The 1,149,940-nt window shown below is 40.3% G+C and overlaps 1 protein-coding gene, 3 long non-coding RNA genes and 3 pseudogenes across 5 annotated transcripts; 5 read left to right on the top strand and 2 right to left on the bottom strand.

Annotated features, from left to right (window-relative positions):
* The first annotated feature begins 98,668 nt into the window (after positions 1-98,668).
* Positions 98,669-112,939, top strand: LOC138844965 (uncharacterized). The gene is made up of 2 exons (XR_011381496.1): positions 98,669-99,325; positions 112,668-112,939. It is a non-coding gene; the product is annotated as an uncharacterized lncRNA (long non-coding RNA).
* Positions 112,940-212,433: 99,494 nt separating this feature from the next.
* LOC138844964 (uncharacterized) lies at positions 212,434-220,026 on the top strand. The gene is made up of 2 exons (XR_011381494.1): positions 212,434-216,193; positions 216,568-220,026. It is a non-coding gene; the product is annotated as an uncharacterized lncRNA (long non-coding RNA).
* Positions 220,027-221,937: 1,911 nt separating this feature from the next.
* On the bottom strand, positions 221,938-688,885 carry PLXDC2 (plexin domain containing 2). The gene is made up of 14 exons (XM_051821437.2): positions 687,902-688,885; positions 498,068-498,276; positions 452,462-452,608; positions 425,161-425,230; positions 350,324-350,446; positions 346,134-346,252; positions 327,699-327,798; positions 312,823-312,918; positions 312,331-312,412; positions 281,221-281,281; positions 272,715-272,865; positions 271,251-271,289; positions 247,151-247,311; positions 221,938-222,438 (listed from the first exon to the last, which is right to left on the bottom strand). Exons 1-14 carry the CDS (start codon positions 688,011-688,013, stop codon positions 222,322-222,324), a joined length of 1,587 nt encoding a protein of 528 aa, XP_051677397.1. The 5' UTR covers positions 688,014-688,885; the 3' UTR covers positions 221,938-222,321.
* Positions 688,886-689,638: 753 nt separating this feature from the next.
* LOC138844963 (uncharacterized) lies at positions 689,639-697,789 on the top strand. Of its 2 annotated transcripts, none has more exons than XR_011381492.1 (3): positions 689,639-692,508; positions 694,475-694,608; positions 696,268-697,789. It is a non-coding gene; the product is annotated as an uncharacterized lncRNA (long non-coding RNA). The 2 variants fall into 2 exon arrangements; XR_011381493.1 differs by lacking the exon at positions 694,475-694,608 and having other exon boundaries at positions 689,645-689,872; positions 689,953-692,508.
* Positions 697,790-707,051: 9,262 nt separating this feature from the next.
* LOC100343742 (ras-related protein Rab-5A pseudogene) lies at positions 707,052-707,657 on the top strand (annotated as a pseudogene).
* Positions 707,658-757,280: 49,623 nt separating this feature from the next.
* Positions 757,281-856,559, bottom strand: LOC100342313 (heterogeneous nuclear ribonucleoprotein C-like; annotated as a pseudogene).
* A 172,788-nt stretch (positions 856,560-1,029,347) lies between these two features.
* On the top strand, positions 1,029,348-1,135,434 carry LOC100342566 (RAC-gamma serine/threonine-protein kinase-like; annotated as a pseudogene).
* Positions 1,135,435-1,149,940: the final 14,506 nt, after the last annotated feature.

Below are 1,149,940 nucleotides of genomic sequence, written 5' to 3'. Positions count from 1 at the left end.
ATAACATACAGCCTTAATTTATGACATTTTACTCTAGATTAACATTTTAGCACTGCATGAATAATGCAGAAGCCTTACAACAGTAGAATTCAATTTAATCGTTTGTGCTCTTCTTTTCGTACATTTTATTTCTATATGTGTTACAAACATCACGATCCATTGCTTCAATTTTTTCTTGAAATAACTATCCTTTAAAGAAATTGTGAAAATAGAAAATAGCATTTTGCATGTAACCATGTATTTGCCACTTATGGTGTTCTTCATGCCTTCTTTCAGATGTTAGTTTCCACCTGGTAAAATTTACTATTAGTATTTATCACAGTGTGAATATGTATGTTGGCAACAAGTTATTTCTACTTCCATTTATCTTAAAGCTGTATTTTACCTTTATTTCAGGTGACTGTTTTCACTGGGTATAGACTCAGGTTTCAATTTTCCCTCCCTCTCTCCCTTCAACTCTTGAAATATATGTATTATTCCATTTTCTATTGTCTTCCATTGCTTCCAGTGAGTAACAGATATTCTCCTCACTGTTGTTCTCATGCATCTGATACATTCTTTCTCCTCTGGCTGATTTTATCATTATTCCTTTACCAGAAAAAGGACCAAGATGAGGCAGGTGAGACACTTAGGTTGTGAAATTTCAGGAGGCACTCATTCTTAGGTTAGTATACGCTCTTCCTTACATTGTGTGCCCTAGGTAACTGGTCTCATCTTAATCCCAGCTTGGTATTCCATATTGTCTTTCCACAGTTTGACTATGTGCTTAAGTGAGATTTGCCTAATATAACTCTTGCTTATTGATCACAAAGTTTCCTGCATCTATGGGTTTATGGTTTTCATCAAATTTAGGAGAATACTGTATCCATTTCTTCAAATACATTTCCTGACCTATTATCACTCTCCTTTTTACTGGGAGTCCAGTTGTATGTGCATTAGATCATCTGATATTGTTTGCAAGTCATTGAAAACCTGCTCCCTGCCCCCCCATTTTATTTTTGAGTAGCTTCTGTTGGTCTCACTTTATTTACTGATCCATTTTCTTCCACTGAAACAATTCTTGTCAATAATTACCAATCACCTCTATGTTGTTATAAGCCAATTGTTAGTCTTCATTTTATGACATATCTAATCACACCATCCTTAAAACTCTTCACTTGCCTTTCTAGAAGTTATTCTCTATGAAAAACTATTCTTTTAATCTCATTAATTGGTATCTCCTCATATAACATCCCATTCTAGTCACATCAAAGTTCAGTATCAGATTTCTTTTATTCATAGGCATTGGCTACTCTAATTTGCTTTCATAGCTATACATTCCTCCATATACTCTGTAATTGTGCTTTAAATGCTTTTAAATCCATTTTTATATCTAAGATTGCCTCCCTTAACTCGAGACCCATGTGTACTACTACTGCCTTCTTGACATCTGCCTCTGGAGATCTAATATGCATCTCAAATTTAAAATGTCCAATATTTAATTCGAGGTTCATCTTCAACAAATATGCTCTTTCTGCAGTTTTACACACCTTAGTCAATGATTTAAGATTATCATTTTTTTTCCTCTTTCTCTCACATCCCACATTCAATTAATTGACAACCACGTTGGCCGTACTCCCAAAATACATCTTAAATCTAATTTCTCACCAATGCCTTACTACTATCCTTGCCTAAGTCAATGTAATCTCTTTAATTATTTGAGTAATCTTCCAACCAGTCTATCTGTTTCCTTCTATCACAATTGATTTTCCCTTCCACCAAAGCCTACTCTCATATCATTTGGAATGTTCCTTGAAAAATGCCACTCTTCTACTCATAACCCTCTAGTATCTTCCCGTTTATCTTAGGAAATGCCTCATGCAAAATTATGCCCAATTGCCTGGGAGTGAATTTGCAGTGCTCGGTGACACAAAAGCTGGACCCTATTGCCTAAATTCTAGTGACAGCTCCGAAAGGCAAGTCCAACTTCAGATGTCCTTGTGGGATTGGTTGAATCCTTTGGGGGGCTGAATTGCAATTCAACTTTTCCTTCTATCCAATCTCTCTTTCATCACTCTCACTAGTGCTAATCCCCAAAGTGGTTTCCAGTAGACTTCCTGCCCAGAAATCACCATCTAAGGGGTCTATCCTCTTAGGTGGTGTAAACAGTTCATTCTCCCAATGTCTCTATCTCCCTCCTTATGTAGTAAAACTTTAACCTCTCAGAACACAGTGCTCTCCTACTTCAGACATCCCAGTACTATGTTTCTGTTCAGGATCTCTTCCTTTGCCTGTAATTTTTACATAAAGTTTTTTTTTTTTTTTTTTTTTTTTGACAGGCAGAGTGGACAGTGAGAGAGAGAGACAGAGGGAAAGGTCTTCCTTTGCCGTTGGTTCACCCTCCAATGGCCGCCGCGCTGATCCGATGGCAGGAGCCAGGTACTTATCCTGGTCTCCCATGGGGTACAGGGCCCAAGCACTTGGGCCATCCTCCACTGCCCTCCCTGGCCACAGCAGAGAGCTGGCCTGGAAGAGGGGCAACTGGGACAGAATCCGGCGCCCCGACCGGAACTAGAACCCGGTGTGCCGGCGCCGCAAGGTGGAGGATTAGCCTAGTGAGCCGCGGTGCCGGCCTACATAAAGTTTTAGTCATTCCAGTTGTATCAGATATATTTTGGGCTTTTTTATCATCGATTGCCTTGGTATTATTTTTTTTTTAAGACTTAATTGGTTATTTGAAAGTTGGAGTTACAGAGAGAGAAAGAGACAAGGGCAGAGAGTTCTTCCATAGACTTGTTCACTCCCCAGATGGCCACAACAGCAGGGCTGGGGCAGGCTGAAGCCAGGAACTTCTTCCCTATCTCCCATGTGAGTACAGGGACCTGAGGACTTGGTCCATCTTCTGCTGCTTTCCCAGGCCATTAGCAGGGAGCTGGATTGGAAGTAGAGCAGCTGGGACATGAACCCACACCCATTAGAGATGCTCACATCAAAGCTGGTGGCTCTATCCTTTGTACCACAATGCCAGCCCTGTTTTAGATTTTTATCACCATCTTTTGGATAAAGTTTAAAAATTATCTCTTTCCCACACAATACTATCTCAGGGCTCTCTTCCTCTCCATCTTCCTCTCTCTTCCTTTTTCCACACAACTCTGCCTTTCAAAATGAATAAAAGTCGGCCGGCGCTGCGGCTCACTAGGCTAATCCTCCACCTTGCGGCGCCGGCACACCGGGTTCTAGTCCCGGTCGGGGCGCCGGATTCTGTCCCAGTTGCCCCTCTTCCAGGCCAGCCCTCTGCTGTGGCCAGGGAGTGCAGTGGAGGATGGCCCAGGTGCTTGGGCCCTGCACCCCATGGGAGACCAGGAAAAGCACCTGGCTCCTGGCTCCTGCCATCGGATCAGCGCGGTGCGCCGGCCGCGGTGCGCCGGCCGCAGCGCGCCGGCCGCGGCGGCCATTGGAGGGTGAACCAACGGCAAAAAGGAAGACCTTTCTCTCTGTCTCTCTCTCTCGCTGTCCACTCTGCCTGTCAAAAAAATAAAAAAAAAAATGAATAAAAGTCTTTAAAACCACAAAAAGGGCCCAATGCTCTGCCATAGTGGGTTAAGCCACTGCCTGCAGTGCTGGCATCCTGTATGAGCACCAGTTTGAGTCCCAGGTTCCTCCTTGTGTACCTGGGAAAGCAGCAGAGGACCGCCCAAGTGCTTGGGCCCCTGCACACATGCGGGAGACTCAGAAGAAGCTCCTGACTCCTGGCTTCTGGCTATTTGGGGAGTGAACCAGTGGGTAGAAGACCTCTCTTCTTCTCTCTCTCTCTGTGTGTGTGTGTGTGTGTGTGTGTGTATGTGTGTGTGTGTGTAACTTTGCCTTTCAAAATAAATAAAAGTCTTTTATAAAAAATCCCATAACCTGGGTTTTCTAAAACAACAGGATGCGTTCTCTCGTCATCCTGGAAGGCAGTGAGCTGGGGTAAGAGTGTCTGGACAGCTGACGTGAGGGCTCTGAGGGAGACTTGGCTCTGGTCCTCCCGCCCAGCTTCTGGCAGTTGCAGGCAATTCCTGGCTCTTCCAGATTTGTAGCCATTTTGGCTCTAATTCTCTGCCTCCACCATCACACAGCCTTCTCCTCTGACCTTCTCCTCTTCTTCCAAAGATGACTATTAATGGATTTAGTGCTTACCTTAAATCCAGTTTGCTTTCATCTCAAGATCCTACCTTAGTTCTATGTGATAAAGATACATCTCTCCACTTGAGATCAAATTCCCAATTACTGGGCAAGGACATGGACCTATCTTTGCAGGAGGGGGTTAGTTATTCAACCTGCTGACAACAGGGAAACAATGATTGATACGCCCACTTTTCAGATGACTCAGCTTTGAGTTTCTTTACATTTCCTGTCCCGGCTGATGACTTTCCTGAAAACTCTAATCCAAGCAGGGCTGATCTACACAGTATGCAGATTGACAGCTCCCAACACAGTCCTCTTACTGTCCAATATTCAATGTTCACTATTGCTTTTACTTAATACTTATTATACCTAATTCTCCTGAATGTAACTTGAGCTCGAGTCTTTTGGGACTGTCAAAGCACTGCCAATAAGAACCAAATTTCCCAAGCTTCTTTTAGTAGCTGGTGTTTGTTGGGAGGTACAGGAGGGAAGACCTGCACAGCTCTTTTATAAAGCTCTTATTTGAGGAACTTGTCTAGAGTTCACACAAGTAAAGCCTACACATTCATTAGGTCTGCACCAAGCACAGGGTCCAAGGCTGTGGACTGAGTTTTCTTGCTTCAGAATTCTATCCGTTCTCATATTTTTTTCCTAGCCAATATGGTTCAAACTCAGGAGCATAGGTGTGACCATAAATAATGTTCTTTGATCAAATAGTTCTTTGGTCAGAGTCCATGGTAGTAGGTTACATTTGCTAGCCTCCGTAACTGGAGCCATGTTCTACCCCCAAATTGTCAGCATCAGCGATACATGTCACTTCCAGTTGTGACTATTGGTCAGTGTGAAACCTCCATATAACTGACCCTTGTTGCAGTGACCAACAATGTTCATATGGTGGCTGCTCCATGACCACAGTGCTGGAGTGAGGTGACAAGAAATTGTGACGGGGCAGGCATATGTCACGGTGGTAAGGCACTGCTTGGAACGCCAGCAGTGTCTGTGTTTGGGTCTCAGCTCTACTTCTAACTCCAGCTTGCTGCTGATGTGCACCCTGGAAGGCAGAAGCTGATGCATCAAGAGGCCAGGTCCCTGCCATCACTTGGAAGACCCATATCCAGTTCCTTGGTAGTGGCTTTAGCCTGGTATGGCCCTGGCCATTCAAGACATGTGGGGAGTGCACAAATGGATAGAAGAGCACTTTGTGTCTGTCTGTCTCAGTCTCTCTCTCTCTCACTCTCAAATAAAATAATAGTTGTTTTTTTTTTTTTTTAAAGAAGCACTGGGCAGGCATTGTGGCACAGCAGGTTAAGCCCCTGCATGGGAAGCCCACATCCCATATTGGAATGTCAGTTTAAATCCTGTCTTCTCCACTTCCCATCCTTCTTCTTGCTAGGGTACATGCTGGGAAGCAGCAGACGATAGTTCAAGTACGTGGGTTCTTTCCACCCCTGTGCAAGACCTGACTTCAGCCTGGCTTACCCTGGTTGTTGTAGGTTTTTGGGGAGTGAACCAGTGGATGGAAGATCTCTCTCTTCTGGCTCTCCTTCCTTCCCTGTCACCCTGCCTTTCAAGTACGTAAATAAATAGCAGAAACCAAATCTGTCCAGAGCTGCTAGCAGAGCCAGGAGTTGTGTGTAGTTTAGCATAATCTAGTTTATACATCCTTGGACAAAGAGATTTAGTAACAATCCCGACTTACTTATCATGTTGCCCCCATAACAAAAGGAAACATTCAGGCAAATTGATCCTTGAGAAAAGCTTTTCCTATCCTAGAACATCTTATAACTAAATGCAAAATAGTCTCTGGTATTGATCATGAGTCATAACATTTTTTCTTTTTTCTTTTTTTTTTTTTTTGACAGGCAGAGTGGACAGTGAGAGAGAGAGAGAGAAAGGTCTTCCTTTGCTGTTGGTTCACTCTCCAATGGCCGCCGCGGCTGGCGCGCTGCAGCCGGCGCACCGCGCTGATCCGATGGCAGAAGCCAGGAGCCAGGTGCTTTTCCTGGTCTCCCATGGGGTGCAGGGCCCAAGTACTGGGGTCATCCTCCACTGCACTCCCGGGCCACAGCAGAGAGCTGGCCTGGAAGAGGGGCAACTGGGACAGAATCCGGCACCCCGACCGGGACTAGAACCCGGTGTGCCGGCGCCGCAAGGCGGAGGATTAGCCTAGTGAGCCGCGGCGCCAGCCAGATCATGAGTCATAATATTAAAGACACGCTGCATCATAGTGTTACAAGATTGTATAAGTGAAACTACTCTGACAGTTTTGCTTGGACAAGATCAATGGGGAATGGGTGCTAAAATAAACTGCTTAGAGCAAGAGTGAATTTCTCTTTTCCAGGCCACATTCACTTCGATTCAAAAGAACCTTCCTCTGTGGAAGTCCTCTGCTCCAATCTCCACCCTTAGGGATGCCCATACTTTGTTTTTTTAAAGATATTTATTTGAAAGACAGAGTTACAGAGAGAAGTAAAGACTGAGAGAGGTCTTCCATCCACTAGTGGCCACTCCCCAAATGGCCACAATGACTGGGATTGGGCCTAGCCAAAGCCAGGAGCTTCTTCTGGGTCTCCCATGTGGGTGAAGGGGTCCAAGCACTTGGGCTATCCTTGGCTGTTTTCCCAGATGTATTAGCAGCGAGCCAGATTAGAAATGGAGCAGCCAGGACACGAACAGGCGCTCATATGGGTTGCTGATTGCAGGCCTGGGTTTTAACACACTGTACCACAGTGCTGGCCCCAACCTCCACATTTATAAATGGGATATCCTATCCTAATTCAGTATCCAATGATGAAAAAGCCAAGATCCAAGAGACTTGCAATTAGGAGGAGGATAAATTTGTATTTAAACCAGCAAATCCAACAAAATGCTGTAAGTGCTGTTGATTGGTCTGGATGAGGTACAGTGAAGGGTCCGAGAGGGGGGAGAGTGGGACCCAGAAAAGGAATTGAATCTGGTGGTTCAGGCATCATTGATGAGATTACCCTTGTTCATTGGTATATATTTGGATGATACATTTATGGGCACTACCATCTTAGGAAGAATGATCTATTCTATCTGACACTTTAAAAAAATCAACAGCATGTTAGTTATATAATTGACTGCTTGGGGCTGGCACTATGATGTAGAAGTTTGGTGTCCACCTGCAGTGCCAGAATCCCAAATGGGCACTGCTTCAAGTCCTGGCTGTTCCATTTCTGATCCAGCTCTCTGCTATGGCCTGGGAAAGCAGCACAAGATGGCCCAAGTCCTTGGGCTCCTGCACTCATGTGGGAGACCCTGAAGAAGCTCTGGCTCCTGGCTTTAGATTGGCCTGCGTCCGGCCTAGCCATTGAGACCATTTGGGGAGTGAACCAGTAGATGAAAGATCTCTCTCTCTTTCTCCGTCTCTCCCTCTGTCTCCCTGCACCTCTACCTTTCAAATAAATAATCTTTTTTTTAAAAAAAATGACTCTTCTCTTTATATTAATAAGAAAACTAAAAATTAATCCCCACCCCCCAAAAAATGCTAATCTGTTTGTTACCAGAGGTCTGGGGCTATAACTTATGGACAGTTTACCTTGAGAACTAAGCATGCAACGTATGTGTGTCGGTGTGGGTAGGGGAAGGTGTAGAGAATGGAATGAAACTTAGCATTGAATGAATGCTATCAAGTAACCAAATTGCTAAAATAAAGAAAATTATTCTTAAAAGATCATCTTTCTGAACTCCCAGTAGATTTGTCAGGCGGTTCAGGCACACTATTTAAGAGAAAATGAAGTGATTTTACAAACAGCCTTGGAAATACATTCATCTTAGAAAAATCCCTTGAGTTCTCACTGTCCTCGTCCACTATGAGCTAACAACATAAGGACTCATTAACTGGAAGTCCCCGGGCAGTTTCTGGGAAATGCTGTAAATGTAGAGTCACTGTCCTTGCTCTCAGTACATAGGAAAAGGTGGGAAAGAAACTGCAAGACTTTTTGGGAGTGGATGATGAAGCGGAAGATGGGACTGAGAGGGAAAGGAAGCAGCCACGTGGTTTTAGGATTGACTAAGAAATGACCCGTGGATTCCAGTTTCCATTTAGATATAGCAACAGCTCAATGGCTCAGACTCTTCTCTCTGAGCTCTCAGGGAAGTCCTCACAGCTGGAGGACCCTGGTGATGTGGATGACATCCCCTGTTCCTTAGCTTGGGATCATCTTTGGGAGGACTTTCACCTTTTCCCATAGGCTTCATCTTCTCCCATGGGGCCTGTTTTAGGCACACACATGCAAGTGGCCCATTTCTTTTGTTGGCATTCAACAACCCCTAAAGGCCACCACTTAAAGAAGTCTTCCAGCTTCCTTGCGAGTACTTGCAGTTCCGTTATCCGAGATCATTTGCACCCCATACAGGCACTCTTAAAATACAAATAAGCTGGTAGAAGAGCTGGCATTCTAGGTCAAACGATTTCAAATGATTGTAAAGCTGGCACATCTGAGGCTTTAAAGTGAATAGGTTTTGATTAGTATCAGCCAGCAGAATACAAAAGTACTGAAAAATCTGAGAGAAGGTGGAGGACAAGCAATGTGGGGTTTTGTACTTTATTCTTTGCTTAGAACCAGCTCTGTTTGTTGTTCTAACGGACTGCCTCCAGCTAGACAGGCAAGGACGATGTGAGGAAAAAGACATCATTCGTACACATTATGTTTCTAGCTAAATATTAATGGGCTCCTGAAATATTTCATCTTGAATTGTAAAGGGACACGTGTGTGAGCCTTGCCTGTGTTTTGCTGGTAAGTTTCTTTATTTGCTCTAAGGAGTCTTAATTCAACTCACCTTAGACTGCTACCAACTTGCGAAAAATAAGATACCTCATCTTTTTTTTTTCAAGTACATAACTGATTTGGGGAGCTTCATCTGGGTATTCCACATGGCCTGAGTACTCAGGCCATTCTCTGCTGCTTTTTCAGGCAGATTAGCAGAGAGCTGGATCGGAACTGGAGTTAGCCAGGACTTGAACTGATAGGCAAATGGGGTGCTGGAGTTGCAGGCGGTGACTTAACCCGCTATGCCACAATGCCAGGCCTGTTACATAACTGATTTTGACAAACAGAAATAGATAATTATAAATTTTGCATGAATGAGAGCAAATTTGGAAAAAAATGAGAATTTTAAATTAAATCCAAATTTGTTGAAAAGACTTTAAGCTCTATTAATAACATGCTTATTTCTTTAAATATAAAGTAAAATGAATAAAATAAAAAGGATGCTTTTTCTCAGGGAGCAGCTAAACATTCATTTTAAAAGTTCTGTTTGGCAGTTAATTCCTTCCCTGGGCTGACTGTTACGTACTTGACTGTAGAGGCTTTGCCTTTGATCAGACAGGATTTAGGTTTCTGCAGAGAATGGCTCGCTCATGTCATGGCCCAAGTCACCTTCCCACGACATTCTCCCACCCAAAATGCTTGAGATGCAAAAGCTGCTGCTATGTGAAGCCTACCTGAACTCACTCCGAATTGAAAATGGGATGAATGTGTTTTGTTCATGAAACTGTAGAAAAGGCAAAACTGAAAACTTTTGTGATAAGTATAAGATTTCTTTTATGACGCCCAGTTCCCGTTTCTATCTATGGAACATGACTAGTTCATCTCACACCTGGTTTCTAAAGTGATCCTTTATAAATGTAAGTAGTGCCTGTCCCTTAGCTTGTACTGGTGTGTGTGGATGAGGAGGGTGGAGAGGACTTCTAGGTTTTGTGCATGGGCAGTGTTTGAAAGACAACACTGGCGCTGTACTTGAGATGCATCCATTCTACTCCTACCTGTTAGCATTGACAGAGAGTCTCCACCTGGGGCAGAGGCTGAGTCCTTCTTCTTTTTAGGGGGAAATAAGAATGCACACTCTTCAATATGGTAGCCATTGTCTGCATGTACCTATGTACATTTAAATTACTTCTAATTAAATAAAATTAAAAATTCAATTTCTTGGTGGCAGAATTTTAAGTGCACCCTAGCCACATGTGATAAATGCCCACTCTTTGGTACAGAAATGGAATAGTTGTATCATTGATGAATCCTCCTTATGTTTTATAATTTCTCACATGCATTGCTAACTTTGCTTTTTGATTTCATCCTGTATTAGAGTTTGCATGCTGCAGTGTCATTAAATTAAATTCATTTTATTTTATTCTCCATTTCCTGGTCATTATGAACCATGGAAGTTCTTCAAAAGCTTCATGGAAAATGCATATTATGAAAAATGATGCATGGGTTTCAAATTTTTTTTGCATCAAAATAAACTTATCTTTTAATTCTATTTTTTCATAAACATCAAGAAGTACCCTTGTAAAAGCATTGTATTCTGGAGCTAACCTGACAGCGTTCCAAATTTCAGATCCCACCCCCCCTAGAATTCCTTTCTTAGCTTCCTTTCTTCTTTCGTTTCCACATTTTGAAAGATTTTTTGTCCAAAACAATGTATTTGCCTTCATAATTGTTAAATTGCTTTTCTATCTTTTACTACCAATGACATATATAATTGCTATTCAGCATTTTTCATCAACACAAGACTGATTGCCACTGCACCAAAGTGATAAAGTTCCTGCCTGCAGAAAGAAAGAAAAGGAAAGAAAACCAACCAAACAATAAGCCTTAATGTTTCTATCAGCCCCCACAGCGTTATCTTGAGTGAAGGCAGGCTTCCCATTAGGCTACAGTGAAATGCTGAAATTAGCTCAGAGAATGATTTTACAAACCTTACAGAATCAAGGTAGGGATTCACAGATTTCGTAGCACCCTGCTGTTTTGCAAGTAAACAAACCAAGCTGCATACTTTCACAAACAGGTGGGCCAGATTCCAGTTTTATGTCAGGTCATTCTACCATTCCACACTTCCTACCTCCAAGAGGATTCTGAATGAGGAGCCTCCGTACTCCTATACCTGCTGGCCAAGCCCTGGAAACTCCTTTTGGAGGTGCAGAGACGGTGAACCTCGGGACGGCAGAGACTACAGTAGTGGCTGTGTCTCAGAAAGCAGAAGTTGTTGTTGGGTGATCCTAAAGCACCAGATGATGCTGAGACTCTCTAGAAGTATCCTTAAAGTGTAGGCTCAAGTCTGAAGTGTGTGTAGGCTGGACTGGTTTGAAAATTGCCCGAGTTTGAGCCAGTTCCATACAGGAGAAAATTCTGAACCTGGGAATTTCATAATTTCCTCCTTGGAGACCTTTAGATTTCTAACTGTTGGTTTGAATAACGACTTTTAAGGGCCCCTGGTACTATTCTACGTATCTCACAGATATTAATATCTTCAATGTTTCTAACAACTCCATCAGACACGATGGTCATTTCTACCTCACAGATGGGGGTGGGGGTCTGAGGCTCAGCTTTGCTGAGGCTTGCACAGCCAGTTGATAACAGAGGGGGGCTCTGAACTTGGGAAGTCCAGCCCAGAGCTCATGTTCTTTACCAGTACTGCAGAGTGTCTGTCTCCTAGATGACCTTAACATCCTGTGGTTAAAGGGTGATGAGAAGAAGGCCAATGCTGCAGCAAACTTCATCTTTCAGTTCAAGCCCTGGGGATTACAAGGTCACAGACTGGTGGGCTGCGTTTGAGCCTCATGCTAGTGATTTCTTTTGGCCAATACAATGGGGAGGGCAGTTTGCAGACACTACTACAAGGATCTGAAACCATTAACAGGGAATGCATTTGATGATTCCTGTGATGGGTTTCATGGAGCTGCTCACACTTTAGCCTTCAAGGATGAAGGCCTCTCCTGCTTCTCTCATTCAAGCAAATGGAGTTGCTATGCATTCAGCTTAATTCGTGTTTATCGTTCTCTATTCATGGGGAAAAAGTTAGTGTTAGCTCATATATTTTTTTCTGGTTTAACATTATATATTGTAAAGAACACAAGGTGATAACTACCCTCACCATAATACATAACAGGAAAGTGATGTTAGCATCCAAATCACAGCAGCCCCACAGTAGGCAATCATCAAACTATGAAAGCACAGAATCCACCTTCCATGAACTAGCAGGACTGCTGTGCTGTGTGATATTATTGATGATTAAAAAGAGGAGAGTTCAAACCGCAGTAACCTGCTGTGGATGGAAACGGTGACCTCACTTGGGATTGTCTTATTTGCAGGGAATTTCTTTTGGTTTTGCTTTCCTAGGCAGTTGACATGGTAGAAGAAGTAAAAAATAGGTTATTGATGCTGTGGTCAAAAAGGAAATGCCTTCCGCTAAGAGGGATCCTGTGAGTTAGAGTTTGTAACAGCCATCTTCAGCGGTCCCCAGACGGCTGTAGACACATGTGCTGGGATGCTATTCCAGCAGCCCGATTTTTAATACAACAACTGGTGGACAATTATTTCATTTACCTCCCACGGTTAAATGATGTTGATCCCTGTGGCTTACAGGTTCAGATACACCAACTTGGAGGCGAGCGTGGCAGTGCATAATGTGGTCACAAAGAAGTAAACTGTTCTGTAAAGTGCATTGGCGGTGACAGCTTCCTTTCATTAGGATGTCATTTCATTAGCTGTAGAATTGGTCAGGACAAAAGAGAGTCTACTTCCCTTGGGCCTGTGTTTCAAGGAGGGAGAAAAAGAGACCATTGAAAAACATTCTGTGGAAATTTTTTGTTTCTGTCTCCACAGTGTGTACTTTAGGATCTGTTGGCTCATCAAAACTGATCACCTTAAAAAATATTTTATATATATGATTTCTTACAACTGCTGGTTAATTGATATAAATACAAAAATGCAATGCAGTTTGTATTCAGTGACTGTTGATCGTGCTTACAAGGAAAACACTTTCATTTTTACCTGTTGAGGATCATCACAAATCCTTTCCATGTTCAGTCAATTCAGAGGAAAAACTGTCCTTGTGAGTTCCAGAAGCACCCAGTCGGCCATTGTGATCGTACAGCATGTACCAAGCTACATACATACATCTCCAGTGGGAAACCAACGTGCAGGAATATGAAATGAGCAACTATTCATTGGGTGAGAGTGTTTTTGCATGATAAGGGAGTAATAACTATTATAATCAAGTTTTATTCTTTTAAATAATAGGTTACCAACTTAATTATTAAAAATTTGCTCCAGCCTGCAATCTGTGGAAAATTGTATATAAATTATGCAAGTTTCTGAGCATTTTCACTCATTTTATCATATATATACAATTACTTAAAATTGCCTTAATCTTAGTTCTTTATCATCCTTGGTGCTGTTTGATTCCAGAAGCTGTTGGACAGAAAATGCAAGTTCTTCTTGTTAAAAGCAAAGCATTGTATTTTGCTTTGATAGGATAATTTTCTTTGGATGAATGAACACTCCAATCATTATCTACACCAGAGTTTATGTAAGAAAAGCTTTCCCAGGGAATGATTCTTCTGGGACCTATTCCCCTACGCTCACTGGCTACTTCTCTGTGCTCCCTCTCAAACCCCTCACTTTGGGCTTTAGTGGAAAACAGGAGATGAATTGAACAGAGGAAAGGATCTCAGATTTAGTAATAATGATGAAAACAGCAGGACATGAATTTATCTTTAATTCTCACTGCCTAACTAGGGAAATGAGTTTATAATCCTCATTGTTGAATTATAGGCTGAAAATTAAAAAAAATTTTTAGGTGGTTGTGGATGTCACTCTGTGGTCAAGAAATAGTGATGTGATAATTAGGATAATGGTTCCCAACTCTGGATCAAAATTACCTGGGGAGCTGTTTGAGTTCGGATAGTTTTTGGCTCATTGTAAAGCATACCCAGCTCATAATAACTGAAGCCACAGGAAGATATGGCATCCACTGGGCTCAGGCACAACGAGCCTTTGGCATCTGGGACAGACCAACCTCTTGGCCGTTCTCAAATCTTCTCTGCACATCGATTTCCTCTCTTTCTTCACAGGGCTGTCTCTACTGCCCTAAACACCCAGCAAGTGTTTAGTGTTGAAGAACAAGAGAGGAGGGATGGGAGAAAAAGGGAAAGAGAGAGGAGAGAGAGAGAGAATTTCTCCTAATCCCAGTCCTAACATTCCTGGAGAATGACTCCCCATTGGCCATATTAAGTCAATTCTCACCCGATCAAGCTGGAAGAGTGGGGGAAGATGATTCCAGGGTATGAACTGGTTGTCCCCATGATAACCATGTGAGTGGAGGGCACGGATGTGGGCACAGTTCAGAACGAAGTAGTCAGGGGCTGGGCACAAACACCAATAGAGCCAAATGCAAGAGCTTAGGCCATCTACCTGAAAGTCCCCATTCCCACTGAAATCTAGAGAGCTGGAAAGAGACTCACTCTCAAGCACCGGTTTGAAAAGCCAGGTAGGCAGTAACTTCAGGCCTCTCCTGAACTGCCTTTTCCTACGCACTGTAATGGTGGCAAGGCATGAAGTAGCCCAGATGTGTAGGGAGAGCCGGGAGCGGGCAGGGAGAGCTGAGGCTGACTTAGCGGGATCCATTGCAGCGGGCATGGTGAGCAGAGACCAGCTCCGGGAGTGACTGCGCTTCCTGAGGCCTCTGGTTGTGTACCCAGCAGGGGAGATGACACCCCGAGGGAGCATGGCCACAAAACAGGAGAGCGTGCCCCTCTTGCGGGCTTTTTCACCAAACCTCATCGGGTGCTCACAGAAAACCGTGGGAAGGTCCTAAGGCAGTCTGTATGATGGGGGAGGAGGGGTGGGAGGAGAGGTAAGACACTGAGAGCAGCCTCTTTTCCTTTGCTTCCCCTTAAGAATCAAAATCCTTCGTGTGGGGAGAGCAGCAAGCAACTCATCAGCCTGAGGTGCTTGGGAAGTTGCACTGCAGTTTAAAGAAAGGAAATATGGGAATATCACAAAGTGCCGTAGACGGGATGGTTTTGAAGTGATATTTTTGCTAGCTCACGGGGCTCGAAGTCAGAGATGAGGGGTTGGCACAGCCCCGTTCTCAAAAGGATCCTCCTGCGAGTTACAGACTGCTGAATTTTTGTTGTGACCTCATGGGCAAGAAAGAGAGCTAGGCTTTCTGGGTCATCCTGTTCAAGGGACTAATCCCATCATGAGGATTCCGCCCTCAGGACCTAAGCCCCTCCCAAAGATCCCCACCTCCCCTGACACCAATACATTGGGACTAAATTCCACTATATGAATACGGGGCGGAAAGGTGGGACACAGACATTCAGTCCCCACCAGATGGTGTGGATGGAAAAGCTGTAGGCCACTAGTATATATATGGACAGAAACGGTTAGAATCCTTCCCATTACATCAACATTTCTCAACTTCCAACACAGAATATCAGAATATTTTGCTTGGCTGGACCAGGGACAAAAACCCTTAAGGTTATGGTTGGTTTTTTTGTTTATTTAGTGTTTGTTTTTTAGTCTCCTGGGGTTTCCTGTATAAAAATCCAATGCATATGATTAATAGTTTGATTTTATAAATAATATTAGCTATTCAGTATTCCAGATAAAGATTGCGTGGCTGGCAGTTAGTTTTATTGTGAACATAAAGGAAAATAATTGGGCAGCTTAAGAATAGGACCTGAGCCTGTCTTGTGTACCAGTTGGGGTTGCCAGATTTATCAATAAGGCAAAAAACACCCAGTTTAATTTGAGTCTCAGGAAACAATGAATGTACTGTTACTTCAAGTATGCCCAATGCAATTTTGAATATTTGACTGGCTGTCCTATATTTTTATTTGGAAGCTCTAACACTGATGTGTCTCTAGCACTGTGCCTGGAACATGGTGGGTGCCTGTGAACGATATGCTGAATGAATTGAAAAATATTCTGTAACTCTTTGAATAGTAATTAAATTAATTCCTGTGTTGAAATCAAAGAACTAGCTTACAGATACTTTGCCAATTAAAGGATCCCAGAGTGTTTCATATGCCTAGCATTGATCAGGATTTGTGTATCTGTGCATTCTATGATATGTGTTAAGATACTTGTGAATCCAAGCCTTCAGGAACTATGGCCTCCTGAACCAACAGTCAACAAATCTGATGACTTTAATAACTATTGATTTTTAGAGACATGCTTGGCAGATAATGATAAGAATTATGGAAGTGAAGAGGCCAGGATAATGAAATAATTTTCTTAGATAAGCCCTATTTTCAAGGGATCTCTAAAGCCAATTTTCGTTTTCTAAAGCTTTCTTTTGCATGCATCTTCCTCCCGTCTACCTCTTCTGAAATCGATGGTGATGACTATTTCACTTGTAACCTCTGGGCAACAAATGAGAATAACTGTCTATGTGTCTATGTGACCATCGTCTGTATGTGTCCCTTACATGGGGTAGGCTCAATTCATTAAGCATATGGCATTCCAAGGCCTCAGGTATTGGCTAAATTTTTCTACCTCTTCACAAGAAGTGACATAGGATATTGATATTCTAATGAAGAATCTGGTGGTAATAGACTGCAGGCACTTGGACACCAGCTTCTAAGTACAGTTTTCCATTTGCTTTAAGGTAGTGCAGAAAAGCAAGCATAATGAGGAAACACAACAGGAGACTTCTTTCATTTTTACATAAAAATGTCATTTATTCTGGTAAATAAATCAACCTAGCCTTGGAAGTGATTTCTTTTTTAATTCCAGAAAGAAATGTGCAAATGGCTGCATTTAGTCTGCAAAGGAAAAGTCAAGGATCCACTCAGTGTTTCAGTGTTTTGGGAAAAAGCTTTAATTGGGCCTTTTGATTGAATCAAGCATGAGTTTTGTTCTGATTGCAGAATCTTAGCATTTCCCTCCCATATCCATTTGTGTTCTGGTGTTTGGAGTTTCTAGTAAGGTGGTCAGCATATTTGCACGGGACTGCTGGAATCTCCTGGAGTTTGGGGTCATTCTATTGAAGGATGTAGTGTTTTATGCTCTTCTCCAAGGCATGTGTAGTCTAAAGATACTGGAGGCTTTTGGACACATGTGTTTCAACATGCACCTCTGCCTCAGTAAGCAATCATATCTCTCATGTGGACCTACGCATCTAGCTGCCATTACTTCACCAAAACTGAGTAAAGATCAGACTGATTGTCTTGGGAGTGTGCAACAGAGACAGTGACAAACCAACAGTGAACTGTGGTGTTGAAAAGACACAAAATATTGGGAGACTTAGAATGTGAAATTGCTTGGAATTAAAGCAATGAGGTAGAAAAAGAAATGGCTCTTCTCAGAGGAGAATGGGAGAGGTGCACAGAAAAAAGCACCCAGACCACAATGTTCCAAGATGGGGAGAGAGGGAATGCCCATTGCTTCAGGAGTGTGTATTTTTCCTTTCCTCGAGGTCACCCATGTCTTTCCAATAAATACTTATTTTATCTTCATTTACCACCTTAAGTTTGTGTTCTTTGTAATTGATGATCTCCAAGGCCTGTCTCCTCTCCTTGCCTCATTTATGGTGATTTCTGTCCTAGTTATTTTGTGGAAGGTAGGCTTTCCTAAGTGGTTCTGGCTGGAGGTAACTAGAGATTAAACTAAGATTGAAACTTGTGAGAAGATTTTGCATTTCCCAGAAGATTTAACCCACTTACCCAAGTGACAGTCTTGAAAATCCTTTAATATATCATCTACCTTCTTAGGGTAAGCCACCATTAGATTCCCACGAGAAACATCTCTCAATAAAATAGTCACTCTGTCAACAATGGCCAATAAGTCAGAAAGAAAGAATCAGCACAGCCCTTTATTTCTGATGCTGCCATTGTACAATAATGCCAGGAAAGGCACCACTATTACCTGCTTTGTAAATTACTATTTTTGAAGACTGCTGCCAGTAATTGGGTCCATGGACTTTATAACAGACTTATTATCCAGCTTGTGACTGAAAAATTCTGTTTAGTTCTTTTGGCAAGTAGGTGAGTGTTTAATTTTGATTAGAAACTAGGGCCCACAAAACTCTATTATGTAGTCTTGAAAACTGACTCCCATCTGAAAGAGTAAGACAATAAACTCACCCCATCTAGGTGCTACCTTTGGAGAAGAAAAAGTTACACTATGACTTTATTCCCTCCATAGGGTTGAAATTTTCCTCGTACTTTCTTGGGCCCTGTGTTAGTCTATCTCAACTGTCATTACAAAATACCATGGGCTGGGTGGCTTAAACAAGATAAATTTATTTCTCACAGTGCCAGAGGCTGGATGTCTTAGATCAGGGTGTCAGCATTGTTGGATTCTGGTGAGGGCCTCTTCCTAGCTTGTTGATGGCCACCTTCTTGCTAGATCCTCACATGGCAGAGAGAGAGAGAGAGAGAGAGAGAGAGAGAGAGTCAGTCATTAAGATCTCTGGTGTCTCTTCCCCTAAGGGAACTAATCCCGTTGCAAGGGCACCACCCTCACTCTCTCATCTAAACTTCATTATCCCCAAAGCCTCTGAATCAGAATCCAATTGCTTTGGAGAGCAGGGCTTCAACATCCGGGACTGAAGCAAAGCTCAGCCCAAAGTTTGCCCTAAGGAAAAAATAAATATGACTGGAAATTCTAAGCCTGTTGAAAAAAAATACAAGAAACTTTTTCGTGTGGGTGCCACAGAACTGTTTTTCCTTTGGATTTGCCAATGTCCCTTCCGTATTTTCTCTATTCTATTCCCAGTTTTGTCCATTTCAACCAGGTTGCAATTATTTCTGGATTTGCTTGGACAGCCCAGTGAATTAGTGATTATGGCCTTTAATAATTCTCACTGCTGAATATAAGTGTTTACTGTTTTCCTTTTGAGGAGCAGGGTTTTCTCCCTATTTAAGGTGTTGAATGAATCTCAAAGAAGCTGCCTGTGTCACAGGAACTCCGTGGCTTTTGTAGAAGTCTACAGTTCAAAGGTGCTGTGCTGTTGATGAATGCATTTTTTTATTTAATAAATGTTAATTTACAAAGTGCAACTTTTGCATTGTTGTGGCTCCCCCCCCAACCTCCCTCCCTCCCATGGCCCTCCCCTCTCCCACTCCCTCTCCCATGCCGCCCTTCATCGAGTTTCATTTCAATTACCTTCATATACAGAAGATCAAATTAGTATACACTAAGCAAGGATTTCAACAGGCTGCACTCACACAACCACACAAGGTATAGGGTATTGTTCAACTAGTAGTTGTGGGGAGCAATCCGGACTAGACTGAGTTACTGGAATTAAGACTTATTCTATGCATCTGATCTCCCACAATATGGCGCTGGGAGAGAAGTAAACAGCTTCTGCACAGCTGCTTCCAGTTCAACCAATAAACTGTAGGACTTGCTCCTGATTGGAGGAGAGCAGCGTGCTCGGCGTGTGGGCAGCCGAGTTGGGATTGGCAGAGAAGGACTATAAAGGAGGAGAGAGACGGCATGCACCAGGAACATCTAAGGGGAACATCTAGCTGAAGGAACACCTGTGCAGCCCCCGAGAAGAGCCGGCCGACGGTGTGCCGCTCCCCTGCGGAAGTGGGGAATGCGGCCAGGGGGAACTGCCCTTCCATGGAGGTGGAAGGGATAGTAGCCAACCCGGGAAGAACCAGCAGCAAACCCGGGGAGGGCCGAGCAGATGAAAGAACAGCGCAGGGTCCTGTGTCGTTCCTCCACGAAGAGGGGGAGCGACATAATGGTGCCGTGACTCGGATATGAAGCCTAGGCAGGGTTTAGCGTCGTTCCTCCAGGAAGAGGGGGAGCGACATAATGGTGCCGTGACTCGGATAGGAAACCTAGGACGGATAGGAAACTTAGGAGGGAAGAAATGACTCGGATTAGGAAACCTAGGTCGGATAGCAAACTTAAGAGGGAAGAAACGGGAAGAACTGGGAAATTACCGGAGAGAGAGACTAGCAAACAGCCTAGGGAAAAGCCGGACGAAAAAGGTGCCGGAAGAAGCTATTGAAAGCCTAGGCATAGACTCAGATATGGACTACGGGGGGAAGCTGGGAGAAATCTCTAAGGTCGAAAGCGAAAGTGAAAGCTAGAACAAACAGACTCGGATGCGGACTGTGGGGAGAGGCCAGGAGAAATGAGGGAGGAATATTGTTGGAAGAAAACTTAGGGAAACATACCGGGTAGAGAAAAGTGTTAGGGAAATTGAAGCCGCGGGGGGTAGGCCGAGGCGGATACGAAAGCCACTTTGGGATTCTCAAGTTAGCCCGGGAATAGGGGGCGAAAAGTTGAAACCAGAAGCTGAAAACGTAAGCCAGATTGGGATCCGTCTGATTAGCCCGGGGAGCAAAGGACGGGAAGCCAAACCGTGGGGCGGAGACGTATGCTGGGTTGAATTCGCCAGGCTAGCCCGGGGAACTTAGATTGAATGCTAGTGGCGGACACGTAAGCTACGCTGTGTGACTCGCGGAGGCTGCCGCGCGCAGACAGAGCGTGCGGGGCTCAAGTACATAGGGAACGCGGGGCTAGCGCGGAGACCGCAGAGTGTGCGTGCAAAGCCGAGCCGCGCAGAGCCGCGAAGCCTCGCAGATGAGAGAGGCGCGGGCTGAAGCGGCTCAGAGCCGGAAAGCTGCCGAGAAGCAGCCTCGGGGCGGGCGCAGCCGGGAAGCCGCGGGGATAAGAATGAGAGCGGGAAGCTGCGGGGATAAGAGAAACAGAAGTTTAGAAGTAAAGTGAGAGAAATAGGAATGCTGGAAGATAGAAGTAAAATGGGAGAAATAGGAATGCCCGGAGATAGAGAAATAGAGAAATAGAAAGGCCTCCCTACAACACTGCAATGTGAGAGCTTGGATTCGGTCTGCCTGATTAAGTGAGGCGATGAGCACGATGAGCACCTGCGGCGGCTAGCAGCTTATGCGCCGCAGGTCACCGAAGACAGGCACGAATTAACATCAGAAAGGCCTCCCCACAATACAACAATGAGAGGGCTTGGATTCGGTTTGCCTGATTGTTAGGGCTTGTAAGCCCCTGCGGGCAGAGCAGAGCATGCGCTGCAGGGCACCGAACACAGGCACGCATCAGCGCCTAAAAACCTCCTCACAACATGGCGAAGAGAGGACCCGGATTCGGTTTGCCTGATTGATAGGACTTGTAAGAGCCTGTGGCAACTCTAGCAAGTAGAGCAGAGTGTGTGCCGCGGGACACTGAAGACAGGCGCGTATCAACGCCAAAAAATAAAAAGAAAGGGGGATCTGTGGGGAGCAATCCGGACTGGACTGAGTTACTGGAATTAAGACTTATTCTATGCATCTGCTCTCCCACAATATGGCGCTGGGAGAGAAGTAAACAGCTTCCGCACAGCTGCCTCCAGTTCAACTAATAAACTGTAGGACTTGCTCCTGATTGGAGGAGAGCAGCGTACTCGGCGTGTGGGCAGCCGAGTTGGGATTGGCGGAGGAGGACTATAAAGGAGGAGAGAGACGGCATGCACCAGGAACATCTATGGGGAACATCTAAGGGAACCCGTGCAGCCCCCGAGAGAACCGGCCGGCGGTGTGCCGCTCCCCTGCGGAAGTGGGGAATGTGGCCAGGGGGAACTGCCCTTCCACGGAGGTGGAAGGGATAGTAGCCAACCCGGGAAGAACCAGCAGCAAACCCGGGGAGGGCCGAGCAGATGAAAGAACAGCGCAGGGTCCTGTGTCGTTCCTCCACGAAGAGGGGGAGCGACAAGTAGTGTTATCGTTAACTCTGATAGTAAAACACATTAAGGACAGAGATCCTACATGGGGAGCATGTACCAAGTACTCCCGTTGTTGATTTAACAATTGGCACTCTTACTCATGACGTCAGCAATCATCCGAGGCTCTTGCCATGAGCTGTCTAGGCTATGGAAGCCCCTTGAGTTCACCAACTCTGAACTTGTTTAGTCAAGGCCGTATCACAGTGGAGGTTCCTTCCTCCCTTCAGAGAAAGGCGCCTCCCTCCTTGATGGCCTGTTCCTTCCGCTGGGGTCTTGTTCACCAGGATCTTTCATTTAGGTTGTTTTTGCCACCGTGTCATGGCTTCCCATTCCTGTGAGACTCCCATGGGCCTTTTAGCCAGATCCGAATGCCCCAAGGGTTGATTCTGAGGCCGGAGTGCTGTTTGGGGCGTTTGTCATGATGAATGCATTTTCAGTATTTCATTAATTTTGTTTGTGGAGGTTTGGCCTGGTAGTATCACTCCTATTCTCTTGTTGACCACAACAATAACAGCTCAGAAATTGTCTGTTTTTTTTTTCTTGTTTTCTTTCTTTTCCTAGAGAATTATAGCTTACATTCATTATCATTGGAATTTCTAGGCAAATCTCTTTCCAGTCTGTCCATAATTTCTAAATATAAATAATTTGGTAGTCATGAAGGCCATTGGGTAAATCAACTTCCCAAATTGTTTCAGAGGTTTAAGACTTAAGACATGCTACTGAAGACTACAAAGTTCAAGCTGCTAGTTTGGGTTTGGAAGGCCCTGTTGAATTTTATGGCCATCTGTTACCCATACGTCAGACAGATACTTGAGCGTCATCCAGGGCCTAGGAAATGCTCTGGGTACTGAGACTATATCAATAAGCCAAACAGCTGGAGCAACACGCTAGCAGCAGGGCACAGACAATGCACAAATGCACATAGAATCACATCTATGGATAAAAATAAAACTAAAACCAAGCAAGGAGGGAGAAAGCTGCAAAGTGATAGTTGAGCAGAATCCAAAATAGAGAGAGGAAACAGGAGGCTCTGTGGTCAAGAGTGTTTAGAGTTGAATGAGCAGCAAGTGCAAAGGTGCTTTACACAGTTGCAGGATTGTAAGGAGGCCCCAGAGTCCAGTCAGAGGTAGAGGGAAACAGGAGAACTGTGGAAAATATGAAGGCCCAGGTAGTACTGGAGGATTTGGGCTCCAGCTATACCAGTCTTCTTGCTGTTACACAAACTTGGTTCACGCCATTGGGCTCTTGCCGCTAATCTTTCCTAAAAAAACTGTTCCAGATTTAACAGGTGAGTTGCTCCCCTGAGTCTTTTGGGTGTTTTCCCAGTGGCCACCTTCTCAGTGAGGCCTCCTCCACTTGCCTTCCAGTCGCTTTCTTCCCGACTGCATCATGGTTTCTACTGCTACTGCTAGTACTCGTTAGCGTTCATTCAGTGCTCATCATCTGCCTTCCTCATCAGAGGGAAACTCCTTGTGGGATGGGAATTTTGTGTTTGGTTGTTTTGGTTCATAGCTTTTCCCTTAGTGCCTTGTATACACCATGAGTGGCACTCCCCAATATTTGTTGAACAGATAGATAAATGAATGCTAGCATTATATGAAAAAGAGAGGGAAATCAACTAAGCACATAGTCATGATACAGAGGTTAAGGTAAAATATTTAAAGAGAGATGCTTGGGTCTTGAAATATATAATAGCCATGACAATTGTAAAGGAAGGAAAAGGTGCCATAAATTGGAAAAGAAGCAAAGACACACTGTGGAAACTTTAAAAAATTGTGTCTCATCAATGCAAGCTATTTGGGCTGGATACTCTCATAGGTGCCCACAGGAGATGGGTATCCCTGGACTCTGAGGCAAGGGGCCAAGATGAACTGGGAAGACACTGGGAAAGTGGTCACCGGATGTCCGTGCTCCATTGTAAGAAGTCCGGATTGGATAGATTCAGCAACGAAGAGCCCCTCTGGTTCCTGGAGCTGAGTCCTTGGGTGGGAAAATGGTGCTCAGAGCAGAATGCTGTGGCACCCTGTGTTAGTGAATCAAAGCAGGGAGGTGAGGACGGCAGAAGCTTTTCTGGGAAAGTTTTTGAAATGGTCCCAGTGAGATCTACTTGTAGAAATAGAAAGCGAGGCAACGTATGGTCCAGTGTAAGCCTTTTATTTCACAGATGAGGAAACTGGGCCTCCAGGGCAGTGCTTGGGTGTCTTAACTGAGCTGGCTGCTGGAGAAAGGGGAAGTGCAGAAGGTGTTAAAGGGAAGCAAAGGAAGGCTGATGACAGCAGCTGAGGGGATGCTCTCTCCGTACTCGCTAGCAGGAACATCTGGTATTTAAAATAAGTACATCTCTCAGGAGAGTAATATATACTGGAAAAACAATTATGCTGATTTCGAAAAAGAATGGTTCTCAGGGATGCTGTGCCAGGGTTACCCAGAAAATTTGCTTTCTGATAAGCAATGGAAGCATTTCATCTGATTTGATGAGGGCTAATTTTCTGATTCAGAGCACTCTGGCCTCCACCACAAAATATTGTGATGTGCAAAGGGGAATGCAATGTTTACCGTTTGTGTTTGGCCAAGAATCATAATCTTCCGATGGGAGATGAGCTCAGAAAATTCTAATTCATGCACCTTGGCAGTTCCATTACCAGGTTTCTTTTTTTAACACTGTTTCTCTGATCATAAGGAAAAATGTGACAGAAGTGTCCTGGCCGATCAGCATCTCTTCGGTGATCTGTGTAAGAATACGTTTAATCTTGCATGTCAGTATCGTTTCTGGTTTCAGAGTAACACGTTTTCAAAGTTGGAATTCTAGGTGCGTGCAACTCACACACTAGCAATCTCAGTTTTTAAAGAATCTGAAGTGGTCCTCCTGCTGCTTTTATTGCATGTGAAATTGGGGTACAAGTCGGTGAGAGTACATTTAAGTGTGTCTGGGGTGGTCCCAGCTTAGCCTTGCTGTCCTGCTGTAATTAGGTGTATCTCCTCAGCCTATCACTCTCAGAAGTTCTCCAGTTCGGATGATGAATTGCATGGCTGTTGGGAGACTACAGAAGAAGCCCTGCTGTAACTGTCACTCCCCAGCAGACTTGTCCTCAGTTTCAATCCCAGGCCATTCATCTCCCCTTGTCAGTGCATCCCACACAGAAAAGCCTGACCCATAATGATACAAGTCCTTTGCCGATAAAGAAAAATAGAAATGATTCTCCTTCATTGAAAAGACAGAATTTACTGGCATAAATTTATTTCGAGGGGTGACAAAGAGGAAAGCAAATGATCTCTGTCATTTGTTACTGGGCACAGACAATGACTGGATGCAATCAGACTTGGAAAAGCAACTTCCATGTGGGTTTTTAACACTCCCAGCTTTGCCTAACAGGCAGGCACCCAGAACTGTCTAGAAAAGTTGTATTCCGGTTAGGAAGTTAGGATCTACATAAGAAACCCCATAGCTGGAAGAAAGACAGAATGATGTAACATCAACGGGCAGTAAGTAAACTATTTCTCTGCAGATTTTTAAAATCTCTTGTGCAGTATATCCGAGACAGATGATACTGAAGTGTCCTTAAAGTTTTCTCTTGACCTTATAATTATGTGTCACACACCTTCATTGAGGATGGATGTTGGAACAATGCTCTCTGCCAGTGACAGATCATTCAGTTTGCAGAAACCTCCTGGGTGGAAAATTGGGAACTTTCCCAGGAATCCCTGGTGCCTTAGTGCCTCAGTGTCACTCTAGAATCTCTTCCTTTGGTTCGTCAAATATCTATCTATCTGTCTATCTGTCTCTCTGTCTATCTCCATCAATTGTTATGTTTGCTGGACAATGGTAATCTAAAACCTTTCATCATTTTTCTCAGTGAAATCTTTTGTATTTTGAAGCCAGTTATAGTTTATTCCTTCATTTTCCCAATTTTGAGGTTAAATTATAAACTTCTTTTATTTTTGTCTTATTATTGTCAGATAAGGAGTCCACTGGTAAGTATGTGGGTATCCCTGCTTCAGCTGGAGGCAATGCTGGAGTCACTCATTGAAGACAAATCCCCCGTGTTGAGTACATCGGGGAGGCAGGCCCATTGCCTGCAATGAGCGCATGAATGAATGGATATTCGGACTTCAGCAAGGATCTGTCTCAAAGCAAAATCCTGTATCATCTGTCCTTTGCTTTACACCTTAATATGATTTTGACTTCCTTTTCCAGTGGCTCTAACGCAGGCTTATAGTTAATTCATGGTTAAATGAGGCTATGTAAACCTTTTCCCATTGTTTTTTTACCCATAACCAGTAAGTTGTCTTCCTTCCTGTATTAAAAGTTTGCCTAATCAGAGAGGAACATAGCCTATTCTGACATCATCACTCTAATTACTGGATTATGTTGCAGTGCACTAACTGTAATAACGTATCTCCTAACTTTCATCTGTTCATTCTATGAATGACTCAAAGGGAAGCAAATATTTGTTGAATGAATAAATGAATGGGTGAAACATCTAACAATATTTGAAGTAGCTCCACAGAGGGAAATGATGAGTATAGATGGCATATGGAAAGAAAGAAACACCTTTGTCCAGATTCCACACTCTTTTAGAAGAGGGGCCGTATTCTTTAGATTCTCACTTCAGAAGATAGAGAGGAGGGGATGGGAGAATAGCTGTCATTTCCTTATGCTTGCTGTTTATATAAGTCTGTTAATTCACATGGAGCCTCCATTAGTTAAGTCCAGGTAAGAAAATGGAGGCTCTGGAAATGAATCCATCCCCGCCAGCCTCCTTGCAGCGTCTGTATAAAGCTTGTATTCTCAGACTGTGCCTGGTTACCACCCGTCAAGGGCGAGAGCCCCAAATGGCTGTAGAAGTGCTTTGCTTTACAACTTGAACAGCTCTTTGGACAAGGACAGAAGCCAATAGTGGACTGACAGAGATTTTAGGAAATGACTGCTTGGACGTGGCTTAAGGACAGAAAGGTAGGAGGAGTTAAAACAGAAACAGAGATTTTGTTTCAACCCATATGAGAGTACTTCACAAAGTCTGTAAAAAATGAAATTAAAAGGTGTTGATTTTGGTGCAAAATTTTATGAAATTCATTCATAGTTTTTTCATAATATGGATCTTATGGAAACTTCTTGCTGACCCCGTCACAGGCATGGATTTCAACATTTTTTTGCACCAAAATAAACATTCTCTTAAATTCTATTTTCTATGAACTTTTTTTTTTAACTTTTATTTAATAAATATAAATTTCCAAAGTACAGCTTTTGGGTTACAGTGGCTTCCCCCCCCCCCCCCATAACTTCCCTCCCACCTGCAACCCTCCCATTTTCTGCTCCCTCTCCCATCCCATTCACATCGATTTATTTTCAATTATCTTTATATACAGAAGATCAATTTAGTATATATTAAGTAAAGATTTCAACAGTTTGCACCCACCCAGAAACACAAAGTGTAAAGTACTGTTTGAGTACTAGTTATAGCATTAATTCACATTGGACAACACATTAAGGACAGAGATCCTACATGAGAAGTAAGTACACAGTGACTCCTGTTGTTGATTTAACAATTGACACTCTTGTTTATGGCGTCAGTAATCACCCAAGGCTCTTGTCATGAGTTGCCAAGGCTATGGAAGCCTCTTGAGTTCGCTAACTCCTATCTTTTTTAGACAATGTCATAGTCAAAGTGGAAGTTCTCTCCTCCCTTCAGAGAAAGATACCTCCTTCTTTGATGGCCCGTCTACGAACTTTTTGAAGTACTCTCATAGACATTTCTCAATTTCCTCATACTAATAAGAGCCACCTATGGTATGTAAAATACAAAAGCCATTATGATTCCTGCATAATTTAGTTTTGTTCTAACTGGATTCATTTTAGATTTTTCTGATATTACAAATCAAAATGATTTCTCTTCAGTACACCAGAAAGTAACAATATCTTAAAAACAATGAGGAAAATTAGAAATAGTAACACAGAAAGCTTCCCAAAGAATTCCAGCCACGAGCGTCTTTTTCCTAGGCCCCATGTGCACAAAAGAATGCATTACTTTGACTGGTTAAAGCAAACCTAGGGAGGTAGGCAGTGATGGTTCAGGGAGTTGTGACCCTACCACCTTCATGGAAGACCTGGATTGACTTTCCAGCTCCCAGCTTTGGCCTGTCCCTGCCCCACTCTCCCACAGAGATTTGGAGAGTGAGCCAGAGGATGGGAACTCTGTCTCTCTCTCTATTTTTAAATAAATAAATAACTTTGTTTTTTCCAAAAAAAGAATAAACCCCATGTCCAAATTCAAGTGTTTTCATCTTTATTTGTTGATGTTCTCCTCCTTAAATTAAGGTAATGATGGAAAAATTGTAGATGACTTCCTTCCGAATAGCAAAGAGTGTGGGAAAGTAAATAAATATACATAAAAATACTAAATTTATTGGATAAACAGATGATGATCATTATGTCAACACAACTTGGAACAGAAGCTTTGATGTGAGCAATTTACTTATTTACCAATTTCAGTGTGTTCTGAGTTTAGAGAAACAATCCAAAACCAAAATCCTTTTAGGATATGATCATTGTTCTCCAGGAACTTAAAAGAAAAGAAAAGAAACATTAAAGCAGTTTTAACCAGCCCACAAACAAGTGCTAAAGAGAGGAGCAGAAGAACTTGAGTCCTGAAGAAGTCAAACTCACAGGGCGATGAAATTGCTCCAGACTTTTGCTCCTCAGAGGGAGACTTAGGATTTGCAAAGATCAGAGCTGCTCATTAGAGGCCAGGCTTCAGTGTAGCCTGCAGGTATGGTTTGTTTGTTTGTTTGTTCATTTTGACTCATCGAATTTTAAAACATCTTTAATAGACTGTACCTATTTAAAAATTAGAAAATTTTATACCAAATTCTAGGGTTACAACTTCTCTGCAAAAACCCTAAGATCTGCTTAGTCTAAGAGTGCATTTGGCCTGGAGCTGTGGCATTGGAGTTTGTCACCTTGGTATAGAAATAACAGAGAAGCAGGTGCAGTGATAAGCAGGAAGGCAATTAGCCAGGGGCCTTCAGACTAATCTGACTACAACAGAGGCTTTCCAGGGAGAAAACTTTGAAGAGATCAGTTGGTACCGATCTGGAGGACACTTTGAAGGTCAGGACGAGCAATTTGGATTTTACCTGATAGCTTCTTCACGCCATGCTCCCACAGAATATTTTGATTTTGTGACTTGTACCGTTCTGAAGTTAAAATCAAATAATGTTGGATTTCTCAATTTATTAAAAGCCTGATTAGTGAATAGGGATTTTTTTCTTCCCATTTTGTGCCATTTTTTAAACCAAAATGTTTTTCTTAAATACTTGGCACTCATTGGTATTGCTCATCTTCTAGCAAATGTTAGTCTATGTCAGCAAATAAAAATACAGCAAAGGATTATTTAGCCCAAAATACAGACTTAGCTAATTGGGTATAATTCCAACTATTTTTCTTCTTGAGAATCTGTCCTTATTGTTTATATTTCGTATTGCATATTCACAGAGTCTGCTAAAAATGTTGCTTCTGACTTGTGTGATTAACATTTCACGGTTTTCTATAGAAAGCATGATGTTTTACTAAAGGAGAGGAAGGGGACTAAGATTTTTGAGCAGCCACCATATCTAGGTGCTGTGCTAAGTGCCTTACATGTAACATTCATTTATTGCCACAATAAATACTGCAGACTCAGGAACAAAAGTTCCAAGAGGACATGCATTCTAATCACAGGTGCACAGCTCCTAGGTGCAGCACCAAGTGTGCCTGCAGCTGAAGACCTTGCATTTCGCATTTATGACGCTACTGGAGTAGCAGGAGTCCCAGTTGATCTTCATCATGAATACTTTGAGAATCATGACTGTTGGCAGTTGGGAGCCAATGGCATTTTTTTGTTTTTATTTTAATAGCCAGTGTCTTAAATTTTGAAGGCATGGTTTTGGTCTTACATTGTAGGACTGATAACAGAGAGGAACAACTGAAGCAAATATGCTGACCCAATCAACACAAATGGCACTCAAAGACAATGCAATACCCTCTCTTTCTATCTGGTGTGGATATTTGCCTAGAAATAAAAAAAAACCACATAGGTAAAACCTTGGAACGCATTTATACATCCCATGCACAGCAAATAAGGTTAGCAACTCAGTATAGAATTGAACTAAAAATATTCCATGGCATCTTTTGACACGCCCATCAGTTGTTGCCTAGGGAAAATGTATACTTCTCAATATTACTTTGGACTCACCTCTGAGCCAGTGGGCCAATTAGGAGGTAATTACAATTTCTGAGAGGTAAATGACGATCTGGCTTAGGATGCTAGCCCTTGAAGGGGAGGATGAAAGGAAAGAAGGAAGAAAAGGATAGGAGTGGAGCAGGCCAGATAGTGACCCCTCCAAATATGACTGCACCCTATTCCTTAGACTTTGTGAATATTAGTTTATAGGGCAAAAGGGACTTCACACCTCCTATTGAGATGGGCGGAGCATCCTGGATCATCCAGAAGTGCTGATATATCACACCAGTCCTTACAAGAGGGACATGTGAAAAGTCAGAGGAGAAGATGATATGACGTTAGAAGCAGAGACTGTAGCAATGCACATAGGAAATAGAGGGAGGGGCCACAATCCAAGGAATTCTGGAACTATGAGAACCTGACAGAGGCAAGGAAATGAATCTCCAGATGCAACCAGCCCAACCCCCATGGTAACGGTCACCCAGCGAAACTGACATGAGATGTCTCAACTATCAGAGAACCAGTTTCTGTTGCTTAGGCCACTAGGTGAGTGGTCATTTGCAGCAGAGGCAACAAGAACATAACACAGGAACTTCCGTGTGATCCAGCCTTCCCACTGCTGGGTGTTTATCCCAGACATAAAATCATTATAACAAGGAAATACCTGCACCACCATGTTTATGGCAGCATTGTTCACAGCACCCAAGATATGCAATCCACTGAGGTGTCCATCAACAGATGAAGACATGAAGATTTTTCAGTGAGGACGGATGAGAAGCTCTGGTGAATGACTGTCTTTGCACAGTGAAGAGATGGTTGTGATTTCATCATTGCAGCTCTGTGGAGCAGGCTCCTAGATGCAGCACTTTTCCTCCAGGGTAGGAGTAATCAGGGAGTAGTACGTGGGCGCTGTGTGCATATGGGCAAAGATACTGGTGTTGTTCTTTGCCTTATGCTAGATGACAGGTGCACTAGTATTATTGTAATATACATGAACAGTTTTAAATTTGGATGTTTGGGGGAGGGACAGAATGATATCACCAGCAATAGAAACATGGAAGTTTCTCAAGGGGGAAATTGGGAGACATCTAACTAGCTTAAGGCACACATGAGTCATGACCTGTTGTACTCAGTAAACTCATTTGTAGAAGATTTAGTTATCAGTCTCAGGACGTTTGTGTGGCTGATGAGTGTACATAAGTGTTTTGATACTTCCTGCAGGCCAAACATGGGGTTACATGACTGACCAGCATGTTCTTGTGAAATCCTGACAACCTAAGGAAGTATTGGCAGAGGACTCCACACAGGCATGGGAAGTCAGGGCCCTGGAGCAGCCATGCAGTTTCAAGTCTGTGGCCTCTCCCCCAGTGGCAAGATCTCAGGCAAATCCCCTAATCATTCTGGGTCTCAATTTCCCCATCTGAGGAAATGGATTGATAATAGTAGCGCCTACCTCGTAGAGTTGTTTAAAGTAATAGATGAGTTAGCTCATTTGAAGCCCTTTTAATAGTACCCAACAAATTGTAAACATAAATTAATGGTCACTACTATTATTAAGAGTTGAGAAACATGAGACTTAGAGAATTCCCTTGGCCAAGGCCATACAACCAGTAAATGGAAGAAAGGACAGGAAATCCAGTGCAGCCATGAAAGCATCAATAGATACTAATTCAATTCAGGAATCAGTAATTTCATATGAGCAAATCAACCACATTAGAATTTTAATCTGTTTTGAACCAAATTATTTTACTTGTTTTTGACATTAAAATTTTTTTTTCCTCAAAGTTAACTGCATTTCATCAGTTAGACACAATCTTATTTTCTGATTCTTTCAGAAGATCAGAATAGTGATTTGTAATTTGCTAAAAAAATAGTTCTCCATTATATGAAATAATTTTCACTGTATTCTTCTACTATTGAAGGAAAATATGGAATATCCTTAAATATCTCTATAAAAGGACAGGAAAAATATGAATTTATACCATTGTGGTCTTTTAGCAATCAGTAATAGTAAAACTTAACATTTGTACCTGTTTGCTGTCTCTATTAAAAATAATATCTATTCCTAAGTTACTTCTGCTTTTTCCATATGGCATGAAGATCTGGTCAAGGTCAGAATAAGCAAGCTGCAAAAAAATTTGTCTTAATAATTATCTGATAATTAGCATCACTATTAAAGACAGTTGATTTGTATTAGTTTGGGGCTGGCATGATACAGTGGGTTATGCTTGGGATACTGGCATCTCATACTGGTGTGTAGGTTCAAGTCCTGGCTGCTCTGCTTCTGATCCAGTTCCTTGCTAATGCATGTGGGAAAGCAGGAGGCAAGACCCAAGTGCTTGGGCCCCTACTACCCACCCGGGAGACCTGCATGGTCTCCTCCAGGTTCCAAGCTTTGGCCTGGCCAAGCCTCAGCACCATTGCAGCCATTTGGGGAAGAAATAAGCGACAGAAGATCTCTTTTCCTCTCTGTCTCTCCCTCTCTCTGTCATTCTTTCAAATAAATAAAGTAAATATTTTTTAAAAATTTATGTGATTTTTTTATATTGAATCAAATTTTAATCCAACTAGATGAGTTTGAGTAAAATTAACTTTTCTTTTTGTAAAAAAAAAAAAAAAATGATTGCAGCTCTTACCAGACTCATTATTATTAGCTACTTCTCAGTTTGTGAAAGTTTTTACTTTTGTGAAGCAGATACACATTGGAGAAATCCAGGTGCAACTTTAGACTAATTTCACATAGCACAAGTAAAATTGCCTTTTTTTTTAATAGATCAAAAGACTTTGGTATTTCCCTCTGTAAAGCCCTCAACAAGCACACAAACATTTGAGAGCCCTTTGAAAAGTCTGTGAAAAAATGAAATTAAGAGATAACTTTCTTTTAGTGCAAGAAATGTGGAAATCATGTGGAGTTTTTCATAAAATATACTTTCCATTTACTTTTTGAAGATTCCTTGTATGTATCAAACCAAATGGTTAAGTAGCTACTCATTGCTGCAGAGACTTGAAAATGGGATACCTGTAGGTTGAAATGGAAAGTCATAGCTCTCAGGGTACTTACTCCAACTGCTGTCGCCAACCAACTCTAATTCAACCTTTCGCATGTCCTAATAGTTTTAAGCCAATGTAGTCTCAATTCCTTTCCATTCTTCAAGGATTTGCAGATATGTTTTTTAAGTGTAGCTTGATTCCAGCTTTAAGAACATCCAGAGATGTCCCACTAGAATGAGTCAAGCTGGAACCATCTGTGAAGTTGACTAAGGAGTCCCCACTCATTTTCTTGTGCAAGTACTCCCCCCAACTAGCTGCCTGAAGAAGGAAAAGGCAAAAACAAAAACCACAACAAAAATCCTGGCTCTTGGCTTGCACCTCGAAGGATCGTTAGTCTCTTATATGTGAGAAACATGTAGGGGAGTCTTGTTCTGTTAAAAAGAGACACATCAGATATCACTGAGAACAAACACATCCAGCATGTGGGTGGAGGGCAGAGAGAGGGCCAATGTCCTTTGCCTTTGGCGTTTCCTTTGGGGCTGTTTTTGGAAGCCGCTGAGGATGCTGGTCTCTGCCTGCTCATTCTGGTGTGTCTCCAGGGGAAGGATATCGCACACACTGTTCATTAAGAGAAGATGCAGTAAAGAGGTTTTTATTGCTAAGGGAATGCTTCTTAAACGATAAGCGCTGAATTTTCAGCTGCTGATTAGTGGGAGCATCGATATGTTGAAGAATTTAATGTTTCTTGTTTACTGCTGTAGGAATGAAACAAGAGCTCAGAAAAAATATCTCTAATAACCACACTCTTTTCTTTGAACCATCCCTCCCCCTCAAAAAAAAAAAAAAAAATCTCCAAAGAATTTCCCTAACAAGTCTGGCACACAAATATTTCAAACAAAAGGAAACAAATTACTAATGTTGCTGATGAAGTCACTAAAGCAACAATCTAAACAGATGTCCCATGTTAAATCTTACGTCCATTTCTCTTCCTGAATTCATTTGCCTCTTCTCTTCACCTTTCTATATCTACCTGTGTTGTAGGGTGAGTCTCCATATCTGAGACAGCTTTTGTCCTGGATTATCTCTTCAAGGATGTTTTTATTTATTTTTTTAAAGATTTATTTATTTATTTGAAAGACAGAGTTACAGAGAGAGGTAGAGACAGAGAGAGAGGTCTTCCATCCGCTGGTTCGCTCCCCAGATGGCCGCAACGGCTGGAGCTGAGCCGATCCAGAGCCAGGAGCCAGGAGCTGCTTCTGTGTCTCTCACATGGGTGCAGGGGCCTAAGGACTTGAGCCATCTTCTACTGCTTACCCAGGCCAGAGCAGAGATCAGAATCAGATCCATAGCTGGATTGGAAGAGGAGCAGCTGAGACTAGAACCGGTGCCCATATGGGATGCCGGCACTTCAGGCCAGGGCTTTAACCCACTACGCCACAGCGCCGGCCCCTCTCTTCAAGGATGTTTGCAGGGCAGACAGCTTTAGAAGACAGAGTTACTGTCTTGCTTTGGGTTAGAGGCTTTATTTGCATCACGACGAGGTTTGCTCGCAGAGCCCTTTATAAGATTGGAGGTTTCCTAAACCTCTCCAGCTGTGACACAGCCCATCTGCATGTACGGCATAAACCCAGGCCTGCCTCTTCATGGCCCATGTAGAACATGGGGGACAAGGAGAAACCAAACGTGAACATGAAGCTAAAGCTACCTGTAATGAATGGATAGAAACATTTTTATTTCTGACCTCAGAGTCTTACATTTCCTATTAGCATCTATGAAACTATAGCAGGCTAACTTATTAGCTTGAAGATGGGGTAAAATTTCAGACGCTTTTCTATTTTTCTTTTTGTTCCTATATATTATTTCCCTGAACCCCCAGGATTCTACAGCAGCAGTGTTCAGCACTTCTCAGAACTCCGCTGACCTGAGATACTGCACAATCCCTTGCTGAACGACTCACTGATAGGTCACTTCAACCGAGGGGTGACATCTAGAGGATAGTGGTGGTTCAAGTGGAAAACCTCAATCTTTACAGTCTCAGCGCTAAATAGAACCAGCTGGAGGTCTCTCCACAAGCCAGGGCAGTGGAAGAAGCCACCCTTCCTGTTACAAAATTCTAGGAGGATTATCTCTTATAAATGGGCTACTGAGATACTGTAAAACAGTAGGAAGAATTTATTTTAAATGAGGAATCTCTTGTTAATTGGTTAGGCATCGAGAAGGAGCTGTCACTCATGGACAATGCTACTCGCGTTAGTGCTTTATCCTTGGCATCTACTGCAAGTTTTTTAGAAATGCAGAATCTAAGTCCCTACCTATAGTTACAGAACCACACTCTGCATTGTATCAGACCTTCAGGGAAGTATAAGAAAATTAGTTTGACAGATTCTGCCCATGAGGAGTTGGTCTGGCTGTAGTTTGGCTAATCCAACTCCCATTCTCAACCTCTTTTGCTTTTGTTCCTGGCTTAGTAAATGAGGATTTACTGACCCTGAGTTGGAAAGAGAGGAGATGGCAAGAAGACAAATAGTTAGGGCCCCAGACCAAGGAAGAAAAATCCATACTTTCCAGAAAGCATACCAAAATAGCCAAAAAACCTTCTGATGATAATTTTGGGATCTTTGTAGCCTGTGACTCAATTGCACCTTCTAGACTCAACTGGTCTGTAGGCTTAACTGAGATTACAAGCCCAGTCTGGATTCTTAGGCTCATTGCTATAAAACCCCATCCATGGGATTTGGGTTTAATACCTTCTGTTGATTGTGTTTCCCTTGCTTAGCCTGGCAGAAAACTCCATTTAACCCTCACTATATCTCAAAGTTGTTATTACAATCTGTTGTGCTTTAAATGCTAGGATATTACAGAGCTCAACCAATAGTACTAGAACAAAAAAAATACTAAAATGGATAAAGTATTACATTGTACATCAACAGTCAGGACAAGAGCTGATCAAGTCACTGTTTCTCATAGTGTCCATTTCACTTCAACAGGTTTCCCCTTTGGTGCTCAGTTAGTTGTCACCGATCAGGGAGAACATATGATTATTCTTAGGTGTTTAAATTTTAACTGAAAAATTATCCCTGTTAAATATAAGAGTGGGAATAAGAGAGGGAGGAGATGTACAATTTGAGACATGCTCAATCGGACTTGCCCCAAATGGTGGAGTTAGAAACGTGCCAGGGGATTCCAATACAATCCCATCAAGGTGGCATGTACCAATGCCATCTCACTAGTCCAAGTGATCGACTTCAGTTCACAATTGATCACACTGATAGGTCTAAGAGTCAAAGGGATCACACAAACAAGACTAGTGTCTGCTAATACTAACTGATAGAATCAAAAAGGGAGAGAACAATCCAACATGGGAAGCGGGATACATAGCAGACTCATAGAAGGGCAGATGTCCTAAAGAGCACTCTGGCCTCAGAATCAGCCCTGAAGGCACTTGGATCTGGCTGAAGAGCCTATGAGAGTATTTTAGGCATGGAAAGCCAAGACACCCTGGGGGGGGGGGGGGAAGGAAGACCTAAATGAAAGATCTCTGTGAGTGAGATCCCAGTGGAAAGAACGGGTCATCAAAGAAGGAGGTACCTTTCTCTGAAGGGAGGAGAGAACTTCCACTTTGACTATGACCCTGTTGGAATAAGATCAAAGTCGGCGAACCCAAAAGGCTTCCATAGCCTTGGCAACTCATGACTAGAGCCTAGTGAAATTACTGACGCCATAAACAAGAGTGTCAGATTGTTAAGTCAACAACAGGAGTCACTGTGCACTTACTCCTCATGTGGGATCTGTCCTTAATGTGTTGTCCAATGTGAAGTAATGCTATAACTAGTACTGAGACAGTATTTTACACTCTGTGTTTCTGTGTGGGTGCAAACTGATGAAATCTTTACTTAATATATACTAAATCGATCTTCTGTATATAAAGATAACTGAAAATGAATCTTGATGTGAATGGAATGGGAGAGGGAGTGGGAGATGGGAGGGGTGCGAGTGGGAGGGAAATTATGGGGAGGGGAAGCCAATATAATCCATAAACTGTACTTTGGAAATTTATATTTACTAAATAAAAATAAATAAATAAATTCTAGGATAGCTAACATGCCAACATTGTATACTTCTCTTAAATATTTGGGATGGCCAATGTGACAGAGTTCTGCCCAATGAGCCATTTAGACAGTCTGCTGGTGCTGCTTTCTTTACTTCATGTTACTTGTGAGCTAGAATGCAGATCCTATGGCTGGAACTTGAGAAACCACTTTCTAGCCATGAGATAATGAGATGATACTTGTGAGGTTAATATGAAGAAATTTGGGGGAGGGATGTCAAAAAACAGTATTAGGTGAAGAAAGGAAGATCTTACTTATTTAACCTAGTCAGCCAAATAAAATCTACCATGTGTGGCTAAATGCTGTGCTGAGAGAATTAGGAGAGCAGGTGCTAAAGGAAGAATATAATCTCTATTTTGTCTTTGGATTTCAGTCTTTACAAGCTATATGATTCAGCCCCAAAGTCCTTTTCTGAAATAACACAGCAGCAATAGTAACTGCTGTGAGTTTAAATAAAATAATCTTTGTAAATCTCTTAGCATTGTGAGTAATGCAGAGAAAATACCCTTCCCCCAAATTGTCAGTGTGTTTTTTTTTTTTCAACTTTAAAGGAGCTAGGACTAGGACATTTCCATTCTAGGTATGCTAGGCTACCTGCACCCAGTCTATTTCCTCAGCTCTCACCCCCACTCCCACAAGACTTTGTGTAACCAGGACCTGGCATTTTGTAGTCCACCTGAGTCTTCCACTATTGCCAACACAACCTGCGTTCCTAGAACTGTGATAGAAGAAGATTCACATTTAATGAACTGGAACCTTGTTGGAACTCTAGAGCCCAGAACCAGACTGAACTCCCCAGGATGAAGCTGGCTTAATAGAAGGTACCCAGGGAGTAATTTTCTCCAGAGCAGAAAAAGTCTAAAATTACTTTGGAAACCTCAGTGGAGAAATTGTTCTGGATAAAGTTCTTTGTTTTCTGACTTCCTCTTTTAGACAGCTGATCACTATCCTTTGTCTATGACTCATATTTATGGGCCTTTAATCATCTCAGTGGTTTCCCCCTGACTTTATCCCAAACTCTCTTTTTTATCTGAGGCTTTGTTATTGGGTATTGCTCTTCCCTAATCCTGGGACTGTTATCTCTAGGCTTTTCCCATGCTCCACACATTCTCATCTTTGAGTTTAGCTTAAACCACATTCCCCAGAGAGGCCTCCCCGTCAATGAGGACCTAAAAATTCGCTGACCACAGCTGCTGACAGATGGCGCCAACCCATCTAATGGTTCACACTATCATGTTCTTCAGAATCAAGGACTGAAGTGGCAGAGCCTAGGTCCCATGCCTGTAAATCTGGCAGCCAAGGGCACCTGGAGGAATCCATTACTTTATCCTGTAGGGAACAGAATTCATGTGGGCCACTGGTAACCAGAGAAAGGGTATCCACAATATGCCAAGGAACTGCAAACATGGTAATTCGTTTTCTTTAGGTAGGTAGGAATTCGCAGAGTAACTAGCATGAGTGAGGGATCCAGTGACAGGGTACCAATGAAATCTATATAGAATGATAGACTGAGTCCTTGTGGATGGACTTAAAGATAAATTTGGAGCAGATGACACCATCCATAGGATGTATGACCTCTAAATTTATTTTGGAGAAGTTTGGAGACTTTGCTGATGGAAGCTAGAAAAGCAGTCTTACAAAAGTTGCCCAAAGTTTTTCCCAGGCATGAGAGCTGACAGCCCCCACTCCTTAGCATGGGGCAGTCAGACTCCTCCTTCAGTCTAGAGAAACAAATTGTCCCACCAGCTCTTTGAGTTTAATCCTACAGGCACTGGAGAATCTTTGAAAGGATTTGAACAGAAAAGCGGCATCACTGGAAGCATGTTCACTAAAATGAAACCAAGAAAGGTAGATAAGATATGTAAAAGTGAGAAAGAGAATGATGAAGATTTGAAACTTCCTCTGGAGGACACGTGCTCATGAAGAGAGAATATCAAATACAAATTCAGGCACTGATGGTTCCTCCATCAGTTGGCTGTGTGAATTTTAAGGGAATAAATGTATTTATGTAAAATAACAGTGAAAATGACATGATTAATGTACTGTAAGGAAACATCATCATCATAGGTATCAAACATACATTGAGTCTGGCCTAAGTCCTAGGTTGAGTGTTTTTGAAAATGCAACAAGCAAGGACAACTAATGAAAATTAGAAGCTAATCCCTTCTGGACTATGCTTGTCCTGTGTAGTGCTTCAGGTCACTCTTTGTGAGGACTGATGAGGTTTTCTGTTCTTTCCAGAGAAAGAGGCCATGAAGGTATGAACAGAGTAGCATGAGTAGGTGCCTGGGATCTGGCCTTCTATCTGGGCTCCTCCTTTGGTGTTGTATTAATTTCTCTGGGCCTCAGTTTCCTGAGAATCATCATCAAAAAGCTAACAATGGGACCCTCCTTGTGGCTGTGCACCTGCTCCAGGACTATTCTAGCACATGACAATCAGTGTTCAGCACAAAGAGGAGCTCATTAATTGCTGCTTTAGCTTTGTTGTAGGGAAAAAAGTGGAAGGAAAGATCCATTCCAATTTCTTTCCATTTTCCCACCCAAATATTAATGTATGGAAATATCATCTTATATCACAGTTGTCTGACTTCCCAGCAGGGATGGAGCTTTTATAAGTAACGTACTGTACAAGAAAACTTCAAAAAGTTTGTGGAAAATGAATATTATGAAAAAACAATGCATGCATTTTGCAATTTTTTTCTAACCAAAATAAACATATCTTTGAATTTCATTTTCCCATGAATTTTCTGAAGTGCCCTCATTCATCTCTTTGAAGATCACTGTAAAGGGAGTGCAGCTTTGATAGGGCAGGGGAGCACATCAGCTGTGAACCACCACTCCTGTAGGACTCACTCAGTCTCTTGCTCTCTGAGCCCAGCAAGACCAGGTTCTTGATGGGACAGAGAGAGAAACTGTTCTCTCATTCCATGTTAGCTGTCGAGAGGGAAGGGCAATTGATGCCCCAGAAATATTTCAATTTTATATGTGTATTGACTTTTGAGATCAGGGCAGAGTTTAAGACACCACTCGGGAAGCCTGCATCCCATATCAGAGTGTCCAGGCTCAAGATCTGACTCCTGTCCTGATAGCAGCTTCTAGTTAATGTGCATCCTGGGAAACAGCAGAGGATGGGTCAAGTAGTTGGATCCCTGTTCCCTATGTGGAAGACCTGGATGGAATTCCTGGCTCCTGGCTTCAGCCCGCCCCAGTCCTGGGTGTGGTGGGTATTTGGTGATGAACCAGTGTCTCCCTCTGTCCACCTTTCAACTATATATGCAACCTACATTTCAGAGGCCAGAGGGTAAGGTAACAATAGTCTTACTATACGAGAAGGACAAAGACTTTATTTAGTGGAATATTAAGCCTTAGACTCTAACATAAATTTACAATGTTATCTAAAAAAATACCAAGTTAAAAAAGAAAAGGGGACAAGGGACTAAATGCAGCAATAAAGATGTAGTCAAGCAAATTCAGACAAACAAAAAGAGGATATCCTCAACCATATCCAGCTAAAAATTTCCCTCAGTTTAGTAGTGAAAAAAAATGATGACAAAAGCTTTCTCTCTTTTTCTCCCTCTGTATGAATGTATGTATGTGTGTGTGTGTATATATATATATATATATATTACCTACACACATGCAACACACACACACACTACACACTCACTCACACAAATATGAAGGGACTTTTAAAATGTTCATGGAAAGTGGAATTCAAAGATAAATTTTATTTTGGTGCAAAAGATTGAAATCCTGTGTTTTTTTTATAATACACATTTTTCATGAAATTTTTGAAGACCTCTCATGTATGTATATTTATTAATATATATATATACATATAGTGATAAAATTGACTCTAACTTAAATATAAATTTATATTTCACAAAATATATTTAAACAATCTCCCTGTACTGCCTCTATATAGAGCGAAGGAAAGGAAATCTATTATGTATTATTAGTATTATTCAAGTTCAAGCTTCAACTGATAATTAGAACAACAACTCTGGTTACCAGGAACTTAGCTGGTTGACAGTACCGCTACATAAGGCTCATTCCTGTTTGAGATCTCTGAAGTCTGGTTTCCCTAGGAGCACAAGCCATCTGTACACAACCAAACCTGTCCTCATTGGAGAGAAGTAAGGGATTATTAGGTCAGTTACTTCAAGTGTGTGTCTCTGCATAGCACACCTTTCAGAGGAACATATTGGATAGAATTCATGAGCTGAGCCGTGTCTTCTCATGCTCACTAAAAAAGCTCCGATCTGAAAGGACAAGAGGGAGCAGATCTTTTACCTGAAGCACAGAAAAGTGCAAACAGCAACAGTTCTCAGTCATTGCCAAAGTCTCAAAGTCTCAGATTCATAACAGCACCTACATCGTGGTTGCTGTTCGTCTCTAACAACGAATGAGCACGCAGAGAGCAGCCACGCTGGATTTGGTCTGCAAGAACTTGGAGACATCTATTTAGAAAAAACCATGAGTGGAGAGTAAGAAAGTGTTTTCTCAGAGCCTGCATGAAGGATAAGATGCTCCATAGAAAATGAGGTAGCTTCTTCTGAATTAGAACCTAGAAAAGATAACCTCTCCTGGTTAACACAAGTTCGCCCCCACAAAAGAGCAGCTTTGTCCCCATGTCGACACAATCAGACCAAGAAGCAAGAATGACAGCCAGGACAATATTTTCCGAAATATGATTGGAGAATATCAGTCCAGAAAAGTAGTCTATGAAAGTTTGATAGAAATTCAAAAAGTTCTTGGAAAAAGAATTAAAAGATAGATTTATTTTGGTGCCAAAAATGTTTGCAGTCCTTGCATAGTTTTTTTCATAATGCATGTTTTTGATGAAGTTTTTGATGATCCTCATACATGAAGGACTGCTACACACTAACCAATGAGGTTAAAGACATTTATTAGCATATTGTAATTCTGAAACTTCACTTAAGTATTTCCCACAGTTATTTGATCACAGAATCTTTTTATATGTGATGCCTATTAACACCCTTCAGTGCTAGTGTTCTAGGAACTATATTTTAGGATAGATTGTTCCAGTCAAAACAAGATTAGAAAACACAAACGAGATTGGGGGAGGGAAAACCACTTTCCAAAACAAACACCTAAATAGCTATGTTACTCTCAAATGTTTTTAAGCTACAATTGAGTATGAGAGTACCTCAAAAAGTACATGAGAAATGCATATTATGAAAAGAGTATACATGGCTTTCAAAAATGTTTGCACCAAAATTAATTTATCTTCAATTTCATTGTTTTGCACAAAATTTCAAGATAATTTTTCTCATTGTGCTATAGCAATGTTTATTGAGAGTGATTTCCAAGAGTGAAATCCATCCGATTTGCAAGCCTACTGCTTTGGGGAGGGGAGCACATTTCAGTAGTAAATGAACTGAGGATAGTAGAGTTATAGGAAGATATTTAAGAATTAGAGTTTACTCAACTCTCAAATGAGCAAGGTGGCCATGACTATTACTTTCTTATAAGGACCCAGTACATTTTTCGCCTGAGGTCTGTTGATTCTTCTTTCATTCAAAGTAACACAAATTGTGTTTGCTGAATACTGAATACATAAAAGATACATGTTTCAAACATAGTTGAAGCATTTAAGATGAAGAGTGAAACACACAGCCTCAACCTGTGAGTTCCTCATCCAGTGAAAGTCAGGGATCTGGATGAATCAGTGCGAAGTCCTGCCCTATCCCATCTGCCACCAGCTGCAAGGGCGGCACTGTCCCGAACTTGGTATCTTCCAGTCCTTTCTTTTCTTTATAGTTTTATGGTACATACATCCATCAGTGTAAAGGAATTGGGGATTTTTTGTAAGATATAGGAATGAATATCTGTTGTAAATTAATCATTATTTTTAAACTTCATCATCAAAAGGCAAAGCTGATGGATTTTGCAAGCTTCTCTTAGAAGCCTTATGAAACATTTATTATTCATTGACTTCTAAAATGAAACCTGATAAGAAGCACTAACATGAAACTCGAGAATTAAAACTAAAATAATATTATAACTAAAAGAAAAAATGATGTTATTTTAAAAATATTATAACTAAATAATAATAAAAACATTATAACTAAAAGAAAAAGTTAAAGAACTGTAAAGGGGAAAAAACTAAATAGGCATATTCACCTATATGCTTGTCCAAAGTGGAATTTATAATGAAAATATGACAATCTGAATAATTTTTTCTTCTTACATACTGCTGGAGCTGTGTGCAAACTTTTGAAAATTACGCAATCCAACTATGAAAAATTATGAAGATTTTTTTCATGAGTATTCTTAGTTATTAAGGCAGCTATATGAAGCACAAATAATGAAATAAAGCATGAGCAATTAATGTTCTAATGGAAGTATAATCTGTAGTAAGTGAGGAGTAAGGAAGCATTAAAATTCTTTTAATAAATACATGTTTCTTAGAAGTCAAATTTAAAAAGCAGCTCTGTTTGAAAATAATTTAAAGTATTTACCTCAAATTGAAGTCATTCTTACTGTAGTCTGCAAAAGTAATCAGAACTACACTTCTTAATTTGGAATTTGATTCCCAACAAGAGAATTTGCAATTATCATGGAAATGAAATGCTGTACATTTTTCTAAAAGTATGCATACTTGTATCAAATTCATTTGCCTTTGATAATGTTGCTGTTTTTGGACAACATGAAATTTAAAGCATTTGAAGGTAATAATTTGCATGCAGTTGGAAGTTTCATTATGCAGGTGGTAAATGCTAGGCATTTATGGCAGTAATAAGGCAGGGAACGTTGCAGTGATTTTATGAGGCTGTTGTCAATCACATTTTCATATAAACAACTAATCCGAAGGCACAGACATGTATTTGGAAAAGTTACACATGGTAGTTACTCAAGAATCATCAACTTACTTCACAGCTTATATCAATTAATATTGATTGTTTAATCTATTTGATTTCAATACCCTTATATAACATTTGATGCACTGGAGTAAAGTGAACATAATTTCAGTAACTGATTTATCATTTCTATTTAGTTTAAAACACAAAAAAATGTTTAACTGTTTTTTGGTTATATTGAAGATCCAGTTAGGATATGGTCACAGGCTTAAGGGACACAAGATTGAGAGACGTCAACAGAGATGATAGGAAATTCTCACCTCAACGGAGAACCCTCCCATGGCCTTTGCATAGTTCTCCAAGCAGAACTGGTTTTGCAGCCACTGGCCCTTACCCAGGATTCTCTCACGTCCTCATTCTCTCCTTTCCTCCCTCAGTTTTTGCTCAGTCTAGTCCATCCTCCTTTTGATTTACAGAGTCAGTAGACTCCAATGGGTCAAGCAATGCCACTTCTTTGCTGAAAATCCTCTTTTGCCCAGCCTCATCTCCAGCTGGCTGCAGCACCACAGCAGCCCCCACCATAGGGCCCATCTTTATCTTCCAGTGAGGCCCTGCTCATGATGTCTTCCAGACCACGTTTGTCCTCCAGAGTGGTTGGAACTGTACCCCCAATAGATATTTCCACCAGGAATCTCTCAATGTGACCTTATTTGGTCTTTGCAGATGCAGTCAAGCCTCAGATTCAGGATCATTCTGGATTAGAGTGAGCTCTATATCCAACAGTAGAAAATATGATACAGCTAGGATAGCCTTTGCCCTATTTTTTAAAAAAAAAAAACCCTCAACAGATGTCAACTATGATTTTTATATATAAATGTCCCTAATTTCTTCAGGAGAATATTTCTTGCCTACTCTTCAATGGGAACTATAAAGTAGCCACAGGAGATTTAATAAGTGAGCTCATGCATGCGAATGGCTTCAAGAGTGAGGTATACCTGTTCACCACTGAGATTATGTGCAACCTTGCTGTTTTCTTACAGGTAAAATCCTTCCATCCATCCAGATTCCTTGGAACACATCTATGTATATCCATACTCATTTATGTCGCCACTGGAATGATGTCTCTACCAATATGATCCAGTCTGAAGTTTCATAAGTGGACAATCAGTGTTGGATCCATGAGTGCGTGAATGAACATGAACATGAATAATTTGGTAGGCAGGGTGAATATGCTTTTACGAATACTAAAAGCATTTATTTACTGTGCAGTCGTTGATTGCGTGACTGCCCCCAGTACAGTCTTGAAGCTCTTGCAGGATGAAGACTTGGAGTTACAGAGGATTCCAGCATCATGCTTCACAGGCTCTCAGTGAGCACTTCTTATGGGTGAATGTCTGTGTGACAGGGAAAGACCTGCTTGGTTGTGGTCACTTCTAGCACTTGGATTGATGCCTACTCTCACATCACCACCTCATCCTCTAGTAACTGGCTCAGAGATGTCGAGTACCACACAGAGGTTCCTAATTTAATTGAGACTTCTTGAGTTTTCATCAGGTGAATAAATGGTATGAGGAAGTTGATATGTTCACTGAATTCCTGCCTGTGCTGCACAAATGCCACTTTAAGTATGGCATTTCCCAGGTACCTTTGTGTCTCAATTCTTGTGCCAGAAAATATAGTGTGTCTAGAGGTCGGGGCAGTGGCTCAGTGGTCCTTTTCAATTAAATAGAGTGTTCAATTAATGTTTTCTGAGTACCAGCTCTGTGGTTCATTCTGTCTGGAGTATTTTCTTTTTCTTTTTTATTGAATATTTCTTTATTTATTTGAAAGGCAGAGTTACAGAGAGCCAGAGGCAGAGAGAGAGAGACAGGGAGAGAGAAAGAGAGAGGTCCCATCTGCTGGTTCATTCCCCCGGTGGCCACAATGGCCAGAGCTGTGCCGATCCGAAGCCAGGAGCCAGGAACTTCTTCTGGGTCTCCCAGGTGGGCTCAGGAGCCCAAGGACTTGGGCCATCTTCCACTGCTTTCCCAGGCCATAGCAGAGAGCTGGATCGGAAGTAGAGCAGCTGGGTCTCAAATTGGCACCTATATGGGATGTCAGCACTGCAAGTGACAGCTTTACCCGCTACACCACAGGGCTGGCCCCTGTCTGATGTATTTTCTTGTCTACCGCAGACTACGTTTGAGGTTTGCTGGAGGAGAGGAAGAAAAGAAAGGGATGTTGAACTCGCAGAAGTGTGCCCCTCACATGCTAGAACTGCTCAAGAGATAGTTCTTCCAGAACAATGTTAAGAGGTGCTTTCACATTTGAACTTTCTTTGTTCAGGTCATTTAGCTCTGAGCAACACAAACTTAAATCCTTTCATGTTAGCATAACAAAATAGAAGGAAAGAGAAAAGAACTGCATTGGAAAAGTAAAAGGAAAAACTCAACAACCAATTGGATTTAAGAAAGGATCCAAATGAGAGCAATTCCAGGGATTTAGGTAGCATTTGCTTATTTATTCATTCAATGATTTTTTTTTTTACTATGTAATAGGCAAGCATCTTCCTCAATAAATGAGACAGAACAGGTAGCAGCCCTCTCCCATCCAAGGAAGATAAAATCATACACAGAAATGTCACGTGGGGAAAGAGTAATGAAGAAAAATAAAGCACAGGGATAGAAAGTGACAAGGAGCTATTTGGCATGACATTGCTGGGAAAATTGTCTTTGAGAACGGGGCTTTTAATCAAAGGCTAGAATGAAGTGATACAGGAGACTAGGTAGGTATCTGGGGTGTATTCTGGTTGGAGTGACTGCCAGTAGCTCAGGCACTGAGATGAGACTGAAGTGAGAATGCGCAGACAGTCTGTGATGCTTGGCTATGCAGGGCGTAAATAGTAGTACACCTCATTTTCAAATTTTGTGTCACTGGGCTCTAATGAACATTCTTGGGAGCAGCAGTGTGATTGACCTATCTCAGATCACATGCCCAGGCCTTGGCCAGGAGCGATGGGGACATTTGCAGTGACAGTCCTCTCCAGGCCACACACTGTGGGAGCAGCGAAGTCTGCTGTGGCAAGCACAGGCACTGTCCCCAGAGGATGACTGCTGGAGAAGCAGTCATGACAGGAACCTCCCGGGAGGAGTCCAGTACTTTCGTTATTGTGTCCGGTCTAATACTCGAAATGACTACTGAGTAAGCACTTTGTCCAGAGCACTGCGTCTGTGTGGTGTGGAACACCAGAGTAGGGATTCAACTCCTGGATGTTCAGGGAATAGGCGAGAGTCTCATGGGGCTGGGACACTTTTCACTCTGATGCAAGGGATCTAGTGGGACATAAAGTCTGACAAGGAGGCTTGCCTCTCTGAAGGAGGCCCTCCGGGATGTTTTCAGGTGGGAGGCACTGAATATGCTGTGTACAGTGGCTTCTTTGAGAGTTTGTAACAAGTGTTCTAGTAGAATTCAGATTGATTTTGTAAATAAATAAATAAATAAAAAACATACAGAGAGTCTTGCAGTGTCAGATTGTTATAATATGTCTTAAGAACAAATTGAAAAACCATAAGGAAAAATTCAGTAAAATTACATAGAATTTAGACATTTTATCATTTCCTGTGGACTTGGGGAAGTAAAACTGAAGGAAGACTCAAAACTGGGAAAAATGATCAGGAAACATTTATGTTGCATTTAAAAAGCATGTTTTAGCCGGCGCCGTGGCTCAATAGGCTAATCCTCCGACTTGCGCTGCCGGCACACCGGGTTCTAGTCCCGGTCGGGGCGCCGGATTCTGTCCCGGTTGCCCCTCTTCCAGTCAGCTCTCTGCTGTGGCCAGGGAGTGCAGTGGAGGATGGCCCAAGTGCTTGGGCCCTGCACCCCATGGGAGACCAGGAGAAGCACCTGGCTCCTGGCTTCGGATCAGCGCGGTGCACCGGCTGTAGTGCAGTGGCCGCGGCGGCCATTGGAGGGTGAACCAACAGCAAAGGAAGACTTTTTCTCTGTCTCTCTGTCCTCTGTCTCTCTCACTGTCCACTCTGCTTGTCAAAAAAAAAAAAAAAAAATTGTGTTTTAAATCTTTGTCAAACAAATTAAGAAAGATATGCTACTGCAGTTTTAATTATCTGTGACTATTTTAAAATTTATAGTGTATGAGTAAAATTTACATCTTTTCATTTGATTATTGCTTATAGCCCTTGACCATATTCCTGCTGAACTATGGTCTTTTTGTTTTTACTTGTTACTTGTTGAATTCTTTATTTAGTGGAGTGTTAAGCCTTGGACTATAATGTAAATTGAAAATGTATTATCCCCAAAATGAAAAAGATAAAAACAAAGCAATGGGAAAAAAGAAAATCTGAAAGTGGTATGGAATTATTTCATTTTTTACAGGTTCTAATAAATTTAGAATCAGAAAATATATCTGTTCAATATATCTGGGAGAGCCACATTGGGAAAAAGCCTAGTAAAATTGGGTAGTTTCATTGCTCATTATTATGATTGTTTTATGAACACAAGCATCATTAAAAGAGAATAAAATGGCTAAAAATGTGCTGTATGTTGAAAATAATGGAATCCTTCAACAGTTCAAGTTTCTGTCATTCCAAACTGTATGGATGACATGCCAAAGAAGCACATTTACTAGTTCTACAAAGACTATATTTTGGGCTTTCAAGGTGTTAAACTTTTCTATGAAGCTTTTTCCTTGGGACTTCTACAAGGAAACAATACAGTTTCCACTCAAATTGTAAATATCCACTTAGAATTCTCATGGTCACGTCTGTCTTATCTGTGAAGCGATTTCACCAGAGAATTTCCCCAAGATGAGTTTTCAACAAGGAAATGCAGTAGCAAGTGCACTAGGAGCATAAGACAACAGATTGGAGAGAAAGATGGCACAGGTGGTTGAGAAATAGATTCCAACCAAGGCAAATGCAAGATTTAACTATAAGTTATAAAGCCCAGGAAGTGCATATCATAAAAGTTCACTGGAAATAGCTTTCTTAGGAGCACTAATATATGTTCAATAAGCTAAAGTATTTATGTTTTATCATAAATAAATAAAAGGTGGATGACACATTAATAAAACAACATCTCAACAAGTGCATTCTCTCAAAATTATTCTATCAGCTAACAAATATTATGCATTTGTCATTAAATGTCTGTCATAAATATTCCATCTTCACATTGTCTACTCCATAAAACTCAAGAGTATAATTTTAAAGTCATAAAAACGCAAGAGTATAATTTTAAAGTCCACTGAATTCAATTAGCAATCATCCCAAAGTGCATCTCTCAAAGAGTTTCATCTCTCTGCTCATATCAATCATCTGTTCTCGCATGTTGTCTGCTTTTTCCATTAGGGTCCATAGCACATCAATTATGGTTACTTTCAATTCCCAGTCTAATTCTCACCTCTCTGCCATATCTGGCTCTTGTTCTAAGGTTTTCTCTCTCTCTGCAAACTATGCTTTTTGTCCTTTAGTATTCTTTATAATTTATTGGTTTTTTTCGATTTGCAAAGTATTTTTATTACTCTCTCAAATATCTTTAACTTTTATTTAATGAATATAAATTTCCAAAGTACAGCTTATGGATTACAATGGCTTCCCCCCCATAACGTCCCTCCCATCTGCAACCCTCCCCTTTCCCACTCCCTCTCCCCTTCCATTCACATCAAGATTCATTTTCGATTCTCTTTATATACAGAAGATCAGTTTAGCATACATTAAGTAAAGATTTCAACAGTTTGCTCCCACACAGAAACATAAAGTGAAAAATACTGTTTGAGTACTAGTTATAGCATTAAATCACAATGCACAGCACACTAAGGACAGAGATCCTACATGAGGAGTAAGTGCACAGTGACTCCTGTTGTTGACTTAACAAATTGACACTCTTGTTTATGGCATCAGTAATCACCCTAGGCTCTTGTCATGAGCTGCCAAGGCTATGGAAGCCTTTTGAGTTCACCGACTCTGATCATATTTAGACAAGGCCATGGTCAAAGTGGAAGTTCTCTCCTCCCTTCAGAGAAAGGTACCTCCTTTTTTGATGACCCGTTCTTTCCACTGGGATCTCACTCGTGGAGATCTTTCATTTAGGTTTGTTTGTTTGTTTGTTTGTTTTTGCCAGAGTGTCTTGGCTTTCCATGCCTGAAATACTCTCATGGGCTTTTCAGCCGGATCTGCATGCCTTAAGGGCTGATTCTGAGGCCAGAGTGCTGTTTATGACATCTGCCATTCTATGGGTCTGCTGTGTATCTCACTTCCCATGTTGGATCATTCTCTCCCTTTTTTATTCTATCAGCTAGTATTTGCAGACACTATTCTTGTTTATATGATCCCTTTGGTTCTTAGTTCTATCATTATGATCAATTGTGAACAGAAATTGATCACTTGGACTAGTGAGATGGCATTGGTACATGCCACTTTGATGGGATTGAATTGGAATCCCCTGGTATGTTTCTAACTCTACTGTTTGAGGTAAGTCAGATAATTTGTTGTTGAAAGTTGGCCAAGATGGACTGAATGAAAGGAATTGAGATAAATAGGCCTTTACTGTGAGGTTTTGTGTTTATCTGGCTAGGAATTAGGCTGTGTTTCTTATTTTCTCTGCTTGTAGGGATGAGAAGCTAAAATTCCCTCTGGTGCTGCTTCATTTTTGCTTCCTCTATTGTCTTTGGGTTCCCTGGATACCTTTTTTTAAAAATAAGCTCAGAGCCATGGTGTTCTCTCAGTTGTTCCTCTAGTCCTGGTTTCAACGGCATTTTCTGCTCCTGGGCTGCTGCTGCAGAATGTCACGATTCTCTGTGTCCACTTCTCTGTCTCTTCAGTTCGGGGGACAGTGATCTGCCCTGTGACTTCACTTCTCTGCTAGATCTCACAAGAGTTGTTCATTTTAGTTTGTGCTGACCTTTCCTTGCAAGGGTGAAACTTGGGACTTCCACGTTTCCTAACTGCGAGAATGAACACCAGAAATCTAGGAAGCCTCCTTTTAATTTTGAAAGTCTAGAAGAGATTGTAAAGCCATTATAAAATGTCTATACTCTGTGCTCAGTGAACCCATCAGTCAGCTCTCCGGGTCTCTTAGCTCGTGAAGGGTGGGATTGTGACATGCCCTAAAATGGGAGGAAACTTGAAGTGTGTTATGAATCAACGCATTTCCATCTGGTGACTGAATCGGAACATGTCAGAGTGCAGAACAATAGGATTTTATGCCACAATAATGACAGTTACTCAACCTTACTCCTGAGGAGGCCCAGGCTATGCCTAGCTGGTATCACTTCCAAATCACATCAATTTTTAGAAAATGACTTTCACAATTTACCAGTCTTGTTTGTGCCTGGCCCTATGTTGTCATTCTTTACATGTCACATATCATGTATCTCCAAAATCATGCTGGAAGGTGGATGTTACGGTTTTTGTTTATAAAGGAAAAAATTGGGGGTCAGAAAGGCAAAGTGATTTTCCCACCATGGTATTGCTGGTGATCAACCCCACTTAATCTCCAAAGATGGTTCTCTTAAGAACTAAGCTATAATTCTCTTTCCAGGATTAAGCATTTGGAAACAGAATATGTTTAACATTTATTCATCAGTCTTATTTTTTATTCAATCATTGACATGTGTCAACCTCTATTCTAGGCACTAGTGATATTTGTCATATAGAACTCACATTCTAGGGAGGGGCAACATTTATTTATTTATGTGAAAGTCAGAGTTACACAGAGAGAAGGAGAGGCAGAGGCAGAGAGAAAGAGAGGTCTTCCATCCACTGGTTCACTCCCCAATTTTCTGCAATGGCCGGAGCTGTGCCGATCCGAAGCCAGGAGCCAGGAGCTTCTTACGGGTCTCCCAGGTGGGTGCAGGGGCCTAAGAACTTGGGCCATCTTCTACTGCTTTCCCAGGCCGTAGGAGAGAGCTGGATCGGAAGTGGAGCAGCCAGGACTCGAACCGGCGCCCATATAGGATGCTGGCACTGCAGGTGACACTTTTACCTGCTACGCCACAGTGCTGGCCCCTCAAATATCATTTTTACAAGTATGGAGATTTCTGTTCTTCCCTTAATTAATCCAGTACCAGAAGCAGGTGAAGAGATAAGATGGTGCAAAGTAAAGGGCTGGCATTATGGTGTCACAGTTAAGCCACCGCTCGCAAGTCTGGCTCTAGTCATGGCTAATCTTCCAGTCCAGCTTCCTGCCAATGCACCTGGAAAGGCAGCAGAAGAGGGACCTGGGGCTTGGTCCCTGCCATCCATGTGGGAGACCCAGCTGGAGTTCTGGGCTTGGTTCAGCCTGGCCTAACCCTGGCTGCTGCAGCTGTTTGGAAGTGAACCAGTGGATGGAAGAGCGAGCTTCCCTCCCCCTCCCTTCTGCCCTCCCTCTCTCCCTCTCTGCCTCTCTGCTTTTCTCCCTCTCTACCTGTCAAATAAATAAATGAACCTTTTTTAAAAAAAAAAGAACTTATTCCTCCTATACAGTTGTGTTATTAAAAAGAATCCTGATGATTGAGTTGCATAATTGTATCACTGAGGGCAAACAACTCTCAGCCACACATACTTCATATATAAAGTAACCTTTTGAGTTGAATTATTCTTTTCTCAGCAATTCTCATGACCTGTTTTCTCTTGTCTTATTTCCTGTCTCACTCTTATGTACCAGTCTCATAATAATAGAGTCGTATCTATATCTGTAGTAACACACATACATTATTATGTGTTAGTTCCTTAATACTTACAAAATACTAGGCGGTACATACCGTTAGTGTCATTGTGTGTTTTATAGGACAGACATCTATAGATTGTGGACTTGGACCTGGTCATCCAGTCGTTCAGAAAGTGGAGCTCTACCAATGGAATCCCTTGCCCAGGCTGCTTGCTCAGGTTATAAAACAGCTAATATGTGGTAGAAATATTATATAAGCAACATACATACTCTTGAACATAGTTGTTATAGTAGTTATGTCACAGGAGAGATGACCCAAGGAACTTGCTCTGTCTGTGACTAAGTATGGGGACAAGTGAACAAAAATGTGAAGACAATTTTTAGCCAAGTTTTATTAAGGTGAACAGAGACAGCTCTTGTAGACACGTGGCCCAGTGAGAGGGACCTTTTGAAACAGAATGGCCTTGCTGAAAACAGAGCTTAGACCCCCAGGAATGCAGCCGGGAGGGTCTTTTCTCAGCGAGAAAAAAGCTACTGAAAGGATGTGATCTGGGGGTTTAGTGACCTCGGGAATGTTTGTGTAAAGTCCTTTAAGAAAAGTGTTCATCCTGTGATCTCATCCTGCCTTCGTATCACCCTTCGTCCCATTTGGTCAATCTCTGCTCCCAGGCCTCCACGTTTAGGTATCTATGGTTTGCCCAGTCCCCACTCTCTTGCTGTTCACGGCCTTGGGCTTACATCACAGGTTTTTCTTGTTAGAAATGGTGCTGTCTAATCGAAAAGCGCCATCTCAAGTCCCGGATGCCATCTTGGATACCAGGTTCAGCCTCTCCAGGACCCAGCCTGCGTTACTAGGAGTCAGGTGACCAAATGGCCCAATTAGCAGCAGCGACCCCACCCCTACTCTAAAGGGATTTGCTGTTCCCATTCGCTCATCCCTGCGAGTCTATAACAAGGCCCGTTTTCTGGCCCAGTCCCTCTTTTCTGCTCCCTCCCTCCAGCCTGTCGGGTTTCCCCCTTCAATGAATCCCTTCCCTTACTCCGGAGCTTGGTGTGTTTGTGGTGGCCTTTTATTTCTGTCTTACCGTGTTAATTTATAGTCTCCAGGATTTCTGCTTTTTAAGTTCCCTATTTAGTTTCGCCAAAGCGTATTTCTTAAGTGCACGCCCTTGTGTCACTTAGTAACCAGAGGGTGCTCTCCTGTTCATGTAGCCCTCTCATTCTTAGTTGACTGCCTAAATCGAATCTAACCTAGCTTGCTTTCTCCTGCCTATAGCAGTTACACTTAAGATAACAAAATAGCACAGGTAACTTAATTTTGTAACATATCAACCCAGTATATCCATGGTATTATCAAACACATAATCAACAAATTATCAGTTTATATTATTTTTTGTAAGCTCATGGGTAGTTTACACCTATAGCCTCATCAGCCCAGACTAGCCACATGTCAAGAGCTCACTAACTACATGTGCTAGTGCGAGCTCACTAACTAACTACATGTGCTAGTGCATACCATATTGGACAACAGAGGTCTAAAGTGTATGGGGCACATGAAAAGATTTCAGGAAGTTTGTAGAGAGGTGGGCATTTGGCTTAGTAGTTAAGACACCAGTCAGGATGTCCTGTATCAAACTGCCTTGGCTCAAGTCCTGGCTGCACTCCTGAGTCCAGTTTCCTGCTAGGGTGCAGCCTGGGATGCAGCCGATGATGACTCAAGTACTTGGGTCTTTCAGTCGTGTGGGAGATCGGATTGCATTTCCAGGCTCTGGATTCAGCCCTTGCCCAGCCTCTATCATTGCAGGCATTAGGGGGTGGATCTCTCTTTGTTAGCCAGTTTCTTCCTCTGTCTGCTTTTTCAATAAATTTTTTTAAAAGTTAAATTTACAAAGTTTTTGCAGCAGTGGAATTAAAATTTTTTGGTGCAAAAGATTTTGAGATCCATCTATACAGAGGGTCTTCAAAAAGTTCATGGAAGTACATGTTATAAAAAAAACTATGTATGGATTTCAAAATATTTTGCACAAAAGTAAACTTTTTTTTTATTTTTTGACAGGCAGAGTGGACAGTGAGAGAGAGAGAGTCAGAGAGAAAGGTCTTCCTTTGCCGTTGGTTCACCCTCCAAGGCTGCCACGGCCGGCGCGCTACGGCCAGCGCACCGTGCTGATCCGATGGCAGGAGCCAGGTACTTATCCTGGTCTCCCATGGGGTGCAGGGCCCAGCTTGGGCCATCCTCCACTGCACTCCCTGGCCACAGCAGAGAGCTGGCCTGGAAGAGGGGCAACTGGGACAGAATCCGGCGCCCCGACCGGGACTAGAACCCGGTGTGCCGGCGCCGCAAGGTGGAGGATTAGCCTAGTGAGCCGTGGCGCTGGCCAGTAAACTTATATTTTAACTCCCCTTTCCACAGACTTTTTGAAGCCCACTCCAATGGGACAAGCAATCGATGTCCCAACATCGAAATGCCACAGATGTATTTTAGAGGTGTCCACATAGTTGCCATAAAAGCTAACACATACATAGAACTGGCTACAGTCCAGGCACTGTTCTAAGTACTTTGCCTTATCATGAAGACTCATGACAAGGGCACAAGCAAGGTATATTTTTGAGTGAACTAAGGAACCGAGAAGTTGTATCCATTGTCCATGGTTGTACAGCAGCTACTCAAAGGCAGGCACTCACCTGTATGCTGCAGGCTCTCTGAACCACTTTGCCGGTTTCCTTGTGTGGTAATAGTTGGGCTTCAAAATTCTGTGCCATTTTTTTAAGTTCCTAGCAGAATGTTTGTACTACAGGCTGGAGTAAAGGGAGGGGGAATTCATTTTCATTTGAAGTTGAAATTGCCAACAGTGTTTTTATCTGGATTTCTTTTAATCTCCCATTGATCCGTGCCTTTAAATCCAGGGATAGAATTTCGGATCAGCAGGGCACACTGACAAACACCAGAGTGAGGTCTGGCATGCATTTCAGCCAGACCAACCAGAAGCCAAATGCCCTCTGGGGGTAATTAGTGCCCTCACCTCTCTGTGTGTTCTCCATAAGTCGGGTTATCTCAGAGCTCAAACTACTTCCAGGAGATAATTAGGGCCTGCTGAAAGCTGCATTAACTCTTCCAGGCCACAAGGGCATTATAAATTACTATTTCTCAACAGACTCATCAGCTTTCAGCAGCTTGCAACACCTCCACTCTAATCCCAGAAGGGCTGGACAGAGGTTGCTTGGATTATTACAGTCTCATTTGGAGGTCTTGAGTGTCTTCTTACACAGACTGGTATCATGTCCGTGTTTTAAAGGTAAATTTGAGGCTATGAAGAGTTAATGCCGCACATCTGGAGAAGCCTCATGAAGAGATAAGGACAGAGTTCAAGGCCTGAGAAAGAAAATTCAAGACTTTTCTGATCCGTGACTGTTTGTATTTATTTTATGGTCAACTTTCCTTTTCATCGATCTCTCTCATACACATTGTCAGATTGTATTGGGCTTGAAGAGCTGTTGCTAATAGACCCCATTGAATTGTAATGCACTTTTCATTTATCATTTCTAATCCTACCATAACCGTTAAAATAATCACAGTAGCAAGCATTAAGTGCAAGCTAAGAGGATACTGAAGGTCTTACATCTGTTAACCCCTTGAATGCTCCAATGATCTACAAGAGAGAGTAGGACCTTCATATACACAGGTTCTGCATTTGTGGGGTCAAGAACCACAGATGGAAAAAATAAGAAAAAATTTTCATATGTACTGAATACGTACAGACTTTCTCCCTAGATTATTCACTAAACAATATAGTATAACAACTATTTACATATCATTTACACTGTAGTAGAGTTCTAGAAATAATTTAAAATAGGCAGGGGATATGTATAGGTCAAAGCCAATACCAAATGCTGTACCCTTTTATCTGAGGGTTTAGAGCATCTGAGGATCCAGGTACCCTGCACTGTGCACAACCCTTTTCTTACACACTGAACAGTGTTGAGAATAGAGGTGGTAAAACATGTCCCAGTGCCACTTAGCTATAAGGGTGGAAACGTACTTAAAACCCAGCAGCCTGCGCAAGGATTTGTACAATTTGTCCCTATCGTACAAGGCTGTTATGTGACTTATGATAACCATTCATACATTTTAAAACCAAAAAGCTGACCCACAAAGGGATGATGTAAGTTGCTTCAAGCAGTCTAGCTGGTGAGCTCCAGTAGTGGAATTTGAAGCAAGTTCTGTCTTACTCTTCAGCCCACACACTGCCATATCCTGCTAACATAACTATAAATTGACACAATATTTCTGATCTATAGTTGGCCCATATAATAAAAATCCTCAAAAATTTATTCCTATTTATTTATTGATTTCTAATTTAGGAATCTCAGGAAATAACTAATCTATGCAAAAACATTTTTCTTATAAGGTTGTTAAGGCAATATTTCTGTCACTCTAAATATATGGCAAAAGGGAATCAATTATCTATATTATGATATGTTACAAAAGGAAGTCTTAATTTTCCTGAAATAACTATGAGAACTATAAGTGTTGTTTTCACATGGAAAGCCAGAAATAATATATTTTCAAATAAAACAACCACTACAGTAATACAGTGTAATATTTCTTATTTTTTAAAAAGACATATCCATACTCATACAGAAAAAGTTAATGCCATATATATATATGTATATATATATAATTCTAGTGGTTGTATATGCAGGGTAGAATTACTAGTGTGTGGATTTTTCCCCTTCTTTTCACTTATCCTCATTTCCTAATTTTTCATAATCGATGTATTTCTTATGATAAAGCAAAATGTTATTACTAGCTTTTAACATTGGAGTTTGGTTTTTGTAATTGGTCCCTTTAAAATTTCATTAAGGGTAGTCATTCATTCAGCAAGCATTATTTGAATATGTACCATATGCTTTGGAATAACTCAGTGAAAAAATAAGCAGATCCCTACCATCGTGAAATTTATCTTCTAGCTCACATTCCAGCCAGTTGCACTGATCAAACAGGACACACTGACTTTGTCTGGAGTTTAGGGAGTTGGGCTGCTTGTGCATCCTGGTCAACTGTGGTCTCCCTCTGATACCCTGAGCTACCAAAGTGGGCCCTGGAGCTCAGCTGTATCTGGAATGCCCCAAATAGTTACTTTGATGCTTTTGTCTTTCACTAAAGAGCATCAGCTACTCATCTTCTCCCTGGGTGATCAGCTCCAAGCTGCCAGGCTCTCTCCCCAGTCTGTGGCCCGACCTTGCACTTTCTAATGGAACCACAACTGGAGTCTGAGCTAATTCAAATAGCGCAAAAAAGTCCAAGTGTCCCCTCCCCAATCCCTGTGGACCCAACAAAACTGGCAACTCCACCAAGACCAAGTGACTGGTAAGCCTTGAATGTCTCTGATGGCCTCACTATCCTCTTTTACATTTTGTCTTTCTGTTTTTACTCTCACCTCCTCTCTGGTCAGTAAACCTGGTGAAATATCCTATGAAATTTTGTAACTATTTCTATCTAATATAATAGAAAAGTTTTTGGTTTTGTCTTTTTCTGCTGCTTCTGCCAGGTACTAAGACAATAAAGAAAAGTAAAACATTCAGTTAAAGCTCAGTTTGATGTACTTCATTCTGGATGGCTGGTTGACTTTTATCAGTTGATATTTTATCAAATAGCAATGGACCGAGCTTAAGATGCTAGGTCTCTAATCTGTTAAGCATTATCCACCCTGCTCACATTAAGTAATCCCTATAACAGTTCTGCTAGCAGATGGTGTTGAGTGATTTTGGTGGTGGAGGTAGGAATAAAAAACTGCAATAAATCTTGTATCTTAGTAACGGATTAGATCCATCTAAAACTCCAGAAACTAAAGTAGATAAAAGAAAGAAAAATCTCAATAGCACATTGCACAAATAAACAACTGAGATCATGAACACTTTTTCTGATATTAGGAGTGAGAGCATGAATTTTTCCTCTGGTATTAGGAGCATATTTTTAGTCAAAGTATTTATATTTATGAATCTAGAACTACTAGCCAGTCTATCACTGTGGATTGGGGTTCTAGGCCATTTTTATTTTGTTCTTTGCTTTCTAAAGTTTTTCTTATTTTTTAAAGATTGACTTTATTATTATTTATTTAAAACACAGAGTTAAAAAGACAGAGGGAGAAAGAGAGAAAGAGAGTTCTTCTATCTGCTGGTTCATTCGCCAAATGGCCTCAACAGCTGGGGCTGATCCAGACCAGAGTCAGGAGCTTGGAACTCCATCTGGGTCTCCCAGGTGGGTGCAGGAGCCCAAGCACTTGGGCCATCTAAGGGTGCTTTCCCAGTGCTGGGAACTGGGTGAGAAGCGGAGCAGCTGGGACAGGAACTGGCACCCATAGGGGATGCCAGCTTGAAAGGCAGCATTTTAACACACTGCACCACAATGCTGACCCCACTTTCTAAACTTTTGACAAAGGGTCTCTATTCGTTTATATATATAAAAAAATTAAATGCTATTAAGTCAAAGGTGATGTGCATTTCCAACATTCCATATGCTTTAAATCCTGGCAAGAGTCATTGAGTTCTAACCTCCACTAATAATTTTATTTATAATAGGGCTGGGACTGCTTTGCTACTCTAAGTCAGGAAAAAAAAGAACATTAATCCCTTGGCATTTCATTTACTGATGAATTCCTTGAGTGCTTCTAATTTAGCCTGGTGCTGAACAGAGATTAGCATGTCTGTCAGGCTAGGGCCCCCATTTGATCACTGGCAAGGAAACCTTTTCTCTTTTACTAGAAACAATTCCCCAGGTAAATCCATAGGAGACTCAGGAAGTTGTACTTGCTTGCAGACCACGGAGTTTGAAGTGCTTGTACAGTGTTTAGAAAGTCCTTTTGCTTCACAAGAGTTCATTTCCATGGCTTTCCTTGGGTTGTTTTTCTTTTTTTTTTTTTACTGTGCTTATTTATTTGTTTATTTTTAGAAAACTTTTATTTAAGAAAGCTTGTATTTAATGAATGCAGATTTCATAGGTACAGCTTTAGGAATATAGTGGTTCTTCCCCCCATTCCCGCTCTCCCACACCAACTCCTGTCCCTACTTCCTATTCCCTCTCCCATCCCATTCTTGATTAAGATTTGTTTTTAATTAACTTTATATACAGAAGACCAACTCTATACTAAGTAAAGATTTCCACAATTTGCACCCACACCAACACACAGAAGTATAAAGTACTGCTTGACAAGAAGTTCTACAGTTAATTCTAATAGTACAACTTACTAGTTTTTTTTTATATTTATTTATTTATTTATTTTGCCTTCTTTGCTTCACAGTCCTGAGATTTAAGCTGTGTGATTAGTTTTTTTAAGATTTGTTTATTTAGTTGAAAAGCAGAGTTACAGAGAAGCAGAGGCAGAGACAGAAATGTTTTCCATCCTCCAGTTTTTTTCCCAAATGGCCACAACAGCCAGAGCTGGGCTGATCTGAAGCCAGGAGCCAGGAGCTTCTTCCAGGTCTCCCGCATGGGTACAGGGGCCCAAGGCCATCTTCCACTGCTTTCCCAGTCCATAGCAGAGAGCTGGATCAGAACTGGAGCAGCCAGGACCTTAACTGGTGCCCATAGTATTGTAGACAGCAGCTTCACCTGCTATGCCACAGCTCTGACCCCTTTGTGGAATATTTTAATTATTAGCAGTTAAGACAGTGGTGAGTTCGAGGCAGACAGCGTCTGTGGTCAAATCCAGCCTGAAGTGCCCTCATTTAGGAGTAAGCAGTAGTCTAGAGTTCTACTTCAGTTTCTTCAACCTTCCTAGAAGCCTCCTCTGCCCTCATTGTACATCATTTTCTACTTAAAACCCTCAAACGCGAGTCTGGTGTCCAGCTCTTTCACTTATATTTGATATTTTTCTGCTGATTGTCAAAATTTCTCAGGCCTCAGGAATAATTAAACCACCAAAATTAAACTTGATTTTAAAAAATTCTATTTTATATTGACTCTTCACCCAAGACTTTTTGTCTCCTTTCACACATAGACTCCTACTTCTTCTAGACTGAGCAAGCATCTCCTTACAGGATGCATGCTGAATCTATATAAAAACAAGCCCAAGGGACCAGAACTGGGGTGCATCAGGATAAACCTCCACCTGCGATGGCAGCACCCCATATTGGAGCTCCTGTTCAAGTCCCACCTAGTGTACCTCTGATCCAGCTCCCTGTTAATGTGCCTGGGAGAGCAGCAAAACATGGTGCAAACACGTGGGCCCCTGCCTGTCACCCAAGTGGGAGACCAGGATAGATTTCTAGGCTCTGGGAACTGACACAGCTGACTTGTGGCCATTTGAGGATTGAATCTATAGATGGAAGATTTCTTTCTTTCTGTCTCTTCCTCTTTCTCTGATGCTCTACCTTTCAAAGAAAAATGAATGAACATTACAAAAAATAAAAAAAAAATCCCCAAATATGAGAATCATTAGGAAGCAGTCCTGTGGACTTCCTGTAAGACCCTGTTAATATCTAGCAGGCCTCTCTAGTGGTCTGCATTTTCTTTCCAAGTAAAATCTCCGTTGTGAAAATATAAGTACATTTAAAACAACAGATTGAAGGAAAAAGGAGGAAGGTTTCAAGATTTTTTACTGCTTGGTTTTAATACCAGAACAGTAGGCTAATAAAGATGGGAGGTACATGGAAGGGGGTTGACTAAGAAAACTACTGAACATGTTACCAATGCCCGAAGATATTACACTTTCCCTGGGAAGACAACTCATTTTCCTCACCTTGCCAGATTGTGTCCAGGTTTGGTTGGGAGCAGGATTCATCATGCCTTCCGACCACCTTGAAGACTCCCAAGGCCTGTTTCCAAAGGTTGACAAGGGTCACACGCTCTTCCAATACTGGACAGTCCCATAAGGACAATTCCTTAGACCAAACTGGATTGCTGAGTGTGAGTGGGATTGCTGAGGGGAGTGCTCTGAGCAGGAGGAGCCCCCTCTTCAGTGTTGGAAATCGCAAGCCCTTGCACTTTGCACGTATGATTATGCCCTAAGCATTGCACATATTTAAGTGTGCTATGATGCTGCCAGCAGCTAGACCATACTCTCGATTTTAAGCATGAGGATAGGAAATGAAGAAATGATGTAACTTGAGGGCCTGGCGCCGTGGCTCACTTGGCTAATCCTCTGCCTGCGGCGCCGGCATTCCATATGAGCACCGGATTCTGTCCCGGTTGCTCCTCTTCCAGTCCAGCTCTCTGCTGTGGCCCGGGAGGGCAGTGGAGGATGGCCCAAGTGCTTGGGCCCTGCACCCGCATGGGAGACCAGGAGGAGGCACCTGGCTCCTGGCTTCGGATGGGCGCAGCGTGCTGGCCGTAGTGGCCACTTGGGGGGTGAACCAATGGAAGCAAGACCTTTCTCTCTCTTTCTCTCTCTCTCCCTCACTGTCTGTAACTCTACCTGTCAAATAAATAAATAAATAAATAAAAATCTAAAAAAAAAAATTATGTAACTTGATTCAAGTCATTCGGGGAGTTAGGGGCAGAGGTTATAGGCCAAGTTTCCTAGTTTTAAGTCCAATACTTTTTCCACACCATTCAATGATTACATTTTGAGCTGCCACTCCCTGTAATGGGGAGACATTTGCAATCAGTCAGGGAAACACATGTGACGTTACCTCGGTACTTATTTTATTTGGGGACTTCTAATGGATGATGAGGCTCAACATATGCAAACATCATAAAAAGAGGTGAAATGAGAGTGCAGGGAATTAGGCTGACAAGTCTGAGTGAATGCTTTTCAGTGTTTTCCTCCTGTTATCTGCATATTCCTCAGCTTAGCCAGATGAACTCCACTCCTTCATGTTCTCTAGACTGGCTGATCATCCCGTGCAGAGCTGTACACGGCACGATGCATTGCTTTTTTCCTTTTCCATCAAGCTAAATGGATTCTACAACATAGCTCTTTTTATGTCTGTTCTCATTTATCTCAAAAAAACCTTCTTGAAACTTTACAGACTATGAACCGTGCCCTGTAATATATGTCTAAGGAAGTGGCAATACAAATGCATTTATTTTAGGTATGCTGCTGCTGCTCTCCATAATCTATTGATGAATTCGAAGGAACCAGCCATTTGGTTCTTGGGGCAAGCATAGCTCCGAAAGAACACTGAATATTAAACATTTTCAATATTCAAAATCTGGGGCTTATGTTACAATTTTAAATCCCACAAACAGATATTTTGTAATCATGTAACTTTTTCATTTTTGTGCAAAATAATAAGATGGCTTTTTGCAGAAAATTCCAGACTGTACTTGTCAAATATATATTTCACAACCACTTTTTGTAGTAGTGAAATCTGACTCAGGCTTGCTTACAACTGAATGAGTAATGTAGACTCAAGTTGGCTTATGATTAAGTGATTGGATGACTTCAGGAACTTTCATTTGGTGCATTTTAGATATCATGTTGGTGAGATGAGGTAGCTTCAAAAATTAAAATTGTGATTCATAAAAATGAAAATGACTTAAGAGATTCAAGGAATTCCTTTGAAAATTTTGTTGAAAGAACTGACCTCTGCCTAGTTATTACAAAGCTATAAAAATAAATTAATGCAGTACTGATATCAAAACAAGAGCAAAAATTAATATTCTGTAATGGAAGTCACCCAAATCAGTAAGAGAAGAAAGGATCATGAAACAAATAATACTTGGATAATTATTTAAGTGTGTTGATCGACTTTTCAGAAAATGCACTAAATTTCTACATCTCAAATAATAGAATATATTAATAAAATCAATACAAATAATCATGTGTATCTTACATTTAAGTGGGGACTAGATGGGGAACACTTAAGCCGATCAATAAAAGCTACAACATATTGGTGAAAGAAATTGAAAATGACACAAATAAAAAATATCCTGTGTTCATGAGTTGGAAGAACTGATATTGTTAAAATACAAAGCAATCTGTAGTTTCAATGTGGTCCGTTTCAAAATTTCAATGCCATTTTTTATGGAAATAGAAAAAGCAATTCTAACATTTTTATGGAATCAAAAAGATCCCCAATAGCTAAAGCATCTTAACCAAAGAGAACAAAGCTAGAAGCATTACGCTTCCTGATTTCAAATTATACTACAAAGCTATAGATCAATAGAACAGAATAGATAGCCCGGAAATGAACCTACCCATACAGAGTCAACTAATCTTTGACAAGGCTGCAGAAATACAAAGCGAGGAAAGGACTGTATCCTTCACTAAATGGTGGTGGGAAAGCTGGTTATCCATCTGCAGAACAATGAAGTTGGATCCATTCTATTCCATACACAAAAGTCAACTCAGAGTGGATTAGAGATCTAAATGGAAATTTTGAAACAGTGGAAGTCCTGGAAGAAAACAAAGGGGAAAATCTCCCTGGCATTGATCTTGGCAATAACTTTTTAGCTACAACACCAAAAGCACAGGCAACCAAAGCAAAAATAAGCAAATGGAGTTACATCAAATTAGAAAGTTTCGGCATAGCATGGGAAACAATCAATAAAATGAAGAGGCAATTTACAGAATGGAAGAAAATGTTTCAAATCACATATCTAAAGAGAAGTTAATATGCAAAATATAAAAGAAATTGCTGCAACTCTACAGCAAAAAAATTAATAGGAAAAGGATCTGAATAGACGTGTCTCTAGAGAAGACTACAAATGGTCAACATGTATATGAAAATGTACTCAATATCACTGACAATCAGAAAAAGATAGATCAAAACCACAATGTTATCATATACCCCTTGGGATGACTGTTACCAACAAGTAGGAAAGATAAGTGCTGTTGAAGGGAGGGAAAAAAGGGATGCCTATGCACTGTTGGTTGAATGTAAATTCATATAATTGTTCTGGAAAATAGTACATTCACCTTTCTCTGAAGGGAGGAGAGAACTTCCACTTTGACTATGACCTTGTCTAAATATGATCAGAGTTGGCAAACTCAAAAGGCTTCCACAGCCTTGGTAACTCATGACAAGAGCCTAGGGTGATTACTGATGCCAGACACAAGAGCGTCAATTTGTTAAGTCAACAACAGGAGTCACTGTGCACTTACTCCTCATGTAGGATCTCTGTCCTTAATGTGCTGTACATTGTGATTTAAAGCTATAACTAGTACTCAAACAGTATTTTTCACTTTGTGTTTCTATGTGGGTGCAAACTGTTGAAATCTTTACTTAATGTATGCTAAACTGATCTTCTGTATACAAAGAGAATTGAAAATGAATCTTGACGTGAATGGAAGGGGAGAGGGAGCGGGATAGGGGAGGGTTGCGGGTGGGAGGGAAGTTATGGGGGGGGGGAGCCATTGTAATCCATAAGCTGTACTTTGGAAATTTATATTCATTAAATAAAAGTTAAAAAAAGAAAACAGTACATTCATTTCTCAAAAAAATTACAAATAAAGATTAAATAAGGCCACCCTGCAATCCAGTAATCCCACTTTTGGTATTTGTCTGAAACAATTGAAATCAAGATTTTGGAGAGAACTTTACCACTATCTGTGTTCATTGCAACATTATCCAGAGTAGCCAGACTATGGAAACAACATAAATGTGCCCATCAATGGATAAAGAAAATGTGGTGCATACATATAATAAAACATTATTCTGCCTTAAAAAGTAAGGAAACCCTGTCATTTGTGACAGGGATGAACTTGGAGGCTATTATCCTAAATTAAATAAAAAGCTAATCAAAAATACAAGTATTGCATGGTACCACAACTTTATGGAATTTAAAACAGTGAAATTTACAGAAGAAGAGAGCAGAATGGTGGCACTAGGGGCTGGGGAGGTAGACATTGGGAGGTGATGACCAAAGAGTACAAAGCTTCAGATATACAAAACGTTATGCAAATCTACTACAACCGCAGCCTAGTGGTTATAGCAAACAATAGCATATTATATACTTAAAATTTGCTAAGAGGGTAGATCTTGTGTTACGTATTCTGTCTCTCTCCCTCTTACACACACACAGGTACATACATTAATAAAAAAGGCATAGGAAGAAACTTTGGGAAGTATAGACATGGGTATGGTATGGTGGTGGCTATATACTTATCCCAAAACTCACTTGAGTTATAGACATTAAATAGTACAGCTTTCTACTTGTCAATCATACTCCAGTAAATTGTTTAAGAAATTAGGAGGCTAGTGCTGTGGTGTAGTGCACTAAGCCTCTGCTCATGGCACTGGCATACCATATGGGCGCCAGTTCTTGTCCAAGCTGCTCCTCTTCTGATCCAGCTCTCTGCTGTGGCCTGGGGAAACAGTAGAAGATGGCCCAAATGCTTGGGTCCCTGCACTGGTGTGGGAGACCTGGAAGAGGCTCCCAGCTCTTGGCTTCAGATTGGCCCAGCTCTGGCCATTACGTCCATTTGGGAAGTGAACCAGCAGATGGAAGACCTTTCTCTCTCTCCCTCTCTGTCTGTAACTCTACCTCTCAAATAAATAAATAAAATCTTTAAAAAGAAAAAGAAATTAAGTCAGTCAATAGAATCACAAAGAATATTATCTAAGAAGTGAATTTTACTATACAAAGCAAATAACCTTCCATGAAATTATTATTTGCTTTAGTTAATTATCAGTGAATGCTTACTACATGTTAGGTAGTTGTTCTAAATGCATGGCGTGCATTAACTCTTTATAATTCTCACAACAACCCAGTGAATGATGAGTAGGCAGTGTTAGTTTTTATTTTATCAATGATTAAAGTGAGGCACAGGGAAGTTAAATCACTTGCTCAAAGTACTATGCGTAAGGATGGGTTGTTAGTCTAGCAGGTAAGATGCCAGCATGATGTGTCAGAGTTGCTGGGTTCAACATCTGGCTCCGACTCCTGCTAAGGCAGACCCTGAGAGGCAGCTGGGCTCCTGCCACCCACCTGGGAGGCCTGGAATGAGTTCCTGGCTCCTCGCTTCAGCCCAGCCACGTCCCACCCACTGTAGACGTCCAGGGAGGGAAGTGGCGTATTTAAGCTCTTCTCTGTCTGTGTCTTTGCCTCTCAATTTTTAAAAATAATATGATTAGGTCTTGTTGAACTGATTTAACATTAATACATAAACTGTGTCATTTGTTTTCTTTTACAACTAATGCTTTCTGAGCCTTGTATAAAAAATCATTATCCTCCCTGAGTTACCCAGATAGCTGCAATAAAACTGAATATCTCATGGTTTTGTATTTACCTCTCAAGCCCTAATCTATCTGAAACTGATTTTTGTGTTTTGGGAAAAATAGAATCCTATTTCACTTTCCAAATTTGTAATTATTGATCCAGGTTCCTCTTTTCCCATTGATGGAATGGTTCCTCTTTGCCCTTCTTTTGCACTAGGCCAATTTGTATACATTAAAGGGTCTGTTTGGGGGCTGTCGCGTTGGTCAATGTGTCTTATCTTTGCACTACTCCCCTATTTTCCTAATCACTTCAGCTTCAGCACAATTTCTCACGTTCAATAAGCTGTGGCTTCCCTCTCTTGTGCTTCGTTTTCCGGGATGTTTAGAATCATCTGTGCTCTTTACTAATCGGCACACATTTTAGGATAAGTTTCTCAAGTGCCATGAAAAACTATTGGAACTTCTACTTGAACTGTTCTGAATCTGTAGAGTGGTTTTCAGGGAGCACATACTACTTAAATATTCTTTTCACCTGCTAAATTAACAAATACTGTCAGTCTTCCGTATCTTCAGGCTCTTGCATCTGTGAATTCAACTGTGAAACAAAAATATTTGGAAAAACAACTGCATCTCTACCAACAGTGTACAGACTTCTTTTCCTTGTCATTATTTCCTAAAAAAATACAACATAACCATTACACCATGTTAGATATTACTAGTAATGTAAAGATGATTTAGAGGATATAGAAGGATGGGCATGTATTTGCAAATACACCTTTTTATATAAAGGACTTGAACATCCAGAGGTTTTGCTATACTTAAGGAGCCCTGGAATTATAAGGGAAAACTGTTATTTTTAAAAATGAGATGTCTCGGGGTAGAGGATGGACAGTAACAGGTATATTCTTATATCTAACTTGAGAGAGTTTAAATTGATCTAATTTTTTCTGAAAATCTATTTGAAAAAATGTGTTGAGCTGTAAAGACCAACAGTTGTCATTAATTTTAATTCAGTAATTAAAACTTTTGCAAATCATAGGGAAATACATTGAGACTATATTATGATTTTATGCTTAGATTATTGATTATTAAGAAAATCATAAATAATCTAGCTGTACAATGATGGGAAAGTGATTACTGAATTCTGATGTATCCATTTATAAACTAACATGTAGCCTTTTTGAAGGAATTTTTAATGATGATTTTAATGATGATTTTAAACATGATATAATGTTATGCTCCAGAAAGCGTGATAGAGAATTGTGTAAATTATATGATTGTTAGCTTTTAAAAAATCATGGACAAAGGGCTAGGAAAAAATCTAAAAATCTACTTGTACTTTATCAGTGATTTCATTTTGGATAATAAATTTATGGCTAATTATTTTTCTATTTCCTGTACTTCCCAATGGTACTTTAAAAAAGTATCACAAATGATTTTTGTTCTAGAAAAGTAAATAAAAATATGTTCCTTGGCAGCTGCTTGCGTTTGTGATCATAAAAGATGCTTACGTGGAATGGTGCACACTGTGTGCTTCTAGCAGCAAAATGAGTGACAGTTCAAAGTTGACTGACTGTGATGGGTGCCTGGTCTTTCCTTTTGATGTGCCGCTGGAAAAATCTATCTCTGAAGGGACCTCATTTCCATGAAGGCACCTTTGTATGCTTCATCAATATTCCACTGCCCCATTTCTCCCAAGATAAAATTCCTCAGGGTAAAGATGTCCAAGGCTTTGAATGGCATTGGCATCCCAGGAAATATGTCATTTAGAAATCAGACTTGTAGCTCCCAGGCTGCAGGAGCTTAGCTACACAGTGAACTTCTAAGCCGTGTGGCAGACCCGAGAGTGTAAGGTGGGCGTTATCTTTGAAGTGTCTATGAGCCAGTGTTGTTCCATGGATAATCAATCGAATGCTAAGAAGCTCTGCTCACCTAATCTTGCTGTTGCTATGCAGGCACTCCTATTTGTTATGCAGTGAGGTGATTGCCACACACTGCCTTATAATAAAGTGACTCAGCTGAGCTGAATGGGTTATATGGTGAAAACTGAGAGGGAAAATTCCAGAGGAAGTTGCTCTGAAAGCGACTGAAGCAGCACCACGTCTACACGTCAGGCACATAGAACTATTCCAGGGCCTCCGTGTACCAGGTGGTGTGCTCACGTAGATGGGATACACTCCTGCCCAGTGAAGAAGGTCAACGCTTTGATTTGTCCACTGTTGGAAGGATGGTGTGAGAGGAATGATCCCCTCGGTCACTAATAAATAAATAATAGTTCCTTATTTAATGAGTAAGTCACCTTCGTTTGCCCTTTGCTCTGAAGTTTAGCATTACGAAGGGCAGGTGCTTCCAGCTCTGTGTTCAATTCTGTTGACAATCTCAGCAAGCCGGAGCAAGTAAGAGGGTTGAACATGGACTTGTATTTCATTGAACACATACGCAATTTGACACTCCTATTACTTATTTATTTACTTATTTGAAAGGCAGAGTGACAGAGAGACAGAGATGATCCCTCAGTGGATCCATCAGTTGGTTCACTCCTCAAATGGCAGCAACAGCTGGGGCTGGGCCAGGCTGAAGCCAGGAGCCAGAAACCATCCGGGTCTTCCAAGTGGGTGGCAGCAGCCCATGTGTCTTCTGCCTTCCCAGGTGCATTAGTGGGGGGGAGGGGTGAGTCTGAAGCAGAGTAACCAGGACTCAAACCACACACTTGAATATGGGATGCAATGTCTGGAGTGGCACCACAGCACTGGCCCCTGTCATTTTTTTTTTTTTTTTTTGACAGGCAGAGTGGACAGTGAGAGAGAGAGAGAGACAGAGAGAAAGGTCTTCCTTTGCCGTTGGTTCACCCTCCAATGGCCGCCGCGGCTGGCGCACCGCGCTGATCCGATGGCAGGAGCCAGGAGCCAGGTGCTTCTCCTGGTCTCCCATGGGGTGCAGGGCCCAAGCACTTGGGCCATCCTCCACTGCACTCCCGGGCCACAGCAGAGAGCTGGCCTGGAAGAGGGGCAACCGGGACAGAATCTGGCGCCCTGACCAGGACTAGAACCTGGTGTGCCGGTGCCGCTAGGCGGAAGATTAGCCTAGTGAGCCGCGGCGCCGGCCTGTCATTTTTTTTTTTTAACACACCCAACAGCCTGGCCATTTAAAAAGCATAAAGTTAAACAGAAGGCCAAGGAACCCTGCTGCACACATTAAGGCTCTGTCCTTTGATGGAGAAGTATTTCAAGTAATACTTTTCATTGGCGAAGGACACGGAACCTGCCTTCCGCTACTGCGGACGCTCAAGCCACAACAGCTTTGCTCTTTGCTTTGTGCCTCTGATGTTTGCTTAAGAGGAGTGATGAAAATCCAGGGTTGTTTCTCAAAAGCTTTGTCTCTCTGAAGCGGCTCCTGGGCTGTCATATCAAATTTGGGTCAAATTTATCTACAGAGCGACCATGCAGCTGTGTGTTAATTTGCACTGCATTGGAAGGCTGGCAAGCAGATTCCCGTATGTATGGTGCTTCCTGTGCTAAGCTGATATTCACCTTTTTAAAAAAATATTCTTACCAGAGTCCCTCACTGGAGATGCCGTGTGTGGGAGAAGAGTAAGCACCAAGCAGCTTCCAAGCTAGACCTTTCATTCACCTGCAAGCTCTGTAACGAATCACACTTGTACTCTTCCTAGGACACAAACACCAAAAGCTAAGAGGAATAGCAAGAGAAAAAATGGCCATAGGATGAAACAGGATAATCTCTGCAATGCTTGCAGATCACAGTAGAGGATGTTTTACTTAGTATTTATTTATACTCTGCTTTAAAACAGAAAGAAGTTTTTGTAAAAAAAAAAAAAAAAGTCAGTTGCCTATACATGTTTGAGCATATTTCTAGATTCTCTGATCAATTCCATTGGTTTCTTTGTTCATTGTGACACCAGTACCACATTGTCTTGATCATGGGTTATTGTTGCTTTATAATTTGTCTTGAAATCAAATAGTTTCATCTTCAAACTTTGTTCCTCCTTTTCAGAATGGTTTCTTTGTGTATTTGTTTTGTTATTTTTAGGTGCTTTGAATGCCACACAAATTTTAGAACCATTTTTTTAAATTTCAACAAATAAATTCCTGCTGGGATTTTGGTTGAAAAACACTAATTCTATAGATCAATTTAGGAAGGATTGTGTCTTAAGTATTGAATTTTTAAATCAATGAGCACACTATATAACTCTATTTTTGAGCTATTTTAAACCATTTTGTTAGCAACATTTTGTAATTTTAATTGTCCAAGTTTTGCACAGCTTTTTGACACATCACTATGTACTTAGTATTTTATGTTATTATAAATGGTATTATTAATTAATTTTTGATTGCTTATGATAGTATATAAATTTTTTCTTTTTATATTGGTTATATTTGGGAACTTACCACATCCACTTACTCTAGTAACTTTTTGCACATGGATGGTCACATCTCTGGGGAACTAAGATTTTCTTCTTCCTCTCTGATCAGGCTGCCTTTGATTTCTTATTCTTGAGTTTTCACAAGGGCTGGAACTTTGCACTCTTGGGTGGAAGTGGTGAGAGTAGACGTGCTTATCTTCTTCCTGACTTTAGGAAGAGAGCATTTCTTATCCCACCATGAAGTATGGTGGGCTCTTGTTTCATGTAGTTTCCTGCGCTTCATCAGGATGTGGAAGACTTCCTGTGTTCTACTTGGCTGAGTGTTTTCATCAAGAATGTGTGTTGGATTTGGTCAAATGGTTAATGTTTTCTCTGTATGTACTGAGATAGGTAAGTTTAATTTTTAATTTTATTTGAGAGGTATCATGATAGACACAGACAGAGAGCGCTTCTTCTGCTGATTCGTTCCCCAAATGACCGCAACATCTGAGTCTCGGTCAGGGCTGGGGCCAGGATCGCAGAACTTAATCTAGGTTTCCCACTGGGTGACAGGAACCTAGCTACTTGAGCCATCACATTATATACTTTTTTAAAAAAAGATTTATTTATTTATTTGAAAGGCAGAGTTACAGAGAGGCAGAGGCAGAGGCAGAGGCAGAGGCAGAGGCAGAAGCAGAGAGAGAGAGAGAGAGAGAGAGAGGATCTTCCATCTACTGGTTCACTCCCCAGATGGCCGCAATGCTAGGAGCTACGCCAATCTGAAGCCAGGAACCAGAAGCTTCTTCCAGGTCTCCCACCTTGGTGCAAGGACTTTGGGTCATTTTCTACTGCTTTTCCAGGCCATAGCAGAGAGCTTGATTGGAAGTGGAGCAGCCAGGACTTGAACTGGTGCCCATATGGAATGCTGGCACTGCAGGCAGTGGCTTTAACCCACTACACCACAGCACTGGCCGCTCTTGACTTCTTTTCATTTTATTATGTTAGGTGTTGCTGTAGAATCATGGTAAATATTTTAAATTTGTAGGTGTAACCTCAAATGGACTTAATACAACTTCATTATAAAATTTTACAAAAGTATACTTTCATTTCAAACTTTTCAGTGTATATAGTATTGTCATATATTTTATTTCTACATATGTTAATATTCACGTTGGATACATTTTTGCATTATTTTTGCTTCAATCATATATTATTCTTTTAAATAAAGAAAAGATATTCTATATCTACACACATAGTTAGCATTTCTGGTCCTCTTTATTTGTATGTATAAATTCATCTGACATCATTTTCTTCTACCTCTAGACTTCCTTTAACTTTTGTTGTAGTGCAGGTCTGTTAGTGATGAATTTTGTCAGCTCTTATGTGTCTTGTAGAGTTGTAATTTCACTTTTCTTTACAAAGGACATTTTGCTTGGTATAGAATTCTAGGCGGGCAGTTTGTATTTTTCAATTTAAAGACATTACTTACTCCTTTTCTTTACACCTGCTACTTCCAATGAGAAATCTGCTGTCATCCATGTTGTTGTTTCTTTCCATGTAATGTGTCTTTTTTTTCTTCAGCTGCTTTTAAGATTTTTTTCTTCCTTACTGGTTTTGAGAAATTTGATTATGCTATAGCTCAGTGTAGTTTTCTTCATGTTTCTTATTTTTAGAGTTCATTGAGCTCCTTGGACCTACTAATTAATGGTTTTCATAGAACTTGATAAACTTAGCTGTTATTTATTCAGATGTTTTTCATGTATATCCGCTTTATAAGGATTCCGTGTGCTTAAAATTTTCACAAATCTTACTGATGCTCTGTCTGGTTTTTTATTCAGTTGTTTTTCTCTGTTTTCTGTTTGGAAATTTCAATTTCTATATCTTCAATTTCAGTTCTGTATCTGCAATTTTTTTTTTCTCCTGAAGTGTCACATTTACTGTTAATTTTATCAGTGCACATCTTTTCATTTCAGAAACTGATTTTTCAGCTCTGTATTTTCTATGTACAGTTTTTGTGTTTTCTGTGGGCCAACATGTTACTCTTTCCTGTCACTTATTCATCACATGGAATAGTTTAAGTATTTTAATGTCCTGTCCTAACAATTCTGTGATTTGTTTCAGTTCTATTAGTTTTAGTTGTTTGTTTCATTGTGAACCGTATTTTCTTTGTTCTTTGACAAAAATCAGTAACATTTTTTTTTATGTCAGGGCAAGCTATCTGAAAAAGGAAATAAGAAAACAATTCCATTTTTAGTAGCTACAAAAAATTCTATGACATCCTAGTAATTTATTAGGGAATGTCACTCTGTTAGTGTGTACTGGGTATTTTTGTTCTTCATGCAAGCGTGGCTGTTGGTTACAGTTCAGTAACTTGGAAGCAGCTGGACCCATTTGAGTCGTTTTTGTAAGATTTATTTATTTATTTGAAAGTCAGAGTTACACAGAAAGAGAAGGAGAAGCAGAGAGAGAGAGGCCTTCCATCTGCTGGTTCACTCCCCAATTGGCCACAATAGCTGGAACTGTGCTGATCCATAGCCAAGAGCCAGGAGCTTCTTCCGGGTCTCCTGCACAGTACAGGGGCCTAAGGACTTGGGCCATCTTCCACTGCTTTCCCAGACCACCGCAGAGAGGCTGGATCAGAAGTGGAGCAGCCACTCCACTTCTTCGAACCAGCGCCCACATGGGATGCCAGCTCTGCAGGCGGCGGCTTCACCAGCTACACCACAGCGCTGGCCGCCCATTTGAGTCTTTTAAGTACTGGGTGGGAACACAGCAGCACTTAGGATGGGATGAATTTTGTCCCTTCTGAATATTCTTCCTTGTGTCCCAAGAACTGTGAGTATTTTTTCCAGCCCTGTGTAAGCCCTCAGAATTCATGCTTGTAGTCTTTCTGGATGGATTTTTCCCACAGACTTGAAAATAGTTTCTCACATGGACACACCTACTGAGTATTCCTGGCGATGGCAAGGCTTGTTGTCACGCAGAAGTTACAGTTTTAGTTTCAAATCCTGGCTTTTCTCTTTGCTACACCTTTACTATTTCTCAACTTCAGTATCTTTTTCTGTAAAATGATGATTATCATGCTCTCTATTTCACAGCAATTATGTGAAAATGAAGTGCAATATTTACCTTAATGATTACTAGATAATATTTTTATAAAAATAATATGATTCAAGAATTATGTCATATTTATAAATATTTTCCTTATAGAAACTTGAAGTATTTACATGATTAATAATATGCAACAACTATCTAGGAACCAACTTCATCTTGGCATGTTGAAGCATAAAACCATGAAGAAATGAGTCAGTGTTGGGTATGAATTCTGAAATAGACCCAGTCCCTAATTGTTAACAAAATTCAATGAGATGATTGGGGAGACATTTTTTTGAATTATAAAAATGATTAACTTTTTGTGATCTATTTGTGCTTTCAAATTCCTATATTTTGGAGTTAGATTTCTAGACTAATGGAATAACAAACTGCTTTTTCATGGCATTCTACAAACTTGCTTGAGTCCAGTGACCCCAGTGAACATAAGAAAGTTTGTACCAGTTTTGAATTTCATGATATAAGGTAAGAACATCAAGAGTTAAAGAAAAGTAATAGGTAAGAAGTCATGGATGTTTTTCAATTCTTGATCCCTTTGTAAAAGCAACAAAATTCTGCATGTAAGGTTGTTTTTTAAGTTCACAAGCATTAGTATTAGAACTGAATCATTCTCTGAGAAATATCCCATATGTGTAGTCAAGCAAAAAGGATTATTTTTCTCCTAACAGGAGTTAATCTATTTTTAAGACATCTTGTTTACCTCCGACAGTTATATTCCACAGAACCCATTTCCTCCTAGAGACAGCGAGGTGGAATCCTGGCTCTGTGTCCTTTGGGAAACCACACTGGACGGCCACATTTCTCACGTCGGTCCCTTCCGCCTTGATCTGGGCCTTTTTCCTGTTGGCCTTTGTGGTGATCCCCGCGGTGGGTCTTCACTTTGGATGTTGCACTGAGCAAGTCACGGAGTCACAGTAAATCACTAATAGAAATAACCCATTGCCCTAGAAGGAAGGGGAACAACCTTGGGCATCCATGTTCTAGGGGATATTCTGAGACTTTAAAAATTCTATCTGTGTGCCTAAGAAAAGATTATAATAAATCATCATAAAATATCAGATGACCTGTCTTGGGAGAACGGTTTATAATGTTCTTCTTTTAGTGTAACACTTGTATTGTGTTATTCACTAAAAACTCATAATAAAGTCCATGACATTTACATGGGACTGTTGCTCTTAATACTTTTTACCACCCACAACTTAGTTTGGACTAAAATGTTATACAGCTGCTGTGCTCAATGACTTAGTATTTACTTTACAAGATTCTTTCTTAAAACAAAGTTCTAGAGAGAAATCTTCATATATTTGGATCACTGTCTCCCTTTCTGAATCAATAAAATGGACACTTATTCTTAATATTTCAGCTTTGTACATTTGTGGAGTGTTAATAAAACAGCGGCCGTAAGAATGTGTGGGTATGGGGCCAGCGCTGTGACGTAGCAGGTAAAGCCGCTGCCTGCAGTGCTGGCATCCCATATGGGCACTGGTTCTAGTCCCGGCTGCTCCACTTCCAATCCAGCTCTCTGCTAAGGCCTGGGAAAGCAATAGAAGATGGTCCAAGTCCTTAGCCCCTGAACCCACCTGGGAGACCCAGAAGAAGCTCCTGGTTCCTGGTTCCTGGCTTCAGATGGGCCCAGCTCTGGTCATTGCGGCTACCTGGGGAGAGAACCAGCAAATAGAAGACTTCTCTCTCTCTCTCTCTCTCTCTCTCTCTCTCTCTCTCTCTCTCTCCTTCTCTCTCTATCTCTGCCTCTGCCTCTCTGTAACTCTCCTTTTCAAAGAAAATAAATAAATCTTAAAAAAAAAATAAAAAGAATGTGTGGGTAGAGGTTGAAGCTGTGGTGTAGTAGATTAAGCCTCTGCCTGCAGGGGTGGCATCCCATCTGGGTGCCAGTTCGACTCCTGGCTGCTCCACTTCCCATCCAGCTGGCAAAGCAGTAGAAGATGGCCCAAGTGCTTGGGCCCCTGCACCCGCATGGGAGACCCGGAAGAAGCTCCTGGCTTCTGGCTTCAGATTGGCCCAGCTCCAGCCATTGCAAACATTTGGGGAATGAATCAGCAAATGGAGGATCTCTCGCACATATTCTCTCTCTCTCTGTAACTACCTCTCAGATAAATAAATCTTTCAAAAAAAAAAAAAAAAAAAAAAGACTGGGTTAGTTGCTTGTTTTATCCTATATATCCTTCCCACTTCCCATCTATCTGGTTTGACCCTAGACTGTCTTTGGAAATTAGCTGGGTGCTTCATTCAGTGTTCCCATGAACTCTGGGACTATTCATTTTCAAAAGAAGGGGATAAATGGACAAGAATAAACCAATTCGGTGTAATCAAAAGTAGTATTCTGTCTTTCTGTGCTTCCTTCTGCAGGCAGAGTGCTAGCTGCACGAGACTGCACAGCCTTTGGCGGTTAGGATCGAAGCTCAAACAGATGCATCATTAGTGATACAAAAAGTACATTGCTACAAAAGCAGTGCAATCATAACTACTGGGATAGAGATCATAAAAAAACCTACTGTAGGGTGGAATTAAGCAGGAAGTAGGTCACATTAGATCTCAACCACATGATTTTCTACATGAAAATGTCAAACAATGCTTAGTATCACAATCTCTTAGGATGCTGGCTGCATCATGGAGTCTCGGGATACTCAGACCCTTACATTCCCAGGCTCAGTTGTCCACTCTCCCTGGGGATTAACTCAAATAGTACCATTTTTTGTCTGACCTCTTGTGTGATGCTGGCACTTGAAGAATGTTAATGAATCAGATTTTAGTGGGCAGCACTTACCTCCACAAATTCTAAACTATTCCTTTTCCATTTTTATTTCCTATCTATACATCATCCTAGTAATAATTTTCTGTTTTGAAGTATGGAATGAGTCCTCTATTGGGTCTTGTCAATGAAATCCATGAGTTAATCCTACTTAATGTCTGGTCAGTAGCCATAAACAGTGGTGTCCTGACAAGGATAGCAATTTATGCGCATTCCTTTACAAGTCTGCATTATATTCTGAAATTCCTAGATGTTTAATTCTGTCTTGACTTTCCATCAAGCAAATGGATTGGCTTTCTATCCTTTGGGATGATGCTGAATCTCACTCAAGTGCATGAGATGGAATAAGGATGTAAATGTCATAGCATTATATCATCACATGCTTTGGCATCACTGAATGATTTTTCTCCCTAGGGAAAAGGAAGGAGGTTGTATAGGGTCCCGACCATGAAATGGTGATTCAGGGATTTGTACCAGCATCACAGGCACACTGGTTTTGGATAAGTGTCCATGTCTTTTAGTTTTTTTATCCTTAATTATTGAGCTAGATTTTAACAATAGTTGCTATTAAAAGAACTAGCAGTTTCTACTCAAAGGGATTTCTCTTCAAGTCGCAGTTTGCTCCTGTTGAAATTTCAGTTATTTTAAGCATCTACGGTAGAATACTGCTGGGGAGAATATAGTTGGTGCAGTCCATTATTGTACTTTAATTCAGCATGCTTTTAGAGCAATTGATTGTACTCAACAAATGTAGCTGAATCTTTGCAAAGGAAAGCCTGTGTGAGGCCAGCACATTTTAAGCAAAATATCCCCGATGTCCTCTTTTCAAAATTCCTTTCCCTGCAATCTTAGCCTCACTACCATGACCTTAGCAACAGGCAACATGAATGCTACAGACAGTAACTGAACAATGAGCTTTCACAGGCATTTTGATCCTTTTGTGCCTCGGGTTTCTTTTTCTATTATTTAGTGAAATCACAGGAATGTAGAGAGAAACATGGAGACTTTCTTCTCATTGGTGGGTTACAAATGAAGCTGACCGACCTCGAATACTTGGTCTTGAGGATTTCACAGCAGGCTTGGGGAAGGCTAGAGAGGAGGGAGCCAGGGAATGGATATGTGGAATATTTTAGTCCAGTATTGCTGTAATTTTAGCTGGCCTCCAAAAATATGTATTGGCTTTGCAAGTTTTTCTAGGCTGAGTGTGCCTAGGGATAGGGAGGTGGGAAGATGGGCAGGTAGGTTGGAAACAGAAAAAGGTTGATCCGACTTGATCCTTCTTTGCAATCTAGAAGTGACATGCAGATGGCACACGTATCACTGGATAATGCCCAAATGCTGTGACACCACTGGTGCTTCCCTTACGGGGCAGTTGGTCTTAAGAAATAACGTAGGCTTTTCGGCATTAAAGCAAAGGCTTATTTTTCTTTTTATCAATTGTTCTGATTTTGAAAGGGTTTTGTGTAGCAAAAATGAGACTTTCATCTTACACCTTGCAATGATTAATGAGGCACTTTTTTTTTTCTTTTACAGAGAGAGAGAGTTATAGACAGTGAGAGAGAGAGACAGGAGAGAAAGGTCTTCCTTCCGTTGGTTCATTCCCCTAATGGCCACTACGGCCGGTGCTGCGCCAATCCGAAGCCAGGAGCCAGGTGCTTCCTCCTGGTCTCCCATGTGGGTGCAGGGACCCAAGCACTTGGGCCATCCTCCTCTGCCCTCCCAGGCCACAGCAGAGAGCTGGACTGGAAGAGGAGCAACCCGGACAGAATCCAGCGCCTCAACTGGTACTAAAACCCGGGGTGCCGGCACTACAGGTGGAGGATTAGCCAAGTGAGCCACGGCGCCGGCCAATGAGGCACTTTTAATTGGATTTATATTTTGTTTATGTTTCCTTACACCTTCTAACAGAAAAATGATGAACTTGTAAAAATTTTATTACGTTTATTGTCCGTTGTCAACATGTGTTGTAGTAGAACCTAAAAACAATAGTATCATAAAACTGGGCTATTATTGTATTTATTATTAAGACAGCAAATGTCTTCATCAATGACACTCAAATCTACCAAGGGTTTTCAAATACAAGCTTATGAGTAAGTTTCCAAAAAAAAAAAAAACAGTAAAATATAATGTACCATAATTTTTTAATCTCTATTGGACCATAAAGAGCAGCACCTGGAAAAGAAAACTTTCCTCAAGAAACTCAATACGAAGTTTCCATGCCAGCATTGAATCGGTAGATTAAACAGCACATTGAGGTTGGATTGAGCTGACTGTATATATAAGGTAGTTCATTGCTTGCACTCGGTTTCATTTCTCTGTGGGCAAATTACAACATGAACTGCATCTCCCCATGTCTCACTCAGGTTTATGTGAATGACTCTGGCTCTGAACCTGTCACTAGAGGAATTATGAAGCTTGGAGATGTTAGAAGGAACCAGTCCCCTACAGTAGATGTCATGTTTGTGAGCACCTGCAGACAAACACGTGTGAGTCCTCTAAAAGGACCATTTAAAGTTGAGAGTGATGATATGTCTTTTGGGGAAGATGATAATGGAGGAACTGTGTCAGATTAAATATAATTGATAGACTTATTTGGCTTCACTATATACACTGTGGCATAAGCTCAGCAAATTTTCTTGAAGATAATTGTACATTTATAATTATTAATGTATATTATAGAGATAAGTTGTTCAGAAGAAATTCTTCGTGCAATTTTCATATATTATTAGATCAAATAAAAATATTCACATTATGTAAACTCTGAGGAAAAGTGCACAGCCCATACAAAAACTTAGTAAATATCCATTGACTGAACAAATGAATGAATGAATGAATAAAACTGCATCTATTCATCCTGCATGGAGTATAACACTGCACTGTTACCTAGGTAATTTAGCCAGTGTTGGATGTCATATTAGAATAATTTAGGGCTAATCTCCCTTTCATTTCTTTTATAATTATCTAGAATTATCTGGAAGGTTCCCATAGCTTTGAAATTGTCTTGGACACCATAGGCAACCTTGAAATAAATTGATCTTGACAGTCGTCCTGGTGGCTCAAAGCCTTTGCCATCAAACATCGCTGTGGGCGCCACGCACAGCTTGTGACTACAGGCACGTGTCTGTGGCCAACTGAACCATTTACCACATAGACGTGTTGTGGCCATATTTAGAATGAATGCATTATTGATTCTTCAGGCAGCTGGAGGTGAGGGTAGAAAACCAGGTAGGCTTTTTGTCTAATAAAGCAGGTAACCAGGAAATTCAGGAAAAAACACTTTCCGTTCTACAACCAGTCAATACAGATCAAAGCCTGTTTGTTGTTTCTCTCTCACAGCTTCTCTGAGTATCATTCTGTGGTAATTGTTGCCATTTTGGCCAACAGTTTTGCTTGGACTCCCATGAATCCACTTTTTGCTTTCCTTAAAGGAAGGCGTTATTCTTAGAGGCAGCCAAATTCCTGCACACTCATCAACGGGCTATTCCTTTTTCCAATGAGATTTTTAAGTCAGAGTGCAAACACCTCAGTTTTTAAACTGTTTGAAGAAATCATACTTTAAAGATCTTTTAATTTTCAGAAGTAAACATCAAAAGAACTTACCAGGAATTCTAGCAATGCATATTTGCAGCGACCCTCAATTTTTAAATAAGAAACTTGGAACCTATACTTAAAAGTTTAACATTTTTATATGGATAATTTAAAAAAAGTTTAAAAAATTTCTGACCTCAGCATCTACTTCTGTAAATTTTCAATTCCTTCCAGCTTTTCAGCTTTGAAACATGTGCTCTGTAAAGAAAATTGGGTTCTGTTGATGACTGTACAACTATAAATTTACCAAGAAGTCAATGAATTATACAGTTACAAAAAACAAATTTTATGATATGTAAATTAATCCTCAATAAAGCTGTTAAAATATGGTAAGGTTATTAATACACTTGTATCCATTGTGTGCTAGTATTCTTTCCATACTGGAAAACTTATTGAATTTTTAACAGCTTTATTGAGGTATAATTTATATTATACATCATGGGAATTCATTTGCTTCTTGGATTAATAATTAATGCTATTTTGGGTTTGAAATTATTAGTTTAACATGAACTTTACTAAAGCACTATTTCTTGCCATCATAGTGATTAAAGTGAAATTTTAAATTCCACTCTTTCTCCAATTCACATTCTGGTGTTCTGTAACCACTCATTAACAGACTTTTTTTTTTTTTTTTTTAAGATTTATTTGTTTATTTGAAAGGCAGAGCTAGAGAGAGACAGAGGCAGAGAGAGAGGTCTTCCATCTGCTGATTCACTCCTCAGATGGCGACAATGGCCAGAACTGCGCCAATCCGAAGCCAGGGGCCAGGAGCTTCTTCTGGGTCTCCCAAGAGGGTGCAGGGGCCCAAGCACTTGCGCCATCTTCTACTGCTTTCTTAGGCCATAGCAGAGAGCTGGACTGGAAGTGGAGCAGCAGGGACTGGAACCCTAGCTCAGCTGGAATGCCAGCACCACAGGTGGTAGCTTTACCCACTATGCCACAGCGGCCAGCCCCCAACAGAACTTTTAATAAAGGGATTGATGCCAGCAAGAGTTAAGTGCTATGATGGATTCTGTTTCACGCCTCAACATTTGGCCTCTCTGTTGTCAGCTGTGTACCTTGTAAGAGCACGGCCAGCCCTATCCGTCTTCACTCAGTCTTGGCTTTGTGGGCTTTCTTCTTACTAATGAGGACCATTGCCCTTGTGTAGAGAAAGGGAAATCAGATGTGGTGTATCTTAGCAGGCTCTGAGAGAAAGTTAAAAAGTGGGTAAGATTGAACAGGTTTTTCTTATTATGGTTTTTGTTTGTGAATTCCACAAGGAGTAAAAATCTAAAACATTTCCTGCAGTGTCTTAGAAAAACCCAAACTCTGTACAGTAAGTCAAAGATTTCCACTTACGTATGTGTACTTGAAAAAAAAAAAAAAAAGCAGCAGCAAACAACTTGACTTGCTCGGAAGGAAAAATAAGTCTGTTGAGGTGAACATTCCCATCTCACTCTTAGTCTACAAATTACCTCAAGGAAAACTCAGCAGTGAAAAGTGGCTTGCAAAGATTGCATGCCCCTCTATGCTCAGGTTCTATTGCAATGAAAAAGAGTTTTATGCAAACTGTTACACAAAAGCCCTCTGGTTATACATGTTAATCCAAACCTCCCCTAATAGTCACAACTTTAACAATCCTTTGCACATTGACAATCTTACCAAGTTTTGAACAACTTTATTGAGATATTGGCATATCATAAATTCATTCAATTAAAGTATAAAACAACGGTTTTTCATAAATGATTAAACTTGTACAGATCATCACCACAATCTGAAACATTTGTATCATCCCAAAAAGATACTCGATACCTCTTAGCAGTCACTCTCCCTTCTGTCTCTTTTTCCCTAAACCCCTCTCTCAGGAAAGCATTAATCTATTTTATCAGTCTATAAATTTGTGTATTCTGGACTTTCCATATAAACGGATCCATGCAATGTATGGGCTTTTGTAACTGGCCTCTTTCACTCAGTAAAATGCTTTCAAGGGTCATCTATGTCGTAGCATGCTTCCATATTTCAGTGGTTTTTATTGATAAATGCTATTTCATTGTAACACACAGTATTGTATTTATTCTTTCACCAGTTGATAGAAATTTCTCCTTTCAGCTACTATAAATAATGCTACTACAACTAGGTACTAGTTTTTCTGTGGACACATTGTTTTCATTTCTCTTGGGTGTTTACCTAGGAGCAGAATTGCTGTGTCACATGGTAAATCTGTTCAGCCTTTCATGAAACTGACAAACTCTTTTTCCAAAAATGACTACACCACTTGCAATGCCACCTGCTTTTCTGAGGATTCCAGTTCTCTACAATCTTGCCAAATTGTCTTTGGAATTCCACCCATTCTAATAAATGTGAAATAATACTTTATTGTGGTTTTAATTGTGTTTCCATATGAATAGTTTTATCATTTCTTAATCCACAAAGCAGCTTTAAGACTGGAAGCACATGACGTTCACAGCCCGTCATGCCTGCATTAGTCCAGTTGCTCCTAAAGCCCTGTTCAGTTCATCAAAGCTATAATCAGAGTAAGGAGACCAGTTTAAATAACGGCATTTTCCCTCTGTCAGAGAGGCCAATTCAGGAAGAAAAGTTATATAAGCTGTCACCTAAGTAAAGTCATCTCTAAAATATATTGAGACACATTTCAGCTACTGAAATTCAGTGTAGCAAAAGCCATAAACAATTGCAGGGTGATAAACTCCAGGATTTGGGTACAATATTTCTTCTTTCCCACTGAGAAGTCAGAATTAGAAAACACTGGTAAATTTTCTCCTTATCAAAGCTTATCACTAATAGATAAATGAATGGCAATAGTACTGCTTCCTCACTAGTCCAACTGCTCCCCACAACTCACATATTTTCCTAAGGCTTCTTCCTAAGGATTTTGCTTTTTACTTTAGGCAAACGTAGGCTAGAGCCATTACTGTGTGTTATGAAATCAAGGACACAGGGACTATTAATATATGTATTGCAAAATCTCAAAATATCTAAGTTTCCATTTATTCCCTGTGACAAGGTTTCCTGAATCTTTACTTCATTTGACTATGACTGGCCTGTATAGCCTCTGACGTGAATTAGAATTTCTAACCCTTCGAAAGCACAGGGATTTGGGATCAGCTGTTTAGCCTAGTGGTTGAGATGCCCACATCTCACAACAGAATGCCTGGGTTCAATTCCCAGCTCCAGCTCCTGATTCTAGCTTCCTGATAATGCAGATCCAGGGAGTTAACAGTCATGGTTCAAATGCTTGGGTTCCTGCCATCACCTTGGGAGACCCAGCTTCCATCCATGCCAGGGAACCACTGTGGACATATGCAAGTGCTGGGAGTCTCTCGCTTGCTCGCTTGCTCACTCTTTCTCTGAAATATATTTTTAAAAATTTTAATTAGCTGGGGCCAGTGCTGTGGCGCAGAGGGTTAAAGCCCTGGTCTGCAGTACTGCCATCCCATATGGGCACCAGTTGAAGTTCTGGCTGCTCCACTTCTGACCCAGCTCCCTGCTGTGGCCTGGGAAAGCAGCGGAAGATGACCCAAGTGCTTGGGCCCCTGCACCCACATGGACGACCCTGAAGAAGCTCCTGGCTCCTGGCTTGTGCAGCCTGGTTGTTGCAGACATTTGAGAAGTGAACCAGGGGGTAGGAGACTTTACTCTGTCTCTACCTCTCTCTGTAACTCTGCCTTTCAAATAAATAAAATAAACCTTTAAACAAATTTTAGTGAGCTTAGATTTAAAATAATAACAATAACTAATAATAAATAAAATACAGGGATTTGGGATTCAGAGAGACAGGCAGATCACAGCTGTATTGGGTATGTCTTCAGATTGACTTAACATAAATAATTGAACATATATGTGTATATATATATTTAAGATATGGATGCTATACATTATATTCAACAACTAATTTCTTTTTATTTAATCTATTTGTGATAACATTTTATATCAATTTATCTCTTTCAAAAACAGTTGTATGTATACTCATTATGTGAATGAGGAACCATTTTATAATTAGTCCTACTGCTGGACACTTGGAACAAATATCTAAGCTTTCCATCATTCTCTATACTCTTTTCTTCTTGCCTATTGTGGAGAGTGCCCCAGATGTGGGGAAGAAGATAGCAGCCACTCATGTGGCTTAGAGAAACTGGAAGAGATTTCTAGACTCTGGCTTTAAGAATTATTGGGGGCCAGTGCTGTGGCATAGTAGGCTAAGCCTCCACCTGAGGCACCAGCATCCCATATAGGCTCCGATTCGTATCCTGACTCCTCCTCCTCCCCCTCCCCCTCCTCTCCCCCTCCCCATCCTCTTCCTCCTCCTTCTTCTTCTTTTTCAGATGTATTTATTTATTTGAAAGGCGGAGTTAGAGAGAGAAGGAGAGACAGAGAGAAAGGTCTTCTATCTGCTGGTTCACTCCCTCAAATGGCCACAATGGCCAGAGCTGTGCGGATCCAAAGCCAGGAGCTTCTTCCAGGTCTCCCACGCCAGTACAGGGGCCCAAGGACTTGGGTCATCTTCTACTGTTTTCCTAGGCCATAGCAGAGAGCTGAATCGGAAGTGCAGCAGCCAGGGACTCATACTGGTGCCCATATGGGATGCCAGCACTGCAGGCAGCGGCTTTACCCACTACAACACAGTGCCAGGCCCTGCTCCTCTTCTGATTGGGAAAGCAGTGGAAGATGGCCCAAGTGCTTGGGCCCCTGCAATCCACATGGGAGACCCAGCTGAAGTTTCAAGGCCCTGGCTTATGCTCGCCCCAGCCCTGACCTTTGTGGCCATTTGAGGAGTGAACCGATAGAACTCGTTCTCTCTCTCTCTGTAACTTTGCCTTTGAAATAAATAAAACTTTTAAAAATATATAAATAAATAAAAGAAACCGAGTACATGTGTGTGTGTGCCTTTGTGTGTGTGATAAAATCTCATAAAATATTCATAGACAAGATTGTCTCATTAAGTGTTTATTATCTAAGTTCTTGTTAACTTAAATTTATGTAGGGAAATATGTCATCTGAATATTATCAACTGAGAAAAACAATGATAACATTAGCACTCATTCTAATATTCCTTCATGGCTAACTATTTAATGTCCAATTATTCAATATAAATAAATTACAAAGTGAAGTTGAAAGTCTCATGAAAAAGACTTTATGAGGCCGGCGCCGTGGCTCAATAGGCTAATCCTCCACCTTGCGGCGCCGGCACACCGGGTTCTAGTCCCGGTCGGGGCGCCGGATTCTGTCCCGGTTGCCCCTCTTCCAGGCCAGCTCTCTGCTATGGCCAGGGAGTGCAGTGGAGGATGGCCCAGGTGCTTGGGCCCTGCACCCCATGGGAGACCAGGAAAAGCACTTGGATCCTGGCTCCTGCCATCGGATCAGCGCGGTGCGCCGGCTGCAGCGGCGGCCATTGGAGGGTGAACCAGCGGCAGAGGGAGGACCTTTCTCTCTCCGTCTCTCTATCTCACTGTCCACTCTGCCTGTCAAAAAAAAAAAGAAAAAGAAAAAGAAAAAGACTTTATGAATTTGATGAAAAGATTGGCAAACTATTGTAATTACAAGCTAAGTTGTTGACAAATGAGAATCTGACACTCGTAGCCAACTAAACTGAGAAAGAGGAGAAAAACACACAAAGATGGCTACTGAACTGCTATTTCAAAATGAAATAATTTGATTATGCAAGGATGAGCAAACTGAAGAAGACTTTACAACTTTTTGCAAACGTGACCCTATTTATAGTTAAGCTACAGGAATCAAACATGACGTAAAGAAATTCATCAAGAAGGGTGCAGTGAGTTAAGCCTCTACTTTCAATGCCCACATCTAGTATCAGAGTGCTGGTTCTGGTCCCTGCTTCTTCATTTCTCATCCAGTTCCTGATGAGGATCCTGAGAGGCAGCAGACAATGGCTCAAGCACCCGCGTTCCTGCCAGCCACGTGGGAGACCTGAATGGAGTCTGGGCTCCTGTTTTCAACCTGGCCCAACTGCAGTTGTTGCATGCATTTGGACAGTGAACCAGCAGGTAGATGATTCTCTCTCTCTCCCTCTCTCTCTCTCTATCACTCTCTCTGTCTTACCCTCTATCTGTCACTGTGTCTTTCAAATACATAAATAAATAAAAACCTTAAAAAAAAAAAAACTTACCAAATCATCTTAAGACTGATAAATTTTTTAAAAATTACCACTACTTTTATTCTCTAGAATCTTACTAAGAATACACTTCCAGGGCCAGCACCATGGTGTAGAGGCTAACGCTGCCACCTGCAGTACTGACATCCCATATGGGTATTGGTTCTAGTCCTGGCTACTCCACTTCTGATAAGCTCTCATTAATGCACCTAGGAAAGCAGCAGAAGATGGTCCAAGTCCTTGGGCCCCTGAACCCACATGTGAGAGTTGGAAGAAGCTCCTGGCTCCTGGCTTCAGATCAGCCCAGCTCTGGCCGTTGTGGCCATTTGGGAAGTGAATCAGTGGATGGAAGACCTCTTTCTCTGCCTCTGCCTCTCTGTAACTCTGCCTTCCAAATAAATAAATAAATCTTTTTTTTTAAAAAAAAAGAATACATTTCCAACAACATTGTTACATTTGTAACATAAATTTAAATATAAATGAATTTATTTAAAATAAATATAAATATTATAAACTTATTTTATAATATTAGTCCTTATTTTTAAGATTTAGACAATCCAAACTGGATTTTTTTTTTGAAGATTTATTTTATTTATTTGAAAGATAGTTACAGAAAGAGGGAGAGACAGAGAGAAGTCTTCCATCTGCTGGTTCACTCCCCACATGGCCTTAACAGCCAGAGCTGAGCTGATCTGAAGCCAGGACACAGGAGCCTCTTCCAGGTCTCCCATGTGGATGCAGGAGCCCAAGGACTTGGGCCATCCTCTGCTGCTTTCCCAGGCACATTAGCAGAGAGCTGGACCAGAAATGGAGCAGCTAGGACTCAAAACGGAGCCAGTATGGGATGCCAGCACTGCAAACCAGGGTTTTAACCCACTTCACCACAGCACCAGTCCCCAAACTGCATTTAAAAAAAAATAAATATTTACTACAAAATTTTAGTCCCCATCTGGAGATATAGTGAAACGTTCCTATAATATAGAATTCTTATAGGAAAGTTATAAAAATCAACAGCCACAGCAGAAACAAAAAACACACATAGGCTAACAACCCAGAGAACCCACTATTCACGTTTTGGCCCATAAACCTCCAAATTTTTCCTCCACAGCTATGCGCGTGTGAGCATTGTTCAATATCAATGACTTGTCAGGTTTCTGTTTCATGTAAGCTATATTGTTCCTGTCTAGATTTCTCTAAGCTTCTTCCATGGGGAATATTTTCTTAGTTCTTCATACTTAGGAGTAACTCTATTGATGCTTTCTTTCTGATCTGCTTCAGAGAAAGCAACAGGTTCTGTTGATGGAATTTATTCATTCTTGCACTGACTATGCCCCTTTTAAGAAATAGCTAACCAGAAAAGCTTGTGTGCCATGTTCTCCAACATTATTTGTTTTCATTTTGGCCTCCTAAAGAGTCTTATTAGACATTTTTTCCAAAGAGTCTTATTAGACATTTTTTCCCAAGTGCTGACCAATGGCATTTTAGGGTTGCAGGTGCACACTATATGTGTGTGTATTCACTATCTTTTTGTAAGTATCTTAGTTTTTCATCGCTGCTGTAACACATTATGACAAATTTAGCAGCTTAAGCAACACGAATTTGTCATTTTCCCTTCTGTAGGGCCGTAAGTCTAACACGGGTCTCACAGGTGCGTCTCACTGCACTACAGTGACAGGATCTGCTGGGTTGCATCCCTTTATGGAATCCCAGAGAAAGTTCACATTCAGCTTCCAGGGGCCGCCTGTGTGCCATGGCTTGTGCTTCCCTTCCTCCAGCTGCAGAGCAAACGCAGTGTGTCTCTGCCTTTCCGCCATGGTCACATTGCCCCCTTCTACTTTTAAGGACTCTTTTGATTGACGACATCGAGCACACCTGGTTAGTCCAGGAAACTCTCCCCTCTCAAACTCAGTGAACCGGCACTGCTAATCCCACCTGCAGCCTTCACTCCCTGTGCCATGTATGTGCTCACAGGCTCTGGTGGTGAAGCAATGGACTTTCCTGGTGGAGTGAGACCCCACCAGAGCCTTGATCTGCCTGCCAGGCGGGCTGTAAACCTTCGTCATAGCTAAGATTTTTCTGGACTTCCAAGTATCGGTGTTTACCCCTTTAGCACAGCATCACCCACACTGAGAATGCACTCCAGGGAGCAGGCTGTGCCCTGATCTCTTTTTCCCAGGTAGTCGTTCTCCATAGGCTATAATAAAAATATGTCAAGACACACACGTGCACATTTATGCACACTTTCAAGATAAAGCTAACAACACTCATTCTTTTTCCAATATAGAAATTCTCGTTGTTGACTTCATCTCTTGGAGCCATATTAACAGCCTTTGTCTCTCCGGATTACCCGAGAGGCACACAGTAGCATCAAATAAAGATGTTTTTATTTGAAAAGAATAGAGACAGACGGGGAGAGACAGAAAGAGATCTCTCATCTGCAGGTTTACTCCTCAAACGCTTCAATGGCTGGGGCTGGGCTAAGCCTCAGCTAAGAGACAAGAACTCCATTCAGGTCTCTCACGACTAATGGCAGGGACCCAAGATATGTATTAGCAGGACACCAGCTCTGAAATGGAGAAACCACAACTTGAACAGGTACTCCATCATGGGATGCAAGCATCTCAAATGGAGCTACAGAGAGGTCTTTCATCCACTGGTTACTCCCAAGAATGTCACAAAAGCTGGCGCAGGACCAGTCTGAAACCAGGAGCCAGGAGCTTCTTCTGGGTCTCCCATGTGGGAGCAGGGGCCGAAGCACTTGGGCCATATTCTGCTGCTTTTCCAGCATATTAGCAGGGAGCTGGGTCAGAAATGGAGCAGCTGGGACTATAACAAGTGCCCACATGTAAATCCAGCGCTGCAGGCAGCAGCTAAACCCACTATGCCACAACACCAGCCCCATCGAGTGCATCTTAACCACCAGACCAAACACCTGCCCCTGCTTGAGATACTTGAGGGAAACTGAGGCTACTCACGTGGTGGGATCCAGCTGAGGGGATCATTGAAAATATCACAAACTAAAATATAGACTGGAAAAAGAATGATGCATACTTAAAACTTTTTCCAGATTGCTCAGTATCTCTGCTTCTTAACTCTACTTTTGCTATAAATAAACTATTCCTGGGAGTTCTTCTGCAATACTGAGTTTGGAAAACACAGAGAAGAATAAACATTCGCCAGGGAAACCATCCGCCTGTTGTCTTCTTTTTTTTTCTATCTGTAGGTAATGCTGAAGGAGCAGCAGGCATCTGGGTGTCTGGGGCCTGGAGGCTATTCACACCAAAGTCTTTTTCTTTTTAAGCAAAGGCCTTGAGCCAAATCATCAGGTTTCTGTTCTCTCTGTTACATCAATTAGCAGTACCTGAAAACCCAATTCGATTTAATTTTCTTGAAATGGAAGCACAGCAAAAACTTGTCTTTGTCAAAGGAAGGGTAGCAGAAAACATGTACCCACTATCAAAGATGATTACACTCTGGGCTTCAGGGCAGCAGAAACAAACCCCAAAGAATGGGGGCTGGGAAATGGGACAAATTTAAAACACATTTATTTCTGCGTAGGTAATTACTTGGGAAGGAATGCACAGGTTCTATAATCTACAGATCATTGGCAGCAGCCGGGGGGGCTCTTGCAACAAAGCAGCTGCTTGCTCCAGTCCGGTCTCCCATCGTTTTGAAGTCCAAGGATTTGGTGTTTCCCGTGCCTCCATGTCTAAGAGGATGTTACAGAAAAGCCACAGTTTAATCAAAGAAGGAATTCTTAACACTGGGACAGACTGAATAGCTTGTCAGTATGCCTGGCTTGAACCCCACCTTATGTCCAACTTCATGTCAATTTAATGTTTGCCCTGGGCTGTGCCAACACGCTCAGTGCTAGGCATTTCCTTCTTCTGTCCATCTGTGTCTGCAGACCACTCAAGCTATGAGCCAGCTGTCCATATCCCAGAGAGGAATCTCTGTTTTTCAAACTAGGGAGTAGCCAAAACAACCCACTAAACCCTTCAACTTGCTCAAATGGAAATAGTTCCCAGACCCAAAGTCTCAAACACTCTGACCCCCTCCATCACCAGCCCCTACGTCCTGGCAGGGCTCCCGCTCACCTGGGCTCTGGGCAAAAGCTCCGGCTCCAGTCCCGACTTCCACCACTCCTGCCTTTCACAGTCGTTCACAGTCACCAGAGAGATCCTGTGGCAGTAAGATTGTCACTGCCTCCGGCAGCTCCTCTTCTGAGAATACAACGCAAAATTCTCACCTTACCAAACACAACCCTCCTGATCCGCCAGGCAGTCTGCTTGCTTGCTTTCTCTTTTTTCTTTCTTTTAAAGATTTATTTATTTATTTGAAAGACAGAGTTACAGAGAGACAGAAGGAGACATGAAGAGGGGGAGTGAGAAAGAGAGAGAGATCTTCCATCTGCTGGTTCACTTCCCAGATGGCCACAGTGGCAGAGGCCAGACTGAAGCCAGGTTCCTGCAGCTCCATCCAGGTCTTCCACATGGTGCAGGGGCCCAAGCATGTGAGCCATCTTCCACTGCCTTCCCAGGTGCATTAGCTGGGAGCTGGATTGAAAGCAGAGCAGCGCGGACATGAACTGGCACTCATACGGGTTGCTGGTATTGCAGGTGGTGGCTTAACCTGAGTCATCACCATGCTAGCCATAAGGCAGTCTTCTTGCTGACATCAATTCCAAGCATGCATTGCTTCCCTCACAGGGATCCAACTACATGGGTATCCTCAGTTTCCCTCAAATACCTCAAACAGGGGTGAGTATTAGGCCCAACCATTATGACTCCACTTGGGATGCTTGCATTCCATATTGGAGTGCCTGGCTCAAGTTCCGGCTACTCCACTTCAGATACAGCTACCTGTTAATGCACACCCTGAGAGGCAGCAGCGATGGCTCAAGGACTTGGAGTCCTGCCACTCATAGGGAAGACCTGGATCAAGTTCCTGGCTCCCTGCTTAGGCCTGGCCTAGCCCTGGTCATTGCAGGCATTTGACGAGCAAACCAGCAGATGAGAGATCTCTTTCTATCTGTCCATCTCTTTCTCTCACTCTCCTTCTCTCTCATCTATCATCCATCAACTGCCATCTCTATCATCTGTCTGTATCGATCTAACTCTCTCATTTCTTTTCAAATAAAAACCTTTTTTAAACAATAAACCCTCAAACACGTTCCTGCCCTTGCTGTCTCTTCTGTGGGGGATGCTCTGCTCTGGGTGCCTGATGGACTCGTTCCTTCATTTCTCTCAGGCCTCTCTGTAAATGCCACTGTCCTGAGCAGCTGTCTCGGGCCACCCGACTTAGAATCGCCCTCCTCCATCCTCTCCTGCCTTGTCTGGCTCTGTTTTTCTCCCAGTGTCTTATCACCCTTTATCATATAATTATTTGTTCATAAGCTTCATGGCTCTCCTCACTAGAATGCAACTCACATGAAATTAGGATCTCTTTCTTCCTTCTTTCCTTCCTTTTTTATTTATTTATTTGAAAGGAAAAGTGACCAAATACCTGCAACAGCTGGGCCTAGGCCAGGCCAAAACCAAGAGACAGGGACCAGCATCTCCATCCTGTTGTCCCACATGGGTACCAGAAACTCGAGTACTTGAGCAATCTGTTGCCTCCCATGTGGTGGGGTTCTATTCCAGGCATCCACATGGGGTACGGGTGTCCCAAGTGGCAGCTTAACTCACTGAGCCACAAGGCCTGTCCCAGATGGTTTTCTTTATTAAGTGGTATAAGTCAAGTATCAGAACTGTGCCTAGGATATACTTCTTACTTAGCATCCACTTAATGAGTATCTTCCATGTGACCCATGCAAGGTTGACTCAAAGAAGCTTCTATCCTCACAGTGGTACCCCAGAGGAATGAGTGGATAGGGTAGGGAGAGGAGAACAGGTTGCCGGCTGAAGCAGAAGCCAGACAACCTGATTTCAAGTCAAAGTAGGCCACTTTCAGGGCCAGCGTTGTGGCATAGTAAGTTAGGCCTCCACCTGCCAGCATCCCACATGGGCACAGGTTCGAATCCCGGCTGCTCCACTTCCAATCCAGCTTCCTGCTAATGCACCTGGGAAAGCAGCAAAGGATGGCTCAAATGGGAGACCCAAAAGAAGCTCCTGGCTCCTGGCTTCAGCCTGGCCCAACAGATGGAAGACCTTTCTCTCCTTGTAACTCTGCCTTTCAAATAAATAAAAAATAAATCTCTAAAAAAGACAAATTAGGCCACTTTCTATCTTTGAAATTCCCTCTAATGATTTCACTCCCTTAGCCTCAGTAGACTCATCTGTAAAGCACAGAAATAATGTTTGCCGCAGCAAATCATTGCAAACATGAAATGAGAGCATGTCCATGGAAGCGCTTAGTCTGGTGCCCAGAAAAACAGAGAGCTACCAAAATAGTTTGCTTAGCAAAAGAACAAATACACTAACTAGCCTGGGAGTACCAGCTGAGCAGCGCCTTTGCTGCCAGCCGTTTCCAGTGTCCATCTCTGTAGGGCTGTACTTGGAGCTTTCTTATGGGATGGGGCTGGATTATGTTTTCTATTCCTCAATTTTTTTTCCACTGTAGGGAAAGGAAAAACTCAATAACTTTATGGACTCTGCTTGAATTGTTCACTTGAAATTCCACTGTACATATTTAGAAATGAAAATGATCAGCCGGTGCCGCGGCTCACTAGGCTAATAATCTGCCTTGCGGCGCCGGCACACCGGGTTCTAGTCCCGGTTGGGGCGCCGGATTCTGTCCCGGTTGCCCCTCTTCCAGGCCAGCTCTCTGCTGTAGCCAGGGAGTGCAGTGGAGGATGGCCCAAGTGCTTGGGCCCTGCACCCCATGGGAGACCAGGATAAGTACCTGGCTCTTGCCATTGGATCAGCGCAGCGCGCCAGCTGCGGTGGCCATTGGAGGGTTAACCAACGGCAAAGGAAGACCTTTCTCTCTGTTTCTCTCTCTCACTGTCCACTCTGCCTGTCAAAAAAAAAAAAAAAAAAAAAAAAGAAATGAAAATGATCCCTGGGGGCCAGTGCTGTAGCATAGCTGGTAAAGCCGTTGCCTGCTGTGCCAGCATCCCATATGGGCACCAGTTCAAGTCCTGGCTTCTGCACTTCCTTCCCAGCTCTCTGCTGCAGCCTGGGAAAGCAGAAGATGGCCCAAGTCAAGTCCTTGGGCCCAAGCACCCATGTGGGAAGACCCAGAAGAAACTCCTGGCTCCTGGCTTCGGATCGGCCCAGCTCTGGCCATTGCGACCATTTGGGGAATGAACCAGCGGATGGAAGACCTCTCTCTCTCTCTCTCTCTCTCTCTATGCCTTTGCCTCTGCCTCTCTGTAACTCTGCTTTCCAAATAAATAAATAAATCTTTAAAAAAAAATGATCTCTATAAATGAGTGAGTCCCTGAGCCCTTACTGAAAGATGAGAAAGGATTCAAAAATATCTGCAATTCTCATGCCGAGCTCCAGTTCTTGGAAAGCTTGGCCACTGCAAGGGAGATTTCGTCACAGGAAAGGGCTTTTGGGTCCCACACACTCCAAAGATTGTTGTTCTGCCTTCTGGTGTCAGGCATGTTGACTGCACAAAGGCACTGGAGGCTGGGAGGAAAAGTCGCTGTGTGTCAGTCAGGCTCAGAGCTGGCTGTGCTACTCAGGGTAGAAATATAATTTCAAATACGCTAGTAAAGATGTTTACGAAGATGGCTGCTGAATCCCAGAAATGAAGGGGGAAAAAGTTAAAATTCCAGTAAGTGTTATAGCAGAAGGTTTGGTTGTCTGATCAAGGCTAGAAATGGAGGCGCAGTGCTAAAGGAGTAACTTGAAAAGAGCCTTCGAAAGTCCTTTACGGAAGTGGGATGAGAGATCTTATTAAACATGGTGACATGCACACTGCTTTTCTATCTTCATTCATACAGCTGTGGCATAGTTCCTTAGCATGCGTGCAGCATGTGTGTGCATGTGTGGGTTGAGATAACTCATACTAAGAAAGCATTTCTCTCTTTATTATTTTCTCACATTGGCAGAGAGATGTACCCAGCTTGTACTTCATATGTAGAGATATAGATAATATAGATAGATATAGATATAGATTTAGATTTATATATAGATATAGATATTATCCATCTTGTTGAAAATCTAATTTCTGATTTTATTACGCTTGTAGAAGAGCTCTATGCAATTATGGCTTTAAAGTTTCTTTACTTCTTGAAATGTCCTCTGGCTTTGGGGCTATATTATAGTATCAAATAATAGTTACATTTGCATCTGAAAATGAGCTAATTAAACCATTATGCTCCAAATAGATTTTTCTGAGTAGAACAATATCAAATACATGATGTGTAATTTTTATATAGACTTCTAAAACTATCCAAACTTATTAATATTAACAAATGACTGGTTTTTGAAAACAAATAAAATATAATAAGAAAAACTTGAGAACATCAATCACATTTAATGGTATCTTAGAAGTATACACTTTATTTTGAACCATATTATTTTTAAGAAATGAAACATAACAACTCTCTCTTTCCCAAAGAATAAATAACTCTCATTTATAATTTATTACTTTAATTAGTCCCTTTTTATTATGCACACATAAAGTAATGGATTAGTCCTTTCAACAGCCAGAAAAAGAGCTATCAGATAAAATTATTCCAGAACATTTCAAAGCACACAGAGCTCAGTTTCTCAGTTTGGCAGGGTCTGGGGTACATGTTAATCAACTGAATTCATTTTACCTGTCTTCAGGCTCATAACAGACCAGAAGACTCTTAAATTTGGCTTGCTTGCTCTTTTCCTTCAAAGAAGTCCCACCATTTAGGAATCGTCATATTTTTATCAAGCATATACATAAACTCCTACCAGTGCAATTTTAATTTCAGATGTCAGTGCTTGGCTTCCCAGAGAGCTTTGGCTGGAAGAAATAGCCAAAAAGACCCTGACACTGTATTTAATCAAATGGCGCTGCCAGTCTCAGCAGTGCCTCTTCAGGTCCTGGAAGTAATATTATGTCTCCATTTCCTTTGAAATGTGTTCTGAATTGTTCTATGTGGGACACACTGCCTTTGGGAAATATCAAGTATATTCACAATGATAAAGGGGGAAAAATTCTAGTGAAATACGGGGGGGTTTGAATTTGTTCCAAGACTGCATCAACTCATTTTTTAAAATCATTTTCTGATGCCCCATTATTGCCCTCAAGTTCATTCTAAAACCATACTTTACCTAGGTATTGCCCTCTAGCCGGTTCTTAATGAGGATTTAGGGTGGTTTGCAGTAATGTAACTGAGGGAATTCCTCTCCAACCCCAACATATGCTTTCTCACTCATTTCAATTTCTTTAATTGGATATCACTGTGGAAAATACTGGACTTCAGATTAGTCTTGCTGAATACCTCAGTACGTATCTGTATCATCTACAGTTTTATTGGACAAGAATTGCCTTGAAACTCTAATGAGTAACACAATGGAAAAAGCCTCTGTGCCTGTTAGTGCCACAGTTAGACACAGCATTCTGGATTCTAGACAGTCTTGATATTGGTTTCTGGAATGATTAGCCTGAAGGGTTCTATCTCATGGTCTAGTTATATTTTGTATCATTCTGGCGTTGGCAGTGCTATTAAGTAGAAGTTAAAATACATTATTTAGATTTCCAGTTAAGCTATTCCAAATGCAAAATCAACAAATAAGCAACCAACCAACACCAGAAAAATAGAAGATATCCACTAGGTGATAGTAACACCTTTTCCTATCTTCTCCTATTCTGTTTTCTCAATTTTCTATAAAAAGAAGCAATCAATTTTATAATAATGCATTTTATATTGAATATAGTAAAAAAGTCCCTGACTCTAAAAAACACACTATAAATCCCATAACACTATATGTAAGGGGATACCCTTGCTCAAGTATGTGCTGAGGTTATCTATGGGTAATCTCTGAAACTGTCTTTCAAAAGTGTTTAGCAAAAGAAAAGAATAAGAATTAAAAGCTGGGAGCCATCATTATGATGCAGTGAGTTAAGCTGCTGCCTACAACAATGTCATCATCCACTCTCAGAGTGCCAGTTCAAGTTCTGGCTGCTCCACTTTCAATCTAGCTTCCTGCTAATGTGTCTGGGAAAACTGTCAGAGATGGGCCAAGTGTTTGGTCCCCTGCCACCTATATGGGAGATCTGCATGGAGTTTCTGGCTTCTGGCTTTGGTCTGAACCAACCCTGGCCATTGTGTCCATTTGTGGAGTAAACTAGTGGATGGAAGATCCTCTCTCTCTCTACTTTTAAAAAAAAAATTGATTTGTTTGAAAATCAGAGTCATGGGGTGTGGGGGAGAGGGAGAGGAAGACAGGGAGATCTTCCATCCATTGGTTCACTCCCCAAGTGTCCCAAATAGTCAGAGCTGGGCCCATCTGAAGCCAGGAGCCAGCAGCTTCTTCTGAGTCTTCCCACATGGGTTCAGGGCCCCAGGGATTTGGGCCATCTTCCACTGCTTTCCCAGGCACATTAGCAGGGAACTGGATCAGAAATGGAGCAGCTGGGACTTGATGTTGCTGCCATAGGCGGTGGCTTTATGCACTACACCATAGCGCCAACCCTCATAAATAAATCTTAAAAATAAAAATAGAATTAAAAGCTGTTAAATTATTCCACATTAAGATAGGTAAGGATATGACAACTAAATTCATTGCATGATCCTTTACCAAATTGTTGATTTAAAAAAGTTATAAGGACAGCATTGGGAAAAGTGGGGAAATGTGACTATGTTGTGAATACCAGATGATGGAATTGTATCAGTGTTAAATTTCTTGGGTGGGATGACTGAATTATGGCTATGGAGGGAAACATCTTGTTCTTAGCAGACAAGGGCTTAACTGTTCAGAGATGATATGTCAAGATATGAGAGTATTTCCAAATGTTTGTGGGAAAAATGGGAGTAAAAGATAGGTTTATTTTCATACAAATAATTTTTAAAATCCATGCATAGGTTTTTCATAATAAGCATTTTTCTTTTTCTTTTTTTTTGTGATGAAAAAACTATGCATGGATTTAATAAGCATTTTTCTATGAATTTTCTGTAATTTATAGAAAAGTAAACCTCATGAGGTAAAATGTTAATAATTGATGAATTTTGATAAGTGGTATATGGATGTCCATTGTATTATTCTCGCTACTTTCCAATGAATTTAGAATTTTTCAAAATGGAGAATGGAGGCTAACAACATGATGTACTTTTAGTTCAAAATATCCTCAATATCCAGAAGAAAAGTATCAGGTCATTTTGCTTACATTAATAAGATTGGCTTTCTATATTAATCAAGGTGGATTAATCCATTAGTCTATTTTAGTTCAAATAGCAGGTAGTGCATTATTGTTACTTATTAGCTTTATTACTTTCCATTTCATCCCATGACAGAATAGTCAGATAGAGCTAAAGTAATTGAAGCCCCTGAATTTGAATATTTATGGAAGGGTTGCTCTTTGAGCACTTTCAATTAAACAAAATAGTTTGGGGAGCGCAAGATCTGAATTTTGCTAATGGACAGGTAATTTAGGATGTTTTCAATTAAAGTTACATGCTCCCTACAATATCATTTAGATATATATCTTCTAAAGGAATCTTTTACTTTTTAACTACCTGGAGAAAGATTGAGAAATAAGAAATAAAAGTGGGAAAATGTTATTATAAGACTCAATTTAAAGTAATGTGCTTGTTTTTGCTTTCAGCTCAAATTTTGGATTCGGATGTAACGTCCCCAAAATGCCTGAGCTATAGATTATTGCTCAAAGAACAGTCACAGCCATTCCAAAGCTCAGTAGGACCATCTTCCTGGCCATAAACTAGACTGTCTGGGATCTTTCACATTATAAATCACATACAACAGGAAATAACTAGTCCATAAAATTGGTAAGCAGGTTTTAAAAAGTGCCGAAGGGAAAGTCAGATCTTGAAACTTTGAAAACTCCTCCAAGGCTCAGAACAAGTGTAAGCAGGATGCCTCGCAGCCTGCGGGCTCCAGGCCATGAAGTGGTAAGGATGGGGACATCAGAACAGGAAGTCTACTCTGTGTCTCCCTCCCTTCCCACGTGGTACCCTCCCTGGGCTCCCAAATCGATGAACAACTTTCCTTCCATTGGCAGAAAATCTGGGAGGTTCTTCAGCTTCTGGTGCCAAATGTTATGCTACCCTTGAGCTGCTAGCTTAGTCACTCTTGGTTTTCACATTATCACCCACTCATGCTCATGCTGGGGGTTGAGTGACTGGGACCTGGTGCTTAGTCCCATATTAGCATCACCCCTGTGCTTGCTCTGTGGTCACCATTGCTTGCCCAGGGTGCTACTTTCCTTTTCTTGTCTGTTTAGGTTGATGGTGCTGGGTCCTCGCCCTAAGTGTTATAAATCGTTGATTGAATTTCCTAACACAGTGAATACACTCCTCTTGGTTTTGTCTTTTGCTTTTTTCCTAATATGCTGCTACAGTGGTTGTTGTTTCACCCCATGTTCAGATTTTATTTATCCTACTCCCTGTTTTCAGAAAATCCATATCAGATTTTATGGTCAGGGTCACAGGACAGTTGAGTGAGAACCTGACTCAGCGGGACATCCATGCCTTCTCAAAGCACCTGTCTTTGCTAAGCACTAACCTTCAGCCTCGGAGGGCCTCCCATGTTTAATTTTCTCCTTTTTCAGAACGAGTCATTTTCCCACCTCAAACGATTGAACGTTTTTTTCTAGGGGCTCAATAATTATTTCCCTTATTTCCTTTTTTCTCGGAGGAGGTTTATCAGGAACTCTGTGAACAAAAAGCTGCAGGAAGTCCGATGGAAGCATTTATGAAATGGATAACCTTTGCAGGACTCTCACGAGTAGTGCGGTAAGATTGCAGCGATAATTGTTCTTCTGAAAGGACAGCACTCTCAGGTATATCTAAAATAATGGATTGAACAAGGCGAATGTTTCTCAGAGATAAGAAAAATCCTTTGCTGAGAATTTCGTCTGCAATAAACTAGAAGTTAAGCTTCGTTGCTTAATTTCTCTTTTGTGACTTCAAGACAAACATGTAAATTTGTACACCTGCATGATTTTTCTCTTCTGTTCTCACTCATTAGTTTTGGGGTTAATATTGCATGGGTGGTGAAGACTCTGTCACACGGAAGCACAATTTTCCCAGAGAATTGAGTCAGCTATCAGAATAAACTGTGCCTTGGATAGTTAGGACTTTAGAACATCAATAACCATCAAAATATAATAGAATTAAACACGACATGTCAATGGATAATGAGGTCAAGTTTGCTTAATCTCCCAGTTACAAAATCATGACTATACAGAAGTAAGATTGTTCCTGCCATTTGTAGTCCCTCTAGAGGGAAAGGACTCCCTCCCCACTGCCGGCGTCTCTATTAGAACCTCCGTCAAGGTGCTTTCATGTCCCATGACCATGAACACAAAGGAAGATGAAGATTCTTGTGTTTATGTTTCTCTCCACTTTTCTTTTACACTGCTCTTTTCTTCTGGAGACATAAGCATAGATTCTACACCTGTGCTGTCTGCCAAATTAGTCACATGCGGCCACTGGGCACTCGAAATGGAACTAGTCCAAACTGAAGTGCTTTGTAAGTGCAACCCAAAGACCACATTTTGCAAACTGGATGAAAAATGTAAGATGCTCATTAATAATTGTTATATTTATTATGTATTGAAATTATCATATATTTGATAAGCTGGATTAATGAAATATGCTATTTAAATTATTTTTTGTTTATCTTTTCTTAATGTGACCTTTTGAGAATTTAATATTATATATGTGGTTTACATTGTATTTCTATTGGACAGCAGTGTTCTAGCTTCCTATCAGGTTTTGTTTGGTAATTAGCCTCTTTTTAAACTTTTGTTTGCATTTTGTGACTGGTCTTTTCACTCTTTATGTTGTGTTCTGATGAGCAAAAGAGAGTGCTTTGCCCATACATCTAAAACTGTGAACAGCTAAGGGAAAAAATGAAGAAATCCTAGAAAATTCTTGGAAAAGCCACTGATGGCTTGGGTGTGGTGAGTAAGGAAATGGAAAAGACCAAGGATGAGTCCCCAGACTTTTGGCTGGGTCATGGTGTCATTTACTGTGATGGGAATACCAAAGGAGAAATAGGTTAAGAGGTGAAATCAAAGTGTTCAATTTTGATCTGTTAAGTTTGTTACAACTAAGTAGAGTTACAAATTGGATAAATGAATCAGGAGTACTTAAGTTCCAAACTCCCCATGAGGAAGAGAATGAGGCGTATTTGCTGTTAACTGTTGCCTTGTAAATAGCAACCATAAAAATCTCTATGGCTTACCCCTTAAATGCTCCTTTCTCATGCAATTATAGGACAATGGGGAATCTGATAACTGGGGGTGAGTTTGGCCTGCAGTACATGCTGGGCTCTGATGGGTTCCATGTGTGATGCGCCCAACTAACCTGCCGGTGCTGCGGCTACAAGAACTTCTTCAAATAGCAACCATGAGTGCTCCTGAAAGCCTGCCATGGGAAAGCAGGCAGTGTATCATCAGCCTTAGCTCATCTTCACCATTGCACACATGACATCATTCAGAGACAATCAGTGGTCAAACCCAGTGTCAATAGGACTGGGTGCTGACCTCTGCCCAATTCAGTAACTGGTGTTGAAAAAGCAAGTGGTGGGACCGACATTGTGGCACAGTGGGTAAAGCGGCTGCCTACCACACTGGCATCCCATATGGTCCCCCATTAGAATCCCGGCTGCTTCACTTCCAATCCAGCTCCCTGCTAATGGCCTGGGAAAAGCAACAGAATTGGCTCAAGTGCTTGGCCCCCTGTCATCCATGTGGGAGACCTGGATGAAGCTCCTGGATCTTGGCTGCAGCCTGGCTCTGCCCAAGCCATTGCAGCCATCTGGGAAGTGAACCAGTGGATGGAAGATCTCTCTCTCCCTTTCTCTGCATTTGCTTCGCCTTCTCTGTAACTCTTTCAAATAAATATATCTTTTAAAAAGAGAGTGAGAGAGGGAGAGGGGGAGAGAGAGAGAGAGAGATAATGGTTGTAGATGTATAAGGCATGAAAAAGAGCAAAATAATGATTCAATTTGCCACAAGTCTTATCCTTGCAAGTGTCACTTAAAATGCTGTGTTTAAAAAAATAGTCAGGGCCGGCGCCGTGGCTCAATAGGCTAATCCTCTGCCTACGGCACCGGCACCCCAGGTTCTAGTCCCGGTCGGGGCACCGGATTCTGTCCCAGTTGCCCCTCTTCCAGGCCAGCTCTCTGCTATGGCCCGGGAGTGCAGTGGAGGATGGCCCAAGTACTTGGGCCCTGCACCCCATGGGAGACCTGGAGAAGCACCTGGTTCCTGCTTTCGGATCAGTGCCGTGTGCCAGCCGCAGCACGCCGGCAGTGGCGCCCATTGGAGGGTGAACCAACGGCAAAGGAAGACCTTTCTCTCTGTCTCTCTCCTCTCTCTCTCACTGTCCACTCTGCCTGTCAAAAAAAAAAAAGTCTCAGGAGGTTCTACATATTTCTTTTTTTAATTATTCATTAGAGAGACAGATCTTCCATCCACTGGTTCATTCCCCAAGTGCCCACGACAACTGGGTCTAGACCAGGCTGAAGCCAGGAGCCAGGGACAATCTTCGCCTCCTGTGTAGACAGCAGGAATCCAAGTATTTAAGCTCTCACTGTTGCTTCCTAGAGTGCACATTAGCAGGAAGCTAGAATCAGAGGTGGAGTCAGGTCTCAAATCCAGCCATGCCTTAACCACTATGACACACGCCTTCCCCGAAAAGTGACCACGTTTTACTAATAATTATTGCAGTGTGAGAGTGTATTAGTATGGGTCCAAATGTAAAGAATTATGTTGAGAACACATTAATAACCAACAGATATGTGCAGATGAGTTAATGGGCTGACTGATGCTTCTGGCTGCAGTTTTCTGACCACTGCAGTGTTAGCTTGAAGGAGGCTCTGGGAACCTAAAGACAGGCTGCAATGAAACAGTTGTGCCAGCAGGGGGATTTACGTTTGACTTTCTACTGTTACTTTTTGGTTTTCCTGACTTTCTCCAAGTTCCTTACCTGTCCTGAGGATTATATTCCTCATTTGTGAACTCTCTGACTTACAACTTAACATAAAGCACCCAGTATTTACGAACACTGGGTTTTGTTCCTTTCCCTGTGCCTTGCACACACTCTTTTCCTGTCACATTTTTCTTATATTGGTTTGTTTACATTTTCTCCTTATCCCTCAGAAACCCAGCCCTTTGAGAATAACTGGATGAAACTTGCAATTGGAATAATTAGCACACGACTTGGCACATAGCATGCTCTTAAGGACATTTTCCTTAACAAGTTGAATGCTTCACTTCCTGTTGCAGGAATTAGCAAACGTAGAGAGCTATATTTCGTGACTGCAGAGCTACACTTGAATGATCGTATCATGAATTATTTTTCCATGTAGTAAAATGCCTTATAAAGCATCTGGCACATCTTATGAGCCTAGTAAATCTTAGTTTTCTATCTGCACATTTTTAGAAGGAACAAGAACACATGGCACTGAGCTACCTGACCATCAGATATCACAGAATTCTAACTTCCTTAATTAAAAGATATTTTAACTGACCTGAAAGTTCTAATGAGAAGCTAATTTTGTATAAAAAGAAGTCCAGTAAGTGTTTCAGTTGTGGTAATGGCCAGAGAAATTTTGTTGCTCTAGTGAATTTTTAGAAAGGCAACTGAGTCTACGGCCATACCACCCTGAACGTGCCCGATCTCGTCTGATCTCGGAAGCTAAGCAGGGTCGGGCCTGGTTAGTACTTGGATGGGAGAAAGGCAACTGAAAAAGAATTAACATCAGATAGTTGCTTAGGTATTCTTATGTTTGTTTCTTCTACAGTGAATTTATCCTGGGAAAAATTGTCTTTTGCTGCTTATTAAAATTATAAACTGAATTGAACTCATTCGTTTATTGGCCATTATATCATGTTCATTACAATGCTATACATCCACCTTAATGATGAAGATAAATTCTTACAACAAAGATATTAAGTATGGACTTCATAAAAATTAAGAAATTTTGTGGTACAAATCATATATCATACTTTGAAGAATGTGAAAATATAATTCACAGAATGGGAATATATAAAATAATAAATCATTTTTTAAAAAAAGAACAATTACCCTCCTAGATTTATATCCAAAAGAAATGAAAACACACATCTAGGTAAAAATGTATAAATTCATGTAATGGCATTAGTCATAATAACTCAAAATTGAAAACAATGCAAATGTCAATCAATTGATGAATGGATAAACTAAATATGGCATATACATTCAATAGAATATCATTCAGCAATAACAAGGAATAAAGTGCTGATATATGCTATGACATAGATGAACTTTGAAAACACCATAGTGAGTGGATGAAGCCAGTTAAAAAAGACCATACGTCCTGGTACAAATCCATTTATATGAAATGTCCAGAATAGGCAAATCTATAGAGACAGAACCTAGATTAATGGTTGTTTGAGAAAAGAAAACAGGGTTTGACTGCTAATGCTCATAGAGTTCCTTTTGTGAATGATGAAAATGTTCTAACTTTGTTGGGTTTTTTGCATAATTCTATAAATACACTAACCACACCAAATGTAACATTTGGAATTAATCAATTGCATGATGTGTAGATGGCATCTCAATAAAGTTGTTGAAAAACTAAGTACAACGTAAATATATGCAGAGCTTTGTGAAGAAAATCTCAGAGAGAGAAAGTTAAGGCTGGCCTTAAATGTTTATTCCATTCACAAGATGCAAATACAGCTTCCACAGTGTGTTGTGGAACATTGGTTAGGCACCCTGCTCTGTTTTCTGGTAGACAGCAGTCAGTAAGATTGAGAAGCTTGCTTATCAAGCTTCCATTCTTCTAGTGGCAGGAGAGTCAAGAGACAAAAAAAAAAAGTTCAAAATGATAAGTAACGTGATCTCAGATCATCAGAAATAATACGAAGAAAGGAAAAGAACAAAGTGGAACATAATCAGACTGTGGATGGGAAAAGGAAGGGTGCTATTGGCTTCTCTGGCTTTGGAGCTGAGATACAAATGCTGAGAAGTCATGAAAGGAACTGGGGAGCAGCAAGCAAATTGAGGACAGAGGAGAGGGCTGTGGTTCAGGCCTTAAGTGAGGAGGAGTCCGCCCCTGGTGCAGTGAGTGAGGAGCAGAAAGGCAGGACAGAGTTAGTGCTATACAGGACATTGCAGAATTTACAATCTTACTTGCAAGTCAGTGGGAAAACACTCAAGGATTTGAAGGAGAAGGGTGAAGGCCCACCTGCCCTCAAAGGCCCTCATCCTCTTCTGAATTTATGTAAATGCTGAGGTTCTGGATGCTGACCAAGCCTGCTACTGCAGTGAGTGGGACTTTGGGAAGATGGTGAGCGTATTTTGCACATGGAAAAAAATGTAAGCAACTGTGACCAGAAGACAGCACAACGAGTCAAAAACAAATGACAACATTTATAGTTCCTTTCATCAAGAGTATGTTTACAGGGCCGGCGCTGTGGCGTAGCAGGTAAAGTCACCACCTGCAGTGCTGGCATCCCATATGGGCGCCGGTTCCAGTCCCTGCTGCTCCGATCTAGCTCTCTGCTATGGCCTGGGAAAGTGGTACAAGATGGCCCAAATCCTTGGGCCCTTGCACCCACGTGGGAGACCTGGAAGAAGCTCCTGGCACCTGTCTTTGGATCGGCACATCTCCAGCCGTTGCGGCCAATTGGGGAGTGAACCAGTGGATGGAAGACCTCTCTCTCTCTCTCTCTATCTGTGTGTGTGTAACTTTGACTTTCAAATAAATAAATAAATCTTTTCTTTTCTTTTTAAAAAGAGCATGTTTACCCTGGGATATTTTGTGAAGTGGTATTTTGTGTTTCAGAACCTAGATCTTAAGTTACCTTAGCTGAGTTGGAGCATTGCCCTAATGGTGCCAGGAAGATGGCTAGGGTGAAGAGTGACATGAAAAGGGACCTTGTCATTCAGCCATCCCAGCTGTCTTATCCCAGCCATCCTGTAGTTGGATGCAGTCCAGGCAAGACCGGCAAAAGAACAACCCTCTAAATCCTCAGAATCATGAAAAATCATGAATTGCTGTTGTTTTAACCTAGAAAGCTTGGAGTGATTTTATTCAATAACCGATAACTGGTGTATCATTTATACAATGGCTTTCATCTGTTTCTTTCTTTCCCCCTCTGGGTTTACAGTAATTTGTCCAAACACCAGACACTATGCCTTCCTTCTCCTGAATCTTTTGCATTGTATGTTCGTAAAAATCACCTGTAATTTTACCATCCATTCTGCTTATAGTGCTCTTCCCCTAGATATTCCTACACCTGGTTCCTTCTTACCACCAATGACTTTAGCTCAGTTAGCACCTCAAAGTGGAGCCCTTCCCACAAAAATCATCCTTCTCTGATCATTTGCTACAGCAGTATTCTGTTTTGTTTACTTTGTGACTCAAAAACAACACTGAGGTAGTTACACATTTATGAAATTGGAAAAATCCACAGCACTGACATTATTTCCACCACCCATTATTTAATCACACCAGTATTTGATCACATTTTCTCCCTCCTTTGCTCATTATATTTATTTTCAAGATTACTATACAAATAAAATATACTTAAGAAAAAAATATCATTTTCCTAAAGCTATAAAACAGTTGAGCCAAAAGTAACCCTTCTTGGCCTCAAATTAGCTTCTACCTTCTTCCTTCCCCTCTTCCATTCTTTGAGATCATAACTCTAGTTGAAGACTAATAGTATATCTTTCTTTTTGTATTCATACATAGTAATATATACACATTGTATAATTTTGCACATATTAAATGAGTGGTGACATAATTATCCTTTTTGTAATTTTGTTCTATAAAAGCTTAACTTTTGGAGCTCTATTAATGACAACACATAACTCTTTCAAATTGTACTATATAATCAATTTATTTTAATAGTTGTGAGCACATTATGTTTTGTTTATTCAACCCATTATTGATTAATGTTTATGTGGTTCTAATATTTTGCTGCTATAAACAATGCTACAGTGGACATCCTGTACGGTACTTATATTTCTCCAGGAAACATATCAAAAAGTGAAATTACTGGATGGCACAGTACATCTATTTTCAGTTTTTGTACATCTCCAAAATGTGTGTTACATAGAATAGGCTAAGCTATAATTAAGATTAGATCCAAAGAAAACATTCAAGTACAACATTTCTGGTGTATTGTTCATTCCCCTTCATGCAGTAAATCAGAAATCTAGATTTTTGTCAACTTGTGGTTCTAGAATCCACTGCAATCAGCTGGTGGAATGATAAAGAAAATAAACACACAGGGGACATATCTGCTTCTTAAAGGTTTTGTCTTTGAAATGATGTCCATTGAATTTAACTAGTAAGAACTAGTTTAAAGATCATACCAATGGCAACAAAAGGTGAAAATGCAGCTAGTCATTAATTAAGCAATCACTTCCCACCTAAAATTGTGCACCCTGAAAGAAAACACGGGAGTTTTGTCGATAGTTTACCATCTCTATCACAGTTACATGCTAGCTTTTAATCCCATCAGCATCCTCACCAACACTCAATTCTGGCAAAATATACTCTTTGCCAATCCTATACACAAACTATAGCATCTCATTGGTATTTCCCTTGACTCTTACTGAGTTGAAAAAGAGAGTGTATATTTTCTCTCAAAAACTAGAGGTGAAAGAAGTAACTGATAATTTTGAGATGAGCAGATGAAGATGTTCATATCAAATGACATTGATTCCACAGTGAAACTATGACAACATCTGTGTCTTCTAGACTCTGGAACATGGTGACATTGCATTTTGTCTGCTTCATAGTAGAATGAAGGCTTCTTCACTGGGAAAGCCAGGAAGTGAAATGGCAGAGACCACAAATTTAAGTTTGCTGCCACTGCTAGGTTTTGAAGCAGGAGGTATTCCTGCTCCCAAAGACAGAGGGCAAATTCAAGAGTTATCAATTTAAAAAAAAAAAAAAAAAGTTATCAATTTTACTCGAGAGTCAATTTGCACTATTCCCATTTCAACTTTAAAAAATCATGTTAACAGAAAGGCTCATAATTAATGAGCAATTAAAGAACAAGCCTTCCAAAAGGAAGGCTTTTACCGTCATAAAGTCAGTCTCAGTAACAAATTCTAAATCTCTGTAACAAATGCCCAGGGAATCCTCCTCAAAGAAAGCACTCGCTGGAGTCCTTTTAAGCACTTCAGGCCAGAGCAATTTTCCTCTAGGGTCTTAGGTTCATTCACTGAAGTTGCATTCAGCTGCCTAACTACTGTGCCATTTGCCAATATCTAAAATAGCTCTTCGTTATCGACTCTTCAGATCATTAACTGCAATTTATCTCATCTCTTTTTTTCATTTCCCAATATGCTGTGTAGCAGGAAAATAACATTTCTTCAAGTTTCATAGAATGTCAAGAATCACTACAACATGGAACTGTGAATCTGTTATTATACTTTGTAGCATACAACACCATTAAATATTAATTGACGAAGATGATTCCCTAAGAAACATTAATTAGATTAAGTTGGCCCATCTCCTGGACTGTTAATTACTATAATATAAACTGGTGTTCAGTATGAATGCAGTGTATGCCAATAGACAAATGAATTTTTGGAATTCATACATAGCACAGTCACATAATTTTGAAGACTTGATAGATTTGATAAGAAAGTAATATGGTATTGAGTTTCCCTGAAATTTTATCTTGGATTTGCTGTATCTGTTTTTCAATTTTAAAAATCATGTTCTATTGACATTTAAACTCACTTTACAATGTTATCTCACTTGTAATTTCTTGCCCTATGACTTTACTTCCAGAGTGTAAGGCTTTGTCTCTATTTTTCTTTTTCTTTTTCATGTATTTTTATGTCTTTTTTGCTTGTTTCAGGAGTAGTTTGGTGTCTTTTTCTTTTGTAAAAAAATAAATACCCTTTATTTTTTAGAGCAAGTTTAGGTTTACATAAAAATTGAATAGAAACTGCAGCACATTTCCGCAAATGCCCTCCCTCTGCCAGGTTGCCTTCCACAATGGCTCTGCAATTGTACACTCCCAGCAGTGAGTGCCAGTCCTTGTGGCTTCACATTCCCACCAGCATTTGATGTTGTCAGTGTTGTGGATTTTTGCCAGTCTCATAAATGTGTCTATCCCAATGTGGTTTTAATTCATAATGCTTTAATGAAATATAAGGTTAAGCATCTTTCATATGCTTATTTTCCGTCTATATATCACCTTTAGCAAAGTATCTGTTCAGTTTATTAGCCCAGTTATAAACGGGGCTCTTGGTTATCTCATTATTCTGTTTCAAGGGTTCTTTGTATATTTTGGATGCAAGTCCTTTATCACATTTGTGTTGTGCCAATCTTTTCTCCAAGTATATGGTTTATCTTCATCTCTTAACATCTTTCACACTGCAGTACCGTTTGAGTCTAATGAAGTATTACATATCAATTCTTCCATGGATTTTGCTCTCTGTGTTGTATCTATGAAATGATCAATAAACCCAGGTCACCTAGATTTTTTCATCATTCTTTCAGTAATTTTATAGTTTTACATTTTATACTTAGGACTAGGATCCATTTTGAGTTAATTTTTATGAAGAGTAAAAGGTCATATCTAGAGTCATATTTACTACATGTGGATTTTTGCTAAATGGTTCCAGTTTCATTTGTTGAAAAGCCTATTCCTTTTCCATTGAGTTACTTTTGCTCTTTTGTCAAATTTGTGTGCATCTGTTTTTGAGTTGTCTGTTCTGTTCCATTGATCTATTTGTCTATTTGTTTACCTGTACTGCCTTTTCTTGATTGCTCTGGGCTTAGCAATAAGTCTTAAAGTAGAGTGAAGTCTGTCTTCCAACTTTGTTCTTCTTCCTAAATATTATGCTGCCTATTGTAAGTCTTTTGCTTGCTATATTTTTAATTTGATACTCCGACTTTTAAATACTTTATTTTCTAGGCATTGGGATTCAGTTATCTTCCTTGTTACTCTGACTGGATTGATGAATTCCAAATGTTCTATTCTTTTCTTTTTTTATCTACATCGAAATGGGAAATATACATGCATGCAAGAGTACTTTAAAATGTTCATGAAAAATGGAATTAAAAATAAGTTTATCCTGGCTGGTATTGTGGTGTGGTGGGTTAAGTCAGTATTTAGGTTGCCCTCATCCTAAATCATAGTGTCTGCTTTCAATCCAGTCTCCTGCTAATGCACACCCTGGGAGGCAACAAATGATGGCACAACTTCCCGGGTTGTGGGTATTTGGGGAGTGACCTAGTAGATGGAAGATCATTCTCTCTTTCTCCCTCTCTCTGTCTTCTTACCTTCCAAATAAATACAAAGGCACAAATAAACTTTAAAAATACAAATTCATTTTGGTACAAATAATTTTTAAACCATCATCAGTTTTTTTCATAATACATGCTTTTCATAAACTTTTTGAAGACCCCTCGTATGCATGGATCTCAAAAAAATTTTGCACCAAAAGAAACTTACCTTTTAATTCCATTTTCCATGAACCTTTTGAAGTACTCTCATATACTCACATTATCTTTCCTAAGATGTAGATAACTCATTTGAAGGAGCTCAAGCTTTCTGTAGTTCTTCTAATCAATTGCAAAAGCTCCTTCTATTTTTTTTTTTTTTTTTTTTTTTACAGACAGAGTTAGAAAGACAGAGACAAAGGTTTTCCTTTTCCGTTGGTTCACCCCCCAAATGGCCACTACGGCCAGCGAGCAGCGGCCCGTGCTGCACCAATCCGAAGCCAGGAGCCAGGTGCTTCCTCCTGGTCTTCCATGTGGGTGCAGGGCCCAAGCACTTGGACAATCCTCCACTGCCTTCCCGGGCTACAGAAGAGAGCTGGACTGGAAGAGGAGCAATCGGGACAGAACCGGTGCCTCAACCGGGACTGGAACCTGGGATGCCGGAGCCGCAGGTGGAGGATTAGCCAAGTGAGCCGCAGCACTGGCTTTTTTTTTTTTTTTTAAAGCTCCTTCTTACCTTGTTCAAGCAAGCTATTACAGCTTTTCAGGTGATTCTGTCCCATACAGCTGAAAAATTTGTAAACCTGATAAGAGTCAGAAGTAGCTACTTACCAATGTGAGACGATATTGATACATTTCCCTTCTACTGTTATCTCACTGAGCCATTCCTATTGAAAATCTGCATACAGAGATTTCCTGCTGCCTATATTGTGCCTGTATCCCTATATGGTACATGTTCACAGATCTCATAAATGCAGATAATCACAGTGGTTTTAAGTATACAAGGCGTGATTGACACTGCACAATGCTGTTTTCAAAGAGTGTCCTGCTTGCCTGCAGAATGGAGATGCAGGCGGATCTGTAGTTTAAAAGCAATCCCCAGAAAAAGTATTTTAAATTGTGAATACAGGCCTTATATTAAGCCTGATAGTAGCTTCACCATAGCTTGAAAGTTGCCTGCTGCACATAGCTCCAGTGTTTTGCTGAATTTCATTGTAGAGCTTTGAAAACTCTTTCTAACCTTAGTAAAACCGCTACTAATTAAATGAGCTGATTTGTTTTAAGAAAGCTTTTATTTAATGAATACAAATTTCATAGATACAGCTTTAGGAATACAGCGGTTCTTCCCCCCGTACCCACCCTCCCACCCCTACTCCTGCCCCACTCCTACTCCCTCTCCCATCCCATTCTTCATTAAGATTCATTTTTAATTGCTGTTTTGTTATTTAATCAACATCCTCTTCCTCCTAATAACCGTAGTGATAAGTGTAACCCCAAATTTCCACCTACTGGAATCTTGATATCATCAAGGAACTCTCCTCTCTTGAGTTAAACCAACAGCTAGGCTGATACTGGTATACCAAGGCCAAAGGCAACAAAAGATGTTCCAGGAACATTCAGAGAAATGTATCTTAAAGTTTAAAGCACAACATTGCCAATGATCTCTTATCAAATATGACTAACATTTCAGTTGTTAGTGGAAAAGGCCCTTTGAAAGATTCATGGTGTTAAAGGCTTTGCCTTTCTACATTCATGGCTGAATCCAATTAGAAATAAGTATTTCCTGGAGATATGATCCAGCTGTTAGGCACTGAGTATGTCTTGGAAACTATTTAGAATTCTCTTTGGGATTATTTCTATCATGTCTATTATCATCTTTAATCCTTTCTATTAGTGCCCAAATTACTGTTTTTCTCTTATCATTTTTCTATGTATTATACTGTTAGTATCATGTGGAGATGGCAATATTTCTATCCCCAGAGATCATTTATATTAACTTTAAAATCTAACTCTTAAGTAACAGAAAATGTTGAAATATTTCCATTATTTTAAAATTTCTGCACTACTGAATATAAGTTGTCATCATCACCCATTGAATGTATTAGCCTGTATTATTTGGTATGAATTGTATTTGTTGTATTTGTAGAACAAATACAAACTGTTCCTTGCCTTTCATGCTCCCAAATTATTAAACAATTCAAAGATCATTACATGATAAAGTGGTACAAATCAATGTTTTCCTACTTACAGAAGTTCCTTATCCTAATGAAAATCAGATATTTTAATATTGTCAGATAATATATTGGTTTTCAATTTTAAATATAGATTCTGTGAAATCAGTAAAAATATATATATATATATATATATATATATATATATATTTAACAACTTCACCTACTTTAGACTTGCCCAGCTAGAAGTTTATATTTATCCATAGTCTGTTCATTAAGCATAGAATTTTGGGATTCTGGTATAAAGAAATTATGTGGCTTGAACATGAGACGACATGAGGTTTCAACATTTAGTTCCATGAGCCTTTACATGTTGTGCCTGTTGATGTTCACCTACTCACTTCAATCCTCTCTGACCTATTTCCTATATAGTTCCTCTTTTGTATGTATTTTATGCTTAAAATTTCTCCTTTGCTTAAAGTTTTAAGTGGTATGTATCTTTTCTTGAGAAACCTATAATTTACTTGATTAAAACTCGATTAATTTACTTGTAGAAATTATTTGTATTTTCAATTGACTTTGTTAATACTTTCTTTTGTGATATATATTCTATATTCTTATTTTTGCTTAAGGATTTGTCTGAAACACTCTGTGGTCTGTGGCGATATCCCTAACCAGAGATCAGCATTTCATCTTTTTTTCCCACTAGAAACTTTCCTGTGAAAAACTGACGTGCTTAAGGTAGATCTCTGCAGTGATGGATACTTCAGCTCCAAGTCCAAGAAGCGCAACATTCCACAGAGTCAGTGATGAAGTTCTTCAACTGTAGAAACCCCAGGTGAATCTCTTGACCTTTGCAAAGTGTAGTCTCTGTCATTTCCTTTCGCTAAAAGTTCTTGAAAGCAGAAAACAGCATCCATTCTTTCTATTCAAAGTTTATTAAGACAAAATAAATTTTCTGTATCTGAAAGTGTCCCACTATAATTGGTGACCTTATTTTTTGTGAGCTCAAGGTATGAGCTGCATGCTGAATGATGCAGGCAGACAGAAAAGCAGCTCATGAGTAGATACAGAAATTTTCAGACCATAAAAACATAGGACTTCAATGGCTTAAAAGCTTACGACTGCTTCTCATAGCATGCTCCTGAGACTGTCAGCACCAGCAGGTCCTGGGAGACTGCTAGAAACTCAGAATCTCCAACCCCATACCAAACCTACTGCATGGAAATTGGCTTTTCATCAAGGTCTTTGAGTTATTTGTACACAAATTCAATTTGCAGAAACTTGGCTTAATCAACACACTGATTCAAAAGATGAAAGTGCAGGAGAAGGTATTTGGTGTAGTGATTGAAACACTGCTTGGATCCCTGCCCGAGTTCATATCCTTATTCTGCTGCTGATCCTGACTTCCTGCTAATGCTTGCCCTGGTGGGCAGCATGTGATGACTCAAGTAGTTAGGTAAAGACCTAACCAGCTATGTGGGAGATAAGGATTGAGTTCTCAGCTCTTAGTTTCAGCCGTGCCCAGCCCTAGTTGTTGCAGCCACTTGGTGAGTGAAGCAGCAGATGGGAGATTTCTCTCTCTCTCTCTCTCTCTCTCTCTCTCTCTCTCTCTCTCTCTCTCCCCTCCTCCTCCTCCTCCTCTCCCTCCCTTCTTTTCCCTCTCTCCTATCTTTTCAAATAAATAAAAATTTTTAAAGACTTTCAAAGAATGAAAGGCAAGGAAATCAAAAGGTGGATTTGGGAATGGGTTAAGCAGGCAGTTAACAAAATAATGAAAGCTATAATTTATGAAATCAAATCAGTTTGCATAGTTAAACTCATGTATAGGAGAAAGTAGAAAAGTTTGATCTTGCATGGGAAGTACTGTCAGAAGCAAGTACAATTTCAGAAGACACTTATTGTCCTCCCAAATGCCAGGACACCCAAATGAGAAAGAAAGAGTGCCAGCCTGCAAGGTGCCCAATTATTTGTTGCACGTTAATAACTTCATGGTGGTTTGATTTTTTTCATTTGAGATGCAAAGAGATGGACACACACACACACACACAAGCAAGGGCTGAGAATGCATCCAGATCTCCCATGTTGGTGGCAGGAGCCTAATTATTTGAAGCATTTTTTCTGCTTCCCAGGGTCCACATAAGCTGCAAGCTCAAGTAAGGAGCTGGAGCTGGGAGTGAAACCTGGCACCCTGATGTGGCACGTGGGAATCTTATCCACTAGGTTAAATACCTGCCCTTGAAATTTTAATTTTAAAATAATAATTTTCCCTAATATCTTTGACCTCCCATTGATTCAGCCTAAAACGAGTTCCACAGCTCACTTCCATAGCTCTCCATGGAATACAGAATTTCTTCTGTCAAGCACAGAAGAAAAAAATGAGTTTGTTTCCCATCACTTTGGCATTGGGCTTGTAAGCAAATAGCAAGCCCGCATGATCCAGGCGTTAAGCTTTTGAATAATGAATCTTGAGGTGCCACTTTCTGAGAGAGCACTTCATCTGAAGCGTAGTTAGCATTTTTCACCAGAGCATTATTTCCAGAAGAAGTATTTGAAAGTTGTACCTACAGAAGAGACATATTGATTTTACTTTTAAATTTTCTTACCAGAGGGAAGAATGAGTTCTGATCCCAGTTACATAATTGGAGGCACCTAGTGCATCTGCTACTAAGCAGACAAAGGGCAGTGGTTTCTGAATCAAATTAAGTCAAGCAGTATTTTATCACTGAGTTACTGGAGTCTTGTGTTTATCCTTCTAGCTTCAGCGGGGCCACTTTAGAATTAAATGTGACTTCTTGCTAACGTACAGAATTATCTGCATTTTAGTGATTTAATTTGTTTAGTATCCTGATAAAATCCTGGCTTGTTTCTGTTTTAGATGCAATTTAAAAATTTCATTAAACTGTTTAAAATTATATATAAATAGGTATTTTCCTTTATCTGTTTGTGTCAAAGACAATGATCACTACAAGTTAGCTGATTTTGAATGAGACCATTTTTTAAGTGGCTTTAGTTTTTGTTTTTTTTTTTTTTTTTTTTTTTTTTGAGCAAGGTTTTTAACTGGCAGTTTATTTGGCCCTTTAAGTTTCTCAAGAGGTGTTTTAGGCATTCCAACAAACATTTTAAATACAAAGTTTTGGAGGTGGTATTGATTTAATTGTTTGTAGTTCTTCAGTTTAATTTCTTCAGTTCGCAAAAATTCTTCCATCTTCTAAGCTCACCTCTGAGGATTTCCGTAAAAATTAAGCATGATTAATCATCACCGTAAATTTACTGGCATTGGTATATTTACTTTTCTTTTTTTTTTTTTTTTTTTAACTTTTATTTAATGAATATACGTTTCCAAAGTACGAATAATGGATTACTATGGCTTCCCCCCATACCGTCCCTCCCACCCACAACCCTCCCCTTTCCCACTCCCTCTCCCCTTCCATTCACATCAAGATTCATTTTCGATTATCTTAATATACAGAAGATCAGCTTAGTATACATTAAGTAAGGATTTCAACAGTTTGCTCCCACACAGAAACATAAAGTGAAAAATAATAGATGATTTTTTTTTAATGATGATGAAATCAGATCAGACCTATTGTCATGTTTAATCCCAGTGAGAGTCAAGTTGGGAGTTGATAGTTTCTATTCTTTTTTTTTTTTTTTTTTTTTTTTTTACAGAGGATCAGTTTAGTATGCATTAAGTAAAGATTTCAACAGTTTGCACCCCCATAGAAACACAAAGTGAAATATATTATTTGAGTACTCGTTATAGCATTAAATCTCAATGCACAGCACATTAATGACAGAGATCCTACATGAGGAGTAAGTGCACAGTGACTCCTGTTGTTGACTTTACCAATTGACACTCCTGTCTATGGCATCAGTAATCTCCCTATGCTCCAGTCATGAGTTTCCAAGGCTATGGAAGCCCCTTGAGTTCTCCGACTCTTATCTTGTTTAGACAAGGTCATAGTCAAAGTGGAGGTTCTCTCCTCCCTTCAGAGAAAGGTACCTCCTTCTTTGAAGACCTGTTCTTTTCACTGAGATCTCACTCACAGAGATCTTTTGCCAGAGTGTCTTGGCTTTCCATGCCTGAAATACTCTCATGGGCTTTTCAGCCAGATCTGAATGCCTTTAGGGCTGATTCTGAGGCCAGAGTGCTATTTAGGGCATCTGCCATTCTATGAGTCTGCTGAGTATCTCACTTCCCATGTTGGATCACTCTCCCCTTTATTTATTCTATCGGTTAGTGTTAGCAGGTACTAGACTTGCTTATGTGCTCCCTTTGACTCTTAGTCCTTTCATTATGATCAATTGCGAACTGAAATTGATCACTTGGACTAGTGAGATGGCATTGGTACATGCCACCTTGATGGGATTAAATTGGAGTCCCCTGGTATGTTTCTAACTCTACCATTTGGGGCAAGTCAGCTTGAGCATGTCCCAAATTATATATCTCTTCCCTCTCTTATTCCTACTCTTATGTTTAACAGGGATCACATTTCAGTTAAATTTCAACACTTAAGAATAACTGTGTATTAATTACAGAATTAAATCAGTCATATTAAGTAGAACAGACAAAAAAACTACTAAGAGGGATAATGTATTAAGTTGTTCATTAACAGTCAGGGCTATGCTGATCAAGTCACTGTTTCCCATAGTGTCCCTTTCACTTCAACAAGTTTCCTTTTTGGTGTTCAGTCAGTTGTCACCGATCAGGGAGAACATATGGTATTTGCCCCTTTGGGACTGGCTTATTTCACTCAGCATGATGTGTTCCAGATTCCTCCATTTTGTTGCAAATGACTGGATTTCGTTGTTTCTTACTGCAGTATAGTATTCTAAAGAGTACATATCCCATAATTTCTTTATCCAGTCTACCGTTGATGGGCATTTAGGTTGGTTCCAGGTCTTAGCTATTGTGAATTGAGCTGCAATAAACATTAGGCTGCAGACCGCTTTTTTTGTTTGCCAATTTAAATTCCTTTGGGTAAATTCCAAGGAGTGGGATGGCTGGGTCGAACGGTAGGGTTATCTTCAGGTTTCTGAGGAATCTCCAGACTGACTTCCATAGTGGCTTGACCAGTTTGCATTCCCACCAACAGTGGGTTAGTGTCCCTTTTTCCCCACATCCTCGCCAGCATCTGTTGTTGGTAGATTTCTGAATGTGAGCCATTCTAACCGGGGTGAGGTGGAACCTCATTGTGGTTTTGATTTGCATTTCTCTGATTGCTAATGACCTTGAACATTTTTTCATGTGCCTGTTGGCCATTTGGATTTCCTCTTTTGAAAAATGTCTATTGAGGTCCTTGGCCCATCTCTTAATTGGGTTGTTGGTTTTGTTTTTGTGGAGTTTCTTGATCTCTTTGTAGATTCTGGTTATTAACCCTTTATCTGTTGCATAGTTTGCAAATATTTTTTCCCATTCCGTCGGTTGTCTCTTCACTCTCCTGACTGTTTCTTTTGCAGTACAGAAACTTCTCAATTTGATGCAATCCCAATAGTTAATTTTGGCTTTGACTGCCTGTGCCTCCCGGGTCTTTTCCAGAAACTCTTTGCCTGTGCCAATATCTTGAAGGGTTTCTCCAATGTTCTCTAGTAACTTGATGGTGTCAGGTCGTAGATTTAGGTCTTTAATCCATGTTGAGTGGATTTTTGTGTAAGGTGTAAGGTAGGGGTCTTGCTTCATGATTCTGCACGTGGAAATCCAATTTTCCCAGCACCATTTATTGAATAGACTGTCCTTGCTCAAGGAATTAGTTTTAGATCCTTGATCAAATATAAGTTGGCTGTAGATGTTTGGGTTGATTTCTGGTATTTCAATTCTGTTCCATTGGTCTATCCTTCTGTTTCTGTACCAGTACCATGCTGTTTTGATTACAACTGCCCTGTAGTATGTCCTGAAATCTGGTATTGTGATGCCTCCGGCTTTGTTTTTGTTGTACAAGATTGCTTTAGCTATTCGAGGTCTCTTGTGCCTCCATATAAATTTCAGCACCAATTTTTCCAGATCTGAGAAGAAGGTCTTCGGTATCTTGATTGGTATTGCATTGAATCTATAAATTGCTTTTGGGAGAATGGACATTTTGATGATATTGATTCTTCCAATCCATGAGCATGGAAGATTTTTCCAAATTTTGGTATTTTCTTCTATTTCTTTCTTTAAGGTTTTGTAATTTTCATCGTAGAGATCTTTAACGTCCTTGGTTAAGTTTATTCCAAGGTATTTGATTGTTTTTGTAGCTATTGTGAATGGGATTGATCTTAGAATTTCTTCCTCAGCCATGGCATTGTCTGTGTATACAAAGGCTGTTGATTTTTGTGCATTGATTTTATACCCTGCTACTTTGCCAAACTCTTCTATGAGTTCCAATAGTCTCTTGGTAGAGTTCTTTGGGTCCCCTAAATAAAGAATCATGTCATCTGCAAAGAGGGATAGTTTGAGTTCTTCCTTCCCAATTTGTATCCCTTTAATTTCTTTTTCTTGCCTAATAGCTCTGGCTAGAACCTCCAGAACTATATTGAATAGCAGTGGTGAGAGTGGACATCCCTGTCTGGTCCCAGATCTCAGTGGAAATGCTTCCAACTTTTCCCCATTCAATAGGATGTTGGCTGTGGGTTTTTCATAGATTGCTTTGATTGTATTGAGGAATGTTCCTTCCAAACCCAGTTTGCTTAGAGTTTTCATCATGAACGGGTGTTGTATTTTATCAAATGCTTTCTCGGCATCTATTGAGAGAATCATATGGTTTTTCTTCTGCAGTCTGTTAATGTGGTGTATCACATTGATTGTCTTGCGCACATTAAACCATCCCTGCATACCAGGGATAAATCCCACTTGGTCTGGGTGGATGATCTTTCTGATGTGTTGTTGCATTCTATTGGCGAGAATTTTATTGAGGATTTTTGCATCTATGTTCATCAGGGATATTGGTCTGTAATTCTCTTTCAGTGCTGCATCTTTTCCCGGCTTAGGAATTAAGGTGATGCTGGCTTCATAGAAAGAATTTGGGAGGATTCCCTCTTCTTCAATTGTTCTGAATAGTTTGAGAAGAATTGGAGTTAGTTCTTCTTTAAATGTCTGGTAGAATTCAGCAGTGAATCCATCTGGTCCTGGGCTTTTCTTTGTTGGGAGGGCCTTTATTACTGTTTCAATTTCTGTCTCAGTTATGGGTCTGTTTAGGTTTTCGATGTCTTCCTGGTTCAATTTAGGTAGGTTGCATGTGTCCAGGAATCTATCCATTTCTGATAGGTTTCCCTGTTTGCTGGCATACAAGTCCTTGTAGTAATTTCTGATGATTCTTTTTATTTCTGTGGTGTCTGTTGTTACATTTCCTTTTTCATCTCTGATTTTATTGATTTGGGTCTTTTCTCTTCTTTTTTTAGTTAGTTGGGCCAATGGGGTGTCAATTTTGTTTATTTTTTCAAAAAACCAGCTCCTCGTTTGGCTGATTTTTTGTAATGTTTTTCTTGATTCAATCCTGTTGATTTCTTCTCTGATTTTAATTATTTCTCTTCTCCTACTAGATTTGGGTCTGGTTTGCTGTAGGTTTTCTAGATCCTTGAGGTGAATAGAAAGCTCATCTATTTGGTGCCTTTCCAATTTCTTGATGTAGGCACCTATTGATATAAACTTTCCTCTTAACACTGCTTTTGCTGCGTCCCATAAGTTTTGGTATGTTGTGCTGTTATCCTCATTTACTTCCAGAAAGTTTTTGATTTCTCTTTTGATTTCTTCTATGACCCATTGTTCATTCAGGAGCATGTTGTTCAATCTCCATGTGTTTGCGTATGCTCTAGGGATTCCTGAGTTGTTCATTTGCAACTTCATTCCTTTATGGTCTGAGAAGCTGCATGGTATGATTCTAATTCTTTTGAATTTGCTGAGACTTGCTTTATGGCCTAGTATGTGGTCAATCCTAGAGAAGGTTCCATGTACTGCTGAGAAGAATGTATAATCTTTAGCTGTAGGATTGAAAGTTCTGTATATATCTGTTAGATCCATTTGGGCTATAGTGTCGTTTAAATCTACTGTATCCTTGTTGATCTTCTGTCCTATTGATCTGTCTATTTCTGAGAGTGGAGTATTGAAGTCCCCCAGTACTATTGTATTGGGGTCTAAGTCTCCCTTTAAGTCCGTTAACAAATCTTTTAGATAAACCGGTGCCCTGTAGTTAGGTGCATATACATTGATAATTGTTATATCTTCCTGTTGAATTGATCCCTTAATCATTATGTAGTGTCCCTCTTTGTCTCTCTTAATGGTTTTTGTGGTAAAGTTTATGGTGTCTGATATTAAGATGGCTACGCCTGCTCTTTTTTCATTTCTGTTGGCATGGTATATCTTTTTCCAGCCTTTCACTTTCAGTCTGTATGGATCTTTGTTGGAAAGATGTGTTTCTTGTAAGCAGCAAATAGATGGGTTTTGTTTTTTAACCCAATCATCCAAACGGTGTCTTTTAACTGGACAGTTCAGGCCATTCACGTTCAATGTGACTAATGATAAGTGGTAACTTTGCCCTGCCATTTGCCAAAGATAAGTTCTAATATATGCTTTGAATTCCCTGTGATCTTTAGCTGTGAGCTTTCCTTCCTTGGTTTCCTTCCTTTACCTTCTTTCATATTGATGACCGTGTTTCTTTGTTTCTGTGTGTAACACATCTTTAAGCATCTTTTGCAGGGCTGGATGAGTGGCAACAAATTCTTTCAATTTCTGTTTGTTATGAAAAGTCTTTATTTCACCTTCATTCACAAATGAGAGCTTGGCAGGATATAATATTCTGGGCTGGCAGTTGTTCTCTCTTAGTACCTGGGCTATATCTTGCCATTCCCTCCTAGCTTGTAGAGTTTCTGATGAGAAGTCAGCTGTGAGTCTGACTGGAGATCCTCTGAGAGTAATCTGACGTTTCTCTCTTGCACATTTTAGGATCTTTTCTTTATGTTTCACTGTGGAGAGTTTAATTACAACATGCCGTGGTGAGGGTCTCTTTTGGTCGTGTTTATTAGGGGTTCTGTGAGCTTCCTGTACTAGGATTTCTCTGTCCTTCTCCAAACCTGGGAAATTTTCTGCTAATATCTCACTAAAAAGGCCTTCTAATCCTTTCTCCCTCTCCATGCCTTCAGGAACTCCTAGAACCCGAATGTTGGGTTTTTTAATAGTATCCTGAAGATTCCTGACAATATGTTTTAGATTCCTAATTTCCTCTTCTTTTCTTTGGTCTGACTGTATCCTTTCCTGTTCTCTGTCTTCTAAGTCCGATATTCTCTCTTCTGCTTCTCCCATTCTGTTTGTAAGGCTCTCTATTGTGTTTTTCATTTGATCTATTGAATTCTTCACTTCAGTCACTATCCCAGTTTCCTGTTGTACTAGTTGTTTCGTTTCATTTTGATTCCTCCTTAATATTTCATTTTCACGAGAGAGATTTTCTATCTTGTCCATTAAGGATTTCTGTAGTTCAAGAATTTGTTTTTGAGAACTTCTTAATGTTCTTATCAATTTTTTGAGATCTGCTTCTTGCATTTCTTCTATGTCATCATCCTCATAATCTTGAATTGGGGTGTCTTTTTCATTTGAGGGCTTCATGGTGACTTCCTTGTTTTTATTACCTTGGTTTTTGCGTTTGTTATTTGCCATATTGGAGATATTTGGTTTCTTCACTGTGGTGCTTTTTCTTGTTATACTACGACTCTAGATTAAGTGGACTTTCTGTTTTTGAGGGAGCCTTAGGGCTTGAGATGGGTGTGGCCTGAGAGCTCTGTTTGGTGTGCCTAAGGTGACACTCCCAGGTTAGGCGTGGTAAACCTCTTTCTCTCTCTCTCTCTCTCTCTCTCTTTTTTTTTGATTCAACAGGGAAGTTATTCTGCACAGCTCGCGTTCCAGCGCTGGTGTGTTGAGTCTGCCGCTGATGTCCCGAACTGTGGGCTCCCACGCTCTCCACGCAGGTCTGCTCCCCTTCCAGCGCCGATGTGTGGACTCGGAGCCCTGGACTTCCCAAGTCTCCCCGCTGTTGCACTCCCCTTCGAGCACTTGCGGGCAGACCCTGCAGCTTGCGCAGCTCAGTCCCGCTGCTCGGCTTCCGCGGCTCAGTCCCGCGGCTCGGTCCTGCGGTTAGGCTTTCGCGCGCGGTGGGCGACCTTGTTCTCCCAGTAGGTCCTCCGATTCACGCCCACTGGATCCAGAAGAGTTTTGTCTGCAATATTTTCCTGGTTCTTTTTTCTGAGGCTACCGTAACTCCCCTTTTATTAAACTAAATTTTCCCGGACTATCAGTGCGCGCCCTCACTATTCCGCCATCTTGGCTCCTCCCCCAAGTGGCTTTAGTTTTAATTTGGAAAAAGATGGAAGTGGTGAAAGCCACAATCTAACTCCTTTCTTGCACAAGCTATATTATGAAAGCATTGTATAAATATTATGATTATGAGAGTGATGTGCTAATAATAAACACAAATTATAAGACTCATCAACACTCTTCTTTCCAGCAACAAAATACTCTTGAAAAAACACTTTCTCTTTCCTAGCAACTTTAAGATTGGGATGATGTCACTTGCATATTTTCAGAACCTATGTGGTTTCAGAAACTTCTTCCCATTTTTCCTTAAAATGGCTAAATGGCTAGACTCCTTACCTGCCATCTTGGAGACAACAGGTAAGGAGAATGTAGGCTAGTAGCTTTCTATACAGTTATTCAAAATCTATTGTCTGGAATGGCACCAGACTCTGGAAGAGAACACAGGCCCCAGTCACATGGAAAATGTCTACCATGAAAACCTGTATGTAGATTTTGACCAAGATAAACTTAACCTGGAATTCCACCTTTCCATGAACTTTTGAAGCACTCTTGTCTATCCTGCTTAATAACTCCTGAGAACACATTCAAGACTCTCCTGTGTAGCTTGTGAAATCTAATAACTTAAGAATTGCAAGGTGGGTCAGACTTGTTGTCCTTATCCGATCCAACATTCAAAGAGTACCAAGGGATCTGTTTCTGGAAGATGTGTTTAACTGCCTGGGCATCTCCTATACAGATAAAGGAAATCCTAAAATCTATTGATTTTTTTCTTTTCATATCATGAGTTATTAATTTTATGAGTTTTACTTCCATTACTTTATTTTTCTCTTCATATTTAAGCTCTATTACACTAATTCATCTGGCACTATGAAGAGTTAAAGTCCATATGTTTATCTTAAAACTTTTCTTACCACCCATTGAAGAGATGTCCTCTTTGTTCTAGTATCCCAGAATCATAAACTAGCTCTGTTTCTCTCTAGTTATCCCTTTCACAATTTATCTATCTATCTATCTATCTATCTATCTATATTTATTTATTTATTTGAGAAGCAGAGAGGAAGAGAAAGAGAGAGGGAGAGAGAGGGCTCCTATCTGTTGGTTCACTCCCTCAAATGCTCATTATGAGTGACAAGGCTGAAACAGGGAGCCAAGAACAAGACCCAGGTCTCCCTGTGGGTAAAAAGGACATAAGTACTTGAGGCATCAATGCTGCCACTCAGGGTTTAAATTAGCAAGAAGCTAGAGTCAGAACTCTAGCCATGATTCAAACCCAAGCTCTCTGATGTGGAACACAGACATCTTAATTACTAGACCAAATGCCTGTGTTCTCCCTTTCACAATTTTTTTTTTAATTTTTGACAAGCAGAGTGGACAGTGAGAGAGAGAGAGTCAGAGAGAAAGGTCTTCCTTTACTGTTGGTTCACCCTCCAATGGCCGCTGCGCATCGCGCCGATCCGAAGCCGGGAGCCAGGTGCTTCTCCTGGTCTCCCATGGGGTGCAGGACCCAAGCACTTGGGCCATCCTCCACTGCACTCCCTGGCCACAGCAGAGAGCTGGCCTGGAAGAGGGGCAACCGGGACAGAATCCGGCGCCCCGACCAGGACTAGAACCCAGTGTGCTGGTGCCGCAAGGCGGAGGATTAGCCTATTGAGCCGCGGCACCGGCTCCTTTCACAATTTTTTAAAATCAAAATGTAGCCTTAAAGGACAAGAGAGGGAAGGAGGTTAGGGTGAGAAGTATCATTATGTTCTGAGAAGTGTACAGATGAAATATATGAAATTTGTTCCCTTTATATAAATTTATCTTGTTTGAATAGCCTCACCCTGCCTTTACCTTTCCAGCTATAGTTCTACACTTCAAATTTGTTTTCATGACACGGACATTCTCCTCCATTCCTCTGGTCATTTTCCTTGTCTTTCTCTGGACTTTTTCCAGACTTTATCCATTACAAAGAAATCTGTTAAATTTGTGTTAGCAGAAAAACGGTTAAAGCTTGGAATGCATTAAACTTCATGGTTCATTTATACCCAGGTGTATTATGTCTACAAAACTTTACACATTTGACATTGTTTCCATATTCCAACATGTTTAAGTTTTACTTTAAGTTAATGACATTTTCATATTATTTTATAAGGCTGTTTCTACAGTTTAGTAGCATGGGCTTTACTATCCAGTAATAACAACTTGTAAATTATTGACATGGAGTATAATATTCTGGATTCTAAGATGGCAGAGTAGGGAGGGAGCTTACTGCTCTAGTCTAGTGGAAGACAGTTTTAAAAAAAAAAAGTGGAGAGAGTGCAATCTCAGGGAAGAGTTAGGAAGAAAACTGCAGAGGAAACTCTACACAAATTAGAGGGACACCATGGATCTACATGGAGGGTGTGGACATGCACAACTCAGGACATCAGCAGCTGAGAGCCTCAGCACCAGCTTTGGAGAGTGAAATGAGACCAGATTGCAGCAACCCAAGCCACTGACAATGAAGCTGAGGAAAGAGCCTGGCATGAGTCCGACTTGGAGCCCTGTGGGGGACAGTGAACCTGCCAACATAGAGGGGAAAAAGAGGGGCACATTTCTCTCTCCCCAACCACCCAGCACTGGTGTACTGTTACTAGCCAAGAGAGGGTGGGTGCCATTTTGGACATATATAACAGCTGCACTAGTTAATGTCCATGTACCCAGCAACCAGCCAAAAGGAGATGCCTGAGTCTGGCTGGGAGAATTGACAGGAGGCTAGGTGCTCGTGACTGTGGGAGCATTTTGTATTGGAACTGTGAAAACACTGTGGCTATGTGAGAGGGCACAAGGTGTGGCTGGGACTTTGGGCAGTCACTGAAGGCTGCTCCACATGCAGCACACTCCCTGATTCCCTGGTGAGGGCATTGCTGCAGGGTCCATGGTCACACCGAGGACTGCACAGATCCTTTGTGTGGTTCTTGTAGAAGAGCGGATAAATATTGTACCCATTGGGACTAGCACCCAAGCATTGGTCTCCTTGGAGGAAAGGAGGTGAGTGTGAGACTATGCTAACAGAGGTGATCAAACCTCCCCCCTGATCAAGAAACAAAACAAAAAAATGAGGAGATATAGCACACCCAACTTGGGTGTCATCTTGGACACTCCCCTCACCCTGGAGCATTGAACACAGCTCCCTGGCCACATCCAGCACACCCCTCTGGGTATTCACTGGAAGCGCAGACGTTCCAATAACCACAGATATAATCCAAAGATAAAAGCCATCACAAAAAAAACAACAAGTATCTCTACAAATGCCTAAAAGTAAATGTACCTATACAGCAAACAAGAATAAGGAAGAAAACATGATGGTCCCAAAGAAACACAACACTTCAGTACTAGAATGCGAAGATGAAGAGATTGAAGAAATACTGGAAATGGAATTTTAAAAATTGTAGGATTAAGTAGAACAAACTCAAAAGGCCTCCATAGCCTTGGCAACTCATGACAAGAGCCTAGGGTGATTACTAATGTCAGAAACAAGAGTGTCAATTTGTTAAGTCAACAACAGGAGTCATTGTTATGGCCAACTGGGGAGTGAACCAGCGGATGGAAGACCTCTCTCTGTCTCTACCTCTCTCTGTAACTCTGTCCTTCAAATAAAATAAATCTTTTTTTAAAAAAAGGTTAACTCAAAATTCTTAATCATTCATACTACAGGATTGTTTATAGTGCATAAAATGTTAATTTGAGTTGTTTTTCTGTAAAGAATTTTCCTCCTCATGTAGGATCTCTGTCCTTAATGTGCTATACATTATGATGTAATGCTATAACTAGTACTCAAACAGTATTTTTCACTTTGTGTTTCTGTGTGGGTGCAAACTGTTGAAATCTTTACTTAGTATATACTAAATTGATCTTCTGTATATAAAGAGAATTGAAAATGAATCTTGATGTGAATGGAAGGGGAGAGGGAGCGGGAGAGGGGAGGATTGCGGTTGGGAGGGAAGTTGGGGGAGGCATTGTAATCCATAAGCTGTACTTTGGAAATTTATATTCATTAAATAAAATTTTTTAAAAAAGAAAAACTTTGATTCTACCAGATACAAAATCAAATTTCAAGAACAACAAATATGTATCCTAAACAGAAACTGTGTCACTCCAGTTTTGAGAGGCATTTTAATTATGCACTTCTACGTTCATAAGACAAAGGGAATATAGGTCACAGCTATTAAAAGAAGAAAATTAGACTGAATTTTCCATAGACAAATGAACAACATTTATGAATGGGAAAACCTAAATGTGAAGTCCCTCGCATCATACTGTTACCTGGCCCTAGTAGCAGGTTCTCAAGGGCCACACTGTGTTACTGAGAAAAGGCTTTGTCTCAATGCAGAAGAACCACATCTGTCACAGTTACTAGAGATCTGCATAAGCATATTAAAGGAAAACAGAACCCCAATTGGGCATGCTGGCATGAATAGAATAGAGGAGCTTACACCCCTCTCTAGAGACAATTAAAACAATTAAAGTTTTTCTTGTCAAAAAGCCAACTTCAAGTGTTGTGTGTAAAATTCACAAGAAGTCTTCCTGCTAGAGTTATATTTGACTACTGTAACTTTCATATTATAGTATTGTATTGTCCCACTTGCTCAGAAAGTTTGTGGACAATTACATCTAGTAACTTAAAGAGAATATTTGGCACAGAGAATTTGTTAAATTGCACGTTATGCATTCCCGCCAAGGTAATGTTATAGAACAGGTGCTGTCAGAGTCAGGGGGTAGAAGCAAAAGAAAGAAACCAGCAATAAAAAAAAAAATAATAGCTAAGACATGGAATCAACCCAAATGCCCATCAACTGAAGACTGGATAAAGAAAGTACAGAATATATGTACACCATATATTTTTACACATTGGTAAAAAAAATGAAATCTTATCATTTAAAAAAAAATGGATAAAGCTAGAAAACATCATGCTTAGTGAAATCAACCAGTCCCAAAAGCACAAATATCCTATGTTTTCCCTTATCTGTGGTAACTAATAGAGCACCTAAAAGGTAATCTATGGAAATGAAATTGACGCTTTGAGATGCAATGACTTTGAACAGCCCTGGTCTCAACTGTTCAGTTTTTTTTTTTTTTTCATACTGTTTTTGAACTTTTGCTTAGTACAGAGTTAATCATATGTGTATTAAGTTAATTGAAAATATGTCTCAATAAAAAACAAAGGAAAAAGAGAGGGAGGAAGAATAAGGGTAGGAGTGCAGGTGGGAGGGTGGGTATGGTGGGAAGAATCACTATGTTCCTAAAGTTGTATTTATGAAATGCATGACATTTGTATACCTTAAATATAAGTTTTCTAGGAAAAAATAATATTTTCTAATAGCTGAACAATTATTCTGAACATTTGGCTAATATGTTTTTATGATTTTCAGATGAAATTCTTAAGCATAGCTTAACTCAGGGCCAGCACTATGGCACAGTGGGTTAACACCCTGACCTGAAGCGCTGGCATCCCATATGGATGCTGGTTCTAGTCCCGACTGCTCCTCTTCTGATCCAGCTCTCTGCTATGGCCTGGGATAGCGGTGGAAGATGGCCCAAGTCCTTGAGCCCCTGCACCCATGTGGGAGACCCAGAGGAAGCTCCTGGCTCCTGGCTTCGGATCAGTGCAACTCCAAATGTTATGGCCATCTGGGGAGTGAACCAGCGGATGGAAGACCTCTCTCTGTCTCTACCTCTCTCTGTAACTCTGTCCTTCAAATAAAATAAATCTTTTTTTAAAAAAAGGTTAACTCAAAATTCTTAATCATTCATACTACAGGATTGTTTATAGTGCATAAAATGTTAATTTGAGTTGTTTTTCTGTAAAGAATTTTCTGATTAACATTTTCAATGAGATAAACATAATGAGACTGCAGAATAATATACATACCATAATTGCTTAAGTGTAAGACTCTAATTACAAGACTACATATGTTGGGACCATCACTGTGGCGTAGTGGGTAAAGCTGCCACCTGCAGTGCTGGCATCCCATGTGGCTGCTGGTTCTAGTTCCGGCTGCTCCACTTCTGATCCAGCTCTCTGCTATGGCCTGGGAAAGCAGTAGAAGATGGCCCAAGTCCTTGGGCCCCAGCACCCACGTGGGAGACCCAGAAGAAGCTCCTCGCTCCTGGCTTTGGATTGGCACAGCTCCGGCTGCTGCAACCATTTGTGGAGTGAACCAGCAGATGGAAGACATAGCTCTCTGCCTCTCCTTATCTTTCTGTGTAACTCAACTTTCAAATAAATAAATAAATCTTAAAAAATTTTTAAAAGACCATGTATATCTAATCTTAGGATATATTAGTCTAGTTGTTTCCAGTCTTCCTTTTATTGCCAAATACCAATGTGGGTTTTTCTTTGTTTCTTACATAATCTTGTGACTCTACCATAACAATTTTATTATAGAAAAACTTATATAGGTACTTTTTCTTGTTCATATTTGGAGGAGCATAATTGTTCAAATAAAACTCATTCTTTCTGATGATTGCGTTGTACTATTTGTTCAATGAAAAGTATCAGTCACTTTTGTTGGCGTTCATTCACAAAGCAAGGACTGATTGGTATATCTAAATTTGGAGATTTCTCCATTTTTATTCTTCACCAGTTTACTTAAACTTATATTTTAAAAGAAGCCGTCGGGGGCTGGTGCTGTGGCATAGTGAGTAAAGCCACCGCCCGCACTGCCAGCATCCCATATGGGTGCCGGATTGAGTCCCAGCTGCTCTACTTCTGGTCCAGCTCTCTGTTATGGCCTGGGAAAGCAGTAGAGGTTGGCCCAAGTCCTTGGGCCCCTGCACCCATGTGGGAGCACCTGGAGGAAACTCCTGGCTCCTGGCTTCAGATCGGCACAGCTCTGGCCATTGTGGCCATTTGGGGAGTGAACTAGTGGATGGAAGTCCTCTCTCTCTCTTTCTTTCTCTCTCTCTCTCTGCCTCTCTTTCTCATTCTGTGTAACTCTGACTTTCAAATAAATAAATCAATCTTTTTTTTAAAAAAAAAGAGCTGTCTTAGATCTAATATTCTGAAGAATTCCATTGCTTACATTTTTCCCCCATGTACAGTTGCGACCTTTCATGCCCTACACATTCTAATCTATTCCTTGAGCTGCCCTTCCACCTGAGTCATGGATTTGGGTGACTGAAGGAATGTGTATGACTTTGTAGTTCCCATCCGTCCTAACTAAGCACATAATAAATATTCATGGAATGGAAATGCCAATTTTCTATAACAGTAAAACAGTTTGCTCTTATTTCCAGTTCTGTGGTGATTTAATTAAAACATAATAGCCTTGCTGCAAAACTTTCTCTAAGACATTTTGAAAGTTTAAGCAAGACACACTCTCCGTATCTGTTTTTCCATATAAATATGTATCACAGCAAGGAGGACTATTCAATTAGTCAGGCATGACTTATGCTTGGGGGAACCACATTACCTTTTTCCACATAGATTATGATGGTGGAAGTGTTCTGTGACTCTGCCCTTTATTTTATATGTATATGTAGTTCACTCCAGCCAATCTTTAATGCTGGGTTCTGAGAGGCACATCGTGGTATGCCTATCTTCAGATCTTTCACAATTACAAGGTGTTGAGTGTGTGTGTGTGTGTGACTTTTTACAATATGTATCTTGGCACACACACTCCCTTTTGAAAGGCATATGACAGTCAGTTGAACACAATAACCAAAAGGTGAACACAATCCAAATGTCATCACCGGATAAATGGATAAGCAAATGGGATAAAGCCATATACATATATTTACAAATAAATACAGATAGATGGGCCGGCGCCATGGCTCACTAAGCTAATCCTCCGCCTTGCGGCGCGGGCACACCGGGTTCTAGTCCCGATCGGGGCGCCGGATTCTGTCCCGGTTGCCCCTCTTCCAGGCCAGCTCTCTGCTGTGGCCAGGGAGTGCAGTGGAGGATGGCCCAAGTCCTTGGGCCCTGCACCCCATGGGAGACCAGGAGAAGCACCTGGCTCCTGCCATCGGATCAGCGCAGTGCGCCGGCCGCAGCGCGCTGGCCGCGGTGGCCATTGGAGGGTGAACCAACGGCAAAAGGAAGACCTTTCTCTCTGTCTCTCTCTCTCTCACTGTCCACTCTGCCTGTAAAAAAAAAAAAATATATATATATATATAGATAGATGATAGAATAGATAGATATATAGATGAATGAAGAAAAATGCACAGACACACACACAATAGAGTATTATTCAATCATGAAAATTGAATGAAGTTCTGACACATGCTATAACATGGGTGGACCCAGAAAATATTATGCTGAGTGAAATAAATTAGATCCAAAAGATAAATATGGTATGATTCCTTGCACATGTAATATCTACAGTAGGCAATCCCATGGGCACAGAAAGATTGGAGGATTTGATGGGCGTATGGCAGAGACTGGAGGGTTAATGCCCAATGTTTATAGAGCTTCTGTTTGGTGAGATGAAACCATTTTGAAAATAGGTATGATGATCGTTGTACAACATTGTGGATACAATTAATACCATAGAGTTCTATATTTAAAAATAGTCAAAATGGATAATTTAGTTATATATATATATCTTACCACAATTTGAAGAAAATAGTAAAATAACATGCCCAAACCAGGACAGTTTTTTTATATAGGTGAATTGTGGGGTACATGATTTAGGTCTTTTTAAGCTGTTCCTTTTTTTAAAAAAGAAAAGTCATTTGAAGGTTGGAGAGTGGAAGCATATCAATCTTTTTTTTTTTTTTTTATTTGACAGAGTTAGACAGTGAGAGAGAGAGACAGGGAGAAAGGTCTTCCTTCCATTGGTTCACCCCCTAAGTGGCCGCTATGGCTGCAGCTGCGCCGATCCGAAGCCAGGAGCTAGGTGCTTCTTCCCGATCTCCATGCGGGTGCAGAGGCCCATGCACTTGGCCATCCTCCACTGCCCTCCCGGGCCACATCAGAGAGCTGGACTGGAAGAGGAGCAAGTGGGACTAGAACCCGGCACCGATATGGGATGCCGGTGCCGCAGGTGGAGGATTAACCAAATGAGCCACTGTACCAGCCAAGCATATCATTCTTTTTTTAATTTTTTTTTTTTTTTTGACAGGCAGAGTGGACAGTGAGAGAGAGAGACAGAGAGAAAGGTCTTCCTTTTGCCGTTGGTTCACCCTCCAATGGCCGCCGTGGCCAGCGCACCACGCTGATCCAATGGCAGGAGCCAGGAGCCAGGTGCTTTTCCTGGTCTCCCATGGGGTGCAGGGCCCAAGCACCTGGGCCATCCTCCACTGCACTCCCTGGCCACAGCAGAGAGCTGGCCTGGAAGAGGGGCAACCGGGACAGAATCCGGCGCCCCGACCGGGACTAGAACCCGGTGTGCCGGCGCCGCTAGGCGGAGGATTAGCCTAGTGAGCCGCGGCGCCGGCCCAAGCATATCATTCTTGAGTGCTCTTGCTATCTTCTTCCTTAAAAAGAAAAAGCAGAAATCATAATAATTATAAAAACAAGCATGAACTGTCTACCCTCTCTATGCATGGAAATTAACACACAGATGGAACAGTCGGCATTTGTGGATTTTTAAACTTTCAAAATAAGTTTCCCATTGGAAAGTCTTGCTAATTACATTCTCTTTGACTATGACTTGTCAAAGCTGATTGTATTTTCAGCATGCCTTTAGGTGTCTTCAATGGGCCATTTCTTTAATTTTTTTCTTTTATGTCCCCCTTATCTTTACAAACTGATGAATCTGTGCCATTGGGCTTTGCCGAGGTTGCCAGCCTGCCAACTCTTCAGCTGCCAAAAGACTTTAGCCAGGGCTTCCTCGTGTGATGAAAGGACAAAAAAAGTGGCATGCTCAGCGGACTTGCCCAGTTCCCTCTGTTCCACAGAGAAAATGAATCTCTGAAGAAGTCCAAGAAAGAGCTACCATCTGATCAGTCCTTTGGCTCCCAACACCTTTCGCCAAGTGTCAGGAGGTCTCCCTGCACTGGACAAAGGCAGCTTCAGTGTGCAGTGCCAGGATGCTAAGATCAGCTGGGAGCCTGACGAGGTGGTGGACCTGCAGTATCACGACTGCCCTTGGTACACTCACAGAAGGGTCAACATTCCAGCGATTAAAACTGGAGCAATTTAATAGCTGGCCCTGTCATTGCTGACGATGTTAATTTCTTAAGAATCTGCAATGCCTCCACCTAAGAAGCTACCCAATCACTACAACACTGTGCATGCTAGATGGCCCTTGGAGGCTCCACCCTTAGAAAAGCTGCAGAACTAGTTTTGAGGCACAGATACTTTGGCTGCTTCTCCACACACTTAGCTCTTCAGTTTCAAATGCCAAGCCAATTTTTCTTTTCATTTAGGGTTGTTCCTGCTACAAAAGTTCACATTTTAGAAGAAACCTTTCTTTTCTAGAAAACGGTGGGATGAAACGGATGCACTTATTGCGCCGTTAGACTGGCCTCAGAGATTTGCCTTCTTTAAATGTTACTCATGCTCATTGGTTGACTTTTTGCTCTTCACATCCAAAGTTAACAGTAATTAATGATGACAAAATATTGAACTATATTAATAGTTTAGGTTTTTGCTAAGATTAGAAGTCACTAATGCAAATTTTGAACCAAAAAAGATCAGTTTCACTATTGGGAACTCCATAAGAGAACTCATTTTTATTACTGTCCCTTATAAACAAAGTCAATACATTAATATTTTCCTTCTCCAACTGAAGAGTCTCTTCTGTAAGTCCCCCAGGATACCAAGACACCTGTGTCTCAGTGGCCTCTGTAGCAAACTCTCTAGCACTGCATTCACAAACCAAGCCTCAAGGTCACATCTGCCCTGGAAACGCTTTTCCCTGCAAGAGTGCGCTGTTGTCACTTCAAACTCCATGGAGGGGCCGGCGCCATGACTAATTTGGATGATCCTCTGCCTGTGCCACCAGCATCCCATATGGGTGCTGGGTTCTAGTCCCGGTTGCTCCTCTTCCAGTCCAGCTCTCTGCTGTGGCCCAAAAGGGCTGTGGAGGATGGCCCAAGTCCTTGGGCCCCTGCACCCGCATAGGAGACCAGGAGAAGCACCTGGCTCCTGACTTTGGATAGGTGCAGTGCCAGCCGTGGCGGCCATTTAGGGAGTGAACCAACGGTAAAGGAAGACCTTTCTCTCTGTCTCTCTCTCTCACTGTCCACTCTGCCTGTCAAAAAAAAAAAAAAAAGAATAGGAGAATCCCACTCTAAGATCACAGTTGGGCAGTTACGATCAGCCAGGCCTGTCGTGCAGGTAACTAACTCACTCATAGTTTTAAGACAGAATGGGGGCATGAATTTGGCCTAACTGTTAAACTGCTGGTTAGGAAACGCATGTCGTACATCAGAATACCTGGGCTGATGCCCGGCTCTGGCTCCTGATTCATGCTAATGCAGACTCTTGGAGGTTATGGCAATGGCTCAAGTACTCGTGTCTCTGCCACCCACATGGGAGACCTTGATTGAGTTCCTGCTACCCAGCTTAGCCTTGGAGAGTGACCCAGTTCTCTTTGTCTATCTGTCTCTATCTGCCTCTCAAATAAATATGTAAAAATGTTTTCAAAAATAATTTGTTTGAAAGAGACAGAATGGATGCTATTGAAAGCCATTTGCCTTAAAAACCAGTTGCGGGCCAGCGCGGGGCTCACTAGGCTAATCCTCCGCCAGCAGCGCCAGCACCTTGGGTTCTAGTCCCGGTTGGGGCGCTGGATTCTGTCCCGGTTGCTCCTCTTCCAATCCAGCTCTCTGCTGTGGCCCGGGAGTGCAGTGGAGGATGGCCCAGGTGCTTGGGCCCTGCACCCGCATGGGAGACCAGGAAGAAGCACCTGGCTCCTGGCTTCGGATCAGCACAGCGCACCGGCCGCAACGCACCTGCTGTGGAGGTCACTTGCAGGGTGAACCAACGGAAGAAGGAAGGCCTTTCTCTCTCTCTCTCTCTCTCTCTCTCTCTCTGTCTAACTCTGCCTGTTTAAAAAAAAAAAGACAAAAAAAAAAAAAAAACAGTTGCTATCTCAGTCAAAGCATTTTTTTAAATTCTTTGACAGGCAGAGTGGACAGTGAGAGAGAGACAGAGAGAAAGGTCTTCCTTTGCCGTTGGTTCACCCTCCAATGGCCGCCGCGGCTGGCGCACCGCGCTGATCCGATGGCAGGAGCCAGGTGCTTCTCCTGGTCTCCCATGGGGTGCAGGGCCCAAGGACTTGGGCCATCCTCCACTGCACTCCCTGGCCACAGCAGAGAGCTGGCCTGGAAGAGGGGCAACCGGGACAGAATCCAGCACCCCAACCGGGACTAGAACCCGGTGTGCTGGCGCCGCAGGTGGAGGATTAGCCTAGTGAGCCGCAGCGCCAGCCCTCAGTCAAAGCATTTTAATTGCTCTCATAGAATTTATTTTTGTGGCAAAGTATTTGTGACTATTACATGAATTAACATAACAGCCCTTGGAGAATTTAAGGCCTTCAAGAATAAAAGGCACTTTGACTTAGCACCTTCCTTCATGTGCAACAGTAGTTTCTTTGTTGAGTGTGTTAAAGAACAATAAGCATTGCTGCAAAGAACATCAACTTGGTCAAAGAAGTAGCTACTAACATGAAGACTCAGAAAGGTGTAAATAAAGGGACCTTACAAACAAATGGCATTTGCAAAGTCCTTCTCAAGAGAAGCCATGACCATCGGAAGTAATGTACTCTTGGTGTTTTCTGAAAGTGAATGAGGAGTCTCTGAGCAGACATTAATACAAGGCGAAGCGATGTGATCAACACAAACAAGCACCTCTTAGAAAACTTCTGGAACTTGAGATACAAATTTAGAGATCATAGGTAGATCACGGAGGACCTCCTATCTGTCTGTTTAGCTAGTTAGCACTGTCATCACTGAAACTGGAGGTGGGCTTACACAGCCAGCTGTAGGACTCTGAAGAGCACTTCAGGGAATGCTGTCATTGCCTCCTAGTTTCTGGTCTGGTTACAAGGCCATGTTTTTCAAAAGGAGTTTAAGAATGGCATAACCATGTTTTCAAATGAGATATAAATGGAACTCATAAATAAAAACAGATAAAATTAGAGACGCTCTGATTGCACTTGGTAATTAAAGCCAACAGCAGGCTTTTCCCCCAGCGAGTCTCAGCGGTGGTATCACCGCTTCTAGGGCCCCCTCCTAGCAAACATGGAGCCTCCCCAGGGTCCTAAAGACAGGTCAGTCTTTATCTTCCTAGAAGCCTGTACACACCATGAGGCCTAGAGCTACATGCCCATGATCTGCAGCAGATAAGCTAAGCACAAGAAGAAATAGTGCCTCCGATGGGCAAGATTAGAATTGTGGTGCTACCAGAAGTGGAAACACAAAGTGGTCAAAACTGACAATCAACAGGACTGAACTTGGCTGGAGGGGGAGTGGAAAACTGGGCCTGGTGTAACTTCAGAGCAGCAAGCAAGGTTTTTATACATGGGGCAAAACTGACCGCTGAGATTTAGTGTGATAACTGGGTTTTCATGTGAGGCATATGAAATACATTTATTTTATTCCCCCCTCCTTTTTTGTATTTGTCAAATATTCCCAGATTCAAGGATATCTGTTCAGACAGGGCCAGGATTGCGGTTACCAATTTAAGCTGCTTCTGTGTGTGACACTAGCATCCTATATGAACACCAGTTCAAGTCCTGAATATTCCACTTCCAATCCAGCTCTCGGCTAAAGCAGCGGGAAGCAGTGGAAGACAGGCCTAAGTGCTTGGGTCCCTGCCACCCCGTGGGAGATGTTAACTGAGTTCCTGGCTCCTGGCTTCAGCTTGGCCAAGTCCTTGCCATTGTGGCCATTTAGGGAGTGAATCAACAGATAGAAGATCTCTCTCTCTCTCTCTCTCTCTCTTTCTCTCTCTCTCAGTCTCTTTCTCTGTCACTCTGCCTTTTAGATACTTGAAATTAAATTTTAAAAAAGAAGAAGAAAAAGTATGACTTTAATTTAAAAAGGATATGTATTTAGAGCTTAATATAAAGACATAAAAATGCATGCAAATTCAAAATTAGACATTGCAGTAATATTTAGCCTATAACCATTAAGAATCCTACATGGAAAAAGAAAAGATAAAACTTTCATGTGCTAGGAATTTATTTTTAATGAAGAGCATTTTCTGTCTACTCAAATAAAATACTGTAAATCAGTTGATCATAAATTATGAATGCTGATGTCGGAAAGATGCAAGTGTAGACTTAGACCTCTGGAGTAGGTGTTATCCTTTCATTATGCAAAACAAAACATAAGCGTGGCAGAGTGTTTCGATGTGGAAAAAAATCACTGACATTCGTTTTTGTCTCTGTCATTTTAATCAGTTTGGAAATAAGGCCTGGAATTCACAATATTTTATTCATTTTTTTCTGTCTGCTCAACAAGGCAGACGTTCATGACTTCCTCCATGTATATTAGAATTTTGGGACAAGAAATTAGGGTGTCATCTTTCACTTCTAGTGTTTAGTATTTGTCGTAAGGCCAGGATCCACATGGGGCTTGGTACCGAGGATGCTACAATCTCCTCTCTCCACCTCTCATCTCTCTCCAGCAGAAAGTTGACAGGTGTTTTTAGGCCCTGTTTTAGACATTTTTGTTTAAGTGGTTTATTACCCCCAAAGCCCTGCTGAAGAGATTCAAACCTCTAGGGAGTCCTTAGGGACTCAGCCTGTCAACATTTGAAACATTCACATCTGGTTTGACTGTTCTCTGGAGGGCCTTTAAAAATTTTTTTTTCAGTTGATTTGAAATGCAAAGAGGCAGATGGACAGAAATCTTTCATCTACTGGTAACTCCACAAATACCCACACCAGCCAGGGTTGGACCAGACCAAAGACAGGAGCCCAGAACTCCATCCAGGTCTCCCACATGGATGACAAGGATGCAAGTACTTGAGCCATCACCTGCTATTTTCCAGGGCACACATTAAGCTGGAATGGGGAGTGGAACTGGAATTCATACATAGGATGCAAGCATCCCAAAAAGTGGCTTAAACACTGTGCCCAGTGTTCATCCCCGAGACTTATGACTTTATCTTATAGGTCATAGGAGAGATATTGACACGTTTTAAGCAGGAGTGATACAATCAAAATTGAGTTCTAGAAATACTCTGATGGCCCACAGAGGTTGGAATTTCGAGGGACAAGACTGAAGTTGTATTAACCACTGTGTCAAAAACCCAACCCACTTTTTATCTTTTTAATGATTTATTTTATTTATTTGAAGGACAGGGTTACAGAGAGAGGTAGAAAGAGAGGTCATCCATCTGCTGGTTCACTCCCTAAATGGCTGCAATAGCCAGAGCTGAGCTGATCCAAAGCCAGGAACTTCCTCTGGACCTCCCATTTGGGTACAGTAGCCCAAGGACCTGGGCCATATTCTGCTGCTTTCTCAGGCACATTAGCAGGGAACTGGATTAGAAGTGGAGCAGCCAGGACTCGAACCGGCACCCATATGCAGGTCAGGACTTTAACCTGCTGCTCCACAGCACAGACCCCAATCACCCGCTTTTTGACCTCAGCAATTAATTATCCCTTCAGCCTCAGTGCCAGAATAAACATACATGGCTTAGCCTTGAGCCTGACACATCAAGACTGACCAGGTCCTCAGACCAACCAATCCCTGAAGCACAGCTATGCTACCCAGAAGAGCCTACCCAGGATCAACAGAAACAGCCACCTCACAGACATGAACGTGTAAGTCAAAGTATGTTGTTCATCCCTTTATTTGCTACCCAAAATACTGTGGCAATAACTGATGCACACAGAACTTTACCCCACTGTGCTGTATTTCTTCCTTCAAAGCAGGTCTGAAGGAGAGGATATTCAATCAAAGCCACTTTGGTTCAGAGAAGCACAAAAACTGATTGCAGTTACATCATCGAGGAGAGTGTCTATCATCCTGATGGTTGAACTTAAACCTCAAAAGAAATTCATCACAGACATCTAGAACTATTGCTTATAAAAATACAGGTGCAAGGTTTTCACAGAGAGTTGTGAGATAAAGTAACTAAAGCGATAGTTAGGATATGATGCAAACCTACCTCCTTTTGATAATCAGCATTTGCATGTTTTGATCCTTTATCGAGGGAGGTTAATCCTATATCCTGGCAGGATTTTCATCTGTATTACAAACAACCTGAATAGGCTCTATCTGGGTCATTATTCTTCCTGTTCAGTTGATAGAAAACATACAGTTTTCACTGCTCATAAAGATACTTCATTGATGAAAGGAGAAATCAGACACAATGTGTTATAGGTTAAAAGGGGAAAAAAGAAAAAAGGCGGAATCCTAAGTCCATGGCCCAGCTCCAGTCTTGGTTTGTGGCCTTGGGCAGAGCACTCAATCCTTCTGCCCGTGTGTGGGGCACAGATGACATCTGTTCCACCCACACCAGTGCTGGTGTGAGAATCCCATGTGATAATGCTACAAGCATGCAAAGAGTGGTTAAGTACACTACTATGTAAAACAGATGTTAGGAGGCCAGGAGGCATTGCATTGAAGAGCACTGGCTTTGAAGTCATGTAGACCTGGGTTCCAATCTCAACTCTGCTATTTACAGATTTGTGATCTTTAAATGGTTTCTTTTACCATCCTGGACCTCAGGTATACCTGGAAAAGGCAGGTGATAGTGCCCACCTTTGAGCTGTAAGTGCTAAATGACAAAAGGAATGAGAAACATGGGACTCAGCACCTGGCACAGGTAAGGACCCAGAAATAGGGCAGGTGGTTTGATTAGCAGGCATTGGTTTTCAGCACTTGTTCAAATAATGGCAATGGGTACAGGCATGGAACCATTGCTATCATGTTGTCATTGGCACCAGGAGGAATGTCTAAGAATCTGCTCATTTTTTTGGCCTTTGGCTGCAGAGTTGCTGAAAACTCCCTGTCACTGTTGATCGTGGTGCTGTTTTTCAGGAAGAGTGTAAGCCAGCTGCCCAGACCAGGGGCTCACTATACATGGCACCTAGACTAGACTGACTCCAGGAAGATCAGCTTTGCTTCCCCCAATGCCTGTCCCTGCTTCTAATCCTGTGTAATTCATTACCCTGCAATCTAGTGTCTTTACGTGTGGCAGCCAGAATATGCCAAGCCAGAGCCCAGTCGGTACACTTGCAGGAAAAGAAGTCACTAGTTGTGTGTCCTTTCTTCAACTTGTAGGAGACAAAAAAATCTTATCATTGAATGTTATAAACCATGGAGAGTATTCATACTCCACAAATATGGGTTATCAGGGAGAACTGGGTTTCTTGTTCTCATTTAATAGTAAACATTTCAAGGAAACCAGAGAGTTCAAACATTCTCTTATTTATCTCAGCCACTTACTAGCTAAAATGTTCACTTGGTAAAGGTGCGGCATCCCATCAGATATTAGATGTAAAATTTAATGAAAACATTTAAAAATACTTAGTTTCATCTTTTTTTTTTTTTTTTTTTTTTTTTTTTTTTTTTTTTTTTTTGGACAGGCAGAGTGGACAGTGAGAGAGAGAGAGACAGAGAGAAAGGTCTTCCTTTGCCGTTGGTTCACCCTCCAATGGCCGCCGCGGCTGGCATGCTGTGGCCGGCGCACGGTGCTGATCCGAAGCCAGGAGCCAGGTGCTTCCTCCTGGTCTCCCATAGGGTACAGGGCCCAAGCACTTGGGCCATCCTCCACTGCACTCCCGGGCCACAGCAGAGAGCTGGCCTGGAAGAGGAGCAACCAGGACAGAATCCGGCGCTGTGACAGGGACTAGAACCCGGTGTGCCGGCACCGCAGGTGGAGGATTAGCTTAGTGAGCCTCGGCGCCGGCCTTAGTTTCATCTTAATTAAGCACCACTGCATTCCATATGGAAAATTTAGAAAAATGAAGAGATGTTGGAAGAAGAAACAAAAGTCAGCCATCTGGGGAGTAAACCAGCAGATGGAAGACCTCTCTCTCTCTCTCTCTCTCTCTCTCTCTCTCTCTGCCTCTGCCTCTCTGTAACTCTGCCTTTCAAATAAATAAATAAATCTTTTTTAAAAAGTCAGTCAGTCCTCCCACATACAAATGATGACCATTTATATTTTGATGAATTTTCTTCCAGTGGTTTTGTATTATTATTTTTAACTGATAAAATTATATGTTTATGATGTCCAAGATGCTATTTTAATATATAAGTACTGCCTCTTTGTGTGATGAAAACAGTTAAAATCTACTCACTCAGCAATTTACAAGTATACAATGCATTATTATTAACTGTAGTCACCAAGCTGTATAACAGATCTCCAGATCTTATTCATTCTAACTGAAATTTTACATCCTATTGGCCCCTAGTAGTCACCATTGTTCTCTCTGCTTCTAGAACTTTGACTTTTTTAATTCCACAAATAAGTCAGATTACATAGCATTTGTCTGTCTGTGCCTGGGTTATTTCATTTAGCATAGTGTTCTCCAGGTCCATCCATGTTGTTGCAAATGACAGAATTCTCTTCTTTCTTAAGACCAAGTCATATTTCATTGTGTAGGTAAACCACATTTTCTGTATTCATTCACCCTCTGGTAGGCATGTTCATTTCGTATCTTGGCTACTGGGCAAATGCAGCAGTGAACATTGTAAAGATTACAGGTGTCTTCACAAGGTGGTAATTTCGATCCTTGGAGCATATACCCAGAAGAGAAATTGCTGGGTCATATGAGACCATATGGGTCATAGAACTGTTTTCAATTTTTTTGAGGAACCTCTATAAATGTTTTCCAAAATGGCTATACTAATGTGCAGCTGGGTTTTGTTTTCCTGTGGGTAATTTTAACTAGATCAGTTCCAAGTGCCATGTTTTTGTACTCGTCTATAGAAGGCTGCCTTTCAGTAAAGATATGTGAACGTCACAAAGTGAGGCCGCCTCAGAGCCTAAGTGAATATTTCACATCTTTGGCTTTGGGGTTTTTCCAAAGCCCACAAAAACTGAGCTGGCTTTCCAGGGCATCTAGAAGGATTGCTCAGAACACAATGCTGACACTCACTTGCTGTCTTAAAAATTTGTGTTCAAACCTCAACTATTTAACAAAAAAAAAAAATTAAGACAAGCTTCAGCAAATTGAATTGTCTATGTTATTCTCAGTTCTGCTAAAAAGAGAGTAATAAATGGCAATTGACAAGCGCAGAGGCATCTTATGTGGATTTGTTGTTCTGAGTGCCTTCCATTTGGGATTTACAAAATCCACAAGAGCTCTGAAAAAGCTACAATTTCCTGTCTATTAAGCCCCAAATGGAAAAATAACAAATACAATGAAAAACAGCAACCTAGTTGACAGACCAATATATATTAATCCCATCTCTATGGTTGAGAGATGGAAAATTATTATTGAATAAGACTGTTTCATCAGACCAAATATTTCCTAATGCTCCAAAGTACATATCTGGCATTACTTCTGCTTTACACATCTGCTTCTCTCTTTGAACTCTGATATTAATCTGAAGGTTGCATGCAGTTGCACAGTTCTAAGATAATTAGTTCTTTCCATAATATATTTCAATTGATAGGGCAAACCTCAAAAGCATTCAGAACTTGGATTTGCATAAACTCTGGGCAGTTTGAAGACTTTTCCAAAATTCAGATAAATCTTCTGGGAAAACTTGTACCATTTCCAGAGCTTTCCTGGAATCTTTCACGTTTTGCCTCTGAATATTTTTCCTTTACCCTATTTCTCCACATTTTTGTACTTAATTGCTGGCAGGACTTCATGATCCTCCCTGGATGATTTCAGAGACAATCAGCCTTAAAGAGAAGACCCCAGTCCAGATAGGTATTGCCAGCAAAACACTGAGCTGTTTTTTTCTGTTAAATGTGGAAAACCCACACTGCATTTTCGTCAGAGCTTCAGGAATTTGGAAACTCCTACAGAAGAGTGGCTTCAAAGTTATCTTCCCGTAGGCACCAAAACCCTCCACCCCCGAAAATGCTGGTGGTACTGCATTCATATCATACATTACAGTTTTCTTCCATAGCAGGCAATCACCTACAGAGAGGGTTCCCGAGTTTTGCAAACAAGGAAGCTTCTAGATATTGTTGGCGTAGGTGCAATGCTTTGTGTTCCATAAAGGAGGGAGGAGGCCAAGGAGGTGAGGTGAAATCCTGACACCCTGTGTGGGCAGGAGCTGAACTGAAGGTGAATAAGATGTTCTAGGAGGGGGAATATTTTCAGCAAACTGCAGTGTGCCCTTCCGATAAATGCAAGCCAGCTTGAATTTATCTGGGGATACCACCCAGGCACCATCATTTCCAAAACTCAGTTTTAGGAACATAGTTCACCAAAGAAATTTCTTTTTGTCAACAGCATTTTAATTTGATTTATAGGTAGTGAGAAGATATATCATATTCTGGTTATTAATGTTCCTGGAAGATTACCTTTCTCCTTGAAAATAAATGAATGAAATAGCAAAGTGTCTGAGTGTGACAGCCAAGGACCATGCGCAGGCCTGCCGGGGGCGGGGGGGGGGGGGAGTTCCTGCTCCTTTGCCTGTTTCTTGCATATTGTCCTAATTAGGAATATATTCTGCTCAGGCTGTAACTGTCATGGCCTGAAGCTTCTGGGGTTTTATACATATTTTTTGTCTGGAAATTCACAGTATTTAAATATTTTCTTACTTTTACAAAACCAAATGTCATGATCTGACTGAAACCCTGCCAGGAATTTTAACCCAGTAGGAAAGTATGTTGGTTTTATTTGTTCTATGGGGTGCTCTATTGGCCAGAGGTAGCAGATGCCTGAGGGTTAGTGCATGCATGCCACGTGACCACCTTTTCTTTCTGCATTTGCTTTCCTGTTCTTTTAATTTTGTTGTCATTTATTTGAAAGGCAGAGAGAGAGTTCTACCATTTGCTGGTTCACTCCCCAGGTGCCGTTGACAGTCAGGGCTGGGCCAGGCAAACTCAGAAGAGTCAGGAATTCAATCCAAATCTCCCACATGGAAGACAGGAGTCCAGCCTGCTGCCGTTCAGGGTATGCATTTGCAGAAACCTGGATTAGGAAGGGGACTCAAACCACCAGGCATCCCAGTTTGGGAGGTGGGTATCCCAAGTGAGAAATTAACTTCTGCCCCAACTCCCACCGTTTGTCCTCTTCTTTGACTTCCGTGACATCCCTGGCCTGGTTTTCCTGCTGCCTCTGGGGATGCTCTTCCGCTGTCTGTGTTGCCAGCAACTGCACTGACATCTCAGTGTTGGAATTTCTCAGATGTTACTCTTGAGCCATCTTTTCTTCTTACTTCCTTACTCCCTTTGAGGATTCATTTTCATAGCTTCCAGATTTGTCCCCCAAGCCCAGATCTGTCTTTTGGGGCTTGGAATCATATCCAGATGCCTATTGGAAATATTAACTTGTCTGCCTCAAATTCAACGTACTCAATTGAGTTCTGATTTTCAAACCTGTTCCCATTATTCTGACCCATCTGTACTGGATAAAAGATGGCCCCAATTTATGTGGCACTACTCCTAGTACCTCCTTTTGAATCTGGGTAGGCTCGGCCAGAGGGATGCTGTGCCATCTCCGGGCCCAGCCTTTTACAGGTTGACAACTGCACTGCTGGGTTGATTGGAGTACTTGTAATAGATTTAGAACACAGTGTGGTACTTGAAAGTAGGATGATGCCACGACTAACTACTGAAATGTAGCCTTAGCTTTGGGACCAGGTGGCAGGTGGAAAAGAGACCGTTGGGCAAGAAACACACTGCAGGAAAGGCGACCTGTAGCATGTTGGGGAGGAAAAGTGTGGCAGAACTGTCACCTGCAGAATCTGGAAAAGAGAAAATGTCTCTTACGAACATGGGGATTCAGTTATATCAGAAGGTAAAATATCAGCAGTCAACTAGGGGCCGGTGCTGTGGTGCAGTAGGTCAAGCTGCTGCTTACACTGCCGCATCTCACATCCGAGTGCCTAGTTCAAATCTCAGCAGCTCCACTTCTGGTTCAGCTGCCTGCTAATGCACCTGGGAAAATCAGTGGAAGATGACACAAATGCCTGGACCTGTGCCACCCACATGGGAGTCCTGGGTGGAGTTCTTGGCTTCTGACTTTGGCTTGGCACAGCCCTGGCTATTGTGAGCGTCAGAGGAGTGAATCAGCAGGTGGAAGATCTCTTTCTCTCCCTCTCTGTCACTCTGCTTTTCAAATAAATAATTTTTTTAAAAAAAAGGAGGAACTAGTTTTGCCTAGCTGTCTTTGACAAAATATGGGAGGAGAGATATAAGCTTTAAAAACAAGCAAACAAACAAAAACCAATTTTTAACCTAAGTTTAGAGGGAATGAAAGGAGTCAGGATTTTCCGGGTTCAGAAACAAATGGATGTTTCTCATCACCATTTTCACCCAGAAGGAAAAAAATTGTTCGAGTAAAAAATGGCTCTAGGGGCGAAGACCAAATCCAGTGCTCTCTCGGTAAAATACAGTCTCCGGGAGAGACCTCAAGAATATGGCTTTAAGAGGCACTGTTAACACTTCAGAAAGATTTAAGGGTGTACCTGGTGGGACTTTTGAAAAATCAGAAGCTTCTGCTGAAGAATCAGAGATATTTTAGGTTAATTTATGGGGCTTTTAGGTATTAATGACAATGTTCCACAGCCGCCCCACTTAAGGTCTGTCTAGGAAAGAAATACAGATGTGATTTCTGTGTAAGGGAATTGCTTCTAGATTAATAACTAAGGAACCCATAAATGCCTTTATTTAAGAAATCGTACCAGCTAGAAATAAAAGGGTCTCCCACCCTGGTCTGTCCATAGGAAGGCAGCAGGTTAAGAATATTCAGCCACAATGTGGTTATTGCTTATGGAATGTGAAAGGTGACCCAAAGGATAGAACTAAGAGCCCAGACAGCAGAGACCAGAGCTCCGCAGGATGAGGCCCAGGCAGTCAGAATTGTCCTAATCAGGAAACTGGCAATGTGCCACCGTGAATCATAGTCACATAGAACCATGCGGCTGCTGTGTGTTCTGCTTCTTTTTTAAAATGTTTATTTATTTGAGCAAGAGAGAGAGAAAGAGAGAGAGAGAGAGAAATGTGGGAGGGAGGAAAGCTAGAAGCCGGGGGGGGGGGGGCGGGGGGAGCACTTCTATCTGCTGGATCAGTCCTCAAATGCCTGCACTTGCTGGGGCAGGCCCAGGCTGAAGCTGAAAGCTGCCAACTCGACCCAGGCTTCCCACGTGGATGACAGGAACTCAGCTACCTGAGCCATCACGACTACCTCCAGCATACGTAGAGAGCTGGAATCAGAAGCAGAACTGGGACTCAAACCAGGCCCTCCAGTATGGGATGCAGGCATCCTAACCACTACACAGAAGGCCAGCCCCTCTGCTTCTTTGCTTTTCCCTTTGTTGGAATCCTCTGGCCTAGAAGTAGAGGGACTGAATGAAGGACATTCTGGGGCCCGGTCAGTCTGCTACGTCAGTCAATACATGCTACTGAATGCCACAGGGAGCTGACCATCATGAGTTCCCGTTCCTGCTTGTCTGCCTTGCTAGGATCACAGAGTAGGTAAAGATGCATGCAGGGAACTCTGGGAAAACAAAAGGATACAACTAGAAAGCTGCTCCCAACCTGTTCCTTGAACACAGGGCCCCCTTCTCCCTTGCCCTTGGATGCTGTCATCTATCCCATGCCAGGCAACTCTTTTCTGATACCCTGAGAATTTGGCATAATTTTAAAATCATTTGTTTCAGGTATATGCCAACAGCTCTTACTTACATGTAACCTGCAGGGACAATTCATGGATGGAATCTTGCAGGTTGTGCTGGTTTGTCCTCCTCTCAGGGATAAGCCATCTATTTATTTTAATTCATTTACTATTGATTTGTAGAAATTATTTGTATACTTTAAATACTAATTCCTTTCAACTTATACAAATATCTGTCTTTAGCCTGTGTCGTTGGGCCTTTTGCTCTACTCAAGTTTTAAATTTTGGTGAAGTCAAATGTATTTTTTACATTGTGTGTGCAATTAGAAGCATGAGCTGATATATTTCATTGACTTAGCATCTGTGTATTGCTTTGCCAAACCCAAACTTCAAAAATTTCTATAGCTTTATAAATTTTGATACTTAGTTAGAAAAAAAAAAAACTACCACTCATCATTGCTGTATTTGGAATAGTCAGTTATTCTTGGCTTTTTATTCTGCTATGTGAATTTTAAAAATCAACTTTCTGGTTCTAACCAGAGAGTAATTGAATTATACTTGCACTGGATTCAAGATCAACAAATATGAATCACAAACACTCCTAACTGCCAACACAATTCATTAGAAAATACAGTACAAAGAGAATATTCATGAGTGAAACAAAGCTAGATTCCTGGAAATAAACTAACAAAATCTCTCTGTAACAGGAAAAAATGTCAAAATGTTATTAAAAACATAAAGATGTCCTGAACAAATGACAAGAAACAGAGCATCATTGACGGGAAGTCTCAGTGTGCTAAAGAGTCTCTTTCTACTGAAATTCATCAATGAAATCAGCTTAATTCTATTAAGTAAAAAAATCTCCTTAACATTTTTCTAATTGTCTACATTAAAGATGAAACTATTTTAGCTCATTTCTATGCAATACCAGGAATTTAACATGTTATTGTCTCTTCTTATTTCCTCACCTCACTAAACTCTTCACAACTTTCAACATTTTTTACTTCTTCAATTATTACAAAACCATTCCTCTTTTTGGTGCTCTGTTTTTTGTTTTTTGTTTTTTTTTAAACTATTCTCTCTCAAGATCTTCTTGGACCCTCCATTCCTTGCATGTTGCTTTTCATCCTTGCTTCTCTTTTATTCTCATTGTATGTACTCCCCTCTTTCCACCATCTTTTCTGATGATTCGTAATCCCTGCCTCCCGCTCAGGCTGCTCCCTTGAAATCCAGAGTTCATGTCTGACTGCGGAGAAGCCAGACTCATTTCTATATCCAGTAAGGGCTTAAGATATACCATGCACCAGCTAGAACTCATTTCTTGGTTTGAGAGCCTGTTCTACTTATGTCTTCCGTGAATGATACTGTTTTCTAGAAACACTTTTAAGATAAAAGGGAAGTCAGAAAGATACTCAAGTTTGTAACATCTAAGTAAAAAAGTTTCTTCTGAGTCGGCTTGTCCATCAAGGTTTTTTCCCACAAGTTTTCTTTGAATTCTTCTCACAACCTCATGTCTAGTAATTTTCATCTTATTCTTATTTGTCATTGTGACTTTGATCCAAGAAAAAATTTAAGTTGATTCTTAGTAATACCCCAGGTGTATATGCTCTCAATACATCCACAGGATATAGATAAATAACCCTTCTTCATTCTTTATGCATTTATGCATTTATCTGAGAAGAGAGACAGAGAGAGTGCACATGATCCTAATTGTTCTCTCACTCCCCCAAATACCTGCAATGGCCCAGGGCTGGGCTCTGCCAAAGATGGAAGCCAGGAACCCAGTTCATGTCTCTTGCGTGGGTGGCAAGAACCAGATAAGTGGAGCCATCCCCACTGCATCCCAGGGTCTGCACTGGCAGGAAGCTGGAGTCAGGAGCTAGAACCAGATGCCAAAATCAGGCTCTCCAACATGCACTGCAAGCATCTTAACCACTGGCTTACCTACAGGGCTAAATGCCTGCCCCTTGAAAGAGCTTTTGATGGCAAAGAACGAATAAACTCGAGGCATCATAGACTAGATGAAGTCTGTCGGAAACATAAAAACTTAGTCTACTAGAAGTCAACAAGTATTGCAGTATAAAGGTCTTTGTAAGTATCAGAAAATCTGTAATAATGCAAGCTTGAAAATCAATACTAAGGAAATGCAGCTACATAAATACCAAATGCTTCTTGCTATATTCAATTTTGGCAACCCATGTATACCCTGTCTTTTCACAAGTGTTCCTGTCACTGAACACCAAGCTGAGCTGGGCACCTCAGCTGGCACACCTGTGCAGGCCTATTCCTGAGCCATCTGCCTGCCTTGGAGACAGCAAATTTAAAAAGAGATGAAACTGGCACCTCCGCTTAGAAGCAAAATAAGTAGAGAAAGCTAATGGCAGAAAGAGCAATGAGAACTGTCAATTAGAATGCACCGTCTTTTCTCTATATTATAGCCTCCCTCCCACCCCCAAATCCCTCATTTGCCGCGTATTTCTAGGCTGCCCATTCTTAACACTGGATTTAATTCAGGACCACACTCACCCAGCAGACTTATTTCATAATAGTCACTTACAGAAACTCTTGCTTGGGGTTATTGCTTAAACAAAAAAACCAGGGAACTTTGAGGCTGTGCTTTATAGTAGAAAGAGGCAGATTCAATCAAAAAGCAGTACGTGACTTTTGGCAAATAACCTCTCTGCACTTCAGCGTCCTCATCTAGAAAACACAGCCGACAGTAACACACTTGAGGCAATGTGCTAACCTTGCTAACAATTAGCTAACGTTAAATGAGCTAATGTGTCTTAAATGCTGTACACACTGACTGGGGTGTGTTTTACAAGGGGACTTCAAAAGGCTCGTGGAAAATGTGTATTATGAAAATCTATGCATAAATTCCCAAAAAATTGTGCTAAAAGAAACAACTCTTCATTTCATTTTCCATGAATTTTGTGAAGTCCCCTCACATAGAAGGCATTCCAAAGCAGTCATTCAAAAGGAAAGAGCAAGCCACTGATGCAGACAAATGTGCCCACAAAAACAGCTGACAGTCTGTCTTTGCAAGCTTCATTCTTGTCTGAACCCTGAATCATCTTTCCAGCACCAGTTCTCGTCTCTTCTTTTCATCATTATTATCATTTTTAAACTATTTTACTTTTTCCTATTTATAGAGTCTGTTGTAATCAATCAATACCTGTGTTCAGTGTATGAAGATTAAATCAAGTTAGTTAGCATTTCTATTTCCTTAAACATTTTGTTTTTTAATTTTGATTAACACTCAATAATTGTACATATTTATGGGGTGCAGGTGACATTTTAATGAATGTATGCAACATGTTCTGATCAAATCAGGATAATTAATGTTTCCCTCTCCTTGTCATTATTTTATGATTAGAGTCTTCAAATGCCTCTCTTCTCTTTGCTCAGAAAATATATAGTAGGATATTGTGGTTATGATGGCCTCACTATGACGTAAAACACTGGAACTCATCCCTTCTACCTGTGCTTAGGTACCTGTTATCCACCCTCCTTCATCCCCTCTCCTTCCACCCTTCGAAGCCTCTAGTAATCACTGTAATCACTGTTCTATGTTCATTTGGACAAGTTTTAGCTTCCACATATGAGAGAGAACATATGGTATTTGTCCCTCTGTGTCTGACTTATTTCTCTTGAAATAATGTCCCTCAGTTCCATCCATTTTGCCTTGATTGATAGGATTTCATTCTTTTCATGAAGGAATAATATTTTGTTATGTATATACCATGTTTTCTTGATCAGTTCATCTGTTGATGCTTAAGTCCGTATCTTTCTATTGTGAACAGTGCTGCAATAAACATGAGGATGCAAGTAGCTCTTCAATACAATGATTTCATTTATTTTGGAAATACATCCAGTAGTGGAATGGCTGGCTTTGTCCATATTGTCTTCTTGTCTTTAGCATTAGTTTTTCTGGTTCAGTGTCAACCTCTGAACTCCTAGATTCTACTACTTGGATGATTACCTTGGTTTTGACCTATCTTTTGAGGTGTACTCACTGAAAATCTGAGCAAATACAGACAATCCATCTGGAACCTGCCCAACTCCCTGTCCTTGATTCTCAAGTATCTAGTGTTAGATCAAAATAAAAGCTCAATAATTATTTTGAAAGAGTGCTTGAGAATATATTGATATGTCATGTGACTTTAAAACTAGCGATGTCTGCTATAGAATTTCCCAAAACATGGACAATTTCCCTTTATGATAATTATATTGGCTGCATGGAATAGCACATCAGAATTTGCGATTTCTTGGGGAGGATGCTCTAAAATCATCATGCATTCTAACAGGTTTGAAACCCGATGAATCCAGGAGATCAATAATCAGTTTGATAAAAACAAAGCTTGCTTATTGTCAAAATGAAGGCATCTGTAAGTTATCCTGCTAGTTGACCAAGCTGATAGACACAAATCCATCAAGATTAACACTAGGGAAGAACAACCTCGATTGGACCCCACACCTCTGTCCAACCTCCGCAGCCCACTCTCCCCACTTCTGCTCTCTTTGTGGCAAAAGCTGACTCCTGGTCTTCATTATATTTAATCTTCCACTGCCTCCTTTCTTGAAAATACCTGCTTCCTTTGGCTTTCACATGCTATTCTCTCTTGGCCTTTCTCTGACTGTGCCAGCCATAAGATAGCAGTTACCTTTTCTGGTTTGTCTTTTTCTCCACAATCTCTTCATATCAGAGTTCCTCAGGTTCCGTCCTGCTCCTCTTTCTTCCTCTACTTGTAATTCCTATTAGAATGATCTCATCCAACCTCACATCTTTTTTTAAAGATTTATTTATTTATTTGAAAGTCAGAGTTACACAGAGAGAAGGAGAGGCAGAGAGAGAGGTCTTCCACCCTCTGGTTCACTCTCCAGTTGGCCACAACGGCTGGAGCTGTGCTGATCCGAAACCAGGAGCCAGAAGCTTTTTCTGGGTCTCCCACGTGAGTGCAGGGGCCCAAGGACTTGATCCATGTTCTACTGCTTTTCCAGGCTATAGCAGAGAGCTGGATCAGAAGTGGAGCAGCTGGGACTCAAACTGGTGCCCATGTGGGATGCTGGCACTGCAGGCAGCTGCTTTACCTGCCACGTCACAGCACCAGCCCTCAATCTCACATCTTAAAGTGACAGCCATATGCTGAAAACACCCAAAGTTCAATCTCCAGCAAAAAAAACTCCTTCCTTTTTTTAATTTAAAAAAAAAAAGATTGCTTTAGTTTCTGGGTTTTAAAAAAAAGATTTATTTTATTTACTTGAAAGACAGATTGATAGAGAGACAGAAACGAAAAGATCTTTCATCCTCTGGTTCACTCCCTAAATAGCCACAATGGTCAAGGTCATCTCTGGGTCTCCATCATGGATGGCAGGGTCCAAGCACTTGGGCCATCTTCTATTGCTTTCCCAGGTGCACTAACAGGCAGCAGTATCAAAAGCAGAGAAACTGGGATCAAACCAGTGCTCCTATGGGATGACAGTTTCGCAGGCAGTGGTTTAACCCGCCATGCCTTAATGCTTGCCCTGCAAAACTCCTTCCTGTACTCCAGATGGATTTATCCTTCTACTGGGTTATTTAATAAACATGAAAAAATTTCGTATGTCTGGAATTAAGCACCAAACTTCCTGGTGTCCACCTTTAAAGTATGATTTTTCTTAGTCTTTCCCATCTTGGCAAATGACAATTCCATTACTCCAGCTGCTCCTGTGAACAATCTTGAAGGAATCCTTAATGGCCTTTCTCTCTCCCTCTCCCTCTCTCTCTCTCTCTCTCTCTCTCTCTCATTCCTCCTTATCTGCCTCCTCCCTCAAATTCATCAGCTAAATTTATGGGAATCTATCTTCAAAATAAACCCAGGATCCGACCACTACCTCCAGTGCTATCACCATAGTGTAAGGCATCAACATCTCCTGCCTGCTTTGAGGCGATAACCTCTCAACCAGTCTATCTTCTTCTGCCCATGTCTTTCCATTGCTTATTCTCACAGCAAAGAAAATGACCCTTTTAATATTAAAGTCAAATCCTTTCAATCACCTCCTCAAAGTCCACCACTGATTTCCCACCTTTCTCTAAGGTAAAGCAGAAGTCCCTACCGTGGCCTAATGTCTTTCCATGGTAGCCCTTGTTTCCTCTCCAGCTTCATTTCTGTCTACTGTCTCCTTCACTCTCACCATTCCAATCACAGAGGCCTCTTTGCTGGTCCTCAAAAAGCCAAATATATTTGTCTCAGGACCTTTCCGCTTCCTTTTCTGTCTTCTTGTGCTGTTTCTTTTCCAGATGGTTGACATAGCTCTATCCCACCCACTTTGAGCCCTCAAATTCCTTTTTCCTCTTTTATTTTACTTTATGACACTTACTTCCTGTTCTGATATGTGTTTGTCATTTGTCTATTTAATGTCCAGAATGGAAAGTCCATGACAACAAAGACTTTGACTTTACCCATTGCTATAGCCCCAGTCCCAAGACGACTGTCCAGCTTATGGTAGATGTATGGTGTTGAATAAATGAATGAGGAAATTAGGGTGAAAATAGACTTACACATGATTCAGAGAGTTTTATTTTGTTGAGTCATAAGGAGCTTTCCAAGATATTTGACATCAGAAGAGGAAAAAAATATTTCTTTAGTTAAAGAGGACATGTTAGAACTTTAACTAGAAAACAGAACATGTTATAGGACACAATGCATGAAACAAAATCCAAGTGAGTAGTATTGGCCCATCTTATTCTTCCTGACTACAAATTAGATGAAATTAGATTAGTCACCATCACCACCAACAAATCTCTTCTTGCATTTCACTGTGTCTGACTAGGAAAAAGGAAAGCTGTAGGACCTGACTTCTGATCTCAAGGAATTCCCAATCTAATGACATAACCATAATTCGATAATAATGGCCTTCATCCATTGTCTTAGAATATGACAGACTGAGAAATGGACAAAGAACAGACATTTACTTCTCACAAGCCCAGAGGCTGGGACATCCAAGATCAAGGGGCCAGCATGTGGGAAAGGCTGCTGTCTGTTCCAGGGACTGCGTCCTCCCGAGAGGAGGGGTTCTCTGTCCTCACAGGACAGAAGAAGGAAGGGGAAAGGGTGAAACCCCTCCACCAAGCCCTTTTATGAAGTGACCTAATCGTGACTCAATCACCCCCAAAGGCCACCATTTCTCAGTGCTGTTCCCTTGGTGATTAAATTTTCTCATGAATTTTGAAGGATCCAAAAGCATTCAAACTATATCAATCTATCCATGGCACCCACAAAGTAATGTTCTTCCCACATGCAAAGTATATCCCTTCCATGCCAACAGTTCCCACAGTCTCAACTTGTCTCAGCATCAACTCCAGGGTCCAAAATCCAGATTCTCTTCTAAATCAGCTCATACTGAGACAAATTTCCCTCAGCTACATGCCTGTGAAATGGACTTTCAAATACAATGGAGAGACAGGCACACGATTCCTGTTCCAAAAGCTTAGAATAGGAAAGAAGAAAGGAGTAACAGAACCTAGTAAATTGTAAACCCAACCCAGCAATTATGTTAAATCCTTCAAAAAATGTTTATTTATTTATTTGAGAGTCAGAGAGACAGAGAGACAGAGAACCCATTCTCTAGTTCACTCTCCAAATTACTGAATGACCTCTGGCATGGGCCAAAGCCAAAAGCTGGGAATTCAATCCCGGTCTCTCATGTGGGTGGCAGGGACCCAACTACTTGAGCCATCACCTCCTGTCCTCTAGGGTCTTCAGTAGTAGGAAGCTGTAATCAGGAGCCAGAGCTAGGAATCGAACCCAGATGCTCCAACATGGGATACAGGCATTCCAACCAGCATCCTAACTGCTAAGCTAAATGTCTGCTCCACACTTTAAATGTTAAGACTGGAGGGTGATCTTTGACACCAAGTCTTACCTCCTGACACACGGATGCAGGAGCTGGGCCCCAGTGGCCTCAGGCTCCCTGTCCCCATCACTTTGCAGGGCACAGCCCACATTTCAGCTTCCACACATTGAAATTGCAAGTCTGTGACTTTCCTAGGTTGGTGCTGCACTTTGATGGCTCTACAGTTCCAGCACCTTGGGAGTGGCTTCCTCCCATGGCTCCACTACTGGTTGCCTTGGTGAGAACTTTCTGTGGTGGTCCCACTCCTGTGACAACTCACTGCCTGGGCCCCAAGGCCATCCAAAAGAATCTTTGAAATCTAAGTGGGGGAAATCATGCTCTTGTACTTTGCATGTCTACAGAATTAGCACCTTGTGGATGCTGCGAAGGTTCATTACTTGGCCCTTCATGGCAGTGGCATGAGCTGTACCTGGGTCTACTTGAACCATAGCTGGCCAGCCAAGGAGTGCTATGCTACAGCACATGGAGCAGAGATTCCAGGTACCCTGACCCCTAAGCCAAGATTGCACAATTGCCTTGGGCCCCACTAGTGCTGTGGAACATCATCCTACCCTCAAGGCCCTGGCACTTTGGGCCTATGACGGGGGGTGGGGGGGTACAGCCTCAAAGACCTATGAAAAGTCTTTGGAGTCTTTCTCCCATTGTCTTGATGAATAGCACTGGATTTCTTCTATCCCCATGACTACTAATCTCATCAAAGGGTCACATGGCCACACTCTTCATTTATCTCCTATACATGCATTTTATTCTTTACACAACCAGGCTGAGAATTTTCCAAACCTTCATGTTCTGCTTCCCTTTTAATGGTGATTTCTGTCATTACATCTTTTGTCTCTTCTCACATATTATAATAAGCCATTAAGGGAAGACACATAGTATCTTGAACACTTTGATGCTTACAGATTTCTTTCCCCAAATGTCCTAATTCTTAAGTTCTGCCCTCCCCAAAGTCCAGAAACAGGGACGTAATTCAGCCAAAACCTTTGCCACTTAGTAACAAAGATGATCTTTGGAAACCATGGACAATAAAGAACCCCAGTCCCCTTGCTTTGCAGCAAACTTCCCTTAGCTGCCTGACATGCAATCCGTAGTAGTCATTTCCCTGCCTGTTGCATAACGATAACCCATAATAGTTGTCTTTGATAAAAATCTGCTGAGCTGTCTTTTTAGGGTCCCTGATAAAACTCGGCAGAAGTGGCTACAGACGACACTAGCTGGAGCCGGCACAGAGCAACTCATCCGGGAGACTTACCTTTTGGCTGCACCTTCAAGGACGATTCAGAGCCATCTCTGACCAAGTGATGCAAGTGAAGGTATGATTTGTTCAATGCACATACTCAAAGCCCTTTCCATGCCTTTGCTCTGCACCTATTATATCTGTCCTTTAAGTTCACCCAGTTATGCCCCATTTACTCTAAGTCCATAAATTCCCAAAGCCTATTCTGAATGGGGAGATGGATTTGGTTTTTGTAGTTAATTTGCACTCATCTCCTTCCTAGCATGTAATAATGAACCTTCTCTTTCTCAGAAGAGATATCGGGTTGTTTAATAACGGTAGTACACGCATGAGTGAGTGAGCCTGTTGCTCCACTCTACAATACCCAGTCACTCATCAGGATAGCCTTTACTACCCATATTTCTACCTATACTCTGATCGTGACCCCTAAGTAATCGTGAAGAAAAATTAAACTTTCTGTACAGTTCTTGTCTTCTTCTGAGCCTTAACTAGACTCATCCTTACTGCTCCATTCTGTGCCGGCCCCTATTCATTGTCCCAGTTCCAAAACCACTTCCACAATTTTAGGTATCTATTATGGCAATACATAGAGAGAGGGAAGAATATGAAAAGGATTTCTTAGGGGAATCAGACCACTTGGTTACAGAGGCTATGAAGTCACTCTGTGGGTGGTCTGCTAACTGGAGAACCAGGTAGTTCAGTCCAACTGCAGAGCCTGACGAGCCAGCCTCAGGATCAGGGAAGTCCGTGGTGTAACTCTGTCCAAGGACAAAGGCCCCAGAGCCCTGGGGGCCGCTGGTACACGTCCTGGACTCCAAAGGCTGGATAACTTATGTTCTGACATCCAAGGGCAGGAAACGAAGGTGACTGAGCTCCAGGAAAGGCAGAACATTGGCCCTTTCTCCACCTTTTCATCTCATCTTGACCCCCCAGTTGATTAGATGGGGCATGTCCACACTGAGGGATGATGATCTTCTCCCTGATCCATGAACTCAGTTGCCGGTATCATCTGGAACACCCTCTCAGACACACCTGGGGCAGCCCAATCATTCTAACCAAATGCCAAACCCCTGGGTCTCCTCTCAGTAGAAGAGAGAGAGGTTTGGTGCCAACTGGAACACTGAGAATAAATGATCCTTTCCCAGCTGTTTCCTTTATTGTAGTTAAAACCAACCATTCATTGTTTATCACAATGATTTAGAAACATGACTTACCCATTCATTCTGTTGTTGCTTTGATGTCTTGGTGTCTTGGGCAAAAGTAAAAGGGAATTCTACTGCAATGGTACTTGATGCCCTCCAGCTTATCATAGCTAGAACATGAGGTACCTGATAACTCTGTTCAGTAACGTATGAGTGAAACAAGGTGGTAAGCTTGAAAGTCTTGGTACCTGCAAATATCAAGGAATAAGTTAGAAAAAAATTGGTTTCTATAACCATTAGTGATTACATTTTAGAACTGGAATGCCAGTTGGGTGGAAAATAGAATTTTTGTTTAATTTTGAGTGGTAGGTCAAAGCAATACAAATATTTTTGAGAAGAGAGGGTGGGACTTACAATAGCAACAAGTTGTGGGGCAGAGTGTGGGCAGTAATTTCTATAATTCACAAGCAGTTAGAGCTATTTCAGCTTTTATTTATTTATTTATTTTGGACAGGCAGAGTGGACAGTGAGAGAGAGACAGAGAGAAAGGTCTTCCTTTTTCCGTTTGTTCACCCCACAGTGGCTGCTGTGGCCGGCGCACTGCGCTGATCCGAAGCCAGGAGCCAGGTGCTTCCTCCTGGTCTCCCATGCGGGTGCAGGGCCCAAGGACTTGGGCCATCCTCCACTGCACTCCCTGGCCACAGCAGAGAGCTGGCCTGGAAGAGGGGCAGCCGGGACAGAATCCGGCGCCCCGACCGGGACTAGAACCTGGTGTGCCAGCGCCGCAGGTGGAGGATTAGCCTATTGAGCCGTGGCGCCGGCCTCAGCTTTTATCTTACTTGGGGTTTAGAGCAGCGCCCTCCCAGAAGCACGACAGCTCAAGCTTCTGGAAGAGCTTCCACTGCAGTGGTATGCAGGACAGGGGACTGACATTGTCTCCCGTGTCACCAACAGCCAGCCTGTCATGTCTGAGGATATGGAGGGGCTATATCCTCAGGCTGCGTCAATGACAGCCCTCAGAGGTTTATGCAGGAGGCCCCCTTTCTCCACACTTCCCTGAGGATCCCTGAGCACTCCAGTTCCACAGCAGCACCCAGTCGCTGCGGCTCCTGGGATGGTTATGGTTTCATGATACCAGGCTTGACTCATTGCAAAGAAAGGCGGTTTCGAAGACACAACCTTGAAAATTCAAATACTCCTCAGAGACAGTGATTCAGACAGCACTTTTAAAGCAGGAGTGACAATGACTCGATGATGGCCAACAGAACAGGAAAGAGTACTGTTCAGCTGAACTCAGGGACTGTGCTTCTCCTCACTATTTCCTTGGCAAAAGTCAAGTTCTTAATGAGTAATGTTAAGTATCCGTGAGGTGAATGCGTACAAAGGAAAGGACTTGAAAACGTTTTATCTTCAGAAGAAGCAATTGAGCCTGAATAATTTCTGCCAATATCATCTACAAGTTAACTACTTGCCTGAGTATGCATACACACACACACTCCAGAACACTATACTGTGTGAAGTCCCCTAGGCTTAAAAGATCAGAAATTGAGGCTGGCAACAGGTAAAGCCACCACCTGCAGTGCCAGCATCCCATATGGGTACCGGTTCAAGTCCTGGCTGCTCCACTTCCAATCCAGCTCCCTGCTATGGCCTGGGAAAGCAGTAGAAGATGGCCCAAGGGCTTGGGCCCCTGCACCCATGTGAGACACCCAGAAGAAGCTCCTGGTTCCTGGCTTCGGATCAGCGCAGCTCTGGCTGCTGTGGCCATTTGGGGAATGAACCAGTGGATGAAAGACCTCTCTCTCTTTCTCTCTCTCTTTCTCTTTCCCTCCCTCTTACTCTCTGTAACTCTGCCTTTCAAATACTAAAATAAATAAATCTTTAAAAAATATAAAAAGATAAGACACATACCAGGTTACTTCAGGTAATGAGGATTGAGGTTTTTGTTTTGTTTTGTCTTATTTGAGAGGTAGAGTTGCAGAGAGAGGGAGAGAACAGAGAAAGGTCGTCCATCTCCTGGTTCACTCCCCAAATGGCTACAATGGCTGGGGCCAGGCCAAAGCCAGGACCTTCATCTGGGTCTTCCACATGAGTGCGGGGTCCAAAGTACTTGGGCCACCTTCCACTGCTTTCTCAGGCCATTAGCAGGAAACTGGGATGCAGACAGGATGCAGACGGGATGCTGGCGCCACAGGCAGCATCTTAGCCTACCATGCCGCAGTGCTGTCTCTGTGATGAGGATTTAATGAAGGCTTCTTAGAATAAAAGGGAATAGGATATCGAGAGCTAAACTTAAAATCCCTTTCTGCAGAAATGAGCTCTCTTAGGGACCATGGTTAGAGGTCTTTGACCCTATTTATCCTCAGCCCTCGTTTCTAATCACATACCCAGGAAATGTTCTCATCTTGTTATGATTTCTTAACCAATCTCCCTGGCCCCAGTCTTTCCATGCTCTGATCCCTCGTGTGTGACTTTTCTAGATGAATAATTTTCAGGTGTTGCCTTGATAATTAATCCAAAAAGCTTCAGAGTGCCTATTATGTATCGTTCTTGGTCATGACTGTGAAGATGCAATAATGAACAAGGCAGACTTTCTGCATTTAAGAAGCTCTCTGGGTAGTGGCTAAGAGAAATTACAATAAGATATACTATAAGTAAAGGTAATAAGAGATAGTGTGTAATGTTTGAATCTATGCCAGGAGAGTTAAGCACATTTCTTTTATTCAAACTTTTCAAGAAACCTGTCAAGTAAATATTACCATAGTAAAATAAAGCAATATTTTAGCAGTAAAAAATTATTAAACAGGCTAGGAAAATAGCTATCCAAAGCCTTTGGTACCAGCAAATATGTGGCAAACCTGGAAGGTGAACCTGCCACCAGGATGCTTTCCTGCTTCTCACTCAGAAAGTGCTCCTTCGCCCTCGGGGAAGCCTCCAGAGATTACAGCCGCTCTACCCAAGGAGGAGACCCAGGACTCCAAGCCCCCTCTGCAGACAGCATGCCCCTGGGATACTGTTTCTGTCACTGCATTTGGAATTCTGGCACATTTTCTGGGTGGTACTCGGGTCACATGGAGTGGGGACCAGTTCCCCTCCTCGGAAGCCTTCAGTCTGTGCACTCAGGACAGAAAACCTTTCAGGTGAATGTGTCGGATTTGAGATCCTGTCTGGACAAACCTGGAATCAAAGGCACTCGTGCATTTAAATTAATTCCGCAGTTCAAGATGGAATCTGGAAGACAAGGATGTGATTTGTATTTCTTTTTACAGGACTGCACAGGAAACTTTCAAAACTACAGTTCATGCACATAAGAAACTGTAGGACAGATCTTCACAAGCGATGCTGAGGCTTAGTACTCAGTGGGATGTGTGTGTGTGTGTGTGTGTGTGTCTGTAGTTAAATTGAAGAGGCCAAAAAACATTTCCACTTCTGATAAATGGCTAAGTTGATGCAGACAACCACCTCCAATAGACATACTGAAATGCTGGATAAAAATACAAATCACATTTAAAACCTGTATGGTTTGGATACTAGTTTGGATGTCCTCAAAAGGCCCATGTATTAAATGCTTGGTCCCCAGGGTGGCACTCCTGGGGGTGGTGGCATCATTAGGAGGTGGTATCAAGGAGCTGGTACCAAGAGATTGGCAGGACAATATTGCATTAACATTGACTTTTCTCCAGGAAGCCCATTTCTATGCTTATTTCCCAAGGACACATCTATACATGTGTAAGAGCTATCACCAAGCAGTTCTCCATTTTACTATACCTGTAAATATTTCTCAGTGAAGGTCTCTTAAAGTATGGCACAGTACTTTAATAATAATAATAGTTGAGCGCATTAACATTTTAAAGGCCACGTTTGTATAATTATGTATATGGATTCCAAAAGAAACACTCAAAAAACTCTATCAATATACAAATAAAGGTAAAATAAATAAAACAAGCAAAGAAAAAAAGATCCAGCCAGCTAAAAATGAATATAAAGGAAGTTTCCTCAATCAGTTACACAGTTTTTGGCAAAAATCTGTAACACACATCATATTTAATAGTGAAATAGTACAAGTTCTTTAAAGTTAAGCCAAAAATAACACAAGGATTCTTTCTCTCACCATTTCTATTCATTTTTTTCCTAAGTATTACCTACTATAAATTATGAAAAAAGGAGAAAATGAATGAAAGATAGGAATTTAAAAGGAACACAATTTTCATTTTATTAAAAATAACAGCCTAGGGAGTTGGCATTTTGCTTAGCAGTTAAGACATCTGCATCCCACACCAGCGTGTCTGGGTTTGAATCCCACCTCCAGCTCCTGACTCTGGGTTTCCACAAATGCAGACCCTGGAAGGCAGCGGTTAGGGCTCAAGTTATTGGGTTCCTGCCACTCACTTGGGAGTCCTGAGTTGTGTTCCCAGCTCCCACCTGCAGTCCTGGCCCAGCTCCAAGCATTTGTAGGCATTTGGGAAATGAACCAGTAAACAGGAACTCTCTCTGTCTCTCCCTCTTCCTGTCTCTCTCTATATATATTCCTCTGCCTCTCAAATAAATAAATAATAGAGTTCAGAAAACAATATCAGTATGGGAATACAAAAAACTCCATTTTACCCTAATATATGTCATACAAAAATATTCAATACACAAAAGCAATGTGTCCAGTGTATAAGAATAAATGTAACAAAGAAATAAGTATCAGACAAAAAAGAAAAAATATTCATAACAATTATGATAAAATGACGTCTATGGCTTCTAACAACAACAAAAATTGTAATTTGAATCGCTGCTCAATTTTCTTCCATGAATGTAACCAACTTATTCTAAAATGAACACAAATACTAAAGGATAATATTCAAGACATTTTGAAATACACAGTGTGAAACTTGGTCTACTAGAAATTAAGATTGATTATAATCCACGACAATTAAGAGGGAGTGGTGCTGAAAAAAAAAAAAAACAAAACAAAAAATACAGAATTGAGCAAAAAGTATACCCTCAAATATGTCTATGGAAAGCTGACATATAACAAGTTTCATTTTACACATCAGCAGGAATATTATGGACTATTCCTAATGTGGTTTTGACACAAGCAGATACCCATATTGGAAAGAAAAAAAAAACATATCTAGACCTCATGATAGTATATAAAACTCAGTCCAAGTACATAAAAGACACAAATGTGGGAAAAAAAAATTTTAAGCTTTAGAAAATAACAAAGGAGTATATGAATTTATAGATGGCCTCAGTTTTGGAAGGGGCTTTTAAATGGTCATACATACACCATTAAGGAAAAGGTTGAACAAATTTAACGCAGTAAAGTTCCAAATGTTTACATACCAAAAACCATCACAACTGAACTTTAGAATTAGAGGTAACATTTGCAGTACCGATAACCAGCTGCAGCATGACCGTCTGGCTGATGCCCAAAGATTAGATTTGGTACTGGGATGTGATTGTCCTGCCAGGAACTGCATTGTTTGTCCTGCCTGCAGCCAAGAGGGCTCATGGGAGTAGACCTCACCAGGGGAATAGACACGGAAGTGAAATGCATAACTCCAGGATAAAATGATTTTGAAGTGGGTGTGCCCCCTCTGACCTCTTTCCCTACTCACCACCGGAATGGAGAGGAGCTCTTAGAGTATAGTATCATTAATAGAAAACACACGGGAGCCAGTGTAGTGGTATAGCTGGTAAAGCATCCCATCTGGGTGCTGGATCCAGATCCCGCTGCTCCACTTTCAAGCCATCTCCCTGCTAATACACCTGGGAAAGCATCAGAAGATGGCCCAAGTGCTTGGGCCCTTGCACCTATGTGGGAGACTCCAATAAAGCTCCTGGCTCCTGGCTTCAGCCTGGCCCAGTCCCAGCCATGGTAGTGATTTGGGGAGTGAAGCAGCAGATGGAAGATCTCTCTCTCTCCCCCTCTCTCTGTAACTCTTTCAAATAAATAAAGTAAGTAAATCATTAAAAAGAAAATACACGGCAGATTTTCCTGACTGTATGGAGCAGAGCACTGATGCCTAGCCCCACCTCCCCACTGAGATAATGTTTTTGTTTTAGCTGTGAGCATTACTTTAACTCATACTTGGACAAATTTTTAAAGATTTATTTATTTATTTACTTGAGAGGTAGAGTTACAGACAGAGAGAGGAGAGATAGAAGGTCTTCCATCCACTAGTTTACTCCCCACATGGCTGCAATGGTCAGAGCTGAGCCAATCCGAAGCCAGAAGCCAGGAGCTTCTTCTGGTCTCCCACGCTTGTACAGGGGCCCATGCCCTTGGGCCATCTTCCATTGCTTTCCCAGGTGCATTAGCAGGGAGCTGGATTGGAAGTGGAGCAGCCAGAACTTGAACTGACATCCATATGGGATGCCAGCATCCCAGGTGGTGGCTTTACCTGGTATACCATAGCGCTGGCCCAACTTGGACAAATTTTTTTTTTTTTTGAGCTTTTGCTTATTTATTTCAAAGAAAGAGAGCTTATCTATTGAGTCAGTCCCCAAATGCCCTTGATGGCTGGGATCAAATGAGGCCAACACAAGGTGCCAAGAGCTCAATCCAGGTCTCTCCAGTGGGTGGCAGGAATCCAATTACTCGAATCATCATGGTTGCTTAGAGTCTGCATTAACAAGAAGCTACAGTAAGGAGCTGAAGCTGAAAATTGAACTCAGGTTCTCTGATGTGAGACAAGGGCATCCCATCCAGTGTCTTAACAGCTAGGTTAAATGCACACCCCGACATTTTTTATTTTATCATCCAAAAATATATAGAACTAAAATTGAAAAGAAAAATAAAAATGATCTAGAAGAAAATTTTCCTAGGTTATGAGCTGACAAGTGACAGAAGAAAAAAATTAAAAAGCTAATAAATATACTTGTCCTCATGATAATTAGGAAATTTATGAAAAGAAGATATGATTTTTATAATCGTAAGACTGGATTTTTTTAAGGGAAACCTACAACATCAAGTGAGAATCAAATTGTGGGGAATTGGGAATTCTTACACAGTGCTGGAGAGAATGTTAACATTATAAAAGTACAGTTAAGAACAAAGAAGAAAGAGTACAACTGATGTCGCGGGGCCGGCGCTGTGGCACAACAGGTAAAGCCACTGCCTGCAGTGCTGGCATCTGACATGGGTGCCAGTTCGAGTCCTAGCTGCTCAGCTTCCAATCCAGCTCTCTGCTATGGCCTGGGAATGCAGTAGAAGCTCCAGGCTCCTGGCTTCGGATCACACAGCTCCAGCCATTGTGGCCAACTGGGGAGTGAACCAGTGGATGGAAGACCTCTCTCTCTCTCTCTCTCTCTCTCTCTCTCTCTCTTTGTCTGTCTTGTAACTCTGCCTTTCAAATAAATAAATAAATCTTCAACAACAACAACAAAAACCGATGTTGCTTGTTACCCTGGGACCCAGTCTACCATTTTTGGTGTATACCACAGAAAATCCTTCATACATGACACAACAGATGTTTGCCAAAGAGAAAACTTAAAAACAGGGGTGGGCATTGTGCAGTGATAAATCTGGAGTAGCAGTGACCTCTGGGAAGGGAAAAGGGAGAAAGGGATCACAGAGGACGACACAGAGGCTTTAATGCACCTGCTGATCTTTCGTTGCTTAAAATAATCTGAGTTAAATGTGGTAAATATCAAGCACTTATAAAGTAAGGACTTATGTGGAAGAACCTTCATTAAATTAGCCTCTTTATTAGCTGCCTATATTTGAAATATGTTGCTATTAAATAGTTACAAAACAAATTAACTGTGATATCATTTTGTAGTTATGAATTTCAAAGACCTGAGATACTTACTTATATGGGTAAATAAAATTTTAAAAAAATATGAAAATTAGCTGACCTGAGTTTCTTTTTACACTGATGACAACCCTTAGTGCAAACAATCTAGTGCTGATGCTTCAGTTCTTCCGAGCAGTGCTGGGTGATCATTTCTAAATGCTTTAGGGTGGAAATCTGGATTACCCACTCGAGAGGAGTTGGTGTTATGGTGCACAGGGTTAAGTTGCCACCCGTGACACCACTGGCATCCAATATGGGTGCTGGTGCGAGTCCTGGCTGCTCCACTTCCAATCCAGCTCCCTGCTAATGCACCTGGGAGGACAGTGGAAGATGCTCACCCAAGTGCTTAGCTTCCTGCTACTCCTGTGGGAAAACTTGAATGGAGTTCCTGGCTAGGAGCCTGGACCAGTCCTAGCTGCTGCAGCCATCTGGGGAGTGAAACAGCATGTGGAAGGTATCTCTCTATGTGTCTTTCTCTCTTGCTCTCTGTCAGTCTGCCTTTCAGATAAATAAATCAATATTTTTTAAACAAGTAAGTATTTTGGAGCCTTCAATCTGAGTTGGATTATGGGGTGATGTGGTGGGTAGTTATGCTTCATTAATCCTGACAGTGCCCTGCCCCACCCATCCTATGTAAGACTCCGAAATTATTTTTATTTGGATAATTCAATAGCTTCTTTTGATGAATATTTGTTTTAAATAGAAAGAAGAGTGCCATGACTCCTTTTTTAAAGTACAAGGTCAGGAAAGTGAACCATTTAAATAGCTGTGTGCCTCCCTATGCAACTCCCACTTTCCCAGAGAAATCTGAGAGATTATAGTTTTCTCCCCAATGAGGTGAGAAACACTGGTCACCACTTTCTGTAAAATAATAGCAATTTGAATGTCCTGGGCCTGACGCTGTGGTGTAGAAGGCTAAGCCTCCACCTGTGCTGGCATCCCATATAGGCGCTGGTTTGTGTCACAGCTGCTCCTCTTCTGATCCAGTTCCCTGCTAATTGCCTGGAAAGAACTGGAGGGTGGCCCAAGTGCTGGGGTCCCTGCACACCAGCAGGAGACCTGGAAGGAGCTCCTGGCTCCTGGCTTCAGATTGGCCCAGCTCTGGCCTTTGAGGCCATTTGAGGAGTGAACCAACAGATGAAAGATCTCTCTTTCTTTCTCTCTCCTTCTGTTTATCTATAACTCTTCCTCTCAAATAAACAAATACAAGCTTTAAAAAAAAAAAGAACAAAAAGAAATTCCTGCATAGATAGCAGCTCTCCAAAGGCTGTACTTCCTCTTTCTAGTTACTATTCTTGATCTCTTACTTATCCGCATGACTTGAACTAACCAATAACAAATAAGTCATGAGATCATGGCTACAAATGCCAGCTAACATTTTTTCAAACAATATTAACAATAAATTTGGTGTGTGTTGTGAGTGTATGTGTTTCCCACCACCTCTATAGTAAATATTATGTATTCTCCCATCTCTTGTCCATGACCTATGATACTCAAATAAATTACTTTTAGATGTCACTAGACTTAAATTTTATTATTGTAATTATTATTATAATTTTGGCATTTGGGCATTTTCCAGATGTTCTAATTTGAGTATATTTACAATAAAAGTTCAATCACTCAAGATTTAACTTTGCTCATCCTGATTGCCTATGAAAATGGGCAACCAACATTTAAATAGCTATAATATTGCCAAGATAATAGCATCACATTATATATATCTTATAACACAAACTCAGATGAAAGTTATTATTCCAATGTGCCAGGTGAGCAAATGGGGACTTGGTTTGGTGTTCAAAGCAATGTTGTCTGATGCAGAAAGTAAACTGGTGGTCTTCTATGTTTAATACACACTGAGTGTCTACCTGCAGAACTTTTAAATGACACCAGTTCCTGAAGTGGGATTTGCATGCAGAGAACTTTATGGGCAATGCCCCGGGAACAACCACATGTGGGGACAGGGAAGCAGCATCGGACGGGGAGAGTGTCAGAGGGATGCCTCTGCAACAGGAGCTCTCAGCTATCCCAGTGGAAAGTGGGATCTTGGACAACTCTTCAAAGTTATTCTCAGTGGAGGTGGTGAGCCAGGCCTTTGCACTCTCATGGCAGCTGATCTTTGAAGCAGGCGGCTCCAGGGAATACAGGTTCCTTCTGATGTGGGCAGTTTCTGGAAAGAGAACGCAGCTGGGAGCTCTTGGCAGCCAACTCTTGCTGCAGCTGGGGGAGTGATTATGAGGGTCTTGAATGCCTGATCTGGGTGGCAGCCCTCAATCTTGCTGTTTCTTTTCAAGTCCTTGGATGACTGCAGAATGGCTGAGTCGCTGGCCTAGCTTTCTATCAAGGACTCTGAGAACCGTGAGAACTGCTTGGAGGGAACTGTGGTGCAGAGCTGGTCCCGGAGCACAATGGTTCTACCTTGCTACCTCCTGTGTCACTGTTTGCAAAGACACTGTCCTTTGCCTTATTTCATTTGAGCCGGAGACAAACCTCTGAGATCCTGCAGTTAGACTGGGCAGGACATCAAGGGTCAAAGCTCAGGTCACACACACACCTGCCTCCACAGCCAATTCCTAGTTCCTTTGGGTGTTTCAACTTTATGTCCAAAATTCCAGGGGGTAACAAAACCTTATTTGCCTGTATTGCTCACTTCTGACAACCTTTTTAAGCTTTCCTATAAAGCATATGGGGATAAATATAGCACTTTTGGTGAGTTTAAAACGTTGACAAACACACTGTGCATTACTGCATAAATATCTGATTAAGAACTCCCCTTCCTAAGGGAGCCTATTAAATTATGCATTTTAGCATAAAATAAACCTATTAGTCTTGACAACCACTACATCTTTCTTATCCACATCTGTACTGGAAACAAATGAAACATCATTTGAACATGTCTAAAGAAACTGCTCAGCATCCGAAAATGTAATAGGGTAATAGGCCACTTTAATACAGTACAACATGCCAGTGGGGAAGAACATAGAAAGAGAACAAAAAAAATCTTGGCCACTTGCATTTTCTTCTACCCACCCATGTTTTTCTTAAAATCTGAAGAATCTGCCCTGAGTTAGCACTGAGGATGTTCAAGAAACGATGAGAGAACCACAACAATCACAGTGGTTAAGACATGTTGGGGGTAGATTCTGTACGTATCAGGCTTTCGTTCTGTAAAGATGGAAAATATGCAATACCTAAGTTCTTGGCTATTTCTGTTACGTACTAGCAGGAAGATGGCCCAACCATAGTTTTACAGGGAAAATTTCTATACTACAGCTTTTTGAGTTTGGACGTAGGGTGTGGCTAGTGCAGAGCATTATTTTCACATGGAAAAAGTCAAGAAGGCACTTTAATTCTAGTAGTTCTGTGTTCTGGAATGAAACATTCTCATTTTGAAAATGTTAAGGGATTCAAAAATAAAATATTCAGTCTTTCATTGGAAGAGGCCATTGGATTCTGCAAGAGAGACCATGATGGTGAGATGGGGCCTTGAATAAGAACCACAGGAAGAATCTTCCGGAACAGGACACTGGTCCTTCGTAGGGATGGAGTCTGGAGGCGTCCAGTTGCTGACACCTCTAGCCCTGATTGCATCCAGGCAGCTAAGGAGAGGGGCTTGCAGCTTCAGCTTCAGCTGGGAGGACAGGATGTCCTGAGTCAAAGATCAGGCAGGAGGAAGGGAGGGGCGGAGGCTCCTAGGAGCCTCCCTTGGCCTTTTCAGAGAACATCAGAAACTGCAGAGCAGGAATCCCCACTGTGAAAGCTCGGAAAACATTGACCCTCTGCCAGCTGGGCCGGCTCCCCTGTCAAAATTAGTCTAAAACGCAGAGCCAAGAGGAAGAGAGCGGGAATGGGTACAGCCTGGCTTCTCCTCCTCGGTAGGTGGGAATGCTGACGGCAGGTATGGGGAGTGGGTGGGGAAGCACTGAACAGGAAACAAGTGTGGCTGGCTATCAGCCGCAGGAAAAGACAAACGGCTTTTGTCAGGGGAGACTGAGCTGGGTGCTAGCCGGGGCTCAGAGGACCGAGGTGCTGAGCAGGAGCAGATGTTGGGTGCTAATCAGAAACTCCCCCATCTCTGTCTGCAGTCTTGTCTGCCTCCTCTTTGTTTCTGTGTCTCCTCCAGGCTTGTGGCCCACATGTCAGCTAAGACCTGTTTCCTTCTAGGGCTCACCAGGACCGCCAGCTCGGGGAATGGAGAACACCCAATCTCCTCCTGATTCATGTAGTCCTCCTAACAGCACGGCCATTGGCCTTGCCCTTCCTGCCTTCTCCATTCTCTCTGGTATCCTCATTTCTTTCTACTTGGATTAGTGAAACATCCTGTTCTAGAACTTTCCCTGTCACTCTTTTTTCTCATCTCCCTACTCATAAAGTTTTGAGTGACTTTGCATTGTCAATGTATGAACGTGCTTGGATAGTGTCCACAAATCTTTACCAGCCGAATCTTTATCTTCACTCCCATTCAGCCTTGTGGGCCATATCCCTCTGCCAGGAATCCCAAATCTTTCACTCTGTAGTTTCCCATGGAGCCAAACAAATTTAACTGATGGTTTATTAATTTTTAAAGGACAATGCCTTTTTATACATACAAATATGTGCAGACTCACTGTTAAGATAATAGCTTTTCCAAGACTGATACTGAGGAAGTGAAATTAGAAATCAATACTGTTCCCGCAGGCAGGTGTAAGGCACTAATGGCTATTTCTCCCGGGCTATGGTGAGGCCTAATACCCTCTCCCAGCAAAGGAGTTCTCTTAGGTTCAGATATGTTTCTCTCCCTGTGAATGTCCCTCCACTCAAAACAGAAGCACAAATCTGGTCCAACCTACCAGAAAAGGCGAAAAACAAAACATGACAGCTACTCTCTCTCTCTCTCTCAACGTCACCAAACTTGTGTTTCTTCTGCACTTTCTCAAATAAATGAAGAGAGATAAAAGGTCCTGACTGGAGAAGGAGGGCAAGTTGTACACTAATAACATATGGACCCTAGCTCAATTTTTCAAAGAAAAACATAAATGATGCTAAGTCCTGATGTTGCCAGAATTAGTTACCTCTTTGCCTTTTAAAATAATTACACTACCTTAGTAAGGGAGCATATAAACTTCTTAGCCAGAGTTCCCAAACCAGTCCTACACCTTTAGGTGTAGGCCTGAAAGTATCTAGAATGTGGATTCTTGTCGCTCCCCCTCTTCATGGAGGAATGACACAGGACCCTGCGCTGTTCTTTTGTCTGCTCAGCCCTTCCCAGGTTTGCTGCTGGTTCTTCCCGGGTTGGCTACTGACCCTTCCACCTCCGTGGAAGGGCGGTTCCCCCTGCCACTTTCCCCACTTCCGCGGGGGAGCGGCACACCACCGGCCGGCTCTCTCGGGGGCTGCTCAGGTGTTCCTTCAGATAGATGTTCCTGGTGCATGTTGTCTCTCTCCTCCTTTATAGTCCTCTTCCACCAATCCCAACTCTGCTACCCACACGCCGAGTACGCTGCTCTCCTCCAATCAGGAGCAGGTCCTGCTGTTTATTGGTTGAACTGGAGGCAGCTGTGTAGAAGCTGTTTCCTCCTCTCCCAGCGCCATATTGTGGGAGAGCAGATGCATAGAATAAGTCTTAATTCGAGTAACAGTCTAGTCCGAGTTGCTCCTCACAGATTCTGCTGGCTGGAGTACACTTTTCTGAAGGCATTTGCCACTGGAGTTGTGACACCTGGCCTGGAATTATGATAAGGTAATTGGCTAGACCTGCTATAAAAACACAAATTGTTTCAATGGTGTAATCAATGATGAATCTGCATGAAGAAATACACTAAATTCTGAATTTCTAATTTGTTTGCAGGTTTTGTTCTGACATTTGGAAAATTACAGCATTTATTGGTAATTCATTGAGTATTCATGTGGCTGTGTGTACTGCTAGGCCAGGTGTATCCCCCCTCCCCAGGAACGCCTAGTAATATTTGATAAAATAATTATCACAGGAACCTTCGGTCTCTAGTGTCCACAATAGAATAGTAGTAATATTTTCATAGCAGTATCAGGAGAGCTCTGTAGAAACCATGTTGTCCCTGACCATGTTGACCCAAACACTAAAAGACAATTTCTTATCATCAGTGCATATCACAATAATGTAGAAATTGGTTTCAAATGTGCACTCTTAGGCCAAATTCCCAGAGTGCTTAATGTTTTGATCTATGGTAGATCATTAATTAGCATTTTTTTTTAGAGAGAGACAGAGACAGGGAGGGAGAGGGAGAGAGAGAGAGAGAAACAGAGACAGAGTCAGAGACAGAGACAAAGGTCTTCCATCTGCTGGTTTACTCCCTAGTTGACTGCAACAGCCAAGGCTGGGCCAATCTGAAGCCAGGAACCAGGAGCTTCTTGCAGGTCTCCCACATGGTGCAGGAGTCCAAGGACTTGGGCCATCTTTTACTGATTTCCCAGGCCATAGCAGAGCTGGATCGGAAGTAGAGCAGCCAGGACTTGAACCAGCGCCCAGGTGGAATGCCAGCACTGTAGGTGAGGGCTTTATTGGCTATGCCACAGCGCCGGCCCCACAAATAACTTTCAAAAATTATGTTAAGCTGTAATATGGATTGTATTTTTCTGAAGAAAATAATTAGAGGCTTTATTAAGTAATGTCACATACCATAACAAAATAATTAACATGTAGTTAGGTGGTAAGGGGAGAAATACTAGTTACCAAGAACCTTTTATCATTAGGTAATGATAATATATTTTAATATATTCCAAATTCATCTTGTAAAGAACTATACAAATCAATGCCATTTTAATAAAAGCATTGGGTTGGGGCCAGCATTGTGGCATAGTGGGTAAAGCCACCACCTGCTATGCCAACATCCCTTATGGGCACAGGTTTGAGTCCTGGCTGCTCTACTTCCCATCCAGCTCCCTGCTGATGCACCTGGGAAAGCAGCGGAAGATGGCCCAAGTGCTTGGGCTCCTGCACTCACATGGGAGACCTGGAAGAAGCCCCTGGTTCCTGGCTTTGGCCTGGCCCAGGCCTGTCTATTGTGGCCATTTGGGGAACGAACCAGCTGATGGCAGAACTCTCTGTCTCTTCCTCTCTCTCTATAACTCATGTCTTTCAAATAAATACTTAAAAATAATAAATAAATACATAAATAAATACTTTGGATTTTGTTATTTATTGAATGCTTCTAGTATAAGGGATGGGATTTTTCTTTAAATAATGCTAATATGAAGAAAAAGTTCTGTATTATGAAACCCTTCAAATTTCACATTACAGACTTTAAGAAATGCACCTCCCTACACTTTTTGTAGCTTCAAAATTTCGTCTTTCTGTTTCTCAAAGAGAAAGAGATGTACATTTGAAGTTGAAACAGCTTTAATACCATCTATTATTCCATTAGAGAAAGATTGAAACAATTAATTATTATTTTTTAAAATATAGAGTTATTTATTTGAAAGTCAGGGTTACAGAGGAAGAGGGGAGTCAGAGAGAGAGAAAGAGAGATCTTCCGTCTGTTGCTTCACTCTCCAAACAGCCAGAGCTGAGTTGACTCGAAGCCAAGAGCTAGGAGCCAGGAGCTTCTTCTGGGTCTCCCTTGTGGCATTTTCAGCTGCTTTCCCAGGTAGCTGCATGGGAAGTGGAGCAGCCGGGACTTGAACCAGCGCCCATATGGGACGCCGGCACTGCAGGTGGCAGCTTAACCTGCTATGCCACAGCATTGGACCCTACTGTGGGGAGCAACTCGGACTAGACTAAGTTACTGGAATTAAGACATTCTATGCATCTGCTCTCCCACAATATGGCGCTGAGAGAAAAGGACCAAACAACTTCTACGCAGCTGCCTCTTGCCAACTTGACTGATGAGCTGCAGGAGCTGATCCTGCTCCTGATTGGAGGAGAGCAGCGTGCTCGGCGTGTGGGTAGCAGAGTTGGGATTGGTGGAAGAGGACTATAAAGGAGGAGAGAGACAACATGCACCGGGGAACATCCGGATAACATCTGAGCAGCCCCCGAGAGAGCCGGCCGGCGGTGTGCCACTGCTCCACGGAAGTGGGGGAAGTGGCAGGGGGAGCCGCCCCTCCACGGAGGTGGAAGGGTCAGTAGCCAACCCGGGAAGGACCAGCAGCAAACCCGGGAAGGGCCGAGCAGACAAAAGAACAGTGCAGGGTCCTGTGTCGTTCCTCCGTGAATGGGGGAGTGACACCCTACGTTTAATTTGTTACCCTATTTTGTTTCAAATAGTACTTAAAGCAAAATAAATATACTGCTAACACTAGAGTTGGGAGAAAATGGAATTCAGAAATACTTGAATATATGTTGAGTTCACAGGAAGGCAGCAAAAACTGAGCTCGAACTAAAGTCTGGCGTTCTACTCCCTGTTCCGTGCTATCCAGAACTAAAACTAGTTTTACAATGCAAAATACTTTGTGTGTTTGAGGGATCTTCAAAAATTTCCTGAAAAATGAATGTTATTTAAAAGACGCCTCTTTTAAATGGATTTTTTAAAAATTGCATGAAAATAAGCATCTTTTAATTACATTTTTTCCACAAATCTTTTGAAGTTCCCTCATAAATGTGTCTTGGAAAGTAATGTTTCAGATAAGCAATCTGTAAAATAAATAGAAGAGATTATAGGTCAGCATTAGCCCTCACCAGATTTCCCTGCATTTCACTTTCAGAGGTATTGGTATTTAGATTTTTGGTTGATATTTTTCATGCTTGCTTTCAGCCTAAAGGTGATTTTTCTTTCCAGAAACATGTAATTGAGGGCAATGCATGAATGGAAAATAGTTTGTTTTTTTATACTCACCACAATTTTTGGCTATTTCTATATTTGGATAACTTCAGGAGACAACCTTAAGAACTAAAATGTTCCATGTGTCCAGTTTAACTTAGGAAGACACTACTGTTTATGTGTACCATGGAAATACCAAGGCTGATAAACAATGGAAAAAAATGGCCTTTGAATATGAACAATGTGAAATCTTGTGTTGTAAAACTATTGGCCTGCATGCAGTGAGGTTTCTCTGATGGTACTTTGGAGAATTGGAGGCTTCCTTGCCGGATAATTAAATTTCCTTTATTTCCTTTTCCTTGGATATGTTTATAGTTTTATTAAGAATACATTAAATTATTTTCAATAGCATTCAACTGAGAACAGTTTTTCTCCTCTTGTCTTTTCTTCTTTATTTCTGTATTCTTCTCTCATCAACTATCCCATTTCATACTCAAATTTCAAAATTATAAAATACCTTTTGTGAAAAGGTTTTCTGTAGTCTTAATTAAACTTTAGTAGTCTTGATTTCACTGGATGAAATACTAGAGAGAATTTAAGAGTTGTGTTAAAATTACTTAATGTTACAGAAAAAAGATCATAATACTAAGCAGAAAAAATTACTTTGAAGTTTATTGAGAAATAATATACAGAAAACAACATATGAAATATATTGAACAATTTATTAAATCTAAACTTAGTGTTCATTCAATCCTCAATTAGTACTTAGTAAGGAACTCAGTGTTTGTCATTCTTATTCATGGTTTTTTATTCATCTGCATTTTTATAGGTGTGAAAACTGCAGAGAATTGGCCAGCGCCCTGGCTGACTTGGTTAATCCTCCGCTTGTGGTGCTGGAATCCCATATGGACACCGGGTTCTGGTCCCGATTGCTCCTCTTCCAGTCCAGCTCTCTGCTGTGGCCCGGGAGTACAGTGGAGGATGGCCCAAATGCTTGGGCCCTGCACCCACATGGGAGACCAGGAGGAAGCACCTAGCTCCTGGCTTCGGATCGGCACAGCGCGCCAGCCATAGCAGCCATCTGGGGGGCGAACCAACAGAAGGAAGACCTTTCTCTCTGTCTCTCTCTCTCACTGTCTAACTCTATCTGTCAAATAAAAAAAAAAAAAAAAAACCTGCAGAGAATTACGGTGCAGCATTTCACATAGGTTATATTATACAACCTATTTTTGATCTTCTGCCCAACCATATATTTTTTAGCTTTTACCATGCCAGCACTCACAGGGTTGATTTATTCACTTTATCTGTTACATAATGTTGCATTAGACTAAGCCAACATTTGTCTGTGTTTCTATGAATAGTAATTTAGATTGTTTCTACTTATCCACAGATACACGTACTCTTTTTGATGCCATATTCCAAGGATAAGCACTTGTAAATAGGATTCCTATTCAGCAAGAGTATGTGACCCTCCAGTTGCATTCGTAAGTATGAACAAGAGCATCCACACCAATTAGATTGTTCAAAATGATTTCCAAAGAATTCGTATGAATTTCTACACTTAGTCCCAAGAACAAGAACTCCTCTTTCCCAAACCCTTTCTAACATAATTTTGCCAGTTGTTTACAATTTTCCCAATAGAGGAATATGATAGAATAATCAATTGTTGTTATAATTTGAATTATCCTGATGCACTCTTTTATAAGTACATTGGCCATGCTCCTGTCAATTGGCCATGCTTTCTCTCGATTGCTTATTAACTTTGCTTTTTTTTGTTCCTGTTGGAATGTCTCACTCATGGTGGGTTATACAAATTATTGATGGATTCAGAAAGCTAATCTTCTGTGGGTTTTATCTATATAGAAAGTCCGTCCAATTTTGCTTTTCTTCTTCAATTGTGATTGCTATTCTTGGTCCATAATTGTCTATATAAATTTCAGAAGCAGATTTTTAAAGTTTTTTTTTTTTTTTTTTGACAGGCAGACTTAGACAGTGAGACAGAGAGAGACAGAGAAAGGTCTTCCTTCCGTTGGTTCACCCCCCAAATGGCTGCTTCAGCTGGCGCGCTGCGCCAATCCAAAGCCAGGAGCCAGGTGCTTCCTCCTGGTCTCCCATGGGATGCAGGGCCCAAGCACTTGGGCCATCCTCCACTGCACTCCCTGGCCACAGCAGAGAGCTGGACTGGAAGAGGAGCAACCGGGACAGAATCCGGCGCCCCAACTGGGACTAGAACCCGGTGTGCCGGCGCCGCAGGTGGAGGATTAGCCTAGTGAGCCATGGCGGTGGCCAACAGATTTTTAAAGTTCAACACAAATCTTGCTGAGATCTTGATTGGGATTGTATAAAAGTTACAAGTTAAAAATTACAAGTTAAATTAATCCCTTTTTGACATTCTTTCCAGATCATGAATATATTATTTGTTTCATTGATTTGGATTTTTTATGTCCCTCAGAAGTATTTTACACATTCTTTAGTAGAGATTCCACATGGTTTGTTGGGCTTATTTCTAGGCATCTCATTTTGTCTTTGACTGCGATTGTGTTCTTCCTCTTGTTGAGATTCTGAATTGTATGTTACTGTTGCTTAGAGTGCTACTAATTTTTTAATGTCAGTTTCCTATCCAGCAGTCTCAACAAGTGTTCTTACTTCTAGCAGTTTGCAAATTCTCTCGGACCACTATGTCATGGCCCTCAAAACCTAGTCTGTAGATTAGCAGGATTAGTATCCATGGAGAAACTTGGAAATGCTAACTTTAGGCCCAAGCTGGCCCACTGAACCAGAGACTTGAGATGCAGTCAAATGAAGGATTTGGAGATGAGGAGATTATCTTGGATTATCCTTGTGGGCCCAATCTAATCACATGAGTTCTTAAAATCAGACAAGCCCCTGCACCCCATGGGAGACCAGGAGAAGTACCTGGCTCCTGCCATTGGATCAGCGCGGTGCGCCAGCAGCAGTGCACCAGCTGCGGCGGCCATTGGAGGGTGAACCAACGGCAAAGGAAGACCTTTCTCTCTGTCTCTCTCTCTCACTGTCCACTCTGCCTGTCAAAAAAAAAAAAAAAATCAGACAAGCTCTCTCTCCAGGCTGTGGTCAGAGGAAGATGATCCTCCCAGGAAATGATCAGAGAGCTGCCATGGTCATGGTCGGATCTTCCTGTAGAGCCTTCAGAAAGGAACATGGCCCAACTACCCCTCAGCTTTAGTCCAGGGAGATTAGTGTTGGACTTCCTACCTTTACAGGACTATAAAATCCTAAGTTTTTGATGTTTTAGCCACAAAGTTTATGATAATTTGTTACCGCAGCAGTAGAAAATGAATACAACTTACATATAGTAAATTCCACCATTTTACAAGTATACGCAGTTATGTAACCTCCAGTGCAGTCCAGATGTAAGAGATTTCCATTACTCCAAGCCATTCCTCACGCCGCTTTGCAGTTAATCTTGTTCCCATCAACTTTTGACCATTACTTGCTTTCTGTTACCAGTTTTTGCCTTCTCCAGAATGCTACGTAAATGGAACCAAAGTGTGTGTAGCCTTCTGTGACTGGATTGTTTTGAGATCTATCCATGTTTTGCATGTTGTCAGTAGTTCACACCTCTAATGGCTGAGTGGGATTCTATTGTATGGATGTGTAAAGATATATGCTCAACAACTTCTAGACATTTGAGTGCTGACAGATTAGCTAGTGTTTTAAAATGTAGCTGGGAGCAGGAGACATTGACATTGCAAAAACAGTTTGTTACTCACAGTTCTTTTTTTATATATATAAAGATTTTACTTATTTATTTGAGAGGTAGAGTTATAGACAGTGAGAGGGAGAGACAGAGAGAAAGGTCTTCCTTCCACTGGTTCACTCCCCAGATGGCCACAACGGCCGGAGCTAGGCAGATCCGCAGCCAGGAGCCAGGTGCTTCATCCTGATCTCCCATGCAGGTGCAGGGGCCCAAGCACTTGGGCCATCTTCTGCTGCTTTCCCTGGCCATAGCAGAGAGCTGGACTGAAGAGGAGCAACCGGCACTAGAACCGATGCCCATATGGGATGCCAATGCGGCAGCTGAGGATTAACCTACTGCGCCACAGTGCCAGTCCCTACTCACAGTTTTAAGAGAAAGGGATATGCCATGCTTGCAGGGACAAAACCAGGGTCATTCAGGAGACAGGAGTGCAAAGCATGGGTGCAAGTCTTTCTTGTGGGTTTTCATGTAAAAGAACAGGAAAGGCAGCTAAGCAGCTGAATAGAACATGGGATAGTTTGGCAGGCTCTGGGCTACAGGGGTGGGTGGCCTCGATGATCTAGCTACCTGGCCCCTGGGGCGACTTAGAGCAGGAGGAAAGTGTCCCTGACTTGAGGAACCTGACAAAAGGAGGTGAATGAGGCTTGTGGACCCAGGGTTGTTTGCTTTGCATATCAAATGCATGGTCAAAGTTGTTTTCGAAGCTCTAAAGAAGAAGGCCCTCCTTGTCTGTGTAAGGCCCTAAGAGGGCCAAGCACCAAAAAAAAAAAAAAAAAAAAAAAAAAAAAAAAAAAAAGAATATAAGTAATAGAGAATTAATAGAGGTATTATTAATAAAGTTACTTAGTTACTACAAACATTTGCATATACATATACTTCTGTGGATGCATCAGCAGAAAGCTAGGTTGGAAGCAGAGGTGCTAGGACACAAACCAGTGCTCCGATATGGGATACACGCACCCCTAGTGATGGCTTAAGCTGCTGAGCCACAACACCTACCCCTGTAGTGATCTTTTAATGCTTGTCTTTGTGCATTCTTGATGTTGATATTATTCTAGTCAGATAATATGAATTGTTTAATTTCTCTTTATATAAATTTCTGATTTAGATGGCGTAAGAGTAGCTACCATTCACGCAAGGACATCAGGTCATATGTCAGTTCCTTTATCATCATTATCACTTCTTTAGTGTTGCATACTTATCTCCCACATTATCTTGGAAATTCTTTTCTTTTTTCTGTATTACTTACCCTATTTGTAGCATCTCATATCTCTCTGTCTCTCTTTCTTCCTCATTTTGGTGGGACATGTCTTCCAGAATTCTGAAATAGGGCCTATAAAGAAAACACTGTTTTTGAGAACTTGTGTGTCTGCATATGTCTAGTCTATACCTACATCAGGTTTATTATTTCAAAATAGAATTGTAGCTTGTAAATAATTACTTATTCATGTGGAAGGTAATATCCTTTCTCTTCCATCTTCTAGGATAGATGTTGATGCTCTTTTATTTATTTATTTATTTTTTATTTTTTCACAGGCAGAGTGGACAGTGAGAGAGAGAGACAGAGAGAAAGGTCTTCCTTTGCTGTTGGTTCACCCTCCAATGGCCGCCGCGGCCGGCGCGCTGCGGCCAGCGCACCGCGCTGATCCGAAGGCAGGAGCCAGGTGCTTCTCCTGGTCTCCCATGGGGTGCAGGGCCCAAGCACTTGGGCCATCCTCCACTGCACTCCCTGGCCACAGCAGAGAGCTGGCCTGGAAGAGGGGCAACCGGGACAGAATCCGGCGCCCCGACCAGGACTAGAACCCGGTGTGCCGGCACCGCTAGGCGGAGATTAGCCTAGTGAGCCGCGGCGCCGGCCATTGATGCTCTTTTGATTTCTTTGGTGTGTGACCCAACCCCCATCCCTCTACTCCTTCTGTTGCATTCTTGAAATAGCACAGTTATGATTTTAATATCTCAGTCCATTTATTACAAAAACATGTGATTTCATTATTTATGGAAATTGTTGGAAATTTCAACTGAAATGCCAAGAGTCACTTTTGAATTCCTTTCTACTCATAGAGAAAAGAAAATCTACAAACATTAATGTCTTTACCAAGTGGAGAAATCCACACTAGTTAAATTAGATTCATTTGTCAAACAGATGGAATTCCACTTACAATTGCTCCATTTATCAAAGGAGACAGCTGTTGCTTACGTGTGACTTTGTTCCCCACTTTCATTTACTGTATACTTAAAGAAAAGTAGTTGGTTTGGGGTGAATGTCAGGGACAAGAAACTTTGTTAATATAGACTTTTATTGTAATATGTCAAAATATCAACTTTGTGGAAGCCAAATGATGGGATGAAAAAAATCAGAAACTATTGGTGGAAAAATTTATATGATCTTAAAGAACTATGTATTACTTTTGAGTCACCTCATAAATGAAAACATATCCTGAAACTTAAAAATTATACTGAAATGAAATCCATGATAGCACACATGATTCGATTTTGCCATTTAATCTCAAATAGGACAAGAATGCCAAGAAGAGAAAATAAATTAAATCCAATGAAGGTTTCAAGCAGGGAGACTTAAAAGTCACAATGACCATAAAAGGTAGAAATAGAAACAATAGAATTACCTGTCCTTGTTCTTCCACCCACACGTTGTGTGCACTCTCTGCCCTCTCGTGCCTGGGCTCTGTGTTCAGCAAGTCTGGCCTATTGGGACTGCAGGCTTCCTTTCTCAGGAGTCTCTGGTTAGGTCCAACATGAACTGGCAGGAGATCAGATGTCAAGCGGTAAGAGAGGGATTGACTTCCATTCCTCACCCTCCCCACCTCACTGCTGTCCCCTCACAGCCCAGCCCTGGGGCTCACCCTCAGCAATCCAGCTCTTGCTTCTCTGGCGCTGCTGCGGCTGCGAGCCCCCTCAGATCCCAGTTAGTGCCCCCTCTCCAGCTCCATCTTCCTCAGGTTCTGGTATGCATCTTTTACTCCAGCTGTAAAAGACTGCCTGCAGATACTCCAAAGCTTCCAAGCTGTAAGGATATCATTTCTTCTCATTTCTCTTTATAGCTATCTCATATTCGTCATTTTGAAAAAAGGTGTATATATTTATTTGAAAAACAGAAAGAGAGAGAGAGAGAGAGAGATCGATCTCCCGTCCACTGGTTCATTCCCCAGATGGTTGCAACAGCCGGGGCTGGACCAGGCCAAAGCCAGGAGCCAGGAGCTTCTTCCACATCTCCCACATAGTTGCAGGGGCCCAGGCACTTGAACCATCTGCATTGCTTTCCCAGGCACATTAGCAGGGAGCTGGATCAGAAGTGCAGCAGCCGGAATTCGAACTGGCACCCAGCACAGCAGGCAGAGGGTTAACTTTCTACACCACAGCACCAGCCCCATATTCGTCATTTAAAACTCCTTTTAAGAGGCAGTCATTTAGCACAGCAGTTAGATCCCTTGGGATGCGTCTATATCACATGGGAATGCCTGGGTGCAAGTCCTAGCTCCACTTCCAATGTTAGCTGCTAGCACACACTCTGGCAGGCAGCAGGTGATGGCTCAAGTGTTTGGTTGGGTCCATGCCACCCACGTGGGAGACCTAGGTGGTATTCTTCCTTCTTGACTTCGGTCTTAGCATTTGACAGTGCAAGTTTAGGGCTTTAGAATTACAATTAACAAGTAGAAAATAGACACCAAAGAAAGCATTAGTAACAGAAAGAGAAACAATTGTATTTATTTTGCTTAAAAAAAAAAAAAAAGAAAAGTGCTACTTCCTTCCTCAGAAAGCTTTTGGTTAGATTGAAAACACTAAAATTTGTATTAGGAGGAAGCTCCTGAGATTATTTTCAGGACTGGATAGTTATCTCTGCATTCCTCGCAGGAAGATCTGGGAGAAGCCGGCAGTGGTGCTACTTCAGAATACAGAAAGAAAAGAGCAAGTTGAGGGGAGATTGGATCAAATCAACTTTCTGAACAGATATATGGCAGATGCAGCCACCGAGGCAGAAAACGCGGTGTGGGATTTCAGTTAAAGGCAGGAAGGAAGACTCTACAATGAAGAAAAATAAAAAATAAAGAAGCCGAGAGATCATAAGAGCTGCTGAAATGGAAACGTTTGGCACATTGCAGAAGGTGTAGGAAGAACAGAGCTCATGGGGAAGTGTAAGAAATGACCTGCAGATGTATGGATTTGTCCATTGTTTCTTGTCGCTGCATTAGAGATCTTTATGTCGTTCTTGCTGCGGGGCTAACAATCTCTATTGCATGGCAGCTTGTGTGCAATCCAAAGCACACAAAGCACAGGCATTCCATTATGCTGGTCCATTATGTGCCAATCTGGATGAAATGAAGAGCGTAACTTGTATGGTTCACAGAGCAGGCAGATTCCTTAATCTTGATGAACTTCCTGTTAAACTTTTGAGCCCAAAGGGGTGTGTTTTAAAGTACAAGCTTTTTTTTTTTCTTAACAGATTTATTTATTTATTTGAAAGTCAGAGTTACATAGAGAGAGAAGGAGGGGCAAGGAGAGAGAGGTCTTCCATTTGCTGGTTCACTCCCTAATTGGCTGCAACAGCCAGAGCTGCACTGATCTGAAGCCAGGAGCTTCCTCCGGGTCTCCCACGTGGATGCAGGGGCCTAAGGACTTGGGCCATCTTCCACTGTTCTCCCAGGCCATAGCAGAGAGCTGGATCGGAAGTGGAACAGCGAGGACTTGGACCCATATGGGATGCTGGCACTGCAGGCAGCAGCTTTACCCGCTACACCACAGCACTGACCCAGCACAAGATTTTAAATATTTGGATGCAGATATATAAATGAGTATGGCTACTCTCTATCCTTCAGAACTTAGAACTGGAGGCTGGTTTTGTTGTGCAGTGGGTCAAGCTACCGCTTGAAACACCTGCATCCCATATCTAAGTGACAATCAAGTCCTATCCGCTCCACTTCCAATCCAGCTCCCAGGTAATGTTCTTGGGATAGCAACAGAAGATGGTTCAAGCACTTGGGATGCTGCCAACCACGTGGGAAACCCAGATAGAGTTCCAGGCTCCTGTGCGAGGCTTGGCCCAGCCCTGGCCTTTGCAGCCACTTTAAGAGTGAATCGGTGGATGGAAGATATTGCTCTCTCAATTTCTATCATCCTGCCTTTCAAATAAATAACTGTTTTTAAAAACCCCAAAATTAGCAGTGGTGTAAAATCTTAAAGAGACAGATTCTGTGCTGAATTTGAAAAACAGGAAGCATAATCCTAGCTTGCAAACAATGTTGAACTAATAGAGAATAGAGATAAAACTGGAGTATGGTGACAAAGGATTTTCTCACATATCTTTGATTTCTTCCTTACTTTTTTCCCCACTTCCTCACCACATGGAAGACCTGGATGAAGTTCCTGGCTCCTAACTTCTAACTTCGGCCTGGCCCAGCCTTGGCTCTTGTAGGTTTTTGGGGCGTGAACCAGCAGAAGGAAGATTCTCCCTCCCCGCCTCCCCCTCCCCCTTCCCCTCCCTGTTGCTCTGTCTTTTAAATAAATAAATATTTAAGAACAGAAAAAGGCTGATAGACCTGAGCAGGGATCCAGGTGCCTGAGGAGAAGGAAGATGAGAACTTAGAATGGAGGAAGCCAGAACTGGATGCTATAGCTCCTCTGACGTCTGCCTGGGGTTTGCAGTCCTTCTCTCCAGGACCCTGATACCCTGGATCTCATGTGCCAGGTGTGGTAACTGACGTATCATCATAGTTTCTAAATAACCATGCCCATTCCGGGACCAATAGTAAGCACATTTGTGATATTTCTTCCTGAAATTCCACTCAAGATGACTTGAGGTACTGATATTGAGTCTGCTACTTCCCAAGCTCCTGACCATTGGTTGGACAATGGTGTTTATTCTAAGTTGGTGGGTTCCAAGATGGAGGAGTAGGGAGGGAGCTTACTGCTCTACCCCAGGAGAAGATAGTTTTAAAAAAGTGGAGAGAGTGTAGTCTCAAGGAAGAGCAAGGAAAAAAGTGGCATAGGAACTCTTCCATAATCAGAGGGACATGGTGGACTTATGTGGAGGGCACGGGTGCCCACAGTTCAGGACTCCAGCAGCCAAGAGCCTATGCACCAGCGCTGGAAAATGAAGTCTATGAGATGGCAGTAGCCTGAGCCACTGGCAAAAAAGTGGCAGGAAGAGCCTAGAGGCTAGAGGGAACGAGGCTTGTAGCCCCATGGGGGAAAGTGCACCAGCCTAACTAAAGGAGAGGGGGAAAAAAAAAAGGATAGTACCGACATGTTTCTCTCTCCCAGATTACCTCACAAAGGCATACAAGCTGATAGAGTGGGCGTCATTTTGGACATATGTACCAGCTGTGACAGCTTGTGTCTGCGCCTGGCAATTAGCCGAGCAGAGGCTACTGACCCTGGTGGGGAGAAATAGCAAGGGGCTAGGAGCTCCTGATTGTATGAAGCTTCTGAACTCTGAACGGGCACCTTGGAAAGAAAAAAAAAAAAAAGCTGCGGGTGTGTGGGAGAACTCACGGTGTGGCTGAGACTTTGAGCAGTCTCAGTGGGAGACATCACAAACTCGGGCTGTGCTGGCTACCTGGTGAGAGACATTGCTGGGGAATCTGAACTTACACTGAGGACTGCACAGATCCTTTGTGTGCTCCTTGGGACAGAGTGGATGAATATTCTAGCCACTGTGGCTGGCACTCAGGCACTGGTCGCCATTGAGAAGAGATCAGCTGAGCAGAATATACTTCCTTTCTGATTAAAAAGAGGGAGAGGCCAGCGCCGCGGCTCACTAGGCTAATCCTCCACCTTGCAGCGCCGGCACACCGGGTTCTAGTCCTGGTCAGGGCGCCGGATTCTGTCCTGGTTGCCTCTCTTCCAGGCCAGCTCTCTGCTGTGGCCAGGGAGTGCAGTGGAGGATGGCCCAAGTGCTTAGGCCCTGCACCCTCATGGGAGGCCAGGATAAGTACCTGGCTTGTGCCATCAGATCAGCGCGGTGTGCGGGCCGCAGCGCACCGGCCGCAGCGGCCACTGGAGGGTGAACCAACAGCAAAAGGAAGATCTTTCTCTCTGTCTCTCTCTCTCACTGTCCACTCTGCCTGTCAAAAAAAAAAAAAAAAAAAAAAAAAAAAAAGGAGAGAGAGAGGGAAGATTCACCATGCCAAACCTGAGTGTGTCACCCAGGCACACCCTTAACCCTGGAGAACTGAACTAAGCTCTCTGACCACACCCACTACAAGCCTCTGGAGATTCACTGACAGCAGATGGTCCACTTATCTACAGTCATAGCACAATGAGAAAAGCCGCCATAGCGGGAAAAAAAGAAGAAATCAACGAGTATTCTAAGTTGGTGTGGATCGTGCTAAACCTGAACAAGCAGAAGTGTGCTGTGCATACCTGAGTTATGTGTAGAGTTCTGCAGGCAGGCGTATGTGTAATGGCAGATGAGGAGGACCATCATACCACCAAAAAGACAAGAATAATACTGACATTTACATCAAGATAATGCAGACAAGATGCATATATTTAATTTCAATAGGTTGGAAATAAAACTTGATTGTGTATTTAAGTATATATGTATTCTAGATTTTCTTTTAGAAGGTACATTTGTCTCTGAGCATCTAAGAATATTTTTTGGCTTTTTTTGGTCAGGCAGAGTTAGACAGAGACAGAGAGAAAGGTCTTCCTTCCACTGGTTCACCCCCCAAATGGCTGCTACGGCTGGTGCGCTGCACCAATCAGAAGTCAGGAGCCAGGTGCTTCTCCTGGTCTCCCATGGGGTGCAGGGCCCAAGCACTTGGGCCATCCTCCACTGCACTCCCGGGCCACAGCAGAGAGCTGGCCTGGAAGAGGAGCATCCGGGACAGAATCCAGTGCCCCAACCGGGACTAGAACCCAGAGTACTGGTGCCGCAGGTGGAGGATCAGCCTAGTGAGCCGCAGCAGCGGCCTTGCTTTTGTTTTTTAAAATCAACCTATCTGCTGGATAAGTGTTTGCCACATAAAAGGGAAAATACTCTGGCTTTGGGTTGAATTTTGCTAGCAAAAACTCATTGTACTCAATTGGTTTTCTATCAAACAGCTACAAAATCTACTTGATTCCTTGCTAAAAGGCCCACTTGGAATATTGCCTGAGTGTTGTGGTGATCAGATGGTACAAGTGAAGCTAGGTGCAGAGTCCTTGGAACTGGGTTTCGTTCAGTGTCTCCACATGCTAGGACATGTGCTGTCAGCACGCCTGAGCAAATGGAAACAAAACTAGGTGCACAAAGCAGTGTTTGAGGACTCCACCATACAGCTGAGCATCAGACAGCAAACAGAGACACCCAGCCGGTGGTATTTGTAAATGACAGTGTCTGGAAAGAGCAGCGAAGATGGGTTCTGGGGCAATTCACCAAGCTGCAGATGTAGCAGTGAGATGTCAGGGAAAGAGCTCTTTCCTGGGAGGGAGCACACTGAGGATCAGGTCCCACCTCCTCTGCTCTGTGTCTGTGTGCTGTGGTTTGAATGTATTTGAAAGTTGGTGCTTAACTCCCAAGGTGGTGGTGTCAAGAGGTGAGGCCTTCGGAAAGTGATAAGGCCGTGAGGGCTCCGCCCTCACCACTGGGACTAGTGCCCTTAGCGAGCAGCTCTTGGGCCCTTTCCCCTCTGCCCTGTGAGGAGACAGCATTCTTCCCCTGTAGCCACCTTTGAGATGCAAATAGGACAAGTAAAATAATTCATTCCAGTTAATCATCTAATGTTTGAGAATCTTGTTTGTGATTAGCGATGACCATGTTTTCCTTATGATGCAAATTAAAACCTATTGCTGATCATTTATAACAGCCAGTGATCCTAGCATAGAACTGAGTGTGGGATTCATGAGTTCTTCCCATAGAAGGGTGGAGGGGGGAAGGGGAGAAGTAATTTGAATGCTGAAGATGGCCAGAGTACCCTGCATGTGGGGATTGGGATCTGAAAGCCTGTGTTTATATTCCTGACTCCGCTAGTTTCTAGCTGAGTGACCTCAGTGTTTCCATCTTGGGGTTATTCAGATTCAGAAGCAGCTTCTACATGGCTGGACAAACACCTGGTGCCCGTGAGCACTCAGCTCAGCCTGGACGTTCTGATGATGCCCCACAGTAAGACAAAAGATGGGAATCAACTGCCTCGTGTGCACATCATTAACTGGAAACTTTTTCCCCATGGTATATACTGGAAATATTTTTTTTTATTATTTCAGATTTTTAGAGTTATAATTGAAATGCACACTGTGGCCTTTTTCAAACCTTTTTTTTTTTTTTTTTTTTTTTTTTTTTTTTTTTTTTTTTTACAGGCAGAGTGGACAGTGAGAGAGAGAGACAGAGAGAAAGATCTTCCTTTGCCGTTGGTTCACCCTCCAATGGCCGCCGCGGCCGGCGCGCTGCGGCCGGCGCACCGCGCTTATCTGATGGCAGGAGCCAGGTACTTATCCTGGTGTCCCATGGGGTGCAGGGCCCAAGCACTTGGGCCATCCTCCACTGCACTCCCTGGCCACAGCAGAGAGCTGGCCTGGAAGAGGGGCAACCGGGACAGAATCCGGCGCCCTGACCAGGACTAGAACCCGGTGTGCTGGCGCTGCAAGGCAAAGGATTAGCCTAGTGAGCCACGGCGCTGACCTCAAACCTTTTTTTTTTTTTTTTTTTAAAAAAGATGTATTTATTTATTTGAAAGTCAGAGCTACACTGAGAGAAGGAGAGGCAGAGAGAGAGAGGTCTTTCATCCTCTGGTTCACTGCCCAGATGGCTGCAATGGCCGGAGCTGCGATGATCCGCAGCCAGGAGCCAGGAGCTTCTTCCGGGTCTCCCATGTTGGTATGGGGCCCCAAGAACTTGGCCATCTTCTGCTGCTTTCCTAGGCCATAGCAGAGAGCTGGATCAGAAATGGAGCAGCCAGGACTTGAACCAGTGCCCGTATGGGATGCTGGCACTGCAGGCGGCAGCTTTACCCACTATGCCACAGAGTCAGCCCCTCAAACCTTTTTGAATCCTTTTTTTGAAAGTAGATTCAATGAACTTTCTTGGGTGTGTTTTCTAAAGAAACTTTTATAGCTTAGTTGTCTCAGCAAAAATTTTGGTGGGGAAATCAAAAAGGGGAGGAGGGGGATGCAATTTTGGTAGTCGAAAAGAGTTTGGGAAGCTCTGAATTAAATTTGTTTTCCAAAGAATTTCTTAGAGATGTTAGTTACTTAGCAAATATTCATTTAGCAATTACTATGGGCCAGACACTGTTTTAAACATTAAATATTAACATATCAATTTCAATGAGGAGATGATATTATTATCTTCATTTTACTAATAAGGAAACAGGAATATAGATTAAGTGGCACCAGGCTTCACAACAAAGAAAGGGAAAACTCTGTGATTGGCACCCTTCCCTTTTCTTTCTCTATTTCAGAGGCAGAGAGACAGAGCTCCCCACTGCTGGTGCACTCCCTATGTGTCTCCAACAGTAGGGGTCAGGGGCTCCTATATGGGTGGCAGGGACCCAAGTACTTGAGCCAGCACCTGCTGCTTCCCAGGCTGCCACATTAGCAGGATGCTGGCTCAGCAGTAAGGAGCCAAGTGTTAGGTATGGAACCCAAGTAATCTTATAGGGGAAACAGCATCGTAACTGTTTTAACTCTTAAGCCAGACGCCTGCCCCCCTCTCTGCCCTCTCTGCTTTTTACACATTTCCTTTGCTAGTTTGGAGCTCCTAGAGAGAGCATGTCCCTCTAGCAAATCTCTCCAATTATCTGCAGAAGTCATCCCCCTTTTTTTAAGATCGATTATATTTATTTGAAAGGCAGAGTTAGAGAGAAGGGAGAGTTCTTTCATACACTGGTTCATTCCCCAAGTGGTCACATGGCAAGGGCTATGACAAGCTGAAGCAAGAGCCAGGAGTTTCATCTGGATCTCCCACATCAGGGCGGAGGCCCAAGTCCCTGAGCTATCCTCCACCACTGTCCCAGGTGCACCAGCAGGGAGCTGGATCAGAAGTGGAGCACCTTGGGGGCCAGTCCTGTGGTGCAGAGGGTTAAAGCCCTGGCCTGAAGCACACGTATCCCAATTGGCACCAGATCTAGTCCTGGCTGCTCCTCTTCCAATACAGCTCTCTACTATGGCCTGAGAAAGCAGTAGAAGATGGCCCAAGACCTTGGGCCCCTGCACCCTCGTGGGAGACCCAGAAGAAGCTCCTGGCTCCTGGCTGTGGGTCAGCACAGCTCCAGCCATTGTGGCCATCTGGGGAGTGAACCAGCTGATGGAAGACTTCTCTGTCTCTACCTCTCTCTGTAACTCTTTTAAATAAATAAAATAAATCTTAAAAAAAAAAAAAAAGAAGAAGTGGAGCACCTGGGTCTCTAACTGGTGCCCATATGGGATGCTGGTACTGCAGGCATTGGCTTTACCAGCTGAGCCACAGCACCAAGCCAGAAGTCACCTTTTTGCAGAATATCAGTGGAACTTGTTTTCTATAAACATGACCAATTCACTGGCCTGCATGGGAGAGGGAAATTTCCCTTTAATAACAGCTGCTGTACACTACGAACAGTGCAGGTTTGCTCTTCCCCCAGTGTCAGGGAGTAAATACACAAGTACAGCTTTTACCTGAAAGTGATTGATTATCTGCAGAGGTGATAAATAAAGCCAATGGATGTCATAGCTATGTATCTAATCCGAACTGCTGGATTTTCCTACCCACAAGACACAATTATTTAGGTTATCAGCCAGAATGAAATAAAGTAGGTGTTGGGATCATAAACAACAACCTCAAATTAGATCACAAATCATTTCCAAAACAGCCAAGCCCACCCTCAGGTGAAAGGTGTTTGCTCCGATAAACAAGCCCAGGACTCCAACCTCTAGAGCTGATTGCCTTCCTTGCTCGGGCTCTACTCACTCCTCCCGCTACATGACCAAGTCCACTGACTACTCTAGAGCCACTTCTGTCTTTGACAACAGACCTTCTCCTCTGTTAGTTACAATTTTAATCCAAAGCACAAGGACTAAAATCAGAAGACAGAGATAAACATATTGCAGCGGCCAACTTCTTCAGCAAGTCAAAGAAAAAGGGCACACACAGCTTACATTTAATGAAAGGTCCTTTTATAATACAGCTGTCTTGACAGCTATAAAGTATGAAGGCATCTGAAACCACGCTGTTGGGTTGATTTAAGATAACCTGAGGCTAGCGCCGCGGCTCACTAGGCTAATCCTCCACCTTGCAGCGCCGGCACACGGGGTTCTAGTCCCGGTCGGGGTGCCGGATTCTGTCCTGGTTGCCCCTCTTCCAGGCTAGCTCTCTGCTGTGGCCCGGGAAGGCAGTGGAGGATGGCCCAAGTGCTTGGGCTCTGCACCCGCATGGGAGACCAGGAGAAGCACCTGGCTCCTGGCTCCGGATCAGCACCGTGCGCCGGCCACAGCGCGCCGGCCACAGCGCGCTGACTGCAGCGGCCATTGGAGGGTGAACCAATGGAAACAAGACCTTTCTCTCTGTCTCTCTCTCTCACTGTCCACTCTGTCTGTCAAAATAATAATAATAATAATAACCTGAGCTGAAAATGGGAAAACCATCAGTGCCTCTAGACCCAGCCATTCCCCAGACCTAAGTGACAACAAAGCCGTCATCTTCTCAAAGCAAACACATTATTTTTATAACTAACTCATGTTCTGAGCCTTCTGCTTCTTTCAAATAAGGCTGCTCATAACAGTGAGCAAACAAAACCTCCAGAATGGTCCCCAAAACCTGGAGCAAATACATGATTAGCTACGCATCATTTAGTTCTCTCTTTAAACCTAGAAGTTGAGAGAGGTTATGGTTTGGTCTCACTTTATTTAAAACAAAACCCAGGGTATATTTTTAAAGTGGTTAGAGAAACTGGAATTTTTATCAAGGACAGCTGGTTCTCTCACATCAACTTTGAAGGAATTCCTAAGAGAATTATAGGAATCCAACCAACAAAACAACAAGAAGCCCTGAAGACTTAAAGAAATAAAACAAAGCAAGAAGATAAACATCTCTTAGAACATTTACTTTCTTCCAATTGTTTTTCTTTAAAGAAATACTTTAAAGTGTTAACATGTCAAGGATAAGAAGAGGCAATTTTCTAGATAGTTGGTAACTACAGGAAAATATTTTTGTAAGGAACAAATTAGTTATGTAGAGCCACACATCTTTGGTATTTGACAACAAACTCTGGTTCACATTCTTACTTGATTAAAAGTAGGCTCAGTCCTTGGCTTTGGAAGTATGGGGCCAGGCACCAAGTAACTGTTTCTGACTGTGGCTTATTAGGAGAGGGGTAAACATCCCACCAAGCTAGTAACGTATGAATATTTTATGAACTTCCCTCTTTTCTTTCTCACTGTACTTTCTCTTTGCTTTTCCGCGGTTCAACTCTGTGCTCATTAGCTCATGTCATGAGCAAACAACCTCAAGACGGGAAGTAAAACACTTGCCTTTCTAACTTGTATCTTCCAAAAGCCTCATTACTGAGGGGCACAGCGATGATTCTCAGTGAGATAAAAAAGATGAAATTCCTGGCTGGAGATGGTCAAAGAATCTTGGCCAGAAACAGTAGGACAGCTTTTCAGCAATCTACAAAGAGATTCTCAGGTAGGAGAGGAGGGGATTCAGAGCAGGGTAAGGCAGGAAGACAGAGCCAACGGTGCGTGATCCACCCAGGGAATCCTGACCCTCCCTAAGCATGCGGACCTGGGAACCATGCTACGTGCAGGTTTGTCAGAGGAAAAGACCAGCAGAAGGGATGCTTCTGGGTGCTCGTCTCTAAGGGGCTGCTGCTCTTGCCTTCACTGAAGCGGGCTTGACTGTAGCCTCCACCCAGGGGGCCACGCTAAATATCAGAGACAGAGGTAGTATTTCAGACACGGACAGGGGAAGCCAAGCATGTCAGTCTTTCAGTCATTTATCCATTTTAATAAATTCAACCACTATTTCTTGAATAGCCATTTCTGGGCACTCTTGCAGACACTGAGTGTTGAGATAATTCTCTCTCTTCACGGCGCTTCTTTTGGAGAGGCCACAAGTAAACACATAAGTCACAGAGGGCACGTCGGGTGGTCGTAAGAGATACGAGGGTGGCTGTGAGCAAATGCTTGCGGGCAGAGTTCTGACTGCAGGGAGAAGGACAGTCTGGTTGAGGAGGAAGGGTGTTCCCCAAAGAGGTCAGCAAATACTGTGTAAAGACCCTCAGCCTGAGAGCGTGGTGGCCTGTGGGCGGACCAGGAGGCCAGGCTGCTGGGGAAGGAGGGCCAGCCCAAGGCAGACTATTAAGAGACATGCGTGTGGGGTACTCCAGGGTTTGGGGTTTCATTCCATGAGCTTTAGCAAGCCATGGGAGAGTGACAGAAAGGGGAAGAGAGTTAACCGGCCGCTGTGAACTAGGAATCTCCAGGACAAGCATGTTACTGGCCAAGAATGTGCAGAATGGACCAGGGAAGAGGCATCAGGCAGATCTTGAGTCCCACAGAGCCCGGGCTGAAGAACACTGGCTGGATGTGTTTCTTTTCTTTTTTAAGATTTATGTATTTATTTATTTATTTGAAAGGTAGAGTTACAGAGAGGCAGAGGCAGAGAGAGAGAGAGAGAGAGAGAGAGTCTTCCATCTGCTGGTTCACTCCCCAGATGGCTGCAGCGTCCAGAGCTGCGCTGATCCAAAGCCAGGATCTAGGAGCTTCTTCTGGGTCTCCCATGCAGGTGCAGGGGCCCAAGGACTTGAGCCAGCTGAATTGGAAGAGAAACAGCCAGGACTTTTACTGGCATCCATATGGGATGCCAATACTGCAGGTGATGGCTTTAACTGCTATGCCACAGCCCTGGCCCCGGACATGTTTTTTGAAGTTGCCTTAGTGTATACTACATGCTTTCGTTTTTCAAAGTGAGATTTTTTTTTTTTTTTTTTTTTTTTTTTTTTTTTTTTGGCAGGCAGAGTTAGACACAGAGAGATAGAGACAGAGAGAAAGGTCTTCCTTCTGTTGGTTCACTCCCCAAATGGCCGCTACGGCCAGTGCATTGTGGCCGGCGCGCTGTGCTGATCCGAAGCCAGGAGCCAGGTGCTTCCTCCTGGTCTCCCATGCGGGTGCAGGGCCCAAGCACTTGGACCATCCTCCACTGCACTCCCGGGCCACAGCAGAGAGCTGGACCAGAAGAGGAGCAACTGGGACAGAATCCAGCGCCCCAACGGGGACTAGAACCCGTGGTGCCAGCACCGCAGGCAGAGGATTAGCCTAGTGAGCCATGGCGCTGGCCCAAAGTGAGATCTTTTTCAGTTGTATGAAAGGTCTTCTAAAAGCTCATAGCAAATGAGTGTTAGGAAAAAACTATGTTTGGGGGCCAGTATTGTTGTGCAGCAGGTAAAGCTGCTGCCTGTAGCACCAGCCCGTGTCCCAGCTGCTCCACTTCCAATCCAGCTCCTTGCTAATGGCCTGGGGAAGAAGCTCCAAGTATTTGGGCCCCTGCTACCTATGTGGGAGTCTCAAATGAAGTTCCTGGCTCCCGGCTTTGTCCTGGCCCAGCCCTAGCTATTGTGGCCATCTGGGGAGTGGGCCAGTGGATGGAAGATCAGTATCTCCTCCCCCAACTGACTTGCAAATAAATAAATAAATCTTAAATAAAAGAACTATGTTTGGATTTCAAAATGTTTTTTTTTTTTCACAAAAATAGCCTACCTCTTAAGACCATTTTCCACAAACTTTTTTTTAAACTATTTTTTAAAGAATTAAATTATTTTACTTGAAAGTTAGAGTTATATATAGAGAGAAGGAGAAGCAGAGAGAGAGAGAAAGGTCTTCCATCTGATGGTTCACCCTCCAAATGGCCGCAACGGCCGGAGCTGTGCCAATCCGAAGCCAGGAGCCAGGTGCTTCCTCCTGGTCTCCCATGCGAGTGCAGGGTCCAAGCACCTGGGCCATCCTCCGCTATATTCCTGGGCCACAGAAGAGAGCTGGCCTGGAAGAGGAGCAACCGGGACTAGAATCGGCGCCCATATGGGATGCCGGTGCAGCAGGTGGAGGATTAATCTAGTGCGTCATGACACCAGCCCCTTACTTTTCTTATTGCTTGAATCATGTAGTAAGATCAATAATCTCATTCTTTTCCTATGTCATCAAGCATTGGTTGATTTCCTTTTTTTTTTTTAAGATTTATTTTATTTGGGTCCAACGCCATTGCGCAGCACTGGCATCCCATATAGGCACTGATTCTAGTCCCAGCTGCTCCTCTTCCAATCCAGCTCTCTGCTATGGCCTGGGATAGCAGTAGAAGATGGCCCAAGTCCTTGGGCCCCTGCACCCATGTGGGAGACCAGGAAGAAGCTCTTGGCTTGTGGCTTCGGATCAGAGCAGCTCTGGCTGTTGCAGCCAACTGGGGAGTGAACCAACGGAAGGAAGATCTTTCTCTCTGTTTCTCCCACTCACTGTCTGTAACTCTACCTCTCAAATAAATAAATAAAATCTTTAAAAAATTTTTTTAAATATTTATTTTATTTTATTTGAAAGGCAGGGTTACAGAGAGAGTGACAGAGACAAAAACAGAAATATACCATCTGCTGGTTTACTCCCCAAATGGCTGCAATGGCCAGGGTTGAGCAGATGAAGCTAGCAGGCAGAACTTTTTCCAGGTCTCCCACATGGGTGCAAGGGCCCAAGTATTTGGGCCATCTTCTGCTGCTTTCCCAGGTGCATTAGCAGGGAGCTAGATTGGAAGTGGAGCAGCCTGAGCTCAAACTGGCAACCATATGGGATGCTGGCATTGTAGGCAGTGGCTTTACCTGCTACGTCACAGTGCCAGCCCCCAGATGATTTATTTTGAAAGGCAGAGATAGAGAGAGAGATAGAGATAGAGAGAGATAGAGATAGAGAGAGAGAGAGGTCTTTCATCCACTGGTTCACTCCCCAAATGGCTGCAATGGCTGGGGCTGGGCTAGGCTGAAGCCAAGAACCAGGACTTTCATGTGTCCCATGTAGGTGCAGGGGCCCAAGCACCTGGGCCATCTTCTACTGCTTTCCCAGGCTACAGCAGAGAGCTGGATCAGAAGTGGAGCAGCCAGGACTTGAACTGGCACCCAAGTGGGATGCAGGCAGTTGCTTAACCTGCTGTGCCGCAGCACTGGCCCTTGGTTAGTTTCTGATATGGAAAATGTGCTATTACCATGTTCACACTTGATGTTTCAGAGGACTTCATTGAATTCTTGAAGCATCAGGAATTAGTTTCCTTCCTGGATTCACAATCAGAAAGATCCTCTGAATGGCAATGCACAGAAGAGTCTCCTGGGACAGGCATTTGGTGCAGTGGTGGAGCCGCCACTGGGGCCCCTGCTTCACACCTCAGAATGGCTGGCTGGAGTGCCAGCTACACTGCTTCCCATCCAGCTTCCTGCTAATGTGTTCCCTGGGAGGCAGTATGTGATGGCTCAAGTATTTGAGCTCTTGCCGCCCACATGGAAAATTCAGACTGAGTTCTGGGCTCCTGGGTTCAGCCTGGCCCAGTCCTGGCTACTGAAGGCATTTGTGGAATGAGCCATTCTCTCTTCCTCTTTCTGTCTTACAAATAAAATGAAAGTTAATAAATAAAGATGCTTTTGAAAAAGTTTATGCCTAGAAAACTTGAGAGTATGACTTTGATTATTGGGCTTTTTTCAAATCTGGATAGTAGTCCCAAAGGTCTATAGGAAATTTGAATAATCAGGAATTATGAAGTATTTTTTATGAAGCATTTTATATGGAAGTCAGACTGTAATGAAATAAAGCAAACGGGAAAGTTACTGAGACACACATGTGTGGGTTTGATAGGGATTGGAATGACTTCATTGTCAGACTATTTAAAAACAAAAACAAAAACAAAAAACTTGACCTCCTGGAGGATAGTTCCCCAGGTGGCCTTGGACCAACCCATTTCCCACCCTTTTCGTTCGTGCAGTTCTCAAGAACAACCACAGGATGTGGGGGAATGTAGCACCCTGGGACAGGGAGGAGCTGGCTGCAGAACCCGAGCTGTCATCTCGTTCCTCCTAGGAACCAGATGTCCTTCAACACTTCGCCCAGTGGTTCTGTGGTTGCAAGGTATTCCCTCAGCTGCTGTACAGCTGGGCACTCAGATAAGGACACATCTACCCAGGTGGCTTTCCTGAGCTGTGAGGCACTGGCCTCACGTGAATCCTAGGCTTCTGTTGTCCCTTGAGGCATGTCACACAGTCAGAAACTGGCTTCAGGTACTGGTTGTCCTGCGAATGTTCCCTGTCACTAGCCTGGGGCAAGCTGGTACAGTGCACCGCGAACCTGCTCACACCACCAGTTACATGTTCACGTGTGAAAATGACAAATGAGACTGCATACTGAGTAGTGACCACCAGGATGCCAAAAACATTGTCTTGCAAATAACACCAATCAGTAAAAATGTATAATTCTATTTTATTTTGTGGGCTTCACTGTCTTGATGCCTTACCCTTCTTACCTTGGCTCAAATGAGGTCTCTTGATTCCCAGGATTCTAGAAGGGCAGGGTGGGAGTGCAAAAGACCCACCCCACCCTCCCCAAATAAGCTGTGTGAGCTGCTGGCACTTACCTCAGCTTCCTTGATCCACAGTGTGGTAACTCTGAGACCCACAGGGTCTCTCAGGAAAACATCCACTCTTCATTGCTCAGCTTAGTGGCTTTAATATACTGTTTCCTAGGATGACTTCCCAAATAAACTTACATCTGTCATCCATGTCCAGAATTTGTCTTTCAAGGAACTCAAACTAGGACCTGGTATGGCCCATATCATAGCCAGAGATCTCTCTCGGTCAATAGATGTTATGGTTTGGATATGATTTGAAAGCATTCCCCCGAGGATTCATGTGTTGGAAGCATGGGCCCCAGTGTGATGATGTTAAAGAGAGTCTAGAAACTTTAAGAGGTGGGGCTAGCAGTGGGGGAGGGCTGGTTTAGGTGGTTGGAAAGAATGCTCTCAGAAGGGATTAAGTAGTTCTTGTGGGACCCTGGTTAGTTCTCAAGACAGTTGTTATAAAAGCATGATTCTGCCCCTGAATCACTTACTCTCTAGCATCCTGTCCCCCCATGTGATCTCTCCCTGTCACTCATGCTGTCATCTGATGGCATCTGTCATAATGTGACACCACCAAAAGGGCCTTGACAAGAGCCTGCACCATGCGGTGTGAACTTCCAGTCTACAGAACTGTGAACCAAGGAAAATTCTTTCTCCTACCAAATACGCAGCCTCAGGCATTTTATTATAGTAACAACAAACCTACTCATGCAATAGGCAATGCTGTCGGTTACTCTCCAGATCTTATAACCCAGCAGGCCTGAATAGTCATGTAAGAGGTCGGTCTCCATGGGGAATGAGCTGTTAAGCCAGAAAAGAGAGCCAATGTTGGTTCAAGTCTTTTCGTCTTTTTTTTTTTTTTTTAAAGATCTACTTATTTATTTGAAAGGCAGAGCTACATAGAGGCAGAGAGAGAGAGAGGGAGGGAGAGAGGTCTTCCATCTGCTGGTTCACTTCCCAGATGGCCGCAATGGCCAGAACTGTGCCAATACCAAGCTTGGAGCCAGGAGATTTTTTCCAGGTCTCCCATGTGGATGCCAGGACCCAAGGACTTGGGCCATCTTCCACTGCTTTCCCAGGCCATAGCAGAGAGCTGGATTGGAAGTGGAGCAACCAGGACTCAAACCAGCACCTATATGGGATGCCAACACAACAGGTGGCGGTTTTACCCCCTATGCTACAGCATTGGCCTCAGCCCCAAGTCTTTTTGTCTTGATAAAAGCATCTGCATTTTGTTGACAGAACCTGATATTTGAATAAATAGTGCAATGCCTAGTTTGATAACATGGGGTTAAAGCAAAAAGACTTTTTCTTTGTTTTCCTAGAGTTGCCCATGTATTTCCTGTGACAAGCTTATTACAGTTTGAATTATGGCTTCAGCTTGAACAAGAAAACCAACATCAGGAATAGTTTGCATGTGGCAAGACATTGATTCTTTTAACACATCCTTTTTTGGTGCTGGCACTAGGCTTAGTTCAGCAGAAAGTGGTGAACAAAATGGACCCACACCCTTCCCTGCCGGAGCTCTGACTGTTGGAAGGCGGACTCGAATGAATAGTTGGCATTGAGTGGTGATTGCTAAGATGGAGGAAATGAGGGGCAGTTCTACTGTGTGAATCGGGGAAGCCTTCACAGTCGAAGATGAGGTCTGATGGACGACTAGTCACCCAGCCAGAACAGAGTGAACATTTGGCAGGGGAGTAAAAAGCAGATGTGAAAACTTTTAGGATCAGAAAACTTTGCACACCTGGAACTTACGCCCTAGATGATTTCATCCCCAGCACCACCCTGTGTTCTCAGTAGACTGCAGCAGGTAAGCCTTCTTTTGGATCCTGGACGTGCGCTATTTCTGCCTGTCCCAGGATCTTCCCGTATATCAGGTTTCAGCCTGGAGAACTCCTCCATACTCATTCTTGAGATCTTACCGCATATGTCAGTTTCTGTTGTTGTTGCTGTTAAAACATTTGTGACTGCAGATGAGGGTAGGATCTTCTGTTAAATGTGCCTTAGAACATGTACTCCCCCCCATAACTCCTATGACCACTTATGCACATGATGATAGACTTAATATTTGCCTCTTCAGTAGAACAGGTTTTATTGTCATATTATCATGCCCAGAACATAGTTCAGTAACAGGCACATAGAACTCTTTTGGGGAGATGACAGGACTCTATGATTGTATTCACAGAGCAGGTATTGAAAAATAAAGGGGGTGTCAGCATCTTGGTGAAGCAAGTTAAGCCACTGCATGTGACGCCGGCATCCCAAGTTGTAGTGCCATTTGGAGTCCCAGTTGCTTTGCTTCCAATCCAGCTCCCTGCTAATGCACCTGGGAAAGCAGTAGAAGATGACACAAGTACTTGGGCTCCTTCCATCCTTGTGGGAGACCTAGATGGAGCTCTGGGCTCCTGGCTTTGGTCTGGCCCAGACCTGGTTGCTGCAGCCATTTGGGGTTTGAATCAGTGGATGAAATATCTCTCTCACTCTGTCCCTGTCTCTTTCAAATAAATGGATAAATAAATAAATCTTTAAAAAAGAAGAGGACCCCACCTCTTCCCCCAGGTGACGGATTCCAACCTGGCTTACGCGTCTCTGCCTCTGGTTTAGCTTTTCGCCTTTTGCTCCCCGGGCTGACTTGAAGAATTCCAACATAGCTTATGTCTCCGCCTCGGCCTGCCCCCGCGGCTTCATCCTCCCTAACATATTTTTCTCTACCCGGTATGTTTCCTAACTTTTCTTCCAACAATATTTCCCTCTCACTTCTCCTGGCTTCTCCCCACAGTCCGTATCCGAGTCTAAGTTTCTTCTAGGTTTCACTTTCACTTTCAACCTGCAGTCCGTATCTGAGTCTAAGTTTCTTCTTGCTTTCACTTTAAATCCTAACTTCTTTCCCACAGTCCGTATCCGAGTCTATGCCTAGGCTTTCAATAGCTTCTTCCGGCACCTTTTTCGTCCGGCTTTTCCCTAGGCTCTTCTAGTCTCTCTCTCCGGTATTTTCCCGCTTCTTCCCTCTTCTTCCCTGCTAGGTTTCCTATCCGAGTCATGGCCCCATTATGTCGCTCCCCCTCTTCGTGGAGGAACGACACTAAACCCTGCGCTGTTCTTTGGTCTACTCGGCCCTCCCCGGGTTTGCTGCTGGTTCTTCCCGGGTTGGCTACCGTCCCTCCACCTCCGTGGAGGGGCGGGCCCCCTGCCACTTTCCCCACTTCCGCAGGGGAGCGGCACACCGCCGGCCGGCTCTCTTGGGGGCTGCACAGGTGTTCCTTCAGCTAGATGTTCCTGGTGCATGTTGTCTCTCTCCTCCTTTATAGTCCTCTTCCACCAATCCCAACTCTGCTACCCACACGCCGAGTACGCTGCTCTCCTCCAATCAGGAGCAGGTCCTGCTGTTTATTGGTTGAACTGGAGGCAGCTGTGTAGAAGCTGTTTCCTGCTCTCCCAGCGCCATATTGTGGGAGAGCAGATGCATAGAATAAGTCTTAATTCCAGTAACAGTATAGTCCGAGTTGCTCCCCACACCCAGATACTGTGCTTTTACCACTCTGAAGTCACTAAACTGTTCTTAAGCAGGGCTGCATGTTTGTTGCATGTTCTCATTTCCTTTCACCCCCCAACTCACACCTGATAGCTGCCATTGGCCAAGCCACTGAGGCTGCTGCTGAGCCCAAACGTTCCTCTTCACCATTTTTCTCACCTCCTCATCAGGAGACATTGTCCATGCTTGTTTTCTATGCCGCTCAGGTCCCACTGTGCTCCTTCTTCATCTCTTCCATCTTAACAATCAATGTTCATGAGATATTTTGCCTTAAATTCCATTTTGTCTGATTCCAGGCTTTCTATGCTTCCTGTGGCTATTGTGTGTGCCTCCCTTTCAGTTACACTCTCTATGGCTCTCAGGATTCTACTTTGGTTTGTATTCTGTTGTCTACTTGGAACGCTTTCTCGTTTTCTTTGCATAGTACACAGTGAACCCCCCATTCTCTGAGAAGTTTCCCTCCTCCCCTCCTCTTCAAATATTGCCCCTCTTGTTCTTGTTACATACACCTTTGTTTTTGGCTCTTACCCTAATTGCGTTGCATGTATGTGTAATGGGCTTGCCTTCTCCTCCTGAACCTCCCTGTCCAGAACAAGAACTACATGTGACTTAGGTATTAATGCCATCTTCCCAAGTGCCTCCAACAACTACCCCCGTGGGCTAGCAGAGTGTCTGCACATAGTATTCCCAGAACTCAATCTGGGTTTCCCACATGGGTGGCAGAACCCACCTGGAGCCATCACCTATTGCCTCTCAGGGTGTGTATTACTGCTAGGTAGGAAGTCAGATATGAGCTTATGTGTGTGTGACATAAAGGCCTATAGAAAAGACATCTATGTCCAGCATATGCATCTGAATCTCAAAGTCATCCCGATAACATTTCAGGGGCAGCCCAGTGTTCGCATCCCGCCCTGCTACCTTCTACCCGATAACCTGCCAGGTGGGGGTCCCCACCCCTTCTGCCTGATAACCTTCCAGATGCAGCCCAGTATCTGCATTTCAAATACCCTGCTCCGGATCCCTATTCTCCAGGGAGTCTTGCTCATCTTTCCTCTAAACCCAGGACGGCACCAGCTAGGCTTCCTCCTGTCTGATACCTTCAGGAGAAAACTCAGATAGGAGCTTCTTAATATTAACATCCATAAAATCCTTTGTTTCAGGAGGAGATGTGTGAAGACAAAGACCCATCTCCTTAAAAACCCCCGGCCTCAACCTGACTGCGCTCAGCCCTCTGCCTCTCTGCTGAGTCACCCACCTGCTTGCCCAGGTGTAATCTCTCCATTCAACCATGTAACCTTGCTCCTCCCCACCCCCCAGTCCGAGCGACTGGGCGACCGGGCACTCTCTCTCAGGTCCTGTCTGGAGAGGTGCCCATCCGTTCTTACAGATGCCCCTTCCCTAATAAACTTTGCCATTTTACTTTTCCACTACTCTCTGTCTCACGGCTGAATTCTTTCTTGCACGAAGACAAGAACCCTGCCATTCACCAGTAACATTACTAGGAAGCTGTATTCAAACCCAGGAGATCCTATATGGGATGTGGGCATCCCAAGGCGTGTCTTAACCACTGCATCAAACACCTGTCCCTTAATGTCATTATTTAAAAGATTGATTGATTGATTGATTTGAAAAGCAGAGTTAGAGAGAGAGAGAAAATCTTCTGTCTGTTGGTTCACTCTCCAGATGGCTGTAATGGCTGGAGCTGGGCTTGTCTGAAACCAATAACCAGGAGCTTCTATTGGATCTCCCACATGGGTGCAGGGGTCCAAGTACTTGAACCAACATCCACTGCTTTCTCAGGCACATTAGCAGGGAGATGAATCGGAAGTGAGGCAGCTGGGACTTGAACTAGCGCCCATATGAGATGCCAGCATTGCAGGCAGCAGTTTTACCCACTACACCCTAACGTCACTCCTCAATGTCATTTTTCAATCTGCATGTTTTATTGTCAGTGATGAACATTTCTATCCTGAGAACTTGCTCACTGGTTCCTAAGACACCCACCCCACTGTCTTTCCTTCTGTCCCACTGTCCCTCCTCTGGTCACTTTAAAGTGCTAAACACAATTTTCATTACGTGGGGACCTTAATAAAGAAAGGAAACTATGAAAAAGATATGAGTTACAGATTGAAGAGAGGAAAGGTTGTTCTAGGAAGTGAACTCTAGTCTTATTCAAAACAAATTTTCCAAAAATGTTCTGACTCCTGCACGGATTTTGCATTGCGATGCAATCAACTGGGCTGCTGAAGGAGTAAGAAGATATCTGGTGGCCCGAGGGCTTTCTAAAGCCATGCTTGTTTTGAAAGCTGAGTAGTTAGGATGGCAGGTGTATAGCAATGGGGTCACCATACAAATGAGGAAAGAGTGCTCACTTCCTTGTTCTGTTGTCACCCCTAGAACTACCCCCTTAGGAGTGACTGGTAACTGACATTTGTGTTTCCATGTAGGTTGCTGAAACTTCTTTATGGGAAAGGGATCTTTGAGAAAAGTCATCAGCTATCCTTCTATACATGTGTGCCTCCCTCTGCTCCCAAATGTTTAATATCAAATGAAGTATGGTCAAACTGATGAACTTGTTGATGCCTATTTTGCAGAGTTAGAAACAATGCATAGAGATAATTAGCACTGCCCTTCACACAGTAGGCAACTAATAAACAGTAACTGTTAGTTTTGTTGCTACTATGAGCAAGAGCACTATCTTATTTTCCTTATTTAATATAGTGTTCACAGGGACTGTCACATGTTCTGAAACATACTTTTGAATCATCACTTTACTAGGCCATAATATTCACTCTATATTAGATTCATAACTTACTGAATAATGTTCCTTCTTTAAAACAGAATCTTCTCCCAGTTGTTCAGTAATAATGCAACCCTGTGGAGAACACCTGTGTATATGGAACCCTGTCCAGGTTTCTGTAGGCTTACTCAGTAGGGTGCGCTCTTAGAAAAGGAAATGCTTTGTTTAAGTCTATAGACCTTGTATACAAATTCCATTTATGTAAGGTGAAGTTGCTTTCTGGAAAGTTCCATCCAGTTTTCTTGGTTATAGTGTGAATTGGTATAACATGGCACTATATGTCTGGCAACATGAAGCTTCCATTTTTAACATTTATTTGAGAAGCTGAAAGAGAGGGAATTCCCATCAGCATGTTCACACTCCAAGTGCCTGCAACAGTTGGGTTGGGCTGGGGCTGAAGTCAAGGAGTAATAAACCCAATCTAGGTACTTCCTCCCGCACCCCCCCCTCCACCCCAATTACTTGAGCTATCACCACTGTCTCCCAGGGTCTGTATTAGCAGGAGATTGGAGTCAGAAACCAGGCTTTGAACCCAAGTATTTGCAATGCAGGCATCTAACCACTAGGCTAAATGTCTGCCCCAAAGCATTTGTTTTTAAACTTCTTAATCTGATGGTCAAAATAGTACCATCATGTCAGCTTTATTTTATTTTTAAGAATTTAAAATTTAATCATTAAAATGTTATTTTGAAAAGTAGACACACACACACACACACACACAGAAAGAGAAAGAGTCAGAGATAAACAGAAAGAAAGAGACAGAGACAGAGTGAGATTTTTCCATCCATTGATTTACTCTCAAAATGTCCATAAGCCAGGAATATAGAACTCAGTCCAGGTCTCCCACATGAATGACGGGACTCCAACCTCTTGAGCCATCGTTGCTACCTCCTGGTGTGTGCATTAGTAGGAAGCTAGAATCAGAAGTTGAGCCAGGACCCAAACCCAAGGATTCCAGTATTATGTGCAGGTGTTTTAAGTGATGTGTTAACCACTGGGTCAAGTGTCTGCCCCTTAATGTCATTTCTAATCTGCATTTTTTTTTTTGACAGGCAGAGTGGACAGTGAGAGAGAGAGACAGAGAGAAAGGTCTTCCTTTTGCCATTGGTTCACCCTCCAATGGCCGCCGTGGCTGGCGCACTGCGGGCGGCGCACCGCGCTGATCCGATGGCAGGAGCCAGGTGCTTCTCCTGGTCTCCCATGGGGTTCAGGGCCCAAGGACTTGGGCCATCTCCCACTGCACTCCCTGGCCACGACAGAGAGCTAGCCTGGAAGAGGGGCAACCGGTTGGGACAGAATCCGGCGCCCCGACAGGGACTAGAACCTGGTGTGCTGGCGCCACAAGGCGGAGGATTAGCCTAGTGAGCCGTGGCGCCAGTCTAATCTGCATATTTTATTGCCAGTGACTGAACATTTCTGTCCTTGAAATATTTGTTCACTGGCTTCTAAGACAACTTCACCACTGCCTGTCCTTCTGTTCCACTGCCTTCTCCTCGGCACAACTTCTTTATTTTGGAGGGTTTCAGAATTCAGTCATGAAGCCACATTTTGTCTTTATCTACATCTACTTCTTGCATGATCTCATTGGGTCTCTTGGCTTTAAATACCAAGAATATGTCAAACACCCCCAAATTTATGTCTCCAGTCCAGACACCTCTCTTGACTTTAAACCTATAAATTCCCTTTCTGTTCAACAACTTCATTTAGATATCTTATTTTTAAAAAATGACCAAACACAAACTACTCTCAACTGAACTTTTTTATAAAGATTTTATTTATTTATTTAAAAAAGTCAGAGTTACACAGAAAGAGAAGGAGAGGCAGAAAGAGAGGTCTTCCATCTGCTGGTTCACTCCCCGATTGGCCGCAACAGCCGGAGCTGTGCTGATCAGAAGCCAGGAGCCAAGGGTCTCCCACGGGTCTCCCACAGGTCTCTCATGGGTGCAGGGGCCCAAGCACTTGGGCCATCTTCTACTGCTTTCCCAGGCCATAGCAGAGAGCTGGATCAGAAGAGGAGCAGCCGGGACTTTAATTGGCACCCATATGGGTTGCCAGCACCACAGGTGGCGGCTTTACCCACTATGCCACTTCATCGGCCCCTCAACTGAAATTCTAATGTTTTCTTCTAAACTTGCTCATGTTGCGGGCTTGTCTCTCTTAGTTAAAGGCAAGTGCATTTTTCCAGATTCAGATCCCAACCCCTGGAGTTCCTGTGAGCTCCTTTGACTTTCACATTCTATTTGAAACTCACTAGCAAACTCTGTGGGCTCTTCCTTCAAATACAGCCATGGTTGGATCAGTCCTCACCATCTTTACTGCTTCATTGTAACACAGACTGCTTTTGTTTTAAATGCTGTTTTGAGGCTGTGGCCAGAGGATGATTGTTTCTTTTCTTAAGTAGCAAATTAAGTCCACTTCTCTTACTGGGTCTACACATGAGATCTCCATATAATCCCTACCTGCCCCAGGGCCAGGAAGCTGACAACTGGGAGCAGCCCCCAAGTCCCTGGAAATTAATCCTGCTCTAGGCTCTGCAGGGAGCCAGGCAGCCAGCCTTCCCTCACCCCACTTGCCAGCATAAACTGCCCTCCAAACTTGAGCTTTCTGTTGACTTTCCTGGATTCAGGGCCACATGGTCCTGCCTGGCAGCCTTTTGCCCCTTGGAAGCCGGAAGAAAAGAAGGAATTTTGCCTTTCCGCATCACTTGAGTGTGAGGTCCCACCGTCACTAGAACCTTTAGATCTTACAGGACGTTCTCCTGACGGGTCTCCCTGTTTCTGCCATCACTCCACTTCCAAACCAGGGTCATCCTTTCCAACTTGGGAGTCAGTTCTCTCCAGTGGACTTCACCTCACTCAGAGTCCTGCTTGGCCTTGCCTTCTCTCTGGCCTCAGTTCTGCGGATCTCCCTCTAACGTCCTGTTCCCTCGACACACTGACATCCCTGCTGCTTGTTGAACATGCCCAGGGTCCCTGTGCATGGCCCTCGTCCTGCTGTTGCCTTTGTCTAAAATACTCTAAGTGAATCACTCCAGTGTTTCCTTTCCTGATTGCCTGTTTAAAATGAGAAATTAGGGGTCCCAATTTGCGGTGCAGTGGGCTAAGCCTCTGCTTGTGATGCCAGCAGCCCATGTCAGAACGTCTAGTGTAAGGTCCTGACTGCTCCTCTTCCAATCCAGCTCCCTGACAATGTGTCCGAGAAGGCAGCAGATGATGGCCCAAGTGCTTGGGTCCCTGCCTCCCTTGTGGGATACCAGGATGGAGTTTCTGGCTCCTGGCTTCAGTCTGGCCCTGCTGTGGCTGTTGTGGTCATTTGGGGAGTGAACCAGCAGATGGAAGATCCATCTCTCTTCTCTCCACTCCCACTGCTTTCAAATAAATAAATAAGTCTTTTTTTTTTTTAATTTTTTTTTTATTTTTATTTTTTTTTATTTTTTGACAGGCAGAGTGGACAGTGAGAGAGAGAGAGACAGAGAGAAAGGTCTTCCTTTTGCCGTTGGTTCACCCTCCAATGGCCGCCGAGGCCGGCGCGCTGCGGCCGGCGCACCGCGCTGATCCGATGGCAGGAGTCAGGAGCCAGGTGCTTTTCCTGGTCTCCCATGGGATGCAGGGCCCAAGCACCTGGGCCATCCTCCACTGCACTCCCTGGCCACAGCAGAGGGCTGGCCTGGAAGAGGGGCAACCGGGACAGAATCCGGCGCCCCAACCGGGACTAGAACCCGGTGTGCCGGCGCCGCAAGGCGGAGGATTAGCCTAGTGAGCCGCGGCGCCGGCCAATAAGTAAGTCTTTAAAATGAGAAGTAAGCTTCCCTAATATTCCTGATGTCCCTTCTCCATTTTGTTTTTCTACGTAGCATTTATTTTCTAACGTATTAAACAGAGGTCTTCCTTGGCTAGCTACGCATTGTCTGTCCCACCTCAGCAGAATATAAACACAGGAAGGCAGAGATTTCTGTTGTTTTCTTCACTATTTTGTTTCAAAGGCAGCTCAGAGCAGCCAGGAGCAAGACCCCAAGTTTGCATCTGGCTGCTTCTCTGGCCTGCTGGGCAACTGCGGACCAGTTGCTCAACCACTGAGCTCTTCCACCCCCTCTTCTCGAAAGGGGGAAAGTGAGAAGGCCTGCCCAGAGGGATAATACAAAGATTTAGTAACTTAACATCTACAGAGTGCTTAGAAGCCATTCCTGGCACAAAAACAACACTCTATAAATATTTGTGAAATAAATAAATTGCTAAATTTCCAGCACACAAAATGGTATTTGGCTCTTAGAAGGTGATCAGCAAATATTCATGGAATGTCTCTTTGGAAGAAAATATACAGTTGGGCCAGAAGATATACAGTGGTGCTCTGGGGTTAAGACACTGCTTGTAAAGCCAGCATCCCATATCAGAGAGTTTGTTTGAGTCCTGGCTGCTCTGTTTTGCCTCCAAATTCTTGCTAATGTACCTAGGAAGGCAGTGGAAAGTGAAGCCTTTGAAATGACACCTACATGCATAGATAATCTGGATGACTGTGTTTGGAGAGCATAAGTCAGGAGCTTCTTCTGGGTCTCCCATGTGGATGTAGGGGCCCAAGCACTTGGACCATCTTCTGCTGCTTTCCCAGATACATTAGCAGGGGGCTGGATTGGAAGTGTTACACCTGGGACTGGAACCAGCACTCATATGGGATGCCAGCGTCACAACTGGAGGTTTACCCGGCTATAACACGCTAGCCCTAGTAGGCTAATTTTTAAGTTGGTAGTTGATATCTTGCAAATGATGTTGTAACTATCCAAATGGAGAAAAACGGTTCCCCACCTCTGCCACAGTCCACAGGTAGCAATAAGTGAACAGTTTCCTGGAGATGTCTGAGGTGTTCTGGCAGGTTATTGAACCTGAGGACCGGTAGCCTGGGACTTGTTATTGGTGTCAGTTTTGTGAGACTGAGCTTTTCCCCCAGGAGGCCTGTGCTAACTGCATAAAGTCAGAATTGAACTGAATGGCAAGGTGCACAGAGTTGGAGAAATGACTGGTGTGAGGCCCTCCCTCCCTCTTGGTGTCAGAAATGCTCTGTGGGTGGAAGCAGCTCAGAGGCCCCTACTACGAAGCTCATTTGCACGAGGAGCAGATATTTTACATCTTATTATTTTATTTTAAACTATGCAGAGATGCATGGGGAATAATTTCCTCATTTTGCAAGAGAGAGACTAAAGATTGAACACACACAAAAAACAGTTTCTAAAAAAACACTCAGAAGCTTGGATTATTCTGTAAAATGCTAAGCGCGTGAACAAATCAGGATAAAAAGGTAAGCATCTCTTGAACTCCTATAACCATCATCTGTTCCTCATGTACACTAGTGTTTAGGTGTCTCATTTTCAATTTTCTGCCATTTAACGTTTAAAGTCTCTTGCTTTGTGCTTTTGTCTTTCCATGTCTTAGAATGCAGCAAGGGTGATGCTGATGAGGCAGGTGGGGAAGTTTGACCAAGGAGGAGAATGATGAAGGCTGTCTAGGAGGGAGTCTTCCTCTCAGACGACCACTCATTTTGCAATCTGTTCATTCAGTTAATTGTCCCTCTTTTGCTTTTTGCCATCAGCTCAGCTTCTTAAGGACTAAGATCACCTTTTTGCTACCAAAACCAACACATCTTTCATATGCAATGATAATGATAGTACAGCTACTGGGTAAGGTGGTGAACACTGAGCTAGATATTTTTGATTATTTAGTATAATAATCCTTGGAAGTCGGTATTATTTTTATCTCCCTTTTATAGATACAGAAACCCGGCTTTGAGAAGGTGATTGTGGATAGAGTTTGTCCCTGCAGCAGTGCACGGGCAGGTATTCCATGGCCTGATAGACTGGTGTCACTGGGAGAAGAAGTTTGTTGCAGGAACTGACCTATGTAAACAGTGCTCCATGTTCTACTCTGGGTGATGCAGGGCCTTGGTTTGACAATGGTGAGAAGGGCAAGAAACGCTCACTGACCGGCTGTCCTTTCAATGTAGTGGGCACTGAGTGTTTTCCTGCCTCTGAGGAGTGACTGCCAGTTCACGCAGATGTTGTAGTTTTACGTCAAGGCAATCAAACTGACTGCAGTAATCTGTTTGAAGTGAGTGAGCTCCCAGGCCAGCGCCTCAATAAAGCTTCACACCAGGTGTAGAGCAAAACAATAGCAAATCCACAGGGACTCCTCCCCCCTTCGGGCGCGTACACACCCTCGGCCAGAGTTCATGGCCTTGGTGCCACCCGGGGGTCTCCTGTGATAGCAGAGCCCTCCTTTGAACTTCTTTCGGGAACCGCGAAGTGCTGCTTTCTTATTTGCTCCAGTGCTGTTTGACCTGCTGGGATCTGGACTTGTTCAAATAACATACATTTCCTCAAGATGACAGCTAATTAAATTCCAAAAGACACCGCCTCACAAAAGGGATATCTGATTTTCTTTTGCAAGTCACTGTTTCTCTTTCTTGCAATGTGCTCTGGGCTTGTTCAGCATCTCACTTCAAGGCATCCTGACGCAGATTTAAAAGACTCTGGAAAAAAATCAGACGCAAGGTTCTATGGCATTTGGAATAATTTATGCAGCCCATCCTCTAGGCTTACAGCCAAACTCCAGCGGGGAAATTTGCTTCACATTCTATGAAGGCTCGCGTCACAATGAATGCTTTTGGAAAGAAATCTAAATTGCAACTGTGCAAAGAAATTCTGGGGGAGAAAAACAGCCCAGTGCGATTCTACACTGCCCAAAATGTTTGTAAAGTTCGCCATAAAAATGCCAGGGGGATATCTGGTAGAAGTTCAAAGGTTCTAAGTAAAGTTTGTGGCAGCCATTAGAGGAATGTGCATTAAAAAGGGGTCAATTAACATTTATCAAGAGATGTTGGCATTTCTAAAGTGTATTGACTCTGGGAAGCCAAGTGCATCTGTGTTTCTTCAAAGTGACTGGCAACTCAGAAAATCACAGGCCCAGTACTGGGGAGGGGCTGGGGTCTCTACACGTCCTGAAGAAGCAGAACTAATGGGACTCTCATTGGTTTTCTCTTCTTGACACGTTTCTGCAATTTCCAAAACCCATAATTGGCCTCTATTTAGACTTGGAGAAGCATGTACATGGATGACATTTGTTAGCAGTGGACCACGGAAATCAGCAGTAGCTGGAGCAGCTTTGCGTCCACTTCTATCTTTCCTCTCTTTCTGCATCTGCCCCTCCTGTGCTCACTCTGCACCAGAGGAGTAGTGTACACAGAGGGAATCTGGCTCCCAGTGAGCCGGAGGCCTAAAGGGCTCTAACCAATCTATGTTTCTAGTCTTCTACCAGCTCCCTACATCCCCCGGGCACAAACCACACTCCCTTGTAGCATGAATGCACTTGAAATACAAGGATGTGATCTTTAAACATACAGCCTGGGTCATGGGAGTCAGTCGGTTGGCCTGTTTTATGACTGACATTTCCCTAGTGATTCAATCAGGTGTTTATGGGCCTCCTTGGAGGCCTTTGCAAGACTTAACTATGATCTCAAATTATCCAGAAGCAGCTTGCGTTCGCCCTATTAAGTCCTCTACTGGGGGCTGCCCAAAATCTTGGAGGCGCTGTTTTTAGTTTCTGTCAGTCTTGACAGGCAGATCCCACTGGACCTTAGGTCTGGTCCTACCCTTTGCAGATGGCTCCCTGCCCCCACCAAGGAGGCCTCACTATGCCTTTAGTCCCCATCCCAGTGGGAAACTCCTTGATCTTTCCAATTCCTTTCCTTAACACACATTTGCTAAGCTTTGCAATAACCATGGGTCCTCCTGAATGACCACTCTGAAGGCAATTCTGGTAGGTTAAGTACCAACATTAAAAAGGAAAGGGGGAGGGAGGGAAGGAAGGGAAGAAGGAATATGTAGGTCATTTATTTCAGGGAGCATGCCTCAAACTCAAACCACTCCACCCAGATCTTCTCCACCCAAACCTCAGCTCATTTAATCAAGTGTATAATGAATAGAAGGAAACCGTAGCCATAGGTTACTTTCCAGTTTACCATAATCAGGCAGGGACTCGAACATCCACCTGGGCAGAACTGGTTCTGGATTTCTTTTTTTTTTTTAATGATTTATTTATTTACTTATTTGAGAGTCAGAGAGGAGAGAGAGAGAGAGAGAGAGAGAGAGAGAGAGAAAAGGTCCTCTGTCCTCTGGTTTACTCCCCAATTGGCCGCAACGGCCGGAGCTGCGCCAATCCGAAGCCAGGAGCTTCTTCCGGGTCTTTCACGTGGGTGCAGGGGCCCAAGGATCTGGGCCATCTTCTACTGCTTTCCCAGGCCATAGCAGAGAGCTGGATTGGAAGTGGAGCAGCTGGAACTTGAACCGGCGCCCATGTGGGATGCCGGCGCTTCACGCCAGGATGTTAACCCGCTGTACCACAGTGCCAGCTGCGGTTCTGGATTTCTAGACAAAGTTCTACTATACAAGATGGGCCAACCTGGGCAAGTCTGGTTTCTCATGAAAACCTGCCAAATGCATGACATTGAGGAGATGGAAATAGATGTTCTTCTGTACTGATTATACCTCCTTATAACATAAATCCTTACACAACGTGCTGGTAGAGTGGCTGGGAGAGAAGGGCAGTTCACACAAGCAGATGAGTCTGGATCTATTCATAGAGGACTGAGACGTGCAGATGAAGACTGGAGAACTAAGATGGGACCGAAATCACCATGCAGGGGCCAGACCTCAGAAGTCACCTCTGGGGCAGGCTCCCCATAGGCACCGTGAAATCCAGCCATGAGTCTGTCTACTGGGTGATCTTTCTAAAATACTTTGGGTTGTATCACAGAGGGCTATTTCAAAGCTTTCAAGTACACCTATTGCTTTGATGGCAAACTCTTAAGGTCATGGACTCAATCCAGGGCCCAACTCTCTTGCCTTGGCCACTCAACACTCCAGCCTTCATCTCCTTGCTCACCTCCTCGGGTGCCTCTCTGCAGCAGCGGACCCCAGTGCTCACAGCCCCTCTTTCCCTGGCATGCCTACCTGTTGCCTGGTGAGGCCTACCCAGGACTGAGTTCAAACACTACTTGCTTTAAAAGGCTCCAGGTCTTCTCCATACACAGAAATAACTCTTCCCTCTCCTGTGATTTCACTGTGCTGTGTAAATATTCCTAGCCTGGGCCTTTAGCCTAGATTCACCATCCAAACTGAATGTCAGAAGACTGATTTTGAAAACAGTGGTTTAGAAGAGAACTTTTTATTTAAAAAATTTTTTTTGACAGGCAGAGTTAGAAAGTGAGAGAGAGAGACAGAGAGAAAGGTCTTCCTTTTTCTGTTGGTTCACTCCCCTAATGGCTGCTACGGCCGGCGCTGTGCCATTCTGAAGCCAGGAGCCGGGTACTTCCTCCTGGTCTCCCATGGGGTGCAGGGCCCAAGCACTTGGGCCATCCTCCACTGCCCTCCCAGGCCACAGCAGAGAGCTGGACTGGAAGAGGAGCAACCGGGACAGAATCTGGCACCCCAACGGGGACTAGAACCCGGGGTGCCGGCGCCACAGGTGGAGGATTAGCCAAGTGAGCCACGGCACTGGCCTAGAAGAGAACTTTGAGAAGATGTGGTCTCTAGATTTAGAAGGGCTGACTCTGGCTAATTTAAAAGTTGTATGGTGGGGCAGGTGCTGTGGCATAGTGGGTACAGCCACCGCCTGCAGTGCTGGCATCCCAAACGGGTGCCTATTAGAGTCCCGGCTGCCCCACTTCTGATCCAGCTCTCTGCTATGGCCTGGGAAAGCAGTAGAAGATGGCCCAAGTCCTTGGGCCCCTGCCCCTGTGTGGGAGACCTGGAAGAAGCTCCTGGCTTCGGATCAGCTCCGGCCATTGTGGTTAGTGAATTAATGGATGGAAGACCTCTCTCTCTCCCTGCCTCTCCTTCTCTCTCTGTGTAACTCTTTCAAATAAATAAATAAATCTTTTTAAAAAAAAGTTGTATGGTTATCATAAGTATTTTTTAATGAAAATCATTCAAGTGATTCTACAGCATTATTTAAAGAAAGGCCACACATTAAATGATTTCTTAAAGCACTAAAGCACTGGCTTTTACACTTCTCTATTGTTAGGGAAACCTGCAGGATTAACATTAGTAATTTTTCCTTTTGGGTATCACAAGGACAATTCACATGGTTTAAAACTGCAGTTCTGAGTGTGCTCCATGGTATCAAAGTGTAATCAATACAGTCCAAAAGAGCTGCACAGAAATAAGATTTTTAAAAATCATTAATTGAATAGCACAGAGCAATTGCTTAGTAAAGGCCACCGCCAGGGATCCCTGAAAGCTTCAGGTACTGTGTGTGCTTCTTGGCCCCACATTCAGACCTGTGCGTGATGGATATGATAAAAGGGCAGGCCAGCAGAGGTGGTCAGGAATCAGGGCAGACAAATTTGGAGTTCATAGGATCTCACTTTACACGCTTCACTGAAATCATCTGAGAATTAATGAATAATCATTTTGTTTGGGGGAAGGGCGTTGGAATGATAGAGAACCTTCTAGAACACATTTGGAAGATCTGAGGTGTTTATAAAGCAAGGCCAGCAACAGAAGCAAGAGGTGAACTCAAGTTTGTTGACTTCTTGCAGCACTAGAATTTCAAGTGGCAGCTAAAGGGTGGCGTTTAGCCTAGCAGTGAAGATGCCAGCCATGATGCCGGCGTCCGACATTGGAGTGCATGGGTTCAACTCCAGGCTTGGCTCCTCACTTGAGTTTCATGCCAATGCAGACCCAAAGGCTCAGTCACCTGTCACCCATGTGGGAGACCTGGGTTGAGTGGCCAGCTTCCAGCCTCTGCCCTGACCTAGCTTCCAGCTGTTGAAGGTGCTTGGGGAGGAAGCCAGCAAATGGGAGTTCCTACTTCCTGTCTTCTGCTTCTCAAATAAATAAATAATAAATAAGGCAGCTAAAATCCCATTTGTCTCATCCAGGGGAATTCAACAGTGGGGCAAGCCTCTACCCAGTTGCAAGCTGTAACTTCCTACATAGTTTCCTTCCTACGGCTCACTTCAGTTGGCAGTAGTCTCCAGACTAGGGCATGTTTAGAAGCAAAAGGATTTTCTATTGAGTCAGTAGACCTGTGGCTCTGCACTCTGCACACACATTCCTTCCACAACAGGCAAAATGTTTGAAACCAGTGGAGGAAAGGAAATAACAGTATGTTGAAAGACAAAGATAAAAGTATTTAAGAAATTAAAACAAAATGCTCATTTATTGTTTTTAATATGTAGTCAAATCTGACAGCAGTATTACACAAATAGCTCCCTTTTCCCCCTTTCTAAAATCCCAAAGTTGTTGACTCCAACTGAAAGTGAAAAAAACATGATTTAATCCTAAAGTAGTAATCAATAGTGAGAACACGGGTAACATTTGGTCACTCTCAGATTCCAGATCCCTAAAGATGATGTGACTGTGGCAGTCAATACACTGGTTTTCTTATCAAATTATTACTAGGAAAAAAAAATCAAGATTGCCACACACTATAAGCAGAACCAGAAATGCGGAAAAACTTGGTTTAAGAAACTGTGAGGAAAAAGGTAATGAATTATTGCAGTCATAATGATCCCCAAGTAAAAGACTTATGGCAAATGAATGGATCATAAGATATACATTTGCACTTAATTCTTTGTACAGTGAAAACAACCATGAAGCTTGCACACGTAGCATCTGAATGACTGGATTTGAATGATGGGCTCCCATTGCCACGCTTCTTCTACCGTTAGTGCAGATTCAGATACAACCGTTTTAATATTCACAGGCTCAGGTACGTCCAAGATAAGGTCATTGTCAAGTCTGTGTGTGTTATTCTAGCTCGACAGAAGGTAGCCTTGGAATGTCTTTGACATGGCAGAGGGACCAGGAATGATGCCCAGAAGACTGGAATAAAGTCAAAACGCTCAGTTTTCCAAGCCCAGGCTTAATGAAGTTTTGGAAAACCTCTGTTAAATTAACCTTCACCTGAAAGGCATAGCCCTGGTTGGCCACGAAGGGCTTTCTACAACACTGGGAAAGGGGCTGGCAGTGCACTGTGCCCACTCACACAATCTCGTCTTTTGTCTGGGCTTGACTGGCTTTCTAGGGTCAGATTTTCCTCAGTGTCCTCTTTTAGCAGCGCCACAGAGGGCTTTGTGATTCTGACAAAGGGTACAATTATACTCACTTTGAAATGCATCACAAATATTCTGTGTGTGGTGCAACTGGCATCGCACAGGACCCCTCCCAGCCCCCCATCCCGCCCCCGAACGCCCAGCTTCTCTTTTCACACTTAAACATTTCCAGTGACTACAGGCAGAATTACCAGAAACAGTAGTAAATTCCTGCCATTTAAAGTTCCCATGATCCCAGCTGGCAAGCAAAAAAGGCAGTCTCTCTTTTTTCCCCCCTGAAAATAATGTACTTCCCAGGCACCGTTCAAATGCCTCAAGCTCTAATCAGGCAAATGAGAGATGTGTTTCGAGTAACCCCTGAAAAGACTTTCCCTCCCTTCTCAGCTAGGGCCGGCCCTGCATCTACACAAAACGCCTGTGTCTCAACACACTGACTTGACTTCGCTAAAACGATGTTAATGTGTCCTGGCAAGAAATGCTCTGATTTCACTTAATGTTATTTTCTGAGTAGGCTGGTGGAGGACACTTCATTTGAGTTTTTATTTCCCTGCTATAAAGATGACAATCTTTGAACAGGCTGCTTAGACATCACTTCGCTGTCTAGACAGTAGCACTGGAGTCTGGGCCCAGAGATGGTCACATGTCACCGGAGATCCAGCAAAAAATTAAGTTTTTTTTTTTTTTTTTTAATTGCCTGTGTGACTGGCTGACACTTGGTCTCTGATAGAAGGGAACCAAAGAATACGGCCGTGCCTTTTAAGTTAGAAGGAAGGAAATGCAAATCATTAGCTGATCATAGTCACCCAACTCTTTAGAGCGGGAGGCTCAAGTATTTTAGGGTTGGCGCCATGAAAGCCGTACAGGTGGGTGACGCTGAGCTTGGGACCACCTGGGTACAGCCTGCACTTTCTGTTCACCCTGTGTCTCAGCATTGCTGGCACGATCTGTGCTCCAGTATTTGAATGTCTGGCTGACCCAAATTTAAGCTGGTTTCATTGAATATTTATTTGCACACTGCTCTGAAGAAGTTGAAAACTCTTTGCCTGATAGAACATTTAGCTCTCCCCCACCCCCCTTGAATCATCTGCATCTACTCACTTTTATGTTTATACCTCTCCACACACAGCAAACTTCTAAAATTAGTTTTATGCACAAAAAGTTTACAGCTGCTTGATCAGGATGAGTACTTCCATTAAGTCATGAATATATGTTTTTGTAATGCTTGGGAAAAGGAAAAGTGCTGTTAAAAACCAAAACTCCAGTGGGATAGATAGAAGTCATCCAGATTTTTCAATCAGAATCAAAATGAATATAATATCACAGTCTGCCAAGTCAAAAATTTCAACTTTATTCCATTAGGAGATTTTTTAAAAGTGATTTTCAAAGGTTAATAAATCTTAGAAATTAGAAAAAGATGAGTACCAGCTTATGATTTGCACTAAATTTTTTTCCAGTCTTTTATCCTGGATTTAAAGTAACATACAACCTTTCAGTGTTGACAGTGAGTTACAGATTAACTTAAAGATAACAAGTTTTGAGCACTTTTTCCATCTAGGCATAATTTGGTCATTTGTAATAAATGTATTATTGAAAAACCATTAACTTGTTACGGAATACTAACTCAAGAAATTATATTTTCTTTAATAATTATTATCTTGCTTCTTTACAATAATCATTGTGAGATCAATGGGCACTGGATGGTTCAAACAGTATGCTGGGAAATAATTAGGCTGATCTATTACAATTTAAGTTGAGCTAGAAGATCAACTTAATCAACACTGTAGGAATCAGTACCACGTAGTCTGGTATGTGGAAGAGTAGAAAACTGTATCCTAGGTAGGAGTTGTCTGAATTCCACGACTGTCGCATGACAGCTCTCTGTGTGCTTGTCAATATTTTATAACTATCGATGCTGCAATTAAGGCTTTCAGTTGTGTGTTCTGATTAGTACATTTGCATTCTATAGTCATGAGTGTTTTCAAAGTCTGCGTTGGCCTTCTAGCACAGAATTAAAGGGAAGCCTGATGTTCCAGTTGGCAGTTTGTTATTACTTTGGGGAATATTCTTAAATCTTTGTATAACTCCAACACATTTTTCAGTTGGTGCAAGATAGTCCCAAGTGCAAAATGATTGGATTCACAGTAATCCCCAGGAAATCACTGACTTGACAGGGAAGGTGTCAGAAGGCACATCACATGAGTACAAACTTTGGCTGGACAGATTTAAGCATTCCCACACTGAAATTTCCAGTTATCAATTACTTGGGGCAAACATTTTCCCATCCTTCTCCCCACCCCCACCTCCCATAGAGGAACAACAAAAATCAGTATTATCACTACTGCTTTAAGCCCATAGCTGACTGCATAAGAGAAAATTCTGATGATACAAACAAGAAAATTTTCAGAAAATAAAAACAGAAATTGGAAGTTCATCCTAGGCATACTTACAATCAGATACACCAAGTTTCAATTTTTACGCACATTTTGAGACAAGAACTAAGAGCAAGATTTGTAAATGTGTGAAATGACCACAAGAAAGCCCCCAAAGCAGTCTCTGAGATACAGAAGCTGCACGACTTCAGTATCAAGTCCCCATCTGAATGCAAAGATCGCTGCAAGAGCTATCACAGCACCAGTAGCAATGCATCATTATCAAACAGCCTTAGTGCCAGCTACAGAAAAACCAATTCCCAAGTTTCCAGGGAGAATCAATCTTCCAATCTCCTCTCAATAGATTTGTAAAACTGAGAGATGGAGAAATAGATAAGGATGAGGTTGGGTTGAGGTTGGGATGTGTGTGGCTTTGGCAGTTCCTTTTAATTCATGGAGTTTATGATTCTAAGGTTTATTTTATTTTATTTATTTTTTTTTTTTTTGACAGGCAGAGTGGATAGTGAGAGAGAGAGAGACAGAGAGAAAGGTCTTCCTTTTGCCGTTGGTTCACCCTCCAATGGCCACCGCGGCCGGCGCACTGCGGCCGGCACACCGCGCTAATCCGAAGCCAGGAGCCAGGTGCTTCTCCTGGTCTCCCATGGGGTGCAGGGCCCAAGCACTTGGGCCATCCTCCACTGCACTCCCTGGCCACAGCAGAGAGCTGGCCTGGAAGAGGGGCAACCGGGACAGAATCCGGCGCCCCGACTGGGACTAGAACCCAGTGTGCCGGCGCCGCTAGGTGGAGGATTAGCCTAGTGAGCCGCGGCGCCGGCCTGATTCTAAGGTTTATTATAAATAAAAACCTACCCATGATGAAGATTAAATGGCAAGGAAAAGAGCAAAAAAAAAAAATCCCATTTCTGATACCTTCCGCTTGCTAGGTCATACAGAGGTTTTAACCAGGAGAGATTTTTGCTAATCTTTCCCCCACTGCCACCCTAGGGGACATTGGTAATGTCTGGATATAATTTTAACTGTTACAAAGGGAGGCATGTTGTGTCCCACTATCTGGTCAATAGAAACTATCAAATAATCTGAAACGCACAGAACCATATGCCACCTCGCAAGAATTATCAGGTCCAAAATACCAGTAGTGCCGGACTGAGAAACCTGAGGTCTGACAAAATGGCATAACAAACCACACACACCTAAAGTGCAATTGCTTCCTTGATACACTGGTACTTCTTAATACTTTAGTTTTGGTGTTGATAATTCAAAAAGCCCCAATAGACATACATGTGAAGAAAGTGACACTTAACCGCTGTCTCTGCTCGGTGAGAACGCAAGTGACTTGGAAACTCTGGATCAGGGACAACTTTGAGTAACTTTTCTTCTCATAAATGAAATGAAAACAAACAGCACAGATGTGCGATGACGTATTATAGTTTGAAACCTTCTCTAGGTAAATATTTGATAGCTCCCTAAAAGTGAAAACGAATTGGAAATTGATAGAGTAACACTGATCCTATCTGCTTGAAAAGTTCTGTTTGAGAACTTCATTGTATTATTTATCAGCTGACAGGCTTGGGCTGTCACTATTTGTAATTGTCACTATATACCATAAGATCTGGCACAGCAGCTTGGTTCCAATAGGTGCTCAATAAATATTGAAGGGAATGAAGTGGTTGCACGAATGAACAAATAAAGAGATGTATCAAAGTGCTCTGCAAAGTGAAAAGTGCTTTCCAAATAAAAGGTACTATGCATATGTCATAGGTAACACCATAGACCTCACAATATTTGCTCAAAAAAAAAATCTCAGGGCAAAAATATTCAGATAGTTTAAAGAGCAAATAAAAACTGATTACATATGTGGTAAGAAAACCTGCTGGGAAGGGCATTAGTTTTCAATGTACTAATTCCCAAATTAGTACATTTGGGAAGAAATGAAGCAAAAGCAGACAAACTTTAAATTGTGAGGATAAATATTATTGCTAACTCAGATGGCAACATATGGGAGTGAGAGGGAGAAAGACCATGCCAAACCAAAAACCCTCTAAAAGCTAGAACTTGGCATCACTGGTAGTTATAAAGTAACAACAATCAGCAGTCAGCAGTTAGGTAGAGGAAGATGGGTTCAATGTTGCCTATTACTGGACACAGCACATGATGTTAGTTTCTGAGATGGATTCTGCCTTTCAAACTGCTTGATTGGTCTGAATTGCTGACAAATGATGAGAACCGGAGCATAACCGATCAGTCAGGAGTTTTAAATTCAAGACCCAGTTCTGACATCAGGAAAATGACCGTATCTCTTTGGGTCTGTTTTTTTTATCTGTAGGATGAAGAGGCCGGATTTGATCGCCCAGGATTCTGGCATATGGGCACTGACACTAAAAGAAGGGGTGGGCATGAGAAAAGAAAAGTAAAATAATTTTTTTTAAAAAACGAGTAAAGTACACTATACTGAAACATATGGAAAATGCCTGGTTAAAAAAAAGAGAGAGAGAACATTTCATAAGAGGAAGCAATCATAACTATAGGACCTGTTTTTTAGTACTTTTACGTATTAATTTTTTAAACCATAGAATGGAAATGCCTTGAACCAAGGAATCTAGCAAAGTGTTTCCTCAAATGGGCAACAGGCACTAGGAAAATTGCTAACTTAATGCTCTTTTATGAAGAAATAACATAAGAATTTTTTCCAAAAGCTAGTAAATTATACTGATCTAAAAATACATATTATCTAGAAATTATCATAAAGTAATTTTATCCCTTTCATAGTCAGCATTTGCAGTTTTACATTTAAAAATAAGTGCTATATATTTTCATATTTTAAAGCCCCTTACATTTGTGTTCCAGGGATAAAATAAATATGAAATTATTGATCTTTGAGGTATAGACTTCTAAAGAAAAGTCTATGAGTCAGGTTGTAGGTCTCCCTTTGCTGTGACATTGGAAACCAGGAAACCACAGAAGCAATGGACTCTATGCAGCAGGAACTGAGCCAGTTAAGGGTGCACACAGACAACTTTGGGGTGGGAGAGGGACAGACGTCACATGGAGCAAATATCAGAGGGAATATTAAGACTGGACAAAAATGAATTTGCTGTATGTTTTGCACGCACTCTCCTTTGACACTTTCTCATAAAATGCACCAAGATTTCAATGAGTTTTGGACTGAACGATTCTTCGGACCAGGAGATGTGCTTTACATGGGTTACACTGATACAAGTTATTAAATGTCTATATATCCGCTTATTTATCCTTCTTTGTAATGATCTTGCAAGGAAGACAAAAATACACATATTTTCCAAAATTCTAAGTTGAGGCTCATGGAGACTGAAGCGACTTCTTCAAGGAGACACAGCGGAGGCTCAAAGCCATTGCAGGTGGCATCGTGTGTGGTATTCTTTTCATTTCTCCTTGGGGCCTCTCTGAGATAAAATAGGCTTGGATATGCCCAAGGGCTCTTTTTCTGTCTCCTGCTTTTTCTTCAAGGAGAAGGAATTCAAAGGAAATACCTCTATAGAACTGATAGAATTTCCTATGATGATTGATGTGTTCTATGTTGGCTCCTAAGCACTTGAAATATGGCTAGTGTGACTGAAAAACTGAACTTTAATTCTATGTAATCTTAATTAATTTACATTTCAATAACCACACTTGGCTACCAGACAACACAGCTTTAGAAGCTACATGTCTAGATTAGCAGATATGCTAGGCATCTCAAACTGAAATAATAATTGGAGGTCAATTATACTTTATCATCTATCTTTATCTGTCTTTTATTTGTTAGTGTACTTAAAAGTCTAAACCCTTCATAAACAAACCAATATAGTGGTCAATGACATCTGGTTGACTAAATAGATTTTTTTGACTTTAATACCTTTAATTGCCATTATTTTTACATATAATTGGGATGAAATAACTAAATAAAACCCCCTGTAGCACCATTTATCTGATTTTTCCAGCAGTTTGCACACATCCTGCTATATTCTTAATTTTATTGTTATTCTCTCTATTATTCACGATCTATTAAATATGGTACACACACACCCTCTCTAACACATCATGTATGTAGTCCAAAGCACTGCTGTCCATTCTGAATTTCCAGAAACTTTGTGTTTGGTTGCTGTTCCTCATAGCAAATGGGAACCAGGAACAAACCCAAGATACAAAATAGAACAAATGTCTTTATGTGAGATGGGGATGCAGATGATGTCCTTCCTACCAAAGGAGTCCCATACAATAGACTTTAGCTTTCAGTTCTATTATGAAGTTTTTCCACATGTTAGCAGCCGTGTACCTCCAAAAACATTTCCTTGTTACTGGTGCTTTGGTTCACTGAACAATTCAGAGTTTCATGGCTTTTTTAAAAGATAGAACTATTGATTGTTTTCCATCTAAAATGGCAGGTGAGCCCTGAAGATTGTAAGGATAACATGACTACTTCAAAGAATTGTGTAAGGAGTTGGAAGTAGATGCAAGATATATATAACAGCCAATCAACTGCTACTAAAAGCCACATCTGCCACAAAAGCTAGTGAAAGCAGCATCATGTTATCCTAAAAAAAGGAAGTTGTCCAAGTGTTCCTTATGGATTTGTAGAATACCATTGCACCAGTTACATTGGCAAGTCGTGTGGTTACTGCTATTCGACCAACCTACTCCAGAAGTAAGTCAGGATATTTTACAGAAACTGAACATGGCTATGGCACAGAGATTGTCATCACATCCTCCAATTACCTTGTTTTTCATTTTTAACTCAGTAGGTTAGGAAAGAGTTACCACCCTCATCAGGTACTCAAAAATAAAGCTAAATTCACTCAAAGGAAAAGGACACCCGTTTACATCAGAGTAACGTGTTGGCCAAGAGTGATACTTAGTGGACCGATGTCCATTGCAGACTCTGGGTACAGATGCTAAGCTGTTGGTAAAGTGCTTCTTGAGACATGTCTGCTCCTAGAGGCCTGAATCTGCAATGTTGAGCACTCTATCTTGGAAGAAGCAACAGTTGTCAGCACATTGTAAGAGTGTCATGGGTTGGGGTGCTGATGAAATTAAACACACAGTGCTTGATTTCAAACTTTGGGAGATCAGCGTACATACTGATCGAGCGTGGCCTTTCCTTTCTTCATTCAGGAGGAATTTTCAAAACCTGGGTTGTGATGACAGGACAAATGACAGCTCCATAGGAGGAGCTTCTTGCATCTGCTTTATTTAGTAAGGGAGGAAGGAAGGGGGGTTGATGCCAATGAAAAGAGTGGATCAAGTAGGCAGAAAAGAGATGGGTATTGTAACTAATTGAACCACTTTTGCTAAGTGACATAAAAATATTCTGATATTAAGGACTATTTTACAACTCTATGGAAGTAATGCAGTGATACATCTTGCATTTGTTTTGTCTTGATGACAAAATGCACTCTTAGAGTCACAAGAGCCTGCCTTGTGTTAGTTATAAACAAAAATATATTTATATATATAATATATATTTATGTAACTACTATGTGCTTTAAAGAAAATTACTGTATGGTTCAGCAGGGTTCTTTCATTCTTCCCATCTCCAGGGATATGCTGACTCGAATGGCTTCTTAGACAGGAATCAACAATGAAATGGGCCTTTTGACTGAAATGGCAACACCTAAGAACCCACATGTTGGAAATCTCTTAATATTTTTTGTTCCAAAAATGATTAAGGAATTCTTCGTATTATTTCCTTTTGTTTCCTTCAGCCAAGAGCAACAATGGTTTCATGGGACTTCCTAATTGGGAAGTGGAGTCAACACTCTTAAAACAAATCAGATGTTTTATTCTGAGGCAGGAGAATGGGAAGCCTCGTTTGTGACTCCCTCTTTCTCTGTCCTTAGCTAAACGTTTGGAAATGTTGTCACAGCTCATAGTAAGGGCAGTCATTACTGAGGAAAAGGCAGGCATAGTTTGAACCTCCTGTACAGATGAACGAGTTACCTTGTAAAGTAACAGATTTGTTAGGAGAAATGGGTCCAGAGCAGAAAAACAAAATCCCTTTGCCACACCTCTGTTTGGAAAAGATAGAAAATCCCTTATGTTGTGTTTGCGCTTGCTCCTGCAGAGCAATTTTTCTTAGCAAAATCTTGAAACATTCCTCATTGCTCTTCTGAGTGAAAGGGTTCGGGCTTTGGAACACAGTTATCTTTGAGACATCAAAGAACATTTGAATCAAAGGTGTCGATCCCTTGTGAACTAAAGCTTTATTATTGTTTTCTCGATCTCTTTGCAACCCTGCACCTAAGCAAAAGCATTGTAATCTTGTCATAGCTTCTGATAAATCCACAGGAGATGCCCCATGTGAACTAGAGATGCCATCCCCCTAGGGGATCCTGTGTTCGGTGTACATGATATCTCGTATAAGTCTGAGTTTTTCTTGTACCCTTCCTGGGCTGGGCTTGTCCAGAAATCTCGTCTCCTTCACGCTACAGCAGCTCAGGGCTCCTCTGTGTGTATGCATGTGTGTGTGTGTGTGTGTGTGTGTGTGCGCATGTGTTTTAAAGGTATCGGTAAAATTTTAGTCTTAACACCTGTAAGCCAGTACTGGTGCTGTTGTGTCCTACAAATTTTAGCACTGCTCTGATACAATAAAACCTTCTTTCTCTCCAACTGGTTCAACTTCAGCATAGGCAGGATGTCCAGAACCTCTTCGAAATTTCATCGCGGGCCATCTGCTTGGGCGTCTCTAAAAGACAAAATGCAAAGATAATGACCATCAGGGTGAGATCCTATCCCGGGGGACATCTATTTGCTATTTGAGATTAACTTCTCAATTAAAGGAAGTAACACAGGTAGTGATCGTCTATAACCGTGACAGTCAGAATTAAGTGCTCTCCTCTATAAGCCCTTGAGCGCTTGTGTGTGACTCTGGCACCATCTACCCAGCAGGTGAGATTCCGTTTGCCATACCCGCTCCCAGAGGATTGGGAGCGCCTCAAAGGCATATGCATATTTATGTCTGAAAAGTGCCCAAATACGTCTAGGCAAAAATGAACCGTAATAGAAAAAAACAAGTCTTCTTAATATATGAGCATAGCCACTGACATTTTCCCTTCTCTAGAAGTCAACCCTGATATCACTTCATTTTGTTTATTACTTCACTCAGAAAGTGAGGCCATAAAATTCTGCACAGTCCCTACAAGTGTGCTTCCAATTAGGTTCCAGACTTGCTGGCCATAAGCTAAAAGAAATACCACTCACCATCTTGAGCAATTACTTATTAAGTGAAGCATACACATTTATGACTTTGTGTGCTTGGAAATTAAAAACGCCCCACCCTGAAAGTGGAATCCATCATCAGAGGTGTGGACAATCTTGAGCCAATGAAGACTGCACAGTAGACATGGGCACTCAAATGCAGGTTATTTGTACTGACAAAAGGAGAGCATTCTCCCCAGTGCTCCGTCCATCAAATAAACCTTCTGTGATTTACAAAAAGATGTGCCGAAATGAATTATTGAGTTACAGCGGCAGAAGGCACTAAAATGTATTTCACAGCCACAGTGACACTAGAAACTATTACTCCATTTATCAAAGTGCCTGCAATTTTGGGGGTAAATAAGACAATAAATACTGAAGGAAGTTTATATCTATCTGAAGAATTTTAATGTAAAAAAGGTTAAAAAATCAGTGTACACAAACCAGCATTTGGTATTTTCTGGATTTGCCAATGACATGTCAATGTCAATGAATAATGGCTACAGGAGAAGTTTTTCACATCAGGTAGGAACAGTTCTACATTTTGGAAAAATATCAATCAAGCTAATTACATGCTGCCTGCTAATAATATCATGAGCTATCTTGACGCCATTGTGTGGTCAGAATGCCTTATGCTTATTAGCTGATTAAGCCCCAGGAAGTAACTGAAACTGAATGATACTTATTTTCCAAAAGAACAAGTTCAAACTAAGGATGGGGCTGCACAGTAAAAACAATTATCTATGGTTAAAACTATAAAACCAGGTGCCTGTGGTGGGATGGAATGTTACCATTGATGCAAACATAGCCTGCACCTCTACAGAGGTGGGCAGTGAAACTCAGGGTGATTCCTGTGCGGAGGGGACAGACCCACCTGTTGTGGGGTTCGCTACCTGTAACCTGCAGTCTGGTTTCAGTGACTTCACAACTGGGGTTCTGCAAAGCCACAACTGCCCTACTTAAGTAGCACCACCAAGGCGTTTCTCACAATCTCCATCTTTCCAAAGTTCACCTGGCCTGTGGGCAGCTGGTAAGTATGGGCCCGCGAACTGGCACCAATTTCGGAGCTCAGTACACAGATGCACTGCCTACGGATGACTCCTCATTGGGAGAGGGGTGCAGATGACAAGCATGTTGATGACAATGCTTAATGAAAGTTGTGTTTGATTATGCTCATTGTGCTAGGTGATCCACACCTCAATCATTTACATTTGCACAGAGCTAAGCTGTGATGTGAAATCAATCTACTTCCAAAGTCAATTCTCCCCGCTATAGAAATTGCTTCTTAAAATTCCATGGTCGGTGCATTCCTCACTCGACAACTGTGAACATCACTCTAATTTTATTTCAGTATTAAAAATATACCATTACCAATGACTTCAGTACACTGTTCATAAGTCAGAATTACTCAGCTAATAATTCTGTCTTAGGTGAAAAGATTGCAGGATTACTATAATGTGTATCATGTACTGTACGAGCTCATCACAGAGGTCCTTTAAAAAGACAAAGTGCAGAAATGCTGGACAGTGAACTATCCTTTGTTACCACAACAGCACAACACAAACATTTTCTGAACTAACTACATATCCATAAAGATAACTTTTCTTTTTTAAAAAAATAATTTTTAAAAAAGACTTATTTATTTGAAAGGCAGAGTTACAGGGAATGGGAGAGACAGAGAGTGAGACAGAGGATCTTTCATTCACTAGTTCACTCCCCAGATGGCTGCAATGGCTGGGGCTGGGCCGGGCCAACGTCTGGAGCCAGGAGTTTCTTTTGGGTCCCCCATGTGGGTGCAGGGGCCCAAGCATTTGAGCCATCTTCCATTGATTTCCCAGGAGCATTAGCAGAGAGCTGTACTGGGAGTGGAGCAATTGGGATTTGAACTGGTGCTCACACAGAATGCTAGGTCGCAGGTGGCGGCTTAACCCACCAATACCTTAACCTGGCCACAATGTGAGCCAAGATAATTTTTTTTTTGATTTTCTATTATTCATTGTAGAAAAACCAAGAAATACTCCAATAATGTTTAAAATCAGTAGAGAATCCACCAGTCACACATAATTTGGTTAATCATCAGTGTACACCAGTCATATACATTTCTTTATTAAAGAACAAAAGATCAGAGGTACAGTCTAGCTATAAAATTATTCAGAACTGCTATTTGATTCATGGAAAACTGAAAATTTACTCTTATTCCTATAGTGTTTTTCTGTTGTTAAACTAAAGGGCAATATTCATAATATTTGATTATTTATAATGAAATCTGACAAAAGTCACACAAATTTGGTCTCATTTTACATTCCTTGGTAATGCTTTGATATCTCAGTTTTGGCTCTAAAAAGGCCACATGTAAAGTAACAACTTCACTAAAATTCTGCTTTCTTTCTAGAATACTTTCACAAAGAAATAGACAATGCTGTCCCGTATCACAAAAACAATTATGTAATCATGAACAAAGAACTTGATTTTTCTGGACTTTTGTTTTCTCATCTGTAAAAAAGACACTGAATTTGTCCTCTAAAATTCTAGGATCATTATAACTTGCTGCTGGAGATCACTGACTTTAAAATTGAGGAGAAAATCAATGTTTTTAGAAAACCTACGTAATTTGGTTACTCTGATCATTTTCCCTTCTGCCTCCCTCCACTAACTCTTAGAATCCCCAAATTTAAAGAAAATCTGTATAAATTAGTCTAACATGAAATTGCTTTTCTGAATTAATGTGCAGTTGTTCATACATTTCCCTACAAATGAAAGTAACTGGACAATTCTAGGACTTGAACAGAATGGCTGCATATTCAGTTCTCATGGAAGAGTCTCTAATGGGGTTGCTTTGATGTGAGCCCTCCAACCAGCGGATGGGGCAGGGCCTGGACGGAGGGTGTAGAACTCTAGCTGTGAACTTTCAAGTGTGTTGGAGCACCTTGGTGTTTTGGGGAAGAGGTAACACCGTCCTTCCTTCTCGAGGCTTGGGCACTTCCAAATCTGTGTTCTTTGTAGACTGGCTAATTCTAGTAGTTACAGAAACTAAAAGAGTCCACGGGGCCACCTGCTCAGAGGGCAGGATATATGTGGCAAATTGAAGAATTCAAAGCAGAGTGTAATGCTAATTCATTACAGTGATTTGGGATGTAATGCTTTAAAACATTCCTGGGTGGAATGCGTGGGTGATCTCTAATTTCTTTTCTGAGAATTATTTATGTGATTAATCACATTCAGAAGAGAATGTTCACAGTGCTATCTCAGCTCTGGGGTAGGCTGCACGAGCAGGAATTCTCCCTAATTACTCCTTCAAAACTATTAATTGAACAGTCATCCAGATCTGTCTCAACGGTCCGTGGCAAGATAATTAGCTGAAATATCCACAAACAAACCTGTAGGGTAGCCTCAGTTAGCAGTGTACACAAAACTGCAGCTGGAGACCTGTCTTCCAGTTCAGAGAGCAGAACAGTGCTTTCTCGGAGAGATGATCCCTCGAAAGGACGTGATGAATGTGCAAGGAAATTGTTAAACTCAGGGCCCAGATTCAGGACACCTGTGGGGCAGGATGGCCCTTGACAAGCAGCTGATTTGGAATTTCTGGTATTTTGTGCTGCTTTCCTCAGTGAAATGTGAGGAAGTGGGAAGACTGGGATCACCTCCCAGTACAGAACATGGCCAAAGTCACGTCCTCCTTGTTGTTAATTCTATCTCCTTGTCTGCAAAATGAAGGAGTTTATTAGATTCCAAACTGCTTCTTTTTTAAAAAAAATTTTTTTTAAGCCTTAGCCTTCCCAGTAAAGTCTTACCTAGGAGCCCAAACAGCATCACTCATGGCAGGAGGTCCTTTAACTGTAACAAAGGGATCCTGACTCTGAGACAGGGAGTCAACTGGAGGAGTTCCTGTTATCTCCAGTCCTACAGGATATGGGTTTGATTCTCCTTGCTCTTGCTCTGAAGAGAAACAGACCCCCACCCCCACCCCAGCCCCATGCATGCCTCGCCCCACTCCCACCTCTAGCCTCTGCCTGGACCAGGCTCAGACCAATTTAGGAGCTATGGCTGACCTAGGTTGATTGCAATACATTAGCACGCTAAATGACACACCTGCTAGCCGCCATGACAGGAAACACTGGACCCTACAAGCAGTGAAAACGGGCAGTAGCTAGATGTTGGGAAGACTCCACCTACTTCTCAGGGAGACCATGAATACTCTGCCCCCTTATTAGAATGTACCGCCCCCACTTTTTTTTTTTTTTTTTTTTTTTTTACGATTATATTTATTTGAGAGGCAGAGTTACAGAGAGACAGGTCTTCCATCCGTGGGAAGGTCAGCCATACCCAAATGGCTTCAATGGCTGGAGCAGAGTTGATCTGAAGCCAGGACCCAGGAACTTCCTCTGGGTCTCCCACGCAAGTGCAGCAGTCCAAGCACTTGGGGCATCTTCCACTGCTTTCTCAGACCATCGCAGACAGCTGGATCAGAAGAGGGGCAGCTGGGACAGGAACTGGTGCCTCAGGTGGAGGCTTCGCCACTATGCCACAGCACCGCCCTATACCTCCAGTTTCTCTGAAGACCCTACCACATAGACACAGGGGGAGAAAGGGTCCTCCCCTCTGAGCAGGCCCCTCTCTTCTGTCTATGGAGTGTGCATTTTGGCTTTCTTAATGAATGGTTACTGCTCACTATTCACTCTTCTCGCCCTGGCTCCTGGACTTCTTCTTGAAGGAAATCAAGGACCCGGATACCAGAAGGCCCTGCTTCCACTGCTCCCTGAGCCCCGAGGGAGTCTACGACTCTTGTATTTGTTAAAGCAAGCTGTCTGAAGCTGTCAAGAAAAATGGCCAAGACCAAACAAGATCTTGTCAAAAACACAGATTCTGCTTCAGTAGGTCTGAAAGAGGCCTGGGAGTCTGCGTTTCTAGCAAGTTCCTGGGTGATGATGGCACAGCTGCTCCATACAACCCCCTGAGGAGCAAGGGTAGTGATCCTCTGAGACGGCTTCAATCACCAACATCCTCCAGAAGTGAGCAGAAGGCAAAACCTTGAACTTCGACCTTCCTTGTGTCGCCCACACGTCTTCATGGGAATTGAGCGCCTGTCCTGCCTGTCCTTGCCTTGGTTGTCCAGGGGAAGGATGGGTGCTTTTCTGTCTTTCAAACTCTGAAATACACGTTCCTCTCTATTTTCCTTATTTTATGTTCAATATTTCTTCAGTCTTTAACAGTTATATGGCTGGATTGCCAGGTTTAGCAAATAAATATAGAAGACACCAGTTAAATTTGAATTTCAGATAAATGAGTCATTTTTTAAACTATATTTCATGAGACACATTTATGCTAAAAAATGACTTATTTGTTATTTGAAATTCAGATGTATTTGAGTTTTCTGTCTTTTACTTGGCAACTCTATCTATAAGGAAACACAGGGTCCTTGGGCCCTGGCCAGGGAGCCTTGCAATCTAATTAAAATAAACAACTCCTGGTGGTGGCTATGTTTCTTTGCTTCATGAATTACAGATCACTTTTTCCTTAAAAAGAGGAACTCACACCGATTTGTCTCCTTTTTTCTGGTGTGGCTGAGAATTCCAAGCAGTAACTCATGTGGGGAGCACGCCTGGGTGTTATTTTACATTTTTTGCTCCCCTAGTTTTGGTTCTTTCCTATGTGGAAGTTGCTTTCTGTCTTACACTTGCTTCTTCTCCAACCTACAAGGTCTACTTGCCATGGACAGGCTGCCCCCATTCTAGAATTATCCCATGAATGATCCTGAAGAACTGGCTAGTCCCATAGTTGGTACATATCCAAGATAAAAATTGTCCCTAAGCATAAAAGCTATTTATTGAGATTAACAAAAAACTGTACTACTCATTTGAATTTATTTAAAAAAAATGAGTCTCTAAATTTTATTTTCCATGAACTTTTACAAAGCTTCTTTCTCTCTTTTGTATTTATTTGAAAGGCAGAGCAACTGAGAGAGACACACAAAGAAAGAGAAAGGGAGAGCTTCCAAATGCCCAAATTAGCCAGGGCTGGGCCACACGGAAGCCAGGAGCCAGGAATTCCATCTAGGTCTGCCTCGTGGGTGTCAGGGAGCCAAGTACTTGGGCTGTCATCTGTTGCCTCCCAGGATGTGCACTTATTAGCAGGGAGCTGGATGGGAAGCAGAGTGGGGCTTGACCCTGGACATTCCAACACAGGATGTGGGTGTACTAGACAGCAGCTTAACCCTCCACACCCCAATGCCAGCCTCTCATATGCCTTTCCAAAAGCTAAAGTGTGCAAAGTACAAAGTAAATCATTCTCCAGTGGCTGATAAGTATAAACTTTTTAACATGGGAGGAATTATCTTTCAATCAAACATTTCAAATACTTACTGCCTATTATTTTTGTTTATTGTCTAGTGTATTCAAAGATGACTGAAAATAAAATCAGCTGGGAAGATAAAAAACAAACAAAAACACTGATGCTGAGGCTCACGTTGGCCAACTGAGTCAGGATCTCGTGGTGGGGCCCAGACAAAGGCCCTCATTCAGAGCTCTTCAGGGAGTCACGAGCACAGGGAGGGCTGAGAACCAGCCACTGTCCGACTGTCCTCTGTTCTCAACTCTATCCCACCCTTTCCCACCCTGAGCCTTCACCTGAGGCAGGCTCCCAATGCGGAGTACCACTTACTTCATCATCCTATATAAGCACCATCCATTTCACATTATTTCCAAGAAGACTTTCTAAAGCTTTAGATGTTTCCTGGTATCTCATCAATATCTCTTGTTGCATTTTAACACATTGTAGTTGTTTTTGTGTTTGTATAAAATGTAGTGTGTGTGTGTATGTGTGTGTGTGTGTGTGTGTATGAGGGGACTTCCAAAAGTTCATGGAGAATAAATTAAAAGGTAAGGTTATTTTGGTGCAAAAAAGTTTTGAAATCCACAGATACAAGGAGTCTTCAAAAATTCCATGAGAAATGTACATTGTAGAACATTATGCACAGATTTAAAAATATTATTCCACAAAAATAATCTTAATTATATTTCCCATAAACTTTCTGGGGAATGAACCATCATATTGATGATATCTCGGTCTCACTGTCTCTCTAACTCTTTCAAATAAATAAATCAATCTTAAAAAAAAAAAAAGCTACTAATGCTCCTGCCCAATGCGCTTGCAACTACTCATGCTCCCTCTCTGAGGTACTCCGTCCTGTCTGGCACAGTTCATTGCTTTTCCTGTTCAATAATCCGGTCTCTGCTGTGAGCTGACTTCATTCCTCTCTACCTTCCAGCACTTTAAAGCACCCTTTCCTTTGTTTCCTTACCTGATGCCTACGCCTGAGTCAGGAGGAGAAACCATTTATTTAGTGTTTCTTGGTATCCTCCTGGGCCACATCTCTCTTCAATGTCTGAATGCCCAGCCCTCACGTTACAAAACCTTTTTTTACCTCCTTTAATATGGTGCCCGTCCTCTTCCTCAAAACTGCATTCTTCCAGGTTACCAACAGAGCACACTGGTACATTACTACTTTTTCTCTCCTGGGTTACTTAGAGCACCTTACACGGCTGCCTGTCTCCTCGCCCTCTCTGCTTGGCTGGCTATCTGCATAACTGATATATTCCCAGGCATCTGGCTCTGCTTTCTCCTGCTTTTCTTTCCCTCTAACTATGGTCGCCTTTTCTGGTGCCTAAACACCACATGCGAACACGTCGTAAGGTATTTACTGTGAATGTGCTGCACGCATCTCTCTCATCTCCATAGATTCCCCCTTATTCCCCTGGATGCCAACTCTTGCTACAATAATTCCATATCTTCTAACCTGATTTCTTTACCTTAATGCACTTACTTTCTTCATTGCTTATTTGAAAAGGCCCAGCTGTGATTTGACTATCAACTCAGACCAAATCTTCTTGAAATCCAACCCCTGGAACTCTAACACACAGTTGGTGTGACTGCAAATTAGTATAGCCCCTATTTATAAATGTTGTCTTCACTGAATTATTCCCCTTACATAATAATATATGCTTCTATAATGTGTCATAATCCCACATTATGTAATATTAATATAGCCACCTCTGGTTTAAAAATCATATGTATATGTATGTGTGTAATCTTTACATAGGAAGTAAAATTAGCAAATTATTGAAATTGTTAAATTAATGTGTACTCATTGAACTCAATACTTTTCTGTACTATTGGAAATATTTTTCTAGTGAATCTTTTTATTCTTTTTTAAAATTTTATTTGTTATACAAGCTTCATATATTTTATATACAGATTTAGGAACACAGTGATACTTCCCACCTACTCTCCTTCCCACCCACGATCCAACCTTGCTTATTGGAAATAATTTAAAATGCAAAGACAAGAAGGCATTAAAAATGCAACCCTTCATCTTCCTTCCTCAACTAACTCTGCCTTTTGATGTTTCTAATTCTCCCACTAAAAAATTTAATTTCCTAGCCGCTCAGATTCTGCACGATGCAGTTATATTTGATTCTTTCATTCTCATTCCACGTACGCAACACAATGAATCAGGGCGTCCTCATCCTCTCTCCCACCTTTTACCACTAATTAGCTGTGGGATTTTTGGAAATTGCTTAATTTCTTAGACTGTCAGTTATCTGCAACACATGGATATAACAACACACCTACATTTGAGACTCAGGAAACTGACAGAAGTACTTTCAAACGCAAATCTTCATGCAGAAGAAATGGTTAAGTCTGATCTTCCAAAAGGCTATGAAATTAGACCCAATTAGTTCTTCCTATCAAGACCCAGATCTAGCTCTCAGCAACCACCCCACCCAGGTACGATGGATACAGTGCATCTTCTAACTCTCTTCTGGGGATCCCTTCACGTGGTAGGCTCTCTCTACTCCTCCCACAACACTATTTCCAACTGTGGTCCTGCCTGCAGAATGAAGGCCAGAGTCTGTGATTTGACCTTCAAAGCCTCCTCCATTCAATTCTGTTTTACGTTAAAGCCATTTCCAGTACTTGTCAATAGGTATCAGCACAGAGTTGAATACACTGATTCAACTTGTGCTTTCTTGATTTAGTATTTTCTTAATCATACTGTATCCCTGTTACCTCTGAAATGTTATCTCCTCTTTTTTTTTTTTTTTTTTTTTTTTTTACAGGCAGAGTGGACAGTGAGAGAGAGAGACAGAGAGAAAGGTCTTCGTTTTGCCGTTGGTTCACCCTCCAATGGCCGCCGCGGCCGGCGCACCGCGCTGATCCGATGGCAGGAGCCAGGTGCTTTTCCTGGTCTCCCATGGGGTGCAGGGCCCAAGCACCTGGGCCATCCTCCACTGCACTCCCTGGCCACAGCAGAGGGCTGGCCTGGAAGAGGGGCAACCGGGACAGAATCCGGCGCCCCGACCGGGACTAGAACCCGGTGTGCCGGCGCCGCTAGGCGGAGGATTAGCCTAGTGAGCTGCAGCGCCAGCGTGTTATCTCCTCTTGCTCAGCAGCCTTTCAAGGTTGCTCCAGTATTATGCTTAATGGGGTACCCTCGGTTAGTCTTCTAAACATTTTCTAGTACTTGACTGCACCCTTTCTTCAGCACGCATTCTATCTTTGGCATTCCTTTTGCTATTAAATTCTTAAGTAGCTGTTTGGCCTTTACAGTTTTTATGTTCAGTATCTCTGAATACATAAAAAGCTGGAAATATAGTTACACATGGCATGACCACATGGTTTATTGTCCAAATTAGGACACTTTGGAGAGTGAATGAGGGAACTATTAATTATATCAAACAAGACTCAAACTGGGATGGTCCTGGGCCAGTCAGGATGTATGTTTACCTTGGTTACACCCTTTGCGACTTTCACAGCATCTGCCAGATGGCACAACACCAATAGACTCCAGTTTTGACCAATTTTTCCAGGGTACAAGCTGAGAGAATTCTAGTCTTTAGCATCAGCCTTAGTTCCTATATTGATATTGCTTTTGGCAAATATCTTTTGATTTCCTGAGCTACAGTGCCACAGGTGATTATTTTCTACAAAAATTGTCTAATAATTTGCTACTAGACAGGCAATTTATTCTAAAGGAAAATAATTTATTGTGGGTGTGAAAACAAGGCAGTTTACTGTTGCCGAATGACTGGATTCAAAGACAAGATAATGCTCCTGTGGCAGTAAATGTTCTAGTAAAGTCAAATGTGAGTTAGTGCTGCTCCTTACAAGACTGGCTGTGCTACTCTATAGAACTTTCTCGTAAAGTCACTTGTGTCTGGGCACCAGTGTGTTTCTAAGGGGAGTCAGTGAAAGCTGGCAAGTCAAGCTCTCATCAGCTGTGACCTTCGGAATGGTGAATGGTAGCTATTTTCCCCCCTGAAGTCCTGTGCTGTAATCCACACTTAATGACACAATTAGAAAACAACCCAATAGAACAATTTACAGCATCAAATCCAAGAGTGGACACTCTTCATTTGAGGATTTACTGTAGTGCCAGGGCAAAATACAGACCTTCTTGTATGCCTAGTACTTCATGATACTTTTTTAATTGTTGTAATTTAAATGAAATTTAAAATTTTAGAAAGTTTAAAAGGCAAATTGCAAACTTTTTACCTATTCAAGGGTCTATATTAAAAAATCGATAGCCAGAATGGTCTATTTTCCCCTAAATCTTAGGGAATTGATTTATGTATTTTGTAATTTTGTGTACATATGATCTCTTGTCAAATCATTCCAGAGACTGAAATAAACAGGTGATTACAACTGACCAGGGAAGAACTTAGCGTTAGCACAGCAGGAATGAAGAAGGAATACGTGACACTGGAGGATCAGTTGAGGAGATATTACGGGTCCATTTGTAATGATAGCCTATTTGCATACAGTGTTGTAACTAACAGCAGTGTATAACCATTCCTTTCTGAGGGCCTCCAGTGGTGTTCATTACTATTCTTTACAAAGACTCCTGTAATTTTTACAAAAGCTTTGCTCAGAGGGCAACACATTCATCCTGTGACAACGAAGTACAGATAACCATTGTAATGGTTTTATGTTCAGTCCAGTTACAGTTCTGAAAGTAACTCTATTTGCAATAATTAAAACATAGAAAAAAAGAAATATAAAACTGAGAGGTCTGAGATATACCAATTACAGCCCATTAGAAACAACTGCTTTTATTGTATAATCGATTTTATATTCTCTAGGGGTTGATAATGTGGTTTGTGATACATTTAGATCACTTGTTCATTTTCTTTTTCTCTTATTATCTGAATAACCCACCAACTATTGCTCAAGGAAATGGACCAGGTATGGGAAAAAAGGAACCCCTATAGAAAATCTTGGTAATTACACAAGTCTTAGCTGAAACTAAAACTGTTTACAATAATGCTTTCAACACAGATGAGGGCTGCTTGGGAGTCAGCACATTACATAGAATGGCTAAGGAAGCGACCAAAGTCACACAGTTAGTTAAGAGCTGGAATACACACAAGGTCTATGCTCTTGGTGCTGTGGTCTTTCTCCTACAGTTTTTTAATAGTTCCTGACTCTGCTACCATCAAGCACCAAGGCCTTAGGCAAATCATTTCCCATCTCTTGCTGTCTATATTCTTATATATAAAATGAGAGAGTGAACGAACACTTAGAATGAGTCTACAAACTCCAGGCAGCCTTTGCAACTGAAAAATACATCATGCTGATTTTTAGAAATGCTAATATTCATTTATCAACCACGTTACTTTAATCTTACACATTTAAAATGCTCTGTGAATATATCAACTAAAATATTTCCAATAGTATTTGCATTAAAAATGTCTCAGAATCAAATCCTACCAATTGACTGTTGCAACAGAATGACTTGTGTATACTACCGAGCATACAAAATTTTTAAAAGGAGAATGGAGTTTCATTTCTCTTTAGATGATGCACACAATGCAAAGAGGTGTGAGCCAGTGTATGTGATGTTTTCTTAAAATTTTTCCTACCCCGACCTTTCTGCCATTTCATGACTCTGTTTACTTGGATTATTTTAGATGATACCATTTATTCAGCTGAGCATCATGCTTGTCCTTGGGGATAAAAATGATGAATGAGACACATAATGTTGTATCCTGGAGCTTCCATGTTGTTATTAAAGTTCACAATGAAGAAAGTCTTTATGATTTTATTTTAAAGCTAGTTCCTTCAAAAGAACTGTCAGTAAATTATACCTACTAATTAGAGTTCCACCCACTCCAACAAATGGAGAAAAATTTTAAATGTCATAATCTCTGGCTACTTATTTGCCCACTGAAATATCATAAATCATTTAATCTTAAAATTAGGTGCACATTAACCTTTTTTTTTTTTTTTTTTTGACAGGCAGAGTGGACAGTGAGAGGGAGAGACAGAGAGAAAGGTCTTCCTTTTTGCCGTTGGTTCACCCTCCAATGGCCGCCGCGGCCGGCGCGCTGCGGCCGGCGCACCGCGCTGATCCGATGGCAGGAGCCAGGAGCCAGGTGCTTTTCCTGGTCTCCCATGGGGTGCAGGGCCCAAGCACCTGGGCCATCCTCCACTGCACTCCCGGGCCACAGCAGAGGGCTGGCCTGGAAGAGGGGCAACCGGGACAGAATCCGGCGCCCCGACCGGGACTAGAACCCGGTGTGCCGGCGCCGCTAGGCGGAGGATTAGCCTAGTGAGCCGCGGCGCCGGCCATGGTGCACATTAACTTTTAAATTATTCTGAACAAATTCTGCTAGGCAGACTTTTATGGGTAATGAAATATTTACATAAAATATATAATTTTAAAAATATTTTTTGCTTCCTCTATTCTGTACTTTTGCAATTCTTTGTAAACAATAATCTTTCTTGAATAACCTTATTTCGTTATTATTGGTTTTTTTAAAAAATTATTTGTTTGAAAGCCAGAGATAGAAACAGAGTGAGAGACAGAGACAGATAACTTCAGTTGGTGGATTCATTTTTCAAATGCCCCCACCAGTTGGGGCTGGTTCAGGCCCAAGCCAGGAGCCAGGAATTTAATCCAGGTCTCCCACGTGGGTTGCAGAGACGTAAATACTTAAACTATCACTACTGCCTTCCATTGTGTGCATTAGCAGGAATTTGGAATTGGTAGCACCGATAGGATTTGAACCAAGAAACTCTAATATGGGATGAACTGCATCATAATAGCTGTGCCAAACACCTGCCCCCATTATTTTTTCATTCAACAATGTCATTACTTTTACATTTGCTTTAGTCATTATAAATGATCTCAGTTATTTCTAGACTTGACTTTGTTCAATATCCTCAAAGGTCTTTACTCCACCCAGTTCTGTTTTCATATAATTCCTTTCTAGACAAAGAGAAATCTTAATATAATTATGTTGCTTGCCTACATACCCAGCCCATTGATTTTTTTCCTGATTTTAATTATCCTAATGAATTTTTATTTAACTTTATATCCATTAGATGGTGACTATTTTCTATATGGATTGCTCTTTTTATCAAAGGCTTAATAAAGTAGATTGCTTCTCAATCACATAAAAGCCCAATCAAATCTTCCTTTATAGGCAAGCAACTTCCTCCCATGCATGGGTCCCTGCTCCTTCCTTTTTGGCCTCCCCACTTTCTAAGGACTCTGTATCCAGTCCGTGGAACAAGAGAAAAGTATAGAAAAGGGACAACTAATTCTTAAAAGCCCTGGCTTAAATGTTGCACAAATCACTTTCTGTTTGTAACAAGTGGATACCAGGCCACAGTGAAACTTGAGTTTGGGGAAGGCAACCTTTAATTGTGAAAATTATTTACCAATCAGTATCCTAGGCTATAGAACTGGCAACATGATTTCTGAGTAGTTAGCCCTCTCTGCTACAAATATTCACCTCTTCTTAATGGCTTACTGAAGTTCCATGACATATATATATATATATATATACACACACACACACACACACACACAAACACATATATAACTAAGTACTATATATATACAATGTTATATATATACATTGTACAATATATTAGGTATATTGCAATTAATGTAAGCATTAATAAATGATACCTGGTATACTTGTAACATTATTATTAACATTCAACAAATGAGAGCTTAGAATGTACAGGTGTATGGGTAAAGTACCAACTGCAGTTTAAAAATGTAAATGACTGGGGTTGGTGTTGGGTGCAGTGGCTTAAGCTGCTTCCTGGAATGCTGACAAGCATTGGTTTGAGTCCTGGCTGCTCCACTTTCCATCCAGCTGCCTGTTAATGTGCCTGGGAAAGTAGCAAAGGATGGCTCAAGTTCTTGGGCCCCTGTCATCTGCGTGGGAGACTTGAATGACATTCCTAGCTCTGGCTTCAGCCTGGCCCAGTCCCACCTGTTGCAGTCATTTGGGGAGTGAATCAGCATATGGAAGACCTCTCTATCTCTCTCCGTTTGTGACTCTAACTCTCAAATCAATCAATCAAAAATGAGATGTGTGTCACAGCACAGGCTGAGCCATCTTCAAATGGATAAAGGGCAGCCATATAGGAAAAGTGTACGTAGATGTATCCCGTGTGGTAGCCCCAGGCTGAGGCGAGTCCACTACTGCTTGTTTGATGTTTCTCTGGTAATTTGGTTGATCTGGAGCTCATCTTCCAGAGACTTTTTGGAAGGGCTCGTGGAAACAATATTACCAGGAGTTCCTGCATGTTGATTATAGTTTACATATGCCCTTTATAACCGAAGGTCGATTTTACTAGTAATAAATTCCCAGGTTATGTTTTTTGTGTTTTCATATTGTTATCCTATTTTCTTCTGGCACAGCAAAAATTGCTATCAAAAACTTGATTATCATCTAACATAAGTGCCTTCTTTGTCTATGTGTATGAAGGATTTTTTTTTCTTTCTTTTAAAACATATCACACAGTGATTTTATAACAGTCTGAAAGCTCATTGTTTTGGGTCAACAATGTAAGGTACATAGTGTATTCTTTCAATATATATTTTTTTAAGTTTCAAGAACTATTAAAAAATTGTAGTGGGGCCGGCGCTGTGGTGCAGTAGGTTAATCCTCCAGCTGTGGCGCCGGCATCCCATATGGGCACCAGTTCTAGTCCTGGCTGCTCCTCTTCCAGTCCAGCTCTCTGCTGTTGCCTGGGAAAGCAGTAGAGGATGACCCAAGTCCTTGGACCCCTGCAGCCGTGTGGGAGACCCGGAAGAAGCTCCTGGCTCCTGGCTTCAGATCGGCGCAGCTCTGGCCATTGTGGCCAATTGGGGAGTGAACCATTGCATGGAAGAGCTTTCTCTCTCTCTCTCTCTCTTTCTCTCTGCCCCTCCCCTCTCTGTGTAACTGTGACTTTCAAATAAATAAATCAATCTTTAAAAAAAAAGGAAATAGTACCTTAGAGTTTTCATTACATTACATTTTTAAAAATTACAAGGATATTATTACAAGGTTATTATTCTGCCCTTTATTGACTTTAAAATGTGATATCTTTGTAATATCTTTATATTTCACCTCTGAAATATTCTTTTGCTCATTTTCATGTGAATCTATTTTTTCTAGACTTGGGGCAGGAGGGTCAGTTCAAGTCACATTTCTAGCTCCAGAGTTTCCTCCTTTAGTAAAATACGATGACACTGGATGCAGATCTTACACCACACACAAACATCAACTCAAACCAGATTAGAGAGCTAAATATGAGTCATGAAACCATAAAACTCCCAAAAGATACCTAGGGGACAGCTCCCTGATATTGATATTGAAGTGATTTTTTTGGGATATCACACCAAAAACTCACACAACCAAAGCTTTTGTATACTGCACGATCAACAACACGAAAAGTCAGTCTATAGTCTGGGAGAAAAAAAAATTTGCAAACCAGTTAAATGAAAAGGGGTTTCCAATGTAAGAAACACACACAAATCTATAGCAAAGATAAAAAGAATTCAAACATGGGCGAGTGACTTGCATAGACATTTCTCTGATGAATGAACATGTGCATGCATTTTTTTCACTTGGAGATCAATAACAGATAAAGCGATATATTTCCTTAAGTGGAGGATCACCAAGGAAAATTAACAAGTTCTTGCAATTTCCTCCCAGCTCCTGCTGATTAGATTAGAGACTTGCACCCTTCCTACGCCAGGGAAACACATCCGCCCGTGTCTTGATGTGACTCCATTATCTCACGGGAGGTCAGCTCAAACTAAGTCTGTTGCCTGCTGGAGCTAAGAGAATGAGAGAAAAGAAGAATTTCAGAGACAGTTCTTAATGCAAGTATTTAGAAATTCCCCAAGTCTCCCTGGCAGAGTAGGAGAGAGAAGGAAGCTGAGCTGCGAGGAGACTGAGTGGCCAGAGTTTACACTTTGCATCTAAAGCGTTCACAGCAGTCATCTCAGGAGAAAGGAAGAAAGAGATGGAACCCAAAGAAAAACACAAGAGCACTTACTTGCAAGGGGAAAATACCAAGCATGCTTCTCCTACCTATTGGAGGAAAGCACACCTGTTTAACTGCCTATTTCTCTTCTTCATAAAACTTAAGAAATTCACTTACAGAGAGGACTCTGAGGGAAAGCAAAGGAGAGCCTCTGAGTCTCTGACTCTATGTTGCTTAAACTGCTGGAAGCATTTGCCATCACTTGTCATTTTAATAAGTTCCTTGGTTTTTATGTGACTGTACTGCAGGCAAACCTGAGCCTTGCTTATAATGCATTTCAGGAGCATGAAACCAATGCTATAAACTTCCTAAAAGGGTAAAAGCCGGCAAGGTTTTCTCTGATTATCTCTTAATAATTCTTTTGTCTGGAAAAGAGAGATATTGTTTTCTTTGCTGTATGGGCACTTTTTTTTCTGTTTGAGTTACTCAAAAAATATGTCTTCATATAATGTAAACTTGCACAAAATGCTGTGTCAGGTACTTTGTAATTTCTGTATCTTTCTGAAACATACACAGTTGTGGGAGGGGGGAGAAACCAGAATATCCTAGATTTACAGGTAGAGAAGAACCTTAAATTCGTGCTGGTTTCCCACTCATACAATGTTTAAATACATCTGCAAGGTCCTTGAGAGAGGGCCTCCTGAATGCTAAACAGTGCTGGTGATGAAGAGCTCATCCCCCAGGAAGGCGGCTGCATCACAGAGTCTCTGATGGCCAGGATCAGCCTCATTCCCTCCTCCTCCGATCCTCCCTCCCAGCCTCAGATCCAGTCCTTAGCTCGGTGCAGAACAAGCCAGCTACCTGGTTCCTAGGCAACCACTGACACGGGTGGGGAGCTCTGGGGAGCTCCGATGTCCCCCGTCCTCTACCTATTTCCCCTGAAACTTCTGCTTTTCTTGATCCACTCCTGGCACAAGTTTCACCTCTTCGGCGTTCATAACTCCCCAGGAACACGTGAGGCCCTGTTCTTCTGCAGGTACGGGGTGCAAAACTCAGCCCACTGTGATGACATTCCATCCGTGTTTCATGAATGCTACGATACATTTTAAAATTGACAGCCACACACTATGAATTATAAATTGGATTGCTTCTGGCTAAAATTCGCTGTTGTTTACCTATTCTCACTCTGCTTCACATTTTCTCCATATTAAACTTGTACATATTCAAGATTCAAGCTCCATGTACAGACTGTTGACCTAGAGTTGGATTTCAAAGGAAACATCAAGGGAAAAGAAGACCAAGAAAAAAAAGCGATATAAAATCAGTCATGAAACAAGAAAAAAAAATCTAATAAGCTATTAAGAGATTAACCCTTACTAAAATGCTAGGACTTTAAGTTGCACTAGGATTTAATAATTATGACACATTTATTTTCTCCTTGTAAAAGAAAAGGGTTTCTTCTTTTGACAATGCAAATAGAAGTTCTTTTATAAAGCCAGTGCCAAGGAAAACACTTAGCAGTGTCTAGTGTCTGTGTTCACAATATTTTCGGCATACACGAATGTCTTTTCATTTAAAAATGATCTCATCCATAATTTTAACTACTAATTAAAATGCAATAATTAGCTAAAAGTAGAAAACACAAGTAACACTATACTCACTAAATGACATAAGAAAAAACTGTCTTAATGATGAAATTAAACACTATCTTGTTTATATTAAGAAAGTTTTTATAGAGTAATTACCACAAGAAAATATGGCAAAATAATCTTAATAGATTTGCAAATTAAAACGTGTTTGGTTAATACTTTTAATGGAATTATAGAAAGCATGATTACTATCATCCTTTGCAATGAATTTATTTACATTTTATATTCCCTAGATTCTTAAATTTTTGGATCTCTGAAATGCAAATTTCACATTTTAATTTTATTACAATTGTAACTAATTCTAGTATTATTTATAAACCAAAGCATGCCATAATCGGCTTATTTAGTTGTTTTGTATTTCTGCCAGAAAAAAAAATTATATTATGTAGAAGTGGTGGAAAAAATAATCTTATAATTGAATAAATCCATTATTATTGTGAAGCCATAATTATTGCTAAACTTAAACTTTTTATTATCTTTCTCCACAAATAGAAAAGCTTAAGTAATTATTTTAACAGGAACAATTACAAAAGTCACAAGGAAGAAATCATTCAACAGTCGGTACCATAACTAGTAAAAGCAATGCTTTTCTTAAAAGGTAGCAGAAAAAAAGCATTGGAACACCCTAAAACATATATCATGCATTTAAAAGGACATGCATCAGGTATATAAATGCCCACGTAAATTGTAGTTTTGCAGGTTTTCATTTATGTGTGCATTTAATTCTTTCATTTATTGAGTTTCCTGTGAAGCCTATTTATCTACCTATCTACCTATTTATCTATCTCTATGAATAGTATCTGCTCAGCTATCTATATTTTCATGGTCTTACTTATCATTAAAAATAATCAGTTAGAGAACAGTAATTAAGATAGAAGTAGAGGGGGCTGTCGATGTGGCGTAGCAGGCAAAGCTGCCGCCTACAGTGCCGGCATTCCATATGGGCGCCAGTTCGTGTCCCCACTGCTCCACTTCTGATCCAGCTCTCTGCTATGGCCTGGAAAATCAGCTGAGGATGGACCAAGTGCTTGGGCCCCTACACCCTCGTGGGAAACCCCGAAGAAGCTCCAGCCTCCTGGCTTCGGATCAGCTCAGCTCTGTCCTTTGTGGCCATTTGGGGAGTGAACCAGCAGATGGAAGACAGACTCTCTCTCTCTCTACCTCTGTAACTCTACTTTTCAAATAGATAAATAAATATTTTTAAAAAAGAGAAAGAAGTAGAGCAGAAAGCTGAGTGAAGTGTAAGATATTTAATTCAATATTTTTAATAATTCTTCCCAATAAAGAGAAAAATATTGCATTAAATTAGAAACACTCCCTCAGTTTTAGAATTAAATGAAAATGTTAACCAGGAGAGTAAATTGCAGACAACATCTATAAAAGAAATCTTATTTTGGTGATTTTGTATAAGGCAATCACCATGAATTTGAACTGATGTCTCAAAATCATTCACTGACGTACTTGAATATAATTCCAGCTCCTCAGAACAACTGATACATAAATAGTCTCTTTTTAAGAAGTAGCCCAGCTTTGCATCCTTTTCCCTACATTTTGCTTTATTTCTAGAAAGCTGTCATCTAATAATACATCTTTTCTACAGAGGATGTCAAACCACTGCAGTTGGTCTTGCCCAATCTTTCCTTCCTTGCAGCAGTAATTCACAAGTGAATACCACTGTTTGCTCCTCTAACAAAAGAAAGATGCATTTTGTTTCAATGAGTCATTTTTTCCCCTGGAATTTTAATTCTGAAATAAAACCAAGAAACACCTTAAGGGCAAAACTCAGTTATAAAAAAAGTATGGCTTCAAGATAAAAGATATTTGTGGTTCTCTGAAACTATTTTTCTCTTTACTGTACAGATTAGTCAATGGATCATGTTCCTGAATTCCAAATGCTATGCCTCTAGCCTGCAGCAAACCAAGATGCCAAGGCTCTCAGGAAATAACTTTCTTCTCCTAAGCAGCAGCCATTGATTGTTTTCTATGGTTTCTTTCCTGGTGCTACTACGATAGCCAGGAAAAGTTGAGGGCCACAGCTGTCTATACTCCTTTAGTCCTATTCTCCGTGAGTCCTTGTTATCCACAAGTATTTGTCAGGATGCGGAGTCCCCTGGATGGCACACTGCTCTAAAGACTCTTGGGCCGCAGCTGCTGCTGTGGCAGCACAGGCTGCAGGAGCAGGACGAGGAGCCCCAGGTGAGGTCTTGGCTCGCTCATTCGGTGGCGCGTGCCCTGAGCAGTGCTTCACCAGCCAGAGTCTGCGTTTGTATATCGGACTGGACTCCAACCAACGGGGAAGAAGAATGCTCCCCTCTCAGGCTGCAGGAACAGAGGTCTCTGCTGGTTTGAATATTTACCTGGATTTTATTTTATAGAACTGGCTGCCAGAGACATACCAAGTTACAGAAGAGAAAAGAACTGTCTTGGGGAGTCTTAATATTGGTTGAAGAATCACAGAATCTTTTCTTTTTCCATTTAACATACATGTCTATACTATAGAATATAGCAAAAATCATAGACTTTTTAAGAAAAAACAAAAACCTCAAGGAAATGGCCTTGTGGTATGCAGTTGAGGAGTTCATATATTTGATTTTGGAAGAGTGACAGAGTCACTAGGTTAAATGCACACTGAGGCTGTTTATTGCTCTGTTATCCTATGATTTTGCTGATAGAAAGCACTGGGCACTTCTACTAAAGGCAGATGTTTTGGTCCCCCAGGAATGGCAAGAATTTTTGAAGCACGATATGAACAATGACTGGTTTGTGGACTGTCAGGTACAGGTTTTATTGCGAAAACCATCTTAGAACTTCTAATTCAAACCAGTATGGATCATTTAAGGTGCTAAAACCATTTTTTCCCTCCAAGACCATTAAATACTTTGGAGAGCAGTCTTATTTATTTATTAAGTTTTTTTCACAAATATATATCCAGAGTTACATAAAAAATCCTAAATGATAAGATGATGTTGATGATAATACCACTTATTATTAAATTGCAAGTTCAGATATAAGGATTATTAACAAACTCTTCATGATGGAAAGAGGTGGGAGTGACACAAGAAGGGACCACGAGCCAGGGAATGTAGGCAGCTTCTAGAAGCTGCAAATAGCAAGGACAGGATTCTCCTGGAACCTCCAGTAGGAACTAGCCCAGCTGACACCTTCACTTAGCCTGGCGAGACTGATTTTGACCTCTAGATAGTCTGCGTGCTATTTTTAAGCTACAGATTTGTGATCATTAGTTACAGCAGCAAAAGGAAAAACCACATTGTCTTAAATTAGGTGCAATAAGGTTCTTTTTGACTTCTAGGCACCTGTTAGCCTCTCACACTTTCTGGATTACCACTTAATAGCATAAGATGCAATTGACATAAAGCTATCAAAGGATATGTTGAATGAGACAGTAGACAGCATTAAAAAGACATTTTCCAAGAGTTCATAATAAAATAGAAATGTCATTTTTTAAGAAAAAGGATATCATTTGTCTTTTAATGAAATTGGGGCAAACATCAAATTACACATGTAACAATTGCAGAAGAAAATTAAAATATTAATAATGATTGTATATGCTAGGGTGGCAATCATTTTCCTGCAGTGACCTGATTTTCTATATTGAGTGACATCATTTTCATAATGGGAAAAACACTTCTATTTCACTTAAAAGTAGACTGCAGAAGAATACGGAACATAAAGTACAACGTAAACAATACTGTTATAGTCTACTGCTTTAATTATGCATCAGTAATTTGATTTAGTGGGCCATTTACAAATCCCCACATTCATAGGTTTGGCATGTCACAACCTGAGGGGTCTCCATGGATCTGTGTTTCGAGTTGGCAAACACTGGTGAGCTTTGGAAAGAGTACAGTACTGATCGCCATTTTCTGGAAACCATCCACAGCAGGATGCTGGAGAGGTAGTGATATCACTCAATCCTGGCAATTGACAGCGAAGAAAAAGGCAGAGAGGAGGAAAGTGAGGCACGTGCAGAATGATTCTGCTCCTGCAGTGTGGACAGATGAGAGTTGCACTGGGAATCGAGGCTGGCTGACCTTGGTGAAGTCCTTCCTCCCTCTGAGCCACAGCCTCTCTTCGTGTTAAGAAGGCAAAGGATTAAATTCTCTCTAAGCTTCCTTTTAAGTTGTAACTTTCCATAAATACACGTGAGGGTGCATACCACCTCGTCCCTGTGTAGATCCATAATCCTCTAATTATAAAATAATGTGACGCGTTCAAAACAGCAAGCGCAGAAACAAAACTCCTGCTCTTCCGCAGGCTCACTGTGCAGTCACACAGAAGGGGCCTTAACCCGATCCTTCAGGCGGGACGATCTGCTGCCGATACCGTCACCGTCAGTTACTTCACAGTATCCTCTTTTTCACAATGTCAGAAAATAGAAGGCAAAGTGTATTATTAAATAAGGCTTAGGCATGTGTGGGGTGACAGTGGCAGCGACAGTCTGATGGCTGGTGGTCACTGAGGCTTTCCCGCCTGTCACTTGTCAGCTTTTTGAGAAATGGCCACATGACCCTAGGAAAGCTGCCTGCTTTCTGTCATGAAAATCGAGCACATTAACACAGCTTAATAGCAGAGTTTCAACTAAATGCTCCGCCTGATCATTTTCCAGCTACTATGATATTAAACAAGAGTGCTTTTTCTGGAATAGGCCTTAAATGATATTTCCCTGGAAATCTGAAATGTCCTAGGATATTTGTTATGCATTTTTCCCAGGAAATGGTGATAGAATACCAATTGTTTCGAAAGAAACTTAAGTTGTGTAATCTAGATCTTAAGGGACTTCAGGTACGATGGAATGAATCGTGTACAGGTGTACCTTTATTGCAAAACAGAAAAGCAAATGCCAGAGCGAGGCATGGGTGTATTACTACAGATAGAGTTGTTTCAGAGGAGAGAGAGAGAGAGAGAGAGAGAGAGAGAGAATATATCATCTCCAGCTTGGGAACCTTATGGGGTACATGGCATCTGTTTGATTCCTCAACTGAAGATCTGGGGTGGGAGAGGAGGGCTTTTTGGATGTGGGGAATAGAAGAAACAATGTCTTCAGGGAGTGTTTAGGGTATACATGGAGAAGAGCAAAGGGTAAAATTTGACAACAGCACCAATTCCAGGTTGGGAAGCCATGGGACCGACAGAAAATGACCGATAAGATGCAGATTGCCAAGGTCTTAGTTCCCACACAAGGAAGTTGCCCTTGCGTCTACAGACAGTAGACAGTCATTATCGACCTTTGGAGCAATTGTTTCATTGATTTGCATTTATCCCTCCCTATTTTGGGGGCAAAGGTAATTTAACTCCACAGTTTAAAAGGCATTACAATTTATTATTCAGCAAGTGAACACAATTCCAAGGAACCTTTATGTGCATCATACAATAAATCAGAATTAAACTCTTACACAGTTGAAACAGTGCAAGGGAAGATTTCCTTTGTTACTCTAGTATTATTTGGTTTTGGAAGAGGAATGGCTCATTGAAATGTTAGAGTGAAAGCTACAAGCAGTGGGGGCTCAGAAACCCAGCCTTTTGGGGGACAGGTGACTTGGCGATACTGTCTGTTGTCAGGGGTCCCAGGCTGCCTGTTTCTACTTTCTAGAGACCAGGGTTTGGCTCTGACTCCTCACAGTGCTGCTCCTGGATACCGGGGCAATTCAACATTCTGTACATGAGAACACAACACCAGTCCCGCATGGCACTCTCTCCCTGCATATGTGTGTGTGGGTATATGCATTTACACATCAGAATAAAAATAAGCAAATATTACATGAAATGGTTATGGCATATACCTGCACCTTATTTTGTCATCTGTCATTTTGTAGTGAGAGGCCTATGTTTTTCTAAACAAATTGTGAGCATTTTGAGAGCAGGCCTATTACACTGTTTTATGCACCTATGGAATATTCAATCAGAAATTATTGGTTAATAATAATAATAATCCTCCCGCCTACAGGATATGCAGAATTTCCTCCCATGATCAGGAGACCAGCTGGTTAACAAACTTGGTATAAGAGGACAAAAATATGGTTCCTATTTTTCTGATCTGTAAGAGGCAAGACAACTTATTTCTTCAGAGAAGGTAACGGAACTCATCACATGAAAGCAATCTAAGTAAATGTACGCACGTGTGTGTACGTGCACGTGTGAGCTCAGCCAGCTAGAAACGGACAACGCCACATGCTCAATATGGACTACAGGTGGCCTTAGCCCAGGGATGCCGTTTGTCAAGTGGCACGGCTTTGATGTGCTGCGCTGGATGCCTACCTCAATGAAGAAGATGCTGGCAGCTGATGTTGGGTGGTGATACATGTAGACTGTCACGAGAACGGCTGCAGCTATGATGAGCACCAGGATGAGGATCCCCACAATGAGGCCGGCGTGAAGGCTCCCCCCTTTCTTCTCGGCCGCGCTGTCATCTGTGGAGGCTGAAAGAACATCCCAGCCGTCAGGCCTTGCGGTGGGTGCCTTCACTTAGCATTTTCAGTAACAGTAATAAAATACCACTCATTGTACAATGCTGCTTCTCTACGCACCAGTTGTAGGAGCGAGGTGCTCTTCACTTGGGCAATGAAAGCCCTATAGTGTTAATGAATAAAAATACTCTTATAACTGCGTTTTCATTTCTAGACCAATAACCAAAATGAATAGCCCTTACTCTAAAAGTACTATGGAAGAAGCTCAAACTCTACCTACACACTAAACTTAATGTTTTCTGATTAAACCAATCAAATTATTTGCAGGAAAAAATTATGTTTTGAAAACTACCCTCTCACTCAGCGGGTGGTGGTGGTGGGGTTAAACTGAAGAGTATCAGATACCTTTTGGTGTATATAGGCATGTTTAGGACGTCTGTGTATGCACTCAAAACAAATTTTCCAAATCTTTTTAAACTGAAATGCTCTTTAAAAGTGTAGTAGGGGCAGGCAGGGGAGGTGTCGTTTGGCATGACAGTTAACATGCTACTTGGGATGTCTACATCTCATGTCATAGCGCATGGGTTTGAGAGCTTGCTCAACTCCCAATTCCAGCTTCCTGCTAATGCCCATCCTGGAAGTAACTGGATAATTGGGTCCTACAACCCACATGGAAGACCCTGGTTCCGTCTGTTCCAGTCTCGACTGTTGTAGGCATTTAGGGAGTGAACCTGGCGATGGAGGATCTCTCTTGATATCTCTCTCTCCTTTTCAAATAGATAAAAAATAGATAGCATTAAAAATCTTAGATTGAAGTCATTAATAAAAAAGTTTAGTTAGGGGCTGGTGTTGTGGCACAGTAGCTTAAGCTGCCACTCGTGATGCCAGCAACCTGTATCAGAGCACCAGTTCGAGTCCTGGGTGCTCCACTTCTGATCCAGTTCCTTGCTAATGTACCTGGGAAAGCAGCAGACAGAGGATGACCCAAGTATTTGGGCTCCTGCCACCTACGTGGGAGACCTGGATGGAGTTCTAGGCTTCTGGCTTTAGCTTGGATCAACCTGGCCATTGCAGCCATTTAGGAAATGAACTGGTGGGTAGATTTGCACATGCTCTCTCTCCTGTCAGCCTGACTTTCAAATAAATAAATAAATAAATAAATATAAAAAAAAAGCTAAAAAGAAAGCAGATGGGGGTGGGCATTGTGGCACAGCAGGTTAAGCTGTCATTTGGGATGTCCACATTTCCTATTGAAGCGCTGTTTCGAGGTCTGACTGTTTCACTTCTGATCTAGCTCCCTGCTAATGTGCTAGGGAAGCACTGGTTGACAGCTCAGGTGCTTGAGTTTCTGCCACTCCCATAGGAGACCTGGATGGAGTTCCTGGTTCCTATCTTCTGCTTGGTCCAGCCCTGGCTATTACAGGCATTTTAGGAGTGAACCAGAGGATGGAAGAGCTCTCTCTCGCTATCACTCTTTCTCTCTCTCTCCCTCTCTCTGTCACTCTGTCTTTCAAATAAATAGGATACAGAAATCTTAAAAAGCATAGCAGATGAATGCTGAGTGACTCAGATAGCTTATATCATATAAAAGGGAAGCCACAGCACAGAAAAATATTCTGCTATGCTATATACCAGTATCATTTTCTCTAGCTTTTAGGAAGATGTTTTCCACTGTAATAATATTTTCAAAGAGTTATGAAATAGAGGAATTTCTAAAGTCTTAACTATCCAACCCACAGTCAATCAACCAAATAAAACAAATCTCTAAATTCCTCTGTTCTAAAATTCTGCAATCTTTCATGATCACTCATTTAGAGGTCTCCCTAATTATATATCACAGTAACTGTATCTTAGTATATAGTATGATTGCTATTTCTGAATTATTAGATAATTCTCTAAGGCCCACAGAAGTTCCAGAAGAGTGGTTCCCAATCCTCTCACTGCCAATTTGCTTCTTTGTGATTTTTACCCTTTGTCTCTGTTTTACACATTTTCTGGTCTATTAAATCTTATTTAATAGGCACTGATTTCTTTCTTTTTTTAAAGCATTTTGTTCATAAAAACCAAACATGACTGCCTATCAGAAAAGATGTGCCACATGAACTTACGACATTCCAGACACAGTAACAAGTATGACTTCTTAATTTTTCCTACACATCCTTTAAATTTGTTACTTTTATTTTGCTTGAAACTCATGGCTGGTGTTCAGTAATCCTTCTCCAGATCTAGTATAGACAAAATCCTAGACTTCCATTACATAACAGAAATTCATTAGTGAAAAATATCATCTTCAGGCCGGCGCCGCGGCTCACTAGGCTAATCCTCCGCCTAGTGGCGCCGGCACACCGGGTTCTAGTCCCGGTCGGGGCGCCGGATTCTGTCCCGGTTGCCCCTCTTCCAGGCCAGCCCTCTGCTGTGGCCAGGGAGTGCAGTGGAGGATGGCCCAGGTGCTTGGGCCCTGCACCCCATGGGAGACCAGGAAAAGCACCTGGCTCCTGGCTCCTGCCATCGGATCAGCGCGGTGCGCCGGCCGCAGCGCGCCAACCGCGGCGGCCATTGGAGGGTGAACCAACGGCAAAGGAAGACCTTTCTCTCTGTCTCTCTCTCTCACTGTCCACTCTGCCTGTCCAAAAAAAAAAAAAATATATCATCTTCAAAGAGTAACTCATGATATCAATTCATTTACAATGTACCAGGTATATCTGTATTGCTTGGAATAATCAAATCAACAACTCTTAAGAGACAGGTATTACTATTATGCCTTTTGATAGAGGAAACCAAGGCAGAAGGAAATTAAGGCCAGTGCTAAGACTGCAAATGTACTAACTCATTATGTCTCATTGTTCTACTATTGGACACTTATACAAACTTAAAATGAGCAATAAATATGCCATTTATGGTAACTCTGAAATAAATATTATGCCACTGAAATAGCTGTGGAATTGAGAACTTTGGACTTAGTGTGCTAAGGTGAACTGGGGACACAAGCAGTATGGTGTCAGAGTCTGAACTCCAAACTTCAAGACCTCCTTAATTAAAACTAAGCTGTAAGGCACTGTGATTTCTACTTATTTCATGTCCTGAGTTCTTCCGGCAAAGAATTCTGAAAAGAACATGGTAATTTCAAGGAAAAGAAAATCAATCTAAAAGATGGTTCAAGAATTAACATAGTGCCTCCAACAGGGCAGAGGCCATGTCTGTCCTATCTCTTCTCTGGAACTATGGCTTAGGTGAGCATCTGCCCACCGACACTCAGATCTGTGTTTGTTGGGGGGCGGGGGCAAAGAGGGAGGAAGCAAAAAAAAAAAAAAAAGCCTACTGCAAACTGGTTTCAGCTGTTGCAATGACCACTGCTCCAATAAAAATCAAATGAGGTGATAATACATGACTTCATCAGTCTGGTCTTCAGTTACTTTATCTCCACCACACGGTCAATAACAGTAATTACCCCAGAGCATGGCTATGAGAATTCAATATGTAATACTTATAAAGGTCTTTAGAGAGTACCTGGCATGTAATAAACACCTAACACTAAACTATTATATTGTTATTGTATTTCTTATAAGAGGTAGATGAAGGTAAATTATACCGTCAGACTCATGACACCTCATAAAGTATGTTTTTGCCCTTCACATTAGTTGCTTTTAAAAGTCTGGCCTCAATCTTAAGTATGCTTGTATCACTGCATTCTATGACTTTGGCCATTTTTCTTATTTTTACAAGACTATGACACATAACTTTCATGGGATAACAGGATTAATTTAAAATGCTGCCTTGGGAAAATGTGGCAAAAATATCTGCTTGAACCAAAAAGGAAGGTTTGATGTTTTCTTCAAATTCCATGTGTAGTTCCATCCATCCTACCCACCATATCTCCTTCCTTCTCCCTGTCCATCTCTGTCTCTCTCCTTTCCTCCCTTATCCATCCATCCATCCGTCCAGCCAGCGAGCCAGCCAGCCAGCATCTGGTTCTATTTCTGAGGTCTGTAAGTTTTTCACAGGCAGCATATCCACTTTCCACTACACTTCTCTGTTGAGGCAGCAGGTGAAGGGCACCCTCCCTGGGAAGGAAGATCGGAGCAAGAGACGTGTTTTGTTCAAGAGCCCTTTTCAGAACCAAGCTCGTCCTTGACTTGCAGGGTGTAGATTGCTAGTCTTTGGTACATAAAATCAAGACCAGATTTGCACCTTGAATGGGGTAAATCTCACTCATTACCTTTAATTAAACATGAATGTTTATCTCACAGTTATTACTAATACATCCAATAATGATTTAGTTGATTATCTCTCCTTTAAAATTTGCGTTTGCAGTGCTATTTTCACCATGGTCATATGTAATACAATTTGTGGAGAATAATTTGTTACTTGCCAAATAAGCCTTTTATAACATTTTTGATAATATAAAATTATGAATTAATTGAGAAGTCGAGATAGAGTGTGACTTTAATCCAGTGGTTCACGCCCCGAATACCTGCAGTGGCCTGGGCTGGGCTAGATCAAAACCAGGAGTTGAAAACCCAATCCAGGGCTCCCATGTAGGTGGCAGGAATGCATCTACTTTAGCCATCTTTGCTGCCTCCTAGGGTCTGCATTAACGGGAATCTGGAATGGGGAGCAGAGCTGGGACTCAACTCCAGGCTCTGATGTGGGAAGTGGGAGTCTCAGTTGGCAGCTTAATCACTAGGCCAAATTTCGACCAGACGATGATAATCATCCAGACGAGATGTCATTCACGTCCAAACTGAGCAAACGCCAAACAATCCTTTCCATCCATACACGGCCATACGCAGGAGAATTTGAGCATCTGTCTTTGTGTAGCCTTACATTGTGTTTATTAAAGGGGAATTAATGATAAAAGGCAATATACCACTATATAACATGGAATGCCCCAGCCCAAGGCTAAGGTATAGAAATGCATTTTCAAAGTCTACAGAGTAAAGGCCTTTCATTCACTCAGAGATATATGTTCAAAAACATAATTGATGTGCAGGAAATCAATGGTATTAAAGGTAATACACTCTCATCCACCAAGCGACTTGTGTAGTGTCTGCTTTTAAATACGTTATATAACGGAGATCAATATTTAGACACAGAGATTTCGACTGCAAGAATTGTCAGATCCATCAAAACATTTTGCTGTTTTTGAGGAAAGTTTTAGCGACCATATAGCAAAAATAACAGAGTTCTAAAAGGCATTAAAGGTACAGTAGAAAAATTCAAGACCTCATGTCCAAGTGTTTATTTTGCTGCATTCCATGAAAAGTTCATGACAGAACAAACCCACAGGAGGAAAGATGAAAAGAAAGAAGGCAGGAGGAAAAAGAAGAGAGGAAGACTCAGGAAGAAATTTAAAGTCATTTCTTTGAAGTGTAGCATTGATTGAAAACACCATGTCTCTTGGTTCCACACGTATGCAGCATTGATAGTATATATTCTCCTATGTGGTAAAATAGTTTAATACATTGCTACGGGCCGGTGCCGTGGCTCACTAGGCTAATCCTCCGCCTTGCGGCGCCGGCACACCGGGTTCTAGTCCCGGTTGGGGCGCCCGATTCTGTCCCGGTTGCCCCTCTTCCAGGCCAGCTCTCTGCTGTGGCCAGGGAGTGCAGTGGAGGATGGCCCAAGTCCTTGGGCCCTGCACCCCATGGGAGACCAGGAAAAGCACCTGGCTCCTGGCTCCTGCCATTGGATCAGTGCGGTGCGCCGGCCGCAGCATGCCGGCCACGGCGGCCATTGGAGGGTGAACCAACGGCAAAGGAAGACCTTTCTCTCTGTCTCTCTCTCTCACTGTCCACTCTGCCTGTCAAAAAAATAAAAAAATACATTGCTACGATGATCTGTGCTTACTATTATATCTTGCCAATAATTAAAGTCTAGGAATAAAGTGAATCTAAAAGAGAACTATTCCATGTCTGAAATTCTATTCATTTGAGAACTAACTCTTCTCCTGGCCTAAAAATGAGACACTACAGCCCATAAATTCCATAATGCATTAATATCCTTTGGGAGACCGAGAAGCTGACGGGTTGGACAAAGTCTCACACAGATTTGTTCAAAATTCATAACTGTCCATAGACCATGCCAGAATGTTCTTTTTTTAAAGCTTCAGAATGAATTTAAACTATAAATGCTTAAAATGCTGGTGTTCTGCTTTCGTATTAAACACACAAACACACAGACACAAGACTTTCTCTGTGAATATCAAACCCATTTATAAACGAAAGTATGTTATGGAAGAAAATCAAGTGATAAAAATTTTAAATAAATTGATTTTCCTTGGAAATTCTCCTTGCAATTGATTTCATTTTATAGATCACATATTTTCCCTCTTAGCTATTTGACTCAATATGTGGATGATCATTATTTTTACTTCATTCAGAGTTTCTGCTGGAATTTTGTGCATTTTCTACTTTTTAATAATTCTCCTAATTCTTTCATTTTCATAATTATGGTGTTACTATTCTTTTGGATGTTTACCAGTCTCTCAATGTTATTTGAGAGTCTTGAAATTACATATATGGTAAATGTAATTTACAATACGTACCCTTGTGACAATGTGCCCACAATTCACATTATGACATTGCCACAGAAGGGATCTGGGTAAGTCCTGTGAGCAGATATCAGACGGGGTGTATCACTCATCTAAGCGCATTCTGTATAGTGGAACAGAGGCTGGCAGGGCGGCTGGCCCAGCTTCCCTTCACAGTCAGTGCTATGACAGGGCAGCTGTGAAATTTCATTCAGGGAAATATACAAAGCATTCTGTGCTGAAAGAGCTTAGCGTATGACAACCCTTTTTTAAACAATAATCCATTACCTCTTATCGTAGCAAAAATGAACCTAAAAAACATTTCTGTGAAATCGTAGTAGGAAAAATCCCTGAGTCCATTCTTGGGGTAGCAGCCACCACATGAGAGTCTGCTCCTAGTCTCATTAAGCGACTGGTGCTGCTACGCATGTGTCTGAGAAAGCACATACAATGATGGACTTGACATATTACAGCTTCTGTAAGACCAAAAGTAAATCTTTGGAATAATCCATTATCACTTTTCATTTCTTATAGGTACTTAACCCTGTAATATTTTCAGCAAGAAAGACCTTGGTTAAGAGTTAACTTCTGGGGGCCAGTGTCATGGTGCAGTAGTCTAAGCCTCCGCTTGTGGCGCTGGCATCCCATGTCCGCATCAGCTTGTGTCCTGGCTGCACCTCTTCTGATCCAGCTCTCTGGTATGGCCTGGGAAGGCAGTGGAAGATGGCCCAAGTGCTTAGGCCCTGCACCTGCATTGAAGACCCCGAAGAAGCTCCTGACTCCTGGCTTTGGATCAGCTCAGCTCCAGCAGTTGTGGCCATTTGAGGAGCAAATGAATGGATGGAAGACTTGTCTCTCTGTCTTTCTCTTTCAATAACTGTACCTCTCAAATAAATAAATAACATCTTAAAAAAAAAGTTAAGTTCTTCTAACATCAACTTTCTTTACCAAGTCATCTTTTGCTATTTAAAAATACATTTATAATTATTTTTGAAAAAGAAGTCTCCACTTTACAAAAAAATCCACAAGGAAATCTTAGTACCTAAATTTTTCAGCCACGAATGAAACGAAAGGGTTTCATGGAAAGACTTATCTTTAATTCCATGCCAAACCCTTGCGTGGTTAAGACACTAGGATTTTTAATTAGAGACACAAGTTACTAGAGTTTTCCTAATAGGTATATTCACAATGGAATACCAAAAATAATATTGTCAAAGTACTTTCTGAGTCTGGGAGTATAAAACAAAGTGACTTTTTATGCCAACTAATCCCATTAATTTCAGAAGAAAGTCATTTACATTAAGACAGATCATTTACATGCATAGCCTCAATGAATATTTACTATTCTATCCAATAAATCAAGGTTTTGGAAAATGAAGAAGATTCTTTCTCATCTTGTTCCTATCTGTCAGTGTGGAAAGACAGATGTATGTCCATCCACTGAGCTAACATGGAATTCTTAGAGCTTCTAAGGATAACTTTGGATCTCATATTGCCACACCTCTAATCCTGTTTTCTTGTCCGCAAAATGGGTAGAAAGGTCATACCTATCTCTTAATGGTTGTGCAGATATGAGACGATCTCTCTTATCTTAGAAAAGAGCTTGGCAGTATGCCTAAGATACAGCAAATGCTCAGTGAAATGACTGCTACAAGCAGTCATTTCTATTGGTTATTGTACTTCATTACATCAGTTCCATAAGTATTAGTATTAATAATAGCTATTATTCTATTGATTAATACCCTCATTTTCCTCAGTCATGGCTATAATACCAGGACAATACAAGGCTTTCTTGAAAATTACTCATAGAGGGCCGGCGCCGCAGCTCACTAGGCTAATCCTCTGCCTTGCGGCGCCCGCACACTGGGTTCTAGTCCCGTTCGGGGCGCTGGATTCTGTCCCGGTTGCCCCTCTTCCAGGCCAGCTCTCTGCTGTGGCCCAGGAGTACAGTGGAGGATGACCCAAGTGCTTGGGCCCTGCACCCCATGGGAGACCAGGATAAGTACCTGGCTCCCGCCATCGGATCAGCGCGGTGCGCTGGCCGCGGCGCGCCAGCTGCAGCGGCCATTGGAGGGTGAACTAATGGCAAAAGGAAGACCTTTCTCTCTGTCTCTCTCTCTCTCACTGTCTACTCTGTCAAAAAAAAAAAAAAATTACTCATGGAGATGGGGACTTCTTTCTTTCACTGAAGCTAAAGGGCACAGAGAAGGACAGCAAGGGCATCTCAGTGAAGAGCTTCCAGGGGGAAGATCAAGGTTATTCTCACATGCACTTGCGCTGCATACCCACCCCAGGGAAGCATGCTGTCCCAAGCAGTAGCTGGGACATGGGAGATAGAACCTGTAGCCTATTTGAAAAACTAAAGTCCAGTTTCTGAGGTCTCATAAGTCATCTAAACAGAATCAATGCTCCGTCAGTTACCTGTGAGGAGCTTCTTTTGAACACCACAGAATATTCAATGAATTTCAAGTTGTTTGGTGTTTGACTATATGCTGAAAATTAATGAAAACCTTTGGACCTCCTAAGATAGCGTGCATTCCTTTAGGTGATGGAGATAGTAATTTTTTTTATGTTTGTGTGCCTCTGGATGGCCACCCTAGTCTTTGATGTTCTCAGCAGTTGCATAATCCTTGTTATTTGCTATGGTTTGATGTGAACTACTGCTTCTCAGAGAGGTGAATGAGTAGATTTTTGGGGAAGTACTAAGGATCTGAGAAGACAGAATCAGCAGCTGGGAACACAAAACAAAACAGAGCAAGGCCTTGGAACTCCAGTTCTCTGAAACAGAAAGCCCCATGTGTTGAACGTGGGCTACAGTGTGGTTGGTCAGAGAGGGCAGCATCGGTCCTGACCTGATCTTTTCCAACAAATCAGCCTTGCCACAAGGCTCCACTCTGTGGGCACAAGGTATATCATTGGGTTTTACAGTAGCAAGTGCTTTGGTTTCACAGCATTGGGGGATGATATTAGAGAAGCAGTGAGGCCCTTCTTACTTTAAAACTCTATGAAATGGTGATCTGTTGAGATACTGGATGGCTTTAACAGGAGAATGACCCACAGTTGGCTGCACAGTTAAGTGGGCAATATTAGAAGCAACCCTTTGGGCAGAACAATATGAGGGACAGCTACAATCCTTATAGTTTGTTCCTTCCCTGTGACCCTGGACCAATCACTTAAATCCCTGTGTTTCTGATCTTTGTGTAAAATGCTACGGCAATAGCACTTTCTTCGTCAGGTGCTGCAAGGATTAAATGGGTTCAAACTGCAAAGCCCTTAGAAGATTGCCTGGTAAACATAATAGGTAACAGCCCTATAATTGCTAGAACATGTTCTTCATTACTAACTAAATGGGAAGGATCTATGAATAAGTGAAGGCAAAACATGAATCAAATAATCAGAAGTGTTAAGTTTAAATGTTAAGTGTTAAGCTTCATGCTTACTAATTACAGAAGATGGTCCACAAAGGGTACTCCTTTTTTTTTTTTTTTTTGGTTGATAATTTCCAGAGGCTGGAAGAATTCTTAAGAAATTAAACTATATCTAGTTCATGAAAGCACATCAAAATTACTTTCTATCTCTCCTTCCCTCTCTTTTTCAAGGCCAAATTTGCAGCTCTGAAATGCATGGCCTGTAAATGCAGTTTCACAAGTTTTGTGAAATGGTACACCTACATTATCATCTCTGAAGAGAAACCATGGAATGATTCTGTCTCCCAGAGAGCTCTCTGTTCTCCTTCCAGTCAATCCTTATCACCTGCCCACAGAAGGCAACTTTCAGTCAAACTTCACATAAACAGAATGATATTGGGCCAGCACCATGGCTCACTTGGTTAATCCTCTGCCTGCGGCGCTGGCATCCCATATAGGCACTGGGTTCTAATCCCGGTTGCTCCTCTTCCAGTCCAGCTCTCTGCTGTGGCCCGGGAAGGCAGTGGAGGATGGCCCAGGTTCTTGGGCCCTGCACCCACATGGGAGACCAGGGGGAGGCACCTGGCTCCTGGCTTCGGATCGGCACGGCACGCCGGCCGCAGCATGCCGGCTGTAGCAGCCATTTGGGGAGTGAACCAACGGAAGGAAGACCTTTCTTGCTGTCTCTCCCTCTCACTGTCTACAACTACCTCTCAAATTAAAAAATAAATAGATAGATAGAATAATATTACATGAAGTTGGATATTTTTTGCTTAACAATGCTTTCAGGCTGAGCTATGTCACTGCATGACTCAACTTATTTATTCTTCTACTAATGAATATCTGGATTGGTTTCAATTATTGACAATTATGAATATACTTGCTATGACTATTCTAGTATAAGCTATTTTTGGTGTGTGTGTGTGGAAATGTTTTCTCTTGGATATATACAAAGAAGTGGAATTTCTGGCTTGGAAGATCAGAATATTCTAAGAAATTGAGTTTTTCAAAGCGGTCATACAACACTGCATTCCAATAAGTGTAAGAGGTTAAGTGTACCGTATGTCATTAGTATTGCTTTTTTTTTTTTTTGACAGGCAGTGTCAGACAGTGAGAGAGAGAGACAGAGAGAAAAGCATTATTGCTTTGTTATCAATATTAACTAAGTATCATTTTATCCTCATTAATGTTAGTACTGTGTAGTGTTTAGCTGTCCTCATGGTTGTGAGATTGTCTCTCATTCAGATTTTGGTTTGTTTGTCTTTTATTAGTTTCAGGAGTTCTTTATATTTTCTGGAAACAAGTCTTCCATAATACATGTTTATAGTAAATATTTCTCCTGTATGCAACTTGACTTTTTATTTTCTAAATAGAGTATTTAATGAACACTGGTTTAGTTTTGATGTTTAATTTATCATTCTTACAAACATTGTCCTTTGGGAATATTAAATATATTAATACAAATATTTTTGACTTAATATACTTTTTGGCTATTTTCTTTTGCATTTTCTATTCTTTATTATTTCTGCTTTTTAAAAATTAATATTATTTTAATAGATGCATTGTATATCCTTAATTATTTGGGGGCTTAACTTCCTCATCTTCATAAACTTAAGTTGGAGACTTGGATCATTAATTTGAAACCTTTTGTCATTTCTTAAATAAGCATCTAGAACTAGAAATTTCTTCCTAAACACTTTTTAGCAGCATGCCACAAATTTTATATGTTGTAGCCATTATCATTTCATTGTAGCATTTTCTAATTTTCCCTATGATTTCTTCTTTGATTCATACATTATTTGAAAGTGTTATTTACTTTTCACATATTTGAGGATTCTCTAGATAGATTTTCCTGGAAAGTTCATCAAGGTATAAATTACACATAAAAGTTGTATGTATTCGTGGTGCACAAGGTGATGCTGTATGTACAGGTTGTGAAATGATCAAATCAGGCTAACTGCTATTCACTGTCTACCACCTCACATATTTTGCTTTTTTGTGAGAGGACATTATGATCTACTCACTCATCAATAAGTAGATACTGCATAGTTTATTATCCTTACCTGTTTCTTTGTAGTCAAAGAATATAGCCTATAAGACTGCAATGTTTTGAAATTTAAGAGGTTTGTATGACTCAGCTTATGGTCTATTTGGTGACCATTTTATGTATATTTGAGAAAAAATATTGTTTTAGTTTTGAGAACAATGTTCTATAAATGTCAATCATGCCAAGGTAGTTGGCAATGTGGTTCAAATCTAATATATTTGTTAATTACAAATCTTTTTGTCTGATTTTTGAAAAATTCCAATGTCTTCCAGAATAACTGACATTTTTTCATTTTTATATTATTTCTTTCTCTGTTTTAATACTCCTTAAGTCTATTTAGTTTGATATTTATACAGCCACTCTAGATTTTCTGTTTATGTTTGCAGTGTAATGTTTTCTACCATTTTACATTGAAGTAATTTAGATCTTCATGTGTTTCATGCATATTTCTTATATACTGTATAGTTGTAGCTTGATTTTTTAGAGGTCAATCTGATAATCTGTGCTTTTAACTGGAGTATTTGTTTACATTTAATGTAATTACTGGTATGGTGGGATCTGGTCTACATGTTGCTATTTGTTTTCTTTGTCCACCCTTTATGTGTTCATTATTCCTTCTTCCTTCTTTTGGTTAAACAAATAGTTCTTAGAATTCCATTTAAATCTCTTCAGTACTTTTTTAACTCAACATTTTAATATTTTATATTTAATATGTTAACGTGTTGAAATCACTTATGATTGAAAGGGTATCTAGCAAGTTGTTATTCATTACTGTAACTGAAATAACAACATTTGGTCACAACAGTTTATGATGCGGTTATGAATTAGGGTTAAATAACTAATTCCTACCCTTACTGCTCAAGACACATTTAAAATCTTGCATGGTATTATTTGAGTGCTGCAGAATAAAACTAAAGCAAAAATTAGTCTTAATGGAACAGCAAGCCATTGAAAACCTAGCTGTTGGAAAAGATTAAATTTACCATCTAATGGATCAGACTATTTTCTTCAAAGGATTAGGTCTTTTTAAAAATAGCATTTTTCCCTCTGCATCACCATTTCCTTTTTATTAAGTTTATTTTTTCCTTGAAGTGGATCAATCTATTACACAAGCAGTATATATTAGTGATTTTAGCATAAAAGAACAGCATTTAGATTGAATCTCAAAGGCTGCGGGTTGATCACCAAGGTCCCTCTAAATACCCTGCCAGGCCATCTGCATGTCAGTAGGTGACTGTCTTTCCCATTATCCCATGATTCATGGTTTCTTTCTCACTATATTCTGACCTCCCTCCTCTCTGCCGTGTTCAAGTTCTCTGTTACTCGGTTACTATCCTACTAACCTTCAGAGATTCCCAGTGGCTTCCTGAGATATGATATAGTAGCAAACCCTACATACAATCCTTTTTCCTCTATGCCTTGCAGTGTTGCCATATATTACCAGAGTTAATCTGTCCTTCCAGATTGTATGTCTGGATGCCTCCTTTCCATCACTACTCTTACACTTTGCAGCTGTTATCAAGTAAAATAAGACTTACTTGAACACAAGCACTGTGACACCACCACAGTCCATCTGAAAACCTACATGGCTATGAAGTGACTAGTGGGCAGGGAGCATACACAGCGTGGATACACCTGACACAGGGATAATTCCTATCCCAGACAGGATGGAGCAGAATGGTGCCAGATTTCTTCATGCTGCTTTCTATGGCACACAGCTTAAAATGTATGAACCGTTTACTTCTGGAATTTTCCTTTTGATATTTTCAGGAGATGGTTGACCATAGGTAACTGAAACCATGCAGTGGTGAAGCCACTGATGGGAGAGGAAAGGGAGGGGGATAGGCCACTGTACACTGAGCAAACAGCAGTTTCAGAGAAAACTCTCTAATTTCTCCCATCTCCCTCTGCTCATTCATGTTGAGCACCCCCCCACATGCTTGCAGTTAATTACTGTTAATTAACCTTTACTTTTTTGGGGGGGGGTTTCTTTATGAGTTCTTTGTCTTCAACACCTACATGAAGCATCCACAACATCAAAAATCTCTACAACCCCTTTCAGTAAGCTTCTTGGAAGAGCAGTCCGTGTGTTGGTGGACTTGAATTTCCTTACTGTCCCCCAGACTTCTCAAATTCTGGCTGATGACTGCACATGGTGGTTGTTGATCTGCCCAGTCAGGATCAGTGATTTTCATCCTATTACTTAATCTAATGGTCAGTTTCCTCTTTGTTGTTTTTAAAATTGCCTTCTCTGTGGCACTGACACTGTACACTGCTGCCTTCTTGGAATTTTCTTCGTCTTTACTTTCTTTCTTTTTTTTTTTTTTTTAAGATTTATTTATTTATTTGAAAGGCAGAGTTACAGAGAGGCAGAGGCAGAGAGAGAGGTCTTCCATTTGCTGGTTTACTTCCCAGTGGCCACAATGGCTGGAGCTGTGCCGATCCAAAGCCAGGAGCTTCTTCCAGGTCTCCCACGTGGGTGCAGGGGCCCAAGTACTTGGGCTATCTTCCACTGCTTTCCCAGACCACAGCAGGAAGGTGGATTGGAAGTAGAGCAGCTGGGACTTGAACTGGCCACCTACATGGGATGCCAGAACTGCAGGCAGCAGCTTTACGGCAGCTTTACCTGCTACGCCACAGCACTGGCCCCTCTTTTGGTTTCTGAGATACCAAACTCTTATGGTTTTCTTGCTGTCTCTTTGGCTCTCTGCAGTTTTCTTCACAAAACTGCTTTTTTTTTTTTTTTCATTTCTGTGCTATCCTTGCGTGACTTCGTTCATGCCCTGATGATGTATGTCTAAATTTGTATCTTAGGTTTTTAGTTTTCAAGTGAATTTCAGAGTTACATAAAAAAAAAAAAAAACGCGTATCAGGCTTCTTCATTTAAATGTCCCATAGGTACTTCAAAGTCAACGTGCTTGAAGCCAAATGCATTGTCTTTCCCCAAAACTTCACCTTGCTATTTTTCCCATTAAATTGCACTATCATCTACCCAGATAATTCAAACTCAAGTCCTGGTAGCCTTTTTAGCCATTGCCCTGTCTCATAAATCACATACCCAACTAGGCAACAGTTATGTAGCTTCTTCATCATGACAACATATTTTTCTTGTCCTTTGTCATGTGTTCCCCACACAACTTCACAAGAACAACTGACTAAACATGCAGTTTTTCATGGCACTTCCTTCCCTAAATGATGCCATAGGATTCCAGTGTCTTTAGGATGAAGTTCAAACTTCCTTGCCTTGCACTGGTCGTGAACGTTGAAGCCCCTAATTATCTCTCAGCCTCACCGCCCATAACTACTATTTTTACTCTGACCAAATAAAATGTCGAAATGGTAAAGAGTGTCTCAAATTAGTCTGATACTTCCTGCTTCTTAACCTCTATGGGATCCTGTCTACATAAACTCTCCTCACAGTTCACTGGCACCAAACATCACCTCTTCTGGGGATGGTCTCCTCTTTCCCACAACCCAGTTTGTCTTTGCTCTGCCCTCTCACAGTTTTTACCGACTCCTTCTCTGAACTTCTCACACCATACTTAGGTACCAATTTGTCATCCTGTTAGACCACTTGCTTCTTCAGGACAGGCAATCAGACCTTGTTTATATCTCCATCATTCACAATAGGCTCAAAACACAGGAATTTAAGAAATGTTTCTTGAATAAATCAAAACATGTCAACATCAAAGTTAATCTGATTTTCTAGTGACATACATATTATTTTAGTAATACAAAGCCATCAGCCATGATCACTAGACATTTACCATCTTAAAAACTACAATGGTCTCTCTGTGGTAACTAATAGAGTACCTACAATGTAATCTATAGGAGCAAAAATAAAACTTTGTGATGCATTGATTTTGAACAGCTTGTGCCTTGACTGTCAAGGAACAATATATATTTCCTTTCTTTTTTCTTTATAGTAATTGGTGAACTTTCCACTTAGTGTAGGGTTAATTTTATGAGTATTACCTGAAAAATTGAACTCTGTAAAAAATAAGAATGGGAAAGGAAGAGGGAGGAGAAAGAAGGGCAGAGTATGGGTGGGAGGGAGGTAGGAGGGAAATAATCATCATGTCCCAAATCTGTATTTATTAAATGCATGAAGTTGTATTCCTTAAACAAAATAAAATAATTTTAAAAAACTACAATAACTGTACATGTTTTCCATAGCAGCAAGTTATAGACAGTAAGTACTAGGTAACATAAAACCTGCTTCTGGGACCCCTCAAAAGTCTCAGGTTTCAAAACCCACTGGTGTCTAGATGTGTGTTTCATTCAGCAGATTTCCAAACCCAGATTGCTGACAAGAACAGGGGAGACGTAAAATTAAATAGGAGATGAGCAAAGAAAGTAGCTATTTTTTTGCAAATGAATAGAACACATGCAATTATTTGAAGTCTTTATAATTTATATATTCATGGGCTTCAATTGGTACAAGGTAGTTTATTGTAGTATATATTTATTGTTTTTAAATTTTATTTAAGTTATACAAGTTTCATGTATTTCTGCTCGTGGGAAATGGAAATTTTATTTAGAGCTACTTCTTGGAAGTCATTTGTGTGTATTTTCTTAAGAAAAGCTCAGTCATAATATTTTGTCCTATGTCCTATAAGCAGCATAGACTAACTATAAATCCTATCCACCACCATACAAATGGGAAAAAGTATACCTCCGGATGCTTTTCTTTTTGTTTGCCTTTCCCATGCTGGATAACATTCAGCCATTAGGTTGAACAATGACATGACAATGCTTGCAGGTCAACAATGGTAAAAAACAAAACAAAACAAAACAAAACAAAAACAACCAAGGGCCAAGGCTCTGGTGTAGTGGGTTAAGCTGCGGTAGAGCATTCAGCTGCTGCCCGTCACGCTGGCATCCCATAAGGGCACTGGTTTGAGTAACAGCTGCTCCACTTCCAGTCTAGCTCCCTGCTAACAAGCCTAGGAAAGCAGCAAAAGATGGCTCAAGTGGTTGGGCTCCTGCACCTGCGTAGGAGACCCAGAAGAAACTCCTGGCTCCTGGCTTCAAATCAGCCCAGCTCCAGATTAAACCAGTGGATGGAAGACCTCCCTCCCTCTCCCCCTCTTTCTCTCCCCCTCCCTCTCTCTCTCTCTCTAACTGCTTTTCAAATAAATAATCTTAAAAAAATCAGTGATTTGATATGGCTTACCAAAATGCAGGAAACATAACTATCTTTACTAAAAAATAAACGTGTCAACAGCTCAGATGGACTAATTTTCACTAACTTTATTCAAATGAGCTATGAGAACAGATACAATGCTTATGGGTCCCTTGCAATCTATGCACCAAGATGCATTTTCTATGTGCAGAGAGAAGTGATTGCCTGTTGCCACCAACTAAAATGTTGTTTCAGGGAAACCATGAGTTAATGTCAGTGAGAGGATTCTCAGGATACACCATTCTTATTTTGGGTAGTCTGGCAGAAAGAAATCAGGAATTCACTCAACCCTTGTCACTTGGGTGGGGTCTGAGGACTGGTGGCCGAGAGCTGGTGTGCGAAGGTTTGGGCTTCAGTGGGAAATGATTGCCCACCCCCAATGACTCCATGTTCCTTAACATTTATGAAGCATTGATCAGACCACTCATTCTCCACACTACATTAGAACCACCTTGGGGGAGGGGGTTTACAAATGATTGACATCTGGGGTTCCAGCTCCAGCAATTAAGATTTACATGGCATAGTAAGGTCTGAATTTTGGAGGTTTATAAACCGGAATGATAAAATTGAGAATAAACGGATGAGGCCTTTGTATAGACAAAATTGAGAACTACCAGTTTAGCAAAGTTTAGGAGAAAAATCCTTAATATTACAAAATCTCAAAATACCATTCTAAAGTATAATAAATGTCTGCTATCATATACACATCCATACTTAGAATTAGTGCTAAGGTGAAAAAATATGGAAACAAAACAAGCCAAAGGTAAAACTAAATGCTAAGATATTTTGCAGTTTTGGAAACACAAGTGATAAATATTCAATACCTATCAAAAGGAAAGAAATGGTTTCCTTTTGCTTACAAGACTGTGATCTATATGGAAGAGGTGGATGAAAAAAAAAACACAAAAGAAAGAAGTTTAGAAAAAAATAGTGAAAGGTATGTTACCTTGATGATTTTTGTATGAAAGTAGAAAAAATAATTCAACTGAATGGTAAATGAAACACTAAACATTTGATCTGTCAGTATAGACTAGATAGCAAAAATATAACCTTAGAAATACTTCAGTGAAAAAGTCAGAATAATGCTCTAACATGTTCTCTTTGGAAATAAAGTCTTACGGTATGTTCAGAAATAGGAAACTGAATACAACAGAATTAGAATTTGGACCAGCCATGCCATATGGATTTAGAAGTATATTTATATTAGCTCTTTGAAATCAATTACTTAACAGACATGTACTTGTGAATTAACTTAATCATATCCTGCAAATTGCTTAATGTGGCAATTCTAGCATTGCCTTGATAGAGACGCTAACCTCTGACTGAAAAATGCAGCCTTGATGAGTGCAGATTTAGTAAAATTCCTAGAATGGTAACAAATGACAGACACAATACCACCTTCAATCTATAGCATGCTTGTCTGGAATGCTGGTATCTTTAAATATTATTAGCAATTAAAAACATACGTTTATATATTTCTTCAAAAGAATCAACTCTGTTAAAAGAACTTCCAAATGAATCCATAGAGAATAGAGAATATAATTTTTGGTGCTTTGATAAATCTCAGTCAAATGGTCAAGTTTTATATAATGAAAGCAAGTGAGGAACTTAGAGCTTGAAAAAACTTTAACTTCTGCAGTGTAGCAGAATGGCACAATTACACTTGCTAAATTGAAGTTGAATCTGGCTTAAAATTTTAACTCTCAATTAGGAATCCCTGCCATTGATTCAACTTGCAAACCTCTTGTCAACCGGGGTATAACTTTACACAGTTTGCAGCTTGAAGACAATCACATTTCTAATTAGGCTGTGAGTACCTTCTGAAAGCTACCTAACCAAATGTCAAAGATGGCATTTAATAGTTATACTTGCTCAAATATGTAGCTGGCTCATCCTTAAAAAATGTAACTCTTCTATTGTTAGGATTTGAAAACCTGAAGATGTTTCAAATGCATAAAAAATTTTCCACAGGATTGCATATGTAAAGAATACCCCCTAGGTACTCCTGGAAGGAAATCTGAATTTCTAGAGAAACCAAGAAAGAACTTTGAATAAGGTTTTGAAGATAAACTACAGGGTAGCCCTGTAGTTCGGAGACCATATGCTTAGAATTCTGACACTGCTTAATTACACAGGAGGATTAACACATTGTGATTTTCATAGAAAGGACAAAATAGAAGCAAAGGTATAATTACATGAGAAAAGAAAATTTCATTTTCAAATACTTGTAAGTATAGGCAGTTGTTATAGAAAAAGAAGATAGTAGGTCTAAGTGAAATAGCACACCCTGGCATTTCCCAGGTGCAGTTAGACTGTAAGAGATCTAACAGTGCCATGAACTTGTGGAGGACTAAAGGCTAAATAGATCCATCCACAGCCTCCTATACTGTCTAGGTACTTAATGTTTTTGTGCTTCTCTTTCCTCATCTATAAAATGGAAATATTAATCGCAGCATCTCAGGAGTGTCATATGAATTAAATGAGTTAAAGTATGTACCAAATTTAGGATAGTGCTTGGAGGATTGTAAATATTCAGTAAATATTCCTCCCCTGCCCCCACTCCCTTCTGTTTCTCACACAAACAAGGAACAAGCATGTTATTTGATTAGAATCATGTGCTAAGGTTAACATTATAAACATGCAGTCAACAACATTTCAGTTGGAGATCACATGTTGTCTCTGTGATGGATCTCCTGAGTTTTTGTACTCAGCCATTTTCAATGGTCAATCCTTACTAAAGAGGCCTTCCTTAGCTATCCTTCCTGTTGTTTATACTTATTTATGGTCTTGTCTCCAAATTATTTAGAGAGCTTAGAAGCTCCTCAACCCTGAAGGCTAATAAAACTTCTTCAAACTTCTTGCCTGAAATTTTAAGAGGTTCTACCTAGACTCAATCCAAATGCATCAGGAAGTGCAACGCACAGCTGAAGATTCATTAAGAGTGACGTAGCAGATTGTAGCTTAGGCTGGCTCCTCTGCATGAGAAACCCTGTTGAGTGACTTTGGTGTCCAGCTGCTCAGAAGTATTTAATGCTTTCATGTCAAAGATGAAGGAAAGTCTCCTGCAAAGTGAATGTATAATCATGTCAGCTATGGATTCCACTACAAAACTCAACTACCTTAAACCACAGAACTCAGAGTTGAGGTGATCTCAACTCAATTCAGAGAGGAAGAAAGAAAAAGAGACAACGTATGGAAGGGCAAAGTCATTGGTTTCCAGCTATTGACTCCTTTGAAGAATGCCTTCCGCTTTTCCAGGGACCTTATGACCTCTACGTTAAAATGCTCCCAAGAACTTTCAATTAAATCAAGAAATGTGAATTTGTCTGCAACTGTTGTTGCAGCAATGCACAAAAATGTATTAGCTTGATGTTTTTTAAAAAAACCACTCTCTGAAAATGTTAGAAAACATTTAAATTAGGCACACTTTCTATTATCTCAATCTTGCAAAAAATATGAAGTTGCAGGAGAATGACAATTCTGAGTTACCTTTTCAACATGCATAATTAACTAATGAAGTTAAAATTCTACTGGCAATCCTTCTGGCATCTCCACATTCCAGAATATAAATAGCTAGGTAGAATGCCGTCTTAACAAGGATGTTTTTAAAAGTAATGTGTGATTTGTTCAGGCCCTCTTTTGAAGAAACATTTATCTTAGAGTTGGTCAGGCTGGTGTGTTCTAACCTCACTTCAATGTTTTTAGGAAAGGTACCTTATAAACAACCCTGGGAATGTAAAGAGTTTAAGTCTTTGGTGACATTTTAAAATTCTGATGAATACCTACTGCACACCAATTATCTAAATGTCATCTGAAAAATCCAACAGTTTCTAGTATACCAAAAATCCTACACTTAACTCTTGGGATTTACTTAATTTGATCTCTCAGCACCATAAAGCAGTTCAAATACACTACTTTATAGAAATCTTCAAAGTTTTATAGTTGTTTGAGGCTTTAAACAAAACTGAGGATTTTCTTTGGGATAACTGGTAACATTCTAGAAGACTCTATCAAAGTCCATCCTGCAAAATATTAGGTCCATGTATAAAGGTTTTATGATCAAATAGTGGAGAGATGCCAGGTATGAAATCTTTATAACCATCTCAAATATTCTGAATGCATATTCTCTGAAAGCTGGAATTCATCTAAGTCTTGTTCACAGTGATAGCCCCAAGCCTGCAACAGTGCTTTGCAATCAGGAAGCACTCAGCACAAATTAGCGAATGCATGGACATTAAAGGCTTGGCCAGCCTTCAGCAAAGAAACTTTCATTTTCTTTCATTCAGAGTATTTATATCCACCTGATCATAGGAATCTTTCATTTTTTCCTGTTAGCACTACAGAATATTTTAGGCATACAAAAGAAGAAGAAGGAAAAAAGGAAGGAAGGAAGGGAGGGAGGGAAGGAAAGAAGGAAAGAAGGAAGGAAGGAGGGAGGGAGGGAGGGAAGAAAGGAAGGCAGGCAGGCAGGCAGGCAGGAAGAGAAAGAAAGGAAGAAAGGGAAAGGAAGAAAGAAGAGATGAAGAAGAAACAAGAAAGGGTAGAGAAAATAGAACATACGAGCATTGTGGTGTAGCAGAGCTGCTGCCTGTGATGCAGGCATCCCATATGGGCACCAGTTTGTTTCCCGACTGCTCCACTTCTGGCCCAGCTCCCTGCTAATGCCTCCCACATGGCACAACCAGACAAAGCTCCTGGTTCCTGGCTTTGGTCTGGTGCAGGCCTGACCATCATGGCCATCTAGGGGATGGACCAGCAGATGTTTGAAAGTGAGAGTCAGAGAGAGGATGAGAGAGAGAGAGAGAGAGAGAGAGAGAGAGGAAGTCTTCCACCTGCTAGTTCACTATCCAGATGGCTCCCAGGGCTGGGTAGGCCAAATACAGGAGTCAAAGCTTCTTCCACGTCTTCCACGTGGGTTTTCCCAGGCCATTAACAGGGAGCTGGATAGGAAGAAGAGCAGCTGGGACTCGAACTAGCACCAACATGGGATGCTGACATTGCAGGTGGCAGCTTTACCCATTACTCCATAGCACCAGTACCAATAAATAAAAGAAGCTTCTTGGGGAGCCTCGTTCATTCCATTACCCTCAGATCCCAACCCTCAGATCCCAAATCCTTTCTGAAAATGAGGTGACCCCAATATTAAGGCATATGTTTACAAAATACTGGGACCTCCTGAATTGCAGGATTGCTATGGTCTCTTCAAGTACTAAGCTTGAATAGCTAACGTATATTTTTTAAGTGGCCACCTAAAAAGCTAACCATTTTCTGCACTGATACAATATTCAATATGAGATGAGTGAAATAAAACACTACAGTACAGATGCAAGACAATGCACAACTGATGTAACTATAATCTTTTATGAAGAGGCTCAGGAATTTCTCTTTCAGATGGACTGATGAGCAATCTAAATATAAATGAGGGTACTTCAAACAGTTGGTACAAAAATAGAATTAAAGTAGAATTAAAATAGAAAAAAATAAAAGCTGAAATCTATGCATAGTTTTTCATGATACCAATTTTCCATAGCATTTTGAAGCCCCTCAGGTGTGTGTGCATAAATGTGTGTGTGTGCGCATGCGTACATGTGCAAAAAAGTACTGATTCTTTAACCTAGGTTGAGTTATTTAGGCAAAACATCCTTAATAATGTATACACTGGATTGTGACTGAACAAATCATCTGGGGATACAAAAGAAAAACCATGCCTAGATCAGTAGTGTCACAACGTGCCACATTTACATAATAAATGCTGCCGGTGGAGACCCCCTCCCTGAGTTGAATAAACAATACTTGAGACTTTTATCTCTTTTATGAAGATCCAGCACACCCCATGGAAGCACACAAGAGTCAATATAGTACAACAGGAAAAGAATCATTTTCAAAACCATAGTGCTTCCATAGTATGGTTTGGGTAGAACCTTTCTCCTAAAGTTTTCCAATACTAGGATAGATATTTCTAAATTGTCTTGGAAAAAATTTAAATATTTTCTAATAAGACATTCTTTTAAAGCTTTAATTTTTTGTTTATTTGAATGAGAGGGAGACAGAAATCTTCCCGTTTGCAGGTTCACCTCCAATTGCCTGCAACATCCAGGGCTAGGCCAGGATATGGTCAGATGCCTGAAGTTCAATGCAGGCCTCCTATGTGGGTGACAGGGACCCAAGGACTTGAGCCATCATCTGCTATCTCCCCAGGTGTGCAGTAGCAGAAAGCTGGATTGGAAGCAGAGCTGGGACTTGAACCCAGGCACTCCTACATGGGAGGCAGTATCCCAAGAAGCACCTTAACTGCTCTGCCAAACGCTTGTCCCCCATGTATTTAATTTTTGTCTTTTGTTTCATAGAACATATAAAAAATAGTACAGATAATAGGACAACGTATTTCTAAACTTATTGCTCTATTTATGTATTAAAGGGAGGGTGGACCAACCAGTCAACTTAGTGCCTAATATGACTGGACCTCATATCTGTAGCTATATAGATGATAATCATGCATACAGTTAAAACAAGGATTCCGGCAACAGCAAATTGCAAGATACATGGATGAATTTTCAGTTTCACAATCAGTAATCGATGTCACATAATTTTATAAACAAACACAAGAATTACGATTTCATTTTACTTTGCAAGCCAACACTCTGCATTCTTCCCATGTTAAACACCAACAGAGAATGATATATAACCTCATTCTATATTTGGAAGCCTTTAAGTCATCTTTCATATTAAAATAAATGAAGTAAATTAGTATCTAAGTACTTTAATAAAAGTGTCAGTTCCTACCTCCATTGTCTTTTAGATGTAGTGCTATCTTGGTATCATCTGCAAGAGAAATTCAAAGTTATTATAACAGAAAAAGATTTTAAAGGTGCATAAATCTCATGGCCAGTAATTTTCTACCAACAGCTTCACCTATTATATGGCTAGGTTATGACAATTTATTGAGGACATTCTAGTGCATTGAGAGCAGAAACTAGCTTTACATGATGTAGCACTAAAATTTCTCATGAGATTGTAAGATCACAACTTCACTAAATTCTTATACGACTCTTAAGTTCTGTGAGGAACACTAACTGTTACAATTACAAAAACATACCTATTTTTAATTTTCTATCATAGCTTACTTTAGGTAGACACTATAATTATAAGCTTACTTTTTTGTTTTTAAGGTCAAGATCAAGAAAGTACAAATTAATAGGAATAGCCAGGATTAGTTACTATTTAAAATTCAAAAGTAAATTGCTTATTCATTGGTAGCAAATAGGATGGCAATCATACATGAAAAGATCTCCTGAATGAACAAACTGTAGGATAATTTTTTTTTATTCCAGTGGGAATATTTCATTCTAAAGGGTGGGGTTTAAATTGTGACAATATTTTCACAGGCTTCAATATACCAATCCAAAATAATAAGGATTGTTGCTTATTACAATGTTGCTTTTAATTATAATATTGCTTTGAAAAGCAGTAAAATGCATTTAGCTGCCTTCCACTTTATTCTAGTCACCTATAAGATTCATTTAAATTTCAGTTAACCAAGTTTTACATTTAATTTTTTATTCAAACAAAAATAAGGCTTATGACCATAAACAAGACTATTTTTTCCCTCAAAGCTGATTCTTGGTCAACTGATCTATTTTTGCTTACCTCCTAGTGATACCCTTTAGAATACCAAGTGTTGGCTAAGAGACCTTTTTCCCCCATGAGCTGTGCCCCTGAATTAACACTCTCTAGTATTTTTTACTTTCCCGAGAAGTGTAAATATTTTTCAGGGACAGTTTTTGAGACCTATAAGTGCCCCTGTATAAATTACAGACCAACCTATTCTATTGACTATATTCAGGGAGATACTAGAAGTGGATATACACAGAATTGTCTACTGGTTAGAATCCCAAATCAACAGAAAATTGCATATGCATTTTGCCTTTCTAATGTGGAGCTCTAACGTGGAGATGTTGAGTTCAGGGATCATTAAGTTTTCCACCAGAAATCAAGCCTGTGTCTTTTCTAGGGAGATCAAGAAGCTAAGCACCACTGGTAAAAGCCATCTTACTGAAAGGCACAGCAAAGTAAACTAATTCCATCACAGATTTTTAGTCTATAATAATCTGGTGCTTTTCCTTTTTGGAAACCACTTAGAAATCCCGTTTGTTGAAGAGTGACTGTCCATCTACAAAGCTACCCCAGGGCCCATCAGTACAAGATGCTTCTCTCCTGCAGGAAAAAAGTCAGCTATGCCTGGGGCACCTTCTGTGGGCAGGCTGGTGGGCAGCTGGGATGTGGCTGCTCTTCTGGTGGTGGTCAAGACCCTGAACTGTGTGGTGGTCGATCTGACGGTCGTGGTGGCTTGGGAAGAACTTTCCACTGGCCCCGAGTTCTCACACATCTTCTCTTTTGACTAGAAAGAGAAGCAAAAACGAAACCAACTGAGTAACCACAGTATGTTTTTATTATTTTTTAGTTAAAAATATTTATTTATTTTTATTGATAGGAGAGGTGGAGAGACAGAGAGAAAAAAAAGAGAGAGAGCTCCCATCTGGTGGCTCATTCCGCAAACAGCTGCAACAGCCAGGGCTGGACCAGGCTGGAGCTAGGAGCTGGGAGCTGGGAGCTGGGAGCTGGGTTTTCAATCCAGGTCTGCCATGTGGGTGGCAGAGACCAAACACCTGAGCCATCACCTACTGCCTCTGAGGGTGTATTAGTAGGAAGATGGAATTGGCAGTGGAACTGGGACTTGAACCCAAGCACTCTACCATGGAATGTGGGCATTCTAAGAGGTATCCTAACTGTTAGAGTAAACGCCCACACACACACACACACACACACACACACACACACACAGAGAAAACCCAAGAACAATGGTTTTCTTCCTTTAGTTTTCTTTTTCTCCATCACTCCAATCTCTTTTCAATAACTTTAAGTCTCTTGCTCTATTTTGTGTTTTGTTTTCTACAACATTTAGAACATCCTTAATAGTGAATATTGTGAAATATCTGCCTTTTTCATGTTTGCTCTGAAGCCCAGCACAGCTGCAGAAAGATCACACAGCCCCGACTGGGAGCTCCACAAAGTGATCTCCTGCACCCTCGCAGGACTGCACACATTGCTTGGCAATGCTGCCCTGGTTTGCTAATCACCTCTTCCTTTAGCCTCAGTTTCTATTTCAAACTCTCTCCACTCGACTTGAACCCCATGATGATTCTCCCAATTGTACTCCAGGAGCTAGCCTTTTATTTCCCTGATAGAGATGTCAAACAACAATTCCCCGAATTTCCTTATGAATCAGCATACTTACTTGACTCTGTGTTAACCCATTCATCCCTCCTGTTGCCATGCATAGGGCCTGTTCTTGTTGGCTCTTCTCTCAGCCTGTGCCCAGCTCAGCCTGCCTTCTTGGGTATCATGAACTTGCTCATTGGATCACAACATTTTTTTCCTCCTCAACATTTGTCTTCTCTAATTCTCTGCTAACTTGCTATCAGCACATAAACATATCAAGAATGTGCAATCTTACTGCACGAACTCAGTCCTCTCTCTTCTCCATAATGCATCTGGATTCTACCCTACTTTCCCCTCCACACAAAGTCGTACTTCTCAGACTCCTCAGCTACTCTACCTGTGGCAGCCCTTTTCTTGCCCACTTCAGCTTAGTTGCAGTTTCTCATTCCAGTGTTTCTACATATCTCCCAAGGTAATACATCTTCCATGGTGTTTGCACTAGTAATATTAAATCAACTTTGGATACAGAAGTCAGAACACTCTCATCAATTTTTGGATACCTCCCCAAGAACTTCTCTATGTCTTTTTAATTTTGTCTGTCCCTTACGTGTTGGTGAATCTTACAGATCCTTCTTGATCTGTTGTTTCACTCTATGCATTCCCATTAACAATCTCTTCAACACTCGTGATTTTAATCAATTTATTTTTTAAAAATATATTTACTTTTTTCAGAGAAAGGGAAGGAAGAAGGAAGGAAAGAAGAGAGAAAGAGACAGACAGAGACTCCAATTTGCTGTTTACTCTTCAAATGGCCACAACAGTTGGGACAGAGTTGGGCAAAAGCTGGGAGCTGATACAGGACAAATGCCCATCCCTCAAGTAACCTCTTTATGCTGGTTATTCATCAATCTATAACTCTAGAATTTCAAGACCAAATATTCATCTGTTGACTAGACATACACATGTAGATGCCACAAGTAACTCAGACTCAAGAAGTCTACAGTGGAACTTGCCATTCATCATTCTCCCCTGTATCTCTAATCTCAATGAGCAGTACTATCAACCACCCTAAAATGAAAGGTGAAACCTTGGACTCTGTTTATGGCAGTAAGGTGGAATGAAACTATAAACAATCTTGCTGTTACAAAACAAGTAGATTCTGGATAAAACATAAAATTTTAGAGCATTATTAGAACTTTCAGGAAATAAAGAAAATCTCTAAGGGTATCTTTCCATTGTCTCCCCTATGGAAGAGAGAAGAAAGATAGAAAGAAAGAACTCATGAACAAATAGATGAGATTTCATCAAAAATTCATGAAAAATGTGTATTGCAAGAAAACTACGCATGGATTTCAAAACTTGTTGCACAGAAACAAACTCATTTAATTATATTTTCCATTATTTTTTGAAGTATCTTCATATTTTGGTAAAATTTTTAAAAGTAAAGTTTATTTATTTGAAAGGCAGAGTTGTAGCAGGGAGTGGAGGGTGGGTTGGGAGAAAGACAGAAAGAGAGATCTTCCATGCACTGAATCTCTCCAAATGGCTGCAACATCTGAGGCTGGGCCAAGTGAAAACCAGGTATATAGAATTCCATTTGAGTCTCCCACATGGGTGACAGGGGATTAAGCATTTGGACTATCTTCTTCTGATTTCCCAGACATATTAGCAAGGAACTGTATTGGAAGCAAGTGGCCAAGACTTGAACCACCATTCCCATATGGGATGTTGGCATTGCAGGCAGTAGCTTAACCCATTGTGCCACAATGCTGGCCAATTTTGCAAAATTTTGGAATCTACACTTAGTTTTTCTTAACATGCACTGTCCACAAGACCCTTCAAACATTAAGTAAAAATGCAAGGTTTGTCTTGGGAGATTGAAAAAAAAAACAAAATCAAATATTGTTCTAAGGAAATAGAGTCTTGTGTCAGTAGTAGATATGGCAACTCCATCTAAACCTCTCCTTCTCATATCAGGAGAGATTCCTAAAAGCAGCCCCTACTACTTCGATAGTTCCATCATTAAATCCTTGTCAGCACACAGCCCCTACAACTTCGATGGTTCTATCATTAAATCCTTGTCAGCACAAAGTGCCATCTCGTTAGGTCCTATGGATTCTCATGGAATGAGAGGAAACTACCATGCACTTTCAAATAAAAGACAGGAAAAAACATAGAAAGAAAAAGAGCAGTCTGGCAAAGATATTCAGTTCATCAGAACTTTAGCTATTGGAATCATCTAATATGGAATACAGAAAAAATATATATGGAGGGGCTGGCACTGTGGCATAGTGGGTAAAACTGCCGCCTATAGCGCTGGCATCCCATATGGGCACCGGTTCGAGTCCTGGCTGCTCCACTTCTGATCTAGCTCTCTGCTATGGCCTGGGAAAGCAGAAAAAAATGGCCCAAGTCCTAGGGCCCCTGCCCCCCATGTGGAAGACCTGGAAGAAGCTCCTGGCTCCTGGCTTTGGATCGGCCCAGCTCCGGCCAACGCAGCCAACCAGGGAGTGAACCAGTGGATGGAAGACCTCTCTCTTTTGTTCTCTCTCTCTCTCTCTCTCTCTCTCTCTCTCTCTCTGCCTCTCCTCTCTCTGTGTAACTCTGACTTTCAAATACATAAATAAATCTTTTAAAAAATATATGGAATATTTAAACCAATGAAAATATAAAATTTAAAAATGAACTGGTAACATGAGATGATAAAAATAACCAGGCAGTTTTAACAAACTGTAAAATTAAACCTATGTGTTCAAAGTAGGACCTCCAGACAGATTATGAGATCAATCATGAAGATGGGAGAGTACATTGGCAAATGTAGCAGAAGAAATTCTCTGGAATGCAGCACAGACAAATAAGAAAATATATGATACAAAAATATAAGGAAAAGATGAAAAGGCCAATTATATCTTCAAAGACTTCACAATGTAAGCACATTGATCATGCTAGACAACCAATGAGGAAACACACATAAACCATATGTATAAATTGCCTATGTACTAGTTTATGATAAATGTCCAATCAATTTCAAAGAAGTCAATAAAAAATCAAGAGGTCCCAATAATTTGGAAATGTGACATAATTCATAATTCAAGTAACCCCAATAAAGATGTTACTAACATTTATTGATTGGGATCAGTACTGTGATGTAGTAGGTTAAGTTACCACCTGCAGCACCAGTAACTGATATGGGCACTGGTTTGAGTCTAGGCTGTTCCACTTTCAATCCAGCTCCCTACTAATGTGCCTGGGAAACAGTAGAAGATTGCTCAGGCACTTGGGCCCCACTACCTATATAGGAGATCTGGAAGAAGCTCCTGGCTCCTGGCTTCAGCCTGGCCCAGCCTTGGAGAGTGAACCAGTAGAAGGAAGGCCTCTCTCTCTCTCTCTCTGCCTTACAAATAAAATAAATAAATAAATCTTCTTAAAAAACATATACACAAATAAAACTAGCCACTAAAAGGTTGATAATTTAAAAAATTCAACTGAGAAGAAATGTTAATTAAAATCATGGAGAACATGAAAAAAACCTAAATCTCATAGAAAATATATAACTTGAGGAAATGAGTTGAGCAATAAAACAACAAAGTAAATAAAAGACAAAAAGAAATAGAAAGTAGGAAACAAGACTCATTATTTAAAAATGATATTATTAAATAGAGAACCAACAATATCTTCAGATATTTAATTAATACTTCTGATCAACAGATACATATTATTCAGAATTAAAAGAAAAGGATTACCATTCAATAGAAAAATGAGAGCAAGATATGACACAGAAAAAAGACACAAGAAAAAACCCAGAAGCCAACAAGTGTATACAAATGTGCCTGATGTCATTAATGATCGGAAAAGTGCAAATGCCATTCACAATAAGAACTATTTCAAGCCAGTCGGATTTGCAGAAATGAAAAAAATCTGATAGTACCAGGGTGGTCTGGAGTATGAAATAATAGGAGCCCACAAGAGTTGCATCACTGAACTATAAATTTGGTGTTATTTTTCAAAGATGAACATTTACCTAACTCACATTCAATAATTCCACTTTTAGGAAAAAAACAGTTGGGTGACAAAATGTGACTGTATGGATTTAAGTGTCAGAAAGGCAACGTTTGGTGGTAAAAACAGTTGGGTGACAAAATATGACTGTATGGATTTATGTGTCAGGAAGGCAAGGGTTGGTGGTATTTGGCTTGTTTTTTTTTCATTTTTTTTTTTAAATTTTTTAAACTGTTGCATCACATTACCTCAAAGCACCTGGGATATTATGAGCACACAATAAACCAGCCAGCTTCACAGTCACTGACAATTCTTGTTCTTAAATTGTGGAGCACAGTCATGGATTCATTTTTATATTATGCTTTAGAGCCACATTAATGTTCTAAAAATGTCAAAAAGATATTTTAAAAGAATATAAAAAGGAGGAAAATGTAAAAAAAAGCAAAAAATTTTGACTTCCACAGTTCTCATTTCTATTCCACCAAATATTGATTATTCTACTACCACCACCATCACCATGACGCCCACCCTGTTACCGCTGATCTAGCCCAGATCACCAGCATCTCTGGCCCACAGATAATTAAATGCCTGAAGATACTGTTGGCTCTCTACTTAATAATATCATCTTTAAATAATGACAGTTTTGTTTCCTACTTTCTATTTCTTATGTAGCTGCCTCAGAATTCATTATTCACTCACAGCCAGGGTGATTTTTCCAAAAACCTATTTATCTGGATATTACACATTTAATTGAAACCATTCAAATTGCTCTTCCTCACCTTCAACTTGGCACAGTTAGGACCTGGACCATCTCCCCATTCTCATCCCTCACCGTGTCTCTTCTTGTCCCATGAACATCAGCTTCCTTTGACAGGATTACCCACTTGCAGCTACGCTCTTTGCTCTTGTTCTCCCAGGGCAGTTCACTGACCCTGGTGGGCACAGTGGTCTGAGCACCCTGCTGGACACATGTCTCACACTTTCAAGGATCACGGCTTAGACCACTGCAGGACAGTCGTCCAAGTGGCCTTGAACAGACCCAGTTCTCCCCCCCCACCAAAGTTCTGGACACTAACTGCACAATGTCCTAGAATGCAGCATCTTGAGATGGGGCGGGGGTCAGCTCCGTCCCAGCAACCCCTAAGAAACAGGAGATCCTTCAGTACTGAACCCTAGCAAGTCCAGAGACCCCAGGGTGTAAAAGCCAGGCAGGCTTTTTGAGATCCATGTTACACAGTACCAGAGGGGCTCCTGCAGATGAGACTCCATCTGGCCCGGGTACATTCCTGAACCTTGTGGTCGCTTCCTGAACCAGTGACCCCCTAGGCTTCTGCTGTTCCTCACTGCCTAAAAGGAAGTAACAAGTCCTCTTTGGGTAATCTGTTTGCGTGTGGTGGTCTCTGTCGCCAGACTCAGGCCCAAATTTGTAACCAGTACCCATATGTGATAGGTGTTCATATTAGGACTCACAGCTAAAAAACTCATCTACAAGGTCAGAAGGAAAAGTTAACTCTAGTAAAAAGTAACAAAAGTAGACTGGAGTTGGTGAATTAGCTTACTTACCTATAAAGAAAGGGTAGAATCAATACTCAAAAAAGCTAGTTAGGTAATGTTGATAATTTAATTACAGAACAAAAAGGAAATAGTGAATATTACAAAATGCACTAGAGCTCCTTGGGAGGAGATGATTTTCGTTCACCTTTGTACATTACATTTAATGGTTTAGTGAAAAGAGAGGTGACTTCTCTACAAGTAGACTTAGGAGAGCTTATAGTACTGGTGAGCCTGCATTGGAGCCAGGAAATTAAAATCATCTGAGTTACATCCTCCACCTTTACACAAACATAAGCTCTCATTGTCAACATTTCTTCCTTAGGTAACTATGGTGATGTGACAGAAACAGTGACTGGAAAACCAACTAGAGCTCTAGCAATACATTTTATTTTTGAATTATGTTTTCAGATAAGTGAACTGAAATAGACAAATTAGGATTGGCATTGTAATTCCCCAATGAACATGAAAATGTTGATTAAAGTTGCCCTGGTAATATTACACTGAAAGCTCAAGAATGTTCATGAAGAAATGTTTCTCCAGATCTTTTTTTTTAAAGATTTTTTTTATTTATTTGAAAGGTAGAGTTACAGAGGCAGAGTGTGAGAGAGAAGTTTTCCAATCACTGGTTTACTTCCCAAGTGGCTGCAATGGTGGGAGCTGGGCTGATTCAAAGCCAGGAGCCTGGAACTTCTTCCAGGTCTCCCATGTGGGTGCAGAGGCCCAAGGACTTGGGGCATCGTCTACTGCTTTCCCAGGTCATAGCAGAGAGCTGGATCAGAACTGGAGCAGCCAGGACTTAAACCAGTGCCTAAATGGTATGCTGGCACTGTAGGAGGCAGCTTTACTTGCTACACAGCACTGGTCCCTCTCTAAGTCTTTGTAAGAAAGCTCTCCTAGACCACAAAAAAAAAAAAAAAAAAAAAAAAAGCTTCTGGTACCTCCTAACAGTTTTTAATACAGCACTACAGTGAATTGTCTCACTGAATGAGAAAACTTGTGTAATGGTTAATTATACTTTTATGAACCCTATATCCTATATATACTTTTATGTGACCCTGAGATGACTACGTAAATTCAGTTCACTGCAAGAATTGTAAACCATTTAGAATTGTTTCTGCAACTGTGTGTATACAAACAGCTTGGACCACTGCATTGCATCACTGTCCCTATCACGTCTGTCTCAGAGTTAATGTGGTATCACTTCTTTATTTCTTTTTTTTGACAGGCAGAGTGGACAGTGAGAGAGAGAGAGAGACAGAGAGAAAGGTCTTCCTTTGCCGTTGGTTCACCCTCCAATGGCCACCACGGCTGGCACACTGCGGCCGGCGCACCGCGCTGATCGATGGCGGGAGCCAGGTACTTCTCCTGGTCTCCCATGGGGTGCACAGCCCAAGTACTTGGGCCATCCTCCACTGCACTCCCTGGCCACAGCAGAGAGCTGGCCTGGAAGAGGGGCAACCGGGACAGAATCCAGTGCCCCGACTGGGACTAGAACCTGGTGTGCTGACGCCACAAGGCAGAGGATTAGCCTAGTGAGCCGCGGCGCCAGCCTGGTATCACTTCTCTCTATGACATGTTGTAGCATGTCTCCTCCCTTATTGTAATACATCAGCTCTTAATCAGTCTTTCCTCCTCTACCTCAGTTCTTATAATGGTTTCCTCGCCCTTAGAAAAGCTGCCCATGTTTAAGAGAACTACCCTTGATTCTTGCTTTCTCTAGTCATATACCTCACTCTCTGAGCACCCAAACTCCATCTGGTCTTGGTGACGTGAGGGTAACAGCAGAGCCTTCCTCATAGGGTGGATATGAAAATAAATTGGGATAATATATACCAAATAGTTAAGGCCAGTATCTGGCACACATTAGGGGTTCAGTAACTGTTGGCTCTTTTTGTTAAATTAGATACCATTTTCATCAATGTGGAGCACCAGTGCATGGCGACTTGGTCCCAAGAAGCTTGTTATAATAAAGCACGTGTACCTCTTCTGGGCATCCACTGTCCACCCAGTCCTGCCGATGGCGGTCAAATCCACTGGAACATCTTCAAAGACCACATTGCAGTTGCAAAAAGAAAGCACAGGATGCAGGGAGGGGACAGAAATTAAAGGAAAAAATTGGTTAGTGCTGATTCTTAAATTTCCAGCTTAGTCAAACGTCAGTTTTCTTCCACAGAACAGGTCTGGGGAGAAGCAGTGAGACACTTGGAGTGCTACTGAGTCGTCACTTCTTAGGCAGTCACTCAACACGACATGTGCCAACACATTACTGTGCTGAGGCCAACTACCTGGGAGAGAACACTCGGATCCCTGTGCAAAGGAAAAGCCAAACAAGATTCTACGGAGCTGGTTTTCTTCTGCCTCATTTTTTCCTGCTTCTCATCACCAAAGTACATAAACGGATACAAACTGTTTGCAGGTATCATTTTTCAAGATTTCAGAAATAAGTACATTTATTTATCTAAAGATCCACAGCTACTCAAACTCTTTCTCTATGGCCATGTAAATGATTAATTCAATAGTTTTGAAGTTTTCAAATCCTGCACATTCAAAAACAAACAGCCTTTCCCTCCCTGCCTCTGGGGGTGGGGTGGGGGGAATGAGCTCAAACTCCGGCTCTCGACCAGCTCCTGGGTGAAACCTTGGAACGCTCGGCCTGATGGAGGAGCATATTGCGTCTTACTCAATGCGAGGCAATTTGTGTTGACATTGTGATTGATGGTGAATGTCTGATTTTATTCACCTGGGGCCCTGGGCCACGCCGTACGGGCGTGACCTCTGGGAGGTCACGTCTGGGGGTAAGGTCACTCTCACGGGAAGGTCCAACCCCTCGTGACTGCCCCTCCAGATCAACCCTGGACAGCAGGCCTGGGAGCCAGCCTGGTTGGCGATGTCGCCTGGAGGGGGCACCACATGTAGGGTTCTGCAGGGAGGCGGCACCTGGAAGCTTGCGCCTGGCCCTCCTGGCTTCTGCCCTCCGTGCCTTTTCCTGTAGCTCACTTGACTGCATCTTCTTTTCCTGTGATAAACGGCAGCCTTGAGCACAACAGCTTTTCTGAGTTCTGTGAGTCCTTCCAGCCAACCAGGGAACCTGAGTGTGTCCTTGGGGACGCCCAATGCCATGGTGATTAGGTCACATCTGAAAGGTGATTTAACAAGCACCAGGCTCCTAAGGTTTTGTCCATTCATACTCTTCCTTGACTGCAGTAATTTTCCATTCCTACCCTGACACAGCCCCTCCATTTTTAAGGCCCAGAAACTACTATGCAGAGCATCTTTTGATAAAGTTTCAAAGCTGCTGTCTTACATCACTATTTAATGTTTCTTCTTCCAATAAATTTCATGTGTGGGGCCGGTGCTGCAGCGTAGTAGGCTGAGCCTCCACCTGCAGTGCCAGCATCCCACATGGGTGCTGGTTTGTTTCCAGGCAGCTCCTTTTATGCAGCTCTCTGCTTATAGTCTGGGAAAGCAGTGGAGGAGGGCCCAACTTCTTGGACCCCTGCACCCCTGTGGGAGACCTGGGAAAAGCTCCTGGCTCCTAGCTTCGGCTGGCCCAGTCTCGGCCACTGTGGCCATTTGAGGAGTGAACCAGTTGATGGAAGACCTTTCTCTCTGCCTCTCCCTCTGTCTGTCTGTAGCTCTACCTCTCAAATAAATAAATAAAATCTTAAAAATAATCTTATGTGCTGTTTCATTCACCAAACTTGATTGGGAACATTTTAAAGTTTAGGTTGGAGTCTTATATTGATCCTAGTTAGTATATTTGACAAATATGGATATATTTTCTGTATTAGAAATTCAAAATATGGCACTTGGCACATCAATTAAGAGGCTGTTTCAAGATGCTCCCACCCCATATTGGAATACTTAGGTTTGAGTCTCCATTCCAGCTTCCTGTTAATGCATACCCTACAATGGCTATAGTTCTTGGGACTTGTCACATATGTGGGTGATGTGTATTGAGTTTCAGGCTCCTGGCTTTAGCTTGATTCAGTCTAGCTGTAGCTGGCATTTGGAGAATGAACCAGTGGATGGGAGATCTCTTTCCCTCTCTCTCTCTCTCTCTCACACACACACACCTTTCAAATACATAAAAATACATAAACATTTTAAAAAAGAAATCCAAAATATTTTAGCCAGTTTATTAAAATTATCAATTCATATTGACCCTTTAATATCTAAATATATATTTATATCTAATAACCCATATTAATATATAGCAATCTAAATATATATTTTTAAAAATAAATGAAAGCCCCGGTTGCCCCTCTTCCAGGCCAGCCCTCTGCTGTGGCCAGGGAGTGCAGTGGAGGATGGCCCAGGTGCTTGGGCCCTGCACCCCATGGGAGACCAGGAAAAGCACCTGGCTCCTGGCTCCTGCCATCGGATCAGCGCGGTGCGCCGGCCGCAGCGCGCTGGCCGCGGCGGCCATTGGAGGGTGAACCAACGGCAAAGGAAGACCTTTCTCTCTGTCTCTCTCTCTCACTGTCCACTCTGCCTGTCAAAAAAAAAAAATAAATAAAATAAAAATAAAAAAAAAATAAAAAAATAAATGAAAGCTGTCCAACTTTTGTCTTTGAGTTCTTACAGTGCTTACAGTTTTGCTTTGTAAACGTTTCCCCCCGACTTGCTTTGCAATGTGTCCACAGGACGGCTTTTGCTAAAACTCCTAGCCAGAGATTATGTACCATGGCATGAATGAGCATAATCCAATTCAAGTGGAATGTGAAAACAACTCCACTGTCAACACAAAAGACCACATCCATCATTCTCTCCGGACACGATCCACTGATGCTCAGCTATTTTATGCCTACCATCTGTGTTCAACAAGCTTAAGTGTGGAATAAACATCAGTGTGTGATTTGGCATCCTAAGTCTGAAATCCCCAATTGGTTCAAGCCATCCCTGGTTACCCGAAGACACGCTGACGTGTGACATCTATTTACTTGCAGATCTGTTAGACAACAGTCTCCTCCTCTTCCTTCTTGCTTTCAAGTCTCTTCCAATACTGAAGAGTGTACTGACATTCTCTTTTGGAATATGGAAAATTACAGATTTTCTAAAAAAAATTATTTTTGGAGGAGAAATCTGACCACAATAAAATGGAACAGAAAATTTAAAAAATGTGGTTCATTTACATTAACTCCATGCCTGACACATCCAAAGCCAGGGGAATTTCTTTTACATTATATTATGACAATACTAAATCTTAAACTTACATGTTGACTTAGATTTCATCTTACAAAAATTAGTCCTTTTAATTGCTGAATTAATTCTAAGGAAGAGTACTGAAACACTGCAGTTTGCTTGATTTATTAAATAAGTCCTCAGTTACAATGTGTAAAATCAGCATCTGCTAATAATATGCAAGCCAAATAAGCAGTTCGTTCATGTATTTATTCAAAACTGATTCTCTATTAATTTATCTGCCATTTATTAAAGGTTTGGGCAGTAAAGACTGAGGATGGCAAAGCAAATAAAATTTGGCTTAAAAAGCTCACACATTTTATAGCTTACGGCGCCTTAAAAAATAAGTAAAACTGGACCCTGACTTTTCAGCGATTTTTATAAAGCAGTATTCTAAATAGCAACCAAAAATATTCACAAGCTAGGGTAGGAGTTACGGTACAATGGGGTTAAACCACCACTTGAAGTGCAAATATTCCACAATCAGAGTGCTGGTTTGAGTCCTTGGCACTCCAGTTCCAATCCAGTTTCCTGTTAATGCATCCTCAGAGGCCAATGGCTGAAGCGCCTGGGCCCCTGCTTTCTTTGACCCGGCCCAACCCTGGTTGTTGTGGGTATTTGGAAACTGTTGTAGGTATTTGGATGGAGGATTCTCTCGTTCTCTCTCTGCTTTTCAAGTAGATGAAAATAAGTAATTTTTTTAAAGCACTTATAAGCAAGAGCAAAGGCATGCGTCTTATATCATTAAAAAAAACCATCTTGATATTTCTTCTGGATTCTAAATAAACCCTGAATCACTTTTGGAAACACCTTCCTGTTCCCTGAGCTGCAGCTTTGTTTTTGTAAAAAAACATAGTAAGATTCACCATGTCACGCTCCAGCATATTGATTTCTTAACACTTTGTTTTTTCTTTTAAAAGGGAGATGAGGGGAAGAGAGAGCGAGAGAGACAGACAGACAGAAACTGAGAGAGCCAGCAACTGCTAGTTCACTCCCCAGATAACCACAACAGACAGGACTAGGCCCAGCTGATGTCAGAAGCCAGAAACTCAATCCAGGTCTCACATGTGGGTGGCAGGGTTCCAAGCACTTGAGCCATCACCTGCTACCACCCAGAGTCTGTGTTAGCAGGAAGCTGGAATCAGGAGCGGGAGCTGGAATTCAAACCCAGGCACTCCAATATGGGATGCAAGTGGTGTTCTAACTGGTAAGCCAAACGCTCTCCTACATTGGAGTCACACAGGATGACAGTTAAAATGCACATATTGCATGTAACTGAAGAGGCTCTTGCAATCGGGCACAGCAATTCTCACTGTAAAGAGGTGAGCCCAGGTGATTCTTACCATTTGGAAACTACTGCCTTCCTGAAGGATAGGATGAGGCTCCTTGCCACCCCCACAGCCCATCTTCTACAGCCTGCTCTCATCAACAGCCAATGGCTTGCCCTTCCCTGAATCTGCCGTGCACCTTCATGACTCTGCCTTTGAACACATGCCTGGGATACCCATGAGTAAACCCAATGCAACTCAAGCCTGAAGTCTGGGAAATCTCACTGTCTCCTCTCACCCAGCAGGGTTAGTGACCTATGCCCCAGTTTATCTTACAAGACTGCAGGGACTCCACGATTAAAAGTGAGGTTCTGAACTCAACACTGAGTACAAATTCTGGTTTGGGCATCAAATAGGTGTATGACCTCTGGCAAATTCTTTTTCTTTTCTTTTTTTAAAAGCTTTTTGATTGTATATTGCCAAATTATATTTCTATATATTTACAGGGTTTATAGTGTATGTAAGGCAGCATGATTAAATTAAGTAAATTAGCATAGCCAGCATCTCAAAAACTTACCATTGTTTTTGGTGACAGATTTGAAACTTACTCTTTTGGCACCTTTGAAACATACAAAATACTATTAACTACCATCACTTAGATGTTCAGTAGCCCTCAGAAACATGTATTCCTGCCATTTGACTGGAACTGTGTGCCCTTAAATCTTTTCTGAGCCTGTTTCCTCATCTCTAACATAAGGTGGGGGACATTATATAAGGATCAAGCAAACATAGAGATGTAATGTCTTTGTAGCACACATGCAGAAAAATTGACAACTGTAGAAAAATAAGTGAGATTTTTCATTCTATATACAGGAGTTAGGAATTTATCCTCTTTATAATATTAATGCAAAATATATTTGATAATATAAATTCCTTTATCATCATATTTGGGTATTAGTATTATTGGAACTTACAGGAGAAAATCTGAGTTTTTGTCATACATGGGCCAAATTTTTAATTCAATACATATAAATGGATGGAGAGTATATGTGATTTTGTGAATATTCCCTGAAAACTGGTTTTTCACAAAGTCTAGGTTCTGAGCTACAATGTTTTTATTTTATTTTATTTTATTTCCCAATGTTTTTATTTTCAAGTTATTCTCTTCTTGCCATTACCTAATTCTAAAACATACTGATAGAGAGCTAACTTTAATTTAATTCTATTCTCTGCTCAATTTCAATGGAATGTTGATTGCAAAGCCCACAGGGACCATGTTAAGTGAATCCCCTTAAATAAAGCAGCCTAAGAAGCAAACAATATTCTCCTAGCTTGCAGCACTCCTATCAAATCAAGAGATGCAAATATAAATCTCACTGTACTTCTAACTTATCTTTGTTTCATTGAAAGGTTTCAGAAACAGGACTTCTTTTGCAAGGGTAATATATTTTGATGCAGGAAATAGAGTCAACATTAAAATATATTCTTAAGAATAAAAAAGAGGTGCACATCAGGGAGATAAAATATCTACAAAAGAGAATTTAGGAAAGAAATTTCAACAAATTCTAAGACCCCCATTAAAATCAGTTTCTAGATCAAGAGTCAGCAAACATTTTCTGTAAAGGACCGGACAGTAAATACTTTGCACTTGGCAGGCTGCAGATGTTCTGTTGCAACTAACCTTTACCACTGTAGCTTGGAAGTAGACAGACAGATGCATAAACACATGGATGTGGCTAGTATCTGATGATGTATATGGTCATTGCAATCTTAGGTGTACTTATCATGGTGTGCTATTTTTAAAAAAATACTTGAATGTATTTATTTGAGGGAGAGGAGGCAGAGAGAGAGAGAGAGAGAGAGAGAGAGAGAGAGAGAAATCTCATCTGCTGGTTCATCCTCCAATGGCCAGGACTGGACTAGGCTGAAGCTGGGAGCCAGGAATTCAATTCAGGTCTCCCAAGTGGGTGACAGAAATCCAAGTACTTCTGCCATTAACAACTGCCTCTTAGGTCTGCATTAGTAGGAAGCTGGATTGGAAGCAGAGCCAAGTACTGAACCCAGGTAGGCCTAATTCCCACTCTAGGGTGTGCTTTTTAATGGAGAAGTCGATTGTACACTTAATACATTTTCTTGCCATGGTCTGCCAAAATGTGAAAAATGATCCTCCAACATCTAAGGAATAGAAACATACTTTAAAAAGATGTCTGAATATTTTATATGAAATAAAAAGCAGTGATTATAACTAATAACATAATTTACCATAAGATAAAAGAGGTAACAGGTAGTATGGTGCCATAAGATACAGAGAATAATTTTCTTTTGAAATCCTTAAAGAAATGTAATTTGAAAGGTAGTTCATAAAATTTAAATTGCTGATTATAAATGTCAACATTTTCAATATAATTTAGTATTAATTCAAGTAATGTTTTTCTTATGGGATATACTTATTCCCAATTGGCCTCATACATGGTATAAAAAATTTCACCTCCAAAAATATTTCTTCTAGAATCAACAAATTTGAGCTTAAAGTTTTTCAGAATTCTTATGCCTGAACCATTCATTGTATACAGCTCTTAGAATGTCATATGAATCTATTAGTACTCCATTAAAAAGATAATACTGTTGATAAATTACAAAAATGTACATCATTATAAAATGCAAGAGTATGGAATATACTTATTTTAATAAAAGCTCTTGAGGCTACTGTAGCTCAGAATTATAATCCAATGTCAACACAAACAGCAATGTGCAAAATGCAGGACCTTGTCTCTGGAAATAAACTTCAGTTGGAAAATTGGGATCAAATGATCTCATATCCACAACCTTGTCACTCATACATATGTCATCTCATAAAGTATCATAAAGTCAAATATTAATTTTTCTGTGAGATTTATAGAATCTACTGTAGCTGTAGCATGTGTTTATAAAATAAAAACTTGGGAAAATTTTATTCTTCTAATTCTGCTATCTCACTTACAAAATTCACTTCTTACTCCTGTCTTTCAAATGACTGGCAAAAACAAAAGATACCCCCAAAAAACAAAAACTCTGTTACTTTAAAAAGGCATTAATTTATTTATGAGGCAGAGATACAGAAAGAGAGAGAAAATGAACATCTGCTAGTTCTCTCCCCAAATGCCTGCAATAGCTGAGACTGGTCCAGGCCAAAGCTGGAAGCTGGGGTGGCAGGAACCCAATTACTTGAGTCATCACTGCTGCCTCCCAGGGACTGTATTGGCAGGAAGCTGAATCCAGAGCTGGAGTCAGGACCTGAATGTACACACCCCATGTAGGACCTGGGTGTCATTATAACTAGGTTAAATGCCAGCCCCTATCTACATTACTTTTGTCTGTCTGTATCCTTTTACTGATAAAATTTTAAAAATTTAACAAGGAAAATGACTTTTGTAATTAACTTTTCATGTTGGAGTCTTTCTTCCTATGACTGTCTCCTACTGATGTAGAGTAGGTGACAGTTTTTAGTTTTGGAGAATGTAGGATAGGAAAGAGTTGATGTTGACAGTGAAGGACCAGTAAGCCCGTTTTCAGGGCTAATCCTTTCCGAAAACATTCTGATTAAAAATCACTGCTGATGCTGACAAAAATGTCCTCTTTGGGAATTTTCAGTGCATTAAAGGAATAAACTGAAACACATGCCGGACTTGTGATGCACATGGTCAATGATACACTGGACACTCTGCTAACACATACTGGGCCAAAGCAATTAGTAATAGCCTGCAGCTGCTAACTTGCAGCATATTTTAATCAAGGAAACAGCAAGTCTACCTTGATTGTTAGATGCTTTGCTATTTATTTTATATCTACATTAAAAATCCCCAGAAGAGGCAAGAGAATGAAGTATTCCCTCTTTTGGAAATAATTAAAGGCCATCTGACTCAAGAGACTTGCTTGCAATACCACTCCCACAGTTACTCCAATTTTTATCTTTACTCCCCATTTAACTTTTAAGCATTGATGGCTTAGGGAATTTTAAATGACGTTTTTATTGATGAAATAACCTTTATTAAATTGATTATATATTAATATAGAACCTGTATTAAGTTGATTAACCCAAATGTCAAATTTAAGAAGCAATGACAGTAATGTCTTCATCATGGAAGTATGATGATGAATTGAGGTAAGACAATTCAAAGCACTAAGCAAGTACTTAAGACGTAGTAATGCTCATTGTTCTTTTTTTGCATTCACATTGACTTTTCTCTTTGCCTCCAGTATGGTTGCAGAAATGCTGATGGTGACTGCAACAGGTTCAGGGAGTCTATGAAGTTCTTTATTTATTTATTTTAACTTTTCAAAAATCTACATATTTTTCCAATAGCATGATTTCCTTCACAGAGGATCTAAGACGTATCAGACTGATGATCTTTCCTCACCCACAAATATCTTCTTTTTTCCTTTTTAAATGCTTTATTGAAATAGAGTATACATACCAAGAATAGTACATAAATGTACAGATAAATGGGATTTTGGTTCTCCGGTTATACTCATAACCAACACCCAAATTAAAAACAAATCATTACTAGTGTCCCAAGAATCCACACAATTTCCTCTATTTTTTGTTTAACGTTGGAAATAAGAGTATATTGTCACTTACGTAGTATGATTCTATGAAGCAACAGTTATACTATATACACAATGATATGATATCCACACAATTTCTATGTTCTCTATATACTAATACTACAAATAAGACAAAACATAATATTTGACTTTTTGGGACTGGCTTATTCCAGTTGCGTTCATTTTGTTTCAAATGTCAGGAAGCAAGTTTGGTTTTGCATTGACTTACACAATCCTTCATTACAGAGAATTCTACCAGCTATAATTTCATAAGTTTAAGTTCTTTGCTTATATATTGCGTTTTTTGATTTGTTAAAAAAACAGCAGAGGCAGAAATAATTAAATCTGAATTCAACAACTGTTAGTTCTGTGTTATTTCATCTACATCAAGTGGATGTGAATGCATTAGCAACAGAAAGTATGTGATTTCAGAAATCTCTAGTTCTATCAAAAATTGTTTATTGCAAAATAGAAAATTTCATTTTTAGAAAAAAACTACAGTAAAATGTATTTAATATCAAATGTTTTGACTTTTACATATACGTATATATATGCATATATATGTATGTGTGTTGTGTGTGTGTGCATGTGTATGTATGTAAGGCTACAGTGAGAGGCCAGCTCTGTGGTGCAGTAGGTCAAGCCTCTGCCTGCAGTGCTGGCATCCTATAGGGGGGCACTGGTTCTAGTTCTGGCTGATTCTCTATTGATCCAACTCTCTGCTTTGGCCTGGGAAAGCAGTGGAAGATGTCCCAAGCGCTTGGGCCCCTGCATCCATGTGGGATACCCAGATGAAGCTCCTGGCTCCTGGCTTCGGCCCAGCTCAGCTCCGGTTGTTGTAGCCATCTGGGGAGTGAACAAGTGGATGGAAGATCTTTCTCGGTGTCTCTTCCCCTCTCTCCCTCTCATTGTCTGTAATTCTACTTCTCAAATAAATAACTAAAATCTTTAAAAAAAGCTAAAGTGTTGCTGCAATGTCTCCTTTCTCTTTTTTTTTTGAAAAGATCTATATAAGGCATGTATTTTCTATTCAGTTCCACTCATTTCAACACTGGCTGTATCCACTAAGTAAGTGGTATTATGACCTTCCTCAATTCTAATCCTCAGATTGAAAACCACTGTTCAAAGAATGCTTAAAATTTCAATCATATCTGTGCTTTATATTGCTTAAGAGAAGGTGTATCAGGTCTGGTGTTGTGGTATAGTGGGTAAACTTCTTCTGTGATGCCACCATCCTACATGGGTGCTGGTTCTGGTGCCGGCTGCTCCACTTCCAATCCAGCTCCCTGCTAATGGCCTGGGAAGAGAAGTGGAAGACAGCCCAAGTGCTTGGGCCCTTGCACCCATGTGGGAGATGTGGATGTAGCTACTGGCTTCAGCCTGGTCCAGGCACAGTTGTCATCTGTTCTGGACATCTTGGGTGTGAACCAGCAGATGAAAGATCTCTTTCTGCCTCTCCTTCTCTCTATGTAGCTCTTTCAAACATAATAAATAAATCTTAAAAAAAGAGTAGGTATACTACAATTCTAAGATATGGCTACTTTTATTTTCTCCCTAGTCTTTAATGTAATGTATATTTTCTTATATCCATATATTAATCCAATGGGAATTATAACATGTAATACTTGCTTTCTCATAGTTAATAGCTGGCATTTCCCCATGTCTTTTTCAATATTTCTTGATACACCATTTTTAAGGATAGCATATACTCTATTATATGGACTTACACAATTTTATTTAACCTACATGAGAATACCAACATTTTAAACTTTATAAAAATATACACCATCATCTTTGCATTTAGATTAAAGATGATAAACCATGTTTTAATTAGAATTCTTTCTACTGCTGGTGAGGTTAGACTTTTAAAAAATGTTTATTGACCAAGTGTATTTCTATATTTTTGAATTATATACTCATCTATATTCTTGACTTCATTCATTTGGGCTATTCCTTTTCAAAAGTTTTATTTATTTGAAAGGCAGAGTGACATAGAGAGAGGGAGAGACAGAGAAGAGAGAAATCTTCCATCTGCTAGTACTCTCTCCAAATGTCTACAATAGCCATGTCTGGTTGATGCTGAAGCCACGAGCCAGAAACTCCCTTAGGGCCTCTCACAAGAGTGGCAGGAACTTAAGGACTCGGGACATTATCTGCTGCCTTCCAGTATGCACTAGGAGGAGGCTGTATTAGGGCAGAGTTGGGACTTGAGCTGCCATTCTCATATGGGACATGGGCATCTCAAATGGTACATTTCCCCATTGTACCACACATGTACCTTAATCCTCTTTTTCTAAAAAAAAAAAAGATTTCTACATTATTAAGCTTCTGCTAAATATATCGTAAGTATGTAATTTTAATTCTGAATATAACTTTTATTTTGCTATACAGTAGTTGGTATTTTTATGTAGTGAAGTTTTTCAACCTTTAAGATGTGTTTCTTTGCTGTTTTGCTGAGAAAGGTCTATCCTATTTTAATACTTGGTATTTGCTAGATTCGCTCCTAGTTAGCCTATTATTTTACACTGTAACTTTCTAAACTCTTGTAAATCTATTTTGGCATATGGTAAGAAGGAAGAACCAAATTTTAAAATGTGTGTATTTTTCAGATAGAGAACCAAGGGCCACAGGATCATGTCTAACTGAGTGACACCTTTAAGTTCTAACACTTCATCACTGATCTTTTCATTTTTTTGAATAGTCACAGTTATTTATTCTCTGTAACTTTAATAATCACATTCTCATGTTCCAGATAATAATCCTTTTGTGAATTTGATAGAATCGATGTGGAAATAATTGAGATCTTAATGTATTCTAGTTTTCTATCCTTTAAAACATTTTTTTTATTTTTTAATTTTTTTTATTTTTGGACAGGCAGAGTGGACAGTGAGAGAGAGAGAGACAGAGAGAAAGGTCTTCCTTTGCCGTTGGTTCACCCTCCAATGGCCGCCGCGGCCAGCATGCTGCAGCCTGAGCACCACGCTGATCCGATGGCAGGAGCCAGGTACTTCTCCTGGTCTCCCATGGGGTGGAGGACCCAAGCACTTGGGCCATCCTCCACTGCACTCCCTGGCCACAGCAGAGAGCTGGCCTGGAAGAGGGGCAACCGGGACAGAATCCAGCGCCCCGACCGGGACTACAACCCGGTGTGCCGGTGCTGCAAGGCGGAGGATTAGCCTAGTGAGCCATGGCGCCGGTCCGCTTTAAAACATTTATTCAGCTGTTAGTCTACGTGCCTACACCGCTATTTATCAATTTTTGCCACTGTTAAGAAACTTTTAATGCTGCATTTTCTGAATGGTTAATTCTAACACAGAAAATTATTGGTTATTTTGTAATAGATCTCTTTATTTATAAATGCTAACTTTTGTTTCTGCTTCCTAACAGTTCTACCTCTCATTTGTGTTTCTTTGTCTACTAAGAAGAATTGAAGACTCATGTTACATCGTAGTTTTGAGCACATCCTTGCCTTCCTCCTAGTCTTAATAGGAATGTCTTTGTGTGTTTAGTCTTTTTTTTTAGGTTACTGTGAAATAATACTTATTGCATTATTGCATTTATTAACTACCATTCTATCTTAGTCTCCTAATATTTTTACTTAGGAAAGAATGCTAGATTTTACCAAATATTTTTTCTATCAATATCACCAAATGTTCTTCAGTACTAGTGTTACTAATTGGATTGATATATTTTTATAGTCAAATTGTATTTGTATTCATGGAATAAATTTACTATTTAACCATGTTTTAATTATTTGGACTCTATTGAATTTGATCCCTTCACTACTGAGGTCTTAAAATTCTATACTCATAAATAATAAAGGATACTCATGAATAATCTATAGCTAATCTCTTATGTAATGGTGCAAGACTGAATGTTTTTCTCCTAAGATCAAAAGCACAACACAATGGCCACTCACTGCTTCTAGTCAACATTGTATTGTATCAGATTGAAGAGACCAGAAGTTAGAACCCAAGACAGTGAGGCTTTGGGAAAACAGTCAGATCACTAAATGTTTCCTGTCTAGTGTTTTACTTACATGACCAAAAAATAAATTGACAAATCAACTCAGAGCTGGATATTATGTGGCAAAAACAAGCAAGTTCACTAGACTAGAGAAGAATTACTGAGATGCTTAACAACCTTCTTTAGAGATGCAAAATATGATCTGGTATGATGTTAGAGAGTTGGAAAGCTAATCATTTCACTAATACAAATCACTTTATTAACCCAAAGGGTATCTTAGGGTACAGTGTATCACATCAGGTAAGAGGATTCTACCTTGCCATACCTCATTCCCTTCGCAAATTTAGGCACTAAGAATGATGGAGCCTCTAGTCTTTAATTAATAATTAATGACTTGGTTAATAATTTTCAACATGTTCTGGAATACTTTCAGAAAAAAAAAGTCTAATCTAATATGCCTGTAATGGGAAGGAGAAAGGGGAAATGCGGAGGTTGCTGATGCTTGTTTGAGCATGTGACAGACATGAACACTGTTTACCAACTGTCAGTTATATAATCCTCACCCCAACTTGGCAATATTATTCACCATTATTCCCATTGCAAAATCTTGGGGTTGCATGACTTACTGGAAAGAGAATGAACTTTAGAGCTGCATATCAACCATCTGCTGAGACCCTTGGCATGTTCATGTTGGAGATTCCTAGGTGGAATCGAGGGAATATTTTCACTGGAGACTCAGTTTCTGCAAAATGGGGACTGTAGAATCTATCTTGGCTAGGCTTTGGTGCCAATTAAATCAGAGAGATGAAACATTCTTTTGGTGTTTGACATAGCAGGTGCTCAACAAATTTATATTCTATTTTTGTGCCCTCCATAGCAACCAGCAGGTTGGGGAAAATATATATTGTAAGCTGATCTACAGTGGAAAGCCTACATAACATGAGGCTACTTCACAATGTTCCTGGAAAATTCGATTAGCAGGTGTATTTTTTGAGTACAAATAGTTTTTTGAAATCCATGCATGAAAATCATGCACTGTCCACCCCCATATGTGTGAGTGTCAAATTTTTTCTTTTTTACAACAAAACAAACATTTTAATTCTGCTTCTGACAAACTTGTTGAAGTACCCTTGTATCCTCCAAGTCCTGAGCAGGATCTCAGCTTCTTTAGCCACAAAAGTCAGGGTTACAACACAGGAGAAATCCTCACTTTTAGATGGATGCATTCTTTCAGAATCTAAAAGTTCTTTGTTAGCATCCAACTTTACTGTTTTGGTAGAAAAAAGTGAGAGTTCAGTCTTCCAGGAAAGAAAGATGAAAAAGGAAAAGATTCCTCCCTATGGCTGCGAGCCACTGAAGCAAACACTCAGTAATAAATAAAAATACTGGAAAACTCAGGATTCCAGTTTTTAACACCCTTTAAAAGAAGTCCTGTCTTTACACCAAATGTTATACTTAAACAGCACCTTCAAATGCATTAAAGAGAAGAGAAGAGAGCTGCAACTTTTGCTTTGCTGTTGGCTCAGAGAAAGGAATGTAGTCATAGGGGCTTAGGTGTGCTGAGCCTTAGTAAAATGCTCTCGTGTCGCCCATAAATTTTTATTCAGCTGGGCTCCTATTAGTGGCTCCTGCTCTTTCAGAGTGGGCTGTCCCCTCTGAAACACCAGCAATGCATGAAGCAACTCGCCTCGTTCTGCCAGGATAGCAGAGTTGGACTCGGGAAAGCCACGAGCAATCCCTTTGAGGCGCCCATCATCTCATTACTATACAGACGTCTCCACAGAGATGGTGTTTCCAGCTCCTCAGACACTCTAGTATGAACTTTTCTTTATTCCCATTTTGAACTGCAAACAGATTGAAAAAGACTAAAATGATCCAAGAGAATGTTCCCACTGTCCCATCTTCAGCAGGAGCAATGAGTGCACTGTCTGTGAGAAAGAAAGGGGTGTGCCTCCCCTTCCCACCCCATGGCGGCCCAAGGCACAGAGTGTTTCCTATTAGAGCTGATCTCTGTCCTTGGGCCTGACCGGCAGCAAGGAGGACTGTGTGGATTAGGAAGGTCAGACACCAGGAAAGCATGTGTTCATCAGGGATGTCCAGCTCTGGCCAGAGTTCACGGTTTGGCTTTGCAGAGGCTCTCAATGCCTGCTTGAAGGAGCCGTAGGGGATAAGGAAGAGATGGAAGGTCTTGGCTGCAAACCCTCAACCATGGAGGGTCCACAATGCAATGTACTCTAATCTCTTCTGCACTGGTTGTGCTTTTCAAAAATGCGTCTCCTCCTTAAGAAGAGAAACGGTCAAAAGCATTTTGTTAACCTATTTGTATGTGTCATCCTATTAATTGATACAGACTTGTTACCATTATATTTTATAATGTGATTAAATCCTTCCAACAAGTACCGTGAGCTTATTTACAATAGGATCCTATAACACTGACAGATCTCTATAAGAAGAGAAGCAAATTTTTCTCTTTGTATGTTCCCAGAAGATGCAATGTAAGGTAGCATAATGCCAGATAACAGTAACCAAACAACTCTCATTATGATCACCTCAGCACTGTCTCTCCAAAGACTTCTGTTTAATGATGTCTCCATAATGTATTTCCATATTCTTCAACAGGTAGTATATTTGAGAGGCGACTTTCCTAAGATGCCAATTAGCTGGAATATCTTTTTATATATATGTGATAGTCTGCTTGAGATTAACAATTCAACTTGAAACTGGTATATTACTTTATTATTATAATTCCACTTCATTTTGACATCCATTCCTATTTATAGGTAATGGCAAATTCACCTTCATCTTTTAAATTGTTAAGAGTGACTGTTTCAGGGGCCAGCGCTTGGCGCAGCGGGTTAACGCCCTGGCCTGAAGCGCCGGCATCCCATATGGGCGCTGGTTCAAGACCCGGCTGCTCCACTTCTGATCCAGCTCTCTGCTATGGCCTGGGAAAACAGTAGAAGATGGGTCAAGTCCTTGGGCCCTTGCATCCAGGTGGGAGACCCAGAACAAACCCTTGGCTCCTGGCTTTGGGTCAGCACAGCTCTGGCTGTTGTGGGATTGGGAGTAAACCATCAGATGGAAGATCTCTGTCTCTGTCTCTGTCTCTGCCTCTCCTCTCTCTGTGTAATTCTGACTTTCAAATAAATAAATCTTTTAAAAAAAAGAGTGACTGTTTCAAATAGAAATAACTTGATTTTCTGGTGGAAAGACTTCTGTAAGAGATAACAGAGTTTGCTGCAATCTTACCAAGTGATTATTTTAGTATTCAAAACTCACACTTGAGAATTTTAAATACATATATAAAATATGCTGTATACTATGTGTTGTTCAGACATAAATGCATATATGTGTAAGTGTATATGTATATTGCTGAATTCAACTTGCCTCTTGCAGTGTAAGTTGTAATGTCAACACTTAAAAATGAACTGTATAATTTTAGTAGTGACTTTAGAAGAGAAAAGGCTGTTTTCCTTTAAAATTTTTTACCAAACTGTCTTCATTATAAATCTGTGAGTTCACTTGGAAGATGAGAAGGCTTCTAACCCGGACCAGGCCTGGGTCCTTGTGTAGGGTACAACAAGGCCTTGGTATATTCTTTCTACTTTAAGGAAGGGTTCTGGTCATAAAACAGTGCTTTCTTCTAGATATTCCCTTGCTTTACTCTACATCAGATTTGTCAGGCATATAAAGTATCAAATTACTGTATGCTAATTCTATTAGAGTTTTATGCAGCTCATGTGTACCAATGTTCTATGTCTTATTAAAGACAGCAACAAAGGAGGCTTTTAAGAATACGGGTGTGAAGCAATTTTCTGCTTCATAAAATACAGTTAATGTCGCCTTATGTTAACAGAAGCATTTTTAACTATTTCTTTTTTCTTTAGATTTCCTTTTAATAAACCCGAAACTATTTCAGAAAACATCCCTTGAGACCATATAGAAATCCATTTACAGCACAAGATGCGGTACAAGCATCTGGGGAGTGTACCTATGGACCTGAATCTCCATGTCCTTTCCCTTCAGCTCACAGCATCCACCAACTCCATGCCATCAAGATCTTTCTTATTATTCCTGTGCAAACCATATTGTGTGAGTTTGACATTTATTGGTTTTCTGTTTCCTTTAGGTAACACCTGTCAGAATTGTTTATTTATCCCAGAGTCACTATTTACTTCATTAACCCCCTGGTAACCAGATAGTTCATATTGTTTCTAAACTAGCTTATTGTAACTATGTTACCTTTTTAAAAAAATTGATTGATTAACGCATTTAATAATGTCCTCCATTTACCTGGCAAATTCTTCTTCTGAAGAAGATCCAGGTAGCGAAGAGCCAGGTTTCTGGCCATATGGTTTCTGTCACAGGAGTTCCATTATGGAAAATAACTGTACTAACCTAGAAATTCTAGTTCTGCTTTAGGTTTTAATATACCGGATGCAATAAAAACTTGGACAGTAGCAGGCACTGGAGGAGAGTCAGAATACCAGAATGGTGTGTGGTAGGTGACCATGTGACCGACGGGCAAACGCTTCCATGTGTGAGAGAGAAAGGAGGCACAGGTGGAAGTGGGCCCAGAGACAACCAGCAAAGGCAAGCTTGTCCTGGAAATGTGCGCAGGTGGCACTGAGAGGACAATCTGACTCTCACACTTCACAGTGCAGTCTCTCCAGCTTTGGTGAGGCTTTTTGGTCAACTTTTGTGTTTTGTTTTTGGTAAATCTATCTGTGTATGTATTCTTGCATATTTTATTCTAGATAATCCACGTTGGTGCTTGCATAGTAAAATTACAAGTGTCTTTAAGTATTTTAACCAAACAGAGGTGGGGAACTTCCAGTCTGCAGGTCATAGAATGCCTGTGAAATCATCTGGGTGTCTAAAAAGACAAATATCACATTTTCTCTAATTTGTGGTAGCTAATATATATGCAGTACCTAAAAAAGATAATTCACATGAGTAAAGGTGACATCTTGGGATGTGACTAGTGTTTATAGCCCTTTTCTCTATTCCTGGTGAACAGTGGTCTTTCCACTTTGTACTGTTGAACTCTTTATTTAGTAGCGCATTAAGCATATGACTATAACATAAATTAAAAGTAAAAGAAGGGGGGGAAGTGGCATTAAAGCATTAGAATTGTATCTATCAATAACATAAAATCTATTCTCTTTATATTAATAAAAATGAAGACAAAAAATAAATCATTTGGTCTGCTTTGACAAGGCAACTGCAGGTGGGACATGAAATTCAATAAATCTGCAGGAGGTTAATTTTTAAGTTAATAATTTTTATGGCACATGAGTGATGTTATACAGATTCAAGCAGGGCTTGGCAGAAAAAAGGTTCCCTACCCTTGTTAGGTAGTATCAAATAGGATTATTACTTTTTTTAAATAATAAAAAAGTATTTATTTAGTTGAAAGATAGAAAGAGAAAGAGAAAGAGAGAGAGAGAGAGAGAGAGAGAGATTTTCCATCCACTGGTTTACTCCTCAAATGCCTGTAAAAGCCAGGGCTGGGCCAGCCTGAATCCAGGAGCCAGGAATTCCATCTGGGTCTCTAACATGGGTGGTAGGGGCCCAAGTCCTTGAGCCATCATTCACTACCTCCCAGGATGCACATCAGCAGGAAGAAGGGTTGGAACTGGGTAGCCGGGACTTGAACCAGGCCCTGCAATATTGATAAGGGTATCCCAAGTGGCAGCTTAATTGCTGCACCACAATGCCTAGCGGTCCTCCCTCCCTCCCTCCGCACCCCCCCTTTTATAATCATTTTGTTTTATTGGTTTTTTTCTTAGCCACTAGGTTTTATTTGTTTAGTTTTTTAAAATTTATTTTTAATTTGTATGTGTTTCATAAATACAACATTATGTACATAGTCATTCTTCCCACTGTACCCGCCCTCCCATCCATTCCCTGGCCTCCACTTCCTGCTCTCTCTCTTGTTTTATCTGAGAAAGAGAAACAAAAAGAAAGAAAGAAAAAGAAAAAAGAACAAATGGAGTAAAATAAACTAAGAGAAGCATTCCGCAACCGTCCATACAAGGGCTGCCAATTCTCTCTATTCAGAGACCATGCGTGTGGCCCATGAGGGTGAGGGTGAGGTCAATTTATGCTTCACTTTCGGACATATGAGTAGAAAATAACACAGCAGAAAGTGACATAGGTGTGACTGTCTCATGCAGAACAACAAATTCATTATACCTTGTTTTTGGTGCATGTCATTTTAACTGATCATTCACAAATCATTTTATTTTCCATGCGATTTCCATGTACTATTTTCCTGATTCACCCAATCCTTAGTTTTAATTTTTTTTTCCAGGAGGCCTCCATCTTGTTAAACACCCATTCCGCATGAACATAACCTCAACTATTTTTAAAGCAAGCTCTATATTAGTGTAAATAAACTAATAAAAATGTTTTAGTTGATCAGTGAGGGGCTTTTTCCCTTTCATGATGGATATGGAGTGTATGTGATTGTAGGGCCACCCCATGCACTTGCTTAGTAAATCTACATGTGCTAAACATTCTTCCTAGCATTTCTTTCTTTTACGCAACCAATCAGCCTTCAAAAAAATTTATTTTAAAACACAGCTCGACCAATGACTGGATTTGTGATCCTGGGTAAGTTTTTTTCAACCTTCCTAATTCTTACCTACTTAACTTATAAAGCAGGGATCCTAATGCTCATCTCTTTGTGTGAATGCAAGGACTGAATGAAACAATGGAATTAACAGACTTTAGGAACAGTAACGGTCTTCCTATGACATGTGGCATATAGTAAATGTAGCTATTATAATGATTTTCAGTGTCTTCAGGTACAAGGCTTTCCTACCCTGAAAACAACCCCCCTGTCCTTTTCCTCAAAGCTATTGTGATTCAGGGGCAGCAGAATAGTAGCAGAAGGAAATGTGGGCAAGAATAAAATAATCCCACAGGTTAGTGGGGTGCAGAGGGGAGTGGATTGATTTTGACCAGAGCCCAGGTCAGTGCAAGTGGTCTTCTCTGGTGTTTGGTAGACACTATTTCCAGGATGTGAAATCTGTATATTTTTAGGAGATCCTACTTTTAGAAACTGTTGCGGCCATGGTCATGATTCATGGAGAGGATAAATAGTTCTCCCTCAACTATAAATCGTCATTGAAGGGAAAATGCAAGCGCTAAGGTCAAAGAAACAGTGGCTCTCTAAGAAGGAGAGAGAAATAATTCTCACTAATCCAGACTCTGTCAACCTCTTTTTGTAACATACCAGAGAAGGAAACTTTGAAAGCTAATGTTGACTCAACCAATAACTCATTTTTATCCAGAATTATCTTTTTCTTTGCTTTCTCTAGTAATGTCTACCAACGTGACCAGACCTTTGATTATATAAAAAGATACATGTTCAGAATAGGACTATTAAACTTTACAGAGTTATTATATGCATTGCTGAATTACTGATTTCTGATACTTCTCCATGAATGACAGTTTTCAGAATTCCTGGCATATAATTTCTCTCAACTCCGGGCAGGTATTTTCAATGAGGAACACTGTTTCTTTGACTCAGGTTTTGACAGAAAAGAAGCCTGTTGGCATTTAGAAAACATCATAAAGAACTTAGGCAGTATATTTCTTTCAAGAAATAGGAAATAGTCATGGTTTAACATTTCTGGGGATAGATTTTAACAAAAAGGTGAAAAATCAGGAAGTATCTTAATAACATTTAAATTTTTCTTACATAAATATGAGAAGAGATAGTTGTAGTTAAGAATATGTTTTATTTGGAATGTTTTTCTATATTTTAACATAAAAGTCCCAGTAAAAAATAATAAGTAAGCAATGAACTAGTTTTATTAAGTCTTTTCATTTCACTAACATCTGCCTTTTCCATATAAAACTGTTGATCTGGGTTCTCTCAATATTCAAAATTCATGCCAATTTTTTAATAGATGCCAATTATTTATTTTATTTTCTGTCTTTATATTTTTATTTCTTTGACCTTGAAGGATATTTTTTTCTACAATAATTTGGAACATATAGTTTTTAAGTTGCACAAATGCAATTTCATTCTTGGGCAATTAAGTTTTAATTATTTTCAAGGGAACTATCTTATTAGTGTAAGCAAGCTGAGGGAATGTAATATATAATTTAGTACTAAATGCTTCATTTTAAGATACTCTGGATATGCTTGTTAGATAGAATTTGTTGAAAGTATATAAAATGCAGCCACCACAGTTGCCTAACATATAAACAAAATTTTAAAATCACTTGAATAATCTTGAAAAAGCAGCTATAAACATATGGGGTGCTAAATAATTCTACAGATTTTATATCTAGCTTGCCAAGGGGTGCTCAGATGGAAAGCAAACACCATTCACTGACTGGAAAATCCAAACGACTTAAAAAGAATGTTCTGATATTTCAGGTGGGACTTGGTTATCAGGAGACTTGGCTTAGGCACCAATTTCTTTATAGTGTAGAAAAAAGAACATTGATTTCTGTTCTTTATTCCTATCCCTTCTTAGAGGTTGGAAGATAGCCCAGTGGACAAAAGAAACAGGCCAAAAGGTAAAACAGATGATTAATAGATAGAGATGAACCTACACAGAGCCACACTTTTTTTTTTTTTTTTTGCAGTTTATATCCAAAAAGCAGGTTTATCAAATACTGTTTTTACGAATGTATTCTATACATTTGGCATTGAAAATTATCTGCTTCTAAAAAGCTCAACATTTTTTTTCTCTGAGAACAGTACCTGAATTGTCCTATATATTTATTTTTTATTTCTATTAATATAAACAGAACAGATTTCATGTATTTCATAGGTACAATTCTAAGAAGATAACCATTTACTTATATATAACACCTATATACATATATCCATTTCCTTTCTTTTACAAATACTTGCTTTGCTATTATTGACTTATTATAGGAAATACATGCATGTGATAAAAACTCAAAAGTTTGCAAATGGGGATATGATTAAATGGTAACACTCTCTTTTTTCCAATTTCCACCTCATAGAGATTTCCCAAAGTAAATGCTGCTACTAGTACCTTTTCAAAGGTACTCTCTATTGGAATTACTTCAAAATGCTTTCCTGTAACGGATAAAAACAAGGCTTAAAAGGAGGATAAAAACAGATTTTAAACTTTGTATTCTTAAAGGACAATATTTTGGGAGAAGCTAACTAATAGAAATGCTAAGAATCTTTATTGAAATTTGAAAAGATTGACGATAAAATGTCTTGGACTAAAATAAATTCAAAGTCAATTTACTTCATGTAGTCATTGCAGGTCAAAACTAATCATCTTGGCTGTATGGTTCTTCTAGAACTGTGGTAAGTCCTTCAAAACAGTGAAGTACCTTCGGTAGCAATACTTCATCTTTTTTTTTTTTTTTAAGATTATTTATTTGAAAGGCAGAGTCACAGGGAGAGAGTGAGAGGGAGAAGAGAGATCTTTCATCCACTGATCTACTCCCCAAATGGTTGTAATGGCAGGAGACGGGCTGATATGAAGCTAGGAGCCAGGAGCTTCTTCCAGGTCTTCCACATGGGGTGCAGGGGTCCAAGGACTTGGACCATCCTCCACTGCCCTCCCTGGCACATTAGCAGGGAATTAGATCGGAAGTGGAGCAGACAGGACTCAGCGCCTATACAGAATGCTGGTATCTCAGGAGGCTGCTTTACCTGCTACACCACAGAGCCGACCACCCCTCTTTTTTTTTTTTTCAAATAAAAAGCATTTCAATGATTTTAACTAACTAGCAACATTATAAATCTCCCTATTTACTACATACAGTATATTAGTTTATCCAGAAACTTCTTGCTTTCTTTTTTCAAGCTCATTTGTATTTCATTAACTCTTCATTTTTTTTTTTTTTTTTTGGACAGGCAGAGTGGACAGTGAGAGAGAGAGACAGAGAGAAAGGTCTTCCTTTCCACTGATTCACCCCCCAAAAGAAGCACCTGGCTCCTGGCTTCGGATCAGTGTGGTGCACTGGCCGCAGCTCACCGAAGCCAGGAGCCAGGTGCTTCTCCTGGTCTCCCATGTGGGTGCAGGACACAAGGACTTGGCCATCCTCCACTGCACTCCTGGGCAATAGCAGAGAGCTGGCCTGGAAGAGGGGCAACCGGGACAGAATCCGGCGCCCTAACTGGGACTAGAACCCAGTGTGCCGGCGCCGCAGGCAGAGGATTAGCCTAGTGAGCCGCAGGTGCCGGCCCACTAACTCATTATTTTAACAGTAAATATTTTCTCTACAGAATTGTTTTCTGCAATATTTGCCTATCTCAAATTAAGGGTAGGTGTTTCTTAACAACTTTAGCTAAATCACCGCAGGCCGACATGCCTCTTAGCTCAGACAAGATCAGCATATCTGATCTGTTCTTCCCAAACCCCCTCAGGATTCCCCAAACAGGTTTGTCACAAAGCTGAGTCCCTGGGCTCCAGTGAACTGCACAAGAATCTGCATTTTTAACATGCCCTGCTGGTAACTTTTAAGTAATACTAACAGTTGAGAACTACTGATATTGAGGTCATTCAGATTTAAAGAGTATAAGGATAAAATATATCTAGATGACATATGTTTCACATGTCAGGGCAGAGAGTCAAACCCCTTTGTTACGTTGTCTAACGTCAATCTGCTAATTGTTGGCTGAGCCGCTAGGTATCCATCCAGGCATAAAGTCCAACTTATCTCAAAACACAAAACAAAACCCCTAAGAGTGATCTTGGGATGTTTACTGCTTTAAATAATTCAGGAGCATTCTTTCAATCTTAGCTGCTCCTAAGTCTTGGCTGGCAACAAGGTTAAGTACCTTCTGACACAGACAGACCAATTAACTTAGTAAATGATACCCTCAAGAGAAAGAATCTCATTTAGTTTGGACTTGGACTAGTGTTGTCACCAATAGTAGACCTATAGGTAATTTATTATTGCCGATTTGAGGAAAAAGATACAAATCAGAGAGCCAAAATATGCTAAGAACTTCCTTGTTATAGTCTGACACATAGACCCTTCATAATGCCAGTTGTTCCTGCACTGTCAGAAAGGATTGTAAGGGATAGGGGAGGGGGCTTTAGCTCAACTTAGGTAAAGCTATTGGTTTACTTTGGGGACCATGTGGCATTAAATATATTGACCGTTTCTTTAAGCATTATTGTCACACTCAGTGCTGTAAATGTGCACACTCTAAGGGGCACACAGACACAAGAGCAAAGGAGAAAAGCAAGTTCACTTTCCCTGGGACTCACTCAGAAGCGCAGGATTACAGACAGGGGAAAGGCTGAGATCAGCCATGGTATTTAAATTTGCTCTTTGCATCTCTCCTTCTATGCCCAGGCTTACAGAGTTTTATTTCTGTAAGCTAAATTAGCATATGTTGTAAGTACACTCTATTTTCAAAAATTAGCTGTGCCTATGTAAAGAAAAGATTCTTATACTCTTAATGAATTTTGCTGATAATATACATCATATTGTTAATGAATTATTAGCCAGTATTTTGGACTTTAGACGTTTTTCCAATTTTTTTAATAAAGGATATATGATTCTTTCCTTCTGTTTCTCTTCCTGTTGCAAAGGAGTCCAGTGGAAAATAACAGCCAGTTATAGAGTATACTCAGGGAAATGCAACAGAAATAAACAGATCCAAAAACAATGTTGAGAAGTCGTGAGGAGATATCTTTGCATCGCCTCATACTTCTGAAATCAACATATTGCACTACTCTTCTGCAAATACACAGCTTTACTATCGACATGACTGTTCCTATTCTGCTTATTCTTTAATTGGATGGACACATGGAATATATTTATTTCCAAATTTTGAGCAGTACAAATCTTATCACTTTGGCTCTCAGAAAATCTAAGATGCAAAATATTTTTTAAAAGGAAAGCACCAAGAGACAAACATCATGAGATTAAGTGAGTGTTTATCATGCTTAATTGTGACTGCTGACATGTTATACCATGACATAATTTAGTTCTTTCTATAGCAATGGACAGTAATAACCAAAATGGGCAGTTTGAATTCCCAGTTAAACGGAAACTTCTGGCCTCAACTATCTGCATAATTTAGTCCAACTTTAAGTTTGGGATACCTATACTAGTCCAGGCACTGCGTAGACTTATTTACTATGGAAGACACTAAAATAAGTAAAACGGCACCTCTATTCCATAAAGGAGCCTATGTTCTTTCTCCTTTGCTGGTTACTCCCATCTTCAATTATGAGTGGCAAAGATTCAGTGCATATAAAGGAGTCCATAATGAAAATAGCATTTGCATGCTTGTCACTGTTCACTCAAGTTTCCCTGATGACAGATATTTTTGCTATCCTCTCATGTATCGTTTCATGGTTACTCTCAGTCTCTACAAATAGACATTTATATGAATATACCTATGAAATAACATTATGTAATGGAAAATTAGCATCATACCTCATCATGCCAAGCTCAAGGCTAGTTCCTGGGATCTGTTAGGCTATTTCCAAGTCACACTCTCTCTATAGCTGATCTCATTCAGCTCCATGCATTTAAACACTAGCTACATAATGACTCTCCAATCTGAAACTCCAGGCATAGCCTTTTCTTATTGAATGTTTCCATTTCAAGGCTCAGACTTAACTTGTCCCAAATCAAACTCTATTTCTCTGTACCCTAGTCTCTTGTATCATCTGACCCATCTCAAAAGACAAGTATTATCATCCACCAAATTGCTGAAACAAAAAACTAAGAAGTATCCTTTATTGATATCTTTTCTTCTTTCTAATTCAATAGTAAGTAATTTATCTCTTTCCAAAATATACCTTGCATCCATTCATCTCTTATGACATCCATAATTATCATCTGTGTCCCTCCTATATACTATTGAACATATTCCCAACTATTCTTTTCAGTTTCATTTTAGCCCAGGTCCCACGAAGAAACAAACAAATCTATTCTTGGGGAAGCTGGAATTATATTTTTAAAATATTATAAAACCACACCATTCCTTTGCTTAAGTTTTAAAATCTAAAGGTTTCCCATTATCCTTACAATAATACCCTTTCTTACAAAGCCACCGTGTCCCAGCACTTGGCTACATTCTGACTTCACGTAATGCCAGCCCTCCCTCCTTGTCCAGCTCACAATACCCTCACCTCACTGAACTTCTTTCCTTAGCCTGAACCCACCACAGGGCCATTGCACTTGCCACTCAGTTTGAAATACTCTTTGCTTTCTCTGCAATAGCTGGCTCCTGATCATTAAGAGCCTAGTTTAACTGTTACCTTTTCCTAGAATCCCTGCTGGCTATCCAATCAAAACAACTACTAACTTGTTTTTACTGTGTGTGTGTGTGTTTTTTTTAACACATTTGGTTCTCTTATTTATTTTTTGAGATTCATTTATTTATTTGAAAGTACGATGGGGTGGGGGGGGAGAGAGGGGGGGAGAGAGAGAGAGAGAGAGAGAATCTTCCATCGCTGGTTCATTATCCAAATGCTGGCAACAACCAGAGACTCCACCATGGAATGCAAGTGTCCCACGTGGCAACTGAGCTGGCTGTGCTACAACGCTTGCCCCAACTACTGGCTCTTTCAAATTCAGTATATCACTCATCACCATCTGACTTTCTGTTTAATTATTAATTCTTTATTTTCTAGCTTATTAAGCTAAATGCCAACCTCTGTGAGCACTTGGCTTGGATTAATACTTGATTGTTGTTCTAACCCCTCATTGTTGAAGTCAGTGCCTGGCTTGTGGGAAGTATTCAGTACATTATTAAGTAAACGAACGAACAAATGAATATTTTAAGAGCCAGAATATATTTTCAATTAAAAAAAACAAACTTTTGGATGATGATGGCTGTTCAAACCAAGGATTCTTCAAAAGGGCAAGATTGGTTAAAAATAATACCAATAAATCAGCTCATGTTATTTTTTATCAATTTTGGTATGCTTCTTCTTAGATTGTCTGCTAATTTCTCTTGCCATTGTACTCATTGCTACTAACACTATTGCCTATATTTTTCTAAAATCTACATCCCAATTCTAAAAATGTAAGTTATCTTAAGGAAATGATTTTGTCTCCTCTCTCACTACAGAGTCTACAAGTCACATAGCAACTTGAACAGAGACACTCAAAAACTTCTGTTGAATGAGTAACGACATACAGTATAGTTGAAAGTAATTGATGTGGGTCCTCCCAACTTGCGGCGAGGAAACAAAGCACTCGTATACAGAAAACAGGTCAAGTATTTTTGGTGAGCACTTTCAAATATGGATCTCATTGTATGTCCCTGTAATTCAAATTCTCTCAGACCTTAGACAAACTTTTACAAACATTTTCCCTTAGCTTTTTGCTCCCTGAAAAATGGGAATTAAAGGAAATAAACAAGCCAATTAAAATTACCTTATCTTTTGAACATTCAATAACTTCTCCCAAGAGATAATTATGCTAGAATAAATGAACACACAGAAGCAAGCAAGAATGTTGGATGAAAGGAAAACACACTGAGGGGTGATTTTTGTGCTGCTTAGGATAAGATTTCTCTTAATTTGTAGAATTTTTCACAAAAGCTCTGAAATCTAGGGAAATTCTGCCAGAAAGGACTGCAAAGTTTTGACACTCACAGATCTAAGGAGGAATTAACAAAATGCAGTGCAAAATTAAGTTGAACAAAAGTGCAGTGAGCCATACTCACGGCAATTAAACATGTTTTGATATGTACGTAACTGGGCTGCTGAAGAATTAAAAATAAATCCAAGTTTTAAATCAGTGTTTGGAATTCAACAAAACACCTGACAGTAACATGCAGAAAAGGCAGAGTTTTTTAGGTGTGTTCGGTGATGGATGTACCTGTCATTCGTGTGCATCACCATCCTGCTTTTCTCCACTCACCTTTTCTCTAAGTACACATATTTATTAAATATCCTTACAGTTTATTTAAATGTATTTCCAGAACTATTCCTGCATAAGTTACATTTCAGACATCCAATTCAGGTAATTGCCTCTCGGGTAAGACAAATAATGATGGTCTCAACAGAAAAAAGCAGCTCATTAGTACACACAGATTCAAACTGGCTTCATTATTTAGCCATCTTTGCCACAAACTACTTGCTTTCTCCATTTACTCTAAAAAAAAAAAAAAAAAAAAAAAACCTATGTTTTCAATCGCATGCAAAAGTCTCAGGCTGCATTGCCTTCTCTGCGTTCCTCTCATGGCAATTTGAAAACCATGTCACTTTTCTGCAGCATCAAGTAAGAAAAGATTCATTTTCCCAGTAGTACCTCTACTATTTCCTAGCAAGCAATGAATATGAGTTTGTTTAATGCATGGGTAACCCCTGGCAGGTGTAAAGCCAACAGATACAACGATCAAAAGCTAAAAGTCACACAGATTGAGGTTCAGTTCCAAAGATATCACTTATAAGTTATGAAACCTTGCACAAATAACTTAGCTTCCACAAATCTTAGTTTCCTGTGCTGCAAAAATGTTGTGGAATGGAATATCTAGAAATTCCCTGTCATGAGGTCCAGCAAAAAAGCTCCCAATAAAGCAAAAATATTAACAGAAGCAGATTTTAACAGATATGTTCTGACTGCCAAAATGGCTTATTTGGAAATTTAAACATACTCTTTCCTCCAAAATATAAATTACATATAAATTATAAAACCGTGAATGCAACAGTTTTCAGTTACCATAACGTTATTTCAGTTGGGGGGTCATCTTAATTGTACTCTGGCTAGAGTGGTCTGCTCTACCTGGTTTTCCTAGGACTCTCCCGAGTTTAACCCTGGATGTCCTTCATCCTGGGAAACTGCATCACAGAGAAACTAATCACAATTCATTCATTCCTCCAAGTACCAGGTACATTCTTAGGCCACGGAGACTTAGGACAAGTTGCTATGGTCCTCACCTTACCCTACCTAGAGCCTGGCAAAGGCGGTCAGGTAAGTGAAGCAGTGCCCACAGGCCCTATGCTAACTGCTAACAACAGAGGCGGGGAGACAACTCTCACAGCTGCAGAGGCGAGCACTAAACTGCATCTTGAAGAAAGTCTGAAGAAGGCCAAACCACGGCCTTCTCCTTAGTTGTTCTGGACAACTCTTATTTCTGAACTTAGTGTCACTTAAACATATGTGAGCGCTCGAATGCTACTTGCTTCCTTTTGTTAAATATAAATAGACTGAGTAACTTCTGTTACGCATGTAATCTTTATGGAATCATAGTGAAATACACATAAAAATAACCCTAAGTCTCTGGTTTTTAGCAATTCTTCTCACTCTGGGTATATTACTAAGTTAAAATGTACTTTGACAAAAAAAATGAATATATAAGGGTGAAATTGGCATCTTATGACTTGACTATTGTTTATAGCCCTTGGCTACATTCCTGTGGAACAGCAGTCTTTCTATGTTTTACTTGTTGATCACTTTAGTTAATGGAGTAGTAATCCCGTGATTATAAAATAAATTTAAAGTATGTTATCACAAAAATTTAAAAGAAAATAAGGAAGGAGGGAGGAAGGCAAGTATCCTTACATTCTTAGAACTGTTATCTCTCTTTTTTTGAAGATTTCATTTATTTTATTTGAAAGTCAGAGTTATACACAGAGAGAAGGAGAGAGGCAGAGAGAGAGAGAAAGAGAGAAAGAAGGAGAAGGAGAGGGAGAGGGAGAGGGAGAGAGAGAGGTCTTCCATCTGCTGGTTCACTCCCCAGATGGCCTCAACGGCCTGAGCTATGTCAACCCGAAGCCAGGAGCCAGGAGCTTCCTCCAGGTCTCCCACTTGGGTGCAGGGGCCCAAGCACTTGGGTCATCTTCCACTGCTCTCCCAGACCATGACAGAGAGCTGGATAGGAAGTGGAGCAGCCGAGTGTTGAACCAGCACCCATTTGGGATGTTGGCACTACAGGTGGCGGCTTAACCTGCTACACCACAGAGCCGGTCCCAGAACTGTTATCTTTGAAAGACATGAAATCTTTCTCTTTATATTAATAAAAACTCTTTTTAAAAAAATGCTAATTGCCCATTTGCTTTTTCACTATTCGAAATTCATTTTATTAAGGAAATCACTGAAATCACTCTAAGTGGAAAATGAAACCTTGATTATCGTCAATAATGTTCTAGCCACAATACTGCAGTGGTTGTACTAATGTTTGTGAGTTATCAAGTTTCCTAAAACTTGCTGTCAAGGAGTTGGCATTCTGTTTTTCTGTTCTTCAGTAAGGTCTAAAATATTCCTGAACATGTCTTTATCATTACAAACCAGGCTGCAGCCAGAAGGCGAGTGTGCACACAGTGCTGACGCCCCCGGAAGTGCTGCCGCAGCCTTCCTTGAGTATCAACACCAGCATCTGGTTTTCCACCTGGGGAGGAAGCCGATCTCTTGCAGGCTCAAAGGACGAGTGGGAGACTTTCTCCCAGCTGCAGTATAAACCCCATGGCGGGCTGGGATCACATTAACGGCACTATTCACTGTGTGCTTCCAGCGCCTGGGACAGAGCTCTGGCACAAAATGGCTGAATAAATAACAAAACACACTTGCAAGTCTTCATCCTGCATTTCCCACAAATGAGCATTCAGCCCTTGAAAATCTCTAGGAACAGAAACATACTCTGCCACTCATGAAACTCAGTAAACTTGACAGCAGCAGCTTACCCAGCTCAGGTTTCCAAATAGTTACAATGTGAGGCCAGAAGTACAAGGTCAGTTTATGTAAAGTTCAGGTAGTGTGTCTTTACTATTGGCTGATAACCTCGAGATACTGTCCAGGAATTCTCTAAGAAAATGCATGTGATGATTATTACCTATCCTTGCTGTAGAACAGATGGCTGAGTCCATGCTTTCTGTAGGATGTGGACCAAGTCATCAATTGAGACTCATCAACTACACCATCATATGTGCTAAGCCCCACAGAGAATTCTAAATATATTTTAGATTATTTCATTGGCTATCAAGGTTCTTTGTCATTTTGAGCACTATTTTTCCTCTTCATGGGTGTGGGTGCGTGTGCATTTTTTACATATATACACTTGTTAATTATACATAGTCTACATACTTGGCATACACCTAAAATTCAGTGGGAGCAGAGACAACAAGTCTTTTGAAAATTTTTCTTCTATTATTTTTTACCTTTGAAGTTTACTACACCAACTGCAGTTGAAGCCAATCTGAGAGGACACACAGGGGCCACAACCATTAAACTGGAGACATGCTAGGAAATAAGAGAGACCATTTCAAGACTAATTGGCGATGTGCAGGGAAAAAGGATTGCTCAACCAAAATAAAAATCACCACCTGTCCCCACATACACTCTGGATCAAAACACCTATGCATGTTGAATGCAATTACAATTCTATGAGGATACTCCCAAAAGTGTGTGGAAAATGGATTAAAACTATGAGTTCATTTTGGGGCCAAACATTTTTGAACTGTATTTTCCATGTATTAAAAAAAATTGTATCAAAAAGCTTTTGCACCCAAATGAACTCTTAAATCTTATTCTATTTCTACAAACTCTTTGAAGTACCTTTGCATGATTAACATTAACATTATAATTACTGAACAGATTATTAAACTTGTCAAACATTTTGGCCAACTAACCATATTCACATATTAACTTACTAGGTAATGGGGTCATTTCCACAGCAGAAATGTTGGTAATTTTTGACATTTGAAGCTCTACTCGGTGATACTCATAAATTGTTCTTCTTCGAACATCTATAAAAACAAAAAAATGGCAAAGAATCAATGTTCAACATTCTGCTGCGATACAATAACAGCATTCTAATAATGGATACAGAATTCTAAACTTCACTTGATTTTTATTTTTGACAGGCAGAGTTAGACAGTGAGACAGAGAGAAAGATCTTCCTTTTTCCATTGGCTCATCCCCCAAATGGCCGCTAAGGCACTTGGGCCATCCTCCACTGCACTCCCGGGCCACAGCAGAGAGCTGGACTGGAAGAGGAGCAACCAGGACAGAATCCAGTGCCCCAACTGGGACTAGAACCCGGGGTGCTGGCGCCGCAGGCGGAGGATTAGCCTACTGAGCCACGGCTCTGGCCCACTTGATGCAGTCTTAAAATAAAGCCTCACCCTAATGAAGAGGTTGCTTATCAACATCCCCCAAATCACCCAGAATTCCTTTCACCAATGCAGCTGAAAATGTTGATTAGGGTCTCAGATATGTCATTCAGCTAGCAGGGTTCCTACTGGATGTCACCAAGAGTATACCACAGATGTATTCTTGGCTGATTTATCTATTTTGAGGTTTTGATACATGAAGTCAAGAAGGTAAGATGACACTGTTTCTCCTTTAAGAATGAGCCGTCTGTACAGACTTTTCACACTGTAAAGTTAATGCCAGAATAGCTAAGTGCTTGGTTAATTTAAAGGTTCAGAATTTCTTTAATAATACTGTGCTGAACTTGTTCTCACCTGTCTACATACAGATACACAGGTGGTAACTGCAGTGATTATTTCACAATGTGTGTGTATAACAAATCATCATGGTGTGATTCCTAAACGTATATAGGTTTCCTTTGTCAATTTCTCCACAACAAAGCTGGAGGGAAATTTTTAAAAATCCAACCACTTAAAAAAAAAAAGTACTGCTATATAGTAAATATGTAGGATTATGGCTAAAGAAGGTTAATAATTAGCACTATGTTGCATAAAGTAATCAATAACAGTTCACTAGCAAATCCATCAATGTTCCCAAGGAAGAGGCTACAAGGAGACTTTGACAAAAACATTAATAAATAGAAATTAGATAAACACAAGCAAACATTCTGTAACAAAACAAAACATATATATTAAGAGTTCCTGGGGTGGCACTGTGGCATAGCAAGTAAAGCTGCCACTTGGAGTGCTGGCATCCCATGCAGACACTGGTAAAAGTCCCAGCTGCTCCTTTTCCAATCCAGCTCTCTGCTATGGCCTGGGAAAGCAGTGGAAGATGGCCCAAGTCCTTGGGCCCCTGCACCTGCATGGGAAGACCTGGAGGAAGCTCCTGGCTCCTGGCTTTGGATAGGCACAGCTCCAGCCGTTGTGGCCAGTTGGGGAGTGAACCAACAGATGGAAGACTTCTTTCTCTCTGCCTCTCCTTCTCTCTGTGTATAACTCTGGATTTCAAATAAATAGGGGCCAGCGCTGTGGCTCACTTGGTTAATCCTCCCCCTGTGGCACCGCCATCCCACATGGGCGCCGGGTTCTGTGGGGAGCAACTGGGAGCAACTCGGACTAGACTAAGTTACTGGAATTAAGACTTATTCTATGCATCTGCTCTCCCACAATATAGCGCTGGGAGAGGAGGAAACAGCTTCTACACAGCTGCCTCCAGTTCAACCAATAAACTGTAGGACCTGCTCCTGATTGGAGGAGAGCAGTGTACTCGGCGTGTGGGTAGCAGAGTTGGGATTGGTGGAAGAGGACTATAAAGGAGGAGAGAGACAACATGCACCAGGAACATCTATCTGAAGGAACACCTGTGCAGCCCCCGAGAGAGCCAGCCAGTGGTGTGCTGCTCCCCCGTGGAAGTGGGGAAAGTGGCAGGGGGAACCGCCCTTCCATGGAGGTGGAAGGGTTGGTAGCCAACCCAGGAAGAACCAGCAGCAAACCCGGGGAGGGCCGAGCAGACAAAAGAACAGCGCAGGGTCCTGTGTCGTTCCTCCACGAAGACGGGGAGCGACAGGTTCTAGTCCCGGTTGCTCCTCTTCTGGTACAGCCCTCTGCTGTGGTCCAGAAGGGCAGTGAAGGATGGCCCAAGTGCTTGGGCCCCTGTACCCAAATGGGAGACCAAGAGGAAGCACCTGGCTCCTGGCTTCGGATTGGCGTAGCTCTGGCTATAGCGGCCATTTGGGGGGTGAACCAACGGAGGGAGGACCTTTCTCTCTGTCTCTCTCTCTAACTCTATCTGTCAAATAAAAAAAAATAAATAAATCTTTATATATATACATATATATGTATATATGTACATATATACATATACACATATATGTGTATATACATATATATAGAGAGTTCCATATATATGAGTGTGTGTGTGTGTGTGTGTGTGTATGTATATAAAGAGTTCCCAATTTAGGCTTTCTACTAAAGAGCTTCCCCAAGTTTGCTAAATGTAAATGGACAAGTAATGTTATCAGCATTTTTTCACCATTGAAATGCCTATAATGACAGAATGCAATTCCTGAACAGTATATTATCAGAAATTACTTGGGGGACTATGTTACTTTTAAAATACTGCAGCATCCCATCTCAGACAGTAGCATGAGATAACAGTGAAGGCTACATGCTCTGGAACAGTCTGTCTGCATTCACATCCCAGATGACAGGCTATGACTTTAGGCTCCTTTGATAGCTTTTCTGTACCTCAGTTTACTCATCCACAAAATAGGGATGATACTAACCATCTCTGAGTTGTTTTCAGGGAGAAAATAAGATAATATATGAAAATTACTTAGAGCAGTCTCCTTCGCATTGTAAGTGCTCAACAAGTGCTAGATGTAATTTTTGGCCAATTTCAATATGGCAGCCAGATATGCTTATAAGTTGCACATAATGATCTAATTTCTAAAGTCACTGAAATTCTAACATTCTTGGATCAAGCTTCTAGAAATGTGTCTGCAATCTTATCTGAGAGAAAGTCAAGTTTTCACTGAAGTCATTAAACCCAACGATGATGTCCTGGAAGACACAGAGCTGCAGTTTGGTGCCACAAAGATATGAGTTACAGTTTAGGAAGCGTGTTCAGGAAGAGGTAGTGAGTTATACACGCAGGAGGCTGCAGAGGGAAGTCAAACATTCACTTATAAGCCACACATATCTCTACTTTCCCCACGCATTTTCTTTCATCCATTATCCACGGTGAAATCCTATTCCAGAAAGCAGAGCAGGAAAGGGTGGAAAACAAAAACCTTTCACAGCCAGGAGTGGCAATGGGGCCATTCAGAGAAAATATTTTCTGATTTGTCATATTGGCAAACATCGTTTAAAAACCCTGGCCCAGTTAATTACATTTTTGGTGTAACTGAAAGACTCGCATCAGTTTGTTAAAGATAAGCTTCATTAATGCTGGCTTCTTGATATTTAGCATGGGTGTGACAAAGAGGAGGAGGGAGGGTAGGAGCATGGGCAGGAGAAAGGATGGGGTGGGAAGTATCACTATGTTCCTAAATCTGTATATATGAAATACATGGAATTTGTATATCTTAAATAAAATTTAGAAATAAAAGATGTCTTGAGGCATAAGAATCCTATTTTCTCTTTTCTTAATAAAAATAAAATAAAAATAATTTAAAAAAAGATTGCTCATTTTCTACCATTGTCCAAGGAGGATAAGCATCTAACATTTTGCTTTCCCATGTATTTTGCGGAACAATTATGTTATCAGAAATAAATAATAAATAATATGGCCTTGCCAAAAGATCACTAGGATGGAAGATGGTGGAGGTTCTGGCATCTTTGTGAAGTTTACACAGTATCTATCACATTAACTGGTGCTAAAGAATTAGAATTATTTTCACTCATATAACACTCCAAAAATCTCAGCCACGGATGACGACTGCGGGCCTCTGGGAGTTAATTACTGGCCATGCATGTGCAGTAAAGGGAGAACGTGACCTTTTCTGCTATGCTAGTTCTATTCCTTTTCAAAAACCTCCAACTATTGGGAAGAGATGAATTCAACAAAACCAAAATTAATGAGAATAAGTTTTGTTTGATGACCCGCCAGTCAATGACAGCTTCCAAATGGTCATTTCTGCAGAATTTCAGAGACACGTCTGTCAAAATCAAGTAATTAGAAATTTATTCATTGGTTGGTTCTGCCAATGCTAGAAGCTTTTACTTGATTCCAGAAATGTATTTAGCTGATGTGCCTTCCTGAGATAGTAAGCCGAAATAATGTTAAATGAAGCATTCACTCTTAGCAGTGGTGAAAGAACTTGAATGATTCTCTGTAATTTACAAAACTAAGTTCAACTACAATACTCATTTGTATCATAAGGGTCTTTAAACATGAAAAAGTAAAAAACCTAAATCTGAGCAGATTAGCACAGAGGAAACATAATTCACTGATTAAAACCAGAAAGGGATGTGATGCAACATGCGGATACTTGCACTGCATGAATGAGAAAGTCTGATCAATATCAGCAGCAAGGATAGGCTGATCATATGGAAACACGAAGAATCCTCTCCAATCAATACCAACTCTAGCTGAAATAAACACAGGTTAATGAGTACCCTTTGGCATGATTAACCATGATCTAATCTCTTTGCCTGCTTTGAAAGCTAACTTCACACAGAAGTTATATGAATTATTTTGTAATTATTTATTTTAAAATTTTAACTGAATTGTCAAATAATTTGTTCACATTTCCTTATTTGTGCTGCTGATGCTTATGTCAGTCCCCAAATTGTTCTATTTTGTTTCTTTTCTAGTCCAAACTGGACCAAAGGCTTAGCCTGCTAATTGAGTATGCTTGAATGTCAATACTATGTGCAGCAAAACCACAAGGTTCATTTCTAGCTTGAAGACTCAGAGAACTGCGATTAGAGATAAAAAGGACATTATTACAGGGGTTACAAGCTACCCACACAAAAATGTACACAATCACGGAATTAGCTTGTTGGATTTGTTAAATAAAGCATCTGCTAAAATATGTTAGTCTCAAATATTTTTTTTAAATTCCCTTTGTAGTTCTATCAAATACCAATGTAATTAGGCCTCAGATAAAGCAATATCAACTTTAGGTGAGCATGTAATGTTAATATAAACCTCTGAGGATTCCTCTTACCATTTTCTCTCTGCTTATGATGTCTCAGGCCCCTGCTAAAATCTAATTGGCCAGACTTCTCAAGTTACTGGGCATACATAAAGGGAACCCAAAACAATGCTTACACTTCTCTTCTTTCCATGTATATTTTACTAATGGCTTAAACAAGCTGCATTTCCTGACTTCTTTCAGTAATAACTTTTCCCAAGGAGAGAATGAGAACGAGCATTGGGAGAGTACTATAGATTGAACATGATTTGGTTCTCCAAATCATGCAAATGATTAAATCTCAAAGGTGAAAATTGATAGCACGGAAAGCATAGACACTTAATCCGACTCTAATGTCTAGGTGTGAGCCCAGTGAGCAGTCCTTAGATCATGGTGGGTGTGTGCTTAGAAGACAGCTTTCACAAGAGGATTGGTTTATAAAAGCCAAGCGCGGCCCAGGTATTCTACTTCCTGACTCACGGTGTGCTCCTCTATTGTGCTCCACAGTCTACCACTGCCACCCTCATCAGGTGCTGACCTAATGGTGCTGTTCTTATCTTGGACCGTGAACAGGAATAAACCTCCTTCCTAACGTCACAGGTAGCTTCTCTCTGGTATATGTTATAGTGACAAAAGCTGAAGAATACAGAATATAAGTGGCCTAAGCAGTTTCAAGGGCTGCTGTGGTGCATGGACTCAGGTCTATGGCTAACATCCTGGCTTCAATGGCCCACAGCTGCTCGTCTGAACACAGTGCTTCACCAGTGGCACACGTTTCTCTTCTCCCAAGACTTACAGAGAGACATGCAATGTACATTTGAAATGTCATTAAGTCTCATTTCTCTCCCGCAAGGAGAGATTATGACTTCATTAAATGAAGGGAATGAAATGTAAACAGTAAGATATCTTTATTTTAAAACCAAAGATTCATAAAAAAAGCATTTAGTGCTAAATCCCTCAAATGGTTGGCATTCATGTGAAGGAGAAAAATCTGTACTTTCAAGAAACAAAACTTTTTTGGAGAAAGTTTGGCTGGAAAAATTAACATGAAAGCATGTTTATAAAGGTAGGCAACCATAAGTTAAAAACAGAAATATTCTTTATGAGTAGGGGGGTTTAAGTCTAAAGAAAAATATTTACTATATAAGTAGGAAAAATTAAGAAATGATTTAGGCGGGGGAAAGTACAAAATTGAAGGCAAACATGAAAGAGAACCTAGAAAACACAGTATCCGTGGGTTATAACTTAAAACAAAATGTGATATAAAACTGGGTAGAAAACTTCAGCTTGGATTATCTCTGAGAACTGTTTGCCATAGTAGATAACCAAAGGATGAGCTTTTGGTTTAATATTTTGAAAAGAATACAAGTAAATTAAGTTGGATTTCTCTTCTTTAGAGCAATAAATCCTGTCCTGATAGGTTAGTCAATCTTCAAATGACTTATATTTTCAATAATATATTAAAATCCATTCTATGACTTTTAAGAGTTTATATTAGAAGTAAAAGAATTCAAGGTTTATTAAATAAACTGAGAGACTTACTTTGAATAGGTAAAACTTCGCTTTCTCTGAGGGTGTTGTCTAGGATGAAATGTCAGTAAATGAATAACTGGATGCAAAATAAATTAAATGAAAAATTAAATAAATAAAAGGCAATAACCACAGGGCCTGAAGGAACCCTTTCTTCATAAAAAATTTTAGGAAAAAATCATTAAATATGTGAAAATTGATTAATTTGTGATTTTTCTTTATAAATCAAACCAGAATCAATCAGACAAGGTACATAAGAAATGTACACATTAAAATAGCAAGCTATTATTTTCCAAAAGAATTTCTTGAGAAGTAATTATACCCAAAATTCATGATTTCTGTTTATTTCTCCTTTAGTGAGTTAGTGCAAACTTGAGAACTTAAGCACCTAATGAAATTGTGCTGTAAAAAGAAGCAATTTTATCGTCTGTAAAATGAGTAATTTTGAAGGGTTTTCCACTTTGAGGAGAGCAAAGGTAACACAACACAATCTACTTAAGATTTATAGATTGATCTGTCCTTAAATGAATGAAAAGAACCTGATAACTGCGGAAAATATCAAGTGAGGTTCAGGGACTTGAAATGAGTTTGATAAAATATGAAAAAAAAATCTTCAAGTTTTTCCAGATCAGTTTTTCCATAGTTTTGACCATGTATCTTTTTACTATAATTCCTAAGTTAATCATCATGAATGTGTCCTACCACCAAATCACAAGTTATTCAAAAGGAGAAAAATCAGTTATAATGGTTATAGGTGAAAAATTATTTAGCAAATATAAGGCGAAGAAGAAATAAAAGAATGTTTACATAAATATACTTGACATCAAATACTTTATTCCATTATTCACTTATTTATCTCGCTTCACTTGAAGGGCAGAATGATGGAGAAAGAAAAAGAGAGACAGTGAGAGAGCAAATGCCTGAACAAGCCAGGACTGGGCGAGGCTTGGAACAGCATGGGCAGCCTGTGACTCAATCTGGGTCTTATATGTGAGAAACAGGAATCCAAGTACTTGAGCCATCATCGGTTGCCTTACAGGGTGCACATTAGCAGGAAACTGGATTTGAAGTGGAGGAAATGATCTCAAACCAGGTCCTCCTCTTGGATGTGAGTATCCCAAGCAGTATCATAACCACTGCACTACACATTCCCTCCCACCCCATATATATGTGTGTATATGTGTTTGTGTGTGTGTATTTACATACACATGTTTATATGATCTATTATTGTGTGTTTCAATATGGTGGTCACTAATTGTATCTTGCTCTTTAAAATTAATTTATTATACCTAATTAAAAATTCAATCTCCCAGGCTTACTAGTCACATTTGGAGTGCGTAGAAGCAACATACGGCTAATGAGACCATTCTAGATGGATTGGAGAGCTCCACTTGCATTGGGAGTCCAACTAGACAGCACACTGAATATTAACACTCAGGATATTTTTCATATAATTAGCAAAACTCTTTGTTAAGTTTATTTTATTCATCCTTTAAATCTAATTCTGGTCACCTTCTTTGAAAAATCATGGGTTTATAAAGAGATTACATAATAGCAAAATATATACAAACATTCCTTAAAGAGTTCAATGACCTAAATATTTGTCAAGCAAGATCATGCAACTAGAGCAGCATTGGCTTGGTCCACTTAAAAACAGAGTGGCAGCCATGGCAAATCCGATTTCGGGCATGTGCACATGCAAGCTGACTTTTTTGACTGGGCCAAATACAATTCCCTGGGTCTTGTTAACCATTTTTTAAACAAGATTTCATTTAATTTATTTGAAAGGCAGAGTTACAGAGAGGGACAAACACACACACACACATACAGAGAGAGAGAGAGAGAGAAAGAAAGAAATTGTCCACCTGCTGGTTCACTCTTCCAGTGGCTGCATTGGCCAGGGCTGGGCCATACAACATGAGTGCAGGGACCCAAGCACTCAGAGTGCCCTCTGCTGCTTTCCCAGCACATTAGCAGTTAGCTGGATTGGAAATGGAGCAAATGGAACTCCAAATGGGATGCAGGACTGCAGACAGTGGCTTTATCAGCTTCCCCACAATGCTGGCTCCTTCTGTCAACCTTTTGACAACCCCTGCTTCCCTTAAATTACCTAGATGGTGGTGGCACCCATTGACTCTTGTTAGTATTAATCACAATTGCTGACAATCCAATGATGTAACCACAAGCCCCTTGCAAACCACTTTGTAAAACCTAGGAGCACACTTTCAAGGCTGCTTGCATCTATATTTTCCCAGGTTGCAATCCTGGCTAGCCGCGCCCACCCCCACCCCCCATGTAACTTTCTCTGTTCTTGACTGAGTTTTTTCTTAGTGTATTGTTAAAATATATTTGCTGTATATGTTCATCATAAGCATTATTTCTGAAAATGCTAATGTTTTCATTAAGCTGTGAAATAATAAGCAACAAAACAAAGGCACATAGCAGCTCAATAACAAAGAAATAAATAAATTTACAACCGCAGATGCTGATAAGAAAGGATTGGACTTTAAGAAAGTACTAGATGATGTACTGATGGGGACAAGATTAAAATGCAGTATTCTAAGGGGTTAGAAATAGACATTATCATAACTTGTAAGTTAGGTCAGCAGCTTTCAGGATTGATTCCTAATGCCAGAATTCTGCTTGGGTGTGTTAAAATGACTTTCTCTTTACTGAAATGGCACACCCTTCAGTTTTCCAAATAAAACAAGCACCTGGCAGAAGTAGATTTTTTGGGCTTCTTGCTGGAAGAGTTATGCTCATTAAGCTCAGAGGGTGGAGACACAGTGAGGCATGAGGGAAGGTCAGCACCCCAGAGAGTCAGACTGAAATGTAAAATGTTAAATTGGAAGAAAATAACCAAATGCAAGCAGCACTAGAAGATATGTGCCTGCATCCAGGGAGACCCCTGCACACCATGTCAAAGGATTTAGAGGGACACAAGCTGAGCAGAGAAAGAATTACTTAACAGAGCTATTTAACGAGAAATTATGGAAATTACAAATGACCTATGACTGTGCGACAATGTTAAAATATTCTGGTAATCAAAAGACAATTAGAGCAACAATGAAATACCATGTTCTGCTTATCAAATTTGCAAAGTTTAAAAAATGATAATGGTGCCTCCGAGTATATGGGGAAATAGAATAGCTAATATAAAAACTGATTGGGGAGAAGTTGGTACAGCGTTTAACGAAAGCAATTTGTCAAAATACATAGAAAACACCATTAGCATTCTACAGCTACAAACTCATTGTTCTGGAAACCTGATATGTGTAAAGCTTAAGATCATTAATTTAAAAAAAAAAGCAACCTATATAACCAAGCACTAAGAGAAAAGTTGCCTAAATTATGAAATGAAGCAACTTGTGGTAGCAATTCCTAAAAACAAATCTTTAAAAAAATATAGCACCATGCCAGTTTTCTTACTCGTGTGTGTGTGTGTGTGTGTGTGTGTTATAAATGAGAGGCTGGATGCAGATACAGGAAAACATTGTTATCTCTCTGTAGTGGGGTTTCTGCTGGTTTAAATTCTTTGCATTTTCTGTTATTTTATAGATTACTCGGAAGTAAAATGCATTATGCCTATAATCCTGAGTATATTTTTACTCTCATATTTCTGAGATGACTAGTCCACCATCATTCTATGTAGACTGGTTTTCCTGCTTGTACCTGTGGAGCTTGGCTAAGTTCATATCTGGGGTTCTTTTGAAAGCTTCACAGGTACAATTTGTGTAAAAGAGAAAGTGATTTAGAGACAGAGGACACAGAGACATGCAAGTCTTATGAAGAGACATTACAAAACACAAAATTTCATAATCTGAAGGATTCTGCTGAAGTGTTTCTCAGAGGCAGATTCTTGTGGGTATGGAGTTACCCTGAGTACTGAGTACCTGAGTACCTGAGTCAGCGCCTTTGCTTCTCAGGTGATGAGGATGACGATGATAAAGGAAAATACAAGAGCTCTAAGTGTAAGCATGGTGCTTACTTAGTGTAAAGAGCTTCAAGTTGTGACGAGTCTTCAAAAAGGTCAGGGAAAATACATATTACGAAAAATCTAAGCATTAATTTCATTTTTTTGTACCAAAATAAGCTTATCTTTAAAAAATATTATTCAAGAAACAGAGAGACAAAGAGAAATCTTCCCTTCACTCCCCAAATGCCTGCAATGGCCACAAATGGGCTGGTCTGAAGCCTGGGCTGAGACTCCGAATCCAGGTCTCAGACATGGGTGGCAGGTACCCAGTTACTCAAGCCATCATCACTGCTTCCCAGAATGGGCACTGGCTGGAAGCTAGAATTGCAAGCCAGGGCCTGGAATCAGAGGTAAGCACTTCAAGAGGGAATGCAGTCATCCCAACCAGTGCTTGAACTGACTAGACCCTAAACATACCTTTTCATTCCATTGTCCACAAACTCTTTTAAGTTACCTTGTTACACTGCATTTTAGGTACTAAGATGATAATTTTATTTACATAGGAGGTTATAGAAACTAAATACGATATTCAAGGTCTCATAACTAATATTCACATCACAATATTCTTTATACTATATCTATTTTTATTTAATAGCTATTTTTTTGACAGGCAGAGTGGACAGTGAGAGAGAGAGAGAGAGAGAAAGGTCTTCCTTTGCCGTTGGTTCACCCTCCAATGGCCGCCACGGCTGGCGCACTGCGGCCGGCGCACCGTGCCTGATCCAACGGCAGGAGCCAGGTACTTTTCCTGGTCTCCCATGGGGTGCAGGGCCCAAGCACTTGGGCCATCCTCCACTGCACTCCCTGGCCACAGCAGAGAGCTGGCCTGGAAGTGGGGCAACCGGGACAGAATCCGGTGCCCCGACCAGGACTAGAACCCGGTGTGCCAGTGCCGCAAGGCGGAGGATTAGCCTAGTGAGCCGCGGCGACAGCCTTAATAGGTATTTTTTTAAAAATTTTAACATAAGGGTTAATTTCACTGGATTTTTTTCAATTCTTTGGAAGGAGCACAGGAATTTCCCTGGTAACCTCAGAACTACTTATCCGTTTACTAACCATGCCTGCATTCCCTTTGATACTCACACTATCAGATCACCTGCTCTTTTTATGGAAGATAAAGCCTACCTTAATTATACTTAAAAGCTACATTAAAAATCAGTTAGTATTTAGAAGTCTTTAAACACCAAAGAAGTAGGTTTTTGGTGTTGATGTTATGAGAAACAGATGGCGAGACATTGTAGTAATAATTTAAAGTTGCCTCACAGCTTTTCAAAATGCTGTGTTAAGCCTTCACCAAACTCGTAAGAGTGTTACAGCAATGGTGGTCCCACTGGGCAAAGTTATCTCAAGGCTCAGCTCATGTTCACACATTGCCAGGGTAAGCCAAGAGTCTAGGATCTACAACCCATGTAACCGAAATGGCTGGAAGACCATGAAACTGCTCCTATGAGAACAGGGCCCTATGTAATACAGAAGAAATGAAACTACCCGTTACTTAAGATAAAGACCAGTTGTTCCCTAAATCCATCTGGGAGAAGAAAAGGGGAAACAGAGATAAAGGAGTTAAATTCCCTGTAAGGAAAACTCCAAATAATGAGGGTTGTTGACTATGGGAATGTTAAAAAGGACTTAAACATTTGCCCAAGTTCTGATTACACAAATAAGTGACACACTGATCTCTCGGAAGCATCTTAATTCTCAAGGAAAAAAAAAAAAACAAAATACTAAAAAAATACTATTTGTATAGCATATGCTACTCCTGGGTTATCCTCCTAATCTCCAGAATAGGTAAGCAGCTTTCTTTGCCTAGCTGAGAACTCAATACAGCAATATCTCTTCTCTCTCTCCCTCTCTCTCTCTCTTTTTTTTTTTTTTTTTTTTTTTTTTTTGGACAGCAGGGTTAGACAGAGAGACAGAGAGAAAGGTCTTCCTTCTGTTGGTTCACCCCGAAATGGCCGCTATGGCCGGCGTGCTGCACCGACCTGAAGCCAGGAGCCAGGTACTTCCTCCTGGTCTCCCATGCAGGTGCAGGGCCCAAGGACTTGGGCTGTCCTCCACTGCCTTCCCGGGCCACAGCAGAGAGCTGGACTGGAAGAGGAGCAACCGGGACAGAATTCGGTGCCCCAACCAGGACTAGAACCCGGGGTACTCGCGCCACAGGCGGAGATTTAGCCAAGTGAGCCATGGCGCTGGCCCAGTATCTCTCCTCTTAAACAGACATTCGTCTATTCAGACACTGTTCCACTTTGTAAATGTGGGAACAGATTTTTTAAGGAGATTACAATTTTGAATTCTCAAATGATTTCAAGTCAAACAGAACAACTGCAATTTTTCAAATATGGTTTCATCTAACAGCAGTTATGGGGGCAGGAGAGACTCACAACTTCCATGTTTTCTTGGCTCATTTTCTTGGGATTGAACGCTGAGGTGCACAGGATATATGGAAGCCAATGTACATGCAGCTTGCCTGATAGAAGCTCTGCTCTGTACTCTAAGTGTGCGTTACGTGTTTCAGATTAATGCTGAGTTCCCAGCCTTACATATAATCTGGTCTCAAAATTCATATACATTTTGCCATTTTATTCAATGACATTTCTATTTTGAAGGATATTTTCCTCTAAAACACAAGTTATATTTTTACAGCATAACAATATGGGATACAAAATTGCATTTGGGGATGCAGAAGTCCCAAAGTACAATTAGATCATGAGGAACATATCCATATAATACTTGCATATTGAAATATATTCACAAAAAAAACCCACCAAATTTGTGGTTTCTTTGGTGTGTCTTTCTCTCTGGGCAGTAACATATCAGAACAGCGATGCCTACAATGTACTACAATGCCTTCCCAGGGAGCTGCAAATAAAATTCTTTCAGGATGAAAACAACCACCCAATAAACTAAAAATTGTGTTTCCTTTCGCTTGTGCAATAATTGACTCAAGGCATGCTTGATTTAACACCTCTGAAAGAAAGGATGTGCGAACACTCCTCCTCCAACAGAAGCCAACCAAGGGCCTCCCAGGGCTCAGCAGCTTACTAAGTTCTGTCAGGAGGCCTTTATGTCACCCCCACACACTAATATAGCCTTGCTTTGTTCGCAGTACAATTTAGTTTCTGGAAAATCCGCCTTGATTTAACAGTTCCTTTGAATGTGGCCTCCCACAAATTCTCAGCTAACAAGGCAAAGCTCCACGGAGGCTGTGCATTCCCGGAGCAGGATTGCCACACTTGAATGTTACTCTGCAGTCAGATAACCCTTATATGTTTCCAGCCAATCTACTGCTCTGAAAAGTCCAGTTTCCACTCCATTACATCCTGTATCTGGGAGATGACATGACTGAACAGTCAGGCCACATCAGGACCAAGTGGAATATGCCTGGGATAAATTAAGTCTACCACGATAAAGAAATAAAAGAAAAAGGACTTTGAACAGAAGGGAAGGAAATGATGTAATCCTGAGATGTGTTTCATTATCAATCTTGCTTTAAAGAAGTACATTTAGGTCATCAACAAGCAATGCTCCAAGAACTAATACACTGAAGAATCTCTCAGAACTAAAATTAGATAAGCAGAAGCTTAGAAAACAACCAACCTATGTACTTGGTTGGAACTGCAACAAAATGCAGTTAATAGTTTGACTTTATAATATGATGAATTGTTGACCAAGTAACACATGGTTTACATTATTCTACAAATGTAAACTGGACTATATTAGTACAGGGAATTTAAACAACAAAACTATTTTTTCTGGTACATAAATCTCCACTCAAAATTTTTATTTACCTTAATTCATCCTTTTATTTGATCTTCCTTTAGGATCACAATTTCACACCACACAATCCCATTAAAGATAAAACAGGACAGAGCTCTCATTTGCTCATAGATTTACTTAAAATAATAAACAGGGATAGTGAGACCCCTGTCAATCAAACAATCTCTCATGTTTCATGTTCTACTTATTAAAAGAACTATATCTGTTCAACCAAGACAATTATCCCAGTGAATCCAAAATTACACATTTTTGACTTAGCTCTTTAATCTCTTTTTACTTCAGTTAAAGTTTGTTCAACCCCAATAGAAGTTATAAATCAAACAACAGATTAGCAAACAGCAGTCAGCTAAAGGACACCTCTTTTTCAGTTACATCTGCCCAAGGTCAATGCCCCTTAAATTCACCCCGGCAGAAGGATGACACTTTGTAATTACCCCTCTTCTACATACTGGGAATCTGCTGGATCCTGTGGACAACGACAAATGCATCAGACAGCCCCACTTTCACTGGATGATTGGTTGAACTTATCTGTGTGACCAAGACAGGAATCTGGAAAAGAAGAGGCAGATTGCTGTGTGTTAGGTTTAAATTTCATTCGGGGGTGGGGGGTGCAATCATCTTATTTAATGGGTGAAATCAGATGATGAAGATAAGGAACGAGAGAGGGAACAGGAAGCAGCATAGAAGACAGACACACTCAATATAGCCTCAGTTTGGTGCTATTCTATGAGATGAATGAGTTCCTGTGCCTAGTGAGGGCTACCTGATATTGAAAGCAATAACTTCTCAGAGAATCCAACTGAGGCTGCCTGCGGCACACTTATCACACACAGGTTCACCAGGAATGCATTTAGTGCTGGCTGAAATGACAGCAGAAGAGAGTCTACTCTTACTATTTGTTTTCCCTCATGACTTTATTATATATTTATTTTCTTTTTTTTCTTTCTTTTTTTTAACTTTTATTTAATGAATATAAATTTCCAAAGTACGACTTATGGATTACAATGGCTTCCCCCCCATACCGTCCCTCCCACCCACAACCCTCCCCTTTCCCACTCCCTCTCCCCTTCCATTCACATCAAGATTCATTTTCGATTATCTTAATATACAGAAGATCAGCTTAATATACATTAAGTAAGGATTTCAACAGTTTGCTCCCACACAGAAACATAAAGTGAAAAATAATAGATGATTTTTTTTAAATGATGATGAAATCAGAGCAGACCTATTGTCATGTTTAATCCCAGTGAGAGTCAAGTTGGGAATTGATAATTTCTTTTTTTTTTTTTTTTACAGAGGATCAGTTTAGTATGCATTAAGTAAAGATTTCAACAGTTTGCACCCCCATAGAAACACAAAGTGAAATATATTGTTTGAGTACCCGTTATAGCATTAAATTTCAATGCACAGCACATTAAGGACAGAGATCCTACATGAGGAGTAAGTGCACAGTGACTCCTGTTGTTGACTTTACCAATTGACACTCCTGTCTATGGCATCAGTAATCTCCCTATGCTCCAGTCATGAGTTTCCAAGGCTATGGAAGCCCTCTGAGTTCTCCGACTCTTATCTTGTTTAGACAAGGTCATAGTCAAAATGGAGGTTCTCTCCTCCCTTCAGAGAAAGGTACCTCCTTCTTTGATGACCTGTTCTTTCCACTGGGATCTCACTCACAGAGATCTTCTGCCAGAGTGTCTTGGCTTTCCATGCCTGAAATACTCTCATGGGCTTTTCAGCCAGATCCGAATGCCTTTAGGGCTGATTCTGAGGCCAGAGTGCTATTTAGGACATCTGCCATTCTATGAGTCTGCTGAGTATCTCACTTCCCATGTTGGATCACTCTCCCCTTTATATATATAAATATATATTTATTTTCATGAAGTTTTAGAAATCCTTGTTTGTAAATGACTTTACAGATAAAAAACAAAAACAAAACAAAACTAGGAAGAGAGAAAGTGCCCTGCTCTACATTTAAGCTTATCAGGGTTAATCACTATATCATATGTGATTGGATATATACATTTAAATTTGGCAATTGTTCATAGATGTCAGGCAGGCTTCTTCATTCCAGTTTAAATTCCTATGGAAAACTTTTGATTTTTTATGGGTCAGTTCCAGGTCATGTTTCCTAAATATTTTCTAAAAAGACTTATTTATTTATTTATTTATTTTATTTGAAAGGCAGAGTGATAAACGGACAGTGGGGGAGAGAGGGAGAAAGAAGGAGACTGGGGAGAGACAGAGACAGAGAGATATCTTGATATCTTCTATCTGCTGGTTTACTGCCAAAGAACTACAACAGCTGGGGCTGGGCCAGGCTGAAGCCAAGCGCCATGAACTCCATCCAAGTAACTCAAGTACTTGAACCTCCACCTGCTGCTTTCCAAGCACATTAGCAGGGAACTGGATGGGAAGCACTGAACTGGTGCTCCACTGTGAGATGCAGGGGACGCAAGAAGCAGTAAGTCTGCTGCACCACAGCCCCATCCCACATTTCTTATGTCTGAAAGTCAGTGGAACCAAAATTTCAAAATAATGGGCATGTGTAATACTTGCAGCTTACAAAAATTAGGACAAATTGACAACATATGAAAAATGATAACAACAGTTGTGAGAATCTCTTGGAGTCTGTTTTCCTAGATTTAGAAAAGATTCATTGGGGATATGATTACTCTATTAGCAGTTTTACAGAAATGAAAAATGGAATTGAGGCCATCTTCCATAAATAAAGATACATCAAAGAAGAGAATGTGTACACCACCACCCCCCAAAAAAAATCTTTAGGCGGGATAAGTAGATTGAGGGCCGTGTCTGGGTAATGCATCCCAGCACCCCGGAGCAGACACAGCTGTGTGAACCACCACAACCAGCAGAAGGAGGAGGGCAGACAGGCGCAGGCAAGATGAACTAAAGGCTGCCTTGCTTACATTTTCCCCAAAACATCGTGAAACTGTAAAAGGGCTACTTGGTTGAAGCTGATAAAAATTAGAGGCAAATTTTACTGTTAATGAAATTTGTGGAATTATCTGGAAACAAGTAGATGGAAAACAGCATTTTCCCTTTATGTGCTGCTTCAGGCCTCAGTCTGAAGGTGTTTACAAGTTTTATTTTTAATAGAAAACTTTTAATTAATATTTATAAATTTCAAAAGTACAACTTTAGGATTATAGTGGTTCTCCCCCCCCCCCCAATACCCACCCTCCCACCCACAAACCATCCCATCTCCTACTCCCTTTCCTATGCCATTCTTCATCAAGATTCCTTTTTAATTATCTTTATATAGAGAAGATCAACTCTATACTAAGGTTTACAAGTTTTCTATCAGTATACCCAGTTCTGAACCAAAATGAAGATTTATTCTGATTTTTGGATGATAGCAACACACAAAACAAATAATAATAAACAACAACAACGAGATTTCTGCCCCTAAAAGCTCATTTTCCTAAGTGAAAGCCTAATAGACTTAATTTAGTGATTTGCCAAGCCACACATTCAGTATCAGGAAGTGAAATCCCCTTTCTTAATGGGCATTACACTATTACATGGTCATACAGGGTGCCTAACATAAATATAAACTGTATTCAAGACAGTGTTACAGTTACGGAAGAAAAGTCAAAGGATGAGAAAAGTACTGAAAAAAATTTCAGGTAGCTTTTGTATGTCCTAATAAGACAAAGTCCCATCATTTCTGAACAGTGGTATTAACAGATGCCTGCCTGGAAGCAAATATACATGCTGTGTTATTGGCATTTGTCATTTGTTTTAATTCTCAACGCTACAACTGCAATTTTCCTCTGCAACTCACAAAATACTTTACCAGATAATTCTGTGGTAATTTATTGTATTTCTTCTTTTCCCATGCTCACAGCAGCACTTGAATTTATATTGCTACCAATTGGGAAATCCTATTAGGTTGTTATGAATATTACATGCTCACACTGGAGCTTGTTTGCCAGGTCACGTGCCTTAGTTCCTGCAGCAACCTTCGCCTCTCTCAGATTGTGCTCTCAACCTTTTGTTTCTTCCCTTTCTCCCCTCTCCAGATCATGCATTTTACCTTTTACATCTTTCTTTCTTCCCTACCTCTGCCCCTTACCTATTTTTCAAAAAAAGATGTTTATTTCTTTCTTCTTCTTCTTCTTCTTTTTTTTTTGACAGGCAGAGTGGACAGTGAGAGAGACAGAGAGAAAGGTCTTCCTTTTGCCCTTGGTTCACCCTCCAATGGCCGCTGCGGCTGGCGCACCGCGCTGATCTGAAGCCAGGAGCCAGGTACTTATCCTGGTCTCCCATGGGGTGCAGGGCCCAAGCACCTGGGCCATCCTTCACTGCACTCCCTGGCCACAGCAGAGAGCTGGCCTGGAAGAGGGGCAACCGGTTGGGACAGAATCCGGCGCCCTGACCGGGACTAGAACCTGGTGTGCTGGCGCTGCAAGGCAGAGGATTAGCCTAGTGAGCCATGGCGCTGGCAATTATTTATTTCTATTTATTTATTTAGAAAGTCAGTGTTACAGAGAGGGAGACCTTGCACCTGCTGGTTCACTCTCTAGATGGTTCCAAAGGCCAGCGGAAGATCAGGCCAGAGCCAGGAGCTTCTTCAAGGTCTCCCACATGAGTCACAGGGGCCTGAACACATGGATCATCTTCCGTTGCTTTTCCCAGGCCATTAGCAGGGAGCTGGGTCACAAGTGGAGCAGCCAGGCCCTGAATCAGTGCCCACATGGGATGCCGGTGTCACAGGCTGCCGCAATGCCAGCCTTTCATTTTGAAGTTTTTTTTTCCTTTGCATCACTTTGATTCCCTCCCTTTACTATTTGTGTCTACACCTTACCCTCTCCTGCAGGCTTTCTTCCTGTGGCAGATCAATGGCACTGAGGGCCTCCATCTATGGTCGCTTTGTACCTAGACCCCTCACCTTTTATCCTTGCTGTTCTCCCCCTGACTCTGGGTTCAGGCTATGGGAACAGACGATAGGAAATGCAAAGCAAAAACGAGGCTTCATAGAGTGCTTGCACGTTTCTTTTTTTTTTTTTTTTCTCTTTCTTTCTTTCTCTCTCTCTCTCTCTCTCTTTTTTTTTTTTTTTTTTTAGGATTCATTTATTTATTTGAAAGGCAGAGTTACAGAAGAGAGAGAGGGAGAGATAGAGACAGAGAGATCTTTCATCTGCTGGTTCACTCCCCAAATGGCCACAATGACTAGAGCTGGGGTGATCCGAAGCCAGGAGCCAGGAGCTTCTTCTGGGTCTCCCTTGTGGCTGCAGGGGGCCAAGCACTTGGGCCATCTTCCATTGCCTTCCCAGCTGCACCAGCAGGGAGCTAGATCAGAAGTGGAGCAGCAGGGACTTGAATAAGCGCCTGTATGAGATGCCGGCACTGCAGGTGGCAGCTTTACCTGCTACCCCACAGCGCCATCCCCAGGTGGTTGCACATTTCCGTTTCCCTTCTTGGACCTCAGCCTTGCCAAGCAAATGAACCCTGCAGGTCTATAGGAGACACGTGAGAGACACACAGAGGAATGCTTCCTTTCCAGCAAGGTTGTCCTTGCTGAACTCAACCAACCCCCAGGCAACAACCAGCTCATCTGAGAGCAGCAGGGTCCAACCCAGATCAGTAGAATCACCAAGCTGCTCTCTAAGAAGCTTGCAAGCAATTTTAAATGTGAACTTGTTTTAAGCCACTTTTATATTTTGGGGTGGTTTGTTACACAGCAATACCAAGCAATGCATTCTCTGTTAAAGACTGAACAACCAATACAAACTCCATGGGTATGTTCTGCAAAAATGAAGTAGCATTCCTATTTGTTTTTTGGGAATCAGACAGATATCTTTCTAATTCTACTGTTAAGCTTAAAAGATGGGGATGTTCGTGTGCAAATGTTTTTCTGCACTAAAGCTTTTGTTTTTCATTCTTACATACCCTTTATTCTCTAGTTGTTCCATTGGTCTATGGATTCCAAATACTAAGACCAATATGTATAGGAAGCCTAGAGGTAGACTGACTTAACCTAAAGAAAATCCACCCAAAAGCAAAACAGCCTCATACTATAGCATTTTCTAGCACTGAAAATTACCTTGTCATACCTTGAACATTCTTCTATGAAGGTCAATGTAGGTGACCTTTGAAATTCTTATTTGTAGGAAGAAGTCTTCATTTTGCTGCCCGTTTTTAAAATATGCACATTCATCAGACAATAAGTTCTAAGTACTGTGTCTGACAAGCTGCTATTACCATAAGTATTTCTACTATGATAAATTTGAGAGCCTAGAGTAAAAAACTAAATCTCTAAGACTACTGTCTGCTACACATATTTTCCCTGAAAGGCATACACACTGTCCATGCTGTTTGATCAGACAGAATTCTTCCCTTCACTCGCTCAGTTCATTCATTAGCTTCATTCATCAGGAGTTAATTGGACATAGTCCCTCTATTATTGTAGGCCTCAAAATGGTAGCAGAGAAGCAGACTGTACTCTTGTAGAGCTTACACTTCAGAGGATGGAGATAGATATTAAAATGGGTCAATATAAAAACCACAATATGCTAGAAAGTGGTGAGTGCTAAGGAAAAAATTAAGGCTAAAAGAAGAGCAGATGGTCATATCTACTAGGAGTGGTCACAGAAGGTCATTGTGACAAGGTGGCTTTTGGGTGAAAACTTGAAGGAAGAGATCTTGCCGTGGATATTTGGAGAACAGCTCTTGGTGGAGGGATGAGCACATGGAAAGGGTCTGATTGAATTTAGTTGGTGCATTTTAGGGGTTAAAAGGCTATTTCCCTGTCTGGAGCAGAAGAAGGGTATCTAAGGAGATGGACGGTGTGGGGGTGGGGGCAGATCGTAAGGGATACGCATTGCTTGCAAGCCGTGGTAGCGATGCTGGATCTTATGACAACAGTGTGGGGAGATTTCGAGGGTTGTAGCAGAGAAAGATTCTTTTCCATGGGAAGAAGACCACACTGGCTGCTGTGTGGTCCAAACCATAGGGGCACGGGAAGGCAGAAACAGTTCCTGGGGAAGAGGGGGCAGTGTAGCACTAGCATGGTAAAGGCCACAGGAGTGACAGAGGATGGATTCTGGGTAAGTCGGGTGGGTGCTGCTGGGGCATGCCTGGACTGAGCAAGGTGAGGGAGAAGAAAGGGGAGCAGAGGGTGCCAAAACAGCTTTGACCTTTGCAGCAAGAATGAAGGAGCTGTGCCTTCCCTAGGCGCTGCCCCAGTACAGCTGTGGGCTCCTGCATATGGCTGCAGACGCACAGAGCCCTCTGGGCGTGCAGAGAGCAGCTGGCACAGGTTCAGAGAGCAGGACTGAAGGTCCAGAGACAGAGAGCACAGGAGAGCAAGGGCTGGGGAAGGAGGCTCACTTCATGGCAATTCCACCGGCTTCCAATGCTTTCCTTGAACAGGTTTCAGAGTTCGTAAGCGCCTAGGGCATCTCAAACAGTGTGTTTTGTCCTAATTAAAAACGGAAATGAAATTGTGTGTTTGATTCCTTACATTTTCTTAGAAGCCACCCAAGCCTTTTAGGAGACAATTACATACCAAGTTTTGAAGAAAACCTGCTTTTGCTAACTGAACTCAATGCCCAGCGTCACGTAAGACCCACCAGGAAAGGATGAGCGCCTGCGGGCTCTCTCGGCGGGTTCCCACAGGAACACGTCTGCCTCTCTCTACTTAAGATCGTCCTATCTTTCTTCCCCTGCCATCTTGGACTATAATCTTTTTACTTTAACATATCAAAGACCACCCAGTAATTGGACTTTGAGAGCGAGTCATCTGCAGGATTCCATGTCACTATACAATTAGACCATCCAGATGAATTAGGGGTACTGTTAAAAGCCACCTTTAAAATGAACTACGTGTAGACTACTATCAGAGAAGCTCTCCCTCTCTCTCTCTTCCTCCCTCTCTCTCTCCCTCTCTCTCTGTGTGAGTGTGTGTATGTGTGTGTAAGCTACTTTACCATGACAGCCAGGACTGGGCAAACTAGCACAGGATGAGCCTATCTGTCGTTACGGCCATGAATGCCAAGTCCACAGAGGATGCCTTCCTGACAAGGCAATAGAGTAGCCAAATCAATGCATTCACAGCGAAGGCAGCTGCCACAGTACCCAAACCCTAAAACTCTGACTGGGGGAAGCTACTGTTTTAATCATTTCCGCACATTTATATTCAGTCTTAAAATGTCCCTTCAGTCAGCCAATCTGCAAACATTAGGAAGTCAATCTAAAGGAATAAAGATTCTGAACTGTAGAGGTTGTGTGTTTTTCTTTTCAAAGAAATGTAGCTTACTTATTTTTAAGTGTTAAGAGTTGCCTTTTTATGATTACAGCAAAGCTGAATTTGAACTGGGCTTCTAAGTGATTTGTATCGAATCATAACTTTCTGAGAATTGTTTTTACAATTACATCCATTCTGCAGGATCGGTAGAAAAGAAGCATTAACACCACTTGAAATATTCTTCGACTTGGGCTTCCAGACGCTTTCACACATTCTTTTTTTTAAAGATATTTTAGGTTTTGTTCCACTTTATAAGATACAGATGTGCTTATTACTTGGTATAAATGTTTCTATAAATGATATACTGAAGTAAATTAAACATGAAAGCAGAAAGAAGGAGCAGTACACACACAAAATGAAGGCAAGAAATGATATCCGCAGTAAGCACAGTGCAGTGGTGGGGGCAGTAGGCAGAGCAGCTTGGCCTTTGGGTGAGGATTCGAAGACAAAAGCTGTCCTCTTGTCCACCCTGGGCTATCTTTCTCCCAGACCCTGGGCCCCACAAAAATTCCATGGGACATGAGCTTTCATTTGTCTCCAACACAGGGAGATAACTAATAGCAGGATGCTTGAGTCAGAGATAATGGAATTTTATTTTCTTCTCCTCTCTGTTCAGCCCTGCAAACTTCGCCAAAACATTCATTTGTTTCCATTATGGACCCGGCTATCTATCTAATAGGCAGCCCAGGATCTCAGCAAGAGCTTGATTGCATAGTGTGTGTTCCAATATGTGAATCATAAGCCTATCAGAATTTAACTGGAAATTACTCGAAACTCATTTTTGTTCACTTGCTAATCTGCAATATGGTGTCTAGTAGCTTAATGTAACAACAACAAAACTACATCAGACCTAAAGCTTTCTATTCTATCCACTTTTATCTGCTTTTGGTCCTTAACTTCCCACTTCATCTTCCTTGAATGTCTGACATGGCTTCTGCGTTACTCAGCCATGATTCTAAGTTTTAAAAGCCATGCTCTTGGGCTGGTGCTGTGGTGTAGAGGGCTAAGCCTCTACCTGCGGAACCAGCTTCCCACATGGGCGCTGGTTCATGTCCTGGCTGCTACCCTTCCAATCCAGCTCTCTGCTATGGCCCAGGAAAGTAGTCGTAGAAGATGGCCTCAGTGCTTGGGCCCTGCACCCACATGGGAGGCCCAGAGGAAGCTCCTGGCTCCTGGCTTCAGATCGGCACAGCTACGGCCATTACAGCCATCCAGGGAGTGAACCAGTGGATGGAGAATCTCCCTCTCTCTGTAACTCTACTTATCAAATAAATAAAATCTTTCAAAATAAAAAAATTATATTCTTTTATAATTATCAAAATAACATACAGTTTGACATATTAATTAATCCAGAGTTGTCTGCAAACAACATTTGAATAAAAGCTTTCAGTTAATCTTGATAATATAAAAATCCATTTGCTTTCCTGGATAATGCTAATGAGTTGCGCAATAATTTCAATATGCTCATTGCTTATAGTTAGTGAACTCTTACATGTGCTACTGTACAGTTGATGGTGTGAAACAAAAATTAAGCCACAGGGGCAGTTAGTTAGCCTAGTGGTTAGGAAGCCTGTGTTTCACATCAGAGCGCCTGGATTTGATTCTAAGCTCCAGTTTCTAATTCCAACTTTCTGCTAATGCAGACCCTGGGAGGCAACAGGTGATTAGGTTCCTACCACCCACATGGGAAACATGGATTGAATTCCTAGTTTTCAGCTTTGGCCTTGCCCAGGTCCAGCCATTGCAGGCATTTGGGGACTGAACCAGTGGATGGGCTCATGCTCTCTCCACTCCCCCCACCCCCTTCGAATAAGTAAGCAAATAAATAATTGAGCTATAATCTAAAGATAAATTACTAACAGTTCTCCTTCCCACATGTCCACAATCACACCCTGCAGAAAATCTGGAAGGAGATCAGTAGCACAGCATGAAGATGATAAAGAACGTCAGCCCCTGTTCACGGGGGGCTTCAAAACTTCACCTCTGCACAAGCTAATGTAGGCCTGGGGTAAGAAAAAGAAATTGGTGGGTGAGAAACTGGAGTAAGGATATTTGGAGAAACCTTCCAGCCAATTTTTGCCATGTGGAAATTCAAGCCAAATGCTTCTAAAGCTTCTGATTTCTTTAGAAAAAAAATGCAAATTTATGTTTTTATTTGAAATCCTCTAACATTAAAATGTTGCCAACATATCCATTTTACAATCATGAGCGCGTACACACACACCACAGACATGTGCATAATCCATGTGCTGTCTGGTTTAAAGATTGCTCACTAGTGAACTGACAAGCTAGAGTTTGAGCTTCACACAGAAGCAGGCAGTGAAGCAGGGGCCCACCTGAAGCAGCTGTGCAACTCGGCTCCAGAGTGGAGACTGCCAAGACTGCCCTGAGGATTTTATCTGGGGCAACAGCTAGAAAGGGGGCCTTGGGGAAAGAAAGGAGATTAAGGGAACGCAACACCCTGGGTTTTGGGGAGACACATGGAATGTATCAGGCCCTTAACTGGACAGACAAAGGCATTCTTGGGCGATGGAACATCAGGGCAGGGGTATGGCCTGATATGGGCAAGAGAACTCAACCTTCGAGATAAACCTCTCAATGTCACATTTGAGATAAAGGTGACATCTGCAAAGAAAATGAGATACAAAGGCAGCCAGCGAGGTCACAACTGCCCAAGGACTGCAGCCAGCAAGTATTGGGGCCAACACTGGGAAAGTCATTTTAGAATTTCCTGCTTCTAAATTGTTTCCTCAAGGTACTGATTATTCTACGCTATAACTTACTTATCTTGACTCACCTTATTTGTTATTGCAGTATTAAGGGAACACCATTCAATATGTGATTTTTTTTTTTTACACCATGGAAAGCAAGTGAAAAATTGCAACATTGGGAGTTTTTATACATAAGGTAAACAAAAAAGTAAATTCCATTCACAAATCCTAAAAATAGATAAAATTTTAATACTTCCTATATTATGATAAAATCCTCTGTGTGCACACTGAGAGAGAGAAAGAGAGAGAAAACGAGCATATACTGGTTCACTCCCCAAATATCTGCAACACCCTGGGCGAAGCCAGGCCAAAACCAGGTGCTAAGAACTCCATCCAGATCTCCCACATGGGTGGCAGGGACTCAGGGATCATCACTTGCTACCTCCAGGGTTGCATTAGTAGAAAGCTGAGTTGGAAGAAGAGCTGGGACTCCAACTTGAAGACTCCCATATGAGATGCAGGCATCCCGAGGGACATCTTAATTACTGTGCTGAACCTCTAAGAGTTCTAAAGTGTATTTTAATGCACCTGGGTTTGCTCAGCCTTATAGCCAAGGCATCTTCAAAAAGCCCCTGGAATATGTGTACAAAAAATTAGGCAGAGATTTTAAATTTTTTTGTACCAATTTATCTCTTCATTCCATAATTTTCTGAACTCCTCTGAAGGATCCTTGAAATAAACTTTTATATTAATTATATTATTCCATGAACCTTTTGAAGCACCTTTGTATATCATTATATTATCATGTATTATATTAAAACATATATCATTATATCACACATATAATTTATTACTCATACATTTATAAAGTTTCTTGGTTATATATATTACAGTCACATGTCATACATTCTTACTCAGTAGACAGCAGTAACCACAAAAAGGCAAGTTACCGGGGCCGTATGGGTAAAGCCACAGTCTGTGGCACCGGTATCCCATGGATGGGCACCAGTTCGAGTCCAGGCTGCTCTACTTCCAATTCAGCTCTCTGCTAATGCACCTGGGAAAGCAGCAGAAGATGGCCCAAGTCTCTGGGCCCCGGCACCCATGTAAGAGACCTGGAAGAAGCTCCTGGCTTTGGATCGGGCCAGCTCTGGTTATTGTGGCCATTTGGGTAGTGAACCAGCAAATGGAAGATCTCTCTCTCTCTCTCTCTCCCTCTCTTCCTCTCCCTCTCCCTCTCTCTCTGTAACTCTGCCTTTCAAATAAATAAATCTTAAAAAAATAAAGGTCAGTTATTCTATCCCTAAATGGTGGTACTCAACTATGCCTTCTTTTTGGCCTTCTCTTTCTTGAATTTTTCCCCCAATAAATTATACAAGTTCAGCAACTGTTTATCTTTTAACACATTCAGGCTGATAAGCATGAATGAAGGGTCATTACAGTTTAAATAAGAGAGATGGTCATTAAAGAAATTCAAAAAATGCAGCAAGGCCCCACTGAAACCTACAACTAATTGGTAATGGCAGTTTATTAACTCTACACTCTTCCACAGGAGCAGTAAATGTTACACTAAGGAACATTAAGTTTAAATACTGAAATGGCAGATAGATTAAAAAGTGATTTTACTTAATAAACAGTGAAGTTCTTCTATACTGACCTCCCTAAAATTTGCTGCTGAAGGAGACAGTAAGTTATTCAACCAAGAAAATGGATAAAATAGGCATACTTCCAGGCCTGGCATGCATTTTCTATGATTTCTGTCCTATCGCCATCTGGTAGGGTAACCTGACTTTATTAATTTTTTTTTAGGTTGTCCTAATCCAGTAACTATTCTTGTCCCTCACAACAGCTGGTGAAAGAAAAATTATCAGGTTTGCAATAGGTGCAAAATAAACCCATCTTTTCCAAATTCATATCTAGAGCAACAAAAAGTTCAAATTATATTGGAAAAGAGTTGAAAGAAGAGAGAGGTAATTCAGACTCTAAAACTGATGGTATGCTAGGAGGGATGAGGATATATAATATCAGAACTCTAATATTTTGGGGAAGAAATATTTTTTGACAACAGGTACTTTCCATTTTAGAGTAGCAATAGAAATTTCAGGTCCCTCTGTATTGTAATCCAGCAAAGAATCATGACCACTCAATAGCAGCATAAAATGAAGAATACAGGTTCTAGGGTCAGCGCTACTTATTAACAATATAGGAAAGGGCATTTCGATTTTCCCAAGTTCTTGTTTTCATAAAACATAATGAATTAATCAGATAAATGCTGGGGAAAGGCAAACCACCTTCTCAGAGAGTGAGTCATCAGAGAAGGCCCTGGAGGCCATGGAAGGAGCACGGATCAGCTCAGCCAGGCTGCAAAGGAAGAGGGCGGGACACAAGCTGGCAGGGCTCAGGCCTGTGGGCTGCCGAGTCGTATTCCCTGGGCTGATTGTTTATTCCACAATTGTGAGAAAATTACTTAACCTCTCTGAGTGTTTCAGGTTCTTTCTCTGTAAATGACAAGTAGCTACCTATTGGTTTTTGTGAGTATTATGAGAGAAACTTGGTGTACACGCAGAGCTTAATAAATGGCACTGCTGTATCACACATGGAAGCTGTTATTTAAAGTGAACTGGGGGGTGTTGGGGTGGGCCTTGTAACACAACAGTAAAGCTACTGCTTGGCACTTTTTGCATGCCTTGTCAGAGTGCATGAGTTCCTGTCCTGCCTCTGCTTCCAATTCAGGTTCTTGCTACTGTACACCCTGGGGTGATGTCACAAGTGTTTGGGTCCCTGCAGCCCATGTGGGAGATTCAGATGGAGTTCTGCACTTCTGATTCTGGCCTGGCTCAGCTCTGGCTGTTGCAAGCATTTGGGAGGTCAAACAGTGGAGGAAGATCACTGTCTGTATGTGTCTGTCTGTCTGTGTCTTGCTCTGCCTTTCAAAGACATAAAATCAAGCAAGAAAGCTGGATCAAATCTGAAAAGCACCCATTGAAGGTATTAGGTGGTTATCAAACAGCAAGAACTCAAAAAAGCAAAGATCCCAGAGGAAGGGGATCACGGACATGAAACCACTGAGGCACCTGCCAATGCATAAATGAGGGTTAGAGACAGAGAAGGTGACTAGAACTTGGGGCTGTCTCACCCAGCTGAAGAAAAATATAGGCATTCAGAGATATGAAGGCTGAGGGTCCATGGAAGTACCCAGGTCTTCAGTGGAGATCCCTGAAAGCTCACCCTGCAAGAGCTGGGGCTAATCAGAAATTTATCAGTCTTGACAAGGACTGATGTGGAACTCTGAGCTTAGCCCCACACAGTATTAAAGTTGTATGTTCCATCCCAGATGCTAAACCAAGAAAGTAAGCTCTCTTCAGAGGAAGAAAACATATCTACAACCTCAGAGGATTTCTCTAGTAACTTGTAAACAATGTCAAGCATTTGATCAAAATTACCTAGCATGTAAGAAGAGATGACCAATGAATGAAAACCTAGAGAAGAAAAACAAAAACAAAAACAAAAACTAGATAATAGAAATAGACTCACAGGGGGCCGGTGTGGTGACACAGAGGGTTAAGTTGCTGTCTGCAATGGTGGAAGCCCATATCAGAGTGCTGATTGGGTCCTGGTTGTTTTGCTTCCAATCCAGCTCCTTGCTAATGAACCTGGGAAAGCAGTAAAAGATGGCCCAAGTAGTTGGGACCCTGCTACCCACATGAGAGACCCGGATGGAGTCCCAGGCTCCTGGCTTTGGCCTGGCCCAGCCCAGTTGCAGCCATCTGGGGAGTGAACCAGCCGATGGAAGATCTCTTTATCTCTGTCTCTCCCTCGCTCTCTGCAACTTTGCCTTTGAAATACACAAAATAAACTTTAAAAAAGAAAATGGAACAGACTCACAGGAAATTCTAGAAATTAGAGTTTCTAGCCAACAGCTTTTTAAAAAGCTGTTATTAGTATGGTCAAGCAAGTAAATGAAAAAAAATTGGCTAATTTCATCAGGCAATTAAATCCATAACTTAATTAATAAAAGAAACAAATGGCTACACTAAAATTTAAAAATCCATTAAAGTGAACAGTTGGAAAATTAAGAGAAAATTAAAAAACATTTTTTTCTTTCTCTACCTTTATTTCATCCTAAGTAAACTATATTTTCAATCCTAACAAATAAATAGCTGTAATAAAAAGGGCCTATAACTTAAAAAAGAATTTCAAATATCTAGTAGAATTATACAGAGGTATAACCTCAGGAAATATAACTTAATTCTTTAAGGAAATTTAAGCCTCCACCGTTGCTCTCAGCCTTATGAGAACTGCTGGATCCTGCTGAAAAATATCGCTGCTGCAACACATGTGAATCCATTCTTGGCTTAAGCAGCTGGAGAACTTCCCCACCTCAATCCCATCACAAGAAGGACTGCTTGAGAAGTGCAAAGGGCTTTCTTCTAATGTACTGATTTTTCTTGATCTAGTTTGTACTATGAAAAATTACATTATTGGAGAAAAGACCATATACAGAGTGTAACAGGACTCGAGGCCCTTCGAGTAGTTAGCAGGGGGCAATTGGCACAGCAAGAGTTACTAAGAGAAAAGCAATAAAATATGCTAATAAATCAGATGAGGGCAATGAAAATGAAATCTGTGCCAACGGATTCAATGCATTGCTAAGTTTAATCTATAATTTAATTATTTCCCATGTTGGTGGGTTTGGGGTAAGAGTTTTTTTTTTTTTTTTTTTTATTCACATCAAACAAGCTGGCGCTACCGTTATAGAAGAACTCAGGAAGGAGCCACACTTAATGTTCTAGTAACAACTTAGTTCTGTTTCGTCTGGATAGGAACGTAAAGTTTCACTTCTTGCATTAAATTCTTATACTTTGCTTATGATGTTAACTATGAATATTTTCCTGACTACACCTGCATTTGTGTAATTAATTTGATGAAGCTAAAAGAGGTCATTAAACAGTAAATATTCACAAGGATTTGCTGAAAAAAAAAATGAAACAGATCAGTGAATTGTTATCTATAACTTGGTTGGGAAAGAAAAAAAAAAGTGTGAAATGCTTTGGGATCACCAAATGAAGGTTCTTAGTCCAAAATTTGTGCTTGACTAGCTCTATACCCCCAAGCATGCCATTTAATCTCTCTGACTCAGCCTGCTGAGCTATGAAATAGGGATCATCATGTATGATCTAATTCTATAATTAAGCCACCACAAACATTTATTGAAAATCTTCAGTGTACTCATGCTTTTGTGAACTGCTAAGAATATTGCCAATGCGGAAGACTGTTGAAGATTTAAACACCACTAATATATGCAAAAGTACTTTGTGAAGGATAATGTATTATGCAGACTACTGCTTTATGCTACCAGGCAGTTATAAATATGTTTCTCGAGGTGCCAGGAATATTTAGTTCTCAGTCTCAAAGCAAAGGAACTCTTACTTAGGACATTTTCACAAACAGAAATTTGTATCAGCAAAATAACATGTATAATCATTATCAAGGGAAAAAAGGTAGAAAAGGAAAGAGGAGATCACTTTCCAAACAGAACAAGATGAGTGGGCATTGGGATGTAGCTAGTTACGCCAATGCTTTGGACACCTAGATCCCATGTGAGAATGCAGGTTTGAGTCCTGGCCCTTTCACTGCTTGCTCATGCAGCCTTGAGGCAGGGGATGATGGGCTCAATATCTTGGGTCCCTGCTGCCCGTGTAGAAGACCAGCATGGAGTTCCTTGTCCTGATTTCAGCCCTAGCTGTTGTGGGCGTTTGGGGAGTGAACCAGCAGATGGAAGATCTCTCTGTCTTTCTGTTGCTGTGCCTTTCAAGTAGACACGAAAATAATAAAATAAATTTTTTTAAAAGACAGAAAGGAGAGGAGGCAAGGAATAAAGAATGACCTTTTTGAGGACAGAGAGAAGATGTTCAACATTAGTCTAAGAATATTCAGGCAGCATTAAAATTGCCTGTCAACTTAATATTTCCCTTAATAAAAGAGGAAAATCATAATAGAAAATTTTTATAGAATTAAGAAAAACAAAAATATTAAAAAGTACCAACCAAAGACTCAGGGAAAACAGGAACAATTGTTTCTCTGCAATGTGAGACATCCCTTGAGAACCGTAGAAATGAAGACAGCGATTTTGATAATAAAGACTAGGGAAAAAGACCACAAGAACACAAACATCTGTTTTGACAAAGCCTACAGTTAGTGAGATCTGAGACTTTAAACTTCCTGAGCTTGATCTTTCCAGACACTTTACCACTGTTGGTTGAAACCGTTATAAGCTAACATTCCAAAGGCGGTACTGTGCAGGGCCAGCAACACACGAGACTACAGTGACAACTAGAAATGAATGAGTCGTTTTGAGAAATGTTCTTTTAACATCCAGGGAGTGTGACAGAACATTGTGGGCCAAGACTGCAAAACACAGCTTTGAGTAAAGAAACACAGGACGAGACACATCCCATATTCTGTTTGCATTATTCCCCAAGGAAACAACATATTCCACGTGGAAAATCTCCTTCAAGAAGTACAAGCATCTGACATGGTTATGGGGTTTTTTAAAAGCTTAATGAAATGTAGCTATTCTTTATCCTGTGGGGATAGATTTCAGAAGATTTGACCAAAGTGAACCCTTTCTTTATTATAGACATCCTTTTATATAATTGGGGATTCATTTCCTAAGGGAAAAGTAATCCCTCAATTGGGAAAATATGAAGTCTGTATTATTCAAAACACCCATTAATTCACAAGTTAATAATGCCAGTTATTAATTTACATTGCTTGTGACTGCCCTAAAATATTACATCTGTGGTTCTTGGAATTTTATTTCCTTATTCACTGTCTAATAGATTTTTTTTTTTTTTGACAGGCAGAGTGGACAGTGAGAGAGAGAGACAGAGAGAAAGGTCTTCCTTTTTCCGTTGGTTCACCCTCAAATGGCCGCCGCGGCCAGTGCACTGCAGCCGGCGCACCGCGCTGATCCGATGGCAGGAGCCAGGTACTTCCCCTGGTCTCCCATGGGGTGCAGGGCACAACCACTTGGGCCATCCTTCACTGTACTACCTGGCCACATCAGAGAGCTGGCCTGGAAGAGGGGCAACCGGGACAGAATCCGGCGCCCCGACCGGGACTAGAACCTGGTGTGCCGGCGCCGCAAGGCGGAGGATTAGCCTAGTGAGCCGCGGCGCCGGCCTAATAGATCTTAATTACATTGTTGGAAGAATTTGAAATCAACCATGCTATTATCCTACTCTAAATGGTCTGTAAATTTGAGGCTACCATTTAGTAAATATTCATTTTTTGGTCTATTTGTTAAAATGCAACAACCTTAAGTTTAAATGTCCTTGTTCTTTTTCTCACTTAGGTCTCTAATTACTCTTTCCTCCCAGGTTTCAGGAAGCATCAGGCAAAGGGGTTATGGGCTCAGCTGTCCTACAACTCTTTTGGTACTGGTCACTGAACTACAACAGCTTTCATGTTCACTACTGCTTCTGGAATTATAACCAAAAAAAGTCAAGAAATCAACAAGGCAAAAAGCAAACAAACCAAAGAAATACAAATATAGATGTTTAAATGTAAATGAAGAAAAATCCCTCCAGGTCAAACACTTTTTTTCTTAGAAAAAACACTGTTAACACCACCAAAAAACAATCATTCAATAATTTCAAGGAATTCATAGGTTATGCCAATAATAGCAAAATATAAAACCAAAAGCAAACTCAAAGAATTACTAATCAGTGTTATCCAGAAGATTAAAAAGGAAACTTTTTTTTTATTATTAAGCAAAAGAAACCAAGAGATGAGAAAATAATTAGAGGTTCACAACTAAATTATCTCATTCTTGACACTTGAATAAAAGGGCAGCGGTCAGGGTCAAGGTGGAGGGAAATGATCACTAACACACCACCTACTTCTTTGTATCCAAAGATGATGCGTCCGTCCATGAGAAGGGTTGCCTGGAACGTGAAGCTTCCCAGGTTGTAATTATCCTGGAGATGTACATGGTCCCACTGGACAACAAGTGCTGTGCCTAAAAGACCATTGAAAAAAGCAGAAAATACATGAGTCATTGCGGGGGAGAGCATTCACAAAAACATGGATCTGGCCTTCAAATCCAGCAGTTGTTCTTTTCTGCTTTCTGTGGCTAAATGGAATTCTGTGACTGAAAGAGCACTTAGGATTTCTTTGTTAATAAAAGGATTGAGTATCATCTAAATATCTGGTAAAAATCTAATCTCTTACTGAGGGTTAACACTGAGCCAACCCAGTGTGGGGGAATTTTGCCTAAGGAATTGCACTAATGTTAATGATACTGTCTGCTCAAATTTCCATGAACTGGTTTCAAAATGTAGCCCGAGTGGACTGAATGAACTTCAAATACTTTTGACAAATGCTGGGAGAGAAAGAAAGATTTTTAAAAGACCAAGAAAATGTCTTTTCTATACTTAACACTCAGAGTTTTTTCACACTGAACACATTCTTTTAACCCTGGCCCAGCCCTGGCTGTTGTGAATATTTGGGGAGTGAACCAGTGGATGGAAGATTTCTGTCTGTTTGCCTCTCTCTGTTTCTCTGCTTCTCAAATAAAATAAAAAAGAAATAGATATTGCTCTCTAGGTAGTATCTAGCACGAAGAATAATTCAGTTATATAACCAGGAAGGCATTTTCCTTGGACGAGTGTGATGTAGGAAAACATACAGTGAAGAGAAGACCATGGATACCAATTTTTACATCTCCAGAATAAGAACACAAACAGCATGAACTAGAGCTAAGGTCACTACAATGCCATAATTTCTGATTGTATGATTGATTAGCTTATTGATTATTCCTAAGAATTATACAGTATTATTCGCTCTCCATGAGCAAATCATTTTCCTAGTAAACTTGTACTTTCACAACTTTTCCATATTTTGTGCATTAGTGTTCTATGACTGACTTAGATGGAAGCAATCACCCAGGCTAGCTGTAACATTTTGAAGCATCATATAATTTTTAAAATCAGGGTCAGTGCCACGGTTCACTAGGCTAATCCTCCGCCTGCAGTGCCAGCACCCCGGGTTCTAGTTCCGGTTGGGGCGCCGGATTCTGTCCCTGTTGCTCCTCTTCCAATCCAGCTCTCTGCTGTGGCCCGGGAAGACGGTGGAGGATGGCCCAAGTCTTTGGGCCCTGCACCCGCATCAGAGACCAAGAGGAATCGCCAGGCTCCTGGCTTTGGATAGGCGCTGTGTGCCAGCCGTAGTGGCCATTTGGGGGGTGAACCAATGGAAGGAAGACCTTTCTCTCTGTCTCTGTCTAACTCTGCCTGTCAAAAAAATTTTTTTAAATCAGGTGTGACTTAATTTATTTTTTAATTTTATTTTAAAAAGATTTATTTATTTTTTTATTTATTTGAAAGGCAGAATTACAGAGAGAAAGGAAGAGAGGGGAAGAGACAAAGAGAAAAAGATCTTCCTTCTGCTGGTTTATTCCCCAAATGGCCTGGTATGGGCCAGGCTAAAGCCAAGAACCAGGAACTCCTTCCTGGTCTCCCACATGGGTGGGAGGGGCCCAAGCACTTGAGTCTTCATTCACTATTTCTCCAGCTACAATAGCAGGGAGCTGGATTGGAGGCTGAGTATCCAGGACTCAAACTGGTGCTCCAATATGGAATCCGGCATGGCAAGCAGAAGTTTAACCTGCTGTGCCACATGCTGGCTCCTGGAATGTTCATTCTTATAGAAATATTTTCTTACAAATAATTTTCTAACTTGTTTCTGTCTCCTCTGAAGAAGTTTTACTTTCCTAAAATGCTGAGTTTCTATCCTTACAGCATTCTGTCAATATTCCTAAGCAAACAATGTTGAAAATATATCAGCAAGTTTCTCCGATATAAAATAAATTTCTGTGAGACTTTATAATGTTTACAATCAATTCATTCATTTAATAAAATACAGTAACTCAACTTTCATTATCATATTGATGGAACTCAATATTCCCACTGGCCATTACATAGAAGATAACTCAACAAGCTAAAAAATTAATTCTTTAGTATTAATATTTTTATAATTCTCAGAGGTAAAAACTTAGCTTACCTATTCAATTTTTTCACTTACTCATTCAGTGAATATTTATTGAGGATCTACTGCTTAAGTACCTATGCCAGACACTGGAGATAAAATGATTTCTAAGAAATAGTCATGGTCCTTGAACAATTTAGAGTCCAGTTAGAGTCGTCATCTGTAATAATCATTCAAATAAAAGTAAAATTCAGATTCAAAATTTAGAGCTATCTAGGAGCAAAGCACATGAGAGGGTATATGAGGGGAGGGAATTATTTCATACGCTTAATGATTTTGATGCTAATAATATAAAACATGGTCACTGGAATACTTTGCTCATGAGTGGACATCCTTGACAGCACCTAGTAGGTGACAGAGTTTGAAAAGTAATCAATTTTCATTCAAATCATTTTTTCATTACTTGCAGTAGATAACTAGAATAATTGTACATGGAGTTCACACAATAGACTTTGGGTAAGCTGGATATGGTTCTGACTACAGTATAATTACAACCTATTTGTACCTCCTTGGGTGTTAGCATCTCCTAAGTTAAAATAATGTGAGGATAAAAATATCATTTTAAAAATAATAGAAATCTAACAATGCATTAGTTCACATTGGACAACACTTCGGTGTTACTGAAGTAGTCTGAGGTATGTTTCCCGAGGTGTATGTCTAACAGTCTTGAGTTTTCTTCTTCCTGGCTTTTTTGATCTCTGAAGCATCTTCCTCACACTTGTTGGAAGGTTGCTTTTAGCAAAATAACTGTATTTCCCTAAGGCACCTGCCACGATCACATTTATACCACCCATTAGTAAATTTCTTCCATGATCATCAGAAATAACAAAAGAGTAGAAATAACTTTGTTCACCTCAAATATTTCCATTATTTTCAGAGACCAAATTGTCATTTGAGCAAATAAACACTATTTTTGTAGTAAAAAGAGAAAATTATCTTGAATTAATTTTTCCAAAGCAAACTCTTCTTCATAATTTCTTTTCTGTACCCGTTACAGCTTTAAATAAGACACAGAGATGAAATTTATTTAAGACTCTGAATTTCTTCTTTAGAGTTTAATAGTACTAAATGATACATTCTAGGTTTTCTCTATTTTATATGTACTCAAAAGAAATAGGAAGGATACATTACTGTCAGTATATTTGATAAAGCTTAACAATCTCTATTTCATATTTTAAAATCTAGGAAATTTAATTTTCTCATGTGTACTTTAATTACCCACTATGTATTACATATGACATACATTAATACACACACACACATACATATACATGACATTTATTTATTTGAAAGTTACAGTGACAGAGAGTGGGGAACAGATTTTTCCATCCATTGGAAAATCTACAACATTTCAGGCTACGCCAACCTGAAGTCAAGAGCCAAGAATTGGATCGGGGTCTCCCACATGGGAGGCAGAAACTCAAGTACTTGGGCCATCATCTACTGCCTCCCAAATGTATTAGTAGGAATCCAGATCCAAAGCAGATCCAAAGTAGTTAGGACTCGAACCAGGCATTCTGAAATGGGATGAATGTTTCCCAAGTGCTGGTTTAACCTGCTGTGCCACAATGTCTGCCCTATGCCCCAAATGTATTTTTAAGAAAGGATGCGTCATCTTATGGATGCACAGAGTTCATGTTTTGAAAGTATAATATCAATATATTATGTCACTTGCCTCTACTTAAAGATCAGAATTGGCAAAATTATTCTTATTTGGATCTTCAATATGGAAAAGACTTTTGTAAAAATCATCCGATAAATATATTTGCTTTGTTTGATGTATTTGTACATTATTTATTATTATAGTATATAATAAGAGGTATTAATAAACACTTGCTGAGTGAAAACAATGCATGAATAAGTGACTGACATTTGAACTCTCCCTTACTCCATGTCCTAAGGTAACTGACTGCACATCATTGGTCACCTCAGAGCATTTGCCATCAAGCAGTTGCTTACAAAAACCACACACATTTACAAGACATAAGGTGAACCTGATGCTTAAAAGTATACATTCAGCAAAATACAACCAATCAATACCTACCATTATCAAAATACCTGACTGTTGAATTTCTGGACACACTGGGATCGAAATTTGCCATTAAAGGTGCTATATACTGTGTGGCTGTTAGCATTCGATGTACAACTTCTCCAGTGTATATGAAACCTGTAGTTAGACAAATAGAAATATATAAGAAAAAATAGTTAAAATTATAATTAAAATATTTCTAACTCAACTGCAGTTATATTTTGAAAATAAGATATAGTAGCTATAAAAAAGAAACACGTCTGAAAATCTGATTAACAACACTGGGTCTAGGTCAAGCAACAGATCCTCACATGATCAGGCAGTGTACTGAAGACTGGTAAACCCGTATCTAATAAGTACAGTTTGGAGAAGCTATCATCTGGAAGAGAGTACTGGGTTGAAAATAATGCTCATATAGTATTACAAGTAATCCAAATATTGAACTTGTTATTAATGATTCATTATTATTGTAACGCCACCTAACACGCAAATCCTGGTTACACGTGACTTCATTTTCATCCTGTTTATTTGGCTTTTCTTAAAGGGCAATCTCAGCAAAGGATACCTGAGAAACTGCACATGCTAAGGAGCAGAAAATGTCTGGATCCTTTCTTTCTTGGACCCTGAATGAGGAGTAGACATTTCTGGCAAAGCTTTCACATTTCTCAGTTTGCTGAAGCTTTTATGTACTAGCACCCTACTAGACAGACAGTCTCTATGGTTGCTGGTGAGGTGGTAAAGCACATTAGCAACGCACACATGCCTCTGTGTAGGAAGTTACCTCTGCCAGTCTGTTCTAGCAGTTGGATGATGACAGAGAATTTACTATGGAAGATGTCCAGTGGCTCTGAATTAACTTTCAATAGCTCCTATGTTGCAACTTTAACCCACTCTCAATTATTCACACCAGGTTTATTTACTCTGTAGATTACCCATCATGAATTGTTAATCCTATGCTGGCTTCTTGCCTGCAAAGTCTCTAGCTGCCTGAAAGGAAAGTCAGCTCAGAGAATACTAACTGATTTTAATACCAATCTAAGTAATGCATCATTAAGAATAAATACCCAGGGGCTGGCGCTGTGGCACAGCGGGTTAAGGCCCTGGCCTGAAGTGCCCGCATCCCATATGGATGCCAGTTCAAGACCCGGCTGCTCCACTTCTTATCCAGCTCTCTGCTATGGCCTGGGATAGCAGTATAAGATGGCCCAAGTCCTTGGGACCCTGCACCAGTATAGGAGACCGGGAAGAAGCTCCTGGATCCTGGCTTTGGATTGGCACAGCTCCTGCCATTGTGGCCAACTGGGGAGTGAACCAGCGGATGGAAGACTCTCGCTCTGTCTCTACCTCTCTCTATAACTCTGTCTTTCAAATAAATAAAAATAAACCTTTAAAAAAGAAGGATAAATACCCCAAATCCACATACACATACAATATTACAAAATGAAATTCAAACTGAGGGTACAATAGATTTTTTTCTGTTTTCACGAGAATAAAATAAAATATGCAAGATTAAAAAAAATCTTTTTAAAAGCTACACACTGAAACAGAAACTGAAAGCCATTAAGGTAATATGATAATTGATTATATTTCTCTCTAAGCTTCAGAATCACACTGTTAAAGCTCAACGTCCAATACCATAACCTTAAAATGATAAACATGCAGAGTAACTGTTTTTCAGGATCTATCATGCATTTTTTCTCTTATCTCCACCAGCATGAATTTATAATTTCATCAGTAAAGTAGATACAGAAGTTCTATCCTTCAGCTCTTTTAAGGAAATGATTTATGCTCTGAAAGTGTTTTTTCAGACAAAGTCAGTAGCTCCAGGCAGTTCTCTCACTAACAGTTCTCCATATACTAACAGAAGAAAATGCATAGAGTTCAGAGAGCAATAATTTAAGGCCTAAAGAAAATTTTAAACCAATGCAAAATTCATTCTCCAAAACAATTTTGTAACAAAAGCAGCAGCAATTCCTAGAAATACAGAGTTGAAAAATACATGAACATCGACTCAACGATTTCAGACACTTAATTCTTACTGTTAGTACTTAATGATTACTACATATACTTGTCCCTCAGTGTTCCTTACATTGATTTGGCAAAACAAAAGGAAGCAAAAACTCAGTTTTCAGGCTACAGGAACCATTATCTACTGAATTCATTAATCAAAAAATATTTTCCAGACCTACCATTTCCCAAGTTTCTTTTTTTGACAGGCAGAGTGGACAGTGAGAGAGAGAGACAGAGAGAAAGGTCTTCCTTTTGCCGTTGGTTCACCCTCCAATGGCCACCGCGGCCGGCGCACCACGCTGATCCGAAGCCAGGAGCCAGGTGCTTCTCCTGGTCTCCCATGGGGTGCAGGGCCCAAGTACTTGGGCCATCCTCCACTGCACTCCCTGGCCACAGCAGAAAGCTGGCCTGGAAGAGGGGCAACCGGGACAGAATCCAGCGCCCTGACCGGGACTAGAACCACAAGGTGGAGGATTAGCCTATTGAGCCGTGGTGCTGGCTTTCCCAAGTTTCAAAGGTGAAATTTCAAACTGCTCACAAATAATGATGTAAAAATACAGAAGAATTTGCTATTAGGCAAAAGCTATAGCCACAGTTGTACTTTTAAAATTTTTATTTATTTATTTGACAGAGAAACAGTGATAGGAACAGAGACATAGAGAGACAGAGAGACAGAGATCTCACTTGTTGGTTCACTCCCCAAACACTTGCAATGGCTAGGGCTGGGTCAGGATGAAGCCAGGAGCCAGGGACTCCATCCTCCCAAAGAGGCAGCAGGAACTCAACTACTGGAGCCAGCCCTGCTGCCTCCCAGAGTCTGCATTAGCAGGAACCTAAAATCAGAAGATAGAACCAGGAATGGAACTAAGAGTGCTCTGTATACTTCTTGAGTCTTCCATTATTATAACATTAAAATAAATTATGATTACTGGGACTACTGCAGTTGCTGCAACCACAATGAACAAAACAATGCTAGCTAGCAATCAGTACTGCGTCTGCTACAAAGGTTACTATTGCCAATGTTAGTACCAAGCCACCACAGATCAATGTGAAACACAACCCAAGGAAAACTAAACTGTGTTACTCTGCAAAATGAGTTGAATTTTGCAAATTCAGGAAATACTTGCTTTTCTTGGCCATGATAAAAACTATTCCAATTGACATTACAGGTTATTTTTAATGACAAAGAAATAAAATTCTTGACTATAGCAATGGACTCTAAGCCTTTCTTCTTATGTTTCTAAATTTTAAAAATATTGTTTTAGCAATGATTGATGACTGAGAGGATAGAAACCTTAAAAGCTTACTGAAAGCAGGGAAATATAATTAAGTATTAAATAAATACATAAACACATAAATAAATAAATGCTACACAAATTAATGAGACAAACTTTTTTTAATAGCAATGTTTTTTTTTTCTTTTTTCATTTTTATTTATTTATTTATTTTTTTGACAGGCAGAGTGGACAGTGAGAGAGAGAGACAGAGAGAAAGGTCTTCCTTTGCCGTTGGTTCACCCTCCAATGGCTGCCGCGGCCGGCTCGCTACGGCCGGCGCATCACGCTGATCCGAAGCCGGGAGCCAGGTGCTTCTCCTGGTCTCCCATGGGGTGCAGGGCCCAAGCACTTGGGCCATCCTCCACTGCACTCCCGGGCCATAGCAGAGAGCTGGCCTGTAAGAGGAGCAACCGGGACAGAATCCGGTGCCCCGACCGGGACTAGAACCCCGTGTGCCGGCGCCACAGGCGGAGGATTAGCCTAGTGAGCCGCGGCGCTGGCCAACTGTTTTTTTTTTTAAGATTTATTTATATGAAAATCAGGGTTACAAAGAGAGGAGAGGTAGAGAGGTCTTCCATCCACTGGTTCACTCCCCAGTTGGTTGCAAAGGCTGGAGCTGCGCTGATCTGAAGCCAGGAGCCAGGAGCTTCTTCCAGGTCTCCCACATGGGTGCAGGGGCCCAAGGACTTGGGCCATCTTCTACTGCTTTTCCAGGCCATAGCAGAGAGCTGGATAAGAAGTAGAGCAGCCAGGACTTGAATCGGTGCCCATATGGGATGCCAGCACTGCAGGCAGTGGCTTTACCCATTATGTCACAGTGCCGGCCCTGACACAAGCTTTCTAAAACTGTAAAGGCACTCTTAGCCACCAATGTCCCATCTGCTCATTTACTTCTTTGGCTGTCCTGGGCATGCCTCACTATGCAAAACAAAAAAATTCCAGTTTTCTTGTGCTTTACATTGTTGGATAATTTAAGAAACCTACATTAATTATTTTCTGCAACTTCTTTGTAGTCATCTGAACAGCTAATCATAAAATTAAATTATAAAATTTCTTCCCAGTTCAGATGCGCTTCTAATATATACAGCAGTCATCTCTCTAGTCATAAGATTTGCAGAAAAGTGGTTATTATCCAGATAATTCAGGACTCGGAGGGATAGCTTTATTTAAAAGAATGAAGAGAAGCAGGCATGTTTGTTCTTTGAATCTGACATAATAATAGCTAACACCTAGCCTTTCCCTTTGCTGTAATTACTGTCCCAGGGAGCCTTGAGTCAGGTTCTGAGCTCAGATGCAGTCAACAGCTTTGCTCTCACCCCTTGAAGGATCTCCAGGGGATGGTCGCTGCAGGTGGTCTCTTGTCACTTGAATAACCTACTTTTAAATCTATAAACCTCATCAATGCATTTAGGAATTCTATCTCCACAGGTCGTGTCATGAATAAATCCTGCTCAGTCATATACTTATTAACTACACTTATATTTATTAACCACAGTCACATATTTAGTAACTAAGAATATCACTAGAATAACTGAAATTAACCTGTACCTAAATAGGACTCCAGCAATTACATTATTTTTGTGTACTCCTTTCATTGTTTCCATACAATGACTTTGCAAAGAACAATGGTGTTATTATCTCTTCCACTGATTACATGGAGTATTGAGCAGGCTGGGTAATTTGCCTAAGGCCACCCAGGGAGAACACGTCTTGGGATTCCAATTTTTACAGGTCCTTTCGCAGGGTATTTCAGAATTCATCGTGTGTCCCGCCTATTACAGGTGGTGCAGAAGACAGAAAGTTAGGTGCCAATCTATTTTCCTTCTCTCGCGGTGTGCAGGGGTGGTGACAGTCCCCGCAAACAAATTAAAAATGCCAGCACGAGGGAGTTCCCAGACCACGTGCTCTCTTCTCTCCCTGGATCTTACACCTTAAAGGACTTGGAAGTAGAGAAGGGTGTCCTCCTGTGTAAAAGTCCTAGCATCTGCATCCTACAGCAGACTGCTGGTCACCACAAATCTTCCTACTTCTATTGCATTGCAGGAGCCTCCGCATTTTCAACTGGAAGATATTTTTGAAAGGTTTAAATTAGATTCCTCTACTGCAATCCACAAAACTAGACAAATTGGTAGGGGAATGCCACACAGTGAAGGACTTTATTTCATGATGGAATCAAATTATTTGCTAGTGGTGTGCCTAAATTACCTAACCTCCTGTGCCTCAGTTGCTTAATCTGTATCTCTGGGTCACTGTAATGACTGAAAGAACTGATACAGGAAAAACCCTGTTGAAGAACTTGAAAAAAATGAACCAATCATGTAAATTTCCTCTAGCTTTTGTGCTTTGAGCGCTTTCTGTCTAACATATACTAGCTGATCACAAATTTATACTAGTTTTATGATTTAAAAGTTGTACTTTAGAGGCTTGCGTGTGGTGCGGTGGTTAAGAAGCTGCCTGGGGCCGGCGCCGCAGCTCACTAGGCTAATCCTTTGCCTTGTGGCGCCGGCACACGGGGTTCTAGTCCCGGTCGGGGTGCCGGATTCTGTCCCGGTTGCCCCTCTTCCAGGCCAGCTCTCTGCTGTGGCCCGGGAGTGCAGTGGAGGATGGCCCAAGTACTTGGGCCCTGCACCCCATGGGAGACCAGGAGAAGCACCTGGCTCCTGGCTTCAGATCAGCGCGGTGCACCGGCCGCAGCACACCGACCGCGGCGGCCATTGGAGGGTGAACCAATGGCAAATGGAAGACCTTTCTCTCTATCTCTCTCTCTCACTGTCCACTCTGCCTGTCAAAAAATTAAAAAAAAAAAAAAAAAAAAAAGAAAAGAAGCTGCCTGGGGTGCCTGCATTCCCCCAGGAGTGGCTGAGTTTGAGTCCCGGTGATGCTTCCAATTCCGGCTTCCTGCTAATGTGCACTCTGAGTGGCAGCAGGTGATGGTTCCAGTAGCAGGGTCCCTCTAACCCACATGGGAGTGCTGGACTGAGTTCTAGGGTCCTGGATTGGCCTGGTCCACCTCTGGCAGTTGTAAGCATGTGGAAAGTAAGGCGGCAGAGAAAAGCTCTCTATCTGTCTCTGTCTGCCTTTCAAATAAAATAAGCATAAATAAATAAACAAAACTATCTTTAAAAAATAAGGTTTTCTGAAAACTGTGCTTTAGACCTAAATGTATGATATGTGTTTGTCTGCATTATTCCTGTTTGGGTTAAGGTGCAACATCACTGAAGCTAATTACAAGGCAATGGATATGGATATATATATATATTTTTTTTTTTTTTTTGACAGGCAGAGTGGACAGTGAGAGAGAGAGACAGAGAGAAAGGTCTTCCTTTTGCCGTTGGTTCACCCTCCAATGGCCGCCATGGCCGGCGTGCCACGGCCAGCACACCGTGCTGATCCGAAGCCAGGAGCCAGGTGCTTCTCCTGGTCTCCCATGCGGGTGCAGGACCCAAGCACTTGGGCCATCCTCCACTGCCTTCCTGGGCCATAGCAGAGAGCTGGCCTGGAAGAGGGGCAACCGGGACAGAACCGGCACCCCAACCAGGACTAGAACCTGGTGTGCCGGTGCCGCAGGCGGAGGATTAGCCTATTGAGCCCTGGTGCTGGCCGATAATTTTTTCTAAAAATGCTTAATTCCTAGAGTCCTTAGTTTGAAATAGCTTTCCCTGAATTCTGATGGAATAACCACCTTGTAAAAATATTAACCACCTACTGGTTGCAAATGGTTGTTCCATTTAATTAGAAGTGTCATGGCAATAAAGAAAGCATGAAAAAGCTATAATTGCCTGTGAAATATTCTGTAAAATTTTAATGTGTAAGGGGTTACATAAAATATTCCCCTTCATCATCTATCAGAGGTTGGTATTTTTGATCCTAGAGGAAAGGCTGAAGCTGACGGGCATGACTGTAGGGCACTGAACACTTGTAGTTAAATGTTGCATTTAGAGTACAAACGATCATGGCAGAGGTCACCTTTGCAAGCATCTGTGTACTGTGATCTCTATACATTCATCAAATACATCTGAAATTTATGGCCTTTCATCCAACAGGATTTGGAGAACAGATTCCTCATGCTTCTCATTAATTTCATATATGGTATGTTCTACTTCGGTTCATGAAGAATTGAGTACTTTATCTGGGTGTTAGTTTGTGGTTATTGCTTAGTCAACTGTCCTATAAGGTGGTGGACAACGTGTTTGAAACAATCAAAGTCTGTGGAGCTGGAGTGGTGGCATAACAAGTTAAGCTGCTGCTTTTGTGACGCCTGTATCCCATATCAGAGGTACAGCTTCCTGCTCATGTGCCTGATGATGGCCCACACACTTGGCTCCTGCCACAGTATGAGAGACAGGATGGAGTTCCAGGCTCCTGGAACCGACCCAGTCCTAGCTATTGCAGCCATCTGGGCAGTGAACCAGTGGACAGACGATGTGTCTCTTCCTGTTTCTTGTGCTCTCTCTAATGGCCTGCCTTACAAAGAAATAAATCTTAAAAAAAAAAAAAAGTCTGAACATAATTCAATTTACATTTTGCACAAATTTCATTTTATAAGTCACAATACATTTTTTAAAGATTTATTTACTTATTTGAAAGGCAGAGTTACACAGAGAGAGAAGGAGAGGCAGAGAGAGAAAAAGGTCTTCCATCCGCTGGTTCACTCCCCAATTGACTGTAATGGCTAAAGCTGTGCTGATCTGAAGCCAGGAGCCAGGAGCCAGGAGCTTCTTCTGGGGTCTCCCACATGGGTGCAGGGACCCAATGACTTGGGCCATCTTCTACTGCTTTCCCAGGCCCTAGCAGAGAGCTGGATTGGAAGTGGAGCAGATGAGACTTGAACTGGAGCCCAAATGGGATGCCAGCACTTCAGGCAGTGATGTTACCTGCTACACCACAGCGCTGGCCCCCACAATATATCTTTAAGTGCTATACACCACACCCTTTAAGACATATACTCATAATTCAGTAAGTCTTCTTAAGTAAAACATATGTGGTAGCAATTGTTAACCTGAGAATTCAAAGTTGTGTTCAGTTTCCCGGTAATGTAACTGCCAGCTACAACTGTACACTGACAGGTTTATATGACATGAACATGAACATGAACAATGTGACAGTTCTCTGAACAAAGTGTTCCCAGAAGACTGCTCAGTTTATATATAACCTCTGTAGTTAACAAATATTTCTCAAATTCCCATGAGCTTAGTAACCACTGATTCCTGGGAAGAAACCTATAATATTGTCAATCATCAAATATTCTCTTTACAATCCCAACCAGGTATCAAGTTAAAATATATCAAGGATATTAAACGTATTAAAATATATCAATTGCTTCCTAGAAAGAAATTGACATTGTCAATCTCTAAATATTTTCTCTTTATATTTCCAATCATCAAGCTAACATATCAACATATATTTTGTATTTTAAATTAACAATACACTAAACTATATCAAATAACATAGACTCCTTCATTCAAATGGCTTAAGGCACCATTGGCGATTACAAACACAATAATGCCATCCCCTGGGAGGGGCGGGGATTAAAAGGAATACGTGACAAGTTGGCTATTGGATAAATATTACACTCATGAAATCACCAATATAAAAATGTATGTTGGCGGTATAAAGTGCTTCTCCCCAGTCTGGGGGAAGAAGAGACACTGTATTACAAAACTTAGGAGATGCAGCAAAGGCAGTTCTCAGAGGGAAGTTTACAGTAACAAAAGACTACACGAGGGAAAAACAAAAATCTCCAAAAACAATCCAGCATTACACCTACAAGAACAAGAAAAAGAACAAACTGAGCCCAAAGTTAACAAAAGGAAAGAATAAAGGTCAGAACAGATACATAAAAAAGAGAAGAGAAGATAATAGAACTAAGACCTCAAAACCTCACAGAAGCAGAGAGCAGACCGGTGGTCGCCAGGGGCTGAGGGGTGGAGGCTATGTTCCCATTACACAGGATAAACAAGTCTGGAGATCTAATGGGTCGCAAGAGGATGATCATTAATAATACTGTGCTGTGTACTTGAAGTTTGCTCAGAGAACAGACCTTAAACGTTTTCACAAAATAAACAAAGGTAACTAGGTAAAGTGATGGATATATTAATTAGGCTGACATTGGTAATCATTTCACAAGGCCTAACTATATCAAAACACTGCATTACACATCTTAGATATATAGGATTTCTACTTGTTAATTAAACCTCAATAAAACTAAAAAAGTTTTTTTGGAAGGAAACTCCTTGGCTTCTGGAACTGTCTATCAGCTCCCCCTGGAATCTCTGGCTGCAAGGACAAGGACTCCATACCTGGCTACTGCTTAGGAGAGCGCCCTGCTAACAGCGGCACCTCTACCCAGGCTCTGACTTGCTTTTGAGAGAGAACTCATGCATTATTCTGCCTCTCACATCATCGGCCCAGCACTCCTCACTTGCCACAATGAAGAAAAATAAGTCTCTTCCTTTCCAAGGGACTTAACTGTCATTTGAAACTCATTTTTAAAATGTCCAAAAAGGGCCCGCACTGTGGCTCAGTGGATTATGCTGCTGTCTGCAGTGCCAGTATCCCACGTGGGCACCGGTTCAAGTCCCTGCTGCCCCACTTCCGACCCAGCTCCCTGCTAATGTGCCTGGGAAAGCAGAGGAAAGATGGCCGAAGTCCTTGGACCTCTGCACCCACATGGGAGACCTGGAAGAAGCTCCTGGCTCCTGGCTTCAGGATGGCCCAGCCCTGGCTGTTGCAACCATTTAGGGAGGTAAACCAATGGATGGAAGATCTCTCTGTCTCTCTTTAACTCTTTCAAATAAATAAATATTAAAAAAATAAAAGTCCAGAACAGGTGTGGAAGGAAAGAGGCCCACTGTAAGGAGTGGCTGTCTTCAGGCAGGGGCCATTTTTGCAACATCATCAAACCCTATGGTACTTAATATTCTATAGTACTACCTGCCTAATTTTTTGAAAGATTTATTTATTTATTATTTGAAAGGCAGAGATATGAGAGGCAGAAGCACAGAGAGAGAGAGAGAGAGAGAGAGAGAGAGAGGTGTCTTTCATCTGCTGGTTCAATCCCCAAATGGTTGCAACAGCCAGAGCTGGGCCGATCTAAAGCCAAGAGCCAGGAGCTTCTTCTGGGTCTCCAACCCACGTGGGTGCAGGGGCTCAAGTACTTGGGCCATATTCCACTGCTTTCCCAGACCATAGCAGAGAGCTAGATAGGAAGTGGAGCAGCCAGGACTCCAACTGGTGCCCACATGGAATGCTGGCACTGCAGGCGGCAGCTTTACCTGCTATGTCATGGTGCTGCCCCCCCCCCCCTTAAGGTTTCTAAAACTGGGTAAGATTAAAGAAAAAATTTGGTAAATTTAAAAAACAAAGCAGATTAGCCCTTTTGTATTCTTGCAGAGAATTGCAGGCTATCCTGATTCTAGCTGCAAAACAATTTTATTCTATATTTTTGAAATGCTTGCTACATTTTCCCAACTCAGTTCTTTCAAAAATGTTTTTGTTTTCCATGACTGTTTAGATATTCCTAGGAGAGACAGAGAGAGAGATCTATTTGCTAAATTTCTTGAGAATCAATCCAATAAAAGCTCAATTTCATGAGAACCGATCCAAGGCCAACCAAGGTGTCCTGAATGTACTGACAATCTCTTCATTGTCCTTCCCTTTTCAGTGCCAAAGGAAGACCATTCAGCCAGACAGGAAAGATGCTACAGGGAGAAAGAAGAGTGTTGCTCTCTCAAAAACAGCCACCGGCATTATCCCAGTCCCAAAACAAGGGTCTGTTCCTTCCTTTGTCTCCTCTCAAAATAACTTGAGTATTCCAGTGTTTACCCAGCTATTTTAGGCTTCAATTGCCCTAGCATTTACAGATCAAGCCTATGTTACATATAAATGTGTACAACTATATATGTGTATATGAATATATGTCATACATATGCATAGTGCACATATAAAATACAAAATATAAATGCACAGTGCATATATGAGGTACTTCAAAACAGCTACAGAAAATGGAATTAATGGATACACAGAGGGGTGGGCTTTTGTCCTATGGTTAGAAAACCAGTTAGGGAGCCGGCGCCGTGGCTCAATAGGCTAATCCTCCACCTTGCGGCGCCGGCACACAGGGTTCTAGTCCCGGTTGGGGTGCCGGATTCTGTCCCGGTTGCCCCTCTTCCAGGCCAGCTCTCTGCTATGGCCAGGGAGTGCAGTGGAGGATGGCCCAGGTGCTTGGGCCCTGCACCCCATGGGAGACCAGGAAAAGCACCTGGATCCTGGTTCCTGCCATCGGATCAGCGCGGTGCGCCGGCTGCAGCGGCGGCCATTGGAGGGTGATCCAACGGCAAAGGAAGACCTTTCTCTCTCTGTCTCTCTCTCTCACTGTCCACTCTGCCTGTCAAAAAAAAAAAAAAAAAAAAAAAAAAAAAAAAAAAAAAACCAGTTAGAAGTCCTGTGTGCCTGGGTTCCGTGTTCAGCTCCACTCCTGCATCTAGATTCCTGTGAATGTATACCTTGGGAGGCAGCAATAATGACTTGAGTGATTGGATTCCTGCCATCCATGTGTTAGACCTGGATTGGATTTCTGGCTTCTGGCTTTTGCTCCCTGGCCATTGTGGGCATTTGGGGGAGTGAATCAGATGAAAGAAGTTTTCTCTCCTTCTCTTGCAAATAAATAAATTTGAACGGATTCTGTCCCAGTTGCCCCTCTTCCAGGCCAGCTCTCTGCTGTGGCCCGGGAGTACAGTGGAGGATGGCCCAAGTGCTTGGGCCCTGCACCCCATGGGAGACCAGGATAAGCACCTGGCTACTGCTATCGGATCAGTGCGGTGCGCCTGCCGCAGCGCGCTGGCCGCGGCGGCCATTGGAGGGTGAACCAACGGCAAAAGGAAGACCTTTCTCTCTGTCTCTCTCTCTCACGTCCACTCTGCCTGTCAAAAAAAAAAAAAAGGTACAAGGAAAAAAGTTCATGGAGAATGAATATGATGAAAAATTTATACATGGATTTTAAAAAATTTTTCCATCAAAATGTATCTTTTAGTCTCATTTTACATGAACTTTTTGAAGTCTCTCTGTACCATCATAGATGCCTTCACAATGAGGCTGCACTCTGGGAAATGCTTCAGTAAACATTCTGTCACTGTGCGAACATGATCGAGTGTATGTACAGAAACCGTGATGTCACTAGGCAATGTAGTCTTATGGGAGCATCATTGTATATTCAGCATATCATTGACTGGAATTACATTTTGTACTGCATGGATGAATGTGCTATAGGCCAATATATTTATTTCCTTCTATAAAGAGGCTAAGTATAGTGGAAAAGCCCCGATTTGGGTTCTTTTGTGTCTGGCAAATCATATGACCTCTTGTCATCACACTGAGTTGCAACTCCTTCCATAAATCAGGCTAACATTAACCCCTTTCAAACAACAGTACTGTATGTATGAATCAGTGAAAAAAATAAAATAAAGTGGCTGTATGGATGCAGCTGCAAGCCAGGCATCTAAAATGAATCTCCGGAGCACCTGCACAGTTCTCTGACATCCTTCTGAGAGCAGGGCTCCATTGAGGCTCTCTCCACAGCTTCATTGATTCCTATCTTTGTCTGCTCTTGCTCTTCACAGTCCTGTTGGCAGGCTGAAACCTCTGTGATATTTCCAGCCTTCTCGTGACACGTGCCCTTTAGAATCTCAGAGTTGCGATGGTGACTACGCTTTCTCAGATGTTGTTGTAGTCTGGTCCCCCAAGGTGATGGTATATAATGTGGCTACTCAGCCTTTTATCCAAGACTTCTAATGGGTTTTCTTATTCTCAAGACTTCTGTCTTGCATAAATCATCAGCCAGCTGTGTTTGCTTGGCTAGGAGGAGGTTCAAAGGATTAGTTTCAATCTTCCCTAATTGCTTCCTTTGACATTCGCAAGATGAGATTATTAGAAAGTTAAATCAAGATCTCCAAGATTCCCACCGGAATATTGTAGTATCACTCCTCCAACACCCTTCTCCCCCTCTGCCAGTGGATATTAGGAAATATGTGTAGGCATAGTGGGGGAGTTTATTGTTGCAATGTCTGGGGGTGCTACTGGGATCCAGTTAGGGGAGGCAGCTGTGAACACAAGAAATTGTCCTATCCAAATGCCAATTGCCATAGCTACCAACAGCTGAGAAACTAGACGCTGTTGTCCATTTCAGTGGGGCCCTGCCTTGATACCACCTTCTCTTAACCAAACCGCAATACTGTATCAGGAACGTGTTACCCCTTACCTTCAGCTCACTGCAGTGTCTCTGCCACAAACAGGATTGGATTGATTTCTTCTCTGTCCCCAGATTCTCCTCTGCATGCTTCTATTCTCAGGTTCATGGTTTTTGTGCGAGTTTATATTTATTGACACACATTCCTAAATCAACTCTCCCAGGAGACTAATTTATCTCCAGGCAATATTTAATTACCAGAGAGTATCCACTGGAAAAGTTACATAGGGGAGGAATATGCTTTTTGGAATAAAACCAAAGATGTGGATGTAAATTCTGGCCCCACCATTAAATAACTGCATTGTCAAGAATAAATTATTTAAATGCTTTGATGCATTTTTTTTTCCTGGCTTCAAAGTGGAACTGTAATAGCCTCTTGACAAGAATGCTGTGAGGATTATAGGAGATAAATAATGCAAGAAACCCAGAAGAGTTCCAGCCCTAAAATATGATCACTTCTCAACAAATATTCCCTTTTGTCTTCTTCTCCAATCTAAATTTTCTGTAATTTTGTCAGGGCTACTCAACATTCTAAAGATAAGCTGACTATGATCCAATAACTGTAGAGTTTCCTCGGGCTGGACATACACTCCAGCTATAGTTAACACCTGCAGTCCTAATGGTCCGGCCAGAGCGTTATGAACAATTAGGTCTGCTTCTGGAGATGATAACTTTGGGCACTTCACTAGTTCCTAATCTGCTCTCCCCAGCCTTGGCACTGACTTGAAATGCAGTGGTCAGTGAGAGGGACAAAATAACCATAACACTTGACTGTATATTCTTTTAAAGTTTGCTGTTTGCACTTTACTGTGCCTTATTATTGGACATAAAACACTAGACGCTGAAAGAAAAACTCATTTTACTTGATAAAAGAAAGGAATCTGTATTGCAGTTGGCTTTGCTTTTATACTGGTGTGTGTGTGTGTGTGTGTGTGTGTGTACAAAAACGTGTAAATATAAATACATGTAAACATCTATTATAAATACACAGAAATGCATACAGACAGATAAAAAGGCAGCGAGACAGAGAGTAGAGAGTGAGCATCTTAAAATACTTAGGTTTTATAAATCAACACAAAACACATACTAAGTTTCTTAAAAATTGAAGCACAATAAAATCCTGGCAGCCTCCTTCCTCTAAAAGCATTTCAGCCATGGTTTTACTCATTTCACTGACCCAGACACACATATCGTCAATATCTTGGTTAATACCACCTAGACTAAGCTTTTGAAGAATGCATTTTTTCCCAGAGTATGGCATATTCCTCATAAAAATTAGTCAGCTCTACTTTAGGGAACACTGAGGGGGTGACAGAGTGGAAGAAGCCCTTGCAGAGGCATGCCTTCCTAGAGAGGACTCAAGGGAAAGTATATTAGAGTATGCATTCCTCCAGCACGATAATTGGACAGGATTACTTGGATTCATTTGGAGTAGATTAAAAAAAATCAAATAAACCCACAGAGGTAGAATTTGACTAGGTCCTATTTTTTTTGTTAGAGACTCTTCTGCCTATAACTCTAGAGCAACGAATAGCTGAATGTATTTATTTTGATTAAAATGCTGCTAGAGCATTTTCTCTTGACCTTTGGAGTTGTTGCAAGGATTACTTCGAGTCCAAAATTCTTAAATACATCATCATACACTCCAAAATATTTTTTGATGTTCAACCAATTTCTATTTGCTCAATATGATTTTTTCAGGAATTAAAATATTTTGAAGAAGATGAAAGTCACACTATATATCCAGGATTTGTGCTTATGCATGGATGACTAAGTAGGCAGTGAGCCCCCATGAATGTCCCTCTGCCATCTGGACTAACAGACACACACAGAAAAGCACAACATGACCCTTAACGCACACTCTCCTCTCCAACTGACAGCTCCCCATGGTCATGAACTTTTGTTTCTGTTTCTTTCCTTTACCACTTAACAGTATAAGCCTGCATCCCTAGAGGATGAGTTTTGCCTGCTCTTAGACTTCAAAACAACTGAATTGATACTGGGAGAGGCAAGATGGCGGAATAGGAAGGGAGCACACTGATAGTCCGGGGAGAGATAGTTTAATAAAAGTGGAGATACTGCAGGTTCAAGGAAGAGTAGGGGAGGAAACAGCAGAAGAAACTCTTCCAGAACGCGTGATTCATAGCGGACCTGTGTGGAGAGCGTGGGAGCCCACAGTTCGGGACACCAGCGGCAGACTCAACACACCAGCGCTGGAACACAAGGTGAGCCGAACCTCAATAGCCCGAGACACCGGCAGGCAAGCAGAGAGAGGAGACTAGAGGGAACGACCCCCGGGGGGGAAAAGTTCACCAGGCTAACTGGAAGAGAGAGAGAGAGAGAAAAAAAAAAGGTGACTGGTACGGACACGGGTTTCTCTCTCTCTGCTCACCTCTCAAGGGCGAGCAAGACAAAGAGCAGGCGCCATCTTGGACATACGTCATAAGCAGAGCGACCTCAGGTCTGCACCGGCCCTGAGCCTAGCAGAAAACCCTGACTCTGGGCGGGGCGAATTAACAGGAGATTAGGACCTAGTAAATTTGTGGTGCTACTGAACTGAGACTGTGAAAAAAGAGACGGTGGGGGAGAGAACTCACGGAATTCACCTGAGTACTCTCCAGAGACGCTACAATTCCGTAACTTTGGCAACCCAGTGGGAGACTGAAGGAGAATTTGAACCCACTCTGAGGGCCAAACAGATTCCCTGTGTGGTCCTTGGGAAAGAGCTTCCGATCTCTGGCTCCTGTGGGTATATCATTTGCCTGCTAACTACCTCCAACTTCGTTCAGCTGTGCGGAATTACTTCCCTTTTGAATCAAAAAAAGAAAGAGAGAGAAAGAGAGATTTACCACTCCTAACCTGGGAGTGTCACCTTTGGGACACCAAACAGAGCTCTCAGGCCACACCCATCTCAAGCCCTAAGGCTCCATCAAAAACAGATAGTCCACTTAATCTAGAGTCATAGTATAACAAGAAAAAGCACCACAGTGAAGAAACCAAATATCTCCAATATGCCAAATAACAAATGCAAAAACCGAGGTAATAAAAACAAGGAAGTCACCATGACGCCCTCAAATGAAAAAGACACCCCAATTCAAGATTATGAAGATGATGACATAGAAGAAATGCAAGAAGCAGATCTCAAAAAATTGATAAGAACATTAAGAAGTTCTCAAAAACAAATTCTTGAACTACATAAAGCCTTAATGGACAAGATAGAAAATCTCTCTCGTGAAAATGAAATATTAAGGAGGAATCAAAATGAAACGAAACAATTAGTACAACAGGAAACTGTGATAGTGACTGAAGTGAAGAATTCAATAGATCAAATGAAAAACACAATAGAGAGCCTTACAAACAGAATGGGTGAAGCAGAAGAGAGAATATCGGACTTAGAAGAGAGAGAACAGGAAAGGATACAGTCAGATCAAAGAAAAGAAGAGGAAATTAGAAATCTAAAACATATTGTCAGGAATCTTCAGGATACTATTAAAAAAACCAACATTCGGGTTCTAGGAGTTCCTGAAGGCATGGAGAGGGAGAAAGGATTAGAAGGCCTTTTTAGTGAGATATTAGCAGAAAATTTCCCAGGTTTGGAGAAGGACAGAGAAATCCTAGTACAGGAAGCTCACAGAACCCCTAATAAACACGACCAAAAGAGATCCTCACCACGACACGTTGTAATTAAACTCTCCACAGTGAAACATAAAGAAAAGATCCTAAAATGTGCAAGAGAGAAACGTCAGATTACTTTCAGAGGATCGCCAATCAGACTCACTGCTGACTTCTCATCAGAAACTCTACAAGCTAGAAGGGAATGGCGAGATATAGCCCAGGTACTAAGAGAGAAAAACTGCCAGCCCAGAATATTATATCCTGCAAAGCTATCATTTGTGAATGAAGGTGAAATAAAGACGTTTCATAACAAACAGAAATTGAAAGAATTTGTCGCCACTCGTCCAGCCCTGCAACAGATGCTTAAAGATGTGTTACACACAGAAACACAGAAACACGGTCATCAGTATGAAAGAAGATAAAGGAAGGAAACCTCACAGCAAAAGATCACAGGGAATTCAAAGCATATATTAGAACTTATCTTTGGCAAATGGCAGGGCAAAGTTACCACTTTTCATTAGTCACATTGAACGTTAATGGCCTGAACTGTCCAGTTAAAAGACACCGATTGGGATTTGCTTTTTAACCTGATGCAATTTTAAATGATGCTTAATTTTGTTTTTAAATTTCAAATCCTAGCTCTTACCCATACATGGAACAACAATTAAATTGTACATGTAATTCACCACTTTGCTACACTAACATTGTTCCAGGGGTACTTATGATGTACTTTTGAATTTTCTATACATGCAATGACATTTGCTAGCAGTTTTATGTCTTCCTTCCCAATATGTATGCATTTTGTATCCTTTCTTTGTGTTACTGCACTGTCTAGTAATTCCACCATAATATTGAAAAGTAGTGGTGAGAAAAAGACACTTCCCCCTTTCCCCAACTTAAGGGAAAACTGTCCAATTTCACTATTAAAGTTGGTTTTGGTAGATATTCTTTATCTAGATGAGGAATTTCTCTTCTGTTTCTTGTTTGCTCAGTTTTTTTATGCCAAATATCTTTTACAAAAGTTGATGTAACCATTTAACATTTTTGCAGTTTGTGTAGTATGTCCAATTTATTGATTTTTTAAAATGCTGACAGCCTTGCTTACGTGGGATAAATACCACTTGCTTGTACTACATAAAATTGTTGGATTTTACCTATTATTTAAAAAAAAGAGAGATTTCTAAAGGCAACCCAGAGGAATCCTTAATCCAGTTCTTCATTAGAAGAGATGTGCAATTCGGGACATGCTCAAGCTGACTTACCTCAAACGGTAGAGTTAGAAACATACCAGGGGATTCCAATTCAATCCCATCAAGGTGGCATGTACCAATGCCATCTCACTAGTCCCAGTGATCAATTTCTGTGCACAATTGATCATAATGATAGGACTAAGAACCAAAGGGATCACAGAAACAAGAATAGTGTCTGCAAATACTAGCTGATAGAATCAAAAAGGGAGAGAATGATCCAACATGGGAAGTGAGATACACAGCAGACCCATAGAATGGCAGATGTCCTAAACAGCACTCTGGCCTCAGAATCAGCCCTTAAGGCATGCGGATCCAGCTGAAAAGCCCATGAGAGTATTTCAGGCATGGAAAGCCAAGACACTCTGGGGAAAAAAAAAATGAAAGATCTCCACGAGTGAGATCCCAGTGGAAAGAACGGGTCATCAAAGAAGGAGGTACCTTTCTCTGAAGGGAGGAGAGAACTTCCACTTTGACCATGGCCTTGTCTAAATATTATCAGAGTCAGTGAACTCAGGGGGCTTCCATAGCCTTGGAAACTCATGACAAGAGCCTAGGGTGATTACTGATGCCATAAACAAGAGTGTCAATTTGTTAAGTCAACAACAGGAGTCACTGTGTACTTACTCCTCATGTAGGATCTTTGTCCTTAGTGGGCTGTACATTGAGATTTAATGCTATAACTAGTACTCAAACAGTATTTTTCACTTTATGTTTCTGTGTGGGAGCAAACTGTTGAAATCTTTACTTAATGTATGCTAAACTGATCTTCTGTATATAAAGAGAATCGAAAATGAATCTTGATGTGAATGGAAGGGGAAAGGGAGTGGGAAAGGGGAGGGTTGCGGGTGGGAGGGACATTATGGGGGGCAAGACATTGTAATCCATAAGCTGTACTTTGGAAATTTATATTCATTAAATAAAAGTTTAAAAAAAATAAAAAATAAAAAATAAAAAAATAAAAAAAAAAAAAAAAAAAAAAAAAAAACAACTGAATTATAACATACGCATCCCTCTGCAGGTTTTAAGTGTTGTTCAACTCTACATTCCTGAGAGAATCCTTCCCATTGTTCTGTGTTTGCTTCACTTTCCACTGGTCTATCATATTACTTTAAACAAATATGCACAACTAATTTATCCCTTAGATTTTTTATGACATTTGTATTTTCTGAGGCTTTTTATTTATTTTTTGATATTATAAATGCTGTTACCATAACAACTTTTTTTTGCACATGCTCAGTACACCTGTATATAAGAATATATTCTGAAGCATAAACCTACCAGTTGGATGTTTAGATCATTGGGCATGTAAATGTACAACTACTCCAGATAATGCAGAATTGTTTTCCTAAACACTGATACTAATTTACACTCCACCATCATTAAGCAGATACTCTTATTGCAACACATCCCCACGAAAATTGTCAGAAATTTGATTTTGGCCCATTTGAGAGCTGCAAAATCGTATCTTCTGAAGCATTACTTACACATACCTAAGATTGGGTAACAAGAAAAAAATTTTTAAAGATTTACTTATTCATTTGAAAGCAGAATTACAGAAAGGGAGAGACAGAGATCTTCCATCTGCTAGTTCACTCCCTACGTGGTCTCAATGGCCAGGACTGAGTCAGGCCAAAGCCAGGAGACAGGAGCTTCATCCAGGTCTCCCATGTGGGTGGCAGAGGCCCAAGTATGTGTGCCATCTTCTGCTGCTTTCCCCCGGCACATTAGCAAAGAGCTGGATCAGAAATGGAGCAGCTGAGACACAAACTGGCGCCCATATGGAATGCCAGCATCACAGGCTGTGGCTTTCCGTTATGCCATAATGACATGATTAGAGAGTAGTTTGTTATTTATAAATTGTGATGATTTTGGGTAACCCTTTGAAAAAGAAGCATTAAGGTGAAGAACTTCAGTGATTTCAAATTTTAATGTAAAGTTACAGAAATCAAAGAAGCAATGGCATCAATGTAAGAATAGATATATCCAAAAGAATGGATGAGTCTGGAAATAAACCCACTCATTTATGATGAACTGATTTTTGATGAAAGTGTCTATGACATCCCATGGGGAAAGAATAATCTAACACAGATGATGTTGGAACAAGTAGATAGCTATATGAAAAAAGAAAACTTAGATGCTACCTCATACCACACACAATAACTAAATGAACATGGATTTTAAAATAACATGTTTAAATTAAAACTAAACAAATTCTAGAAGAAAACAACAATGTATTTGTGCCTTAGGCAACGATTTCTCAGACCTAATTCTCCCCAAAATCCTGACACACAAAGTTAAAAATTGACAAATTTGACTTCATCAAAATTATAACTTTTGGTTTTCAAAAAGTATCATTAAGGGAACGAAGACAAGCCACCGAGTAGGAAAATTTTTACAAACTCATATAAAGAGGGTCTTGTGTCCAGAATGTTAGTTAGATCTATCTGCATGCCAAATTACTCTAATACTTGGCACCATGAAACAATAAACCATCCAGTTTCTGAAGTTCAGGGATCTGTTGGGTAGCTTAGCTATAAGGTTCTGGCTCAGGTCTCGCAAGATGTTTCAGTCATGCTGTTGTATGCTTTTCTGCTCTGAATATGGATAGCTATTTTTCCAGGGTGGGCAAGTAGCCCAGTGGTTAGGACCCCAGTTGGGATGCCTACGTCCCCATGTCAGAGTGCTTGGGTTTGATGCCTGCCTCCTGCTCCTGGCTCCAGTTTCCTGCTGTTGTGGGATCTGGGAGGCAGTGGTACAGCTTGAGCCATTGGGTCCCTGCTACCCATGTGAGAGACCTGCCTTTGGCTTCAGCCCAATTCGATCTGTTGTTACGCATCTGAGGAATCAGCAGAGGGGAACTGGTGCGCTCACTCACTCTCTTAATAAATATTACAAATGAACTAATTTTAAAAAGATATTTTCCCACTCTGATGTGATAAATACATTTTTACACATTGTTCTCTAAGAGATTTACAAGTTTACCAGCTGTATTTAAGTTTTTTCTCCTATCTAAAATTATTTTGTAGGTCACTGAGACAAGGTAGAAACAGGAATCGCTAAATCAAGTCCCTCCCAACCGGACAGGCACCCATCTCGGGACCTGACTATGTAGACATCCTCAGATCCAAACCAGTCAAGGGCAAGGAACGTCCAGACTCTAACTGCATTACGCCCCCTACTGCCCTGTGAGGGACTTCGCACCCTGAGCCCACAGCCAGCATAGTCTAATACGGCTGGAACATGACCTTCCTGGGGTGGTAGTGGGTAGTGAGCAACACCACAATTTTGAATGTATTATCTGCAAACAGAAGAAAAAAATCAAATAACAAAATCCAAAATCCAAAAGAAAAACAACAGCACGTGTGCAGAACACTGAGCTGGGTGCAAACCAAGTGGCATGTGCTGAGGGGGGCGTCAGAACTTCACACCATGTGCAAAGGGGAACCACCATGCCTCCTCAACCCCATAAAAGCATCTATTCAGCTCCTGTTGGCAAGTCCATCGGGGGAAGGTCTTCAGACCATGCTGTCCCCCTTGTGTTGGAGTAAAAGCCCCCAAGAAACCTTGTCTGGGTTGTGTGTTGTCAATTTCTACTGGTAAATGAGTCAAAGAACCTGGGGTCAGTAACAATTAATATGGATCAATTCGACACTTTTTCTATAGCGATTGCTAACTAACAGACTCATTTTTTAGAAATCTGATTCTACTCCTACTGACTGGCAAAATGTAAGTCTGATATTAATAACCACATGGCCTCCTTTTAGGAGTCTCAATTCTGTTCACTGCTCAGTTTATCTATCCCTCTATGGATGGCTTCAAAACTGGTAACTCAAGAGTCTAACATTTATCTGTCTCTTTAACAATGTGTGATGATCACTGGTTCTTTGTCCTTCCACAGAAACTGTAGAGTTAGGTTTTCAAAATGCATACAGACATACACAAAATACTAAAATTCTAAGTCAGTGTGGGAGGAACTCATTCCATTTGATTTTGAATCTTCTGACCCATGAATATAGAATTTATCTTGATTTAGGTATTCTTAGAAATCTTTCAATCATCTTCAACGAATTTTCCCAAAAATGCCCATCACATCATTCTTAGATTTACTTTTATTTAGTTCTCTTTGAAGCTCCTGTTATAGAAAATTTTGCTCAATTATATTTTCTAATCATTTGTGGCGGCATTGACTTTTTATATTGATCTTTCTATTTCACAGTCTTGCTCAACTGCAGGACTAATTCTAAAAATCTGCCCATTTTTAGGGACTTCAATGAAATGACAATTATATCATCTGAAAAATAATTTTTTCCTTCTAAGCTTCACGTTGTTTATTTCCTTTTCACTGGTTTTACATTATTTTAATACAGAAACAATATAATTGCCTTTAAAAACAGATATCTAGCAGGCAGCATTGTGGTTCAGTAGGTTCAGCAGGCTGACGCTGGCTGGTGTCCGGTATTGGAGCTCCAGCACGACTCCTGGCTCTGCTTCCCATCAGGCTTCCTGCTAATGCACCTGAGGTGGCAGCAAATGATGGTCTAGGTGCTTGAGTCTCTGCTACCCACCAGCCACTGTGACCATCTGGGGAGTGAATCAGCAGATGGAAGATATCCTCTCTCTCCCCTCCCTCCTGTCTGTTTCTCCTCCTCTCTCTATTGCTTTGCTTTTCAAATAAATAGTTTTTTTAAAAAATAGATAACTACATGATAAATTAAAAATTTTAGAACATTGAGGAAAGTCAAAGTTAGAGGTTTAACTGAAACAATTATTTCAAATAATTTTGTAAGAACAAATAAAATATTTTATAAAATATTCAGAAGAAATATGGTTGCTTATGAATAATGGTGATTATTTCTGCTGTCTATGTTTGCTTTCTTCTTATGAATTTGTATATATACTAGAATGAAACAGGTAAATTTTTTGAGTCACCAATCTGTAGGTATCCAAACACCATTCTTCTCTTGCTACTTCATTGGAGATGTTATTTTTCCATTTCTTTTTCAACATTTTATTTTAATTAAAGTTTATCATAGAAACAAAGTAAAACAGATGGAAATACTCCTCAGAAAAATAGCTCATTTTTATTTCATTGTGCCGTGCCTTTGATCAGAACAACCCTTACCAAGGACAGAAATGGGTATGTAGAAAATAAAGGCAGGCAGTAGAACCCCAGCTCTCGAACCACCCGAGGGAGTCAAGGAGAACAGGGTGACACCCCTCTTGGGTAAAATAGTAGAGCCATTTGAAAAGAATTTCCAAAGGCCAACTACAACATTTTAGTGCCTTGCAGGGAAAAATGGAACAAGTTCTTAGATTCTTTTTTTCAACACATTTACATTGACATCTACCAAAAAGGTTCAGGGAGGAAGCCATCATCTTTGTAGGTCGCCAAGGGACAGTTCCCCAAGGGACTGGGAGAAGGCTGCGAAGCTCCTTTTGTACCCGATAACCTGGTTTCCCAAGATGGAGCCTCTGTGGATGAGCAGCACGAGCCCGCATCTCAAAACCACTTCTGTATAAGCATTTCAGGCTAATCAGAACTAAGAGGTTTGTTAATTTTTATTGTTCTACCTTCTCTCTGTTAAAGAAGAGAACTAAAAGGGTTAGCAGACTTGGAGGATTTCTTGCCGTGAACATTCATCCGTAGTTGCCACTGAGTGGCTGCAGGTGGGATCTGGCTGGAATGACCTAACCCAGCCATGATGATGCACCTTGCACGTGTGCCCAAAGCTGAATGAGACCAAGGCAAGTTCATATTAAATAAGATGCTAGTGTTAAAATAATACTCCCTTTGGGGCTGGCAATGTGGTATAGTGGGTAAAGCTGCCGCCTGCAGAGCTAGCATCCCAATATGGGTGCTGGTTTGAGTTCCAGCTGCTCTTCTTCCTATCCAGCTCTCTGCTATGGTGTGGAAAAGCAGATGGCCCAAGTCCTTGAGCCCCTGCACCCACATGGGAGACCCGGAAGAAGCTCCTGGCTCCTGGCTTCGGATCAGCACAGCTCCAGCCGTTACAGCCAACTGGGGAGTGAACCAGAGGATGGAAGACCTCTCTGTCTCTCTCTCTCTCTCTGTCTCTCTCTCTGCATCTCCTTCTCTCTCTGTGAATAACTCTTTCAAGTAAATAAATAAATCTTAAAAAAAAATACCTCCTTTAATTTTTTTATATAAAATGAACTCATATTTTAACCTTTTCAGAATTTTGGGGAAGGGAAGGGCGATACATAGAAAAGGTATTAAGCCGGCGCCGCGGCTCACTAGGCTAATCCTCCGCCTAGCGGCGCCGGCACACCGGGTTCTAGTCCCGGTTGGGGTGCCGGATTCTGTCCCGGTTGCCCCTCTTCCAGGCCAGTTCTCTGCTGTGGCCAAGGAGTGCAGTGGAGGATGGCCCAGGTGCTTGGGCCCTGCACCCCATGGGAGACCAGGAAAAGCACCTGGCTCCTGGCTCCTGCCATCGGATCAGCGTGGTGCGCCGGCCGCAGCGCGCTGGCTGCAGCGGCCATTGGAGGGTGAACCAACGGCAAAAGGAAGACCTTTCTCTCTGTCTCTCTCTCTCACTGTCCACTCTGCCTGTCAAAAAAAAAAAAAAAAAAAAAAAGAAAAAGAAAAGGTATTAGAGTTCATCGTGCTTCAGATTTCTATCTTCTTGTACCTCCACTGTTGAAACCCAACCTGGCCACAGAGACTATTAGCTCTCTCTTCCCTATTTCAACTTCCGCTTGGAAAATCTGGTGCGAGTGTGTATGATATTTACAGGTCACCCCTTCTCAACAGTGTTTACCTGTGATTAAGGAAGATGACCCCTTAAGCTAAAGACACACTTCTCTTGTTAGCCCACAAGGGGCTAACATCACTCCAGTGAGGGGTTACTCAGCATTAACCTTGAAAAAGGGTCAGGCTGAGTCCCCCACCAAAGCCATGCCATCTGGTAAAGGCAGAGGACGATGCCATGGAGCAAAGGTCCCTTGGGGCTCTCAGGTGACTGCCACCATCCTTTGTAGGCTTTGCAATCCTGGAGCGTTCTCAAGACTGAACAGGAACACAGTCATGATGCGAATGCAGGGGCTGGAGTGACATGCTGGGCTGTCTGGCTTAGGGCAATGTGATTCCTGCTTAGCGACTCATAAAAACTACACAACCTTGATCTCATTAGATTCTAGCCATGCTAGAGGAGAAGGTGGGAAACAAAGTAACTGCATTGTGGATTTGCTCCATCTCCTCGCTGGAGAGAGCCAGTTTATAAGGACAGGTAGACCAACCTTGTCATCATCGTATTTGCTACTCTGTTTGGTACAGCACCTGCTATATAAATAATAGAGTGGGCTTCGAGAATGAGATGGGCTGAATCTCCAGATGTGGCAGCTTGAAAACCCTGCCTGGTCTGGGCACCGCCTGGCCTCCCAACTGGACCTCAGCCTTCCGTCCACACGAGCCCCAGGCTCCAGCTCCTCCCAGTTCTCTCTGGGTGCCATGGGTTTTACGCATTTTCGCTGGTCGCTCTGCTGTCCTGCTTCTGAGTCCCCAAAAATCCTATTCAAGCTCCAATTTAAACGTTTCCTCTTCTGTGTAGGCTTTTTTGACCCCCTTTGTGACCAGGAGATCTGACTGCACCCTTTGCTGCCCACCGGTGCTCACACTGAGGGTTACACACATTTTCACCTCAGGTCTGACTGCTCATTTGCATTGTGACCTGGCATTTTCTTCTCTCTCATCATCTCTTACAAACCCTAGAGAATGCCAGAATGCATGGGGATTGAGGGTTTTCAGGTGTGTGTCTCAGTGTAGTGTCTGCACACGTTCAGCTGACAAACCATTGACTGCTTATGTTTGGGGTATGATGTTGGGCCTTAGGGTCAGAGTGGGGAGGGAGATTTTTCTGGACTTTGCACAGAATGGTGTGTGCGAGGCCACACAGCAAGTCAGGGGACAGAGGTGGGAGGCAATGCCAGTTATGGCAAAGAAGATCTGGGCATTTTCTAAAAGCAATAGGAAAAACTGAAGCGTGGTTAAACCAGAGATGGAACATGCCAAAATTTTCTTTTCTTGTTTTTAAAGGAAGGTCTTACTATATCAAACACTCTTCCCCAGATTTTCTCTACTGGAAGCACATTTTTAAAATACCACAGTCAACGGAGTATTTACTCCCAAGTACAGAACAAACTGACAAGGACATGTAGCAAACTTCCACTGTATCCATGGATTTTTTTTTCCCTTTCATGCTGTGTGATGCGCACACAAGTGTTTTCTATATTATTGATGCAGCTGAAATAGTTCAAAATTAAAAAAATAAACAGAGAAGTTCCTTCAGGCAGAGTCAGGAGAAACCATAGTTGAAACCAGAAGAACAGTTCACTTTCTATCTCAGCAACGCATGGAAAACTGGAATGGGCTTAAACTAAGAGTGCTTGTGGGCAGGTGACAGAGTGAAAGTCCGCAAGCTAGCTGGTGTGGCTTCTGTGATTTGTACGCACCCTGACCGAGCAGAACAAAAAGGACAAGAAGGTGGATTTCCATCTTGGGAAGTGTCCCTGCTGAGTCCGTTCCCTTTGCATTGCCTGCATGCCAGAGAGAGAACCCTAGGGATGTGGCATCACCAGATTTCTCTGACCTTTCAGGTCCTACAGATGTGAGGGGTTACCTGCTGCTACAGTAACCATGAAACTGGATTTGCATCTCTGCATGGATGAGGTGAAGATGCATGACCACACACTGGTAAATGACAGGGAACTACAAAAGTCACCTCAAGGGTCACTTATTCCATTTGGACCTTTTTTCTATGATCTAAAGAAAACTTCAAGCAAAGAACCTGGTAGAACTGACAAATGTATTCATCTTCCCGCAGACAATGTCATTGTTTGCTATATTAGTGCCTGACAAATACTAGGTAGAGAGATGTCGAGTGTAGCAAACTATCATATGGTTAAGGTTTCTGTTTCAACTTTTATATAGCTCTCTCTTTGGAATAAACTCAGGTAGCATAAGTATTTATAGAACGTGAAATGAATAGAAAGCCATACAATTACTGTTAATTACTAATCTATAAAGCAGGACTGTAAAATGTTATGAATGTACTGACAGGTGCCTTGTTCTGCATGTAACACAGATGTACAGATGAGAGAGTCTGATGTGGAAAATGGTCACTAGAGATCCTTACTGGGTATGGCTCCCCGGGAGGCAGGGTGTGCTGGTGTGCAGAGCACAGTGAGAGCTCAGCAGAGTGCTTCAGGACAACAGTAAGGGGAAGGGGACATTTGAGATCCAAAGTGAGGCTGGGGCAGAATGACTCCTAAGAGGGCGTTAGGATATTTTTATTTTCATAAGTGAAAAGAAACACTTAATGTGATTTAAATTTTATACTTAATGTTCTAAAACTTCAAGTTTATATTTTCATACAAGGATACGTCCAGAAGTTCACGAAAAATAGTAGTAAAAGATAAGTTAACTTTGGTGCAAAAAATTTTGGAACCCACGCACAGTGTCTGCATCACACATGAACTTCTTGAAGCCCCTCAGGCGCGGGGTTTCTGCTCAGCACCTGAAGGGCTTTGAGAGACTGTCAGATCCAACTCCAGGGTTGTCTTAGCTCGCTTAGGGGGCTTCAACAACAGAATCTGATTTTCCCGCTGTTCTGGAAGCTGATGTCTGAGCACAGGGCACCAGCAAGGCTGAGTTCTGGTGAGATCTATTCTTGGCGTGCAGATGTGCTCATGTGGTGGTGGAGGCGGCGGCGGCGGCGGTGGCGGCATCATCATCATCATGTTTGTACACATGAAGATATAAACTCTCTGGGGTCTCCTGTTTGAAGGGCACTAATCCACCACAAAGGGCCTCCTTCATAACCTCATCTAACCCTTTACCTCCCCATAATCCCACTTCCAAACTCTGTCTCATGGGGATTTAGGACTTTGACATACAACTTTTTGAGGGAGGGCCCAAACGTTCAAAATGGGCATTAATCAAAGTGATATAGGTACTGGCAAAGACTTCTTGGAAAATACCCCAGAAGCACAGGCAGTCAAAGCCAAAATTAACATTTAGGATTGCATCAAATTGAGAAGTTTCTGTACTTCAAAAGAAACAGTCAGGAAAGTGAAGAGGCAACCGACAGAATGGGAAAAAATATTTGTAAACTACGCAACAGATAAAGGGTTGATAACCAGAATCTACAAAGAAATCAAGAAACTCCACAACATCAAAACAAATAATCCACTTAAGAGATGGGCCAAGGACCTCAATAGACATTTTTCAAAAGAGGAAATCCAAATGGCCAACAGACACATGAAAAAATGTTCAAGATCACTAGCAATCAGGGAAATGCAAATCAAAACCACAATGAGGTTTCACCGCACCCCAGTTAGAATGGCTCACATTCAGAAATCTACCAACAATAGATGCTGGAGAGGATGTGGGGAAAAAGGGACACTAACCCACAGTTGGTGGGAATGCAAACTGGTTAAGCCACTATAGAAGTCAGTCTGGAGATTCCTCAGAAACCTGAATATAACCCTGCCACACAACCCAGCCTTACCACTCCTTGGAATTTACCCAAATGAAATGAAATTGGTAAACAAAAAAGGTGTCTGCACCTTAATGTTTATTGCAGCTCAATTCACAATAGCTAAGACCTGGAACCAACCCAAATGCCCATCAACAGTAGACTGGATAAAGAAATTATGGGACATGTGCTCTATAGAATACTATACAGCAGTCAAAAACAATGAAACCCGGTCATTTGCAACAAGATGGAGGAATTTGGAAAACATCATGCTGAGTGAATTAAGCCTGTCCCAAAGGGACAAATACCATATGTTCTCCCTGATCGGTGATAACTAACTGAGCACCAAAGGGGAAACTTGTTGAAGTGAAATGGACACTATGAGAAACAGTGACTTGATCAGCTCTTGTCCTGACTGTTGATGTACAGTGTGATACTTTAACCATTTTAGTATTTTTTTTGTTCTAGTACTATTGGTTGAACTCTGTAATTAACATACAATTATTCTTAGGTGTTTAAATTTTAACTGAAAAGTGATCCCTGTTAGGAATCTGGAAAACATTATGCTGAGTGAAATAAGCCAGTCCCAAAGGGCCAAATATCGTATGTTCTCCCTGATCGGTGACAACTAACCGAGCACCAAAAAGGAAACCTGTTAAAGTGAAATGAACACTATGAGAAATGGTGACTTGATCAGCCCTTGCCCTGACTGTTGATGAACAACTTAATATGTTATCCCTATTAGTATTTTTTTTGTTTGTTCTACTTAATACTTTTGGTTGAATACTGTAATCAATACACAAATCTTCTTAAGTGCTGAAACTTAACTGAAAAGTGATTGCTCTTAAATATAAGAGTGGGAATAAGAGAGGGAGGAGATGTACAATTTGGGACATGCTCAAGCTGGCTTGCCTCAAACGGTAGAGTTAGAAACATACCAGGGGATTTCAATTCAATCTCATTGAGGTGACATGTACCAATGCCATCTCACTAGTCCCAGTGATCAATTTCTGTTCACAATTGATCATAATGATAGGACTAAGAGCCAAAGGGATCACATAAACAAGACTAGTGTCTGCAAATACTAACTGATAGAATCAAAAAGGGAGAGAACGATCCAACATGGGAAGCGAGATACACAGCAGACCCATAGAATGGCAGATGTCCTAAACAGCACTCTGGCCTCAGAATCAGCCCTTAAGGCATGCGGATCCGGCTGAAAAGCCCATGAGAGTATTTCAGGCATGGAAAGCCAAGACACTGGCAAACAACAACAACGACAACAACCACCACCAAACCTAAATGAAAGATCTCTGTGAGTGAGATCCCAGTGGAAAGAACAGGTCATCAAAGAAGGAGGAGGTACCTTTCTCTGAAGGGAGGAGAGAACTTCCACTTTGACTATGACCTTGTCTAAATATGATCAGAGTTGGTGAACTCAAAAGGCTTCCATAGCCTTGGCAACTCATGACAAGAGCATAGGGTGATTACTGATGCCATAAACAAGAGTGTCAATTTGTTAAGTCAACAACAGGAGTCACTGTGCACTTACTCCTCATGTAGGATCTCTGTCCTTAGTGTGCTGTACATTGAGATTTAATGCTATAACTAGTACTCAAACAGTATTTTTCACTTTGTGTTTCTGTGTGGGAGCAAACTGTTGAAATCTTTACTTAATATATGCTAAACTGATCTTCTGTATATAAAGAGAATTGAAAATGAATCTTAATGTGAATGGAAGGGGAGAGGGAGTGGGAAAGGGGAGGGTTGCGGGTGGGAAGGAAGTTATGGGGGGGAAGCCATTGTAATCCATAAGCTGTACTTTGGAAATTTATATTCATTAAATAAAAGTTAAAAAAAAAAGGGCATTAATCAAAGTGGTGCAAATAACTGTTTAAAAATATTTGGAGGTATGTGTTGGGATCTGTGAACCTTCTGCATCGCAAATGCTTCTGAGAATATTTGTCCCCTAAAAAAGTTAACTTTCTTTTGAGAAAGAGTAACCATGAGATTGGCATCCTGGAATGTTACACAAAATTTACAACAAATATTTGGTCATTCCTAATTGGTTTCAAAATGAAGTAAACATGCCTTTCCTACACTGATTACAGTATGATTCTTTTTATAATGTTTATTAGCAAAACAAACATTTCATTTTCACATTTGTGTTTTAGTTTTGAACCAAACTAAACCAAATGCTAGTTTATACATGTCTATATTTCACTGAGGAAACACCTACGCTCCAAAGGAGTTACATTTTCTCTGGATCCAAAGACAATTGTTTTCAGAAATCCACAACAGAAAAAAAAAGTATATGAATTTTTCAAATTACAAAGTATTATAACATTTGCTGGTATTGGGCCATATAAATAATTCAGTTCTTTAAGCAAAAAAAAAAAAAAGTGATACAATTATTTAAAATGGCACGAAGAATGTATCAGCAATATTAAAATAGGTAAGCTTATGTGAATATGCTAGAAAACCATGCCGAGACTACAAGGCCCTGCTGAGCTTGCTCCACCGTGACTCACTTAGCTTCCAAGTCTGTCACTCATATTCAGCTGAGCGCTCCTCCCGAGCAGGGGGTGCCCTGGTCACAGCTAACCCGTCTGCCTCCTGTTCCATGCAGCATGCAGCATGCAGTTCTCACCAATGCTTGTGGATTTCTGTAACCATGCAGGGGAGAGAGGAATGGCACTACTTCATTTCAGTGGGTAGAATCAGAAGGGTGCCTTGGAGGGGGACTGACCCAGACAAAAGGGCCTAGCAAGGAGTCAGCAGTGATTGGAATCATCCAGGTGTGAGGTGGGCAGAGAGAACAGAAAGGAAGGATAGGTCAAACAATTTTCAGAGAAAGAAAAAAAGGGGTGCAAAGCCAACCAAAAAATCAGGGTACAAAAAGATCATTTTAAAATGTGGATCCTGCACAATTGGGAGAGAAATGGAAAGCCTGATGAAAGAGAGAACAAGGGTTAGGAGAGGAGATGGTGATTTGGTGATTCCCAACACCAAAATTCTCCCGGGCCCAGCAGCCTGGAGGAGAAGGAAGAAGGCACAAGGCGGTGAGCACACTAGTCAGTGTGCAGGGCGGGGCCAGGTACAGGGGTGCTGAGCCTTGATGCTGGAAGAGAGTGAGTGGCAAGGAGGCAGGGGAAGCCAGAACATGTGGGGATAAGCCAGGAAAGCAGGTGTTGCTGGAACCCAATGAATGAGAACAGTTCTGGTGAGGCTGTTCTCTGTCAGCGCTTGCGCAGATCACAGAGGGGAGAGCTAACGGGTGCTGAAAGGCACTAAGTGGCCCCGCCTGTCAGTCACTGCCCTCCTGGACCAGCACTAAGTGGTCTATCCTGTCTTCTCCCTGGGGTGGGAGGTCTTCTACCCTTCCTTCTTTTCCACTTCCTTTCTGTATGCTCTCATCACTGCTCCCCTTTCTGAAGCATTCCCTACCCCTGCATCCCTGCACCTGTCAGAAATCCCAGCTTCTCTCTAGCCTTGCCTTCTTCCTGGGCAGTTCCCATCCCTGCCGGGCACATGTCTTGCATTCCTTTGAATTTCTGTGTTAGTTTTCAACTTTCTTCTGGCACTCACAGCATTTCTGGTACATATTATTTGTATGTGTATCACGTGTGTGTATCATATGTGTTTTCTTGTTTCTTTTGCTAAACATATTCCTTCCACGAGAAAAAGGGATCAGACTTAGGTTCTATTATATCTCCATGAATACCTGGAAATACACATTTCATTGATTCCTCCACTTAGCAATTTGTGGGCTGATTCTATGTTGCCTTAGAGGCTGGATCTGGCAATGAAATGGCAGAGACAGCCCTGTCGTCTGCAGGATTATTCTCCATGCATGCAGTTGCACTGACTAGCTAAGAGTTTTTCTAATTTCAAAGATTTACTACTAGAGGCATTATTCTCTAATTCTAGTAATTTAAAACTACATTAAATATTCTCCATTGAGACAGTCTTATGATTATTTTCTGTGTACAAGAAGATATCAGAAAGACAACTTTCAAATAGAAAACTGTAAATTACAATTATCACTAAAAAGAAGAAACTATAGACAAGAAGATATTTTCTCAGAAAGATAACCAAATTGATCTAATCCTTTGGAGCTGAGTTTACAAACACTAGGGCAGAATGTCCTAGAACAAAGACTCTGATATAATGAGCTTTTAATGTTTTCCATGTATTGCCAGAAATATAATTTAATATATCACCCTAAGTGAGAAGCTGTGGTTTCATTCAAGCAACAATAATAACATACTCAACAATCAGATGGAAACACTTAAAACCACTACACAACAGTAAACCTACAGTAAACTCTGTCGGAGGCAGCAGTAAGATCTCTTATGAAAACATTGCATTATAAAAAATGATGATACATTATGTCACTGAGATAATGCCCAGCCCGCTCAAGATTAATTGGTGTAGGCAGGAATTTAGGGAAAAGTGATATTCTATTTCACAAGGACAAAGAAATATAAATACTGTAACCACCCTGAGCTATGGTAACAATGATGGGATTTTTTTTTAACTAGGCAGTTTATTGTCACAGCATTATGCAAGACTTAACAGTTTTCTTTTTCTTCTAGGAGAAGTAAATAAGGCATTTGTTGATCTCACTTTTGATCTGATTTTTTAGCCTTCATTTTAGACATAAAGAAACACAAAAAACCTTCATCAATGTAACTTTCCTTTGGTTGAATAACAAAATACTTCAAAACTCTTAGCAAAACCTTATCTTTTAATTTATCTATCATCTGAATTTTTGTATCTATCACAAAAATGATATCCATTGATTATCTCTTTAAAAAATTAGAATAAGGCATATACTTGAAAGACAGGGGATAAACAGTAATTCTGAAACGTTTCAAACGTATCTATTTTTTTAAAAAAGGTGAGCTTTCTCTCACATTTACTATTTTTTTTTAAGATTTATTTATTTATTTGAAAGGCAGCGCTACACAGAGAGGAGGAGAGGCAGAAAGAGAGAGAGAGAGGGAGAGAGAGAGAGAGAGAGTGTCTTCCATCTGCTGGTTCACTCCCCAGATGGCCGCAACAGCCGGAGCTGTGCCGATCCAAAGCCAGGAGCCAGGAGCTTCCTCCAAGTCTCCCATGTGGGTGTAGGGGCCCAACGACTTGGGCCATCTTCCACTGCTTTCCCAGGCCATAGCAGAGAGCTGGATCAGAAGTGGAGCAGCTGGGACTGGAACCAGTGCCCATATGGGATGCCGGCGCTTCAGGCCAGAGCTTTAACCTGCTGCGCCACAGTGCCAGGCCCCCACATTTACTATTGACAATGGCCTATACTCATTGCATTTCAAATACTGCAGAACTGCTATGAATCCTTTTCTACCTTTATGTGATTTTACCTGATCTACCAGGCACAGGCCTTCTTAATTGCCACCATCATCTTTCTCCTCTCCCTCACTTAATGTGAACTGACTATGATGATCTCATCCCCAAAAAGTTTTATTAGTTCACCTAAGTAAGGAAGTCCTTAGAGGTTTCATTTTAACATAAACTTCCACGAGGAAAGTTTGTTATGTAATAATCCTGAAGCTTGTTGGAGCAAGGATCCAGTATGTTCTATAAGTGCTGATTCTCTCAGCCCTTCAGAGCACAATTTGAGAAGCACCACATTAGAATGAAAAGGGCAAGGCAGAAGGACCCGGGACAGTCCCTGCTAATACTGGCCTGCTGTACTGATTTTTCATTCAACAGGTATTGGTAACAAGATGCAATTTGTCTACTTCCAGGAAGATCGACCAAATATCCTGTGTAATAAAAAAGGGACTATGTGTCTCTAGTCCCTGAATTATGTCCTTCCCTTGATTATGATACAAGACTCTGAATTAAATTCTTTGAGCAAATAAATGAAGCAAATGGAAGATGGAATTTTTCTCCAGTGGATTTCGAAGGATACAGTGAAGATTTATTTCAAATACATTATTTCAAAATCAGAGGATGACAGATATGCAGAGAGTAAGAATCCAAGACATCTGATAGGGAGAACTGCAAAGTACGATTATGTAATTTCTGTCTGGAACCATTTAATGAAACCTAGTGCAAGTTTACAGAATTATTAAAGATAACTTCCTTAAGTATACTCTTCTAGATTAATTGGCTGAGTAGACCTTCTTTTGTTCCTGTTCCCTTATGAAATTTACTTCAGATAAATACATACACTTATTCCTAAGAGGTACACACCTTGAAATAATTGTCACTCTGAGGATACACACTCAAATAGCAAAAACTAAAATTCTAAGCTGAATAGACTGCAATACCCCAAACATCCTGAACTGAATAGACTCTTCCCTGCCTTGGCACTTGGTTCATCAGGAAGACTTCTGAACGTCACTTCTACATAATGACTCTCCTAGGGCAACTTCAGGACCGTGGCTCTGACGTTGAAGGAAGGTCTCTGAAAATCACTGTTCTCAGGACAATGTCTTGTGATGGTAGATTGAATCTAATAATTGATTACAATTAAAAACAAAACCGAAGTTTAGATGTCACCTCATAAGTACTTGTTTCTGCCTTTATATTTTTACCCAAAATATTTCAACCCTCAGTTTTCTTATCAATTCATTTACCTTCCCTCCAGAAATCTCAAACTTAATCTCTTCCAGGAGATCATTATTCTTTATTTATCCTCTGAGAAATCTGTGTGGAGGTACTATGTATATAATGAGATAATACTTCCTTTTTAAATCAAGGAACAAAAACATTTAAGCAAATACCCAAGAAAACGGACATGTTTAAGAAATAGTGATAAATGTTATGCAATGAAAAAAAGACACAGTATGCAGCATAGAGTATATGGCTAGGTAGCATATATTAAATAGCAAATTGTATACATACGGTATATAGTGTATAGTATAGTGTATCGCATGTAGGATACAACATACAGTCTATTATAGTATATGGTTAGAAGTTTAATAATGTGGGTAGTACATAGCATACAGGGTAAAGTGTAGGGCAGCTATATGAGCATTGTGAAAGGGCTGAAAGTAGAAGGGTGCTTGGAAGTTAATAGGGAAAAGATGGAAAGACAAGGGGAGTGTTCAAATTGAGGAAATGAATTAAGAAGCACTCTGAGATGATAATAGGAAATGGTTCCTTTAAACAGAAAGATCAATACGGCTGGAGCATGAAGAAATACAAAAGGAAGTAACTCTGAATAAGGTTCCCAACTTGTCTCTGCACATCCATCCTATCACAGGTATACTCCAATCGCCGCTGGGCCAGTGAGGGGCAGAGAGGAACAATTTGTCATCTTGAGGGACATCACAGATTCTAGCACCATGGCCACAGGCAGGGTGGCCCTTGTGATGCTGATGTGTCAGCCACAGATGTCTTTCAATGGTCAATTCAGTACTGTAGGACTCTGCTCTCCAGGGCCTGTCAAAGCCCCCTGGGGACTTAGGATAGAGACCAAAAGTGCATCACAATGTGAGCTAACCTGCGTGGTCTGAAGACTGGCACAGATCTGCCACACTGTCCTCTAGTAAGAGACTACTAACACAATGAATGCAACGGATAACTTCTTCCTCTGCCATGGATGGAGACCAACAGTTTTCCTGGCAGCCATGACACTGCACACTCAGAAACCTTGTACTCTCCTCTAATTTAACCTCTGAGTCTTATGATCTTTGTGGCTAGATTTCAAGCTAGTGTGGAAGTGGAATCTTCAACTGACAAGTTAAGTTTGCGGAAAAATAAAACTGAAGGAAGTTCTGGTTACCACAAAAGTAAATTTGATCCACAAGGTCATTGGTAGTCCAACTTCTTAACACAGTTTCATGACTCCTTAATGGTACTAATTTTGCTTTATTAATCTAATCTCTCTATCCTTGATGATTAGTATAGTGTCTGATACAAAATAAGCACTTGATAAATGCCAGTGGAATAACTAAATATTTTAAACTAATCAAAATTAACTCTATTTTAAATACCATTTTCAAGGCTTTACTTTGTCGATTGTGTAATTTAATGCCCTAATTTGGAAATGAACACATTGATCAGTGAAGATTTAATGATGTCCCAGTCCACACTGGCAAACAGCAGGTAAGGGATCTGCCTCAAAACTGATCCATGTGGTGATCTCACTGTGCACCAGACCCCCTCCGTCAGAATGTTCTTAATGAAGACAATGAGATCCAACCATAGTGGCAGCTGAGCCAACAGGGCAGACAAAGGCTAGGCTGTCAGGAGACCTGGCTGTTCAACTTGACCTGTGGACATTCATTTGTCTGACTTGCTCAGGGTGACCAGAAAGACAAAAAGTGGGGAGAGGTTTGAGGAGACTGCAGTTATGTCTCCATTCTTGACCATCTACTTTGTGAATTATGAGCAGACTGACTTCCACCTATCACTTACCCTCGCCACCAGGTGCTTGGAGAATGCATGAACTGATCTGCACAATGCATTTGGAAGCCACGTAAGAACAAATATTTGATGTTAAGACATATTTCATTTCATCCTGTCATTAATATGTGGATAATCATGTTTAACAACATAGTCCCTGGAGTGTGACAGTGTAAAGACTACTTGCAAATCATTTTACCTGAGACTCACACTATATTTTCTTATGAAAGTGACATTATACATTGCTGCTATGCCTGAAGACCAGTCCAAAAATAGGATATTGATTTATATGGCTCAATTAACTATTGCACATGTAACACTTCTGGAGCAGACAGAAGTAGCAGCAGTACAGAAATGAGTATTGCTTCACTATAAAACAAGAAAAGATTGGCAGACAGCCTCAGTGAAACACGAGGGTCACCTCCTTCCAGAAGGTCAACAACTAGAGTTTGTGCTGCCAGCCGGAGCCCAGAATCAGGAGGGTCTCAGAGGTCTCCGGATAGGAAGAAAGTTGGTAAGGTTGCAGAATGTCAGGGAGATGGCTGCTGCAAATGTTTTTCTCCTTCCTATTGAATTGCTTCCTGTCTCCAGTATTCACAGCTACCCTTGCGGCTGTATTTATTTACCTCGATGAGTCTCCATTTCCTCCTATGCTTGCTGGAGATGGAACAGCTACATTATTGGTTTTCAGTAGTATTAGTGATCACATAACTCAAGGTCCAAATGCAGCGACTCCCATCCAGTATGCATTGTGTGATGCTGAATATCACCATGGATACCATTGGCATTAATACCTCAAGGCTAGATATTATAGCTACTGTCACTCTCACCATTACCATTGATTTCACTATCATCTAATTCAATAAATGAGCCTGGCCCCAGCGGACACATTTTTCCCCCCCTAACATGGAATTCAATCACTCTGGTGGTCTTTCCTCCCTTGTCCCTGACTACATCTCAGGAACATTCTAGTTTATTTCAGGAATCAATGGGCACCATCGATTTTCAGGTATTAGAGAGCAGATTTAAGAAATGAACATTCTAGGGGATGGTGCTATGGCATAGTGGGTAAAGCTGCCATCTGCAGTGCCAGCATCCCAAAGGGGCGCCGCTTCAGGTCCTAGCTGCTCCAATTCCAATCCAGCTCTCTGCTATGGCCTGGGAAAGCAGTAGAAGACGGCTCAAGTCCTTGGGCCCCTGCACCCATGTGGGAGACCCAGAAGAAGCTCCTGGCTCCTGGCTTCAGATCAGTGCAGCTCTGGCTCTGCAGCCACCTGGGGAGTGAACCAGCTGATAAAGACCTCTCTCTCTCTTTCCCTCTCCCTCTCTCTCTCTGCTTCTGCCTCTCTGTAACTCTGCCTTTCAAATAAAAATAAATCAATATTAAAAAAAGAAACAAGCATTCTTACTTCAGAGCTTAATCTCCATTCCTCTAGGTTTAGATTGCACCTGGGACGATGGGCCTACAGTGGTCATGACCTCTTCTTTCATTCCTACTCCTTTCTCTTGACACAAAAGTAAGATCTTTCCTTTCCTATTATTTGTGTCTTCCTAGAACACATTGAAAAGTGCTACAGGAGTCGGCGCTGTGGCTCAATATGCTAATCCTCCGTCTGCGGCACCAGCACACTGGGTTCTAGTCCCGGTCGGGGCGCCGAATTCTGTCCCGGTTGCCCCTCTTCCAGGCCAGCTCTCTGCTGTGGCCCAGGAGTGCAGTGGAGGATGGTCCAAGTGCTTGGGTCCTGCACCCCATGGGAGACTAGGATAAGCACCTGGCTCCTGCCTTCGGATCAGCGCGATGCACCAGCTGCAGAGCGCTGGCCGTGGCGGCCATTGGAGGGTGAACCAACAGCAAAGGAAGACCTTTCTCTGTCTCTCTCTCTCACTGTCCACTCTGTCCTGTGCTACAGGAGAGGGAGGAGGGGAATGAAGGTGAAAAGAACATGAGAGTGGTGGATGACGCTGTCTCTACTGCTCCTTCTGCCTCCTGGGCTCTGTTCTACAAGAGTGGAGCTGATGCTCTCAGCAAAAGGGAGATGCCTGGGGGAGAAGGGAATGAGGGGATATATCTAACAATGGAGAGGTGGGGACATGTGGCCTTTAAAGTGAGAGCAGGCTTTGCCATAGCAAAAGAGAAGGTGAGGAAAAAAATCCTACTTAACAACAAAAATTCATGTATAAGACACCTGTAAAAACGGGTACATTAAAACCAAGAAATACCTATATGGGACTTGGCTACTGTTAGAAAAGACATACTAATCTCATTAGAAAAACACAGCATTTTCATTCTGAAAGCAGTGAAAAAAAGCCTATAAAATATATATTACACAATATTACCATACATTGGAGATTAAATTTTAGGAGGATTTTTCTTTATAAACAGCTGGAGTGGGTCCAGGAAAAATTCTGACAGAAAATAAGAACTATAAGACATTAAGGATAGGAAAGCTGGTTTTTTTTTTTTTTAATTTTCATAGCTTTTTGAAGTGAAAAAGTACTTCAATGTAAAAACTTTGAAACAAAAGTTAAAACCATATTCTTCATAAAAGTGATTCTGTAATATCTTGTCTTCTTTCCTCAAATCTCCTGCCTACGTGCAGCCTCCTCCTTCTCAGCTGAGGAATTTACTTTTTAATATCACTGTAAAAACAAAAATAATCACTAGCTCTTATCTACAGCCAGCTGCTCCACCTGCATACTAGATCCCATGGCCCTCTGCTCCGAGACTCTAAGTATACCTTCTAAAAGGTGTGTCTTCCTCATGTTCTCTCTCTCTTTCTCTCTCTCTCATCTTGTGGCTCCACGTCACACAAAACTTCCTTAGGCCTCCTACCTCCTCCAGCTATGATTCTGTTCCTCTATACTCCTTCACAAAAACTTTTAAAGGTCTGTTAAAAATGTGACCTTGTGCCTCCACATCTCCCTTTGTTTCCAAATGTGTCCCAAGTGCACACTTCTCAAGTGCTTGTGTCCAGAACTCCTTCAAAGCTGTCTTTGTAACAGTGCTGCCCACACAGCCCATCGAAGGCTAACCAGGCTCACACTAAGACCTTCTTGGATCTTTCTCCCATAAAACAATATGAAAAATCAGTTTCTATGACTGTACTGTTATATAATGACAAATATAATCCAGGATGGAATCATTGTTATATATTCATTGTTATCATATTTGTTGCTTTCTGTGGATTTTACACCAAGTGAAAGTAAAGGATTTTATGGGTCCCTAGAAGTATCACGTATCTGAAGCTCTGGAGCTCCTGTACCTAATGGATGAGTTGGTCCTGATGATGAATTTTCTGTCTTCACATTCCTTAGAGTCCCCCATCTTTTGGAACCTGTTACCAAATGCTTTCAAGGACACCATACTCTCAGTTTACTTCCTAGCTCCCTGGTTGCTGGTCGTCACTCTCTTTGGAAGCACTTGGCTCTTGCTCCTGCTCTGTAAATACCGGTGTGCTCCAGGCCTGTGTCTTGGATTCCTTCTATAAGCTACCAACGTCTAATTATTAAGGGTTTTTGCCCTATCTATGGCTTTAAAAGCTGATTAACTCCCAAATTTATACCTCCAACCCCTATCTTTCCTCTAAACTTTAGAATCTATCAGACTGACATTCCCACTTGAATATTTTATAGAAATCTCACACTTACACCTACAACAGAACCCCTGCGCCTTAATTTTCACCAGTGTTCTGCACCACCGAAACAGTTCTACCATTCACTCACTCTTGACTTTTCTCTTTTTCTCATATCCATTACCTAATTCACAGCAAAGGTTTCCCCTTCAAAATATATCCAGAATCCTTTCACTGATGGTGAGTGAACAGCACAGATATATAGTTGATTTAATAAAAATAAAAGAATGATTAAAGGGCTAGATGATAGTATGAATAAAACATGACTATATCTTTGGAAAGAAGCTGTGCTACAAAGAGAAATAGGAAAATGGGGAAGAGAGATGATGATGCTTATTCAACTATCAGATTTCAAGAAACACTGAGAAATCTAAATCAAAATAATTTAATAAATAGATACAATGTTTATGTAGAATAAAAATGCAATGTAGATGGAAGATTTGGGAGTATGGTAGACAATTTCCAAAACATAAAAATGAAGGACCAGAAGACCCGAGTCTTGCAACACGCTTATGTGCAGAGAATGGTAGACTGAGTAGTCACTGTGTTGAGAGAGATAAGGATCTCTTAGAAACACTGGAGGGATGGGAGAGGGAGAATGAAGACACTATTGTCTAATAGACTCCAAGGGAAGGGAATGTTTAATGAGCAGATGATCATCGGAACCCAATGTCCAGGAGCTCAGGGAGAACGACCCTTGGTCAACAGTCATCATACAAGTTTTCAAGATCTGTAAGACATGAAGTCTATGAAGCTGAAGAGAAGGAAGCGAGAGACATCAAGAGGCAGACAGCAAGGACTGACACCCCGAGTCCCTTCCTCCTGAGTCTCAGGCTAAGGACAGCATGACTGAGGATGGCTGGCAGGCAGGGGTTTGCTTTATTTGGTCATAGACCTCAAACTTTCCTTTCTTGACTCAGATTTAACACAAGTTTACAATACTGACTTTGCTGAATGGAGGGCAATACAGAGGCTCTGGAAGGGTGTGGATGAGTAGGTCAACATTACCCCATCCTCTCTAACCTGCACATTTGTTCTATTACCCCATGTGCCATTTAAAGTCACTGTGCTGCTAAACCACATGCTCTCAACACTTCATCTATGTCATAGTTTTTCCTTGTGATTTATTTTCACCACTCTGCAGAAAGAATTAAAACTAAAAGACAAATCATAACTATCACCCAACAACTGACTCAAAACCTGAATGAAAACGGTTTAAATTGAATTATTAAACCAGCAGGGTAGGACAGTATGTGAGACAACATGGAGATGGTCATTTAACTGCCAACAAAATTTACAATTTGTTACTCGGTTTTGTTTTTGCTTTGTTGTTGGTGTTTCCAGTTTTTTTTTTCTTTTAGCTTGAATGGAGACGATATAGCAGATACCATTTTATCACCATTTATATTTGTGGCCAACAAGTGGTGATGGACATTTTTGAGCTTACCAGATTGAACAGAGAATTAAAATGTAAAATGCACATTATTGGTACATTATTTAACCAATCAAATGACTCTCCAGCCTTTCCCTTCTATCATCTGTGTTGCTAAGCTGTTATCAATTACTCTGCAGGCCATGGTCACATGCCTTAAAGGAGAAGAGTAACAGGAATGACAGGTCTTGAGCAGCCAAGTTACAATCAACTCTGAGTTGGATTAAGTGTCTTTTGAATTACACAGAATGCCTGCACTTGGTTGATAATTACAATGTTTACTGTATTCCTGACCTTTACCTTGGAGAAAAAAACTTATTTATCACATCACTTCTGTGTTATGGACATTGTTATGTTGCTATGGAAACTCACCATTTCCTTTCACACTCTCTCTCTCTCTCTCACACACACACATACACACACACACACACGTTATCAACAAAAATGGAATTATACATTTACAAACATTTCATTACAAATTCTGTCAGGCAGAGCAAGCATTTGGCAACTTGATCTGGGAAGAAAAGAGAGCATTAGATTCTCTCCAAGTGAATGGTAAGTTCCATCACCAACTAACTATTCAGTGCTTCCCCCACTGCTGCTTATGGTTTTCCACAGATTCCAGTATTTCCATGAACAGTCAGCTCTCCTTGAAAGCTGTTCTGTCCTGATTATGTGCTGATGTCCAGTGAGAACAAAGAGACACTTTTTGTTTGTGTTTTTGAAGCTACTGCACAGGACCTACCAATTATAAACACAGGATTTGTTAGACTCATGTTTTGTCTAAATTAATTTTCTGAATAGGTGATATGTGAGACCGTTTATTTTTAAATTTTTTGCATGAATACTATCTATTGGGTTCTGTTTTCAGGCTCACTATATCACAACTATGCCATTACCTCTTCCATAAATATTATTTTGATGAAACACTCTATTTTAGTATGACTTACTAAAAGAAAACAGCAAAACAAATGATGAGATAGCCAATCAAACCAATTAAGAGACTTCCTATCAGCTACGTATTGCCTCAGCCAATCTGAGCTAGGTTGCATCCTCCCAGACCCTTCCAATCAGATCTTCAGGTGAGAGAGAACAGTGAGAACAACAGAATTTTCTTACATTGCACAGGGCCTCACTCAGACAACTTAGCAGTTTTTCTTCTTGTTTTCCTGTTCATGGACCTTTATTTTATGTTTGCTTTCTAAACAAACAAACAAACAAAACACCATTCCACTGGGGCAGGCATTGTGGTATAACTAGCAAGGCCTCTGACTGCCACATCAGCATCCCTTACGGATATTGATTCGTGTCCCAGCTGCTCTGCTTCCAATCCAGCTCCTTGCCAAAGGCCTGGGAAAAGCAGTGGAAGATGACCTAAGTGCCTGGGACCCTACAACCTATGCGGGATACCTGGATAAACCTCCTGGCTCTTGACTTCGGCCTGGCTCAGTACTGGTCATTGCAGCCAAACACACTCTTTTCAAGGTATATGGGAAATGCAAGTACATTAAATATTCAATTTTTAAGTAAATATTCAGTGGAATGTAACCATTACTTATCAAAATGATGGACTACTATGCAGATTTTACTTTTGCCTATTAATATTTAACAACTCAAGAAAGTAGTCATAACATAATTAGATCAAAAAGACAAATTTCTAAAATATTGATTATAAAATGATCTTTCTGTGGCTGGAAGCTTTTATTACCAAATGCTAATAATGGTAATTTTGGGGTGTTAGCATTAATAATAATTATAATTATATGATTATTATTATTATTTTCTTCTTCATGTTCCTCAATATTTTCCAAATACCTCAGAATGTATTTGGAATTCTCTTGTATTAGGAATGTATTAGGAATGCTTTTGGTTACAGTAACAGAAAACTGACTAAGAGTAGCTTAATCCAATAAGGACTTATTTTGGAAGTTCATTGCTAATATTTTTACCTACCATGATATCTGAAATGAATGGTTGCTGGTATTGTTTAGCTGTTTAATAATGATTTCCTACATTCAATTTTCACATTCTTAGCTTTGCCTCTTTTTTTCCTTTATAGGCTTTTTGCCTTACAACCACAAAAGCCTTGCTTCAGTATCAAGGATCCTGTCCAACTTCAAGGCGGAAAAGGAGATCACATCCACTCCCTTCAGTGTCTTTATCAAAGCCTCTTTCTGACAACCAACTTCCAGAGTGATTTTCTCTTAAACTGTCTCCTTTGCCAGAACTGGATTGCAGGACCATCCACAGCTACATAGGATGTAGAGACAGACTGCCATACTGCCTCACACTCAACATAAGCTACTGTCTACGTGTTAGGGGACCCTTGCTATTTAGACAAAACCAGGATTCTCTGAACAGGGAACAAAATGGTATGCTGAAAACTGCCTTTTGCGTCATGATATCCCTGCACTGACCTGGAACCTGTGAAGGCTACTTTATACAGGGAAATAAAAAAGGGTCTTTGAGGGTGTGACCGTATTTTGGATTCTGAGGTGAGGAAATGACTGGATCATCTAGGGGAGCCCTGAATGCCATTACAGGTATCCTGAGAAGAGGAAGGCACTGGGAGATTGCTCACACATGTGTACACACACACACGTACACACACATGTACACACACACACTGATATGCAAACAGGGCAGACAGTTCAGTCCCAGCCCTTATTGGAGTGATACGGTCACAAGGCGAGGTATTCCAGATGGAAGAGGCAAGGAACACACTCCCCTTAGCGGCTTACCCAGGAAGCAAGGCCCTGCCAACACTGATTTTGGCCAAGTGATAATAATTTGGACCTCTCTGGCTTCTAGCGCTAGGATAGGATAACTCTCTGTTGTTTTAAGGCACCCAGCTTGTGGTGATTTGTTACAGCAGCCTAAGGAAATTAATACTGATGGGAAACTCCTACTGATGTCTACCCCACAGTCATTATTTTTTAAATTATGTAATTTGTAAAACAAAGAAATAAATCTTCCCATTCTATTTCAAGAGTAATATATTTTCAACAAGATGCTGCCACAAATTTGAACATTTTCTATAATCCACAGGCAACTGTAGCCAGTTTCCATTGATTTGTGTAGAAGTTGCCTGAGATTTGGTTTAGACAGGAAACATTGCTGATACTCTGCTGGCTCTTGATTCAGCACTTTTCTTTCAATTATAACCTGAAAATTGGCAAATGAAATTTATATGTAAAAACAACTAGGTTCATGCTAAGTCCAAAAGGTGCAATTGGGGCAAATTTATAAGGAATAAATTAAGTAAATGAGAAAAGTACTCAGCTCCCAATTTTCCTACAGAAATGTGCTTAAAACAGTAATAGTACCTCTAATCTGCCATGGAAAATAAATGAGGGGTGACCGAATATTGGTTTTCACTTCAAAGTCGGTGATTAAATTTTTCCTTTTTTCCCCTTCAGAACTCTACATGACACAGGCTGTTTTCCGAGTGTGATCTCTCTTTCATCAAAGTCAGCCCTAGCTGAGAAGACCACCTGCTCCACACAATTACCTCACGCACAGGCTCAGTGTCTCCTGATTCAAATGACCTATTTCTCGGTGAAATAAGACATCTTTTAACTTTGGCTGTGCGAAATATGCTCTCAACTCTAAATTACTTATTCACAAGAGACAACTGCTCCTGGATCAATTCAAAGCACTGATCTCTCTCAGTGGGCCCATCAGAATTCTATTCCCAAGGCACAACCGAAAAACAATCTGCAGATTACCAGGCAGAAATGACTAGAGATCTGAAAACCAGCCAAAGGAAAGACTGCAAAATTGCTCTTCTGAAATTCCCATTTGGATAAACCTAAGAAAGAAATTCATTTTGCTTTATTCATGTATGAAACAAATATTCCTCCCCCCTTCCTTTATAAGAACATGTGGTTTGTCCAATGCTGGTAATGATTCCACATTCATCAATTAACACTTTTATTTCCTGACACCCTTTCCCAACATGTGCACCTATAAATTTGACTACGCTTTCAAGTTTCAAGACTTTTAAAGAAGTACCTAGTAATCAAACATACAAAACAAGTACCTGGCTTTACAGACTAGTAATTCTATTTTTTTTTTTTTTTTTTTTTGACAGGCAGAGTGGACAGTGAGAGAGAGAGAGAGACAGAGAGAAAGGTCTTCCTTTTTCTATTGGGTCCGAAGCCAGGAACCAGGTGCTTTCTCCTGGTCTCCCATGTGGGTACAGGGCCCAAGCACTCAGGCCATCCTCCACTGCACTCCCGGGCCACAGCAGAGAGCTGCACTGGAAGAGGAGCAACCAGGACAGAATCCGGCGCCCCAACTGGGACTAGAACCCGGGGTGCCGGTGCCGCAGGTGGAGGATTAGCCTAGTGAGCCGCAGCGCCAGCCTACAGACTAGTAATTCTCATAGACTGTAAGCTTGGTGTCCTCACGGCTTGAAGGTTTCTCCTACTTGATTCTCCCTGTATCTGGCACTACTGGCCACTTCTTCTGTCTTGAAACTATCCCTTCTATCCCTTCCCTTAAAATGTGGGCACTGCTCCTCTTTCTTCACCTTTCCCTTTTTGTTTTCTTCATTTGCTCTTTTTCTGTCATCTATTTTAATTAAGTGGTCCCCTGTTAACTGCAGGTAATACATTCTAAGACCTCTAGCAAATACCTGAAACCATGGGCAGTAGCAAACCCTACTGGAATATTTACTATATTTTTCCCTATACATCCATGTCTATCATCAAATTTAACATAGAAATTATGTGCAGTAAGCATGTAACAGCAGCTAATAATAAAATATACTAATATACTGCAGTAAAAGTGCCAGCATCATTACCCTTGCACACTGGGTCCATTAGTAAGTACAATCAGGGTGACTGGAGCACAAGCACTGTGGTACTGCAATCTCAGTGGATCTGATCTGATCAGGGACATGGGAGGTGTATATCCTGGACAAAGTGATAGCTCACATGGGACAACATGAGATTCCAGTACGCTACTCAAGACAGGGTGCAACTTAAAACTTGTGAACTGTTTGCTTTTGGAATTTCCACTCAATCCTTCTGGACAGTGATTGAGAACAGGTAATCGAAATCATGGAAAGTGAAACCACAGATAAGGGAGGAACTGCTGAACTCAAGACCCTCTTCGCTTTCCGTTCTCATCATCTCCACCACTCTGCTCCCTTCCCCTTCTCCATTTTCTCCTCACTCCTCTCCAGTCCTCACCTTCCCTTCCCCTCCTGGGGGTTTCTTCTTTGTCCCAATTTTGTTGTCCCAAATATTTCCTTCTGTGGGTAGGTGGTTATATGGTGGATATTCCACACTTGGTCTCTCTAGTCCTGAGCAAATATCTTTTAAAGGAGATCCATCAAACTCAAGTCATCAAAACTAAAACATGCATGAAGGGATTTGTTGCTCACCGATGAAACCCAGTTAGGACAAGAAGAGAATGGAAAGCCTTTGAAAGGTTACCCAGTATCCTTCTTGTAGTCTAGGTAAGACTTCCCTTCAATCAGCATTCCTGAGCCCATTCCAACGAGCACTGGTTGTGCAAGGAGAAAGAATTCCATGGCCAAATTGAGAAAAACTAAATACCATGTTTCTCTCATGAATTGAAATGGACATCAGCACTGTGAAAAATGAAAAATCTTAGAGGAGATAATTTGCATTAAACATTAAACTCAACATCATACAGACTTCCTTGACCACGTAACCTTTTTTGAATAAGCTGTCTGATCATGAACATTCTTTTGGTCACTGTATTAGCCTCTGTGCTATTCTCTGCTCTAAGCATCATCCTGCTCCAGTCCACTCTAAGCCACCACCAGAAGCAGCCATCTAAAAGATTCTATACAACTCCTATCTCCACTGCCTAAACTAATCCAGTGGCACAAGATCATGTATCAGACAGTAATGCTGCCACTCCTCAGCCAAACATAAAGGATTTTAGTAACAGTCTTCAGCTTGTACCTCATGTTTGTCACCGGTTCCTCTCCACCCTACCCTAACCCACTGTGCCTAATACTCTAGTATCACCATATTACTTAGAATCTTAAAAAAAAAAAAAAAGCTTCCTCTGTTTGAGTATGCCTTAATTTTTTAAAAAGACTTTTTCTTTAATTTGAGAAGCAGAGTTACAGACAAAGAAGGGGAGAAACAGAGAGAAAGATCTTCCATCTGCTGGTTCACTCCCCATATGGCTGCAACTGCAAGAGCTGGTCCAGGCAGAAGCAGAGAGCCAGGAGCTGGGAGCTTCTTCTGGGTCTCCCACGTGGATGCAAGGTACCTAGCACTTGTGCCATCTTCTACTGCTTTCCCAGGCCATAGCAGAGAGCTGGATTGGAATTGGAGCAGCTAGGACAGGAACCGGCACTCATATGGGATGCAGGCGCTGCAGGGATAGGCTTAGCTTACTAAGCCACAGAGCTGGCCCTGCTCATTTTTTTAAGCTCACCTACATGCTCCAATTATAAGACTTTCTCCATCACTTTCCCTTTTATCCAATTGGGTTTGTTGTTCTTGACCCTGTGTTTCCGTATCATTTTGTAGGACCTGACACTGATCAGTTGGGAATCTCTTGGGTTTTTTGGTGTCCTCTTGCAAGGTCAGCTCTGGGGTGACCTTGGTGCATATGAAATAGGGCTAGTTGGAATTGAGATATGATTAAAATACAAAATAGACACTGGTTTCAAAGACTGAGAGAAAAAAAAAGAAACATTCCTAAATAAAATATATTCTCAAGATAATTCCATGTACTTCTTTTTACTTTTTTATGGAACTACTAGGAAATTCTAAATTACATATGTGCTCCCACTTGTGGACCACATTATGTTTCTGTTGGACAGCATGGTTCTGGAAGTCTGGCACTCTTTCTTAAAATCACAGCATCAAGCTGTCACTTGTAATCAGCACTCAGTAAATGTTTCTTGGAAAAATGCAACAGCAGCACTGTTTTTACATGGTCCTATAAAATAAAACTCTTGCAATCCATTCGTATGGCATGAGACTTGGAGGAAAGAAATTTCCCAGATTAATATTCTCAGTGTTTGGTAGCTCCAAGTCCCATCAACAATAGTGACAACTAAGGAAAGGAAAGTGACCTTTATAAATAAACCCTGTGCCATGAACTAATCTGTTAGGATACACCTAAAACCACAGTCCCACCTCCAGAACTCCAAAAGCGCTCCTTGGCTTTGATGAGGGTAGAAAAAGATCTCAGTTGTACGGCTGCCCACTCACTCACTCACCTCAGCCACAGAATTTCTTCCATAAATCACTTTGAATCCTTAACAGAAATGCTGTAGAGACTTTGGCCTCAAGTGGACAGAGGACGATGCCCACATGAGTTTTTGCCATGCCGGAAACCCTCTATGCTGATCTTAGATGAGTGGCTGACTGTTTTTGTCTTTGGATATAACAAGGTTAAAGAAATAATTCTGGGGGCTGGCATTGAGGTACAGTGGCTTAAGCCATCACTTGCAACACAGGCATTCTAGATCAAAGCGCAAGTATGTGTCCCAGCTGCTCTGTTGCTGATCTAGTCCCCAGCTAATGTGCCTTGGAAGGCAATGAAAGATGGCCCAAATGCCTGGATCCTGCTATACACGTGGGAGACTTGGATGGAGTTCTGAGATCCTGGCGTTAGCCTGGTTCAGGCCTTGCTGTTGCTGCCATTTGGGGAGTGAACTAGTGGATGGAAGATCTCTCTGACTATCTCTCTCTATCCTCTCTCTCTTTGTTCTACCTTTCAAATAAATAAATCTTAATAAAATGGAAGAAATAATTCTGAAAACTTTATATAGTAATTGGGACACTTTAATGCTGCTGCTCTCTGAGATTTTAAACCATACTGCTAGGAAAAGAGTTGCAGATTGGTGCCTCCTCACATGGGGCACCGTAGAGGAGGCAGTGTACGAATTTACAGCCAGACCGAATTTATTTAGAGAAAATAAATTTGTAGAGGTAGGTGACCAACTGCCCACGTGTGCATTGATGGAACATGTGGCAGAGGCCCAGACCCCCAGGGGCCAGGAGGGCTAGGGATGCGGGTAGGGTAGGGGGCAGCAGGTGGAGGGGCATTCTTGGAACTTGTCTTCCAGGTGGCCATGGCAGGTGGGGTATGAAGGCAATAGGGTGTGAGACCCAGTTGAGATTCAAGGGCAAGGAATACATTCTAATGTTTATCTATCTTTTGGGCAATGAGTGAGAATGGCTGAGGCTTATGTCTTTGTTCCATCACATACTAAAACTATTTTCATCAGTGAACAGGATACAGTATTCCTTTCCTTCAGCTAAAAATCAAATGCTTACCTCACCTTCAGAGGAAGATTTCATCTATAGAACATTTCATAGATCACAAAATATTTCATATAATACTCACTCTGTTCCTAGGTTTTCTCCATGTATTTTCTGTTAAATGCAATTTCTGTTAGAGCCATGTATACCATTTCCACTAATGTGGGATGCTACCAGCATAAGCCACTAGTTACCAAGTCATTGTAACTGAATATAAAAGTGAAATTACTGTTTTCTTAGCTATTTTCCCCTTTGCATCTTAGAGACTTTGTTTTGTGCTAACTTATGAGATCATTTAAAAAAAATACAGATTTATTTCCATAACTGAGCCATAAACTTCAACAAACTCAGAAGATCATATGTGACTAGCCAAAGCTTCTTTCCATCATGACTCTAAGCCTCATGGCTGAGGGAAACAAATCTCTTAAGTGTAGCAAGTGAGGAATCCACAATAAAAATTAAGTTTACCAATGGCTGGAGTGATACTATGAAACATATATTTGGTCTTCATTCACTTTCTTGCATACAGCTTCTAAAATGCTAGGAATTTCCAAAGGGCTATCAGCCTTTTGTATTATAATAAGCTGATCTGTGGCTGGCAGCCCCCAAGTAGCCTCAGGATCTGGGTTGGTCTCTGGGACAACCAACAAAGGGTCAGGTTAGGACTTGGATTCTCATCCTTCCAATCTCGGGACAGGGGACTTGGCAGGGGCCGAAGATTTAATCAACCCCAACAACCGATCTTTATTTGATTTAATTAATCCACCAAAGTAATGAAACTTCCATATAAACACCAAAAGGACAGGGTTCAGAGAACATGCAAGCTCTGTGCCCCTTTCTCCTTCATCTGTGTGCTTTATAATAAACTAGTAAACGTAAGAAAAGTGTTTCCATGTGTGCAGTGGGCCACTCTTGCAAATGACTCAAACCCAAGGAGGGAACTATTGAAACCCAGATTTATAGCTCTCAGCCAGAAGCACAGGTAGAACAACCTGGGGCTTATGCCTGGCATCTGCAGTGCGGGGTCAGTCTTGTGGGAGGGCTGAGCCCCAACCTGTGGGTTCTGACTCCATCTCTAGGCAGGTAGTGTTAGAACTGAATTAGGGGACATCTGGCTGGGGTCCACTGCAGAAGTGATTGGTTGGTTGTTGGTGAGGAGAAATCCCCACACACTCCTTGGTGGCCAGAGGTGACACAGACCCAAGTCTTCTGTGTTGACTGTTGAATGACCAAAAAAAAAAAAAAAAACCTTGATTTTTTTTTTTATCCTCTATTAGAGCTGGTCCTTTAGAAAAGCGATACATACTCAAAAACCCAACAGAGACTAGCATCCTCCATTAGGTTTGCTATTCTCCTGATACTCTTCTACAATATAGTCTAATATAAAGAACATAGAGGGAAGGAGAAAACAGAATATTATGGCCATTTCCTTTATTATAAGCAAAGTAGTTCTATAAAGGACATCTGGAATGCAATGAATTATTTGTCTGTCCCTACATGTGTTTCAATAGTGTAGGTACAATGTCAAGGTTATATATAATAGGTATATAAGAAATATGGATATTGTATGAGTATACTATGGCTGCTTTAATACATTTCCACAAACTTGGTGACTTAAAATAATCTCCTTGCAGTTGTAGACACTGATTTGAAACCCACATTACTGAGTTAGAGTCAAGGGGTCAGCAAGGCTGTGCTCTCTCTGGATGTCCTAGGGGAGATCCTGTGTTTTCCCTCTACAGCTTCTGTTGGCTGCCAGCCTTGCTTGACTTGGGGCCACAGCACTGCAATCCTTGCCTCGGCGGTCACACCACTTCCTTCTCTTCTATGAAGCTTCCCTTCCTCTTATAAGACACATGGGCTCTGATAATTCAGTATAATCACCCCATCAGGATCCTTAATTCAATGACATCAACAATGACCCTTTTTCCTTATAAGGTAACATTTGCAGATTCTAAGGACTCAGGACCTGATATATTTAAGTGGCTATCATTCAGCCTGCTATAGACATTAAATGCTTTTCTTTAAAAATCTGGGACATTTACTTCCTAAGTTCCTTGCCAACAATCAGCTGTGAGATTTTCATCCAAAACTGATTTCCAGTATTTGAAGATCTTTTAAGCACTTTTAACATCTTTTAAAATTTCTAATGCTTTTCTAGTCATGGCCATCCTACTAGTGTTTACTGAGTAACTACTAATGTGTCAAATTGTTGAGATACATGTTATGCTTCTTATGGATGTAAGTAAATCAGTATTTTAATTAGGATTAATATGACTATGCTTTGACAGCACTAACTCTATTTTGAGTCTTTTCTTGTCATACAAGAGTTGTAAGTGGGCCAAGTGGTGACTGACAGGAAGGAAGCCCATTACTTCACTCTGGCTGAAAGTCACACTGACAACTGTGCATCCTTTATGCAAATGAGATATTTTGGGTCTAGAACATTCCCTCCCAAGGTTGACTTCTGAAAGCTAAGATAATGTACCTTCTGGGGCATAAATACTAGTGGCTTCGAATGGCCATTTGAGACATGACTGGCAGTGACTCCATTCCTTGCAAAAATATACTCTGAAAAGGCACTGGCCATTGGAGGTTCTGGCTGGAGTGAGAGGCAACTTCCTGCACTGCTGGTGGCTTCACAGCATCCAGAACCAGTATCACCTTGAAGGGGCGTGTTTTCCCCAGGTCATCTGCAAAATTCACTGCAATGACACACAGTGTTCGGTTCATCACTAGTACTCTGTGCTTAAGTGATTTTCTTTTGCCTATTCTTCTTGTCTTCTTATTTGTTCCTTTTGCTGCTTCTGCCTTTGTGTGCATTGCAATAAAGGGATTAATTCAGGAACTACTTTTGCTTCACTTGGCTTATCATTTGATTGAAGGATAATGTACCTTTACCTTTGATTGAAGGATAAATGACCTGTGCCTTTAGAGAAATTATAATCCTTGAGGTTGAAATTGTTACCAAGTATTAAGGGAAACTGGGACCCCCTGGCTGGTCCAGTATAACAGAAGTACTGCTAATACTACAGAACTCATAAACTACGTGTTCAAGTAAACTGGAATCTTAGTTTCAGAAGCCAGTAGCATAGAGTTCCTATCATTACCCAACAGCATCACAGACTATGAAAAAGGGACTTTTTAAAGGAGCTTAAATAAATATGGTTTAATTTTTTATCATATATAATTAGTTAAGCCTTAAATTTAAGCCTCAAAGCCTTGCCCTTCAATTACATTCCATAGATGTGTTACAGAACTACAACCTAAAAGACACACGCCCATAGAAAAGCATTTGTTGAACTTCCGTATGTCCAACTGCCTAGGACATTACAAGATGTTAAAAGGAAGTTTCACGTAGTCAATATTTATCTAAGACTGTGGTTGAAGCAATAATATGCATTCATGTATTTATTCAACAAATGCTTACTACCTGGCTTGACCCTGTCAGGCGCTGGTATAGGTGCTAGGCTGACAAATATGCCCTCGAGAGGCTTGGAGGTGAAGGCAGGGAACAGAGGAAGAGACACTCTAACAATCAAGCTGAGGAGCAGGGGCCAGAGGGCATAGTGGGGGCCACTCCACTCAGTCTTGGGGACCTGAGGCTTCAGTGAAGAAGTGCAGCAAATTGGGACTTTCCAGACCAGAAGCCATCAGCCAGGTGAGGAATCCAAGAAGGAAGAGCACCTCCAGCAAAGATTTGAGACTTAAAGACCCCCAGCATTCCAGAAGGCCCGCGCTAAGGGGAGGACATTCCTGGAACCTGGGAGTATTTAAGAATGGCTGAGATTCCACAAAGCAGGGCCGTCCATGGAAGAGACAAAGGTGGAGAAATGAACAGCCTCTGTTTCACGATGTTCCTGCTGAAGCAGAAAGCACATGACCCATCGTAAAAAGATCGTTATTCTGTCACATGGAGAAACATTTGGAGGGGCAAGATTAGGAAAGGGAGGGTGAAGACGGAGTACACAGAACAGTGCACACTTTAGACTAACAGTGTATCTGCGGAGGCTCTCTCTTTAGATGTGGTGAGAGTGGGTAAGAGGAGAGGTGTCAGGAAAGACAGAAGATTTCAGGGTTGGGCACAGGCAGGTGGAAGCTCAGGTCCCTGCTGCTGGGAACATAGGCAGCGGCCATCACTGGTGGTGAGGGTGATGTCAGATTCAGAATTCGAGGTTCCTATCGGGCCTGGATGTAAAGGCTCAAAAGTAGTGCTGAATACACATCTCTGAATTCCAGAGGATTTTAGGCTGCATATAGTCACATGTTGATATTTTTATTTATGGGGAAGCATACAAAGCCACAGCTATCCTGTGTGCACTCAAGATACTGTATGTGAAGGTTTACTCATTAGACATTTGATTGAATATTTTAAAGAAAATCTTAGTATTGTGAAAATAAAATATCATGGTAATAATACTACTAAAATTGTTTAAATACAGACTGAGAATTGATATTAACATATAGTGAACATCTTCCTTTTACAGTATACTTTGCAAGGAAATTATTTCTAGGGACTTTCAATAAAATAGCTAAGTCATGAAAATTTGCATCAAAGCCATAGTTTTCCATATGCATATATACAGTGAGTATATCATGAACCAGAAAAACTATACCTTTAGGCTTTCTGAGCCTTTCTCAACTTTTGTTTCTGCTTTGCTAATTAGTTACTCTGAAGGCATTACTTGTAGCATAAGTATTCCAATTACTTGGCGCAAAATAAGGAAATGTGAACCAGTGGGAGGAATGTATATAGATAGCAAAGCGAGGTTAAATGCCTGCCACTTGTATCTCCAGGGCACGGAAAGAGAAGAACGAAATGTCTCATCTCTCTCCATAGTTTCACTTCCATTGAATTCATTCTTTGTGCTCATCACTGGGTCACTTCTTGCTTGGATTTTATGGCTCCCTAACCCCTCTGTTGTCATATCAAATTTGCTAGTGAATCTAAGAGTAATTTCAGGTTTTTTTGTTGTTTAAATATTGCTGCTTTTTGACTTTTGTGGTGATTATGCTTGAACTTTGAAAAATACTCTGGTATCCCATAACACAGGCATCCATTTTTCTGTTAACTACCTAATTCCCCAGCCATTTTCCACAGACTGGCATAGGCTTGGGCTAGGAACCACCACGGAACCACCAGGAAGAGCTGTGGGCACTGTACACCCAGCACTTAGGATGGCTGGGTTAGCACGTGGTGAAGGTTCTGCTGCATTTGTGGTGAGCCAGCTTCCCTGACACCCAGCTGTGCCCCTGGCAATACCACCAGACAGGCCCCATGGTTTACCAGCATGTCCAAGTCAAACCAACTATATGGGCTTTCCTTCATATTGACCCAAATTGTAGAAAGATCATGGGAGGGAAAAAGGATTTAGAACCCAAAGTTTATTTGTATCCTTACCACGTCACAATAACAGAGCCTGTGTTAAAATGAAAGTGAGACTCTCACTAAATGTGTAAACTAAATCTTGTGTTTCTTACATCAGTTAATTGTTCTCTCTTGGGCTCTCTTTTACCCTTAATTAACTACCATACAGCAAAACTTCTGTCAAGCAGCTACTGCTTCTCTCGGTGTCCTCTTTTCTAGTTTTTCACCAGGGCAGAATTTTAGGCTTCATTGTCTTTTACCAGACTAGGGAAATGGTGACAGAATCCTGCTTTCCACCCATCTTGCACAATATAAAGAAAGAAACAGCCACAGTCATTGCCCACAAAACCTTCAATGACCTAGCTCACTGCTAAGTAAATAAAGCTCAACTTTCTCCTACCCCAAAGGACGTTTACTTAGTGTTCCTAAAATCTGTCTTCCTGGCTTGAGGTTCCTTTCCTGCCTGGACAATCAATGTTTCCAACCTGTTTTCCTGACATTTTCCCTTAGTAAATGTCTCCATGAATCGTAAGGACAAGTCACCACTCTCCCAATTGTTATAAACGGTTTACCTGTACTTCTGTCTGCTCGGTCTACTTCTCCAGCTTTTCACTCTACCAAAATGTTATTCTTTGTTTGACATTCCATTTCAACGCTACTTCCTCTAGAAACCCATTCATGACTCATATGGTGAAAACTGACTTTTGTCTGTGCTTCCAAAGTCTTTGCTAATAGCTCTATAAAGTATGATCTATATGTGTGTGTGCGTGTGTGTGCATGTACTCATTAAATGTAATAGCAGCCCTTTGAATTTTACTAATTTAATGTTGTCTATTTTGACAATCTGTGAGTGATTATGAAGGTTCATGACATGGATTACTTATAGTTTTGCCAAAGCACAGACTGGAACCTCCACTGTGGGAAGAGCATGCTAAAATGGGTTTCACAATGAGGTGTCAACCCGGCCCGAGTCCCAGCATCTCAGAAGCCGTGTGCTCCGGACGAGATCAAATACAATGGGGAAAGTTACGTGCTGCCATGTTATTTCTAAATTGTGAAGTAGATTTATTCCTTGGCAAATATAAAAAAAATCAATTTAAAAATTATTTTAATTTTTAATTAGGTTTTTAACAGATTCAATGTGTTTTGAAGATATGATTTAAGAACATAATGATATTCCCTTCTTTCTTCCCTTCCAACTTCCTTATTCTCCATTTATTTTTCTTAGTTTTTGAGGTAACATATTTTAAATTTACATTACAGTAAAAAAGCTTAATACTTCACTCAAAAAAAAGCTTAACAAGTAAAAAGCAAAAATACCCTAGTTTAGTGGGAATATAGAATAGGGCTATAAACAATAATTGAATGGAAAAATGACCATTTCATCCATATATAGTACATTTTAAAATAATCACAGATCATTAAAACCATAGTAGTATAACATTTTTAACCACTGGTTGATAAAGATATTGGACAAAATTTTACAAAACTATATTTGCAGCAATACTGATACACACAGACATTACTTTTTTTTCTTTTTTTTAAATTTTAGCCCCCACATATAAGGGAGAAAAATTAATTTTTATTAAATATTGAGCACTTGTCAAGGATTGTTCTATGAACTGTTCTATGCTCTATAGTATTTAATACAACAGTTAAAGCAAGGACTGTGAACAGACCCAATTTACAGAGAAGAAAACAAGAAAAGAAGGCAGAAGGCAGATGCAGGATTTGAACCAAGGCCATGTTACTCCACAGTTTGTACTGTTAGCCAACATGACTCCATGCCTGCCAGGTGGTGAACACAAACATTTGCTACAAGGGGTCTTTACACCCTATCTCTTCCTTTCCTGGGGTCAGAGCGATACCTTTTGGTTTGTCTCATCAGTAATGCCTGGCACCACTCCTTGTAAACAGCAGACTTTGGTACTAACAATAGGCTTTACAACTCCCAGGAAACAATCCTGGAGGAACAGCTGTTGACTAAAATGTTAAACCTCGAAAAGTCTTCTCAACCCAGAAACATAACTTCTCACTCAGGATTCTGTTTTCTTCTTAAATGCTAGGTTACAAATTCTCATTTGCCTTGGGGATCCTCACTAAAAATAATTTAATACACATTGGAAGCATTTAGCTCCTTCACTGCGGCTCTGCAAAATGAGCACTGGCACAGAAATTGCAGCATTAGGAGATCGCCTGCCTCTGCACATTAGGGACCACTTGTCAGCAACAGCGTTAAAGGAGATTTGAAACACCTCCAGGCCACTTAGGTCCGTCGTGCTAGATAGTGCTTGAATTTTCACTCTTTGACACATGACTGTTTAGATAAATTTGATTTTACATTTTTTTAAAAAAGGAATGATTTACTGAGCCTGTTGTATATGATTTTATATCTTTCATTTTTTTTTCCTTCTATCCAGGATAAAATCCACTTCATTATCATTCAGGTTAAGGCATAGGAGACTAGCGTACCCAAATGACATTACCAACGTGTCCTGGATTAAAACACGGGGAAGGCTCAAGAATCCATTAGAGGTAGTAGGGAAATCATTAGTAAAAAGATTCCAATGAAATAAACATGTTCCATGGCAACTACAATCCAACCACAGAAATGCTGTTACTAAATGTAGCCTTCTTACTTTGCCTTTAAAACAAACTGCAAATATATTGCCCCTGGTTTTAAATTATCTACTTCATTAGGTTAAGAAATTACTTTTTCATTGCTAGCAAGTGGCTCTTCATCAGAGACAGTGCGTCCATCTGCCAAAGAGCCAAGGCTTAAAGACTTAAACTGCATCTACTAGAGGAAGAAAAATCACTGCAGGTTAGAAGCTCCTAGTTGCCCTCTGGTCACTCAGGGCTTTACATCTGACGTTCAACAAGTTTCTCAGTGGACAGCATCAATATTTATTGGCTTGAAGCTCTTCTCTGTGTAAGGCAAATGGAATGAAATAGATGGATTGTACTTTACTACATGGAAATGGACAACTTGGCAATTTTTAAAAATTACTCAGAAAGACAAAAGCTTTAGTGCAAATAAATTATCTTAAATATTCTCTGAATTACAGGTAGATCCTCAAAATCTCTGAGCTGAACAATTCACAGTAAGACATTGTTCTCCAGCCCCAGCATGGTGGTTGGTATGGAACCTGAAAACCGAGTATGTTGCCAAGTTTCCAGACAAGAATCTGGGATCCCTGCTGGCTTGTATGGATCTGCCTGGCCCTGCCACAGAGGGAAACAGGTGCAGCTTCCACAGGAAAGATGGGCCATGTGCGCTTAAGCTAATGACCTAAAACAGATACAGGTATCATAAAATCAAGACTTTCATAATGATATTTTGACATATTTCTGTTCTTTTTTGAAGATTTATTTATTTTTATTTGAAAGGCTGAGTTAGAGAGAGAAAGGGGAGACAGAGAGATCTTTCATTGGCTGATTCACTCCCCAAATGGCCACAATGGCAAGATAAATTCAGGAGCAGGAACTTCTTCCAGGTCTCCCACATGGGTACAGGGGCCCAAGCACTTGGCCATTTTTCACTGCTTTTCCAGGAGCATTAGCAGGGAGCTGGATTGGAAGTGGAGCAGCTGGGACTCAAACTGGTGCCCATATAGATGCTGGCTCTACAGGCAGGAGCTTTACCCAGTAAGGCACAGCTCCGATTCTATCATTTTTTCCTTTCCAAAATTAGGGGCTCCTGGGGAACTCCTTACTAAATCTAAACTTATTCTTTACAAAATCTCTGCTATATCATATATCTATGATGCACAGGCTCCATAGAGAACACCTTAATCTCAGAAAAGGCACTGATTTTATTAGAGGCCATGTAAAGAGACAATAACGATTCAGACTGGTGCTTACATAATTTATCTGAAGAGATTTTCAAGGAGCCACTACAAACGTTCACAAAAGAATGGGTGATTTTAATGAATTGGTTATGACAGATACAATCTTATTGAATCCTGTTCTTCAAGGGCAGAAAAAAATCTCTTCCACTCCCCTTGCTGGGAGCTTATCCAGACAGCACGGGACCATGAAGTTTGTTTGAAATTCTGCATTTGCACGGAGCTGAGAGGAGCCCGTGAACAAAAGCATGCTTTGGAAATGTCAAAAGCAATATGCAGAACGGCCTTATTTCCTAGGACATACAAAAGAACCGGGGTGGATAAGCATGTAATCACTTAGAGCACTGATTTGAGCAAAGTTAATGAAAGACAACAGGCACTCGCTCTCTTTAGGATAGATACTGTCAGACCACAAGAAAGTGAAAACAGAAAGTACGTGCCCCTGTGGAAAACTCCGGAAGCTGGACACAAAACAGAGGTGACATCGGTTCTTGTAAGGACAATCTTGGGCTCTAAAGTCTCCATTCTGACCTGTCGAGCAAATGATTCCAAGAAAGTGATTAGATAGATTCTCTATTAAGGGATGAGCAGTGACTTCAGTTTTCTTTTACGGTTCACCGGCAGCTGTAGTTGAAGTTGCGCTGGAAACCTCTAGTTGCTTTCTCCGGGGTATAAGGAGAAACATTCTTGTAAGTGACTTTTTACTGCAGACTCTTCACTGAGCAGATGTTACAGAAAGACACCCTGTCTCTTACAGCCTGCATCGTCCCCTTAGGTGGGACCCATACAGATGCAGGTCACCTCGGGGGTGGGGGGGGGGAGGGGTGTCAACAAGCAGGTTCCCAGGTCTGGCAGCCAGCTGTTCACCAAGCAGCAGTGCAAAGCGCCTGGAGAGCTTCGAGGGGAACTTATTCCCCATGGTCCAACCCAGTTTCTCCACGTGTCTCCCAAAAGAATGCTAATAATTCATACAAGTGCAAATCTTACATGCATCTTGAAACCAGAAAGATGCAAAAACATGGCCATATTTATGAAAACCAAACAGCGTATCAGCAAAGAGCACCCTACCCAGACTCGGGCTAAACACCATGTATCGGCTTCGGCCCTTCCTTGCCCTCGCCTTCTAAGCCAGGTCGCCGGCCCTCTGCGCCTTCTACACTGACACTCCACAGTGAGCAGGCAACGGGGCCCTGATGGCCATGCTTTACAGCTACACTCTGGCAATTCTGAGGCACAGTCAGTTATTCACTCTCACATCTTATCAGTTCTGTGGCAGCCACCTGCTAAGCATGAAGTGTTGCAAAACACAGTTGCAGTTGAGTCTAGGAAAATAAGATTTTTTAACAACGGAATTGAATAGCAGCTTTTTTTTTTTTTTTTTTTTTTTTTTTGTAATCAATAGATGACAGCCTGGAACGAACGGTGCCAAGTTGCTTGGCGAAACGCTGTAGGACCAGCCATCTTACAGAACAGCCCGTCACCTCAAGAGGATAAAAGAAACCCATGCTTTTGTCCTTGACCTGAAAGTTGAGTCACACAAAAGAAGGCAAGATGTTTGCTGCATAGGAAAACACTTCAGTAAAAATGCCACATGGGCAGTATTCAAAGGGTACAGATTGCTCTCTGGAGATATTTTTAGGGACCCAGAGCTAACGTTAACTCCTTACCTCTGCCACTGCCTACCTGAGCACTATGGCTATCTGGTCCTGAAATCCTCCATGGTCCTTCTTCTTGACCAAACATAAGAGGCATCTGCAGCTCATCCATGGAGCCAGGCTTTCCTGCTGTCCCACACTGCATCTATGGGGGGCGGCCAGCAGCTGACTGTTGTGCTACGGAGCTGTCCTTTCTGAGGACTCTCTAGGTCTGGAATTCCCCCCTTTTGGCTTGGACTTGTCTCTGGTCCTTGGCCTTTGCAGAGAAGTGGCCATCTGCCCACCTCCACAGTCTCCATTACTGAGGGGCTCTCCACTGAGGCTTCAGGGAGGTATGTCTGAGCCCCTTCCTCTCAGCCCTGGGCTACAGACCAGCCCCGAACCCCACCAGGCTTCTGCTCCTCAGAGATTGCTCCAAGACAAGTTGCCCAGCATCCAGATGCATGTGGTAAGGATCTCTTTGGTCCAGAACACCTCAGCTGGACTCACACCCAGTTCAATGCCTAAAGCCACTAAGCTCTTTAGAGATCCTCATTAAACATGCCCAGTACCACAGTGAGTACAGCCCCCCAAGTCTGGGCCTGCCCTGGTTCCAGCTTACGTCCTCTTCCTCATCAGCCCACTGTTGGAGCCCCAGCACTTCCTGCTGCCAGAATTGCCAGACGTACAATACATACATACAAATCACTCACATTTTCTTCTTTCTCCTTAGAAAAAGACTCAGGAATTTGTGTTTAGTTCCTAATGATTCTTGTGTTAAGTAGCTGCTAATAAAATCGCTGATTAACTACATGGATATATCCAATATGCCCAATGTGACTCAGCATTTAAGAATTCTTTTCCTGCCCATCTCTTATTGTTGTATTCAGCAATGTGATCTTCATTCAGTTCTATCCTCAGGAACCTTGATTGTATTAGACTAGAGGCACAGGTTTTGTGTTTTAGGATAGCAGTCCTAAGCTCCTCAAAAATAATTAAATGATTGTTAAATAGGCAACCTCACTAACAATTTTTCAGTCTCTAAAATAAAACAAAATTTGAAATAAAAGTAGCTATGAAAAAAATCGTACACCAGTTACTCAAAAATTGCTTGTTTCTGGATGGGTGTTTTATCACAGTGAGTTAACCTGCCACTTGGGATGCCCACAACCTGTATCCAAGAGACAGGTCAAATCCTGGCTGCTCTGCTTCTGATGCAGCTTCCTGCGAAGATGCCTGGGAAGCAGCAGATGATGGTTCAAGTTCTTGAGTCCCTGCCACTCATGTGGGAAACCCAGATGGAGTTCCTGGCTCCTGCCTTTGGTCTGACCCAGCCCTGGCTGTTATGTCCATTTGTAGTGTGAACCAGTAGGTGAAAATTCTTTCTCTTCCTGTTTCTCTCAGTGTCATTCTGCCTTTCAAACAAATAAATCTTGTAAAAATTATTCATTTTGTTTGATAAACATTACCAGGCTATACCAATTATCAGACTATACTAATAAAAGTATACACTGCAGAAATTTATTGCTATCACTTTTTACCAATAACAATTTAAAATATTAATGTTGTTTGGATGGTAATACACACAGTAACATCTTAAAATCCACAAACAATTGTGAAAATTACATTTCTTTTCTATCTCTGCCTCTAGCTATCCACCAATTCTCTTTGAGGGTTACTGGCATTAATGGTTTCTCGCATGTCTTTCCAGAGATTTTTCCATTCACTTGCAGGCATGTATACATTCCTCTCAAATTACTTTAGAGTTGGCTCAGACATGTGTAGGTACGTCTGTCTGTAACATACAGATATAGTTATATATGGATAAGTAACACTGTTCTGCATCTTGCTCTTTTCACTAAGCACACGGAAAGCTATTCCATTCTGTTTCACGACCACATGGTATTCCATTCTATGAGCACATGATAGTTGATTTAAGCTGTCCACAATCTGAACATCTTACTTATGCACATTCAGGAGATTTTCAACCTTTTACAACAGGTATCTTCATATTCAGCACTTACACATATGTAAATACACTTAAAAGGATATATATTTTCAAAAGCAGAAATCATACTGTTATACACTATCTGTTTTCGTAGCTAACAATGAGCAGCATTAGCAATGCCTGAGAGTACCCTTTTCTCCATACCCTGGAGAGAAAATTGATCTATAAAGCTCATTTAAGAAATATTTTCAAATCATCTGAGTAAAGATAGTTTCTGTTTTAGCTTTCAGTTGCATACCACTTGGTAAGAATGAGATTATATATCATTTCGTACATTGAACAGCCATTTTATCAATAAAAGTTTTAATTTAAGAATAGATTTAAGATTTTAAAAAAGTTCATGGAAGATATTAAATGATAAATTTATTTCAATGCAAAAATGTATGAAATCCATGCAGGTAAGAGATCCTCAAAAAGTTCACATTATGAATATTATGAAATGCACAGATTTAAAAAATTTTCGACACCAGAACAAACTTATCTTTAATTCTATTTTTATCCATGAACATTTGGAAACACCCTCCTATGGATAGAGAAATTTGCAGAGACACTATAGAATCTCTCCATATTACCCATACTTGGTCTCCCATATTACTAACATTTTATATTAATATGGTGGCTTTTTCAAAATTAATGAAAATACTACACATAATTATTAACTAAATGCATTCAGATTTCCCTGTTTTTAACACAATACCCCTTTTCTGCTTCAGGTTCCCATCCAAGATACTCTATCACATTTATCTGTCATGTCTTTAGACTCCTTTTGGCTGTGGCAGTTTCTCAGACGTTCTTTATTTTTAATGATCTTGACTTTGAGGAATGCTGATCAAGTATTTTGAAGGGAGGTGTGGTTTTTCTTTGGCACCTTTCAGGATTTGATCTTTGTCTTTGAGCTGTTTTGTTTTGTTTTTGCAGTTGCAAATATGCCTAGTTGTGCATTTATGGCTATTCATTTCCAGGTTGGTGTTCTCTGAGCTCCCTGGTTTGGTGTCTGCCAATTTTGGAATGTTCATGGCCATTGTTATTTTAAGGCTTTCTTCTTTTTTTTTAATTTTTTCTTCTCTTCTTATTATTCAATTACATGTACATGATACTTTTTATTAATGTCCTACAGTTCTTGGATATTCTCATTATTTTTTCTCTTTGCATTTCAATTTTATAAATTTTCCAGTCTTTGGTAAGCTCCAATCCTCACAAGGCTTTTTGTAATTAAATAGTTTTCTTTTATCCCTTCCTGTCTCCTACTTCCCTGTTTGGATGTAGCATTAATTTTCTGTTTCTGCAGTAACTTAAAAAAGTTGTGATTTACTCTAAAAGGTATTAACTAAACGATTTTTTTAAAAAAAGTAGCTGTGGAAATTGGTAATAAAGCAATTAAAAGGCATTTTCTTCCATCTTCTTTGCCTTCAGCAGAAACTTCTCATTTGAACATTAATTCCAGCAGATTAAATGAAAATCTCTTGGTAGCCTGCAGGCTACTCTGACCAACAAAGTTATCTGAATGCATTATACCAGATTAGAATTAGTCAACCAAACATTCAGACCCACTGCTTATCTAGCACCATGGCTCAGCCAGAGCTGTGCAGATTGAAGTCAGAACACAATTCTGAGCTATTTTCACATTATATCTACTGATTTTTGATGATGTCAGAAAACACACTGGAAATAAAGGTAGCATTGAAATAACTGGTACACATAAAGAAATCTGTTTTCTAATTGCAATACAAAGCCTCACTCTTAAATTTAACTAACATTTAATTTTGCATTTGGAATTGGCTCTTCAATACATTTTTGACTTGGATAGTTAACAATTAAATGGATCTCAAATTCTAAGAAAGGCTATCTGGATGCCAACAGGGGAATGTTCTCTCCGTTCTGATTTTCCCCATGCTGACTGTGTTTTGATGACTTGTCCATAATGTTCCTTGTGTATTAAGTACAAACTAAGTGGCATAATGATGTATGGGGGCTGCTGATTGTATTAATGCCTATTATCCAATTATGACTCAGGGCATCACAATTAGAGAAAGATGTCGATTCTCCCCCTATCTAGTTGAGTGCCCAGAGTCTCAGAATCTGATCACTGAGCAGCCTTCAGATGAGACTGTGAACTGGAGTCAGCCACCCTGATAAAACACACATCTCAGGTCATCTACAGGCTCTTACCACCTTTCTCAGCCCTACAGGAGCTGTTTGAGACCACCATGAGTTCAGTTCCTAAGCACTTTCTGAATCCCTTTTTATTATTTATGGAGAGCAATCTAATGGATGATGTCAACAGTGAAAACAACAGACACGTCACATTTATAAGGAAAAGAAATAAAGGAGAAGACTTAGATGTAGAAAATTATAGTAACACTATGCATTATTTATGTACCATTTTCTATGGATCAGGTATCATGGATATTTAAAAATTAATCTCCATGAGGATCCTTCTGAGGCAGCAACTTTCATTATACTATTTTACAGTTACGGAAACTGAGACAAGAGACGCCCTGGAATTTGCTGAAGATCACACAGCTATGACTGGCTTGGATTATGAGTCTCAGCATTCTGATTCAAGAGTCTTTGTTTCTGAACCAAACAGGATTGATTCTCATAGAAAACTTTCAATTTCAGGCCATGGAGGGACCTAAGGGAGCCCTTCCCAAGTCATTCCTGAAACGTTCAGGGTCTAATAGGCCAGTCTTACTTTTTTTCCTTTATGTCCCAGGATTGGACATAATGTTAGAACATCTGCCAAATATCATTATTCTATTTAACTAAACAGAGTCAGGCAGACTCCCTCTATTTTCAATTGGGTGATGCATGTAAACATTTGTGTGATACTGTTACCTACCCGAATCCTGGCTGCAGTGAACAGGGAAGGATACAAGCGAAGTGTTACTGTTCAGCACAGGGATGGATAGGTGAGCTCTTCTGTGGCTCTTAGTGCAACGGCAGGGGATAAGCCTGAGCAACCACGCTTTTCTCCACCAACCACCCTCTCCCCGTTCCTGTCCCCCAGTCATGACTTACCCACTGTTTACCAAAGCTCGTGTCTCTTTTGTTTATGTGTAATTGTCCTCCTTCATTCCACCGTATTTCTGCATGTTTTTTTCCCCCTTATTCCTATTGATTCAACTCCAGCTATTGGGGGACTACCTCTGGTTGCTCTGCTGCACTAATCTCCAAATACACGTCCCTCTCTTAGCCCCGGGAAGTCAGTGCTAATAAAACAAAATGTGCATCCTCATATAGCAGAAAAAGAAGAGCACATGAAGATGCAATTGGAGAATCTGCAAAATCTTCTGTTGCTGCCAGACAGTTTGGGGGAGGTGGACGTTACCAAGCAGGACTGCTAAGAAGCCGTCTCCCATCTGTGCAAGGACACCTCAGAGAACCATTTAAACAGGGCAGACAAGACAGGCCAAATTTTATCTTTTTCCCCAGGAATACTTAAGACCTGAACTTGCTACGTAGTGAATGAAATTGGAATGGATTTAGTTTTGCCCAGCATCTGCCCCTTCACTATAGATAGATCTCAAACGTGCTTGCTGTTAATAATAATTGTGAAAAGACAAATAACTCACTTTCTCACTTGATGCAGAAAGTTAACGGATGCATAAAGTTATGTTTTATGAGGTTTTACACTTGAAAGAAGACAAGGTTGGTACTTATAAATCAATCACCATGAGTAATAACTAATTCTCTTCCTCTTCTAAAAAGCCTTTTACTCCAGTTATTAATCAAGTCTCTCTAAAAAGCATGAAATATTATTTGGAACTACAATTAAAATATTGTTATTTGAAATCCAGAACAAAAGAAGATAGAAAGTTTGGTAATATACTTTCTGAAACTCAAACCAGATGAGTCTCACTACTTTCTTTTCTTTTCTTTTTTTTTTTTTTTTTCTTAATTCAGGGGCAGGAGACAGCAGCGTTGTGATACAGTTGATTAAGCTGACACTTACAATGCCAGCATCCTATATTGCGTGACAGCTCAAGTCTTGGCCAGGTTCCTGCTAATATAGTGGCCCAAACCTCTCACATGGGAGACCCACACGGAATTCCAGGCTACTGGCTTCTGCATAGCCCAGCCCCAGCTATTGTAGCCATCTGGGGAGAAAACCAGTGGAAAGATCTCTCTGCTCTCCCCTCCACCATTGTCTGCCTTTCAAATAAATAAATAAATAAATAAAGATTTTAAATAATATCTTCTGGAGCCAGTGTTATGGCACAGTGGGTAAAGCTGCAGCCTGTGATGTTGGCATCCCATAAGGGCATTGGTTCAGGTCCTGGCTGCTCTCCATTTCCAATCCAGCCTCTTGCTAATGGTCTGAGAAAAGCAGTGGAAGATGGACCCCCACCACCTACATGGGAGACCTGAATGAAGCTCCTGGCTTTGGCCTGGCCCAGCTTTGGCCATTGGAGTCATCCAGGATGTGAACAAGAAGATGTAAGATACCTCTCTCTCTCTTTCTGTCACTCTGCCTTTCAAATGAATGAATAAATCTTTTTTAAAAATAAATAATATCTTTCTTATTTAGGATTTAAAGGGAAAAAGTAAATGATTATTGAACAGATGTATGAAATTACTCAAAGTCTTAATTTAATATGCCATATCTCTAAGAGTAACAGTCGTTTTTCTTGAGAGGGGAAGAAGGAAGATTGTATTTTACTTATGCCTGTTTGACATTTTTACGGTCCATGTCTTAGTTATTCAGACTTGAAAAATGTATCACTTAATGCACACTGTTTTACTAGTTTCATGTGGCAAATGAAATAAGTAGATGTAAAATTTTAATTTTTTAAATGAAATCTGCATCTAGAAATTTATATAGAAAGATAAAGAAAGGATAGTCTTTCATATGATTAAAGTAAGTAATATATGTTCACCATTAGCTTTTATTTGCAATGCAAATTATTTGACAGAGAGAGAGTGAGAGAGAGAGAGAGAGAGAGAGAGAGAGAGAGAGATAGAGAGACTATCTCATTCACTGGTTCAGTCCTCAAATGCCTATAAAAGCAAGGACTGGGCTAAGTGAAAGCCAGGAGCCAGGAGTTCAGTCTGAGTTTCCTATCTGAATAGCAGGGACTTAACTATTAGACCCATCATTTGCTGCTTCCTAGAAGGAAGTAGGAAGTTGGAACTGAACATGGAGCCAGAACTCAAACTCAGGAACCCCAATATGGCCTTCCAGATGTCTACAGCAATATATTATGGATATGCCAAATGCTCTCCACCATGCCCCACAATTAATTTTTTTGTGACAGGCAGATCTAGACAGTGAGAGAGAGAGAGAGAGAGAGACAGAGAGAAAGGTCTTCCTTCCGTTGGTTCACCCCCTAAATGGCCGCCACAGCCAGCGCGCTGCGCCGATCTGAAGCCAGGAGCCAGGTGCCTCCTCCTGGTCTCCCATGCGGGTGCAGGGCCCAAGGACTTGGGCCATCCTCTACTGCACTCCTGGGCCACAGCAGAGAGCTGGACAGGAAGAGGAGCAACCAGGACAGAATCTGGCACCCCAACCAGGACTAGAACCCGGGGTGCCGGCGCCACAGGCGAAGGATTAGCCTAGTGAGCCACAGCGCTGGACCACAATTAATTTTTAATTCAGGTCATCACTGATTCCTAATCTGATGCCCAACCATCTGCAATTCTACAGATTATTTTAATGATGAATCACCATCTGTCCACATACTTAAATTTGGGAACCATACAAGCAGTATCTCCATAACTTCCCCCGTCCCCTTCCCATTACATAAATTAGCAAATGACATTCTCACCCCCAACACCAACCCCTCACAGTCACATACACCCATGATGGACTCAGCAAATACATCATTACTAGTGGTGGCCACAGGAATTAAAAATCAAATTCTCAAACTTAAATCTGTATTTTGAAGCACTTAAAGGTTCACACTGATAGCCTAACAATAAGAGAAACCTATTAAGGTGTTCACATAGAAAGAAAATGAGCATTGTGATACACAAACAATATATCCTAGTAACACTGTTAATGAAAATGTTTTTATGAAATGCACAGAGGACCAGTTTTCTAATGCCCAAAATATTTGTATCTTGAAGTATTTTTATAAATAGAAAGATAAATTAATACTTTCAGATTCTGTTACCAATGAACCAGAAAATAAGATAGTATTTCCAATTCATTTTGTATATTACTTGTATGGATGACTGAAGCTTTTGAATATTAAAATGCATAATAGGCAAAGATTTCATTTTTGTAGTTTATAAATAAATGACCTAATATTTAGCTTTAATTTACATTTTAAACTAGAAACTTAAGCTTATCCGTAATGAAATACAGATCAATATTTTTTCTCTGTATATATATAGAATATTTATATATATAAAAATGGCTTCAATAAATTATATATATTTCTGTATTTTTTAATAATGCATTTATTTATTTTATTTATTTCATAGACAGACAGAAATATAGAGAGATTTCATGCATCAATTCATTTTCTAATTGCATGCAATGCTGGGGTTGAGCACAAGTGGAGACAGAAGCCAGGAGCCCAAAACTCAATTCAGGTCTCCAACCTGGGTGGTAGAAACCCAGTAACTGGGCCATCACCTGCTGCCTCCCAAGATACACCTTAGCAGGAAGCTACGATTTGGAATTAGAGCTGGGATGAGATCCCAGGACCTCTGCTGTAAGACAGGCATAACAAGCACTGTCTTAACTGTTAAGCCAAATGCCACTCATATGTATGCCTGTACTCATTTATTACTCATTCATATATGCTTATATTCATTTATTTTCATTTTTATCTGAAACAGCAACTTAGAGAAAGATCATCCATCTACTGATTCACACCCCAGATGCCACAAGAGCTGAGATTAGGCCAGGCCAAAGCCAGGAAGGGCCTGGGACTCAAACCAAGTCTTCCACCTGGGTCCTAGGGGTCCAAGCATTTGAGCCGTCACCTGTTGCTTCCCAGGTTGTGTCATAGCAGGAAGCTGGAATAGGCAGTATAGTCAGGACTTGAACCTAGGCATTCCAGTATGAGATGGGGGAGTCCAAAGCAGCACCTTAACTGTGCTAAGCACCTGCCCCTATGTCTGTATTTTTAAACTACTTCTGTTTTGAAATTGTTAGTGTTGATCCTAACAATGGCACAGGATTATCTTGAAGTGAATTTCAGTCTTAAATAGATGTCTGTGTGTTGGGGGGAGGGAGGAGAGAGAGGGAGAGTGTTTTAAAGGAAGCGTGGGAAATGGCTGAGTAGTGAGGTAAGATAAAGGGGAACTGTGGCTTAAAGTATCCGCTTTATTTATTTGCACAGCTTGTATTTACCATGAACATGTTTGATTTTGTTTGTTCCCACATCCAATGCAGAAACAGATGTAAGAGGAATCTGCAGACAAAGTCAAAGAGAACTGACAGGCAATAGAATTGAAACCTATGTGTTCCTACTTAAAAAATCTCAGCCCCCGTTCTGTTTGCAATGGTCTGCAGTCAGCTTTATTCAACCTGATTTGTGAATTCTTTTCCTTCCAAGACTTCCATGCTGAATAACCTTTGTAAGATTTGTAGGCCAGTGAACATTTGTCAAATAGGTCTGTCCGTACAACATCCAGTCAATCACAGGAGAGAGCCATGGAAGGTGTGTGGTTCCGAAGTCCACTGAGCCGCTCTTAGCTTCACCTGCTGCATCCTAATGGGTCCTTTTGGGTTTTAAGCCATTCGAACCTCAGTGATGAAACAGCTCACATGATGTGTCTTGTGCCAGCTCCTTCTCCCCCTTCCCACTGCGGCCATCCTGGCTCAGGCACTATAACCCATACACATGTCCTGAAAAACCTGGTAATTCTTTGTTGGCCATTTTCCTCCTCAGCCTGCTCTGCCCTCCACTGTCAGGTCAGGCCAGAACTAGGTCTCCTCCAAAAAAACCCCGATGTTTGCTGGGTACCATTCAAATTCCTAAGGTTCTAAGGGCTCTACATCACTCCCTCTCCCACCTCTCTTTCACTAGACTCATATCTCAACCCTCCATTCAAGATAAAGTGGTACATTTGACAGCTTCCAAACACACAGGCTCAGTACTGTCACTTAGCTCCTTATCCCTGCATCTGGAATGTCATTCCTTCTCCTACCCTTTTCTCAAACTGCCTCTTTGCCTACTAAAATCCTATCTTTAAGGTCAATGTCAAATATTAGCTCTTTCCTTTTTTTTTAATTTATTTATTTGAAAGGCAGAGTGACAGAGAGAAGAGAGGGAGAGACAGAGAAAGAGGAGAGAGAAAGAGAGAGAGAGAGAGAGCGAGCGAGCGAGCTGCCATCTGCTGGTTCACTTCTCCAAGTGACCACAAAGGCCAGGGCTGGGCCATGCTGAAGCAAGGAGCCAAGAGCTTCTTCCAGATCTCTCTGGTAGGGGCAGGGACCCAAGCACTTGTGCATCTTCCACTGTTTTCCTAGGCACATTAGCAGGGAGCTGGATCAGAAGTGGAGTTCCAGGAAACAAAATGGTGCCCATATGGGATGCCAACGTTGCAGGCAGCCCCTTACCCCACCATGCCACATTCTGGCCCCAACCTTAGCTCTTTTGTGAACCTGCTCGTGACTGATCCAACAAGGATTTCCTACATAAGCCACCTTCTGTGCCAGCACCCCCTCCAGTCAGCTTCTTTAATTTCCAAGTCCTCTTCTTAGAGTCTAAACTCCAAGATGGGAGCCATACTATCCTTTGTATACATGGAAGCATCCTGTATAGTGCTTCTATGAAAGTCCTTATTGACTGAATGAACAATGAAAGAGTAAGCAAGCTAAAGTCAGTCCTTCGTATCTACTGGTTCCATATCCATGGATTCAATCAACCATGGACAGAAAATATTTGAGAAAAAAATTACATCTGTAGTGACCATATACAGACTTTTGTGTCATCACTTCTTAAACAATACAATATCACAACTATGAAAATATTTTTAAAAGTTAATGGAGGGGCCGGCACTGTGGCACAGTGGGTTAATGCCCTGGCCTGAGGAGCCAGCATCCCATATGGGCGCTGCCGGTTCTAGTCCCAGCTGCTCCACTTCCAATCCAGCTTTTTTGCTATGGCCTGGGAAAGCAGTAGAAGATGGCCCATCTTGGGCCCCTGCACCCATGTGGGAGACTGGAGGAAGCTCCTGACTCCTGGCTTTGGAGTGGCACCCCTCTGGCCGTAGCAGTCATTTGGGGAGTGAACCAGCGGACGGAAGAACTTTCTCTCTGTTTCTCCTTCTCACTGAATGTAACTCTAACTCTCCAATAAATAAATAAATAAATAAAAATCTTTAAAAAAAAGTTAATGGAAAATGGAATTAAAAGGTAAGCTTATTTGGGCACAAAAATTTTGAATTTCATACATAGGATTTTAGTAAAATTCATTTTCCAATAACTTTTTGAAGACCCCTTCTATGCATAGATTTCATCTTGTATAATATTTACATGGTATAAAATATTTCAAATAATATAGACATAACTGAAAGTATATAAGAGGGGGCTGGCATTTTTGTGCAGTAGGTTAAGCTGCTGCCTGCAATGCTGGCAACCCTTGAGAACCAGTTCATGTCTTAGTTGCTCCAATGCCAATCCAGTTCCCTGCTAATGCACCTGAGAAAGTGAAGGAAGGACTTGCCATGCAGATGGGAGACCCAGATGGAGTTCCTGACTCCGGCTTCAGTCTAGCTCATCCTCTGCCATTGAGGCCATTTGGGGGAGTGAACTAGAGGATAGAAGATTCCTCTACATAACTCTCCCTCTTTCTCTATCACTCTGCTTTTCAGATGGATAGACAGATAGATAGATAGATAGATAGATAAATAAATAAATAAAACTTTTTAAAAAAGAGGAAGTTCTTATGGCCATTACAATATTTAAAAGAAAAAGAGAAATTATACAGGAGGAAGGGCTTAAGTTATATGAGAATACTAGACATTTTTGTTTTTAAGATGTATTTGTTTAGAGGCCATGATGTGGTGCACTGGGTTGAGCCTCTGCTTACAATGCCTGCATCCTATACTGTGATACTGCTTGAGTCCTGGCTTTTGCACTTTTAATTCAGCTCTCTGCTAATACCCCTAGGAAGGCAGCAGAAGATGGCCCAATTACTTGGGCCCCTGCCACTCATGTGGGAGAACAGGATGGAGTTCCTGGCTCCTGGCTTTAGTCTGGTCTAGCCCTGGCTGCTTCAGCCATTTGTGGAATCAACAAGTGGATGAAAGAGATCACTCTCCGTCTCTGTCTCCCTTCTCTCCTCTCTCCATCACTCTGCCTTTCAATAAACAAAATCACTGGTTTTTTTTTAGACTTCATTATTTACTTAATTTAGGGCTAATGACTCAAACTGATCTTTTAAGACATTATATAAAATTATTCCAACTTGCTTTTCTAATTTTAATACACTGCAGTATTAGGAAACATCCTTGATTTCACTCAGTCTCAATTATTCACTGTGCCAGACATACTGCTCACTTCCTCTTCGTATATTTATTGTAGATATTCCTGTCTGACACTTCCTTTCTACACAACCACAGATTCAGTAACATCCTCCAAGAACTATCTCAAATAAGAAATTCTCTGTAAAATCTTATATGACTCTTGGAGGTATTTCAACTTTATTACCCATAGCAACTTGTATTTCATGCTTTGCATTTTCTAAACACTTCCTTCACTCTGTTTCACCTTGTCTATCCACATGGTCACACACTCCTGAGCAGAGGTAGCCGTTATCTACCACTGCACAGAGCACACGCTCAAAGAAAGTTTTATTGGCTTACTGATATTTCTTATTATAAAGCATGGGAAAGCAACTGAGGATGGTCCAAGTGCTTGGGCCCATGCCATTCATATGGGAGATACAGATGGATTTCTTGGCTTCTGGCTTTGAGCAGCCCCAACCCCAACCATTGTGGCCATGTGGGGAGTGAACCAGCAGTTGGAAATCTCTCTATCTGTATGTGTGTGTGTATGTGTGTGTAACTATGCCCTTCAAATACATACATACATACACATTTTTAAAAAGTATGTAATTGTGTGAGTATATAGCTATCAACCACAAGTGTGAAAAGAAATAAAACTACAGAACTTCCTTAAATATCTTTTCTTTCTAACCCTACTCCAATTTCTGCCAATTTTGCAGTCTCACCATACCGCCAAAGAATGAATTAAAGTTTACAAGGAAAGCAGTAGCAAATCTAAACTGAAAATGGTTATAATTATTATATATTTTCTGCTGAAAAGTTTTTTCAGTAGGTATATTCTTTCCTGGGTTTTATTTATGCCCATCAGTTTCTGATAGAAGACAATGGTTTTTCCAATAAATATTCCTCCTGAAATATGGGGTAAATTAAAAATAATAACAGCAATAAAACTGTAGATTATTTAAGGTGAATGGTAGAGAAGCACTTACCCCCAGTTGCCACAGTGATTTCACGTAGGAAATGGCCATAAAATGGAAAATCGAAGGACAGATTCACTCTCTGCAAGGAACAACACCAAAGAATAAAATCAATAACGTGCAGAATGGTAAATATAGAATTAAAAGCCGTTCACTTAAATGATGCTGTTACATTACCCTGCTATAACTGAAGCTGATTTTAAAGCCTAAATGGTACTAAAGAATGCTGTTCTTGGAAATTAAGTAGTTAAAGTATGTGACAAGAACAAAGTTGGGCTGTTGGGCTGTTGGTTTATTCTTGCTTACAAAGACTACCTAGAACTTAAACTTGAAATCAAGCGATTCTTCCCAATATAACTACTAAATTATAGTTGACCAGCTAACAATCAGTTCAGTCATCATGATGAGCAATTTTTTCAGGTCTCTTTTAACTTGATTAGTTCCTCCAAAACAGTAGAACATGTTACATGTCAAGATTCATTTAATAAAAACCAGACAATTTCATTTTACACTATTACAAATGCAATTTGTCTTCTGTGCATCCCATAAGAAAAGTTTCATAGGGGAGGGTATCTTGTACCTACAGATCTGGACCTGAAAACATTTTAATTATTTTAAATACAACGAGTATTCTGGATTCAGTATATTATACCTACTGTTAAAAGCACAGAGTTGGGGCCTGTGCTGTGGCACTGTGGTTAAAAGCCCCGCCCATAGCGGGCATCAGGTCGAGTCCTGGCTACCCCATTTCCTATCTAGCTCCCTGTTAATGCACCTGGGAAAGCATCAGAGGATGGCTCAAGTGCTTGGGTCCCTGCACCCATGTGGGAGACCTGGAAAAAGCTCCTGGCCCCTGGCTTTGGCCTGGCCCAGTCTGGGTCATTGCGGCCACTTGGAGAGTGAGTCATTGGATGGCAGACCTCTCTCTTTCTGTCTCTACCTCTCTCTTTAACCTGCCTTTCAAATAATATAAAAAATACAGAATATATATTGAATAAATATAAAAATAATATGAAATATATAAAATATTTTTAAAAAGCACAGTTGTATGATAAACAATATTGATTTCCAGTGAGCTTTTATTTATTTATTTTTTTAAAGGTTCATTTATTTATTTATTTGAAAGGCAGAGTTACAGAGAGAGAAAGGCATAGAGAGAGATGTCTTCCATCCCCTGGATCACTCCCTAAATGGCTGCAATGCTCAGAGCTGGGATAATCCAAAGCCAGGGGTCTCCCCCATGGGTACAGGGGCCCATAGAATTGGGCCATCTTCCACTGCTTTTTCAGGCCATAGCAGAGAGCTGAATTAGAAGCGGAGCAGCCAGGACTGGAACTGGTGCCCACATGGGATGCCAGCACTGCAGGTGGTGGCTTTACCCACTAAGCCACAGCACTGGCCCCTACTTTTATTTTTTATAGGGGAAAATTGGTGGTACTTTGGGAGAAAGCTTATTAATTCTGTCTTTGTTTTTCTAAAAAGGGCTTGGGGTCTGTGGTTTATAACATTTAAAAGAAATATACATTTGGGTGTGTGTAGGTGTTTATTTTTAAAATAAAAACAGAAGATGCATGACTTTTTTGTAAGTTTAAAATAACACTGAGTGAAATAATATATAAGCTGGAGTTGCAGCATATCATGTAAAGCCTCTGCCTGTAACGCCTGCATCCCATGTAGGCCCTGGTTCAAGTCCTGGCTACTCCACTTCCAATCCAGCTCCCTGTTAATGTGCCTGGGAAAGCAGCAGAAAATGGATCAAGCACGTGGGCACCTGCCACCCATGTCAGAGATGGGCTGGAGTTCCTGGCTCCTGGATTTGGCCTGGCCCAGCCCCGGTATTGTGAGCATTTGAGAAGTTAACCAGCAGACAGAAGATCTATCTCTCTCTCACTCTTTCTGTCCCCCTCTCTCTGTGTAATACTGACTTTCCAATAAGTAAATATTTTAAAAAAGAAATAACTTGAAGTAGATATATTATAACTGGGAAAGAATCAAAATAAAATAAAATAAGCATGGTCTATACAAAGATGATCAAGTAAGATGACAGTATTCAGAGGAAAGTACTCTCAATCACTATTTAGAGCCTCAAAGCTGTAGCAAGCTACCTATAATAAAAGGCTATTATGTTAATATTCCACAATATGTAATTTATATTTGTTCCAATACACAAATTTAAAAAAAATAGAAAAGTTATCTAGATTGAATTTAGTCTTTGTAATTTTGCAAATGATTGGTTTTTTATATCCATCAGAGATCTTTAATGACTTATTTGGCATGAAATTAATCATTCCAAATTTACAGTGACTTTCAATTAGGTTTTCTTTTCTTTTTAATGAAAGCCACATCTTCATAAAGGGCTTATCATCACTGTAATTTTCTGCTGACTAACAAGAACAACAAAACTCATTTTCACTGCACCAACTGAAATGAGTGGTCACTAATAAACCCACAATGCAAGCTTCTATGGTAAAATTATTTATCTTGAAGAACATGTCAGAAATAATTCCATAAAGGCACTTGCTGAAATACATTGATTTCCAGCATTCTCATTTATTGCCACACTCATCAGTAAACTGGTGGAACAGACAGGGCCAAGCATTTTTACTTCTGGAATCAGAATTTGGTTTAAACACACATTGCTATCAATAACACTCTGCTAACTGCTACCAAAGATGAAATTGAGGGGCCAGCGGCACCGTGGCACAGTAGGTTAATCCTCTACCTGTGGTGCCAGCATCCCATATGGGTACCGGTTCTAGTCCCGGCTGCTCCTCTTCCAATCCAGCTCTCTGCTATGGCCTGGGAAAGCAGTAGAAGATGGCCCAAATGCTTGGGCCCTGCACCCACGTGGGAGACCTGAGGAAGTGCCTGGCTCCTGGCTTCAGATTGGCACAGCTCTGGCTATGGCGGCCATTTGGGAGGTGAACCAACAGAAGGAAGACCTCTCTCTCTTTGTTTCTCCCTCTCACTGTCTGTAACTCTACCTCTCAAATAAAATAAAAACTTAAAAAAAAAAAAAAAAAGGATGAAGCCGAGGGATATGACAGGATTTTCTCAGACACTGTAACTACTTAAATATGTTTGGGATTAAATTAAGACACATATTTACATACATCAAGAATTTTTGTTGAGAATAGGTCCATGAAATTTACTGATACATTGTCTTAAAGAACAGATCTATGACTGAAATGTTTCCACCTTAATGTCCACCTTAATTATCACCTGCTTCACGCTGATACTGAACAGCAATGGCAGCTGAGGAAGATGCTACCTCCTAAGTAGCTGTGACGTGCATCTACTTCTCTCCAGTCATCTCCGACACTTCCCTAGGTGTAGGTCACTATTATTGCAACAGTCTCCTCACAGGCATCTTGGCTCCAGTTCTCTGTGAATACATCCTGCCTACTATCTAACCCATTGCTATCATCTTCCACTTCGGATCATTCAGTCTAGAATCCCACTGTCTCTAAGAATAATGCCAACAAAGTGGAAATGAGTGTTGAGGCTGACACTAACTGTCCCCTACCACCTCACAACCTCCCCCACTCTTCTCTGCTCTAATCATCTACAGAGAATAGCGTCAGCTTTTTCAACCTGGCACCATTTTTAATTTTCTTAATGACTTTTCTTTAAAATTTTATTTATTTGATAGGCAGAATTACAGAGAGAGAGGGAAAGACACAGAGAGAAAGATCTTCCATCCATTGGTTAGTGTCTCAGATGGCACCAATGGCCAGAGCTGGGCCAGGCTGAAGCCAGAAGCCAGGAGCTTCCCCTGTGTCTTCCACATGAGTGGCAGAGGCCCAAGCACTGGGGCCATCCTCTACTGTTTTCCCAGACACATCAGCAGGGAGCTGGCTCAGAAGTGGAGCAGCATGAATTGAACCAGGGCCCGTACAGGAAGCCAGTGTTGCAGGCAGCAGCCCAACCAGCTGTGCCGTAAGCTTGGCCTGGAGAGCTGTCTGTTTAAATCTTTCTTTCCATGTCTCTCTAATCATTCACACACACACACACACACACACATTTATTTTAATGGGAAACCTTTTGAAATCTGTGCTTAACTTTTTTCATATCATAACAACTTCAAAGTGAAATGAACTCACAGGCAGAGATTGGTGGGCATGGAAAGGTAAGACATGCAGCCAGGTCTGGAGACGCAGGCCACACTCTCCACCTCTGCCACACTAACAGAAGGAGGAGGCACACTGACAGAAACAGCAAGTGACTGTCATCCCTCCTTAAACACAGCTGCGCACACCCGCACAATCAAAACAATAAACAGATGAATCAATCATCAAAACTAAGCACTAGAATTTCTTGAAGTACTTAGAAGCTAAATGCTGATATATTCAATATAATCATTCCTGAGTAGCTAGATCACTGTGTTGTCATGGTACGGTATAAAAACAGGTATTAGAGGGGGTTAAAGGAAGTTTCATTTGTTCATTCTTTCATTCAGTCAGCCAATCAACAATCATTCATTCATTCCCTTGTATGTATCAGGCACTAAAACAGAGGCTTGGGGCAGACAGTGATTAAGTTCCACTCATTTTAGGAGTGGTGGATCAAGCATCATGGAAAGGTAACCAGCAGAGCCATGTAGGGGCAGAGTGAACACCGTGGGCCTGACAGATGGCTGTGAAATGGAGCTACTTTGAGAGAGCCACCTGAGATCTTAAGACACAGGAGGGGCTGGCGCTGTGGCGCAGCAGGTAAAGCTGCTGTCTGCAGTGCTGGCATTGCATATGGACACCAATTTGAGACCCGGCTGCTCCCCTTCCAATCCAGCTCTCTGCTATGTCCTGGGAAAGCAGTGGAAGATGGCCCAAGTCTTTGGGCCCTACACCCACATGGGAAGACCCAGAGGAAGTTCCTGGCTCCTGGCTTCGAATTGGCACAGCTCCAGCCATTGCAGCCAATTGAGGAGTGAACCAGCAGATGGAAGACCTCTCTATCCTCTCTCTCTCTGCATCTCCTTCTTTCTCTGTGTAACTCTGACTTTCAAATAAACAAATAAATCTTTAAAAAAAAAAAGACACAGGAGTGGAAGGGATGAGTCAAAATGTACAGGGGAAGTAAAACTAAAAGAAGGAATTTGTAATTAACTGGACATAAAAATTGGGAGAGTGTGAGAAAGAACGTGGAATTCAGCACAGGTTTCTAGCTGGGTGACTGGTGAACCCTGGTCCCACCAACCAAGACGACAGAGCAAGATGAGCTATTTTGTTTAGGTGTGAGAAAACTCACTGAATCACAAATTAGTTGTGCATCCTTTAACTATACAATAAAAAGAAAATTAAAATAACCCCAAAATATATATGAAACAAAATGGCTGTTCTGCAACCAAAAAAGCTAAGATAACCTTGGGCAATGTTAGAACAGGCAACTGCAACCAAAACCAAACCAAAGACAGACTATGGTGTAATTACCGTATCTTGAATATTACGCTATCCTAGATCCCATCCCTTAAAAAGATTCAATGTTAAAGGAAAAAACGCTTCAGGAAAGTGGTCATGTGAGGGTCCAATTAATTAATCAAGAGTTTAGGAAAAAACAAATGCCAAGAGGAAAATTTTAAAGAGCAAGGGAGGCATAAATAAAACCTCTTGAATTTGTTAGCAGCTTTCTTATATTTTAAGGAAAGGGGTTATCTATTAGAAAAGAGAGGGAATAGTAATTTTGAGATGGTGGAGGGTAAGTTTATGAAACATTTTTGAAGAGCTGGTAGAAATACACAGGGTTCAGGTTGTATACAGCCACATATGAAGGTATTTCAAAAGTTCACAGAAAATGGAAAATGCAATAAAAAAGTATTTTTTATTTTGATGCAAAAGTTTTGAAATCTACATAGTTTTTTGCTCGTATATGCATCAAATAAGTGTATGTTTTAATTTTCATTTCCACAATTTTTTTTTCTGGCCAAAGAGAAAGATCTCAAGGAGAAAGACAGCCAGCCAGACAAGGGCAGGCCATGGCAGAAGTCAGGAGTCAAGAATGCAGACCAGGTCTGAAAAGCAGCAGAAGATGGCCCAAATCCCTGGGCCCCTGCCACCCACGTGGGAGACCTGGAGGAAGCTCCTGGCTGCTGGCTTTGGATTGGCTTAGCCCTGGCCATTGTAGCCATCTGGGAGAGTGAACCAGTGGATGGAACATCTCTGCATGTCTCTCCCTCTGTCTGCAACTCTGCCCTTCAAATAAATACATAAATAAAAAAAAAAATAAAAGAGAGATGCAGACCAGATCTCTGACACGGGTTGCAGGAAATCAGGTACTTGGGCCATCACCTGCTGCCTCTGCAGGTCTGCAGCAGCAGGAAGCTGGAGTTCAGAGTCAGAGCTGAGATTCAAAGGCGAGCACATCAATGCGCGAAGCAGGAATCTTAACTGCCAAGGCAGAAGCCACTTACGCCTGAACTTTTTCAAGTATTCTTATATGTGACTGCGGCCTTTGAAACACATGATGCCTTTCCAGTATCTGTTCCATCGCGATTGCTGCTGGCAACAGACTACACTCATTCAGAGTCACACGGCTGGATTTCCTAGTAGGCCTGTATGTCTGTGTCTTTTGCACGCTTTTCTTAAGCTTACCGCTATCCCTTTTCAGCTAATTATTATCTGCTAATTATTGTTTAATAACACAGGAGTTATAATCCTAAATATACCCCATTTAACTTGCTTGCCTACTTCCCAGTGGTATGACAAAGATAAATTAATTAGTCAAAGCCTGTAAAACCTTGAAGAAAGAAACTTCTTCATAAGAGTTAAGGATCTAGAGTAGGCACAGTTATAATCCTCAAAGCCATTTTTGAAAATGGCATTAATAAAAAAGTGCTTTTGTTTTAGGGAATCATCTTATTTACAGTAATAAAGCTAAATATTTTTTTTCTGGTTCCCTGAGTCTCTTTGTCTTGGTAAGGCCAAATCCTGCTGAAAACAGCCTGTGGGAAGAAAATTAGCAGTAACAAAAGTTTTGATAATTGTTGATCTCATGAGTTCACGACAGTGAACATTTATGGAATATAGGAAGTAGCCACTTACTCAGGAATGAAATAATGGACTAATTCTAATGTTATATACATATATATTTTAATATCCTGCTTTTAATTATTAATAATAAATATTTATTATCCTGAAACTATCAAATAGGTAAGGTATTATTCATATTATTGTTGTTAAAGTAAGATTTATATTTTCAAAACCAATCTCAATATTATGGTTTCTCTTCAGATTGTATAAATCTTCCACCTTTTAAAAAATCAATTTCAAAAAGTAGATCAAATAAACTGAGTCATGTTACTTTCAGTTCACTTTTTTGTGCAAAGCATTAATCTTGGGAGAAATTGCAACATTTTTAAACAATACATTTGCTTTATTTACATGGGATATTTTGAACAATACTGACTTATTTACATTAAGATTTAAAATTCAAAAAAATAAAAATGAATATTAGATAACTATAATAAACTTAACTTTTCCAAAATGCATACAACAACTAACTTTCTTGAAACTGAATAAAGTCCCCACAAAACACATTCACCTACAAATGCTTAGAATAGATTATTTTTTTCTTTTAAATTTTTCATTCCTTTATTTATTTATTTGAGAGAGTTCCTACCTACTGATTCACTCCCCAAATGCCTGCAACAGCCAGGGCTAGGCCAGGCTGGGACTGAGAACCTAGAGTTCAATCTAGAACTTCCACGTGGATAGCAGAGACCCAAGTACATGGGTCATCACTTGCTGATGATGTATGTATTAGCAGGAAGTTGGAATCCAGAGTATGGCTAAGACTTGAACCCAGGCACTTTGATAAAGAATCCAGCATCCTGAGCAGCATCTTAACTGCTAGGTCAAATGTCTGCTCTTCACTGACAAACTTTTTTTTTTTTTAACTTTTATTTAGCAAATATAAATTTCCAAAGTACAGCTTATGGATTACAATGGCTTTCCCCCCCCATAACTTCCCTCCCACCGGCAACCGTCCCATCTCCTGCTCCCTCTCCCCTTCCATTCACATCAAGATTCATTTTCAATTCTCTTTATATACAGAAGATCAATTTAGTATATATTAAGTAAAGATTTCAACAGTTTGCACCCACATAGAACATAAAGTGTAAAATACTGTTTGAGTATTAGTTATAGCATTAATTCATATTAAACAACACATTAAGGACAGAGATCCTACATGAGGAGTAAGTACACAGTGACTCCTGTTGTTGACTTAACAAATTGAAATTCTTGTGTATGGCGTCAGTAATCTCCCTAGGCTCTTGTCATGAGTTGCCAAGGCTATGGAAGCCTTTTGAGTTCGCTGAATTCAATCTTATTTAGACAAGGTCATGGTCAAAGTGGAGGTTCACTCCTCCCTTCACAGAAAGGTACCTCCTTCTTTCATGGCCCATTCTTTCCACTGGAATCTCACTCGCAGAGATCTTTCATTAGGTTTTGGGTTTTTTTTTTTTTTTTTTTTTTTTTTTTTTTTTTTTTTTTGCCAGAGTATCTTGACTTTCCATGCCTAAAATACTCTCATGGGCTCTTCAGCCAGATCTGAATGCCTTAAGGGCTGATTCTGAGGCCAGAGTGCTGTTTAGGACATCTGTCATTCTATAAGTCTGCTGTGTATCTTGCTTCCCATGTTGTATCGTTCTCTCCATTTTTAATTCTGTCAGTTAGTATTAGCAGACACTAGTCTTGTTTATGTGATCCCTTTGATTCTTAGACCTATCAGTGTGATCAATTGTGAACTGAAATTGATCACTTGGACTAGTGAGATGGCATTGGTACATACCACCTCGATGGGATTGAATTGGAATCCCCTGGCACGTTTCTAACTCTACCATTTGGGGCAAGTCAGCTTGAGCATGTCCCAAGTTGTACATCTCCTCCCTCTCTTATTCCCATTCTTATATTTAACAGAGATTATTGAAATCTTCTTCCTTTACTAGTCACAAGACACATACTTCATAATCCTCTTTTAAAATTTTCCATCATTCTTTCCTAATCGTTGAAAGATCCAGCACAATTTTAGAATCAGAGAGGTCTCAAATGACACTCCAGCACTAGTACTTGGCTGTGCGATTTCATAAAAGATTTGAGGGTTTTAAGCCACAGTTTGCTCAAGACAATTCTTTAAAATGTCATTACGAGGATCAAATGACTGAATAACACCTGGGCCTTCATAAGCACCAAATCAATGATTGCATCATGCACATGAAGGTGTCCAGCAGGGCAACAGTGCCTCAAGCTAATCTCCTAAACAAAAGTCGCTCCTTCTGCAATTGCTACTATACAGATGCACATGATTCACTGTATTTTCTACTACATGAACACAGCATCACTTTAAAGAGAATTAAACTAAGGCAGCAAACTAGTTTTCTTAATAGAACTGATACCACAATTAGACATTATACTTTAGAGCAATGCTATCATAACTTCATTTTTGTGATACTGAAATAAGCAAAATGACCATATTTATAGGTATGAGGAGAATGGGAGCATCAGTTAATATATGAGACATTAACCTAAATATTTTGTCTATATTTAATGAGTATGAATGATAAAATTGGTAGTTGAAAGTATGAAGAGGGGGCCAGCGCTGTGGCACAGCGGGTTTAAAGCCCCAGACTGCAATGTCGGCATCCCACATGGGCAGTGGTTCGAGTCCTGGCTGCTCCACTTCTGATCCAGCTCTCTGCTATGGCCTGGGAAAGCAGTAGAAGATGGCCCAAGTCCTTGGGCCCCTGTACCCACATGGGAGACCTGGAAGAAGCTCCTGGCTTCTAGTTTTGGATCAGCTCAGCTCCAACCATTGTGGTAATTTGGGGAGTGAACCAGTGGAATGGAAGACCTCTCTCTCTCTGGTTCTATTTCTCTCTGTAACTCTTTCAAATAAATAAAATAATTCTTTAAAAAAAGTGTGAAGAGAAGCAAGATATTTGTATAGTTGCCAAGTGCCTCCTAAGAAAGACATTTGTTAATCACAAAATAAAACAAAAATAATGACTTTACAATGAAGAAACAAAACCTAGCAGCAGGCATCACACAGTGACAGGCAGAAAGGCGAGAGTGCAGGGGGGTGAGAGAGTTAGAGTCAAACTCGCTTCCCCAGTCTCACAATAACACAGTCACATGATAATGGTATCAATCATCTCTTATCAGGCCCTACTTCCTAACATCCTTGAGTTGAGGATTAAATTTCCAGGACATCTGAGGGATGCGACACATTCAATCCCCTGCAATGTACCTCCTGATATGATGCACAAAGGACAAAATACCATTCCTGCCATATTCTTGCTAAAAACAAGAGACCTGTATTTAATCTGTAGACACCCCACATCAGGGACACTGAACAAAATCACTGTCAACACTCCTCAACAGTGTCAAGTTCATGAAAGACCAAGAAAGACTAAGGAACTGTCATAGATTAGAAGAAAGTAGGACATTTGAGAAATAAACACAACGGGTGTCCTAAGTTGCATCCTAGATAAGAAAAAGGATAATTTGGAGGCAATTAGCAAAATTCAAGTAAGACCTATAGATGAGTGGAGTGCATGCCAATATTATCTCTTGGTATTGATACTCATTATATATATATATATATATATATATGTATGTATGTATGCATGTTATTAACATTTGTGGAGATAGGTGAGAGCTATATAGAAACTATCTAAAACTTTTGCAAGTTCTTTTATAATTGTGAAATTATTTCAAATCAAAACTTTATAAACAACAATAAAGAGAGAAGTAATACATTCAAATCACTAGGAGGAAAGGAGCCAAGATTTCAATCAAGGCATGTTTGACCCCAGTACTCTGATTCTCCACAACTTTATCACTCTATCTGCCTTCATCTCGGTTGGTGACTCACTTCCCATCTGTTATCAGCCCTCAGTAACTGGGTTTTCTACCTGGAATCTTTAATATTGTCAGCCCTTAGCATTTTCATTCTTGGTTGACATACAACTAAGTTTTACTAGAAATGCAGTAATAGTAAAATATAATCAGAATCAGAAAGCACCCAGATGCAAGACTCTACAGCCACACAAAAGAGACAGTCTGAGAGAGGTGCAATGCAGCCTTCCCAGAACAAATGTCAGGAGGCACAAAAGCAGGATGAACCAGGTGCCCAGTTGTGCAAGGCCGCAGCAAACTGGATAGCACCTGAGGCATGGGTGCAAAGCAGTGAGTGCCTTCTCACCAGATGCCCAGCCTCACTGGAAAGAATTCATGTTGTGTACTTTGGGGGATCCAATGCCTTCATTTCTTATGCTCCACAGATAGATTAGGGAGCCTGTTTTCTAAACTCATGAAACATTTAGTTTGCTTTTAAAAAATTCTTAAAGATAAGCTGGCTTTCACTGCTTTGTTCACCAATGTGACAGAAATGGCTTCACTTATAAAAGTGATACAAACTGGCCGGCGCCGCGGCTCACTAGGCTAATCCTCCACCTTGCGGCCCGGCACACCGGGTTCTAGTCCCGGTCGGGGCGTCAGATTCTCTCCCAGTTGCCCCTCTTCCAGGCCAGCTCTCTGCTGTGGCCCAGGAGTGCAGTGGAGGATGGCCCAAGTACTTGGGCCCTGCACCCCATGGGAGACCAGGAGAAGTACCTGGCTCCTGCCATCAGATCAGCGTGGTGCGCCAGTTGCAGTGCGCTGGCCGCGGTGGCCATTGGAGGGTGAACCAACGGCAAAGGAAGACCTTTCTCTGTCTCTCTCTCACTGTCCACTCTGCCTGTCAAAAAAATAAATAAACAAAAAATTAAAAAAAAAAATTAAAAAAAAAGTGATACAAACTGACAAGTAGGAGAAAGATGCAGACATCAATGGAGTCATGGGCTGCGGGACCATGTTTCAGGCAACAACGACAACATACGCAATGGCAAACCTGTAAGACTATGTGGCCAGGTGACCTCATAGCCATCTTCCTTTGTCTAAGCACACTCTATGAAGTTCACAGAACAGCAAAATCATGACACAATTCTTTTCAGTGATACAGGACTGGATAGACTGATGCAAATAGACGCATATGAAAAATTTCTATTGATGTGTTTCCTCAACAAGTAAATATTAAATAGAGAAAACAGAATATAGAGAGACATATATGTGTGGATAGCAGCAATGCAAGCAAGTTTCTTTTTAAAGACTTCTTTATTAACATGAAAGAGAGTGGCAGAGCTGCAGGGACTGGGGAGATACAAAGAAACAAAGAGATCTTCCATCCGATGGCTACTCCCCAGGGCCAGGAGGGGCTGAAGCCAGGAGCTCAATTCTGGTCCCCCAAGGGTGGCAGGAGCCCAGGTACTTGGGCCATCTCCCGCTTCCTTCTACAGTGCATTAGCAGGCAGCTGGACTGGAAGCAGAGCAGCCAGGACTGGCCCAGCACTCTGATACAGGATGCCTGCTGGGCCATAGGACATACCCATGTGACATACTACTTCTAGGTCATAAATGAGTCTGTGTACTCTAAAATAAAACAGCACAGTGGACAGGATAAGTAATAATGCTTTTAATATGCAGGATCTAAAAAAGTAGAATTTTAACCAATTCTCACAAGGAAGAGTCAATAGACAGTACACAGGTCATCAATCCAGTGACTGAAAACACTGGAAACCTAATTAACAGATCAAAATGTTCCTGGAAAGGGGATAATCAATATTCAAATAAACAGACAAGGGACTGGGTAATCCTTTCAGAAAGAAGGTCCATCAACTGAATTGATTTTCTGTTAGAAATTCTAAAGTCTTTGGTACGTTTTTCATAGCAGAACTGAGAATTTAATTAACCCTGCATATTGAATGACCTCCTTCGAGGGAGCACTCATGAACCTGAAAACAAAATGTAAACATTTTGCCGTTACTGGAACCAGCTCAAATGAACCTGAGGTCACGCAAATGCTGACCTCTCATGCTGCATGGCTCTCAGGCAGCATTTGGCTGATGGTAGCGGTAGCTTCCCTACACTTGGAAGTTCTAATATGTTGTGTATTATCTATTATGTTGTGTATTATCTATTCAGGCAGAGTTCAGAGAATCAGACTAGTTGAGGTCACGGAGAAAGTGTGACAAGATTTTACAAAGAGCCCTTATACAGGGGAGGGTAAGAATCAGAACTTCAGGGGCCGGCATTGTGGCACAGCAGGTAAAGCAGTTGTCCCAGCTGCTCCACTTCTAATCCAGTTCCCTGCTAATGGCCTGGGAAAGCAACAGAAGATGGACCAAGTTCTTGGGCCCCTGACCCCATGTAGCAGACCTGGAGGAATCTCCCGGCTCCTGGCTTTGTCCTGACCCAGAGCTGGCCATTGCAGCCATTTGCAGAGTGGATAGATCATCTCTCTCTTTCTCTCCCTTTCTCTCTCTCTTGCTCCTTCTCTCTCTCTTGCTCTCTGGAACTCTGACTTTCAAATATATAAATAAATCTTCAGAAAAACAAAAACACAAAGAAACAGCACTTCATTACTTCCCACAGTTCTCTGGAAGCACAATGGCAGACTTCACCTGGCTTCTTTAATCCGAGTGTGCAAGTGGCCACTCAGGTTCTTGCTGACTTTCAGTGTGGGATTCCAGGGGTGGGAGCTGAGATCCCGTGTTTCCAGCAAAGTCTCAGGGCTGTGGATACTGCCCCTAGGACCTCTGCACAACAAAGCTACATGGGATGGAAGAAGGCTTTGAAACTCAAAACTGTGGCTGTGAGAAAACCTCAGCAAGTGTGAAAAGGGTTAAAATGATGAACAGACCTACTTCTGGATAACATCATCTCACTTCTGGTGGGACCTACACAGCCTGAAATTTTCCACTGAAGGAACTGACGTATAAAAGTATCTGCTCCCCAGGCACCTTTAAAGCAATGGTTTACCAAACGTCCTTAAGGCCCCAGTACACCTGAAGGGTGTGACAATTTTGTTATTTCTTTGACCAGTGATCCTCAGGCAGGGAAGGGCAGAAAGCAGTCCTATGAGTGCATCATTTGTAGCTTGACCAGGTCCTCTCCTTTTTCACTTGATTATAGTCAGCCCTCTAGGAACAAACTCTTCCTACTTATATCAGTGGAAAATGACTGTTTTTACAATTAAGTGTCTGTGTGATAATTATTATTACAGTGTAGCAGACACCTTTAACATTATGCCAGGCGCTGTTTTAAGCATTGCACAAATGCTAAATCATGTACTCCTAATGACAAGGCAAGTGCTGTTGCTATTCATATTTAACAGAGGAGAAAAGGTAAGTGCTATTATCTGGAATAGGATTCCAAAAGTTCATGGAAATGCATATCATGAAAAACTATGCATAAATTTCAATATTTTTGGCATAAAATAAACTTATCTTTTAATTCCATTTTCGATGACCTCTTTTGAAGTACCCTCACATTTCCATTTAATGTAAGGTGATTACACAAGACAATAACAAGCTCAAGGTCACACAGCTAGTAGCTGGCAAAGTGAGAACCCAAATCCAGGCAATTTAATTCTTGTTTTTCTTTTATTTTATAGAAAACTTTTATTTAATAAATATAAATTTTGAAAGTACAACTTTTGGATTACAGCAGTTCTCCCCCCCATAACCACCCTCTCACCCGCAAACCATCCCATTTCCTACTCCCTCTCGCACCCATTCTTCATTAAGATTCATTTTTAATTATCTTTATATACAGAAGATCAACTCTATACTAAGTAAAGATTTCAATAGTTTGCACACACACAGACACACAAAGTATAAAGTACTGTTTGAAGACTAGTTTTACAGTTAATTCTCATAGTACAACACATTAAGGACAGAGGTCCTACATGGGGAGCAAGTACACATGATTCCTACTGATTTAACAATTGACACTCTTATTTATGCTGTCAGTAATCACCCAAGGCTCTTGTCATGAGCTCAGACAGCCTAATTCTAAGTCCATGTGTTTCAACACTGTATCAAGCTGCCCAGTAACTGATGTGTTAAGATTTGGAATTCAGTGGGCAAAGTTCATCAGAGGAACTAAATAATTCAAAACTTAATTGCTGAAGGAAACTGAAATGTAGACCAAGTTCAGTTATAACCTCAATGTTCCTTGCTAATGTCTTTTTTTTTGGTAGTCATGTAATTTTAAAAAAGATCTATTTATTTATTTATTTGAAAATCAGAGAGAAGGAGGGGCAGAGAGAGAGAGGTCTTCTATCTGCTGGTTCACTCCTCAACTGGCCACAAAGGTCAGAGCTGCATCAATTCAAAGACAGGAGCCAGGAGCTTCTCTGGGTCTTCCCATCTGGGTGGAGGGGCCCAAGGACTTGGGCCATCTTCCAGTGCTTTCCCAGGAATGTCAGAGAGCTGGATCAGAAGTGGAGCAGCTGGGACTGGGACCAGCACCCATATGGGATGCTGGCATTGTTGCATCCAATTGGGAAGTGAACCAGCAGATGGCAGACCTCTCTCCTCTCCTTTCTTCTCCCCTCTCTCCTCTCTTCTCCTCCCCTCTCCCCTCTCTTCTCCTCCCCTCTCCCCTCTCTCCCTGCCTCTTCTTCTCTCTGTGTAGCTTTGACTTTCAAATAAATAAATCTTTAAAAATTCTTTTTCTTTTCCACAATTTAAGACTTTTTACAAGAATTAAGCCTATCTGCTTTTCTGTGTGTTCACTCTGACAGAACAATATATTCATTGATATTTTGCTAAATATACCATATCACACAACATTTTCCTTACAAGAAAATCTTGTAAAATTTTTATCATTTAATAACTTCAGAATGCCTTACACTCATGTGATCTAAAATTAAACTGCTGCAAATCTCAGAGTTTTCAGGAGAGATGCTCAGGAAAGGGCTGGAAAATAGAACCCTGGATGAAAGTAAAGAGAAAATGGACTTCTTTATAATATCTGACATAGTGCTGAAGGGTCCCCATTTTAGTAACCTTTATGGTTACTAAAGGACAATGTGAAAAATTCTAACACAGCTTCCCAGAAACCTAAAATGTTTACCACTCTTGGGACTTTTAAAAGGTGAGCAGAGGGGCTGGCGCTGTGGCATAGCGGGTAAAGCCACCTCCTGCACTGCCGGCATCCCATATGGGCACCGGTTCGAGACCTGGCTGCTCCACTTCTGATCCAACTCTCTGCCATGGCCTGGGAAAGCAGCAGAAAATGGTGCAAGCCCTTGGGCTCCTGTACCAGCATAAGAAGACTCGGGGGAAGCTCCTGGCTCCTGGATTCAGATAGGTGCAACTCTGGCCCTTGCAGCCAAACTGGGGAGTGAACCAGTGGATGGGAAAACTCTCTCTCTCTCTCTCTCTCTCTCTCTCTCTCTCTCTGCCTCTCCTTCTGTCTGTGTAACTCTTCCTTTCAAATACATACATAAATCTTTAAAAAAAAGGGAGCATACATTTCTATGTAGGATTTTTCTATGGTCATTACTGGTAACAGGGAAATGCATTCGATTACCTTCTATGACTTTAACTTTGTACAAAGAATATAGTGTGAAATCTGAATATAGACCTACCATATGACCTAGTCATTTCACTCCTGGGAACTTACCTGAATTAACCTTTCAAATCGGCATATGAAAGAGTTATCTGCACCCCATGTTTATTGCAGTTCAACTCACAATAGCTAATATATGGAATCAATCCAGATGCCTGTCAACTGAATACTGGATAATGAAGTTATGGGATATGTACACCATGGAATACTACACAGTGGTAAAAAAAAATGAAATCCTGTCATTTGCAACAAAAATGGATGCAACTGGAAAACATTATACTTATTGAAATAAGCCAGTCCCAAAAAGACAAATACCATATGTTCTCTCTGATCTGTGATAACTAAAGAGTAACTAAAAGGTAATGTATAATAGTGAAATTGATACTTTGAGATGTGATGACTTTGAATAGCCCTTGTCTTGACTGTTGATGAACAGTTTTTTTTTATACTGTTTTTTGAACTTTGTACTTAGTGTAGGGTTAATCTTATGTGTATAAAGTTAACGAAAAATATATCTTAGTAAAAAGAAAGAATGGGGATAAGAGAGCGGGGGGCGGGAAGAAGGGTGGGAGAATGAATGGGAGGGTGGATAGGGTAAGAAGAATAACTATGTTCCTAAATTTGCATTTATGAAATTCATGAAGTTTGTGTTCATTAAAGAAAATTTTTCTGGGGAAAAACAATGGTGTGGTGCCCATAATTCATTAAAGACACAAAGTGGAGAAATGAGATTTTATTGCAATGAAGTGTGATGAATTCAAGCATTATTTTTAAAAAAAAGAGTCAAAGGGATCACATAAACAAGACTAGTGTCTGCTAATACTAACTGACAGAATAAAAAAGGGAGAGAATGATCCAACATGGGAAGTGAGATACACAGCAGACCCATAGAATGACAGATGTCCTATACAGCACTCTGGCCTCAGAATCAGCCCTTACGGCATTCGGATCTGGCTGAAGAGCCCATGAGAGTATTTTAGGCATGGAAAGCCAAGACACTCTGGCAAAAAAAAAAAAAAAAAAAAAAACCACCACCAAAACAAAACCTAAATGAAAGATCTCTGCGAGTAAGATCCCAGTGGAAAGAATGGGCCTTGAAAGAAGGAGGTACCTTTCTCTGAAGGGAGGAGTGTACCTCCACCTTGACTATGACCTTGTCTAAATAAGACTGAAGTCAGCGAACTCAAAAGGCTTCCATAGCCTTGGCAACTCATGACAAGAGCCTAGGGAGATTACTGACGCCATACACAAGAATTTCAATTTGTTAAGTCAACAACAGGAGTCACTGTGTACTTACTCCTCATGTAGGATCTCTGTCCTAAATGGGCTGTACATTGTGATTTAATGCTATAACTAGTACTCAAACAGTATTTTACACTTTGTGGTTCGGCGTGGGTGCAAACTGTTGAAATCTTTACTTAATATATGCTAAACTGATCTTCTGTATATAAAGAGAATTGAAAATGAATCTTGATGTGAATGGAAGGGGAGAGGGAGCAGGAGAGGGGAGGGTTGTGGGTGGGAGGGAAGTTATGGGGAGGAAAAAGCCATTGTAATTCATAAGCTATACTTTGGAAATTTATATTCATTAAATAAAAGTTAAAAAAAAATAAAAGAAGCCATTCTCTTGCTTTGCAAATGCGTAATACCATAAAAATTGGTCACTGTGTATTTCATAAGGCAGCTATCTTCAAGGTCCTCTAAAGACCCTTCCAGGTCCAAAATTTTGTTCCTAGATTCAGGAAAGGGAGCAAGTGAAACTTCAACAATTAGTATTATACGAACGTTTTTGCAACTGCTTCAGTAGAGGAGTTTACTAAATGCAGCACATTAACATGGATGAGACCATTTTGCTGGTATACAGAGAACACAACTCCAATGACCTAACCTTATTAGCTGTGTTGAAGGGCATAAGGTAGCCCTTTTTCATTAAACACCCTAAGATATTTTTAGACAGGGATCAAGATTGGTACGTAACTACAGTACAACAACAGTAAAATGAATTAATGATAGGATTTATTAGAATATTTAACTGCAAAGTACTATACAATTCCATTAGAATCTACTGCAGGATAGCCATTAATATTATAACAATTTAATACAATTAATATTATAACAATTGGGAAGTTAGAGCTCTTCCAAAAGTCTCCCAGTTGTAATAAATTCTAATGTACATCTTATGATGCTTAATCCTGGCTTTTAAACACCTACTATTGTTTTTTTTTTTTTTAAACAACTTTAATTGGCTAGCACTTTGAATTGTGCATCTTTTTCTTAGAAGGATGAAGGAACAAATTGAGCTTTTTAAATGTCTAACCACAATTACTATTTTGTAACTATCAGAGTTTTGAGTATTTTGAATGTGATTAGGAAAAAAAATATAAATAGTATTGAATAAAGTATTGCAGTATGCTTGGTACAATTCTTTATACATGTAAGAGCTTAATTAAACAAAAACTAAGAGAGACATATGCAGACACAGCATAGCCCAATGTGTCATTACATTTCAGATAAATACTATGACAAAATGCACGAAAGGCCAGGTCGATGAACTTTGTATTTCTTACTTGAAATGAAGCAACTCAAGTGACAGAATGCAGAAAGTCTATTCAACCAGCCAAAATCAAAAACAGATAGCAGTAATCTATTATTAAACACTGTGTAGAGAACTCAGGCAAAAAATGTGTGGATGAGATAACAGCCTAAGAAGGATCCCAAATTAAATGGCTTTTGAAATTAATTGCTTATCAACAGGTTTATGATGTACAGAAAAATTGAAATCATATAAGAAAATATCTGATTAAAGCACTATGGACAGTCATGCTTAGCTCCCCCAACACAAATATGCAAATATAAGACACATGGAAATGCTAGGGAAACAGTAAATTATTTATCTGGGAAAAAAAATCTTCCAGAAATCTTAGTTTTTTAAATGGAGGATCCTAAGCAAAAGTAATCACAGGATGCTATCAATAACAGTATAATTTAAAATTTGAAACAATCACATGATGAATATTATACACGTTCCATCAAAAACCTTACCTGCTTTATGACAGAGAAAAAATAAGATAAACATGAAGCACTTCAACCATTTCATTTTGATGGTTTTTTTTTTTTATTTAAGGAATCAATCTTCCTACTAATATATAGAAAGGTTAAAAACAATTGTAAGGGGGCTGGCACTGTGGCATAGAGGGTAAAGCCACCACCTGCAGAGCAGGCATCCCATATGGGCGTTGGTTTAAGTCCCAGCTGCTCCACTTCCAGTCCAGCTCTCTGAATCAAATTGTGTGCTATGGCCTGGGAAAGCAGTAGAGGATAGCTCATGTGCTTGGGCCCCTGCACCCACATGAGAAGCTCCTGGCTCCTGGCTGGCGGAGCTCCGGCTGTTGCAGCCATCTGGGGAGTGAATCAGAAGATGGAAGACATCTCTCTCTCTCTCTCTCTCTCTCTCTCTCTCTTTCTCTCTGTAACTTTGCCTTTCAAATAAATAAATCTTAAAAAATATTGTAAGCTAGGATGTGTTCATGTACAGCAAAGAGTACACTGACAATTGCATAGCAAAAGAATTATATGTTGAAAGCTACAAATACATGATATATTGATGCCTCCACCCACCCATCCAGCCATCTGTCAACATCTATCTATCTATCTATCTACCTACCTACCTACCTACCTACCTCAGACCCTAGGGGATGACAAGATGTTCTCCTTGACCAAATTTCAGTCAGACCCCTTTGAGCCACCTTCTCAACTAGGTCTCAACCTTTGGACTTATTTGCCTTTAATTTTATCAGTTTTAGTAAAAAATTCTGCTAAGTCCGTTTGTTTACTAGGCCAAGAATCTCACTCTCTACTCTGACCAAATTCCTCATCTCCCAGCCTTGGTGTTAGATGTCCCTGGTGTTCCTTCAACAAGAGTCCCGACAAGTCAGCTTAGGCAGAGTCCCTGACCCCCTCAAGTTTCCCCTTCGTCATTTCCTCACTACGGACCCTGCCCTGCTCCCGACTGTACATCCCGAACTGCTCATGCTGCACCCAAAACTGAGCCCAATTCTATACTGAGGTCTCTTTCCCTGCACACATTTTATTTAGTCCTGGATAAAATTTACTGCTTTATTGTCTGGCTCTGGCTTTTCTTTGACAAGGGGTATTATTTTTTGTGGTAGAGAATTAAGACTCTTGGGGCAGGTGTTGTGGCATAGCAAGTGAAGCGCTGCTTGGGACAACTGTGTAACTAACTGAAATGCCTGCGGTTGAGTCTCACCTCCGCTTTGACAAAGTTTCCTGTTAATGCGCCCGGTGGGTGGGGGCTGGCAGCAGAGGATGGCCTGAGTACGTGGGAGTCCTGCCATCCACAAAGGAGACCCTGATGGAATTCCTGGCTCCTAGCTTTAGCCTGGCCCAGCCCTGGGTTTTGCCTGCATTTGGGAAGTGAACCAGTAGATAGAAGGTATCTCTCTTTCAGATAAATAAATAAATGTTTTAAAAAAATGAAAAATTAAACAACAATGTTCTACACTCTCATTTTTCTTTTGCGATTTTCAGTGTCCTTTCATAGCTATTTTGTTTTTATTCCCAAAATAGCACAAGGTATAGAAAAAGCAGAGACTTCCCCCCTCCCTTTCACATTACAAAATGAGAGTCCAAGCAAATGAGTGTTGGAGCCCAGGTCTCCTAACTTCTAACCCTGGGCTCCTTCATCAGGACAGAGCCACTGTGAGTCAGAATGTCAGTGACTGACTAATTACATTATGTCTTGTTTTTGAATCAAATTGTGTGCCCAGCAATAAGTTACATAATATGGATGGTGAAGTGTACAGGAAAAACACAAAGATATGGAATTTGACAGAAGAGAACAAGTCCGGGCTGGTTTCTAGGTTGACAGAAACTTCTAGATCTGCAATATGATAGCTGTGTGACTTTGAATAAAGGAAAAACACCCAAATAACTAAGATTTTCATATAAAGTGCCTCCCTCACTGCTTGCCATATGGCAGGAGCTCATACACATCTTTCACTTCTCTTTGCTTGGGAGACATGAGTCCTGTTTTCATCTGTCACCAGCAGAACTAGATTTCAGCATCTGTGTCTTCCTGCAATAATGATTTGAGAAATGTTATTTAAACAAAGAAGACAATGGAAAGATTTGAAAAAATATACAAGCTAATTCTAGTATACATATATGTAATATAAATGCTGATGACTATGGTTCAGGTAATAAAAGGGAAGAGAGAAAGAGAAACGGATGTGTTTTGGTAGGTCAAACGTGACTTAAATGATTTCTCCTGTTCTAAGATATTATTGTAAATTGCAGACAAGGAAAAATTCTTTCTGCACTTCCACTTTCTAGAATATTAACCTAAGATACCAAAATACGTTTTGGACCACATTTCTAAGTGTGGTGATGGAAGGGGAAGTTTTTCTTTAAAAAATGATGATTCCAGGTAAGTGCACTCCTGCACCTCCCTCTTCCCCACTCTGAGGTAGCAGAGAGGGGGCGGGAAGGCCAGTGTCACAGCACCTGCTTAGCCAGAGCTGCATTAGTGAGCTGGCTGCCCCAGGGGCCCTCCATAGCCAGGTCTTGCTTTTCTTTTCCTATCTAATTTGTTGATAGAATGCACACTCTTGAACATGCAAATCAAATCAACTGGTGATAGGATTTGAGAAACTCACCCTTTTCCCCTTAGGGCTTAAATTTAAATCCTGTTTTCAGCCAAATTACCAGACAGTTTTGCATCACGGATTATGTCCATTAGGATGAGAGCAAAACTGATTAATAAAGTAGATCCATTTGCCATTTGCACTTGTAGTTAAGCCTCTCAGTCACCTCCAGAGAAGCAGCAGCTATGGTTGGGTGAAGGGTGTGTGTGTGTTCGCCCCCTGGCCATACTGCTATCCTAACATTACAATTCTGTCTTCATCCCTAACAACCTGATTTTATTTGAGGAAGGACAAAAGAAATGGAACCAAGGGAGGAATGGAAAGCTAGGAGGAAATCAGCAGATATGGCCCACCCTACACCATTTGAAAGCGCATTCATATTCAGTAATCATACTTATGAATTAAAGTATAATTTTTCATATCCCAGTAAGTATCTAAGTTACAAAATAGAAAACTTAAATAGAGTCCAAATGGTACAACTCCCAAAAAAGGAAAACTAAGTAACATTATCAATATTATTACAAATGGAAGTGTATGCCTAAGCATGCTTGTCACTGGTGTGTGTGTGTGTGTGTTTGTGTGTATGGGTAGGTAGGGGAGAGGGGGAGGGGGAAGGAGAGAGGGAGAAGGAGTCTTCCATCCATCCACTGGCTTACTCCCTAAACGGCTGAAATGGCCAAGGTCTCCCATGTGGGTGTAGGGGCCCAAGCATTTGGGCCATCCTCTGCTGCCCTCCGAGGCACACCAGCAGGGAGCTGGATCATAAGTGGAGGAACCAGAGCCCATATGGGATGCTGGCAGCAGGCCCCTGATCACATTTTTCAAGTTCCTGTTATCTTGAGAGCTGCTTACGGCTTGGTGGCCCAGGCCCAGAGGATACAAGGAGCCAAAAGTTACATATCAAGCAGCTGGGAAAGGGCAGAAGAAAACCTGACCTGCAGGTCTAAAGAGGCCAGGACAGGATGGATATCTAAAGATGTAACTCTTTCCACTGGATATGGGTAGGCAAACAGCTAGTCAGCAGCAAGGAGCTAAGCACTAACAACACGCCCGCTGCCTGCACTGCCCCAATCCCCACCACCTTCTATTCCCATTCAACAGGGATGAAAGCTCAGCACACCCACGCCCCATGCACCTAAGCCTCACTTTGCATCATGCAGGAGACCCCAGGACTTCCTGGAGGCAACCACTCAGGAGTGCTGCAGCCCCACCCCAAACCCTGCCTTCTTTGAAAACCCAGTCAGACTCTGCTGCAAGCACCACCCCTCGCCCTACAAAAGGACAGCCCACCCAGCCTTGACTGGGACAATTTCCCTGTGTGAGGTCTCCAGCATTCACACCTGAATGTGCACTGACCCTCTGCTCATCAACACATCCTGCTTTCCTGCTCTCCTGTACCCGTGGTAAGCGAGCTGTCTTTCTATAGGTGGGAACACAAGAACCTGGACCAAGTCTAGCAGGGGTCTCTGGGAGGCCAGCTGGGGTCCTGATTCCTACAACACATTGACCAGAAGACCCAGGTGCTGAAATCCCTCTTGCTGTAAACCTCAACCAAAATTGCCTGGTTCCAAGAGCCCTCAGTCAGAACTCAGATCACAATGCTTCCTCATTGCCAACTTTCCCCACCTAACTCACAAAGTTTTTTCCCAGACTCCCAACTAGGGACACAGATTGGAGCCAGGGCTGCCATCTCCTCATCTGGTCAGTCACACAAACAAAGCTTTTCTTTTCTCAGAAGTCCCACCTCACAGATGGGTCTTTGTGTGCATTGGCAGCAAACCTACCTCATTAGGTAGCAATATGTGTATGTCTTTCTTTCGGTAGTGATGAGAAAGTGGACACAACTTCTAATTTTAAGAAAGGTTTGATCATAAGTTAAATACTGATGGAAAACTAAGAAACCAAGCTATGCCAATAGCAGAGAAAGCTAAAATAGATTTGTAAATATTCTATGCATTCCAGAATCAATGCCTGGAACACTAAGTAGGTTGCAAACAGTATCTTAAGTCTCATCATTTATGTTTATCCTGCCTTGCATGGTGAAAGCAACAATGTCACTCACTCAATTTAACATTAAGAAAAAAAATAAGTCATCTATAGCATCATAATTCTTTATAAGATTATCAGAGAGATGAGGTTACAGGGTAACCAAGAAAACCCTATTCCACATAGAAAGAAGCTCCTTCGAGGAGAGGTAAGACACAAAGTGCTTCACCTTTGGGAAAACATAGAAGAAAGAGAATGGCCCAATCTGTGTGTAAGAAGAAATCAGGTAAGGTTTTTGCGGACAAACTTGTTTCTCTGCCTATTGATACAACCCATGGTGGAGTGATCAACACCAGCACTGGGCCACTTCACAGAACCCCTGTGCAGATACACCAATAGTCACACTTCTACAAAGTGTATTTTACATTAGTAGGCACTGTGATACAGTGGGAAGACTGTCAAATGGAATGAATTCCAATCTAATCTTTCTCATTTCCTCTTCTTTTGAAGATCTCTTCAAAACCCCACAGTGAATAATTTCTGAATCTCTCATGTTGCCTCAGGTTATTGAATATGGAAAAGAAAAGGCTGATGGAATTCAGCAAGGGAAGGTGGCTACTGTGTTTGCTTCTTAGACTTAACAAACACATGTGTTCAGGCTGGCATTGTGGCACAGTGGGGTAAACCACTGCTTGAGACACTAGCATCCCATATTGAAGTGCCAGTTAGAATCACAGCTCTTCTGTTTCTGATCCAGCTTTCTAGAAAGGCAGTAGAAGATGGTCCAAGTACTTGGGCCCGTGCTTCCCACACGGGAGACCAGGATGGAGTTCCTGGCTCCTGGCTTCAGCCTGGCCCAGAATACATAAATATGTTTTAAAAATGTGTTCTACACTGAATATCCAATGAATCATCATGATGAACTATAATTAATTCCCATTTGATGGCTGATCCCTGATATAGGAATTTCCATACATAAACAATGAAGGCCATTGCCAAAAATGTTAATGCTTAGCATTTATCAAATCAATGCTTCTCTAAAGAACTTCAGCATTGACTCTATTAGTTCTATATTTATATCAAAAATGACAACAGCACTCAAAAGGTTATAGCTGTTTTGCTTTCACTTTTAAGTCACACTAGACTAAATATTACAAGTCTTCACTGATAACAGGATCATCTGTTATCCGGTCAGTGAAATCAAATAACTTTTGAGATATTAAACCTGGAATTTACTATGAAATGATTATCACAGAACATTTGGAGGAGTAGATACGATCAATTTTGTGCATGCATTTTAACACTGACTGTACTCCCTAGCTTCACACCCCAGTTTCAACACTATTAGTGGGAGAATCTTGGGTAGGTTAACTGACCTAAGACTCGGCTCTCTTATCTGCAATACTTAAATGTTAACATTTAAACCATAGGATTGTGAAGACTGAAAAGCCTAATCCATTCGAGCATTCATTGTGGCACACAGAACAGGCTATCAATGACCATGTAGGGTAAGAAAGGCTGGGACTAGTATCTTATCTCTTCCAACTTCACAGATGCAGAATCAGCACCACAGAATACTTTATTTAGGGAAACACACTTAGTAATAATGAATATAGGCTTAAAATACCGATTTTTGGTGTGGGCATTTAGCACAGTGGTTGAGATGCCATTTGGGATGCCCGTATTCCAGATCATAGTGCCTGGGTTCAAGTCTTAGCTTTACTCCCAGGATTCCTGCTGATATTCACCCTGGGAGGCAGCAGGTGATGGCTCAAGTGGTTGGCTCTCTGCTACCCATGTGGGAAATGTGCACTGAGTTCCCAGTTCCAAGCTTCTGCCTGGTCCCATACTGGCAACTCTGGGCATTTGGGGCGTAAAACTGTGGACGGAAAAATCTCTTTGTCTCCCTGTTTTTCTGTCTCTGTTTCTCTGCCTTTCAAATAAGTAAAATAATAATTTTAAATGAATGATTTAATTAAATGAAATATCAACTTGATGCCTTCTAGATGTTATGGGTTTCCTTTTTATTAAACTCCTTCACTTAAATTCATAATTTAGTTTAAACATAATAAATTTTCAAAAAGTTCATGGAAAATCTGTATTGTGGAAAAAAATGCATATATCTCAAAAATGTTTGCACCAGAATAATTTGAACTATTTTACACAAGCTTTTAAAAATATTTATTGTTTATTTGTTTGGAGGCGGGGGGAGGAGAGAGCAAGAGGGAGGAGAGAGAGGAGAGAGAGACTTCCATGAGCTGGTTCACTCCCCAGATGCTGGCAACAGCCAGGCTGGGTCCGGCAGAAGCCAGGAACTCCATCCAGTCTCATACACTGGACTCAAGCAATTAAACCATAATCTGCTGCCTCCTAGGTACATTTTCTTTTCTTCTTCTTCTTTTTTTTTTTTTTTTTAAATGCATTTGAAAGGCAGAGAGAGAGAGAGAGAGTAAGCAAGCACACCAGCAATCCTCTATCCTCTGGTTCACTCCACAAATGGGCCAATACTAAGATACACGGGTGCAGGAGCCCAAGGCCTAGGGCCATCTTTCCGCTGCTTTCCCAGGTGCATTAGCAGGGAGCTGACTCAGAATTGGAGCAGCCAGGACTTGAACTGGTGCCCATATGGGATGCCAGCATCTGGCATCTCAGGCAGAGGCTTAACCTGCTACACCACAAAACCAGACCCATCCCAGGTGCATTTTCAAGGAACTGGATCAGAAGCCAAGATTGGGACCAGGCACTTTGATATGGGATGTTGGCAACCCAAGCAGTGGCTTAACCTGCTATGCTACAAAGCCTACCACAACCACAAATTATTTGAGACACTCTCATATATTACCGGAATCATAATATTTTTGGTTAAAATTTTTCCAAGGTGAAGGAAAAAGTACATGTAAAACGGAACATATTACATTTATGTAATTTTTTAAAATGTTCCATAAATTCCTGCATCTTAAAAAAATTGAAAACAATCGAACATAAATTTGAACTTTGAATTAAAAAACATATAATTAATCAGACATACTAAGGAAATTGGTTCATGGTAGTTTATCAAAATAATTCATTTTTCTTACTATCTTAAACATAGTAAATTAACCTAAGTTGCAGTTATAGACTTTAATATACTTGCAAAATGATCACAAAGGGCTAACGAAGCAACAATTTTTTTCACAGCAGATAAAAAGAAACATTGATTGCCAAAGTACTTACTGCAGCTTGCCGATGAGTATTGGATAATATTCCATGAATCTTTACTTTGTCTTTTTCCATTTGGTCTATGTTCACCCACAGATCCCGACTGGCTGAATCTGATGGACCATATATTCGAGATATATAGTAATTATGATCTGTATCCTCCTGCAATGATAAGAAACAATGTATATTAACAACAAAGATCTTGTTTCTTAATTCCTCATTTAAAGAATCTTCTTGAAATTAAAAATTTAGTAATCTTCAAAATAGTCAAGTTATTTAAATAACTGCTAAGGGAAGTGAATTAAGATAAATAAATATGTATAATTAGCATACATAAAATTATATAATAGTATTGCCAGATATACAAAATTAGAAGCAAATATATACTCTTCTACCACAGTAAAGAGCTTTATCATTGCCATCAAACAAAAAGTCTCTTTTATAAGTATGTGCTGAAAACCTGAGCTATAATTACTTGAGTAACAACAAATTCAAATTCTCTTTAAAAAGAAAGTTAGATCTGGGCCTACTCTCAAATGATTGTCCTAGAAATGGAGATTGTATATTTCCCCTTCAATTTTGGTTATTAAATTCCACTTTTGTCTTAATTCTCATTATTGGTATCACCATGGTGCCTGTCACCAAGTCTTTGTTTTATGTTTCCCGCTCAATAAAGAGATTTTAATGTTTTAAAAGGCAATTTTGCTAAGGAGAAGTAAGAAAAGTTGCATGATTCTTGGCTAATTCTGATGTAAACAGAACTTGTCACCATGAAATGCAATTGTGTTAATCAACTTGAGGAGTCACTATACAGAATATATTTTAAACATTCAGGTAAACATACAAACAATGCTTATAGAACAGAAAGTATGATTTGCATAACAAAGTTAGGGATATGAATTTTGTCTAATGCCATTTATTATCTAAGTGCTACTAAAAAAATTTGCAATTACTCTTGAGAAATCTAATCACAACAAGAATCCTGGGTACTTTTTCAGAAGTCATTAGGCACACCTATAAAATTGATTACAGAAAGGAAATGGATATTCTAAGTAGTAATCTAAATAGATTTTTTGCCTCATGACTAAAAGACTCTGACCCAAGCTGTAAATGCTAAGAACAGTGATTAAGTATCAACAGTATATTTTGTTGTTTTTAAAGATTAAGATCTTAGATATACCTCCAATTAAATTCTGGGTATCATATACAAATGATATGTGCATCCATGGTGAAAGAAAAGTCTGTAAAAAAAAAAAAAAAAAGGAGGAAAAGGGAGATAAAAAGAAAGAGGGACACAGATTCAGTACCGGGATTTCTAAGTTACTTCCAGAATGTCATGCTGCTGACTGACTGGGTTCCAGGAGAGTGAGAAGCACTGTGGTTGTGTCTTCACCATGCACTCACCTCTTCCTTCTGGTCTCATGCTGCACTGGGAACTTCCAGTGTAGGCACCTTCCCTGAGGCTGGACACAAACCGCTTTTGCACTTGACATTCTACTGCCCACAATGATTGGTCATGCACGAGCACATGACCTAAGAAGGACTAGTTAGTGAGGCTCAGGAGCTTGGGGAGACAGGACCTGACTTCCCTTTGTTCTGGGTACAGAGATGTTTCCTGTGAGACTTGGCACTATTATCTCCATTTTGCCACCATGAGGAAACTCTGCCTGAAGATTAGGGAGCCACATAGATGAGGACAGAATCATAAACGTTGTGACGAAAAAGTCAGATCCCTGATCAAAGTATACTAGAGTATGACACTATTGTGAGACTTGCTCATTTTCATAAACCACTAAATCTCTAACTGTTATTTCTTTTTAACTCACATAAAAATTGTACATATTTATGGGGTACACCATGTGAGGTTTCAGTACATGTATACACTGTGTAATGTCCCATCAGGATAAACATATCTGTCTGCTCGAACATTTAACCAGGCTTTATGGAGAAAGCATTCAAAATATTTTTAGTTTTCTTTTTGTTGTTGTTTTCAGAGAGAAATATATAGTACATTATCATTATCTACAGTCACCCTACTGTGCCAGAGAACACCAGAACTTTTTATTCCTATGGAACTGCAACTTAGTACCCATTAATCAACCTTTCCAGGCTCCTCTCTTCCCCCTACTCCATTGTTAGGTTATTGTCACACAAAGGAAAAAAATCAAGTTTCTAAAAAAATCAAGTTTCTCTTACTTGCAGCCAAACCTATGTCACATGGAATAAGGAAATCTTGACAGATTTATTGACCTGGATAACAAATACCTCCCCTTCAATTTTGATATTCTAGGTACTCACATAGCAGAGACAGAACCTGCCAGAAACCATAGATCTAATCATTGTAATAATTATTCATTTAGTTTTTCAATTAATAGTAAGAAGCGTGATTTTGAAAAAAATATTCAGTAAGTCTAAATAAAAACTTAATTGTTTTATTCCTATTATTATATTACTATTATAAAGTATTCAGCAACATCCTCACCTTGAGCGTGAGTCGTTCTGTGAGAAGTTCCTGTCAACATGGAATCAGAGTACAGCATAATTGCTGAAATTAACATTTGTAAAATAAATGGTATTTTTCATAATCCCTGAATCTTTGAAACCAGTTAAGCAAGAGTCTTGAATTTATCACAATGTACAAAAATGTCATTGTACATAAATAATGAATAAGATGCACAAAATATTCATGATTTTGCCTAATTACAATGTATAGCACTGATATGGCTATGTGAAATACACCTTCATTTTGACTTAAACTAGAGCTGCCAAATATCACATCTTTGAACATACTGAAAGAAAGACTAGAGCTTGCTGTTCGACTTCCATAGCCCAAGCTTGCCCAGTTGTCATGGCAACTTTTATTCAAAGAGGAAAACAATTTATTGTTTACCCAGGAATGTAGAGACACAAGTTGTTAAATTCCAGAGAGGTGTTTGGCTCAGATACTCCGGAAAGCCATGAAATAGATGCCTCAAAAATGTGACATTTGAGCACTTCTAAATTATTCAAACCACGACTTGTCTTTTTTATAGAAATGATAGTACTTAAAGAATTGTCAAAAGCCACTCCAGGCACAAAGATTTTCATTTTCTGCTCAAAAGCAAAGTATTTCTAACACCACAGAAAATAAAACAAAACACTACTGTGATAGGCTTAGTTGCCAATTCATTTAGGAAACCAACTGTTCCTGAAAGTAGATGGCACAGTGGGAAGTGATAAATCCTATAAATCCATGTTACTCAAAAATGCCTGGAAATACGCAGCTGTGGGCAAACAGGACGAACCCTGAAAAGGCAGAGGAAAAGTCATCATCACTACAGTTTAGCCATTCTGCACAAGTCAGTCTACATAATTACAAGCCCAAATGCCGCTGCCTTTCTACCAGGGGTGCTGAGGCCATTTTATTAGATAATTTCTGCAGATGCCTCACATTGCCTTGTATAGAAGTGGCATTTGAACTCCACATGCACTTAAGTATCATAAAAAAATAAATCAAGAGCATATTGCAGAATGAGCCCTGCATTTCACAAAACACAATTAAAATTCTTAAAGTTAATTAGCACTCAATCAATTGGCTACCTTGAAGATCTTCCCATAACAAATAAAGGAATATTATATTTTGAATCATTCTTTTCAGATGTCTTTTCAGATGTTAATAAATGTATCATACTTTGGGAAGAACGGCTTCCCAAGGTCTATACGGTTCTCTGAAAGGCAGTCATTTTAAAATAGCGTCTATGTCTACTGTATTGCTCAGAAATGGTTTAAAAATAACTATGATCTGAAATCATGTTAACAGCATAAATCAAAAGGACAGGATAAGAAAAAGAGTGAACTGACAGTATTCAAGCAAAAAAAAAAAAAATCCGAGATGAGCACATCGATGCTAACATGAGGAGAATAAACATGAGTAAATTACTTGTCAGGACACAGGAAAGTCTTATGATACACAACACAGGAAATAGAAAAGAATAATGATATAAATGTCTAGGACAGATGTATGGGCTGAATGTTTACATCCCCTCTCCCAAAGTCAGATGCTGAAGGCTCAGTCCCCAGGGTTCTTGTATTCGGGGATGGGATCTTTAGGGGGGTAAAATGATGGAATGAGACGGAGACCTGGGGGATAGGATCCTACATTTATAAGAGACATAAGGCAGTCACTCTTTCTCTCCCTTGCTCACCTGCTCCCTCTCCCTCCTCCATTTCTCTTTTGTCTTCTGCCCCGCTCCCCATTTCATTCCTCTTCCAGTTCCCCTCTACTGCCTTCTTAGAAGGTGGCTGTCTACAAGTGAGGCAGAGATTCCTCACCAAGAATCCAATCAGGTGTACCTTGATCTGGGACTTTAGCCCAGAGAAGGATAAGAACATTTCTGTTGTTTAACCCAATCTACGTTCTTTTGTTATAGTATCCCAAGCTGACAAAATATCATACCACCATACAAATTACAGGGAAAAGAGGAGATTAGATATTTGTACACATATAGTAGGCATAGAAAGAAAAATTTTATATCTTAAGATGTTTTTTTCCAAGATAAACAAAGACTTGAATGTGCATACCATGCACTTTGAAGTTTTCTGGTGACACTTCCCAAAGATTAAAAGAAGAAAAAGCAGTCTTACAGCACTCTAGAAAGACAAATCAAATTATTTATAAACAGGAAAAAAAATTGAATAGCCGGATACTTCTCCATAGTTTCTAGCAGAAATAATGTCTATAGCATCTTGAAGAATGACGTTATGACTTAAGAATTTCTGCCCAACCAACATGTACTTTACATATAAAGGTAACACTTTTTTCTCTCTCTCTCTTTTTTTTGACAGGCAGAGTTAGACAGTGAGAGAGAGAGACAGAGAGAAAGGTCTTCCTTCCGCTGGTTCATTCCCCAAATAGCCGCTACGGCTGGCGCTGTGCTGATCCAAAGCCAGAAGCCAGGTGCTTCCTCCTGGTCTCCCATGCGGGTGCAGGGCCCAAGCACCTGGGCCATCCTCCACTGCCCTCCTGGGCCACAGCAGAGAGCTGGACTGGAAGAGGAGCAACCGGGACAGAATCCAGCACCCCAACCGGGACTAGAACCCGGTGTGCCGGCGCTGCAGGCAGAGGATTAGCCAAGTGAGCCGCGGAGCTGGCCAACATTTCTTTCTTTTTTTAAAGACTTATTTGTTTTTTGAAAGATAGAGTTACACAGAGAGAGGGACAGACAGAGGGATCTTCCATCCACCGGTTCACTCCCCAAATGGCCACAATGGCTGGGGCTGGGCCAAGCTGAGGCCAGGAGCCAGGAGCCAGGAGCCAGGAGCCAAGAGCTTCCTCTGGGTCTCCCATGCAGGTGCAGGGACCTAAACACTTAGGCCATCTTCCCTTGCTTTCCCAGGTGCATTAGCAGGGAGGTGGATCAGAAGCAGAGCAGCCAGGACTTGACAGGTACCCAAGTGGGATGTTGACATCACAGGTAGTGACCTTATCTGGTACCAACAAACTTATTTCGAACACATAAAATATACCACCAATAAGAACTTCTTTGAAAATATAACATCTAATTATATAATCAAATCAACCAACAAGTGAATCAAAGTGCCTATTATAGTGATTCTATAGAACTATTAACTTTATCTAGCATGTTGCTATATACAGGAATGGACAAATTGTAGCAAAAATTTTGATGGTGAGCACAAATTCCATGGAAATGATGTTGAGTGAAATTACACAATTACTAATTGCTGTTAGTCATGAAACTATAAAAGTATTCTACAATTCCAAAACAGGTATTCAATAGGTCAATCTGAAGGTATAGTTTTAAAAAGTAGAAAGCATGGGGCTGGCATTTGTGGCATAGCGAGTAAAGCCAGTGTCTTAGGCATCCCATACAGGCACCAGCTCCTATCACCACAGCTCCACTTCCAATCAAGCTCCTTGCTAATGGCCTGAGAAAGCCACCGAAGATGGTCCAGGTGGGAGACTTGGATGAAGCTTCTGATTCCTGGGTTCTGCCAGGCCTGGTGCTGGATGTTGTGGCTATCTGGGCTGTGAACCAGCAGATGAAAGATCTCCCTCTCTCTCTGTAACTCTTTCAAAATAAATAAATTCTAAAAAAAAAAAAAAAAAAAAGGTAGAAAGCTCAAAAGCTTAATTTTTAAGATAATCTTCTTAATCTTCTGAGGGACCGGTGCTGTGGCACAGCAGGTTAATGCCCTGGCCTGAAGCGCCAGCATCCTATATGGGTGCCGGTTCAAGACCCGGCTGCTCCACTTCCAATCCAGCTCTGCTATGGCCTGGGAAAGCAGTGGTAGATGGCCCAAGTCCTTGGGCTCCTGCATCGCGTGGGAGACCCAGAAGAAGCTCCTGGCTCCTGGCTTCGTATTGGTGCAGCTCCGGCAGTTGGCGGCCAACTGGGGAGTGAATCATCGGATGGAAAACCTCTCTCTCTCTCTCTCTGCCTCTCCTCTCTCTGTGTAACTCTGACTTTTGAATAAATAAATAAATCTTTAAAAAAAAGATAATCTTTTGAGTCAAACCTGAACAGCCTACAGTTTGCAAACATATCACCAACAGTCAATACATATATATGCATATATATAATATATATACATAAAATTTTTTTCAAGTAATAGTATTCATGATATAATCTCAATTTCACAAATTACATCTATCCAAATATAATGTATATCTCTGTCTATTCATGTATCTTTTTCTTCATTCTATCTGACCTTAGATATAGGAGCATGTTGAAGATACCAGCCACATAGTGACTGCTTATTTCAGGGGATGGGCTATAGAGGGATTCCACCTCCCATGATCTGCATTATTTGAATATTTTATAAGAAGCACATGATATATATCCAATGTCTTTACTTTTGTTTTTGTTCATAGAATGCATTAAAAAATATGTGAAGATGCCCAAACGTATCAATTGTTGATTTTTTTGGAATCAAGCCAGCAATATATATGAAGAGAAGAAAGCCATGTGCTATGTACACTTAACTGTTTTTTAAAACATTCTATAACAGGTCTTGGAAGTTCTTAAAGAATCCCTTATCATACTATGAATAATCTATATTCTACATAGATCTTCAAGGTCAATAGTTTAAATTTTTCTGCAAAATAGCTGATATACAAATATCCATGAAGTCTTTTCTTTAAAATACCAGCTTCAATAAATTAACTATATAGAGTACAATTTTTTCACTACTTCTTGTAAATAAAATCAGTATTAATAGAGACACAGGAAAATACTCAATTCCACTAAATTGTGATTGAGAATGGAATCTGAATCTTCATGTTCCCACTAAACATTTTCATAGAATGCATGGGAGGTAACAACTGAACTATTCAAAACCACTGCTAGGTTTTGGCAATATTAATAATTTGATGACGGACTTAAAGAGTCATTCGCTTAGGTTTTCCTTACAGTTATTTTCCTGGCTGATTTCTAAGATATGATTCAAGGATCTCAGAAAGGGGCTGGAGGCTGGAGACAGCTACATCTTGACAAAATTGTGGGTTGGGGAAGGAAGCTCAGGAGTGCCTAGGGGTACCAGAGGGATGCAGAGTGGTAGAAGACATTCAACGTGCAGGTCAGCAACTAATCCCCACTTCTCAAGCTCCAGGTCATTAACCAAGTTCTGTCACTTTAGTGGGGTCAACTATCCCCTCGGTTCTTTTAACTGTGAATCTTCCTGAGCATCGAATTCTTTTTTCGGGGGTTAAGATCACACAGAAGAAAGCAGGAGTCTGGAGCTACAGGATCTGTGGGAAGAGTGCTGGCTCCCAACTAAGCTGGGAATAGACGACATGCAAAGAGATGGAGCAGATTATGGGAAGAGATGGTGTATTCACGCCTCCCACCTCCAATTACATTAGATGACTTGCAGGGACTGAGGTGTGGGCAGCTGTTTAAGACTGGTTTCTTCATTAACAAAAAGTGGATGCGTGTGTTTAGCTTTATTTTCCTGGGTTGTCAAAAAATCAAATTACACCAGCATATCTAAACACATCTCAAAAGAACATGAACAGAATATAAAGCATTCAGTATCACGAAATCAGCCCCAGACACTTTCAGGACGATAGGCACAATTATCCTGGAATAGCCCTCAGTATCCACCAGCAAACATTACATTAATGCCTTCTTCAGATACTAAGAACAATTACACGGAATTTAATTCAATTTACTGTTACAGTGTTTGGATGAAAATCATCCATCTATTTCCTGTCGGTCAGATAAGATTATTGCACCGCTTCTCCTTGTGTGTGTCTTCTGCATGGTGTTCCAGTTTCTTGGACTTCCCTTCATCATTTCCCTAGACTCACACCTGCTTGATCTAGTTGCAGCATGGCCTATCTCCAGAGCAGTATCTTGTCTATGACTTTTGTAGGCATAATTTATTTTACCAATTACTCATGTGGATTTAGTTAAATATCCTAAAAAATGTAGCATCTGGGGCTGGTGCTGTGGCATAGAAGGTTAGGCCTCTGCCTACAGTGTGTATTCTATTTAGATGCTGGCTCAAGTCCCAGTTGCTCTAATTTCAATCCAGCCCCCTGCTAATACACCTGAAAAAGCAGTGGAAGATGGCCCGAGTACTTGGGCCCCTGCACCCACATGGAAGATTCAAAAGAAGCTCCTGGCCCCTGGCTTCAGTCTTGTGGGGAGCAAACCGGACTAGACTGAGTTACTGGAATTAAGACTTATTCTATGCATCTGCTCTCCCACAATATGGCGCTGGGAGAGAAGTAAACAGCTTCCGCACAGCTGCCTCTAGTTCAACCAATAAACTGTAGGACTTGCTCCTGATTGGAGAGCAGCATACTCGGCGTGTGGGCAGCCGAGTTAGGATTGGCGGAGGAGGACTATAAAGGAGGAGAGAGACGGCATGCACGGGGAACATCTAAGGGGAACATCTAGCTGAAGGAACACCTGTGCAGCCCCCGAGAAAGCCGGCCGGCGGTGTGCCGCTCCCCTGCGGAAGTGGGGAATGTGGCCAGGGGGAACTGCCCTTCCACGGAGGTGGAAGGGACAGTAGCCAACCCGGGAAGAACCAGCAGCAAACCCGGGGAGGGCCGAGCAGACGAAAGAACAGCGCAGGGTCCTGTGTTGCTCCTCCATGAAGAGGGGGAGCGACATAATGGTGCCGTGACTCGGATAGGAAATCTAGCTCGGATAGGAAACCCAGGACAGATATGAAACTTAGGAGGGAAGAAACGGGAAGAAGTGGGAAATTACCGGAGAGAGAGACTAGCAAACAGCCTAGGGAAAAGCCGGACGATAAAGGTGCCGGAAGAAGCTATTGAAAGCCTAGGCATAGACTCGGATACGGACTACGGGGGGAAGCTGGGAGAAATCTCTAAGGTCGAAAGCGAAAGTGAAAGCTAGAACAAACAGACTTGGACGCGGACTGTGGGGAGAGGCCAGGAGAAATGAGGGAGGAATATCGTTGGAGGAAAGTTTGGGGAAACATACCGGGTAGAGAAAAATGTTAGGGAAATTGAAGCCGCGGGGGGCAGGCCGAGGCGGAAACGAAAGCCACTTTGGGATTCTCAAGTTAGCCCGGGAATGGGGGGCGAAAAGTTGAAACCAGAAGCTGAAACGTAAGCCTGGTTGGGATCCGTCTGATTAGCCCGGGGAGCAAAGGACGGGAAGCCAAACCGTGGGGCGGAGACGTAAGCTGGGTTGAATTCGCCAGGCTAGCCCGGGGAACTTAGATTGAATGCTAGTGGCGGACACGTAAGCTACGCTGTGTGACTCGTGGAGGCTGCCGCACGCAGACAGAGCGTGCGGGGCTCAAGTACATAGGGAACGCGTGGCTGGCGCGAGGCCGTGGTTCAGACGCGAAAGGGTTAAGTGCGAGACCGCGGAGTGTGCGCGCAAAGCCGAGCCGCGCAGATGAGAGAGGCGCGGGCTGAAGCGGCTCAGAGCCGGGAACCCGCCGGCGGGGCGAGGTGCCGGAAAGCCGCAGGGATAAGAGAAACAGAAGTTTAGAAGTAAAATGAGAGAAATAGGAATGTTGGCAGACAGAAGTAAAATGGGAGAGATAGGAATGCCCGGAGATAGAGAAATAGAGAAAGAGAAAGGCCTCCCCACAACACAGCAATGTGAGAGCTTGGATTCGGTCTGCCTGATTAAGTGAGGCGATGAGCACCTGCGGCGGCTAGCAGCTTATGCGCCGCAGGTCACCGAAGACAGGCACGAATTAACATCAGTAAGGCTTCCCCACAATATAACAATTAGGAGGCTTGGATTCGGTCTGCCTGATTAAGGCGGTAAGCACCAGCAAGCAGCTCGACCAGAGTATGAGCTGCAGGTCACCGAAGATAGGCACGAACCAACACTAATAAGTCTCCCCCACAATACGGCAATGAGAAAGCTTGGATTCGGTCTGCCTGATTAAGGCGGTAAGTGCCAGCAGGCGGCTTGACCAAAGTGTGAGCCGCAGGTCACCGAACACAGGCACGCACCAGCGCCTAAAAACCTCCTCACAACATGGCGAAGAGAGGACCCGGATTCGGTTTGCCTGATTGATAGGACTTGTAAGAACCTGTGGCAACTCTAGCAAGTAGAGCAGAGTGTGTGCCGCGGGACACCGAAGACAGGCGCGTATCAACGCCAAAAATAAAAAGAAAGGGGGATCTGTGGGGAGCAAACCGGACTAGACTGAGTTACTGGAATTAAGACTTATTCTATGCATCTGCTCTCCCACAATATGGCGCTGGGAGAGAAGTAAACAGCTTCCGCACAGCTGCCTCCAGTTCAACCAATAAACTGTAGGACTTGCTCCTGATTGGAGAGCAGCATACTCGGTGTGTGGGCAGCCGAGTTAGGATTGGCGGAGGAGGACTATAAAGGAGGAGAGAGACGGCATGCACGGGGAACATCTAAGGGGAACATCTAGCTGAAGGAACACCTGTGCAGCCCCCGAGAAAGCCGGCCGGCGGTGTGCCGCTCCCCTGCGGAAGTGGGGAATGTGGCCAGGGGGAACTGCCCTTCCACGGAGGTGGAAGGGACAGTAGCCAACCCGGGAAGAACCAGCAGCAAACCCGGGGAGGGCCGAGCAGACGAAAGAACAGCGCAGGGTCCTGTGTTGCTCCTCCATGAAGAGGGGGAGCGACAAGTCTGACCCAGCCACAGACAGTGCAGCCATTTGGGGAGTGAGCCAGTGAATGGAAGACTTCTCTTTCTCTGCCTCTGTTTTGCCCTCCCTGTAACAGCCTTTCAAATAAATAAATCATTTATTTATTTGTTTGTTTGTTTTGAAGATTTATTTATTTATTTGAAAGTCAGAGTTACACAGAGAGAAGCAGAGGCAGAGAGAGGTTTTCCATCCACTGGTTCACTTCCCAGATGGCCACAATGGCCGGAGCTGCGAGCATCTGAAGCCAGGAGATTCTTCCAGGTCTCCCATGCAGGTGCAGGGGCCCAAGGACTTGGGCCATCTTCTACTACTTTCCCAGGCCATAGCAGAGAGCTGGACCAGAAGTGGAGCAGCCAGAACTTGAACTGGTGCCCACATGGGATGCTGGCACAGCAGGCAGTGGCTTTACCAGCTATGCCACAGTGCTAGCCCCAATTAAATCTTTTAAAAAATGCAGTATGTATGTGAATTTACCATAAGATCAGAGTTGTATTGTGTAATTCAGACAAGATATCAATAAAGCAATATTTCTATTATAGAAGTTTCCATTTTCCCAGTCACAATCTCTGAGGGACAAGACTGTCCTCCACACTATGCAAAGATGCATGAGCTGTATGGCCAAAGAAGCATAACACACTTAACTGTGATCATTCAAAATACTAACCAATCAGTACTCCAATTCAATTACAATAGTACTTTGATCTATAGATGTGTTTATGTTGGCTCATTTATTAAATGAAATAGAACGTATTTTCCACTTTGATATGCCATAATTCATTTGTCTACTCCCTGGAAGAAATCTTCCATCTTTGTAAGAAGGATCCTGGGAGATGACTCTCAGTGATGGAGCAGTTAGAGAGAAGAGGCCAGAGAGTCTGGGAAGTTTTTGAATCACTTACTAATACCCCAGTCAGTCCTTTATAATGAAAAGCAAGTGATTCCTCTTCAAACAGTGGCCACTAGAAAGATGAGTTGCCAAGTTACATCAGGTTTCTGAGGGCTCACAAACCTACCAAAAACGTACGATTGAAAAAGATAGTGACAGTGCATATGGGATTTCCACTAAGATGCATAAAATTGCATTAAAACAATGTGGCTCAGAGACATGGATTCAAGTACTGACTAGCTCAAAACAGTCACTGCAAGTCCTAGGCTGCAGTCCATATAGGAAGGGGTTGAATGGGCTCATCTCCCTTAAAATGCCTTTCAATTAAGTTTCTGAGGTCAGAGGACCCTTTGCCAAGTTTAAGTGATCTCTGACAAAAGAAATAAAGTCAGTAGTTGAACAGCTAATGCAGGTAGCTAGTTACATCATTTCAACAGGTATATAATGATCCATGTTGCTAAGCTGGGGGTTGCCTCACGACAGAAAAAAAAATTCACATTTGTGATGGGTATAAAATCCCTAGGGTTGGTATGTACCCTTCATGCCAACTGAAAACATCACGGGTCATGCATAGGTTTGTACCACTACTTCTCAAATGCCTCATATAACTAGAATGGGTAAAATGTGTGTTTACTTTAAGTGCCACTGAATTTCTCTGAAATACTTGGCATAGAGTATTTTTCCAATTAACTGAAAATGAACAACAACCACAGTGTGGAGGGCCTGAACATGTCTTGAAAATCGGAAACATCATCAAAATTTTTAAAAATTTGGCATCATGACAGGATAGGAATTGGGCATTATCTATACACTGCCTTGGTCACAGGGGCTACCATAACGAAATGCTAGGTGGCTTAAACAAACGAAATTAAGTTTTCAGTCTGAAGGCTGAGAAGTCCAAGATCAAAGCTTCAGCTGACTCACTTTTCCCAACAGTCCTCATCCTGGCTTAGAAGCACTACATTCTGGCTGCATTCCCACAAAGCACAGAGAGCTCCCGGGGGTTTCCCCATCCCATAGGATTGGTTTCCACCCTCAGGAGCTCCTTCACTCCTCATTACTTCCTAAAGGCACTACCTCCATATTGAGGAGGGACAGAATTCAGTCCAGAGCAGATACATATTTTCTTTAGTAAGTCTGGATTTGTAAAACAGAAAACCTCATATAAGTTTCTAGAACTAATCAAATTTGCCATTTAATATTTCTAATATAAGAGGGCTTTTGGAAAACCCATACAGTTCCCTGTTTTGGCATGTTTCTTAACCAAAAAAATGATAACTAACTACTATTTATATATTTCTTTAAACTATGGGAAAACTTACTTAGAAGCAACTTTAAAAACTCTGAGTTACTAATTTCACATTACTTACCAACATATTGTGGAAATAGTGGACAGTTTCTTTCTACCAAACGGCATCTACTTGATCAATAGTCCCATTTCCAAGGTAACTGCTACTACCCCCAAATTATCCAGTATGGCATTTCAAGTGGCAGATATATTAATATGTTTGAACTAGTTAGATTTTGTCCTATTCTTTTTTTTTTTTACAGACAGAGTGGACAGTGGGAAAGAGAGACAGAGGGAAAGGTCTTCCTTTACCATTGGTTCACCCTCCAATGGCCGCTGCAGTCAGCACACCGCGCTGATCCGAAGGCAGGAGCCAGGTGCTTCTCCTGGTCTCCCATGGGGTGCAGGGCCCAAGGACTTGGGCCATCCTCCACTGCACTCCCTGGCCACAGCAGAGAGCTGGCCTGGAAGAGGGGCAACCGGGACAGAATCCGGTGGGCCGGCGCCACAGGTGGAGGATTAACCTATCGAGCTGTGGCACTGGCCGATTTTGTCCTATTCTTAATTAATATCACAAAACACAATTTTTCTTTAGTCATCTTTTCTAACATCTCCATGTCTTCAAAATCTCAGCTTCCCAGATTTGGGCAGTGATTGACAAGAAAGTGGTCAGCTGCAAATGGGATTTTTCTAATGGTCTGATGCCACTTGCCTTATTTAGAGTCAAAATCTAATACTACTTCGCCTTCTACACATCATTGCAAAATTAACTTTCCAAGTCTCTGCTTTCAAGATTATTAAATGGAACTTAAAATAAAAATAGTCAACATCACAACACTGAACATACATCTGCTTGAGATAAATAAGTGAATATATTTGGAAACTATAAAATGCATTAGATTCTACTTTTATTTTGGTTTTGATAGCAACCAAAAATTGTAAGCATTCTACATTTTTTGGCTACTAACCTTTATTGAAGCAGTAATTTTCAAATATCAGGGAATATAATACATAATTTACAGAATGAACAATCATTTGTACTCTCTAATAAAAGAAAATAATAGCATGAAAAAATTAATCCTCCCTTTTTATTAAATTTTATATAACTGCCTTACCTCTAAGCATATCACTGTTATCAAAATGACTCACGTACACCACTCTCATTTTTAGAACATGTGTTAAACAGAAAAATCACAGAATGAATAGCAATCATGGAAATTAACTTGACCATGAATAAACTATGTCATCTTTGCTAATGAACAGAATTATCAGAATATAAGCTTAATTTTAGGAGAATACCATACTTTCAATAGTAAGACTAGTATCCACATATATTAGTTATCCACCTAATGACATTAGTAACTACCTCTGAGATAAAGCCATTTAATGGAATGAGAACATCGGAATTGTATTCTAAAAATCTAACATGAGGGCCGGCGCCGCGACTCAATAGGCTAATCCTCCGCCTTGCAGCGCCGGCACACCAGGTTCTAGTCCCGGTCGGGGCGCCGGATTCTGTCCCGGTTGCCCCTCTTCCAGGCCAGCTCTCTGCTGTGGCCCAGGAAGGCAGTGGAGGATGGCCCAAGTGCTTGGGCCCTGCACCCCATGGGAGACCAGGATAAGTACCTGGCTCCTGCCATCAGATCAGCGCGGTGTGCAGGCCGCAGCGCGCCAGCCGCGGTGGCCATTGGAGGGTGAACCAACGGCAAAGGAAGACCTTTCTCTCTGTCTCTTTCTCTCACTGTCCACTCTGCCTGTCAAAAAAAAAAAAAAAATAGTGCAATAGGACTGGCTGTTCAGCCTACTAGTTATGATGCCTATGTCCCACACTGAAGCGCCTGGGTTTGATTTCCCAGCTAGAGCTGATTCCAGCTTCCCAGCAATGCAATGCAGACCCAGGAAGGCAGCAGTCATGCTTCAAGTAATTGGTTTCCTGTGTCTCCACGTGGAAGAACCTGGATTGCATTCTCATTTCCTGGTTTCAGTCTCAGCCACTGTGGGCATTTAGGGAATGAGTAAGCCAGCAGATAAAGCTTTCTCTGTGTCTCTCTCTGCCTTTAGAACAAATGTGAATTAATTACTTGCATTAAAAATAAATAAAAACAATCTACAAGTAAACCTTGAGTATCTCTATGTACTCATATTTGTATATTTACTTTTGGAAAAAAAAAAACACAGCAAACAATTCTCTTTGTCCTCACATCTTACAGGATAAAAACTGTCCCCTAAACAGGATATATGGCACTAAGCATCAGAAACAAACTGATAATACGGTTCACATCGTTTTAGTTTGTCTCACTGTCCCCAAGAATTATGACATTAGTTTTCAGACAGAACTAAGGAGAGGTAGAGGGGAGGAAGAAGAAAAATTTAGTAGAAAATAGTGTTTCAAAGCAACTTAATTTTAAAAACAACCTACAAATCTGAAGAAACATCAAAAACTCTGCGGAAAAATGGAGTTAGGGGTTGGGTGTTGGGTGCAGCTGTGAATACACTTGCATCCCACATCCAGAGTGTCTGCATCATTCCTTGGTTCTTGCTACCAATTGCAGCTTCCTGCTAATGCAGTCTGTCTGTCTGCCTGTCTCTCTCCCCTCCCAAATATACAAAAATTTTAAACAGAAATGGAATTAAAAGATTTGTTTTGGTGCAAAAATTAATATATATACATACTTTTTCATAATACTCATTTTTCATATTTTTGAAGCCCTCTGAATGCAGAATTCTTTAAACCAAAACAAACTTACACACTTATCTTTTAATTATCTTTCCATCAACTTTTTTTTTTTAGATTTATTAATTTACTTGAGAGGTAGAGTTACAAACAGATGGAGAGTCAGATTTTTCAACTGCTGGTTCATTCCCCAAATGGCTGCAAAAGCTGGAGCTGGGCTGACCCGAAACCAGGAGCCAGGAGCTTCTTGTGGGTCTCCCATGCAGGTGCAGGGGCCCACGCACTTGGGCCATCTTTTATTGTTTCCCAGGCCATCAGCAGGGAGCTGGATCAGATGTGGAACAGCCAGGACTCGAACCGGCATCTATATGGGATGCTGGCACTGCAGGAGGATGTTTAACCTACTATGCCACAGCACCAGCTTCTCCATGAACTTTCTGAAGTACTCTCTTGTATGCATAAATGGCCTGTGTTACACATAATTTACAAAATCATAAAATTATATAAAACATGGAAGGGGCTAGACAGTAAGTGAGAAATACATGGATAAGCTATGACAAGAGGAATAAGGAAATACTGTGTCATATTCTGTGCTTCAGCTGCTCCTTAAGGTTTTTTTTTTAAACTCCCGGCTTTTTTTTTTTCTTTTTTAAAGATTCATTTATTTGAAATTCAGATTGGCAGAGAGAAGGGAAGAAACACACAGAGAGAAATATTCCATCTGCTGGTTCATTGGTTCATTCCCCAAATGGCCACAACAGTTGGGGGTAGGCCAAGTCAAAGCCAGGAGCCAGGAACTCCATCTGTGTCTCCCATGTGGGTGACAGGAGCCCATACATGTGAGCCATTGTCTGCTGCCCAGGCACTTAGCATTAGCTGGATCAGAAGTGCGAAGTAGCCAGGATGGGAACAGGCACTCTGATAAAGGGATGTGATAGTCCAAGCTGCCAAGCGACACACCCCCTACAGAAAGATATACCAAACAAGCTTCAAGAAATAGCTAATCCTGAAGTGGGGGTCTACATTCTCTCTTTATTCAATTCATTTATTTTATCCTTGCCATCTATCACTATAGGTTGGTTTTTTTCTTTTGGATGTCTTATTTTAAAACTAAGATAATAGGTACTCACCTATTTATGACAATCACCAGTAATAAGAACTGGCACTTATGAGCTATGACTCTCCAATCTCTCAGCTTGGAGTATATGCATTATATTCCTCAAATATATATATATATATATAATATATATCAAATATATATATATATATTATTCCTCAAAACTGAACAAATTAGGTACCATTTTAACAACAAAGAAACTGAGGCTGACACTCCGAGTTGCTTCCCTAATCCCACATAAACCCCAGGGATATAAAAGAAGTTCTGTATAACTCCAAAGTCTATGTTTTTAACACTTCTATGATTCCTTTCAGAGATTAAGCTTTTTTAGAACTCCAGCGAAAGGCTACACTTGCTCAGATTGCTTCCATGATGCTATTTCTCAGGCTTTCTCAAGAACCTCTCACTGGCCTCCTATTCTCCTACTGTTCTTCACTCTACTCTCCATGCAGTACCGTAATCCTTTCCAAACAGAAATCTAATCACACCACTACCCTGCTCTAAAAAGGCTTCCCACCACACTTAGGAAAAACTCCAAAGTCCTTCCCACACACTGCCTGCCACAGCCCTCTCTCCACTTCACCCTTCCGTCACCTGCTCCACACTAACCATACGGCTTTCTGGCTGCTCCGTACACACACTGATGCTCTTCAACACCATCACATGCTGCAGCTGGGGCTCCCGACATCTGGAATGACACTCCCCCTTCTGTCCCTGTTGGCCTCAGTTGTCTTAATTTCCTTGAGGACACTATCATCAGACTTTTCTTCAGTCAAACACCTCCCCCAGCTCCTGTAAAATCTCTGCATTTATCCACTGCTGTATTCTAGAGACTCGAAAATCCCCTGTACATAATAAGTATTCAAACCATAATTGTTGAAGTTAGAACTTCTTTCTGTATCTCAAGGCTAGCTTCCTTGGTTTTGTCACCTGCTAAAAAAAGCAGTCAGCATTGTGGATTCTTCTTAAATGCAGGAAAGAAATATATATTCATATATATCCACCCAAATATTTATTTATAAATACATCTTGTTCCCTATTCAACTTACCACACTTGAAATTTTCAAGCTCTTTTACAAAAACTAACAAGCCACCTCTATTAGCATCTACTAATAGATAACAACCCCAAAACGTGATGGTTTAAAACAATGATGTTCTTGTTCAGATTCTCTGGACTAGTGAAGTAGACAGGACTCTGTGAATTGGGTGGTCTATGTGGATTGACAAGGCAGGCAGAATTTTGTGGACTGGGGAGGTAGACAGCATTCTGTGTATTGGTGAGGAAGACAGGACTGTGGATCAGTGAGTATGGATAGGATTCTGTAGACTATTGAGCTTGATAGGATTCTGTGAACTGATGAAGTGGACAGGAGACTGTGGGCTGTTGAAGTGCATGCATGCTGTAGATTGGTGAGGTGGACAGGGGTCTGGGGGGTGGTGAGGTGGGTGGGATTCTGTGGGCTGTTGAGCTCCATGGGATTCTGTGAATTGATGAAGTAGACAGGATAGCTGAGCTGGAACTCTGTTGACTGTAGAAGTGGACAGGATTCTGTGGACTGGTGAGGTGGACAGGAGTCCTTGGGTTGGTGAAGTGACTTAGAATCCAAGAATTGGTGAGGCAGATGGGATACTGTGGATTGGCGAGCTGGATGGGGTTCTGTTGCGTGCTGAGGTGGACAGGATTCTGTGGGTTGGTGAGATGGGTGAGATTCTGTTGGTTGTTTAGGTGTACGGGATTCTAAGCACTGTCTAGAAGTGACACAGTGTTACTTTGTCCCATTTACTCAATCAGAATAAGTCACAAAACATGGCCTGCATTCAAAGGGTGGGAACAGGAACGCACCTCCTTACTAAACAAATCGTGTGAATGGGTGGCAGTGACCACCAGCAGATTCCCTAACTCTCAGTAGTTGAGCTCTTTGCTAATTGTAAACACGATGGCACTCTGCCCAGGATATGCTGCACCACTGTCATTTTGTTGAAAGACCATTTTTACAATACCCTGGGGTGCCTTCAATTTTTTTTTCAAATAATCTTTAAAAGTTCTATCATTTAGCATGGACAGTCTTTCCACAGTGTAAATCTTCCTATTCCTTTCTAAATAATGTAAAATCTAGTTTTCTATGATAAATTCCTCTAGGATCACAATTTGGAAGAGAATCCTTCCTGCTCACTCACTGAATATCAGGTCACTGAAGGCAAAGGTCAACCAAGGGCAGAGCCGGGCTGCAACTGTTTCATGAGTCGTTAAAAATATGCAGCGAAGTAGAATGAAGCACAATCTGATGAGGAGTTTGTTTTAAAATTACCAGTGCTAGAGTCAAATAAATATTTTCATCATATGATTTTGCTGACATGGCAGAAAGTCTCCTTCAGATCCATAAAGCCGGCATTTCAATCTTATAATAAAATTGCATGAGAGCTGGAGGAGGTTTTATTTCAGGACACTCTGAGAATCGTGTTTTCCTTTTTTGCCTCCGTGGTATAATATCACAGGGGGGTAGATCAGTGTTGTTTGCTTCTCACTTCCCTTTTCTTTTAAAAAATGATTTATTTATTTATTTGCAAGGCAGAGTTAAAGAGAAAGCAGGAAATACAGAAAGAAAGAGATCTTCCATGTGCTGCTTCATTCCCCAAAGAGCAGTGATGGCCAGGGTTGGGCCAGGCCAGAGCCAGGGGCTGGGAGCCCAGAACTCCATCTGGGTCTTCCACACAAGTGGTAGGGCCCCAAGGACTTGGGCCACCTTCTGATGCTTTGCCAGACACATGAGCAGGGAGTTGGATCAGAAGTGGAGTGGGGACTCCAACAAGCGCACACATGGGATGCCAGCAATGCAGGTAGTGGCTTAACCCACCGTACCAAGATGTCAGCCTGCTTTTCACTTTCCTAGATGCTATCTGGAAAGATTCAAAGAAAAACTTACACACTTACAGAGGGGAAACATTCAAGACAATACAGCCTAATATAGGAAGGTACTGTAAAAGAGCCTATTTATTTTTTAAGGGCCTATTTATTTACAACCACTTCTTGAGGTGTCACTCACTTCAGCTAACAAGTATTCCTAATGCACTGATTAGGCACGTATGAGGCCTTGGGGCAGGGACTGTGAAGGGCAGAAGGTGTTTCTGACATACTCCTTGCTCTCCAGAATCCTGCATCAGAGTCAGATGACACCGATGCTGGCATTTCTCTATGCTCAGCCAGTTGCTATACTGATGGCAAGTCAGTACTAAGAGCCTTCTGAGGAGGAGAAACCCTGGGTCAGTCTCAGTGTTAACAAAAACAAGGTTCATAGTAGTTATGCAAAATGCATTGGAACTTAGAAGGCCATTCTAGTCAGAGGAATTGCTCTGACTATAAGGGACCACACAGGAAAAAACAACAGGACAGCAACTGCCTGACACCATGGGAACATACAGGGGGGCAATGTGGAGAGAGTACAGTCAGACCTGTAGAATACAGAGGGCACAAGCCCCGGAATGCCAGCCCGGGACGTCTGATCTTGGTGAGAGGCTGTGGAGCAAGCTGGACCGAGTTACATGTGGATTCTGAGGGAAGAATCGAGAAAACAAGATGCGCCGGAGAAGGCAGAGGTTAGAATCAGACATCGTGTGTGGGAGCTATTTTAATAGACTGCGAATAAAATCTAACAGCTCAAAGGAGGCTACTACCCAGAATAAAGGAGAAGAGGCTATTGTGGAAAACATGGTGAAGAATCCAAAAGATAAACCAGTATTTAATAGGGACAAGATCAAAAAATGATCCCAAAATATTCAGTCAGTAAAACTGGGACGGCTACAAGTTCAGAGTACTTGGTGCCCTTAGTGTTCTAAAGCAGAACTGGACATAGCTATATATCATTTTAGGGGCAGGGGCTTGGTACGGTGATTAAGACACTGCTTGGGATGCCTGCATCTCACATCTGAGTGCCTGGGTTCGAGTCCTGGTTCCACTTCCACTTTCAGTTGATGTGCACCCTGGTAGCAGGTGATGGCTCAAGTATTTGGGTACCTGCCGCGTATGTGGAAGACCTGAACTGAGCTCCTGGCTCTTGGCTTCAGCCTGTCCTGGTTGTTGCAGGCATCTGGGGAGTGAACCAGCAGATGGGACATCTCTGTCTCTTTCTGCCTTTCAAATGGTGAACAAATACAAATTTAACAGACATCAATCATTTTAAGTGCTGGAAAACAAGTATAAAAATAAAAATAAATGCCACTGCTTTTACAGATACAGTGCACGTGTAAGTCACAGAAACAAGGTCTACTGAGAAGCCCTCCCACAATTGGACCTAACACGTGCATTCTTTTACCTTCATTGAGTACTACAACTTGAACGTGTGCTCCTAGAGGGACAATGCCGAGATCTGACAAATGCCTTCAAACTACAGCAACCATTGCCAAATCTGACTGCATGTTAGAATCAATTAGAGAGTTTTTATAAATTACCAATTCAAAGACATAATCTATACAGAATCTAGGGTTGGGTCGAGGTGGTTATCCCAACATAAAAACAAGTCTGGGAACCACAGAATAAGTGTGATACTACCAACTTACTGAAATTTCCAAACTGCAACTGAGCATGTACTGAATCTACAAGGTGTACCCAAACCAAAACTTAGAAACTTATAATTTCAACTTATCCTTAGAAAGTGATCAAAATTTAAGAATTTCACTTGTGTTAATGTGTAGCTTACTATTTTCCACATACAGTAAGGTTTATGATCCAGCACAGTAGGGATAATAAATAGCCCTTTGTCTGCCTTAGAAATGATGACCCTAAGTTCTACCTATGTTGAAATTGATCTCAGTAAAGTGGCCTGTGTCCAGATTTCTCTCCCATAATGGAAATTAGATAGAGGCAATACTTAAAATGTTTTCTAAATGCTTCACAGGTTATATCTTTACTCGTGCACATTCTGAACAGTGCAAATATGAATTCTCACATCACTTCTGCTGCATTAATTTGATGGAGAACTTTTTTAAGATTAGAGCTTATAAATAATTGTCAAGACAAAGTACTTTCTTTTTTGTAAAGATTTATTTTATTTATTTGAAAGGCAGAATTAGAGAGAGAAGGAGATATACAAGGAGAGAGATCTTCCATCCATTGGTTCACTCCCCAAAATGGCTGCAACAGCCAGGACTGGACCAGGCTGAAGCCAGGAGCCAGGAACCAGGGTTCATCCAGGTCTCCCATATGGAGGGGACAAAGGATTTGGGCCATTTTCCGCTGCCTTCCCAGGTACATCAGCAGGGAGCCAGATAAGAAGCGTATCAGCCAGGACTTGAGCCAGTGCCCATATGGGATGCTGACATTGCAGTTGGTGGCTTAACCTGTTACACCACAACACTGGCCCCAAAACAAAGCACTTTCAAAACTGCAATGGAGTGGGGTATCATTTTGAGATATCAAAACAATTTCATTTTAAAAATTTAGTTTATTTACTTGCATCTTATTTGAATAGCAGAGAGAGAGAGAGAGAGAGAGAGAGAGAGAGAAAGCAAGCGAGCTAGCCAGAGAGAGCTCTTCCATCTGTTGGTTCACTTCCCAAGTGCCCACAGCAGCCACAGCTGGGTCAGGCTGAAACCAAGAAGTCAATCCATTTTCCATGTCAGTGGCAATGACCCAAGTACATGAGCTATTTCCTGCTTCCTTAGGGTTCACATCAGTCAGAAGAAGGACTGTAATCAGAAGAGTCAGTACTTGAACCAGGTCTCTGACAAGGGGTGTGGGTGTCCAGTGTAGAGTTTTTTTTTTTTTTTTTTTTTTTAATTTCTTTGACAAGCAGAGTTAGACAGTGAGAGAGACAGAGAGAAAGGTCTTCCTTCCATTGGTTCACCCCCCAAATGGCCGCCACGGCCAGCACGCTGTGCTGATCTGAAGCCAGGAGCCAGGTGATTCCTCCTGGTCTCCCATGCAGGTGCAGGGGCCCAAGCACCTGGGCCATCCTCCACTGCACTCCCGGGCCACAGCAGAGAGCTGGACTGGAAGAGGAGCAACCGGGACAGAATCTGGTGCCCCAACTGGGACTAGAACCTGGTGTGCCGGCGCTGCAAGGCGGAGGATTAGCCAAGTGAGCCATGTCGCTGGCCCAGTGTAGAGTTTTAATGGCTACGGTAAATGTCTGCCCCGATCAGCCCGATTTAAAGCTCACCACTGTGCAAGCAAGCATGCTGTCTTAGTTTGTGCTGCTGTACTCGAATACTACATACCTGGTAATCTATAAACAACAGAAGTTTATTTTTTCACATTTCTGGAGGCTGAGAATTCCCAGATCCGATTTCTGATAAGGGTGCTCTTGGTATGTCCTCACAGAGTGGAAGAAGAGCAAGAGATGACTGCTGGGTCCCCAGATGGCACAAGGGCAAAAGAGGGGTGACTCTATTCCCACAAATCCCTTTTATGACAATATTATTCCATTCCTAAGGTTGGAGTCCACATGACCTAAACACCCCCATGTGGCCCAGCCTTCCACCACTGCTGCATTTGGGATAAATTTACCAACATTTGCATCTGGGGAGAATGCACCCAGACCATATCACACCATCATAAGGCTTTGCATAACCTTGCAGCGTTGAGTACTGAACAGTGGTAAACTAAATGTGACCGCACTAAATACAATACTAATTATAATTGATACGCATCAGGAAGAGGTTCTACTTAGATTTGGGAAATTTCAGTTTGTGTATGCATCTTTATCCACCCATCAGTTGGCAATTTCAGCTAGTTGGTGGTGTTTGCTCTTGTTTAGTGATCCCTAGACTTCTCTACATGCTGGGATCACACTCTACACCCCGTCCTAGATTCTGATGTAACTGGTCTGGAACACTGCATGGCCTTGGGAATTTTTCAAAGATCTCCAGGGTATTCTATCCATCATAATTTAAGCACTTAAAAAATAACCTAAAAATTGAACTATTTTTCTAAAATGGTGCCACTTCACTCATTTTTTTCTTTTCTATAAGGAGATGCTTGATGTGGCTAAATCGACCAGTTCAACCTTATGGTTAGCATTTGACAGCCTTGAATGGAAGAGATGCTTCTATTCCAGGTGTTCATGGTTCAAATACCAACGAGTTCCCATTTAAAAACATCTTTTCCTTTGCTATTAGGATATGGAAGATATTTATTCAGGAAAATTTCACTTAAGAGATATACAATAAACAAAACAAAAATACACAATCTCCTCCTTTAATGTTGGCTACAAAAAGGGGAAATGCAGGCATTAAGTAACTAAATTAATAGTGTACCTTAGGCCAAGTTGTACCTCAAATGAAAACCTCAAAAAGAAATCAGAACAGGAATTCTTGACTCAATGTTATTATTTTATACTTCAATTCCATATATATTCAAATACTTGTAAAAGTAGAAAACTTGCATTTGCTCATAGATTTTCTATCTAGACAACTTTAGGTATCTAAGTTCTAATTCTCTTCCCTAATCTATAACGTAAACAAAAGTGGCTTAGAATTGTCACCAATACAATGAATTTAGTTCATTTGAAGATAAAATTTAAAATATTGTTATAACAACCTAGAGGAAGAAAACTGAAAGAAGCTAATGTCAAAGTTATCCTTGCTTGTTCTCAAGAAGGATCACAATTACTCCAGACTGAGGATGGAGACACTGGGAAAGATGAGGAAGAAAACTGAATTCAATCAGAATGGGGGATGGCACTGTGGCAGACCAGGTTAAGCCTCCGCCTGCAGTGCTGGCATCCCATGTGGGTACCAGTTCAAGTCCTGGCTATTTCGGTTCTGATCTGGCTCCCTGCTAATGGCCTGGGAAAGCAGTAGAAGGTGGCCCTGCACCAGCACAGGAGACCAGAAAGAAGCTCCTGGCTTCAGATCGGCCCATCTCTGGCAGTTATGGCCATGCAGGGAGTGAACCAGTGGATGGAAGACCTTTCTCTATGTCTCTCCCTCTCTCTCTAACTCAGTGTCTCAAATAAATAAATTAAATCTTTAAAAATTTTAAAAAAAGGAAGGAGAGAGGACAGACTGAGAGATAGATAGAGAAGGCTCCCAACTACAGGTTAGCTCCCCAAATGCCTACAATGGCTAAATGGGCCTGGCCTGAAATGGGAGCGGAGAACTCAATTCAGGTCTCACACGAGGGTGGCAGGTGTGTAACTACTTCAGTTATCACCTGCTGCCTCTCAAGATGTGCATTAGCAGGAAGCTGGAATCCAGAGTGGAGCTGGGTCCCCAATCCAGGTGCTCTGAAGTGGGGATATGGGAATCTTAATCACTAGGGCAAATGCTTGTCCCAGTCATTTACTTTAATATCATGTTCTACTTGAGTCTTTTTTTTTTTTTTTTTTTTTTTTTTTTTTTTTTTTTACATTTTTTTTTTTATCTTTTATTTAATGAATATAAATTTCCAAAGTACGACTCATGGGTTACAATGGCTTCCCCCCCCATACCGTCCCTCCCACCAACAACCCTCCCCTTTCCCACTCCCTCTCCCCTTCCATTCACATCAAGATTCATTTTCGATTATCTTAATATATAGAAGATCAGCTTAGCATACATTAAGTAAGTATTTCAACAGTTTGCTCCCACACAGAAACATAAAGTGAAAAATAATAGATGATTTTTTTAAAATGATGATGAAATCAGATCAGACCTATTGTCATGTTTAATCCCAGTGAGAGTCAAGTTGGGAATTGATAATTTCTTTCTTTTTTTTTTTTTTTTTTTTTTTTTTTTTTTACAGAAGATCAGTTTAGTGTACATTAAGTAAAGATTTCAGTCGTTTGCACCCCCATAGAAACACAAAGTGAAATATACTGTTTGAGTACTCGTTATAGCATTAAGCCTCAGTGTACAGCACGTTTTCAGGGATCATTTCTATAGTTCGCTACTTGAGTCTTTTTAAAAATGTATTCTTTTTCTGAAACAATAGGGATTGCAGGTAACACAGTTTCTAAATGCCATTACTTTTCAAAAGAAACAGTAGAAGTCTTCTTGTTTTTTAGTTCGGTTCTATGAAGATATGCAAACTCTAGGGGCCACTGTCACAATGTTTAATTTGTTTCTCCCTCTGGAAGTAATAAAAATACTGATCATAAAAATTGCTGTGCCAAAGCCTAGAGAATTTCTCATGCTCTGACATGTATATTTTATTCACAAATTCTCCAGGAAAGGTGCAAAATTTCCATCCTCAGAGTCACAACTCTCCCCACCCCATAATGGTAATAATGAGTCCAGTAAATTATTATTTGTATGTGCTTCACATTCCTTCTTGGCCCAGGGCTCTACAGAACTGTTACAATGGTTCTGGCTTCCTGTAGGTGCTGAGAAGCTATCAGACAGGCAAGGAAAATCACAGTGAACTTGGGAAAGTCAGGCAGGGGTGCAGGGAGTGGCAGGGCCAAGAGTCTGTGCACAGGTTCCTAACCTTCTAATCCTTAAAAGCAGCCTCACAGCTCCTCTGAGGATGGAGCTGCCCACACTACAGGTAACTGCCAGGCACCTAATAGGGCCCAAAGAAATGAAAATCCCCTCACCTGGCTTTCAAGGACCTCTGGGATCCTGGCTCTACCCACTGAAGGGTCTTCATGCTCTCCAGAAGGCCTTCCTCATCCCCCATGAACACTCTACCTCTGTACCCACTTTGTCCCTTCATAGGTACAGTTATACGTTTACTTGTGTACTTCCTCTCCAGCCCACTGGATTGTAAGCTCCAAGAAGGAACTCCCAAAAGTTCACAGAAAATGCAAATTATGAAAAATACGCACATAGATTGCAAGATTTGGGTACTAAAATAAACTTACTTTCCTTCCTCCCTCCCTCTCTCTCTATGTATATAGATAGATAGATATAGATTAGATATAGATATAGATATAGATATCTTTAAAGAACTTGGTGAAAGGATAGGAGTATTCTCTATTTTCCTGGAGCAACTGATCATTTTTTAAATAGTTCTTTTCTTTTTAAATATTCATTTATTTATTTGAGAGGCAGAGTTACAGACAGAGACAGGGAGAGACAAAAAGAGAGGTCTTCCGTCTGCTGGTTCACTCCCTAAATGTCTACAATGGCTGAAGTTGGGCTAATAGGAAGTGAGAAGCTAGGAACCAGGAGCTTCTTCCAGGTCTCCCACATGGGTGCAGGAGCCCAAGCACTTGGACCATCCTCCACTGCTTTCCCAGGCCATTAGCAGGGAGCTGGATCAGGAGCAGGGCAGCTAGGACTTGAACCAGTGCCTCTTTGGGAAGCTGGCACCACAGGCAAAGGCTTAATCTACTATGCCACAGCGCCAGCCTTTTCATGAACTTCTAAAAAGTATCCTTGTGTGCTTTATTTATTAAAAAAAAATAAATTAAATATTTGTTGAATGAATAAAAGGGTAAATGAAATCCAGGAGCCTTACTGTTTTATCTTGCAAAAAATGCACTGTGAATTCTTAAATGAGAGTTTTATAGAACACACCAAAGAGTACACTGAAACTCAGTTGCTGGTCTGCCATTAAAAACATAAGGGTTCCAGGATGAATTCTTAAAAACAAAACAAAACAGGATTTATATATTTTACAGGCAGAAAGAGATAGGAGATCGATCTCTCTCTCCCTCTCTCTCTCTCTCTCTCTCTCTCTCTCTATCTGCTGGTTCACCCCTCAAATGGCCCCAACAGCTGGAGCGGATCAAGACTGAAGTAAGGAGTCAGGAACTCTGTCCTGGTTTCCTATGTTGGTGGCAGGGACCCAAGTACTTGGACCATCTTCCATTGCTTTCCCAGGTGCGTCAGAAGGGAGCTGGCCTGGAAATGCAGCAGATGGGACACAAACCGGCACTCTGATATGGGATGCCACGTGTCACAGCACCGGCTCCACCCCAGATATTCTTGCTCAGCACAGTTCTAAGTTCTGCATATCAAGCAGAAGTTGACAGTAAAAAGTGGCAGGAGATAAACCAGCAGGTGGAGGTCTAAACGTGAAGTCATCTGAGAAATGAATGGGGAAAAGACTGCTGGATGACAGAAAGGGCAGGCCTTGCTGTGTGCAGAGGTCAGAATGAGAATTAATCTGTGAATGTTCTGGGGTGTAAAATTGGCTAAGAATGAGAAAACATGTTAATCCCTTATGGTGTTGAAGACAGAATTCTCTCTTTAGATGGTAAAATTCCCACAGAAGATTTAGAAGAAAGGCTATTACAGAAATGTTCCCTTTATGTGGGTTAGAATGGATTTTAGAATTTCTAACATCAATTTAACTATCCTCAACTGTATTCCATTTAATGATGTTTAAAAATACTTTCTGGAGTACTTGGCAACTGAACAAGTTGCTATTCAGACAGGAAACAACCTACAATCAGCCTGAATTTTCTCAAAAAGCTTTAGGCTACACTTCTGTCATCACCTCCACCTTTCCTTTCTAGATTTCATCTTTGGTTTGTCCTGATTTCTTTGCATCAGAGCTCATAGCACACAATTTATTTTATGTGATAGCTAATTATAAACAGGGTCATCCTGGGGCCAGTGTTGTGGCACAATGAGTGAATCTGCTGCTTGCAACACTAGTACCTTTACTGGAGCACCAGCTCAAGTCCTGGTCGCTTCACTTCTGATCCAGCTCCCTGCTAATGTACCTGCAAAAGCAGCAGATGGTGGCCCAAGTATTTGGGTCCTGTCACTCTGCCTTTCAAATGAATAAAGAAAATCCTTGCAAATAAATAAATAATATACAAGTAAATAGGATTGTGTGGGGTACAAGAGGAAAGGAATTGCTAATTGATGTTCAATTTCCTCACCAGGCATTAATATTTATCGAATGATATATTCAGCTGTGTGTGGTACTGTTGACACAGGCAAAACGCGGTAGAAATGTGAAGGATTTAGTTGTACAATTTGTTTCCAGAATACTATAGCCTAAAAGTTTCAGGACATTAAGGAAATATTGTTTACAAAAAATAGACTGTAAATGGAGATATATGAGGAATCATTCTTTCTGTTTGCAATGCCCTTTTATGTATGTACAAGAGGCTAAGGAGAGGCCGGTGCTGTGGCATAGCAGGTAAAGCCACCACCTGCAGTGCTGGCATCCCATATGTGCGCCGGTTCGAGTCCTGACTGCTCTACTTCCTATCTAGCTCTATGCTATGGCCTGGGAAAGCAGTGGAAGATGACCCAAGTCCTTGGACCCCTGCACCCGCATGGGAGACCCAAAGAAGCTTCTGGCTCCTGGCTTCGGATGGGTGCAGCTCCGGCCATTGTGGCCATCTGGAGAATGAACCAGGGGGTGGAAGACCTCTCTCTCTACCTCTGCTTCTCTCTCTGTGTAACTCTTTCAAATAAATAAATAAATAAAACATAAAAAAGAGGTTAAGGAATCTCTCCAGCACCATGGATACAAGAAATCTATATGGGGCTGGCACTGTTGGCATAATAGGTTTGAGTATATAATAATGGGCACCGGTCTGAGTCTCAGCTGCTCACTTCAATCCAATTCCTTGCTAATCGCCTGGGAAAGCAGTGGAAGATGGCCCAAATCCTTGGGCCCCTCTACCCACCTGGGAAACCTGGAAGAAACTTCTGACTCCTGGCTTTGGATCAGCCCAGTTCTGGCCATGTGGCCATCTAGGGAGTGAACCAGCAGATGGAAGACCTCGCTCTCTCTCTCTCTCTCTCTCTGTAACTCTGCCTCTCAAATAAATAAATCTTTGAAAAAATAAATGTCTATATGAATAAAGAAAAAGAGAAGTTGTAGTGTGGCAAGTCAAAGTGATACAGATAAACTGCTGTGAATTTCCTGGGAAACAGGCCATGAGAAAACAGGTATGAGAAGACAAACCCTGAATCTTGTGTTGCTGGATAGCCAGCAGCCAGTCACATGACTGCAGAGGGGTAGTATTCTCTTTAATGAAAAGAGTGTCCTATACTCTCGGAGAATTCCAGATAGGCATCCAAGTGTTGAAACTTCACAAGGACCCCTTCGGAAAACTCGTGCATCAAAGCGTCTGTCTATACACACCAGGAGTCTCAGTTTCCTTGTGCTGCCATAACACATAACTAAAGCAGCCACTCTTCTGGCCTGTAGACAGCTACCTTCTTGCTATGCCCTTGGTCAGCCTTTCCCTGACGTATGCACCTGATGGGGACGGAAGTCTCTGACTCTTCTCATAAGGCCACCAGTCCTGCTGGTTTAGGATGCCACCCTTCTGTCCTCATGCAACCTTAATCACATCCTAAAAATCCTATGCAACAACACAGACACATGGGGATTAGGGGTCAACTTATAATTTAGAGGGCATGGATGAGCAACACAATTCAGTCCGTAGCATCAAGTATCAATGACAGGGAGCCAACAGGAAGGGCTGTAGTGTAGAAATGGAGGGAAAGGCCTGGCTAGCACCAGCAGCCAGTAACAGAAAATGCTGATACTGATCCTGGCTCCACCCGAATCTGTCTTGCTAAGCAGTTACTTCATTGCACCTCTAAAACAAGGGTTTTAGGTAAGTTTCTTCTCTGAAGCTGTGGAAACTGCTGATACAATGATTAGAAATGCATTCAACCTTGAACAAAAAGTTTGTCCCCAAAATAGTCAGTTTTGTTGAGTTTCATTCTTTGTGCGCCTCTAAATCTAAGTATGACTTTTTATATGTACTCCATACTGCTGCATACATGGTATCATGTGATCATCCAGTTTAGCCTATTTGTTTTTAGTAACCTAGCAGTAGCCATAGACCAGCTCATTTATCTTATTAAAAGTTGAATCTTTGGCCAATGTTTCAATTCATTTTAACTTTCTAAAATTTGGCTGCCAAATCTAAAATGTTTTAGCCTTTAAAAAAATTAAAAAGATGGTTATTTGAAGTACTGCCATTGTTTAAATTACCATATTTATATATGGTTAATAATACACACAAAAGTATTTTCCACATGTTTAAATACATGCTTTGGAAACTTCCTGTAGTGAATCAGTCATGACCAAGCAGGCAGTTTCCCATGATTACCATAATTTCAAACACTCCTGGGAGCGCCAGTGAAGGTGAGAGCTCTAAGGCTATCTTCAACTTGTTATTTCCAATGGAAGCAAAGGGAAGCAGTTCATCCGGATTATGCTTACATTAAAAATACAGGAGAAAAGTAGAGGAGAAGTCCGAAAGATATATCCAAGAACCAGATTATGGGGCACATACTGTAGCCCAGCAGGTTAAGCTGCCACTTGGGACATCCACGTCTCGTGTGGGAGGGTGGGTCTGAGTCCCGACTACTCGGTGCTTCGGCTCTAACTTCCCACTTACAGTGCACCCTGGGAAGCAGCAGATGATGGCCCATGTACTTGGGTTCCTGCCATCCCTGAGGGAGACTTAGGTGGAGTTCCTGGCTCTTGGCTTTGGCCTGGCCCAGTCCCAGCTGCTGTGGGCATTTGGAGAGTGAACTATTGGGTGGAAAATCTTTCTCTACTCTGTTACTCTGCCTTTCAAATACATAAATATTTATAAAAAATCATATTCTATCTAATTACCTACAGGGTAAATATGAAGGCAACAGTGAAGTGCCTCCTAGAATTTAGAAATATAGACTTCTGAGACATAATATCATGCATACCATTAAAAAGGTGAATTATCATTTGTTTGGTGTATATTAGCAACCGGTGCATGACCTATTGGATGGACATACTTTGTTTTGTTATTACTGTGTTGGTCCACATTTGATTAAGAAAACAATGAATGGATGCCAACACGGAAGTGCCTAGATATCTTGGGAGGCAACAGAAGAAAAAGCATCCTGGGCATTGTTGTCACCTGGTCCTGATCTGCTGCAGCTGGGTAGCAGCTGCCCCATAAGGAGGAGGGCTCTTGTTCTACTCTGGCATGGTGCCCGTGCATGGCTGTTCCCCTACGTCCGGGAGCAGAGTCCCTTGAAGTAAGACATGCCACACGTACTTCTGTCTTCTTCCTACTCTGCTCCTCTCTGTGACCTTCAGAGCACTTGAGTTTGCCAACTGAATGTAAACCCAGTGAAGAGCTTTAAACGTGACACGTATAAGAATCTATTTGGAATGGAAGAACTGGGGAACATTCTGATTAAAGTAATTCCAAAGAAATCTAGGAAAACAAATAGGAATGTGCTAGTAATTTAGGAAACTGACATCTATTACATTAGTTGCTGGTGGTTTGTTTGGAGGAAGTCAGTGTGAAAAGAAAGGGAATAGTCAATTCAAAAAACAAGGGCTAATACAGCCATTTTTGAAAGTAGAATTTGATTTCTTCATGTGAGAAGGAGGTAGACACATAATGCATCAAGAAGACAGGGAGAGAAATTCCAGATTGATCACATCACAGGGGAACTTGGAAACAGGCATCTCTTGATCCTGTAAAGGAGACTGGCTACAGGATGGATCATTCTATTCTAGGACCCTGGGGACACAGATGATCTGTTAAGGAATAACCGGGTACACAGGCCTGGAAGCGCCCAGTGTTATCATGAGCTGTATCCCTTATTCCCTTTTTTCCCTTTTAGATGTTGGAATGGCTCCCACCCATCTAGAAGCACTAAGGTGCTCACTCCCAACAGAGAAAGCTCAATTAGCATTCAGAGACGTTGTTGAGAGTCATGGCAATGGCTTCAGGTTCTCTGTCATCACAGGCACAGACAGGTACTCTCTGTTCTCCCAGTCTGTCTGTCTGTCTCTTTAGGCACATGTGCTTCTCCAGCACTGCAACTCTGGCTGTCTGAGAGGGGAAGCAAAGAAGGCAATAAAATAGGTAAAAATGGCCCTGCGGAAGCAAGATGACCAAAGCAGAAGAGAGGCTGCAGGAGTTTGCTAAAGCCAAGAAGATGCCTTCCCTGTGGGCTGCCACTGCCTCTGCCAATGACTCCAGCCTCACTTGGCTCTGTTCAGGATGCTGACAGCAATAATGCAGCGAGCAGCAGCACTACTTTCTCTTACTCTTACTGTGCATGTGGAAAGTACAAAGTCTGTAATTCTAGAGAAACATGGTTTGCGGAGGAAGACAGTACATGCAGCAGTACAAGTTTTTTTTAAAGATTTATTTATTTATTTGAAAAAGCAGAGTTATAGAGAGGCAGAGGCAGACAGAGCGAGAGAGGTCTTCATGCGCTGGTTCACTCCCCAGTCGGCTGCAATGGCCACAGCTTAGCCGACCAAAAGCCAGGAGCCTGGAGCTTCATCTGGGTCTCCTGTGAGGGTGCAGGGGCCCAAGTCCTTGGGCCATCTTCCACTGCTTTCCTAGGCCATAGCAGAGAGCTGGATTGGAAGTGGAGCAGCCAAGACCCGAAGTGGCACCCATATGGGATCCGGCAGCTTTACCTGCTATGCCACAGCGCTGGAACCAGCAGTATAAGTTTTAAACAGCACAGGTAATTGGGGAAAACAACAGACTTTGTATGTGGTACCCAGGAAGGCAGTGAAGCCATTCCTGTGCTTGAGGGAGAAACATTTTCACACCAAGCCCTTGGGATAAGTATGATTACCTTAACTTCCTTTCATTCTTCATCCATCTCTTTCTTCTCTTGCAGAAGAAAGTGGTACTCAGCTAATCTGAGTGTGAAAATAAATGCACCATTGAGAAGAATCCGAGTGGATGAACTAACCACATCCCCCTCTTCCCTGGTGCTCATTTTTACATGGAATGTCCAAGAAAAAAAGTCAGCCAATAATTCAGTTCTAGTTCTTGTCACATTCCATTTTATGGTACAGCTCAAACTGCAAGTGAGTCTTGGTTTTATTAGTCAAAAAGGAAGTAAAATCTCTCCATCTTTGATGGGTTGCACATCGACCCTTCAGTTAAGTGCTACATTGCCTGCATCCAGTAAGACTGGCTTCAAATCAACAGATGCTATAAAGGAGCATCAACAAATTACCCTGCACTTTCTGTTCCTTTGAGGGGATTTCTATCCAAGCTGGATTTTCTCTAGGAGATCTTTGGAAATAGTTGGATCATTTCTTGACAGTTCAGTTTGGAATAATACCCATGGAGTTTCATTTGCCAAACTCAGCTTTATACAGAGAAGCCTTTCCCCTTACTTTAAAGAGAATCTACTTCAGAGTCTCCAACAGCCTAGCAGGAACGGAGTTATGAGGAATGGTTTGAGACTACAAATCATTAGCAGTCTGAGTTCTAGTCAAGAAACATACTTGATTGAGAAAGCAAATTTGCCACTCAGGAAGCAGAGGGAACACAATGGTTGGAAGAGCCCCAGGTGGGCAAGGCCCCAGGGCTCTGCTGGTTACAGTGAAAGGGGGAAGACATTAATGGAAGGTAGAGCCTCATTCAGGCTGCCCTGTCACATGAGTTCACCTCCATCTCTCTTCTCCAGCTCTCATAATTTCTTATCCCCATTACAAAAAAAAATCAATCATGCTTTGATTCTTTTCATTTTTTTTCCTCCATGTCTTCTAGAACCACAATCTAGAGAGCACATTTAAAGTTGAAGAAATTCTGGGGCCAGTGCTGTAGTACAGTAGCACAACATCCCATATGGACTGCAGGTTCCAGTCCCCACTGCTCTGCTTCTGATACAGCTTCTTGCTAATGTGCCTAGGAAGGCAGCAGATGATGGTCCAAGTCCTTGGGCCCCTGCCACCCATGTAGGACATCTGGATGGGTTTCTTTGCTCCTGGCTTTGGCCTGGACCAGTTCTGGCTGTTGCGGCCATTTGAGGAGTGAACAGCAGATGGAAATCTCTGTTACTCTGCCTTTGAAAGAAAATAAATCTTAGTGGCTGGCACCGTGGCTCACGTGGTTAATCTTCCACCTGCGGTGCTGGCATCCCATATGGGTGCCTAGTTCTAGTCTCAATTGCTCCTCTTCCAGTCCAGCTCTCTGCTGTGGGCTGGGAAAGCTGTAAAGGATGGCCCAGGTACTTGGGCCCCTGCACCTACATGGGAGACCAGGAGGAAGCACCTGGTCCTGGCTTCAGATCGGTGTAGCTCCAGCTGTAGTGGCCATTTGGGGGATGAACCAATGGAAGGAAGACCTTTTTCTTTGTCTCTCTCTCTCACTGTCTAACTCTATCTGTCAAATAAAAATAAATAAATAAATCTTAAAGTAAAATAAAATAAAGCTGAAGAAATTATTTTAGGTGACTGTTCAGTTTTTATTGCTATCCCCACCAGAAAAACATGTTGGTTGTAATGCCAGGGAAATAAACAAATTCAAGTGTACATTAAGGGCAAGGTGGAAGGGGGATCCAAACCATCAGTTATTTATCCCCACAGAAGTAGCTTCTAATAATAAAGATTAGGAATAATGCATACATATGTCAATGTACATACATACACTCAGAAACATACACAAATACATACAAATTCCCAAATTTTCTTTGTTTAGGCTTTGAAAAAATTTTTCCAGTATATATCAATCTTGCCTAGACATAAAGATTTTTGAGAACTCTCTATGATGCCAAACTCTTTAGTTTATAATTTTGCAATTGCAGCTCAAAAAAGGACAATGATACAGGGATGACTAAAAAACACTGGTAGAAAGTTCCACTGGAATAAAATGGAACAAAGTGAGAAAATTAATGTTTGTCCCAGATTCTGATTCCATTCTGTCAGCTCGCTCATGGCCTTATCTGAGGGGCTGTTTCAAAGCCAGAAGTCATTTCCTTTTTCTAGATTCTTTATTACTGACAGGTAAAAAGTCAATAGAAAATAAGGAAGGACTATCTTGCAGCCACCATTTATTCCAACAGGTATTCGGAAATGATCACTAAAGGAGGTCAGGGCAATGCTTCAACATTGTACTTGGGAAGGTAAAGATGCCAGATTTGCTTTCTTTTGTCTTTATATGCAAGTAATTTTCATTCTGGGCATAATATATCAGCTTTAATGAAAAAGAAATACATAGTTACAGCAACAGTTTTACAAATCCTTAAAGTGGCAATTAGGATTGCTGAGCAACACAAGCGTCTGAGTGTATATGCTTCAACCACAGAAAACCTATTCAGGGAGGAAAATTAACATGGAAGTAATAATTTTTATTTCCAGATAAGTTATTTGTGGGCCAGTAACAAACTGAACAGCAGTTGTTTTATAAAGTTTTTAGCCATAAGCAGACTCAGCTTGGGTGAGCTGTTGACAGAAAGGCTTTTCAAAGTACTAATTTTTATTTCTTTGGGTTTATGATGGAAAAATATTACTTTTTGTACTGGTTTTTCAAAGTAGCAAGTAGAAAGAATTTCAAAATGATCCCAATACAAGGAAACAATAAATGTTTGAAGTGACAGATTATGCCAATGACCTTGATATGATCATGACCGCGTACCTGTATTGAAATGTTGTCTGGTACTCCATAAATATGTACAATTAAAGTATTGACTAAAATTTTAAAAACATAAAAAATTTAAAACAGTAAAAAAGAGGAAACTATTATTTATATATGTTTATTAAAGAAACCAATCATTTTAGAATCCTATATGTAATGGATAAATTGTTTTCAGTTCTTTGAGATTTGTTAATGTTTCTTGTATACATTTTCAGAATATGAAATTGTAAATTACCTTTTACTCTATACTAGCTTTAAGTTACAGAACAAGTAAATATTTACATTTAACTAATGAACACCAGTCAGAGCACTACAATCTAAGAAAATGGGAGACTATCATAACCTAAATTTTCTTAGAGAAAAAAGAATCTGAGAATCAACTTCAATGCAATTACCTATGAAAATCATAAAAGTTTCCAGGCTACAATTCATTAAACCCCAAAGGGTTAGCCAGGATTACTTTTAGGTAGAGAAACCTATCATGGAATAAAACAATTTTGATTTTGGAAGTACCTGAAAGATTTCCTTAATAAGAGATACTGTAACTAAATGAACTTTTAATATTTAAACAAAATTTTGCTTTGCAAGTTATTCTTTCAAATTCTTTTGTCTGTAAGTGGTAACTATATTGTGAATCCAAAATAATACAGACAGACTGTAGGCACATAGACAGATGGACATAAAGATATTGCCTAAAAGATGAATACTGGTGTTTTCTACAGCTTTGTTCTTTAAGCTAGCGATTGCATAAATGTGTATATTTCACAAAATGGCTAGAAATTACTTGTGAAAGAGAAACAAGTCTTGGCCGTGTTTGATCCATTCATTCAATTCAGTGCATTGGATTACAAACTATTACTTCAATTTAATAGCTCCGGCTTCAAATACCACATGGAAATAGCTCAAAACAACCATTCCCAAGGGTTGCAGAGTTCAATTCTTCTCTTGCTTCTAGACAGATGCAGACATCTCTGAGAGTTGTCTTTCAGGCCAACACAAAAAGAAAACAAAGGCAGTCTCTCTTCATTACAAACGCTACCACCACTTCTCGGATCTTTGGTTATTTGATGTCCTCCTTAATAGGGCACAGAGACTCACATTAGCAAATTTCTTTAAGACCAATGCAAAAGGGATATATATATGAATATATATATATATATATATATGCATGTTTGTGAATACAGAGGCCTTTACCTACTCTAAATCTGTTTCAGCAATATAAGGCAAAGTAAAACTCTGAATTTTTTATATTAAAGCCAAATAATAATTGTTATAAAAGTACATACTGAATATCTTCTTAGGAATTAGTCTAGGTAAAGAAAAATAAGATTTCAAGATGATAAAATAGAAATTCAGTTTATTATTAGTTACCTGGTATTCCATGTACTAGATTTTCCCTACCATTGTCACTACATAATGCAAAGAGAGGATACAGTGAGGTTCTTGTGAGTGGCTAAGGGATTTAGGTGGATGAAACTCAATGTGATGTTCCTATAGTTAATCTCAGAATCCTGCAGGGGATGGGTAATAGATGAAATATGAGATTTCTCTTTGTGCATGGAGAATCTAAGACTATCATTCACGTTGAAACACAATTTTATTTCTGAAAATAAATTCTATGACTCACACACTTAATAACTTTGCCACCTCTATGTATCATTCCAAAGGCTCTATCTGTACCATTACTGTAAATAAAGTTGATCAGCTAACACGGAAGAATCCCAGAGATGATCCAGTTACTCTCAACGGAACTCTCTGAAGGACAGTTATGGATCTCTTCACATTTTTGCTTCCATAAAGAGCTGACATGTCAAACTAAGAATAATCTATAATTGAGGAAGATATATGATACTCTATTTTAATCCTCATTATCTTTTTAAAGGATGAGCAATAATTGCAGATATCACTTCTGCCTGATTTACTATTTTCCGTGCATTTTTGTCTTGGCAAAGTAAAAGGTTCTCATCAATATTCTAAAAGAAAATGAACGGGATTAAATCAGAAGCTTAAAAATACATGTTTTTGACAAAGATCAAAACAGAAGAAATTGAAATAGATTTTGCTGTCAGTTAACATACAACCTTTGGCAATACACAGATCAAGAAATGAGGCTAATTCCCAGCTCAAATTAGATAGGACTGTGCCAGGGAAGGCAGTGACAAGAATCTTCAAATCACCCTCAGATTCAAGCGAGCGTTACAAGATTGGGCAAAATTTTGGCCATGGTGGGTGACTGAAATTAATCACTCAACATCTGAATAATTTTTGAAATTCATAATTCATACAGTCATCCAAAGCCTTTCTCCTAACCACCATCTCATTTCACCCCATAATTATCACCTAAATTTAACTCATCATTCCACTCCTAGATGTGGTCTTTCGGATCTCCTTATGTGGTCCCTAACAACCCTGTAGAAGCATTAATGCAATCTTGCCTTTCTTACTTAAAATATTTTTTGAAGATTTATTTATTTATTTGAAAGAGTAACAGATAGACAGGGAGCGACAAAGAGTGAGAGATAAAGAGATCTTCTACCAGCTGCTTCACTCCCCAAACAGCCCCATGGCCCAGGCTAGGCAAAACAGAAGCCAGGAGTCAAGAGCTTCATCTGGGTCTCCCACGTAGGTGGCGGGGGCCCAAGCACTTGGGCCATCTTCCACTGCTTTCTGAGGCATGTTAGCAGGGAGCTGGATTGGAAGTGGGGTAGCTGGGACATGAACTGGTACCCATGTGTGATGTTGGCATCATAGGCTGCAGCTTAACCTGTTATACCACAACACTAGCTTCCTTGTGCTTAAAATCTTTCATTGGCTTCCCAGTGCCTTCCTGGTAAATCCTGGATACCTCAGCATAGAATGCAACAGAATTCCAAATCTTTCTGCTGCCTACCTGCACAAAACTGTCTAGAATTACCTTGATATCTGGCTGTTTTCTCTTCATGAGTAGGTTCTATTAACACCTCGTCCTCATAGTAATCCTTGCTTTCCATTGAACAAGGGATCATAAACCTGTGCCGTATGTATCCTTCGATTCAATCACATGCCCTCCCAGTGCTTTCTTATTGGTTGTGGAAGACACACTTAAACATACATTTGGGAAACTTCAATTCATTGTGTTATCAAATGTATGTTCCTTTTCAGGGTTAGTCTTAGTATCCCCTGGACACAGCTTTCTGATCCTGCAACCACACACTGAAACCACATACTTAAGATCCTTTAGAACAGAAATGTGTCACTTATAAAATAATTTCTACCAGTTTTCCCCATGTGTAATAACTACAGTAACAGAGGTACTCAGTATCTTTGTTTTTTTTTTTTTTGAAAAATGTCATAAATCTGCACTACCAAGTTCTTCTCAGATTTAAGTGCTGTGTTCCATGAGTTCACTGAGCAGAAAACAACCCTGAGGATCTAATCAGCCCAGCTATTCTCTGCCAATTTTGATCACTCCATGAATATTTCTGTGAAATGCGATGATGTATATTGTCACTGTCTGATATTGACGTTTTAATGTGACTATCAGATCTCCCAATTACAAAAGCTTATTTGGGCTTAAAACACACACAAGTGATAGTATTTTCTTTACCTAAGGATAATTGGATAGTCTCTCCACAATGCAAACATGCCATGCAGATTCTGTCCACATGGACGTTATAAAATTTGTCTTTTTCTTTGTAAAAGCATCAGCAAACCAATAATGTTCTCTATTAGACCTAAGCATTCGCCACTACCTTCTTTTTTCTCAGATTGCTGAGTTATGAGACTACAGTAAAATATCAGAACCTATACAACAATCTTGTGCAGCAACTGGCAGTTGATAACTCCATTTAAAGGAACATATTAATTGCACAATTTCAAAAATAAGATGTAATACAATGGACAATATGTATGTCACAGCAGACAATCAAGTAATTTTTATATATGAACTTAAAAAAATGCTGATCTCTAGTTTTTCGCTAAATCTATCACACATAAAATTTGCTACTTATTTTCAATTATACTTTCCTCAGATACAAACTTTAATGCATATGGATAATACAATAGTTCTTGGTTATACTTATGATTTTTTAAGAATTAAAATTTTGTATATATTATTTTCATCTTATTTGAAAGTCAGAAATACAAAGATCTTCTATCTGCTGGTTCATTACCCAAATATCTCCAACAGCCAGGGCTGGACCAGGCCGAAGCAAGCAACCCAGAACTCAATCCAAGTCTCCAACATGGGTAGCAGGGATCCAAACACTTGAGCCATTAATTGCTGCCTTCCATGGTGTGCATTAGCAGGAAGATACATCAGATGTGGAGAAGCCAGGACTCCAACCAGTCACTCTCATATCTTATGCAGGTTTCCCAAGAGACAACTTAACCACTGCACCATATACCCAGCCCTCAGATTTTTAATTTAGTTCCAGAATGAGAACTCCACAGGACACACTGTTGATAAGCACTCAGATTTAATTTAAGATCTTTAGGAATATTTATATCCTGCAAACCAGTAGCTAAATCTGCTTGGTGGGATAGTTCTTTGCAACTCAACAGTGTAGCTATGTCACCTGGGAACTTGTTAGAAACACAGTGCAAAGGAGGAGCTCTAGCCTAGCACTGAAAAATCAGGACGTGCCTCTGAACCTGAGTCCCGGGTGATCTGTACGCACGTTAGAGATTCAGAGGAAATGACCTCGCTCACAAGTTCTGAGTCAGTTTGGATTAGGAAGCTACATGGTTATGATCTATAAGCTCAATGTATAAAACCTCCTTCTTTAGGTCATCCCAGGGCTTGAGAATCAAGGCAAAAACCATACCCTACAATTCCTTTCACAAACCTTCTGTCTCAAGAGAGGAACTGCAATACTTGGAAATACTGCAGGTGAGTGAGTGACACAAATGCACATACTTGGTCCAGTGTGTCACAGAGAGTTTGTGATTGATTCCTGTAAAGCTGAGGACTGTGAGCGGCCCACACTCTCCTGCAGGAATAGGCTGGCGAAACGAAGCTTCCTGAGGCACGAGTCGTTCCCAACAAACAGTGGTGAGGACCTTCCCTTCCTGACATGCTGCTGTGGTGCCACGGGCTGCAGGCCAGGACCTGAAGGGCAGCCAGCCTGGAGGTGAAGATGCACCCCCTGAGCTGCCCATCTGCACTCATGCCCCTGGAGCCACAGGATTCCCCAGAGGCTGCTCAAACAAGGCCAAGCGATGGCTTCAAGAGGAAAGGTGCCAAGGAAATCAACATTCACACCAACAGTGGCAGCTGCTCCGATCTGCCAGCTGCAGGGCTCCTGCTTATGCGACAGGAAATACAGTCGTCTTGGATACATCTCTGTGTCTTTGTGGAAAGAGTACCAAAGACAGTCAACAACAAACAAATTTCCATTGGAAGAATTCTTCCACTGGGGCAGACTAAGTTTCCCAGTCCTTCCATTATCTGCACTTTCGCAGAGCCAGAAAAATTTCTGGCTCTCAGTACCGGGTTAAGAGAATGACAGCCTTTGTTTGTTTCAGAAGGAATTTGTGGCAGAACACTAAACACAGTATAGTATTCTTTTGGGTTTTGGTGCCTTTGTTTGGGAGGCTTGGTGAAAGTGGGATGTAAAAGTTTAGACGGTGAGAGTCATGAAGACGACACAGACAGGGAGGCTGTTCTGGATGGTTTTGTACTCACTGTGACATAAATGGTGTTAACAGCTACAACTAGAGCTACAGATGCTGCACAAAATAATTCTGATCCCTAACACTAAAGGACAAAACACACAGTCTTTCGTACTCATGCCTATATTCAGCAACATAACCCAAAATGCTTATTTCCAAACAATAAGAAAGACTTTTGTCACAATGCTCACCAGAGAGTAGTCACTCTACAACCATTTAGTTCCATTATCTCCTATTCCAGTTTAGCTCAATTGTGTGAAAGTTATTTTCCCCAAAAGTGATGCAGCACTGTTCAAAATTACTATTTCAAGGGCCAGGATGAGCAAAACTCTCCAGAGAAATCGCAGACACAGGTTTGGTTTCTAAAACCATGGCAGTGCCAAGAAGTCACTTGGGAAACTTTTGATTCCCACTATCTCCATCAACCCCCGGAACCCCAGCAACATAAATGACTCTTGAAATAAGGCAGTGCTCAGGCCGGCGCTGCGGCTCACTAGGCTAATCCTCCGCCTTGCGGCGCCGGCACACTGGGTTCTAGTCCCGGTTGGGGCACCGGATTCTGTCCCAGTTGCCCCTCTTCCAGGCCAGCTCTCTGCTGTGGCCAGGGAGTGCAGTGGAGGATGGCCCAGGTGCTTGGGCCCTGCACCCCATGGGAGACCAGGAGAAGCACCTGGCTCCTGCCATCGGATCAGCGCGGTGCGCCGGCCGCAGTGTGCCGGCCGCGGCGGCCATTGGAGGGTGAACCAACGGCAAAGGAAGACCTTTCTCTCTGTCTCTCTCTCTCACTGTCCACTCTGCGTGTCAAAAAAAAAAAAAAAAAAAAAAAAGGCAGTGCTCTTATTATGTGACTCCTTCTTCAAGACAAGACTCCTGGGGTGGGCTTTTGGTGCAGCGCTTGGTATGCCCGTGTCCCATGTTAGAGCACCTGGATTCAAGTTCCGGCTCTGAGTCTGATTCCAGTTTCCTATAAATGTGCAGCCTGGAAGGTAGCAGGTGAGGACTCAAGTAGCTGGGCCCTTACCATCCACATGGGAGACCTGGATTGAGTTCTGGGTTCCAGGCTTCAGCCTGGCCCAACCCTGGCTATTCTGGGCGGTTGGCAAGTAAATGAGTGGATGGAATGATTATCTCTCTCTCCCATTTCCCCTCAACTTTCCAGCCAGACTGAAACCCCAAAGTTACTTTCCTATGAATATCTGGGGGCTGTCACTGTCCAAAGTCATTACTAATGCAAATGCCATTTGCTCTCCTTTTGTTAGAGAGAGCAAAGTCAAAGTCAAAAGGATAAAGTGGGAGCCTGGCAAGCCTGGGTGTGAACACCAACCCCTTTACTCATGAACGGGAGATGCTAGGGCAACGCTAAAGCAAAAGTTGAAAAACTGCACTGAGACTGCCCCATGAGCCTGGGGACTGCTGGAAGGACTAAGCTAGATGGTGCCCATCCAGCACGTGGCAGATCTTAGTACCAAGGGAAGATCTACCACCCAAGTTCCTTGAGCCACTCTTCCTCTTCCTTTTTGCTGATTCAAATCTATGGACTTTCTATGGTCTCTCTCTGGTAAAGTAAAAAAGAGAAAACTTGACTGAATCACAAAAATCAGCTGTAGTTAACACCCGGGCTACTTTTGAAGAGAGGTAATACACCCCCGAGCACAGAGACTTTCTATTTCACAAGGGACTAGGAAAGCTCAGTGGCCTACAGGCAAGATGGCAGAGCTGGAGGAACCTGTGTTCCCTCCTTGGAATCCGAGTCAGGTCGCTCCTGGGCAGAGCACAGGTGGCTCTGTTTCTTTCTGTGTGGCTCTGCTTTTCTTATGCTGCACCCCAGCTAAAGAGTGGCTCAGGAGGAATTATGTTGCCCACTCGGTGTTGCTATAACAACACTGCTGTCAAAAGAGCAAGACACCCTGCAGGAATCACATAGCCTCTTAAAGGCAGTATATGACTTCTGCTCCCGATGCATCCTCTGCTGCTGGGTAAGGGGTCTGGCTGTGGCAGCCAGGGAACACCATAGCCACAGATCATCCATGGCCATGGACAGGGCTTACACACATTGCTAAGTTTCTCACACAACCAGAATTTCAGCTGCTAGTACTTCAAGTCATCTGAAGATCCTTCTCATCATGCGGGAACAAAATGATGCCTTGACACTATTTGCAGGGCTATGTAGTATCTGCTGCATGAAGTTGAACTCTTTTTCTAAATAATGAGAATTTCAGGAACTGTGATGCAGTGGAAATAATGGTGTGTAGCTTGTGAAAATTATAAGCCAGCCACCTGGGAGAGAAGGAGGTTGCACGAGAATGTATGACAATGCTGGACTCCCAGCTCCACAGCGCAAATCCAAGAAGGCCCATCACAACCCTGGCAGCAGTCATCCCACAATGGTCAGGAAATGATTTAAAATGGAGCTTCCCTGGTTTTTGTCCCTACTTCCAGTTCAGGTCCAACCATAGAAAGCTGCTCTGTTCTCCAAGCTAAGCACATAAGATTCTCTGTTTCAAACTAGCCCACCTTCAGCTTCCCTACACCAACAACTTATAATCGGAGCATACATAGGCCTTCTCATTGTTCAATACGAATTTTCCCACTCACCTACCTGCCTTTGAGTCTCTGCCAAAGATGAGTCAGTGGTGGCCGACCCCTTTGCTGGAGCAAACAGAATCAACAGCATTTGTTTGTGCTCACTGGGCGGTCTTCACTTATTTCTACAGGAGTTACTTGTTTGTTTTTAATCCTATCTAGTTTATAAGCAAAGTCATATTTTATGGTCTGCAATGTCAGCAACTATGGAAACTCAAGAACTGTAACTCTGCCTTTGGGTCCTCTGAGTGATCCTCAAAACCCCTCCAAATCGTGCCCTCTCTTCAAACTCTACACTCACCACGCCAGCCTGCCATCCTCCTCCTCCTCCCTTTCACAGCTCTGCGAAGTGAACAAAGAATGAACTTCCAGTAACAAAGTGACCAATCATCCTAGTTTTCCCAGACCTGTCCCATTTCAAGCAGAAGTCCCATGTCCCAGGAAAATCCTCAGACCCAGGCAAACTGGGACATCCCGTCATCCTTCAAGAGTGCTCAACATGCTAATCTGTTCACAACCCTCAAATGTAACTCACCCTTGCAAGGAAGTTCTTCCTGCCTCCTATTAACAGGTTATCAGCTAGGTAAAGCTCTCTCAATCTTCCAAGGCCACTCCTAAATGTTCATATTCCCAGGCAAACCCTCATAGACCACATGCAATCCCCATCTCAAAGTGGGGTTGACCACACCCATGGCATACTGCACAGCCTGTGTGCTTTTTTGTACATATCCCATGCTATCTGATTCAGCAATTATTTCATCCAGGTCTCATAATATTTGCTTCTGGCTTTCAAACCCTCTTAGACAACAAACTCACTAAGACCAAGCGCTGTACTGTCCCCTGACTGTCATCACCACCCCAAGCCCAGGTTTGTCTGTTTCATTGGTAATGGATGATTAAAGGATTTGGCTACTATTTTTATCAAGGAATTGTATTTCATCAACAGCCCAAAAGCTCTAGACTGAAATGCAGGAATAACATGTCTATGTAGAAGTTGAGCACCTTACAGGAAACAGACTCATTCATTCATCTCAATTACCCAGAACCTTCACGTACCTCAATCTGAGTGTTGTTATCCTGCCCATCGTCCAGAAGCAGGTCGGTGAAGCCTCTGGGATCTGGGGCGTCTTGACCCATGCTGGCCCGATTCGTATCTATCCCCTTGAGGGAGTCCAGGCTCCTTTTCCACCTGTGGCTGTAGGCGTGTGAGTCCACTTCTACCTCTTCTGTTTGAGGGATGGCCTGGGCAACTTCATACTGCCAATCTGTTTGAAAAAGAAAGAAAATGTCTTTACACTTGTGAATCATATATGTGGTAGCTACTGAAGAAGAAAAAACAGCTCTGCTAGTTGTAGGGAAAGGAAACCAACAGTGATGCCTGACTACATGGACCGTTTCGAGTTGGCACAAGTATCTCTGAGTGGAATGGGATCCCAGGATACAGCAGAAGCCGTGACAATGGCAAACATGCAGACCTCACAGAGATCCTCAAACAGATGTGCAGCCCTGCAGCAATGCATTTTTATTCCCTTCCCTCACTCCTCCACACACACCCTTCATAAATATCCTTTAGCTATCCTGAGAAAGCAAGCTAGAATCCAAACAAAGGAATAGAAACCAGCGGTCTTGAGTTTATTTGAAAATAAAAGTCAGACATTAGTGTGTAAGCTTATATTAATTTCACATGACTTATGCTGGGCAGCAAAGAGACAACAATGTATTTGAACGGGTTAAGTAATACATGGAATTATCTTTCTGTAACGGTGCTAAGTTTGTGACCCCAACTGGTTCCTCACTCAAGTCATTGAATCAGCAACGCCTTCAGGAGTCATGACACATGAGCCTGTTCATTTGTGCCGTTCTCACCTTGGGATCTCATCAGGGTGGTAAAGGATGACAGTGATAGGCATTTATAGAAATGGATGGAAAGGCAAGGAGACACCATCATAGAGGTATTTTAAAGCCCACCGCGGGGACTGGCCTTGCTGACCCAGCTCATCTGACCACTACAGGAGGGAAAATTAGATTTAATCATTACTCCTAGTCTTTCATTTTGGTAGGTCAGCAGGGGAAGAGGTGCCAAAAGTATTGGAAATTCAGTTTCTGAACAAGGACAGCTTTCTTCTATGCAGCCACCATCAGAAGATATGAAACAACAGGCTTTATAACTGGTAGGGTATGCGTTCCGATATAAATTGACAGGCTTTGGAACTGGTGGGACATGGGCTCAAAAAGGGCTAAGAGAGAAATGATTAAATTATATTTGTGGTATTCCCTGCAACATAAAAACATTTCAAAAAAACTAAACTGTATTCAATGCAGCTTACGACACCGTCAACTCCCAATACTAAATATAGTTATGATGGCTCTTTTTTTAAAAAAAAATTATTTAATAAATACAAATTTTGAAAGTACAACTTTTGGATTATAGCAGCTTTTCCCCCCATAACCTCCCTCCCACCCACAACCATGCCATCTCCCACTCCTTCCCTCATCCCATTCTTCATCAAGATTCATTTTCAATTATCTTTATATACAGAAGATCAACTTGGTATATACTAAGATTTTAACAGTTTGATGGCTCATTTCAACTCAGAAAGATGTTCATAATTCTTCAACAATGAGGATTTTTTTGTTTTCAGAGTGAAAAGATGCCCTCCTGCCTAGAGCCTTAGTGGATAGAGTCCAGAGAGAGAAATATTACTATGTTGTCTCCATGTAAAGCTTGAAAGACCAGAGACCAAAACAACCAAAACTCCACGGGAAGGAGTTCAGGAGCCAGAGAAATACAGCATTGTGTTCAATTTATTGAATTTGTAAGCTTAAAAAGAACCCACATATATAATGGGTGAGTATGGTCCATTTGCCTCCCCTTCCACACCAAGGGTTCAAGAAGCACATCTATCCAGCATTGTACACATCACTATAGAAAATGTCTTTTGTAATAAGGTTGCCCCATTGAACACTAGATGTTCCTGGACTGATTGAGTGAATGAATGAGTTGCTGATAAACTCTTCAGACCAGGCAGAATGAAGCAATGGAAAAACTACTATACAAGGACAGACAGGCAGGAATTCTTTCTATTAGGTTTGCTGGTTGTAGTACCCAGAATTCATAAAACTCTCTGTGTTTTAGTTATCCCATATTTTAAATGAGAATGAAAATACCTTACCTGCAAAAGCAGGCACCTTTTGTTGAGGAGGTGTCAGGCCCTAAGACCTATGATTCTGCAAAGCTACATAAAGCAATTTTATTGGCTTTATTTAGATACACTGCCTCATTATCAAAAATATATGAGGCTGCTTACAACAAAGGCAAGCAATAAAATTTTGAAAACACCAGATTAGATCTCTTAGCTTCCACTCAGCTCAAGTTCAGAGGCAGACATCTGTGGCTCTCAGCAGGGCATTGCACTGACACAACTGGGTGAATACAAAAAGCTACGGAGGAACAATGAAAACCTATCTGGGATCTTTGATTGGATGCCAGTCTAGATAAGAAATGGTGGCAAACATAATGTAGTAAGTGGATTAATTGGTTCCAGAGAGAAAAATATTTAAAAAAAAAAAAAAAAAACATACACAGAAGGAATGGCTATAACCAGAAACCTGTGAATCCTCAAAAGCGTAAATGAGGAAGCACACCTAGCACTTCAAAGAATTAGTCTCCTTGAAATCTCCCAAACAGAATTTTAATCTAATATAAAAGAAAATGGCTTCTTTTAAACAGGTATCACTTTCTCTTCTCTCATACTGGTTTTACCTAGACACTCTTTCTAGACACTCTTAATATAGGACAAAATAGCACTTCCCCAAATTCCCATTAGGTTCATTAACTCCCATCAGCCCTTGGGGTCCGAGCCCTGGGCAGGAAGTAAATGCATAGGAGTCTATTTCTCAACTTGCTTTGTATTCTCCCAGCCCTCTTACTCTAGAGAACAAAGGAGAAGCTGTATATATTAGGGAAAATAAAGTCTATAATTCCCCCACTGCACTTGAAATTTGAGGCGTCTGATGAACGTGTTGAACTCTCCTTGGGCAGTGAACATTCAGATGCATCCATACAGTGGGATCCCTGGGGATGGCAAATGCAGATGTAGGCAGATCTCATACACACAAGCACGCATGCACACTCCGGCACTCATAAGGTTAAGTCTGAAGCCAGCTGTGGGGCTGTGCTCTCCACTGTTTAGCAGCCCCTTCATGATGTTTTCTTCCTTGGTTCAGCACTCCCACTGACAGCTACCACAGAGGTCTGGGGCCTGTTCCTCTCCCCCCTCCCCCAGGCTTGCTCCTCCCTGGAATTGCTGCCTCAAACTTCCAAAGCCAATCACCTGCTCCCTCTAATTGTGTTTACAAAGAGTAAACAGACTTTCAGAAAGGGCCTGAGGGGGTTTCTAATGAGACAATTTGTGAGCTTGAGACCCCGGCCTCCATAAATATCCTTTTTGTTGCTCCTTTTGGTTGCCATTTCAAACCCAATTCTTTTTCTTAAGTATGCCAGGAATAAGCAAGGCTACCTGGTCACATGCACAGGAAATGGTACTGTATGTTCATAATTCAGAAATACCTAGTTCATTGAGTCTCAAGTATGAAGTTGGCATGGATTTTGATCTTATTTCCAAATGATTTTGAGAGAAGATAAAACAAGTCAAAATGGCTGTTTCCCATGAAGAAAGATTAGGAAAACAGGCTTGGTTATCCATATTGGAAATTATTCCTATGCAGTTCAGGGCTTTCAAGCTCATAAAAAGATTTTATATTATTCTTCATTTCAGCACCAAAATGAATCATTCAGAAGCCAGATGAAGGGGTATATGCAATACAATTCTTCCCTTCCCAGCTGTAGAGAAAACAAAAGCAACAGGAGGGATATCTGAATGTCTGGTGGAGCAGACTGTTTGCTTTCTGTCTATTGTATGTTAACTCAACAACAATAGAAAACCTTCAAAGCTAATTTTCTCCAACATATTTGGCTATGGTCATTAATCAGACAGCTCATGAAGACATTAACTACATCTAATGACTGCCATTTGGACATAAGAGAGAAAGAAAGTTATAAAAATGCCCTTTCTGTACAACATGCAAAGTGATCTTAACATGCTTAAGATATTTTCTTTGATTATAGTAATTGATAAGCTACTAGTGAAGAAGGCTCTTGGTGCCTACAATGATTGTGCAAATGATGTGCTTTATGCTGAACTCCAGCCTTCTTCCAGGAGTCTGGAATTTGGGTACATTCTACAAAGAAGGCAGGTATGTGACCAACCTCCAGTAAAACCTTGGGGATTGAGTTTCTAACGAACTTTCCTGATAGACAAGGTTTCACATGTGTTATCACAACTCATTTCTTATTGCTGGGGAAATCAGATGTGTCTTGTGTGTCTAGAAGGACTCTTGGAACCACAGACATTGCCTAAGTGGCTTTTCTCTTTGCTGATTTTGCTGTGTATCCTTTCCCTGTGTCCCAAGCTATGTTGTGATAACTGACAGCCCTAAGTGTGACTATGTGAATACACGTTGAGTCTTAGGAGTCCACCCAGCAAGACGGGGGCACAACTGACCAGGACATACTTCAGGATAGGTATGGAGGTAAAAAGGAAAGCCCTAATGACAGGACAACCCCTAGCAATAAGGAAGTTACTAGTGACAGGGAACTCTCTAGCTTGCAGCAATCTGCCATGAATGTGCATGTATGTATGTATGTGTATGTATGTATCTGAGTTATATTCCATGTTGCAGCAGCAGCACTCTGCCTCTGGCTGTCCTATCTTCCTGCTGCTCCCTTTCAGACTGTTCAATAAAGCTAACTCTGAACACTCTAACTGCTCTGATGAAGTCTTCCCACCCTTGACTATGGCCTCAATCAGTTGCTTCCCACAATAAGTCTTTATATTATTTTTATGTTTTTGTTCCATCAGTACAGGCATGGACAAAGGGAGAAAGCTCCTATCCACTGTTTCACTTCCCCAGTGCTCCCAACAACCTGGACTGGGCTGGGGTTGGGGCTGAAGGTAGAGGCCAGAACACAATCCAGGTCTCCCATGTAGATGGCCAGAGCCCAGCTACTTGAGCCAGCACCATTGTCTCCCAAGGTCTACACTGGCAGAGGAGTGGAGTCAGGAGCCAGAGGCAAGCATCAAACCCAGGCACTATGGGATGCAGGAGTATTCACCACAAGACCAAACACTCACCCTGGTATCCAAAGATTTTGAATGAATGACTGACCACATCTGAGACAATGTCTTACAAGTTTACATGTGCAATCAACTTACTTTCTTCTTAAAATTTTAACCATGTTTCTGAGTGGTCAGAGAGAAGGGTAGAAAAATAAGAAAACAAACCTATTTATCAGAGATGAACTGGACTGAAACATAGCTCAGTGGCCAGTTGGGTAATGTCACTCCCACAACACTTATGGTTGCAGTTCATCATCTCTGTCCTCCTTGGTTACTGAAATCAGTAAGAAATACAGTATGTGTCTTAGGAGAATGTGGGCATGGCCCAGTGATGGGATTGAAAAGATACAAAGCAGATGAAAAGAGAACAATGTCAAGTGGAAAGTGTGAAATAAATAAGGAATTGCTTTCGAGCTTGAAGCATAGGAATTTGGTCTCCGAGACTGCACAGAAAGCTCTGCAGTGCAGATCCAAATGCCCTGGCCTCCTCCTCTTCTTTGCCCTTAGCCTTGGCTAAAATCTGAGTCTGCAGCATTCTTGGTCATCATAGGGGTGTGTGTGTGTGTGTGTGTGTGTACAATATTTGCAGGTTAACAAAAATATAAAAAAAAATGAAATGGAACAAGAAATCTAATTGATCAAGCACTCAATTCAAAATATACATGGAGCCAACCTATACTTTTTTAATAAATAGAAAAGTTCCATTCAATAAATACAAATTTCGAAAGTACAACCCTTGGATCATAGCGGTTCTTCCCCCTATAACCACCCTCCAACCTGCAAATCATCCATCTCCTACTCCCTCTCCCATCCTATTCCTCACCAAGATAAACCTTTAACCATCTTTATCTATAGAAGACCAACTCCACACTAGGTAAAGATGTAAAGATTTCAACAATTTGCACCCACCCAGACACACAAAGTATAAAGTACTGTTTGAAGACTAGTTTTACTATTAATTCTCACAGTACAACACATCAAGGACAGAGGTTCTACATGAGGAGCAAGTACACAGTGACTCCTGCTGTTGATCCAACAATTGACACTCTTATTTATGACGTCAATAATCACCCAAGGCTCTTGTCATGTGCCACCAAGGCTATGGAAGCCTCCTGAGTCCAGACTCTGACCTTATTTAGACAAGGCCATAATCCAATGTATACTTTTAAAATTAAACATTTTGTAATTGTACAACTAAATAATACAAGGACCTTTAATTTTATAAATTATCCTACAGAAAACACAAATGCTCTGCCTTATGAGTACCCATTAATAAAACTTAAGACAACTTTACATCTTTAATAAAGTATTAAAAATAAATAAAAAGAATAATACTGCTAACTCTTTTAAGCAAAGGTGTTTTATGTGTGGCTTCTATAATAACAATACAATAATAATAATAAAATACTAGCCAACCCTCATTGTGGGTAATACATTTGGCACTTACTATTCTCCCGTTTCTCATAGGAAGATGCTGATGAAAGCTAAGGACAGACTGGAGAAGTCAATGGCGCTGGGTCCAGAGGTGTGCTCTTAATCACTATCTAATCTGACTTTGATCAGTCTCTCCAGATAACTGAGCAATTTGTCACAAAGGTTAGTGTTATAACACAAGAAAAAAATCCACATGGAAAATCACAATGTAAGTAAAATGTGCAATCAGAAACAAGTATGTGAACAATCCCGCATGTGGAAGTAAATAAGGAATACAATCTCTCCTCATGTTGCTTCTGTCAATAAGACAGAATAAAATGCTTTTAGTATAAAAACAAGGCAGAAAGTAATAACACGTTAATATTTATTATATTTTTCTTATAGTTTGAAAGGGTTTGGAAGTACTACAAAATATATAATTAATATTCTTGTTAAAGGAGGATTTTCTATTAACCACCTAGTCAAAATTTGAAAGAAAAATGGAATTCCAGGTTAGATTTCAGCACTTGTTTCACTGTGATGATGATAACCCCTGTTTTGCAGTAAAAGTACAGCTGTCAGAGAACTCAGGGCATTCACTGATTTTTCAGATGAATCTGTCAGATTTAGGGAACAGGCTCATTTCCATGTCAACCAAAATCCACAAATAATCTGTAAATGGGAAATGAACATCAAATTAAATCTGAAAATCTATCTTTTAATAAGATCCTTGTGGTTTTCCATAGAGAACAATTGCACTGTGATCCCAGAAACCTCACAGAATTTTTAGATAAACAACCTCATACTACCCATACAATGAGACTGACAGCTTTATATACCTTTTACCAGCCATGGTTCCTCCTAGCTATAAAAGTCTGGTATCCTACCGGTAAGCTAGACATCTTATTAACATATTTTAGGCTATTTGTGTTCATATATAAAATATTCTGCATTGTTTTCAGGTTTTCTATTTTATTTGTGAAGAAATCACATATTATGATCATTTAGCAGCTCCACACACAATAAATAACTAAAACTACTTGGTAAAACATCTGAACACAGCTATTCATCATTAGCCATCCTAAACTTTCATTTCTGTATTGGGAATGGCTGATTTTAAAATAAGGGCTTTGCACCATAAGCTAAGTCCCAATGCATAAAAAGTGTGACTCTGCCACCAGGAGAGATGGAAAATTCTGTAAACAAGGACCAGTCATGGCCAATAGCCTCTCTTGGGAAAATGTGAAAATTCTGAGCCAGAGCAAGCCAGATGGAATCAATTGTTATAACAGTGCCCAGTGTCAGAGATGATGTCCAAATGCCTAGGGCCCAAATCACTGAGGGCCTTCTATTAAATTAAGGCTGCCAGATGTCTGATAGACTCAATCTCATTCCATATTGTCATCACATCATATTTGGTTTGTGGGGTCAGAATTCATAATGACCCAATGTTGAGCACGGGCTGATTTGGCCAATGACTATAGTCAAAGCCAACACATGCACTTCTAATGGGTTATGTTTTATAAATTTAATCTGAATTAAATTAGATAAACTGTTATCAAAACAGCCTCAAATTTCTATAGGTTGAGTGCCCTGCAGAGATTTGCATAGACCTGTAGATTGCTCACCACAAAGTTATCTCTCTGTTTATTTCTGCAAACTTATGCCTCTGCAGTTGTAACTGTGTAACTCAGACTTCTAGACATTGAAAGATGATACCAGTAACTGGATGCCACATCATGTACTTAGAATCACACCCAGCATTCTTCTAAAAGCTATGTGATTCTGAAGTTCAACCTCAACAAATTAAATACTGAACTTTACTTCCATCTCCTACCTCCCACGCAAACAATGAGAATGCCCTCCACATAATCCAACAACTCCAGGATATACATAGTGTCCCCCTCATCTGCAGGGAGAATTTCCAACACTCCTGGTGGCTACCTGAACCCACAGACATGACCAAGGGACAGGGAGCACATGAATACCTGGACCAAAGGACAGTTCACATGCGGAGCAGGAAGGAGCAGGGCAGGACAAGATTCCATCCCCTTACTGAGAACGGCATGAGATTTAAAACTGAGGCATTGCTTCTGGAATTTTCCATTAGTATTTTTGTACCAGAGTTTACTCTGGTAATGGAAAGTGAGACTACCAGTATGGAGGGATTCAGTACTTCACTTAATAAGGCGCAGAGTCCCAGTTCAGCCTTGTGCCCTGGTTCGAGTCCATTATCATGGACTAGATGTTTTTAGTCAATCAATGTTGAATATCATTCCTAAGTAATGTTGAAAAACACACCAGGAAATCTACATATATGGTCTTCTTTCTGTGTTCCAGGGCTGAGTATAGAGGGTAAATAACATATAGTCTTAAAATACTTACAATGTAGTCAGTCTTTACATAAAATATACAACACACCATAGAAAGCCAATTAAGGATTTAAAACAGGTAAATAAAATGACCATATCCCAAGTTTACATACATTTTAAAAGCCATCAGAAAAAACACCAATGACACGAATAAATATTAAAACAACAGATGCCTATGCAAGTCGCTTACCAACAAAATGGCAATCATATATTTTATCTCAGCAAATACAAATGTGTCCGAACAATAAATAGGAAAGAGATCAATCCTCAATTATTTATTTATTTGAGAGAGAGAGAGAGAGAATCTTTCTTTCTCTTGAAGTTCACTCCTCAAATGGCCACATTGACCAGGACTGTCCCAGGAGCTAGGAGCTTCTTCTGGGTCTCCCACGTGGGTGCAGGGGCCCAAGTACTTAAGCCATCTTTCACGGCTTCTCCACGCACATTAGCAGGGAGCTGGATTGGAGTGGAACAGCCAGGACTCCAACCAGTATTTATATGGGATGCTGGCACTACAGATAGCTGCTTAACCCATGCGTCACAGCACCGACCCCTCAACTCTCAATTTTTATAGACATGAGAAAGTAACAAAACCAGAGATAAGAAAATATAATAAATATTTAAAATGTAACTAAGAAATATTTAAAATGTTTAGCATTATGAGAAATCAAAGAAATGTAATGCAATTACAATGCTTTACTATGCTTACAAAAATTTCATGTATAATGTTATTAAGTTTTTTTTTATTGCAAAATTAGAGTTACAGAGCGATGGACACACACACACACACAGAGAGAGAGAGAGAGAGAGAGAGAGGAGAGACAGAGGGAGAGGGAAAGAGAGATGGAGGGAGAGAGACATTCCACTTGCTGGTTCACCCTCCAGATGCTCACATCAGCCAGGGCTGAGGCAGGCAGCCAGGGGTCAGAAGCTCCATTCAAGTCTCCCATGTGGAGGGCAGGGGCCCAGACACCTGAGGCGTCATCCATTGCTTTTACTAGGCCAGTAGCGGGGCTAGATCAGAAGTGGAGCAGCTGTGACTTGAACCAGCACCCACATGAGATGCTGGTGTCACGGGCATTGTCTGCTATGCCACAATGCTGGCCCCTAATATATAATTTTACTCCTCAGAATTTGGTAGGGCATTTTTTTGGGAACAAATATTGACTTCTAATGTTACATAGCTTTATATCTAAAAATATTAGTGTAATTCTAATTTTAATCAAAATTACGTCTAAGCAATTTATCAAGCTTAGAGTCTTCTAGGGTTTGTGACTATGGAAGTACTGTTAGATGTCCAAAAAGATTTATAAATAAGAATAAAAAACTATGCATTATGATTTGAACTGGGAAAAAGAGAAATAGAGATACAAATACACAAAAGAAAAGAGAAACACATTAGGGTACTCCCAGTGTTATATAAAAATGCCACTAGTTGCTTTGTTTGTTCGTTTGTTCTGTCTGCACTGTCTATAGTTTATACATTTTCTACAATGTGCTGCTGCCTTCATAGTGAGGAGAAAAAGCAAGAGCACTGTCTCTACATTTTTAAAGGTCAAGTTAAAATATTCTGACTTGACAAAGCTTTTCGCCATCACCATCGCTTCATTCTCCTACAAAAATTATTTTAGTATGATCTCAGGATTTTACTCACACCCAGTGCTGTGTTCTTCTCATTATACTGGAATCAATGAGTACATTGCATTCTTCACAAGCTAGCATGAGTTTACTGGGGGCAAGGGAGGTGCCACGCCTTTATTCATTTCTGTGCTACTCCTTGTTCTTATAACATTAGCCATAATATGCCACATGGGGTGGTGGCTTGGCCATCCCTATGGTGGCAGTTCTTGCTTAAGACAATCTTAGTGGTCTGCTAGAAATTCTTGGCCTTTAACATTTACATTTATTGGGTTATTCTTGAGAAAATTAAAAGCAGCCCTCCTGGTTTCTGAGCTATTTACTCTACCTCGCTCACCTCTTTTTCTACATATGAATTCCATCAAATAAAAGATAAGAATTATAGCACTATAACTTCAAAGTCCTTTAAAATGTTCTAAGAGATTAACACAGTAAGAGAAAGTAATTTTCCCCAAGTTATTCTATTTCTCACATTTGATTCATATGTTTAATGAAATACATCTTCACACAACCTCAGAACCACAAAGCATTGGGCAAAAGCACTTAGCTTTGATATCTCCAAATAGCTTTACAACAGAGTTCTATGAAAAAAATCACAGGGAAGATTTATGCTTCTGAATATCAAAGGCAGTTGCGAAGCAAGGAATTCATGATGACATGTTAGTGACAGCAGAGAGCATATAACTCTTTAAACCAAATGGACACACTGTTCTTTATACATAAAGTTAGAATATTTTCTCAGGTATACAGATATATTTACTTCTTCATCAAGTAGTTTTTTCGCATAACCAGCAGATAGCTTCCATCAGTCCATTCAACTTAGCAGTTCCCTTTACAAATAACTCAAGCTAATATTAGGGATATTGGTATAGAAAAGAAAGTGTTTCTCTGTAAATTTATGATTTTGAGTTAAAAACCAAATTGTTTTCCAATTAGCCTATTTCCTAAGAACAGGAAGAATATAAGCCAAAGAAGGGAAATGATAAGAAATACAAAGTTGGATATCAGTATAAATTTAGTTAATAAGTTTTATTGCACTGAATTTAATAAGATTTTTTCTTCTTTTTTGGAAAAGAGAAATCTCTAAATTTAAATATCAATGATCATTCATCAAAATTCCAGTTTCAAAATAAAGTTGCCAACATTTTCTAGAATGCCATGAATGTCTGAGTTCTGTCATTACTTTCCTAAATAACATTTCCTAATTAAATTGCATGATTGCATATATTTATGCTGATTATGCAATTTAGCTAACATCCCAAATAAACCACAATCAACAAAATTACATTAAAAAAATCAAGACAGTGAAAACTATACTAAAATTAGATTTCAACTTTTGTGATATATTCCTAAAATATACCACCAACCAAGGAAGGATTAAGCCATCAAAGTGAGAAAGAAATTCACATTTCAAAAGAAACCTACTAACCACTTATAGATTAGTAGAGCTCTGACACTTTTCGCATCCAAGTGCTTTACTCTTCCTTTAGCCTTGAATTACCTTTTTAGTAAGAAGTGTTTTACTCATAAAAGCACACTCCAGGTAAACTAGGAAAGTCTCTGCTTTAGGTATTTATTACAGTATCAGACTAGGAAAATCTTCTGTGGGTTTTGCCCTACCTTAGTACACAACCATGAAAAAGACCTGAATTTCATAAAATAATTAAAAACCAATATCTTTCATTATTGAGTAATTACTGCCGGTCAGCATATTGCCATATATTATATTTTATCTATTTACTAATGTTCAGGACAATACTAAAACAGGAATCCCTTCCTGGGCACCTTCCCAGATACACTTCTGTATGTTTCTACATGTCTATTTGCATGCAAGCATGTATACTTGTGTGTATACACATGTATGACCTATTTATTGAACACTAAATAGTAGATATTCCACATATTACCAACCATATTTAATGGCCAAGTAGTGTCTACTCTAAACCTTCATTGGTTGAACATTTACTGTGATACCAGAGGTTGCATCTGGGGGATCAGCCTCACTTCTTTGCTCAGGGACACTTCTGCACGCCACTGCATTCTGACTTTATCAGTCCACACACTCACTGGCAGGATATGAGGAAGAGCACCCCGTGTTCTCATCCATCACCTAATAGGGTCTTTCAAAAAACCTTACCTATTTTTGTTAGGTGGAAAAATGGGATTTCACTATTTTATTTTACATTTTTGATTGCCAAGTGTGTCAGAGACAACTTTATTGAAATTGACATACTCTTCTCTCAGGTATAAGTGCTTTGTGTTGTTCTGCTGCTTCTTTATAGTGCTGACTGAAGGAAAGGAGTAAGGATTGTTCTTGAGCCAGGAAGGGCTCAAATTCTTACAGTGTGGGAATGTCCTTATCTTTCCTGCTTGTCGTGTATTTTCCAATTCTATATTTCTGCAGTTATGTTTTAGACTTGCAAGGCCTTTTTAAAACTCTGAGACTCCAAAAATGGATAGTGCGCTCATGCAAGAGACCACACACCAGGAATGGCAGTGATGGAAATGACCAATCTGGAGCCAAACCAAAAAACACACTACAGTTATTCACAAAAAATAAAGGTCACAAGAAGAAAGAATAATTATTTAGTGACAGAAGCCAAGGTGTTATTTATTTTTATAAGTAAAGGCAGAGAGACAAAGGGATCCTCCAGCCACTGTTTCAGTCACTGGGGCTGAGCCAGGCTGAAGCCAAGAGCCCAGAATTTGATCCTGGTCTCCCACATGGGTGGCAGGGACACAAGTACTCAAGCCATCACAGGCTCCCTCTCACGATGCCTACTGGCCAGAAGCAGATGAGAAGTGGAGTGGACACTGGAACCCAGACATTCTGATTTGGGATGCTGGAGGATAAAGTGGCATCTTAACTGCTGAACAACAATGCCTACCTCAGGAGCCTAAACTGCAAACAAGATAGGATGAAAAAAAAAAAGAGTGAGATATGAAATGGATATCATGATTCTGAACTCTTTCTCCTCTTTCCTGTTAAAAAATTACAAAAATAAATATGGAAGTAACAACATCAAAACTCAGAAAATCAACACAAACAACAGAAGGATGCCAAGGGTGCTGTCATATCTGAATTTTTAAAAATTTAAATCTAGAAAACTATGGTTGGTACTCTGAAGGGAAAGTATAAAGTCAGTGTAAAAACTTATGGAGGGCTGGTGTTGTGACATAACCCGTTAAGTCATGCCTATGACACCAGCAACCCATATGAGCAGTGGTTTCAGTCCAAGCTGCTCAGCTTCCAATACAGCACCCTGCTAATGTGGCTGGGAAAGCAGTGGAAGATGGCCCAAGTACTTTGGCCCCTTCCACCCATATGGGAGACCTGGAAGGATTTCCAGGTTCCTGGCTTTGGAATGGCTTAGCATTGACCATGGGGGATATTTGCGGAGTGAACCAGTGTATGAAAGATCTCCTTCTCTCCCTCTCTATCTCTCTGTCTCCCCCTTTCTAAGTTATTAACTTGCAACTAATTAACTAAATAAATATTTCAACTAGTTAATTAAATAAATCTCATTAAAACAAACAAACATGTTGCAGCGAGGGGGGAGATACATGCCATAACGAACAGTCAAGGAAGTTTTTGATAAACTAGGAAACGAACAAGGAAAGCAAAGAGGTTTTCATTGTAGGTAATCTAGGTTGGCAGCAAGTCACAAAAATAACTTAGGGACTTGCATAAAGCAGAGAGAAGCATGTGTGTGTGTGTGTGTGTGTGTGTGTGTGTCTCAAACCTTTTGGACAGCTGCAGCTGATGGGACCTGTCATCCTGGGAAGACTGGTAGCAAGCAGTTTGTTGGAAAGGCTTGGAGCTCCTCCATCTTTCTATGTTCACTACTCAAACAGGATTAACTCTACTTGTCCTCTCACGCAAACAGAAATCAGTCATGGCTTTATTAATGTTCAATAAATATAAGCTTAGTAACTGTAGTGCTTGAAAAGAGAGCCCTGAAAAGAGATAGTTCAGTGAAGCGTGTGTGTGTGTGTGTGTGCGCGTCTCAACCACTTCCCACTGCAGTAGTCATTGATAGGTAGCCATGAGCACTTCTAATGTTCAGACCCAGAAATCAATATTTGCCTTGAACGCCAGTCCTACTCAAACGTAATACTCCTGGAATCTCTTCTAGAATAAATTAACACTCATTAACATGTTTTTTTCTCCTACACAGATTATTTTCTTCAACATTTACCCAGAGAAAAAGCAGAATGCTCTGAGACAAACTTTCAAGTATGTTGCCTATAAAAACGGCATGTGAATACAGAAAAGAAAATACAACAGAACCTTCTCACTTTAACTTTACATATTGTCACCCATCTCAGGACACACTCATCGACAGCGAAGTGTTGGAACCTGCCATTGTCATGAATGACTTGGCTGGGCAACAGACCCAGGTAACAGACCTGGAATCATCTTTTCAGAAAGTCATCAACATTTTGCAGCACCATCTGCAATGCTGAGAAAATGATTTGTTCCTTTTTTGCTTATCCATCAAATACTTCAGGAAGTTTAATTAAAATTAAGTCAAAAATATTCTGTGTGTATATAAGCTTTAAATTTGTCAACCTGTTACTGGATTTTCCAAAATACCTGTTTAGAAATTGATTTAATTTTCTATTTGTATGTAAATTTCCATTTCTAACCTTACATTCAGGTCTGCTCTGAGAATGCTCTTTACCACATGTAAAACTCATTGTGAGTGCACATGGACCTCTCATCAGTACACAGCACATGGACCGATACAGGCATTTGAAACATGCTGAAGTACTCTGCAAAATGCCCAAGTTTCTGCCTAAGGGGGAAAAAATGTTCTCCCCTACACTTATAAATTCACTGATTCATTTTTCCATAAATCAAAAATCACATTTTTTGCCAGCTTCAAACTTTCCAAAGGCTTCCCAGCAGAATGTACTTTACCCACATTAGCCTGCAGCTGGGCACAATCATCAACACAAAGCCTATTTTATAATAAAGGGTTAAATAGCTCAGATAACTGAACACTGTACTGGAAGTAAAAAAAAAAACAAAATTATTGTAATGGGTCTACTTTTAGACCATTGAAAAGTAAAAAAAAAAATGTAATTCAAACCATTGTCAGTCAGGAACTGTTTGTGTTACATAAAATGTGAAACATTTGACTAAATTTTCCACACATAATATCATCTGAAACTTCTCTAACTGAAAACAGCCAATTGACAATAACCCACTATAATAATCCCCACCACAGCTGAATGTGCACTTAAACTTTAGGCATTGAGCATCGCCTAAAGGAGCAAAATAACCTGATTTGTTCTGTCACCATTTTTAATAATACTCCAATAAGTAGAGAAGAAGGCAACTTAATTTTAAACTAAATTTAAAAAGAGAAGAGGAAATACTCCCCAATTTAAAGTGGCTTATTATCCACAAGTAGAGAGTACAATGGAAGTCTATATCTTTAAAAGAAATCTGACCCATTATTCTCAGGTTTCAATGTATTTGCTACCCTAAAAACTTAAGAAATAAAGAGTGGCAATGTTTTTGTGAACAGATAGTAAGTCTTTGCATCTGTGACAGATGCTCAAGAAATCTTTGTAGAATGAATGAATAAACAACATCATTTTTGGAGCAGATATACAAGAGGAAATTAGGCAAGTATGAATGGGAAAATTTAGTAATATTGTTATAAAAACATGAAGCCTAGAAGCTGAACTTCAATATAACTGCTACATTTTTCCTAAAATTAACAATAAGATATACACTCAAAGTAGTTTTTCGAACCTCAACATGCATCAGAATCTCAGAGCATTCTGGAAGATCCCTGAAGCCCACCCTCTTCATAATGACCCTGTGGATACTGAGACAGTTGCTGCCAGTAACACTGAAGACTTAATTTCTTCTCTATATCTGGAGTTCAAGATCATCTGTTTATACAAGGAGAGTACCTTCTACAATTATATGCAGAATATAAGGAAAACATGAAATAGTCTACAAATATTGATTCCTAATTTTACTCTGAAAATGGAAAAGAGTCTTCCAAATATTTGGAACTTAACTCTTCATCTGGACACACTCCCTTTTGAAAGGTGTTTTAACTATTATCAACTTAATTTTGGCAATAGCCCTATGAGTTATGTAAGGCAGCATCACTATTCCAATTTTGTAAATGAAGAAATTTTGCTGCAGGTAAAAAAAGGGCTTTTTTTTTTTTTTTTTTTTTTGACAGGCAGAGTGGACAGTGAGAGAGAGAGAGACAGAGAGAAAGGTCTTCCTTTGCCGTTGGTTCACCCCTCCCATGGCTGCTGCGGCCGGCACACCGTGCTGATCTGAAGCCAGGAGCCAGGTTCCTCTCCTGGTCTCCCATGGGGTGCAGGGCCCAAGCACTTGGGCCATCCTCCACTGCACTCCTGGGCCACAGCAGAGAGCTGGCCTGGAAGAGGGGCAACCGGGCAGAACCCGGTGTGCCGGCACCGCAGGCAGAGGATTAGCCTATTGAGCTGCAGCGCCGGCCGAAAAAGAGCCTTCTCCGAGGTCCCTCCACCAGTCACTTGCTGGCTGACAGCTGAGCTTGGGACTTTAGGTGCCAGGTTCAGTTTTATGGGCCTTTCAGTGTCATCAGCCTAGTAAGTGCTATGTCAATATTCATTCCTTTCCCTAGTAATCCCACCCCTCACAAGGTCTTTCACTGTGGCGTCTAACATGACAATCAGCAATGGGGACTTGAGATAGGGGCTCACAGCAGAAGTGAAGAATATCGGACCTAAATTCTTTGGGGAACTTGAATTGTAAGAGACATTTGTAAATATCCAAGTGGAAACTTCTGCTCTCTCATGCCTGACACATTAATAACCCCTGTGAATATTCAGTCTTACGGCAACTGCCTGACCCCAGCACAGCTGACAAATTCGTAGTGACTTATTATTCTGTAGTTGAGGCCTGGTTTTTATACTGAAAATACAGGGACAAATAGCTGAAGTGATGCGCTGCGCAAACAAGGCACTGGGGAAAATGAAGGGCTTTCTCAAACAGGCACAGGATCCACCTGGGGATGTGAGGGAACTTGATAAAATGCAGATATACTCAGTGGATCCAAGGTGGGCCTGCAAGTCTTGGTTTCTGACAAGTCCCCAGGTGCTGCTGCTGCTGTCCCTGGTCCACAGACAATACTTTCAGCAGCAAACTCTACTGGGGCTCCAGGAAGCAAAAAAGAACCCAGAGAGGGCAGAGGAAATAAAGCTACATGAATATTCTAATCTCACTGGGGTGGTAGTTCCCTTAGAGTTACCTAAAATTACTGAGTAAGGGTAACTACTATTCTAGAATACTAAAAGCCTTTATCCTCTCAGCAGCCAATTCCTCTATCTGACTTTGACAGCCAAAAAAGCCAAGTAGCCATTTACCCACAAAAAAACAATCAAGAACATTAGAAAGATACATATCAGTATACACACACACTTAGAGAGGTGAAGAAAACTGTTTCAATCTTCTTTTTCAGCTTATTTAGGAAAATAACTTTAAAAATGAATTTAGTAATTACCTGCTGCAATTCCAGTTGCTATCAAATCTGCTACTGATACTTATACGCCAAATGATGCATTCATTGAAGATTAAGACTTAGAATCTTCTCATTTTGATTAAGTGGGAGTTACCTACAGAGATAAGCTGCTTAAAAGAGGATTATATCATTAAATGTGATATAAATAATTTAGATCTTAAAAAATATTCGAAGAACATGTAGATGGCAGGCTGGCATTGTGGTGCAGTGGGTTAAGCTGTTGCTTCTGGATGCATCCCACGTTTGAGCATTCGTTCAAGTCCTAGCTGCTCCACTTCCTATTCTGCTCCCTGCTAATGTGCCTGGGAGAGCAGCTAAGGACGGTCCAATCCCTGGGCCCCTTCTACCCATGTGGGAAAGCAAGGAGGTGTTCCAGACTTCTGGCCTCTGGCCCAAGCCTAGCCACTGCAGTCATTTGAGGGGTGAACCAGTAGTAGGAAAATCCTCCCTGTCTCTCCATCTCTCTACATTTGACATAGATACTTAAAAAAGAACATACAAATTACATAACATGTCAACATCAGAAAATGATGGTACTTTTCAAAATACTAAAAAGTAGCAAAATAAACTTTTTAAAAAACTTTTTTTTTTATTTGAAAGACAGAGTTATATAGAGAGATAGAGCCAGAGAGGTCTTCCATCCATTGGTTCACTCCCCAAATGATCACAAAGGCCTGAGCTGAGCTGAACCAAAGCCAGGAGCCTGAGGTTCTTCCAGGTCTCTCATGTGGGTACAGGGGCCCAAGGAGTTGGGCCATCTTCTGCTGCTTTCCCAGGCCATAGCAGAGAGGTGGATCGGAAGAGGAGCAGCCAGGACTCGAACCAGCACCCATATGGATGCCGGTGCTGCAGGCTGGGGCTTTAACTCACTATGCCACAGTGCTGGCCCCGCAAGATGAACTTCTCAACTAAGACATTTGAATTCTAACAGATTTACTTACTATAGACATAAACTGACTTTACAGATCTGGTGTTCTTTTTTCAATAAGGAGGCAACCGTATAAGGCTGAATGCCCCCCAGCAATATGAGCAGCCACCTCCGTAGAATGAAGCTGCTTTCTGTACAAACCTATGTCCTGCATCCACCAAACCTAACAAAGATAGTGATTTTTACAGCAGACCTTGTCTTTTCTTTAAATGGGAAAACCTGCCTAGTAGATGTTCAACAGGCATCTCTAAATAAATAAATAAAAAGCTTAAAATTGCCTATCAAAAGTTTCACCTATATGCTCCTCTGGATTTTTATTAACATAAAGAAAACAGATGTCACATATTTCATAGGTACAATTCTAGGAAGACAATCATATTTCCCTCCCTCTCTACCTCAGTCCTCCTTCTTTCTTTAATTTTTTGCAAAATCATAATGCCAGTCCACTCTATAATCACAGTCTTAATGCACCACTAACCATAATATTTAGCAAGTAAAAAGTATAAAGAACACGGTTTCATAGGAATAGTAACAAGTGGTAAAAACAACAATCAAATCACAAGATGTCTGCTTTGTTCCTATACATTCTTTTTTGTATTTTATATTAACTGCTACATAAAAGAGAAAACATATATTTGTCTTTTGGGACTGGCTTATTTCACTAAGCATAATGGTTTCTAGTTGTAGCCACTTTGGTGCAAAAGATGGGATTTCTACTTTAAAAAGCTGTATATATGTAATATATATGTGTACACACACACATCTCATTGTATTTCATTGGAAAGGCTGAGAAAGAGACAGAAACACACAGATCTCCAACCGGATGGTTCAGGCTCCAAATTCTGCAATAGACAAGATAGTTCAGACTGAATGAAGGCTGGCGCCAGGGACCAGGAGCCCGGAACCCAGCCCGTCTGCCATGTGAGGGGTGGGGACCACAGCACCGGCCCCATGCTTAATCTTTAAGGTCTAAGATGTGAAGTAAGGATTGGAAAAGACAAACACTAAATGCTCAAAGTGTACTGCTTTTCAATAAAACCAAAGACTTCTAAATGAAGGTTGCAAAGCAAAAGCAAACATGCAGTACTCCTGAATACCTCTGACTGAAGTGAAGGTTGTACTTCAGTAACTGAATCAGAAGCAGCTGAGAATCAGACAGCCCAGTTTTCTTGCTGATGCTCCCTAAAGAAGTAATCAAGGTTAAATGAGCTCACGATGGTGCGCCCTGATCAGATCCAATAGGACTCATGTCCTTAGGAGAATCTCCATCATGCTTTTGTTTTTTCTCTGCAACCCCTCAGCCACACACCAAAGGAAGACCATATGAGGACAAAGCAAGAAATGAGCCATCTATAAGCTAGGAAGAGGGTTATCTCCAGATACTGAATTAGCAAGCACCTTCGTCATGGACATCTGGGCTTCAGAACTGTGGGGAAATAAATGTCTACTGTTTAAGCCATCCCACCAACAGTTTGGTTGTAGGTGCTGACAACCAGTATCCTCTATTGTGTGCTTAGTATTTTATTTTATTTTATTTATTTATTTATTTATTTTTTGACAGGCAGAGTGGACAGTGAGAGAGAGAGACAGAGAGAAAGGTCTTCCTTTGCCGTTGGTTCACCCTCCAATGGCCGCCGCGGCCGGCACGCTGCGGCCGGCACACCACGCCTATCCGAAGGCAGGAGCCAGGTGCTTCTCCTGGTCTCCCATGGGGTGCAGGGCCCAAGCACCTGGGCCATCCTCCACTGCACTCCCTGGCCACAGCAGAGGGCTGGCCTGGAAGAGGGGCAACCGGGACAGAATCCGGCGCCCCGACCGGGACTAGAACCCGGTGTGCCGGCGCCGCAAGGCGGAGGATTAGCCTAGTGAGCAGCGGCGCCGGCCCGCTTAGTATTTTAAAAAATTATTTAAAAACAAGATTTATTTAACTCAGAGACCTCCTGGCAGAGTGCCAGGAGCGGGGACTTCCAGAGAGGCAAAACTCAAAGGGGCTGGTGATAGTGGGGTTTATAAGCACAATTCTGGGGAAGAAACTGTCAATCAGTACATAGAGGGGCCAAACCCATCAAAAAAGACCTGATTTGTAATCTTTTTACCCTGTCTGGCTTGCTCATGATAAAACAAAAGAGCCATCAGAAGGGTGGGATACCTAATTTGTTTTACAGTAAAATAGAAGCTCCGAAGGGTGGAATCACCACTCCCTTGCGATTCTCATGTTGAAACTGCAAATTTTTAAGAAATGGGGCACTTTTGACCCTGTTAAAGGTAACTTTTGGGGGAAGAAAGCATTTGGGACCCTGAATCTCCCCTGGGACTAACCCCACTGCCTATTAATCTGACTCCTCACATTTCCTCTCCCAGAAGAATGGACCCTAACTTCTATTAGGGATATGGGACTTCAACTGCTCTGGCTTCTTCAAGCTGAGTAGGGGTGAAGTCAGGACAGGATTCCAGCAGAGGTGGCTACTTGAGGGGGATGCAGTGCCAGCTTGCAGAAACTGCTTCCATCCAAGGTTTCATGTGCATAGCCATCTAGAATTTCACTGTTCCAAGTCTGGAGAATACGAATCTAACAAGCAGATTAAATACACAGGGTCTAAAACAAAGGGCAGTCATTATTAGAGGAAGTAAGAAAGGTGCTATCCAAACTGGGAGGATGTTTTCCCACTGAAAGGCAACTAAAAACTTATAGGAAGGGCCTGATAACAATCAGGTGGGTGTTAAGGCCTGGCCAGGTATGAGGTCCAAACCTATCTATCTCTTCTCAAGGGAGGTGTGAACCTCCTTAGGGAAGGCACGCTTTTGACTCCAATTACCTAGCTGGCCTACACGAAGAAAAGGAAGGTGGCATCTCTAAAGGAAATTTACAGTTCTGCCTGCAATGTTGCCAACGCTAATTGGCTGTCCCCTCAACGGTGGCGGTCACTTTGGAAGCTGGGCCGAGTGAAAGGTTTTTTCAGCTTAAGAGCCTATAGGGTCTGAGGCGCTGACCCAGGAGTCCTTTAACCCCCACCCAGGGCATTGACCAGCTCTTGGCTGGCAGAGCTATGAGGGCTCTTCAGAAAGTGACTTCTGTGTCCATAGGAAGCCCTAGCTTTTCACATGGAAACCAATGCCATTCGGTGTGGACTGGTCTGCTGGGTCTCTTTGATGGCAGATCACTGTGCAAAGCCTGCCACCTATACTTGCAGTGTTCCTACTGCCTAGACTGCTGCTTTTCCTCCTGGTTTCTGATAAAGTAGACCACAGAGGCAGTCTTTAATGTCAGCTAAGACGGTGCTCACTCCCATCCCTAATCGGTGGTGGCCTGCACTAGAAATCTATAATCACAGACATACTCTGATAGTGGTTTTTCTGTGAGGTAGACAGTCCCCATGAGGAAAGCTTTGTCCTCACTTTAACATCAGACGTGATGACCACCTTATCTATAAATTTTGAAGTCATTAGTAAAACTTTCTCTCCCTTCATTTGGGTTGAAAAAGAAGGTTTTGCGTGTTTACTGTGCCCCTAGTGAGATAAATCTGGCTGTGAAATCACAACTTAAATCATTTTGGCTAGGCTCTCTGGTCTTCTATGTGGCCAGGCTATTATTACAGAAAAATGTTAGCCATCCCTTGTATAAGGTCTAAAGATCAAACTACATTCCAATGGAGATCCTTCAGAATACAGTCAGTTTTCCATCACAATGAGAATAGAGAAATGAAGAAATAAGTCTGGCTTCCCGGATTGCTTACTCTTAGTAACTTAATGTGCTTAGCATTTAGATTCTGTGAGGGACACACAAGAGTATCAGGCTGCACTCCAAGCACAACCTGCTAAAATCTATCAATTCCTCTGAAAACTTCAATTAGATAGAACTATGCCAAAGATCCATTTGTTTAAGCATAAAAGAGATATAAAAGAAAGCAAAAGCATTTTGTTACTTAAGAATGAAAAGAGGTGTCATCAAATTGACATTTATTCTCCTGTCTTGTATGTCAACAGTTTAGCAAAATAAAATTGAAATAAGAACCCTGAGGCACTAGAAAAATCATCAAAGAGAATTTGAATAGCACTTAACATACTTTGATATTACTTCAAATGACAACCAGCATACATGACACTTGCTAAGAAAAGGATTTTTTTTTTAAAGAGACTCTTTCAATGATAAATATTCAATTGGAAAACAAACCAAATGCCAGACTACTTTTTCAGTATGGTTTATCTAAGCTCAGTCATTTCTCCTCTGTGGGCATACCCAGGGGCAAGGTTAGTTTAGGAGGTGCTAAGAAGGGACCCACAGGGAACAAGTATAGGAACTAAGCTAACCTCTGGGTAGAAGGTTAATAGTTAAATGGTACCTTCAGAGAATCTACAATAAGGGGGGAAATATAAACTTATCTTAGTCCACTGGGCTGCTAAAATTAAACATCTTAGACTGGGTAACTGATAAACAACAGGGATTTATTTCTCACAGTTCTGGAAGCTGGGAAGTGCAAGATCAATGTACCAGCAGATTTGAAGGCTGATTAAGGCTTGTTCCCTGCTTCGCAGCTGATGTTTCTTGCTGTGTCCTTGCATGATGGAAGGAGCAGGGGTACTCCCTTCAGTCTCTTTCAAAAGGGCACTAGCACCATTCACGAAGACTCCCTCACAGCCTAATCACTCCCTCAACACCCTTGCTCTAACGCTCTGATGCCACTGTGCTGGCGGCTGGGTTTCAACATATGAATTTGGGGAGGGCAGCAACATTCAGACCATAACAAACGCCTACCAATTCAAGTGCTTATTTGAAGAAGTTGGTTAAAAAATATTGATGAAAGAAAGAAGTACTACCGAAGCTGGTTAAATTTATTTTGAAAGTGTTTACTAAATATGTGCCACATATTAAAGTAGACCTAGGAAACACAAAGTCAGCGCTGTACAGAGGTATCATGAAACTTGTTATACAAACTTCCTTGTTTCTATGTGAACATTCCTTCAAGTGTTCTTAAAGGAGGTGGGGGGTTTCCTAGGAAACAAAGCTCCCAGAGGTTTGATTAAACCAAGCTGAATGTATTTTAGTGTTAAATGACAACTGTGCTTGGGAATCTCCAACCCGGAGATCTTCTGTAAGAGGTATTTTTCATGGTTACTATTCATACACATACATTCATAAATATACACATACATATGAGAAAGGAATTGTAAATAATGATAGTCAATATTACCATGTTCCTGTTCTCTCATGAGTGCTTACTGTTATCTTGCAATGGAGACTTTGCAGAGTGATCAGTAACCTGTCACTAGGATCACACACTTGCCTCCAATTTACCTTTTTATTAAAACAAAATTGTATTTGAAAGACAGAGTTACAGAGAGTAAGGGAGAGACAGAGAGAGATCTTCCCTCTGTTGGTTCACTACCTAAATGGCCATCACAGTTAGTGATGGGCCAGGCTGCTGGCATCACAGGTGGCAGTTTAACCCATTGAGCCACAATGCTGGCCCCAACGTCCAGTTTAGTTTACTACTAATCAAGCAATAGATACAATAGTAATCAGAATTTTTACAGTAATGAGATTTATGTCAAATTATGATTGACAATTTTTTTATTTAAAATTTTTATCAAATGCCAAGTAATTACTGATGAGTGAAACTAGAAACAAAACACCCAACATTGGTGTGTTTCTGAAATCCCAGTAGCCTTAATTAGTACTGAATTCTACTGGGGCGACATCCTTTGGCCTCAAAACTAGTTAAAATTAAATCTGAGCACTATAACTTCCTTCTATCTGCATGAAGATTCTTGTTTCACAAAAGCACATAGAAAATTTCTACAAAGTCTAAATTTTTGTAACCTTTTTTTTTTTTTTTGCTGCTTACATGAACTGACTGTAAATGAAAGAACTAAGATTCTTAAATTGCAGAGTAAATGTAATTTTATAGAAATAAGTCAGGGGCTGGGGTTGTAGCACAGCAGGTTAGGTCACTACCTATGACACTGGCATCCTATATGGGCACTGACTCATGTCCTGGCTGTTCTGCTTCTGATCCAGCTTCCTGCGAATGGCCTAGGAAAAGCATTAGAGGATAGCTCAACTGTGTGGAGCTCCTGGCTTTGGCCTGGCCCAGCCTTGGCTGTTGCAGGCATCTGGGGAGTGAACCAGCAGATGGAATATCTGTCTTTCCCTCTCTGTACCTCTGACTTTCAAATAAATAAAATTTTTTAAAAAGACAACAAAAATCCAAAATAAGAAACATTTAGTCTTATAGCTACAATAGAGAAATTGAGACATAAAATTTTAAAGTCAGATGGAACTTAAAGATTAATTAATCTAGTTCAAGTTAAAGGAGGCAAATGGAACCTATACATTTACCTCTGCTATTTCTTTAAAATTAATTAAAATCAGAGCATAGACAGTTTTTAAAATATTTATTTGAAAGGCAGAGTGACAGAGAGCAAAAAAGCTAGCAAGCAAGAGAGAGATTTTTCCATCCACTCATTCTACAAAAGGCTACAAAAGCAAAGGCTGGGCCAGGCTGAAGCCAGGAGCCTGGAGTTCCATTGCCAGTTTCTCACATGGGTGGCAGGAATCCAACTACATAGGCCATCTTCCTCTGCCTTCCCAGATGCATTAGCAGAGAGCTGGATGGAAGTGGAACAGCTGGGACTTGAACAGGCACTCTGACATACACTATCAGTATGTCAAGCAGGGGGCTTAATCAACTGTACCACATTGCCAGGTCCCATATTGAAATCTTTAAAAATCATAAATCCACAAAGCAAAAAAAAAAAAAAAAAAAAAAAAAAACTTTAAAGATTTATTTATTTATTTGAAAGAGTTACAGAGAAAGAGAGAGAGAGAGAGAGATCCTCCATCTGCTGGAAGATGACATCTTCCAAATGGCTGCAATGACCAGCACTGGGGCCAGGCTGAAGCCAGGGGCCAGGAGCTTCAACCGGGTCTCTCACATGGGTGCCAGGGCCCAAGCACATGGGCCATCTTCTGCCACATGTCCAGGCACATTATCAGGGAGCTGGATCAGAAGTGGAGCAGCTAAGACTCAAACTGGTGCCCAAATGGGATACCAGCACTAAGGATGGTGGCTTAATCCACTGTGCCATAGCACTGGCCCCAAGGAAAAAAAAAATAAGAAAAAGGATGCACTACAAACTTTTAGCCGCCAGAAGAGCAGAAGGCTGATTAGCTTAGAAAGTGGTTGGCCCAGTGAGATTAGGAAAGCAGGACAGAAAATTGAGGAGGATTTGGAAACACCGCGGCCACCAGCTGACCCACTCCTCTTAGCAGCAATCTGGGGGCTCACTATCTGGATGGGATAAAATAGGTGCTATGGACTGAACATATGCACCCTCCAAGGTTCAGATGCTGGGACTCTAATCCCCCTGTGAGAATGTTTGCAGCTGGTCTTTGGGGGCTGATACTATTAGAGAATGCCATGAATGTTTAATAAAAACATTGATGCCCTTATAAAAACAGGAGAAGACTCATAAGCTGCCTCACCCTGTGTGGGGAGCAACTCGGACTAGACTGTTACTGGAATTAAGACTTATTCTATGCATCTGCTCTCCCACAATATGGCGCTGAGAAGGGAGTAACAACTTCTACGCAGCTGCCTCTCGCCAACTTGAGTGATGACCTGCAGGAGCTGATCCTGCTCCTGATTGGAGGAGAGCAGCGTACTCGGCGTGTGGGTAGCAGAGTTGGGATTGGTGAAGAGGACTATAAAGGAGGAGAGAGACAACATGCACCAGGAACATCTGAAGGAACCCCTGTGCAGCCCCCGAGAGAGTTGGCCGGCGGTGTGCTGCTCCCCCGCAGAAGTGGGGAAAGTGGCCAGGGGGAACCGCCCTTCCACGGAGGTGGAAGGGACGGTAGCCAACCCGGGAAGAACCAGCAGCAAACCCGGGGAGGGCCGAGCAGACAAAAGAACAGCACAGGGTCCTGTGTCGTTCCTCCACGAAGAGGGGGAGCGACAACCCTGTGTGAGACATGTCTTCATGAGATGAAGACAGCAAACAAGAAGAGGACCTCACCAGACATTGAATTGCTGGCACCTTGCTTAACCTTGCACTTTCCAGCCAGTGGAGCTATGAGAAGTGTGTGTTGTGTAAGCCACTTGGTCTATAGTATTTCATTATGGCAGCCTTCACTAAGACACAAGACAATGGTGAAAGGGACACTGCCCCCACAAGGAGACTGTGGAAACACCTGCCATCAGCCCCTCTCCCCCTGGCCTCCCCGAAGCCTGGGCATCGGCACTCTAAGCAGATGCATAGAAGACAGGGCTCCAGGGCAAGCTTCCTGCCCAGGATCTTGGAACGTAGGTCCTGGTGAGTAGGCTCGGGGTGGGTCAGACATTCTGTGTCTACCAAGTTTCCAGGTGATGAGGATACTGCTGTTGGTTTCAACCCACAGTTTTAGCAGTGGTTCCAAGATCTGAACTGTAAACTCTGAAAAATACTGATTTTGGAGATTTTCTAACAAAAAGTGAGATGAAGCTGGAGTGCAGGCCAAACACCGTTCTAGCATCCCCCTTCACAACACAGGCAAAGCGACAAGGACTCGATGTCCTCTGAGGAGTGCCTCTGTCTGAGAAAGGGAAATCAGATAGACAAAGAAACCAGATTTCATGTGAGAGATGAAAACTATTATCAAAATCCTCAGAAGATCAGGCAATGTGTTTTTAGCCATGAAATGACAACAGAGACGAGTAGGAGAAAAGAAAAGAGCGCTTAGAAATGAAAACGTTGGGCTGGCACTATGGCTCACTAGGCTAATCCTCCGCCTGCGGCGCCAGTACACCGGGTTCTAGTCCCGGTCGGGGCGCCGGATTCTGTCCCGGTTGCCCCTCTTCCAGGCCAGCTCTCTGCTGTGGCCAGGGAGTGCAGTGGAGGATGGCCCAAGTGCTTGGGCCCTGCACCCCATGGGAGACCAGGAGAAGCACCTGGCTCCTGCCATTGGATCAGCGCGATGCGCCGGCCACGGTGGCCATTGAAGGGTGAACCAATAGCAAAGGAAGACCTTTCTCTCTGTTCTGTCCTTCTCTCTCACTGTCCACTCTGCCTGTAAAAAAAAAAAAAAAAAAAAAAAAAGAAATGAAAATGTTGATGGTAGGAATAAAGGAAGATTGTAAGAGAGCAATGAGGGGAGAAATGGGAAAACGAGAGAGCGAATATCATTCCAGAAGAATCCAAGTATCAGTAACAGGAACTCCAAAAAGAATGAACAGGCAACATGGAGAGAAAAACATCTGGAAGATCAGCCAAGGAAATTCCCAGAACCAGTGAATTTCCGGGCTCACTGGGTGCCCTGCAAAGAAAGGAATTTATCTACAGTTTGGCACAGCATCATGAAACTTCTGAACACTGTGGCTATGACAGCCAAAAAATTTACATCTATATTTAAAAAAAAAAAAAACAGTTGGGGATGGGAGGAAGAGAAGGGAAGTGATCAGAGATGAAAAGGTAAAATTGACTTTGAGCTTTTCAACAGTATCACAGAAACTAGAAAACAAAAGGGCAGTGTTAGGGTTTGAAAGTGTCTCTCCAGGTGAATGTACTGGAACCATAACCCCTGAATTCAAGTTCATATATTAATGGTATTTGGAGGTGGAGACTTGGGGGTAATTAGGGTTAAATGAGGTCATAAGGGTGGTGCACCAATAATGATGTTAGTGGTTTTATTTATTTATTTTTAAATATTGGCCGGGGCTGTGGCACAGCGTGTTAATGCCCTGGCCTGAAGTGCCGGCATCCACTATGGGTGCCAGTTTGAGACCTGGCTTCTTCACTTCTGATCCAGCTCTCTGCTATGGCCTGGGAAAGCAGAAGATGGCCCAACTCCTTGGGCCAGAGCACCCGCATGGGAGACCCGGAAGAAGCTCCTGGCTCCTGGCTTTGGATTGGCACAGCTCTGGCCATTGTGTCCAGTTGGGGAGTGAACCAGCGGATGGAAGACCTCGCTCTCTCCCTCTCTCTCTTTCTCTCTCTCTGCCTCTTCTCTGTGTAACTCTGACTTTCAAATAACTAAATAAATCTTTAAAAATATTTATTTTTTTATTTGAAGGAGGGGGGGAGAGAGAGAGAGAGAGAGAGAGAGAGAGAGATTTTCCATCTGCTTGTTCACTCCCCTGATGGCCTCAATGGCTGGAGCTGGGCCTATTTGAGGCCAAGACCCAGGAGCTTCTTCTGGGTATCCCACGTGGGTGCAGGGGCATAAGCACTTGCCACTGCTTTCCCAGGCCATAGCAGGGAGCTGGATCGGAAGTGGAGTGGCAAGGACTCAAACCGGTGGCCATATGGGATGCTGACGCTGCAGAAGATGGCTTTCCCAGCTGGACTACAGCACCAGCCCCGAGATTGGTGGTTTTAGAAGAGAGACCTGAATTTGCACAGGACTGCTCTCCCTCCACGTGAGACCCTCACCCCATCATGACTGGGCGAGAAGGCGTTTTCTAGACAATGGCATTGGGCACTTGGACTTCCCAACCACCAGAACTATAAGAAACACACTTCTTGTCTTCATAAGTCACCTAGTCTGTGGCATTCTGTCACAGCAACACAAAATGGACTAAGATAAGCTATGCCTTCAAAATTGTGAGGGGAAATGAACTTTAAGTTAAAAGTCAATGAGCAGACCATGTAAGCTACGCAGACTCAAAATGTATCTCCTACGCATTCTTTTCAGGGAAACCACTAGAGCACCAATATCAAAATGAGGCATAAATCAAGGAAAAATGAAAACAGGGAATTCATGAAAACAAGGCCTCTAACACAAAAGGGAAATGAAGGAAAGGACAATGTGTGAGGTGGCCCTGCTCTGAAAAGTGCTTCCATCACTAACACAGCTAGTAAGTTTACTACTGGGAACCTGCGGGGGAAGGTGTGTCATAAGCAGCTGGATTTAAAGAGTTAAAATCCCACCTGCTGTTGTAACAATGGGGAACCTTGTTTCTGCTAAGGGCCATTTGAATATTTATGTTATTCAAAGGCCATACAAAATTATCAACTTAAAAATTAGTCTACTATAGATTTACTGAATTTTGAGTCCTGCCTGCAGTTGCCTTAGAAGGGCCAAACCAAATGATTGCACAGGCCTTAACGGGCCCTCGGGCTGGATGCTCCCCACCCCTGTTTTATTGTGTTTAAGGGATAGTTATTAAAATGGGAAAACTGGAGCTGGCATTATAAGCATATTATTTAGATAGGTGTCAATCCCAAGAGAAACAGTTAAGGAGAAGTGAATACAGCTATGTCTGGAGAGTGGGATACGACAGGGTCAGTGATGGCTTTTTGATTCTGTAACTTGTGTTGACACTACTTCTATGAAAACAGAAAATCCACAATGAATTAGTCTTACACATTCATTTTAATCATGACCTTTCCCGGGTCCCTCAACAAGTTGCCTTTAAGAATCAAAACCACAGCATTTCATTAACTGGTACAATCATGTTACTCACTGTAATCACAGTTATAAAATTTTAGATATTTGTTCATTTATCCCTTCAACAAAATTCTGCTAGTAGGTGCCCCGGGGCTATAGCAGTGAGCAAACCCAGACCAGGCCCCTGTCCCTGTGCAGCTTATTGGAGGCATGATATGACATTGCCAGCAAACACCCATGAGACCATAAGATATGGCAATTAAACACCGTTATTTTCTATTCATTTATTTCTTTCCTACATTTTTTGTGAAAGTTTTTCTCCCCGCATCAAAATGACCTCTTGACTTCACTTCCTGAATTTATTTTCCATTTTTTCTCAGCACCATGTAGGGTCCAGCTACAGTGTGTGAGGCATGGCCTGTAGGAGAATTCATGTTTCCATGTTGCTGTTGCCTCCTCGCCAACATTTCACCCACAGACTGGCTGACAGCCCTTCCTGAGCCACACAAACCACCAGCTGGCTGCAGAACTACCAATTTGCATCTCGTGGTGCAATGAGGATCCAGTAATAAGCTGATTTTGTTGAAGACTGTGGAAATCCATGAGAAATTGACCACTTACCTACTTCCTGATGGAAATGTGACATAAGAAATCCTTCTTAAAGGAACAGTCCATAATCTAGATATTTTGAACCCTTCTCTGGCTTTTCAAACATAACTTCAAAAGGGAAACTATTGATATGCTCTCTCTCCGTCTTGCTTTCCTCCTTTTCAGGTGCTCAAAAATCAGGGAATGAAAGCTTCTGGTATTAAGCATGCTACACATAAAATGTCAAAGGCTTACTTTTTACAAGTTCATCAAAGTAACTCTAATGGTTCCACTTTCACCTGCAGAACTCCCTTGACCAAATGAAACGTTCTGATGTCAGTTTCTTACTCCACACAAAGCCTTCTTCAGTCTGCTTTGGCAGTTTCTGCATTCATTCTCTTACTGCCCGTGCTGAATGTGGGATGGAGGCAGCATGGCGCTCTCCCAGGGAGCTCAGCACCCATAATCATAGGTATCCGACCAGACAGTGCTCATTAATGGTTGTTCTTGGGGCTTTCTGGCTGACAGGCCACCATTCCCTAACCACTTCCCTTCAGACTGGGAATGCATGAGCAGAGGGAAAATGCCATTGTTCCAACTTTTTTTTTCCTGTGCTGGCAAAACTGTTGTTTCTCTAAAGGTAAATCTGAAACCTATTCTAGCAAAACAATTTTGTTATATATTTCTACTTACGAATTCAAGTTCTAAATAGCAATTAGAAATTTCTAATTAGAAATTGAGAGGCTAAAATATCCTTGAGGAAATATCATTTTCCTCCCACCAAATCCCTTGACAATAATGAGGACAATAAAGTGACTGCTGCATGGGCAGTAAGGAGGACAGGAATGACCTGACTTGCCCCTGGAGATGAGGCATCATGCATTGGTCTCTGGTCCCCAAAGATGCTAGACAGCTCCAATATCCCCACAACTGCCAGTGGCCAAATCTTCACAAAGATACGGAAATGAACCATAGGCTATTAAGGAATAATTAAAATTAAAATTCAGGACTCCAAGTTCAAATTTAATTAAAGACTCTATGCTACAAACCCAAATTCTGTAAGAACCTATGAATTGTAACAAGCTCTTGCATTGTCCCCAACAAAGAAAGTTAATAAAATCCTACTTACTAAGTTTTCTCTTCAGCAAAAATAGTAGCTAATCTAACATTTTGGATTTTTTAATTAATTCTGATTATTCATTGTATGTAGACAGGAGATTGTGATGTTTTAAATGCATGTTTCACCAAGAGTGGGGGGAACACACTTGGAGAGCATTAATTAGCTCAATACACCAACTGTTCAATTGAATGTCTCTTCATTTTTATTTCAATACCAAATAAAAGTCCAGGCTTTTTTCTATCTTGTCCCTCTCCTAATTGCTTAACAAAGCCCTTGTACCCAACCTCTTAGTCCAACCTCCCTTGCTCACTACTGCCAGATATATCTTGATAGTTTCAGAAGACCTGCTTGAAAACCTGTAAGGCTGATTCTACTACACTTATACTCAAGACCATTCTAAATAAGGCACTGCTCCTCCACTTCCCAGGTGACCGTTGAACCCTTCTCTCTTTTCCTAGCTCAGGCCACGCCCCGTTCTTCCAATGCCTCCTTTGAGTCCCCAGACCATGATGCCTTGCTTGAGTGCACATTCCCATGAGCATTTCCCCATTGTCATGGCAATCAAGGTACATGAACTTACAACACATCTTTTCTACCTTTCCTGCATGGCCTGAGTCAATTTGTTATGATCCCTGCATCAGACACATTGCTGCGTAAAAGGTATTTTAATAAATGTTCGTCAAGAGAAGAATAAATGGGCAAAGCACATGCCAAGCAGACGCCCTGGATAATACATGAAGCTCTAAGAAACCTCTGAATGTAGAAAAGCCCCAATGACGTTCTTACGTTCAGAAGCAGTTCATTTCTCTTCTTGCTCGAATTTCAATCCACAGTACTCCGCCTTCACGGTGATCCCCTATTCAGGCTGTAAAGTGACTGTACTACACAACTTGCCTCTCTTGCCTGGGAGACTGTAACCCCCTTATTTAGCCCTTCTATTCACTTCTACCCCTGATTTAGGGTATAGCGACCTTGACTGTGAAAGATGAAGAGTTCATTAACCCACACAGTACTTTTTCATTTATTCATAGCAACCAGGAAATGACATACTGTGACAGATTCAACCACACAGTGAATTTTAAAGCTTGGTTTTAGCCAATGATTTTCATTTCATGGAGCAACTCATACAATGAATTTATTCACTCTTCCCATTCTCTAGTAACTCCCTGAAAGACAACTAAAATGGAGCAGCAGAATGCAACAAGGAACAATGAACCTGAACAATTCAAGGACTTTCTTAAAATCCACAAAGCAGTCACGAATTGGCTACATTATAAATTAACTATGTGTATATATATATATATATATATATTCACTTAAATCATGTATAAAATCAAAATTCTTACCAAGGCAGACAGGGGAGCAATGCTGAAGTTACTGGGCACACCTAGTGGCGTGGTGAAACACCAACTTATCCCAAGAATTCAATACTTTTAAGGTCCAAGCCAATCTCTAACAAATCCTGTGATGTTGGAATGAGGTTCGGAGCTAAGACTCCCATGGTAAACATTTAGTCTAGATGGCCTGGGACTCATTCCAGGCTACTAGGATCACCAGTGGCTACCAAGTTTCCTCCCTAGTACTTTTTCACTGCCCTATCCTGGAACCAAGAAATGCTGGTTGGTGCCCCCCAGAAATCCCTTCCAGACCCTTAGTGGTATCCTCGAGACCCACACAATTAGTAAAGGGCTTGGAATTCTCATGTCAAAAGGATCTAAAATATGTCTTTTTGTTGGCATAATGTAATCACACCAACATACTCTTATAAATAAAAAGAACAAGCCAGGGTACTGTCTTCCCTGGCTGCAGAGGTTACTTACTCGTGCTTCATAGTTAGCAAGAGTTATGAAATCTAAAGGATTAAGCCAGGTAATCCAGCAGAGCTTTCATTACACACAGAAGGCGAAGTTCATGCTACAGTTATACAGAACACAAAAGCATTTGCTGTCTATTACTTGGTTCCACGTTCCCTACATGAACTGCCCTGAAAACATCACTGTATTCTGCAAAAGGGCGTACTGCTCCTAAACTTTAACAAGAACCAGTCTTCTGATTAGGATTTGGCAGTTGACACATAAAAGGTATAACGACAGTCATGGCTAGTAAGTTATTCTGAAACAACAAATCAGCCACTCATTTGTAAACCAATAAAATACAAAGGCTTGACCAAAGCCAGTAAAGCTAAATGCTTTCCTCATTTTATATAGCAGAGGACTCCCTAGTAAGAAACAACATGGCCGGCGCCGCGGCTCACTAGGCTAATCCTCCGCCTTGCAGTGCCGGCACACCGGGTTCTAGTCCCGGTCGGGGCACCGGATTCTGTCCCGGTTGCCCCTCTTCCATGCCAGCTCTCTGCTGTGGCCCGGGAGTGCAGTGGAGGATGGCCCAAGTGCTTGGGCCCTGCACCCCATGGGAGACCAGGAGAAGTACCTGGCTCCTGCCATCAGATCAGCGCGGTGCGCTGGCCGCAGCGCGCTGGCTGAGGAGGCCATTGGAGGGTGAACCAATGGCAAAGGAAGACCTTTCTCTCTGTCTCTCTCTCTCTCACTGTCCACTCTGCCTGTCAAAAAAAAAAAAAAAAAAAAAGAAACAACATGGTGGTGTGTTATGAAAACATTTCCTCTGGGGAAGGGGAGAGAGTGAGGCACACAGGCAAGGCGCACAAGCACGACCAGAGGAACCAGATGAGAATCCTACCACTGCTCCTTTGTGAAGACTAAAAACGTGGCCACTGTCTGCTTCAGAGTTCTGCATATTACTACAGAGAAAACAGGAAGCACGTAGGTGAAAGGTCTCTGGGTTGCCAACAATATATAAGCCTTTCATTTCACTCAGCACTTATATTCCTAAACCAAGGCATTTTAAATCATTCTGCTGGGGCCCAGCACCGTGGCTCACTTGGTTAATCCTCCACCTGCGGCACCGGCATCCCATATGGGCACTGGGTTCTAGTCCCAGTTGTTCCTCTTCCAGTCCAGCTCTCTGCTGTGGCCTGGGAGTGCAGTGGAGGATGGCCCAAGTGCTTGGGCGCCTGCACCCACATGGGAGACCAGCAAGAAGCACCTGGCTCCTGGCTTCGGATCCACGTAGCTCCGTCCATAGCGGCCATTTGTGTGTGTGGGGGGAGGGGGTGAACCAACAGAAGGAAGACCTTTCTCTCTGTCTCTCTCTCTCTCTAACTCTGTCAAATAAATAAATAAATAAATAAATAAAATCATTCTGCTTGTTTCTTTGCATTTGCTTTCTGTTTGATGGTCAGTCTCAATTCTTGTAAGCATAGTAACACTATTTAAACAAAGCAAAAGCTTTTCTGATGAATTACCCAGAGTATGTATAATCAGAAGAAAAACCATGTTTTATTCTATAACTGAAATACTGGTCAACAGATACAGTAATCTATATAAATGTTCCCATGACATGCCTGAAAGACTCCAAACTATTCATTTTTCTCCAAACTGAGTAGCATGGTGTTTCCACTAAATTCTCTTTGTAATTCTGACTTTCAAAATAAGTAATTAAAAAAACTTCTCACTCTTTCCCACATTTTCTAAAAACCTTTAAGACTCAAGTCTAGAAAATACCAACTTTTGGACAATGTTAGCAATTTATGTCTTTATTATCTATTAGTTCCTCTATGAGTAAACTTTACTTCACTTCCACACCCACTGGGGAAGCTGGAGGGGAAGCAGAACATAATGTCAGAAAGGCTGGTAACATACTTCGAAAATGAGCATTTTCAATTCAAACCACAGTTTGGTTTTTGTGGGATTTAATTTCCACTGAACAGAAACCAAGTACATATGTATTTGATTTTTCCTTAAGGGTTGGTTATGGTTGAATGGACGAACCAGAGAAAATACGATGGAGAAACACTGGGACAGTGCAGCAGATAGGTTCATCTGGCCTGCATCATCTGTTTACCATCCTTTTCATTACAGAAATAAAAGGTCTGGTATATTTTAACTTAGGCTAACAAAGCAGAAAAGGACAGAACAACTGTCAAAGGTGATCAGCTACATGGACATTGCATATTGTGATTCTAATTAAATAAAGCTGTAGGGTCCTTCAGCTATTAAAGATGTCATCAACAATGAAGCTAATTTGTGTCTGACCAGGACTTTTTACAGTAACTGATTACTTACAGATGCCAAGTCCCCCAGGGAACTTTTGCCACCTGTTTTCAATTTGTGCATTGGCAGCCTTGCCCTGACCAAGCTTACTGGTCTGACACTGGATTGTGCCATCTGTTACCATGCTGTTGGTGCTTAATCAATAGTTTAAACAAGATCCCATCTAGATTACTGAAAGGCATTTGATGTTACCCTTTCTCCTATATTCAGCTTCCATTAATCATACATTAAAATAAATGGTCCGAATGAATAGCAGTGTTCTCATGTTACAACGCTACATCGGTTTTAAATAAGTCCAAACTGACACTACTCTGAAACCAAACAGAACTTCAGAAACAAAGGAGACCGTGAAGTCATCTTATTTAGTCTCTGATACAATACAGGGATTCCTTTCACCATACGCTGATCTCACTCCCTCTTCCAGCAAGCTCTATTCACTGTCTCACAAGGCCATTCATTTCTACTTTGTGTAGCTAACATCCTTCAAAACCCCTCCTATCACTGACTGGAGCAGTGCCTACTACTAACTTCACCTTGCTGATTGTTCTTCTGTCAGTTGGAGTGATATGAATGAAGCCTAAACCATCATCAATGTGACAGGTTGTCAAATCCCTGAAAAGTCTTTCTCCTCGAGTCTTTTTCTAGCCCAAATATTCCAGGTTCTCTCAGCTACTGTACATACTACCCTTTCTTCATCATCTTAGTTGTTATTAATCAGATCCGTTTCATCAGTGTCAGGGTAAAATATAATATGCTTTCTGAAAACACAATACCATACTGCAGACTTGGATGTAGTCTTGGGTTTTTCTGGAAACTAAAATTCTATCAGTATACCTAATACTCTGTTCACTTCTGACAGCATGCTCTATTATTTTTTTCTAATGCCTCCAACCCTCTTTATAAAGAAAGCAAAATCTTCTCTTTATAAGTTTTACTTTCAAAGTGGACATGAGCATTTATTATTTAGTACACTGAAATGTCTTGCACTTGTGCCTGGAATTCAAAGCTAATTTTAAATGGTTAGGTATTACTTTAACATATTTTCCAAATGGTTTATCCCTTAATGTTTTTTATTATTATTATGGTGTTTATTGTTTTCTTTTAATGTGTATACTACCATTTCAAGTTAAATGCTGTATTTCAGGGGGTGCGCACTACGGTAGAGCAGGTTTAGTTGCCACTTGGAGCACTTGCACCCACATCAGAGTCTAAGTTGGAGTCCCAGCTCCTCTGCTTCCAACCCAGCTTCCTGTAATGCATTCTGGGAGGCAGCAGATAACAGCTCAAATGCCTGTGGCTCTGTCTCTAACCTGCAGATGGAATTCTGGGCTCCTGGCTTTGGCCTGGTCCAACCCAGCTGTTATAGGTATTGGGGGAGTGAATTAGCACATGAAAGATCTTGATCTGGACATCTCTCTCTCTCTCTCTCTCTCATTCTGTTACTCTGCCTTTCAAGTACATGAAAATACATTTTAAAAATGATTTTTTTTAAAAAATATTGTTTCTTAATAGGAAAGAAGAAATTAATTAAGTGGTTTCCTTGGGTCTAAGCCAAATGACTAACCTAACCTATGTTTTCAGCCCTTTTTGCTCATTTATTAATTTTTCATTTTTTAAAATTTATTTATTTTGAAAGGCAGAGAGAGAGAGAGAGAGAGAGAGATCTTTTATTAATCAGTTTCACTCCCCAAATGGCTGAAACAGTCAAGGCTGGGCCAGGCTAGAGCCGGGAGCCAGGAGCTTCTTCCAGGTCTTCCACATGGATGCAAGGGCCCATGTACTTGGGCTTCTTCCCCAGGCACATTAGTAGAAAGGTACAGCTGGGACTTTTTTTTTCCTGGGTTACTTCATACACAAGTTAGTTCATATCCTCTTTTTTCCTTGACTTTGAAACTGTTGTTATCTTGCCATATTCTGAGTTTATCTTTTAAAAATCTAGTCAAAGTTGAGTCTTGAAGAACTCCTATTGGTTCCCTAAGGTATTAACTTAAAAACTATGTAACTTAAAAACTATGTAACACGAGAACAATGCAATTCATTGAGGCCATTTATGTTAATGGTGGCCAAACATAAGTAATTTAGATGGTTATCTTGTTAAAACTATTGATTAGGCACCAACAGCATGGCCATTTGTGATTTTGTTACCTTAACATAATTTTAAATGAAGTAGTAGGCATGTAAAAAATAGTGCTTGCTTTTCAGAGGTGGGGAATCTGATGGTGTCACTGTGGTCACATTTAACACAAGGTTTCCTGCTCCAAGTGATGGTAAAATCTGCACCATGAAACAAGCTTCGCCATGAGGCTGCCATCTGCTAATACTGAGGAACACGGCTGGGACTCATGTCTGGACAGGCCATTAGGAGCTCAGGAATGTGGCTGTGCAAGCAGACACCCCAGTGCCAGCTGCCACAGGCACACTGCTGGTCCTCAGAGCCACCCCATACCTCCCCTTCCTCCACATTCCAGGCCAGCCTCTGTGAGGGACACACAGAAGGCACTGGAGGAAATGTTAGTGCTGATCCTTCACATCCTAGGAGACTTGCTAATTATGGGCCTCAGCAGAGTTAGGCAGACTTCAGGGTTGTGGTCCTGCTTTGTGTCCTGCCATATTTTTTAAAAAATAGAAAGGGGCAGGAAAGGGAGAAGAGGAGTGGGGATAGAGAGAGGATAAAGGAAGGGAAGTGGAATAATAAAATGCAAAACTGTGCTAAATTCATGGGACAAAGAATTCAATAAAGTAAATTCATATTCTGAGATTCCACTTGCTGGTTTATGGTGGCACCATTTAAAATGTAACCCAAATTACGATCTATATTTCAATATATATTGCCTGTATCAGTGTAGACCTATTTATCTATATATCAGAGGAGAAACAGATTGACAGATTGCTTAGCTCATCTGCACTGTTTTTCAGTACATGTAGTTCAAAAGTTAAGTATTTCTCTGATTTGTAATCATGGTGATTATAATAATCCATTCCACTTCTCTCTTATTCAGGTAAATTATTGAAGACCTACTTGTCCAATTTTACTGATACCTAAAAGCAGCACTTTTTAGAATAGAAAAGAATAGAGAGGGGGATCTTATTAGTGAGATGGTCACTGTAAACTCATTTGAGGACTCCTGGGATATAAGCAAATTAGGAACTTCATTCTCAAACGAGGGCACACAAGCCTGATGTTAATAATGGCTGCTTGGGGCCAATGCTGTGGCTTAGCGGATAAAGACACGGCCTGCGGTGCCGGTGCCCCATATTGGCGCCGGTTCAAGTCTCAGCTGCTCTACTTCCGATCCAGCTCTCTGCTATGGTCTGGGAAAGCAGCAGATGATGGCCCAAGTCCTTGGGCTCCTGCACCTGCATGGGAGACCCAGAAGAAGTTCCTGGCTTCAGATTGGCACAACTCCAGATGTTACAGCCATCTGGGGAGTGAACTAGTAGATGGAAGACCTCTCTCTCTCTCTGTCTCTCCTTCTATTTCTGTGTAACTCTGAATTTCAAGTAGATTAATAATAATAATAATAATGGCTGCTCTTGGGCATCCTGGGGAATCTGAAGTTCATCGTCCTGATTGCTGAGATTCACGTATCTAGAGTCATTCATTTCATGGCATAACACATGCACACACACACACACACACTCCAGTATTTTTTGGAGAGATCGGCTATGTTCTTCACATCTGTATAGACCAAGCATAAGCAACCCAAAGCTCTCTAGTGCCTCTGCTTCTTTTGAGCCAAGGTATTTGCTGGTCCCACAGATAAAGCTTTATTATTCCAGATGCACTGGTCAGGTTGTCTTGAACATGCGGGCACTGAAATAATGTGATTTGTGTGTACTACACAATCCCAGGTGACACATCAGGAAATTCAGGTAACGGGAGAGGAAATTCATTATGAAAGGGTGACTTATTTCTCAAAAGCACAGCATTTGCTTAGTTCCTTGGATAATAAGCACATACTCACATTTTCAATAGCAGCACACACACACACACATACACACACACAAATGACCAGCAGTCCATACCAAATACTGAGAATTATCCAGGAGAAGACTTTAAGATTCTAAAAGAAATGCTCTTGCACTGTCTAGAAATGCTGCTAAGTCAGGTAATTGTAGTGCAGAGTAGCAGAGAGATGTTTAGGATGCCAGAGTTGAGTGCATCATCTAGTGTAACAGCATCCTCATGCCAAGGACCACAGACTTAGTGAGATGCTCCCTGTTCTCACTAATGCAAATATGTAATGTTGCTCTGAAGCGCATTATCATAGAAAAGTGGCCATGTACCTTCCTAAACTTTTCATTATGCAATACTCAAAAACCCCAAAGGTGAACACTGTCTCTGCAGTGGAGATCTGCCTGGAGAAATCAGGTGTGCTGCACTTGCAGGAACAACCCCCGAAGGCAGGGAGGAAGGCAGCGTGTATTGGAGGAGAGATTCTGCTCCACAGTGTGGGGAGCAACTCGGACTAGACTAAGTTACTGGAATTAAGACTTATTCTATGCATCTGCTCTCCCACAATATGGCGCTGGGAGAGGAGAAAACAGCTTCTACCCAGCTGCCTCTCACCAACTTGACAAGCTGCAGGAGCTGCTCCTGATTGGAGGAGAGCAGCGTACTCGGCGTGTGGGCAACCGAGTTGGGATTGGCGGAAGAGGACTATAAAGGAGGAGAGAGACAACATGCACCAGGAACATCTAAGGGGAACACCTGAGGAACACCTGTGCAGCCCCCGAGAGAGCCAGCCGGCGGTGTGCCGCTCCCCCGCGGAAGTGGGGAATGTGGCAGGGGGAACCTCCGTGGAAGGGACGGTAGCCAACCCGGGAAGAACCAGCAGCAAACCCGGGAAGGGCCGAGCAGACGAAAGAACAGCGCAGGGTCCTGTGTCGTTCCTCCACGAAGAGGGGGAGCGACACACAGCAGTTGCAGCAGAGGCCTGGGCCGTTCCGAGGGGGAGCTCTGGAGCTGGTGTAGCCCATGAGCTGCCCCCATGGAGGTATGGAACCCATGAGCAGTGCCTAAGCACAAAGGTTTGGAGCTTGCCCTAGGAGCCCAGGCTCCAGTGGGGCAGGGAGACAGGACACCTTTGCAATACTGCTGTGTGATGACGGGCCACAGGAACTGCATCCACCACAGCTCCACGGTATCATTGCAAAGACAACAGAGGGGATGCTAGGTGTTCATTATCAGCCCGTTAGTGATCTGGTTTTAACTCCACTAAAATGTATTGTTCCTTGTGAGTTTCAGACTTATTTCTGCAGTGATGAAAGATGGAAAGCCATTTAAGACATTAGGTGGGTGTGGGGATCCAGCAGTTCGGAGAAAGTCCAAGCCTAAAACTCCATTTGCTCACATGAAGACTGAATGAGAATCTGAGCATCCTCTCTTCCTTCTTACTGCAGTGTTCACCCGCCTTGAACATCAGCCAGAAAAGCCAGGCGCCTCTGCTGACGTGCTGGAGGCGGGTCCCAGGAAGCACCTGCCGCCTCCTGGAGGCGTGACATCAGCCGCGGTGGGAATGGCCAAGGAGAACAGCAAACACTACAAACCGGGGCATTCTTTCCTCAGAGAGCCAGTTGGTCAGTGTTTACTGGCACCATTACACCTTTTATAGCTGATGATATTATTTTGGCAGTAAAGTTTTCTTACTTGTCATTGTTTCTATATCTCATCCAATCATGAAATAAACATTTTTTGAACTTCCACATTTCAAAATCATTCTTATGTAGAAAGTGAAAAACTATTGCTCCTTTCCCAAAAGGATCAGGGTTCTAATTCATTTTCTGACTTCCAACATGGCCTAAAGCCAAAAGAAGAAGAAGTGTGGCTCCAATGAGCATTAGTAAACTCAAAAGGGCTTTTCAGGGGTGGACGTCTGGCTTAGCAGCTAAGACACCAGCGAAGATGCCCACAACCCACATCAGAGTGCCGGAGTTTGTTGTACAGCTCCAGCTTCCTACTAATGCAGACCCTGAGAGGCAGCGGTGATGGCTCAAGTAATTCCGTTCCTGACATCCATGTCAGAGACGTGGGTTGAGTTCCCAGCCCCCGGCTTTGGCCCCCAGCCTGGGGTTGTTGTGGACATTTGAGGAGTAAACTAGCCAGTGGGCGCTCCCTCTCTCTCTCTCTCTCTCTCGCTCTCGCTCTCGCTCTACCTCTCAAATAAACAAAATAGGAAGGTCTCCTTAGACATTTTCTATCCTGCCCTTACACCCGATCTGTATCCTGGTCAGACTGAGATAACAGTGAGGAAAACTCAGAGTGTGTGAGTCTTATTCGCAGTGGAACAGAGTGTGCCCCTAGAGTGCCTTCGTGTATTCACTGCTTCTGGTGTGCTGTGAACTGGAATGTAGGAGGAATCTCCAAGAATCAGGAGGGAGGACAATTCCAAGCCAAATCTGTCACACAATTAGGATGCAGGAAAAAATCAACAATAATCCACAAGTAGCTGCAGACACTTCAGAGATATGACTTGAAAATTCAAATCTGTCACACAATTAGGATGCAGAAAAAAATCAACAATAATCCACAAGTAGCTGCAGACACTTCAGAGAAATGACTTGAAAATTCAAATTGGATCTCAAAAATATAAGTGGTATGATTAAAGGACTTTATAGTTTACCAAGATCAAGTATAAATCAGAAACTATCATTCATAATTTTTAAAAGATTATATATATTTGAAAAGCAGAGTGACAGAGAGGAAGAGACAGAGAGAGAAAGAGATCTCCCATCACTTGGTTCACTTCTCAGATGGCCACAATGATTAGGGTTAGGCCAGGAGCTCCAACCAGGTCTCCCCTGTACATGGGTGGCAGGAACCCAAGTACTAGGGCCATCTTCCACTGCTTTCCCAGGTACATTAGAAGGGAATGGTGCAGCCAAGATGCAAACTGGCACTCCTATATGGAGGAGAAGGAGGGACAACCTAGGCAGTGGCTTAACCTGCCAGCCTAATAATTCATGACATTTAAAGTGGTGGTCTTTAAGTGTCAGTCGTTAAATCAACAACAGGAGGCACTGGGGAGAAGTCCATAATGAGTTATACTATGAGAATTAACAGTAAAACTTGTCTTCAAACAGTACTTATACTTTGTGTGTTTATGTGGGTGCAAACTGTTGAAATCTTTATTTAGTAGGGCACTGATCTTCTGTATATAAAGATAATTAAAAATGAATTTTTTTCTTTATTTTTTATTTTTGATAGGCAGAGTTAGACAGTAAGAGAGAGAGAGAGAGAGAGAGAGGTCTTCTTCCACTGGTTCACCCCCAAAATGGCCACTACGGTCCATGTGCTGCGCCGATCCAAAGCCAGGAGCCAGGTGCTCCCTCCTGGTCTCCCATGCAGGTGCAGGGCCCAAGGACCTGAGCCATCCTCCATTGCCCTCCTGGGCCACAGCAGAGAGCTGGACTGGAAGAGGAACAACCGGGACAGAATCCGGTGCCCCAATCGGGACTAGAACCCTGGGTGCCGGCGCCACAGGTGGAGGATTAGCCAAGTAAGCCGTGGCACCGGCCAAAAGTGGTAGTCTTTAATCTATAGCTTTTACTACTTTTATTCAAATATACCCCCCCAAAGATTTTTGAATGTCTTAACAACCGCTCAGTTTGATTAGTTCTGTGAATGTTATGTAGCTACAGAATTAAAAATTCAGAAGCATCTTCTTTTAACTTCACAATGACATTAAGAACACACCCAAAAATGACAACATTTTTGACGTTTGCTAGAAAACTGACTTCTCTGATGAAAAGGGAACAGTCATTAAACATCTGGTCCACATCACTGGTAGCTAAGCAGTGGTTCTTGAAACGTGGTCCAAGACCAGCAGCCTCAGCAGCACCTGGATACCTGATTAACATGAAAATTCTCAGGACACCCAACAGACCCGCTCAGAGACTCCAGGATGGGTGACCGCACCTGTCCCATGAGTGTCCCAAGGTGGCCCATAGTCAGGATCAGCACATACTTCCTGAAGGAACAAGCCTGCCTCTGCCGCCATTTTCAGTTGAAGAAACACTGCTAACTGTGCAAAAGTTCTGAAGCTCCACTGCCTTGACTTTGGGGTCCTACTTCAACATTCATTTTGGTCATCTCTCACCTTCTTACTACTATAGATAGATTCTGGCTTCAAATAAATGGTCTACAATCCATTTCTTTTCACTATATGCTTTCCAGGGAAAAACAGGAAAATAGGAAAACACCTAAATACTCTAAATTAATTAAGATTTCACTTGCAATGCTCATCCTTTTTTTTTTAAAGATTCATTTTATTTATTTGAAAGACAGAGTTACAGAGAGAGGTGGAGACAGAGACAGAGAGAGGTCTTCTATCTACTGGTTCACTTCCCAGATGAAAATGACCAGAATGGCCAGAGCTGAGGCAATCCAAAGCCAGGACCCAGGAGCCAGGAGCTTCCTCCGGGTCTCCCACGTGGGTGCAGGGCCATCCTCTGCTGCCTTCCCAGGTGCACCATCAGGGAGCTGGATTGGAAGTGGAGCAGCTGGGACCCGAACTGGCTTCCATATGTGATACAGGCATTGCAGGCCAGGGCTTTAACCCATCACACCGCAGTGCGGGCCCCCTCCTTTTCTTTCCTGAAACAAGTATCTCTAAGATAAAAATATGCACTAAATTTCAGCTTTACAGTAAGAAAAAGAACCCTAATTTCTTTCTCTCCATATTTGAAACATACAAGTAAGTTTCCAGTCACAAAAAGGCTCCTCATTTCCAAGAAAAGACAATGCTTTCACTGTCCACTGCTTTGAAAAAGATATGCAAGTGGTGATAATTACAGGAAATTCTCGCTTCAAGTACACAGCAATTGCCACAACAGAAAATAGATAATAGATCCTTGAAATCTGTCAGCAACAGCTTCTCAGCTAGTGCACGGCCTCAGAGACACGCATCATCACCTTTGAGGGGCTGCGTCATTTTGTAGAGACATCATCCGTGCCAAGGACTCAAGCTTCAATGCCTACATCAAGGCAATGCCTAAGTCAAGCTAATGAGCTTGACTCCTCGCATGGGTCACTACCATGCCTCCCAGAGCCAATCTGCCTCTCCCATCTCTGATTAATGTAAACCCAGTCACCAACTGCAGACTATAGGCTATAGTGCTATTTGATTGATGTAGACAAATACTAACATTAACAGGATTGGTTTTGATATCTTCCATAACTACTCATGAATCTCATGAATTTCAGAATTGATTGTATTAACCAGGGTTTCCTTCCAAACCTCTTCTGTGCTTCTGGTCTCAAGGTAATTTTTATCACATTCTGAAACGTTCTCAGAACTCCTCTGGAATCCAATTGTGTGGCCTAGCATGCAACATCAAAGCAGCACTATGTTATCTGGCTGGACTACCATGATGCTTCCTGGTACATGCAGGGAGAATCCGTAGCATCAGATCCTGAGAATAATGAATTTGCACACTGTATACTGCCATCATTGAATTATGTACACTCCATGAGTCCAACAAAATAATGCCTCCATCTGAGGCTCCACCAGTGTGTAAGAAAATGCAGAAGTGTACCCACAACACTGAAAAATCTTGTTTCAGAAATCAACAGGAAGCACCCTGACAACAGCTAAGTGAATTCCGACAACTCTCTGATGCACAGTCATAATCAGTAGCTTCCAGAGCCTCCTGGGAGTACAGAAGGGCAATGTGAGATGAGACATCACAGCTCAGGCAAGTACCTTACTGCTGCTCAGTATTCCAAGGTGCTAAAATAACTGGGACACTTAAGCTTTCATAATTTTTTTAACGTTTATTTATTTACTTAAGAGACAGAGTCACAGAAAGAGATGGACAGACAGGGAGAGCGGCTTTTCAACTACTGGGTCACTTCCTAGTTGGCCACAACGGCTGGAGCGAAGCCAATTTGAAGCCAGGAGCCAGAGCTTCCTCTGGGTCTCTCTCATAGGTGCAAGGGCCCAAGCACTTTGGGCCATCTTCCACTGCTTTCCCAGGCCACCAGCCGAGAGCTATATGGTAAACGGAACAGCCCAGATACAAACCGGTGTCCACATGGGATGCCGGCATTGTGGGCAGAGGCCTAACCTACTATGCCACTGTACTGGGCCCAGTTTTCATCAATTCTATATTCTTTCATCTCTAGGGATGGCAAGCTATGTATACTGAAGACTTGTACTCCAGCTGATTATGACAGTTGAGGAATATGTTATTCGAAGTCTTTGTGGCTGTACTGGCTTAATATGAAATTCCTAATTGTAATGTGGTAGAAAAAAAATGGATACTCTAGGAGCTGGCACTGCGGTGAAGAGGATTAAGCTGCTGTTTGGGACACCCATATTCTTTATCAGTGTGCCTGACTCAGTCCTGGCTACTTTGTTTCTGATCCAGCTTCTAATGCCAATGCATCCCGGGAGGCAGCAGACGATGGAGCAGCTCAAGTGCTTGGGCCCCTGCCACCCAAGTGGGATACCTGCATGGAATTCCAGGCTCCTGCTTCAGTCTGACTTTTGCCGTTTCCTGGCTGTTGTGGACATTTGGGGAGTGAACCAACATGAGGAAGATGTCTGTTTCTCTCTCTCTCTCTCTCTCTCTCTCTCTCTCCCTCCCCCTCCCCCTCCCCTCCCCTCCTTCCTCTCCATTCTCTCTCTCTCTCTTTCTCTCTCTGGTGCTCTGCCTTTCAAGTAGATGAAAATAAACAAATACTAATACAGAAAAGACATAGTCTGACACTAAAATTCCTTCGGCAAGTGGTAGATGGGGAATGTCTTTGCTTGAAAAAATACTTCAGTAAGTATTTGAGTCTATGGTAGAACATTATATCATAGTTTTTATTATTTATAGGAAATTAGAAGAGAAGTGCTCTACCTTCATGGAGAACAACAGAACAGAAGACAAACTGGAGAGGAAAAAGAGAAAGGTGCCAGCACTGAGAGGCTCCACCCTCATAGATGTTTTGAAGTTGGGATGCCCAAAACACACTGTAGAAACAGAGGCAATCTGTTTCATTTTGCTAGCATTTGTTGCTGCTGTTTAAATTCCTTCTCTAGAACACTCCTTCTGTAACAATGATTAGAGAAATCACCATGATTTGTGTGAGTGGTTTTGGGAAGGACTCACAGATAGTGCTACTTTTCTTATCAATGTCATATAGTACAGCATGGATAAAAAAAAAAAAAAAGAATATGCATAAAGTAATGCTCAAACCCAAACTCAGGGACCAGTGTTGTGGCACCATGGGTTAATTAAGTTGCCTGCAACTCTGGGAACCCATATCAGAGTGCAGGTTCAAGTCCCAGCTGCTCCGTTTTGGCCCGGCTTCCTGCTAATGTGCTTATTAGCAAGGCAGCAGATGGTGGCCCAGGGGCTTGGGTGACCAGGATGGAGAACCTGGCTCCTGCACTCAGCCTGGCCCAGTCTCAGCTATTGTAGACATTTGGTGAGTGGACTAAAGGACAGAAGATCTACGTCTCTCCCTCTCTGTCACTCCACCTTTCATAAATAAATACATAAAAAAATTTTTTGAAAATAAAAAAGAAACACATATGGAAAATATCCTGGATGTTTTCAGAAACCCTGGCAATGGCTCTGTGTTTCTATAGGTTATAGATTTGGGGGTGTGGGGTTGAACAACAGCTTCCTAGATCTCCAGGATACGTAGGTTCCTAATGTCCCATGGGTGTCATCGGCTGTTTTACAATCTCGAGAAATCTGGCAACCTCTAGAGAAAAATGTGTAAATGAAACACATAATCCAAGATTACAATGACTGATTTAAATAAAGATCTTTGTGATTCACTCCACATTGAGATATTTTAGATATGAATATTTCTAAATTTAATTTGAGTAAGTACCAAGGAGATAAGCCAATTCAAGATCCTTTAACATATGAACTCTCAAATTCACAGTGACCACTAATTTAATAAAAATCTGGACAGTGTCCTTGCTAAGAAAGAAATTAAATAAACTCATTGCTATGAAGATATCACCTGACAACTGCTGTTTTCCTTTCAGGGATGGGTTGTATCTCAATAGCTTTTTATCAAAAGGTAAAGCTGGATAAGGTTCCCATCCAATTATTTCTAGTAACAAGATCTTCGATTTCATCTTCTTTTTTTGTTCGAATCTTATTCCTCAGAAACACTAAAATTATTATTTCAGGTACGGTTATTATACCTTTCTTAAAAATCATTCAACAATTTTCTAAGATACAAATGGCCCACTGGGTGGTTGATGGGGGAATGTGTATTAACGGGATGATAATGCTGGGTAAACCTGTGGATATTTCAGGATTAACACTTTCATGTGTAAAATGAGCGTTCAAGGGTACAGCAGCTAATGCCAGAATGTTAGTTTGTGTCTTCCTTCTGTCCAGGTGTCAGAGTCACCACTGTGTTAACTTTCTTTCTAGTCAGAAGTCTGTATGCAAGAAGCCACAAAACGTGGCTTCATGGTCTGCACAGCAGCTGCTCAGGATTCAGAATGTCCTCTGTTGGCCACAGTAAGATGTGGTTTGACAACAGGGGCACTCTGCTGCCTTTACTTCACTCAAAACAAAGCCTAGGGCAGTCTGGGGACTTAATTTGATTTCAAAACAAACAAATACAATCCTTATCTAGTGTAAGCATAATTGTTTGCAAGGATCAGATTCCCCTTATACCAATTAATAAACACATCCCTGTTGTCACCACACACATATAACCCCCCTACCCAAATTAATTCTGAACTATTTTTTTTTAAAAAAGCAGTTAGTTTGGGAATTAAGTTCAACTAACTTGGCCACTTTGCAACACTGTATATACTAAATTCTAAATTCCTTAGTCAATAATATTTCATTTGCAGTTCCAATTAAATTTAGGAAGCAAGGCTTTCTGTGACAAAGATACTTAGCTTTACCAGACACTTTGCTGAACAGCCAATGAGGGTATATCAGTTTTCCTATTTATGTGTTTAGATGTCAAAAGACAGTAGCTAATAGACTATAATGATTCATTTTAGGTCTGTGTGCTTTATTATTTATTTAAGTAAATACATAGTGAGTGCTCAAGAAATGTATCTTAGTTGAGGGGGGACCAAAACATTCACTTGCCACAAAATGAAATAGCTATGACCAAAATCATTAAATTAGTTATGCATGCCTGTATTAGAGAGTCTATCGTACAACAGGAGCCTCAGTGTTAGAGGATCCGATTCATCTTTCCCCGAGGTGATAGACAAATGGAAGATGATCCTCACTGGCTCTTCTCTACAAGAAACATCAGCAATGGACAGGGAAACAACAATGTTCACTTAAGAAGGCGGCTTAGTCCAAGAAAGTAATATATACAATGAAAACCTGCTTAGAAGTCTTGTGTGAATTTACTGCACTAAGTCACACACTCTCAAACGAATAGTTTAAGTATTTAACCTCCAAGAGATCACAATCAGAAAAAGGTATGTATATGAATTTGTTAGTCTTTCTAGTATCACATAATAGAAAGAATAGTTATCAAGTTTGCAAAAAATTCAGATTATAATATGAAGTCTCATTGTCTCAATAAATTTCATTGCAAATGATTGGATTTTTATTGCTATGGAAACACAATGTGAATTGCCAGAACTTTTCTGAAGGCATCTGGCAACACATTTTAAAACTTGCATACCCTTGCTCCAGCAAGGACAGATGCCGAATTTCTACTATTGAGTCTATCAGATCAAGACATATACATGAATGCACAAGGTCTTTCAGAAGAAACTATCTCCATGTCCATCATCAGTGGCCAGCTTTTACATCACATGCAACACTGATTAGCCAAATAAATGACAATTACATGTGTTGACACAGTGGATTATTTTCAGCATATTATTAGTTTAAAAACACAACTGATCAGATTGTTGTGAAATTACACACATAGTGGGGTTACATCTCAACAAACCCATTATAAATTGAAAATATTCAAAGTCAAGTATGTATTTAGTGCACCTCATCCTAGCTTAGCAACACAGTACACTGAAGAGTATTGGTTTTTCACCCTCATGACCAGGTGCCTGTCTAGAAACTGCAACTCATGCTGCCCAGCATCCTAGGAGAGGATCCTGCCACACAGCACTCGCCTGCAGAAAAGATCCAAGTGCAAAATTTGAAGATATTTTCTACTAGATGTGTATCGCCTTTGCATCATCATAAAGCAAAAACATCAGGATTCGAACTATTATAAATCAAGGACTGTATTTAAAGTCGCTATTCCAGGTTATAAAAATTTCACATCTCTCTTTTCTTATTTGAACTTTCTATATTTCACATACTTTTGAAATAAGCATTATGGGAAACCATTTCTCGAGCCAACAAAAAAACTACAAGATCACTATCCTCTCAAACTGTCATGTACCAGTAGTGTAGTATACTGTATCTGCTCAGAAGAATAATTTCCATATATGGTTCTTGTGTTCAAAGACTAGAATTAAAGATACAGTCAACTGGTACTAGTTTGCTTGTGAACTTCTAAAGCCCCAATTTTCAAATAAAGCATATCAATTTTTTTAGTTAATGTCCAAATGGTAGAATTTCATAAACTGAGTTGTCCTACATGAAGACAGAGACATAAATTCTGACATTTCAGAAATTATCCAAGTGCCCAAAGAGTAGATGTCGAAAATAGCTATTTAATTAAAGAGAATTGTTCCAAGTAGCACCTCTTAATTATAATTTTTTCTGTTTTCACTATCTGCATGAGAAAATAGCAATAAAGATGTCACTTTATGACAAAAATATGAGCAATAATGAAATCATATACATGCATGTCACTTTACACATCCTCAAACTATGCTACATAAGAAAGAATTCGCCTTTGTGATGAAGTGCCACCACCCAGAGCAAACACACACACTAGAAGAGCTGCTTCCAATAAACACCCTATTAGAATGCTTTTCACCAGATTTATGATTGTGTATCCTCTGGACATGGGGTACTTTGCAAATAAATATTTTCCCCACATATTTTCTTATGTGTCATATTATCAAAATATTCCAGACTAAGATTCCAGGTTCAAAAGACAGTTTCAGGCCGGCGCCGTGGCTCAACAGGCTAATCCTCTGCCTGCGGCACTGGCACACTGGGTTCTAGTCCCGGTCAGGGCGCCGGAGTCTGTCCCAGTTGCCCCTCTTCCAGGCCAGCTCTCTGCTGTGGCCCAGGAGGGCAGTGGAGGATAGCCCAAGTGCTTGGGCCCTGCACCCCATGGGAGACCAGGAGAAGCACCTGGCCCCTGCCATCGGATCAGTGCGGTGTGCCAGCCGCAATGCGCCGGCCGCGGTGGCCATTGGAAGGTGAACCAATGGAAAAGGAAGACCTTTCTCTCTCTCTCTCACTGTCCACTCTGCCTGTCAAAAAAAAAAAAATAAAAAAAAAGACAGTTCCAGTGATCTACATACCACATTTATCTTTTGACCAACTGCAAGGTACAGAAAGGAGAAATTAATCTTTATCCTTTCACAGCTATGCAACTTGACTTCATTAGAGAGGAGCCATTTCCACAGCAGAGAGAGTTCATTACTGACAAGAGAAGACAAAAGAGTCATGAGGAAAACGGATGAAGGACACTTAAAATTAAGGATTATGTTCAAATTAGGCAGGCTTAATGGAATGTGACATCTGGGTCCAGATTCTTGTCTCTAACATAAAGAACTCAAAAAAAAAAAAAAAAAAAAAAAGACTAGATTATGTTAGCAGAGATGTGGTTTATTTGCACACGAAATGAATGTACACACTCGAGACTGATTATAGGCATGCTTCAAAGTGAGCTGCACCCAACCAGGTTTGGGGCCACCCCTCATATTATCTGGAAGCATAGGAGGCAGTGTCTGGGTTGGGGCTTAATTAATATTCATAGCAGGTGGGGTTTGGGGCAAGGTTTCCTTGCCACCCATTTCCTTGTCCTTTTTGTTAGTCTCAGAAGTATCATGGTGTCAGATGTATGATGGGAGCAGGAATGTCAGGTTAATTTTATTATAATGATTTTATAACTAGCTATGGGTCATCACAGTTGGCAACCACATTGCTTCTATTTTGTGGTTGCCAGTTTTGAGCAGCAGTTTGAAGGAAAGAGGATTTAGGCCCAGTAGGCTGGGCTTCAGGGAGGAGCTGGTAACCTCAGCTCCTCAGGAAGGGCAGGAACGACACAGAATATATCTTTAGTTTTTTTCTGAAAACATAGGAAGGATTCACCAGCCCCTTTAAAAGAGAAGGAATCTACCTGGCTTCAGTCAGGCCCATGCCCTGACTTGGGGAGTGAACCAGCAGATGAAAAAGATTTCTCCCTGTCTCTATCTGGGTCACTCAGCCTTTCAAATAAATAAATAAATATTTTAAAAAGAGAGGTAGAAGAATCTGGAAACCACTAAATAACTACTATAACTGAATCACCTGAAAACATCACTTATCCAGCTGTCAGTCAATTGTGAGAACCATCAGTGTGGTGGAACCTGCTGGGGAAAGTCCATAGGTCACCTTTCTGTTTCTGGTCTGCTGCACACCCATAAGCCTTTCCCAATTTCCTTTGATCAGAATCCACTGCTTCCTCATTTCAAAAATGCTTACCACTATCACACCTAGCCTCTGGTATGTACGTTTACCACAGGTAGCCAGCTGGAAGCTCTAGAATTACAGGTATCTTTTGTGTCCAGCACAGTGTTTTAAAGATAGGAATTTGAATGTCTTTGTGTGGGCTCACAGATTGTTTTCACTCTCCACTGCCCCAAACTAGGACAATATACATAATCCAATATCTGTCTCTCTAGAACCTGAGAGCCCTTGAACTAAGCTTAAACTTGAAAACAGGAGCTGTGCCAGCGTTGCAGTGAAGCTGCAGCCTGTGATGCGGGTCTCCCATATGAGTGCTGGCTCATGACTCCGCTGCTCCACCTCCGAACCAGCAGGTGGAAGTCTTCTTTCTTTCTTTCTCTCCAAATCTGACTTTCAAATAAGTAAATCTTTAACCAAAAAAAAAAAAAAAAAAAAAAAAAAAAAAGGAAAGGAAAGTTACCTAGTTTATACCAGGAACTTAATACATTTTGTGAGTGAATAAACAAGTAAGAAATGGTGGAAAGCCAAAAGTTGCGGGGTGTTGCAGGTCCAAATATAAGTATATGTCCTTTGTCTGGTCACTTCTCTAAGCTTAAAAGGCAACCTTCCAGTAAGGCTGGGCGTGGCACTTCATACAATACTGCAAACTGGCACTAATGGCCCTCCCCAGGTTCCCATGCCATGCTACCCATTGCCTGTTTTTCAAAGCACACATATCCTTATTTATTTACAATTTAGAAATACACCTAGTTATTATGCTTGTTACTTATCTTCTGTAAACCCTTGGCCACAGAACACAGAATGTGAACTCTAAGAAGACAGGAATTTCCATCTGTCATATTTGCTGTTGTATTTTAGGCACGAAAAGCAAGGCCTAGAAACAGTGCTTGCTCAATAAATGCTTCTTTAAGTAGGTGATAAATATGCATTGATGGCTCCGGCTGTTTTGGCCAACTGGGGAGTGAACCAGCAGATGGAAGACCTCTCTCTCTCTCTCTCTCTCTCTGTGTAACTCTGCCTTTCAAATAAATACATAAATGTTTAAAAAATATGCACTTATATAGGTTCATCAACTATAGCAAATGAACCACATAGGTGGGGAGTGTTGATAATGCGAGAAACTGCACTTGGCACAGGGGACATGGGACACGGGGTGGGGTGGGGCAGGAGCACACGGAAAATCTCTGCACTTTCAACTCAATTTTGCCATTAATCTAAATTGTTCTGAAGATACTTTCTTTTTAAGATTTCTTTTATTTATTTGAAAGACAGAGTTACAGAGAGAGGTAGAAACAGAGAGAAAGATCTTCCATCCACTGGTTCACTCTCCAGATGGCTGCAACGGCCGGAGCTGCGCTGATCCAAAGCCAGGAGCCAGGAGCTTCTTCTGGGTCATCTTCCACTGCTTTCCAAGGCCATAGCAGAGAGATGGATTGGAAGAGGAGCAGCCGGGACTAGAACCAGTGCCCATACGGGATGTCAGCGCTTCAGGCCTGGGCTTTAACCCGCTATGCCACAGCGCAGGCCCCCTGAAGATACTTTTTAAAATAACTATTTATTTTACTTATTTTTCCTGTTTGTTTTCTCCCTCCTCCACCATAAGCCCCTTCAAGACAGGGGTGCGTTGTCTATTTTGTTTATTGCCAAACTCCCCATGCCTAGAAAAGTACTTGGTAGTAGGCTCTAGGCTCTAATAGTTCCAATGCACACATGTTGTAAGAATTAAATAAAAATGTTTTACATTTTTATTTTCCCATCTTAGGAAGTTTAAAAAAAAAAAGCACTTGCTTTGCTCATTAATGAGGTGTAAGTAAAACACACACACTGGTACCAGAGTTTCTTCCTACATCTCAGCTCTGTTTCTGGAGGCACTCATTCCATGGCTCCAAGAAAGAAAAGCAAGGAAAGTGTATCGTTGCCTTCTCCTAAATCCATAAAAACCACATCTGGACACATCATAGTTCAATTGCACAATACTCAGTATTGAAAACTAAGTTTCAAAGCACACAGAGCAAACAAAAGACTACCAGACAATGACAGGAATTATGGCAGGCTTATGATCAGAAACCATGAACATTAGATGAAAACCAAAACAGACCTTTGATGAGGGATAAAGTATCCACCAAAATGTTCAGAGTACTCTACAGAAAGCAAACATCTTCCATAAACATTTTTTAGATAGGATAAAAAAAAAGGCAGAGTTTAGTATATGATGTACACAAAGGACGTATCATATATATATATGTATATATAGTTTTAAAAATGGATAAAACTATATTACATAAATATTAATTCAGTGTAGTTATTTCAACGTCAGACAAGACAGACTTCAGCAGCTAAAATCTAATCAAGAATAAATTTCATCAACAAGACAAAAATACTGTGTATGCCTCAAACATATAATAAAAAATAAACAAATTTTTAAGCAAATGAATTTTAAAATACCAAAACTAGAGGGAGAAAAAATTTCTGGATTAATACATGGAGACCTTAATACTCTTCTTTCAGTATTTGATTACAACTAGGCACACATTATTGTTACTGAAAATTTTGACAACTAACCAACTTAATCTAGTTAACATTTAAAGAATTCTACAATCAGTAACTCAAGAATATAAAACCTCTTCAAATATACAAGAGCTGCTTAACAGGATATGCTACATGTTGATTATAAAACAAGTCTTGCCGGCACCGTGGCTCACTAGGCTAATCCTCCACCTGTGGCGCCAGTACCCCGGGTTCTAGTCCCGGTTGGGGCACCGGATTCTGTCCTGGTTGCTCCTATTCCAGTCCAGCTCTCTGCTGTGGCCTGGGAGGGCAGTGGAGGATGGCCCAAGTGCTTGGGCCCTGCACCCGCATGGGAGACCAGGAAGAAGCATCTGGCTCCTGGCTTCGGATCAGTGCAGAGCGCCAGCCATAGCAGCCATTTGGGGAGTGAACCAACAGAAGGAAGACCTTTCTCTCTGTCTTGACCTCTCACTGTCTAACTCTGTCAAAAAATTAAAAAAAAAAAAACCAAGTCTTACAACTTTCAGAAATTAAATAATAGCATATATTAATTTAGAAATCAAATATCCAAGAGTCTAAGAAGAAATCACAGATTGAGAAATATTTTCATTGTATGATAATGAAAACAGAATTCCAAAATGTAAGGGATGCAGTTATCCGTGTCTTTAGAGGAAAACTTACAGTTTTAAACACATATTTATAAAAAAGAAAACTTGAAAAATCTGTTACATCAAAGCTCCTATATTAAAATTCTAGGAAAAAAGAAATTTAAATATAAGGAAAAGAAAGAGAAAAAAAAGACTCTAACCTAGGAAACACTTCTTATTTCAAGAATCATATTTGGAAGCTTATCAGTTGAAGGTGTGAGTTTTCTAATGGAACTCTCTACAGGTCAAATAATTATTTACAGCAATTCAAAAATTGGAATGGAAATAGTTATCATAAATCATTATATCTAATTAGAAAATCATTGCACAGTATTTGCTCTCTATTAAATACATCAACAAAAGGGTAAAATGCTGGAATTCTACATAAATGTAAATGACATTCATCTGCCCCTAAGTGTGAAGCTATTATTAAATGAACTATTAGGATGGAGTAAGCAGTAGTGTAGATATTAAATGGAGTGATTTAATCTCCAAATAATTTATGAAAATGAAAAAGGGAAGTTTTATTTTATGCTTTTTCCATCAGTATATGTCACAGACTCCCTTGTATTTACCCTTGGAAGAATAAAAAATGAATCTAAAAAATAAATCTAAATTTGTGAGGGTAATATGACTCAAAAATACCTTAAAATATAAATACATGTTCATTAATAAAATTTTGCATCACATGCCTAATGCATACCAATGAATAGGTAAAGAGAACATCTCTGATATTATCTAATGTGGTCACTGTATTTTTTTTTTTTTTTTGACAGGCAGAGTTAGACAGTGAGAGAAAGAGAGAAAGGTCTTCCTTTTTCCATCATTTCACCCCCTAAATGGCTGCTATGGGCTGGCGCGCTGTGCTGATCCGAAGCCAGAAGCCAGGTGCTTCTCCCTGGTCTCCCATGCAGGTGCAGGACCCAAGCACTTGGGCCATCCTCCACTGCCTTCCCGGGCCACAGCAGAGAGCTGGACTGGAAGAGGAGAAACCGGGACAGAATCCGGCGCCCCAACCGGGACTAGAATCTGGTGTGCCAGCACCGTAGGCAGAGGATTAGCCAAGTGAGCTGCGGCGCCAGCCGGTTACTGTATTTTTTTAAAAAATCTCCTGCATTGGGAAAGAAAAATTAAAATGTTACACATGTCAGACAAGTTGTCACTCAAAGCCACTATAGAACTAAGGTAGTCTTATATACAGATATAAGCTAATCAAAATATTGTGTATAAGCACTCTTAATTGACAGAACACATCTTAATGTGCTCGCTGCCCGGGACACTTGGGTAAGCCAGACAGACACAATCTGAGTCCTCAGTCACCTTCTGTTCCATTCATTTTCTGGCCCTTCATCTGTGTGTCTGTTCATTCACTAGGAATTTGGCAATAAACCAACTGATGTCTACTATCCATCAGCAATATGATTCTCCAGCCTGCAGGTCCGAGAGTTGAAGTCCTCACTGAGACTCCAGAACAGGGCTGTACAACAGAAATAAAGTGGGAGCCACATATGCAACTATAAATTTTCTCAAAGGTACATTTAAAGGTAAAAGGGAACAGAATAAACTCAGTTTTAAAATATATTTGTATTAAACCAACTACATCTAAAATGCTAAACTTTTTTTTTTTAAGTTGACAGGCAGAGTCAGACAGTGAGAGAGAGAGACAGAGAGAAAGGTCTTCCTTCCGTTGGTTCACCCCCAAATGGTCGCTAAATGCCAGCTCTGTGTCAATCCGAAGCCAGGAGCCAGGTGTTTCTCCTGATCTCCCATGCGGGTGCAGGGCCCAAGCACCTGGGCCATCTTTCACTGCACTCCCAGGCCACAGCAGAGAGCTGGACTGGAAGAGGAACAACCGGGACTAGAACCCAGCGCCCATATGGGATGCCGGCGCCACAGGTGGAGGATTAACCAAGTGAGCCAAGGCACTGGCTCTGCTAAGCTTACTTTTAACAGGTTATCAGTACAGATGTAATTAGGGAGAGAATTTTCACTCTCTTAAAAAAATACTGGTTCAAGTGGGAGCCTAACCAACAACAGTGGCCATCCCTCATCCTCCCAGTCAATAAAGACTCATTTTCATGTAAAAGAATTTTATTCCTATTTCTTCCTCCCTCCCTCTCTCTCTCCCTTTTCTCCCCCCCCCCCCCCATTTGTGCTAGTAAATAACAAAAACAGGGAAGACCTTTACAGCTTTGAGGAATGCACAGCCCAGGAGAGGCAGCATGCCCAATTCTTATTGGAAGAGTGAGGAAATTAACTCTAATATGAGCAAATTTTCAAAGAAATGCTCTGACAGCTCCAAGGAAAGTGGACTTCCATTGTAGCAAAAGAAAATGGTTGGGAAGGAGCTCTGATTTGTGCCATAATGAAGGCATTGTGTATGTATTTTGCATATTTTATCTATTTAGTGCCTAAAACAATCAGACAAGTACTGTGTGACCCTTTAGAGATGAGGACATCTCTAAACAGTGATTGTCTCACTCAACCTGAAGGGAGCCTTCAGACATGAGTCTGTCGATTTAAAATCCCACGTTTTGTTTTGTTTTCCTCTCTCCTTAGCCCTGGACATCAGTGGCAGGAGCAGAAAGGCATGGACTGAAAGATGGACAGGATCTGGAAAGGTTGGCTGACAGGGTAACAGTATTCAAAATGTTTGTAAAGACAACAAATGGTAAAAATGTACTGAATCCCGCCTTCAGCAAATAGTGTCAAAGGAACTGACTGGAAAATGCAGTCAACACTGAAGCCTCATCAACTTTAACTACCTTCAAAGAAATTGCTTTAAAAGATAAACCTGTAGATTCTGCTTCAGAGAATTATTCTTTTTTTTTTAATTCTTATGATCTCTACCTGTTCCAATGTCTATCTAACCCTGTCCATCTTTATCAGATTCAGCTGAATTTAAATCACTTGCTATAAATTACCAAGCTTCCAGAGATTCCAGTTAAGCTTTTATCATGATTTACATGCAAGATTCTTTCATTCCTCCCACACCTTGGAAAGTTATCAGCTGTCACTTTCTTCTCTGAACTCTATGAAATTAAAAAGACATTCACCGGGGACTGTGCTGTGGCACAGGGGCCTGCAGAGCCAGCATCCCAAACGGGCACCAGTTCGAGTCCTGGCTGATCTACTTCTGATCCAGCACCCTGCCAATGCGCCTGGGAAAGCAGCAGATAATGGTCCAAGTGCTTGGGCCCCCACACCCACATGGGAGACCCAGAAGTGTCTGGCTCCTGGGTTAGGATCCACTCAGTTCTGATCCACTCAGTTCTGGCTATTGAGGACATTTGGGGAGTGAATCAGCAGGTAGAATACCTCTCTTTCCGTCTATACCTTTCTCTGTAACTCTTCCAAATAAATAAGTCTTTTAAAAATTAAAAAATACAATCACAGCAGTCAAAAACAACAAAACCCAGTCATTTGCAACAAGATGGAGGAATTTGGAAAACATCATGCTGAGTGAATTAAGCCAGTCCCAAAGGGACAAATATCATATGTTCTCCCTGATCCGCGACAACTAACTGAACACCAAAGGGGAAACTTGTTGAAGTGAAATGGACACTATGAGAAACAGTGACTTGATCAGCTCTTGTCCTGACAGTTGATGTACAATGTAATACTTTACCCATTTTAGTATTTTTTTTTGTTCTAGTACCATTGGTTGAACTCTGTAATTAACATACAATTATTCTTAGGTGTTTAAATTTTAACTGAAAAGTGATCCCTGTTAGGAATTTGGAAAACATTATGCTGAGTGAAATAAGCCAATCCCAAAGGGACAAATACCACTTGTTCTCCTTGACAGGTGACAACTAACTGAGCACCAAAAAGGAAACCTGTTAAAGTGAAATGAACATTATGAGAAATGGTGACTTGATCAGCCCTCACCCTGACTGTTGATGAGCAGCTTAATATGTTATCCCTCTTAGTATTTTTTTTGTTTGTTCTACTTAATACTTTTGCTTGAATACTGTAATCAATACACAATTCTTCTTAAGTGCTGAAACTTAACTGAAAAGTGATCGCTGTTAAATATAAGAGTGGGAATAAGAGAGGGAAGAGATGTGCAATTCGGGACATGCTCAAACTGACTTACCTCAAACAGTAGAGTTAGAAACATACCAGGGGATTCGAATTCAATCCCATCGAGGTGGCATGTACCAATGCCATCTCACTAGTCCCAGTGATCAATTTCTGTTCACAATTGATCGTAATGATAGGACTAAAAACCAAAGGGATCACAGAAACAAGAATAGTGTCTGCAAATACTAGCTGATAGAATCAAAAAGGGAGAGAATGATCCAACATGGGAAGTGAGAACACAGCAGACCCATAGAATGGCAAATGTCCTAACAGCACTCTGGCCTCAGAATCAGCCCTTAAGGCATTCGGATCTGGCTGAAATGCCCATGAGAGTATTTCAGGCATGGAAAGCCAAGACACTCTGGGGGAAAAAAAAACCTAAATGAAAGATCTCCACGAGTGAGATCCCAGTGGAAAGAATGGGTCATCAAAGAAGGAGGTACCTTTCTCTGAAGGGAGGAGAGAACTTCCACTTTGACCATGGCCTTGTCTAAAAATGATCAGAGTCAGTGAACTCAGGGGGCTTCCATAGCCTTGGCAGCTCATGACAAGAGCCTAGGGTGATTACTAATGCCATAAACAAGAGTGTCAATTTGTTAAGTCAACAACAGGAGTCACTGTGCACTTACTCCTCATGTAGGATCTTTGTCCTTAGTGTGCTGTACATTGAGATCTAATGCTATAACTAGTACTCAAACAGTATTTTTCACTTTATGTTTCTGTGTGGGAGCAAACTGTTGAAATCTTTACTTAATGTATGCTAAACTGATCTTCTGTATATAAAGAGAATCGAAAATGAATCTTGATATGAATGGAAGGGGAGAGGGAGTGGATAAGGGGAGGGTTGCGGGTGGGAGGGACGTTATGGGGGGGAAGCCATTGTAATCAATATTCTATACTTTGGAAATTTATATTCATTAAATAAAAGTTAAAAAAAAAGACAATCACTAAGGCTTGGATGAACATTATTTCCTCAATGAGACAGAACATTTGCTGTCACATTTAAATTAAAAAAAAAGGTAACTAGTTTATTTTATTCTATATCAAAGATGATTTATTAAAAAAGTTTAAATCACTCCTAAATATCACTGAGAGAATGATCAGAAACTCCTTTATAAAAATAATTTTAGTGTTCAAGAAAGATACAAGATTGACAGCTCTGAAATTGAAATTTGAAATATGTTTCCCTTTCCAATCTTGTCATATAAAGTCAAATCTAGAATACATTTTAATGCTAATACCTATAAGCCAGGTTATGAACCATAAACAAAAGTGATATTTATGTATTTATGTACTTGATTTATTTATGTAAAGGCAGAGAGAGAAAGAGATCTAGAGAGAAAGCTCTCACCTGCTGTTTCACTACCCAAATGCCCACCATGGCCAGGTCTTACAGTGGAGCTGGGAAACAATCCAGGTTTTCCATGTAGACTGCAGGAACCTAATCCTTACACCATCACTGACTCCCAGGGTGTGCATTACTACGAAGCTGGAGTCAGGAGTCAGAGCTCAGAATCCAGCCCAGGTACTCTGATGTGGGACACAGGCATCTTAACCACATGCTTTAAAAGCCTGTCCCAAAAGCTGTTCCTTTTGATAGATCCTGTCTGCTGTTTTGTTGTGTAAACAAAAAGTAGAAGTTATTCTTGATCTGCCTTGCTCTCATCTTCCATTTCCCTGCATACCTTTGCCCCTTAATAATCAAGGTCATGTGCACTTGCACAGGTTCACAAGCACATACATCCAATGCTTCCGCAAAGTTCTATGCCTTCCTCCCAACAGACATCTCAAATACCTCTACTGCCCCCTCGGCCATTCCACAGCCCCAGTGCACATCACCAGCTGCCCCAGCCTGAGACTCCATGCGATCTCAAGAGCCCCCTGTTCTCAGCCATTTCTCCCCACAACTCGTTTTCTGTGTCAGTCCAAATGGACAGTACACACAAGGTCTGAAAATGATAGCTATCTCAAATTCTTGTCTCAAAAAATGTACAGAAATTCCAGAATGCTGAGTTGCATATGCAAAATATAAAGACAGAAGATAGGGAAATAAGTTATATTTTCTTTTGCTAAATCCCATCAGGCCAGAGAAGAACAAATTATCCTGTTTAAAAATTGTCCCTGAGGGTCCAATTTTGTTTCCCTCTTGGAAAATCTGCAGCATGTGATAACTAGCCAAGTCTTCTACAGATTTGACTTACATCTGTTTACATTTCCAAGAATGCTTAAAAAACAATAGGTATATACAGGCATGTCTGTGTCACCCAAGCAATCATATTAGAAATTCACATAATCAACATTCCCCTGTATATTCTCCAAACACAACACAGAGGCTATGCTCCCAGCCTGGTGTCTTCTGGGATTTTTGAATGCTAAATAGGATTTCCTGCATTTCAACTCCTATTAGTCTTATGCGGCCAAAGGTTTTAATTTTAGCTCAACAACTTTTGTTTTGGTTTTTCAACCCTGTGGGAAAACCCATCCAGTATTTATTCACTTAAGATGGAACAAATTTAGGTGGCTGATTATCATTATTTATAGGGGATCTTAAGAAATCAGTGTCATTTCCCAGAAAACTAGCAGCCAGTCAGCTGGTGGCAAGGCTGATTTAATGAATAACTCAGTTTATGATCCAAACAACAGCTGCTAAGTACCCCAGCAGGCCAACAGAGCTCTCTTGGACACTCAAGTTTTGAGATCCTTCCACTTGTGACTGAGAAATTCTATCTGAATCAGAGTCTGGTATTAAAAAGAATAGCAAACAAAATGGGCTATAATCTGTGGCAGAGATATGACCATGAGGAAGAGGTTATCTGAAGCCACAGAGAATCAAATCAGTGTATTGTTTTTGACAAAGACAGAAAAAGAGATTTTTAAAACTACTAAAATGTCAAGTGCTACTGATTCAAATTTAAAATCCACATATTCTACAATAAAATATTCTCTAGAGAACACTCTAGCTTATTAGACAAAGCCTGTATACTACTTAGATTTCATTTTTTACAAGATTTATGTATCTATTTTTGAGAGGTATGAAGTGAGAGGAGAGACTGATCTTCCAGCTGCTGGTTCACTCCCCAGATGGCAGCCAACAGTTAGGGTTGGGACAGGGACAAAGTCAGGTCTCCTACGTGGGTGGCAGGGCCATCCTCTGCCGATCTTCCCAGGCCATCAACAGGGAGCTGGATAGGAAGTGGAGCAGCTTGGACATGAACCAGCACCCATGTTGGATGGCTTTCACTGTTAATCAACATGTCCTACTTCGATTTCTGAAATATGTCAGTGCAGCTCCCTCAACTGTATAGGCAAAGTCCAATTAAATAAAATTTTGGAATTACTTTCAGGGCTGACTCAAGAGTTCTCTGAAGTGTATAAACCAATAAGAATTTCTTTTTTCAAGTTTCAGTTTAATAGTAATAGAGAGGAGAAAGTAAATGCTCAGCCCTTCTCTCCTACTGGGTAAAATTAGCCAAAATTGGTTATCTCTAAAATTTCAGAAAACAAATGCAAAGCAAATTGTTAAGTTGTAGAGTCTGAAATGCTTGTGTACAGGATAAAGCTGAATGCATGACTACATTATCATGTATATGCAAATTAAGCAGACTAACATCCTTTATCCTAACTATAAGAGGTAACTATTTCAAGCTGCATACGTGTCTGAGAAATCACAAGGTAGTTTACTTTAGAAGGGCAGTAACATACAGGTAAAGACTTACTTTGCTGTAAAGGTTTGGTAAAAATCATTCATTCAAAAAATATTTGTGGAGTATGTAACACAGGCTGAACACTAATGCTTTTTCTCCAAAAGGTACTTTTTGGAAGAACTGTTCACAGAGTTATATTTTGTTAGGAATGAACCCAGGTGATTATGAATATCTATAAGCCAAGGTACTGAGGCAAGCAAAGACTCCTTAGCTGAAAATTACCAAAGCAAGGTTCAAGCCTACACATTCAGTACTGAAGCAATCATGTCACTGGCTATGGTAAAGCCTTTTCAAGGTCACTGGTGTGTGACATTCCATCACAGACTACTAAAACATGCTAAAGCAACAACTTATATCTATGTAGTGTTATGAATTTCTAAACAGCATTTATTTGCTAACTTTAGGAGACACAGTTTTCCAGGTTCATACTGATATCAGAATAGTTTTCAGCCAATTTTCCAGTTTGGGGCTTTCAGAGTAAGTGATGATCCTACATGGAAAGTTGAGTTCCATAGTTCAGATCAAGACTGCTTACAGCGGGTGCAGTGGACTGAATGCTTGCATTCCCCCAAATTCGTATGTTGAAACCCTAATCCCCAACATGATAGTCCTAGGATGTTGTTATCTGGAGGTCCTTAGGGCAAGAGGGTGGAACCCCTATGAATGAGCATAGCCTCATAAAAGACTCCGGAGAGCTCTCTCTCTGTTTCTTCCCTGTGAGGACAAAACGGAAGTCAGCTGTCTGCAACTGAAAAGAGGGCCCTCACCAGAACCCAGCCACACTAGCACCAAACCACAGACTTCTTCATAACTGTGAAAAACACATGACTGTTACTTGTAAGTTACCAAGTCTATGGTGTTTTGCTGCAGCAGCCTTAAGAAAGACAGGGAAACATAGGGCTGCAGAAATATTTGGCCTAAGAGGTTAGCCACAGGATACTATCAATGCCCAGACAAAAATCTTTTGAAAACTAGCCTTTTCCTTCTAACAACATTTTAGTTCAAGTCAACATTTCTTGCTTTATCTTTAAGCTTAAATACCACAATAAACTTCTTAACTGGTTTTCCCGCTTTCACTTTTTTGAACCTAATAAGGATTTATTGCACAAAACTTATAAAGAACTTTTCTAACTTAGCAGTAGCAAAAACAGTAACAGAACAACTCAATCAATGAAACAACAACAACAAAATGTGCAGAGTACCTAAAAAGACATTTCTTCAAATATTTTCAAAATGATAATAAGTACATGAAAAGGTCTTCAAACTCATTCGTCATGAGGGAAATCAAAAGTACAATGAGATAACACATCACACCAATTAAAATGGCTACTACAGGAAATGCAAGCACAGTGGACATTAAGAATCACTGGCAAGCCCGGCGCTGCGGCTCAATAGGCTAATCCTCCGCCTTGCAGCACTGGCACACCTGGTTCTAGTCCCGGTCGGGGCGCCGGATTCTGTCCCGGTTGCCCCTCTTCCAGGCTAGCTCTCTGCTGTGGCCAGGGAGTGCAGTGGAGGATGGCTCAAGTGCTTGGGCCCTGCACCCCATGGGAGACCAGGATAAATACCTGGCTCCTGCCATCGGATCAGCGCGGTGTGCCAGCCACAGCGCGCCAGCCGCGGCGGCCATTGGAGGGTGAACCAACGGCAAAGGAAGACCTTTCTCTCTGTCTCTCTCTCTCACTGTCCACTCTGCCTGTCAAAAAATAAAAATAAAAATAAAATAAAATAAAATAAAATAATCACTGGCAAGTAGGTGGAGAATTTAGAACCCTTAAGACATCACTGGAAGGAATGTAAAATTGTACCACTGGCATGGAAAATGGGTTGGTTGTCTTCAAACAGCAAACATAACATTACCACATGACTGAGCCAGACAACAAGACAAATACTTAAACAGCACTTGTACACAAATGTTGATAGTATCTTTACTAGTAATTGCCCCCAAGGGAAAACAATTGAAATGTCTGTCAATTGAGAACAGATGAAGAAAATATGATATATACATCCAGTAGAATAGTATTCATCCATAAAAACATTAAGTACCAATGTATGCTACTGGCCTTATAGCCTAGCGTGTGGTCAATCCTAGAGAATGCTCCATGCACTGGTGAGAAAAATGTGTATTCTGTGGCTGTAGAGTAGAAGGCTCTATAGATATCTGTTAGGTCCATTTGGTCTATAATGTCAATTAACTCTGCTGTTCCCTTGCTCATTTTCTGTCTGGTTGATCTGTCCATTGCTGAAAGTGGGGTATTGAAGTCCCCTGTTAACTATTGTATTTGAGTCTGTGTCTCCCTTAAAATCCATTAACATTTCTTTTAGATGGCCAGGTGCCTTGTAATTAGGTGCATTTATAATAGTCACATCTTCCTGCTGAATTGATCCTTTAATCATTATAGAGTACCCTTCTTTGTGTCTTTTAATAGTTTTTGTGTTAAAGTCTATTTTGTCTGATATTATGATGACTACACAAGCTCTTTTTTGGTTTCTGTTAGTATGGATTATCTTTTTCAATCCTTTCACTTTCAGTTTGCATGCACTTTTTTTGGTAGTATGTGTTTCTTGTAGGCAGCAAATGAATAGGTTTGTTTTTTAATCCATTCAGCTAGTCTGTCTCTTTTAACTAGAGAGTTGAGAGCATTTGCATTCAGGGTGACAGTTGGTAAGTATCGACTTTGCCTTGCCATATTTCCATTAATAACCCTAATTTTTTCATTTGAATTGCCTTTGTGCTTTTAGAGTCATTCTCTGCATTCATCTTTTTTTGTAATGATGTTGCTGTTTCTGTGTGTAGCACATCCTTGAGCATCTTTTGTAGGGCTGGGTGGTAGTTACAAATTCTCTCAATTTCTGTTTGTTGTGGAAGATCTTTACTTCTCCTTCTGTCATAAATGAGAGCTTTGCAGGGAATAGTATTCTGGGTTGACAGCTTTTTTCTCTTAGGACTTGGAATATATATCTCATCATGCTTTTTTGCCTGTAGAGTTTCTGATGAGAAGTCTGCAGTGAGTCTAACTGGGTTTCCCCTGAATGTGATTTGGCATTTCTCTCATGTACATTTAAGATCTTTTCTTTATGTTTTACTGTGGGGAGTTTTACTACAATGTGTTGTGGTGAAGATCTTTCTGGTAGTGTCTACTGGGAGCTCTGGGTACTTCCTGTACTTGTATATATCTTTCTTTCTCCAGATTCAGGAAGTTTTCTGTTACTTCATTAAGAAGGCTTCTAGCCCTTTCTCTATTTCCAAGGATTCCGGAACTCTTAGGATCCATATGTTGGGTCATTTTATAGTATCTGGTAGATCTCCAACTGTGTTTTTTAGTTTTCTAATTACCGCCCCCCCCCATTTTTTTGGTCTGACTGTAATATTTCCAGAAATTTGTTTTCTAGTTCTGGTATTGTTTCTTCTGTCTCACTTATTCTGTTAAGACTTTCCACTGCATTTTTTATTTGATCTATTGAATTCTTCACTTCTAGTATTTCATTCTGAATTCCATTGCTGGCATAATCTCGATCTCTTCATCTTTACCTTTGGGAGCCTCATAGTGTCTTCCTTATTTTTATTTAGGGTTTTTTGGTATTTGTGTATTTATTCTTTTTTTTTTTTTTTTTTTTTTTTTTTTTTTGTCTGGTTGCTTTTCTCTTTGTGTCTTTGTGATTTAGTGGGACGTCTACACTTCCAGTGAATTCCAAGAGGTATATGCTGGATGTGGCCTGGGTGTTCTGTTCAGTATTCCAGCATGTGGGGGAGGGTGGTATCCAATGTAAGGCCCCCATGGAGCTTTGTTGCCTTCCTCTGGTTTTCTGGTTACAAGAGGTTGTTCATTTCTGTTGATTTGATCTGCCCTTTTCCTCACAGTGCGGGATGCCCGCTCTTAGTCTCTGCTGTGTTCAGGGTTATATCGCCGTTTAACTGCCCCTCTAATCTGTGGCTATTTTCTTGTGGTGAGGTTTCCCTCTGTCATGAGCTGCTACCGGTCTGTGCATTGCAAGTGGAATCATGGAGCTCCGCCAACGGGAGCCCAGCTCGCTTCTCAGTTGTGGTTGAGGCGGTACAAGCTTCAGTGCATGGAGTCCCACCTACTGTAGCTCAGCTGGCTTCTCAATGGTGGACGGAGTGGGCTCAAGTTTTCAATATTCAGGACTTCTCCTTGTTGTACAGCTTCCTTGGTGGAGAAGAAATTCTTCTAAAGCGTTGCGGTCTTCATTCCTGGGTGGGGGTGTGGTGAGATGGCCTCAGCAATTGGTGGGCATGTGCATGGGAGGCAAGGCAGCAGTCCCCTGCTGATGTTCAAAAATGCAAACAAACAAAATGGCTGCTCCCAGCCAGTTGCAAGTCCGGGAAGTGGGCAGGGGGGTGCCCGACCTCTCTGTCTGATCTTCTCTTTGTTCCCACACAGGACTTCAAAAGCAGTTCGCCAAGCTCTGCCTCCTGCTGCTATTTGCAGCTCTGTGGACCCGCCATTTTCTGTCTCACCTAGTCTGCTAGGGGCTGGCGCCAACCTCCCCAAGTCTGAGTCTCTGCTGCTTCCCTTTCTTATTTGCTCTTTTGCTGTGGACCTGCCCAGTCTCTGTTGCTCTCCTGGGCGTCCCATCGAGAATTTCCCACGGCTCTATCTCCAGGGTTGATCTCTCCTTTTCAACTATCTATTTTGCCCCACGTGACTCAGATCATCTTGTTGCTATATCGCCTTCTTGGGACCTCTCCCCACTGCTTTCACTGTTAGCTCTTGTCAGTCTTTCCTCAATATACCAGCGATGTAATGGGTGATGTGTGAAACAGCCACTGTGTCCCTCCTCTGCTCAAAATCCTCCAAAGGCTCCAGGTACACTCAGTACAAGGCCTTGCTAGAAGATCCTTAGTCTAAGCCCTCCCAGGATCTGGTCACATCCTCCCAGGCAATGTACTCTTAAAAAAAAAAAAAAAAAAAAAAGATTTATTTATTTATTTGAAAGTGAGAGCTACACAGAGAGATGAGGCAGAGAGAGGTCTTCCATCCGATGGTTCACTCTCAAACTGGCCACAATGGCCAGAGCTGGGCTGATCCGAAGCCAGGAGCCAGGAGCTTCCTCCGGACCTCCCACGCAGGTGCAAGGGCCCAAGGACTTGGCCCATCCAACACTGCTTTCCCAGTCCATAGCAGCCAGGTCTCGAACTGGCGCCCACATGGGATGCTGGTGCCTCAGGCCAGGGCATTAACCCACTGAGCCACAGCGCCAGCCCCTGCAATGTACTCTTAGTGTTCCCCAACCTCCCTCTGCACCAGCCACCTGGATCCCTGCTGCTCCTGGAATGGGCTCTGCCCATTTCCCTTCCTGGGGTTTTTTCCATTTGATATTTTCACTTCCTGGAAGACATTTCCCCAGATAACCTGAGCTTTCTCAAACCTTCAAGAGTCATTTTGCTTAACTACCTTACCCAAAATTCCAACCCTGCAGCCAAGTGCGTATTTCTCTTCCACATTTTCCTTGTTCTCCTCCTGACCCTTTGGGAGCTCTCTCAGCACGCATCCCTCTCTGACACAACGGCCTCATTTATTTTCTCTCTTATTTGTCTGATTTGTTATCTTACAACTAAAAAGCAAACCACATGAGAGTAAGATTTCTTGCCTGTCTGCATTGCTACTGTTATCTGTGCCTAGAATTTGGGTGATGGTTAATAAATATTTGTTGAAGGAAGAAAGGAAGGAGAGAGAACAAAACACATAAGGGAGAGAGAGGAAAAAACCACGCTGGTTTCCAGCAGTTTGGTTCTACTGGTATCCCTGTCTATCAAACATGTGAAAAGCATCAGCATAAATAAAAATGAGAGGTTATACCCACGGGGCAGGTGAAAAAATATAAATGTAATGTGTGCACATGCATGTGTATAAATATGTATATTAACTATCTTTACTTACAAATGCTATATAACTGGAAAAAGTAAAATTTATCTATTATCATATTTCTACTTGATAGTACTAATACATATATAAACTCACACAGCCTGCAAAACCATACTGAATTGTCATTTTCTTTCAGATATTCACATAGTGAATCAGTATGCATTAAGAAACAAATATTTCTTTTACACCATAATATAGGCATCACTGCTGGTACTTCTTCACCCTAATAATATTCTGAATGATTCATCTCATTTACCACACTTCAACAGAGGTGAAAGGCTCAGCTCTGGTTTATCTCCTACTGCTCCTATGAATTGTTTTAGGTTTTCACTGCACCCCGCCTTGTGTTCTCCCAGAACACATTCAGTCAGATCCCTCTGCCCTGACAAGCCCTGAAAAATGATCATGTCAGACAGCTGTTAATTCTTTCATTTCTGCATAACGGAATATTTTCCTACCAGACTATTAAAGGTCAAGTTTTCAAATAGCTTTGGCCTTCAAACACCCCAAAAATTCACATTTGACATGCAGAATGTTCTCACATGAATTCAGACTCTGAGAATAAATATATAAGTAGGAGTATATATTGTATACATTACAAACAATTATAGCATAAATATGTAAAATATGTTACAATAAAATAATAATGCAAGGTTTTATTAATTTTTTAAAAATCAATTATATAGGCAGCAGGATTTTTGAAATAATAAATGTCATTTATTTTTATTAATACCCACATCAGTAAAGAGCATATTGGCTCTAAGGCGCAGGATCCGAAGAGACAAAGCTGGAATCCATGTTCCTTGTCCTTCTTCAGAGCTCAGGGCATGAAATTACATCCCAATGACAACACTCTTCTGATGCCAACCATGTTTTCCAGTGAAACTATCAAGCACCATTTATAGAGAAAACTACCAGCCATCAACAGGAAAGTGCAACTATTAACTGTGGGTCACTCTTACAGAGTTGGAAGCACAATGAAATATCAAAATCATTGTAATTGAGGGCACTGTGTTCTTTCTAATTCTCCCTAGACAGAGAAAATCTTTCCTCAATGCCATCCTCTACTTGCATACTTTAAAGACTCTTTTAATTTCTCCATTTTCACTTTAACTTGAAAACATGAGAAATGGCATCAGTAAGGGACTGGGGCGTAGGTATGAAAACACATCTCTAGTAACTTTCATCATCATCTGAGGCCCTGATGATAAAATTCTGAGTAACTGGACCCTTTCACTCCTTAACATGCACACAGGGTACCTGTGGGAGTCGATTTAATGAGGGTTCTAGGACAATGTGTCAGTTGTGACACATTTAAAATTCATTTCAGGGGAAATCTTCGAAAAAGATCATTTAACCATTTCATCCTTTCACATTTTTCAAATATCTACTGGGTACATGATCTCAGTTATTAAAATAAGTAATATTATCTCTAATATAAAATAGCCTACTGGACCATTACTTTCACCAACTCATGCCAAGTGTTAAGTGTCACTCCACAAACATGGAGGGACATCTATCATAAGGTGCTTTGCTAAATCCTGTGTGGGTAAGGACCCCTATATGAACAAAATACCTCTCTTCAAGGAGTTTGTAACATTAATAGTGATACTAATGTGAACACAACAACCAACCATTGCAAAAGTCATGACTTGATAACAAGCAAAACATTAGAGTTGCACATAGAGAAAGGGAGAGGGGGAGGGGGAAGGAGAGGGCGTAGGAGAGGGAGAGAGGGAGAAGGGGGGGAGGAAGAGAGAAAGAGAGAGAGAGAGAATTAATTATCCTGAGAGGGTCACACAAGGTTTTTAGGGGAGAAACCATATGACTGCTGGAATCGGTAAGATAGGCAGATGTTTCCCAAGAACAACCACGGGTGCAGCAATAGCAACTCATGGTAGAGGTAAAACTCAAGAGGCTTTTGAAGAAAGGGGACACCCGGTTCTCTGAAGCACCACTGAGTCGGGAAGGAAGCCAAATCACAGAAAACTTCAAGTAACTCGCCCAGAGACACAGGGCTAATGGCAGGGTCAGGGCTCGGGCCGGGCAGTCTGGGCTCTGAGTCTGCTTTCAGAACAGCTGCATTATACAACGGTGTATTGGTTTCCCACGGCTGCTCCCACAAATCTGCACAAGCTTGGTGGCTGAAATGACACTCATTTGTTCCCACACAGTTTGGGGAATCAGAAATCCAAAATGCATCTCATCGGACTGCAAACCATGTTTCCAGAGGCTGCACTGCTCTCCAGGCTCTGGGTGACATTTCTTTCTTTGCCTTTTTCAGTTTCCAGAGGTCACTGGCATTCTGGGTCTGTGACCCGCCTCTTCATCTTCAAAGCTACAATTCTAGCATCTTCAAATCTCTCTCAGCTCCTTCTCTTTTGCTTCATTCATTTCTAAAAACCCTTGAGATTACATTGGGCCCACCTGATTAATCCAGGATAATCTTCCCATCTCAAGGCAGCTGCTTAGCAACTTAATTCCTTCTGCAAATTTACTTCTCTCTAGCCATGTGGCCATAGCACAGTCACAAATTCTGGGGAATAAGTTGTGGACATCTTTAGTTTGGGGGAGGGGAGCATTATACTGCCTACCACCAAGAGGATATTAAACTTGGCTGCAGCAAGGGGCTGGGGCCAGCTGAAGCTGGAAAGTTAAGTTACAAAGACCGTGGACCACAGATGGATGTAGAGAATGAATGCAGACTGTTTCAAAGGCCAGCAACAAGAAGCTTCCTGGCCGGCGCCACGGCTCACTAGGCTAATCCTCCGCCTTGCGGCCCCGGGACACCCGGTCCTAGTCCTGGTCGGGGCGCCGGATTCTGTCCCAGTTGCCCCTCTTCCAGGCCAGCTCCCTGATATGGCCAGGGAGTGCAATGGAGGATGGCCCAAGTGCTTGGGCCCTGCACCCCATGGGAGACCAGGAGAAGCACCTGGCTGCTGCCATTGGATCAGCACGGTGCGCCAGCTGCAGCACGCCGGCCGCGGCGGCCATTGGAGGGTGAACCAACGGCAAAGGAAGACCTTTCTCTCTGTCTCTCTCTCTCTCACTGTCCACTCTGCCTGTCCAAAAAAAAAAAAAAAAAAAAAAAAGAAGCTTCCTGCTTCCCCCATTATTAGAGCTGGACATTAGCAGATTTCTCACTCAGGCAATGGTGTATGGAATTAAGTGGAAGAGAAGACTGGAGGCCGGGAATTCAATTAAGCATCAGCAGACACAGCTGAGTTGCCTTGAGAACATTCTCTAATCTGCCTTGATCAGTTCATGATGCTGCTGATGGTCTTTCTGCCTGATCCATGTTCCTATCCTGAATGGGTGAGGGTACTGAGCAGTACCGGCTGCAATTTGAATCCTTGTTCTTTTACAAAGTGTGGTCCAAAATTATAACAAGTTATTTTGAAGCTGGTGTGACAGAACATTTCCAGTCCTCTGGAAACCTTTTCCCACTCCACAGGGAACAGCATAATATAAACCCTTCATGTGTCACTGGAGTGAACTGCAGGCTCTGTCACTTTGACTGCAGTAGTTTGTTGGGGATTAGATATGGGTTTTTCTCATACCATCAGACTCAGTGAATTCACTGCTATCTAAAGGCAGTGAATGGGAGTCCACGCTGTGGTGTAGTGAGTAAAGCCACCACCTGCAGTGCTGACATCCCCTGTGGGTGCTGGTTTGAGACCTGGCTGCTCCACTTTCCGATCTCACTCTGCTATGGCCTGGGAGAACAGTAGAGGATGGCCCAAGTGGTTGGGCCCCTGCACCTGCGTGGGAGACCTGAATGAAGCTCCTGGTTCTTGGCTCTTGGCTTCAGATGGGCCAAGCTCTGGCTGTTGCAGCCATCTGGGGAGTGAACCAGTGGATGGAAGATCTCTCTCTCTCTCTCTCTCTCTCTCTCTGCCTCTGCCTCTCCGTAGCTCTACCTTTCAAATATATAAACAATTTTTTTAAAAAAGGCAGTAAATGTACTCTAAGTATATGCAGGTACTCATGAAGCATGGCCAAATGATAGAAAAACACTGCAGACCTCTACAGGTTTGAGAAACCTGACGACAATGCAAGTCACATAAGAAACTGCTCACAGCCAAGCATTTCGCCTGTACCACAAGGCTAAAAGCCATCCTCCACTTCATCTGAGCTACAGAGGGAAGAATAAAAGACCAAGGCCAAGAGAACTGAATTCAGGCCAGCACAGCCTTGGCAAGGCTGCTCATCAGTGAGTGCTGCCAACATGGCATCCACTTCCAAACAAATTGAAGCCTTGCAGAATGGGGAGAATAGCTAATCACCAGCATGACTGCATGGCTGTGGTCTGCAACAAGCACATCAAGATTTTTTAAATAGTTGCACCAGATTCTCTTGTTAACCACACAGGACACTGACACAAAGGCTCCTCACGAATAAGTCTCACTGTTCAGCTACTCAGTTGACAGAGGAGGTCTTACAGGAGCAAACAAGACCATGGTGGTCATGGGGACATTCACACAATTTCATGACATGCAATGACCTGAATGAAACATTTTAATTGCAAACTTATCAATCACAGAGGTTAATAGATAAAATAATATCTTATATGTAGAATATTCATGTGAGCTAATATATATTAGGAAGGTTTGTATGTCAGAAGTTTGGAGGAAATAAAAGAGATTCCTAATCTTAACCTTATTTCCATCTCTTCAAAACACAGAAAACAATAGAACATGATGGATTCTCAGTGGCTCCTTATGCCACTAATTTCTGTTTTTCTAGAGAATATTTAGTACTACCAGATAATCCCTCTAGAGAGATTCTATACCTAATAGAAAGCATACCAAACTGATTTCAGGTTTGTGAAAACATTACAAATAGCTAAACTATAATCTAGAATACTTCAAATCACTATGAAATTTACTATGCAGTCTGAGTAATTGCTATCAGAAAGTAGAAAATATAGCCCAAAAGTTTTTCAAAAAAAGCAATAAGAGTTAATATCAAGCCATTTTAATGATACAAAGGCTACATCCTATTAAATGTGGCAAGTAGTCTTTCCAGCGAACAATGACAATGAAGTCTGTCTCCTTCAAAAAGAAACCCAAAACATCTCTATTCATACCTATTCGTCCAAGTAAATAAGCCACTCACATAACTCATTTTCTTAGGATGGGTCTGTTGGATTTAACAAACCTCAAAGAAACAGAGAATACTGGTGCTACTTTAACAACTGCTTCAGGTGGCTAGCACAGTACAAGAGAAAGAGGGAAAACATTCAGCAAAGAACAAGAAGAAAACCAGTGAGACAGGGAGTTTGGGCAGTCTAATATTTTACAAAGCTCAGCCATTTTTAATAGTTCTTCACCAGGGTATTGAAGCTATGCCAACAGCACATGGCAATGCTTATGTTCTAAAGCACAACGTGGAATAGATCTTAAGTAATGGCCACACTGTTAAAGAACCTCTTGCTCTGGCAGAGTTATCATCTTGTCTCTCAGAGAAAGACAGCAAAGACACAGAACTCGTCTGCATTAAGTGCCTGGAACATTCACTGAAGACGGGAAGGAGGCTGTGCAGAGCATTACAGAAATGCTCAGTCAGCACCCATGAGTGCAATGATACACGCTTACACTGAAAAGTTCCACTGCTACAAAACACCGGCAAGACCCCAGTGAGGAAGCACGGAGAGCCGAGTCTGGTTTATTCAGTGGCTAAGCATACAATCGTAGAGCTCAGTTTTCTCCTTTTTCGCAAAATATTTGAGCTACATCTGATTTTTAGCCAGTACATATGTCAAGTAGAAGGAATGGAGAGGAAGCCAAGCCCCAAATCATTCTAATAGCTGTAAGAAGCTGCATGGAAAAGAGGCATTTTATTTATTTGTTTGAAAAGCAGAATTACAGAGACGGGGGGGGGGGGGGGAGAGGTCTCCCATCAGCTGGTTCACTCCACAAATGGCTGCAAGAGCTGAAGCTGGGCCAATGTGGAGCCAGGAGCCAGGAGCTTCTTTGGGTCTCCCATGTGAGTGCAGGAACCCAAGCTCTTGGGCCATCTTCCACTGCTTTCCCAGACCATTAGCAGAGAGCTGGATTGAAAGTGGAGCAGCTGGGACTCAAACCAGCACCCATATGATATGCTAGCACTGCACAGTGACTTTACCTGCTATATCACAATGCTGGCCCCAAAGAGGAATTTTTAAAGGAGACTTTTTAACCTAGTGGCCCAAAAACTTATTTTTGATTAACTGGAGATGTAATTATGCATAATATACCTCTACTTGTTATTATAAAAACTCCTTGGCTTTTCACCTATAACTAAATTAACAGTCAACTGAAGATGAAGTGACATACCATATATTGAATTAGAAAGATTTGACTTTTCTTTAAGTTTGGAGAACCCAAGTAGGTTTAGTGAGAAATGTTTTGAATCGTGTAAAACAGAAAACAGGAATCACAGAATTCGCCTGTCATGAGGGAAATGTATGGGGTCGTTTAATGCAAGCTCCATAAGATCGTACTCTGAAGCATCAGGGGAAACAGCTACAAAATGGCAAACAGGTGAATATCCTGTCCTTTACGGCTCAGTAGAAAGTGGACAGCACTGCTTAGCATACCACATGGCACTCATAGCTTTCACCATCTGGGCGAGCCCATTTTTTTTTGCAATATTTCAGTTTAAATCCATTTATTCTTTCTCTAGCCTCTGGAAAAGACAGAGAATGGTTGCAAAATTACTACCATTCTTACAAAATAGCAACTGTGGAGAGTTATTAAATCATTTCCTTAGTTCAAGATAAATAACACTTGAGCTTCTGCCCTTGTGTTCAACTCTTCAATCACTGTGGAAGCTCGGTTTCTAAATCAAACGTTTCATTTTTTTCCCTTAAATTTTAAAGCCTGGAAACAAATATAATACAAAAAAGACTTGATTAGACAATACCTCATCATGAAAAGTAAAAAACGCACAGCATTTGGTTGACATTAAATGAGAACACCTATGTGGAACACAAACCACAGCACACAATGGGAACCCAGTACATATGAGTGGAATCTGAAGCCGTTCCACGAAGGAAAATAGAGACAGAAGATAAGGAAATGTAAGGAAAAGATGGGCCTGCCACATGCATGTCCATGAGTGAAAAGTAATGCCCTTTTTAACAGTCACAAAAGGGATCCTTTCTTCATGAAAGATGTTTAAAACGTGGCTGTAACAGTCCATTTTGTGTTACTCTAACAAATACCCAACCCTGAGTACTTCATAGAGAAAAGAGGTCTATCTGACTTACAATTTCAGTGGCTGGAAGGTCCAAAAAGCATGACACTGCTCTCCTGGCAAAGGGTGCCCCTGGCTGCATCACAATATGGCAGAGGAGACTAAAGGGAACTTGCTGTGAGCAGAAGGGGGTTAGGGACACGAGGTGGCCTTGCTTTATTTTGCCTGCTTGCGAGAACTAAACTGGCTTTGCAAGAACTGCCATGAGTCCTTTCCAAGGGTGGGACCCTTGTGACCTTACCACCTTTCACTAGGTCCCATCTCTGAAAGGTGCCACCACCTCAACTCCACCACACTGGGACCAAGCTTCCAGCACACGAACCTTTGGAGGACGCACGCGAGATGATTACAGTGGTTAAGTATCATCTAGTTTCAAGTGACATCCACTTGAACAGGCTTAAGAGAAAGAGAGAGAGAGAATTTCTAATAATGATTCAGTTGTATGTTACAAAACCAATACAGCTGGTCCTGTGGAATGATTACATGCAGAGGCAGGAAGCCAGCAAGTTTCGAGCAAAATCCTGTGCCCCTCATTTTTTTTTTTTGGAATGGAATAAAATGTTTATTTTTTTTTTTACCTTTTATTTAATGAATATAAATTTCCAAAGTACGACTTATGGATTACAATGGCTTCCCCCCAATACCGTCCCTCCCACCCACAACCCTCCCCTTTCCCACTCCCTCTCCCCTTCCATTCACATCAAGATTCATTTTCGATTATCTTAATATACAGAAGATCAGCTTAGTATACATTAAGTAAGGATTTCAACAGTTTGCTCCCACACAGAAACATAAAGTGAAAAATAATAGATGATTTTTTTTAAATGATGATGAAATCAGATCAGACCTATTGTCATGTTTAATCCCAGTGAGAGTCAAGTTGGGAATTGATAATTTCTTTTTTTTTTTTTTTTTTTTACAGAAGATCAGTTTAGTATGCATTAACTAAAGATTTCAACAGTTTGCACCCCCATAGAAACACAAAGTGAAATATATTGTTTGAGTATTCGTTATAGCATTAAATCTCAATGTACAGCACATTAAGGACAGAGATCCTACATGAGGAGTAAGTGCACAGTGACTCCTGTTGTTGACTTTACCAATTGACACTCCTGTCTATGGCATCAGTAATCTCCCTATGCTCCAGTCATGAGTTTCCAAGGCTATGGAAGCCCTCTGAGTTCTCCGACTCTTATCTTGTTTAGACAAGCTCATAGTCAAAGCGGAGGTTCTCTCCTCCCTTCAGAGAAAGGTACCTCCTTCTTTGAAGACCTGTTCTTTCCACTGGGATCTCACTCACAGAGATCTTTTGGCAGAGTGTCTTGGCTTTCCATGCCTGAAATACTCTCATGGGCTTTTCAGCCAGATCCGAATGCCTTTAGGGCTGATTCTGAGGCCAGAGTGCTATTTAGGACATCTGCCATTCTATGAGTCTGCTGAGTATCTCACTTCCCATGTTGGATCACTCTCCCCTTTATTTATTCTATCGGTTAGTGTTAGCAGGTACTAGACTTGTTTATGTGCTCCCTTAGACTCTTAGTCCTTTCATTATGATCAATTGTGAACTGAAATTGATCACTTGGAATAGTGAGATGGCATTGGTACATGCCACCTTGATGGGATTGAATTGGAATCCCCTGTGGGGAGCAACTCGGACTAGACTAAGTTACTGGAATTAAGACTTATTCTATGCATCTGCTCTCCCACAATATGGCGCTGAGAAGGGAGAAACAGCTTCTACACAGCTGCCTCCAGTTCAACCAATAAACAGCAGGACCTGCTCCTGATTGGAGGAGGGCAGCGTACTTGGCGTGTGGATAGCAGAGTTGGGATTGGTGGAAGAGGACTATAAAGGAGGAGAGAGACAACATGCACCAGGAACATCTAAGGGGAACATCTATCTGAAGGAACACCTGTGCAGCCCCCGAGAGAGCCGGCCGGTGGTGTGCCGCTCCCCCGCGGAAGTGGGGAAAGTGGCAGGGGGAACCGCCCTTCCACGGAGGTGGAAGGGTCGGTAGCCAACCCGGGAAGAACCAGCAGCAAACCCGGGAAGGGCCGAGCAGACAAAAGAACAGCGCAGGGTCCTGTGTCGTTCCTCCACGAAGACGGGGAGCGACATAATGGTGCCGTGACTCGGATAGGAAGCCTAGGCAGGGTTTAGTGTCGTTCCTCCATGAAGAGGGGGAGCGACATAATGGTGCCGTGACTCAGATATGAAGCCTAGGCAGGGTTTAGTGTCGTTCCTCCACGAAGAGGGGGAGCGACATAATGGTGCCGTGACTCGGATATGAAGCCTAGGCAGGGTTTAGTGTCATTCCTCCATGAAGAGGGGGAGCGACATAATGGTGCCGTGACTCGGATATGAAGCCTAGGCAGGGTTTAGTGTCGTTCCTCCACGAAGAGGGGGAGCGACAATCCCCTGGTATGTTTCTAACTCTACCATTTGGGGCAAGTCAGCTTGAGCATGTCCCAAATTATGCATCTCTTCCCTCTCTTATTCCCACTCTTACGTTTAACAGGGATCACATTTCAGATCCGAGAGTGACACAATACCACCACCAGTGGCACCTCTATTCACTAGGACGCTGCAGCAATACAACTCTAACTCTCTGCCACAATACCGAGTTCCAAGAGGAAGGACTCTGGCCCATCTCGGGTTGGGGGCCCATGTGCGATGGATGGGTGAAACAGAGAGGACAGGACCAGCTTGTACAGACTGACTGGTGAGTGACCACTCTCATGGTAACTATCACCACACAGAGGCAGCACCATGAGAACACAGTATCTCTAAGTAAAACACAGAGCAGACATGTGTAGGGCTGTCATCATAAACCCAGTTCCCTTACAATGCTTATGCTTGTGGAAGTATTTTTAGAGGTTCACATCTTAGGAATCAGGAGCACTTATTCTTGAAATAGAATAAAGCAGGGGTGTGAGGAATTCCACTAAGCCTCAAGAGCCTTGTTTTACTACTGTCTAGCTTGTGCAAATCTAATCAAATCCCATTTGAGTTGTTTTTATTAGTTTGTTTACCTATAAACTTAGAGACTTGATCTCTTCTTACTCTAAAATTCTTTCAGCCTACAAGTAAACAATCCCAGCATTCTATTTCATATGTGATGGCACTTCTTAAATCCACAAGATAGTGTTTTAAGTTAAACACATCCCACACCTCAGATTCAACTCAGGTTAGAAATACCACTTACAGTTAGAGCAATTAAAAAGAACTATTAACAACCGCTCTTTGACAGAATTCCTTCCTATATAGTATTAAATTTGGCTAATTCCCTGTCTCATAAATTCTTGGTAAATCTCAAAAGTCCCGAAATGTCCTAAATTCTTTTCTCAGGCTTTAAGAGTAATAGATGGTTAGCAAGTATTTTCCATTTCTTATTATTCAAGGAGGGAAAATGATTTATTTTTTTCTATATTTCCAACAAGAAACTCACAGTACCTTATAAATCATAGTTACAGATATTATCCGAACTCTGCCCATGATAAAACACAGTGAAGTTAACCACAGAATCTAAAGAAGCAAAGGAAATTTGAAAACCAATTTAATTTCTCATTCTTAAGAGGGCAATTCCTAGGGGAAATATTGGATAAAGGAAGAGACCCAACCAGTACAGGTCCTCTTTCTTCCTTCTATACACGTTTAAGTATTATTAAAGCCAAAAAGAAGGGACAGGCATTGTGGCACAGAAGATTAAACCCAGATGTCATATAAGAAAGCCTGGGATCACGTCTTACCCTCTACTTCCAATCCAACTTCCTGCTAATGCATATGGGAGAGCCAAGTACTTGGGTTCCTGCCACCTCCATGGGAGACCTGGATGGAGTTCCTGGCTCTTAGCTTCAGCCTGACCCAGTCCCAATTATTACAAACATTCGAGGAGTGAGCCAGTGAATGGAAAACATATCTCTCTCTCTGTCTCTCCATCTTTCCCTGTCACTTATAAATGAATTAACCATTAAAAACAAAGACCAAAAGAAAATTCAACTCTAAAGACTGGAGAAAGTTAAAATTCTATGAAAACGCAATTCTTTTCAGAAAACTATTTTAGAAATGGCTGAACATTGGGGTCAGTGCTATGGCATAGTAGGGAAACCTCCGCCTGCAGTGCTGGTATCCCTTGTGGGTGCTGGTTTGTGTCCCGGCTGCTCCTCTTCCTGTCCAGCTTTGTGCTGTGGTCTGGGAAAGCAGCAGAAGATGGCTCAAGTGCTTGGGTCCCTACATCCACATGGGAGACCCAGAAGAAGTTCCTGGCTCCTGGCTTCGGATCAGCCCAGCCCTGGCCATTGCAGCCATTTTGGCAGTGAACCAGTGGATGGAAGACCTCTCTGTCTTTCCCTCTCTTTGTCTGTAACCTTGTATCTCAAATAAACAAAATCATTAAAAAAACAGTGGCTGAATATCCAAAAGATGTTGTCCTTTTGCACAATTGCAAAGCTTTCATAAATAAGGAAATATATTTGTATCTACTTAAGTAAAGCATACAATAAGGGAATTGACTGTCTTGGAGAATCCTGCTGAGAGAAATTATCTTTTCCCTTACTAGTCAATTAATTGAGGCTAAAATCCAGATTTATTTCAAAGGGAAAAATATGCAAATAATTTAATTCTATAAGGGCACCTTAAAAAGCTAGTGGGAAAATGGAATTAAAAGATAAGCTTACTTTTGTGCAAATTTTTAAAAAATCGATGCATAGTTTTCCATACTATGAATTTTTATGAACTTTTTAAGGAGTTCCTCTTATGCACTGATTTCAAAAATATTTTGCGCCAAAATAACTTACCTTTTAAATTAATTCTCCATGAACTTTGTGAAGTACCCTATTATATCTCATTTTAATATTTGCATTTTTGTTTAAATTGTACTAGAATATGTATTTCCAAGTTCTAGGTATCTTAGTACAAATTATGCTACAACATTCAAAATTGCTCACTACAATTTTTTTTAAGAGGCAGAGAGAGACGGACAATTCTCATCTACTGATTGACTCCCCAAATGCTTACAAAGGCAAGAGCTGAACAAGGACAAAGATGAGAACTAAGAACTCAATCCAGCTCACCCACATGGGTGGCAGAGACCCAGGCCCAGCATCTGCTGTCTCCCAGACAGTGCATTAGATTATATATTCCTTTCAATTATTGAAAATTATTAAAATTTGAATGAATTAATGGAAAATGTGTATTAGGAAAAAAAATGCATGCATTTCAAATCCAAAACAAACTTATCTGTTAATTACATTTCCTACCATCTTTTGTTTGTGTATGTAAATACACTTATTCTATAAAATGCCAACCATACCAGTATAATTCTTTCTTGACACCACACATCCAAATAAATCTTTCAGATTTTATAAACTATAGCTGGAAAGATAAAATTGTCTTCTGTATGTAGCTCAAAAGCATACACATTTTCTGTCATTTATGCTACATTTGTTATAATTTGCCCAACAGAAAGCTGCAGTAGAACCTTACAAATATTAGCTCTTTTTCTGCTACTGTATTGATTTTTCTTTCCCACACACCATCATGTGACATTTTCCCAAAGGAACAAAAAAGGAAGAAAAATTCAGCTTTTTAAACCTTATTTTCTGTGAGCTTTCAGTTATAAAATCTCACTCATAAATAGGAAATGGAAGCCTTTAAATGTTGCTCAATAAAGTGGAGAGCTGCTATATACTTTGTGTGTGGGTGGGGTCATCTTGGAAAAACTCATGCCGCAAATGCTAATTTTATGAAATTAATTATCATTCAGAAACTGACTGGAACAAATTTATTAGAAAATTTATTTATAGACAGAATCCCTAGAGACTCATTTTTTTTTAAAACAATATGTTCTCTAGGTTTTGCCTCCATTTGTGGAGGGGAAGTAACCTACCCCACCTCCCACCCCCAGTGTGTATCTGAGGTCAAGGCCAATGTTGTGGTCTGCCACATGTCAGCTTAGCAGTGGCTGCTTCCTCTCATTCATCTCATCCTCTAGGAAGATCCCAGCACAGACAGCCCAGAGAGGACTCTCAAATGTGCTAATTGTTTAACTTGTATTATTCAACACATTTGCACCTGCTTGTCATGTATTTACCTTTACTTCATTTGAGCCTTTGCAGCCACTAGTGCATGAAACCTTGAAGCATTTCTGATCCCAGGAGTACTTCTCCTTCATCATTATACACAGCAGAGCGCTGCTGTTCCACAAAGCCTATCTCAGTTACACTTTTAATATCACTCTCTCCTTGTCGCTCCTCCTCACCTCCCTCACTGGGAATATCCTTACTTCCTTCCAGACTATTGTAACAGACTACTTACAGGATATCTGGTTTCTTTCTCTCTGTTCCAATATATTCTGCACAGAACTGCCAGTTTAATCTTCCTCTGACCCAGCTCTGATTACAACACTCCCCTGATAATCAACCTTCATTTATTTCTGATTGCTTACCCAGTAGAGGCCCACCTCTGAAGCTTTATTTCAAGGCCATGCACAAGTTGGTCTACCTTTCTGACTGTATCTTCCCGTGATAGCAGGTAACTGAAACTCCTGCTCACAAGAGATCTGACTCCTGCTTCAGGAACCCTTGCATGCTTGTGGCTAAGTTAGAGCCTCCTCACTGTGCAGCTACTTACTTAGGGTAAGCAACATTTGCTACACATAATGTATTGTGATGTTCTGAGTGCGGGCACTGCAAATCAGGAAGACTGGCAATGTCACTATAAAAATGGAGCTTTTGAGTTTTTATAATCATTGAGAAATCAAATGTAAAAGGCATACAAGGTTGAAGCAAAACTTATTAGGCAACTATTACCCTGTGCCTACAACTGGGATCATACAGAGCCAACGGCATACCTCACTCATCAAGTGAGATAGAAGCCCTCCCAAAGGTGTTCTGGAGATAGGGCAGCTACCAGAGACTGGTTCTGCCTTCTTCCCCACTTCTCACTGCCAATTTAACTGGACACTCTTCCCATTCAGAGCAAAACTGTATTTGGATGAGCCTGCCCAAAGATGGCAGGCGTTCCCCTGGGGCTGTAGCAATAAACCTGTATGATATACATCTTTGTTGCTTCCTTCTTCTTAAATTCCAGAATTCCACTGGTATGCCAGGAAAGTTGGGACAATACACCTCTGTGCTCAAGAACAAACCACTTGAAGGGAGAGACTGGTAAACAATTGGTTATAAGGTAACCTGTGCTATAACTACAGTAAGATCATGGAACACACACAAGGGAATAGTTAATTCTGCTGGGGGTGAGGTTGCAGGAGGGGTTAAAAAGCACAGGGAAGTGAGGAGATATGATGTAAACTGGCCTTTGAAGACTGGGTAGTGCCTGCTGAAAATGTTGTGCAGAGCTCTCCACATGAACAAAGCTCTGGCACTTGCTGATTACTGGTTGAGGACAACAGGACAACAGGAAAAGTCAGGATGATAAAGGAAATGTGGGAGTAGGAACACACGTGACTTGCTGAAGAGGATGAAATTTAATTTCTGGGCACTGGGAACCATTAAGTTGCCCACAAGCAGAAAATGTCACACTTTGGAAGATAATCCTGATGACAGCTGTAGAGGATGAACTGCAAACACAGAGGAGCAAAGGACATTAGTGTGATTCCAGAGACGAAACGTTGAGGGCCAGGTCTAAGTTTCAATGTAACTGGAGAGCAGAGAGCAAGTATAGGAGCCATTTCCAAAGCTAGCAAGAACATCAAAGATCTAAAGTTAAAAGATAAAATGTACTCAGGTGAACGCTCAATATGCGCTAGTATCTGAAATATTATAGAAAATCACCATTGGGTTGGATTAAAATAATTAGTAATAGCTCTCTTGCTAAGAAATTTATATTTATTGTCTCTGGATGTTTCCAATTCCCATTGAAGATGAAGAAACACAGGCTCAGCAACATCGAGTGAACTGCCACCAAGACCCAATCCTATCAATTTCCAAATGGTGGAGAATGCGGACATACTTTGTAGTACTTGCCCATTTCCATAGTGTAAATACTAAAACATGGGTAACTTCCAGCAACTAACGTGATAGCATTGAATGCAGAGCTGTGAAAAGACGTGCATTATGCGATGAGTTCCCATGAACCAGTGTCAGCTGGCCTAGGGACACCAGTGGACAGAGCTTGCAACCACACTATCAGGTATTACACAAAGCAGAGTCTGGCAAACTATGACCCATGGGCTAAATCCAAACAACACTTGCTTTTGCAAATAAAGCCTTACTGGAACACAGCCACACCCATTTGTTTTTGGATTGTTTAGTGCCATTTTCTCACTGCAAGTGGCAGAGTTCAGTAGCTGCCACTGAGGCTCTATGGCCCCCCAAAGCCCAAGGTACTGACCATCTGGCACTTCACAGAAAACATTTCCAACTCCTGATATCAAACAGAAAACAGGCAATCCCAAGGTGTGCAATTAGAAGCCAGGGTACGGCCGGCGCCGCGGCTCACTAGGCTAATCCTCTACCTTGCGGCGCCGGCACACCAGGTTCTAGTCCTGGTCGGGGCGCCGGATTCTGTCCCGGTTGCCCCTCTTCCAGGCCAGCTCTCTGCTGTGGCCAGGGAGTGCAGTAGAGGATGGCCCAAGTGTTTGGGCCCTGCACCCCATGGGAGACCAGGAGAAGTACCTGGCTCCTGCCATCAGATCAGTGCGGTACGCCGGCCGCAGCGCGCCAGCCGCGACGGCCATTGGAGGGTGAACCAACAGCAAAGGAAGACCTTTCTCTCTTTCTCTCTCTCTCTCACTGTCCACTCTGTCAAAAAAAAAAAAAAAAAAAAAAAAGAAGAAGAAGAAGAAGCCAGGGTAGTGGAGACCGTGAGAAAGGCAAGATGGAGGGGGAGTAACCACACCAGAGCAAAAGGGACTCCTGGGGTTCCAGGAATGTTCTGTTTCTTAATCATGGCACAGGTTACTCAGTGAAAACATATCAGGCTTTCCATTCAGATTTGTGCATTTTCTGTATGCACATTATATTCCAATAAAAAATTGTTTTAAAATAGATGCCCCAAGGGCAAGTTATAAAACTGGTTCATCAATTATACAAATTTTTCATTTTTGAAAAATGTCAAAATAGAACTAAGGCATGTTTCTCTGTTTGATTTGCTGCAGATTCTGATGAATTTTATAGATAAGTATCCCAATAGCAGTAAATAACAAGCTCTCTCTATTGGATGTGCTTCTTGCCAAAACTTTGTTGCTGATGGTTGTGCTAGTGTTTGCACATCTTTGCTGTCCTGGCAGGGCTGTGTCATGGTTACAACTTCACTGTTCCAAAATGTGTTTTTTGAACACTAATTCTCTGGAATGTCATTTATGACTCAGTTTGTTTATGGACTCATTGCACCTCCTTGGGGAGGTGACTCTTCCTTGTGACTATCATCAACAGGACTTTAAAAAACGCCAGCCGGGTCAATCATATCAATTTTAACATGTTTAGATGACTGAGCTAAGACAGAGATGCTTGGCTCTAGCTAACCATGTGCAGCAACAGCCCAGCGCAACAACCCTGTGCGCTGAGCCAAAGTGGAGGCAGCCTGATGCCAAGCTTGAGCTCCCAGGTGTGACTGCTGAACACGTGCACCTCTTCTGGCCAATTCTCACAGCCTGTATTTCTCTCTACGATGACATGCAAGGAGCGTACACTTCCCTGGGCTCTGCCAAGGGCGAGGCCCCAGCGTGCCAACTTTGCAGACTGGAGATGACATTACCCGAGCTCCAGGCCCACACCACCAGTCAGCTCTCGGGCCAGTGTGTGCTTGTGACTAGCAGCTGGGCAGCCGATTCCCTAACAGCAATGCACAGGGACATGCAGCTATTGAAGCAGTTCTGGAGGCCATCAGGGCTTGTCAAATGGCATTAGGTTTCTTCTGTCAGCCTTGACCACACACGCACTGCAAGGCGAAGCTGGACTCTGCAATATCTGGACCTCCACACATTTGTAGAACAGGCCACATGTTCTCATACGCAAATGCTAAATGATTTGTTGAGCACAACAACGAGTTTCTGAGGTTCTAAGAAATATTCAAGGGAAGAACACGTCCTTTCCCTAGAAAAGGGGCAGCTGTAGAGGATTAGCAGCCAGCTCTGATGCTGAAATACTCTGGCCCTTAGAGTCAATACAACTCCTGAGACACATGAGAAATATTTCTTTGGCTATTTTTAAGTGAAAAGGCCACTGAAAGGGCCTGCTTCACCTTAGTGAAAAAGGAAATGAGCAGAGTATCATTTAAGTCTCCATGAAGGCTCCATAATTACAGATGGGTAGGTGGCTCTAACACAAACTTTGGGAGCCTCTGCAGAAGCAGTCTAGGGAGCAAACTGGTTACATACCGCCTTGGATAGCAAACACTGCTAAGCTAGAACGCTGCCTTGTCTTGAATCAAATGTAGCTCAGGATGGAAAGAGAAGTAGAAGTTTTGCTCATAATTCTTTTCCATGAAAACATCTTAGCCTGTTATAAGTGAATATGAAACTGAAGCGGGCCATAACTTTGACCAAGGAATATCTTTGCTTCCCATCAAGGGAACCAAGGCCATTATCACAGTAAGTAAACTTCACACCATGAGCACTTCTTCTGGTACAGATATTTTCTTTCAACCATATACAGAAGGAATCATCTCTACTTTGTGGAAGAAGAATGTTGGCTTCATAAGAGTTAAGTAATCTGCCTAATATTTTACATCAAAGTGGCTTAGCCAAGAGGCCAGCAGAGACCTAACTGCAGAGCATGCTTGCTACCAACTTGTTTGTTTCACACAGGTTGCTTGCCCTCTAATCTGTCAAAAAAGTGTACCTCACTCCTCTTTGGCAAAGGAAAGCAGTGTACGTGGCAGGAATGGCATTCCCCCTACACAACAGGACAAATCCCCCCCTTGTCTTCTCCAAATTACTCTTTGGTTCTGCACTTCTCGAACACGATGCATTACCTAAGTAGAGCACAATGAGGTCAGAAGAATATTTGGTTTGGAAAGTTTCGTATTCAAACATGCTCGGAAAAATGTGTGTTTTTGTTCCTATAACATCCTGACTTCTGAGTTTTCAACTAAAACATCCAATATGAGAGAGGAAGGAAAACTATTAAAGGATTACAATTTACTTAAGAGTGATTTCATGTAGGTAGCTCTCCTTTTGAAGACAACACATACAGTTGGTGTCTCATTATACATTGGAAAACATAATTCTAAAGCAGAAAATCAAAAATACAAGGGACTCATTAAAAGCCATGCACTGTGCAAAACAAAAATACACGAAGGATACTGAGCAAAGCCTATAAAAGGACATGTTTATTAAATGTTTGCTGAAAGAGATTTGGAACCTGGTCAGAAAAGTGACCCTGATAACGTCAGTTGGCTGACAAAATGGTCTTAAGTATAAGAAAGAAAGGCTAGAAGACAAGATCAGTTCAAGATCAGGAAAGACACAGATGTTCCATAAGAAAAGAAATTCTGGGGGGAGGGGAGAAGGATAAGAGGAAAATAAACAGAAGTGTGAAAAATAGACCCTCTGGAAGAACTCAGAAGAGAAACAAATCATGAATAAGAATAACACCAGCAAATGGTACTCTGTCAAAACATTTCGCTTGCAAAACAGTTTATCAAAATAGTGAACATTATGTCACCATGATGCAATGAAGCAGGGAGGGTTGCTGACCTGGGATCCACTGGGAGTGGTAAGTTATTTGAGCAGCATCAATGCACAGTATCAAAAAGCCTGTTTGTACAGCCCTGAAAGTTCTTCAGGCAGGAAGTTTTTACAAGATTTCATTATTTAGCTTAAATGCGTGTGCACACACACACACTCATGCACACACACAAGGCACATGCCCAGACTTCTCAAATTGGAAGGTATTTCCTGTTTTGAGATAAAATTTTATTTTCAGAACTTTTCATCCTTGATGTGCCAGTAATTTTACTTATGTAGCTGTGTGATTCTTCATCAAGCCTCCTTCAGAAGAATTTGGAATTGGTCAGCAAGCCTGAGAGGTTCTGCATGGCAGTCAAAGAGGGTAAGACAGGGATCATCGGTCAGTTCCTCCTGCCACGCCTGCACTATTCCTGCAGGGTGGGTGGCTACAGTTCCTCCTGCCACGCCTGCACTATTCCTGCAGGGTGGGTGGCTACAAATTAATCGTCAAGCTGGAGCAGCTCAAAGTGGACCTCTGCACAGCATAAAAACCTGAAAACACAATGTAGCCTTCTTTAACCCCATCAAATAAGAACAAGACCAGATCCAGGGGCAGTGGTATTTACCAGTTTTCTAAAGAGAATCTTTTTCAAAAAAAGGTTTGCTATTTGAGGGAACGTCAAAAAAGTCATAGAAATGGAATTAAAAGCAAAGTTCACTGTTATGATCTGGATAATAGTTTGAATTTTCTACAAAGGGTCATATATTGGGGACTTGGTTCCCAAAGTCTTGTTAATAATTAGGATTAATATGAATGGTTGATGCATTGAAAGCAGGGGCTTGGCCCAGACTGGAAAGTGGGCCTAGGGGTAAGTCTTTAGGAGTTAGCACTGAAGAGGTATTACCTGCAAGAGGGTTGCTTCTGTGAGCCAAATTCAGCCTGGCATGTCTGTCTGGCTCACCTGCTCTCTCTCGGTCTCTCGCTTCCTGGCTCCCCACTTGCTTCTCCCACACATAGTGTGTCATCCTCCATCCCCTTCAGATGCAAGACAAATGGAGCCACCCGATCTTGGGCTGTGAAACTGCTAAACTGTGAGCTGAACTAAACTTCTTTCCCAAGTAACTCCTCTCAGGTACTTTAACAAAAAGCTGACTGTATTGTGTATCCCCGTATAAAACAATTGTGAAGCCCATGCACAGCTTTTTTAAAATATGCATTTCCATTACCTTTCAAAAGACTCCCTCACATGCATAGATTTTGAAAACTGTTTGCATCAAATAAATTTATCTTTTAATTCAATTTTTCTATGAAATTTTTGAAGTTCCCTTGTAGATGTCAATTAAATATCAAGGCCAGCCAGGGCATTTAAAACACATGTGTAAGTGATTTGCATGCATCTTTTAAGTACTATATTAACAGGGAATCAGTAAATAATGTGCACCTGTAAAACAGCTGTTTGGCTGAAGCTTACAGACTGCCATTAAAATCAACTTGGCTCACAGCCTGGGCTCTGGGCAATTCAGCCCCCATACATAGCAGTGAGAGAAAAGCAAAGTACGCAGGGTGGTTGCTGACAAGGAGAGAAATGTGCCAAACTGGCGCATCGTGAGGTCTTCCAGAGAGGACCAGGTCCAGGCCTCACAGGGAAAACAAGATCTTGCTTTTAGAAACCCTTTCCATGCACTACAGTCATGCTCCTGGTCATCACACAGTCATCTGACCTAACTAGATGAGCTCTCCTTCTCAGGGGTTCTCCGCACTTGCAGAAGGCAGCACTAGCTGCTCCAGATAACAGCAAACGCCAAGTTCCATTACCTTCCTTCTAAACTACCCGTTGGAGCTTATTTAGCAAGCTTTCCAAGTGTAGCTGATGTATTTTACATAACCAGTATACAACTCAGCTTATCATAAAGCAATTAGCGTTTCCTAGGCTCACTAGGTATTTGGAACAAGTCTAGTATGCCTGAAATAAAAAGTCTCGAGTACAAATGACAGCTTCGTCACATCTTGTTGAGAAGAGTCCATGTATCCTCCAAGTCGGCAAAGATTCCTGTTGACAGCCTTGAAGCACGCTCAGACACGGAGCTGACGACTGCGTTAGTGTCTTGCAGGGAGGACAAGTGGAACAGCGGCAGAGCGGTTTTGTTTTAAAAGGAAGATTCTATTCTTCTGTAACTCAGTAAATGTTTGCTACTGAAGTTTTACTATTTCCAGCTGAGATAAATCATCCTCATTTAAAATTGATCTCAATCACCTTCCTAATGAAATAATCTCTCTCAATAGAATTTTACAGTTCAGGCCTAAGAGTATGACACCTTATATTTAAATGGCATTAAGGGAATTTTGGCAACTTAAAATACGTTAAAAAGAAAACTATGCTGGGAAATAACATTCTAGGTGGGAAAACAAATGGAAGGAAGGAGAATGTGCTCTTTGTGAGCACCAACAGAACCTAAACAACAGGGACAGAAAGACATGTTCCTTCTGGATTCTGCAAGCAAAACCACCACCCAAGCAAACATGGTGCCACAAATGCTCCAGTGGATCAGTGGCTAACACAGGGGCGAGAGTTTGGCACAGAGCTTCGGACAGCACTTGGGACACCCATATGAATATCTGAGCTCAAGTCCTGGCTCTGCTCCTAATGCCAGCTTCCTGCTATTGTGTACCGTGCAGGCTTCAGGCGATAGCTCAAGTACTTGGGTTCCTGCCACCCATATGACAGACAAGGATAAAGTTCCAGGCTCCTGGTTTCAGCCTGGCCCAGTTCCAGTTTTCCAGGGCATTTGGAGAATGAAGTAGAAGATGGGTAATCAATCAACCAACCAACCAACCAATTTCTCTCTGTCTCTGCCTTTCAAATAAATAAAATAAAATGAATTCTTAAAAAGCAGTTGCTCACACAATTCCATCTCTAAAATGAGAGATTAGTGAATGTGAAACGAACATGTAGAGCATGAATGTAAAATTTCAATAAAAATTATCCTCCTGTCCTTTCCCCCTGGACAGGCAACCAGCATGCAGTGCAGTTCCTGGGTCTCATTGGCTACATTTCAGAGCGCTATGATGCAGCCTGCTCTGTTTCCTTTCTTCTCCCTGACCCACAGCATCATGCTAGCCTTTTCTTAGGCTCTAATTCTGCATGAGAGACAGAACAAAAAAATAGCTCAACTCTGTGTCTGTTTACATCTATACAAACTGCCTCAAAATCAAAAGGAAATGGATCTAGGGCACTTTGAATATGATTTTCTTTTTAAGATTTATTTATTTGAAAGAGTTACACAGAGAGAAAAGGAGAGGTAGAGAAAGGTAGAGAGAGGAAGAGAGAGAGAGAGAGAGAGAGAGAGAGAGAGAGGTCTAATATCCACTGGTTCACTCCCCAATTGGTCACAACGGCCAGAGCTGAGCCCATCCGAAGCCAAGAGCCAGTAGCTTCTTCCAGATCTCCCATGTGGGTGCAGGGGCCCAAGGACCTGGGCCATCCTCCACTGCCCTCCCAGGCCATAGCAGACAGCTGGATGGGAAGTGGAGCCGCTGGGACTCCAACCAGCGCCCACATGGGATGTGGCACTGCAGGTGGCGGCTTCACTCACCACACCACTGCGCCATCCCTTAGAAAATGATTTTCAAAAAGATTTGTGATTACAAAATGTATTTGTCAGCCAGTGGTTAAAAAGTGAGAACAAATTTCCAAATCTTCTCTCAACAGTCTATTTAACTTACCACATCACTGAAACCAAACCTAATTATTCAATCTCAGAAAGGCAATTTGAAAACCACTTCAGGCTTAATCTAAGTCTCCAAGATAGAAATCTGAGGGTTGGGTATAAATTGGAGGCTCTCATCTCATCTGAGTTCTCCAGTACAAATTGGTACCCTGGGGCAGGTGTGGTGGTGCAGCAGGCTAGGCTGCCACATGGGATGCACACATCAGATAGGAAGGCATTCCACATCAGGTGCCTGGGTTTGAGTCCCAGCCACTCTGCTTCCATTCCAGCTTCCTACTAATGTGCACCCTGGGAGGCAGCAGGTGATGGCTCCAATACTTAGCTCTCTGACATGTACATGGGAGACCTGGATGGATGCTCCCAGCATCAGCCTGGCCCAGCCTGGCTGTTATGGACTCTGGGGGAGTGGAACAGTGGATGGAAGCGAGTGCTCTCTCTTTCTCTTATTCACTCTCTCCACCCCTCCTCCTCTCCCTATGTTTCTCTCTCCCTCTGATCAACTTTCAAAAAATTAAATCAGACTTTTTAAAAAGCTGTCGGGGCCGGCACCGTGGCACTGTAGGTTAATCCTCTGCCTGCGGCACCAGCATCCCATATTGGTGCCAGTTCGAGGCCCAGCTGCTCCTCTTCCAGTCCAGCTCTCTGCTATGGCCTGGGAAGGCAGTGGAAGATGGCCCAAGTGTTTGGGCCCTGCACCCGCATGGGAGACCTGGAAGAATCTCCTGGCTCCTGGCTTTGGATTGACGCAGCTCCGACCGTTGCAGCCATTTGGGGAGTGAACCGACAGAAGGAAGACCTTTCTCTCTGTCTCTCCCTCTCACTGTCTATAACTCTACCTCTCAAATAAATAAAATACTTTTTAAAACAGCTGTTACCCTTTACAGTGGTCCTTTTTTGAATGATGAGAAGCCTTACTTCCCACCCTTTACCAAGCACAGTTCCCTCTGGGACAGGGGAATGTAGGTGCAGCCTCTCAACAATAAAACCCACAGACTCCAGACACTCTCCTCTCTCCCAAATGTGGCTGGACACACTTCCCCTAGGAGACCTAGGATGGTCTCCCTACTGCCTCTTCTTTATGGTGGACAGGTGCTCTTACTTATCTTACTTTTCCTTTTTACTTATCTGATTCTCCAAATTTTACAATACACATAGATTATTTGCCTAATAAAGTGCTGTATTTTTAAAAAGTCATAACTATATTAAGGTGCTCATTTGTACTCTGATATCTAAAGCTAAAACCCAGTGCATGCATTTAGTCTAGATGCTGAGATGCTGGTAAAGACACCAGTGTCCCCCATCAGAGCACCTGGCTCTGATTTCTGGCTCTAGCTTCTTCCGACTCCAGCTGCTGCTACTGCAGATCCAGGGAAGCAGCAGGGAGAGCTCAGGTTGAGGCGCTACTGCCAGCCACGTGGGAGACCTGTACTGTATTCCTGGCTTCTGGCTTTGCCGCAGTGCAGCCCAGGGCAGGCAACTGGGGAGCGACCCAGTGAAGCATCGTTTCTCTTCTCTCTCTCCTGCTCTCAAAGACATAAAGCAAAAAGCTTAGAAAATGTACAGTGCCCACCACCAGGCTGCCCTATCTTCTGCCCCACGCCTGGAATCTTTTACTTTTTGCCGTGAGGACTTCCTGACACTAACCTCAGGCTTCCCAGAAGCTACCCAGGATGTTTTACAATTTCAGTGGGGAGGTTCACTTAGAAGAGAAGCTCATTTTGGTCAAAAAATTTTGAAATCCATGCATAATACACATTTCCCGTGAACTTTTTTAAAGATGCCTTGTACATTTCCAGGATTCCTTGCTACTGTAAATTTGTCTCTTTATCTGGATCGTCCTTCTTTCCACCTTCATCAGAATGACATCATCTCCTTCAAAGGGCAAGTCAAACACATCCCTCTTGCTCTGGGAAGCCCTCCTGGCTTTCCTAGGTGGTGGCGTCCCCTACTCTGTACCTAATGTATGTGCTTCACAACCTGTCTTGCTTCCCCACAGGCTAGTGCCTGTGTGTTTCTAAAAGTGAGATTGTTTTTGTTTTTGTTTTTGTTTTTTAAATCTTTCCATTCCCAGAATTCTAGCAGAGCACCTTGAATGTGTTAGGCACTCTGCACAAATTAAATGACTCCGGAAAGAATGAATGAGCCAATTTTCTCAGCAACAACAGCTTCATGGCCAACTGGAACGCACAAAGAGGAAAGGCTGATGTCCCTGGGGCTGGAGCAGCAGAAATGAGGCTGTGGGGCGATGGGAGGGCAATCACCGTCACATGACGCTGCATGCAGGAGCTACCTGTGAGCTTCTCAAGTCTATCTTGACAAATGCTGGCGTGATCAAAACGTCAGGATCTCTTGCTAGTCTTTATACATAAGGTGGATAATCACGCCATCTCATAGATACACATTGCATGACGTGTCTTAGGTCTGAAAGTCTCAACAACTCCATCGACTGCACTCTTTCTCCTTTCCTGTGAACTCTTCCACACCACGCTCCTCGAAGGCACGGCTGGGAATAGGGAAGCCCTACTTTATACAAAACTGGCACCAAGTCCACTCAAACAACAGAGTAAGATGGAAAAGAACTCTGCATTTGTCTGCATCCCCCCATGTGAGATTCCTAAGGAAGTGGTTCAATCAGCCCTGTCGTGTAATTGCCCATTGTATTTCTCACCCAGAGGAACACAATGCAGCAGTGGCCAGCACTCCTGTCTGCTGGTGCCTGTATTATGCGGAGAGTGCCTTCTTTTCTACTCCCTTCGGTGGTTTTGTGAGAATGTAATACCGCACACAATGAAAACCTGGCACCCACTCTGTGCAGGACTGTGATTCCCATGAAAGTAAGCAGGAATGAGGGCACTGTCCATTCACATGGGGACATAATCCAACCTGGATCCTTGGCAGGGTGAGAATAAAAATCATTATTTTTTCATATTTTATACCATGGAGTGAGATAAAGCCACAGATTCATAATAAATGAGGACTGTTGTATAACTGGCAATTTAGCTTTCCTAAATTCACTTCTGGTTGAACCAGAAAGGTAGAATTTTATATTTTATATTGTGTAGTCACTTTCACTCTCAAGTTTCTATTTTTATTCATATTTGTCCTATACTGAATAATAACTAAAATACCAACTTCCTCCCTCGTGTTGCCGCCAAGGTGTCCATGTGGATACAGGAAAATATTCACATGTGGGAGTTCTCTCATTCCAGCAGATGGGTAAAATGAGCATACTGCTTAGCTGATAAACCCTGGCCCCAAACAGCAACTCTGGGGTTTGCACGATTTCTCAGCTTGCATGATTTCTCAGCGCACTGCGTGGAAAACGACAGGCATCCCCAACTCAATGAATGTTATTTCTCACCAAAGTACCATCCTACAGAGGCCGATGAAAGCCAGTTCTCCAATGGGCAGATCTGGAAGAGAAAAGTCAACTCATCGGTCCATGCTTTCAACCGCTCCCCCATTGCCATCTCTGAGAATAGGGGAAAAGCCTGCCAAGTGCAGGTTTATTTAGGAAAATGTAACTTTGCATAAGGCTTGATGGTTAAGGCCGGCACCACGGCTCACTAGGCTAATCCTCCGCCTTGCGGCGCCGGCACACGGGGTTCTAGTCCCGGTCGAGGCGCCGGATTCTGTCCCGGTTGCCCCTCTTCCAGGCCAGCTCTCTGCTATGGCCAGGGAGTGCAGTGGAGGATGGCCCAAGTGCTTGGGCCCTGCACCAGCACGGGAGACCAGGAGAAGCACCTGGCTCCTGGCTTCGGATCAGCGCGATGCACCGGCCGCAGCGCACCAGCCGCGGCGGCCATTGGAGGGTGAACCAACGGCAAAAGGAAGACCTTTCTCTCTGTCTCTCCCTCTCACTGTCCACTCTGCCTGTCAAAAAAAAATTTTAAAAAAATTTTAAAAAAAGACTTGATGGTTAAATACTCAGATATTTTCCTTATTTTCAAAGAAACACATGCAAATTCCATTTACAATAAACACAAAAAAGCAAAAAGCTTCCCCATGGTCTTCTATCACTGAGCAATGGAAATGAATGACAGCTCCATACCTTCCTATCTGCAGCTCCATTGTTATGTCTCCCAGCCAGCGCACACGAGCCCCACTTAGAACAGAGCAGCTGGACGGCTGCAGTGCACCGCCGGCTTCTACGTTCCCAGGTGTGCAAAGGCCACAAGGCCTGCAGCAGCCTCCTGGATCCAGCCGCGTAGCAGTAAGCCAGACAGACTTTCCGCAGGACGTCGGCAACCTTCTCTGGCACTTGGATGTTAAATACGGCCCACCGGTGTCACTACTGGAGCTTAAGTGAGTTTTGCTGGCTCAAGCAGGTCCACAAATTTATATTCCATACACTCACGTTTGCACACCTTTAACTCTGTCCCAACTCCAGATCCACATTCGGTCAACTTCCTAAAAAGCATGGCGGGGGAACACTTAAGAAATACAACCACATGGCCCACATGCAACAAGCCATTACTGTTTCTCCCTACACGGTAATAAAACGGCACCGGGGATTCCATTCGCCATGTGAGGAGCGAAGTACATTTTCACCTGCATCCTAAATGCCCCTGCATCACAGGTGAACACACAGACCTCGAGCCTATTTTATAAACACAGAGCCTGAACTATCAAGAAGTTGAAGGTCTTCACTGAAACCTGTTCCTCAGTGGGGAAGAGGAGATGTGGATACAAGCTTTTGCCACCTTTCCAGAGAGCCTTCCAGTGCTTTCACGCAGACCACCTGAAGGTTAAGTACGGGTCCGGGGATGTTCAGTCGCTGTGGCTGTCGTTTTAATCTGTTCAAGACCACACTGACCACTTTTCATTTCTGATTCAGTTCTGTAGACTGCAGAGAATCCAGGACATTGTTGAGCAGTGTAACATGGCCCTGCTAGGGCCCCGGGAGCCTGCGCTCATTGGGAAGGTGACATAACCTGCTGCTGGCCTGTATGTGAAATTGGAAGGAAGTGGATAAATTACATACTAATAAATAACAACACAGGTGAATGGATGATAGATTCATTTTACGCAAAATGAACGGGGCCACATCTCAGTTTTTTCTAGGAAAAAAAACGTTTAAATTAATCATTTCAAGTAGAGCAAAGATAAGGCTTGCTCAGTCCTTTTTTTCCATTGACTTCCAGGAATTTTTAAAATCATCTTGCTTTGCCTTAGTGAAACAACTGAGTAAATCTTTTCTTCTGCCTAAACCAGTGGAAATTAATCAGCTTAATAAACATGTACAACAATGCCAAGTCCTCAGGATAACATTTATGTTAGCACAAAGAGAGATTACACGAATCCTTTTTTAGTCAAAGAATTCTTCTGGGGCTTGTGTTGTGGTATAGTGCATTGAGCTGCCACCTGCAATGCCAACATCCCATATGGACGCAGCTGTTCCACTTCCAATCCATCTCCCTGCTAGTGTGCCCAGGAAAGCAGCAGAGGACAGCCCAAATGCTTGGGCCCCTGCACCACGAGGGAGACCAGGATGAGCTCCTGGCTTCAGCCTGGTCTAGCCCTGACTGAAGCAACCATTTGGGACATGAACCAGTGGATGGAAGATCTCTGTCTCTCCCTCTCTCACTGCAATGCTTTCAAATACGTAAGAGAGAAATCCTATAAAAGAATTCTCCCATAAGCCTGGTTTTGAATATAAATGTGCTTGTATTTTATGAAAATAATTTGGATAGACAATGTTCTTATCAAGCAATACTTTTCTGACATACCTAGAGAAACTTGAACTGCACTGTGAAATTTGGGGGTGGACTGTCAGTGAAATAAATCTGTTCATAAACACAAGAAATCTGTCTTTATAAATAAAGCTAGTATTCAATAACATACTTTCGGCTTAAAGCGAACAATTTTCAACTTCCTGGTCTAAAGAAATAAGGAACTGAAAAGCTTATAATATAAAATGACTTAAGAGATTTGTTAAACATAAATTAACCCAGGCTAAGTAGTACTTGGAAGAGTTAAGAATAAATGATTACAAGCAATATGTAGATAGACCGATCAGACTGCCTTTGAAATTGCAAAAGTCCCAAAATTAAGAGTTTAAAAGAGCCTTGAATTCAGGAGGCTCAAAGGTTTTGAACAACAGCTCAGTTATTTTTTTCAGCCCTCAAAAATGCTTGGGACTATGTCTGTTAATAAGGAAATAGTTCAATGAGTCAGTGTCTGAGCTTTCACTGCCTTGAAGCCAGTCCAGAATGGGAATTTCTGGCACTTCAGACCCGCTGGATGAGCCCTGAAAACATGTCTTAGTTTCTGAATCACCGAGCTGCACTTTGCCACTCAAATCACTCAGTGAAGGCGTGGTTATGCTCTCTGAGGGGTCAGCCATTCTCTCTTCTCAAGTGCGGCTCCATCCACACGTTTAAGCCATAAAGCAGACACGGTAGAACTATCTGAAACTTTATCAACAGAGACCACACACAGCGCCAAAGGGCTCCTCCGACAAACTCCGCCCTGGGCGGGTGGATACCAGGAGCTGAAAGTCAAGTGGGGTGATGATCTCCAGCAGCAACTTCTTTCTCCTAAGTCCCAGGAGCAGAGCTTAGAAAACTAAGCCCCTAATGATGTGTATGACTGCCTGCCTCTCCACACAGCCCCAGGAAGGCTAGATTTTGATAAGTTTCTAACCACACAGGCAAGCAGGCCCTCAACTGACAGCGGGTAAGCAGAGACATAAGTCTGTATCCTGGGCCCCAGCTAGCCAGTAGAATGCCTTATTGTAAACTAGTATCAGGTATCCTCTAAGCAGGACATTTAGACATAGTTGTCCTGACTCACCACGGGGCACTGGGCTTGGCATACGGAATGCAGCAGTTAGAGTTCCGTCCTTTGACTTCCTGGGCCAGCCCCACACAATCACTGTACCACAGGCCAGTGCAGACCCATTGGCCCTTACGTTAAAGCAAGAACTGACCCTTAGGGGAAAGCTGAAAATTCCAAGCAGAATGCAGACTCTGACAGGGACAAATGTAGCCAACAGCAAAATTATAAGGGCATGCTCTGTTTTTGTGTGGATGGATGCAATTAATCATCTCAGTCAATCAATCGATCAATCAATCAAGTCAGATTCTGTGCTCTATGAAGGCAAGAATCATGCCTGCTTGCAATACTCTCCCAATCCCTAAGTCTGTGTCATAACTTTCTAGAAGCAGGATGATGTTCCTTATTTAGTTATGAAAGTGCCCTCTGAGATATCTATACAATGGTATAAACTCCATGTTTTTGGTGCATTGTCTCTTATTGACGTACTGTAAACATTTCTTCTCAAATTTAGCACACACAAATCAGGGCGGTTTTGTAAAAGGCCCCATTCCAAATGATACTTTTCAAATTATGAAGCCAAAGATTCTGCTTTTCAGAATCATGCAAACTTAAGTAAAGTGTTTACTTAAACAGGATAGAGATGAATACAATACAGTGAGCCACTTAGCAGCAGCAGGAGGTTCCAGAAGAGACCTCAAAATCAGAACAAAGCTCAATGGCCTGGAGAGACTTGCCAAAGGCACCTAACAGGCACAGGGTGCTCTGTGCAAAGAAGCCAAAGATACAGACACAACCATGGCAGCCCCAGGGGCTTGGCCTCAGTGCTAGGGAGCCTCAGGGGAGAGACAAAGGGAGACAGGACCACACCTGACAGTGCTCCAGTGGTGGCAACAGTCAGCTAATGGCTGTGCGGGAACATCCTTGTTAATAAACTATTTGGGTGGGTGGGTAAAGCATCACTTCTTTCCTCTTATTATTCCATTAGTACAAAATCAACTTTGTGTAACTATGCAAGACAATAAATCTCTGACTTTTCAAACAGCCTCTGCTATGCTAAAAGGTAGTTAAGCTGTCTTTGTCCACTCTTTCCTGTTGCAGACTAAACAGAGCTACTTTTTACAAGTATCCTCTGTGTGTATGGTGTCTAGAATGGAGGACCAGAGTTTGAACACACAATAACCAAAGTGTAAGCTTTAACAATAAAGGGCAAAAGAGAAAGGCAAAATAAATGTAATCTTCTGGGTCCACATCACCACTATCAGCTGCAGGTATATTTCAAAAGGAAAATGTGCAAAACCAACCATCTCCACAAGGAACAACCAAGGAGATAATACACATTATTTCCTTTCTCTGAAATTTTTTCTGCTTGTTTTTTAATTGGGCGGATTAATTATCAGCTCAATTTGTTAATTGCTTTCCTTAAAACAATTTACTATTAATTATAGTCACTGCTATTAGCCGGCTCCCATTCTTCCCAGCTGCTGATGTTTTTACGGCAGGCTCCCAATGAGATTGGCACTTTAGAATAGTCTCTGCTAGCAAGCTGCATTCTTTTTAGCAAGTGCCTGCATGCAAGATAATGTCCTTTTTTTAATAAGCTTTTCTGTGCAAATGAAAATGAGTACAACACCGTACAGGCACGCGCAACACCAATGAAAGGCAAAATGTCTGTAAGATGAATTTGTATTTGTACCTTTTTGGATATAATTTCTACATGTTTCATAGGAACAATCAGAAGCCACTTAGAGTCAGGCCCTATGTTTCCATCTCTCTGTAGTTGACAGCCACAATGCAATACAGTAAACATACACGTTTACAAACGTATAAAGCTCACACCATCGACGCTGTACCTCTCCCAATGTGTACTAACCCGTCAGATATGTTCAGTGACTAGCTAGCTTGTTTTTCAGCTACCAAAATGCACATTCACACCTGATAGGATGATGCCTGTGTGTCCTGCACCCCACTTGCACCCTTCACATGGTTTTGTAGTTGCCCAACAATCTAAAATGCTTACAGGTCTACAAACCTGGTGCTGAAAGGAAACCCATCCTAATGTGTGCACGTGCACTTTTAACAAGGTTTTTGTTGTTGTTGTTTCTGGAGATAAGAAAAGCTTGTCATGATGATCAGCTTACTCTGTATTTGCAATGTCATCCACGAGAGTTGATATTAGAGTGTGGAAAAGTACTATACTACTTTACTACTTTAATAGTTTCTTTCACACAATTGTCAAGCCTCCAAACCCCTACTCAGGTCAGGTCAAAGACTCTACTTCTGATGTTTTAAATTACCGAAAACTCAAACTTTCCTATAAATTTTTATTTACTCTTTATTTGAGAGGCTGGTTCTCACTACCCAAATGCTCAGGATCCACAAGCTCAATCTGGGTCTTCCACCTGGGTGGCAGGGAGCCAACTACTTGAGCCATCACCTGCTGCCTTGCAGGGTGTGCACTAGCAAGGAAGCTACAGCCAGGATTGGCCCCAGGCACTCTGATACTGGATGCAGACATGTCAAGCAGCATCTTAACCATTCTGCCACCTCTCAAAACTTTTTTCAAAAATTGCTGCAGGGCTGGTGTTGTGGCACATTGAAGCTGGCCTCTTACACAGACACTGGTTTGAATCCTAGCTTCTCCACTTCCAGTCTGGCTCCCTGCTGGTGTGCCTGGGAAAGCAGCAGATAATGACCCAAGTACTTTGGGCCCTGCACCCAGGTGGGAGACCAGGATGGAGTTCCAGGCTCCTGGCTTTGATATGGCCCAGCCCTGGTTGTTGCAACCTTTTGGGGAGTAAACCAGTAGATGGAAGATCTCTGGCTCTTCCTCTCTCTTAACTCTGCCTTTCATATAAATACATAAGTCAATTTTGGGGGGAAAAAAAGTCAACCAAATGTGGAAATAACCAGAAGATATTAAAAAAAAAAAGCTGCAACAATTTGTCCAGTTTAAATACAGTTCTCCATGCCCACTTCTTTTTGTTATCATTTCATGGCCTTCCTTTTACAGCTTTGCTTGCTACTTACACAGTAACATTAAACTCTACTTGTTCATGTGCTTCTCAGCACTTAGGATTAACAGAATCTCGGTTCCAGAAAACTTCTAACTACTTCAACCCTGGTTAATTGCATTCCTTCAAAAAGACCAGAGTGGGATTTCCTGACTGCCAAGAACCAGCTGAACGTCTTGAACCACAGGTCTCTTGATGTCCAATAGTCTAGTCTCGTCTCTTGAAAAATAAAGAACTAGGAGAAAGCAGCAGTGCCCAGTGTAGCTCACGTAAGCCCAGGGTTTGACCTGCTTAACCTTTCTGGCAGGAAGATAATATCGTTCTGGTTACCAGACAAAAATTCACCAGCAGCTGAATTGGAATGTGAGAGCTTAGATCTCATTTCTGAAGGACTGAATCTAGCAATGGGGCACCTACCTGGGAAGGGGGAGCTAACTTCCCGGGTTCCTTCATGACCACAGGGAAACACGGTGTGCCCTCTCTGCACCATTCACCAAGAAAGCAAGTGCCGTGAACTTGGCAAATCAGGTTCACTGCTTTAATGTGAGGGAAAAAATGGATGATGACTATGATTTTCTTTGTTATCCTGTTCTCTACTTTATGAGGCGTTCAGAGGAAGCTAAAGCAGAAAATACATATTTAATTTATTTTACTGTAATGTATTTAGATGAGTAGGTTTTTAAGTCCTTGTTAAAAAGTATACTCAGCTGTTGACCCAGATCAGGGACACTGGAGAATGAAAGTCCTCTAAGAGACCCATACTGTCCAAATTCTAGTGTTGTGAGAAAACAAAAGCAATCTAAATGTGAAAGCCACTGAAAATCAGACAGCACATGAGCACTGGACAAGTTGAAGCTGCATACCTTTTTCATGGCCGAAAGGATGGGGACTGAACTGAATCAGACATTTTATAAACAACTGCAAAGCAACTTGGGAGGATGTGCCTCCAAAATTCAAAGGTGGCTCATAGACCCAGATGAGTGTGGAGCATCATTTGAGTTTCTGTGCCACTGGTGATGCTTGACCCCAGGATGGATGTGAAGTACACTTTCACGGGTAAGGAGGCCCAGCTGGGCTTAAAGCAAACAGCAGCCCCCAGTCCCTGCTCAGCTGGCACTGCTACATACAAAACCCTGTGCCTCTCTCGGCAATATAAGGCTGCAGTCAGAATCGAGAGAGGCTCTGCCAGAGTCAACTGCACAACTCTCACCCAGAGTTGAGACATTTACAACGCTAGCATTCGAACAGGAGTGATGAAAATCAGCCAACAGCCACACGTACAAGTGACTGTCTCATCAAGAACAGTCTTTGACAATACCTTTTTATTGCTAAGCATCTTCCTTCCTGAATGACTGAAAAGCTGTATTTAACCACCGTGGCTAGGAAAGTGTCTTGTGGTCTGCCTCCACATGGAATTTTGCTCTTCAGCCTCAGTGTTGGAAAATCAGGAATACACCTAGACCAAATGACTCTTTAAATGACACACACACACAAAAAAAAAAAAAAACAGAAATTATGATACCCACTTTTGAGCTCTATATGAGTGCCAGGTACTTTATATATTTATTTCTAATCCACTGCTGTTTGGGGAAAAGGGTCTGAGCTCACTGAAGCTCAACACCAATATGTATAGCTCAGTGACAGCCTTGATTTCTTGGTGTTAGAAATATATATTTCAGGGCAAGTGTTTGGCATGGTGGTTAACATGCAAGACACAATGGCTGCAACTCATATCAAAGTACTTGGACTCAAGTCCCAGCTCTGCTTCCAAATCCAGCTTCCTTCTATAGTGCATATGGGAGGCAGCAGGTGACGACTCCAGTACTCAGGTTCCTGCAACCCAACTGGAAGACCCAGATGGAGTTCCTGGCTCCTGCCTTCTGCCTGGCCTACCCCAGCTATTACAGGCATTTGGGGAGTAAGTCAGTGGATGGAACTACTCTACTTCCCTGCCTTTCAAATAAATAACTTGTAAAATTTTTAAAAAATGGTCCATTCCAATTCACTCTAGGACCCACTGTGTAATGCAAGGTGAACCAAGGGAGGCTCTGCTGGGACAAAGGCTATGCTTGCATTGTTTGTTCTTCCCAGGCTGAAGCCGGGAGCTTCATCCTGGTCTCCCACTTGGGAAGTAGGGTCCCAAACACTTGGGCCATCTTCCACTGCTTTCCCCAGGCCATTAACGGAAAGTGGAGCAACCAGGATACAAACCAGCACCCGTATGAAATGCTGGCCCTGCCTCTACTTTTCAGGAAGTGAAGGTAAGGACCCAGAGAGACCAATGAGACCATGCAGTTACTATTTACTAGTCCACAGTCAATAAGTAAAAAAAGAACAAAAAGCAACTACCCAGGTAATCTTACTTGATATCTTCTTCCTTTCTCTCTCTCCCAGTTGTGTACTTTCAATCTTCCTTGCCAGTGAGAGCTGGTCTTTTCAAGTATAATCCTCATCACTGTGTGGTTGTTTATGCATGTTTGTGCATAACTGTGCATTTCAGTCATTCTAACTTACATGAGATGAAAACAGAAAGCTATAGTTGAAATTCACTTTTATATTTTTATACTAAATGATCTAAGCCAAAACTTAATATCTCAAAAGGTACTAGCTGTTTTTCCAAAAGAGGAAAAGAAAAAATTATAAATATACTCCTCCCTCCCACCAGCATCTGATATTACCATCTGCTATTGACAGGCAATAGTACAGCACCCCAAAGAGGGTAGGCACTATTATCTTTATTCACCATAATCAGTCAAAAGACTAGAGTGATGGGTGGGCATTGTGGAACAGAGGGTTGAACTACCATTGCAATGCCTGCATCCCATATTGGAATGCTTGGTTTAAGTCCCAGCTATACCACTTCTGATCCAGCTTCTTGCTAACATGACCAGGAGAGGCCACAGGTGATGGCTCAAGTGGCTGAGTCCCTATCACTCACGTGGGAGACCCTGATTGAGTTCCCAGCTCTTGGCTTTGGCCTGGCCCAGTTGTGGCTGTTGTGGGAATTTAAGGAGTGAACCAGTGAATGGAAGATCTCTCTCTCTCTCTCACTTGTTTTCTCTCCTCCCTCTTTGTTCCCATGACCTCTCTGTTGCTCTGCCTTTCAAATAAATAAAAATAAGTAAATTTCTTTTTTAAAAAATAGAGTAAAAGGGGGGGGTGCAAGTTTACAGTAAGTTTTAGCTTAATAAATGAATTACCAAATGAGTTACTAAATGAACAACTGAAAATAAAACTTGAAATTTCAAGTAATTATTTTAATTTGAAGTTATAAATCCACAGAAATGTTCATTAAATCAATGAATAATTATGGGAATTCCATTCACTGACGTTGCTGCACTTAGAAACATCCAGACCTTTGAAAACTCCTGAGATTTCAGGCACCAGAGCTTATTAAAGATTACTCTCTCTCCAGTCAAAGCTTAAGAAAATCCTATCTTTAAAGGTGCATTTTAAGTCACTAAACTGCCTTAGGAAAGAGTTGCAGATTAACACAGCTCTGGTACCTCCTGGTTTTCTCTACTGTACAGTTAGGAAATCTAGTAATTTCTGAAAGTTATTAAATCAGTAGATGCTGGCAGAAGCAACACCCATTGTTAGCAAAAGAAATAGCTAAGCAATTATGAATTTAATTGTATTTAATCGCTGCCATTTCTCTATTTGTTCTTAGACTTCACACACCTTTAACTTCTAAAAGAATTTGTGCTGGTTTTCAAAGTTCATTATGTTTAAGATACATAGAATATAAACCTTTAAACAGGAGTAAAGAAAACAAGAGTGGAGCTGATGCTTTGGTGTAGTGGCAGTGCTTAAGCCTCCACCTGCGGTGCCAACATCCCTTATGGGCACTGGTTTGAGTCCCAGCTGCTCCACTTCTGATGCAGCTCTCTGATATGGCCTGAGAAAGCAGTAGAAGATGGCCTAAGCACTTTGGCCCCTATACCCATTGGGGAGGCCTAGAAGAAGCTCTTGGCTTCAGATCAGCCCATCTCTGGGTGTTGCAGCTATTTGGAGAGTGAACCAACACAGATGGAGACCTTTCTCTCTGTATCCCCCTCTCTCTGTAACTCTACATCTCAAATAAGTAAATATTTAATAAAGAAAGAAAGTAGGTGATGCAAATGTCTGTTATTGGGGACTGGCACTGTAGCACAGGTGAAGCTGCCAGCTGTGACACTGGCATCCCATATCGGAGAGCCAGTCCAAGTTACCAGCTGCTCCTCTTCCAATCCTGCTCCCGACTAATATGCCTGGGAAGGCAACAGAAGATGGTCCAAGTGCTTGGGCCTTTGACACCCATATGGGAAACCAGGGTAGAATTCTTGGCTCCTGGTTTCAGTGTGGCCCAGCCTTGGTCGTTGCAGCCATTTGAGGAGTAAACCAGCAGATCAAAAATCTCTCTCCCTCTTTATCACTCTGTCTTTCAAATAAATAACATAAATCTTTAAACAACAACAATGGGGGCCAGTGCTGTGGCATGGTGGGTTAAGCCACCGCCTATAGTGCCAGCATTCCACATGGGTACCAGTTCAATTCCTGACTGCTCCACTTTGGATCCAGCTCCCTGCTAATGTCCTTGGGAAAGCAGCAGAGGATGGCCCAAGTACTTCTGCCCCTGATGAAGCTCCTGGCTTCGGCCTGGCCCAGCCTTCAACTCAGGCAGAGGAGAGCAACACAAGCAATAAATGACAGTAGACTGCAAACGAGTTTTTAAAAAGGAAATCGCTTCAGGGAAATCCTCTCAGATGCAGCAGAGAGAATTTCAAAGCCATTGAAACGAAATTTGCTGACATCGAAGGTCTGCTCTGAAATAGGATGTGTCTGTCTGTTCAGTATCTATATTTGCATGAAGTTACTTTAAATACTGATCTACAATCCACATACCTTGTAAAGTGTCACATGGGAAAAATACTTTGGTTCCTGCCTGAACTGAAATAGGAAACATTGTGTTTCTTGGCGAGGCAGAAACAGCTCTCAACTAGGGGGAAGAGAACTGAGGGTTCTACCTGGCTCAGCCACCAAACCCCCCCGCCCCGCTTCCATGAGGATGTCATTCCCCTTCTCTGGATCTCCAACTGACATCCCCAAGAGGGGAAATGAGATGACTTTGAAGGTTTCCCGGTTCCATCTGTGGATCCATGAGTCTCACGACTCCCATTGCTGCGGTGTCAACAATACTTTTACGTTCCATAGGCAACTACTGAGTAAAATAGGTGGGAAATTACATAATGCAAAACAATAATCTTGGAGAGTGAATGAGACAGCTAAAAAGGTTTTATTTACAAGTATGCCAGAGCAAATTGAAAAATGTCGCAGGTCTGTTTCCCATTGAGATTTATGGTGCCACCTTTGCCTAACTCCAATTTGGAAGCGGTAAGCACCACCCGAGTTTTAGGCATCTGATGTGGCCCCAAGAGAATCATGCAGGAACAGCACCTGATGAAGATGGGCCCATATTCATGACAGGGAGGGTGTTCCTATTCCACCTAACACAAGCTGCAGTGGAGGTCTGAGATGTCAGCCTTCCCCATAAACAGTCTGTAGATTTCAAAGATGCCATACCAAATCTAGGATTCTGACCTACTTATTAAAATATTTTTCCAATAGCGTATGAACTCAGTTTACATCAAGAGATCCAACAATGTCCTGAGGCCATCTATGACTCCAGAGGACTGTGTGCACTATATCTCCAGCTGAAGATATGACACAACATTTCTTTTCATTTTTTAAGATTTTATTTATTTATTTGAGAGTTAGAGTTACAGACAGTGAGAGAGAGACAGAGAGAAAGGTCTTCCTTCCGTCGGTTCACTCCCCAAATGGCTGCAATGGCCGGAGCTGCGCTGATCTAAAGCCAGGAGCCAGGTGCCTCTTCCCAGTCTCCCACATGGGAGCAGGGGCCCAAGCACTTGGGCCATCTCCTACTGCTTTCCCAGGCCATAGCAGAGAGCTGGATCAGAAGTGGAGCAGCCAGGACTAGAACTGGTGCCCATATGGGATGCCAGCATCGCAGGTGGATTAACCTACTGCGCCATGGCACCGGCACCTACATTTCTTTTCATACCCAGGATTGAGCAAATGTTTGTTTCTTTTAAAGAAATAGCAAGCACTTTTGTAACGGATACTGTGAATCCTGTAAGTTCATGTATTCCGTTTTGCTTTAGTCATCAGGAATGTCAGAATCACAATTTGAGCTCAACAAAATGATTACTTAGAAATAAGTAGCTCATACGCTATCATTCCCAAACACTACTTCCCACCATATACCCCCTACCCTCACCTTGATCTTTTTTTCTCCATATTCTAATTCTTATCTGAATCCATTTGTACTTCAATCTTTTTGTATGGTTTTCAAATCCTTTGTGAAATAATATAAATAACAAGCAAATAGAATTTCATATGCTATGTGACTTTGAAAACAATCATTAAAGTTCCTTTCAATGAGACAGACAAAAGTAATTTAGTGTGGCCAAATTGAAATCTCAAGGAACTGTGATACATTTTCTATTTGTATGTCTATATCTTTTTCCTATGATGAGGAATCTAGAAGAACTCTATAAGGCTTTAAACATAATCATGTTAAATCAACATTTAGGAAAAGTCATATAATCAGAAGTTACTGACCCAAGAAATAAAAGGTTTGAAATTAAAATAAAATCAGAAAAGGTAGGCCAATGGTTATAAAAAAATTACTGATTTTATTAAAATATTTTACACAACATGGTTTTAAAGAAATCTAAAATACTTGAATATTTACTGTATGCAAACCTGGTATGAACCTGGTATCCTAGCATCTTTCGATAGCTGGTAACTGCAGAAAGCTTTAATTATTTGTTGATTTTCAAAATTTGACTTTTAGGGCCGGCACTGTGGCATAGCCGGTTAAGCTGCCGCCTGCAGCACCGGCATACCATATGGGCACTTGTTCCAGTCCTGGCTGCACCAATTCCCATCCAGTTCCCTGCTAATGCGCTTGAGAAAGCAGCAGAAGATGTCCCAAGTACTTAGGCCCCTGCACCGACTTGGGAGACCCAGAAGATCCTGGCTCCTGGCTTTGGATTGAGCCCAGCTTTGACTATTGAGGCCATTTGGGGAGTAAACCAGCAGATGGAAGATCTCCCTTTCTCTGTCTTTTTCTCTCTTTTTTTCTGTACTTTTGCCTTTCAAATAAATAAATCTATTAAAAATTTTCACTTGTGTTTCTAAGTAATGAGTGAAGTGAAACTTTCACACCAAACATGGCTTTTAAATATGCAACTGCTAGCAAAATATTGTTCCTTTCTATACACTGGCTGTGTTGACCTGGGCTTAGAAGGCTGTTTGTGAGGCTACTTCATAAGGTTCAAGAGTATTCTCTTTTATGTTTAATCAAAACACCCTGCACTAATTTTGTAGAAACAGTGTCTTAATTAGGCAGCAGTGTATACTTTAAAGGCCAGAATATTTAAATACCAGAACATGACCAGCTCTAGTGCAGATGGAGAGCGAGCAGGCTGTTTGATCTGTATAAACCACCTGGTTGGGATGAAAACTGGATATTATGCTAATTTATTCTTATCCATTAAGTGTGTAGGGTATCAATGAAGTGGGCAAATTTTCCATAAGCATAATGCAGAAATTATGAGAAGCAACTTTGAAGAGCAAACTTGAGTGAAATAACTGATCTGGGAGGACTCAAATTCTATCACAGGCGAAAAGGATAAAAGTGGGGCACAGCAGAGTAGCAACAGAAAAAAGCTCGCTACTTTTTTTTTTAGAGTTTATTTACTTAAAAGGCAGAGTTAGAGAAAAAGCGAGAGAGAGAGAGAGTTAGTTTCCATCTGCTGACTCACTCTCCAAATGGCTGCAATGGCCCAGGTTGGATCAAGCCAAAGCCAGAAGCCAGGAGCTTCATCTAGGTCTCCCACATGCATGCAGGGGTCCAGACATTTGGGCTATCTTCCACTGCTTCTCCCAGATGCATTAGCAGGGAGCTGGATCAGAAGTAGAGCAGCCGGGACACACATCAGGCACCCATATGGGATATTAGCATCACAGGCAGAGGCTTTACCTGCTACACCAGGGCACTACTCCCAAAAGCTCTCCTCCTTCTTGCAAATTCTGAGTGAATTTTACATGTAGTTAATGAATTGACTTTTTATTTTTATTTTTTTTAAAGATTTATTTATTTGAGAGGTCGAGTCACAGACAGTGAGAGGGAGAGACAGAGAGAAAGGTCTTCCTTCCACTGGTTCACTCCCCAGATGGCCGCAACAGCTGGAGCTGTGCCGATCTGAAGCCAGAGCCATGAGCTTCTTCCCGGTCTCCCACATGGATGCAGGGGCCCAAGGACTTGGGCCATCTTCTACTGCTTTCCCAGGCCACAGCAGAGAGCTGTATTGGAAGAGGAGCAGCCAGGACTAGAACAGGCACCCATATGGGATGCTGGCACCGCAGGCAGAGGATTAACCTACTGTGCCACGACGCCGGCCACATGAATTAACTTTTGAGGGCTTTTTTTTTTTCCTGTTTGTCTTTTTGTTTTGTAGCACAGATAAAATGATAAAAAGGGGGGGGGATTAAAATTAAGATTGAATAGGGAACCTAGCCCCCCAGCTAAACCAGAGCAGGAGCTGAGAAAATACTGATTTCATTCATTCACTCATGCATCATTTAACACATATTTAATGAGCCTCTGGTATGTGCGTGGAACTGTTCTAGGTCATACATGACTGAGGACAGAGAACAAACAATCTCTGGAGTTGAATAAATGCCAGCAGGCTAAAGTGATATGGAAAAATCCTCTCCCGCTGCTGCACAAGGCAAGAGTCAGGAACAGAGGAAGGGAGAAAGGAAAGAGCCTGAGAAGCTACAGGTGCCAATCCCTAAAGGGAGCCAGCTTCTATTGTCAGGGTTAAGAGTTGCTGTTCCTGTTAATTTTCTACCAGTTGCGCTTGCCAAACTAAATGGAAGCTAGTTGTGGTTCTTGTTGTTAATTAAAGTTAATTTTGGTTGGCAGAGTTAATTTTCAACCAGCCATGCCTACAAGACGTGTATAAGTTAAGACTGGTTTTAATATTTCCATAATAATAAGTATGCTGTTTATAGTTAATATAGCTATAAAATTTGTACGTGGGTATGAGAAGAACTTACACAGGTATAACCAGAAGATAAGCTGGTTATTATTTTTCTAAAGATTTATTTATTTGAAAAGCAGAGCAATAGTCGGAGGGGGTGAAAAGACAGAGAGGAAAGAAGAGGAGAAGAGGGGAGGGGAGGAGAGAGTGACACATATCCTCCATCTACTGGTTTACTGTCCAAATAGCCACAACAGCCAGGGAAACACCAGGCTAAGGCCGGGAGCCAGAAACTCCATCAAATCTCCCAAGCGGCTGGCAGGGGCACCAGCAGTAGGGTCCCCTGCTGTTGCATTCCCAGACAAATCAGCAGGAAGCTGGATCAGAAGCAAAGTAGCCAGGACTTAAACTGAAGCTCGAACATGAGATTCTAGTGTTGCAATCAGTGGCTTAACCTGCTGCGCCACAGTGCTGGCCCCAAAGCTGATAATTATTTCATCTAAACTCCTCAATGTCAACTTTGATTTGTCTTCTCTATCCTTTTGTATTTATGCAATGAATGATTCAAAAATAAGTTTAAATGAGCTGTCAATATTGAAATGCTATTTTTTATTATTTCTGAAAACATAAATCATAAATATAACTATGCAGTAGTCAAGACAAAATTATTTAATGAGCTTGATGTTATGGAGATCTGGTATTTCTTCATTTTCACTGATTACAGAAGATATGATAGAAGATAGAATGTTCATTTTTGCAAAAACAAGGCTGTCAGCCAGTCTTTCTCCTTAAAAATCATATTATATTATGTATTATGTAATAATGCATATAATTTCATATGAAAACTGTCACATATGAAGGTGCTTCAGAAAGTTCATAGAAATCAGAATCAAAAGAGAAGTTAATTTTCTTAAAAAAATGTGTAATGGCACCAGTAAAGTTCTGTCAAAATACCACTCTGCTCCAATCAGTCCTAGGTGTTCTTTCTTGAAATTCCATTATTGTGCAGAACTGCTAACTGCACAGCTCAAATCTAAAACTTGTGGCAATTTCACCTTTGCCTAGCTAACTTAGTAAACGAAAGTGTCCACAGAATTAATGAAAAAAATTAATAACAAGCATTTACTGAGGACTTGTCAGGCACTTTGTACTCATTCTCACATTTAATCCCCACCACAAATATTGTAAAGAGAAAAGCTAGTTAAGTAACTGGTGTGGGGTCATAAGCTGAAAAACACAGAGCCACAATGCAACCTAGGTCCGGTTCAGTGCTCAAGCCCTGAGCTGTACCACCCTAACTATCTACCATTGTCTCTCTAATGCCAGACAGAGCACCATGGGTGCTTCCATGTCAAAGCATCCTAGAATATATGAATCCCAGTGGAACCTAAAGTGGATGATTCACATGACTGATGGTTTGGGGCTGTGACATAGGGTGAATTTCACAGTTAACTGAAAAGTGTGGGGAACAAGTTATTGGGGTGTTATGGTCATGCTCTTTGGACCTGCTAGTCACCAGAATCATAAACCAAACTCCTCTGTTTTAAAAAGTACCCAGGAGGCCAGCACTGTGGCATAGCCGGTAAAGCCTATGATTGCAGTGCCAGCATCCCATATGGGCAGCGGTTCAAGTCCCAGCTGCCTCCACTTCAGATCCAGCTCTCTGCTAATGGCCTGGGACAGCAGCAGAGGATGACCCAAGTACTTGGGCCCCTGCACCCACATGGGAGACCCAGATGAATGTTCTGGCTTCAGATCAGCCTAACTCTAGCCATTCAGGCCATTTAGGGAGTGAACCAGCAGATGGAAGATCAATCTCTCTGTACCTCTGCCTTTCAAATAAAATAAATAAATTTTTAAAAAAAGGTACCCAGTCTGGGACATTTTGTTACAGCAAGACAAAACCAACTGAAACACTGCCTTTGTGTCCTGAGGCTATCACTCTCTTAAATTCTTACCATAGGATTGAGCTTTTTCTGGGAAAAGATAAAGTAACAGAAATCAGTGAGTTAAGAATTCATGGCAATGCAAAATTCCTGTACAGGACTAACTACATAGCACCCAGCCAGTTCAGTTGGAGGCATAGTTGTCATTTTACACTTGAAATCTTCATGAGTAGAATTATTTCAACAGGCATTTTTGGCATGTGATTTCATGAGCAAGCCTTTATTTATATGTAGCATAATGGTTCAAGAGCCAGCCTGCCTGGATTTGAATCCCAGCTCAACTTTCTCACTAGCTTGATGCCTTTGGACTAACTGTCATTCAAGTTCGCCACAGCCCAGAACTTCCTCTCTAACACAGAAACAATGATAACACAACTTGTTTAGGCAGTAGTGAGGATTAACTACAGGTCCTCAGACCGTGGCTGGCACATGGTGAATGAAATATCCAAGTATAAGCTATCATTAGTATTTATTTATAAATAGTCGTCAAGTACCCATAAAGTACCAAGGGCAGATGACTCTATATAGTAAAAATTAATGTAGCCAGAAAATTTCTGTCAACATTAACATTCTGTAATTCTAAACTCCTTGCTTCTTTAACAAAGAAAATATCTCTTTCACGAGTTTTTTTCCCCCATAGACAAGCAAATCCATTAAGAGAGAACAATCTAACACAAGAATAAAGCTATGCTACTTTTTGTTACAGTAAGGATCTCATAAGTTATTCTGAGAAAATGAAAATCCATTTTTTTAATCGAAGAAGCAATTTCACATGTAATATCATTTGGCATTTGCTTTGTTGAGAACTTGAAGGTAAAGCCAATTCTTTGGTTATTAGACTTGAATTCTACTTCAAAAGTAGGTTATAACAGCTAAATGGAATTATTCTAGGAGCAAAAGAGAAGGTTCCTTCATCATGCCTTATTCCTGCAGAGGACCCCACGCTCCCACAGCCAACAGGTCTGAATCAGACTTCATTTCTATGCAGGGAGGAGGCAGAGTGGAGACCTGCGGCTTCCACCTCCAAGTGCCTGCAAGGCTGCTAGGGGAGCAGGGGCACGCTTCAGAAAACACTCTTCCCCATGTGGCTCTGTGGCTAGGCCATTCAGAAGTCTGCAGGGCAATTTCATCCCTGTGTGTGGTAACTACACATGACTGTGGAAGCAAGCAGGAGGAAGAGGAGAGCAGGAGGGGAAAGTGAAAGTGGAAGCAGGTCAAACGCCAGGTGTCCCTGTGATGGAAATCAGCGCACATAACTGCAGGCTGTGACGCCGTGGGCTCTACCACAGAGCAACACACAAACCACTACAAGACCACCAACCACTACAAGACCACATTTTATCTTACTATAAGGAGAACAGAAACACTAACTATCCAGAGACTGCATTTTGTTCTAACTCCTTAACAAGGTAATCGTATTTCCATGTGGCTGATTGACAGAGAAAGGCAGCAGGTCCAAATTAAACTTAATCTCTACATAGGGAAGTTGCAGGGACTTCCGTAAGCAAGGCATTTGTATGTTGGGGATTATCAGTGTAAATGACAGAACTACATTAGGTTACAGACACATGTGTCTAACTATATTGCTCAAGGTCAAGCACACAGTAAAGCGTGTTAGACGATTACATGCTAAATGCTTATACACAGTTGAGCTTAAAAAGTATTTGGGGGCCAGTGTTAAGGTAGAGGGGGTTAAGCCCTGGTGTTCTTCATGCTGCCATCCCGTATCAGATTACCACTTCAAGTTCTGGCTGCTCCACTTCTGATTCAGCTTCCTGCTGATCTGCCTGGGAAAGCAGCAATAATGACCCAAGTACTTGGGCACCTGCCACTCACATGGAGACCCAGATGGAGTTCTGGGCTTCTGGCTTTTGGCTGGCCCAGTCCTAGCCATTGCAGCTATTTGGAGAGTGAAGCAGTGTACAGAAAGTATCTCTCTTTCTCTTTTTTTAACTTTTATTTAATGAATATAAATTTCCAAAGTACAGCTTATGGATTACAATGGCTTCCCCCCATAACGTCCCTCCCGCTCGCAACCCTCCCCTTTCCCACTCCCTCTCCCCTTCCATTCACATCAAGATTCATTTTCAATTCTCTTTATATACAGAAGATCAGTTTAGCATATATTAAGTAAAGATTTCAACAGTTTGCACCCACACAGAAACATAAAGTGAAAAATACTGTTTGAGTACTAGTTATAGCATTAAATCACAATGTACAGCACACTAAGGACAGAGATCCTGCATGAGGAGTAAGTGTACAGTGACTCCTGTTGTTGACTTAACAAATTGACACTCTTGTTTATGGCATCAGTAATCACCCTAGGCTCTTGTCATGAGCTGCCAAGGCTATGGAAGCCCCCTGAGTTCACCAATTCTGATCATATTTAGACAAGGCCATGGTCAAAGTGGAAGTTCTCTCCTCCCTTCAGAGAAAGGTACCTCCTTCTTTGATGACCCATTCTTTCCACTGGGATCTCACTCACGGAGATCTTTCATTTAGGGTTTTGTTGTTTTTTTTTTTTTTTTTGCCAGAGTGTCTTGGCTTTCCATGCCTGAAATACTCTCATGGGCTTTTCAGCCAGATCCAAGTGCCTTAAGGGCTGATTCTGAGGCCAGAGTGCTGTTTAGGACATCTGCCATTCTATGGGTCTGCTGTGTATCTCACTTCCCGTGTTGGATCATTCTCTCCCTTTTTTATTCTATCAGCTAGTATTTTCAGACACTAGTCTTGTTTATGTGATCTCTTTGATTCTTAGTCCTATCATTATGATCAATTGTGAACAGAAATTGATCACTGGGACTAGTGAGATGGCATTGGTACATGCCACCTTGATGGGATTGAATTGGAATCCCCTCAAAAAGTGTTATTTAACAATTATGGAAAGAAAAAAAAACAGCTGTCCATCATGACTGAAGTTTAAGGAATTGGGAGAAAGGCCACAGCTATCTCTAACAATTGAAATAATAGATGCTCTACCCAACACTCTCAGACACCTATCAAATCTGTCAGTGTGGGCATTAATAATGGAAGGTGGAATGAATGAATGAATGAATTAATTAATGAATGATCCAGGTCTATGAAATGTGCACAGGGATGGCAAGAGACCAGTTGGGGCAACTGCCTGTTCCTGTCCCAGCTCTACCACTCCTCTACCTTTAACTACTCTAAGCCTCAATTGATTCAACTGTAAAATCCATATCAATCTTAAAACCCACAGCCCCATAATATTTTTGCAAATTTTCAATGAGAAAATTCAGACCAAGATTTAAGCCAGTTCCCACTCACAGTCCGGGCTCATTTGAATTATATGGGCTACCTGCTGACACTGCTATGGAGTGTGTCTCAGGGTGCAAGAAGGCCTTTCTTTCTGCAAATATGTGTTTTCCTGTGCATACATGTCTGAAGTCAAGGATGAGAAAAACTAGTACGTCTTGAAACTGCAAAATTTGTGTATTACTAATCTATATTTGTAGTTGGTGTCTCAGCAAGACAAACTGGGAATGCCACAGATGGGGAAAGGGAAAGAAAGCAAACAAGAAAAGTAACTCATTTTACTTTGTAACCCTGGCGCAGCTGTGGTCACTTAAAAAAGGGTCTGAGTCATTAAATGAGGGTACGTTTTGAGGGCACTAGGACACTATTTAATTGCATGTTTCCAGCAAGTTATTAAATGAGACCCTTGTGGTTTGAGAACAATTAATGAGTCACTTAATGAATTGCACTCCAGTATATTTAGAGGAGCCCAAGTGGCTTGAATGAGTCAATGCATCGCCCCAAGTACAGGATTAATAACAGGAGTGGTGTGGGCACCAAGAAAGAAAATTGACAGAGCTCGTCCCCACATGAATTTTAAGAATATATTTAATAAAGTGGGTGCACCACTTTTAAAAATTATCAAATCATTCTTAAGCATTTTATAAAGATATTTAAATAATAAACTAGAAGAAGAACATTAGCCCTGAATCATTTTTCCAATAAAGCAATCTGTCAAAAGTTGGACTCCCTCATATCACCACAAAACTGTTTCCCAGTGGAACATGGCATTCCTTTAACTATCTTCTGCAGGATAAGATCAATTTATGAACTAAACTTTAAAAAAAAGTATATCAAATTACTCCCAACTATTTAATTAACATTCATGAGAGATGAAATTCCTTGGGAGATAAGACTCCAAAGAATGCTAGTAGACAATGCCCAAACCATGTTTTTCAAAGGTATTTCCTAAAGTTTCTGGACCTGAGGGCAAGCATTTCACACAGCAGTTAAGTCACCACTTGGAAGGCTGCATCCCACACCAGAGTGCCTGGGTTCAAGTCCCAGCTCTGCTGCCAGTTTCAGTTTCCAGATAATGAATACCCTGGGAGGCAGCAGGTTACGGCTCAAGTAGTTGGGTCACCGCCATCCACATAAGAGACCCAGATTGAGTTCTGGGCTCATGGGTTTAGTCTAGCCCAGCCCTGGCTCTTGGGGGCATTTGGGGGCAAGAACTAGCAGCTGTAATATCCCTCTTTGTCTTTATCTCTGTGCCTTTTAAATAAATAAAACTTATAAAAGAAGAATAACATTTGTGGAAATGAAATTAAAAGATAAGCTTATTTTGCTACAAAAATTATGAAATCCATGCATATGAGAGATCTCTTCAAAAAAATCATGGGAAATGCATATTATAAAGACTATGCATGGATTTCCAAATATTTTTTGACAAAATTTAAATGTATTTTTAACATTCCATTTTCCACAAACTTGCTGAAGTAACTTCACATAGACTAGAAAATAGAGCAGCTCACCTGACTTGCAACTCCTCTCCCTTTTTAATAGCAGTTTTAGAAATTGAGCATTCCTTGATTTTTCCCAGCCTCTGTTGGGTCCCTTTCCATCTCCCCTAAGTATGGGCAGTCTTTCCCCAAACCCCATCATCTGACACACTTCTCGGGTGCATATCCTCACTTGGCAAACTAGATCTGGGCAAGTATGGTCTGCTCAAACACCGCCAACATCTTTGTCCCATCTGCCCAGCGCTATTTGCCCCTCGCTCGGCAGTGGGCTTCCCTGGCAGGGACAGCCTGTCTGGGCCCTGCGGCCAAGCTCCAGGTATGGGATTAGCCCCTGGCCTGCTTGTCCTCCCAGTCTGCTCAGGCTACCTCCCTCTCGATCTCCTTGTAGACCTAAATCCCTAGGGTACACCGCACTCTGTTGTAGCAATCTACTCCTGTTCATCTCTGATTTATTGTTTTGAATGCTGCCAGTTAGTTAGAGATCAATCACCAGAAGAAAAAGAGCTTGGCCTGAAAGATAAAACTTGTAATTAGTGCCAAGTCCTAGATCCATGCAGATGATTTCCCAATCATTTTAACACTCTGAGAATTCTCCGAGGGTGAAATTCCTATCACCTTTGACATGAATTCAGTTCAATAAATACTTGTTAAAGAGTACTTTCTCATTCTCTTGGCAGAGCTGATAACTCAGCCTGCTAGTTTCTTTTAAATTAAAGTAAAATAAAGGCATGAAAGGAAAGCGCCTCAAAAACTGACTGCTTTAATTATAGCAAATCCATTAATAAAGTCTCTCAAGTGGACACAAAGGCTCTTGCACCGTCAGAAGCAGTGACCGGCACATTCTGTCACAAGACTACACAGCAAACTGCAATTTAAAATTACACACGACAGAATGCGGGCCTGATGGAGTCATTCAAAACCTGTTTTTTGTTTCTTTTGGCTGCCTCAGCATTAATGTCCTCTATAAATGACTTATATCCTGCTGACGTCATCTATGTAATTATAAAAAGCTGTTCATCCTATTTCAAGCAATATGTATTTTACTTATACTTTGGTGTTATGTGACCCAAATAGTGTCTAATACTTTTACATCCAAGAATGAGGGAAATTCTGTCTTTAATATCATGGATATTTTTCAGTGGACTCCATTACTTCATTTCTCTATGGGTTAGCAGGGAGTGAGTTTATATTTTCCATGTGTAGCATATGCTTGGCCACACACACGTTTTATTTATCTGTAGCCAGTCTTTCTCTCATAAAAATTATTTTCCAACTTTTAATTGCTACCTTCTCTGATGAGCAATGTGTCACGGGATGACAATGCTCATACTACACAGATCACACCATCAGTAACTACAGAAGAAACTGATTAAAAGATTTAAAAACAACTTATCTAATATCTTAACATGAGCTTTCTAAAGCAGTATGTTCCCAGGACTTGTAGGTATTCCTCTGAGACCTTCTCAGTGTGTGGGGAGAGGGGTACCCGTAAGGTCAAAACTATTGTTAACTATCATAGTGAGACAGTACTAGGGGGTTTAAAACACTTTTTAATTCCACAAACTTTTTGAAGGATAATATATTTGTCTTTTTCACTTTTATTCTCTCATAATTATATTTGAAATTTCCCAAAGGTTGTAAGAAGCACAATAGCACAAGACTGAATATAGAGGCAGATATTTGGGGTGGCATTGTGGCTCAGCAGGTTAAGCTGCCACCTGTGACACCAGCATGCCATATAAGCACCAATTCAATCCCTAGCTGCTCCACTTCTGATCCAGCTCCCTGCTAATGTGCCTGGGATAGCAGTAAAAGATGGCATAAGTACTTAGGCCGCTGAGACCCACGTGTGAAACCGAGATGGAGTTCCAGGCTCCTGATTTAGGTTGGGCCCACCTCTGGCAGATGAGGCCATTTGGGAGTAAATCAACAGATGGCAGATTTCTCTCTCTCTCTCTGCCCTTCAAGTAAATAGTAGACAAGTGAATCTAGTTATCTTCTGTTAAGCAGAATACTAAAGCCATTTGCAAAAGCAAAAACACATCTTACCACTCTTACAAGTTTTTTGTCTTCAGAAATATAGTATTTTTCCATAAAATGTTATTTATGTAAATATTCAATGGGTTTATCATTATTTTTAAAAATGTTTAAATTCTCATTTTCATTTCTAATACAGTAAGTATTAAGTGACATACTTAATAATAAAAAAATGATTGAGTCCTCGATCACTTTTACAAACTGAAAGGATTCAGAGAAACATTTGCAAATGATTATTTGGGGGAAAGATGACTTTACAAAGCCCTACGACAGGGAAGTAGGATGACTGATGGGCACATGGAATTCAAGGAAAAAGGACTAAGCTGAATATTACTTTTCACTATCCTGTCTTCCTCCCTCAGATCTTTTTGTCAAGTCTGAAAAGAAGAAAAAAAGTAAGAAAGGATAAGCCAAAATATTGATCCTAAGGAGCACTATTCAAACTATTACAATAACCAAGATATAAAAGCAGAAGACACTGGTGACTTCTCAGAATTCCCTACACACACACTAAGCAGAGAGAATACGATCATTCCAGTTTTGCATTTCAAGTGATGGACTTTTAAAGCTGAAGAAAATACATGTAACGACTGAAAAGCAGAGGTCAGGTTTTAGTGACATCCATCACGCCCACTCACACGCTCTCACAGTGACTAAACACCTTCCAGCCTTTATTTCTTAGGAGCCACACGTTCTTAATTTTATTAATTAATTTTAGCTGCCAAATTTTCCCTTAGTATAAGATGAACAAAGAAACCAAAACCCAAGTACAGACAACCTATTTTAATGGGATGTTCATCTTATTTGTTCTTAATACTGTGCTGCCTTATAGAAAGTGTAATCTTGACTGGCCTTGTCACAGCTGACCAATACTGAACGTAGGTTAAACCCATCTTCTTGACATATGCTACTGTTTACCCACGTCTTATCCATTCTTTCACATCTGTTCCCTTGATCCAAGTGCAGAGCTTCCTACCTGTCCTTATAAACCTCCCACACTATTAGATTTGAGTCATCGATTCAGTTCTAGCATGGAGCTCTGGGACATTCACTGATGAAAGCAGGACAGCAGAGTAGCAGAGAAGAGCCTGACTTTTGGGTCAAACAGAACTAGGTTTAAGTGTTTGATCTGCTAGCTGACTATCTAATTTTTTACAGTGTCTGATTAAGCTCTTCTTTGCCTCTCCATGATTAACAGAAAAATCCCTTTGGCTTCCTGATACTGGTCCTCCTCTGAGGTTCCTGTTTTCCTTAGTGAATGTAAAAGTCCCTTTGCTTTTATTGCTCTGTTCAGGTTAACATTCCTACTGTACAATAATGAACTGACTTCACTGTGTGAAGTTGTGAAAGAAACAAGTTTATGTTGAAATTTTTACTTAGTATAGAGTTGATCTTCAGTATATAAAGATAATTAAAATGAATCTTAATGAAGAATAGGATGGGAGAGGGAGTAGGAGGTGGGATGGTTTGGGAGTAGGAGGGAAGATATGGGGGGGAAGAACCACTATAATCCAGAAGTCGTTACTAAATAAAAGCTTTCTATAAAAAAAGAAAGAAGTTTAAATGAAATCTGTAGGATCTTACAAGGAAGACTGAAGAGATAAATGTATTCACCACAACTGGACCTTACACAATGTATACTTGTCCTGAAGCATCACTGAGTACCTCACAAACATGTATAATTTGTATGTTTGTTAAAACCTATCAAAAATTTTAAAAAGTATGTAAAAAGAAATGCTCTTTCAAGAAAAAAAAAAACAAGCGACTCTTAATTTGTCTTAATTATCTTGAACCTTATAAACATCCAAATTACTCAGGATGAACCAGAGTTCCGTAATTCAGGACTCCATTCAGAGTCAAAATCTAATGACCACTTAACAAAGCACTCTGTAGGCACTCAATGCAACTTTAATAGAAGCATATAAAATTTTAATACGTCAACTTGTGCTGGAACCAGCAGTCTAAATCCTGTCAAACTAGATGTCAAACAGCACAAGATGACTGCATGAAGAAGCAGGTGGAACTGGGAGCTAAGTCAGACATTCATTCAATCCACTGAGACAGATGGCACTGAGAATTTGTAGAATGTAAATATTTAAACATGGCTTCTGTGTACTAACAAGATATACAAAACACATATAATGTAATGACTCAGTAATTTAAAATTCCTAATAAAATATAGAGCTTTCTACAATATCAAACTAGAGAATCTATCTGAACATTTTGACCATTTCCATAATGGAAAAATGTATAAACAATTTTATTTATTAGTGTGATGAACAACTGCAATTCTTTAATCATTTTCATTGTATCAATAATGTAATGATTCATTGCCACATGTGCCTTTCTCTTTAAGCAATTCAGAGCAACCCTATAAGGTGTTATCTGTGGAATGTTAAAACAAGTTTTCAAAAAGTAGAACAATTCTGTTAAAATCTTTGTTATCTGGTATCGTAAGTTGATGTCAATAAATCTGATAGGTATTTCAACGAATTTTAAGTTGCTTCACAGTTACTAAGTCAAACTCTTTGTAGTTAGTCTCAGTCTTAGGAGTAAAAGATTTACAACATAGAGTAGACAAGTAGGGTGGAAGTGATCGAGTCCATTCTTGAACCGATATCCTGAAACCTCAGAAGCAGGAGAAAAACAAGATATTGGGGATATTGTGAAAAATACTCAAGTCAGCTGAAGAATCAGGCAGGTTCATGGCTCACTTGAGCACAATAAACAATACTTTGGATCTCATAAGACTATTATAAGAATTAAAAGGTGATATTTGGTGGGAGAAGTGTTCTGCAAATTACTAAGGACTGTAGGCACACACAGTTGTTTAAAATTATTTATTGTTGATTTCTATAGTATTTTAAATGGTTCTTAATGAAGCAGGAAGAACAGCATGACATGGGTGGAGCAGAAAGGTACAAACTGAGAATGATTTGACTAAATCACAATGAGTACTGATGTAGAAGCTGAAAGAAGCCAACTTATGAAAGGTGCTGGGTGTTTTTTATAATGCAGTATTCCAAAATACCACCTTTGCTTAACACAGTATCTATGATATTGCTAAGTTTAACAAATATATCTTTAAGAATAGTTTAATAAGGAAGTATTTTCTCACTGCATCCAAATCGAAGAGAGTCCAAAAAAGAAAGTTACTCTTTAAGTTGGCCATGTGATAGATACCATAGAATCGTAAAATATTAGTCATATACTTCAAAAGTGGTCATCCAAGATTTGGTAGTCTTTGCTGTTGTTGTTTAAAGATGTATTTAACTGAAAAGGAGAGAGAGACAGACCCAGGTTGAATTCCTGCCTTCTGGCGTTGGCCTGGCCCAGCCCTGGTTGTTACAAGCATTTGGCAGGCAAGGGGGTGGTAAACCAGCAGATAGAAGATCTCTGTCTCTCTGCTTTTCACATAAGTAATAAAAATCAATGACAAATAAAATGAGTTTTCACTGTATTTTCCTAAGCATGTTCTTTCAATATATATCCCATGCCTATAGATCAGAGTACCCCATTGACAGGTTATTTTGAATGAACTTCTTGTCAAATACACCCTGCAAATTTCTCAGACTACACCTTTGATAATATTTTCCCTTCCCCCCACATAGGCATCAACTTCATGTTTATTGCCCTAACCAGATCAGTACACTCATTGTTGTTGTAGTTACTTCCTCCGATTCTCATGCCATCTCATTTGCCTGAAAGGCAAATACCCTTCCAGGTGGATCCTGTACCTGGCTTCTGGACCCTGAAGAGGCTGCAATCACTCCAATCACTTGTGTCAACTCCCTCCTTCCTATCTCTGGAGCTCATCTCAGCTCCCAAACAGTTTGTCTGCCTGCTCTGTGTCCAGTTTGTCCTCTCCTTTATCCTCCTCCTCACCGCATCCACACACCAGAGCCCATGCTGTTGTGGGAGGTAGATATAGTCTAAGTAATTCAATAAACCCATGATTTGGTTATATTCTCTCTAAAGAGAGAGATTCTCCTTTGCTTATGAATACGTGCACTTTGGTGCTTGTAAATAACATGGGACCTATGCTACTCTCATTGCAGGACATTTCAGTATTCTGAATGTCTAACAGACTTACTCTACAAAATACTAGAAGAGCTGAGAGGAAAAAGAAAGCTTTGTGTATATGTACAATCTATAAATCACTAAATTTCTGCATTTGTTAAAATGCAAGTGGTTGGTAAAGTGCCTATTACATACTGACCATTTGAATTTTAATAAATTAATAATGCCATAATTTGATATGTACATTGACATAGAGATTTATAGCTCACCAACTGCCAGACATGTATCAAAGCAGCATTTACATCATTCAGGGTGGACAAGAATTTGCCAATGAATCAGCACACTGGCTGAGTGCACTCCAGAAGCCCAGTACCGCCTGATGCTAAATATTTCATGTGCAATTGGGCCTAATTTTGCAACTTACTCTCTATGATTTTCTTAAAAATTTGTGATTCTCAGGGCTTAAATTAGCTACCCTCTCATTGTTTTACAGCCACTAAATGAATGGACCTTATTTTTCTTCATCATGGGTACTTAAGAAATTTGAATCCCTAAATTCTTCAATGATTCACTGGCTGGCTAATAATATAGCACAGACAAGAACAGCTCACTTATTTTAAGGCCAAACGACATGTCTAACACAGTGGCATTGATGAAAACTAAGGAAGCTCAGGATTAGACTGAAAGATAAAATGGAGACATGTTACATGCTACAGACAGCTCTGACAGCTTGACAACAGTTGATGGCTGAGGACAGTTTGATATACACAGTTGACTTTACAATGTGTGTGAAAGTGGTACACACTCTGTTTCCCTGACTCTCCAACTCCTAGTCAGGCAATCACCAGGGTGAACAACCAACCCTTTATAGTGTTCCGTGTAGCTAAGTGAAGGTTTCTGTCCCTTAGGTGTATTAAATGCATCTTTAATTTGGACTATTTTCAGTCAACATTAGACTTGTCAGGATGCAAACCCATTGTAGGTAGAGGAGCATCCGTATTTGCGGGCAGAAGCCCTCTATTCCTTCTTCCTCATGCTATGACTCAATTGCTGTCAATTCTAAGAGAAATCAAAATGCTTAATAAGAGCCATTTCAAAACTGTATGATGCCCAGGGAAGGGCAGAGTTCATTTTCTACATCCTCTCTAATGTGAGGCAGTTGACAGAGTAATTTGAAGCTGAAAAATATTACTGGAAAAAAGATACAAAATAATTTGCTTTGGCAATAAAAACAGAATGGAACTGTAAAAACTATGTAGTGCAATTAATAAATCAGAGGGACCCAAACCATTTTAGCTTCAATTAACTATAAAAGGATAACTTGTTGACAGAATAAATTATTCAAATGCCAATGAGTACTTTATATGAGGGATGTGCCCACAGTTGAGCACTACAGTGTTCCAAAAATTTTGAGAAAATTATCATTGCCAGAAAATTACTCTATTTAAACTGGATTCGCGATAATCTTTATGATGTCACATGTAATTCTCAAAGTTTTGCAAATGTTTATGCTCTTTTCAAAGACAACACAAGATGACTTTTTAAAGTTCATGGAAAATTTGCATTACTGTTTAATTTCATTTTCTCATGAAATTTTTGATGTCCCTTTGTATATTTTGTTGTTTTGTTTAAAAGATTTATTTGTTTATCTGAAAGTCAGAATTACACAGAAAGAGGAGAGGCAGAGAAAGAGAGAGAGAGAGATCTTCCATCCGGTGGTTCACTCCTCAATTGGCTGCAACCACCAGGGCTGCACCAATCCAAAACCAGGAGCCCGGAGCTTCCTCCGGGTCTCCCATGTGGGTGCAGGGGCCCAAGGACTTGGGCCATCTACTGTTTTCCCAGGCCATAGCAGAGAGCTGGATCGGAAGTGGAGCACTGATGCCCATATGGGAAGCCGGCGCTTCAAGCCAGGGCGTTAACTTGCTGTGCCACAGCACCGGCCCCTGGTTTTTTGTTTTTGTTTTTGTTTTTTTAATTTGTCCATTTATCTGAAAGACAGAATTACAGAGAGAGGTAGAGGTAGAGAGAGAGAGAGAGAGAGATGTAGAGAGGTAGAGAGGGAGGGGGAGAGAGAGAGAGAGGTCTTCCAACCATTGGTTTACTCCCCAAATGGCCACAATGGCTGGAGCTGAGCTGATCCAAAGTCAGGAATCAGGAGCTTCCTCTGGGTCTCCCATGTGGGTGCAGAGGCCCTAGAACTTGGACCATCTTCTACTGCTATCCCAGGCCACAGCAGAGAGCTGGACTAGAACCGGCAGCCATATGGGATGCCGGTGCTTCAGGCCAGGGCTTTAACCTGCTGCGCCACAGCGCTGGCCCCTACCCTGTATACATTCTAAAATTTAATAGATGGGAAAGAAAATTATAAAGTTAAATATCCCAAGTTCATTTTAAAAATCATAAACAAGTAAAAATTATAAATATTCAATAAAAATGTTTAAATAATTCTAGTCTTATTTTAGTGTGAGATACGCTGTCATAAAAAATAAAATTTGGAGCCAGAGTGTGGTGTGGTAGGTTAAGCTTATGCCTAAGGCACCAGCATTCCACACAGGCACTGGCTGCTCCACTTCTGATCCACCTCTCTGCTATGGCCTGGAAAAGCAGTGGAAGATGGCCCAAGTGCATGGGCCCCTGCACCAGCGTTAGAGACTTGGAAGAAGCTCCTGGCTTCTGGCTTCAGATTGGCTCAGCTCTGAACACTGAGGCCATTTGAGGAGTAAACCAACAGATGGAAGACCTCTCTGTGTCTCTCCCTCTATCTGTAACTCAGCCTCTCAAATAAATAAATAAATATTTGAAAAAAAATTTAGAATCTGATGAAATGTATGTGATGTTTATTTTCCAAATACTTATATCTATGTATCTTGTAGTCAATGTCTTGCAAACAGTATAAAATTTACAGCTTACAAAGCATAATTCCAACCTATTTTTAACCATTTGACAGTTAGAAGTGATAGGTCCATTTTTCTCTCCAGAGGCAGGCACCCACCCAAGGTGAATGAGTGGTTTTATTCCAATAGGCCATTTGGGGACACACACCCACCTACTCCATTGCTCCATTAGGACATGGGCCTTGAATGCATCATTGAAGTTATGCTAATAAATCATATTCAAACCCACAAGCAGGGGAAATAAAATCTTTCCAGTAGTGATGAAGACTGCACATTCCATTTCTACTTATGAGGGCAAAAACCTAGTCACATGGCCATTCCTAGATGGATGGGTAGGTGATAAATAAAGTCATTATTAGCTACATAGTCATATGCCCAACTCAAAATCCCATTACCCTGAAGAAAGGGGAATGGGTTGAGAGGTCAGCAAGAAACAACATATGGATTTAGATTTGAGTGAAGTATAATAGAAACAATGGTGATAATAATCCCAGGTCTGCTACACACATCTATATACAGGCATTTGGGGCGAGGCTGTGGCTCACTTGGTTAATCCTCCGCTTGCGGCGCCAGCATCCCATATGGGCACTGGGTTCTAGTCCCGGTTGCTCCTCTTCCAGTCCAGCTCTCTGGTGTGGCCCAGGAGGGCAGTGGAGAATGGCTCAAGTGCTTGGGCTCCTGCACCCGCATGGGAGACCAGGAAGAAGCACCTGGTTCCTGGCTTGGGATCGGCACAGCGCTGGCCGTAGTGGCCATTTGGGGAGTGAACCAATGGAAGGAAGACTTTTCTCTCTGTCTCTCTCTCACACTGTCTATATCTTTACCTTGTCAAATAAAAAAAAAAAAAAAAAAGCTTTTATATACAGGCATTTGAGAAGTCTCAGTATCTTCCAGATATCTTGCTCTCTTCCATATCTCTCTTATAAAACAAAGAGTTTTAACCAGAATACCAGCAATGTTGTCTCATCACTACAGAATTCAATGATAAATTTATGTTTAGCAGGACTCAAACAGCTTCTTGACTTCACCTGAAATCCTTGACTGAATTTCCATTTTAAATAGGATCATTTATTTTCTAGGTTTCTTTCAATTCAAGCAATCTATGGATAATATTAATTTAATCACCAAGAGATCACATATGGTTTTCTATGAGTTTTTTTTTTTTCAGTATCTGCAAATAACACTGATGAAAATCTGAGTTTAAAAGATAACATTATTTAACCTGAAACACTTACAGTTGCTAGGGGCAGAAATGCTTTTATCTACTATACAACATTGTCACCTTCAAGAATCTGAGTGTGACAGAATCTGAGAAACATTCTGCAAGTAAATTGAAAAACGCCGATCCATGTGGTTGCCATCACTAGACTTGTTCGGGAGCCATTCTGTCATAACTGTTCACAAGGAGTGATGCGTTGTTTCCTCTTGCAGAACTGGCCTTTGAAATCTTTTCCTTTGATAGAAGATCTAACTGCAGCATAATGTCAGTTAAGAAACCAAAAATCACAGCTCTGTAGACATTTCACTGCATCAAGCACGGGGAAGTATCCAGTTCCTGCAAAGATTTTCAAATGCCAATGTGTAAATTGTTCTTCCTGGATTCAAACCATCTTCAATTTTGCCACAAATGAAAGAATCTCTCATTCTGCAATTCCAAATCCTTCTCTCTGGACCCATGTGTTTTCCTGTTGGTCCCTTTCCTACTCTCCAAGAACCACAGTGTAAACAGGACTTGAGGAATGGGGAAGGATAAATCACAGCCTAGCGTTTGGATTCAGATTCCCCATCAATGGTGATCCTCAAATTTTGTGGAGTTCATCTGACGAAAACACATCAGGCAAATGCTGCTATAATTTCTTAAGCAGATTTTTACATTCAAGTTTTATTTTTGTATATCTGAGAGAGTGACACAGAGGAGACAGACAAAACTCCATCTACTGGTTCAGCCTCCAACTGTCCAAGACAGTTAGTTCTGGCCCAGTCCTAAACTGGAGTTAGGAACTCAATGAGTTTCCTGTGTCGGGGGCAAGAACTCAGTAACTTGAACTGTTGCTTCCTAAGGTGACCATTAACAGGAAGCTGGGGTTGGGAGTGGAATGAGAAGTACCAGGACGCAAACCCAGACGGCCACATTTGAGATGTGGACATCACAGGCGGTGTCTTCACTGCTGCCAAACGCTCACATTTCAGATTCTTTTTTCAAAGTAAAAGATGACAAATTTCAGGAGTAAATTTGCACTGAGTGCTTTTGTGTATATCAAGACAATCAACAAACTGAGCTTTTCTTCCTTAATTAAAATGTCCTGTATTTTATGTGACACTGAACTAGAGAGATGAAAATCTCTCACATCTCTCTTCATTCTCCAACTCCTGAATTTCAATTTATCTTCAAAGAAAATTATACACTTAAAGGAAACAGAAATTCTGCTAATGATTTCTTAGAAAATTTGAACTAATCACATCATTTCGACTTCTACCGTAAAACACAAATTCACAGGAAGAATTCTAAATCCTATCTGTGCTCAGTGGAGCATTCTCAGAAGAGACAGGTCATTGTTCAGTACATGGAAGTACACACACACGCACATTAAACAGCACTTTTATTTGGACCTCATCTATTCTTTGTTTTCTTGCCAAATATTGGACAGTTTACTAATCCCATGACTATTAATTACCAATGCTATTAGCAGGCTTCAATTTAACTTGGTTATTCAAATTTAAAGCTTAAAACTATTTCTAAAAACTAACATTCTTTTTTATCTTCTTAGTCTCTCATATTTTTCTTTCTAAATAAGAAACATTTTTCTCATACTCCCTTGATGTTAATTATGACTTTCAGTTAATCTGTTTTTGCTGACACAATCAATAAGTAAAACTGAGAAAGAGCCATTAACCACCTGCATTTCTTTTCTATTTATTTTATATCATTGCCACATTTTTGAGTAAATCAAAAAACTAAATGGCACACAATTCTGCCTTTTATGCCATTTTCTATGTTGGACCCCAAAGAAACCTAACAAGGCCAAGCAAGAAAAATGCTACACTATGGAGCACCAGGGAACTGTCTGTGATTCAATTTTTGACCTTCAGGCTTAGAATAATACGATGGGTTCAATGTGTAATACTTCTGGAAGGTGTCAGACATATCACTGAATTATCTATCTCATGAAAACATTCCGTCCACAACAGTTCTGACAGCTGCTGTTGCTAGCTCATAAGAAGTTTAAATTCCTTAGCCTGTCAGGAGAACAGGTCCCAATGAACACTCCTAGCCCTGTCTCTGAAAAAAAAAAAAAAAAATCTCAAACTCCAGTTAGACCCTAGCAGACTTTCCCCACATGCTCTAGATAAGCACTCAGCTTTTCTGACCCTAGGATGCCTTTACTCACAATGCTTGCTGCCTCAGATTCTACCTATTAACATCATGTCCATCCTCCAAAGACCAACTCAAGTGTTATTTCTTTCCAGAAATCTTGTCTAATTTTCCCCCAGATCCTCCCCCAACCAAAACAAAAAACAAAAAACAAAAACAAAACAAAACAAAAAAACCCTGCATCTAACATTCTATAGCCACTTAGCAATACAGACCTGTTCTCTATATCAGACCTTATAGCATAAATGTTTGTGGGCTTTACATACTCTTTCCAAGTTTTATTTCTCTATTTGAGAGAGAGAGGGAAGATGAGAGAATGAGAGTGCTCCCATCTGCTGGTTCACTCTGAGGCAGATGAGGCTGAAGCTGGGAATGCAATTTAGGTCCCTGCTGTGGGTGGCAAGAGTCCAGCCACTTGAGCCTTCCCAGCGGCCTCCCAGGGTCTGCATGAGCAGGAAGCCGAAACCAAGTGCTAGGGGTGAGTGTCCAACCCAGGCCCTCCAATATAGAATGCAGATGTCTTAAATGCTTTAAGACACAGTCCTCTAAGGGCAGAGATTTTACTTCTGCAAATTCTCTGTGCTCCAAAGAGTAAGTTCAAGGGTCTGGGACAGTCCATGGGCTGTCTGAGGCTGAAGAAACAAGGACAGGAAGGAAACAATGACATCTCCTTGGACACTAAGTAGTAAGAGGTGAGTCCGGCTTTGAAAGAAGCTTGTTCCATGTTTCCATGTTTGCCTGGCATAAATGTTTTTTTTTTTTTTTTTTTTTTTTTTTTTTGACAGGCAGAGTGGACAGTGAGAAAGAGAGACAGAGAGAAAGGTCTTCCTTTGCCGTTGGTTCACCCTCCAATGGCCGCCGCGGCCAGCGCGCTGTGGCCGGCGCACTGCACTGATCCAATGGCAGGAGCCAGGTAATCTCCTGGTCTCCCATGGGGTGCAGGGCCCAAGGACTTGGGCCATCCTCCACTGCACTCCCTGGCCACAGCAGAGAGCTGGCCTGGAAGAGGGGCAACCGGGACAGAATCCGGTGCCCCGACTGGGACTAGAACCCGGTGTGCCGGCGCTGCAAGGTGGAGGATTAGCCTAGTGAGCCGTGGTGCCGGCCCATAAATGGGTTCTAAACAGAGGGAGGCTTTACGGCAATGTTCTGCACACTCTCCACTTCATGCTGTTTTCCTGCCATTAGACCGGCACTCGCCATTAGTTATTCCACACCTGTTACTGATTTTACTGGCAAGAGTAAGCAGAGATGATCCACTGCTGAACTCTGCTCAAAGGCTACTTATTGGGCTAAGCATATTTCAGTCAAAAAAACTTCCACAGTTGTCCCATCAATGTTGTTGCTCTCTCATCCTCTCTCTGCCTTGTTTGGCCACCCAGAAGCAGTTCTGAAGTTTTAAGAACTTAAAAACCTGGTTCCTAGCTTTAAAAATGCTGTACACATCTTTTATGATATGTCCTCACAAGAACTGATCATCGATTCCAAGAATACTCTCCAAACTTTGTTGATTCTAGACCATTTTAGGCAGAACCAAATACTGCCTGCCCCCCACCCCCCACGTCACCTAATCCTACTCTTCAGAAACAGAGCTTTGTGATGTAAAGAAAATGAAGTGGAATTTGAATGAAAGAGTAAATGTTATATAATGTGTTATATTACAAATTATTCTTATATTTTCTGTTAATTCAAGATTCATTGAAAATACAAAAGGGTACTTCAAAAAGTTCATAAAAATATAACTAACAGGTCATTTTATTTTGGTCCAAACATTATGAACTCATGTATACAAGGTATCTTCAAAAAGTTCTTGGGAATCTATATTATGAAAAACACTATACATGGATTCAAACATTCTCTGCCCCCAAATAAACTCAACTTTTAATTCTATTTTTCCAAGAACCTTTTGAAACGCTCTTGTACAACTGAGGAAGTGCATCTCCGCTGGGGAAAGCAGGGTTAGAGCCACACTGACTCCAAATCTAGGACCATCAGCTATGAAATGCAACCTAAACAAGCCCACAAACCACTCTGTTGGGTGCACAGCCTCCTAAGCAAAGCAGCAGCAGTGGGCCCCAGAGCAGACCTTCACTGCTCCGTCCATCCTGAATCACCGCAGCAAGGAACTCTGGGAACTCCATGGGAAAACATCAGCGCTGAACCATGGTGCACTCTGGCACAGAGATGAAAACACTGCATAGACACCCTTGTTTTGAACCAAGTCCGACCCTTTTGCTGGAGTAGAAGGTTTTCTGTCAAAACAATTCTTTGGTGTCGTGTAAACAGCCAAGATGTTCTGTTAGGAGTTTGTGCAATCATTTGAATCAGCATAAAGATTAGACACGAGGAAAGGGGGAGTTAACAAAACAGTCCTGGACACTGGTGACCTTCAAGTAGACCCAGAGAAACTAAACGCTTATCTCAGGGTGCGACCAAATGAGGTTTTTCGACAATTGTGAAAATCTATGTCCCATGACCACAGACCCTTGTGCTACAGAACACCCTGGGAGACCAAACAGAACCTCTTATCCAACCCAACTACCTCCACCCTGCTGCTAACTGCCCAGCTGCCGTGCACTCCACCCAATTTCTCAACTCCCCTTTCCGTCCAGGCGCCCTATGCTCTGCACCACATCTGTCTAGGTGTGGCTGAACCCGTTCTCTCCTTAGCTAAGCTACATCAATGTCAAAGCCAATGCCAAAAGTATCCAGGGCCCTTTACAAGGCATTTAAAGCAAATAAGCACATGATGTCCTCAGGACAAAAAACAATGACTAAGGTGGACTCTGCTGAGCTGGTTGAGCTGATTCGCTCTCTGGGGCCACAGATCCCACAGATCTCTTGTCCTGGTTTTCCTTCCTGCCAGGTGGTGACGTTGCTCTCACCTAACACATCAGACACTCGGCTGTCACCACTGTCATGAGCATGATTTCTGCTGCCTCTGCAGACCTGCTTCAGCAGTGTCCTTATTATCTGGGCACCTGCCACCACGGAACTGAACTTCACCCCAGCAATGAGGCTGCCTGCACTGTCTTCCAGAGTTTCCCTTCGACCTGATCTGAGTTGTCTTCAAAAGCACCTTCATTCATGGTCCAGGAGTGGGGGAATGTCTGGCCCAGGGCCTGTGAAGGACTCGCAAGATCATTTGGCCTGGCCTCGCCTAGCAAGCTCAGGTTGGACTCAAAAGTCAATCAATCTGTAACAGGCTAACTTTTAAATTGACCACTCTGTATGACCCATGAATGCTGTCACAGGTATCTGTCCAGATGACCTTGGCAGAAAAGAAAAGTGTCCCCACCCCTGGATGGCTTAGGGTCCCAGAAACTCCATCTCCAATCTGTTGGACTTTGAAGAAAAATAAACCCACTCATTCTTATAGACTAACATTCAACCTAGTTACCCTGAAAAGGTATTTTTCATTCATTCATTCAGTAACTAGTTGTTAAGCACCTGGTACATGCCAGGTTCTGGAGAAACAGAAGTGAATGGGACCGGCGCTGTGGCGCAGTGGGTTAATGCCCTGGCCTGAAGCGCTGGCATCCCATATGGGCGCCAGTTCTAGTCCCGGCTGCTCCACTTCCAACCCATTTCTCTGCTATGGCCTGGGAAAGCAGTAGAAGATGGCCCAAGTCCTTGGGCCCCTGCACCCACGTGGGAAACTTGGAAGAAGCTCCTAGCTCCTGGCTTTGGATTGGCGCAGCTGCAGCCGTTGCGGCCCTCTGGGGAGTGAACCAGCTGATGGAAGACCTCTCTCTCTGTCTCTACCTCTCTGTGTAACTCTGTCTTTCAAATAAATAAAATAAATATTTTTTAAAAAGTGAATAAAAGAGAAATTCCTGTCTCCATAGGACTTCCACTAAAGGAAAGTGAGACAGCAAACAATGCCCAAGTCAGCTCCAGGGGGCCAAGGAACTAGCACCACTGAAGGAAAAACAGCAGGCAGCTGCCACAGAATCAAGACAGCCTTCACTCAGGATGTCGCATCTGAACAGTAACTTCCGGTTTAAAGGATCTAAAAAGGGACATGCTACAGTACAATTTACCAAGTTGATACAATTTGATATTTGCCACCATGCTATGGTCTGTCTTCCAGTTTTTGGTAGTGTTTTTATTTATCCTGTAATTATTGGAGGGTTCATCATGACATGTCCACATGTCGACACAATGTGGTTTAAGAGTCTTCAAGTCTCTGCCATCATTGATGTGATCAATCCTCATGAGGGCCTAATTCTTTAGAAGGTGACACTGTGCTGACATTATCTGCTTCTTTGCTTTCTTTAGGGACGCTAAATCCTGTGTTGTTCCAGTTTCTAAGAGGACCCCTTCCTGCCTGTTATCCCATTTCTAAACCCTCACTGTAGGAAGCAGTGAGTCTGCAGCAGCCAGACTGCCTGGGGTCAAATCCCTCTCAACCTCTGCAACCCACTGAACCTGAATCTCCGCTGATTCATCTCCGCAAAGAGGTAATCACAGAACTGCTGTAGGCATTATGTGAGATACTGTAACAGAAGGCATTTAACACAGTCTAGTGCATACTAAAAAGTAAATAAATTACATGACAGACTTTTGCTCCTTATCTGAGCCTATTATCAAACAGGCATCACAAACAAATCTAACTTAATAGTAATAGTTGAAGTCCTGGGTGGAGACCCAATTGTAGCTTATCTCCACGAAGTTCATACTAGTGCCAGGAAATGACCTCAGCATTTTATACACAGTATTCCAGTTAACTTATCACACTTAACCATATTTACAGATAAGGAACACAGGTCACGCTTTCAATTTTGCTGAAATACTCTAGTAGTTTCAACTTTTTCCTTATAAAGTACATCACTACTCGTTCCTTTCTATCTTTACTGAATTTTAGTCAGATGCCACAGCACTTCATTAATTTCAATCATTTTATAAGGGTCATTTGAATAAGACCCCAGGCTTATTTTCTTTGTCTAATTTGTGCAAAAACTTGCCAGGCAATCCTTTCTCTCTCAGAGAGCCTCATTACTATGATGGTCTTCTCAGAAATTAACTTTATCTTTAAATAACGTGTATTGAATTTACCTTTGATCTCTTTGTGTTTCAAGAGAGGCCCAAATTCCTGAGAAGTGCCCAATACCAAATGACATTGTCACCAGGGCTTGTTTTGGTGACACTGCATTGCTGTGTGCTGCTCCTTCATGAAGCTACAATATGTTTTCATTTATTCTCTGAACAATAAAATCAATGTGCTGCTAGCATCATTAGCAGGTTCAAAAAGATAATGAATTGCTATTATGTTAAACAAAATGAAGATTAAATATTCCAGGTAATTAGACATAAACATCACTCTGATAATATTAAGTATTATACATTAAACTTAACACTAAAATATTATAACTAAACACATTGTGCTTGTTCTTTCACTTAATCTTCATAGGAATTCTATGATATAGTTATTAATGTATTGTGCAACTGAAGAAAGAATGAACTTAGAGACACTTAACTTGTTCACATTTAAATGTAAAGGTGAAAGGGGGCATGGACAAATACAGGATTCTTGAGTTTTCTGACTCAAAAACTAATGCAAAACCATTCTTTTAAAAGATTATTTCTTTATTTGAAAGGCAGGATGATAGGGAAGGACGGTGGAAAGGAGGGACACAGAGAATTTTCCATCTACTGTTTCACTCCGCAGATAACTGCAACAGCCAGGGCCTGGGCCAGGCTAAAACCATGAGCAGGTCCAGGTCTCCCATGTGGATGGCAGGGCCCCAGGTACTTGGGCCATCATCTGTTGCCTTCCCAGGCACATTAGCAGGAAGTTGGATAGGAAGTGGAGCAGCCTGGGTTGGAATCAGCACTCTATTATGGGATGCCAGCATCCCAAGCTCTGGCTATGTCGCCCCCTATGCAAACCTATGCTAACTTACCTCTAATAATCTGTAGAATACAGCAGAAGGTACTAGTAAATATTTAATTAACAATTATTATTGAGGGTATAATAAAAAACAGAATAAAAATACACATTTTAAGATTTCTAGTTTATTAAAACTTTTCAATTTACTACAAATATGTTTCACCTTGATGGTTTCTATACAGTTGCTATATTTTGAAGTCATATTTGAAGAAATATAAAGTATCTTGATCAAAAAGCATAGGCTGACAGAACAAAGAAGACAAAAATCTTTGGGGCTGGTGTTGTGGCGTAGTGGGTAAACATGCTGCTTGTGATGCCGGCATTCCAAATGGGCACTTGTTCCTGTCCTAGCTACTCTACTTCCAATCCAGCTCACTACTAATCCACCTGGGAATGCAGCAGAGGATGGCCCAAGTACTTGGACCCACATGTACCTGGGTGGGAGACCACCCACATGGGAGACCCAGATGAAGCTCTGGTTTCTGGTTTTGGCCAGCCCTAGTCCTGGCCTTTGCAATCATATGGGGAGTGAACCAGCAAATAGATGATCAATCTCTCTCTGACTTTTTCAAATAAATAAATCTAAAAGAAAGAAAGTCCAAGACACCCATTACAGTTAAAATTTTTCCTTTCAAAGAAAACAATAGCACTTCATTAAGCAGAAAGAATTTTTTTCATATATCAACAGAATGTGTATTAGCAACAGTCTTCATCTGCTGACTGGGTAATTAACAATGAATTTAAAAAGTGATTGTATTCTTCTAATGGTGTAGCTTTAAACTTCTGAAGCAAATTTAATAGGATCAGAAAACGGATGTGTTAAATTCAGGTTAGGTACAGTGACTGCAGGAGATTGACTTTTATTTTCAAAAATGTGTCTGTAGTTTACAGAATTCCTTAGTGCTAAGGTCTCCATTATTTTTTTTTTTTTTTTTGACAGGCAGAGTGGACAGTGAGAGAGAGAGACAGAGAGAGAAAGGTCTTCCTTTGCCGTTGGTTCACCCTCCAATGGCCGCCGCTGCAGCCGGCACACCGCGCTGATCCGATGGCAGGAGCCAGGATCCAGGTGCTTTTCCTGGTCTCCCATGGGGTGCAGGGCCCAAGCACCTGGGCCATCCTCCACTGCACTCCCTGGCCATAGCAGAGAGCTGGCCTGGAAGAGGGGCAACCGGGACAGAATCCGGCGCCCCGACCGGGACTAGAACCCGGTGTGCCGGCGCCACAAGGTGGAGGATTAGCCTATTGAGCCACGGCGCCGGCCTAGGTCTCCATTATTTTAATCCACATGACAATGACTTGAATACGACTTTCAAATCTATATTATGAGACTCATTATACTTGGACAGGTCCTAAAGTCCTAAATAATAGCTTTAATTTCTAAACATGGCACATGACAACTTCAAATCTAGTCGAGACCTCTTTTTTTAAAAAATAAGATTTATGTATTTGAGAGGCAAAGTGACACAGAGAGAGGGCAAAACAGGGAGTTTTCACCCTCTAGTTCTTCCCACATGCCTGCAACAGCCATGGCTGGGCCAGGGCGAAGCCAGGAGCCACAAACTCAATCCAGCTCTCCCATGAGGGTAGCCAGAGGGAGCCAGATTGGAAGCAGAGTATCTGGGACTGACACCAGGCACTCCAACATGGGATTTGGGTGTCCCAAGTGGTGGCTTAATCCACAGAACCCCTCTCATTTTAATGTTGGTATCTCACAGAGATTTATTACAATCTCTACTAAAATGGACAGTAACTGAAGTCAGATGGCTCTTCCTTTTGGTTTTCCAAGGGTAGATTAACGCTGCTGCATTTATCTGGGATTCCCCTTGCTGAAACTTCACCTGTGCCCAGGTCATCACTTTTACCTTATACAACATCCGAGACTGTGTAAGATCTTGCTACCAGGTCCTTTGATTTTATTCACCCTAACGAGCCAAGAAAACCACACATCATCTAGAAGCTTATCCTCTACAATGTGTTTATTCCAGCGGTTCCTTTTCCCACTGGCGCAGAAGGTGTCAATTTGCAGAGCTGGCCGCAGTGTAAGCATCTCTGGGATGACTGTGCTAGCAGCCAGCAGAGCTCTCGCAGAGCCGCACGCCTATCAGCAAATCAAGGGAGGCCTTGGGGTAGCAACGTGTGGATGTTCCTCATGTGTCTGGCAGCTGGAAGGCAAAACTCTGCATTTCTAGCCAGATTGTTCAAGAAATCTGGTAAGCAAGTGGGGAAACCTGATTTATGCTTACTACTATCACAATGGCTTATGCTTTCTACGTGTCCTGTTCTTTGAAGTTGCAATCCATTATAGGGCTTCCTGTAACAGAAAGCAACCTTCAATTAAAACGCTCGGGAATACTCAGGCACTCCAAGATTTTCAGCGTTCTTGTTACTCCCAGGGCATTCTGAAATGCTAATGCGAAAGGGAGGCACTAGCAAAGTCAGTGATGGGGATGTCAGACCCAAAAATATGGGACCAAAGAGGCCATCTTTCAGATCGTTCCTTCCAATAATGAGAGGGCAGGGCTTTCAAGAGCACAGAAAAGGCTTTCTCGCAATTTGCAAAGTGAGGCATAGCCTAACACTACCTTTGTGAAGTGAAAAAATACATTTCTGAAGCATAAAGAAGAGCCAAGCTTTCTCCATCAGCCTCTGAAGTCTTAGGCCAAAGAGAAAGCAGGAGATTTTAACCCACAGTGTAACCAAGTTCCCTGCAGCACTCACCGCCCAGCAGCGGAGTCGTGTGACAGAGCAGCCGGGGAAGAGCCCTGCGTGTCCCAACCTCCAGAATCAGGGGTCCCACACAAGCACATCTGCTTTCCTCCCGCATCATTCTCCTCGTGGGGTCCCACCTGTCCACTCGCCCTCCTGCCAGCTCCTCTGGCCACACTGAACTGTGGCCCGCTTCCTAGGCCCCATCCTCTTGGTCTGCTGTGGACACTGATGTCAGGAAAGCCTCCCTTCCCAGTTCTCCTCCGAAACCCAAGAGGAGACATCGCTCCCTGCAGGAGGCCCCTCTTGACTCCCCCTTTAAATCTGCATTCAGCATCGCCTGCCAATTCCTTCCCAGGCTGTTGGCCTACTCCCCTAAGAAAGCCTGTCTGCCTTGTCTCTGTGCTCTCCGAAGATCTGCACCTTATTAATCATGGTGACTTCACTGCTGAGCACAACACATATAATAATTGCCCATGAATAATCATGATACCTATGATTAAACGAATTAGGGTCTATTTCCTCCCATTTTCCTAAACTAGTAACTCACCAGAACTTCCACTGAAATCTATTTTTCAGCATTAGCAAAACTTTTCGATAACAAACATTCTCTAGCTTGTTCTATTTTTGATCTTCAAATTACCTATCCCTTATATAGTTTCATGACGAACTTGAGACATCAGATTCAATGGCACAGGCCATATATAAACAAGGGATGTTAAAGCAGACTATGAGCCCTCCCTGCACTACTTCTACATAATCTTCTACCGTACTGTAAGACAAAGCGTGAGAGGACCTCCACGCTTTGCAGCAGCAAAGCCTCAGGTCAGGATGCTGCTACATACAAGACCATGTGACAGAGCCTATAATTATGAATACAGTTAAAAATAATACATCAAGTCAAGCACATAAATCATATGTCCACAAATAAAAGTGTGCAGTAAACTATAGCACATTAAATACATGCAATAGGATTGACTTTGAATATTCTTGATATATTTAAATCAAATCAAAGTCAGGAGACAAAATAGATTTTTAAGTGCTAATTTGAGTTTTTATGTAATTTAAAAAACATTATTTATTCATTTATTTGAAAGGCAGGGACAGAAGGAAAGAGAGACAGAAACAGAGACAGATCTTCCATCCACAAGTTCACTCCCCAAACAGCCAAAATGGTCAGGGTTGGGTCAGAAGCCAAGAATACCATTCTGGTCTCCTGTGTGGGTAGCAGAGACCCAGGTACTTGAACTGAAATCAAACTTGTACTGATTTTTAATATGGAAGCAACATAAATCATTGGACTTAATTATTTTTTTAAAAAATAGAAAGAGCAAATCATTGCCAAGAAAAATAATAAAAACATAAAAATATATTGAATTAAACCAAGGCTTGTTAAGTCTTGCTTCATTCAGGTACTGAATCATTATTTCATTCACACAACAATCCCATGTTGGAGCTATCTGTACAAAACAGTTTACACGCAAGGGACTGCTGCAGGACACACATACCTTCCCCCAGGGCTGTTTTAGGTGAGCAGTGGGCCTCATCATTTCCCAGGATGTCCTGTCTGCTCCTCACAACAGTCGATGCAATTCCTTGGCAGCCAGCTGTCAGATCATCAGTGGCAAAGGCAAGGCACTGCACGCAGTACACCAGGCCTGCAAAGCACTTCTGTAACGTGATGTGCTCCAGCAGCTGTTTCAGAACATTTCCTAGGACTAAATATTGTTCTGAGCTAGGATCTGCACAGATGTCTTCATCAGTACAACTTCTGCACAAACATCTAAGATTCAAGAGTCATCTAGGCCGGCGCCGCGGCTCACTAGGCTAATCCTCCGCCTGCGGCACCGGCACCCCGGGTTCTAGTCCCGGTCTGGGTTCTGGATTCTGTCCCGGTTGCCCCTCTTCCAGGCCAGCTCTCTGCCTGTGGCCAGGGAGTGCAGTGGAGGATGGCCCAAGTGCCTGGGCCCTGCACCTGCATGGGAGACCAGGAGAAACACCTGGCTCCTGACTTCGGATCAGCCCGATGCACCAGCCACAGCGGCCATTGGAGGGTGAACCAACGGCAAAAGGAAGACTTTTCTCTCTGTCTCTCTCTCTCTCACTGTCCACTCTGCCTGTCCAAAAAAATAATAATAATAAATAAAAAGAGTCATCTAAACAAAACCAGGACTGGAACAAAAGGCCTAAAACATAACAGCACATATTCATACTCCTAGCATTTCAGTTGCCATTAAACACTGAACTATGACACAAAGTCCCAAGTATGAGTGAGGTGGGTTTATTTTTAGATCAATCAGCTCCTCTTATCTCCTAAAAGTAAAAGTGGAAAAGAAAAGTTCCTATTTGTGGCTTTGTGCATGTCTCTGAAAAAGCAGCAGAAGGTTGAGATAAGGACAGGTGCCCCTCTGTGCACTGCTGCAAACTCTTCAGAGCCTGCTTGTGCTGTTCTTCACTGTAGACCTGGATACAGTGGGAGCCCCCGATAGCTCCCATCCTTACTTCTAGATTCAGAGCCCCAGGGGCTGCTGCCAACTGAGAGACACAAGATGCAATACTACAACGAGTCATGGAAGCTTGGCTAACGCTTGGCAGGGTGTCAACAGATTTGATGCCACTTGCTTCCACTGTTTCCTGCCTGAGAAATTCCAAGTCAAAAAGAAAAAAAAAATATTTAGCTGTAGGGAGGTGCTGTGACATGTCAGTGTTATAAATGCTTTTACAGGAACATATAAAGTCAGTGAACTTTATCCTTTAGGATGAATGAGCCAATTCAAATTCTGAAACTTGATGTCGAAGACCCAAGATTTAGAGAAAAGAATCCTCCAAGTTCCCCTTTCCCTACCATAACTGCATTCTTTGGATAAGTTCTGAACTGCTAGTGCCTGACACAGTGCCCCCCAAAAGAGAAAGCCTTTACTTAATGATTTTTAAAAATGACTAAGAAAATTTTGGCTGTAAAATCTTTGCTTCTTGATGGAAGGGAGTTACTCACATAATTTCATATTTTACACAAAGGCATATGGGAGGGATTGAACACTATGGTCTATATAAACATATACTAGTCTCAAGGGTACCCAAATATTTTGTGGAAAATATAATTAAAGCCACTCATGGAATTGTAGGATGTGGTTTAAATTACCTCAAGTCATACACATGTTCATTATAAATATCTTAAGTTCTACAAGAAAGTAGACATTTGGAACATTTATTATCAGCTCTGGTAAATAGGCTTGAATATCTTTTAAAAACATCATTTAATGTATCTCCTCTATTTAAGGTTATAGGAATCAGGCTTGCATTCCCCTTGGAGTCTGAAACAAATACCTGTTAGTAATCAACACGAATAACCCACATACAACAGCTTCTGTGTGGGAAAGACCAAGTTGCTGATATAGCTTCAGGGTTAAGTAAGGAGGGGTGCCTGCCATCGAGTTCAGAGTCCAAAAGAGATACTAGCAAGAAGCCAATTTTAGAAGCCCTACGGGTAATAAAACATCAGCTCCAACCCTAACAGCGGTGGAGGTGGAGTCAGACGACCTGCAGGAAAGGAGAAAAGAACTGGACATTTGAACTGGGACGTTAAAAGGGATGAAAGCATAAATGAAGAGGAGAAGGGCACCCTAAACAATCAGAACCAGGAGAAGCCACGACAGGACACTGCATCAGGCAAACTCGGGGCGTTTGGGGGAAGCCGGGAGTGAGTGGCGAGAAATGAGGTGCAAATGTTATTTGAATGCTGTGTTAATGACGGAGTTCAAACAACCTGACAATGCCTTAATGAGATATTAAGGTTTTAAGCAAAGGGGTGACAAAGTGAGATTTCACTTTTCAAAATACCAGTTACACGAGAAGAAGAAAGAAGCCAGCAACACTGACTGAAAGAGGTAGACTGGATAAGATGCCCTGCAATAGATAAACCATCCAGGAAAGAAGTGTGCAGGTCCTGTTGTAACGGGGTATCTTGGGGACAGAAAGAATGGGACAGATTTAAGATACTCAGAAGACAGAATTATCAGACTCTGACAAGTATTTGGTTGCACAGGAGGTCAGTGAAGACTAGATAAAGCTGTCTCACAGATTTTTTTTTTTTTCTGGTATTAAAGAGAACGTACAAACTGATGCCTTCAACCAAATACCTACAACACTGAAACGAGTTCCAGTCTAAGCACATCCACTGCTCAGTCGAGTCCTACAGGACATTCAACACACAATTTACTAAGCACTGGGTTTGTCCCAGTGGTGTCAGGCACTGGGTGCAGCAGGTATTGATGGTGAACAAAACAGACATGCCCCTATCCTCACGGAATTTTGTGTTTCTCCCAAAGAAGAAAAAGATCTCAACAAGAAAGAAAGGCACTTTTAGAAAAATGAGCCCATCTACATTGGTTTATTTCCCAAGCTTAGAGAATTCCCGAATTCTTTTTCCAAAAGCCAGGGACCATAGACTTGAATTTCTCCTTGATCTCTAACAGGTTGCATCCTCATTTAGTGCTTTCACTCACTCGACACCATGTGTATCTTCAGCACCCTTGCTGTCCTGGGCGCTGCCGGACACTGTGCCAGGTGTTCTCCCTGAGCCTTGGAATCACAGCAGTGTGGCAAGCACACTGGACTGGCGCCCAGACCCAGGGTACCCTCTACTCACGTTTTCCAAGTTTCTAAACATGACTGGATTCCGTTCACCAGTAAACAAGCATCAGTGTTTAGATTAATGACTGCAAAGTATACTTGCAAAGCCAGTAGCGGACAGACCACTAGGGGAAAGGGAGAGAAGACGAGAGCTGAATTGGTAGGGTGACCTCGTATCAGCCATGTTTCTGTCTGTGTGACCACTCTGCAACCCAAAGTATACTCTATCCCCAGTCTGCTTACTTCCCTTCTCCTAAACTCTCCCCTAGACCTTGCGTTCTCCATAAACTCATGTTTCACCAGTGCAGCCATTCCAATTAGGTGTAAAGAAGAGGGAACTTTAAATTAATCCATTCCTACTAACCTGGGACCCCCTGATCCGTCTAAAGGTACTTCTATTTTGACAAGGGGATGCATGCTAGTTCAAATAGATTTCTAATTTGGCATAAAGTCAGTGCAGTCTTAAAGCAAAGACTTTATTCAGCATCTCTTCATCAAGTATTGAGAACCTGTTTTGTGCCTGACCCTGCATCAAGCACTGTGGATGAAGCACTACATGATCCACACCCAGGAGCCCACAGTTAAATGGGAGGTAGCAGACTAGCTGCACAGTGCATTCCTAGCAGATGAAATTGCAGGAGAGCAAATAGTTAGGGATAATAATTTGGAGGACCAGAGCTGCCAGCAGGGAGTTTTCTGCTGGCAAATGTGCCCCCAGAAGTCAGCAGCTCTAAACTGTTCTTGCTGTTCATATCTTTTCTCCTCGCCCCAGTTCTGCAAGTATTCCTCAGAGACCTGTGGGCAGTTCATTGGCTTGTCTGCACACTGGTCCCGATGCAACAACACATACAGACACAGGGAAGGGAATTAAGTTATAATTTCAAGGACATGTTTAAGAAAATCAAAGGACAGGCAAATCCAATGAAGGAAAGTCTCCTATCAATTGATCCCACCCCAAATACACTTATAAGACACAAACCACAAACTCTCTGAGTATTTGAAGGGTTCTATTAAAGAACCCATTGGCTATTCATTCATTGTACATTCAGCAAACACAGTTACTTTATTGTTGTGAATATTGTTGTGTCTACATAACAATATTTCAGAATACATGCTTGTCCAGTTACAAAAGGGAACAAAACAGGTATATATTTAAACCACAACAACTTACTTTGGTTTCCTGTTTGAAGTTGGAATAATGAAGCGACATGCTTCTTCACCGTCTCTACCTGTGATTGATATGTGGATAAAAACTTTTCAAATTAAAACATGGTCTTGGAATGAACGCTTCATACAACTGCCTTTATGAAAGATGATAATTTGCTATTTAACACTGAAGGAAAAAAAAATGTTCATCAGCACATTTCCAGGTATCATCGGAAGTGCTGAGAATACTGCTGAAGTACAGCAACATAGGTTATTATACTTGTCTTTTTTTTAAAATTTATTTATTTGACAGATAGAGTTAGACAGTGAGAGACAGAGACAGAGAGAAAGGTCTTCCTTCCATTGGTTCACTCTCCAAATGGCCGCCACGGTCGGAGCTACGCCGATCCGAAGCCAGGAGCCAGGTACTTATCCTGGTCTCCCATGTGGGTGCAGGGCCCAAGCACTTGGGCCATCCTCCACTGCCTTCCTGGGCCACAGCAGAGAGCTGGCCTGGAAGAGGAGCAACCAATCCCATATGGGATGCTGGTACTGCAGGCGGAGGATTAACCAAGTGAGCCATGGCACCAGCCCCTATACTTGTCTTAAGTTAAAATTAGAAGCATGAATTATCTGATTTCTTAAAATGATTATGTTGTTTTCCACTTTAAAGTAAATAAAGGTTTTCAGAAGTGTGTAGGTTTTAAGTTTAAAGTATAAATAGAGAGAGAGAGATTTGGTTCTATCCCATCTTTGTTTTCTTATCATTAAAACATAAGAACTCAATAATGTTAATTATACTATGGAAAACGAAAATTAAAAAAAAAATTGTCTTACTTCTCATGTGAGGGTCTGCCTAGCTCTGTAATTTGCCAGCTGTATGACCTTGGACAAATAATTTTTGTATGCTTTGGTTCCCTTAGTGATAAATTAGCTCATTTATAGCTTGTTGTGAAAATTTATGAAAGAATCCGTGCCCAATGACTGGCATATAACAAGCATTTCATAAATTGACTATAATTGTTTTCCTTCAAAAATAAGAGCTGAAACTCACACCAGAAACTCAATGTGCATGATCCTAGTCACTCTGTGCATGTCTACCTTCTCTGATGATTCTTAATGAGTTCAGCAACTATTGCTTCTTTATCCCTATCACCAGGTCACACATCACAAAAAATGCAACAAGATATTTAAGCTCACTCGTGAAGTACGAAGGAACTGGAAACAAAGTTCTTCAGAACTGTTAAAATTTCAGCACAATTTGGTTTGATTTCCCCTTATCATTCAGACCTAAAACAGTTCATTCTGGCCTGGCAGGGCCCGGAAAGACAAGGATGTGAAATGGCGAAATGAGCATGAAGAAAGCTCTAGTTCTGGCTGAGCTCGCAGTGAGCGGCTGACGGCTCTCAAGCTCCACGTGAATTTTCAGGACAAAGCTGACGATGCCCATGTCTGATTCTAAGTTCATCACAAGTTATCAATCTAGCAGACGACGATGTGTGGCAAACCACATTTAACTGCGAGGGAACATCGACACACAGGGCATGTGGTGTGTTTATAAACCTTCAGCTATTAATCATTAACAAAAATCATTGTCTTAAAGTGTAACATTATGATGGTTAAGTCTAAAAGGCTCAAAGTATAACTGAAGCAATTGAAAAAGGCGTATTTCTTCTAAAGCAAAAGAATCAACAGAAGCATGTACAACACATGTGAAAAGTAAACACTTCAGAAAAGGACTTTGCCAACTGGTAAATAGGGTAAATTGACTAAATAGCTCCAAATTACAAAATATGACATGATCTTTCAAAGTATACAACAACAGTAGCATCCAACATTTCGGAGTCCTTATTTTGTTGATAGGCACTAAGCTAAGCCCAGTGTGTTAACTTACTTAATGCCAACGGGTTCTCAAAAGAGAAAACTCGGGCTCAGCAAGGGCAACTACACCCCCAGAAGTTACCCAGCTGCAAGAGGCAGATCCAGGACTCATAGCTAGGTTCATTTGATTCCAAAAATATGAATATCTAAGGGGGGGGAGTAAGAAACATCCATTTCAAAAACTTCAAAGGCCAAAAGTTGATAATAACTGAAAATGTGACTGTAATGGGCCTAGTGAGTCAGTTATATTAATTAATTCAGACAAAAAGAGGGAGGGGGTGGCATCTGAGGTTTAATTACACATATACTTATATATTCCTCTCATAAAAACTGCCACTTCTACTACTACAGATGTAAACTTATATTCTAGGTATGAAGAAGGTACGACTGTAGGCTTGCTGGAAACATCCATAATAAAACAAAGATTCCTGACCTTAATTAATTTACATTTTGGCTCCACTGCAGTTGAATATATATTAAGTAATAACAAAAGTGTTTTTCAAAAACTATGGGAGATTTCTTCAGACTATGATGTATCAAAATATTTTAAATGAATGTTACACAGATTCTAGAAATCACAGATCTGTTTGTGATTTAGCACACATTCTCCCTGAGGAAAGTTGTTCTAAAAGGCAGTGAGGCCCACAGATCAGATGTATTTTCATTGCATAACCTATCAGAACCACAGTGACTTACAGGTTGCAGCCAGAATTCTTGGCCTTGAACATCATGATCACATAAATGCAGAACAGGGGAGGAGGAGGGAGTAAAGATCAAAGTTTAACCTCTCTCCTCTCTGCAGCGCTAGCTAAGGATGGAATTCTAAGCAGGTGAAACTGCCCGTGTGCCCTGGGGCACTGACTGTACCCAGACACTGGTGCTTCTGGAAAGCCAGGCTGGGCTGGAATTCCCAACCAGTGTCCAGAGACAGGAACTGAGATTCGTCCTGCTACTGATCAATAAAGCAAGAAATTAGCCTTATAATAATAAATAATGGAAAGTAGGACTTTCTAGCAATACTTCTCAAACAACAGATACACTGGGTCAGTGAATTCTCAGCTAAGAGGCCACCCTGAGTAGCTGAGGGTGTGTGGCAGCATCTCTGGACTCTGCCCACAGAGGCATTCTTCAAGCTGCAGCCATCTCAGTGTCTCAACATCCTACACATCCCCTTGGAGGCAAAATCACCATGGCTTGGGGCCAGCACTGTGGTATAGTGGGCTAAGCCCCTGCCTCCCATCCCATATGGGCATGGGCTCTAGACCCAGCTGCTCCTCTCCTGATCCAGCTCTCTGCTATGCCCTGGGAAACACAGCAAGTGCCTGGGTCCCTGCACCTGCATGAAAGACCTGGAAGAAGCTCCTGGCTACTGGCTTCGGATCAGTTCAGCTATGGCCATTACAGGCATGTGGGGAGCAAACCAGTGGATTAAAAAAAAATCACCATGGGTTGATTTCTGTTAAAACAACATACCTAGGCCCAGGTGGGGCAAGTGTGATTGTTGTGGAGAGACAAACACATGTTTTAAGATGGCTGTCATTTAGTCAGTTATATAAAGAACAGGATTCACACGCCACCCCAACTTGCTAGGTCTGTTTGGCTCTGGGGCCTCAGCACTTGCTATGATGCAGGCCAAGGCACTCACTGGTGATTCTTGCCAGGGCCTGGTGCAAAGCCCCATGCTGCTGCTACAGTCTCCTTGCCTCCTGTCATCATACATAGAGTGATGCAGCCTCTCAGGGGCCCAGGGCCAGGCTCTGTGGGGATCCCGCTACACCTCCCCACACACACACATGATGGAAGTCACAACATCTCTCATGCTCAAGTCTGACCCAACCAGAACCATGGAGATGCCAGTCTTTGCACAGGGCCAGAGTATGCACAGGGAGCAGAAACTCTTTGGGATAAGCTTGGACCAAAGTGAGACACAAGACACAAGCAGACAGGAAATAAATTGATGCAGATAACAATCTGTTCTGATTTTCTGGAGGCAATTTGCTGGACCAAGTTTCCAGCTCTGTTTCCTTGAGAAACGGTGGCCAGTTCAACAGTACCCTTTCTGTGTCTTCCTTCCTTCATTTCTCGTTGCCATAGAGGGCCATCCCCCCAAAAAACCACCAACAGAAAACTGCCTCCAACTCCAGCCAAGACAGGGACAGACAAAGCCAGAAGTCTGGAACTCTATCCAGATCTCCCACATGCATGGCAGAGGCCCAAGAACTTGAGCCATCACCTGCCGCCTTCCAAGATGCATTAAAAGGAAGCTGGAGCAGCAGGGGCTCAAACCAGGCATGTCAGAGGCATCCCTGGCATCAACTTAACCACTGCACCTCAAACGCCTGCCCCAGGAAGTCTGAGCTCCGTCTTTACTCAGCAATAGAAAGGACACAGAGTAGTTAAATAAACGGCTTCCCGAATGATGCCCAAGATGCAGTATTTTCATTCTCAGTCTGGTGATAGTCATATTGCATATTTAATTGTGCCACTTAAGAACATAATTGAATTAAAACCTCTGCAAAATGAAAAGTTCAAAAGACATTTTTCACAATCAGACTATTTGGCTTAATAACTGACGCTGGGTAATGCTCTTTTTCCAGAAGGGCCTTACCACACACACTACCCTGCAGGCCAGTCAACATGAAAACCTCCCTCCTAAGAGCTCAGGCTTTCATTCCCGGAGGATTACAAAGTCCACAATAGCATCCATTTAACTGCAGATGTGTTTTGATGTCTTGGTTATAATTTATTTGCATACTGTATTATCTCTAGTCAATAAAAGGCCCTCATGAAATATGAAACGCAACCACACCATCACAGCTGAAAAACTTCTCTTTCGAGAATCCATTTGCAGTTCTCAATTTTCAATCACTTGTCCTCTTTTCCACTGGATCTAGATCAGTCCTTCTCCAAGTTTAATGAGCAAAGCAACCTCTTGAGAAATCTTTTTACAATGCAGACTCTGGCTCACTAGGTTTGAAGATATTTTGCATTTCTCAAAAGCTCCCAAGTGAAGCTGATATCACAAGTTCATGGACTACATTTTGAGCAACAAGACTCTAGATAACCTTTTTATAGCCTGAGTCAATCTTTCCTCTTGTTCCTGAACTTAAATTTTATCAAGCTAATTCTTGACTAAAATCACCCCCCAGGGCATGGCTCCCACAGTCACCATCTGCTAGTCTTCATCCAGGGCCGACAAACTTGGCTTCCTCAGATACCAGGAAAAAGGGCTGAGTGAAAGTGTAGGTCACTCCTGTCCTTTCCCAGTCAAAAGCTCCATGGAAGAGGGCTTCTCACAGCGTTTGATGCCCACTGAGGTAAGGCAGGAGAGGGATTCCAAAGCCTGTTAGAGGAGTGGGCTGTAGGAAATGGAATTCTGTCAACAACCACCCACTGTGTGGCCACGCCCTCTGAATTTTTAAAATTGTATAACTAAGGGGAAATCCCATAACAAAGCACTGGCTCAAGTCCTAGCTACTCTCCTTCCAATCTGGCTTCCTGTTAATGTGACTAGTAGGGCAACAGTAGACAGTCCAAGTGCTCCAGCCTCCGCCACGCATGTGGGAGACCAGGATGGAGTTCCTGAGTCTTTAGTCTGGCCCTGTTCTGGTTGTTGAGGCTGTTTGAGGAATGAACAATGGATGATCTCTCTGTCACTCTGCCTTTCAAATAAATAAGTGAACCTCAAAAAAAAAATTCAAAAAACTAGAAAGGTTTTATTTAATACAAGTCAACTGAACAAATATGTGTGGAGCAAATATTACTGAAAAGGCCAGTCACATTACTCCTGTAACTAGTGACGATGGAGCCACACAAAGCCAGTGCTTTGGGGTTTGGGAGAATATCTGTCCCCTTTTCTGTCCCAAACCACAGCACTGTGAAAATACCATTATTGATAACCCTTATCAGCATCATAAAATACTTTGTTGACACGTCTGTCTCTGCCCATTTGCTTTCCTGTCCTTTATTTCTGAATACTTGAAAGAGCAAGAAGTCAGTCTTATTGTTCCTTAAAGTTCTTAGGGTTGCATATCTGAATTCTTCTAATACTGTGAGCACTCCACAAATGTCTGTTACAGCGACTGAAATGCCCTGGGGGCTCTGCCATCTCTGAGGAAGGTCCTCCTCTGAGATCCAGCTGCAAAGGACGGTGAGCTGCAGGACAGGACTCCTTATCACTTAGGTACAGGTCTACAGTTGTCACTTGGAAATTCTGGGTAAGTCATGATTTGCTTCCTTATCAGCTACTCAAAAATGCATTAAAATTCATGTCTTTCCTACAGTTCAGTGTACAAGATACTTTATTTAAGATGAATATTTAGGTGGCTCTTGTAAAGAATTTAATAGCTAGTAATTCAAATGCAGATTATTTGCTTTAGATTATCTCAGTATAGGGGGTGTGAGCAGGGGTCATGTAGGAACCCAATAGATGGCTCGTTTGTGATTAAACATCCAAGAGCTGTTAATCTTTTTAGCAAATTTGCTTTGTATTTTAGCTTTGAATTATAATACTTAATATAAAGGGTAAAAGTTCAAAAGTTGGAAGACACGTCATCCATAAGCACCTCAGCTGACTTCTCACTGGGTATCTGGAGGGAGATTTTTATTCAAGGAAGAATTAGTATTGGGGACTGAAAATTACTGCCAAGGAAAATACTGCTTAGTTTCTCTTTACTCAACGTGTATGTGTATCTGAAGAAAACCTATCAGCTAGGCAGGTGCGGTTTTATTCCAGGCAAGATAAGGGATATTTCTAGTTTAATCACAGAGTGCAAGAAAATTCACACGTTCAGCAACTACTGCCAGTGGAGGTAGACAGTGAGGTCAGTAATAGAGAGCACACTCCTCCCCCACCGCTCCCGGTACAGCCTGTGAAAGGTGCAGTGGCAATGACTGATTACCACCTTAGCTCTACCACACAGAGCTTTATTCTAAAGCCACGTGGAGGGCAGGGGCCGTGACTGAGGGCACCACGTTCAATCTTGCCAGGGGCTGCTCCATCAGGACTGCTCCCAGTGCGTGCACCTCACTTTGGAAAACCTCTGCTGCAATCTCCTTTCTCTCACCACGACTGTCTCACATAATTGTCTTCATACAAGTATTCTGTAACTTCACAAGAACCTCTCCTATCCACTGGTAGATGCAGTTTTAAGTGGGAACTCAATTCTATAAAAAGAAAAATCAGTATCATAGGTTAAGCGTCGCGGATAAAATCTGGATTCCCACTGAAAAGTTAAACAGGTTTTTCTATCGTTGCTCAGGATGGAAGCAATGAAATCAGACTGTCTTTTCTGAAAGCTTCCTTTCATAGGATGAAGAGTGCGTTCATTTAAAAAACTCTGCCACCTGCCCACTCAAAACCCTTAGAGGCAAATGGCATCCCATGGTGGAACTCAAGTATAACCCACGAGAACAGCCTGGGGTGCAGCAGTGCTCCAGGAAGGAGGCAGCCTCTCAGGGAAACTGCTGGAGTCCCCCTCATCCAGCCTGCCAGATGTGTGGAAAGAGGACAACAGTGACAACAGCTATTTCTTCCCACACTTTTACTGTCTTTCAATTTCCTTTAGCCATCCCTCTCCAAGGCCGCAGGTGGTCCCCTGCCTCCCCCAACCCAGAACTGTATTTGGATGAGGAGAGACTACAAACATCCTTGGCATTTGCCAGGCACAGCTGGACGCCCCCTGGAGTGCAGAGCCCTGCTGAGAACTGAGAGGTCCCTCCAGGCTCCTCTCTGGGAAGGACTTGCACTTCCTCTGGAGGGGTCAGACACGGGAGGCACACACAGTGCAAAACCACCACACTGCCCAACCGGAAGACAACAGAAACCTGGGGTGGTCTAAAGGAAGGATCCACTCCACAAGGAAACCAGAGACAGCTTATGGGCTAGAAACATCTTGAGTACAACTTTTAGCTTTTGAATATTTAAAAATTTTTTATTAAAAAAAGAATACACATTTATGATGTACCATGCGATGTTTCAGTGTATATATATATATATGTCCTCAAACACTTAACATTTCTTTATGAAGAAAACATTCAAAACTCTATTTTGTAGGGTTTTATTTTTTTTTTCAGAGAGAGATATACAAGGACATAAATATTATCTGTAGTCACCCTACTATGCGACAGAACCCCAGAACTTTTTACTCCAGTTCAGCTATAACTTAGTACCTGTCAATCCTTCACCATAGTACCTTCCTCCCTTCAGCCTATCCTCCCCAGCATCTGGTGTAACCACCATTACATTTTTAACTCCTATGAGATGGCCTATTGTTTTAGACTCCACAAATGAATGCAATCCAGTGACGCTTGTCTTTCTGTGCCTGGCATGCTTTGCTTAACACAATGACTTTCTGCTCTGCCCATGTTGTGAATGACGGCATTTTGTCAACCTTTGTTAAGGCTGAGTACTATTCCACTGTGTACGTGTACCACTTTTCTCTTTTTAAATGTTTATTTTTATCCACTTGAAAGGCAAAGTGATAGATCCTCCATCCACTGGTTCATTCCCCAAATGCCTACAATAGACAGGGCTGGAAAGCCCAAGCAATGGAACCATCATCTATTGCCTCCCAGGATGCTTTAGTAGGAAGCTGGTTTGGAAGTGAAGCAGCTGGGACTTAAACCACCACTCTGATATGGGATACAGATATCCCAAGTGGCAGCTTAACCTGCCGTGCCATAAAACCCACCCCTACATTTTCCTTGCCCATTCATCAGTGGATGAACACTTAAGTCGTTTCCATTATTTGGCTATTGTGAATAGTGTAGCAATAAGCATCTTCATGCAAATTCTTTCCATAGACTGATTTCATTTCCCTTTTATATACAGCCAATATCGGGGTTGCAAGACCATGCGGTTTTTCTGTTTTTTACCTTTTTGAGGAACTTTCACACTATCTTCCACAATGATGTTATCTTCCACAATGACTAACTGACATTCTCAGAAGTAGACAAGGTTCCCTTTTCCCCACATACTTGACAACATTTGTTATCTTTGGTATTTTTGATAACAATCTTTTTTTTTTTTTTTTGAGAGGCAGGGAGGCAGAAAGGAGTGAGACAGTGAGAGAGAGAGAGAGAGAGAGAGAGAGAGAGAGAGAGAGATACACTCCCATCTGCTGGTTCACTCTCCAAATGCCCATAGAAGGCTGGGCCAGCATTGTAGCCAAGAAACCCAATCCAGGTCTCCCACACGAGTAGCAGGAGCCCAAGCCATTGATCCATCATCTGCCACCTCCCAGCATGCATTAGCAGAAAGCTGGAGTCAGGAGTTAGAGCTCAAATCAGGCATTCTGATGTGGGATGTGGGCATCCTATTTGATAGCTAACCCTCTAGGCTAAATGACCAACAAGATGAAGAGAGAAGGAAAGTACAATTTTTCTAGATAAAACAGCACACACAGATGGACTCGGAGAAGACAGATCAAAGTCCAGTGTATTAAAATGAGATCCCACTGAGTCTGAGACCACCTTGTTCTAACCCAGGAAGTAAGGTTCTCCGGGTAGGAGCACACAAACAGGCATTACATTTACAGTGTGGATCCCAGCCCCTGCTGTTTGCCAGCTCTGTAGTGTTGGGAAAATATATCACTGTGTACATCAGTTACCACAGATATAAAATGAAGCTAATGATAGATTCTTTGTTACAGGGCTGCTACCAGAATACGCTGATGGGGGCGGGCACTATGGCACAGTGGGTTAAGCTGCTACTTTGGATGCCCACATCCCGTAGCAGAGTGTCTGGGTTCCAGTCTCTCTCTCTCTATCTACTTCCAGTGCCAGCTTCCTGTGAATGAGCATCATGGAAGGGAGTTGATGGCTCCAGTGCTTGGGTTCCTGACACCCACGAGGGAGACTCACCAGGAGTCCAGACTCCTGGCTTCAGCCTGGCTCAGTCTGGCTATTGCAGGCTTTTGAGGAGTGGTCAACAGAAGGAAGATCAATCTCTCTTTCTCTCTCTCTCTCCCTTTGTATCAAATAAAAAAAAAAACTTGTAAAAAAGAAAATATTGATGTATGAGAATATGTGAAAAAATTCATGGAAAATAGAATGAAAACATCAATTTATGTTGCTGCAGAAGATCTTGAAATCTATGAATATGAGAGGGTATTCAAAAAGTTCATGGAAAATTCATGTTACAAAAAATCTGTGTGTAGATTTCAAACATTTTTTGTAGCAAAATTATCTTTGGACTCCACTTTCCTGAGCTTTGTGGCACCCTCATATGTGAGGCACTGGGCAGAGCCTGCAGCAGCTGCAGGGCACCATGCGTGGTTACTATGGCTCAAGGGTGGTTGACGCACACCCACTGTGGACCGCCAGAAAGCGAGGGCAGGGCTGGGAGAGCAGAGGTTGCTGGGCCTCAGTCCTCGAGTTTCCGACCTGGGAGCTCTGAGGAGGGGCCAGGTCTCTGAGCCCCCTGTGCTGAACCCCAGGGAAGGCTGACGCCCCTCCTGCAGAGAACCACAGAGCTCAGACACGCACACCAGGCAGGCACTTCTCATCGTCTCAGGGCTTCTGGGTGTGAGCTACGGGCCCACACTACCCAAGGTGTGCTCTGCTCAGCCCCTGGAATTTGTGTTCCCCATATGTGTGGTGGTGAGTAGAATTATTAAACACATCTAAATATGTGTGAAATAATCTGGGCCTCTCTACCCTCAGAATAAATAGAGAAAGCATGCACATTCAAATGTTTAGTGCAATATTCTTTAGAACACTGCATGGTTTGCCCTAAGGACTTGCAATAAAGTAGACCAGATGACCAATAAATTCTTTCTGTGGGGTGGCTGGGACACTTCCCAGTGGCCACTGGATGTGAGTCAGCTATGAGCCTTAGGGTCCTTCGATCTCCTCCTCCCTCTTGGGTATGGGGGCGTTGCTTCCTGAGCAGGAGCGGACCCCTACCCTGCACAACAGTTTGGTGAGATCACAAAAGGCCGCACCCAGGGCCTCTTACAGAGCCATCCGGAACACAGCTACCTTTCTGGGGCCACTGACGACTGTGGGGCGTATCCTGCAGAAAGTAGAGAGGTTTCACACACGAAGGAAGGATGAACAGAAAACGCTTTAGAAGTTAAAGCCTCCAGGAAAAGTTGATTTGCAACCTGTTCAGTAGGACGGCACTTTCTTCCTGCTGCTCGCTAGACTCATCACATCACAACGTCCTCCTCCTCCATATCCGATCTTCTCTCGCATGGTAAAAATGTCAAAGCATAAGCTTTCATTTTCTCCTCCCCTAAAAACAGCTTCCCTGCTACTATCAGATCCAGATTCCTCACCTTTGGCACAAGCATCAGCTGGGTGTTTACGCCCTAGGGTGGCTGCCATCACTACACCCAAGTATCCAGCAAGAAGTGAGGGTTTGCCTCAAGATATCGAGTGCAGCGTAAAATGTTGATGGCGTCAGAATATTATAAAAATAACAGAACTGACCTGAAACTGAATAAACAACCTCCGTAGTTAAGTCAGCCCTTTTTGGCACCCCAGCAGGGAGCAATGTCTATTGCCAGGGCCTTGCTCGGTGACTGACACTCAGAAGAAAGTTCTCCCAGGTCCCAGCAACCCCCAGGCCTTCTCTTGGCACAGGTTGAACATTGCAATTTGCCTTCTGCCTGCCATACTCCGCACGGCTCAGGTTAACATTTAAGTCCCCCTAATTGCCTCCCCAGAGTTGTAGCAAAAATCAATCCCATGTGGTTATTACAATTTGTCAGGACACCTGTGAAATCTTTGTGTTACGACCACCTGCTGAGAAAGGCAGGCTTAGCGCAAGGGCGCTGGAACAGGGACAGGAACAGGGACAGGAGAGAAAGGAACGGAGTTGTGGAGAGGGGAGACTAACCAGGAGAACCACATCCAGGGCCAGACTTCCTGCTAAGAACGAATGTGGGTCAAGTCCCAGAAGGTACTTGCCACAGTGAAGAAACGAGTAACTAGAATAACCAAGTGACACTTTCTGCTGATACAATTATTCTTTTCTTTTCTAAAAAAGATTTATTTATTTGATAGAGTTACAGAATGAGAGGAAGATGGAGACAGAGAAGGGGCAGGCAGGGAGAGAAAGACTCTTCCTTCTGCTGGTTCACTCCCCAAATGGCCGCAATGGCCAAGGCAGAGCCAGGCTGAAGCCAGGAGTCCTGAGCTTCCTCCGAATCTCCCTTATAGGTGCAGGGGTCCAAGGATTTGGACCATTTACTGCTGCTTTCCCAGGTGCAGGGTGCCAGAATTGGAGCAGCCAGGAATTGAACCAGCACCCATATGGAATGCTGGCTATGCCACAACACCAACCTCACAATTATTCTGCAAATATTGAAAGGAAACACAACTAGGGCTGTCCCCCTGCTTCCCATGTCCAGAACCTCATAAATTCTGGACACAATAAATGACGCTATGACCACAAAACAGCATTTGGAAAACCCCCATTCCTATAGCTTTTGGGAAGCAAGAGGTTCCTCTTTGTGTGTGCTTGGTAGCTGGTGATTAGTGGCTTTTAACAAGTTACTCACAGGCAGTCAGCGGCTACATCTAACCCCTCTTGCAGACACTTCAGTCAGCACCAGGCAAGTGCAGTTTAATTCAGTTAGTAATATCGACTGTGATTCTCTATCCATGGGAATTGCAAATATTAGTTCAAGACCACATTTACAGAACAAGCTATGCTGTTGATGCATTTTAACAACTGACAGATTTATTCCTCAACAACCAAGTGTTTGCTGTGCAGTGATGCCATCCAAGACGCCAGAAGAGGGAAACTGAGGCAGCTGATGCTTGGGGACCCTGTCTTCTACACACACAAGTGTGTGGTCCTGAACGTTCTTCAGTTAGGTTTTCCCATAGACTTCTCACGTCCTTTGTCTTCTAACTCATATCTCTCCCCTTGGCTTCTTTCTGCACTAGGAAACGGCTCAAGATTCCAGTGGTACCAAGGACAGAGTGCCTGGGAAGATGCTAACAGAACAGCAGCTGGCTCTCTGGAAATTTAGAAGAAACTTTACGGATACAGCACATGAGAATGGAGTACTGAATAACCACCAAGCCAATGCCTTAGCCTTCAACCATGAAACATAAGAAGTCAGGATTCAATTGCACTTGTGATCCTTTAGAAACGCAGCTACGAAAACCATGTTTACCACATGAACGTCTTGTTTTCAAACAAGATCCCCAAATAAATTAATAGTGCAAACGAGATTTAAACCAACATTGGCAGGAAACCAAAACCCTCTAAGTATGGCAGATGTAGCACATAATTGCATAGACATTAGGGGGTTGATAAACGCTACTGAATCATAGTGACATAAGTAGGAAGCCTTACAGAGTAAGGGACACTTGTGACATAGAATAAAAACATGTTTTAAAATCAAGCTATTAGGGGAAATTATCTCTGCTAATAAACACTTAATACACCTGTACCTTCGTTCTGCACTGCTTTGTTTGTGTTGGAATAACATAAGCATGGTATCAGAAAATGAAACCCTCTAGGCAGTGGAGAACAAAGGGCGCTATTTATGGAACATCCTAAAGAGAAAACACAGAGAGAGAGAGAGAGAGAGAGAGAGAGAGAGAGCACTGTTGGTTGACCCACAGATGAGAAGATGCCAGATACAAGTTGCCGTCTCTGGGCGCCTTTTAACTTGGCACCGTATTCGATTGCCTTCACACTCACTTCGTCCCAGCACAGGGGCTTCTTTTTGTTTGTTTGTTTTTTTAAAGGCTATATTTATTTATTTGAAAGTCAGAGGAGAGGCAGAGAGAGAGAGAGAGAGAGAGGTCGGTCTTCCAACAGCTGGCTGACTCCCCAATTGGCCGCAATGGTCGGACCTGCGCTGATCCAAAGCCAGGAGCCAGGAGCTTCTTCCAGGTCTCCCATGAGAGTGAAAGGGCCCAAACACTTGGGCCATCTTCTACTGCTTTCCCAGGCCATAGCAGAGAGCTGGATCAGAAGTGGAGCAGCCAGGTCTTGAACTGGCACCCATATGGGATGTAGGCCCCAAAGGGGCTTCATAACAGCCTGGGTGCTGCTGATAACCTCTGGGCTTTGGGTTTCAATTCATTTGAGTTAAATCTGCCTGAGTGTTACTGATGCACTCTGTTCATTATGCTGTGACTCACACACGTGGAGAAAGAAGGTGCCCAAATGGCCAAGGCTGCAGTGGAAAGAAGTCAGGAAGGAGAAAAGTCACTGGGGGCGAGAGTGTCGGGGCCCTTGTCAGGAAAGGGCAGCGGTGGGAGCGGGTGGGGTGAGGCGCTCCTAAAACATAATCCCAGCAGAAAGGACCGTCATGTAGATGCTGGTTAAGACACACCCATCAGAGGGCCTGGGTTTGATTCCCAGCTCAAACTTCTGACTCCAGCTTCCTGCTCATGCAGACCCGGGGAGGCAGCAGCAATGGCCCATGTAACTGGCCCCTTGCCCACCATGGGTAAGGCCTATGAGTTCCCAGCTCCTGGCCCAGGCATTTTGTAGACACTTTGGGAGTAACCAAGGGACTGGAGCTTGCTTTCTCCCTCTTTGCACTCATACATGCTCACTCTTTCTCTGCCTCTCAAAAATTTAAAAATTAACCCAGCATTTTAACCAATTACAGTAAAGCTGTCATTATTTAAGGTGCCTCACACTAAGACATAAGATGCCTTTAAATTACATATGCATTCAGTAAAAAGACATACATTAACATTTAAAAGAGGGGTGGGCTTGTGGCACAGTTGGTTAAGCCATCTCCTGGGATGCTCATGTCCCACACTAGAGTTCGAATTCCAGCTATTCTTCTAATCCAGCTCTCTGCAAATGCAACTGGGAAGCAACCGAAGATGGCTCAAGCAGTTGAGTCCCCGGCACCCATATAGGAAAGCCAAATGGAGTCCAGGCCTCCTGGCTTTGGCCTGGCCAAGCCTCTGTGGTTGCAACCACTTGGGGAGTAAACCAGTGGATGGAATATTGATCTCTGTCTCTGTACCTTTCATATAAATAAATCTTATTTTTAAGAAAAAATAGGAAGAGTACCAAATTTCAAATAATGACTTAAGACTCCTATCCCAAATCTGAAACTCAAGGTAAATGTGGTCACCTGAAGAAACCTGTAAATATTTATTTTCCTTGCAAATTTTCAACGTCATATCACAAGAGGTCTTCCATGTAGAGCATGGCAGACTATCCATTGAAGGGATATGCTTCTTTTCAATTTTATTTAAATGCTGTAATATAGGCACTCTTATAGCAGCATAGGAAAATATGATGTACATATGCAATGTAGCACTGAAACTTTTAGTATTAATTTAACATTTTCTGTCATTTGCTAGTCACTTTCTATGAATTAACTCATTTAATCCTCAAAGTCATCCTGAGGCAAGAGTTGCTATTCTTGAGAAAAGATAGGTCCAGGGGTCTAGGGGTCACAGCTAGGAAGTGGCAGAACCAGAATACATAAGAGAAGTACATGAGGTGTTGGGGGGAGAGAGGGAGAGAGAGATGGAGAAGGAGAGGGAGAGTCAGGGAGTGAGGGAGGGAAGCAGAGATTACATTGGAAAAAGAGAAGCTAGGGCTGTGGCACAACATCCCATATGGGCAGCGGTTCGAATCCCAGCTGCTCCACTTCAGATCCGATTACCTGCTGGTGTGCCTGGGAAAGCAGCTGAGAGTGGCCCAACTGTTTGGGCCCCTGCACCCAAATGGAGACCCAGATGAAGCTTCTGCCTTTGGCATGTCCCAACCCTGGTCATTGCGGCCATTTGGGGAGTGAACCAGTGAAGGGAAGAGCTCTCTCTCCTTCTCTCTGTGGCTCTGACTTTCCAATGAATAGATAAATCATCAAAAAAAAAAAAAAAAAAAAAAAAGAAAAGAAAGAAAAGAAAGAGAAACATATCACATTCTAACCATAATCATTTCTAACCACTGGGTGATAAGCTTTTCCTTCTATGTATTGTTTTGATTTATAACTTGAACAGGGAACAGCATTAAATATTAAGATTAAAACATCGTGACTTAGTGAGAAATGTAGAAAACTGAAAGAGACAAGGCAGACACGTCTGTTACCTGAAGAGGAATGAGAATGGATTATTTTTTAGTCAATGCACACACTCGGAAGGGTGACCGTGGTCACACAAATGTGAACAAATCTAACAGGGAAGCCTCCCTCTATGAAAGTAAGCTTTGAAAAGTAAATCACTTTGATAAAGATGTAGGACTTAAAACATTGGAAAGTTGATGTTGTATCTATCCCAAATGCTTAAACACCATGTTCTTTTACGTTGTGACGATAAAGGACAGGGACCAGCAGCTGTCCTAGATGGCTGAGGAAAGCTGTTTGAGGCATAAGGATTCTAGGCGGGTTTCTCGAATGAAATTGCTGGCAGTAATGTTGTTATTAGAGTAATTGCTTTCTGACATCTGTTTCACTGTCATAATCAGTTCTTGATAATGGCAATGCCATGAAGAGTACACATCTAATCAGCAATGTTCAATGCTTCACCAAAATAAAAACGAAATTATGTACCAATTATATATACTCCACACCACATTCCTTTCAGCCATGAAATCCTACACCTGTGATGCATAGTACAGTAATGAGGATGGGCCACCTTTATTTCCTAACATAGTCTCTCTTCTTTTCAATAATCTTTAAGACACATAAATTAGAAGGTCCACTACAAAACATGGCCGGCGCTGTGGCTCAATAGGCTAATCCTCCACCTGCGGCACCAGCACCCGGGTTCTAGTCCTGGTCGGTGCGCCAGATTCTGTCCCAGTTGCCCCTCTTCCAGGCCAGCTCTCTGCTGTGGCCCGGGAGTGCAGTGGAGGATGGCCCAAGTGCTTGGGCCCTGCACCCCATGGGAGACCAGGAGAAGCACCTGGCTCCTGCCTTCGGATCAGCATGGTGTGCAGGCCGCAGCGCGCCGGCCGCGGCGGCCACTGGAGGATGAACCAACGGCAAAAAGAAGACCTTTCTCTCTGTCTCTCTCTCTCACTGTCCACTCTGCTTGTCAAAAAAAAAAAAAAAAAAAAAAAGGAAAAAAGGAAAAAAAAAAGAAGGTCCACTACAAAACAGGAATAAAATGTATATTTTTGCTTGAGGCATAATGATGTGCAATTTGTTGAAATTAACTGTATTTCTGTTGCATTTTTATTAGCAAAGCTTACAGTTCAATGTACTCTAAGAACTGTGAACTTGTTCAGGTATAATTGCTAAATTTAACTTAGTAATGGTGTTATGGAAAGAGCATTTTCTAGAACTGATCCTGCACCGTCCTGGGTTGAAATAATAAAACAAGGAGATTGGACCAGGTGTTCCCAACATCCACCAGCTACAAAAGTTTTGTAATTTTACTGGAGAGCTGCACATTTACCCAAAGCTTTAAACAGGTGAGTCTATACTTAATGTGAACCTCCTCCCTCCTCTGCAGTCACATGCACAAAGATGTTTTTAGTTTCAGTCTTTCTGTGAAAATGTTAGTATTTCACAATTACATACAAGTACTATAAGTACTGGTCCAAAATGCATTGAAAACCCCTGCACTGCCAATGTAGATTGTTGCAAAGGAAAAAATGCATCAGAAAATGAAAACATACCGTTAGGCTTCTAGAAACAGTACACACAAATGTAGTTAAAATTTAGTTTTTGTTTCAATTATCCTGCTGTTTCAAAAAAATCACTACACACACAAATCTGTAATGTCTAACCCACTCAAACTGTATGATGTTTTAGCTTCATTTTTCTGAAGTGCTAAATGGCTATTTTCAAGTAAATGCAAGTAGATAGGTACAGTTTCAAACTGCACTATCATTAAAATGTTAATACACATTTTTTTGACAGGCAGAGTTAGAGAGAGAAAGAGACAGAAAGTTTCCTTCCGTTGGTTCACCCCTCAAATAGCTGCTACAGCTAGCGCGCTGCACCCATCCGAAGCCAGGAGCCAGGTGCTTCCTCCTGGTCTCCCATGCGGGTGCAGGCGCCCAAGCACTTGGGCCATCCTCCACTGCCTTCCTGGGCCACAGCAGAGAGCTGGACTGGAAGAGAAGCAACCATGACAGAACCCAGCATCCCAACCGGGACTAGAACCCAGAGTGCCAGCGCTGCAGACGGAGGATTAGCCTAGTAAGCCTTGGTGCTGGCCTGTTAATACATATTTAACCTTAACTTGTGTTAAAAAAGTGTATGTGTATCTGAATTCCACATTCTGAAAAGCACACCATCGCCAATGCATGTGGAGTATCTGCAATGTCTGTCTCGTAAATAAATAGCTACCTTCCATACCCTAGACTGCGTACTAAGTTTTCTGTATTGTCTATCTTAAAACTTTAGATTTTTACTTTGTTTATTTGAAAGGCAGAGTTACAGAGAGAGAAGGAGATGGCCAGTATGGTCTGGGCTAGGTCGTGTCAAAGCCAGGAGCCAGGATATTCATCCAGGTCTCCCACCTAGGTTCAGGGACCCAAGGAGTGGGGCCATCCTCTGCTGCTTTCTCAGGGGAACGAGTAGGGAGCAGAATCAGAAGTGGAGCAGCTGGGATTCAAACAGGCGCCCCCTATGGGATGCTGGCACTGCAGCTTAACCCACCATGCCACAGTACTGGCCCCCTGTATTTTATACTTTAATCTTGACGAAACTCTTGCAAGATTAACCTCATAATTGCAATTTTACAGATGACAAAACCAAGGAACTGGATGGGAGTGAAGCAATTTTCTCATGGTCATAGAATTAGTGATTCATGGGCCTGGAAGTCAACCCTAGGCCATACTTTTAAGGCCCCTGTGAGCTGATCTAGACCCTTCTTCTTTGTGTGTACACTTAAGGCAGCAGATCAATGATCCTTGTTTTCCTTAGTGTTGTATTTATGTGAAAGAGAGAGAGGTAGAGAGAAGGATCTTGGCCTAAATGTCCACAATAAGTCAAACTGGGGCAGGGCAAAGCTAAGAGCTTAGAAACTCAGTCTGGGTGATTGACATGTGATTGACAGGGACCCAAGCACCTGAGCCACCACTGCTGCCTCCCGGGACACACATCAGCAGAAATCTGGATCCGAAGCTGAGCTAGAACTGGACCCAGGTACTCTGAAAAGTGAGTGTCCCATGCAGTGTCTGAACAGCTGCACCAAACACCCATCCCCAGAGCACTGAACATGAGGAGCTGAGCTATAGCTTCAACTTGCAACCTCAGGAGTCCTCAAAAAACACCAGTGATCTCCATAATCCAGTTAGGGTTTGTGACCACTTTTCTAATCAACCAGATTAACATCAGCAATTAGATCACTCTCTGATCCTCATCTCCCACTTCTAGAATGGCCACAACATAAATTCAATTAATTCAGATGGAGCGTTTTAAGTATGTTGTAATCGTGCATACCTTCACACTCGATTTCCAAAACAAAAGGACAATGATAACAAAACCATTCCCAGTGTTAAATGCAACATTCCCAAGGTTGCTCCTCCCAGAGCAACCTGAGGCTTTCAAGTGTCCCAGAGCCATAGATTCGCACCATCTTATCACTGGATATGAAGAGTCACTGAAAGGAAAGTCAATTTTAAACCGCAAAAAGCACTCATGAAAAATAAACACATTTTTTACCAACTGATTTTTACTGAATACTAACCCAAAGACAACCAGTGTCTTCAAGGAATCATAATTTCCATTCATAATTAAACCTCTTCATAGGAAAAATCTCCCTGGAAATTAAAAATACTCAAACACCTAAACAGAAGATTTCAAAAGTAATGGTACAAGCTACAAACCAAGAGCTTATGATGCTGATGCACTATAAATTAGATAAAGACCACCTAAGTATGTACAGAATCAAGAAAATCAACACTGACTATGATTAAGAACATACATTTATAGCAATTACTAGAAAAGGAGAAATTAGAATATTCACTACATGATCAGCTGTGGCACAGAAAAAAGATCAAATTTGGATTTTGGAGTCATAGGTTCATTACCTTCTCACTCTCTGTGTAACCTTGAACAAGTGCCCTCACCTTCCAGTGCTTCTGCACTGGTAAAAAAAAAAAAAAACTATGCTGGGCGTGAAGATGGAGTAAAATATCAGAAGGTAGAAGGCTCTGTAGAGCTGCAGTGCCAGGTAAGTGTGTGGTGTGGTGGTCCCTTCCTTTTGCTTGCTCGTCACCTCTTCTTCTACAATCAAGAGCCGAGCCTAACCCCCGCCCCAACCCCACTTGCATGGTTGCAAGAAGAGAGCTTCCTCCTGCAGCACAGCTGGCTGGGGAGCTACAGTGAGCAGAGCTGACACTGAGGACCCTGCAGGGACATAGGCCAGGGCCCTGGCACCCAGTGCTAAGAGGGGATAATGCATGGAAAAGATGAAGAAAAAAGTGTGCTTTTAAAAAAAAAAGGCTTTTATAGAGCAGCCACTGTCTACTGGGAAGGAAGCAAGGCCATTATGAAATGACACTGGACCCAAGACCTGAATAACAAGAAGGAACCAGACAGAACAGGGTTGGGGAAATACTCTGCATGACAGGAAGTGAGTATCAAACACAGGGGTGTTCGTGGAAAATATGTATTATTACGAAGCTATGCCTAGTTTTCAAAATAATTTTGCACGCAAATAAACTTATCTTTAAAATTCCATTTTCCATGAACTTTTTAAAACGCCCTCTTCCAAGTAGTTCGGGATGAGGACAAAGAGGTAGGATGGGAGGGGCCTGATCACATCCATTTCAGCGGGAAGTGGAAGGCCTTAAGCACAGAGCACCATGATGTAGCTCACTCCATACAAAGGTAAGCTTGAGTGGAAGCCACAGAGCCATGGTCCTGAGGCGAGCAGACCCTCTGCCAGGACTTCCGAGGCCCAGAGCAGGCGTGTGCCAGGCTAAGCCCTGCAGGGCAGGCTGAGGGCCAGGGATGGCAGTGAACGCGTGGCTGCCACATAGACCCACAAGGCGGACAACGCCCGACTGGAGGCACAGACAGGTGCACAAATGAGAGAGAGAGGAGAGACTCCAACCAGGGCCCCGCCCCTGAGGGTCAGCCACGCTGTTTTTCTTGGGTTCTGCTGGGCTTCCCCATAACTAACTCCCTGTTCTGATGAAGCAGCTTCAAGTCGGCTCCTTTCTCCCCCGTGCCGACGCTTCTACTGTACTACTGGCAGTATCACTGTGGCTGTGGACTGTATCAAAAGCCAGTGGCCTGCACACACTATTCAGCTATGCCTGACCCCTCTAAGCCTCCATCTTAGCACAACTCAGAGCTTTGAGAGTTACAATCTTCTTGCTCCATCTGTGACCCATCACATAGCATAACAGAACACGCCAGCAATCCCATGAGTGCCAAGAAGGAACCAGCGACAGCCAGGCCACAGGTCAGCTCTGCAGATAACTCTTCCCCCGAAAACTGCCACAATTAAAAAGGGAAAGGCACAGCCGGCGCCGTGGCTCAATAGGCTAATCCTCTGCCTTGCGGCGCCGGCACACTGGGTTCTAGTCCCAGTCGGGGCCCTGGATTCTGTCCTGGTTGCCCCTCTTCCAGGCCAGCAATCTGCTGTGGCCAGGGAGTGCAGTGGAGGATGGCCCAAGTACTTGGGCCCTGCACCCCATGGGAGACCAGGAGAAGTACCTGGCTCCTGCCATCGGATCAGCGCGGTGTGCAGGCCACAGTGCACCAGCCGCAGCGGCCATTGGAGGGTGAACCAACGGCAAAGGAAGACCTTTCTCTCTGTCTTTCTCTCTCACTGTCCACTCTGCCTGTAAAAAAAAAAAAGGCGGGGGGAGGCACAAGCCCCCTGTCCTCCGGGATCAAAAGATCTTGTCAGGTTAAATATTAAGACTCTTAAACAAATAAGAAGTAAACTAAACAAAAGCAAAAAGGACAGGCCTGTGTTCCTGATTTATAGGGAGGCATGTGGCAAAGCAATTTACATAGACAAACGATGATAAATGACCTAACAAGTTCAGTAACAAACTGAAGGATCACTGTGGACCAATGCACATTTATATTGTATGTTAGCATTTCTGCAAGTCTTATAAAATTCATTAATTTTTGCATGCCGTTGTTTGGGTCTCTGCAATGCACTGTAAGCTAAAACAGGACAACTTATGAAAACATAAAGTAATTACCTACTTTATGGTGCATCCACAAATACTGTGGAGTCTTCAGAACCTGACCTTAGCAATGTTTCTCAGCTTTTACTTTCTTCCCAACTCATTCACTTGACCCTGATTCCCCTCCAACATTGAGGACAGAAAACAATGTTCCAAGTGCAAGAGAAACAACTTTATAATCTAAACTGAAAGATAGGGCACAGATAAGAAGAATTTATTGGTTTATTGTTCTTTTTCTTCATTTGAAACTTGCAAAAGCTTGATCTTTTAAGAAGTTCTTCTTTCCATTTTTTCTTTTTAAACTTCAAGCCATTCAGGAATGTCTTGCTAGGTAGCACAATACAAGTGGTAACATCAGTCCTATCACTTCTCAAGCAATTTTATAAAACAACTGTGGTTAAAACACTAACTCACCTAGCTAGAAATACTGGGAGAAAATAAAATACCTCTCTTCTAGGAGTACAGAGTTTCCTGGTGAGAAGGGAGTCTTAGGAAAGAATATTTTGACCTTTTCTTCCTTGATTCCTCAAATACAAATAAAGATTAGGGAATGCACATTCCAGACGTTTAGTGAGCATCTACTATGTGCCTACTTTATTCACTATAAAAATTCATCCTTATAACAATCACACAAATTAATTACAATGTGAAAAACATTTATTTTATAGTGTATAAAATAAAACACATCAGTTACAGAAAGCAAAAAACAATTCTCTCTCCTCAGTTCATTATTTTAAATCTTAATCTCTCCATTGGTAAAACAACAATGAAGTCATTATTGCCTTTTCCTTCAGGGCCTAATTCTAGCTTTTTTTTTTTTTTTTAAATAAGGCTGAAAAGACTGATAAAATAAATAGAACTTATTTTTCCTGCTGCAAGACATTAAAATAAGATTCTTTCCAACAAAATTTGAGAGATTTCATGGATTTAACAACTTCAGCTTACATACAATGTGGTACCAGCTAAGTCTTAATGAAATTGTCATTAGTCATCACAGCAATGTTCTTATGTGGGATCAAAAAAAGCCTTTTTTAAAGATATTATTTATTTAATTGAGAGGCAGAGTTACAGAAAGAGAGAGGTAGAGAGAGAGAGAAAGGTCTTCCATCTGTTGTTTCACTACCAAATGGCTGCAATGGCCAGAGCTGGGACGATCCAAACCCAGGAGCCAGGAGCTTCTTCTAGGTCCCCCATATGGGTGAGGGGCCCAAGCACTTGGGCCATCTTCTACTGCTTTCCCAGGCAATAGCATAGAGCTGCATTGGAAGAGGAGCAGCCGGGACTTGAACCAGTGCCCATAGGGGATGTTGGTGCTGCAAGTGGACAGAGTTTAGCCCACTATGCCACAGCGGTGGCCACAATCAAAGAGAAGTCTTCAAGTCCAGTTGCATTTGCACAGAGCTGTGATCATTTTCCTGGAGACAAGAGTGTTACTCCGGTTTCTAGCACCTGCAGTGCAGCTCTTTGTCCCCTCAGCTGGCCTTTCCCATCTGCTGGCTGCTCCCCTACCCCTACAAAGGACTCACATCTCCCGTTCCAGCAAAACCTTCTCCTGCCTCTGTGTTCCCCTCTGGCCACTTCCTCTCTGTCATTTCTTTCTGTCTGAAGCAGGCATGGACTCCTTGTCTCTACTTCCTCCTCTCTGCTCCATCACAACTCTACCGCAGTCTGGCACCAGCCGTCTCCATTCCTCCACGGAAACCACGCTTGCTAAGTTCCCAGATGATTTCATCCTTGCCAAAGTCTAAGAACATTTCATTTCCTGCCCTGGGGAGTCTGCTTTCCTACGACCACTCTGCCTCCCTCGCCAGGTCCCTCCTCCTCATTCTGCCTCTCGGGCACCTCCCCCAGCTTACACCACCTCTCCAGGCCTCTGCCCTATCCCTCCTGCTCCCTGGCTGGCTTGTCCCACCGCTTGGACAGGGATGATCTGACATCAGATCTCATCCAAGACCTGGTTGCTGAGCCCCAGACGTGAGTGAGTCACTACTCCACTGGGATGGCCCAGAAGCATCTCACCACTGAGCGCGTCTAAGGTTGACTCAGTTTTCTATTCCTTAAAGCAGCTGGGGAAGTGGTGGATTATCTCAGACTTCCTCCCCTTCCTTGAACACATCACTTTCCATTTTTATTAACTGAGTAGTCTCTAAGTTGCTGTCCGGGGCCCAGCCCCTTCCTAACTGCTCCTAATATGATCCCCACAGACCATTCTAAGAGGCCCATGTGAGTTGGTCATTCTGCTGACAAAAATCTGTCCCTGGCCAACTGTCACCTTCAGGACAGCGCTCAACATGCAGCTGGGTACACAAGGCCCAGCCCAGCCCTGTGCCGGTCCCGCGCCAGCAGGTGACCTGCAGCTGCCTGCCCACGCCTCCTCTCGGTTCTGAAAGCCCTTTCACCTTCTCCACCCTCCTGATTCTCACTCACAAAGCAAGACCCAGAGGCACCTCCTCCAGGAGGCTGAACCTGACCTCACAGGCTAACTCCTAACTCCCACTTGCCTGATGCTGTTGTGTGCTGGCTTTCTCTTTCACCAAGTTTCCTGAGAATTGTGCATTTGTCCCGTTTACTGTTCTATTTTCAACATTTCACTGTCACCCCTATCTGGCACTTTGGGACTATAGTTTTTAACTCTTTACAGCAAAATGTTTGGCACACAGAATATATCTAGCCAATGTTTGTCTAACAACTAAATAATAATTCTGAGAAAAAAATGCCATCAACGCCAATGTTGTAGCATATTAATTTCACTCATTCATCTTAGTCATTATGAAACAATTTTATATTGATCCAATTTCTTCTAGTTTACTGGATAATCCACCTGAATGATTTGACTATCTTGAGAAATTCTACTAACTTTAAATATTACAGTGTAATAGCAGACATATATGCAGGGTCTTCAAAAAGTTCACAATGAACTCACTATGAAAAAATGCATCGGTTTCAAAATTGCTTTGCACCAAAATATGCTTATCATTTTTAATGATTTATTTACTTAAGAGCTAGAGTTACAGAAAGGCAGAGAGAGAGAGAGAGAGAGAGGTCTTCCATCTGCTGTTTCACTCCTCAATGGCCACCACAGCTGCAGCTAGGCTGATCTGAAGCCAGGAGCCAGGAGCTTCCTCTGAGTCTCATAAGTGGGTGCAAGAGCCCAAGCACCTGGGCCACCTTCTACTGCTTTCTCAGGCCACAGCAGAGAGCTGGTCAGAAGAGCAGATGGGACTCAAACTAGCGCCCATATGGGATAGGAGAGGCTTAGCACCGGCCCCAAATATACTTATCTTTCAATTCCATTTTTCCAGGAACTCTTTCAAGTATCCTCATATAAAAATGGTATCACAGGGGCTGGCGCTGTGGCGTAGTGGGTAAAGCCACCACCTGCAGTGCCTGCATACCATATGGGTGCTAGTTTGAGTCCCAGCTGCTCCACTTCCAATCCAGCTCTCTGCTATGGCCTGGGAAAGCAGTAGAAGATGGCCAAAGTCCTTGAGTCCCTGCACCCGCGTGGAAGACCTGGAGGAAGCTCCCAGCTCCTGGCTTTGGATTGGCGCAGCTCCGGCCATTGCGGCCAACTGGGGAGTAAACCAGTGGATGGAAGACCTCTCTCTCTCTCTTGCTCGCCTTCTCTCTCTGCCTCTCCTTCTCTCTGTGTGTAACTCTTTCATATAAATAAATAAAATATTTAAAAAAAATAGTACCACAGGCACTAGACACAAAGGAAAGAAATATTATGTCGGTCTGGGTCTCAGATCCCACCCACTCATCAATTTGCCCAGCCCCTTTATTTGCTCTTCTGCCCTACCCCTTCTATCTGTCTCTGTCTCTCTCACACACACACACTTCACCAACTTCTAGTGACTTCTTGCTATTCTTAGTCAAGCCAGGGGCCTTGCCAAGACTTCCTTCCCCACTCTGCTGGAATATGGACACTGACCTATCTCTTTACCACACCTGTTCTTCCTCAGGCTTCCTTCAAACAGAAAGGACAAAGCTGATGATGGCTCCTTTTTTGTGATGCTTGCATTTTCCAAGATACTTTCCCTACACCCAAATATGTGAGTGTCTGAGGTCGATGGCCACTGACACTGTAGTGTAGGAAGTAGAGGAGCAGCAGTTGCTTTGTTGATCTCAAAGAACCGCATGAATGCACATATCTCCACTGCTCCTACACACACACAGGGCTTTCCAGAAGTTCACAGGAAATTCACATTATCTTCGAATTCCATTTGTGCAGACTTTTTGAAGCCCCCTCATAGGGCTGACCACAACTAAATACCATGGGACTTGGTGCATTTCTGGGAAAAAATACATAAAATATGAAAAATTCAGGGAACTCTGAATTTTTAAAAATTTCTGCTCATATCTCATTTTGACATTTCTTACCTTCCACTCACTGATGAAGTCTTAGAACAGCTGTCATTTCTTACACACGTGTTGCCTACCTTTCCCGAAAACTTTACCAAGCCACAGGTATTGTGTTAGAACTCTTTACAGAGCATCATACCCAAAAAAAGTGAACTTGACATCCAAGACTGCGTAAGCGTCTGAGGCAGTTTATGCATCCCTAGTGGCAAGAATGTTAATAAGGCCAGAGTATCACTTTCTTGTTTCAAGTAGATGACACAGCAGAATTTTGTTTTGTGTCTGCAGCCCATGCCAAGAGAAGGAGACTGGTTCTGGAAGCCTCATCTCATGGCACAAAACAGGAGTCCACTGAAAAATGAGCACCTTGAGTGATCTTCTAGCGCATGGTTTACTGGAACAATGGTCTTCAGATTCAAATCTTGCCCTAGGCTTTCTCTGAGTAAGGCATGACCATGATAAGAGAAACAGTTGGCAGTCTGGGGGGGGGGGGGGGCAAGCTGGAGCCTGCTGGGGGTGCAGTGGGCGCCACCCTTTATCAGTCTGCCAGTCCGTGTGCACGTGGCCATCAACAGCTTTAATCAACCAAAAATCTTCCTAACCCTTCCACAGTACCACAATAGGCAGTCATTAAACCAAAGGTGAGACAGTCTTATCTCTGGCAGTTGGAAATATGAAGCCACCAATAATTAACACCCAATGGTGACCAATGAAAGCCTCTTCACCGTTCCCCATTCTAAACACGCTCAGCGCCTTGTCCTGTCCTCTTTCTGATCTGGCTTACCACTCACTCTTAATGGTACTACTTTAAATGTACTTATTTTTCTATGCAAACCCAAATAAACCTTCAGAGAACAAGAAAGTTTCCCAGCAGTTATTTTATTAGATAGGTAATTTCATCTCTGTATTACAAAGAAATAGGGGTTTAGGAGGTTAATATTTTGAACCAAGATCACTCAGCTAGTAAGTGGCAAAGTCAAGAATTTTACCCAAGTTTCTCTGGCCTCTAAAGCACCTTTTAGGGGCTGGTGTTGCAGCGCAAGGAGTTAAACTGCCACCTGTGACGTCAGCATCACATATGAACACTGGTTCGAGTCCCACCTGTTCCATTTCTGATCTAGCTCCCCACTTATGTGCCTGGAAAAGCAGTGGAAGATGGTCCCAGTGCTTAGGCCCCTGCACCCATATGGGAGACCCAGATGAAGCTCCTACCAGCAGTGGCTTAACCTGTTTTGCCACAATTCTGGTTCGTCATACATTTTAAGAACACATCACATCAAAATATGCAAGGAGAGGCAGTTCTCAACTTATAAAGATTGTGAAACAGAAAGGCTGGCTTTGGCTTCCCAATTAACCTACAACAGCCTCTTTTACATCTAATAAACATATCGACTTATTCCTCCATCCATTGCTTAAATTTATTTAGCTACTGAATAAATTAGTGGAAGGAGGAATGAAATGATAGGCTTATTAGAAGTAAAATAGGCCTTTATCCAAAAAGTAAACCAATAATTTGTAAATTTAGAACCTATTATGTGCTAGATGTTGTGTCTAATGTATATTCTATTTTGTTGTACTTTTTTAAAAAATGATCTAGAAATCCTAATAAAATTATAAATACATTGAATAAGAACTGGCTCTGGAGCACATCTCGTCTGCTGGGTGGGTTTGTTTTCTGTTCTCACTGCATGTTGTCCTTTGCCTTGTATAAATGACTCACAGAAGCCATGATGCATCATCACCCATGAAAGACGTGAGACCCCTCTAATTTCACTATGTCCTGCTGCCTGGGAGGTCTATCCACCCCACAGAAAAAAATAAGATGATGACAGGAACTGCAGGAAAAATAAAGGAAGGCACCAAATTTTTTTAAAAAGATTTATTTATTTGTTTGAAAGGGTGACAGAGAGAGAGAGGCAGAGAGAGATCTTCCACCGGCTGGTTCACTCCCCAGGTGGCTACAACAGCAGAGGCTGGGGACAGGAGCTTCTTCTAGGTCTGCCATGTAGGTGCAAGGGCCCAAGCATGGCAGGCGGTGGTTTTACCTGCCACACCACAAGGCAGGCATCAAATTAACCACAAAGAAAGAAGATAAAAATAAGACCTAGGTAAGAATTTAACATGTAAAATGAGAAGAGGCTACTAGAGAAAACCAAAAGGAAAGAATTTATTTTAGTGACAGCTTTTGACTCATCTGATGAACATCACCTCATGTGTGAGATCTGAACAATTTAAAATGTTTTGAATTATTTATTTGTATTTTATTTGAAATGCGGCAAGACAGAGACAGACACAGACACACACACACACACTCAAAGATCTTCCATCCAATGATTCACTCCTCAATGCCCACAACTGCCAGGGCTGAGCTGTGGGGAGCAACTGAGGCTAGACTAAGTTACTGGAATTAAGACTTATTCTATGCATCTGCTCTCCCACAATATGGCGCTGGGGAGGAGTAAACTTCTACGCAGCTGCCTCTCGCCAATTTGACTGATGAGCTGCAGGAGCTGATCCTGCTCCTGATTGGAGAGCAGCGTACTCGGCGTGTGGGTAGCAGAGCATGGATTGGTGGAAGAGGACTATAAAGGAGGAGAGAGACAACATGCACCAGGAACATCTGAAGGAACACCTGAGCAGCCCCCAAGAGAGCCGGCCGGCGGTGTGCCGCTCCTCCGCGGAAGCAGGGAAAGTGGCAGGGGGTACCGCCCCTCCACGGAGGTGGAGGGGTAGGCAGCCAACCCGGGAAGGACCAGCAGCAAACCCTGGAAGAGCCGAGCAGACAAAAGAACAGCGCAGGGTCCAGTGTCACTCCCCCTCTTTGCGGAGAAACAACACTGAGCTAATCAAATCCAGGAGCCTAGAGCTCCATCCAGGTCTCCCACGTGGGTGGCAGGGACCCAACTAATTGAACCATCACCTGCTGCCTCCTAGGATGTGCATCAAGAAGCTGGATCAAAAGCACAGGAGCTCTCACTCAAACCAGGCACTCCAGAATCGGATGCTGGTGTCCTAAAGAGCAATTTAACCATGGCTCCAAATAACTACCCCCAATATTGTTTTAATTCTGACCTAACCTAAGGAGGGGCCGGCGCTGTGGCACAGTAGGTTAATCCTCCACCTGCGGTGCTGGCATCCCATGCAGGCGCTGGTTCAAATCTTGGCTACTCTACTTCCCATCCAGCTCCGTGCTAATGCACATGGGAAAGCAGCAGAAGATGTCCAGGGGCCGGCGCTGTGGTGTAGCAGGTAAAGCCGCCACTTGCAGTGCCGGCATCCCATATGGGGGGCCAGTTCTAGTACCGGCTGCTCCTCTTCCAATCCAGCTCTCTGCTGTGGCCTGGGAAACCAGAAGATGGCCCAAGTGCTTGGGCCCCTGCACCCACATGGGAAACCAGGAAGAAGCTCCTGGCTCCTGGCTTTGGATTGGCGCAGCTCCAGCCATTGTGGCCCTTTGGGGAGTGAACTAGTGGATGAAAAACCTTTCTCTCTGTCTCTCTCTCGCACTGTCTGTAACTCTACCTCTCAAATAAATAAATAAATTAAAAATCTTAATTCTGACCTAACTAAAGAATTTATGCAAACAATTCATCTAACAAATATTTATTGAGGGCCGGTGCCATGGCTCACTTGGCTAATCCTCCACCTGTGGCACTGACATCCCATATGGGTGCCGGTTCTAGTCCTGGTTGCTCCTCTTCCAGTCCAGCTCTCTGCTGTGGCCCAGGAGGGCAGTGGAGGATGGCCCAAGTGCTTGGGCCCTGCACCCCATGGGAGACCAGGAGGAAGCACCTGGCTCCTGGCTTTGGATCAGCGCAGCGCTGGCCGAAGTGGCCATTTTGGGGGTGAACCTACAGAAGGAAGACCTTTCTCTCTCTCTCTCTCACTGTCTAACTCTACCTGTCAAATAAGTAAAAACAAAAACAAAAAACAAATATTTATTGAGTTCCTATATATAACAAGCAATTTAAAAAAGTGCCACAAAGACTAAAAAAGTGGAAGTAAAGCAGACATTTCTACCTTCACATAGCTTACAATTTACTAGGGGAGTAGCCCTTAATTAAACAATACAAATAGCAACAGAACTAAAAATTTTGACGTATTTTCCAATACCCACTCAGTGGTAAACAGGAATTCACAAATCAAAATTAGTATTTTCTGCTTTATGTTATAGGGGAGGTTAATCTTATGAACAAAAAATAAACTGAAAGTATGTCATTGTAAAAATGAAAAGCATAAGGCAGGAAGGAGGAGGAAGGTTGGGAGCATGGATGGGAGGGAGGATGGGAGAAGGGTCACTATGCTCCTAAATCTGTATATATGAAATGCATGACATTTGTTCACTTTACATAAATAAAAAAATATATAAACAAAAAAGGTCAAGACTGCAATGGATTTCCATTTCTTTTAAAGATTTATTTATTTGAAAGGCAGAGTTACAGAAAGGGGGTGGAGGGGTGAGGGAGGGAGGGAGGGAGGGTGAGAGAGGGAGAGGGAGAGGGAAAGGGAGAGGAAGAGGGATAGAGAGAGAGAGAAATCTGTCTTCCATCTGCTAGCTCACTCTCCAATTGGCCAGGATGGCCAGGGTGCGGCCAGGCCCAAGCCAGGAGCCAGGAGCCTCTTTCAGGTCTCCCACATCAGTGCAGGGGCCCAAGAACCCGGGCTATCTTCTGCTGCTTCTTCCCAGGCCGTTAGTAGGGAGTGGGATGGGAAGTGGGGCACCCACATGGGACGACAGCATCCCAGGCCGTGACATAATGTGCTACTGACACAGCACTGGCCCCTTAGATTTAGATTTCTATCTTCTAATGCACCAACTCCTGATTAAAAAAAAAATCCTGTCGCACAGAATGTGTATGTCACATTCAAAAATGTTTAAAGAAAAACAAGAAATATAATAACAGGGGTGAGGAAAAACATGTTCTGAGAAGAACAAAGCCTACTGTTGGGTACACGAATGGTGCTGACCCTGAGTGATGCAAACTTGAGCAAGCGGATCCCATTCAAGACCCTGAAATGATGTAACTCAAATGAATGAATGGAATAGCAGACATCGTTTAGATCCCTCTATTGAGAAAGTGCTTAAATGGCTGCTGCTGTCCAAGGATCTGTACCTGAAAGTCCTTTAAATAGCTAATCTTGGTTAAGTATTTCCCAGTTTGCATCTTTCGATTTGAGATAACTGTAAAGCTGGTTATGCAAACTCCACAGCTCTATCTCTACTTCTTTCATTGTCTTCATCTTTTTTCCTTAAGTATTTATTATTTATTTATTTGAAAGGCAGAGTTACAGAGAGGCAGAGGCAAAGAGAGAGAGAGAGAGAGGTCTTCCATCCACTGGTTCACTCCCCAAATGGCCAAAATGGCTGCATCTGGGCTGATCTGAAGCCAGAAGCCAGGAGCTTCTTCCAGGTCTCCCAGGTGGGTTCAGGGGTTCCAGGACCTGGGCCATCTTCTATTGTTTTTCCAGGCCATAGCAGAGAGCTGGACCAGAAGTGGAGTAGCTGAGACCTAAACCAGTGTCCATATGGGATAGAGGCACTGTAGGCAGCAGCTTTACCTGCTATGCAACAGTGCTGGCCCCTGTTTATAACTTTTTAAACCATGGACTTCTCTCTAGAAAAGAAAACTAGCCAACTTTAATATTTTAATCAGACAATTCACGTTCCTGGGTTATATATAAATCATTATAGAGGATTTAAATCTTGTCCTCCTACAGCCTATGAATGTTCAAATTTACAAAACTCAGAAATGTAAACTTTTTTTAATTATTTTATTTGAAAGTCAGAATTACGGAGAGATGGAGTGGGGGTGGGGTGAGAGGGAGAGGAAGAGAGAGAGAGGCAATCTTCCATCCTCTGGTAGACTCCTCAAATGGCTACAACAGCCAGGGCTGGGCCACACTGAAGCCAGGAGCCAGGTGCTTCATCTGGTTCCCCACATGGGTGCAGGGGTCCAGGAACCTGGGACATCTTCCGCTGCTTTCCTAGGCACATTAGCAGGGGGCTGGATCAGAAGTGGAGCAGCTAGGACTGGTGTTCATAGGGATGACTGTAGACAGCAGCTTAACGTAATGTGCCACAGCACCGGCCCCATAAAACTTGCTTTTGATAAGACTAGCTGAAGTGTCCCTTTCTCTCTCTAGGCTTGTATATGACTTCACCATTCATAAACCCTCCTCAAGATGAATTCTCAATTCTTCTCAAATACATATGACAAATTCCCTTCTGCTGCAGTCACTCAATCTCTGGCTTGCCTATTTCTGTCACCTATATTTAAACCTAGGATATCACGTTATAGAAATTATGATTTACAAAGTTTGCCTGAAGAAACATGTAGAAAGAAGGCATAAACAAAATTCTTTGCAATTCGAGCAAGAGCAGTAGCATCACACAAGCGGAACACTAGTAAGATACCTTCATTCAAATGTTCACAGAGGCCATCCTATACTTAGATCTAGTGAAGTAATGGGAGTCAGCCACAGATGCTCTCTAACCTCTGGCAGTTCACAGTCAAGTGCAGGCACATGTAATTGCACTATTGATGATAAGTGATAGGGTGAAGATGTGTAGAGTACACTTGGGTGAGGCACTCCTTGCAGAATTGCACTGGAGGAGAAACACTGGCATAAAGATTCACTATACTGAAAAATCAATTCTCAGCAGGGACTTCAAGGACACACAGCCACAGAAGAGGAAAAGGTGTTCTGAGAAGTAATAGCATGTGAAGAATTTGAGAGAGGAGACTGTGGGAAAAGCTGGGGAAGAGGAACAAGTGGTGAGTTTGAACCTTAAGAGGTAAACTAGGACCAGATTAGAGAAGGCCTTCACCCTTAGTGTGAGAGAACTTTCAAGAGGAGGCACCCAGCCAGGCTGCATTTTAGAAAGATGTTTTGGGCTGTGGAATAAGTGGATTCCAACAGGACAAGTGGGAGGGCAAGGTGGGAGGCTGTTAGTGATAAACCACACTAGAAAGGACTGTGGCCTACTAGAGACAGGATCCTGGAACTAGGGAGGGGGCAAAGACATCTGATGCCAAACACCACTGATGTTGCTTTAAAAAGCCAGCTCTTTATTGGCTGTGCCTGTTTTACAAACCTCCCTTCTAAAAACAGCTTGACAACCCCGAGATTGCACAAATCTGGCTTCCTGTGTAGAGCTATTTTGCAATGTGCAGACAACGAGACTGTAGTCTGCAGAATGACTTTGAATCATGCTTGTTTTTAAAAATATCTGAAATGAGCAACAGATGTTAAAAAGATAATGAAGGCTAAACAACAAAGAAATAACACAGGCTGCCTGGCTTGGCCATTTACTTCTGAACAGAAAATATTCGGATCACTATGCATGAGTTCAGAGCAATAGCCAGTCCCAAATGATGCTGATAAGGAGGTAAAGTTCAGATTTTCATATAAAGCAAATTATTAGCCTCTAATTTGTAAATGTCTCCAATAATCATAAATTCTAGCATCTCTTTGGAATGGTAGCAATTTGTAAAGTGAAGTGCACTCTCTTTCAGTGTCAATCTCCCAGACAGATGAAATTAATTAGCTAATGAGCAAACATCACAGAAACCCCAAACTCAGAGAATTTTACCATCTCAATGAAACTATTTCTTAAGATGCAGCAAACCTAAAATTTTGGTAGAATATGCTAGCCAGACATAGGCTGCTTACAGGGATGCTGTAAAAATGTCATCATTGCCATGTTAACTGCCTGGAGCTCACACCTCCTAAGAAATTAGGAATTAACATCCCTTCCCAGAGTTGTGTGGTTCATTTTAATCAACCTCTAAAGCCTTGCTGGGTTGCCTACTGAACAGCTAGCCTGTCTGCCGAGTCTGATGAGGTGGTAGGCAAGGCAAGCAGCACCAACCCCAATCTAGAGACTTTAGACTTCAACTGGAAACAGTCGCTGCCAAACGGTCACTACTGCTAATTCCTTAGAAGTGGTGTGGTGCCTGCTTTGGCTCTTAGACACGTAGAAAAGAAATTACATCATCTTCTATCACTCAGATTGAATCTTTACAAAATGACCCCAAGACTTAATGTCACTTCAATCAAAAGCCCAACGGAGTTTCCGACAAAACCTAAAATGTTTATTCTTCAATGCAAGTAGAAAAGCAAAGGGCCTACTGCAATGGCTGCACTTGTGTCTGAAGATCAAGAACAAGGAAGGCAGGTTTGCCCCCATCAGATATAGAAAGACTTAGGATAAAGCTATTGTGATTAAGACTGAGTGATATCACCACAAGGATAATTACAGGGTTTTCTTCCTTGCCTTTGAAGTGCCTCATCCTAGCAGCTCTTATCCCGGAAATTATCTTTTATAGCAGAACATTCATGAGGCCAATAACCCCTGAATTCTAGCTCTAAGTTAAGCTGAGTAACTCTGGCACAGGGACACGAAGAGCAACATAGCAAAGTGTCTTGAAATCTTTCCATAATAATAAACTGGACAATATTCTGATAAGGGAAGTATCATTTTTCCTCATACATCATGTAAAATAAAAACATGAATTAAAGCAATAATGTTTAAGCTATATAATTTTAAAATCCAAGTCACAACTCAAAATGAGTACAAATATACAAATTTAAGATATTTAATATCCTATGATGTGAAACTAAGATATAAAGAAAACGCTGGGTAACTTTGCCATATAGCAAGAATGTTTTCAAACTAAAATGTGAAATGGAATTTTTTTAACCTTACAAGTCAATTCACATTGTTATAGGGCATCTAGAGTCTTCAGAAAGCAGTTAAGCTATTCTTTAAAATCTGTGTGTAACAAAAATTCCAATGACTCTTCCTATTTCTACTCCAAACAAGAACCAAACAGCAAAATTGCAGACATACTGATACTCCTTAATTTAATGTTTATTTCTTAGAATTAGCAAGTAAAATGGCTTCATTACAAAAAAACCAAGTATGTATGTTTCCAGGACTATGCAAATAGTAGAATTAAAATAGCTGATTTTAGAAAAGATAATAATCGAGGCTGGCGCCGTGGCTCACTTGGTTAATCCTCTGCCTGCGGTGCCGGCATCCCATATGGGCGCCGGGTTCTAGTCCCGGTTGCTCCTCTTCCAGTCCAGCTCTCTATTGTAGCCCGGGAGGAAAGTGGAGGATGGCCCAAGTATTTGGGCTCCTGCACCCACAAGGGAGACCAGGAAGAAGCACCTGGCTCCTGGCTTCAGGTCGGAGCTGCGCCTGCCATAGTGGCCATTTGAGGAGTGAACCAACGGAAGGAAGACCTTTCTCTCTGCCTCTCTCTCACTCTCTATGACTCTGTCAAATAAAAAAAAGATAATAATCAAAAATTTACATAAATGTAGTATACTTTAGCTAATCTTAAACTTAAGCTATGAACCAGCAAAATAATTTTTAAAAGTAAATGTATTTATGCATTGACTGATTGATAGGCAGAGAGATCGAGGCAGACCAAATGCTCCATCCACTGATTCAATCCCTAAATATCCATGAAAGCTGAGAATCCAATCCAGGCATCCTACTTGGGTAGCAGGAATCCAATTAACTGGGCCATCAGTGCCACTTCCCAAGGTCTGCCTCGGCAGGAAGCTGGAGCCAGGAGCTGGAGGAGGGCATCAAATCTAAGCTCTCTACTGTGGGATGAGGGTGTCCTAACTCTAAGGCCAAATGCTCTCCCCCTCCCTATTACTTTTCTTTTTTAATCAAAAGTCTGGATAGAATTTTTTTAAATAACAGTGATCCATAGGCACTGAGGATAGATTCAGTACATTAAAATCATTTCACTTTGCCACGAACATTTCACAATGTGGATTACATTCATGTAATCTGTGTACAGACCTTTCTCAACATATTAAAGAGGGAAAAAAAGAAGACACAAAAGATGAAATATTGGGCTGATACCCAGTGATGCCAACTGGAGGGTCGGAGGGCTATTTTGACCAAAGAGTTAATCAAAAATATACCGAATAGGAAATCAAGTTCATTGGGGTACTGCAGCTTCAATCTAAGTTTGGATCGTGGAGACAATTAAGTAAATATGTGTTCAGCATGAGTTACATATGAAAAACACCTATAAGACTATTTTGCATCATGTAAATCATTATTATTTGTAAATTTCATATTCTAAAATGATACATTCCACCTGTCTTACTTCCCTTTCAGAAAAAAAATAAGTATTTTATTGGATTTTTCACATTATGGCTGCTGAGAGAAGAGGTTGGGAGCATTACTACAGATGCAAAGATGCACGGGAGCTTATCACTGCTACCCCAACTTTACTGCGTGCCTGAATGTTTCCTATTCTGCTTGGATCAAAGAAGGTGTTTCCCTGGTCTAAAGGAACCAGGGTGTGTATTCACCAGGCATCACACTTTAAAGAGAATATGTCAGCTTTGTTTAAAGTCCTCCCATCATTCTGAGGATATGTAGAAAATTGAAACTAGTACAATCATTATGGAAGACAGTACGAAGATTCCTCAGATATCTGAAAATAGATCTGCCATATGACCTAGCCATCCCACTCTGGGAATTCACCCAAAGGAAATGAAATCAGCACATCAAAGAGTTATCTGTACCATGTTTATAGCAGTTCATCTTACATTAGGTAAGATATGGGCTCAACCCAGAGATGTCCATCAACTGATGACCGGATAAAGAAACTGTGGCATACATACACTATGGAATACTACTCAACCATTAAAAAAAGAGTGAAACTCTATCTTTTGCAAAAAATGGATGCAATTGGACACCATTATGCTTAGTGAAATAAGACAGTCCCAAAATTACAAACATCATATCTTTTCCTTGATTTGTGGTAACTAACATACAGAGTACAAAAAAGACTGTAATGTATATGAGCGAAACTGACATTTGGAGATTTGACTATTATTTACGGCCCTTATCTAGTCTCTTGAGGAACAGCAGTTTTTCTTCCTACTTGTTGAGTTCTTTATTTAGTGGAGGACTAAGCTTATGATTATAAAGTAAATTTAACGCATGTCATTGTAAAAATTAAAAGAAAAATAAGAAAGAAAGGAGAAAGGAGGGTGGGAGGGAAGGAGGGTGAGATAGGAAATATCACTATGCTCTTAAAACTGCATATATGAAATAAATGAAATTTGTTCCCCTTATATAAATTGTAAAAATTGACTTTTAAATATTCAGACTGTTATGCAGTTTACCCACAGGGTAAATCTTTTTTTAAAACTTTTATTTAATGAATATAAATTTCAAAAGTACAGCTTATGGATTACAATGGCTTTTTCCCCCCCATAACTTCCCTCCCACCTGCAACCCTCCCCTTTTGTGCTCCCTCTCCCCTTCCATTCACATCAAGATTCATTTTCAATTCTCTTTATATACAGAAGATCAGTTTAGTATATATTAAGTAAAGATCTCAACAGTTTGCACCCACATAGAAACACAAAGTGAAAAATACTGTTTGAGTACTAGTTATAGCATTAAATCACAATGTACAGCACATTAAGGACAAAGATCCTACATGAGGAGTAAGTGCACAGTGACTCCTGTTGTTGACTTTACAAACTGACACTCCTGTTTATGGCATCAGTAATCTCCCTATGCTCCAGTCATGAGTTTCCAAGGCTATGGAAGCCTTTTGAGTTCACTGACTCTTATTTAGACAAGGTCATAGTCAAAGTGGAAGTTCTCTCCTCCCTTCAGAGAAAGGTACCTCCTCCTTCTTTGATGGCCTGTTCTTTCCACTGGGATCTCACTCACAGAGATCTTTCATTTAGGTCATTTTTTTTTTTTTTTTTGCCAGAGTGTCTTGGCTTTCCATGCCAGAAATACTCTCATGGGCTTTTCAGCCGGATCCGAATGCCTTAAGGACTGATTCTGAGGCCAGAGTGCTGTTTAGGACATCTGGCATTCTATGAGTCTGCTGTGTAACCCACTTCCCATGTTGGATCGTTCTCTCCCTTTTTTGTTCTATCGGTTAGTATTTTCAGACACTAGTCTTGATTATGTGATCTCTTTGATTCTTAGTCCTATCATTATGATCAATTGTGAACGGAAATTGATCAAATGGACTAGTGAGATGGCATTGGTACATGCCACCTTGATGGAATTCAATTGGAATCCCCTGGTATGTTTCTAACTCTACCATTTGGGGCAAGTCAGCTTGAGCATGTCCCAAATTGTACATCCCTTCCACAGGGTAAATTCTTAATGCTCTCTCTATATGCTCAAGCCTCAACGAGCTGCACACCTTCCCTGTGGGATGAGATCCTCAGCAAGACGGAGTCTAAGGACGATTTCAATGAATGAGTGACAAATAATGGGCTGGAGGAGCTAACTAATGAGGCTCCAGAAAGGTGAAATGCAAGTGGGTCTGCACCTTGCCTCTCCTGACAAATCCACAGGTTCTTCCCTACTGCCTCAGAGGCAGAGAGGGAGAGGAAAGTCCGTCCAATTCAGAGTCAAGGACAGCCCCTAGTGCACAGAGCAGGTGGACAGCCTGGGGAGAGCAGAATTAAAGGGCTGGGTTTCAGGTAAGGGCACACAGTGTCTACTCCCATGTTCACATCTGCAGTATTTTATAGGCTGTGCGAGTTCCAGACGGGCCCCTAACCAGACCTCTAACTCCACTGAAATATATAAGTCTGCCTGCTTTCCTCATCTCATCACCTTGTTGATTACATCAAGGAAAACAAAAACCAAAGAACAAATATGAAGTGGGCGCACTGTCTGGAAACAAACACATCGCGCGCTGTTTTGAACTCTCATCTTTTCTTAGCTGCTACACTGCCACCAGGGCCAGGGGACCTGTGACCCAAGAGCCAGGACAACCGTCCTAACTGCATGGCTACCTAGGCTGTGGGCCGCAGTGGCTCCCTCAGCGGGGAGGACAGCCTGCTTGTGAACCCAGGCCGAGAAAGACCCCCCCCCCACACCCGAACAGAGCAACCTGCTGGCACGAGTAAAGCTTTGGAAAAACGTCCTCCGAGAAAAGCCAGAGGCTGGAACTTGGCAGAGAAAGGCAAAGCCACACAGTCGTCTAGGAACACGTAACACCTTCCATGTTCGGGTGATTGGATTCTACTTACCTGTCTCCATCTCCAAGGCACACACAAAGTAAGACTGTATGAGAGGAAAGGTAGGAAGGATAAGATGAAGACACAGGTAAGGGAGTACACAAAACACAGGCCAGGAGGTTCACACACACGCTTGTTGGAGAAAGTTGAACTTAAAAATAACAGGTCTAGCCACAAAGCACAACATCCAGATGCACTAACAAGACAGTGCGGAAGAGCTCCGTGTGCCACTGAAGCACAAGCGCTGTCTCTTCCCGCCTCTCACTCTCCTCTGGCTGCTCCTGGAGCAGAGACCGCACTGCACTGCAGGGCTCCCCAGCCTCCCCCCTGCAAGAGCCTTCAGAGCAAGCGTCCTGGGTCGGGGGAGCTCCCTCGGTGCAGGCCATTGGCACACACATGCAGTTCAAGGCAACCGCACAAAGAGCCAACATATTTAATATTCACCTCCACTGAAAACAGACCGCCACCACCAGCACACATTTATGTATGTCACATATCTATCTATGTATATACAGTATTTTAAGATAGAACATTAGAACATGAGTAAACCTTTAGTCAGAAATCATCATTTTAAGAGAATGATGGATTAAATGTTATGAAAGTTGTGGTAGTAGAAAGTTCGAAATAAATAACTCAAACAATGGGAAAAGAACCTGAACAGACGTCTCTCCAAAGACATACAAATGAAAAGGTGCACAGCTATCCAAAATCTTGTTCCACATCATTAATCATCAGGAAATGCAAATCAAAACCACCATAAAAAGCATCTCAGACCTCTGAGAGCAGCTCCTACCAAAAAGACCAGAGAGAGGTGTTGGTAAGTCTTACAACGAGCCCTGTTGGTAGGATTATAACACCAATTTATATTGGTACAGCCATCTGGAAAATGGTATGGAGATTTCTCATAAAATTAACCACCTTATGACACTGCAATCCTGATTCTGGGTACCCAAAGGAATCTTTACTTCCATGTCTACTAGAACATCATTCACAATAGCCCAGATAGAGAAACACCCTAAGTATGTCAAGAGATGGCTAAAGAAATTGTGACACACATGCACACATATGCCATTATATATATTCATATATATATAATATGTATATATAATATGTATGAATAGCATGCATGTCACACATATATACATAAATATATATTATGTCATATTGTTTAGTCATTTTGCACATATATAATGGAATACTATTTAGTCTTTAAAATGGAGATTTTGCCATTTGCGACACATGATGAACTAGGAAGACACTGTGCTAAGTGGAATAAGACATAGAAATACAAATACTTCAGTCTCCCTTACGAACAATTTTTAAAATTATGCTGTACACTGCAGAAAGATTGTTTAAGACATGCATTAAAAAAAGGTAGTAGATTAAGACCATGAGTGAAAATGCAGTCAGAAGCCAGCAGTATAGCAGGAGGCAGAGGCAGAGGCAGAATGCACTTCTGAAAGGTCTATTAATAGAAGGCTGAAGGTAAAAACCATCCACCGAAAGCATTAGGACAGTGTGGTGGCCCTCTGGACCCTGCGTGTGGTGTTAAACTATTCTGTGAAGCCAGTCGCCATACTCATTTCCAGCTTTTTAAAGGAAAAACTTAGAGAATTATTTAAAAATCTCCCAAGATGACATGCAAGATGATAGCCCAACTTGAACTACGTTTTATTCTGCAGCTGTTTGCTGCAGGTCTACAGAGCAGAGCAACGCATGAAGGGGCAGGGGTGTGGCCCATGCTCCATACCCAAGCCCCTGGGGCCCATTCCTGGCTCTGCCAGTCAATTCCAGCTTCCTGCTAATGATCAAGTGGCTGGGTCCCTACCACCCTCAAGGAGACCAAGACTGAAGCCCTGGCTTCACCTGGGGCCTGGCTTTCACCTGCCCAGGCCTTGGCTGCTGTGAGCATCTATGGAGTAAACCTGTCGATGTGAGCCTCTCTCTCCCTCTCTGTCTCTCTGATATCAAATATGAAAGCAAAATAAAAGAAACAGACCCCAGCCTCAAGAACATGAGAATGTTTGAGGGAGATGCAAAAATGAAAAAAAAAGAAAAGTCTACAATACCAAGCAGAGCGAAGCAAGTGCCTTAAAATAGGCATAGACTTCTTATTTTTTATTTATTTATTTTTGACAGGCAGAGTTAGACAGTGAGAGAGAGGAATACAGAGAGAAAGGTCTTCCTTCCATTGGTTCACCCCCAAAATGGCCTCTACGGCCAGCGCGCCACGCTGATCCGAAGCCAGGAGCCAGGTGCTTCTCCTGGTCTCCCATGCAGGTGCAGGGCCCAAGCACTTGGGCCATCCTCCACTGCCTTCCCAGGACACAGCAGAGAGCTGGACTGGAAGAGGAGCAACTGGGACAGAATCCAGCACCCCAACCGAAACTAGAACCTGGGGTTGCGGCGCTGCAGGAGGAAGATTAGCCTAGTGAGCCACAGCGCCAGCCGGCATAGACTTCTGAGAGTTTAAGAACACATTCTTGGGGCCAGCGCTGTGGCACAGTGGGTTAAAGCCCTGGCCTGCAGTGCCGGCATCCCATATGGGTGCTGGTTCATGTCCCGGCTGCTCCACTTCTGATCCAGCTCTCTAGAAGATAGCCCAAGTCCTTGGGCCCCTGCACCCACGTGGGAGACCAGGAAGCTCCTAGCTCCTGGCTTCAGATCAGCTCAGCTCTGGCTGTTGCGGTCATTTGGGGAGTGACCCAGAGGATGGAAGACCTCTCTCTCTGTAACTCCGTCTTTCAAATAAATAAAATAAAATATTTTTTTTTAAAAAAGAACACACTGTTTTGTGGGGGTCGTCAGCTGAGATGAGTCTGTAAGAAAAAGGAAGCGATGACTGGATGGAGACGGAATCGGAAGGAGAAGCAGGAGGAAGGCAGAGGTATAGACACAGGACGCTCAGGAGCATCTAGAAGCCCACACAGTCACGGTGTCAAAGATGTGCAAGGGAGACAGGCTGGGGAGTGGCCAAGGCCACATGGTGATGGCTCTTGAAGGGGAAGAAGGACTTGTACATCTGCATGGAACTGGCTGAAGACTTTAGACCTCCTGATCCCAGTTCTTGATCAGCTCACTCCTCTCTGAAAGCATGCGGTCTCTGCAATAGGAGATTCATTCAGAAAGAAAAGACCCAGACAAAACCGATTTAAAGCAAAACCTATTTCCTACATTTCCGCAGGACAGTGTCTTAGCCTCGCATGAGAGTGTCTTAATTTTTGGAGCACACTAGTATTTTCTGTTACTAAGCTTTATCCAGGCATTCTCCTTGGCAAGAGTCTGCTTCTGAAGCTCAAGCTTAACAAACGTGTCCATTATCCTGATTACAATTCTTCCCTGCAGAAATCCAGGGGCAAAAGACTTCATGTCTGAAAGAACTGTTCTGGATCACAATATGTCTCAGGCCTCAACTTGTACCTGTTCTGTAAAGGAAAAATACTCATTTTGTATTGTAAAAATTCTTAACATGCAGTCACCAGTCATCAATAAAATAATTAACCAGCCATTTGCCCAATAATCTGACCTATGTCTATTGTACAGGAACTATTCACATGAGTTAGCCACCTGTCACAATAGTTCCCTGTAGGAATATTTGCAGACAGAAAATATATGCCTATGACAGTACAGGTGGGTCTCAACAGAGACACGCCCATAACAAACTCTACAAATTGGCAATTCCAAGGAAACTGTTTAACATCAACAGAAGTAACAGAAAAATATCCAACCAGAAAAGGAACTAAAGTGTAAATGGTATGCTAAACCGACTGCTTGTCTCTAAAACAGATAGAAGAAATTAGCAGTCTCTCTGCCCCCTAGTGGCAATAAAATCAACTGCAGTATTAACTAAAGGCACTTAAAATCTCCCTGTTACGAAATCAGATATTTTCTCCTTGTGCTAAAACGTCTGTAATAAAAATCCTGTCTGCTAGATGCCAAATTCCAAGATCGTTGGGTTTCTTCCCCTGTACTGAACTTTCAGAGGAGCTATTTTACAAAGGAAACCAATGTTGTCTTCTCTGACTGTGTATGTTCAGTAGGCTACCATTTCGTTCCAAGATTATGAAAACTACACCTTGACTGATGCCAAGGAGAGAAGTTACTCCACTGTACAAGAGAGTCACCATCAACTTCAAAAGTGTTCCTTTTTTTACTGCCTCTTATATAAACATTGAGTTCCAAGAGCAGATTTCCATCAGAAATACTCAATTAGTTGACAATACCACTCCATTTATGCTGAACAATTCAGGTATTTTATATTGCCCAAAGTAAAAGCATTCGATTACCCGGCCCATCTTACAGTGGAAGGAATCCCATCCTCAACTTCAGAACTTTAACAGCAACTTCAGGACACAGAGAAGATACAGAGCCTTTCCTCAGTGAGATTTTTAATGAAAAAGTTTAGGAAAAAGAAAACACATTTGCTTATTGCTTTTCTATCTTTTTATTGTAAATCCATCACCTACTCCTGGTAGTAGACAAACAAGTTTTCAATCAAACAAGTTGGGATGCATTCTGGCACCACCCTCCAGTCCCCCAGTCGCCTTTGTCAATGACGTAAGCTGCTTTTTAAACACTTTAATTCCATGAATGTGACCATGAAAACTGCCAATGCACCTTTTTAATACGTGCTGTTTCCCGGGGGGGGGGGGGGGTAAAAGCATCACCTTTTCAATCTGTGCAATGCACGAGAGTAATAAACACAAGGCGCCATACACAGGAACAACCTATGTCCACCACTGCGCAACAATAACGTACGGCAAAGAAAATCAAAACCAGGAAATGTTGCATTTTATTCCTTGCTTTAAAAGTGGTGTCAACTCCCCCCAGAGATTTCCCAACATACACACACTCTCACACCCCTCCAAACACAAATGCCCCCGTAGTGCACCACCTGTGTTTTCTCCACAGAATCTACAGGAGAGACAGACACAGTATTTTGACTTTTCTAGATCGCAGCGTGGTAAAATTTCATTAAAGGGTTTCTTTGGAGGTCCACCTTCCTGGAATCCCCAGCTGGCATCCATCTGTGACTCTCAGGTCTGATGGCTGGGGACGCTTGCTGGCTTTCTGGGCATCCTCCACCAGACCCCTCCCCCAAGTTACACACACACACACACACACACACACACACACACACGCACAAACGCAAAGCTAAACACAAGTGAACGTCCTAACACAAAGTTTCCCTTTCTTTTCTCTTCTCTCCAAGTGCTTCTCCTTTCACCTCCTCTCCCCGCTAGCTTACAAATCTCTGCCAAGACCCCTCTCAGCCTGTGTCTCCACTCTGGTCACCCAAGGGCAGAAATGCGGAGCCGGCACCCTGTTGGCGAAGGGCAGGGTCCCAACAGGCAGGCACCCCGCAGGCTCCCGCTCAACCAGGGGCGCAGCTCGCCACAGGACGCGCACCTGGCCGGAGCCGTCGCCTGAGAAGGGGGCGCAGTCACAGGGCGCATGCGGAGCCAGGCTCCTCGCGGGGACCGGCCAGGGCGCGGGGAGGGAGCCCGGCACGTTTGGGCCTCCGTGAAGCCTGCGTGCGGGAGCTAAGGGGTCGGGGGTGGGTCTCCAGGGGCGCGCCCGCCCCCTCCTGCCCACTTAGCGCCGGGCCACACCTGCCCCGCAGCACAGCCAGGGCCCGCTCAGCCCCCCAACGACCAGGGGGAGCCCGGGGCGACCGCCGGGAATCTTCTGCCAAAGGGAGCCCTGCAAGCCCCGGCTGCCCGCGCATCCCCCACCCCCACTCGCCGACTTTCTCCGAGAGCTGGGGAAGGAGGAGGTGGCGGCCGGGCGCCCAGCGCTGGGTGAGGCACCCACCGCAGGAGCTTCGCTCCCACACCGCAGCCCTCCCAGGGCTACCTGGAGCAGACGGTCCCACCCCATCCTCTCGTGTCCACCTCCCCTCCACTGGGAAGCTCGGCTGCACCCGGGGCGCAACCTCAGCAACTTTCCCCAGGGCCCACCGTCGCGCCGGGGGTGGGCTGGGGGCCCGGGGAGGTCCTCAGCCGCCCACGGAACCGCCAGCGGAAGCGCCTCTTACCGTTCCTTCGGCGTCCAGGCTCCCCTTGGGCGAACTGACAGCAGTCCATCAGAAAGTGGCAAAGTAGCACAACTCCCGCCGCAGCCAGGTCGGCCCTGGGGAACCGCGCCATGTCGCCGCCGCCGCCGCCCCGCGACCTCGTCCCCCCGGCCGAGCCTTCCTTGAACCCCGCGCTCCCGGGCTCCGGGTGCGGACTGGGGCCAGGCGGGGAGCGCCGCAGATCAGTCTCGGCGGGACCCGGAGGCCTCCGTACACGTCGCCCCGATTTCACGCCCGAGCGCCGGGGACCGCAGGAAGGGATGCGAGGCGGAGCGCAGCCCTCTCCGGACCCCTGGGGGTCTCCTCGCAACTTGCCGACCTCGTCGCCGCGCCCCGCGCAGGAAACAACCGCGGGGCGACGGGGCCACTCGCGGCCGGGGCTGCTGCAAACTCTCGGCTCCGCACGGGCAGCGCCGCTCCGGCGCCCGCAGACGGCGGCTTCCTAGCGCCCGCGACGCGCTCCGCTGGGCTCCGAGCAGAGCGGATTCCACAGCCAGCGCCGCGGCAGGCTCCAAATCCAAGGGCGCTGTGGGTTCCGAGGAACTTTCCCCGGCCCTGGGATGGTCCCGGCGGGAGGCCTCGATTTTCAGGCGGGGGGGGGGGGGGGGTCTGGGCTGGGGAAGCCCCTCCGACGAGTTTTTGCTTCTTTCCTTCGCCCAGCGCAGGGCGCGCGTCCTTTCTGGCCGCCGGAGCGATGGGCAGCTCGAAGAGCTGAGCCCACGGAAGGTTGGAGCTGCAGCAGTCTGAGGTCCGAAGCCCGGAAAATGAGGCTTTAACAAAGAAGAAGAAAGGAAACGGGGGGAAGTCAGGGTGAGACCCCTCGGGAGAGGGTTCCTCGGGCTGAGAGGGAGGCGGCCCCAGCCGCGCCGCGCCGCGCCGCACCGCGCCCCGGGAGTTTGGTGGCGGAGCCGCCGCGGCTGCCGCGCTCCCCCGTGCTCCTGCCCCACGCTCTGGGGAGGGAGGCGGCGCGCGATTCGCCGGAGCGGCCGCCGCGCCTCCTCCCTCCGCCCCGCGCCCTCCCCCTCGCGCCGCCGGGCTTCTCCCACCTTCCTCCCGAATCCCGCAGCCGGCACCGACCTGCCCAATGGCTGCACTTTCCTTGGCTGGCAGCGGAGTCGCCGACAGCCTAAGCCGGAACGGCCCGGCCAGGGGAAGGGCGAGGGCAGCTCCAGCCCCGCGCGCCCCCGCCGCTGGCGGTCCGGGGCGCCGGCCGTGAGCGGAGTCGGTGGGGAGACAGGGGAGGGAAGCACGGGGCGGCTTCCCCGCGCCGCCGGGGCGCCATCCTCGTACCGGCCCGCGCCCTCGGCAGCCCGGGCGCTGCCCGCACCCACCTGGCTCCCTAGCCGCCTGCGCTCCCGGCGGTGGCTGGGGGTGGGGGCGGGGGTCCCCCGGCCCTGGCCCACGCGCCTGCGGGGTCTGCTACGCGCTAGGGGTTCATTACAGCGCCCTTCCAGTAGGGCTGCTCTACGTTAGTTGGGGGTGGTGAGCAAAGCAAACCGGAGCCCCGCGGCTCCCTGACCCCGCGAGCCCCTCCGGCCCCCAGCCCCGCGCTGGGGGACGCCAGGCGCTGGCTCGGCGCGGCCCCGCCGCCGCCGCTTTGTCAAGTGTCGGCGGGAGCGAAAGCTCGAGTTTAAAGGAGCAGGAGGCCCGGTGAATTTCCTAGGGGCTTTCTCAGGCTTGTGCCCGCTGGTCTTTTTTTTTTTTTTTTTTTTTTTTTTTTTTTGTCCAGCTCTCGGATCTGCTTAGGCGTTAACCCGTTCCGGGCCTCTCAGGAGTTTACGTCTTACTTTGCACACGGTTAACCTCATTTGAAAGAGATGAATACAAAGGAAAAAGAAGCAAAGCTTTCTGAGTTATAGGTAACAAGTGCTGGAACCAGACTGCCCGTGCTGGGAGTTCACCTCTAACAGCTGGAGCAATTCACCTAAAATGGTGAGAATTTATAACAACGCCCTTATAAGATAGTTTGCAGTGGATTAGCTGAGCTAATGTTGCACACTTTCAAATTTTAGAACACTTCCTAGCACGAAGGCCACGCTTTGTGTTTCTTGAAGAAACATGAAAGAGGACGAGACCTAACTCAAACAGCACGGTAGCATGAGTTCCAGGTTCCGAAGATCCTGTTCCCTTCTTCTTGTCCGTGCTACTGCATGCTCTGACTTTATGGATGCTGTCAGTGGGGACCTCAGCTTGTCCCAGAACCCACAGGAAATGGGTCAGGAGAATCAGCCGACTGTGCCCATTTCATGCTGGAGAATTGGTTCGCTCATGGGCAACAGGGGGTGTAACATGTTTTCCCTGATCTGACACCCATCCTGCTCTTTATTGCAGAACAACAAATGCATACATGTGAATATATGAATGTGTCCGGCCTGCGCCATTATTATGGCAAGACCCTGCCTCCTAAGCTTCCTCCCAGCCATTTGATTTCTTCTTTCCCACCATCCTTAGGAAACTTCGGTCTTCTTTTGCTGTTCAGCCTGGGGTGTTTCGTAAGTTCTATGTAATGGCGCATGCACGTTTGAGTGCCTAATGTATTTGCCATTAACATGAAGTTTGAAAATTGTGTCTTTTGATCAAAAGTTGGTTGTAGTTTAACTGATGTTAACGTGTTGTCTGTACCCTCTGAGAGGTCACTAGTTCATGAATCCATAAAGAAAACTTCCCCCAAATTTTCTGCTTAATACCAATCTCTATTTTATGCGAAATTGTGGGAACTCTAGCAGGCAGTGCCTCAGAGAAGCGTCCCTCTTAGTCTGGGGTATTTCCCCCTCCTATGACAAGAGAAAAATAGGCGTTTCTTTGAGAAGGAACTTCCATTCTCTCCCTGCTTTCCTTTTCTTTCTTTTTTTTCCTTCATTATATTTCCATGTGCAAATTAGCAGTGTTTAGTTTTCTTGTTGCTTGTTGTTAGCATTGCTTTGTCCTCCTGAGGCTGTATATCTTTTTTTTTTTTTTTTTTTTTGACAGGCAGAGTGGACAGTGAGAGAGAGAGAGACAGAGAGAAAGGTCTTCCTTTGCCGTTGGTTCACCCTCCAATGGCCGCCACGGCCGGCGTGCTGCACTGATCCGAAGGCAGGAGCCAGGTACTTATCCTGGTCTCCCATGGGGTGCAGGGCCCAAGTACTTGGGCCATCCTCCACTGCACTCCCTGGCCACAGCAGAGAGCTGGCCTGGGAGAGGGGCAACCGGTGTATATCTTTTGTACCTGCAAAATGTTGCAAACATTTAAAGGCAGCCAAATGGTAGTTCACAGTCTGGGGAGACCTGTAATTGTCTCACCAGTGCTGCAGAATCCTGTTGCCTTACTCTTACCTTAATCTTATTCTTTAGAGTTGCACACACACAGAATACTTAAGCATGGGAGATGACACAAGGAAGCAGAAATCAATGATATGTTGCCCAGAACTTAATAAGAAAAAATATAGAGTAATAAACTTGGGCTGTGATACTTTGCGTTAAATGTCATCCAATAACTATATGTAAAAATTTATTTTGTTTTTATATTGTGGCAAAGCAACAAATAAAGAAAATATGTAGGACAGTACGTTCAGAGTGAAATGGAAAGAGTTGATTACTCGTGTAATTCTGGGTAATTAAAAGGAGTGCACTTTGTGGCCCAAATTGTTTGAGTCTGCCACATACATTTCACCATCATGAAAGTGTCCATTTCAGTTTTATACTGACAAATTAAGAAGTCTTTGTGGGAAAACTTTCATCTTTAATCCAGCATTAGAAAGAAGTTGGAATGAGTAGAGGTTTGTTTTCACTTACTATAGATGTAGGAAAAGAAGCGCTGGGTTCTTCCGCCCACTGGCATAATCTTGAGCTCCTTTCCCAAAGTACGGATGAATCAGGACTCACAAATGGATAGCACTGGTGATCTTTGTCCATGGCAAAGATGTGGTATTCATAAGACACTCCCTCCTTTGAGATCATGTGTCAGGAGCAGGTGTTTAGCCTAGTAGTTACAACCATCCTGTGGGAGTACCTGGGTTCAATTCCCAGCTCCAGCTCCTCACCACCCCCCCCCACCACTTCCTGTCAATGCAGACCCTGGGAGAAAGTGGTCAGGACTCAAGGAATTGGGTTCCTGCCACTCCACAGGGGAGACCTAGACTGAGTTCCTGGCTCCTCAGTTGAGCCAGGCCCAGCCCTGGCTGTCATAGGAATTTTAGGTGTCTTCTAGGGGATAGGATCTCTCTCTCTCTCTCTCTCTCTCTCTCTCTCTCTCTCTGCCTTTCAAATTAATTGATTGATTGATTTTTTAAAAATCATGTATCTGAAGCATTTTCAACAACATAGAACTTTGAGCAGACATCAGTACCTAAGCTATTTCTATACAGATCTGAAACCTGTTTACAACTTCTTATCGCCACTAACTTTCAGAATGTTTTTTACTCATTCCAAGTGCAGTGCTATCTGTAAACTTAAAATTAACCCTCTCAACCCACCTCCACCTCTAACAACACTGTGTCTCTTGGGAGCAGCTTTGGTTGGCAGCTGGCCAACAGATGCTCAGGAAAACAGCATGGTCACTTGGAAAACCCTGAGATGCAACAAGGCTGGTAAGTACTCAGCATTTCTCAAAGCGTTATTTAAAAATTATTATTTGAGGACATAGTCTTTGTCTATTGCAACAAGATTTGTTAAAACTTTCTACAGTTGCTATGAGCTAAAGGAGGGAAAGTGTTACTGGTGAATTGCTTTGGTTCAGTCATAACATTAGGACCTTCCCTCTGGGTCTGTAGCACTCCCTCTCTGGCCTCATTTGCTAGGGCTAATTTTTTTACCTGTGGTATGCAATTACAAGACTTGTTTGTTCATTTTGGATGACCTGCTCTCAGAATCAATCAAGATTTCATTATACTGTTGATGGATATTCTACCTATGTCTTCTTTATAGTTTTAGGTACAAAATTATGAATAGAGTGTTTTGAATAAATACACATTAAAAACTCAACTAACCTCACTCTCTTTAAAACAGGAATATTTATCATGCAAGAATAATGCTTTTAGCCTCAAAGGAATACTAAAATTTCTACTTATAGGAAATTAACAGTACAACTATATTTGGCAGATTCATAATGAACTAATACACTGCATTTAAATCTTTTACATATTTATATTGTCTTCTGACTTTTAATAAACTAGTATTTTTGACTAGTAAATAGCAACGAACAAAAATGTACAACTCAAAGTCAAAGAAAAAATTAAACTGTAAAGGTACACTCTTAAAAACAGTAGGGGCATTACCTTAAATTTCTTTTTTTTTTTTTAAAAGATGTATTTATTTGTTTGAAAAGCAGAGTTACAGAGAGGCAGAGGCATAGAGAGAGAGAGAGGTCTTCCATCCATTGGTTCACTCCCCATATGGCTGCAATGGCCAGAGCTGAGCTGATCCAAAGCCAAGCCAGGAGCCTGGAGTTTCATCTGGGTCTCCCATGCAGGTGCAGGGGCCCAAGGACTTGGGCCATCTTCTACTGCTTTCCCAGGCCATGGCAGAGTGATGGATTGGAAGTGGAGCAGCTGAGACTCGAACTGGCGCCCATATAGGATGCCAGCACTGCAGGCAGTGGCTTTACCCCCTACACCACAGTGCTGGCCCCATAAATTTATTTTTAAATAATAACAATGTATAGTACTACCATGGACTTTTTTTCTAAACAGGACTCAAAACCCTCTACATTTTGCAAAAAAAAAAAAAAAAAAAAAAAAAAGTGGGGGGAGGAATGAGCAAGTACTCTATGGGCACTTAGTGAATTAAAAAGGTGAAATAAAAATGTTAAAGAAAAATTGGTTACCAAGAGTTTTATGAACTTGTATAAACTTCAAAAATTTCATGGAAAATATGTATTGTAAAAAATACAGTGCACAGGTGCTGGTGCTATGGTGCAGTGGGTTAAAGCCCCATCCTGCAGTGCCAGCATCCAATATGGTTCTAGTCCCAGCTGTTCCACTTCTGATCCAGCTCACTGCTAATGGCTTGGGAAAGCAGTGGAGGATGGCCCAAGTGCTTGTTCCCCTGCACCCACATGGGGTACCTGGAAGAAGCTCCTGGATTCGGATCAGCTCACCTGTTGTGGACATTTGGGGAATGAACCAGAGGATGGAAGACCTCTCTCTGTCTCGACCTTTCTCTGTAACTCTGTCTTTCAAATAAATAAGTAAATCTTCAAAAAAAAAAAAAATACCATGCACAAATTTAAAAATTTATTTGCAGTGAAATAAAGTTGCTGTTCATTCCTTTTGCACCAACTTTTGGAAGTACAACCAAAACTGCCATCTCAATTCCAACTTCCTGCTAAAGTATACTCTGGGAGGCAGCAGGTGCAGTTCCTGCCACCCATGTGGGAGATCTGGACTGAGATCCCAGCTCCCAGTGTTATCCTGCTCCAGGCCTGGCTTTTGCAGACATTTCAGGCATGAACCAGCAGATGGGAGATCTCTGTATGTGTGTGTGTGTGTGTGTGTGTGTGTGCTTCTCAAATAAATTTTATAAAGATATATATAATATATATGTATCTTTAAATAGGGGCAGGCATTTGGTACAGCAGTTAAGATGCCTCTTGGGACACCACATCCCATACTGGAGTGGGTTCAAGTCTCTGCTCTGCTACTGCTTTAGCTTCTTGCTAATGTGGTTCCGGGGAGGAAGCATCATTTGAGGTACTTATGGCTGAAGTACTTGGTCCCTACTACCCACATGAGAGACCCAGATGGAGTTGCTGGATCTTGACTTTGGCCTAATCAACCCTGACTATGGCAGGCATTAGGGAATGAACTAGAACTTGGAAGACTTCTTTCTGTCTCTCTTTGTATGTCTCTCTCTCTCTGTGTCTCTGCTTTTTCTGCCTTTCAAATAAAAAATAATAAATAAGATATAAGGAGAAAATATAGAATTAAATTTGTATTTTTTTTACTTAAGGAAGTTTCAAAAGAGATATCATAAAAGCCCTGTCTCTCCTCTCTTTTGTATACTGTGCTTTAGAAAACTAAATAAATATCATAGCAAAAAAAGGTCATGCTTTCAAACTCATTCATCCCATGCACCCCACTGCCACATAAAACAGCTCTGCCAACTACTGCCCAATATGCATTTGCATGCTTTTTAACTAAGTAATCAGTTTTTAATTTATAAGGTAAAAATAAGCTACATACATGGAAGTTGACTTCTGGGCTATTAGAAATTTTATCAAATGGTTCAACTAACTTTATCAATTCTGTTTTCTCACTTGATTTGTGATAAAATTATTCTTCTGGTAATTTGTCCCCTCTCAACAAATAGACAGATAAAGAACACATTATACTATTTTGAACATTTTTTAAAAGAAGTAGAATCACCTTTAAGAAATTATTTATACACAGATATTCACTAGGGCAATTCTAGGTATCTCAGAGAAGTGGAATCAATTTGTTTTGGGGGTCTTTCTTCACTTAGTATAATATCCTCAAGGTTCATCAATGTTGTAGCCTGTATCAGTAATCAGAATTTCATTTCTTTTAAAGATTTAATAATACTTCCTGGTGTATATATGTAATTTGTTTATTCATCCTATATGTAATTTCTTCATCCATTCATCTGCTGACAGAAATTTGTCTAATCTGCTTTCTTGAGACTACTTCAACAAAAACAATGGTATATCATTTATCTGTATGCTTATTTAAACCTGATTAGAAAAATAGAAAATTCTGTCAGCAAGTGAGAGCCCCCCATGTTAAATATACACTTAGGATATAATCATATATGATAATGTCACATCTGTAAGACTAGTATGTATGTAAAACTGAATTTTTCTTCTTTCTCCTGGACATAGATGCAATACTGACTGCTGGCTGAAAACTCTGTACAAAACTATTTAGTCTCAACATTAAGATTCCTAAAATGTAACCCACACCTAAAGTCATAAAGACTGCTTGCTCATCAATCCATTATAGCACTGATTTTGCAACAAATAAATTTTAAGAGACAAATCATTTCTGTTGCTTTTTAAATCCTGTTACTCTGGTTTCATTCATTATTCCAACCCAGGCTTCCACATCACTTGTTTCCAAATTTCCCTGACAATCTGGTTTCCCCAAATGTTCTTTTGTTTCCTTAAATATTAGTACTTCTTTTCTTCCTGGAGATTGCATTTCCATTTTTATTTATTTTTTTGAATCACCTAATAAGAAAATACCATGGGGGTGATTTACTATAAACATTATTTCACTGCTAGGAAAGAAATTTAATACCAACACAATTACACATATGCACCACCTGAATTTAAGAAATGTTATGGGGTTATCAGAACTGCACTGCCTTTTTTTTGTTTTGTCTTGTTTTAGGGAATGAAGGCCAAAACTCACAAGGGATGTGGATGATTAAAATCAACAAATGCCTGTGGCAGGATTGCTCACGCAGTGTGATGCAAAAGCTTGAGAGGGCCAGAAGGGGTGTGGTGACAACTCTCTCAGCTGCATATGCTGTCAACTGAAACCTGACGGGCCAGCAGTTTTCTACACACCCACAGAAACAGGTCCCTGTAAACCACAGTCATGCAAGGACTTTCAACTCTGCCCTGTTGATGGTGTCAGAATGGAAAAATAAAGCCAAAGTTTTGTAACTGATACATTGACATCACATGTGATCCTCAGCAGATACCAGTTGTCTCTAATGTTAAAAACAAATTTTGTTCCTTCTTAGTCTGTTGACTAAGGATAACCTCTATTATTCCAGAAGAGAAGTAATAAGTAAATGTATACGAAATCACTTTGGAGTAATTAAATTGACCACACCCCATTAAATGCAGAAAGTTGTAAATGGCTTTCAACTAGTGTTGATGGAGACAGTATAGCCAAATCAGGAGTAAGAATCCTTTTCACAGTGTGTTAAAATCAAGTGGCAAAAGGTAAGCTCCTGCTTGGGACACTGGTCCCCATAGCTGAGTGTCTGGGTTTGAATCTCAGCTCCCTTCCCATTCCAGTTTCCTGCTAATTTGCACCCTGGGAGGCAGTAGGGGATGACCCAGTTACTTCTGAGGCAGGAGATAGCCAGGATCCAGGAAAAACATCAAGAAAGAAGAAAATGCAGACTTTTTATTTAAAAAAAGCTAAAAACTATTTTACCTGCTTAAAGCTGCCAGTTCAGAATGTAAGTAGCTCAAAGAAGGACTTGCATGCATGAGATAACGATCAACCCTGGCCAGCCCATGGGAGGAAACAGCTAAAGCTAATCCTGAGAGGCGAAGCCTATGAGGCATTGCATCAGAGAACTCCTGTTCAGAGTCCCCAAGGATATCTCTCAGGACAGGATGGCAGCATCCCTCCACCGAGGACTTCCGGCCACAATTTCCTGGCAATGACTCTCCCTCTTCTCTGAAAATTTGGCTATAAATTAACAGTACACATTGAACTCAGGACTCTGAATTCTCAGAGGCCCGCTGCCCAAGTCTTATTGAGTGTGCTTTTGCTTTGTGGCCCTAGGAGGAAGTTCTGAACTGAGTTTTCCTTCAACTCTAAGTGGAGTTCTTCGCAGAAGCCCACTTCCACTCTCTTTGTGAAATGCACTTTGCTTGCTATAGTAAATTTTTGCTGCCTGTACTTGCTGTCTCTGTGAGTTTCATTCAGTCCATTGTCTGGGGCTTGAAGAACTTGTCCTTCACACCTACAGCATTTGTGTCCCTGACACTCTCATGGGAGATCTGGATGGAGTTCCAGCCTCCTGGCTTCAGCCTGGCCCAGCCATGGCTGTTATGGGCATCTGGAGGAGTGACCCAGGGAATGAGAGTTCTCTCTCTGTCTCTGTCTGTCTCTGTCTTTCTGCCTTTCAAATGAATAAAATATGACAAGTTATTTAAAAAAAAAACTCGCTAGCATCTTTCAAGAAGGATAATGCAAAATCTTGGTTCAGAAACTATTGTGTTCCAAAAGCTCAAGTTTGTCAGTTTTATTCTTAACCTAGGACAAATATTTGCATAGCAAATGTGTTGTGATATATATGAGATATGTTAACACCACAGTAAGTTGCCCTGGCAGTCTGAAATATCTTTTCTGTTTAATGATATTAGTGAAAAGTACTTATTTCAGAAAAGTATTGAAAAAAGGAAAACATACAACCATTAATATTATATGGTATACTAATAATATCCTACTAACTAACCAGAAACAGAGATATTTCACAGAAACACATGGGATAATATCACATTGGCCTATTAATATTATGACTAAACACCATGAAAGCAACAAGAGTAATATGCAGTCTTCAAGTAATATGTTATTGTCCACAGAGTGTTCTCACAGAATCCTCTTGAGTTTGTTAAGGTCAAATGCTCTCAAATTTGAAAGATTTGTTGTCATTATATCTTTGTGGTGGAACATAAGTGTTATTTAATTATGACTGATTCATTGAAATATTCAGTATTTATTGAAATTCTGCAAAAGATGAAGAAACATTCGAATTCAAGTATTCTATGACCTACTTAAAATGACAATCAAATGGTAGTATACTTTATGTATTAAAAGCAAATGATTGGGCCGGCGCTGGGGCTCACTTGGTTAATCCTCCGCCTGCAGTGCCGGCATCCCATATGGGTGCCAGGTTCTAGTCCCGGTTGCTCCTCTTCCAGTCCAGCTCTCTGCTGTGGCCCGGGAAGGCAGTGGAGGATGGCCCAGGTGCTTGAGCCCCTGCACCCACATGGGAGACCAGGAGGAAGCACCTGGCTCCTGGCTTCAGATCAGCACAGCACGCCGGCCGTAGCAGCCATTTGGGGGGTGAACCAACGGAAGGAAGACTTTTCTCTCTGTCTCTCTCTCTCTCACTGTCTAACTTTGCCTGTCAAAAAAAAAAAAAAAAGCAAATGAATGCTTTAGAATCTCTTAGAGGATCAAAAAATGTTAATGAATGCTAATGTGTTATTGTTAATAAATGACTTTTGCACATAACTGGAAAAGACTATTAGTTCCTTTCAATACTTAGAGGATTTTATTTATTATTAAAGGATCTAATATCCCATTTTTCCATGGCTCTAATGAATTTGGTCTGACATATTTTACTACTACAGAGCCTCCATCTGCTGCGTTCCTGCCTTCTGATTTAATTCTAGTGGTCTTGATGAAATCATCCATCATTTTTAGGAAGATTTTTTTTCCTTACTGGTTTTTGGGACTTCCTCACTAGGTCTAGCTTTTTGCTGCTTTCTCTTCCTGATATGTCACTTTGAAAATATTTCTGTGACTTTCTTAAATTTTCTTATAGCATTTGAGGTTTCATTTTAGCTTCAGTTCATTTTTCTATTTCTTATCCTGTATGCTGTGCTTTTTATTTCCTTCTACCAATAACTATGGCTTAGGTTTTGAAAGTTCTGGATCTATTTGGGGCCTTCAATAAAATAGGCAGATCTTCCAAATAAGAAATGTTTTCCCTGCATTGTCATTGTATAACTTGTAAGTATTCTACTGGGGTAAAGGCTAATATATTAGATTTAGCTGATTATATTACCTACTTACTTTTTCTTGATTTATGGGCTAGGAAGTGTTTGTTGTTAAACCCAAATGGTCACTTAAAATTTTTGCTTTGTGTAGCATGAAAATTAAAGAAATTTGGTTTTAAGGAACTTGGCAATTTATTTTTTTAAACATTTATTTATTTATTTGAAAATCAGAATAACACAGAGAAGGAGAGGCAGGGAGAGACAGAAAGAGAGAGAATCTTCCATCCACTGGTTCACTCCCTAATTGGCCATAGTGGCCAGAGCTGTACCCATCTGAATCCAGGAGTCAGGAGCTTCTTCTGGATCTCCCGCATGGGTGCAGGAGCCCAAGGACTTGGGCCATCTTTACTGCTATCCCAGGCCAAAGCAGAGAGCTGGATCAGAAGTGGAGCAGCCGGGACTCGAACCAGCAACCATATGGGATGCTAGCACTGCAGGCGGCCGCTTAACCCGCTACAGCACAATGCCGGCCCCAGCGATTGATTTTTGAACCTACACAAAGAAGACCAACCAAGAAGAAAGAGCAGATAAGAGATGTGTGGGCTGAGTACAGCATGCCAGAGTAGAGACGTGTGCTGAGGGTACGTTGGCAGTATCTGAATGTAGAGATGGAGATTCGTGAAGGTAGAAGGAGTCAAGGAACTCCATGCTTAAGTGTGTGTGTGTCTGGGGGTGGGAGGGGGTTCATTAAAGGATAGTAATCAGGAGATTGCATTTTAATTGTTTAATTTATTTTCATTTATTTGAAAGAGAGACAGAGCCTCCATCTGCTGTTTACTCTCAAAATGCCTGCAATGGCCCAGGCTGAGCCAGGCCAAAGCTGAGAGCCAGAAACTCAATCCGGGACTCCCATGTGGGCGGCAGGGGCCAAAGAACTTGAGCCATCACTCTCAGGGTGTTCATTATCAGGAAGCTGGAATAGGAAGTGGAGCTCTGACTCAACCCAGCCACACCAGTATGTGCAGCTGGCATCCCAAGCAACGTCTTGACTGCTGCACAAACACCCACCCCAGAGGTTACATTTTAAGGACTCAGAAGATCTCTGAGAAGCTGAGACAATGGGGTGTGCTCTGGATAGCAATGTGTACAAATGGCTTCCACATCTGTAGAGTCAACCCATCATGGATCAAAAATATTCACAAACAGAGTTATGTCTGTACTGAGCATGTGGAGACGTCTTCCCCCTTGTCATATTTCCTAAACAATACAGGATAACAACTATTCACATAGCATTAACACTGCATTAGGTTTTGTAAGTCATCTAGAGATCATTTAAAGTATATGGGAGGATAAGTGTGGGGTATATGCAAATATTACACCATTTGAAAAAGGGACCTCAGAATTTGGGGTGTGTGTAATAGGGGTGAGTGGGAGGTTCTAGAACCAGTCCCCTGAGGTTACTGAGGGACAAAGAATGACTATATTAGCAAATGATGACAATGGATAACTGACATGCGAGGTAGTATACAGAGTTTCTGAAGATAGCATCAGAGATTGATTCCGGACACTGGAGAGTTACACACAGAAAACATGGTCAAAGGACAGTTGTGGAGTTACAACCACATCCTGATCCCTTTTTCCACAGTAAGTGACGCCCCAGAATCCTGTTGTCATTAAGCAACTTCACGACCTGTGAATTTCAACTTGTACACTCCAATAGTGGGTCTGAGATTAATAATGGCAACTTGAATCAATAACTGAATCTTCATTTTAAGCATGATATTGTATTATATAAATGTGATTCTCAAAATGAGTTTTTTATTGAATCCTGAAGGGCTGGGGATATCTGAGGAAAAAGAAGCTGTATAGATAGAAAAAAAGTCATAATTTTGTAATGGGGAAACAAAGAAAACCTATTTTTAATTTATTTGAGAGACAGATAGAGTTTCTATCCACTGATTCATTTCCCATATGGCTACAATGCAAGGAACAGAAAACTCAATCCAGGTCTCTCATGTGGTTGGCAGGAGTCCAAGCAGGAGCCAAACTACTTGAGCCATCACCATTGTTCATCACCCCATGGTCTACATTTGCAGGAAGCTGGAGCAAGAAGCCAGGGATTGAACCCAGCCACTCTGATGTGTGTTGTTTTTCTAGGCCAAATACCTGCCCTTAGGTTTTAAAGCACAAACTATAGGGCAGATGTTGTGGCACAGCAGGTTAAGCCTCAGCTTGAGATCCCCCCATCCAGTATCTGAGTGCCTGGGGTTGAGTCCATCCTCCGTTTCTGATCCAGCTTCCTGCTAATGTCCACCCTGGGAAGCACCAGATGACGGCTCAAGTACTCAGATTCCTGCTGCCCACATGGGAGACCCAGATGGAATTCCAGGCTTCTGGACTCAGCCTGGCTTGGTCTCACCTGTTGTAGGTATTTGGCAAATAAATGAGTGGATGGACGGTCTCTCTCTCTCTCTCTCTCTCTCTGTCCTATAAATTTGCTTTTCAAATAAATATAAACATTAAAAACCACATTCTACAAAATAAGGGCTTCAACAGTTGGAATGTGAAAGACAATGATCTGGGGCCAGTGTTGTGGTGTAGCAGGTTGAGCCTCTGCCTACAACACCAGCATCCCATATGGGCATGGTTTCATTTCCCAGCTGCTCCACTTCCCATCCAGTTCCCTGCTAATGTGCCCAGGAAGGCAGTGGAAGATGGCCCAAGTACTTGGGCCCCTGCATCCATAAGGGAGACCCAGATGGAGTTTCTGATCCTGGTTTCAGGCTGACCCAGCCCAGCTGTTGCGGCCATTTGGGGAATAAACCAGCAAATGGAAGACCTCTCTTTTTCTCTGTCTCTCCCTCTCTCTCTGTGTAACACTGCCTTTCAAATAAATAATACCCTGCCAGAATCTTCATGAGGAAGAAGTGAGATTTTCATGTTGATCAAAGGAGGGCATGAAATAACGCAAACAATATTAACCTGTATAATGACAGATATGGTGCTGCTACTCAACTCAATGCGGGAGTCAGCATTCAAGACAATTTGAATAATGGCCTAGTAGCCAGTTGGGAATTGAGCTCATTTAGTTATTGAGCTCATTTAGTAATATTTGTTTCTCACAGTTGATGTCCTGTGGGCATAAATCTATTAGGGCCAGGGTAGGGAGTAGATTTCATGTGGTATGTTGTTGTGAGGGTGAGGGTGTGGCCAGCAGGCAGCTGGGGGCTCTACCTTGCAGGTTTAGGGCTCAGGACTTGGGCAGAGCCTTGGGTTACATGCAGAGAGGTAGATCCGAGGTGCAGGGACTTGGGGATGGGGGAAATGTGACACAAGATGATGAGAAAGTCCTCACCCCAGAGGTGTTTGACCTCTCAGAGGGCAAAGTTTTGGGAGCCAAAGGCAATTGAGCTTAGAGGTCAAGGGAAGAAACTTGGGTAACACACTCGAAGAGTGGTGGCAACCATGACGCTTGGGCAAAACCACACAGAGCACAGTGTCGGGGGAGCAGCTGGGCCCGGGGTAAGTGGGCCAGGGCTAGCAGGGAGCTCCCCTGTGCTGCACTGTGGTGGGCGCCTGGCCCAGCGGTTGGGTTCTATGATCACGACCTTCTCCAAGCCTCCTCGGCTCACCGTGGCTCACCGGAAAGCCCATCTGGGAACACAGCTCATTGGATTTCCCCACCCATGAGCATCAGTTTTTCTCCAGTGCCCATGGGAACATTTCACGTGGGTTCTTCCACTACCTGACTCCATATCATTTGACACAAGCAACAGCGCCAAAAAAAGGTGTCCATGCCCTGCTTTCCGTGGGTGCAGGAGGTATGACTCCAAAACCTGGGGCAGGATCTTTGGAGAGGAATTCCTGGAAAAAACTGTCCTCTAGAAGGTTGGGGAAAGCCTGGTCCCTTCCCCCTGGCTCGGTAGTCACCTCCAGCACAGCTCCCAGCTGCAGCTGGCACCTTTGCAGAGCCCAAGTCCTTCCTTGATTTTTTTTTTTTTTTTGACAGGCAGAGTGGACAGTGAGAGAGAGAGAGAGAGAGAGAGAAAGGTCTTCCTTTGCCATTGGTTCACCCTCCAATAGCCGCCACGACCGGCGCACTGTGCTGATCCGAAGGCAGGAGCCAGGTGCTTCTCCTGGTCTCCCATGGGGTGCAGGGCCCAAGCACTTGGGCCATCCTCCACTGCACTCCCTGGCCACAGCAGAGAGCTGGCCTGGAAGAGGGGCAACCGGGACAGAATCCAGCGCCCCGACCGGGACTAGAACCTGGTGTGCTGGCGCCGCAAGGCCAAGGTGGAGGATTAGCCTACTGAGCCGTGGCGCCGGCCGCCTTCCTTGATATTTAGAAGTCTATGATTGACCTATCCTCGGGGTTCCACAAATGATCACTCATTATCAACGCACGATAGCTGTATGTCTGTCATCACAGTGATGTGTACCGTGAAGGAACTCTGCAGAGCAAACCCCAGAAAGATGTGATTGGAACTGCCAAGGCAGGACTCTCCACCAGCATCACCTGCTAGGCTTGTTTGACGTGTAGATACTGGACGGCGCCCCGCCTGCTGATTCTGATGAAGTGAATCGGAGAGGGGTGGAGCGTGGGAAACTCATTGTTTAACAAGCTCTTGAGGTGATTCAACAGTGCAAGGCATATTATCATATTATCATAGCAGGAGAACAGTCCAGGGTTAAAGGCCTGACAGTAAAGCTCCTTGTCAGCAAATGTGTGTGTGTGTGTGTGTGTGTGTGTTTTACTACCTCTCAAATGTTAATGGTGAACCAGAGTAAATGCAAAAGAAAAGGAAATCTACTCCCATAAAGTAATGTATGATACTTAAAACAATCTCTACCGTCTACATCCTGAAGTCACTTTCACCTGGATTAGAAAGTAAGACGTGAAAGTTAAAAACTAAATACCAAGCACATTCCTGTTAGATGAACTCCATTTACAAAACCAAGTTAATAACCAAGCTGGGGATGTGCCCATCGCACTATACAGCTCCTCCTTGGTCATGGCTTTGCGCATTGCCCGGCAAAGCTTCAACCCTTCAAATCTAAAACAACAGTTTCAGCTATCAGGCTTTTTAGAGGCATTTTGGGGAACTTGTCTCCCTCCTTGTTTTATTTATTAGAATAAGTAAAAGAAAAATCAGTATGGGCAGCACATTGTTGGTAGAGTCATTATTTAGAGAGGGATACAATTTCTATCTGGGAAGGAGACTAGCTCTTTAATTACAAATATGATTTCTCATTGTATATATTAGATATATAATGTATATAAAGCATATAGAAAAATATACACAGACATCTATTATTTAATTATTCATTTCAGCTTAATTTTCAAATTGTTGACATTAATGAGCTATATTATTAATAGCTTTATGTGAGAAGATAGTACTATTACTTTCCTTGCTAAATATAAGGGAAAACATAAATATCTTGTGCTTCAAGTATTGCAGAAATACCAATGTTTAGCCCTGTTATAGGATTTTACTTATTTAAGATATGTTATAGGAATTAATTATAATGTATAAACATATATTCTAATGGTAACAATTTATATCTTATCATCATTATATAAATTATATTATCAAAAATTGTTAGAATGTTTAGATCGATCAGGGACAGAGAGTGCTTCCAAATTAATAAAAATGACAGCTTCAATAAAAATAATGTCATATATACAACTTGGAGCATAAAAGTTATTTAAAAAGTTACAGACCTTGAGGAAATCTTATATTTGAGACATTTTTATTTGGAGATTCCATGAAGTTGAACTCCTAGTTTTGCAATATTCTACACTAGGAAAGCATCTGCATACTCATAACTGAGTTCTGTTCTGCCTAAGTAGAGAGAGTCTTTGTGCCAATTATGATCACACTTCACAAAGGGGTCTATGCTCACAAGAGATTATGAAGTAGCCACTGTGACACCCTAATAACCCAGTAGAGTTATAGCAAAGGAAACAATATCTTTTTTGTTGTACTTTTCCCATAGCACAACTCTGACCAATATGGGAATTGTGACAAAACTAGTAATGGCATAGAAAAGTATAATTTGAAGACTCTCTACTTTTCAGTTGTATTTTATTACTTTGACTATAAAGTAATGGCAACAGAAAACGAAATGCACATCTAGAAAAAACGGCCCTGGTTAGTTCATTATTCAGTTCAGTCTTTTATGTCTGCTTTCTCTTATATTTGCTTTTCCTTTTCCATGATTTATTACATTTTTAAGTCTAAGAACACTGTTGTGAGTGGAGTGGATGTTGCACACAGCAAGTTAAGCTGCAGCTTGCTACTCCCACATCGCATAGTGAGGTGCCTGGTTCAAGTCCTGACTTCTCAGCTTCCATTCCGGCTGCCTACTAATGCACCTGGGAGACAGCAGGTATGCTTGGGACCCTGTCATCCATGTGGGAGACCCAGATAGAGTTCTGGGCTCCTGGCTTCAGCTTGGCCCAGCTCTGAATGTTATAGGCATCAGGGGAGTGAACTCATGGATGGGAACTCTCTCTCTCTCTCTGTCACTGCCTTTCAAGTGGATTACAAACAAAAATAAACATTAAAAATAAGAAGGGCTATGGTTATCAAGAAGTTGTCATTTGTAATTTATAACATTGGCTAGTGTTTTTTTTTTCATTTTTTTAAATAATAAAAATCACTGGTGCTTGTTTTGTGGATATGGACCTTCACACTGGAAGAGCACAGGGAAGATCAACACAGTCTCTGTGCCAGGATGGCCCACACATTTGAGAATCATTCCCCATTACTCAGCATTGTCTCTGAAGAGAGGTGTGGGGAATCAGGGTGGAACGTGGACTAAGGGATTTTTAACTTCTTTCACTAATATTTTCTGGATTTTATTATGTAAAACACAAATATTAATAAAAGGTAATTTTAAGTGGAAATACATTTATTGTTTGTTTCTGTATCATGTAACATTGTTTTATTCAAAATTATTTATTTATTATACTCATATGCTCTTCTCTGAATCAAATACAAATTCCAAGATAACAGGAAATTCTATATATTTTGTTCAGTGACATATTTCCGTTGCCTTGAATAGTAACTGGAACACTGTGAGTACCCAATAAAGTTATTGAGTGAATGAATGTTGGGGTCCCACTCTATACCAGGTTCTGTACCAAGAACTAGACTACATCAGTAAATGTGACAGAATCTTTGCTTTATTGGTGCTTACTCCTTGTTCTCCATGGTCTACCAAAACTCATTCTACTCAAGTCCCCAGGTTGACTGACAGAGAAGAAAACACTGGATGAAAAGCAGCAACACTGGAGATGAGCATAGTAATTAGTTTTGCTCTCCTTATCCGCCATCCCCATCTTACCACTCCTCTATCTTAGTACCAGTTATTAGGAATAGTTTCACTGACACCTGGGGATACATTAGAATGGATGTAGTTATTAACTTGGGTGCCATAAACAAGAAACAAAAAGATGGTCTGACAGTGTGTTTAAGTCATAGAGCAAGCCAGCAGGACATGACACCATTGCCACAGTTGCAGCCTCGCTCCTATCCTTCAGCGCACACCCATACCTTGCTGCCAGGAAGCTGCAGGCCCACGCCTCTGCATGCTGCAGTCCCAGGTTTCTTTACCTCCAGATAAACAAATCGGACACCTTGCATCATGGAGGCTCATTTAAGAGTCTGAAATTAGGGACTTATTTTAAATTAGAACATGGCCAATCAAGGAGCAGCAAGACCCAGTGCGCCAAATACTGGGAAAAAAAGAGGAGTCTGCTATTGGCAAATCAAGCTGAGTGCTTCATTTTATGAAAGGTCAATGAATTTCAGGAGAGTACCATTGGGGCTGTTCTTCTAAGCCAAACTGTGTCTTGATGACATAACAGCAAAGATTGAAATATGAATATAAGATACAGCTAGTTAAGAAGGATGCCATAAGTTAGCACCAATGTACTGCAAGGAGCACAAGCAACTGTAGTTGTTTATATCACAAATGAGGAGTCTTTCGTAAGAGCAAAAAACTAGGTTAAAGAGCTTCAGAGGCAAGCGCATCATCAGAACACAAGACCAACCCAGCAAATGAAAAGAGTTGTTGATATCCAGGAAGTACAGTCCCATGAAGATGACAACAGTTTTTTCATGGAGACAGCAGCTAAAACATCGATGAATGTAAATGAAATATTCATGGCAATAGCTAAAATGTTGCCAAGGAATGAACCACAGAATCTAGGAGCAAATTCTGCTAGAGGAAGAGGAGCAGATCATACTGAGCACACACAACCAAGCACAACCAACTAGGAGTCAGTGTTGCAGCAACTAAACCTCCAGTTTGAATTAGCTGGGGAAAAATCTTCCGCTTTTTAGACGTAAATAAGAGTGGAATTGAAGCATTTAACTAGCCCAGCATGACTCCCAAAAAGAAGAGACAGAGATGTAGGACAGAGTAAAGTGTCTAACACAAAATTATTTTAGGTATTTTGAACTTCATTTTCAATAACATACATGTGTCTCTCTGACTGTTTCAGCAACAGATAGGGAAAGTAAGCACTGTGTGTACACTTGTTTCATTGAAAGGGTGGATAGGAGTAATCATTTCTCATCACTAGAAACAGAGACAAATGACTATCTGGATCTTCTGTGAACCAGCCAGCTTCTCCAAACTAATACAGTAGTCATCTATGAAAAGGACTTGGAACTTATTTGGAGTTTTCAAAAATATTTTTAGGAGATTCTGAATATATTTATGCTTAGGTAAAGTATTCAGGCAAAGAGTGATTTTCTTTGGTATCCATACTTAAAGTATACATTTCATATTTTCAAAAATTAACCACAAGAAAATAGTCCAAAGCATTAGTGTCATCTAAATTATAGCCAGTCCTGTTATTTTTTAAATGGGCAATAAAGTCAAAAGTAGCCCCATCTTGCTTTAGGACTATGATAACTGATAAATACATATTACTGGGTGGTGTTCCCTTTAGACATGTGAGTGCTTTAAAAAAGAAAACAAACCAGGTGCCTCTGATTTCTATTTAATCAGAACTGGCTATTATATATGTCATCTTGGGGGTTGAACATAATACATTCACTGCAATTATGTACATTTAAGTTTGAAGATTTTATATTTGATCTTAAGCTGTACTGTAAATAGGGTACTGCATTGTAGGTTCTATACAGCTTTACTTTTAAATTGCACAGGTACAAACCTGTGTTTGAAATACATCATTCAGTGTTTGTTGGGAATTCCTGACACAATGATCAGGTGACCTCAGTCCTAGCTGCCTGCCAGCCAGGTTGGGATTTTCCCATTCATTTTGCTGGATGCCACTCAAATATCTTGTTTTAGGAATCAAGCAGGCAAGGAATCCAATGATTCGTATATTAAGTTTTTCATTTGGCTGGTTTGTACTTTCTCATCTCTTTTCTATATATCAAGGACATAGGCATAGAAAGAATACTCTAATGTTGCATCATTCCAGACACTTTCTATAACCAACAGAGAATGTAGTATCAGAAAATATTGAATTTTCTTAATTTTAATTTTTGTTTATTTATTAGAGAGAGAGAGAGAGAGAGAGAGAGAGATTCACTAGTGGTCTGCAGTGGCCAGGACTGGATTAGGCTAAATCTGGAAGCTAGGAACTACTTTAGGTCTCCCATGTGGGAGGCAGGGACCCAATTATTTAAGCCTTTGCTATTGCCTTCCAAGGTTTGCATTAGTAGGAAGCTGGAGGCAGGAACCAAACCCAAGTGCTCTAATGTGGGACCCAATTAACTGTTAGACTAAACACCTACCCCATCATGTGGCTTTTCATGCAACTTTTAACCATTAGGCTTCTTACAGGTGAGGTTAATAAAGACTGGAGAATTTATTATTTAATATTCTATTCCACTCAATTTTACTTTTAATAGAGTGACTATTTTATGCCAATTATCAGTGTGAGTAATAAAGAACAGTATTTTAAAGATTCATTAAAAAACAAAATTTAAAGAAAGCCAATCACATGAATACAATAACCAATCATATACTCTTGGTGAGCTGAAGCTTTATGTATTTAAAGGCGGAGTGACAGAGAGAAACAGAAAGAGAGACCTTCCATCTGCTGGCTCAATCCTCAAATGGTCACAACAGCCAGATCTGGGCCAGGCCAAAGCCAGGAGCCAGAAACTCCATCTGCGTCTCCCACATGGGTGTCAGGAATCTATCTGTCTTTTGCTGCCTCCCAGGTGCTAATGCTGGGTTGGAAACAGCCGCAGGATTTGAGCCCAGGTTCTCAGATATGGGATGCAGGCATTTTCAACTGTAGGTTAACCTGCTGCATCACAATGCCCTCTCCTCTCTTGGTGACTTAAAACTCTAACAGAGACTTTTCTGTTACATTTTTGTGAGACAGCATTATACATGTCCAGATTTCTTTTTCTCTCCCCTTTGAGTTGCATTTTAAAGTTGTATTGGCATTGTGGCACAGTGGGTTAAACTACTGCTTGTGATGCCAGTATCCCAAATCAGAGCAAGAGTTTGAGCCTGGCTGTTCAATTTCCAATCCTATTCCCTGTTAATGTGCCTGGGAAAGCAGCAGAAGAGGACCCAAGTACTTGAGTTTCTGCCGCCCATGTGGGAGACTTGTATGAAGTGCCTGGATTTGGCCAAGTCCAGGGCCCAGCTCTTGTGGCTATCTGGGGAGTGAACCAGTGGATGAAAGTTATTTCATCACTTGTCTCTGCTTTTCTCTCTCTCTCTTTCCCTGTCAGTCTGCCTTTCAAATAAATAAATCTTTAAAAATTTAATCAAATATTTCAAATGATACAAAAAAGTATAAAAAGTGTTCAATATATTGAACACATATATTTAACAATTTTTCATATTTTGTCATATTTGCTTCTTATGCAAATATTGTACACACATACTATTATTCTTGAAAGAAGAATATGCTTTTCATGACAAAGATAATAAAGTGAATAAAGAGGTGTACATTATTATCTAAGGGACATAATTCAGTGAACACACATTTATAAATATCCATGTTCCGAATAATATGGCATCCACACATTTTAATACTATATATATACTTATTTTATACTACATATATAATATACATAAAACTTCCACATGAGAGAAAATGTGGTAGTTGTCTTTCTGTGTCTGGTTGATTTCACTTAGCAATGACCTCCAATTCCATCCATTTTGTTGTAAATGTCAGGATTCTATTCTTCATTTATGGTTCAGCTATATTCCATTGTGAATATATACTATATTTCCTTTATCCATTCATCCATTGATGTACATCTAGGTTGATTCCATGTCTTTGCTCATGTTAATTGAGCTGCAATAAACATGGAAGTGTAGATATCTCTTTCAACGATGATTTCATTTCCTTTGGATATAGTCCCAGAAGTGGGATAGCTGGGTCATATAGTAGATCTATTTTTAGTTTTTTGAGGAACTTCCATGCTGATTCCATAATGGCTGCACTAGTTTTAATTCCCCACAACAAAGGTATCAGGGCTCGTTTCTCTCCATATCCTTGCCAGCATTTGTCATTTTTGGCTTCTTCAATAATAGCCATTCGAACTGTAGTGAGATGATGCCTCATTGTGTTTTGATTTGCATTTCCCTGTTGGCTAGTGATATTGGGCATTTTTTTTTCATATTTTTGTTGGACATTTGCATTTCTCCTTTTAAAAAATGCTCAGATCCTTTGGCCATTTCTTAACTGGATGTTTGTTTTGCTGTTGTTGGATTTCTTGAGCTCCTTATATACTCTGGATATTAACCTTTTACCATATGCATAGTTTGGAAATATTTTCTACCATTCTGTAGATTGTCCTTTCACTCTGTTTGTTTCCATTGCTATGCAGAAACTTCTTAGTTTGGTACAATTCAATTTGTCTATTATTGTTTTTATTTCCTGTGCTTTTGGGGTCTGGTCCAAAAACCTGTTGCCTATGCTAATGTCTTGATGTGCTTCCCCTTTGTTTTCTTCTAGTAGTTTAACAATTTGAGGTATTAAATTTAGATCTTTGTTCCATTTTCATATGATTTTTGTAAAGGATATAAAAAAAGGGTCTTGTTTCAATCTTCAGCATGTAAAAATCCAATTTTCACAACTCCATATATTGAAGAAACTGTCCTTTCTATAGGAAATTGTTTTTTTTTTTCACTTTTGTCAAAGATAAGCTGGTTGTATATGTATGGAATTATTTCTGGCATTTCTAGTATGTTTCATTAGTCTACCTGGCTATTTTTATGCTAGTACTATGCTATTTTGGTTATAATAGTCATGCAGTATGTCTTGAAATCTCATATTGTGATGCCTTTGGCTTTGTTTTTTTAAGGTTTTTTTATTTGACAGGTAGAGTTGTAGACAGTGAGAGGGAGAGACAGAGAGAAAGGTCTTCCTTCCGTTGGTTCACTCCCCAAATGGCTGCCAAGGCCGGCACACTGAGCTGATCCAAAGCCAGGAGCCAGGTGCTTCTTCCTGGCCTCCCATGCGGGTGCAGGGGCCCAAGCACCTGGGTCATCCTCCACTGCCCTTCCAGGCCACAGGAGAGAGCTGGACTGAAAGAGGAACAGCCGGGACTAGAACCCGGTGCCCATATGGGATGCTGGTGGCGCAGGAGGAAGATTAACCAAGTGAACCATGGCACTGGCCCCTGGCTTTGTTTTTATTGTTGAAGGTCACTTTGGCTATTTGTGTTTTCATATGATTCTTGGAATTTCTTTCTCTAATTCTATGAAGTGTGTCATTGATATTTTGATGGGGTTGCATAAATCTGTAAATTGCTTGCATTGCATGGACACTTTGATAATATTAATTCTTTCAATCCATCAACAATGAAGGTTTTTTCCAATTTTTTTGTGTTTTCTTCATTAGCATTTTATACTTTTCATTGTAGAGGTCTTTTGTACACTTTCCCCTGCAACAGGGAGTTCCCCTGCTTGTAGGGCCTGGGACTGAGCCACTGGTTGGCTTTGTTTCTCTTTCTAAGCTTCCATGGCTGGCTCAGTGTCCTATTGTGTTCCTGCTGTTTCCTTACTGCATGCAGGTCCTCTTGCTCTAGCATCCACCTTGAGACGGAGCTGCGCTAAAGTCTTTGTGGCAGAGGAGGAGAACACCAGGGTTCTCTATTCTGCCATCTTGAATTCTCAACTTCTCCTTAAACACTAACCAAACACTTGAAAAAAATCTAATCCTGGGGCTGGCCTGTGGTGCCAGCATCCCATATGGGTGCTGGTTTGTGTCCCAGCAGCTCCTCTTCCGACATTGTTCTCTGCTGATGGCCTGAGAAAGCAGCAGAAGATGCCTCAAGTGCTTGGGCCCTGCACCTGCATGGGAGACCCGGAAGACACTCCTGGTTCCTGGCTTCGGATTGGTCCAGCTCTGACATTTGCATCCATTTGGGGAGAAAACTAGTGGATGGAAGACCTTTCTCTCTGTTTTTTCCTCTGTCTGTAACTCTGCCTCTCAAATAAATAAATAAATCTTTTAAAAAATGAGACATGGAGGCACATGGTAAACAATGTGATATACACTGTACTGTATTTCAAGAAGTTCAGGATATAGCATTACATTCTATCTGAGATATTAAGTTCTTGGATAAGCATCCTAAATTTATTATTCAGGTGATTGAAACCTGGGACCTGATCTGTTACAGTTATAAGCAAATTACACCTCTGCCTATTCTTCTTGGCTTTGTTGCCAGAAAAATTTTCTTAGAGATGCTATGCTCTTCCTTTCTCAGAAACCTTCCCTAGCAGTCAGTTTCTTTAGCCTGTCATTCAAGTCTGTCTTCAGTATTATCCACCTTCCTGGGCTCTTGTTCCAGTAGCCATGCAAACTGACAACTTGTTCTTCATCATAAATCCTGCATACTTCTCTGTCTGTAACTTTGATCATACCATTCACAGCATTTCCCTGGAAATGTGTGGACTATTCCTTACAGCGACTTTACTTTTTTTTTTTTTTTTGACAGGCAGAGTGGACAGTGAGAGAGAGAGACAGAAAGAAAGGTCTTCCTTTGCCGTTGGTTCACCCTCCAATGGCCGCCATGGCCGGTGCTCTGCGGCCGGTGCACCGCGCCTATCGGAAGGCAGGAGCCAGGTACTTATCCTGGTCTCCCATGGGGTGCAGGGCCCAAGCACTTGGGCCATCCTCCACTGCACTCCCTGGCCACAGCAGAGAGCTGGCCTGGAAGAGGGGCAACCGGGACAGAATCCAGCGCCCCGACCGGGACTAGAACCCCGTGTGCCGGCGCCGCAAGGCAGAGGATTAGCCTAGTGAGCTGCGGTGCCGGCCGACTTTACTTTTTATCTATCTGCTACGGAAGAACACTACTTTTATGAGAAAGCCTTATACAGAATGGGATCTTTCCTCTGTCTGTGCACTGCATTTTTCATGCCCATAAGTAGCCCTCCATTATCTAAAGTTTAGTTTTCTGTGTTTCAATTATCTGCAGTCAACTATGGTCCTAAGATATAGCATAGTACAATAAGATACTTTGAGTGTGTAGAAGATCATATTCACATAAATTTTATCACATTATACTGTTATATTATTCTATTTCATTATTAGCTATTGTTAGTATATTTCTGAGTCTTTTTTATAAATTCCAATTTATCACAAGCATGTGCATATCAGAAAAGAACTGTATATATACGGTTCAACACTTTGCATGATTTCAAGCAACAAGTAGGGTCTTGGAATATACTCCCTGCAAGATAAGAAAGGACTATTGTGCTTTGCTTGGTACAACTCGTATTTCTTCTGTGTAATAATGTTGTTACCAAGCCCAGGACTTCTCAAACTGTCCTTGTATATTGCTGTATAGAATCAACAGGCGCCGCGGCTCACTAGGCTAATCCTCCGCCTAGCGGCGCCGGCACACCGGGTTCTAGTCCCGGTCGGGGCGCCGGATTCTGTCCCGGTTGCCCCTCTTCCAGGCCAGCTCTCTGCTGTGGCCAGGGAGTGCAGCGGAGGATGGCCCAGGTGCTTGGGCCCTGCACCCCATGGGAGACCAGGAAAAGCACCTGGCTCCTGGCTCCTGCCATCGGATCAGCGCGGTGCACCGGCTGCAGCGCGCCGGCCGCAGCGGCCATTGGAGGGTGAACCAACGGCAAAGGAAGACCTTTCTCTCTGTCTCTCTCTCTCACTGTCCACTCTGCCTGTCAAAAAAAAAAAAAAAAAAAAAAAAAAAAAAGAACAGACTGACTACAAATGATGATAATCATGACAGAGAGGCAGGCATTTGGTACAGCAGTTAAGCCACAACTTCGGATGTCTGCATTCTGTAGTAGCGTGCCTGGGTTCAAGCCCTGGCTCTGCTTCCAATCCAGCCTTCTGCTAATGCACACCCTGGGAGGCAGCACATGATGGTTCAAGTACTTGGGTCTCTGCCACCTATAGAGGAGACCTAGATTGAATTCTGGCTTCCTGTTCTGGGCCTGGTCCAGCCTCTACTATTGCAGGCATTTTGGGAGTGAAACAGTGAATAGAAACTCCTTCCATCTCTCTGCCTTTCAAACAAATTTTAAAAATAAACAAATTTTAAAAGCTAATCATAGGTCGGCGCCACAGCTCACTGGGCTAATCCTCCGCTTGCGGCGCTGGCACCCCGGGTTCTTGTCCTGGTTGGAGCGGCGGATTCTGTCCCGGTTGCTCCTCTTCCAGGCCAGCTCTCTGCTGTGGCCCCGGGGGTGGGGGCAGTGGAGGATGGCGCAAGTGCTTGGGCCCTGCACCCTCATGGGAGACTGGGAGGAGGCACCTGGCTCCTGGCTTCAGATCGGCGCAGTGTGCCGGCCGTGGCAGCCATTTGGGGAGTGGGCCAATGCAAGGAGGACCTTTCTCTCTGTCTCTCTCTGTCTCTCTCTCTCTAACTCTGCCTGTCAAAAAAAAAAAAAAGAAAAAGAAAAGAAAAAAACCTAATCGTAATAGAGTAAAATAAAGCACGCAGAGAAGAGTTTTGGGATGTTAGGAAAATAAGTCACTATCCAGGACAGAGGAGAAAAAAACATTTATAGGAGGAACAATGGAAATATATTGAAGAAAATAATAAAAAAAAGTAAAGAAAGACAATGATTCACATTTTTACCTTGGCTGTTGATTTTTATTTGTTTTAATCATTACCCTGTGGGCACTCCTAAGAATTTAAAGGCCTGTGCAGTCCTGGGTAAGTGGAAAAAAGCAGACATTTAACACTTCTTGTACTGAATTTTTATATATAAATTCTTTGAACCATACTGTTTCTGGGGCATTTTCTTGTTTCTCTAAGAAAGGATATTAAGATTAGTTATGATTATCATTTTGCCATTTTTGTGTTATAACAAAATCTACTAACATCTTGTTCACTGTCTTACTTTTATTTATTTATTTGAAAGGTAGAGTGACAGAGAGGTGTTATCTTCCGCCTGCTGGTTCCTTTCCCAAATGGCTGCAACAGCTTGGGAGGGCCATGCCAAAACCAGGAGCCCAGAACTCCATCCAGGTCTCTCCTGTGGATGTCAGGGGCTCAAGTACTTGGGTCATCATTTACAACTTTCCCAGCTGCATTAGTTGGGAGCTGGATCAGAAGTAGAGTGGTGAGGATTCAAACTGATGATCCAAATTGAGATGCTGGTATTGCACAATTCTGGCCCCCATTGTCTAATGTTTGAAGAAGAGACCTGCTTTCACAACTAACTTATTCACTGCTTAATTATTGAGCTTTTGTCTCTGATTCCCAGGGCCCTTTTGTTGAGCATTTAGGAATTAAATGAATGCTTTCTTAAGGATCAGATAAAAATATGAAAATATGGCTAATATTGCTTTTACACTTCTAAGATTTTTTGAAGGCAGAAGCTTTAATTTTACTTAATTGTTTTCATGCTTTAAATATAATAGTTTAGTCCAATATAATAGAAAATATAATCATTATAATTAGCATCATGACTATAATAATCCTACTTTATTATCTACTATATGCCAGATGTCTTATATACATCTATGCCTAATCTTCACAATAACTTTGAGTAGTATTTTAGTAAACACTGTTATAAATAAAGAAACTGACTTTCTGAGTGGATAAGAATTTGCTCATGGAATATTAGCCGATCAATGTCACAGTCAAGTTTTTGATCTAGTGTAAGCATACATTCATATTTTCCACCGTGCTACACTGTGCTAGTGAAGCATTTCAAAGGTTATCAAATTTCCTCAAACTTTCTGAAGCACTTTCAAAAAGGAGTCATAAAACATATGGTTTCCAAAACCTCCAAATTCTTGAAATTCTTGGAGGTCCGGAGAATTCTCTGGTTTCGCTACCTCTGTCCTGAAGTGTGCAGTGCCTGTGGATAACTCTAGGTGTCACTAGCAGGCCTATTGCATAGAGAGAGGAAATGCACAGAAGAACCAATAAAGGAGACAGAAGATCAAGAAAGAGAAAAATACTGGGGACAAAGTGGTTGCCAGAGAACCCCAAGAGGTGCACCTATTTTCACGCTTATTGCATTTCTGAAATTGTTTATGAAAGTCTCATGCAAAGTAGTCAAATAATATTCAAATATGGGAAGAGTTTCCCTTCCCAGAATTAAAAAAAATCTTTTTTTGTTGGCTATAATCTTCAATAATAAAATGCCAATTTTCCATACATAAAGTTTGATTTTTTTGTCTTAACAATAAAATGCAAATAAGACCTGTTAATATCAAATGAGAGTCTGGTTAAGAAAAAACTTGAAAAATTTTAACTGCTATCTAAAGTGCATTAAGTTTATGATAGTCATAGTTTGTGCCAGCTGAGTCAGCATGTTTTGTTTTACAACTTTTATATTCTTCATAAATTGATAAGGAAAAAAATGTAATAAAATTAAAATGAGTACAAAACCCTTGTATACCTCAATGGTGACATCACTGAAATTGAACTATCACTTGAATAGAGTTCCTTTTTGTGACAGCTTAAAATGTTTGTCAGCTAATTTTGAAAGTCTGAATTCAAAGTTCTGAAGATTGTTTAAGAACAATGATGTATAATGTGAAAATAAACTTCTATGGAAGATGAACACATTATCAAAAACACCCAAACTGCCTGAGGTAACCTACCTTATGTCCTTCTTTCTATCTGAGGGCATTCTTTAACTGCAATTTATCAAGGACAGGACTGCTTTTTCAAATCCAAAGGTGTCGGCTGTTCACTTGAATTGTTCATTCATTCCTTGTAATCCACATTCATTAATACTTTCCCATAAAGTATCAACAAGCAAATGCCCTCATCTAGACACCAAGGGAAACATAGGGTGAAACAGTCTTCACTCAAGGGATTACAAACTCTAACTCCATGAGAATGCAGTCTAGTTCATTGTTGTTGAGTCATCCTAGAAGAGTGGGTGGCACTTTATCAGTAGGCAGGCCTTCAGCAAATGTTTGTTGAGCAGATGAATAGAGGTTACAAAAGGGAAAGTGTGCTCTATACATATAGAGAGAAAGAAGGAGGAAAGGAAAGAAAGAAATTATATAACCCAAGGAATTTAAGACAGAAAGAACCTCAGCAGTGCACGAAAAACTAGTCTGGCATATTCCACTTCATAATGGTAGAGTTGAGAATGAAGTCCAATTTTACTTTCCAATATAATATTTTCCCAACAATATAAAGAAACAAATATGGATTAAATGCCTCAGATGTACCCAGGCAAAATCATACTCTATAAAGCATACAGGGGAAAATGTGACTGGATTCCTATTATTCAGTAGTTCATATCTAGAATTCTGAGAATGCCTCAAATTATTAAAACTATAGCTACAAATACTTCCCAAGAAGTAACTAAGAAAATAAAAGAAAAAGGAATCATCAAAGTGTATTTAAAGCAGCATTATGACAACGGTGAATTTTGCAACACTTTATATATTAGTCTTGGTTCTTACAAATAAACAGCTTAGTGAACATCCTTCGATGTCATGAGGCATTTACTATTTAAGGTAAACTAAGGGAATTAAACATTTCTTATAAAAATTCAGTTACCCCTTATCTTGAGTGTTCCCCGGGGGCCTCACAGTTCTTAAACTTTGATTTCCTAATGGTGCCTTCCTCTGAGGCTGCTACCCTGTGGAAAAGGCAGATTTTCCAGCACATAGCAAGTAAGCTGCTCATTTTCCCTGAGCAGCATCTCTAAGTTAGGCAACATACTGGGAAAGCGCTTTCTTAAAACCTGGACAGTGATGGCAATCATACTCATAAATGTGCTTCAATTGCTCATTTTTTGGGGGTTACTTTTGTTTGATATTTGCATTTGGAGTCAGTAATGACAAAATATGATGCAGGAGAGAAAGAACATTTTGCTGGAAGATCAAGCAACAGTGTGAATTTGTCTATGTAACCACTGTACCAGTCACCATGTTTATACACAAGCAGTACATAGACCCCAACGCACATGAGGTCGGGGGAAGGACTACCTAGTAGAAACTCACATCTAATTACATGTCTCCTCCAGAACTTATCAAAGTCTGGGTTACAATACAGATAGTGATGCATATTACTTAGTTCCCATTTTCAGGATCATAAGATAGAGATTATTTGATGTAGTGACTAAAAAAACCTTTTGAACATTCAAAAGCCATTTGTGTTTACTAAAGAATATTCGGAATGTTTAGGATACAATGTAAGCCATAACAAGAAATAAAAGTTGCTCACTGCCTCATAAATAAATGAGATGGGTTTGTTCACTCAACAATGTTGGATACCACCTGGGCTTTGGTAGGTCATAGTCTAGGTTTGGTGATGAGCTCATAAAAGTTCCACCTCTACAAAGCATGGGGCCCCTGGGGTGGGAGACTCACTACAAACAAAACAAGCCAACGAAACTGAAACATATGGAAAGAGTGTGTTCCAGTGTGAGACCCAGAAGTGGGAAAGAATTTAATGTCTTTGAAGCTTTTGTAACTGGAACAGAATAAGCACAGGGTCAGAGTGGATGTGTAAATAGATGTTCATGCAGGCTACTGTGAACAAGCGGAGTTTTCACTTCAACTGCAATAGGAAGCCATAAAAAGCTTTTAGCTAGGGAGCTCACGTGTCTGTATTGAAAAAAGGGAAACCGAAAAAGAAAATAGTAATGCAAAGCACATTGATTACTATGTGGATGATAGGAGAGCAAATCAAGAAGTGAAGAAACGCAAACGGAGGTTATTACAAAAGGAAAGCCGTCTAAGAGGCGACAATAGCTTATATCAAGGGGGTAGCAGAGGAGAAAGAGACAAAATAATAGGCTCAAGGTGTATTCTAGAAATAGAGCTGAGAAGACTTGCTGATAGACTAGATGTGGAGAAGAAGGAAGAATGACCCTAGTTTTTTTATTCTAATCACTAGGTAGACATAGTTTGGTTTCCTAAGCTGGTGAGGGCTGCATGAAAAGTAGTTTAAAAACAAAAACAAAAACAAAACTCTGTTTGCTCCAACAATGCCAATTCCCCATAACTTCCCGGGCAACATGATTTAGCTTTTACTAAAGATGGAAATGGACTCAGTTAAAATCCATTCTTGCCCTCATTTTCTTGAAGATAGGTATGTGTCTTTTGGCTGGGTTATGGCCAATGAAACATACTTGAAAGCATTGTGTGAGATCTCTAGAAAGGTGTTCAAGGCAAAGCAAGGTGCCATTTTTGCCAGTAAAGCTAACCATACATCTATCCTAATACACAGAACTTCTATTCTGAAGCACGTACCTAGCAAAAATGCATGTATATGTTTACAGAAAGACATGTCCAAGAATGTCCAAAACAGCATTATTAACTCCAAACTAGAAACAAATCAGAATGTCCATGAATTGTAGAATGCATAAGCAATTTTTGGTAATTCCATACAATACAAATTTCCAACAATGAAAACTGCTGCAAAATGCCACAGAATGAATGAACTTCACAAATATAATTTATACATATGTAAATATATATAATATAACAAGGGCAAGATAGAAAAGAATACATACTGATACCTCCATTTGTAAAAAGGTACAATAACTAACACATGGCATGAGAAGTCAAACAGTAGTTATCATTGAAAGGAAGGATGGTGTGGCCGGTGCTGCGGCTCGCTAGGCTAATCCTCCGCCTTGCGGCGCCGGCACACCAGGTTCTAGTCCCGGTCGGGGCACCGGATTCTGTCCCGGTTGCCCCTCTTCCAGGCCAGCTCTCTGCTGTGGCCAGGGAGTGCAGTGGAGGATGGCCCAAGTACTTGGACCCTGCACCCCATGAGAGACCAGGAGAAGCACCTGGCTCCTGCCATTGGATCAGCGCAGTGCACCAGCTGCAGCGCGCCGGCTGCGGTGGCCATCGGAGGGTGAACCAATGGCAAAGGAAGACCTTTCTCTCTGTCTCTCTCTCTCACTGTCCACTCTGCCTGTCAAAAAAAAAAAAAAAAAAAAAAAAAGAAGGATGGTGTCAAGATTGGGAGAAGCCAAGGAGAGGTTGCTGGAGGACTGGCAGTATTCCCTGTTTTGATGTGAGTGGTGTTTACATGGGTTGCTGTACTCATTTTTTGCATTCTGAGCACCTGGCATATTGTTGAATGTAATAAACATTCATTAAAGATGTTTGTTGAATTAACAGTATTGAATTTAAGGTGAGAGGGAGAAATATTACTAGTGAGAACATACTGGTGTATTACTGTAACCAACCATAATGAAACAAAACAAAAGGGTTAGATAACACATCACATATCAGTTTTAATGCAAGTATATGTGTGCCAACCTCATATTTTCCAAATTTTAAATGTTTAAATCAATAAATTTCTAATTTCTGGAAAATTTCTTCTCTGATAATGGGGTGAAAACATGTACACTTGATTGTTAATTTGACTGCTTGTGGTAATAACCAAGACTTAAAATAGTTTTTATTTTATTTTAATAATGAAATCTTCAACTTAACTTTAGAAGTTTTAGAAGATACTAGGAGAGAAAAATGGGAAAGTTTAAAAATTTCCCTAAAATAACTTCCAACTCCATACTGATAGATTCTAAAGAATAAATTGGAATGCTTAGGAACTGTTACAACATGACAAATGAGAGTTAAAATAGTTCCTTCTTTTAAATGTGCTCAGAAAACAAACAGAAAGATAAATACTTCCCTAACAATTACTAAGTCATAAAAATTCAGAACATTTCAAATTTATGAGATATTAAAGCCAGGAATATTGCACATGAAAAACCAAGTTTTGTAATACTCTTTTGTCTCTGTAGTAAACGAAGGGGATGGATTTCAAAGGGAAATGGAAAAAATATATTTTCACTTTTATGTTCTCCTTTCCTATAATTAAATTTCAGGTCTTCTATTTGTAGGAAAGGAGTGGACTCCCTTCTGTATAAAAGGAGCGGGGAAGAAGGAAATTATCTGAACCTTCAATTACACTTTGAAGTGGACTCCGACCATAACAGTAATAAACATTCAAACACCTCAGAGGCCTTTAATAAACAGTTATCTTTGATTTAACAACATAAAACCCCTATCATTCCACAGCTATGGACGCCTCCATCTCCTGGTAGTCACCACTATGAGAGTGCTTATATTCAGAGGAGTAATGGCAGAGAATACAAATGATTAAGTTCATTACAATCCATTAAACTCATTAACAAATGCTATGAGTCTTCCAAAGGTTCATGCAAAAAGTGTACTATGAAAAAAAAAATCCACAGATTTCAAAATTGCTTTGTACCCAAATAAACATCCTTTTAAAGGAAATGTTTGCTTGTTTATTTTATTTGAAAGGCAGAGGGAAAGATACAGGGAAATATGTATATAGATAAAGAGACAGACAGGCAGTGATCTCCTAACCATCAGTTCACCTCCCAAATGTCTGCAATATCCGGGGCTGGACCATACTGAAGCCAGGAGTCTGGAACTTCACCCAGGACTCCCAGATCTCCTACATGGATTGCAGGGACTCCAGTACTTGAGCCATGATTGCTGCCTCCCGAAGTGTGCATTAGTAGGAAGTTGAAGTTGGAAATGGAGGCAGGACTCACACCCTGATAAAATGGGAGTGTCCCAAGAAACAGGCATCTTAAATGCTGTGCCAAATGGCCATTCCCAAAATAAACATGGAGTTCTATTTTCCACAAGCTTTTTGGAGTTAACTCATAACTCAGAGTTATCAATGGGCACCTATACTCTGATTTATGATTGTTATGACTATGGAATGTACATTGTGCACAATTCAGAATACAACATCAGACTGAGTTTGAATCCTGCCTGCACCACTTGCAAGTTGTGACTTTGGGTAACCAGTTAAACTCTTCAGGGTCTCAAAATCATTCATCATTAAATGGGAAAAATAATAGATCTATGTAGTAGAACTATGGAGATTATTGAGTCAATACATGTCAAAACAAAATATTTTATCTCTAGCACCTAGTAAGTTCTAATGAATGTTAATTATCGTCATTGTTATTTTTATTAGTATTGGTGTATAACCTTGGGAGCAAGGAAACTCAAAGATCTATGAATTTGACCCTAAGAAGGATAGAGATAGGTTATAACTAAATGTATTCAAGTATTCAAAATCTACCACAGGCCTGCTATGGAAGTTGGTTGTGGAAGAAATTTAGTATCCAGTAAGGTTTTCTCCATCACTTTCTCATCTTCCCAAGAGATCTTCCACTGTGCTGAGGCATTCTCAGCTCATTCTGTGCATTGTGGGAAGTGAAATGGGAAGACCCACTGGTTCTTGGAAAGGAGATGAATATACCATGAGGCCAGGAGTTAGAGTCTTGAGGCCAGGTGGTATAAGTTGCATGCTGAGTGAGTGATGTGCAGAGGACCAGGTGAAGCCAGAGGGGGAGATAAGAAAACTTCTGACAACCTTTGGGAGTACAAGCAACAATTTGTCAAACTCAGACCATCTCTTCCCATTCCTCACTGCCATTCCGTATCATAGCAGATGCCTCCAACCCTCTGCTGTAGCATGGGGCTGGAAGATCCCACTTGAGTACTGCTTGAGTTTCTGACTCAATTACAAAAAATCCTGCAAGACTTCAAGCTAAAGATTTGTAGGAGGAAGAAATGGTTCATCGGGAGGAAAACTGCAAGTGTCTCAACAATGAGGTTTGACTGTCACCAAAGATGGTGACAAACAGTGTTTAGGCAATTTATTTTCTAGCACTTGGGACACAAGGCTCTCCTTGGTTATATTTTTCTGAAGGACATGTAATCAGCTAGTGGGGTGAAGGGCAAATGTGAAGCGGAAGCCCTGGCTCTAACCCAGAGTCTGTTAAAGGTCTCTCTTTTTGGCTTAAAACAACAGCATATCTTGTGCATATTTAAAAGGAAACACTTTTTTTGGCTCCAAGTTCAAGTAAATGACCTTGATGTGGAACAATGAACCCTTCTTTGCCAGTCTGCCCTCCCCCTTCTCTTGCTTTCCATGTATTTCCATAGTTCCTGGTTCTTCTGTGTGCTTTTGATTTGTGCCACAATTTTAAATACAGACAGAGAGACAGACAGACAAAGAGCGTATACATGTGCATGTGGGTGTGTGTGTGTTGTCTTAGTCTGGGCTGCTATAATAGAATATCAAAGATCAGGTGTTCTTTTTGCAATTCTGGAGGCTGGAGTCTAAGAAGCTGCTGGCAGATTCAGTGTCTGCTGAGGGCTCTCTTTGCCATGTGCAGATGGCCTGTTCCTTGTGTCCTTATTTGGAGGGAGAAGGGAGAAGGCAGGAGACAGGGCAAGGGAATTTGTTTTCTGGTCTCTTATAGTGGCACTAATCACATCATGGGGACCCACACTTACAATGTCATCTGAATCTAATCACCTCCAAAGGCGTCACCTCTGATCACCGTCTGGTTGGGAACTAAGGCTTCAAATACACAGTTTGAGGGAATATAAACATTTAGGAAATGTCATATACATATTATATGTATCTGCTTTATTTTGTTATGTGGTGCAGAAAGGGAAGTATGGGGTAAAAATAATCTTATCTTTTCCCAATTGCACATTTTGCAAGCTTCTACCCAATCCCTTTTCTATTTATCTTCACATAGAACTTGTTTTGCCCATTAAGCCAGTTGCAATGGGGCTGGAAAACCCATGAACAGACCATTGCCAAATGTCCCTGAAAAAGCCAGTGCAGGCTCACCACTTGAATGCACACTAGCACAAACGCCTGTCTGTGAAATCACTGAGCTGATAGTTCTTAAAGCCATAGTGGGATGTGTGTTTTACATAAAGTGTACAACAAAACAACAACAAAGAACCCAAAATGAATTATATGCCACACCATGCTCAGCATTGTGAAGACACAGACGTACAAAGACCTCTACTCTTCAAATACAGTTATGAAATAGAACTGCTGGGGCCAAAGAGATGTCTTCATTCCTGCTGTCAGCCTGTGAACTTGGGCCACTCACTTAGCCCCTCTGGATGGGCTACAGTTTCTAACTATTATACAAACAGGGTTGATGGACTTCTGTGGCTGTCAATTTAAAAGGAATGGTCAAATGTGTGCACAAGACATTTAGCCAATGATGCTGAAGTAGGAGGTGAGGCGTGTGATGCGTGTAACTGCTCTTACGAGAGTTCTGGGGAAAGAGCTGGCTGCAGGCTGAGTGGTAGAAAGAAAGGCTTCCTCAGGAAGGGAGCTGAGTGTTCAGGGCAGAGCAGGGGCTGGACGGGCAGGACAGACAGGATGGGGAGTTTCATTTGGTAACCAGGGCGATGGGACTGTGTGTGACAAAGGTTGGATGCAACGACAAGAAAAGAAACGTGTCCTGAGTATCAGAATGCGCAAGATAAGTTTGGAAAAATAATTTTAATTTGGCTATTACCTATTCCCAACTTTGTGAGTCTGTGAACTATCTCTAACAAACCAAGAAATGAACAGTGCTCTATGGGATAGCCTCATCCTGGTGACAGAATTAACTGTGTATTTGTAATTTTCTAATTGTAGGTATTTACTAGAATAGAAAACTGGAAGGTCATTCATTTTCCAATTTTTTCTCACAATAACAAAACACCGACTGTGTCAATACATCCCCTTAAGGTACTGGATAATATGAAATATCAAGTGAAAAATAATAATTAGTAATTTATAACATATACTTGGTCTGTCAGTCAACAAATACTCAGAGGGTACTTGCATGTGCCCAGCTCCATAGTAGGTGCTGAGGCAAATACAAACAAAAATGTTCTCTGAGTGGAGGAGAAACTCTGGTTTTGGAACCAATAATAATTCAGTCAAGAATATAATGTAAACATGTTTTTCTAAAAACTGAAAAGTGTTGAACTTTATAAAAACTTTGTCCCAAGAAATCTGAAAATGATTTTTTACTTTGATTTATTGACACTGAATCTGTTTAGATTCACAGTGTTAATTTCATTCAATAAATACATTTTTATTATATCAGTGCAGAGTATTTAGTTCTTATTTATTGTTCCTAGCTTGTAAGGGTGACCAATTTACCATATAATTATTTCAAAATATTGATTCACCAGAAGAAAAAGAATAAACACTTTTGAAGTTTCAGAAATGTCTATAAGCTCCAATAACCAGGATGTTATTTCCTGAAAGACAATTTAACGATGCCATGAACTTGACAGGGTGTGCATCTAACCTCATCCGTTTTCAGAGCATTTTGGGTTTTCTTTACAAATACAGAAGCTACAGCAGGGATCACACGAAACATTAACTCTGCAGCTCCTCTCAAGGAAGAATTGATCATAGGAGACAGATTCCAACAATGACATGGGCTTTCCATGTGTGTGCCTTTCCTTCCCACTATACAAAGACTTTGCTGCTATAACTAATATCTTTAAATCTACAAAGATACATAACAGTTTTCTCCTGTAAATGACTAAATATTCCTATTTTAATTTAAAAAGAAGTTTTAAAATACTATATTTGAGAGGCCAGGTGGGAGTTGGTGGACATCCAATCTGTTGCTTCATTCTTCATATGCCCACAGCCCAGGCCTAGCTAGACCAAAGACAGGAGACAGAAACCTACTCCAGGTCTCCCAGGTTGTACCAGGAATGAAACTACCTGAATCATCACCACTGCCTTCCATGGTCTGCATTGATGGGACGCTGGAGTCAGCATCCAGAAACTAAACCCAGTCATTCCAATTTGAGACCCAGTGTTTTAACTGGCATTTCTATTGCTAGACTAATCACCTTCTGCAGCTTTAATTTTTAATCAACACGTTTCTTGTTATCATTAATAAGATAAGTGACTTTTGGAGGTGGAAGAGGGACAATGCTGGGAAGATAGAAGAGTGGGTAGAGACTGGACAGCTGGGTTCAGAAACAGGAAACAGACTTCCCACTATTTATCTTTAAGTACTTTCTGGGGTTCGAAACACATAATTGTAGTTCCCTACAACAACAAAAGCAAGTAAATACCTAAGTACAACAACAAACACACAAACACTTAACAGCAGCAACAATAACAAACTAGGGAACTGCAAAATTTGCTCTTCAATATCTATAGTACTGTTAGTATAGAAGTATACAACCCAGTATTGCTAGTTATATATATGAAAATTAGACAAAATATTTCGATTGTGGATTTTACCCATAACAGATTTAGTGTACCAGATATTTCTAAAAAAATTCTGCTCATGTTTTACAAATATTTACTTTTTTTCCCAGTTTTCCCTGCTAGCCAACTTTCCCAGCCCCATCATATTGCCACCCTTTGCACTGAACACCAGCCTGGTTACTCAGTTTGAAATAAGGTTACGTAGTGCATTGTATCAGTCAAAGATGATTTTACACAAGACAAGTCACAAAGACAACCAACATGTCTCAAGGGTTTTCCAACAAAAGTAAAGCCTCTTTTAATGCTTTCTAAAAGCAAAGAAGGAAGGAAGCTTTCTTTTGTTCTTATCACATAGCGTTTTTCCAGTAAAGAAAACATTTTAAGAACTTTTTCCATTCCTGGGTTCAAAGATAAATGGTAGGTAAAAAGCACTGTGTTGTTGAGGTTGCTTTTTTACCTTCCAGAATGTCTTCCCTATGAAACCTCAAATACAGCACATTTATTGCATTGCGACCCTGCCCTTATTTTAGAAATCGAGAAGCAAAGGCCAAAGAAGCTAAGGGACTTGTTCATGATTTCAGAGCTGGTGTGAAATAAATTCTCAGGGTAGACTCTCACTCAGGCACTTAGTTGATAATATCAGGATGCAGCATGGAGAATGGCTTACGCAAATGTGGAAATGTGCATGTCCATAAGGGAATCTTACTATTTGGGAGACTCCCTGCTATTGACTGAATGTGTGTGTCTCCTTCAAATTCCTATGTTGAAACCTAAGTCCTGATGTGAAGATACTAGGAGATGGGGCATTTAAGAGGCGATTAGGTCATGAGGGCAAAGCCCTCATGAATGAGGCTTTAGAGTACCCTTATTAAAGGTAGCCCAGAGACTTCCCTTACCCCTTCCACCCTGCGATGGTGCACCAAAAAAGGTTTGCTTGAGCCTTGATCTTGGACTTTCCAGCCTCCAGAACTTTAAGATGTAGATTTCTGTTTGTGAGCCACCCAGTCTACAGTTACAGCAGCCCCCAGGGGCTGAGATGCCTTCCTACTCAAATCTGCATCATCCCTGAGCCTGTGTCCAGCTGAGTCCTGTGGCTAGGAGATTTCTCCCCCAGTCTCACCTTCCACCACAGGAACAATGCTTGCAGATGTGGTTTTTTCCAAGAATCTAAATAAATGCTAGAAAATGGGAAACATACATGGCATTACATTTATGAACAGCATTACACAATTTGACTGATACATGTTTAATCAAATATCCATAAAATGTTGCATTCCTTGTCAAATGAAGCTCATGATTAAGTGTAAATTATAGTGCACTTAAATGTCAGATTTGTGTGTGTGTTGTGTATATTTCATGTGATAATCTCCACTTCAAAGAGTGTTTAGAGCCTACAAGAGACCTAAGAGAGCTGTATCCCCACCACTCACCACCAGCTCAAGTGCCACTGCCTCTGAGAGCCTGTTACTAGCCTACTTTTCCACTTCTACTAGGTTTGAGGGTTAAACACTATTTCTGTGACAATTTGCTCATAGGACTATGGTCGTGGTTTACTGTAGTTTATCATTTCTTCATGTGCCTTAGCACCCCGAGTCCTCAGCAGCTAGGCTTTACTCACCTCTGTATTCCCTGGGTGAGGACAGGGCAGGGCAGAGCAGGTGCCCCCTCGCTGTTCACTGAACTAAACTTCCTTCTTCAGCTGCTGTAATAAAGTACCTGCAATTCTACCTGTGCCACGGTTACAGTGTTGGGTCCACCCATGCTTGCATAAAATTCAGATAATTTGAGTGTCTTCCCTCAGTCTCTCTGCATCATCTGTAGTTTTTCCTAAGATGGGGTAGGCAGAGTATTAGAAACACGTTTGATCATTCGGTCTATCCCCAAAGGGCAATGGTGAGCCTGGAACTTCCCACAGGGAGCTTTCTTTCCCATGCCCTTTTCTTATTTCTTCTCTGGAAGACAGTAACATTTTCCCTTTATATCTTCAATTTTGAGATTATTAGGATATTTTGTTACCCAGAATCAATTTTTGATTACTTTTATATTTATTTAAAAAATCTGAAGATGCAAGATTTTCTTTCATAATTACTCATTATTCTAAGATTTTTTTTTGGTGGAGTGGAGAAGATGAGAGAGAAAGCTTGTTCATTCTTGTACTTCACATTTTTGCATTTACCCATTCTTGATTAATTATAGTTACATGCTGCAGATGTCCAGCAAAAACTGGATCATTTAATGTGTAATTACACCTCTCACAAGAATCTTGGCCCTGTTGCTGTTATCTTCTATGGACTGCAGCAGGTATGTGCCTGAATGAACTAAGTTCATCCGATGTCATTGGATGTTATCTCATGGAAGATGACAGACAGAAACTGACTGGAGGGGAAACTGTTTTGATAACAGCAAAGTGCATGCTTACGGATGCTTTGATAATCCTCAAAGAACAGAGGTTTCCAAATGTCATTCTTAATCAATGTAAAAACAGACTCCATTTTGAAAATGGTGAAGTTGATCGTTTGCATGATAGTATATAATACTGTCACTATGGTCATTTTCAAGAAATGTATTATGGGCCTGGTTATAAAACACTGTTCTTACCTTTCAATTTCTTCGAGGTATAAGGACGTTTCTTTCAAACTGAAGAAATAACTTTAGAGTGTTGAAGGGTTGGAAGAGTAAAAGTAAGACAGGGCTTAGGATATTTTTTTGGTTTAATTTTGAACTGTATTAATGACATTGTCATAGAGCTATCAAGCAGTGTTAGTTTTTCTGTAAGGGTAACTATTATTATTTTCTGTAGGATAATTTTATAGCACCGAGTATGTGAGGCTTGAATTTTTAGAGACAACAGTAACCTTTTTACAGTTTGATTGGCTTCATGACATAACAGCATTAGAATTTCAACAGACTTTGCAGAAGTATAATATCACCTATATCCTGACTGGTTTAATTGGATTGTGCAGTTAACACCTTGATTTAGTGAGGGATTTTCATCCCTTATTTCCTCTTGGAGAAGTTTTTCTAATGGGTGTGACAAAATAACTAAGTGTTTTGTGGTCAAAAAGGTGTGCACATCAGAACTGTGTTCTAAACATAGCAATTCAAGGAACTATTTTATTGAGGTCTGGATAAATTCCAAAACATGATAAACGATGCGCCCTGAGTGGCAGATTTGGTATGGCAAAGCTGCGGGCTGCAAGTGAAAAGCCAGGTCATTCCCATAACTACACTTTGTGATTGACCTGAGGCAAGTAAGTCATATACTTCATAAAACTGGAGTGGTGTCAGCTGCCTCAGAGGATGGCTTTCAGAATTTGATGCAATAATTCATGGCAGGCATTCTGAAAAGTACAAAATTTTAAATGAGTCCAAACTATTTAGATCTTCTCCTGCTCTGTCTGCTACCCTAATATATCAAACTTGACCCAAGATAGATAGATTTTGTTAACTCACAAAACTATCATAAAGCACGTTTTTTGGACTTAATTTCAAATACTTTATACAGGTTGAATGTCCTTGATCCAAAAATTTGAAATCCAAGTGCTTCAACATCTGAAACTTTCCGAGTATCAGTATGGCACACAGTAAAAATTCCACTTCTGACTTCAACTGATGGATTGCAGTCAAAATGTAAGGGCTCTAAAAATGCTGTATAAAATTGCCTGCAGGCTATGTTCATAAGGTAAATATGAAATACAAATTAATTATGTATTTGGACTTGGGTCCCATTGCAAAGACACACAAATATTCCAAAATCTGAAAACTTTGTGTTCCAAGCATTTCTGATAAGGGATGTTCAACTTGTATTCTTTGTCCAGAAAGCCTTAATTCATTTCTGTTAATTGAAATAATGGCTTCAAAAATAAATAGCATCAGTGGTATCAATTATTGAGGCAATATGTATCTCATTTAACCACCCAGTAAAAACTTCGTGGTAGCCAGTATGATCTCTACTTTCTTTTTTTTTTCCTTTTTTCTTTTTTTGACAGGCAGAGTGGACAATGAGAGAGAGAGACAGAGAGAAAGGTCTTCCTTTTTTGCCGTTGGTTCACCCTCTAATGGCTGCCGCGGCCGGCGCACCGCGCCGATCTGAAGCCAGGAGCCAGGAGCTTTATACAGGTTGAATGTCCTTGATCCAAAAATTTGAAATCCAAGTGCTTCAACAGCTGAAACTTTCCGAGTCTCAGTATGGCACACAAGTAAAAATTCCACTTCTGACTTCAACTGATGGATTGCAGTCAAAATGTAAGGGAGACCAGGCGCTTCTCCTGGTCTCCCATGCGGGTGCAGGACCCAAGCACTTGGGCCATCCTCCACTGCACTCCCGGGCCACAGCAGAGAGCTGGCCTGGAAGAGGGGCAACCGGGACAGAATCCAGCGCCCCGACCGGGACTAGAACCTGGTGTGCCGGCGCCTCTAGGTGGAGGATTAGCCTATTGAGCCGCGGCGCCAGCCATGATCTTTACTTTCAAAATGAAATTAAAGGGGCTGGCATTGTGGCATAGCTGGTTAAGCAGCTGCCTGTGATGCCAGCATCCCACATGGGTGCTGGCTATTATCCAAAAGACAAAAAGCAACAGATGCTGGTGAGGATTTAGAGAGAGGGGAACTCATATAAACTGTTGGTGGAAATGAAAATTAGTGCAACCACTGTGTAAAACAGTATGGAGATTTCTTAAAAAACTAGAAATAGACTTGCCGTTTCATCTAGCAATCCCATTACTGGGTATATACCCAAAAAACATTAAAACATTTTATCAAACAGATACCTACATCACCATGTTTATAGCAGCACTGTTCCCAGTTGCCAAGATTAGGAATCAGCCCAAGTGTCCATCATCAGAGAATGGATAAATAATGTGGCGCATATATATATATATATATATATAGAGAGAGAGAGAGAGAGAGAGAGTGGAATATTATTCAGCTATAAAGAAGAATGACATTCTACTATTTGTATCAAAATGATCAAAATGATTACAACTGGAGGGCATAATGTTGAGCGAAATAAGCTGGACACATAAAGACAAATACCACATGTTCTTCCTTTCATGTGGGAGTAAATATTAACAAAAAAATAAATGCCTGTGTGTACCGGTCTCACCACAAAAATGGCACTTTCTCAAGCTTTGTTTTAAATCTTTGCTAAAGAAATAGTTAAGAATTATACACTATTCTAGTTTTAATGATCTATGACGATTTTAAAATTTACTTTATGTGGGTGAAGGTGAACATCTTTTCAACTGATTACCCTTTATGGCCCTTGCCTACAATCCTGCTGAACTGTGGTCTTTCTACTTTTTAAAAACTATTTATTTATGGAGCATTAAGATTTTTACTATAATGTAAATTAAAAATGTGTTATTTCAAAAATAATAAATCAAACAATAAGTTGAAAAAGGGATGTTTTCAGAATGTATCCAGATTAAAATTTTTAAAATTAAAAAAAACTGAATGCTAGTTCAAGTAGTTCTTATGACTACAAAAGAATTTTTAATGATAATCGCCTCTTGCCAATTTTCCTCTAAAATCTATTACATCTCTTTACTAATTATTGTACTTATTTCCTCTAACCTCAAATTCCATCCCTCTTTTCATCCATTTTTCCTAAATCTAAAGAATACATTTTGGCTTTTCAGTTGGAAAAAAATCTTTCCATCCAAACAGCCACATTTTTAGTCCAAATCCAAGTAACTATTGGTCCATGTGACAGCCTTTACTTGGTCTCACTGCTGCTAGCTATTCCCTATCCAAAACCATCTGTCACATGTCAACCAGTTATTTTCCTAAAGTAATACTTTAAAAAATGTGTGGTCTTGCCACTTCCTGGCTGAAATAACCTCTAGGGGCTTTGTGTCAAATATAGGCCTGAATCCAAACTCCTTATCAAAACGCAACGTCTTTTATTAACGTGACTTGGCTTATGTTTCTGATCTTTTTTTCCTGCATGCTTTGTATCTCATGCCTTCCATGTATCAAATTCTAGAAAACAGTCAGTGTTTCTCTGTTTGTTTTCATTGTAGCTTTTACTTAAGTGGATTTTGGCAATATTCTTTGCCTTAAAAACTGTTATTCTTCAGACATGGCTTACACTGTGTCCTTAACTAAGCCTTCATCTGCTTACTGAGTGCATGTGATTTTTCTAGCAGACTGATATCTCCTAGGAGGACGACTCAGGATGCATTCCCACAGCCCCTGACAACTACAGCATAGGGTATATGTAGAAGTAGTTAAAAAAATCTTGCTATATAAGTGACTGCATTAATAGCCCACCCTTTAATACACTGGTAATTCAAAAGATCATCAAAACCATACTTTATTTTAGTAAGATCTGATCATATTGTACTCAATACTATTGTTTACACATGGAAAGCTTAGGACAATTTTATTTTCTTTCCTCCCATTTTGTCTCCTAAATTTCCCATGTTATATTTTCACCAAAGAAAGGGAATTAGACATTTGATATTTAATATGAACAAATATAATCAATAAATTACAGATCTCAGATATAAAGTCTCAGGAAAATTTCACTTCCAATCTTAATGAAAAAAAGCCAGATAACTACAATGTCATATATATTTTTCGAGCCTGTTAGAGTTGAGGCCATTAGGTAAAGCAAATCCTTCAAAGGACAAAGAGGACATCAAACTTGTTCCAGCTTGACACATGAAAGAGAAAGGTGGCCACTGTACAAGCAAGTAGGAAGAAATTATGTGACAGACTTTTCACAGGATAGGGTGAGAGCTACCGTGCCCTCTTCCCCAGTGGCAACTGATGAAAATCGTGGGAAACAATAATGTTTTTAAAACTTTTATTTAATGAATATAAATTTCCAAAGTACAGCTTATGGATTACAATGGCTTCCCCCCCATAACGTCCCTCCCACCCGCAACCCTCCCCTTTCCCACTCCCTCTCCCCTTCCATTCACATCAAGATTCATTTTCGATTCTCTTCATATACAGAAGATCAATTTAGCATACATTAAGTAAAGATTTCAACAGTTTGCTCCCACATAGAAACACAAAGTGAAAAATACTGTTTGAGTACTAGTTATAGCATTAAATCTCAATGTACAGCACACCAAGGACAAAGATCCTACATGAGGAGTAAGTGCACAGTGATTCCTGTTGTTGACTTAACAAATTGACACTCTTGTTTATGGCATCAGTAATCACCCTAGGCTCTTGTCATGAGCTGCCAAGGCTATGGAAGCCCCCTGAGTTCACTGACTCTGATAATTTTTAGATAAGGCCATGGTCAAAGTGGAAGTTCTCTCCTCCCTTCAGAGAAAGGTACCTCCTTATTTGATGGCCTGTTTTTTCCACTGGGATCTCACTCACAGAGATCTTTCATTTAGGTTTTTTTTTTTTTTTTTTTTTTTTTCAATAGTGTCTTGGCTTTCCATGCCTGAAATAGTCATGGGCTTTTCAGCCAGATCCACATGCCTTAAGGGCTAATTCTGAGGCCAGAGTGCTGTTTAGGACATCTGCCATTCTATGGGTCTGCTGTGTATCTCACTTCCCATGTTGGATCATTCTCTCCCTTTTTTATTCTATCAGCTAGTATTTGCAGACACTATTCTTGATTATGTGATCTCTTTTATTCTTAGTCCTATCATTACGATCAATTGTGAACAGAAATTGATCACTGGGACTAGTGAGATGGCATTGGTACATGCCACCTTGATGGAGTTGAATTGGAATCCCCTGGTATGTTTCTAACTCTACCGTTTGAGGTAAGTCAGCTTGAGCATGATACTTTTGGTTGAATACTGTAATCAATACACAATTCTTCTTAAGTGCTGAAACTTAACTGAAAAGTGATCACTGTTAAATATAAGAGTGGGAATAAGAGAGGGAAGAGGTGCAATTCGGGACATGCAATTCAGAACAATAATTTTTTTTAAAGATTTATTTTATTTATTTGAAAACAGAATTACAGAGAGAGGTAGAGTCAGAGAGAGAAGTCTTCCATCCACTGGTTCACTCTCCAGATGGCCGCAACGGCTGGAGATGCACCAATCCAAAGCCAGGAGCCCGGAGCTTCTTCTGGGTCTCCCATGTGGATGCAGGGGCCCAAGGGCTTGGGCCATCTTCCACTGCTTTCCCAGGGCATAGCAGAGAGCTGCATTGGAGGAGGAGCAGCCGGGACTAGAACTGGTGCCCACATGGGATGCAGGCTCTTCAGGCCAGGGCTTTAACCCACTGTTCCACAGCGCTGTCTCCAGGAAACAGTATTAAGAGGACAGAAATTTAATCTGACTGTGCTGTTTAAGGCATGGCTTTGGGAGGTGACTAGGATTAGATAGGGTCATGAGGGTGGAGCCCCATAATCCAATCCTGGGAGCTTTATAAGAGGGAGGGAGAACACTGCCAGCGATTCCCACAATAGGCAGTTGGAGGGGACGCCATCTTGGAGAAAGGTACCTGAAACCATGAGAAGAAATGCCATCTTAATGAGTAGAGGCTGCTGCAGCCTGCATGCGGCAGGGGAATTTTATTGGAGGAATAACTCTGCAGTCCCCACTGACTTTGACTCTGGTCAGGAGGATTGGCCGGGGGTGGGGGCGCAGGATGCCCACTTAGACCTGTGAAGTGCACCCCACCCCTCCCCCACTCTATTAAGGTGACAAGGTGGGTCACCAACCAACCTCTAATGGTTAAGCAACTGGCTCTGGGAATGCCACGGCTCTTTAGGTGGGCAGGTGAGGCTACTGGGACTCAAAGTGGATCCCCTGTGCCCTGTGAATGTGGGAATTCTGTGACTGTGCAGTGGGGCATGTGACAGGGTGTGGCTGGGTCTTTTAGGCCATCACTGCATCTGGTCGCAGAGGCTCAGGGTTCTGTGCTGGCACTGAGGAGCGCACAGATCCTTTGTGTGGTTCATGTGTCTGCGTGGGTGAGGTGCCTAAGCGCTGTGGGCTCACCTGGGTTGGTTCACCTTGGCAGAGAGGGGCAGAGGCTATGATCAGGTCAGCTGACAGGATCAGTCTCTACCCACTGCTGATAATACAGACGGTCTACCATGCCCAACTTGGGTGTCATCCTGGACTCTTGCCCCATCTGGAAGTACTGGCCAGGGCTCTCTTGTCCCACCCAGCATATGCCTCTGGATATCCACTGAAGGAGCAGTCACTCCACTAAGCCACAGAGGCATATTTCAAAGATAGAAGCCCTCGAGGAGAAAACCAACAAGTGTTTCCACAAACGTCTAAAAAGAAATGTAGAAGTATAAAAAACATGAACAACGAAGACAATATTACTCCTCAAAAGGAATACAACAACAGTTCAATATTAGAATGCGAAGACAAAGAGATTGATGAAATGCTTGAAAAGGAATTTGAAAGAACTCCTCAAGGATTACTCAAAAACATGGAGAAACAAATACATGAGTTAAAGCAATCCATACACGACATGGATGAAAAATTCTGCTGGTAGAGATATTAAAGCGATATCAGGCTGAAATAATAGAAATGAAGAACTCAATATGTCAAATAAGAAATACAGTGGAAATCCTTAACAATAAACTTGGTGAGGCAGCAGAAAGAATATATGAGCTACAAAACAAATCTTTGGAAATATCTCAGACAAAACAAAGAAGAAAAAGTTAGAAAAATTGAAAATAGTATTTGAGATTTAGGGCATATTATCAGATGACCCAACGTATGTGTCTTAGGTGTTCCTGAGGGTGTGGAAAGAGCAAATGGATTGGAATACTATTCAGTGAAATAACAGCAGAAAGCTTCCCTAAGATGGAGAAAGATAGGGACATCCAAGTATAAGAAGCACATAGAACACCTAATAGATATGACTAGAAAAGATCTTCACCATGACACATTATATTCAAACTCTGAAAAGTAAAACATAAAGAATGTAAAATGTATATGAGAGAAACCTATGGGAATAACCATTTGCAATCTCTGGTGACTGACCCAAAGGCAAGGAGCAAATTAAGAAAGAAACAACTGTTATAAACTTTTTAATTCAGTCTGATGCTTGAATTCAGCCAAAGGAATTGAGTGCTTCCCTGCTCCCTCCCACTCACTGAGGTCGGGATTTGATGGCGCTGCAGCCTCCAAGATTGGAGAGCTCCTCCCAGCTCCTAGTCAGAGCACTTTCCTTCCAGGAGGAGCAGCACACTAGTGTTTCCCATTCTTCCTTGCCACCTGTTGTGCAGCAAAGCCCGAGATGAATGAAGCTGAGGGGTGGGGACTCTGCCACCCATTCAGCCCAGCGTGCTGAAATTCTGGGTAATTTTTACCCCCACCCACAGATACTGGATTCCTAAAGCAGAGAGGTCTGTTACACATGTGAGAGGCCAGAGCCACGCCATGACAGGCTTCTCACAAGACAAAGGAACAGGCTAGGCCCAGGACGTGCCTGTTGTGAGAAGACGAAACCTGACACCCGGCAGTCCTTAGTCCAGCAGGGCCAGGCAGGGGCAACCAATGAGGTGGGCAGACTCGATGTATGGCCATATGGGGAAAGAAGGAATGCAGAGGTAATACTTGTTTGCCCGGGAACTATAAAAACCCCTGGGAACAAAGAGAAGGGGGTATTGGTCTCCCAGCACTGCGATGCATAGGGAACCAGGCCCCAGCATGCTGGACCTATAAATAAAGTCCCTTTTTCTTTGCATTTCGGTGAGTCTCGTTGGTTCTTTCTATCTGGAGGTCTGGGACACAACACACAGAGGGCCATTAGCCTCACTGCAAACCATAGAACCTTAGCTCAAAGGTTTTTCCTCAGAACAGAGAAACAGACAAAAAAAATCATATCTGTCTATGTCTATGTCTATATCCACATCTATATCTATAACTCCTCTAATTCCCTCCCGAGGAATTGATTTCATTAGCAACAGTGAGGAAATCAAAGCCTAAAAGGACTGTCAAAAATAGTGTAGGCTGTGCTAGAATGGCAGTTGGGAGAGGAGCTGAATAGAGACTGCACTGTAGGACTGCTAGTTTCAAGGAGAGAAACAAGGAATAGTACAAAGCAGGGTGTCTTCCTGGGGTCAGAGGTACAATCAAGCACTCACTTCAGGAAAGATTCTACTAAAGGAGACAAAATCTGACTGGCATTATTAAAAACATTGAAGGGGCCAGCACTGTGGCATTGCAGGTAAAGCTGCCTCCTGCAGTGCCAGCATCCCATATGGGCAGCAGTTCTGGCTGCTCCACTTCTAATCCAGCTCTCTGCTATGGCCTGGGAAAGCAGTAGAAGATGGCCTGAGTCCTTGGGCCCCTGAACCCACATGGGAGACTAGGAAGATGCTCCTGGCTCCTGGCTTTGGATTGGTGTAGCTCCGGTCATTGCAGTCATCTGGGGAGTGAACCAGTGAATGGAAGACTTCTCTCTTTCTCTCTCTGCCTCTGTCTCTTTGTAACTCTTTCAAATAAAATTAATAAATCTTAAAAACAAAAAAACCAACAGTGGCTGGCGCTGTGGCTTAGTAGGTACAGCTCCACCTGTACTGCCGGCATCCCATATGGGCATTGGTTCGAGTCCTGGCTGCTCCTCTTCTGATCCAGCTCTCTGCTATGGCCTGGGGAAGCAGTAGAGGATGGTCAAGTACATGGACCCCTGCACCCACATGGGAGACTGGGAAGAAGCTCCTGGCTCCTGGCTTTGGATCAGCCCAGCTATGGCCGTTGCGGCCATTTGGGGAGTGAACCAGCAGATGGAAGACTTTCTCTCTCTGCCTCTGCCTCTCTGTCATTCTGCCTTTCAAATAAATAAATAAATCTTTTAAAAAAAGGAAAACACCAAATTAACCAGCTGGTAATCAGTGGAGCTTAACAGTTGGGGATGTCAGGGAAAGAGGTGAAGAGAGAACCCAACCAGTACCACCTTCACCCACTGTGACTGTGGGCAAATTCAAAGCTGTGCCTCCCTGAGGACAGACATCACAAGTTGACACTAGGGTGGGGAAATAGATGCCACTAAAAAATGGTGCTCAAGCACTAGATAAACAAATCAGCAAATAACATCACATTCCTGTGGTAGGTGGGGCTCACAGATGCTTTAGTATGTAAAACACCAGAAAATATTATGAGGAATTCAAAGAATTCCATAAACTGGGAAAAATTAGGTAACACAAGTTGTCTGTAAGAAAGACCCGACGTTGGGGCCGGCATAGTGGGTAAAGACAGACCCAGTGTCAGAGTTTTCAGAAAATGTGCCTGGGCCCCTGCCACCCATGTGGAAGACCTGGATGGAGTTTCTGGCTCTTGATTTTGGCCTGACCCAGCTCCAGCTGTTACATGCATTTAGGGAGTGAACCAGTAGATGGAAGATCTGTAGCTAGTTAGCTATCATCTTCTTCATCATCTTAATCATCATACCTTTATTTCTCTACCTTCCAAATAAAATGAGAATCAAAAAATTTTAAAATGTTGACCTCATAGAAGTTCAGAGCAGAGAAGCAGTTACCAGACACTGGGGAGCAAATATAGGGAGGGGTGATGGGGGGAGGTTGGTCAACAGATTTAGTATTCCAGTTCCATGTAGGAAATAAGTTCTGATGCTGTTTGCACAGTGCGGTGAGTACAGGTAACAACAAAGCATTGTAGCTTTCAAACAGCCAGAAGAGAGGATTTTGAATGTTCTCACAATGAAGAAATGATAAACATTTAAGGTGATGGACATTCTAATTATCTTGATTTGTTCATTATATATGTACACATGCAGTAGAATCTCCCATTGTACCTCCAAAATCCACAAAATTATTATATATCCATTTAAAAACAGTATGCTAAGTGTCAGATGCCAGTCACAAAAGATCATCTATTAAATGATTACATTTACATTGATATGAAAGTCCAAAAGAAGGAAATCTATAGGGACAAAAGAGATCAGTGGTTGCTTGGGGCTTTGGAAACTTGATGGGGGTTTAAAAGGTATGGAGTTTCTTTTTCAGGTGATATAAAAATATATACTTTTAGAATTTTAAAGGCAGAGAGACAGAGAGACAGACAGAGGTCTTCTATCCACTAGTTTATTCTATTCTTCATATTTCCTGAACAGCCAGAGTTGGACCAGCCCAAAGCCAGAAACCAAGGTCTCAATGGTACAACACCTGGGAGGCAAGGCTCCAAATAGTTGAGCCATTGCTGCCCAGCAGGATGTGCATTAGAATACTAGAATCTGGAGCAGAGCTGGGACTCAAAATAGCAGTCCAGTATGGGATGCCGCCATCCTAAGCAGCATCTTAACCACTGCGGAAGAAACCCAGAAAATTTCTAAAATGTATAGAGAAAAGAAAGCCATGTATCCACGAAGCCCAAAAAAACTGGAGTAGGGTAAATTCCCAAAAGCACATCTACACCTATCATAATCACACTGCTAAAATCCACTGATAAAAAGAAAAATTTGGGACACCATTGGAAAAAAAAGCAACATTAAATGGAAGGGGGAAAAGGTAATAATTTTATCAACTTCTCATTAAAAACTATATAACCCAGAGGAAAATGGAGTGACATATTCAAGGTAATGAAAAAAAAAATCTGTGACTCTTTAACTGGTTTTATGAAAAATGTTTTATTTTTATTTATGTACAAGACAGAACCTTACAAATGCCTGCACCAACCAGGGCTGGGCCCCACCAAAGCCAGGCATCAGGAAGTCTATCTGGGTCTCCCTCATGGTGGTGGGGCCCTTGTACAGCAGCCATCATCTATTGCCTCCCGGGACACATATTAGCAGGAAGTTGGATTGAAACAGAGTAGCCAGGACTTGAACTGGCACTTCACATGGGTTGCTGGCATCACAATTAGAAGTTGAACCCACAGTGCCAGCCCCCATTTCTTTAATTCTAAAGTCAATAAATTAATCTTTCCTCATAGCAAGTTCTTTGAAAATTCAAATATAAAATAATTCACATCACTGTAATAGAGGATCTTGTGGGAAAGGTGGGTGATATTTTGTTTTATTGTTTATAGTCTCAGTGCTATCAGACATAGTAGCAGAAATTTAAAAGCATTTGTTCTAAAGAGCAAGCAGTAAGAAGAATTCTCCTTTCCACTCCTTACTATGGAAGGAAAAACAACGCAGCTGCATGATAAAATCACTTTCCAGGGTGTCGAGTCTTAAAATACACTCTCAGAAATCTACAATGTGGAAGCTCCAACTAAAATGATCAGTTTTATAGAGGGAATCTTTAACAGGAATAAAGGACCTGCTTATTTGTTCCTAATTTTTACTTCATGTTTCCTGACACTCATGTTCTGGATCCAGGAGACATGTGGAAAATAAATTGTTTGTCTCTTCCATTGTCTTGAAATTCTTTCAGTTCAAATAAAACATAAAAACTGTGAGCATTGATTCCTGATATTCATTGCTCCATTTCTTCAGTTTCCAAATTACAGCTATTGCTGCACTATGGTTCCTAGAAACACATAAGACACTGGCCCTTTTCTTGCATTAATTGGTCTATGTTTGTTCTAGTCTTGGGCTTGGTGGAGGTTTTACGCTCTGTGTGAGAATAATCAGTGACCAGGCTGGTGTTCTGAAATCTCTCTTTGTCTTTCTCTTCAGTTCTGCCTCTAGATGCTGCAGTAGATCAAAGTATATCAGAAGCAGCAGTGCCTCATTGTCTTTCAAGTCATGGTGTGACAGGTAGTGACGAAGAGAACATGAATGTTTGCAACAGCTACAACAGTATCTATTATGCATCAGTCATAGAAAGACGAGCTGAATTGTGTGGAACTGATCTGTGCCTTTTGTCAGAGCTCCTTCTGTAACATCAGATAGAAATAATCTTTTGGAGCCAGGCTTTCCTGGGAAGATAGGTTCTCTTTTGCAAATGTATTTTCAGTGTTGTAGGTGAATCTGAAGTTAATATAAGGCACATCAAATGAGTATTCAGTCTCACAGAATTGGTTTTAATTACTGTGACAATACAAAATGATCAAACGCTGAAACTTATCACACTGTGCGAGTCAAAGATTGTCTATTTTTATCTGTAAGTCTTGCAAGCAGCTTAAGTGTGGAGAAAAGCACATGCTTCAGGGAACTGTAAATGGGGATCTGCCAAAGAGTCATTCACTAAGAGTAAATTTTCTAGTGTTCTTGAGAATCTTGAAATTAATTTTCAGATATCTCTAGGTCATGTAATTGCTACTTGGCACATACATGATTTGTTTTGTCTCCATAGGACTCAGGCAATTATGCACTATTTTCTTCTGCCAATATTTATAATTTTAAGTGGAAATGTTAGATATTTTATTCTGTTTAATTATATAATACAATATCTCTGATTATGGTGTACTTCATCAAATGTCTTTCAAAACATGAAATGCCAAAGGTTTTTTTTTTAATAAATATTTTGTAAGAGTTTTCATTTTGTAAGAAATTATAAAATGTATTAAAAACTATGGGGATTTTTGTAGTGATTTAGGGTCCTTAAATAATATATATTTTTAATAGGCACTTTATCAAGACAAAAATCAAAGATGGCTGAATAGTGAGAAGCTGCACTGACCACAGCCACAGAAAGATACCAGAAAAACAAAGGAAATACCATGTTCCCAGGGAACTGATTGAGAGAAATTTTCAGTGGCGAAGTGACAGAACAGAACAGACACACCACCGGGCAGTGCAGAGAGGAGACAGACATGCTGCCGATGGCCACACTACCTGACACCCCTATATCTACACAGCTGGTTCTGGGCTGGGAAATGGCATCTTGCCAACATAATTTAGAAAGAAGGTGCCTTGGCCTCTGCTGCAGATGGCTTTACATGAAGAATTCCACTGTCCCCACTGGCTTCAAGTCCAGCCTGGGTAAGCTGGCAGGGGTCTGAGTAACTAATGTGCTTGATAAAGGAAGTCACATTGCCTCCCCCTCCTCCCCACTGCAAAGTGCCAGACTATTTGCAGTGGTAGAATCAATGTTTTGTTTTGTTTTGTTTTGTTTTATTTTATTTTTTTTTTATTTTTTGACAGGCAGAGTGGACAGTGAGAGAGAGAGACAGAGGGAAAGGTCTTCCTTTTGCCGTTGGTTCACCCTCCAATGGCCGCCGCGGCCAGCGCGCTGCGGCCGGCGCACCGCACTGATCCGATGGCAGGAGCCAGGAGCCAGGTGCTTTTCCTGGTCTCCCATGGGGTGCAGGGCCCAAGCACTTGGGCCATCCTCCACTGCACTCCCTGGCCACAGCAGAGGGCTGGCCTGGAAGAGGGGCAACCGGGACAGAATCCGGCGCCCCGACCGGGACTAGAACCTGGTGTGCCGGCGCCGCTAGGCGGAGGATTAGCCTATTGAGCCGCTGCGCCGGCCTCAATGTTGAAATCTGTTCTTACTCAGGGGACAGCAAACAATCCTATTGCTACCAGAAGCCACCAGAGCCAGAGAAAGGGCAATTTACAGGGTAGAGAGAAGAACACCTATATCCTGTGACTGTGGGAGTTCTGACCATAGCTCCTCAGTGCAGAAGGTTGTAGGTTGTAGCTGGATTCCCTTGCATCTATCCAGTCTCACTGTAGAGACCCAGAGCTCCCTGGACACAGGTGACAGATTTCACAGTGGAGTCAAGGGACACACTAAACAATGAGTCAGTGCCCTGGACTAAGCACATGCCTGAATGGATGAAGTGCACCGGCACCATTGGGTAAGTTGTGAATTAGCTAGCTCACCCCGACACAGAGAAAAGCTGGGACTTTGCACAAACCAGTCAGGCCCAAAATCCCCTTCCCCACAGACAGTACCAGAAGTGCTCCACTACAACCATCTAGGATGTCACTTGAGTTTTTACTCCACCCACAATGGTGGTTTGAGCTCCCTGATCCCCCCAATACACACACCTGGAACTCAAGTATAAGCCGTAGGTTCTTCACCAAGCCCCAGAGGCAAACCTCCAGGAGTAAAGCCTTCAATCACTCAATGAAAAACAAAATCCTCCAGAAATGATAGAAACAAGAAATCTCCAGAAGCTGAAAAATCAATGAAGAAACACAAGAAACATGAACTAGGGGGGCAATATGACTCCTCAAAAGGACCACAATAATACATTAATATTGGACTATGAAGAAGGTGAGATTGACAAAATGCCTGAAAAAGAATTCAAAAGAATGATTGTAGGGTTATTCAAAATACAGAAAACAGTTAAATGTTTAGGAAATCAGTATATGACATGGATGAGAAATTTTGCACAGAGATAGATACTGAAAAATGAATTAAATAGAAATATTAGAAATGAACTATTCAATAAGTCAAATAAAGTACAGTGGAAAGTCTTAACAACAGGGTTGACAAAACAGAAAAAAGAATATATGACCTAGAATTTAGGTCTTTTGAAATATCTCAGTCATACAACAAAAGAAGAAAAAATTAGAAAGAATGAAAACAGTGTATAGGATCAATGGGGACACCATCAAACTACCAGATATATGAGTCTTAGGAATTCCTGAAGAAATAAAAAAAAAAGAATGGTTTAGAAAACCTATTCAATGAAATAAAAGCAGGAAATTTCCCCAGTTTGAAGAATATGAACATTCAAATACAGGAAATGCACAGAATTCCAAGTAGGCATGAACAGGGAAAGTCCTCATTATGACAGGTTAGAATCAAACTTTCAAAAGTAAAACATAAAGAGAATATTGTAAAAGTTGCAAGAGAGAAATGCCAAGTCATGTTTAAAGGAATACTCATCAGATTGACAGTGGATTTCCCAACAGAAACACTACAGGCTAGGAGAGAATGAAGAGATGTAGTACAAGTTCTTAAAAAAAGAAAAAAAAAAAAAACCTGCCAACCAACTCAGAATATTTTAACCAGTCAAGCTCTCATTCTTAAATGAAGGCAAGATAAATATCTTCCAAGATAAGCAAAAAATTGAAAGAATTTGTCACCACTTGGCAGTCTAACAAATGATACTTGAGTATATATACAAACAGAAAGAGAATCAACATCATGGAAGAATGAAGGCAGAAAATCTCCTAGTAAAGAATTAAAAAGATTCAAAACAATCAATAGGAATATTTATGGAAAAATGGCAGACCCAAGAAATTACTCACCAGTAATAACCTTGAATGTAAATTAACTAAATTCCCCAAATAACAGACATATACCAGGGTCAGCATTGTGGTCCAGTAGGTTAAGCTGCCATCTGTGATGCTGGCATCCATTTTGGGCACTGGGTTGAGTCCTGATTACTCCATTTCCAGCTCAGATCCCTGCTAATGCACTTGGGAAAGCAACAGAAGATGGCTCAAGTACTTGGGCCTCTGTCACCCATGTGGGAGAACATGATGGAATTCCTGACTTCTGGATTCAGTCTTGTCCAGCCCCAGCCATTGTGGCCATTTGGTAGCTTATGGAAGCTCTCTCTCCTTCTGTCTCTCCTTCTCTCTCTGTAACTCTGTCTTTCAAATAAATCTCACAAAAAAGAAAACCTGGCAAATTTGCAGGATATAACATCAGCACACAAAAATCAGTAGCATTATTAAACACCAATAATGTTCTAACATTGTTAGAATGAACTTATAAGATCAGTCCCATTCACAATAGCTATAAAAAATTAAAAACCTTAGGAAAAATTTAACCAAGGATGCACAAGGTCTCTACAATAAAATTTATAAAACATTAATGAATGAAATAGAAGACAGAAAAAGTTGAAACATCCTTCATGTTCATGGACTAGAAGAATTAATATTGTCAAAATGTCCTTATCACTCAAAGCAATTTGTAGATTGTTCTTATCGAAAATCCCAAGGACATCTTTACAGAACTAGAAAAAACAATCCTCAAAATCATATGGAAACACAAAAACCCTAAATTGTCAAAGCAATCTTAAACAATAAAAACAAAGCCAGAGATATCAGAATATCAGATTTCAAAATATATTAATGGGCTATTATACTTAAAACAGTCTGGTCCTGACACAAAAATAGACATATAGACCAATGAAACAGAACACAACCCCCAGAAATCAACCCACACATCTACAGCCAATTTTTTACAAACAAACTAGAATCAATCCCTGGACAACTGACAATCTCTTCAACAAATGGTGTTGGGAAAATTGGATTCAAACATGCAGAAGTCTGAAACAAGACCCTTATTTTAAACCCTACACAAAAATCAATTCACACTGGACCATGGATCTAAATTTACGTGGATACATATAATGAAATAATACTTATCTTATAAAAGGAATAAAATCCTGACATTTGCAACACAATGCCTGCAACTGGAGATCAATATGCTAAATTAAATCAATTTTAGAATTACTTTATAAGTTCTTCAGTATTTGGTAGAAACTTGTTAGGGATTTTAATGATATTTATAGGTATTTTTGGGAAAAATGGAATACTGTATGCCTATTTTATATTCTTCTTAAATATTTCTCAATAATATTTAAGTTTAAATATGTATTTTGTAGAATTTTTAGAAGGTATTTATTTTTAACCTATTATAAGTAGTTTCAGTTAAAATAATTCATTTTCTGTTTTAAGATCTATAGAATTTCTATTGAACATTACACAAATATATTGTATATCTAACTTATTAAAGTCAAAGATTTTAATAATTAACCTTGAGATTATTCTAAATTTTTCTATGTACCCAACTTTACTGCCTTTAAATAATGATGTTACTTTTATGCTTTCAATTTCATATGCCCCTTTGTTTCTTTTTTAATGCTGTTTTCACTGTTATATCTAGTAAACACTCAAAATATTTTGAAAGAAATAGTAATAGTGGGCATTCTTGGCTCATTTCTAATGTCATTGAAAATTTTCAAGATTTCACCATTAGCTACAGATTTCCTTTTCATATTAAGAAAGTTTCTCCTCTTCCAGTTTTTTAAAGAGATCTGTATTATGAACAAGTTTGTTTACCTGAATATTTTCTATTTGTATATTTAAACAATCATGTACTTTTTCTATTTCTGTTAATGTGTTGAGTTCCACTGATTACTGAAGTTAAATAAAAGTTGCATTTATGGAAAATATGCAAACAGAAACACAAATATAATGTATTATATACTTTATTATATAATATAGAATAAATGTATGTGGTATTTCATATTTATATTTGAAAAGTAACATTGGCCTAAATTTTTCCTTTCTTACAATATGCTTGTTAGAATTTCTGTCAAAATTACACTTTCCTCACAGAATGTGTTCTGAATATTTACCTCTTTGTCTTTTCTCTGGAAGTGTGTGAGTTTGGCATTATTTCTTAAGAGTATTATAAAATTTGCTAGTGAACTTTTTGAACCAAGAGCTCTGTTCAGAAAGATATTATTATTAAATATGGATCAGTTGTATTGTTATAAGACTATTAAAGTCATGCAAATTTTGGAAAATTGTATTTTCTATAAATTATTTTCTGGAAATTTTGATATTATCATAAAGTTTTTTTGCAAATAAAATCTTCACTATCCTTTTAATGTTTGTAAGACCTGTGGTGATTATATCATTTCCATTTCCGACACTGGCTACTTGTGCATTATCTTTGTTCTTTGATTTGTTTCCTTAGGTATTTACTATTCATTTTATAATTTATTTCACCAGTTTTAATATTTTTATTCCATCAAGGATGTGTTACTCTTTTTACAAAGTCAACATTGAATTTTGTTGGCCTACTTAATGTTTTCCATTTTACTAATTTGTTACCCTGTACTTGATGAACTCTAGCACTAACATCACAGAGAATAATTATGAGGTCTCAGTATATAAAGGAGGATAGAGGTGGGCAGAGCCTACATTGTATTTATTGTTTGTTATTCATTCTCGTCACTGTCTTCCTGCTTTTTCTTCATTCATCATAATTATGTTTTACAATATTTTTGAACAAATTAATGGTAAATCTATTGCATGATAAGTGAGTCTTTTCTTCAACCATTAGTTTATGATTAGTGTGATAGGTTATATGTGTGTGTGTGTGTAAATAAAACTGGATATACAATTGTTTGTTATTGGCTCAAAATTATATTGATTAGAGATAATCATGCTAATTTCCTGAGATGATTTATTAGTAGCAAAAGTTCAGATGCATATGAAGATCCAAGCATATCTCTAGTGGCCAGAACCAGGCCCAAATAAAAATAAGCAACATTAAAAATAAGAAAAATATAAAGCTCTTTATTATTGTTTCTACATTCTACAGAAGAAAATGTACTCTTTAGAGCACTTTAGTCTCTCAGAATGTTTAATGACATGTATCAGTATGAATTTTTAAGTGGATTCTTAAGTATTATAATCATTTATTTTTCATGCATATTTTAACTGATTCATAGATCTAGTATTCTTAACTCAAAAATGGCACATGCTTAGTTTTATTAAAATTTTATAACTTTGCATATAAAAGTAGTGCCTTTACATTTTAATTATTTAAAGAGTAAGATCTTGCACTTGATGAGTAATTTCTAGACATTAACCTTTGCAGTGGTTTTCTAAACACATTAGCAGTGAAATGCAAAGTATTTTGCAAGCTGATACACAGGAAAATAGAAAAACATTAGAAATCACAAAGCTGTCTGTGGCTTGATAATGAAATATATACACTGAAGCTTTATTTTTTATGTTTTTTTTTTATTTATTTATTCCTCCCCCCCCCCCAACAGAAACCTTTTCTTTAAGGAATACAAACTTCATGCATTTCATAAGTACAACTTTAGGAATACAGTGATTCTTCCCATCATACCTGCCCTCCCATCCATTTTCTTACCACTCCTCCTCTATCCTCTCCCATTTCCAGTGTCATTATCCACTAAGATCCATTTTTGATTAACTTTATACACAGAAGACTAACTCTATACTAAGTAAAGAGTTCAGCAATTTGCATGGAAAAAAAAACACAAAAAAATCAAAACCAAACCAAAATAAATAAAAAAATTTCTCAACAGTCAAGAAGACAAGGGCTGTTCAAAGTCATTGAGTTACACAGAGAGAGTTACACAGAGTTACACAGAGAGAGAAGGAGAGGAAGAGAGAGAGTGGTATTCCATCCTCTGGTTCACTCCCTAATTGGCTGCAATGGCCAGAGCTGTGCTGATCCAAAGCCAGGAGCCAGGAGCTTCATCTTGGTCTCCATGTGGATGCAGGGGCCCAAGAACTTGGGCTATCTTCTACTGCTTTCCCAGGCCATAGCAGAGAGCTGGATTGAAAGTAGAGCAGCCAGGACTCAAACTGTTGCCCATGTGGGATGCTGGCACTGCAAGCAGTGGCTTTACTCACTATGCCACAGTGCTGGCCCCAGTTTTGTTTTTTAATCCATTCAGCTAGTCTGTGTCTTTTAAGGGTTGAGGCCATTTACATTTAAGGTGACTATTGATAAGTAATGACTTGGCCCTGCCATTTTTCCATAAATAGTCCTATTGTTAATGATGGCTATCTTTCTGTGTTTCTGTGTGTAGCACATCCTTACACATGTTTTGTAAGGCTGGATGGATGGTGACAAGTTCTTTCAATTTCTTTTTGTTATTGTAGGTCTTTATTTCATCTTCACTCACAAATGAGACCTTGCAGGGTACAGTGTTTTGGGTTGATGGTTTTTTTCTCATAAGACTTGGACTATATCTGGTCATTCTCTCTTAGCATGTAGGGTTTCTGATGAAAAGTCTGCTGTGAGTCTAATTGGAGATCCTCTGAAAGTAATTGGTGTTTCTCTCATGCACATTTTAGAATATTTTCTTTATGTTTTACTGTGGAGTGTTTGATTACAATGTATCACAGTGAAGATCTTTTCTGATTATGTCTATTAGGAGTTCTATGTGCTTCCTGTACTTGGATGTCCCTTTCTTTCTCCAAATTAGAGAAATTTTCTGTTATTATTTCACTAAAAAGACCTTCTATCCTTTCTTTTTCCATACCTTCAGGAACTCTGAATGTTGGGTTGTTTGATAGTATTGTGTAGATTCCCAAGAGTGTTTCTTAGTTTTCTAACTTCCTCTTCTTGTTTTTTGTCTGACTGTATAATTCCCTGCAATTTGTCTTCTAAATCAGATATTCTTTCTTCTGCTTCACCAATTCTGTTGTTATGGCTTTCCACTGCATTTTTATTTGTTCTATAGAATTCTTCATTTCCACAATTTCATTTTGCTTTCTCTTTAAGATCTCAATTTTGTGGGAGAAATTTTCTTGGATATCATGTGTGGATTTCTTTAGTTCATGCATTTGCTTCTGATTACTTCTAAGTAATCCTTTGATCAATTTTCTGAATTTCATTTTTGGCATTTCTTCAAACTCTTCATCTTCACAATCTACTGTTGAAGTGTTGTATTCTTTTGGGGTATCATGCTGTGTTCTTTATTGTTGTTCTTGAATTGGTGTGTTTATTAGTTTATTAGTGGAGATACTTGTTGGTTTCTTCTTTATCTTCTTTTTTTTTTTTTTCTGTATGGATAGTGGAGTGTCTACTTTCAGGGAATGCTTAGAGGCATGTGGTGGTTGTGGCAGATTCTGTTCAGTGCTCCAGGATAAAGGGAATGTTAAGGTGACACCCAGGTTGGCATGGTAAGTCCCCTTCTTTCCCTTTTTTTTTTTTTTTTTTGTCAGTGAGGAGGTTTTTCTGTTCTGTTGTTGCAGCCTCAGCTCATTTCCTCTCCTCAAAGGAGACAAGTGACTGGGCGCTAGCCCCAGTGGGTATAATATTTGTCTACACTATTTGTGCAGTCCTCTGTGTAAACATTATTCCCCAGCAATGCCCCTCACCAGGGAACCAGGGAGCTCTGAGCATGTGGAGCCTCCCACAGTAACTGCCCAAAATTCCACCAAACTCACAGCTTCAGTGTTTTCAAAGCCCCACAACCTCAGTGTTTTCACAGTCCTGGCACACAAGCCATGAGCACCCAGCACCCATCAGTGCTCCTTGCCAAACTTAGGAGTCTCTGCTCGGTGGGTTGCTGGGCATGGACGCGAGCTGGTGCAGCTGTTGGGTATGTACAAAATGGCGCCTGCTCTTTATTGGCTTGTTTCAGGATGCTGTTACAGGGGGATCGGGGAAAGAGAAACATGCCCCGCCCCAATTTTTTCCTCCTCTAATTTGGCAGGTTCTTTATCCCCCACTGGGCTTCAAGCTGGATTTCCTCCAGGCTTTTCTTGCAGCTTTATTGCCAGTGGCTTTGGGCTGCAGCAGTCCGGTCTCACTTCTCTCCACAGCTGGTGTGGATGCTCGTGGCTGCTGGAGTCATGATTTGTGCATGTCCACACTATTCACGTAAGTCTGCTGTGTCCCTCTAATTTGCGTGGAGTTTCCTCTGCTGTTTTCTCCATAACTTTTCTCTGAGAATGCACTCTCTTCCACTTTTTTTTAAAACTATCTTCTCCTAGACTAGACTGGTAAGCTCCCTTCCAACTCTGCCATCTTAATCCAATCCTATATTTTACTTTTAAAAATACTTTATTTATTTAGTTCAGAGGTAATTATAAAGAGAAGGAAGAGAAAGTGATATATATATATACATACATACATATATATATATATATATATATATATATGGAGGCAGAGGGAGAGAGAGAGAATTCTTCATCCTCTGGTTCACTCCCCAAATGACCTCAATGACCAGGGCTGGGCCAAGCTGAAGCCAGGAGCCTGAAGTCCATCTATGTCACTCATGAGGGTGTAGGGGCCCAAGTATTTGGGCAATTTTCTGTTGCTTTACCAGGCTGGATCCTAAGTAGAGAAGCCGGGACTTGAAATGGCACCCCTATGAGATCCAGCATTGCAGGCAGCAGATTAATGCACTGTACCACAATACTAGCCCCAAAGTTTTACTTTTAAAAGGCCTGTTGAGGAAAAATATTCTCAGTTCTTTTTACCATTTTTTAAATTAAAAAATTAATATATTTTAACTACATTTCCAATTTTATTTACTCTTAATTTAAACTTCATATAAAAGCCACATGTGTCTAGTGACTATCATAGTATGTAGCATAATATTTACACATACAGGTTAAAATAAGTAATATAGTTACAAAAGTATTTGGCAGATAGTTTTAATGTTTGCAGTTGCTGTTGTTATTAATATCTTTTTATGCTTTTTAAAAAAGATTTGTTTATCTTCTTTTTTAAGATATATTTTATATATTTGAAAGACAGAGCTACAGAGAGAGGAAGAGAGAGAGAGAGAGAGAGAGGTCTTCCATCCACTGGTTCACTCCCCAAATGGCAGCAATGGCCTGAGTTGAGAAAATCTGAAGTCAGGATCTGGGAACTTCCTCCAGATCTCCCATATGGGTGCAAGTGCCAAGGACTTGGGCCATCCTCCTCTGCTTTCCCAGGTGCATTAGCGGGGAGCTGGATGGGAAGTAGGGCAGCCAGGCCTCAAACTAGTACCCATATTGGATGCCTTTGTGGTAGGCCTTGTTTTTAACCTGATATGCCATAGCACCAGCCCCTATTTTATGCTTAAAGTATATTTTGGGAATTAGGAGGTTAATCACAAGAATCCAGTTAACAATAACATTTTATATTTAGTATTAGAACAATGCTAAAGATAGATACCAATAGAAGTCCTAAGAATCTGTCAGCAAAAGCACTGGGATCTATGACATCTATTAGCTTAAAAAACAAAATTAAAAACCTTCAATGAAGGTTATGGTAGTGTGAAATTTCAGATGTTTTTATTAAAGCAGGGTTGCACAAAGTGTAAACTCCATAAACTGCTTGTTGGCCCTTATTTTTCCAGTACCTGTTCTGAAAATCAAAATGATGCAAATTTGGACTTATGCCAAAAAGTTTTCAGAGGAAGAAAAGTTTAAAGAAAAATAAATGTCTTATTTTTGAACCTCACACTAACTTGGAAAAGTGATGGCAGATATTTATTCTACTTGTTGAACAAGAAAAATCAGGTCCAGTGTTGTGGCGTAGCAGATTAAGCCATCATCTGAAATGTTGACATTCCATACAGACATGGGTTAGAGTGCTGGCTGCACTTCCTTGCTAGTGTACTTTGGAAAGCAGCAGACAAGTTCTTGGCCCCTGCATCCATTTTGGGGGCCTTCATGATATTCTGAGCTCCTGGCTTCACACTGGCCCGGCTCTGGCCACGACAGCCATTTTGGAGGGTGGATCAGCAGGTGGAAAATCCCTTTCCATCTTTCCCTCCCTCTTTCTGACTCTGCCTTTTAAATAAAACAAATACAAATCTTTAAAAAATACCAAGACCAATTTTCTCAAACTCTTTAAAAAACTGAATGTCAGGGAATCCTTCCAACCTCATTCTATGAAGCCACAATTATCCTGCTATTAAATCCTGACAAGGCCAAAAGAAAAATATAGACCAGTCTCCCAGAAGAAGATAGATGGAAAACTTTCAATAATATACTAGTAAATCAAATCCAACCATTCATTAAAATGATCATTCACCATTTTCATGTGGGATTTATTTCAGGGATTCACAAATCAATAACCATTATATAAGAGTACTTGTAACAAAATCAACAGAATGAAGAGACATTCTATATAACGGGAGAAAATAGTTGCAAACTATCTGACAAAAGGTTGATTTTCAGAATATATAAGAAATATATAAGAAACTCAAAAAGCCCGACAACAGAAAACCAGAAATAACCCAGCTTAAAATAGGAGAATGAACTGAAAAGACATTTCTCAAAAGAGGAAATACAAATGGTCAACAAATAAATGAAAAAATTCCCAGTATCATTAGTCATCATAGAAATGCAAATCAAAATCATAATAAGGTATTATCTTATCCAAGTTAGAATGGCTATTATTAAAGAGATAAGAAGAAAACAAAACAAACACTAATGATTATGTGGAGAGAAGGGAACCCTTATTAACTGTTGATGGGAATGCAAATTAATAAAATAAATACAGCTGTTATGGAGATTAGTATTTCTACATATATATTCAAAGGAAATGGAGTCATATCAAAGAGATACCTTTACTGTTTCTTGTAGTACTGTTCCCAATAACCAAGATATGAAACCAAACTAAGTGTCCACTGACACATGAATGAATGAAGAAAACATGATATAAATGCAAAACAGAATATTGAATCCTAAGAATAATGAAGTTTGTCATTTGCAGTAAAATGTATAGAAATGGAGAACATCATGTAAAGTGAAATAAGGCACAGAAAGGCAAATACCGCATGTTCTCGCATATGTGGAAGCTTTAGGAGAAAAAAAGTATGGAATGTAGAATAGTGACTACTAGAGGCTGCGATGGTGGGAATGAGTCAGAGGGAAGTTGCATAATGAATGGGTATCAAAACAGTTAGACATAGTATGTCCTAGCATCTCATAGCATATTGGACGATCACTTCACAGTAGTCTGTAACATACTTTATAAAGAATTAGAATAATGGAGCTTGAAGGCTCCAAACATTAAGAAATTATAAGGAGATAGAAATCCTAATTACTATGGTTTTATAAATATGTTTTATATATATGCATAAAATTTCAAAATTTTTTACACTATCTTTTAATTTTCCACAAATGTTTTGAAATAGTTTCATAGGTAAATGGAAGTGATAAATCATTATTTGAAAAAGGGAGGCACAGAGTGATAACTTATTTCTCATTTTTCAAAATACAAAAATAACTGTTATGTACGATTATGTTGGTTAGGATTACAATGATTTTTCCATTTCTGCTAGTTTGTTCACCAAGTCAGTTCACCTTTGTTTCTAAGCTTTTTGGACAAGAAATAAGTCTTTTAGATCTCTTTCATTTCACAATTGGAAACAACTCGATTCATAATGTTAAAATATTACCAGTATAAAATCAAAGGAAAACAAAAAACTTGATTAAGTAGGACATTTTATTTAAAGATTCAAATGCACAATGAAGGCATTAAATGTATTAAAAATTTTTGTAAGCATTACCATTATGCTAGCATTTTCAATCTCCTTTTCACTACTGGGTAAGATGAATTTGTATAGGATTTTGGCATGTGGAATTTTCTATAAATTACACAGAGTGGGTCATACTTGATCTTGATGCTACCATTTGAAATGATGAGCCTTTGTTTCCAGGCTTCTTGATTCTTTTCATATAATGGATTTGAGAAGGAGTATACAGAACTCTAAAGAAGAAAAACATATTGAAACTGTAAGGGTTTTAAGGCATTAAAATAAGAAATCTATGCAGAATCCATCATGCTTCAAATGGATTTCCACTGGAGAAAGAACTAGAGCTTCCTTGACTCTTCCTCTAGCACCTCTAGCCCAGGCTGCCTGAACTGCTGATACAGGTGCAGCTTTGATGTGCTTCTGGGGTCCTTTGGACACTGGTACCTCTGCCTCACCCTCACCTCTGGTAGAGGAGAGGAAGGCAGCAGCTTGCACTTCGACTACCTCTTTCTCTGGTTCTAAGTATGCTGGAGTATAGTTAGGTTAAACACAACAAAACAAAAAATATAAAATATCAAGAGGCTTACGTTGAAAGACTTGTAGTTTATAAGGTACATAAAGGGACTTCAAGAAGTTTTATTGGAGGGGCTGGCGCCGTGGCTCACTAGGTTAATCCTCCACCTGAGGCACTGGCATCCCTTATGGGCACTGGGTTCTAGTCCCAGTTGCTCCTTTTCCAGGCCAGCTCTCTGCTGTGGCCTAGGAAGGCAGTGGAGGATGGCCCAAGTGCTTGGGCCTCTGCACCCGCATGGGAGACCAGGAGGAGGCTCCTGGCTCCTGGCTGCTGGCTTTGGATCCAGCCATAGTGGCCATTTGTGGGGTGAACCAATGGAAGGAAGACCTTTCTCTCTGTCTCCCTCTCTCACTATCTAATTCTATCTGTCAAATAAAAATAAATAAATAAATAAAAATAAAAGAAGTTTTATTGGAAAAAGAAATGAAAATATAAGTTTATTGTAGTAAAAAACAAATTTTGAAATTCACAGTTCTTTTTTCACGATATGCATCATTCATGATTTTTAAAGACCTCTTATATATATGGATATCAAAATTTATTTACAACAGAACAAACTTATCTTTTAATTCCATTTTTTCATGGTTTTTAAAGTACTCTCAGGAAACAAAACCTTGGGGGAAATTCTCAGAATTTCTTTAACTGCTGTTTAACAGCTGTTAACAATTGTTCTTCAGCAACCAGTTAAGGGAAACATAAGAAAGCAAAAATAGAACCTAGAGATTAAAAGAGTTAAGAGACATATTAAGTGGGTTGTCTATATCTTATATGGGTTCTGATTTTAAAACCAGGGTAATAATAACAACACTAATACAACCTTGGACTAGAGGCAGCAGATGACTGCCCATGTGGAAGACCTGAACTATGGTCCTTGGTTCTGACTTTGGCTTGGCCCAGCCCTGGCTATTGAAGGCATCTGAGGACTGAACCAGTAGATGGGAGCTCTCTCTGTCTTTCTGTCAGTCTCTCTAGTAAATTAATAACATTAAAAATTTAATAGCTCCTACTTATTTTGAGACACATGGGATAGGTTAATACTAAATATTTGAAGGCATTAAGAAATTCCTGTTAAATATTTAGATATGATACTGTGGTCATTTTTTTCTCCAAATTCCCATTATATAATAAGGACTTGTTTATTTTTAGAAAAAAAATGTTCCAACATCAGGCTGTTTACACAAATAACCCAGATTATCAACTTTAGAAAGTATCAACTTTATAAAGACTATTATCCTAATTCTTTTCTAGAAGATGCATTTGACTTTCCAACTCTCATATGAATGTACATTGCTATAGTTGTGTTTACAGGCCGATACAGCACTCTTATATGGGGTATATAACACACTTCTCTAACTCAAAGCTGCTTGCAGGTGCTACCCAACTAAATGAGATGGACTTTGAAGTTAGGGAAACAACTACTGAACTCATGTATGAATAGAAAGGCCTGTACTGCCTGCATTAATAAGAGATTATTTTGGAGATAGCTGGTAAAAACCATACATCCTTCTTATTGTTAAGTCACAAAGAGGTATCAAACATAAAAGCAAAACTTACAGGATAAGATTTTTTTTAATTTTTTTATTTTTTTGACAGGCAGAGTGGACAGTGAGAGAGAGAGAGAGACAGAGAGAAAGGTCTTCCTTTGCCGTTGGTTCACCCTCCAATGGCCGCCGCGGCCAGAGCGCTGCTGCCGGCGCACCGCGTTGATCAGATGGCAGGAGCCAGGTACTTCTCCTGGTCTCCCATGGGGTGCAGGGCCCAAGGACTTGGGCCATCCTCCACTGCACTCCCTGGCCGCAGCAGAGAGCTGGCCTGCAAGGGGGGCAACCGGGACAGAATCCAGCACCCCAACCGGGACTAGACCCCGGTGTGCGGCGCCGCTAGGTGGAGGATTAGCCTATTGAGCCGCGGCACCGGCCAGGATAAGATTTAATAAATCTAGTAGGAGCATCAAAGGAAGTGAAAATGGGACTAGGCATATGGCAATAGGAATTAACATGGGAAGAACAAGGATGGAGTGAACAGTGCGCGTGGGCTGAAGACACTAGGTGAACATTTTGATCTTAGACAAGCACCCAGGTAATAAAATAATAGAAGATTTCCAAATTTTGCCATGTACTTAAGAGTCATCCTCATCATTGGAACTGTCTCTGACATCCTTTCCTTCATCGGTGTTTTTTTTTTTTTTTTTTTTTTTTAATCATCCTTGATCAACTCCAGCCGTATGTCCCTGTCCTCAGCAGAGTCTTCTGTCTTCCCTCAGACTCCATCTTCACGTTAGTCTCACATTTCTTCGGGGAGCTGCTGCTCTGCTTCTCTTCTCACTTTTTCTTTATCTCCACCCTGTCACTCCCCGTCTTCGTGGAGGAACAACACAGGACCCTGCGCTGTTCTTTTGTCTGCTTGGCCCTTCCCGGGTTTGCTGCTGGTTCTTCCTGGGTTGGCTACTGACCCTTCCACCTCCGTGGAAGGGCGGTTCCCCCTGCCACTTTCCCCACTTCCGCGGGGGAGCGGCACACCACCGGCTGGCTCTCTCGGGAGCTGCACAGGTGTTCCTCAGGTGTTCCTGGTGCATGTTGTCTCTCTCCTCCTTTATAGTCCTCTTCCACCAATCCCAACTCTGCTACCCACACGCCGAGTATGCTGCTCTCCTCCAATCAGGAGCAGGTCCTACAGTTTATTGGTTGAACTGGAGGCAGCTGTGTAGAAGCTGTTTCTCCCTTCTCAGCACCATATTGTGGGAGAGCAGATGCATAGAATAAGTCTTAATTCCAGTAACTTAGTCTAGTCCGAGTTGCTCCCAGTTGCTCCCCACAGATCCCCCTTTCTTTTTATTTTTGGTGATGATACGCGCCTGTCTTCGGTGCCCCGCGGCACACACTGTGCTCTGCTTGCTAGAGTTGCCCACAGGTGCTTACAAGTCCTATCAATCAGGCAAACCGAATCTGGGTCCTCTCTTTGCCATGTTGTGAGGAGGTTTTTAGGCGCTGATGCGTGCCTTAGTTCGGTGCCCTGCAGCACATTCTCTGCTCTGCTAGAACTGCCTGCAGGTGCTTACAAGCCCTATCAGGCAAACCGAATCCAAGCCCTCTCATTGCCGTATTGTGGGGAGACTTATTGGTGTTGATTCGTGCCTATCTTCGGTGACCTGCAGCTCATACTCTGGTCGAGCTGCCTGCTGGTGCTTATCGCCTAATCAGGCAGACTGAATCCAAGCCTTCTCATTGCGGTATTGTGGGGAGACTTATTGATGTTAATTCGTGCCTGTCTTCGGTGACCTGCGGCGCATAAGCTGCTAGCCGCCCGCAGGTGCTCACCACCTCCTTAATCAGGCAGACCGAATCCAAGCTCTCTCATTGCCATGTTGAGGGGAGGCCTTATTTTTCTCTATTTCTCTATCTCCGGGCATTCCTATCTCTCCCATTTTACTTCTATCTGCCAGCATTCCTATTTCTCTCATTTTACTTCTAAATTTCTGTTTCTCTTATCCCTGCGGCTTCCCGGCGCCCGCCCCGAGGCTGCTTCTCAGCGGCTTCCCGGCTCTGAGCCGCTTCAGCCCGCGCTTCTCTCATCTGCGCGGCTTCCTGGCTTCGCGCGCGCGCGCACTCCGCGGTCTCCGCGCCCCTTTGTGCCCGCACCACGGCCTCGCGCTAGCCCCACATTCCCTATCTATTCACGCCCTGTGCTCTCTCTGCACGCGGCGGCTTCTGCGAGTCACACAGCGTAGCTTACGTTTCCGCCACCACCAGTAATCAATCTAAGTTCCCCGGGCTAACCTGGCAAATTCAACCTAGCTTACGTGTCTCTGCCTTATGGTTTGGCTTCCCGTCCTTTGCTCCCCGGGCTAATCTGATGGATTCCAACCTGGCGGCCCAAGTCTCTGCCTCTGGTTCCAGATTTTCGCCTTTTGCCCCCAAGGCTGACTTAAAGAATTCCAAACTGGCTTACGTTTCCGCCTCGGCCTGCCCCCCGCGGCTTCAATTTCCCTAACATTTTTCTCTACCCGGTATGTTTCCCTAAGTTTTCTTCCAACAATATTCCTCCCTCATTTCTCCTGGCTTCTCCCCACAGTCCGTATCCGAGTCTGTTTGTTCTAGCTTTCACTTTCACTTTCGACCTTAGAGATTTCTCCCAGCTTCCCCCCGTAGTCCGTATCCGAGTCTATGCCTAGGCTTTCAATAGCTTCTTCCGGCACCTTTTTCGTCCGGCTTTTCCCTAGGCTCTTTGCTAGTCTCTCTCTCCGTTATTTTCCACTTCTTCCCTTTTCTTCCCTCCTAGGTTTCCTATCCGAGTCACGGCACCATTATGTCGCTCCCCGTCTAAGTGGAGGAACGACACAGGACCCTGCGTTGCTCTTTTGTCTGCTCGGCCCTCCCCGGGTTTGCTGCTGGTTCTTCCCGGGTTGGCTACTGTCCCTTCCACCTCCGTGGAAGGGTGGTTCCCCCTGCCACATTTCCCTACTTCCACGGGGGAGCGGCACACCACCGGCCGGCTCTCTCGGGAGCTGCACAGGTGTTCCTCAGGTGTTCCTGGTGCATGTTGTCTCTCTCCTCCTTTATAGTCCTCTTCCACCAATCCCAACTCTGCTACCCACACGCCGAGTACGCTGCTCTCCTCCAATCAGGAGCAGGTCCTACAGTTTATTGGTTGAACTGGAGGCAGCTGTGTAGAAGCTGTTTCTCCCTTCTCAGCGCCATATTGTGGGAGAGCAGATGCATAGAATAAGTCTTAATTCCAGTAACTTAGTCTAGTCTGAGTTGCTCCCAGTTGCTCCCCACACCACCCTCTTGTTTGCTTTGTTCCTTTTCCATGTTTGTCCAGGCTTTCCAATAGGGAATCCATTTATTATTAGTATTTTTTAAATTTTTCTGGATCAACTCCTTCTTAGTGGCATGAAGGCCATCTCCTTTCAACTTTTCAGATCTGGAGGAAGAGCCTGGCAGTCTGAGTTGGAGCCACTTTTGCCCCTTTGTGAGGTATTTTCCTGACACACGCTGCCTTTTAGAGGACTCTACGACCTGAGCAATAGGAGGAGGAAGGGGTAGAGGAAAATGTTCTGGGTAACTGTGCATCCTGCCATGATAATCCCATTGCAAGTCCCGCTCCGAGTCAAGAGAGGAGCAGTACATCTCCACTGCAGATTGTTCCACACCTGCTTTTCCTTGGTTCACTTTCAACTCTGCAGCCAGATTAATATCTAAAATCTGCCAGCAATCATTTTGCCATCCTCTGCTGCAGCTCAGGCATTTCTCTGATTAATATACCGAATGAAGGCAAAGCCCTTATGAACAGAGCAGTTCATAAATTTGCCAGACTTTCAGAAGATTGCCTCCATGTCAGACTTCTTGACCACAAGAGTGTTGGGAGGGGCCGGCACTGTGGTGTAGCAGGTAAAGCTGCCGCCTGCAGTGCCAGCATCCCATATGGGCGCCGGTTCAAGTTCTGGCTGCTCCACATCCGATCCAGCTCTCTGCTATGGCCTGGGAGAACTGTGGAGTATGGCTCAAGTCCTTGAGCCCCTGCACCCGCGTGGGAGACCCAGAAGAAGCTCCTGGCTCCTGACTTAGGATCAGTGCAGCTCTGGCCATTGTGGCCAAATGGGGAGTGAACCAGTGGATGGTTCATTCTTTTTATCTCTCTCTTTATCTCTTTGCCTCTCCTTCTCTCTCTGTGTAACTCTGACTTTCAAATAAATAAATAAATGTTTAAAAAAAGAGTTTTGGGATTCCTAATGAATACATGGGAGCTCATGGAGTATTGCTAGCCACTGCATTTGATGATAGGTTCTTCATAAAGCCAAAAATATAGTTGAAGATAAAAAAAATCTCCTTCAAACAAAGTTCCATTAACATGTATTTCAAGTGCTTTGTAACCAGAAGGGGGAAGGAGAAGAGATTCGATTTTGAATCTCCTACTTCTGAGTTTCATATGGATAGGCCAGCTGCTGCTCAAGGTAGGCAACAAGTCCTCAACTGTCTTGGTCTCTGTACAGAATTTGGTTGCATTTTGAATTAGAAACCACCATTATCCCTTAAAAATACAACTGATGTCTTTACAGTTGAAATTAAATCATGATATTCTTAGAATTCTTATACCTAGGAACTAAACTGAATCTGTTCTTTTGATATTAATATCACATTGACATGAAAAAATAAATTATCAGATTAAAAAAATAAAAAATTAAAAGAAGGGATGAAGAGGGCTTATGTTAATTAATATGAAAGATTTTCCCTGCCCTTTCTCTCTAACCTACTTCTTATTACATAAGAGGAAGCCCCCAAAAGGCCTTGAAATGAAGTATTTCGACTTTCCCTTTTCCTCTTACAACTTACCAGGCCATGGCCCTCATTACCACACCTCAATTTGAAGAGAAGACAAAATGTCCCCTTCCCTTTGGTCTTTGAGCACATTAAATGAACAGTTGCTGTGAACAGTTGAAATATACTCTGTGGGATACACTGATATTTTCTAGATATGTCACCTCTCTTTTGGGTATGAATAGCAACCACAAAGCCTTTCAACAATGAACAGATTTTAGAAGCAAATGGAAACTGTTTTCAAATGGAAACTCCTTTCTATTTCCAATTAAAATAACTCCAATAAACAACAAATCTCATCTATGATATGGAAGTATGTCCAGAGAATACTGGTTGTTTTTTTGTGTGTTCATGTGTGTGTGTCGGTTTCTGAAACAATATAGTTCACCATTGCCACTTATTTCTATTTTCTCTGGGTTTCTCCTATTTCCATAAATCGCATTGACAAATACTTAGTTACTAGTCCCCTTGTCTTCCTTAGGGCACATAGAGTGACCAAAGAGAAAAAGAAAGAAAATATTGCACTGAAGTGTATCATAGTTCATTTTCAGGTTATTGCTCGGTAGAAACCCTCAAGAGACACATTATTTAGCCAGCACACTTATCTTCATGAATGCATTACCATAAGAAAAGATCTTTTTAATAGGATACTAAGGCAACCACATTCTTGAAAGCAAATTCAATTTGGACACTAAAGTGGCATAAGTATGTATTAATATTGATTTTTTAAAAATATTACTCAATGCAAAACATGCAGCATTGGAAAGAATAGTGTAACATGAAGCTGGACTGCTGGTTAGGAAAAGCATCTTGAAGCTCCTTAGATTGCAAAATTGCCAAACCACCACATCCTGAAGAGCACTGTACATGACCATATCTGTCATAAAATTCTACAGCAAGTGAGTCATAGTTTTTAACATCTTACCCAATATATTTTAATATACATGTTCTGAACAGTTCTTTATGTTAGTATTTCCTTTAATGAAAATTATGAAGACATATCCATGGTAATGTCACGTGCCAGACTAGATCTGCATGATTCACTATAACTAACTGGACTCTTAAATGATCACTTTCTTTCTGTACTTTTATTACTTACGAGTAAGCAGAATTATAGGAAGACAAGCAGCCCTGGTCACATCTGACGAGGAAGAAATGTCCACCAGAGGAACCAAACATATGAACAATAACTAAATACATCTTATTAAAGAAGTAAGGAATAAGCCCGTACATTAATGTGCATACACTCACACACAACAGAAAATGGAAGAACATTCTAAAGAGATTGTCAGTGTCTTAACGGGCAGTCAGAATAAAAAATAATGCATGCATGTTTTTGCCTATACAGGAAATGACAACTACAACTGAATTTGTCATTACATACCAATACATTCTAAAATAAACGTTGCAGAAGAGGAAACCCTTGGTTGACTGTTTGTAAAGCAATTGCCAGAGGCATAGTCTCCTACTGTCACATCTTCCATGCCACATGGTCCTTTTCCGAGCAGCAGCAGATTAGTGAGCCCAGGAGTCTAATCTGGGTGATTATGTGTGGCTGGCCAAACATTCTCCCCATGGATTCAGGTCTTTCAAGTTTCTTGATCTCCACTGTTTTTAAGCAATTATGTTAAATAAGCAACTGACAAAATATTTTATTCTTATTGAAGCTACATTTTAGTTACTGATGCACAAGGCCACATATAGCTATTTTGTGTGTTATCATTAAAAAAAAAAAGTCAGAGATACACCTTTAAATGAGCCAACAAGCACCTGTCAATCTCTTAAATATGAACTGTATCCTTATGAGTCATGTAGTGTTTGACTCTCTGCCCTTGCTTTTTCGAAGACGACTCCATGTTGACTTCTCAGAATACTAAGCTCAGAACCCGGTACGGGTGGGGCATGCACCTAGGAAGGGCTGCACACAATGCCAAGACTGGAAGGGGAGTGAAGGTCAGTGCTGAAATGGGTCAAAATGTCAAAGCTAGGACTGGGGAAGGAAGACTGAATATGCAAGGAAAGAGTTTCAAGACAGAATAGAAATTAGAAAGCAGGTAAAGATGGGCCAGCTTCGGACACCACGGACCCTGAAAAATTAATCTAGGCTGAACTCAGGCATGAAATTAGGAAACAGGAGGAAACCCAAATCGCAGGGTTGGACAGTACAGATGGTCCTAAATCCGAGCAAGCATCCAGGAATTGAAGGGACAGGCTTGGCATGAAATAGACAGACGCAAGGCATGAGCAACACAAAAGATCTTGACATGAGGTGAGTATTCCTGGCTTTGTACTGCTGGGACCCTCGATGATCCAGCCAAGATTGGCTAGCAGAAATGAGGTAAATTGATAAAATTCCCAGCCTCATTAATTTGGTTATTTGAAAGAGCTTTTCTTTTGAAAGGATTTTAAGTTTGAAATAGTTTTCTACTATAATGAAACAACATATCTTCTTCAGGGATTGGGGAACTCAAAGAAGGAAGATGACACTTAGAGGAAGGAGGAAGAGTTGTAATAAAGAAGCGAAGGGTTACAGTAGGATAGTGGGGAAGACGAATATTGGTAAATCTTGACTTTAAATTGTGCTATTAGCATTCTGAAATTACTTCTATTTTCTTAGCTCAAACATATGTCTCTCTTTCTCGAAAATTCTTGGGTTGATTTTTAATATCTTTCCTATCTATAAAGGAAAATAGCACACACCATATATTGATACTTCTATTAAGTAAATATCTAGTGTTTCTCCCTACATTTATTATATTCAAATAGAAATATCCTCACTTTAAATGCTGGATCCTTATGTGAAGGAAACAAAATGTTTAAAATGTGAGACCACACAGAATGGTGCAGTGATAAAAATTCATTAGGTTAAAAAATGCAACTTTAACTTATTTCATCTGTCAATAAGCAAATAGCTCTTAAATAGTTGAGCTTCCAAAGTATATGAGGAACTTCAAAACTCCAAAGAAAAGGGAACTGAAAGATAAGCTTATTTTAGTGCAAAAAAAGTTTAAATCCACAATACTGTTTTCATACCATGCATCTTCCATGAACACGTGAAGATCCCTAAATAACCACCTTTACGAATAAAAAGAAATTGACCTAGAAATTCTGAGTAGAGGAAAGGAAACTGCATGGATCAAAAGGGTTCTCCTCTAACTCACTGTGTGTTGACTTAAATTATTATAAAGCCCCTGCTACATCCAATATGTGTAGGATCCTGTACAAGGTGAATCTCTGAGAACAGACTAGGATTATTCTGATGAGAATTTCCAATTTGAATGTAGTGAGCCTATATATACCTCTAAAGGAACTTGTTTCATAGCTGATTAACTGACAAAATTGTTGTAGAGTTGATGAAATTATGGAAGTGTTAATAACAGTCTGAAATTATTGCCAATGGGCAATGAAAAACAAAAAGAACAAAGCACAAACTCATCTATGTTGTATCTAGTAAACATGACTTTGAGGTGAATGTCTGTATTATTTATTTTTAGCAACTTTATTGAGATACAATTCATATGCCACAGATTTCAGATTTTAACACTTCTTTGTAATATTCATCTTACTAATTTTGTTTTGATTAAATATATATAACATAAAATTTGCTATTTAAACTATATAATTTAGTACCATTCATTACATTCACAGTGTGTGCAACCATCACCACTATTTCCAAAAAGATTTCATCACAGTGAATCTCCACATCCTCCAAGTAATAAATTCCTATTCACCCCTCCAGCCAGCCCCTGTTGATCTTTAATCTATTTTCTGTCTCTATGAATTTGCTTATTGTAGGTACTCCATATAAGGAAGGTCATAAATATCTTTCCTGTTGTGTTTGTCTTATTTCAGTTTGCATGTTTTCACCTTCCATTATACTGTAGCACATACTGTAGCGTGTATCAAAACTTCAAGCCTTTTCATTGATAAATACTTTTCCATTGTATGCATATGACATATTTAGTTGATCATGCTTTGTGTAGAATTGCTGGATCATGTGGTACTTTTATTTTATTTCTTTTAAGAAAGAACAGTTTTATTTAGAGCTGTACTGCTTTATATTCCCACCAACAGTCTGTGGGGGTTTCTCCACAACCTCAATAATTATTCTCTGCAATATGATTATTATTGCCATCCCGGTAGGTATAAAGTGGTTTTCATTTGCATTTCTCTTATCACAAATTATGTTGATTATCATTCATGTGTTTATTGAATCTTTGTAATCTCCTTGAAGAAGTATATATTCCTGTCCTTAACCCATTCTTTTTTTTTAATTTTTTTTATTTTTTGACAGGCAGAGTAGATAGTGAGAGAGAGAGACTGAGAGAAAGGTCTTCCTTTTGCGGTTGGTTCACCCTCCAATGGCAACCACGGCTGGCGCGCTGCGGCCGGCGCACCGCGCTGATCCAAAGCCAGGAGCCAGGTGCTTCCTCCTGGTCTCCCATGGGGTGCAGGGCCCAAGCACTTGGGCCATCCTCCATTGCACTCCCGGGCCACAGCAGAGAGCTGGCCTGGAAGAGGGGCAACTGGGACAGAATCTGGCGCCCTGACAGGGACTAGAACCCTGTGTGCCGGCGCCGCTAGGTGGAGGATTAGCCTATTGAGCTGCGGTGCCGACCCCTTAACCCATTCTTAAATTGGGCTGTAATTTTGTTCTTCAGGTAGGATTTTTCATATATTTTGGATATTGAATTTTTATTAGATAGATGACTTTGTATATTTTCTCCAATTTTGTAGATTGTTTTGTAGATTGTTTTCACTTACTTGAAAATAGCCTCTGATGAAAACTTTTTTATTTTGATGAAATCCAATTGATTTATTTTCTTGTTTTTGTGGTTGTGCATTTGGTATCATATCCATTGCCAAATTTAAGGTCATAAAGATTTACTACAGTTTTCTTCTAATTGATTTATGGGTTTAGCTTTTACATTTGGTTCTTTGATAAATTTTGAGTTAATTTTTGTATATAATATGAGATAGAGGTCCAATTTCATTCTTTAAAAAAAAGATCTATTATTTATTTGAAAAGCAGAGTTACAGAGATGGAGAAAGAATAAGAAAGAGCTCTTGCATCTGCTGATTCCCTCCCTAAATGGCTGTAATGGACAAGGCTGGGCCAGGCTGAAGTTCACAGCCAGTAACTCCATTTGGGTCTCCCATTTGGGTGGCAGAGGCCTAAGCAGTTTGGCCATCTTCTGCTGTTTTCCCAGGTGCATTAGCAGGGAGCTGGATCAGAAGTGGAGCAATTGGAACTTGATCTAGTGCTTATATGGGATGGAGAGGGTCACAGGCAATGGCTTAACCTACTATGTCACAATTCAGGTCCCCAAACTTCATTCTCTAAAATTTTTTAAAATTTATTATTTATTTTTATTTTATTTGAGAGCGATAGAGAGGCAGAGAGACAGAGATATCTTTCACATACATTGGTTCACTCCTCAATGCTTATAACAGCCAACAGTGGGTTAGGCCAGGCCAACGCCAGGAACAGGGAACTCAATGCAGGTCTCCCAAATGAGTGGTAGAAATCCAAACAATTGAGCAATAACTCGCTGCCTCCCAGAGTGTGCATTAGTAGGAAGCTGAACTAGTGAGCAGAGCAGCGACTAAACTCAAGAACTCCATTGTAGGATGTGGGGTCCTAAGTAGTCTTAACCTACCATGCTAAATGACAGCCCCACAGAACTTTATTCTTTGTATAAGAATTTCTGGTTATCCCAGACTATCTACTGAAATGACCATTTTTCCCCATTCAATGGATTTGACGTCCTTATCAAACATCACTTGGTCTTAAGATGTGGTGTTTAGGTCAGGAATCTCAATTCTATTCCAACGATCTATTTGTCTATTCTTATGTTAATACTATACTATTTTGTTTATTGTGGTTTTTTCAATTTTTTTTTTTAAGACTTAAGATTTGAAAGAGTCAGAGAGAGAGAAATCCTCCATCTGCTGGTTCACTCCCTATTTGGGTACAATGGCCAGGACTGGGCAAGGCTGAAGTCAGGAATCAGGAGCTTCTTCCAGGTCTCCCACATAGGTGACAAGGACCCAAACACTTGGCCTTCTTCCACTTCTTTTCCCAGGCCATTAGCAGGAAGCTGGGTCAGAAGTGGAGCAGCCAGAATATGAAATGGCACCCATGTAGTCTTGTGGCAAGTTTTGAAACTTAAAGGTGTGAGTTCTCCAATTTTTCAAGGTTGTTTTGGTTATTCGGTATGCTTGAATTTGAGAGTTTGTCTTCATTTTGTAATAAAAGCTGCTGGAATTTCAACAGAGAGTGTGTTGAATCTGTAGATTTCTTGGGTTGGGACTAATATCTTGACAATAGTATCTTCCATCTGTTGGTACACTCCCCAGATTGCTGCAATGGTCAGAGCTGCACCGACCCAAAGGCAGGAGCCAGGAGCTTCTTCTGGGTCTCCCACACAGGTGCAGGGGCACAAGGACTTGTGTCATTTTCCACTGCTTTCCCAGGCCGTAGCAGAGAGCTGGATCAGAAGTGGAGCAGTTGGGACTGGAGCCCGTGCTCATATGGAACGCTGGCATTCTAGGCAGTGGCTTTACCTACTGTGTCACAGTGCTGGCTCTGAGTTAGATCTTTTTTAAGTGTACAAATCCTTAATCTCCCTGGTTTAATTTATTCCTAGGTTTTTATTTTCTCAGATGGTATCGTCAGTGGAATATCTAAATTTCCTTTTCCCTTTAACTGTTATTGTTATTATGTAAAACTCAATTGATTGTCTTGTACCTTACAGCTTCATCAAAATTTTTATTAGCTCCAGCAGTTTTCTTGCGAATATTTTGCATAGTTTCCATATGTGAAATCTTGTCTTGTGAATAGAGTTTTACCTTTTGTTTTCTATTGGAATGCCATTTTCCCCCTATTTAGTATCTTTGGTAGTGATTTATTTTTGATAAACACACTTATCTCCAGCTTAGTGGAGATTATAGAATCTTCCCTAATATAAAATCAAATTCTAATGTTAGAGTATAGGGAAAATTATGGCAATGCTTAGTGTGTTAGAGTGGAGTCTGACTGTCATTCAAAATGAAAGTCTATAGACTATGTAAATGAATGACACTTTAACCATATTGAAAGGAAAACAAAGACAGTGAAGACAGTTGTCTCGAATGTTGAAGAGAACTTCTCAGGAGGATGACAAGGATAGGCAATGCAGGACAACGCCCAAACTGCTTTACCGCCTGTGGTGCAGGCATCTCATATGGATGCTAGATCCAGATCTGGCTGTTCCACTTCCCATCCATCTCCCTGATAATGCGCATGGGGAAGCAGAGGAAGTGGTCCATGTCCTTGTGCGCCTGAACCCACATGCAAGACCCAGAACAACCTTCTGGCTCCTGACTAGCCCAGCACCAGCCGTTGCAGTCATTTGAGGAGAGAACCAGTGGATGGAAGATCTCTCTCTGTCTCTCTTTCTCTCTCTCTAACCTTGCCTTTCAAATAAATAAACAAACAAATCTTTTTTAAAAAAATTGCCTCAAATCTCAAGGCTTAATGATGCTATGAAGTCTACTAATCAGTCTTTCTCTGCTCTCTCGTCCCAACCCAGCATTTTATTTATTTATTTTTGTTGTTGTTCCAATAGATCTACTTTTGTATTTAGCTTCCTGCTCGATTTAGCCCAAGACATTCAGTGAGCTGAGAGCTGAGTTTTGCCCTCTGTCTCTTTCCATTCATTTTTCATTAGGCAGCCCAGAGGAGGAGTGTGGCTGTTTCCATGAAGTTGAGCAGAGTAGACTATGCACAGCCTTTCTAGAAAGTGAAAAATCCATATGACTGGAAAAAATTAATTTGGCATTAATAACTCATTTTATAATATTTGAAAAACAAAGGTCTTGTTCCTTGTACATATCTTGAAAAATGAGAGATATGGAACATCCATGTAGAAAAATCCAAATTTTCAAGTGCATGTTTAGGCTATGAAGTATTTAATTTGTTACCATGGGGGAAAGACATTTTCTTGCTATAAAAGTACAAGTACATGTTTTAAAAAACTGTATCTAAATTGTGAAATACAACCATTTCACTGGTGGAAATGGAATTCATTTATTCTGGGCGTCATGCCTATTATATTCAGTTTGGTTAGCCTGATTAATAGTGAATCTGGGGTGTCCCAGAGAAGTAAATCTCAATTATACTCTCTCACTTCCATCTCTGTCATTTAAAACTCTTCAATTAAGTTTGTCCAAATATTTCCAGTCTTATGACTGTAGGAGTTTGAAGCCTTTCTGAACGTGCTAACCTGTCAGATAAATTGAAAATTTACAAAAATCCTAAAAAAATATTTCTGGGTTTCTGCTTTTATTCATATCTATTTTAAATGTTCATTAAACATATTTCTTTCTACCAACAAGTGATATATTTAGAACAAAACCTAGGATATTAATAATCTTTCCCCATCCTAGCCTCCAAAAAAATGAGTGATGTTCCTTTGTTTTTGTTTTGGCTCCCTGGTTTTATAATCTAGGGAGATAGATATTTTTGGTTTGTTTTCTTGTTTATTTTTAACATGTAGTAACAGTAAGCAATTGATGCACTGTTTTTCCTAAGCAACTGTCAGTGCCAAGTGAGTCACTTGTATACTTTTCCCCTGAAAGCCTTAGATAAGTTTTGTTTTGTGGTTGCTCTCTGATAATTTAAAGTCCAAACATTAGCTTATTTAAATATATTGTTTTTAAAAAAGTATTATGAATTTTAATTTTATACATTATTTTGTCCTTTTCATAATAAGGACAGACATAGCATATTTGCAATAAAAGAAGACAAGCAAATAAAATATAGGAAGGAAGTTAGATGAAGGGGAATTTGAAAACAGGAAGAGCTGGTGCCGCGGCTCACTAGGCTAATCCTCCACCTGTGGCGTCGGCACCCTGGGGTCTAGTCCTGGTTGGGGCATCGGTTCTGTCCTGGTTGCTCCTCTTCCAGTCCAGCTCTCTGTTGTGACCCTGGAAGGCAGTGGAGGATGGCCCAAGTGCTTGGGCCCTGCACCCGCATGGGAGACCAGGAGGAAGCACCTGGCTCCTGGCTTTGGATTGGCGCAGTGCGCCGGCTGTAGCAGCCATTTGGGGGGTGAACCAACGGAAGGAAGACCTTTCTCTCTGGCTCTCTCTCTCTCACTAACTCTGCCTGTCAAAAAAAAAAAAATACAGGAAAATAGAACTAAGCGAGATGTAATGTGATGGATAGCACATGCAATGGGGATAATCAGATTCCATATATTAATCAAAAGTGGATACAACTTTGTCTTTAAGAATCTAGACCAGGCTGGTGCTGTGGGTAAAACAGCCATTGGCAGTGTCAGCATCTCCTATGGGTGCTGGTTGTGCTGGTTCCCATCCAACTCTCTGCTGTGGCCTGGGAAAGCAGCAGAGAATGGCCCAGGTCCTTGGTCCCCTGGAGGAAGCTGCTGGCTCCTGGCTTCAGATCAGCCCAGCCCTAGTTGTTGCAGTCATATGGGGAGTGAACCAACAGATGGAAGACCTCTCTCTCTCTCTCTCTCTCTCTCTGTCTGTCTCTGTAACTCCACCTTTCAAATAAATAAACAAATCTTTTAAATAAAGAATCTAGAATTCAAATTTAAGTTTAAACAGCTAATTATATAAGCCATACTTTCTGGGGTCGGTGCTGTGGGGCAACGGTTTAAAGCCCTGGCCTGAAGTGTCTGCATTCCCATATGGGCACCAGTTCTAGTCCTAGCTGCTCCTCTTCTGATCCAGCTCTCTGCTATGCCCTGAGATAGCAGTAGAAGATGGTTCAAGTTCTTTGGACCCTGCACCTCTGTGGGAGACCTGGAAGAAGCTCCTGGCTCCTGGCTTCAGATCGGCACAGTTCTGGCCATTGCGGACAATTGGATAGTGAACCAGCAGATGGAAGACCACTCTCTCTGTCTCTACCTCTCTCTGTAACTCTCTTTCAAATAAATAAAATAAATCTTAAAAAAGCCATATTTTCAAAAAGAAACAAACTGTGCACTTAGAAGCACAGATTATCTAACTAGAGATATAACCTTTGCTGTGTAAATCCCATAACTGTATTCTAGTGGAACAAGTCCTTGCAACATTATTTTAGGAAGCAACCATGGTTTCTCTAGATTGTTTCAATTAATATCTTTCAAAATATCAAGCTGAGTCTATGCCAGGATGTGCATCAGGAAAGAATTCCAGGAGATACTGGTGAGGAGGAAGAAGAGACTTTAATGAGATCTTTTAGCACAGTTCTGTCATAGACAATTTGCTTTTGGGTTCTTTTCATCTGCTCATGTTTATCATACAAGTGTCAACACCAAGTTTATAATTTATAGTGCATAATTATAGTGCAACATATTAAATATGCTACAAGAATCTATAGGTAGAATAAAATTACAAAACATCATAAAGTATTATTTTAAAAGTAAATTGAGTCTATTGACTCAATCTAATCTCATTAAGTGTACACTGCTATAAAACATCGTGTTATCTGACCATGACCTAAAAAGAGCCCATATCACCAGGAGAAGGAAGTGGAAATAATCAACGACATAAGGTCTCTACTTCTGGCAAGATGATGAATTTTCTTTCTAAAAGAAATAAAATAAACAATTTGGGGAAGAAAGAAAGAAAACAAGCCAGTTTGAAAAAGTGGTGACAAAGTAGGGGAAATGTCTGCGAGCTCAGATGTTCATTTTCAAGTCCTCACAGACCAGATGTTTGGGTGAAAACCTTGGGTTTGCAAGCGCAACCAGAGATGCCACAAAAGGGAGAGGAAAACATTCATCATCTAGGGTCACAAAACCAAATGGCTGGGACACCAAATTTTGCTAAACTCATTCACATGATATAGCAGCTGCCATATGTGTCTTCAACTCCTTTTAGGCAGGAAATAAATATTCCGACCGCAAAACCTGTCACTGTTTAAAGTGCTCCTGCTGTGGCAGAGCGCTTCAATGGGAACATGCCCAGGAATATGGATGCAATTATCCTGAGTAAAGCTGACCCAGGTTCCTGTAACTGAACCTTACGGAAAACACTTGCTGCCAATGGGAACTCAGCTTCAGTCGGTTTCTTCTTTGCTGAGTGCAGTGTTAGCAAATTCACAACCACCTAACCTAAACCAGATGCAGAGTGTGAAAGTCTCTTTGGAAACAGAATTGAAAGCGCAGTTTGAAAACCCTTCTCAACTTAGTAAGGTTACTATGAGTTCATCTTTGGGAAATAATTAGAGAAGAAGATTTACATAGAGAGCTTCATCACAAACAGATAACAAAAAATTAGGCATAACCTCAGTGTCTAAGAACAGAGTGATTACATGATGATCCATGTACTTGAGACATAATTATACAGCCCCTTTCAAGGAATGCTTTGCAGAATATTTAGTGTTGCAGAGCAGTGTTTCTCAAAGTGTGATCCATGGACCCTCAGAGGTCCTAAGTTTTACTGGGGATGGATTCTACAAATTTATTTTTGAAAATTAGTTATATTATTTATTACACACACACACACACACACACACACACATGCACACGGAATAGAGCTCCCATCCACTGTTTTACTCCCCAAATGCCCACGATGGTTGGGACTACGTGGGGGCTGAAACCAGAAGCCAGGAAATCAATTTCACCTGGGTGGCAGGAGCCACTTACTTGAGCCATCACTGCTGCTTTCCAGGATCTGCATTACGTCAGGAGCCGGAGCTGGGACTCCAACTCATGGACTCCAGTGTGGGATGTGAGCAGCTTAGACAGTGTCTTAGCCACTAGGCCAAAGACCCATCCCTAAAACGATTTTCCTAACAAGACATTTGAAGGGGCTGGTGCGGTGATGTAGAAGGTTAAGCCCCTGCCTGCAATGCCCGTATCCTATATGGACATCGGTTTGAATCCCGGCTGCTCCAGTTCCCAAAGAGCTCCCTGCTAGTGCACCTGGGGAAGCAGTGGAAGATAGCCCAAGTACTTGGACACTTGGACCCAAGTAGGAGACCTGGAAGAGATTCCAGGCTCCTGGCTTTGGCCTGGCCCAGCCCTGGTTGTTGAGGCCATTCAGGGAGTGAGCCAGCAGATGGAGGATTCATCTCTCTTTCTTTTTCTCTCTCTTGCCTCTGTATTTCTGCCTTTCAAATAAATAAATAAAAAAGGAAAAAAAGAAGTGTCATCTTCAGCCTCTTTAAAAAAAGACACATGAGGAAAAAATTCATTCAACGTTCAAGCTATCAATAAATTTTTATTATAATTGGCTTTTTCACTGGGTTGATATTTGCATAATGTTACAAATGCACTGGTGCCAGTGCCAGTCAAGGCTATGGTATCAAAATCCATGTATACTTCACCACCATGTGTTTGAAGTGATCTTTTAAAAGTTATTTTTAATTAAAAATGAATTTGATAAAGCAGTAAAATGTATTTATCATGTTAATTTTTAATTCTTTAATACAAGTCTTTTTTAATATTCTGGAAAGGATGTATGTAAAGTGTTTTTATTCAAGTATGAGTTGTTTTGTGGAAAACCACTTAACTGAATGTATACTTATTTATTTAGTTCAATCACTTTTTTTCACAGAGCAATACTTATTTGAAAGGATGACCAATAGACCAATAATTATTCCCATTAGGGCATTTTGCAAACATTTGCATAAAATTGATAAAGGAAGGTTTTTATATGCAAGGAAACATTCAGTAGTATCTATTTCTAATGAGAAAATGCCAACTTCCAAAATATTTAAAGTAAAAAAAAATTATGTTTTCTACCATGAGTATAACAACTTCAAAACATTTTAAGGACCTGAATTACAATATTTTTTTAACACTTGACAAATTGCAAAAATCACTGAACCAATATTTTATAAATGAAAAATATATGTTACACAATTACACATGGATCAAAGAATCCATTCAAAGTGCAAGATAGGCCAGTCAGTTTTAATATATCAGGACAAAAATTTTATTGATGGGGTTTCAGGTTCTACAATTATAACTATACTTTACCACAAAAGTCAAGTTTTGGGGTAGCATAAACATACCCATAATTACATGAAAAGCTATTGAAACAAACTTCTCTTTTCAAGTACATGTCCATAGGAGACTGAATTTAATTTGCATACTTCTGCAAAATAACATATTGATAGCTTTACTGAAGAAGCAGGTATGATAATGCCATGTCAGTTCTCACTAAAATTGTGTTTTAGGTTCAGCAGTTCTGTTCTGCTGAGCATGGGTGTGAATGGGGGCTATGTATGAGAAATATTCATTTGCTTGTTTAATACACACGTTTCTCTCAGCAATTTTTGCTAGCAACCTCTCCTGAACTATTTTTTATCTCTTTCTTTCCCCTGTGAATGTGTTACTTCAAAACTCCATAGTTGGTAAAGATCTTTTCTTATAAATTATATTTATTTTTTATATGCATTTATATTATATATACATTACATATTACAATTGTCTATAATCTGTTACTTTCGGTAAGATCTAGGGGGTTTACCATTTTAATAGGAGTTAATAAACATATTTAAAGTGTTTCTTTTGGCCAGCACTGCGACTCATTAGGCTAATCCTCTGCCTGTGGCGCTAGCACCCTGGATTCTGGTCCCGGTCGGGGCACTGGATTCTGTCCTGGTTGCCCCTCTTCCAGGCCAGCTCTCTGCTGTGGCCCGGGAGTGTAGTGGAGGATGGCCCAGGTGCTTGGGCCCTGCACCCTCATGGGAGACCAGGAGAAGCACCTGGCTCCTGGCTTCAGATCGGCACAGAGCGCTGGCTGCAATGCGCTGGCTGTAGGGCCACTTGGGGGTGAACCAATGGAAAAAGGAAGACCTTTCTCTCTGTCTCTTTCTCACTGTCTAACTCTGCCTGTCAAAAAAATTATTTCTTAGTGTTTATTTTTAATATGGTAAAATTTGACAAACATAAACCTCTCCCCTAAATGCTCTTTCAAGTCCTCAATGATTTTTAACATAGATTATTAAAAAGAGATTAATAAAGTTTGGGAATTGTTAGTATAGAGAAATAAGGGAAAAATTCATAGACAGCAATTCAGATTTCAAGATGGAAAGTATAGGTATATGTAAAGTATAGGTATATATGCAAGAATTAATAAAAGTTCACAAGAAGATACACCAAAAAATTAACAGTATATATCTCTGGGTGGTGAGATTAAATATTATTTTAATTTTTTTACTGTCACTTAGCTGGGTTTCCCAAGTTCTATTTGCTAGGTTGCTGTGTATCAGAATCTCAGGGTGGGGGGGGGTAAAATTACAGTCTGGAAAAGATCACAAGGTGTGTCCCCTGTTTGAGGTCCCATCTCCACCCTGTCTTAATACTTAAGTCATTTGCGTCACAGAACTGCCTCTCTCCTAGTCTTCACCTTTCTCTGTCTTTCAGCACTCCCCTGTTCCATCATCTCCTCCTGGCTATTTGCCAGCCCTGTTGCACCACTCAGTTTTGTCCGTTTCATGCTTTTCTAACTCCTGCATTTGTTCTTGAATGCCCTCATTGGCCAAAACCTTTACTAACTCCAGAGCCAGAATGAGCACTTTGCTGTATTTTACTATGCACTGTGCATTTTATTTTCAGGCTATGTTGTACTTTCATTGGAATTAAATATTTTTCAAACTAAATTGCTCTATAGGAAAACTCATTCTAATTTCCTTGTGGGATTCTCTTGGACACATAATCTCTTTAGTTGAAAACAGATTGTAATACTGCTGTCTCTGTGATTGCCCTTAGCAACTACCTAATAACCTGCTTCTTCCTAAATCTTTTTAGACAATTTAAATTTGACAACCTGTATAAGAATCTGTCTAGAAAAATGGAGTTATCGGAATTTAGTAATTTACATTTATGTCTTTCTCACTAGGGCAGAATTAAATCTTTATTCTCCAATTTATTCAGGAAACATTATTTGAGCCCTGACTGGATACTATATACCCTATGGCAGAGCTACTCAGGGCATAGTTTCTGTATGGTTTCATTCTTATTTGGTTATCATTCCATGGTGAGATAAGCATAAATATTTAGAATAAATATTTAGAAGCATTCATAGCAATTTGACAGAATAATTTTACATCTGTTGATGCTAAGAACAAAAAATATAGATTAGTATTTTTCTGTCTTTTTATTTCATTTTATAATATTAAATTTTGTTATATTCTACCAAAATATTGATATATGATGCATCAAAAACAAAAGCAAATGTTAATGGATTTAAAGGGAGGCAAAATTTCCAATACACTAATAATGAGATACTTTAATAGCCCACTTTCATCAACAGATAGGTCAACCAGACCAAAAAGTAATGAACAGACAACAGAGCAAATCTGCACTACCGACCAAAAGGACCTACTAGACTTCTATAGAACATTTCACCCTACAGCTGCAGAATATACATTATTTTCATCAGGGCATGGAATATTCTCCTGGATAGACCATATACAAGGTCAAAAAGTGCTTCAATAAATTCTAATAACTGACATCATTTCATGTATCTTTGCTTATCACACTGGAATAAAGCTAAACATTAACAAAAAAGAAACTTTAGAAAATACACAGACAAATGGAGACTGAACAGCGTGCTCTTAAGTGAACACTGTGTCAGAGAAGAAATTAAGAGAAATAAAAAAATTCTCTGAAATGAATGAAAATGAAAACACAACATATCAAAACATATGGGGTACAGTAAAAACAGTGTTAAGAGGGCAGCTTATAGCAATAATTGCCTACATAGAAATTAAATAAACAATCTAACAATGCATCTCAAGGACTTAAAAAAAAAAAAACTGAAGAAAATCAAACCCCAAATTACTAGGAGGAATGAAACAATAAAAATCAGAGGAGAAGTAAATAAAATACTAATCAAAAAAACTATATAAAAAGTGAAATGAAGAGTAGGTTTTCTGGAAAAACAAGCAAACAAATAAACAACAAAATCAATAAACTATTGGCTCAACTAACCAAAACAGAGGCAAAGGGAGAAGTTAGAAATTAATAAAATCAGAGATGAAAAAGGACACATTAAAACTGATTCCACAGAAATACAAAGAATCATTAAGAATGATTACAAATAGCTATATGACAATAAATCAGAATATCTGGAAGAAATGGATAGATTTCTGGATATATACAATTTACTAAAATGAAGGTATGAAGACATAGAAAACCTAAATAGATGAATAACAAAGACTGGAATTGAATCAGTAAAGAGCCTCCCAATAAAGAAAAATCCAGGACCGGATGGTTTCACTGCTGAATTTAATCAAACTTTTAAGGAAGAACTAATACCAATTCAACCTAAACTATTCAAAACAATTGAAAGGGTGAAAACACTTCCAAACTCATTCTATGAGATCAGCATTCCCTCAATCAAAATCAGAGAAAGACACAATAGCAAAAGAGAAATATAGACCAATATTCCTAATGAGCAATGATGCAAAAATCCACAATAAATACTAGCAAATTGAATCAACAACACATCAAAAAGATCATCCACCCAGAGTAAGTGGGATTTATCCCAGGAGGGCAAGGGTGTTTCAACCAATGCAAATCAATAAACATGATGCATGTCATCAACAAAATGAAGGATAAAAACCGTAAAATTATAGCATTAGATTCAGAGAAAGCATTTGATAAAATACAACACCATTTCATGACAAAAACCTTAAAAAATTAGGTATAGAAGGAACATATTTCAACACAATAAGGCAAGATGTGACAAACCCACAGCTAGCATCACATTGAAGGGGAAAAGCTGGAAGCATTTCCATTAAAATACAGAACCATAGAAGGATGCCTATTCTCACCATTTTTATTCAATACAGTTCCGGAAACTTTAGCCAGAGCTAGTAGGAAGAAAAGAAACAACAAAGTGAAGAGAGAACTAACAAAAAGAAGAAAAATATTTGAAAACTACACATTTGATAAAAGATTAAAATCCAAAATACTCCACAATAACAAAATAACACAAAAGACTCCACAGCAACCAAATAAACATTTCAGTAAAGAAATGGGCAAAGGAAATGAATAGGCATTTTTCAAAGGATGAAATACAAATGGCCAACAGACGCATGTAGAAACAGCTCAGGATCAGTCACCATCAGGAAAATGCAAATAAAAACCACAATGATGTATCACCTCACCCCAGTTTGAATGGCTATCATCCAAAAATCAGAAAACAAAAAATGCTAGTGAGGATGTGGGAAAAAATACCCTAATTCACTGTTGATGGGAATGTAAACTGGTACAACCATTATGGAAGACAGTATGGAGATTCTCCAGAAAACTAAAAATAGATCTCCTCTATGACCCAGCAATCCCACTCCTGGGAATATATCCAAAGGAAATGAAATCATCAAATGAAAGAGTTATTTGCACTCCCATATTTCTAGCAGCTCAATTCACAATAGCTAAGATATGGAATTAACCTAGATGTGCACCAACTGATCACTGGATAAATATTACTGATCACTGGATAGAAAAAGACTCAGCCATAAAAATGAATGAAATTCTGACATTTTCAACAAATTGGATGCAACTGGAGAATATTATGTTAAGTGAAATAAGGCAGACTCAAAAAGACAAGTATCATGTTTTATTTGTAGTGGTAAATTTAGAGTGTAAAACTGTGTGCATGTTGTATCATTCAGTATATATTTATAATCAGTGCTTCACTGAATCAAGCCATGTAAATGGCAATATAGTTTTATTTCACACATTAAAAAAAGAAAAGGAGGGGGAATTGTGAGAACTCTTGGGGTATTTTTAATGCTTTTTTCTTAATTTGGGTGTTGGTTATGGGTGTAATCAGATGACTAAAAAAACTTATTTACCTATATACTTAAGTGTGTTTCTTGGTATGTATATTCAATAAAACAGTTTTAAAAATTATTCATTTATTTGAAAGACAGTTACAGAGAGATAAAAAAGGAGACAGAGATCTTCCACCTGCTGGTTCACTCCCCACATGGATGCAATACCTGGAACTGGGCCAGCAGCCCAGTTCTAAAGCCAGGAGCTAGGAGCCAGGACTATCCTCTGGTCTCCCATATGGGTACAGGGGCCCAAGAGATTGGATCATTTTCCATTGATCTCCCAGGTGCATTAGCAGGGAGCTAGATAGGAAGTTGAGCCTCTGGGACTCAAACCAGCCCCCATATGGGATGCAGGCACCGCAAACAGTGGCTTTACCTGCTCTGTCATTGCACTGGCCCCAATAAAATGTTCTAAAAATAAAAAACAATTAAAAAGAGCTAGCCATTTACCAGTCACAGTTAATATGGCTCTGTTCATTAATAAGAAGTGTCTGAAATGTGAGCAAATGTTGATTTTCCTGATTGGCATCTACTTTTTGTTCATTAAGCTTTAGCTAGCTACCTCTTCTGAAAATATTATTTTCTCTTTATTTCCCCTTATGAATGAAATGCATCAAAGCCACCAGTTGGAAAGGACCAGGTATTTTATGACTTTGATCAGAAGGAAATCTTTTTCCATGTAAAATTTTCTATATGAAAACTCACTCTAATTTGCTTTAGATGCATAATGTGTTTGATTGAAAACTGATTGCAGTGTTGAAGTTAATTATCAGCCTCTGTGATTTTCCCTTAGCAATTGCTTAGCATTTCCTCTTTCTAAATATTTTCAACAAATTAAAGTTGACAATTCTACGTAAGAATTCTATGTTAGGTTCTAGAAAATACTCAGATGTCTGGAAAAGTGGGCTTATTATGACTCTTGAACATACCCAAAGTCCTTTAAATGTACTTCATTTTGGATTTGCTAAGACATTTGGTTAAACCTCTCACAGAACTGTGGAACTGCAGGTCAGAAAACTTATTAAGAGAATGGAAAAAAGCAATATAATTGCATTCTATTATAGTTATTTTAAAATACCATATTTTCAAAACAAATAGAAATTATAAGCAGACAAGCACACAACTGGAATTTTGTATAGATAGCTTAAAAATGATCATTTCTGGTGGAATTTTCATTAAGCACTCATTAATTTTGTTGCTTCGTATATGCTTTATTCACACTAGCCATGTCTTTCTCTGTCAGTCTTTGCCATTACATTTGTTGTGTTTTCTTGAGGCCTTTTGTCACCTGCTGGATGTCATCCATGAGTCCAGAGTTGAGTGAAATAGCTTCTCCTCACTAAAGCTTCTCAATCTGCTTACTGCATTATCTTCATGCCCAAAGCAAAGCATTGCTCTCCTTAACCTGTGTTTTCCCAGAACTCTCTAGGAAGTGATTGTATGCATTTGATACATGCTTACTGCTGCTCTGAGATTATTTGCTTTAATACATACCTACTTTCTTCACTATAGTATAAACTATTTATTTCTATATTCTCAGCCCCAACACAGTGACTGGCATATAACAGGTGTCTAATAAATGTTTGCTTATGAATACATGAATGAGTTGCAGAGTTTCTGATTTATGTGTTTCTTTATCTTCCAAGATGAAAATAAGCTGGTCTTCAAAGGTCTGTTTTCATTTTATCCTTCAGTTCTTTGGTGAGCTTCAAATTCCAACTCACTAAACAGACTTGCGAGGATGTAGTCGCATCCCTCAGGATGCTTTTAAGGAGAAATGGTGTCACCAAAGATTGGAAAGTAGGAGAGAGTCTATCAGGATAACAAAGCAATTACTGAAGGAAAATTAAACTGATCCCCTCCCTCATGCTCTGCCCTCTAGTAACATTAATAAAATATAACACTTAGAATTCCGAGGCTCCAGTGAGAGGAGCTGAATATATTTGCTATATGCCACGGTAAAGCTGTGCGAATTTCTAGTCACACACACTTCCCTTATCTTGACTGCTTTCCTGCCCTTTTCATTTAAACAGGTTAGCTCTTTCAAGGAGCATCTCTGATTTTCCTAAAACACATTCATCTAAACTGATTGCTTGCATAAAAGGAAATAAATCAAACCTAGAAATATGTCAGGGACTGCAACCCTGTCTTCTTGCTATGCACGATTTACAGTGAACAGAGGGAGAACGCTGAGACCATGCCTGGGGACTATGTTTGCCAAACAGGGAAACCTATATATTGGGACAATGATAATATTAGATGGCTGTCTTCAGACCAAATAATTAGAACATGACCTGTTGTACAGTAAAGTGGTATCTCTGTATTTCAATCTGATATTATTCCTTACACCCCGGAGTTTGTGTCTGGTAATAGATTTAGAACAACCTACCAGGGCTGGCAACATGGCACAACAAGTTAAGGCATTCCCTGCCACACAAGAATCCCCCTTTTTTTATTTGACAGGTAGAGTTATAGACAGAAAGACAGAGAGAAAGGTCTTCCTTCCGTTTGTTCACTCCTCAAATGGCCGTTACAGCCAGAACTGCGCCAAACTGAAGCCAGGAGCCAGGTGCTTCCTCCTGGTCTCCCATGTGGGTGCAGGGCCCAAGCACTTGGGCCATCCTCCACTGCACTCCCGGGCCACAGCAGAGAGCTGGACTAGGAGCAACTGGGACTAGAATGCAGCTCCCATATGGGATGCCGGTGCCACAGGTGGAGGATTAACCAAGTGAGCCACAGAGACGGCCCACGAGCATGCTTTTATCAGAGTGCCCGGTTTGAGTCTCAGCTAGTCTGCTTCCAATCCAGCTTCCTGCTAATGTACCTGGGAAAGCAGTGGATGATGGCCCAAGTACTCAGGCTCCTGCCATCCATGTGGGAGACCTGCATGGAATTCTTTTCTCTTGTGTTAGCTTGGCCCAGTCCTGGCTGTTGAGACCATTTGGGGAGTACACTTGTGTATGGAAGATCTCTTCTGTCTCTTCCTCTGTCGCTGAAGCTCTGCTTCTCAAAGAAATATTTGAAAAAGAACAGCTTAGATTTGGCAACAATATACAAACACAGGTATAACTCATCAATGAATCTTGCATAATTTGAGATTTGTATTACTGATACATTGCGTGTAAACTGATTTTGTGTAAATGATATCATAAATGATCAAGGAATTACTTACAGAAATATTAGGGATTTGATTAAAATAGGTAGTCATCAAAATCTAATGAAATTTCTAATTTTGTTCCTATAATAAATATGAATATTGCTTTCTTTTTTGAAGATTCATTTATTTATTTGAAAGGCTTTATTACAGAGAGGCAGAGGCAGGGCCAGAGAGAGAGAGAGAGGGAGAGAGAGAAGTCTTCCATCCACTTACTCCACAAATGGCTGCAACAGCCAGGGCTGGAGCAGGCTGAAGCCAGGAGCTTCTTCTGGGTCTCCTACATGGGTGCTGGGGCCAAACCACTTGGGCCATCTTCTGTTACTTTCCCAGGCCATAGCAGAGAGCTTGATCAGAAGTGGAACAGCCAGGACTCCAACTGGCACCTGTATGGGATGTCGTGCACTGTAGGCTGTGGCTACAGTAAGACACAGCACATGCCCTGAATATTACTTTTTTAAAAAACTGCTCATTTTGACCTTTCTATGAAAACTAGAACAACAATAACAATAATAATATCATTATAAGTAGTATTGATATTTAGGTTGTCAGATGCCAGGTAGTACATTTTAGAATCTTCAGGGTAAAATGTGTCACACATTTGGACATACAAATTGAACAGTGTGACATGATGACAATATTGGTCAGGTTAAACATGGTAACTCATTTAATAAAATCAAAATTTATGGCCATGTAAAATGCCCAAATTTCCTACACTGAGTTCCTTCCATATCCTGGTAGGTTTCTGATACTTCCCTTTGTCCTTCATTAATATTCTAAGATTTAGGTTTCTGATCATGTCCTGGTACCATAGGCCATGTTGACTCCAAAAACGGGTCTGCCATGGGCCAGACAGTAAGGCATCAGTTATGTATTCGTCTATACTCAACAATAATATTCCAATGTTTTGATTCATTTGCAAGGAATCCTGTATCAATACATTCTCAAGCATGAAGGCCAAGTATTTCATTTTGAATATAAAATGTTTATTTGGACTCTAACATCCTTGTCTAGACAGGCTGAGTAATCAGATTCAGCAAATATTTATGGAGATGGATTTCTACTTGCCATTTGTTACACTTAGGGGTAAGACTATGAGTAGACAAGGATTCTGCCATCAAGATGCTGGCAGTCTCTTATGGGAGACAACAACACTGAAAGCCAATCTTGCAAGTGAGAAGAAGCTTGAGAACAAAGGGCTTTCTGAGCTCAGGATGTAGGAGTTGTGTTATTTCTTCTGATGCTGACTTGAGAAGCATTGAAGAGGATATCACTTGTGAAACATACCTTTTTTATGTTTCATTTTTATGACCAATGAAAAAGTAAACCCTGAAACTCTGGAAATTTTTTTAACCCTCTTTGGCTATTAAATCCTCCTTGTCCACTATTAATCTGGAAACTTGGCAGTTGGCATCACTCATTCTATTCAGCTCACAGGGCCTGAATTCCTGAATTGTTGTTGCAAATCTGTAGGTGCTAGCCATCTAAGTTTTCATTTGTCCTACATGCTGTTGATGAAATGCCCACTGTGTATTAGGCAAGTGTGAGACAAACAATGCTGTTCCTGCCTTCCAAAGATTATTTCTGGCCAATAGAACCAAATGAATCACAGAGACTGGTGCTTTACACCATCCTTCAGTTGAGTGTTCTGGCCACCATACTGATGAATTTGTTATGTATCTCATCTAATCTAATCTTGACTTGCACATTTTAGAAAAGTTTTAAAATGAGAATTACCTGTTTCTGGAAATTATAATGGGAAGACAAATGTAGACACCACTCACTTAAATTAATGCATAAAAATAACCAAAAGGTTTCTTACAGTTACATTACAACCAAGGAATAAATACTTAGATTCCAAAAGAATCAAGCTCAATACTCCATTTCAGTCATTCAATTTTGGTACTTAAAAATATAAATTGACTTCAAAAAGTTCATGGAGGCATAAAATTAAACACAGACAAGGTCCTGTCATTTTTCTATTTAAGACATTTCCTTGGCTCATAGAAGTTAAGACCTTAGCATGAAATAACTGTGATTTTCAAATTGGAAAATTTGAGGGGTGTTTGATGACAAAATACAGAGAAATGCCATATGATATTAGAAACCATAGTCAATGGTGCAGGACACTGGGATATCTACACCTGGCCTGTTGTCACCAAAAGCTGGGAGGAAGACAAAGAATGGGTTCCTGGGAGTAGGAGAAGGCCGCTGTAGTGTGTGTAGGGTGTGCTGATGGACCTATCACTTAATCTAGCCAGTGCAGAAAGGGAGCCACCTCTTCCAAACATAATGTCAAGTCAGATGATGAGGGAGTCTGTTAATGCACTTCATAAAGGACAGCCTCTAGATCCACCTGCTACCCTTCTCCATTCTATTTGGCAGAGGGCAACAAAAGATGGCGCTTGGCCTTTTATTCTTTACAAAGAATCAATTAAAATCTCTTTTGTGGGTATTCAGAGCCCTTAACAAGACAACCTGTCTATAGCATGCTTTTCTAAATATAATCTATTTATTTTCCTTCCCATAGTCCAGAGCAATGTGCACTATTTTTGAAAGTACAAATTTCTAAATTTTCTTGATCCATGTTTTCTCTTCTCTACTGTGTTTCTTCATCCTGCAGATCTTAATTCAAATGCACTCTCCTCTTTATAATCCTCTTAATGCATGCGTCCCAAATTGCTGGCTCTGTAGAATATGTCACCTCCAAGTAATTATTGATGTTTTCTACGCATACCTCTCACACCACTCTGAAGAGGAAGCTTTGATTTCACCCACTCCCTGGGCGAGGGTAGTCAGCAGCATGTTTTGTGAGGAGTAAAAATGTGACCACCGTGGAGGAAAACGCTTTCTTTGTTTTGAGCCCCCCACCTGCACCCCCTGCCACCTTTGAAGGTCTTTTCTACTACTGCAGGACAAGAAAACACAGATGAAGATGAAGAGAAAAGTGTCAGGGAGCAGGCTGCTTTGACTTCTCTTTAAAATAGAAAGGAAGAGAAGGAGGAGAAAGAAGAGGAAGCAGAGGAAGGGAAGTAAGAGAACAAGAAAAAAGAGAGGGGTAAGGATCACAATGTGGCCCAACACTGTTTCTACGGTAAAATTTCAAAATGCTTTTCTCAATTTCCCTTTTCTTGCTCCTAGGGACCATTTTGTTGCATTGTTGGAGTCTGGCCAATAGATGCACAGGGGACTCTGACTTGGAAATTAGGTTTGTAGTTCTCAAACTGTGGGAACACTTGTACTTTGTGGGGGCAAATGCATACATGGACTTGTGGAGATAGCAAAGGTTCTGCAAACATTAAGAGATAACCTTGGCCACTGTGCAAGCAGAGTCCCAGTTGCTAAGACTGAGTGTTCATTTCCAGGACTGGGGCAGCTCTCTACTGATGCTCTAGCTGCTAAAGCAGCTGAATGCCCTGAGGCATAGAGAAACCAAGGTTTTGATTTGTGCTAAGAATAAATATTCACTGCAGGAGCCAGGTTAGGCCTATCTAGGGATCTCAAACTTGATTAGCAGCTGAACTTCTGCCTTCAAAGATCTATGTTTTCATACAAAGTGTTGGCAATGGGAATTGGTTTGATAGAATATAATGCCAGGGCTACTCATTCAAAAATCTCAAACAACAATCTGTATCTACTCAACGATCTTTCTACTATTGCACCACTTATTGTCATATACTAAATGTGTGTCACCCAGAATATGTATGTTGATGCTCTAATCCCTAAAGTGATGGTACTTGTGGTAGGGCCGTGGTAACATCAGGTTTCCATGAGGCCTCCTTGTGGGACTCTCACAATGGCGACTGTGCTCTTCCAAGAGGAAGAGACAGATCTTTCTCTCCCTGCCATGTGGGAACACAGTGAGGAGTTGTCCATCTGCAAGCCTGAAAGCGGGTCCTCACCAGGAACTCAATTTGCCTATACTTTTACCTTGGACTTCCAAGCCTCCAGAATTGTGAGAAATAAATGTCTGCTGTTTGAGCCCCGCAGTCTATGGTATGCTGTTATAGTAGACCGAATTAACTTAAAATCCAGTGAATTTATATAGAAATTTCCAGATCTAAACTTTTCCAATAATATTTTAACAGACATAGTTTATTTTTCAGCATAACTAAATGAAATGTGTGTTTTTATTTTTTAACTTTGGTTATTTTATTAAGTTGGCACAATGTTTCATTAATACACACCTTAAGGCAGGGTAATTTACAGTGTCTATTTGTAAATTTCTCTCCAAAGATGATGTAGTCTAAAATAGGGAAGCAAGGGCTGGCGTTGTGGCACAGCGGGTTAAGGGGTGTCAGACTCACAGGAAGCAGCTTTTCGGAGTGCCAGTTTGAGTCCTGGTTGCCCAACTTCCAATGCAGCTCCCTGCAATGTGCCAGGGAAAGCAGCGGAGGATGGCCCAAGTACCCTGCCACCCACGTGGGAGACCTGGATAGGGCCTGAGGCTCCAGGCTTCAGCCTGGACCAGCCCTGGCTGTTGCAGTCATTTAGGGAGCGAACCAGTGGATGGAACCTTTCTTTCTTTTTCTGTCTCTACCTCTCTCTCTGTCACTCTGTCTTTCAATAAGTAAATAAATCTTAAAAAACACAATACAATTAGATACAACAAAATACAATCTGGCTTGGTAAGGTAAGAATAAACAGTCCAGTATTTATTTCTACCCTTTGATCTTGATTTACATCTGTAGATCTAATGAACACATCTGGTTTCTCTTATTATGAAAAACACTTGAGCACTGCTGTATTTGTTGTTTCCTCCAAAACATAATGAGTAAAAAATTGGTGCACTTTGGACCATGAGGAAAAGTTCAGTAGCTACCTCATCTTATAGAGACCATCACTCCTCCTCACCCCCGTACAATGTCTCTGTATGGGTTCCTTGAAGCCTTGTGTGTGCTACTGGCCCCGCCCTACTTCTTACCCATACTTGATTTGTCCAGAAATGAGAACTTGACATCAATTGGATAATCAGATTTTCCTTTGGAAAAAGCAATAGGGGGTGGGGAAATAGAAAGATTTGATCTTTCTACACAGAGAGATGAAGAGTAACTAAAGTAACTAATAGTCTTCAAATAGACAGCACCAATTTGTTACATGGACACGGAATAGAGGACCGGAAGCTGCAGAAAGAGGATCACACAGCAGACAAGCAAAAAGAAGGGGAGATGAGAAGCAGGTGAAGAATTAATCTGGGTCTAGGACTTTCTGAGGCCTGATCTCATGCATTCCTGCCCCCAAGCTCTGTGAGATATCATGTGTCTTTACATTATATTCTTTATTTTGATTAAGCCAGTTTGAGTTGCATTTCTCTTGCAAATCAAAGTGGCAAGTACCTAACAGAAGGGTCAAGGAAAGTATAATAAAATCCAGGAAATCAAATCTCAAACAACAACTTTAAGAGGCTAGTTCCTGTGCTTAGCATTGTCTGAGCACAGTGCTCATCCTGTTTCTAAAAAAATTAATAAAGTAATTCTTTCAAGTCATTGAAAGGCCTCTTATATTTCAGATTTTTTTCCATAGAATCTAATGAAAAATCTTAAAGGTAATATTTATTTAGAGGATGATGATTTCCTGCTTACCTTAATTTCTGTGTATCTCACAGGTTTTGTCATTGTTTCCAAGGTGAACCATGTTATTTCATTTAACTATATCTTAGTCAAACATTCTGAGTTATTTAGACTTAAAATGATTTTATGCAAAATAACTTGTTTTGGAATTTGATATGCAACATGTTTATTTGAATGCATTCAGTTGACAAAAGCAATAACTTTGGTGATGCTGAGAAGCATGGGTAATTCTCAATACAGCACACATAAACTTCCATGAACATATATTACCTTCCAAAAACATGGGCAGTGCTAGATCCTAGGGATATAAAGGCAACATGAACTACACAGCCAGCAACACTATTCAGTAAGTACTATAAAAATTGTTGAGGACAATGTACTGAGTGTCTAACCCTGATGGAATGAATGGCTGCAAATATTTGCCTGGTACCAAAAATATATGAGGTTGACAGACTCTGCCAGGTAGAGGTTTGAAGTCATAAACATTTGGACATATTTCCTGGAAGCAGGATTTGGAAGGGTAGCGTGGAAAATTAACTTGCTATAGTGGTCCTTGAATAGTGACACTTGAGCATGCCCTAAAATAATTTCTTAAAATTTGGGACTTCTGCCAAAGTGCAGTGAGTTCAGCTACCACTTACTACTTACTACCACTTACCACTTCCTACACTTATATTTATTTAGAGGATGATGGAATCCCACATTGGGTTCCCATATTGGAGCGCTGGTTCAAGTCCTGGCTGCTCTGCTTCTCATCCAGCTTCCTGCTAAAGCACCTGGTAAAGCAGCAGATGATGGCCTAAGTATTTGGGCCCCTGCCAACCATGTGGAAGACCCGAATGAAGTTCCTGGTTTCTGGCTGTAGCCTGGCCCAGCTGTAGCTGTAGCAGCCATTTGGAGAGTGAACCAATGGATGGAAGATCTTTTCCTCTTCCTCTCTGTCCTCGTTACTCTGTCCTTCAAACAAATTAATCAAAAATATTTATTTATTTTCATTTTATCAGAAATGCAGAGAGACAAAGAGATAGACGAAGAGAGATCTTCTACTCACTAGTTTACTCCCCAAATGCCCAAAATAATCAGAGTTGGATCAGGCCAAAGCCAGAAGCTCCATCTGGGTCTCCCACATGAATGGCAGAAACCCAAACACTTAAACCATTATTGGTTGCCTCCCAGGGTATGCAGTAGCAGAGAGCTGGATCAGAAGCAGCGTGGCCTGTGAGAGATTTCCTCTCTCTTCAGTCTCACAAGTGAGAACTTCACTGTGGCCTCCAGTGGATGTGGAATGAATAAGCAGATGACTACTAAGATGGAGAATGCAGTCTTGGGTTATATTTGTTTTGGATAGTACTGGGGAATCAAATGTTTTGTTTGGCAATCTTGGAAATCAGGAAAGAAGATGTCAAAGTAAGGAAGGTGACAGAGGTGAAAAAGGTGTCAGAGACAGAGATAATATTTTGGACTCCACCTACTTCTATTAGGTAGTAGAGACTAAAGTTTGGACAATTGATTGAGTGAGATCACTCAAGGAGGTGATTTAAAACATCGTAGTGCTACCATTTATTTACTTATTTTGGGGGCAATCATTTATTACTTTTTTATTCTGACAATGCATTCCTTCTTGGTCCAGTTCACATATCTTTGGCAGAATCTGCAGTGTTACGGTCACTTCTAATGATTAAATATTAACCTAATCCATTTTAAAGGTACCAGGTATTATTAGAGTCTCACCTCTATCTGCTACCCTTCCTCATTGCAGACTTGGCCTTTAACCATGGCTACGGCCTGGAGGAAGGAAGAGGCTTAGGGTAATGATTTGTTCTGAAAAACACCCTCCAGCCCTTTACTGTCAAGGTTTAGCTCTGTGGTACAGACACAGAGAAGAGAGGAAGAAGACTGAAATGTTTATGTAACCAGTCATTTGTCATTGGAGGCAGAGACTGCCTATTGTCCAGTGGGTTCGTGTAATTCTGATGGATTTTTGGTGGATTTTTCGATTATCTATTGTGTTCATCCTGGTGACTGTGTGTGTGTGTGTGTGTGTGTATGTGTGTATGTGTAAATCAACTTGGTTTCCTCTATTATTGAACACATTTTGAAAGAAAGGCAGCAGTGCCTTCAATATATAAATGGCAGCTGTCAGAAGAACCCCCAACTTCAATTTATTTCTGTTTTCTGTGCTTCTGCAAATAGACTGAAATGGAAGGTTCTCTTTCACACATCCAAGGGGCATGCATAGTTGGGGTGTAGTAACTGTTCCCTCCCTCTTGACCTGGCACTGTCCTCAGCTGGAATACACCATGGTTCTCCTAAACTTAGCTGGCACAGGATACTTCCATACTCATCTACTTCGAAATACTAACCTAAACGTTGCCTTTATGCTTGTCTACCAAGGATGCATGTGTGCATATCAAACACTCTAAAGAATTCTCAACATTTCTCTGATGCAGCCCTAAGAGGCAAATTTTCCTAATTTCACCTCTTTTTCTAGATATCAGCAATCTTAACTATTAATTCTCTTGAAGCTATTCGACTATTTACCTTTGAGTGTTGGTGTTGGTGGTATCTTCCTGCCGTTTCCCACTTCCCTTGGGAAAGAGGGTAAAAACTCATCACAAATTCTGCTCCAAAGACAATGACTTCCCATTATTTCAGTCCTGTCTTTCCATTCCTCTCCTTACATAGATTGGAGACATGAAAGAATGGCTGATGGCAATGGAGACGGTTCTGCTTCCTTTAATAAGCTCATGGAAATTGTGTCTGTAGTGATTTAGAATATATGGTTCTTGGAGTTTCTTATTTGAGGAATATAGTCACTATCACTCAATTCCTAATAACATTGCCACAGGAGGAGTTATTATTGTCAGATTATAGTTCTGGCCTGTTCTTGTAGATGATAGTAGCAGCTATATCTATGCTCTCAATTTCAAATAATAACATTATCCATTATTCCCAGGTACTAAAATGTGGGTTTGGGAATGATGGGCACTAACATCTTATAAATTACCATCAAAATATTGAGAAAATTCTAGATAGAGAAGTTAAGCAAATGGCTGAAAGCAAGCTTAGACAAGAATCACAGTGAGAAAGGTGACTTGAGTATTAACATAAGATAGTATTTGAAGTGTCTGAAATAAGGGATGACTTCTATGGAGAATGTGTAGACATTCTCATGGAAGGGAAATAAAGATGGAGGCAAACTCCGGGGTATCAAAAAGTAATGAAAAGTGGGGAAGAGGAAATTTTTAAACAAGGGAGACAGAAGAAAAATTAAGATTAAGATGGACAAAGATATTGGGAAAGGAAAATACAAACAGTTTAACAAAGAAAGAATGTGAGGAGCAAAAAGAGAAATTAATTGAAGAAGAACAACCAGAACTGGAAAGGGAAAAGAGAGGTGACTTAGGCTGTGGCAATGCCACCAACATGTGCTGGAGAAACCTTTCAGTAGTTCCAAAGGTCCAGGCTCCCAACATGAATCTGGAGAATGTGTGAAACTGAGGATTCTTCTAAGTGCTGCAGTTGTATTTGCTGTGTGGCAGCTTGTTTGGATACTGTGCTGGTGAGTTGTACATGTTTAACTGGCTAGGTTATGGTGCCCAGATATTCAGTCCCACACTAGTCCAGATGGAGCTATGAAGGTATTTTTAGTTGCCATTAATATTGACAGTCAGATGACTTCAGGCAAAACAATTTACTCTCCACAATGTGGGTGGATCTTGAGCAAAGATGGGAGCTCTCTCAAGAAGAAGGAATTACTCTGCCTGAGTTTCCAGCCTGCTGACTGGCCCTGCAGATTTTGGAAACAGAACTGCACTATGAAGTCTTGCTCAACTTTCCTGTTGGCCAGCCTGTCATACAGGTTTTAAGCTTGCCAGCTCTCTCCACTGAATCATTTAAATAAATCTCTCTTTATACCTTGATACACAAGTTACTTTTAAAAAGCTCATGTAAAAGGTGTGTTACGAAAAAGTTTAATGGATTAAAAAATTTTTGCACCAAAAATAAACATCTTTTATTTTCATTTTTATATGAACTTTAAAAAAATTGTTTGAGAAGAAGACACTGAGAAACACACACACACACACACACACACACACACACACACACAGAGCTCCCATTTACTGAGTTACTTCCCAAATGCCTCAAATGGCAGAGGTTTGCCCAGGATTGAATCCAAGAGCCAGGAACTCAATCCAGGTCTCACCTATGGGTGACAGGGACCCAATCCATCACTGCTGCCTCCCACCGTCTGCATTAGTGGGAAGCTAGAGTCAGGAACCAAAGCCAGGTATCTAACCCAGTACTCTGATAGGGGATGCAGGCATCTTACCTGCTAGGCCACATGCCCCTCTCCCTTGAACTTTTTGAGTAATCTTTTTATATACAGATATAGACAGATAGATAAACAGAAAGACAGAAAACTAGACATGCACCTGAAAAATTCTAATAGCTATTTATATTCTAGTACACAATCAGCATTTCACTTAGTCTTTTATGTATCTGCTTCTCCCATCAGACTGCAAACTCCTTTAAGTCTAGACTGTTTTTCATTCATGCGCATCTTCATGGTGTCTGGCATACTTTAGGTACTTAAAAATAATTTAAAAATTAATACCCAGCCTAAATCTTAATGGTAATGAATTACAAATGTCATAGTTCCATAACTACTTTCCTTTAATTGATGATATCAAGATGGGTGCCTGTTAATGAACATGATTGCAGGCTGGGGAATCAGGAAAATTCATCAGGGCCGATATACAAGGGCACTTCAAATAGTTAATGAAAATGTGGAATTAAACAATGTGCTTATTTGGTGCAAAAATTTTTGAAATCCATGCCTAATGTTTCATAATGTATCTTATATATATTTTCCATGAACTTTTTGAAGATCTCCTCTTATGCATGGATTTCAAAATTAAAAATATATTTTATCAATAATAGTCAGACATATATTGATAATTTTTGCACCAAATCTTTTGATTCCATTTTTTCCACAAACTTACAAGCTGACACTAAGGAACATGATGCATTATTCCCTATTCTGTGACACTTCCATGTGACAACAATTCTAAGTCTGTGACTTCAGACTCAATCATGGAAGACATGATGTTACTGCTTTAATTTCTGAAAACTTTGTTACATCTCATTGTGAATCCTTTGGTTGCTGAGGCTGTGGAAAGGTAGTCACTTTCAATACGAGGGTGATCTGTAACCCTAACTGGTGATGTGAAGATGGTGCTGCATAGGAAGCTCCAGTAACGTCAATAACACTGGACATTGAAAGGACCTCGAGTTATGCAGGAGCTCAGCCTGCAGAACTCCTTCAGCTACAGTAGCCCTTGGCCACTATTCTGTTCATTGCTCAGCACAGGGGAGTCCAGGCCTGGAATTGGCGCTGATAGTCCAGTCTCCCTGAGTAAGAAAGGGTTTTCACTGTGGTCCTACTGCCCTCCTGATACTCATCTATTTTCAGTCTGTGGAGAATTCATGATCTCTTTTTCCGATGCTCTCACACAGGATTCTAACATAATCTGAAAAGTAAATTTAATGTTTTTTTTTTTTTACTTAAAAAAGGAAGAGAGATTATTGTTAGGCTGCTTCTGTCCAGAGAAATAAATCCATAGCATATGGTAACCTAAATATTATCTGCATTTAATATGGGGTGAAAGGAAAATACAGCAGATGAAACATTTTAAAAAGCTGTTCTACTGTGTATTTCATTACCTTATAGGCACTTTTCATTTCACAAGAAATCATAAGACTGCAACTATACTATGAGTCAACCGGAATGCTAATCCAATACCCAGAAGAGCCCATATATGCAGAATTTCAAACCAATGAAAGAGACAAATACGCAGCAAAAAATATTAGAGGCTACTCATGTACACCATTCTTAGTGTACATGAGATCTGTAGCAAGCGGAGTAAGCTTGAGGTGGCACCAATTTCCTTTCGACTGTCGTCCACATCTGGAAATGAGATAAAGCTGTAATTATTGAAAAAATAATCTGTAAATATATTCGAGCCAAATTGCAATGAAGTAAATGATGAATGTGGATCAACAACAAGATAGCAGAAATGTGGGCAATTTTGATAGGAAACTAAAGATGCTTAGCCAAAAACAGAACAAATTAAATTTTATTACTTTTATATTACTGTGAATGTCATGCTTTTAAAATATACTTATCCCCTTCTGGGCTTTATAAGGTAGAAATTTTGTTTCTGCACACTCATTTTCATTTTCTGAAATTGACTTTCTTTTTACCAGAGTAAAATATTAATTTATTCATCATTTGTCTCAAATCCAAAGACTAGCACATATTCAGTAGTGATCAAACTTAAGCTCTTTCAGATAACCAACACAGCATATTTATATTATACATTAATATAAACACAAACATGAGAGTATAGTGGGAGTATCCTTCAAGAGCTTAGATTTGGAATCAGGTTCACAATCTCATTTCATGAACTAGCCAAATAAATAAATAAAGGAAAAAAATTCAGAGTACAGGATTCTGGGTTGATAGATCCCTACCAGGATTCCATTACCTTTGTTTTATTTAGGGATCCTCATAACAAACTATGCAATACTGATAGGGATGGTTTTCAGAAACTTCATTGGGGAGTTTGTAACTCTAAGGAAGGTTAGGTTTATTTATAAGCAGTAAATGTGTCAGAATTTTGCTGGTAGCCTGTGTTTGCATGTGGGTGTGAGAGCAAATGCATTTATGCTTGTTTAGGAGAAAGAAGTATAAAAATTATGGTGGTTTTGGCTGAATTTCCTGCCAAAATCATGGCAGTTGCTACAAAATAGGATAAAATTCTAGCTTTTGAAAAAAGCTATGTGTGAGGAGCAGTGCTTCTTCAGCACATACATACTGTGTTTTTTTTTTTTTAGAAAACTTTTATTAATAAATATAAATAAAGTACAACTTTTGGATTATAGTGGTTTTTCCCCCCATAACCACCCTCCCAAACGCAAACCATCCATCTCCTACTCCCTCTCCCATCCCATTCTTCAGTAAGATTCATTTTTAATTATCTTTATATACAGAAGATCAACTTACTATACTAAGTAAAAATTTCAACAGATTGCAGCTGCACAGACACACAAAGTATAAAGTACTGTTTGAAGACTAGTTTTACCATTAATTCACATAGTACAACACATTAAGGACAGAGATCCTACATGGGGAGTAAGTGCACAGTGACTCCTGTTGTTGATTTAACCATTGACACTCTTATTTATGACGTCAGTGATCACCCGAGGCTCTTGTCATGAGCTGCCAAGGCTATGGAAGCCTCTTGAGTTCGCCAACTCCGATCTTATTTAGACAAGGCCATAATCAAAATGGAAGTTCTCTCCTCCCTTCAGAGAAAGTTACCTCCTTCTTTGATGGCCCATTCTTTCCACTGGGATTTCACTCACAGAGATCTTTCATTTAGGTTATTTTTTTTTTGCCACAGTGTCTTGGCTTTCCACACCTGAAAAACTCTCATGGGCTTTTTAGCCGGATCCAAATGCCTTAAGGACTGATTCTGGGGCCAGAGTGCTGCTTAGGGCATTTGCCATTCTGTGAGTTTGCTATGTATCCTGCTTCCCATGTAGGCTCATTCTCTCCTTTTTAATTATATCAATTATTATTAGCAGACACTGGTCTTTATTATGTGATCCCTTTGACACTTAATTCTATCTTCATGATCAAGTATGAACTTAAACTGATCACTTTAACTAGTAAGGTGGTATTGGTCCATGCCAACTTAATGGGATTTGGAGTCCCATAGCAGGTTTCTAAGTCAATTATTAGGGGTAAGTTCGAGTGAGTATGTGCCGAACTACCTATTGTGTTTTTTCTCAATCTCTTAATTTTGATAATTTGTGTACTCAAAGCAATTCCTTCACAAAACAGTTACTTTAAATATAAAAGCTTATAATGTCATGGAAGTCCATCCTCACTAAATTTCTTCACTAAATTCTTAGAATTGTATCTATGAGCTAAATGAATCTGTTCTCTTTGTATTAATGTCACATTAATATGAGAATTGATGAGAATTGCGCTGCAGTAATTATCATGCATTTGCTGTGACTCTGAGAATCTAATGTATTAATAAATTTCTAAAATAAAAATGCCAAAACAAATAAAAGAAGAAATGGAAGATAATTGGACTGTTTTGATATTTTGAAATTCTAATTAAAATAGATTAGAAGTATATAAGATTGGGGTATTTGGTTTTCACCCTCACAACCCTTAGGATGTATTCCTTGTTTCCTTGTTTGCGAATCCTACACAGGAATTTTTCATATGTGCTCACACTGTTGTTGCTGAGACAGGGGACACTGTCGCTCAGAGTCAGTTGGATTCCTTTAGATTTGGGAAGTCCCACTTTTCTGGCATCAGACATACAGTAATCTTCATCTCAGCAAATAGCATGCATTTGAATGTGATTGTTAACGTAGATTCCACTGAAAAGTATCTCAGACTATCAGGTAAAGGAGCATTGAGGGTAAGTAACTCTATCTACCTATCTATCTATCCACCATCTATCTATGCAATCTGTCTATATCTAGCATAAATCTATCTCAAGTATTCATTTAACTCTCATGCTTGTATATTATGTAAAATCTAGTGATGAACAAATACAGCTGGCCGGTGCCGCAGCTCACTAGGCTAATCCTCCACCTGCTGCATCAGCACCCCAGGTTCTAGTCCTGATTGGGGTGCCGGTTCTGTCCTGGTTGCTCCTCTTCCAGTCCAGCTCTCTGCTGTGGCCTGGAAAGGCAGTAGAGGATGGCCCAAGTGCTTGGGCCCTGCACCTGCATGCGAGACCAGAAGGAAGCACCTGGCTCCTGGCTTCAGATAGGTGCAGCGCGGGTCGTAGCGGCCATTTGTGGGGTGAACCAACGGAAGGAAGACCTTTCTCTCTGTCTCTCTCTCTCACTAACTCTGCCTGTCAAACAAAACAAAACAAACAAACAAACAAAAACAAATACAGCACTGACCTTTTCGCAGCTCTACAGGGAGTTCAACTAAGCTAAAAATATTCTGATGTTAATTTTTCAGAGACTAGGTACAAACATTATAGATAAAGAAAATGTTGTTTTAAATTGATAGAAATTTACCTGTAAAAATGAAAGTATCAGGAAATTTGTTTAGAAAAAAATTTCAGCTCACAGCCAGACATTTAGTGTACTGATTAAGTTACTGCTTGAGATGCCGGCATCCCATCTCAGGTTCTCTAGGTTCAAATCCTGGCTCTGCTTCCAATCCAGCTTTCTGCTGATTTATCTCTTGAAGCAACAATTGCAGTCTCCACACTAAAATGATTCACAAACCATTACTTCTATCCCAGTCTTTTCCTTGTAATTTTAAAAATTTTTATAGCATTAAAAATAATATATGCTTGAAGTAGCAATAAAATCATGTACAAATATACATTAAAACATAAAACATCTTCACATACAATTCTATCCTCCACTGTATCCATATTACATCTCTTGGTGCTCTTTTACTTTCTGTAAATTCTGTAAGGCAGCAGGTGATGGTACAAGTAATTGGATTCCAGCCACCTGAATGGTGTGTCAGGCCCCTGGCTTTGGGCTGGCCTAAACCTGGCAGTTGTGGATACTTAGGTAGTAAGGTTGAAGATTGAAAATCTCTCTCTATCTCTTTCTCCCTGCCTTTCAAGCAAATTAATACACCAAGAAATACAATTTCATCTCCCTTAGAGGAGTCTACAATAAAGAACTTTTTTCCATTAATGAACTTTCTGAAAAGGATCCATGCCAGTATTAGCTATTTCCTTGTGTATGTCCCTAAATAAGATCAAGGTAATAGAATCCCTGTAGAGGTCTTTCATCTAATAGGCACATACATATATGCCACTGATTTGTTTTATTATACCATACAGCAGATTGGGGCAGTGTTCTGAGCAAGTTATCCAGGAAGCTTCGCCAGAGTCTTGTGCAGCCCTGACATTGCTCCTGCTCCTTCCTCTTATCAAACAAGGGCAATTTTGAGAGATTTTTCTAATGGAAATCAATAGACAGCCACTGTACAGTCCTGATTTCATTCTTTCTGATCTCTTTTGTTTCTTAATCTTGAAAAATCTTTAGAGAGCACCCATTTTCTCTAGTTAATATTATTAACAAAAGATTTTCGTGGCATGACTAGATCCCCAGGACCCTCAGTTCTAAGGGAAGGACTAAAAGGCTTGGTACCATAACTTCCAAAAAAGTCCAGAGGTTGATGGAACTTATGTTGAGAAATTAAGTTATTTTTTATTTTTATCTTTTTTTAATTATTTTATTTGGAAGGCAGAGTGACAGAGAGAGATGGAGAGACCCAGAGAAAGGGGAGAGACAGAGAGCGAGATGTTCCATCTATAGGCTTACTCTCCAAATGACTGTAATAGCTGGGGCTGGGCCAGCTAGAAACCAGGAACCTGGAACTCCACTGGGGTCTCTCACATGCGTGGCAGGGACTGAAGGTATTGGGCCTTCCTTCCTTCCTTCCCTCCCTCCCTCCCTCCCTCTCTCCCTCCCTCCCTCTTTCCCTCTCTCACTCTCTCCCTCCCTTTTGCTTTTTTAGTAGTGTCTTGGGTATTTTTTCAGTTGTTGTGACTGAAAAGTGAAGGCTATTGAGAGAGAAATATGACAGGGAAAATGAATGCACAATGTGAAAGGATTTAGTGTGCCTTGGCTGGGCAGACGCTAACCAGGGCAGATCAGTGCAGGTGGAGACATCCTAGGCACAGCCATGGGGAGCTGGATGTGTGGTCTGTTGAGATGGTGGATTTGCTGCATAACTGATGCCAGGAACAAGGTTCTCAGATGGGTAGCACAAGGAAATACACCCATTAGATTAAAAATTAAGGATCTGAATAGTTCTTGTAGATAATCTCTTGGGTATTTCATGACTAAGCAAGGCTGAATTCAGATGCAATTTACCTCTAGTGTAATTCAAGTTTCTAAAAAAAAAATAGTATATAGTACTTGTGTTAAGAATAAAATACACATTTATCTAAATTAGAATGTTTGCTTTTAGCATCAAGAAGAAAGAAAATGTGATGAGTTTGAAAATTTTATAAAATTCTTATATTTTCATGTGAATCACTAGATTCAGTGTATAAAAGCAACAACCTGAAAATCACTGTTAGGCCTTACAGGATGCAATAATCTCTTGATTTTTTCCAAGTGCATCAAAAAGCAAAAAACACACAAGGAGAGCCAGTTCTATGCTGGGCTTTATGAGGCTCTGTGGTTAATGCTTACTTTATATGCCCAATGAATTTTAAGTATACGAGTGGGGCATTTCAACCCTAGTTTCAGAATTCAGGAAGTTCACACCACGGCTCAGTTATAGGATATGTTGTGGTTGTTTTGCCCCGGTTCATTTTGCCGTCCATTTTCCTTTCATGACCTCCAAAAAAACTCTATAGCTTTTCTATGCTGTAACTGGGACAGAACTTCAACTTGACCTCTTGGGTAATCCTATTCTCCTTGCTATTATGTTGGCTCAGGTGCACATTCAGCACCAGATTGACTTTCTAATCAGTACGAATTGGCTCATAGAAACAGACATGGACATAACGTTGTCTAGTAAGAATTCTGTCTCTGGGGCTGGTGTTATGGCATAATGGATAAAGCTGCAGCCTGCAATGCTAGTATCCCAGTGGGTGTCAGTTCATGTCCTGGTTACTCTACTTCTTCTTTTTAAAAAAAATTTATTTTATTTATTTGAAAAGCAGAGAGAAAGAGAGAGAGAGAGATCTTCCATCTGCTGGTTCACTACCCAAATGGCTGCCCAGGTGAGCCAGGAGCATCATCTGGGTCCCCCAAGTGGATGTAGGAGACAAGGACATAGGTCACCTTATGCTATTTTCCCAGGAACATTAGCAGGGATTCGGATTGGAAATAGAACAGCTGGGACTCAAACTGTCACCCTTATGGGATGCTGGTGGTACAGGCAGCAGCTTAATCCATTACACCACAATGCCTGCTTCCTGGTTGTTTTACTTCTAATCCAGTTGCTTGTTAATGGCCTGGGAAAAGCAGAAGAAGATGGCCCAACTGCTTGGGTCCCTGACACCCTGTGGGAGACCCTGATTAGGCTCCTGGCTCCTGGCTTCAGCCTGGCTCAGCTCTGGCCATTGTGACCATCTAGGGAGTGAATCAGCAGATGGAGGATTCTCTCTCCTTTCTTTCCTCTCTCTCTCTCTCTCTCTCTCTCTCTCTCCTCTCTCTATGTAACTGTGACTTTCAAATAAATAAACCTTTTTGTTTTTTAAAATAATTCTGTCTCCACGGGTATATTTTGATGTACATTTGTGATAAGAGACGTCCTCTCCTCAATTCTGAGCTGCAAGGGGAAGAGTAAGTATGAAGCCTTGTTAAACTCAGGCAGTCTTCTTGTTACCACTTTGCTGCAAAAGCCAGCTTAAGGGTATAATCAATAAATAGGCCGAAAAACTTGCAAAATCATTGGGAAATGGAGGAAAAACCCAGTGGCATTGCTTCTCTATTAGTTTATATTTAAAGTCTGCTCTGTGACTAGACATTCCATTGTCAAGGTTCAATAAACTCCAGTATTGTTTAACGAGCTTGAGTTGTATTTTCTATCACAACCACACGTACAAACTTTAGATTTTTACTCTTCCATTTTGTCCTTTAAGGTTGTTTTCATTAAATCAATACTCTATTATCATAAAATGTTTAATATATTAAATATATAGGGAACTATACTAGATATGCAGAGGGTTTTAAAATGGACAATACATGGTTGAGTTTGCAAAAAATATAAAATACATTAAAAATAGAGTAGAAAATGAAAAATAAGAAATGTAAGAAATGATGAAATAGTTGCTTCAAGAATATTTTTTCAAACCCAGAAGATGGAAAATGAGAAATCTGACTTGAAAATTTATGGAACATGTGATATACTAAATTATATTTCCTCCAAAGAGTGAAGTGTTTGGGTATAAATGATATAATGTTGTTTCAGAACAAGGGGCCATCCAAGTATATAGAAATCATCTATAACTGTCTGCATCTAGGGAAATAAGTTCAGTTATGTGTTATTAAAAGAATTGTAAGCCTCCTGATATCCTCACTCATTACAGTATGTGTTTTCAGCCATATTTACTCTTTAATCTGTACTTTAAATAATGTAAAAGGAGAAAAATCCCTTTAGAAATTGTACACATTTTGGATACATCCCAAATTAGATTCACAGTAGAGTATTATATAAGGTAGGTTGTTTTTTGCTGTATCAGGCATTTTTTATAGCACTGTGTTCTATTAAACTTAAGTCTATCAATTTTATTGAGACAAGCCAGTATAATTTGACATTGACATTCTATGTTTTGGAAAACTACAACATATAAAATCCACTCAATAAGAAATTCCTTTTGAGCACCTACAATGCATTAGACAAGATTCTAAATGCTTTCACATATTACTTGTAATATAATAATGTTACAAAACAAAAATTATTTCCCCAGTTCATAGTTGGAAAAATGAAGGCACAGAGAGGTTGGACTGCATCACAAGAGGCGCATTCTGAATGAGACTTTGCTCTACTGACTGCATGGTTTGCTCTCTCACAGTCTTCCCAATGTTGGGAAATAATTGCACGCAATGATAGTCAGCTTTTCAAGCTTTACCCATGAGGAGAGCCACATCAGTAGGAATTCCTGGTCTTCTTGGCCTGAAAACATCTGGACATCCCATTAAATCTTCCATACAAACATCTTGAGGTACAGGGGGAGCAGCTGTGGGGCCACAAAGGGTAAGGGATTGAGGAGTCAGGGGTCTTGATTTCTGGGTTTACTCTACGGCTTTCTAGCTATGTGGGTTTGGGACAAATAATTTTAGTGTCCTCTTTATAACTGTTAATAACCATCATGTGTGTGTGTGTGTGTGTGTATGTGTATGTATCTCAGAATTAAAGAAAACAATGCACAAGGAAGTACAACATAACTGTAAAGTGCTCTGTCAGTCTTGCATTCTAACATAAGTTCTGGCCATGGCTGTTCCCTGATGCTCTCATGTCCCCAAGCCCTAGCAGATTGGCCCAACAGAGAGCTGCATCTGATTAGGGCCTTTTCTAAGAACTTTGTGAACACTTGATTAAAGCAAAAGAGCGAAAAACCATTGACAAAGCCATTTTCATGGCTTCTCATTTTTATCACTTACAAAACAGGTTCATGCAGAATATGGCTGGGGGCTCCTGATCCTGTTATGCAGGTAGAGGAAGAAAAGTCAGGTTGGAGAAACTCAGTGCCTGCTCTGTCCACTCTTCTCCCCTCTGCCAATGGGGAGTTTCTATCCACCAGAGGTGCTCCAAGTGGGGAGAAAGTAATGAGGTCCCAATGTGACCTGAAGGCTTCTGCTCAGATCTAGTTCTTTCTAGGACATATGTGGTGCCTCTGTCAGCAGAAGGGGAGAGGAAAAGCCAAGTAGTGCCCTTAATAAGCCATCTTTATTGTCACAGAATTTATTGTACTGGGAAACAGGAAAGCAGAAGCCATGAAATAGTCTCTAAGCCACAACAGCACTGAAATTATAGTGAACAGCAGTGCTTAATTTGCTTGGACTAATTTCCCCCATGACTAATTAGCTCCAGCATGTTTTATAATATTTTAAGTATTTGGTAGAGCCCACCTGAAAGAGAAAGATAAACAACCTGACCATTCATGCATAAGGGCCTGTTTTCACAACACAAAGAAGAGAAAGGGAGAAATTAAATATAATTAGACACTTTCAGCTACAGCCAACACCCCGATCTTCCCTAAATTCCAATAGGTCTTCTGTTATTGGTGGGTTATAACCAAGGAGTCACTCAAATAACTTCTTTCTGGGTGTGCCTGGCAACACCCATTCATTACTCACTGCCACCTGGAACAGAATCTCATCTCAGCCTTCTCACTTCACTTGTCTCATTGCCAGGAAAAACAAATGAGGAGCTACAAGTTGTGTAAGCACGTGTTCACCACCTAAGTCGGTGTGAACCAGCAGAGGGTTTATTGGGGTGTTTTAAACGAATTGAATTGTTCAAATAAGTCTACAGTAAAACAAATTAAGTACTAATGCAGAGGCATGGTTATTTCATTAAAATGTTGATGGATGTATCTTCAAATGTGGGAGATATTATACATGCAAGTTAGAGTATTTGATGCAATACTTTACATTGATTCAGGACAATGGGGAGAACATTTGATTGCTTTGCACTTCCTGGTTGTGAAACTAAAAGGAATTATGAGCCTATTTCAAAATACTACAACTCCAAGCATCATAAAGAATTAAGAATCTTTGGTTGAAAAAGATCATAGGTTAAAAAAATTTACAAATTCCCATAGCTAATTTGATCTGCAGTCCCCTTTGATTCCTGAACCCTTCACTCTTATTCAAAGCCGCTTCACCCAGTCACATCGTTTCACACTCATACTTACAGGGCTCCCCACCGCATCTATTTCCACTTGGCAGAAAATGCTTCACATCTTATCCATCTGACTAACTCCTAATTATCCTGGAAAACATAAACCACTGGTCATTTCCTCCTGGAAACCTCCTTAATGTGTCTTCCTGACTTGGATGTACCATCTTGGATATGGTGATACCTTACAAATCTCTACCTAAAACACAGGGCTGCAATTTTAGTTTCCTTACTAAATATTTCTAGAATATGAAAGTATTGAATGTGAAGCCATCCTTGTTCATGCTTATATGCTCTAAATAACACAATTCTGAGCATAAATGTTTCCTGAAAATCTTTTTGAGCAAAAAAAAAAAAAAAAAAATAACAGTTGTTAACCTTGGGCAATGTGTCCCAGCTATCAAAGAACTTTTATTTTATACTTATGTTATCTCAATTAATCATTATTACAGTCATTTGCCACTTTAGCATGCATCAGAATTATCTGGAAGCCTTGTTAAAACCCATATTTCTGAGTCCTTGCTCCATACTTTCTGAGTAGGTCTGGGGTGGCCTGAGAGATTCATTGACAACAATCTCGCGGGTGCTGCTGCTGCTGCTGCTGCTCAGGCGGGAGGGGGAGGCGGTGCCAGAGGGGCACATCCCAAGGACGGCCTTAGAGCATGCCTGTGAGGTTCAGTGTTCAGTGTCACCAACTGACAAAGGAAATGGAAGCTCAGAGAGCACTGGCTTTTCACACAGTGAATTCAGGTCCTCAGAACTCCTGTTTTCCTGTCTTTTTTGACTGATTAGAAGACGGTTTTACACTTTATCATTCTAACTTTGCTATCCTTTGGGCCAGAGACAAACTATGACTTTCTCTTGTGCTACATGTGTATTAGGAAGCCGTTACATTCTAGTTCCTCACAAAAAGTTTATCATCAAATTCTATTCTTAGGGGATGATAATTTGAAAATGGAAGTCACATGCTACAGTACTGCAATTTCCACTTGGATTGGCAGTGAAGGTGCACAGAACTGCAAATGCAGGAAGGAAGACATTCACACCTTAGTTCAAGTTACTGCAGCACAGCAGAAATTAGTGTAGCAGCTGGAGGGAAAAAAAGCAGACAAAGTGGGTTCAGTTTCCCCTTTCTTCAGGTGGTGTGGTTTAGTTGAAGTGCTACTAACAATTTTTTAATTAAAATATTCATGAAGTCAGTGTTTTAACTTTTCATTTATTCTGATTTTTTTCCTACTATCATAAAGTACTGTTTCCCTGGAGTTGTACAGGAAAAAAATGAAGAAGAAATAGCGAGTAAACTAAACAATTCACAAACAGGGCCATTGGAAATGGGCTGCAAGTTGATAGAAACTAGTCTTATTTTGAGAGGAAGAAGGTAAGAGGATTAAGTTTTTCCTGTGGGATATAGTCCTGGCACAAATAACAGATCTTTGCAAATTTTCTACTTTCTTAATACAAAGTCTGAAAGAATTTTGCTTTAACATATAGTCTGATCTCCTAGCTCCAGCAAGACCTTAATCATAATGTCTCACCTTGAAATATACATGTAAACACATAAATAAGGCAAACTAAAAACTAGAAAGAGTGAACAAATAATTGGTGGGCTCTGGAAGAAATTCCACCAATGATAGCAACTGTCAAAGCCATTCTGAGAAATCAGGAGGGTAGAGGTGACTAAACTTCACTTTGACTTTTTGATAAAATAACATGTCCTTTACTTTCTCAGTATAAAACAGAGACTCTTCCAGTGGCTTTCCATAAAATAAAAATGAAAATCTAAGCTGTGTGCTCCTCAGGGAGTAATTAGTGAGCACCTTCTACTTGCTAGGCCTTGCTCAGGTTCCAGCTATAGGAGCCCACGAGACCATGTACTTCCTGGTCATCAGTTTGTGCTGCTCCCTAAATCTGCAAAGTTTATTCTTGGCCTCAGTGATTCCAAGTTTGCTATTTCCTGTGACAGGTACACTGTGCTCAACTCTTAGCAAGTCTTGTGCTTTCACAGAATTGTATGCTTGGATCAGATTAAACCCTCCCAGAGAGACATTAACCAACCAATCTATTATATACCACTGCCAACATCGCTTCCTCAGCCATTTCTAGCAATCTGCTTATCCCCTTCACTCTTTTTCAAAACATTAATTACCACCCAAATGTTGTGTGTGCATGTGTAAACACATATGTGCCTATATTGCAAATGTACATATAGTTAAAATATATTTGTATGCATAATATAAATATTTATGTATTAGAAACATAGACAATTATTAGCATTAAACTAAATTAATTATGAATAGAAATCTGAAAATCTGAATAAAATGAATGATTTTGCAGAGATGGTATAAATTATACTTGAAAAAGTAACATAAGCAATAGAAATCCGGAGTAGTTAGATACCATGTATGATATGGGAAAAGTCTGAAGACATGCTTTACATCAGGTTATTTTGCTGTTTTGTCCATTCAAAGTTTCAAGAAAGGCAATTCGCATGCTATGCACATTGATTCAGAAAATAAATAAACCAATATTCACCTGACAGAATTTTAGAAAATATTATGTCCAAGAAAACCTGAGTACTATGTCATTTATAGATATCAAGACCTTAATAAATTGCTAGTGAACTGAATCTAAGAGTATATTGTGTTATGGGATCCGGAAACCTGCTTCTTCCCTTGTAATGTGGATTTAGTCCATAAGGAAAAGACAAATCAATTTGTGTAAGGAGAACTGGGTCTTGTGGGAGAGAAATAAACATTTAGGAGAAAAGTCATTGTTCTAAGTTACCAACAGACTACCTCCAGTAATAGTTCTACCACGCAGCAATGCATTGGTAAATTTTCCTAAGTTCTTGGTAAATAAATTATATTCCTGTTTTATAGGGCCTTCTACACAAGATCAGTAACAATCAAAGCTGTTTTGTTACAAATGAAGTGTCTGACATAAATTTCCTGGCCTAGATCAATTTACATGCAAATTTTCTAAATTTTTCTGTAGTTTCTTAAGTTTTTAGTAATTCTCAGTATATATATATATATATACACATATATACATATATATATCCTGATATATATTATTCTAAATGCATGAAAAGATTAAAGTTAATGAATTTATTTCATAAAGCTACATATCTCGGCTATCTAAATCAATTAAGGACAGTAAATCTATAAAATTATAGATTAATTTCATGCAAATATGTGAGATATACCAAAATGAAATATAGCAGAGAATCTCTTATTAAGGAGTCTAAAAGACAGCCAACAGTGATATAAGAAGTATATGTATATATATGTATCTCAGAGAAATTCCATTGTTGTATGTCTCCATTGTTAATTACTTCACGATTGCTTAATATTCATAACCTTGAACAAAATGAAGAACAATGGCTTTTAATGAGTAACACCTGGTGAAGACTGGGCTATGGATGAGTGGCTGGAGTTGGCACAGAGGCAGAAACTCTGCGAGGGTGGTGAGGCTGGTGGCGGAAGAAAAATGACTCTGGGAGGGGCTGTTTCATGTGAAGTCTCGTACACATTAAGGACCACAGGCCATTTACCATCTGGCTGTGGATTCTCTAGGTGGATAGAGTGAGAAATTTGGGGGAAAAGAAAGCCAAAGGCAGAGCAAGAGCAAAGACAAGCAGCTGGCACTGCAGGATCTTTACCAGAGATGGTGCCTCCTCTACCCCTCAGGCTGCAGCAGGTTCTGTCACAAGAAAGTCTGATACCAAGTGACGTGTCCACACCTCCTCTACAGAGCAATAAGCATTTCCTATTAAATTTAGAGTGTATACAGTTTTTTATTATTATTATTATTTTATTTTATTTTTTGACAGGCAGAGTGGACAGTGAGAGAGAGAGAGACAGAGAGAAAGGTCTTCCTTTGCCGTTGGTTCACCCTCCAATGGCCACCGCGGCTGGCGCACTGTGGCTGGCGCACCGTGCTGATCCGAAGCCAGGAGCCAGGTGCTTCTTCTGGTCTCCCATGGGGTGCAGGGCCCAAGCACTTGGGCCATCCTCCACTGCACTCCTGGGCCATAGCAGAGAGCTGGCCTGGAAGAGGGGCAATTGGGACAGAATCCAGTGCCCCGACCGGGACTAGAACCCGGTGTGCCGGTGCCTCAAGGTGGAGGATTAGCCTAGTGAGCTGCGGCACCGGCTGAGTGTATACAGTTTTAATTACTTATGAAGCACTTTACCACATTTATCAGGATATAAATCTAGAGTAAAATTCTCTTTCTAGGAAATGACAACTGATATGTAGCATGTATTAGTTTTGTTTGTGTTGTTAAATATTCAGCTAACTTGTAACATGCTATATTTACATATAATATAAACACACACTGGTGCAAAATAATGAAATATAAATTTTTATTAGATTCATATCACATATAAAAGAAAAAGTACTTTGAAAATTAAATTTAGGGGCCAGTGTTATGGTTCAGAGGGTTAAAGCACCGGCCTGCCTTGCAGCAGCAGCATCCATATTGGCACTGGTTTGAGTTCCGGCTGCTCCATTTCTGATCTAGCTCCCTGCTAATGCACCTGGGAGTGCAGAGGAGGATGAACCAAGTGCTTGGGCCCCTGCACTCACGTGGCAGGCTCAGAATAAGCTCCTGGCTTCCTCCTGGCCCAGTCCTGGCTGTTTGGCCACCTGAGGAGTGAGCCAGTGGAAGGACGCTCTCTCTGTCTCCTCTCTCTCTCTCTCTCTCTCTCTCTCTCTCTGTGTGTGTCCCTCTCTGTCTCTGTCTCTTTCTCTTTCAAATAAATACATCTTTAAAAAAAAACTTTAGATTGAAAAACATTTCTTCAAGTACTGCTAGTCTATATTTCAAAAGAGAGAGAAAGAAAGGGTGGCGGGGAGAGAGACACACACAGAGAGAGGAAGGGGGAGCATTTTCTTGTTCAACCCCCAAATGCTCAAACAGCTGGCACTGGCTCAGACCAGAGCTGAGCACCAGAGACTCAATGGACATCTCCCATGAGAATGGAAGGGATCCAAGTACTTGTGTCACCACTGCCGCCTCCTGGAGTGCACCTTATCAGGAAGCCAGGTCAGGAACTGGAGCTGGGAAGTGCACTCAGGGGCTCCAATGTGGGACATGGGCATCTTAACCACTGGGCTAAATGCCTCCTCCATTGAGCCATTTTTGAAAGTAGGATTTTAGGAGACTCCAGATGGCTGAATAGGAAAAAGTCATGCTGATTCTGACCACATGAAGATAATAGATGAAAAGGAGAGGAACTGCACTCCAATAGACAGTTGGTTAGAAGTCTGCAGTGGGAATTTTATGAAAATAAGAGACAGAATGGAGCAGCAGGGACAGTAAAATCACACAGCTGACTACCACAGCAGGTGTATCAGTGACTCCCACAGCAGGTGGATGGAGGGTGTGGGGAGCAACTGGGAGCAACTCGGACTAGACTAAGTTACTGGAATTAAGACTTATTCTATGCATCTGCTCTCCCACAATATGGCGCTGGGAGAGGAGAAAACAGCCTCTACACAGCTGCCTCCAGTTCAACCAATAAACTGTAGGACCTGCTCCTGATTGGAGGAGAGCAGCGTACTCGGCGTGTGGGTAGCAGAGTTGGGATTGGTGGAAGAGGACTATAAAGGAGGGGAGAGACAACATGCACCAGGAACATCTATCTGAAGGAACACCTGTGCAGCCCCCGAGAGAGCCGGCCGGCGGTGTGCCGCTCCCCCGCGGAAGTGGGGAAAGTGGCAGGGGGAGCCGTCCTTCCACGGAGGTGGAAGGGACGGTAGCCAACCCGGGAAGAACCAGCAGCAAACCCGGGGAGGGCTGAGCAGACGAAAGAACAACGCAGGGTCTTGTGTCGTTCCTCCACGAAGAGGGGGAGTGACATAATGGTGCCGTGACTCGGATATGAAGCCTAGGCAGGGTTTAGTGTCGTTCCTCCATGAAGAGTGGGAGCGACAGAGGGGATGCCATCTTCTTCAAAACCAGTAGGGAGGAAATGCCATCCTAATAAGGTGAGTAGAGGCTGCTTTGGCCTTTGCGCAACCAGGGGATTTTATTGGAGGGATAAATCTATAGTCCCACTGATTTTGAGTTTGGTCTAGAGGGTTGGTGTGGGACAGGACACCCTCTGAGGCCCATGAAGTGCTCTCTTCCCTCTCTATTAAGGCAGTCGGGAGAGCACCAACCAAATTCTATCAGTTAGGCAGCTGGGTCTGAGAACTCCATGGAGCTTTCTATGGAAAGGAGAGGCTTGTGGGGCCCAGAGCAGATGCCCTGCTCCCTGTGACTGTGGGAATTCTGTGACTATGCAATATGATATGGCTGAGTTTTTGGGCAATCACTGTGTCTGCCTGTAGATGTTCAGAGTTTCATGTTCGCTCTGAGGAGCACACAGTTACTTTGTGTGGTTCATGCACCTGCATGAGTGAGGTGCCTTGGCACTGTGGGCTCACCCTGGGTGGTTGGTTCATCTTGGGAGTGAGAGGCAGATGCTGAGATCATGCCGCCAAAGTGATCATCCCTTTCCCTCTGCTGACAATAGAGGAGATCTACCACGCTCAGCCTGGGTGTCACCCAGGACCCTTGAGTGATGGCTAGAGCTCCCTGGCCCCACTCAGCATATGTACTCAGATATCCGCTGACAGTGCAGACACTCCACTAAGTAAGAAAAGTATATTTTGAAGATAAGAGCTCACAGATGAGAAAACAAACAAGTGCTTCCACATATACCTAAAAATAAATGTAGAAATACAGAAAACATGAACAATGACAATTGTTCCTCCACAAAGAAACAAAATATTTCAATATTAGAATATGAAGATGAAGAGATTGATTGATGAAACACTTGAAAAAGAATTCAAACAAATGAACATAGGACTATTCAAAGACACAGAGAAGCAAACACATGACTTAAGGAAATCCATCCATGATATGGAAGAAATATTCTGCTAGGAGATAGAGATACTGAAGAGAAATCAAACTAAAACATTAGAAATAAAGAATTCAATATATCAAATAGAAAATACAGTGGAAAGCTTTAACAATAATCTTGGTGAAACAGAAGAAAGAATATCTGACTTAGAAGGCAAATCTTTGGAAATATCTCAGCAGATGAAAGAGAAAGAAAGAAAGAAAGAAAGAAAGAAAGAAAGAAAGAAAGAAAGAAAGAAAGAAAGAAAGAAAGAAAGAAAGAAAGAAAGAGAAAGACATTAGAAAAGCTAAAATACTGGTTGAGATTTATGGGATACTATCAAATGACCAAATATATGTGTCTTAGGAGTTTCTGAAGGTATGGAAAGAGAGAATAAATTAGAAGAGCTACCCAGTGAACTAATAGAAATTTTCCCTAATTTGGAGAAAGATAGGGATATCCATGTACAGGAAGCACATAGAACTCTGAATAGACATGGTCAGAAAAGATCTTCTCTATGATATACGATAGTCAAACTTTCAAAAGTAAAACATAAAGCAAAGATTCTACAGTGTGCACAGAGAAATACCAGGTTAACTTCAAAGGATCTCCAATCAGACTGACAGCTGATTTCTCATCAGACACCCTAAAGACTAGGAGAGAGTGGACAGACATAATCCAAGTCCTAAAAGAAAAAGCTGTCAGCCCAGAATACTATATTTCAATACAATTTTTCACAAAATTAAAATAGCAGATCAACTACTAGCATTCTTTTTGTTTTGGAAAGAGAAACTTCCACAAAAGATGATTTGGAGGAGCCTCCAAAATTCTCTCTCTCTCAGCGCCTGCCTGGCTTGTAGCTCTCCAGGGGTACTTTTCTGTAACTTGTAGTAAATTGCTCTACATTCAGCGTTGTGACTCAGCTGCCATGTTGTCCTCTTCCTCAGTTTTTCCTCACTTATCTTGCTAGGATACAGGGTGCAGGGGAGATTATTTTTAAAGATCTTTCATCTACATACCATGCTCATAATCAATTTTTAGTTAACTTGGCTTTGGATCTCAGGTTTCCTATTGCATAACCTAATAAAATTGAAGCTTTATCTTCAAGCCCTCTCCATTATCTTCTAGTGTCTAGATTTATTCATTATCTTCTAGCTTCCAATGATCTTCTGATTATCTGTGACTGATTGCATTTGAACAGTTATACTCACATTCACAGATATTCTGTAAGTATAGGGCTATTGTCCCTGGTTATCTGTAATTTCTCCATGGGATGGGTCTTTGCTAATTCACTCTTTCTGTCACACAGGGCCTTCATCGGTCTGGGGAAGTTTTTTGTTTAACAGTATTTCTTTTACCACTCCCTCCTTACTCTATTTTCTCTGTTCTCTCTTCATGGAATTCCTATTATTTGGATATTGAGTCTCCTGAACTGATCCTTAAGTTTTCTAATTTTTCCCATACTTTCACAGTTTTTAAACTCTACCTTTTGGGAGGATGGATTAATTATATATGCCAACATTTTTATTAATTTTAAATTTCTTCAAGATCTTTTTTTCTGTAATTATTCATTTTATACACATATTCCAGGTACATTTTCTAACTCTCTGAACATTATTAAACAGAATTAAAGAGTTTTCCTAAGATGTCTGTATTGTTTTTGTCTATCATGAGTTCTGTTTTTCTATATGAATCTGTTTATTATCTAGTTTTACTTGTCTTTGATATTATTGGCTTTTTCCTACATGTGGTTATTCTCAGTTTTCTTTGAGTATTTATGAGTAAACATCCCTGGACAAAACATGACAGTCACCTGCCATGACCTGAAAAGCAGAAGGCAAGTTGGAATAAGATCTCAGGGATTAAGGACCCACCTCAGGATGAATTTCCTGTTGCTTTTGCTTGCCTCTTAGAGGTCACTGCCTGGACATTAGAAAAGGCCACAACCCTGAAATGTCAACGGGTGCTACAAGTCCCCCCAAAAGCCTGCTCTCTGGAGCCAATAGAGCTGCAGAACAGACACCCTACAAACATATCAATGTGTTGTCCAGACCGGTGTCAGGTGTCATTTCCTGATTCCTCTGAAATGGTCTGAAAGGAGCTCATCTTGTTTTAAGACTGAGGGTTTGAAAGCTGGGTATCTGTCTTAGGGTGGGATGTGGGGTCTGTGGAAACTGAGGGCAACTCTCACTGTGGAGACTGGGGTCCACCTTCTCTTCTGTGAGCCCATTAAGAATCCTGCTCCAGGGCCACTCAGCTGAGACGTGGAGATATTCCTCTTCTGTCAGCCAACATTCTGTGATAGATGAAAAAGGGCTTCTTCTCATGAACGTTTCTTTTTTATTTTACCTTGACTTCTTCTACAGCACCCTGATTACCTCCTCAACCTGCGTCATCTGCACATTGAGGGTTAACATCGGACACTTTAAGAGTCTATCCTGGGTCTGGCACTGTGGCATAGTGGGTAAAGCCGCCAACTGCAGTGCCAGCATCCCATATGGGCACTGGTTCAAGTCCCAGCTGCTCCACTTCCAATCCAGCTCTCTGCTATGGCCAGGGAAAGCAGTGGAAGATGGCCCAAGTCCTTGGGCCCCTGTGCTCACGTGGGAGACCCAGGGGAGGCTCCTGGCTCCAGGCTTCGGACTGGCATAGCTCTGGCTACTGTGGCCAGTAGGGGAATGAACCAATAGATAGAAGACCTCTCTCTTTCTGTCTCTCTGCCTCTCCTTCTCTCTGTGTAACTCTGACTTTCAGAAAAATAAATAAATCTTTTAACAAAAAAGAGTCTATCCTTACTGCTCTTATGATGAAAATGAAGTAGGTAATAGGCCATGTCATGCTTTGATGTGCATGATCAGGAATCAGATATCATACTGAAACATACAGAACTGCACAGATAGAGCAAAACCATGAGCAGTTAGAGGTTTACAGAACTGAATTTTCACTTTTATACTCTTACTTCTCAGAAGTGCTACAGGTATTTAACTGTTTAAAACATGGGAAAATATTTTTAATTCTTCAAAAATAATGACCCAATATTGACTCAATAATGTTTAATTTTGTTCAGTCATGAGTGGTGAATGAAAGGACCACATGGGAGACTGGGAGGAGGTTCCTGGCTCCTGGCTTCGATTCAGTGCAGCACACCGGCCGTAGCGGCCATTTGGGGGTGAACCAATGGAAGGAAGACCTTTCTCTCTGTCTCTCTCTCTCTCTCTCTCTCTCACTAACTCTGCCCGTCAGATAAAAAAGGACTGTTTGGTTTCCTTGAGCATCCCACTACTCTGCAATGCGGTTTGTGTGCTTGTTCCTCTCCTTCAGAGAGCAGGTCAAGTGGAGCTTCAATGAATACTTTCATCTTAAAGGTCCTGTAGCTTTCACTCAAGCCTTGCTTTTGCTGCATGCATTCTGCTTCAAATAAGAAGTTAATCTACATGCATTCAGTTATAAATATACTATAGATCTGGTACTGAACATTACTTAGTCAATGGCAAAAACACATGGCAAAACCTTGCCCAACTAAGGTTTTTCTTCCTAGGACTTAAAACAGTTCATAATAATTACATTCTTTCATGTTATAATAGTCTGTATCGATTTTCTTCTTAGATTTTAAAATGAAAAAATGAAGAAATAGATGTTACATGGAAGTCATTTGTGTGTTGGAAAATGAATTCAATCCTCTAGTTTTCAATCAGAAATAGCTACTTTGTCCATCACGGTGAGGACCATGATGTCTATAGATGTTTCATTTCTCATATTAGCAGGCAACACTTTTTCCTCTGGTTGTTTTGCTGTAATTTAATTCTTTTAAATATTAAACTGTCATTTCTTTTCCTTTTTACAAAAGCGAAATTGTTGAGTGTGTTAGGAAAGGTGATGCTGGAGTAACTGTAGTATCTATCATCTCCTCCTGCATGAAAAAAATAGCAGGCTCCCATTGGGAGACTAGAGAAACAAAGCAAATCCAGTGACAAAGCAGTTCTTTAAAGAACAATACTCATTGTGGCTAATTATCTTACTCTTTCATGAAAATTTAAGAAAGTGGAAAACCATTTTAAAATTAATGCCACCGATTCTTTAAAATATTTATATATTCGAAAGGCAGAGTGACAGAAAGAAGGAGATGTAGAAAGGGAGCTTCCATCCACTGTTTCACTATGCAAATGACCGTGACAGCTGGAGAGGGGCCAGGGCAAAGCTAGGAGCCTGGAACTCCATCCAGGTCTCACATGGGTGGCAGGGGCCCAAGTACATGGATTACCTGCTGCTGCGTTTCCAGGTGCATTAGTAGGAAGCTGGATTAGAAACACAGTAGCAAGGACTTGAACCAGTACTCCTATATGGGATGCTGGTATGCAAGGGGCAGCTCAACCCATTGTACAACAACACCCGAGTCTGCCACTGATATTTTGATAAGATGATATTCTGTTTGAGTGGATGCTTACAGGAGAAAATATTCAATACTTTCAAATGATTACAATTGTTCTGGACTCTCAAAAGCAAAGTCATATGAAAAAGAGCTATTTTCTACATGGTGAAAGATGAATGTAGATTATAGAGTTGGCATTTTAAGATGATAACTGACTACTAAAAATAAGCCTAGTTTATTGTCCTTCCACTTTAATAAGCTTATCAGGCACACATAATAAAAGTGCATTTTCTCTAGAATCTAAGGCCCATGAAGGGGGCTGTAATGTCTGTCTTTATCCAGGCTTTATCTGCAGCCTGGAATTTGAGGTGTTTTGTGATCATTCAGTACCCATATTTTTAATTAAAGTGTGTTGAATGCTTATAACTTCTAATGTGGATATTTATGATAACGCAGAAAAAGAAAACTAAAAATCCAAAACCAAAACTATATTACACCGTTTTTCAGATTGGGAGAAATTATTTCAAATCATAAGTCAGGCAGATTGGGACAAATATGCGCAATCATCTTTATCCATTTCCATTGCTATAACTGAAGATCAAAGATTAATTTATAAAGAGTAAACGTTTCTTTGGCTTATGGTGCTGAAGGATGGGAAGTTCAAGATCAGACAGATGTATCTAGTGAGATTTTTCCTGCTTGTGGGGACTCTCTGCAGACTCTCAAAGTGGTACAACACAGCACATGGTGATAGAATGGACTTTGAAACTTGGGTTTCTCTTCCACCTATTGTAAAGCCATGAATGTAATCATAGAGGTCCCACCTCCATGACCTCATCTAACCCTAATTACCTCCCAAAGGCCCCATTTGGTCCTACATTTTAATACCTCACAATGTGGGTTACATTTCAATATGATTTTTGTGCATTCCAACCATAGCACTGACCTTTGACATACCAATTGTAATTGCAGCATCTGTGCTTAGCCAAGAAATAGAAGTTATTTTGTTACTGCAAGGTTAAGCATTTCCTCTGTACTTCTAGTGGAAGAATTCCCCAAAAAGTAACATGGCCCAAAGATATGGATTGGGGCACAGGATTCCAGAAAGAAATATGTCATCATAGCTTTAGTCATTATAAGGGGGGATCAGTTAAGGCAAAATCCTCATAACAGCCCAGTCTGTGCATTGCATTTTACAAAACCCAGTATCTGTTACTCATCAACTCAGAAAATCAGAGGACAAAAACAGGTAAAGAAGATTAGTACCAGAGTGTGGAGCTGAAAGTGGGACAGCTTTTGCTCATTAAATATTCAAACATAGTTTAAGAAGGTGCTTAAATTACCCCAGCAGAAATGGCATGGGGAAATGGGCACCTGGTACACCCTGTAGTCCATATGGAATGAAGAGAAAATTAAATATGCAATGTTTAAAATGTTGTTCAAAAAAGCTGAAAGGCACATTATCCTGAAGATCTAGACAATGATCTACTGCAATAATAAATGATCGGTATGAGGCAGACAAATGGTAGAGAGGGAGAGAGATAGATATGGATGTGAATAAGGAGAGTTATATGGAAATTTAAAGAAAGAGAGATAAAAATTAAAATCAAAATAAAAGATGGGCTCTGCTGAAGCAGAGAAATGTGGTGAGTGGTTCAGGCTCTGCTTTCTTTGGTCTTTACTCACTGCAGGACCTGGTAAGCAGGACATCAGGACCCCTTGGCAGACAGGAAATAGGGCATTGTGTAACAATAAAGGGATCAAACAACAGGAAGATGTGACTGTAATAAATGTATATGCACCCAATGCCTGGGTGTCTGACTATTTAAAAGCAAGGTTAATGATCTAAAGGGAGATATAGACTTCAATACAATGGCAATGGGGGACTTCAACGCCTAATTTTCACCAATGGATAGATCAATTAGACAAAAAAAATCAACAAAGAAACAACACAGTTAATTCATATTATGAACCAAATGTATTTAAATGTTACATTTGAACTTTTATCCCACAGTGTCAGAAAACACATTCTTCTCATCAGTATGGAACTTTCTCTAGTATAAATCATATGCTGGGCCATAACACAAGTTTCAGCAAATACAAAAAAAAATAGAAATCATACGATGCATCTTCTCTGACTACAATGGAATGGAGCTAGAAATTAACAATTCAAGAATCTCTAGAATATATGCAAACACATGGGGATAATACCATGGTTCTGAATGAACAATTGGTCTTAGAAGGAATAAAAAGAGAAATAAAAAAATTCTGGAAATGAATGAAGATGAAAACACAACATATCAAAACTTAGGAGATACAGCAAAAGCTGTGTTATGAGGGAAGTTTGGAAAGGGATCAAATAAATGAGTTATCAATGTATCTCAAGGACCTAGAAAAACAACAGCAAACCAAATCCAAAATCAGTAGGAGCAAATAAATAGTCAAAATTTGAGAAGAAATAAAATAATAACCAAAAAATCCACCCAAAAACAATACAAAAGATCAGTTTAATGAAGAGATTTTTGTTTTGAAAAAAAATAAAATTGAGACACCATTGGTGCAACTAACCAAAATGAAAAAAAGGGAGGAGATCCAAATCAACAAAATCAGAGAAGAGAAAGGAAATGTAACAATAGACACCACAGAAATTAAAAGAATCATCAGGAATTGCTACAAAGAGCACTATGCCAATAAAATGGGAAACCTAGAAGAAATGGATAGAGTCCTACATGCATACAATCTACCAAAATTGAGTCATGAAGACTCAGAAAACTTAAAGAGACCAATAACTAAGATGGAAATTTAATTGGCATTAAAGACCCTCCCAAGAAAGAGAAACCTAGGACTGGAAGGCTTCTCTGCTGAATTCCAGACACTTAAAGAAGAACTAATTCCAATTCTTCTCAAGCTTTTCAAAACAACTGAAAGGAGTGGAAACCTCCCAAACTCCATCTATGATGCCTGCATCACCTTAGTTCCTAAGCCAGAAAAAGATGCAACAGAGAAAGAGAGCTATAGACCGATATCCCCTATAAACATAGATGCAAAAATCCTCCACAAAATATTAGCCAATAGAATCCAACAACACATCAGAAGGGTCACTCATCTGGACCAAATGAGATTTATTCCTGGTATGCAAGGATAAATGGTTCAATATTCACAGAACAATCAATGTGCTACATCACATTAACAAACTGAAGAGTAAAAATCATATGGTTATCTTAATAGATGCACAGAAAGCATTTGATAAAATACAACATCCTTTCATGATGAAAATCTTAAGCAAATTGGGTATAGGAGGAACATACCTCAACACAATCAAGGCCATCTATGACAAAGCCACGGCCAGCATCCTATAGAATGGGGTAAAGCTGGTAGCATTCCTCCTAAGATCCGGAACCAGACAAGGATGTCCACTCTCACTATTGATATTTAACATAGTCCTGGACATTGTAGCCAGAGACATTAGGCAATAAAAATAAATAAAAGGAATACAAATTGGAAAAAGAGAAATCAAACTATCCCTATTTGCAGATGACATGATCCCTTATATTGGGGATCCCAAAAACTTCACTGAAATACTATTGGAACTCATAGAAGAGTTTGGTAAGTGGCAGGATATAACATCAACACTGAAAAATCAATAGCCTTTGTATACTTAGACAAGGTCATGGCTAAGAAAGAACTTTTAAGTTCAGTCCCATTCACAATAGCTACAAAAAATTACATACCTTGGAATAAATTCAACCAAGATGTCAATGAGCTCTACGGTGAAAATTACAAAGCACTAAAGAAATAAATAGAAAAAGACATTCAAAAGTGGAAAAATCTTCCATGTTCATGGATTGGAAGAATCAATATCATCAAAATGTCCATACAACTGAAAGCAATTTACAGATTCAATGCCACTCCAATCAAAATACAAATGGCATTCTTTGTGGATCTAGAAAAAAATGAGGCTAGAATGCATATGGAATCACAAGAGACCCTGAGTAGCTAAAGTAATCTTAGACAACAAAAACAAATTCGGAGGCATCAAAATACCTGATTTCAAGACACACTACATGGCAGTTATAATCAAAACAGCCTGGTATTGGCAGAAAAACAGACTTGTAGACCAATGGAACAGAACAGAAACTCCAGAAATCAATTCATGCAGCTATAACCAACTTATCTTTGATAAAGGAGCTAACAACAATCCCTATAGCAAGGACAGTCTCTTTAATAAATGGTGCTGCGGAAAGTGAATCTCCTCATTCAGAAGTATGAAACTAGACCCCTACCTTATACTTCACACAAAAATCCACTCAAAATGAATCAAAGACCTAAATCTATGATCCAATACCATCACATTATTAGAGAACACCGGGAAAACTCTGCAAGGCATCGCATAGGCAGAGACTTCTTGGAAAAGACTGCAGAAGCACAGGCAATCAAAACCAAATTGACAAATGAGATTACATCAAGCTGAGAAACTTCTGCTCTGCAAAGGAAACACTCAGCAAAGTAAAGAGGAAACCAAAAGAATGGGGGAAAATATTTGCAAACTATGCAACTGATAAAAGGTTAACATCCAGAATCTATAAAGAGCTCAAGAAATCCAACATTAACAAAACAAACAATGCAGTTAAGAAATGAACAATGGACTTGAACATGCATTTTTCAAGAGAGGAAATTCATTAGTGGCCAACAGACACTAGAGAAAATTCTGAAGATCAATAGCCATCAGGGAAATGCAAATCAAAACCACAATGAGGTTTTACCTCACTCCAGTTAGAATGACTCTTTTATAGAAGTCAACAAACAAATGCTGACAAGGATGTGGGGAAAAAGCTACCCTGGACAATGTTAGTGGGAATGTAAACTGGTGCAACCACTGTAGAAGACAGTATAGAGATTCTTCAGACATTTGAAGGTAGACCTAACATAGGATTCAGCTATACCACTCCTGGGAATTTACCCAAAACAAAAGAAATAAGTATATGAAAGAGTTATCTGTACCACCATGTTCATTGTAGTACAATTTACAATAGCTAAGATATGGAATCAACCCAGCTGTATATCAACTGATGACTGGATAAAGAAATTATGTTATTCATACACTACGGAGTATTACTCAGCTGTTAAAAAATTGAAATCCTGTCTTTTGTAACAACTGAAATCATTATACTTAGTAAAATAGGCCAGTACCAAAAATACAGATCTCATATGTTTTCCCTGATCCAAGGTAACTAATAAACTACCTGAAATATAATTTATTGGAGTAAAATAAACATTTTGAGAATCAATGATTGTTTATAGCCTATGTGTCTTTGGTAGAGTAACTGTTTTGTTTTCTTTTCATAATATTTGTTGAACTCTTTTACTTAGGGTAGGGTTAACTATACAATCATTAAGTGTATTGAAAAAAGATCATTGTAAAAATTAAGAGTGGGAATCCAGAGATAGAGGAAGTAAGTGTTGGAGTGTGGGTGAGAGTGAGGGCAGGGATAGAAGTACCACTATATTCCTAAAACAGTATAAAGGAAATACATGGAACATATGTAACTTAAATAAAATATATTTAAAACTTGAAAAAAGAAAAAGCACATCAACATATCTATGTTTTTGGGCTTTTGCATGTCTTCACTCATTTAATATCTTCAGATGCTTAGAACTGCATTTATTACATGTTAAGCATTATTAGCTTTTATCATCATAAACATTTTACTAAACTCCTATTATATCTAGTTTATAGCACAAATTGTTAGAAGTTTAATGGCAAAAGCTACTTACACTGTGACAAAGTTCATCAGATGACTAGTGTCACAAATTTTCAGGGTTAAATAGATAAGAAAGAGATTACTGTCCTTAAATAACCCTGATGGTTAAATAGCAAAGAGTAGGGAAATACAAAGACAAGTAATTTTTATGGTCAGCTCTGTAAACAGTCTTGCACTTTGCCAATTAAAACACTTAAAAGATAACAAACCAATTGTTTTCCAAAGTAAATGCTTGCATTAATTTATTTTTTATTTCTTTAAAAGACATTAAGATTGTTTTTAATACCATTACTCTAGAAAAATCAGTGTGGCAATATGATTATTTTTAGAGGTAAACCACCAAAACAGACCTAGAGTGATTCCAACTGTGGTCAATGCTACAGTGAAAAATAAGTGGTATGAAATTAGAGGCTATGTAAATTACTGTGGTAAGTAAATAGGAGAGAGGAATAAAAGTAACACAGAAAGGTCCCCTAACTGTTATTTTGGTCTAATTCCCTGTCTCTATCCATAAGGAAATTGGAGTTGGGAGAAGTGAATTAACTTGGGAGAAAGATGCAGCCTGAGATTAAGAGTCCACAATTCTTATCCCTCAGCATCAAGGTCTTGCTCACATTCAAACCATTCTGTTTTAACTGGAACACCAGGATAAGAAGATTTCAGTGACCTCTTCTAACACTTACTACAGTTCATTTCAATCCTACCTTTGAGAGAATTAACAGTGATTTTGATATTTCCTCAGGTTCTTCCAAGAGTTTTGATAATGTGTGCAAAAGATCCTCAAAATCTGATCACACACACACACATAGTAGTGCTGTAGTTTTGATTGCGCATATGATTCTCAAGTGTGTTCTGACTTTATGGGAAGAAATCAGCATTCTATACTTCACCTGAGTATTAATATACATCACCCTGCATACTACTGCTATGCGCTTAAGCCACAATTATTAGTTGAGAACCATAAAAAACAACAGAGAGATACCAAAAAGTATAATTAATATCTCTCCTTTTTCAAAACCCAAACTTTATTTAGGGTTTTTTTATCTACATAATAGAAGTTTCAAAGAACTGCTATATTCATTGTCTTATTCAGTTCTCAGAATATTCCTATGAAGCAGCCAAAGCAAATACTTTTATCTTGTTTTAAAGATGGATGTGTCAGTGTTCATGGAGGTCTCAAAAACAATAGGTTTCAAAAACTAAACTACACTAAGCAGATTATACAGATTCTTAATGATTAAAGACATAACTCATTTTGCAGCCAATTGTATATAAATATATATATATATATATATATATATATATAGACAGGCAGAGTTAGACAGTTGGAGAGAGAGAGAGAAAAAGGTCTTCTTTTTCTGTTGGTTCACCCCACAAGGGCCGCTATGGCTGGTGTGCTGCTGCGGCTGGTGTGCCGTGCCGATCTGAAGCCAGGAGCCAGGTGCTTCCTCCTGGTCTCCCATGCGGGTGCAGGGCCCAAGCACTTGGGCCATCCTCCACTGCACTCCTGGGCCACAGCAGAGAGCTGGACTGGAAGAAGAGCAACCGGGACAGAATCCAACACCCCAACCGGGACTAGAACCCGGGGTGCCGGCACCGCAGGTGGAGGATTAGCCAAGTGAGCTGTGGCACCAGCATAATTGTATATTGTTGAATAAGTAATATATAATCTATTCTGTTTAACTCCTTTTCCTTACATTACAAAAATAATTGTGCTTGGATTTCCTTGCAGTAATTTCTTGGTACCTGGGCAAAGTGTCTCCTTGACCAGGGTTATCAGATATAGAGAGATGTCCCTGAGCTGGACACCTAGACTGGCTCTCATTGGGTTATTCTGGGAAGGTATTATGAATTCTGCATTCTTAAGAATGAGAAAACCAAAGGCCAGAGGTTTGAGTAGAGAAGAATATGCATTGATAGCATGCAGGAAAAGGGAATTAATTCAATGAAGAATAAACATTTAATTAGCACAAAGGCTAGTTTAGCTAACAAAGCAAAAGCTGAAGATAAGTCAGAGAGAGAAGTGACTGGATTAGAAGACTGAGAGGATGCATAAGATGTTGGCTGAACCCCTGTAGCAGTGCCCTGAAATATCAAGGGCAAAGAAATGAAACCATTGTAAGAATATGAGGCTGGCAGGTATCATCTACAGATGGGAGAAACCTGGTAATTAGCAGAAGCAAGGACACAAACATTTCTGACCATTTTGGCAGCACATTATTTGACTCATGTCTAACATACTAATTTAATAGCAACCATCTTCTGAGTTCCAACAAATTAAAAAAAAAGAAGATGGCACACTTTCAACAGAACTGCAAGTGTTTTAAGTAGAGTGAGGAAATCTATGAAAGCAATGCCAATGCTTGGCAATGTCATGAACAGAAGAGTCTCAAAGGAAAATGCTTCACAAGGACAAGGTCAAGAACACCGTGGGACAATTTGATGGACAACCTTAATTAATAAATTTTTGTATGCTGGAAATCACCACAGTAATCATGAAGCAGGGATACAGCTTAGAAACATTTCCTATAAGGCCAGGTTTGTGTTTTACTTCAGAAGTTTTCATAAGATTACATGCAGGCTACAGATAAACAAATGCATAGTTAATTTGGCTCAGGTAGGAAAAAAGAGGTTAATTGTATGAAATACCGCCTGAGTTTCCTGAACTAGAACAACAAAAAGATAAAAAAAAATAATACAGAGAATGAATGGCAGCAATTCAGTAAGGAGTAATTGGCCTTCAATATTATTTTAAATTATATTTAATAAAGGAAAACATTTTTATATAAAGAGCTGTTAAATTAGAAAGCTTGGGTGAACATATCAAATTATCACTTGTACAAACATTAATTATAAAAGTAATATATTGGTTATTATGAATAATACCAAATAAAGGACTCTAAATAATTATCCTTTATAGATACCTTTCAAAGTTGAGAATACAAATGGTTAGTATAATTAAACACAATGATGGCTTGACTCTCTAGAAACCTCAAGATGTATGAGGACTGATATATTTGGGTCAATATAGCAGATACTCTGCTTTGAGATAAATTCTGTAAAACTGTGGAGCTTTGTCTTAATGCCAATTAACCTAATAATTTTTATAGCTTCAACAATTTAGTGCTTACTATGCACATGGCACTGTTTTGGAAATTTTGCCAGTATTATTATTGCATTTATTCTTCATACCAACTGTGAAGTATGTTCTATCTACTATTTATACATGAAGAGAATGTAATTAATATGCCCACATAATGTTGCTAGGTCGTATCAAAGACAGAGGCCAACCCAGATATCCTGACCCCAATTCTATGTATTTTGCCATGAAACTCTATTATCTTGAGTTAAATAAGGTAATGGGAGAGCATAAATATATGGAAATTGTGAGAAAGTAAATCAGAGATGTGGTAACAGATCTTTCTATCATAGTCATTACCTATTATATAGATAGCCTACTAGTTGTTCAGCAATTGGTATGTTATGTAGATACATCTCACAAAGCAATTATAATGTACCTCCCTTATGTATGAGAATAATTTTGGCTACTACAATTATCTTATTCCCATAATATTCAGACCTTCCCTGGGATCTCAAGGATTTTTACTATCTAGCTTATCTTCAAATAATCATAGTTACACTGAAGAAAGTCAAGTCCAGGGAGTTACAATGTGGAGAAATAGGGACCAGAAATGGTTTATTTCTTTTAACTTTTATTTAATGAATATAAATTTCCAAAGTACAGCTTATGGATTACAATGGCATCCGCCCTCCATAACGTCCCTCCCACCCACAACCCTCCCCTCTCCCGCTCCCTCTCCTCTTCCACTCACATCAAGATTCATTTTAAATTCTCTTTATATACAGAAGATCAATTTAGTATTTATAATTTTAGTATTTATAATTTTTTAGTATTTATAATTTAGTATTTATAATTTTTTTCTTTTATTAAACTTGCTTCATTTTATTAAACTTGCTTCATTTAGTATATATTAAGTAAAGATTTCAACAGTTTGCACCCACATAGAAACACAAAGTGAAAAATACTGTTGGAGTACTAGTTATAGCATTAAATCACAATGTACAGCACATTAAGGACAAAGATCCTAAATGAGGAGTAAGTGCACAGTGACTCCTGTTGTTGACTTAACAAATTGACACTCTTGTTTATGGCGTCAGTAATCTCCCTAGGCTCTAGCCAAGGCTATGGAAGCCTGTTGAGAGAAATGGTTTATAAAATCACTTCTCTCTTCCTGCCAGTCGGGCATACAGAGGGCAAATTCCTAGACATAAATCTTTAACCGAAAGCTTACTATAGATGCTCTAAGGTCTTCAATTTGTATTCCATTTAAAAAATAATTTAACCAGCAGACTGTGGGAGAGCAACAAAAATCGTTTGTGTACGCTTCATTTCCTTAAATGTTTATTTGCTTATTTTAGGGGTGGGGGGGTGAAGACTATCTCCCATACGCTAGTTCATTCCCCAGATGCCTACTACAACCAGGGCTGGGCCAGGCCAAAGCCAGATACTGCTGAATCTGGGAGCCAGGTATTAGATACAAGTCTCCCACGTGGATGGCAGTGACCCAACTACTTGAACTATCACTGGCTGCCTCCCGGGGTGCTCATGAAAAGGAAGCTGAAACTGGGGCAAGAACCGGAGCTTGAATCTCGGCACTCTGATATGGGATATCCACCCTCCCCTCCTTGCCCTCCTCTATAAATCTCAAGGCTTCATTCTGTCCCCTCTTTTGTGATTCTTTTTTAGAGGATTTATTTTATTTATTTGAAAGCAGAATGAGAGAGAGAGGGAAGAAGAGAAAGAGAGAGAGAGAGAGAGAGAGAGAATCTTCCATCTACTGGTTCACTAAACCAAATGGCCACAATGCCAGATGGCCAGGGCTGGGCCAAACAAATCCAGGATCCAGGAGTCTCTTCTCGTCTCCCACATGTATGACAGGGCACTTGAGCCATCTTCTGTTGCCTTCCCAGGTGCAATAGCAGAGAGTTGGATCAGAAGCGGAACAGCTGGGACTCTAACTGGTGCCCACGGGGGATGCTAATGCTGCAGGTGGTGGTTAAACTCACTTTGCCACAACACCAGCCCCTAAATGTGATTCTTATCCCACAAAACAAGGCAAAGTATTGACCAATTGCATCATACTTGTTAGTCTCTAAAATGAGTTAGTTTCTCATAAATTCTGTGATTAATTTCCCCCATCAAATCACATGGGTGATTTGAGGGAGGCACATCTTACATCATAGTGTGAAAACGCAATCAGCACTCATGTGATCAAAGTTAAAAGGAGTGGAAGGCTGATTCTTTTTGTTAAATAAACAGGAAAAAAATTGTGGTTATTTACTGTCTACTGAATCTCAGTATCTTAAATCTTCATAAGATTTTCATACTGCAGGTGGGGCAGCAGTAGAAAACAGCCCATAAATATTCAAGGATCCAGTCCCAGCACACACCGAAGTGTCTCTCTTTTTCAAGTCTTTCTTGCATCTAATTCTCTCGATAGTCGCTGCCTGATTTCCCTCCTGTACCTGGATATTTTCAGCTTCAATTTTCATGCTGTCTCATTTTGTATTTTACTGTGCTCAACAACAAAAATAGTTTCATTTGGGAACTTTATACCCTAACTTCTTTTTACACTAAGAATACTGAAATTTAGATTCAACTAAAAGTTACTTGGTTGCAATCGAGTAAGTAAAAACAAAGAAATGCAGCTGTTTATGACAGCAAAGATTTTCTTTCCAAAATACAGTGAGAGCAAGAAACTGCATTACCCAGTATGACTTTCCTTTTGGGTTCACGTATGGTAGAGATGTTGCTAACGGCCATTTGTCCCATCAACAGCCAATATATCTTTTTCCATTGCTACTTATTTTATCAATCAACTGGATACTGATGAACTAAAAATAGACTTTCACGGACAGCTTTGGATGATGACTGCATTTGGTTACATGTGTTCTGCCACGCATTTGTTAATAAAATGTATTTTAAAAACCACATTTTTCTGGAAAAGAATTTTTTCTCTTTTATTAAACTTGCTTCAATCTTTTATCCATCAAAATAGTTTGTTCCCACTGGAGGGAGCTTGCCAGGGAAAGCATTCCCCCTGCCAGGTGGGCGGCAGTGCAGAGAGGAGGTGATGAATCATTCTGTCATTTCAGGAAAATCACAAATTCATCTGCTTCCACAAGAGACAGCATACGCTACACAGTCTACGGCTACCTATTCTGAATGCCATACATGTCAGGAAGCCACTGACTGCGCTTATGTAGTCCTGCTTATTGCTAACAAAGTGCTTAATGAAAAGGTAACACTTGCGGTTACAGTTCCACTTGGATTTACCCATTGTGTGAACTCTGGATCTAAGGCTATTTCTCAGCAGCAAAGAGGTGCCCAAATCATCTTTCTACCCGGGAATCAAAAAAATACAGGAGGGAGGGAAAGACCTACTAATGGAAAAGCCACTAAAATGGATTACCATGGACTATCAGAGTAACTTGGGTTTTATTCTGAAGTTCACAGAGAATATGGAGAGGCTGCCTTTGAATTATCTGTATAAAGGACAAATTATCCTAAAATATAAATGAAAAAGTAGCAATCAACAAAGTAAAATTGGAATAAAAATGACAAACTTTAAACTCTTTCCCAAAGATTTCATTCTGCCTTTTAAAAAAACTTTTAAACCTATAGAAAAATACAATTTGAATCTAAGAAAAAAAAATATATATCCAGTAATTGTTTAGGCTTATTCTCACAAGAAATCCAGACAAATTTTTGAACTGAAAGTAATTTTCAGTTATTCCCATTTTTAAGAAATACCACTGAGTTTCTAATATTTTACTATATTTCATTTGGAAATACTTGTTGTGTTTATGTTGCATCTACTTTCCCAATTCACTGAGACCACGCTGAATAGGTGGCTGCTTGCTCCCAAATGGACATTTTACAAGCCTCACCTTTCTGGCTCTTCACCAGGTGACACTGCCGACAACCCTGCTTAACTTTCTGTCCTCCTTAGGACTTCACGATACCCAGTTTCCCAACTGTCTTCCTTACTTGGAGTCTTCCATATACTCCTTTCTGCATTCTGCTAATCCTTTGCATTTATACACTGATGACTGCAAAGTATAAACCTCTTGTTTTAAATGTTGAGAGTTACCGGAATAGGAGAAAAGGTCATACTCTGTGACAGATATACATTATCTGGCTCTTTATAGAATCTTAGGAATGTAATTTCCATTTCATTGTTGAAGAAACTGAATTTCAGAGAGTTTAAGTGACTTGTCTAGATCACAGTTTATAAGGAATAGAACAGAGACTCGAAAGAGAGTCTGACCAAAAGCTTTAGCCCCTCCCACCACACTACAGTGCTTTTTTTCTTAACAATTGGGTCTAGGAGCCAGACATTCATACAGAGTTCTCCACGGGGCATCTCCACATGCATATTCTACAGGGGCTTCGAGGTCAGTAGATTCATGGTTTAATCCAGTCTCATCTTGGAAAAGCTTCTCATGTAGCCACCTGTCTTCTTCAGAGACTACAAGTCCCAGCACCCTAGTTGTACAAATAAGCAATCAGTTATCCCAGGCCCTTCATTTTCACACATTCTTACACCTGATCAGTTTCCAAGTCCTGCTGCTTTCCCTTTTACATATTTGTACTTTGGTTATCTCCTGTTTTGTTCCCACAGTCATAGCCATCACCCAGACTCTGGCTTTCCTCATCTTAATTCATTGAGTACCCTTGATATCACATTTCCCCCTTCTCTGGTTTTCTTCTTGATGTCCCTAAATTCACAATGCTTTTATTTCCCCATTTCTATCCCGAAATTAAAGTTCCTGTCTTCTTACAAGAGCTGCTTAAGATTTAGTTGTGTAGGCACAAAGGGAACACAGAGCCAAAAGCAGTGAGTCACGCAACCCAGACACACACAGAGGAAAAATGTCTAATTGGAGAAACGAAAGAGACTGGAGCACCAGAGAAACTTCAGCACTTGACCTTCAATGCTAAAACTCTTTGGAGGCAAGGGTTCCACCCACCAGGGAGATCTAGTGCTGCAGCCCATCTTATTAGGTTATACCGTATATGGCCTCGTTCCAAGTCTCTCTAGTCAGAACTTTCCTTGCCAGCATATGCACATGCTAGCTTTTCCTACCTAACTCAAAAAAGTGTCCCAAGACCCTTAGTGGTGGAAACAGGTTTGAACCTTAGCTCCTTTTCCTTTACTGGTCATCTATGTAAATAAAGTCTTTCTTTTCTGAAAAGACTGATGTCTCTGATTGGTCTTTGTGTGCATGAGACAGTCAAGTACCCCGTCTGGTCATAAATTCTCGAGTGATTCTTCTCACTCTTGTGTAGTCCTGACTCTCACCCACTCTCCAGGATATCTTCTATACTGCATAGTAGCTTTTATAAATTTCTCAAAAGTGCAATCCATGATGTCCAGACTGCCCAACTTTAGATTTTATTTTTCATGCCTCTTGCCATGTGAGTGTAAAGTAGGAAGGTAGACATTAGCCTATGTGTGTAAAAGAGGCAGAAAGGAAAAACAACATAGCCTCAGAAGCATGGTTTGGAAGCGGCCTGGTATGGACACACCAAAAGTCTGGCCCATGACCAATAACTGGGGCAAGGGGTCCCAGCCTTTCCTACTCCCAAAAATATCACAGGGAAATCTTCCTGGCCTGCCTCTAAGGGGGGATTTTTTTTATTATATGGTGTGATAAAGCCTTGAAAAGAATTTCATGAATTTCAGTCCAGAAAGCCCTTTACCCAGCAATATCCCAGAAGAAGAGGGAGGGGAAGAAGAAATTGTAGGAAGAAGTGAATCCCAAACCTAAATGTAAATCCCAGTCTAAATGCAGTTCTTCAGCTGAGTTGCCCCATCTGGCCTGCAGGATGGACTGCTTCATTAAACTTTGCTAGCTTGGTTATCATCACTCTGTCTCACATAGGAAATAATTTTCTTATGGATGAATAAGAACCTCTGTTCCAGCCATCTCTGGTAACAGGAGAACTATATCCTTGACTACTTGGTTCCTTTTTTTATAGAATATATACTTCCTTGCTGATTTAGTAAGCATGTATTCTTCAAGATTCACCCCAAAGCACTTCAGATTCCAGGACAAAGTTGAACATGGCAGACATTTGCAATTCCAATTCCCATGTTGGGAGGGTGTCATTGTTGAACAAATTAAGCTATGCCAAAGGGAGGGTCTTACTCTGGACTTTGAATTTGGAGCTAGAGATGCATCATAGGCATCCTTGCTGGTCCTTCTAGCAGTTTCATTATTTGTCAATGTTTGGAACAACACTGCCTCAAGCCTGGTGTTAATACCAGGTGGTACTCACATTGGTGTCACTTTTCTATCAGTTCTGAGGCATGAATTTGGCCCTTGTTCCTGGTTTCACAGCCCTGAAGTCTTATTATCCAATCCTCCAAGTGAAACCAAGTTCCTAACTGCTACTGCTTTTGATGTTCACTTTATAGGCCCTCAATATCTCTTCCTTAGCTTGCAGATTCTCTGTAGAGATGAACTCTTTAAGTTAAGGAAGTGAGACAGGGTAATAGATCCTCCATCTTATGACTGAGTTGAATTGTCCCTGTATTTCAATGTTAGTTTCAACTATGAGAGCTTTTGCAGGATATCAGAAGCCTTGATTAAAAAAAATAATACTCAATTTACTCTTAGTTCCAGACAGACTGGAGCCCCCTTTGATAATGAAAACGTTTTGGCCCCTATCCATGACCAAAGATGCTCACTCACACTGCGGATGAACAAGTGGCCCACTCATGAGCTGATCATGCACTGTGCACCCTCATGTTTGAACTAGCATATATACCACCTTTACTTCCTTGGGGAATCTGGGAATTAATGACTGCATGACTCCCTACTCTGTGCTTTGCAATAAATATCTGCTTTTCTTCCTCTATCTTCAAGTCAGTTATTGGCATTATGTGCACAAGATGAACAGATCCAGTTTTGGGATTATATAGCAACTTCTCCAACCATTTTTTGGGTGTTCAATAATAGAATGATGCTGTGGGTTATGTGCCTTTTTTTTTTTTAGAAAATAAATTCTTTTGCCCTTAAATCTACTGTAGTCATTTCTGTTGCTTGTAACTAACAGCATTGATTGTCATGTCCAGGCAGGATGAAGCAAGCCTGCTCTGATCTCAGCACACTTCCTACAGTGCTATCATATACCTATCTCATTATATTGTGGCACTATCTCTCTTCTGTCTCTCGTACTGTATTAATCATCTTGAAACTAGGATAGCTGCCTTCTTTATGTTTTTATACATACCATGTCATAGGTCTTGGTACACTACAGTGCTCGGTGTTTGTTTTGAATGAGGAACCTATTTAACAAATAGCTAGACAGCTTTTCCACATGAGGTTTTTGCTATTTATTATATTAACTCTCTTAAAAAATGCTAGCAATGATGCCCAAGTAGGTAGAATTTGCCTATATTTAATTTGATGATCTAAAGTGTTCTCTAAAAACTAGAGAGTTCAAACAATCCTCTGGTTTTTGGTCTTATAAATCTTTCAGCATCACAGCACATACCTGCCTAGGGTCCTAGTCCTCAACAATTTTACTAACTAAAGTTAAGAAAAAATATTAATTTCCTAACCATGATAGTTAATTAAAATTTACTGTATCTAAAGCAATACCTATATTATTTGGACTTGTAATCATTAATTATTTGTTAACGTAAGAGAAATGGAATTGTGTGTATTACTGCATTACTGACTTAAGGTATTCCATTAGGGTTAAGAAGAGACCACCCTTTGAAACAGACAGTGGAGCCCTGCAGTGATGAGTACATTAGATGGCTACTGTCCACTCCTTGGACATAGAAACCACAGTCATTGCATTCTCTTATTGTTTGTACTCTGTTCCTATGTCAGGGTTGAATGCCACTTAGAGAAGAGATTTTAACTGTAGATTTAACAAAAAAGGAGGCAAAGGAGGCAAATTATGGAGGCTGAGTTGAACTGAAAGATCCCTAAGAACTGGGTAGAAACCTAGAATCTTAAGAAATATTAAAAGGTCATTACAGAAACTTTAGTTGAGACTGCAATATACAATTATTGATTTTACAATCATGCATTATTATTGTAAATCTACATGTAAATCTACAATCCACTTTGAAGATGAGAACTTTGATATACTTTACTATTTGTCTTCCTGTCTCTAGAATAAATACAGTGGTTTGCACATCAATAGGAATACACAATGTTTACTAGTAGATGCTGGGAGGAGTGGGAAGGATAGAGGGAGTTTAGATTAAGAGGAAAACGGTGTAATGGATTGTGAAAATATATAAGATGTTAATAATAGGAGAAGTAGATATGAGCAATTTTTGTTTTGTGAATTTAAAACTATTCTGGAATCAAAAGAAAAAAAGAAAAAAAAAGTAAGCTATGACAGGATAAAGCTCATAAGCTAATTATCCCAAAACAGTTTAAAAGTCAACCTCAAATTATTTTCTATTATACATTTGATGGCTTAGAGACCATTTAACAATATTCACTTCATCCTTTCCAATAATGTGTACATTATTTCAGTTTCTCCCTTATTTGGCTAGGAAACACTGAACAAGGCCATCACTATAGTGTTGTAGCTTATTTAAAATTTAACAGTAACATAGTTATAATTGATAACTAATATATATTTATGAACTTAAATTTTAATCAATGCTGTTGAATATGACATTATTGATTATACATACTACATATCTAAAATATTTAATTGATTTCCAAAGCTAGTATCTTTCTCAAATAGCAGGCTAGCACTCAAAGACTAACCAGATGAAAAACAAAATATATAAATGATGGAATGTTCAAAAAACTAATTTCTTCATGATTGCACCTTTATTATTTTTATTTTGCTTAGTAATTCTGTTAGGGATAATCGTATCCTGAACTTACCAGTCTCTGCTTACTGAGACTTCACATTTCTACTTCTCATTTAAGTTTTCCATCTCTCACTTCACAAACATAAACCTTAATAGTGTCCTCTTCATCTTTCATTTTGCTTCTATTATTATATCTCCTATTCTAAATATTCTCTTAAGCAGTCATCTTGTAAGGAAAAATGATAAAAAGTAAGAGTCTTTTCTACTATTCTGTAATAGCTATCCCTCATGCCCTCATTTTCCTCTATGGATACAGGTTTCCATCTCCCATGATTTTTCTGCAGTTTGATTTATTCCTTTGCATTTATTACACAGCTGCTAGTGAGAAGTTTTGCATTTTTTGGTTCACCAAAATGTCTTGTATTTCATGTTTGTTTTTTTTTTCTGATTATCTTTTTTTTTTAACTTTTATTTAATGAATATAAATTTCCAAAGTACGACTTGTGGATTACAATGGCTTCCCCCCCATAACGTCCCTCCCACCCGCAACCCTCCCCTTTCCCATTCCCTCTCCCCTTCCATTCACATCAAGATTCATTTTCAATTCTCTTTATATACAGAAGATCAGTTTAGCATACATTAAGTAAAGATTTCAACAGTTTGCTCCCACACAGAAACATAAAGTGAAAAATAATAGATGATTTTTTAAATGATGATGAAATCAGATCAGACCTACTGTCATGTTTAATCCCAGCGAGTGTCAAGTTGGGAGTTGATAATTCCTTCTTTTTTTTTTTTTTTTTTTAACAGAAGATCAGTTTAGTATACATTAAGTAAAGATTTCAACAGTTTGCACCCCCATAGAAACACAGAGTGGAATATACTGTTTGAGTACTCGTTATAGCATTAAGTCTCAATGTACAGCACGCTAAGGACAGAGATCCTACATGAGGAGTAAGTGCACAGTGACTCCTGTTGTTGACTTTACAAATTGACACTCTTGTTTATGGCCTCAGTAATCTCCCCATGCTCCAGTCATGAGTTTCCAAGGCTATGGAAGCCCTCTGAGTTCTCCGATTCTTATCTTGTTTAGACAAGGTCATAGTCAAAGTGGAGGTTCTCTCCTCCCTTCAGAGAAAGGTATCTCCAGGTACCTCCTTCTTTGAAGACCTGTTCTTTCCACTGGGATCTCACTCACAGAGATCTTTCATTTACTTTTTTTTTTTTTTTTTTTTTTTTTTTTTTTGCCAGAGTGTCTTGGCTTTCCATGCCTCAAATACTCTCATGGGCTTTTCAGCCAGATCCGAATGCCTTTAGGGCTGATTCTGAGGCCAGAGTGCTGTCTAGGACATCCGCCATTCTATGAGTCTGCTGAGTATCTCGCTTCCCATGTTGGATCACTCTCCCCTTTATTTATTCTATCGGTTAGTATTAGCAGGTACTAGACTTGTTTATGTGCTCCCTTTGACTCTTAGTCCTTTCATTATGATCAATTGTGAACTGAAATTGATCACTTGGACTAGTGAGATGGCATTGGCACATGCCACCTTGATGGGATTGAATTGGAGTCCCCTGGTATGTTTCTAACTCTACCATTTGGGGCAAGTCAGCCTGAGCATGTCCCAAATTGTACATCTCTTCCCTCTCTTATTCCCACTCTTATGTTTAACAGGGATCACATTTCAGTTAAATTTCAACACTTAAGAATAACTGTGTATTAATTACAGAATTAAACCAGTCATATTAAGTAGAACAGACAAAAAAAAACTACTAAGAGGGATCATGTTTGGTTTTAACAGAGAGTTTTTCTTATATTTTAGATTTTGGTCTAATATAGTTTCACTTGTATGGCTTCTGATGTGAAGTCAGCTTTCATTTCTTCTATCATTTCTCTGTAATGTGTGTTATTCTTTAGCAGCTTTTAAATTTTTAAATTCTGTTCTCAAAGTTTGGTTTTCAGCAGTTTTATTTTGGTATGCTTAGGTGTGGTTGTCTTTGTACTTGTATTGTTTGGGGTTTTAGTTTTTTCAGTCTAGGTCAATGTTTTTCATGAAATTTGAACAATTTTTGGTTTTATGTTCTTTATGTTCTTTAACATTTTTATGTTCAATTCTCATTCTCCTCTTCCGGGACTCTCATTAGAAATATGTTAAACCACACCATATTTCATGTTATTACATTATCTTTTTTTTTTTTTTTGACATGCAGAGTTAGACAGTGAGAGAGAGAGACAGAGAGAAAGGTCTTCCTTTTCTGTTGGTTCACCCCCCCAAATGGCCGCTACGGCCGGGACATTGTGGCCGGCCACACCGATCCGAAGCCTGGAGCCAGGTGCTTCCTCCTGGTCTCCCATGCGGGTGCAGGGCCCAAGGACCTGGGCCATCCTCCACTGCCTTCCTGGGCCACAGCAGAGAGCTGGACTGGAAGAGGAACAACCGGGACAGGATCCAGCGCCCCGACTGGGACTAGAACCCGGTGTGCCGGCGCCGCAGGCGGAGGATTAGCCTAGTGAGCCATGGCGCCGGCCATGTTACTACATTATCTAACATGTCCCTAAGGCTCTGTTCACTCTATTTGTCAATGGTTTTCCCTCTATGTTTTGCAGATGGGATAATTTCTATCTTCAAGACCACAGAGTCTTTCTTGAGCCACATCTAATCTGTTAATCTTATATGGGAGTTTTTATGAAAATCATTGAATTTTTCAGTTGTAGAGTTTTCATTTTGTTCTTTTTATAGCTTTCATTTTTACTTACAATTTAAGACTGTATTATTCTTTAAGTCCTTGAGCATACTTATAACAGCTGCACAAAAGTTTTTACTAAATTCGACAACACAGTGCTTTGGATTGGTTTCTACTGACTGCTTTTCTCTTCGGTTGCAGTTAGCTTTTCTGCCACTGTAAGTCGGAGCACTGGATTATATATTATAGGTACTCTGGACATCTTCCTTTGAGGAGTGCTGCTTTGTTTTCTAGAAGAAGACAGTTTAATTACCAGTTGATTACCTTGACTCTTGTAAAGGTTTGGCTTTAAGCTATATTAGGACTGATCTGTGAAAGCATTAGGGCTTTCCCACACTCAATACTGACAAGATTCAGCCTCCAAACTTTCTCTACTTGGCACATAAGTCAAACTTTGATTTCAGGCATTGTTAGCATGGTCTAGATCAGGCCTCATCTGGGGGTATGGTTCTTAATCCTAAATTAAGGCTTTATCACATATTTGTTATTAGTTGCCTCAAGTGCATGCCTTGTTATGTTAACCAGATCCTTCCTTTGAGTTTGAGCTGAACTTCCAACACCCTCAAGCATTGCTTTTTTCTAATAGTTCTCTTTAATTTTTGATCTGGTATATCAGTTACTGTCTGGCAGTCCTTGAAGGGTTTCACACAGTGCATGTGGACCCCATCTGTCATAGACTTTTAGCCTACCTTCTGCACAGTTTCCTTCTTTCCGATGCCCTACTTCACCAACTCCAGGAGCTTCAGCTGCCCTGATCATCATGCTCTGCTTGAACAGCTACTTCCTATGCCATGGTTGGGAAATTATCCCCAGGCAGAGAGTCTACAAAGTCATGGGGCTTAATTCATACTTTCCCTTCTCTCGGACTGCAGTGGCATGTTTTCTATTAGTCCAATTTTGGAAAATGGTTGAATCATACACTTTTCAGTTTTCTAGTTGCTCGTAATAAGGCTAGTAGGCATCAATTACCACATAATAACTGGAAGTGAAAGTGTTAATTTTTTTAAAAAAATATTTATTTGAAAGGCAGAGTTACAGAGATGCAGAGGCAGAGAGAGAGCGAGAGAGAGAGCAAGAGAGAGAGAGAGGTCTTCCATCTGCTGGTTCACTCCCTAGATGGCTGCAAAGGCCGGAGCTGCACCAATCTGAAGATGTCTATATGTCAAGTTACACACTTCTTGCTTTACCCACTGTACAATTCAGTTTGAATTTACATATATATATATATATATATATATATATATTAAGTTCTCATATTTGGGCAGTCTTGCCTAACTTCCTGGCTAAAGTGTGACCCCCTCACATCCAAATGTGTTTAACTTGTCAGTCGCCTTCCTCACCTATGTACTCACACTCGGGTACAGACAATTCATGTTAGTCCCTCTTCTATGGAAGTTCAGCCCCTGTGTGCTCCCAAAGAGACAAAGCATGTGAAACTCCTCCGTGTTGGTTTACTCTAACAGAGTGGTATAAAATGTTGTGCTAAAGAGTACATAAAACATGGTAGACATGGCAGACTTAATTTTGAGGCACCAATTATATTAAATGGGTTTGGGAAAATGTTGTTCCACAAAGAAAAATATTGGTGTAAAATGGTGCATGTTGAAAATTTTCCTGATCTTTCCAGGTAAAGCAGGAGACCATCAAGAATTCTCAAACTTTACAGGTCTTCAAAGAAGGAGGTACCTTTCTCTGAAGGGAGGAGAGAACCTCCACTTTGACTATGACCTTGTCTAAACAAGATAAGAGTCGGAGAACTCAGAGGGCTTCCATAGCCTTGGAAACTCATGACTGGAGCATAGGGAGATTACTGATGCCATAGACAGGAGTGTCAATTTGTAAAGTCAACAACAGGAGTCACTGTGCACTTACTCCTCATGTAGGATCTCTGTCCTTAATGTGCTGTACATTGAGATTTAATGCTATAACGAGTACTCAAACAGTATATTTCACTTTGTGTTTCTATGGGGGTGCAAACTGTTGAAATCTTTACTGAATGCATACTAAACTGATCTTCTGTAAAAAAAAAAAAAAAGAAATTATCAATTCCCCAACTTGACTCTCACTTGGATTAAACATGACAATAGGTCTGATCTGATCTCATCATCATTTAAAAAAAATCATCTATTATTTTTCACTTTATGTTTCTGTGTGGGAGCAAACTGTTGAAATCTTTACTTAATGTATGCTAAACTGATCTTCTGTATATTAAGATAATCGAAAATGAATCTTGATGTGAATGGAAGGGGAGAGGGAGTGGGAAAGGGGAGGGTTGCGGGTGGGAGGGACGTTATGGGGGGGAAGCTATTGTAATCCACAAGTCGTACTTTGGAAATTTATATTCATTAAATAAAAGTTAAAAAAAAAGAATTCTCAAACTTTTAGTGAGCTACTTTAAGCCATACCATTTAACTTCTCCAGGGATACAAATTTTCACTTTCTGCTACTGGTTTTCTTGGTGAAAATAGTTTGAAGAATACTGCTAGGTTATCTGAGGACACTTTTCACATCTCGCCCAGTTTTAAACAATGATGTCTGCAACTTTCCTCTGTCTATTGAATCATCTCTCATGGGTCTTTGATCACTCAGTGCTCAGCAGGACTCAGGTACAACTTTTTTGTTCAGGCCTCCACATCCAGCACATTTTATATCTGAAGCATAGAGCAAGGCATTTTTCCATCTCTTTGACTCCAAAATCAGGAAGAATGAAAGACTATGTATGTTATCTCCCTCAACACACAGAATAACTTCATGAAGAAAATTATTTTTTAAAGCACACTTTTTAAAAAAGATACTTCTGAGTGACAGGGACACAGGGATAGATAAATATTACTCAGTATTTGTAAAATTGAGAAACTACCAGAGTCTAACAGAAACTTTAAAATCTCCTTTAAAACTAAAATATTTTATATTCTACAAATATATTGGGCCACTGGTTAGCCAAAAGTTGGAATCTTTGCGGCAGATAAGACAGTGGAATGAGTTTTCCTATTAATAGTCCTAGCCAACAGCCACATGCCAGCACCCACCCTAATGAACTGCTGAAAAAGGAAATGTGAAATGCTGGATGGCTTCAGAGAAAATAAATAAAAGAAGAAACAGTGTTATGTTCTTTAAAAAAAGAAAATTTGGGAAAGATTATCCATATTTAGCACAGCAAAATTTGCTTTCACATGAGTTAGAAAATTTGCATTTAATCAACAAAGAAAAGGAAAATGATGGAAAACCACACTGTTTTTATAGGACAAAAGACCAGTTGCTGCTTAATGTACTGTTTTGAATGAAATAATTTGACTCCTATCCATTTTTTACAAGCTGAATTCAGAGATCATTTTAAATATTACAGATTTTACAAGAAAGTATAATATCATCACACATGCAAAAATAAGCCAAAATATCTCATAATAACCTTGAATTAGAATTAATACATGATTTATTGGGAGTTCTAACCACTACCAATCACAAATACAGTACTATCAAAACATAAATGATTTTATAGGATCTACAGATGATCAACAATAAATACATTTGTGAATTGTTGCTTTTTATATGAACCAAGAAGTTAATTAGAAGGGTTAAGAAAGAAAATATTATTTTTAATGTTTTATTGAAATACAGTATCAGGCTGGTGCTGTGCATAGCAGGTAAAATCCCAGCCTGCATGCTGGCATCCCATATGGGTGCCAGTTCCAGTCCTGTCTGCTCCACTTCCAATCCAGCTCTTTGCTATGGCCTGGGAAAGTAGTAGAAGATGGCCCAAGTCCTTGGGCCCCTGCACTTGCATGGGAGAGCCAGAAGAAGCTCCTTGTTCCTGGCTTTGGATCAGTGCAACTCTAGCCATTGCAACCATCTGGGGAGTGAACCAGCAGATAGAAGACCTCTCTCTCTGCCTCTACCTCTCTGTAACTCTGCGTTTCAAGTAAATAAATAAAAATCTTTAAAAAATTATCTCTTTCTAAAACAAAAAAGGAAATGCACATAAGTTTACAGATAAATGTGTGGGGTTTTTTGTTTAGCGATCAGGCTCATAACCAACACAAAAAACAAATATTACTGGTACCACAAGAGTACTCACCATTCAAGCCCCCCTCCATGTTTTTGAATGTGGAAAAGAGGAGTATACATTCTGTTACATGGTATGATTCAGTGAAGCAATATTTATGACCATATGTAAATGACATGATATGCACACAATTTTTATAACTCTATTAACAATCACAAATAAGAGAAAACAGGAAATCTGTCTTATTTCACTAGCATAATGCAAATGTCAGGATTTCGTTCCTTTTCATGGGTAATATTCTATTGTGTATATACGCCATGGGTAATATTCTATTGTGTATATATGCCACACTTTCTTTATCCAGTCGTCAGCTGGTGGACATCTGTGTTGCTACGTAGTTACTGTGAACTGAACTATAAACATGGTGCACAGATAACTCTCTGATAGGCTGCTTTCATTCTCTCTGGATATGTCCCCAGGAGTGGGATATCATATGGTAGATCTATTACAGGTTTTCTGAAGAGTCTCCATACAATTTTCCATGTGGATGTACCACTTTGCATTCCTACTAACAATGTATTAGGGTATCTTTTTCTCTACATCGCCAGCAGCATTTGTTATTTTTTGATTTTTTTGCATGAAAGCCATTCTAATTTGGGTGAAGTGAAATCTCATTGTGGTTTTGATTTGCATTTTCCTGATGGTTAGTGATCCTGAGCATTTTTTCATATCTGTTGGCCATCTGTATTTCATCCTTCAAAAAATGCCTGTTCATATTCTTTCCTCTTTCTTAACTGGATTGTTTGTTTTGTTGTTGGCTTTATTTTAATCATTTGTTTTAAAAATATTTTATTTATTTGAAAGGCAGAATTATAGAGAGAAAGGGAGAGAGAGATAGGGAGAGATCTGCCATCTGCTGGTTTATTCCCCACATGGCTGCAATAGCCAGGGCTGGGCCAGACCAAAGCCAGGAGCCTGGAACTCCACCCATGTTTCCCACATGGGTGGCAGGGGCCCAAGCACTTGGGACGTCCTCTGATGTTTTCCCAGGTGCATTCGTAGGGAGCTGCATCAGAAATGGATCAGCTGGGTCTTGAGCTGACACTCCTATGGGTGCTTGCATTCCAAGTGGTGGCTTAAGCCATTGTGCCACAACACAAGTCCCTGTTGTTGAGTTCCTTGAGCTCCTTATATATTTTGGATATTAACCCTTTATCAGATGCATAGTTTGAAAATATTTCTCACATTCTGTCAGCTGCCTTTTCACTTTGTTGATTGTGCAGAAGCTTCTAAGCTTTATGTACTCCCATTTACCTTTTATTGTCTGGGCTGCTGGAGTCTTATTCAAGAAGTCTTTGAATAGGACAATGTCATGCAGCACAACAAGGCTGGTGCCGCGGCTCACTAGGCTAATCCTCCGCCTTGCGGCGCCGGCACACTGGGTTCTAGTCCCGGTCAGGGCGCCGGATTCTGTCCCGGTTGCCCCTCTTCCAGGCCAGCTCTCTGCTGTGGCCCGGGAGTGCAGTGGAGGATGGCCCAAGTGCTTGGGCCCTGCACCTACATGGGAGACCAGGAGGAAGCACCTGGCTCCAGGCTTCGGATCGGCGCAGCCACTTGGGGGGTGAACCAACAGAAAAAGGAAGACCTTTCTCTCTGTATCTCTCTCTCACTAACTCTGCCTGTCAAAAAAAAAAATTAAATGAGGCAATGTCACCTGATCCATAATAATAAAAATGGTGACTATATTAGTAGATGATATACAGTCTACTAACACAATTTTTCTGGTCTTGTTACAGGATTTTTTCACGGGACAAAATCTTGATTAAGAGCTCATCTTTAAGATGGTCCTCACTTAGGGAATCCAATGCATACGCTTTCTTACAAGTAAGCATAAAGTCAGAAAAATGTGTACTAATATCCCCCCATCACTGCACATGATCTAATTGAATGAGCTGCTTCCTCTTGTCCATCTCCAATGTCCATAAACAAATCATTTAGGGCTGAAGCAACTTGCAATACAGCAGATTCGCAGGGCAGCTGTGGTCAGCATTGCTGAGACTTCTTTTTTTAAAGATTTATTTATTTATTTGAAAGTCAGAGTTATACAGAAAGAGAAGGAAAGGAAGAGAGAGAGAGAGAGGTCTTCCATCTGCTGGTTCACTCCGCAACAGGCCACAGTGGTTGGAGCTGTGCCAATCCAAAGCCAGGTGCAAGGAATTTCCTCCAGGTCTCCCACGCGGGTGCAGGGGCCCAAGGACTTGGGCCATCTTCTACTGCCTTCCCAGGTCATAGCAGAGAGCTGGATTGGAATTGGAGCAGCTGGGACTTGAACTGGCACCTGGATGGGATGCTGGCACTGCAGGAGGCGGCTGTACCCATTACCTCACAGTGCCAGCCCTTGAGACTTTTTTTTTTAATAATTGTATTTATTTGAAAGGCAGAGTGACAGAATGAGAAGAGGCAGAAAGAAATTGAGATCTGTTATCCTTTGTTCACTCCCAAAATGGCTGCAAAGTTCAGGGCTGGACCAGGCCAAAGCCAAGGGCCAGGAACTCCAACAAGGTCTCCCACATGGCTGGCAGGGATCTAAGTACTTGGGCCACTTTCTGCTGCCTCCTCAGGAACACTAGCAGGAGCTGGATCAGAAGCGCAGCAACTGGTACTCAAAGCAGTGTTATGATTAGGGGATACTGGCTTTGCAGAGGATGGCTCAACCTGCTGGGCCACAATGCCAGCTTCTGAGCCTGGATACATAACTCAGTACTGCTTTCAACTGAATATTGATGGGTCTTCTCACTGGGTCAGGTATCTAAAATGAATTCAGGAAGATTGCATCCTCAGGAGCTCTGGCTCCTGTCCTTATTGGACCTGGAGGCTTACAGTGCATCACTTTTGAGTGCATTTGTTTTTTACAATCAAGACTTTGGAGAGGAAGGCTTCGGCCAGAGCTGTGGCAGCAAACAGGTGGCCAAGTTAAGTTGGGTGATTGAGGAGTGTCCTATGGAGAATTGTACCAAAATGAAGGAAAGGCTTAGGCAGAGCAACAAAGGAAGGATCAGCATGCCAAGATGTGTGACAGCAGGAAATTGAGGGTCAGGGAAGAAAACTCTTTCTACAAATAGAAGGGGAGTAGAGCAAGAGGGCTGCTGCTCAGAAGCTAGGTCATGGAAGACACCATCAGCCTGCATTGGCCTTCGTGTCAGGGAGCCGGGGGAAAGTAGTCCCACTCTCCTTTACCCAAGGCTCCTGACCAGTGCACCCAACTGGTTGGATTCAATTAGAAGCAAGAGAGCAGTGGATTTTCTTAATGAAGTACAGGAAGGTCAGCATCCCAGGCAGAGAACATGGGGAAAGACGGGTGGGGAATAGATATGGAGGGGCCAATGGGAGGGAGCCTTCAGAGAAAGGTGCAGAATATGCATTGCTGATGTGGTATAGTAATAAGGAAGCCCTATTTAAGAAAACCTAGGGTCTATAATTTAATTTGAACTGCTAGCAGAGTAGGGAGCTAAAATTAGAAGTCAGAATGCATGCTGGCCCACCTACCCAATATCTGAATTAATATGAGCTCCCTTATAACAAAAGGTTGAAATTATTTTATAGATTAGTAAAATAATCATCTAACTCTGGTTAATTTAATAAATAATACATAGAGTCTTTTTTATATATGCTTAAATGATTTTTAATTTACACATATTCTAGTAATTGCCAGGCTAAATTGATACACAAGAATTTTCCCTACAACAAAGAGAAAAGGGAGACAACACAGATAAGTGGATCTTTATCTACAAGGGGTGGTAAGAATGCTATGTTTAAAGTAATTACAGGGGCTGGTGCTATGGTGCAGCGGGTTAAAGCACCAGCCTTGGGTGTCGGCATTCCATAGGGGCGCCGGTTCTCATCCCGGCTGCTCCTCTTCCAATCCAGCTCTGCTGTGGCCTGGGAAGGCAGTGGAAGATGGCCCAAGTCCTTGGGCCCCTGCACCCATGTGGGAAGACTCAGAGGAAGATCCTGGCTCCTGACTTTGGATTGGTTCAGCTCCAGCCACTGTGGCCATTTGGGGAGTGAACCAGTGGATGGAAGATTTCTCTCTCTCTCTCTCTCTCTCTCTCTCTCTCTGTGTGTCTCTACTCCTCTCTATAACTCTGTATTTCAAATAAATAAAAATAAATCTTAAAAAAGTAATTAGAAACTTTATAGAACTATGAAATTATAATATGAATCAAGTTTCAAAAGAACCTGAAGAAGAGGAAGCTTCTTGGAACCAGTGGTATTGCCTGTTTGTATAGCATATACATGATGTTTCCCTGAAAACTACAAGAAATGCTTTCTCACAACAACTTCCCCCCTTCCCAACTAAAAGCCCCTTACCTCCCACTAATAACACATGGACACCAATAGCCTTTAACTGCTTCATTTTAGACTCTCAAATTTCAAATTTAAACTAGGATTTCAAATTTTAGAATCCTCATATCTTCTGGTAGGAACATTACTTAAATTGAACATGAGCATTTTTACACAGCATATTATTTTTTAAAATGAGTTATATTTATTTGAAAAGCAAGGTTAGAGAGAGAGAGAGAGAGAGAGAGATCATCTTCCATTTGATGGTTCATTCCCCAAATCGGTACAGGGACACAAGGATTTGGGTCATCTTCCACTCCTGTCCCAGGTGCATTAGCAGGGAACTGGGCAGGAAGTGGAGCAGCTAGGTCTGGATGCAGTGAGGTGTGTGTGTGTGTGTGTGTGTGAGAGAGAGAGAGAGAGAGAGAGAGAGAGAGAGAGAGAAACTCCAATTCACAGGGTCATTCATCAAATGTCCACAATAGCCAAGGCAGGGCTAGGTGGAAGCCAGGAGACGAGCACTCCACAGCAGTCTCCCATGTGTGCGCCAGGGACCTAAATACTTGAGTCTTCTCTGCTGCCTCCCATGTGTGCATTAGCAAGAAGTTGTAAATGGAAGCAGAGCCCAGATCAAAACACAGGCACTCCAAAATGGGATGCAGGAATTCCAGACAGACAGTTAACTGCTGTGCCAAATGCTCTCCCTGGATCTTTCCAATTTATTCAAAGTACTGTATCTACCCTTAGAAATAGGTTAGTCCAGATGGACTGTATGTTATTTACTCTATTGATTATTTGAACATTTCCTCCTGTCGTTCTGTTCAGTACAATTCTAGTTTATTTTCATATTGTTGATATTACCCTTCTTTTATCTTTCACTTTTATGGAGGAGCAGGAAGTAGTAGCAGGGTAAAAGGGTCAACTATACCCACGGATTGAGTTTCAAATAAAGAAACTCAATATTCCTGGTTTCTTAGTTGAGCTCTTCATAAGTACTTTTTTACCTTCTGAAAAGATCTGAGAAGCAGGGAGATACAGTCTCAGACACAGATGTAGCTGTTTGCTAACTCTGGGGCTCACAGAGGCCAATACTGTCACAGAAGAGTGATAACATTAACCCACAAGGCAGTTCAGGAGATTTCCAGAAATAGCCTACAATTGTTTCTACAATATTTCAAGCCAATACAGGGTAACAAACAAACAAACAAACAAATAAATAAAATGTGGCTGACATAGCCCTTAAAAGCAATACGTGCTGGGAAGTTCTGATAAATTTAGTTTAGAGATGAGTTTCAAACATCATTTGAAAATTCCTTTTAAAAATAGTCCTCAAGCAACAAGGATTAGCTTTAACTTTGAAGAAAAGTATGCATTAATCTTTTTTACTCAGAGAATCTTCATTCAGTTCTTACTATGATTAGCCTGTGGTTATTACTACTAATAAAGGAACAAGATTTAGATCTATAGGTTGTAACATAACCTGGATCATTTAACATGTGTAAGTGTTGAGTTTACAATTTAACCCTGGGGAAGCGATGTCTGCTGACTGGGAACTGCTTTGTAAAATATATTTGTAATTAAATTTAGGCTTCACGTACTAGCCATTAAAAATCAACTAATGAGCTGCATAAGAACGAGTCAAACTCAGTTAACTGAGAAACACAGTTAGAGTGCATATTCTCTCCTGATAAGGCTCCTGACTACAGCAACATAACAAATGGTTTGTATCATTCTTTGAAGGCCACAGTTTTTCCATAATTTATATGTTGGACCCTATAATATGCAATGAAGAATTACAGCACAGCAAAGACTTCTAAATGAGGTTCAATATACTGGGAAAAATAAATGTATTCATGAGTAAAACAAAATTATAAATCTGTCTCAGGATGGAAGTATTTTGCTCCTAAGAACCACATTCTTTTATAAAGTACTACCTACCACCATGTTTTAGCTTTTAAGTTTCAGAATGCAGGTTTTCCTTTTGCATGTAAAGCCTGTTTCTAAATTGCTACACATGTAGTTATTGCTTTGTTGTCTGAATGTATAGTTCATCTGTAACAGTTTTAGTATTATATCTTACTTTAATAATTTTATCCTAGAATGAGATTTGGCATGCTAATTCTTCGAAGGTCACTACCTATAATACACTTTATCAAATTCATCATACTACACATTTATATATATCATAGAGAATGTACTATATTTAATATACATTAATGTACATTTGAAATGTTCAAGTCTGATAATTTTATGTAATTTTATCTAAGCCTATTTTTTCTCCCATGAGATCATTAGTAAAAGTGAATGTGCAAGATAAATACAGATGGCATTAAGATGATAATATTACAATATTTGGTAAAAAGCAATTCTTAATAATTTCAGATTAGATATGAAAACAAAATCAGAATTATGTAGCACTAGTTTTTCCAAAGACTGAACTCATTCTAACAAAGTCCTTTTCTTGACTTTATTTGAATAATAAAATTTGTTATATAATTTCAACTTCTCAACTATTTTTCAGTGTAATACCATGCATACAGTTATTTCTGTATTCTGAAGAATGGGGAAAGGGAGGAAACTAGATAAGTTCAAGAAATGAATTTTTTAACCACAGGGTAACTGTGATCCAGAGAGATACAAATTAGGATTAGATACCGCAAGTCTCAAAATAGTTTAGTGTTGGGACACTCCCAATTCCCAAAATATCTGATGCATAATATGGGAGGGGGGGAGGTTTGGGGGTTGGTGCTGTGGTGTAGAAGGTTAAGCCTCTGCCTGCAGTGTTGGCATCCCATATGGACACCAGTTCAAGTCCTGGCTGCTCCACTTCCAATCCAGCTCTCTGCTATGGCCTGAGAAAGCAGTAAAAAATGGCCTAAGTCTTGGGCCCCTACACCCGTGTGGAAAGACCCAGAGGAAGCTCCTGGCTCCTGGCTTTGGCCTGGACCAGCCCAGGCTGTTGTTGCCATTTGGGGAATGAACCAGCAGATGGAAGATCTCAGTCCCTCTTGCTCCTTCTCTCTGTATCTCTTCCTTTCTAATAAATAAATAAATAAATAAATAAATAAATAAATCTTTTTTTAATAACGAATATGGCAAAGGCAGAAAAGAATACAAACAAAATGTTCATTATCAATTATCATGGTAGAGAAAGACCATTCATTCTTCTCCTACTCCTCCTCCTTTATCAGGATTGGACAAGCTTTGGGATATTGCAATGGGACCGCAGGGAGAAGCAGAAACACCAGCCTCTGGGGGAGGAACTGCACTATCTATACATTGAGGAGAGTTTGGGAAGAGACTTTCTCAATAAAATAATCAGTGTCTGTATTTTCTCACTCTAATTGTTTGGTAGAAGACGACTGGGGGTGAATATCCGTTGTTCCTAGGAACTAACGGTATGGACCACTGAGTTGAAATGACTTGTTCAAGGACACCATGCAGGGTAAGACTGATTTTGAGGTGTTATTTTCTGCTTATCTCTCAAAACACAAGCACGGTGTGAGCTGAGGAAGTGCTTCCTTAGAGGGCATAGTAGCTCCATGAGTGGTGAGCAAAGAGTTTGTTCACAGGATTCCTGGGGCAAAGAGATATGTTTGTTGTGTTTGAACTCCCTCATGTCGGCCATTTCCCAATCAAGGCCATTTAGAGATGAATGCATGCTGCAGTGTCTAGAGACAAATAAGTCCATGATTCTCACCCCTCTGCTGAACCCCCCTTGATGATGTAATGGATGCTTTGTCTGAAATAAAAGCACTGTATCAAGACTAAAATGTTTTGTTACTCATTTTTTTTTTTTTTAAGGAGAAGAATGTTGACCCTGTATATTTCCACGTCTGATCATCTTAATATTTACTTCCTATTTAGTTGTATGTCTTATGGAGTTCCGGGCGATTTCATTTTACTTCCAGATGAAGACACGTTTGAGAACTTAGTATTCACCAGACTTCAGTTAAAAAGGAAAAAAAAAAAAAAAAAAAAACACCCAAAACTTGAGCCTTCTTGTTGCTCTGGTCATCCAGGCGACAAAAAGGAAGTGAGAGTGTTTGCTGACATGCCTCTTATGGTTTCAGTCTGAGCTCCCTCACCAGGAGTTCTGCCAAACACTCTGCTTCCACAGACAGTCTTTTGTGGGTGGTGACCTCACTGGAATCTGAGAGCAAAGGCTAAGAAATATGCCATAATAACTGCAAACAAACCCTGGCTGCGGTACAGGATGGCTTGGTTCACATTCCTAACGTAGCTGGAAATATGCTTGCTGGATAGTTTAATAGAATTGTAGGACTCTTCTGTTAATAAAAACAACATTTCTCCTAGACATTCAGGTTCCTAGTTAGGGAACCACCATTTTTCAAGTCATTAAAAAGGCTTAGGGACTTTGAATTTTTTTCTTTTTTTACCATCCCTCCCTCACACTCACTTGCTTAGTAAGTTCTAAAATCTCTTCCAAAATTAATTTCCTGCTATTCCCTTAATGCAGTATCACTTACCTTCAGGTTACTAATAGTGTGCCCTTAACTTTTATTATTATTTTCAGTCTCTCTGAACATTCTCTCTACTTCATCCCCATCTCCATTTATTTCATCCTGTGCCTTTACTGCACTTGATGTGTTTTTATAATCCATGGAAAGAAACTGAAAAAGAAAAAACCTAAGTGGCCTCTGGCATGAGACTTTACTCACAGCCTTTGTTTAAATACTTACAAACCCTGACACTCTTTTTGTTGACTAATTAGGAATGACACTTCTGCCTTCTCAAATTCTTAGATCTGTCATGTGATCCTGTTTTTCTGGTACCAACTGGCTCCTTTTCTAGAAAGTGATCTCAAACTTGCTTTGTGGAATGCATCCACTTCTACTCCTGCATAGCTGAACTCTGCATTGGCCCCTGCATGTGACTGGTGGCTGGTATGTTTGCCAAGTCAGTTCTTATTTCCATAGAAGGAACAGGAAATTATCCTAAAACAGAATTTTAATGATGTGACTAATTGGTACAAATCACCGATGAGCACTCCCTACCCCTGCCTTGACTCTGATCCTGAGACTGGGTGCAGTTTCCAATTTTGTTATTGGCAAAAGAGCAAGCTGCTGAACATCATGATTGTTACTGCATGTTACAACTGATAAATTTGATTTGATATTATTTTACTTTTGATTTGGGCATTTATGTCCAAAAGACACTGTCTTTTATACTGCCCTGATTTTTTGTTGACATAAACATTATTCTCTCATAAAATGAGTACAATGGTTTTTATACTTCCTTATTTCTGAAATAGTTGGTATAAAATAGGAATCATTGGAGCTGGTACTGTATTGTAGCAGATTAAGCCACCACTTGTGATGAGGTATCCCATTCCAGAGCAGTGTTTCAAGTCCCAGAGGCTCTGCTTATGACCAGTTTCCTGCCGAAGCAACTGAAAAGGCAGCAGAAGACTGTCCAAGTGCTTAGGCCCCTGCTGCCCATGTGGGAGACCAGGATGGAGTTCCTGCTTCTTGTTTCCAGGCTGGTCCAGACCTGGTTGAGGCATTCAAGTGGGGAATGAATCAGTGGATGGAAGAGTTCTCATATTATGTCACTTTGCCTTTCAAAACAAATAAGTAAATACATTTTTAATTAATTAATTAATTAATTAATTATTTTTGACAGGCAGAGTGGACAGTGAGAGAGAGAGACAGAGAGAAAGGTCTTCCTTTTGCCATTGGTTCACCCTCCAATGGCCACCGCGGCCAGCGCGCTGCGGCCAGCGCACTGCGCTGATCCGAAGGCAGGAGCCAGGCGCTTTCTTCCTGGTCTCCCATGTGGGTGCAGGGCCCAAGCACTTGGGCCATCCTCCACTGCACTCCCTGGCCACAGCAGAGAGCTGGCCTGGAAGAGGGGCAACCGGGACAGAATCTAGCGCCCCGACCAGGACTAGAACCTGGTGTGCCGGCGCTGCTAGGCGGAGCTTTAGCCTGTTGAGCCACGGCGCCAGAATACATTTTTAAAAAATGAATTATTATTATTTTTTTTTTGACAGGCAGAGTGGACAGTGAGATAGAGACAGAGAGAAAGGTCTTCCTTTGCCGTTGGTTCACCCTCCAATGGCTGCCATGGCCAGCGCGCTGTGGCCGGCGCACTGCGCTGATCCGAAGGCAGGAGCCAGGTGCTTCTCCTGGTCTCCCATGGGGTGCAGGGCCCAAGCACTTGGGCCATCCTCCACTGCACTCCCGGGCCACAGCAGAGAGCTGGCCTGGAAGAGGGGCAACCGGGACAGAATCCTGCGTCCCGACCGGGACTAGAACCCCGGGGTGCCGGCGCTGCAAGGCGGAGGATTAGCCTAGTGAGCCGCGGAACCGACCTAAAAATGAATTATTTTTACATGAAAATTTGGCACAGCTAATTTTAAAAACCATCAGATATGGGAGTTTGTCTTGTAATTATTTTAGGTTAACTTATATACTTTCTTAAATGTGTGACAAAATTCACATTAAAAGATGAGGGCAAAAAAACTGGTTTCTATGGCCGTTTGATAAGGAGATTTTTGGTTATCAATTTAATTTAGGGTGATAAGCTTAATTTAGATTGTTCGATTTTTCTAAGTAATAGTCAATTTATGTATCAACAAAATAGTCTTTTATAAACATCTATGCGGCCATGTGTAGAGACTTTTAAAACTATTTTTCACATATCGTAACTGTTTTCTCATGTTTTTTATCTTTTTGTTTGTGAGCCATTTTACTAGTTAATTCTTTAGTGGCTTCTTTCAACTGTACTAGAATTGAATTTTATTTTAAATTTATATCTGTAGCTTTCATGTCAAATTTTGCTTGAATCTCCTGACATTTTGACTTATTTTGCTTTGAATGGTCTACTTTTTTTCTTTAAGTTTTTAAGGATCTGAAACACACTTATTCAAACCTACTTTTGGTTGACTTATTCTATTTCATTTGCAACATACATTCACAGTGTTGATTTGCTTACTGTCACTTTTATATTTTCTTATTGCTTTGGGGCTTCATGTGTGAGTTCATCTTGATTCTCTCCCTCATGATGCTTTTCCACGTGGTGCCTCTAGGGTTATTTTCCTTCAGTTCCCTTCTATGTCCTATCCAAATTTTCTATTGTTTGAAGGCAGCTGCACCGCCATGGCATCAGAGATCCCAAATGCTTCTCACAGAGGCGGTTTGATCCACGTACCAGTCGTAAGGCACTGTGATCCTTGCTATGGTAGAGATTCAGCTTCATGAAAGCTGCAGAGCAAGGCAATAACTGTACTTCTTTCACCCTAATTTCATGGGTGCAGATCTTGCCTATCAGTTTCATATGGTGACTTTCATCCCTCCAAGAAACTGGAAGAACTTTTAGTTCTGATTCTTTCATAGGAGTCAAAGTTACCATCCAATTTTGCCTTTTTTTATATCACCCTGGAGTCCAATAGGTCTGTAGTATTCAATTGTTTTTAGTAAGCTTTTATAGCTTACTTATGTTTTTATAGCACATTACTTTTTATGGCTGTGCAGCCATATTGAGGGTCCCAGGTCTAGGATACTCTGCTCACTTCAAGTTCCATGGAAGAGACTGTTGGAACCTTTACCCAAACTTACTCTTTCTTTCTTAACAATAGAACCTTGAATATGCTCAGCTGGAAAACTATTACGCTACCATATTGTGCAAAATTAACTTCTGGAATATAACATCATACCAGTATAATCTATTTAGCCTTGCATGGTCTTTAAACCTGCTACATCTCTATAAAATTCCAGTTGGCTTCATGACTTTTTTGCTCACTTTTGGGTAAATCAGTAAAGTGATGGTCACCCTCAGTCACAGAAATCCGCCTGTTTTGGGGCGATCTGAATGCTGCAGAGCAAGACAATCTTCAAATGTGGTTGCACTTGGTCCCCTCCCTTATCAGGGACAACTTCAGGAAGGCTGACCACCATCTGAAAAGGGGTATGGGGCACTTCCCTTCTTCAACTCCTCCTGTCCCAGCTACATTTGGTCTGTCTGGGACCAAATTTTGGATTTAGGGGAATGCATTGGGAAAGAGAAGAGAGAATGTTCTGATCTCACTGTGTTTCCAGTTCTCTGGATTTTTGAGGAGGCTCTTTTGGAGTTTTCTTTAGGCCTTCTCAACTTCCCACAAAGCTACCTTGAGGAAACCATTTTAAAATCACCTGGTGCCAGGACTAAAATGGGTGGAATGCTATGTGTCAGGAATTGCATACTTTTCATCCACTTCCTAGGGGAGGCATATTATTATTTTCCAATGTCCCACCTACTGTGTTTCATTCTGTCTTGCCATTATAGACCAGCAGCCTTAGCAACTCTTTCAGCTATAGGAAACATCAGTGCTGCATGAGGGGTCACACTGAAGTCAATTTTACTGTGCTTTTGTTTGAGGAAGGATGTGGGACTCACAGCATAGGCAAATCTTTAGAAATGAACTCCCTCAAAATTCCTCCCTCAACACTTTTCATAGCCTCAATATACTATGTGGGATCTAAAAATCCCTGATTTGTGGTAACTAATATACAGAGTACAAAAAAGGTAATTTATATGAGCAAAATTCATATTTTGAGATTTGATTGTTTATATCCCTTATCTATACTCCTGAGGCACAGTGATTTTCCAACTTACTGCTTAGTAAATTCTTTATTTGGTGGAAGATTAAGCTGGTGATTATAAAGTAAATTGAAAGTATGTCACTGTAAAAATTAAAAGACAAATAAGAAAGGATGGGAAAGGCAGGTGGGAGTGAGGGAGGAGGGGAGAACAGGATGGGAAGTACCATTATGCTCCTACAACTGTAGATACAAAATGCATATAATTTGTTACCTTTATATAAACAAGAAATTCAAAAGTAATAAAAATAAAAATCAAGTCTTATAATCTCAGTAACCTGTTATTTATTGATTATTCTACTGAACATCATTTTTTTAATCATTAAAAAAAGAGAGAGAGAGCATGCTCCCCATTCACTCATTCACTTCCCAAATGTCTGCCACAGTCAGGACTGGGCCAGGATTATCCAGGTGTTGGACACTCAATCCATGTCCTCCAAATGGGTAATAATTATGCATTTTCTGCACAGAAAGGCTGTACAGGGAGTTAGATTTGGGAGTTAGATCTGTCACAAACCTAGGCACTTTGATAGGAGATATTGGCATCTTAACAGATACCTTAACTGGGAGGCCAAATGCTGCCCCCACTTAATATCTTGTTGCAGGATATTTCTAAGGAGAATGAGGTATGTAAGGAAATTGCTGGGTGAGGGCCTTTTGTTAAACCCAGTTTTTGCTTTTGCCCAATCTTTTCTTGGGTTGTCTGGACAAGAGTGACCTACAGTTGGCCCAGAATATAATATCAGGAGAATCACAAATTGGTTCTGATATTCTTGAAAAAGCAATGCAATGTAAGTAAATATTAACCTCCAGAACTTTTGTTTTAAGAAAAAATAACTATTTCTTGACTTTTAAGCTTTGGTAGTCAGATGTCTATTTCTAGAAACCTGATGGTCTTTTTTAACATGCACTCAAAGAGAAAGGGAGGGAGAGAGGAAGAGAGGGAAGGAGAAGGGAGAGGGGAAGGGAGAGAGGGAGGGAGAGGAGGAGGAGGAGGGGGAGGGAGGGAGAGGGAGAGAAAGATGAACTGATCTTGCTGAGCTGGCTGCAAGCACCTTTCATGTACTACTCTGGAAGAAAGGTGTCTCTTCTGCCCTGTCCATGTTGCTTTGTCAGTTGGCTTTCTGTTGGGTTTTGCCAACGGGAGACAACAGTTGGACCCTGGAAGGTGTTAGGAGAGAGAATCTGGGATATGTTTTACCCTGCATTCTCATCTCAGCTGTAGCTGCATCATTTCCAACTTACAGCTCCTATGAGGTCCATCTGCAGCAGTTCAGCTTTCACTGAGTATTAGTTACCCAAATCTATTCCTTGTCCTTTTGACTTAGGCTTCAACTGCAGATAGTCCTTTGGAGCCTCAACATCCCTTAATTGTTCTTTTGACCTGTCCATATCTTCATTAAAGTAAGAAGCCACTTCATGAGAGTCTTGTTATTTGAGTCATCTGGGAATGATTCTCTTTCTGCTGTGAACCTAATTGATACTGCCATATAATCATTAAGGTGTTATTATTTAATAAGTCATTTATTATTTAACAATTCTACCTAGTGTTTCCTCCCTTGCACTCACAATGTTTCATATACCTGACACACAATGAAAAATTAATTAAATTTTACTTATTGTGATGTTTTGCCATACAACAAATAATTTATGAAGACTTGTCAATATGTTCTCTAAAGTGATTTATCTTACTAACAATATACTGTACATAAAGTTCATTATATGCAATTTATTAACATAAACCCTTTATGTTTCACTTGTATTCAACAAGTGTAATAAAATATTACAATATTTACTATTGTTTATAAGTATATAGAGTATATTAAAATTTACATTGCTATGAAGAAAATTCTAATAATGTCATTTTTAATTCCAATGAATAGAAAAGTACCTAATACATTGTTTCCTGACACTGATGTCCTTATTCAGACTGAAGACATTCTCATTCTCATACAAACAAAAATGTTTTTCAGTTTTTAACTACAGAATGAAAAATGTAATTGTTAGAAAATATCCTTATTCCGAAAGTAACATTGTCTGTTTATATTCAGAAAGCATGTCATGGTATTTACCAGTATTGTTAGATGCAGGCAGCACTGAAATAGGAAGAATTTCTAAGAAGTGATATTACATGTTTTTATTCTGGATTCTAAAAAAGTAAATTCAGAAGAGATGTACTTAAAATATGATAACAAAATGCATATTTATATAGATTCATATAAAATATTACCTCTGATCATGACTAGTCATAATATAATCTTCAACTTGAGGGTATAACCATTTTCATGTTCTCTTTGAATAAGTGTTTCTCTGAAGAACACAAAGGGATTTTTACCATCTCAGAGTTACAGAGGCTCAGTCCACTAAGGCAACGGCAAACATAAACCAGTGCTTTCAATGGATAAGGAAAGTCTCATGGGAGTTTCAAAATTAAAATGCATTGAACTCCTCAGGTCTGTCAACATTTCACTAGTAAAAAGGGCAAGTTCAAAAAGTTCTACCTCATTTGCTTGATGTTGCTTCTGTAAGGCAGAGCTCAGCCACCTAGCAACAGCACAAAAGATTCTTCTCTGACATAGTTCAACTCATGCTGGCAGAGCAGAGAGCAAAGATGTGCAGCATCAGGGCAGAGCTGGTTGGCTCATGGTTCCCATGCCAATAGGGAGCCTGGTTTGGGAAACTGTGAAATTCAGTCTGAGGAAGGACGTTTCGTCTGTATTCTCAGAAGCAAGAGGCTCTGAGCATCTCCACTGGGCTGTTTCTGCTTGCATTAAATAGAGACACTTGACACATACACACACGTCAGATAGCAATGAAAGAGAAGATGTCATTTCTATCAACTGCTACCCTACTAAAGCTTGGCGAAGCACATGCTAAGAAAACTGATAAAGCAAAACTGTCTATTAAGATGAAACACTTTCCTATGCAGTTATTTTAGGATGGGTGAAGGAGTGAGCTTTTTGAAGCTCATGATTCTTATACTGTAGACAGCTATCTCTTGTTCTCTCTTTTAAAGTAAGTCCTTTAGCATTATACAGCGTCCCAGAAATAACCCACCACTTTTCTTCTTGGAAGACAGAAATATCTACTTAACAGTCGGGTCATACCAGAGACCTTGGAAAGTCTCTGGATCACAAATCCCTGTCAGCAATGACCAGTGAAGGAAATCTGGGACAGGTCCTCCCCTCGAGAATGCCCTCCCTGCATGGGTCAACAGGCTGGGGAGGAGAACTTCCATAAGATGAAAAAAGCAATGTACTTCTGCTGTGAAAATGGGTTGCTGGCCTGGAAAGCCCAAAGCAAATGTGAAGCTAAGTGTACAAGCACATTATGAGGCTTTCCTTCTGGGGAGGGGCAGAGAAAGACAATTGGATATTTCTGAGCTTCTCATTTTCATGATTCTGTAACATATTTGATCAAAGTGCAATACTACTGTGGGAGTGAGGCAGGGAGGAGCTGTGCTGAGTCTGGTGAGAGCCATGACTTGCTTTTACCTTCAGTCACAATCCTGGGATCTCTTGCTTGCTAGGTTCTGCCTACAGCAGACAGTGCGTAATGCTTTCTGAAAATAGGGAAAGAAAACCCAGGGACAGGCACATTTACCCAGAGAATACTTTGATAAAAGCAGCTGGTTGGTTCTGCCTCTTACTTTAACAGATATCAGATGAGGATACAAGATGGCTGAATAGGGAATAGATACACTGATTTTTTTTTTTTTTTTTTTTGACGGGCAGAGTTAGACAGTGAAAGGGGGCAGAGAGAAAGGTCTTCCTTCCGTTGGTTCATCCCCCAAATGGCTGCTATGGCTGGCGCACTGCACCGATCCAAAGCCAGGAGCCAGGTGCTTCTCCTGGTCTCCCATGCGGGTGCAGGGCCCAAGCACCTGGGCCATCCTCCACTGCCTTCCTGGGCCACAGCAGAGAGCTGGACTGGAAGAGGAGCAACCGGGACAGAATCCGGCGCCCCAATCAGGACTAGAACCTGGTGTGCCGGCGCCCCAGGCGGAGGATTAGCCAAGTGAGCAGTGGCGCCGGCCAGAAACACTGATCTTGATCATGGGAAGATACCAGAAGAACAGAGGAGGGGCTATCTTCCCAGAGGAAAACTGGAGAGAAATTTTCAGTGGAAACATACCGAAGAGAAGAGAAACTCTGTGGAACAGCAAAGACAGTGTAGAAACAGAGAATCTAGCAAGACACTACCAGTGAATCCTGTGAGCAGTGACTGAAGGGGAGACACCATCTTCTCAAAGTGTGGTGAGATGAGGCTGCATCAGCCCACACGCTGCTTCTGATCTGGTCTGGTGGAGAGCCTCACAGTCCTGACTGGCTTTGACTCTGGCTTGGAGAACAGGTAGGGAGTAGGATACCCTCCTAGCTCTTGGAAGGGAGACCATGCTCTTTCCCACCCCTATCACATCAAGGTTCCTGGTGGCTGGCAGGGGAAATGTCATCTCCCCAAGGCAAGTTGCCTGGAGGCTGCAGCAGCCTGCATACCACTGGTGGTTGGTGTCTCAGCGAGAACTCCATGGTCCCTACTGACTTTGAGTCTGGCCTGGAGAGTTGGTAGAGGCAGGGCACCTACTAGTTAAGGGAAGTAAGGGAACATTGCTTCCCTCCCTTCCTACCACCAAAGCAACAGACACAGCTTGCCAAGGGAGAGCACCAGTAGTCCCCTGTTGGGCAGGTGGCTGGCTCTGGGGATGGGTGACTTGCCCTAAGGACAGGAAGTCTCTCAGGGCACACAGCAGATTCCCTGTACCCTGTGACTCAGGGAGCTCTGCATCCCGTGACTGGGATTCCTTTGACTGTGTGACATCTACATAGGCTGGGAAAAGAATGGGGTGTGGCTGGGTCTTTGGGCAATCACTCAGTTCAATTCTAGAACCTCTGAACTCCCTGAATGCTGGGTAGGGACCTCTAGTTAGCACCTCTACTATGGAATGCAGAGATCCTTTGTGAAGTTCTTTTTCCTGAGTAGGTGAGATGTACAGGTATTATGAGCTCACCCTAGGCCATCTATTCCTCTTGGATCAGAGAAGACTGAGGCTGTGGACATGCTAGCCCTCATGACCATGCTCTCCCCCTACTGTGGACAAAGGAGATTCACCATGCCCAACTTGGATGTCACTCTAGATTCTTGCTCCACCAAATGTTGGCTAGATCTGCCTAGCCTCATCCAGTGTACACCTCTGGATATCCACTGTAAACCACGTATTTCACTAGCCATGGAGGCACATTACCCAAAACAAAGCCTTCAGAAGATACCAACAAGTATCTTCCCAGATGCATAAAAATAAACATAGAAATATAAGAAACATGAACAAGGAAGACAATATGACTCCCCAAAAGGAACACAATGACACTTCAGTATTAAACCATGAAGATGAGGAGACTGATAAAATGCCAGAAAAGGAGTTCAAAATAATGATTGTAAGATTACTCAGAAACAAGAGAAGCAATTAAAAACATCCACACATTACATGGATGGCAAATTCTGCTTAGCGATAAAGATATTAAATAAGAATCAAATTGAAATATTATAAATGAAGAATTCAATGTCAAATAAAAATATAGTGGAAAGCCTTAACAAAAGAGATGGTGACACAGCAGAAAGCATACCCAAACCAGAAGACAAATGTTTTGAAATATTGCAGTCAGACAAGACAGAAAGAAAGAAAGAAAGAAAGAAAGAAAGAAAGAAAGAAAGAAAGAAAGAAAGAAAGAAAGAAAGAAAGAAAGGAAGGTAGGTCAGAAAACAAAAAGCAGTGTTCAGGAATTATGGGATACCATCAAATGACCAAATATATATATTACTTAGATGTTTCTGAAGAAGTGATAGAGGTAGAATAACTTAGAAAACTTATTCAATGAAATCACAGCAGAAAATTTCCTTGATATTTTTTTTTTGACAGGTAGAGTGGACAGTGAGAGAGAGAGACAAATAGAAAGGTCTTCCTTTTTTTCCGTTGGTTCACCCCTCAATGGCCGCTGCGGCCGGCGCACCACGCTGATCCAAAGCCAGGAGCCAGGTGCTTCTCCTGGTCTCCCATGGGGTGCAGGGCCCAAGCACTTGGGCCATCCTCCACTGCACTCCCAGGCCACAGCAGAGAGCTGGACTGGAAGAGGAGCAACCGGGACAGAATCCGGCGCCCCAACTGGGACTAGAACCTGGTGTGCCGTTGCTGCAGGCAGAGAATTTAGCCTATTGAGCCGCGGTGCTGGCCAAATTTCCTTGATTTAGAGGAGGATATAGTCATCTAACTACAGTAAGCACATAGAACCCCTAAAAGATCTTATAAAAAGTTTACATTCAAACTTTCAAAAGAAAAACAAAGATACTAAAATGTGCAAGAGAGTAAAGCCAGATAAATTTAAAGGATCCCCAATCAGATTGATAGCAGATTTCTCATCAGAAACCAAACAGACTGGAAGAGAATGGAGAGATATAGTCCAAGTCCTTAAAGAAAAAAATCATTAACCCAGCAAAATTCTAACTTATAAATGAAGATGAAATAAAGATCTTCAAAGACTAATAAATATTGAAATAATTTGCCACAAACAAGCTAGCCTTAAAAAATGATAGTTAAAGATGCACTCCCCACTGAAAGAGAAAGACAATCAGCATCATGAAAGAATGCAAAGGCACAAAACCTTCTATTACAAGTAACAATGAGATCCAAAACAAGCAAAAGGAATATTTATGGAAAGATGGCAGGGTCAAATCATTACTTATCAATAATAACCATGAATGTAAGTGGCTTAAATTCTCTTAAAAGATTCAGATTGACCGAATGGATTAAAAACAAGACCCATCTATATGCTGCTTACAAGAAATACACCTCACCAACAAAGACACAGAGATTGAAAGTGAAAGGATATAAAAATATATTCCATGCAAATGAAAAATAAAAATGGACAGGAGTAGCTGTGTTAATATCAGACTAAACAGACTTCAAGACAAAATTTTAAAAAGACAAACAAGGGTATTATGTAATGATTAAGGGATCGATTCAACCAAGTAATCTCTGACAAATGAGTTAAAATCACCCCTTTGAAAAATGACAGTCTCTTCAATAAATGGTATTGGGGAAATTGCATTTCCACATACATAAGTATGAAGACACCCACTTTAATCCTATATAAAAATCAACTCATACTGGATCAAGGACCTAAACCTAAGACCCCAAACCATCAAATTATTATAGGAAAACATAGGGGAAGCACTTCAAGATATTGACATAGGCAAAGACTTCTTGGCTAAGACTCCAGAAGCACAGAAAATTAAATCAAAAATAGACAATGGGATTACATCAAACTTCTGCATAGCAAAGGAAACACTTAACAACATGAAGAGGTAACTGACACAATGGGAGAAAATATATACAAACTATACATCTGATAAAGGATTAATATCCAGCATATATAGAGCTCAACAAACTCAAGAACAACAGAACAATCTAGTTAAGAAATGGGCAAAGGACATAAACAGTCAGTTTTTCAAAGGATGAAATACAAAATGGCCAACAGACACATTCCAATGAGAATGGCTATCATCCAGAAATTAAAAAGAAATAAAAACTGCTTGAGAGGATGTAGGGAAAAAGGTACCTAATACAGTATTACTATACTTATAAAAACTGAATGCTAGATAAAGATAATGTACATATAAATAATGGAATGACACTCACCCATACAAAAAATGAAAACCAATTTTTTCAACAAAATGGTTGCAATTGGAGACCATTATGCTTAGTGCAATGAGCCAGACCCAAAAAGTCAAATATCACTTATTTTCTCTTATTGGTTAAAGCTCAAATATAGAGTATAAAAATAACTTTTAATGTATAACAAGCTAAACTGACATCTTGTGATTTGATTGTTGCATATAAGCCTTTTCTACATACCTGTAGAAGAGTGATCTCTCTGCCTTTTACTATAGAGCTCTTTGTTTAGAGGAGAATTGAGCCCCTCTTTATAAAGGAAATTGAAAGTATGGTATCACAAAAAATTAAAAAGAGAAGGAAATAAAGGAAGGAGGAGTAAGGGATTAAATGAGGGAAGTAATGTATCATTGTATTCTCGGAAAAATATCTTTAAAATTCATACAATCTGTTCTCTAGTAATAAATTTTAAAATGTAATAAAAAAGAAAAAAGAGATAATTACTTCTATATGTTCTAACTGCTTTATGATATCTTCTTTTAAAATGTTTTTATAAGTTAAAACAGCTGCGTCTGTTAAAATGAAAGTGAAGAAACTAAATTTTTTTAACTTTTATTTAATAAATTAAATTTTAAAAGTACAGTTTTTGGATTATAGCAGTTTTTCTCCCAATAACCACCCTCCCAAACGCAAACCATCCCATCTCCTACTCCCTCTCCCATCCCATTCTTCAGTAAGATTCATTTTTAATTATCTTTATATACAGAAGATCAACTTTACTTACTATACTAAGTAAAGATTTCAACAGATTGCAGCTACACAGACACACAAAGCATAAAGTACTGTTTGAAGACTAGTTTTACTATTAATTCACATAGTACAACACATTAAGGACAGAGATTCTACATGGGGAGTAAGTGCACAGTGACTCCTGTTGTTGATTTAACCATTGACACTCTTATTTATGATGTCAGTAATCACCCGAGGCTCTTGTCATGAGCTGCCAAGGCTATGGAAGCCTCTTGAGTTTGCCATCTCCGATCTTATTTAGATAAGGCCATAGTCAAAGTGGAAGTTCTCCCCTCCCTTCAGAGAAAGGTACCTTCTTCTTTGATGGCCCATTCTTTCCACTGGGATTTCACTTGCAGAAATCTTTCATTTAGGTGTGTTTGTTTTTTTTTTTTTTTTTTTTTTTTTTTTTTTTTTTTTTTTTTTTTTTTGCCACAGTGTCTTGGCTTTCCATGCCTATGAAACTCTCATGAGCTTTTTAGCTGTATCCGAATGCCTTAAGGGCTGTTTTGCCATTCTATGAGTCTGCTGTGTATCCTGCTTCCCGTGTTGGACGGTTCTCTCCTTTATAATTCTATCAGTTATTATTAGCAGACACTAGTCTTTTTATTTATTTATTTATTTGACAGACAGAGTGGACAGTGAGAGAGAGAGACAGACAGAAAGGTCTTCCTTTGCTGTTGGTTCACCCTCCAATGGCCGCCGCAGCTGGTGGTCTGCAGCCGGTGCATCATGCTGATCGACCGGGACTAGAACCCCATGTGCTGGCACCACAGGCGGAGGATTAGCCTAGTGAGCTGCGGCACCGGCCCAGACACTAGTCTTGTTTATGTGATCCTTTTGACACTCAATCCTATCTTTATGATCAATTATGAACTTAAACTGATCACTTCAACTAGTAAGATGGCATTGGTACATGCCAATGTAATGGGATTTGGAATCCCATGGAACATTCTAGCTCTATCATTAGGGGTAAGTGCTAGTGAGCATGTGCCAAACTGTACAGTTCCTTTCTTTCTTATTTCTACTCTTATTTTAACAGGGATCAATTTTCAGTTAAATTTAAACACCTATGAATTATTTTGTGTTAAATAAAGAGTTCAACCAATGGTATTAAGTAAAACAAGAAAATACTAAACAGAATAAAATAGTAAGCTGTTCCTTGACAGGAAAAGGGCTGATCCAGTCATTCCAGAAACTAAAATATACACTTTGCATCCTCTCAAATCCCATCTTCCTAGAGCTCATAAACTGTTCTTAGTAGTTTGCTATGTATCCTGCCGGGCTTCTGTTATCCATACACAAAGTTAGACCTTTCTCTTTTTATCTATAAGCAGGATCTCAATATGTATATTCAGTTAAAATGTACATTTCTCATCTAAGAATGTAGATATTTCCCTTTGGTACAATTCTATATCTTCTATTAATGAATAATTACATAATATTCCATTATAGTAATTTGAATATTTAAGTTTGCTTTCTGTATGGCACTATTGTGACTGGGTGTTCCCATTTTGTCTTTGTGTCCATACCATATATTAGTTTCCTAAAGAAAATGTTCTATTCTCACGAGCTATGTATAAAAGGGCCAGTGTTTCTTCATTCTCACAAATAATGGCCACTACTAAATATTTGTGTTTTGTTTTGTTTTCAGTCATTGTAATACCTAAAACTAGGAATTCACTGCTTTTCTTTGCACTTATTAATGAGATCACATTTTTTCAGATGTGTTGACCATTCCTTTTTGCTTTGAATAATTTTGTGTAGTTATCTATTGAATAATTTTTACTGCCTTCAAGGAACACAACATATATCATCATTAATCTCTATCTGTAGTGCACACTGTACATTTTTCTCCTAGACTGGTATTATTTCTTCATGTTTTATTTATGGTATCTTTCATTCCACTATAGTTTGAATTTTGTTTATTAAACATCCACATGGTCAAATTTCCAAATCTGTTCATCTTTTTATTATGGCTTCTAGAAAGCTTAGAAAATAGCTACTTACTACAAGATTTTGAAATAGTCTCAATTTTTCTAAGATTTTTAAAATAATTTTCCCTGTTTATATCTTTAATACTTCTGAAATTCTCATGTATAATATCAACATTAATTTTCATTTAAAACAAATTGCTTACCAATTGTCTTACTATCAGTTATTATGTAATTAAACCCAGCTATTCTCATTAATTTGAAATGTCATCTATTTTAACTAATTTCATATAACTACTTTAACCTATTGTAAACTCTATTCTATTCAAAGTCCATTATTCTATTTCTGTTTTAGCTCCACAATATTAAATAAATGAACTTATAGCAAACTTTACTATCAGGTATGGCAAACATAATTCCTTAATTTTGGTTTTAAGTTTTATAGTTATTTTTATAACATGACATAAAATCCACTTGTCGATTTCAAAAAAAAAATCTAAAACATTAGATTAAACTAACTTTAATTGATGACTTTTCATTTGTACGTATGTACAATTTGTACAGCTAATTCTGGAAAGTGGCACCTCCATTTTTTTCCCTTTTCTCACTGGTGGAGCTTATTCTCAAACCCAAGTTTACCTGTTCATGGAGTCATATTTCTGCCCTTTACTGTACACTGAATATAGGATTTATTTCATATGCACACAAGTACAGGGAAAGTTCTGAGAGGGAACATGATACATGGTTTGAGATATAAAGAAGGAATATGGAATTTTTTAGGTAGTCAAGGTGAAAGTGTAGAAAGGACAAAGGAATAAAAACAAATGATCATAGGAATCAAAGCTCACATTGTGTTAAAGAGTAGCTGAATGCAAATAAAGCTCCCTTCCAGATTTTCTTGAGGCCTTTGGTTCAAATCTGCACTCACAGAATCATGCGATCCTAGAATTGTGAGCCATCTCGTCAAATCTTCAAAGAGCCAAAGAACCATTATAGCTGAAACTTAAGAGCAGAGATTCTAGCCAATAACCTAGGTTTAACTGGACTCACTTTCTTGTTTTCTGTCACTAAGAAAATTACTTAACTTCACCAAATCATAAATTTTAATGCCAAATTAGACATACTATCATTGCATGTCAATCACTTAAGAGGGGCCTGACTTGCAATTATCAATAATAAAACTTCTTTGGTTATTACTTTTTTTTTTATTTTTTTTTATTTTTTTTTATTTGACAGGCAGAGTGGACAGTGAGAGAGAGAGACAGAGAGAAAGGTCTTCCTTTGCCGTTGGTTCACCCTCCAATGGCCGCCGCGGCCGGCGCGCTGCGGCCGGCGCACCGCGCTGATCCGATGGCAGGAGCCAGGAGCCAGGTGCTTTTCCTGGTCTCCCATGGGGTGCAGGGCCCAAGCACCTGGGCCATCCTCCACTGCACTCCCTGACCACAGCAGAGAGCTGGCCTGGAAGAGGGGCAACCGGGACAGAATCCGGCGCCCCAACCGGGACTAGAACCCGGTGTGCCGGCGCCGCTAGGCGGAGGATTAGCCTAGTGAGCCGCGGCGCCGGCCTGGTTATTACTTTTAATATTCAAGACAAATGAAAGAAAAGCTACCACAGAATACTTCCAGTGACTACATTTCTTCATTTTCCTTTAGTTTGTTCCAGACAACACCTTTTCTATACCTGGCCCAAGAGACTGATTAGCTGTCCCAGTCTCATTGTACTCCATTGTATGGATGCATTATAATTTGTTCAACTGCTTTTCTATACATTGGCATTTAGGTTGTTTCTAATATTTTTAAGTTGTAAAAGAGGTACAGAGAGTAGTCTTGTGGACTACATGTATTAACCTTGTGGACGTGGTGTTCGAGTTGTATCAACACAAGAAATTCTAGAAATGGAAATGTTAGGTCAAAAAGTAAATTAACATGTGGTTTTGTTATGGATTGCCAAACATACATCTAAAACAATTGTCTCCATTTGCTTTTCCACTAGTAAAGTGCCTGAGGTGCTTATCAATGAAAAATATTGCTCATCTAAGAAGTGGAAAGAGGCAACTTAGTGTGATTTAAATTTGCTTTTTCTTATGTATTACATTGACTCTTTTTCTATGTTTAAGCATTATAATGGTTAATTTTATGTGTTAACTGGGCTGAGGAATTCCCAAATATCTCCTGGATGTGTCTTTGAGGGTATTTTTAGAAGATACTAGCATTGGAGTCAATAGACCAAGTGAAAAAGATATGTTCCAGCCATTGTGCGTGGGCACCATCCAATTCACTGAGTGTGAATAGAACAGAGGTGGGATGTTGAACTTCTGCTTTTGGACATCAGAGCTCTTGGTTTTCTGGCCTTTCAACTCTGTTATGTTGAAAGCTTCCATTCTTAGCCTTTAGCCTCCGACTGGAAGTCACATAATTGGCTTCTCCAAGTTCTTCAAAGTTGAACTGAATTATATCACCTGTCCTGGTTCTATGCTTGTATACAGAAAACTATGGGATGCCTGGACCTCCACAATCATATGAATCAATTCCTACACTGAATCTTCTCTTTTATATCTACATGTATTTATGTTACTGTTTCTATTTCGAGAACCTAATACAGGCACTATTTTATATATCTTAAAATAGGTCTTTTGTTCTTTTTTTTTTCTCAATCAAGTTTGGCTTTTCTCAAATTTTAAGTAGTTCTTTTATGTATTAGAGATTTTTTCATTTTTCTGACACATATAGTGAAAATATTATTTCTCAGTTGCTTGCTGTTGATCTTTTGACTCTGCTTATGCTATTTTCTTTTGTTTGCCATGATAAAGATTTTTAAGATACATTTTTGTGTAGCCAATTTTATCAGCATTATCTCTGATTGCATTGGATATGAATCATTAAAAAATATTTTCCCTACATCCAGATTAAAGACATTTATTATGTATTTCTTTAGTATATGTATGGTTTTTCTTTGAAACTCTGATCTGAAGTTTTGATTTGTGTGTGTATATACGTGTGCATGTACAGTGTGATGTATGGCTCTAATTTTATTTTTACAAATATCTACTTGTCTCCTAAAATTCCCTTTTAAAAAGTGAATCTCAGGGGTCGGCGCTGCGGTGCAGCAGGTTATAGCCCTGGCCTGAAGCACTGGCATCATATATGGACATGGCTTCTAGTCCCAGCTGCTCCTCTTCTGATCCAGCTCTCCTATGGCCTGGGAGAGCAGCAGAAGATGGCCCAAGTTCTTGGGCCCCTGTACCCACGTGGGAGACCTGGAAGAAGCTCCTGGCTTTGGATGGGCTTAGCTCCAGCCATTGTGGCCATTTGGGAAGTGAACCAGGGGATGGAAGACCTCTCTCTGTCTCTACCTCTCTTTGTAACTCTTTGAAATAAATAAAAAAAAATCTTAAAAAATGTTAATTTCTGTCTAGTGCTTTTTAAACTTTAATTTGCCCTTGGATATTATTTTAGATTTCCTACTGTATTCTATAGTTGAAATGTCTATAACATCTGCTCAAGTGCCAGTACTACATTGTTTAATAATAAAGTCTTTATTCCATTTATACTAGTAGGGCTACTAATGTCCTCAAAACTTGGATTTTTCCAATGTTTTACTAGCTGTTATTCCATGTTTATTTTTCCATAACTAATGTCAAATTACTCCCAGAAAAGCCTTGTGACTGTTTGTTTTGGGAATAAATTGAATCTCCCTATCCTATGGAGATTTATTATCTTTATGAAGAGCCAAATATCCAGAAAAAAGAAATATCTTTCTGCTTGTTCATGTTCCTCAGGGTTGTTTTTATTATATAGATTGGCTCTTATTAAATGTATTCCCAAAATTTATCGTTTTGTTGTTTTTGTGCATGTGATTTTCCTTTCTACTTACTCCTCTAAATTTGTATGCATAGACTGTTGATTAAAATGCTAATTTTATATCTGCCAAACTTACTTACTGCATTTTTTTGAATTTATTCATTGGCTCTTTCAGATTTCCCAGGTTTAGTACCAAGGTAATTTCTAATTATCATTTTTTTTTTCTGTCAAACCAATAACCACTTCCAGTACAATATGAAGTATCAGTGAATACAATGGTAATACTTGCCTTGTCCCTAATCTTAATGGAAGCTGCCTTTTGAGATCGTCTATTAGAGGAGATGCTACATTTAGGAATAGTGTATTTTAGCATAATAAAGAAGTGCCCAACAGTCTTTTACTTATTGCCTCTTTTTAAAAGATCAAGAATGGATATTAAGTTTCGGGAAATAATTTTTCACAACTCTGAAGAGAGTCACAGTACATTTCTTTATTTCTTTGCTTTCAAAAGTCTAAAGACAATTTCAGTCTTGTTCCTTATATGCTTATTGTTTTCCCTGGAGGTTATGAGAATTTTTTTTCTTCATCTTAAATATAATATTTTTACTGGGATATATATTGGAGTTGCTGATTTTGGGCCAAATTTTGCAGATATTTGTTCGATATGTAAATTCAGGTCTCCTTTCATTTCTGAAAAAAAATTTCTTGGTTTATAGTTTGAAATAATTGTTTTGTGGGGCCAACATTTTGGTGCAGTGGGGTAGTCTGCCACCTGCAATGCTGGCATCCGATGTTGGAGCACTGATTGAAGTCTAACCTGCTGTATTTCCAGTAAAGATGCCTGCTAATGTTCCTGTGAAAGTACAAGATGATAGCTCAAGAACTTATGCCCCTGGCACTAATGTAGCAGACCTGGATGGAATTTTTGGCTTCTGGATTCAACCTGGTTCAGCCCCTGCCATTGTGGTCATTTGAGGTGTCAACTAGCAGATGGAAAAATCTTTCTGTCTTTCTCTCTCTCCATTACTCTGCCTTTTAAATAGATAATTCTTTTAAAAAATTGTTTTGTTCCATTGTTTTGTTTTCCTCTTTAGGGACTCATTTATTCATGTCCTTTATCTTCCACTTCTATTACTTTCTTTTTGACACTCTTATTTTATCATCCTTTCATTCCTTTGGCTATTTTCTTTTTTTTTTTAAACTTTTATTTAATGAATATAAATTTCCAAAGTACAGCTTATGGATTACAATGGCTTCCCCCCCATATCGTCCCTCCCACCCGCAACCCTCCCCTCTCCCACTCCCTCTCCCCTTCCATTCACATCAAGATTCATTTTCGATTCTCTTTATATACAGAAGATCAGTTTAGCATACATTAAGTAAAATTTCAACAGTTTGCTCCCACACAGAAACATAAAGTGAAAAATAATAGATGATTTTTTAAATGATGATGAAATCAGATCAGACCTATTGTCATGTTTAATCCCAGTGAGAGTCAAGTTGGGAATTGATAATTTCTTCTTCTATTTTTTTTTTTTTACAGAAGATCAGTTTAGTATACATTAAGTAAAGCTTTCAACAGTTTGCACCCCCATAGAAACACAGAGTGGAATATACTGTTTGAGTACTCGTTATAGCATTAAGTCTCAATGTACAACACGCTAAGGACAGAGATCCTACATGAGGAGTAAGTGCACAGTGACTCCTGTTGTTGACTTTACAAATTGACACTCTTGTTTATGGCCTTAGTAATCTCCCCATGCTCCAGTCATGAGTTTCCAAGGCTATGGAAGTCCCTTGAGTTCTCCGACTCTTATCTTGTTTAGACAAGGTCATAGTCAAAGTGGAGGTTCTCTCCTCCCTTCAGAGAAAGGTACTTCCAGGTACCTCCTTCTTTGAAGACCTGTTCTTTCCACTGGGATCTCACTCACAGAGATCTTTCATTTACGTTTTTTTTTTTTTTTTTTTTTTTTTTTTTTTGCCTGAGTGTTTTGGCTTTCCATGTCCTTTGGCTATTTTCATGATCTCAAAAAATTCACAGTATATTTATATTTACATCCTTTGGTAAATTGCAATTCATTCTTTATTTCTTACTTATTTCATTTTTTTCTTAAAATGATTCAGCCAGCTGCTTTCCCTTGATTCAATTAATTCTTAATATTTGTCGGTGGTTTTTATACTTAAACATTGAAACTCTTTTAAATTTTATGTATGCCACTGTGTTGGGAAATATTCTGAAATGCTTTTCTTTTTTCTTTTCTTTTTTTTTTTTTCTTTTTTTTTTTTTTTGACAGGCACAGTGGACAGAGAGAAATGTCTTCCTTTACCATTGGTTCACCCTCCAATGGCCGCTGCGGCCGGTGCACTGATCCAAAGCCAGGAGCCAGGTACTTCTCCTGGTCCCCCATGCGGGGGCAGGGCCCAAGGACTTGGGCCATCCTCCACTGCCTTCCTGGGCCACAGAGAGAGCTGGACTGGAAGAGGGGCAACCGGGACAGAATCTGGCACCCCGACCAGGACTAGAACCCCGTGTGCCGGCACCGCAGGCGGAGGATTAGCCTATTGAGCCAAGGCGCCGGCCTGAAATGCTTTTTAAAAGAACAATATTTAATTGAGCTTGGAATTGTAGTTTTTGTTTTTGTTGTATTTTCTTTTTTGCTTTATGTTTCTTTCGTTATTTTTGGGCGGGGGAAGGAAAGGTTCATAAGTTAAATTTTTTTATAATGGTAAAAAGCAATGGAAAATGCACTTATCTATTCATTTTCGGGATATGGCTGTGAATCTGAGGCAATTTTACAAGATTCCTAGTTTTAGAGCACCCTCTTCTGTCATTGCAGCAAAGTTGGCTTTATTTTTATGGGTGACTTTTTTGGTAGCAATTTAGACTACAAACTGGAGTACTTTTTACTACAATGAGCAAATTATATCCTTACCCAGTATTGTTCTTGGTGTATACCAAAAAAAATCTTCCATAGTTTATTATTTTTTTTGGATTGCTTGTTTAGGTTATGGTTAGGTTTTATGCTTGCATCTCAGTACAGTTAAGAACACTCGTCATTAGATTACTACTTATTTTTAGAAATTTATTTATGTATTTGAAAGGCAGAGTTACGGAAAGTTAGATGCAGAGAGAGAAGTCTTCTATCTGCTGGTTTGCTCACCAAATGGCTGCGATAGCTGGAGCTGGGCCAGTCCAAAGCCAGGAGCCAGGAGCTTCCTCTGGGTCCCCCACACAGGTGCAGGGGCCCAAGGACTTGGGCCATTTTCTCTTGCTTTCTTAAGTCATAGAAGAGAGTTAGATCAGAAGTGGAAAGCCTGGACTCAAATCCGCATCCATATGAGATTCCAGCACTGCAGGTGGTGGCTTTACATGAGATGCCACAGTGCTGGCCCCTAGATTACTATGTATAGCCTTGTCCACGTTCCTGCTGAATTACGGTCTTTTCATTTTTCACTTGTTGAACTCTTTATTTAGTGGGACAATAGGTCTTTAAGTATAGTGCAAATTAAAATGTTTTCTTAAAAATTAAAAAAATTAAAAAATAAAATAAGTGAACTATTTAAAAATTAAAGTATTGATGCTTTTCCTTGAAATCATAGGACTCTTCACATTCCTTCATTGTTTACTTAGCACATTATTCAAATAGCTGTTGCAACATCAGGTATATATTAAGTGCTGCTAATGAAAGAGTATTGAAAACATGACCTTTCTTTTCAAGATAAAAAGTGATCTACTCTCATACACAACAAGTCAGAAAAGTGAAAAATAATGAATTACCATCACATTGCATTTTAAATTCCAGGTTAATAGTGCCTCTTTACAAGCAAGTTTTATGGGGCAGTGGGTAGGCCACTCCATGTGACATTTACAACCTATAAAAATATCATATGTTCTCCCTGATCGGCGACAACTAACTGAGCACCAAAGGGGAAACTTGTTGAAATGAAATGGACACTATGAGAAACAGTGACTTGATCAGCTCTTGTCCTGACGGTTGATGTACAATGTAATACTTTATCCATTTTAGTATTTATTTTTTGTTCTAGTACCGTTGGTTGAACTCTGTAATTAACACACAATTATTCTTAGGTGTTTAAATTTTAACAGGAAAGTGATCCCTGTTAGGAATTTTGAAAACATTATGCTGAGTGAAGTAAGTCAATCCCAAAGGGACAAATACCACTTGTTCTCCTTGATAGGTGACAACTAACTGAGCACCAAAAAGGAAACCTGTTAAAGTGAAATGAACACTATGAGAAACGGTGACTTGATCAGCCCTCACCCTGACTGTTGATGAGCAACTTGATATGTTATCCCTCTTAGTATTTTTTTTGTTTGTTCTACTTAATACTTTTGGTTGAATACTGTAATCAATACACAATTCTTCTTAAGTGCTGAAACTTAACTGAAAAGTGATCACTGTTAAATATAAGAGTGGGAATAAGAGAGGGAAGAGATGTGCAAGTCGGGACATGCTCAAGCTGACTTACCTCAAACGGTAGAGTTAGAAAGATACCAGGGGATTCTAATTCAATCCCATCAAGGTGGCATGTACCAATGCCATCTCACTAGTCCCAGTGATCAATTTCTGTTCACAATTGATCATAATGATAGGACTAAGAACCAAAGGGATCACATAAACAAGAATAGTGTCTGCAAATACTAGCTGATAGAATCAAAAAGGGAGAGAATGATCCAACATGGGGAGTGAGATACACAGCAGACCCATAGAATGGCAGATGTCCTAAACAGCACTCTGGCCTCAGAATCAGCCCTTCAGGCATGAGGATCTGTCTGAAAAGCCCATGAGAGTATTTCAGGTATGGAAAGCCAAGACACTCTGGGGAAAAAAAAACCTAAATGAAAGATCTCCGCGAGTGAGATCCCAGTGGAAAGAACGGGTCATCAAAGAAGGAGGTAACTTTCTCTAAAGGGAGGAGAGGACTTCCACTTTGACCATGGCCTTGTCTAAAAATTATCAGAGTCAGTGAACTCAGGGGGCTTCCATAGCCTTGGCAGCTCATGACAAGAGCCTAGGGTAATTACTGATGCCATAAACAAGAGTGTCAATTTGTAAAGTCAACAACAGGAGTCACTGTGCACTTACTCCTCACGTAGGATCTTTGTCCTTAGTGTGCTGTACATTGTGATTTAATGCTATAACTAGTACTCAAACAGTATTTTTCACTTTGTGTTTCTGTGTGGGAGCAAACTGTTGAAATCTTTACTTAATGTATGCTAAACTGATCTTCTGTATATAAAGAGAATTGAAAATGAATCTTGAAGTGAATGGAAGGGGAGAGGGAGCGGGAAAGGGGAGGGTTGCGGGTGGGAGGGACGTTATATGGGGGAAGCCATTGTCATCCATAAGCTGTACTTTGGAAATATATATTCATTAAATAAAAGTTAAAAAAAAAAGAATTCCTGGTTCAAGTCCTAACTATCTTTCCAATTCAGCTTCCTGCTGATTTGACTGGGAGCCTGAGGATGTCACTCAAGTGCTTGGATGTGTTGGCATTTATATGGGAGACCTAGATGGAACTGTAGGCTCCTGGTTTCAGCTTGGCTAACCCTGAGTTTTGTAGGCATTTGGAGAATGAAATAGCAGAAGGAAGATTGATCTGTCTCCCCATATCTCTCTCTACTACTCTCTCTGTCATTCTGCATTTCAAATAAACCAGCTTTTTAAAAAGTGCTTCTTTAACATAAGGATTTACTAGAAAATTATTATTATTTTAGCTTTTTGTCCTTTTTTTTAAAAAAATATTTATTTTATTTATTTGAAAGGCAGAGTTACAGAGGGGGAGAGAGAGGGGGAGAGAGGGAGGAAGGGAGGGAGGGAGAGAGAGAGAAAGAAAGAGAGAGAGAGAGAGAGAAAGAGAGAGAAAGATATCTTCCATTTGCTGGTTAACTCCTTAAATGGCTACAATGTCTGGGGCTGGGCCAGGCCAAAGCCAGGAGTCAGGAGTTTCCATGTGGGTATAGTGGAGTAGCACTAGGGTCATCCTCTACTGCTTTCCCAGATGCATTAGCAGGGAGCTGGATTGGAAATGGAACAGCTGCGACTCAAACTGGCACTCATACGGGACGCTGGCATTTCAGGAGGTGGCCTAACCTGCTATGCCACAGCACCTTTGGGCCCCTTCTGTCATTGTTCATCATTGAATTCTAAATTTATTAGTATACATTTATATAATTTGGTTGAGAAAAAACTTGTAGGATTTTTGAAGATTTCTATTTTTATATAAGATTACACTATGAGTATACTACATGAATAAAAACACTTTTTGTTTTATAAGTAATCAACTATAAAATGACTTAAATGTACATGCATATATACATATCTATAACATTTTTGTTCTTTTAAGATTTCTTTATTTATGTGAAAGAGTTATAGAGAGAGAGATTGAGAGAGAGAGAGAGACACCAGAGAGAGAAAGAGAGAGATTCCATCCACTGGTTCACATCACAAAATGGCCACAATAAACAGGGCTGGGGCCAGGCCAAAATCATGACCTCCATCTGGGTCTCCTACATGGGTACAGAGGCCCAAGTACTTGGGCCATCCTCTGCTGCTTTTCCCAGGCCATCAGCAGGGAGCTGGACTGGAAGTGGAACAGTCAGGACCTGAACCGGTATTCCTATGAGATGCTGGCAACACGGGTGTGTGGCTTTATCCTTTATACCACAACGCCAGACCCTGTTTTTGTTTGGTATGTTTTTTAAAAATACTCAGTATACTTAAACATTTTTCCTTCTATATTTTGGTGTCATGTTGTTCAGAACATAAAGCTTTTTGCCCATTATAACTATGAGAGCACATATTTTACTTTCATAAAATTATATCCCCTATAAAATGTGGTTATATTATAATTTTGCCTTTGTCATATCAATAAAGTCATTATTTTAAATTTTTATTTCCCAAATATTTCCTTATCTTTTGTTTCAATTATTATTCTAGATATTTTTGTTAAAATTAAATATATAATAATATAGTTATAGATATATATTCCCTAATGACCATGTTTGTATTTCACTGATTTTATAATTTTCACACTTAGATTGCTGATATATGTGAGTGTGTTCTTTCTACTTATTTTTCACTATGTATTCTAATTTTCATGTTGCCTCCTCTTTCTCTCTTTTACTCAGGCTAGCTTGAGTTTCTTTTCTTTCTTGTAACCTCCTTCTAGTTTTCCATATTAATTTGGAGTTCATATTCCACAACACAGCCTATTTCTCTAACATATGTATTGATAAAACAAAGTAACATAATAATATAGCCTTCTTACATGAAGGGCCATTCCCTTTTTTGGCTCATGGTTTGCTTCTCCAGCCCTCAAAGATGTCAAGCTGACTGTACTTTTCCAGCGACAGGAAACCATGGTTCACCCAGTAGTTTCTACACTTGTGGATGTTATGAACTTCTAACAACGCAATGATATTCTTACAAAATCACTTTGCTCCAGGATCTTACAGGTACCATCTGTATGTCCTTTCTCAATAGGGAATCCAAAGGCTCTGATAATAATTTCCCTCATGAAATTCTTTATTCACAAATGGCACGGATGCGCACTGTGCTTCATCTCTTTTGGTTGTTTGCTCTTCTCAGGGGACAAGTACACTGAATTCCCACATTTGGGAATGAGAGAGTGGAGCTTGACATAAACCACCTGCCTTTCCTAGCACCCCTATATTTACTCTAAAATTTCTATTCAAAGCTGAATCTTTGTTTAACCCTAAGTTGAAAGGAAATACACATACATGACAAATGAACTGGTCACTAACTAGATACTATTTTAAAAAGTTTATGTATTTGCAAGTTGTGAGGGAAGAGAAAAAGAGAGAGCAAGCAAGCAAACTCCCAGAGTGCATCGACAGGAGATTTGATTGGAAATAGAATAGTTGAGACTCGAACTGGCTCTCAGATACAGGATGTAAGCATCTCAAGCAGCAGCTTAGCCCTCTGTGGCATAATACCCTCCCCTGGAAATTATTGCAATTGTATTAGAAATAATTTACATTGTTATGTGGTTATTTGATATCTTGCTAGGAGATATTATATTTAAAATAAAGAATTGGGCAAGGATAAATGAAAGAATAGATATTTCAACATTATTTTTGAAAGTAAATAATTAAGAATTAAATGATGGGTAACAGGATGTTACTGAGGTTAGTTAAATTATGAGAAATAATTTTATATATGATATAATACTAATGACTAGCATTCCTACAATATTTATATGTGCCAGGCACTATTCAAATTTTACATGTATTAACCCCCATAAACATCACAACTTCCTCCCATGAGGAAGGTGCTGTTATTTTCTCTATTTTACTAAAGCAGCAGCTAACACACAGAAAGGCTAAGAAACTTATCCAATATTACAATGACAGAAAGGGGTTGATTTAGATCCATATTACTTAAATAGAAGAATGGACTTGATATTTCACAAAAAACAAAAATCAAGGTACAATGTAATATATAAAATATGTCACATTTCTATAAAAAAGAACAAATGTGTTTGTGTGTATATGTGTGTTTAAGAAAGGAAAAATCATATTTATATAGATATACTTATTGTGACAGAATAAGATTTGGGTGTCAGAATTCAGCTTTTGATGTAACACATCACTGGACGCATTTTTAAAAATTGATTATAATATGCATATATTATATTTGTAGCTTATCATTTTAAATAAATAATTTGAATGAAGAGACTATCGTACTATAATATAAAAAGTTTCAAAAGTCCTTTTCTCATCTCTACATTGTAGATAGCACTAATTTCAATAGTTGGTATTGATGGTCATGATAGTAGTTTTACTACTTAAAAAGCATTATTTGCTCCTAAAAATAGCATATTGTAATATTTGATTGATTTTACTGGTAGCGAATTTCTTTCAGCTTCACTGACTTTCTTTCATTTTTCTTTTTAAAAATGGTATTATTTTAATTGTATAATTTATTCAGTAAATTGTGACATTTCAATACACTGCTACAGTGTGTATTGTCAAATCAGGGTAACTATTAACGTTAATTATCCTGATTTTCCTTCTTAACTCTGTCCTTTTCTTAATCCTCTATCATATCTCCCTACATTTGAGTTTTCCTAATTCAGAAAAACAAATTTATTTCTTCACTATCTGGATTTCAACTGCTAAAGTTTATTTCAGTTTGTGAGGATTTTGCTGCAAATGCAAAGCTCTTTGCTTGCTCTGCTGAGACTAAAGGACTGGAGTTTGCTGGTCTAACTAACCAAGGTTAGAGAGGACAAAATGCAAACGTCCCGATTTTACACAGTTGACATGAAGTGATATTATCTACTCAGTTGACATTCAATGATAACATTTATGCCATCATTTTCAATCTCAGGAGGTTTTAGAAATTAATACTATACATCCTGTCCGTCAATTCATAGCTTATGGTAAGTTGATTTTCATGAAAATGGATGGGGAGATGTATAATTTGATTGAGATGTGAAATCAATTGCATAATTGAATTCAGAGATAAAACACTTTCAGAAACTCATTAGTAATTTGGTTTCAACAACATGAAACCACTGGTTAAGTATATCTCGTCATAAAATTTTTTTTGAACTGATAGAAGTTTTTATTTTTTAGCAATAAACTATTTTTCTAAAATATGACTATTAATTCAGAAGGATATAATGATTAAAACAACAATGAATCAGTTTTTCCAGATACTTATGTATGTTTTGTTGAGACTCAACTATCAAACTTGAGTTTTCTAATAAAAGTAATATATTCATTGGTCTACTGGATTAAAAAGTCATAAGCACACATATAATAGAGCATGTATCATTTCCTTTAGAGTTTATGAGACTTTGCAGAATTCCCTGAAGGGTGAGAGAGGAAACTCATGCAATCTTTGATATGCAATATAAATAATTCCCCAAGGAAATTACAGGGCCTGTTTTTGTTTATTATTACTTTGAGTATGCAAATGAATTTCTTATCTGTGCCTTAAATTTACTCATAAACAACACTGAATAAACCAAAACGCGGTCTTCTTTATGAGTTAATTTTACCCTTTGCTGTTAGAAAACAGAAATAAGGAATTTGACATAAAAGAGATGAAGACACTAAGTTCATACTCAAAATCAGAAAAAATCTTTTAAAAATCTTATATAAATATTAAAAATATTATTGAATATTATTAAAAACCATATATTCCATATAATATAAAGTGTTGAAAAGCATGCAAAATAATATTAAACAATTGATATTTTTCTGAAATACACTCAAGTTTTTCCTCCTCTTATTCAGACAGGTAAGTGTAAATAATACTATAAACCACTTACCTTAATAATCACATACTGATTTATGTTCTGTAACAGCTTCAAGAAAAATAAGCAAGCAGCTGCAATAAATGTATAAAAAACATAGACGGACCATGCTCCTTTCTGATGCATAGGACTGTTTTTCTGCACCATACAGTCTCACCATCTCTACAGTAGTTTATGGGACACTCGGAAATGCATCATCAGAAACTGTACAGTGTATCATAAATATTATTAGGAAGGAGGAGGATTCACTCTATGGTTACTGCATTACTTCTGATCTCTTGGAGTAAATGGCTTCCCAGCAACAGAATTCTCCCAGGTTTCTTTTCCATTCCCCCCAGATTTGCTCAATGCCCCCTGCTGCTGTGGATGGCTTCATCCCCTTCACATGCCAAGGCTTTCTTCTCTACTGCATTAGGTTCAATCTACTTGCTGAGGCTGTGTGTGCATTACATATGTGTGATTACACTGAAGTAGTTCTGTTGCTGTTCTGTTCCGCACGGTAGTCACCATATCATAGTAGATGACTGTTTTGCATGTGTGGCCTTGTCTTGTTGATAAAATTGCTCATATGCGTGCATGTGTCCTACCTCTGCGGCAGACGGCAGCATGGCTGCTTTACCTCCCTTGTCCTGGCCCTGCTATTCCACTGCTCTGTCACTTCCTAGTTCTAGTTTAGCATGGACCTTTTGCAAAAGTGGCTTACTTAAGTTAAAAAGAAGTTAAATATCTTCCCACAGCTACCACTGTAATTTTACCTTTTCAAAGAACACTGTTATGCTGCCTCCTTGGATACTCAAACACAATCCTGATGTCTTAAGCTTAGCTTGTCAATTCCCCTATTCACTTAAGGGCCTAAGTTGCTGCTTCTAGTTTCTTAAATCTTTCTTAAAGGAAAACAGTTTTTCTTTGTTGGGCTATCATAACTCCAAAACTTGATGTATACCTACCATCTTTAATTTTTAATTCAATAATTTTATTCTGAGCACCCATGAACAACTAGCATTTGGCAAGGCACTAGAAATTTAACAATTTATACAGGCAGCTTATCACTGTTGGTTAGGCTAGAGCCATTGGATCCAGATTGCCTTAGCTTGAATCTCAGCTTAACTTATAAGCTATTTAACGTTGGGTAAGGTCATTAATGCTTCTGTGCCTCAGGTTTCTATGTGTTCTTCTCTGTAAAACCCATGTGTTTCTTTCTATAAATAGGGTTAAAACAGTGCCTATCTCTGGGGCAGCACTGTGGCACAGTGGGTTAAGCCCCCACCTGTGGCATGGCATTGTGCATATGCACCAATTTGAGTCCAGGCAACCACTTGGGAAAGCAGCAGAAGACGGCCCAACTATTTGGGCCTCTCAACACACATGGGAGACCCAGAAGTTGTTCCTGGGTCCTGGCTTTGGCCTGGCCCAGCCCTGGCTGTTGCAGCTGGAGTGAACTAGCAGTTGGAAGATCTCTGTCTCTCTCTCTCTGCCCTTCAGATAAATCAGCCTACACCCCCCCCCCCACACACACACAACACACACACAACACAACACACACACACACATATCTCTAAGTGCTGGTCTGATTCTCCCAGATTTTGTATATCTGGAAAAAATACCTGTCTCACAGAGATATTGAAAATGTGAGACTATCTCGATCAAAGTATGTCTTAAATGAAGGTTAACTCTACAAACATATGGTCCCTTCTTATTGATGATTTTCCAGACTCACAGAGGATGCAGAAAAACAAGCAGGGCATAAAAACACTGTATGAAAAGTAATCTACTAGAATAGATGAACCTCAGGTGATGAGAGCAACAAGAAGAGCACCTTAGTCAAATTCAGGGAGGAAGGAAACGCTAACTGGAAAAGAAGTAACTAGCCTTTTACTGGAGTAGCTGTGTGTTTAGAAGCAAGCTTAAGAGGCCAAAGGTTGGGAAAAAGATGTGTGTGTTGGAGAGATTGGAGGAAATCCCACCTGGATAGGTTGTTGACAACAAAGAGAATGTAAGACAATATCAGAAATACACAAGGTCTAGAGCATAGAGGCTAAGTGAGGCTAAAATGTTAAGAAAGGGAGTTGCATGCTTCACGCTACAAAGAAAATTCTGGCTGCAATATGTAGAAGTAGCAGAACAGCTAAGAATAAAACTTGGGAGACTAATTAAGAGTCTTTCCTATTAAGCTGTGAAGAAATGATGGTTGCCTGAATGAAAGGAGTAGTGCTGGGTAGAGTGTTGAGCATTGTAGGAACTTAAGAGATATTTAAATGTTGGAGTTGTAATATCTTGCTGATTTTAAGGGTGATGTTCAGATTTCATGATGGGCCATTTGCTGGTTGCTGGCTTTGTTCACCAAGTTTGGAGATTTATCGGGAATGAATATTTTTAAAAATGTTTATTTATTTACTTGTATCTACTTGAAAAGCAGAGTGACAGAGAGAACTCCCATATGCTGGTTCACTCTCCAGATGCTCTCAATAGCATCTCCAGGGATGGGCCAGGCTGAAACCAGAAGCTGGGAAGTCCATCTTTGGGTCTCTCACGTGCATGTGTGTGGCATGGGACCAAGGACTTGAAAATCTTCCGTTGCCTTCCAGAATGCATTAGTAGGAGGGTAGATAGAAAGTAGGGGAGCCTGGGCTACAATATGGATGCAGGAATTCCAAGTGTGGCTTCATCTACTGCACCACAATGTCCAGCCCTGGAAAGGAACATTTTTAAATGCAAAGATGATGCCATGTTGTAAGTGCCTTTCATCCAAGTGGAAGAGTGCAGTGGGCATTGGAATTTGCAGGTCTGAACCCTGGATGGATTATGAATCAGAAGTACAAATCTGAGTTGTTTTTTTTTTTTCCTTCAGATTCTTCCTGTTTTCCAGATATGACTTTTTTCAGGATTGCCCCTCAAGTTTTTTAAATTTTTTTTACAGTATCTTAGGATTTGTCGTGTTTTAGATATGATTTGAGTGATACCCTCTGGGTCTACCTGTTGACTGTTATAAAAAAATTTTTTTAAATTTATTTGTTAGAGAAATAGAGTCACAGACAAAGAAGGAGAAACAGAGAAATAAGGCCTTCCATAAGCTGGTTCACTCCACAAATGGCTGCAACGGCCAGGGCTGGGCTCATCCAAAGCCAGGAGTTTCTTCTGGGTCGCCCACATTGGTACAGGGTCCAAGCACTCGGCCCATCTTCTACTGCCTTCCCAGCCCATAGGAGAGAGTGGTTTGGAAGAGGGGCAGCCAGGACAAAAACCAGTGCCCATATGGGATTTGGCGCACAGGCAGAAGCTTAAGCCTACTACACCACTGCATCAACCCCCACCTGTTGACATTTCATCCCCCTTGTTGTTGCTCCCTTGCCCGCAAAGGAACGACGCTACTCGCAGCTAATCAGTCTTCCGTAGACTTTTATTATGAGAGAGAAAATAACAGCGACAGAGGTAGAGAGAAAGGAAGGAGGAAGAAGAAAAAAAAGGGAGCTTCCTTCCTCCTCGTATGGCTTATATACAAAATCCAACCAATCACAAGCGGGCTAAAGTCCATGCACGGAGTCCTCCAATCCAATACTTGTTCACGCAGTGTACATGCGTCCTTGGGCCAATCAGATGAGGTGTCATGCAGCAGGCGCCATCTTGTTGTTTACAGCACCCTTTAGCTCCTCCGGAAAAGCCCCGCCCGTTGGAAAGCACCTGGCAACTAAAACTAAAAAACATCCGCCAACACGGCAACAGCTGCCAGGCCAAACCTTGACGTGGGGGCCCCATGGCTGGCCAGCCCATGGGGCCCCACACTTGTGAGGTATTCAATTTTGCTTCCCAGGTGGTATATTTCTCTTCTTGGCTTCACTTACCCCTCCTTATTTAAGGAATTACAGCAGAGGAGGGGGCTACTCAATATGGGTGTGAGCAGCTATACCCATCAAGCATTTCAGAGGTGCACTCAGTTGAACGGAATGTACTGATTTGATTAAAAAGAGTCCACAAATAAAGTACCACGTCAGCAGATACAGACCTTGCTAACCATTCTGTGGTTATTTTTTCTTAAGAACAATTTTAGTTCTCCTCAAGTAAGGCTTTTGTTTTATTGAAAGAGCAGCAGGATATCTGATACTGTAGGACATCAGAATCCATACAGTCCAATACAGCTGTACAGTTTCTCTGGATTCATTAATATTTAGTTGATTGCAGAGAGAACCCCATAGCTTGCTTTCCTTTAGAATGATTCTGGGCAAATCTTGTTTTCTTGCAATGCATAGTAGAACACAGTGGAAAGAACTCAGATGCTCATAAGAACAAGGAGGGATCTTGGTGTTTTGGAGAACAGATGCATAGATTGTCTCTGTGGGAAGTTCTTTATACGTTTCTTCCGGAGACCCAAATTCTTTATTCATAATATGAAGATAGATAGTTTAAGATATTCACATCTTTATTAAATGGGGAGAGTATGGTGCTGAACAGTGAGTAAGGGAGAGGCTGAGTATTTCTAGTAGATAAGTAAATAGTTTCCTAGGTGGAAACCAGGCTTCATGAAGTAGTACTGGAATCAGCAGATTTCCAGGTTCCTTAGCTACAGTAAGATTTTTCTCATTTTTCCCTCCTGCCTTGGTTACTATGACCATCTGCCTAGAGGCCAACACAACTCACAATTGACCTGGGCACAATTCACAATTCCATTCTGGTGTGTCCCTGTGGATAAGCAGGAACACACACACACACATACACATGCACACACAAAGATTAAATACAAGCAATTTGCAACTGCACACTTATTTTTTCCTCTTAATGTAAAAGCAGACAAAATAAGTGACAGCTATCATGTGACAGTTCACCAGGAAGGCAGATAACCACCAGGAAGACTGATAACCTGATGATCCATCTGTGGTACCTGGCTCAGTCATTTGAGTTGTTTGACTTTGGATGGGGTCTTCAAGGTTAAGTTTCTTCACATATAAAATAACATTATATCACTTTCTTATAGGACTGCTGAGAGCATCAAATTAATTTATAATATTTCTCCACTAGTGAATGTCATGAATTAAATGTTAAATGATCTCATTCCTTCATCTATATTTCAGTGGGGGAGTCATGGAATAACTGTAAAATCTAACTCAGTACCATTGCTCTTTCTACCTTCTTTTCATTTTCTTCCTTCCCTGTCTCTATAATTATGTCACTATCCCCACCATCTCCCTTAATCCTCAAAATATTATGTGTTTACCATAATAATCCTCATTATGCAGAAGAGAAAACTGAACCCTCAAGTGGTTAGTACAACTTGCTTAATAGCAAAGTCATTCAACTTTAAACCTTGTTAGCCTAAAAAGGACAAATGATTTGTCACTCAGTTCTGAATTTTTGTCACTGATTGTAGTTCTTGGCATCATTGTCTCAGGAATCCTTTTTATACATGTGGCATTATGTACCATCACAGGCACATACACATATCCATAATAATCTGCACTCAGTTGGAAGAAGTGTATGTATCCTAGAAGCCCAGCAATACAGCTTGTGCAGCAAACCATGTGCCCGGCAGGTAGACTGTTCTCTTTATGCTGAAATCCCTGCACAGGAACTGCTGGAGAGATGACCACTCTGAAACTTCATTAAGCTATCATCATTATCACCATCACCATCACCACCACCACCATCATCACCAGTATACATTACTTGTGTTAGATCATATTCAAAATACCCTATCCCACAATTTTCTAAGTTTAGTGCTTTTTCCTAATTCTCCTTTTGACTATCGTAGTTACAGTATAACCTTAGCATCCTTGGAATAAGCTTTATTAGCACGTACTATTGCAAATAACTAGAAAAAACTATTCCAGCTTAAATTTAGCCAAACAAATTCTCATCAACAATTTTCTATTACATAAGCAATCAAAACTTGCAAACATTATGCCTTTATAATTTAACTTAGGAGCAGACGGGATTCATTGACATATACTTAACCTGCAACACTTAAGCAATGCCTGAGCTTGATGTTCTAGTTAATGATTTAAACCCTGAGGTAGATGAGGTCAGATGCTCACCATCTGTTATGCAACCACTATGGGGATTGCTGGATGCTATAAGGATCTGAACAATAGAGCTCTATGAAATTCTGACCTTCAAGGTATATGGTATTTGGAAAGAAAAAGGAATATCTGATGTTCACTGACAACTCTTTAGCATGGATAATACTTAAGTGCATTCTTAAAAACAGAAGTGTTGAACCAATTTGATTGACAGGTCAAAAATCATAAAAAACATAAATAGAGAAAAAATAATATGGATTTTACTTTTAGTATCTTTGTTCCATTACTTCTTTATTTTATTCCAACCAAATGCATTTGTCAATATGACCTGACTGACTAAAATAGACAGGGCAACAAAAATTATCTGCGGGTTGTCCACCACTTGGTGTGAATAACAATTATTCCATGTTTCTAACACTATTTTTAAGGTACATCATGTCAAAGCAGGCAACACAAATCATAACACATTTTAATAATTTGTGCATCCATTGGACCAGCCTAAAGAAAATCTCATCTTCATATAAATAAGTTTGGCTTCTGGATGTACATAGTATGTCTTAACAGTTTGAAAGAAAGGAATTATCTCATTGATATTTCTTTTTGAGTTCCACATCTGAAGAGCAAGCATGCCCAGCAGAAAAAATAATTTAAGAGTATTCATCTTTGCATATTTTGGGGGCCAGATCTGCTCTCTTCATTTTTTTGTATTAATAAAATTCAATGCTTTGTGAGTACTCACTTCCATCAGTAGAAAAATCTTTTGCATAATGATTTAATTATGAATATAATGCATTTGTTATTTTCCTCAATAATGTTTTCCTCTCTTGAAAGATGCAAAGAGTATAATCTACCTCATTTTGGCATAAATATTTCTTATTTATTTATCAAATAAGTTTGAACATTTCTTTGTCAATGATTTATATTCTCTTTAGCTGTGAAAAGTATATTGCCTCTAGGAGGGAATGGGGAGGCATAGCCCAGGTGCTAAGAGAGAAAAATTGCCAACCCAGAATATTATATCCTGCAAAGCTCTCATTTGTGAATGAAGGTGAAATAAAGACCTTTCATAGCAAACAGAAATTGAAAGAGTTTGCCTCCACCCATCTGGCCCTGCAAAAGATGCATAACAATACCAGATTTCAAGATATACTACAGGGCTGTTACGATCAACACAGACTGCTACTGGTGAAAAAAGTGAAAGACATGTAAACTGATGGAAAAGAACAGAAATCCCAGACATTAATACACATATCTGCAACTAACTAATATTTGATGAATGAGCTGAGATCATTCTTTGGAGACAGGATAGTCTCTTCAACAAATGGTGTTGGGAAAAACAAATGGAAAATTATAGTTCCACACATAGACATCTGAAATAAGATCTCAACCCTACAGCCTATACAAAAAAATACCTCACAATGGATCAAGAATTTAAACTTGGCCGGCGCCGCGGTTCAATAGGCTAATCCTCTGCCTTGCGGCGCCAGCACATGGGGTTCTAGTCCTGGTCAGGGTGCTGGATTCTGTCCCGGTTGCCCCTCTTCCAGGCCAGCTCTCTGCTGTGGCCCGAGAGTGCAGTGAAGGATGGCCCAAGTGCTTGGGTCCTGCACCCCATGGGAGACCAAGATAAACACCTGGCTCCTGCCTTCGGATCAGCGCGGTGCACTGGCCACAGCATGCCAGCCGTGGCGGCCATTGGAGGGTGAACCAACAGGAAAGGAAGACCTTTCTTTCTGTCTCTCTCTCTCTCATTGTCTACTGTCCAAAAAAAAAAAAAAAAAAAAGAAAGAAAGAAAGAATTTAAACTTAAGAACTGAAACCACCAGCTTACTAGAGAAAACACAGGGGAAATGCTGCAAGACTTTGTCCTAGGCAAATATTTCTTGGATAAGACTCCAAAACAACAGGCAAAGTAAAAATAGACAAATGTTATTACATCAAGCTAAAAAGCTTCTGCACACAAAGGAAATAATTATCAAAGTGAAGAGGCAAATGACAGGAGAAAATATTTGCAAACTATACATTAAATAAAGAATTAATGTCCAGAATATATAAGGAGCTTAATAAACTCCACAATCACAAAAAAACAACCTAGTTAAGAAATGGGGAAACAATTTGAACCAGCATTTTCAAAGGATGAAATACAAATGTCCAACAAAACACATGAAAAAAAATGCTCAGGATTATTAGCCATCAGGGAAATGCAAATCAAAACCATAATGAGCTACCATCTCACTCCAATTAGAATGCCTAGTATCAAAAAAAATTCTGGTGAGGTTTTGGATAAATTGGTATTCTAATGCACTGCTGGTGGGAATGCAAATTGGCACAACTATTATGGAAAACAATATAGAGATTCCGCAGAAAACTAAAAATAGATCTGCCATGGGATCCAGATGTCCCACTGAAGTGAATATATCCTGAGGAAATAAAATCAGCATATGAAAGAGTTCTCTGCACCCTCATATTTATAGCAGCTTAATTCACAATAGCAAAAATATGTAATCAACCTAGATGTCCACCAACTGATGATTTCATAAAGAAAATGTAGTATGTATAAATGATGGAACATTACTCAGTCATAAAAAAAAAACAATGAAATCTTGACATTTACAACAAAATAGATGGAACTGGAATCATTAAGCACAGCAAAACAAATATTCTGGGCCGGCGCCATGGGTCACTTGGTTAAATCCTCCACCTGCAGCACTGGCATCCCATACGGGCACCGGGTTCTAGTCCCAGCTGCTCCTCTTCCAGTCCAGCTCTCTGTTGTGGCCCAGGAGGGCAGTGGAAGATGGCCCAAGTTCTTGGGCACCTGCACCCACATGGGATAGCAGGAGGAAGCACAGGGCTCCTGGCTTCAGTTTGGCCATTTTGGGGGAAAACCAATGGAAGGAAGACCTTTCTCTTTGTCTCTCTCGTTGACTGTCTAACTCTATCTGCCAAATACATTTTAAAAATTCCTTGTTATTACATTGTCATGTAATATTAATTTTTGTTTTAAAGAAAAATAGAATATTTGTGTATGTATATCATGTCCACATTCGAGGTGAATATGGAAACATGCTTAATTCTGTAATTAATACACAGTTATCGCTGGTGCCACAGCTCAAAAGGCTAATCCTCTGCCTTGCGGTGCTGGCACACCGGGTTCTAGTTCTGGTCGGGGTGCTGGATTCTGTCCCAGTTGCCCCTCTTCCAGTCCAGTTCTCTGTTATGGCCTGGGAGTGCAGTGGAGGATGGCCCAAGTCCTTGGGCCCTGCACCCGCACGGGAGACCAGGAGAAGCACCTGGCTCCTGCCTTCAGATCAGCGCAATGCGCCGGCCACAGCGCGCCAGCCGCAGTGGCCATTGGAGGGTAAACCAACGGCAAAAGGAAGACCTTTCTCTCTGTCTCTCTCTATCACTGTCCACTCTGCCTGTCAAAAAAAATACGCAGTTATTCTTAAGTGTTAAAACTTAACTGAAAAGTGATCCCTGTTAAATATAAGAGTGGGAATATGAGAGGGAAGAGATGTACAATTTTGGACATGCTCAAGCTGACTTGCCCCAAACGGTAGTTAGAAACATACCAGGGGATTTCAATTCAATCTCATCAAGGTGGCATGTACCAATGCTATCTCAATAGTCCAAGTGATCAATTTCTGTTCACAATTGATCATAATGATAGGACTAAGAGCCAAAGGGATCACATAAACAAGACTAGTGTCTGAATAATACTAACCGATAGAATAAATAAAGGAGAGGACAATCCAACATGGGAAGCGGGCTACACAGCAGACTCATAGAATGGCGGATGTCCTAAATAGCACTCTGGCCTCAGAATCAGCCCTTAAGGCATGCAGATCCAGCTGAAACACCCATGAGAGTATTTGAGGCATGGAAAGCCAAGACACTCTGGCAAAAAAAAAAAAAATGACCTAAATGAAAGATCTCCACGAGTGAGATCCAGTGGAAAGAACAGGTCTTCAAAGAAGGAGGTACCTTTCTCTGAAGGGAGGAGAGAACTTGCACTATGATTATGACCTTGTCTAAATATGATCAGAGTCAGTGAACTCAAAAGTCTTCCTTAGTCTTGGCAACTCATGACAAGAGCCTAGGGTGGAGGGAGCCAAGATGGTGGAGTAGTGAGGGCGTGCAACGATAGTCCGGGAAAATTTAGTTTAATAAAAGTGGAGTTACGGTAGCCTCAGAAAAAGGATCAGGAAAAAATTGCAGAGGAAACTCTTCCGGATCTAGTGGCTCTGACTCGGAGGACCTACAGGGAGAGCAAGGTCACCCACCGAGCGGAAGCCGAGCTACGGGAGCCGCAGGGTCTGTGTGCCAGTGCAGAAAGGGGAATGGATGTGACACAGATGACTAGCGGGGAGAACAAGGACACCAAGGTCTCTGAGTCCACACATCAGCGCTGGAAGGGGAGGTGAGCTCAGTAACCCGAGACATTGGCGGGGAAACAGCGGTCAGAATCTAGAGGGAAGCGGGTTTGAGGTGGGAAAGTTCACCAGACTGACTACAGGAGAAAAGGAAAAAAAAAGTTGGGGGGGTACTGGTACAGAGAAGTTTCTCTCTCTGCCAACCTTGCAAAGGCAAACAAGAGACAAAGAGCAGGCCCCACTCGGGACATACATAACAAAAGGGGAGAACTAAGGAACTGAGGCACTACAATTCAGTAGCCTAAGCAACTCAGTGGGAGTCCCCAGGAGAAACTGAGCCCGCACAGACTCTTTGGGTAGAAGCCAGAGATCGGAAGCTAAATACCATCAATTCTGCTCAGCCGTGCGGTATTAATTACCTCATGAATAAAAAAATAAAATAAAAATAAATAAATAAAAAGAGAGAGATTTACCACACATAACCTGAGGGTGTCACCTTTGCACACCCGTAACCCGGAAGAACCAAGCAGAGCTCTCTGGCCACACCCATGTCAAGCCTCCAAGGCTCCTCCAACAGCAGACAGTCCATTTAACACAGACATAGTATAAAAAAAATCACAGTGAGGGAAGAAAAATTAACAATGCCAAGGAACAAACACAAAAATCGAGGGAACAAGATCAACGAAGACACTATGACACCTCCAAATAAACAAAACAACCCAAGCCAAGATTATGAAGATGATGAGATAGAAGAAATGCAAGATACGGATTTCAAAAAATTTATGATAAGAACATTTAGAAGTTTTCAAAAGCAAATCCTTGAACTACAGAAATCCTTATTGGACAGGATTGAAAATCTCTCTCGTGAAAATGAAATTTTAAGGAAGAATCAAAATGAAACGCAGAAACTAGTAGAAAAGGAAAGTGTGATAGTGAAGAGAAATCAAAATGAAATGAAGAGCTCAATAGATCAAATGACAAATACATTAGAACGTCTAAAAAACAGAGTCAGTGAAACAGAAGAGCGATTGTCGGACTTAGAAGACAGAGAACAGGAAAGGATACAGTCAGACTAAAGAAAAGAAGAGGAAATTAGAAATCTAAAAAATATTGTTGGGAATCTACAGAATACTATTAAAAAAAAACAATGTTCGAGTTCTAGGAGTTCCTGAAGGCATGGAGAGAGAGAAAGGATTAGAAGGACTTTTTAGTAAGATACTTGCAGAGAACTTTCCAGGTTTGGAGAAGGACAGAGACATCCTAGTACAGGAAGCTCATAGAACCCCTAGTAAACATGACCAAAAGAGATCCTCACCACGACACGTTGTAATTAAACTCACCACAGTGAAACATAAAGAAAAGATCCTAAAATGTGCAAGAGAGAAATGTCAGATTACTCTCAGAGGATCTCCAATTAGACTCACAGCAGACTTCTCATCAGAAACACTACAGGCTAGGAGGGAATGATGAGACATAGCACAGGTGCTAAAACAGAAAAATTGCCAGCCCAGAATATTATATCCTGCTAAGCTCTCATTTGTGAATGAAGGTGAAATAAAGACCTTTCATAGCAAACAGAAGTTGAAAGAGTTTGTGGCCACTCGTCCGGCCCTGTAAAAGATACTTAAAGATGTGTTACACTCAGAAACACAGAAACATGGCCATCAATATGAAAGAAGGTAAAGGAAGAAAACCTACCAGTAAAAGAGCATAGGAAGCTCAAAGCAAATACTAGAAAATATCTCCAGGAGAATGGCAGGGCAAAGTCACTATGTATCAATAGTCACATTAAACATTAATGGACTTAACTCTTCAGTTAAAAGACACCGATTGGCTGATTGCCTTAAGGAACAAAACCCAACTATTTGCTGCCTACAAGAAACACATCTCTCTAACAAAAATGCATGCAGACTGAAAGTGAAAGGTTGGAAAAAGATATTCCATGCCAACAGAAACCAAAAAAAAAAGAAGGTGTAGCCATATTAATATCAGACAAAATAAATTTTAATACAAAAACTGTTAAGAGAGACAAAGAGGGGCACTATATAATGATTAAGGGTTCAATTCAACAGGAAGATGTAACTATTATAAATGTATATGCACCTAATTACAGGGCACCGGTTTCTTTAAAAGATATGTTAAGGGACTTAAAGGGAGACTTAGATTCCAATACAATAGTACTGGGGGACTTCAATACTCCACTCTCAGAAATAGACAGATCATCTATACAGCAGTAAAAAACAATGAAATCCGGTCATTTGCAACAAAATGGAGGAATCTGGAACACATCATGCTGAGTGAAATAAGTCAGTCCCAAAGGGACAAATATCATATATTTTCCCTGTTCGGTGACAACTGACCTAACACCAAAAAGGAAACCTGTTGAAGTGAAATGGACACTATGAGAAATGGTGACTTGATCAGCCATTGACCTGACTGTTGATGAACAACTTAATACGTTATCCTTCTTAGTATTTTTTGTCTGTTCTACTTAATACTATTGGTTTAATTCTGTAATTAATACACAGTTATTATTAAGTGTTGAAACTTAACTGAAAAGTGATCCCTGTTAAATATAAGAGTGGGAATAAGAGAGGGAAGTGATGTACAATTTGGGACATACTCAAGCTGACTTGCCCCAAACAGTAGAGTTAGAAACATACCAGGGGATTTCAATTCAATCTCATTTAGGTGACATGTACCATTGCTATCTCACTGGTCCAAGTGATCAACTTCTGTTCACAATTGATCATAATGATAGGACTAAGAGCCAAAGGGATCACATAAACAAGACTAGTGTCTGAATAATACTAACCGATAGAATAAATAAAGGAGAGAACAATCCAACATGGGAAGCGGGCTACACAGCAGACTCATAGAATGGCAGATGTCCCAAACAGCACTCTGGCCTCAGAATCAGCCCTAAAGGCATGCGGATCCGGCTGAAAAGTCCATGAGAGTATTTGAGGCATGGAAAGCCAAGACACCCTGGGAAAAAAAAAAGGAACTAAATGGAAGATCTCTGTGAGATCCCAGTGGAAAGAACAGGTCTTCAAAGAAGGAGGTACCTTTCTCTGAAGGGAGGAGAGAACCTCCACTTTGACTATGACCTTGTCTAAACAAGATAAGAGTCGGAGAACTCAAGGGGCTTCCATAGCCTTGGCAACTCATGACTGGAGCATGGGGAGATTACTGAGGCCATAAACAAGAGTGTCAATTTGTAAAGTCAACAAAAGGAGTCACTGTGCACTTGCTCCTCATGTAGGATCTCTGTCCTTAATGTGCTGTACATTGTGATTTAATGCTATAATGAGTACTCTAACAGTATTTTTCACTTTGTGTTTGTATGTGGGTGCAAACTGTTGAAATCTTTACTTAATGTATACTAAACTGATTTTCTGTATATAAAGAGAATCAAAAATGAATCTTGATGTGAATGGAAGGGGAGAGGGAGCGCGAAAGGGGAGGGTTGCAGGTGGGAGGGAAATTATGGGGGGGAAGCCATTGTAATCCATAAGCTGTACTTTGGAAATTTATATTCATTAAATAAAAGTTAAAAAAAAAGAAAAAGAAAATTAATATTTTAATTATACATATTTTTTGGTAAAGTGTGAATTCAACACATGTATTTAATGTATGGAGATGAAATCAGGTAAGCATTTCCATCTCTTCAAACATTAAAAATCTTGATGAATAATTGTATATATTTATGGGATGAAGCATGGTATCATAGGATATGAATACAATGTGTCTGAGGAAATAAGGTTTATTGCCAAACCCTGCTCTTGACTTGACTTTATGATTGGGCCTTTTGGGCCTCTGTTTCAATTTCTTATTTTTTTAATCACATATTTTCTCTTATTTGTGGAAGTTTATGTATACAGAGTATAAAAATTGTGTGGATGCCATATCATCACAATATATAAATATTATTCCTTTTTCTATTTCATTAGAAACTATATAATAGGTTGTTATGAACTATCACCACGTCACTGTGCTCTATAACAAACAAACTCATTTCTTCTAACTGTGATTTGATATGCATTACCCAACCTCCTTCTAACTCTCCTCCCTTCCTACTCCTATCAGTATTTAGTATTTACTATTCTATGTTCACATTACAGTTTGCTTTTTCGCTTCCACGTATGAAAAAACATGTTGTATTTGTGTTTCTGTGCTTGCCTTATTTTGCTTGAAATGTCGTGCAATTTCATCCATTTTGTTGCAAATGGCAGGATTTCCCTTTTTTGGCTGTATAATACTCCATTGTATATACATACCACATTTACTTCATCCATTCATCTGCTGATGATCACTTTGGTTGTTTTCATTATTTTGGTTATTTTGAATAGAGCTATGATATCTCTTTGATATCATTATCAAAGGTATCTATTTGATATAATTATTTTAGCTCTTTTGGGTAACATTTGTGGAATTGCTAGATCATATGCCACATTATCTTTTTCCTCCTTAGTTGATCTCATCTATACCCTTCATCTAGCTTTAATCATCATATGCTGAGAGCTGTGCATTTCTATTTATCTTTTTTCAAAGACCTATTTATTTATGTATTTGAAAGGTAGACTTAGAGAGAGGGAGGGAGAGAGGGAGAGACAGAGAAAGTTCTTTCATCTGCTTTTTCCCCAAATTCCCACAATGGCTAGAGCTGGTTGAGCCAAAACCAGGAGCCAGGAGCTTCTTTCAGGTGTTCCACGTGGGTGCAGAGGCCCAATCACTTTAGCTATCCTCCATGGATTTCCTAGGCACATTAGCCGGGAGCTAAATTGGAAGTGGTGCAGGTGGGACATGTACCAGTTCCCTGTGGGAAGCTGGTATCACAGTGGGTAGCTTTACCTACTACAGCATGACACCTGGCCCTTTATTTATCTTGTTTTACTTAAGCTCTAAGTATGCATTATTAATGCAGTCTGAACATTTCCTTGTGGAATTGTCACAGTATCACAAATACACCATGTGTAGAAACAAAGTCACAATCTTCTCCTAAGATATTGTTCACCTCCTAACGCCCCTAGTTCAGGAAATGGCATATTAGCTGTCCTGATGCAGAAATAAGAAATTTGGAAGCATTCTTTATTTTCTTCTCTGTTCCTTGACCCATAACTTTATGTGACACTATGATCAAATCAATCTTTTTTATATTTCAAATGTAACCTTTTCTAAATAGTTCCGCTTCTTCACTCTAACCCATTCCATGTACTACTTAACCAGTCAGGTGGCACTGGCAGGATGGGTGTGAACTCTTCAAGATCTGACCCAAATTCAACTTCCAAGGCTCCTTCAGAAATGGCCAATCTGTCTACAGTTTGACTTGGATAGTGGTGTCTCTGTGTATATCATCAATGTCCAATACAATACATGTCATCAAATGAGGCTTTTAATCATTTGTGAGTGAATATATGTGAGTTTACAAAATTCCATTGTAAATCAATAGGGCAATCAAGAAAATAGAACTATTATATCTTTATAAATATTTTGTGAATTTCTGTCACTGGGTGTGTTTTATTTGACTTTTTAATTTATTTAATTTTTATTTACACACAAATGTATGTATTTATGGGACACAATGTGACATGTATACAACGTGTAATGATCAGATCAGAGTAATTAGCATATATGTCACCTCGAATATCTATCATTTCATTGTGTTGTTCTGTTCTAGTTATTTTGAAATGTGCATTAAGTTCTTGTTAACTATACTCATTCTATTGTGCTATAGAACACTAGAATCTATTACTCCTCTTTCCTATGTTTTTTTGTACCCATTAACCAGTCTCTCTATCTCCAACTTCCTGTGACCCTTCTCGGCTGCTGGTAACCACAATCACTGAGTACTTTTAGTCTATAGTATTTTGCCCTAGCATTTTTGTCAGTAGGCCATTCCTAACATGGGCGCTTTTCCCTCTAAGAGTAAAACTAATACTCAGTCAATTGCCAATTTTCCAACGAATGCATAAAATTACAAGGACACTACTTTCATAAATTTCTCTTTAAATATCATTCTTATTGGAAGCCAAATATCATATGACTATATTGAAGTTAATATGATTTCCATCAGCCAAATTACCTTAGAGCCCTGATGCGAACAGGGATAAGTAGTTTGGCAGGATTTCTCCTTTCCATTCACCTCCACTTGCTTACCTTGTCTCTAAGAAAATATTATAAGACCTGACAAGTTGGCTGTATCACAAAGAGACTATCAAGCAGGAAACAGCAAGGAGATGGAAAACTAAACTCTGCCTAAACTAGGAAAAATTTCACTGATTTAAGGTTAAAGCCTTTTAACACCGAAAAGCCCTCTCTCTTCTCTTTCATTCCTCTTTACTCCTTTTTCAGTAGTTATTGTAATTCCAGATACATTAAAGATGACACACTGCAATAGCCTTATGTCTTTGTCAATGTTCCCCTCTTATAGCTACATTCCAACATGCTTTTTAATACTTGAAAATGTTGATCATTAACATGTGGTTTAAGGACATCCGTCACTGCAGCCTTCATAAAAAAACTCAATAGTATAATATAAAAATGAGCCAGTAAGCAAGTAAATAACTGAATAAAATCCTAGCAGTGTTTGGATGCCACCATTATGTATGCTCATGTTAAAAGGTGAGTAATTGGGGCTAGCATTGTGCACAGTGGGTTAAGGCACCACCTGTGACAATGGCATCAAATACGGGTGCTGATTCGAGTTTCAGCTGCTCCACTTCTGATCCAACTCTCTGCTAATGTGCCTGGGAAAGCAGCAGAGGACGGCCCTAGTACTTGGGTCCCTGCACCTATGTGGGAGACCAGAAACAGCTTCTGGTTCATGGCATCAGTCTGGCCCAGTCCTGGGGAGTGAACCAGTGGATGGAAGATTTTTTTTTCTTTTCTCTCTGTAAATTCTGCCTTTCAATAAATCAGAGTTAGAGAGAGAGAGAGAGAGAAAGAGAGAGAGAGAGAGGTCTTCCATCAGCTGGTTCATTCCCCAATTGACCAAAACAGCCAGAGCTGCCAGAGCTGTGCCGATCCAAAGCCAGGAGCCAGGAGCTTCTTCCCAGTTTCCCACGCAGGTGCAGGAGCCCAAGGACTTGGGCCATCTTCTACTGCTTTCCCAGGCCACAGCAGAGAGCTGGATCAGAAGTGGAGCAGCTGGGACTTGAACCAGCACTCAAATGGGATGCTGGCACTGCAGGCATGCAGTAGTTTTACCTGCTACACCAGTGCCAGCCCTAAGTCTTTTTTTTAAAGACGTGTGTGATTGCTTCTCAACTAATGTTCTTCCTTCCATATCTGACACAGGCTAGTAGTAATACAAATAGAAGGTACTGCATGCAGGGCTTGAAGTTTTACACCCATTGGCTCAAACCCTCATAGCCTTGTAAATTAGGTCCAACTGACCTCATTACATGGATGATGAATTACAATTGGCAGCATTAAAATAACCACCGCAAAATTGCAGAGGTAGTGAGTGACAGGGATGAGATTATGTCCTTTGAATTTGATATTCTGTGAGCTATACACAAGAATCTTGGAAGTAGGAAGAAAATATAATCACTCTTCTTCAAACCATTTCCATAATAATGTTGAAAAGATTAAAAAAAATCCACTAGGAGCCTGCCCTATATGAATGGAATAGGAACTAAGGGAGGCTTAACAGAAATGTATGTGGCAACCAATGCTAACCAAGGGCTACATGCTTTGCTTTATAATCTCTCTCTCTCTCTCTCTCTCTCTCACACACACACACACACAAACACACACGTCACTGATGATGTGATCACGATAAGCACAAAACTGTTTTGTCAAGACCTCTTTGTCATTTGAAAACATTATTTTTCGCCTGACACACTGTGTTAGTGAAAATAACTCACAGGAGTTGGATTCATCTTCATTAAAGTGACAGTCAGGCACTCCATCACACAGTGGGAGAGATGGAATACAATGGTCCCTGGAGCAGGAGAACTCCCTTTCTCTGCAGAGCTGAGGGAGGGGTGGGTGGAGGAGGAGACCAATCTATTTATTAGATCTATCTTTACAATCTTCTGAGCCATTATACTTCCCCAAAAGAGGGTCACACTGCAGTGTGTATATGCAAGAGCACTGTTCCTTGTCCACAGCTGATGGCTGAGTTATGAAAGGACCTAATGAGGGGACCAGATCATGTCAGCATTAAGAGAATGTTCTCTCCTCAGTGTGGAAACATCACAGGAGATGTAATTTTTGTATAAGCATAAACTATTCAGGTTACTTAAATTAGCTTCCAATTAGTAATAATATGATCCCCCAAAAACATGCAAGTTTATTAGAGGACACACTTTATCTTAATCTAAGAAATGACATTTTTTTTAAATGTCATTGTTGACATGAAAAAAAAATCTTTTAAATGAAAGAAGAAACTTAGATCCAGGTGCCTCACATTTGACCTTAAAATCAGGCAATACTTAAGAATCAATAAGCTGGGCACTTTGGAAAGGCACACTCACAATTTTAAATGTAAAGAAATTTCTATTACATAAGTCTACTATTTACCAGGTCTTGGAAGTCTCCACCTGGTAACTCTGGCTCCTGAGACCCTCGCCAGGGTGGAGACACAGAAGCAGAGTCTACTCTGGCTTTGTCACACTGTGCTTTGCTCTAAGAATTTTTTTTTTTTGACAGGCAGAGTGGACAGTGAGAGGGAGAGACAGAGAGAAAGGTCTTCCTTTTTCAGTTGGTTCACTCCCCAATGGCCGCTGCAGCCGGCGCACCGTGCTGACCCGTAGCCAGGAGCCAGGTGTTTCTCCTGGTCTCCCTTGCGGGTGCAGGGCCCAAGGACCTGGGCCATCCTCCACTGCACTCCCGGGTAGAGAGCTGGACTGGAAGAGGAGCAACCAGGACAGAAGCCGGCGCCCCGACCTGGACTAGAACCCAGGGTGCCGGCACCGACAGACGGAGGATTAGCCTATTGAGCCGTGGCACCAGCCTTGCTCTGAGATCTTAATTTACTGCTCACAAGCGAAATGCCAAAATGCCTAAAGTGCAGGTGAAGTCACAGTTTACTTTAGGATGCTGCATTTGTGAACTTACGATAAAGATGAGGATACTGAAGTCTACGAATTTTAAATATCCAAAAAAAAGCTTACAGGACTTTAATAAGCTTTTATTACTCAAAACTGTTCTGTAGCAAAGATTTGAGTTCCCGTGCAGTCGCATTTAAAGCACGATTGGTCAAGGGATCTACGTGATGGTTACGTGGGGGAAATAAGTTCTAGTGTTCTCTTGCGCATTGGGTGACTACATGTAATGACAATGTTATATGTATTTTAAATATCTAGAAGAAAGAAACATTTACCACAAAATAACATTTAATGTTTGAGGAGATATTTTACCCTGACTTGAACATTAAAATACATATATGTATATATATATATATATATGCACCAGAACATCACATCAGTATGTACAAATTTTATATCAATTAAAATTAATTTTTGAAGGGAGGTGCAGATCATTTTTGTTGTGCAGATCAAGTCACCATTTGCAACACCAGTATCTCATGTCGAACTGCCAGTTCAAGTCCTGGCTTTTCCTCTTCTGATCCAGCTTCCTACTAATGTACCTGGTAAAACATCAGAGGATGGCTCACTTGGGCCCTTGCCACAAATGTGGGAGACCAGGATGGAGTTCTTGGCTCTTCGTTGTGGGCTTGGCCAGACTTTGCTATTGTGGCCACTTGGGGAGTGACCCAGTGGATGGAAGACTCTTATATTTGTCTCTCCTCCTTGTCTTTCAGATAAATAAATATTAAAAAAAATTTAAAATCTGCTAACTAAGAAAACAAAACATGGACCAAGGGTGTTGAATATTGACTGTTGTTTCTAGAGGACAAGGGATATATGTGAATATATAGGATTGCATTATTTGAAGGCCTCTTATACTCTTCATTTTCTCTATGGAAGTCATCAATGCAACTTTGGTATATTAAGAGAAATAAATAGAGACATATAGCAGTGGGAAGTAGTCAATTTTTAAACTACTTGTATTAATGGATTTTTTTCAGTTTATTATTTGAAAGGCAGAGCAACAGGGAGAGAGATCTTCCATCTATTGGTTCATTCCCCAAGAGACTGCAATAGCTATGGCTGGGCCAGGCTGAACCTAGAATCCAGAAACTCCATTTGGGTCTCCCATATGGGTAGCAGTGACTCACATTTACAGGCTCACATTTACAGGGAGATGGACTGAAAGCAGAGTATCCAGGACTTGGAACAGGCACTCCCACATGAAACAGCCACATGCACCCAAGCAACAGTTTAACCCATTGTACTACCACAACTGCCCCCATTCATGGATTTTATGAATGGTTTGCCTAAAGAGGGACTAGTGAATTCATTTTAAAAATGAAATGTGAAAGCCCTTCCCCCTTCCCCCTCAACCAGTAATGAAGATATATCTAGGACGTATTTAGATTTCAAGCTTATGACCAAAGTCAGATATGTGAAATAGATGTGACATGCTAAGGGAGTTTGCATCCATGGAAATCCGCATATTTAACTGGGGAGGCATAAACACATGATTTAGGGACATAATAGTACCATGATTTAATCTAATCCCCGGAGAGTATGGCAGCATATACAATTGCATTGTTCTAAAGGGCAAGTAAATCCAAATGTTAAACTAAAAAGTAATTGAATTTAAATATTTATATCTTTATACATAGATTTTCTGGTGATTACCATGGTCAAATATATAGTCTCTGTTCATTCTTTCATTAGATTAATCTTACATTTAGTAAAAGGTGGTAATCTTAGTTTTATTATTTTTTTCCAAATTAATTGCATCAGTAAAATTTTATCTTTCCTAAACAAAGGTTGAAAGGTTTCAAAAACTTTTTTTAAAATTTATTTGAGAGGTAGAACAGTGAGAGGAAGAGACAGAGAGAGAGAGAGAAAGAGAGAGAGGTCTTCCATTTGCTAGCTCAGTCCCTAAACAGCTGCAACAGCTGGCGCTGAGCTGATTGGAAGCCAGGAGCCAGGATCTTCCTTTGGGTCTCCCACACAGATGCAGAGGCCCAAGCATTTGGGCCATCTTCTATTGCTTTCCCAGGCCATAGCAGAGAGCTGGATCAGAAGAGGAGGAGCTGGGACTAGAACTGGTGCCCAGATGGGATGCTGGAGCCACAGGCAGAGGATTAATATACTGTACCGCAGCGCCAGCCTCTTCATAAATTTTTGTATGTAACAGACATCTAGAGTGACCTTTAGTAATATATTACTTAACTAAATTATTAACCTCATTTGACAGAAGACAAGAAAAGTACCTTCCTCTACAAACATACATTCCTTTTTCTTCCCAACTCCTACTCAGGATGGATTTTGTGTGTGTGTATACATATTTCTTTGTATAGTTTTCCTTATAGTAGATATGCAAAAATTAAGCTCCTTCATTTGTAAGTAGCAGTTACATTGAATTCCAGTATCATTTTTATTGAAAGGTACTCAGAATTCACTTGTTCTAGTTCCTTCATTTTCCAGGAAGCCAGTGGGCTTGTATTGCCTATAGTAGATAACACCCAGATTCCCCCACCAAGTTCATGGTATCCACTTCCTCATCTGCCAGAAGGGGGCCAGATGAGATAGCTCATAGTTGAGTCCACCTCCAGGAATTTCCCTTCAAAGTAATATACCTTTTTAGGAATAACTACATTCATTACTGAATTTGGGTTAAGATTGCCTAGTTCCCTATGCTTCAATGTAGGGAGTCCACAAAGAACCAGTACAGCTCCAGAGTTCCTTGTGGCATCAGCAGAGGCAACCTCTCGCACATGCATCACAGCTCCTAACCTTGCTCAATTTTGCTTCTTTCACTTCTATGCAGTTGATTTTTCTGAATTTCCAAAAACCTTCTCTGCAGGGACCTACCTTCAGTGTTCCCAGGGAACCCAATCTAAAGCACTATCCACTCATCAAAATGCACCTTGTTTTAAATTCAATCTTCACTGAACTGCTTCTTAAATTTTCCACTGAACTGTTTCTGAAGCAGAAGGAAAATGAATTGGCACTCTGAAGGGAGTCTAGGTAGGCCCTTAGCCAGAACCATTTCTCTATAAATTCAATAGCAATTTTAGGTCTGTTTTATCCTAAAGAAAATTCTCCCTTCTACTATGTAATAATGCATGGTTTTAAACATAAATGATTTCCTCCAGGTATTCAAAAGACATTACAGTCCTGGAAGATGTACGCTGTTTACCTTTTGACTTGAATATATGGATTTTTCTGCATACACTTTTTAAGAAGTGTTGCTATGGTTAAGGAAGTATCCCTAAAATTTCAATTCCAGTGGGTTTATTCCTGAGTGTTACACATGGGTTAAGTAATTACCACAGGTAAAAACTCTTCCAAACTGTGTAATATAGGAATAATGTTAACTCTTCTCTTTTTATACTCTGAGCTATCTTAGAATTGCCTTAAATGCATATTACTAAGTAAAAGGTGACAATCAGAAAGGGTTACATACTCTAAGTCCAATGGTAGGACACCATCAAAAGGTAAAACTGTACGGACAATGAGAAGATCGGTGGCTGCTAGGTGTAGGGTGATGGGAGGTTTTGCAGGGAGGCATGAAAAGCTGAAGCACTGGGGATTCTGAAGGCAGTGAAATTATCCTGTGAATAATATGATACACTAATGGTGGATATATATCACAATACATTTGTCAATCTCCATTGAATTTTCAAGAGCAAGAATGTATTGTAATGTATACTATGGAATTTGAGTGATGATGATGTGTGACTATAGACATCTCATTGATTGTTACAAGTGTACCATTCTGATGTGTGATGTTGACAGTGGGAAAGGCTGTGGGTGTGTGTGTGTGCATGTGTGTCTAAGAGAGGAGGTATATGGGCACTCTCTATACTTTCCAATTTTTTGTGAACATAAAACTGCTGTAAAATATTTATATAAAAATGTATATCTATAAACCATTGTCATCATAATACATACGTGCATGTATATATAGAGCACAGACATTCCGAGGTAAAAGATTTAAATGTGGGTTACAGGCTGCCATATAGATTCTAAAAAATACTGGTGTACTGATCAGAGTTGGTGAACTCAAAAGTCTTCCATAGCCTTGGCAGCTCATGACAAGAGCCTAGGGTGATTACTGAGGCCATAAACAAGAGTGTCAATTTGTTAAGTCAACAAAAGGAGTCACTGTGCACTTACTCCTCATGTAGGATCTCTGTCCTTAATGTGCTGTACATTGTGATTTAATGCTATAACGAGTACTCTAACAGTATTTTTCACCTTGTGTTTCTATGTGGGAGCAAACTGTTGAAATCTTTACTTAATATATGCTAAACTGATCTTCTGTATATAAAGAGAATCGAAAATGAATCTTGATGTGAATGGAAGAGGGGAGGGAGAGGGAAAGGGGAGGGTTGCGGGTGGGAGGGACGTTATGGGGGGGAGCCATTATAATCCATAAGCTGTACTTTAGAAATTTATATTCATTAAATAAAAGTTAAAAAAAAATACTGGTGTACTAAAATTATGTTTTAATTTCTCCAAATCCATTTAAAATGCAGAAATGCAACATTCAAAATCACATTACTTCAAGAAAATCATTAGTCAAACTTATTGGCCAATTTCCCATCATGTCTAGTGAGTTGCTTGAGGTACAATGCCAATGGATACAGCAGGAAAATGTGTCAGAGCAGTCCTATCCACATTCCCCTTTCTTGAAATGTACGTTGGTACTGGGTACACAAGAGAATTACTAACAATCTCCAGGTAAAACTGAAACTTACTTGAGAAACCGAGCCGAAATAGCACAGTCTGTGCTGACAGAGTCCTTGCCACACACTTCAAAGAGTACCATTACAATGGAAAGGATGAAGGAGAAAAATAAAGATTGAGGGGCACTCAGAAATGTTAGTGACTGTGATAGAGAGAGAAGAGGAAGAGAAATACTTCAAGAAAACACTGACTGTTTTTGAAGGGTTCATCATAGACCTTAAGGAGGTTTTGTTTGCTGTTTGTTTTGTAAAGCTATATTTCCATAACTACATCTGATCTGATAAATCTCATGCTGCAGGCAAGAGTGAAGACTTCCACAAAAGCTTAGTTTATATGTTTCATTCATTTGTAAATTTTATCTGTGTGTGTTTGGGAGGATGATAAATGTTTATTATAATTTTAATCCATTAAATTTAGAGTATTAGGGTGGGCTTCTCAAAACAGTATCACAAGTCTCAAGTGTGTTAGAATCAGCAGTGAGGTGTATCTCATGCTGTAGCTCACATCTGATTTACTGTTTATACACTGGAGCTTATTCAAGGCTATATCAAGAATAAAGTTATTCTAGCACACTTACATCTGCTCACACCTGTTTCCTTCAGTGGGGAATAAGGGTAGAGATCACGGCTATCATCCACAGAAATTGTAGGTAAATCACTGCTCTCCTGTCTACATTGTATAAGTAGTATGACATGTACAGGCTCTCCCATCATATGTTCCATTAGGAAATAGGTTAAGTAAAAGACTCCACTGAGAGATTATTGTAACCCATAAGAGAGTTTTTGGCAAAGTTGCAGGATATAAAATCAAGATGAAAATACATTTTTATCTTATACATACATTACATATATATACTATATACATGTGTATGTGTCACTATCATTATTCACATCAAAAATATTCATCCTTAAGACAAAGTGTTGGGGTACAGTGATTTGTGTTTTACCTTTAGATTCAGTATGAAGCACTGAATCCAGGTTAACAGTATGGTTTACAGTGAGAGTGATTTTTTCCCATTCTTGTATTTGGATTTCTTCCTCTTAATCAAACAAAATGTATTTCCAATCAGATATCAGCAGAAAACCAAGGAAGCACTCCTCCTCATTTAACAGGCAAACCCCACAATGGTTGACAGCAGGGAATCTGTGTTAATCTTACTTAAGGCTTCCTGGTTTTGGCTAGTAATGCTATTTTTCTGGTTATTGTGGGTTTTTTTTTTTTTTTTTTGCTTTCAAATCTAATACCCATAAGAAGACTAAAAAGGAATTACTCCATTTTTTAACAAATAGTAAGGGCCTCATTACCCATAATAATCAATTAAAATCCAATAATTATATAATTCAATAAGTGAATCAGGGTTGACTGCTAATCATTTTCTTCCAGCTTTTTAATATATTCATCACTATTTTGAAGTGAGGCTTTATGTATCACTAACTGAAGTAAAATTATATATGTTCATGCATTTAAACCATGTTTTAAATAAGTTCTCTATAATTGCTGTAATTTGTAATACAAAATAAATGGGTACCTATGTCATATAGAGGCTAGAACTTTATTTTGTACTTTTTTCAGTGAACTTTAAAATTAAATATCATTTATTCCTGCTAAATTCTAAAAGGTAGGATAATGACAAAGAAGGATTTTTCTGTGTAAAGGGAGTAAAAATAACAGAACAAATGATAAATATCACAAATTATCCTATGAGATATACCACAGGAGAACTGTACATTTAAGGCTAAGAGAACCTAGGCATAGACTTCCCGTGGGGAAGATTAAGAGTAAATTATTAAAGAAGTTGGCTTTTCATGAGAGTATTTCAGGCATGGAAAGCCAAGACACTCTGGCAAAAAAAAAAAAAAAAAAAAAAAAAAAAAAAAAAAAAAAAAAAAAACCAACCAACCAAAACCACCTAAATGAAAGATCTCTGCGAGTGAGATTCCAATGGAAAGAAGGGGCCATCAAAGAAGAAGGTACCTTTCTCTGAAGGGAGGGGAGAACTTCCACTTTGACTATTGCCTTGCCTCAATAAGATTGGAGCTGGCAAACTCAAGAGGCTTCCATAGCCTTGGCAGCTCATGACAAGAGCCTCGGTTGATTACTGACATCATAAATAAGAGTTGTCAATTGTTAAACCCACAACAGGAGTCACTGTGCACTTACTCCGCCTGTAGGATCTCTGTCCTTAATGTGTTGTACAATGTGAATTAACGGTATAACTAGTACTCAAACAGCACTTTGTACTTTGTGTTTCTGTGTGGGTGCAAACTGTTGAAATCTTTACTTAGTATATACTAAATTGGTCTTCTGTATATAAAGATAATTGAAAATGAATCTTGATGTGAATGGGATGGGAGAGGGAGTGGGAGATGGGAGGATTGTGGGTGGGAGGGAGGTTATGAGGGAAAAGGCTGCTATGATCCAAAAGTTGTACTTTGGAAATTTATATTTCTTACATAAAAGATGAAAAAAAATGAAAAAAAAAAGAAGTTGCCTTTGCTCTGCCTTTGAAATTGGAGAATGATTTACACAAGAAGATAAAGTACAGGGCTTCCCCAGCAGAGAAACAGCAGGACAAAAATCATGAAAATGAGAAGATTTGAGCAAGACTAGAGAAAGACAAGAGGGTCTCTTTGCACAGACCATCTCACAGGCAGAAATAAGATAGGAGAGGTACCAACAAATAATCATTTATTTCTCATCTTTAAACTGAGAAACGCTAAGCATGTTTCTTCTTCATAAGCTGTATAAATATAAATATGAATTTTAATTTAGAGATTTTATTATTGATGATCAACATTATAAATTAAATATATTAAATAAATTAAATAAATATAAATGTTGCAGGACTTTCAAACTTAAAATGAAAAAAGGAATGGCCATCGCCCAGTGATGGGTGATGTGGAACTAGGTATGATGGAGTAACTAATAGGACTTTGAAATGTCTGATTGTGTCTTATTATTATTGTAAAATGCCTTATTAAATGACTTTGAAATGATTAGTGTTGGTCAATAGGATGCTTCCAACCAGTACTTTTAACTTTGAGGGGTGACTTAGCAACAACTGGAGACTTTTCATAGCAATGGTGCAGATGGCCCATCTTCAGAATGAAGTATTCAAGGCAGTGACATTGGTCGTCATATCCACTGATGCTGTCAACTTCATTGGCATTCTCCTCATCTTTCTGATTGATTCTCAGTCCTAATATTACATTTTAGAGCTGTCCAGTATCCTTCCAGTAAATTTATTTTTAAGTTAGCCCAAGTAAATTTTTGTTGCTTGTAATAATGTATTTCTGCTATCATGGTAAGAAAGAAGAAAGGCCTAACTTCTTGGACCCTAAGACATAATTGGGACTGGAAGACTATATATGAGTATCTCTAATATTTAATCAACAAATTAGACAAATCAACCACATGGCCATGACAGAGATTCTAATGAGTCATAAGCTCTTGAATTAGAGTTTGGGCAGTAAAATGGCATAAATGGAATAAAAAAAATGGTTTTAAAGTGGATATTTGGAAAAATACAGAGGCATTGAAAATTTAATGGCATTTCCTTATGCTTATTCATAATCAAGAGATTTTGAGGTCTTCAATATCAACTGGAACAAAAGGTACAAATAGCCTTATTATGAAATATATTTCTTCAGCAATATTCTCCATTCATAAGTCTAAATAAATGTGGTCATTCTTTGTCTTGAACTATAGCACCAGTTTTCCTTTCACTGTCTAGCTGGGAGGGGACCAGCCTGCTTAGTCTGTTTCATCATCTCACTGATATCAGACTGGGAATCTGAAATCTACCTTGTTGGGTGTATTTACATCAGGAATTAGACAGTTCTATAAAAGAGGGCTTTGCTTTTTTGAGAGCCAGTTTGCCAGAGGAATATCACTGCATATTTGTCTAGTAACTCAAGAAACTCTTGACGACACCTCTGGTTTAATTGAAATCAATGCAGAATTACAGATTTTCTTGCTGAATTTTGAATTCTACTTTAAACTTCCAGATATGCATCCTTATCTTAAGATTTACTCGCATAGCAAATTCCTAGAGAGCTGGGGATGTTACACTTACATATGTCCTTCTTTTTTTAAAGATTTATTTATTTTTACTTGAAAGTCAGAGTTACACAGAGAGAGAGGAGAGGCAGAGAGAGGTCTTCCATCCGATGGTTCACTCCCCAATTGGCCACAATGGCCAGAGCTGCGCCGATCCGAAGCCAGGAGCCAGGAGCTTCCTCTGGGTCTCCCACATGGGTGCAGGGGCCCAAGGACTTGGGCCATCTTCTACTGCTTTCCCAGGCTATATCAGAGAGCTGGACAGGAAGTGGAGCAGCTGGGTCTTGAACCGGCGCCCATATGGGATGCCGGCGCTTCAGGCCAGGGTGTTAACCTGCTGTGCTGCAGCACAAGCCCCACATATGTCCTTCTAACAACTCCAGCACATAGTAGATTCCCATACAGTATTGATTCAATAAATGTGGACTTATACACCAAGTAGTAAGAAGCCCTCTAGGTCTAACTGCAATTCTGTTTCTACTTTTACCTGTCTGCCCTAATATCCAGAGCCCCTTTTAATTCCTTTTGTGTGTTCTTTCTCTCTGTGTAATCCTATGTCTCCTTTCTGCTTTCATAATTCTTTTCTGTAAACCCAGCTCCACATAATCATAAAATTACAAGAGTTCAAGAAGATTTAAGAGATCTTCTAAGAAGTAAGGAGTTAAAACTGATTTACTCAAAATTCTCCAAGTATTTAATATCAAAAGCAGGATTGAAACTCAGGTCTCTGATGTTTTAGTCCATTTGTCATCTTTCCTTCACTCAATAGTCAGAGTTCATTGGACAAGTCACTAGGCACTTACGTTCCCCACCCCCCACCATGTGTGTATGTGTGTGTGTGTGTGTGTGTATCTATCTCTATCTCCTTCTCTTTTTTGCAAATAAGGGATTAAAAACAAAAATGTAGACATAGCTCAGGGATGAAGGTGAAGAGATGTACCACAGATTTAGTTGGTAACTTTTACTTATTTATCTACTCATTCAACATACTTATTTCTTTTTTTACCACATCTCCTGCAGGCTTACTACCTAACAGGAATTCTTTTAGCTACATAGATTACATCCTTGTAAAAAATGACAAAGATCTATGCTTGTAACTAGTTTTCATTCAGGAGACTATACCTGACATAGAATTCTTTCTTGAACTTGCTGCTTGATTCTAGAGACAAGGAACAAGAATAAGAGTCCTTATGCAAGGATGGGGTAAGAACTATTTTTATTTAGCAATAATATAAACAAATAGAATTTTTAGCTTCCTATATTCCTTGAGGAATTTTGTTACTGGGGCCAGCATTGTGGTGCTGCAGGTTAGGCCACAGCCTGCAACTCTAGCATCCCATATCACAGCACTGGGTGGGTACCAGTTGCTCTGCTCCTGATTCAGCTCCCTGACGATGCACTTGGAAAAGCAGCAGAAGACGGTCAGGTGCCTGCCATCTATGTGGAAGACCAGGATGCAAGTTCTGGGTTCTTGGCTTTGGCTTGGCCGAGACCCAGCTATTGCAGCAATTCTAGCAGTGAATCATGCAGGTGGAAGATCTCTTTCTCTCTCTGTCTCGCTCTTTTGCTCTGTCACTCAGTGCTTCAAATAAGAAAAAAAATATTTTTTGAAAAAGGAGTTTCATTGTTTTGTGGTTTCTTGCTACTTGTTGTTGATTTATATTTTATCAAGTCAAGAAGAAAAAAATATGTTTTAGGACATAATGTTTTGTTTAGAATCTGTACTTATTCTCTGAAGATATATTTTCTTTTGATTGAACAAAAGGAATCCACTTGGGAAATTAAATTGTCCGTCATGTTAATTCCCAAATCAGGATCTTCTCAGTTTCAAGAAGCATTGCATCATCTCTTGTTATTTTGTATATTAATCTAAGGTAGCGTCAGACTCAGCATATTAGAAACATTAATCCGTGGTAGAATAGAGGTGTTAGGTTATATAAGCATTATTCTTAGGGATAATGATTTTTTCATTTGCCTAAAATAGTTAATGGAACACATTTAGGAAATGTACAGCCTAAAATCCTGACAACAATCATTTTGTGGTTGCAAAAAATCAGGACAAAAGAGATAAGGTACAGTATGATTTGAACCCAGTTCTTGATTGCAAAATAGACCTCAATGCTGTGTTTCCTAGGGCTGCTGTAATTCAACTCAACAAACTGGATGGCTTAAAATAACAGACATTTATTCTGTATTAGAAGTCAGAAGTCTGAATTTCAGCTGTTGTCAGGGAAGTATTCTCTCTGAAGTCTCTGTGGGAGAAATTGATTCATTCCTTTCTCTCAGCTTAATTACGCTGAGTGTCCTTGCCAGTAATTGGCTTCTAGATGCATCACTTAGCTCTCTGCCCCTCTGTCATATGGGATTCTCTTTGCCTTTCTACTTCTATGACTCTTTTCTCATACTATCAAATGGAATCAAGGGCCCACCCAACTCCAGAATGACCTCATCTTTACTTGCAATACTTCAAAAAAATTCATGGGTAAATTGAACTAAAAGATAAGTTTATTTTAATGCAAAAAAACTTGAAATCCATGCATAGTTTCTTCATAATACACATTTTCCATGAAAATGTTGAAGATTCATCACACATCTTAAGTACCTGTGTAAAGATTATACTCTGAGGCTCTGGGAGGGCCATGGATTTGGGGGGCTTCAATGTGAAACACCACCAACTCCTCTGTGGAGATAAGCTGCTTCTTACCCAGGGCTGACCTCCCCTGACCCGCAGTGTGTCTACATTAAACCCTCAGTAGACCCCTGACAGAACTATGCGGATATGCACCATCTTCTCAAGAGTTTATAGTTTCAGGTCCATTGTTACTTCAAAAATTTTACAACTTCATGTGGTTCTAAATGTATTAATGTCCTACCAGTACCATAAAACATTTTGCATCATGGGGACAAATGTGATCCGTCTTGTTTTAAATGCTAGAAGAAAAACATCTTTCACCTTTAGAAATGAAGATGGCTAAAGAAAACAGATCTAAGGAAAATAAATACATCTCTTCACTGACTACACAGAATTGCTGGAGATAATTTATTGCAACGCATTTTCCCATTCACAAAGTGTTGCCTTGGGAAACTTGGAGTAATTAAGGGAGATAGAGGAGCAACAATGCATAAAGCAAAGACTGGTTTGCTGGGGTTGGTGTTTTCAGCACAATCTTCTAAACAGAAAGGAAACTGGGGGAACCTTGGCATGATAAATGCTACTGTTCCATACTCCCTTAATACCATGTGTTGGGGACACAGGGTGGTAAAAACAGAAAGAACCTAATGAGGTTGAAATGAAGTTGAGAGTTAGCCATTTTCAATTTTGGGTTGTTAATCTGGACCTGAGGTAAAAGATAGGATGTTAAGCATACAAATCTGGATATTGTGTTAGAAGATCTGGACAAAATGATTGAAATGAATTTAGTTGCCATGATTCACTTAAGTCTGGGCTTAGTTAATTAAGGAAACACGACAAAGAGAGTTGATCTGATGAGACGGCATTTTTCATATTCTCTGATTGCCAAATGGCAAATACACACGAACAGACACAGGGAAATTTTTCTGGAGCTCTGTTTTCCTGCTATATTCAGTTAGCATTCATTGTGGCAAGTACTATACTATCAGAATTTTTGCATTTTTAACAACTGCATTTCATTTGCAAACTTCTGAATATTTTTAGTTAATAATGTAGAAAATTTGGAAATTAATTTATAAAAATTCAATCTATTTTAAATTTTATATGAAAATAATGCTTCAATATCCACCATTAATGGGAAATGAAGGTTTTCTTGCTAACTACTAACATTGAAAGTATTTACACAATGTTGTTGAGGCATTTCTAGTTGCCTTTTTTCCTTCTTTAAAGTCTGAAAATTGTGTATGAGTTTACTAGCTGCTTTCTGGAACTTTAGGGCAATTGGAAGTAAAGTACTATTGTAGAATTAATTCTAGGTAAACTATTTCTACACAGTAAATAGATTTTGCCCCAGCACAGTGATAGAGTAATCAGATGTTAAGGTTTAATCTGGCGTTCTCTTATCCTGGCAAATAAAAAGAGCTATATGTGCAATCCGTTTCCACATTTTTCAAAGAATTTCAAAAATGATGGATTACTATTAACTGCAATAACCATTGGAAAAATAGAAGTTTCAAAGTAATAAAAGAAATTTCATCTATGCTATGGTTTGCCATAATAATTTCAATAAATAATTAAACCCAGAGAGAGAGATTAAAACAGTGATGGCTGAGGAATATGCAGTTCTTAAATACATGAATCAGGACCTTATAACTTTTATTTCTTAAAAGATTTATTATTTATTAGAAAGTTAGTGTTACAGAGAGGGAGAGACAGAGAGAGAGATTTTCCATGTGCTGGTACACTCCCCAGATGGCCAAAATGGCCAAGGCTGGACCAGGCTGAAGCCACGAGCCAAGAGTTTTTTCTGGGTATCCCACATGGGTGGTAAGGGCCCAAGCACTTGGGCATCTTCTGCTGTTTTTTGAGGGCATTAGCAGGGAGCTGGATCAGAAGTGGAGCATCTGGGACCCAAACCAGTGTCCATATGGGATGCCAGTGTCACAGACATATTTACCCATCACATCACAACATTGGCCCATGACCTTATAATTTTTTATAAAAAATGCTATTTTTGCACAATTACAAAACACATAGTTCCAAGCAAACATTTAGAAATATAGAAAAGAGGCCAGCATTGTGGTGCAGCAGGTTAAGCTGTCAGTTGCAAAGCCGACATCCCACAGTAAAGTGTCATTTTAGATATTTGCTGCACTGCTTCTAATCTAGCTCCCTACTAACACACCTGAGAAAGCAGTGGAAGATGGTCCAAGTACCTGGACTCCTGTTATCCATGCCAGAATGCAGACCAGTATGGAGTTCCTGGTTGGTGCCATTGACCTAGTCCAGCCTTGGCTTTTGCAGCAGTTTAAGAAGTAAATCGGTGGACGAAAGATGTCTGTTTCTCTCTCTCTGTTTCTCCCTCTCTCTGTTTTTCTCTCTCTCTCTCTCTCTGTCACTCTGCTTTCAGATAAATCAAATTTTTAAAAATCTATAGATAGATATTAAGAATAAAATAAAAATCAATTCTATTTCACAGATACTACATTTTATATGTTCTTTCAGGCTTCATAGGTGGATATTGTTTTGGTTTACACATTTTATCTTTTTCTTTATTTAGCAATATATACTTATATTGTTTATATTTATATTGGGTGTAACTTTTATATTCACCAATATGTTATGGATATTGTCTATTTTGTTACATAATTTTTCAATTGTTCAATCAATTATTCAACATTTCTCAAAATTTTCTATTATACTACTACAAATCATAGGGAAAAGAGCCTTAGTGCTATGCTGATGTCCATCAACTTATGACTTAATAAAGAAAATGTGATATCTATATACGATTGAACAATATTCAGTCATAAAAAGACATCCTATCTTTTGCAACAAAATGGATGCAATTTTAGACCATTATGCTTAGTGAAATAAGCCAGACCCAAAAAGACAAATATATTTTTTCTGATTTGTGGTAGTTATTATATAGAGTACAAAAAAAGGTAATGTATATGAGTGAAACTCACATCTTGAATTTGATTATTGTTTATCTCTCTTGTTCACACTCAAGCAAAATAGTGTTCTTTCTATTTCTTTTTTTTAATTTTTTTTAACTTTTATTTAATGAATATAAATTTCCAAAGTACAGAATATGGATTACAATGGCTTCACCCCCATAACGTCCCTCCAACCCGCAACCCTCCCCTTTCCCACTCCTTCTCCCCTTCCATTCACATCAAGATTCATTTTCGATTCTCTTTATATACAGAAAATCAGTTTAGCATACATTAAGTAAAGATTTCAACAGTTTGCTCCCACACAGAAACACAAGGTGAAAAATACTGTTTGAGTACTAGTTATAGCATTAAATCACAATGTACAGCACACTAAGGACAGAGATCCTACATGAGGAGTAAGTGCACAGTGACTCCTGTTGTTGGCTTAACAAATTGACACTCTTGTTTATGGCCTCAGTAATTACCCTAGGCTCTTGTCATGAGCTGCCAAGGCTATGGAAGCTCCCTGAGTTCACCGACTCTGATCATATTTAGACAAGGCCATGGTCAAAGTGGAAGTTCTCTCCTCCCTTCAGAGAAAAGTACCTCCTTCTTTGATGACCTGTTTTTTCCACTGGGATCTCACTCACGGAGATCTTTCATTTAGTTGTTTTTTTTTTTTTTTTTTTTTTTTTTTTTTTTTTTTTTTTTTTGCCAGAGTGTCTTGGCTTTCCATGCCTAAAATACTCTCATGGGCATTTCAGCCAGATCTGCATGCCTTAAGGGTTGATTCTGAGGCCAGAGTGCTGTTTAGGACATCTGCCATTCTATGGGTCTGCTGTGTATCTCACTTCCCATGTTGGATCGTTCTCTCCCTTTTTTTATTCTATCAGCAAGTATTTGCAGACACTATTCTTATTTATATTTATTTGTTTATATTTATTTGTTGAATTCTTTATTTGGTAGAGAATTAAGCCTGCAATTATAAAGTAAGTTCAAGGCATGTTAATTCAAAAATTAAGAGAAAAAAATGGAAGAATGCAGGAGAGAGGGTAGGATGTATCATGCGCTTAAAATTAGAAATATGAAATACGTGAAAGTTCTTTATATAAATACAGGAAGAAATGAATCAATGTTTCTTTAAAGTTTTATGCTGTATCCCTATAATTCCACTCTAGAGTACATTTTTATTTAGAGTTTCACATAGATTTTTTTTTAACCTTTTCTCTTAAATGTCAAGTAAGGCTGCTCCTCTTCTGATCCATCTCTCTGCTGTGGCCTGGGAAAGCAGTAGAAGATGGCCCAAGTCCTTGGGCCCCTGCACTGGCGTGGGAGACCCAGAAGAAGCTCCTGGATTCTGGTTTTGAATTGGCTCAGCTCTGGCAGTTGCAGCCTTTTGGGGAGTGAACCAGCCGACAGAAGACCTTTCTTTCTGTCTCTTCCTCTCACTTTCTGTAATTCTGCCTCTCAAATAAATAAGTAATTTTTTTTTAAATAAAGATAACATAGGCCAGAGGGGCCTTACTTCACACAATTACTGAAAACTTTTGGGTCTAAAGAAAGTGGACAATGAAGCCAAATTGATGGAATTAAATTTATTCAGGCTTTATAAACTATTTCAGTGCAAAGTTCTTTTCTTGCCTAGAGGACATGACAATTTCATGGCAGAATTCACAAGCAGAAAGTCCTTATGTCTTGCTTCATACACCATCTTCAATATAGGAGTAACTGGACTAGAAAATATAGGAAGTCCTCAGAAGTTCCTGATATTTCTGTATTTCAGATAAGAACAGTAAGGGTGTCCTCATTCCAACCCAAATCAACTTCAAACATCACCATAAATGGACTGCTTTAGGAAAGAGGTATGTGCCTATACTTCCACCCAGTTGTTTTGTTTCTACACAATGACCACACCAGACTGTTTAGTCCTAACTCGTCAATAGTGTACATTTATAAAACAGTAATTAATCGAAAAATCAACTCTATGATTAGATGGATTAGGTGTGTGAGTACCCAGATGACGAATCAGTGAAAGAATGAGATCTGTTGGGCCGGCACCGCGGCTCACTTTGCTAATCCTCCGCCTGTGGCGCCAGCACCCCGGGTCCTAGTCCTGGTTGGGCCGCCGGATTCTGTCCCGGTTGCTCCTTGTCCAGTCCAGCTCTCTGCATGGGAGACCAGAAGAAGCACCTGGCTCCTGGCTTCCTATCAGCGTGGTTTGCTAGCCGCAGCGGCCATTTGGAGGTGAAACAACGGCAAAGGAAGACCTTTCTCTCTGTCTCTCTCACTGTCCACTCTGCCTGTCAAAAAAAAAAAAAAAAAAAAAGGAATGACATCTGTCTACATGACTTCTCAATGCGATGAGCTGTAAAAATTATGACTTACAAAGGAAGACTATGGATGTTATAATTTCTTCAATAGAACCTTGTTTGGTGTTGTCATACCAATTTTTGTACATTAAACTGGACATGATACAAACCATCTTAAGCATCTTAAAAGCTGGAGGAGACACAAAACTAGTATTTTTTTTGCCAAGTAACTTCGTATATGCTAGACTAAGGCTGCAGTATAGATATGAGGTCCTACAAGTTGTTTCAGAAACCAAAGTAATGTACAGAAAATATTTAAATTTTCACAGACAGAAAATATCCTGGATTAACAAGAGAAAAAAAAAGATAATATTGAAGGTAACTTATAGCCAGAGAAGCCTTTATCTTATGTAGTCACTATAAATATTTGGATGAAATTTAGTGAAACTAAATTATATTCAGTGGGATTAAACATCAACAGTCAGCACTATTTAAAGTAAAATACTAACAGATGCAAACAAACAAGAAGTGAGATAGAGGGGCCATGGCCTGAAGCACCGGTATCCCATATGGGCTCCGGTTCGAGTCATGGCTGCTCCACTTCTAATCCAGCACTGTGCTATGGCCTGGGAAAGCAGCAGAAGATGGTCCAAGTCCTTGAGCCCCTAAACCCACATGGGAGACCCAGAGGAAGCTCCTGGCTCTTGGCTCCTGGTGTCGGATCAGCACAGCTCTGGCTGTTGTGGCCAATTGGGGAGTGAACTATCAGATGGAAGACCTCTCTCTCTCTGCCTCTCCTCTCTCTGTGTTACACTGACTTTCAAATAAATAAATAAATCTTTAAAAAAAAAAGTGAGATAGAAACAGGGTTAAGATGGTCATTTGTACCTATAGAGATAACCAGTAATTTTGGGGAATGCCAAGTTCTGATGGAGTGGTAATGTGGCAGTTGCCAAGCAGTGGGATAATTAGGGCCCTTGTTTGGCTTTCAGGTGAGCAGTTATGTTTGGGTGTGCAGGCTGCTGATACCTGCCTACTAGCCACTGAGCATTTTGCTGGTGGCTACTCAGTTTTTTTTTTTTTTTTTTTTTTTAAATTTAGGCTCTCCACATTAAAACCCTGTTGGCATTTGGTCACTTAGCATTGTGTCACATTTTTGTAAATTGAGGGAAGGGCTACATGTATTGAAATAGAATACATGTCAGGGATAGGATTAGACAACTATACCTATCTTAGAATTTATAGACTGGGAAGCAAGATTGACAGATCATGTGACTTGCATTTGGCCAGTTAGAGGTAAAACTCAAATGTAGTTCTGTGGACTCCAGAGATGGTTTTGTTTTTGCTTTGTTTCTTTTTTTTAACTATGCCATGAGTGATGGCTGTTAAACTTTGTTCAGTAAATATGTCCTTTTGTGGTTAACAAATGTAAAACTATCAGATATGTTCATTTGAATTTTTTACAGAAATAAATGAAAAAGTCTTTAGTTCTTCCAGATTAAGCATATATATACTTAAACAAAAATATATTACTAGCCAACTCGTGGTTGCTGTGTACAGGCACTGTTTGAAGTGTTTTTACCATGGATTCACTCTTAATCCTCAGCCATCATCCCCATTTTATAAGTACTGCACTGGCATTTGCCTCCCCTCCACACAATGATACACATTGTTTTTCATAGCTGTGTATTATTCCATTGTATGAATATACTTTAAGCAACCGTATATTGGTGGATAATTAGGATTTTTATGGATAAAAATATAGTTAACAGCCCTATGCACGTATTTTGTTACCTGTGTGAGTATTTCTGTAGGATATATAGCTAGAAATGGATTTATTAGGTCAAAGAATGTACATTTGACATTTGAGAAATACTACCAAAAAGACTAATAATTTACAACTCCATAGATGTTAAGAGTGCCTGTTTGCCCATGGTCCTCACCAAGGCTGACTCCTTAAAAATGTTTGCCAATCTTGGAAAATTTATCTCATTTTCATTGATTATTAAGAGGAACACTTTTCATATCTTATTATTTGCATTCCTTGTTGTGAGTTGTTTTTGCCATTTTATTTAAATTACAGAATGAGAATGACTACCTTTTTGTTGCATGAAACTTAAGTTGGTTGATACATAAGTATAAGAGCAAAGAGACTTCCCTAGTGCTTCTAATTGTATTCCATTTCCCACAGTTTAGTATATGTCCATCTAGTTCCTTTTCCATGCATTTCTATATTAATAAGTATAACTTATAAGTGATTTTTACATAAATAAATACATGAGTTGTCCTGCAGCTTGTTCTTTTAGGGGGGAGGGACAGGTACTGAGGTCTTTAAATTTCTTTGGTGGTTGAATAGGATGAAAGTGCCATTATTTAAGTGTTCCCCCTCCCTTTTTCCTCTTGCTCTTACACTGCCAGTGTAAACATCTTGAATGGGATCTTTGTTCAATGTGTGAATCTGTAGGTTGGAGTCCTAGGGTTTGCTTCCTGGTAGACCCATTTTCGCCTTACCAAAGGCCTTTATAACTTATTTTCACTGTGTGGAAAGTGCTTATTTCCCCATATAGTTTTACCTACACTTGGTAGTCTCTGTCTGTTGGGCAAAAAAGAGAAAAGAAACCTTCCTTATTTTGCATTTACTTGATAATGGTGAGGTTGGGGTTATATCCATGTTTATGGCCATCTGTAGTTTTACCATGGAGTGTTGTACCCTTTACTTGCTTTTCTGTTTAGGTTATGTATGGATATCTGTTGTTTCTTGTTGTTCAGCATCTCTTTCCCCATCTTCTGGAAACAGAATCCTTATTTATTGTGGGGAACCCATTCCCTGTGGCTTAGGTGAGCACATGACCAGGCCTTGCCTCCTGAGTCCCACAGCTTCCAAGCCACAGCAATTGCAGAATGGGCACGGGACTTTAGCCAGGCTAAGGAGAGCCCTCAACAGAACTTGTGGAACTACTGGAAAGAAGGCTGTCTGGAGATCCCAAGGACCATGGAAGCCTGCTGGCGCCGCAGGCAGAGGATTAGCCAAGTGAGCCACAGCACTGGCCAAACACAGGCATCTTAATCACATCATAAATGCTAGGCCCAATGCCTGACCCCATTGTCTCTTTTTGCATTTAAAATTTACAGTTATTTTCTTACATGCTAAAATCACATGAATATATGGCTTGTGAAATACTTCAGCAATTACTTATATACAATGCTACATTTTACAAAGGAAGACTAAGACCTAGAGAAATAAAAATATATAAATAATAATCTGATTCCATTGTAACAATGTTTATTCCAATAACCTTCCTCTCCACTACCAAAAAATTTACTTTCTCATTTTTTCTTAGTGTTATAAATTATCTATAAATAATCTTATAAAATTTAGTCCTAGATTAATTATCAAAAGGAAACTTATTTAATGACATATTGAGGATATTAAACTGACATTCCAGAAATACTACAAAAATTAATAAAAAGGTTACAGCCATAAATAAACAGGCTGTCAGCATCCACCACTATAAAACATCTAAGATAAATTCAAAGATCCAACCGTTAATGGAAGTAAAAAAAAAAAAATCAAGATGACACAGACTAAAGAAAAATTGAAAAATCTTTCCCAAAGTTTGGAAAACTGACATGTGAACTTATAATGTTACAATCAAATTGGACATTTTGGGAAAAATGATCTTTCCCTAGCAAAAACCCAATTTTATATTGATTATAAAACTAACGAAACATGCCAGCATTCACATGAATGGAATTTGGGTCAGTGGACTATTTACAGTGTGACTCATTCCAAAAAACCTTCAGCTCCTGGATTTGGAAGGTAAGTTTCTCATCTTAAAAAATAAAAATAAAAAGTTGTAAAGATTCAATTTCAATCTGTTAATAACAGCAAAATACAAAATCTAATATGAATTCTGTCTTTTAAAAAATTTCACATAAATCCTGGTTTAGATTACAATTATTTAAAAAGAAATGGTTTTATTTACCTTGTAATTTATTTTGGCAAACCAAGTTCAGGAAACAAAATTACATGAAAATATAATCTCAACACTTTTAGTTTTCCTCCCAACTTTGGCATAAATAAGAGTTCTTTGAAAAGTTAATATAAAATGCATATTATGAAAAAATGCATGGATTTAATTTTTTTGCAACAAAATAGATACCTTTTAATTCCAATTTCTCGAATTTTTGAAAGACTCTTAAATGTATTTTATTTATTTATGTATCTATTTTTATTTTTCTAGCTTATTTTTCTTTAAACTTCGGTGAATCCTACATTCTTTTGCCAAATTACTTTCCAACCATTTTATTTTTTAAAAGAAATTTTATTTTTTTATTTTAAAATTATTTGAAAGGCAGAGAGGCAGACAGAGATCTTCCATTTGCTGCTTCACTTCTCAACTTCCTTCAACAGTCAGTGTTGAGCCAGGTTGAAACCAGAAGCCCAGAACTCAATCTGGGGGACCCATGTGGGTGAGCCATCACTTGGTGTATCTCAGAATTTTCATTAGCAGGAAGCTGGATTCAGGAGGAGAGCTGGTTTTCAAACTCAGGCACTCTGATAAGGGGTGTGGGTGTCCTGAGCTGAGACGTAACCACTGTACCAAACTCTTGTCCCTCCTTTTATTCTCTTCTTACTGTGCTTCTCAAAATCCCACAGGGTGCCTTGTTCCCGTTAAAATTTGCAATACAAGTAAAATACTTTGCCCCACTACCACTAGCTCAGATCAGTTCTGCTCAACCTACTAACTCACTATTTACTTCAAGCAAACTAAATGACAAGAATATAGGCTGTTTTAGTAGTAACATGTATTTATGATATCACTTATGTATTGAGTTTAATATGTCAAGTTTCTGTTCAATGGTAGTCAATGGAAAAATAAGAAGGGTATTTAAGGACTCTAGTCTCTGAAAGAATCAAAGGGAAATGGTGGAAATGAAAATATCTGTACCAGAAGTGAATCATGCCTTTGAGGGGCTCATCAGTAGAATGACACAGCAGAAGAAAAGATTTATTACTTTGAAGAGATGTAAATAGAAACTAGTAAAGCTGTAAAGAGAAAAAAAAATATTGAGAACAATTGAATGGAATATCCAAGAACCATGTTATGATTATAAAATGTAAAATACAACATAATAGGAAAACAAGGAGGAAACGAAGGAAAGAAAAAGGATAAAACATTTTAATGACAGACACCAAACCGAAGCCCATGAAGAAATGAAAACCATGTGCAGGATAAATAGTAGCACTGGTATCTATCCAAAGCCAGACATATGATATTTAAACTGCAGAAATCAGAGATAAAGAGAAAATCTTGAAAGAAGAGGGAAAAATACACCATACTTACAGAAGAATGGAGATAAGAATTACTTTGGACTTCACTTCAGAGACCACGCAAGAAAGAATACAATGTCATAAAATATTTAAAGCAGTGAGAGAAAAAAGTGCAACCTGGAATTCAATGTCCAAAGAATAACCTATCAAAGTGAGGGAGAAATAAAGATCTTCTCAGATAAGCAAAAACTGAGAATGTTTTTTGCAAGAAGACCTACCTTAGAAGTTTAAAATATTCCTTGGAGAATGGAAAATTACATGTCAGAAAATCAGGTGTACATAAAGAAAATAAGAGGATTAGAGAAGGAATAAATGAAGGTACATAAAGAATTTTATTCTTTTTTCTTAATGATATAACAAATAATTTTATCAAAATAATAACAATATATTCAGTTGTTTAAGCTTACCTAAAAGTGACACAAGTGTCTGATATGAAGGGTGCGAGAGGGGAGGAAAGAATTAGGAGAACTCCATTGTAAGGTTCCTCCACCATTCATGTAGAGACACAGTGTCATTTGAAAGTGATGTTGGACTAGTTATAAAAGCATATTGCAAACTAATGAGAAAACATAAAAGCTGATTAAACATGTATATAATATGACAATCTAAAAGAAGAAAAAAATGAAATTATATGAGTTCAATTATAACAAAAGCATATAGACCTAAAATGAAAGCAACAAAGAACAAGAGCAACTGTAACAAAAATAAAATAGTAACAAATAAATATTAATCAAATCAATACTACTAATAATCATATCAAATATCAGTTTTCTAAATACATCAATTAACAGTGGTGATTTCCTGATTGATTAAAAAGAAGGCACAACTATATGTTGTCTATAAGAAACTTAGACAAATAAAAATATATATACATATAGATTAAGAGTCATCAAATGGAGAAAGATATGCTTTGCCAACTCTGATTAAAATATAGAGGATGTATATTAAATGGGCAAAACAGATTTTAGAGATAAAGAGGGCATTTGCTGTGGTTTGAGTTTGTGTTGTCACCTATATCATATGTCACAACATTTCTTCTAAGCTGATGGTATTAAGAAGTAGAGACTTTGAAAGGTGATCAGGTTTGAGGATCCTGCCCTCATCAATGATTAGTGCCCCTATAAAAGAGACTCAACAGAGCTTGCTTGCCCTTTCCACCACAAGACAACATAGCTAGATGGCATCATCTGCAGGGAACATGACCTCACCATATACAGGTTTGTCAGGTATAAAGATGTGAGCCATCAGTAAACACTGGAAAAGTAATTAATGTAATCCATCCTATCAATATATGTGGAAAAAGAACATGATGTAAACCAACACCCATTCATGATAAAAACACTTGGAAATCTAAGAACAGAAAGCAACCTCTTCTACTCGATACAAAATACTTTTACAAAGAACTTACAGCTAACATCATTCCTACCGGTGAAAAATTAAAAAGTTTCCACTAAAATCAAGAACAAGTCAGAACATCTGTTATCACTGCTATTGGTCAGAATCACTGGGGGAAGGCATTATGGCACAGTGGGTTGAGCAGCTGCTTGGGCTGCTCACATCCCATATCAGAGTGCCTGCCTAAAGCCCCAGTACTCTGCTTCCAATCCAGCCTCTTGCTAATGTGTGTTGGAAGGCAGTAGGTGATGGCCCAAGTGCTTGGGCCCCTACCACTCACATTGGAGACTCAAGTAGATTTCCTGGTTCCTATCTTTACCCTGGCCTAGTCCTGATTATTGTTGGCATTTGTGGGGAAGATCCCTCTTTTTTTCCCTCTGTCGATCTATTTTTCAAATAAATTAAATAAATGTCTTGTTTTCTTAAAAAAAAAAAAACTGCTGAAAAAAAAGTTTTACCCTGTCAAAAATTTAATTTTAAAATGTACAATATACAAATGATAGAGCTCATATGGGATTTTCAAGTTTGCTTGGATTCATTCAATTGTCTTTGAGAAAAACAAAGTCTCATCTATTTCAAAACCTATTTAAAAAATTATTAAAATGATCACTTTGTCCTCAAAACACATTAAGTCACTTTTTCCTTCCCCTGCCATGTTGTTTTTTTTTTTTTGTTAGTAAATATAAATTTCCAAAGTATAGTTTATGGATTACAATGGCTTCCCCCCACCCCATAATTTCCCTCCCACCCACACTCCTCCCATCTGCTCTCTCTCCCATTCCATTCACATCAAGATTCATTTTCAATTATCTTTATATACAGAAGATCGATTTAGTATATATTAAGTAAAGATTTCATCAGTTTGCACCCACACAGAAGCAAAGTGTAAAATACTGTTTCAGTACTAGTAATAGCATTACTTCACATTAGACAACACACTAAGGACAGATCCCACATGAGTAGTAAGTACACAGTGATTCCTGTTGTAGACTTAACAATTTGACACTCTTGTTTATGGTGTCAGTAATCTCCCTAGGCTCTAGTCATGAGTTGCCAAGGCTATGGAAGCATTTTGAGTTCACCGACTTCGATCTTATTCAGACAGGGTCATAGTCAAAGTGGAAGTTCTCTCCTCCCTTCAGAGAAAGGTACCTCCTTCTTTGATGGCCCTGTTCTTTCCACTGGGATATCACTTGCAGAGATCTTTCATTTAGGTCTTCTTTTTTCTTTTTCCAGGGTGTTTTGGTTTTCCATGCCTAAAATACTCTCATGGGCTCTTCAGCCAGATCCAAATGCCTTAGGGCTGATTCTGAGGCCAGAGTGCTATTTAGGACACCTGCCATTCTATGAGTCTGCTGTGTATCCCGCTTCCCATGATGGATCGTTCTCTCTCTTTTTGATTCTATCAGTTAGTATTAGCAGACACTGGTCTTGTTTGTGTGATCCCTTTGACTCTTAGACCTATCAGTGTGATCAATTGTGAACTGAAATTGATCACTTGGACTAGTGAGATGGCATTGGTACATGCCACCTTGATGGGATTGTATTGGAATCCCCTGGCACGATTCTAACTCCACCATTTGGGGCAAGTCAGCTTGAGCATGTCCCAAATTGTACATCTCCTCCCTCTTTTATTCCCACTCTTATATTTAACAGGGATCATTTTTCAGTTAAAATTTAAACACCTAAGAATAATTGCGTGTTAATTACAGAGTTCAACCAATAGTACTAGAACAAAACAAAGAAAAAGTACTAAAATGGATAAAGTATTACATTGTACATCAACAGTCAGGACAAGGGCTGATCAAGTCACTGTTTCTCATAGTGTCCATTTCACTTCAACAGGTTTCTCCTCTGGTGCTCAGTTAGTTGTCGCCAATCAGGGACAACATATGATATTTGTCCCTTTGGGACTGGCTTAATTCACTCAGCATTATGTTTTCCAGATTCCTCCATCTTGTTGCAAATGACCAGATTTCGTTGTTTTTGACTGCTGTATAGTATTCTATAGAGTACATGTACCGTAATTTCTTTATCCAGTCTACTGTTCATGGGCATTTAGGTTGGTTCCAGGCCTTAGCTATTGTGAATTGAGTCGCAATAAACATTAATGTGCAGACAGCTTTTTTGTTTGCCAATTTCATTTCCTCTGGGTAAATTCCAAGGAGTGGGATGGCTGGTTTGTATGGTAGGGTTATATTCAGGTTTCTGAGGAATCTCCAGACTGACTTCCATAGTGGCTTGACCAGTTTGCATTCCCACCAACAGTGGGTTAGTGTCCCTTTTCCCCCACATCCTTGCCAGCATCTATTGTTGGTAGATTTCTGAATGTGAGCCATTCTAACTGGGGTGAGGTGAAACCTCATTGTGGTTTTGATTTACATTTCCCTGATTGCTAGTGATCTTGAACATTTTTTCATGTGTCTGTTGGCCATTTGGGTTTCCTCTTTTGAAAAATGTCTATTGAGGTCCTTGGCCCATCTCTTAAGTGGGTTGTTTGTTTTGATGTTGTGAATTTTCTTGATTTCTTTGTAGATTCTGGTTATCAACCCTTTATCTGTTGCATAGTTTGCAAATATTTTTTCCCATTCTGTCGGTTGTCTCTTCACTCTCCTGATTGTTTCATTTGCAGTACAGAAACTTCTCAATTTGATGCAATCCCAATAGTTAATTTTGGCTTTGACTGCCTGTGCCTCCAGGGACTTTTCTAGGAAATCTTTGCTGATACCTATATCTTGCAGGGTTTCTCCAATGCTCTCTAATAATTTGATGGTGTCGGGTCGTAGATTTAAGTCTTTAATCCATGTTGAGTGGATTTTTGTGTAAGGTGTAAGGTAGGTGTCTTGCTTCATGATTCTGCACGTGGAAATCCAATTTTCCCACCATCCTTTATTGAATAGACTGTCCTTACCCCAGGAATTAGTTTTAGATCCTTGATCAAATATAACTTGGCTGTAGATGTTTGGATTGATTTCTGGTGTTTCAGTTCTGTTCCATTGGTCTATCCATCTGTTTCTGTACCAGTACCATGCTGTTTTGGTTACAACTGCCCTGTAGTATGTCCTGAAATCTGGTATTGTGATGCCTCTGCCTTTGTTTTTGTTGTGCAAGATTGCTTTAGCTATTCGAGGTCTCCTGTGTCTCCATATGAATTTCAGCATCATTTTTTCCAGATCTGAGAAGAATGCCTTCGGTATTTTGATATGTATTGCATTGAATCTATAAATTTTCAGAGAATGGACATTTTGATGATATTGATTCTTCCAATCCATGAGCATGGAAGATTTTTTCCATTTCTTGGTATCCTCTTCTATTTCTTTCTTTAAGGTTTTGTAATTTTCATCGTAGAGATCCTTAACGTCCTTGGTTAAGGTTATTCCAAGGTATTTGATTGTTTTTGTAGCTATTGTGAATGGGATTGATCTTAGAAATTCTTCCTCAGCTGTGGCATTGCCTGTGTATACAAAGGCTGTTGATTTTTGTACATTGATTTTATATCCTGCCACTTTGCCAAACTCTTCTATGAGTTCCAATGGTCTCTTAGTAGAGTTCTTTGGATCCCCTAAATAAAGAAGCATATCATCTGCAAAGAGGGAAGTTTGAGTTCTTCCTTCCCAATTTGTATCCCTTTAATTTCTTTTTCTTGCCTAATAGCTCTGGCTAGAACTTCCAGAACTATATTGAATAGCAGTGGTGAGAGTGGGCATCCCTGTCTGGTACCAGATCTCAGTGGAAATGCTTCCAACTTTTCCCCATTCAATAGGATGCTGGCCGTGGGTTTTTCACAGATTGCTTTGATTATATTGAGGAATGTTCCTTCCATACCCAGTTTGCTTAGAGTTTTCATCATGAAAGGGTGTTGTATTTTATCAAATGCTTTCTCGGCGTCTATTGAGATAATCATATTGTTTTTCTTCTGCAGTCTGTTAATGTAGTGAATCACATTGATTGTTTTGCGAATGTTGAACCATCCCTGCATACCAGGGATAAATCCCACTTGGTCTGGGTGGATGATATTTCTGATGTGTTGCTGCATTCTATTGGCGAGAATTTTATTGAGGATTTTTGCGTCTATGTTCATCAGGGATATTGGTCTGTAACTCTCTTTCAATGTTGCATCTTTCTCTGGCTTAGGGATTAAGGTGATGCTGGCTTCGTAGAAAGAATTTGGGAGGACTCCCTCTTTTTCGTTTGTTCTGAAAAGTTTGAGAAGAATTGGAGTTAGTTCTTCTTTAAATGTCTGGTAGAATTCAGCAGTGAATCCATCTGGTCCTGGGCTTTTCTTTGTTGGGAGGGCCTTTATTACTGTTTCAATTTCTGTCTCAGTTATGGGTCTGTTTATGTTTTCTATGTCTTCCTGGTTCAATTTAGGTAGGTTGCATGTGTCCAGGAATCTATCCATTTCTGATAGGTTTCCCTGTTTGCTGGCATACAAGTCCTTGTAGTAATTTCTGATGATTCTTTTTATTTCTGTGGTGTCTGTTGTTACGTTTCCTTTTTCATCTCTGATTTTATTGATTTGGGTCTTTTCTTTTTTTAGTTAGTTGGGCCAGTGGGGTATCAATTTTGTTTATTTTTTGATCTTTAATTTTGGAAGTTTAAGAAAAGTCAGTTGTCAACCCATCTTAAGTTTTGCCAATGTCAACTACTTACCCAATCTCAACTACTTACCCAATCTCTATGCTTAGAGATCAAATACCTCAGCCTGATCACAGGAAGAATTATGAAACTATTAGGTTCATTAAATTGCTAAATGAGGCAAGTACTATGTGCTCAATAAACATGATTTAAAAAAAAAGGAAGGATGGGAAAAGGGAGGATTTAAAAATTCAGGGGGTGAATATCATTTGGCTTCGAGGATAAAATGTCAGGTTGGGACTCCAGTGTCCCAAATCAAAGTGCTTCGGTTTCATATGTGCCTCTAGCTCCTAACTCCAACTTCCTGCTAACGAACACCTCAGGAAGTAGCAGATGGCTCAAGTAGTTAGGTTCCTCCACCCACATGGGAGACCTGGATTCTTTCCTGGCTCCTGATTTCAGACTGGCCCAGTTTCAGCTATAGAGGGCATTTGGGGAGTGACTCAGCAGATGGGTACTTGTTTTTTCTCTCTCTCAAATAAATAAAGTTAAAATTATTTTTTAAAATTTAAAGACTATACAGGATCATGGAGATCCTCTAGTATAAAACTTCCTTGGGAACTAGAAGGCATAAAAGGCTTGAGAAAGTCACTTGCTAATCAACGATGGGAATTAAAAGTAGAATCTCAGTATTTTATTGTATAATTTTTACCATGATAAATTCATCATTTCATCACAAAAAGAGATGTTATCTACTTAAAAAAATCAGGTTATTTGAATATTGCTAGTAATTTACTTTTTTATACTGCATGTTCTTTGTTGATGCTAAAATGTCACCACAACCTTCTTTCTGGGTTTAACTGCCTCTGAGTTACAAATAAGCCATTGTGTGTTACAGATTCCACTATAGCAAAGTAGGGAAATAGATGATTTTTAAAAAGAAAGCTTAGAGAAATCAGAAGTAGAAAGGAGTGACAATCTAAAAGCTCGGTGTTAAAGGTTGAATAGTCACTTTTTCCTTTTTGGTCTTTCTCATTTGAGATGGAAGACCTCAAAGCGCTTCTGTACACAGAACAAATGTCCAAACTATAAAGAGCTATGCCAAGTTGGTCGGTGATTACTTGTGGTTTAGAGAGGCCTTTTTAGTAATCTTTTATCATATTTAAAAAGCATTAAACTTTCCAACAGCATTTAACCTACCTAATAATCATGGACTGGCATTCAGATTCTGATGCTGGCCCTCTGGTACTGGTTGGGTATCATAGACCAAATTACTTTGTTTTGTTAAACTTTCGATTGCTTCATCTATTTATTGAAAGAAATATTAATACTTACTGACAAGGTTGTCATTAGGTTCATATTTAAATGATGCATATAATATTTGTACCAAGAGTAAGTACATTAACTTTCTATTATTATCCATGTGATTGCTACTACATAACATAACCTCCTATTGTGGAAAGTGGTTATGCAGTAGAATAAGCCATGTTAGTGTGAGCGCTAATTGCGTTATTTTGTTATGAGGAGCTGACACTACTGTGGGATTTAAAAACACAATTTCAGGGGCTGGTATTATGGTACAGCAAATTATGCCACCACTTGGGATGTCTGCATCCCATATATATCTGAGAGCCTGGCTACTTTTTCCATCCACATCCCTGCTAGAGCGCCTAGAAAGCAGGGGATGATAGCTGGAGTACTTGAGTTCTTGGCTACCTACATGGGGGGCCCATTGGAGTTCCTGGCTCCTGGCTTAAGTCAAGACTGGCCCAAGTCTACCACTTGGTATATGAACCGGTTAAGGGAAGATCTCTCCCTCTCTCTCTGTCACTTTGCTTTTCAAAGAAAACAAATAAATCTTTTAAAAAGATAATTTCAAGGGTTTTCAAGGTTGTTTGTTGTTGTTGTTTTTTTTTTTTTTTAATAAAAAATAGTGCAAGGTCCTTGTAAATAAGGGAAATGAAACCAGAGAGCCTTGGAAACTTTCTGATTTTTAGTCATTAGTGATCAAAACTCCAGCTAGGTAGTTTTTCTTGCTCATCAATTAGTTTACAATAAATATCACTGGATTTAAAAGAGGAAGAAGAACTGAGAAAATTTTAACATGTAGAAACTCAAACAGCAGATTTGCATGTATCTCTACAACATTAACGTCATCTTCTTTGAAAAAGACTCTTTAGGAGTAATTAGAGATAAAGCATCAACAATATTCTCTGTGGAAGAAGGTTCTGTACCATATTCAGTGTTTTTCAGACACTTTAGTTGTTCTCATCCCAACTAATAATACCATTAAGTAGACCATCTTCAAAGTGCCTTCAGAACACCTTCCCCTGAAGTAAAGGAAAATGTAATCTGTAAAATAGTAAAAAAAACGAAATGGTAGCATTTACTTTTCTTTCAGTATGTTCTGTAAAGGTTGTAAAAATTTAGAAAAAATGGTTTCTATTACTGATGGCTAACTGCAAATACATGCTAACCTCTACTCCCAAGAATGTTCCACTGCAAATACAGGAAAAATACTGACATGAATCCACAGAATCACTGGAAAATCAGGAGCACAGCTATGACATACAAAAATATTAAGGGCTCTGGGGAATTTCTAAACCAAAAGGAAAATGTTTCATGAAAATACATTAACGTAATGGAGGCAATTACAAATAGTCTGGGTGAAAGAACAGGCCAATGGAGAAAGATGAATTCAAGAAAGAAAGAATTCAAGCAGAACTCTGAAGTAACTCAGAGAGAAATGGATCATAAAGAAGGAACTATGTCTTTTTCACCAACCAGTAATTAATCAAACAGCACCCCCAAAGTTCTAGCATTTGCATCCAGAACACAGGAGATAGGTAAATATTGGTGTAGTGAAGATCTGACATAGGATTTTCCAAAACGGGCACTGTTACCAGCAAAGTGAGGCAATATCCCTTGTCACTTTCATTAATTATTTGTACTTCCTTCAACAAATAAACAAGCTACTGTAATGTCATAAACAGGAGCCCACTAAAAACATAGCTTCTTTTCTACACCAAAATGTCATAAATCCAGACATTCTGAATCTAAATGCATATTCACTGTTAGGGAATAACATTTTTTAATGGGATCTGGGGCAAAGCACATATTAACTTTATTCAAACAAATCTCATCCACATATAAGACCAGTAAACCAATAATGAATAACTAGACAGTTGGGGAAAACTATGATGAAAGACACTAAATTAAGCAGAACACCAAAGACCACTGAGAAAACTGCTAATAGATTCAATAGGGAAATAAATCAAAAGACATGATTAATTCCCTTGAAAGATTTGAATGCCAGTCATATTTGACAGGAAAAGGTGAAAGAGGAGAATTCAGAGTTTCTGGAAATTTAAAATATGATTTTTAAAATAAAAAACCCAGCTGTGAATGTAATAGCAGAATTAGCATAGATTAAATACCAAAAAGTGAATTGGAAAACTGAACCAAGTGATCTTCCAAGGTTACAATGCAAGGAGCCCACGAGATGAAAATGTTTTGAAAAAGGTTAGGTATTATTAAGGGTAGGTGTAAAAATTTCTAGATCTATCTAGTAATGTTCCTAGAAAGAGATAACCAAACAAATTACAGGTGAAAATCCTCCCTGATGAGAAAAATGATGAGTCTGTAAAATTTCCAAAGGAATCGGTGAGCTCCAGGGATATAAAGAAATTCTGATAAACTTCTAGGGAGAAAAATAGGATATGTGAAAATTCCAGATAATAAATAACAGACACCAACCTTCTATAAGGCAGGCAGCAATTGAATAGAATACAGTGCAGCATCACTTCAACTTCAATTAATTAAAGGAAAAATAATTTACAATTTTGAAATCCACAGCCAACTCGACTCTTTGTAATATGGATACGTGCTAAGGCTAAGGTATTTTTTTTTTTTTTTTGCTTTTTGGTAAATCAGGAACCCAAAAAGGTTAGCACATACCCATTTAGCTGAAATATACATGAGTAGAATATATTGTTATAGGCTCAATATGTTCCCTCAAAGTTTGTATATTGAATCCTTGAATCTCAATTCTTCAAAGTGTATTGGAGATGGGTTTTTTCAGAGGAATTAAATTAAAATGAACCTAGTAGGATAGGCTTTAATGTAATTTGAATGGTGTCCTCATTGGAGGAGGAAATTTGGACAAGGGAGAAGCAGTAGGAATGTGTTTGTACACATGAAGAAAAGTGAGAAGGTGGTTACTTACAGGCTAAGGAAAGAGGACTAAGAAGAAACTAAACATGCTGACACCTTGATGATGGATATCTAGCCTCCACAGTTGTCAGAAAACAAATTTCTGTTATACATGGCACCGGGTTTGTGGTATTGTTATGGCAACACAATTAAGATAGTAACAAACAAAAACAATCTAATGTAGTGGACTGCTTAGGAAGTAATAAAGAATAGGAAGCACAACTAACTGTAAATCATAGTTTTACTCAATGATAATACAGTGTGATCTCTCAGGCATTTTTATAAATATGATCCTAAGAAATCAGATGAAACATGTACACCCTATATCTAATGTTCCAGCCAATGTTAATAAGTTACAGATTGGTTAAGAAGAATGAGCCAGAATGAGTGTTTTATGAACACTGCCAAATGTCTTTCATTTTACATGACTCGCAAATTAGAAGTAGACAACTGACTTTCAATAAACATGGAAAATACGGCCGGCGCCGTGGCTCAATAGGCTAATCCTCCGTCTGTGGTGCCGGCACACCAGGTTCTAGTCCTGGTCGGGGCACCGGATTCTGTTCCGATTGCTCCTCTTCCAGGCCAGCTCTCTGTTGTGGCCCGGGAAGGCAATAGAGGATGGCCCAAGTGCTTGGGCCCTGCACCCCATGGGAGACCAGGATAAGCACCTGGCTCCTGCCTTCAGATCAGCGCAGTGCGCTGGCTGCAGCACGCCAGCCGCGGTGGCCATTGGAGGGTGAACCAACGGCAAAAGGAAGACCTTTCTCTCTGTCTCTCTCTCTCTCATTGTCCAATCTGCCTGTCAAAATAAATAAATAAATAAAAAATTAAAAAAAGAAAATATATTAAATAGTTAATTAGCATTGTGTCTACTTTAGAAAAAAGAAATATGACAATTAAAACTCATGAACACTTGAAATAAGGAAAAATAAATGAAGTCTAATCAACCTAACTAAACACATATATATATGTGTTCTGATTGACTCCCTAAAAGTTCAAAACAGCTGGGGTTAGGCCATGCTGAAGTTGGGAGCCAAAAACTCAATCTGGGTTTCCCACTAGGTGGTGGAGACCCAAGTACTTGAGCCATCACTTCCTGCCTTCCAGGTCATGAATTAGCAAGAAGCTGGATTCAGGGAGGAAGTTGGGACTTGAACCCAGGCACTTCCATAGTGATGCAGGCATTTCAACGGGTATCCTAATTGCTATACCAACTCTTGCCCATGATCTATGTTCTGTGTTGTGGGTTTTGTTCTGGAAATCCAGGCCCTGAGAAAAAAGTAACCACCACCTGCACATAGGCCACTGCGTGTAGACTGACTGCTGCCTCCTTCGACATCAATATTTTCAGACGAACATGGTAGTCATCAGTGTGATCAATCAGAAAAGGGCCGCAAGCTCTGTGGAACAACCAAAGACCTGCACATAAGCAGAACACACAACTGTAAATCCCAACTCAATCCACAAGATTCCTTGATCTTAATCCCTTTAGGAGTCTGGGAAACAACCAAGAGTTGCTCGTATCCCTTGCTCTTTGCTTTACAAATAAATATCTTCTTTCTTTCATCACCCCAGTGTGAGCCATTAGCTAAGTGGGTGCTGAGTGGGTGGCTGGAGGTTCAGGGGTTCTACAACACTTACACAATTATAGTGGAGAAATTTAAAATATATTTTTCCTAAGGTGACAAATCAAGCAGGTAATAGTAAGGACACAGAGGATTAGGATTTAATTTATCTCTGTTTCTGTCATCTCCCTATGCATCTACCTATCTTTGCAAGTGCTTGAGAAGATTTCTTTCATCCATCTAAAGAAAATTTTCATATGCATATATGAATTTATGTATAATAAGGAAGGCATGTCAGATCAATGAGGGAGAACAACAGGAAAAAGTAGGTTGTTTTTTTGGAAAACTATCATGAAATTATGACTTCATCATCATGTGCAAAATAAATTATAAGTAGACTAATCAAATTAGAAATCAGAAATATATTCTAAAGCAAATGAGAATATTTTATTTTATGATAGGAAAGGGCCTCTTAAAGAAGGCTTTAATGCTTGAATCCTTAAGGAAAGATTGATATATTTCACCTAATAAAAATATAAAAGAAAAGTTGCGTTAGCTTTGAATATATTAATATTTTTTAGGAAGTCATGTTCAGCTTGGGACCCAGACTTCTTAACAAGGCTGATTTTGGTTCTTTTTCAAGGTGACTCTGGGCTTAGACCATCTGCACTCAGGTGTAAGAAATTTCTTCTTCTGCAAATTCCCACGTCTCCATCTTAAAACTGTGACTTGATTTTAATTTTTAAGAGTAAAATTCTTTAACTTGAAGTCATTTTTCCTTCCCTAATTTTATTATTTTGTGAAAGGTGAGTCTATATTGAAGGTCAAATTAGATTGATTCCTTCTCTTGAGTTTTAACCTTTGCATTTCTTGTGGCACCTTTCTAACTTGTCGTCTGTGATTCAATACAACTTAAAGCAATCTTATGTTATTTTTTATGATCCTAATGTTTATTTTTCTATTATCGACAGTGGAAGATACATGACACATTTCAGCACAGTTTGCTCTACCTCAGCTGTTAAAGTATCTCTTGGCTGTCAAGATATGCACACCCACCTGTTAATAGTCATTAATATAAAACTGGATTCTTATTATATGAAAAAATGATGTCTGTATGCGTGACACACTCTCACAGATGTACCCTGTCATGAGACTCGGCATTTCCCCAGCACACTAGACAAAACTCGACTTTTCTCTTTTACTCAGTAAACATACCAGATTAAAACACAGAACAATGATGTTACATAGCGAGCCTCTTCAACCTATTCCTAAAAAGGGAGCAAATCACTAAAAAACATTTGGTTCCTTTTAAATAGTGCCACCGTATGTCATTTGTAAAATTGTATTATTTCTTAAAATATTAAGAAATGCTCAAATTGTGGGTAAAAATCAAGGTTTTCTGCAAGTCCATTTAGAGGACAGGAATTGCCAAGTATGCTCAACAACTCCTATAGACACCTTTCCTATCTTTTATATATGGGGACAATTGGATATTGTTTCTTCTCAACACTAATAGTCTCAAAGCTAAGCAATGTAACAGCACTTATGAAAACACTGGTTATGAAATTCAGCATACACAGGAAAGAAAGAGAATAGGTTAGTGTACAGTATCAGTTGAAATGTAGTTTGAAAAAGGACCAGATTATAGAGAGAATGCTGATAATGCCTCTCAACAAGTTTCACAACAATTTAACATAAAATGCATTTTTGTAGTAAGCATTGATAGTAGAGAAAGGAATAAAACAAATAAAAAAGTTCTGGTGCATATATTGAATTAAGCCTATATTACAAAAACTAGGCTTATTTAATTTTTAATATGTCTTTTTGGTAAATATAAATATATGATCAACTTGGCATATTTTTCCTTTTGCAACATTTTTTTATTCCTATTTTTCTTGTCATTCAACATAATGCCCATTAAATATTTCTGTAGCACAAGTATTAATTAAGAAACAGGCCAAGTCCCCATCTATGTGGTGACATTTCTAAGCCTTTTGAGCAACTCATTAACACAGGTTATCATATTGCAGATTATTAATTCACTGCACTAAATGATGACCTAGTGCCCTGATTAAATGAATGTAAATCTAAAATGCATTTCCTTCTATTATGAGGAACTCTTTATGTGTCACTTTCAGTGGTTTGTTATTCAATGATTTATATTTTTATCAACATTGCTGAGTTGTCTAGCAAAAGTGTTTTCTGTCTCATATGCCTGCCTATGGCTGCTGCCATGTGTCTTGCACCACACTTGATCATTCTGAGATTCTTTTTCTTCTCCAACACTGGTTATTCTGGAATTCATGGGTCTAGGAGCACCACAGGGAATAGATTTTACTCTTGCATTAACTGAAAGAAGGGGACCCCTGAAATATCTGACAATTATAATAGGACAGCTATACATCCAAAGATAAACACTAGATGATTCCAAAATCCACCAGAGCAGGCCTCAGTCAGTTAGACAAAGTACTCTGGGTATCTCTTATCCTTGAACTCTTCATTTAAAAGTTAATTACCAGCCTGCGCCGTGGCTCACTAAGCTAATCCTCCGCCTTGCGGCGCCAGCACACCAGGTTCTAGTCCTGGTCGGGGCGTTGGATTCTGTCCCGGTTGCCCCTCTTCCAGTCCAGCTCTCTGCTGTGGCCAGGGAGTGCAGTGGAGGATGGCCCAAGTGCTTGGGCCCTGCACCCCATGGGAGACCAGGAAAAGCACCTGGCTCCTGGCTCCTGCCATCGGATCAGCGCGGTGCGCCGGCCTCAGCGCGCCAGCCGCGGTGGCCATTGGAGGGTGAACCAACGGCAAAGGAAGACCTTTCTCTCTGTCTCTCTCTCTCTCACTGTCTACTCTGCCTGTCAAATAAATAGATAAATAAATAAAAATTAAAAAAAGTTAATTTCCTGCCCAACAGAACAAAAGGATTAAACAGGATGTCTTATAGACCACTACAGGCAAAACCAATAACTTTGGCATCCCACATAACATCTCACACAAAATATGTATTTGGGGACACATCACACTCTTTAAATTACCACAATGTCATTTTTTGGTGTTTGATAAGATTTATAATTCAAATCAAATATGCAGAGTACAGATTATGAAAATCACCTTTTAAAAACTATATTTTAGGGGCCAGCATTGTGGAGCAGCAGGTTAAGACACTGCCCGAGATGTCAGCATCCATACGTGTGCTGTTTCAAGTCCTAGCTGCTTTACTTCTGATCCAGCTTCCTGTTAATGCACTTGAGAAAGCAGCAGAAGATGGCCCAAATCCTTGGGCCCCTGCACCCTTGTGAGAGACCTGTAAGAAGCTCCTAGCTCTTGGCTTTGGCCTGGTGCAGCCTCAGCTGTTTCAGCCATCTGGAGAGTGATTCAGCAGATGGAAGCGCTCACCCTCACTCTCTATCTCTCTATTTCTCTAAATATATAATTAATTAGGTTATTATCATATATAATAAATAACATTAATATATAATTAACTATAATCATATTATAATTATAATAATTATAGTATAATATAGTAATTATAATTAGTTATATTTATATATAAATATATTTATACCCTCAACCCTCTGTAACTCTGCCTTTCACATAAATAAAAATAAAACTTTATAAAACTAGATTTCAACACCTATTGGTAAAATGAAAATATACATAGTAAATGTCAAAACATAACTGTCTAGTTCTAACAGGCAGTAAATCATACTTGTGGTAGGTGCAGAATTGTGGCAGTGGGTCCAGGGGAACCCAGGCTTATCATTTCCTAGCATGATGACCTTGGACAATTCCTGAATCGGAAATTATTTTTTGGTCTATTAAATGTAGATAATACCAGTACTTGCTTCATTGGATGGTATGATGATTTCATCAGCTAATAATAATAAGGTATAGGACATCATAGAACATTTAGTTTATGATAACCGCTCAGTATTATTGTGTCTTTATTATTCTCAGTTATTCCCCTCTGCTTTTACTGTGCTACTATATGTTGCATTAAACAAAACAGAATAAAACTCATAAGCAGAAGGCCACAACAATAATAACTTCCTGAACGGGAACATTTATATGCTAAAAGTCTTAATGCCTCAGTTTTATAAGAAATTTAGGTAAACATTGAGCTCTAAGATAAAGACCATCCCAACACAGCAGCATAATTTTTCTGAGGTATGAACAACAGAGCACAGAATCCTATGTAGACATTAATATATTTATTAACTCATCACTAAAAGAAGTTTTAGGAAGATGTTAATTTTTCCATGAGTATGGATTTATAAAGAGCTCAAGAAACTCAATAACAACAAAACAAATAATCTAGGTAAGAAATGGGCAAAGGACATGAACAGGCATTTTTCCAAAGGATGAGATACAAATGGCCAACAGACACATGAAAAACTAGCCATCAGGGAAATGCAAATAAAGGCCATGATGAGGAATCACCTCATCCCACTTAGAATAGCTATCATCTGAAAAATCAAAAAACAATAAACACTGGTGAGGACCTGGAGAGAAAGGTACCCTAATATACTGATGGTAGGAATAGTATAATCATTACAGAAAACAGTAGAGAGATTCCTCAAATATCTAAAAATAGCTCTACCCAGAGAAAACAAAATTAACATATGAAAGAATTATTTGTACCTGATGTTTATTGCAGTTCAATTCACAATAGCTAAGATATGGAATCAACACAGAAATCCATCAACTGATGACTTAATAAAAAAAGTGGTATACATACACAATGGAACACTACTCAATCAAAAAAAAATAATGAAATAATGAAATCCTGTCTTTTGCAACAAAATGGATGCAACTAGTGACCATAATACAGAGTGAAATAAGCCAGTCCCAAAAGATAAAAATCATATTTTCTCTCATATATGTTAGTTAGTATAGAATACCAAAAAAAGTATATGAATGAAACTGGCATCTTATGATTTGATTATTGCTTCTAGCCCTTGTTTATACTTCTGTGGAACAGTGGTTTTTCTACTTTTTACTTGTTGAACATTACAGTTAGTGGTGCATTAAGTCTTTGGTTATAAAGTAAATTGGATAACATTATTATAAAAAGTAAAGGAAAAAAGAAATGAAGGAAGGAAGGGGAGAAAGGGATAGTATGGTTATCCTGTTAGAATTGTATCTATGAGGTAAATGAAATCCATTTTTTGTATATTAATAAAAATAAAAATAAATTATAAAAAGTTACAAAAAATACAAATCACAAAAGTTACCTATTCAATTTCCTTTTTATTTCTTTAAAATAAGGTCTCAGTAATAAAAGGATATTAGTAATGTTTAGAGAAATTCTCCTGTCCTGTGCCAAACCTTACCTCTTTTCTTAGACAATAACTAATTCACTCGAGATAACATTAAATATTAGAACAAGACAGAAGCTAGGAAGCTGAATCACTAGAACTACATAATCTCCTGAGAAATTACTTGGGTTTCACTCAGTGCTCTTTTGGCAATGTGGATCAAGAACTGACTACTGCCATTTCAAAAATGCTTTTAATTTCATGTATAGGTTGATAATTGAAAGACAAATGGACCTTTGTAAGTTCTTCCATTTTGACAAAGCTAGAAAATATGGTAATGATTAAATAAGTAGAAGTTAGCATTGTTTTATAATTTCCTGAACCAAAGGATACTGATCCCAGTATAAAATTTTCATTATTCTGATTATTAAATTACTATCAAAAGGTTGTGGCAGGCACAGAATGGTGCCATCAAGTCTGAGGAAACTCATGCTTAATACCTCATAGCTCTTATTTTCTATAAAATATTTTCTTTCTTCAAGAAACCCTCCACTTGGGAATGGAAATAAAGTAGAATAGTTTTTTTTTTTTTCCTATCATTAAATGCACAAGTTCTCATTGACTGCTTTAGCTCCATATGATGTATTTCATTAATGTGGTAATAAAATTTAGGCATGCTTTATTTGTAAAATAATGTAAGTGTATGAGAGTGAAGATCCAAATCCTGTTTGTTATTTTTTAAATAGTGCTTCCCAGTGTATCATTAAACTTTACTTTAACTCAAGCCAGACCATTTCTGCCCTATTCTTCTAAAATTATCTGCTAACTTGTCTCTCCATGTAACAGACTGAATATTTATGATTCTCTACAAATTCTGATGTGATATTCTAACCCCCAATGTTATGGTATTAGACATCATGCCTTTGGGAGATAATTAGGATGTAGCCTTCATGAATGGAATCAGTGTCCTTATAAGGAAACAGAAGAGAGTACCATCACCTCCTCCACTATATGAGATCCAGTGAGAAGGCACCAGAAAGCTACACACACACCAGAAACCAAGTTTGCCAACACTTTGATCTTGTACTTCCAGCCTGCAGCACTGAGAGAAATAAATTTCTACTGTTTATAATTCATCTGGTCTACAGGATTTTTGCTTTATATATATAACAATCCAAAGAGACAAACACTCTGTGTTTCACTTCCGCTTCTAGTCTCCCACCAGTCCTCTCTCTTTTATAAATAGTCATGGCACACAGAATTTTAAAATTTAAATTATATCACTCTTAAAATTAAGACTCTTCAATGTCTTCCTATGATTCTTAGAGTAAAATCTAATCTACTTATCATCCTTACATGATCTAATCTAGAATTCCATACAGATCCAGTCCCTTCCTGTTTGATCTCATTTCTCGCATACTTCTTTTGTTCCAGCCATACCGACCTTGTACTGCACTCTTCCTTTAAGCTTTTTCATTCGCTTGTTACCTCTGCCTAGAACATTCTTCAGAAGCTCATAAGCTTGTTTTTCAAGTCTAAATTTAAATGTGATCTTTGTCAGAGGGGCTTTCTCACTATTCAGTATAAGATACCTTTTTTAGCAGACCATGAATAATTATTTATAATGGAATTCTATTTTTATTTATTGAATTATTATTTATTGAATATATTGCTAGCTAATTATTTCATTTCTTTTATGTCTATCCATATTAGAAGGGTAATTTTCAGTGAACTGATACACAAATGACACATTTAAGCCAAGGATGGGTTCACTCAAAATTTTTAATTTGTAAGCATCATCTAAATATTTGTGAGTTCTTTTTTTTTTTTTAATTTTTTTTGACAGGCAGAGTGGACAGTGAGAGAGAGAGAGAGACAGAGAGAAAGGTCTTCCTTTGCCGTTGGTTCGCCCTCCAATGGCCACCACGGTCAGCGCGCTGCGGCCGGCGCACCGCACTGATCAGAAGGCAGGAGCCAGGTACTTCTGGTCTCCCATGGGGTGCAGGGCCCAAGCACTTGGGCCATCCTCCACTGCACTCCCTGGCCACAGCAGAGAGCTGGCCTGGAAGAGGGGCAACCGGGACAGAATCCAACGCCCCGACCGGGACTAGAACCCGGTGCGTCGGCGCTGCAAGGCGGAGGATTAGCCTAGTGAGCCGCAGCACCGGCCGAGTTCTTTGGATTAGGCACTTACATTAGACATGGAAAAATCAGAATAGTAGGGATTGATAACAAAGTTTATGGAGGAAATGAGAAACCAGCCAAGAATGGTGGGCAACCTATAGATTAGCAAGTGCAAGAAGATGTTTTCACCTCTAAGACTAAAAGGACAGAGGAAAATAATCACCACATTCAAGTTGCTGGAAGAGGGAAGCTGACAGCCACACTTGCTGTCAGGTTGAACTAAGGGGGAGTGGCCTATCTGGTGGAAGCTGAGTCACAGGTACACAACACAGAGAGCCCCAAAATGACAGATGGGGAAGGCTTGTCTCTTTATCCTTCCTCAATGCTTTTGCCGGTGCCTTTTAGTAGCCAAACATAGGCAGGAAGACAGGGAGGAAAGGAGCTTGGAAAATGTATTTCTTCAGCAAAGAGGAGCACAAAGGGCAGGGAATGCATAATATTTAAGTTATATTGTAAAATTTGTGGGGGCCGGCGTGGTGGGGCACTAGTTTAATCCTCTGCCTGTGGTGCCGGCATCCCATATGGGCGCTAGGTTCTAGTCCCAGTTGCTCCTCTTTCAGTCCAGCTCCCTGCTGTGGCCCAGGAGGGCAGTGGAGGATGGCCCAAGTGCTTGGGCTCCTGCACCCACATGGGAGACCAGGAAGAAGCATGTGTCTCCTGGCTTTGGATTGGCACGGCACCAGCTGTTGCAGCCATTTGGGGAGTGAACCAACGGAAGGAGGACCTTTTTCTCTGTCTCTCTCTCTCACTGTCTGTAACTCTACCTGTCAAATAAATAAATAAAATTTTCAAAAACATTTGTGGTGACAAGAAAACATACTATTACTATATTTGACCTGAAATTTTTTTCAGGAACGTTTTGCTATTTCAATTGTTTCACACACTCTCTACAGTGAAAATTCACCTGAAGCCTTTTTTTTTTTTTTTTGGCCACATCCATTCTTAAGGATTTACATAATCAATGTGAGAAAGAGTTTTGTACTAGCACAACTGTAATTTACCATGTTCTCTGGAACCTAATTTACTGCTTATAATCCAGGAGGAATTTTCTGTTAATTTATGTTTAGCTCAATGACTATCAACCTTTTCAAATATGAGAACACTAGAAAAACATATTTCTTATTAGATAGTTTTAACAGAGGAAAGTTATGAGATACATAATACTGGAAAATAAAGGAAAAAATCTTAATCTCACCAGGAACAGGTAATAATCTAACAACTGTAGTGCATATCCTTCTTCTCTGTCACATTTATATAAACATGCTGGTATTCATTTATGAGCACATACAAAAATAACATAGGTTTTAAAAATGATATTCTGATCAACATAACCCTTAACATTTATCTTCTTCAGTCAATAATAAATCATAACACATCAATTATTTATTCACAGAATTAATTGTTCCATAGTTTTTCAGTGTATGAGTGAATATAGTAATATTGTACCAATTCTCATTGTTTAATGTTCAGGTGCTTTCCAACCTTTACTTTTATAAATTATACCAATAGAATATCAGGCATGTTTATCTTTAGTTTCTTATAGAAAATTCCTAGATTTTGAATGTTTCAGTAAATATGTTACATTAATACAAATTGTAAAGTTTTAATTACAATTTGTTCTTCATAATTGCCATATGATACTCTTAACATGAATACAAATATTTATTTCTCCATATCCACATCAAATGTATATAATCATTAATTTTATTCTTGTAAGAATTTTTTTTTTGAAAAATAAGAAATTCTTCCCTGTTGAGGTGATTTCTTCTGTGAGAGGATTCATTCTGAGAGGAGGAGCGTGGTGGGGGCAAGAGGTGTGGAGTCACCACACAGACCCCGGGAGTCAGGTGAAAGCAGGCTTGAAGCGAGCAGCCCGCAGACTCGTTCATTTCAGTTGCTACAGCTGCTTATATAGCCAAGGCAGCCAATCCAGTCAAGGGACGGTCTATGCCCTAACCAATCACAGCCTGTTGCCAGGCAGTTTCCAAAGCCATCCAATCACAGCCTGTTGCCAGTGAGGCTCTTGTTGCGAGGCAGTTTCTGAAACCATCCAATCATGGCCTGCTGTCAGTCAGGCTCTGTTGTCATGTGGTTTCCGAAGCCATCCTGCCTGTTGCCAGGCAGTTTCTGTTGTCAGAGGCCATCTTGGCATGACATTTTCACCTCAGCAGCCATCTTGGCATGACCTTGTCACCTCAGTGGCCATCCTGGCATGACCTGTTCACCTCATCGGCCATAATATTAATTGCATTTTTGGTGTAGTTACTTGAGAAAATAGATACACAAACAAGAATTCTCAATCTCTGCCAAATTTGATTATGCAATTCTAATAGATACAGCATATCAGTTGAAAGAAAATATGGGGCCGGCTCACTAGGCTAATCCTCTGCCTTGTGGCGCCGGCACACAGGGTTCTAGTCGCGGTCGGGGCACCGGATTCTGTCCCAGTTGCCCCTCTTCCAGGCCAGCTCTCTGCTGTGGCCCGGGAGTGCAGTGGAGGATGGCCCAAGTGCTTGGGCCCTGCACCCCATGGGAGACCAGGATAAGTACCTGGCTCCTGCCTTCGGATCAGCACAGTGCGCTGGCCGCGGCGGCCATTGGAGGGTGAACCAATGGCAAAAGGAAGACCTTTCTCTCTGTCTCTCTCACTGTCCACTCTGTCAAAAAAAAAAAAAAAGGAAAAAAAAAGAAAGAAAATATGATCCTATACATAGGGGAAGCAAAAGATTTCACTAAGAGATTATTAGAACTCATAAGAGAGTTTGGTAAAGTTGCAGGATATAAAATCAACACAAAATCAATTATATCAATTATTTTTTGTATGCAAAAAGTGCTACACCTGAGAAAGTACTTGTAGGTTCAGTCCCATTAACAATAGTTTCAAAAAATTACAATACCTTGGAATAAATTTAAACAAGGATGTGAAGGATCTCTAAAATGAAAATTATAAAATATTAAGGAAAGAAAAAGAAGATATAAAAAATGGAAAAATACCCCATGTTCATGAATTTGAAGAATTAATATCATCAAAATGTCCATACTACCCAAAGCAGTTTACGGATTCAACATGATCTCATTCAAAATATCAAAGACATTCTTCTCACCTCTGACAAAAACGACCCTAAATATCATATGGAATCACAAGACACCTAAATAGCTAAAGCAATCCCAAGCAATTTCAATGAAACTGGAGGCATCACAATACCAGATTTCAAGACATATTACAGGGCATTTACAGTCAAAACACTCTGGCACTAGTGCAAGTATAGACATGTGAACCAATGGAACAGATTAGAGATCCCAGAAATAAATCCTTGTATGTACAATCAACTAATCTTTAACAATAGAGCTAAAATCACTCCCTGGAGAAAGAATAGGCTCTTCAACAAATGGTGTTGGGAAAATTGGCTCTACACATGCAGAAGTATGAAGCAAGACTCCTATATTACATCCTATACAAAAATCAACTCATGGTAGGTGACAAGGAATGAGAGATCTAAATCTAAGACCTGAAACCATCAAAGTATTAGAGGAACACATCGGGAAACCACTGTAAGACATTGACATAGGCAAAAACTTCTTGGATAGGATAAGCACAGGGAAAAATAGGCAAATGGAATTACATAAAGCTAAGAAGCTTCTGCACCTCAAAGGAAACATTCAACAAAATAAAGAAGTAACCAATAGAATGGGAGAAATTATTTGCAAATTATACATCTGATAAAGGATTAATACCCAGGATATATAAAGAGCTCAAGAAACTCACCAATACTAAAACAAGCAATCCAGTTAAGAAATGGTCTAAGGATATGAACAGATATTTTTTGCAGGATAAAAATACAAATGGCCAATAGACACATGAAAAGATGTTTAGAATTACTAGCTATCAGGGAAACACAAATGAGAACTACAATGAGGTTTTTAACACACACTTGTTAGAACAGCAATCACAAAAAAAATTAAAAAAAATTGTATATACTGGCTAGGATCTATTGGAAAAGGTACCCTAATACAACGTTGGTGGTACTGTAAACTAGTACAACCATTATGGAAGACAGTATGGAGATTCCTCAGAAATCCAAAAACAGATCTATCATATGACCCAGTCATTCCACTTGTGGCAATTTATCCAAAGGAAATGAAATCAGCATATGAAGAATGCTCTGTATCCCTATGTTTATAGCAGCTCAGCTCACAATAGCTAAGATATAGAATCAACCCAGATGTCCATCAACTGATGACTGGATAAAGAAATTTTGGTATATATAAATGAGGGAATAATACTCAGCCATAAGAATGAATGAGATTCCATCTTTTGTAACAAATTGGATGCTACTGGAGATCATTATGCTTAGTGAAATAAACCAGTCCCAAAAAGACAAATATCATATGTTTTTTCTGATGTGTGATAACTAATATACTTGGTACAAAAAATGCAATGTATGTGAACAAATTTACATTTTGAGATTTGGTTGTTGTTTATAGCCCTTGTCTATACTCTAGAGGAACTTACTATTTGCTGAATTCTTTATTTAGTGGATGTTTAAGCTTGTGATCATAAAGAAAATCAAAAGCATGTTATTGTAAAAATTAAAAACAAAGTAAGGAAAGAAGAAGGGAGGATGCTATTGAGTAGGGGGAAAGGAGGGGGAGGGTGGGAAATATCATTATGCTCTTAAAACTATATATGTGAAATACATGTAATTTGTTCCCTTTATATAAGGGAATAAAGTAAAAAAGAAAAAAAAGGAAATCACCACCTTAGAAAATGTAGTAAAATGGGCAGTACAATACTAAAATTTGGGAATAGAAGAAAATATAAAACTGCATATAAGGGGCCGTCATTGTGGCGTAGTATGTAAGGCTAATGCCTGCAATGGTCCTAGCTGTTGGTTCAGGTCCTAGCTGCTCCATTTCTGATCCAGCTCCCTGCTGATGGCCCGGAAAGCAACAGAAAGTACTCAGATCCCTGCCACTTATGTAGGAGACCTAGATGAAGCTCCGGGCTCTTGGCTTTGGCTTGGCTCAGTCCTTGCCATTGCGGCCGTCTGGGAGGTGAATCAGCATATGGATGATCCCATTGTCTCTATCTCACCTCTCTCTCTACAGGTCTGACTTTCAAATAAATGAATAACTTTTAAAAAACTGTACATGAAAGAACAGCATGCTGAGAAGGAGCCAAATCTGAAGTATGGGGAAGCTGGGCTTCTACTTCACTGGTTCATGTATGTGTAAAATTATTGCACTCTCAGCAAGGTTTTCAGCCTGGGATTAACTCAAGAATTTTGATGGCAACAACTGAGAAAACACTACTTGCCCTAGCTGTTGCGATCCACCAGTGACTTAAGGGCACATTGTGAAAAGCTTCTTGAGGGTTTCCATAATGGCTAGGACTTTTTCAGAAGCAAGTAACAAGCAGAGAATTTTATTGACTCAGGGAAAATAGGTGACAGTCATTCATTCAGCAGACCAAGGTATAGGGGACAACCAAGACTGGTTTAGAAATAATTATTCGTAAAGTTTTACTTGACAAGGGAAAGGCTGTGCCTTAACAAGCGACAGCTGCTGTAAAGGCTGGGGAAAAGAAAAGGGAAGAGACAGAAAGTTCTACTGCACAGAGGGATGGCTGTGAAGGGATGTCTCTCAGGAAGCAGCAGCAGTGACAGTGTATGGAGAATGCTTATATAATCTGGGTTTATGAGCTGCAGCTAGAAACACTGGTGTCTTCCAGGTCTTGTAGTTGCATGTATCAGCCAGGCAGAATGCACTCTGTGCTACTAGGTGTAAAGAAACTATATAACTATATAACTATAAAACTATAAAAGAAACCTGGGTATGTGTGTGTGAGGGGGAGAGGAGGTGGCATTAGCTGAATATGCATTTTATTTTGATCTGAAGAAGGGAAAAGGGGATCCTTTAGGATAAAAGAGAACAGATACTTTCTGTTTCTTGTTCTATGTTTAGTTCCATGTCCCTCTGGGTGGTTTTTTTCTCAATCTCTCTCCCCATGTTGGAAAAGATGGTCTCCAATAGCCCCAGATGTCAGATCTTTAAAACCAGGTTTTCTGCTAGTTATGTAATCTTAGAAAAGTTACTAAGGTTCTTTGAATTTCAATTTCTTTCTTGTAAAAAAACTGAATATATACTACCTCATCAGTTGAATTTGAGAATTAAAACTGATAACACGTACAAAGTTATAAATATACACCCAGAAAGACAGGAAGTACTGAATAATATTTGGTATTATTTAAAAATAACAGTGTTTCTGATAAATGCCAGAAGTCCATTTATACAAGGGAACTTCAAAATCTTCATGGATAAATGAAATTCAATGTTTATTTTGGAACTTAACAATTGAAATCTAAGCAAATTGTCCATAACACTTATTTTACACAAACTTCTGGAGGCTTCTCATATATAAAAATTTAAAGTACTTTTGGTACCAAAATAAACATATTTAATTCGATTTTTAAACTTTTATTTAGTAAATATAAATTTCCAAAGTATAGTTTATGGATAACAATGGCTTCTCCCCCCCCCCCATAACTTCCCTCCCGCTCCCTCTCCCATTCACTTGCATCAAGATTCATTTTCAATTATCTTTATATACAGGAGATCGATTTAGTATATATTAAGTAAAGATTTCATCAGTTTGCACCCACACAGAAACACAAAGTGTAAAATACTGTTTAGTACTAGTTACAGCATTACTTCACATTGGACAACACATTAAGGACAAATCCCACATGAGGAGTAAGTACACAGTGACTCCTGTTGTTGACTTAACAATTTGACACTCTTGTTTATGGTGTCAGTAATCTCCCTAGGCTCTAGTCATGAGTTGCCAAGGCTATGGAAGCCTTTTGAGTTCGCCGACTGCGATCTTATTTATACAAGGTCATAGTCAAAGTGGAAGTTCTCTACTCCCTTCAGAGAAAGGTACCTCCTTCTTTGATGGTCCCATTCTTTCCACTGGGATCTCACTCACAGAGATCTTTCATTTAGGTTTTGTTTTGTTTTGTTTTGTTTTGTTTTGCCAGAGTGTCTTGGCTTTCCATGCCTAAAATACTCTCAGGGGCTTTTTAGCCAGATCCAAATGCCTTAAGGGCTGATTCTGAGGCCAGAGTGCTGTTTAGGACATCTGCCATTCTATGAGTCTGCTATGTATCCTGCTTCCCATGTTGCATCGTTCTCTCCCTTTTTGATTCTATCAGTTAGTATTAGCAGACACTAGTCTTGTTTGTGTGATCCCTTTGACTCTTAGACCTATCAGTGTGATCAATTGTGAAGTGAAGTTGATCACTGGGACTAGTGAGATGGCATTGGTACATGCCACCTTGATGGGATTGTATTGGAATCCCCTAGCACATTTCTAACTCCACCATTTGGGACAAGTCAGCTTGAGCATGTCCCAAATTGTACATCTCCTCCCTCTCTTATTTCTACTCTTGTATTTAACAGGGATCACTTTTCAGTTAAATCTAAACACCTAATAATAATTGTGTGTTAATTACAGAGTTCAACCAATAGTACTAGAACAAAAAAATACTAAAAGGGATAAAGTATTACATTGTACATCAATAGTCAGGAAAAGGTCTGATCAAGTCACTGTTTCTCATAATGTCCATTTCACTTCAACAGGTTTCTCCTGTGGTGCTCAGTTAGTTGCCGTCGATCAGGGAGAACATATGATATTTGTCCCTTTTGGACTGGCTTAATTCAACTCAGCATAATGTTTTCCAGATTCCTCCACTTTGTTGCAAATGACTGGATTTCATTGTTTTTGACTGCTGTATAGTATTCTATAGAGTACATACCCCATAATTTCTTTATCCAGTCTGCTGTAGATGGGCATTTGGGTTGGTTCCAGGTCTTAGCTATTGTGAATTGAGCTGCAATAAACATTAAGGTTCAGACAGTTTGTTTGTTTGCCAATTTAATTTCCTTTGGGTAAATTCTAAGGAGTGGGATGGCTGGGTTGAATGGTAGGGTTATATTCAGGTTTCTGAGTAAACTCCAGACTGACTTCCATAGTGGCTTGACCAGTTTGCATTCCCACCAACAGTGGGTTAGTGTCCCTTTTTCCCCACATCCTCGCCAGCATCTATTGTTGGTAGATTTCTGAATGTGAGCCATTCTAACTGGGGTGAGGTAAAACCTCATTGTGGTGTTGACTTGCATTTCCCTGATTGCTAGTGATCTTGAACATTTTTTCATGTGCCTGTTGGCCATTTGGATTTCCTCTTTTGAAAAATGTCTGTTGAGGTCCTTGGCCCATCTCTTAAGTGGGTTGTTTGTTTTGTTGTTGTGGAGTTTCTCGATTTCTTTGTAGATTCTGGTTATTAACCCTTTATCTGTTGCATAGTTTGCAAATATTTTTTTTCCATTCTGTCGGTTGCCTCTTCACTTTCCTGACTGTTTCTTTTGCAGTACAGAAACTTCTCAATTTGATGCAATCTCAAATGTTAATTTTAGCTTTGACTGCCTGTGCTTCCGAGGTCTTTCCAAGAAGTCTTTGCCAGTACCTATATCTTGCAGGGTTTCTCCAATGTTCTCTAATAATTTGATGGTGTCAGGTCCTAGATTTAAGTCTTTAATCCATGTTGAGTGGATTTTTGTGTAAGGTGAATGGTAGGATACAGTAGATTTAAACGACACTATAGCCCAAATGGATCTAACAGATATCTACAGAACTTTTCATCCTACAGCTAAAGATTTTACATTCTTCTCAGCAGTACGTGGAACCTACTCTAGGATTGACCACATACTAGGGCATAAAGCAAGTCTCAGCAAATTCAAAAGAATTAGAATCATACGATGGAGCTTCTCAGACCATAGAGGAATTACGTTGGAAATTAGCAACTCAGGAATCCCTAGAGCAAATGCAAACACATGGAGATTGAACAACATGTTCCTGAATGAACAATGGGTCATAGAAGAAATCAAAAGAGAAATCAAACGTTTTCTGGAAATAAATGAGGATAACAGCACAACATACCAAAACTTAATTCCATTTTTTTACAACTGTCTTGAAGTAACTTGAAATTTATTCAAACAACAACTAATCAAATAATTGTAAGGCATTAAATCTAGGGGTTTGTTGTAATATGCTCATAAAATCCTTTAATTAGAAGTAATCTCAAAATTTGTTCATGATGTTTCCACTGATCTTTCATAAAATACAAAAGCATAAAGTCAGCAACTTCTCTAAAGACATTTGTATTTCTTCAGATTCTTTTCTTAGTAAAAATAGAGCAGACCTGTAGCTTTTACTGTGAGTTGATATATACTTCAAATCTTTAATTTGCTTTGTCTTTGTTTTGTTTTGGGTAAAAAATTCTCTTCATCATTATCCCCAGCTAAGTTGTTATTAGAGGATACTTGTAGAATCTGCCCAAACTCTTTATTTCCGGAAAATCTTTTACACAGTATGAACCATAATTGAGTTCAGGTGGTAGGCATCAATGAGATGAATCTTGACTGAAATCAAGATGAATGACAGCACTGTGTTCCAAAGTCCCAATGCCCCAGAAAGAAATGAGAGATTAAATGAGAAATTAATGTAATTAGAATTGATAGTGTACAAGAAAACCCAGAAAGAAAACAAATCAAAAAGTAAAAAAGTTAAAGCATAATGTGAATATTTAAGTGAAATACTGAAGACAAACCTGTCTTCCTTTTTTACTTTTAATATGCCCATACCCCTGAGATCAACCATGCAGCACCAGAAATAAACAGTGTATGTTCCACAGCTTGATGGGAAGAATTTGGAGGTAGTGATTCTTGCAGTGAATTGTTTTTTGGGGCCAGAAGAGTGACATGCAGGAAGTACGGATCATTGCTTAACATAGATTCATATACTCTTTGTCAGGGCAATGATATATTTTATGTCATGGGACAGAATATGTTTAAACTATGTACAATACAATCTTTTCAGAAACATAAACCAATTCATTTTCTTTTTGCAAGTTAAATATCAGTAACATTTAATTCTTAGAACCAAAAATAAGGGATTGTGGCTATGATCATGTGATTCACAAAATTCACTTGGATTCATGATTTATGCATAAAGTGATCAAATGTTTATGTTGGTGAGGAAGGTGTATTATCTTTCTTCAAATTTACCAAAAGCTGTCAGTAAGTAAGTAAATAAAAGTTAATAAAAATATTTTGTGTACTGTTGTGGAGCAGGTAGAGTGAGTATTGGGGACTGGCTGACACTGAATCTTGTTGTCAGTTACTCTGATCCCTATAGTATCCAGAGTAGTAATGAATGGCTATGGCAGTAAAACTAATGTAATTTTGAGAGTCATCACATTATTTAAATCTTTCCCAACTAAAAATAGTCTTCATTATTGTGACATTTTAGTGTCCATGGATCAGTAATGGTGATTCTCTTATCATTTTTGCTATTAGTAACTTGTGTAATCTCTTTCTTGCTTTAATTAACCAAGATAGAGGGTTTTAAATTTCATTGATCTTTTCAAAAGATTAGCTTCCAGTTTAATTGCTTTTTCTTTCTTTCATTCTTTTTTTTTTTTTTTTTTGACAGGCAAAGTGGACAGTGAGAGAGAGAGACAGCGAGAAAGGTCTTCCTTTTGCCGTTGGTTCACTCCAATGTCCGCCGCGGCTAGTGCGCTGCGGCTGGTGCACCGCGCTGATCCGATGGCAGTAGCCAGGTACTTTTCCTGGTCTCCCATGGGGTGCAGGGCCCAAGCACTTGGGCCATCCTCCACTGCACTCCCTGGCCACAGCAGAGAGCTGGACTGGAAGAGGGGCAACCAGGACAGAATCCAGCGCCCCGACCGGGACTAGAACCAGGTTGCCGGTGCCGCAAGATGGAGGATTAGCCCAGCGAGCTGCGGCGCCAGCCTCATTGCTTTTTCTGTCTTGATTTTTATAATACAATTTTTTTTTATTTAATGAATATAAGTTTCCAAAGTACGAATAATGGATTACAATGGCTTCCCCCCATACCGTCCCTCCCACCCACAACCCTCCCCTTTCCCACTCCCTCTCCCCTTCCATTCACATCAAGATTCATTTTCGATTATCTTAATATACAGAAGATCAGCTTAGTATACATTAAGTAAGGATTTCAACAGTTTGCTCCCACACAGAAACATAAAGTGAAAAATAATAGATGATTTATTTTTAATGATGATGAAATCAGATCAGACCTATTGTCATGTTTAATCCCAGTGAGAGTCAAGTTGGGAGTTGATAGTTTCTTTTCTTTTTTTTTTTAACAGAGGATCAGTTTAGTATGCATTAAGTAAAGATTTCAACAGTTTGCACCCCCATAGAAACACAAAGTGAAATATATTGTTTGAGTACTCGTTATTGCATTAAATCTCAATGCACAGCACATTAAGGACAGAGATCCTACATGAGGAGTAAGTGCACAGTGACTCCTGTTGTTGACTTTACAAATTGACACTCCTGTCTATGGCATCAGTAATCTCCCTATGCTCCAGTCATGAGTTTCCAAGGCTATGGAAGCCCTCTGAGTTCTCCGATTCTTATCTTGTTTAGACAAGGTCATAGTCAAAGTAGAGGTTCTCTACTCCCTTCAGAGAAAGGTACCTCCTTCTTTGAAGACCTGTTCTTTCCACTGAGATCTCACTCACAGAGATCTTTTGCCAGAGTGTCTTGGCTTTCCATGCCTGAAATACTCTCATGGGCTTTTCAGCCAGATCCGAATGCCTTTAGGGCTGATTCTGAGGCCAGAGTGCTATTTAGGACATCTGCCATTCTATGAGTCTGCTGAGTATCTCACTTCCCATGTTGGATCACTCTCCCCTTTATTTATTCTATCGGTTAGTGTTAGCAGGTACTAGACTTGCTTATGTGCTCCCTTTGACTCTTAGTCCTTTCATTATGATCAATTGTGAACTGAAATTGATCACTTGGACTAGTGAGATGGCATTGGTACATGCCACCTCGATGGGATTAAATTGGAGTCCCCTGGTATGTTTCTAACTCTACCATTTGGGGCAAGTCAGCTTGAGCATGTCCCAAATTATACATCTCTTCCCTCTCTTATTCCTACTCTTATGTTTAACAGGGATCACATTTCAGTGAAATTTCAACACTTAAGAATAACTGTGTATTAATTACAGAATTAAACCAGTCATATTAAGTAGAACAGACAAAAAAACTACTAAGAGGGATAATGTATTAAGTTGTTCATTAACAGTCAGGGCTATGCTGATCAAGTCACCGTTTCCCATAGTGTCCATTCCACTTCAACAGGTTTCCTTTTTGGTATTCAGTCAGTTGTCACCGATCAGGGAGAATATATGGTATTTGTCCTTTTGGGACTGGCTTATTTCACTCAGCATGATGTGTTCCAGATTCCTCCATTTTGTTGCAAATGACTGGATTTCGTTGTTTCTTACTGCGGTATAGTATTCTAAAGAGTACATATCCCATAATTTCTTTATCCAGTCTACCGTTGATGGGCATTTAGGTTGGTTCCAGGTCTTAGCTATTGTGAATTGAGCTGCAATAAACATTAGGCTGCAGACCGCTTTTTTGTTTGCCAATTTAAATTCCTTTGGGTAAATTCCAAGGAGTGGGATGGCTGGGTCGAACGGTAGGGTTACCTTCAGGTTTCTGAGGGATCTCCAGACTGACTTCCATAGTGGCTTGACCAGTTTGCATTCCCACCAACAGTGGGTTAGTGTCCCTTTTTCCCCACATCCTCGCCAGCATCTGTTGTTGGTAGATTTCTGAATGTGAGCCATTCTAACCGGGGTGAGGTGGAACCTCAATGTGGTTTTGATTTGCATTTCCCTGATTGCTAATGACCTTGAACATTTTTTCATGTGCCTGTTGGCCATTTGGATTTCCTCTTTTGAAAAATGTCTATTGAGGTCCTTGGCCCATCTCCTAATTGGGTTGTTGGTTTTGTTTTTGTGGAGTTTCTTGATCTCCTTGTAGATTCTGGTTATTAACCCTTTATCTGTTGCATAGTTTGCAAATATTTTTTCCCATTCTGTCGGTTGTCTCTTCACTCTCCTGATTGTTTCATTTGCAGTACAGAAACTTCTCAATTTGATGCAATCCCAATAGTTAATTTTGGCTTTGACTGCCTGTGCCTCCCGGGTCTTTTCCAGAAACTCTTTGCCTGTGCCAATATCTTGAAGGGTTTCTCCAATGTTCTCTAGTAACTCGATGGTGTCAGGTCGTAGATTTAGGTCTTTAATCCATGTTGAGTGGATTTTTGTGTAAGGTGTAAGGTAGGGGTCTTGCTTCATGCTTCTGCACGTGGAAATCCAATTTTCCCAGGGCCATTTATTGAATAGACTGTCCTTGCTCCAGGAATTAGTTTTAGATCCTTGTTCAAATATAAGTTGGCTGTAGATGTTTGGGTTGATTTCTGGTATTTCAATTCTGTTCCATTGGTCTATCCATCTGTTTCTGTACCAGTACCATGCTGTTTTGATAACAACTGCCCTGTAGTATGTCCTGAAATCTGGTATTGTGATGCCTCCAGCTTTGTTTTTGTTGTACAAGATTGCTTTAGCTATTCGAGGTCTCTTGTGCCTCCATATAAATTTCAGCACCAATTTTTCCAGATCTGAGAAGAAGGTCTTCGGTATCTTGATTGGTATTGCATTGAATGTATAAATTGCTTTTGGGAGAATGGACATTTTGATGATATTGATTCTTCCAATCCATGAGCATGGAAGATTTTTCCATTTCTTGGTATCCTCTTCTATTTCTTTCTTTAAGGTTTTGTAATTTTCATCGTAGAGATCTTTAACGTCCTTGGTTAAGTTTATTCCAAAGTATTTGATTGGTTTTGTAGCTATTGTGAATGGGATTGATCTTAGAAGTTCTTCCTCAGCCATGACATTGTCTGTGTATACAAAGGCTGTTGATTTTTGTGCATTGATTTTATACCCTGCTACTTTGCCAAAATCTTCTATGAGTTCCAATAGTCTCTTAGTAGAGTTCTTTGGGTCCCCTAAATAAAGAATCATGTCATCTGCAAAGAGGGATAGTTTGAGTTCTTCCTTCCCAATTTGTATCCCTTTAATTTATTTTTCTTGCCTAATAGCTCTGGCTAGAACCTCCAGAACTATATTGAATAGCAGTGGTGAGAGTGGACATCCCTGTCTGGTCCCAGATCTCAATGGAAATGCTTCCAACTTTTACCCATTCAATAGGATGTTGGCTGTGGGTTTTTCATAGATTGCTTTGATTGTATTGAGGAATGTTCCTTCCAAACCCAGTTTGCTTAGAGTTTTCATCATGAACGGGTGTTGTATTTTATCAAATGCTTTCTCGGCATCTATTGAGATAATCATATGGTTTTTCTTCTGCAGTCTGTTAATGTGGTGTATCACATTGATTGTCTTGCGCACATTAAACCATCCCTGCATACCAGGGATAAATCCCACTTGGTCTGGGTGGATGATCTTTCTGATGTGTTGTTGCATTCTATTGGCGAGAATTTTATTGAGGATTTTTGCATCTGTGTTCATCAGGGATATTGGTCTGTAATTCTCTTTCAGTGCTGCATCTTTTTCTGGCTTAGGAATTAAGGTGATGCTGTCTTCATAGAAAGAATTTGGGAGGACTCCCTCTTTTTCGATTGTTCTGAATAGTTTGAGAAGAATTGGAGTTAGTTCTTCTTTAAATGTCTGGTAGAATTCAGCAGTGAATCCATCTGGCCCTGGACTTTTCTTTGTTGGGAGGGCCTTTATTACTGTTTCAATTTCTGTCTCAGTTATGGGTCTGTTTAGGTTTTCGATGTCTTCCTGGTTCAATTTAGGTAGGTTGCATGTGTCCAGGAATCTATCCATTTCTGATAGGTTTCCCTGTTTGCTGGCATACAAGTCCTTGTAGTAATTTCTGATGATTCTTTTTATTTCTGTGGTGTCTGTTGTTACATTTCCTTTTTCATCTCTGATTTTATTGATTTGGGTCTTTTCTCTTCTTTTTTTAGTTAGTTGGGCCAATGGGGTGTCAATTTTGTTTATTTTTTCAAAAAACCAGCTCCTCGTTTGGCTGATTTTTTGGAATGTTTTTCTTGATTCAATCCTGTTGATTTCTTCTCTGATTTTAATTATTTCTCTTCTCCTACTAGATTTGGGTCTGGTTTGCTGTAGGTTTTCTAGATCCTTGAGGTGAATAGAAAGCTCATCTATTTGGTGCCTTTCCAATTTCTTGATGTAGGCACCTATTGATATAAACTTTCCTCTTAACACTGCTTTTGCTGCGTCCCATAAGTTTTGGTATGTTGTGCTGTTATCCTCATTTACTTCCAGAAAGTTTTTGATTTCTCTTTTGATTTCTTCTATGACCCATTGTTCATTCAGGAGCATGTTGTTCAATCTCCATGTGTTTGCATATGCTCTAGGGATTCCTGAGTTGTTCATTTCCAACTTCATTCCTTTATGGTCTGAGAAGCTGCATGGTATGATTCTAATTCTTTTGAATTTGCTGAGATTTGCTTTATGGCCTAGTATGTGGTCAATCCTAGAGAAGGTTCCATGTACTGCTGAGAAGAATGTAAAATCTTTAGCTGTAGGATTGAAAGTTCTGTATATATCTGTTAGATCCATTTGGGCTATAGTGTCGTTTAAATCTACTGTATCCTTGTTGATCTTCTGTCCTATTGATCTGTCTATTTCTGAGAGTGGAGTATTGAAGTCCCCCAGTACTATTGTATTGGGGTCTAAGTCCCCCTTTAAGTCCGTTAACAAATCTTTTAGATAAACCGGTGCCCTGTAGTTAGGTGCATATACATTGATAATTGTTATATCTTCCTGTTGAATTGATCCCTTAATCATTATGTAGTGTCCCTCTTTGTCTCTCTTAACAGTTTTTGTAGTAAAGTTTATGGTGTCTGATATTAAGATGGCTACTCCTGCTCTTTTTTCATTTCTGTTGGCATGGTATATCTTTTTCCAGCCTTTCACTTTCAGTCTGTATGATCTTTGTTGGAAAGATGTGTTTCTTGTAAGCAGCAAATAGATGGGTTTTGTTCCTTAACCCAATCAGCCAAACGGTGTCTTTTAACTGGACAATTCAGGCCATTCACGTTCAATGTGACTAATGATAAGTGGTAACTTTGCCCTGCCATTTGCCAAAGATAAGTTCTAATATATGCTTTGAATTCCCTGTGATCTTTTGCTGTGAGGTTTCCTTCCTTTACCTTCTTTCATATTGATGACCGTGTTTCTGTTTCTGTGTGTAACACATCTTTAAGCATCTTTTGCAGGGCTGGACGAGTGGCAACAAATTCTTTCAATTTCTGTTTGTTATGAAAAGTCTTTATTTCACCTTCATTCACAAATGATAGCTTTGCAGGATATAATATTCTGGGCTGGCAGTTGCTCTCTCTTAGTACCTGGGCTATATCTCGCCATTCCCTCCTAGCTTGTAGAGTTTCTGATGAGAAGTCAGCTGTGAGTCTGATTGGAGATCCTCTGAGAGTAATCTGACGTTTCTCTCTTGCACATTTTAGGATCTTTTCTTTATGTTTCACTGTGGAGAGTTTAATTACAACGTGTCGTGGTGAGGATCTCTTTTGGTCGTGTTTATTAGGGGTTCTGTGAGCTTCCTGTACTAGGATTTCTCTGTCCTTCTCCAAACCTGGGAAATTTTCTGCTAATATCTCACTAAAAAGGCCTTCTAATCCTTTCTCCCTCTCCATGCCTTCAGGAACTCCTAGAACCCGAATGTTGGGTTTTTTAATAGTATCCTGAAGATTCCCGACAATATGTTTTAGATTTCTAATTTCCTCGTCTTTTCTTTGGTCTGACTGTATCCTTTCCTGTTCTCTATCTTCTAAGTCTGATATTCTCTCTTCTGCTTCTCCCATTCTGTTTGTAAGGCTCTCTATTGTGTTTTTCATTTGATCTATTGAATTCTTCACTTCAGTCACTATCCCAGTTTCCTGTTGTACTAGTTGTTTCGTTTCATTTTGATTCCTCCTTAATATTTCATTTTCACGAGAGAGATTTTCTATCTTGTCCATTAAGGATTTCTGTAGTTCAAGAATTTGTTTTTGAGAACTTCTTAATGTTCTTATCAATTTTTTGAGATCTGCTTCTTGCATTTCTTCTATGTCATCATCCTCATAATCTTGAATTGGGGTGTCTTTTTCATTTGAGGGCTTCATGGTGACTTCCTTGTTTTTATTACCTTGGTTTTTGCGTTTGTTATTTGTCATATTGGAGATATTTGGTTTCTTCACTGTGGTGCTTTTTCTTGTTATACTATGACTCTAGATTAAGTGGACTATCTGTTTTTGATGGAGCCTTAGGGCTTGAGATGGGTGTGGCCTGAGAGCTCTGGTTGGTGTGCCAAAGGTGACACTCCCAGGTTGGGCATGGTAAACCTCTCTCTCTCTCTCTCTCTCTCTCTCTTTTTTTTTTGATTCAAAAGGGAAGTTATTCTGCACAGCTGAACGAAGTTGGAGGTAGTTAGCAGGCAAATGATATACCCACAGGAGCCAGAGATCGGAAGCTCTTTCCCAAGGACCACACAGGGAATCTGTTCGGCCCTCGGAGTGGGCTCAAATTCTCCTTCAGTCTCCCACTGGGTTGCCAAAGTTACGGAATTGTAGCGTCTCTGGAGAGTGCTCACGTGAATTCCATGAGTTCTCTCCCCCACCGTCTCTTTTTTCACAGTCTCAGTTCAGTAGCACCACAGATTTACTAGGTCCTAATCTCCTGTTAATTCGCCCTGCCCAGAGTCAGGTTTTTCTGCTAGGCTCAGGGCCGGTGCAGACCTGAGGTCGCTCTGCTTATGACGTATGTCCAAGATGGCGCCTGCTCTTTGTCTTGCTCGCCCTTGAGAGGTGAGTGGAGAGAGAGAAACCCGTGTCCGTACCAGTCACCTTTTTTTTTCCCCTCTCTCTCTCTTCCAGTTAGCTTGGTGAAGCCCCCCCCCCCCGGGGGTCGTTCCCTCTAGTCTCCTCTCTCCGCTTGCCTGCCGGTGTCTCGGGTTATTGAGGTTCGACTCACCTCGCGTTCCAGTGCTGGTGTGTTGAGTCTGCCGCTGGTGTCCCGAACTGTGGGCTCCCACGCTCTCCACGCAGGTCTGCTCCCCTTCCAGCACCGATGTGTGGACTCGGAGCCCTGGACGTCCCAAGTCTCCCCGCTGTTGCACTCCCCTTCGAGCACTTGCACGCAGACCCTGCAGCTTGCGCAGCTCAGTCCCGCGGCTCGGTCCTGCGGCTCGGCTTTCGCGTGTGGTGGGCGACCTTGTTCTCCCAGTAGGTCCTCCGATTTACGCCCACTGGATCCAGAAGAGTTTCATCTGCAATATTTTCCTGGTTCTTTTTTCTGAGGCTACCGTAACTCCCCTTTTATTAAACTAAATTTTCCTGGACTATCGGTGCGCGCCCTCACTATTCCGCCATCTTGGCTCCAATCCTATAATACAATTTTATTAATGTTTGTTCTAATATTTATTATTTCTTTCCTTCTGCTTGCTGCTCTTCATTTTGTAGTTTTCCTAAGCTAGTAGATGAGGTTATGGATTTAAGAGGTCTTTTCTCTTACACATAAGTATTCACTGTTGGAAAAAAATTCTCTGTAAGCATTGCTTTAGCTTAAATTCACCAATTTTGAGGTTATGTTTTCTTTTTATTTGTTAAACTATGCTAATTTTCTTGAAAATTCTTTGGCTTACATGTTATTTTGAAGTATGTTGTTTAATCTCCAATTGTTAGGGGGTTTTTATAATCTCTTTGTATTTGACTTCTATCTTAATTCTGATTTCAGAGAGCACACTTTGTATGACTCTTACATTTAAAAATTTGTTAAAGTGCATCTTATGGTCCAAATTGAATCCCATCTTTGTAACTGATGTGTGAGCTTGTGAAGAATGTACACTCTGAGATTGTTGGATAAAGTATTCCATCAATGACTATTAAATGTGGTTGACTAGTGATGTTGCTTAGTTCAAATAAGTCCTTCTTGATTTCCTTTCAGTGGGATCTGTCCATTGTTTAAAGACATCTATTAAGCCTTGAAGTTCCATCAGATTTTGCCTCACATATTTTGATGTTTTAATGTTAAGCACTTAAATATTAACCGCTGTTTCATCTTCTTGGAGCAATTATCTCTTCATCATTATGTTCCCTTTTATGTCTAATCATATTTCTTGCTCCAAAGTCTTTGTCTGAACTCCTATGTTATTTTGATTAATTTTAGTATGATATTTCTTTCTCTGACCCTTTACTTTGATCTGTGTCTTTAAATTAAATGTAGGCTTCATACTGAAAATATATACTTGGGTTTTTTTCCCCACAGTGACAGTTTCTGTCTTAGTTGATGAGTTTGGAACATTTTCACTTAAAGCAATATAGATGTATTCAAATATATAATTGTAATTGTTTTCTGTAAGTTTCTCATTCTTTGTTTTTCCCCTGACTTTTTTTGTCTTCTCTAGCTTTAACTGAGCATTTTACATCATTCTATTTTTATCTTCTGTTAACATATCAGACATACAAATGTTAAATTTTAATTGAATTTTTTGCTTTTTCCTAGTGGCAATATACATTAGAACAAATCCAAGTCCTCTTTTAACACTATTGTATAGCATCATAGCTAGTACAAGTACCATATAACAGAGTAATTCCTAATTAATTCCATCAATCTCAGAAAAAAATTGTTGGGTGTTTTTCTTCCCCTAGATTTGTCATTTTTTTTTAAGAATTATTATTTGAAAGAGTTACACAAAGAGAGGAGAGGTAGAGAGAGGTCTTTCATCTGCTGGTTCACTGTCCAGTTTGCCACAAAAGCCGGAGCTGCACTGATCCGAAGTCAGGTCCTGCGTGTGCAGGAGCCCAAGGACTTGAGCCATCCTCCACTGCTTTCCCAGGTCATAGCACAGAGCTGGATTGTGGAGCAGCTGGGACTCAAACTGGCGCCCATAGGTGATGCCGGCACTGGAGGCGGCAGCTTTACTCGCTGTGCTACAGCGCCGGCCCCCTGTCATGTTTTTATAAAATAGTTTCTTGAAGGCTTGCTTTGTGAAAATAAAAATGAAAGAAATAAACCAACATGCTCTAGGAATATTTCCAAATAGGTACTTTTCCCCATCCCCTGCTGAAAGCAGAGAGGGTTTTTCTCTGAAGCTCACTGCGAGAACATGGATGGGCTGCTGGAGGTGAAGCTCACAAAAGGCTGGGGAACCCACTAATACTGGGTGGCACTGGAATTTTTAGTCTCAAACTTTTCTGTGTTGACCTTGCAATAATTTGTCAATTACAGTTTAGGATCCCCTAACCTGGCATTGATTCCTCCAGGGACTTCTGTGAATGGGTTTCTGCCCCTGTAAACTGACTCTATGACCACACATTTCTCCAGTCTGTGGGGGTACTGGATTGTGCTGTGGCTTCAATCTAAGGATGGCTGAGTTTACTTGTGTCTGTTTAAAAAGTTCCTTACAGAGAATATCTCACTACACCTATAATCCTGTACAAAGGCCAGCAAAATTAGAAAAAAAAAATCTTAAATCAAGAGAAACAATCAATCAAGAGAAATAATCAAGGGATATGATCTAAGAATTGTTGTCCCCCAATTTTCCTCAACATGATAAAGAAGAGTAGCAGTACTTTGAAAATGTTCCCTGAAGCTTTGGCAAGCAGTCTACTGTGCTCATTGTCCTTTGAAATATATTGAACACGGTACCAAAGTTAGAAAAATTGAACACATTATTTTGATTCAGCCACAGAAATGTTTTCTAAGATCACATTTTGTTCCAAGGATATAAATTGTTTATTATTTGGAAAATAGTCAAAGATATACACACAGCCAAAATATACCAAGACTGCATCTGTGGCTTATTAATTAAAAATAGGCTTCTTTAAAACCACACTATCTTTAATTAAAAAAGAATATCTAGGGTTCCCCTCATCATGATAACTTTTACAAATTTAAGGATTTTCAATGCATTTAGTTTGTGCTTTGTCAGACATATTTTAAAACATTATCTTAAATAAGAAGGCTATGGAATAACCCAATGAGCTATAATACTTTTTCTGGTCCAGTTAAGGCTTAATTGAAAATATGAACCCAGGCTGTCCACTAATACGCTACTATGCAGTTTTGAATAGACTCTGCTCCTTGTTGAAGGAGATTCACCTTTCAGGGATTTGTACAACCCTACATAAGACACTTGGAGAGAAAGTCACAGCTCTCAATTCATCAATTGAGGTGTCTGACTGATGGAAATTTTCGGTGAAGAAGTGAAGAAAAGAAAATGGACAAACAACAAAGACTCCATGGGACAAGAGGAGAGAAGACAGAGACAGCTGGCTGCAGCTGTGAGCCACTATCGTACCACTCAATGTAGGGAGAAATTGCTGTGCCCCGCCACTGGAAGTTTCAGCCGACAGGGAATTCCACAGTCTTCCACGGACTTTTACTTCAGCCTAGAGGGCTGACTGGCCTCTGAGCTACAGCCAGGCTTGGAGCAGGGAAGCCACTTTTTCCTTTCTTCTCCTTCCCCACCCTCACAGAGTACCATACTCAGCAGTGAAAAAGGCACGCAACACCGTATTCAGAGTCATGGCAATGTGTGGAGCAAAGGACAGATCCCCTGCATCCTACAACTGTAGGAGTTTTCGGGCATTAGCCTCAGAGCTATGTTCACATACTGTATGTGAGCCAGGGGGATTCACTTTAGCTTCTGGGGCTAACATAAGAGGCAGTTCATAAAAAAAATGCACTCCTACCCTGGGAGATCTGGGTAATAACCCCACTATACCCTGCAACATCACGACTGTAACAATCCATTATAAATTTCTCTGTGCCACTGGAATCAACCTGGTGGACACAGGGAAGAACCTACATGTATTACACCTTTGTGGACACATACCCTACAGAGGAAAATCTCCTGTACAACTTGGTGTCATCCTGAAGGAGTGAAACAGAGTTCATTTCACATTCCCTACTCTTTAAGACTAAGGTTTTTGGGTCGGCGCCAGCTCACTTGGCTAATCCTCTGCCTGCCGCGCCAGTACTTTGGGTTCTAGTCCCGGTTGGGGCGCCAGTCTGTCCCGGTTGCCCTTCTTCCAGTCCAGCTCTCTGCTGTGGCCTGGGTGTGCAGTGGAGGATGGCCCAAGTCCTTGGGCCCTGCACCTGCATGGGAGACCAGGAGAAGCACCTGGCTCCTGGCTTCGGATCGGCGCACCATGCCAGCCATGGCAGCCATTGGAGGGTGAACCAACAGCAAAAAGGAAGACCTTTCTCTCTGTCTCTCTCTCTCACTGTCTAGCTCTGCCTGTCCAAAAAAAAAAAAAAAAAAAAAAAAAAAAAAGACTATAGTCTTTGGTATTACATGCCACAGCACCAGATGTTCTATCCTAGCAGGAACTGAGGAAGGATCCATGGTATCATACAATGCTACAGCTATAGCAATTAGTGCCACAAGCTCTGACATCACTTAGGCTTGCCAGGAGAACAAGGAGGCAGTCACCCTTGTCTCCCTTAGCACCAAGAACAAGGCCCTGGCTATCAAATTCATCAGGGAGACTGACACTGAACTCTGTGGACCAAAAATACACACTCAAGGAAACTCTTATTCATCTCAAAGCCAAATTTCTATCCCTATGAACTGCAGTAGACTAGACCACTGTGTCACTGATAGACACTGCTGACATTGGTTAAGACAAAAGAAATCACTTAGAGAATACACTACAGGCTCACCTAGGATCATTCCAAAGAACAAGTCAAATGATACCCTGCATTCCTGCTAAACAATAAACTCTTTTCCAATAAAATCTACTCCATAAAGAAGAAGGAACAAGTACACCAGACAGGTAGACATCAACATAGGGCCACAGGAGACATGAAGAAGTGAGGTAGCATGACGCCTCCAAAAGAACACACCACTCCTCCAGAATTAGATTCGGAACTGAAGATCTATAAAATGACAGAAACAGAATGCAAGAGAATATAGATACATAAATTAAAAATATGATGAAATCAATAAGTGTCATGAATGAAAATATAACTAAGGAGATGAATAGGACTCATTAAGAAAAATCAAATAGAAATTTTGGAGATCAGTGAAATAAAAAAAATCAGAGCTTTACCAGCACCATAGACCAAGTAAAAGAAAATTTCTGACTTTGAGAACAAGAATTTTGAAATAACCCAATAAAACAAAAATAAAGAGAAAAGTATTAAACAGAATGAAGAAAGTTTTTGTGAAATATGAGATACCATTAAATGACAAATATTTTATTATAGGTAATCCTAAAGGAGAAGAAAAGGTAAAAGGTATTGAGAACCTGCTAAATGAATTAATATTTGAAAATTTCCCAGATCTTGAGAGAGACGTGGACATCCAGATACAAGAAACTCAAGGAACCCCAAGTGGGCTCAACCAAAAAAGGTCTTTCCCAAGGCATATTGTCATCAAACTATCAAAAGTTAAAGACGAGGAGAGAATCATAAAGACAGAAAGAGAAAAGAATTAAGTTACATATAAAGGAAAACAAATTAGATCAACATCAGTGGAAACCAGGCAGGCCAGAAGAGAGTGAGATGATATATTCAAGGTCCTAATAAAAAAATGAAAAGAAAACTACAGATCTGTATCCTTAATGAACACAGATGCAAAGATTCTCAGTAACACATTAGCAAATCGAATCCAAAACCTCATCAATAAGATCATATACCATGATCAAATGGGATTTATCCCAGAAATGCAAGGGAGGATCAACACTCACAAATCAGTAAATGTTAAAAATCACATCAACAGAAAGAAGCACTGAAACGATATGGATGATTCTGGTGGACTAGGGAAGGAGCTTCCTGCTCTAGTCTAGGGGAAGATAATTTTTAAAAAGTGGAGAGACTGCAAAGACAGGGAAGAGTCAGGGAGAAAACTGCAGGGGAAACTTAGCAAATTAGAGGGATCTTATGGATCTACTTGGAGAGTACGGATGCACACAGTTCAGGAACCAAGCAGCTGAGAGCCTCAGCACCAGCTCTGAAAACTGAGGTGAGACTAGACTGCAGCAGCCCAAGCCACAGGCAATAAAGATGTGGGGAGAGAATGGCATGAGTCTGCTTTCGAGCCCTGTCAGGGACACCTTTATCTACCAACCTATAGGGAAAAAAAAGTACATGTTTATCTCTCCCAAGCACCCAGTGCCGCCTCCTGCAGCTAGCCAAGAGAAGGTGTGCACCTGCACAATTGTATCCCAGCACTCAGCAATCAGCCCAAAGGAGACACCTGAGTCTGGCTAGGAGAATTGACAGGGGACTGGGTGCTCATGACTGTGGAAATCTTTAGAGCTGAGACTGTGAAAACACGGTGGCTGAGTGGAAGGGTGCAGTGTGTGGCTGGATCTTTGAGCAGTCACTGTGGGCAGCTCCATAGGCTCAGGGCTCCCTGATTTCCTGGTGAGGTCACTGCTGAGGGATCCATGCTCACACCGAGGACTGTACAGATCCTTTGCGTTTTCGTGGCAGCATGGATGAACATTGTACCCACTGCGGCAAGCACCCAGGCATTGGTCTTCATGGAGGAGAGGACATGAGAGTGAGACTATACCAACAGAGTAGATTAAACCTCCCCTCTGATTAAAAACGAAAAAAAAAAGGAGATTTAACACTCCCAACTTGAGTGTTACCTTGGACACTCCCCTCAGAATATACAAGCACCTTAAAAGACTCAACAATAAGAAACAATAAATTCTGTAGAGAAATGAGAAAAGTTCTGTAATATATCTTTAAAAAAAGAAAATATAGAATCCATTCATCCCATATCAAAGGTTAGTCTTCTCCAAAGTCTCAAAAAACGAATGAACATGTCTGTATAAAACTATTTTATATTTCATACATCAATTTGTAAATATTAAAACATATATAATGAGAACTAATGTATTTAAATGTCAACAGCAGATCAAGTTTACTTCAGGCCTTAAATAACTTTCCATGCTCCAAGTGCTAACTTGATGTTGAACTAAAATTTTTAGAGCAGAAGGAAAAGTAGTTATTGTGTTCACTGAAACAGATTTAATCAATTTTGTAAGTTAGGAATGGAATTCTAATTCAAAATCATGTATTTCAGCAAATCTATTCCTCTATACGTATGTATGTGTGTGTATGAAGTCCACTAATTCAAATATTTTAAAAATAATTTTGATTTTATGCTTGTTTTTAAAGGCCAGTTTTCAGTGTGCACAGCAACCTGAATTAAGTCTAGGCATTCTCTCCTACAAGCTTCTATAGTAACTGAAGGGCAAGGGTTTGGTTCAGCAGTTAAGATGTTTCTTGGGATCCTGCATGCTATCAGAGTGCCTTGTTGTGAGTTCTGGCTCTGCTCCTGATTCCAGGTTCCTGCTGATGTGCACCCTAGATGGTAGCAGGTGAATGGTTTAAGTAGTTGGGTCCTTGCTACTCACCTGAATTGAGCTCTGGGCACTTGCACCAGTGTCAGTTGTGAGGAAATTTAAGGGACTGAATTGTCAGACTGAAGATCTCTTTCAAACAAATAAAAATAAGATAACTAAGCATCTTTAGTATCTGAGTAATTTTCTCATGGAATCCCAAGATGGAGGCAAAATTTTTATTTTATTTTCAATTTCTTAAATCCTGACCCCCCACCACTATGGGTACTTCTACAACACAGCTGGCATTGGAAAAATATATATGCATTCATTCTTAAATAACCACAATTGAGTTCTAATGGAGTTCTTAAATGTAGGGCACTACAGAAAGTCTCAGATTTTGAAATTGGATTGAATAGTGCCACCTTCATTTCCTGTTCCACATTAATTTTCCCCAGTACCTACTTTTACCATCTCTTTCTAGTGACAGCCAAAAACCAGGTGAGCAGAGATGTGACAGTATTGAAAGGAATTCCATACAATCTGTATTTTGTAGCTACATTATGAAAAAGTATAAGAAAATTAATGGGGCTGGCGTTTTGGTGTAGCATGTAAAACCAGTGCCTGCGATGCCAACGACCCATATGGGTGCCAGTTTGGGTCCTAGCTGCACTACTTTCCATATAACACCCTGCTAATGCACTCTGGAAAGCAGTGGAAGATGGCCCAGGTGCTTGAGCCCTTGCACCTATGTGGGAGATACAGAAGAAGCTCCTGGGTACTGGATTTGATCTGGCCAAGCCCTAGCCATTGTGGCCATTTGCAGAGTGAACCAGAAGGTGGAAGCTCTCTCTTTCTCTCTGTCTCTTCCTCTCTCTCTAATTTTGATGTTTAAATAAATAAATCTAAAAAAAAAAAAGAAAAATCCACATTCATGGCGATAATAATCTACCATTTCACTGCAGCATATTTATTTCAGTGCAGAAAAATGTCAAGTAAGGCTTAACATTAAAGTTAGCGATTCCAATGATCATAAAGTTAGTGGGTGCTGGACTGAGTCTTCAAAGTATACTCCACAAACCTCTTCTAATTTGCATATTCAATTTTGGTCTTGCAAAATCCTGTTCTTCACGATAAAAATCATGAAGTATTTTCTTGGCTGAAGTATTAATGCATGTTGATGTGAAATTGTATCTAAAATTTAAGAACTCAAGTTTGCCTGGAAATTTAGAAGCTAGTAGAGCAAATTTGGTTTTGGTGATTTTTGATTTTAGCATAGTATAGCTATAAGAGCAACAGGCTTCTTGTGATGCAATTTTTTTCTTAAGCATCAGAAAGGTAATACATGGCTTAGCCTCTTGAAATTATTAATAGAATCATATGAATTATCCAAGAATTCTGTACTGTGTCACAAAGTTATAACACCCTATCTTGAATGAGACTTTTCTAAAAAGACACTCATCCTTTATCTACAAGCTCAGACTAGATTTACTTCTTTTCTTTCAATATTTATTTATTTATTTGAAAGTCAGAGTTACACAGAAAGAGGAGAGGCAGAAAGAAATAGAGGCCTTCCATATGATGGTTCACTCCCCAATTGGCCGCAACAGCCGGAACTGCGCCAATCTGAAGCCAGGAGCCAGGAGCTTCCTCCAGGTCTCCCACACAGGTTCAGGGGCCCACAGACTTGGGCCATCTTCCACTGCTTTCTCAGGCCACAGCAGAGAGCTGGACCAGAATTGGAGCAGCCGGGTCTTGAACTGGAGACCATATTGGATGCGGTGCCTCAAGCCAGGTCGTTAACTTACTGTGCCACAGTGCCAGCCCCTAGATTTACTTTCAAACATTCATACACTTTCAATTGCTTCCTTGAGAACCACATTTTATATCTGCAAAATCTGTGGGGGAGGTCAATATAGTCCCCCACAGCAATTGAGAATTTGTTAAAGCAGATAACAAAACATAAAATCTCAACTTCCTCAGCATATTTAAAAATTAATGGTAATCATTAAGCAACTCCATTTTATTTATAGATGTCTGGAAAAAGCAATGGCATTCATAGGACAGACATTTGCAAAAGCAAAATTTGTGGTCTATTTGAATTGGGACGATCTTTAACTCTCTGTTACTTTAAAGCTACTTAACAATAATGTTAGAGCAGAATGTATTCAATCAACTTGGTAAAATCTATCATAGTTTAATTAAATGCTACCAGATTTGGTACTCTGGTAATATCATTCATTAAAGATGTCTGAATTTTTAACCTTTCCCACAATCTCTGACTCCAACTATTTTCTGCACATTTCTAGTTTAAAACTTCACTTTTGCCTATACAGGTTTATGATTAAAAAATCTCACGGCAGGTTTCTATTTTATAATCAAATTAGTTCAAAACACGAATTAAATAGAGGTTTGAAATTAATATTCAAATTCTACTTAAGAAATTCTGAACAACTGCACAAAATTTTGAAAGAGGCTAATTTGTGCCAAATGTATATAGCATAAATTCAGCTTCAAAGTGTCATTTACATAAGTCAAAAAACGAACATGACATCAAAGTGCCAAAAATACAGTAGCCAGTCTCTAGTACCCATCATCATACTCCACAAACATTCTCATTCATGTTGATGTCAGCAGAGAATAAAGATTCTAATTTGGCTTTAAGATGTGATTAGCGCAGGCGCCGTGGAACAATAGGCTAATCCTCCGCCTTGCAGCGCTGGCACACCGGGTTCTAGTCCTGGTTGGGGCGCCGGATTCTGTCTGGGTTGCCCCTCTTCCAGGCCAGCTCTCTGCTATGGCCCGGGAGTGCAGTGGAGGATGGCCCAAGTCCTTGGGCCCTGCACCTGCATGGGAGACCATGAGAAGCACCTGGCTCCTGGCTTCGGATCAGCACGATGCGCCGGCCATTGGAGGGTGAACCAACAGCAAAAGGAAGACCTTTCTCTCTGTCTCTCTCTCTCTCACTGTCCACTCTGCCTGTCAAAAAAAAAAAAAAAAAAAAATGTGATTAGCTACAATATTGGGATTTTGAAGGTGTTTCATTGAGTTATTGTGCTATAAGGTAATAAGTCTTACATTTCTCTTAAAAGGACAGTTAATATTTTGTGAGTAATGCTTTATTTTTACTGCTTCAGAGCCCTAAGAAGAATCATACTAGGGTTCACTAGGGTCAAATCATAGAAGACAATTTCTTACTTCAAATGATATGAATTCACTCCACACTTTGTGAGAAGCAATTTTAGTCTTTCTTTCCCTGTTCATAAAATAAAGCTGTCTAATTTTTTTCAAAATGCTATGCAATTTGCCCACCTTTCAAAATATCAAATGCTCTCTTGTTCAGAATCAGACATTCATCCTGGCTCTACCTCCTCTATAATTTATTGCCTGTCTCTCATGCTAAAATAGAAGGGTATCTGATGACTATGAGTTGAAATGCCCTCAATCTCTTTTGTACTTCCACTTTTACCCCAGCTTTCTGAGGTGCTGGTTATCTGCATCTCCAGTTTTTAAAGGCTGTGAAATGTAAACAGGTTCAGAGAGAGAACAAGAGTTTACCCAAAGTGGTTAAATGAAAACCACAGTAACAGCATTTCTAAAAGCAAATGAAATTTTCTCATGGCACTTGATAAAAATGTCTGTCATTACATTTGTACTTGTTTTTTCAGGAGATACACGACGATTACATGATGACACTTTGTTTTTAAAAGATGTATTATATTGTATTGTATTTGATGGCAGAGTGACAGAGAGGGAGGAAGAGACAGAGAAAGATCTTCTTTCCACGGGTTCACTCATAAAATGGCTGCGATAAACAGGCTGAAGGCAGGAGTCTGGAACTCCCTCTGGCTCCGCCAGGTGTGTAGCAGTGGCCCCCGAATAGGAAGCAGAGCACCTAGGACTTGAACTGATACTCTGATATCAGATATGCCTGCATGACATTTCTTTGTTTCTGTCTACTTCAATAGTTTATTTTTGCCATTGGTTATTTCTTGAAACTAATTATTACCTATTAACATAAACCCTTTTCACCAGAATGTCTCATTTTAGTACTATTAATTGATACTATGAATTTTTCCCTCAGCATGTACTTATCTACCACAAGAATGAAGCTTCTAGTTATGATGAACAAAGGTAATGTAGATTCATCTGACTTTTATCTTAATCACATACAAATTATATTTCAATAAAATTCGTTATCACTTCTTACAAATCTAGATAGAGGCAAGGGTTTCTGACACTCTTCATCCTCGTGTTTGAAGAATGCTGAATAAGCACTTTATGTGTCATTCATTGGCCAGGAAGTCTTTGGGAACATGCATTGTCTTAATATCAATTCTGTAACTTGATTTCATTTACCAAACTGACATTACATAGAAAATTCATTAAGAGTTATGCATGAGGGAAAAACCAGTAACAAATTATCAACACACTTCTTTATCTAAATAATAAAAATTAACTCCTACAAAAGAGCCCTAGTACATTTAGATTCCAGATTTATTTTAACTGAAAGAGTATGCAAATAAAGAATATATGAATATTCATTTCAATTGAAACTGCAAAAGATGTAAGATTCTTTTAATGAGATGTAACAAGCAGAAAAATGTAGGTAGTCTTGCTCACTGGTTAGGTCTGCAGGTACTGGAGTTACAGGAATCAATTCAAATCTTTACCACATCCTAGGTGTGTGACCTTGGGAACCTATTTAAATTTTCTAGGACTCAGAAGAAATAAGAAGTAATTATAGTAGGTATGTTAGCTTCATGATTCTGTGGGAAAAAAATAAATGATATACTAAATGTAAAGTGCTTAAAATAGTTACAAAGTAGTGTTCCCCTCCTGGGAAATTTAGGTAACATACATTTGAAAAGATGATTCGAGCAGTGGAAATATGAAAATTAATGGCCAGTTACTGACTGGACAACTACTATAGAGAAAGTACCATGTCCTCCATGTGAATGCTAATGAGATGATGATGCATGACTAGGAAAATATGAAACATATTCCAGGGATCTCAGAAAGACCATTTCCAGGCTCCTACTACTACAACTTCAGGGTGCTATAATATGTTAAGTAAATACCAAAAGCAACACAGCCCCAGTTCTTATGGAGGGACACAAAAGGAAGAGGAGAGCAGCCTCAGAAAAGTGAGTCCTGCCGGAAGAGAGAAGGGGAAGTGTCATTCCCTTTGTGTCCAATACAGATGTGGGGACAGGTGCTCCATAGAGTTCTCCTTGAACCATGCCCTCCCGGATCATCCCCCAGAGCTCAGAGCCCCCTACCCGTACAGGGAACTGTGCTCCACACACCATCAGGGCTCCAGTGTCTCCACCTTCCTGGAAGAAAGACAAAAACAGAGCTTGTGATGGAACCTCTTGCCTATTGCACGCTGACACTGAATTGACGGAGAGGACTAGCAGACCCTTCGTTTCCAGGACTACAAAATGAGGATCAAATATTGATCTCCCAGGATGCTGTGAGGATGAAAATCAGAGCTCTGTGAGCAGCTAGCACACCGTCTGACACCTAGGAAACATTCAATAAATGTTAAGGCTGCTGGTGTGGCTCAGGGGGTTAAGCCACCACTTGTGTCACACCAGCAATATCAGAGTGTCAGTTTGAGTCCTGGCTGCTCTGCTTCCAATACAGCTTCCTGCTAAATGCACCCAGGAAGGCAGCAGAAGATGGCTTAAGTACTTGGGTTCCTGTCACTCACATGGGAGACCAGGATGGAGTTCCTGGCTCCTGGCTTTGGCCTGGTACAGCCTTACTTGTTACAGTCATTTGAGGAATAAACCAACAGGTGGGAGATCTCTCTCTCTCTCCCCTAGCCCCCGCATGTTTCTCTGCCTTTCAAATAAATAAATAAACAAATAAATATTTAAAAACATATTCCAAAGACTCTTACACTAAAAGCTAGCAAAATATATAAAAAGTTGGCTCTGTTCAAATTCAAACTCTGATACATAAAAGCACTATGACTTTGGGAAAATCTCAAGATTCCTACTGGGTTTCATATTCAGCATTTATCAAATAGGGACAATAATCTAACACGTAGCTCAATTGTATGATTCTTAGCATATGGTACAAAATATCAAAGTAGATGGTAAGTGCTATGTGGTTCAACAGATAAAAGGTGCTTTGAATTTGGTGGATGAGGAAAGACTTCATAAAAGAGGAATAATACTGGGCTTCTAAAATTGAATTAATTTTATAGTTTAGGGCTTATTTAAGAAGAAGCCTCTAGGGAAATTAAATACAACTACAAAACAAAAACAAAGACTTCAGAGAAATTTTATCTTTTGATTCATAGCTGTTATGAACAGCAGACACAATCTTCCTCTCCTCCACTAAAGGCTTATTTACCTCAATTACTTTTTACACAGCACAGCTGACTGCTAGCAATGAAAAATAACAGCTTATACACAATAATAATACAACTAACACTCAAAGCACATTTGAGGTACAAGAACACATATGTAGGATGATATAAGAATTAAAATTGGAAATGCAATTTTGGGGAAAGGTCGAAAGTCCTTGATGTCAAACTGAAGACAACGAAGAGCCTCTGGTTATTTGACGCAAGGGTAAAAACTGAGGAATATTAATCATGAACTGATAATAAGCTTGGCCTGGTTTAGTATGTATAAATTGTAGATGAGTTTTCTTGACATTTGCACTAGTCCAGGAGTGACTTGGGATGACAGAAGTGGAAATACAAGGAAGTAAAAATATATAGCAAGGTACAATGAAGAGCTGACAGGATTTTAAACTGTAAGAGAATTAACAGTATTAACAGTGAAGATAACAATATCTTTTCTGACCACAATGGAATGAAGTTGGAAATTAACAACATAAGAAACACTATACAATCACATGGAGACTGAACAACATTCTCCTGAATGAACAGTTGGTCATAGCAGAAATCAAAGGGGAAGTAAAAAAATTTCTTGAACAAATAAAAATGACAACACAACATATCAAGGCTTATAGGATGCAGAAAAAACATTGTTAGGAGGAAAGTTTATAGCAATTAATGCCTACATAAAGAAACTGGAAAGGTATCAAATAAATGAACAAATAATGCATCTCAAGGACCTAAAAAAAATAAAACCCACAATTAGTAAGAGGAAAGAAATAATAAAAAATGGAGAATAAACAAAAATCAACAGACAAAATTCAATAGGACTTGAATACCCTAACAGTGCCATGGCTGAGGAAAAACTTGTAAGATCAGTCACATTCAGAAAAGCTATAAAAATTTTACCTTGGAATAAATTTAACTAAGGGTGTGAAAGATCTCTATAATAAAACTTACAAAACATTAAGGAAAGAAATAGAAGAAGTAAAAAATAAATAAAAAATCTTCCTCATTCATGGATTGGAAGAATTAATATAATCCCTCAGATCTAGAAAAAATGATACTAAAATTTATATGGAAACACAAGAGACCCAGGATAGCTACAGCAATTTTAAACAACAAAAACAAAGCCATAAGCATCACAATATCTGATTTCAAGACATACTACAGAGCTGTTATACTCAAAACATCCTGGTACTGGCACAAAAGTAGACATGTGGGCCACTGGAATAGATTAGAGGCCCCAGAAATTCATGCATTCATGCATCTACAACCAACTATTCTTTGACAAATGAGATAAATCACTCCTTGGAGAAAGGACAGTCTCTTCAACAAATAGTGATGAGAAAATTGGATTGCCACATGCATGAGTACGAAAAAAGACACTTAAACCCTATGCAAAATTCAACTCAGCAATGGATCAAGGATATATAGGGAAGTAACATATTTTTATAAATGTATCTATGAACTATATGCTATCTGTTATTTTTATATAAATACACCCATCCATCTATACAGACATACATAAATACTAAGGTCAGGAGGAAGAGAGACTTTCTAAAGGAATATAAGCTTGAGATTGTGTATGTGGATTGGAGACATTGGCAGTTAGTTCCCTAATTTAGAATTCAAAGCATGTGATTAGAACGTGAAAATAAGAAGTAGGAATATACATAAATTAGAAATTTTTGCACTCTGAGAAAACAAAAATTCTATGACAAGACAACTTAGGAAGAGATGTTGAAAGGTAATCAAAACTAGAGAGAAAAATAAACAACTAAAGACACATACAATATTTTAGAAGAAATATCACAGACTACTCTGGTGAAAACACAAATGAAAATTCCATGAAAGTTCAGTAATCTCAAATGCATATTAATAGCAAGAATTATGTCATTATGATTATGAAATCATTAAAGTCCTCAAAGGCCGGCGCCGCGGCTCACTAGGCTAATCTTCCGCTTTGCGGCGCCGGCACACCGGGTTCTAGTCCCGGTCAGGGCACCAGATTCTGTCCTGGTTGACCCTCTTGCAGTACAGCTCTCTGCTGTGGCCCGGGAGTGCAGTGGAGGATGGCCCAAGTGCTTGGGCCCTGCACCCGCATGGGAGACCAGGAGAAGCACCTGGCTCCTGGCTTCGGATCTGTGCGATGTGCCGGCCGCGGTGGCCATTGGAGGGTGAACCAACAGCAAAAAGGAAGACCTTTCTCTCTGTCTCTCTCTCTCTCACTGTGCACTCTGACTGTCAAAAAATAAATAAATAAATAAAGTCCTCAAAGCAGCTATAAGAACAGGAATTATGATAAACAATTCTCTCGAGGATATTTAGATTGGTGACTATGAGGGATCAATAACTATTTGTTAAAAATGATGGCTTTTTAGGTTACAAGGAATCAAGTATGGTATAGATACTGAGAATATCTACAATTTGTGGGGAATAGTAATTCGGTATAAAAGAATAAAATAACCATAGTGATGATAGGGTTTGGATATCTCCCAAAGACTCATGTGTTGAATGTCTGATTCCCAAAGTTACTGGGCGAGGGCGAGGGCGAGGGCGAGGGCGAGGGCGAGGGCGAGGGCGAGGGCGAGGGCGAGGGAGAGGGTGAGAACAATTGATTCCATCTGATGGATGTTTGCAATGGCCAGGTTTGGGCCAGGAGCTTCTTACTGCTCTCCCACATACCCGGCAGGGGCCCAAGCATTTGGGTCATCTCCCTCTGCTTTTCCTAGGTACATCAGCAGCAAGCTGGATCAGAAGTGGAGCAGTTGTGACTTAAACTGGCATGGAATGCTGGCATCTCAAGTAGCAGCTTTAAAAACTAGGCCAATGTGACAGTCTCCGGAATGCAGTTTTTATAGATTTGGTTATAAAAACAGATTTTGGTCTAGCTGCGCTCTTTCTGTCTGCTTCCTGCCTTGCCAAGTGATTGTTCCTCTGCGTATGCTCTGCCACTGTCATCCTCCACCCTTACCAGAGGGACAAACCAATGTGGCTCACCTGATCTCAAACTGCGAACCTCCAAAACCATGAGTCAGAATAAACTTCCTCCCTTCTTACGTAGCCTTTGCCAGGTATTTCAGTTTGGGCAATGAAAAGCTGGCTAGTACAAATTAGAAGAAAAGGTAGCATACATTTAGGGGTATTCCCCTCCCCCTCTTTTTTTTGTTTTGGTCAAGGTTGGAGAGGATTGTGATCTTGAAGGGAAAATGTAGGATGCAGTGAGAATTTAAGGATATCTATAAAAGGAAGTCAATATAGGGAAGCAATGTTTTGAGAATATAGAAAGAAATACATTTAATGGTTTCTTATTTTGCAGAGAGAAATAAAATCTGTAAGTATGTATACCCTTCATAAATTTCTTTTAGAGACATTATGGTGGCTGACTGCTCATAAAATGATGAAATTGTTAGCCTAAAAAGATTCTTAGATGATTAATTCGGGAATTAATCTTGCCCTCCAGGATTCTAAAATAACTGGTTCATTCACATGGGTTTTATAGAAAACCATGTCTCACAGGTGAAACCTTAACATATCAAAAAGAGAAAAGCAGTGCTGGGTGTTTGGTACACTGTATAAGATACTAATTGGAACATCTGCATCCCATATTGTAGTGGCTAAGTTTGTGTGTTGGCTCCACTTATGATCCAGTTTTCTGATAATGTACATCTGGAGAGGCAGCAGATAATGGTTCAAGTATTTGGGTTTCTGTCATCCATTCGAGAGACCCAGAATGAATTATGGACTGTGAGCTTTTGGCCTGGTGCACCCCTGTTTTGCAGGCACTTGTTGAGTAAAGAAGTATATATGGAAGTTTCTCTCCCTCTCTCAAAAAGATGGCTACAAAATCAACTGAAATGCCAATATGCAGTGCATGATTACATTCTTTGGAGCATTTTAAATGAATGTAGAGAAATAAACAGAGATAATGAAAAGAAAAGCAAACAAACAGAAAACTAGGGCTATGTTTTTCTCCAAGGGCAGAAGAATGTGGGATTGGAATATCTGTTGACAAGAAGAGGTTTATGGCTTGAGATTGCACCGATTTTTTAGCAGCAAAACATAAATTGTTTATTGTTTGTCTCATTGTGCTTTAGGAAACACAGAGTAGTTATAGGTGAGTTTGTTTTTTTCTCAGAGTTTTCTCAGTAAAGTCAAGCTTCTACCCTAGAGACAAAGAAGGGAGGCAGGAATGAATCTGGTCTAAACATTATGGCTTCATGGAAAGAAATACTAACTCTAATTCTGGTTAACAAGCAAGCAATCTGTATCATTTACTGCCTGTTTCCTGTGAGAAAATGAAACCTGCAAGAGGTATTCTGGTATTCTGGGGTTTATCAGTCAGCAAGATTTCCTGGTTTTCTTCCTTGCTAATTTTGTATATTTCTAGGGGTATACTTGTATTTCTAACAGTAAAACAAGACAAAAAGAGGCAGAAATGATACGTATGGGAAGAAGATAGCACTAGAGTCAATAAGAAGTACAGAAAAATGTTCGGTATTTATTTGCTTGAACCCTTTACTATAGACACATGGTAGCAACAGTAATATAAAACTCTATTTACTTTGCAGAAGGCAGTCAATCAAATACTGGCCATTTTATGTCATCAAATTCAAAACTTTCAGGAAGTTTTGAGAAACTCCATAGTAAGTAGTAGAGAATGATATTTGGACGTAAACACTTAGGATCAGATACATGTGGTTCCTAATGCTTTATTTAACAAGTGTCTTCTGTGTGGTTGGGGGAAAACATGCCCTTTCTGTGCGTCAATTTCTTATTTTGGAAAATCCTCAAAATTGCTGTAAGGACTGAATGAGGAAGACAGTTTGAAGCTGGGCAATTGGAAGTCAATGAATAGGCAAAACAGTCACATCTGTTTTTGACAGGATGTATTTTAGGTAGATAGGTATAAAAATGACCCATTTTTAGTTGTATGGTATTCCTTAAAAAGGAAATATATAGCAACTTTTAAAAACTCTTCATTTGTGTTGTATGAAAGAAGACCATGACTAGCATTTCATTCCAAATTATGCAATTGGTAGGTAAATATGCCTTTATATACAAAGAAAAATTAGTTAAATTATATTAAAGTTGGTGAAAGCATATACATTAATAAAAATTAATTATGCCATTAATTATTGCTCCTTTTATACTAATATTCTAAGCCATTCTTTTTGATCAAATCTCCTGACACCTAGAGGTCCAGTGTTTTGGTAGCCTAACAGGAGAAAAGTCAAGGAAAATAAAAAGAAAAAGGCAGAAAAAGAAGGAAAGGAGAAAAATCTAATGTTCAAAAGTATATAAATGTTGTCATGCATGCCTTCAGGATGTCAGAGAGAAATATTTGCAATGAAAGAAAATAAAAGTAACTATACAAAGGCATAACCAATTATGCATCACATTAACAAACTGAATAATAAAAGCCTTATGATTGTGTCAATGCAGAGAAAGTATTTGATAAGATACAACATCCTTTCTTAATAAAAAAAAAAAAAACCTTAAGTAAATAGGTTATAGAAGAAACATTCATCAATACAATCAAGGCAGTTTATGACAAAACCACAGCCAGCATCTTATTGAATCAGGAAAAGTTGGAAGTATTTCCACTGAGATCTGGGACCAGACATGGATGTCCACCTTCACCATTAGTTTTCAATATAGCCTGGAAATTTTACCCAGAGCCAATAGGGAGAAAAAGTAATCAAAGGGATAAAAATTGGAAAAGCTTAATTCAATTTATCCCTATTTGCAGATGACAATATTCTATACCTAGGGAACCAAAAGACTCTACTAAGAGATTATCAGAACTCATTGTAAGAGTTTGGTGAAGATGTAGGATATAAAATTAACATTCAAAAATCAATAGCCTTTCTACATACAGACAATGTCATAACTGAGAAAGAACTTCAAAGACCAATCCCATTCACAATAGCTAAAAATCAATTAAATGCCTTGGAATTCATATAAGCAAGCATGTTAAACATCTCTAAGATGAAAATTACAAAACATTAAAGAAATAAATAGAAGAAGATTCGAAAAAAATCTTCCATGTTCATGGATTGGAAGAATTAATATCATCAAAATGTCCACACTGGGGCACGTATGGTGGTGTAATGGATTAAGCACCGCTTGTGACACCAGCATCCCATATGGTCACTGGTTTAATTCTTGGCTGATACTCTACTTCAAAGCCATCTCCATGTTAGTGTGCCTGGCAAAGTAGTGGAAGATGATTCAAGTCCTTGGGCCCCTGAAACCATGCGGGAGCCCCAGAAACATCTCCTGGATCCTTGCTTCGGTCTGGCCCAGCTCTGGCCATTCAGGCCATTTGGAGGTGAACCCACTGATAGAAGATTCTCTCTCTCTCTCTCTCTCTCTCTCTCTAACCCTACCTTTCGAATAAAATAAATAAATCTTTTTTTTTTTTTGACAGGCAGAGTGGATAGTGAGAGAGAGAGAGACAAAGAGAAAGCTCTTCCTTTGCCGTTGGTTCACCCTCCAATGGCCGCTGCGGCCCGCACGCTGTGGCCAGCGTATGGCGCTGATCCGAAGCTAGGAGCCAGGTGTTTCTCCTGGTCTCCCATGGGGTGCAGGGCCCAAACACTTGGGCCATCCTCCACTGCACTCCTGGGCTACAGCAGAGAGCTGGCCTGGAAGGGGGGCAACCGGGACAGAATCCGGTGCCCTGACCAGGACTAGAACCTGGTGTGCCAGTGCCACAGGCAGAGGATTAGCCTATTGAGCCACGGCACCGTCCAAGTAAATCTTTTTTAAAAAGTCCATGCGAACTCTTTAATTAACACACAATTATTCTTAGGCATTTAAATTTAACTGAAAAGTGATCCCTGTTAAATATAAGAGTGGGAAAAAGAGAGGGAAGAGATTTACAGTTCGTCACAGGCTCACTCAGACTTACCCCTAATGGTAGAGCTAGAAATGTGCCAGGGGATTCCAATTCAATCCCATCAAGGTGGCATGGACCAATGCCATCTTACTTTTTAAAGTGATCAGTTTAAGTTCATAAATGATCAAAAGACAGGATTAAATGTCAATGGGATTACAGAAATAAGACCAGTGTCTGCAAATAATAATTCATAGAATTAAAAAGGAGAGAATGATCGTAGATGGGAAGCAGGATACACAGCAGACCTATAAAGTGGCAAATGCCCTAAACAGCACTCTGGGCTCAGAATTAGCCCTTAAGGCATTCAGATCTGGCTAAAAAGCCCATGAGAGTTTCACAGGCATGGAAAGCCAAGACATTGTGGCAAAAAATGACCTAAATGAAAGATCTCTGTGAGTGAGATCCCAGTGGGAAGAACAGGCCATCAAAGAAGGCAGTACCTTTCTCTGAAGAGAGGAGAGAACTTCCACTTTGAATATGGCCTTGTCTAAACAAAATCAGAGTTGGTGAATTCAAGAGGCTTCCATAGCTTTGGCAGCTCATGACAAGAGCCTCAGGTGTTTACTGACATCATAAATAAGAGTGTCAATTGTTAAATCAACAACAGGAGTCACTGTGCACCTACTCCCCATGTAGGACCTCTATCCTTAATGTGTTGTACTATACGAATTAATGGTAAAACTACTACCTAAACAGTACTCTATAATTTGTGTGTCTTTGTGGGTACAAATTGTTGAAATCTTTACTTAGTATATACTAAGTTTATCTTCTGTATATAAAGATAATTGAAAATGAATCATGATGAAGAATGGGATGCGAGAGGGAGTGGGAGATGAGATGCTTGCAGGTGTGAGGGAGGTTATTGGGGGAAAAGCTGCTATAATTCAAAAGTTGTGCTTTGGAAATTTATATTTATTAAATAAAAGTTTAAAAAAGGTAGAGAAATAAAAATAAGGTAATACACACTACTAATAAAGAGTGTGACATAAAAAGTCCATACAAATGGAAAGCAATTTACAGATTCAATGTAATCCCAATCAAAATGCCAATGACATTATTCTCAAACAAGGCTAAAATTATTTTGGAAATACAAAAGACTCTGAATAGCCAAGACATTCTTAAACAACAAAAACAACAAAGACCGAAACATCACAATACCAGGTTTCAAGACATATATAGGGCAGTTATAATCAAAACATCCTGGTACCGGTACAAAAAATAGACATGTAGACAAATGGAACAGAATAGAAACTCCAGAAATGACTCCACGCATTTACACCCAACTAATCTTTGAAAAAGGAGATAAAATCAATCCCTGGAAAAAGGACAATCTCTTCAATGAATGGTGTTGGTAAAATAGGATCTCCATGTGCATGAAACAAAATCCCCACCTTAACACCTTGAACAAAAATCAACTCAAAATGGATCAAGGATTTAAATCTATGACGTGATACCATCAAATTATTAGAGAAGAACATTGGGGAAACTCTGCAAGATATAAGGACAGGCAAAGACATCTTGGTAAAGACCCCAGAGGCACAGGCAATAAAAGCTAAAACTGACGAATGGGATTATATGAGGAAAGAAGTTTCTGCACTGCAAAGGAAACACTTAGCCAAGTGAGAAGGCAATTGAAAGAATTGGAGAAAATAGTTGCAGACTATGCAACTGATAAAGGGTTAATATCCAGAACATATAAAGAGCTCAGGAAATTTGACAACTAAATACATAATCCATTTAAGAAGTGGGCAAAGGACATGAACAGGCATTTTTCAAAAGAGAAAATTCAAATGGTCAACAGACTCCTGAAAAAATGTTCAAGATCAGCTGCCATCAGGGAAACGCAAAACCACAATGAGGTTTCACTTCACCCCAGTTATAATGGCTTTCTTACAGAAAACAAAAAATGATAATTGCTGGCTAGTGTTAGGGATCCATTCGCGGAGAAAGTAACCGCACTATAGCTATAGCGCAGTTTGAAAGAGGAAACGGCCTAACCGCAAAACTGTTATAATGGCCTAACTGTAAAACCATTATAATGGCCTAACTGCAAACTGCAAATCAACCATCATAACCGTCATTGCTATGACTCCGGGACCCTGGGAGGTCGGTGCGAGGTTGGGGCTGACCTCTAGAAATTGTATATAAGGGGACCCTCAACACCATAAAGCAGAGGTTGCTTAGCCTCTCTCCCTAGTCCGTAGTGCCTTGTGCCTGCAGGAGTAGGATTGAGCAATCTCTCCTCCTAGTCGCCTTGAGTACTAATAAAATGTTTTTAGCTTGACTTTCCTCAGTCTCCTCGACTCTTTCTTCATAGTAACCCAGCCAGTTCCCAGAGGGGGAAATCTTGACAGCAAGGATGTGGGCAAGAAGGTACCCTGATCCACTGTTGGTGGAAATGTAAACTAGTAGAGCCATTTTGGAACACAGTATGGAGATTTTTCAGAAATCTAAAACTAGATCTTCCATATGACCTAGAAATCCCACTCCTGGGAATTTACCCAAATGAAATTGAATCAGCATACTAAAGAGTTATCTGTACCCCCATGTTCATTGTAGCTCAATTCACAATAAGTAAGGTATGAAATCAACCCAGATGCCCATCAACCAATGACTAGATTAAGAAAATGTGGTATATCTACAGTATAGAATACTATGCAGCGATAAAAAAGAATGAAATCCTGTCTTTTGCAACAAAATGGATGCAACCAGGAACCATTATACTTAGTGAAATAAGCCAGTCCCAAAAAGACAAATACCATATGTTTTTCCTGATCTGTGGTAAGCAATAGAGTACATCAAAGGTAATATATATGAGCAAAAGTGACATTTTGAAGTTAGATGATTGTTTACAGTCCGTGTCTCTACTGTTGAAGAACAGTGTATTTTTCTTCTATTTGTTGAATTATCTACATAGTGTAGGGTTAATCTTACGAGTATAAAGTGCTGATAATTGTAAAAATCAAAAACACAAAAAGGAAAGGAATGAAGATGGAGGAAGGGAGCATGGGGAGAAGGAGTGGTAGGGTGGGAAGTATCACTATGCTCCTAAATCTGTATATACAAAATAAAGGAAATTTGTTCACCTCAAACAATAAAAAATAATATTTTTTAAAAAAGGAAAGCACCATTCTGATGACAAAGATTATTGTCAATTAGTACTAATAAAAACTTCTCCAGGCCATTACCTAAACATGCAGAACCTATAAAAATTAATGCAAAGGTTCTAACATAGAATTTCAATTGTTCTATATAATTAATTACAGATAAAAGATATGTCACCCAGAAATTTACTGCATAGTTATAAATATTAATTAATGGGTCAGCAGAAATTCTATAATTTCATAAAACAATAAAATGGCTATATATTACAAAAAATGAAACTATGTAAAGGTTTAGTGATATAGAAACAATGATATTGGTTCTTTGAAAATTATGGGACAAAAAATTGGTCAATAATCCAGAGGTAGTATTTCTGGAAATTCAAATTCTTGATATCATAAGATTCCCATGTTAATATTTAATTAATAGAATGAACTTTGTTAATATATATATAATGCAATATTATGAAGATATGATATCAGATTAGGTTAAAGTATTATAATTATGCAACTTTTTGTATGTTTTCTTTTATACTGAAAAAATAGAACACTTATTGGAGTTAAATTGACCACTGGAAGGTAAATAGACCATTGTTGCACTTAAGAGCTACAAGTATGTGACCTCATAAGCAAAAGACTGACCATCTCCAAAAACAATTAAGGGATGGAAACTTTTCAACATTTCTTTAATCAATTATATTTTTTTTTCCCATTTGTTAGAGAAGGCTTTCCTTGTATGTACTCTATAGTATGTGTAGAACAGGTATGTTCAATAGAAATACAAAAAAAGCAGTATGTATAGTTTAAAAAATTTTAGTGTACACATTTTTTTTAAAAAGGTAACATTTACTTTTATTTTTAAAAAGCTTATTTAGGGGCAAGGGGCCAGTGTAGTGGCACAGGGAGTTAAGCTGCCATCTGTAAGCATCTCATATGTGTGCCAGTTCAAGTCTCAGCCGCTCCACCTTCAATCCAGCTTCCTAGTAATGCATATGGGATAGTAGCAGAAGATGGCCCAAGTACTTGGGCCCATGTCAACAATGTGGGAGACCTGGATTGATCTCCAGCCTCCTGACTTTTGCCTGACTCAGTCCTGGTCATTGTAATTGTGGGGAGCAGCCCGGACTGGACTGAGTTACTGGAATTAAGACTTATTCTATGCATCTGCTCTCCCACAATATGGCGCTGGGAGAGAAGTAAACAGCTTCCACACAGCTGCCTCCAGTTCAGCTAATAAACTGTAGGACTTGCTCCTGATTGGAGGAGAGCAGCGTACTCGGCGTGTGGGCAGCCGAGTTGGGATTGGCGGAGGAGGACTATAAAGGAGGAGAGAGACGGCATGCACCAGGAACATCTAAGGGGAACATCTAGCTGAAGGAACACCCGTGCAGCCCCCGAGAAAGCCGGCCGGCGGTGTGCCGCTCCCCTGCGGAAGTGGGGAATGTGGCCAGGGGGAACTGCCCTTCCATGGAGGTGGAAGGGATAGTAGCCAACCCGGGAAGAACCAGCAGCAAACCCGGGGAGGGCCGAGCAGACGAAAGAACAGCGCAGGGTCCTGTGTCGTTCCTCCACGAAGAGGGGGAGCGACAGTAATCATTTTGGTAGTGAACCAGGAGATGGAACATGTCTCTGTCTCTGTCTCTGTCTCTGTTTCTCTCTCTCCCTCCCTCTCTCCCTCCCTCCCTCCCTTCTTCCTTCCCTCCTTACATCACTCTCTCCCTCTCTAGTTCCCTCTCCCTATCACTAATTTTTATCATTCAAAGAAATAAAATAATCTTTAAAAATATTGGGGAGCAAGTGTTAGGTAGAGATATCCACAGTGTTAGGCAGAGTGCGTGGGTTCAAGCTCCAGCTCTGCTTCTGAGTCCAGCTTCCTGCTAATGTTCACGCTGTGAGGAAGCAGGTGATGATGGCTCAAGTAGCTGAGTTCCTGCCACCCACCTGCGAGTCCCAGACTGAATTCTAGGTAGTTCCACCCTAGCTGTTACAGGCATTTGGGGAGTAAATCATTAGTTGGATCATTTCTGCAGTATATCTCTCTCCTTTCAAATAAATTTAAATTTCAAAAAATATTCATGTGAGAGATTGGGGGAGGGCAGCAGGGGAGACAAAGAGAGTTCCCATTCCCTGTTTCACTCTCCCAATGCCTGCAACAATGGGGGTTGGGCCAGGCTACAGCCAGGAGTCTGTTAATCAATCAAGTTTTCCTAAGTGAGAGGCCCGGACTTGAGCCTCCCAGTGGCACATTAGCAGGAAGCTGAAATTGAGAGTGAGGCTTGGAACCTGGATACTCTAATATAGGATACAGGCATCCCAATTGGTACCTTAACTGCTAGGCTAATCTTCTGTCCAAAAAATTAAGTTTAGTAACATATATATATATATATATATATAAACCTAATACATCCAAAATGTTATCACTTCATTATACATATAGTACAAAAATCATTGTTATTTTACTATATCTTTGAAATCTACTCTTGCCATTAAATGTCATATATTTTAAGCCTGAATGTTATTCAGTTGTAGATTAGAAAGTGGATTGATGTTTGTTGTTTCTGGCTCCACCTTCAGCAATGTCTCCAAAAAAAGACCCCTAACAAGGCTAGAGATGAGCACTACAAGTGGTGCTCCTTATGTATCTGATTCTCCATCTTGGCAACAATAAGGAAGAAGGCCCACAAACACAGCTTTAAGCAATGGCGATGTGGTGTTGCCCAGACATGGACCTGACACTCTGTGCATTGTTGGCCTCTCACAAAGAATTCTGATTTTCCAAGGGGATAAAAATTAATTACGATCTATACAATTTATTTAGCAGCTCATTGTCTCAGAGATGCCTATTTGTGTAACAGGGATGATATAATCAGGCTGCTTTGAAAAGAGCATTTTGTATATATATGCCGTGTCAAGTGTAATTAACAGGGAGGATTTCAACTTATTCTGTCAGAATGATTCCTGTTTTCTTTCTCTATAAATAATATTACTTGTCTAAAATGCTACATAAAAACCTGGATTCAGAACTTTTCATACAGTCTTTAATCAACATCCACAAGCTATAAAATTCAAATGTGAAAATAAATTCTCCCAGAAAATCCATTAATTATTCTATTAAATGATTTCAACTAATCACTTGTCTGTCTTTTTGAACAAAGAATGTAACCTTTCTCCTATCTGTTGACACTACTTTTATCTTTTATTAACTGAGCCTACAGTACTCTTTGTATCAGTACTAATATTATACTGCATGTAAGCTCTATGATTTTCAAATATATCTAAGGGTAATTTTTGTAGATTATATCTAAAGAACTCATAAGAATCTGTATCTAAATATTATTGTCTACATCTTAGAAGCAAAAAAAAAATGGTTTATTTCTCATACTTTCTCAAAGAAAAGAATATTTATCTTCAGGAATTAAAACAGTTAAAAGAATCCAACTGTATGTACATTCACTTTTGGGATGTTATTGTACTAAAATATGAAATAATTTAAGGGTGTACCATTAGATAATCTTATGCTAAAATTGAAAACATGCTACTAAAAGCATCTCACAATATATCAACTAACTTACTCTATAGTCCTTAAATTATTAAATCAAGTTGCAATCTATTTTTATTTGACAATATGCATATTAAGACAGATGACAATCTGTTTAAACACAAATCTGATTGTTTTCCATAACACTGTTATTTGGATTTCTGGAAAAATTCTTCCATTTTTCTGCTTACTAGAAGGAAATATGCTATCAAATAATATATAACTCATAAATGGTGAAGAAAACAATATTAAAATGATAATAGTTCAGATTTTCCAAGTGTAAATTTTTAAAATATCCACCATAGTTTCTACAAATATATAACTGTGTTACACTCATGTATCTTAGGTTTTCTTTTGAGATTAAATTCCTCTTTTTATTCACTTAATTTGATGTTATTTTGGGTACATTTTCCCTGTCTCCTACTCCAACCATATCATTCATTGAAGCAATCAATGTTAATAAGCAAGTATAATTCTTTCCATTGTTTTCTCAATGCTTAAGTTATTCATGGATGTATCTGTATAGATTATATGGATGTACAAATAAGGGCATTTGCTGCTGTTGGCTTTAGGAGAAATATGATAACTTTATATATTGTTTTACTCCTTCAACAGTATTTTTTGGAAATCCCTAGAAATCAATTGTCTGACATTAAACTCTGTCTTTTTAGTGACTGCATAATACTGAATGCTGTGGATTTAATAAGTCACCCTGGCTTCCAGGTTGTACAATTCTCATCAGTTCATGGAACTTTCTCTATGTTCTCAACAGGAGAGTAATATTGATTCCCAAGGGACAGTTGGCAATTTTATCTTGTTATAATTGGGAGAGGGGGCTTCTGGCATAATATTGGTAGGGGACAAGAATGCTATGAATATCTGACAATGTATAAGACAAGCCTCGCCTCCCCATTTGACTGTCCCAATGTCACTAGGACCCAGGTTGAGACACCTACTAGGTACAGGTTAACCTACCTATGACTGGAACCCTCTTTCCTCAGGTATCCATGTGGATAGCCCTTACCTCCAAGTCTTATTGTGGATGGCATTTTATCAGTATGTCTTATTTTACATTGAGATCCTCCTCAAAAACCCAAGGCACCCATCCAGTGACCTTTCCAATCCTACTTACAATTCTTTTCTTTTTTTCCACCCCGCAACTTCTAAAAAGTCATGTGATTTATTTATTTATTATGTTTCTTCATTATCTTTTCCTTCCTCCTAGAATGTAAATCCTCACTGTACCAGGGATTCTTTGCCTTTTTACTCATTGATATATCCACAGGATCTAGAAGAGTATTTGGCATTTGATAAATGAACAAAGGGACACACAAATAATTGTATGCTGGGCATTTTCTCATTTCTTGCCTTTCTTCCAAAATACAAGTGATGCTGAAGTAAATATCCTCATACATTAGTCATGACATGTTGGTCCTTTTATGTCTCTGTGGCTAGAAAACTCCTTAAATTGAGTTGATATATTGGCTGCTGTGTTTTGGAAGTGTAAGCCTATCTCTAAATTATATGTTCTTCTAACAATTCTTCTTCAGAGTTCAGTCTTTAATTCACCTGAAATATATTTCTGCACGTGATACAAAACTGGGGTTTAATGACATATCCTTCTGGGTGAATAGTCAGATATCCCAGCCAATATCAATCATCTTTCATTGACTGAATTAAAATTGAATAAAGATATTCAAATTTGTTTGGTGTCTTTATCCTCTGTAATGCATACTAACGATTCAATCGGTATAATAATGTACACTAACTTCACATTTTTAAAGGAAAAAACTTGTGAAAGGAATGGGAAATACAAGTTGGCAAATCAAAAAGAATAGTAAAATAAATTTGAAGATGAATTAGGGAAAAACTTAAAAATGAATACTCATAACTGAATATCATCAGGTATTCCACCTACCTGGTATATATAAATAAAACATCCTTTCTTGTCACTAGTCATATAATAGCTGAGACAACTTTTGAAGACTTACTTTAATTCCATATAATCCTGTTGTTTTCCATTGTGTCTGTGTGTCAACTGTTTTGAGGGATACTGTATTAGCATTCTCCAGAGAAACAGAATCAATAGGATGTGTGTAAACATAGAAAGAGATTTATCATAAAAAATTGGCTCAAAAACTTATGAAACCTGGCTAATCCAAACTCTGAAGGAGGGGCCAGCATGTTGGAGATGCAAGGAAGACCAAGGTACAGAGGAAATCTGAAGACAGTCTGCTGGGGAATCCTTCTTCCTGCGCTGCTGCTCTGTCCTTCAACTGCTTAGATGAGGCTACATTATGGAGGCTAATTCACCTCCCCCAAAGTTCTCAAACTCAAAATATTACTTTCATCCAAAAATCATCTCTAAGTTGACATATAAAATTGATCATCACAAATATCTTAGATTATTTTTATCCCCTAGAAAAATTAGATTTCACCCCTAAGATAAATTATTTTATCTGTTAAAAATGTAGACCCTTAATAGAAATGTTGAATTTAGCAAATTGTTGAATTTACAGTCAATAAATATATAAATAAAGAAAAATTTTGAGGGAAAAGAAAGCACTGAGTCATTAGAACTTCTAGGTAAAAGTAAATTAGATGATTGTTTTCTACTCTGAGTTGATTTCAAGTGTGAAGCCAATAAAATTGCATTAATTTCAAATTACAGGCTAGGAAGCAAAATTTGTCAGGGTATTGTTGATGCTCACCCATTCCCACTATCACCTCTTCTGCACTTCAGAATGATAGGAAATGAAATCATCGCCAATCAGTACCTTTGCTTATTGCATTCATTAGTGTGAATGTCATCCATTGACCCCTACCCCACTGGGGAGTTTAATGACACATGTAGGATAAAATGAATAAAATTTGCAAGTTTCTTCAAATATGAGTCAGGGGTTGTCTTACTGTGGCAATGTCAGCTTTGGGACTACTTAATTTTCACATGTTAAAGACAGAAGTCCTTCTTGCATAAAGCCTACTGATCTTTACTCCTACAAGGATATACCAACACATTCTGACATTCACACACACACACATGGTTAGAGTACTTCTCCAGTGGAGTAGCTTACTTGGCCTAGGTATTGTTGCTAGATGTACCTGGTGTGTAATGACAGTCTGGACTCAGTGCTTAGGCATGAATTCTGCTGCCAGTGGCCCAGTCCAATCATCCTCAGAGTCCTGAGTAAGACTGTAGGTGATGTCTTGAAGTTGTTTTACAATTGCAGCTTCCTGTAGTACTTGTATACTGTCCTGGGGGAAAAAAACATTAATTACGTTTCTAGAATGTCCATTGAGCTTGATACTACATTAAATTTGAGGTGATTTAAAATCAGTATTTTCCAATTCTAATGTATAAGAAATTTAGACTCAAATTATTCATACTCATTGGTAATATCAGTTGACACTGTAATATTTTATCAAGGAATCTAAAAGAAATGTGTGACTGTTGTCACATTCAGGAGGTATATGGAATGAGTAATAATATTTATAGATTTTTAGATACAACTGTGCCCACCCCTGAACATCAAACACAAACATAGATTGATAAGATAGAAAACTCAGGTCAAACGAACAAAGCATTTCAGTTGTCTGGATGGTTAATTCAGCCCCTGTGGTCACTCTGGTGTTTTAATAGCAGTACTCTTTTGGAAGCAAAAATATTTACCAAAGAAATAGTGTTTTTGCTGAAGTAGCAAACTACACAGGACATATACCCTCTCAGTGTACTACATCAATTAATGAAGCACAACATGCCAGAGTTAGGCACTAAGTGATGAAAGAATTTCTATTCCAAAAGTACTGATTAACAACTCCTTAAAATTAAATTGTTCTCAATAAGAAAAATTATTCATAATGGAATGTCTACCCCTAGGCACCTGTGAAAAGTGCCATCATGGTACCCTTATATCAAGGCTTTGATTTTTTCTTTTTCTTTTTTTGTATAGCATTCATTATTTATGAATATTCACTATAAAATTTGTACTACCCAGACAGCATTAATGGGGCATTAGTCAGTATAAGTCACCTGAGATTGTCATTGACCTTTTCTTTCTTTCTAACTGCATGAAGTTTGTGTTATTTTAAAAAAATTCTTATTAATAAATCTTTTTAACATAAAATTATGTGAGCTCAAAAAATTTATTAAGAAAAGAACTATTGCTGTTCATAAGGATGTCAAACACATAGCCAGCAAACTTTGACGCATTCATATAAAGTTTTCTGGATCCCTGGTAGTACTTTCATGAAATATCAGCATTTCATTTATTAAGCATGATTGTATCTTATCCCTCAAAGCCACAATCATTTTAATGATGACATTCCTTACACTCATTTCACATGACTAGATCATCATTGATTTTTTTTGGTATGGTTATTTATGGTCTCTTTATAACTCTTTTATGTTTTATATAAGACAGAACAGTCTTCTGTTACATCATGTGAGTAAAATATGAGAAATTCAGTTCTCAACTGTCTAGACAATATATCTGCAAACATTCAGGAAAATGAATATTATGAGATACTGAATGGGTTTTAAAATGTCGTTGAACAAAAATAAACTTATATTTTAAGATTAATTAATTTGAAAGGAAGAATGGGAGTGAGGAGGAGAGACCGCCCACATATTGGTCTCTCCCCAAATGGCACAACAGCTGGGGTTGTACTAGGCTATGTAAGAGCCAGGAACTCCATCTGGATGTCCTATGTGTATAGCAGGGAGTCAAGTATTTGAGGCATCAATTGCTTCCTCCTGGGTGCCTTAGCAGGAAGCTGGATTGGAAGCAAGGAGGGATTTGATCCCAGGCATTCTGATATGGAATGCAGTCGTCCCAAGCAGAGGCTTAGCCCTCCGTGCCACAATGCCCACTCCAAACTTAGATTTTTATTCCCTTTTCCATGAACTTTTTGTAGTGCCGTTGTACACGTTCTGAACTCTTGCACTTCTATGTAAGTGATTCCCTAACCCATAAGCTGTATAATTAGTATTTTACATCATTTTCTATTCTTCATCACCATCCTTGTACCTCCTGTCCTATTTATTTTACATATAACTTTTAATTTTGAGTGTAAAGGCATCTGTATAATCAGGATAAACACTGTAATACTTCAGTTTCTCCACCTAAAATATGTAACTTTTCATTTTCTGCTTTCTAAGGCTAATCTCTGATCATGCTATTGCTCCTTATTGAAACACTGCTATCAGTGTCACACAGCTCCATTTCCTTCTGTTACACACATTTCCCATGTCCTTCAATCTTACTCTCTGCTAGTTCATTATAACTTAAAGACAGCCAGGCTGCTTCTCTTGATTAAATGCTTTAATGTAGATACCCTCACCCATCCTTTCTAATGACCTTTCCCACATTTATGCGGATTGTCTTCAAATCTAAACCAGGATGAAATGCAGACAAACATTTTCCAATGACTTTTGAATCTTCCATCACTTCAAAACTGGCAAACCTAAAAACAACAAATCTTTTTACTCTCCAAAGAGGCTCCTTTCTGAGATTAACACTTAAATTCATAGCATGAATCTTTTTTGTTAAGGACTCAAACCTGCAGAATTAGCTTTGATTCTTTATTCATTTTCAAATTCAGTGTCACCTTTTCACCCTTTGGGAACTGGTTGAAGGTGCTAACCTTCCAACTCTGCAGTTCTATCACTATGCCACATGTTCAAGTCCCTGGATTATTTTAAGCCTCTTTTGAGTTGGTTCATCCTACCAACATTACAAGCCCAGAGCACATAAATTATCTTTAAGACTTCTCTGGTTACTTTCCCTTACTTAAAATATTCAGCTTTGGGAGGCTGGCACTGTGGCACAGTGGGTTAAGGCCCCAGCCTGCAGCACCAGAATCTCATATGGGTGCTGGTTTAAGTCCTGGCTGCTCCACTTCCAATAAAGCTCTCTGTTAATGTGCCTGGGAAAGCAATAGATGATGGCCCAAGTCCTTGGGCCCCTGCACCCACGTGGGAGACCTGGAAGAAGCTCCTGGCTCCTGGCTCCTGGATCAGCTCAGCTCTGGTCATTGCAGCCATTTGAGGAGTGAACCAGGGGATGGAAGACCTCTCTCTCTCTCTCTCCTCTCTCTCTCTCTCTTTCTACTTCTCCCTGTAACTATGTCTTTCAAGTAAATAAAATGAATCCTTAAAAAAATTCAGTTTTTTAAATATTATTTGAAAATATTCTGCAAAACTTCTAGCCCTGAATACAAAATGTTTTAATTTGATACAAAGTGTTTGTAAGATGAAATCTCATTTTATGGCTTTTTAATTTTATGTTTACTTTTTTGTTTATAAAAACAAATATATACAGTTTTAAGAGCATAATGATACTCTTTTCTTATTTTGCATCTAATTTTACAATGACATACTTTCAATTTACTTTATAATCACAAGTTTAAACCTCCACTGAATGAAGAATTCAACAAAAGAAAAAGCACTGTTCCTCAAGGGTGCAGACAAGGGCTATAAACAATTATGAAACCTCAAAGTGTCAATTTTGCTCATATACATTACATTTTTTACTCTGTATCTCATTTTCAAAACTGCTTTACTCTGAACCCATTATTTTTGTAAAATTATCTCTTAAATGTGAAATGACTTTTTTGAACAGCTGTGTTTGGCTTTACTTCTCTATTTTTGGACATTTTCTTGAGTAGTTGGTCATTCTTTTACCATTTCTTGCCCTCTTGCTCCAGACATGATTGTGGTTTCATCTGAATGTTCACTCCTTTCACTCAGATAGGAGGATTTATTTCAGGAGGGGAAAAGCATCTTCCTGGTTTCTAAAGGTATTCTATGATTTATCTGACCTACTGTGATGCCATGCTGCCCGTAATAGGCATAGTGGCGCTGAAATGCCAGATTACAGGTTAATGTAAACAATCAGAAATATAACTAGGCCAAAGCTTAGCCCTATTTACCTTTTGTCTCTCCAGGTTACAAAGCAATTTAATTAAGGGCAGTTCTACATCTGCTGTTTTGGAGAATCCCTAAAAGATCTATACTTAATAATTGGGAGACCCTTCAACTAGATCTAATTAAGGATTTATAGCTAATACAATATATCCATGTAAAATGCTTAAGAATAATTAAGCTCATGAAGAGCTGTGTCTGTTTTTGTTTTCTCAGGTCCTACAGAGAGACTGTAAAGCGGTACAGCTCTGCATGCATTCTTACGGAGTTGCTTCTAAGGGTACAGTTTAAAATTTGCTATGGGATTACAAATCCCCTTGGGCTACATGGTAATGTTAACATCTTAAATTTTAAAGTGGGATTAAGTGTTAGAGTGATCATGTCAATAGGATTAAGTGTTTATTATTAATAATAGTTAAAGAGGAGTAAATGCTCCTACATGGCAAGCAGTCTGTACAGTAGACTCAGAGTGGCGATGGCTTTAAGCAGAACTCAGTAACTTCAAGATCAGCCCTAAAGGCATTCTGGTCCAGCTTGAAAGCCCACAGGCGCATTTCAGTTGTGGAAAGCCAAGATACTTGTGCAGAAAGTGTCTCTGGAGAACCTCCCTGGGTGTACTCCCAGTGGAAAAGAGTGGCTGTCAAAGGTTGTACTTCTCTCTGGAGGGAGGAGAAATCTTCCATTTTGTGTTGTTCAAATACCGATGGAGTCTGGCGAACTTGGAAGGCTTCCATGGCCTCGGCAGCTCATGTCAAGAGCCTAGGGTGATCACTGACGTCACACGTAAGATTGTTAATTTTTAAATTAACAACAGGAGTCACTGTGTACTAACTTCCCATGTAGGATCTCTGTTCTCAAAAGAGCTATAGTATTAACTTTAATGGGAAAACTTAATCCCCAAAATTTTCTTTGCTCTACTGTGTGATAGTATGCATCGTAAGATCTAGTTATGACTAAGTGTCAGACTCCATTGCCTGTGTTTTTAGGTATTTATTTGAGGTTTAGTAAGTGCCTCAAATATGAAATCCTGCATGAATGTCTCTGTGAAATTTCTATCTAGTATGTTTTAACATGGGGTCAGATATTTAAAGGCAGTGGAGGAGATTTCCTAGAATGGAAAAGTTCTATGGACTTTGGATTCCAAGATTTGGATTCCAAGCTTTTGTGTATAGCTTTAAAGAAGCCCTGATACAGTCTCCATAGTGAAAAGTGTAGCTGCAAAAGTTGTTCCAGAGAACTAAGGAGCTTCTAACTAAAAGCTCCAGTATTGGGAATTGCTGATGACAGGATCCTATGGAACTTGGATTCCAGGATTTGGATTCTGAACTTTTGTATTTAGCTTTAAAGAGGCCCTGACGCATACTCCATGCTGAAAAGGGTAGCTACAAGAGTTATGGATTCCAGGATCTGGATTCCAAGCCTTGTGTTTGCTTAAAAGCCTCTGAAACAGACACTGTGCTGGACAGGGGAGCTGCAAAGGTGTTCCAAGGAATCAAGGAGTTTTTAACAAAAACTCCAACATTAGAAATTCCTGAGCAAGCCATTCATAAGAAGATCCTCTTCAGATCAGTTTCAGCTTAAATAAAAGGGATCTTACCAGGTGCTAGTGAACACGACTACTTCCGTGAAATTAGGACTAAACTTCTACCTCTTAAGTCTTCACAGGTAAATGCGAAAGACATTCCTAACTGTTCCTATAAGCCAATCAGAAACCTTAGAACTTGACTTCTGGGAGTAACTGACTATGCAGGGACACAGACTTTGGCAATGACTAAGACTGCTCCAACCCACAAAGCAAATTTGTTAGGACAGACAGAGACTTACAGACACTGGATAGGCAGGGCCTGCACTACACCCCTCATGAGCAGGAAGCAGTTACAGAAGAGATGATTCGATGGCCATCAACTCCCCTTAGGATTAAGGGGATGGAGTCTATGAGGGGGGAAATGAATTAGGCAGGTGTACTCTAGTAGGCCAGACCTACGAGATGAGCCTCTGGAAAATCCAGGTGCCGAATGGCTTACTGATGGCAGCAGCTATATGAAGGAAGGAGTTAGAAAGGCAGATGATAGAAACCCAAGCACTACCACACAATACTTTAGCCCAAAAGGCACAGCTTATTGGATTAACTAGGGCTTTACAACTGGGAAAAGGTTAGTGTGTTAATATATACAGATTGTAGATACACTTTCCTTGTGTTACATGCACACTTAGCAATCTGGAAAGAGAGGGCCTTACTGACTGCAAAGAATTCCCCTATTAAATATGGAAAAGAGATACTGGCTCTACTTCAGGCAGTACTGGAGCCATTAGAAGTGGCTGTCATCCACTGCAAGGGACATCAGAAGGGAGATAATTATGTTAGCCAGAGAAATGCACTAGCAGATAGAGCAGCTACACAGGAAAGTTGGAAATGGCCCTTATACCTCAATCTGTGGAAATGGCTGAGGAACCTCACTATATGGAGCCTGCGAATGAATGGGCCCAACAGCGAGGCTATACTAAAAACACAAAAATCATAGAATTATGTTACAGAATAACCCTCATCACGTAAGGCCACCTCCCCTGTTGACTCCTGTGCAGAAGAGGGGAACATAAACAGGTGTAGGTTGGCAGGTTGATTTTACCAATATGCTCTCAACAAGCAATTATAGGTACCTTCTGGTCTTTATTGTTACTTTTACAGGATGGATAGAGGCCTTTTCGACCGGAACGGAGAAAGCACATGAGATGCTTAAAGCCTTGTTGAAAGACATAGTGCCATGCTTTGCACTCCCATGGTCACTCCAGAGTGACAATGGACCTTCATTTATATCTAAAATAACCCAGAAGAACACAGCAGCTTCTAAGAATAATGATGACCATGCAGAAGACACTGAGGATGGTGGTGACTGAAAGAGATCCAGCTCGTGAAGTGAACTCATTAGATCAGATAGGCAGAGACTTCCAGACCGAGAACAGGCAGGGTCTTCACCCCTAATAAGCAGGAAGTAGCTACAGAAGATGGGGACTCAACACCCATCAACATCCCCTTAAGATTTTTTTTTTATCTTTTATTTAATGAATATATTTTTCCAAAGTACGACTCACGGGTTACAATGGCTTCCCCCCCCCCCATACCGTCCCTCCCACCCACAACCCTCCCCTTTCCCACTCCCTCTCCCCTTCCATTCACATCAAGATTCATTTTCGATTATCTTAATATACAGAAGATCAGCTTAGTATACCTTAAGTAAGGATTTCAACAGTTTGCTCCCACACAGAAACATAAAGTGAAAAATAATAGATGATTTTTTTTAAATGATGATGAAATCAGATCAGACCTATTGTCATGTTTAATCCCAGTGAGAGTCAAGTTGGGAATTGATAATTTCTTTTTTTTTTTTTTTTTACAGAAGATCAGTCTAGTGTACATTAAGTAAAGATTTCAATCGTTTGCACCCCCATAGAAACACAAAGTGAAATATACTGTTTGAGTACTCGTTATAGCATTAAGCCTCAATGTACAGCACATTAAGGACAGAGATCCTACATGAGGAGTAAGTGCACAGTGACTCCTGTTGTTGACTTTACAAATTGACACTCCTATTTATGGCATCAGTAATCTCCCTATGCACCAGTCATGAGTTTCCAAGGCTATGGAAGCCCCTTGAGTTCTCCGACTCTTATCTTGTTTAGACACGGTCATAGTCAAAGTGGAGGTTCTCTCCTCCCTTCAGAGAAAGGCACCTCCCTCTTTGAAGACCTGTTCTTTCCACTGGGATCTCACTCACAGAGATCTTTTTGCCAGAGTGTCTTGGCTTTCCATGCCTGAAATACTCTCATGGGCTTTTCAGCCAGATCCGAGTGCCTTTAGGGCTGATTCTGAGGCCAGAGTGCTATTTAGGACATCCGCCATTCTATGAGTCTGCTGAGTATCTCACTTCCCATGTTGGATCACTCTCCCCTTTATTTATTCTATCGGTTAGAGTTAGCAGGTACTAGACTTGTTTATGTGCTCCCTTTGACTCTTAGTCCTTTCATTATGATCAATTGTGAACTGAAATTGATCACTTGGAATAGTGAGATGACATTGGCACATGCCACCTTGATGGGATTGAACTGGAATCCCCTGGTATGTTTCCAACTCTACCAATTGGGGCAAGTCAGCCCGAGCATGTCCCAAATTATACATCTCTTCCCTCTCTTATTCCCACTCTTATGTTTAACAGGGATCACATTTCAGTTAATTTTCAACACTTAAGAATAACTGTGTATTAATTACAGAATTAAACCAGTCATATTAAGTAGAACAGACCAAAAAAATACTAAGAGGGATAATGTATTAAGTTGTCCATTAACAGTCAGGGATATGCTGATCAAGTCACCATTTCTCATAGTGTCCATTTCACTTCAGGAGGTTTCCTTTTTGGTGTTCAGTCAGTTGTCACCGATCAGGGAGAACATATGGTATTTGTCCCTTTGGGACTGGCTTACTTCACTCAGCATGATGTGTTCCAGATTCCTCCATTTTGTTGCAAATGACTGGATTTCGTTGTTTCTTACTGCGGTATAGTATTCTAAAGAATACATATCCCATAATTTCTTTATCCAGTCTACCATTGATGGGCATTTAGGTTGGTTCCAGGTCTTGGCTATTGTGAATTGTGCTGCAATAAACATTAGGGTGCAGACCGCTTTTTTGTTTGTCAATTTAAACTCCTTTGGGTAAATTCCAAGGAGTGGGATGGCTGGGTCGAATGGTAGGGTTATATTCAGGTTTCTGAGGAATCTCCAGACTGATTTCCATAGTGGCTTGACCAGTTTGCATTCCCACCAACAGTGGGTTAGTGTCCCTTTTTCCCCACATCCCCACCAGCATCTGTTGTTGGTAGATTTCTGTATGTGAGCCATTCTAACCGGGGTGAGGTGAAACCTCATTGTGCTTTTGATTTGCATTTCCCTGATTGCTAGTGATCTTGAACATTTTTTCATGTGCCTGTTGGCCATTTGGATTTCCTCTTTTGAAAAATGTCTATTGAGGTCCTTGGCCCATCTCTTAAGTGGGTTGTTGGTTTTGTTTTTGTGGAGTTTCTTGATCTCTTTGTAGATTCTGGTTATTAACCCTTTATCTGTTGCATAGTTTGCAAATATTTTTTCCCATTCTGTCGGTTGTCTCTTCACTCTCCTGACTGTTTCTTTTGCAGTACAGAAACTTCTCAGTTTGATGCAATCCCAATAGTTGATTTTGGCTTTGACTGTCTGTGCCTCCCGGGTCTTTTCCAGAAATTCTTTGCCTGTGCCAATATCTTGAAGGGTTTCTCCAATGTTCTCTAATAACTTAATGGTGTCAGGACGTAGACTTAGGTCTTTAATCCACATTCAGTGGATTTTTGTGTAAGGTGTAAGGTAGGGCTCATTGCTTCATGCTTCTGCACGTGGAAATCCAGTTTTCCCAGCACCATTTATTGAATAGACTGTCCTTGCTCCAGGAATTAGTTTTAGATCCTTGATCAAATATAAGTTGGCTGTAGATGTTTGGATTGATTTCTGGTGTTTCAATTCTGTTCCATTGGTCTATCCATCTGTTTCTGTACCAGTACCATGCTGTTTTGATTACAACTGCCCTGTAGTTTGTCCTGAAATCTGGTATTGTGATGCCTCCAGCTTTGTTTTTGTTGTACAAGATTGCTTTAGCTATTCAAGGTCTCCTGTGCCTCCATATGAATTTCAGCACCATTTTTTCTAGATCTGAGAAGAATGTCTTTGGTATCTTGATTGGTATTGCATTGAATCTATAAATTGCTTTTGGGAGAATGGACATTTTGATGATGTTGATTCTTCCAATCCATGAGCATGGAAGATTTTTCCATTTCTTGGTATCCTCTTCTATTTCTTTCTTTAAGGTTTTGTAATTTTCATCGTAGAGATCTTTAACGTCCTTGGTTAAGTTTATTCCAAGGTATTTGATTGTTTTTGTAGCTATTGTGAATGGGATTGATCTTAGCAGTTCTTTCTCAATCATGGCATTGCTTGTGTATACAAAGGCTGTTGATTTTTGTGCATTGATTTTATATCCTGCCACTTTGCCAAACTCCTCTATGAATTCCAATAGTCTCTTAGTAGAGTTCTTTGGATCCTCTAAGTACAGAATCATATCGTCTGCAAAGAGGGATAGTTTGACTTCTTCCTTCTTGATTTGTATTCCTTTGATTTGTTTTTCTTGTCTGATGGCTCTGGCTAAAACTTCCAGAACTATGTTAAATAGCAGTGGTGAGAGTGGGCATCCCTGTCTGGTGCCAGATTTCAGTGGAAATGCTTCCAACTTTCCCCCATTCAATAGGATGCTGGCTGTGGGTTTTTTATAAATTGCTTTGATTATATTGAGGAATGTTCCTTCTATACCCAATTTGCTTAGAGTTTTCATCATGAAAGGGTGTTGAATTTTATCAAATGCTTTCTCTGCATCAATTGAGATAATCATATGGTTTTTCTTTTGCAGTCTGTTAATGTGGTGAATCACATTGATTGATTTGCGAATGTTGAACCATCCCTGCATACCAGGGATGAATCCCACTTGGTCTGGGTGGATGATTTTCCTGATGTGTTGTTGTACTCTATTGGCCAGAATTTTATTGAGGATTTTTGCGTCTACATTCATCAGGGATATTGGTCTGTAATTTTCTTTCAGTGCTGCATCTTTCTCTGGCTTAGGGATTAAGGTGATGCTGGCTTCATAGAAAGAATTTGGGAGGACTCCCTCTTTTTTGATTGTTCTGAATAGTTTGAGAACATCCCCTTAAGATTAAGGTCTGGAGTCTCTGAGCGGGGAATGAAGTAGGCAGACATACAGGCTAAAATTGTTAGATTTGTGAACTGGAAGACCACACCTTCACCACACCCTTGTGTGACCTCATGCCCCTACCTGATGCCTTTGCCATGCCCCTGTGTGGTCTCATTCCCCTACCTGGCCACACCTGGGTGCCCACCAACCAATCAGGTTAATTAACCACTCCCCTTTGGAAGTGGGTTAAAAGCCGGACATGGTGTGGCCCAGCCTGCTCTTTTTCCCTGGCTTCTGGCTAGGAAGGGGCTTGCTGTAGCCCTGTGCCTCCACGGCATATGGCCTTTGGGCCATGTGCTCTAGGCTTCCTGGCCTAGATGCTCTTCCACATGGCTGGTTCCTGGTGCTTGGTATGAACCCCTAATTACCTCTCTTAAATAAAGCTCTCACCCTCCTATGCATCTTTCTCACTAAATAAAAGCTTAAAACGTACCATGCTGCCTTGTTTATCTGTGCCAATATTTAGAATTCTTCTCTAAATATTAGGCAAGAACCTTCTTGGGCTTATTAAAATCGGGGATTTAGTAATAAGCCCATGGTGAAATCGTAAGGCACCCCAAATTCCGACAGCACATGTGGCACCCTGGATAGCATTTCTAGGGAACTTTAAGAGGCCACATTTCAGTGTAAATTTTAGGTGGTCTTCTCCGAATTCAGATGGAACAGGCTTGTTGGTGGAGCACATCCTCTGCACTGGTAACTGTGGGAGATTTGTGTGCTGAGACTGTGAGTACTCTGTGACTGCATGAGAGGATGCTGGGTATAAGTGGGTCTCTGGCAATCACTGGGAGTGGCTCCACATGCTCAGAGCTCCCTGATTGTCCATGGTGGGTCACTGCAACAGGATGCAAGCTCACACTGAGGACTGCACAGATCCTTTGTGCAGTTCAAATGGCAGCACGGATGAGAATTGCACCCACTGTGGGCTAACACCAGGGCATTTATCACCTTGGAAGAGAGGAGGTAAGGGTATTATTACACCAACAGAGGTAACCATATTGCCTTCCTCTTCTGTTAACAAGAGGAGGTCTACCACACCCAACTTGAGCGTCACCCTGAATACGTGCCAAATCCTGGAGCACTGACCAGAACACCCTGGCCACATTCATCACACAGCTCTGAGTATTCACGAAAGAGCAGACAGCCCACTAAGCCACAGAGGCACAGTTCCAAGATAAAAGCAATCAGAGGAAAAAACCAACAAGTATTTCCATAAATGTCTAGAAATAAAAGCATAAATTCAAGAAACAAGAATAAAGATGACATGATCCTCCCTCCAAAGTAACACAGCAACACTGCAATATTTGAATGTGAAGATGAAGAAACTGATGAAATGCCTGAAGCAGAATTCAAAGATTGATCACAGAATTACTGAGAAGCAATGAGAAGCGAATTCATGAATTAACAAATAAAAAATTCTATACATGACACGAATGAAAAATCCTCTCAAGAAATCAAGATGTAGAGAAATCAAAATCAAGTATTAGAAATGAAGAAATCAACATGTCAAATAAAAAAGAGTGGAAATCCTTGGTGGAAAAACAGAGTGGAAAAACTTGGTAAGGCAGAAGAAATAAATCTAAACTAGAAAAGAATCTTTGGAAATTTTTCAGTCAGACCAAAAAAATAGAAATTTGAAGAGAGTATTAGAAATTTATAGGATACTTCAAATGACCCAATATACAGGTCTTGGGAGTTCCTGAAGGTGTGGAAGTGCTATTCAGTGAAATAATTACAGAAAACGTTCCTAATTTGGAGAAAAAAAAAAAGGACATCCAGTACATGAGGCACACAGAATTCCTTATAGACATCATCACAAAAGATCTTCACCATGACATACTGTATACAAACTTTCAAAAGTAAAACACAAAGAAAAGATTCTAAAACATGCACAAGAAATGCCACATTATTTTCAGAGGATCTCCAATTAGACTCACATCAGAAATCCTACATGCTAGGAAAGAATGAAGAGACACAGTCCAGTCTTAAGAGAAAAAAAAAAAAAAAAAACCTGTCAACACAAAATATTGTACCCTGCAACACTCTCATTTATGAATGAAGGTGAAATACTTTCCATAAAAAACATAAATTGAAAGAATTTATCACCACATGTCCTATCTTACAAAAGATGCTTAAGAATGTGCTATACTAAAAGCACAGAAAGACAGGCATTATAATGAAAGAATGCAGAGGCATAAAGTCTCCCAGTAAAAGTACAAAGGAAATTCAAAGCAAACAATAGAATTATTTATGGAAAAATGGCAGGGCCACGTAATTACTTATCAACAGTAACCTTGAATGTAAATGACCTAAATTCTCCAATTCTGTAGGTATCAGTTAGGTCCATTTCACATATAGTGTTGGTTAGCTCTATTGTTTCTTTGTTGATTTTCTGTCTAGTTGATATCACCACTGATGAAAGTGGGTTGTTTAATTCCCCATTGCTACTGCATTGGGATCTCTGTGTCCCTTTAGGTTCATTAATATTTGTTTTAAGTAGCCAAGTGCCTTGGCATTTTATGCATATACATTTATTTTGATCAAAACTTCCTATTGAATGATCTTTCTTTTTAACAGTTTTTGTGTTAAAGTCTATTTCATCCATTAGGATAGCTATGCTTGCTTGTTTCTGCTTTCTGTTAATATTTTTTCATCCTTTCACTTTTAATCTGTGTGTATCTTTGTTGGTGAGATGTGTTTCTTTTCTTTTTTTTTCTTTTCTTTTTTTTTGACAGGCAGTTAGACAGGGAGAGAAAGAGAGAGACAGAGAGAAAGATCTTCCTTCCATTGGTTCACCCCCCAAATGGCTGCTTTGGCCAGCACCCTGCGCCAATCCGAAGCCAGGAGCCAGGTGCTTCCTCCTGGTCTCCCATGCGGGTGCAGGGCAGAAGGACTTGGGCCATCTTTCCCTGCCTTCCCGGGCCACAGCAGAGAGCTGGACTGGAAGAGGAGCAACCGGGACAGAATCTGGTGCCCCAACCGGGACTAGAACCTGGGGTGCTGGTGTCGCAGGCAGAGGATTAGCCAAGTGAGTCACGGTGCTGGCTGAGGAGTGTTTCTTGTAGGCAGCAATACATTGGTCTTGTTTTTTGATCTATTCAGCTAGTTCGTATTTTTTAATTGGAGAATTTAGGACTTCTTGAGATAGACCCCAGAAGCACAGGCAATCAAAGCCAAAATTTACAAATGGGATTACATCAAAGTGAAAAGTTTCTGAACCACAAAAAAAAACAAAAACAAAACACTCGTTATAGTGAAGAGGCAACTGAAAGATGAAGAAAATAGTTGGAAACTATGTAACTGATAAAGAGTTAATATCCAGAATCTATAAAGAACTCAAGAAACTCAACAACAACAACAAAACAAACAATACAGTTAAGAAATGGTCAAAGGATTTGAACAGGCACTTTTTGAAAGAGGAAATTCAAATGGCCAAGAGACACATGAAAAAATGCTCAGGATCACTAGCCATCAGGGAAATGCCAAATCAAAACCACAACAAGGTTTTACCTGACCCTAGTAAGAATGGTACTCATACAGAAATCAACAAACAATAAATTCTGGTGAGGATGTGGAGAAAAGGGTACCCTAATCCAATGTCAGTGGGAGTGTAAACTGGTACAGCCACTGTGGAAGACAATAAGGAGATTCCTCAGAAATCTGAAAATAGATCTACCATATGACCCAGCAATCCCACTCTTGTGAATTTAGCCTCAAAAAAGATATCAGCATATTAGTTATCTGTATGCCCATGTTCACTGCAACTCAATTCACAATAGCTAAGATATCAGATGTCCATGAAGTGATGACTGGATAAAGCAATTATAGTATATGTACAACATGGAATACTACAAAGGGGTTAAAAAAGAATGGATTCCTATCTTTTTGAACAAAATAGATGCAACTAGAAACCATTATACTTAATGAAATAAGTCAGTCTCAGGAAAGACAAATACCATATGTCCTCCTTGATCTGTGGTAACTAATTGAGTACCTAAAATGTAATGTATTGGAGTGAAACTGATATTTTGAGATTCACTGATCATTTACATCCTTTGCTTCAATTGTTGAGAAATAGTGTTTTGTTTTTCCTTCTTCATAATATTTGTTGAACTCTTGACTTAGTGTATGGTTAATTTTATGAGTACAAAGTAAATTGAACATAGATCATTGTAAAAATTAAGAGTGAGAATAGGAGAGGGAAGAGGAAGAAGAGTGGGGACATGGACATGAGGAAGGACAGGGTTGGAAGTATCACTATGTTCCTTAATGTATATATGAAACACATTAATTTTGTATATCTTTTTTTTAAATTTTTAAATTTTTTATTTTTATTTTTTGACAGGCAGAGTTAGACAGTGAGAGGGAGACAGAGAGAAAAGTCTTCCTTTTCTAATGTTTCACCCCACAAGTTGCCACTACCGCTGGCACTGAGCCAATCTGAAGCCAGAAGCCAGGTGCTTCTCCTGGTCTCCCATATGGGTGCAGGGCCCAAGCACTTGGGCCATCCTCTGCAGCCCTCCCAGGCCACAGCAGAGAGCTGGACTGGAAGAGGAGCAACCGGAACAGAATCCGGCGCCCCAACCGGGACTAGAACCTGGGGTGCTGGCGCCACAGGCAGAGGATTAGCCAAGTGAGCTGCAGCGCCGGCCAATTTTGTATATATTAAATAAAATTTTAAAAGAAGATGTGATGCTGGAGACTGAAGAGATATATGTGCAGCTAGCTTTATACTAAAATCAGTTATCTGAAAATGAGAAAAAGCATAAAGAAGGAAGGAGTCCATACAGTTCTATGCATTTGATGCCAATGTTGAGCCAGTGAATTAATGGACTCTAGAGTTGCCTTGCTTTTAGTCTTCTTTCTGTTTGAGACACTACCTTGTCCTTATTGTCTGTGTTAGTGAGATATATATCTGGTTCTATGCAACTAGAACCTCAGTTTCCAATAGCTCAAACAGAAACTAATATATTTCAATGAATAACTAGTCAGGAACTCTACAATTAAGCTTGGTACAGTGATTCAACTGTTCCTTTCTGTATCTTTTCATCCTCATGCTCATGTTCATGTGTGGCTGTGAGATGACAGCTGTGCTTCTTGTGTCATAAACACACACAGAAAAAAAAAAGAGAGCTTCATAAAATTCTAATCTCTTCTTTACAAATTAAATAGCTTCCCAACATTATTATGTATACCTTTTTAGCCTCCTGTGGCTAAGAGGAAGTTTGTAGAAGATAGTATAGTTGCTCAAATGCTACTACAAATAAAATGGGAGTTCTGTTTTAAAGGAACCAAAGGTTATTTAGGCAACTACCAAGGTCATCCATGCTGTTTAAACTGGTTGAAGTTAGAATTTATGCTACAAGCATCTTAATTAATAACTTTTCATTTCTATTCTTTCTAGAAAACCATATTTATTCTTCAGTATCCTACTCATGTCCCATTTCTCACTTTCCAGACCACATCAATTCTCAGTGTGCAACTGTGTGTATGTATATGTGTGTGTACCTGTGAGTGTGTAAAGTTTTTTTTTTTTTTTTTTTTGACAGGCAGAGTGGACAGTGAGAGAGAGAGAGAGACAGAGAGAAAGGTCTTCCTTTGCCGTTGGTTCACCCCCGGCGCACCGCGCTGATCCGATGGCAGGAGCCAGGAGCCAGGTGCTTATCCTGGTCTCCCATGAGGTGCAGGGCCCAAGCACTTGGGCCATCCTCCACTGCACTCCCTGGCCACAGCAGAGAGCTGGCCTGGAAGAGGGGCAACTGGGACAGAATCTGGCACCCCGACCGGGACTAGAACCCGGTGTGCCGGCGCCACAGGCGGAGGATTAGCCTAGTGAGCCGCGGTGCTGGCCTGTGTAAAGGTTTTAACAACAATTATAGTTAACACTCATTAAAGAAACCACTATTTTTGAATTTTATATTGTTATCTAAATTGTTAGCACTGAGTTACTATAAACATTTCAATATGACCAGTTATTGAACTGCATTATATATACCATATATACCATAATAATTGTGGTTAAGTATGTTAATAATACTTATTGATAATGAATATGTAGTACTTTCAAAATGACAGTCACTACAAAAATTTTAATGTTTTAAATGATGTGAGAGCCAGAGATACCGACAAATACACATAGAAACAGAAAGAGCCCCCATCCACTAATGTACTTCCCAAATGCCTGCCATGACTGGAATAGCCAGAGCTGTAGCAAGGGGCCAAAACCACCAACCATTTCTCCTATGTTGGAGACAGTAACAAAACTAACTGGGTTATCACTGCTACCTCTCAGAACTTGCATTGGCAGAAAACCGGAGTCAGGTATTGAAGTTAGGAATCAAACTGAGATACTCCAGTATTGATATGCGCATCTTAACTACTAGGCTAAATGTCTGCTGTTAGAAAAAATAATTTCCAAGTATGTCATTGTCCCTCAAATGGACTAAAGTGTTACTAACACTCTTTTAAGCAACCAAAATTTTCTCTATAGTCTACTATTCAACCTTATGGTGTATGATCAGTGTAAATCTTAGAAAATTGTAGTTTTTTGTTTTTAAGATTAAATGATCCCATTTTTTTTTTTTTTTGACAGGCAGAGTTAGACAGTGAGAGAGAGAGACAGAGAGAAAGAACTTCCTTCCGTTGGTTCACCCCCCAAATGGCTGCTTTGGCCAGCACCCTGCGCCAATCCGAAGCCAGGAGCCAGGTGCTTCCTCCTGGTCTCCCATGCAGGTGCAGGGCCCAAGCACTTGGACCATCCTCCACTGCCCTCCTGGGCCACAGCAGAGCGCTGGCCTGGAAGAGGAGCAGCCGGGACAGAATCCAGTGCCCTGACCGGGACTAGAACCCAGGGTACCAGTGCCGCAGGCAGAGGATTAGCCAAGTGAGCCACGGTGCTGTCCCAGAAAATTGTGTTTTTACAAGAAGTCTCCATAGTTAATATTGTCACTTATTTATGTCCACATTGTCACTCCCCGTCTTCGTGGAGGAACGACACAGGACCCTGCGCTGTTCTTTTGTCTGCTCGGCCCTCCCCGGGTTTGCTGCTGGTTCTTCCCGGGTTGGCTATCGTCCCTTCCACCTCCGTGGAAGGGCGGTTCCCCCTGCCACATTCCCCACTCCCGCGGGGGAGCGGCACACCGCCGGCTGGCTCTCTCGGGGGCTGCACAGGTGTTCCCTCAGATGTTCCCCCTAGATGTTCCTGGTGCATGTTGTCTCTCTCCTCCTTTATAGTCCTCTTCCGCCAATCCCAACTCTGCTACCCACACGCCGAGTATGCTGCTCTCCTCCAATCAGGAGCAGGATCAGCTCCTGGAGATCATCACTCAAGTTGGCAAGAGGCAGCTGCGTAGAAGCTGTTTTCTCCTCTCCCAGCGCCATATTGTGGGAGAGCAGATGCATAGAATAAGTCTTAATTCCAGTAACTTAGTCTAGTCCGAGTTGCTCCCAGTTGCTCCCCACACACATAATCATAGTCATTTTATTTTGCCAAAGCATAGTATACAATACAGGACTATTAAATAATTAAATAATGTCTTCTCGCTGGGTTAAAGTTGAAATGGAGACTTGCATTATTTCATAAAAGATCATTTTGAAAATATTGTTACTTACATCATTTTACACAAAACATTATCTAACAGAAGATATGCAGTTCTAAAACCTTCAATGTATCTAGAAGACTACTCACAAGAATTTTAATAAAGTCACTGTGAGAATTAATAAATTGATTGCATGTCTGTGTGTGCTCAGCTATGCCCATTTAGCATGTAAACAAATCTAGAAGTAGGTTCTAAGGAAAGTGACTACTTCAATTACCAACATATTATGCTTTTATGTTAATCAATTTAAGTAATTAGTAGACCATCAATGTTGTGGGTAATACCAGTCAGATATAAGCACAAAATCGACTTCAGTTTCTGAAAATCAAAATTGTCCTGTGTGTTTTAATGTCAGTACCTCAAATAAAATTCATTTAAGGCTGGATGAGGGGAAATGAATGAAGCATAAAGAACATGGGCAGTATTTGCATTTGAAAAACCAAATACTTAGTAACTGTTGTATGATTATATTTATACTGCATATGCAGATATGTGTGTGTGCATGCATGTTACACTTCATCTGTATTCCCCAAATACGCTATGGTAACACTATTGATAGAATTTGTTGCAATTAAAAATTAAAAAGGAATATTTTAACTTATGAACAGTTTGCTTTAAAAAAACAGACCACTGGTGCAGGCACTGTGGTATAGTAGGCTAGACCTCTATCTGGAATGCCAGCATCCCAGATGGGTGCTGGTTCATGTCCTGGCTACTCTTCTTCCCATGCAGCTCTCAGCTATAGTCTGGGAAAGCAGAAGATGGCCCAAGTGCTTAGGCCCTTGCAACCACGTGGGAGACCCAGAAGAAGCTCCTGGCTCCCAGTTTCGGATTGGCACAGCTCTGGCAGGTGGGGCCATTTGGGGAGTGAACCAGCAGATGGAAAACCTTTCTGTATATCTATCTCTCTGTAACTCTACCTCTTAAATAAATAAATAAAATATTCTTAAAAAGGGAACCGTTTTAATACCTCTTCCCCCCCAGTTTATTTCCTTAGGAAAAAAAAATGAGTTTTTAAAGTCTAAGACAGTTTTCTTCATTTTTATATACCCAATGACTAGAAAATTCTTCCTACCCCATGCCATGAATATGAATAAGTGGAAGAATATAATTTTTACAGAAATATTTTCAATTTATACTCATCTTTAAATGAGAGTAAGGTAATTTTATGTCTGTAATAACTTTTCCAGGTGCCTGTGACTGTTCTTTGCCCACCACTGCATTATGGATGCCACCATGTTCAAATTACTTTTCCCTTAGAATATCCATAAATTTGGCCAAGCTTTTACTGTGTCATTGGTGATTATTAAATCCTTTATGTGTTATACCTTGTGCAGGAAACAGTGATTTTACAAATGCATTACAGCAGTTTTTTCAGAACTCTATTTGTGAATCCCTACAGTCAATACCTATCTATATGTATATGAATTTAAAAGAAGCTAGAAATAAATTTTAGTGTTATTTAGTCTATGATAAACTTAAGAATTTATATAAAGAAAACCAATGTTATTTATAAAATTAACACAATACTATAGTATTCATAGTATTCCTAGAAAATGTGCCAGTAATGTTCATTTCCTTTGGACTTTCATGTAAAATAAAAATATAAGATGAACCTTGAACATTTTTTGGGAAGTAAAATCAGTCTCTAAAAGACAAGAACTATAAGATTTCACTTATATAGAGTTCCTAAAGTAATCAAATTCACAGCAACAGAAAGTAGAATGAATGGCAGTTTCTAGAAGCTAAAGGCAAGGGAAAAGTGGCATGTTATTATTTAATGGGTACACAGTTTCAATTTTTTAACATGAAAATATATTCTAGAGATAGATGGTGGTAATTGTCACACAACAGTGTTAAGTATATTTAATGCTACTTACATGGCTAAATGTTAAATTTATGTTATGTATGCTTCATAACAATTTAGAAATAAAAAATACATGAAAAAAAGAGATAAAATGAGCCTTTCCTAAGAAATGAAAATGATATTGAACTAAAAAAATGTAAACTAAAAAAGCTTTTCTGGCAGTTTGTCTCCATGAAAATCACCATTAATCCATTCCTGACTATGATGTGTGACATTTTCCCATTGAGTGGTAAAATCTATTCCTTTTCTCTCTTTTAATGTAGGGCAGACTTTGTCATTTGCTTGATCATTAGAATGAGATGGGTGTGACATTCTGGAATATTTAAGGCTAAATCCAAAGAACTCTTGGTGTTTTTCCTGGGGCTATGGGACCATTACTGGTTGTAGAAGCCAGCCCCTCATGTGACAGCTCTCTAACCCGTGATTGCCAGGTAATATAAGGCCACAAGGGATGCCATAGAGGATTCAATGCCATAATGAGCAAGATGGATAGACAAAAGAACATCAGTATGCAAATATTGGAAGTGAAGAAGTTATCCTGGAAGTGATTATCAAGTCTCAACAAAACAGTCCAAGTAATGATAATCCAAGACAGCTGTGATTCACACACATCCTCTGGGATTCAAGAATTAGATCATTAGTCCCCAGTGAGGCACCATTGAGCAGGGTGGGACCTGTAAGCAGTATTTGGTTCATGGCAGCTCCATCTTCATTATGGGATCAAAGCTATTCTCACAGCACAGGAATGAGATAGTTCTTATGGGAAGGGGCTACTTATTTATTGCTACAGAAGTTGAGAGTCTGGCTTCCCTGAATTTCTCGTTTCCTCTTTAACCACATCATTTCTCCCACTCTTCCATCATGTTATGACACAGCATGAAGCCCTTACCAGCAGCTGACCAGATGGCAATGCTATGCTCTTGGACTTCTCAACTCCCAGAACCATAAGCCAAACCAAATCTCTCTTATTTATAAGTCACCTGGTCTCTGGTGTTATGATCCAGCAACAGAAAATGCACAGAGACATACTGCCTCACAGAATCCTTCTTGAATTAAATGTCCCACAGAAATGTGAACAAAATGAATTATTTATGCCATTAACCATTGCAGCAGTTTGTTTTCAGCAATCAATAACCACAACAGGTTGCCTGGATGGTATCAAGATTCTGTATGAAAGCTCATCAACCAGATGTGTGAAAAAATTATTTGAAATTAAATAGTTGTTCATATTTTAAAATTATATACTTTGTTTTATATGGGACTATAAAAATCACTTGAATTAAAAGCTCAAATAGAAAATCTGAGGAGCATCTACTCCTATTTTTCCAGTATAACATAATTGATAAAATTAATGATTAAACTACTATGTATTCCACATGCTTAGTGTTAGTCTCATGCATATAATCAGCCTTTTCTTTTTTTTTGAAAACTAAATGATATCAATGAAATGGTGGAGGCTCCCAGCTGTTTCTGGCCATTTCAATTCAGATCTCCAACACAGTCACGCACAAGTATACAATGGGAAACTTCTGTAATTGGGTTTGCTAGTTTTCAGTATGGGGGTAAAAGGGATAAGAAGGTAGTTCTTTGGATATTGTATACAAAACAGAATGTTTTGCTATTCTAAATCTACTTGAGCACATGAAAAGAACCTTCTCCTCAGTCATCATCATCAATATACTATTCTACTCATCAAGCAGCATTTGTGTTGAATGGGCTACATTACACTAGATGGATGTACCTACAATAGCCACCTTCATCAGATTTATTGAAATAGCCAGGCTTAAAGTCACAGACAAGTTGTATGCAGTATACTTACTGCGTTGGCATTAAAAAATCAGCAGTTTCTGGGCAAATCTCACAAGTCTTTCCAACTAAGGAACAAATAAAAACAAAAGCAGTATTTAGTCAATATTGTCAATGCCCTTGAAGACTCCTCTTAGTTATCTTACATGCTATTAAATATTGTTGATTTTGGCAGTTGTCCAGGGCAGACGTCTAAACCACTGTCTTTCTCTCAGTCCCACCTCAATTTCTCAGCATGTCATACAGATTCTGCATTTGAAATGTCATTTAATCAGCCACAAGCTTACTGTTACTGTTATATAAATGCAACCTCCAGATTAAGGCATTAAAGATTCTTGGTTTGGGGCTCCAGGTTAGTTTTCCAGTCCTATTATCTGTGACTCCTCCCATAAGCGTCTGCAGTTAAATCATATCCTATGACTAGAGGTTTCACAAATAGGCCGCTTGCTGTTTTCTCCCACACACTCATATACGCTACTTCCTCTGCCTGCACTCTACTCTCTTGGTCCTAGGGTGAACCACTGCCTGCCTCAGACTCCATAAAACAACCTTTTCTAAACCCTTGTCCTGTCTTTGTTTTTATCACCTTTACCCCAAGTTAGACACACTCTGTTCCATACCACCTGGGAACCATTTTATGCCTTTTTTGAATATTGACATTTCATACAGGAGCTGTTGAAATGTCTTTCTTTTCCTCAGGACAGTAAACTCCTTAGAAGCAGAAATTTTCATTCTGTTCTCTTGGGCTCGACACAGCACCTAATATGTAGCTGGTATAAATGAGTGCTGATTCTAACAACTGAATGCGTAATGGTATCATTAAAGGAGGCTTAGAAAAACAAAGAATTTCCAAATTAATTCATGTATTTGAATGCCATTTAACTGCTATGTGATCAAATGATAATGCTTGACAGCATCAGAGTGACTTAAATTAAAGGCCTAAAATTATTATTTTTAAATCACCTTAAACAAATGGTGAAAAACCTGGAATAAGGATAAACTACTATTGGTTCCAAAACAGTGTGCTTGCGATGGGGGTAATTTACTCAAGGTTAGATAGACTTTCCAAGAATGAAAAAGAGTAAATTCTATAGACTTTACTAAAGGTATACAACCATAGCCTTTGAATCACCCCCTTACACAATGTTGGAGTCTCAAGCCTGAGGCTGGTCCCTGACCAGCAGGGGCAGTACAGGCACTCCCCAACAAGGCGAACGGGAGAGGTAAGGTCGACGGGTGATGAACACACCACAGCACCCATGAGTTCTGTCAAAGCAGGAACCACTTTATTGAGGAAGTGTACAGGCTTATAAAGTTTATGAAAGACATGCGCAGTAGGGGAGCCAATCAGCGAAAATGTCACACAGGTATGGGTGGATCACACACAGGTGCATCTTAAGCAAAGTATAGGGATCACGCACTGTCCACGTGTCCAGAACCAAAGCAGACCTATCCTTGCCAGTGGTCTGACCTTACATAGCTCAACTGCAGCAGCCACAGACATGCCCCTTGAACATCTGCCAGGTGCCATATTAGGCAATGCCCAACAACACAATGCTTAGAATCTGTATAATAACCAGAAATACTTTTTTTTTTTTTTTGACAGGCAGAGTGGACAGTGAGAAAGAGAGAGACAGAGAGAAAGGTCCTTCCTTTACCCTTGGTTCACCCTCCAATGGCCACTGTGGCTGGCGCACTGCAGCAGGCGCATCACGCTGATCCAAAGCCAGGAGCCAGGTGCTTCTCCTGGTCTTCCATGGGGTGCAGGACCCAAGCACTTGGGCCATCCTCCACTGCACTCCTGGGCCACAGCAGAGAGCTGGACTGGAAAAGGGGCAACCGGGACAGAATCCGGAGCCCCAACTGGGACTAGAATCTGATGTGCTGGCGCCACAGGCGGAGGATTAGCCTATTGAGCCGTGGCGCTGGCCCAGAAATACTTTAACAGTTAAATTTAGTCTGTATAGCATGAAGAATTAAGAGAAGGCATCCAAGACAATAGCACATATTTCAACTATGGGTATTAGCAAGATGAAGATTTAGAGGTCATGTTCATTGAGTAATTCAGAAACCTTAACATATAATTTCAATTAATACTAGTGAGAAGTTAGCATTAACCAAGAGCAGTATGTGGACATTATTTAGTATGCAAATTTATGCATCTGAGATTATTTTAATTTTTATTCCACAGGATGTAAAACCATATAATTAGTCCATGGGGGAAATGTGTTTTTTGTCACTACTCAGGTATTTTTTTTGTCCTTATCCATATTTTGTCATTACTCAGCCATATGGTGGAAATAGATAGCTACGCTCAACCTTCTACAGTACACACTTACTGCTGATTAGTGACTACTTTGCCAGGTGCTGTATTTTTCAGCTCCATTTGCTGCTAGTTGAGACCAAGAGACTCAGTTCAAACCCATGGACTTTGATTAGAAATTATGTTCTCCATATAAGTTTTTCACAGACACCTCACAAAGTTCTTTTTCCTCCCTCAGATAGAGAAAAACTTTGTGATTAGTAGAGCGGACCTTGAAGATCACTGTCTGCAGGTCTGCTTGGATCCTGCATGAGAAGAACTGCCCCCAACTACCTGTTCACACAACTACTATATAGTGAAAAAGAAATGGGCTTCTGGAACTGTGATGTATTTTCAGATCTACTTTGCTAAATCAGTAAGCTAACATGACCATGCTGCTGCTGCTGCTGATTCTCTCACAGAGAATTACTACACGTCTTATTCTGTTTAGGCACACACATGTTAGTCCATTTAATTCTTACAACAACTCTATGAAGCAAGTATTAAAAGTTTCACATTATTATGATATTAAACATTTATTTATTTATTGTGAAATAGAGAGAGAGAACGAGAGCGAGGGCGAGCAAGCGAGAGAGAGACAAATCTTCTATCTGCTGGTTCACTCCTCAGATGCCCAGATGGCTTGAGGAGTTAGGAGCTTCTTCTGGGTCTCCCATGTGGGTGGCAGGGGCACAAGTACTTGGGCCATTTTCTACTGCTTCCCCAGTTGCATTAGCAGGAAACTGGATTAGAAGTGGAGCAGCCAGGACTTGAATCAGTACCCAAATGAAATGCCATCATTGCAGGTGGCAGTTTTACTCATTATGCCACAATGCTACCACAAAAAGTTTTCATATTATATAATTTACTACATTCATATAACTATTTAATAGTACAGACAAAACTCATGCTTTGGCTACACAGTATTTACTATTTAGTAACAAAGCCTCTATCTCCTCACAATGATTCAAATGTCTAATCTTATAACCCAGAAAGTGTTTCCTCCAAGAATGACCTTATTCAGGCCCATTTATCCACCCAGCTCTCATGCTATCATAGATATCATAAATTGTTATGCATGATAATGAAATACAATGATACATTTTCTGTTAGATGTCTTTGATAAGCTAAACAGAACTTTCTGTAAGACATAAAGAAATGTGAACGAAACTATACTATGTCATCAAATACTTAGTAAATGGTACAGAATCCAGGCATCATTTGGGTTAATAAAATGCATTTGTTGGACTGCGTTTAATTTGATAAATCAGCTTTGATTGCATTACTGTAGTCAGAAGAGGTAATTATTTTACATGTAGAATGTATATTTTAAACATTCCATTAGTAGTAGGTCCCACATTTAGCTAATTGAAGTTATACTGAGTAAAGTAATTATTAGAATATTTTGCAGTTAAAATAATTAAAAATATATTCTCAACTACTAGAAACTGTTCACAGTTAAATAGGCTATGTGGTAATTATTGTCTCTGCCTAAAATAATTTCTGAGAGTGAATACATTCTGTGACTTTGATAACCTACATAAACACAGTTAATGAAGTAATTTATTGGTTGCTGCCTACATAAGGAAGCTAAGGCACATGATAATATGAAGCAGAAAGCAAAGACAATATCAACACAAGTAGGCAAACACAATATGAGATACTAAAATAATACATTCTCAAGGTGGAATTTGATAATGAGATATAAAATTTCAAAGAAAGAAATCACATTAGGAAATTGTAATCATCACTAACAAGTGGCCGTTCATTAAGAAAATCTATTCACGTGCTGGATTCCAACCAGAACTTGCAGAAAATCATGTCTGATGAGATATGTCATGTGTTCAGATCTAATTAAAATTTTCTAATTTGCATAATAAGAGGAGAGTGCACTCTGCTCAAGGTTTATCTGTACTGCCCTGAGGGTGAGCTATAAGAGGAAATCTGCACAGTAAGGCATCAATATTATACAAACGAAGTCTTCAAAAATGCATATTTTGAAAAAACTATGTATAGATTTCAAAATGTTTTTCATCAAAATAAATGTTTCTTAATTCTGTTTTCTGTGAACTTTTTGAAGTAACCTCGTATTTCTGATAGGCAATAGCAGAAGGCAGCAAGCTCAATTGATTCTTTCACATCAGTCCCAGGAGACTATTATTTCCTTTGCTCTGGTAACTCTTGCATAGGATTTATACTGAAGCATTTGCTGGTGTTTTCAAATTAATAATACATACTAGGGATAACGCTAAACTTTAATATGTGATAAACAATTGACTAAAACCCAAGGAAATGTTGATTATTACCTTGAAGGTACATATTTAGTTTATTCAAAAATTTCTTGGTATTTTTTAAATACAAAAAATAAAGTATAAAAATGATGTAATAACTAACCTAAGAGTACTATTTTCAACTATGCAAAAGCATTTCCCCCTTTGAGATAAAATGTTAACATAAAAATTTCACTAAAATTGATGGGCACTAAGTGTTAAAAATTATTCTTTTTGAGTGTGTCATGCCATAGAAATCCCCACCTCTGCACACATGTGCTCCTAATGGAGAAAGCAATAATTATAAACAACCTGAGAATTTACTACCACAGGTCCCAGGAAAAGGAACTAGTGGAATGTAAAATTAACCCTATTAAGAGTGTAGTTCCTTGCCAATTTCCTTCATAATGTTCTGCAAATACAACTCTGTAAAGACTTAAATGTGTTCATCAAAACACCAGAAGAAAATCTTGACATACTACACATTCACTCCCATTCCCCTGGCCACCTGCAATCCTATTTTGATATTTAAAGATTACTTATTTTAGATGTTTCATACCAAAGGAGTCATATAATATGTGACCTTTTATATCTGGTTTATTGAACACAGCAAAATGTTTTTCGATGTTTATCCATATTTAAGTTTGCATTTTTTACAGATAAATAATATTCCACTGTGTAGTTAAGACACATTCCGTTTATCTATTGATTTGATGGTGTAAATTTGGATTGCATTAGCTTTCAGCTATACAAAATAGTGCTGCACTGAACACTGGAGTATGAGTATCTCCTCTCTCTCTCTCTCTCTTTCTCTGTCTAGATAACATTGTTATGCCATTTTCATTAATGTAGCTTTGGGAAAAATGTTTTAAAAGGGGGAAGGGGGGCCAGCGCTATGGCATAGTGGGTAATGCTGCTGCCATATAGTGGCGCCATATAGGTGCCAGTTTGGGACCCGGGTGCTCCACTTCTGATCTGGCTCTCTGTTATGGCTTGGGAAAGCAGTAGAAGATGCATCAAGTCCTTGGGCCCCTACACCCGTGTGGGAGACCCAGAAGAAGCTCCTAGCTTCGGATCTGTGCTGTTCTGGCCATTGTAGCCAACTGGGGAGTGAACCATCGGATGTTAAGACCTCTCTCTCTCTTTCTCTCTCTGCTTCGCCTTCTCTCTGTGTAGCTCTGACTTTCAAATAAATAAATAAATCTTTAAAAAGGGAGGGGCAGAGATATTGGAAAATATAAAATATTAATATATTTCTGTATAAAGCACTGGAAAGTCATTAGACAAAGAAATTAGGTTGATGAGATGGAGATTTGGAAATATTTTTGAAATGTAGAAGCACATTTCGTCAGGATCCATACTTCTAAGAGAGTACCATGAATCTATGTTCAACTTGGGGACAACTAGAGTCTTGCAAATTAAGTCCTGTTATGTGCACCTGGGCTGGTGTTCAAAAAAACAGAAAATGAATGCGTTTTCTGGTTCAAAGTGATTGTTCAGACTATGGATTTAGGCCCAGTTCTACTGTTCCTAAACTTCCCAGCCACCTCTCAGCCACCTCTTTAGTCTAGGTTATGAAAACCAACAGTGCAAATCACTTTTAATAGGACAGGACTGGGGAAGAGGCCTGCAAAGGTCTTTGAAGCAATATTAGAGCTGCATAATAAGAGAAATCTGAGGTCCTGGACCTGTAACAAAGAACTTGGAGTCTGAGTGAGCATGTCTTCTTAGCTTGGCAGACTTCTTGCCAAGTGAAAGTGTGAAAGCCCAAGGAGGGACAACATACAGCCATCCAATACTCATTACAAAAGATCTCAAGGTGGTGCTACATGGTGATCAAAATAAGGATAGCAGGTGATCAAATATAGGCCATCAGAATTACTTATAATTATAAATTATCATTATATAATGCATATTATTATATATTATTTAGGATAGACTGTTATACAAAGAAACACAGACATAGCAAATCTAGGGGTGGAGTGGAATGCAAGGGACCTAAGAAGCTTTTTGGAGCAAAAGACCATGATTCCTACCACTTGGGTCCTTGGAACTTATTCTTCCTAAGGATGTATGAGGTAATTGCTTTATAAATTCTCTGGTCCATCAATCCAGAATCTTTAGGCAGAAATGCCCTTGATATATTAAAGGATTATAAAATCAGTTTCCAGTATGTGTACTGAAAAGATTTTTATCTGGTGGTTGTACATCCCAGCCTGGTCTCTAAGGTTACCTACCTGAAACAGATTCAGCACTGACGGGCGTTTTTTGTTGCACTCACCTGTCCAGAATCTACAAGCCTTCTCTGGCTTGGTGGACAAAGGTGGCCTCAGACATGACATGGATTTGGGGACATCACTTCAATGACCTTGTCAACTACCATCGAGACCTGCAATTCTGAGTGAGACTAAGGGAAGCCTCCTCTGACACTTAGTGCTACTGCCCTTGTCAACAATTGAAGAAGATATAGGGAGATAACACTTCAGCTTCTAACTGGATCTAAAGGCAAATAGCCTCCTACACTGACACTCAAAGACAGATCTTCATGAAAAAGGATTGAATCCATGAAAGTCTTAAAGAGGATAGAGACAACTACAATATTAAAAAGCCAGGAAATATGATGCCTCCAAATGAACCAGATAAGTCTTTATTATCAGATTCCATTGAAGGAAGATTGATGAAATACCTGATAAATAATTCCAAGGAATGATTATAGGGATACTTAACACATAAAAGACAATTCAGATAGACAGTTAAGCAAAACCAGAAAATTAATGTAAGATATCAAGGAGAAATTCAGCAGAGATCTCAAACAGAAATATTATAAATGAACTCAATAAGTCAAATAGAAACAACACTGGAAAACCTTAACGAATTACACTAAGAAAGAAAAAAAAGTATCTGGGGAGCAGGCTCTGTGTTGCAGCAAGTTAAGCCGCCATCTGCAGAGCCACCATACCATATGGGTGTCTGTTCAAGTCCCAGTTGCTCCTCTTCCAATCCAGCTCCCTGCTAACGTGCTTGGGAAAGCAGTGGAGGATGACCCAAGTGCTTGGGCCCTGCACCCACATGGGAGATCCAGATAAAGCTCATGACTCCTGGCTTTGGCCTAGCCATTCCAGCTGTTGCATTCACTTGGGGAGTGAACCAATGCATAGAAGATTCTCTCTCTCTCTCTCTCTCTCTCTCTGTGTGTACCTCTCTGTCACTCTGCCTTGCAAATAAATAAATAAACCTTTAAAAAAAAACCTCTGTAAATATAGGCCTTTTGAAATATCTCAGACAAAAGACAAAAGAAGAGGGAGAGTATAGCTTCTGAAATTTTGGGGACATCATTAAATAAAATAACTAAATTATGTACGCTCATGAGGGAAAAAAGAAGGGTGAAGGCATAGGAAATCTATGTGAAATAAGAGCTCGGAACTTCCCCCATCTGAAGAATGATATGGATACCCAGGCACAGGAGGTCCACAGAAACCTAAATAGACATGACCAAAAAAGACTTCAAAAGCAAAATTTGTAGCAGAAGAAAGAATTCTCAAATCTGTTAAAGCAAACTGTCAAGTCACTTTTTTTAAAAAAGATTTATTTACTTGAAAGGCAGAGTTACAGAGAGGTAGAGGTAGAGGTAGAGGTAGAGGCAGAGAGAGAGAGAGAGAGAGAGAGAGAGAGAGAGAGAGAGAGAAAGAGAGTCTGGTGTCTTCTATCCACTGTTCTACTCCCCAAATGGCCACAAAGGCTGGAGCTAGGCCAATCTGCAGCCAGAAGCCAGGAGCTTCCTCTGGGTCTCCCACGTGGGTGCAAGGGCCCAAGGACCTTGGCCATCTTCCACTGCTTTCCTAGGCCTTAGCAGAGAGCTGGATTGGAAGTGGATCAGCCAGGACTCGAACCAGTGCCCAAATGGGATGCTGGCACTGCAGGCAGCGTCTTTACCCGCTATTTTGCCACAGCGTAAGCCCCTATCAAGACACTTTTAAGGGGATCTCTGTTTGAGTAAGCTTATTTTTCAACAGAAATCTTACATGCTAGGAAAAAATGTAATTATATATTCCAAGATCTGAAGGAAAAAGACTGTCAATAAAAAAATAATTTTTCCAGAAAAGATGTCTTACATAAATTAAGGAGAAGTAAATACTTTCTTAGTCAGGCTAGGATAACTATGATCAAGAAAACATGTAAGGCCGGCGCCGCGGCTCACTAGGCTAATCCTCCACCTAGCGGCGCCAGCACACCGGGTTCTAGTCCCGGTCAGGGCGCCGGATTCTGTTCCGGTTGCCCCTCTTCCAGGCCAGCTCTCTATTGTGGCCAGGGAGTGCAGTGTAGGATGGCCCAAGTGCTTGGGCCCTGCACCCCATGGGAGACCAGGAGAAGCACCTGGCTCCTGGCTTCGGATCAGCACAGTGCGCCGGCTGCAGTGCGCCGGCCGCGGCGGCCATTGGAGGGTGAACCAACGGTAAAGGAAGACCTTTCTGTCTGTCTGTCTCTCTCACTGTCCACTCTGCCTGTCAAAAAAAAAAAAAAAAAAAAAAAGAAAGAAAGAAAGAAAGAAAAAGAAAAAAGAAAACATGTAAAATACAAGACCCTCTAGAATATTCAAAATGAATAAATAAAATAAAATAATAATGATAGCATTAAGTCATTTATTATCTATACTAACTTTAAATGTAAATGGTAAAAATTTCCCAATTAAAAGGTCTGGATTGACTAATAGATTTTTATAGAAAAATCCATTGTTATAAGCTGCATGTATGAAACCCACTTCACCAGAAAAGACAAGCACAGACTAAAAGGGAATACAGGCAAAGCTTTAAGGAATTCAGCACCACCAGCTTACCTTTTCAAAAGATGCTTAAAGTAATCCTACACACATAATAAACACCACAAGGATAACTACCATCATGAAAATATATAGAAGTACAGGGCCCACTAGAAAAAAGAATAGAAGATATTCAAAGTAGAGGAAATAAAAAGTAATGATATAATTAAGTAATGTCTTATTTATACTAACTTTAAATGTAAATGGTAGAAATCCCCCCATTAAAAAGTACAAACTGCCTGAATGGGTGAAAAAATAAAACCCAATATTATGTGTTCCTTATGTGAAACTCACTTCACCAGAAAAGACAAAAACAGACTGAAGGTAAATGAATGAAAAATGATATTCCAGGCAAATAGAAATGAAAATCAAGGATGTGGAGCTATACTTATATCAGAAAAAATAGACTTTCAGATAAAAATTATATAAACATACAGACGGTTACTATACAATTATTAAGGGATCTTTTAAACATCAAAATGTGATAATTTAAAATATTTATTCATAAAATAACAGACAACCAATTTTATACCTCAATCTTTATTAGATGCATTAGGAGAGAAAAGCTCTAATATAACAATGTTGATGAACTTCAGCGTCCCACTTTTACCATTGGACAAAGGTTTTCAAACAAAACTCAGCAAAGAAAGTTATATTACCTACAGACCATAGTACCTTACAGACATTAATAGAACATTCCATCCAATAACAGAAAAATACATAATATTTTCATCAGCACATAAATATTTCTCAAAGATAAACCACATATAAGACCATGAAAAAGTATTAACAAATTTTTAAAACTCAAAATCTTTTAATGTATCTTTTCAGGCCAAAATGATATAAATTTAGATGTCAACAACAAAATATTCTAGAAATTACAAAAATTTGTGGAGAATGAACAGCATGCTATTGAATGAAGATACACGTTATTGGAGAAATTAAAACATTTCTTGAGATTTACCATGAAAATGGAAACAAAACATACTAAAATTTATGTGTTACAGTAAAATCAGTACTAGGAGAGCAACTTTATAATAATAACCATCTACATCAAAAGTAAAATGCTATCACATGAATAATCTTACAATGCCTTTCAAAGACTTATCAAACAAGTACAAACCCAAAGTCAGTAGGAAGAAATAATAAATCTTACAGCAGACAGAAATTAAACAGAAACAATTATATATATATATATATAATAAAAGAAAACAATACCATATTTAAAGAAATATATGGCTCTCCTAAAAATATACAAGTAAGTTTCTAGAATCCCTTGGATTTTAATACAATTAAGGCCTTTAAGGAAGAAGAGGAAATTCTGAAATGCTGAGCAGTTTGATTCAGATTTTTTCATCAGTCCCTCTTGTCTATTATTTATGTACTAGGGTCACCACAGGATGCTGTTCCATAATTTTCAATTCATGTGAAAATTTCAAGGTCACACAGTGATCAAGTTATTTTTTCTGTATAGAATGAATTTTAAAAGTTTAATCACAGTATAATATTATCTTCGATCCTTTCCATTGAACTTTCTTATATTTTTGAGATATAAAAATTTAATCTTCAAGGAGAGTTGACATAGATTTTTTTTTCTACAAATGTGGAGAATTGACATAGATTTTCAATAATATTTATTTTTTTAAAAGATTTATTTATTTATTTATTTGAAAGGCAGAGTGACAGAGAGAGGGAAAGAGAGAGAGGTCCTCCATTTATTGGTTCACTCTATGAGGCAGTGCTGGGTCAGACTAAAGACAGGAGCTGGATAATTCCATCCTAGTATCCCTTGTAGGTGGCAGGGAACCCAATACCTGGACCATCTTCTGCTCTTTTCCGAATTGCATTAGCAGAAGCTGGACTGGAAGTTGAGCAGCCAAGACTCAAAAGAGTACTCTCATATGGGACGTCAGCATTGTAAGGAGCAGCTTAACCCAGTGTGACACAACATGATCCTTAAAATTTAATTTTAGTGTGGATTGACAATGATTAAGGAAACTGGAATTCAAGGTAAATATTACCTGCTTTATCATTATTAATACATAGTTTGACTACAAAAAAATAGTTCCCTGGGTAAAATCTGCCACAACTGTGTGATTTGCTTAAATTTAATTACGTTTAAGAAAGCTCTTTCTGAGTCTCAGATTCCTCTTCTGTCAAATGGGGAAACTAAAGTTCCTACATAAATAACAGGTGTGTGAACATTAAATGAGCTAAAGTATGCAAAATGTTTAGCGCATATATGACACTTAATAAGTGTCTAATGATGATATTCTTCCAATTTTTCTTCTTGATTCTTATTTACTTACCCTCTTCCACCCTGAGATTCTTCTATTTATAAAGTGAGTTCTTTCTTTTTTTTTTTTTTAACTTTTATTTAATGAATATACGTTTCCAAAGTACGAATAATGCATTACTATGGCTTCCCCCCCATACCGTCCCTCCCACCCACAACCCTCCCCTTTCCCACTCCCTCTCCCCTTCCATTCACATCAAGATTCATTTTCAATTATCTTAATATACAGAAGATCAGCTTAGTATACATTAAGTAAGGATTTCAACAGTTTGCTCCCACACAGAAACATAAAGTGAAAAATAATAGATGATTTTTTTTAATGATGATGAAATCAGATCAGACCTATTGTCATGTTTAATCCCAGTGAGAGTCAAGTTGGGAGTTGATAGTTTCTTTTCTTTTCTTTTTCTTTTCTTTTTTTTTTTTTTTACAGAGGATCAGTTTAGTATGCATTAAGTAAAGATTTCAACAGTTTGCACCCCCATAGAAACACAAAGTGAAATATATTATTTGAGTACTCGTTATAGCATTAAATCTCAATGCACAGCACATTAAGGACAGAGATCCTACATGAGGAGTAAGTGCACAGTGACTCCTGTTGTTGACTTTACCAATTGACACTCCTGTCTATGGCATCAGTAATCTCCCTATGCTCCAGTCATGAGTTTCCAAGGCTATGGAAGCCCCTTGAGTTCTCCGACTCTTATCTTGTTTAGACAAGGTCATAGTCAAAGTGGAGGTTCTCTCCTCCCTTCAGAGAAAGGTACCTCCTTCTTTGAAGACCTGTTCTTTCCACTGAGATCTCACTCACAGAGATCTTTTGCCAGAGTGTCTTGGCTTTCCATGCCTGAAATACTCTCATGGGCTTTTCAGCCAGATCTGAATGCCTTAAGGGCTGATTCTGAGGCCAGAGTGCTATTTAGGGCATCTGCCATTCTATGAGTCTGCTGAGTATCTCACTTCCCATGTTGGATCACTCTCCCCTTTATTTATTCTATCGGTTAGTGTTAGCAGGTACTAGACTTGCTTATGTGCTCCCTTTGACTCTTAGTCCTTTCATTATGATCAATTGCAAACTGAAATTGATCACTTGGACTAGTGAGATGGCATTGGTACATGCCACCTTGATGGGATTAAATTGGAGTCCCCTGTTCTTTCTTAGAAAATTAGCTAAAACATATAAACTTGTCAAAACAGTCCTTGACATACAGGAGGTGTTGAAATATTTCTTTTTGCCTTCATCTTAGGCCAGCATTCTTTATACAATAAAATTTTACTTTGAGAAAATATTGCAAATATTGTATTTAGTGTTATTACATGATTTGTCAGTATACAACAGGCTGATTCTCTATAATGCCATTAAGGAATTACATCAGTGTCACTGATGAATCTATAATGACAGGAGACATTGCTTAAAGATTATCTAAAAAAGTATGATGGATTTAAAAAAAACTGTGCTTTATAGCAAAGAATATGGTGTTACAAAGGAGATGCTAGCAAAGACTTGCCAGTTTAATAAGGAAGTTTTTGAAATCTGGATACATTTCCTGAAGTCTATTTAGAATAACATTGGGAATAGGATAAATTTATTAATGTCTGCACATATTTACATCTATATTTGTTTTCTGATATAATTGGTGACAAAAATAGAAAGGTTGTCTTACTCATATGTTCTCCTGTTTGCTCATTAAGAAATAATTGCTTAAAACTTGGCAACAAAAAACAATCTGAATTAAAAATAAAGGCAAAGGACCTCAACAGATATTTCTCCAAAGATGATACACAAATGGCCAGTAATCACATGAAACGATGCTCAGCATCACTACTAATGAGGGAAATATGCTTCAAAACCAAAAAATAATCCTTCCTCACATCCCTTAGGATGGTTATTCAAAAACAGGAAATACAAGTATTGGTAAAAATGCACAGCATCACTGAAAATGTTGGTGAGAATGCAAAATGGTATAGCTGCAATTGAAAATATTTGTGTATTGATTACAGTATTCAATACACAATTCTTAAGTGCTGAAACTTAACTGAAAAGTGATCGCTGTTAAATATAAGAGTGGGAATAAGAGAGGGAAGAGATGTGCAATTCGGGACATGCTCAAGCTGACTTGCCTCAAACGGTGGAGTTAGAAACATACCAGGGGATTCGAACTCAATCCCATCGAGGTGGCATGTACCAATGCCATCTCACTGGTCCCAGTGATCAATTTCTGTTCACAATTGATTGTAATGATAGGACTAAGAACCAAAGGGATCACATAAACAAGACTAGTGTCTGCAAATACTAGCTGATAGAATCAAAAAGGGAGAGAATGATCCAACATGGGAAGTGAGATACACAGCAGACCCATAGAATGGCAAATGTCCTAATGGCACTCTGGCCTCATAATCAGCCTTAAGGCATGCGGATCCGGCTGAAAAGCCCATGAGAGTATTTCAGGCATGGAAAGCCAAGACACTCTGGGGGAAAAAAAAAAAAAAAAAAAAACTAAATGAAAGATCTCCACGAGTGAGGTGCCAGTGGAAAGAATGGGTCATCAAAGAAGGAAGTACCTTTCTCTGAAGGGAGGAGAGAACTTCCACTTTGACCATGGCCTTGTCTAAAAATGATCAGAGTCAGTGAACTCAGGGGGCTTCCATAGCCTTGGCAGCTCATGACAAGAGCCTAGGGTGATTACTGATGCCATAAACAAGAGTGTCAATTTGTTAAGTCAACAACAGGAGTCACTGTGCACTTACTCCTCATGTAGGATCTTTGTCCTTAGTGTGATGTACATTGAGATTTAATGCTATAACTAGTACTCAAACAGTATTTTTCACTTTATGTTTCTGTGTGGGAGCAAACTGTTGAAATCTTTACTTAATGTATGCTAAACTGATCTTCTGTATACAAAGAGAATCTAAAATGAATCTTGATGTGAATGAAAGGGGAGAGGGAGTGGATAAGGGGAGGGTTGTGGGTTGGAGGGACGTTATGGGGGGGAAGCCATTGTAATCCATATTCTGTACTTTGGAAATTTACATTCATTAAATAAAAGTTAAAAAAAATAAATCCACCATTTAGACCATCTAAAAAAAAATGAAAAGAAAATATTTGTGGTGGGGTGGTTTCTCAAAACATTAACAATAGAATTGCCATACAAGGTATCAATTCTACTTTGCATGCAACAACAAAAAACTTGAAAGCAAGTACTTGAACAAATATTTGTATACCCATATTCATATAACATTATTCAAAACAGTGAAAAGATGTAAACAATTCAAGTGTCCAGTGAAAGATGAATGAATAAACAAAATGTGATATAGTCATGTGTTGGAATATTATTCAACCATTAAAAGGAAAGAGAATATGCCATTTGCAACACATAGATAAATCTGGAGGACATGATGCTAACTGAAATAAGTCAGTCACAAAAGGGCAAATATCATACTATTTTATTCATATGAGACACCAAGTGTGTTCAGATTCATAGAGATGAAGAGCAAAAAAAATGTGGGTGCATTCTGTTGAGATCTTTACTTAGTATATACTAAGTTGATCTCCTGTATATAAAGATAATTGAAAATGAATTGTGATGAAGAATGGGATGGGAGAGGGAGGGTGAGATGGGATGGAGGTGGGTGGGAGGGAGGTTATTGTGGGGGGGGCGCTATAATTCAAAAGTTGTACTTTGGAAATTTATATTCATTAAATAAAAGTTCAAAAAAAGAAAAGCAAAAGACTTCTTGAGAGGGGTATGATAAGGGAGAAACAGAGAATTACTGTTTAAGGGGTACAGAGTTCCAGTTTTGCAATGTGGAAAGAGTTCTGAAGATGAAAAATGGTGAGAGTTGCATAACAATATGGTGTACTTAATGTCACTGAACTGTACACTAAAAACCATTAAGATGAGCTGCCATTGTGGCACGGGGTTAAGTTGCAGCTTGCGATGCTGGCATCCCAGACTGTATGCCAATGAAAGCCAAATGAGGATATTAATAGAAAAGAAAAATTAAAGACCAACATATAGATCAATAAATGTTGAACACTACTATACTAGAATGAAGGATAAAAGTCTTATGGCCATCTTGATATAGGAAAAGGGTCTGACAAAACTTGACACACTTCTATGGTAAAATCTGTGAGGAAATTTAGGTATAAAAGGATTATACTTCAATATAGCCAACATATAGCCTCATACTTAATGGTGAAAATGAAAATATTTTTCTCAAATATGCCCATTCTTAATACTAACACTCAGCTAGTACTCAAAGTACTAGTCAGGCCAAACATATGAGAAGAGGGGGAAAATATAAATATGGAAGGGAGAAGCAAAATTATTTATAGATGACATGATACTACATTAGAAATCCCTGAAGACACCATAAAAAACTCTCAAAATTAGTTTTATAAGCCAAAATTAGTAAAATTGCAGGCCATAAAATTGAATTACAAATATTAGCTGTTTTTCTATACATTAAGAACAGATTATTAAAGGTTAAAGAGCACTCTCATTTACACTGACAACAAAAAAGAATAAAATACTTCGGAATAAATACAAAATATCTGCACACTGTATACTACAAAACATTAAAGAAAAATATTAAAGACGACACACATAACCATGTGTTCATGCACTGGAAGAATATTGCTAAAATATACATACTACCCAAAGTGATCTATACTTTGAATAAAATATCTACCAAAATTCCAATGATATTTTTCACATAAATAGAAAAAATGACCCTAAAATAATTATGAAATGACAAAACACCTGAATCATTGAAGTAGTTCTCAGAAATAATAAAACTAGAGGCATCGTACTTCTTAACTTCAAAATATATTACAAAGCTTTACTAATCAGGACACTATATACTGGCCTAAATCCACACATATAGGTTTATGTGATAGAATTGAAAGCTCAGAAACAAACTTATTCATATATGGTCAACAGATCTTTGATAAGTGGGCTGCAAATACACAACAGGGAAAGGACTGTCTATTCAACAAATAATATTGGGAAAACTGGATATCCACATAAAAAAGATGTAAATTTGATCCTTATGTTAGACCATACACAAAAATAAACTCAAATTAATTAAAGATGTAAATATAAGGGTAATCTATGAAAACTAGAAGAAAACAAAGTGGAAAGCTTCTTGACATTTATCTTGGTGGTGATTCTTTGCATATCCTCCCAGAATCTCAGGCAACAACAAAAAAAAAAAAAAAACAAAAAAAAGTAGAAACTACTTCAAACTTCTGAATAACAAAGGGAACAACAAAATTAAAAGGTAATCTATGGACTGGGAGGAAATATTGATGAATCATGGAACATAAAGGGGTTAATAGCAAAAATATGTAAGTCAGTCATAAAACTTAATTGTAAAAAAGTCCATTAAAATGGGAAGTTATTTAATAAATGATTAAATATAATACAATTGACATATCAATGGCTCACAGTGGATGAAGAAGTACTTAATTTCACTTTTATCAAGGAAATGTAAATCAAAACACCGGTACTACATCACACTTCTTAGGATGGCAATCAATAAAAAAAAACAAAATAACAAGCTGGGGAGAGTCTGGTAGAAAGAGAGCTCTTACACACAACTAGTAGAAATGTAACTTGGTACAGTTATTATGGAAAATAGTGTGGAAATTCCCTACAATATGAAAAATAGAACAATCATAATCTAGCAATCCCACTTCTGAATACATATTGTAAGGCACTGAAATTACCATCTCAAAGACATACAAGCATACATACATGCATAGTGGCATTATTCACAATAACTAAAATATGGAAAGAACTTAAATGTGCATGAATTGCTCAATGAAAATAGAAAATGTGATATGTGCAATGGATCATCTAGCCTAGGGGAAAAAAGAAAAGGAAATTACATTGTTTGCTACAACATGGATGAACCTGGAGGGCATCATGCAAAGTGAAATAAGACAAATACCATATACTTTCAGTTATACATGGAATCTAAAATTATAAAATTCACAGAAACAGAGAGGAGAATGATCGTTGCTGAGGTCTGGGAGGGAGAGTCAATGTGGAAGTGATGATTAAAGATTAAAATGTTTCATCTATGCAAGAAAAACAAGTTCTGGGGTTGTACTATAGCAGAGTGCCTATAGCTAATAAGCACACTTACAATTTGATAAAAGGATAGTTAAAATGTTAAATGTTTTTATCAGTAACAATTTTTTTAAAAGGGCAGGAATTTGATGTAGCAATTAAAACACTGCCTGGGACCTTGTATTCTATATTACAGTGCCTGGGCTCTCTTCCAGTTATAACTTTCTGCTAATGTACACCACAGGAGGCAGCAGTTAATGGTTCAACTAGGGGGCCCTACCACTCATGTAGGAGATCAGGAATGCATTCCAAGCCCAGCCCCTTCTGTTGCAGGTATTTGGAGAGTGAAACGGTGGACAGAGTATCTCTGTCTTGTCTGTCTCTGTCTTTGTTTCTCTGCTTTTTCAAACAATAATAAAAATTTGAAAGCGCAATAATAATCAAAGGAGTAGGAGGGCACATTAGGATGTGATGTGTAGGTTTAAAGTTTTGATGGTATTGAGCATTTCATGAATATATGTGTATTGCTAAACTCATAGGGTTGCCTAAATTAAGTGTAGCTTTTACATGGCAGCCATATTTCAATAAAGCAGTTTTTAAATAAGGAAAACAATGATCTTTCATCAGCGAACAATTATATTTCTATTGTGATGTAGTTTTGGAATACAACCCAGTTCAAACACTTGGAAAATATAAATCCCAACCTTAATAAACATCACCATCTATGTAAATGAGGTTTATTAGTACTTACTTGCATAAAAGCAAGAATTAGAAATAAAATTAGATTCTTCATCTTTCAAAGAATGTCAATTCATGATTATAGAAAGTTGTTGAAATGGAGGCTTTGCAGTTCCATGATTCATGAGAATCTCAAAAACACAGAGCTCAGAAGGAAGCAAGTCATCTAAATGCATACAGTTTTACAGTAGGACTGTATAATGTTTAAAAGTGGAAAAACTAAATAAAAATATTTTGGAATGCAATCAGTCACACTAAAACTAAAATAAAGTCATTATCATAAAAGGCAGGGCATTGGTTTCCTCCAACAGAAGAGAAAAACACATAGAGCAGAGCACACAGGGATTTCCAAAGCAGAAGTAATGCACTCAACTTGTATGGAGTGACAGAGGGGACCATTTCATTCTACTACTGAGCTGAAGGTATACATTCAAAATATTCTTTTCACATTATTGTCTGTGCATTATAATTACTTGAGGCTTTAAAAATTATGGGTGCCTGGACCCTATGTAAGAAAAAAAAATGCATCTGTTAAAGAATCAAAAATAGGAAGAGAGAGGCTACTGAACAATTGGGCCAGGTTTATTACAAAATAAACCCGAGAGGGACCAAAGACACTCCCCCAGGGCCCCCTCAGGCTGAGGGGTTTTACAGGGAAGGTTGGGAGGGACTTTCTTGCTCTGCTAGTTTTGCAGCTGCTGCAAGCTGCAGATCAGAGTGGGCGGCTGAGCTTTGAGGTTGTGTCAGGAGAGGCTCGGTATATGTGGGGCAGATTTATCAGCACATCTGCTCCCCTCTTGGTAGGCCCCAGGGTGAGGCTTTGAACACACTTGTAGCTGAATACACTCTGTGTTTTTTCCCTTTCCCATTACCCCACACCCAAAATCAATGATTCAGTTGGTCTGCAGCAAGGCCTTGGTAGAGAAAGCAGAGAGCCTTTTAAGCTCCCGGAGAGATTTTAAAGTGCAGAAAGATAGAGAAACACATCCAGGATGCACTGCATAATAGGAAGCAAACATTGTATACAATTTTATTTTAAATAAAAGGAAAGCAGGGGTAAAGAAGAGAGGGAGGAAAAAGAAGAATTTTCCTTTTTGTCTCTTCATAGAAATACATTTGCTATAGTGGGACTGTGGGTGACATTAGTTTCAGAACCAATGAGAACAAAGAGTGTAAAATTAAGCAATCAGTATATTCCTATACATGAGCTCTCTACGATCCTGGGAACCTGGAGATTCAGAGCTTTCCAGATTATCTAAACCGTGAGGCGCGGCCTTTGGCTGACCTTGCAGAGGATATGCTCTCATGGTTTCTTTCAGACATTTCCTAGTTTATGGAAAGTCACATCTACTGCCCAAAGAAAGCTATTTTCCACCTAACTTCCTTTCAATGTGTTTATAGTTTTTAATATGTAGTGAGATAATTCAACTCTTAAAAGTATAGCCAGGCATATATTAACTTACATTAAAGATGATTTAGAGGGGCCAGCGTTGTGGCATAGCAGGTTAAGCCGCTGCCTATGACACTGGCATCCCATATGGGCACACATTCGAGACCCAGTGTTTCGCTCCCAATCCAGTTCTCTGCTAATGCACCTGGGAAAGCAGAAGATGGCCCAGGTGCTTGGGCCGCTGCACCCATGTGGGAGACCCAGAAGAAGCTCCAGGCTCCTGGGTTTGGCCTGGCCAGCCCTGGCCATTGTGGCCATTTGGGGAGTGAATCATTGGATGAATATCTCTCTCTCACAGACACAGACATAGATCTCTCTCTCTCTCTCTGTCTCTCCCTCTAATTCGGCCTTTCAAATAAATAAACAATAAATCTTTAAAAAATAGATTTAGAAATACACTAAGAAGTAAAAATCAACTAGTGAGAGAAATTTTTTTAATGTTTTCTTTTTTGTTTTCTAATACTTCAACTAACTCATTTAAGCTTAGAATAAATTAAAAGAAACTTTTAATACTGTGGACTATGCTTCTGCTTAGAACAGTTAAGAAAATAAAAGTATTGCCCAACCAAATGCATTCTCATGTGTCCTTGATGATCAGGATAATCAGCTAATTCCACATGTTAGTTTCCACCAGAATGGGACAATTAAGAGAATTCTAATTAACAATTAGGAAATAAACAACTAAAATGAATCCAGGTGTTCCCTCAGTGTGCTCCACAATGTAGTTTTTAATGTAGATTATGCAACTAAGAAATCAAAAATCTTCTAGCAGTTTGTAAGGGGCAAAAAAGTTACCAGAAAGATAAAAAGAAAACAAAAACAATTATAGTACAATTTTGGTAGAGAAACTGGGGAGAAAGCACAACCAAAACAAGAACAATTAAAATCAGAAAAAAAATATGCATGGTGAAGAATATTACTCAGACATCTAAATATAAGCACTGTAGCAATGTTATAGACTGAATTGTATCTCCCTTAACAAATTCCTATGTTGAAGTCCCAGGCTCCAATACCAGAAAGGGAACCACATTTGGAAATGAGGACAGTGGAGGGAAAACCCAGATTAAACGCACCATATGGGTGGGCTCTAATCCATGTGGAAATTTGGAGATAGGGCTTTCAAAGAACCGATTAAGTTAAACTGAGACACTAGGGATGTGACCCTGACCCAATGTGACAGGTGTCCTTATAAGATGAAGGAGAGATTCCAGGCATGCCCATACACAGAAGAAAGACCAGGTGAAGACAGGACAGGAAGTCAGACTCCTACAAGTCATGGATAGAGGGCTCAGAAAAACCCAGATTTAGTAAAACCTTGATCTTAGATTTCTCAGCCTCCAGAACTGTGAGAAAATATGTTTCTGCTGTGTAAGCTGCTCTGTCTGTGGTATATTGTGTTTGCATCTCTAGCAAACTAGTGTAGACACTGAAATGCAAGATAGGCAGCAAAGAACATGGAGAATATTTCCTTAATCTTAATCTTTCATTGTCCTAAAGACAATGAAAACAAAGAAAAGCTTTAAGTAACTTCAATGAATTGGATTAAAAATGTTTCCATAAAAACTACCAGAAACAGCATGAAAACATGATGAAACACAAGAAAGGCAAGAGAAGTCATTGAAAAGTTTATGGAAAATGTTTTATAAAACCACTAAAGTTGCAGCTCTGCAGAACCATCTGGCCACCTCCCTCTCCCTCTCCCTTCCTCCAGCAGGCTTCAACTGGGCTGGAGGTGGCCAGAGGCTCTGGGGTAGGGGAGAAGAGGAAGTGGGGAGGAGGGAAGGGAGATTTCTGATCACCCTTCTTCTCCCCTGCCCCCCCAGTCTATCCTCCGCCTCCACATCCACCTGAGCAGCTGTGGGGCAGCTGACAAGGCCTCTGCAGGATGAGTCATCAGTACAGCGTGGGAAGGGCAGCATCAACAGAGAATCTAAACCCTAAAATGACTATCACAAAGTCCCAACTCCCCACGCTGGGGCCTCACACACACACACACACACACATATGGAAGGCAAGATACTTTTGAAGACAGATGGTTCACTCCGAGCATATAAAGAGAAACTTTATACATTTATACATTTCTTATCCACGTCTCCTGAGGACCACTGTCATAGAACATTTCAAGCAGATACGTCAGAAGAAAGGGAAGAATGGACAGAAGCTATCCAGTTTGTAGCAGACAGACTGCAGAGGCAAGAAGAAGAGAACAAACTGTTGCCTGACCTCACAAATTACTAATAACATAGGAGTGGAAGAGATGGGTGCTTCTACAACTCATTATAAAAGACAGACAATAATTTTGACTGTTTGAAACTACTAGGTAAAGGCACTTTGGGGAAAGTCATTTGGGTTCAAGAGAAGGCTAGTTGCAAATATGCTATGAAGGTTTTGAGGAAGGAAGTCATTACTGCCAAGGATGAAGTGGCATAAACTTTAACTGAAACCAGAATATTACAGAATACTAGACATCCTTTTGTAACAGTCTTGAAATATTTCTTACAGACAAAAGACCCCTTGTGTTTTTGATAGAACATGCTAATGGGGAGAGCTACTTTCACACTTGTCCAGAGAGCAGCTATTCTTTGAGAACCACACAGGTTTCTGTGATGCAGAAATCGTCCCAGCCAGGACTATGTACATTCTTTTTTTTTTTTTTTAAGATCCATCTGTTTCTTTTTTTTAAGATTTATTTTTATTTATTTGAAAGACAGAGTTACACACACAGGTAGAGAGAGAGAGAGAGAGAGAGAGAGATTGAGATCTTCCATCTGCTGGTTCATTCCCCAAATAACTGCAATGACCAGAGCTGAGCTGATCCAAAGCCAGTAGCCAGGAGCTTCTTCCGGGTCTCCCACGTGGGTGCAGGGGCTCAAGGACTTGGGCCATCTTCTACTGCCAGAACAGAGAGATGGATCAGAAGAGGAACAACCAGGACTTGAACTGGTGCACATATGGGATGCCAGCACTGCAGGCTGGGGCTTTAGGCCACTGAGCCACAGCACCGGTCCCTGGACTACATACTTTCTGGCATGACTGTGTACCATGATCTCACATTGAAGAATTTGATAGTGGATAAAGACGGGCACATGAAAATTAGATTTTGTACTTTGCAAGGAAGGGATCACAGATGCAACCACTGTGAAGACATCCTGTGGTATTCCAGAGAATCTGGCACGACAGGTGTTGAAGTTTTCAGAAGATAAGGTGTATGACCAAGTAGTAAACAGGGGGGATTGTCATGTATGAAATGTGTGGGAGGTTACCTTTCTACAACCAGGGCCATGAAAAACTTTTTGAACTGATACTAATGAAAGACATTAAATTTCCTCAAATACTCTCTTTGGATGGAAAATTAGTACTTTCATGGCTTTTGATAAAGGATCCAAATAAATGCCTTGGTGGGGGACTAGATCATGCAAAAGAATTTAGGAGACACAGATCCTTTTCTGGAGTAAACTGGCATGATGTATATGATATAAAGCTTGTACCTCCTTTTAAGTCTCAAGTGTCACCTGAGAAACATACCAGATACTTTGATGAATAATTTACAGCTCAGACTATTATAATAGACACCCCACAGAAAAATAGGATGTCAGGGACTTCATGGACAATGGGAGGCAGCCCATTTTCCCTGTCTTCCTACTCCTAAAGTAGATGAGAATAAGTTACTTTCATACTGCTTCTTCACTCTCAGATTTATTACTGAAAAGGATACTTGGACATCACCATCAGTCCCAGCTCTTTTTTTTTTTTTTTTAAGAACTATTTTTTTTTTTTGACAGGCAGAGTTAGACAGTGAGAGAGACAGAGAGAAAGGTCTTCCTTCCATTGGTTCACCCACTAAATGGCCGCTATGGCTAGCCGGATCCAAAGCCAGGAGCCAGGTGCTTCTTCCTGGTCTCCCCCGTGGGTGCAGGGCCCAAACACTTGGGCCATCCTCCACTGCCCTCCCGTGCCACAGCAAAGAGTTGGACTGGAAGAGGAGCAACCGGGACAGAATCCAGTGCCCCAACCGGGACTATAACCTGTGGTGCTGGCACCACAGGTGGAGGATTAGCCAAGTGAGACGCAGCGCCGACCAGTCCTAGCTCTTAAAGAAAGCAGGGGCATCTCTGACATCCCAGACCAGCTAAGGGTCTTCACCACCTTTCACCCACAGGAGAACACACGTATATACAAACACACTCCAGTTTTTGTTTTTGCATGCAATTGTATCTCAGCCAAAGGTGTCATGTTGTTGCAGCTACTGTCTTACTATTATATCAACTTTAAAAAGTAATTTGACCATCTTTGGAAGTCATGAGCCCACCATGTTCATTTGTGCCCAGTTGTCACCATTTATGTTTTAGATATAGTTTTTCCCTAACAGTGAGGGCAAAATGAGACACACTTATTCTAGGTACTTTTTTTTATACTTTCTATATGATAAATAAAAAACTAATTAGACTAAGACTAGATTATAATTCAGAACAAGCAATTGTAGGTGGGTGGTGATATGCATGTTGAAAGCTTTTGTAAAGTCACTAGATCAATGAATACAATAGGTGGGCTAAGATTGGGCTGGAACTCAGTAGAAAGTATTTGAGGGAAGGAATGACAACTGCTGAGATACACTTTTTTTTTTTTTTTTTTTTTTTAAAAAAAAAAAGCAATTCCTGTTGGATACTCTAGAGGAAGCCCAGTCTCACATGTGGATGCCCAGACTTCAATTAGGGGCAAATAAACACTGCTGCACCAAGAAATGAAGGCATATTGGGGCTGGCGCTGTGGCGTAGCAGGTAAAGCCTCCACCTGCAGTGCCGGCATTCCATAAAGGTGCTGGTTCGAGTTCCAGCTGCTCCATTTCTGATCCAGCTCTCTGCTATGGCCTGGGAAAGCAGTAGAAGGTGGCCCAAGTCCTTAGGCCCCTGCACCCATGTGGGAGACCCGGAAGAAACTCCTGGCTCCTGGCTTCAGATCAGCTCAGCTCCAGCCATTGCAGCCAACTGAGGAGTGAACCAGCGGATAGAAGACCTCTCTCTCTCCCTCTCTCTCTCTCTGCCTCTCCTTCTGTCTCTGTGTCACTCAGTGTTTTAAATAAATTAAAAAAATCTTAAAAAAAAAAGATTTATATGCACAAAGTCTTGTAAGGGTCTTAGGATACAGTTTACACCAGAGAGCATTTTTCTCCATGCTTGAAAACACTTTTGCCTTCTTGATATTTATTACCTCTAATGTAGACAGATTTGATGATCTTGCTTTTCACCAAAATTTATTCTCCAAGGTAAACAGACATTAGCCTTATTAGTATTATTTTTTTTACTTTCAGTTCTGTGAGAATTGGTCTTTTCTCAGATGTTAAAACTTCGAATGTCCTTTCATGATTATATTGCAGTAGCACTTATTATTTAGTGATGAGAACTGTATGTCATGTTAGCAAATGCAGCTCCAATTTATATAAAATATACTTACTGCAAATTTTTCTGACCTATTCTAAGGAATGTACATGTCAAAGAGAAGCATGTACTTTTCTTGTCACCAAAAAAAATACAAGGCTCTGAAATTACACACATTGGTCAGAATGTGGCTTTGGGAGATGAAATGCTACCATTTGAGCTCTTGGTGCAGGAAATTAGAAAATCTCCAATTTTCCATGCCAGTGGCTATATGAAACAAATAGATATTGATGTCTGCTCATTTAAGAATGGAAATTTTATGATAGCCTGGCACCATAATATAATAGAGAAAAGTGAGACATGAATGATGATAAGAAATGAACTTTCCTTGGGAAAATAAATGCATATTGAAAATTTACTAAGCAGGCAGTAAAGAATAAGAACTGGGTGTGTTTACTCTGCTCATGATACATTTATCACTCAAGCCATCAGGGGAAACATAACCAAAAAAGCACATCATTTTCTAAATATTCATGTTCCCAAATCCCAACATTTCTCACTGAAAAGGGACATGTATGCAAACCTCATCTTTCTCCTTCATTAATGATGATCTTAAGATTCAACTCTTTGGTGCTAGGGGCTGACATTTTCCAAAGCAGCCTATGAAGTCCAAAGGGCTGGGGGCCATTTCTGTGGCAAGCAGGAGGCCATCCCACACTCCAAGAAGTGATCATGGAGATGTACTTCATACTTCAGTTAATCTGACAGGTCCCAAATGGAAGACTACAGCAAAATCTAATTATCTGGTTAAGGATTTTAAGAAGGGGCAACTATGAACCCCAAAAATTATTACCATTACTGTTGGTCATAATAAAACTAATTATTCTCTGAAGTATATGACCCACAAGGATATGAAATATCTACAAGAAATTGTTTTTGTGTATTGTACATCTTAGTATTTTTACATGTACATGATAAGGATACATATTATTTTCCTTCATACAGACAGCTTAAATAAAGAACCATGTTAACTTAAAAATAAAAAAAACACTATGCATGAATTTTAAAAAATTTTCACAGGAAGATAAACATCTTAATTCCATTTTCCATGAACTGTTTAAAGTAGTCATATGCTTCCCATATACCTTATAAAAGAGGATTGATGAAGAAAAAGCATTTCCAAGTCAACACAAGAAATCAAACAACTCAATAGAAATTCTTTGCAAGAAAACAAATGGGCAATTCTCAAAAGAAAAATAAATGGCCAATAATAAGCATGAGTTGTTTAAAGGAAACTTCTTTTTAAAGATTTATTTGAAATACAGAATGACACAGAGAGATGGAGAGATGGAGAAGGAAAGATCTTCCATTTACCAGCTCCCTATCCAAATGGCTGCAATGACTGGGGCTGGGCCTAGAAATTCATCTGGGTCTACTACATGATTGGCAATGATCCAAGTACATTCTTTTGATTTTCTAGGTGCATTAGCAGAGAGCTGGATCAGAAGTGGAGCAGCTGGGACTCAAACCAGCGTTCTGATATGGGATGTCAGCATCACAGTGGCAGCTTAACCCACTGCGCTGAAACACTGGATCCAAATATAATTTTTTTAAAAAAAGATTTAAACTCATTATTAGTCCCTTGATGTAAATAAAGCAATTTACTACTTCATCTACTGGATTAGAAAAAAAAACGAACTTGTTAAAAATTTACCAGAAATCATTATTGGTGAGGCTATTTAAATAAGTTCATAAATTATTTTATCTAAATGAAAAAGGGAAAGGAGTTTGAATGGAAGTGACAGGGTTGTAAGAAGGGTTTAAGCTCATCAGTTGTAGACAGGGAAAGATACTCAAAGACTGTGGAGAACCAAGTAATAAGCAACCTCAATGGAGTGCATGTAGAGAAGCAGGGAAAAGAGCACTGGGTTAAGTGGAAATTTGCATCTTTATCTGTGTTTTTAATCAGCAGTACAGTTGACTCTCCTTATCAGCTGGTTCTACACCCATGCTTTCAGCCAAGCTTGGCTGGAAAATATCCAGAAAAAAATTGTATCTGTACTAAATATGTACATACACTTTTTCTTGTCATTATTTCCTATATACAGTATAGTAACCATTTACATAGCAATTATACTATATTAGGTATGACAAATAATACAGAGATGACTTCCAGTCTATGAAGGATGAGCATGGGTTATATGCAAACACTGTGCTGTTTTACAAGAGGGACTTGAGCATCACATATTTTGGTACCCACAGAGATTTCTGAAACCAAGCCCCTGCAGATACTAAGAGAACATCTGTGGGCCAGCGTCGTGGCTCAACAGGCTAATCCTCCACCTTGCAGCGCCGGCACACCAGGTTCTAGTCCTGGTCAGGGCACCGGATTCTGTCTCGGTTGCCCCTCTTCCAGGCCAGCTCTCTGCTGTGGCCTGGGAGTGCAGTGGAGGAGGGCCCAAGTGCTTGGGCCCTGCACCCCATGGGAGACCAGGAGAAGCACCTGGCTCCTGGCTTTGGATCAGCGCGGTGCGTCGGCCACAGTGTGCTGGCCGCAGCGGCCACTGGAGGGTGAACTAACGGTAAAGGAAGACCTTTCTGTCTGTCTGTCTCTCTCACTGTCCACTCTGCCTGTCAAAAAAAAAAAAAAATCTGTATATATTAAAGTTTATAGTTTTGCATGACCTCAAATTCAGAATTTACCTTCTAGGTACTTGTAAGAAGCTATTAGTTTCCTTTACATATATCCATTCCCTTCCTCTTACTTAGTAATTTAACTTGGTTTGAATAAACACATTTCCTGGATTTCCTTATGGTTTGGCGATGTAGCTAAATTTTAGCTAATTAGTTTTAAGCATAATAGATGACTTCCTTTCATTTAGCAAAAAAAATACTACTACTACTATTAATAATAAGGTGTATAAAGAGGCAAAGAGGACATATTAGCTGTCTACTAAAATGTTTCTGTGATGCTGTTGCACATCAACTAAACTTACAACCAATCAGCCAAATTTTTTTTTTTTTTTTTTTTGACAGGCAGAGTGGACAGTGAGAGAGAGAGACAGAGAGAAAGGTCTTCCTTTTGCCGTTGGTTCACCCTCCAATGGCCGCCGCGGCCGGCACACCACGCTGATCCGATGGCAGGAGCCAGGTACTCATCCTGGTCTCCCATGGGGTGCAGGGCCCAAGCACTTGGGCCATCCTCCACTGCACTCCCTGGCCACAGCAGAGAGCTGGCCTGGAAGACGGGCAACCAGGACAGAATCCAGCACCCCGACCGGGACTAGAACCCGGTGTGCCGGCGCCGGAAGGCGGAGGATTAGCCTAGTGAGCCGCAGCGCCGGCCACAATCAGCCAAAATTTACTTGCATTCTTCCACCAAAAGGAAATCCAAGAAACTCAAATCTCAAAACTGAGTAATTCCTGAACTATCTTCTCCCCCTCTAATCCCACCACACTACTCTAGTTCAGTTCACTACTTTTTTAACCTAGACTCTTGGATTATTAGAATAACCAACTTATCTGTGTAATATATTTCAATGTGCTTATAAGAAAAACTATATTAATATTTGTGAAACAAATGATATGTTCTAAAAATACGCATACTTGTGTGGAATACAGTATATTTGTGTGTTTTTTAACTAATTTATTAACACAGTTGAGAAGCGGAGACAGAGACAAACAGAATTCACATCCACTGGTTCACTCGCCAAATGCCCACAGTGGCTAGGACTGGGCCAGAGCTGGAGCTGGGAACCTGAAAATCAAGCCAGGTATCCAAAGTGTTGGCAGGTACCCTGCTATTTGCATTCTTCCTTTTGCCTCCCAGGGTCTGAATTTGAAGGAAGCTGGATCTGAAAGCCCTAGCTAAGTATTGAACATAAAGGACTCTAACACAGGATGCAGGAATCTTAACCAGTGACTAAATATTTGTCTTTGGCTTGTGGTTTAATGTACTTTCATTATGATTCAGGTATAGTGAGACCAACACACCAGGAGACGACTGTATATTCACATATACCAAGAGGATGGTGAGTGCTACACCATAAGGAGCTACACAGGAAAGCATTATGGCTGGTCAGCAGGCAGAAGACAGGGTTTACTGGCAAGTGTGGCAGAGTGGCTGTTCCTAGTCTCTGGTATCTGGCCCTGGGAAGATCAGTGCAGGCATATCCTGGAGTATGGGAGCTCCATAGGAGAGGTGGCTGGGGATGTGGATTTAGATTGGCTGGTTTGCACTGGAAATGTTTACTAAAAAACAAATTGTTTATGATCTCTTGGAAGTATCAGAATATAAAAATAAAAGAGATGGCTAATATAATATATATACCAAACTGCCTTCTCTGACAGTTCTCCCTCACTGTTAGAGTCACAAAGTGGTGATGTGTTCCTATAGGCAAGTCTGTAAAACATGCTCCTGCCATTAGACTATAGGTAAATAGTATTGGGCCATTTGGCACAACCAAAACATTTAGAAGTAAGAATCAAAGTATTCTGCAACAATAGGTACAGCGGTTGAATTCTGTGGCATCTTGTTTTGTGCATACTTATGATGAAGCAGAAAAAAACTGGTGCCAGAAAGAGGGAAATTAAATAGATGCACAGAAACAAGTGCTGAAATGCACAAGATTCACATAGAGACCACAATTTAAGTTCCTTCCAAATTTTCAATCTCTGATTTTCTTGAAGCTAAATTGAAGTGTGGGCTTCATGAGATTTCTCATATCCTTAAATGAATTCTCTTTATGTTTGATGTTATTTTTAGAAGAGTAGAATTAATTAAAGTAGAGATTTCCCCAAAATTATCATGAGAATGAAGACCAAAAGACCAACATTGAAGCCAGTGAAAAGAACTTCAAATCACACTTAGTTTCCCTTCCAGAATTCCTTCCTGACCTTTTAGTCAACACCCAAATCTGTCCATCTTCCAACTCCTTGAAAGCAACGTCCTAGACAATTTGTGTGATTTACTTGGCTCAAATCTTTATTCCATTCTACGCTAAACATCCTATTACTTCCTTTAATGAGATAATGGTATAACCTTGGCACCCATTCATTTGTCATTATAGACAAGTTTTCTTCTGCTGCCCTGATTGGCACATATCCAATACATATCTTGGTAAAACAATGAAGCTTGTACACAACTGCTCAATGGAGGAATTAGGTCAGAAGGTATGCTGATCCATACACGATTTTTTTTCCCACTCCTATAATGCTTCAGGCTAACAAGGCACAGAGGCGAAAATCAAGTACAATAAAACCACCTGCTTAGTTCACAAGTCATGCAGTAATCCAGGATGATTCAGAATGCACTTCACCCAGTGATCTTCGCTGTGTTGCTTCACATACTCTCTTTTGGAGGTGCTTATTCACTGCATGGTTCTCTCAACTTTGGGCAATTTTCCTTTGCCTTCATAATTCCAATCAGGTCATCCTTTCATCAAGATTCCTTGACTCTGATTACCTAACTTTTTAGATAAAACCATGCATTTACTGAAGTTACTCTATTTATTAGCAATTTAAGATGTTTTAAATTATGCTAGTATATTCAATGGTTAATAATGTTTAGTGTTGTGTTACTGTGTTAACTATGCTTATAGTTGGTTGCCCAATCCTATTTTCCTATAAGCCCTTTTATTTTCATATTATTCAAAATGTAAGATTTTTGTAAAAAATGTTTTATTTATTTATTTAAAAGGCAGAGTTAGAAAGAGAGAGGGAGAGAAAGAGGAAGGGAGAGAGGGAGGGAGGGAGGGAGAGAGAGAGAGAAAGAGAGAGAGGAAAGAGAGAGAGAAGACAGAGGAGGGGGAGAGAGAGGGAGAGGGAGAGGGAGAGGGAGAGGGAGAGGGAGGGAGGGAGAGAGAGAGAGAGAGAGAAAGAAATATCTTCCAATTGCTGGTTTACTCCCTGAAATGCCTGCAACAGCCAGGGCTGGGCAAGGTCAAAGCCAGGAGCCTGGAACCCTAACTCAGTCTCCCACATTGGTGGCAGGGGCCCACATACTTGGGCCATCTTCTCCTGCTTTCCCAGGCACATTAGCATGGAGTTGGATTGGAAGTAGAGAAGCCAAGACACAAATCAGTGCCCCTTTGGGATGTCAATGTTGCAGGTGACAGCTTAACCTGCTGCCCCACAATTCCAGCCCCCAAATGTAAGGTTTTAAAGGAACTCATATTTATAGTAGAAACTCTGTATGTGTGTATGCTCCATCAAGCATAATGGACAAGAATATTGGTTTTGAGACATTACTTAATTTTTTAAAATCTTTTTAAATTAATTTAACAGATTTCATAGACTGGTAGATACAAGTCTAAGAACATAATGATATTCCCCTTCTTCCCCCACCCTCTTTTTACCTTTCCTTGCTTAATGTTTATGTATAAATATCCTTATATATTTTTCTATTATGTGCATTTGTTTGTTCTATTAGATATAAATGAGTTCCAAATATGCTTATTTTAAGCACACCTATAGCTTATATTTCTTCTACATTAGAGTGTATTCATACTAATGTTTCAGGACTAAATATATCATTAAATTGCATAATGGAAATATATATATGTATCATGAAGGTAAAATGGAAGTGTTACTAATAAACATTTCTTGAATAGAAATGTTTGTATTTTGAATAGAAAATAAGTAAAATATAATTCAGTAAGAATCACAACACCATGTGTTACACACCTTCTACACATTGTTTTTACTGACCCAGATAATAAGTGTGGAAATGCTAGTGGTAATCAAAACAAATTCTAATTATAAACCACAGGCACTTAAGTGATTGCTAGCATTCAGATTTATTGTTGCCTTCTTTGAATCTAGGGGTATTTCAAGGGCAATTTAAACCTTACTAAAATGCCTTTTCACATAATTATTTTTTCTTAATATTATGAACACAATTCTATCATTATACCTATATTATATTAAGTATAATGAAATTATTTATAACAGCTTTTGCTTATATGATTAAAATTACACTTTAAAATGTGCACCTTTATAATAATAAAATGCCAATTTTCTTGGTTTTATCAAAAATAAAGCAATATAAGATATTACCTACATGTGTAACAAATGATTTTCTTGACTACAATATTACTATAATCAGATCCAACCATGTCTTTGATTTTTAAAATTTAAAACAGCTGATTAAAGATACAATAAACTTAATCATAAAGCCCCTTAGTTTAAAACATGGCATTGAGCCAAAAAGAATTAGTTGATTTTACATGAAGTAAATAATTTGATTCTAAGACTTCATAAACAACAATATGGTTGGCTGACTAAGCATTAAAGCATCTCTTCTGAAGCCTGCCTCAAATCAATTCAAATAAAGGAAAGTGAGGGTTATACATGGCAGTGATTAGAAGATGATGGTTTATGCCAGAAGGACCACCCCTACCTCTTGGTTCAGAATTTTGTTTATTGTCAACTTAATTCACTTGAGTGCTTTCCTCACAAGGGTAGAACCAAGGATGCTGGACACTCTTTCTCATCATGTGTACATCACTAGAAACTGAAGGAAATTTACTTCTCTCTTATCCCTTAGGTAGAATAAAACTATAAATGACTGATAGTTTGGATAGTCATTTCTTTTTGTTCATTAACGAATCAATCACAATCCTTAAGATAGCCTTGAGAACAACAAATATGCATGACTCTAAGGTTACAATACCAGATAACCCAATGTCTAAAACAACTCTACATTTATACAGTGAAGCTCCACAACAGTTCTAACTATCATGCTGTCCCTCTATGTAATATGAGAAATTATATTGGGGCCGGCACTGTGGCACAGTAGGTTAATCCTCTGCCTGCGACACCAGCATCCCACATGGGCGCCGATTCTAGTCCCAGCTGCTCCACTTCTGATCCAGCTCTCTACTAAAGAAAGCAGTGGTAGATTACCCAAGCGCTTGGGCCCCTGACACCTATGTCAGGAACCAGGAAGAAGCACCTGGCTTCTGACTTCAGATCCGCCCAGCTCCATCTGTCACAGCCATCTGGAGAGTGAACCACTAGTTGGAAGACCTTTCTCTTTGTCTCTCCCTCTCACTGTATGAAACACTGCCTTTCAAATAAATAAAATCGTTTAAAAAAAGAAATTATATTGTGTATTAGTTATGATGGGCTAGATTTCATTACACTTAAAAAATCACCCACAGATCTCAACACTACTTGGGGTGGGAGGGGTTAGTCAACTACAGATATCCAAAACAAGTCGGCTGAGAAATGATCCTCCACACGTTCAGGAGGATGAGGCTGATGTAGATATACCACGCAGAATGGAAGGCTTCTTAACAACACCAATAAAGACACAGGAGATTTATTTTTGAATTTATTTTTGAATTCACAGTAAAACAATTCTGTAACAATGAAGGCTGCACACTGGATTTTTGATGCTTCAACATTTGCTATTTTCTCACAGCACACTGTCCAGATCTTATGTACATGGGTCATCAAACAGAAAGGGAGACATGGGAGAGAAAATGGGTATTTTGCAAACAATATATGTCTCTACCACATGTGAGCATGTGGTTAAAAGTTAAAAATGCTGTACTATTTGTTTATAAATCAAGGGCAGGAATATTATTACTCTTGAAGAATAAAAATTTTTTAATAAGTAAGAATCAGTTACCTTTCATATTAAAAAGTCAAAATTATTACTTTTATAATATTGTATATATGTAATTATAGATACATTTATAGATGGGCATGTTATTGACATAAATATGTAAGTTGGAAGAGGAAATATAATTAGGCTATATATTAATTATCCAAATATTTTTTTTTTATTTTTTAAAAAATTTTATTTGTTATGCAAGTTATTTCATATATAGATTTAGGAGCATAGTGACGCTTCCCTCCCTGTTTCCTAGTTTTTGTTTGTTTGTTTTTTTTTATTTATTTATTTATTTAATGAATATAAGTTTCCAAAGTACGAATAATGGATTACAATGGCTTCCCCCCATACCGTCCCTCCCACCCACAACCCTCCCCTTTCCCACTCCCTCTCCCCTTCCATTCACATCAAGATTCATTTTCGATTATCTTAATATACAGAAGATCAGCTTAGTATACATTAAGTAAGGATTTCAACAGTTTGCTCCCACACAGAAACATAAAGTGAAAAATAATAGATGATTTTTTTTTTAATGATGATGAAATCAGATCAGACCTATTGTCATGTTTAATCCCAGTGAGAGTCAAGTTGGGAGTTGATAGTTTCTTTTCTTTTTTTTTTTTTTTTTTTTTTTTTTACAGAGGATCAGTTTAGTATGCATTAAGTAAAGATTTCAACAGTTTGCACCCCCATAGAAACACAAAGTGAAATATACTGTTTGAGTACTCGTTATAGCATTAAATTTCAATGCACAGCACATTAAGGACAGAGATCCTACATGAGGAGTAAGTGCACAGTGACTCCTGTTGTTGACTTTACCAATTGACACTCCTGTCTATGGCATCAGTAATCTCCCTATGCTCCAGTCATGAGTTTCCAAGGCTATGGAAGCCCTCTGAGTTCTCCGATTCTTATCTTGTTTAGACAAGGTCATAGTCAAAGTGGAGGTTCTCTCCTCCCTTCAGAGAAAGGTACCTCCTTCTTTGAAGACCTGTTCTTTCCACTGGGATCTCACTCACAGAGATCTTTTTGCCAGAGTGCCTTGGCTTTCCATGCCTGAAATACTCTCATGGGCTTTTCAGCCAGATCCGAATGCCTTTAGGGCTTATTCTGAGGCCAGAGTGCTGTTTAGGACATCTGCCATTCTATGAGTCTGCTGAGTATCTCACTTCCCATGTTGGATCACTCTCCCCTTTATTTATTCTATCGGTTACTGTTAGCAGGTATTAGACTTGCTTATGTGCTCCCTTTGACTCTTAGTCCTTTCATTATGATCAATTGTGAACTGAAATTGATCACTTGGACTAGTGAGATGGCATTGGTACATGCCACCTTGATGGGATTAAATTGGAGTACCCTGGTATGTTTCTAACTCTACCATTTGGGGCAAGTCAGCTTGAGCATGTCCCAAATTATACATCTCTTCCCTCTCTTATTCCTACTCTTGTGTTTAACAGGGATCACATTTCAGTTAAATTTCAACACTTAAGAATAACTGTGTATTAATTACAGAATTAAACCAGTCATATTAAGTAGAACAGACAAAAAAAATACTAAGAGGGATAATGTATTAAGTTGTTCATTAACAGTCAGGGCTATGCTGATCAAGTCACCGTTTCCCATAGTGTCCATTCCACTTCAACAGGTTTCCTTTTTGGTGTTCAGTCAGTTGTCACCAATCAGGGAGAACATATGGTATTTGTCCCTTTGGGACTGGCTTATTTCACTCAGCATGATGTGTTCCAGATTCCTCCATTTTGTTGCAAATGACTGGATTTCGTTGTTTCTTACTGTGGTATAGTATTCTAAAGAGTACATATCCCATAATTTCTTTATCCAGTCTACTGTTGATGGGCATTTAGGTTGGTTCCAGGTCTTAGGTATTGTGAATTGAGCTGCAATAAACATTAGGCTGCAGACCGCTTTTTTGTTTGCCAATTTAAATTCCTTTGGGTAAATTCCAAGGAGTGGAATGGCTGGGTCAAACGGTAGGGTTATCTTCAGGTTTCTGAGGAATCTCCAGACTGACTTCCATAGTGGCTTGACCAGATTGCATTCCCACCAACAGTGGGTTAGTGTCCCTTTTTCCCCACATCCTCTCCAGCATCGGTTGTTGGTAGATTTCTGTATGTGAGCCATTCTAACCGGGGTGAGGTGAAACCTCATTGTGGTTTTGATTTGCATTTCCCTGATTGCTAATGACCTTGAACATTTTTTCATGTGCCTGTTGGCCATTTGGATTTCCTCTTTTGAAAAATGTCTATTGAGGTCCTTGGCCCATCTCTTAATTGGGTTGTTGGTTTTGTTTTTGTGGAGTTTCTTGATCTCTTTGTAGATTCTGGTTATTAACCCTTTATCTGTTGCATAGTTTGCAACAGATACCTGAAATCACAATACCTGAAATCTGGTATTGTGATGCTTCCGGCTTTATTTTTGTTGTACAAGATTGCTTTAGCTATTCGAGGTCTCTTGTGCCTCCATATAAATTTCAGTACCAATTTTTCCAGATCTGAGAAGAAGGTCTTCGGTATCTTGATTGGTATTGCATTGAATTTATAAATTATTTTTGGGAGAATGGACATTTTGATGATATTGATTCTTCCAATCCATGAGCATGGAAGATTTTTCCATTTCTTGGTATCCTCTTCTATTTCTTTCTTTAAGGTTTTGTAATTTTCATCGTAGAGATCTTTAACGTCCTTGGTTAAGTTTATTCCAAGGTATTTGATTGTTTTTGTAGCTATTGTGAATGGGATTGATCTTACAAGTTCTTCCTCAGCCGTGGCATTGCTTGTGTATACAAAGGCTGTTGATTTTTGTGCATTGATTTTATACCCTGCTACTTTGCCAAACTCTTCTATGAGTTCCAATAGTCTCTTAGTAGAGTTCTTTGGGTCCCCTAAATAAAGAATCATATCGTCTGCAAAGAGGGATAGTTTGAGTTCTTCCTTCCCAATTTGTATCCCTTTAATTTCTTTTTCTTGCCTAATAGCTCTGGCTAGAACCTCCAGAACTATATTGAATAGCAGTGGTGAGAGTGGACATCCCTGTCTGGTCCCAGATCTCAGTGGAAATGCTTCCAACTTTTCCCCATTCAATAGGATGTTGGCTGTGGGTTTTTCATAGATTGCTTTGATTGTATTGAGGAATGTTCCTTCCAAACCCAGTTTGCTTAGAGTTTTCATCATGAACGGGTGTTGTATTTTATCAAATGCTTTCTCGGCATCTATTGAGATAATCATATGGTTTTTCTTCTGCAGTCTGTTAATGTGGTGTATCACATTGATTGTCTTGCGCACATTAAACCATCCCTGCATACCAGGGATAAATCCCACTTGGTCTGGGTGGATGATCTTTCTGATGTGTTGTTGCATTCTATTGGCGAGAATTTTATTGAGGATTTTTGCATCTATGTTCATCAGGGATATTGGTCTGTAATTCTCTTTCAGTGCTGCATCTTTTTCTGGCTTAGGAATTAAGGTGATGCTGGCTTCATAGAAAGAATTTGGGAGGATTCCCTCTTCTTCGATTGTTCTGAATAGTTTGAGAAGAATTGGAGTTAGTTCTTCTTTAAATGTCTGGTAGAATTCAGCAGTGAATCCATCTGGTCCTGGGCTTTTCTTTGTTGGGAGGGCCTTTATTACTGTCAATTTCTGTCTCAGTTATGGGTCTGTTTAGGTTTTCGATGTCTTCCTGGTTCAATTTAGGTAGGTTGCATGTGTCCAGGAATCTATCCATTTCTGATAGGTTTCCCTGTTTGCTGGCATACAAGTCCTTGTAGTAATTTCTGATGATTCTTTTTATTTCTGTGGTGTCTGTTTAACATGACTTTGACACTTTTTATTAATCAATAAATGATGTTTCCAGAAATGTGAAGTAGTTACGTCAAATAAGACTTTTTTTTTTTTTCACTTCAGAAGCACTGGCTTTTCACCCAGTCAGTAAAAAATACTTACTTTGAATCCCCAGGATAATTTAAATATATGAAGGCTATGACATAATGAGCATATTAAATAAATTTTATCAATTATCGGCAGAAAATTTCAGGTAGGTAAAAATATTCATTGCAGTGTATAAAGAAATCGGGAGTATAAGGTCATATATAATCAGGTAAAGAAAAAAACTGCTATGACTTAGATTTAAATTTCCTCCACTGCACTCCCTGGCCACAGCAGAGAGCTGGCCTGGAAGAGGGGCAACCGGGACAGAATCCAGCACCCCGACCGGGACTAGAACCCGGTGTGCTGGCGCCACAAGGCGGAGGATTAGCCTATTGAGCCGCGGCGCCGGCCCTTAAATTTCTATAATATATGTAGGTAAAGTATGTAACACAAGAGATGGTTGTATATTTAAAAATTTTTAAAAACACAATTTACAATGGTTTAAATATGCCAATCAGTATTACTAAAATATCCTTCGGTTAGGAACACTAGCTATAGGTAGGATATCACCCGTTTTCTTCCTGGAGCCTTTGACTCCATTGACACTAGTTAATGCAGAACGGTTCTCCTAGTAACCTGGACTGTCCAAGCTCTGCCCCTTTCTTGGATGCTGTTCTCAAGAGCAACTGTAGAAAATGCTGGGAGCGCAGCATCCTGGTAAGAGGGGACTGGCTGGAACTGCCCAGGCTCGGCTTCACATCTCCTCAGTACTAAGATGTCCTGCAACATTATAGCCTGGTATGTCCCATTTCCCCTGGTGTGCCGTTTTCCCAGGTCCCTCAGCCTTGGCACAACTGGGACACAGGCAGATGAGACCCCACCCACTTGAGGTAGCTTGCCTGTCAGTAAAGAGACCTGCTTCATGTAAGCTGATGCGAGTGGGCATGTTCTGTCTACTGTATTCATGTGAGTGGGTGACCAGTGCACAGGGAACCTACTCAGCAGATACAACCAGGGCTGCGTGACTATTTTTCTCCTCTAAGCATTTATCATGCCTCTGGTAGTAGTCCATGATGTTATGGCTAACTATAGCTGTTTGTGCATTTTATGTATCAGTAATGATTATCAGTCCACCTTGCATTACTTACTGTAACCTCTGAGTACTTCTATTTTCTAGAGTTGTTGTTAGGAGTAATTAAAAATGGTGGCGAAAATGATGACAATGGTAATTATGTTTAACACATACTGAGTAGTTACCAAGAAGTGCTGCTACTCAAAGCATGCAGCACATGTTAGCTTGTTAAATCTCCATAATCACCTTGTAAGGCCAGTTATATTTCTACTGCCATAAAGAAACTGAGGTACAGCTTGAAAAGCACTTATACCAGATTGCACACCAACTAAGTAGCAGAGACAGTATTTACATCTAGGAAATCTGACTCCACAGCCCGCTTGTTTGACCCCTATGCTGTGAAAAGATACTTGGGACAGAGACCCGGATAGTTTTTTTCTGTGAGATGACTGTCTCCTCATTTCATTTAGGCCTTTGTACAACTGTAACCTTCAAAGAGACCATTTCTGACCACATTTATCAGGGTACTAAGTTTCCACTTTCTTCCTCTATCATTCATAGCACTGTTCTTATTATATGATATAATAATACATTTTAACTTTATTATCTGCATCTGATACCAGAATCTAATTCTGTAAAGACAGTGACTTTCTCTGTTTTGGATTTTCACGTGTAGCACAAGATTTGGTTGCATGGTCTTTAGTAGTCCATTTATGTATTCATCCATCCATTTACACATCCTTATAGTATAAAGTGCTATATATTACACAGCCAATCACTATTAAAAATAAAAACTTTTAATTATTTCAGTAGGGCAAGATTATTTTTCCTATTAAGTATTATTTTCTCTTTTGCTTTTTATTATCCTTTCTTTAATGCTGCTTTTGATGTTGGCATCCCATATTGGTGTGCTGGTTGAACTCCCAGCCACTCACTTCTAGTACAGCTCTCCCTGCTAATGGGCCGAGAAAAGCAGCAAAGCTGGCCCAGGTTCTAGGGCCCCTAAAACCTGCGGGAGACCTGTGAGGTTTTGGGCTTCTGGCATTGCATGGACCAGTGTGTTCTGGTGGTGGTCATTTGTGGAGTGAAACAGCAGATGGAAGATTGCTCTCTGTTTCTGTCCCTTTTCTCTCCCTCTGTCACTTGACCTTTCAAATCAATTGTTTTTTTAAATCTCTTTTTTTGTTGTTTTTTTTTGTTTGTTTTTGTTTCTGTTTTTAACTTTTATTTAATGAATATAAATTTCTAAAGTACAGCTTGTGGATTACAATGGCTTCCCCCCCCCACCCCATAACTTCCCTCCTACCCGCAACCCTCCCCTCTCCCACTCCCTCTCCCATTCCATTCACATCAGATTCATTTTCAATTCTCTTTATATATGGAAGATCAATTTAGTATACATTAAGTAATGATTTCATCAGTTTACACCCACACAGAACACAAAGTGTAAAATGCTGTTTGAGTGCTAGTTATAGCATTAAATCACAATGTACAGCACATTAAGGACAGAGATCCTACATGAGGAGTAAGTGCATAGTGACTCCTGTTGTTGACTTAACAATTGACACTCTTTTTTATGGCATCAGTAATCACCCTAGGCTCTTGTCATGAGTTGCCAAGGCTATGGAATCCTTTTGAGTTAGCCGACTCTGATCATATTTAGACAAGGTCATAGTCAAAGTGGAAATTCTCTCCTCCCTTCAGAGAAAGGTACCTCCTTCTTTGATGGCCCCGTTCTTTCCACTGGGATCTCACTCACAGAGATCTTTCATTTAGGGTTGCTGTGTTTTTTTTGTTTGTTTGTTTGTTGTGTTTTTTTTTTTTTTTTTTTTTTTTTTTGCCAGAGTGTCCTGACTTTCCATGCCTGAAATACTCTCATGGGCTTTTCAGCCAGATCCGAATGCCTTAAGGGCTGATTCTGAGGCCAGAGTGCTGTTTAGGACATCTGCCATTCTATGAGTCTGCTGTGTATCCCGCTTCCCATGTTGGATCGTTCTCTACCTTCTTCATTCTATCAGTTAGTATTAGCAGACATTAGTCTTGTTTATTTGATCCCTTTGCCTCTTAGTCCTATCAACCTAAATGCCGATCAACAGAAGACAGGATAAAAAATTATGGGATATGTTCTCTATAGAATAATATACAGCAGTCAAAAACAATGAAATCCAGTCATTTGCAATAAAATGGAGGAATCTGGAACACATCATGCTGAGTGAAATATGTCAGTCCCAAAGGGACAAATATCATATATTCTCCCTGATCAGTGACAACTAACCGAGCACCAAAAAGGAAACCTGTTGAAGTGAAATGGACACTATGAGAAATGGTGACTTGATCAGCCCTTGCCCTGACTGTTGATGAACAACTTAATACTTTATCCCTTTTAGTATTTTTTTGTTCTACTTAATACTATTGGTTGAACTCTGTAATTATTACACAATTATTCTTAAGTGTTGCAACTTAACTAAAAAGTGATCTCTGTTAAATATAAGAGTGAGAATAATAGAGGGAAGAGATGTACAGTTTGGGACATGATCAATCGGACTTGATCCAAATGGTAGAGGTAGAAATGTGCCAGGGGATTCCAATTCAATCCCATCAAGGTCGCATGTACCAATGCCATCTCACTAGTCCAAGTGATCAATTTCTGTTCACAATTGATCATAATGATAGGACTAAATTTCTTTTTAGAAAGGGGAAGGGTTGTCAGCTATTGGTATGCAACACTTGGAACACTCATATGTTGAGCATAAAGCTTTTCATCTAAAGTAGATTATGAAGTTTTAAAGTTAACTTCCACAGTATTCTGTTTATAGATTTATTTATTTCTGAAATTCATATAGGGCAATCACTGTTTTGTGATCTCCCAAGTTCAATTTGAATCCAGAGTGATGCTGCACTGAAATCATTATCATTGCACCACCATTTCTTACTCCAGATCATTTACTGCTTAAAGGGCACTTAGGAGTCATACATACAGTTTTTCAGAGGAAGAAATGAAAGGTATGAAAGTAACTCTAATAAAAAAGAATGTCTTTTCAGGATAGGTGTGAAGAATAGACATCTAAAATTATAATGGATTCTGCTGTTTCCAAGGACTTTTATTCTATTCAGATTTAGGAAATTTTTGGGCATGATGTGGTTTGCTATTTATGAGTTTAGAGACAGACAAAATAGCTACTGTCTACTTACAATGCTTTACTGAGTTCTGAAAACATTTTCTATGGTTAAATTATTTCTTTTTTTTCTCCTGAAGTAAAAACTGGTCACCATTCAACTAGATTTTTCAGTAGAAAATCAAGTATCTTACATCAATGCTGGATACCACCCTGAGGTCGTGAGGTTACCTGTGTTTGAGACAGTTCACAGAGAGGTCCTGGTGGGATGCACTGGGAAGGAGGGCAATGCCAGGATTCAAGAAAGGGGCACTGAATGGAGAAATGGGAAAATCCATAAAATCTAACACTGGGGAACACAAGCATTTCAATCCTGCTCTCCGGTGATGTTCATAGCATTGCACAAAGCTTTCTGCAGTCTAGGCAACTGATACCAGTTTGCTGAACATGTAAAAATAAAGGAACAGAATCTAAATGATGATAAAAGAAATCTTGTGTTTAACAAAACTAGCCTTTCACTGTTGTTCAGTTATACAATAAAGCCAACAAATAGCTTTCAAGCATTCTTCAAAACATTTTGTACAGAGTAAATTTCACCCTTATAAAAATGCTATGAGATGGAAGTATTGTTACTACTTTATACATGAAATAATGAGGCAAAGGGAAGATTACGTAACTTGCCTGAAACCAGAGAGTGGACAGGAAGTGGGAAAGTAAGAATTAGCTTTCAATGGTCTTGGTGCATATCTGGGTTCTTAACTACTGACACAAATGCTACTTAACACTAACAGTACGCTAAGTATCAGGTGAATGATTTCACTTGAAAAATGATTTTATTTAAGTAATATTCTGTTAAAAAATTGAGAGTGAGGGTAGGCGCATTGTATGGTGGTAAACATATCACTTGAACATCCGCATCCCATGTTAGAGTGCCTCAGTTAGAGTCCTTGCTCCACTCCCAGTTTCAACTTCTTGCTAATACATACCCTAGCAGGCAGCAGCCACCACATAATAGAACTAGACTGAGTTGCTAGCTCCTGAATTTATCCTGGCACAGCCTCAGCTGTTGCAGGCATTTGGGGAGTAAATGAGTAGATGGGAATTATCTACCTCTCTCTCTATATATATATCTTTGTTTCTCTGGTTTTAAAATATGTAGAAACTTTTTAAATGGAGGGTAGATGGAATTATGGAATATTCCTTTCCTTTTCAAGTTGCCAAGATCATTTTTAGATTGTCAATAACTACAATAAGCATTCAGCATCCAAAAGGAAACTCATTAGGAAAGCACATAAGAAGAATGTTCTCACATATAAAGTTCTGTTTTTATATGTGTACAGCCCTATTTTCTTGAGTTGAGACAACCTCTCTCAGACCTCTTCAAGACACAGATAATCAAAGCTAAGTGTTCCCAAAATCATATAGGGCACAGATAATAAAGGTTATGTAACATTATATATAATATAGCTGAGGAACATCCGTCTTTTCTGAAAACATTGAGGGTGGGGGAATCAAGCTTTAGAAGATTATTTCTAACTAGAATGCTTTGAAGCTGTAGTACTGATAGGAAGAACAAATTCGATAACATCATCAAAACCAAAGTCACATTTTTAAGTGCCTCAAAGGAAGGTGATTTTAATACAAGAGCAATAATAAAATTAAATAGTAGTTTTTACTCCAGTTCTAGAGGCTGGCCACCAAGAGAATCACAGAAGAAAACCACAGAAGGCATGCATTTAATTGGCAGTGTAGATCATACAGAACTGTTTTGGAAATCAAATGGAATTAATTCCCTAAAGAAACTTGGCAAATAGTGAAATTGTACAAATGTATTTATAATTATTTTTGACATTTTCTGGATAGTTTTGGAACAAAAATCTAAGTGTAGGTGGACTTCACATTTAGAAGCCTGACAAATCACAGCAAGCCATTGTCAAGTTATTCACATATTAGGGAAGCATTTTTAAATCTCATAAGCCCAAATCTCAACTGGTGTTCTGCCTGGATTTTACCTAACTGAAAGTCTTTCTCATGTATATCTAATTGCTAGGTTTCTAACCTATTTTACTGGTCAGTTTTTAATGATTCCAAATTAAATTAAATAATGTAAATATGTTTGGCTTAACATTTTAAATTATGGTGAAAGATAAATCCAAACAAGACCACATCTACAAGTTAGAAATGGGTTGCCAGAGAAGAAAGAGGGGATTTCCTTGTGCAATAGGAAGATGGAGAAGAGACTGGCGTGGTCGGAATGTTTATGTCCTTCCAAAATTTCTATGCTGAAATCCTAATCTTCAAGGTATCCTAAGGGCCTTTAGAGGAGTGATTAGGTCATGGGGACAGAACCAATTCAAATTAATTAATACCATTACATAAGCAGTCCAAAGGAGTTCATCCACCTTTCCACCCTACAAAGTCATAGCAAGAAGGTGCCTTCCATGAATGAGAAAAGTACAACCTACAGAACTATGAGAAATAAAGGTCTGTTGTATAAGCTAACCTATCTATGTCAGTTTGTTACAGCAGCCTGTGCAGACTAACACAGGTGTTACACTTTAGCATACAGTTGTTAATAATTCATGAAACTGTACCATTCAGTTCATTTATATCTGTACAAATACGTAAGAGAACATTTTCAGCTATGGGGAATGTCCAGCCCATGGGCTTATAAGGCCTGTGAAATTATTTGGTCTGGCCCTGTCAAGGCAACCACAAGTGGGACTTGAAATTCAATAGATCTACAGCAAGCTAATTTTTTAATTTTGCATAGCCTATGAATGATTTTATAGATATCCAAATGATCCCAGGCAAGAAAAAAGATACCCCATCCCAGAGAGGATAATAAACATAAAGTTGCTAGAATATTCATGTGCTTCCAAATGGAAATGCCTTCTAGAAACTTATCAGTCATGCAGTTTTTAAATTCTGTATCATCAACTGCAACTCCTCCTCCCAGATCCCTTGCTCTGATACCTTGGAATATGACTTAAAATTACTTAACTTTCTTAGCAGGATGACAACCTTTTGCCAATTATTACCAGAGTGCTCACTTCCTTTCTGTACTTTCAATTGTTCTTTCTGACTTAAAAGAACTTTGCATTTAGCGAAATAAACATGAAATAATAAAGAAAATAACAGTTATTTAGCACAGAAGCATCTTTGCAAAAAAAAAAAAAAAGAAAAAAAAATTGGAACTCACACTATATCCATGATTGAGTTTACCTTACCAAAACAAAGGCATGTTAATCTGTTAACATATTTTCCAAAGGCAATACTAAAAGCATGAGCAGTAACTTGGTTGGCTATTTTCAGAGACAGCATTATTATAATGCGTCCTACTCAGTTAAATTCATCTGTCCCTGCAAGTACACAAAATTCTTGATGTTCAATGGAATCTGAATAGTTTACTAGAATTCCTGGGCTTACTGTTTTAGATTCCTACATCCTCATTTCTGTTCATAATATGTAAGAAATCACTTGTCCCTAACAGACATGATAAAAATGCTGTGAATTTAATTGAGCACAGAAGAAAAGTAAATATTTCTAGTATCAGTAAGATTTCAAAGATTCTAATTTTATATAATTATATTATTTTGATCTTCAAAAATCCTATTATAGAACCAACTATAACTATTTATTTATAAAAATCTTCAAAATTAAAAAATAATTTTTCAAAAAACATTTAGAAGTATCTCCCATGAATATCTAAAGTTGGTCAACCAGTAATTTAGTACTCTGATATATACATAGCCTCATTGTAACATAATACATTATGCCATCCAAGTAACTCTAATGGCCAAATTAAAATGATCCTACATTAAAACAGCACATAAGCCCATTGAGCACAGGAGAAGGCATGGATTATAAACACTATTCTTTGGGGGGCTAGGTTTAGTCCTTTGTAAGAACTAGATGATTTAATAGCCATGATGGCAGGCCTTTATGTAGGAAAAAGAAAAAAGAATAATGTATATGTTTGCAGTCAGTACCTCAATAATTAATATTCTTTGATTCTGGATCATTGTGTTTTACACAATAAGAAGCTTCTCTTTAGATGCTTCTAATCAAAAGAGCAAAATTATGGGTAATATTTAAAACAATATAGACTAAGGAGGAAAATGTAAATGTTGAAGAGACAATCCAAAGGAGCTACACATTATAGTTACAAGACGTTTGACCCAGTGATTCTTCCTCTGTGTGGCTACAGAGAAAAAGTAGAATTATATGTCAGCTAATCTAAAATCAATTTTGTGAAACAACAGGTTACAGATAGTTCTTCTGACATCTTTTTCGAAACAACACATCTTTACAGCCAGAGATTCAAGCTAATTCTGCATTCAAGAGGATAGAAAATTCACACCTAATTAATGGAATCTCATACCATTCTGATGATTAAAGAAGAGAAGTCCTTTTCAAAGTTAGTCTTGACTCTCAGTGATGTCTCTATAATTTGGAATCAAAGGGATGATTAATTAAATTAAAGATTAAAGTAGAGGGGTTCTGTCTGACACTTAGCAATATAAGAGACAAAGAGACATGAGAATTGATAAAAGTCTATCCTAATTTACAAACTTAATTCATTTTACTATTTTTTCTATGAATCTGCAACTGCAGTCTATAGAACCACTCATTAGCTATGCAAAACCTTCAACAGATTTTTAAACAAATAAATATCAAAGAAGGTCATGGGGTCACCGTAATAATAAAATGTGAATCATTCCTTAAATCTTATAGGGAAGCTTCTAATAAAAAACAATCTTAAGTAATGTATTCTTTACGATTTTGTGCAGCACAAAAAGAAAATTAGGCTGAATTACTTGCAAAGTGAACCACTGTTCAATCTAGTGATGGTATATTATAAAGTATCATTCTAATATATTTGCTATTGTTTCGCTTTGGATATAACATCAAATATTATCCCTATAATTGTCAAAAGTATTCATCCAAATATGCATTAGAGATTTAATTCTTTACTTATCTATCCACTCATTCATTCATTCAATAAACATTCAATAGTGCCAAATACTACATTAGATGTCAAGGATAAAAACATGAAAAGACATGGAGCCTACCTTGTGGGGATAAAAATCTAATAAGTCATAAAAATAAACTCATATAGAGGTTCTCTCTCTTTCTTTCTCTCTCTCTCTCCACATACACGTACACACACACATTTTAAAAAATATTTATTTATTTACTTTTTGAAAGGCAAAAGGAGGGATTGAGAGTAAGATACAGAGAGAGAGATCCTCCACCTGATGGTTCACTCCCCTGATGGCTGCAACAGCCAGGGCTGGGCCAGACTGAAGCCAGGATCCAGCAACTCCATTCTGGCAACTCTATTCTGGTAGAGATCCAAGTATTTGGATCACCTTCTCAGGTAAATTAGCAGGAAGCTGGATTGGAAGCAGAATAGTTGGTACTTGAATCCATACTCTGATATGGGATGCCAGTGCCACAAGTGGCAGCTTAGCCCATTGAGCCTCCAAAAAATACACCATCCTAATGTGAGATGTTAACAATGAAGGAAAGTGAGTGTGGTATATACAGGAATTCTCTGTACTCGTTTTTAAATAATCATAAAATTAAAAAGGTTTATTAAAAGAATTATAAAAAATCTGCTTTCTACATTATATATTATAAATATTTTATATATTTCTTAAATTCCTATGAGTAACTAGAATTTAGCAATGCAAATCTGAAAAGTCAGAAAAAAGCAGTAACTGTAAGAACCAGTTGATTTTCGTTCATTTTTAATATAATAGAGCATAGCAACCAAACATTCCAATTAAAATTTTCTTTTTTGTTTCTGGTATGTCTGTGAATGCATTTTGCTGTTTGTTTCAAAATTTCAACAACTAAATAATAATGTAAAATCTGTCTAAATAAACATATTATTCACAAAAGATTGAGCATGTACATGACGCAAAAAGAGATGCTTTGCCATCTGGGAATAACTCTGGAGCTAAACAATGCAGGAAAAATGCTTGCCGCATATGTGGCCATAATCACAAGCACAATAACCTGGTTTTGTCTTCTGCTTTAGGACAATACTAGAATATAGAATATTGCAAGTTGCTTACGTGGTTTTATTGGTGTTAAAATCCCTCAAAGTATAATAAAGTAAGTTTAAAATATCTTTTAAGAAGTAGAAGGGAAAGGCTACAATTAGAATAACATAGGAATCTAATACATAATCTATATATCTATCTATAAACATACACACCCACACACATACATTCCTTTAAACCACCTAAAATATTATATATTTGAAAAACTGAGTAATAGAATATTCATATTTTCATAAATTGCAAACATTGAAATGCATTACGGGTATATATAGATTAATGTCATTTTGTATATATAGATCAATGTCACAATGAAGTAGGCAGTTTAATGCCAAGTATAGAGATCAATGAAGCTGACAGATAAATCATTTCTTATAATCATTTTCACTTTTTCTTTCTTTCTTTTTTTTTATTTGACAGATAGAGTTAGACAGTGAGAGAGAGAGACAGGAGAAAGGTCTTCCTTCCATTGGTTCACCCTCCTAATGGCCGCCACGACCGGAGCTATGCTGATCCGAAGCCAGGAACCAGGTGCTTCCTCCTTTTCTCTCATGCGGGTGCAGGGGCCCAAGTACTTGGGCCATTCTCCACTGCCCTCCCAGGCCACAGCAGAGAGCTGGACTGGAAGAGGAGCAACCGGGACTAGAACCCGGTGCCCATATGGGATGCTGGCGCTGCAGGTGGAGGATTAACCAAGTGAACCATGGCACTGGCCCCTTCACTTTTTCTATACTTGTTTTTCTCTGTTTTTCCAGGGTTTCTAACTGTAAAACAGTAAACTCATTTACATTATATGAAACAGTTTCTCATTCATTAATTCAAAAATACAAATATAATATAAACATCCCTACATATATACATGTGTAGTTTTGCCATGTCATAGTCAGCCAAAAACCCTTCAAGGGTTTCCTTCAAGATTAGAATCCGTACTGTTGGTGTAGTGTAGAAAAGCTTTCACATTGTTTGACCCTGAGAACACAGTGGTCATAAAGTCCTACGCATAATTCTCATTTGACCCTTTCCATTATCCACATAGGTGGTAATTTTTTCCTCCACATTTATATGGTCATTGTCTTTTATATTCATGACTGAAGTCAATAAGGTAACATCTGACAGCTCCCTTAGATTTTTTTAATTTAGTTAATGGAAGTAAAGGATTTCTCTTCCTCTATGTCTTTCTTTTTTTTATATATATTATTTGACAGGCAGAGTTAGTGAGAGAAAGAGAGAGAGAGAGAGAGAGAGAGAGAGAGAGAGAGAGAGAGAGAGAGAGAGAAAGGTTGCTTTCCATTGGTTCACCCCCCAAATGGCCACTATGGCGAGCGCATTGCGGCCGGCGCGTTGCGGCTGGCACGCTGCACTGATCCAAAGCCAGGGGCCAAGTGCTTCCTCCTCCCATGCAGGTGCAGGGCCCAAGGACCTGGGCCATCCTCCACTGCCCTCCTGGGCCACAGCAGAAAGCTAGACTGGAAGAGGAGCAACCAGGACAGAACCAGGCGCCCCAACTGGGACTAGAACCCCAGGGTGCCAGCGCCGCAGGTGGAGGATTAGCTTATTGAGCCACGGTGCCGGCCTCCACAATGTCTTAAACTGAATTGTCATCCCATGTCCTACCATATGTCTGATCCATGATCATTCCCTCTTCTTTTTTTTTTTCTTTTTTTTTTTAATTTTTTGACAGAGTTAGACAGTGAGAGAGAGAGAGACAGAGAGAGTTATAGACAGTGAGATAGAGACAGAGAGAAAGGTCTTCCTTCCATTGGTTCACTCCCCTAATGGCCGCCAAGGCCGGCAATGCTGGGTGCCTCCTCCCAGTCTCCCATGCAGGTGCAGGGACCCAAACACTTGGGTCATCCTCCACTGCCCTCCCGGGCCACAGCAGAGAGCTGGACTGGAAGAGGAGCAACCGGGACTAGAACCCGGAGTGCCGGCGCCACAGGCAGAAGATTAGCCAAGTGAGCCAGGGCGCTGGCCCATTCTTTCTTTTTGACCATGCAATTGAGATACACTTCTCGCAGGTAATCAGGGGTTACTGGTGTACCATCTGGCAGGATAGTTGTTGCACAGAAACAGCTTTCATAGAGGTAAAGTCCAATCATGATTAATAAGCAATATTTATGTCCAAAAAGCAATATTACTGGCATAAATCTTGAAAAAAATTTTGTAATCATATGATCTTATGTAACTGATGTTTGTAACATGACAAAAAGAGGCTACTACTGCTTAATTAGCAGATAACACCAACTCATGTTAAAGGTACTCAGAAGTAGACAATATGATTCTTTATTTAGGGGATCGAAAGAACTCTACTAAGAGAATATTGGAACTCATAGAAGAGTTTGGCAAAGTAGCAGGATATAAAATCAATGCACAAAAATCAACAGGCTTTGTATACACAGGCAATACCACGGCTGAGAAAGAACTGCTAAGATCAATCCCATTCACAATAGCTACAAAAACAATCAAATACCTTGGAATAAACTTAACCAAGGACTGTAAAGATCTCTACGGTGAGAATTACAAAATTTTAAAGAAAGTAATAGAAGAGGATACCAAAAAGTGGAAAAATCTTCCATGCTCATGGATTGGGAGAATCAACATCATCAAAATGTCCATTCTCTCAAAAGCAATTTATAGATTCAATGTGATACCAATCAAGATACCAAAGACATTCTTCTCAGATCTAGAAAAAATGGTGCTGAAATTCATATGGAGACACAGGAGACCTCGAATAGCTAAAGCAATCTTGTACAACAAAAACAAAGCTGGAGGCATCACAATACCAGATTTCAGGACAAACTACAGGGCAGTTGTAATCAAAACAGCATGGTACTGGTACAGAAACAGATGGATAGACCAATGGAACAGAATTGAAACACCAGAAATCAACCCAAACATCTACAGCCAACTTATATTTGATCAAGGATCTAAAACCAATTCCTGGAGCAAGGACAGTCTATTCAATAAATGGTGCTGGGAAAACTGGATTTCCACATGCAGAATCATGAAGCAAGACCCCTACCTTACACCTTACACAAAAATCCACTCAACATGAATTAAAGACCTAAATCTATGACCCGACACCATCAAATAATTAGAGAACACTGGAGAAACGCTGCAAGATATTGGCACAGACAAAGACTTCTTGGAAAAGACTCCAGTGGCACAGGCAATCAAAGCCAAAATTAACATTTGGGATTGCATCAAATTGAGAAGTTTCTGTACTGCAAAAGAAACAGTCAGGAAAGTGAAGAGGCAGCCAATAGAATGGGAAAAGATATTTGTAAACCATGCAACAGATAAAGGATTAATAACCAGAATCTACAAAGAGATCAAGAAACTCCACAAAAACAAATCCAAACACCCAATTAAGAGATGGGCCAAGGACCTCAATAGACATTTTTCAAAAGAGGAAATCCGAAAGGCCAACAGGCACATGAAAAAATGTTCAAGATCACTAGCAATCAGGGAAACCCAAATCAAAACCACAGTGAGGTTTCACCTCACCCCGGTTAGAATGGCTCACATACAGAAATCTACCAACAACAGATGCTGGCGAGGTTGTGGGGAAAAAGGGACACTAACCCACTGTTGGTGGGAATGCAAATTGGTAAAGCCACTACGGAAGTCAGTCTGGAGATTCCTCAGAAACCTGAATATAACCCTACCATACAACCCAACCATCCCACTCCTTGGAATTCACCCAAAGGAAATTAAATTGGCAAACAAAAAAGTGGTCTGCATCTTAATGTTTATTGCAATTACAATCCTAACGTATATGATAACCTCCTACATTATTCTACATTACACTAGTGTTTGATGACCTAGTTCCATTGTTTTTCACACTATACTTGATTCCTGAAGGAAAAAAAAAGTTTAGATTATTGAATATAGAAGAACAATGGGAAAAATAAGAATGAAAAATTCTTAGGTAGTAAATGGCAGGAAGAATAATAAGGGAAGGCAGAAATGTCAAAAGCATGATGTCAGTTATGAATGATTGTCTCTGTCCCTTGGCATACTGTCATTCACAAAGGTTGATAAGCTTTAAATGCAAACACAAGAGCAGCATTTTATGACAAACTCACTGGACACAACTCAGGTTTCTTGTCTACCTTGAGGGGTACAGAATAATGAAAGAGAAAAAGACATATACATATATATATATATATGTGTATAAAACAGTGTATACAAAGGAACAACAAAATTTAAGTAAAAATTCTGGTACAAATTTCTCTCCAAAGTAACAACAATATACACTGTACATAAAGTAATAATAAAAATATTTCACCAAGTATTAAAAATGTAATTATCAATATGAAATCCTCTGAAAACCAATGCTACTCAGACATATATTGTGTGTATATAAGATAATAGAAGAATCACCAAAATATGAATCCTGTTGTGCTGTATTTTCTTAACATTAGGTAAGTCAAAGTATCCAAAATGTTATTTTCAATATATACTAATGAAAAGAAAGAAATGTGTATCAAAGAGGTATAAACCTAAAAAAATGGTGAAAAGATATAATAGTAAATAGGAGAATTCAGTCATAAACAGAGATAAATCTAGATATCAATTCACATATGATGGGAATTATGTAGTATAAACAATTATTTATTAAAGATTATAGTCCCAACATTTCAAAATAAATTCGCCAATTTTTCTACTTACTCAGCCCATGTATTAAACATAAAGTCCATGTCAGGCACCTTTTCTGCTTCCTGGTAAAATGCTAATAATGACACAAACAAAAAAGTTATGTTTGCTTTATATAAACTCACAAGAAGTATATTCAACTTATTCACTTATCTTCCTATTCCTTAACACAGGTGAGAACTAATAATGAAACCTTCATATGTAATTCACATAAAGATTTTATTCTCATTGAAATAAATTACTGTTAGGTAACTTTTATGTGTCATTAATATAGCTGAGTGTCAAAGCAGAAAAGGAGATGATTTAGGGGGCTCACTAATAAATAAGGGGAAATATGAATGTAAATTTACTATAGTTGATCATGAATAAATTTCATTATTTTATAGAAAAAAGAAGACAGTCCTTTTGTGGGATTTCAGAGAAATGAAAGACATGTGAAATTAGAAATGAGTAACAAAGTGAGTAACATTGGAAATGGGCTTTAAAAACTGAATAGGCCACGACCAAAAGGAAAAGTAAATGAGGACATTCAAAGCAAATAAAAAGCACATGATAAAAGGTATGGGTTGTGACAGTATCTGAAGATTATGTGAACTCTGAATAGTCTGACAATGTCAGAACATCAAAAGTGACTTAAAAAGACTTCAAGGATTCAAGACTAGGAATATAAGCCAAAATCCACATCACAAAAAGTATCTTTAATTCTATGCTAGGATTTGAGACTCAATATGTTAGCTAATTAGAATACGTTGATAGTTGTTAAGCAAGGGAGTCACAGGATCATAACTGATTTAGAAAGGACGAGCTGGATACATTGGAAATGTATCCAATGATGTAAGTGGCTTGGGTGAGAGAAAGGATTTTTTTTTTTTTTTGGCCAGGCAGAGTTAGACAGTGAGAGAGAGACAGAGAGAGAGTTATGGACAGTGAGAGAGAGACTGAGAGAAAGGTCTTACTTTCCGTTGGTTCACTCCCCTAATGGCCGCTACAGCTGGCGCTGCACTGATCCAAAGCCAGGAGCCAGGTACTTCCTCCCGGTCTCCCATGCAGGTGCAGGGACCCAAGCACTTGGGCCATCCTCCACTGCCCTCCTGGGCCACAGCAGAGAGCTAGACTGGAAGAGGAGCAACCGGGACTAAAACCCGTGGTGCTGGCACCGCAGGCGGAGGATTAGCCAAGTGAGACACGGCGCTGGCAAGAAAGGATCTTAAAAATGGTATGGAGGGGCCGGCACTGTGGCTCACTTGGTTAATCCTCCACCTGCAGTGCCGGCATCCCATATGGGCACCAGTTCTAGTCCGGCTACTCCTCTTCTAATCCAGCTCTCTGCTGTGGCCAGGGAAAGCAGTAGAAGATGGTTCAAGTCCTTGGGACTGTGCACCCGCATGGGAGACCAGGAAGAAGCACCTGTCTCCTGGCTTCAGACTGGCGTAGCTCTGACCATTGGAGGGTGAACCAACAGACAGAAGACCTTTCTCTTTGTTTTTCCCTCTCCCTGTCTATAACTCTACCTCTCAAATAAATAAATAAAATCTTAAAAAAAAAATGGTATGGAATTTGGAAAGCAAAGCCTATGAAGCCGGAGAGTAGGCACAGCCTTGGAATTACTAGTAGATATAAAAGTTTCTACTAAATACCTTGTTCAAACTGGATGTCATAAACTCACATTGGAACTCACCAGTTAAGTTATGGGACTCTCGGTAGCCCAGAACAAAGACACAGAAATCAGGTGAGGATTACTGGACATATGGATTAAAATATGTAGATTAGGGTTAAGAAAATTGGGCCTACAACATTTATCAGAAAAGAACATATGCTTTAAAGTTGAGATCCCAGGCTCTGGATACCAAATCACACTGTTTAAATCTGTTAAACTGTTTACTAGTGATGGTTTTGGAACAGTCACACAATTTATTTTGGCTTCCTTTTTTCTCAGTTGTAAATGAAGACAATACTCATTCACAGTGCCTTATTTCAAATGTTTGTGATTATTTTTTTCAAATTCAGATTTGTCCAAATTTTATAAAGATATTACAATGCACCTACTCACATGTTAGGTATAACATCCCAGGAAGTTTATAATAGTGATTTCATAATAAAATGTACCAATAGATCCAAAGTATAAAACATAACTATATGTAATCAATGTAATATAAGAAAACTTCCAATGGCCTTATGCCATGTTTCTTTAAGATGTGATATCAAGTGAGTTATGATTTTTTTCAAATCATCAGAGCTTCTAAGATTTTTAATCTATGAATAAAAGAATGTATCTATGTAGCACCTAATGCATAATGGCATGATGATTTAAAGACAAATATATAAAAGATTTGGGAAGTCCTTTGGACATGAAAAACTTAGAGCTCTTAGGATGGCAGTGGTGGTGAAGATGAAGAAGAGGCAGAAATTGGGAGAATGAGGACTTGGGGTTACTAGGAGACACAAAACAATTTGAAAATAATTTGAAAATAAAGGAGAGAAAGTGGTATTCAGAGATGGGGATCCCAAGGCTAAGAAATTCAGAATCAGAGCAATTTTAGGTGAAGAAATGTTTCCTGAGACAGTTGTCTAGGTTGGAGGCTGAAGAGAAGAAGAAGGAATTTGGATAAACACATGCACATGATTTATACAGGAGGAATGCCTTTGATGAAATTAACCTAATATGGAATATACAATGAAGGCTCTGTAAAATTTTTACTATCCAGAATAATCCCCAGCATTTAATCTCCCAAAGCATCCCTCTCCACCACAAGAAGAAATGAAGGGTTAAGAAGAAACCGATTTTAGCTCAAATTGTTCTTTATTTTTTTTTTAACTTTTATTTAGTAAATATAAATTTCCAACGTACAGCTTGTGGATTACAGTGGCTTCCTCCTTCCTATAACTTCCCTCCTGCCCTCAACCATCCCATCTCCTGCTCCCTCTCCCATTCCATTCACCCAATCACATTAAGATTCATTTTCAATTATCTTTATATACAGATTGATTTAGTATATATTATGTAAAGAGTTCAACAGTTTGCACCCACATAGAAACACAAAGTGTAAAATACTGTTTGAGTACTAGTTATAGCATTAATTCACATTGTACAACACATTAAGGACAGAGATCCTACATGAGGAGTAAGTGCACAGTGACTCCTGTTGTTGACTTAACAAATTGACACTCTTGTTTATGGCCTCAGTAATCACCCTAGGCTCTTGTCATGAGTTGCCAAGGCTATGGAAGCATTTTGAATTCACCGATTTCAATCTTATTTAGACAAGGTCATAGTCAAAGTGGAAGTTTACTCCTCCCTTCAGAGAAAGGTACCTCCTTCTTTGATGGCCCATTCTTTCCACTGGCATCCCACTCACAGAGATCTTTCATTTAGGGTTTTGTTTTGTTTTGTTTTGCCAGAGTGTCTTGGCTTTCCATGCCTGAAATACTCTCATGGGCTTTTCAGCCAGATCCGAATGCCTTAAGGGCTGATTCTGAGGCCAGAGTGCTGTTTAGGACATCTGCCATTCTATGAGTCTGCTGTGTATCCTGCTTCCCATGTTGGATCGTTCTCTCCCTTTTTTATTCTATCAGTTAGTATTAGCAGACACCAGTCTTGTTTATGTGATCCCTTTGACTCTTAGACCTATCAGTATGATCAACTGTGAACTGAAATTGATCACTTTGACTAGTGAGATGGCATTGGTACATGCCACCTTGATGGGATTGAATTGGAATCCCCTGGCACATTTCTAACTCTACCATTTGTACCATTGTACATCTCCTCCCTCTCTTATTCCCACTCTTATATTTAACAGAGATCACTTTTCAGTTAAATTTAAACACCTAAGAATAACTGTATGTTAATTACAGCGTTCAGCCAATAGTATTAAGTAGAACAAAAAAATATTAAAAGGGATAAATTATTAAGTTGTACATCAGCTGTCAGGACAAGGGCTGATCAAGTTACTGTTTCTCATAATGTCCATTTCACTTCAACAGGTTTCTTTTTTGGTGCTCGGTTAGTTGTCAGCGATCATGGAGAATATATGATATCTGACCCTCTGGGACTGGCTTATTTCACTCAGCAAGATGTGTGAGGATGATCTGGCTGCGACATCTGTCACCCTATTGATCACCAGGGATGATTCGGCTGATCTGGCTGGCTAGGTGGGTGTACCCTTCCTCCCTCACTGCTCCACGTGCGTCTCTCCTGAAGCTGCATGCTTGGTCGAAGAGGACAACCTTCCCCACTAGAGGAGGACCGGTCTTCAGTCAATGGTATACGAGTAGCTGCGCTCCCCTGCTAGAACCTCCAAACAAGCTCTCGAACTGTTCTTTATTCCCCCAACAAGGTAGGGAACAGTAACCGATAACCTTTGATGCTTGGTCAGAGCTATGGACAGGTGAGAAGACAGAAACTTTGTAGTTATAGCTCTTGATGATTCTGCATCAGGAAATCACTATTTACAGTTAGATATTTGGTCTGCTCATATTTGTATAATATAGTCATATGTAGTAAACCTAAGAGTATTGGTATACTTATTGGGATAAGTTTCTTTATAGTAAAAGCTGTACCATTTCTTTGTGTTTCTCTTAAAAAAGATGCCTTGTACATGTTAGATAGAGGATTTTCCAGAAACTATAAACTATAAAATAACTTAAACACACTTGACTTTCATGTATGTACATACTATATGATATTACTTTTAAAAAATTGGAAAAGGAGTTAAGGATAAACTTAGTTCAAATTATTTTATGCATGATGAATCTTCAAAAAGTTTTTGGAAAGGTGAATTACAAAATACTTATAGATTTAAAAAACATTTGCAGCAATATAAATTTATCTTTCAATTCCATTTTCACCAACTTTTTGAAGTACCCTTGTATATAAATTATTTTAAAAACTGACATAATCAGTTATTAAATCAACAACAGAAGTCACTGTGCACTTGCTCCCCATGTAGGGGGAAGAATAACTATAATCCAAAATTTGTACTTATGAAATTTATATTTATTAAATAAAAGCTTTTTATAAAAAAGAAAATATATCTTAGTAAAAATAAATAGAAATGGGAATAGGAGAGGAAGGATGAAGAAGGGTGGGAGTGCAGATAGGAGGGTGGGCATGGTGGGAAAATTCACTATGTTCCTAAAGTTGCATTTATGCAATGTATGAAGTTTGTATACCTTAAATAAAAGATTTCTGGGCAAATAAATAGAAAGAAAAGGCAAAGTAAAAAAAAAACTGACATAATAATAGCTCTCTAACATAATACTCTTGGGTGTTAAAAGCAGTCTATATAAATATAAAAGCAACCTCCACAAGTATGTTTTACTTAACACTTTACAAACAAGGAAACTGGGGTCCATGGTACTTAGGAAATTTGAAACTGAGAACACACAGCAACAAATACTGGGGCATATTTGTCTTAACCTGCTGTCCATGCTGCCCCTTATCGTCTGGAGCTAGAGAGCTACACTAACATGAGGCTGCATGCAAAAACATACTCTCAGTCCTTGCTGGGCCATGTGTAATATGTATTTCTCTTTTAAAAAATAATACCCACTCTATAATTTATTCTCTGGACATATTAATTGCTGAAATGCCAGGGTAAGAATAAAAATGACATTTTGATTTGGCTTAGTCTTTTAATTTATTATGTATATAAAAATATGAGAACTGAGCTCATTAAGGTTTAATATTATGAAAGAGCTATGTATGCCTCCTTTAAGCCCTGGGCAAAAGCACTGAGACCCAAATAGCCATAAATAGTGGATTAAATGCTCAGCAATAAACAGTAAGACATTTACTAGTGGCAAGAATATTATGTAACACCATATAGATAGAATAATGATTGCATTTATTCATTTGTGTCCTTGTCCCAAGGATTAAAAATAGAGATACTGGAGTAGAACAAGATAAAACTAAGTGATAAAATTAGTTAACAGAAAATTCAGCAAATCCTAGCATAGTGACCTGCTTGTTGGCTGTGGACATTCTTTGCAGCCATTTTCATGAGTTAAGATGAAAATTTACCAGTGCTTACATGTCTGATTCAAAAGAAGGTAGACAGAAAAGTGTCAGGAGAACATATTAAAAAGGATAACAAAATATAAAATTATACCTACAGACTTGAAATGTCACTGTTTACCAATGATTCCAAAATTGCACTTGGGCTTAGTTAGAAAAACATGTCATGAGCCATCAGTAAAGTCTTTCATGAGAGTTGGATGGGAGACAGTGCTGCTGTTAGCTGGTATTTTCCATGCCTTAAACTACGTGTCAAATGACAAATGAACTAAACTTTTCCCTATTTTTCAAACGTGACTCATCTGTTTACTTTACTTTGAATTCAAGAGAGTATAATGGAAACAACCTGATCTCTATTAATTTGATATGTTTTCAGCTGTTCAGAGCTTCGTTTACCTCATCTGAAACCTGAAAACTATCACTTTTACCTTACAGGCTTTTGTGACAAATGGAAATCAAGCCTTTAAAGCTTCTATGTGAGGCTTGGTACATAGAATTCACTAATATTTTACCAATGCATGTTCACACATAACCATTCATGATGATTGAAAGCAAATTAAAAAGATTCAGAAAATACAAACCTGAATTGTTTAAATAATAACAGCCTGCATCCTACTTACTTCCAGTGAGATGTTTTGTAAGATATGAATTGAAAGAAAACTAGGACAAATATACATTTGTGTATCTTCTCATAGATTAGGGCTCTGACATTTGGAAAGGGATTGGGGCCAATGAATATGCTCATAGCTTGTGGTTTAAAGGAGACCCTAAGAACACCTTGTTCCCCTGCATTCACCCAACCCCACCATGCCTTGGCCCACAGAGCTCTCCTCATTAAATTTTTTTCTCCTTTCAGAAAATGGAGCCAAATATCGCTGGAAGGAGGCCTTTTCCCTCTTACATCTCCCTCGAATTCTAACCATCTAAGAATACATGGAGCAGTCCACACAGAAGAGAGAACAGCTGAAGTGTTTCCCTTTTGATCTGTCCTTGAGGTCACTGCAGCCTACTGGCAGAGTGGCAGTCTTCCTTCAGGCCACGCTTGCCAGCCCCTAGTTGATCTCCATAGCTATGTGGGTCCACACCCACACACACGTGCACACACACATAAGCACACATAGCATCACCTGTTCACTGCCATTTCTTGAGAGTCACCTACATCCATGCCCTTTTCCCAAAGAGTGACTCACTTATCATGAAGGAAAGGAAGAAGGGGAAATCATGAATAATGCATTAAGACTGAAGCAAGGGGCCTGCGCTGTGGCGCAGCGGGTTAACACCCTGGCCTGCAGTGCCAGCATCCCATATGGGCACTGGTTCTAGTCCCGGCTGCTCCACTTCTGACCCAGCTCTCTGCTATGGCCTGGGAAAGCTGTAGAAGATGACCCAAGTCCTTGGGCCCCTGCACCACGTGGGAGACCCAGAAGAAGCTCCTGGCTCTGGGCTTCGCAGATCGGCACAGTTCTGGCCGTTACGGCCAATTGGAGAGTGAACCATTGGATGGAAGACCTCTCTCTGTCTCTCTCTCTCTCTTTCCTTTCTCTGTGTAACTCTGACTCTCAAGAAAAATAAATAAATCTTTAAAAAAAAAAAAAAAAGACCAAAGCAAGGCAAAATGTCAAAAGCAGCAGCCAAATTCTATTATTAGGAACAATAAATGAAAAAGCTGATTTTTAAAGGCTAATAAAAAGGGTTTGGTTTCGCTTTTTATATTACCACTTAGCGGCTGTTTAACAGGAGAGCAGATCATCGCTCTCTTGGAAATCCACTCCAGCACATAAAATGATAAGGACGGAATGGCTCAGAAACACTTCTAAAGATGTGACCAAACATACAACTTAAGTATTTTAAAAGGTAAATTTTAAAATAATTCATGCCACAAATAAGGCTTTTGGAAAGCATTCCCCCTGTAATAGTCCAACCCTCTTCTAATTTAATGTGTATTTTGACTGTCCTGACATTCACTTTTAAAGGGCCATCCTTTTCCAGCTACAGTCCAAGTATATTCTGGTATGTAGTGTTAATCCAGTTGTTGAAACTGCTGCCAAGCAAACTCAGTTTAGAATTTTATTGCTTTGGGGCATAGGCCATTTTCAAGGCTTAGAGAGCAGAGACTAATGTGATTTTTAGTGCAAATTTTAATATTCAATACGAGACACAATTGGGAGAGTTTCTGAACACCAAAGCAGGGAACACTAAATTGCCCAATTTACAAAAGCTGAAAACACAATTCCATAATATTTTTATTGTAGCTGTGAAAGTCATTTTGCTCTGACTATTGAAATATCACATATAAATAGGAAAGCATCATAATAATACATGTTCTCCTGTGGGAAATTCAGTAATTTTTCATTTCTAGCTTTGTTTTAGAACTGAAACTAGTTATGACTACAATAAGGAACCATCTGCATAATTTAAAATATGGTGAGGTAAATTTCCAAACTCTTGGTTCAATTCATTTAATTAAACATATTATAAACAAATTGTTTTTCTTTTGTTTTCAATCGCAATGTCTTCTTTAATTGGTTTGAGTTATATTTGAAATATCATCCTATGATTAACAGCTATCATAAAAGATCCCTCTGACAAAATCATCTTATTTTATTCTTGTTGTATTTGAGACAGCCTCTTCCTGTGTCAGACTGTGAAGTGTGTTCACCACTAGGATGGCCATTCTTGCGCTGATAGAAATCAGACTCCCTTCTGCATCCTGGTCTTCATGAACAGCAGAAGGGAGTGCTTTAGGGTGGCATGAAGCTGTCAACTGTATAATCTCTTTCCAACTTGGTTAACAGTAGGGCTCTGGGTATCAGGTGGAGAGGGAACACACAAGTGTCCTCTCAATACTTCAATCTCTAATTTTTCCTCTTCTATTCTTGGCACGTGGTCTCATCTCTGGTATACATGATGAGTAACCATCTGCACATCTCAATACTATGATAGTACTCTATGGGTACTCTATACTACCAGGACTATCTTTCCTGCAGGTAGAATATGTCTGATGCAATGCACATAAGCATCATCATCGTTACGTGCTTATGTACTTCATTACAGGCTTTGGGAGCTGGGATGAATTTTTGTATCATATTAACTTCGAAGTCTATCATTCTTAAATTGTGGTCCTTTGAGTTAACATAAACCACATTAAGGACAAAAGAAATTGTTACTAAAATTTCTCATAGAGTAGTATTAAATTTGTGTCCTTAAGGATGCAAATTTTGAGTAAAACTTAGCAAATCAGATTGCATTTTACAAATAAGATTGCATTTACTGTATATGAGTATATACAATATTGGATGAGTATTTTGCTAGAACAATGTAAACAATTGCAATCTTAAAAAATCTTTTATGAAAGATTCATCAGAACCTCAGATGGCAATTCCTAGGCTTCCCCAAACCCTCAATTAAAAAGAGTAAATTTTTTGGCGATTCAGTCTCCCAATTCTAAGGGGCACCTGTCATTCTGCGAGCATAACCCAGGCAGACATGGATGCTCACTGAGCTTTGTAGAGGCTTCAGTAGCTCAGTGGGGACTACACCAGTTAGGAGTTTGGTGGGTATGATCATTACAGCAAGAGCACAGCCTTATTACTAATGGAGATCCCTTAAATTAGGGCAGAAAAGGTCACATATAGACTACTTCTCTTAGGGCATACTTGGAACACAAGAGAAAAGGAAGAAACTTCTACAATTATTCTGCACTTTGTATTCCTCATTGAAATTTCTAGCCTAAGCTTCACAAACTTCTCAGATTGAAGAGAAAATGAAAACTCAGAGACAATAAACTTCAGGAAAGAATTCTGTACAGAAAGTGAAATTGGCTTAGAAGATTATATAATGTGTAATTATTTTAGAGTTTTCCAGTAAATCACAGATCCAAGTTATTCTACATCTTAATACTAGGTACAATAATGCAATTCTCATTTGTTAAATTTTACTCTAAATCTGTGTCTCTGGATCCACTACTCTGTGCACAAATAATATAAGGTAATTGTCTTTCCTATTCTTAAATATTCCCTAGCATTTTGTCTAATAAACATTGAGGTTTTCATATCACAACTTTGCCAAATAATGCAGGTCTTCTGGTTTAAATCTGTCTGTTGCTATATTTATTTATTGTATGTGACATCATTAATATCTAAAGGATATTTCTCTTGCCAGTATCTTTTCTATTGTTTTATTTGAAATTCATTTCACATACTTTGATTACTATGCTGTGGCATAAAGGTATTTTATTGATCATAAAATTGCAAAGATAATGCCTAGCAGCATTCCACCTGAGTGTTTCATGGTCAAATTTACTAAAACATTACTAATGTCAACATAAAGTTTAGGAGAGAAAACTACATACAAGGAAAGATTCTCAAGGTTAGCAGCAAGACTTTTCTAAAAGTGAAAGAAATGGGTTTTCCTTTGCAAAACATCTTCCTGAAAGACATGCTGTTTCTCTGCACCAGCATCTTTCCTCGTCCTCCGGAGGACCTGGTTCATTACTGGGATCATTCACTCCCTTTGTTGTATTTAATTATTTTTTGTTGCATCATCAAAGCAATTAGCTACAGATGGATCCAGTCAAAGACTCCTTCCACTTCCATCCTTCTTCTGGGCACAAGCAGACTAACCTTGGCTCTGATCCTTGAAATCCCTGTACCTAAGCCAAACTCTCAACATGTCTTTCAAATTGAGGTTTTTAACCCTGCTCTCTCCTAAAAAGAACAAAAAGGCAATAGTAGACTGTCTTTGAAGACAAGGGAGGGAGACAATGAAGGATCCAAGTCTCCTTTATGAGCCACTCACGATCCAAAGCTCTGATTGCGGAGAAAAAACAAATGGGACTTTTAGCCATAGTAACACAACTAAAATATACAAGATATGCTAAGTAGAGCAGCAATTATTCATTGCTGTAACTGGTCCAATTCATAATAAAAATGTATTTCTTATATTCTTATATGTATAAAGCATTGAAACATTCTGTAACTCTGGGGAAACTGTACAGTGGCACAATAATTATAGGATTTTAGACTTTACTCTGTATAACACCTCATACTTATATTTCATTGCAGCAGCCTCTAACCAAGAATTAAAAATGTCCACTTAGAGGATGGCTCATCTTTTCCTACCTAAGTCAACAAGCCAAGTTTATTGGGTATTATTTGTTAGTCCCCATTTAAGTTACTGATGTTCTTCACTCACTTCCAAAGGTAGTATTATAATGTTATGCATGGAATCACAGTGCATCAGAGAACCAGGGTTCAAATGACGGGCAATATTTCTGTAATGGAGCATGCAACAAATTCTAAGTTTAAAGGGTACTCACACACAGACATAAGAATCATACAGTAATAGGAAAAGACAACAATGGGCATTGTTGGACAGATCTGAAGGGAGCACGAAGACTCTCAGGAAGTTGACAACAAAACAAAATTTCTCCCACTAACCCAGCCTCTACTGCCCACAGTAGAGGAAAACTTTTTTTTTATCATTTTGCAGTGTTGGTATCCATCATGGCGACAAAAATCTGACCCAGGTAAAGCATGGACAAACAGAAGAATTCACATGACACAGCAATAGTGCTTACGAATATTGTACTCCTGATCAAGGTGAAATTTGATTACATGGCTGGTACCCCAGAGCATAAGTCACTAATGACTATTAGTTAAATATGGAGTTTTAGTTTTTGTTTGGCTTGGTTTAAGAGGAAACTTGGGAGCTGGCATTTTGGCACAGGGAATTGACCCACTGTTTGCAATGCTGGCATCCTACATCAGAGTGTCAATTATACTCCTGGCTGCTCCACTTCTGATCCAGTTCCCTGGTATTGTGCTTAGGGAAAATGATCTACTGCATGGGCCCCTGCCAATCATGTAGGAAATCAAGATGGACTTACAGGCTCCTGGCTTAGGACTTGATCCACTCCAGCCATCTTGCCATATGTGGCCATCTGGGGACTGGATCAGTGAATAGAAGATCTTTCTCTATCTACCTATCAAATAAATAAACACAGAAAATATTTTTTTTAAAAAACACATTTTTAAAGGAAACTTATTCTTCCCTTCTTCATATGGGATGTAGGGAACACTGATTCCACAAACAAGATATCAGAGGAACAAACATATGGTTGAGAATTTTTATCTTTCCATCTAATAGAGGCCTGTGAAAGTGACACTTAGCATTATATCTTTTCGTTATTTACCTTTTGCTTTTCCTAATAGCATGATGCTACTTAGCCCACTGATCTATTCCATAAATGAATATATCATGCCTTGCCTTATATTTTCCTTAAGGAAAGTTCTCTGGATTCAGGAGCTCAGCATCTATTGAGAAAGATAATCATAACATCAAACACTACAATTAAAGTGAACACAATGGTAATGCAACTCTTTTGATTTCAGAGAATTGGTTACACCGAATTTGTTTTGAAAGTAAAAAGATTGTGCTTTTGAAAGAATGAGGATGTTTATAAGAGGACCATGTTGGAGGATAGCGTATATCCTTGGACCTTTACACCCATATGGGAGACCTGGAGGAAGCTCCAAGCTCCTGGCTTTGGGTCAGTACAGCTCCAGCCTTTGCAGAAATCTGGGGAGTGAACCAGCAGATAGAAGACTCTCTCTCTCTCTCTCTCTCTCTCTCTGCTTCTGTCTCTCTGTAACTCCACCTTTCCAATCAATAAATAAATAGGTAAATAAGTAAATAAATCTTTAAAAAATGTAAGAGGATCATGTAAAAATTGCTAAAGTATAAAGGGAAATGCATTGTTAAGGCCATCCAGAGAGCGAACCAGCAGATGAAGATTCTCTCTCCATCTCTCACTATGGCTTACCTTTTGTCTCTATAACTCTGTTTTTAAGTAAATAAATCTTTTTTTTAAGTGAAAGGCAATAGCTGGAAAAGGCTATGTGCATTAAAACAAACTAACTTCATCCTCAATGGTTTAGAGAACCACCAAAAGATTTTCATACTGAAATAAAATGACCATGTATATTCTAGATTGTGGCAGTACATTAAAGTATAACTTTAATAGAAGCCAAAATGTAGGTATTATCTTAGGCACTAAGATATGAAGAAGAATGTAGGGCAATCAGTTTTAAGGTTTTTATGTGATTAAGAGCTTACATAACAGAAATTATGAAATTATGTAAAGTTCAGGGGTTAAATTTGATAGAAAATCATTATTTAATGACTTCATAAATTAAGAAATACATAATTTTTTATACTGGTAGAAAAGGAGATATCTCTTGCGTGTGAAAATTTGAAGCATGTTTAAGGTTTAGAATATAAATTTTAATTTTACCTTAACTTAAGTAATCAGAAACATATCTAGGAATCTCATGACCACAACAGTGTAATTACCATCCTAATCTGGTATTATATCCATTGCACAGAAAATATGTGAAGATAACTTACCTACACATTATTTATGGAGATCTACATTCATCCTAAAGCTTTACACGTTTTCTTAAAAATGATTTATTTATTTATTTATTTATTTGAAAGAGTTACACAGAGAGAGAAGTAGAGGCAAAGAGAGAGAAGTCTTCCATCCATGGGTTCACTCCCCGATTGGCTGCAATGGCCAGAGCTGCACCGATCCGAAGCCAGGAGCCAGGAGCTTCTTCTGGATCTCCCACGTGGTGCAGAGTCCCAAAGACTAGGGCCACCTTCTACTGCTTTCCCAGGTCATAGCAAAGAGCCAACCAGAAGTGGAGCAGCCAGGACTCAAACCGGCAGGCATATGGGATGCTGGCACTGCAAGCAGCGACTTTACCTGCTATGCCACAGTGCTGGCCCCAAGTTTTATACTCTATGATGATGATACTCATGTGGATTCTTGAATATAAAGAAAGTAGTCAAGACCTTTCTTATGGGCTAGCGTTGGGGCATAGTTGCTTAAGCCATTGCTTGTGATGCTGGTGTTGCATATTGGAGCAACCGTTCAAATCATTTGGCTTTTGATCCAGCTCCCTGCTAATGCACCTGCGAAAGCAATGAAAGATGCCCTAAGGACTTCGGCCCCTGCCACCCATGTGGGATACCAACATGGAGTTTATAGTTCTTGGCTTCAGTCTGGCCAGACCTGGATATTCTGCCTAACTAGGGAGTGAACCACAGGATGTAAGATATCCTTCTCTTTCTCTTTCATCTCTGTCTCTGTCTCTTTCTCTCCTCTCCTCTTCTCTTCCCCATCTCCCAACATTCTGCTTTTCAAATAAATAAATAAATACATAAACAAATCTATGTTTTAAAAATACCTTTCACATGTGAATCTGTTTGTCTTAAGATAGATTAATCCAGAAGGTAGGAGTCCATATGTTCACGTGTGTGCCTATGTGTTTTGCTATTATAACCCAGGGCCAGGTACACAGGGCACTTTAAACCTTTATAAACCAATCAAGAGATGATTTTAAAAGATACATATATTTTGATGATGTGATATATAATGAAATGCATATAACTTTTTTATGATCTTGTTTATCTTTTTTTTTTACCTTTTATTTAATGAATATAAATTTCCAAAGTACGACTTATGGATTACAATGGCTTCCCCCAATACCGTCCCTCCCACCCACAACTCTCCCCTTTCCCACTCCCTCTCCCCTTCCATTCACATCAAGATTCATTTTCGATTATCTTAATATACAGAAGATCAGCTTAGTATACATTAAGTAAGGATTTCAACAGTTTGCTCCCACACAGAAACATAAAGTGAAAAATAATAGATGATTTTTTAAATGATGAAGAAATCAGATCAGACCTATTGTCATGTTTAATCCCAGTGAGAGTCAAGTTGGGAATTGATAATTTCTTTTTTTTTTTTTTACAGAAGATCAGTTTAGTAAGAAATGCATATAACTTTTTATACATATAGTCACTTAAAGTTAAGATGTCTACATTGTGTAAGGGGGTAAATAAAAACAATACTCACTCTCAAAAATGAATATCAGTCTAAAAAAAGCTTTCTGGAATTTTTCTATTCATTAAAATGCTACAAATGATTATTTAAGATTTGTTTTTAGAAATTTCTGATTACATAAATTATTATAACTTTATTTAGAAAAAAAATCTGTTCTACTGCCTGAAGCTGAGACTGTATTTATCTCACAAGGATTACATGACCTGTCTTATTGATATATTAATTTAATTCAATGAATATGAAGCATAAATAGTGGCCTTTTACTGCTTTTTACCATATAGTAAATAAAAGAGTATAGATGCTGTGGGGAGCAACTCGGACTAGACTAAGTTACTGGAATTAAGACTTATTCTATGCATCTGCTCTCCCACAATATGGCGCTGGGAGAGGAGGAAACAGCTTCTACACAGCTGCCTCCAGTTCAACCAATAAACAGCAGGACCTGCTCCTGATTGCAGGAGAGCAGTGTACTCAGCGTGTGGGTAGCAGAGTTGGGATTGGTGGAGGAGGACTATAAAGGAGGAGAGAGACAACATGCACCAGGAACATCTATCTGAAGGAACACCTGTGCAGCCCCCGAGAGAGCCGGCCGGCGGTGTGCCGCTCCCCCGCGGAAGTGGGGAAAGTGGCAGGGGGAACCGCCCTTCCACGGAGGTGGAAGGGTCGGTAGCCAACCCGGGAAGAACCAGCAGCAAACCCGGGGAGGGCCGAGCAGACAAAAGAACAACGCAGGGTCCTGTGTCATTCCTCCACGAAGACGGGGAGCGACAGATGCTATTTCCAAAACTCTAGGTATTCACAATCATTTTGGGGAAGATAAGTCATGTACATGGGGAGCTATTATGACATAAAGTACTTAAAAATAAGGTATCAAGAGTGCCTGCAAGGAGAAGAGTTTGGTGCAATGTCTCACACCATTTTGCTGATACAAACTGCCAAGAGGTCAAAGATAGAACCTATGCTATGAATCTGCAAATGAATGCATAGAAGGTGTTTGTCAAATGTATGAGGGACATCTGAAGAGAATGAATCCAACAGTCTGTCTATCACATATGATTATCAGTCAGTTGTTTGATTTTATTGATAATCTGGCAGACCTCAGCTGCCTTGTTTGCTGGGCTGATACCCAGACATACCAGCCTTATAAAAAAGATTGGATCAAAGGAAAGATCCATGTGTTCCTTGCTGGTAGGCCCAATAGGCAGGAAAATAAGGGAGTAGGAAGCATTAAGGGGATGGAGGTGGGCTTGGCACAGAGGTATGAATAGCAGGATGCAGTTGCTCTGTATTATAGTAATCCTGTTTCCATTTTGTTATACTCTAGCTAAGACTGAATGTATTAGATGATGTAAGAGAATATTGTTCAATATAAAACCCCTGTTGCCTCTTTTTTTCTTTTTCTTCCTTTTTTTTTTTACTTAAACATTTTTATGAGGATTTATATGGAAGTTTTTTTTTTCTTATTAATGTTGATTCCAGAGCTTCAAACTGTTGAGATTTGCTTTATAATAGTAACTGTACTAACCCTTGGAGATGCAATGGGGATGGCTCAGTTTAGTTATATCCTCAAGATGAACTTTTAGTGGAAAAATAAATGTTCTTTAGTAAAAAAATGCATTAAAACCAAAGTTCTATTCATATATGTTCCAACTGATTACTTAGTTTGATGTGAAATAAAACAGATAACAGTGGACATTTATAGTTAGCATAAACTAAGAAGAACATGTGAAGAGAAAAAAAATGAGGTAGAGACAATACTCAGGTATCTCATTATTTCTAAAGTGAGCAGAGGTAGAAAAGTTGGAAAAGCAAGAAAAAGCTGTAGGAAAACCAGGAAGGTACGGCAACTCATAGCTAATACAAGACAGTGTTTCTTTTCTTTTCTTTCTATTTTTTTTTTTTTTTTGACACACAGAGTTAGACAGTGAGAGAGAGAGAGAGAGACAGAGAGAAAGGTATTCCTTCTGTTGGTTCACCCCCTAAATGGCTGCCACGGCCAGCGCACTGTGCAGATCTGAAGCCAGGAGCCCTGTACTTCCTCCTGGTCTCCCATGCGGGTGCAAGGCCCAAGCACTTGGGCCATCCTCCACTGCACTCCCGGGCCACAGCAAAGAGCTGGACTGGAAGAGGAGCAATCAGGACAGAATCTGGTGCCCCAACTGGGACTAGAACCCAGGGTACCAGCGCCACAGGCAGAGGATTATCCTAGTGAGGCACGGAGCCAGCCAGGACAATGCTTCTAATCAGGGATGCCAATAGATGTTGGATGCTGGTGATTCAAGGAGCAAACTGGGGACAGAAAAGTGTTCACCGGCTTTTTTGAGATGAAACTGGTGGTCTTTCAAGAGCAGATGCAGTGAGGTGAATGCAAGTTGAAGAAGGAAGCAAGAGCAAAACAGACATTTTTGAACTTTTACTGTGAAGGAAAAGAGAGTAAACAAGTGGTAGATGAAGCAACAAATGAGGTAGGTAAAGGATTTTTAAATTTTTTTTTTGACAGGCAGAGTTAGATAGTGAGAGAGAGACAGAGAGAAAGGTCTTCCTTCTGTTGGTTCACCCCCAAAATGGCCCCTGCAGCCGGCGTGCTGCGTGAATCCGCAGCCAGGTGCTTCTTTCTGGTCTCCAATGCAGATGCAGTGCCCAAGGACCTGGGCCATCCTCCACTGCACTCCCGGGCCACAGCAGAGAGCTGGACTGGAAGAAGAGCAACCGGCACAGAATCCAGTGCCGCAACGGGGACTAGAACCCGGGGTACCAGCGCCACATGCGGAGGATTAGCCTAGTGAGCTGCGGCACCGGCCAAGGATTTTAAAAACATGTTGCATGCTCATTGAATGAGTTGGTGAGGAGGAGACTGAAAACAAAAGGGAAAGCACCTCAAGGAAACAAGGTTGTTGAGCAGAGGGGAAGAGTTGCCATTCAAATAATAATTGAGTAGTACTGCAGAGGAACTATATGAGACAAGGATATATGAGAGTAACATGCAAGGACAATAGGTTTGGATTTTTCTTATTTTTATTTGGCAATGGCGACCTCCTAAGTATGTATATATATGAGGGGGTAAGAACTGTTAGAAATTACACTGTGAAAAATGAGCTGGAGATGGACACCAGGATGGTCTTGGGGTAACCAGCGTCCAAGATGACACCTAACCTCTGCCTCCTGAAATTCACTGGGTCATTGGCACCCTTCCATTGTCCAGTCACACACTGAATGATGCTGGAATATATAACCAATAACGCACAGCAAAATTGTGGTGTATGGCTTCTAAGGCAATGTGGCTTCTACCTTGTTTCATTAGATCATTCACTTGGAACAGCCAGTTTTCATGGCCTAAGGATACTCAAGAAGCCCTATGGAGACATCCACACGGTACACAACTAAGAATGCCTGCCAGTAGGCAGAACCAACTGGCCAGAAATGTGATTGAGCCATCTGGAGGCAGACACTTGCATCCCTGTCAAGCCTTCAAGCTATTACAGCCCTGGCCAACATCATGACTAACACATCATGAAAGATTGAGTCAGGACCACTCAGACAAGCTGCTCATGGATTCGTGGACCATGGTATATCAGTGAGAAAACAAATTATTATTATTATTCTAAGCTGCTATGTACTGGGATAATTGGCTACCCAAGAATAGGTGACTAAGACAAAGTATTAAGACAATTAGAAAGGTTGGGAAGGGAGTAGAAACTAGAGACATGAGAGAACTAAGGAAGAAAAATAAGCAAGTTATCCTTGCTTTCTAGGATAAGCCAGTTTTATCTATAAAAACTATTTTCTCTTTAAAAAGACATCAAATAATTTAATAACAACTAAATACATACATTAATTTGGAATAAACTAACCTTTTAAATTAACCTTTAGTTAAAAAATGCACTTTGAGGTACTGAACGTTCCTAACAAAATAGCAATATCTTTCATCTTATATTTCCGTGAAGTACATGTGAAATGTCCTTGGAGCCTACATACCAATGCTTTTGTCTTCTAGTGAAGTTTTTTATTTTAAACCAAAGTCTACAGAACTTTCATCTTGAGAGTCACTTTTAGCTGACTATTCTATTCTCCAAACTGACTGTTGTAAGACACATTTTGGGCCAGATTGCTTTCTTATAATTTTTATTTAGTTTATTGGTACAATTACTCTCCTGCTTTGTCTAGTTCACATGACCTTTTCCAAGCAAAAAATTCAGTAGAACTTCCAGATCCTCAAAACCTTACAAAAACTAAGTGGATTAAATAGAGACTTCGGTTCTTCTGGAAGTTAGCTAAACCAGCTGAAAAGCAACTAGTACTATCTCATATACAATTTGGTTGTAGCCAAAAAACTCACAAAACCCCTTTCACTTAGATTGTATTTTTCCCTTGATAAACTACTTCATTTAATAATTAAATACAAGAGGGTTTCAAAATATCATGGTAAAAACATATTTTCCAGGAACTTTCAGAAGTTCTTTTGTATTTGATCATATTTCTTTACTAAGCCCCTAAGCCCTTTACTCACGTGGAAACAACACAGACAAAAACTTGTGACTAGCTTTTAAAAGTTTTGTTTAGACAGCACTCTGGCCTCAGAATCAGCCCGTAAGGCATTCGGATCTGGCTGAAAATCCCATGAGAGTATTTCAGGCATGGAAAGCCAAGACACTCTGGCAAAAAATAAATAAATAAATAAATAAATAAATAAAGGATCTCTGTGAGTGAGATCTCAGTGGAAAGAATGGGCCATCAAAGGAGGAGGTACCTTTCTCTGAAGGGAGGAGTAAACTTCCACTTTGACTATGACCTTGTCTAAATAAGATTGAAGTCGGTGTACTCAAAAGGCTTCCATAGCCTTGGAAACTCATGACAAGAGCCTAGGGTGATTACTGAGGCCATAAACAAGAGTGTCAATTTGTTAAGTCAACAACAGGAGTCACTGTGCACTTCTCATGTAGGATCTCTGTCCTTAATGTGCTGTACATTGAGATTTAATGCTATAACTAGTACTCAAACAGTATTTTTCACTTTATGTTTCTGTGTGGAAGCAAACTGTTGAAATCTTTACTTAATGTATGCTAAACTGATCTTCTGTATATAACTTTAAAGTAGTGATGGAACAGCACAGAAACTCCATGAGCCAGTAGAGAGAAAGGACCCACATGCTATAGCCATTGGCAGGCAAGCTGCTAGCTCGCTTGTTCTTAGCCAAGAATGACAACTTGCTCAATAAAGGTAAGAAGATGCCGTGATCTCCACCAGTAATACGGACCAGTAGCCCCTAGCTACAGGAGAATTTCTCAGTCCTCTTTGGCTCTAAGTCCAGCCTAGAAAGACATTCTTGCTTTTGAACAGGGCAAACCGAGCCCAACTGGCCCAGCTGGACCCAACAGGGCAGCAGTAGCCCCAAAGCCCACAGTCTTACAGCACTACCCACTACAGTAGAAAGTAAGGGCAGGCCAACTGGATGGGCAACCCCCTACAAATCTAGAAAAAAAGGAGGCCTGCCCTGTTAAAAGTGGAAACCATAGTATTCCCTACTGCTTCCTTTTCCCTGACCACTTGAAAAATAGCAGGTTGCCACTGAGTTTCCATGAATTCACCCAGTCTGACCACAAGAAGCCCAGAATTCCCTGTACACTGGGGAAGGATCTTATAATGAGGTCAGAGGGCAGAATACTGAGTGAGTTGGTACGCCAGATGGTGAGTCATAAAAAATCAAAGAAAATCAAAATATTCTTTGAAACAAAAGAAAATGAAAATACAACATACCAAAACATATGAGATCCTGGAAAAGCAGTGTTAAGAGGCAACTTTACAGCAATAAGTATCTACATCAAAATATTGGAAAGGTTTCAAAAAACTATATTACAATGCATCTCAAGGACCAGGAAAAACAAGAACAATCCAAACCCAAATCAGTAAAAGGAAAGAAATAATTAAACATAGAGGAGGGATAAACAGAATAAAAAAGAAGATCTTTTTTTTTTTTTTTTTTTTTTGGACAAGATGAACTACATTGGTACACCATTGGCCCAACAAACCTAGAAAAAAAAAAACCAGAAGACTCAAATTAATGAAATATGATATGAAAGCAATTTTGAAACCTTAATTCCAAAAACAAAGATAGACCATAAAAAGAGAACCACAGATCAATATCCCCGATGAACATAAATGTAAATCCTCAACAAATTACTAGCAAATTGAATCTAACAGCACACCAAAAAGATCATCCACCCTCAACGGGATTTATCCCTGGTATGCAGGGATAGTTCAACACAGATAAAAATGAATAAAAACCATATATGATCATCTCAATAGATGTGGAGAAAGCATTTGAAAAAATACATCATTTTTTATTTAAAAAACCTTAAAAATTGAATAGAGAGTGAATATATCTCAACACAATAAAGGTAATACATGACAAACCCACAGTCAGCATTATATGTAATGGAGAAAAGCTGGAAGCATTTCCAATAAGATTCGGGACCAGACAAGGATGCCCACTCTCACCACTGTTACTCAATACAGTTGTGGAATTTTAGCCAGAAACAAAAAGAAATAAAAGGGATACAAGTGGTAACTTGGGGATAACTTTAACCAAGAATGAAAAAATCTCTACATGAATATCACAAAACATTAATTAAAGAAATAAAATAAAACACAAAAATATGAGTCTTCCAATCATGTACTGGAAGAATTTAAAGTGTCCATATTACCCAAAGCAATTTACACATTCAATGTGATCCCAATCAAAACTCTAAGAACATTCTTTATGGATCTAGAAAAAGCAATCCTAAAGTTCACATGGAAACAGAGAAGACCCTGAATGGCCAAAGCAAGCCTTAAACACAAATCCAGAGGTATCACAATAGCAGAATTTAAGATATAATACAGTACTATTATAAACAAAACAACTGGTACTGGCATGAAAACATACATGTAGATCAATGGAACAGAATACAAACCCCAAAAATTAACTCACACAACTACAACCATGCAATCATTGACAAACAAGCTAAAATCCTTCTCTGGGGAAAGGGACAGTCTCTTCAACAAATGCTGTTAGGAAAACTGGATTTCCACATTCAAAAGTGGGAAACAACAGCTCCACCTTACACCCTATACAAAAAAATCAACTCACAATGGATCAAAGATCTAAACTTAAGACTTGAAACCACCAAGCTATGTAATGAAAACAGAGGGGAAATGCTATAACATACTGGTCTAGGTAAAGACTTCGTGGATAAGATGCCAAAAGCACAGACAATACAAGCAAAAATAGAAAGCTGAGATTACATCAAGGTAAGAAGATTCTGCACTGCAAAGGAACCAACTAACAATGTGAAGAGATAACTGACAGACCTGGTGAGCCACACTTCCATTCTCACAATCCCTGATTCGGAGGGACTGATTCTTCACATTCCACTTAGAAGCCACGTTGTAACTTTTTTGACAGTTCATAATGTTCCATGAGCAATACCTTAATGCAGGTCACTAAAATCTTTCAAAAGTTAAATATCCTGTGGTATCGTTCATATCTCTAAGGGCAGTGGGACTTGAACACAGAACTGGGAGTCTGAAATTCTCAGGGTGGCACACAGGATAATTGAGGAATGGGGATGTCAGTGTAAAAGGCCAGGGACTCTGATCTCAGATACCTTCAGTTTAATATTGGGATAGAGGCAGTGACACACAGTTAAACAAACACAAAAATAAGAGTAAGAAAGAAATATTTGTGAATCAGATCTTCCACTAAAAGAGAACACAATTAAATGAGAAAAATTACAACAAATGCAATTAGAGAAATATATAGGTGAATATGATGGAATTTTAACTGTGAAAGGTTAGGGGACTTGTTCAAATAAATTATGATTTCAAATAAAAATATTTTCTTCAATTACTATACAATTTTTTAAAAAATCCACCTAATTGCTGGTGTGAACCATATACAAACAACAATGAAACATAAAATAAAAAGCATTAAAATTGATTTAGAGAAATAGAAAAGTACTATAGGGGCCAGTGTTGTGGTGCAGCCAGATAAGTCACAACTTGTTAAACTAGCATCCCATATCAGAGTGCTGGTTCAAGTCCTGGCTCCTCTTCTTCCAATCCAGCTTTCTGCTAGAAGATGGCCCAAATGTTTGAGCCCTTGCCAACTATGTGGGAGACTGGGTTGGAGTTCCCAGATCCTGATTTTTTCCTGACACAGTCATCTCAAAGTGAACCTGCAGATGGGAAAACAAGCACTCTTTGTATTTCAAACAAATGCATCTTTAAATTTAAAAGGTACTGTAAATACTGAAGAGTGTAGAGATTGTACATGAATTCCTTTCAATGCCCATGTTTCTCCATCACTCCCCAAATAAATTTTTCTTAGTTACTAACATCCAAAAGTACATATAAAAACTTATTTTACTCAATCAAGGAATGTCTGCAATTATATATTTCTAAAATATTTCTAATATATTTTAAGCTCATATTCTATTTTACTGCTAATATAACTTATTTTAAATTATGATAATCTACTGCTAATATAACATATTTTAAATCATGATAATCTACTGAAGATTATTTTGTCTAATATACTTAATTAAATTTCTGGTGTTACCAAACAAGATGTTTTCTATACCTGTTATTTTAATTTCAAATGTAGAGGCACATCTTGGCTTGAATAGAATTTTATATAAACCAGCTGGTGACACAATCAAGATTTATAATGTCATTGCCTCAGAAAAAAAGTGTTGCCATTTCCAAACAACTGATTGGTAGATGGCTTTATAGAAAATAAATCATTTGGGGCTACTTGTGATCAATATTAGGATGTGTTTAGCTTATAATAAATAGTTACACTGTGTATATGAAACTTTGTTATTTTGATATTTATGTAGAAAGCTTGCCACTTGCAGATGTTCCAAGAAAGTTCATAATAGATCCACTTACCTAACAAACTACTAGTATATATAATTCTTCAAGGAAGAGTTGTCTCAGAAGATGTTGGTTACAATACTATCAGTAGCTGGCATAAGCCAGGTTTGCACTTCCCTATACTCTCAAACTTGACTATGACACCCTTTACCCAACTTTCATACATTACTGTTTTTTAACATTTTTTAAACTTTATTTAAGGAATATAAATTATATGTGTTTTATATATACAGATTTAGGAACAAAGTTCCCACCCCATCTTCCTTCCCACCCATGCTACATTCTCCTCCTCCTCCCAATGCTTCCACCATTCTTCCTCCTCCTTTTCCTATTCCAATTCTGAATTTTTACACAGATCTATGCTCAGTATACTTAATTCCTGTAAGATTAACCTTACACAGAGTAAAGAGTTCAACAAATAGTATGAAGAAAAAATACCGTTCCTCAACAGTAGAGACAAGGGCTGTAAACAATCATTGAATCTCAAACGCCCATTTCACTCTTATACATTACATTTTGGTACTCTATTATTTACCACAAATCAGTTACATAAAGTAGGTTGAATTTGTAAGAATAAAATTCACCCCAAAGTACATCATACAGTATGGGTATTTTTTCTTCTATGTAAAATGAAATGCTTGCTGTTCATAATAACAGTAAACTTATCCAACGCATGTCTACATTTAACATGATGATGAGAGAAAAAGAATGATACACATACCATGGAATCCCATGATAAGTAGGATTTTCATAGTTAAAGAACTCAAGAGAAAAGTTGGAGAACAGAAACAATGATTATACTTCCAATTTTTGGATGCTGCCTCTCTGTTGGTAGCTCATTTCCTGTAATGGGTTTTCACTTTCCACCATGGATACATCATTTGCAGGATATTGTGTGTTTAGAAAATAATGTGTCTCTGCTGGGCTTCAGGTTCCCCCTCGTAGATGTTCCAGTGGTCCTATATTTGTTTTAATGCAAATTTCTGACCCACTATGTCTCCATCATATAGATCATATGATTGGATTAACCACTGAATTACTGTACAAATCAGGGTTTTCAAGTTATTCATAAACTTGATTGCTCCACACAAGATTCTTGAGATAGGGAAACACCTTTGTTGTTTTTCCTTGCTGATTAATGGAGTTTTTCTTGGTAACTGTTTCACTGATTGACTAACTCAGTTTAAGCAGGTTACTTACTTTGTGTGGGCCTAACTCAATTTGCCCTTCTGAGAGAGAGGATTCTATTGTAAACATTTTAGTAGTGCTGCATGTTTTTGCAATTTACTTAAGCAATGATCAATGGGAAATAAATATATCAAAAAACATGAGAGTAAAATCAGTTTAGCTACAAAGTTTATGCTTTCTTAAAAACTTTTATTGTAGTATTATGTTTACAATAAAATAAAACAATTTTCTCTTAAACTCCAAGTCAATGCTTTGCTTAAAGGATTCTAAGAAAATTATCCAGTATCCTTTGGGTGTTTGCAAGTTAGGCAGATGTTTGGCAAAAGCTGTGTGTGTGGATATGTAAACATCTGAGTACTGGTATTTGAGAGGCAGTCTGAGCTGATGGTTAGGAGCTTGGGTCCTGCAAGTAGACTGTGTGGGGGTTTATATTCCAGTTCAGCTATTTACTTAAGTTTAGTAAGGCAATGAGCAATCAATAACTCAGTTACCTCATCTGACTGAGAGTCTAATACCAGTATCTTTTACAGTTATTATGAGGATTCAGTAGGATCATAGGCTTCACTAGAAGAGTAAGCCTTAGCTGTCATTCATTGTTTGTGAGATATATACTTACAAATTGCCTGGAATGTGGTGTAGTGTCTGGATAACACTGATACTGTAGAGACTGTGGTAAATGCTAGCTGCTGTTGCTACTTCTGGTATTCAAAACAATGCAAACCTATTCACAAACTTAACTATTTAAGTTTGTGTTCTTCATATCTTTACTTAATTGACTTTAAAAAGGTAAGATGATGTTATCTAGAACCTTGAATTTATGCATTGAGGAGTGGTTCTTAAACACCATCTTAGACAATTCCTAAAGCTTACTTTGAAAACATCCTTCTCCACTTACTGCCGCCTGTGAGAATGGTCCAACATTTAACTTCTTAGCCAAAAAACTGTCCTTATTTGATATATTTATCATGTATTCATTGAAAATATCAGAAGTCCTGATCCTATTTCAAATCTATTTCAAATCTAGATTCCTGCTAATGAGCCTGGAGGCAGTGGGTAATGGCCCAAATACCTGGGTTCCTGCCACCAATGTGGGAGATTCAGATGGAGTTCCAGGCCTCTGATTTTTCCTGACAGAGTCCTGGCTGATGTGAGCACCTGGGCAGTAATGCAGTAGATAGAAGATTTCCCCTTCTACATACACACTGCCCTCACCATGGTCCCTTTGTCACTCTTTTAAATGAATAAATAATTAAAAAAAAAACACACATTTTTCTCAAAAGGAAATGGTTGCTTATTTATCAAAATATCCAATTAAAACAGTAAATAAAATAATGGGAAAAAAATCCTAGGGTCATCTCTGTCATCAAGAATGGCTATGTTGCTTAGAAATTTTTAAGTCAAGAAGATTCTTTTTTTATATTCTTATACATAAATCCAATTTTTACAGTGATTTTATAAATTTGTAACCTCTGAACTATTTGCACAAGCGAAATGAAATCCTCAGAATACTAAATTAACCACCTATTTTCTGCTAGCATGCAGCATTTATTCCCAATTCTTTCAGCCTTAAAATTGGTCCTCACTAAACAAAAGGAAAGGATGGGAGTTAGGAGGGAAGGAAGGAGAGAGAGGATGGAAAGGGGGTAGTGAAGCATGGAGGAAGAAAGGAAGGAAGTCAGTGCTTTATTTCCTCTCTGGTTCCACTCTCCTATCTATTATCAAGGTCATTTCCTCAAGTTCACAGTGTTTATACTTAACTGAGAGATTTAATCTAGGTTTTTCAAGGTGCAAAGTTAGGCTTGTATGATTCAAATCTTTTGCTCTGAAATGCCTGACTACAGCTTCATTCAAAGTGTAAATTATTTCACCTACATTTTTTAAGCAGTAAGGAAGGTACTTGTTTCGTATATTTGACATTCATAAAGATTGCTCTGAGGTCCTTTTATGATGGTTTGTAACAAGTTCTTTAAAAATCTAAAATTGGGTGTGAAATATCAAAAACATTTATCATAAAACTAAAGTCAAGGCCGGCGCCACAGCTCAATAGGCTAATCCTCCGCCTGCGGCGCCGACACACCGGGTTCTAGTCCCGGTCGGGGTGCCGGATTCTGTCCCGGTTGCTCCTCTTCCAGTCCAGCTCTCTGCTGTGGCCCAGGAGTGCAGTGGAGGATGGCCCAAGTGCTTGGGCCCTGCACCTCATGGGAGACCAGGAGAAGCACCTGGCTCCTGCCTTCAGATCAGCGCTGTGCGCTGGCCACAGTGCGCCAGCCGTGGCGGCCATTGGAGGGTGAACCAACAGCAAAAGGAAGACCTTTCTCTCTGTCTCTCTCTCTCACTGTCCACTCTGCCTGTCAAAAAAAAAAAAAAAAAAAAAAAAAAGAAAGAAATTCACATTGAAGTTAATATTTTAACAGCATTTTTAAAAACTGTCTTTTAAAACAAAGCAGTTATATCAGGAGCTGAATTTTAGGTATTTATAATATTCTGTAGAAAATAAAATATAATACAGAGCTATCGCTTATACTCTGTTAGAGATCTGTCGTCATCCCAAACAGTGCAGTGTCATTTCTTGGTTCTACTCTCTTTCCAGCTAATGCATTAAAAACTTTTTCTTAAAAATTCGATAGTTCCTGAGCTATTTAGGAAATAATCCATATAAATGAGGCTATAAAGCTTTGATGGGACAGAAAGGATATTTTCAAGGAAGCAACACATATTAGAAGCTTCTAATAAGAAATAGAAAGTACTACATCTTAGCTAAAGACAAATTATCTGGACTCCAGGCCAATGTTGCTAAAGTTAGTGTATTTCCAAATTATGGTTAGTATTATATAGAGTAATAGAGACATAAATGTGTTCTAATATCATTCTTAAGTATAAATCTAAAAATAAAACTGTTCAGTCTCTCCAGTATCTAAGTAAACACAGTAAATTGCAAAAGTTTTATTATGTACTCTAGTCACATTTTGCGTTCAAATAAAAAAATAATAAAAAGAGAAGTTTTCCTTTAATTTTGACTATGCTGTTCATTTTGCTTCTTAGATATTTTTAAAAGCCTCCAAAAATAAATCATTCTGCAAAAAGCTTATCTTTCTCAATGCCATTTTTTTTTTTTTTTTTTTTTTTTTGTCAGACAGAGTGGACAATGAGAGAGAGAGACAGAGAGAAAGGTCTTCCTTTTGCCGTTGGTTCACCCTCCAATGGCCACCGTGGCTGGCGCGCTGCGGCCGGCACATCGTGCTGATCCGAAGCCAGGAGCCAGGTGCTTCTCCTGGTCTCCCATGGGGTGCAGGGCCCAAACACTTGGGCCATCCTCCACTGCACTCCCAGGCCACAGCAGAGAGCTGGCCTGGAAGAGGGGCAACCGGGACAGAATCCGGCGCCCCAACTGGGACTAGAACCCGGTGTGCCGGTGCCGCTAGGTGGAGGATTAACCTGTTGAGCCGCGGCGCCAGCTCTCAATGCCATTTTAAATATTATTTATGCTTTTAAATATACATGTGTGTTTTTGAATATGTGCATAATTCTTCTGACTACAAAGAAAAATTAGCTCAAAATTCTAATGAAGCCACAGAGTTAATCAAGTTAATGTATATCTTATAATTTGAGGATTTTCTGAGAAACAATCTAAATGAAAACAAAAAAGACAGGAGTTTTCTCACAATTCTCTCATCATTCAAGAGCCAGAGGCACCTTTTAACTTCAGTAAGATTTTATTTGCCAAATGATCCCTCCATGCAGTCAAAAAGAGCCAAGATAACTCATTAAAAATATGACCCCTAAGAGCTTTAGGGCTCATGAATGCTGATGAAAAGATATTTATGAATTCACATATATATTATTTTACCCTTCCTTTTAACCTCAAGATTCTGTGTCACTTCAATTGCTAACACTTGGAAGACTGATCTCTCAGATCATAAATCTGAAGTACTAATTATATGTTCTTATCACCAACTGATCCCCATAAAAGAGGACAAAATAATGTACAGTGATCCCCTATAGAGTATGATAAATGGTACAGTGTGAATGGAACATGACTCTTAACTGTATTTATAACCCACAGCAAAGTCTTCAATGAGTCATTCATGTTATTTTTAATGGTAAAGTCTTTTTTTAAAAAAGATTTATTTTATTTATTTGAAAGACAGAGTTAAGATAGAGGTAGAGAGAGAGAGAGAGAGAGAGAGAGGTCTTCCATTTGCCAGTTCACTCTCCAGATGGCCACGAGGGCCGGAGCTGCATCGATCCGAAGCCAAGAGCCAGGAGCTTCCTCTGGGTCTCCCACGTAGGTGCAGGGGCCCAAGGACTTGGGCCATCTTCCACTGCTATCCCAGGCCCTAGCAGAAAGCTGGACCAGATGAGGAGCAGCCAGGACTAGAACTGGTGCCCATATGGGATGCCGGCGCTGCAGGCCAGGGCTTTAACCCACTGCACCGTAGCGCTGGCCCCAATGGTAAAGTTTTGAAATATACTGTCTGATCCATAAAATAAGTCCATAAACACATGGTTTCCTTAATAAAAATTAAACTAAGCTAAGTCAATTTTGACTAACTTTCTATTTTTCCATTCTTAAGGGAGTAAACTGATCACAATATTATATAGGGTTTCAAATTACCACCACAAAATAGTCTTTTTATACAGAACCTAGATTCATACTAGACTACATAGTAATACATCATCCTAATCAAAAACTTCCCTCAAATCTTTCACTTTATAAATTCTTTTTATTGTCTGTTTACATATTTTCTCTTTTATATTTAAGTCCTTAAATATATGGAATCTATCTTACTTTATACTAACAAATACTTTCTTAACATATAATGTGCCACTCCTGGAAGACATAAAATAGATTGTACTTGTATCTTAACCTTCACGATGGTGGTGGAGAGTAACATGTTCCAGAAGAAAGAATATTTAACCTGGATCTAGGATGTTCAGAATTTGGACATGCCAAGATGTTTGTCTGTGTGTGGGTGGAGGGAGGATATGGGAGAAAGAGTAATGCCAGGGGTCAGAAAAGAAGTGGATTTTAATAAGAAATAGATAAAGAAAAGGCAAGGAAGATAAATGTGTATGAATAATATGTGGTTACATTTGCTTGCTGAGAAATATTTTAAGGGAAAAATTAAGTATTACAGTGCTGTTTGCACTCTAGAAAAATGCAGAATGATGTTCCTCAAAAGAGAAAAAATTTCCCAGACAGAGTACCAATCGAACTTGGAGATAAGCAAGCAAGAATACCATGCAGAACGGTTTTTTTTTTTTTTTTTTTTTTTTTTTAGACTTTCTTGAAAGTCAGAGTTAAAGAGAGAGAGAGACAGAGAGCTCTTCCATCTGCTGGTCCACTCCCCAGATGGCTGCAACAGCTGGGGCTGGGCCAGGCTGAAATCAAGATCAGGAGCTTCTTCCAGGTCCCCCCCCCCATGACTAGAAGGGGTCCAAGCATGTGGGCCATCTGCTGCTGCTGCTTTTTTCCAGGCCATTGGCAGGGAACTGGATTGGAACAGCTGAGACACAAACAAGCGCCCATATGGGATGCTGACATCGCAGCTGGCAGCTTCAACCCCTATGCCACAATGCCAGCCCTACCATGCATTCTTAATAAGGGCCTGCAGCAGCTGGCATTGTGGCTCAGCAGGTTAGGCTGACACCTGTGATGCTGGCATCCTATATGAAGATGACTGAAGTCCCAGCTGCTCCACTTCCGATCTAGCTATCTGCTAATGTACCTGGGAAAGCAGCATGAGATGGACCAAGTACTTGGACCCCTGCCATCCATGTGGGAGACCCAGATGGAGTTCCAGGCTCCTGGATGTGGCCTAAGCCCCAGTGGATGCAGCCATTGGGGAGTAACCCAGTGGATAGAAGCTCTCCTCTGTCTCTTTCAAATACATAAATAAATATTCATTGAAAAAAGGGCCCTCCATTTTTTCTTAGTGGAGTAAAATCTTACATATCACAATGGTTTGTTGCTTTTCAAAGTTAATGTTACTTAGAAAAATCTGTCTTTAGTATTTAATCTCGTTGGGACTTCTTATGCATCATGTAAATAGCACTGATTCAGAGTTCTTGAAAATTACATAAAACAAATGCAAGGCTAGTCTTAGAATATTTTTGGCAAATAGTTGGCTTTAATTGGAGAATCTCTTAGGTAATTGTTCAGTTGAAAAGGTATTATCTCTACATGCAGCCAGTGTGCAACTACTAGCTAACATTAGTTATGTTGTCAATATTATTTACATTTGATTCTTGGTGATTTTTTTTGTTGTAATGTGGTCTGTGAGCACTAAGTAAAAAGTTTAACTTTGGTATTTAATTCTACAAAAGTGGTTCAGCCAACTGCTGGAAGGAAAGTAATGGCAGCCATGTTGCAATGAATATCTAGCAGGTTGGCTGAAGTTTGTTTTGTCTTGTCAAGCAAAACCTAAACATTCAGTTCATTTAAGGATTTCACTCTTGTTTTTCTTTTGCTCTTCAAAAAGAATTTCTGAATTAATTTGATTATACTATTCTTATAACTGTTTATACAGATTGCAAATTTGCATTTATAATTTGATGCTTTATAATTAATTTAATGTAAACATACTACATCAAAAGTTAATAAATACAGCTATAAAATTAAAGCTTAAGTTAAGCTGGTAAGTAAAAAATAACAGGCAAAACTAAGAAAAGAAAACATAGTGGTAACAAAATATTTTTCTTAAGATATAATGTGAGTTCAGGCAAAGAGTACAACTTCTTCTTACAGATTCCTTTATCTGTAAAGTGATTAGCTTAGACTAAATTTATTTTGAAAGACCTCACCAGCTCTAAAATTCTCTGAATCACTAAGCAAGATAAAGCAATGAAATAATTTAATTATGGCCTTTCTGCTTGAAATACATTATTTTTTTTTCTAGTCTGGCTTGAACACATTGTTTTTTGTCATGACTGCATAATGGAAAGTCCTGAATGCCTTCAATTAAATATATTTAAATTCCCTAAATCATGAAGTCATCTTGATTAAAATATCAACAGCTTATCACAGATGGAGTATTTCCAAAATGGGATAATCCTCTTCAGGTAGCAGGTGCTCCTGCATTGTATTGAAATATCTAATTGAAAAAGATGCAAAGGTCTTTTGTTTCTTGTGGAGGCTAGGCAGACTTTTAACTATGAAAACAAGCTGTCAAACACAAAGTAAACTTTTTAAATTCCTTGGTTTTTTTTAGTATATTAAAATATGCATATTATGCATCATTAATTAATCTCACCAGAAAGCAACAGGCTAGAAAGGTAATAAAAGGGTAGAAGCAAAGTTAAAAATATTTGTAAAATTATTTATCTTTTATTTTAGAATCCTTATTCTACTCATGAAAACTTTTTTAATATTTTGTTTTAAATCACAGCTGGTCTGAAAAGCAATGCATTTAAATTTAACAAGAAATTTAATAAAAAATGTAAATGAGTTAAAAAGGAGATTAAGTGAGAAATAGCAATAAGAGTAAGGATACTATCTAAAAATGAACTATTAAAAAATACAAAAAAAGACATGGCCTGTTTATTTTAACTTAGCTTATTAATATGAAAACATCCTTTACAGAAAGAGAGAAACCAAACTCTAGCATTCTAACCTTAATTTTTTTTAAACTTTTATTTAGTAAATATAATTTTCCAAAGTACAGTTTATGGATTACAATGGCTTTTTCCCCCCCATAACTTCCCTCCCATCCGCAACCATCCCATCTCCCGCTCCCTCTCCCATTCCATTCAGATCAGGATTCATTTTCAATTATCTTTATATACAGAAGATTGATTTAGTATATATTATGTAAAGATTTCATCAGTTTGCACCCACACAGAACAGAAAGTGTAAAATACTGTTTGAGTACTAGTTATAGCATTAATTCACATTGGACAACACACTAAGGACAGAGATCCCACATGAGGAGTAAGTACACAGTGACTCCTGTTGTTGATTAACAATTTGACACTCTTGTTTATGGTGTCAGAAATCTCCCTAGGCTCTAGTCATGAGTTGCCAAGGCTATGGAAGCCTCTTGAGTTGGCTGACTTCGATCTTATTTAGACAAGGTCATAGTCAAAGTGGAAGTTTACTCCTCCCTTCAGAGAAATGTACCTCCTTCTTTGATGACCCATTCTTTCCACTGGGATCTCACTCACAGAGATCTTTCACTTAGGTGTTTTGTTTTGTTTTGTTTTGTTTTGTTTTGCCAGAGTATCTTGGCTTTCCATGCCTAAAATACTCTCATAGGCTCTTCAGCCAGATCCGAGTGCCTTAAGGGCTGATTCTGAGGACAGAGTGCTGTTTAGGACATCTGCCATTCTATGAGTCTGCTGTGTATCCTGCTTCCCATGTTGGGTCGTTCTCTCCCTTTTTTATTCTATCAGTTAGTATTCACAGACACTAGTCTTGTTCTAACCTTAATTTCATAATATGTGAGTTCAAGGCCTAGATTATCCACGTACTCATGACCCAGGATTTATTACTTAGCCTATCTGTGCCTTAACTGACTCACCCACCAAATGAATGCAGGGGAATTATGATATCATCAATTTCCCTGGGCAGAATCCCATTCAAGAAGAGCTTGTATTGGTCCAAGCAACAAGAAAGTGACAGTTAACAATCCTTCTATCTGGTAGACTCTCTGAGCTCATAAGAAAATGAACTGTATTTTTAAAATGTTTTCTCATCAAGTTTTAGCTATAAAATTTTAGACCATTTTCCTGCATTCATAATAAAAACAAACTTCAAAGGAAAAAATTAATGGTAATTTCTCAATAAAATATTTTTCATCTTCTCCCATTGTACCTTGATGTAAGACACAGCTTATGTTTGTTTCAATTGCATCTCCCTGATGAAAAGTAGTTCTTATGTGACTGAAAACAAGGTATATATGAAAAAAGGGGGAAAATATGCTTTTTACTAAATGTCTCTAAAACAGCAACTTTGCTTTGTTGATGTAACTCAATTGCATTATTTATTTTTACATTTATTTCTCTATTTCAAAAATAGTTTAAGTAGCATATATCTATTCTAAGAATTATTTATTGCTCATTTTTTTTTCTAAAAGTTACTCATGCAATGTACATAGATTTCAGTACAACAGAATCTCCATTTCATTATTAGAGTCATTGTGGAACATTGAGGATGGGGGAAGACAGGAGCTCGGATATAGATATACCGAGATACAAACTCTTATTCTGTTACTGTTTATTAAATCATACAGTAATTAGGTTATTTTTCTGGGAATCCTTTAACCATTTAGAAAAATGGGGCTTACACTATGCAACTCAGAGTATTACACTAATAATTACATCAAACAATACAAATGGTGATGTTCAATAAATGGTATCTCTTGGCATATATTATTATTCCAAAGATCTGAAATCAGCATTACCCCATATATACTAAATTAGTGTTAAAAATTATTGCTCAATCTTCATGTCTAATTATATGTATAATTTAGATTTATGTTATAAAGTTTTCAAGTTATTTGAGGAGGTAGATGGATTAATAGGTAGGTGGGGTCCTGGTCAGAATGAGGAAAGAAAAAATGCCTTTTAGAGGGTGCAAAATACTTGTTTCTCAATAAAAGCTATTTTTAGCAAGATAAAAGTGCCTTGAAGAATCCCACTCCTTAGTTTTCAGTTTTAACACAAGAATAGCAAGGAAGCAGTGATGCCAGCCTTCTAAGTTTTGGTTTATCATGTGATAGAAAGGAGAAGTTACCAGTCACACCTTTCCTGTGGCGTTTTGCATTAGCATGAGCAAGCTATGCAGGATAAAGAGGATTACAAATCTGGCCTTTTGATGGGTTTTGTCCTTACCCTCTAATTGATTGTTAGCTGTTCTTCTAATTTTTTCCCCTAAAATTGTGCTTGTAGGATTCTATTTCCTCCAGTTCCTCAGGTCTGCTCTCTTGTAGCCCCCTCCTCCTGCTTTACTCACTACTTTAAGACTGCTGACTTAAATAAATCTTGCTTTACTCACTGCCTTGTCAGTGTGGAAATTCTTCTTTCACATGAGACAAGAACCAGGTTGCTTTTGCTCACTGCCATTTTACCCTTAACAGACCAGAATGTCATGTATGTAATGCGCAGTAGCCATTCCTGCACAAGGGTTGTCCTGCACAAAGGTTGCCTGAAGCCCCATCAGTAGCCTCTGGGAAGGCATCATTTCCTACTTGCATTATCCCTGAATCCCTCCTCTTAAGACATGTGAGGTACATATGGAAAGTTTAATATCTTTTTTTGAAAAATTTATTTATTTTATTTGAGAGTTATAGTTACAGACAGTGAGAGGGAGAGACAGAGAGAAAGGTCTTCCTCTATCGGTTCACTCCCCAAATGGCCGTAACAGCTGGAGCCACATGATGCAAAGCCAGGAGCTTCTTCCTGGTCTCCCACGTGGGTGTAGGGGCCCAAGGACTTGGGCCATCTTCCACTGCTTTCCCAGGCCATAGCAGAGAGCTGGACTGGAAGAGGGGCAGCCAGGACTAGAACCGGTGCCCACATGGGATGCTGGCGCCACAGGCAGAGGATTAACCTACTGCGCCACAGCACCGGCCCTATAAGTTTAATATCTTGATCTAAAGATCTTACTACCATTTATCTGCTGAATTAGAATAAAGATCAATCAGTCAGGGGCTAGTGAGCAGGATCACTTACAGAGTTGAGGGCACCAAAAAAAAAAAAAAATCACCATGTTAGGCAAAGGTCATCGAGAAAAGCTTTATGAAAGGTTAAGTCCTCCAAACTGTGCTGGACTTGGTGTGGAGAGAAAGCAGGAAAAATAGAGAGAGTAGACAAGGGAGACTGAGTCAGAGGGCACACACATCACCTGGAGGTGTTAAAACAGATGAGGAGTTAAGGAAGAAAACTACTGGGTTTGCCCTCTGGCTAGGTCACTGTCAAACTAACAAGCAGGGGAAAATCTAGCATGGTTCCACCCAGAAGAAAGGCTGAAAAGCCTTTTGTGATGATGACCAAAAACATGTAACATGTTAAGTATCACAATGAAATAACTTCCTTAGAATTCATGAATATTAAATGAAAATGTAATGAAAGCTTTCCCTCCTACATATCAATGTGATGAAATAAGAACAGGTTTACATCTTTAAATAATTGGGGGATTTTTTTTTTTTTTGGTAGAGGAGGAAGATATATCTTTAAAACTGCTATCAAACTTTTATAGGAATCAACTGAAAAAACTACAGGAGTTCTATATGATTTGGTAGGAAGATTAAACTGATATACTTTTCAAACAGAAATATGAGTGAAGCAAATAATAAAAGCAAAGTCTACTGAGCAAACCAAATCCCTCACATGGTACATCCCACATAATCAAGCACCACATTCAAATCAGTACTGGAGAAGTACTACTATGAGAACTTCAAACGTCATATTCCAAGTGGTTTATACATTTCTATATCAGAATAAATCACTGGTTATTGACTGCATATATTTTATCAGACAGACTTTTCCACATCATTATAGAAGAGTCTTAAGTTATAAAGCCAATTCAGGTTTCTAATCAACAAGGACTATGCAGCCAATGCTATTTAGACATTTCAAGCTCTTTGGCATTCGGGTCAGGTATTTTTCCATCAGTGTTGGGGCACCTCACCCAGCTCCTGTGTGAACAAGCAGCACTAGCCTCTAAAGCAACTTCAAAGTCAGAGTTCTTGGAATTCTAGTAAGAGTCTTGCAACGTGCTCATGTGTAAGCATGAGCACACATGCTCACACACGCACATACAATTTCCTATTGTTGATATTTTAACTTGCTTTTAAGTAAAGAAATTTTAATCAATTTCATTAATATTAATATTTACTTTTCTATATCGGTCCCTGAATACCACACTGCCACTTTGTTATACTAAATTAAAGCAAATTGTTGAAATCTTTACTTAGTATATACCAAGTTGATCTTCTGTATATAAAGATAATTGAAAATGAAAAAAAAAAACTCTGTCAGAAATATCCAATTAATCCACCAAAAGAAACACATCACTGTGTCAGTTAACAAGCAGTTCAATGGATTCACACCTTGATAATTCTAAATGGTTCAGTCCTTTGCAGAGAATGCTAGAAACCAGAATGTCTGTTGTTAGTACCCTTAATGATTACTCCTATGAGGAAAAATGGATAGGCACCTTCTATTCAGATGTACAAATGGTCTACTTTGTTTTAGTGAAAGGGATAGCAACAACATGGAAGAGACCTGTGTTAGACGAACTTAGGACAAAAGAAGCCTCTGGATTCAATAATAACCCCAGCATGGGATACTGAACTCATAACTGGTACTCATGCCCTGGTTTACCAAACCTCTTGGGGCATTTGGGCCACAGGAGCAGCTTCTTCTCAGAAAGGAGGCTTTCCCTGATTGTTAAAAGCATTATAACAAACTCCCTTAGGCCATGTGCTGCTGCCTGTGGGAACCCTCACATGAGCTCAGAGGCATCACAGGCCAAGATCCTACCTTCATGAGAATCGGAACAGAACCCGTGGCTTCTGCAGATATGAAATACCAGAAGCTCAAACTACAAGCAGTACTGGATTCTCACCACACAAGGTTCTTGAGGTGTGCTTTGTCCTTCTGCAGGCCAGCCCATTGGGGTAGTTTTCAGATACATGAAGTGTCTTAGAAAAAAGAATGTGGTTCAGATAGGACTGAAAGTACAATGAGGAGGTATTTTTTTAGCTTAATTTTTTTAAAAATACATTCTACAGGATCTGAGTTGCCAAAGATATTTCTATCTGAAATAAAAGTAGAATTGTCCTCCCCCTAGCTCACTTAGAGAATAATTTCCAACAATCTACTTTAAGTGTTTCACATAGTGCAGATAACCTGATCTGACCTGATATTTATTCCATCAAGTCAACAAAACAATGATGGAAATAATTTAATGGACTGCCCAAACTATCCAGTGGTTTCAAAGCAATGCCTGATTTATCTACAAAATCTAAATAAAGGAACACATCATGCTTTCAAAAATTTGGTCATCTGTAGAATATCCAAATAGACTACTGACAATTTTAAGACATAACATGAGAGGAAATATCATTGAGTTTTATTCTTGCATATCAAAATATCCAAACATTTTCATGTATGATGATCTAAGGGTTTGACTGGGATTTAAAGAAATCCATTCTCTGACTTGATCTGCCCTAGTTGACCAGTTTGTTTTGTCATAGATTTCTGGAATTTCAATACTTAGACATCCTATTCCGATTTTGTAACCTCCAGAAATCTGTTTTTCATCTTTCTGCTATTCTCTGTACATTAACTGATGTGTTTGGGATTTGAGAACAGCTTCTTACTACAGAAATCAGCCATGCCCCAAACTCTTAACTTACACGGTCTTACAACAAAGTAATGCACAGCATTTCAAAGGTTTCAAACTTCTTCCCCTTTATACACATTATCTCATTTGATCTCTACAATTTTTCTTTAGACATACAGAAAAATCTTTATTATCTCCATTTGACAGATGAAGAATTTGACAGTCATAAAAGTTAAATATATTACTGATGATTAAACCAAGAAAAACAGCCAGATTTTTGATTACATATGATTAAATGTAGGAAAAGTACCTGATGGCAGTACACATTATCAAATGCTTGTATTGGGGCTGGCGCCATGGCTTACTTGGTTAATCCTCTGCCTGCGGGGCCGGCATCCCATATGGGTGCCAGGTTCTAGTCCCAGTTGCTCCTCTTCCAGTCCAGCTCTTTGTCGTGGCCTGGGATGGCAGTGGAGGATGGCTCAAGTGCTTGGGCCCTTGTACCCACATGGGAGACTAGGAGGAAGCACTTGGCTCCTGGCTTTGAATTGGCGTACCTCCAGCTGTGGTGGCCATTTGGGGGGTGAACCAATGGAAGGAAGACCTTTCTCTCTGTCTCTCTCTCAGTGTCTAACTCTATCTGTCAAATAAATTTTAAAAATGCTTGTATTATAATTGTCTGAGTACAATGATCAAAATAGTGATTAACACTAAATTTAGACTGCATATTCTTAGGGTTTGACCCTATTATGTGACCTTATTTAGAAATAGCATATTTACTGATGGTCAAGTTAAGGTAATTTGGAAAGACCACCCTTATACAATATGAATAAAGCACTACCATAATAAAAGTGGGGAAATTTGGACAGAGAAGCAGACATGCACATAGAGAAGATGATGTGGAGATACAGAGAGAACCCACAAGCCAAGGAGTAGGTGAGGCTACCACCACCCAGGAGAGAAGCATAGAAGCAGTGACTCTCACAGCCCTCAGAAAGAATCCTCCCTACTGACATCTTGATCTTGGACTTCCAGGTGAGGCCAAGGCCCTTTATTATGGAAACCCTGGGAAACAACACCCTCACTGAACATTTGACCGACCTTCCCTGTCACTATGGGGGGTCTCTCCAGAGTTCTCCAACTGCTATAAGTGTAAACATTGTAAGTTTCATTAGAGCAATCTGGAACCCAATTGCCTATCATTTTCATTTCCAAATATGTGGTCTTTGGAAGGTCTTAGGCTTTGATGAGAGCAGAACCCTGGCATCCAATCACAGTTTTCAACCAAAGAGTTTTGCCAGCCACACCAGCCATTTTAAAAATTACAGGAGCCACCACATCCATTTTCATTGGTATTATATCCACAGTCATTTTCAAAATTACAGGTTCACTCCAATCCACAGCATTTGCCATTTTGACATTCTCAATAAGCATACAGGCAGTAACTTAAAAGACACTGTGGGGAGCAACTCGGACTAGACTGTTACTGGAATTAAGACTTATTCTATGCATCTGCTCTCCCACAATATGGCGCTGAGAAGGGAGTAACAACTTCTACGCAGCTGCCTCTCGCCAACTTGAGTGATGACCTGCAGGAGCTGATCCTGCTCCTGATTGGAGGAGAGCAGCGTACTCGGCATGTGGGTAGCAGAGTTGGGATTGGTGGAAGAGGACTATAAAGGAGGAGAGAGACAACATGCACCAGGAACATCTATCTGAAGGAACATCTGAGCAGCCCCCGAGAGAGCCGGCCGGCGGTGTGCCGCTCCCCCGCCAAGTGAGGAAAGTGGCAGGGGTAACCACCCTTCCACGGAGGTGGAAGGGTCGGTAGCCAACCCGGGAAGAACCAGCAGCAAACCCGGGGAGGGCCGAGCAGATGAAAGAACAATGCAGGGTCCTGTGTCGTTCCTCCGTGAAGAGGGGGAGCGACATAATGGTGCCGTGACTCGGATAGGAAACCTAGGCAGGGTTTAGTGTCGTTCCTCCACGAAGAGGGGGAATGACAGACACAAACAAAAACATGATGAGGACACATTTCCAACACTTTCAGTGAGACGAAACAGCATTAAGATCAGAATCATTTAATAAAGTCATGTAGTGTTCTTAGGAACTTGAGGCACCTGATTCCTCTCTCTTTCTCTCCTCCCCATCTCTTCCACAATACTGAAACAAATAATTCACAAATGAAAAAAAAAAAAATAAAAGAAGTATCACTTACTGATTTAGAAAAGTACTCCATGTCTCCAAAACGCAGCATTTCTTAAAAGCTTTGTTCAGGACATAAATTATATCTAAGAGTCAAGGTGAGGCTTTCCATTTTTTTACTCTGAAATAAGATGCTTAAGGTACTAAAAGCTCATGTATTATGCGGTGTTTGGAGTAAAGTGCATCCATTCATTCAAATATTTATAAAAACAAGACATATAAAAGATACTTCCTTAGAGACAAGGTCATGAATATATAACAAATAACCAATTCTCTAACAGATTTTTCTTCAAAATTCATATTATTTATCAACTGGACTTTTACAAGTAATCATTTTACAATGCCAATCATAGAGATTTGCTCACAAAAACTAGGAGAAAGAACGATGCTTTCAAAAACCCAATTTTTGAAATGTAGTGCTGGTATTTACTAGTTATGCTACTGATGAGTTTCAGTTTGGGAAAAGAATAGCAAAATGCTGGAGAAAGATGTAAATTCTGGTCCATCATTTGCTGGCTCTGTGACTTCTGGGCAGTTGCCTTACCTGTAAGACGCACGACATTAAGTAAGCTACATCACGACAGAAGTCAACCAAATGAACTCTTGAAATCCATTCCAAATTTATTTATTGGTTATTCTATGGTACTCAATTATTTTTATAATAGCAAATAAGTGGAGATGCTATTTATTTCCTTGCATTGGAATGCACACAAGTAGGCAGCTTGTCCTTAGCAACAAAGATGTGTCCAGAGACCAGACAAATGTATCTGCAATGTTACTGTCTTTGCTTTAAAGGGACATTCAAAAGCTCTTTTCTTCCTCCAAATTTGAAAACAGAATTACTATAAAATCCAGAAATTTCACTTCTGAATTGCACTCAAAAGAATTAAAAGCAGAATCTCAAAGAACTATTTTACAGACCTGTGTTCATAGCACCATTATCACAACAGCCAAAAGGTGGAAGCAACCCAAGTGTCCATCAACAGTTAAATGAATAAACAGCAATGGAATATTATCCAGTCTGAATCAGAAAGGGAATTCTGATATATCCTATAATATGAATGAACTTTGAAGACATTATGCTAGGTGACATAAACAGTCATAAGCACTATGTGATCCAACTTATATGGTATACCAAGAGTAGCCAAATTCAGAAACAGAAAGCAGAATGGTGGTTTCTGGGAACTTAAGAGGAATGGGGAATGTGGAGTTAACGTTTAGTGTGTATAGAGTTTGAATTTTTTTTAAATGGAAAGAGATGTTAGAATGGGTTGTGGTGATAGATCAAAACAATGAGAATATACTAAACACTGTTAACTGTACACGTAAAATGGTTAAGACTGTAAACTGTAAAAAATAAACAAAAATAAATAAATAAAAAACCCTAGAAGAACTGAATTATACAGTTATATGGATCTCTTGTACTCTGAAAAACGTCAAGCCCTTAATAGTTGATCAATTAGTCATATAGACAAAGGAGTGAAATAAAGTGCTTTAGAAATGGTACAGTAGCTCAATACACACATCCCAGGTATGATTTGTGTACTGCTCCAATATAATAGAACGTAATCATGGGGGACAATAATAATTCAGAGGAAAAGGTTATGAAGTCCTACTAGAGATCTCAGCTCCACATTTGCTCTCTAATACTACAGCATCAGACATTTTCCTTCTTCCTATCTTCTCCATCTGCCAGTTAGAGAAGCTATCACCACTCCCTGTGTTACTTAACAGCGGTAGTTCCCATGGCCAGAGGCAAATTGCTTCAGGGTTGAGGGTTGGTGTGCATCAGAGGTAGGGGTTTATGCCTCAGGTCTTTATTGTAAGATGTTCTGGGAGCTGGAAACGCCTGCTGATAAAAATTCATATAGAATTTCTGGAATTAGACAAGAATGTCTTAGACAAGAATGACCAAGAAGAGAGATGTGGGAGGAGATGGATGGATGCAAATCCACAAAGAAACCAGTGGGGAGGAAAGTGGTATTTTGAAGGCCCCTCGCCATTTTGTTCACTATGTTCCTAAACTGCCAACATGAGGTTGCCTAATCAAATGTGTTCTCCCTCTGTAAATCTTTGAAAATAAATTTCAACCATGTATTCTGCCTCTAATGAAATTTTGTTCTCTGGGTTAATTGCTAATGTACTCCTTTCTTGCAGTGTGGAATCAAACTGTCTTTAGTTAGATGTCCCTCTCAATGTTAGGAGATAGAAGTAACAGTAAAGGCCTTTGAGGTTTCAATTACATAGCTCAACTAACAATCATATCATTAAAACATTTTTGAGCTATACAGAGAGTATTGATATTAATCATCTCATTTATAGGTGTGAAAACTCAAGAATAGAGATGCTAGACAATGCAAATTTTTCAAAAATTAAGTAAATTAGAACAAGGGCTCTCATATTAAGAATTATTTTTAAAGTCTGGGGACACAGTATATAAAGCTACCAACTGCAATGTCAGCATCACTTATGGGCATCAGTGTCCCAGCTGCTCCACTACTCATCCAGCTCCCTTCTAATGGCCTGGGGAAAGCAGCAGAATATGGTCCAAGGACTTGGGCCCCTGACACCCATGTGGGAGACCTGAAAGAGGCTCTTAGCCGGCGCCGAGGCTCAATAGGCTAATCCTCCGCCTTGCAGCACCGGCACACCAGGTTCTAGTCCTGGTCGGGGCGCCGGATTCTGTCCTGGTTGCTTCTCTTCCAGGCCAGCTCTCTGCTGTGGCCCGGGAGTGCAGTGGAGGATGGCCCAAGTGCTTGGACCCTGCAGGAGAAGCACCTGGCTCCTACCTTCGAATCAGCACCATGCGCCGGCCGCAGCGCACCGATCACGGTGGTCATTGGAGGGTGAACCAACGGCAAAGGAAGACCTTTCTCTCTGTCTCTCTCTCTCACTGTCTACTCTGCCTGTCAAAAAAAAAAAAAAAAAAAAAAAAAAAAAAAAAAAAAGAAGCTCTTGGTTCCTGACTTTGTCCTGGCCCAGCCCTGGCTGTTGCGGCCATCTGGGATGAACCAGCGGATGGAAGATCACTCTCTGTCTCTCTATCTCTCTACTTGTAACTTCAAATAAATAAATATATCTTTTAAAAAATAAAATCTAGTGACTTAAAAAAGAACAATGATATGTCAACTATCTCAGGAGACAAAACCTCTGGAGACCAAAAGGTGGTGCATTATTTCTCATGGGACTGTTGAGAACTTGAGAAATTACTAGGTCATTAAATTGTATATAAGTTGGCATTTTATATTGATTTTGTCAATTGCAATTTGTTCTGAGTGGAAAAACAAAACTGATTCGTGTAGATGCTTGCTCCAAAGTGACTGAATCAAGTTACAATCTAACTCTTTTACCATAAGAGAAAAATCTAGGTGTGTTTCCAAATAGAAACACATTACACATTACAAATCTTTTTTTTTTTTTTTTTTTTTTTTATTTTGACAGGCAGAGTGGACAGTGAGAGAGAGAGACAGAGAGAAAGGTCTTCCTTTGCCGTTGGTTCACCCTCCAATGGCCGCCGCGGCCGGTGCGCTGCGGCCGGCGCAGCGCGCTGATCCGATGGCAGGAGCCAGGAGCCAGGTGCTTTTCCTGGTCTCCCATGGGGTGCAGGGCCCAAGCACCTGGGCCATCCTCCACTGCACTCCCTGGCCACAGCAGAGGGCTGGCCTGGAAGAGGGGCAACCGGGACAGAATCCGGCGCCCCGACCGGGACTAGAACCCGGTGTGCCGGCGCCGCTAGGCGGAGGATTAGCCTAGTGAGCCGCGGCGCCGGCCCACATTACAAATCTTGATATATGACTCAAGCAACACAATTTAATTAATCAACATTAACAATATTAGCTTAGTCATTAAAGCTAATATTTTAGCAAGACAATGATCAAGTTTTATATTTTTAAAACAAAAATAGCAGAGCTGGCGTTGTGGCATAGCCAGTAAAGCCACTGCCCATACTGGCTTCAGCTCTTGGTCTGGTTGCTCCACTTTACATCCAGCTCCTTGCTAAAGGCCGGACAAAGAAGTGGAAGATGGCCCAAGTGCTTGGACTCCTGCCACCCATGTGGTAAACCTGGAAGAAGCTCCTGACTTCTGGATTTGGCCTGGCCCAGCCCCAACATTTGTGGTCATCTGGGAAACGAACCAGTAGATGGAAGATCTCTCCCCTCTCTGTATCTCTGACTTCCAAATAAATAAAATCTTTAAAAAAAAAACAGAAAAAAATAGCTGCAGCAATAAAAAATATGTCAAATATTTTATAAGTTTAAATCTGAACAGAAGGATCCTACAGGAATAAAGAAAGTCTTACTAGTATATTGCATTCAATCCATAAAAAAAGTTATGACTTTTTTGATAAATATTAAAGGAAATTATCAATTACTGTTATTTACCCATTTCCAAATTATTGTTCTTATCTCTCTGTTGTCTAGTTAAAAATAAAGTCATTGGCCTAAGAATAAGGTATGCATATTTTTTACACGGTTTCAATAAAAAATTTCTTAAGAAGTTGTTGTAGTTTTAATGATTCTGTGACTATTTTAAAATTTACTTTATCTGCAAGAAGCTGAACACTTTAACATTTGATTATTGTTTATAACCCTTTCCTACTTTTCCTGCTGGAAAACTCTTGAACTCTTTGTTGAACTCTTTATTTAGTAGGCCCATTAAACCTTTGACTACAATGTAAATTTAAAATATTATTGATGACAATTTTGTTGTAGCAAAGATCATGCATTTGTTGTGAACCTGAATGTAATGCATTAATTAATGCCTTAAAATTTTATTTCAAAAATACCAAAAATATTAAATTGATAACAAAAGAAACTTTATAGCTTTGATTTTTACAAGTAAAAAGTAACTGCATAAATCAGACAGTGGTCATTTTTGTGAGAAGTTTGATTTTGCAAAACAGAACAATTATAAAGGTTGAGGATCACCAACTTATATCTTATGAAATTTAACACAGCTAAATCCAAACCAAATCTTCTCCAAACTTTCCCATTGCACAGTCTTCTTCATCTCTGTTAATGGCAACTGTATGCTTTAAGTCACTCCATGGGAAAAATCTTGTATGGAGCTTTGTCTAGGCATCAAACATCTGGCGGGTTTTAACTTTTACCATCTGTCCCCCAACTATGTGCCTCTGATCTTGGAAAACTGGTAAGAAGGCCCAGGTCTAATAGGAGGAGGATCAAACCACGCCTGCCCCAACCTGTGTGCAGGAACCCTTACCTTGGGCCCAACCTGGAACCACCATAAAATCCCAAGGAAGACCCCTTGCCTCAGTTTCTCAAGTTATTTTTGGACAAGGCTAAGAGATTCTTTGATCTACGTGAAAAACACCCATTTTTGTGAGTTATAGAAGTTTTCAAACCCTCTTGGTGAATATGTAATATCATCTATCTTAATATCCAAACCAAATTTTGGGTTGGGGGGACAAGGCTAAGAGATTCTTTGATCTACGGGAAACACCCATTTTTGTGAGTTATAGAAGTTTTCAAACCCTCTTGGTGAATATGTAATATCATCTATCTTAATATCCAAACCAAATTTTGGGTTGGGGGGGCTGCATCTCCTATCTAGATGGTTACACAGATTTAGGAGCTATACTTTAATTTCACAATTTATATATAATTTTTAATTAATTCCATCAATTGTTCACCCTGCTCTTGAAATGTAACTCAGTGTGTCTGCTACTATTATTTTAGTCAAATCCACTATCACTTGCTGTGATTTTTATTGAAGCACTCTCCCACCTGACCTTTGTGCTTCTGTCTTTATTCTCTATAGTTCATGAAGCAATAAAGAACCATGATCAGGGGTCAGCACTGTTACATTCTGGTGATACTGCCACCTGTGATGCCGGCATCCCATATGGGTGCCAGTTCTTATCCTGCCCGCTGCATCTGCAGTACAACTTCCTGCTGTGGCCTGGGAAAAGCAGCAGAAGAGGTTCCAAGTGTTACGGTCCCTGCCATCTGCGTGGGAGATAATGTCTCAGCCCTGGTAGTTGTGGCCATCTGGTGAGTGAACTAGTGGATGGAAGATCTCTCTCCTTTTCTTTGCCTCTGATGTTCAAACAAATAAATAATTCTTAAAAAAAAAAGAAAGAAAGAACCATGATTGGTAACCTTTCAACAGAACTAGAATGTCATTAACTCTGGCCTCAAAGACTATGCTATTTAAATATTATTCCCTATTACAGGGAATCTGCTTTTGTAAAAACGGCCTATTTAGAACCAGAAAAAGGAAGTTTAAGATTAGTGTAAGGTTTGTTTTTTGTTTGTTTTGTTTTGTTTTATTGGTTTGTTGTTCCAGAAATTAAGGAGGTATCATTAAAAAAACATGGCATTATGATGAAAGGTTTAAAGAGCTGGCTTTTAGGGGAACTCACTGGCAAACAGGAAACATTTTGAACATCAGAATGAGTAATGAGAAGACTTCTGTTTCCAGCTATGTGGGAATAAGAAGTTAGGAAATTATCCTCCAGGCATAAGCAACCAGAAACTGAGGGATAATAAATGAAACAACTGTTTTCAGACATTGAAAGCAGGAAGCACAGGAGGAAAGGGGGTACCCTATCATTGCCCCCAGATTTCTTCTCAGAGGAACTGTCTAGACTGTAGCTCCTAACAGAAAATAGAGGTCCCAAGGAATTGAGGAGTCAGAATTGGGACAGCTAAAATCTTCAAGGCAAGGGGTGAGAACAGGAAGCTATGTAGAAAAAGATCTACACACAGGCTGTCTTTCACTGGATTCTAATTTGCATATGTAAAGGATATAATCTACAAAGGGAGACAGGAAACAGGTTCCAAAGGAACAATAACTAGGAGCTACAAACTGAGAAGTTCCAGAGTTCACAGAGGGCCAGGCATCTTTGAGTTTTTACCAGAAAGGGTAGACAGCCTTTGGTGACCCTACAGGAAAGTCAGTAGCAATTCCAGAGAGGATACATCTCAGTAGTGAGACAACATGTAAAAACAAACAAACAAATGCAGGAAGTAAATTCTGCGTCATGGATTGCCTAACTAGAACCCCAGAGACAAAATCAGTCTACTATGTGATTAAATAAATAAAATTTTCTTGAACTTTAGCTTTGCCCATGTATTAACATATGGCTATTTTGATACTATGATGGCAATATTCAACAGCTGCATCAGATTACATGGCCTGCAAAGCCAAAAATATTCCTTTCTGGAACTTTACAAAAACAATTTCTGACTTCTTTTCAACTCCCAACCTAAAAAAAGTTTACAAACAAGCAGCAAAATACCAAGGAAAACTGTAAGAAACATAATGCCTTCAAGAACAGATATAACATATTTTTTAGGAAAATACCAAACTTCAGTACTCAGTAACACAGGATTCAAAAGCTCAGTATTAAATTATGTGAAGAGACATGAAAATGTGTGACTTATAACCAGGAAAACATTAATCAGTAGAAGAAAACACAGAAATGATAGAAATAATGGAATTATTAGACAAGATATTACAGCATCTATTGTATATATAAGTTTTTATATAAATTCAACTACAGTTCTACAAATTTAAAAAAGTTACTAGTGCTAATAAGTTTAACATGACTGTATATCAGTATATAAGAATCAATTTGATTTGATTCTTATCAATAAACAACTAAAATCTGAACAAAAACTACTTTAAAATAGCATCCCAAAACATGAAATTCTAGGGATAATTTTACAAAACACCATCTAGTTCTTTACACTAAAAATATTTATTTATTTATTTATTTATTTATTTATTAAGGAATTATTTATTATTTTACAGGCAATGTGACAGAGAGAGGGAGAAAAGAAGAGTAAAAGAGAAGAAGACACATAGAAAGAGGACAAATGAGTGAGCTTTCACCTTCTAGTTCACTCCCCAAATGGCCACAAAGGGTAAGGCTGGTTCAGGCCATAGCCAAGAGACTGAAACTCCATTCAGGAATCCTGAATGTGAGTGGCAGAGTCCCAAGTATACTAGATATACTCTACTGCTTTCCCAGGCACATTAACAGGGAGCAGGATTGAAAGCTGAGCAGCTGGGACTTGAACTGGTCCTTCGATATGGGATGTCAGCTTCACAGATGGCAGCTAAACCCAGTGCACCACAATGTGGGCACCACTGAAAATATTTATAAGAAAAAAGAAAAGGGGCCAGCGCTACGGTGTAGAAGGTTAAGCCTGCACCTACAGTGATGGCATCCCATATGCGCCACTTGCTAATGCGCCTGAGAAAGCAGCAGAAGATGGCCCAGGTACTTGGGCCTCTGCACACATGTGAGAGACCTAGATGAAGCCCCTGACTCCTGATCTTGGCCTGGCCTGGCGTCTCCTTCTCTCTATATATCTCTGCCTTTCAAATCAATAAATAAATCTTAAATAAATAAATAAATAAAAAGTAAAAGAAAAAGGTAGAGATATCAAATGAATGCAGATATATTCACATTTATGGATCATAAAATTTAATTTTGCTAAGTACTCAACAGTCTTCAAATGTATTTATAATTTCAATATAAACACCATTGAAAATACAGCATGGTTTTAGAGAAATTAACAAAATGGTTCTAAAAAGAACATGGAAATCCAAAGTTCCTAAGTTGATTAACATGTTGGCAAATGTATAGCAGGTGATGTCAGGACATATTAGAAAGGTACTGTAATTAAGGCAGTGTGGTATTGATGGATAAACACACAGACTGAGCAACAGGTCAGGATAGAGAGTTCAGAAATAGCCTCAGAAGCAAATGATCAATCAATTTTCAGCATAGGTCCCAAAGTAGTAAGTAACAGTCTCATCAAAAGTACATAAATTTTATCTAGGAAACAGACTATTAATTAGAGTGGAGGCAGGGTTATACCTGCAACTGACTCAAAAATACTTCATAAAATGTAACATTTGATGTAGAAGACAAATTGGTAAAATGATAATCTTTGAGTCTGCATGAAATATATTCCTAAATTCACTTTTAGTTCCTGTAACATTTCTATGAGTGAAACTATTTCAAAATACAAAAAAATTAAAGTTAAGAAAACAAATCCTACTGGTACTCCATTTCACCCAGAACAAAAGCTAAAGACCTTTAAATGGCCCACTGATTCTATACAACCTTTCCCCCATTTTCTCACTCTTATTATTGCACCCCAGGCAGAGTAACTGAAATATACCCGTAGTTGTACTTACTACTTGTTGTAGCAATGGAGCATACACAACATGGGGAGCTGTAGAGTAGTTAAGAAGTCTAAGGAGGACATAGTAAATAATTTACTATAAGAAAGTTGCTTTGGTTTGGCTATTTTGTGACACTTTAAGGAAGTAGAGTTTTGCTCTAGAATGGGTACTGTCAAGAAGTATGGGTAACTCTATGACTGAGTATATTAATAAATTCTATCAAAAGCCATAATGGAACAGACCAGAATTGGATAATAGCAGCTTTCACTCATGAGTCAGGACAGGGAGATGTTTGGTCATTTTTATGGCTGAGGCAATGTTCATGTTTGGTCTGTGTTTTGACACAATTACAAGGTGATTTTGCTTTTATTTTGAGCCATCATGGTCTCACAGTGGCTTTGCCTAATGTTCATGCTCTGGGAAATTGCTGATGCTTAACAAAACACAGAAGGCAAGCTGTGCACTTGAGTCCAACTTGTAGCAACACCAGGTCCTTGCTTATGTTACCAGGCCTGGTCCTGGATATCAAGGACTGTTTTTCTCCATTTGCAACTCTCTGTAGGTGGCAAGAGAGTCAGATGGAGCACTACATCCTACCAGGCAACAGAAAGAGAGAGAATAAAACAATGTTGTTTCAGATTAATTTCGTGGAGGGTCAAAAATGTCAGACTACGGGTTTTGAGAGACCCTCCAACATTTTAAAGGTCTTCATATTTGTGATATTAAAAATTCTTTTTTTCTAGTAATAATTTATAGCAAAAAGTTGAAAGTGTGAAGACACTATGGGATCTATTTTAATATTACCATGGAACAACAGGAGTCACTGTTCACTAACTTACCACACAGGACCTCTGTCCTTAATGAGTTGTATTATGAGAGTTAACTGTAAAACTTGTTCTGAGTTTGTGTGTGTTTGTCTGTGTATGCAAATTGTTGAAATCTTTACTTAGTACAGAGTTGGTCTTCTGTGTACAAAGTTAATTGAAAATGAATCTTAATGGATAATGGGACTGAGAAGAGGAGAGAGGAGGAGGTGGAGGAGAGTTGGGAATGTAGATGGAAGGTCAAGTATGGTGGAAAGAATCACTATGTTCCTAAAGCTGTACTTATGATTTTGTATTCATTAAATAAAAGATTTCTTTGGGAAAAATAAATAAAATAAAATAAATTATAAAATTAAATATTTTTTGAAACTAGCCTTAAAAAATTACCATGGAAAAAGGTACTATGTGAAAAGAAATTACATAATAGGGGCCAGCTTCATGGCACAGCCGCCGTCTGCAAAGCCCTTATCCCACGTGGGCACTGGTTCCAGTCCCAGCTGCTTCACTTTCTGTCCCACTCCCTGCTAATGGCCTAGGAAAAACAACAAAAGATGGCCCAAATATTTGGGTTATCTTTGGGCCTCTGCCATACTTGTAGGAAGAAGCTCCTGGCCCAGCCTGGCACAACCTCGGCTATTGTGACCATCTGGAGGTAAACCAGCAGATGGAAGATCTCTCCTTCTCTCCTTCTCTATTTCTCCCTCTTTCTGTGTAACTCTTTCACATAAATAAATAAATCTTTAAAAAAAAGAATAACATAAAATAGATGATGGTAGTTTTAAGGAGCTGACAAAAAACAGGTAGAAAGATAGTGATTTATATGAGAAAAGAAAAAGAAAACAGAAGGAAACAGGCAGGTAAAGAAACCTCAGGCTTCAGAGGAGAAAGGCCTACTCTGGTTTCTACCGCACTTGGAACAGCAGTATGGTATGGCTGAGGCTGTAGTGCAGGGCAGGTTTCTGTGTTTCCATGTTTCCTGGTCAATGCTTATAGCCCTAGGCTCAACTCAACCAGAAACAAATTGAAAAATGTTCTAAATACTGTCCCTGCAACCTCTGTCTTCTTCAATTTAAATAGTAACAATCCAAATGTCCAGTTTTTGTTTTTTAACATTTATTTTATTTATTTGAAGAGTAGAATTAGAGAGAGAGAAAGAAAGAGAGAGAGAGAATCTTCCATCTGCTGGTTCACTACGCAAATAGCTGCCATGGCCAGGGCTGGGCCAGCTTCATCTGGGTCTTCCACGTGAGTGTCCAGGGCCCAAGTATTTGGGCCATCCTCTGCCACTTGCTGCTTTCCCAGGCACATTATCAGGGAGCTGGATCAGAAGAGGAGCAGACAGGGCTCAAATCAGAGTCCATATGGGTTGCTGGAGTCCCAGGTGGCAGCTTAAACCATTTACATTTGGCTTCAATCCAAATATTCAAAGAGTGCTTTTCACAATCTTGAGCAGCATGACAAATTTACAATAACAAATTTACCATTCATGTTCATTCAAAAATATATTTCCAGAAAGAATGGCTTATTCATAATTTTCAAAATTATCTAATTTATATACGTATGCTAAAATGAAGCTAACTCCAATTCTGAATTGGGACAGCACTCATAAAAGAAATCCAAAGGAATCTGTAAAAACAAATGCTCCCTAATGACTTTGACTTAATAAAATTTCAGATATTTTGGTGATAAACAATTTGGACACCGTTGAGTTTCTGGTGTATTATGTTTACAAAGGTAAAGAAAGAAGGTGGATAATTTTATGCCATTGTTTTCTAAAGTTTTAAACTCAGGTATAGTTGATAACACGAAAATGGTCCAGCAAACTTTTTTGATTTTAAAAAATGTAAAATGTGGGACTGGCATTGTGGTACAGGTGGGTAAAACAGCTCCCAGCAATTCCAACATCCTGTATGGACAAAGATTCAAGTCCTGGCTGCACCATTTCCAGTCCAACTCTATACTAATGGCCAGGGAAAGCAACAGATGATGGCCCAAGTAACTTGTGGCTTGGCCACTCAAGTGGGAGACCCAGATGAAGTTCTAAGCTTCTGGCTTTGACCTGGAGCAGCACTGGCATTTGTAACTATCTGCGGAATAACCCAGCATATGGAAGATTCTCTTTCTCTCTCTGTATTTCTGACTTTCAAGATAAATAAATATTTCTTTTTATTTTATTTTATTTTATTTTATTTTTGACAGGCAGAGTGGACAGTGAGAGAGAGAGACAGGGAAAAAGGTCTTCCTTTGCCGTTGGTTCACCCTCCAATGGCCGCCACGGCCAGCGCGCTATGGCCGGCGCACCGCACTGATCCAATGGCAGGAGCCAGGTACTTACTCTGGTCTCCCATGGGGTGCAGGGCCCAAGGACTTGGGCCATCCTCCACTGCACTCCCGGGCCACAGCAGAGAGCTGGCCTGGAAGAGGGGCAACCGGGACAGAATCCGGCACCCTAACCGGGACTAGAACCCGGTGTGCCGGCGCCGCAAGGCGGTGGATTAGCCTAGTGAGCCGCGGCGCCGGCCAAATAAATATTTCTAAAAAATGTAAAATATAATATTTCATGCTCTTCAAGTATAACTGATAGATTCTTTGAGTATTTAATAATTGGTTTTACCTAAGACATCACAAATGAACCTGCTGTTGTGAGACAGAACTGGAGCTAAATTATCATAAAACCACAATCATTTTAACAAAATTATGCAGTTAAATTTGTCAATCTTTCCTTTTATGGTTTTGATGATCCAATATTAAAATGAGCTTTCCCATATAAATTTTACATAACTGTATGATTTTCCCTCTTTTTCTAAACATTTTTGAACTTTTTTTAACTTTTATTTAATGAATATAAATTTGCAAAGTACAGAATATGGATTACAATGGCTTCCCCCCCATAACGTCCCTCCCACCCACAACCCTCCCCTTATCCACTCCCTCTCCCCTTCCATTCACATCAAGATTCATTTTCGATTCTCTTTATATGCAGAAGATCAGTTTAGCATACATTAAGTAAAGATTTCAACAGTTTGCTCCCACACGGAAACATAAAGTGAAAAATACTGTTTGAGTACTAGTTATAGCATTAAATCTCAATGTACAGCACACTAAGGACAGAGATCCTACATGAGGAGTAAGTGCACAGTGACTCCTGTTGTTGACTTAACAAATTGACACTCTTGTTTATGGCATCAGTAATCAACCTAGGCTCTTGTCATGAGCTGCCAAGGCTATGGAAGCCCCCTGAGTTCACCGACTCTGATCATATTTAGACAAGGCCATGGTCAAAGTGGAAGTTCTCTCCTCCCTTCAGAGAAAGGTACCTCCTTCTTTGATGACCCGTTCTTTCCACTGGGATCTCAGTTGTGGAGATCTTTCATTTAGGTTTTTTTTTTTTTTTTTCCCCCAGAGTGTCTTGGCTTTCCATGCCTGAAATACTCTCATGGGCTTTTCAGCCGGATCCGCACGCCTTAAGGGCTGATTCTGAGGCCAGAGTGCTGTTTAGGACATCTGCCATTCTATGGGTCTGCTGTGTATCTCACTTCCCATGTTGGATCATTCTCTCCCTTTTTTATTCTATCAGCTAGTATTTGCAGACACTATTCTTGTTTATGTGATCCCTTTGGTTCTTAGTCCTATCATTATGATCAATTGTGAACAGAAATTGATCACTGGGACTAGTGAGATGGCAGTGGTACATGCCACCTTGATGGGATTGAATTGGAATCCCCTGGTATGTTTCTAACTCTACCGTTTGGGGCAAGTCAACTTGAGCATGTCCCGAATTGCACATCTCTTCCCTCTCTTATTCCCACTCTTATATTTATCAGCGATCACTTTTCAGTTAAGTTTCAGCACTTAAGAAGAATTGTGTATTGATTACAGTATTCAACCAAAAGTATTAAGTAGAACAAACAAAAAAATACTAAGAGGGATAACATATTAAGTTGTTCATCAACAGTCAGGGCGAGGGCTGATCAAGTCACCGTTTCTCATAGTGTTCATTTCACTTTAACAGGTTTCCTTTTTGGTGCTCAGTTAGTTGTCACCTATCAGGGAGAACATGTGGTATTTGTCCCTTTGGGACTGGCTTATTTCACTCAACATAATGTTTTCCAAATTCCTAACAGGGATCACTTTTCAGTTAAATTTAAACACCTAAGAATAATTGTGTGTTAATTACAGAGTTCAACCAATGGTACTAGAACAAAAAAAAATACTAAAATGGATAAAGTATTACATTGAACATCATCTGTCAGGACAAGAGCTGATCAAGTCACTGTTTCTCATAGTGTCCATTTCACTTCAACAAGTTTCCCCTTTGGTGCATTTTTGAACTTTTGACACACTAGAAATTTATTTTGGCATATGAAATTGAGAATTATTGGTGAAAAATGACAGGCACAGTGAATGATTCTACTATTTGCACACACAAAGAAAGAATGCACACTGACACAACATGCATACATGCCAGTGTATTTTTCAAACATTTCAGAAAAAGTTAGTAGTGTATCTGGAAATAGAAACGTAAGGACAGAAGTCTGAAGAAAATGGACTTTTAAATTTATGGTTAATTTTGGTAATACTGTGTGCATTTAAATAAAGACCTTTTTTAATTAAAAATAGCATGAGAACAAAGAATCACACTTGCTAGAGGCTCATGCTAAGATAAAGAAAATGCAGAAACGAATTGAAAGTTGAGTAACTCAGGTGAGGTTGAGTGCTTCTGATAAGCATCAATCTGGAATGAGCAAACACAGTGGTTCATGGGATGTGGACCACTGAATACCACTACTCCAGGTGGCCAAAAAAATTAAGGGAAAAGCAAGTCTCTGTTTAGAAACACAGACATAAGGAATATCATGTCCTAAAATTCATGTCCTACATTGTAACCAGAGTCATGGTTTCTTTTTTGTTTTAATATTTATTTTAAAATTTATGTATTTGAAAGGCAGAATTACAGAGAGAGAAGAAAAGACACACACACACACACATATATATATATATATACACACACGGGAAGGGGAGGGGCATCTTTTATCCATTGGTTAACTCCTCAACAGCCAAGGCTGGTCAGGGCAAAGCCAGGAGCCAGGAGTTTCTTCTGGGTCTCCCACATGGGTGCAGAGGCCCAAGTACTTGGGCTATCTTCCACTACTTTCCTAGACCAGGCCATTAGCAGGGAGCTGAATTGAAGTGGAGCAACCAGGACTCAAATTGGCACCCATCTGGGATACCTGCATCGCAGACAATTGCTTTAACCACTATGCCACAACACCAGCCCCGATACGTATTTATATATTTGAAGGGCAGAGTAACACCCAGAGAGAAAGAGACAGGGAGAGAGAGGTTGATCTTCCACCATCTACTATTTCATTCCCCAAATGCTGCAAGGACCAAGGTTGGGCCAGGTCAAAGCCAGTAGCCTAGCATTCCATTCAAGTCTTTCACATGGGAGGCTGGGATCCAAGTACTTGGGCCATCTTCTGCTGATTTCCCAGGTGTATAAGCACAGAGCTGAATCAGAAGTGGAACAGTCAGAACTTGAACCAAAGTTCATATGGGATGTAGGCATTGTAGGCAGTGCCTTAACCTGCTGCATCACAATGCCTATCCCAAGAGTGATAGTTTCAAAATAAAAATTAGACCACCATTCTGCGTCAAAGCCTTACTGGTTTCCTATCAGAGTTAAGGTAAATATTTCATTCATTAATATGACATAGAATTAATCCATAGTCTGTGGTCTGCTTATTTTTCCAGTCTCACATCTCTGTCGGCTTCCCGTCAACTCCCCTCACAGAGACACCATTATCTTCATCATACCACTTCAATCATTCACTTTACATGTGCTAGGTCACCTGCCTCCAGCTCCACACTCTTTTTTAAAAAAATATAATTTATTTATTTGAGAGGAAGAGTTACAGATAGTGAGAGGAAGAGACAAGAAAAAGGTCTTCCTTCCTGATCTCCCATGCTGGTGCAGCGGTCCAAGCCTTGGGCCATCTTCTACTGCTTTCCCAGGCCATAGCAGAGAGCTGGATTGGAAGAAAAGCAGTCAGGACTAGAACCAGCATCCATATGGGATGCTGGCACTGCAGGTGGAGGATTAACCTACTGTGCCAAGGGCACTTGCCCCCACACCAGTCTCTTTTGCATATGTTTGTTCCCTCTCTCAGAAGTTCTTGCAGATTTCAACTAAATTTCCACTTTCTTAAGAAGTCTTCATTGGCAAATTTCTCTACTATAGCCTCTGGTGGCCCCAGGCCATTCATCACAGGATTTTTACAGTAGTATTCTATCTGTTTGCACAATTCTTTGCAGAATGATTCTTTCTATCAGTAGTTTGAAATGCCCATGGGGGACAGAAATTGATATGTACAGTGGTTACACAGATACGCTGTGAGAGATATGTCATTAGGTGATCGCTGTCAATGTGCAAACATCACAGCTGGTAGAGCCTACTAAGCTTGGGCAGCAGGCTAGCCCAGGGCTTGTGGTATCGTCTATTTTAAATTTTTTCAGTTTTCTTTTACTGTTCAAACTTTTTTGTTTAAAACTGAGACATAAAGATCCACATTAGCCCAGGCCCACACAGAGTTAGGATCCTCAGTATCACTGTCTTCCACCTCCACATCACGCCCCTCTGGAAGAACTTAATGGGCAGGAACACTAGGCAGCTGTCATCTCTTGATAACAATGCCTTCTTCTGGACAGTTCCTGAAGGAGCTGCCTGAGGCATTTTGCGGTAATTTTTTACAAGTAGAAGGAGTACACAGTAAAATAATTAAAAGCACAGTAAATGAATAAATCAGCAAAATTTTTTCTGTACTATACATAATTGTATGTGCTATACTTTAATTCAACAGCAATGCAGGTTTGTTTTACACTAGCAACATCACAAATCTGTGAGTAATACACTGTGCTGTGATTCTAGGCCTGCTGTGATGTCACTAAATGAGAGGAATTTCTCAGTTCCCCATTATAACACCCTGGGACCACCATGACCTATTCAGTCTGCTGATGATGGAGACATTGTTATGCAATGTATGACTATACTTAGAAAGTACTCTCAGTTTTCTGGGTAAACAAAAAATGCATGAATGAATAGAGATACATAGATGTACCAGTGAGTAAGAGCAGTCTAGGAAGTGGTTGGCTGGAAGATGAGTTGCCATTTTGGTTGTTGGAAGAGGTTGACAGGTCAGGGCTGTGTGTAATAGAGGAAATCTGAGATAGCAACACTAAGATTAGACACAAAAGTAATCAATGACGATCCATCTACTCTAGTAAGACTGACAAACAGTGTGGATTTCTTTGTTTTCATTACTGACAGAAACTATTCAGTTTTCTCAAAATAGGCATTTTCAATATTTTAAGCAAAGATTTATTATGTTGCTCTAAAAATACGAAATGTATCTCATATTGCAAAGTAGGTAACATGGTAAACTCAGTCCATTACCTTCTAGGGAAGGCTAAAATCCTAATTTCATTTCTCCATCTGAACTGTGAAATTCAAGACACCATACCCTCACTTTGTGGCTGGATCACTTATGACTCTAAAGACGATGATGAGAAGAGTATGATTGTTCTCTGCTTGATAGGGGAAGGAAAAATGGAAGCATACTTGAAGCACTGAACAAACAGCAAGGTTCATGAACACTGGGGCCTGGGCATGCCACAGCATGGAGAATCTTCCAACAAAATATAAAGATAAAAGAGGTTTAGGAGTCAACCTGGTCAGAACTACTAAGAATTTCACCTGGCTAGTTTCAGCCCCTTGAATTAAATACAAGTGGTTTGGGGTCATAAAGCATGAAGATCTCATTTTAAGTATCAAAGACTGGATAAACAGGGCTTGGAGAGATTAGCATAGATAAATGTTATTAATATTTTTATGTTTTATTTCCTTTTAGTAAGAGTTGAAGCAGCCAAACTAGAAAATTCATGTAATGAGTAGATAAAGGACTTCTCCAATGAATCCAGATATAAATGTAGAATGCAAAGATGGTGCTACAGAGTTAAAATAATTGGGCCACAAAATAGCTGGCAGTTTTATAAGGGGAAGGCATAAAGAATTTAAAAGGTAGTGGTTGTAAGTTGAAGCCACGTTATTGGTTTATGAGAAACCCAGTCCTCTTGACAAAGAGTCCCAACTCTACTGGTTCTAATCCAGTTTCCTGCTAATTTGCCTGGAAAAGTAGAGGAAGAAGGCCCCAGTGCTTGGACCCCTGCCTGCCATGTGGGTACACCAAGATGGAGTTTCTGGATCCTACCTTCAGACTAGCCCAACTTATCTGCTGTGATCACTTAACAAATGAATGAGCGGATAGAATATATTCTCTCTCTCCATCTGCATCCTTCAGTTTCAAATAAAAAAATACATCTTTGAAAAAAAAAGTAACCTACAGCTAAGGGAACCAAATTTCACATTAAGTTTTCAATAAGACCAAAGGTATCAGATGAGTTTTCATGTCATTATCTCACTGATTCTTTTACACAATAAAAAATTAATGATGACTGCTTTGATTCTAGGCATATTACTCTGGGACAGGGATAGAGTGGTTAAAAAAGTAGCTGTCTTCACAGTGTTTGTTCACCAGTGAAGAAAAAATATAATGATCGGGCTGGCACCGCGGCTCAATAGGCTAATCCTCCACCTGCGGCGCCAGCACACCGGGTTCTAGTCCTGGTCAGGGTGCCGGATTTTGTCCCGGTTGCCCCTCTTCCAGGCCAGCTATCTGCTGTGGCCCAGGAAGGCAGTGGAGGATGGCCTCAGTCCTTGGGCCCTGCACCCGCATGGAAGACCAGGAGAAGCACCTGGCTTTGGATCAGCGCAGAGTGCCAGCCGCAGCGGCCACTGGGAGGTGAACCAACGGAAAAAGAAGACCTTTCTGTCTGTCTCTCTCTCACTGTCCACTCTGCCTGTCAAAAAATGTAAATATATATATATATATATATAATGATCGTATAGAGGGAATGACAGTAAAGGGGAGTGTGAGTGGACGGGGGTTCTCTGTAGGCATCATTAAAGAAGTACATATCTGAACACAGAACCTTGAATAGAGCAAGGAGAAAAACATGCAAAGCAGTGACAGGAATTACAAGTGTAGGAGGAAAGACTTGAGAGTTTTGAAAGGAGATCACGAAACACATGTGGCTTCATCCTAGTGGAGAGCAAGGTGCTGCATCAAGAGGGGCATTCAGCACTCAGGCTCTGCAGTCCCCTTGTAACTTTACCCTGAATGGGGACCCACTGTAAGTTTTAACCTAGAATCTTGGGATGACTGAAAACACAAAAATATTTGATTGTCATATGGAGAGTGGACTGCAGAGAGCAGCATGTATATTTCTATCAGTGAGGTACCGACACATTGGCTGAGATGCCACATGGGTGTTTGCATCCCACATAAGGGTCCCTGGGTTCAAGTCCAAGATATGTTCTAATTCAGCTTCCTGCTAACATACCCTCTGGGAGTAAACAGGTAATGGCTCAAGAACTTTGATTCTGGCCATTTACAGGAGACACATAGGTTGAGTTCCTGACTCCTGGCTTCAGCCTGACCCAACTCTGACTAATGAGGGCATTTGGAAAGTAAACCAGCAGATTGGAGCGCTCTCTCTCCCTCTCTCCCTCTCTCTCTCCCCCTCCCACTTTCATTAAATAAAGAAAATTAAAAACAAATATGAGACCAGTGAGCAGACTATTAGAGTAGCCAGTTGGGCAATGAGGTAGGTGTGAACTACAGTTATTATAAGTAGTTCCTGGAATATACTCAATATTCAGCAAATATGAACTGTAATTATTATTTGAGTCCCAGTGTTGTTATTGAGAAGTGGTTAAAATTTGAAGTATTTTTAATGTATAGCCCAGAATCATTTTGGTAAACTTAAGGTGGATAATTAGAAAATCAGAAAGAAAAATCAAGATTTGATTTTAGGATTTGGAATGAGATATTGGTTACATGATCTGCTTACTGAAATGAGGATTGGGGAAAATTTGAGGTGGAATAAAGTTATATTTTTATTTATAAAAAGAAAAATTAGCATCATACTAAATAATATAAATGCTTTATTTTGTAAAACTTGAGTAAGCATTTTATATTGGCCTCATCACAGTTCCATGTTAGAGGCAGAAAACAGGATCCTTGCTATATGGATAGAAAAACTTGAATTGGAAAGAAGTCTAAATGTTTTCAAGTCTATAAACCAATCAAGACATGCTATCATAGCATCTGATCCACTGGTATATATTGATTCTTCTGCCATTTCTATTTCTCTCTAGAGAAAATATTGCTAAATTTTGCTTGAAGCTATTGATGAGTAACCATCTGTATGTACATTTGTATAAAAAGGGAGGAGGTCCTACATTACTTTGAATAGGCTAAAGGAATTGTGGTAATTAGGATAACCTAAGCTTAAAATAAATTGTTATTTAGTCACAAATTTAGTAACACATAAATGAAGAAGCCATATAAAATCCCTCTATATTGTCTTCAGATTGTCTGTGGTATAATTAAGTGGCATGAATAACCACAGGAATATAATTAATCAGTTCCTTTAAACCATTTTTTTCTATCACTAAAACTGTCATTAGCACTATTAATACTTCACTATCAAGGCTCTTTTGAAATATAAGTAAATGATTCATAAGATACTTCAATAAAGAGTAATCCCTACTTAAATTACCACATCAAAGCAAAGTTAATTGAACTTATGCTTTGATTAAAAACAAAAACAGTGGCTAGCACTGTGGTGCGGCAGCTTGAAGTCTCAGCCTGAAGCACTAGCATCCTCTTTGGGCACTGGTTCGAGTCCTGGATGCTCCACTTCTGACCCAGCTCCCTGCTAATGCAGCTGGGAAAGTAGCGGAGGATGGCCCAAGTCCTTGGTCATCTGGCCCCATGTGGGAGACTAAGAAGTTCCTGGCTCCTGGCTTCAGATCGGCTCTGCCCCAAAGGTTGTTGCCATCTGGGGAGTGAACCAGCAGATGGAAGACTTCTCTCTCTCTCTCTACCTCTACCTCTACCTCTTCTGTAAATCTGTCTTTCAAATAAATAAGTCTTTAAAAAATCATTAATAATCACCACTTCCATTTTCACAGCTAAAATAATTGAATGTCAACTGCTAAACCAGATATACACATTATCTCTAATTTCCACAATAATAAATATAAGTACTATATTTTACACTTATATTAATTAACTTGTACAAATTTGCATTCCTAGTATATGGCAAAGCTGGGATTTAGATCCAGGTGAACCTAACACTGAACTTAGCGTTCTTTTTAATTCTAGCTCATTGTATAAAATCTTAGCTCAAACAGAGAAATTAAGCGATGACAAGAGTGAAAGAATATGTCTTTGTCTTAATGGAGTCCATAAACAACAACCACATATTCAGTTATATTAAAGGTTTACTACTACTACTAATATTATTCTATATGTGCTGAGAGAACTGAATGACATAAGTGAATGTTGTACAGGATTAATGTTGTATAGGATCTACAATCCTATACAACACAGCAATGGGGTCACCAGTGATGGCTCTACAGGAATGGGTGCTAAACTGACTTAGAAGCACGATAGTCATCAAACACAGAAAACAAAATTCTTTTCCAGCAAATAAAAGTGGCATGAATAATAAGGGGAATGATTCTCATAACATTCTTGTGGATAAGGGATAAGAATTAAATCAGTCTTGCTTAACACCCAAACTCATATTTCTATAGTACTTGATAATTTATAAAAATAATTTCATGTATGTGTGCATGTATAAAATATGTATGCACACATGTATATGATTATGGACATGTATATATTGTCATACTTATTCAGCACAAAACTTTTAAAGCAACCATGTAGGAACTGAACACATCAGCATTAGAGCCAGAACTCAAAATCCTATCTTCTCACTCTAAACTTCAAGAATAAGAGGAAATGCAAGGCCGGCGCCGCGGCTCACTAGGCTAATCCTCCGCCTAGCGGCGCCGGCACACCGGGTTCTAGTCCCGGTCGGGGCGCCGGATTCTGTCCCGGTTGCCCCTCTTCCAGGCCAGCCCTCTGCTGTGGCCAGGGAGTGCAGTGGAGGATGGCCCAGGTGCTTGGGCCCTGCACCCCATGGGAGACCAGGAAAAGCACCTGGCTCCTGGCTCCTGCCTTCGGATCAGCAAGGTGCACCGGCCGCGGCGGCCATTGGAGGGTGAACCAACGGCAAAGGAAGACCTTTCTCTCTGTCTCTCTCTCTCACTGTCCACTCTGCCTGTCAAAAAAAAAAAAAAAAAAAAGAGGAAATGCAACCAAAGAGGACCCTCAGCTGTTGGCTACTTAACACAGCTCCTCATGCTCCATCTTCAGTTAGACTTAGTCTGAACTCTGAGCATACCATTGAAAGACATTCACAAACCAGCCCAACCCCATCTTCCTGGCATTTTTATCAAGTCTTCACTATGTCATCCATTTCTCACAACAGATTTCTCTCCATTGCCTAGACGCACATGGGCATTTATGTACCTTAGTGCTTTATTATGTTCTTCGTGGCTTTAATAAAGTCTTCTTTCTCTGTTAAATGGCTACTTTTCCATCAGATTCCAGTATTAAACTTTTTAGCAGTTTCACTGTCTTGGAAATACAAAGAACCCATGTTTGGGAGGTTAAATAATGAATCACCAAACGTTCCCATGTTGTGAAACTTTTTGACTATGAACAGAATGGCCAAAAAGATGGGATTTGGAAAATACGATTAAATCTGATGCTACTGGGTGGAAATAATATCCCAGATTAACTAAGAGGGGCCAATCTATAAAAAATCCTTATAAATGAAATAGGAAAAAAAGCATAGTGATAAGAAAAGGACAGAACCTGGAAAACAGGCAGAAAAGATTCAAATTATGAAGGGCATCTGACGCACTGGATTTGAAAATGGAGCAAAGGGGCCACTGGCTAAGGATTATGTGGGGTCTCTGAAAACTGGTGTGTTCCTCAGCTGTTATCCAATATGAAAGTGGGACTTCCATTTCACAAGCTCAGGGACCTGAATTCCGTCAACAATGGGACACCAACAAAACAAAAAGTGGATTTTCTCCTACAGCTTCCCAATACTATTGAACTCAATGAAACTCAGTAAGAATTGTGACTTACAAACCTGCCAGATAAAAATTTGTATTATTTTAAGCTACTAGATTTATGATAATTTGTTATGACAGAGACAACTAATAAACTGGGGTATGAATATTGCATTTAGAGAAATTTGCAAATCCCACTTATCATTATGTGATTTTGGAGTCATTTTTCTGAGTTATATCGTTTGCAAAAGAAAGATAATATTAACTTCAGTAGAGCATTTTTATACATAAAGGTAATACAAAAAGTGGATGTTATTATTTACATGTCCAAAGCATATTATCAGTAAATGATAGCTATTTATTATCATTATTATTAAATTATTTCTTCCTTTGAGAGCCTAATAATACTGGTTTATCATTATATTATTTCACATATTATGTTCTGCTTTAGAATTATTTATTTGTAGGGATATCTTTACTACCAACTCAAGCTTCCTACAAAAGGGCACGAGGTTTAGAGTACTTATGTTTGGATCATTGTGGCCTAAAATGTTACCATGTGTCCATTTAACGAACATATGGATGAAATGAAGTGAAACACCAAAGATGTCTGAATTTCATCTACAAGGCACAGGGAAATCAGTCAGTAATTCTCAGCAGAGGAGTGACATGATTAAAGTATTGTTTAGGAACTTAACCTTCTGTTACTACAAGACGAATTGAAATTGGGAGTAATTGCTTAGTGACTAGCAAGACTAGTTAGGTCTCAGTTTTTCAATTTTTTTCATTTCAAATCTGACTTATTATAAAACTGACAGAAGTGGCATGATTTATTCAATGGTATATTTTTAATTCTGAGGGAAAAAGAACTGAATCCATTTTAAAAATTCAAGTTCAACATTCTTCCCAATACATAGGATTGCTACTTGTGGCTCCCAATCCAGTGGTGACTACAGTACTAAACTCTTGAGGGCAATATTTCCTGCCTAACAGTATCTATTTTGCAAACCATGATACATAATTGACTAGCGATAGCCTCCTCTTGTCCAGCTTAATATCCAAGAAAGCACTGATTCAGAAGCTAAAGCTGGGCATAAAATTATGTGATACTTTTCTAGTGAGTCTATGCCTAAAGCACTTTCCAGTTACACTAGGTCTTCTAAGAGTCATTAATATTAAGAAATATGAGAAACTAAGCATAAGAATAATGACTAGAGGCAACACCTATAAATAAGAATCATTCAGTCTAATGGGAATCTCTGAACCCTGGAGTCACACTTCTCAGGAGGCAACATGTAATCTACTCTCTCAGTATATCTAATTAGGACAGAGAGCCCATGGGGATCTGTATCAGGACATAGTAAGGACAATTAAGCACTTATTAACTATGCACAAACTTTAGCCAATAAATAATCTAAATATTATTATAATAATGGTCTTTTTGAAAAAAGTTTTGTCTTTTTAAAAAATTTTTAATTAGCTTTTAACATATTCAATGTGATTTGTAGATACAATTCTAAGAACATAATGATAGAACTGCAGCAGCCTTGAGCAGGAGTGGGCGGTGGCTTGGAGACAAAAGTGAGATCAGACTACAGCAACTCGTGGTGATACGAGTACTGAGTGAGTCTGGACTGGATCCCTGGAGGCTAGCAATTGCTAGCAGTTGCCTGCAGACACATAGGAAGTAGAGGGGGTCTGTTTATCTTGCAACTTCCCAACTTTCCCAAACCAGCACCCACTGCCAGACTCAGAAAGTGCAGGCACCATTTTTGGTTTGGTTGGGCACTGCAGAAGCCTTTGTGTGTGTGCCTGAGACAGGATGCCATCTTTTCAGCAGTACTGGTGGCATTGGGTCTTGTGTACGCATGTGACCCAGAGATTCTATCAGAGGGAACAATCCACAGTCCCAACTGATTTTGAGACTGGCGAGGAGGTGGCTGGACAACGATGTAGAGTGGTGAGGTCCACAGCCTCCCATGATTAATATACCTAGGTGGAGCTGACTTGGGGAACATTTTTCTCTCTGTTGACTGGACAGGCTGGCAAGGCAGAATGAAATCCCTCCACACAGCAACTCTGGGAACCTTGTGTGCTGAGACTGTGGGAACTCGGTGGTTGCTGGGGGTCTGGGAAAACCACAAGCCTGGATCTTCTTGGTTGCCTACTGCAAGTCATTTCAGTGGTAATCACACTTTGTGAAGACTGGACAGATCATTTGTGCAGTTCATTCAAAGGCACAGGTGTGTTGAACACACTGGGGGCTAATACCCAGGCATTGAGATCTACCATGCCTAACTTGGGTGTTAACCCTGGATACTCGTCCACCTTGGAGAATTGACTAGAGCTCCCTGGTCACACCCACCACATACCTCTTGGTATTCACTGAAAGTGCAGGCAATCTACTAAGTTACAGAGGCATAGCTCAAGTTATAAAAGCCATCAGAGGGGAAAAAAATCAGTTCCACAAATGTCTAAAAGCAAAAGCAGAATCTCAAGAAAGAAGAATAAAGAATACATCATGAACCCCCTCAAAGTCACATACACTTCAGTATTAGAATGTGAGGATGAACAGATTGAGGAAATGCCAGAAATGGAATTCAAAAAATTAATCACAGGATTACTCAAAAGTGATCAGAAGCAAATCCACAAACTAAAGAAAACCATACATGACATAAATGAAAACTTTCCCATGAAATTGAAATTTTAAGGAGAAATAAAAATGAAATATTAGAAATGAAGAATTCAATAGATCAAATAAAAAAATGTGGTGGAAAGGCTTACCAGCAGATTTGGTGAGGCAGAAGAAAGAATATCTGAACTAGAAGACTAATCTTTGGAAATCTTATAGTCAGACAAAAAAATCAATAAATTAAAAACTTGGGAGATTCATGGGATACTATTCATGTTGGAGATTCATGGGATACTATCAAATCAATCAACATATGGGTCTTAGGAGTTCCTGAAGGTGTGGAAAGAGAATAGCAGACATAGTTAGTGAAATAATTACAGATGACTTCCCCAATTTGGAGAAAGATAGGATACACAGAATTCTTAACAGACTGACCAGAAAAAAATCTTCACTATGACACACTGCAGTCAAACTTTCTATAGTAAAACATAAATAAAAGATTCTAAAATGCACACAAGAAAAATGCTAGATTACTTTCAGAGGATCTCCAATTAGACTCACAGTTGACTTATCAGAATCCTACAGGCTAGAAGGGAATGGCAAGAAAGAGTCCAAGACTTAAAAGAGAAAAAAATTGTCAACCCAGAATACTGTATCCTGCAAAGCTCTCATTTATGAATGAAGGTGAAATAAAGATTTTCCATAGCAAACAGAAACTGAAATAATTTTTCACCACTAGTCCAGCATTACAAAAGATGGTTAAGGATGTGCTACACACAGAAATACAGAAAGATAAACATCATTATGAAAGAATGTGAAGGTAGAAATTCCCCCGGTTAAAATTACAAAAGTAATCCAAAGAAAATAATGGGAATATTTATGGAAAAATGGCAGAGCCAAATCATCACTTATCAAAAATCACCTTAAATGTAAATGGACTCAACTCTCCAGTAAAAAGATAAAGAATGGTTGGGGCTAGCACTGTGGCATAGTGGGTAAAGTTGCCACTCGCAGTGCTGGCATCCCACATGGGTGCCAGTTCGAGTCCCAGCTACTGCACTTCTGATCCAGCTCTCTGCTATGGCCTGGGAAAGCAACAAGATGGCCCAAGTGTTTGGGCCCCTGCACCTGCACGGGAGACCCGGAAGAAGCTCCTGGTTTCTGGCTTCAGATTGGCGCAGTTCCAGCTGTTGCCGCCATCTGAGAAGTGAACTAGTGGATGGAAGACATCTCTCTCTCTCTTTCTCTCTGCATCTCCTTCTCTCTCTGCGTGTGTAACTCTGACTTTCAAAATAAATAAATAAATCTTTAAAAAAAACAATTAAAAGATAAAGACTGGCTATGTGGATTAAAAAACAAGACCCATCTACTTGCTGCCAACAAGAAAAGCATCTCACCTAAAAGATACATGCAGACTGAAAGTGAAAGGATGGAAAAAGATATTCCATGCTAAAAGAAAGCAAAATAGGGCAGGTGTTGCCATCCTAATATCAGAAAAAATAGACTTTAACATAAAAAACTGTTAAATGAAATGAAGAAGGTCACTATATAACAATTAAAGAATCAATTCAACAGGAACATGTGATTATATTAAATGTATATTCACAAAATCATGGGGTGCCTGGATATTTAAAAGAAATGTTAATGGCTCTAAACGGAGGCATACATTCCTATACAATAGTAACAGGTGACTTCAACACCCCACTTTCAGCAATGGACAGATTAACTAGACAGAAAGTCAACAAAGAAAAACAGAGGCAATCGACACAATGGACCAAAAGGACCTAATTGATATCTACAGAACTTTTTACCCTACGGTGGTAGAATACACATTCTTCTTCTCAGTGATTGGAACTTTCTCTAGTATACAGCATATGGTAGGCCATAAAAAAAGTCTCAGCAAATTAAACAAAATTGAAATCACACAATTAATATCCCCTGACCACAATAGAATGAAGCTGGGAATCAACAACTCAAGAAACTCAAGAACATATGCTCTGAACAACAAGCTCCTGAATGAATAGTGTGTCACAGAAGAAGCCAAAAGAGAAATCAAAATATTTCTGGAAAGAAAAGATGACAATAAACTTACAGGATACAGCAAAAGCAGTGTTAAGGGGGAAGTTCATAGCAATTACTGCCTACATGAAGAAATTGTAAAGGTACCAAATAAATGAGTTATCATGGCATCTCAAAGACCTAGAGAAACAACAACAAACCACACTGAAAATAAGTAGGAAAAAGAAATAATTAAAATTAGAGAAGACATAAACACAATTGAAAGAAAAAATACAAAAGATCTATGAAATGAGGAGATGGTTTTTTAAAAAAAATAAACAAAATTGATATATGATTGGCCCATCTAACTAAAAAGAGACTATAAAGCAAGACAAAATTGAATCATAATAAACACTATCCCAACAAAGTCCAGGACTGGATGGATTCACTACTGAGTTCTACCAGAAATTTAAAAAAGCACTAACTCCAAGTCTTCTCAAGCTATTTAAAACAACAGAAAGGGAAGAAATTCTTCCAAATTCCTTCTATGATGCCAGCATAACTTTAATTACAAAGTCAGAAAAAATATAACAGAAAAATAGAAATACAGCCCAATATCCCTGATGAATGTAGATGCAATAATCCTCAACAAATATTAGCTAATTGAATCTAACAACATATCAGAATGATCATCCACCCTGACCAAGTGGGATTTATCTCTGATATGTAGGGATGGTTCAACATTTACAAATCCATCAATGTGATACATCATAAACAAACTGAAGAACAAAATGGTTATCTCAATAGATGCAGAAAGCATTTGATAAAACACAACATCCTTTCCTGATGAAAACAGTAAGCAAATTGGGTATACAAGGAACATTCCTCAACACAGTCAAGGCAATTAATGACAAACCCATGGCCAGCATCCTATTGAATGAGGTAAAGTTGGAAGCATTGCTACCAAGATCCAGAACCAGACAAGGATACCCACTCTCACCATTGCTATTCAATATAGTGCTAGAAGTTTGAGCCAGAGCCATTAGGCAAGAAAAAGAAATCAAAGCAATACAAATTGGGAAGAAGGTAGTCAAACTATCCCTATATACAGATGACATGATTCTATATATAAGGGATCCAAAAGACTCCAATAAGAGACTAAGGGAACTCATCGAAGAGTTTGGTAAAGTGGAAGGATATAAAATCAAGGCACAAAAATGAACAGTATTTCTATACACAGAAAATGTCACAGTTGAGAAAGAACTTCTTATTTTATTTTATTTATTTATTTTTTTGACAGGCAGAGTGGACAGTGAGAGAGAGAGACAGAGAGAAAGGTCTTCCTTTCCATTGGTTCACCCTCCAATGGCTGCCGCGGCCAGCGCGCTGCGGCCGGCGCACCGTGCTGATCCAATGGCAGGAGCCAGGTACTTCTCCTGGTCTCCCATGGGGTGCAGGGCCCAAGTACTTGGGCCATCCTCCACTGGACTCCCTGGCCACAGCAGAGAACTAGCCTGGAAGAGGGGCAACCGGGACAGAATCCGGCACCCCAACCAGGACTAGAACCCGGTGTGCCGGCGCCGCAAGGTGGAGGATTAGCCCGTTGAGCCGCGGCACCAGCCAATAACTTCTAAGATCAATCCCACTAACAATAGCTGCAAAATATATAAAATACCTTGGAATAAATTTAAGCAAGGATGTCAAAATCTCTATGATGAGAATTACAAAACACTAAAGAAAGAGATAGAATAAGACACAAAAAATGGAGAAAACTTCCATGTTTATTTTTAGAACAATCAAAATCATCAAAATGTCCATACTACCAAAAGCAATGTACAGATTCAGTGCAATACCATTCAAAATACGAAATACATTCTTCCCAGGTATAGAAAAAATGCTGAAATTCATATGGAAACAAAGGAGACACCAAATAGCTAAAGCAATCTTATGCAACAAAAACAAAGCTGGAGGCATCACAATACTTGATTTAAAGACATACTATACCTGAAATAGTCTATGGGCTTTTTAGCCAGATCTGAATGCCTTAAGGGTTGATTCTGAGGCCAGAGTGCTATAGGATCTCTGTCCTTAAAGTGTTGTACTATGTGAATTAACGGTATAACTAGTACTCTAACAGTATTTTACACTTTGTGTTTCTGTGTGGGTGCAAACGGTTGAAATCTTTACTTAGTATATACTAAATTGATCTTCTGTATATAAAGATAAATGAAAATGAATCTTGATGTGAATGGGATGGGAGAGGGAGCGGGAGATGGGATGGTTGTGGGTGGGAGGGAGGTTATGGGGGAAAAGCCATTGTAATCTAAAATTTGGAAATCTAAAATCTGGAAATTTATATTTATTAAATAAAAGTTAAAAAAGACATACTATAGGAAAGTTATAATCAAAAAACCTGGTATTTGCACAAAACAGGCTTGCAGACTAATGGAACAGAATAGAAACTCCAAAAATCAATACATGCATCTACAACCAACTTTTCTTTGACAAAGGAGCTAAAATCAGTCCCTGTTATAAAGATAGTCTCTTTAACAAATGGTGCTGGGGAAACTGGATCTCCATGTTCTGAAGTATGAAACTATACACATACCTTACACCGTACTCAATAATCCACTCAAAATGGATCAAAGACCTACATCTACAACCAGACACCATCAAATTACTAGAGAACATTGGGGAAACTCTGCAAGACATTGGCATTGGCAAGGAGTTCTTGGAAAAGTCCCCAGAAGCTCAGGCAATCAAAGCCAAAATTGGCAAGTGGGATCACATCAAGTTGAAAAGTGTTTGCACTGCAAAAGAAACACGCAGCAAAGTGAAGAGGCAACTGACAGAATGGGAGAAAACATTTGCAAATTATGCAATTGATAAAGGGTTAACATCCAGAATCTTTAAAGAGCTCAAGAAATTCAACCGCAACAAAACGGACAATCCAATTAAGAAATAGGCAAAGGGCTTGAACTGGTATTTTTCGAGAGAGGAAATTCCAGGAGATACTTGAGAAAATGCTCAGGATCACTAGCCATCAGGGAACTGAAAATCAAAATCACGCTGAGGTCTCACCTCACTCCTGTTAGAATGGCTTAGATACAAATATCAACAAAGGACAAATGCTGGTGAGGATGTGGGGAAAAAGGTACCCTAATCTTCTATTGGTGGGAATGTAAAGTGGTGTAGCCACTGTGGAAAACAGTATGGAGATACCTCAGAAATCTGAATATACACCTACCATATGATCCAGGCATCCCATTCCTGGGAATTTACCAAACCAAAAGAAATCAGCATATGAAAGAGTTATCTGTACCTCTATCTTCACTGCAGCACAATTCACAATAGCTAAGATATGGAATCAACCTAGCTGTCCAAAAACTGCTGACTGAATAAAGAATTTATGGTATATATACACTGTGGACTACCATTCAGTTTAAAAAAAAAAAAAAAAGAAATCCTGTGTTTTCCAACAAGATGAATACAACTGGAAACCATTATACCTAGTGAAATAAGCCAATCCCAAGAAGACAGATATCATATGTTTTCTCTGATCTGAGGTAACTGAGTGCCTGAAATGTAATATATTGGACTGAAATAGACATTTGGAAATTTGATGACTGTTTACAGTCCTTGTCTCTTCTGTAGAGAAACAGTTTTGTTTTTTTTTTTGTCTCTTCATACTATTTGTTGAACTGTCTTTCCTTAGTGTAGTATTAACTATTCAATAATTAAGTAAGGGGTGGAGCATGGGCAACATAAGAGGGAAAAGTGTCACTATGTTTCTAAATCTGTATATATGAAATACATGAAACTTGTATAACTTAAATAAAAATTTTAAAAAGAACAAAATGATATTCCCTTCCTCCCTCCCTTCTCCTATCTTACTTGTACACTCTTTTCTTCTCTACCCTTTTTAGTTTTTGACATAGCATATTTTAGACTTACATTACTGTAAAAAGGCTTAATATTTCATTAAATAATAAGTTTAACAAGTAAAAAGCAAAAAGAACCTAGGTTAGTGGGAATATAGACAATGGCTATAAATATTAATTGAATGGAAAAATGACTGTTTCGCCCATATACAGTAAATTTTAAAGTAATAATAGATCATTAATACTATAACAGTATAACATTCTTAACCACTGGTTTGACAATTTTATAAAACAATGTTTTACAAAACTATTTTCAGCAATACTGACACACACAGACATTTCTTTCTTCTTTCTTTAGTGATTTTTTAAAAATTTTATTTCCCATGTACAAGGGAGAACATTGGTTGTCTTCCTGAGTCCAGCTTATTTCACTCAACATGATGGTCTTCCAGTGGCATATATTTTGCTGCAAATGGTAGAATTTCATTTCTTTTATATCTCAAAAATATTTAATTGTGTATATGTATACCACATTTTTCTTTGTCCATTCATCTGATGATGGACGTCTTGGTTGATTGTAAATTTTTTTGCTATTATGAACAGTGCTGTAATGAACATGGTGGTGCAGCTATCTCTTTGATATATTGTGTCCAAGTCTTTTGGGTATATACCTAGTAGTGAGATTGCTGGATCATATGGAAAGTCTATTTTTAGTTTTTTAAGAATCCTTCACACTATTTCCACAGTGGTTGCACTAATGTACATTCCCACCAACAATGCATAAATGTTCCCCTTTGTCCATATTCTTGCTAGCATTTGTTATTCTCTGTCTTGGATTTTAGCCATTCTGACAGGTCTGACATGATATGTAATTGTGGTTTTGACTTACATTTCTCTGATGGCTAGCAATTTTTTCATATATTTGTTAGGCCATTTGTATTTCTTCTTTTGAGAACTGTCTGTTGAAGTCCCTTGCTCATTTCTCAACTGGAATGATTGGTGTTTTGTTGTTGAGTTTCTTAAGTTGCTGATACATTTAGGATATTAATCCTTTGTCAGTTAGATGGTCTGAAATTTTTTTCCCATTCTATTGTATATCTCTAAAGTCTATCGATCATTTCCTTTGCTGTAAAAATCTGAGTTTGATATAATCTCATTTGTTCAGTTTTGCTTTTGTCGCCTGTGGTTTGGGGCCATCTTGTCTAAGAAGCTGTCCTCTATACTAATGCCTATGCCATCTTTATTTAACCATGTAGGTTATATAAATCCAGGAATTTATCCTTTTCTTTGAGTTTTTCCAGTTTATTAGCATATAGTTACTCAGAGTAGTTGCTTATGATCCTTTGTATTTCAGTGGTGTCAATTGTAATGCCTCCTTTTTCAACTCTAACTTTATTTGAGGTTTTTCTTTTTTTCTCCTTGTTAGCCTTGCTAGAGGTTTAGCTATTTTATTTATCTTCTCAAAAAAACAACTTTTTTCTTTTGTTGATCTTTTGTATTACTATCAGTTTCAATTTACTTATTTCTGCTTTTACCCCTATTATTTCTTGCCTCCTGCTGACTTTGAGTTTAGTTTGTTCTTGTTTTTCTAAGTCTTTAAGCTGCATCATGAGATCTTTGAGACATTTCTTTTTTAATATAAGCACTTAATGCTACAAACTCTTTTAATACTTCTGTTGTTGTATTGCACAGATTTTGATATGTTCTGTTTTCATTTCATATATTTCAAGAAAGTTTTTGATTTCCTTTTTTTAATTTCTTCAATGAACCATTGATCATTCAATAGCATCTTGTTTAATTTCTAAGTATTTGTGAGTATTTTATTGTTCCTCATGTTGATTTCTAGTTCAAAAATTATTTCTCCAGTTTGTCTATTCTGCTGCTAAAGCTCTCAATCATATTTTATATTTTATTGATTGAAGATTTCATTTCCAAATCCTTTGTTTGGTTCTTTTTTTTTTTTTTTCTTTTGGACAGGCAGAGTGGACAGTGAGAGAGAGACAGGGAGAAAGGTCTTTCTTGTCCGTTGGTTCACCCCACAATGGCCACTGCAGCCAGCGTGCTGTGGCCGGCACACCACGCTGATCTGAAGCCAGGAGCCAGGTGCTTCTCCTGGTGTCCCATGCTGGTGCAAGGCCCAAGTACTTGGGCCACCCTCCACTGCACTCCCAGGCCACAGCAGAGAGCTGGACTAGAAAAGGAGCAACCGGGACAGAATCCAGCGCCCCGACCGGGACTAGAACCCGGGGTGCCGGCGCTGCAGGTGGAGGATTAGCCTATTGAGCCAGGGCACCGGCCCTTTATTTGGTTCTTAATGAATACTATCCTTAGTAAAATTTTCACTCATGTCAGTCACTGATTTCATCTTTGTCTATCTGTATTCTTTTGCATCTCATTGAGTTTCCTTAGAATCATTGTTTTAAAGTCTTTACCTGTCATTTCAAAGATTTCCTTCTGTTCAGGATCTAATTCTGAAGGAGTATTGTGTTCCTTTGCAAGTGTCATACTACCTTGCTTCTTCATGTCTCCTCTGTCCCTGTGTCTGCCCATCTGGTGTACTTGTCCCTTCTTTATGGAATAGGTTTTATTGGAAAAGGGTTTTAGTTTAGCTGGAATGCAGGGTATCACTTGGCTTGTTGCTTTGGCTTTAGGTCCAGGTAAACCCAGAAGTGTAGTCTCTAATTTCTTTTGTCTTAATCCGTGTCAGCTTTGTCTATAAGTGACACAGTGGATGAGTCTGCTGCAGTTCATAAGGATAGTAGTGTGTCTCTGAGATGAATAAGGGTTTCCTTGGATGTGTGTCTTTGGTCCACAAAGAGTACAGTGTGAGTCTTCCTGGTACCTTGCTCTTGATGCTGAGAGAGACAGGGTGACTGCCCTCCTTGTCCTACTGACAAGCTTCAGTGATGCTGGGGCTTGTGGTACCAACTGCTATTGCTTTAGATGAATTTTTCTTGCTCACGTATTGTGCATGAGTGTAGCTCTGGGGCTAAAGCCCCAAAACTCCCAGAGTTTAAAGATGCAGGGGATCTGTCCTTTGCTATTTACTGCCTTGACTGTATGATGCTGGTAGGAGAACAGAGGCATACTGTGTGGCTGCTGAGCATGGCACTTTGCGAGAGTAGAGGAGAGGAAGGAACCAAGGTGGCTTCCCTGCTCCATGCCCGGCAGTTGCTCAGACCCCAGTCAGCTTTCCAGGCTGAAGTAGAAGTCAGGGGATGACTGTGTGAGGAGTCAGAAGGGTCAGTGGGCCGTCACGTTAGTCCTGGTAGAAAATTAGGAAAGGGGAGTCCCTCTAAGAGGGTACAAAATGCTTACCTTCCCCAAAAGTTATCTTTAGCAAGGTCAAAGTGCCTATTCTTATCCTTGAGAGCTTCCAGTATTATCATGGAAATAGCAAGTCTTATCAAGGTTTTTTACTGATCATGAACAAGCTAGAAAGGACAGACAGGATTACAAAGGAGGACTCTTCATGGGTTTTGTCCCCGCCTTCTAACTGCTTGTTATCTGCTGCTGTGTCCCCCCTCACTCCCAAAAAGTGTTTAAAAGAATCAGATCCTCACAGTTCAGCAGGTCTACCTCTCTTGTAGCCACACTCCTGGCTGCCTTGGCAGGAGTTTTCTGACTTAAATAAATCTCACTTTGCTTTTCTCCTGGAAATTATTCTTTCATGCAACACAAAGAACACAGGTCATCTTTCTCTGCAGCTATTTCACTCATAACAACTGTAGAATTCCCTCTCTGCTAAAACTGTGAGTGGTGGGTTGAGAGGTGATTTCTTCATACCTTCACATGGTGAGGTGGCAGCTCAGAGTCAGCAGCTGGGTGTGCTGTGTGGCTGATTACAGTGGTGTCTCTGTTTTCTCTCCTCTTGTCCCATAGAATCTTCATTGTTTAGTTTTGTGTAAGTGCGCTTTTTTATTTTTTTCATTTCTTCACTAAAAATAACAAACCAGACCCCTGGAAACATAGCCCTTCCTTTGTTCTTTTCATGTATCAGAGCAGCTTAAGTTAGCGTGACTATCTCCTATTTAGCCATCTTGGATCTCCATACAGTGGTGGTTTGTGTGAACTTACCATTTTTTTTTTAAACCAAACCAGAATAAAAAATAAATCAGTTATATGTTTCAAATACAATGAAATAAAACATGTTTTTTTAAAAAAAATTGAAAATTTACATTTAACTATAATAAATTATAAATCCTTTACAAATGTGTATCTCTTGAACCAGAAACAATTCTTTTCAGTCCTGGTATGGAAACATGTGGGATATATAACCTTATTCCTGCCTTCTATAAACTGATAATCATCTTATAAAATAAGAAACACAAGAAACAATAAAGACTGGTTGGGTGATTATTGGTTTAGACAAGAATATGTCTTTCAAATTTGTTATTGGGTATGGGTGGCTGCTGCCACCCAGTGGACACCATCACCTTTCAGTCTGGTCAGGCCAAGCCACCTGTGAACCAAGCCCAAGCACTGTGGATAAGTTGCTGGAAGCAAGGCTCCAATGTGATCAAAAGCTTCCATTATAATTTTTTTTTGGGGTGGTGGAGGGAAGGGAATCAAAGGCTTCTAAAGATATGCTTGTGAAGGGCCAGCGCCGTGGCACAATGGGTTAATCCTCCGCCTGCGATGCCAGCATCCCATATGGGCACCTGTTCTAGTCCTGGTTGCTCCTCTTCCAATCCAGCTCTCTGCTGCGGCCTGGGAAAGCAGTACAAGATGGCCCAAGTCCTTGGGCTCCTGCACCCGCATGGGCGACCAGGAAGAATCACCTGGCTCCTGGCTTCAGATCATGGAGCTCCAGACATTGCAGCCTTTGGAGAGTGAACCAATGGAAGGAAGACCTCTCTGTCTGTCTGTCTGTCTGTCTCTCTCTCTCTCTCACTGTCTATAACTCTACCTCTCAAATAAATAAATAAAATCTTTTATAAAATGATATATTTGTGGCCTTTTTTCATAACAAAACATTGTAGGCCCACACTGGCTTTTCTCTTAAATCTGCCATCTTCATTAAAAGAGAGAGGGAGAAGAGGTCTGAAGAGGGAGGAAGGGAGAGGAAAGAGGGAGAAACTTGAACATTTCCAAATTCGTTGTTAGCATCTGAATGGCCCCAACTCAATTTGGGATTACCTGGGAATAGTGTTAACCTGGAAAGGTGCTTGGTCTCCAAAAGTCACAACATCAGATCAGTCTGTTTCTTAAAAGGAATATACCTGGAGAGACCTCCTGGTGCAGCAGTGAGTCTAGTATCTACGGAATTCTCCAGGCATACCCATCAGTGATAGATACCTATGGTTCAGAGTGGCCTCTGGCAGTTTGGGCCCAAGAGAAAAGCTGCTAACTTAGTGCACTGCCTTTAGTACTGTGTGCTATTCAGCACCTTTGGTAATTTGGGGCAAATTTTCTGGCCATTTTGTAGAAAAGCTATAAGCAAGGCAAATATTTTTTCAATATTGAACTTCTTTTTGATATTACAGCTCACAGAGCAGCAAAGTTTTTCTTTCCTGTCTCGGGGATCAATCTTTGAACTTCAGCCTACTTTGTGCCTCAGAATTTGATTTAGGTGTCAAAGTCTGTTAAGAGTCTGAGATTTCAGTCAACCTGCAGAGGTTCATGAATGCTGGTGGAAGAAACAAGATTTCGGAATCACAGATGAGGGACAGTTGATTATTCACAGTAATAGTAATAGCCACAGGATAATCCTTGGGGAAATAGGGTTAGTCCCTGAATTCCAGATTCCAAAACTGATGGGAAGAGAAATAGATGGCATCAGAATAGGCATTCAATTGTATTGGAGGGGAAGAACCCTGAGTTTAAGGAATCCAAATATTTTATAATGGCAAGGAAGCATTTTAATTGCTTTCTCCATAGATAGAAATAATCTCCACATTCTAAATGTATTAGCAAACCTGTACTTTGCAAGGGAGACAGATAAGATTGCATTTTTCAAAGCTGTGTTTGTGAGGATGTCCATAAAAAGATAGTCCCAAACAAACAGTAGACAGGATTGTTTTGTAAAATGTTAAGAAATGCAAGAGACCAATGAAAAATTATCTCCTAACATTGGATGGCTGGTCCTTATATTTTATTAGGATTAATAAATCATTGATGCAGCTGATATAAGCTAGAACTTGCTCCAAATACACCATCATTAGTTCTTTGCTGGGGCCTGTCAGCATGATAGCATTACTGTAGTACAAGCAATTTCCCCTGAATAGGGTGTTTTTCTATGTCTCAATCCACAAATAAGTGGCCAACAGAATTCAAATCCTCCAGTGGCAGCAAAAGAGATGCAGACAGATGATGGCAAACTGATCTTGGTCTGATGCCCAAGTGAACAAGACACAGGCACCAGACATGGCAATGATGACAACCAGGCGCTATCCTCTGTGCTACAGAGGCCACAGTTAAACGGAACTGGTGCTAGTAAACTGTCTGTGTTTAACTGGCCACACAGGGTTAATATATTGAACCATTACATCTCTGATCAAAGCATCTCTGCTGCTTTGAAATCCTTCTTGAAAGCTATGATTTCCTTTTCTCTTCACAGAATGTTACATTATTTTTCATGATAGTCATGGGTAGCCTTGGTGTTTTACTGTGTACCAATTCCACTAATGACTCTCTATAAACTGTCCTTTGCAATAAAAAAAATCCCCACATAGATTTGGTTAACAGTCATAGTGCAAGGAGGTAAAACTTCCACACCATGCATATATTTCATATATATTCAGCAGTGTCTATCGTGATGGAAAACTAGGGTCAAAATGATCTTACCCATATGGCTGAATTTATTTCCCTCCCCTCCATTATTTTATTTTACTTTCAGATGCAGCCAGCTGAATTAATGGCTATCACCTCTCAAGATAGATTGATAGTCAAAAGAGCATAAACATTTTATTCTACTCCTTCTCCATCATCTGCCTTTCCTCATCCTCTCCCCCACCTCATGCTCCTCAATTTGTCCCAGTGTGGCATTGTTAAAGTGATAGAACTCTGAAAAAATGGGGTCTGGTGAGAGTTAAGTCACAGGGTTCTACCTTGCAGAGATTAAAGTTATTCTCAAAGGACTTAACATCGATTCTTATGAGTGCAAGTTGTTAACGAAGAACAAGGTCATCACCTCCCTGGTCTCTGGCAACCTGTCTCATCATGTGATCTGTCCTACATATGCTCCCATAACATAACGTGATAATGTAGCCAAAGGGGCCCTCACCAGAGTTGACGACCTTGCTGGTGCCATATTTTTGGACCTTAAAAACTGAGGTAACTATACTGCTTTTCTTTATATACAAGGAATCCTCAAAAAGTTCATGGAAGGGACTAGCATTGTGGCTTAGTGGGCTAAGCTACTGCCTGCAAACCTGGCATCATGAATGGGTGCCGATTTGCATCCCAGCTGTTCCACTTTCAATCCAGCTCCATGATAATGACCTGGGAAAAACAGAGGAAGATGGCCCAAGTGTTTGAGCCCCTGCCATACATGTGACAGACCTGGAGGAAGCTCCTGGATCCTGGTGTTGGCTTATTAAAGCCCTGTTTTGCAGGCACCTGGGAACTAAATCAGTGGATGAAAAATCTCTGTTTCTCCCTCTCTTTCTGTATCTTCGACTTTCAAATAAATAAATAAATCTTTTAAAAAAAAGTTCATGGAAAATATGCATTATGAAAAAATTATGTATTAATTTCAAAATTTTTACACCAAAATAAGTATCTATTTTAAGAGATTTATTTTATTTTATTTGAAAGACAGAGTTACAAAGAGAGGCAGAGACAGAGAGGTCTTCCATTTGCTGGTTCACTCCCCATATGGCTGCAACGACCCAAGCTGCGCCAATCCAAAGCCAAGAGCCAGGAGCTTCTTCCTGGTCTCCTAAGTGGGTGCAGGGGTCCAAGGACTTGGGCCATCTTCTACTTCTTTCCCAGGCCATAGAAGAGAGCTGGATTAGAAGAGGAGCAGCCAGGACTAGAACTGGCACCCATATGGGATGCTGGTGCTGCAGGCCAGGGCTTTAACTGCTGTGCTACTGTGATAGCTCCCCAAATAAATATCTCTTAAGATAATTTTTGTATGAACTTTATGAAGCATCCTCATGTTACTCAGCCTCAGATATTGTTAGGGCAACAGAAAACAGTCAAGTACAGTCTGTGTTTATCCTGGGCATCTTTGGCTCAAAATCATCATCATCTCCTACACAGGGTCTCTGGGTATGAACAACACAGCTGTGGTATTCTCTATCCTTGAGGGTGGAGTGGAGCAGATCTCAAAACTTAGTAGTCCTCTGCATAAGAGATTTATTATCACAAGTATCTTTTTGACAAATTATATAGACATTAAGAAGTTTTGATCAGCATTTTCCATTTCGTTGCATAGAATTTTACTGGATCTGGATTCATGTTCTCCTAGTTACTATAATGTAGTCAGAGAAACACAAATTCAAAGTAACAAGTTCTGTTGTGGGGCATATTCCATTCCCAATTGAAGCATAGAGATTTAAAGCATGAAGTCATGTGTGAGATGGCCTAGGTAAGCCACTCATCCTCTAAGGAAAAAAACTTTTTTATGCTTTCTGCTCACAAAGGCACTAAGGACTCTAACAATGTTGCTCTATATTTTTTAAAAGTGGTTCCAATTTCCATTTTCTTCCTAGCATTATGTTGAGCAGCACAGTAGTTGAAAGGTATCTTGACATTCAGGGATGGTTCTGGATGTGCCACATCTGTGGAATGCAGGATTCAGGACTTTATTCCTTTTGTAACAAGAAGCATACAAGTGAATCCCTCTCCATCAAAGAGGAATCAGTTATGATTTTAACTCTGCAGTCACATTTACCTATTGCCTGCCCATGTAGGCACAGAGACTACCAAATATCAAGATACAGTTTGGCATACTCACCAAGGATGTCAAGTGCGGCCAATGGTAGGCCTATGTTCCCTAAATGTGTTAAAACAAAATTTGGGTATGGGAGTTCAACTGTCTATAAAATAACGGTATAATGGTGTCAACAAGCAACATACATGCACGCTAAGTTAAATTCCATTTTCTATATTAAATACTATATACCATGTTGTAGTGATTTTTTATTTATTTTAAAAAATGTAGCAATTTTATTTGAGTTATATAACCTTCATGTATTTCATATATATAAAGATTTAGGAACACAGTGATGCTCCCCACCCCATCTTTCCTCCTGCCCATGCTCCACCGTTCTTCCTCATCCTTCTCCAATTCCCATTCTTAATTTTTACGAAGATCTATTTTCAGTTTTTCTTAATGGTAACACTACACTAAGTAAATGGTTCAATAAATAGTAGTGAAGAAAAAAACACTGTTCCTCAACAGAAGAGACATGGGCTTAGTCATTGAATCTCAAAGTATCCATTTGACTCCAATACATTACATTTTACATACTCTATTAGTTTCTCCAGATCAGGGAAAACATGATATCTGTCTTTTTGGGACTGGCTTACTTCACTAAGCATGATGGTTTTCAGTTGCACTCATTTTGTTGCAAGTGACAGGATTTCTTTTTTAAAAACAGCTGAATAGTACTCCATAGTGTATGTATATCATAATTTGTTTATCTAGCCAACAGTTGATGGACATCTGTGATGATTCCATATCTTAGCTATTGCGTATTGATCTTTTGTATACACAGACAATGCTGTGAATCAGAAAGAACTTCTAAGATCAATCCCATTCATAATAGCTACAACAAATTAAATACCTTAGAATAAATGTATTCAAGGATGTCAAAGATCTCTATAATGAAAATTACAAAACATTAAAAAAGGAAATATAAGAAGACACAAAAAAAAAAAACAGAAAAATCTTCCATGTTCATGAATTGGAAAGTCCATACTACCAAAAACAATTTACATATTAAAAGTGATCCCAATCAAAATATAAATGACATTCTTCACAGATCTAGAAAAACTGATGTTAAAATTCATATGGAAACCTAAAAGACTCCAAATAGCTAAAGCAATCCTATACAGCAAAAACAAAGCCAGAGGCATCACAATACCAGATTTAAGACCTATTACAGGGCAGTTATAGTCAAAAAAGCCTGGTATTTGCACAAAACAGACATGTAGACTAATGGAACAGAATAAAAACTCCAGAAATCAACCCACACATCTACAACCAATTTATTTTTTTTATATAGAGGCTAAAGTTAATCCCTGGAGCAAGGACAGTACAGACTGTTTAACAACTGGTGCTGGGGAAACTGGATCTCAGCATGCATGAAACTAGGCCACTATCTTACACCTTACTCAATAATCCACTCAAAATGGATCAAAGACCTACATCTACGACCAGACACCATCAAATTACTAGAGAACATTGGGGAAACTCTGCAAGACATTGGCATTGGTAAGGAATTATTGGGAAAGTCCCCACAAGCTCAGGCAATCAAAGCCAAAATTGGCAAGTGGGATCACATCAAGTTGAGAAGTGTTTGCACTGCAAAAGAAACACGCACAAAGTGAAGAGGCAACTGACAGAATGGGAGAAAACATTTGCAAATCATACAACTGATAAAAGGTTAACATCCAGATTCTATAAAGAACTCAAGAAATTCAACCCCAACAAAACGAACAATCCAATTAAGAAATAGGCAAAGGGCTTGAACTGGTATTTTTCCAGAGATGAAGAATGGCCAGGAGACACTTGAGAAAATGCTCAGGATCACTAGCCATCAGGGAACTGAAAATCAAAATCATGGTGAGGTCTCACCTCACTCCAGTTAGAATGGCTTAGATACAAATAACAAAGAACAAATGCTGGTGAGGATGTGGGGAAAAAGGCACCCTAATCTTCTATTGGTGGGAATGTAAAGTGGTGTAGCCACTGTGGAAGACAGTACAGAGGCACCTGTGAAATCTGAATATAGAAATACCATATGATCCAACCATCCTACTCTTGAGTATTTACCCAAACCAAAAGAAATCAGCATATGAAAGAGTTATCTGTACCCTCATGTTCATTGAATTTCAATTCACAATAGTTAAGATAAGGAAATCAACCCAAATGTTGTAGTATCTTTGATAAACTTCGAAGTGTCATTATAAATTAACAGACATCTGTAAATTTTAAAAGTTCTAGTTTTTTTAGCTAATATTATTATTAATAGTGAAGTGATTTGACGCCACTTTTTAATAAAGGATACAAAATTAATAGAAGAAAATGTAATAATTTATTTTCTCTTTTGTCATAGGGTAACTAACCCTTGTATGTATGAGATATATTTATTTGAACTTCTCCTTTGTATAAAGTCCATACCCAACACCTCTCATACCACTAAGAAATATTTTTCCTTGGTCCTTTTCCCCATTCCCTATATAATTTAAATATAATCCTCATCTAGGCTTTTTTTACTATTATCTTATGTTAAATAGGTTTACATTAACATGAGGAAAAAGATCCAATACAAATGGAGACAAAAAGTAAAAATATTTTTGATGCAAAATTTAAAATCAACATTCTGTTTCTAAGATTATATATTCAAAAATTTAATAGCATTTATGGCTGACAAGTATCTTGCATATAATAGGCACTCTAAATGCTTGTTATGTTAAACTGTAATTTGGTCTTAATGTTCACATTTTTTGAGGAGAATTGTTTATTTAGGAATATATTGGACTTAGAGCATACACAATGCATGTAGAAAATGAATAAAATGAAACCAAATGATCACTAGTATAAAAATCACAAAATATTTTAAGTACTAACTATAGACACCTAGGAATCCACTCCAAGAGCTGCATTTTTCATCACATTACCTGTTAAGGATGCTTGGAGGAATCTTAGGATTTAAGTCTGTGCTCATTGTAATTCCCTAAGTGGGGAAAGGCCATGAATCCAGTTTTATTATCTACATAAACCACACATTATTTTAAGAGAAGTAAGAGGAGGAAAAAAAGGAAAGAAAGAGTGGTGGGTGAAGAGATGAAATAAGAAAAAAACTTCTTAGCTTCTTACTGTTAGAATAAATAACATGATATACCACTCTACCCACATAGTAAGTTACATGATACACAATTCTATCCGCATCATTTATAGTCTTCTAGTCCACTTATTTCTATAGATTTTAAAGTTAAGATTTTGCTGCTTAGAGAATTTTATGTTTCCTACATCTCCAAGCATATAAGGCCTACTGCTCTTTGCAGTTATGTACTTAAAGAGAAATAGTTCTCCTCTGTAAACAAGCGCCTGATTTAAGAATTCTTTAAAAGAAGAGAATGAATAACAGCATAACTTCAAACACTTATTACTCTGGAAGCCGACTGACTGACTTTCATGTAAAAGGAAAACCACTCTGCTTAACTTGGTGAAAAAGAGCTCCTGCAAGTTTCATGAAGTTACATGGAATACTTGAATTCATGTGACTCTTCTTTTTCTGCTACATTACACAGCAAAAGCAAGTGTTAAACATCCAAAATATTCAGTGTAAAGAAGGTAGAATGCAGTCTACTTTCACAAGAGATTGGAATTGAAAATTTAAGAAAAACTGAACTTTATCTCACAGACAGTAACAACTACGGTGATCATTTGCTGGGTTATATTTTCATTTCAATCCTGTTCTTAAAGGTTTTGAGTATCCCCTGCGATTTCCTCTTTGGGGATTGATTTATTTTGAAGGGTATGATTTAACTTTTGTACATTTAAAGTCTATTGTGTAAAGAGCATACAATCTGAATGATCTGAATTCATTTCAATTTGTTAAGATGAGTTTTAGGGCTTAGCATCTTGTTGAATGTTCTATGTATACTTGAAATCAATGTATTCACTGCTATAAGGTACTTCAAAAGGTTAACAGAAAGTACAATTAAATAAGTCTTTTGGTGCAAAAATATTTTAGAAAACATGTATAATTTCTGCATAAGATAGATTTTTCCAGAAACCGAAGACTCCTCATATAAGTTTTCTATTGCTATGTTACAGATAAGCACAAATTTGGTTTAAACAATAGCTTAGGTTCTATGTTTTAGTTCTCACAAAGCTGAAATCAAGACATCAGCCAGGCTAGGCTAATTTCAGACTTTAAGGAAAATATTCTTGGAAGTTCATTCAAGATGTGGACAGAGCCCAGTTATTTGTCACTGTAGGGTTGAAGGCTCAGTTTCCTTCAAGAGCTGCTCTATGCTCCTGCAGATCACTTACGCTTCCTCTCTACATGGTCTCTTTCGTTTTCAAAGTCAGCAAAAACTTCTGCCCGTGAGCCACAGAAAATGGTCTGTTTTAAGAGGGCTTTACCTGAGTGGTGCTCAGGAAGATACTCTCCTTATCTTACACTGAAAATATACCTTTAGTGAGTGTCTCACTGTTTCCTTATCTGAAGTTTGGCTCGTAGAGTGCTATCAGCAAGATGGCAGAATAGGAAGTCTCAGCACTCATCTTCCAACAGAACCAACCACTGGCTTAACAAAACTTCTAAAATACCAAAACAAGCTTAAACGTTCAGTTCCAATCATAAAACCAAGGATAGCCACACACTTACTCCATAGGAGACCCTTCTGCAAGCTGGCACAGCTCAGCACAAAGAGAGATCTGCTTCAGCCCACATTTTCCCCTAGGAGAAGACAGTGAAGCATGTGTACAGTGTCTTGGCCTCTCAGAGCAGTGTGCTAAGCACTCATTTCTGTCTCATCCAACAAAGAGCACTGAGGGAACCAGCACAGTTTGGGATGCCTAAAGGGACAGATGGCCTATCAGGTGACTCTCTCAGATGAGAGAGACCCAGACAGTAGCATCTTCCCAAGAGACAGAGAGAAGAATGAACTTTCCTCACATCTTTCATTACCCTGCCCAAGGGATCAGTTTCTGACATGCTGCTAGGACTAGAATCACCTGGTGAAGGCAACTAACAACAAAAGTAAAGGGTAATGCACGTACAGTGCATTTCACAGTGCTCTGTGAAATAGCAAACAGCAACACAGTCACATACCAGAAGGAGCAATGATTAATGGCTATAAAAACACTTTTTAAGGAAAAAGGTTAAAGAGAGAGAGAGAGAGAGAGAGAGAGATCAATAGAAAAAGCTTGAGAGACTCCCAGAATCTTTAGCCAGGCTGTATGGTAAAAGTATTTCTCTGTTTAAAATAGATAGTAAAGAGAATAAAGATGATAAAGAGAGGGAGAGTTGGCCAATTCTTCAAATATGCAGATACTTAGGAAAAAAACTAAAAGGAACATCTTGAAGGTTCAGGGCAACATGGCACTGTGAAGGGAACAAAATAAATCACTGACAGCCAATCATAAAGAAACAGAGATCTATGAATCATCCAGCAGAGAATTCAAGTAATTGTTTTAAAGACATGCAGTGAAATTGTACGAGAACACTAATAAGCAGCTAAGTGTACTCAAGAAAATGATACATCAAAAATGACACTATGAAGAGAAAAAAATTATAAAACAAAACCAAACAAAAACTTAAATACTGCAGCCAGAGAATACAATATCTACAGTAAAAAAATATGGAGAGCTTCAGTAGCAGATTTCATTAAGCAGAAGAATCAATGAACTGGACAAGAAGTAATCTGAAATTATCCAATCAGAGGGGAAGGCAAGAACAAAATAAGTGTGAGAATAAAGCCTAAATGACTAATGGGAATCAGGGCGAGAAGGGTGCAGTGTCTGTTGATAGAATGGCCTTTAATTCCCAAACGTGGGGAAGAAAGTGAAAATGCAACTTTATGAAGCTCAAGAAAAATAAGTAGAATAAAACTAGAGAAGTCTATACCAAGATACATTATCATCAAGTTGTAATAAGTCAAAGAAAAAGATTTATGGAAACAGAAAAAAAGTGAATCATCACATACAAAGGAGCCTCAGACTATCAGCAAAATTCTTGCAAGCCAGAGGAAGCTGTGCAAAATGTTAAAAGCACTTTAAAAATGCCAATCAAAAATACTATACCCTACAAAACTGTCCTTCAATAAAGATTTTCTTAAACAAACAAAAATGAAGGAGCTGATCACTTCTACACCCACATTACAAGAATGCTAAAGGGAATTTTTGAAAAAAAAAATATTTGAGAAGTAGAGAAGAAGGGAACTCTAAGCTGCCACTTCATTCTCTAAATTCAGACAGTGGCTGGGACTGAGCTTGGGCAAAAGACTGAAGCCAGGAACACAAGTTTCCCCTGTGAGCAGCAGGTACCCACTTTTACTTGAGCCATCACCACTGCTCCTCAGGGAATGCATTAGTAGAAAGTTGGAATAAACAGTCAGGCTAGGAATCAAACTCAGGTACTCTGATATATTAGTAGGCAACTTAACGACTAAAAAAATCCCTCCCAAAAGGGAATTCTTAAAGTTGAAAAAAAAAAAAGATAGCAAGGGGCTGGAGCTATGGTACAGTGAGTTAATCCTCCTCCTGTAGCGCTGGCATCCAATATGGGCACTAGTTTGAGATCCGACTGTTCCTCTTCAGATCCAGCTCTCTGCTATGTTTTTGTTTTGTTTTGTTTTGTTTTGTTTTGTTTTGTTTTTGTTTTTGTTTTTGTTTTTGTTTTTGTTTTACAGGCAGAGTGGACAGTGAGAGAGAGACAGAGAAAGGTCTTCCTTTTTCCGTTGGTTCACCCTCCAATGGCTACTACGGCGCACTGTGGCCGGTGCACCGTGCTGATCCAAAGCCAGGAGCCAGGTGCTTCTCCTGGTCTCCCATGTGGGTGCAGGGCCCAAGCACTTGGGCCATCCTCTACTGCCCTCCCGGGCCACAGCAGAGAGCTGGACTGGAAGAGGAGCAACCGGGACAGAATCTGGTGCCCAGACCGGGACTAGAACCTGGTGTGTCAGCACCGCAGGCGGAGGATTAGCCTATTGAGTGTGGCACCGGCCCTCTGCTATGGTCTTAAAAAGCAGTTGAAGATGGCCCAAGCACTTGGGCCCCTTCACCAGTGTGGGAGACCCAAAAGAAACTCCTGGCTCCTGGCTTCAGATGAGCCCAGCTCCAGCCATTGTGACCATTTGGTGAGTGAACCAGCGGATGGAAGATCTTTCTCTCTGTCTCTCCCTCTCACTGTCAAATAAATAAGTAATTTTTTTTTTAAAAAAAGGATACTAAATAGTATAGGAAAACACAAAATTATAAAATTCACTGTTTTAAGGGAAATACATAGATGAATGTATAATACTGTAATATTGTAGTCATGGTAAATAAATCAAATTAAATATAACTATGAAACTAAAAAAACTACAAAAATTTGTTATTGGCTACATAATATAAAAAGATTAAATTGTGATAGCATAATTTAATGTGAGTTGGGGAAAATAAAGGTACAAAGTCTTTTTCATGTGAGAGAAGTTAATTTTAATCAGCTTAAACTAGACTATGGTAACTATAAGATGTTTTATGTGAGCTTTACAATAACCACACATATACACAAATAGCTATAAAAGATATTTAAAAGAAAATGAAGGTATATCACTTCAATAGCAAATTATCAAAGAAGACACCAAGAGAAACAGAGGAAGAGAATATAATAAGACAGACAATAATTAACAAAATGGCATGGTATATAATCCCTTCTCTGTTAAAATCTACTTGAAATATAAATGGGCTAAACTCAATAATCAAATGACATAAAGTAACTGAATGGATAATGAAAAATAAGGTGCCACTTAACTATACACTGTCTGCAAGAGACTCACCTAAGATTTAAGAACACAGACATGCTAAAAGTAAAAAGATGAAAACAAATATTCCATGCAAATGATAACCAAAAGATAACTGGGGGGGGTAAATTTATATCAGACAAAATAGACTACATTAAAAACTGCATTAAAAGACAAATAAGTTCACAATGGTAAAAGAATCAATTAATCAGGAAGATAGAAATATGTGTGTGTATGTATATATATATATATATATATATATATATAACCAACACCAGAAGACAGAAACGTGTAAATCAAACATTGACAATTGTGAAGAAAGAAACAGATAATAATTAAAATGTGAAACTTCAATACTCCAGTAAAAATAGATCACCAAAACAGAAAATAATAGGGAAACAGCAGTTTTGCACTAAAGTACAGCAGAATATACTCTGTTCTTAAACATACATGTAACATTCTACAGAATATATAACATGAGGTCTCAAAGCAGGTCTTAATAAATTTAAGAATACTGAAATCATAGCAAATATCTTTTCTGAAAATAAAATGGACTGAAAAAGGAAATCAGTAATAGCAATAAACTGAAAAATTCACCTCCATGCAGAAACTTTCTTAAGCAATCAATAAGTCAAAGAAAAAAATATAGAAAAAATAAGAAAATATCTCAATACAAACATAAGTAAAAAGATAACATCAAAACTTATCAGATACAGCAAAAGCAGTTCTAAGAGGGAAGTAAATAGCAATAAATGACTACATTAAAGAAGAAAAGTAATAAATAAAAAATCTACTGTTATATTTCATGCATCCAGAAAAAGAACAAACAGATTCAAAATTTAGCAGAACAAAAAATGTTAATGATTAGAACAGAAACAATTGATATAATACAGAAGTAATAGAAAAAAATCAATGAAACCTAGAATTTGTTTTGTGAGGTGATAAACAACACTGACACTTAGCTAGTCCAACTTAGAGAAAACTAGAGAAGACTCAGATAAATAAAATTATAAATGAAAGAAAAAGCAATGCAATTGACAACACTAAAATACAAGAAATATGAGTCTACTGTGAACAATTATATGTTAAGAACTTG

The sequence above is a fragment of the Oryctolagus cuniculus genome, chromosome 13 (genome assembly GCF_964237555.1).
Source record: "Oryctolagus cuniculus chromosome 13, mOryCun1.1, whole genome shotgun sequence".
Classification (NCBI taxonomy): Eukaryota; Metazoa; Chordata; class Mammalia; order Lagomorpha; family Leporidae; genus Oryctolagus; species Oryctolagus cuniculus.
This window is presented reverse-complemented; position numbering and strand designations above follow the sequence as displayed.

Bases quoted from the DNA above. Each gene is read 5' to 3' on its own strand.
- PLXDC2 (XM_051821437.2), bottom strand. From the start codon at position 688,013: ATGGCGCGGTTCCCCAGGGCCGACCTGGCTGCGGCGGGAGTTGTGCTA. The intron at 425,231-452,461 runs GTAAGTACTTTG...TGTTCCTTGCAG, and splicing joins ATACTCATCGGCAAGCTGCA to AGAGTGAATCTGTCCTTCGA. The intron at 312,413-312,822 runs GTAAGTTAATAT...CTTATTTCCTAG, and splicing joins GGAAATGACCCCATTACCTA to CATGTCTCCAGTTTAATGGT.